The sequence below is a fragment of the Pelodiscus sinensis genome, chromosome 20, assembly GCF_052426305.1.
Source record: "Pelodiscus sinensis isolate ZL-2025 chromosome 20, ASM5242630v1, whole genome shotgun sequence".
NCBI classification, from domain to species: Eukaryota; Metazoa; Chordata; order Testudines; family Trionychidae; genus Pelodiscus; species Pelodiscus sinensis.
Genome location: NC_143071.1, coordinates 24,953,780 through 26,107,212, shown reverse-complemented (window position 1 = coordinate 26,107,212; position 1,153,433 = coordinate 24,953,780). Strand labels below are relative to the sequence as shown.

General features: G+C 45.9%; 8 protein-coding genes and 1 non-coding gene across 31 annotated transcripts; 3 read left to right on the top strand and 6 right to left on the bottom strand.

Annotated features, from left to right (window-relative positions):
* Nucleotides 1–66,483: 66,483 nt before the first annotated feature.
* Nucleotides 66,484–84,810, bottom strand: TRIM16 (tripartite motif containing 16). Its single transcript, XM_006118704.5, has 6 exons — nt 84,135–84,810; nt 80,629–80,724; nt 74,897–75,130; nt 73,853–74,024; nt 70,386–70,481; nt 66,484–70,044 (listed from the first exon to the last, which is right to left on the bottom strand). The coding sequence occupies exons 1-6, from the start codon at nt 84,687–84,689 to the stop codon at nt 69,407–69,409; spliced, it is 1,791 nt and encodes a 596-aa protein (XP_006118766.3). The 5' UTR covers nt 84,690–84,810; the 3' UTR covers nt 66,484–69,406.
* Nucleotides 84,811–290,005: 205,195 nt separating this feature from the next.
* METRNL (meteorin like, glial cell differentiation regulator) lies at nt 290,006–327,025 on the bottom strand. Its single transcript, XM_006118705.5, has 4 exons — nt 326,680–327,025; nt 318,844–319,232; nt 291,815–291,874; nt 290,006–290,931 (listed from the first exon to the last, which is right to left on the bottom strand). Exons 1-4 carry the CDS (start codon nt 326,787–326,789, stop codon nt 290,615–290,617), a joined length of 876 nt encoding a protein of 291 aa, XP_006118767.2. The 5' UTR covers nt 326,790–327,025; the 3' UTR covers nt 290,006–290,614.
* Nucleotides 327,026–362,312: 35,287 nt separating this feature from the next.
* QTGAL (queuosine-tRNA galactosyltransferase) lies at nt 362,313–720,053 on the top strand. 15 transcript variants are annotated; one of them, XM_075903525.2, is made up of 13 exons: nt 362,321–362,969; nt 372,313–372,429; nt 372,549–372,648; nt 382,674–382,738; nt 409,793–409,858; nt 471,199–471,294; nt 635,998–636,093; nt 656,830–656,954; nt 682,979–683,114; nt 695,789–695,857; nt 702,893–702,967; nt 714,615–714,703; nt 719,317–719,455. In XM_075903525.2, exons 1-12 carry the CDS (start codon nt 362,790–362,792, stop codon nt 714,693–714,695), a joined length of 1,206 nt encoding a protein of 401 aa, XP_075759640.1. In that variant the 5' UTR covers nt 362,321–362,789; the 3' UTR covers nt 714,696–714,703; nt 719,317–719,455. The 15 variants fall into 15 exon arrangements, with proteins under 15 accessions (XP_089628109.1, XP_089628110.1, XP_075759639.2 ...); XM_089771983.1 differs by lacking the exon at nt 714,615–714,703 and having other exon boundaries at nt 362,313–362,969; nt 695,769–695,857; XM_089771984.1 differs by lacking the exons at nt 714,615–714,703; nt 719,317–719,455 and adding an exon at nt 704,811–705,415 and having other exon boundaries at nt 362,313–362,969; nt 695,769–695,857.
* On the bottom strand, nt 718,391–983,872 carry TBCD (tubulin folding cofactor D). Of its 3 annotated transcripts, none has more exons than XM_075903520.2 (40): nt 983,717–983,872; nt 982,122–982,340; nt 969,179–969,229; nt 968,889–968,986; nt 965,964–966,065; nt 961,018–961,161; nt 959,862–959,917; nt 957,432–957,564; nt 940,512–940,557; nt 938,221–938,353; nt 932,794–932,942; nt 931,917–931,977; nt 931,359–931,433; nt 921,512–921,606; nt 863,848–864,004; nt 845,198–845,255; nt 831,854–831,883; nt 829,014–829,099; nt 824,989–825,069; nt 822,328–822,401; nt 821,031–821,148; nt 819,451–819,511; nt 816,735–816,757; nt 806,726–806,757; nt 804,406–804,468; nt 803,076–803,152; nt 799,190–799,271; nt 791,893–792,011; nt 789,597–789,688; nt 787,292–787,432; nt 775,850–775,933; nt 769,481–769,639; nt 758,575–758,713; nt 750,375–750,496; nt 749,158–749,235; nt 742,917–743,006; nt 741,765–741,852; nt 729,538–729,647; nt 723,686–723,770; nt 718,391–719,441 (listed from the first exon to the last, which is right to left on the bottom strand). In XM_075903520.2, the coding sequence occupies exons 2-40, from the start codon at nt 982,312–982,314 to the stop codon at nt 719,427–719,429; spliced, it is 3,600 nt and encodes a 1,199-aa protein (XP_075759635.2). In that variant the 5' UTR covers nt 982,315–982,340; nt 983,717–983,872; the 3' UTR covers nt 718,391–719,426. The 3 variants fall into 3 exon arrangements, with proteins under 3 accessions (XP_075759635.2, XP_075759636.2, XP_075759637.2); XM_075903521.2 differs by having other exon boundaries at nt 983,630–983,776; XM_075903522.2 differs by lacking the exons at nt 718,391–719,441; nt 723,686–723,770; nt 729,538–729,647; nt 741,765–741,852; nt 742,917–743,006 and adding an exon at nt 743,024–743,390.
* Nucleotides 905,745–914,146, top strand: ZNF750 (zinc finger protein 750). The gene is made up of 3 exons (XM_006118706.3): nt 905,745–905,869; nt 911,092–912,727; nt 913,429–914,146. The coding sequence occupies exons 2-3, from the start codon at nt 911,298–911,300 to the stop codon at nt 914,144–914,146; spliced, it is 2,148 nt and encodes a 715-aa protein (XP_006118768.1). The 5' UTR covers nt 905,745–905,869; nt 911,092–911,297.
* A 6,706-nt stretch (nt 983,873–990,578) lies between the features above and the next one.
* On the bottom strand, nt 990,579–1,018,060 carry LOC102448713 (fructosamine-3-kinase). Of its 3 annotated transcripts, none has more exons than XM_075903528.2 (6): nt 1,017,599–1,018,059; nt 1,009,383–1,009,534; nt 1,005,513–1,005,604; nt 996,823–996,905; nt 995,364–995,486; nt 990,579–992,339 (listed from the first exon to the last, which is right to left on the bottom strand). In XM_075903528.2, exons 1-6 carry the CDS (start codon nt 1,017,737–1,017,739, stop codon nt 992,001–992,003), a joined length of 930 nt encoding a protein of 309 aa, XP_075759643.2. In that variant the 5' UTR covers nt 1,017,740–1,018,059; the 3' UTR covers nt 990,579–992,000. The 3 variants fall into 3 exon arrangements, with proteins under 3 accessions (XP_075759643.2, XP_014426820.3, XP_075759644.1); XM_014571334.4 differs by having other exon boundaries at nt 996,823–996,899; nt 1,017,599–1,018,058; XM_075903529.2 differs by lacking the exon at nt 996,823–996,905 and having other exon boundaries at nt 1,005,517–1,005,604; nt 1,017,599–1,018,060.
* On the bottom strand, nt 1,016,459–1,016,568 carry LOC112545080 (U6atac minor spliceosomal RNA). The gene has a single exon (XR_003088491.1). It is a non-coding gene; the product is annotated as a U6atac minor spliceosomal RNA (small nuclear RNA).
* A 28,204-nt stretch (nt 1,018,061–1,046,264) lies between the features above and the next one.
* On the bottom strand, nt 1,046,265–1,059,791 carry LOC102458928 (ketosamine-3-kinase). Of its 3 annotated transcripts, none has more exons than XM_075903534.2 (6): nt 1,059,531–1,059,791; nt 1,054,879–1,055,030; nt 1,051,344–1,051,435; nt 1,050,774–1,050,856; nt 1,050,152–1,050,274; nt 1,046,265–1,048,131 (listed from the first exon to the last, which is right to left on the bottom strand). In XM_075903534.2, the coding sequence occupies exons 1-6, from the start codon at nt 1,059,669–1,059,671 to the stop codon at nt 1,047,793–1,047,795; spliced, it is 930 nt and encodes a 309-aa protein (XP_075759649.1). In that variant the 5' UTR covers nt 1,059,672–1,059,791; the 3' UTR covers nt 1,046,265–1,047,792. The 3 variants fall into 3 exon arrangements, with proteins under 3 accessions (XP_075759649.1, XP_006129671.2, XP_089628102.1); XM_006129609.5 differs by lacking the exon at nt 1,059,531–1,059,791 and adding an exon at nt 1,058,903–1,059,412; XM_089771976.1 differs by lacking the exon at nt 1,059,531–1,059,791 and adding an exon at nt 1,058,072–1,058,598.
* An 18,123-nt stretch (nt 1,059,792–1,077,914) lies between these two features.
* RAB40B (RAB40B, member RAS oncogene family) lies at nt 1,077,915–1,152,872 on the top strand. 3 transcript variants are annotated; one of them, XM_075903535.2, is made up of 7 exons: nt 1,077,915–1,078,728; nt 1,120,513–1,120,551; nt 1,137,036–1,137,096; nt 1,137,793–1,137,853; nt 1,145,675–1,145,752; nt 1,147,362–1,147,584; nt 1,152,554–1,152,872. In XM_075903535.2, the coding sequence occupies exons 1-7, from the start codon at nt 1,078,587–1,078,589 to the stop codon at nt 1,152,823–1,152,825; spliced, it is 876 nt and encodes a 291-aa protein (XP_075759650.1). In that variant the 5' UTR covers nt 1,077,915–1,078,586; the 3' UTR covers nt 1,152,826–1,152,872. The 3 variants fall into 3 exon arrangements, with proteins under 3 accessions (XP_075759650.1, XP_006129668.1, XP_089628101.1); XM_006129606.3 differs by lacking the exon at nt 1,120,513–1,120,551; XM_089771975.1 differs by lacking the exons at nt 1,077,915–1,078,728; nt 1,120,513–1,120,551 and adding an exon at nt 1,110,046–1,110,765.
* Nucleotides 1,152,873–1,153,433: the final 561 nt, after the last annotated feature.

Sequence of the window (1,153,433 nt, the reverse complement as noted above, 5' to 3'; positions counted from 1 at the left end):
ACCTCTCTGCTCAACTGTGTAGTTCCAAGGCTTTCCAAATGGCTGTTGTTGGGAGGCCAGCGATCTGCATAATATAGCAAAGCACAAATAGCACGGCCAGCTTTAGACTGGACTTGTGTGGCGTTAGAGCACAGACTACAGTAGCTTTAGAGCTAGGGAAATAGTATAGAATCATAGCATTGGAAGAGACCTCGGGAGATCATCGAGTCCAACCCTCTGCTGAAAGCAGGACCAACTCCCAACTCAATCATCCCATTACGAGCTCTGATCCAGCTATGCACTTGCTTAACTTTAGGCCAATAAATACTCCTATTTAAATCAATGCACCATCTCATGTGCTTAAAGTTAAGCACGTTCTTAAGGGCTTTGCTGGACTGGACCACCCAAAGGGAACGCTGAACAGGCTCTTCTTCATCGCATCCCACGACTGCTATGTTTGGAGCCTCCCAGATGTTGCTGTGTCACAGATGTATCTATCAATTTGTGCTGGGATCCATAGTCGATTTCACAAGGGTATGTTGGGTTTTAAGTCATAGGTGCAAAAATTTGGTGAAAACCTTCCATGGCATGAGAGTCAAACCACCAGAGTCTAAACCTTCTTCAGCATTAAGGGACATCATCCACCTCAAAGAGTCATCTGTGTCTGAAAATTCTGGCTGGCGATTGTTAAAGGCAACACTGAAGATTATTATCACTTAAAGAAATTAGACTGTTTTTCTTTCTTTTTAATGTCTCTAGTGGGCATTTGAGAGTGTTTTATGAATAATCAATTCATGGCTTTCCTGACTAGCTAATCAGTTTGTAGGCATATTCCAAAAGACAAACAGGGAGAGAAAAATGGTTTAAAAAAAATCAACAGGAAAATGTGATTGTAAAAGCTTAAGAATTGGCTGTGTAGATTCCAGAGCAGACACATGACCTGAAATAACTCTCTGTGTCAATTACTATAAGAATTATTTTAAAAAAGAGACTCTTGACTCTCTCTTTTCAAACTTCAAGTAGATGAGACCGTTGTGTGCGAAGGCATCTGAGTCCTCCTTCCATCAGCAAGGTGAGCTGTTTGTCCTGAACTCTACCAAAACTAGGCTGGTCAAAAACCAGAAGCTCTGTCCCAAGGTAAACCCAAGATTTGGAAGGTCAAAATCTCTGCATTTTTTTTTTTTTTTTTTTTTGCAACTATCCCAAAATATTTCATAGGCTGTGTCTACATTACAAAGAAAAGTTGGAAAAAGATACACAAATTGCAAACCACAATTTGTGTATCTTTTTCTGCTTTTCTTTCGGAAGAGGCTTTTCCGAAATTTGGCTTGTTTACATGGTGCCAAATTTTGAAAAAACCTCTTTCAGCACATCCCTTCTTCCTCATACAACAAGGTTTACAGGGATGGCGAAAGAATCATCCGCTTTTCTGAAATTGTTTTCGGGAAAGTGGACGTGCCATAGCTTTTCCAGGGTACCTCAGGTATCCCAGAAAAGAGCTGTAGACATAGCCATTCTGACCCTCATGAAATGTCTGACTTGCACGTTATCATTTCAGCATGTTATATTATTTTCAGGACATCCAAAATAACAAAGACAAAACTAAACACTACCAGAATTTCCTATACAAAAATGTCGACCCCAAGGATGTGTCCTCCTGAAACATTCTGATTTTGTGGAAGCAACGTTTTCCTGAGCACTGTTCTGTTGGGAAATGTTCATCTGGAGCACATAAAAACACCTTCCCAAAGCTCATTGGGCGGATGCAATCACCCATCTGAACAGGCATGTTTGCTGAGCAAGAGGGGAGAGAGGGAAGTGACGGCTGGGCAGGAAGTGATAGAAGAATGGACAGTCTCAGACGCTTTGAAGAAGAGACCAGGACACACACCAGCATGAACAAGAGGTCAGAGAAATGCCCATTGAGGCCCCATGACAAGATCCCTCTCCCTTAGTCAGTGGCTCAGCATGGACCAGATCTCAGGCAGAGCAAGAGTGGAAGCTCCGTGGGTTGCAAACCATGCCAAGCATTTATTCTTATTTTAACAGCTGCAGAAATCTCAGTGGGCATGATCCTGTGAGGTGCTGAGCACCACTGAAGTGAATGAGAGTTGAGGCTGCTCAGCACGTCATAGGTGCACTCATCACCTGGCGGGATTATGCCGAGCGTGAATACAGCCCTGTCATGATTATGAGGGTTAGCCAGCAGCCTGGGGATTAAGGGGTTAACTACACCTAGCCAGGTGGAGTGACCAATAGGAATGTAGGTGGGACTTTTCAAACTGGGACAAAGGAATTTGGGTTTCTTCCTTTCTCCCTTTTGTCTCTCTGGGGAGTTCTCTGCAGCTACAGAGAGGGACAAGCATGTCTCTCTCTCTCTCCAAGACACCATTCTTCATTTTCTGTAAGTAGGGTAAAGTTTAGGTAGTTTCGTTAGGTTTTATTGTTTTAAGGATTGGGTATGGGATCTGAGATCTGGCACTGCTTAAAAGATGTTTTGGCTTTTCTTTGTAACTAAGTTCTAGGCCCATGGAGTTTCTCCATGAGTATATTTTGTTACCTTCCTATCTAGTCATTATGCTTACAACAGGAATATTGTTGTAATAATAAAAGTTCTTTCCTTTCTTTTTATTAACCTGGCATTGGTTAATAGTGTGCCCTGATTTTTATTTTAGGGGTGAGATTTCCCAAATGATCTTTCCCCTGGTTTCTTTAGCAACATTTGGGTGGTGGCAGCGGAAGTTTTATTCCCAAGATCTAGGTTTTTAAGATTTTGGGGGAAGTTTTATACCAAAGCCTGGTAGATAAGGCTTTGGGGTACACTTTCTGGCCCCCACTTCTGCATTTATCATGCCAGAGTGGGGAAGGAGCCATGACAAGCCCTAGCAGCCACACTACGATGCAATGTAGCAACAGGACTGTAATTACGTTGCCTGACGTGCCACTTACAGCCAGGGCCTGGGAGAGAGCGCTAGCTGGAGTCCACTGAGAAAAAGAGGACAATCTGTAGTGTAGACGGGCTGACCCAGCAAACTCACGGATTGTGAAGTAGACCCCAGGCCAGTGGACACACTGGGCCACTTGGGACAGAAAGTCACTACGTGGCTCTCGGCCCACTGGGAAGCATGAGCCATGCTTCCCAGACCAAGCCAACGGTCCGCCTAGGGAATACCGTCTCTGAGATACCGAGAGCTTGGTTCCCCTAACACTTAGGCTGGTGTCACTCCATTGGCATCGGGGAAGAGACTCCAGATTTGCACTGGCATACGAGATTTCAGTCAATCAGCCTTGACCTGTCTGTGGAAAGTCCCGTCCAGGGCCATCAATGGGGGAGGAGGCACAAAGCAAGGCACTTGCCTCACGGGGGCTGGAGCACCAAGCTCTTTAAAATCATCCCAGAGCCCCACACAGCGAGGTCTTTGTAGAGCTGAGGCCAGGCTGCCCTAACCCCGCCTTTTCGGCCTGAGGCTCCGCCCCTTCCGTGGGCCTGGAGCCACCTCCCCCCCATTGCCCAGCACCTGGGGAAGTCCGTTGCTAGCCCTGGTCAAGTCAATGGAGTGATGCCCAATCACCACAGTGGAGAATGCGACCTCCACATTGGAGCCCTGCATCGCTTGGGGGAGTAGGCGGGGGCCAGCGTGGACAGGGAAATGGAGGCGGAGCAGGCTGCCAGGTAGCTCCATCTCCCACTGCCATGATGAGTATGGGGGCGGGGGGTTGCTGCCCTTGGCGAGGAGCTTGGCTGAAAGGATGCAATGGGGGCAGGAGAGGGTGGGAAGAGGAGGGGCAGGGAGAGCAGAGGTAGGGGGTTGGGGCCTGTGGCAGAGGGTGGGGGTGGGGAGGGTTGCCTTCAGCCCTGCGCTCCACTAGGTATGGCCCTGATTGGGTGAATGCCCTAAGGGAACGGTGGAAAAGCATTCATAAGAATATAAGAACGGCCAGCCTGGGTCAGACCACAGGTCCATTTCGCCCAGTATCCTGTCTTCTGACAGTGGCCAATGCCAGGAGCCCCAGAGAGATTGAACAGAACAGGGAATCATCCCGTCATCCTTCTCCTATCATCCACTTCCAGACTCTGACAACAGGCTAGGGACACCAATCCTATCTATCCTGGCTAATAAGTATCAATGGACCTAGCCTCCATAAATGTATCTAGTTCTTTTTTGAACCCTGTTAAAGTCCTGGTCTTCACAGCCTCCACTGGCAAGGAGTTCCACAGGTTGTCTGTGCACTTCATGAAGAAAAACTTCCTTTTGTTTGTTTTAAACCTGCTACCTATTAATTTCATTAGAAAAGAGGAGACTGGGGGGGATATGATAGAGGTATATAAAATCATGAGTGGTGTGGAGAGGGCCGATAAAGAGAAGTTATTTATTAGTTCCCTAAATAGAAGAACTAGAGGACGCCAAATGAAATTAATGGGTTGCAGGTTTAAAACTAATAAACAAAAGTTCTTCTTCACACAGTGTGTAGTCAACCTGTGGAACTCGTTGCCAGAGGAGGCTGTGAAGGCTAGGACTATAATAGAGTTTAAAGAGAAGCTAGATAATTTCATGGAGGTTAGGTCCATAAAAGGCTATTAGCCAGGGGATAAAATGGTGTCCTTGGCCTCTGTTTGTCAGAGGCTGGAGAGAGATGGCAGGAGACAAATCGCTTGATCATTGTCTTCGGTCCACCCTCTCTGGGGCACCTGGTACTGGCCACTGTCGGCAGACAGGATACTGGGCTAGATGGACCTTTAGTCTGACCCAGTACGGCCATTCTTATGTTCTTATGTGACTCCTAGTTCTTATGTTATGGGAAGAAGTACATAACTTTTCCTTATTCACTTTCTCCATACCTGTCACAATTTTATAGACCTCTCTCATATTCCCCTTTAGTCTCCTCTTTTCTAAGCTGAAAAGTCCCAGTCTTTTTAATCTCTCTTCATATGGGACCCGTTCCAAACCCCTCATCATTTTGTTGCTCTTTTCTGAACCTTTTCTAATGCCAATATCTCTTTTTTGAGATGAGGCTTCCATATCTGCATGCAGTATTCAAGATGTGGGCTTACCATGGATTTATATAGAGGCAATAAGCTATTCTTATCCCTTTTTTAATGATTCCTAACATTCTGTTTGCTTTTTTGACTGCCGCTGCACACTGAGGCTATGTCTACACTACAGGGAGGCTATGTCCAGGGAACTACTGAGGCTATGTCCAGGGAATGTGTCTGCTCTTCCGCTTTTTTTTGCGGAAGAGCAGACATGCTCTTTCAGAAGCCCTGTCTTCCTCCTTCCACGAGGAAAAAGGGCTCTTCCGAAAGAGAAGGATTTTAGCCCAGTGTAGATGGGCCACATTTTGGAAAAGCCTCTTCTGAAAAAACTATCAGAAAAAGGTACCCAAAATGTGGGCGCAATTTGCATTCCTTTTTCTGATACATCAGTGTAGTGTAGACATAGCCTGAGTGGATGTTTTCAGAGAGCTATCCACAATGACTCCAAGATCTCTCACTCTTCAGTGGTTATAGCTAAATTAGTCCCCATGATTTTGTATGTATAGTTGAGACTATTTTTTTCCAATGTGCATTACTTTGCATTTATCGACATTAAAATTCATTTGCCATTTTATTGCCCAGTCGCCTAGTTTTGTAAGATCCTTTTAAAGCTCTTCACAGTCTGCTTTGGTCTTAGCAGTTTTGAGCAGTTTGGTATCAGCTGTAAATGTTGCCACCTCCCTGTTTTCCCCTTTCTGTAGATCTTTTATAACTACTTTCAGGAGCGGCCCAAGGCTGCGGCAGCTGGCGCCCCAGGTGGAAGGCGTGATCGGCGCCCCCGCCTGCACGGCCGACAATGGCCGTGACGTCATCATCAGGTGCCCAGACGCCCTGTGACATCATCATCAGGCGCCCTAGGCAACTGCCTAGTTTGCCTAGGCTCACGGGCTGCCCCTGACTAGGTTAAATAGGACGGGTCCCAGGACAGACCCATAGGGGACCCCACTAGTGCCCTCTCTCCGTTCATGGATTCCCTGCCCTCGATTGTGTCATGGCACTAGCCTGGATGCACACTACAGCGTGGTCCTGATAGCAGCTGACTTGAGGCCATCGCCCTCCCTGCTGGCCAACTCTCATTCCTGCCACCATGCACGAGTCCGGGGCTTGCGGGGAAGGTGGGTTCAGGTTCAGGGCAATAAGATATGGTAACTCACCAGCGAGGGCAAGCCCTCGGTGTGCCATGGGCAGAACACACTAGAGGGGTGTGCCGAGTTATCCACCTGTGACAGCACATCAGGGAGCCCCCAACCCTGCCCCCCCATCCAAGCCAGGTGTGACGCTCAGCCGGCCAGTAGAGTAGGTGTTAGCAGTTCTCAGGGACACAGTGCCGCACAGGCACGATGTTAGCATAGCTCCAAGAGCAGATGCCTTATTCCTCTTGGGAACAGGGACACCCAGGCCCCTTTAACCACCTTCCTGCTCCCAGCCTCCTCTCATCTTCCCCCGCTGAGACCAACTCACACTCCCAGCAACCTGTCCCTCAGCCCCCAGGCAGCCCCGCCTCTCGCTTTGTTCAGATTCCTCCACCTAGCCCAGGTGTCAGGCCAGCTGGGCCATTGCCTACACACCTCCCCTCAGGGACCCACACTGCACTACCCACACAGACACACACAGCATCTCTGCAGACCAGCATAGGGCTGTAGGGATCACACACACAGCACAACACAGCAACCAGTGAATGCAAAACCAGAGGGGATCCAGGGCCACAAGAGTGGCCGGCACCCCCACTATGTCACACCATCCCCGCCACCGTATTTACCCCTTTGCTCCAGAGCCACCTTGCCCCACACCGGGCATCTGTGCAGCATTTGCACAGGCGTCCGTGGGAAGCCAGGCCACCGGGGGCAGGTCTCCGCTTGCTGCCAGCACAGGCAGGAAGGAAGCAGTTAAAGCAAACTTGAAGCTTTTTGGATTGCGTGGGGAGCATGGCACCTTGCAGCGGGTGAGCATTTTGCCCTCGCCTGTCCTTCCAGACTAATCTGCTCAGATAGTTGCAGGAGCCAGGCGCATGTGGATAGTTCAGCCAGCCAGAAAGACATAAAGAGAATGTGAGAGAGAACTCGCGCTGCTGGTAAAGTTTGTTAGCCTCCGAAAGCAGGCAGGCCCGGTCCAACCTACGCAAAGGCCCCTGTTGAGCTCAGTCATTCAAAACCCATCAACAATATGTTTCACTGCTCTCTTTGGAAATGCAGCACCCCCCGTGGTGGGATCATCCGCTCCCCACATCCCGGGGACTCTCTCATTTTGCGGGAGGACGCATTCTGCAAAATGATGATCCCACCGGACCTGAGGCTCAGCTCTCGGCAGCCACAACTCCGTTGAAGTCAATCAGCCGCAGAAAATTAGGCTCGTCTTCACCATGGCCTTTAGATTGCTTTGGGTGGGGGCTTCATTCTCCTCATGCTCTGACCCGGAAATTGGAGACTTCCTCAGTGGCCACAACTTTGCCTTCTGAGCGATGGCATCCCCAACTAGATGCAGAGTCTGCATTGGGATCAACCCCCTGGGTCTCAGGCTGCACGGACGCACCTGCTGCATCACTATCTCCAGTGATTACATTTCCCACATTCCTCACGGGGCCTGACAAGTTCTGTTTGTTTTCATCAGGCCTTCCCAGAATATCGGACACGCCAGCTGTTGCTCTCCTAGATTAGACATTGGGCATCGAGAGCAGAACGACAGTGGTCAGACCTGGTGCTTCCGAAGAAAAACGTGGAGCTGGATATTTATGCAAAGCACGGAAAGGACGATGTTTCCTCCTGATCACTAGTGTGCAATCATCTTCCGCCTAGAAGCATGAGAGCCGAATGTCCTGCTGGCACTTCGGGTTCAACCCACACCAGGGTTGTGCCCGACCTGCCCTGCAACTCTGGCTGCCTGAAATGCTAGTGCAGCTGTGGCTCTCATCTGGACACCCATCGCCAGCCTGCAAGTGTGCGGGTCATGCTCTGGCACCCACTGCTCTCTGACTTTTTGTGCAGAGTGACCCCAATGCCCTCCCAGTCCCAATTTCTCCCAAACCGCCCTGTGCGTCCAACCCTCTCCTGGAACTCCCATTGCTGAATCATCCGCTTAGCAATTGTCACCAGCTGGATGTTTTCTCCTCATGGTTTTCTCCGAATGATGCTGTCACGTTACCGAATTTGAGGGAAGCAGCCAAATCACTGCTGCACCCATAGGTGGGGGTGTTGGCCCAAAAAATGGTATAAAAGGGGGCCATGTCAGGTGTTGAATAGAAGCTTACTGTCTGCTAATCCTATGTACGCTGTTCATGTGATTGTAAAATTCCTGTGTGTGAAATTATAAGCATGTACTTTGTATGGATAATGAATATTTCCCTGCATGTGGTTGAGCATTGGGCAGAGCCCGGCCTATGGATATGCTAATTAGCGAGGCCCTGTGCGACAATGGCTCTCAATGGGCCAAGGACACACCTAAAGAATGAGGGCTGACACCTGAGGGCTGCCAGCAGGGAACACAGGGATAGGCCGCCGGCCAGGTGACCTGCTGCAGCCAAGAAGAGACCAGGAAGGATGTATAAAGAGTCCATGTGGTCAACTCCATCTTGGTACTCAGCTCGGCACTTCATCCCAGAGGCAGCAGTGCAGGGATCGAAGAGCCGGAAAGAACTGTGGACCCATCCTGATTCTAGGATGTGCAACCTCATTCTCATGCTTTTCTTTCTTGTGGTAATAAACCTTTAGATGATAGATTCTAAAGGATTGGCTAAGCGTGGTTTGTGGGTAAGGTCCAGAGGGTAAATTGACCAGGGATCTGTGGCTGGTTTCTTGGAACCAGACAGAACTCATTTGGGGTAGGTGGAATTGGGTTCTAAGACCCCCCCCCCACCGGTGTATGAGGCCCGGGGCCATCTGGGGCATGGACATTGCTGGGGTGTCGGAGGAGTTTTGCTCGTGAGGATTCCAGCAGGCTGCTGAAGTGCTCTGTGGGACTGGTTTGTGGCCTGTTTGGAAAAGTCACCAGTCTGGGGGCTGTAACGAGCCCCGAAGTTGAGCAATTCACCCTTAGCAGATGCCCTCAGCTGTGCCCAGACACGGTCCGGTCCATCACAGATGCCCACCCAGCATGGTGGAATCAGCTGGCATCACTAGCCCTGCCACACTACATGCTGGGTTGCGGACCAGAAACCCAGAGATCTGCCCATATGCTTGCAGATATTTCCCAGTGCCTGGGAGAGGAGCCAGGCCAGTCCTCGGCTGCAAACAACCCCCTAATCTGAAACAAATTCTTTCCAGCAGCCACACAGCACACCGCACACACACACAACCCACCCCTGCAATCAATCCCGGTGCCCACTCTTTCCATACAGTGACATCGCCACAGGACCTAACCACATCAGCCACCACATCAGAGGCTCATGAAGCTCATCCACCAATGTGATGTAGGCCATCAAGTGCCGCCAAGGCCCCTTTGCCATGGATATTGGCCGAACTGGACAATCTCTGCGACAAAGGAAAAATGAACACAAATCAGATATTCAGAATGGTACCACACAGAAACCTGTTGGGGAACATTGTAGCCTGCCTGAGCACTCATTAATGGATTTAAAGGTGGCTATTCTCTTACAAAGCAATTTCAGGAATCAACTAGGGAGAGAGTCTTTGGAACTGGCCTTCATATGCAAACTGGACACATTTACCCAGGGACTGAACAAAGACATTAACTGGATGGGCTGTTATAGTCAATACCCAAATGACGTCAAAAGCGAAGTATCGGACACTTACGACCCATTCTATTAGCACCGTTTCATGGACATTTTAATTGACGGGGTTTTTTTCTCCTCCCCTTCTCCCCTCTTTTTCTGCTTTACATTTTTGGGGGGTTTTGTGCCTCTTGCTCCACTCAATGTCTGAAGTAGTGGGCTGTGCCCCCAAAAGCTCATGATACCATCTGTATTTTTTTGTTAGTCTCTAAGGGCATGTCTACACTAGAAATTATTGCAAAATAACTTACTTCAAAATAATAACTCCTGAAATAACTATTTTGAAATAGTGTGTCCACACTACAGGGAAGCCTCAAAATTAATCAGGCTCCCTTAATGTGGACACGCTCCCTCGACTTAGGGCCCCAGGAAGCACTGGGGAGTAATGACTTTGAATGACTCTGAGGAGTAATTATTTCAAAATAACAGCAGTGGAGCATCCACACTACCACTATTTTGAAAGAACTATTTTGAAATAAGCGTTATTCCTCGTCGAAAGCAGGACTTATTATATCGAAATAACCAGCCCCTTATTTTGAAATAACGGCCTTGGCAGTGTAGACATGCCCCGTGTTATTTTGAAATAAGGCGAGTTATTTCAAAATAACTCCCTAGTGGAGACCAGGGCAAAAGGCAAAAATAAGCTTAAGATATGCAACTCCAGCTATGTTCATTACGTAGCTGGAGTTGACTTATCTTAAATTGAGTTTTCACCCAGTCCACACAGTGGGAGGTCAACGGAAGCAAATACTCCCATCGACTTCCCTTACTCCTCACGGGGAAGAAGACTATCTGTGCTGACAGGAGCGCCCTCTCAGTTCAAATTAGTGGGTCTTCACTACACCCGCTCATGTGAACCCCGGAAGATCGACTAGCAGCTTCGATCATCTGTGTAGCATCGACAAGCCCTAGGTGTTTAGGGGCAGGAACAGACTTTTACAATGTGCCTGTAGAGCACCCAACACAATAGGATCCTACCCTCAGTGGGGCCTCTAGGTGCTAATTGAAATACATGTTGGTAATAATAATAATTTGGGAATGGAAAGAGCAAGGAGGAAAACGCACTGGGCTCCATTCCCCTCGTCTAACTCCTCCGAAGTAATGTGGTAACTATTTTTAAAAGCGCCTAGTAGATTTACTAGCTAATGTCCCATGAACTTTCAAGGGGACCCAGGCTCCTAAATGCCGACATTTCTTTGGACAACAGGACTTAGGTTCTTAAGCCACTCAGTCATTTTTTAAAGTTTTACACCTAATCCAGATGGGCCCCACCTGTGGCACCGTAGAATCATAGAATCATAGAACCATAGAGCTGGAAGGGACCTCAGAAGGTCATCAAGTCCAGCCCCCTGCTCTAGGAAGGACCAATCCCAACTAAATCAACCCGGCCAGGGCTTTGTCAAGCCAAGACTTAAACACCTATAGGGATGGAGACTCCACTACTTCCCTAGGTAACCCATCCCAGTGCTTCACCAGCCTCGTAGTGAAATAGTTTTTCCTAATATCCAACCTGGACCGCTCTCACCACAACTTGAGACCATTGCTCCTTGTTCTGCCATCTGCCACCACTGAGAACAGCCTCTCTCCATCCTCTTTGGAACCTCCCTTCAGGAAGTTGAAGGCTGCTATCAAATCCCCCCTCACTCTTCGCTTCTGCAGACTAAACAGACACAACTCCCTCAGCCTCTCCTCATAAGTCACATGCTCCAGCCCCCTAATCATTTTGGTTGCCCTCCGCTGGACCCTCTCCAATGCGTCCACATCCTTTCTGTAGTGGGGGGCCCAGAACTGGACACAATACTCCAGATGTGGCCTCACCAGAGCCGAATAAAAGGGAATAATGACATCTCTGGATCTGCTGGCAATGCTCTTCTTAATGCACCCTAATATGCCATTAGCCTTCTTGGCTACAAGGACACACTGTTGACTCATATCCAGCTTCTCATCCACTGTAGCCCCCAGGTCCTTTTCTGCTGAACTACTACTTAGCTGGGTGGTCCCCAGCCTGTAACAATGCTTGGGATTCTTCCGTCCCAAGTGCAAGACTCTGTGACTGCACCAGAGAGGCGCTTGGGATTAGTTTGACTTGCTTGCTTAACTGAGCTGAAAAGTTTAGAAAAGGAAAGGCAGCAAAGAGGTGGGAAGCAACATTCTGAATTCGGATCAGATGAAATGAGATCCTGGGCCTCAGTTCTCTCTGCAGTGCCACCTGCTCCTGAAGCCAAGAGAAGAGCTTCCAGTGAGAGTGGCAAGAAATAATGTTTTCATGCCATCCAAGTGCTGAGGTGATTAAAAATGCCCAGCAAGAAAGGAGAAATTGCAGCGATCTCTCTGGCATGCTAGGAGATTGCATTTTTGACCCCTGACATAGATGGCAATTGATTAACCATTTGATTGCCCTGAGCCAATGGGAATGTCCCCGTGACAACTCACACCAGCCAATGGGAAAACCTGTAAGGAAAATCTCTATACCACGGTTGACCTTGACTTCAAGTTCTCAGACAGCCTGGTCCCAAACCATCCAGGACTTCATAGATCAACGTCAGCCTTTTGAATCACGCCAGGAAGTGAAAAGGGAACGTGTGCTCTCACTCCAGAACAGCTCCCTGAGTTTCATCCATCATACGTCTCATATTATTTACATTTCGTTCCTGTCCAGTTTTGCAAGGCACTGTCCAGACATAACTCCCGCGGCTAACCCGAGCAGCTGAATCCTGCACCTGCTGGAGCTTCTGTGCTGATCTTCAAGGGTGGCTCCGTGGGGTGTGTAGTTTGAATGGTCTGAAGTCCAGAGCCTGGCTCCTAGCAGTGGTGTTTTCCAAGGGAAAGGTCCCTTGATTGAGCAGCAGGAGAGTCCTGGGGTCTATTCCCAGCTCTGTCACCAGTGGACTGTGTGGCCCAAGCAGATGATTTCACCTTTGGGCATCACTCTCCCCCTGCCCCCATCTGAAAGGGCTGTTTCTCTGCCTTTGTACAGCTTCGTGAGATGCAGAGATGTGGTCCCTGATTTACTCTTGTCATAGCCTGGGCTTGTTCTAGCCATGGATTAATGCATCACTGGGCAAGAGCATCATGATTCAGGGCAACTGCACCTCAGTGGTTCAGCCAGGGTGCCCTGCTCAGCTTCTAGCTCCCCAGATGTTGCCTCTCTCGCACGTCTCTGGTCTTCCTGACCAAGTATTCCCAGGCTGGACAGCAGCCTTTCCCTCACTGTGTCATCTCCCGATTCCAGGTTACCCTTGGACCCCTGCTTGCTACCTGTCACGGGGCTTCTAGCCTCTCCTGAGGGGTGACACCCCGCAAACCGGCCCCTCACCAGTAGTCCCTGGCGGCTTAGCCAGCCGTCCAGCCCCAGCCACTGAGGCAATCCAGTCCTGTGGCCCAGACAATGACCCCTTCTCTCAGGGCAGTCGGGCTCCTCGGCCGAGTCACTCTGCGTCAGGCCCAGCGGCCGAGTCCATATAACTCCTGGGGTTCCCCTTTCTTGGGGTCACACAGGTGGAGGCATGGGGGCCCGGGCCCATCCTCTCCACTGGGCCCCAGCCCAGGGCCCTGTTGGTGGTGGGCACATCCCCAACCACCAGCTCAGCAGGGAGTTCCTCCGAAACACACCACGCTCACTGGGTTGCCTTCTGGCTCCCTGCCCTTGGGCTACTTCCTACCCCTGTCTGGCCGCACAGGGCATTGTTTGTTGTTGGGGCTGCGTCTCCCTCCGGCTCGGGCTGCTCCTCAGGCCACTGCTCCTCAGGCACAGGCCCTCCTGGGTTAGGGCAGGAGCTCCTTCCCCCCTGGTGGCCAGCCCCCAACTGATCAGCTTCCCTGGCCTTTATACCAGAGCTGCATCTGGAGCATGCCCAGCAGGGCCGCGGGGGAGGGGCTTTCTCCACCAATAAGCCTGTCCACCACGCCCCTGGCCAGTGCGGGGTTGGTACACCCCATCACACTACCTCTTCAGAGACAGATCACAGGAAAATTGCTACAGACAGAAGATACAATGCAACTCTTACTAAGTCAGCCTACTTTATTCCTCAGGCGAAAGCATGACAGGGAAAACATTAACAACAATAAAAGGATGCCAATAAACGTACCAGAGTTCCTCCCAGTGCTGCCATGGGCTCTGGCAGGAGCAGTCTTTTAACACCTGATCCTTGAGGCATCCTTATAATTATAAGTTCATCAAAGTTTCAGCTCAAAACAAGCCCCTGGTCTGATAAGGGCCACAGTAGGCCAAGTTCTGGGGCCATCCATGGGGCAGGTAGCCTGTCCATTCACTGTACCAGGAAGAAACCCAGAGACATGTTCAACCCCAGATTTTTATCCAAAAGTCTTTTATTTGCTGATGTCTGCAAGCTCCAGTTTGAAGTAACGTTTGCGTATCGTTCCAGGGAGCTTCAAAGGTTAATAATGGAGGAAGTTCATTAATATCCCCCACCCACTAGGGAAGGTAACATACAATGACACAATAACACTTACAATGTACAAAATATACATACAGTACAATGTACCCCCAAAAGGCATTAACCCTATTGCAACAGGATTTGATAGTTTATCTTACTGTTGGGTCAGTACATTACCGGGTGCGGTCAGTCTCTCGCAAAGAGCTGCTTGAAAGAAGTCCAGGATGCATCTCTGACCCAGTTTCAGTGGCACATCTTTAGTGGAGGTTTTCTGAAGGGGGGGGGTGGTACACGTTCCCCGTGGGGACTGTAATGGCGTTTCCACGGATACCTCAGCCACCTCTCAGTCAGTAAAGCTCCCGGGACTGTCACACTGAAAATAAGCAGAGAGACAGGAACTCTGGGAAGCTGTATACTAAGCCCAGCAGCCTAGTGAAGTCACTACATGTCTTCCTTCCACACCTCTGAAACGGACCCACAAAGCCCCACTCTCAAAAAGGTGACACCTCAACCAAATCTCCTTGAATTTTTATCATTCACAGAAAGGACGCCGGCCAGGGAAGAACAGCTAGCAAAGCTTTGCTAATGTGAGTCCGCATAATCCTAGTTGATTCTTTGGAGAAGGAAAACCTTATGGGAGATGAGTCCTAATTGAGTGAGGTTCTGCCCTTCCAGATTTCTCACCTTCACCGAGAGCTTCTTCCCCCTGGCGTGCTTTTATTTGGAGAGCTATTGCGGAGAACTGAAAGCCAACTCTGTCACCCAGGGTGTGTCTAGACTACAGGGTTTTGTCAACAAAAGTGGACTTTTGTTGACAAAACTATACCTGCGTCCACACTGCCTTTGAGTTATGTTGACATAACGTCGACAAAACTCAGCAGTTTTGTCGATGTATGTAAACCTCATTCTACGAGGAATAACGCCTTTTGTCAACAGAGTTCTGTCGATAGAAGGCGTTATTGCATCTACACTGTCCTTTGCGTCCACACTGTTATGTCGACAAAGCGGCTTGCTTTGTCGACGGAACTGGATGTAGTCTAGACACTCTATGTCGACGTAAGTTTTGTCGACAGATTCTGTCAACAAAACATATGTTGACGTAAGCCTGTAGTCTAGACATACCCCCAGATACAAGAATTGACCTGTTGGGAAGACCCTTGCAAAGACTGGAGAGTCCCGGAAGCCCAGACATGAAAAGAACAAATGTGCAACTCATGTAAATGGGTCAGGCTCCATTGACTGGAGTGGAGTTTGGTTCATTGTCCATGAGTCACAACGAGACCGGCTCAGGTGGAATAGTCACTACAACCAAAACACTGGTCTAGGAGCAGGCCTAGGCCCAGACTTTGGCACATCCTGGCTGCAATGGCAACATCCAGCAGCTTGATGGAACTGCATATAATTGCATTTAATTTACATAATTACCCATCAGAGTTACTTGTACTTGGTTGTTCCTTGGGTAGAAATTGCTCGTTGAATGAGTTTACCAACAGTAAATAAAATTGCGGGTTGGACTATTTTGTCCTCATTTGCCACTTCTGTGGGCTGCATTGTAGGGACTCTGCATTTGGCTCTCAGACCCCGAGTTTGGTATCCCTCTGTGATTGGGACTATCTTCCCTAATAGAAAGAACCTCAGCTGCAAAGTTGAGATCTACATCTGAATTTTCCCAGATTTGGCAAGTACTTGGAGATGTCCTTCTAGGTATCAACCATTATGTAAAGGAGGGGAACCTTTTTGTGGCTGGGGGCTGCTGACCCACAGAAAAATCAGTCAGGAGCTGCCCACAAGTGAGAAGCAAAAAACTTCTCACCGATGTGGGCCCCAGCTGAGAAGAAAGAAACTCCCCACACCACAGCCTAGTAGATGTTGTGTGTTCCAGCCCCATGGTTGGGCATCGGGGGGGGGGGGGGGCTGGAGTGCCAGCACAGGCTCCCTCGTGCTGAGGGGGGGAAGGGAAGAACAGTGAACCTCAGGGGCTGGATCCGGACAAGCCGGGAGCTGCATCTGGCCCCTGGACCTTAGACCTCACCCACCCTTGCTGTAAAGTTATTATATACATACATAAGGAACAAACATTTACTAATGGGTACTTCAGTTTAGCAGAGAAAGGTCTACCAATGCAATGGATGGATGTTGAAGCTGAGCAAATTCACACTGGAAATAAGGGGGATATTTTTAATGGGGAGAGTAATTACCCATTGGAACAGTTTGCCAACACAAAAAGGAAGCTCACAAGAAGTGGAAACTTGGACCAATGACTAGGGAGGAGCATAAATATATTGCTCGAACACGCAGGGGTGTAACTGGGAAGGCCAAAGCACAACTGGAATTGCAGCTGGCAAGGGATGTGAAAGGCAACAAGAAAGGGTTCTACAGGCATGTTAGCAATATGAGGCTGATCAGGGAAGGTTTGGGACCCTTAGCATATGTCTAAACTACATGGCTCCGTCGACAGAGCCATGTAGATTTGTTTGTTCGGCAAAGGGAAATGAAGCCGCGATTTAAATAATTGCGGCTTCATTTAAATTTAAATGGCTGCTGCGCTGTGCCGACATGTTTGTCGGCTCAGCGCGCTAGTCTGGACGCTCCCCTGCCGACATGAAAGCCCTTTATCGACCTCCCTGGTAAACCTCATCCTACAAGGCATAACGGGGAGGTCAATAAAGGGCTTTCAGGTCGGTACGGGAGCGTCCAGACTAGCGCGCTGAGCCGACAAACAGCTGATCATCTGTTTGTCGGCTCAGCATGGCAGCCATTTACATTTAAATGAAGCCGTGATTATTTAAATCGCGGCTTCATTTCCCTTTGCCGATCAGCCTAATCTGGGGTCGGGCTGGGGTTGAGAGGCGGGGAGGAGGCTCCAGCCGGCAGCGGCAGGCAGAGGAGGAGCAGGCGAGCCAAGGGATGACGGGGAGCAGAGGGGGACTAAATTAGCACCCCCCCAGCGTGGCGCCCGGGAGCAACTCCCCTCCCCCCCGCCGCCTCTCCCTCACTATGCCACTGAACCCACACACAGCAATTTCTTCAGACATAAACGGGCTAGGGAGAAGCACGCGCCTTGTGATGGCTGCAGTCAGGCCAGGCTGCAACTCAGCTCGGGCAGAGGAGAGCAAAGGAAGCGTGACGTCACAAGGCCATGGCTCTGCTGTAAGTCTCCATGCCCTGACTTCGGAGAGTAAATGCCATTGAGATCACCGGTGCTGCTTGCCGGAGAAAACAGAGCCAAAATGTAACCCTTTGGGGGAAGGACTCTTTGCGGTGATGGCCAGTTCTGAAGGCTGCTTTTGGGGAGAACTGAGCATTCGCAGCTGAAAGAAGGAAGATCACATGAGACCTTTGTGCCAGATGAAGAGAGAACACACCACGCACTTCCTGCTTTTCATGAAGATACTCAGCTGGTACTTGTCCTCCATTACGCTCAAAACCAGCATCTCGCCTCATCTGTGTAGCCTGACGACACCCCTGTGTAGTAGGACAATGCTATTATCCCCATGGGGAGCTAAGGCACAGAGAGTACGGATACACTGCACGGCTAGTTGGAAATAAGCTATTCCGGAATAGCACATCTACGCTGCAGGGAAGCCTCAAAATGAGTCCGAGGCAGACTCCCCTATTGTAAACGTGTTGTCTTGATTTAGAGCCCCAGGAGGCCCTGGTGAGGGGCTATTTTGAAATAGCAACAGTGGAGCATCTACACACGCATCTACTGTACATTCTTCCAAAATAGCTATTTCGGAAGAGGTGTTATTCCTCGTAGAATGAGGTTTGCAGATTTTGGAATAAGCCGTCCGTTATTTTGAAATAATTTCAAAATAACGGAATGGCTGTGTAGACGCTCACGTTGTTATTTTGCAATAACACTGTCTGTCTCGAAATAGTAGTGCAGAGTAGATGCACCCAGAGAGATTAAATGATTTCCCCAAGGCCATGCAGGAAGCCTGTATCAGAGGAAGGGGGTGACTCAAATTCAATTTACAGGCATTTCCAGCTGAAAGAATCTTGTACTGGGGATGCTTTCACCAGCAAAGCAGGGAGGGGAAATCCTCGCTTAGCCTGGGTGCGGATGCCTGCAAACAGGCTGTTTCATTCCCTCTAGACTCCTTATCATCAGCCCAGCGCGCTGATGAAAGAGCGCCTTGCGCTTTGTGGCTGCTTTTATTTTTTTAACTTGTTTAAAAAATACATTTGTTCCTTGGAAGCCTCTGAACATCAGATGGAACCAGTTCAAGCTAGGTGGGCTCCCGAGGGCGGAGGGAGAAAAACACAATTTGGTTTTCAACGTCAAAGCGGTTTCGAAAAATGAAAAAGCCCGAGCCCTCGAATACAAGTGTGTCCCTAGAAGGCGGGGCAGAGAGGGGCAATGACAGCATCCTCAAGTGCCCACTTTCTTCTCCCACTTCATTTGCCTGACTCCAAAGAGCTGTGTGTGGAGCCCCTGCAATGCAGGTCAATTGCTGTGATTCTGGGTGTGCCCTTCCCGCAGCTACCTAAGAAAGTGGCACAGGGGGTGGCATGTGGTGAGGCATCAGCAGCAGGAATCCCGCTGGCACGTGTCACACGAATACACCCTCCCCCCCACGCGGCACCTGCAAACCGCCACCTGCGCCTGCTGGGCTTTTGTCTCAAGCGGGCTGTGCCGCTGAAAACACAGTATCCGGAGACAACGGGATTGAGGCGCTTCCAAGGCACGAGCAGATCGGCTGGGGTGGCCAATCCAAATCGTGTCGTGCTGGAGCAGAAACACCTGCCTCCAGACCCTTCTCTTGGGTGCCTCGACCGGACTGGCGCGTGGGCCTGACACACGGCTCAGAGGCCCCATGACTCTGTGGCAGCCCCAGCATGAGCCGGGCTTGGTAGCTCCCGCTGGGCCAGCGCAGAGGTCCCTGGTTTGATTTGGGGGGGTCAGCAAGGGAACAGTTGCTACAGGTGCCGCGGCCTGCACCATCCAGCATACCTGGGGGCGGCCTCCCACGATGGGCTGGGATTTGTGGGATGAGGGAGACAGGCCGAGGATGTGCAAGAGAACCAGACTGCCAAGTGTCCATCCACAGCAGGGGAGGGGACCATTTCTGGGTCGGGGGCCGCTGATCCACAGGAAAATCAGTCGGGGGCCGCAAGGGTTGCCAGGTGTCCGGTTTTCTACCAGACAGTCCGGTATTTGCACCATCTGTCCAGTAGAAAAATTCAGAAAATACTGGAGATATGCAATGTCCGGTATTTTCTGAATTTCCGGCTGCACGCCGGACCAAAGCATGGCGGGGGCGGGGCGGGGCGGGGCGGGGGAGCGACTGGGAGGCGGGGCGTGATTGGCGCCGGGAGCCTGTGGTCGCGCGCAAAGCCCAGGTGGGGCAGGGACTGGGACTCCCGGCCCCGCCCCGACAGGCTTCTGCTCTCAACTAAAGGGAGCGCCTGCCGGGGGCACGGCCCCTTGGACTCCGGCTGCAACCAGTGGCTGCACACACACGCACCCCCCCCCCCCCCCGCTGCCAGGTCTGCTTCCCAATCCCCCCCGGTCCCTCCCCTCCTCCCGGCCAGCCCCACGGCCCTCGACTCCCCCACTAGGTCTGCTTCCCAGCCCCTCCACCCCCCAGCCAGCCCCGCGGCCCTCGACTCCCCCACTAGGTCTGCTTCCCAGCCCCCCCCCCTCCCAGCCAGCCCCGCGGCCCTCGACTCCCCCACTAGGTCTGCTTCCCAGCCCCCCCCCCTCCCAGCCAGCCCCGCGGCCCCTGACCCTCCCCCCAGCTCTGCTTCCCGCCCCCCCGCTCCCATCCCCCTCCCTTCCTCCTGGCTGGCCCCCACCCTCCCTGCCCCACCAGCTCTGCTTCCCACCCTGCCCCCCTCCTGGCCAGCCCCATCCCCCTCCCGGCCACTCCCTCCCCCCCGCTCAAGTGTGTCCAGTTTTTTGGCGGGGTCTACCTGGTAACCCTAGGGGCCACACACAAGTGAGACGCCCCTGACTGAGAAGCAGGAAGGCCCTCCCCACTTTCCTCTCACACACCAGAGCCTAAGGGGGCCCAGCTAGTCAATTTTGTGTGCTCCAGCCCTGCGAGTGGGTGGCTTTGGGTCTGGCGCACCAGTCCAGGCTCCCTAATGCTGCACCTCGGGGGCCAGATTCAGGCAAGCCGGAGGCCACATACAGCGCCTGGGCCTGAGGTTCCCCACCCCTGATCCACAGGCACACAGGATCTGGTGGGAATGGGGACTGGATCAGTGCTCATCTGACCCAAATTAATGTGCCCTTCCTAGAAGGCCGCAAAAAACCCAGCTGTGAGTGACACTGCGCTGCCAGGACCCCGCCGGGCAATGGCAAACCTGCCCTGGAGCCCGTCTCTGACAGACGCCTCCCCGCAGTTGGTGAGCCGATGGCAGGAGGGAGGGGTCCTGTCCCTGGAGGTTTCTTTGTTTTAGGGAGATTGTTAAAGCTCCCGCGGGATTCGGGAGCACGAGGGCCATTGATTTTCCCGGTGGCAGAATGATGAGAACAATTCCCCGGCCCTGGCTGTCTGGCCTCAGCTAATTTGGGGACATTTTTCTTTTGAGAAATTAGGCCTCGTTCAGTGTTTCTATGCAACACATCCCATTACCCCCGAAAGCAAGAGGCTGTTAGCAACACATCCCATTGCCCTGGCTCTTAGCTTTGGCGTAAACCACATACAATGCAGAGCCTCGCCAGTCAACCTCTTCCCATCCCACCCAGGTGACCACAGCACCCTGGGCACCTGCGATCACAGGCCCTTTAGTGCCATGGACTAACGGGGACCCGCTTTGAAACTGCCATGTGTATTCTCACATGTGACTGCGTTTGAACGCCTCTCTCCGGAGATGCTCAGCCAGTTCGTGGCTCCCCACGGGGCTGATGGTTTCTATAATGTGGATACTTGTCTGGTAGGGACTGGACCTGGGCCATCCGCTCATTTCCCACAGGTCACCACACAGCCACCTGCCAGTAATGACTTTCAGTCGCTGCCAGCCCAGGCTAGCTGTGAACCAGTGACCTGGGGGTGAAATGCTCGTCCTAACTCACGCTCCCTCGAGCAATCCCGTCTCCCATTCCCTTGGCCCCGGCGTTGTTTGTCCTTTAGTAATTTCACGGTGTGGGAGGAAGGAGGGAGGGAATCGATACAAAATGAATACTGAGCATAAATAAGAAATCACTTGGCTGCTTCGAAAGGGCATCAAATAAAGCGCCCCATGATGGCCTGTAAAGCATCTCTGGACACATCATCTATCACGGCTCCAACAAGACCTACCTCCCAGCCTAAGTCACTCACCGTTCAAAGCCGCAGAAGCAGACTTGCCAAGCGAGGGAAAGAGGAGCTGCATTTTCAAGGAGGATTTGAAAGGGCCTGATGTGGCTAATCTCGCTGTTCGGTTGGGCTGAAGCAGACAGAACCAAACAATCTGGATGGAACGCAGGAGAATTCAGGTTCCTCCAGCTCTGTTTTTGGGTTGTTAAGAGGGGCACAAGGTACCTGAACATAAGGTCCCTGTGGCCTCGGCCACCCACAGTCGGGTCATACAGATGTACCCAAGACAGCACGGTGAAGGGGGATCATTAGAGTCACTAGGGACTTTTATTTACCTGATTGCTCTCATCACCTGCTGCTGCTGTCCTCGGGAACTGCCTGTCTGCATCTTCATGTACCCTGCATGCTCTGCCCATACCATTCTCAGCAGGGCCGGCCCACAACATTTTGGCATCTGAGACAGGGACCTCAAATGACACCTCCATGCCCCCCTCTCTTGGGCCAAAACTTTGAAAGGTCTCAATTCTCTGGGTCCTAGTGGCAGCCCCCACAGTCTGGCACCTGAGGCGGCCGCCTCAGTTCACCTCATGGTAAGGCCATCCGTGATTCTCAAGGTATGTCTACACTAGCCCCCTAGTTCGAACTAGGGAGCCCAATGTAGGCATTCGAAATTGCAAATGAAGCTGTGATCCCAGGCTTTATTTGCATGTTCCCGTCCAGTCACCATTTTGAAATTCCACTAGCCCGAAGTAACTGCCCGCGGCTACACGCGGCAGTGAAACAGGAATTCGAACTAAGGACTTAGTGCTAATCACTTCACATTTTCTCCTCTGGTGCTGCACAATATCATGCGTAGCTGCTGCATGAGGAAATGTCCACGTGCAGAACCTCATTGGCATGAAGAGCAGAAAGCAAGGCTGGGGCAGCTGTGGCCGCGTTCCTAGCTAACGGGACTGCGGTTCTGCGTATGCAAACGGTGGGAAACAGAACTCAGCTTTGTAGGCAGCAGGCAGAAGCCTCGACTAGAGTCTGGAGGTTCAAGCGCAGCCGGCAGGCAGGGCTCAGCGACTGGGCGCGAGGGGAGCACTTCTGGGCAATGGGAAGCCCCTGGATTGTCCCCCGGTGCAGCCCGTGTGAAGTGGGATCACTTTGGGGTTGTGCCATTGTGGCGAGCAGAGATTCCTGGGAAGCACAGAGCTCAGTGGTTTCCAGTTCTGTCTCCTGCAAGCTGCCGTCTAAGGGACAATGCAACTGCACCTCCCCATGCACAGGGAGAGCCCTGCTCATCCCATAATAATCCCCTCTGGAAGGGTGGCCCAGTGCTCCACCATAGCACTTGCAAGAGCCAGGTCAGTCCCACATTCTGACCCTCTTGCTGTGTCTAGACTGGCCAGTTTTTCTGGAAAATCAGCTGCTTTTCTGGAAAAACCTGCCAGCTGTCTACACTGGCCGCTTGAATTTCCGGAAAAGCACTGATGATCTCATGTAAGATCATCAGTGATTTTCCGGAAATACTATGCTGCTCCCGTTCGGGCAAAAGTCTTTTTCCGAAAGACTTTTGCGCAAAAGGGCCAGTGTAGACAGCACAGTACTGTTTTCCGCAAAAAAGCCCTGATCGCGAAAATGGCAATTGGGGCTTTTTTGCTGAAAAGCGCGTCTAGATTGGCACGGACGCTTTTCCGCAAAAAGTGCTTTTCCGGAAAAGCGTCCAGCCAATCTAGACATGCTTTTCCGAAAATGCTTTTAACGGAAAACTTTTCCATTAAAAGCATTTCCGGAAAATCATGCCAGTGTAGATGTAGCCTCTGAGTGTTTATTTCCCCTTCCCGGAACATCATCTTAAGCCTTGTCCCTCCCCAAACTAAAAAAACCAGCTGAAACAAAAAAAAACAGTCTTTAAAGTGCTATACAGTCCTAACAAGATGGTTTAACAGGTGATGAGCTTTCGTGGGCCAGACCCACTTCCTCAGATCTGGCCCACGAAAGCTCATCACCTATTAAACCGTCTTGTTAGTCTTTAAAGTGCTACACAGTCCTGGTTTTTGTTTCAGCTGCACCAGACTAACACGGCTACATTTCTACCACTAAAAAAAACAGGGCATTGCGAATTCAGTTGGTCCTGGTTGATTAGCAGGCTACAAAAAAACACAACCCACTTATTCCCAGCTTCCCACCCCATCCAATTTTGCAAAGCAATTCGTAATAAAACAATCCGCTTGTCTGTTATGCAAATGGGCCTTTGCTCCCAGCTCCAGGGTGCTGTTGGTTTATAACGTTGCAGCACATTACCCAGCTTTTCCCTCTCTGCCATCCAGTATTCCAACTCCTGCAACTGCATCCTTAAGATCTGACCTGCCCCTTTCAATCCAGGCTGCTCTCTCCCCGATTGGCAGACACCTCTAAATACAGCACATTGTGCTGGTAACTCAATCTCCACCCGCACAAACAACTTTTCTTTTTTAATTTATGGAAGGTCAGGCTTGTAATTGTGCCCCCTTCTTTATCCCTTCCTACAGATAAATCATAGACATGACAGCTTAGCAGAACGCCGGCAAATTAGACAAGGCGTGCTTATCACCGCCCGCTCCCTAGCGTAGCTCAGAGCGGGCATGGCGGCACGGCCAGGCTGGATGTTACAGGAAGTACAGCGAGGACGTACATTTCCGGCAGAGTCGCTCTGAATGCCCCGGGCACGGTGCAGGGCCAGCCTGGCATTTCTGGCTTTGGCTTTGGTTTTTAATTTAAACATTAATTTGTCCTCATAAAAGTGCCAGTTCAACTCCCCTTCCCCCAGCCCCCGCAGAGGAAAGCCCTGCTTAGCCAGTGAAGGAGCAGAGATGAGCACCGGTTGTGCAAAGCGAGGCCCCGGTGCAACATCTGCTGACACCAATGATTGTATCGGGCCGTGACCCCTGTCCTGCAATGGGAGGACACAACAACCCCACGGAAGACAACAGGACTCGGTGCGGGTGCCTCTATGCAGAACGCACTGCCGGGTCAGCGCCCTGCACTGGGCTGGGAAGGACACTGCAGTGTATCGGGCCCTGCCCTGGAGGGACCATCCAAAGGCTGGGGAGAGGAAGAAGCTCGGCACCTGCAGGATCATGCCCATTGTTGCCATCGGAGGGCTCGTCAGATGAGTTGTTGCTCTCAGCCCAGTGACCATTGGACTTTCCTGCCCTCTCCTGAGCCACCCGCTGGCACCGGCGTCGATGCCCAGGGCAAGGAGACCCACCGACTCGCTGCCAGAGGCTCTGCAGCAGCCTGGTCCAAAGCAACGGGAACCTTTCCGGTCACATCAGCAGACACCGGAGGGGCGTGCCTGCTGGCTGGCCATGGCTCTTCTTGTCTAGCGCCCCCTGCTGGCAGGGGCCTGCCTCTTCTAGGCCTTAGCCCTGCAGCCTCAAACAAACGTAGCTCATCGCTTCTACCCACGCTCTGCAGGGTGCCCGCCTGCTCTCGTACAGCGCGGCGGGTCTCAGGGCTTCCTCCCGGCAGCCCAGGCTCTAAGCTCAATAGTCCTTCTCCCCCTTGTTTCAGGGTATTTTAGCGGAGGAACCCAGTTCCCTCCCACTCCTCTGAGCTCCAGTCCAGCAACCCTCTAGCAAGCAGCTCAGAGCTGCTCTCGTATCACTGACTCCTTGCATTTCCCCTACCGTGGCCTTCCCTCAGGCCTCGCCCTAGGCTCAATGCTCCTGCTTCCCTCTAGGCCTTTCTTGCCCTCTCTACCAACCTGGGAGGGATTGCAGCTTTCTTCCCCCTCTGGCTTCCTCCCTTTGTGCTCACCACCCAGCTCCGCTCCCGGCTGGGCCTAGGTGCAACCAGGGCTGAGCGCCAGTTAACCCTTTAGAGCCAGTGTGGGACACAGGCCCGGTCGCAGGGTTCAGATCGTAGTAAAAAGCTGGGGGCAAATCGTCCCCCCTGCCAGGCCACCAGCCACGTCCAGCGCCAGGCGGACATGCCCCTTGTTCCAGCCCAGGGCAGTGTGCTGCTTGTGCCATGGGTCCAACAACGTTATTTCGGTTAGTTTATCAGTTGGCGAGAAAATCGTTCTTTGCCTCGCCGAGCATTCGGACAGCAGGGGCTGTAACCAGAACATCAGCAAGGAAGGTGCAGCTAGAGGTCTGATCGGACACACGGCTCCTTGAATCCCTGTCCTTTCACACTGAGTTTGTCCCTCGAGGGCACTTCCTGTCCCCACAGGGGGCGCCGTGGCAGGGAGCAGCAGGCCACACAGACCTCAGCGGACCAATCCGGAGAAAGCAGTGCAGTCCGTTTGCTGCAAATCGGTGAGACTTGCCCATCGGTGGGTCTCCAAGTGCCCCCTAGTGCATTGTGTCCTGAGCTCAGATCTAACTGGCTGTGAAAACCATCAGCTTCCAGTGAGGGACTTGGGGAGGGGCTCTGTAGAGAAGAGGCTAAAATAAAATAAATTCAGGAGCCCAGGAATTAAGAAAAGGAAAAGGCGGAGCGGGTGAGGGGTCTGCATGTGTGCAGAGCTGTATGTGTGTGAATGTGCCTGTGTGTCCCATGAATACACACTTCCTGGGCTCCCTGTTTATTATACCCAGGCACTGTGGGTGAGGGAGAGGTGACAGGCAGATGGACTGAGGTTACATGGATCTAATGTCACGGCTCCTGTGGGAGGAATGGGCGTTATTTATGTGTATTTACAGACGGAGGCTCTGCTGTGCTCTGTGGGGCTGTCTTCACACTGAGTCTTGTGACAATGAGCTTCTTAGGGTTTATAAAACGCTGGGAGCCTTTGGTGGGAATCTTCCCAATTTGGGGGTGAAGGAAGACGTTCATAAAATACCGAGGGGGTTCCCAGGGCCCCGGCCTCCATCTGCACTGACCAGCTGCTGGGCAAAGGCTCCGTGCAGCGAGGAGCTGGGACAGTCACTCCAAGGATGCCAGTGAAGCATTACCAGGCCCAAGTCGTGGGGAGGGACGCCAGCGTAATGGGGATTGGCAGAGGACTGTGGCTCCGGGAGAGGAGGGGAGGAAGAACACTGGAAAGACACTGGCAGGGCGAAGGGTGACCAAGTACATCTACCCTGCACGTAAACTCTGTGGCAAGCCGGTGCCAGCTGACTGGGGCTTCTGGGCTCGGGCTAAGGGGCTGTTTAATAGCTGTGCAGCCGGGGCGTCGCAAACACGATTTACCTTTGGGCCAGTCCACAAATCCTCCCGGCGGGTCGGATCCGGGAACGTCACTCCCGGACGCCTCATGCTCCGCTGTCAACGCTGAGCCTCTGCCTTAGCGGATGGTGCCGGTTTGTGGGTGCAGGGTATTCGAGGACGATCCCAGCCGCCTGCTTTTCGAAGGGGAAGGCTTTAGGTCTCAGTGTGGGGGGGAAACGTGCCCCTGTTCAGCCAAAGACCTCCAACACCAGATGCCAAATGAAAAGAGTCCCCAAGTGTATTCTGAGCTGTGATTTCAAGAAGCCGGTCTCTTGGGGGGGGGGGGGTTGATTCATGAGTTTTGAACACTTGGGGTTGGCAATACAGCACATGCAAGTTGACAGCATCTCCCCCCAAAACCAGGATCCTACAAAGGACCTGAAACTGTGTCCTCACCCTGACACCCCCTTGTCCTTGTCCTCATGCTAGGATCACCCCTCCCCCCCCCCCCCACACACACAATGCCATCTACACCCTTGCACTGGGATCCACACACACACACACACACACACACACACACTACAATCCGCACCCTCGCACAGGGATACACACACACACACACACACACACACACACACACACACACTACCATCCACACCCTGGCACTAGGATTCTTTGCCCTGCCCAGGATAACAGAAAGTGAAACCCACCGGCCCCCCCCCCATTTTGCTCCCGGCCAGCAGCGCCCTGCTTCTCCGCCACAGGGGAAGCGGAGCGCCCTGGGGACCTCTCCTTCCCACTGCTGCTGAGAAGCCAAGCGCAGCGGGCCGGGAGGGCTGGCAGGGTGGAGTGGAGCAGGCCACTGGGTTGCCACGGTGAGCGCGGGGGGCGACCCCTATGGCCGTCACACCAGGCCCTGGCCCCAGGAACCCCAGGGGTCCTGTCCATAGGACGGTTGGGGCTGTCACCACAGGGCACCCAACTTCGCAGGGCTGCCCTATGGACTCGGCTCTGCCAATGACAATGCAGACCCACCCTCAGCTGTCCTCTCCCAGCAAGCCACAGCAGCAAGGCCGGCGCAGGGCAAACTGCCCATTAGATGGCGCAAGCTGAACTGCCCCACGCAGCAAGTTATTAAGGCGCCATTTAAACAGCCAGGAAATGGCTCAGGCTGCTTCTGTGAGCCCCCAGAATCCTAGTCTGTAGGCCCCAGGGAACCCCTTTGTGTTTTACAGCAGATAATTGCCCTGAATCAAAGCAGCATGTCCTACAGCTCCCCCCACCAGAGGTCTTTGACTAAGATGCTGGCAGGAAGCGGGTAGAAACCCTGGTTTGCTAACGGAGGCCTAGGGACTTGAACAACTTGTGAAATAAACACCCTAAAAAATGGCAGCTAGACAAGGGAATTCCACTGCTGAGAGCGAACAGACCCACGGTTCAGCACCCGCTGTAGCTCAGAAGCCAAGAGCTGGTGAGATTCAGAGGTGAACAAAGACCAGTTTTGTGCAGCCAACTCCGGGGCATGGAGGCATCTTTTTGCTTTGGGAGACACACGGGAGGAGAGGCAGCTAGCGTTGCGCTCTAGCGACGAATGGCCCCCGACAGCCTACCTGTGGAGCTTCAACAGAGGCCACACTACAGCTGATGAGTCTCTGAAGAACCATATAAATAGTCCTACCCATTACTATTCACCCTTCTGCTGGGCTATGTTATAAAACGATTGATCTAAGCATGCGTGTGAGTGACAGAGACACACACAAAATGAAGCTATAAGAACGTGAAGGCTGCAAAGTTAAGCATGCAGAAGTTAGGGAATCCCAGAATTAAGCTCACCTGTGCAACCTTAATTAATCATTGAATCACAGGGCTGGAAGAGACCTTGAGAGGTCATCAAGTCCAGACTCATGGCAGAACCAAGCACTATCTAGAGTAGACCGTTCCTGACAGATGTTTGTCTAACCTGCTCTTCAAAATCTCGAGTGATGGAGATTCTGCCGCATTGTGTGTGCGAGATGTTACCTGATCAACGTGGAAGAAAGAGAAGTTGGCCTAATCTGTGACAAGTTCAGTTCTTTGGCCCAGGTACTGCCTCTTACTAGGTGTTGGTACAACCCATAGAGCAACGAGGCCTTGATTTTGATTGGAACCTGTAAGGACTAGGGATGAAAGAAGTAACTTGGAAATGTGCATAGCCCACTCTGACTTTTACATTTCCAGCAGCGCTCTGGCATGGTCAACAGTGGACTTAGGAGAGGAATAAAATAACCTTATTCTTGGGTGGCTGTAGAGACCAGACTTTGGCCTCCTACCTCCTGAGGTTTTTGAATCCTACCCATCCCCCAATGTCACCACATGCCTTGCCAGGGGTTACTACTGCCCTATACCACGGCACCAACCTGTGTCAGCACCGAGGCAGGAATTACAAATGAGGTGAAAAGGGAATCAAAGCCTCTTTCACTGGATTACTGCAGCCCTCTGCTGATTAGGTGAGAGGTGGTAAAACAAGCCCCTGCTATCAGCAAAGCCAGGGGGATGTAAATATTTGCAGGGCTAGGTCACTGGATCATTATTTACTGCTCAGTCACATGCCCCAAGTTCTGACTGAAGCTTCATTTCGCTCCGAGTGTCACTTGCTTTCTTGTCAATGAGGTAATTGCAGAAGGGGGGCAGCTCTTTAAATATCCCACACATGCCAAACAATGATGCCACTGTGAACCGGCTCATTAATTACAGATTGCTGGGTGACACGAGGTGTTGGGTGCTATGAACCAGAGAGAAAAGGAGTAGCCCTGCTCCCTGCGCGCCTGCCTCGCACACAGCCCCCTCTCCGCAGGGCAGGGCCGCCTGCTCTCCCCTGTATCATTAATGATGGGGCAAGGGACACAGAGATCAGCTTTACCTACTGAGGAAAACCTAGGTGAGAGGAAGAGAGACATCTACTGGCAGAGCCGGGCACCGTCTGTGCCACAAGTTACATCTGATCTGTAAAGGGCCCCTGATATTGTAACCACACCCTCATCACCCGCATAATTTTCAATTATGGGATTATTCTGAGACCTGCCTTTCTGCGGTGTATTCCTTTTGCCTGCCTCCTTTCCTAAACAGGAGCCAAGAAATGCCTCCAGCTTGGACCCAGAGCTGCAGACACCCCTGCTCCCTTTTTGGAAGAAGAAGATGCAGGTTAGTCTCATCCTGGTTTTACATCCAGGGGGATGCCTCACCATTCTGGGGACCACCCGCCAGATTCAACTTTGGGGTCACCTGGAACAAACCTGTTGGCTTCTCCAGCCTTCCACCCACTTGCAGCGGAAATCAATTAGGGCCCACGTTGCTTGGAGCTGACACCGCGGAGTGGAAACAAACGCTCCAAGCCTCGCTGTGCAACCAGGAAACTAGAATCAGATGCAGCCAGAGATTTGGAAGGACAAAGCCAGGAACACCCTGCACAACTGGGAAAGGGAAACAAAAGCTCATTATGGAAATTATAGTCCCCCACCCAATCTAGAGTCAGGTGATTTGAACCAAGAGGCCAGTAGAGAAGCAGAATCCTATATAAGCCCCTCTATATCAAGCAGTTCCCTGGTGGAGCTTGGAATCAGGCTGTTGAAGTCTATCAGTGGCTGCATGGGGCACTCAGAGTCAGCAAGCTCACTACACTGACTCCTCGATGCAGCCAGAGATAACAGCTAATTCCTCTTGTAGTCCAGTCCGGAGGGTGGGCGCCTGGGTCTAGGCATGTAAACAGCCTCTGCAGGCACTGTGGGCAGGTGGTCCCACTTAACTTCAGTGGGCGCTGGATCAGGCCCTCGGTACAGGCCGGCCTCGCTACAAGTCCAAGATACGTTCCAAAAAACTTGGACTTACAGCGAAACAACTTCGAGTGGGGATTTTTTTCCCGCGGCTGACTTCCATTTGCACAAATTGTTGTGGGTTTTTTCTGCAACTTCAGAGTGGGGAATGGGAGGACTTATAACTCGTCAGTTCCTAGAAGCATCAACGACTTCAGTGCAGAACGGACGTGTACCAGGGTGACTTATAGGAGGGACGCCCTTTACCTAAATCAGAGGTATTGGCCCCATGGCTGGGCAGCAGATTATGACGGGTTCACATCGCCACAACTCAGGCTGAAAGGAGACCCCCCCAGTCCTGAGGTCGTTGTTCTAACTAGGCCACGTAAGGGCCATGCGAAGCTTCTCTGGGCTAGGAGCCATTCACTCCCAGACTGCAGCGTTGTCACTTTCTAGGGGACATGTGCAGATTGCATTTTCTTAGCTGCAGTCCCAGTCCAGTTTCCCTCAGGCTGGGCCCCGGCGGGGGAGCAAGCGGCGGCAAGCGGCCCTTGCAACGCGGGGGGAGCGCAGACCCCAAACGCTTGCCGCCCCGGGCCCAACTGACCGCCACTCCCGCCGGGCCCACCTGAGCAGCGCTTAGGCCGGGCCCCGGCGGGGGAGCAAGCGGCAGCAAGAGACCCTGTGCAAGCGCCGCTCAGGTGGGCCTGGCGGGAGCGACGGACCCCAAAGGGCCACTTGCTCCCCCGCTGGGGCTGGTGGGAGCGCCGCTCAGCTGGGAGCGGTGCAGGGAGGGGAAGGGGGCGGGGCTGGCCGGAAGGAGGGTGGAAAGCAGAGCTGGGGGGGGAAATCGGGGGCTGTGGGGCTGGAGGGGAGGATGAGGGGGCTGGAAGAAGGGGGGAGGGAAGCAGCGCTGGCGGGGGAGGTGTCCGGGGGGCCCTGCGGCCGCTTGCCACCACGGAACGAGGGGGAGGGGGGGCGGGGTGCTGACGTACACGGCCAGGGGGCATGGCCATGTACATCAGCGTTACAGACGCACAGACACTGGGCTACTAGATATATGATAATGTAAGTTACATGTTAGTTAAAAAAACAAATTCGACCGCACACACACAAAATGATCCAGTCTCCTGCCAATGCAGGTAACCCACCTCCTTGAGAGGCAGTAGCTAAACTGATGAAAGAATTCTTCCATCGACGTACCGTTGTCTGCACTGGGGATTAGGTCAGCATAGCTACGCTGCAAGGGAGACTCTGCTATTGGAGGGGGATGCTGAATACTTTGCAGCCAGATGGCCTGGCCATTAGTAACAGTATATTAACAGGTGCTAGATCGGGGTGGGCAATAATTTTTAGTGGGTGGATCACTCCAAGACTTTGGTAAGTGGTCAAGGGCCACACTTCTGTGGAGGTTCCTGAAATAGCTCCGCTGTGTAGATGTAGCCTAGGACTGGCAGCTCCTATGTCTCTAGTAAAAAAGAGATGGGAATTGCGCCATAACCTTGCAAGATTAGAGAACTGGAAGGAGATTGGATTCAACTACATGGAAGATGAATCGGTCGGTGGAGAAACAATCACCATGCCAACACAGAGAAGGAGACAAAGGTAAAAAAAGATCTCAGGGTATGTCTACACTACAAAGTTAATTTGAACGAACAGCCGTTAATTCGAATTAACTTTAATAGTGTCTATACATACAAACTGCGAGTTCGAATTTAAATCGAACTAGCGGAGCGCTTAATTCGAACTAGGTAAACCTCATTCTACGAGGACTAACGCCTAGTTTGAATTAAGTAGTTCGAATTAAGGGCTGTGTAGTGGGAGGCCGTGTTGCCACTCTGGGCCAAACCAGGGAAACTCTTCTGCCCTCGTCCGGGCCCCGGAGCCCTTAAAGGGGCACGGTCTGGCTACAGTGCTTGTGCCAGTTGCAAGGCTGCCAGCACCCAGCCAGGAGACCCTGCACCTGGCACAAGACGAGCCAGCCACCCACTGCCACCCAGCCCTCCGCCTCTTCCCAAGACCAGGCTGGCAGCTCTCAGAAGCCTGCCCGGAGCCGCAAGAGGTGAGCGCCCACCTGGTCTAGTGCGGAAATCGTGGACCTCATCGAGGTTTGGGGGGAAGCCTCCAACGTCCACGACCTCCACACTAGACACAGGAAAGTGGCCGTCTAGGGCAGGAGAGCTGCCAGCCTGGCCACCCAGGAGCAGATCTGCATGAAAATCAAGGTGGTCCACTGAGCCCCCCGACCCTGAGCCCTGAGCTTAGAACATAAGAACATAAGAATGGCTGTCCTGGGTCAGACCAAAGGTCCATCTAGCCCAGTAGCCAGTCTGCCGACAGTGGTCAACACTAGGTACCCTAAAGGGGATGGACCGAAGACAATGACCAAGCCATTTGTCTCGTGCCATCCATCTCCAGCCTTCCACAAACAGAGGCCAGGGACACCATTTCTATCCCCTGGCTAATACCACTCCATGGACCCAACCTCCATGACTTTATCTAACTTCTCTTTAAACTCTGTTCTAGTTCTAGCCTTCACAGCCTCCTGCAGCAAGGAGTTCCACACGTTGACTATTTGCTTTGTGAAGAAGAACTTTCTGTTATTAGTTTGAAGCCTGCTACCCATTCATTTCCTTTGGTGTCCTCTAGTCCTTCTTTTATGGGAACTAATGAAGAACTTTTCTTTATGCACCCTCTCCACACCACTCATGCTTTTATAGACCTCTATCATATCCCCCCTCAGTCTCCTCTTTTCTAAGCTGAAAAGTCCCAGTCTCTTTAGCCTTTCTTCATATGGGACCTGTTCCAAACCCCTGATCATTTTAGTTGCTCTTTTCTGAACCTTTTCCAAGGCCAAAATATCTTTTCTGGGGTGAGGAGATCACATCTGTACACAGTACTGAAGATATGGCGTACCATAGTTTGATACTTCCCCTCCTCCTTCTTCCCCTGGCTTCCCCCTTCCAGCTCCCTCCTCCCAGGTTTCCTCCTCCCCTCTCCCACCCTCTCTCTTCCCCTCTCCCTCCTTTTCCCAGTCTCCCCAAGTTTTGTTCAATAAAGAGAGTTTCTATTTTTGAACACACATGTCCTTTATTTTTTACATCAGGAATGGGGGCTAGGGAGGGGTAAGTGGAAGGAGGTGAGGGAGGAATGGGGCACGAGCCGCCGATGGGGAGGACTGGGGTGGCTCTGCGGACTCCTCGGGGTGGAAGCTCTCCTGCAGGGTCTCCTGGATCCTGCAGCCCCCCGGCAAGTGCAGCCGGTCTGATGGCCAAGTGCTGTGATGTGTTGAGTGTGGGCATTCAGGGCACTCCAAGACAGGACTGCTTTGCTGTCCCTCATCATGTTAGACAAGCGAGTGGGGAACCCCTGAGAACTGTCTGTCCGGGGTGGGGGTCGGGTCCCTTTAAGCACAGCCCTCAGCTAGCCTGAGACAGCAGCTCCACACTCTAAGTCCTCCTCTGATGCCCTGCCGGCACTGCTTCCGGCCATCCTTAACCTCGGTTCAGGGTCCACTCAATGTGGACATGAAATGCTAATTTGAATTAGTTTTCAAGTCTAGATGCACTAGTTCGAATTAACTAATTCGAATTAAGTTAGTTCGAATTAGTGCTGTAGTGTAGACATACCCTCTATTATTAGCCTCCTGGGTGTCTTTGAGCAAGTCACTATACTCTGACTCAGTTTCACCATCTATTAAATGGGGATGACACTAATTACTGAGCTCTGTGGTAGAGCATTGAGCCCTCCTGTTGAAGAGCTAGGTGCTGTCTGTAAATGAGTATAAACAAAACTCCTTTGACAATATTTGGGATACAAGAATTCTGGAACAGGGACCGTCCCAATTTACTCTCCCTACTGCAAGGAGGCGACGACCTGATGTGGGTCTCTTAACTGCCATGATGGTTAACTCTGTGCCAGACGTCCAGGGATTTAACAGGTTTCAGCGCAGGTGGGTTCAGTCAAACTCCAAAACTTGAAATTCCCTCCTAGTTCAGGTCCACACCTGGAGAGGCCGATGGCTGGATGTGCTCCCGCAACACCACAATGCGGCCCAGGCTCACCAAACAGCCTCTGGATTTAGCGGTGAAGCTGTCCTGAGTCTGGGGGCACAGAATGACCCCCCAAGACACAGCACGGGTGGTTCTGTAACAAAGTCCCCAGGCAGTTCTAGTAACGCTCCCGTTTTGCAGTGGGAGTAGAGCAGCCGGTTTCCCTCCTGTAAAGATCACAACAATAGGTGAAAAACAAAATGGTCACAAACCCAGCCCTGGAAATAGACCAGGCTTGGGGGGCTAGGCAGCCTCGGAGAAGAGCTTCATTTATACTGTCTGGGGAAAAAGAAGATTCAGTAGGTGGCCTGAAATCTGCAAATACCTGCAAGGAAATCCCATCAAAGGGAGAATGGGGCTTATTCGAATGATCAGTGAGTGGTAAAGCCAGGAGCACCGGGCCCGAAGCCCTAAATGGAAAATTTCAGGCAAGACCTTAAGAACAAGTGTCTTAGCAGGAAGGGAGATTAGGCCGGGGGGCAGGTAAGCTTATTGCTGCAGGTGTTTGAAGAGAGGATTGGCATTGGTGGGAAGGGTGGAGAGAAATGTCCTAGGTGAGGACGGAGGCAGAATAAATAACTTAAAACAGGCCTTGGGCAGCCCTGACCGCTGGAATCCCATGCTCCCTCCTACAGACCACGTGTCCCCTTTAAAGGCTACAGCAGGGTCCCTGGAGGAACCATTTCTTCATATAATTTATAGCTAGTCACCAATCATTTGTGTACTAGGCAGCCCCCTAATATGTGACCAGCAGCAGGGTCCCCAAGGGCATGTCTACACAGCAGGGCTACAGCTGAAATAAAGCTACGCAACTTCCGCTACGTCAATTGGTAGCTTAAGTCGACAGCTTATTTCGGCTTTCAGCGCTGTGTGCACAGCAAGGAGTCCGAGGTGGAGCACTTTTCCTCTGACTTCCTTCACTCCTCATACAACCCGGTCACCCACTGCCAGCGGGCCGGGCCGGGAGCTGGTGCCAGGCCGAAGGGGGCAGGATAAAGCATCCGGGGAAGGTGGGCTGGGTTGTCCCATGGCCCGACGGATAAGTCACTAGCCTCCGGAGCCGCTGGTGGGTTCGTGTCCTGTCAGCATTGCAAACTGCCGGGCACCCACCCTCAGTGGGCCGAGGCTGGAGCCGGCACCAGGCTGAAGGGGTGCAGGATAAAGCGTCAGAGGAAGGCTGGGTCCTCCAATGGCCAGACAGACAAACAAACACACACAGCACCAGCCTCTAGAGCCAGAGGTGCTGGGCTCAAGTCCTGCTAGCCCCAGGGACTGCCAGGGCTGAAGCCAGTCCCAGAGCAAAAGTAGACAGGAAAAAGTATCCAGCAAAGGATAGGTCAGAAGACCTCCAGCTCAACATTATTTTGATATTATGTCGAAATAACAGCTTGCTGTGTAGACGCAGACTGTGCTATTTCAGAATAACAGCAGTTCTTCCGAAATAACGCTGCTATGTAGACATAGCCCTACTGGTCTAAGCACAGGGCACGAAATCCTGCATTCTAGCCCTGCCTCTGCAAGGGATGCTGCGACAGCTGATCTGGTGATGTCCATCCACTGCGTTGTTAACAGAGCATGCGCATCAGCAGCGCAGATCTCATTCTGATGCGCTCTCGCCGTACTTTTTTCTTTCTTTTTCCATGTGCAAGTCCTACTTGCCAGTTCAGAATAATGCAGGGAGGAGGATTGCAGGACCTTTGTCTCTGATGGGTCCCAGCCCATCTTGCATTGACCTCAGAAGGGGTTTGACCCGAATGACAGGAGGAACTGGCTCTTGAAGTGACAGGCAGCACAAATGACAGACTGAAGCTGTCACTGGACAGGCTCACTCCAGCTAAACAAGGGGTTAAAGTGCATCTCATCCATAACCAAGGCCTTGTGAATCCAGCCCATACAGCTCCAGGCTCAGCATAATCTTCTGCAGCAACCCAGGATCACAGGTGCAGGAGCAGGGCTGCGGGGAAAGCTGCTGCCCTTCTGGTGTGAAGCGGTTTGCACTATATTCAGGGCTTACAGTTCAGTTCAATGGCTCTCAGCAACCCCCCTGTCCACGTTGTCCCAGGACCCCTGCCCAGAGGCCATGGCAGCTCAGTGTATCTTCATTGATGGATGGATTTACAGCTGGACTTTATTTGTCCCATACTGTCTGTAACTAACAACCTGGGATAGCGGCCAATGTGTGACCTCAGCTGCACCATCTCACTGTGCGTTATAGGCTGAGTCCTATTTATATCCTGGCTCATCTCAGCTTACTCAGCAATCCCTGACTCCCCCAGGGTGCCGGGTTGCAGTCTGCTCACAGTAAACTGTAATGTTGTTATGACTCCATCCTGGGTCTGTCACCACCACACACACCCGGGCCCTTTCTCTCTCTTTCTCCTCCTTCAGCTCTTTTTCTTTCATCCACTTTCCTTCCCTCCAGCACTGCCTCTTCAGCACCGTACAGATGTTTGTTCCTTAGCCAGTGTGTCACTCCATACAAAAATATTCCAGCCAGCTCGCCATTGTATGACTTGGCAGGACAGCCCAGCCAGCTAATGAGTAAAACTGAAGCTGGCTGCATGCAATTAAAGGCAATAGACATGGTGAGTTTTCCATCCCAAAGGCTGGTAAATGTCCACAATAATAAAAGTCTGCAATCACATTTTATGTAGGAGTGGAGAAAAGCTGGGAGGGGGAAATATTATAGGCCTTCCCTTCTATTTAATAGGCAGATAATGTAAACACTTTTGTGCTAAGAGGAAAATTCCATTCCATTTCCACTAAATCCTCAGCATTAAAAGCCATCAGCTGCAGAGAGGAGGCCCAGAGAGTCACATGGATTACAGCCCCTGTTCTGGGAATCTCCCTTTGTAAATTGCAAAGCAAATCAAAACACAAAAGCCTGGGAGTCAAAGGGACAAGACTTTCCCTTGCATGGGCAGCAATGGGTCTGAGACCCAGGTGTTTGCTAACCAGAATAGCCTGGGGCTGAAGTCCTGTGACTTTCTTTGGGGGTTGCTCATTGTTGTGATCAGACAGTACCATGCTGAGGGCCCCACATTTCCACAAATGGACTGTGTCATGGAGCTCAGATCTGGGGAAACTGACCAACAGGAGGGGTCACAGGGGGACCAGCCCAAATTCAAGTTACACAGTTGTTTTAATCTTTGGCGATTGGGGGCATTTGGGAGGAAGGGTCTGGAGCACCTGGGTTGGCAACATGTGCCCGTGAGTAATTAATCATCACTTAATGCATTCTGGTCTGGTGACATCTGCTTGGCTGCAGCTGTGCTGACTGCAAAGAGCCATGTTGTGCCATTCACAGAGAAGTAGCAAATTGATGTTTCAGAGTAAATATTTTAAACCAAAACCTTGGCATGGTCAGTGAGCTTTCTACAAATTAAAGGTGCTGCCTCTTTCATATGTAACCCAAGAGGAACATCTGATACCTCTTCAAAGAGCTGTTGATGCATTGTAGAAATTTCACAGACTCATCCCTTCTCTTCATAAGGGGCTTTGTTCTAGGACTTCCTCTCTCCTCTTTCTTTGTGGTCCAAGACTTCTGCATGGACAAAGGATCACTGATGCTTTGTAAGAGTTCATAACTTCCTGATGCTTTTGCCTCACCTGTCCATATGAGAACAGGTCAGAATTGTTTGAATATAAGGGGGGGGGTTCCCTTTTGTGTGTCAAAAAAGGGAGAGAAAAAAATCCCCAACTTTGTCAAAATGCTTCTTTTGCATGAAAAATGTGCGGCTTTTAAAAAATGGTTTTCATTGAAGAGATGGGACATATTAACATGACCCCCCAAAAACACTGATGGCCATTTCGCTAACATTCTCCATTCACAAATTCCAAAATAAAATTGGTTAGGATAGGATGACGTGGGTTGGTTTAAAAAACTGCAATGTGGAAATAAGTCAACCGTTCAACTGTTGGGATTTGTTGTTGTTGTTGCTGCAGGTTCTTTCTTTCTTTCTTTCATCAAATCTTCCCTAGAATCAAGTCTCCTGTTAGTGAGGCATGTTTTGGGGAAGCTTAAGTGTTCCCCACTTGCAAGCAATATACAAGGGGTCTCCTCTGCACATGAGCCTGGGGAAAACAATCTGTCCTTACTTAGAGGTCAGTTCATGACACGCTTGATAATGCAGTGAGCCGTGGCGATCTACACCAATTGGCTAAACAGCAGTTCTGCAGAAAAGGACCTGGGGGTTACAGTGGATAAGAAGCTGGAGATGAGTCAACAGTGTGCCCTTGTAGCCAAGAAGGCTAATGGCATATTAGGGTGCATTAGGAGCAGTATTGTCAGCAGATCTAGAGAAGTGATTATTCCCCTTTATTTGGCTCTGCTGAGGCCACCTCTGGAGTATTGCATCCAGTTCTGGCTCCCCACTACAGAAAGGATGTGGATGCATTGGAGAGGGTCCAGCAGACAGCAACGAAAATGCTGACGGGCCTGCAGCACGTGACTTATGAGGAGAGGCTGAGGGATTTGGGCTCATTTAGTCTGCGGAAGAGAAAAGTGAGGGGGGATTTCATAGCAGATTTCAGCTACTTGAAACTACCTGAAGCTTCCAGTGAGGATGGATCCAGGCTGTTCTCAGTAGTGACGGATGGCAGAACGAGGAGCAATGGTCTCACGTTGCAGCGCGGGAGGTCTGGGTTGGATATTAGGAAAAACTACGTAACTAGGAGGTGAAACAAAAGACAGGACTATGCAGCACTTTAAAGATTAACAAGATGGTTTATTAGGTGATGAGCTTTCGTGGGCCAGACCCACTTCCTCAGATCAATATGTGGAAGAAAATTGGCATAACCATATATACCAAAGGATACAATTTAAAAAAATGAACACACATGAAAAGGACAAATCAAATTTCAGAACAGAAGGGGGATGCGGGGAGGGGGGAGAGGTAAATGTCTGTGAGCTAATGGTATTAGAGGTGATCATTGGGGAAGCTATCTTTGTAATGGGTAAGATAGCTGGGGTCTTTGTTGAGACCCACGCGTAGAGTGTCGAATTTTAGCATGAATGACAGTTCAGAGGATTCCCTTTCAAGTGCAGATTTAAAAGGCTTCTGAAGCAGGATGCAGGTAATTAAGTTGCTGAGACAGTGTCCTTTCTGGTTGAAATGGCAAGAAACTGTTTTTTCTTTGTGATCCTGTCTGATATCTGTTTTGTGGGCGTTGATCCTTTGGCGAAGAGTCTGAGACGTTTGTCCAATGTACAAAGCAGACGGACACTTTCGGCACATGATGGCATAGATTATATTTCTGGATGTGCAGGAATATGTGTTCTTGATCTTATAACTCACTTGGGGTATGTCTACACTACCCCGCTAGTTCGAACTAGCGGGGTAATGTATGCATACCGCACTTGCTAATGAAGCCCGGGATTTGAATTTCCCGGGCTTCATTGGCATAAAGCCGGCTCCGCCATTTTTAAAAGCCGGCTTGTTCGAACCCCGTGCCGCGCGGCTACACGCGGCACGGGCTAGATAGTTCGAACTACGTAGCCATTCCGATCTATCTGTACACCTCGTGGACGGGATAATCCTGTGGACGGGATTAGTTGGCGTCGGTTCTGCTTTGGGCAGAGAATTGAAGCAGGTGACCTCCGCAGGCCTCTTCCAACCTGTGACAGGGAAGGTTAAAAGGGAAAGGAGGCAGCTGCAGGTTAATTAAGAGCCAGGTGAGCTGAATCAGGCTGCCACAGGCCTTCTTTAAAAGTCTCCCCGGGGCAGCAGGAAGGGGAGTGAGGAGTGTGAGTGCGAAGAGAATCAAACAACCCAGTGAGAAAGAGGCTCGATTGGAGGAACCGCCAGCCCTGCTAAAGGCTGCAGGGGGGGATGAGGGGTTCTAGCAGGGAGTGCTGGATGGCTCCCTATCCCCACGGGGCTAGAAGAGGGCTTACTACTCAGCCATGACTGGCCCAGGGCTTCAGCCCAATGCACCCTTCTTTACTCTGAGGCCCAGGGCTAAAACCTGTGCAGGTGAGGGCCCTGCTGCAGCCCTCAAAGGGTGGGATAGTGGACAGAACAGGGGTCAGGGTCCCAGGAGGGAGGCGGACCCTTCCACAAACCCTAATCTATGATTCTAGGTCTGCATACCCGCCCTGGGCTGTGGAGCACACGAGGGGGCCAGAATCCCCTTTTCCTTACTCGCAGTGTCTATTGCCCTGCGCTGGGTTAGTTTGTTGGGTTATCGTACTGCCACAGCCGCTGGGAACTCCTGCTGCAGCCCGTGACACCCATAGGGCCCCAGAAGAGTCACGCCGCCTTACAACGGACCAATGTTCCATCCAGTTACGACTGTGGCCACGTCCATCAGCTGCGGAAGACAGCAGCCACGCTCCACGGCACCCAGATCCCTTCTTCTGTGTCAGCCGGCAGGAGATTCCCTCCTGACTGCTACCGCTGGTCATGTGACACCTTGAATCGTTAGGAATGATAGAAACCTTGTGAAACTTCACTACGCTGGCCGGCTGCAGCAAACCCAGCGGTCTCTTTTTGCACTAAACGATCCTTTGTCCGCTGGGTCGGTCTGCACCTCCCGCGTTGCCTGATAAGGGCTGCAGCAGAGCATTCTGGGGGAACCAGGGCTTCCGCAGGGCAGTGCAGTGCACCTTGGGACATCCGAATGTGCAGAGAGCAAGTAGGAAGCCTCCAAGTCAAACCAGTGCCTGGACACTGGTACCTCAGAAATGGGGTTAGAAAGGGAGCTGAAAACTGGGGCTGTGAGCGTGCCCCGGTGCCCCGCCCTCCCTCCCTGGGGCTGTGAGCGTGCCCCGGTGCCCCGCCCTCTCTCCCTGGGGCTGTGAGCGTGCCCCGGTGCCCCGCCCTCTCTCCCTGGGGCTGTGAGCGTGCCCCGGTGCCCCGCCCTCTCTCCTTGGGGCTGTGAGCGTGCCCCGGTGCCCCGCCCTCCCTCCCTGGGGCTGTGAGCGTGCCCCGGTGCCCCGCCCTCTCTCCCTGGGGCTGTGAGCGTGCCCCGGTGCCCCGCCCTCCCTCCCTGGGGCTGTGAGCGTGCCCCGGTGCCCCGCCCTCCCTCCCTGGGGCTGTGAGCGTGCCCCGGTGCCCCGCCCTCCCTCCCTGGGGCTGTGAGCGTGCCCCGGTGCCCCGCCCTCTCTCCTTGGGGCTGTGAGCGTGCCCCGGTGCCCCGCCCTCTCTCCCTGGGGCTGTGAGCGTGCCCCGGTGCCCCGCCCTCTCTCCCTGGGGCTGTGAGCGTGCCCCGGTGCCCCGCCCTCTCTCCCTGGGGCTGTGAGCGTGCCCCGGTGCCCCGCCCTCTCTCCTTGGGGCTGTGAGCGTGCCCCAGGTGCCCCGCCCTCTCTCCCTGGGGCTGTGAGCGTGCCCCAGGTGCCCCGCCCTCTCTCCCTGGGGCTGTGAGCGTGCCCCGGTGCCCTGCCCTCTCTCCCTGGGGCTGTGAGCGTGCCCCAGGTGCCCCGCCCTCTCTCCCTGGGGCTGTGAGCATGCCCCGGGTGCCCCGCCCTCTCTCCCTGGGTCTGTGAGCATGCCCCAGGTGCCCCGCCCTCTCTCCTTGGGGCTGTGAGCATGCCCCGGTGCCCTGCTCTCTCTCCCTGGGGCTGTGAGCGTGCCCCGGTGCCCCGCCCTCTCTCCTTGGGGCTGTGAGCATGCCCCTGTGCGGGGAGGATCAGTGCCCCAGCGCCATTAACCCTTCTTATACCATGTGGCTGAGTCCCCTCTTGTTCTCCCAGGCATAAGCCAGGAGGAGCTCCAGCGAAGCCAGCACTTGTGGAAACCTGCCCAAGAAGAACACTGGGCTCGTGATGCCAAGCGCAGCGGGCTGGCCAGTGCCTTTGGCTCCCTCCCTCGGTGCCACCTTGGCAGGCAGAAGCGGCAGCTCGAGGACGGGGCACTGACCTCCCTGCGGTTCTGGAGGGACGTGAGCAGTGGGGGAGGGGAGAAGATGGATTTTAAGGCAGCTCCTCCGCAGTCAGCAGAGTGGCAGGTTCTGGGGGGCTGCAACCTGACAACGCTCTTGCCAAAGTCGCTCTGACTTTCCAGGATGCCGTGGCCCTTCTGGGGGGTTGGCGGCCTCATGTCTCCCTTTCGGGTGGCCAGCTGTCCCGTTTTAAAGGGACAGTCCCGTCTTTAAGCCCTCTTGCAGGTGGCCTGACTTGTTTTTAAAAAATGGGCCAATTGTCCTGTATTTTCTGCCTCCCCTCCCGACAGTCCTGACGGGACCAGCTGCTGGCCGGATCCGTGCTCACCAGCCCTCTCACCCCAGTAGGGTTGCCAGGTGTCCGGTTTTTGGGGGCTCTGACCAGTAAAAAAAATCCAGAAAATACTGGACATGTGCAGTGTGCAGTGTGCAGTGTGCAATGTGCAGTGTGCAGTGTGCAATGTGCAGTGTGCAATGTGCAGTGTGCAATGTGCAGTGTGCAGTGTTCAGTGTGCAATGTCCAGTATTTTCTGGTTTCTGACTGGGCGCCTGGAAGCCTGGCGAGGGGAGTGGCTGGGAGGGGGGCGCGATCGGCGCTGGGAGCCTTGCTTGCGTGTGAGGAGGAGGAGGAGCAGCTCGGTCCGTGCTCCTGCGCGCTGGTCAAGCGCATGGTGGAGCCGCAGCCGGACGGACTCGCGCTTCGCCTGGACCATGTGGGGGCGGGAGCGGCCTGGGATCTGCACCGCCCGGGTCAGTCCCACTCCCCACCGGCTGGTACGCTCCCCCCCCCCCCTTCTGGCCAGCCGATTGGTTCTCCCCCACTTCTCCTCCGGATCTTCCCCGGCCAGCTCCGCTGCACCCCCCCGCCAGACCTGCTTCCAGCAGCCAGTTCTCCCCTCCTCCTTCTCCCGATCTCCCCCAGCCAGCCTCACTCCTGCTGGCTGCCCCCCCTTCTCCCGATCTGCCCCGGCCAACCCCACTCCTGCTGGCTGCTCCCCTTCTCCCGATCTCCCCCGGCCAGCCCCACTCCTGCTGGCTGCCCCCCCTTCTCCCGATTCCCCCCAGCCAGCCCCACTCTGCCCTCCCCCTTCCTCCACTGACCAGCTCTGCTTCCCATTGGCCACCCCACCCCCCGCCGATTTCCCCCATCTAGCCCCCGACCTCCCCTCCTCCACTAGCTCTGCTTCCCGGCCCCCCCTTCCTCGTGGCCAGCCCTGCTCCCCTCTCGGCCAGACCCTCTCCCCCCCATGAAGTGTGTCCGGTATCTGTTAAGACTGCCTAGTAACCCTATACCCCAGCAGTAAGTGGGGGGGAGTCTAGTGGCTGACGAGGGGGGTGAGCGTGCAAGGCCGGTGCTCAGGCACAGCTATAGTGAGCGGAGCCAGATGCTCCCCGTGCTGGCCCGTCAGTGCAGTCCCTGCTGCGGCGCCTCCTCTTGGCCAGCCGGGCTCCCTCGCCCCGTCCCCTTTCCAGGCAGCACTGGCTGGTGGCTGGTGAGCGCAGGCAGGCCGTGGCTGGTTACGTGGCACCTCCCCATCAGCCATTTATATGCGCCCTCTCTCACTGTCCTCTCCCTGCTGTGCCCCTTCACTCCCCACACCCTGCTGCTCCTCCATAGCCCCCCCCCCCCCCGCAGGGTATGCCCCACTACTGGCCCAGTGCGGGCAACCAACTCCTGGTCAGACCCCTGAGCTCACCCACACCTTGGCCTGGCCGGCAGTCTCCTTCCTCCCCCGCCTTGGCTGGGCTGGCGCCCAGGGAAAACTCCCGACCCTACGGCCCAGGGCCCTGCATGTGCCAAGCCCCCCGCAGAAGCTTCTCTGCCCCTCAGCGAAGCCTGCAGTGGGGGAGGAAGCTGTTTCCAGTGGGTTTGCGCCCCCACCCGGCAGGATCCCCAGCAGCCCCCCAGGCAAGGGCTGAGCACCCTCCTCAGACACTGTCCCAGCCCTCGGCCCTGCCCTCGGAGTGCGGGGCTGCTCCGTCTCCTGCGCCCCCTGCCCTGCTGAGCCACCTCTCTGGCCGGGTTCACTCAAGGCCCTGCAGACACAGTCTCTGAGCCCTGGAGCTCAGTGCACCCTTAGGGCTTAACCCCTTCCTGCCCGTGCTCTAGCCACGGAACAGGAGGGGGCTGGGTTATGTTGATGGCCAGCAGCAGCTTGGAGCTATCAGCTGCCTTTGAACACTGTGCAGGCAGGGCCAAGCTGCTTCCAGCCACAGGGGAGCAAGATGGGGATGGGGGAGACAGCGGGAGGGAAGAGATGACCTCTCAAATGCACAGGCCAGGTGATCCCGATCCCCCACTCCCACCCCTTCCCTCGGGCACAGCACGGCTAGGCTGCTGCTGGCCCTGTTCCGGTGCGAACCCTGCCAGAAATCTGGGGAGGGGGCTGCGAGGTCTCAGCACATGGCCCAGCCGGGCACCAAAGGGATCAGTCTCAGAGCAATTCCACGGTAACTGAAATCACCTGAAACAGGGGGAACAATGCAACCAAACAGCTGAGCAAACTCACTCACGCCAGCGCCCCTACGCTCACCTGGCCGGTTCGGCGACAGGCTCTCACTCCCTCTGGACCTTCTCCAATTTCTCCACATCCTTCCCGCACCTCTGTCCTGCCTGGCTGATGTCACGGTCTCTGTGAGGGCACCGCCTCCCCATCACCGTCCCCTATAGCAGGGCTGGGGAACCTTTTTTGGCTCAGGAGCCACTGACCCACAGAGAAATCAGTCGAGGGCCACACAAAAAAAACCTTCACTGACGTGGTGTCCAACTGAGGAGGAGAAAGACCCTCCCCACATTCCCCTCACACAGCAGAGCCTAGGGGTGCTCAGCCTAGTGGATTTTGTGTGTGCCAGCCCCTGGTGGGGTAATGGGGGCGGGGGGGAGCTGGATCCAGGCAAGCAAGGGGCCGCATCCGGCCCCCGGGCCTGAAGTTCCCCACCCCAGTTCTACAGGCTGAGGTCCTGCAACAGGACTTTGTGATGTCACTGCCACACCCCCCCTCCCCTGCAAGGTTGGCATCAAGGACCTCGCCAGCCCCTTGGCACACGCTGACTGCTCAGAATTAAATGAGCTGCCGCCCAGCAATTGCCCATAGTCATTATCAGGGCTCGCCGAGCCGCGGCGCAGATCACCCGAACCCTGCTCTTCCGGGTTGTAATCTACTGGCTCCGGGCGACTAGATTACATAGATTGTCGAGCCCTGGTCATTATTCAACAAGAATTGGAGAAGAACTGGCACAGGAGAGCCCTCCTGCGTATCACAGGAGCTACGTTTTGATCCAAGCACACAGCAGAAAGGCATCTAGTCTTCATTAGAAAACATCAAGGACTGGAGACTCCGTCAATGGCTTCGATAGTTTGTTCCTTGTTTTTAATATGATCATCTGTGACTACGCTGAGGAGCGCAGGTCCCAGTACCAGAGGGGACAATTTGGGACGGCCACTCCAGGCCCCGTGTTTTTGGGGGGAGGAGCCCACAGCAGCTGCCCCAATTGTCCTACAGATGGGACAGTCCCCTCCCCCACATAGCCTGCAGGGGTCAGGGCGACCTGGGGAAGCTGGGGCCGGCAGCAGGGATGGGGCCCCCGTGGACTCGCTGCAGCAGCCGGAGCCATGGGAAGTGGAACAACACACACACCTGCCCTCGCCACTTCACTGCGGCAGCGAGAAGCAGAGCGGCCTGGTCCCCGCCGGCTTCACTCCCCTGAGTGACGCCAGCTCAGAGGAGCAGAGGCAGCGGGATGCTGGGTCCCTGCAGCTCCTGCCACTGGAGTGAGTGTGGGGACCCGACCCCTGCTACCACCCTGCACCAGCCCTCCCCCCCCATGCTGTGCCACAGCCGTATGGCCTGGGGCTGCGCATCTGCTCGTCTTCCACGAGCTGAGCCAGGCTGGCGCCTGGAGGAGGGAGAGCCCAGGTGCCGGTGATTCTCTGAGCTGGTGCATGGGGCGGCGGGGCAGGGGGCTGTTGGAGGTGCCCTCTCACGGAGGGTTATAAAACCCAAGGTCCTGACCATGTGGCCATGGAGGATCCCAGGATTCCTTCTCCCAGGATAGTGAGGCCCCGGTCAGACTCCCCCCTCCCCCCCGCCCCTTTCCAGGAGGTACCGTAGTGTCCAGAATAGAAGCGGGAGCACAAACCAAGGGGCACCTCTCTTCAGCAGTCAGCGCAGTGCGGAGCGTGGGACAGGGCGCAGTGCGGAGCGTGGGACAGGGCGCAGTGCGGAGCGTGGGACAGGGCGCGATGTCAGCCAGTTCAGGAATGGCCCCTGCTCACACTACACCCTCCCGTGCAGCTTTGGTGCCCCCAGGTGGCGGACAGATGGTTTAAGAAGGAGACTTTCCCACTGCCGATGAATTCAGCGACTGATGGGGAGTCTCGTTTCGTTGGAGGTGGAGATTTGATTCCTCCAATGGCTGACGCTCCAGCCACTCGCCGGGAGCCCCGGCCCGCGTTAGCGCTTCACCACTGCGGTGCCACCCTGGGAGTCGGCATGGGAGGCGGAAGTGGGTAGAGCGGGATGCAGAGGTGTAAGGCAAAGGCCGGCAGGGATGCAGCAGCCGGTGTGGGCAGGAGAGTGGAGACGGAGGCACAGGCTGCCTTAGTGTCCCGGGAGGCTATTGGGTTTCTTTCCTAAGAGGGAAGCTATGGGCCGGATTCACCTCTTTGCTCTGGTTGCTTTGTGCTGTTCCAGCCCTGCACAGCCGCCTGGGTCTGGCCCTGAGATATTCCAGGAGGAGGCTGGGGCAAGAGACCCAGGGTGGTAGGACTCCGGATTATTAGGCAAAGGCTCATGGAGGGGGCAGCAGCCGGCTGGAGCCGGTCAGCCAGGCAGGGCCTATAAGAGTGGAAAATGCAGCCGGGGCAGCTGTTGCTGAGAGTGATGGGGGCAGAGGGCCACTGCCCTGGGAGAGCATCCTGGGCTCTGCATGGGACAGAGAGGCGCAGGGACCTGCAATGCAGCCTGATCGGAGCCTGGCAGGACACGGGTGAGCCGGGTTGTCGCAGGCTATGGCTGGAGAAGCAAACTTTGCTTCCTGTCGCTCCCTTGACCGGGGTAACTACAGGCCTGTCGTTCTGACCTCAGTCCCTGCAAGTGGGGGTCCAGTGGCTGACGAGGGGGGTGACCGGTGGTCAGGCACAGCTGCAGTGTGCGGAGCCAGATGTCAGTGCCGTCCCTGCTGTGGTGCTTCCTCTTGGCCAGCAGCAGTTTGGCAATATTAGCTGCCTTCCTACACGTGCTGGCAAGAAGGGACAAGCTGCTTCTAGCCAGAGGGAAGAGGGGGACACGACGGAAGGGACGAGCTCTGGAAAAACACTGGCCAGGTCATCCCTACCTCCACCTCCACTCGTCAAAAGCAGCTCCCGTCCCATCCCTCGCACAGAGCCAAAAGGATGCTGCTGGCCACATTCTGGTGTGAACTCCGACAGAAATCTGGGGAGGGGTCATGTGACCCTGCATACCCCCTCCGCCCCCTCCGCCGCCCCACACACACACGTTGCCTTGAGAAGACACAGTGCCAGGTACCAGGAGAAGCAGGCCCATTCTGGGGGCTCAGCCAGGTCTGGAGGTTGGAGCCAGGGCCAGACGAGTCGGGCAGCTGCCCAAGGTACCAACCTATGGGGGGCACCTGATGGCAGCTGTAAGGGGCGTGCAGCATCCCTTATAGCTGCCATCAGATGCCGCGTGCCCGGCTCCCCCAGTGCTGCCCCCCCCATCCCTGCAGCGCCGGCTAGCAGCACCCTTCCCCCCATGGCCGCAGGGCCCTACATTGCTAGGTGAGGCCCACCCTGGGCTGTGAGCCAGCAGCGGTGGCTGAGCTGAGCCGGGCAGCGCATGCGCCGTGCGCCCAGGAGCGGTGCCGTACACCCGGGCCCGGGGTGTCAAAATGGCCCTGGCCAGCCCTGGTTGGAGTGTGCTAGGTAGGAAGGACTGAGTCAGGCCGGCCAGTCACCCCCACCTCAGCGCGAGAGAGGGGTCCAGAAATGTGTGCGCGTCACGTCTCCCCAAGCAAACCTTAAAGGTAAGAAGGTGAATACAAAGACGCCAGCTACTCAGTCTTTCTTTTTAACAGGAGCTCAGTGCTGACTGGCGGCCATTGGACTTGATTGAATCTGAATCATTTCACCTGGTGTCCTGTGGCAGCAGAGGGAAATATGGTCACGCTAGCTCCATTGCGTGTTCTGCTCTAAAATCTCCACCTGCCATGCAAGAGGCGTGGGCTGTCTGTGGGACTCGCTTGTTTGTGACGTGGCGACAGTCCTGCTCTCCAGCCACGTTTCCATCCTCTCCTCGGCTGGGTTTTCAAGTTCATTAGTTTTCTCATTTTTCCCTTCAGTCACTTCCTCCCTTTCACAGTCACACAGCGCCAGCTGAACAGACCAACAGAGACGAGAATCCAAGCCCCCCATTTATCACCCGCCAGGTAGATAGCCGAGCTGACTAGCCGCTCAGTACACCGGGACCCCACAGCCCTCGCCCGGAGGGATCAGCCTCCCCAGGGATGAGACATGATTGAGTTTCTGGGTTAGCACGAGGCCTGGCCAAGGCAAGCGGAATGAAATCAAGTCAAATTATGTATTGTGCTTTTCAGATGAGGCTGATAGCCTTAGGGGCTGGAATGAGACTGTCAGACCGTGTCCACGTGAAGGGAGAGAAAACGGGATTTGAGAAAAAAGACGTAACAGCCAAAGAACTTAACGTGGTAGTCATTGGCCAAAGGAGTCCTGGCTGCTCTGTCTGCACATGAACCACGAAACTGAAGGGACCTCTGCTCCCAGTCTGTACCTTGCCATTTCTCAGGTACAGCCACGCTTAGCCATTTGTTGTAGGATAAAGTATCTTGTAACTTGCTTGTGCTGGGCCCATGCCTAAGAGGGCCCTCCCTACTCATCATGAAAATATACTTATCAATATGAATATGCATAACTAGAAATATGTTATGCAAAATAATCTTCTAAGGTATCATTGGAAAGCTTGTACTCTACTGAATGGCTGTGTCTAGACTGGCCAGTTTTTTTGGAAAATCAGCCACTTTTCCGGAAAAACTTGCCAGCTGTCTACACTGGCCGCTTGCATTTCCGCAAAAGCACTGACTTCCTACTGTAAGAAATCATCAGTGCTTTTTGCGGAAATACTGTGCTGCTCCCGTTCGGGCAAAAGTCCCTTTTGCGCAAAACTTTTGTGCAAAAGGGCCAGTGTAGACAGCTCAGATTTGTTTTCCGCAAAAAAGGCCCCATCACCATTTTCGCGATCGGGCCTTTTTTGCAGAAAAGCGCGTCTAGATTGGCCACGGACGCTTTTCCGCAAAAAGTGCTTTTGCGGAAAAGCGTCCTGCCAATCTAGACGCTCTGTTCTGAAAATGCTTTTAACGGAAAACTTTTCCGTTAAAAGCATTTCCGGAAAATCATGCCAGTCTAGATGTAGCCCACGGGTATATTCTGTCTTTGTGCACGTGTCATTCCAGCATTTGAAGTTAGACGTATGAAGGATAAACCTAGTTTACTAATCTAAACATGTGGGGGCCTTTCAAGATACTTTAGAAACTTAGCCTGGAGTAAGGCCTGGGGCTTGCACCAAAGTGAGCAAGAGTTATACTATTAGTAACAGGCAAGCCCTGTCAAAAGCAGATGTTTGTCTGTGGGGCCCGGGACATGAACTCAGCACAAGTACTGCAGGCAGTGCTAAAACACATGGAACATCTACCAGGACAGGCCAAGGACCCCCCAACCTCGCAGCTGCTACAAGAGTTTGACACCAGTGATGAATAGTGGTATTTTGTCTGAAACATCCGGAGTGAAAGCACAGTAAGAGGTGGGTAACAGGAATGTGTTGCCTGAAATATCAAGGGGAAAGTACGAGGGGAGGTCACAACCATGTCATGAAACTCCTAAGATGGTCGGTAAGGTGCGTATCCCAGATTGACTCGGTCTATAAATGTCTCAGCTTATCTCTTTGTCCAGCCTTGGGAAAAGTGGGGCATCCCACTGACAGGACTGAGTTCATTGTCAGGGGTACGTGTGCATAGCGGTTCAGTTTTCTGACAACTATTACTGTGTTTCATTTGACAATAAACCTGGCCTGGGCCTTTATACCTCCTCTGATTTTGTGGCCCTTTGGCGGCTCTCTCCCTTTGGCAAAGCGGGTTGATCTGCTGATCACCATTCTAGGCAATGCAAGTGTGTCTGTGCAAATGTGGTTTGCTGAGGTCTTTCTTCCAAGTTCACCGAGAGATGGCAGGGGAGAGCTCATTCACACCCTGGCTTACACTCTCAGGCTAGGTCTACACTCGCGGCTTCTTGCGCAAGTAATATGCAAATGAGGCTAAGCGTGGAATATCGCCGAGCCTCATTTGCATACCTAATGAGCCACCATTTTTTTCAGAAGAGGCTCTTGTGCAAGAAGGAGCGTCTGCACTGCCCCTTCTTGCACAAGAAAAACCCTCTTGCGCAATGCCGTTCTTCCTGTCAAGTAATAGGTGTAACGGCATTGCGCAAGAGGGTTTTTCTTGCGCAAGGAGGGGCAGTGTAGACGCTACTTCTTGCACAAGAGCCTCTTGTGAAAAAAATGGTGGCTCATTAGGTATGCAAATGAGGATCAGCGATATTCCACGCTTAGCCTCATTTGCATATTACTCGCGCAAGAAGCCACGAGTGTAGACATAGCCTCAGAGTGTAAGCCAGGGTGTGAATGAGCTCTCCCCTGCCATCTCTCGGTGAACTTGGAAGAAAGACCTCAGCAAACCACATTTGCACAGACACACTTGCATTGCCTAGAATGGTGATCAGCAGATCAACCCGCTTTGCCAAAGGGATCAACCTTCACAGACTCACAGAACTACAGAAATGTCGGGCTAGAAGGGACTGCCAGAAGTTACCAAGTCCAGCCCCCTGCACTGAGACAGGGCCAAGTAAACTGATCAACCAGCCGTGACTTTGGAAGCCTATTTCATAGAAGCATAGAACACTGGAACTGGAAGGGACCTCGAGAGGTCATCAAGTCCAGTCCCCTGCCCTCTCGGCAGGATCCAGTACAGTCTAACTATCCCTGACAGATGTCTATCTAACCTGCTCTTAAATATCTCCAGAGTGGGAGATTCCACAACCTCCCTGGACAACTTATTCCAATGTTTAACCATCCTGACAGTTAGGAAGTGTTTCCTAATGTCCAAACTAAACCTCCCTTGCTGCAGTTTAAGCCCATTGCTTCTTGTCCTATCCTCAGAGGCCAAGGAGAACAATTTTTCTCCCTCCTCCTTGTGACACCCTTTTAGATACCTGAAAACCGCTCTCAGTCTTCTCCATTCCAAACTAAACAAGCCCAATTCAGTCTTCCTTCATAGGTCATGTTCTCTAGCCCTTTAATCATTCTTGCTGCCCTTCTCCAATTTCTTCACATCTTACATAAGAACGGCTGTACTGGGTCAGACCAAAGGTCCATCTAGCCCAGTATCCTGTCTGCCGACAGTGGCCAGCACCAGGTGCCCCAGAGAGGGTGGACCGAAGACAACGATCAAGCGATTTGTCTCCTGCCATCTCTCTCCAGCCTCTGACAAACAGAGGCCAAGGACACCATTTTATCCCCTGGCTAATAGCCTTTTATGGACCTAACCTCCATGAAATTATCTAGCTTCTCTTTAAACTCTATTATAGTCCTAGTCTTCACAGCCTCCTCTGGCAAGGAGTTCCACAGGTTGACTACACGCTGTGTGAAGAAGAACTTTCTTTTATTCGTTTTAAACCTGCTACCCATTAATTTCACTTGGTGTCCTCTAGTTCTTCTATTTAGGGAACTAATAAATGACTTTTCTTTATCGGCCCTCTCCACACCACTCATGTTTTTATATACCTCTATCATATCCCCCCTCAGTCTCCTCTTTTCTAAACTGAAAAGTCCCAGTCGCTTTAACCTCTCCTCATATGGGACCCGTTCCAAACCCCTAATCATTTTAGTTGCCCTTTTCTGAACCCTTTCCAAGGCCAAAATATATTTTTTGAGGTGAGGAGACCACACTTGTAACACAGTATTCAAGATGTGGGCGTACCATAGTTTTATACAGGGGCAGTAAGATATTCTAGGTCTTATTTTCTATCCCTTTCCTAATAATTCCTAGCATCCTATTTGTCTTTTTGACCGCCGCAGTACACTGCGTGGAAGTTTTCAGAGAACTATCCACGATAACTCCAAGATCTTTCCTGATTTGTGGTAGCCAAATTAGCTCCCATCATACTGTACGTTTAGTTGGGGTTATTTTTCCCGATGTGCATTACTTTACACTTATCCACATTAAATTTCATTTGCCATCTTGTTGTCCAATCACTCAGTTTGGTGAGATCTTCTTGGAGTCCCTCACAGTCTGCTTCTGTCTTGACTATCCTAAACAGTTTTGTATCATCTGCAAACTTTACTACCTCACTGCTTACCCCTTTCTCCAGATCATTTATGAATAAATTGAAAAGGATTGGTCCCAGGACTGACCCTTGAGGGACACCACTAGTTACCCCTCTCCAATCTGAAAATTTACCATTTATTCCTATCCTTTGTTTCCTGTCTTTTAACCAGTTCTCAATCCAAGAAAGGACCTTCCCTCTTATCCCATGGCCATGTAATTTACACAAGAGCCTTTGGTGAGGGACCTTGTCAAAGGCTTTCTGAAGATCCAAGTATACTATATCTACTGGATCCCCCTTATTCGCATGTTTGTTAACCCCTTCAAAGAACTCTAATAGATTAGTAAGACAGAATTTCCCGTTACAGAAACCATGTTGACTTTTGTCCAACAAATTATGTTCTTCTACATGCTTCACAATTTTATTCTTTACTATTGTTTCGACTAATTTGCCCGGTACTGAAGTTAGATTTACCGGTCTGTAATTGCCAGGATTGCCTCTAGAGCCCTTTTTAAATATTGGTGTCACGTTGGCTACCTTCCAGTCATTAGGTACGGAAGCCGATTTAAAGGATAGGTTACAAATCACAGATAATAGCTCAGCAATTTCCTATTTGAGTTCTTTTAGAACCCTTGGATGAATGCCATCCGGTTCCAGAGATTTGTTAACATTAAGTTTTTCTATTTGTTCCAAAACCTCCTCTAATGACACTTCAATCCAGGACAGTTCCTCAGATTCATCACCCACAAAGGACGGTGCAGATTCGGGAATCTCCCCAACGTCCTCAGCCGTGAAGACTGAAACAAAGAAATCATTTAGTTTCTCCGCAATCGCTTTATCGTCCTTGATTGCTCCTTTTATAGCTCGATCATCTAGGGGACCCACAGGTTTTTTAGCAGGCTTCCTGCTTCTAATGTACTTAAAAAACATTTTGTTATTTCTTTTTGAGTTTTTGGCTAGCTGTTCCTCAAAATCTTTTTTTGTTTTTCTTATTACATTTTTACACTTGATTTGACAGTGTTTATGTTCCTTTCTATTTATCTTTCTTGAAATGCAACGCCCAGAACTGGACACAATACTCCAATAGAGACCTAATCAGTACAGAGTAGAGTAGAAGAATGACTTCTCGTGTCTTGTTCACAACACTCCTGTTAATGCAATTTGGGAGCTTAAATACCCTTAGGCTACGTCTACACTGCAGCTTCTTGCGCAAGAACTGTTTTGCAAAAGAATTCTTGCGCAAACAATCTTCCACAAGAGCGCATCTACACTGGCACGTGCTTTTGCGCAAGAGATGTGCTTTAGCGCAAGAGCATCCATAGTAGTATGGATGCTCTCTTGCACAAGAAAGCCCTGATGGCCATTTTAACCATAGGGGCTTCTTGAACAAGAAATTCGTGTTGCCTGTCTACACTGGCCTCTTGAGGAAGAGCTCTTGTGCAAGAGGGCTTATTCCTCGTGGGGAGAGGAATAACTCTTCCGGAAGAAGCCCTGTTTTACAACGCTAGACTTTAAATTTACTTGTGCAAGAACGCACATGCAGTGTAGATAGCAGGCAAGTTTTTGCGCAAGAACAGCTGTCAAAAAAGACATCGCCTCAAAAAAGATATTTTGGCCTTGGAAAGGGTTCAGAAAAGGGCAACTAAAATGATTAGGGGTTTGGAACGGGTCCCATATGAAGTGAGGTTAAAGCGACTGGGACTTTTCAGTTTAGAAAAGAGGAGACTGAGGGGGGATATGATAGAGGTCTATAAAATCATGAGTGGTGTGGAAAGGGCGGATAAAGAAAAGTTATTTATTTGTTCTCAAAATAGAAGAACTAGAGGACACCAAATTAAATTAATGGGTAGCAGGTTTAAAACGAATAAAAGAAAGTTCTTCTTCACACAGCGTGTAGTCAACCTGTGGAACTCCTTGCCAGAGGAGGCTGTGAAGGCTAGGACTATAACAGAGTTTAAAGAGAAGCTAAATAATTTCATGGAGGTTAGGTCCATAAAAGGCTATTAGCCAGGGGATAGAAATGGTGTCCCTGGCCTCTGTTTGTCAGAGACTGGAGAAGGATGGCAGGAAACAAATCGCTTGATCAATTGTCTTCGGTTCACCCTCTCTGGGGCACCTGGTGCTGGCCACTGTCGGCAGACAGGCTACTGGGCTAGATGGACCTTTGGTCTGACCCAGTATGGCCATTCTTATGTTATGTTAAGAAGCTGCCAGTGTAGACACAGCCTTAGAGTTAGAACGCTTTTCCTAATATCCAATAAAAATCTTCCTTGCCTCAGATTAAGACCATCACTTTTTGTCTTGCCATCATTAGACGTGGAGAACGACTGACCATTGCTAGAGAAACTAGGGAGGATTTACAGGTGAGTGACAAAGGTTATCAAAGGGGTGGCCAGAACTGGATGTTAGGAAAAGAGGATGAATTCAAGCCATATGAGCAAAGGCCTAGCTCCGGCATCACAGACCCAAAGAATCTTACCTGAGCAGGATCATCTATTTCACAAAGGCAGATTTCAAAAGATAGAGACTTTACCATGTCACTTATAAGTTGTTCCCATTGTTTCTTACCCACAGTGTTAAAAACATACACCTTATTTCTACCCTGAATGTAATGTAGCTTCCCACCTCTGGATCTCATTACACTGCCCCGTAAAAACAGAAACAATCATTCCATTCAAAATGAAATGAAGCATTTTGAGTTTCATTTAATTTTTCTTTTTCATATTGATTTTTTTAACAAAATATGAAACTTTCTGACGTGTGAAAAATATGTTTTGGGGGAGAGGGTTCAAACGGTTGCACAAAATGGAAAATCTGGTGTTTGACCTGCCCTGTTGTTAAAAAGCGCTAACACCAAGTAAGGTCACGGAGAAAAGACCCTGGAGTTTGTGTTCAACTCCCCCACCCTCAGCCCCCAGCCAGCCTTCCATTCTTTCCCCCCTTAGGACGGGACCCTTATTTTACTCACTGAGGTGGCTTAGTACATCAGCTCCCAGGCTGGGCGTGTGCGGTCCAGAGAGGAGCAGAACTCTTTCCTGCTTGTAGACACTGTGCCGGGACTCAAGAGCTCTGTCTTCTAGTTTTGCCTCTGCCCCTTGCCTGCTGGGTACTATTGGGCAAGTCACTTTTCCTCTCTGTGCCTTGGTTTCCCCACCTGTAAAATGGAGCTCATGCTGACTTCCTCTGAGATCAGTGGATGAACAGCATTAGACAAGGGCGAGGCATTACATAAGAATGGCCTTATTTGGTCAGACCAAAGGCCCATCTAGCCCAGTATCCTGTCTGCTGACTGGCCAACGCCAGATACCCCAGAGGGAGGGAACAGAACAGGTAATCATCACATGATCCCCCTCCTGTCGCCCATTTCCAGACAAACAGAGGCTGGGGACACCATCCCTGCCCAGTCTGGCTCATGGCCATTGATGGACCAGCCTCCATGAATTTATCTAGCTCTTTTTTTATTATTATTCCTGGTCTGCTTGTCAGGTCACACCCTTGGGGCTGGGGGGAGGTAAATCTGTCGGCACTAACGTCAACGGGGCTCCATAGATCTACTCCATGCACTGGGAGAAGCAGATGGGGGGGGGGGATTCCCCCGCCCTTCCCAGCCTTTCGCGAATGCTGCTGGCCACAGAAACGAGGGGCCTTTGCCAAGCTCCCTTTACAAACGGCCACATTCACACACAGCTGCTCCTGAACCAGGCTGCCTTCGAGGGTCCTCTCCACATCCACCTGCCCCACATGGCTGCTTCCTCAAGGCAAAGGGAAGTGGGGGAGGGAGAGATGCTGGGTGGCAGGTGGCAGATGGCAGGACATCTCTGAACTGAAGAGAGCCCGTCAGCCGGGCTACTAATAAGCATAGAGTCTCCTGCTAGGAGGGAGGGCCCTTGGGCCTCTGTCGGGCAGCCTGTCAGGACAGCAGGTTCGATCAGCTGCCAGGCTTGCTGGATCATTAGGAGGTGCTGGCTTTACCCGGGGAGGTTCCTGGTAGCACCCCCTTGGATTCAGACTGAGGGGGAGTGGACAGCAGTGGGAAGATAGGAAACCCCTTTTCCAGCACGTTCCTTCCAGTCACTGCACACTCTACAGGGCTTGTGTCACGGCACCCGCGGCTTGGGGCTCAGAGGCCTGGCAGCTGCCCAGAGGCCCCTGGGGCAGGAGAAGGCAGCCTGGGGACATTCCCACTCTCCTAGTGCAGCTGATGGCCCTCAGGCTCAGCTGGCCTCTGTTCAGCCAGGGATGCAGTGAAGGACTCTGCTGCCCCACAGGAAACCCTGCTGTGGAATATGTGAAAAGATACTGTTGGATTTCCCCTCCCCAGTGCAGACAGCTGCATAGGAATTGCCAGCTGGCTCAACATCCCATCTAGTCCAATATTCTGTCTCCAGGGATGTGTCTACACTACAGAGTTTTGTCGGGAAAACAGCTGTTTTTCCGACAAAACCTGAGCTACGTCCACACAGCAATCGCATTCTTCTGAAAGTCAATCGAAAGAGCAGAGGGGTTTTCCGGCGTTGGTAATCCTCTTTCTACGAGGAAGAAGCCTTTTTCCGAAAGAGCTCTTTCAGAGAAAGGCGTGTGTGGACAAGAAAGAGGGAGTTCTTTCAAAAGAAGAGGAAAGAGGAAAAAGTACAGGTGTCCCGGTGGCTACTCCGTCCATAGTAATCACAGCTTAGATGCGAGATAGCGTCCGTTCAGTGTGGATGCTCTCTTTCGAAAAAGCAGATCACTTTTCAATGCACTTTTGCAGTGTGGACGCTCTCTTTCAGAAGGGCTATGTCTAGACTGCAAGCCTCTTTCGAAAGAGAGCATCTAGACTGCACGTTGAACTTTCGAAAAAGCGGCTTGCTTTTTCGAAAGAAAGCATGCAGTGAGTCTGGATGCTCTCTTTCGAAGAAGCCCTATTTACATTGAAGAACGCCTTCTTTCGAAAGAGGAACTTTTGAAAGAAGGCGTTCTTCCTCGTGAAATGAGGTTTACCGCCATCGAAAGAAAAGCCGCGTTCTTTCGATTTAATTTCGAAAGAACGCGGCTTGAGTCTGGACGCAGGTGAGGTTTTTTCAAAAAAAGGCTACTTTTTTCGAAAAAACCCCTGAGTCTGGACACAGCCAAGATGTTTTTTCAGAAGATCTCTTCCAAAAAGAGGTTCTTCCGAAAGAAGCCTGCGGTCTAGCCACAGCCCAACAGTACCCACTCCCTGCTTCTTCAGAGGAAGGTGTAAGAACCCTGCCAGGCAGTGATAGAATAACCAGAGTCTAGGGAAATTTCCTTCCTGACCCCCAGGCAGTTCTTGGTGTATAACCTGAAGCATGGAGGTTTATATTTCTCTCTCTGGTGTCTGATCTCCAGGAATGGCCTTCATGTTTCCCCCCTGAAAAATTGGGCAATGCCAAGGCAATGTTTCCCCCACTTCCAGAGAGTCAACTGAGTTATGCCCTGAAATCTACATCATCAGCTGCTTAGCTACATCGAACGGCTAGTGATCAACGGCTCGATGTCAGGATGGCGGTCGGTTTCTAGCGGAGTGCCCCAAGGTTCGGTTCTAGGACCGGTTTTGTTCAATATCTTTATTAATGATCTGGATGAGGGGATGGATTGCACCCTCAGCAAGTTTGCAGATGACACTAAGCTAGGGGGAGAGGTAGATCTGCTTGAGGGCAGAGATAGGGTCCAGAGTGACTTAGACAAATTGGAGGATTGGGCCACAAGAAATCTGATGAGGTTCAACAAGGACAAGTGTAGAGTCCTGCACTTGGGACGGAAGAATCCCAAGCATTGTTACAAGCTGGAGACCAACCAGCTAAGTAGTAGTTCTACAGAAAAGGACCTGGGGGGTTACAGTGGATGAGAAGCTGGATATGAGTCAACAGGGTGCCCTTGTAGCCAAGAAGGCGAATGGCATATTAGGTTGCATTAAGAGGAGCATTGCCAGCAGATCCAGAGATGTCATTATTCCCCTTTATTCAGCTTTGGTGAGGCCACATCTGGAGTATTGTGTCCAGTTCTGGGCCCCCCACTACAAAAAGGATGTGGATGCATTGGAGAGGGTCCAGCAGAGGGCAACCAAAATGATTAGGGGGCTGGAGCATATGACTTATGAGGAGAGGCTGAGGGACTTGGGTCTGTTTAGTCTGCAGAAGAGAAGAGTGAGGGGGGTTTTGATAGCAGCGTTCAACTTCCTGAAGGGAGGTTCCAAAGAGGATGGAGAGAGGCTGTTCTCAGTAGTGACAGATGGCAGAACAAGGAGCAATGGTCTCAAGTTGTGGTGGGAGAGGTCCAGGTTGGATATTAGGAAAAACTATTTCACTAGGAGGGTGGTGAAGCACTGGAATGGGTTACCTAGGGGAGGAGTGGAGTCTCCATCCCTAGAGGTGTTTAAGTCTTGGCTTGACAAAGCCCTGGCCGGGTTGATTTAGTTGGGATTGGTCCTGCCTAGACCAGGGGGCTGGACTTGATGACCTTCTGAGGTCTCTTCCAGCTCTATGGTTCTATGATTCTATGATCACTGGCTTTGAAGTGTGCCCTTCTATCTCCCAGTATTGCTGGCTTTATCAAGTTGTATCCATAGGCTGTTTCGCTCCATCTTTCTGTAAAGGGTATTCCCTTCCTAGGTGCATTTTAAGACCTTTTGTTGTTGTGGGAGAAAGGTTTCTATGCAACTCTCTCTCCCTTCTCCAAGATCCTCTAGGGCTGGTTCCTTCTGTGCCCACTGACTCTGCTGATTGGGCCCAAGGACTGCTGAGCTGTGACATAAAATGCTCAGTTCCTGAGGGCGAAAGCATGTTACCACCACAGACTCGCCACCCCACAGAGCTGGAATCCAGTCTCTGACCCTCTGAATGGCAGCGAGATTGCCTGGTCACTGGGCTGGTGCTGAGTAGGCCTTGGGGGCAGTTTCATTTAACGAAGAAACCCTCCGTTCTCTCGGACAGTAACGAGAGCCCCTCTGCAATGAACACGGAAGAGAAGAATCCAGCCGTAGTTTCTTCCTGCTTTCCTTTCCCCTTCCCCTCCCCTAGTTCTCCAGGGCCTCTGTGTTCCCGGCCGGAGAGCAAAGTCAAGGCACAGCAGGGCCACTGAGCAGTGGCTTTGCTGGAGAGCTGCATGAGGAAGTGAGAAGCCCCCCCACAAAGACCCTGATTTCCCCTCCCCTCTCTAGTTTTGCTAAGTTGAAGCGCTTTGGCCGATGACAGTTCTGCCCGCAGCGGTGAAAACGCCAGCGAGAGCCGAACATGCCGGGGAAGAAGGGGGCACAGAGCAAATAATGAAGTGGGGTTTGCTTAGACTTTCTGAGCTGGCTGTCTTGTTCCATTAGTGGAGACGGCCACTAAGCCTGCTCCCAACAGGGCCGGACCTGCCCACATTCAGCCTTGGCAGAACTCCGGGGATGCACTTAGCCATGGGGGTGTCTTGCAGGGGCTCCAAGGACTGCAGCACCTGGCCGTTCAGTATTGCAAAGAACAGTCTGACCCTCTGTGATCTGACTGTGCCACAAGCTCCTGGTGGGGACAGGAACGTACGGGGTGGAATGGGAACAGAGTATGACTAAAACCGTTCCCTTTATGGGCTTCCCCATGCCACTGTGCCAGTGCACCCCAGTCCTGGCCAACAGCACCCCCACTATTCCCATTCTGGGGCCCCGTGCAGCTCTGCTGAAGCATCTCATTTGAGACATGTCTCCCACCCCCCTGATCCGCTAGCCGCGAGCTTCCACACGGCTCTGTGGGTGCGTCTGGAGTATTCCCCTTCCTTTCCAGGCCCCGCTTCTCCAATGAGCAGGAAGCCACAGTGGTCTCCAAGTTCACTGGCTTTTTATCCTGATGTGCTGTTACCCTGTAACTCACAAGAGTCCTGTTTTTCATGTGGGAATTCTCCCCAGACAGGAACCTTGGTCTCCACAGGCAGCTGGCAAACGCCCCGGTCCGGCGCTGGGAGCCACTTCCACACAAATGCCTGCCACAGTGTCAGGAAGCCAGAATTTCAGGTGGATGTTTTAACCCTGCCATAGAAACTTTGTTGTGGGAGAAGAGCGCCCTCTTGTGGCGTCACCTTTATTCTATTTCCTCTGCTCTCAGCCCAGTTTCCACTTCAGTCTGAATCAAAACCATGATACGCCCACATCTTGAATACTGCATACAGATGTGGTCACCTCATCTCGAAAAAGAGATATTGACATTGGAAAAGGCTCAGAAAAGGGCAACAAAAATGATGAGGGGTTTGGAACGGGTCCCATATGAAGAGAGGTTAAAAAGACTTGGAAAAGGGGAGACTAAGGGGGGATATGAGAGAAGTCTATAAAATCATGACTGGTGTGGAAAAAGTTATTTACTTATTCCCACCATATAAGAACTAGGGGTCACCAAATTAAATTAATAGGCAGCAGGTTTAAAACAAAAGGAAAAAATTCTTCACACAGCGCAGTCAACCTGTGGAACTCCTTGCCAGAGGATGTTGTGAAGAACAAAATGCAGGACCATGTAGCACTTTAAAGACTAACAAGATGGTTTATTAGGTGATGAGCTTTCGTGGGCCAGACCCACTTCCTCAGATCAAATAGTGGAAGAAAATAGTCACAACCATATATACCAAAGGATACAATTTAAAAAAAATGAACACATATGAAAAGGACAAATCACATTTCAGAACAGGAGGGGAATGTAGGGGGGGGGGAAGGAAGGAAGGTAAGTGTCTGTGAATTGATGATATTAGAGGTGGGGAGAGTGGGATGTTTGTGAGTTAATGGTATTAGAGGTGATAATTGGGGAAGCTATCTTGGTAATGGGTAAGATAGCTTGAGTGTTTGTTCATTCCTTTTTGGAGAGTGTCGAATTTTAACATGAATGACAGTTCAGAGGATTCCCTTTCAAGTGCAGATGTAAAAGGTCTTTGTAGCAGAATGCAGGTGGTTAAGTCATTGAGAGAGTGTCCTTTCTGGTTAAAATGGCAAGAAACTGTTTTTTCTTTGTGATCTTGTCTGATATCTGTTTTGTGGGCATTAATCCTTTGGCGAAGTGTCTGAGACATTTGTCCAATGTACAAAGCAGACGGACACTTTCGGCACATGATAGCATAGATTATATTTCTGGATGTGCAGGAATATGTGTTCTTGATCTTATAACTCACTTGGTTAGGTCCAATAATGGTATCAGCAGAATGAATATGTGGACAAAGCTGGCAGCGGGGTTTGTTGCAAGGGAAGGTACCAGGGTTGGTATTAGTGTGGTATGTCCTGTGGTTGTTGGTAAGAATCATCTTGAGGTTAGGTGGTTGTCTATAGGAGACTATGGGTCTGTCTCCCAGAGCCTCTTGGACTATGGTATCCTGTTCCAGTATTGTGAAGAACAGGACTTTAACAGGGTTCAAAAAACAGCTAGATAGATTCATGGAGGTTAGGCCCATCACTGGCTGTTAGCCAGAATGGGTGGGAATGGTGTTCCTAGCCTCTGTTCGTCTGGAAATGGATGACTGGAGAGGGATCACATGAGGATTCCCTGTTGTGTTCTCTACTTCTGGGGCATCTGGCATTGGCCAATGTCAGCAGACAGGACACTGGGTTAGATGGACCTTTGGTCTGACCCGGCCTGGCCATTCTTATGACCAGTTTTGCACTCCCTGCTCTGGCTTGTCAATGACATGCACTTCTCTGCGCCAGGCTCTGCAAACTTCACACCATCATCACTCTGTCAGCCTGGCTTGTGCTGAGGTGAGGGCTGCCTTTCTCCTCCCTGAATCCAGCCCTGGGTCGGCCCCCTAGGACTACAGGGCCTGCGACGTCTCTCTCAAGAACAGGGTCAGCACAGGAAGCTTAGTACAGGTCTCAGCGGCACCGTCTCGCCCTCGCTGCAAAGACCCGCTGAGCTGTGAGAGCAGGTAGTGCGGGACTCCGCTTTCATTCAGTTCTGCCTGCCCACCTGAAGCGGCATAGGGATAGAGGAACACAGGGACCCAGCCACTGGTCTCCCAGCCTACGCCACTGAGCAGTCCCTAGATTCAGGCTGGAGCCTAGGCATGACGGTTGTGGATTCCAGTACAGCTGCCTGGAACATCCAGGCCCTCAGCAGCAGGGGATTAAGAAGTCAGTCTCACACCCAGGGCGAGTCATCTTTGAAACTATTTCTCTGCTCAGTGGGTTTATCACAGCAGCCAACCTCCAGCGGCCTCTGGATTCCCAGAGCTGGTTTTCATAAGCAGGCCCTTTGCTCCTCAGGCTGAGCAGTCCGAGCGTTGCAGGCCAATGACTGTGGGGTCATGGGGGCTCAGCCCACCAGAGACAGGCAGTGTGGGCTTGACCTAGGGCTGGGGAACTTCTGGCCCAGGGGATAGATTTAGCCTCCCACTTGCCAGCATTGGGGAGCCTGCACTGGTGCCCCAGCACCCCCACTGCCCCACCGTGGGACAGGAGCCCACAAAATCCACTGGGCTGGGCCCCTCTCGGCGCTGGCATGGGAGGGGACGGTCCGGAGTGTCTTTCACCTTCCCAGTCGGGCCACATCACTGAGGGAGGGTTTTTTTGCTTCTCATTTGTGTGCAGCCCTGTCTGATTTTTCCATGGGTCAGCAGCCTCCAACCCCAAAAAAGGGTCCCTGCCCCTGACCTAGGTCCATGAGAGCACCGGGGCGAAAAGCCGCTCCTCCTCCCTGAGCCTGGGCTACAAGCCTGCACCACCGGAAGAGCCCTGGGTCACCCCAGGCCAGTCTCCCACCTGTTCAGAGGGGGCCCAGGAAAGCCGCATCATACGTCCCCTCCCTTCCCCAGACCCAACCTGCCTGCTAGGGAAAAGCTGCAGGAGCGTCTCTTGATTCAAAGATGCCCTTTATAGCTCCTATGCAGCTTCTGGAGCCCAGTAACCGAGCCCCAGAGCCTGCACAGGGAATAGCAAATGCATCTTTGCATCGAGATGCTTTTGTTTTTCCCAGAGCAGTCTGCCAGGGCCAGGCCCTTTTGAACTGAGCTCCTGGCAAATTGCCCCCTTTCCGTTCCCATCACAACAGGCCTGTATTTGCCCCTCATTCCACTATTCTATATGGGGAGGGGTACTATGTGCTGAGCCTGAGGCTGCTAGAGAAATCAAGATGGCTTCCTCCATGCCGTGGTCCTGGCTGGGGCAGATCACAGACCCCAAGTGCAGAAACCAGCGTTACTAACTCTGGTGTGTTTTTGTTTCTCTTAAAGCCCCAGCCACTGGAAGCTGGACTTGCACAAAAGGCTCAGCTTTCATACACAAATAATGAAGTGTGCCCTCAGACACCAGGAGGTAGAGAAAAGAACCCAACATTTCTTATTTTTAAAACACGGGTTTTTTAAGCTAGACTCATGATTTTGGAAGGGTGGTTGTTGGCTAAATGAGAAATACTCCAATTTCCCCTCTGTGTCCCTGTATAGACCTGGCCTCCGTCTCCCCCTCTGTCTGGAACAGGAGCAAGATGGGAAGGGAGAACAAAGGCAGAAGAACAAGTCACGGGGTGAGTGGGAGCACCCTGCTTTGGGTTCACCATCACCAGTCCTGGGAGGGTCCGTCTTGTAAAATGGCTTTGTCTGCACCTGAGTGCAAGAGGCAACTCACCCCAAGGCATGTGAGAGCAGCTTTCGAGCAGTCCCCCTCCCCCGGTCCACCTCTCCTGACTCAGCATTACAGCCTGCTCACATTGAGTCTCACCTCTTCTAGGATCAAAGTCTATGTCCACACTGGCGGGTTCTTGCACAAAAACTCGCAGTGTCCACACTGCCAGCCCACTCTTGCACAAGAAGATTTACAGCCAAGTGTGGGAAGAGAGGGCTTCTTGCACAAGAGCTACACTCTTTTCTAACAAGTGTAAGCCCTCTTGTGCAAGAGGGCAGTGTGGATGCACGGCAGGGGTTTCTTGTGCAAGAAACCCCTATGGCTAAAAAGGCCATCAGAGAGCTTTCTTGCACAAGAGAGTGTCCACACGGCCATGGATGCTCTTGTGCAAAAGCACATGGCAGTGTGGACGTGTTCTTGTGCAAAAGTTCTTGCACAAGAACTCCTGTGCAAGGTGTTTTTGTGCAAGCATCAGCCAATAACTCCTTGTGCAGGCTCCAGCTACAATGCTGGGCCCAGTATTTTGGAGACTCTTCTCTCCAGGCCCTTGCAGTAGCTGGTAGAGGAATCCAGCCTCATCCTCCTACTACAGTAGGTTCCAGCCCAGTGACCCTAGGACGAGCAACCCAGCTCTGCTCCATCAGACATTTGTTGCTCTCTCAGGACTCCTTCCTACCATTAGCTTTTCTTCAGGCCTTTTTGCCAGTACAAAAAAAAAGCACTAGCCAGAGCTGCTGCCCACAAGCATGATTCTTGCCCCCAACTTAAGCTTCCTGCCGGCCCCACAGACCTCCCTGTTCCCCGCAGCACCCTCCCCTCTCTAGGGACAGGAGAGCTCTTCCCTCATACTCTGCAGTCCTTTGCACTCCAGGCCCCCAAATCCCTTAGGCTTCCCTGCCTTCAGCTTCCATCTGGCTCATAACACCTGTCTCCTAACTCTAACCCCAGGCCTCTTTCTACCGTCAGCCCAAGAGAGACAACACCCAGCAACAACCCTGCTGCTGCGTTTCTTTCCCCCTCCTGAAGGCCCAGCTCTTCCTCACCTGGGCTTGATCACCACCCGTCTTCCCTAAACCATGTGTAACCCATCTACCTAACAGGGAGTGATCTAGTTAAGAAACCCCCAGGGTGGCTGTTGCTATGTAGATTTCACAGGCAGGCTATGCACATAAGCTTCTGGAATTGGGTGTGGTAGGGGGGTTTTTTGGGGGAGGGGAGGTGTCCCTCTGTTGCTGGGGTCAGACTCCAGGATCCAGCAGGCAGGGCAGTTGCTTTGCTAAGGGCCTTGTGTCCTGGGAGAGGTTGAGCTAGGAGCAGAGAGCAGGCTGCTGTCCCTCACCCTACAGCAGCTAGGGATGATGTTGATCCTCTACCAGGGCACATGGACAATGCTAATTATAACAAGGGGGACCTGGGAGGGGACAATAACTTCAGTGCTTGGAACGTGGTTTGATTTTATCCAAACTGCTTGGCTGTGTCTAGATTGGCCAGTTTTTCTGGGAAATGAGCTGCTTTTCTGGGAAAACTTGCCAGCTGTGTACACTGGCCACTTGAATTTCCACAAAAGCACTGACTTCCTACTGAAAGAAATCAGTGCTTCCTGTGGAAATACTATGCTGCTCCCATTCAGGCAAAAATCCTTTTGTGCAAAAGGGCCAGTGTAGACAGCTCAGATTTTCAGATTTGAAAATGGCGATTGGGGCTTTTTTGCGGAAAAGCGCGTCTAGATTGGCACGGACGCTTTTCTGCAAAAGCACTTTTTGCGGAAAAGCATCCGTGCCAATCTAGATGCTCTGTTCTGAAAATGCTTTTAACGGAAAACTTTTCTGTTAAAAGCATTTCTGGAAAATCATGCCAGTGTAGACACAGCCCTCTAGTTTATTTTGCAGTCTGTGGAATTCTTCAACTCCTCTTTAAATGTAGTAATGGGGAAAGAGTCACTTCTATTTTGCTGTTCTGACTTTTGTATTTTCTAGTAACAGGGTTTTCTTTAAGTCTGTATATCTGTGATTTACTGAGTGGTTAATCAGTGAGCGGGCTGCCTAGTGGTGATCCACAGCAGGGGAAGAGGCTGCCTGGACTCCAACTGAGAAGCCCTACAAGTAAGTGGAGAGCGAGTTCAGACTCTGCATGTGGTGCAGACTTGATGATCAGAGACACAAACTGAGGCTTTGATTAACTAAATCTGTGCTTTTGGGAGTCTCTCAGTTTCTTCTTCTTGTGTTTACATGTGGATTGAACTGTTCAGGTCTTATTTTTGGCTTTCTCTTTGTTTGTTTTTGTTGTAACGCTAAAGACCATGTCTGTAGGTTGTAAAATTAGATTTTATAAAATCTTACAATGAACAGTTAATTCAATAAATTCATTTCTTTAGTTTCTTTTGGCACTTCTACACATGGATAGAAAAAAATCTGCATATGAATGGAAAAGTTTCGAAGGAATGTTGTTTACCCCCCATTCAGGTGCAACCAAGAGGCTTAACTGGTTCCTGTTAACCCTTTCCTTACCTGTGTGGGGTTCACATCCCGTTACTCAGTGCTTTGCCCAGTACCAACTGTGTGAAGCAAAACAGTGTTCATGGGCTGGCCCTTGTAGCTGTACAGCCTTATTGTAGTGGCATTCTAAGGCTATGTCTAGACTACATTCTTTTTTCGTGAAAGGGATGTAAATTAGACGTATCGCAATTGCTAATGAAGCGGGGATTTAAATCTCCCCCGCTTCATTAGCATAAAAATGGCTGCCGCTATTTTTCCGCACAGAGCTTTGTTGGAAAAAAGCACCAGTCTAGACGGTGATCATGCGAAAAATAAAGGCTTTTCCGAAAGATCCCTTATCCCTAGACTACAAAAAAGGGATGTAGTCTAGACGTAGCCTAAGGGAGTTGTGGAATTGTGTATAAAGGACTCTGAAAACACAGGGGCTGTGTCTAGACTGGCCAGTTTTTCCGGAAAATCAGCCACTTTTCCGGAAAAACTTGCCAGCTGTCTACACTGGCCGCTTGAATTTCCGCAAAAGCACTGACGATCTCATGTAAGATTGTCAAGTGTTCTTGCAGAAATACTAGGCTGCTCCTGTTCGGGCAAAAGTCCTTTTGCGCAAAACTTGTGCGCAAAAGGGCCAGTGTAGACAGCTCAGATTTGTTTTCCGCAAAAAAGCCCTGATCACGAAAATGGCGATCAGGGCTTTTTTGCAGAAAAGCACATCTAGATTGGCACAGATGCTTTTGCGGAAAAGCCGTGCCAATCTAGATGCTCTGTTCCGAAAATGCTTTTAACGGAAAACTTTTCTGTTAAAAGCATTTCTGGAAAATCATGCCAGTCTAGACGTAGCCAGGGTAAAACACACTGCCTTCCCTGAGGGGGCTTACGCCCACCAACAGAACAAAGCAAGGAAAACAGCTCTGGTGGAGATATCTATATTTAATGAGGACAACAAGGTAGGCAGGCTTGAGGAAGAAGAGGGTTTAAGGAGGGCTTTAAATAGTATTGGGAGGCGGAGGTAGGAAGTTGAGATTTGTTCCAAATTAATGATGGTACAAACCTAGGAGTGAGGCAGAGAAAAGGAGCAACAAGAAGAGAGGATAGGGAGCAGAGCTAGGAGCTGCAGGTGTAGCAAAAATTCAGCAATTTAGATAGGGCTGAAGGCAAAGACTGAACTTGGATTAGAGACAGTATAAAACAGGACGGTAGCACAGGTGGAATCTGGCGGGGCCTAGGGTGATGGGATGAACCATAAAGAGAGGAAAGCAGTTTCAGTAAAAGGCTAGATGAGCTGGAGAAGATGAGAGGGACAGAGAGGAAAAGAATAGTATTAATTATACAGAACAATGCACTACAGTACTGCCTCCTTCCGCCTTTCCGCCGTTTTACAATGCTGGATCAGCAGCTTTATCCCCATTTTACAGATCAATTAACTGAGGCATAAAGATGAAGGTGCCCAGGGTCACTCATTAACAGAACCCTCCCTGCCAGTCCAGTGTTCTACTAAGGTGCTTACTTACGCACTCATTGTTTTAGTCTCTAAACATCTCACCCACTTTGGGTTGTTTATCCTCACAATGCCCCTACCAGCTTGGGCTCAGAGACACAGAGCAACCTGCCCAACATCACTCAAGGAGAGGATGGTGGTATAAGGAAGAGAGCACTGGTCCCCCCCACTACCCATCCGTGGTAGTGCTCTAGTTGCTGGAACAGCCTGCCTATCCGTTAACTTATTCTGTGTCCAATGAGAGCAGGTGTAACAACCAAACTAAGCAAAAGAAATGTAGGTTGAACATTAGGAATATTCTGTTAGTGCCTGATCCTCCTCTCGCACTGGTTGTACACCAGTGGAGCCCCACTCCAGCTCTCTAGCTGGTATAAACTGCCATAGCTCAGCAGAGCTACACAGATCAACGCTACCTGTGGATTTAGCCCAAGGCTAACTTCCATAGGGTTGCCTCTGGCTTATTCCATTGTAAGTATTAAGTGACTGCAGAATTGGGCCCATAGAAGCTGGAATAGTTTCTCAAGGGAACTGGTGGAATACCCATCGGCTGTGTCTAGACTGGCAAGTTAAAAGCATTTCCGGAAAATCATGCCAGTGTAGACATAGCCACCATGTTGTAATAAGGCAAAACCCTAGGCTACGTCTACACAAGAACTCTTGTTCTTGCACAAGAACTCTTTTGCGGAAGGGTTCTTATGCAAAAAAATCTTGCACAAGAGCACGTCCACACTGCCATGTGCTTTTGCGCAAGAGCATCCATGGCAGTGTGGATGCTTTCTTGTGCAAGAAAGCTTTGATGGCCATTTTAACCATAGGGGCTTCTTGTGCAAGAAATTCATGTTGCCTGTCTACACTGGCCTCTTGTGGAAGAGCTCTTGCGCAAGAGGGCTTATTCCTCGTGGGGAGAGGAATAACTCTTCCGGAAGAAGCCCTGTTTTACAACGCTAAACTGTAAATTTACTTGCGCAAAAACGCGCGTGCAGTGTAGTCAGCAGGCAAGTTTTTGCACAAGAATGATTGTTCTAGCGCAAGAAGCTGCCAGTGTAGACACAGCCCTACAGAATAAAGCATTTGAGAACATATAGCAGGAAGCAATCTGCACTGGGAGCTGGCCACATGACCTACAAAGACTTGTCCAGGCATAGGAAGGTGAGAACCAGCTTTGTTTATGGACTCTCTCACTGGAACTCCCATAGCATGTATCCCCTGGCTACCCCAGTATTAATATTGATCCACCCCCTTAAGTACTGGCCAGTCCTTCCGCCTCAGCCACTGCACTTGGGCTGGAAAGAGCAGCTTCCTCTGGAGAAGCAGAAGAGGCTGGACTCTTCTCCTCAGCATCCCCTGCTTTGATGATCCTGACAGAGTTTTCTTTCTTCGAAAGCCAGAAAGCGGGGTAGAGCGGCTGAGCAAATTCACACTCAAACTTGTGTATCAGAGTCATGGTGTCCGAAGTGACGCCGTAGAAAGACAACGTGCCCTTGGGGTAGTCCAGATAGACCCCGACCCTGCGGAAGGCATCTGTTTTGAGGGGTGTCTCCACCTCACTGTGCCACGCAGAGAAGCCCTTGCCATTCCACTGGATGCTCCAGGAGAAGTTATTCCCCGAAATGCAGCCGTTGCTCTCTGCCCCCTTCCGGTCAATGCTTTTGTACGTCATCCCGACGTAAACGCCGGCTCCGCTTATTTCAGCCTCAAAGTAGTAGCGGCCCATGTACAAGCTCGTGTCTGACAGCACCTGGCGCCAGTGCTCGAATCTTTCGGGGTGGTCTGGGTAGCCGTGTTCCCAGGGGGTGGTGTTGGTCACTTTGCGGTTGTCCTCGAGGAGCCTGAGATATCTGTGGGCTGTGACTGGGTCAAACGTCAGCGGGCATGTGTCTAAATAGAAAAAACCTGTTACTGAAATGGTGAAAGAGGCCTCCCCAGTGGACAGTCTCCATGTTGGTTATCCCAAGGTATAAGCTATGGCTCCTGCTCCACTACTCTTCACACTCCATCACTAGGCATCTGAATTCCTTTGCATAGCCCAGGCAATTTCCCCGTGGATTAAAAGAAGTTGTGGTCATGCTGGTGTTTCAGCAGATAACAATTAAAATAACTAAGATACAGATAATCAAAGATAATCTACATAAACCAGGTCACTTTGGAAAGACCTCAGCGGCCAAAGCCCCGGTTCCCCAGCACCTGTCCGCTTTAGAGGCATTAATTCCCGTACTTACACTTGAGAAAGTCGCTCCTCGTCTCGGGGTCTGGAGCTGATACGCGGTGCCTGGATGGTACAATTGCAGACACCATCGTTTTGATCCCACAGTCGTCTTCACCAAGAAAGACAATGAGTGTGCGGTTAGTACTCCCAGAATTACCCTGCGAGTGTGTTTGAGGTGGGCAACCTATAAGTCCTGAACCCATAAAATCACAACTGCGGTGGCGAAAGTGAATAAAAAAAAGTTATTTGCTCCTTCCCATAACACAAGAACTAGGGTTCCCCAAATGAAATGAATAGGTAGCAGGTTTAAAACAAGCAAAAGGAAGTACCTTTTTACACAACACATAGTCAACCTGTGGAACTCATTGCCAGAGGATGTCGCAAAGGCCAAGATTACAACAGAGGGGTTCAAAAAAGAGCTAGATAAATTAATGCAGGCCAAATCTACCAATGGCTATTAGCCAAGAAGGCCAGAAATGGCATCTTTAGCCTGTGTTTGTCAGAGGCTGGAAATGGATGACAGGGGATGGATCACTTGATGATTATTCTATTCATTCCCTCTGGGACACCTGGCATTGGCCATTGTCAGAGGACAGGACACTGGGCTACATGGACCTTTGGTCCCACCCAATCTGGCTGTTGTTATATTTGTGCGCTGTGTAAAGAGTGAGTTTTTTTGATGTTATTAATAGGGTAAAGAACCAGCCATTTTGGGCACACACATTGGGCAACGCCATCCTTCAGTTCTCTGCATGTTGAGCATCTGAACAGCCCCTACCAGAACAGGATCTGGAATGGAGCCTGTGGCCTCTGCTGCAGTCATTTTCAATCTTTTTTCATGTGCAGAGCTCCCCAAAAACTGAATGGAGGGGCAGGCCCCTGTGGAAATCACGGAGCATCTGTGGTTCCCAGGGCTCCATGGCCCACAGGTTCCATGTCACTACACCACTGTAATACACATGACAATGTCAGTGTGATGCTGGCGTGGCTGAGATCAGGGTGAGGCCGATTGAAGGTGAGGGAAGTACAGTGCAGCAGAGTCACGTGCAAACAGTCCTCTGTGGAGCCCTTGCAGGTGGCTACTCCTGTCTCCCCTATGGCAAGGGGACACCCCTGGCAAGTTACTCCTGCCTAAAAGCAGCAGAAGGGCTGAAGAGGGGACGGGGTAGCTTCGTGCCTCAAATGCACAATAGGGCTGCACTTGGCCTGACTGCTCCTCATTCATGCCTGGCCTTGGTGCCTCCCTGGCCACTTGCACTGAAGCGTCAGAGAGTAGGTGTGAGGTGCATTTGAGGCCTAGCGCTGGACCACATTTATGCAGGCGCATGCACAGCCGAGTGCAGCAGCCTCCCAGTTCCTGCTACACACTAGGAAGGGCACTTCTGGCTGGCGTTGGACAGGCTAGGACATTTTCAGGACTTTGTGACGGCACTTTGCCCAGCTAAACTCAGCACACACGCCCCTCTCTGCACCTACGCGCTGTTCCATGCCCTTCCTTGCCAGGGGTGTCTCTGGTGTAAATACAATGGTATAAATACTCAAGCATGCCGAAATGGGAGGACGAGCAAACCCAGAGGAGAACAGACTCAAACTGCAAAGCCACCTGTGGAAACCCAAGCTGTGAAGCGGCTGCAGGTCAGTCCCAATGCAAGTAAAGTCCTTCATTTGGGGCGGGGGGAGACAAGAAACAGCCAGGCAGAAAGTCGAAGAGAGGTGAGAAATCAGCAGCAACTACCACGCTGTAGCCACTAACCGGCAGGACTAAAATCACAGGAGAATGGGAGAAGCAATAGTTTGAGATGGCAGAGACAAATTTCTATCCATTTGGGATGGGTGTGGCATCAACTCTACCAGTGCTGTGAAGGGACTCCCATTCTGACTGGGTAAGCGGGTTTTCCGGCTGATTTGCACTGCCGGGGTGTCACCGAGCAGCCAGATCCGACATGGAGGATAACTGTGGGCCATGTCTATAGAGCATTTGGAGATCCCTGGATAGATGGCAGTCGATTTGATGAAATTGCAGAACTCATTTATTCCAGCAAAAAAATCCATTTGCTGTAAATGCTACAACTCAGATTGAGTTACAGCCGCTAACCCAGCATTGACTCCACCTATGCTTCCCAAGGAAATAACTACAGTCCCTGGAGCTTCAGAGGGTAGCCGAGTTAGTCTGTGAGGGTATGTCTACACTTGCACCCTAGTTCGGACTAGGGATGCAAATGCAGGCATTCGGAATTGCTAATGAAGCACGGATTTAAATATCCCGCGCTTCATTAGCAAGATCTCGCTGGCGCGCTAGTTCGAACCAAAGCCCTTGGTTCAAACTAACGTTACTCCTCAAAAAATGAGGAGTAACGTTAGTTCGAACCAAGGGCTTTGGTTCGAACTAACGCATCCCGGCGCGCACTTTCACTTTTGCATCACTGTGATTCAAACTAGTGTGCCGGCGAGATCTTGCTAATGAAGCGCGGGATATTTAAATCCCTGCTTCATTAGCAATTCCGAATGCCTGCATTTGCATCCCTAGTCCGAACTAGGGTGCAAGTGTAGACATACCCGCACAGAAAAAACAACAAATGGGCTGGTAGCACTTTATAGACTAACAAAACATGTAGATGGGATCATGAGCTTTCGCGGGCACAACCCACTTCTTCAGATGACTGGAGTCATGAGTTGGGGATATGAGACTCATAACTGGGTGACTGAATTGATTCGCATGGGGGAAAAAGCCTGTTTCCTTGCTGGCACCATCAGCTCAGCCCTGATGACGTCCAGCCATGCAGCAAATAAGGCGGGATTGACCTTTGGTGCCCAACAGCTGGCAAGAGGGAACGCGATCACCCAGCAGCACATGAGCTTTGCTCTACTGGGGACAACAGGCCGGAGTTCGTATAAACAAGGAGGATTGACTAGAGCCAGCTGATCATGCTAATGCATGGGAGGGTGAGGAATTCAGCTGGACTGTGTCAGACTCATACTGATCAGATTTCTATTGTGCACTTAAAAGGCGTTAGGATGGCAGGCGAGATACTCTCCAGGCCTCTCCAAATAGTAAACCATTAACTGCTGGTTGTTTGCGTTGATCCTTTGAAAGAAAGACTGGGACAAAGTTAAACGGAAGGGAGAGGGGGAAATAGCCGGAAAGTTTATTCATTCGCTTGTTCTCTTTTCTAAACACAGTATTGTGCTTAAATAGAAACATCGCCCCCCACACACATCCTGGCACCAGCCCACTTTTCTCTCAGGCTTGGGCAGCCAGTAACATCGCAATCTCCACACCACAAACTGATACCAGAGGCCTCAGTGTGCACTCTTGCAAGCCCAGCCCAATGATCTCATTGCAGAGAGGAAGCGTTAGCTGCTGGGTTCTATTCCCTGGGGCATTCATTCCATCGGGGCCTCCCCTTTGCCTTCTGGGGACAGCGCGAAAGGGTTCATGCACACCCAGAGCTCATGCATTGAAGCAGCCATGAGACTCACCTTCCTTTGCAAAGTCCTGGAGCTTTTCCTTGTAGGAGGTTTGTACAAGCGCTAGCAAGTGATCTGTTGACTCCAAGATGACCTTTCTGATCGCTGACAGTTTATCTTTCAGGCCAATGTAAACACTGGGAAGCGCATCATCCCCTGTGCTCTTCTTGAACTCACTGTACTCCTGCCAAAAAAAAAATTCTCTATGTGTTCATTTTCCTCTCATATTTGGCTGACTTTGTACGAGATCCATCTCACCGCGAAGTTCCTAGCAAACTCCCAATTGACATTAGTGAGAGTAGACACTGACCTTTTCCATTCCATTGCAGCCTTGAAGTATTTAAATTCAGCTGATGCAGAAACCTTTATTATGGAAGATCTTGAAGATCAGGCAAAATATAAGGTTCATCAGACAAACTTTATGACTATAGAAGCTGAAGCGGAGGAGGAGGAGAAATCGCCTGACCTCACTCTAAGCTCCCCTGTACTGCGGGCATTAGAAAAATAAGAGCATGAGCCATAAAATAATGAGGGAAACAACACAGCCAGCATTCGTAATGAAATGACAAGGCTGGCTGTATGCTAATAATGCATCTCAGCCACTTTCAGGGGGAATGAAGCTAAAGGTGCAAGTTCTATCATCTTCACCCAGGAGTTTTACACACTTCGGGCTCAAACCATGCGGCCTTAGAGAGCCACAGAAACATTATCCTTGTTTAAAAACAAAGGTGAAAAAAATCTCCTTCTCTGTCTCCTCTTAGACGATTTCAGGGCACTTTAGGCCTGGGAGACACTTCCAACAATCCCAGTCTTACATTCCACAACCCAGGGAAGTCCAATCAGTTCGGAATGTAAATCTCCAATTCTGGGTATGGAAGACGAGGGCCAGTTCTAATGTTCTTAGAAGGCAGGACACCATTTTACAGTGCTACAATGGCATAAGAGTGTCCGATCATACTTCACACTTGCCCTAAGCTCCTCAAAGCAGAAACCAGTCTCCAGGCACACTCACCCACCCCTGCCTTTATAATGGAAAGGCCTTGCCCCTCATGGTACCTTAAGGAACAGGATGTCGCTGGTGTGGATGACCATCTTCTCCAGCCTGAGTTTATTCTCTTCCATGGCAGCACGTTTGTGTTCCAGATGAATCTTTATCCCGTTGGCTTGATTCACCGCCACACGCTCCTTCTCCTCTAAAAATCCCATGACGTCCGACTGGGCCATCCTGACAGCGTCCAACAGCTCCCCAAACTGCCCAGTCACCAGGCTCTTCACTTCGGAGATAGAACTCTACAGGGACAAAAGCCACCGCAATTGCCTTTTCCAGCTTCCCCTCCTGCCGTCCGCCCTGCTGGGTCCCCACTGCACCCTCCTGGCCAATGCATCGCGATGTGCAAACCACATGTGCTCGTCACTGTGGTGATTCCTCCAGAGCACAGAGGCAATAGCAGCCACCGCTAATCAGTGAATCCAGTCCCAGGGACTGGAACCCACAGCAGATTACTGCATGATCAGACGTTCCGAATTCTGAAAGCCCCCACTGCCCAAAGAGATGCCCCACATATATTTGCAATGGGCTCCCCAACCCTTTTCCAGCATTTTCTGGTCTCTCCCCCCGGCTCCACTCATACGCGCTCACACCCCCCGACAGTAGTTTAGTGCTGACTGATTGAGGGTCACAGCCAGGGAAATACAGAGAAGTGAAGTCAGCCTGTGGAACTGCTGGATACTGTTAAAAGGGCAACGTGCAAACCCAGTCAAAGCTGCAGCTGTTGGCAAGTTGACCTGAGGAGGGGAGGGCAGAGAAGTGGAAGGGCAAAAGAAGCCTGCACATGAAACCCAGTGTCTTCCCTTTCATTTTATTATAGGGGTTAGCTCACAGTAGACCGTACTCCTTCCCTAGTTATGCACTGTCCACACACAGGAAAGCCAGCCTAAACTGCTCCTTGATCGGTGAATCCCCCTCGTTTATTTGTCAGTAGGCGTGGAAGGGTTCGATTTGTATTGGTAGAGGAAAGGTCTACCAGTGTCAGGAAAGGTCCCTACACAGCACACACACAAACCACAAAAAGATATTTCCACCAGCACATCCCAAAGTTCACAGAGGGGCATGCCGCATGAGCACTTCTTGGTAGCGTGTGATTTACAGATGCTGATCACTTGTGTCCTAACGGTTCTCAAGCTTTAATTTTTTGACTCAACATCTGCTGCTATGAAATAATTCTTGTCAGACCCTCCCCATTGGCTGACACTTCCTGTAATTTCCCACAAGGGTAAACTTTTAAATGGATAAAAATGCTTAAAATAAATAGGAAATTATAAAAATAAAATGTGGCCACGTATATCGATCAGGATGGTGGCCAAGTGCTGAGACTTGCTGTGGAGGAGTAAGATTAGACTGTATGTAACAGGGGGACTCTCGAATGCCAACAGAGGGGGGAAAGCCACAGGAGGAATAAACTCTGTCCTATAATGAGCGTCCCATGTGAATCACAAAACAGAGACAGAGGCACTTCCAATGGATAACGGAGAAGGTAACACAATAAGAAAACAAATTAGGGCCAATTAAGGTCTGGGGGTGGGGAAGTGTCCAAAGCCTCCTCCTGCCTTGCCAGGAACACGTGGTGATTTGAAGTGTCACGTGCTGCTCGCAGGCTGGGGGGGGGGGGAGGGAAAAGGAGGCTTTGCGCGCTCCCGCCACCCCCAGACCAATCAGGGCCTGGGGGCGGAGGAGGTGCATGAAGCTTTCTCCACCCTGCCCCCGCCCTACAAGGAGCCTGCAGCACTTCAGAGTACCACGTGCTCCTTGCAGGGCCGGGGGAGTTTTCCCGCACTTCCCCGCCCCCACGCCCTGATTGGCCCGGGGGTGGGGGAGCGTGCCAAGTCTCTTCCAGGTCATGGGTGCCTAGTGGGAAGGGAGGGACAATGGGGCTCTCCCACCCCCAGACCAATTATGGTCTGGGGTGGGGTAGCCCTGCCCTGTCCTGTTTCGGCCCCACCCCTTCCTGTTTAGGCCCCGCCTCTTCCGGAGTGGCCCGGGGCTACTTCTAAAATTTTTGAAGTGGCCCCCGGGCAAAAATGATTGCCCACCCCTGACATAGAGGATACAACCCCACCTGCTTTGGGACTGGAGCCCTGCTGCTGGAAATGGAAATAAGGCAGAAGTAAAATACTGCCATGATTTCTACTCCACAGTCCCTAGGAGAAAAGTATCCTACAGCGCATGCAGAGCTTAGGATCTGTGCAGCAGGATGGCTACAGCCAGGCTGACTTAGGTCCATCCCACACTCCCTTGTCAATTAAACAAAAACCCCTCAGAGTTTCCAGATGATTAGAGTCCAAGGTATTTGAGCACCGAATCGCTATTTCTGCTCAGACTGCTTACACGAGGCAAGTTGCTGTGGAAGGTTGACCTGAGAACTCGTCCAGCAGTAGAAATTGGACCCATCCCACCCAATTATTTCACAGAAGCCATCGAGTGGCCACCAGGAGGCAATGGCTTTTCCCCTCGACTTGAAGCAGCCACCTAGGAATGAAGTGCTTCGTATCTCATTAGCCATGTCCTGGGGGGTTATTCTGGAATGACCAGGACTTGCCATGCAGAAAAATAACAACAGAGCCGTGCAATCTAGGGAAGCAGCTGTCGAGGTTGGACCATGGAGTGAAATCTGTGGAAATACGTGAGTATTATGGCCCCAGTGCTGCACCATTTCGAAAGGGTAACGATTAGTCACCTTTCCTAGTTGTTTCAGCCTGATACTGCTCTTTGGAAGCCTGTTTCCCTGTGGAGATGTGACTCAAAGACACCTCACGGAGGCAGCTGCATGATATCCTCAGACAATGGTTCTGGGGTGACTCTCCACCACAGACGCCCACGCAAAGCTGATCCTGCCCTGGAATAGCGAAATCTTTTGGCATTAGCAAGCGTTCCCCCGCAAGATGAACAAATCCGTTTGGATCAGAGTCAAACCAGCCTAAAAATCTCCCCTGCAATTCAAAAAAGGCCTGAACTTCGGTGGAGTTTTCCAGCTTTTGATGTTGATGCATTTTCATGATGACATGACCTCTGGGTGTTATGATTCTGTCCAGCCAGGACCCCACCCTGTCTTTTTATAGTCACTTTTCAGGGTAAAGCTGCACTCCAGGGCTGGGGAGGGAGTTTGAACTGTGAAGCTGAGGCTACGTCTACACTGCAGCCCTTAGAGACAATGCAAATGAAGCGCTCATTAGCATTTGTCGCACTTTCATTTGCATATCTCTGCTGGTGCTTTTTGCAGAAGAGGTTTTTGTGCAAAAACAAGCAGTGCAGACGGGGTTATTTTGCGCAAAAAAAACCCCTTTGCACACGATCCCTTATGCCTCAAAAAAGGAGGTATATAGGATCTTGCACAAAAAGAGGGGGTTGCATAAAACAGCCCCATCTACACTGCTTGTTTTTGCACAAAAACCTCTTCCACAAAAAGCATCGGCAGAGATATGCAAATGAAAGCGTGACAAATGCTAATGAGCGCTTCATTTGCATTGCCTTTGCCGACAAAAGGCTGCAGTGTAGACGTAGCCTGAGATGTGATCTGAGCTTGTCCAAAGAATTTGGGCCTCAGTATCCCTGTGTAGCCCACAGGTGAACGTTTATTACTGGCTCTGTGCTCAGTCCCCAGAGGAAATGAGTTAGTTACAGCCCATGTAGGGAGCTTGAGCTCTGCAGTCATGGCACAAGCTTTTAGCTCTCAGAATCCGCAGTCCAGTCTTTAGCGTGAGCCAAAATGGCCGCTGTCGCAGCCGCTTAGCCCCCACGCTCGTCCACACTAAACTCATATTCAGCTTTGCCTGTGCTGAGCTGCTGAGGTGGACTTGGAGGAATTCACGGGGCTATTTCTCATGCACCAGTACGGATTGCTCCATGAATCAACACGGTTGCCTTTATGACAGTGCAGTGTCCTGTGTAGGGGCTTCATGGTACGGATACAAAAGACCTGGCATGAAATCCTGGCCCCCTGAGGTCAATAGGAGTTGTGCCATCCATTTCCCTCCTGATCCGCACCCAGAAGACCTTACAGTCTAATTTGCGGCATGAAGCAGTAAGTGCAGGGTAACAATCAACGGGAGAAGATATTTGGGCAAGGAAGGTCACAGACTTTAATAATACAGTCCTGCCACTGTGCAGCAGGCAAGGGGGCATCTTAATGTTTCAGTTCAGCGGGGCTGTTTTATTTAGTCAGTGGCTCAGTACTCAGTGGTGTAAATCTCTCTATCTGAGGTATTTATCTGTCATATAGACTCATAGACTTTAAGGTCAGAAGGGACCATTATGATCATCTAGTCTGACCCCCTGCACAGTGCAGGCCACAGAATCTAACCCACCCCTCTTAGAATAATCCTCTCACCTATATCTCAGATATTGAAGCCTTCAAATACTTTGAAGGCCCCAACATGCAGAGAGTCCTTCAGCTGTGACCTGTGCCCCATGCTACAGAGGAAAGCGAAAAACCTCCAGGGCCTCTGCCAATCTATCCTGGAGGAAAATTCCTTCCCGACCCCAAATATGGCGATCAGCTAAACCCTGAGTGTGTGGGCAAGACTCACCAGCCAGACACCCAGAAAGTTCCCTATAGCAACTCCTATCATCCCTCCATTGACCTATTTCCAACTGATAATGAATGGTCAATTAGTTACCAAGATCATGTTATTTCATCCAACCATCCCCTTATCATAGAATCATAGAACTGGAAGAGACCCCAGAAGGTCGTCAAGTCCAGCCCCCCACTCTAGGCAGGACCAATCCCATCTAAATCAACCCGGCCAGGGCTTTGTCAAGCCGAGACTTAAACACCTCTAGGGATAGAGACTCATATCTAAGCTCCTCACCATTTTCAATACATTGGTCCTCACAACACTTCTCAGAAGTAAAACAATGTTATTCTCCCTGGTGTACAGTTTGGAAACAGAGCTAGAGGGAGACTGGGTGTGTCTACACTGCACCGTTATTTCGAAATCACTAGCATTATTTCAAAATAACAATGTGAGCAGCTACACAGCCATTCCGTTATTTCGAAATAATGGACAGCTTATTCCGAAATCTGTAAACCTCATTCTACGAGGAATACACCTATTCCAAAACAGCTATTTCAAAATAAGGCGTGTGTAGACGCTCCACTGCTGCTATTTTGAAATAGCCCTTCACCAGGGCCATTCTAAGTTATTCCTCCCCAGTGCCTCCTGGGGCTCTAAATCGAGATAGCACATCGACGTTAGGGAAGCCAGCCTCGGACTCATTTTGAGGCTTCCCTGCAGCGTAGACGTGCTATTTCGAAATAAGATATTTCGGAATACCTGTTCCTGAATAGCTTATTTCAAAATAAGCATGCAGTGTAGACGTACCCTAAGTGCCTTCCTGGGGTCACACAGGAAGTCTGTGGCAGAGCAGGCCGAGTCTCGCATTAGTTTCCTACACAACCCTTCTTTGCTAAATCAGCACAGGTCCATCCAGCTTGACCCGTTGTGATTACCTTGCTTCCTGTTGGCCTCACAGAAGAGGGTTTTAAAGGAGCGTCAGTAGCAGCTTGGGGACAGAGAGGAGAGGACCAGCCATGCCTCAGAGGCAGCATGGAACAGGCATGGAGACATCCGTGCATGACAGGGGCATGGAGGCTACATACATTTCACACATACAGGAGCATAAGACTGTTATCCAGGCTCCTGTTAAATGTCATATGGATGACAATATGCATGCCACTATTATGGGTGAAGTTTAGTCTGAGAAAGAAAAATAACCCAAGTTCTGTCCTTACCACTATAGACTGCGTGTTAGTCTTCAGCTTGACAATTGCATTTTCAGCAGACTTCAGTTTCCAATCATACTCCGCTTGGGTCTGCAGAAGTTCGCTCTGAGAATGGATGAAGCAAGTGTTAACAATACGTTCTCTCCATGATCAGCCAGGATAGTGGGGGAGGGGTTGTGAACCTCTACAACTGGTTTTGGGGCACCCAAAAGCAGCTGAAGCCCATGCATTTTCCCATGGACAAGAGCAATACACAGGCTCACAGCCCTCTGGGCATTCTTATTAGCCTTTGTTTGATATAGGGAGTGCGTCATCTTTTTTCTGCATCTGAAGAAATTAGATCTTGGGACTTAATCAGAAATCCTGGAACATTTCTAGAACCAAATTTGAAGCAAAACTTTACAAAGTTCTGAAAGACATTTCCCTCTTCACTTCTGGGGTCTAATTCTGCTCTCGTTTTTCACGCTTGTTTAACTCCACCGACTTCTGTGGAGTTACTCCTGATTTAAAACCATGTAAATAAGTGGAGAATCAAGACCTTTAGCTTCACACGTGGGATCGAGCCAGAATGTTAAAAATCTTACAGAAAAGGCTGTTTTCGTGACTTTTCTTATCTAATTTTGAAAACCCCATCGATTCAGAGAAGGAGCCAAACTTTGGGTTTATCCAGGGCAATTCTAAACTTCTGAGGGCCAGCCAGGACTAACCAAAACAAGAGAGTCTGATTTTTTTATTGGAATGTTTAATTGCCTGTGGAACTCTCTGCCACATGATAATGAAGACTAACAGTTAGTTAAATTGAAAAGAGACTTAGACATCTACAAATAAGACCATATGTAGTTATGTGAGATTACTCAGCACCCAGTGGTTCCTACCGCTCAAAGTGTGAGGTGCTGGACACTTTGGAAAATCTAATCTCTTCACTTAGATGCCTAGTTGGAACTTGAGCTGACCCTATATGCCTGCAACAGAGTTGACCATTCATCAAAGCCTCCCATGGATGTCTCAGAATTTGGGTCCCCGATAATGTAAGCCATAGGGATTATTCACCAAAGCCTCCTGTGCTTTGGTCCTTTGGGTGTCTGCCATGCCCTGTGCATCAAAGGAGAAAGATATTCCACAGCCCATTCCAGGCCACATACTTTATCTCCGTTGCAATCAGCCCACACACACCCAGGAGAGTTGGTGTCATAGGTGTGAATGGTACTGAGATTTGAGAGGTTTTAAATGGAGGAAGAGCAGGGAAAGAACCTGCTGAATGCAAGATAATCAGAAAAGGGGTTAAATTCAGACGGGCTCTGAGCCCTTTGAAATCAGCAGTGGAACCATGGAGTCGGCTAGTCGACTAACCAACAAGCCTAGGCATATTGGTTAATCTAGTCGATTACTCTCATTTCCCACCCCCTTTGCTGTCTCTGCATCAGAAGCAGCAGGGGGGAGCAAGACCCGGTGCTGGGGGAAGCCGGCTTAGAAGCTGGTTCCCCTCAGCACCACCTCTGTGATGCTGCCTGGTGTACCCCTCCACCCCATTTTGCTGCCTCTATCAGAGGCGCAGTGTGAGGGACAGGAGAACAGGGGAGGCTGCCATAAAGCAGCCTCTGCGGGTGATGGGCCCAGACTCGCTGCAGGCAGCAGCAGCCCCATTACATGGAGGGTCCAGCAGCAGCCCCAGTCCGTGGAGGGTCCCAGCAAAGAGGGCACTGGTGCTGGAGCAGCCTGTCTGCAGCCAGCCCGGGCTGCTGCTGACAGAGGCTGCTTCATGGCAACCTCCCCCACTCTCTTCCCCCCAGCAGCCTCTGTCCATGGGGAGCTAAGACCCCCGCAAACAGGGGCTGCTGTCACCCTGCGCTGTTGGCCTGTATCAGAGGCAGCAACGTGGAGCAGCAGGCAGCCGGTCCATGAGGGGAGCTGTTTTTTAGACTGGCTCCCTTCTCGGACCCTTGCGGGGTGGCAGGGGGCCTCCTAGGAGTGGGGTTGGAGCGCATTGGCTGTTCCCCTCCGGAGACAATAGAATAGTCGAGTAACCGCTAACAATGCATGCGGCTAGTGGGCTATCCCATTACCCCAAAGCTAACATCCCTAGCTGGGTTTGGGGATGCTAATCTAAAGCCTCTGACTTCCAGAATAGTCCCTGGCTGTCAGATCCCATGGTGGCATGTCGGAACAAGAGGAACGGTTACTTCACAGATGCGGTGAGGACGACCGGGGAACGCTAAGCTGTGATTCACTGCAGCTGCCAGGACATGGACTTTACTCACAGCAACAGCCAGTCACCTGGGACTGGAAAGGGTGAGTGCAAAGTGGGAGAGGAGGGAGGCACCCCAGGGGGAGAAGCAAACTGGAAAGGGACTTCCCTTACTCACCAGTGCAAGCTTCCCCATGCAAGCAGTCCTGCTGGTTTTGTATTCGCGAGGATACCACCTACAATTAGGCACCTCTACCCACCCCACCCCCGCCTTTCCCCACAACACGCCCATGTGTCAGAAGATAAATGTATCAAACGCACCTAGGTGACTTGGGATCCTAGATCCCAGTTTCCAGTGACAAATGGCCAGGACGTAAAAGGGATTCAGGCACCTAAAGAGCCAGTGGAATGGGTTAGTGGACTTTTCCAAAGTACCCCAGCTCCCACTGAAATCCCCCCAAGGGTTCATAGCCTCCTGTTCAAAACTGCCCCTAAGCCACCTTTGCAAATGGGACTTGGGCACCTGAGTCCTGCAGGCGTGTTAGCAAGTTTACCTCATTGCCTCATTTCAAACCAGGAAACCTTTAGCCCAGTCACAGTCTAAATAAATCAACAGCATTTTAACAACCTTCCGGAGCAGGTAGGGCACCAGCTACCAGGGCTGGAACACCTTCCCCCACAAGCCCCGGCCCGGGAATGGGAAGGGAAGGTAAATGCACGTAGCTAAGATCTGACTTTCACTCAGGAGAGGAAGAAGGAACTCCGTGTGCAGAGTCAGTACTGGACGCCCACACTCACAGCTTCTGGCAAAACCAGTCAGTCACTATTACGTACTATCGCTTCAGGTAAAAGCCCGGAGCTTTTACTCAGTTCTTTCTATGTCAGTGTGCCCGCCTCACCCTCTGAGTGGGCTATACTCCTTTGTGACTCAGTTGGCCCCAGTTCTGAGCTCAGACTTAGAAGATCAGTGAGTCACACCCACTCGGCACAATGGGGTAGGATATGGTTAATGTCTCAGGCCCTGGAGAATCTGGACCATTGATATTAATGGGGTTTCTCCTGCTTTCCCCCAGTGTGTGAGTGATGGTTTTGCCAGGGGAGAACCTGCGGATTTGGCCCACAGACAGGAAAAACAAATCCCTCTTTGGTATAAAGTACAAGGAACTGCTTAAGGAAACCAACAGCCCGACGTGGCTGCAGACCAGACAAGACCCACGGCCCCCCTCCATTATCATAGCTTCAGTCCGGAGTAAATGTCGGGCCCACCCTGTGCCTATGTCCCTTGGCATCCCGATCGCTCTGTTCCAATAAACGCCAGGCAGTGACTCACCTCATTGGCCTTCCTGGCTGCCTCGCAGGTGAGCAAGTTGTGCCCCTTGTGCGCTTCGGCCAGGCACTCCTCGCAGACACAAACCAGGTCGGTCTGGCAGAACCACCCCAGCGGGCCCCTGTGAGCCTCACAGGTCTGTAGGTCAACGTCCTTCGCGGGGTCCATCAGCTTGTGTCTCTGCAGCCTGCTGTTCTCCAGGTGAGGCCGGAGGTGGTCCTCGCAGTAATTCACCATGCAGGTCAGGCAGGACTTCACGGCCGGGGCCTTCTGCGCCATGCAGAAGTCACACAGGATCCCTTGCCCATCGTCTTGCTCCGGAGAGCCGGCCGGGCCCACTGCTGTCTCAGGGCCAGTTACAATCAAACCGCCCTGCAGCTCAGGCTCTGGGCTAGTGGATCCTGGGCTTTCGAGGCCATTTCTCTCTGGACCCTCATTTTTCTCACCTGGCAAGTCTCTGCCCTCGCAGACCTGAGGTCCCATTGCCTTAGGGGCAGGGCCACCTAGTACCAATTCCCGGGTCAGCCCTCCTGGAGCAGTATAGTCGCAGTCAGCCATTCCCCGCTGCTCTGCCTTCTGAGGTGCGCACAGCCCAGGCAACAGCCCAGAGGAGGAGGAATGAGAGAAAGTGACGCACCTGAACTCACCCAACTGCCTGGAGCGGTTAACTCTTTCCAAACGCGCAGTCAGAGCCGGGCAGCTAACAGCTGTGTGAGCTCGAAGCGCGGCTGCTCCTTCCAGCTGTGGTTCTTGTCACTGCCCCTGTCTCAAACCTCCCTCCTCCCGCTCCGACTGGCTGTCCTCAGACCGTAGAGCCCCAGCTGGTTGGGAAGCTTTTCTTTCCCTCCCAAAATGTCACATTTTCACCAGGAACCCTGGAAAGTTCAGCTGAAAACTGCTGAAAATAAACAGAAAAAAATGGGTTTGGGGTTTCCAACAAAAAACGTCACAAATTTTCAAGGAAAGGAGACCCCCTTCTGCAGAAACTTTCCTTTAATATTCAGATTTCCAGTGCAAAAAAAAAAATGGTGATTAAAAATGTTGGCTCCTGTAGACTGACAAAAAGGTACAATTAATAGAAAACCAAATCTTAGTGTTCCTCCTGCATGGATGGCAAAACTCTCATTGAACGGATCAAATCAGAAGGCCTTGCTGAGTTTTTTAGTCAAATGGAATTGTGACTGAGCAAGGGCTGATGAAAATCTGATTGGGACAGCCAGGATTTGGCCCATTAACCATATTTAGTACGGATTTCTTCTTGCAACCTCTGAGCTAGGTCTCTCCAAAAGGCTGTTATCAGGCAGAGATGGTTTAGGATCTTTCTGCACAAAATATTAGCTCATGCCCATTTTGGCTTTTAGCCCCTGCTTGGCTCAGGGGCAACACAGCCAATACAGCGTGAGTCTCAGTTGTATCCTGTGAGCACCTATAATGCAGCTAAATGCCGCTTTTCTCCTGTGTTCTTCCCCTTCCTCTGTTCAGAAAGGCAAAGGTAAAAAAGGTGAAACCGGTTCCTTCACAAGCTTGTGGGTGACAGAGCCTTGAAATAAGGGAGATTCCACTCACATGGCATCCCCTTTTTGGCTGGGAGGATGAAGTCAGCATCTTGGCGACTCCAGGATGGTTTTACATCTTTCTCTGTATCTGATTGGTTACTCTGCCATTTTTTTCCGGAAGAAGATATGCAAATCGCACTGGCATTTGCGTATCTTCTTCCGATTCTTTTTGCGGAAAGAGGTTTTGCCGATATTTGGCCCTGTGTAAAAGGGCCCAAATGTTGAGAAAAAAACCCTCTCTCACAAGACCCTTTAAACCTCGATTTATGAGGAATAAGGGGTCTTGCGAATGAGGGTTTTTTTCTGACATTTGGGCCCAGGGGCCAAATATCAGCAAAACCTCTTCCACAAAAAGAATTGGAAGAAGATGTGCAAATGCCAGTGCGATTTGCAAATCTTGTTCCAGAAAAAAAACAGCAGTGTAGCCATAGCCTGAGGCAACACTATAGCAGAGGCCTGCCAGGAAGGGGGAACGACAACTCTGATGTTTAAAAATCTCACCTTGCAGATTTACACTTGTTGAAACCTGCAAGCGACCTGTGCCCCATGCTGCAGAGGAAAGTGAAAAAAACCCCAAGTCTCTGCCAATCTGACATGGAGGAAAATTCCTTCCTGGCCCCAAATATGGCTGCCAATTAGACCCTGAGCATGTGAGCACAACCCACACGCCAGACACCTGGAAAAGAATTCTCTGGAGTAACTCTGAGCCCTCCCCACCTAGTGATGAAGGGCACACTCACTCAGGAAGGAGAACTCCTTATGGTCTGCAACCAGCTCTTGCCAAGATTTTAGAGGTTTTTTTAAAAAAAGCTATTAAGCTACAGTGTGAAGGCAGGTGCAAGTGCTAAGATATAATATGATGCTTTCCATAGTGGCTTGGAATTGTTCTTTCTCATATTGAACTTATAAATAGGGAACATTCCTGCACCCCCAGCATGCGGCCACCTCTTGGGTGAAGCACATATGCTGCTCCACAATGCCATGTTGCAGGCTAAGGCAGGAAGTGAGGAAGACTATTGAATCCTATGGAAATTTTGCCCTTTGTGGCAAGAATGTCAATGGAATCCCAGGCCCTGCTGGTCCCTCTCAGCAGTCTCAGACCCGCCACCCAGATGCTAGATCAGTGATCTCCCACCTTTTTAAGCATGGGATCAGGGCTGGATTACCCAATAGGCAGACTAAGCACGTGCTTAGAGCATCAGCAAAGCAGGGGCACCTAAACAAAAGAGGGTTTTTTTTAATTTGATATTTGTTATTTCAAAAAAAAGCATCGAAGTAGTCATCATGGGAAAAATCAGAACTCCGCAGAATGCTCTTTTTCTCAGCTGAAAAGAATAAAAAACCCTCAGAAAACAACAGAGGCTGCGTCTAGATTAGCAAGTTTTTCCGCAAAAGTGGCCGCTTTTGCGCAAAACCTTTCCAGCTGTCTACACTGGCCGCTTGATTTTGCGCAAAAGCACTGATGTTCTACTGTCCGAAATCAGTGCTTCTTGCGCAAATGCTTTGACGTTCCCGTTCAGGCAAAAGCCCTTTTCCGGAAATGTTTTTGCGCAAGAGGACCAGTGTAGACAGCTAAAAACCATTTTGCGCAAAAAAGCCCGATGGCGAAAATGGCGATCGGGGCTTTCTTGCGCAAAACCGCGTCTAGATTGGTACGGATGCTTTTCTGCAAAAAGTGCTCTTTTCCGCAAATGCTTTTAATGGAAAAATTTTTCTGTTAAAAGCATTTGCGGAAAATCATGCCAGTCTAGAAGTAGCCAATGTGTCCGGCCAGACTTGATTCACTTTCCCTATTGTGTTTGGAAGGGGATATGCTTCGTCGAGTCAGCTTCGATGAACTTATCCAGAATTTTGCAATCAGAACATCTAGAAAGAAGCTATTTTAATTTCAGCAGATATGTACGTTTTGTGTCATTTCGAATTTTATTTTACGGTATAGTATTGTTTTTATTTTGAATTACACATGGGGGGGTCACCATAATCTTTCAGTGCTTAGGGCCTCTACAGGTCTTAATCCGGCCCTGCATGCGATCACTTTTTGAATGTAAGTGCAATCCAGGATCTACCTCACATCCAAACACCCTTGTCCTGCCTCCTTCCTGCCCCTTCTCCACGGCCCCTCCCCTGCTCACTCCAGCCTCCCTCTCTCCCCCATCCTCACTCACATTTATCAGGCTGGGGGCAGAGGGCTGGAGTGCCAGGGAGGGGGGTGCGGACGCTGATCTTGGGCTAAAGGATTTGGAGTGTGAGAGGGGCTCTGGGAGGCAGTTTGGGTGCAGTGGGACTCAGGGCTAGGGCAGGAGTTTGGGGCGCAGGAGGGGTTCAGGACTGGGGCTGGGGTTCGGAATGCAGGCTCCAGCTGGGCACCTCTTACCACAGGTGGCTGCTGGGTGGTGGTGCAGGGAGCTAAGGCAGGCTCACCCCTCCCTTGGCCCTGTACCACTCCCAAAAGCAGCCAGCAAACTCTTTCCATCCCTGCCCCACCTCTCCTTTGTGGAGATGGGGTACAGGGTGAGGGGAGGGGCACCCTGACATCAGCACCTCTCCCCTTCTTCTTCCTGTGTCCTGCACAGCAAGCAGGAGGCTCCCGGGGGTGGGGGCACCTCCAAGGCAGAGGGCAGTAGCAATATTGCAGTGACAGCCTCCTGGCCAAACCTCTCAGGATCCCCTGTCACAGGCTCCAAGATCTACCAGTAGATCCTGATCTCCCAGTTGGCGACCACTGTGCTAGACAGTCCCATGTGCAGGGATTTCTGGGGGTGAGGTGCTTTATCTGTAAATGTGGACTGCAAGGGTGCGAACGCACTCCCCTATGGTCCCCCAAGTAAGATAGCCCCGTCCCTAGCCTCGCTCCTGGGGAAGAGTGCGGGTATCAGCTCCAGCCTGGGCCCTGGCCCACCAAAGCATGCGGGGGAGGCTCAGGGAGCGCGCCGCCCCAGCCTTCCCCTGGCTGGCCAGAGCACAGGGGAAGGAGAGAGGGGCCAGAATCAGCCCCCTGGGGACCATGGAGGACCATGGGGGATGCTTTCACACACTTTGCACCCCCCTGCATACAGGCCTGCTAGAATGGGGACAGGAAGGCAGCTAACGCCCTCTTCCAGGGAGCCAAAGGTGCTAAAAGTCACCTCCCCCGCTTTCAGTTCTGCCACCTGCTGCAGAGCAATGGAAGAGCCCTGAGAGATTCTACAAACAACATCCCCACAGGCTGGGATTTGGCTTCAGAGACAGGGCCAGGGCAAGAAAACGTGATGCAGAGACTGTCCCGACTCCCCACCGAAAGATAGGGTTGCCAGGTGTCCAGTTTTGAAGAGTCCAGTATCTGAGCTTTCTGTTCGGGAAATAAATTGAGAAAATAGAACTGTCCGGTATTTTCGAAATAAGATGTAATGAAGATTGTGATGTCATGTCAAGTGTGTCCAGTATTTTTGTTGAAACCATCTGGCAACCCTACCGAAAGAGCAAGTCACGGGCCCCCATCTGCCACGAGCTCTGTTCTAGAACATGGGAAGGAACAAAACCAAAGTCCCCATGGAAGTCTACGGGAGCTGTTGGTCTCTCCCCAAACCACAGTGGGGTTTTGCACAAAAGCATCTGTGGCCAGTCTAGACACGATTTTGCACAAGAAAGCCCCAATTGCCATTTTCGCGATCGGGGGGTTTTTTGCACAAAACAGTTCTTCCCTGTTTACACTGGCCCTCTTGAGCAAGTATTCTTGCACAAGAGGGCTTTTTCCCTGAGTGGGAGCGTGAAAGTATTTGCAGAAGAAGCAGTGATTTTGTACATTACAAAGTCAGTGCTCTTGCACAAATTCAAGCGGCCAGTGTAGACAGCTGGCAGTTGCTTTTGCACAAAATCTTGCCAGTCTAGACACACCCATTGGCTGTGTTTACACTGGGCTACTTATTCCGGAAAAGCAGCCGCTTTTCCGGAATAAGCTGCGAGCTGTCTACACTGGCCGCTTGCTTTTCCGGAAAAGCAACGACGATCTACTGTACAAAATCAGCCGCTATTCCGGAAAAACTATTCTGCTCCCGCTCGGGCATAAGTCTTTATTCCGGAACACTGTTCCGGAAAAGGGCCAGTGTAGACAGCCCAGTAGTCTTTTCCGGAAAAAAGCCCCAATCGCGAAAATGACACTCGGGGCTCTTTTCCGGAAAAGCGCGTCTACATTGGCCACAGACGCTTTTCCGGAAAAAGGGCTTTTCCGGAAAAGCAGCCTGCCAGTGCAGACACTCCTTTTCTGGAAAAACTGAAAACAGAATAGTATTCCGTTTTAAGCATTTCCGGAAAAAGGTGCCAGTGTAGACGTAGCCATTGTGTTCCGCACTGATCTGTGGGGCAGGGGAGCATCCAGTGCAGAGAGAAAACTGTGGGGACACCCTCGCCCTTGCCCTATGTGAGCATGGCAAGGCTGGGGGTCGAGCCCCCCAGGAATCCTGGGCCCAGCCTTGTTGGGGTTCCGAGGACTCTGACACACAGGAGAGTGGGAGCCCTCGAGGACAGGCAGGCCTTTGGGTAAAGGAAGTGGAGCGAGGATGCAGATCCTTTCCCTAGCCCATTTCACCAGGGTGGGGTAGAAGCCAGGAATGTTCCCCCCCAGAGGTGACAGGACGTGGGGGCGCCCTCGGGCGCAGCTCTGGCAAGAGCTGGCTGAGTGGTGGCAAAAGCCAGCAGGGAGCTTGTGACGGGGTGCGGTCACAGATGACCCCCTCAGGGGTGCCTCCCGGGGTTGCTAACACGGCTATTGCCACTCACCTTCCCACTCTCTGGGGCTTCTCACCGCCCGGTCCTGCTGGGCCAGCTCTGCTGGTGTCTCCCAGCCAAGGCCCGGAGCTGAGATCTCCGCCCCCACCGAGAAGCAGCACAGACACCGAACCTCTTAAGGTCTGAGGAGAGTGCAGTTTAGGCCCCAGCTTCCTGGGATACCACCCCCCAAATGGGATCAGACCCCAAAGAATTAGGTAAACCACCTTTAACAATGAAAGGGGGAGTGTGCACACGGATTGCACCCACGCACCCCAGCTAACAATTACTTACATTGGGTTTGATAGAAAATAAAAATGATTTTATGAAGTACAAGCAGTAGGATTAAAGTGATAATAAGTGAGAACAGGCAGAGCTAAGTAGGTTACAAATCAAAAACGCTGGGCTAATTCAACACTGAAACCTCAGTACAAATGTACTCAAACTCACCCTAAAACCTCTTTTCCAGCTGCCCCTCCAGACCAGGGCTGTCTCCCCTACCCTGGGGTCTTCAGCTCCTTCCTTCAGGTGCAGCCCAGCCAAAAAACCTAGGCCTCTGTTTTCCTATTCTTTTTGTTAAGGAATTGAGGCCACTCCCTACCAACCTCTGCTCAGACTTAGGGACAAAAGAGTTTGTTTAACAGTTGGGTAACACCCTCCATGTCTCTCATTCACACATTTAAAACCCACAAAGTATTTCCCACTCTAGAAGTCTAATTTTACACTCACAAATGATACATGCATCAAAGTAAGATAAACAGAACCGGCGGATCATGACATGAAGTGTGATGGGTTACACAAAATAATTCACTCAAAACACCTTTGAGTTATGGAAATTCATGTCCATAAGTCCATTTCATAAAGCATGGGGGGGGAGGTCATCCGTCACAGAGCTATTGAAAGAGCTGGCAGGGACCCCGGTTGCAATAGGACGGTACCTGTCAGAAATTTGAAATGACTTTCACTGCTGGTTCCCCACAGCAGCGGGACCGTCTCCCCGCTTACAAAAGCCTTTGGGAAGAAGGTAGAATCACAGAGCTGGAAGAGACCTCAGGAGGCCATCAAGTCCAGCCCCCTACCCCAGGCAGGGTGTCTCCTCTGAATCAAAATCCTGAGAACAAGTTAGCTGCTGCACTCAGCACACCTGGGAGCGTCATTTGCTGTTGCAATTTTGCCATGACTGTCAGTCTGGGTATGTCTACACTACAGCGCTAATTCGAACTAAGCTAATTCGAATTAGCGCATCTAGACTTAATAACTAGTTCGAATTAGCGTTTTGCTAATTCGAACTAGCATGTCCACACTGAGTGGAACCGGAACCGAGGTTAACGATGGCCGGAAGCAGTGCCGGCAGGGCATCAGATGAGGATTTAGAGCGTGGAGCTGCTGCCTCAGGCTAGCTGAGGGCTGTGCTTAAAGGGTCCCGACCCCCACCCCGGACAGACAGTTCTCAGGGTTCCCCGCTTGCAAAGCAGTCCTGGCTTGGAGTGCCCTGAGTGCCCACACGCGGAACATCACAGCACTCAGCCATCACCCCGGCTGCACTTGCTGCAGGCTGCCATCCAGAGGGGGTGTCAATCAAGGGGCTTCAGGAGAGCTTCCACCCCGAGGAGCTCGCAGAGCCAGCCCAGTCCTCCCCATCGGGAGCTCGTACCCTATTACTCCCTCACCTCCTTTCAATTACCCCTCCCTAGTCCCCCTTCCTGATGTACAAAATAAAGGACACGTGTGTTCAAAAATAGAAACTCTCTTTATTGAACAAAACTAGGGGTATGTCTACACTACAGCGCTAGTTCGAACTAACTTAGTTCAAATTAGTTAATTCGAACTAAGCTAATTCGAACTAACGCATCTAGAACTAAAAACTAGTTTGAATTAGCGTTTTGCTAATTCGAACTAGCAAGTCCACATTGAGTGGACCCTGAACAGGGCTTAAGGATGGCCGGAAGCAGTGCCGGCAGGGCATCAGAGGAGGACTTAGAGCGTGGAGATGCTGTCTCAGGCTAGCCGAGGGCTGCGCTTAAAGGGTCCCGACCCCCACCCCGGACAGACAGTTCTAAGGGGTGCCCCGCTTGCAAAGAAGTTCTGGCTTGGAGTGCCCGGAGTACCCACACTGGGCACATCACAGCACTCGGCCATCAGCCCGGCTGCACTTGCCGCAGGCTGCCATCTGGGGAGAGGGGGTAATTGGGGGGCTGCAGGAGAGCTTCCACCCCCAGAAGCCCGCAGAGCCAGCCCAGTCCTCCCCATCGGGGGCTCGTACCCCATTCCTCCCTCACCTCCTTCCACTTACCCTTCCCTAGCCCCCCTTCTTATTGATGTACAAAATAAAGATAACGTTTCTTCCAACATTGACTCTGTCTTTATTGAACAAAACTGGGGGGAGACTGGGAAAAGGAGGTGGGAGAGGGGAAGAGAAAGGCTGGGAGAAGGGAGGGCAACTAACATGATCAGGGGTTGGGAACAGGTCCCAGATGAGGAAAGGCTACAGAGACTGGGACTGTTCAGCTTAGAAAAGAGGAGACGGAGGGGGGACAGGATAGAGGTCTCTAAAAGCAGGGGTTGGGTGGAGAGGGTGCATTCAGAAAAGTTCTTCCTGAGTTCCCATAAAGAAGGACTAGAGGACACCAAAGGAAAGGAATGGGTAGCTGGCTTCAAACTAGTAAGAGAAAGTTGTTCTTCTTGACAAAGCAAATAGTTAACCTGCGGAACTCCTTGCTGCAGGAGGCTGTGAAGGCTACAACTAGAACAGAGTTGAAAGGGAAGTGAGATCAACTCATGGAGGTTGGGTCCATGGAGTGGTCTTAGCCAGGGGGTAGGAGTGGTGTCCCTGCCCAAAGTTTGTGGAAGGCTGGAGAGGGATGGCACGAGACAAATGGCTTGGTCACTGTCTTCGGTCCATCCCCTCCAGGGTCCCTAGGGTTGGCCGCTGTCAGCAGACAGGCTACTGGGCTAGATGGACCTTTGGTCTGACCCAGTATGGCCATTGTAAGCTCAGGGCTCAGGGTCGGGGGTCTCAGTGGACCCCCTTGATTTTCATGCACACCTGCTCCTGGGTAGCCAGGCTGGCAGCTCTCCTGCCCTAGCCGGCCACTTTCCTGTGCCTAGTGCGGAGATCGTGGACGAGGTCCACGATGTCCGCACTAGCCCAGGAAGGTGCCCGCCTCTTGCGGTCCAGGGCAAGCTCCCGGGAGCCACCAGCCTGGTCCCGGGAAGAGGGGGTGGGCTGGGGGACATCGAGTGGGTGGCTCTGTGCTGTGCCAGGTGCAGGGTCTGCTGGCTGGGTGCTGGCAGGCTTGCACCTGGCACGGGCACCGTAGCCAGCCCGTGCCCCTTTAAGAGGTCCGGGGCCGGGAGGGGGGCAATAGAGTTTCCCTGGTGTTGGCCAGAGTGGCCACCAGGGAAACCTGGGGAGGGCTAGCCTCCCACTAGTTCGAATTAAGGGGCTACACTCCCCTTAATTCGAACTAGCTAGTTCGAACTAGGCTTAATCCTCGTAAAATGAGGTTTACCTAGTTCGAACTAAGTGCTCCGCTAGTTCGATTCAAATTCGAACTAGCGGAGCGCTAGTGTAGCGCCTATTAAAGTTAGTTCGAACTAACGTCCGTTAGTTCAAACTAACTTTGTAGTGTAGACATACCCAGAAAGTTGTTCTTCACAAAGCAAATAGTCAACCTGTGGAACTCCTTGCTGCAGGAGGCTGTGAAGGCTAGAACCAGAACAGAGTTTAAAGAGAAGCGAGATAAAGTCATGGAGGTTGGGTCCATGGAGTGCTATTAGCCAGGGGGTAGAAATGGTGTCCCTGGCCTCTGTTTGTGGAAGGCTGGAGATGGATGGCACGAGACAAATGGATTGGTCATTGTCTTCGGTCCATCCCTTCCAGGGTCCCTAGTGTTGGCCGCTGTCGGCAGACAGGCTACTGGGCTAGATGGACCTTTGGTCTGACCCAGTACGGCCATTCTAAGCTCAGGGCTCAGGGTCGGGGGTCTCACTGGACCACCTTGATTTTCATGCCAACCTGCTCCTGGGTGGCCAGGCTGGCAGCTCTCCTGCCCTAGCCGGCCACTTTCCTGTGCCTAGTGCGGAGGTCGTGGATGAGGTCCACGATGTCCGCACTAGACCAGGCGGGCGCCTGCCTCTTGCGGACCCGGGCAAGCTCCCGGGAGCCACCAGCCTGGTCCCGGGAAGAGGAGGAGGGCTGGGTGGCAGCGGGTGGCTGGCTCAAGCCGTGCCAGGTGCAGGGTCTGCTGGCTGGGTGCTGGCAGGCTTGCACCTGGCACAGGCACCGTAGCCAGCCCGTGCCCCTTTAAGGGCTCTGGGGGGCTGGGAGGGGGGCAGAAGAGTTTCCCTGGTGGTGCCCAGAGTGGCCAGCAGGGAAAGCTGGGAAGGGTTAGCCTCCCACTAGTTTGAATTAAGTGGCTACACAGCCCTTAATTCAAACTGCTTAATTCGAACTAGGCGTTAGTCCTCGTACAATGAGGTTTACCTAGTTCGAATTAAGCGCTCCGCTAGTTCAAATTAAGTTCGAACTAGCGGATCGCTAGTGTAGCGCCTATCAAAGTTAATTCGAACTAACATCTGTTAGTTCGAATTAACTTTGTAGTGTAGACATAACCTCTCTGTTTAGAAGTGAAATAACACTGGGTGCTGAACATCAGGAAGTTGTGTGTGAAGTTGTGCAAGGAAGCCTGGATGCTGAGTGCAGGAGCAATGTTACGGATGCAGTACCCAGGCAACAAAAAGGCATCGCTGTTTGCTAACTGCCTAGGGTTCTGATGACTAGGCCCTCCGGAAGAATCCCTGGGTAGGAGTGCTTCCAAACAGGAGTGCCAGTATTACCATGTTATCAGAAGAGCGAGTACAAGCAACTAAGGGGAAAATATAATTCTGGAAAAAGCTGAGGTCAGTTGCCAATAGGCGAATGACTCGTTTTTCACCTCCCCCAGAGGGGCCACCTAGAAAAGAGAGCTAGTGAGGGTGTTGTACTTAAAAGTACTGCGCAGGATCTTTGCGGGGGGATAAATCAAAGCACCACACTTATTGGTAATACATATAGCAATCAACACTTACCATGTGCATATGACATAGCACACACACCCACACACAAGCATACTCTGTCTTGTTCTCAATAGTTGCTCCCCCTAACTGCATTGGGGAGGGGTAGAGCCAGGCTCCTGCCTATCCGTATCGATGCTCCCATGTTGACAAGACAAAACCTGAGGTCTTCCTGCAAGCTACCTTTGATTGGTAGTAGCTCCCCTCTCATGCAAACCTATCATCTTATGCAGGGCCGACCCGAGGTATTCTGGCACCCCGGGCACAGGCACGCGGCACCGTCCCTGGGCGCACGGCGCATGCGCGGCCCAGCTACAGCCACTGGCGCGCAGCCCAGGGCCCGCCTCTAGGGCGCACGACGCAAGCGGAGCCCAGTCCATCCCGGCTGTCGCTGTTGGTGCGCGCGCCGGGCCATGTAGGGCCCTGCAGCAGTCGGGGAAGGGCATTGCTGGCTGGTGCTGTGGGGATGCGGGCGGGCCGGCGCTGCGGGAGCCTGGCGCGCGGCACCTGATGGCAGCTGTAAGGGATGCTGCATGCCCCTTACAGCTGCCATCAGGCGCCCTCCATCGGTTGGCACCCTGGGCAGCTGCCCAGCTCACCCAGGCCTCCGTCTGGTCCTGATCTTATGAATATGCAAGATCTGTGAGAGTCCATCATATAGAGCTAGACATCTGTGGCACCTACTTCTGGGTGTTGTCTCAATGCTGCCACATTCACCTTCAAAGAGGGGGCTTCCGAAAGCAGGCACTGGCTGCTGACTCCCAAGGTGTCCTTATGTCCAATCTTCTTCCAATGAGCGCACTTCACTGGTCTCATTGTTCTTGGATCTGGCTTCCATCCCTTCTCCAACCCTTGCAACTTACATACCTTATCCATTCACACCTCGTTCAACAGGACAATCCATTAAGCAAAAGGGGGGGGGGGGAATCTATTCTGTTTACAAAGATATTCTGTTTCCCTTACTTATTTAGTGACTATTCTACCAAGACTTAATACAAAAGACTTAATACAAAATGTCTATGTTCTATAGGAAAAGATACAAAGTTTCTATATAAAAGAACTGGATACAAAGTTAAAAACTTAATACAGAGATTATATAAAGATGATCCACACGCAGATGAAAATGATTAATACAGAGATTTATGATTAATACAGAGCGGTATCTACAAGGGAATGTCACCCCCACCCTCCAGGGACCAGCCTACTCCACTGCTCTTCCAGCTCATGCATTCAGCGCAGTTTTGGGAGGTGGAGCAGGGTCAGCCAGGATTCCTATCTCTGAATCCAAACCATTCCCAAGGGATTATGTAATTCCCCGCCCACTCCCATCCATCAAGGCAGATGACAGAGATATTTGGCTAAGGCCTGTGCTGAAGGAATTCCAAGTTCTTGCCAGCTGTGTTAGCTTCAGCACCACCCAGACACCCAGTTGTTTAAGTAGGAGGGGGGGAAAGCTTTGGAGGGGTAGCGGAGTGAGTCTGTAACAGGAAAAACTTAAAAAACAACCAATAGTCTAGAAGCTCCTTAAAGACTAACAACACATGTACTACATGCAGTACTAGACTATTGGTTGGTTTTTACGTTTTTTTCAGGAGGAAAAAGACAACGATGGACACCAGGCAGTTCTGTCTCACTTCTCAGCAGTGGGGTTCTCTGGAGACTCCCACATGTGATACCACATGGTGCCAGAGGGTTTGCCTCTATTCTCTATGGCCTTTACACTGGATGGAGCAGAAGCCAAGTCCAGAGTAGGAATGTGTCCAGTTTGCTCTCAGTTCATCACTCTCCTTGCCTATAGTAGGCACATGGGACACATCCTTTCTGCTGGTGTAAATCGTGATAGCTCCATTGGCTTCAATGATTTTCACCAGTGGAGTCTCTGGCCCTTGAGCTACAGATGTCCAGGAGCCATTTGATAAAGACGAGATGCAACATCCCTGTGATTATGAGTGCCTGGATCAAGCCCAGTGACGGGGAAGTTCTGAATCCCTCCTAAAGAAACCGGCAGGTGCTTTCTCCTTTGTACTGTCCCTGCTTCCCCACGCAGGGCCACTGGCTACTCTCACAATTGTCATTGTTCTGGCTCAAGAGGCCTGGCCATCCTTACTAGCCAATCTGCAGCTGGGACGTGAGCAGGAATCAGTAATATCAGTACAAGACGCTGCACAAGTGTGTCCTTGTCACGCCCCAGTGGCTGGGCTACAGGGATGGTTGATGATTCTGCTACTGTCTTTGAGCTAAATAAGCTGGCTCTTCCGTGTGGCTGGGCGATGTGCAGAGTTGCATTTCCACCAGAAACCTTGCTATTTTGCATTTTTTATTTGCCCCAAACTGAAATGTTAGAAATTCTCGGTGACTGGAATTTCCAAACCAAACTAATTTCAGAAATAGCTGAATCACCATGTCAGTGAAGCCACAGCACTTTGTTTTGATTTTATCACCTTGGCTGGTATATGACATTCTTATCTACTAGCTAATTAACCTGTCATAAGACGGGATTTTCAGGTCTCTCCTCCACGTCGGTCTTCTCTCCTGAGCCTCCGGTCTCTCGCTCCCTGTCTGTCTGTCTGTCTTTCTCCCTCCTCCTTCTACTGCCTCCCCCCTCTCTCTCTCTCTCAGCTCTCCTCTGCCTCCTGCCTCTCACTCGGGGGACTGTGGAGCCCAAACAACCGTTTGGGCTCTGTGCTCCCCGTGCTCTATGGGGAGCATGGAGCCCAAACAGTCGCTTGCGCCACTTGCTCCCATGCGGCGGCCTGGCCTAGTGCCGCGGAAGTCAGCTGAACGCCATGGCGGGAGGCGAAGGGGGGCGGGGCGGTGGCATTCACGGCCAGGGGACGGGGCCTGGAGCCGCTGTCATGCCGCACGTCACCGCCCCACTCCCCTTCGCCTCTCACCGTGGCACTCGGCTGACTTCTGTGCCGCCCAGCCGTGCTGCCGCAGGGGAGCAAGCAGCCGTTTGGGTCCTGCGCTCCCCATGCAACACGGGCCGCCCAGAGGAAACAGCCAGCATTTCAGCATTACAGACTCACAGACACTGGGCTACTACATATGGGTATGTCTACACTACCCCCCTAGTTCGAACTAGGGGGGTAATGTATGCATACCGAACTTGCTAATGAAGCCCGGGATTTGAATTTCCCGGGCTTCATTAGCATAAAGCCGGCGCCGCCATTTTTAAAAGCTGGCTAGTGCGAACCCCGTGCCGCGCGGCTACACGCGGCACGGACTAGATAGTTCGGATTAGGCTTCTAATCCGAACTATCTGTACGCCTCGTGGAACGAGGTGGAACGGTAGCTCGAATGAGAAAGCCTAATTCGAACTACGTACTCCGTGCCGCGTGTAGCCGCGGGCACGGAGTCCGCACTAATGGGGATTTTAAAATGGCAGCCCCCGGCAAGATGCAAATGAAGCCCGAGATATTTAAATCCCGGGCTTCATTTGCACTTCGAATGCCTACATTAACCTCCCTAGTTTGAACTAGGGTGGTAGTGTAGACATACCCTCAGAGAGCTTGTGTGTGTCTGTCTGTTCAAGAACTCCTCCTAAATGGTAAGAGCTAGGACCACCAAATTTGGTATCCAGCTTCCTCTTATCATAACTTAAACTGAAATAAGGGTTCCCCTTTGGGCACCTAAGGTAAGGTCATTCCCCTTCATCAGAGAGTAAGGAGATGGTGCACAGTTTTTCTTCATTCCTCACTCTGAGGGTATGTCTACACTACAAAGTTAGTTCGAACTAAAGGACGTTAGTTCGAACTAACTTTAATAGGTGCTACACTAGCGCTCCGCTAGTTCGAATTTGAATCGAACTAGCGGAGCGCTTAGTTCGAACTAGGTAAACCTCATTTTACGAGGACTAACGCCTAGTTCGAACTAGCTAGTTCGAACTAAGGGCTGTGTAGCCCTTTAGTTCGAACTAGTGGGAGGCTAGCCCTCCCCAGGTTTCCCTGGTGGCCACTCTGGCCAACACCAGGGAAACTCTATGCCCCCCTCCCGGCCCCGGACCCCTTAAAGGGGCACGGGCTGGCTACGGTGCCCGTGCCAGGTGCAAGCCTGCCAGCACCCAGCTAGCAGACCCTGCACCTGGCACGGCACAGAGCCACCCACCCGATGTCCCCCAGCCCACCCCCTCTTGCCGGGACCAGGCTGGCGGCTCCCGGGAGCTTGCCCTGGACCGCAAGAGGCGGGCACCTTCCTGGGCTAGTGCGGACATCGTGGACCTCGTCCACGATCTCCGCACTAGGCACAGGAAAGTGGCCGGCTAGGGCAGGAGAGCTGCCAGCCTGGCCACCCAGGACCAGGTGTGCATGAAAATCAAGGGGGTCCACTGAGACCCCCGACACTGAGCCCTGAGCTTACAATGGCCGTACTGGGTCAGACCAAAGGTCCATCTAGCCCAGTAGCCTGTCTGCCAACAGCGGCCAACCCTAGGGACCCTGGAGGGGATGGACCGAAGACAGTGACCAAGCCATTTGTCTCGTGCCATCCCTCTCCAGCCTTCCACAAACTTTGGGCAGGGACACCACTCCTACCCTCTGGCTAATAGGACTCCATGGACCCAACCTCCATGACTTGATCTCACTTCCCTTTAAACTGTGTTCTAGTTGTAGCCTTCACAGCCTCCTGCAGCAAGGAGTTCCACAGGTTAACTATTTGCTTTGTCAGGAAGAACAACTTTCTCTTACTAGTTTCAAGCCTGCTACCCATTCCTTTCCTTTGGTGTCCTCTAGTCCTTCTTTATGGGAACTCAGGAAGAACTTTTCTGAATGCACCCTCTCCACCCAACCCCTGCTTTTAGAGACCTCTATCCTGTCCCCCCTCCGTCTCCTCTTTTCTAAGCTGAACAGTCCCAGTCTCTGTAGCCTTTCTTCATCTGGGACCTGTTCCCAACCCCTGATCATGTTAGTTGCCCTCCCCTCTCCCAGCCTTTCTCTTCCCCTCTCCCACCTCCTTTTCCCAGTCTCCCCCAGTTTTGTTCAATAAAGACAGAGTCAATGTTGGAAGAAACGTTATCTTTATTTTGTACATCAATAAGAAGGGGGGCTAGGGAAGGGTAAGTGGAAGGTGGTGAGGGAGGAATGGGGTACGAGCCCCCGATGGGGAGGACTGGGCTGACTCTGCGGGCTTCTGGGGGTGGAAGCTCTCCTGCAGCCCCCCAATTACTCCCTCTCCCCAGATGGCAGCCTGCGGCAAGTGCAGCCGGGCTGATGGCCGAGTGGTGTGATGTGCCCAGTGTGGGCACTCAGGGCACTCCAAGCCAGAACTTCTTTGCAAGCGGGGCACCCCTTAGAACTGTGTGTCCGGGGTGGGGGTCGGGACCCTTTAAGCGCAGCCCTCGGCTAGCCTGAGACAGCATCTCCATGCTCTAAGTCCTCCTTTTATGCCCTGCCGGCACTGCTTCCGGCCATCCTTAAGCCCTGTTCAGAGTCCACTCAATGTGGACTTACTAGTTCGAACTAGCAAAACGCTAATTCGAACTAGTTTTTAGTTCTAGATGCGTTAGTTCGAACTAGCTTAGTTCGAATTAACTAATTCGAACTAAGTTAGTTCGAACTAGCGCTGTAGTGTAGACATACCCTCACTGAGGAGCACAGGGGACAGATGAAACTAGACCTACCCTAGCCTGGGGACATGTACCCCTCCCACCAATGTGCCTGGTGGGGCTGCAACAGCCATGGAGAGAGGTGCTTCTCACCAAGCCCCCAAGCTGCTGTAGTGAGGGAGGGATGGGTTAGTTCTCCCTCCTGGGATCAGCCTGCATACTGACCCCCTCATCCCCAGCTCTACTCCAGAGCACTGATTTAAATGAAGATAAACAAAAATGAATTGAGTTAAGGACCCAAGCAATGGAGATCTTATTTTGTGTAGTAGGGAGCCATCTGCTGGCAAAAGCTTGCAATATATCAAGGCTACGTCTACACTGGCATGAATTTCCGAAAATGCTTTTAACGGAAAAGTTTTCCGTTAAAAGCATTTTCGGAAAAGCGCGTCTAGTTGGCAGGATGCTTTTCCGCAAAAGCACTTTTTGCGGAAAAGCGTCCGTGGCCAATCTAGATGCGTTTTTCCGCAAAAAAGCCCTGATCGCCTTTTTCACAATCGGGGCTTTTTTGCGGAAAACAGTACTATGCTGTCTACACTGGCCCTTTTGGAAAAAGACTTTTGCCCAAACGGGAGCAGCATAGTTTTTCCGGAAAAGCACTGATGATTTTACATGAGATCGTCAGTGCTTTTACGGAAATTCAAGCGGCCAGTGTAGACAGCTGGCAAGTTTTTCCGGAAAAGCAGATGATTTTCCGGAAAAACTTGCCAGTCTAGACACAGCCTTACTGTGTATTTGAGGGTACATCTACACTGCAGTGCTGCGTCTAGACTGGCATGATTTTATGCAAAAGCAACCACTTTGCACAAAATCTTGCAACCTGTCTACACTGGCCGCGAGTATTTGCGCAAGAACACTGCCTTGTAATGTACAGAATCAGTGGTTCTTGCACAAATACTCTGATGCTCCTGCTCAGGGATAAGCCCAAGTATTCTTGTGCAAGAGGGCCAGTGTAGACAGCAACATTAATTTCTTGTGCAAGACAGCCTGATGGCTAAAATCTTGCAACCTGTCTACACTGGCCGCGAGTATTTGTGCAAGAACACTGCCTTGTAATGTACAGAATCAGTGGTTCTTGCGCAAATACTCTGATGCTCCTGCTCAGGGATAAGCCCTCTTGCCCAAGTATTCTTGTGCAAGAGGGCCAGTGTAGACAGCAACATTAATTTCTTGTGCAAGAAAGCCTGATGGCTAAAATGGCCATCGGAGCTTTCTTGCGCAAGAGAGCGTCTACACTGGCGCGGATGCTTTTGCGCAAAAGGCACATGCCAGTATAGACGCTCTCTTGCGCAAATACTTTTAACGGAAAAACTTTTCCTTAAAAGTATTTGCGCAAAATCATGCCAGTCTAGACGCAGCCCAGGGGTTTTCCGGGATACCAGAAAAACTCTGCCATGTCGAGGGAATGCGTTTGTTCTTCCGTGTTTTTTTGCAGAAGTGCAAATGTGCTCTTTCGGAAGCCCTGTCTTCCTCAATCCAGGGGGATTTTCTGAAATTTGGCCCAGTGTAGATGGGCCAAATTTTGGAAAAGCCTCTTCCAAAAAAAAAATAGGAAAATGCTGTAGTGTAGACCTAGCCTGTGCAAGCAAAACAAAATTGATATGAACTTAGAACCCGAGTAACCCAGGTTAATCTTCTAGCAATATAATAAATATAATATACAGTGTCACACCAAAGTGCTTCAACTTTATCAAAATGAGCTCATGAATTCAGTTTCCTGATGACCCGGTCAGTGGGGTCTAAGAACACCATAAAAGACACATGAACACTACCCATGTGCAGATGGCATTTGTCCCAATAACCTTCATTCCTGGCATGTTTCAATGGCAACTCTGCCAACTCTATCCTCTCTATTTGTAAACTTTTCCAAAAGTATCTTGTGCTGGGGAACAGGAAATGTTTCCTATGCAAAGTAAACCAAATGGGGCAAAGGGTACAATCAATGAGCACATCCTTTACACATCTGGTCTGATATTCCCGGCACAAAATAGACTAATTCCCTATTCACTTAGGCTACGTCTACACTGCAGCCTTTTGCCTGCAGAGAGTATGCTAATGAAGGGCTGTCATTTGCATATTCTCTGCCTATGCTTTTTGCGCAAGAGGCTTTTGCGCAAAAACAAGCAGTGTAGACAGGTCTGTTTTGTGCAAAAAAACCCTTTTGCGCAAGATCCTTATGCCTCAAAAAAGGAGGTCTACAGGATCTTGCACAAACGGGGGTTTCTGCACAAAACGGACCCATCTACTCTTGTTTTTGAGCAAAAAACTCTTGCACAAAAAGCATTGACAGAGAATATGCAAATGATAGCATGACAAGTGCTAATGAGCACTTCATTAGCATACTCTCTGCCGGCAAAAGGCTGCAGTGTAGCCATAGCCTTAGTCCAGACCACAAGGCTATCCAAGTTTGGCTCATCCTGTACTTGACTCCACTACCTTATCTGGGAGCTCATTCTGACTGCTCTCCTCTCTAGGAAATTACACTTTCTAAAATTTGCATTACATAGGCACTCCTTAACCTCTACCCTGCTCCCATTCTCATTTATCCAACAGTCCGAAATCAGAGTTTTGCTAATAACTTTATAGGAAGTCGGGTAAAGAGCTAAAGAGCATTTCTCGAATATGCAGACCGAGTTTCTTCAGACAATCAACAGAGGATTGATGGGCACCTGCCTGTTGGGTTTCACAGCTCTGCACTAGGCAGTTGCAGAGGGGAAGGCGATGGGAGAGGGATGTGCAGAGCGCAATGGGAAAATCTGCAGTTAAATCTCCTGCTTTTGCTTCATTTCTGAGTTGGTTCCCCTTTGCAAACAAGAAAGTCATCTCCAATGTCAGCCAACCTAGCCCGCTCCACACACCCATTTGGAAAGGGGGTTGACATGACTTGCAACCAGGCCCAGCTAAATGCCCTTCCCCTCTTTACAGATCACTTTCAAGGGGGGGTTTCTTCTGGTTTAGCTGCCATTTGGGATTTCATTTCCATTTGAAAGGGGCTGCTACAGCAAAGGTGTGATGTGAAAACTGGAATGAGCATGCGGCACGCTCCATGTCATCCCTGAGCCTGCCAGCTGTTTTCAACTTCCTGTTTATTTCCACTGGGAATCAGGCTCTCACGTAGCCTGCAGCGCTCTGGCCAATACGTAATAGCCTTTCACACTTACACAGCACTTTCCCTCTGCGATTCTTTACATACCAGGATAAATTAACCCAGGCAACATCCCTGTAAGGTCCATTGGTATGGCTATTCCCATTTTATTGATGGGTAAACTAAGGCACAGCAGGCCAGGAATAGAAGCTGGGGATCGCAGTCCCAGGGTCTAGCTATGAAGCCCATGCTTCGTCCCCTCAGGCAAGGAACACAGCCCAGCTTTCATATGCAATTCTCTTTTAAAACATCGTCTTGTTTTACTTCCCTCCTGCGTATTTTTACGACCTGTTGGTTCACAAGCCGGAGCAAAAAACGGTTCTGGAGCAGTTGGTCAAGGGAAGTATGAAAACCCTTCCTTCTCACTGCCTTGTGAGGCTGTATTCATTCCTCTTCATTCATACCACTAGGTGTCACCGTGGCAACACGTTTGGCAGGAGGAAGTATTGCCTGTCAGGCAAAGTTTGGAGGTGAATGTTTCCTGTCTTCTGCTGCCTGTGACACTGTCAGGAAGACTGTTGTTTCCCTTTCTCCCGCGGTACCCGCACATAGCCTGGTGCACATGTTGTGTGCTCTTGCCTGACAGCCTCCACGGGTCACCGCTGGGACAGCCCCAGGAGAGGTGGCGCCCTTGGGTGGGTGGGTGTGTGGGAAACTGAACAAAACCCAAGCACTTAGCTCCCTTCTGGATGACGAGAGACCCCTTCCTAGAGCTCCGTTTATCCAGAGTTTTCCACGGCGTGGGGGAGGGGGGATGGTTGTAGGGATGCAAAAAGGGGAAAGTTACTTGTCCACAGCCAGGTGCCCACCTGTAGCTGTCAGGAAAAGAACCCAACTCTGCTGAGTCCCTGTCCCTGCTTTAGCCAGTAGGCCCCGCTGCTTCTCATCAGCCAGCTCCTCAGCTGCTGCACATCAGCAGAGCTCCGCTGACGTCACTGGCACTGTGCCCATCAGCACCAGCTGAGGCTCTGGCCCCGTGCGGGGCGGCGGGGGGGATGTTCTGTAACGTGAGTGTGGAGAAGCGCATGGAGCCAAGACCATGTCCTTTTCTCAGGCCAGCTCCTTCAGAAGGCATTCCTTTGGGCGGCTCAGGTTTCAGCTCCCCCGGGCAGAGTTTGGGGATTGCAGCCAGAGCTGGGCACAGCTTTTGCATCCGATTAAGCCATGGTCTGAGATTTAGTATGTGCCCAGACAGGGTCACACTGCCACGTCTTCAAACACTTCCCCCCCCCATCCCCCAGCTGGCCTCTCTCCTATGCATGCCCCAATGTGCTCTCCTACATACCACATCCCTTCAGGCAGGGGGCCAGGCCCTGCTAGAGGAGGAGGGGGGGAGATGTGTGTCAAACTGGTTTGCAAATATTAGGTCACTTCTGATCCATGCAAAGCCAACTGCACTGCAAGGTGCAATTAATTCACAGTACCCACAGCGAACCAAGCCCTGCAATGTTCCCACAACCCTGTTATTACCCTCTCGAATTAGGAGCCTGCTGCTCAGACCAGATCTCTCTGTTTTTGTCATGCTCCTAGAACAGGGGTGAGGAACCTAAGGCCCAGGGACCAGATGTGGCCCCCGGCTTCCCTGGTGAGCCTCTGAGGCTCAGGGCCTCCCCCAGCATTGGGGAGCCTACACTGGTACTTCAGCCCCCCTGCCATCGCACACAAAATCTACTAGCCTGGCCCCCCCAGGCTCTAGTGTGTGAGGAGAGTGTCTTCTCCTCAGTTGGGGGTTACGTGTGTGGCCCCCGACTGATTTTTCTGTGGGTCTGCAGCCTCCAACCCAAAAAAGGTTCCCCACCCCTTCCTCAGAACAAGTTTTGTTTTCAAAGTAGCCCCTGCACCCTCCCCAAAATCACATCCCTCTTGCCTGTCAATATAAACCAGTCAGGTCCCTTCTCAGAGCCCGGGGGCATCTGGGGAGGCTGCTCTGCATTTCAAACAAGGCAATGGGTGGGGCCAGCCTTTAATCTTCCTTTTGAGGCTACTGAGGATGAGCCCTTCCCATTGCAATGCCCTGTACGAGCTATGCTGGTTTCACAGCTAGAAGAGGCATTTCTCCTTGGGCAGGGCTTGGCTTGTCTCCATTGAAGGCCTCGTGTAACCCCAAATCTGGCCACGTTCTCCCACTGTTGTTGCTAAGCCAGAGCCCCGCCCCCAATGTTACAGGTGTCACCGAGATGGAGAGCTAGTGACATTGGAGCATCTGCCACGGGCGGTGCCACTGGCAGGGAAAAGCCTGGGAGGCAGCCCACAGAGCGGGGTGATAGCTGCAAAGTTCATAGAATTTCCAGGTTTCCGAACAAATGGCACATTTCCAGAGGGGAAAATATAACCAGCCCTCTGCCTGCGAGCCCTGCTTCCGGGGGCCACGGCGCATTGTCCCTGTTAGTAACGGCAGCACATGAAAGAATTAGAGCGAGCCAGAGTGAATTAGACAAAACCAAATTGAGGCCCCTTTCATTCTGACTGAGAGGGTATGTCTACACTAGCTCGTTAGTTCGAGCTAGGTAGGCAAATGAGGGCATCCGGAGTTGCAAATGAAGCCCGGGATTTAAATATCCTGGGCTTCATTTGCATGTTCCTGGGTGCCGCCATTTTTAAATCCCCCTTTGTTTGAACTATCTGCCCGCAGCTAGATGCGGCAGTTAAACATTAATTCGAACTAACTCCTTAGTTCGAATTAACTGTTACTCCTCATTCTACGAGTAACAGTTAATTCAAACTAAGAAGTTAGTTCGAATTAACGTTTAACTGCCGCGTCTAGCCACGAACAGTTAGTTCGGACTAAGGGGGATTTAAAAATGGCGGCGCCCAGGAACATGAGCTTTCGGGGGTAAGACCCACTTCCTCAGATGGGTTTCTTACCCACGAAAGCTCATGGTTCTATACATTTGTGTTAGTCTCCAAGGGTATGTTTAGATTACATGCCTCTGCCGACAGAGGCATGTAAACTAGGCTACCCGACATAGTCAATGAAGCGGGGATTTAAATATCCCTGTCTTCATTAAAATAAAAATGGCCGCCGTGCTGTGCCAGCTCAGCTGATCGTCGGCACAGCGCGTGAGTCAAGACACGGATTGGTCAACAGGGGAAGCCTTTGTCAACCGCTCCCTTATGCCTCATGAAACAAGGTTTACAGGAGCGGTCAACAAAGGCTTCCCCTGTTGACCGATCTGTGTCTTGACTGCCGCGCTGTGCCGACGATCAGCTGAGCCGGCACAGTGCGGCGGCCATTTTTATTTTAATGACGACGGGGATATTTAAATCCCCGCTTCATTGACTATGTCGGGTAGCCTATTTTACATGCCTCTGTCAGCAGAGGCATGTAGTCTAGACATACCCCGAGGTGCCACAGGACTACTCGTTTTTAATCCATTTCCAGTTGCACCAAGCACATTAGACAGCAGAGGGCAGCAGGAAACCACACAGAGGAAACAAAGCAAAGTCTCTCTAGGCCAGGGGTGGGGAACCTTTTTGGGTCGGGGGCCGCCCACCCACAGAAAAAAATCAGTCCGGGGCCGCACATAAGTGAGAAGCAAAAAAACAAAATAAACCCCTCACTGACAGGGCCCCTGACTGGGAAGGAGAAAGATCCTCCCCACATTCCCCTCCCACACCAGAGCCAGGGGGTGGGAGGGCAGCCTAGTAGATTTTGTGTGCTCCAGCCCCGCAGTGGGGTAGTAAGGGGGCTGAAGCACCAGTGTGGGCTCCCCAGTGCTGGCGGGGGGGAGGGCCATGAGCCTCGGGGAACAGAGCTAGGCAAACCGGGGTCCCTGGACCTGAGGTTCCCCACCCCTGCTCTAGGCCTTGGGAACAGCATTGCAGAGGTCTTGTGAGCACACAAACTGTGCTGTTTTAATGCCAATAGAGCTGAAGCAATAAAACCTGCTTTGTGGGGGCACAATAGCCCCCAGAAAGGTACTGGCAGCAACGTAGCTTATTCCTGCACAGCAGGAGACATGATTTCTCAAAGTGCCTTTACACCAGCCTAGCTGTGTCCACCTTAGAGCTGTTCCAGTGCAACGATATATCGGTAACAAAATGTTCACTCCGAACCCACCTAGCTGCTGTGAGTCGGACACTCAGGGCCGTCCCTACCAACACGCAAAGTACACAGCCACGTAGGGCACCGCAAAATTCGGGGCACTACATTGCCCCAAGTTTCATGGTGTCCTAAGTAGCTGAGATGTTGCCTATGGGGCATCCCCGGCCATCCCCCACTGCCAGCAGACTCCTCCCTAGGGGCATGCAGCCCTCCCACTCCACCCCTATTCTGTGCCTGCCCCACGTCTTCCGGCCCCTGATCTGCCCCCTCCCTGCCCTCATTCCACCCGCCCCTCCCCTGAGCCGTGCATCCAGGGGGACAAATGGGGCACTTGGCACTGGCAGAAGGGGTCAAGGCCACCCCAGCCCTCAGTGATGGGGGGAAGCAGAGTGACTTGACCCCAGCCCACTCCACTCTGCCAGCTCCCAGCCACACCGACCCTGTTGCCTCCCTGCCCCGCACCTGCCCCCCGTCACTCTGAGCCTGCCTACCCCGAGCCCCTGCTCCCACAGCCCTTGAGCACTGTTCCTCCCTGCAGGGCAGCACTGCGGACACTGAGCCCAAAGCCGGCCTGACGCCAAAGGGGGGTGTTACCCCGCCCGCGCCCCCACCTTTCAGGTGTGTAACCACGGCCTCCTGCCCCCAAAAGGTCCCTTTCTACCAGAACAGGAGTGGCACCATGAGTTCCTGGGAACATTTCAATTCTGCCCCCCTGAATCTTCTCCTCCCCTGCGGTGTCAATCGGATACCTGTGGGGCCAGACCCTCCGCTGACATGACGGACATAGCTCTACTGAAATCACGGCAGTGACAGCGGTTGCCACCAGGGGAGGATCTGGCCCACTGGGTCACTGTTAAGCAGCCACGGTGTTTCCAAACCCAGACATGGCTGCCCTGAGCCCGGTGTGTCAGTCTGGCGAATGTTCTGAGATCTCTGGCTCTGGAGAGTGTCAAGGTCTGTCATCGTGGCAGCTGTTTCTTTCCGTCAGCGGCCTTCCAAACACTTGTGCATAGTAGGAGATACCCACCGCAATTTCAGCGAATGCCTCCTCCAACCCTGCCCCCAGCCTCCCTCCTCAAATCCCCATCAGCCCCACTCTGGGACTAGAGGCCAAAACCTCCTGGCTAATCCTCTTCAGAGTGATGGGTTCTGAAGTGCAGCATAACCGATACTTCTCCCAGGCCAGGGGTTTCTTCTTTCCCAGGCTCTGGGATTTCTGTCCAATCCAAGGTGTCTCCTCCACACGCCGACCCTCCAGGATGCAGTTCAAAGCCTCAAACAAGATAAGCAGGAAAAGCCGCCCCAGCTCTCCCTCCGTTGACATAGTTTCGGTCTAGTTCTTGGTGTCAAAGAAGGTATTCACCTCGCCAGCAATTTGCAGGCCCTGTGTGCCGGCTGCTGCAGCTGCTGAGGGGCCCTGGGAGGGGAAGAGAGGAAGGAAAGCTTCTGAGGCGTTCAGGTGTGGCCTCCATGGCAAACAACCCTCTTCTGTTATTCTGGAGACTGAGACCCGCTTGCATCCCAGTGTCCAAAGGGTAACGCACGGCCAGGCGAGGTGAGAGGGCCCCGCGGGAGAAAGGAACTGTCTAACGGCAAGCGCTATGTCGATCCCGCTATTGTCACAGCTGTGCTGGTCCCAAGCGAGGAGAGAGACGAGGGGGGAGGTAATATCTTTTACTGGGCCTGCTTCTGCCGGCGAAAGAGGCCCAGGCCTGACAAAGAGCTCTGTGCGGCTCGCAAGCTTGTCTCTCGCACCTCCAGGAGCTGGTCCAGTAAAAGAGATTACCTCCTTCCCCCCATCTCTCTGTATTTGAACTGAGACCGACAGAAGCCAAACCACTTATGTTCCCCTTTAGGCTGTAAGGGAACAACACAGCATGTCATCCCGCAGCTATACACGGGCTGTGAGCCAGGGAGACTGAGGAAATCACAAGCAGCATTGCTGACTGCCAAGGTAACAGCAAGCAAAGACCCAGGGATTCAGCGTGTGAGACAGAAATATCTCCGGGGCTTTCTAGCCAGGCGCGAATGACTTAGACCAGCTGGCATATCAGTGCTTAGGAGCCCTGCCACAGTCAGTTTCATGCGTCCCACTGCTGTTCCCGGCACCAGGCCCTCTCCGTCACGCACTGCCACGCTGCTGGGTGAGCTCTGAGGCCAGGGGCGCATCCCCATTTGTAATGGTCTGCTGGGGGGATCTGACCTGATGGTCTGTGAGTGGGGAGATCTGGGTCCAGCATCCCCAGTTTCTTGTTCCTCCAAGGTGCTGTGGCAGCAGGGGTCTCATCTCATAGAGGACGGGGCCGAGGCCCCATCCAGCTGCCTTGTGGATGGACCCTCTGCAGCTAGAGCGCTGGAAAGTGCCCCACGGAGCCCACAGGAGGAAAAGGATGGGCCACACGAGAGGCTCTCTGCTCAGCTCTGTGCAGCTGAAACCCGGGGCGGAGGGGTCAATGGACGACTGGGTCTCAGCTGGTACTGAGCTCTGCCCAAGCCCTTCTCCGTATGGCGCCCATTATGTCCCTCCCCCACCGCTAACTCCAGGCCCATTCTATGCCCTCTCCCCAGCTTTTGGCTGCCTTGCCTCAAGGCCTGCCCCGTTCCATTTCCCGCTCCGTCTTTTCCGCCTGGTCCCCCTAGCACCTCACACCTCAGCTTGTCACCCAGCCCATAGCTGTCCCAGGGGACGGGGGCTACTGCATTCAAACAGCCCAGCTGGGAGAGCACCCCTATGGGGCGGGCAGGAAGGGGCAGGCGCTGAGGGCGCCCTGCAGCCAGCCCTCTCCAGGCACGGAGCAGAGCGCTGCTGGCTCAGGCCGGGGACGGGGCGAGCGGTGCTGAAGTGCCAAGACTGGATGCTGAGGCACAGCCAAGAGCCAACACCTGGGTGCCCAACTCCCAGAATGCCGGATGCAAGCACAGGAGCAGTGAGAAAGGGCCTGGAGGCACTGCCAGGCCTGGGCCCGGGAGTCCTGAAGGCCCAGGCTGAGCCCCTGTTCGTTATTAATATCACTGAGGAGAGACTGAGGAGATATTAATATCACTAATATCGCTGCGCCCGCCGGTTGCTCCGTGCAACAACGTCACCAGTGGCAAGGGAGCAGGGGAGCTGTATGTCACTCATACAGGGCCTAGAGAGAGCGACTGGAGCAGGAGGGAGAGAGCAGCCCCACATTTCATCTCCCCACAGACTGTGTCTGTGCTTTGATTGGGAAACGTGTTCCTGTCTTTTCCCGGAACCGGCTGTCACCACCCACAAGACCGGTGACTCCAGCCGTCTCTCACCATCGCTTCATTACTGCCAGCGGTGACATCGATTAACCTCCTGCAGCCCCTCCCCCCGGGAGCGCGTTCCCCCCAGATGAAAGGGGATCGTGTTTCGCACGGAACAGGTTGGGGTGGCTGGTGCATGTCCTGGAGGCAGTAGCCAATTCGCTGGAATGCAGGAGGCAGGGTCCTCCCCAGACACCTGTAGAAGGAAAACCCGGGGGAGGGGAGCTAGTGACAGAATTTGGGATTTGTAAGCACCACGTGACACAGCGGCTGACCTGCTGCCTCTGGGAACGTGGCAGACGCCATGAGGGGAGCGGCACTGGCCATACCGGGCCGTTCCGAGGGACTCAGCGAGGGCGCCCGACAATATCGGCTCCCAACTTTACTGCTTCATGAACCATGACCAGGCCCAGCCAAAGGGTTTGTGGGGCCCCAGGCTGGCTGGTGAATGGTGAATACTCAGCAGCACGGGGCCCCGAAAGTGCAGGCCCCAAGGCATTTGCCTTCCTCGCCTTGCCCTAAGGCCGGCTCGAGAAGGGCCTTTGGAAAGCCTCAATCCAAGTGCTAATTTTTGGCTCCCCGCGGGAATGCTTTTCTCTGACGCCTCGTCTGGCAGGGTTCTAGCTTCCTGGTCCAAGACGGGGAAACTCCCGGAGCACTCGGCTCCTCACTCCTGAGGGCAGCTGATGTGGTGTAGGACAGGGCAGGGTGCACGATGGACTCCTCCCCGCTGAGGCTAGTGCACGTCACTCCCGCCCTGTCCACAAGGTTCTAATTCCACCCTCAGAGCCGTCTCGTTCTGAATCGGATCCTTCCAGGCCTCCCATGACATTAGACCCGGGTTGGGCAAGATACGGCTCGGGGGCTGGACCCGGCCTGCCAAGCCAACTGATCCGGCCCATGGCTGCCCTGCCGCTCCTCCGCCCCCAGGCCAGTAGAGACCCGGGGGCAGGGGAGGGCGCAAAGTCATTTGCTGCTCAAAGCAGCTGGTGGCTCCCTCCCCCCACCAGGGGACGTGGCGCCTAGAGGGAGTCGCCAGCCATTTTGAACAGCGGATGGCTTCACACCCTCCCACACCTCCAGGCCAACCAGGGTCTTGGGGCGAGAGAGCATGTGAGGTCTCCTCCCCCCGCCAGGGGTGCGCGGCACCTAGAGGGAACAGCCACTGTTCAAAACAGCTGGCGGTTCCCTCAAGGCGCCATGCACCTATTTCATAGCAGGGTCTGGGGTGAGAGACTTCATGTGCTCCCACCCCCAAGCCCCAATTGGCCTGAAGCGGGGGAGCATGCAAAGTCTCCTCCCCTCGCCAGGGGCATGCGCGGCCTAGAGGGAACTGGCCCTTTTTTCTCATGACCACAACCAACAAAATAATTGCCCACCCCTGCGTTAGCCATAGCAGCTCTTCCCCACGTCTCCTTTCTGTGTCCTCCCCGTGAGGTGGCTCTGCAGGTGCTCTGGGTGTGAGGCCCCTGCCTTGGTGCTGGGGCGCATTTGGTCTTTGGGGCACTGGCATGCCCATGAAGTGTGTAGGGTTGCCAGATACTTTCACAAAAAATCCCGAACATGGAGGGGGGAGACCAAAGTTGTTAAGCAAAAAAAAAAAAAATGGAATGTCACTGCGCCTTTAAATCGCCACACTCCCCACTCCCCCCACCCCCGCCAGACACAGCAGAGGAAGAAGAAAGAATGTCCCCACCGGCCTTCCGTCCGAGAAAATTACATGTCCAGTATTTTCGGGGGGTTTTACCAGACAGAGGCCACAAATACCGGACTGTCCAGGCAAAAACAGGACACCTGGCAACCCTAGAAGTGCGCCAAAGCTCAGCCTTGGCACACGGCAACACTAGCCTTCCCCTTCCACTTCGGGCCTTCTCGGTCTCCTCTGCTCGAGTCCAGGTTTCTGATCATGCCTGTACTTCAGCATGCCTCCCGCCGGGGAGTGAGCCTCATACACAGAGCTTGTTGACAGCTCTCACCCCAAGTGCTCAAAAAAGTGGGGACTTCCCTCTAGCTCCTCCTGGTGCGCCCCAACACGAGGCCTGCCTCTCAGCAGGGCATGGCAGGACTGCACCTCTTCCACCACACGGCTCCTCCTAGCATTAGGGGGCCAAGAAAGGCTTCACGAGGTGGCTGCACAGCCCTGCCGGTCATAAACTGACATTAGCAATGGCTAGTTTCTGATTCCCATGGGAATGGCTCCTCATTTTGTTTATCTTGAATGCAATAAAATGATATAAATGTAAAAAAGATAGGGCCTGAACAACAAACACATCTATCTCCTGTGTTCCCATTCCTGTCTGCAGTAAAACAGATCAGCTGAGATTGAGCTCAGACTCCCCCAAAACTTCAGCCCAAAGAAGAAACCAAAACACAGTGCTGATGACCTTCCCAAAATCCATTCGCTCGTTTCACAGTGGCTGGGGTGGGCAATACCCAGAGAGCTGGAAAGACCCTGGCTCATTTCCTTGTTCTACACTGACTTGCTGTGTGACCCCAAGCAAGCAGCATGCTCTCCGTGCCTCAATTTCCCATCAGTACAATGGGCATAACGGCACCACCCTACCTCACAAAGGGTGTTGTGAGCACAAAATCATGAACGTGCGAAGAGCACAGCTACTACAGGAAGGGGCCCTATTAGTGCTATGGTAGGTCAAGGTGCCAGAAAGGCTATTTCCTGGTACTAGGCTGCCAAACTAAAACTGTGATTGCACTTTGCACTGGAGGTGTCGGGTCCAGCAGAAGGAAACATTCCCACACTAGCAGGGATCAAATCAGCGCCCTAGAACTAGAGCAGCGTGCAGGAGGAGAGGCTAGCCAGCCCCAGGACAGGAAGGAGATCTTACCAGAGCAATAAGGACTAGCTGGATTCAGAGCCCCAGATGTCAGAGTGGACACCCTGAATCTGGTGTTCTCACGGAGCCATGCCTAATCTGAGCTGCTGGGCTCTTATCTGAACCCAGCTTCCGCTGGTTTACAGGGCAACCTGTCACGCCCAGCAGCTGTATGAGGAAGGCAGCTGGGGATTATTATCACAGAGCCAGAGAAGGGGTTTTAAAGGCAACTTATTTTAAAACCCGAGTAATGGGCCTGACGTTCAGCCGAAGGGCTTTGTCCATGATGTGTTCTCACCCCCCCACCTGTGCCGGGGGTTAAAGATTAACAGAGTCGCGGTATTACAGTCCCCAAGGAGCCAGAACCGCCATAAACATGCCATGTGCTACGTGGGTAACCCACCGTGGGCGCCCAAGGGCTTTGTATCACTAGCCCCACCGCGCCGTTCACCTGCTACAGCAGGGGTGGGGAACGTCAGGCCTGGGAGAACCAGCACTGGCTCCTCACTGTGGTCAAAGTCAGGCAAGCCAGGGGCTGCCGCACACTCGCCCCCTCCCCTTTGCTGGGGAAATGGCAGAGCAGCAAAGCACTGTGACTGCGCGTAATCACGGCCAATAGTAGCAGCAGGGGGCGGTGCCTGGCTGCATCCCTGGGAGCTGCGCCAGGTGAGCGCTCTGTTCCTGCACTCTCCCCCCTCCCAGACCCCACACCCAAAGCCCTCTCCCAGTAGCCCCCTCCCACACTCTGAACCACTCATTTTGGGGCCCTATCCTGAAGCCACAAAATCTACTAGTGTGGTTTGTTTGTTTGTTTATGCTTCTCACTGTTGCGCAGCACCCGATGAATTTTTTTGTGGGTCAGCAGCCCCAGATCCAAAAATGTTCCCCACCCCTGTGATACAAGAATAATGAAACAGTGAGAGAGACAGATCTGGGAGATCATTTTATATAGAAGATCCAGAGAAAGGTAGTGGAGCTCGTTTGAAAAACATGGGCCCATATTCTCACATTGCGCACAGTCAACCTGTGGAACTCCTTGCCAGAGGATGTGGTGAAGGCGAGGACTTTAACAGGGTTCAAAAAAGAGCTAGATAGATTCGTGGAGGTTAGGTCCATCAATGGCTATTAGCCAGGATGGGTAGGAATGGTGTCCCTGGCCTCTGTTTCTCTGGAGGTGGGTGACAGGAGAAGGATCATGTGAGGATGCCCTGTTGTGTTCCCTCCCTCTGGGGCATCTGGTATTGGCGACTGTCAGCAGACAGGATACTAGGCTGGATGGACCATTGGTCTGACCCAGTATGGCCGTTCTTATGTTCTTTTGCTTTTTTAGCCACAAAAAATGCCTTGGTTTTAATTAGGATATTTGAGTATGTCTGCTTGGTGAATGTTCTTGTATTTCCATAGCAAGAATAAATGATGGTTTATCTCACGGACATTGGCTCTTGGGTGGCACATTGTAGGTAACTCGCTTGACTGATCTGCAGAAACGGCTGGGCTGTGAGTCTCAATGGGCTGAGTCGAGATGATGAAATGCTTATTCTAGAGGACTGATGTTCGATTGTGGGACGTGTCCCCAGGGAGGCACAATAACATTAACAGAGTGCACAAAGTGGGGTGCAGGGCTGCCGCCAGCCAGGTGTCTGGGCCAGGGCAGAGCAGCAGCTGGGAGTTCTCTTTCTTTTGACCAGAAAAGACCTTTTAACCAAATGGAAAGATACGAGAAAATGTTCCAGTTCTGTTGATTTGTTTCTGCTTTACATTGGGAAGAAAAAATATAAAAAGGGAGGAGGGAGGGCTAATAAGCAAAAGTCAAAACGTTCCGTTGGTTTTTATTAAAATCCAATTTTTTATAAAGTATTACAAATGTTTGGTTTTGTCAAAAACTTTCACAGGGAGAGAAAACCATTTTCCAGCCAATCCTAGGCCCCTTAAACATCCTTCCCAGCAGGTGAAACAAAGGGAAAGAGCAGGCGTGGGATGGCTGGTGCCTCTCTAGAGGGGACAAACAGCATCAAAAGGCAGAATATTGCTGTGCCAGCAGAACCTGAGCTGCCTGTAAACCTTTCGCCAGCCGTGCTTTCAAAGGTCTATTTAAAGCCATGGCAACACAATTACACTGGAACATGCGGGGACCCTTGTAGATCATTGAGTCCTTCTGCAGGATGTCTCCCGACACTCCACAATGCTGAGGACTGAACGAAGAAGCCTGGAAGAGTTATGCTGGAGATTAGCAGTAGTTGCCAAAGCAATACCGTCTCCAAAGAGTCGACTATGTCAGGGCATCTCCTCTTCCCTGGACCGTGCTGATCCTTAGGGTCTGGATTAATTCTGATAAATTCCAAGTTGCTTGGGGTGCATCTACACTGCACCGTTATTTCGTGGTAACTAGCGTTATTTTGAAATAACAATGTGAGCGTCTACACAGCCATTCTGTTATTTCGAAGTAATTTTGAAATACTGGACGGCTTATTCCGGCTTCTGTAAACCTGATTCCACGAGGAATGCCGCCTAGGCCGAAATAGCTATTCGAAATAAGGCGTGTGTAGACGCTCCACTGCTGCTATTTCGAAATAGCCCCTCCCCAGGGCCATTCTAAGTGATTGCTCTGGGGGCTCTAAATCGAGATAGCACGTCTACATTAGGGGAGCCTGCCTCGGGCTAATTTTGAGGCTTCCCTACAGTGTAAACGTGCTTTTGCGAAATAAGCAATTTCGGAATAACTAGCTTATTTTGAAATGAGCGTGCAGTGTAGATGTACCCTTGGAGCTTGTCCATCTCTAGGAAGAATAATTGGGGCATAACCTCCACTCGTCCAAGTCTTTGAGGAGCCTCGGTTTATTCTCCGCAAGTTGGGGGGTAGGTGCTGTAGCAATCACAGAACCGTACATATTCACAGGAATTTCCATGCTGGTGTGGACACAGAGGGTACGTCTAGATTACAGGCTTTTGTTGACAGAAGCTTTGGCGACAGATACTGTTGACAAAGCTTCTGTCGACAAAGAGCGTCTAGACGACATCCAGTTCTGTCGACAAAGCAAGCCACTTTATCGACATGACAGTGTAGACGCAAAGGACAGTGTAGATGCAATAAGAACTCTGTCAACAAAAGGCGTTATTCCTCACAGAATGAGGTTTACAGCTGTCGACAAAACTACTCAGTTCTGTTGACGTTATATCGATAGAACTCAGCAGTAGTGTAGATGCAGGTATCGTTTTTTCGATAAAAGTCCACTTTTGTCGACAAAACCCTGTAGTCTACACACACCCAGAAAGTCTCAGTGTTGCTAGAGAATGAGGGGAGGAATTTGTATCCTTAGAACCATAGACTCATGGGGTTGGAAGAGCATGTTGTTACCTGCCACATTTCATTTGCAGGAGAAGAAAACTGGGAAGCAGCCATCCACATGTGGGATAACCTCCATCGCCACCACCTCCTCTTGGGCTGATTATTTGATTTCCTGTCCCTTGTCTCAGATCCAGAGCTGGGACAAGCCTGAGCAGCAGGGCTAGGTGGGTGCCAAGGAGCAGAGCAGAGCACAGAAAAGCAGGAGATGCTACTTCAGCCCAACAACTGGAATAACCTCCGTGATCTTACACAGCCAGACTCCCTACAGGCTGGAGAGGCACATGGAGCAGCTGATCCTCTGGGCGGTTCCCCATTCTCACCCTGCCCATGCCTCAAACCCGCCCCAACCCCCATACAGCCCATGCCTCCCCCCTCTACACCAGCTGAGATCTGCCTCCAGGAGAGTTTCACGCCACACACACACCCCTTAAACTCCCCAAACAAATGCCCCCTGGTGCGACAGACGCAGGGCAGTGCTGCATCCAGGGACATTCCCAGTCCCCACCCTTTGGTCAGAAACGCCCTTCCCTTGAGTGTCACCTGCACCGGGACATCTGCTGCTGGCGTCCTTGCACCTGAAGGACCTGGGCTGGGAAAGCCACTCGGCCTGTGCGTTGAACAGGGTGGAGTGAAACCCCATCGAAAAGGAGCGAGGCAGGAATGTGTCCGGCTCTGCTGCAGCCCCGCCTTGTCGGTCTGCCGCCAAACAGCACGTTAGCAGGAAACACGAGGTGCTCCCGCTCCCGACACGAGGGGAAGGGGCCACGAAAACCACGGAGGCCTTGATGGAGCAACTTTCGTTCCGTCCCAGGCTGTGCCCCCTGCGGAGGCGTTAACGCCGCAGCGCGGGGCAGTCACAGCGGCGGGAGGGAAATACAAGCGTAGATGCTGCCGTAGTTAGGTCGATGTACGTTGCCTTGCGCCAGCCTCACTCTGCAGCCTCGCCCGGAATGAATTCTGCCCCAGACAGGAAGGAGCCTGGGGCTTAAATGCCAGGCTCAGCCTTGCTGGGATTGCCAAGAACACAGTGGGGGGCTGGGCGTGTCCCCATCGCCCCAGCAGCTCGCGGCCTTTAGTGTATTGAGGCTTGCCACATTCCTGCAAGGCAAGGCAGGGCTAATCTTCCCGTTACGCAGCTAGGGACCCGGAGAGACAGACTGGGTAAGTGACGTGGCTCAAGGACACACAGGAGCAAGGAACTGGCCCTACATTTCCTGGGTCTGAGGCTAGCAGCCTGACCGCTGGGTCAATCCTCCTCCCGAGACTTGAGCCCCCTCATGGTTGCACTTAGGGTTACCAGAAGGGTTTTCAAAAAAATACTGAACACACTTGATCTCAGAATGGGAGGGGGGCAGGACTGGCCGGGAGGGGAGCGGGGCTGGCCGGGAGAGGGAAGGGAGGAGCAGGCCTGGCTGGGAGAGGGAAGAGGGGAGCGGGGCTGGCCGGGAGAAGGAAGGGGGGAGCAGGGCTGGCCAACGGAGAGCGGGGAAAGGAACCGGCCGATGGGGAGCAGGGCTGGCCGGGAGGAGAGCGGGGGGAGCAGGGCTGGCCGGGAGTGGGGGGGGGGAGCAGGGCTGGCCAACGGAGAGCGGGGAAAGGAACCGGCCGATGGGGAGCAGGGCTGGCCGGGAGGAGAGCGGGGGGAGCAGGGCTGGCCGGGAGGGGGGAGGGGGGGGGGGGCCGACAGGGAGCAGGGCTGGCCGGGAGGGGATCGGGGGGAGCAGGGATGGCCGGGAGTGGGGGGGGGGGGGAGCAGGGCTGGCCGGGAGGGGGAAGGGGGGAGCAGGGCTGGCTGGGAGGGGAGCGGGGGGAGCAGGGCTGGCCGGAAGCAGGAAGGGGGGAGCGGGGCTGACCTGGGTGCACACAGATCCTGGGGCGCTGCCCGTCCCTCTCTCGGTCCCGGCGGGGCACCCGAGCGAGTCCGGCCCCGGGGATTCCATCCTGCCCGCCCCCCTCCTTTCTACTGCATAGCTGCGTACTGCCTGGCCGGTGGACACGCTCACACAGTGTGCAGCTTCCTACTGGCACTCCTGATAATAATAAAACTTACTTCATTAGAAAATACCAGACATTTCTAGGTCCAGTATTTTCTCAATTTGTTTCCCGGACACAAAGCTCAAATACTGGACTGTCCGGTTCAAACCCGGCCCCCTGGCAGCCCTAGTTACACTCCTACCCTGGACGTTCCACTTCTTGCTCCCAGAGGACTGGATGGAAAGGCCGCCCCCCACCTCCCCCACCCACGCACTCGTCCTTCCTTGCCCAGCCGTGGAGCACGGAGCCTGCGTGCTCCCATTGCTGCATCACTCCCAGCTCTCCTTTGTCCATGGCCATCACAGAGGGTACATGGGCATTTGAGGCTCAGGAGCCTGCCTGGACCCCAATTCATTCTGGGAAGCAGTGAGTGCAAAGCAGAAGGTTCCACGTTCAGTGGAGCGTTAAGGCAGGGGTGGGGGACCTCAGGCCTGGGGACCAGATGCAGCCCTCGGCTTGCCTGGATTCGGCCCCCAAGGCACAGAGCCGCCCCCCAGCATTGGGGAGCCTGCACTAGCGCTCCAGCCCCCCTGCTGTCCCCCTGGGCGCTGTAGCGCACACAACTGACGGGGCTGGGGAGGGGAATGTCGAGAGTGTCTTCCTGCTTCTCGTCCAGGGGCCGCAGAAGGGGGCTACACGTCTCACTTGTGTGCGGCCCCCGACTGATTTTTCTGTGGGTCAGTGGCCCCCAACCCAAAAAAGGTCCCCCACCCCCACTTTCAGGAATACATTGATCCCAGCAAGCCTTGCATCACCTTGTGGATTCAACAAACACAGGAGGCAATCACAGGGTGTGCGTTTCCTGATCCCACCGGGCGTGCTAGCAGCGAGGAGTCCCACGGGGCGGAATGCAAGCACTTGGTGAGCAGTGTCCCCCGGAGATTAGCCACACACAGAGCCATGTTAGAGCCGCGTGACCAAGCTGTGGTTATCCATGCAACATTCCTTCGCACAAGCCTGAAAATCCCCGGGCTCCCCGAGTGATGCCACGCCCCTGCGCCACGGGCCATACCCCTCAGCTGCACGCCGCAGTGAAACACAGAGCTATCTTTTCACTCTCCCGTGACGGAAGAACGGCAGAACATACAGCACTGATGATCATTAATGTGACAGGAAGTCAGGAGACACTGATTAAACGTCTTAGATCAGCAGGGATCGTGGCTAAAGGAACAGACCGGCCGTTTTATAAACCTGGCAGACAGTCCCCTGGGTGGGCTAGGGAGAGCTCAGGCATGTAGTTATGAACCCCAAACTCCCCGCTGGGCCACTGACCTCCAGAATTCACCCCAGGGGCGGGCGCCTGGCCACAGTGTAAACAGGGCTTGGCTTACACGTGGCTCTTAGGGGCTGGATGTACCGTCCGCCTCTCAGCCAGGATAAATGGAAATAAGCGACTGAAATTGGAGCCAACTCCACATCCCAAACACAGGGACATGCCCCTGCCCAAAACGTTGGCAAACACAAGGCTGCCCAGAAAGTAGAGCTGCCTGGGGAGTGAATTGCTACAGAACACAGAGGGGTGTTTCCACTGCAAGACAAGGCAGAAGGCATGGCTCTGGCTAGCCAGGGTCAGCTGACTCAGGCTTACCCGGCTCCATAGTTGCAGTGCAGTCAGGCTAAGGGCGGGAGCAGAGAGGATCCCAGAACCCAGCCTCCAGGCCAAGCCCCATCCCTGCTATTTTTAGCCCCATGCATGAGCCCAAATCAGGTGGCCCAGGGTCGGAGAGTCTGTGCTGTGGGGTTTGGTTGCTATGTAGACGCACCCTGAGGCAGAAACAGCCTGGAGAAGCTGACAGAGACAGAGTTCCTGCATCTGATGCTCGGTCAATAGGGGTGGGACTGTAAACCACAAAGCTTTCTCCTGTTGTTTGATTCCTCTTGTAAGTAGAGAAACAGGACTGCCTGTGCATTCTCTGTAAGCACCCAAGACTGCATTAAAGAACATGTCTAAGAACATAAGAACGGTCAGATCAAAGGTCCATCTAACCCAGAATCCTGTCTGCCGACAGTGGCCAATACCAGATGCCCCAGAGGGAGGGAACACACCAAGGAATCATCACGTGATCCCTCTTCTGTCATCCATTTCCACACAAACAGAGGCCAGGGAAACCATCCCTACCCATCTTGGCTAATAGCCATTGATGGACTTAACCTTCATGAATGTATCTAGCTCTTTTTTGAACCCTGTTAAAGTCCTAGTCTTCACAACATCCTCTGGCAAGGAGTTCCACAGGTTGATTGTGTACTGAGTGAAGAAAAACTTCCTTTTGTTTGTTTTGAACTTGCTGCCTATTAATTGCATTTGGTAACCCCTAGTTCTTATATTGTGGGAATAAGTAAATAACTTTTTCACACCAGTCATGATTTTATAGACATGTATCAAATCCCCCCAGTCTCCTTTTTTCTAAGATGAAAAGTCCAAATCTTTCTAAGCGCTCTTCATATGTTCCAAACCCCTGCTCATTTTTGTTGCCCTTTTCTGAACCTTTCCCAATGCCAATATATCTCTTTTGAGATGAGGTGACCACATCTGTACTCAGTATTCAAAATGTGGACATGCCATGGATGTATATAGAGGCAATAAGATATTCTCTGTCTTATTCTCTATCCCCTTTTTAATGATTCCTAACATTCCGTTTGCTTTTTCGACGCCGCTGCCCACGGAGTGGATGTTTTCAGAGAACTAGCCACCATGACTGCAAGTCCAACTATCATCTAGTTCTCTGCCTAATTGGAACAACCTGTAACACCTGGGATTTCACTCCGGGTGATCTCTCGGGTCAGAGGGGTGACACCACCACTGCTCCCATCACTAACAGACACACTTGTCCTGCTATCAGAGCTTTCCTCCTGCAGCTTTCCACCTGACCTGCTCCCTGACAGGGCAAGAAGATGCTGGAACTAATGATCCACAATGATCGTTTGGACCCAGCAGGGTGTCTACTCTTAAAAATATAGAGCGGGGCTTTCAAAAACGCTTAGCATTGGCGTAACTGCTCCCAGGGAAGTGAACGGTCATGGCAGAGTGGGACCAAAGCTATACCCATGCTGAGTACTTGTGAAAATCCCTCTGCATGTGCCACAAAAGAATACTGGTAACCCGTTATACGGTTTAGAAGTGATGCAGTTGAATTTACCACGAAACACAAACAGCTGCAAACATGCATACCATTCCAACACTGTGAATAAGTCATTAAATAAATGATCTGATTTAAAAGAATATAAATGAAGCCTTTAAGTAGCTGTTTTCTACATGCACATTACTCCTGACTAAGAAAAATATGTAAAAAGGCCATTGGTAAATGCTTTGTTAACCTCTGTAGAAAATGCCAATTTTCTGGTCTCAGACTCCACGGCTACGTCTACACTGGCCCCATAAAACGGAATAGTCATGCAAAGCAGGTAAGTCAGAATAGGGAAATAAACATGTCCGCCGCTTTAGTTCCGGCTTGGGGAAAAGCCAGAAAAAAGCGTCTAGACTGGCGCGATCCTCCGGAATAAAGCCCTTTTCCGGAGGATCTCTTATTATCACTTTCAAGTAGGAATAAGAGATCCTCCGGAAAAGGGCTTTATTCCGGAGGATCGCGCCAGTCTAGACGCTTTTTTCCAGCTTTTCCCCAAGCCGGAAAAAAAGCAGCGGACATGTTTATTTAAATCCCCGGGGGATATTTAAATCCCCCGCGATTTCCCTATTCTGACTTACCTGCTTTGCATGACTATTCCGTTTTATGGGGCCAGTGTAGACGTAGCCCACTAGTTTAGCACTTAAGGTCCCTGCAGTGTTACAAGTGAATATTTTTCAGTCCTGTTAATTCTATTACTCCATTGGTAAAAAAGGCATGACTTGAAATTAAGAGTAACCAAGAGATGCCCTCAGAATGCCCGTTGTGATGTGTCTCCTCACTAGAACCATGTACCTCAAATCCACTCCCTTTCCTTTTGCTGGCTGTCTCACAGGTAGGTACCTCAGTGGTATGGAGCAACTGCATTATCATTAGCCCTGTGCACACGGGACCCTGATTCACACACTAAACTGATCCTACCTATGGCAAAAGTTGAGGCACTGATAGGAGGTGCTCAAACCCCCAAGCCTAGGCTGACTCCTTAGCCATTAAAGGACCCAGCCCACCCCCCTACTTTAAGTGGCTGCGTTACCCTCACTAAATTTAGCTGGCAGCAGGTCCCACCATGAGCAACCTGGTAGGGAGGCCCTCAGGGTGCTAACAGGGCTCAACCCCTCAACCTGCAGGCTGATGACTTATCCATTAACATAAGAACATAAGAACGGCCGTACTGGGTCAGACCAAAGGTCCTTCTAGCCCAGTATCCTGACTGCCGACAGTGGCCAGCACCAGGTGCCCCAGAGAGGGTGGACCGAAGACAATGATCAAGCAATTTGTCTCCTGCCATCCCTCTCCAGCCTCTGACGAACAGAGGCCAGGGACACCAATTCTATCCCCTGGCTAACAGCCTTTTATGGACCTAACCTCCAGGAAATTATCTAGCTTCTCTTTAAACTCTATTATAGTCCTAGCCTTCACAGCCTCCTCCGGCAAGGAGTTCCACAGGTTGACTACAGGCTGTGTGAAGAAGAACTTTCTTTTATTAGTTTTAAACCTGCTACCCATTAATTTCATTTGGTGTCCTCTAGTTCTTCTATTATGGGGACTAATAAATAACTTTTCTTTATCCGCCCTCTCCATACCACTCATGATTTTATATACCTCTATCATATCCCCCCTCAGTCTCCTTTCTAAACTGAAAAGTCCCAGTCTCTTTAACCTCTCTTCATATGGGACCCGTTCCAAACCCCTAATCATTTTAGTTGCCCTTTTCTGAACCCTTTCCAAGGCCAAAATATCTTGCACCATCATTACACCACCAACAGTCACTTGCGTCTGCTGCACGCGTAATCCCAGCACCGCAGATCTGCACAGATGGCTCCGATTATATTTATTTCTGTTGGCACATGGATGATAGTGAATATCCTTTAAGGCCATATTAAATGACACCTTTTATTAAGCTCTCAGCACCTGCTTGAAATACAGTCTGATGAAGCCCATAAATCTCCACACTCCGTTATTAACGTAGCACGCGCCAAGCTCAGAAGACGTTTCCAAGTGGATGCTAGACAAGGAGGTGCTCGGCCCATGGACGGTGGGAACTCCATGCCAGTGTGGTAGTTTATCACACCCCGCATCATCTTGGAACTCACGGAACTAGCCCCCGGAAGGATACGAGCCCAGAAATGATCCAGCAGCTGAGTAATGGGGAAGATGAGCCGATTGTGCCAAAAATACCACAAGCCATCACTGGAAGCAAGTCACATTTTCAGATACTTGTCAGTAAAAAGCTATTTCAAAGACGAGGGAGGAAGAACCTGCAAGCTGGCATGGTGGTGGGACACGAAGAGTTCAGTCTCGGTGCTCATGCAAGGAGGAGGTCAGCCCCAGCAGGTCAAGCCGGCGCCATGGAGGGCTCTGAGGACGACCTTTCACTATGTTCCACTGGACTGGTCAGCCAGAACAGCTGGACTGGTGCACAGAGGGCAGAATTTTCTCAGCAACTGGCACATGGACAGAGAACTTGCTAGCATAAGAAACCAGAGTCCTCTAAGCCAGTGGTTCCCAATCTTTTCCAGATGGGGCCCCATTTGGACAATTCAGGAAGACTTGGTGACCCAGGGCAATTCAAAAAATGTGTGAATGGCTCCTTAAGAGCCACCTGGGGAGACCCCTGGTGACCCTTTTGAAATGTAATGGCGACCCATGTTCGGGGCCCGACCCATAGGTTGGGAAACCCTGCTGTAAGCAATAGGAGTGGGAAGAAACTTTACTGCAGAATTTCTGTCAAGTTCCTCTGAAGCAGCTGATACTGGACTAGATGGACTCGTCAGATCCAACCTGGCACTGCTGGTGTTCCTACGCTGACCACGCACCTCAGCAAATGGAAGAGCAAAATGATTTGGCCTTTCCACAATAATGCCCCCAAAAAGTCCAGTCCTGGATGGCAGAGGGGAGAGGGAGCGAGAGAGGATTCTATCGTATTGTGGACAGAACACTCATTTTGGGAAGCATTCAGACATGTCAGGTGCTTGATAAGAAGCCAATTGCAGGGGATGAGCAGTCCTGTGGTTCCTTCGAGACTGACACATTTATTCGGCCATGAGCTTTCATGGGTGAAACCTACTTCATGAGATGAGTTGGAGTGGAAATTACAGAATCCAGGGTATATATAACTGCAAAAGCAATTACCTGTCAATTGTAGGACCAGTGTTAATAAAGCTAATTAAGTCAGGCTGGATGTGTTTCATTCAGAGCAATGTGATGTGGAAATGTGAATACCAAAGGTGGGGAAATTGCCTTTGTAGTGCATTAACAAGTTAAGATCTTTATTCAAGCCTAAGTTGATAGTGCTGAATTCCAATTCAGATGTCTCCCTCTGTAATCAGGTGATAAAATTCTTTTGTAGAAGGATGGCTACTTTTAAATCCATTACTGAATGTTCAGGGGAGTTCAAATGTTCCCCTCCAGGTTTATATGTGTTACCATTTCTGATTCTGATTTCTGTCCATTTATCCTCTGGTGCAGAGACTGTCCAGTTTGGCCAATGTACATGGCACAGGGGCATTGCTGGCACTTGGTGGCCTAGATCACATTAGTAGATGTGCAGGTATATGAGTCCCTGATGTTGTGGCTGATGAGGTTAGGTCCTGTGAGATGTGTGGACAGAGCTGGTGCCACAGAACTACTCCTTTTTAAAGCTACAGACTAAGGCTACGGCTACACGACGAACTTTTTCCAGAAGAGGAAATGCAAATGGAGCGCTCATTTGCATATCTCACACTCTCATTTGCATATTCTCTTCTGATCCTTTTTGCAGAAGAGGTTTTTGCACAAAAAACGTTGTGTAGATGGTGCCTTTTTGCACAAAAAACCCCATTTGCGCAAGATCCCTTCTTCCTCAAAGAAGAAGGGATCTCGCACAAAAGGGAGGTTTTTTGTGCAAAAACCTCTTTCGCAAAAAAGATCGGAAGAGAATATGCAAATGAGAGTGTTAGATATGCAAATCTCATATGCAAATGAGTGCTCCATTTGCATTTCCTTTTCCGGAAAAAGTTCTTAGTATAGCTGTAGCCTAACAGAGGAGTTTGCCCCTTGTTACAGCTACATATTGAGTTTAGACTGTGTCTTAGAAGGATCCAGTAGAGTAGATTATGGTTGCTTCTGTCTTCGTAAGTGCTATTACTTAGTCCAAAAGAGCTAAGATCTGGACTATCCACTAGTTTTGTGCTCAGACACGCATCACAGCAAAGTGCCGCTCTGCACCTTGTTTGCCTTCATTTCCCCTTCTCTCTTTTCGAGACACTGGTGTCAAGGTAGGATCTTCATGCTGAGTTTCTATATCAACTAGAATAGTCCATATATTTTTCTTCATGCTCTCTGCAATGCTCAGTTAAGCTGATCTCAGTGGGGTTTGGTACCATGGTAAACTTCTCATGATAATGCCTTCCAGAAGTTGCCTTGAAAATGAGGAAACTTTGCTTTGAACTTGTTGAAGTTGAAGACTTGTTTCCCTGCTCGCAGAACTTCCTCCTATAAAAATAAATGCTGCAGAACTCCATAAAGTTGACCCAAGGGACTCCTGTCTAGAGTTGTGATGCTGTGGTAATAGGGCACAATATTTATTAATCGACATGAGTTTCTAGGATTAAATATCTCATAGGCTATGTCTACACTGTGGAGCTATTTCGGGATACCAGAAGTATCTATTGAAACAGCCCATTATTTTGAAATAGATTTCAAAATAATGGGCTGCTTATTCCGACATCCCTGTAACCCTCATTCCATGAGGGTTAAAGGACGTTTCGGAATAGCGCTTTATTTCAAAATTAACTTGAAATAAGCGATGCAATTTGCGCTACGCGAATTTGCAAATTGCATAGCTTATTTCGAGGTAAGGGTGCTGTGTAGACATACCCCTAGTGATGCTACAAGAAGGGTCAAGAGACACTTTTGGTTTGTTAGAGTAAAACCATTAGTCCAGAGAAATCAGCAATTTAGTCATGCTTTCCAAGGTATTTCACTTTAGACATGTTCTGCAAATGCACCACTGAATGGAGATAGGCTTAAATATATGATTAAATGTTTTGCTCATTCCGCACCCCAATGCTTGCTGTGTTTCTTCCTGTACATCTGTTTTGCTGGTCAAAAATGGGTTCTGGAATTTGCTCTTTAGAGCAAGGCATTCTTTAGCCATCAATAACAATCTGTTGGAACAAAATCTAAGCTCAGCTGTCCACCTGCGGTTTGAAGAACAGCATATGTCTACCAACATAACCTACGTTTGATTCACTTCCCCTGTAAAAGTAAATATCTGGTCCTGAAGCAGGCAATTAGCAACCCATCTGCAACTGAATGTAATCCTTTCAGGATAACTAGTGAATCTGCAAAGATTTCCTGGTCAAGAATCTTACTGTCAGATGCCCAGGGACTAAATCATCCCTGGTCTGACTTTGGCTTTAAAAGGGGTTTCCTTTTTTTCTTAAAGATCAAAAGCTTACAAACGGAAGCTGGATGGAGGAGAGGTCTTTTAAAGCTGTACTAGGTTTTCAGTAGGCTTGCTGAGGTCATATTTCAGTCTGACCTAATAAATTAACAATAGCATTTGGCAATGTGATGCCATTCACCTCAGTGGATGAGCTCTCCAGATATGAAAATGGGGTGGGGGAGAAGGAATTGAACTTCTAGTTTGGGAAAGTCTGCCAGTGAGGGTATGTCTACGGAGCCATGTAGTCTAGACATACCCTGAGTGACTCTGCTCTCCAAACGCAGTGGTCCAAGCGCTGTTTAATTAAAGTTCATGTCTGTTACTTAAATACCATTTTTGACTGGCATCCTGCTACCCAAGATCCTTCAGGAAAGGATTCCTGAAACAGTAACATGTCACTGGCTGCTTTCACAAAGAAATAAGGAATTATGGAGACGTTTTTCCTCACTAGCTGATGAGGTTCTTATTCCACCTGTCTAAGGCAATATATGGTCTAATCCCTGGGGCATGAGCCTAGAACTGAGACCCAGATTCTGGTCCTATTGCTGACACTGTGTGACCATGACCATATCATTTAAACTCCCCGTGACTCAGTTTCCTCTCTAGGAAGAATGATCGTTCAAGCTCTTTGCGACCCCTGCATGAGAAATGTTATATCAATGTTGAATTTGATTACCTGAACGTCTTGGCGCTGCAAACTTCTGGAAATCTCATGGGTACAGGTTCACTTTCACTGGGGAACAGCCTCTCTCACGTTATCGCCAATTCTGTAGTCCCACCCAAAGTGCACCTGACAGTGGATCTATACCTATAGAAGATCTATACCTATAGAAATCAGAGCCTTCACAATTTATCTCAAATTTGGCTCTAGAAATGAAAGAAGCATCATCCTATGCACCCCAATATGTCATTAGCCTTCTTGGCTACAAGGGCACACTGCCGACTCATATCCAGCTTCTCATCCGCTGTCATCCCCAGGTCCTTTTCTGCCGAACTGCTGCTTAGCCAGTTGGTCCCCAGCCTGTAGCAATGCCTGGGATTCTTCCATCCCAACTGTAAGACTTTGTCTTTGTTGAACCTCATGAGATTTCTTTTGGCCAAATCCTCCAATTTGTCTAGGTCTCTCTGGACCCTATCCCTGCCCTCCAGCCTAAATCCCAGCATGATTAATCTCTCCTCATACAGAAGCCATCCCATACTCCTCAGGGCAGTAACTATGGAGGGAAGAACTATACAAGGTTCCATTCTGTAAACCACAGAGATGATTGCTTGTCCTTTCAAGGCTGTGTCTCTGGGTATGTCTACACTTGCACACTAGTTTGAACTAGGGATGCAAATGCAGGCATTCGAAATAGTCAATGAAGCGGGGATTTAAATATCCTGCACTGCATTAGTATGATCTCGCCGGCATGCTAGTTTGAATCACAGCTGATTCGAACCAGGAAGTGCATGCCGGGACGTGTTAGTTCGAACCAAACCCCTTGGTTCGAACTAATGTTACTCCTCATTTTTTGAGTTTGAACTAGGGTGCAAGTGTAGACATACCCTCTGAGAATGTGAATGCCAGGCTGCTCTAAAGGGAAACGGTAGGATTAAGATTAGATAGTAAGGACCCGAGCGATATCTCTGGCTCCAATCGCTCAGCTATTTGATGCTAATACAACGAGCAAGTGACTAACTCACCAAAGAGTGTCTTAGCCCCCGTTCCAATCAGATTAGCGATTTTCCTCTGCAACAGTCAAGTGCACGCCAAGGACAATATTAGTGTTTGGTCTGAGGAAGAAATGACCGAAGCCACTGGGATTATTTTCAATGCACAGGAGTTCTGAGCCAGAAACAGTAGCATAGTTGGGGGGAGATAAATATACAATTTCTTAGTATGAAAAATCACGATGAAAGTTACCACATAGTTCAGTTGGTGAGAGCCTGGAGTCAGACTCCATGGGACAGACTCTCCTCGCACTGAGCCTGGGGGCATGTCCCTCCGAAGAATCCCATTGAAGTCAGTAAAAGATGTTGGCAGAGGTGAGAGGGGAACCCAAACTCATTCTTCTGGGCTTGTCCATGGGCCAGAGCCTCAGCTGGGGTAAATTGGGTAACTTCCTCTCCTTTAGCCGAGCCACTGCGGTGCATCACAGGAACCCTTGTCCACAGCACACCGTGCGAGATGCAGTCCAGCCAAGGCTGGATTACCCAATAAGCAGACTAATCACGTGCTTAGGGCACCAGCAAAGCAGGGGCACCAAAAAAAAAAAAGAGATTTTACAGTATAGTATTGTTTTTATTTTGAATTACATATGGGGGAGGCACCATAATCTTTTCAGTGCTTAGGGCCTCTAAAGGTCTTAATCCGGCCCTGAGTCCAGCTGAGGAACCTTGCCCACAGCGGAGAATGAAGGTTTGAGCCATGCAAACTTTGGCTCCCCAAGGGCACAGTTAGGGAATTTCCCAATGGAAAGTTTTCATTTTTCAGATGTTCTGCTTGCCATCACAAGCCCACGCTTGCTCCAGAAAGCAGACGCTTTTCATGAAAAATCTCCTTTCATCAAAACCCAAGTTCTCCTGCCAAAAAAGATTTTTGGTGGAACCCTTTTGACCCCGCCAACTCTGGGCCAGACTTGAGCAGGCACTGAGTTCCCACCGCTTCTGCACAGAAAGCTGCAGATGTTCTGAAAATCAGGCCCACGACGTCTCCAATTGCATGTGCTGAGTCAGTAGAAACTCGCAGATTCAGGCCTAACAGACTCGCCTCATGTCACACAGCTAATCGGTGGCGGGGTTGGGGAAGGAGGCCTCACGTCCTTGATTCTCAATCCCCCATGAGTCTTCCTCTGTTGTTGTTTTCTCCGGTGCTTCCTCTCACAAGGAAGCTAGTCCAGCCGCACAGTGCGTAAGGGTCTCTCCCACTCACTGGGGAAGAGCAGCAAGGCAGCAGGGAACCAATTCTGAGAGCCAGTCCTGCCCCCAGTGACTGCAAAGCTGCTGCCTGGCTGCTCTAAACTGAGCTGCTGATGCAGAGCTCGTGACCCGGAACCAGTGAAGGAAAACATCAGCCAAGTAGGCACCCGCTGGCACCACATTGCCTCCTCCTGTCTCAACCTGCGCCCCTTGGCCAGGATGTCCCGATAGGGACAGACACGGAGATCCTGCCCCGCCAGCCGTGGCGCATGGGAATCGGTTTCTGGGCATTTTCAGCCACATTCAAGCCTCTTTGCATCCACTGAGCAGCGCGATGAGGCCGTAGAGAATCTGGCCAAATGACTAAACCATCCAGGTTTACTGCACCAGGGCAACGAGGCAACCAGGCTCTAACAGATTAAAGCCTGTTTGGGGTTTGGTTGGTGGGGGGACTTACTTTCATTCCAAAAATTCTCCTCTCTGGCACAGGGCGTTTCAGGCCCGTATGTGGGGGGAGGGGGCGAAGGCACCCCCCCCCCCCCCCCAGTCCTCCAGGTAAGCATGAGGCTGGGGCACAGGAATTGTAAAAGTGGCTCCATAGAAATGGAGACTGGCCAGTGCTCCCAAAGCCCCATGTAGCGAGTAGAGACGCCCCGGAGAAGGGCCTGTAGGTTTTTCAGTCAGGTCCCCATGGAGCCTGGAACCTGAATATCTGAAATTTGTGACTCGCCTAAACATGCACAAGTCGGTTCCTCAGCAGCCTCCTGTTCACTGAGGCCTGGCATGGCTGGCAGGCCTGCGAGTCCCTTCTCTGGGGTCCAAGCCACGTACGGGAACGGTCAGCCGGTTCAAGGAGCCCGGCAGGAGCAGCCCGTCTCCCACGGGGGCCGGAGAACCTTTAGCTCACGGGGGGGCAATCATTCACCGGGAGCCACTTCGGAAAGTTTTGCAGCAGGCCTGGGCCACCCCTGAAGGGGCGGGGCCTCAGGAGTAAGGGGGCGGGGCCAGGACACTTCCATGCTTCCCCACCCACAGATCCTGATTGGTCTGGGGGTGGGGGAGTGCGCGAAGTCTTCCTCTCCCCCCAGAGAGAACCACCAGCTGTTCTGAACAGCTGGCGGTTCCCTCTAGGTACCTGTGCCCCTGGCAGGGGGAGGAGACATCGCGCGCTCCCCCTCTTCCCAGGTCAATCAGGAGCGGCAGCCTGTGACGTCTCTCGCTCCCTGCCCCCACCCTGCAAGGAAGTGCCACGCTTGAGTCAACTGCCAGCTGAGCTCTGATGGGATTTGGGGCAGGGGAAGCACACGAAGTCTCCTCCCCCCCTGCCCCTGCTCTGCAAGGAGCCTGCGATGCTTAGAAGCGCCGCACCCCTTGCAGGGCAGGAGGAGACTTCCCGAGCTCCCCCCTCCCCCCAGGCCGGTCAGGGGTTGGGGCAGGGGGAACCCGCAAAGTCTCCTCCCGCCCTGCCAGGGGCACACGGCATTTCTAAGCGCACCCCTTGCAGGGCGGGGGCAGGGCGGGAGAAGACTTTGTGCACTTCCCGCACCCCCAAGCCCTGGTTGGCCCAGGGGTGGGGGGAGCGGCAGGGCCTTCGCGGGCCAGATCAACTCACTTGGTGGGCCAGATGCAGCCCGCGGAGGCTCTTTTGCCCAGCCCTGCTTTAGCTCCAGAGCCCCAAGGTCTGGTCTACACGCAGTTTTTGTACCTGTCTCTCTCTTTAGTTCCTGGGCCTGGGGATGAGTTAGAAGCCCCTTTGTGATCCCCATAAGAACGACACTGCATCCACATGGCGGGGGTGTTCTGCTTCAACTCCATCAGCTGCAACTCCAGTTTCACTGCAGGGCCACCCTCCTGTGCCTTAGATCAGCCCACGGTGCCGATTCCCCACGGCCCTGGCAGCACAAAGTTCCGATCGGCCGGCGTTTTCCACCCACTCGGAACAGGTGCCAGCGATGACACACGCAGGAGAATCCAGTTCGACCTGCTCTCCCAGCCAGTGAGCCTCACGAGACCTCTGCAGAGGCAGGCCCGGCTCCCCAGCCCCTGTGCGGCACAGGAGCACACAGAGAGCGCAGGTAGCTCTGCTCTGCCCCAGCCCCCCTGGAGGAGTAACCAGGAGAGCTGGGAAGAACACCCGGCAATCTGTACCCAGCAGGGTACCTGGCCTCCCTTCTGAGATGCACCAGCAAGCAGCACAGGGCGGGAATCAAACTGGTAAAGACCTGACATAGTGAGATTGCCTAACTGTCACCCAGGAACACGGCAGCTCATTGAGCACAGAGCATGGTGATACCCCCCCCCCTCCCCAACTGCAGGAACAGGTGTTGGCTTGAAGTGGTTTCCCTCTTTCACGGGTTTCAGTGTTTGGTTCAGTGGCTCTCAGCAGCACCGCTACACAAACTGTTCCAATGCCCCCAGGAAGGCGGCTTTGTAGGAGTCCGGAGACACACACACACACATACACACAAACACACACACATATGCACACACATATTTTCCATCATGGCTGCAATACACTGTTTGGATCCACCTGTGCGGTGCATGCCCAGAAGCCACACACACACACACACCCCAATTGGATCCACCTGTGCAGTGCACCCCCAGATGCCACACACACACACACACACACACAGACACACACACCAATTGGATCCACCTGTGCAGTGCACACCCAGATGCCACACACAAACACAAACACACACCCCGATTGGATCCACCTGTGCAGTGCACGCCCAGATGCCACAAGGACGGCACCTGCTCTGGGGTTACTGAGCTCTTCCCAGATGCCTGTTTGCAAAGCTTGCCGCAGATTTCCCCGAACGACCTTCCCCCAACCCGCGAGCAGGGGGGATGAAGGAACAGCCCGAGGCCTTGGCCTGCAAGAGCTTGTCTCAGGCAGTCTGGCTCCCTGCTGGGCTCCCAGCCAGGGATGGATCAGACCTTCCAGGCGCACAACCCTATTTCTCTTTGGCTGCTTAGGCATCACCTGACCTTCCCAGAGCCTGGGCAGGGCTTAGGGTCAGGGATTAAAGTACTGTTGGTTTCTGAGGACAGGACAAGGAGTAATGGGCTTAAAGTGCAGCAGGGGAGGTTTAGATTGGACATTAGGAAAAAATTCCTAACTGCCAGGGTGGTCAAATATTGGAATAAATTGCCAAGGGAGGTGGTGGAATCTCCCTCTCTGGAGATATTTAAGAGCAGGTAAGATAGACATCTGTCAGGGATGGTGTAGACGGAGCTTGGTCCTGCCTTGAGGGCGGGGGGCTGGACTCGATGACCTCTCGAGGTCCCTTCCAGTCCTATGATTCTATGATTCTATGACTTTTGGTGCTGTCCACACTGCAGGAAGTCGAAGGGAAAACACTCTCCCTGCGACTTCCCTTACTCCTTGTGGAAGCAGGACGACCGGCATCGACCGGAGCACCCCTCTCAGTTTGCATTAGCGTGTCTTCACTAGCCCGGCTCATTCGAACCCTGGAAGATCGACAGTGGCAGCTTCGATCTGCTCTGTAGTGTAGACGCACCCTATGGCTACGTCTAGACTGGTATGATTTTCCGGAAATGCTTTTAACGGAAAAGTTTTGCGTTAAAAGCATTTTCGGAAAAGCACGTCTAGATTGGCACAGGCGCTTTTCTGCAAAAGCACTTTTTGCGGAAAAGCGTCCGTACCAATCTAGACGTGCTTTTCCGCAAAAAAGCCCCGATCGCCATTTTCGTGATCAGGGCTTTTTTGCGGAAAACAAATCTCTGCTGTCTACACTGGCCCTTTTGCCCAAACGGGAGCAGCATAGTATTTCCACAAAAACACTGACAATCTTACATGAGATCGTCAGTGCTTTAGCGGAAATTCAAGCGGCCAGTGTAGACAGCTGGCAAGTTTTTCCGGAAAAGCTGCTGATTTTCTGGAAAAACTGGCCAGTCTAGACACAGCCTATGAGTTTACACTGGTTCAGCTACACCACTGTAGTTACACCAGTGCAGAAAACTCTGAGGTAGACGTGGCCTAGAACTGGAGCAAACACTCATCCAAACAGGAAACAGAAATAACATCATGTGATTCGCAGGGCTGGGTCCATCCAGATCTGAACGCTTACAAAGCTCCAACCAGGCCTGAACTATGCAGTGCTCTGAAAACGACTGTGGCGCATCACCCTCTCCTGCGCTCGGCTTTGGGATTTAAAATGCAAGATGAAACCACCCTGTCCCTCTGCACAAATGGAACTGTTCAGAGAAGGAATGTTCCCTGCGACTTTCGCTGCTCACCACATTCTCAACATATTTGCAGCTTGAGAGCAACAGCCAAAAGTTTCTAAACTTATAACGCCCTGAGATTCTGGCTGGCTGGGAAGATTGTCAGCAGGCCTGTAGAATCTCTCTCCTCCACCCCATACCTTCATGCCCAGACTAACTCCTCCATTTGCAAAAATGAATATTAATATTTGTATTGCAGCAGTTCCTTATGGCCATGGCCAGGTTCGATTCCATTGTGCCAGGCACTACACAAACATTAACACATCAATCTCTACACCAGTTTCAACCAGGAAAACATTGGCTTGTGTGCTGAAAACCAAAGCATTTGATATTCGATGGGATCCTATTGTTTGCTTGGGGAAAAAAAACTTTCCAAGAAAAGCGTTCACAAACACAGTTTTAAAAACCAGTCACATTTTTTTCCAGAGGGAAACATTTTCCCATGCAATTCAAGTGGGTGTTTGTGGATGCTGCACTGGGACCCCCAAAGCCATTTTACTCAGGCCTCTGAAAAGCTGACAACAACTTGTAGATTGTGCGTTCTTTGGGCTGGGGATCAGCATTCTGAGAGGTTTAAGTAATTTGCGCAATGTCACAGGGAATTTGTGGAAGAGCTGGGAATAGACTCCAAGAGCAGAGTTGTACAAACAACAGATGTTCCAGTTCTCTGGCAGTTCCAAATATTAAATTTAAAAAAATGTTTTAGATTGACTCTAACAAAATCTTTCAAAAACGGGGAAGAATTGAAAAGTCTAAAAGAATTCTTTTAGGGTCAAACAAAATGTTTTATTTAGATGTGGAGCATTGTAACTATTATTAATAAACAAACAAACAAATGTGAAGTATTCTTTGAAAGGAAAAGTAATTTTGAACCCCCCAAAAAATCAAAATGTTTCATTTCAAAAATGTCAGAACAAAACATGTGAACCAGCAATTCAGCCAAACTGGCACAAATTTCGTTAAATATTTTGGTGTTGCTGAATCTGCATTTTTCACCCACAAAAAATTCTGGTTGAAAAACTTGACCCAGCTCTTCCCAAAAGTTCTGACACGCTCCCCAGACTTTGGCTGTGAGCGTTGAGCTTCCACGGACCCTCTGTAGACCAGAACCAGCCCAAATGTGTACAGTGGGGATGCTGAGAGCGACTGAACCAAAGGGATGGCCTATCTCCAATAGAAACCATGTCAGGCCAGGGGTGTGGTAGCCTCCCTACCCTTTGAGGTCCAGGGCCTGTACTGTAGACTTGGTTTTTGATAGACAAAGAGAGGTGTCCTGAGCTCCAATTTCGGTGATTTTTTGGGTGTGTCACAATAGCTCTGTGGTCTGCAACACTCCTGTGAGTGGACACTGTAACAGGCAGTATTGTAAGTGGGCTTGGCAGAAAACGTTTGCCTGAAGCGGGATGCTGTGTGAAGCGCTTGCTCTCCCCTTTGCTTTCAGAGCACCAGGGGCGGGAGGGGGGAGTGGACAGATATTTTTAATTCTGCTGACGGGCCGGTTGCACAGTGCGGGGGTGCCTGTGGCTCAGCTGCACGAAGCCAAAGTGTGATTCAGAAGCTGACAGCCTCTGACTCGGCGCCACGCCCTAGGAGCTCAGAAGCTACAGCTGGGTCAGAGCCCTGGGACGAAACCACATCTCCCACGTGCCTCTCTGGGGGAGCGGGCCCACAGGCACGGGGGCCTGGTGACTCAGCCTGTGCAGAAAGCACTGACCTTTGCACAATGACGCTGCTCGTGCCGCTTGCAGCTCGGAAAGGGCCACACAGGGCTCCCGCCCTTGGTGTCAGAAGCCAGCCTCCCCCATGCACTAATCACACTGGTAGTGAAAGGGGCCCGATCCTGCCAGAGGCTGGGCACTTCCTGGAAGCTCAGGACTGCGAGCAAGGGCAGCAAGAGAAATTGCCTGGCACATGATGTTGAAGCTAAACCAGGGGTGGGGAACCTCAGGCCAGGGGGTGAGATGCGGCCCCCAGCTTGCTGGGACCTGGCCCCCATGGCTCAGGGCTTCCCTCCAGCGTTGGGGAGTCCATGCTGGTGCTCCAATGCCCCCCACCATCCCACTGTGGGTCTGGAGCAGACAAAATCTACCAGCCTGGGCTCCCCTAGGCTCTGTGTGAGGGAAATATGGGGTTTGTCTTTCTCCTTCGCAGTCAGGGGCCACATCAGTGGGGGGGGAGGTGTTTGATTTTGGTTTTTGTTTCTCTCTTGTGGGTCAGTGTCCCCCGACCTGACAAAGGTTCCCCAGCCCTGAGCTCAACCCTCAGGGAGTGATCTTAAACCTGCACTGCTCCCGTTCCTTTCAGATACTGCTCATCTTTGCAACCTCTGTCCCCCTTTGCTCCCCCTTGGTGCATCCCGGATCTCAGGCTCCCCTCAGGAGAGTGGCACTTGCTGGGAGTCCCCAGGTCCCGACTTAGCAAAGAGGCAATTCAGGAACGCCAAAGCCCTTCCCCCCTGTGGAAAGTGTCCTCAGGGCTGGCAAGTCAAGAGCGTCCCAGCACTCTTGCCAGTCACGTGGCGGGGCAACCTCGCCCCGGCCCCTGCCCGGGCCCTATGGGGACTGGAGGAGGCAATCTTGCGGGAGTCCTGTGGGGCGCAGCATCCCACAGCTGCTGCTCTCCTTCTGATGAGCAAGCCCTGCTCTGGGATTGATTCAGTCTAATGAACTTCTCTGTCCCCCTCCTCCATGAGCCAAGACACAAAGGGCTCCTCTGATTTCCCAGGCTTGCCACAGAGCTGTCGGTGTGAGGGGCCATCTTCTCTGGCACAAGAGCTGTGCCGTGCCCCTGGGCAGAAAGAAGTGACGCCCAGCTTTGGGCCAGCTGATCTGCCCAAGCTCCCTACAGGGCAAATGGGCATTAACAACCCAGAGCTCGGCCTTCCTGAGGGTATGTCTACACTACCACCCTAGTTCGAACTAGGGTGGTTAATGTAGTCATTCGAAGTTACAAATGAAGCCTGGGATTTAAACATCCCGGGCTTCATTTGCATCTTGCCGGGCGCCGCCATTTTTAAATCCCTGGTAGTTCGGACTCTGGGCCCGCGGCTACACGCGCACGGAGTAGGTAGTTCGAATTAGGCTTTCTAATGGAATGAGGTGTACCGGTAGTTCGAATTAGAAAGCCTAATTCGAACTACCTACTCCGTGCCGCGTGTAGCCACGGGCACGGAGTCCGAACTACCGGGGATTTAAAAATGGCGGCGCCCGGCAAGATGCAAATGAAGCACGGGATAGTTAAATCCCGGGCTTCATTTGCAACTTCGATTGACTACGTTAACCACCCTAGTTCGAACTAGGATGGTAGTGTAGACATACCCTGGGAGAGCAGGGCTGTGGGAACCCAGCTGGGAGAGCCTCTTGTCCCTGCACAAACTGTGTTGCTGTGTTTTACTTTCTAATAGTAAATGATGAACACGGAACGGGGCTCCCGTCTGGTTTGCGTTCCCTCCCCCGCTTAGCGGGTGTGTCTCTTCTGGGCCTCACTCGGTGGGGCTGCTTTCACGCCTGCTGTTGTGCCTCTTCTAGAAGATTTGCAACTCGCCAGTTCTACAGAGGGGGAAGCTAAGTCACAAAGAGCATAAAGCACCATGTTCATCACCTTGGGGTGCCCAGGAGGGGACCCCCGGGCCTGGTTCTTCGGCAGCACCAAACCCCCTTCACACCAGCTGTGCACGGTGGGAGGTGCAGGTTCACAGCCACTCCGCAAAGTCAGGCCCAAGTTATCTCCAGGGACACACCCAAATCCAGCAGCCACACTGGGTCTGAGTGGCTTGCTTGGGGGGTATGAAGTTCATGGCTAGCAGGCAGGACACCAGGATGCCAGAGCTGATTTAAACATCAAGGCCCAGCCCCTCAAATGTCTTCAGGCTCCTAATGTCCATTGATGTTAATGGGAGTTAGGCACCAAAATGCCTTTTGAGGAGCCGGGCCTAACTCACTGTGTAGCCATGGGCAAGTCACTTAACATCCCCCTGCGTCAGTTTTCTCGCCGGTGAAATGGGGATCGTGATACCTGATCGCCTCAAGAGGTCGTAAGAGGCCTAATTCAATACCCCTTCCAGAGTGTGAAGCGCAGAGAAAAAGGAGCCAGCTAATCCCCAGCCCCCCTGGCGTCTAGTACTCATGGCCATAGGCCAGGAGGAGAATAGGAGCAGGAGACATTCTAGTAGAAGCTCCCACCTACTGTATCAGAACCACATGCTCCTTAGGAACCCCCGGCTGTTTCTCCTTCCCAGGCAGTTCTTAAAACACACCCTGTGTGCAGCCATCTTTCAGTCTGCCTGGCAGATGTGTGCATTTGCAGCCTCAGCAGATGCTTCACAAGCCAATCGTGATCCCACTGAAGCCTCGGAGCATGAGACAAACACTCTCAATAGTGAAATAGCCGTCTCCACGCTAGTGACAAGCACAAGCACTCACCAAATAACCATCTCCAAGCACAAGCACTCACCAGCTCTAACCTATGAAGAGTCTGGAATGGCCAAGCCAAGCGGCTTTGGAGCTAGATTGGCTTTGTTAGAAGGTGAGCAAAGTATCTGAGAACTGAACCCCAGCTCACCGACTGGCCCCACAAGCTTCCACACTGCCCCTTGCAGTTCACACCAAACCTTCCTCTCGTCGCTGAGTTTAGGCATCGTCAGAGGGTATCACAAGCCACGTTAGGAAGGGAAGCAAGCTCCAGAGAGGTGAGCATCCCGCGACATAGGCGCTAGTAGAAGCTCCCACCCACTGTATCAGAACCAGGTGCTCCTTAGGAGCCCCCAGTCGTATGTCCGGGGGATCGGAATGGTGTCACAGGATGCTGATGCGGGATGGGAAACATTCCATGCCTAATAGTGATAGAAATGTAGCCGTGTTAGTCTGGGGTAGTTGAAGCAAAATGCAGGACAATGTAGCACTTTAAAGACTAACAAGATGGTTTATTAGATGATGAGCTTTCGTGGGCCAGACCCACTTCCTCAGATCAAATAGTGGAAGAAAGTAGTCACAACCATATATACCAAAGGATACAATTTAAAAAAAATGAACAAATATGAAAAGGACAAATCACATTGCAGAACAGAAGGAGGATGCGGGGGGGTGGGAAGGGGGAGGAAGGAAGGTAAGTGTCTGTGAATTGCTGATATTAAAGGTAGGGAGAGAGGGATGTTTGTGAGTTAATGGTATTACAGGTGATAATTGGGGAAACTGTCTTGATAATGGGTGAGAAAGTTCAAAGACTTGTTAAGTCCTTGTTGGTAAGTGTCGAATTTTAACATGAATGACAGTTCAGAGGATTCCCTTTCAAGTGCAGATGTAAAAGGTCTTTGTAGCAGAATGCAGGTGGCTAAGTCATTTAGAGAGTGTCCTTTCTGGTTAAAGTGGCAAGAAACTGTTTTCTCTTTGTGATCTTGTCTAATATCTGTTTTGTGGGCATTAATCCTTTGGCGAAGTGTCTGAGATGTTTGTCCAATGTACATAGCAGACGGACACTTTCGGCACATGATAGCGTAGATTATATTTCTGGATGCGCAGGAATATGTGTTTCTAGGTATGACCCATAGTCTCCTATAGACAACCACCTAACCTCAAGATGATTCTTACCAACCACCACAGGACATACCACACTAATACCAACCCTGGTACCTTCCCTTGCAACAAACCCCGTTGCCAGCTTTGTCCACATATTCATTCTGCTGATACCATTATTGGACCTAACCAAGTGAGTTATAAGATCAAGAACACATATTCCTGCGCATCCAGAAATATAATCTACGCTATCATGTGCCGAAAGTGTCCGTCTGCTATGTACATTGGACAAACATCTCAGACACTTCGCCAAAGGATTAATGCCCACAAAACAGATATTAGACAAGATCACAAAGAGAAAACAGTTTCTTGCCACTTTAACCAGAAAGGACACTCTCTAAATGACTTAGCCACCTGCATTCTGCTACAAAGACCTTTTACATCTGCACTTGAAAGGGAATCCTCTGAACTGTCATTCATGTTAAAATTCGACACTTACCAACAAGGACTTAACAAGTCTTTGAACTTTCTCACCCATTATCAAGACAGTTTCCCCAATTATCACCTGTAATACCATTAACTCACAAACATCCCTCTCTCCCTACCTTTAATATCAGCAATTCACAGACACTTACCTTCCTTCCTCCCCCTTCCCACCCCCCCGCATCCTCCTTCTGTTCTGCAATGTGATTTGTCCTTTTCATATTTGTTCATTTTTTTTAAATTGTATCCTTTGGTATATATGGTTGTGACTACTTTCTTCCACTATTTGATCTGAGGAAGTGGGTCTGGCCCACGAAAGCTCATCATCTAATAAACCATCTTGTTAGTCTTTAAAGTGCTACATTGTCCTGCATTCCATGCCTGTTCCTGTCGGCTTTACGGGAAACCCAGCGTTTCAGCCTCACAAACAAACAGAAAGGCACCATTTGACTCCAGCTCTCCGGCCGCTTGGACTCTGCTCTGGTGGCCTGGCTTCCACCATCTACAGGAATAGTCCCAGATGGGCTGGCCCACAGCTCTAGGTGTGGTCCCTGGCGGGTACCAGTCCTGCTGAAAGAAGGTTTCAGGGTTGATGCTCATTAGGTCCAGAATTGCGCCCTTTCCTGTGACATGATCTCGTACCTCTGGGGGCACAGCCAGGTTGTGCTACGTGGACTGTGATGTGCCAGGAGTGTGGCCTAGTGGTTGGGGGGGCACCGAGCATCAGTGGTGACCCACTCGTAGGTCATGAGGAATGCCTCCAGGTCATCCCTGGGACCCATCTTAATCCGGCCTGTTGGGATAGCTGCTGGGCCACCCTCCCACCCTTCCGGGGTAGGGGAAGGGCTTGCAGGGGACCACAGCAGTGTCACCATCTGTTGGACCAGCTGCACCTGTTGCTATGTGGTCAACTCACACATCAGCTGTTGCTGTGGTTCCTGATGCTGTCTCATCTGCAGCTCGCGCTGTGGGGCCAGCAGTGCCTGCTCTTACTGCTGACCATCCAGCAGCCATGTCAGGATCTTCTCAGGCTCCAGGAGTCATGGGTGGGTCCTTCTGGCTGGTCCCAGTCATTGCCCCAATACTCCACCGCTTGTCACAACGTCTGCACACCCTGTTTCATACGCCTGATAGGGGGGTGCGGGACCACAACGGTTAACTCTCTGGGGTAGCCTCCAGGCCTCACAACCCCACAGTCCGACACCTAAGGAGAAGGCACTTGCCCCAGTGCCCCTGGGTAGTGTGGCCTACTAGCCAGAGTCAGCGTAACAGCACTTTGCCAGACCGCTGCTTGTAAGCAAGCACATTTATTTTCCAGATGAAAGCTTTGCAGAGAAAGCCCTTCCACAAGAGTTGGAGCCCTTGGACAGCAGCTCCTGTTCATCTGCTAGATCTGAAACAAGGCCCCGAGTCAGTTTCCATACAGCCAAACGCCCTTTTCTTGATCTCCGTAGTGTCTGGAAATCCAGCATGAACAAAAGTCTGTTAACTTGGCGGTGCCTCTCCGGTGGTGTTGACGATGTGTGTGAGTGACCCAATAGCCCCGTTTTAACTCCTGACAGTGGTGTGCGGACCCTCCCGCAGACAGTACCACACAGCGATACGCACAAACCCACTGTCGTACCAAAACTCCTTCCAGTACCTTCCGCCAAAGACACGTTTGAGGGTTACAAAGTTGTGCCTGCTCTGCAACCCGGGGAACTGCCTCGCCCCTCAGCCCTCTTGGTGACAGAGGGGGAAAGGGCTGGAAAACGGGACGCACGAAGTACCCGAAGGGCGCGGTAAGCAGATGGGAATTAAAAAGAACCACATGGAAGCCGAAGGTCAGGGGAACTGACTCATGGGCTTGGCACACTTGGGATTGACAACGCTGCGGCTGGGCTTGAGTCCATGGGAGTGGTTAAAGCCGTGTGAGGCTCAGCAGGGTCCATGCAGAGAGGCCTGAGGGAATTTTGTTTAATGCAGGGGTGGGGAACCTCAGGCCTTGGGGCCGGATGTGGCCCTTGGCTTGCCTGGATCTGGCCCTCGAGGCTCAGGGCCCCTCCCCTAAGCATTGGGGAGCCCGTGCTGGCATTCCAGCCCCTCCCCCCCCGCGCCCTGCCGGGCTGCAGCACACAAAATCTACCAAGCGGTGCCCTCCTAGTGTGGCAGGGGTAGACGGGGAGGGTCTTTCAGCGGCCCCCAACCCAAAAAAGTTTCCCCGCCCTGGTTTAATTGCTGCCTGTGCGGGTTTACACTTTCCCCCGAGTTCGCCGTGTAGGTTTGGTGCCCAGGCAGGAGGATGGGGTCCCCGGGGGCCTACAAAGCGACTGAACGTCAAACAGAAACATGAGATGGGCTCTGCTCAGTGGGTCAAATGGGAGGATTTTAAGCAGCTTGCTGTGGATGGAGCCTCTGGCCTCTGAGTTCTCCAGACCGACCTGGCCCCAGTCCCTGGCAATCCAAAGTCACCCAGTAAAAAAGCTTGTGGGCTATAGAACAAACAAATCTCCGTGCCACAGAATCCTGCATCCCCGCCGGCAACCTCAGCTTAAATGAGCAGGAAAGTCAAAGCACCCTCCCGCCAGCTAGGGAGCATCCATCCCGAGTAGGGATGTAATAGTGCAGGCGATCAACTGAGTAACTGAGAAGCAAAAGTGTATCACTTAATGCTGTAGCCTACACGCATTTCTCCCCACCCCCCATTTAGCAGGCTGGCCAGCAGCCCGGCTCAGTCCTGGCTTGCACCATGTCCGGGGCCTGCCCCTACTGCGGCTCTGTATTTACAGTGTATTAGCAAGCAGGCAGGCGGGCAAGCACCCTGGTTCAATTCTGGCTCGTGCCAAGTTCAGGAGCTCAGACCCTCCCTGGACAGGGGCTGCTGCCACTGTATCAGAGGCAGCATCGGGGGTGACAGGCAGCCAGTCCTCGAGGGGACCTGGTTTTTAAACTGATTCCCAGCTCCCGCCTGGCACCCGCCCTGCTGCCTCTGATACAGCGGCAGCAGCGCGGAGCGGTAGGGGCTCCTCGGGAGTGGGGCTGGATTCACTGGCTGAAGCCCCCCGGGACTATAGACTGGTCGAGTAACTGATGTGTTCATCGACTATTCAATTAACCTATTTGACCTCCCTGATCCAGAGTCGGGATCAAGCACACAAGTGGCTTGGGAGCTGCCACTGCGCTTGGATTCCATGATGCCCTCTTGGCTAACGGGCGGCTGGGAGAGCAGCTCCAGCCTGCGACGGCATCGCAGGGCCCGGGCCAGGACGGGCTGCATCTGAGACCAGCTCCACATGGGCCAGGGTGGGAACGGGGCTGTGTCCCAAGGGGTCGCGCCTCTTCCTATCTGCAAAGTGAGCCAGGGAGATTTGTTTTCATAGCAGAGGAGGGCCCAGAGTGCACACTCCAAACTCCTTCTTGGCTTTGGGGTCGCCCCTTCCAGGGCAGGGTCGTCCTTATGGGGCCCTACCAGGGGGAATGTAGCTTACATTTCCTACAGGGCACTGTCCTGGCATGCCCAGCCCCCCTCATGTCGGGGGCTCACAGCAGGGAGACTGCGATCCAACAGTACCTGTAAGAAATTATGCGTGGGGTGAAGTGTGAGGGACTCAGGGCAGGGGGCTGGGGCGTGGGGTGGGGGGTGCAGGAATCAGGGTTGGGTGTGTGAGGGGCTCAAGGCAGGAGGTTGGGGGTGGGTGGGGGCCATCACAATAGCCCCAGCTCTCCACATGGCCAGGCAGGATTGGGCTGGGGGTGGGTGGGGCTTGGCTCCGGGGCGGGGCCTCAGGCAAAAGGGGCGGGGCTGGGTCTTGCCTTTCACTCAGCGCCCATGGTGGCAGGTTCCCATTTGCGGATTACGGAGCAGAGATGGGCACCACTCTGCAGCCTGGACTGAGGTGCCTCTCTCGAAGGGCCAGGGCCAGCACACACGCCAGTCTTAGCTCGTGTGTCTCCCTGCCTAGCACACTGGTTTGTGGATCACATTCTTAACCACCTCTCTCTCCCCCGTCCGTCACACAGGGTGCCTACAGCCTCACGGATCTTTGTGGGTCACGTTGTTGCCTTGTGATTTCTCCAAGTCCTAGGACACTTAGGACTGCAACTTCTAAGTCCCTTTGTGGCTCCCACCCTACGGGTACGTCTACACTACAGCATAATTCGAACTAACTTCATTCGAATTAGTTCATCTAGACCTAAAAGCTAATTCAAATTAGCGTTTTGCTACTTCGAAATAGCATGTCCACACTGAGTGGACCCTGAACCGAAGTTAAGGCTGGCCGGAACCAGTGCTGGCAGGGCATCAGGTTAGGACTGAGAGCGTGGAGCTGCTGCCTCAGGCTAGCCGAGGGCTGTGCTTAGGGGGACCCGACCCCCACCAAGGACAGACAGTTCTCAGGGTTCCCCACATGCTTGTCTAACTCGATGGGGGACAGCAAAGCAGTCCTGGCTTGGCGTGCCCTGAGTGCCCACACTCGGCACATCACAGCACTCGACCATCAGACTGGCTGCACTTGCCGCAGGCTGCCATCCGGGGGGGTCAATCAGGGGGCTGTCAGGATCCAGGAGGCCCTGCAGGACAGCTGCCACCCTGGGGAGCCCGCAGAGCCACCCCAGTCCTCCCCATCAGGGGCTTGTGCCCCATTCCTCCCTCACCTCCTTCCACTTACCCCTCCCTAGCCCCCCTTCCTGATGTAAAAAATAAAGGGCATGTGTGTTCAAAAATAGAAATTCTCTTTATTTAACAAAACTGGGCGGGGGGGATTAACCTCTGGGGAGACTGGGAAAAGGAGGTGGGAGAGGGGAAGAGAGAAGGTGGGAGAGGGGAGGGGAAAACCTGGGAGTAGGGAGCTGGAAGGGGGAAGCCAGGGAAGAATGAGGAGGAGAAGTATAAAACTTTGGTACGCCATATCTTCAGTACTGTGTACAGATGTGGTCTCCTCACCTCAAAAAAGATATTTTGGCCTTGGAAAGGGTTCAGAAAAGGGCAACTAAAATGATCAGGGGTTTGGAACAGGTCCCATATGAAGAGAGGCTAAAGAGACTGGGACTTTTAGACAGCTTAGAAAAGAGGAGACTGAGGGGGGATATGATAGAGGTCTATAAAATCATGAGTAGGGTGGAAAGGGTGAATAAAGAAAAGTTCTTCATTAGTTCCCATAATACAAGGACTAGAGGACACCAAATGAAATTAATGAGCAGCAGGTTTAAAACTAATAAGCAAAAGTTCTTCTTCACACAGCACATAGTCAACCTGTGTAACTCCTTGCCACAGGAGGCTGTGAAGGCTAGAACTATAACAGAGTTTAAAGAGAAGTTAGATAAATTCATGGAGGTTGGGTCCATGGAGTGCTATTAGCTAGGGGGTAGGAACGGTGTCCGTGGCCTCTGTTCATAGAAGGCTGGAGATGGATGGCACGAGACAAATTGCTTGGTCATTGTCTTCGGTCCATCCCCTCCGGGGTACCTGGTGCTGGCCGCTGTCGGCAGACAGGCTACTGGGCTAGATGGACCTTTGGTCTGACCCAGTACGGCCGTTCTTATGTTCTTATGTTCTAAGCTCAGGGCTCAGGGTCGGGGGTCTCGCCGGCTCAACTCGATTGTCATGCAAACCTACTCCTGGGTTCACGTGGCCTTTGGTGGCCAGGCAAGCAGCTATCATGGCCTAGATGGTGACATTCCTGTGCCTAATGTGGAGATCGTGGACGTTGGAGTCCTCCCCCCAAACCTGGTTGAGGTCCACGATGTCCGCACTAGACCAGGCGAGCGCCCGCCTCTTGCGGCCCCTGGCAGGCTCCTGGGAGCTGCCAGCCTGGTCCTGGGAAGAGGCAGAGGGCTGGGCGGCAGCAGGTGGCTGGCTCATGCTGTGCCAAGTGCAGGGTCTGCTGGCTGGGTGCTGGCAGGCTTGCAACTAGCACAAGCACTGTAGCCTGACCGTGCCCCTTTAAGGGCTCCGGGGCCGGGAGGAGGGCAGAAGAGTTTCCTTGGTTTGACCCAGAGTGGCCACCAGGGCAACCTGGGAAGGGCTAGCCTCCCACTAGTTCGAATTTAGTGGCTACACAGCCCTTAATTCGAACTATTAAAGTCGAACCAGGCATTACTCCTTGTAGAATGAGGTTTACCCAGTTCGAATTAAGCGCTCCGCTAGTTTGATTGGAATTCGAACTAGCAGTTTGTATGTGTAGCCCCTATTAAAGTTAATTCGAACTAACGGCTGTTAGTTCGAATGAACTTTGTAGTGTAGACATACCCTTAGTGACTTGCCCAAGGCCGCATGAGTAGATTGTGTCAGAGGGAGCAAACCCCCGTTTCTTGGGTTCCAGGCTAGCACCTTAACCATCGAACCTTCATTCCTGCATCAAACTTACGGAGAGCTCTTTGGCTATGGAATCCTGTCGGCATGCGGAGAACTACAATGACTCTGCTGGTCCCCGTTGCCACTCTCGGAGGTCAGGGAAACGCTGCAAGAGACATCGGCCTCCCCCTCCTTTCCCATTTCTCCTGGCTGAGCTCAGAGACATGGGCAGGGCTCAGCCCCACCACGCCCTCCGGAACCCCACGCAGTCTGTGAGCTAATCCCGGAGCTTCGGCCCCAGCGCATTACAGGGGGATGAATCACTCCCTGACCTCTGCCTTCTGGAGTGTTCAGTTTCTTCTAATTTTATGGGCTGTATCAACTGGGTTATTGAATCCAGATGTCTGCGAAACGCGCCCGCAAGGCTCCGAAAGCCCGAAGGAGCAGCGCCAGTGGCAGGAATCGGAGCTGGTAATTCATTTTTCATAAACAAGCAATGGCCAAGAGGCGGAGAGCCAGGCGGTCTCCCCACTCGTTATCTGGGAGCCCCAAGGAGTGAGCAGGAGTTTATTATCCCCACAAACAAGTCCCGATATCTCTGTAACTGTCCTGGCCACTCACCCACCCGCTGCACGCAGGGGCTGCCTGGCTCTGCTCAGGCTGAGGCTTTGATGGCTTCCACCTGGGAGCAGCTGACGGTGCTCTAGCAGGCGTAAAAGGCCTGGGGTGGAAAGGCAGCTGGGCAGGAGACAACCAGTGTGCAATGGCTGCAGGGAGCCAAGAATTCATACACTTAAGCCCTGCTGAAACTACAACTAAAAGCATGTCGTTTGACACATCGGCAGCAGTCTGCCCGGAGACGTGGGCCAAATGAGGCATCTTTGTCATATAGGGAGGATCTTGACTACGTCCGGACCCATCCGAAAGCCTTGGAGAATCTCTTGAGGATCGGGGCCATGGCTAAGGGACTGTCTATGTGACATGAGGACGCCACGCTTTGCTTGCATCAGGAGTGACTGTGCATAGCCAAGTCCCCAGCAGAGGGGTACTGACAAGCTGTTCTGGAGCATGTTGCTTGACGGCAGTTTGGATTCCGACCGGTAGTTCTCTGAGACAGCGCGGGTTTTAATGGTGAGACATTACTTCTACAGCTGGCGCCCCTAGAAGCACCAGTCCAAGATGAAGACTCCATTGAGCTAGGTGCTACATCGGGCGGGGAATCTTTGGGGGGTTAGAGGCCACTGGCACCCAGGAAAATCAAAAAATCAGTCGGGGGCCGCACACAAGTGAGAAGCAAAAAAAGCCCCAAACACTCACCCTCCGACTGACCGACTGAAAGACACGCCCCACATTCCCCTCACACCCCAGAGCCAGAGGGACTCAGCCTAGCAGATTTTGTGTGCTCCAGCTCACAAGCGCAAGCTCCCCAATGCTGGGGGGCGGGGGGCAGAGCCTATGGGGCTGCATCTGGCCCCCGGGCCTGCGGTTCCCTCCCCCTGTACTATATGGACAAGTAACAAAGAGGGCCCCTGCCGGTCGCAGTCTGACACAATCCGACAGCAGGAGGCAGATGGACAAGAGGCAAATGGGAGTGTGGTGATATTTACAGTTACATTTTGTGTTGTTTTATGCAACACAAAAGAAGAAATCTCAGCTCCTGTCCCGTCCAGCCTAAACAGTGCTATTCACATGGGCTAGGAGCTGGCGTGGGGGAGGTCTGAGCAGGAACGTGTGTACGAGTTGCTCTGTCTGCACCCCTATGAAGGCTCCTTTGGGGGGAGGAGCAGGGAGAGAACGACCTAGGGAGGGAAACGCTTATTTTTAAAATGGCTTTCTGGTCTTTCCCTTATCTGAGGCTCTGGCGTACTGGGCTGCTCTGAGTCGGTCTTAGCTGGAGATTTCAAAGAGCTGTCTACAGATTCCATTTCCCCAGAGGGGATTTTTCATCTCCTACGTCATTGACGGCTTTCTACCGGGATGCCAGAAAGCCAGCACAGGCTGTTTTTATCTTGAAGACAGAGGGAGGAACCCTGCAGGCTGCATGTAGGAAAGGAGTTGTTGTGGTAATTTGGCCTTGAAGTTTACCCTAGTTGCGGACTCAACTGTGAGGAGTAAAGGGAAGTTGGCAGATGTCACAGTCATCTATAACATACATGGATAGGAAAAGAAGCACAAGCGAGGGAGAAGGACTGAATTAGTCCAAACAAAAAGGCGGACGGATGTAACTCAAGGACCAAAGGTGCGACTAGACTACAAGGTTTTTTTAGGAGACACGGCCGTTTTTCCAAAAAAACTTCACCTACGTCCACAGTGTAATCGTGTTCTTTCGAAAGAAAATCGAAAGAACACAGAGGTTTTTATGACATTGGTAAACCTCATCCTACGAGGAAGAACGCCTTTTCCGAAAGAGCTCTTTCAGAAACAAGCGTGTGTGGATGCAGAAGAGGAAGTGTTTTCAAAAGAAGAGGCCTCCTGGAAAAAGCACAGGGTGCCCTGATGGCCATTCTGCCCATAGTAATCACAGCTTACATGCGAGAGAGCATCCAATGAGTGTGGACACTCTCTTTTGAAAAAGCAGATCACTTTTTCAATGTGCTTTTGAAGTGTGGACGCTCTCTTTTGGAAGAAGCTTTTTCAGAAGATATCGTCCGAAAAAACTTCTTATGAAAGAAGCTTGCAGTCTAGATGTACCCTATGTGGCTGTGTCCAGACTCCATGCCTCCGTCGACGGAGGCATGTAGATTAGCCAGCTCGGAAGAGGGAAATGAAGCCGCGATTAAAATAATCGCGGCTTCATTTAAATTTAAATGGCTGCCCCGATCTGCCGATCAGCTGTTTGTCGGCAGATCGGGAGAGTCTGGACGCGATGCCCCGACAAAGAAGCCTTTCTTCATCGACACAGGTAAGCCTCGTGAAACCAGGTTTACCTGTGTCGATGAAGAAAGGCTTCTTTGTCGGGGCATCGCGTCCAGACTCTCCCGATCTGCCGACAAACAGCTGATCGGCAGATCGGGGCAGCCATTTAAATTTAAATGAAGCCGCGATTATTTTAATCGCGGCTTCATTTCCCTCTTCCGAGCTGGCTAATCTACATGCCTCCGTCGACGGAGGCATGGAGTCTGGACACAGCCTGTTAGAACCATGCCTGATAAACAAAAGCAATTGAGGACCTGAATCAATGAACCAGCTGGGGTGAAACAGGAGTGGACTGTGTCAATGACAGCGCCAGCCCAATTCGGCTTCCTTTGCTTTTCCCCAGAAAGGATACGTACCTTTGATCCAAATCAAAGACTGTCAAACGCTGGGGGTTTTATTTTAAAAAAGTGATAACTGATGGGTTTGGCCTCTTTTTTTCACACACACATTCCTTTCTAGAGGTAGAATGGAAAAAAGAAAAAATGGAAGAGGGAAGAAAAAAACCATAAAAGCAAAAAATTTAAACCCAAATTTTCTATAAGGCCTGGTCTATACTAGACAAGGCAGGTCAGCTTAAGTTATGTCATCCAGCTAGACAAAATGCATAGCTGGATTCAGCTCAACTTAAGCCGAGCCCCCATGGCATCCACACTGCGGGAGGCCGACAGGAACACATGCTCCCGCCAGCTTCCCTACTCCTCGCAGAACAAGGAGTAGCAGATGCCAGTGGGGGCTGCCCTCAGTGTTCGATTTACAGGTCTATATAAGGCCCGTTAAATCGAATGCTAGAAGATCAAACTCCGGAGAGTCGATCTGCTCTCTAGTGTAGACGTACCCTAAGGAGTTTATGAAAACAGTCAAACAAATGACAACAAAATGTTCCATTTCAAGGTCAGCAGCATGAAAATAACTTCAGAGAGTGCTGACGGTTTCCTCAATTTTCTTTTCCAGTTTCTCAGCCAGCTCTCCTGATGCGTACGGCCCATAGTGGATATTCACCCCAGTGCAGACACAAGGCCCATGAGCCACTGCAGCGCTGGTGGTTTACGTAGGATGAAAGTGAGGCTGGCCATTTGCATAGAGGTGAATTTCCTATGTCAAGCTCTTTTCCATTTGTTTTGCAACCTCTGTGAAATGCTAGAGCACAGTCCATCCAAACCGTACGTCAAGGATGAGTGTCACAGGGTACACGCCAGTTAAATTTCTAGCTGCACATTCCAGTTCATTCAGCCCTTGCTGCTCAGAGCAGATATAATTTGAACGGTGGGAAATAAATTCACAAGATGTTTCCCATTTTCTGTCCAGTCCTCGGAAAGACCAAAACATGCTATAAACAAAAATAGGGACAACGTTACGAGACATGACCTTTGCATTCATGCTGGAGCTCACTTTATTGTACCTGGGTGTCTGAATTGTTACTGTGTTTGGTTTCTCCTTTGGCTGCCTCTGCATTGTAATAATGTCCCATTATCCTGCAAGCTCAATAAAGAACGATTTAAGACGAACTTTGTATCTGAGCCGATAACTCTTGTGCAACAGCAGCATCTGCACCAAGAAGGTTCTGGGAACACTAAAGGGGATGAGTTTCACATATGGATGTCTTCCGGCCAAGTTCCAGCCTGATGTGAATTGAAACAGCTGACTTCTAACACCCCCTCAAAAGTCAGAGTTTATTGGACAGGAATCCCTGCCAAAACAGAAACTATAGCAACTACTGCAATAAAATAACATTTCTGCGTAAAGCTATTGTTACACAGCAGTGCCCCGTTCGTGGCATGGCAGCTTTGAGCACTTTTCTGAGATTTGCTGCCAGGTTTAGATGGTTATCACAGTAGAAGGACGAGGTGGGGAAAAGCCGTCTACTTCACTGGACCAGCTTCTGTTGGTGAGAGAAACAAGAGATTTACACAGAGATTTTCCTCTGCTCTGGGAAATGTACCTAAGTGTGGCTCAAATGCTTGTCTCTCTCATCAACAGAAGTTGGTCCAATAAAAGACAGGGCCTCCCCCAGCTTGTCTCTCTAATATCCTGGGACCAAAATGGCTACAGCAACACTTCATGGAACAATAGATAGCCTCGTCAGCAGAGGTGGAAGGTTCCTGTTAGATTGCCAAGTACATCGCCTGCTGTGACGTACCCGCTCCTGCACCCGTGAAACAGCAAGATGAGACTTCACCAGCCAGTAGAACAGAGAGGGTTTATTGCTTCTCCAGGATACAGCACAGCATAGAAGTGGTGTGGACCGAAGGAGTCAGAGGTTGGCCGCCCTAAACCCCTTGGGGCAGGGATGCCCAGGTCCCTCAACTCCCGGATCTCTGCTTCGTCTCTTCTCTTCATGTTTCCCAGCCAAAACCTGCCCAGCTCCCAGGCCCTGGCCCCTAGCCAGGTGGCCGTCTCTGCCTCCTTTCCTTTGTGTCTCCTTCTGGGAAGGGCCTTGTTATCTGCTCCAGGTGGGACTAGGTGTCTGGGCCAATCCACATGCAGGTGAGTCAGTGGGAATCACACATCATGGCGCAGGGGGACCCCGGGTTACAAAGCAGACAGCCCCCCCCCCCACTACGTCACACCCGCCAGGGTAGAAAATGTCACCCAAAGAAAATGATTGCTCAGATTTCAATGAATACTGCACTGAGCCTTGCCCCAAAGATTTCAAATGTGGCAGGGCCATTCTTTGAACCCTCTGAATTGACTTCAGTTGGGCAACCCTAACCAACCTCACCATTGGACTGGCCCTAAAAGCCTGGAAAGGGTGTTCATGCACGGTGAAAAATAGAGGGTGGGTAATGACCCCTGGTAGAGTTATTCCTTTTGGGTCCACCCTGGCTTCCTTGACTGCAAGTGAATGCCAGCTCAATTTCTGGCAAGGCCTGACTCCTCATCCCCTTTCAGACTCTGGATCACCATTTGGCCTTTTTTTACAGGCAAAAGGTGTCTTTCTTAGACTATTAACCATGGCAAAGAAGACAGATTTCCTGAAGAGAAAAACCCTCACAGATGTGGTCCCCAAATGAGAAGCAGGGAAAAAAGACACTCACATCCTGCCCACCTGGGGGGGGGGCACCGAGATGCAGGGCTTCCCCCAGGACTGGATTAACTCTTCGGAGGGTCCAGGGCTAATACATTTTGTGAGTCCAATCTAGGCTCTGAGGGAGGGCCAAAACTGAGAAGTTCAGTGTGTGAGAGGGGACTGCTGGGAGCAGACTAGAGGCAGGGATACAGCGTCTGGGTGGGAAGTAGGGTGCAGGACCATACACCCCACATATACATACGCCCACACACAAACAATATGCTAGGAACTAATTTAACTACAACTACTCAAGAGAGAGACCTTGCAGTCATGGTGGCTAGTTCTCTGAAAACATCCACTCCGTGGGCAGCGGCGTCAAAAAAGCAAACAGAATGTTAGGAATCATTAAAAAAGGGATGGAGAATAAGACAGAATATCTTATTGCCTCTATATAAATCCATGGCACACTCACATCTTGAATACTGCGTGCAGATGTGGTCACCTCATCTCAAAAAAGATATACTTGGTGTTGGAAAAGGTTTAGAGAAGGGCAAGAAAAATGATGAGAGGTTTGGAACGGGTCCCATATCAAGAGAGATTAAAAAGACTTTTCAGCTTAGAAAAGAGGAGACTAAGGGGGGATATGATAGAGGTCTATAAAATCATGACTGGTGTGGAGAAAGTGAATAAGGAACAGTTATTTACTTGCTCTCGTAATATAAGAACTAGGGGTCACCAAATGAAATTAATAGGCAGCAGGTTTAAAACAAACAAAAGGAAGTTTTTCTTCACTCAGCACACAGACAACCCATGGAACTCCTTGCCAGAGGATGTGGTGAAGGCTAGAACTTTAACAGGGTTCAAAAAAGAGCCAGATAGATTCGTGGAGGTTAGGTCCATCCATGGCTATTAGCCAGGATAGGTAGGAATGGTGTCCCTGGCCTCTGTTTGTCTGGAGGTGATCACATGACAGGAGAGGGACCACGTGAGGATTCCCTGTTGTGATCCCTCCCTCTGGGGCATCTGGCATTGCCACTCTCAGCAGACAGGACTGTGGGATGGATGGACCTTTGGTCTGACCCGCTCTGGCCGTTCTTATGTTCTTATAACTGGCTGGGGGTGAGAGTACAGGATCTGGGTGGGAGGTAGCAGGAGCGGCCTGGGATGAGGTTTCAGGGTCTCGGTAGGAGGTAGGGTGCAGGAGCAGGCTGGGAGTGGGAAGTCTGGAAGGGAGGGCGTAGGGCGTTAGCTCCCCAGGGCGGGGGGCACAATTGTCTCCTCATGGCTCTGTGCACTGTAGGGAAGCCCCCCTGTAGGCACCAGCTGCCCACTGCTCCCATTGGCCACAATTCTCTGAAGTGCGCAGAGTCGTTCCTCTCCCTGCCAGGCAGAGCCCACGGGCTGGATCTGGCTCCAGCTTTCCTTGATCAGGCCCACTAGGCTCAGAGCATCCCCCACCCCTGTAGCTGGAATGCCAGGAACAGCGCACACTGTTGCGGGGGGTGGGGAGGAGCCCTGAGCCTCATAGGCCAAATCAAGGCAAGCCAGGGCTGGATCCAGCTATAGGTTCCCCATCTCTGCTCTAGAGATTGGTCAGGAAGTGCTACAGACAAAAACAACAGGAAGTGAGCGTGATGGCTCTTAGATTTAGGATCTAACCACAGACGCCCTGAAAGAATCTGACACTGCATGTTAGCTGGGGCTTGGTCCGACAGTCCTGTGAGTGAACTTCAGGTGTTCTGAGATAAGCAGTGATGGGCACGTAGCATCTAAACTTAGGATTCACCCTTTAATGGACAGCTAAGAGGTGTGTAGGTTGACTCAGAAGGCCCTACAAGCTTGCTACCATAGAGTTCTGAACACCAGCATTATGACCTGACCACACACCTCATCTGCAACTGGAAGTATACAATCAGGCAGCAGCAGAGACAAAAATTAAAAAAAAACCACAGACCAGTGCTGTGTTAACAACAAAGTACTAAAAAGAATTCAGGTAAAGCTGTATTTTTCTTCTGCCTAAGAAAGTTTCAAAGCTGTATTAAGTCAATGTTCCATTGTAAACTTTTGAAAGAACCATAATGCTTTGGTCAGTTACGAACATTACAGAGTTACCAACAACTTCCATTCCCGAGGTGCTTGTGACTGAGGCTACATCTAAACAGTTGCATAAAAAAGCCTCCGCCTGAGCTCACTAGATTTATATACATGGATTTTCAAAAGCTACACCAAACTGTAAGGTCTAAGGTTTTAAACTAACTTATTGTGATCCTTGTCAGTCTTTGCAATCTGTGTAACTCTCAAACTTACTGTAAACTGCAACTCTGTAATTTTTGTAACATGCAGCCACCTTGCTTGTAACTTTCCCTAAGCTGCATTCTCCCGAGTGAATGGAGAGAGAGTGTGCGCGTGAGAGTGTGTTTGAAGAAGGCTTGGAACAATGGAGAACATTTCTATGAGTCATCACAGTATGGGCATGCTCTCTGCTGGATAAAGGGAAGTCTGGGCATGCTCCCTGATGACGAGGTGAATGAGTCACGGGAGCCATTCAGACACTATATAAAGAGAAGGAGCATGTATGAGACTCTCTCTTTTTCCTTCCCCTGCTCCTGAGACGCTCCTCTTCAGTGTCCCTCCTGACCAGTTTCCCCAGCCATGATGAGCAGACAGACCCTCCAGGATCCACATGCCTTGGCTTCTTCTGCAACCCATATGTCTGTGTAAGTGTGTGATTGCCTAAGGGCAGGAATGAATGGGTGTGAATGACTGGAGGGGTGTGTGCTTGCTTGCTTGTCTGAGAGAGAGACAGAGAGAGAGGGAGAGAGTTCTATCTTCTTTAGCTTAAACCTTTGGTGGCTGCTTTCTCCTCTTTACTTTCACCTAGTGGAAATAAATCCATACTGGTGTAACCCGGGGTGGTCTCCAGAGAGAATATTTTTAAGGTAACATAAACTACAATGGTTTATCGTAAAAAAGTACGCAATTTGTTTGTGACTGAGGCTACATCTAGACTACAATGCTTTATTGGAAAAAGGTACGGAATTTGCATACCTTTTTCTGATACTTTTGACAGAAGAGGCTTTTCTGAAATTTGTCCCGCCTACATTGGGCCAAATTTTGGAAAAACCTCCTCTTTCGGAAGAGCCCTTCTTCCTCATGGAAAGAGGAAGACAGGGCTTCCGAAAGAGCATGCCTGCTCTTCCGCAAGAAAAAGGGGAAGAGCAGATGCGTTCCCCGGATGTGGTGGAGTTTTTCCAGGGTACCACTTTGTAATCAAGACATAGCCTGAAAGCCTAGCCTCCTGATCTACAGCTTTTCCCATTCACATCCCTTTTCCCCTGTGGTATTTCCTGCGAGTCCCTTCTTGGGCCCAGCAGACCTCTGCCAAGAGGCCTCACTTAATTCACAGTGCCTTCTGCTGAGAGCTGGGTGCTCACTTTGTCAATAAATTCTGCCCTGCCCTGCCCTGCCCTGCCCTGCCCTGCCCTGCCCTGCCTTGTGTTACATGAGCCCCATGCTCCAACACTACTTCTTTGGGGCAGATGCTGTGCTCCCTGCTCTTCCAGTTCTGGGTCTCGTGCACAACTCAACGCCCCGGTGGGTAAAACGTATCCCTGCGCTGAAAGCCGCCATAAGCCCTGTGCACCACTTAAGTCTCCAAGGCACAGTGTAAGTGGGACGGAAGTATTGGTTAGACCTCCGGACAGGGTGACTTTCAGCCTTATGGAGGCCGTGAGCCATTGCGAATAACTCTTGTTTTACGATTAGTAAAGCCAAAACAAAATCAGAAGGGAGCCAAACTTTGCTAAGAGATTAGCCCTCCCAAGAAATTCTACAAACGTCTGAGGCTTAAAGGAAGTCAGTGCTCTCCACGGATGGCAGACTGCTCTTCGTGTGAGCTCTGAAACAAATTTACGCCAATAACTTGCTGGCTGTGGAGTCTGTAAATAAGCACACCTTAGGCAGACCGAAGTGAGCTCAACTTGTGGGCTCCGAGCACACTATTTAGAAAAGATGTACACATCCCACCCTGTAAAGCAAATCTGCATTTCATAAGCTTGTAAGGACAGAAAGACAGAGCCTCTCTTTGGCTGAGTATTTACCAGAGTCACTGGCGCATGACTCTATTACACTAGCTGCACAAACAACAAAACTCTCCCGTTTATGCAGGTAAGGAGATGATCTATGGGGGGGTGGTTATCAAAGTATGTGTTGATGATAGCATTGCCAACCCTCCAGGATAGTCCTGGAGTCTGCATGTCATGTGGTGAAGCCACCAGGAATATGTCTAACCCAAACTGGCAACCTTAATTGATGATTTAAGCTATCCAAGAACACAGGATCCTGCAAACGTTCTTGGCCTGATCCTCCATGGTCCTGGACCTTCTGCCAACATTTCTACCGACATGAAGATGGAGTGAGAGGCCTCCTGATCAGAACGGAAGCTTTTTACAGCCGGTTGCATTGGCATAAACGACCAGGCGAGGAGCTCTCTGCCTCGCAGGCTACTTTCAGCATGGCACTATGGCATTGAGGAAAACAACCTGATGGGTGGAATTTGACACTGGGTCCAAAGGAGGCCACTAAAGTTGTCTGTACAATTTTTGGTCAACGTTCCTTGGTAAGTGAACCCTAAAACTGACCTGAGGAGAGTTTGGTATTCCTGAGCATGGGATACTGGCGACCGACGCTAAGCGGGACATGGCTGACTCACCTAACCACTGATCTACCAGCTTGCCCCTCGTTGTGCTGCCAATCCATCTGTCTCCATCCACTCCCAAGTTCTCTCGTTCTTGGCAGTTCTCTCAGCAGTCATGAACAGTCAGACCAAAATAATTCAACAGTGGCTTGTGACTATAGTGGCCTGTGATTGTGGGTATACGCGAGACGTGTAAGGCCTGATATTCAAAGATGCCAGTCATCTGCTGAGCTTACTGACTTCAACTGGAGTGGTGGGTGGTCAGCCCACTGGAAAAATCAGACTCAGAACCGGAGGCACCCGGAATTAGATCTCTGGTGAGAAGTTTAGTCTTAATGGAAAGTGGTTAAGTAAAAAGTGGATAATCAGACTTGCTTGCTTTTCAGGGAATTTCTTTGAGGATTTATCAGTCATTGTTTACATAGCACTTTGAAGAGGAAAAGTTTTATTGGGTGTTAAAGTGAACCATGATGTTTCGGGTCTATCCAAAAGACTTCTTGGTGAGAAGATGGCGATAGGCTAAAGCTATGTGATCTAACACTATGTGAGCATGCTACATAACCGAGCACGTAAATATCAAACTGCAAAGCAAACACTTTGGGGCCAGGTCTCCAGCTGATGTAAAACAGCATTATCACTCCATGGAGCTCAGCAGATCTGACCTGGCGGACACAGCAGAAGAGACAAGGGTGTCCAAAAACATGGGCCTGCTACTCTGTCTTGCAAAGGTCCTTGAATGGCTCCTGTTACCATTATGTGAGCACACACAGACACAAACACACACCCACACACACACACACACAGACCCACACACACAGACCCGCACACACAAACACACACACTTTACATGGAGGTAACTTTGCTGACTGATTTTTAGGCAGGGTAGGTGAGAACAGAATGGGGCCTATTGTTTATCCGCAAAATGTAACTCAGCGCCCAGGCCGTTGGAGGTGGAAATACATTAATCAAATTAAAGATTACTAAAGACAGCTTTAATATTGACTTACACATAGTGAAACAGCAAAGGTGCGTCAACCCAGAGCTCTAAAATGTGACTACAATCGCATGGCAGCCCCCCCCCGCCCCTCCTTTTTCCCCTTTTCTGTGGTTTGCAGTATATGGTTTGACGGGTATTTTTCCTCACCCCATTTGCCTCAGTCTGCAACTCCCTGGTCTTTGTGTGAATTACTCCCTTTTGAGGCCGTTATAGACAAACTATCTGTTTCACCCAAATCTGAGCTATCGCCTCCCACGGGGCAGATGAGAGTTTTGTGGGGCCCAGGGCAGCACAATTTCACGGGGCTCATCTCACCGGGCGTCTCCTCTCTCACCTGTGTTGTGCGGCGTTTCAGCAGACCGCGCATGCGCCCCTCTACCATGCAGCGCACGGCGCTGGGGAATTTAAAATGCGGTATCTCACTGGGCCAGTCCGCCACTGAGCGCGGGGCCCAGGGCAGCCGCCCCACTCACCCTGCCCTATATCCGCCGCTGGTCTCCCACTATAGTCCTGAACACCTGGCAATTTTGATTCCAGAAAAACCCAAGATTACCACCACTAGGAAATGTTTCATTCCAAGACCATGATTTAGACTGTAAACCCTTTGGGGCAAGCCAGAGACCAACGCTGGGTTCTGTGTTTGTACAGCACCTAACACAGTGGGGTCCAATGACTGTGCTCCACGGTGCGATGGTAACACGTTATTATTTGAATAAATTCTAAGCAGACAAGAGTGTGCTGACAGAAGAGCTGAGAAGGAAGTGTGCACACCCCCTGCCACGTCATGTCTGGCTCTAGCCAGGGCTATTTGTCCCTCACCTTCTCCTGCGCTAAATTCACTCACTAGTTTAAAGAGGCACAGGAAATAAAGGCAGTAGTGGAGTCACTGTATACTCCACCTGGGAGCAGCAAGGGAGAGCTGTCCTGCCAGGAATTATTTTAACCTTTTAAAATTTTTGTCAGCAGAATGTCAAGAGTCTCCTACTGGGTTGTGAGTTATATCGGTGCGATACGCGGGCAGGACCAAAGAGCATTCTGTTCTGAGAGGGGGGCAGGGTTGTTTTCCATGCTAATCGGCTTCAAATAGCGGAGAGGAGAAGGCGTGCAAAATAATAATGATGCTTGAATGTTGACGTCCCAGAGGGGGAGAATTTGCTGTAGGACTAGCCAGGATAGCCAGAACTAGCTGGCTACCTACCCAGAGATGGGAGAACTTTGGGTATGTCTACACTACAGCGCTAATTCGAACTAAGCTAATTTGAACTAACGCATCCAGACTAAAAACTAGTTCGAATTAGCATTTTGCTCATTCGAACTAGCATGTCCACATTAAGTGGACCCTGAACCGGGGTTAAGGCTGGCCGGAAGCAGTGCCGGCAGGGCATCAGATGAGGACTTAGAGCGTGGAGCTGCTTCCTCAGGCTAGCCGAGGGCTGTGCTTACAGGGACCCGACCCCCACCCCGGACAGACAGTTCTCAGGGGTGCCCCGCTTGCAAAGCAGTCCTGTCTTGGAGTGCCCTGAGTGCCCACACTGGGCACATCACAGCACTCGGCCATCAGACCGGCTGCACTTGCCGCAGGCTGCCATCTGGGGAGAGGGGACAATCGGGGGGCTGCAGGAGAGCTTCCACCCGCAGAGCCAGCCCAGTCCTCCCTATCGGGGGCTCGTACCCCATTCCTCCCTCACCTCCTTCCACTTACCCTTCCCTAGCCCCCCTTCCTGATGTACAAAATAAAGAAAACTGGTCAAAAATAGAATCTCTCTTTATTGAACAAAACTCGGGGAGACTGGGAAAAGGAGGTGGGAGAGGGGAAGAGAGAAGGTGGGAGAGGGGAGGGCAACTAAAATGATCAGACGTTTGGAAGAGGTCCCATATGAAGAAAGGCTAAAGAGACTGGGAGTTTTCAGTTTAGAAAAGAGGAGACTGAGGGGGGATATGATAGAGGTCTATAAAAGCATGAGTGGGGTGGAGAGGGTGCATCAAGAAAAGTTCTTCATTAGTTCCCATAATAGAAGGACTAGAGGACACCAAAGGAAAGGAATGGGTAGCAGGATTCAAACTAGTAACAGAAAGTTGTTCTTCACAAAGCAAAGAGTCAACCTGTGGAACTCCTTGCTGCAGGAGGCTGTAAAGGCTAGAACTAGAACAGAGTTTAAAGAGGAGTGAGATCAAGTCATGGAGGTTGGGTCCATGGAGTGGTATTAGCCAGGGGGTAGGAGTGGTGTCCCTGCCCAAAGTTTGTGGAAAGCTGGAGAGGGATGGCACGAGACAAATGGCTTGGTCACCGTCTTCGGTCCATCCCCTCCAGGGTCCCTAGTATTGGCCGCTGTCGGCAGACAGGCTACTGGGCTAGATGGACCTTTGGTCTGACCCAGTACGGCCATTGTAACCTCAGGGCTCAGGGTTGGGGGTCTAAGCGGACCATCTTGATTTTCATGCACACCTGCTCCTGGGTGGCCAGGCTGGCAGCTCTCCTGCCCTAGCCGGCCACTTTCCTGTGCCTAGTGCGGAGGTCGTGGACGAGGTCCACGATGTCCGCACTAGACCAGGCGGGTGTCCGCCTCTTGCAGTCCTGGGCAAGCTCCCGGGAGCCGCCAGCCTGGTCCCGGGAAGAGGGGGAGGGCTGGGGGGCATCGGGTGGCTGGCTCGATCCGTGCCAGGTGCAGGGTCTGCTGGCTGGGTGCTGGCAGGCTTGCACGTGGCACGGGCATCGTAGCCAGCCTGTGCCCCTTTAAGGGGTCCGGGGCCCGGAGGAGGGCAATAGAGTTTCCCTGGTGTTGGCCAGGGTGGCCACCAGGGAAAGCTGGGGAGGGCTAGCCTCCCACTAGTTCAAATTAAGGGGCTACAGACCCCTTAATTCAAACTAGTAAGTTCGAACTAGGCTTAGTCCTCGTGCAATGAGGTTTACCTAGTTCGAACTAAGCGCTCCGCTAGTTTGAATTAAGTTCGAACTAGCGGAGCGCTAGTGTAGCGCCTATCAAAGTTAGTTCGAACTAACATCCGTTAGTTCGAATTAACTTTGTAGTGTAGACATACCCTTTCTCCCCTCACCGTCCCCAACCCAAGGAATCTCCACACACAGAATGAGGTACCGGCTTGCACTTCTGGGCTGCTCTGAGGTGTCAACATGGCACCAAATGTAAATAAGACCAACTTGATGGCTAAACAGAACAAGCGAGGGTGTCCTCATAGTACCAGCCGGGAGAGGCAGCTCTTCCCCCATCCTGCCTCCTGGCCTCTTCCTTTATCCCTCAGAACAGGCCAGGCTGCAGACCATGTCCCAGAAAAATAGGCCCGGCTCCCTTTCACGCCAGCCCCTCACTCAGCATGTCCTCTCACTAGGTGCACTCCCGGTTGCTGGGAGTAGAGATTAGTGATTAGGTCCATCCCGACTGGAAGCCTGGATCGCACTCTCTGAGGACTCCCAGCCTGTGGCTCATGACATGGGCTTTGTCCAGGGGCTGACGGCTCAGGTGAGTTAAAGCCTCGCACAGGAAGCTGGAAGGGAAGGGAGGGGAATCCGGCCAGGGCGTTACACGTGTAGCTCGACAGGAGGTTTTCATCTGTAGTGGCAATGGCAGGCTAACTGGAGAATGACGCCAGCTCTTCCCGTGCCTGGGTTGACAGGTTCTGGCTGGAATGTGGTTGGAGCGCGGGACAGAGAACAGCCATTTCGATACATTTTTTTTGTAAATCATGCGAAAAATAACAAAAGTGGTTTTTGTTTGGTCAGGGGTTTTCTGGCAGGGCGGGGGAGAGCTGTAATCTCATTATTTGACTCCAGATGCTAACCTTGGCTCTGGGAAACTCATTTGTCTTGACTTCGACGTGGGGAACTTTCGGAGCCAAAGGCAAACGGCTATAGATTTATGCCATTTGAAAAATATCAAACCATCGTAAGCCAAGCCACTTCATGTCGAAATCAAAAAATCAATCCTGTGGGATCATGCAAAGCAGACTCCGGAGCTCTAAAACGCCAACCAGAGACGACAGGAGTTGTAATTTGTACCATCTCCTTCTAGATCACTAACGCCAGAATTGCTGAACGCTCAAATCCGCGTAGACTATGGAACAGGGAGAAGCCAGAGGGAGGCATCTCTACTTTTCTCTGGGCTGAGGTGTTAATGATGGCTCGGGGGTCTGGCAGGGCTGCAAGCTACATTCTGCACATGGCCAAGAGCAGCGAAGACATCCCTGGGCCATGCTTTTTTCCACTGTGCTCTGCCAAAGGACCCCATCGTATCCTCAAGAGACACGATCCAATCTTCCTGCTGTAGCAGCTCTATTACGGGTCTGGCTTTTCCCCAGGAAAAAGAAAAGGTGACCAGCAATGAATCATTCCAAGGCAATTAGGGCTGATCTGCTGTTGCCCTGTTTAGTCTCTAATCCACAAGGCTCTTACCTCTCAGACCTGCAGGCTAACTCCACTCCGCTTTCCGGAGGTAGCCCGTCCGTACGGCGTTTTTAATTTGCAAGGCTCCCTGTGGTGAGCAGGGATGGCCACTCACTGAGCCTGTGGAGGAAGAACCCGTCTCTGAGCCCGGGTGGGCTGAGACGGAACCTGCCCCTTTAAGTCCACAGAGGCCTGAGGGAGGGGCAAGGAGTATAAAAGCTGAGCCCAGCAGTTCAGTAAGGGCCCAGCCGCCGGAGGGAGCAGAGGCCTCCCCCGAAGATGCTGAGGAGCTGGCCAAGGCCGACGAGTGGCCCAGGCCCCCAGGAGGTCACTCTTTTCTCCCTACCCCAAAAGCAGACTACGCAGACCCTGTGAACCCGCCGCTGCCGGGGAGCCAGGTACAGACTGAGGGGGAGTCTGGAAGTGGCCCCAGGGAAGCAGAGGAAAGTCAGGTGGACCTGATAGCCCTCTGGAGTGTGTCAGCGTGTTTCGGAGCGGATTCCCTGCCGACCCCAGTGGCCGCCAAGGCTGCCACTGCTAGAGCCCTGGAGCAGGATGGGCCCACGTCCCGCCTGCCACCCCCCACACTGGGTGGAGTCTCCCCCTCTCCACTTGTGCTGGGAAAACTGTTTGTTTGCCCGTCCCTCCCTGAACTAGGGCCTGGGCTAAAAACTGACTGTGGGAACTGTCTGCTTGCCCCGCCCTGAGCCATTTAGGCTGGTGTGGGTGTTGCAGCCTGTCCTGCCCTCAGGCCCCACTGTCTTAAAGGGTCTGCTGGCCTAATAAGTATAGTCGGGCCCAGGATTAGGGCGTGTAAGTGGTCTCGCTCAATGTCCAGGGGGCTAAATGCACCATGGCCCGATGCTGGATGAGCTTCTTCCAGCATAACCACCCTGCTGTTGGGTTTCATTCATTAGCTCCGTTATCAGCCCGCCCGGTGCAGGAAAGGAGGCAGAGGATTTTCAAGAGCCGTGCCACGGATGCTGCTGCCGTGTTCCCAGCGCGGCCTCACAGAAGAGCCATGACAATGCAAGCCCCTGGTCGGCTGGATTCCCTGCTCCCTGGCGTTTCTATCCTCGCTCATGTCTGTGCCAAAGACCTCCATTCCGATTGGCCAGTGCGTTGGACAAGTGCAAATAATGGCACACGGTGCAGGGCTATAAAGATTCAGGGGCTTGATTCCTGCTGGGACAACAAGTCGAGGCAATAGGGGAATTTAGCCTCTAGAGACCATCTTCAGTCATTGGCTTCTTTGCCCAGACTCAGCAATGGGACAAATGAGGGCAGTGTAGAGTCCTGCCGATTATTAAAGCAACGGACCCATTTCACATAGGACATTGATTGTCCATCCAGAGATGATGTGTGGTCAGCTCTGATCTTGGCTTTGCTGGAAACCCTGTTTGTCAGAGAGTGGAGATGGCTGGCAGGGGAGAGATCGCTTGATCATTCCCTGTTCGATTCACTCCCACTGGGGCACCTGGCATTGGCCACTGTCGGCAGACCGGGTACTGGGCTGGATGAACCTTTGGGCTGACCCAGTCTGGCCGTTCTTATGGGACCAGTGACCTCGCAGGCCAAGACTCCATAGCCCATTAATAAATTCCTGAGCCATTCCAGTCCCTATAGATCACAGCCCTAAGGCCAATCTCTCCTCCAGGTCTTATTGCCCTAAACAATAAATAGACCAAATATGAATGTGATAGAGGAACACAACAGGGGGGAGCAGTTAGGCTGTTTTGGCTGGAGCTGGATCACCACAACACAGGGCTTTGGGGAGTGGTTCTTGCATGGAGCAAAGGGTCACCAGGTACCAAATAGTTGACAAGGCAAAAATGTGACAGGTTCCCACCTTGTTCTTTGCCAACTCTAACCGACTCTCTTACATTATCTCTTAGATTAAGCCCTTCAATGTCAGCAGCCCAGCCTTTGGGTCCAAAATAAAAGGGACTACAGTTTCCTACAGTAATTGACTACATACAGTCAGAATGGCAGCTCCTATGCCACCATGTGACCGGGGGCATGGCCAAAGAAAAGACTGGTTGCATTATTCCTGCATCCAGATAAAGTTTCACACCAATTGGATAGAAAATCAATAGGAACTGGAATAGGCTTTCATTTCAAGTTGCTAATGACCTTCAAAGGATCCAGCTTCCCATCAGCTAACAATCCACAGCTGTAACCACCGAGGAGGATTTTTGATCATCTACATGCATCCCTTGAAATGATGATTGCTGAATTATCATGCACGCTTCATGCAAAGCATGAGCAGCTGAGATCAGCTCTTTGGTAACCCTCCCCTTCTCCTCATATGCCCATTAGCAGAGGGCAAGAGCCTGCCTGGGTTTTGCTGATTGCTAGCAATGAGAAATTCTGAGCGGCTGAGCTTGAGACTGAGCGCTATTGCCAAGTACAATATTGGACTGATGATGTCCTGACAGTACAAATAGTCTGCACCATAAAATAAACACTTGCAGGGAGCAAAGTGAAAGGGAATTTGGAGCAAGTGAGGATTCCAGCAGAAGTATTACTGAGCCTGTCTGAAGTTAGTAAAGGCATCCTCTAGGACACAAACAAGTGTAAACTTCCAATCTTTCCCTCACCTCCCCAGCTCCTACCAAGAAAGGGAATGGCTACTTGCAATCCGCCAAGATAGCAGGATTTTTTCCAGGTTTCATAAATTGCTTATCACAGTCAGAAATGATAGAAACAGTGAAAATACGGTAGAGACATTCCAAGTGCCCATAAAAGTACAAATAGAAAATTGCTGTCAAGGGGGAGCTGGCCAACAGGAGAGTTAGCGGCTGCTCACGTGGATATCCCGGCACGGAGCCTTTATTTCCATGACCCCAACATCACCTTTGTCACAGGGTCTGTCAGAAAACCCATGTCCGCCCTCTGTTCAGGGTTCCAGCCCAGGGCCCCTGTAAGCAGCTACGTGCTGCCCCGTTGCTTCCCCCCACAGCCCCTCTCAAGGCCCCTATCAGCCCCTTCCTGGGCACGCTCCTCCGTAGATTGCACAAGGAAAACCCCCATAGTTGGGCTGGAGGCCTGGTCTTGAGACACGGATGGGGTAGGGGTCTCACACCCAGGGCTCTAGCCTGAGTCAGCAGCGTAATAGCCCCACACCCCACGTCAGCTGACCCAGGCCATGCTTTTGGGGTTTTATTGCAGGCTAGACATACAGTTAGGAGCCCCACCCCAGGCCTCCCTGCATTCCAGGGTCTGGCCATCTTCCAGCACCAGTGAGTCCTTCCTTCGGGCCACCTTGCTCTCGTCCCCGTCAGCCCCCACTGGATTTTCCCTTTTTATCCCCTCCCTCCAGGCTTGTAATATGGAGCAGGTCAGTGCTAATTGAGCCCCCAGACTCTCAGTGTTCCTGCCCAGTGGAGGGTCAGGCCGGTATGCACGGCGGGTGTGAAGGGCGCAAAAGCACCTCCCATGGTCCGCCAAGTAAACATGCTCCGGCTGGCCGGGGGAAGGCTAGGGCTGATTTTCCTGTGTACTTGGGGAACCACGCGGGGGGGGGGGGGGGGGTGTGTGTGCATTTGTAACCGACACAACTAGTGTGGTTCACTGTCCCATGTGGTGGCACTTAGACCACAGCAACAGCTAAGAGTGTTGGGAGTCATTAAAAAAGGGATAGAGAATAAGACGGAGAATATCTTATTGCCTCTATATCAGTGTCTCCCAAATAGGGTTCCGCAGAACCCCAGGGTTCCACGAAGTGAAAATAGGGGTCCCGCAAGAAAATTCCATTATAACCTGAATTATTGTAATGGAATGGAATTTTCATTCATTTATGAGTTTTATTGAAAACAATTTTCATTTGTGTTTGCCACGATATGTGTCCCCGTGTAATGCCATTTTAGCCAGAGAGTGGGGATGCTGATGTTACTACTCAGCGCAGTCAGTCAGGGGTTCCACAACATTCTTTCGAGTTCAAAAGGGTTCCATGGCCAAATAAAATTGGGAAACACTGCTCTATATAAAACTATGGCACGCCCACATCTTGAATACTGCATACACATGTGGTCGCTTCATCTCAAAAAAGATATATTGGTGTTGGAAAAGGTTCAGAAAATGGCAACAAAAATGATTAGGGGTTTGGAACGGGTCCCATATGAAGAGAGATTTAAAAGACTTGGACTTTTCAGCTTAGAAAAGTGGAGACTAAGGGGGGATATGATAGAGGTCTATAAAATCATGACTGGTGTGGAAAAAGTGAATAAGGAAAAGTTATTTATTTATTCCCACAATAAAAGAACTAGGGGTCATCAAATGAAATGAATAGGCAGCAGGTTTAAAACAAACAAAAGGAAGTTTTTCTTCACTCAGCTCATTGTCAACCTGTGGAACTCCTTGCCAGAGGATACGGTGAAGGCTAGAACCTTAACAGGGTTCAAAAAAGAGCTAGATAGATTCATGGAGGTTAGGTCCACCAATGGATATTAGCCAGGATGGGTAGAAATGGTAACTCTAGCTTCTGTTTTTCTGGAGGTGGGTGACAGGGAAGGGATCACATGAGAATTCCCTGTTGTGATCCCTCCCTCTAGGGCATCTGGTGCTGGCCACTGTTGGCAGACAGGACACTGGGCTAGATGGACCTTTGGTCTTACCCAGTATGGCCGTTCTCTTGTTCTTAAGAACATAAGACCTCTACAGCACAGGTTGAGAGCTAGCTGGCTTTTAGCCAAAGAGTAGAGACTCCTATACTAAGCTCCAGAGGTCCCAGGTTCAAATCCACCGGGTGGTTATACAGTCACACTGTTGGATCCACATTTACCAAAAAAAAAAAAGCCCCCCCCCCCCCTAGAAATGCCTACTTATGGGCCTGAGGGTGCAGACACCCCTTCCCACAGCCTCTTCCATGGAACGTCAGCATCTCTCTGGTGTGCAGGTTTTGTGGAGTAAGCTAATTCCTTGTAGCAGACAGGGGCATGAAGCCAAGTTAGGCAAACATTTCAAAGATCATGCTCATTTTCAGGCCTTTCAGTTTATTCAGGCTAATCAAAATGTTCAGAACTGTCGCAGTTGGCAATTCCTGGAGTAACAACAACAAAAAAAGCCAAATCATCCTTCAACAGCTACCAAATGAACCACACTGCTGCAGAGCCAAGCATGAAACCTGGAGCCTGGAACTCCATATGCTAGGAGCAGGCGTAGACGACAAGCCCTTTGCCAGTGCTCCATCTATACGAGTTCTCCAGCCACTGCTGGGTAGGTCTGTTGCCAATGAAACAGTGGGAAATCTCCCCCAGGAGATAAAGACCCTTCCCAACACTTCGGAACAGGTCTGAAGCTTTTGGTGGGGGGTCGAGATGCAGTGTGAGAGGTTTGCCTTGTCACTGCCTTGACTTCACTTCTATAAGGTTTCCATTTCTAGGGCTATCAATTTCTCAGGCACACTCCCATTCATTTCCAAAGTCAGTTTTAAAAGCCAAGGGACACCACGTGAGTGGCAGTGCTGCATTGCTTACGGTCGCTGGATCTGAGATAACTGCTCTTTCTGTGCTTTTCAAGATGCTCCAAGCAAGCAAAAGTGTGGCACATGAATCAGTGTTTAAAAAAAAAGAAGAGTAACCAGAGCTTTAAAAGGCCACAAGGAAAACAATTAAAATCATCCCCTTTCCTGCACTCAGGCAGATGTTTAAAATTATGTCAGTGACCTCCAAGCAATAAACATTTCTCTAGAAAACCTAACTGTGGTTTGCAGAAAAAGAGAGCCGTGTCCAGTGTAAAGTAGAGTTCACTTCTAAGTGAGCACTGGGAATGTCAAACACGCTTGACCTCCAAATCAGCAAATAAGCATCTTATAAACAATGTGATTAATAGATGCTGCTCTCGCTGAGGAGTAGGAGTCTCTGTGTTTGTTTAACATAATGCAAACTGGTTAGACTGCAAATTGGTCCCTGGCCCAACAGTATGAAAGCAGTATGTGGAATTTATTACTATAACTTCCTACTATGCGTCCAGGACACACTGCAAGTTCTAGATGGCACCGTTCCCTTCTGGATGCAGGACAAAGTGACGCAAGCCACAGACATCAGTAGCACCATGATTATTATTTTTAACATATAAGACATTTATATTGCACCTTTCATCCCTAAGCGCTTGTCCAACATAAACACTGACGTTGTCGGTCCCATCCAATAGACATAACTGTAAAGGAGAGGAAATTTCCATCCAAGACACTGGGGCAAAAGTGCCTAAAAAGTGCCAGAGTCTTCAATGTCATGAAGAGAAGACACGCCCTCTGTTTCTAAGCGCTCCTCCAAAAGGCCAAGGTAAATCAAAAAGATCAATGCAATTGGTGTGTAAATCTGGGTGACCCCATTGACTCCAATGGAATTAATATGGATTTGCAGCACGATCCTAACTCTCAGTGCTACCCAGGACAAAACTCAGCTTCCGGGGTTCAGGATTACGCCCTTAGGAAGCACCAGTGTCACTCAGAGCAGACTGGTTAAAGACCGAAAGGGATGAGCCAGTTTGCTGTGGTGCTAGTGAGTTTAAATATGTCAAAGCTGATGGTAGAGCCACTCAGACTTCCCATGTGACTATGCTGCAGTGACCAGAGACCCAGGGACATAGAGACTAGATGGAAAATGCATTTGTTCCAGAGCCAACGCAAATGCAGGCGAACACACAGTGGGTGGGACCAAAATGCTAAAGGGCCAACCAGCCCATCTTCCTGAGCAAATGGGTAACTGCTGTTCGCAAGCACAGACACGAGGACAGGAAACAATGAGTGAATCAACAGTGAGTCCACCCAGAGCATCACAAGGGTGGCACTATGAAAGAAAGGTTGCCCAGTGGTTAGAGCATTGTCCTCAGACTTCAGCAAACCTGCGTTCAAGACAGTGGCCTCCAACCTTTTTAATCACAAGATCACTTTCTCAATTTAAGTGCATTTGCCCAGGGAATGCAGGGTGGTGGGTTAGATTCCCACCCACACTGGGAGCAGCCAGACAGCCAGTATCAGCTGCCCCAGGGATGGACCTGACTCCAGCACTAGGAAAACAGGATAAGGAACCCCCTGAAGGGAGGGCAATAGAGTGGATTCTTGAGTGGCTTAGGGGCTAGGGCATTTGCCTAGAGAGGACAGGGTGGTGGGTTCAAGTTGCTCCTCCACCCACCCCAGGAGTAGCCAGACAGCTGCCCCATGGATAGAGCAGCAGGCCTACTCCTGCCCTGCCCCTGCCCAACTCCTGAAGGCAGTTAGCATATACAGCAGTGGCTCCATCCACAAGCACCAACCCCACAGCTTCCCCTGGCCACAGTTCTCCACCATTGATCAATGGGAGCTGCAGGAGTGGTGTCCACAGGCAAGAGCAACCTGTGGAGACCCCCTGCTCTGACCCCCCAGGGACATGCCAGTCACCTCCAGCAGCAACAATTCCCACAGGGGTAATTACTCCAGACATGACAGCTTTGGCGTTCTAGAACTCGCTGCTCAAAGAATTAAACTGAAGCAGAAGAGAAATGAAAGTTATGAAATGCACAAACCTAAACTAGCCTACTTTGCGAGCAGTAACAACCCCCCATGTACGTGTTGGGTCAGGGGATGAGAGGACAGGACAGGGCGTGTTTGTGAGAGTGACCGAGATTTGCTTTGCTTTGCATTGCCAAGCTCCCTCCATCCTTCTCTCTGTGTGGGGACAGGGAGTGGGGGGAGGAAGGACACCCTGACATCAGCAACCCCCTCTTATCCCTCCCATGCCCTGCAGAGCAAGCAGGAGGCTCCCTAGGGGCAGCACCAAGGCAGAGGACAGGAGCAGAATGACAGCAGGTGGAGAGGCAACTGAAGTGCCAGCACCTTGATAGCTTCCCTGCCAAACCAGTCAGGCTCACCTGTCAGAGGCTCCAGGATCTACTGGTTGATCCTGGTCCACTGGTTGGTGACTGCTGGTCTAGGAACAGAATTGCTTTGTGACCGTAGACAGCTCATTGAAATCAATGAGAATTAGCACCTAGCACCTCAGGAGTTGTGTGAATCTCTCTGTTAGCCTCTCTGTGCCCATATTCCATCTGAAAGGTGGGGGATTTAATAGCATTTCTCTCTGGCTGTCTACACTGCCATTTTTTTTGGAAAAAGATATGCAAACTGCAAAGCACAATTTGTGTATCTTTTTTCAGAAGAGACTTTTCTGACATTTGGCCCATCTACACTGGGCCAAATGTTGGGGGAAAACCCTTTTTTCGGAACATCCCTTCTTCCTCGTAAAATGGGGTTTACAGGGATGCTGAAAAAATTCCGAAATTTTTTTCAGAAAAGCAGATGCGTTCCTTGGACGTGGCAGAGTTTTTCCGGGATACCACAGGTATCCCGGAAAAACTCTGCAGTCTAGACATAGCCTCTGTCCCAGGGGCGTTGCGAGGGTAAATATGGCAAAGACTGTGAGCTATTCAGCTGCTACAGTGATGGGGCCCACAGAACTACCAAAGATATGAAAAGGAGGTGAAAGTTCATGGACTCCTTGTGCCTTGCTGTTGATTTAATTACTTTGAAGGATTGCCCCTATCACTTTGAACAGATTTGCTGCATCAGTAAAGTCCCTACAGCCCCATCCCCTCACATTTTATCCTCTTCCTTATCTTATAACCAGAGGGAAAATACCTGCAACAGACTAAACACCACCCTAGTCACAGAGACTGAGTGCAGCAACAGGCTCCCCATTAAAAATAAAAAAAAGAATCTGACGCCGAGAGCATCTGAGGAAATGAAAAGCAGATGAAGTTACAGCCTCTCTGAGCATCAAATACATTCAGAAAGCCAGTGTGCTCTGCAGTCTGTGAGAGGGGACAATTCTCAGCAGGAACCGGGGTTGTAGCCCATAAATATATTGCATGTGTTAAAACTGAGTTCTCCACTCGGTACCTAAACCCTCTCTCTTCCAAAGCACCACTCAGTCACCGAGATGTCCTCCTCTCAGCTCTCCGGGTCTGCCGTCATGTTATCAAGGAAATTACAAGGAGCAACTGGTGTAACGAAAATAAACAGGGGAGTGCAAAACTGCTAAAAATAACCCCAGGAGCGAGGGGATTGTGAGTCACGGAGGAGAACACAGTTACTTGCTCCTCTCCCTCTGTCCACCACAATCAAGGCCTTGTCTGAACAGGTTTTACAGTAAATCCTTTTGTTCCAAAACAGGCATTGGCCTCCTTAGTCACTTCCTTGGCCTGTCTGTCAATTTAGATCCATCTAGGTTCTTGTTCGGAGCAGCTGAAAAATAGAAAGAAAATGTGCAAATGTCTCCTAAATCAGTTTTGTTTCATGTTTCAAGCGCCCATACAAGGCATTTATGATAGTGAAGCGAATCACCCACTCGTGCAACCCTAGGGTGGATCACCAGAGGGATGGTGGGGGTCTCCATGTCCCAGCAGGAGGGGAGACTGGCTGGTGTATGTACTGGTAGAAAGGGCATGCAATGGAGCAGGAAGCTGTTGGGCAGAGTGGAGTCTCCTCTACTGGGAACCCTTTATGGAGAAGGCTGCTCCATCAAGGATCTCCCAAGGATGGGAGGTGGGGTTATGGGCCCACGTGGAGGTCCAGCAGGTCAGGAAATGCACCTATCAGTCCGTTTAAGCAGGGGGGGGAGAGGCCATTCCTAACAGCAAAGCCATCAGAAGTATTGGAAAGAGAGTTAGGACCTCTGTGTGGCTCCCAGGAGCAGTGATTCCAGGCCAGACACACCCCTGAACAGGAAACTTGAGTACTCTGCTGGTTTTTCTAACTTTGGACTGAAGGCTCGGCACAGGGCAAATTTCACAGGAAATCCGAGTGATTTGCATGTGTTAGAAAATAGCCCTTCCACTAAAATGTTTCAAAGACATCTTCTTTTGTCTGACTTCTCTTCTAATTCATATTACTCACAGCCAAATAGCAAGTCCTTCACAAATAGAATTTAAGCAGCTATTTCTCTCTCTCTTTTATTTATTTTTTTCCAGTGCACACTTGTCACATTTCTCCATTCAGCCTATTCAAGTTTGAAATTTGCTATAAAATCTTTTAAAGGCTAATTTGGCATTTCTTAGCTTATTCACAAAGTCAACACTTTTGCAGAAAAAACATGACCGGGGATGCATTTGGAACTGACTTCCTAACATGTAAACTTAAGATTAGATCCAAATATGGTGATTTTCAATGGTCTTGCCCTTTGGATCATCATTCATTCCTCTGCCAAGGGAATGCAAGGTCGGTATAAAATGCAGCCATTGCAATGTGATACCTTCTTCACCAATTCTGCACTGGTGTACTTGACTTCACAATAGAGAATCAAGCCTATCGTGTCATCCAAAAGTGTAGGTGCTTAAAATTGGACGACGCTTTTGAAGTCTTGGGTCCAAGTGGACTTGTCCCAGACCTGTGAGTGAGCTTGGGCTCCCAATCTCTCTTAGGCCTGGTCAACACTGGGACCTTAGTCCAAAATTAGCCCCACAGGTCGATTTTCTAAGCGATGCATCCACACTACCAAGCCCATTATTCCAAAATAAGGAGCGGTGGAATTTGAACGCTGTAGTCCTGCTTTTCACGAGGAGTAACGTTATTCCCGAATGTGTACGTCCAAAATAATGTTAGTGTGGATGCTCCTGGGGCTGCTAATTTGAATTAACTGGCCTCTGAGAGGCTCTCCAATGTGCTTCCTGGGGCACGGAGACAAAGGCACGCTCCGTTAACTACGATGCTCTACCTCAGACGACATTCGATTCTTCCACGTAGTGAGGACAAGGAACTTCGAATCTGTAAAATTAGGTGCCCAAAAGTAGAAGTTAATACATTTGAAATAATTGCCTAGTGTAGACATGGCCTTACTGTCCATCCTAAGCTAGTTTGCTCACATTTCCATGTGAAAACCTTCCCTGCGATGGGGGGCAAGGAGTTCGTCCAGCTCTGTACTGTCATCCAGCGAGACCTGGCTATGATCTGCCTCGACAAACACAACACTGCCTGCTGTTCACATCGCCATCTTGCAGCACAGGTGGGATCTGACAAGTGACTGAAAATAGACCAGTGCTGCTACACCCATTAACTTAGAATCATAGAATGAGAGAGTCCTAGGGCTGGAAGAGACCTCAGGAGTCATCGAGTCCAGCTCTCTGTTCGAAGCAGGACCAACCCAACTCAATCATCCCAGCCAGGGCTTTGTGAAGCCGGGACTTTAAAACCTCCAGGGATGGAGATTCCAGCCCCTCCCTAGGGAACCCAGCCCAGTGCTTCCCCACTCTCCTAGGGAAATCGTTTTTCCTAATATCCAACCTGGACCTCCCCCACTGCAACTTGAGCCCATTGCTCCTTGTTCTGCCATCTGTCACCACTGAGACCAGCCTCTCTCCACCCTCTTTGGAACCTCCCTTCAGGAACTTGAAGGCTGCTATCAAATCCCCCCTCACTCTTTGCTTCTGCAGACTAAATAAGCCCAAATCCCTCAGCCTCTCCTCGTAGGCCATGTGCTCCAGTTCCCTAATCATTTTTGTTGCCTCTCCAATGCGACCACATCCTTTCTATAGTGAGGGCCCAAAACTAGATGCAGATCTCCAGATGTGGCCTCACCAGTGCCAAATAAAGGGGAATAATCACTTCTCTAGATCCGCTGGCAATGCTCCTCCTAATGCACCCTAATATGCCATTAGCCTTCTTGGCTACAAGGGCGCCTGTTGACTCATATCCAGCTTCTCATCCACTGTAATTCCCAGGTCCTTTTCTGCTGAACTGCTACTTAGCCAGTTGATCCCCAGCCTGTAACAATCCTTGGGATTCTTCTGTCCCAAGTGCAGGACTCTACACTTGTCCTTGTTGAACCTCATCAGATTTCTTTTGACCCAATCCTCCAATTTGTCTAGGTCTCTCTGGACTCTATCCCTGCCCTCCAGTGTATCTACCTCTCCCCCTAGCTTAGTGGTGCAAACATTAATCATTAATAAAGATGTTGAACAAAACTTCCCATAGGTCTGACTCTCCAAGACTTCCTGGCATAGGGCTTGGGTTACAGAGAGCCTTTCCCACCCACATGCCATCTCCTGGGGCAGACCAGGAATTACTGAACCCATTGCACGTGAGAGAAGGTGCGGACGGCTCCTTCCATGGACTGCCAGGATTCGCACCACCTTAAAAGAGGAGGAGGAGAAGATAGGGGTCGTGTCTGGACTCTACTCTCCACTGGCCTGCAGAGAAAGTTGGCTAAACTCTCAGGTCCAGTCCATCCCTAACCCAGCCTGTGTCCACCCCCACAACAAGGCGGCAGTCCCACATGGAGGAGGAAAAGAGTACACTACCGGGGCCTGGAGACCCTGGTGGGCCCATCCCTGGGCACAGATTGGTTTGTGTGTGGGAGGGGCCCATGTTGTAAGCTTGTACTGGAGCTGAAAACATTATGTTTGGGCTGTAACTGCCACTAATAAGCACAGAGCAGTCCTGTGTGTTTTCCCGTCCTTGGCAGCTTACGTTTCCTGATAAGACCAAGCCCTGCAGAGTCAACCCAGCTGCACTTTCAGCCGTCTCCCACATTCTCAGCTAAACGGCCGGGTGAAGGAGGCATAGCAAGGTACGAGGCAATTTGCACTCAGCCTGCTCGGGGCCGGTGGGCATGTCATTGATCCAAGGGCCCTGCACTCGTACTACAGATCTGTTAATTTCATTGTTCTTGGGAATGGCAAGGGGCCCGGCCGAAGGAAAACGGTTGGTTAGCTTAGGCCAGGTTGGCTTTGCTGCGATTTTTCTTAAAAAAGCCTTTCCACTGCGGATCTGGGAGACAGGTGCTCTTGAAGAGAATAAATAACACAGAGCACAGATTTAGCTACATTTTCGGCTCTATTACCTCATCTATAAACCAAAAAAAAGTCTAGCTCACAGCTGGGCTTCCAGATCCCCATTAAACTTGATTTAAGGACTTGCTTTATTGGGGATGTTGTTGGCAGCTCATTTGCAATTTTACATCAAGAAAGTCAGCCCCTCTTCCACCACATCTCATTTGTCTTTTATAAGACACCTGGCTGTAGCAGCATGATCGAAGAAGGATGGGAGTGGGTCCTTAACATTTAGAATAGAGTCAGAGTCCTATTCTCTTTTCGTGTAGGCCACTTTTACTCCAGTTTAACTCCATTCAGGAATAGTCAGCATGGATTCACAAAGGGCAAGTCATGCCTGACCAATCTGATTAGCTTCTGTGATGAGGTTACTGGCTCTGTGGACATGGGAAAGTCTGTGGATGTGATATACATTGACTTTAGCAAGGCTTTTGATATGGTCTCCCACAATATTCTTGCCAGCAAGTTAAGGGAATGTGGATAGAAAGATGGCTAGAAGACTGGGCCCAGCAGGTAGTGATCAATGGCTCAATGTCAGGATGGCGGTCGGTTTTTAGCGGAGTGCCCCAAGGTTCGGTTCTAGGACTGGTTTTGTTCAATATCTTTATTAATGATCTGGATGAGGGGATGGATTGCACCCTCAGCAAGTTTGCAGATGACACTAAGCTGGGGGGAGAGGTAGATCTGCTTGAGGGCAGAGATAGGGTCCAGAGTGACTTAGACAAATTGGAGGATTGGGCCGCAAGACATCTGACGAGGTTCAACAAGGACAAGTGCAGAGTCCTGCACTTGGGACGGAAGAATCCCAAGCATAGTTACAGGCCAGGGACCAACCAGCTAAGTAGCAGTTCTGCAGAAAAGGTCGTGGGGGTTACAGTGGATGAGAAGCTGGTTATGAGTCAACAGTGTGCCCTTGTAGCCAAGAAGGCTAATGGCATATTAGGTTGCATTAAGAGGAGCATTGCCAGCAGATCCAGAGATGTCATTATTCCCCTTTATTCTGCTCTGGTGAGGCCACATCTGGAGTATTGTGTCCAGTTCTGGGCCCCCACTACAAAAAGGATGTGGACGCATTGGAAAGGGTCCAGCGTAGGGCTACCAAAATGATTAGGGGGCTGGAGCATATGACCTACGAGGAGAGGCTGAGGAAGTTAGGTCTGTTTAGTCTGAAGAAGCGAAGAGTGAGGGGGGATTTGATAGCAGCCTTCAATTTCCTGAAGGGAGGTTCCAAAGAGGATGGAGAGAAGCTGTTCTCAGTAGTGACAGATGGCAGAACAAGGAGCAATGGTCTCAAGTTGTGGTGGGAGAGGTCCAGGTTGGATATTAGGAATAACGATTTCACTAGGAGGGTGGTGAAGCACTGGAATGGGTTACCTAGGGAAGTAGTGGAGTCTCCAACCCTAGAGGTGTTTAAGTCTCGGCTTGACAAAGCCCTGGCTGGGTTGATTGAGTTGGGATTGGTCCTGCCTAGAGCAGGATTTTGGACTTGGTGACCTTCTGAGGTCTTTTCCAGCTCTATGGTTCTATGATTCTATGATTCATTGACACAGTGGCCTTACTTCTGATTCACAGTGCTGGCTCTGTAGCATCCTGGTACATCTCAGAATAGAGAAACCAGTCTCCAGCTTGGTATCTGTCCTTGTTTCTTGAAAACAAGGCTGTGAATTGGTTGATCTAGTTCTTTCTCAATTCAGCATCCAAACACCGCTTGGCATTTTGGATCGGTCTCTCCCAGGTGGGCAATACTTTGTCCAAGTGTCTAGGCAGAAACTGTCACTACGTGGCCTTGTTCTGCTGCCCTTAGTCACGCGGAGTAGCATCACGTGCAGCAGTGACTCCTCACTTAACTCTGTAGTTGTGTTCCTGAAAAATGCGACTTTCTGCAAAATGATGTTAAGTGACCCAATCAGAATGGCTGTACATGAGGGCTGTGTCTAGACTGGCATGATTTTCCGCAAATGCTTTTAACGGAAAAGTTTTTCCGTTAAAAGCATTTGCGGAAAAGAGCATCTAGATTGGCACGGATGCTTTTGCGCAAAAGCACTTTTTGCGGAAAAGCATCCATGCCAATCTAGATGCGGTTTTGTGCAAGGAAGCCCCGATCGCCACTTTCGCCATCAGGGCTTTTTTGCACAAAACAGTTCTTCCCTGTCTACACTGGCCCTCTTGCGCAAATACATTTGCGCAAAAGGGCTTTTTCCCGAATGGGAGCAGCATGGTATTTCCGCAAGAACACTGACAATCTTACATGAGATCGTCAGTGTTCTTGCATAAATTCAAGCAGCCAGTGTAGACAGCTGGCAAGTTTTTGCCAGTCTAGACGCAGCCGAGGGGTTTGGTTCCAGGGAAATTTGTTTTACTGGACAGTCCATGTGGTTTGACTCACAGCTGTAACCAGGTAAGAGCTCTGGGAAAGGGTAGGTCGACAACACCCATCTTAGGCCTGCAGAGTCCTCCCTGAGCCAGCTCTTGGGGTCCAAACATGGGAGCCAGGCAGAGCTAGCGAGGGCAGGGCCACTGGGCTTCATCCTTCCCCAGCACCCACTAGGATGTCTCCACTGGCACATCACACAAATGCCTCCTCCAGTTAGTCACTGAACGCACCCCCCCACACACACCCCATGGGCTGCTGGGGACACCAGTCGTCTCCTCAGGGAACCAGGCTGCCAGATAGCATTGCACACTCGGGTCACACAATGCAGCAGCACTGAAGTGGCCGCAGGTAAAAAATTATTGCCCACCCCTGCTCCAGAAGCTATGGCTTTAAGAAAAACACCAAATATTGCAAAGTGCGTGGTAGAATCTCGAGAGCTGACCACACAACGTCAGCTTTGTGTGTGAGAGCTGCAAGGCTGACAGCAGATCCCAGCACTGCCAAGGAAAAGAACCCAGAAGCAATCCAGCTGTGCTGTGCATGGCTTTCCCCTTACGTTTATAAAGAGCAAAAACAAAAGGAAAAACTATGTCGCACTTTAAAGACTAACAAGATGGTTGAATAGGTGATGAGCTTTCGTGGGCCAGACCAGATCTAGTGAACCAGCTGAAAAACAGGGGTCTTCTAAAATGTCACTTCCTTTGGCACAGGGAAAGAATCCAAGCCCAAAAAAGACACATTTTCTGCTGGTGTAAATTGACGCAGCTTCATTTGACACCCTCAGCTCTGGTGAAATCAATGGAGCTGCACCAGCAAAGGATATGTCCTTTTCGACTTGTGGTGAAAATCAAGGCAATTGGACCTGGGAGTGCCCAGTGGAAGATGAAAGAGTGAAATCTAATGTCAGCCAAACTGTGGGCTGTAGGTGGGAGGGTTGTAATTGCACCTGTGCATTTGATGACTCAGCAATCCCGAAGTGGAGCAAGGTCAGAGCGCTAGGGAGGGGGAATTTTTGTTTGTTTTCTCAAAGGTTTTCTCTGGGAAAACATGACCAGAATAACACTGCTCTTAGCAAGCCGACAAAGTGAAATAATTGGTTGGCATTTCATACTGTCTGCTCCCTGGCTCTGAGTCACGCGCTGTGAATTCTGCAGGGAGAAGGCCGAGCGAGGGAGGTGCGTCTCAGGCCTGGAACACCGCTAATGGGCCCGGCAGCTGTGTCTGCTCTACAGAAAAGGACTTTCTTACCCTCAACAGCAAGCAGAAAGGGACTGACTGGTCTTGGTGCTGTGCTACAGATCGGGTCTTTCTAGCCCTCCAAGGCAGACTGAAAGGGAGCCGACTGGCTGGCCAAGGCTTTGAGTTTCATGCCACTGGGGCAGACTATCCATGTCTAGAAATAAAAAATAAAGATTCACTTATGCAGTTGGCCTGTGGCCCACCCCACTCAACACAGACCACCACCAACCACCCAGGATGACAAAATGGGTGCAGGAAGGGGTGGGCATGCAAAGTCAGAGTGAGAGGGTGGCTGGTGGTCTGCGGAAGGATTTGTGTTGAGTGGGGTGGGCCCCGGGCCAGCTGTCTTACTGAGGCTGAGGGGCCTGGTTGGAAGGGAGGATGCAGGAGCAGGGTGGGGGTACGAGGTCTCGGTGGGAAGGTATGTGTGTGAGGGCAATGGGAATGAGGGGATGGGGGGCACTTACCCTACAGAGGGGATGGCTCTGTGCCCGTACCCACCATTTCCTGCTGCTCCCATTGGTTGGGATTCCAGCCAATGGGAGCAGCAGGGAAAGCCTCCAGGTGAGCAGTTTCACGCAAGGAAGGAGGCGCGGCAGTGCACTGAGTTGCCTCCTCCCCCACAAACCAAATCTGGCCCACAAGGCTCAGGGCTCCTCCCCTGCAGCAGGGAGGCACGCTAACCTGGGGAGGAGGCTGGAGCACCAGCATGGGCTCCCCAGCCCCAAAGCCTGCATCCCACCTGTAAGACAGTTGCAGATCACTAGCGGCCTTGGACCGCGCTTAGGGAACCACTGCATTGGAGCTATGGTTAGTAAAAGGAAATGAAATTAAAGGAATACAGACAGAGGCCTGCTTAGCTCTTCCAGCAAGGTTTGGGTCAGCGGGGACTTCTTTAGGGCATATTTAAATGCTTATGGTCAAATTTGGACCTGGTACAAGCAGGCAGGACTCCATTGGGCTAAAACCATCTGTCACTGCAGGCACAGGGATGAGTTCTTTGTATCAGATACTTTTGGGGTGCTAGCTCTCAGATCCTACAGGGACAGGTATAATTCAGTAAATCAGTGTTTCCTAAATGGGGGGGAACACGGGGTTGCGCGAAGTGAAAATAAGGGCTCTGCAAGAAAATTCCATTACAATAACATTTTATGATTTAAAATAATATTTTTGTACACATTAAATGTGATTTTTGTTTTTAAATATGTGCAATTAAACTCAATGTTGATCTTGTGACCTTGTTTAGCGTTTGTTTATTATTATCCTTTCTTATTTTGTGGGCTACTTTTTCAGCTCCATCTCTAAGACTGTTATTAGGGGTTCTGCAAAATTCTTTCGAGTTTAAAAGGGTTCCGTGGCCAAATAAAATTGGGAAACACTGCAGGATATAATTGGTCCTGGGGGAATTCTGCACTCGTTGCACTTGGAGCCATGGTACAGTAGCAGAGGAGAGGTAATAGATCTATCTGGTTTCAAGATTAAACTAGATGGGTTTATGAAGGGGATGGTTTGATGAGATAACATGATCTTGGTAACTAATTGACCATTCATTATCAGTGGGAAATAGGTCAATGGAGGGATGATAGGAGTTACTATAGAGAACTTTCTGGGTGTCTGGCTGGTGAGTCTTGCCCACATGCTCAGGGTTTAGCTGATCGCCATATTTGGGGTCGGGAAGGAATTTTCCTCCAGGGTAGATTGGCAGAGGCCCTGGAGGTTTTTCGCCTTCCTCTGTAGCATGGGGTCCAGATCACAGCTGGAGGATTCTCTGCATCTTGGGGTCTTCAAAGTATTTGAAGGCTTCAATATCTGAGATATAGGTGAGAGGATTATTCTAGAAGGGGTGGGTGAGATTCTGTGGCCTGCACTGTGCAGGGGGTCAGACTAGATGATCATAATGGTCCCTTCTGACCTTAAAGTCTATGAGTCTATGAGTACTACAGCCCCATGTAACACAGGGCGATTTGTCCCAAGAGCAGGACAAGTGGCATTTCCAGCACCACCCTGAAGGAAGGGTTTTAGAAGAAGAAGGAAGCAGGACTCTGGTCACTTGTTATATTTCCTTTCTGCTGCCTCATGAGGCTTCAGTTCCTGCCCCTACCTTCCCCAGCAGATATACCACTTCTGGGGGCCCTGTGCTCCTCAGGAGTGCATGTAGCCATGTGGGGGACATTTAGACCAGATCCACATTGGGCCTGAAGACGGCGAGTGAAGTGTGACTGTCGGCTTTGCAGGATCAGGACCTGTGGGGTTAACTGGCCTTCAGGCGCGTGTCATTAGCACGGACAGGGAGGAGACTATTCCACAGGTCCTGCGGGCCCTCATCTGAAATACCATGGAAACCAATGGAGATAAAGCCACAATGTGCTGCGGCACTCGGAGAGCTGTTCCGATTGCACAAAGCAGGTACATCTGCGCTGCATGTTATAGAAGGCTGTTAACAAGCTGCGCATGGAACCAGCTGCTTTAAATCAAAAATAATCCTTCCTTCTCCGCCCTGGAGCCACGCTCCTAGCACGTCTCTGAGAAAGCTAAGTTCTGTCCGTGAAGTTGCACTGTAAGAGGGAGGAGAAATACTTTAAAATACTGCCAAAAATATAACCTGGACACAGTTCCTTGCTTCCCGCATCAGTGATTAGTGTTTGCCCTTCTCTGCGTAGATGTGGGCCCAGTTTTGCTCACAAGAAACCGGGGGTAGGTCCTGTGCTGCTCCATTGCCATCAATGGAGCAATGAGAATTTATCCTAGATGAGGCTCTGTCCTCTAGTGTCTGCGCAAAGCTATCTGTTAGTAGGGAAGTTTCAGCCATAAGCTGTACCCCGGCTCCCCAAAAGGGACGGAAAACCCCAGGGATGTTTTCACAGAACCTTGGCTGAGTTTAAAGTTTGTACCAGGAGCTGAAATCAGGCTACGTTATCCAGGTTTTGGATTATGTAAACTAAACTTTTGCATGACCACAATAATAATCTACCCTTTAGATTTCTGGGGGTGGATCCCTCAGCCTCAAGGATGAGGTAATCGGGAACAGGGGGTTGCAAACGCCCACGATAAATCACGCAGAGGAATGAACAGAGCACCCTGAGTATGTCTACCCTGGAATAAAAGACCTGGAACGGGACCATGCCTGGCCCGGGTCGGCTGACTCAGGCTGCAGGACCTGGGCTGTGGTGCTTAAAAACTGCAACGTGGATGTTTGGACCTAGGCCGGAGTCTGAGATCTAGGACCTCCCCACTCCCAGGGCCTGACACAAGCTCTCCCTGGGTATTTAATGGCTGTGCAGACACCTGGCTGGAGACCTGGGTTCAATTCCCTGCCCTATGGGACCTTGGACAAGTCAGAATGAGAAGCAACAGTCTCAAGTTGCTGTGGGAGATATCTAGGTGGGATATTAGGAAAAACTGTTTCCCTAGGAGGGTGGGGGGGGGCACTGGGCTGGGTTCCCTAGGGAGGGAGTGGCATCTCCATCCCTAGAGGTGTTTAAGTCCCGGCTTGACAAAGCCCTGGCTGGGATGGTTGAGTTGGGGTTGGCCCTGCTTTGGGCAGGGGGTGGACTCGACGACCTCCTGAGGTCTCTGTCAGCCCTGGGATCCTTTGTTTCTAAATCCCTTAATCTCGCTAGACCTGCACTTGTAAAATGGGGATAACGCTACGTCCTCGCTCTGTCTTGTGTCTCAAGACTGCGAGCTCTTTGGGATAAGGATGTGAGCCTGTTTACTTAGCTGGGAGCTGGATGCTGCAATCATGAGAATAATAAAAGCTCAACAGTTCTCTGCCTTCTCTTTTTGTCCCTTTATAACAGAGGTAGGGAACCTTTCTTGGGTCGGAGGCCACTGACCCACAGAAAAATCAGTCGGGGGCCGCATACAAGTAAGAAGCAACAAAACAAAACAAACCCCTCACTGATATGGCCCCTGCCTGAGAAGGAGAGTCCCTTCCCCCCCCGCCACATTCCCTTCCCACAGCAGAGCCAAGGGGGCCCAAGCTACTGGATTTTGTGTGCTGCAGCCCCATGGGGAGGCTGGAGTGCCAGTGTGGGCTCCCCAATGCCGGGGGGAACCCTGAGCCTCGAAGGCCAAATCCAGGCAAGCCAAGGGCCTCATCCAGCCCCCGGGCCTTAGGTTCCCCACCCCCGATTTGCAGTTTGCAGGTGAGTCTGACCATTTTCTCCCTGGGTTTCTGTTACCGCTAAGCCGAACGTTTGTTGTTCCACTAGCTTGTTGCTCTGCTCGGTCTGCATGCTGGCACCAGTGGCCAGGCCACAGCACAAGTAGGCGTGGTCCAGGGGCGGGGTTTGCTGCCTCGATTTCTCCTCTGAGGAGTGGGAGCCACAATGCATACCTGGCTGGGGGGGCTGGGGGAGAGTAAAATCTCGGAAGATTTTCGAAGTGGATGAGCCCTGGGCGCCGTTAGTTGGATGTAGCACTCGCAACATGGACACTAGACTTAAGGGACCATGTGCCAGACTCTGAACTGCATCTCCTAAAAGACACAGTGCAGAGAAGACAGAGGGGCTGCTCCAGCTTCCTGATGCCTGTCCCACTAACAACAGAAACAGCCACCCAAGCCCAGCACCCCCACAAGCGTGGCACCTGACTCACCTGCCCCTAAATCCAGACCTGCTTGAAGCTCATTTACAGCCCACCTGTGTCACTGGATCAGCATTCAGGGACCTATGCAGGGACTGGAATTGGCCCCTTGTTTGTATTGAGCCCTCTGCTTGGCATCATCTCATTGTCAGAGCCTGAAAAGGTTCAGAGAAGGGCAACCAAAATGATGAGGGGTTTGGAACTTGGACTTTTCAGCGTAGAAAAGAGGAGACTAAGGGGGGATATGACAGAGGTCTATAAAATCATGAGTGGTGTGGAGAAAGTAAATAAGGAAAAGTTATTTACTTGTTCCCATAACATAAAAACTAGGGGTCACCAAATGAAATTAATAGGTAGCAGGTTCAAAACAAACAAAAGGAAGTTTTTCCTTCATGCAGTGCACAGTCAACCTGTGGAACTCCTCGCCAGAGGATGTTGTGAAGACCAGGGCTTCAACAGGGTTCAAAAAAGAGCCAGATACATTCATGGAGGTTAGGTCCATCAATGGCTATGAGCCAAGCTGGTAGGAATGGTGTCCCTAGCCTCTGTCTAGAAATGGGTGACAGGAGAGGGATCACGTGAGAATTCCCTGTTCCCTCCCTCTGGGGCATCTGGTATTGGCAGCAGTCAGCAGACAGGACACTGGCCTAGACGGACGTTTGGTCTGACCCAGTCTGGCCGTCTTATGTTTTTATGAAAACAAGGCCCAGCCCTGAAGTCTCATCTCGTGGGCACTCTAGGGCTTCATGGGATAGGTGCTGATTTTGGAGTCGAAAAGCAAATGTGGAATCCCAACAGCTGGTTCCTGCTTTGCACTTCCTGCCGTGGTTAGGGATTGTCACGCCGGGGCAACCTCTGGTTTGTTTTGTTCAGTGAGAAGGCACCGGAGCTGCGTCTTTGGCTCCATCACACTCCAGAGGCTCCTCTGTTCAGCGACCCTGGAGTCACCCGGGAGGGCAGGTATCAATGTCTGCCCGTGTAGGAAGTGTCCATTCATCACTCCCACCCCCTTCTGATATTGTGCCTGTCCCACGCTCTCGTGTGTTGCCCTTGTCCTGTAAGCCTCTCGCCACCAGCAACAGCCGCAACACCTTGTGGAGCTGGATGCAGCCAGAGATGGAGCGAAGGATAATCTCTGTGCTTCCCGGTTCCTGTAAGGGTGCAGCTACTCCGCCAAGAAACACCCTCCCACCCAGCTGACCCGGGCTCCTGGGGCTCTGAATGCAGGACTGCAAAGCATTCGGGCCTGGGGGCAGGCTCTAGGGCAGGGGTGGGGAACCGCAGCCTTGCCTGGATCCGGCCCCCGAGCTCAGAGCCCCCTTGCCATTGGGGAACCTGTGCTGGTGCTTCAGGCCCCCTGCTGCCCCACCACAGGGCTGGAGCACACAAAAATCTACTCCGCTGGGCCCCTCTCAGCTCTGGTGTGGGAGGGGAATGTGAGGGGTCTTTCTCCTTCGTCGGGGGCCACGACAGTGAGGGGTTTTTTTGCTTGTCACTTGTGTGTGGCCCCTGCCTGATTTGTGAGTGGGCCAGTGGCCCCTGACCCACAAAATATTCCCCGCCCCTGCTCTAGAGCCTTCTTGCAGGGTCCCACAGCTTGGGCTTCAACCCTGCAGTTTCAAAGGCACCATCCCACAAGCCCGAGTCCACAGACCCAGGCCTGGCGTGGGTGTTTCACAGCAGTGTGGACACACCCCAAGAGGATCCGTACTCTGCAGGACGAATGAGCCGTTTCACCCGGCTGCTCGGGGAGAGGGTCCAAGGCACCCCCGCCCAGATGCCAGGCACAGTATGGCTTGGGAGAGAAGGCCTGGCTTTAGGCGAACACCTGCCGGGGTGCAAAAGTCTCGAAAGGCAGGCCAGGGCTGCTCCTATCCATGCCAAAAGGGAGGGCAAGGCAGGCTGAGCCTTTTACTGGGGTGCCAGCGCTGACTGTGCAGGCAGGGTGCTCTCCCGGGGAGCCCCAAGGAGGCGTTCCAGTCCAATACCTTCCTATTCCGCCCAACCTCTTCTTCCCTCCTGCAAAGTGGGGCTTTTGGACACACGCTGCCTGCCACTCCCAAGCCCGGCTGAGCAGGGTATGGCTCAGAGTGAGCTGCAGGGACTGGGGTCTGCGGAAGCCATGCCCTGTGCAGAAGGGGGGACTTGGCTTGCTCTGGGAATGGGGCGCAGATGGAGCAGAGTGCACAGTAATTGCATGTAGGACTTCTCAGGCCTTTCATCTTCAAACGGCTTAGTCACCCGTGAGTCCAGTTTAACCTGTCACTCTGACCTCTGCTCCAGGGCTGTCAACGCTTAACTCATTGCTATTCATTAGTTGTGTTACAGTAAGTCCTAACCGGGGCCAGGCCGCTGCTGTGCTAGGTGCTGTACAAACATATTAAGACAGTCCCTGTCCCAAAGAGCTCACAGGAATAATAATGTTGCAGGATCACTGTCTACCAGCTATGATGGAGGATTGTGACCACAGTTCCCTGTGAGCTGTGCGCTTGAGCGGCCACCCAGGAGAGATTCAGGTGCCTCCCAGCTGATTGGCAGAGCACCCCACAGCTGGCAGCATGTGTTCCTACTGGTGGTGCACATCTGCACATGACTCAGAGCACATAACATTTATTCTGCACATGAATTGAAAAAGTTAGCGGGGACATTGCTGGCCATCCAAGAAGCCTACAAGCCCTTTGTGATGGGGTGAGGTCACAGAAGACCCCTTGGGGCAGCTTCCCAGAGTGCTGACAAGGCCACTACCACTTGCTTCCTTGCTCTCTGGAGTTTCTCAGTACCCTGTTCTGCTGGGCCAGTTCCCTGGTCTCCCCCAACCAAGGCACAGAGCTGAGATCACTGCCCCCCTGAGGAGCAGAACAGACACTGAAACTCTTCAGGTCCAAGGAAAATGCAGTTTGGGGCCCATCTTCCTGGGATAGCCCTCCCCAAATGGGGTCAGAACCCCAAAGGAATTATTTAGGTGAGCCCTCTTTAACAATGAAAGGAGGATGTTCACAGTGATTGCTCCCCCAGGTAACGATTATTTACACTGGGCTTGATAACAAATAAAAGTGATTTCATTAAGTACAAGCAGTAGGATTTAAGTGGTTATATGTGAGAACAGGCAGAGCAAAGTTGATTACAAATTTAAAATAACAGAAAAGGTTTAACTAATTCTAAAACTAAAACCTCAGTACAAACGTACTACAAAACTCACTTTAAAACTGCTCCTGTTCCAGCTAAGCCTTCAAACCAGGGATGCCTCCTTTTCTCTGGGGTCTCTGGTTCATTCTCCTGGTTGTGCCATGTACATCAAAGACAAAGAAACTCCTAGCTTCCTATTGTTTTATAGATACTGTTTTTTCATGAACAATTCCTTGGGCATGTGACTTCCTAAGACCAACCACTGCTATAACATAAAGGACAAAGGAGACTGCTTACAGTTGGTCATCTAGACATTGAAGGTAACACCCCTGATGGCTTCATTGGCACATTTAAAACCATAAACTATTCCATACGCCATATATCTAACTTTACACACAAGAATGATACATACACCAAAATAAATTATACAGTCCTAGTGGATTAAGACGTTAAGACTGATAGGCTGCATCCAGCTCCACAATTTGTCCCAAGCATCTTTCAGTTATGTATGTTTATGTTCATAAGTCCATTTCATAAAGCATGGGGGGGATGAACCATCACACCCTTCATCTATAAATACAACCCACCAAACAATGAAGGTGCCAATGATTCTTTGTCTGTATTGTATCTGGTATTAGAACGCTTCGCTATTTTACTAATCTGCCTCTTTTGACTATCCAGTCTTTAGACTATTTGTTTTCCTGTTACATTCCAGTTTGGCTTTCCCCTTGATATTTTTATACCCACTGCCTCTTCTTGTTCCTTCTCCTACCCTCCCCCATTTATTTTAGTTCTGGACATCCACCAAATGTGGTAGGCCGCTTCCTATTATCATAACTTAAAGCAAGGTCAGGGTTTGGTTGTGCCAGGATAATGGGAAGTGCCTGGAATTTGATAAAATGGAAAGGGGGGGAGGGTCTGGTAAGAGAGAGCTATATTGCAGAATGGCCATAGGGGGCAGCAAAGAGCCAGCTATGAGGACAGATATAACCTAGGACAGCAGAGGGAAGGGGTGAAGAAAGGAACAGCTATCTGTACATTTCAGAGAGTTTATTTGTCTGTGTGTCTGTCTGTCCCCCAGCTGGGGGACATGCATTGCTCCCCCGGATGTGCCCACTGCAGCTGGAGCAGCTATGGGCAGATGCTTCTCACCTGGCTTCGAGCAGTTGCAGGGAGAGAGGGGTGTGGTTGTCCTCTCTACCCAAGACAGCCTGCATCCTGAATGCCTCATAGAATCCTAGGGCTGGGTGAGACCTCAGGAGGTCATCGAGTCCAACCCCTGCCCAAAGCAGAACATACCCCAGAACAATGATTTAAATGAAGAAAAACAAAACTTATTTGAGTTAAGGACCCGAGCAACGCCAGGTAAATCTTCTAGTGTTTCTATAAACAATTCCTGTTCTGTCTGCAATTGTAATAGCAGCCCGCCTTGTCATCCTAATCTCTGTCACCAAACAAGTTCTAAATGCTAATGAATATCTATGCAGAGTCCTGCTTGCTGAAATACAAGCTCCATTTAATTAGCAGGTGGAGCAGTTTTGCACAATACATAATGAACCTATGGTACTCACTGCTCCATCATTTTAGTGAGACTAATGCTTATCAGGATTCAGAAAGGAATTGATATGACTAGTAAGATCACCTAGTGTAACATTAGATCGCATCCACATTGATGAGGATTGTAAACCCTCCTGGCTTCAAGGTATAAGCCAGCTTCTAAGGGTATATCTAGGCTACATGGCTCCGTCAACAGAGCCATGTAGATTAGTTTACTAGACATAGGAAAATGAAGTGGAGATTTAAATAATCGCCGCTTCATTTACATCAAAATGGCTGCCGTGCTGTGCCGATCAGCTGTTTGGTGCCACAGCATGGAAGTCTGGACATTCCGTGGTTGACAAAGAAAGCCCTTGTCGACTGCCCCGATAAACTTCATTCCACAAGGCATTCCCTTGTCGACCTCATTCCACGAGGCTTCCCTTGTCGACCGCGGAGCATCCAGACTACCGCGCTGTGCCGCCAAACAGCCGATCGGCACAGCGCGGCAGCCATTTTGATGTAAATGAAGTGGCGATTATTTAAATCACCGCTTCATTTTCCTATGTCTAGAAACCTCATCTACATGGCTCCATTGTTGGAGCCATGTAGTCTAGACATACCCTAAGTATCTGGGAGTAGGAAGCACCTTCCCCAAGTGGAAGAATAGGAATGAGACCGTGTATCCACTGCTCTTCCCATGTGCTACTGCCTTGATCCAGCCAGAGTCCTTTTTGGAGTGAGGTTGAACTCCAAATTCCATGGATAATTCAGTTCTTGGGTCTTCTGCATAGCCTGCCAAGAAGGCACTTAATGTTAATTGGGATGCTACGGACACTTCTGTTCTGGCAAGTGCATTGAATCGCACCAGATTTGTTGCATAAAGGCTGTCAAGCAGCTCCCAGTTGCTGATGGGCTTTGGGTCATTACTGATCTGGGGCAAAACCCTGCCAAGAAACATGCCCGTGAGTGATTTTGCTTGTGCGAAGAGTCTTGTGGAACTCACTTGTACGGGCTGGAAAGGAACCCGCCATCTCACAGTCCCAGAAAGTGCTATAACGTAAGTCACATTGCACGGATTGGACCTCCCTTCACTGGGACCCTCTGGTCTGGCAACATCCACGGTCCGGCACGACCATAGATATTCCTGGACTGCAGCACCCAGGAACAGGGAGGTCTGGCGGTGGGGCAGGAGCACGACGGGGGGAACCAGAGACTCAGCCAGAAGTCATGTGTCAGGGGGGCAGTGGTATGGCAGGGAGTTATAGACCATAACTCCAAGGTCATGGCCAAGGAACTAGGTCAGGGAGCTGCAACCCCAGCAGTGGCAACTGTGGAGCTAAGGCCACATCCAGGGCTGGGGCCACAGATCCCAGCCATGAAGCCAAGCGGCTGCAGAGTGCCAGCCCTGGTAGCAGTGGGTCTGGTGGCAGCTAGAAAGCTCCAGGGAGCTGGGGCAGCAGTGGGGACAGGCTGGATCCCTAGACCCATGGCAGCAGGGTAGCATGGGCCAGGGAAGAGAGACATCCCTTTGTTGGGGATTGGTCAGGTCTCGAGGATGCTGGATAAGGGAGGTCCAACCTGTACAAACAGTTACAAAAATACTAAAACCCAAAGCAGCTGAACTCCAAGTAAGTGCACCACCGCCTTCTATGCCATCAAGGAGGCATTTCAGTGGGAAGGAAAAAGAACCCCACGGTCATTAAGAGAGCATGAACAGCACTCAATGGCATCTCGGAGAACGACAGGACTATCCAGCGATTACTGTACATGTGTGCACAAAGGCAGAAGGGGGGAGATTACCCGGCAGCGTAGACTGAATGGCTTCAGAGGGCCGAAGAATTGAGAGTAGCACCATACACCAGAAACTTTACAAGGTTGCAGAAGCTTCGAATTAACAAGGCTGTAGATCAGGAGAACATACATTTGATCTCCCAGAAACAGGGAGGCTTTGGCAAGTTCATGGCAGCCCCCAGGGGACTTGAACGCAGGCCACATAGCTCAGTAATTTAACAAGTTCCAGGGACACTGCAGAACAATTTATAGAAAAGGCACTTTGACACCCGGGGGAGGGGGTGTTGCAGCAATTAGGTAACCCAAGGAGAGAATTTAGCCTTAAGTGAAGGGATTACAGTTTCCAGAGAGTGGTGTTGTGCCAAGGAACTGATTGTATCTAATTGGAATATTTTAGGCAAATGAAAGAAAAATCCTTTGGGGAGTTTCAAAGTGCAAAGTTATCAGACAAAAAATTCCCATATTTTGTCTGAAGAGGTAGCAAATGAAAGGCAGCCAAATGCAGGAGCTTTTCAAACCAAAGGCCAGATGTAATACAAATTAGGCCTGGGTTTTGGGCTATGAAAGCCAATACAGGCCTTGGGAACTAGACTGTTCACAGGCCTGCCCATCAAGCTTCTAGGTCACCTGGTCAAATTCAGGGCCAAGTTAATAGTGACTGAAACTTGGGGATTCCTCCCAGTCCCTAGTGGACTATTGTAAGGGCAGTTTTGTTGACAAAGCCACAGCAGGACAGACACGGCTGGGACTCAAGCCGTTGGGATTAACTTTCTCTTCGGGTCTCGTTTCTTTGGGTTGGAACTCAAACCTCACTGGTAAATTCAGTGACCCACTCAACACTGAACCTGGCTTTTATACACTAGTGTGTCCCAGGGGATCACTCCACACTGGGTCCAGATTTCCTCAGGAGATTTACACTCCCAAAGGAAATGTCCATTGAAGCCTGGGAAGAGTTAAAGTTTGTGTCCAAATCTGGTGAACTTATTATAACTTGTAGGTTTGTAACAATTGTGTTTGTTTATTTGTTTGTTTCAATACAGCTGTGAAGGAAGGAATTATCACACACGGTGGATTCTTAAGGGCCCGAATTGGGCATTGCTTCCATCCTATGTCCATTCTGGAACAGAACAGCACATTTATTCAGGTATACCCCTGGCTAAGCTACAGCCCAAGAGCCATTGTGTTATGGGGATCCTTTGTGCTGATTCCCTCTTTGTGTGTCATGCAGGAAAACACGTGGGCAGGTGACTTGGAAACAAAGATGAACGCAGACTCACGAATAGTTTGGTTCTAATAACTTGCTGTATTATCGGTTGAGTTTTTCCAAGGCAAGCAGAACTTCGGGAGCGTTACTTTTGCAAACGCACATGGCCCATGAATGGGAAGCAGAACCCAGGAATGATTAGCGGGCGTTTTTCGAAGGCAGCTTGGTAATGTGGGAAATGAAAAGAAAGCGAACAACATTACACCATTCAACAGTTATGACGAACTTCTCCAAAGGCCATCTGGGCTCCAGCTCAGTGTTATGGAAGACAGCTTTTTAGGATTCACGATTGCATTCCTGAAACCAGAGATATACAAATACTAAGGCTATTCTAGGATCAAGAGCAGGATATTAATACAAATCAGCAGCCCAAAAGTGAAGGGGCAAAGAGCATCCAACCAAGCAACCACAAATGTTCTATTTTGAGATACAAGTGTGAGAGAGTCAAAGTGACAGCAATGATTCTGATGGCCTTTTGGATGCAACCCAGTGTAAAGTAGGAATTCAGAACAAACATGTCTGATTGTTTTTATATTAGTGGGCTATGTCTATACTGCACTGTTTTGTGCAAGAAATATGCAAATGAGGCAAAGCGTGGAATATTGCTGTGCCTCATTTGCATAATTAATGAGCAGCCGCTTTTTGCGCAAGAGGCTTTTGTGCAAAAAGGAGCCGTCTACGCTGCAAAAAAAGCAGAAGAAATGGCTCTTGCACAAGAGGAGTTTTTTGCACAAAAGCCCTTTGCGCAAAAAGCGGCCGCTCATTAATTATGCAAATGAGGCACGGCAATATTCCATGCTTTGCCTCATTTGCATATTTCTTGCACAAAACAGCACAGTATAGACGTAGCCCCAGAGTACAGGGAGCTGCTGCTTCTCCTGTCACCGAGAGTCTTACCAGCGCGATCTGCGGGGGCTCGGTTCAGATCACAGGAAACTAAATCTAATTGGCATGCAGCTTTTGACCCACGTGGGGATCTCAACTTACAGACCCCGCATCGGCCCCTCAGCAGTGAGAGCCAGGGCAGCTCCATTGGTTGTGTAGCTCCCAGGGAGGTGCTGGGCTCCCGGTCACTGGAGTTTCTAAAGAGCAGGTTACTCGGACATCTCTAGGGCTTAGGGCGGTGGTTTCCAAAGTGTGGCTCATGACCCAGTCGTGGAATGCAAGGCACTGGGTCACCTTACTCCGCTTCCCAGCATCCCTGGTGGCTCTAGCCAGCACTGCCAAGCGGGCCATTTAAAGTCCCCTCAGTGGTACTGTCTGGCTCAGGCTGGGTCATGACCTGCTCTTCGAAGCCACTGGGCAAGTCCCAATTTGTTCTCACACCACCCTGCCCCCCGGAAGTGACCAGCAGCAGGTCCAACTCCTAGACTGGGGGGCCACAGGGCTCGGCACGCTGCCCCACCCAAATCACCAGCTCTGCACTTCCATTGGCCAGAAACTGGCCAATGGGAGATGGGGAGGCGGTGCCTGTGGGTGAGAGCTGCATGGAGCTGCTTGCATACCTCCCGCTAGGAGTCAGACCTGCAGCTGGTGCAGCGCAGCCTGCGATGCCAGGAGAGGCAGGAAGCCCAACCCCCTGCCCCAGCCCTGAGCCCTCCTCCTGCACCCAATCCCCTCACCCCGGACCTCACCCCAGAGCCTGAACCTCCAGCCCAGAGCCCTGTCTCCTCCTGCATCTCAATCCCATCCCTCACCCCAAACACCACCCCCTCCACAAGCTGAGCCCCTCATTGCCAGCCCCAAGCTGCAGTCCTCACCCCTGCTGCAACCCCAACCCTCTGCCTCCACCAGCTCCCACACTCCAAGCCCCTCACCCCCAGCTCTGTTGGGTTCAGGCGTCAACAGCTTTCATCAACTGGGACACCAGAAAAAAAGTTTGAAAACGGCTGGTTGCGGGTCCCTTCGCATTGCCTCAGTGCAGGGGGCTGGGCTGGACGTCTGCGAGGTCCTCTCCAGACCAACACTTGTTTGGCTTCTCTTGCCCTTGGAGGCATCTTGGCGAAGGAAGGAGTGTGTGTGTTACTGCTTGTTGCCAAGGGAGCGAAGGGCGTACGGTGGCTGAGAGCCATGTACAGCGGCCACCTTCCACCTTCCCACTTAGGAATTCTCCCTCTGGTCAAGAGAAAGGTGGCGCGGTTAAAGTCAGTGACAATTTCCCCTGAGTGTTAACTCCCGGAGCCAGTCCTCCTTGTGTCATGCTGGGAAGGACTCTCCAGCAGGCCGCCATGTCCGCAGGGATCTCGCAAACTGAATCCACCCCCCCGTAGGCGGATCCTGCCCTGAGCCCACGCTGAGCTTTGTTATAGAAGAGGAGACCGGGAGAGGGAACCTGCCACACTGCTTAGTGGCTAGCGCACTGGCTGGAGGACACTGGGTCCTGCTCCCAGCTCTGCCACAGGCCTGCCAGGGGAGGCCAGGAAAGTCCTGTCCCCGCTCTGCGCCTTGTGCTCTCCCTCTGAAAGGGGGAACAGGAACAAGAAGGCCAGCTCTCGGGGGCCAGCCTAGAGCAGAGCTGGTCTCCTGGCAACCTAATGAGTGCAGCTGGCCCTGGTGGAAGCCGTCTGATTGACGGCACCACCTGTCTGGCTGTAGGAAACAGCAAGCAGATACTTAAGGAGCAGTTTGGTGACAGCTCAATATACTCCGTGCCTGCAGCTGTACACGGTTGTCTCCTGCTCCTGCCCCAGTCCTGTGCTGGCTTTGACTCCCGGCCCAGAGCCTCAATTACACCTCCTGTCTGTAACTCTGGTTAACCCTTTGGCTCCTGGTTCTGCCTCTGGGCTGTGCCATCGTTTTGGTCCTGCCTTATCTGGATTCAGCTCTAACTAGTAGGCTGGGTTGTTGCTCCCACCGTTAGGCCACACCTGCCACAACTCAGTCTTTGCTACAGCAATTTCAGACCCATCGCTCAGTGATAGGTACGACAGCGAGGGTCGTCTGGCCTCCCCTAACGCACACTCTTCATCTGTGTGTGCGAGAACCCTCTGCGGGCAGGCCCGGGCCAATCAGGATATGAGACACAGTTACCCAGCTGGCATGATTGCCTAGGAAGCTGTGGGACTTTAGCAACATTGGATGGATCCGACTGCAAAGCCACCCGTGCAGGCTGGTTTTGAAATGGGGGGGGGGGCATATTTTCAACCAGCAGCAGGAAGCCCCCGCGTCCCGGGTAAGAATTCTAAGAGCTTTGAGAAGAGAACTGCGAGACTTCCTCTAGGATACGATCAGAGCTTTACTAAGAAAAGGGAAAACCTTGAGAGGTCCTGAACAACCCTGCACCCCATTAAAATCAACGAGCGCTGTGGGGGCTCAGCTCTGCACAGGGTTTCCCCCAACTTCTCAAGTTTCCTCAGTGGCAGGCAACCTAATGCCTGAGAGGATGCTCATCTGAAGAAGTGGGCTATTGATACTATATATATATTTGTTAATCTCTATGGTGCCACAGGACCTCTCGTTCTCTTTCCTTGTGGGAAGCAGTGGAGAGATGTGATACTGTAACAGGCTGCTGATGAAACTGTCCTTGTAAGGAGTATGTGATCCGTGCCTGAACAGCAGACCTTCGTGGCCATTTGCTGCTTGCAGGTATATCTGTGTGACCTTACCAGTGATCATCAGAACCCAAATATCATTTAAGGACATACATTCAAGGAGCAGCTCCTGAAGGCACGGTCTGGAGTCTACAGATTTTTGGACTCCAGGTAGGGAAAAGAGGAAAAAAATCCTCGGTCAGAGATGTTAACAACTGTGAGCTGGGCCTCTGCTGGCAGACACTGTTTCTACAACATGTATGTGTATTTGCATGTGCACATGAGCAGGTCAGACTGTTTAAGTGATCAGGTTTCCTCTAGGGGTCAGGTCTAGTTTCTGTACCAGCTGGAAAAAATCTCCTACCTCCTCGCCTGAAGGAGCAAGTTTGCACGTAGGTCTCCATTGCTGACTGAAAGGAAAACATTGCAAATTCTCCTCTCGTTTATTCCTGTATAAATCTGGAGCAATTCCTTTGAGGTCTAGATTTACAGTGATGTAAATGAGAACATAAATCTGACCATTTGCATCATCATCAGGATTAATCTCACCTTATATGAACGTTCCATATTATAAATAGTTTTAAAGGGTTAATAAATTATTAGGAGGTGTTCTTAATCAGGGGTGGGGAACCTCAGACCCCGGGGATGGATGCGGCCCCCGGCTTGCCTGGATCCAGCCCCAGAGGCTCAGGGGTCCCCTCCCAGCATTGGGGAGCCCATGCAGGCACCCCAGCCCCCCACCCTACAAAGGGGCTAGAGCACACAAAATCTACTAGCCTAGGCCCCCCTAGACTCTGGTGTGTGAGGGGAATGTGCTTCTCACTTCTGTGTGGCCCCTGACTAATTTTTCTGTGCGCCAGCAGTCCCCGACCCAATAAAGGTTCCCCACCCCTGTTTTTAATGCAGGTTTAATCAACTTACTTATTGTTATGGAGTCTAACAGGTGGCTTATAACCATAACACATCCTACTGAAGTGCTTACAACCAACTAGAACACAATGTCATGTCTATAACATATATTAGTCATTTACCAACCTTTTAAAAATGGAACTTTAGCATAACACGTAACTCATTTTTCTTGGGGAAACCCAGACTACCAAGTCGAATTTGGATGCAAAGGACAGGGCAGAGAGGGGGTGTGGGCATTCATTGGTGCCCAAAGACAGCAAGTCAAATAAATGAATGTATACAAATGTAGGAATTGCCTGTCCAAGAACAGCCCTCCCCTCTCCTGGTCAATCTGGCCCAGTAACCCTTTCAATCCAGCCCACAGCCCACCCTGCCATGTCCCGCCAGCACAGGGCACAGAGAGACACATGGAACAGCCAGCCGCTTTGTGAGGTCCGGGGCTGCAGCAGGCAGGCAGTGAGCCTGCCTGAGGGCCCCACTGGACTGCTGGCCGGGGGCCACCTAGATAAGAGCTTTTCAGCCGGAGCCTGCCTCTGGCACCCCAGTCCCTCCTGCACCCCAACCCCCGGTCACCCCAGCACCCCAGTCCCTCTGGCACCCCTGTCCCAGCTCGTCACCCAAACCCTCTGCACCACCACCGCCCCGGTCACAACTCCCTCCCATACCCTGCACCCCCTTCTACACTCCTCCCTCAGGCCAAAAACCTCTCCTGCACCCATAGCCCCTCCCAGATCTTGCCCCCCATCCCTTAGCCCAGGTTACAACCCCCACCTTCACCCAAACTCCCTCTCAGACCTCACATCCCCTCCTGCACATAGACTTTTATCCTGCCCCAAGTGTGGCCAATACCAGCTGCCTCAGGAGATGGGGTATGAAAGCTTTAAAATGTACAATCATGGGGCAACAACCGGCAGCAAAGGAATTTGTCTCGCCTGTACTTTTTATCCCCGCCTGTAGCTTTGTTTTTGTTCTTATCCGTATAAAAGTCCAAATAGTTTTTTAACTCTCATTAACTGTTGCCGCGGTGACACCTTGTCGCGGTGAGTTCCATGAGTTGTGTGAAACCACAGCAGAACGTCACTTTTCAGACAAAGCGTGAGGAGAGGCCAGATTCGGATTCGCCAGGCGCCGCTTTATCTGGCTCCCTGAGCAATGCAGGAGATGTAGTGGGACTAGTCAAGGAAAAGGTGCTTAATAGGCACAAGCATGGCAGAATCGGGCCCCGAATAATGAAGCATCTGTGAGGGAGTGGGGAAAGGAGGGCCCTGCCTCCCTGGGGTTAAAGAAAGCCTTTGGGCCCAGCTAGCCTTTACCAGCAACCAATGCCAGGCCTTGGAGGGGAAGAAAAGGAAGGAGTCTGCCCCAGTTTGGGGCTGAATAATAAGGAGGCAGGAGCTCGGTTCAGTGATATGAAGGCACAAACCAGAGCTGGCCGCACAGGAGCAAGTAAGCCCCCACCCCTCTGGGAAAAAGGAGGGGGGTCTTTTCTGCCCACCTACTCAGTGACCTAGCCACTAGGCTACGCAGCCTTCAGGGACCCAGCCACAGCATCTTCTTAGCAAAACACCATTATTCATGCATGGCTTACACACTGGACATAAAGATGCCAGCTACAGACTCTTAGATCTGACATTCAACATCCTGAAGTCATTTATCACTCAGCGCCCTTATCAGGGTTTTAAATTCCTAAGGCCCAACGCAAACAACGTGTTGGTTCATTTTTCCATGCTTTTGTACACGTCTGACTGCCTTCTCTTTCCAGCTATTCAACGGCCTCAATTAGTTTCTTCATTGATTCCAATCTCAGTTGCTCCTATCAGTGCCACCATTGTTTACCCACAATACATTTGGTGTCTGCCCTATCCAGGCATGTCCATGCTTGGTTCCCATCAATTCCTGTGCAACTTTAGTGGTGCCATCTCATTCACATCTTTTATGTATTCTCCGATGCAGAGGCCCTAGAAACTTTCCCGGGATTCCTTAGCATTTTAAACAGCTCTCCCCAGAGCTGGTCAGCTGAAAAGCTCTTGCTTCTACAAAAGGGGATGACATCACCTAGTGCACAATCACCATGACAACCATCCCGAGATCAGCAGGCCCACAACATGTTGTTTGAATAAGTAGCAAAGTTTAATTCTCAACAAGTTTTGGGCAGGGCCTCAGCTTTTAATTGGCAGCAATGGCTCTGTCTGAGTGGATCTATGTTCCCAGGCATTTTGCCTCTACCTCTGCCACTATTATTAATGAATGAAAAAATGTTGCTTCAGGTGCGGAGATTTCAAAATGGCATTTGGGGCGCTCTGAGGGGTCAGTTCCGGAAGCCCGGACTTCACTTTCCCTCAGGCAGACTCCCACTGAAATGGTGCAGGGGGTATTTTGCTATTTTGCCTGGGACAAGCATTGTAAGCTTGTCACATAAGGCCTGGCTCACCATTCCATCATGAGGAATCAGACCTATCACTTTTAATTGCCTTGCTGATGAAAATAATGAAATTAAAATAACGAGCATTAAACCCCTCAGATTGTGACAGTATTGTGAATTGATTCTGATCCACAGCAAAACTGTCACCTGAGTGGACTTTATAGGCTAAACGTCCCACATGTTAATGTCACACCCACAAAAGGAGGCCATACTCTGGTAAGGAGAATCAGGAAGGAAGATATTGTGGATGCAGAAGGATAATTCTCCCAGTTCTTCAGTTTAAAAATGTGGTTTGTCTCTGGAAAGTTTCCCTCTGTTGTTTGCATGGTGGTTGCTTTCCAGCATAAAAACTCATTATTAAACTGAGTCATGCAAGAAGATTAGCTTTCTGGATCCAGAATACCATACTTCCTGAGTCGTCATATCGATCAGTTATAAAACATAATGATCCCATTTGGTGTGATTTAGAGTTTGCATAATCCTTGAATGCTTCGTTAAAACAGCTGCTCGCAATCTGTGAGTATCGCTATATTCCACCCTTATAATAACCATGCAAAGGGGCAAGCCAAACTCCCTCCATCTAAACACTCTGCAGTTTTGGGGCATTCACAGTTTGGGCCTGCAGCCAACATTTGGAGCTTAATCTTATTTTTGATGCTAATGTTCCAAGTCTTTGCTTTGCCCACGGAGGAGAAATCCCAGAGAGGTGAACGCAAAAGGGAACCTCACAGAGTTTCCAGCAGGCCATATGGATGTTGGCCCCGCGGGGTTGTTCTCTGGTCAGTGTCAGCTCACTATTGAAGAAGGATGTTCATGCTGGCGAAGGCCCTCAGACACACCCATCTCTTCCTGGAAATAGATCCAATAGCCCTTGCTTATGTTGGTAATAATTCCACTTGAGGTGTGGGATAATTATCTGAGATCTTTGGCATTTTCTCTGCAGTTCCTGCTTCACTGGGTTCTAGACTAGGCTCCAGCCTGGACATCTACAATGCAATTGAACAGCCCCTTAGCCTGAAGTCCTCAAGCCCATGTCAGCTGACACGGGGCAGCCATGGTTTTTTAATTGCAGTGTAGATGTACCCAAAGAGTCAAACCTGAAGCTTTGCAATCCCCTCCTCCTTTCTGCCGACTCCTTCTCTAAGCACTGATCAGAAACTATGTTTGACTTGGAAAGATTCATCACACCAGGAAGTCAGCATCAGCAGATCTAATTCTGCCTTTAATCCAACTGGTGTTCATCTGGAGTAATCCCATTGGAGTTACAACAGATTTGTCCTGGTGTACTGAGAGCAGAATTTGAACTCTAGGCTGTGTAGCTATATAGCTGGCTTCGTACATCAGTTCAGAGAGTAGGAGGTAGAGATGTTAAATATTGGTTAATCGAATAGTCGAGTAACCTCATGAATTCTTATCGGTTAGTCAACTACGCTATAGTACTCAGGGCTGGGCTCGGCAGCCAGTGTGCTCTGGCCCCACTTCCGAAGAGCCCCCTGCCACTCCTTGCTGCTGCCTCTGTATTAGAGGCAGCAGTGTGGGGTGCCAGGCGGGAGCTGGTCTGGGAAGGGAGCCTCGTGGACCAGCTGCCTGTCACCCTGCACTGCTGCCCCTGATACAGAGACAGCAGCGCAGGATGGCAGCAGCCCCTGTCTGGGGAACAGGAGTCTGTGCTCCCGGACCTGGCATGAGCCAGAACTGAACTGGGCTACCTGCCAGCCTAGCTCCTAACACACTTTAAATGCAGAGCCGCAGCAGGGGTAGGTCCCAGACCCGTCACAAGCCAGGACTGAGCCGGGCTGCTGGCCATCAAGCTAAAAAATGTACTTGATGGGGGGAATGCATGTAGTCTATAGCATTAACCTATAAGCTTTTGCTACTCGGTTAATGGACTACACTATTACATCTGTACTAGGAGGCCTCTTTATCCCAATTCTGTGTCTCATCAGGAAACAATGCAACAGGAAAAATCAATGATTTGGATGCCTCAGTCATGCCACTGTTCTCAAATCAGGAGTTCCTCCCCAGACCTGAGCCACGTTCTACACCATTATCCCAGGTGAATGGTACTTTTGGTGAATCCCAGGTGAATGGCACATTTGCTCGTGTCAACTAATCAAATCCTTTGTATAACATCCATCCTTCTTCTTCCAACCCTTCTCTTAACCCTCAGGTCAAAGTTTTATATCATGTTTCCAACATATTCATCTGACCTTTTCAACATGCCCATCCCCGCTAAGCCTGAATTCTGGTCTGCTGTTCTCCAACTGGTGCCACCTTCACACTTGCCCTCAGTCATTTGCCCTCAGCCACATTTGCCCTCAGCCTGAACACAGGCCATGCGAGTAACTCCGAGTCCATTGTACATTTGTCATTTCCTTTGCAGTGAAGCTCTTCTCTCATCTCTTCCTCGGTGCCAAGCATTCAGAGCCAAACAAAAGCGCAGCCCTAATGATCACCTTGCAAATCTTCCTTTTCAGTTTTTAGGCATTTTCCGATTGCAGATCAGTCCACCCACTTATCTCCTTTCCTCTTATAAGTTATCCTTGAGCTCTGCATTATCCTGTACTATTAAACCTAGATGCTTTAACTTCTGTACTTTGGTAGTGTCCACTCCCCCCCCCCCCCACACACACACACCTCACCCCCCTAACTTACAAATCTCATTGTCTTCTTTCAAGCTTTCTTTGGAGCTACAGAGGATATATTGGTTTATGTTCACTGATTTTCATGCCATTTCTTTCCAGTACATACTGCCAAGGCTCTCAAACTTGTTCCACTTCCTCTTTGCTTTCCTCCACAAGCACTACATCATCTGCAGAAAGCCACCCTCTGCATGCTTTCTGTGAGCTCTTCGAGCACCGGTGTGAACAGGAGGTGCCTTAGTGCTGCGTGTGGACGTACCCCAATTCCTGAATAGTGTTCATTTTCCCACTGTGGTAACAGAACCCTTGTACATGTCCTGGTTGAGTCTGATGTCATCTTCAAAGTCGGATCTGTTTTATTCACATCCACCACCAGATGACTTCTCTCTGAACGCGGTCATAAGCTTTCTCCAGATCAATGAATGCTACATGCAAGATTCTCGCCTTCTCTGTATTCTTTCTTAAGCAATCTTAATGCAAATATGACAACAGATGTTAACTTGCCTGGCATGAATCTAAACTGACGGTCACTGGTTACTTCTCTTGGTAGTCTCTTATTTGTAACTTTTCCCCAGATCTTCATCGTGTGGCTCATGAGTTTAATGCCATGGTAGTTACCACAGTGCTGTATGAGTCCACTTTTCTACTAATGCGATCTCTTGATCCTCATAAGGAAATTAAAATAGTTGTGTCGATATGTTCACCTCTCCTTGTCCCAGGTACTTCCGTGCTTCTACTCGTACGCCATTAGAGTCGAGAACTTTCTTATTTTTCATGTTGTTCAATGTTTCTTTAACTTGCCACCTGACTCTGGTTTGGTTTTATCATACAGCATGGTTCTTTTGGATTGTCTTCATTCATGCACTTTTCAAAGTGATTTCCCCACAGTTCCTTAATCTGATTCTCATTGATTAACATTTTCCACTTTCATCTTTAATTGCTTTGATCTAACCAACATGTTTAGTGAAGACTCAAGATAAGAGAACTAATCTATCTATTTCTCACCCTTTGTTTCAAAATGAGCGCATGAGCTTTCCAAGGTTTTAGACTAGCAGCTGCCACCTCTTTTTTTTTAATACTCTTGACAATCCTGCTGTTACTGAAAACCCTTTCTTGTCCTTCACAGCATCTTGAACTCTCTTATTCCACAATCAGAGCTCACAGGACTGCGGGGCAGCAGAATCTCTTCTTTTAGTTTGCCAGACAGACTTTTGCACCCTCTTGAATTTTGCTCGCAGTAAATTCACCATCGATTTATATTTTGTCTTAACCCTTCTAAAGAGATCTTCAGCTCTGTTGTCTTGAGCTCCATCTCTTAGCTACCTTTATTATACTTCCACCAAGTGATTTTCTGTATCCCTTGAGCTGTTTTCTTCTCATGTGCGACCTACCCATAGGCAAGAAGCAGCGCTCTATGTTGAGTTGCAGGGCTTCCCCCTGGATGCTCTTATAATTTTTTGATGTTCTGTATTTTTATACTACGGTTGAACCACTGTTCTCTGGGTCTATGTCTACACTGGCGGGGTCTTGCACAGGAACCCGCAGAGCATCCACACTGCCGGCCCGCTCTTGTGCAAGAAGGTTTACAGTAAAGCATGGGAAGAGAGGGCTTCTTGCTCAAGAGCTACACTCTTTTCTAACAAGTGTAAGCTCTCTTGCACAAGGGCTCTTGCACAAGAGGGCAGTATAGATGCGCAACAGGGGTTTCTTGCACAAGAAAGAAAGCCCTATGGCTAAAATGGCCATCAGAGCTTTCTTGCACAAGAGAGCATCCACACTGCCATGGATGCTCTTGCGCAGAAGCACATGGCAATGTGGACGTGTTCTTATGCAAGAGTTCTTGCACAAGAACCCGCCAGTGTAGACATATCCTGGGAGTCCCAAACCTGGAAACACCCATGGTACAGAGGAGGAAACAACACTAGATCTGGCCAAACTCTCTGCGCCCCCCCCCCCCCCAATGGAGGAAAGGACTATGCAGAGGGATGGTGCCTGGGAGCCATAGGGAGCACTGATCCACATGTACCTCTGGGAAGCAGGCTGGCAGGTACATGCGTCACCCCCACACGGCCAGACTCTGCAGCGCCCTCCCTGGCCCAGCAAAATCTTTAATCTGACATACCTTGTTTCCCAGCGTTGCCAGATTAAAGAGGCTCAAGGGCAATATTAGGGCCCGATTTTGAAGATCATGTAGGCCCCTAATGTCTACAACGCATCCATTCAAGGATCAGCCCCTACGTGCTAGGCACTATGCACACACATCACCAAAACAGGATGCCAGCCCCAAAGGACTTCCCCATTTTGCACAGCTTATACTTACAGTTTGATTAAGACAAGGAAAGTGTAAGGTAACGATGCAACAATTATGATGGGTGTAATAAGCAACAGTGCCAGCCCTCCTGGTGCCTAATCACTGTCCCTAATCACCACACTGCCCATATCCCTTGGGCTGGGCCCAGTTCATTACAGCATCATTCACTGACTCCACTGATCACACAGGTCCCAACACATCCGCCCTTGATACTGACAGCTAATGAGTTGCTTTAAACTTAGCAGAGAGCATTGGAAGAGGGCATTTGAGTGAGGAAAGCCACTGACCAAAAAGGATGAGCCAGCTCTTCTACATGCCTGTGTCTCCATCCGAGCGTGTCTGTAGCCACGGGACATAACACTGAGATATAACTCGCCCTCTCCACCTGCCCATCTTTCAGTCAGCGCAATGAGATCTGTGGCAGAAGAACTTCTGTTTTGAGTCCTCATTGGTTCACACACACGTGCACACATGGAGTTTCAAATTGACAAAAAAACACAAAGCCCACTGTAGCGAAAGCCACCATATTTTCTTTGATTTGAGGTCAAAACTGACAGGTTCTGCCTGTTTTCCTCCTGGCCCTAAACATCAGCCTCCATTTCCCTCGGCTAGCACCTCAGTGTTGCTGAAAGGTTCCGACACTTGGCACGAGTTTTGGCTCCGTGATTAAAACTGTCAGATCTCAGGTTTGATTTATGAACGTGATCATACAGCAACATTCGCCCTGGGAGCTGCTTCCTGTAGTGTATGTAGCTGGGGTTCATAGTGACAAATTGTACACAAGGGACCATTATGATCTAGTCTGACGTCCTACATAACACAGGCCAGAGGATTTCACCCCATGATTCCTGCATGGGGCCTGTCACTTGGACTGGAGTTGGATTGTGTCTTTTTGCTATGACTGTTCTGAGTTTGCTCTCTCTGTGTAATGCACCTTTAAATGGATAGATACCTGCTCTCTGGGGAAGCAGAGAGAAGCCAACGGTCATGAGAGGACACCTGCCAGGTTTTCCCTTTCTGCTGCTGGTCACTTACTCCTTCCTGGCATTCATCAGGGGTTCTTGATGCTGCTAAGGAAATGTAAAACCAGGCAGCTGTTTGTATAAGTGGGCTCTGGGGATAGGGACCCAGGGGTCTTGTAACCAGAAAAGGGCAGAGGGCAAGACAAGCTTGTGGCTTTATATCTGCAATCATGACACAGGTTTGTCTTTTAGCTGGAGATGTTAGATTTCTTCTGTATGATCATGTCCCTTATCCACATTAGCAACATGGCTCTCTTTCTACATATTCCCCACCTACCCTCCCTGGTGACACAGAGTACATCATGCATTAGCATCACTCTGTTGGTTTCAGGCACCTCCCTGCTGGGGGTGAGCTCATAAATACTAGTGTGTAATCTGCCTTTGGGCTCGTCTCCAATGCACTGCTAGGGAGGAGCTGCGAGTATGTTGGACTGTCATAGGAGCAGTTGCATTTAAATTCTACCTGCCTGTCTCTTTGCTCTCCGGGTGGCAAGTCAAAAAGCCATAGCACTCACAGTTTGGTTTTAAGAATGGGGCATCCTGGCCAAGATTCCTTCTGTGGCTAAAGCTAGCCTCAGGAGCCAGCGATGGCCGTTCGGTTTGCCCACAGGGCCACTGCGCAGCCAGGACCTAACTCAGCAATGGAAATTGATGCTTTTCCAAACCCAAACAAAAAAACACATTTAGCCACTTCATGCACTACAATAACTGCATGTGGCTACAGTGATGAGGCTAGTTTAAACATGATGTGGCATAAAATAGATTTGCAGGGCACAATGAGAACACATGAGCATGCAAGTGGGAACCAAATTCTGTGCTAACCGTACTACGGGGAGCACCTGATGGTTGTGGGCTGCAGAACATGCAGGCTGTGTCTAGACTGTATCCCTTTTCCGTAAAAGGGATGCAAATTAGACACATCGCAATTGCAAATGAAGCAGGGATTTAAATCCCCCCTGCTTCATTTGCATAAACATGGCTGCCACTTTTTCCCGGCTCGGGGCTTTGCCGGAAAAAAGCGCCAGTCTAGACGGGGATCTTTTGGAAAATAAAGCCTTTTCCGAAAGATTCCTTATTCCCTTTTTTAAGGAATAAGGGATCTTTCGGAAAAGGCTTTATTTTCCAAAAGATGCCCGTCTAGACTGGCGCTTTTTTTAAATCCCCAATTCATTTGCAATTGCGATGTATCTAATTTGCATCCCTTTTACGGAAAAGGGATGTAGTCTAGACACAGCTGCACTGTCAGGAAGCTGTGCTAGGACCCCCATCCGTGATCTCAGCCGCTCATACACCTTCACCTGCCAATGACAGTCCACAAACCCCAGCACTCTCTCTCTGCTCCGGGCCAGTTTTTAGATTGGAAAATTTTTGTTTAAAACCTTACCCCACCCCCACTCCTGCCCATCAAAACTGAGCGCTTTTTCCAAGCAACCCAGTTTTCACCATTTTGGAGAATGGGCATAGAGGTTGGACTCACTACCATGGTGCTTCCTTGTGGCAGGTGTGGCCTGGCTGGGCTTTTGTCTGTTCCCTGTGGAGGAACCAGACTGTCCCTCTCCGCTCCTTTCCAGGTCAGGGATTCTCTGAAGAGCAGCCAAGGTCTGCTTCATGAGACCCCTTGCTGCTCCCTCTTTACACTCATGCCCATTAAACAGGCCTTTCTCCCAGTCTTTTCCGGGGCTCTTCATAAGGATCAGCATCTCCTCAGCGTTATCCCCAGAGACCTAGTTCCTCCTTTCATTTCAGGATCAGTCACAAATGCTTGTTCCAAACCAGCATCTTACAGCATCTCTTCCCTCATTGCCCTGCAGGGGCCTTCCTACCCCCATAGGTCTCTCCACTGCTGCCGCATTCCTCTCTCTCCCTCTCTTAGGGTATGTCTACATTACCACCCTAGTTCGAACTAGGCTGGTTAATGTAGTCATTCGAAGTTGCAAATGAAGCCCGGGATTTAAATATCCCGGGCTTCATTTGCATCTTGCAGGGCCCCGCTATTTTTAAATCCCCATTAGTGCGGACTCCGTGCCTGCGGCTACACGCGGCACGGAATAGGTAGTTCGAATTAGGCTTTCTAATTCGAACTACCGTTACTCCTCATGGAACGTGGAACGAGGTGTAACGGTAGTTCGAATTAGAAAGCCTAATTTGAACTACCTACTCCGTGCCGCGTGTAGCTGTGGGCACGGAGTCCGCACTAATGGGGATTTAAAAATGGCAGGGCCCTGCAAGATGCAAATGAAGCCAGGGATATTTAAATATCCCGGGCTTCATTTGCAACTTCGAATGACTACATTAACCACCCTAGTTCGAACTAGGGTGGTAATGTAGGCATACCCTTAGGGTTTGTCTTCACTTACCGCAAGATCGATCTCCCAGGGTTTGATTTAGCAAGTCTAGTAAGGACCTACTAAATCAACCTCTGATGGTGCCCCTATCGACCCTGCTATCCTTAGTCATGAGGAGTAAGAGAAGTCTCTTCTATCAATTTCCCGCACCACAGAAATTCTACCAAAGGTACTTCAACTCCAGCTACACTATTCTCGTAGCTACAGTTGTGCAGGTCAACTTTCTCCTGTAATATATACCTGGCCTCACTGTACCTCACTCCATGTACTATCCTACTTCCTCTCTTTATAATAACACTCTGCTTCTCCCCAGATGGGCTTCATCTTTCATTAAGCCTGGCCTGCCCTCCAAATGCAACCAGGTAGGTTAACTTAGCTCACAGGCCTTCATTAACCCATCACCTAGGTGGGAGAAATGCCTCATCACAGGTGGACACTCAAAATCATATTTTTGTGCAATGTTTTTAAAATGAAAATAAAAGTGTTTCAAAATTTGACTCATTTGCATTACAGTGGCACCTAGAGGTTCCAACCAAGATTTGGACCCTACTGTGCTAGGTACATACCCTAATGTACGTATTGGTGACAGATTATTATCTTCGTCTTATAGATGAGAAACTGAAGCACACAGAAATGAACTGAATTGTCTGTGGCAAAGCTGGAAATTAAACCCAGATCTCTTGACTCTTAGTCCAGTTTTTTAACCCCAAAGCTCTCTTACCCCTCAACATGTGGCCAAATTATAAAAACTGAGGTTCATTTTATGGGTTCATGTTAGTTTCTGAGACAGATTAGGGTAAGCGAATACAGGAAATAGGAACTGGAAACTGCTACCTTTTGTCTCTGCAGGGCATGAAACAGTTAATTCTTACTTTATGAAGTGGCTTTTAAAAAAAATTAAACTAATTCAAAAGCAGTCAAAGGTCATCTGTATCGATTGGGGGTGATTTACTGCCTGGGTTTCAGGACCTGTCCCAAAGGCCTAGTAGGCAACTTATATCAACACATTTTATGTCTAATGTGTGGGGACAGGGCATAGTTCAGTGAGAGATGGAAGTAAATGCTCGCAGTGAATCAGGTGTCATATGTGAGGGAGATAATCAGTCGAGATAACATACTTGGCAATTGTTTTGCATTGCAGCTTCAGTTTATAAAACTCCAGTTGTCCTGTCTGCAGTATGGATGTTAAGTATTGTTTAATTCACTAATCGAATAGTCGATGCATTTTTGCATCGACTATTCGATTAGTCAATAAGGCGGCGCTGCCCCTTTGATATGCCGCTGCAGCATTTCAAGGCAGCAGTGCCGCACGGAGCCCAGGACTCCAGGCGCTGCCGCTTTGAAGTACCCTTTTTCCCCCTCTTGCTGCCTCTATCTGATAGAGGCAGAAAGGAGTGGGGAAGTGACTAGTCGACTATCCTGTCAACTATCCAATAAGCATTTGCTTATTAGATAGACAACTAGTTGAGTAATCCTTAACATCCCTAGTTTGGAGTACATGCTTTCCCATGATGCTTTGGGAGTCTTACTGTAACAAGCACAGGATCCATCCCTGCTTGAAAATGTGGTGCAGATGAGCTGAATTTTATTCTTCTACTTATTTTGAATAAGGCTCATGACTCTCTAATGAGTCACTACAAGGCCTATGAACCACCTAATTGCCAGCCAAATTCTAATTTGAGGCATTAGAGGATTTAGGTTATACCTATCTGCCTTGCACCAATTCTCTGGAGACTAGCAAATTTCATCCTTCCAACAGGAGGATTCAAAATGTATATATCTTTGCAGGCAGTGATAGGAGAAATTACAGACTGGAAGGGCCACGCAGATGTATTATTTATTAACTTAGATACCAAGTGTCGGCTGTAGGCCTAAAATTGATGACTTGAGAAGATGCAAAGGAACAAAACTTGGCTCTTACGAGTATTTGCCGTATCATCATCAAAGTGAAATCACAGTTTTCATACCGCTGAATATCTGATGCAAATCTCTCTTTTTTCTCCCCCCATATTTGGTACATTTCTTCTGTGAGGATAGCTCCTGGTGCTTTCGCTATATAAAGTACCATAATATACTGACTGGTCAATAATGTCTAATTGTGTTAGGGTATGGCTACCCTAGCCACCTTAGTTCGAACTAGGGTGGCTAATGTAGTCATTCGAACTTGCAAATGAAGCCCGGGATTTAAATACTCTGGGCTTCATTTTCATGTTCCCGGGCGCCGCCATTTTTAAATGCCCGGTAGCTCCAACTACCTGCCCGTGGCTACACGCGGCACAGGCTACGTAGTTCGAATTAATGCTCTTAATTAGAACTACCATTACTCCTCAGTAGTAACGGTAACGGTAGTTCGAATTAAGAGTGTTAGCCGCGTGTAGCCGCGGGCAACTAGTTCAAGCTACCGGGCATTTAAAAATGGCGGCTCCCGGGAACATGCAAATGAAGCCCGGGATACTTAAATCCCAGGCTTCATTTGCAAGTTCGAATGACTACTTTAGCCACCCTAGTTCGAACTAAGGTGGTTAGTGTAGCCATACCCTTAGGGAAAAACTAGACTAATACAACACTCAGAGAAATCAAGCAGCGTTCTTCACCTGCACTCCTGAGAGTCTGTTCTCAACCTGGCACTTCCTAGGACAGAACTGAAGTGAACAGAAATCATTCAAATTATGGACCAAAACCTGGGCAGGCCCCTTTCCCCCCTCTTCGCACAAAAGGGTAATTTTTTTAAGTGGCCCTGATGTGGCAAAGTGCTATGCCTGTCACTAATCCCATCTTTATTCGGCAAAACTGGCTCTCCCTCCACACTGTGTGCTATAACTCAGGCAGAAAATGAGAACTTCTTACGTGAGTTTCTGTGGCCTGTGTTATGCAAGAGGCAGAACTAGTTGATTAAAAATAAGCCTGAAAGTGACCATTATGTATCTATAAAAACATTTGACCATATGCTCACACTAAGCATGTACTGCATGCTTTGCTAAAATGGGACCTTTATGCACAGTTCTAACTTAGCTGTATATTTGTCCAATGTCCATACTTCTCATTCCTTTTGTGGCTTTCTCAATGAGCTTTGAGCCAAACAATTCTCTATATTCCTGTGCATAAATTCTGTGTTGTTCAAAAAGCTGAGGTTGATGGATTTCTTCTTCCATAGATCCATAACCTTCAACTGTCCAGCAAAGTCACTTCTGAAGTCTGTGAAAATATAAGCAACATTTGAGGCTTGGGGTCATGTTGTAAATTATATTGCCACAAATCCAAGGGAGGCCCAAAAAAGAACTGAATTGGATTGAATTGCATCTCTGATTCCTTGCCACACTTGTGTATCTTTGGGCTTTTACAAATATACAACCCTGCTGTTATAAATGGAACATTCTTTTCCTAAGCCAAAGTTCTTAAAGTCTAGAAAAACAATTTTGATTTATTTTTGTGATTGTTCGTAAATTTCTTATTCCCACAATTAGGGTGCACTAAGCTGGGAGAAGTGTTACTGACACGGGCAGCATTTCACCAGGGCTATTTTTATATAGTTAGAAGTTAAGAATAACATCAGCGTGACTTCCTTTGCCATCTGCTCCAACTGCACAGCACTGAGAGACCATTGAGCAGTGTTCATCCAGGGAAGGAATAAGATCAAAGTCAAAACAGGAAAATAAATTGAGGAGATCACATGAAATCATAAAACGGTTTCCACTAGGAGGTTTCAGACTTAAAAGCTGGATTTGGGATAACATTATAACTTTGATTCCCTTACCAGACAGAAGCAGCAACTAGAAAACTGCTCAGAGAGAGAGAGAGAAGGGGATCATGGACCCTATATATAGAAAGTTAAAATATTTTCACTTTCTTCTGTGCAATCCCCATTGACAGCTATAGGATTTCACTAGCGTAACAGAGCAACTTAGACCATAGGAAGATGGATATATGTTATTTTTACAAGAGCTGTCATTTGATTTCCTCCCTATTCGGCCGAGCATTTACTTGAAGTTAAACATATTTATAAGTCCCACTTCAATGGGACTTATGAATGCCCATGGTTTATGCCATGCTGAATCAAGACCTTTGGTATTCAGGGCAAGGACTTTATCTTTTTACATGTGTCCAGTGCCTAGACCAGGGATAGGCAAAAGGGCCTCTGTTGATCCAGCCCTCGGAGGCCCTGCCGCTCCCGCACCCCCAGGTTAATTGCGGCCTGGGGCAGAGGAGCGTGCAAAGTTTCCTCCGCACTGCCCCTGCCCTGCAAGGAGCGGTGCTTAGAAGTGCCATGTACTCCTGGCAAGGCGGGAGGAGACTTTGCATGCTCCCCTGCCCCCAAACCCTGATTGGTCTGGGAGCAGAAGGGGGAATGCACAGAGTCTCCTCCCAACGCTAGAGGCATGGGTGCCCTGGGGGAACCTCGGGAGCAGGGGGCAAAGGCGCTCCTCCACCCCAGACCAATCATGGTCTGTGGGTGAGGAAGCAGGGAAGTAGCCTGGCCCCCCCTCTTCCAGTGCAGCCTGGGGCCACTTCAAAAATTTCTAAAGTGGCTGTTGGCAAAAAATTATTGCCCATCCGTGGCCTTTCCACTGGGGCTGCAATCTTCATGCGATTTCAAGTTCAATAAGATAAAAACAGCTTGTGGATTTCTGCCTTCATAAGGACAATGATCCAGGCTCTCAGAGGAAGGAAGAGATTGTCCCTGTGATGGGCTGCCAGCGGCCCACATGGGCGACGGCCCGGACCGCCAGGCGGCAGAGAGCGGAGGCGCGGACCAAACCCCTGCCCCCGGCCACGGCGCGGGCGGAGCAGGTCGGCGGGGCCAGACCCAGCCTCCGCGCCTGCGCCAGCGGGGAACCGCTGGCCCCGGCCCGGGGATGGTGCCGGGCGAGGCCAGGGCGGAGACAGACAGCCGGGCGGCTGCAGGGAATGCCGGCACGCCGCCAGAAGGGGGGGAGGCCCAGGCAGCGTCCAGTGCGGCAAGGCATTTTAAAAAGGCCCGCTGACAGAGAGGAAGGGGGCAGCCTCCTCGCAGAGGGGGAGGAGAGCCCCCAAGCTCAGGACGGACCCAGGGCAGGAGCGAGGCCGGCAGATGGCCCGGCCTCGACCTAAGGGATCCCGAGACGGCCGCCGCAGCTGGCGGTCGGCCAGTCCCGGCTTGGACGGTGACCGGACCCAACCCCGCCGGCCCTGGAAGGAGCGACCCGGTAGGGACCGAGCCCGCCGGAGGGGGCAGACCCGCGGGACATCGCCGGAGCAGCACTGGACCTGGACTCCTGAACCTGGGTAGGCTCCCGGGATCGGTATGGGTGCTCGAAGGCCCCCGGAGAAGGGAGGAAGGAGCCCGGGGAAGGGCCCTTTTGGAACCCCTGGGTAGACGGGTTACGGAGGGAATTACCCCCGTCTACCGCGTTGGGGCATGAGTGAGCGCCTGCTCTTAGGGCCCCGGATTGGGACCCGGAGAGAGGGAGGGACCGGGTCCTTCTTCCCCATTCCCTAGGAGGATTCAATCCCGGTCAGCAGCAGCGCTCGCAAGAAGCAGGGAAGGGTGACTGCCAGACAGTAGGGCCAGCCCAGATAGAGGTCCAGGGAAGGACCGGATGGTGGGCGCAGGCCCCACCCCGCAGAGACGGGCTACAGTCGCCGGGTCCGCTGAACCCCCCTCCCCGGCCGGCCTGGGAGGAGGTGATCGCACCCAACTGACGGGGCTTGCAACCGGGGACCCAAGGCGGGACCTCGTTAAAAAGGGGCGAAGGGGTTTGCTGAGCCCCCCCTTCACACCCCGAATCGTCCAGTCCCCCAATGGGTCAGTTAAGAGAGGCAGAAAGAATGACTTCTACACCCTCCGGTATAACAATGCAAAGTGCCGTCAATAGCTGAGGTGCCACAAAGTCATATAAAAAATGGAAACTAGGACAACTAACAAAGGATGAATATAGGCAAGCAACACGGGAATGCAGGGGCAAGATTAGAAAGGCAAAGGCACAAAATGAGATCAAACTAGCTACAGGCATAAAGGGAAACAAGAAGACCTTTTATAAATACATTAAAAGCAAGAGGAAGACCAAGGACAGGGTAGGCCCACTGCTTAGTGAGGAGGGAGAAGCAGTAACAGGGAACTTGGAAATGGCGGAGATGCTCAATGGCTTCTTTGTTTCGGTCTTCACCGAGAAGTCTGGAGGTGTGCCTAACGTAGTGAATACAAGCAGAGAGAGGGTAAGTTTAGAAGATAGGATACACAAAGAACAAGTTAAAAATCACTTAGGAAAGTTAGATGTCAGCAAGTCACCAGGTCCTGATGAAATGCATCCCAGGATACTCCTGATAGAGGAGGTATCTGAGCCTTTAGCTATGATCTTTGAAAAATCATGGCAGACAGGGGAGATTCCAGAAGACTAGAAAAGGGCAAATATTGTGCCCATCTATAAAAAGGGGAATAAGAACAACCCAGGAAACTACAGACCGGTCAGTTTAACGTCTGTCCCAGGGAAGATAATGGAGCAGGTAATTAAGGAAATCATATGCAAACACTTGGAAGGTAATAAAGTGATAGGGAATAGCCAGCATGGGTTTGTGAAGAACAAGTCATGCCAAACTAATCTGATAGCTTTCTTTGATAAGATAACGAGCCTTGTGGATAAGGGAGAAGCGGTGGATGTCATATACCTAGACTTTAGTAAGGCATTTGATACGGTCTCGCATGATATTCTTATTGATAAACTAGGCAAATATAACTTAGATAGGGCCACGATAAGGTGGGTGCATAATTGGCTGGATAACCGTAGTCAGAGAGTTGTTGTTAACGGTTCTAAATCCTGCTGGAAAGGGATAACAAGTGGAGTTCCTCAAGGGTCTGTTTTGGGACCCGTACTGTTCAATATCTTCATCAATGATGTAGATATTGGGATAGAGAGTACGCTTATTAAGTTTGCAGATGATACCAAACTGGGTGGGGTTGCAACTTCTTTGGAGGATAGGGACATAATTCAAAATGACCTTAGCAAGTTAGAGAAATGGTCAGAGGTAAACGGGATGAGGTTTAATAAAGAGAAATGCAAAGTGCTCCACTTAGGAAGGAACAATCAGTTCCATACATACAAGATGGGAAGCGACTGTCTAGGAAGGAGCATGGCGGAAAGGGATCTAGGGGTCATAGTGGACCACAAGTTGAATATGAGTCAACAGTGTGATGCTGTTGCAAAAAAAGCAAATATGATTCTAGGTTGTATCAACAGGTGTGTTGTAAGCAAAACTCGTGAAGTCATTCTGCCGCTCTACTCTGTACTAGTTAGGCCTCAGCTGGAGTACTGTGTCCAGTTCTGGGCGCCACATTTCAAGAAAGATGTGGAGAAATTGGAAAGGGTACAGAGAAGAGCGACAAGAATGATTAAAGGTTTAGAGAACATGACCTATGAAGCCAGGCTTCATGAACTGGGCTTGTTTAGTTTGGAAAAAAGAAGATTAAAGGGGGACATGATAGCGGTTTTCAAATATCTAAAAGGGTGTCACAAGGAGGAAGGCGAAAATTTGTTCCTCTTGGTTTCTGAGGACAGGACAAGGAGTAATGGGCTTAAAGTGCAGCAGGGGAGGTTTAGATTGGACATTAGGAAAAAATTCCTAACTGTCAGGGTGGTCAAATATTGGAATAAATTGTCAAGGGAGGTGGTGGAATCTCCCTCTCTGGAGATATTTAAGAACAGGTTAGATAGACATCTGTCAGGGATGGTGTAGACAGAGCTTGATCCTGCCTTGAGGGTGGGGGGCTGGACTCGATCACCTCTCAAGGTCCCTTCCAGTCCTATTATTCTATGATTCTATGATTCTATGAAAGTTACAAGACAGCAAGGTTAAGCCATAAGGTTAAGAGTAAGAGATTTTGCACTCAGGGCACAGGCCCCTGGGCATGACTCATGGCATTGGTAAGTGTGAAAATTCCTTTTCCTTCTCCAGCAGTAGAGGGGATATATCTTTTCCAAGGGACAGGAATGGAGAAAATAGCCAGTTTTTGTTAGCTATGTAATAGAGAAGTGAAGGGGTTAACCAGTTCCCCAGGGAGCAGCCCCCACCCATAGCTTGCCATGGGAAGAGGGCTGCTCCAGTCCCACATTGGGGACTGGGAGCCGGGAGCCCCACGGGCTGAGGGGCTGGAGCCATGATACCCTGCTAGTCAGTTAACTGGTTAAATGTAAGTCCTCTCTGTGGTGCAGCGAGGAGCCAGCACCAAGGCGGGTTCCCTACTTACTTTGGCTCTATGTGGCTCCTGGAAGTGGCCTTCAGGTCCGTGCAGCCTCCAGGCACCAGGAGGCCCCCAGCAGAGTGCCAGCTCCACTCTGCAGTTCCCATTGGCCGGAAACCATGACCAATTGGAGCTGCAGGGGCTGTGCCTATGGGTGTGAGGGCGATGCATGGAGCTGCCCTGGCTGCCCCCAATCCCAGGGGATGCAGAAACCTTGCAAGCACCTCCTGGGAACCACGGTGACTGCTGCCAGGATCCAGCACCTCCTCATGCTGCTAGGAAAGAGACTGACATCTAGGACCTCTATGGTAGAATTCTCAGAAATGCTGCCAGTTCCACACGCAGGGCCAGGCAGGCAGGCAGAGCTTCAGAGTCTCAATGCGTGGATGAGACGATGGTGTAGGGAGGAGGGATTTAGCTTTATAAGGAACTAGGGAAACTTTTGGGGTACGGGGAGCCTATATAGGAAGGATGGGCTCCACCTAAACCATAGTGGATCCACACTGCTGGCACTTAGTTTAAAAACTGCTCTGCGACCTTTTTAATGTTAAGAGATGGGGGAAAGCCAATTGGTGCAGAGGAGCAGGTGGATTGGACAGAGACGTCTCTTAGAGGAGAGTCTATTGATAGAGATTCTCTAGGTTTTACTCACGAGGAGAGGATGAAAGAGGATAAAGTAAGGACCAGATCAGATGAAAAATATTCGCATCAAAAAGAATCTGACATATCAGAAAAGGGCAGACAAATAAATAATGACAAGTTTTTAAAGTGCTTGTACACAAATGCTAGAACTCTGAAAAATAAGATGGGTGAACGAGAATGACTCCTGTTAAAGGAGGCAGGGGAGGCCCACGAGCCTAGGGCAAACTAGGCAGTTGCCTAGGGCGCTGCTGGCCCCAGCGCCCTGTGATGACGTCACGGCCATTGACGGCAGTGCATGTGGGGGCACCAATCGTGCCTCTGCCTAGGGCGCCAGCTGCCACAGCCGGCCTCGGGCTGCTCCTGAAAGGAGGATACTGATATAATAGGCATCATTGAAATCTGGTGGAGCGAGGACAATCAATGGGAAACAATCATTCTGGGGTATAAAATATATTGGAAGGACAGAACAGGTCTTGTGGGTGGGGGAGTGGCATTATATGTGAAAGAAAATTTAAAATCAAATGAAGTAAAAATCTTAAATGAATCAACATGTTCCATAGAATCACTATGGATAGTAATTCCCTGCACTAATAAGAATATAACAGTAGGGATCTATTATCAACCACCTGACCAGGACAGTGAGGGTACGTCTAGACTACGGGTTTTTGTTGACAGATACTGTTGACAAAGCTTCTGTCGACAAAGAGCGGCTAGACTACATCCAGTTCTTTTGACAAAGCAAGCCGCTTTGTCGACATGACAGTGTAGACACAGAGGACAGTGTAGATGCAATAATGCCTTCTGTCGACAGAACTCTGTCGACAAAAGGCATTATTCCTCATAGAATGAGGTTCATAGCCGTTGACAAAACTGCTGAGTTCTGTCGACGTTATGTCAGTGGCGGTGTAGATGCAGGTATAGTTTTGTCGACAAAAGTCCACCTTTGTCAACAAAACCCTGTAGTCTAGACACACCCTAATAGTGACTATGAAATACTAAAGGAGATTAGAGAGGCTATCAAAATAAAGAACTCAATAATAATGGAGGATTTCAACTATCCCCATATTGACTGGGTACATGGCACCTCAGGACGAGATGGAAAGACAAAATGTCTTGATACCTTAAATGACTGCTTCTTGGAGCAGCTGGTCCAGGAACCCACAAGGGGAGAGGCAATTCTCGATTTAGTCCTGAGTGGCACGCAGGATCTGGTCCAAGAGGTAACTATAACAGGACCGCTTGGAAATAGTGACCATAATATAATAACATTTAACATTCCTGTGGTGGGAAGAAAACCTCAGCAGCCCAACACTGTGGCATTTAATTTCAAAAAGGGAAACTATACAAAAATGAGGAGGTTAGTTACTAAAGTAAAAACCCTGCAAGCTGCATGGACACTTTTCAAAGACACCATAATAGAGGCCCAACTTAAATGTATACCCCAAATTAAAAAACATAGCAGAAGAACTAAAAAAGAGCCACCGTGAGTTAACAACCGTATAAAAGAAGCAGTGAGAGATAAAAAGGCATCTTTTAAAAGGTGGAAGTCAAATCCTAGGCTGTGTCTAGACTACATGGCTCCGTCGATGGAGCCATGTAGATTAGGATTATAGACAAAGGCAAATGAAGCCGCGATTTAAATGATCGCGGCTTCATTTACATTTACATGGCTGCCGCACTGAGCCGACAAACAGCTGATCAAGTAGGAATAAAAGATCCTCCAGAAAAGGGTTTATTTTCTGGAGAATCACATCTAGACTGGCGCTTTTCTCCGGCTTATCCCCAAGACGGAAAAAAGCAGCAGCCATGTAAATGCAAATGCCGCGGGGGATATTTAAATCCCCCGCGGATTTGCAATTGCGATGTGTCTCATTAGCATCCCTTTTCCGGAAAGGGATGCCAATGTAGACACAGCCTGCCAGATTAAGTGTAAAAATGTAATAAGAAAAGCCAAAAAGGAGTTTGAAGAACAGCTAGCCAAAAACTCAAGAGGTAATAAATTTTTTTTAAGTACATCAGAAGCAGGAAGCCGGCTAACCAACCAGTGGGGCCTCTGGACGATCGAGCTACAAAAGGAGCACTTAAAGACGATAACGTCATTGTGGAGAAACTAAGTGAATTATTTGTGTCAGTCTTCATGGCTGAGAATGTTAGGGAGATTCCCAAACCTGATCCATCCTTGGTAGGTGACAAATCTGAGGACTTGTTACAGTAGATATAGTGTACTTAGATTTCCAGAAAGCCTTTGACAAGGTCCCTCACCAACGGCTCTTCTGTAAATTAAGTTGTCATGGGATAAGAGGGAAGATCCTTTCCTGGACTGAGAAGTGGTTAAAAGACAGGAAACAAAGGGTAGGAATAAATGGTAAATTTTCAGAATGGAGAGAGGTAACTAGTGGTGTTCCCTAAGGGTCAGTCCTAGGACCAATCCTATTCAACTTATTCATAAGGGGTAAACAGTGAGGTGGCAAAGTTTGCAGACGATACTAAACTGCTCAAGATAGTTAAGACCGAAGCAGACTGTGAAGAACTTCAAAAAGATCTCACCCAACTAAGTGACTGGGCAACAAAATGGCAAATGAAATTTAATGTGGATAAATGTATAATAATTCACATTGGAAATATAACCCCAAGTATACATATAATATGATGGGGGCTAATTTAGCTACAAGTAATCAGGAGAGAGATCTTGGAGTCATCGCGGATAGTTCTCTGAAGATGTCCACACAGTGTGCAGCGTCAGTCAAAAAAACAAACAGCATGTTAGGAATCATTTAAAAAGGGATGGAGAATAAGACGGAGAATATCTTATTGCCCTTATATAAATCCATGATACACCCACATCTGGAATACTGTGTACAGATGTGGTCTCTTTCTCTCAAAAAAGATATGCTGGCATTAGAAAAGTTTCAGAGAAGGGCAACTAAAATGACTAGGGATTAATCACTTGATGATTCCCTGTTCTGTTCATTCCATCTGGGGCACCTGGCATTGGCCACCGTTGGCAGACAGGACGCTGGGCTAGATGGACCTTTGGTCTGACCCGTATGGCCGTTCTTATGTTCTTAATTCATTGAGCTGCAATGACACCAGACCACATACTGCTAGCTTGGTTTGGGAAAGTGTCCTGCCGTGGAGGATGGATTTAGGCAGGCCTCCCCAGAAACCTTGTGAAAAGGATTAAAGGGTTCCTCTAGGAGAGCTTTATGGAGTTGTGCCGGGAGGATTCCAACTCTGTCTCCAGAAATAGGGATGTGAGATGTCAATTAATTGAATAATCATGTACCCACATCAAATTTTAGCAGTTACATCACCAGCTGATAGTCCCCGGGGGTGGTGTTGGCAGCCAGTGTGCTCCCAGCCCTCTGTCACCCTGCACGGCTGCCTCTCGATCAGAGGCAGCAGTGCGTGGCAGCAGGCAGGCGCCAGTCTGTGTGGAGAGCCCACTGATGACTCTGATAGCAAGGCAGCAGCACAGGGTAGCAGCAGCCCCTGTCCGTGGGGAGCCTGAGCTCCCCGTGGACAAAGGCTGTATCAGCATCCCACGGAGCAGCCTTTGTCCGTGGCGAGCCTGGACCCACCAGAGACAGAGGCTGCTGTGTGGCAGTCAACCCTGCCCATTTTTAGGCTTTTAAGCCAGCACTGGTTCCCACTCCACCCTCCCATGGGAGGCAGCCCAAGCTTACCAGTTAATTGTTTAGTCAGCTACACGCTGACATCCCTAATTAACAAGCTGATCCCTAATTAACAAGCTGTTCCGAGGAGCCCCTGCTTTCTAGGCACAGTGGCCACCACGGATCACACCCAAATGCCCTTGTGGAGTGATAAAAAATGAGAATTCACCAGATGTGTCCTCCCCAACAGCAGGACCTGGCTGTGAGACATCCTGGGAGGAGGGGATTGGGTCCTGGCTGTTGGTGAGATCGGTTCCCCGCTCACCTGCTGACCATTTTCCACATCCTCATCCACACTGCCCTCCACACCACTGCCGGAGACTGCCAGAGGAGTGTCTTGGGAGGAATCCACAGACTGGCTAGAAAACTGGTTAGGTCACCCCCCTCACCCCAGGATCACATGCATCTGCTCACAGAAGCAGCACATTTGTGGTGATGATCCAGACCTTCGGTTTGCCTCCTTTGTCTTCTGGTATGACTGCTCCAGCTCCTCGATTGTCACGTGGCACTACAGGGAGTCTCTGGCGTATCCTTTCTCCTCCATGCTCTGAGTGATCTGGGCATGGAGAGCTGTGGGTTTTTTGCTGCTGCGTGGTTCTGCAAGAATTGATTCCTCTCCACACCCAGCAATGGGGTCCAGGATCTCCTACACGCTCCATGCTGGTGCTCGTTTGCGACCCTGGGCATTCGTGTTTGGATGTGCTGCCGAGGTCTGCTGCCTGCTGTCAGGTCTGCTCACCACACCAGCCACACAGGAAATGAAATGCAGCTTTTCCCTGGGCTTTTCCTGTGCACCTGGAGAGCAGTAGAGTTGAAAGTCCTGGACAGAACAGTCACGATGGGGCACCGTGGGACACATCCCAGCGGTCAAGAACATTGACTTTCACAGCACTGAGTCTGCTCTACTGTGAAGTCAACCATGCAAGGTCGAATTTATCGTTACTCCTTTTGAAAAGCAGAAGTGCCGAAATGGACTTTAACGGCCCTTCAAATCCATGGAGTGGGCTTGGTGGTATGGATGCATTGTTTAGAAATCAGCCTAATGCTGCTAAGTTCGATCGAAAGTCCTAGTGTAGAGCAGGTCTAGGTCAGAGGGGAATCTTCTTGGGCTTTGTGGAGCTGAAGCAAGCCCTGACTAGAGCTGGCTCAAAAATGGTAGTCCAAAAAAAAGTGTTTAACACACACTGGCCTAATTGCTAAATGGAAAAATTCACCCCAAGCTCTTGAGTTTTGACTGAAAAATCTGGATGATTTTTGAAGCAAGTCTAAATTTATCTTCATTTTTGGCAGGAAAAAAAATTCAGTTCCTGAGACTTTGCCATGGTTGGTGTGGGGGAGGGATCCTTCTCACATCCGGGCTGGGCTCCCTCCTCTCAGCCTTTCCCTACCATTTTCACCCCGCTCGTGGGGCGACTTTTCTGCAGAAATGAGGGACCAATGAAAGAAACGGGGTTCTTCCCTTGCTAAGGAAACAATTCAACGTGAGATCCCAATAGATAGTCGTTTAGCCCCCAGAGTCATAATGCTCCATGAGAACAACGTGCGGCTGATCGAGGGTTCCTACTATGTAAGCAGCAGCTCAGAAACAAGGGGAACAGAGCCTGGAAACTATTCACTGAAACTGAAAAGATGAGACAGCAAAAGGGGACTGTGGATTATGGGTTTGAGTGGCTTTGGTTTGAAGGGGGGGTTGAAGAGAAAGAAAGAGTCAATTTTAAAAAGGGTTCATGGTTAAAAACCACAAAGCCTACAATCTCAGCCTTTGCTGGGCCAGACTTGGTAGTCCTTTACTCAAGCAAAGCTCCCATTGGCTTTAATAGGCACTTTGCCTTCCTAAAGAGTGCTCACCCATTATTATGCTGTTAAGCTTTTTAAAATTAGGTCTCCATTTCCTGATGCTTTCTCCCATTTCCTGGTGATTCCTCAACCCTAGTCTTTTGTCCTCCATCTCAGAGGACTCCTAGGTTCTTGTCTCAACCCTGCCACTCATCCATTCTGTAGACTTGTGCAAGTTGCTTTGCCTGTCTTTGCCTCAGTTTCCCCATCCCTGAAGCTGACACAACAATATTGACTTGTCTCCAAGGACTGACTAATGGTAGGCAAAATCCTGTGAGAGACTAGGAAGTGAGATGTCCTGTATTAATGGCTACATAGTCTCTGTGTCCCTGACTCCCCATGAATGCCAGCAAATGGTTGGTTCCCTCTGATGCTTCTTTTTCAGGATCACCCAATCCTGCGGTTTTTGTCTTGGGTGGCCAATTTTTCCGGCTGGATGCCATTGCTACAAATGGTGTCTGGCCCATCTGGTTGGGAAAGTCGATAACCCTATGTCTGCTCTGGATCAGAGCCCTGATCATTCCAAACTAGAATCAAATCAATTTACAGCAGCCAGAGAAGAAACTTAAATCAGTCAGTTTTAGTTACATAACCCCCCACCGCGCACGCGCACACACACACACACACACACACTATCTTCTCATGGGGAAGATAATCAAATTGCAACTACCAAATTAAGTTAAAAAAAAAGACTAACTCTTCATTCCCCATCTCTAGCAAATGGCGTCCTCTCAGCTGTAAGCCATGAACTCCCAATGAATGCATTGTATCTTGGGAAGGAAGGAGGGGTTAGCAATATAAGCTCCGCACTGGTCGGTTAACAAGTTTCACCTGACATTACCAGCTTGGAGTAAAGAACCATCATAGGCGTCAGCCTGCCATAGGTCCCGGAGTTTAATTGTCCCAAACAAAGCTTTCGTGCATTCACCTTCCCATTACAACTCGTCCTGCTGTCACTCCAAGCATGCGGAGAATGGAGCAAGTAAGCAGAGCTCTTGACATGACCGCCATAGACTAAAGGGTGATAATTAGATCAAATTATCAGCGTGCACATTCCACGCATGGTTGCAGAGACAGCTGAAGTGCTTGGGAAGGAAGAGGGAAGCTCTGTGGTAACACAAATATCCCTCCCTTTTGGGCACAGCGAATGTTGCCTGGTGCACCACTTTCCTGGACGCAAACCAGGGGATTAAAATATATGAAATGGAGAGTGGGGTGCGGGCGTGTAGCTCAGAGCAAGAAGCCGATGCAAATACATTTTGTGCGCTGCGAAATAATCCAGGTTACAAACACCATCGTTTTGACAGAAGACTTGAAGCACAAACACCAAGCAAACTCCCATGTGTGGCTTTACTTGAATTCTATCCAACTCATAAAAAACAATCTCCCGTTACACCCATGTGGAGAGGAACAGATGATTCCAGCAGCAGCTCAGTGAGCCAATGCTATTGCTAATGTCACTCACACTCTTCAATCAATGTTTGGTTCCTGGTGTGGCCCAAAGCATCTGGTCCTGGCTAGATCAGATGCAATAACCTGTCCAAAGCTGACCCACGCTCAACTCCACCCTTTCTGAGGTCTGAAAATGTCACATGAACATTTCTGGCCTCGTTTTATTTGAATATTTTGCATGTCTCTCCATTTCTTAGGTTTTGGCTGGTACCTGAAGTGGTGAAACCACAAGAGAAGCTGTTCTCAACATATTTCCACCCTGGCCAACCAGAATGAGTAGTGGAAATCTGACACAAGGGGAATCTGATTTTTCCAGATCTCTATTTGCAGTAAGAGCTTCTGACGAGTTTGGATAAACTCTGGATAACCCTTCAAACCTTCAAGTGCCTCAGTAAACTGGAAGCGGAAGATGGAACCTGAGTCTTTCAAAGAAGCATAAAGGTGCTGTGGTGGATAGGAGGAGTGCTGGCCAGCACCCAGGGACAAAGGGGTTAAACTCAAGTAGCTAGCAAGGGTCTTAGCAGGGGGCCAGAAGAACCCTTGGGATACAGCGCTGAAATCTGAATTGGATATAGATCCTTGCCTGCTCTCTCTGTGGGTGAATTCTAAGTGAAGGGCTGGAGGGAGCTGATGCAGTAATCAGAATGACCATGCCTATCCGAAATATTGGACATGGGAGTGAACTGAGCGTTGTAATGCAGATCTGCACAGATCGTGAGTCGAGGGGAAACGTGTATTTAGTCGCGAGCGGGGGTTTTTTTTTCTTTATTTTGGTTGTTTGGTTAAATGTCTCTGTGTGAAACCATGTCTTCCCTCCCCCGCTCACCATTTCAGTTATAGCCCAAAGAACTATGGTTCTCTGTGGTTTTGATCTGTTCTTTTCTTAGTTGCTCTGTAACACCTAACAACCAAGGATGCTTTTTCAAGGGTATCTTTTTGTTTTGTTACTAAAATCGTCTTTTTTAAGGCGACGATTTGATTCTTGTGTCCTGGGAGGTAACAGGAGGTCTGTGTGTGCTTGCCTAGCCTGAGAGGTTAGCTATCAGAGGTACAGTTGCTTTTGATTCTTTTTTCAAGCTCTCTTGTGGCAGAGGCGCTTGGGGTACCCCAGGGAAGCAAGTCCAAGTGCTTTCTTCCTGGGTTCAAGAAGAAAGGGGTTTTCTTTTCTTCCACATGGTGGTGGCAGCTACTCCCCAAATCTGTGACTCTGGGGAGTTTTTGTAAGCAAAATCAATAGAGGCAAGGTATTCAAGGTTTCTTGCAGGCCCCCATGTTCTGCACTCAGAGTGCCAGAGTGGGGAACAGCCCTGACAGGTGCCCACAAAGTTTAGTGAGAGTTAGGGACATCAGACCTTTATAAGCCTTTGAAAATATCAGCCTGAAGCTTTTGAAGCTTTACTCATCACTAGAACAGACAAGGACTGTAAGTATCTGTCCAGAAAGAAGGGACCCAATTTCTCTTACTATATAGCAACATAAACCCTGTAATGAAGTAATGCTGAAAACATAATGGGGCCTAACAGGTTTAAACTAGGTGGAAAGTTGAACGTCAGTTCCCATCTTGAGAGGGAAAGATATTGACACTGCATCGCAAAGACTGTAGAACTGATTTGTGGCTTTTGATTCAGAGCACATAACCCTGCTTAGTAAGCAAGTAGGCTGTGTCTACACTGGCATGAATTTCCGGAACTGCTTAAAACGGAATACTATTCCGTTTTCAGTTTTTCCGGAAAAGGAGTGTCTACATTGGCAGGTTGCTTTTCCAGAAAAGCCCTTTTTCCGGAAAAGCGTCTGTGGCCAATGTAGATGCGCTTTTCTGGAAAAGAGCCCCGATCGCCATTTTCGCGATTGGGGCTTTTTTCCGGAAAAGACTACTGGGCTGTCTACACTGGCCCTTTTCCGGAATAAGGACTTATGCCCGAGCAGGAGCAGAATAGTTTTTCCAGAATAGCGGCTGATTTTGTACAGTAGAGCGTCGTTGCTTTTCTGGAAATTCAAGGGCCAGTGTAGACAGCTCACAGCTTATTCCGGAAAAGCGGCTGATTTTCCAGAATAAGTGGCCCAGTGTAGACACAGCCGTAGTGTCTGATTGCAGTGAGGTCATGAGGCCAAGCACAACTGTTCCTCTTTATTCCCTAAAGGCAAGTTTGCTATAATACTACGTGGTGCTCCAGCCCTCCCACCATCCCTCTGTGGGGCTGGAGCACACAAAATCTGCTAGCCCAGGCCCCTCTAGGTTCTGGTGTGGGAGGGGAATGTGGGGAGTATCTGTCTCCTTCACAGTCGGGGCCACGTCAGAGAGGTTTTTTGTTGGTGTTGGTTTTGGTTTTTTTGCTTCTCCCCAGCCCCAGAAAAGGTTCCCCGCCCCGATGTAGATTAAAGGGAGTCATGGAGCACATCAAGTACGCTGGAAAAAGGGGGAGCTGGCATTCCATTACCTTGGCCGCCACTCCACTAGCATCCTTGCATATTTCATTCTCCCTGCAAAGAAGCTGTGAGTTGATCAGCATCCTTAGTCACACAGCGATGCTTCCCGCCAGATGGCTGGGAGAATATACAGAGCCCTGCACTAAGGCACACCTGTTTATTTTATTTGGTGCGGGAAAAGGTCCCTCAGCAAAGGCTCTTCAGTAAAGCAAGTTGTCATGGGATAAGAGGGAAGGTCCTTTCGTGGACTGATAACTGGTTAAAAGTCAGGAAACAGAGGGTAGGAATAAATGGGAAGTTTTCAGAGTGGAGAGAGGTAACTAGTGGGATCCCCCAAGGATCTGTTTTGGGACCAATCCTATTCAACTTATTTATAAATGATCTAGAGAAAGGGGTAAAGAGTGAGGAGGCAAAATTTGCAGATGATACCAAACTGCTCAAAATAGTTAAGACCAAAGCAGACTGTGAAGAGCTTCAAAAAGATCTCACCAAACAAAGTGATTGGGCAACAAAATGGCAAATGACATTTAATGTTGATAAATGTAAAGTAAGGCACATTGGAAAACATAATCCCAACTATATATACAATATGATGGGGGCTAATTTGGCAACAAGAGAGAGATCTTGGAATCATTGTGGATAGTTCTCTGAATACATTCAAGCAGTGTGCAGCGGCAGTCAAAAAAGCAAATAGAATGTCAGGAGTTATTTAAAAAGGGATAGAGAATAGGACAGAAAATATCTTATTGCCTCTATGTAAAACTATGGTACGCCTACATCTTGAATACTGTGTACAGACGTGGTTGCCTCATATCAAAAAAGATATATTGGCATTGGAAAAGGTTCAGAGAAAGCTAAAAAAATTATTAGGGGTTTGGAACGGGTCCCATATGAAGGGAGATAAAAAAGACTTAGACTTTTCAACTTAGAAAATAGGGGTACCTCTAGACTACAGGCTTTTGTCGACAGAGGCTTTGTCAACAGTATGGGTTCATCTAGACTACATGGCTCCGTCAACAGAGCCATGTAGATTTGTTTGTTCGGCAAAGGGAAATGAAGCCGCGATTTAAATAATCGCGGCTTCATTTAAATTTAAATGGCTGCCCCACTCTGCCGATCGGCTGTTTGTTGGCAGATCAGGGTAGTCTGGACGCTCCCCTGCCGACATGAAAGCTCTTTATCGACCTCCCCGGTAAACCTCATCCTATGAGGCATAACGGGGAGGTCGATAAAGGGCTTTCAGGTCAGCACAGGAGCGTCCAGACTAGCGCGCTGAGCCGACAAACAGCTGATCAGCTGTTTGTCGGCTCAGCGCGGCAGCCGTTTAAATTTAAATGAAGCCGCAATTATTTAAATCGCGGCTTCATTTCCCTTTGCCGATCAGCCTAATCTACATGGCTCCATTGATGGAGCCATGTAGTTTAGACACATCCTATCTAGACTCAGCCAGTTCTGTTGACAAAGCAAGCCGCTTTTTCGACAAAGAGTCTAGACACTCTCTTTTGAAAAAGCACAGTGTGGATGCAATAGCACCTTTTTTTGACATAACTCTGTTGAAAAAAGGCATTATTCCTCGTAGAATGAGGTTTACCACCATCGAGAAAACTGCTGCATTCTGTCAACTTACTGTCGACAGAACTCGGCGGTAGTGTAGACGCAGGTATAGTTTTATTGACAAAAGTCCATTTTTGTCGGCAAAACCCTGTAGTCTAGACACACCCTAGGAAATTAAGGGGGGATATGATAGAGGTCTATAAAATCATGACTGGTATGGAAAAAGTGAACAATGAAAAGTTATTTACTTATTCCCACAATATTAGAACTAGGGGTCACCATAATAGTCAGCAGGTTTAGAACAAACAAAAGGAAGTTTTTCTTCATTCCGCTCATAGTCAACCTGTGGAACTCCTTGCCAGAGGACGCAGTGAAGGCTAGAACTTTAACAGGGTTCAAAAAAGAGCTAGGTAGATTCATGGAGGTTAGGTCCATCATTGGCTATTAGCCAGGATGGGTAGGAATGGTGTCCCTAGCCTCTGTTTCTCTGGAGGTGGGTGACAGGGGAGGGATCACGTAAGGATTACCTGTTGTGATCCCTCCCTCTGGGGCATCTGGTATTGGCCACTGTCGGCAGACAGGATACTGAGCTAGATGGACCTTTAGTCTGACCCAGTACGGCCGTTCTTATGTCTTATCAAGAAGGAAATCAAGTTGTGATTTGCTCACAATGGATAAGTACCTTAAATGGGGAGAAAATACCAGCTAACAGAGAAAGTGAGAATGAGAACCAATGATCGGAAGTTAAACCCAGAAAAATTCACAAAATGTTAACAACAGGGATAATCAAACATTGGAACAAACTCATAAGGAAAGCGGTGGATGCTTTAAATCAAGACGAGATGCCTTTCTGGAAGGGATGTTTTTGTCCGACATGAGCTTGGGGGTTCAATATAGGAGTAACTGGGTGAAATTCTCCAGCTTGTTTTATGCTGGAGATCAGGCTAGATGATTTAATAGTCACTTCTGGCCATTAAAAAAAATCTCTCTGAAACTCCCCATATTAGAAATGAATGAATAATTTGCAGCGAATAGCATACTCAAAGTAGTTCATTTTTTTCTCCCAGAAAGTCCTTAAGCAGATGGAGTAAATCCAACGATTCTGCATTCACAGTGGTTCATCTGATTTTTGAAGGGCTTATTTAGCTGTGGATTTGATCATAAACAACAGGACTGGGTGAACCCCACAAACAATCACATATAGTATAGATCTGAATTAGAAAATGTCTGATTTTAACCACACACTGGTCTTTGGTTAACACAATGTCATTTAAAAAGTACCCTTTTCAAACAATCATCAGTTTCATTTTGCTCCCCTTTTCTTGGGACATGCTCTTAGAAGCTAGAAAGTAAAATAGTTCTGGACTGATTTCATCCAATTCCATTTCCTAAGCATCGGTCTGTTAATGGAGTTTGAAATGAACATGGCTTTTTATTTATGTCATTTCATATGTGCTAGCAATGATGACAACTGTTGGGATATGTAAATATTAATAGGGGTCTGGGCTAGTGGTAAAGGGTCAGTCACAGTACGCACTGCCATTTAAACATGTTTTTCCCCTTTGTCCTGGCAGCTTTGAAAGAGGGCTGCACTGAACAGCGTCTTGTTTTGTCTTTGCGCTTGTTCTGTAAAAACACTTTCAGAATCAGAGTTCTTTCCCCCTCCCTAGGATGCTGATTTAACTAAAAACCGGTAAACAACAAACAGGGGCAGGCATAATTGTATTGATCACCTGCTTATTAATATTCATTGCTTGGGAGTTCAGCGGCGGATTTAGGGCAGGGCGAGCAGGGCAGCTGCCCCGGGCCCCGCGCTTCCCGAGGCCCCGCACATGTGCCATGGCGCCACAGTGCATGCGCTGTGTCAAAGGGGGGGCCCACGAAATTTCGCTGCCCGGGGCCCCGCAGCACTCTCATCCACCCCTGTGGGAGTTAATATTACTAAATAAGGTTTTAGGGAATGTAATGATAGATGTGTGAATGAACAAACTAAAATAGATAAAAGGGTGTAATTGGCACCAAATTGTTGCCACTCAGAACATTGTGCAGGGGGTCCAAGGTTAACAGGCATGGGCAATAAAGCGGTTCCATTTGCCCCATCCACTCCTGGGTCGCCTGTTTCTTCTCTAACAACAACACAGCTGAGGAAATAGGGTCAGGCAATTAACTGCTCCTGCAGAATCCCAAGAAAGCGAAATCTTGGCTTATGTAGGTTCTACATAAACTTTGTTTTTCAAATTGATTTAGTCTTTTCCCAGCTGGAGAAATGGGCTTTAAGAGCAGCTAATATGGGCAAGATCCCAAGCTAGTGCAAACTGGGATAGCTTCTCTGATGTGGACAGAGCTCTGCTGATTGCAAGCAAGGATCTGGTCCTATCTGCTATTTGCTTTTGATTTACGCCCCAAATGGCATCCAAGGGTCAAATTCATCTTCCAGGTGTAAATCCAGAGATAACGCCTTTGTCACCAAGACAGATTCCCCCCCACAAAGAATTTAGCCCAATAGGGCTACAAAGGCTGTTTGGGCAGAATTTGACCTTACAAATGTAGATACCACTGCCCATCAGATCAATCAAATTTGTATTTGACACTATCGCAGCTTTGCATCGCCTGGATCATTTCTCTTTCATTCTGACAAACTGTGACTCTGGATTGAATTTACACATGAAATCCAACATGTAAACCCACCTTTAAGGAATTTCTGAGAGAGCAGATGCTGTTTGTTTTAGACTTGCAAATGCCATGAGGGAAGTGAGTGTCAGCAACTATTGGTTAAAGACAAAAGCTTCACACACGGCTATAAGAGACAATCAAGTTTCAAAGATAGGACCTGAGCATTCTTTGCAATGAAAAGGTCCAAATTAAATAAACAAAGTCCTGTCCCATTTCTCTGTGGCAGCAAAATACGATTTCCATCCACAAAGTTGCTTAGCCCCCAAAAGTTGAGCTTCTTTGAAAATATTGAGTTTGGGGTCCAAGTAGAGCAAAGTCATTTTGCAAAACTGGCCCTAGTGATTTCTTTGATTTGGGCAAAACTGACGTCACACACCATCACTGGAAGAGCATCTGTGCTGCTGAGAAAGAAAATGTGGGCGTCTCTTTTTTTCCTGTCATACTCAAAATGCTGTCGAATGATTTAAACGAATGAACTGCGCGTGGACCCTCTATAGCAACAGGGTTTCCATGGAAAAGCCACAGTTTTAACAACCAGGCTCCCCCGTCACTCCTTAACAACACCCTGAACTGTCTGTTCCCCTGGGCATAATCACCACTTTCTTGTTCGCCTCCCCTTTCTGATTCTTAGCTGTTTATTTTCCTTGGCCTAGCCCAAGTAGAAATCCATCACTCCCAAGGTGCTTCGCACTTAGGCCCACACTCCTGCAGCTGTTAAAGGCCAGTAGGAAAACTGTATCAAGTGCCATTTCAGATGGTGAGTGCAAGAATCAAATAGTTTTCATTGCTTGAGCGTCTCCCTATGCAAAGATTTACTGCTGCCAAATACTGGCGTAAGCAGCCCACAGCCTGGCAGGTGCTTCCTGCTGAGGGCAGCACATTTTTACTATAATCTTGTTCCTTTATTAGGCTTAGAACTATGTTTAAAATCCAGCTGACATGACTCAATTACTGATTCCACGTTGAGGCGTGCATTTATAGCTTATGCTTGGAGAGCTGCAGGAGCCAAGTTTAATGTGCTTTAGAATCCACATAAAAACTTTGAAGATTGTTGTAAAGCCAAAAAGTCACCTTTTTCAACTGCTGAGAAGGCAGGAGAAAGCCCGGTGCCTATTACATGACACCTATGAAAGCATTCACATAAGCTCCCCCCGCGACAAACGGTTAGAGCAAAATCCTGAACCACTGCAGCAGGAAGGGTCAATGCTGTGGCTCTCATGCATTCCCAGGACACGGGAGTCCCACGCCTCTGCACAGGATTGGAGCAAAGTGAAGGGAGGAAAGGGGAGAGGCTCCATTTTAGCCATGATTAGTGTAAGGCTCCACTGCGGGAGACTCCTACTCCCCATGTACCATGGATCACGTCCAGTCGCTCAGGCTCTCCCTCATCCCGGGAAAATACAGTATTCAAGCTTTTCTTCTGCCGTTCTATTGGCATGAGCCTGCATCGTTGCTTCCTCCTCCTCCACAAGGGTCTCAGCTCCCTTTGAAATTGGGTGCTCAGGAAATGCAAATTCCAGCACCAAGTCCTCTTAAGCCATGTAGGGCTACTGCTCTGCATCCAAACCCTTCAGTTCAACCATCTGCCAGGGGCAGGGGAGAAGTAACCCAGGCAGACCCCTCCCGCTCACTGCTGGTATCTCTGTGAGACGGGTCAGGGACAAACGGCAGCCCGGGGCCCCATTGCAGCAGGGGTCTCATCCCAGCAATCAGCACGTTGCTCTTACGTAGCAGCCCCCGTCAGAGGATCTCAGCCTAGGCCTCGCAGTACCCCAATGCGGCCGGTAAAGGGGATCGTCCCCCCTTTCCAGAGTCAAACATGGAAGTGACTTTCCCAAGGCTGTCAGCTGCAGAGCCAGGAATACGATCCGCGGTCTCTCAACTCCCAGGCTAGGGTTTAACCACAAAGACCTTGTCCAGGAGCACCCGGGTCTTGTCATGCAAATAGTCAGCATCAGAGCAAGGACTTTCTCCGTAAAAGGGCAAAATGGCACTTGCAAAACCAGAGGGGAGCCCAGGCCTGGAACCAGTATTTCTGGCCTGTGTTTGGCATTTTCCACAGAGGCCATTGGATTAGTCCCCTAGCCATGGGGTGGGGTGAGCACTAGAAAGCAGCAAGGAACAGTCAGCCAATAATAATGCTGAGCAATTATATCGTGCTTTGTGCTGAACAAACACAAGCTAATTCATCCCAGCCCTAGACGGGCTACGTCCACCTCTTCTAAAATAGAATATGAGGTGCCTCGGGCAAAGGCTGACAGACTCGACCATCAAAGAAAGGAGAAAAGGCTGAGGCTGAGGAGGGGGGAAATTAATCAAGAAAGCAGGGTTTGAATTTAAAAAGCAGGTCTTAAAAACAAAGGCAACACAGGGCAAATCATTACTCACTCTGAACGGCAATCAGGTGGGCCAAATTCTGCTCAGTCATATTGGTGTCAATCTGAGCAACTTCATTGACTTTACTTTAGCATCACTGGCTGCGTCTAGACTGGCAAGTTTTTCCACAAAAGTGGCTGCTTTTGCGGAAAAACTTTCCAGCTGTCTTTATTGGCTGCTTGATTTTTTGCAAAAGCACTGACGTTCTACTGTCCGAAATCAGTGCTTCTTGCGCAAATGCTTTGACGTTCCCGTTCGGGCAAAAGCCCTTTTCTGGAAATGTTTTTGCGCAAGAGGGCCAGTGTAGACAGCTAAAAACTTTTGCGCAAAAAAGCCCCGATAGCAAAAATGGCGATCGGGGTTTTCTTGCGCAACCCGCGTCTAGATTGGCACAGACGCTTTTCCGCAAAAAGTGCTTTTGCGGAAAAGCGTCCGTGCCAATCTAGACGCTCTTCTCCGCAAATGCTTTCAACGGAAAAACTTTTCTGTTAAAAGCATTTGCGGAAAATTATGCCAGTCCAGAAGTAGCCACTGCGTATTAAGCTAATGGCAGTTTGCGTAAATATTGACGGAAAGCCAAATTCTGTTCTCACTGACACTGATGCAACCCCATTGGTTTCAATAAGGTTCCACAGGAGTGAGAGGAAAATTTGGCGATGAATAAGAACTTTTATGAATACACACACACACCTTTCACCCCAACCCTTCTGCTGCTCTGTCCGTTTAAATCACACGCTCTTGAGAGCAGAGACTTATTCTCTATTTGTACAGTCCCTAACCCAAGGAAACTCAACCATAAATCAGGGTTCTGCAAGATCAGTGGTAGTGTAGATCATGACAATATACATATATAACCTATATACCAGTGCAGTGATTTATATGGACCAGGACTTGTCCTGGTACCGTTAGAATATATTTTAATTACAGATGGAAAAACTGGTCTGGATACAATAAAAGCCATTTGCCCAAAACTCAACCCAAATTATTTCTGAGATGTGTGGGTCACATTTCCCGTCCCCAGCAGTTTTCATGTTGGTGACCTTTGCACTTTTCTAACTGTGATCTGAGCAGAAGAGGAAGTTCCAGAAATCTCTTGAGGCCCTGTTTCTTGCAAGGCTTCAGGTTTTGCAAACTCTTTTCCCGTAAAGACTAGGGACTCTGGCTACTTATCCAAATTTCACCTCCATATATTTAGGTTCACTCACTGCCGATTTCAGGGGGATTATAAAATTGTCAATTACTAACAACTGAATGATTAGGTGATTCGTTCACCTTCCAGCTACTAAGAGCTAAGGCTTGGCTTCACATTGTGGTTTCATACATGCCAGCCAGAATGTTACGTGGCACCTTATAACTCAGTTATGAGTACCTGCAGGAACCTAGAACCACATATTATATGGCACACAGAGAGTTGTTCTCCTTACCGATTGGTTAACATCTGAGCTACAGCTAAAACAAAATGGAAAAAGAGAGAATCATGGGATTTTTATTTATTGTTCATTTGTTTCTGTGGATTTGACCATACATCTTTAGACGTAAACACACGCAACCTCTTGGCTTTCCAGGGGGTGGAGACCCAGGGAAGCAGGGGACTATTTTCTTTCACCATATCTATTTTCAATGTGATATACAGTCTTAGAGGGGGAGCCATGTTAGCCTGTAACCTTAAGAACAACGAGTCCTGTGGCTCCTCAGAGACTAACACAAATATTTAGAATCATGAGCTTTCATGGGTAAACCTCACTTCATCAGATGAGTTGGAGTTGAAATAACAGAAACAGAGAGGATAGATTGTAGATATACAGTTAACTGCAAAAACGAACAGCCCTCATCAGAACACTTTCACAGTTGTTGTACCCAGTGTCAGTTACTCATGTCCTTCAAATAATCCAACCCTCAGTGTTGGAGGTCAGTGTTTAAAGGGCAACGTGAATAAGGAGTTCACTCCCTCATCAGTAGCAAATTGTTCTCATTGAGGGTATGTCTATACCTCAGAGTTTTGTTGGAAAAAACGGCCGTTTTTCCGACAAAACCTGCATTATGTCCACACTGCAATCACGTTCTTCGGAAAGAAAATCGAAAGAACAGAGGGGTTTTCTGGTGTTGGTAATCCTTTTTCTACGAGGAAGAAGGGCTACAGATGGGTGTAGCATCTCCGGCGGGCAGGGGTGAGCCAGGCACAGTCCCAAAAAGATGGCCTTCTGCATGTGGAAGTTTTAGAGCCACTGCTGGTCCCACTGCTCCATGACCAGCCAGTCCCACCAGTCCGAACTGGTGTCAAGCCTCCAGAAACGCCTCTCCACTGTGGGTTGCAGTTGCCAGAGTGTAGCTCCTGCACCCAGGGAGAAGGTCCCAGAATGAGCTTGGGGTTGAGCTTGTGCACAACCAGAAAAGCAGCTGGCACGCAACGTGCAGCATGGCCATGTGGGGCCATCGCATGCCCAGGGGCAGCTCTGGCTCCATGGCACAAAGGAAAAAGCTGTGGCATCCACAACAGGCACTGCAAGAGCTTTGCTTTCTCTCAAAGAGGTAGGCAAGCACGCAGCAGAAGCAGAGAAATGGCTGTCCGGGGGGGTCCCTTTAAGCGCATGTCTCTGTAAGACTCTGACTCTGGCTGAAGTGGTTCCGGGTGGCCTTTTATGCGAGAGAGCATCCAATCAGTCTGGACACTCTCTTTCGAAAAAGCAGATCGCTTTTTCAATGCGCTTTTGTGTGTGGATGCTCACTTTTGGAAGAAGGTTTTCCGGAAGAGATCTTCCAAAAAAAGCTTCTTCCAAAAGAAGCCTGCAGTCTAAACATAGCCTGAGATACCGAGACCATAATTGCTGCACAAACCCTCCAACTATTTTTACATAGTGAGGGACCCCCCTGATGCCACTTACATCAGTTTCACACTGGCCTAACGCCAATGACTCTGAATTTACACCAGAGCAAATGAGATCAAAATCAGGCCTGATGACTTTACACCTAAAATAACAGGAAAGAATTGTTCCAAGTAGAGCCAGTTTCCAGACCTGGTTGATGTTTGGAAGTGACTGAAAGCTCAGGAAATAAGAACATAAAGATCTGAGATCAGCACAGAGAGCTCTGCCATGTCTCCATTAGCCCCATCAGTCCTGATCTTCAGTAAGACACTGGAAAAACTTAAAAAACAACAAATAGTCTTGCAGCGTGTTAGGATATGTGTAAACTACATGGCTCCGTCGACGGAGCCATGTAGATCTGTTTGTTCGGCAAAGGGAAATGAAGCCGCGATTTAAATAATCGCGGCTTCATTTAAATTTAAATGGCTGCCGCGCTGAGCCGACAAACAGCTGATCAGCTGTTTGTCGGCTCAGCACGCTAGTCTGGATGCTCCCTGACGACATGAAAGCCCTTTATCGACTTCCCCAGTAAACCTCATCCTACGAGGCATAATGGGGAGGTCGATAAAGAGCTTTCAGGTCAGCGTGGGAGCGTCCAGAGTAGCGCGCTGAGCCGACAAACAGCTGATCAGCTGTTTGTCGGCTCAGCGTGGCAGCCATTTACATTTAAATGAAGCCACGATTATTTAAATTGCGGCTTCATTTCCCTTTGCCGATCAGCCTAATCTACATGTCTCCTTCAATGGAGCCATGTAGTTTAGACACACCCTATGGGTATGTCTACACTACAAAGTTAATTCGAACTAACGGATGTTAGTTCGAATTAACTTTGATAGGCGCTACACTAGTGATCCGCTAGTTCGAACTTAATTCGAACTAGCGGACCGCTTAGTTCGAACTAGGTAAACCTCATTGTACGAGGACGAAGCCTAGTTTGAACTTACTAGTTCGAATTAAGGGGTGTGTAGCCCCTTAATTCGAACTAATGGGAGGTTAGCCCTCCCCAGCTTTCCCTGGTGGCCACTCTGGCCAACACCAGGGAAACTCTATTGCCCCCCTCCTGGCTCCGGACCCTTTAAAGGGGCATGGGCTGGCTACGGTGCCCGTGCCAGGTGCAAGCCTGCCAGCACCCAGCTAGCAGACCCTGCACCTGGCATGGCTCGAGCCAGCCACCCGATGCCCCCCAGCCCTGCCCCTCTTCCCGGGACCAGGCTGGCGGCTCCCGGGAGCTTGCCCGGGACCGCAAGAGGTGGGCACCCGCCTGGTCTAGTACGGACATCGTGGACCTCGTCCACGACCTCCGCACTAGGCACAGGAAAGTGGCCATCTAGGGCAGGAGAGCTGCCAGCCTGGCCACCCAGGAGCAGGTGTGCATGAAAATCAAGGTGGTCCACTGAGACCCCCGACCCTGAGCCCTGAGCTTACAATGGCCATACTGGGTCAGACCAAAGGTCCATCTAGCCCAGTAGCCTGTCTGTCAACAGCGGCCAACCCTAGGGACCCTGGAGCGGATGGACCACTCCTACCCCCTGGCTAATAGCACTCCATGGACCCAACCTCCATGACTTGATCTCACGTCCCTTTAAACTCTGTTCTAATTCTAGCCTTCACAGCCTCCTGCAGCAAGGAGTTCCACAGGTTGACTCTTTGCTTTGTGAAGAACAACTCTCTGTTACTAGTTTGAAGCCTGCTACCCATTCCTTTCCTTTGGTGTCCTCTAGTCCTTCTATTATGGGAACTAATGAAGAACTTTTCTTTATGCACCCTCTCCACGCTACTCATGCTTTTAGAGACCTCTATCCTATCCCCCCTCAGTCTCCTCTTTTCTAAACTGAAAAGTCCCAGTCTCTTTAGCCTCTCTTCATATGGGACCTGTTCCAAACCTCTGATCATTTTAGTTGCCCTCTCCTCTCCCACCCTCTCTCTTCCCCTCTCCCACCTCCTTTTCCCAGTCTCCCCAAGTTTTGTTCAATAAAGAGAGATTCTATTTTTTACCACACGTTTTCTTTATTTCGTACATCAGGAAGGGGGGCTAGGGAAGGGTAAGTGGAAGGAGGTGAGGGAGGAATGGGGTACGAGCCCCCAATGGGGAGGACTGGGCTGGCTCTGTGGGCTTCTGGGGGTGGAAGATCTCCTGCAGCCCCCCAATTGTCCCCTCTCCCCAGATGGCAGCCTGCGGCAAGTGCAGCCGGGCTGATGGCCGAGTGGTGTGATGTGCCCAGTGTGGGCACTCAGGGCACTCCAAGCCAGAACTGCTTTGCAAGCAGGGCACCCCTGAGAACTGTCTGTCCGGGGTGGGAGTCGGGTCCCGTTAAGCACAGCCCTCGGCTAGCCTGAGGCAGCAGCTCCATGCTCTAAGTCCTCCTCTGATGCCCTGCCGGCACTGCTTCCGGCCATCCTTAAGCCCTGTTCAGGATCCACTCTGTGTGGACATGCTAGTTCGAATTAGCAAAACGCTAATTCGAACTAGTTTTTTAGTCTGGATGCGTTAGTTCGAATTAACTTTGTAGTGTAGACGTACCCTAGGAAACTAACAAAACATGTAGGTGGTTTCATGAGTTTTCAGTCACTTCCAAACATCAAGCAGGTCTGGAAAATGGCTTTATGTGGAACAATGGAACAGCCAGCTGCAGGCTGCTGGCAGGCAAGGAAGCCTTCTTGAGAGTGCTGCAGGCTGGGAGCTGCTTAGGTAAGCACCTCTGGGCCAGAGCCTGCCTCGGGCATCCTATCCCCTCCCGCATCCAGCTCCCTCCCAGACTCTGCACCCTCTCCTAGGCCCCTTCCCCAGCCCTGCACCCATGCCCCCTTCCAGACCCTGCATTCCAATCCCCTGCCCCATTCAAACCCTCTGCATCCTCTTCCCCACCAACCAGCCAGGTCACAACTCCCTCCCAAACCCCACATCCTCTCCATAGAAAAATGCAGCCCTTGACCATTTACCAAAATCTTGGAGTGCCCCCCCCCCATCAAAAATAATTGGCCTTAGCTGGACTCTCCAAAGGTGCAGAAATGGGCTGGAAATCCCATGGGAAGTCACATGCAGTGTGCCTGCAATCCCCAGTGCCTAGCGGTGCCAGAAGCAGCAGGAGAGACGCCCTTCTGGCTGTGTTGTGGCACGTTGGGACCCAAGAGTGAGACAGGTCAACAGCTAAAAGAAAAATGAATGAAAAAAATCGTTAACCACATTTCTCTAACCCCAACACAAGTTCTATTTGGGCTACATTTGAGTTTTGGGTGGGGAAAGCAGAGCGGGGTTCTTGTGTCTCTAAGGGTGTGTCTAAACTACATGGTTCCATCGATGGAGCCATATAGATTAGGCTGATTGGCAAAGGGAAATGAAGCCGCGATTATTTAAATCGCGGCTTCATTTACATTTAAATGGCAGCCGCGCTGAGCCAACAAACAGCTGATCAGCTGTTTGTCGGCTCAGTGCGCTAGTCTGGACGCTAGTCTGGATGCTAGTCTGGACTCCAAGATTTTGCCTCGTAGGATGAGGTTTACCGGGGAGGCCGATAAAGGGCTTTCATGTCGGCAGGGGAGCGTCCAGACTGCCCTGATCTGCCGACAAACAGCTGATCGGCAGTGCGGGGCAGCCATGTAAATTTAAATGAAGCTGCGATTATTTAAATCGCAGTTTCATTTCCCTTTGCCAAACAAACAAAACTACATGGTTCCGTCGACAGAGCCATGTAGTTTAGACGTACCCTAACAGAAATGCCTTCATTGGGCAGACTACTCTAAATAGCTTTGCAACCATCTCACCAGGAAAGAGGAATGCAGCTTCCAAGCCCCATTCATTCCTCGCCCTTGCTGCTGCGTCTGCAGACAAGGACACCCATTCTGATCCTGGCTTCTGGGCTGTGGCGGGAAGGAGTCTGGACAAGGGTATTTATATTTGAGGTCGATCTTGGACTGCACTTAAATTAAAAAGGGATCTCGTGCTTAAAAAGGCTGGAGACCCGGCACAGCCAATTGGCATGCTAAAGTCCCGTTGCTGACTACAGATGGATTTTAGCCGATGCTTTCTTGCTTTGTTGAATCGGGGTCTCAAAGTGGAGCACAGCGCAGAAAAGGCTCGTTGAGGAATTGTTCCGTCTCATCCCTGCAGCATTAACCCAGCTCCTAAGCCCCCCATACGCTTTGGCTTTACCAGCCTAGCAGACCCGAGTAAGAAGCAGAACTAGATCTGTCTCTCACATCAGCTGGCAGCGGGGTCAGAGTTCGTTTGCTTTTCTCCGCCTGCTCTTAGGCAGGCCTCCTCCTCCAAAGGGCCAACAATCTCTTTTTCTAGTCTGGCTGTGGGCTGCTCTGCTATCTCCTTATGCATTCTTGCCTTTGCTTTGCCCATCAGGGAGCTGCCCGTCACATCCCAGATCCCCCTCACACCCGTGCCTGAGACTTTGTGAGTCCCCATTGAGTCAGGGCAAGATTCCAGGTGAGACAACTCCAGTCAGATCCTCATTCTTTCTCCCGTTTAATTTACATCTGACAGCAGGAGTCTTAAGCATCTTGCCCTCACAGTGGACTCTGGCCATTGCAACAGCCCTCCCCGGCTTTGCTTGCACTAACTGGGGACAGTGGAGGCCAAATGACATCATGGGAAGCAGTTGCCACGGAGACAGACAGTGGTCATTACTGGTTCCCATGGCACTGGTTAAGACATGCACTGGTGTGAAGAATACACACCCGCCACGCTATTTGTCGCCCAGCTAATCATCTTAGAAGTTAAACAGTTTGCCTTTATTCCCTGTATTTTCAGAGTCCAACGGACACAGATGAGCTAGCAGACCCAGTGGGACTGAAGGATTCTTTCTTCCCAGGGCTTTGCTGTGCCAGCGCTTGGCTAGGCACAAAGAGCTGAATAATGTGATCCTGACCAGCCAGCCCTGCTGAAAACTTAATGAATTCATGAGAGTTGCTCAGGTGTGGCCAAGGGCAGTATTTGGCCTAAGGGGCGGGGGCGAGGGGCCTCCAACCCTGCTGAGCAGACCATGAATTTAAGTGCCCTGTCTCCAGGAGAGGCCATGCCAGCCCGGCTCCGGTAGTCTGTGAGGTTACAGTGCCTTAGAGTAAGTCATGGCCTGCACCTTGTGACGCACCCGAGGGTCTGTGAGGTGTCAGAGTGGCCTATGGGCGTCTTGTGGAATTCCAGGGGGTGGTTCGGACTTTACGTTTCTGAAGGGTTTGTACCCTCGTCACCTGCACGATGGCCTCTCTTCTCGCTCCGTACGGCGGCGGCGGCAATCGGAGGAATTGTCTCAATACGGCGACGAGGGAGCGGCTGGCAGGGCGTCTGCTGAGGGCCTCTAGTCTCTGGAATGTATTTCCCCTAGGGGCGCTCTCGCTCAGATTTGTTCACCTTCCAGCCAGGGTGCGAGGCTTGGTACACAGCAGGAGAGGGAATCCCGCACTGACGTGGCCCCTGACCAAGGAGACCGACACTCCCCACGCTCCCCTCACATACCAGAGCCTCGTGGGGCCCAGCCTAGCAGATTTTGTGTGCTCCAGCCCTGCGGTGGGATGGCAGGGGGGCTGGAGCACCAGTGGGGGTCCCTAATGCTGGGGGGAGCCCTGAGCCTCGGGATCTGGATCCAGGCAAGCTGGGGGCCACATCCAGCCCCCAGACTTGAGCTTTCCCACCCCTGGTGTACAGACATTTGAGGTGGGGAGGGATGAGGGATGAGGGCCGGTCAGGATGTGGGACGTATTAGTGTAGGGACGTGGGTGGAGGTCCCAGATAACTGCTGATTGTGGGGCTGTTTGGGAAAGCAGAACGGGGTGAGATGGCCATTCCCAGCACAAGATCCTGAAGGGCAAATAGCTAACTATGGATATCTGGCTGACAAAGGAATCTATATTCATGCCTGCTAAGTCGCTCACCAAAGCCCTGGAGACTTTACTCGCAGAGCAGGGCTACTCAACATGCAGCAGGCGGCCCACAGCCCGTTTGTTTGCAGCCCACAGTGCGGTTTGGGTTTACGCAGGGCTCAACACGTGGCCCGCGGATGCAGTTCTTTGAACACGGCCTCTACTGGGAACACACTCCACAACGGCGAGTCAATATCATGGTCCTCTGTTGACATGCGTTTTAGTAGTTAAATTCTGGGACTGCCGTTACTCATTAAAAGTGCTGTCAAATGGGTGGAAATCGGGTCAATATTGCATTGTATTAATATCAGCAGAACTGACTTAAATGGGGCCTGCATGTTTGTAGTCTTGCCTTAATCTTTGTATTCATGCCTGTCAGTGTGAAATAAGCTATTTGCATATATATGCAACCACACAAGTCGCGACCCTCGGCATGTGCTAGCCTGTGAATATCACTGTGGCCCTCAGAGCTTCCAAAGTTGAGTAGCTCTGCTCTAGTGACCAATCACAGCCTCCGACGAACAGAGATAAGATCCATACTGAGTCTGCAGAGCTCAGAACCAAAGCATTATGATAACAAATAAAAGCTTGTATTTAATTAACATCAGAGGGATATGGTCTCCCATTTGCTCAACAGACCAGGCTGGCAGCAACTGGAAGTCATCACCACCCAATTCCTATTGGTCTGTATGAAATAATTTGTCTATATGAGCTGGTTTGGCTGCTCTTGCTGTGCAGTGAGCACTGTGTTGACAAAGCCAGGGTCTGCAGGTGCTCCATGCTAGCCCTGGCCCCCTGGCTGACAATGAAAGAACTGACCCGGTTGTGTGCATGGTGGGAAATGTTAGGGGTGGGAGGCCAGTGCAGACCTAGCTTTTCATTGGACCCTGAGCCAGGAATAGGACTTGTTTTTACCTTAAAAAGTTTTCTTCTCTAAACTGATCCCTTCCTTCCTTTCTTGGACTTTCAGCCTCTCATCACCCTACAGTTCTCCCCACAACCTACTATAATTGAGTGATGACTGCAAGAAGATTAAAAGAATTAATCCCCATAATATATGGGAAGGATCAAGAGTGTTTCATCTCCTTTTCCCTTTACAAACAATCTCATATTTCTTTGGGGGAGGAAAGGATCATGGAAAGTCCTGTGGGTCATTCCTAGGACCAAAGGGGGTTGGAGAGATTTTTCGACTTCTGCTCTCCCGGGTTGTAAATTGTAATGCAGAGCATGTAACTCGCAATGGGATGAAACATTATCTCTAAAGCTCTTTACTTGCTTCCTGCTAAAGCGTGTGTGTGTGTGTGTGTGTGTGTGTGTGTGTGTGTTTCTTAAGCAGCTAAAAATGTAAGAGGAGATAGATGGTCTTTCATGCTTCTTGAGCAGTATATTGTTATAATCATGGGTCATATATTTATTGCTAAACAACACATGAATGTATGTACTGGCTGCTAAAGATTTGGTATTAGGCCTAATAGTCTTTTTTAATTGCAGCAGAAATTAGTCTTCCTTTGCCATTACCACGAGGCACACTGCAGCCTTTCTGGAGAAGAAAGAAGGGGCACGAAGAGTCAGTCTGATATCTCAGCACTTAATCCACTTTCACAGTACACGGATCACAGCATCCAAGGAGTTAAATCCCCACCGTAATGAGCTGTGTGGCATTAAAGTTGAGAAAGCTGAAACCAAAGTTAAGGAATTTATTTGAACCATCACCCCAAAAACCCAAAGCCAGCCTAATTGTAGAACCTAATTTGGAGAGAGATTAAAAAGACTTGGACTTTTCATCTTAGAAAAGAGGAGACTAAGGGGGGATATGATAGAGGTTTATAAAATCATGAGTGGTGTGGAGAAAGTGAAGAAGGAAAGTTATTTACTTGTTCCCATAACATAAGAACTAGGGGCCACCAAATGAAATTAATAGGCAGCAGGTTTAAAACAAACAAAAGGAAGTTCTTCTTCACGTAGCGCACAGTCAACCTGTGGAACTCCTTGGCAGAACTTTAACAGGGTTCAAAAAAGAGCTAGATAAATTCATGGATCATCAATGGCTCTTAGCCAGGATGGGTAGGAATATTGTCCCCAGCCTCTGTTTGTCTAGAAATGGATGACAGGAGAGGGATCACGTGAGACTTCCCTGTTGTGTTCACTCTCTCTGGGGTATCTGGCATTTGCCAATGTCAGCAGACGGGATACTGGGCTAGATGGACCTTTGGTCTGATCCGTTATGGCTGTTCTTATGTATCTGGTCTGGAAGGGTTAGCAACACCAGCCCAATGCAATACTAATCCACACCAGAGTGAGATTAGAATAGTATTCATATGGCACCTTTGAGCCAAAGATCTCAACGTGATTTCACCAACATTAGTGAGTTTTCCGTTTTACTAATAGGGAAAAGTGAGGTCCAAATAAGCTACGAGTCCTGCTCAAGGTCACCTCGCATGTCAGTAACAGGTCTTCTGACTCCCCGTTCCCTGCCAGCCTGAAACAGCTGCCTGGGAGCAGAGGACCAAATGCAGATGTATGCAAGCCGGTAAGCCGCTCTTCCTGCAAGCCTTCAAGGAAAGCAGTGAAGGTTCAACACCTCTCGTTGCCTGCCTGAAAATGGCATTAAATCTCTTTGCTCCGTGGCAGCCCTGACTCTCTGCAACATGCTGAATGTGGGTCTCTGGGACTGAACATCAGCACCCAGCTGAGTGGTGGTTTTCTCTGTACCCTGCCTTGACCCACGGTAGCTGATCCAAGATCTTTCCCTGCACCACTCAGTGTAGGCCCATTATTCCCAAGGCCGGAAGAGGTCCGGTGTGAAGAGCTCAGCCATGCATTTATGGCATCATCTGATATCACTAGAGGAGCAGCTCCATTTACCGGTGCTATTCTGTGGGGGTACGTCTACACTAGCCCCCTAGTTCGAACTAGGGAGGCTAATGAGGGCCACCAAAATTGCAAATGAAGCGAGGGATTTAAATATCCCGCACTTCATTAGCATGTTCCCGGGCGGTCGCCATTTTGGAAACGGACTAGCCCAGAATAACTGCCCACATCTACACGCGGCAGTGAAATGGGAGTTCAAAATAAACCCCTAACTCGAATTAGCTGTTACTCCTCGTAATGAAAATAGGTGTGTACAATGTATTGATTTAAGGATATTTGTTCTGGATATTTTTACATGCAATGTTGACCATTTGGTTTTAATGGTTTTAATGGTTTGCAAAGCTCTAACTTTTTGAATCTCATGTCTTCTGTCATTAAGTAATTATCTGATTCCACATCCCATAATTTTCTGCAAGTGTGAGAATTTTAAAAATATATATGCATTGAAAAAACTGCTAAAATAAATCAATTATTATCTGTCAACATTTTTAAAAATTGAACTCTGCTGAGGCTACTTGTATTGCATGCTTCTGAAAAGGAGATGAAAAAGGTCTAAATGCCCTTTATAGATTACTGTAGTCTTAATTGCAACCAGAACTGCTCAAACCACAGAAAGTTAATGAGCTCTTTCTGTAGAATTATACTCTTCCGAATGCTAACTCAAATGTGTGCTTGTGGACTGGGGTGATTGTTATAACCCAAGAGCTTGTTATCCATAATTAGCCTTTCCAAGTCTCTGAAAAACCATGAATGCATTAAAATTTGGGCCAGCAGCCTTGTATAACACCATTATTAACCTTGCACCTAGCAGGGTGAAGAAATGAAATTAAAGCTCTTTGCATACGAAACAGAAATTTCCCACCGTTCTGTATGTGTAAAATTCATGAGTTTTGGTTGAAAACATTTGTTACATAAACAGGATTTAGTCTATGGCTTCTTCATCAGCTAGGGCATCTCCTAAGGCTATGCCTAGGAGAAGAAGCTTTTTTCGGAAGAGAGCTATGCCTTTTCAGAAGAAGCTTTTTTCGGAAGAGAGCTTCCAAAAGAGAGCATCCACACTGCAAAAGCGCATTGAAAAAGCGATCTGCTTTTTCAAAAGAGAGCATCCAGACTGAATGGACACTATCTCGCATGTAAGCTGTGATTGCTATGGATGGAATGACCACCAGGGCACTTGCACTTTTTCCTGTTTCTTCTTCTTTGGAAAGAATTCCCTCTTCTCCGTCCACACATGCCTTTTTGCAGAAGAGCTCCTTTGCGAAAAGGCTTCTTCCTCATAGAATGAGGATTACCAACTCCAGAAAACCCCCTCTGCTCTTTCGATTTTCTTACAGAAGAACGCAATTATAGTCTGGCCGTTCCTCAAGTTTTGTCGGAAAAACGGCTGTTTTTCGAACAAAACTCTATAGTGTAGACATACCCTAAACCCAGCTGCCTGCCTCTTTCTTTCAATAATCCACTGGCACAATGCACAAATACCATCTACCCACAACAATTCTGTTTAGTCTCTAAAAGGAGTCCCATGAAGCCGGATGGAGCTCTACCTTAATCCACGTAAATGTGCTTAGTCTCAAATTTCCTGCTGAGGCCGCAGAATTCCAAGAAAAGCAAAAGCTGTGGTGATAGGCTGGTGACCAACCAATATTAATTCATCATCCTCACATTTGCAGGTCGGTTTGTCTGACACTTGACCTCAGCACCATGACATCCGTGTCACTGAGAGCAGGCCACGCAGCCCAGGCAATGTGGGCCTCTGTTTGCCACTCACGATCACACTTACCTGTCTCACAGGAGTGCTCTCCGAGTCAATGCATGTTTGCGAAGTGTTCAGAGATGTGAAAGCTGTTACAGAAAGGCAAACGAGTCAGTAAAAGGTGCAGAACCGTCTTTCCTACACGTTCGCAGGTTCCCACAAAGAACACACAGTTGCAGCTCTTTCAGTTTCTCTAGTCAGCTCCTCCATCTCCTGAACCACAAGCTGCTGGCATAATTCAGAAGGAGCACACCTTGGAGAGATGCAGAATGAATGGCATTGTAAGCTTTCAGATGGCTTTGCTGGACCTCATGTCAGCTTGTAATTAACAGCAGAAACCACTTCTGTCACTTGCGATGTTATCATCAATCTTCTTGCCTTTCAAAGTGAGGAGAGGCTTGTCAATCATGGGCAATTAGGTTTCTGAAGTCGGCTTTGGGGGATTAGAAATGTTTGCAGAGCGACTGCATACCTGGAGACTATTACAGAGATACCGTAGAAAAGACCACAAGACAGGCAAGGAGCAGCTCTGAAACTAGGCCCTCATGGAAAGCCAACTGCCTCCTTTTAGGTTTGCAGGCAAGATTTAAGGAATCTTTATATTTTCAGGGAAGGGGCAAATGGGCTGGGAAGTAACCGCGTTCCTGACCCTGACATGAAATGATTTGTTCCGAGTCATTCACAAAGCAGACATCAGGACCAGGGGAATACCAATGACCTCGTACAGTTGGTCCCAGCCAATGCAGAACTGGCTTTTATTCCACATTTTTCTAGTGCCAGGTTAATCTTAAAAATCCTAACTAGGGCCAGGTGGAAATTCTCAGTGAAGTTAACTAGGTTTTCAACCAGATGAACATGTTCGTAACATCTGTTTGCCTCGATTTCCCTTTTTTTTCCTCTCATCAAACAACCAAACATACTTGTTTTCAGTCAAAAATTTCTGATTTTTGGTCAAAAGCTCTGGTCCTATTATTTAGCCAGATATTTTAGGCTTTCTGTCTCAACACAAGTTAAAATTTCCCACTGAAAATTGCAACAAGAACAAAACATTCATTTTCAGCAACATTTTCAGCTGAAAAAGGAACATTTCTTGACCAATTCTAGACACCTCCTTTGGGGGCCAATCAGATTGCACTGTCAGAGTCAGGTCTGTGTATCTGCCATCACCTCATTACAATATGTTCTGTTCCTTCGTGTTTTTGGCCTACCTCTGTGCCCTTAACACTTCAGTGGCACTCCCCAGGATGCCACCAGCCCGAACAGAATCTGGCCCCGTATTGTCTGCGTGGCGTCAGGTTCTCTCCTTTCACTTGTCGAAAGAATTCAGACATTGCTCCTCGGCTGCAGTAAGTCAATCCACCACTGGTAAAAACACAACCAAACAGATAATCTGCCTTCAAACGAAATGAGTGTATGTTTAGAAAAGAGTTAAATTTTGCTCCCTTTATGGTTGCAACCACATCCTCAGAGCTGTTAACCTGGAGATGAACTTCAGATAATAAAACCCTAACCTTGCTCCTTTATAAGAGCCAGCAGTCAACCGCTACTTTGGGCCCTCCCCAGCTCTAGCATGGCTTGTTTTTCTTTTCAAGGGGAGACAGCTACTAAATCTAAACTCCCTTCCACTCCTTAGCACTCTTGGGCTTCTCCCTAGCTGCAGTGCTTTTCCATGTCCTTGCTCTCGGTTAAACAAACATTATGACACTGACCGATTGCTTTAACAAACTTCACTGTTCCATGTTCTCAAAAAAAGCAGGATTCTCTTGTTACAAGGAACATTCTTTCTCTGTCACTATGCCTGCTTCAGCATCCTCTAGCACTACCACCAAGATTGGCAGAGGTGACGAGCGATTTTGAGCAACTCCATTCTCGCCCCATCTTGAAGGCAGCTGATGTAAATTGCCAGAACTCTGCTGATTTATGGGGATACAACAGTTTACACAAGTTGGGAATATGGCTGCTGTTTTTCAGAGAGTGAGTATTCAGCATTTTCTGACAATCTCCCTTTGACATGACTCAAGTTGGGACCCAAAGCACTAGAGACAAAGAGAGAAAGAAACTCCTATTTTAGTACCAAGAATATCAAAGGAAGTCTAGTTTGTTTTAATCCCAAATCCAGGGTCCAGATTTAGTTTCCTGTAATTTGCAGCTAAATTGCAGAGTCCATAAATATTTCTGGAAAATAAGTTATTATAACAACCATTCCTCTCCTCCATATACTCTTTCCTTAAAATGATAACCTGTGTTTCCAAAATTGCACAGAGAAAGGAAACTGCCGTTTGCTTTAGCCAAACCAAAAGCACATCCAGCCCAGCCTGTGTTGGCTGTTCCCCTGCAGCACAGAGACTTGGTGCTTTAGGGCAAGTTGTTATTATTGCAAGAAACTAGCTTATTTTGATTCCCCACAATCATCCCTGCTTTTCTGTTGGTTCAAACCTGGTGACTTCCTTCATCTTTTCCCTTTTGTGTTCTGCTCGTCACATGGAACAACATGATTTTGTTTAATGACCAAATGCCCAAGAAATGCCAAGTTCTCCCTTTTCTCCTCCTCCAATTTTATTTGTGTTTTTTCCCCTATAAATCAGCAGCACTCAATTGAAGTCAACCCAACTCTGGTGATTCCGACCAGCTGAGAACCTGGTCCCAGGATCTCACTTTGTATGCAGTGTTCAGGACAACACAAGGAAACAGCCATCAAGATAGAGGGTCTGTCTGGGTTGCCAGGTGTCCGGTATTGACCCGGACAGTCTGGTATTTTCACCTCCTGTCCTGTAAAAAAAAATTCAGAAAATACCGGACACCTAAAATGTCCGGCATTTTCTGATTTTTTTCCCCTGCCAGGAGGCAAAAATACCAGACACCTGGCAATCCTATGACACACTCAGCAACTGGGCCCAGCCCTGGTCCCCCCTTCCCACACTCGTTTCCTGCACAGGGCCTAATTTTCATGCTTGTGCTGCTTAGCACATGACATGAGCAAGAGAGAGCAAGCATCACTCTATGCCAGCTCTGCCGCTCTCCTGTTGTGCCTCATCACAACTTAGGTACTGCTGCCATGGCCCATAGGGACCTTGTGGCAGCTGGGCAGCTCCACATCCCATTTTCTAGGCTACACAGCAATTCAGGGGCCATGTGACAGATGTCACACAAGGTCTGTATCAAGCAGAGGCTCCCACTCCGTCGGGGACATTGTAGCTGGATCCATGGGCTCCAGGGATCCTTTGTGCCAGGGTATTGTATGGCAAGGACCACACCAAGAGCCTGTAAAGCATGCAAGGTTTGGACTTAGAAGCTCTAAATACAGAGACTTGAGACCTGCATGATTCAGAAAATGGAGGAATTGGAGATCTGGCAGATTCAAAACACTGAGACTTGGTCCACACTACATAGGAAGATCAAAATAAGATATGCAACTCCAGCTATCTATCTTACATGGAGTGCAAATGCTCCCAATAGCTTCCCTTACTCCTCATGAGGAGCAGGAGTACCAGGATTGATGGGGGCACCCTTTGAGTTTGATTTAGCAGGTCTAGCCTACACCCACTAAATCAAATCCCAGAAGATCTACTGCAGTAGCGTTGATCTTCCATGTAGTGTAGACATGCCCAGAGAGAGCAAGACTGTAAAGTGAATTGAGAAAGTTTCTAGGAATGTGGGTATTTGGACAACATGGATTTGCAAGTGTTGTGTCTCTGTGAATTAAAAGTTGATCCCAGGAGCCTGCCAGGGGCTGCAAGAGGCGGGCGCCCGCCTGGTCTAGTGCAGAGATCGTGGCCCTCATCGAGGTTTGGGGGGAGGCCTCCAACATCCATGAGCTCCGCACTACGCACAGGAATGCGGCCGTCTAGGGCAGGATAGCTGCCAGCCTGGCCACCAAAGGCCACATGCGAATCCAGTATCAGGTTTGCATGAAAATCAAGTTGGTCCAGTGAGACCCCTGACCCTGAGCCCTGAGCTTAGAATATAAGAACATAAGAACGGCCGTACTGGGTCAGACCAAAGGTCCATCTAGCCCAGTAGCCTGTCTGCCGACAGCGGCCAACACCAGCTACCCTAGAGGGTATGGACCGAAGACAGTGACCAAGCGATTTGTCTCATGCCATCCATCTCCAGCCAGCCACAAACAGAGGCCAGGGACACCGTTCCTACCCCTTGACTAATAGCACTCCATGAACTCAACCTCCATGAATTTATCTAACTTCTCTTTAAACTCTGTTATAGTTCTAGCCTTCACAGCCTCCTGCGGCAAGGAGTTCCACAGGTTGACTGTGTGCTGTGTGAAGAACTTTTGCTTATTAGTTTTAAACCTGCTGCTCATTAATTTCATTTGGTGTCCTCTAGTCCTTCTGTTATGGGAACTAATGAAGAACTTTTCTTTATTCACCCTCTCCACACCACTCGTGATTTTATATACCACTATCATATCCCCCCTCAGTCTCCTCTTTTCTAAGCTGAAAAGTCCCAGTCTCTTTAGCCTCTCTTCATATGGGACCTGTTCCAAACCCCTAATCATTTTAGTTGCCCTTTTCTGAACCCTTTCCAAGGCCAAAATATCTTTACACAGTACTGAAGATATGGCGTACCATAGTTTTATACTTCCCCTCCTCTTTCTTCCCCAGGCTTCCCCGTTCCAGCTCCCTCCTTCCAGGTTTCCCCCTCCCCTCTTTCACCCTCTCTCTTCCCCTCTCCCACATCCTTTTCCCAGTCTCCCCAGAGGTTAATTCTCCCCCCCCCCCCCCAGTTTTGTTAAATAAAGAGAGTTTCTATTTTTGAACACACGTGTCCTTTATTTTTTACATCAGGAAGGGGGGCTAGGGAGGGGTAAGTGGAAGGAGGTGAGGGAGGACTGGGGCACGAGCCCCCGATGGGGAGTACTGGGGTGGCTCTCCGGGCTCCTCAGGGTGGCAGCTCTCCTGCAGGGCCTCCTGGATCCTGACAGCTCCCCGATTGACGCCCCCCCAGATGGCAGCCTGCGGCAAGTGCAGCCGGGCTGATGGCTGAGTGCTGTGATGTGCCGAGTGTGGGCACTCAGGGCACTCCAAGCCAGGACTGCTTTGCTGTCCCTCATCGAGTTAGACAAGCAAGTGGGGAACCCTGAGAACTGTCTGTCCAGGATGGGGGTCGGATCCCTTTAAGCACAGCCCTCGGCTAGCCTGAGGCAGCAGCTCCACGCTCTAAGTCCTCATCTGATGCCCTGCCGGCACTGGTTTTGGCCAGCCTTAACTTCGGTTCAGGGTCCACTCAATGTGGACATGCTATTTCGAATTAGCAACACGCTAATTCTAATTAGTTTTTAGGTCTAGATGCACTCATTCGAATTAGCTTATTTCAAATTAACTAATTTGAATTAAGTTAGTTTGAATTAGTGCTGTAGTGTAGACATACCCTTATTTCCGCTCAAAGCTGTTCATCTTAAAAGTAAAAGGAGTATGATTCTAATCTCCTGCCCTGCAAATTCCTCCTGCAATCTGTATACCAAATAGCATTCCTTCAGGCTCACACATTACCAGCAATAAAGATGCCATGAAGCAACTACCACTGGAATAAATTGTAAGGAGACGTTGTGGAATCTTCATCATTGGAGATTTTTGAGAGCAGATTGGACATGCACCTGCTAGGGATGGTCTAGGTCATGGTTTGTCCTGTGTTGAGTGCAGTGGACTGGACTTGGTGACCTCTTGAGGTTCCTTCCAGTTCTATGATTCTATGATGACTTGATGGCCCCTTAGTTAAATTATTCTACTGATGGTTCAAGCTGGAGTGGAATCTATCCCTGTCTCCTAGGGACGTTTTGACTCTGAGCTGCTTATAATACTTATTTTAGCCAGTGAAATCAGCAGAACTGATGCTGAATAGTTGCCGGTGTGATTGAGAATATTGATTAAGGCATTTTTGCATAGTGACTCTTCATCACAACTTTATGTTAAGATCCCATTTATAAATAGCTACAAACTAATAAATGGTTACTATATGTTTAAATAAATGATTAATCAATTGCTGGAGTCCAGCCGGTCAGTGTATTTCTTATAATCAATTATCTATAACCATCAACACCACATACTACTGTTATCAATGGCATGCTTCTCAAATCAGCTGATCATTTATTAGCACTTTGTAAACCATTTATCAATAGAACCTTAAGCAAAGTCCTGTTTTCAAAAGTGAATTAGGCGGCTGGGATGGAATTTTCAAAAGCATGTACTTGACTAAGGTGCCTAGCCCCCATCGGGTGTCAGCAAAATTTGGGTGCCTTTGAAAGCCCACTAAGTGCCTATCAGCATTGTTAGAGACCTTTAAAAATCTGGCCCTTCCCCATTCCACCATCTGATCGTTACATTCTACCCTTTCATCTTTTGCAAATTGCTCACTTTTCTACTGCTAGTTCTACATGTGGGCGTGGAACAACATTTGCCTTTCACTGCTTCGCCCATATCAATTTCGGTCTACACCTGGTATGAGAGATCAAGGAAAGCACGTGGGCCAAGTGTTGCCAAGTAGCTTGAATAACTCTCACTGCCATTGACAAGGCACTCGTGCAGGACAATAGAGGGCTCCAGAAAGTTTGTTTTCAATTAGTCTCATTTTGAATTTCACTTAGTTAATGAAACCCTTAAATTTTATCCAAAACGCCCTTTGAAGGATGCATTAAAGGAGATTGCAATGCCAAAGACCAAGTGTCCCGATGCGCGTGTGTCCACAATATGAGGTGAACCAGATGTTCATACCAAGCTACACCTGGTTAAGTTTCACAGCTCTGGAAATTCAGCCACTCCGGATTTTAGCATCCCATAAATCAGTCTTCCATCAAATAACCAGCTGAAAGGGCTTTTTTCCAAAACTAAAATGTGTGTGGATCAGCGTTCATAAAGGAGCCGGTTACTAGATCCAGACACTGAAATCTTCTATTTATCCCTGGAACAGACACAACATTGGCAGTAGCAAGACAAATACACCCCATATGGCCTCACCACTGAGCCGTGACCATGTCCTGGAGAGACCATGGTTAGGACTGGAAAGGGAGCCTAATCTTTCTGTCCATGTAACCAACCCCTTCTCGGCCAAGAGGGCACAAATGGTGGAGGTGGTGAGGTTCGGGGATGGGGGAAGGTGTAATAAAGGTAGAACATTAAGGCCTTTTGCCAATAGTGTGTCTTGATTATGATTTCTTGGGGTTTGTTTAGTTTAGGTGGTGTTTTGTCTGGGGGAGTCTTAGCACTTCTATTGCACAAAGGGCTCAGTTCACCAGTGGAGTAGCTCTACTTCTCATCTGAGATTTGAATTTTGCCCTCCCCCCATATTTCAGGAATAAAGCTGGCAGAGAAGCCACCAAGCTATTCCAGACAGGAAGGGCCAACGCCTTTATTCTGTTTCTCAAAACAAAACAAAAAAATCAGAACCACATTTCAGAAAGCAAACAACACTAATGATCCCTTTGGGCAAAATGTACAAACAGGTCAGTCTTAACACACATATTAACAATGACAAAGCCATAGGAGAAACTGGGGGGGGGGAGTTTAACAAATGCATAAGGAGATGGAGCAATAAATGAGGTCACGTCTAAGAAGCAGTGGCAAATCCAGGAGAAGCAGCAGACTGTTTTTTGGCTTGTCTATCTAGCAAGAAGCAGGCTGCTGAAAGAGTCACTTAAATGAAATCCCTGAATCTCAATAACGTGGTCTACCAAACGAGGGGAGAAAGGAGCAGACGCTTACCAAGAACAACAATCAGTTGCATACCGGTGAACCTGCCCTAGACAATCGGTCCAGGAGCATTTATGTGGAGTGAATAACTCTTCTCTGTTAAAAACGCTCCAGCAGAACTCTCAGATGCCTGAGCTAATGACTGATGTTCCAGAAACAATTAAATCACTTGAAAAGACAGGGGGAAATCCAGGCCCTCACAGCTACACGTTGGATCTTTACAAATCTCTTAATCCTGGGTCAGCAGGCAGCCAGAATGGCTGATGCTGAGAATCCAAAGGCCGATGGATGGAGACAAGGCTACTACAGAACAAGGCCTGGTACTGCTCTAGTCCCAGCAGCTGGTGAACTTCCCTCCATGGGGAGAATGCTTGTTTGACCCACATCATGCAGCTTCATTGGCCCTGCCACTCATTACCCCACTCCCACCCTCCCCCTCGGCAATATGCTGGCCATGGGCAGCCCCATTTTACCATTGTGACACGCTACCGGTGAACTCCCCTCTCAGACGGTGTATTAGTGGCTGTCGCCTGTCCATGGCCAGAAAACAAACGATGGTACTTTGGAAGTCTGTGGGATTTTACACTCTCCTCAGGAGCTCCCCCCTTTTAAGTCAACGGATGTTGAAAAGAGACATTAGTGACTTCATAGAAGCGTAGAATCCCAGGGCTGGAAGAGACCTCAGGAGTCATGGAGTCCAGCCCCCTGCCCAAAGCAGGACCAACCCCAGCTCAATCATCCCAGCCAGGACTGTGTCAATCAGGGTTTTGACTTCAAAACCTCTCAGGATGGAGATTCCACCAGCTCCCTAGGGAACCCATTTCAATGCTTCCCCACCCTCCCGGGGAAATAGTTTTTCCTAATATCCGACCTAGACCTCCCCCAATGTGATCTGTAATTTGAGACCATTGCTCCTCCTTCTGCCATCTGCCACCACTGGGAACAGCCTCTCTCCAGCCTCTTTGGAACCTCCCTTCCGGGAGTTGAAGGCTGCTATCAAATCCCCCCTCACCCTTCTCTTCTGCAGACTTACCTCTTTCTAGTATTAACAATGTGACTGTTTCAAAGTAGCTTCTCAATTACAATGGACATGGGACCAGAGGCCCTGGCTTCCTACCAGCCTCCTGGTTTAAGAGATCTCCCAGAAGTATCTTCAACATATGGATTCCAATTATGTTCCACCTTTACTAGTAGAGCATCTCTGTTCATCCAGCTTGAGTCCATCCATAGAAACACAGTTCTTAGGTCTGATCCAGTCTGCCATTTCCTATCTAGTCCAGTCTCTTGTTTTCCACACTGGCCAGCAGGAGACACTTGAAAGGAAGCCGTAAGAATGCTGCGATACCACGTGATAGAGAATCTGCATTCTACATTGGTTCGCGTCCTGTTTTCTAATAGCTAGAGTCTGGATGAAGCAGGAGATTTTTAAATCCCTTCCCATTTTTTTTCTAGCATTAACTGTCCCCCTTCCCCGATGGTCTTTTTTATCCATACAAGCATCCAACCTCTTTTTGAATCTCGCTAAGAGCAGTCCCTTGAGTACATGCTTGAAATGGTTCTTAGTGTACTTAAAAACCTCCATGTGGGGCCTCAGCCCACATTCCCAGAACTCTAGTTATTTACTCTCTTAGCCCTTGTCCCACAAACAGACCAGTTGAAATCCGTGGGAATCCTCTGATTTCACCGGGAGAATAATTCACTGGGTGGGAGCAAAGACAGCCTGGGTTCCATCCTCAGAGATGCCACGTTTCTGATGCGCTGATCCAAGGCCAGCCAGAGATGAAATGATCATGGGCAGAATGTAGAGCAGCTCCGGGGCTGCTCTAAATTATACCATTTGAAACCAGCGTACTGGAGTGGCTGAATGTCTGCCAGAGTATCATATGTTCTATAATGATCCCTCCTTTTCCTGGCATGCTGCTTGGTGCTGGAAGGGGTGAGCGACATACCAGCTTTGTGCCACCCACCAATTCCCTGGTGGGAGGGAGAATCCTGCCTGACTTTTAAGGAAGTTTTACTACTACTTTTGACGGCCTCAGAAGTAAAAAGCAGCCAGAGTTGGATCCCACCCTGAGTGTAAAGGGAAGGGCCCAGTGTCTAAATGGTATTTGGGGAATAATACAGATTGTTTTTGTAGGGAATAACTATTTGAGGCATTGGGCCCTGTCCGATTATTTTCTCAAGAGAGACACTCCCCGTTTATGTTTGTTTTTAATTTGATACAGTCCTGTAACCTCCACCGTCCTCCTCAGAGAGAGAGAGCTAGAGCCGATGGATTTATTGCTCTCAGACTATGAATGCCATTGTTGCTGCAACCTCTCCTTTGGTCACTCACATTGTTCTGTCGCCTTCCGCCAAGCCAACAAAAATACATGCGGCAAGAATGAAAATCTCTGGATGATCATGGAGCAAATACCACAGGCATCTCAAAGGAAATCACATTTTACATTCTACAATAGCAAGAGGCTCACCTGGTTCTGTTTAGTCCCAGTATGACTATATGCTGTTGGCTTTCCTCCAGTTTATCTCTTAGTTGTTTTACTATGTGTGAGTGGTTCTCCTTACTTATCCAAAGCATTCTGCATGTTTGTTTTTCGTTTAGGAACCCCGTTGGGTTTTTTGCTAAATGTCCGTTGTAAAATCTGTAAGGGAACTCAGCAGTTCATGCATTCCAGTCTCTGTTCCCACAACAAGGTGCCGGAGATAAAGAAATTGGCTTGATGTATGTATTTGATACGGGAATGAAAGATCATATAGGCACTTCACATCTGTATCACAGCTACGGTTGATGGCTCTGCGTGCTGTTTCATGTGCTAGGAATCAGGTGCCAAAGAAAATACATTTTTTTAACATTTACATCCCCAGCATATGCTTATAGAAACTGTACCTAATATGCAAAGAAGATAAAGGAGAAGAAAAAAAAGAGATGAGAGTGGTGGAATAACACAGGAAATTAAGCAACTGATACATGAACCTCAGAGCTGCAGATCCCATCTAGAAACATCTACCTTTTTACAAAGCTTTGGTAAAACAAGACAAATGATCCTCGTTCTCAAATCCAAACTTGTTGCTATAGGTTGAAATGGATTTTGCACGGACACAGCACACCGCCATGTACACGAGCTGCACAAGGGCCAGTAATTCAGCCTCATTCTTATCCATTCACAGGATCTGAAATCCGCCTGTGTACACATGTCTGACTTATGGCCTCTGCACCTCCTAAGACCCACTGAAACCCTGGAGTTAAATCAGTTGTAAGTGGCTCATATACATTGCGCTGTCCTTCCCCAGAAGGGTTAATTTTACCCATTTTGTTTAGCATTCAGTCAGGGTGGATAGGCCAAGTGGGATAAAATCTAAGCTGAACTTTTGCCAAAACCATGAACTGACCCAAAGAAAGATTGCTTGTGAGAAAAGTGCACAGACCATTTTTCCCATGAGGTTTTTCACATTTGCATTTGAGGTATAGGGGGGCTGATCCCTTGCTCTCGTCTCCAAGGAGCAGTGTCCTAGGCTGTGATCTCTGATCCACATAGTCACAGGTGTCAGAAGACCAGGACATGGATGATCAATGCCTAGTGGTTGGAGCAAGGAATCAGAGTTCAGAGTCAGAGCCAAGACTCAAAGACAGTCAGGAGTGAGAAGCCGGGTTCAGGGTCGAAGCCAGAGCCAGAGGCAAAGTGCCACCACCAGTGGTCACAGCCCGGGTCAAGAGTAAGAGCCCAGGGTCGGAACCAAAGCTCAGAGCTGGGCCCAGAAGCCAGGATGCAAGGCCAGAACTTGAGTCAGACACCAGAGCCACAGCTCAGCTCTGAAGTCACACATCTGGCATCGGAGCCAGGTGACCTGTGAGACAAGGCAGGAGCAGGTCTGAACACGGTGGGCTCAGCAGGGACTGCGCAGGCTGGGGAGCTGTCACCGCTCACGTTAGCGGCTTTGAACCGGTTCCTCAACTGCTCCTGGGTGTAAGAGCTCATCTGCTGATTCTTCCAACCAATCAGAGGTGCAGGCAATCTGGCAGCCTGCCGCAGGCCAGCCACGCTCCTTAAGCTGTCTGGAGACTGGCCCTGCTGCACGCCCTGACGCCCGGCTGCAGGTTCTTTCATGGCTCTGGGCATCCGTTTCTGGGGAGAGCAAAGTGATGCGAGCAGGTAGAACATTAGATTATGTCCTGCAAGGGCAAGGAGGAAGTTGGAGACACAATGGAGAATACAGACCTATGGAGGAGAGTCAGGGACAGCTGCTCCCTTGCCCCATAGCAAACCATCTCTCTGGTGCCCAGACACCAACCTGGGAAAATAAGTGAAATTCACATGACATCCTGACTAGTCACATGATCTGCAATTAGCCTTCTATAGCACAGGTGGGCAAAAGGGCCTCAGCAGGTTGATCCGGCCCGCTGAGACCCTGCCGCTCTCAATTAGGGTCTGGGGGCGGGGGAAGCGCATGAAGTTTCCTCCACCCTGCCCCCACTCTGCGAGGAGTGTGTGGTACTTCATACTCCTAGCAGGGCAGAAGGAGGCTTCGCATGCTCCCCCGCCCCCAGGCCCTGATTGGCCTGGATGTGGGGGAGTACAGGAAGTCCCTTCCCACCACCAAGGGCATGGGTGCTTAGTGGGAAGGGGGGTAAAAGGGGCTCCCCCAGCCCCAGACCAATCATGGGCTGGTGGTGGGGAAGTCTGAAGTATCCTGGCCCCTCCCCTTCCGTTTGAGGCCCCGCCCCTTCCAGTGTGGCCTGGGGCGACTTCAAAAATGTTTGAAGTAACCCCTGGAAAAAAATTATTGCCCACCTCTGCTCTGCAGCATGATGACAGGGGACCGTCTAGTCATGGCTAGCTCAGACAAAGGCATAGCAATCCCCGGTCTAAAAGCCCAACACCTACAATTCAGAAGACATTCATCATACCAGGGAACACATTTATTGCTCACCAGCTGCAGTCAGACGCCAAGGTAGCCAAATTTAGGGAGCTTTTTTTTTAAAAAAAAGCTTCTTGTTCATTTAATGCTTGCACAATGGACCAGATGGAGAAGTGGAGTCTTTGGGGTTAACACAAAAAAGCACCGTATGGGCAACAGCCGCGCAAACCTCCCCCACCCACCCACATCCTTTCGGCTGGCTCCTGACTTAGAGGGATCAACTGGAGGAGTGAGAAGGGAACGCATTTTCTGCACTGAGCCTGCAGGAAGAGATGCCAGCTGTAACAAGGATATCCGGCTGCTACAAATCATTGCACCCAGGCCACTAAACAGCTGCTCAGAGGGTGATTTCTGGGGGCTACCAGTCTGGGTTGGATTCAAGCCAGGAGTCTAATGGTGAAAGGTGATGTAACCTGTTAGCAAGTCCTGGAGTCATCTAGTCCTCCACGGTAAGGCTACCCTGAGAAAACTGTTTTGTAACGGAAACTCCCCACCCCCCTTCCTGGATGTGGAGGATATGCCGAAAAATGTTCTCAGCTGAGACCAGCGTAACTGCACAGTTCCTATTAGTCGGACAGGCTTGTGAAGTTCACTTGGTAGAGCTCTGACCATGAGAACCGAGTTTCAGCATGAGCCTCATCCGTTCCCTGGCCAGCCAAACGCTGCTAATGGGTTAAGTCTGCTCTAAGCATCTGGTGACCAATTGGCAGCAGTAGCTGGAAGGAGAAAGAAAGAAACAGACACATGAATCTTGGGGCCCACGCACAGATCAATGGAAAGGAATGAGAGAGACAGGAGCAGAGGGGCTACTTGCCCTAAGCACAGTGTTTCTCGCTGTTTCCTGAAAGAAGACATCTGCCTTCTGAACACCCTGCGCATGAGACTCCATTAATAGCCCTGTGCAACAGCCAGGCAGAGCATGCAGGTTTGCACTACAAGGGCCTGATCCAAGCCTCTTCCACGTCACTGGGAGCTTTCTCAATGGCATCAATGAGCCCGTGTTTTATATTGTTTGCTAAGCATCTGCCAGGCTGTGTATCTTCAAGGTACTTCTATGACTCCTCCCCCCTTACTGAAGCACCTCAGAATCTGTAATGTAGGCATCCCCATGACATCCCTGTGAGGTAGGGAAGTGTTTTTAGCCCCATTTAAGGAGGGGAAACTGAGGCACCAAACACACCGGTAACTTCCCTAGAAGATTGCGCAGGGAGCTTCTGGTAGAGCTGGGAATCAAATGTAAGTCTCATGTGGAAGGAATCTTCTTCCCGGGCTGCAGAGCTGCTCCATGGCCCTAGGCCTTGACAACTCGTGGGGCGCCTGGCCTGTTCCCTTGTTCTGCAGGGAATAGGACTAAAGGATCTTTGCCCTTGCCCTTATTGCCCCCATCTGTGCAGAGATGGCCTCCAGGAGGCACAAGGGCGGGCATGCAACACTGATCCTGCCCACCTCCCTTCCCCAGAGTGGAGCCACATCAGTTTTGCACTGTCTGGGGTCTCCCCACATGCACTCAGAGGGGGGAGTCTGATGGGACCCCTTGTGCCACTACCTGGACAATAACGAAGGAGTTCTGTGTGCCATCCATTTAGCGCAGTGGTTCCCAAACTTTTTTGGCATCAAGGAATTTTTGAGAAACCCTCCTGCCGGAAATAGCAACAAAATTTGTTGAGCACAAACAAAAACAAAAAAAGGAACCGACCAGGGTCGAAAAACAGTCAAGGTCCCTTTAATTTCCAGGACCAGTGTAAAAAAAAGGTGTCAGTACTCCAGGGGAAAAGTTGACCAAAAAAAAAAAAAAAGGTTGCCCTTTTAAAAGCAGAACAGGCATTGCCCTTTTAAGGCAGCCATTTTGAAGTCTGCCCTGGAGGCTCCATCCTCACCCTGCACCTGCCAGCCTGAGCGTCACATGTTCCGGTGGACACCCCACCAGGAAAAACAGAAAATTCCAACAATGTCACATGATCGTTTCTGAATTCTTTTACCGGATGGACCAGGCTCTTTCTTGGGGGCATTGACCGGGGGGACGAGGGGGGGGCACCTCGCACCCAGGGGCTCGCCCCCCAATTTGTGACTCTATGGTTTAGTGTGTCTGACGCTAGTGACATCAGCTCATGGGACAAAGCACAGGCAGCCCCTGAGCACCCAAGGAAGAAGGAGAATCTCCAGTCCGATCTCAGAGAGGTGAGACAGGGCTACCTACGCAGATCGGTCAGCTCATGCAAATGGAGAACAGACGAAAACCATCTGCCTTTCACCAGCTATTCTCCCACTGAAAAATAAAAAAATAAAAACCAACACCCAGGGAAGATTCGCGGAAGAGTTGTTATCAATATTTACTGCCAGATCTGACTCACAGTGAGGTCTTTTTTTCCTCCTGAAATTTATGACTCGGTGTCCCATCTTGCTATGATGTCACCCGGTGCAACTGACTTTATAAAGACACACATGGTCTCTCTTGGAGGACTTGCAGCTCCCCCGCCACCCTCAGCACTGGTCCCTGGGCTCCTGCGGTTCTGAGACATGTCCCATCCTCCTCCCACATTTTTACCACATTTAAGGCAGCTCAAGGGGGATTTTTATACACCGCCAATAAAAACCAGCATTCACCCCTTTCATGCCCCACCCTGACTCTGCACTTTTCCTCCCAGGCAGCCAGACAGCTTTGGACTCCGCAGGATGATTTATGTTGTTTTCCTTTGGCAGTGAAATATATGAAACCCTTTGGAGACAGGGCGGGTCTCAGAATCGCCTTCTCCATCACTTGAGCCGAGTGCCAAATCAAAAAGCCAATGGTTGCAGCATGGAGGGACTGAGCCAGCAGGATGAGCCTTACATGAGGCAGGGCACTGAACTGGTCACAAGCTTGACTGCAGCTCAGTAAAGTTTTCTCTGAGTTTCTGAATTTGGTACAGGGACTCTGATCAAAAACCAGTTGGAAGTTTAATGGTTTTAAGGAACTTTCCAGATCATTTGGGGTCTTTTTGGTTTGCCCGGAGGAGGTATTCTGTCTTGGCTTTATTTGGGATGCCCCTAAAACTGTCTTAGGGCCCATCTACACTGCAAGGGAAAAGTCAAATTAAGCTATGCAACCTCAGCTATGTCAGTTGCATTGCTGAAGTCCAAATAGCTTAATTCGGCTTTTGGCCCTGTCTCTACACAGCAGGGAGTTAAAGGAAGAACACTCTTCCTTTGACTCCCCTCACTCCTTGTACAATGAGGGTTACAGGAGTTGGGTTAAAGAAAGCTTCAGTGATTTGGCCAATGTCATACAACCAGTCAGTGATAGAAATGGGATTAAAGCATACATTCCCAGGGTGCCAGTCACGTGCCCTAGCCACTAGGTCACACTGCTCCTCTGCAATCAAATCTAGAGGACTTCAACATGGATTCTACTTCATTGTAAGGAAAAGAAGCTTTTCAAAATACAGGAGAGACAATTTGACAGTAGAGTTAAAACAATCCCTGGAATAATACAATAGAATGTGGGTTTAAATCAAGCTTTCATAAAGTGCATGCAGATGCCCTGAGTATCAAAGTGTCAGGGCAAATGATGCTAAATGTTCTGTAGATACAGAAAAGATTAAATTCTCTAAGACCCTCAGTAGGACTTAGCAGTAATGGTGCATGGCCAACTTTCCATAAAAGCTCTCAATTAAAATAGTTGAAGAAGAAATGTTGACAAGGCCACTGGATTTATTCCCTTATTTTTTTGAAAAGTAACATGTTGGGATTTTTAACTTCTAAATATATATATAAAGTTCTTCAGGATGTAGAGTGTAGGAAAGTTTTCACGGGGAGGTCAATTTCAGAAGATCTGCATGTCAGTTTCAGAACTCCCCACCCAGCTGATGAGATATGAAATGTGGCAAGGCAGAGGGCAGGCAACAGAGAATTCAAGTAGCCAGAGAGTGAAGGTTTTCTATGAGCACGCAGAGCAAGAGCAGGGATTTTAACCATTTCTATACTGTGGCTGCTATACTGTCTGGAGTGGCTCACAACCATGAGTAGAGCTCTGGGCTGATACAAAATTTGTATACACATCCGCATCTGTATCCACAAAAATGAGCCGCAGATACCTGCAGATAAAAAGTGGAGATCTGTGGATTTGCGGGGTTCTAGTTACAAAATTTGTATCCACATCCATATTAGGGATATAAAAAATGAATAAAAATATTAACCATGTAAGTGATAAAAATTCTATAGGTTACGCTGTTAATCTCTCCTAGTGCTGCTGGTGCATGGCCCCATGGGGCTGCTGGCTGCCAGCCCCATCGGGCTATATTGGCTGTTGGCTCATGGACCCACATGGCTGCCAGGGCTCCAGTCCCTGTGGGGCTGCTGGAGCTGACAAGGCTGGTAGACCTCCTGGCTTCTGGACCCATGGAGCTCCCAGCTGCCCCACACAGAGTTTAAGACCATAAGAACGTAAGAACAGCCAGACTGGGTCAGATCAAAGATCCATCCAGCCCAGTATCCTGTTTGCCAACAGTGGCCAATGCCAGGTGTCCCAGAGGGAGGGAACACAACAGGTAATCATCACATGATACCTCCCCCGTCACCTATATCCAGACAAACAGAGGCCAGGGACACCATTCCTACCCATCCCAGCTAATAACCAGTGATGGAACTAACCTCCATGAATCTATCTAGCTCTTTTTTGAACTCTGTTAAAGTCCTAGTCTTCACCACATCTTCTGGCAGGGAGTTCCACAGGTTGACTGTGTGCTGAGTGAAGAAAAACTTCCTTTTGATTGTTTTAAACTGATATGCATCATCTTACCAGTTAACCGGTTAAACTCTTAGATCCCTAATTCATGTCCACAAAAATGAGCCACTGATATCTGTATCCATGTCTGCAGATGGGGATACCCATGGATATAAAGCGGGTAACAGCAGTTTTGCAGGGCTCTAGCCAGGAGTGCCAAGAAGCAGGGCAGAGACCCCAAACTGGTCGCATGCTCTATTTCACTGACCCAGTAACAAAAGTGGACTCCTGAGGCACTACTTTAGTCTTACCACAGAGTCGCAGACAGTCCCCTTGTGGGCAGTCAGGTCTATCTTGCCATCAAAGCAAACTGAATTTAGTGATAGTTGGCAGCTATCCACCAAAGACAACAAAATATTCAGATGGCTTCCAGCACTTTTTGCAAAAAAGAGTCTGTGCCAATCTAGAAGCGCTTTTGTGTGAAAAAGCCCCGATCGCCATTTTCGCGATCGGGGATTTTTTGCGCAAATCTGAGCTGTCTACACTGGCCCTTTTGTGCAAAAGCTTTGCGCAAAAGGGACTTTTGCCCGAACGGGAGCAGCATAGTATTTCCGCAAGAAGCACTGATTTCAGACAGTAGGAAGTCAGTGTTCTTGAGGAAATTCAAGCGGCCAGTGTAGACAGCTGGCAAGTTTTTCCACAAAAGCAGCTGCTTTTGCGGAAAAACTTGCCAGTCTAGACACAGCCTATGGTTTTAAAAGATGGCGGAATTGTAGTCCTCTCTGAGCTCTGAATGTCTTTTAGAGCTAATCCAGGGAGATCTCTAATTCTGTTCTGTTGCTCCAGCTTTGTGACTCCACACAGCAGAAGAGCTGACAAATTTCCTTGTCTGCTATTTTTATTTCCTTCTTCCAGAATTCAGGCTCATGGGATGAGCCCTTTTACACATGGGCCACTTCATGAGTGAGAAAGGGCAATTAGCAAGGTGTTTGCATTGTGATGTCCCACAATGGCACTTGGAATTTCGAAAGGCCTTCTGGATGGGCAGGAGAAGATCCGTCCTTACTGGGGTTACAGTTTCAGAGCAAACATTTTATTGTAACAAATAAAAAATTGTAATATTCCCTGATAACATGTGACAAAGACATGGGGGGGGGGGCGTTAAGGCATTGACAAGCATTTCATAAAGTCAAGCACATTGTTATAAGATCAATACCCAGCTTAGCCCACCAATGACTTTCCATAAAAGGATCCCCTCGGGACCCCTTCCCTTCGCAACAGGATCTAGTTGGAACACGCCTCCACTTAATAATATGGGGGAACACAATGTGGTCACAACCTTCTGACACCTGTTCATGCCCCCCATGCTCAGAAAACCAGGACTCTCTTATCCTCTGGGGAGCAGATGGACATTGTTAGAAACACATAAACCCTTAGGCTATGTCTATATCACAACACTATTTCGGGATACTGGAGTAACCCAAAATAGCTACACTGCGTCTTCGCAGCAAGCCTCTTATTTCGAAATATAACGGGCTTGCTATTCCGACGTCCCTGTAAACCTCATTCTACAAGGAGTAAGGGACATTTCAGAACAGTGGGTTATTTCAAAATTTGGCGTTGTGTAGACAGCGCCAAAGTACAAAATAAGCTATTTGAAATAACATCAGATTAAGATTCGCAATTTGCGTAGCTCAAATTTTATTCTAATTTTAAATCTTATTTTGAGCTACGGTGCAGGGTAGATGCACCCTTAAAGTTTAAGTTCAATGGCTTAAACTGCACTATAGGAATGCTGCTGAATCCAGAGCTGCGCCCACAGGCAAAAATGGGGTTGGTGCCATCTGCTCCGCTGGCTGGCTGGCTGTCTTGGACAGAGGATCAAGACAGACATGGGCTGGAGTGCTGGTGAGTGTTTCCATAGGGGATGTGACTTCGCCTCAGTGCAAGGATCTCTCGCTCCTGTCTTACTTTCTGGTGAGTTTTCCACACAACTCCCAGACCGTCCCAATGGAGCTGTTGCTGTACAGAAAATTCAATTTGCCTTGACATCCTTCCCTTGCGCATTCCTCTCTCCATTGGCTGTTGATAAAGAATGTCCAGGCCTGTGCACCAGTTTGCAACCCCAGGGTTTAATAAACGTCGTTACATTTCAGCAGAAGAGCCCATGATTTGAAGGACTTCTTAACCCGCATTTGGCCAATAGTGTGACCTAATTGCACAAAGACATTCTTTTCGCCTAACGGTTGGTGCCCAGTCAAATGCAATGGCAAGCTTAGGCAGGCACAGCACTCTTCAGCTTGCTCCAGAAAAAGCAAATCTCATCAGTGCAAAGCAATGTCTTTGTGCATTTCTCCACAGTGTCTCCCACTGCCAAGCAGATACCAAGTTTATGTAGGCTCGGGAAAAAATCCCTATTTGAATAATTATTGTTTTCTTATAAATTAGCTCCATAGAGCGATGCGACATGCAGTAAAACAATCTTCCATTACATGGGCTTAAGCAGCAGGATGGGTACAATAAATCTTATGTTGAGTCACCAAATTCCTTGCATTCTTTGATTCCCATTCTGTGCCAAATGTCAGCTTTCTTGTTGGGGTAACACAAGCTACGGCCAGAGTCAGTGGGTTGTGTGGGTTTAATTGTAAAAGCAATGATCTGGCAGAGAATGACAAGTTCATAGCTCTAACCCATGTCTTACTTGTCCTTCTGGATGGATTAAGTCGCAGGAAAGTCTTGCAACCTCTATAAGGTAGGATTTGCTGTTTAAATAGCCAGAAATCTAGCTGGGGGAATCTTAAATATATGCAGCATCCAGGACACTGGGTCCCTGATTCTGGTTGGGCCCTCTGTGTGCTCTGAAATCCAAATAAATATATTAACAATGCTACATCTGAACTTATTGACCAGGTGGAAAAGACTCAAACTTGGGGGCTGATTTCCCCAAAGTGGTAGAATCTTATCACCACTTTGCATTCACTTTGTCCTGGTTTGAATAATGGTGAACTGGGTCGTTACACTAGGTTAGTGCATGCTGCATTCATTTTATTTACCTTTTGTGACAGTCTGCACCATTACGTTCACCTTTTTTATAAGACTGCGATAAATGTTGTATGCTTTGTGTGGTATCATTTAAAAAGTCATAATCCGCTGAACAGTATTGTCCTGGTAAAATATGTGTGACAACATTGTATGTAAAGTTATACAGCTATACTAGGGATGTTAAAAAGTGAGTAATTAGGTAAACATGTAACCAATGAAAATCTCAGTGGTTACACAATTACTTGTACCCACAGTACAGGGTGACAGCCGGTTTGCATCTGCCTCCCCACTCCTGGTGAGTTGGCTGCCCCCCAGGCATGCTGCTGCCTCTGATATAGAGGTATCAGTTGTTGGGTGGCAGCTGGCTCCCGGCACACACCACTTCCCCCCGCAGCCCTGCTCCCAGGGAGCTGGCTGCCACTCCCATACTGCTGCTTCTGATACAGAGACATCAGTGCAGGATGGTTGCCAGTTCCCCAGGAGTGGGGCAGAGCCTGTGTGTAACAGAGAACATTAACTGATATGCCCAGCCCAGGCTTATCAGTTAACTGTTTACACGTTTACACTTTCCCATCCCTAAGCTATAATTTATCACGCTGTTGTAACATGTTCCAGAATCAGAAAAGCAGGTCCAAACCATTTCTTCAGAGAAACAAGGCACACCCCAGGTACCAGCATAATCAAACGGATTAGCATGGACAATCACCTTATTAAAAACAATGAGGAGTCCTGTGGAACCTTAGAGGCTAACCAAAATCATGAGCTTATATATTTTGGTTAGTCTCTAAGGCGCCCCGGGACTACTTGTCATTTTTAAAGTTACAGACTAACACTGCTCCCCCTCTGAGATTTATCACCTAATTAAGGAGCCATTCTCTGGCTGGAAGGGGTTGGAGAGAGAACTTTACCTATTGACAATTGAACAACTGGGGGTTTCCATATAAATGGGCTGGCTGTTATCTGAACTCCAGCTGCAGATAATCCTCAAAGAGGGGAGAAGTTTATAAAAATAAGAAAAGAGACTCCCAAATCCCCTCTCCCCTCGATCTCTAATCTTGGCAACCACAATGCTTGAAAGAGAAAGGAAGCATCATTGTTTGTGTTGGGGGGCGGGGGGCATTTCCTGGCTAAAGACTGCTTATGGTAAGAACACCATTTTGGCTTTTAAAACCACTTACCATGTTAACTGAGATGTGATCCTATATTTTATCTTTTTATTTTCTTTGTAACCAACTCTGACTGTTATGCCTTATTACTTATCACTTAAAATCTAAATTCCTGTAGTTAATACATGCATTTTTATTAATTTATCTAAACCAAGCACCATCTACATCATCCCTGACAGGTGCCTATCTAACCTGCTCTTAAAGATCTCCAGTGATGGAGATTCTACAACCTCCCTAGGCAACAAAACAAAGCACAGTTTGAGGACACAAGGCAGTTCTCTCTCTCTCTCTCTCTCTCTCTCTCTGTGCTGGCCAACATTTGAGTCTACAAACTTTCTGCCTTTCCTGAATCCCTAAAACTTTTGGGTACTGTACTATTAAGTCCCTCCCATCGGCAACAGGACTCAAACCTACAATCACCTGATCCATTAGGCTACACAGCCACCTCTCATGGATGGATTCACTCACATATTTTTACTTAGATTGTAAATTCTTTGGGGGTACAGACTATATTTTTGTTCTGTATTTGCACAGCACCTAGTACAAGGGGGCCCTGGTCCATGAGCTATTGCAGTACAATCATAGAATCATAGAATACTAAGACTGGAAGGGACCTCGAGAGGTCATTGAGTCCAGTCCCCTGCCCTCATGGCAGAACCCAGCACTGTCTAGACCATCCCTGATGGTGTTTAACCACCCTGACAGTTAGGAACTTTTTCCTAATGTCCAACCTAAACCTCCCTTGCTGCAGTTTAAGCCCATTGCTTCTTGTCCTACCCTCAGAGGCCAGGAAGAACAAGTTTTCTCAATAAACTTAACTATTTTGTTGCAGTTGCTGTTGTTGTGACCGCACTTTTAAACCCTCTGGCTTCCTCTGTTATCCTCAGCCTGCTTTCTTCTGTTACACTGGTTTGGTACATCGAAGCCATTCCAGTCATGTGGCTCCTGAGCTCTGGCTTTCTTGATACCTTTGCATTCCTCCCCCACATTATGAGGCCCAGAATGGGTGAAATTCACTACAGTGTCGAGAGAGCCAAGGCAGGGCCTAGGACGGCCACAGACTTACTCCCAGAATACTGGCCATTCCGGGCCCTCCCCCGCCAGCACAAACCGGGCATGTATGGGGCATGTGACATCCCACCATACAGGGGACACCATTCTGAAGAACCAACCTAACCCCCTGCCAGCATGACCTTGTACCCCAGTAGGGATGGAGTGGTGCACTCTTCAAAAGGGTGTCCCCACCTCTGGGCTTGTCTTGGCGCCAGATGAGGAACAAAACACTCAAGAGGAGGACAGTCTGGTTTAAAACCAGATGAACGGCATGGCCATTTTCAACCTAAGTTCCACTTATGCCCCATTTCGAGGTGTAAACAGGATGTAAGCGGTGCCTTAGCCTGTGCTGAGCCCGCTGCCTTTGATATTATTGATTGCTCGTTCCTGGGGGCAGTGCCCATGATGCGCTAGGCTCCTCTCCTGTGACCTGAGGATCTCCACGGAGCCGATCTGTATGGAGCATTCCCCAAGCTCAGTCTTGTAAAGATGGAGCACGGCAGTTCAAGAACCAGCATGGAAACCTGGAGGCACAAGCTTGAGTCTCTGGAGAGAAGCTTCCACGGTCAGAAATAGAGATGGCACCAGACTGAATTGGGCTCCTAACCCACCCCCCCTTGGAGTTTGCCAACTCACAGACATTTGGAGCCGGTAGGACGCCCCTACGGACTATAACAGTAATGGCTGCCAGAGCCCCTGACACGTCCCACCTTGTTTGGAGTCAGGAGTGGGGACAGAATGGATTAGAAACTCCCGCTGAAGCCAGTAGGGAGGTCTCTGCGTAGTGTGAAGTAGACTAGCAGTTTGCTACACCAATGATGAGCTGGGGCTGCTAAGACCCTCTCTGGGCCTGTCTACACAGCAGGGCAAAAGTCAAATTAAGATCAACTTCAGCTACGTCAATTGCGTAGCTGAAGTCGGAATAGCTTCCTTCGGCTTTTGGCGCTGTCCACGCAGCAGGACGTGGCAGGAAGAGCACTCTTCCTCCGACTTCCCTTCCTTCTCAGACAATGAGGGTGACAGGAGTCGGCGTAGGACGTCCTCCAGCTCGACAGAATTTCGAAATAACGGCTTGCTGTGTAAACGCGCATTTTGCGATTTCGAAATCACGTCAGTTATTCTGAAATAATGCTGCTGTGCAGACGTGCCCTCTGGGAGGGGACAGCCCAACGCAGAGGCAAACGCGCCGCAGCTTTGAACTTTGAGCTTGGCTTGGGATCAGAGAGAGACGCGGAACAACTCAGGGCACCTCTGATTAACTCCCCTCTCCGCAAAAGGAGTCTTTGCCCTGAGATGGGATCTGATGCATGACTCAAGCAGCTCCAGCCCTGCAGAGACCAGAGATGTGACCCAGCGTTGGCTACGGAGAGCCAGCAGAGACCTACGCAAGACTCCCATCCAGGAAGCCAGGAGAGATTCTGCCCCACCTGGGGGGAAAGGGCACTATCCGATGCCCCTGTTTGTTTGTGTAAGGAAGCCAGTGTTCACGGCAATGCACCCCTCATCTCTGGACTTAGCCCCAAGAAACCACCTGCCTGGGAAGGTGCCAGGGAGGGAGCTGGGGGCTGAAGAGGAGTGACGTGGGGGACTGGTTTATCTGTTGCTAGCGCTAGTATTTCGAAATAAGTGCTACTCCTCGTGGTTGTTTTGAAATAACCAGCCCCTTATTTCACAATAACGGGCTTGGTAGTGTGGACGCTCCGCTTGTTATTTCAAAATAGGAGGCTGGTTATTTAGAAATAACTACCTAGTGTAGACCAGGGACTAGGGGAATAGTCCAAGGCGATCAGGGACTGTGACCCACCTGTTGTTAACCTGCAAGGCAGACAGGGCTGGCACAGCTGACAGACGGCTGGTGTCTGGGAGTTAACCCCCAGGTACCACAAACAAGACACCCTAGTGACTCACAGGTCTGGGGGCTCAGTAAGGCAGACATGCTTCCCCCGGAAAGAACGCTAATGGGAAAGGAGACGTTAAACAGACGGTCGCTTGCGTGCGCACACATGGTCGCAGGGATCTGCATGCATATGCATGTGTGCATGTGCGCACAGAGGTAAGGCCAGCCTATTCTCATCCAGATTCCCAGCTCCCTCAAGACTTGGGTCAGTCACTAATCTAATATTCCAGCCTAGCTCTGCAGAGAGTAACTAGTGGAAGACACGCAGATCCCACGCTTTCAATGGAAGTAAAAATACCCCCAGTGCTCTGGCAAAACAGCCCGTCCCACTTCAGGTCCAAGTTACTAACGGCAGATAAAGCCTCCGTCTCCTCTGCAGGGCGGAAGGGGGCCATTTGCACCTGGGACCGTTTTCATTTTCATCTGCATCACATGGCTCGGCGCCTGCAATTTTCTGATGCTGACAGAAAGCAGTTTCTGATGAAAGTGACTGGAGCAGTTACAGCGGGATCTGGCTCGTTCCTCCTGTGACCTCGCTGCGGCTTGAACTGCCTGTGCTGTTCCAGCAGTTCTGTATTTTAGTGTGTTTGGCACCGGCTCACGAAGGAAAAAACCTGGTATCTTTCAGGCACGAGACTTGAAAAACTCTGTTGAAATATGGCCATTGTAAGTCTCTTTTTCGCTTGCTTTTCTTTTTAAAGCACGGGGAGATCCTACGAAGACAGTGCACCAGGTACCCTTAGGCCCCAAAGGGTCCTGAGCTGCAGAGGATCTGCTCAGCTCCCTTACTTTCTTTGAGTTCCACTGTTCAACTGCCTAATTTGCAGAAGCAGCCAACACTGAACTGATTGTGCACATCAATCTGATCCTGACAAGCCAAGAAAACCACACAGAGCACGTGGATTTCAGGTCTAGGGACTCTTCCCAACTATGACCAACAGAAAACATCTGTGGAGGGAAGGAACTGTTCATTTACGATCTGAAATGTCAGTGAAGCCCAGGAGGAAAGGAACCGAATACAGCAAATCTGCAGACCTTGCATAGCCCTTGCTGCAGTAATGGAACGTAGCTCATTTGCCTGGATTCACGGCAGCCTTTTCGTGCTAGCGTCATACATGGAATAGAAATTAACTGAAAGCCAGGGGGAAAGAAAATCGTCCCCCCCCCCCCCAGCAGGGATTAAAACAGCTCCACTGTTACATGCAAATACAAAACACCCATGTTTCCGCCAGAGAATGAATCATAAAAGATTCCCATAAAGTTCTGACTTAATAATAGCAAAACTGGGTGGCATCCAGAAGGCCTTTTGTCCCTTTACCTTGCAAAGAAACCTCCAGGTGTCATGGAGTGGGTGGAACAGTGTAAAGGTCTTGATAAAAACAGCATTCATCCACTGAAACTTGGCTCCCAAAGTCAGCTGGAAACTGGAGATAGGCTGTTTAACCCTTTAACAAAGAAACACCATGTAGAAATCCATTGCCAAGGTGCACAGACCTGCTGCATCAATAAAACAATCAATGATATCAGCAGAGTGTAATGGAGCAAAAACCCTGATTCCCTTTTATAGACACCTAGTCAAACAAGGGGTCTTAATAAGCACTTTGCTCTGAAGTGCCTTAAAACTGATGGAACATCAGAGGAGGCATGCCCCAGAGGTGCAACCCCTCTGTTGAATGTATCCTGTTGCCAAGAACGGGAATCCCTAGAAGGTATAGTACAGCCACCTCGCACCTTCCAGACCTGGGTTGTCATGGGCACTTAGAGGGTGCATCTACACTGCACCATAACTTGAGCTATGCATATGACGTTGATGCTATTTTGCAATAGCTTATTTCACCATTTGGCACTGTCTCCACTGCGCCAAATTTTGAAATAAAGCACTATTCCGAAACATCCCTTACTCCTCGTAGAGAGGTTTACAGGGATGTCGGAATAGCGAGCCCGAAATAACGGGTTTACTCCAGTATCCTGAAATAGCGTTGCAGTGCAGATGTACCCAAACTGGCCATTTCCAGGAGCTGTACTTGGTGCTTATGGCAGGGGAAATCCCCTTTGCCTCTCTAACTATGAATGTTGTTAACCAGCCGTTTAGGTAGCCACCTCTCCCCTGCTTCTTCCTGATTCTTTTCTTCCCCCAGCAAAGGATTTTACAAGCAAACAGAAAGCCCAGCTTTGCCTAATACCCTCCCATGATTGGTGGGCTGGGCAAACTTCCTTAGGGACCAAAGGGGACTCTGTTGTTTAGTGCATGTGGGAAGATTGAGGATTTTTAAAACTTTTTAAGAACTGCGTCCAAGGCTCATATTTTTCAGTTGTTTCTGATGCTTAATAAATCATATCACCCTGGACCATCAAACTTCATAACACCATTATTGTCTCAATACATTTAGGATGCGTCTACACAGCACCCTTACCTCGAAATAAGCTACACAATTTGCGTTACGTGTAGCTTATTTTGAAATTTAGCACTGTCTACACATCTCCAAATTTTGAAATAAGCCACTCTTGCAAAACGTCCCTTAACGCTCGTGCAATGAGGTTTACAGGGACGTCAGACTAGTGTGCCTATTATATTTTGTCTCAGAATAGCTATTTCAAGATGCCAGTGGTATCCTGAAATAGCTCTGCAGTGCAGACATAGCCTTGTTGAAAGAAAAATAACACTGTGGCTTTGTGGGAGTGGACAGGATCTGCTCTTCCAACAGGTTGATTGATGTTAGCCCTTAGTCTTGTTAGCTCCCAGGTATATTCTAGACTCGAATAACTTCCTGCATTCCCCTCAGCAACACACTGGAAGTCATCAAATACAAATATGACTCTGTGCAGCTCAGACCTCAAAGGGTCTTTCTTTATTTCCTCCCCACGCTGTTTTCCATCAACTCTTCTGCAGCATTTGTGTACATTGTGTTTCCAGAGCTAAGCAGCTGAACTCACATCCAGGGTGAGCTCTCTCACATCCATCTAAACAACAGCAAGCGTTTGCTGTGTGCATGCACAATGTACTCCAATAGAGACCTTCCACGGGTACAGGGGGGACAGATCTCTTGGGCTCAGAGGCCAGGCACGGACCGGACAGAGTCTATGTTGTGAAGAAGCAGATAACTTTATTACAGATTAGCCTGTGAATCTACAGGTGGCAACCTCCTGTGGGACAAGATACGGTGGCCCTGCTTGTACAGACATCTCATTTATTTCTGCAGAAACTGCTGCTCCTTCAGCTCACACCTAGGGGCACCCTGCCACTTTACAGCTGATCAATCAGAGTTGTCCCTGCAGGGATGCAGTGAGCTGAGGCGTATGGTGTCTATTTATTTGCATGCTGAGTTTACATCCTTAGTTACCAGGGGACGAGTCATAGGCGGTTGTTCTTTAATATCCCCTCTAGATGCCAGGAGCTTTCTGTAGTGTTTCCAGGAGGCATGGCTGAGCCCTGATATTTCAAGGGAAATGGTCCCTCATGTAAAGAAAGGCAGTAGGTACAAAGAAGCACCATGCGCAGGGAGTTTGGGTGAGCATCTGTCTGCTGTTCCGTGAGTGTTGCTAGCGGAGGGGGGATTGTTCCTCGGTTGTGTTCAGTTCCTATCTGCACAGCCAGCCATATATATTGCACACTAGCATATATCGACATGGTATGCATGTAGATCAGCCCTGCACAGGTCAGTCTTGAGGCCCATACTGACAAGGCTGCGTCTAGACTGGCATGATTTTCCGCAAATGTTTTTAATGGAAAAGGGTTACGTTAAAAGCATTTGCGGAACAGAGCGTCTAGATTGGCACGGACGCTTTTCCACAAAAGCACTTTTTGCGGAAAAGTGTCCGTGCCAATCTAGACGCGCTTTTCTGCAAAAAAGCCCCGATCGTCATTTTCGCGATCAGGGCTTTTTTGTGGAAAACAAATCTGAGCTGTCTACACTGGCCCTTTTGTGCAAAAGGGACTTTTGCCTGAACGGGAACAGAATAGTATTTCCGCAAGAAGCACTGATTTCTTACAGTAGGAAGTCAGTGCTCTTGCGGAAATTCAAGCGGTCAATGTAGACAGCTGGCAAGTTTTTCCAGAAAAGCGGCTGATTTTCCGGAAAAACTGGCCAGTCTAGACACAGCCACAAGGGTTTTACTCCTCTCCTTCCCAGCCTTCCCTGGCTATGTCTCTCTTGCTCCACTCAGCGGATAATGTTGAGTCCATTTGAATTCTTTGTCACCCCTGCTAGCCTCAGTCACAAATCCTCACACCCATCACATATCCAGCAGATTTTGCAAGATTAGAAGGGACGGGGGACCTCAGCTTGTCCTGCTTTCCCCAGTGCAGCGATCTCACTTCTCAAAAGGCCGGCATGTTGTGGAAAGGTGAGGCAAGGGAGGGCTTCATCTTGAAAATCAGTCTCGTGACCCTTGTGTGCTTTGAAGTGCAATATAAATGGCAGTTTTTCTCCTTAGCTTTACTTCTACTATTCTGCAGTAACTTCCCCAAAAGAGGCACGTTACACAAGCCTTGCTTAACGTCAGCTTCCCTTCCCTGCTCACTGTACAACTTTATGTCAAAATTCAGTGGCTAGCGCCAACTTCACCCCAAGCTTCTCGGCTAGTTGACACACTAGTTGACTAGTCACTTCCCCCCACTTGCTACCTCTATCAGAAAGAGGCAGCAAGAGGTGGGGGTAAATGGAGGCGATGCTTGGGGGAGCTGTTCCCTCCCAGCTCCAGCTCCATGGGACGAGGCAGGGGCACCGCGGTGGCGTTCCACCTTTGAAATGTAGCAACAGCTGAGCGGGTTCTTGCTGCATTTCAAAGCGGAAGTGCCGAATAATCAAATAGGCAATGGAAATTCCATTGACTATTCAATTAGCTGATTAAGCTAATCTTAACATCCTATTTAACATACAAACCAACCAAATAAAATGAAGATCAAGCTTTCTCCAGAAGCTTAGCTGCTCCAAAGGATCCTCTGTCAGGTCCGCTCAGCCCACAACCTAGATCCTCTCTTGGGAGGAACAACTCCCACTTCCTTTTGTAGCCAGGCAGGGTAATGAGACATCTGCCTTGGTGCATCAGCAGAATCCACTTAACTTTTCCCAGTAAAATCAACACCCTCTAACAAAGTACGTGTTTCAGGGCAGGCAAACACAGCAGCCGCACGCACCTCAACTCACACAGCAGCTGAGTTTGGCTCTCTCTGTGTTTGACTAGCTCAATGGTGTCAGATTCCTTCACTGTTCTCCCTATTGTTATTCTTCCCTGCCTGTCCAGCTTTCCCACCCAATATGCCAATATCAGTCATCAATCATCCAGCATGTGCAGGGGAGAAATCTACAAGACACACCTATTTGCAGAGTCAAAACATGGCACAGTGCAAACAATGGCTCAAGGTGCCCTTCCTAGTGACAGAGTCACAGAGGCCTGGTCTACACTAAAGGGGAAAGTCGACTTCAGATACGCAACTCCAGTTATGTTAATTACGTAGCTGGAGTCGAAGTATCTTAAATCATGCTTTGGAACATCCACAGTGGAATAGGACCACTGGCATTGACAGGAGCACCCTCTCCATTCAACTTATTCTCCACTAGACCTGCCAGCTTGAACCCCAAAGATCGACTGCAGCAGCTTTGATCTTCTCTGTAGTGTAGACAAGCCCAGACTCAAGCGTCCACCTGAAAATAACAGTTTGTGGGGGAAAGTGCACCTGAGATGGACAATTTTCATAAGCTAGAATGGCTGGGTTTTGGGCTGGGATTTTTTAATGTAAACTCAACAACATGAGAAAGGCCCATTGAATATCAACAGATTCAGGATGAGTCGCAAGGGAAAAAATAACACAAGGAAAGCCAATAGCACTTCACAGAGCAAAAGAAAACCATTCCCTCAGCTCGGCAGAGTTGCCCCAAACCTTTGCTACCGGGACCGTTGTGCTTTCCGGTGACGTAGGACACCACACCTCTATGCAGCCCTGATTTAGGGCAAGAGCGCGGGTGCTACTGCTGGTACCAGGGATCCTTTGGGCCAGAACGCTGCCACCCTGTGGGGGCTGCAGAACAGACAATGCGCACCCAGAGCCCAGCACTGGCTCCCCAAGAGTTCGCACCTCGTCTGACTCCTCTGTCGTCCTCCGCTCCAAACCACAACATAATTAAGACCTGCTAAACGAGAGGACAGGCCCAGGGAGCGCGGGGCTCAGTGAGGGCTGCCGGAGGGATGCCCGTTCGTGGCAAAGATCCCGGTGACGGGATTGGGCCTCGTGAGGACAGTGAGGGGCTGAGGGGCGCTGGCTGAGGAGAGACTGCACGATGCCCATGTGCAGAGGGCCAGCGCTGCCGCACTCTGACGCGGTGGCGGGTGAGGGGCTCTGAATTCATTCGTGAATGGAAAACGCTTCTCAGCCATCACTGCAGGGCCAGGGACTTGAGTTTATTTTTTCTTCTCCTTCCCGTGCAAATAGAACCCGGGTACCAGCTATTCAGACCTTGAGTGGGTTCAGCGTGTCCCTAATTAACCTGAGGTGGGGACTGGTGAGTCTGCAGCCCTTTGCCGTACCCCTCCCCACAGCACACCCACTGACCAGACAGTCCTCCAGAGACATGGGCACCCAGAGCAGCTGTGGGCACATGGCCAGCCCCACAACACTCCCCTCCCATGCATGAGGCGTGAGGCGTGAGCCCTCCCATGACAGAGAGGGTGGCTCTTGTGCAATGCCCCGTGTCAGCTGCGTTGCGTGCATGAACTCTCGCCACCCTTCCTCTCTGAGCTCATCTCTGCCTCTGCCCCCTCCACAGCCCTCCTGCCCCTCCCGGGGGCGGGGTCGTTGCCACATCTGGCCGGAGAGCTTCCTGCTGCCACTCACTAAGCACAAGAGAAAAGGAAGTTTCCAGTCAGAGACCAAGTGGCAGCCATCACCCCTTTCCTCTGGGCTGCGAGGTCCCGCTCCCTTTGTCAGGCTTCTGCTAAAACCTTCCCCTTCCCCTAACTCGTGATTATGAGTCATAGTGCCCAGGGGCTCTGCCCCAAACAGCTCGCCAGCCACGCAGGGCAAAGGGTGAGAGAAAGCCTCGTCCTGCCTTCCCTGAAGCTCATGGAAAGGCTGCCATGGCCAACAGAGGGCCCAGGGTGGCAGGAAAGAGTCTGGTCTAGGGATGGTAAGTAGCAGTCAATAAGCTAATCGAGTAGTCGATGGAATTTCCATTGAGTAGTCGATTAGTTGATAAGGGGGTTAGCTACCTGGGGCAGTCTGGGTTCACGCTGGCTCTGGGACCACTGCGGCTCTGCTTTTTAAATGTAGTAAGAGCCACCAGGCTCTTTCTAGCTTTAAAAGGCAGAGCCGCAGCGGGAGACCCAGTGCAAGCGTGGGACCCGGCATGAGCTGGGCCTCAGCAGTCCTGGCTCGTGCCGGGTACCCCGCTGCAGCTCTGCCTATTAAATGTAATAAGACTCCCACTGCACCTCTGCCTCCTCTAACCCCCCACGTCCCCCAAGAGACGGTGACCGGCTTTTGAGCTGGCTCCTCCCAGCACCAGCTCCTGTTCCCCTCTTGCTGCCACTGATACAGGGGGTGGGAAGTGAGTAGTCAAGTAGTGACTCGACAACGCGATAAGCACCGGGAATGGGGCCAGCTAGATTGGACAAGGACTGACAGACTGACCCTGGAGCTAACACCCCCAGACTTCATGCGCAGGGTGCTTCCAAATCCCAACCACTCCCTGATCTCAAATGGCGCCTATTGTTATAACAGGAAGAACCAAAGTCCCAGATCTTTGCACTGGTCAGCAGCCTGGAGCTTTGCAGTGCGGAACCAGACCTGAATGTTGCGGCTTGGGTCCATCGCCAGTAAGAAGCAAGGCCCGGAGTGTATTTGTTCCTGGGCTGGGCGGTGCCACACGACACGCTCAGCAGCTCAGACTCAGGTATTCCTCTGACCCTGTGATCTGGCTGTAGCTCGGTGCCCGAGGAGCTCCACTGGAAACCCGCTCGCTGGGTCAGAGTTGCATTGTCAATTAGAGGGAGACCCTAACACACTGATTCACCGTTTGGTGGGGGAGGTAACTGCAGAGGCTTTCTTGCTGTAACACCGGGCCTGCCCCTGTAATTACACCCCGATGGATGGCGTGTGTTCTGCAGATGTTACAATGTGGTTGTGGAAGGAAGCAGCCCTAAGACCTTCATTTTATTTCTTGCCCCTCCCTTGAGGCAGGCAGGAGGCAGCCAGCCAGGGAAGGATCTTTGGCTCATCCCCTCCTGCAGCTCCCTGGCCTCTCATGCCGATGGCAGGTTTTTCTTGTTTCTGTAAGAAGCAGCTAGTAACCGGCAGAAGGCCTGAGTCAGCGCTTGGCAACAGCAGGAGAAAACGTTTAGTCAGCTGCCCCGGGAGTGCAGACCACTGCTCCTCTGCCTCGCCTCTCCCCTTCCTCAGAGCCCTTCCAGGCAGCCTGCAGCTTTTATAACACTGCCATTCTGGTCAGCACCCAGCGAGTACCGAGCCCAGTAGGGTGTCTCGGCTCCCTTGGACTCCGGAGAGAGCCCATAGCTGTGAGCCATGATGTGCCAATTGTCATGGGGACACCAGGGCACATGCTGCACAGACAGCTTGGTGGCTCGGGACTCTGCCAAAACCATCACACTTGCTAACACAGCAACAAATCAGGCCTCTGGACAAATACTTTTCTGCCCTTTGGAATTCAATAGGAAGCAGGCACAAGTTCATATGTCAATACGTGTAACCACTAGCACGGTACATTATGTTTTGCTGCAGCATCTTCATTGAGAAAGAATCAATAACATTTCACTCTTCATTTTCTCCACATGACTAGTATGGAGAAAGTAAACAGGGAAGTGTTATTTACTCCTTCCCATAACTGAACAACAGGGGTCCCCAAATGAAATTAATAGGCAGCTGGTTTAAAACAAACAGAAGGAAGAACTTTGTCACACAACGCACAGTCAACCTGTGGAACTCCTTGCAAGTGGTTGTTGTGAAGGCCAAGACTACAACAGGGCTCAAAAAGGAACTAGATAAATTCACGGAGGATAGGTCTATCTATGATTATGAGCCAGGATGGGTAGAGATAGAGTCCCTAGCCTCTGTTTGCCAGAAGGTGGGAATGGGCGACAGAGGATGGATCACTTGATGATCCTCTTCATTCTCTCTGGAGCACTTGGCATTGACCACTCTTGAAAGACAGGACACTGGGCTAGATGGACCTTTGGTCTGACTCAGTGTGGCCATTCTGATGTTCTTAGGTAAATGTGACCGTATTTATATATAGCAGATAGTTCCCCTTTAATATCTACCGCAGCACACTGCGATGGGGGAAGGAAGGGAACAGCACCACAAAGAGTATTTTACTGATTCAACACACAGCAACCCCACTGCTTGGTTCGGTTAGTCACAGAGAATACATCACTCCAGTGCTTAGTATGCCACCCTGATTTCCCATACAGTACCTGATGCACAATGAGCGCTTCTCTGATCTTCAAAACATCAGCGGGCAGAGGTCTGTGTGTTATAGGAACTGCCTCTCTGTCTTTTGATGAGTTGTGCTCCTCTAGTCTCTAGGGCTACGTCTAGACTGGCATGATTTTCCACAAATGCTTTTAACTACACTGGCCCTTTTGCGCAAAAGCTTTGCGCAAAAGGACTTTTGCCCGAACGGGAGCAGCATAGTATTTCTGCAAGAAGCACTGATTTCAGACAGTAGGAAGTCAGTGTTCTTGCAGAAATTCAAGCGGTCAGTGTAGACAGCTGGCAAGTTTTTCCTCAAAAGCAGCTGCTTTTGCAGAAAAACTTGCCAGTCTAGACACAGCCTAGAGGTTTACAAATCCCCACATATGCAAAGGCTTTTTGGCAGATTGTTACACAGAGAGAAGCCCTGTATTTCTCCCACTGATGGAAAGAAAAAAAAAGCACAGGAGAGATCTCTTGTAAACAATTGAAAAATAGGTGTGGTTCTTCAAATTACCCCCATGATCAGTATCCCTTGAGCCTGGGTGGAGAGACACGTTCCACACCTGATGTGGTTGAGAAGAAAGTGAATCACTGATTGGTCTCAGCTGAATTACTGAGACATTGTCAGCATTACAAAACATGAAAGCCTGGGGACAAATTCCACAACACTGCCAGTAAAATGCACAACAGGGCTGACTTTGCTCTGTCCAACCGGTACCTCCACATTTTGCTTCCTGATACACAGATCAATTAATCACAGGAGGAGCTGGGCATTTTGGCCTCAGCCCCCACCCCCGTTCCTCCTGACAAACACTTCCCCGTTGGGCAGCACAGGAAACAATGCTACCTATGGGAAGGAGGTGGGCAGCCCTGGGTGGAGAAAGAACAGGTTAAGAACTATTTAGAAAAGCTAGACACACACAAATCCATGGGTCTGAATTTAATGCATCCGAGGGTGCTCAGGGAGTTGGCAAATGTCATTGCAGAGCCTTTGGCCATTATCTTTGAAAAGTCGTGGAGACTGGGAGAGGAAAAAGGCAAATGCAGTGCCCATCTTTTAAAAAGGGAAGGAGGACAATCCAGGGAACTACAGACCAGTCAGCCTTACCTCAGTCCCTAGGAAAATCATGGAGGGGATCCCCAGGAATCCATTTTGAAGCACTTGGTAGAGGGAAAAGCGATCAGGAATAGTCAACATGGATTCACCAAGGGCAAGTCATGCTTGACCAACCTGATTAGCTTCTATGATGAGGCAACTGGCTCTGTGGACATGGGAAAGTCAGAGGATGTGATATACCTTGACTTTAGCAAGGCTTTTGATATGGTCTCCCACAATATTCTTGCTAGCAAGTTAAGGAAGTATGGATTGGATAAATGGACAGTAAGGTGGATAGAAAGCTGGCTAGATTGTTGGCTAAATTGCCCAACAGGTAGTGATCAACAGCTCAATGTCAGGCATTAGCGTTCTCTCTCCTTTGCAAATGATATTAAGCTGGGGGGGGTGGGAGAGGTAGATATATTGGAGGGCAGGGATAGGGTCCCGACTGACCTTGACAAATTAGAGGACTGAGCTAAAAGAAATCTGATGAGGTCTAACAAGGACAACTGCAGAGTCCTTTACTTTGGACTGAAGAATCCCAAGCATTGTTACTGGCTGGGGATGGACCAGCTAAGTAGCAGTTCAGCAGAAAAGGACCTGGGGATTACAGTGGATGAGACGCTGGATATGAGTCAACAGTGTGCCCTTGTAGCCAAGAAGGCTAATGGCATAGTAGGAGGAGCATTGCCAGCAGATCTAGAGAAGTGATTATTCCCCTTTATTCTGCTCTGGAGAGGCCACATATGGAATACTGCATCCAATTCTGGGGCCCCCAGTACAGAAAGGATGTGGAAACATTGGAGAGGGTCCAGTGGAGGGCAACCAAAATGATTAGGAGGCTGAAGCACATGACCTACGAGGAGAGGCTGAGGGATTTAATCTGCAGAAGGGAAGAGTGAGGGGGGATTTGAGAGCAGCCTTCAATTTCCTGAAGGGAGGTTCCAAAGAGGCTGGAGAGAGGCTTTTCTCAGTGGTGACAGATGATGGAACGAGGAGCAATGGTCTCAAATTACAGATCACATTGGGGGAGGTCTAGGTTGGATATTAGGAAAAACTATTTCCCTGGGAGGGTGGTGAAGCACTGGGCTGGGTTCCCATGGGAGGGGGTGGAATCTCCATCCCTAGAAGTTTTTAAGTCCCAGCTTGACAAAGCCCTGGCTGGGATGATTGAGTTGGGTTGGTTCTGCTTTGGGCAGGGGGCTGGACTGGACTCCTGAGGTCTCTTCCAGCCCTGGGCCTCTATGATTCTATGTATGAGCTTGAAGAACTATTTGCGAGCAGCCTGGTTTGGCAAAGGTTCCTGAATGCTGATTGGGGGAACAATCAAGGCTGATGGGTCCCTGGCAGCCAGGTGGATGTGAAAAAGCAAAATGTTTTTCACAAGGCTGATATGTTTTCATCACCGTTCCATGTCCAGCCAGCACTTGGATCGGGGGTTCGTTGTTCCCCCAGGGGTGCTCCACAGGGACATCTTCCAAGGAAGTTGGGCAATAAAGAATCATAGAAACATAGGGCTGGAAGAGACCTCAGGAAAAGACTTTTTCCTTGTAGGAGGCGGGTTTACAGCTCCAGCATCCAGTCTATCATCATACATGGTATCTGAGAAGACTAGGACTCACTGAAAGAGTCACCTGGAAAAATACAATGGGCCAGATGCTCCTCTGGTGGAGGCAATGGAGAGACCTTTCAGTTGCTGCAGTGAGCTAGAGAGGAAAGCTTCCATCGCCTCTTATCCCTCACAGCCCCCTCTCCCCCAGCTTGCCAGTCACAACTGTCAGCTTTTTCTACATGTTTATTTTGGCTCCCTGTTGTTTCCATCTCCCCTCTCGAAAGCTCCAAAGGGCCTTTCCTACTGGTTTTGTCTGGCTCGATTTGACCAACATTGGGGCTTTAGTTTGATTTCTACCTTAGCTGCCTTTTATTTACTACTTAGTACAAACTGCATCACTGACAACAGTTCCCGGCTCCAGGAAGAAGTGCGTTCTTGTGAAACACATCGCGGGCCGGGAGAGGAATTAACTCCCACATTTCAGAGGGTGGCACGGTCACGGCAGCACAGTCAGTCGCTGGTTTGATTTTGCAGCAATTCTCAGCAAAGTGAAAGGGCTACTCGCAGCAGAAGGTCTCCCGCTAGAATGCAGCAGTGCCTGGAGGAGCTCTCTCGCCAGTTCTGGTAACTCCCATAAGCATTCACGGGAGCCGCAGGGAAAAAAACAGCTCTGGGCAATGAGGTTTACTTCTAATACTTTCCCCTCTGCCCGGGAGAGTGGGCTTGAGCAAGTCTGTGCGTCCAGTGAGACGTTGCTGAAAACACCAGTGACCTGCCTACACTGGCACTGCTGCTCTCGCCACTGCAAGTGGACCTGCATGGGAAGTAGCAACAGGGCAAGGCTTTAGGAAACAAAGCCTTGGAGCCACAAAAACATGTCACTTTGACTATATTGGCATAGTTATAACAGTACAACCCCTGCAGTGCAGATGCACTTACATTGGCATAAAAATATGGTCATTCCTATAGGCTACGTCTAGACTGGTGTGATTTTCCACAAATGCTTTTAACAGAAAAGTTTTCCATTAAAAGCATTTGCGGAAGAGAGTGTCTAGATTGGCACAGACGCTTTTCAGCAAAAGCACTTTTTGCAGAAAAGCGTCCGTGCCAATCTAGACGCGCTTTGGCGCTAAAAAGCCCCGATCGCCATTTTCACCATCAGGGCTTTTTTGCGCAAAACAAATCTGAGCTGTCTACACTGGCCCTCTTGCGCAAAAGGACTTTTGCCCGAACGGGAACGTCAAAGCATTTGCGCAAGAAGCACTGATTTCAGACAGTAGGAAGTCAGTGTTCTTGCGGAAATTCAAGCGGCCAGTGTAGACAGCTGGCAAGTTATTCTGCAAAAGCAGCTGCTTTTGCGGAAAAACTTGCCAGTCTAGACATAGCCAGGGAGTAAAAGGAGAATGCATTTACTTCAGCCAGGCATGGTTGAAAACTCTGAGGAGTGTTGGGTAAAATAAACCTTTTTTAGACAGAAGATTAGCGTGTTAGTTTAGTATCTGAGAAGCACGTTATTATTTTGTTTTATATGTAACTATTTGGTTCCATTATTTTCACACACTATTGCGTGCATCCTGAATCTCTGATCATAAACATAACCATGTTCTCATGAGACATCTGTGGCTGCGGCTTTAAGCAAGGTGCTGGCTCTGAGCTGAATCTTACATGCTGCGGGTGCTGTTCCCTTCGAAACCACAGGCGTGGTAGTTCTGTGTGTGGTCCATGGATAATGGGCTGGAAGGAGTGTGGGCTCTGGAAGTTTGGGTACATGCGGGAGCTCAGGGCTGGGGCAGTGGGTTGGGATGTGGGCTCTGGGAGGGAGATTGAGCAGGATAAGGGGCTCAGGGCCTGGACAGGGGGTTGGGTGGTGGAGGGGATGAGGGGTGAAGGCTCCTGGTGGCACTTACCTCAGGCAGCTCTTGGGAAGCGATGACATGTGTCTCCAACTTCTGGACACAGAGGTGGCCAGGAAGTTCTGAACACTGCTCCCATCCACAGGGGCCAACCCCGCAGCTCCCATTGGCTACAGTTCCTGACCAATGGGAACTGTGGAGCCAATGCTTAGGGTGGGGGCAGCGTACAGTGCCCCAATGCCCACCCCTCCTCCTAGGAGCCAGATGTGTTGGCCATTTCTGGAAATCGCACCGAGCTGGCAGGGAGCCTTCCTTCGCCCACAGAGCTGCCAACCGGACTTCTACTCTCCCACTCAGCAGTGCTGACTGTTGCCACCGGGGTCCGAGCGCCATCAAGCTAGAAGGCCTCAAGCAAAGGAACTCACATTCACCCTTCATGTTTCACTGCAGTGATTCCCAGACCATTGAGGGTCACAAGCTCCGCCCCCCATCCCATTGCCCCAAGCAGCCAGGGCCAGGAGCGGATGGGGCGAGGGGGCGGAGGCTGGGAATAGGGCAGCAGCTGGGGGTGAGGGACAGGGCTGGGAGCAGAGCCATCCCCAGGCCACAGTGGGGACTGGCAGCCAGGCCCCCCGCTGGTTCTGAGCTGGGAGGTGCTCCCCCCTGCCGTGGGGGATGGGCTGGCCTACCACACCGCTCTGAACTTTCCACGTGCCCCCTAGGCAGGCCTGCCCCACTGCATTACGGGGAAAGCAGCCAGGGCTGACCTGTGCCTGTCAGTGTGGGGGGGAGGGGCAGAACGAGGGCGGCACTTCAGCACGGTTACGCTGCACGCTCACTACACATCAAGCAGCGAATGGGGAGGGACACGTGACCCCGCCGGCTCCCTCGCCCAACCCCCTTCCCTTCTGACAGCAGCAATGGACTTTTGTAAAGGGCCCGCTTGGTGCCCAGGCCTGAGGCTGGGGAACTTGCTCTGTTCAGCTGCCTCCCGACAACCTGGGCTGGAGGGGAGGGGTGGAGCACGGCTCCATCCCCAAGTACTCTGGGTAGCCCAGTTAACCCTGGTGAGCCCTTTGCTACATCACCAGGCACAATTTGTACAGTGCTAGGTGCGGGCAACAAGAGGCTCTGTCTCTCCTCCAGAAAACTGTATTTGTGGCCGGGTCCCCTGGGCAGCAGGGCAGCCTAGCGGTGAGATCCCAGGATTAGCTGGTGGCAAAGGGTGCAGCCCCTAGCACCCCGAGCCTAGGAACTCCAGCCTGCTACCTGAGTATAGTTTGGGGCATGGCCCCAAGAGTCCAGATTTCTCCCTCCTTAGGGAGGGCTCCTCATAGGCTCTCCCCCTTTGAGGGGTTGGTGGCTTATGTGTTCTTATGGCTGGCCAAGTAAACCAGCTCCTGTCTCCTCACGGGTCAGCCCCTAACTGAGCCAGGCTCCTTCTTTTTACACTCCCTCCAGGCCTGTCATTGGATACAGATGAAGTGGGGCAGCGCTAGCTGGGCCAAAAAGACTTTGTTTAACTCCTGTACTGACAGGCTCTCCTCTCTTCCCTCCCTCACAGTACTGCTTGGGAAAAGTACTTTGCACCTACCTGATCTGTCCTTGCCGATCTACCAGCGATCATCTTCATCCAAACCATCCCCATTAGGGGGCAACAAATGTACCTCTCAACCTAACCCCAAATAAGCCACATTGGGAACTCACAGCAGAACCTAAATGACAGAACAATAGAATTGGATTTGCAGTTTGTGAATGGATTCCCCTCCCCCCTAATCTGACCTTCATTGAGGAGAGTCTGTGCAAATTGCGCACACCTGCATACGTATGGATGTGGCAGCAGGCCAAGCCGTAGGTGGAGCAAGCTGCAATTACACATGGTGTGCTAGACAGGCTGCGGTCATGGAGCCTGTGCTGAAGACAGAAGCTGCATAGAAAGGTTACTCCCAAGGACCCTGGGCTTTGCATGGAGTTATTGCTCATTCAGCCACTCCCTTCAGTTCCTTGTAATTTTAGTTATGCAACTCCCAGGAGGAGGGTGACAGGCATGTGGCAACTCCAAAGGCTTTTTCTAATGAAGTGAGGATCAGCTGTTAGCAGAGTGGTGAGACACAGAGGAGCAGCAGGGCAGGGCGCATTGCCATCTCCCTTCCACCTCTCTGTAGCAGAAAGTGCAACACAGCAGAGCAGTAAAATTTGCCCCTCGGCACCTGCTGGAGGAGCACAGGGCAAGGGCAGAGAAAGGGTTAAATCCCAAGCACTGATCAGGACCAAGCAGGAGTGGGGGGATTGTGAATTTAATGATTGCAAAATTCCAACCATGGCCAGGCTTTGAATAATCAAGTCTCCTTACCGGGACCTAGTTTATTTATTGTTGCTGTTATTGACAACCCTGGCTGAACCTTCCATCCAGCTCCCTCGCTGCCTAACAAGCTACCATAAACAGCAGCCATTTGAGCCACTGACTGTTTGTGACCATTCTGTGGGTTCGATCAGACCTTGGTCAGTCTGTACCGGGAGGGGCTCCGCCCATATGTGGAAAGGGGGCGAGGCTCAGTTGCCCTTTTCAACACCTTCAGGCTCTGCAGAGACTCATCCATGTGGTCCAGCATCTGTACCAGAGGAGAGGGGAAGAGACTGGCTAGGCTGGAATTGTAACCTGACCCCTTCTCCCCCTCACATACACACAGGCTGTGTCTAGATTGGCAGGATTTTCCGGAAATGCTTTTAACGGAAAAGGTTTACGTTAAAAGCATTTTCGGAACAGAGTGTCTAGATTGGCACGGACGCTTTTCCGCAAAAGCACTTTTTGCGGAAAAGCGTCCATGCCAATTTAGACGCACTTTTCCGCAAAAAAGCCCCAATCGCCATTTTCGCGATCGGGGCTTTTTTGCGGAAAACAAATCTGAGCTGTCTACACCGGCCTTTTTGCGCAAAAGCTTTGTGCAAAAGGGACTTTTGCCTGAATGGGAGCAGAATAGTATTTCCGCAAGCAGCACTGATTTCTTACAGTAGGAAGTCAGTGCTTTTGTGGAAATTCAAGCGGACAGTGTACACAGCTGGCCAGTTTTTCAGGAAAAGCAGCTGATTTTCCAGAAAAACTGGCCAGTCTAGACACAGCCACAGGCTCATGGATAGTCAGAAATGGTAACAGCACAGAACTGTGTTTCTCTCTCCCTTCACTGATCCCTGCAGGGGCCTAGGCAGTGCAGGTCTCATACAGGCAAGTTTTCAAGAAGCAGGTAAGACTGTCTGGAGCTAGAGCCTGAGCAAAGGTACAGGCTGCAATGCGAGGGAACACAGCCTCCAGAGGCTCTCTCACCAGGGTCTTCCAAGTGTGGGTTGGGGGTGGGCCTCATGACCACAGGTTGAGGGAGACACACCCTGTGACATGGGGAGTTCTCTGCAAGAGGATCCTAGTGGGAATTTCCTTTCCCAGAATCTCCTCTGTACCCTGGTCAATTTCATTAGACTCCCAATGGCCTCATTCCTATTAAGTCTTACAGCACTTTTCCACGAGAAGGGCCCATTTCAGAACCTCAAGGGAGAGGAAGAATAGTCACCGTTGCTCGCCGGGGACTTGTCCAGTCTTGGCAGCTAACCCAGCGTACACGCAAAGGGGCAAAGCTAAACTGTGAGGCTTACAGATGTTCCCCTTGTTAAAACGGAGGCCAGGTTGATTTGCAAGGTTGTGAGAGGAGGGAGTATCCCTCACAGAAAGGTTTACTCAGGGCAGCATGAGTGGAAGAGAGGTGGCCGTGATGGGAATTACTGGGGCTGGAACACAAACAGCAGCTATGCACCCCAAAAGCGGCAGCCCTAGGACAGAGCTGAAGCAGGTCCATAGTAACGGGTTACGTGGAGTGTCATTGCTTCTCCAGAGAGCTACCGTGTCGCCATTCCGATGTCACCTCACTGCAGACGAACCTACCTACTGGTCAGGCAATGGGCTGAACCTGCCCTGGCGACGCAGCTTCAAGTGGGAGTGCCCGCGACAGAGAAAGCTACAGGGCTGTCCTGAGTGGGGGCTGGGACAAACCCTCCCCCTTGTCCCAAGTACAGGGCCTGGGGCAACCACCCGGCTGCAGGCCCCTCCTCACTCTTCCCCACCCTCGCCCTGCTCCGCCCCCTACCCTGAACAGCACAAGCCAAGGAATTACAGCACTGGTGTAGGGCAGCAGTGAGAACAGGGCTCTCAACCTTTCTTTCTGAGCCCCCCCCCCCCCCCCATCATGCTATGAACACTCTGTGGCCCACCAGGGCCACACCCACTGTTTTTCTATTCGACTGTTTTTCTGTAGCCTTAGTGGGTAGCGAGCAGGGCAAATGCCCAGAGCCCTAACCCCCCCCCCCCCACACACACAGCTACATTGCACAGGCTTTGGCATCAGCCCACCTGCGCTTCAGCTTTCTGCCCTGGGCCCCAGTGAGTCTCACACTGGCCTTGCTTTCTGGCTGGCTTTGGAGGACTCCCTGAAACGTGCTCCTGGAAGGGAGGCGCTGTGGCTGGAGTGCCAGCTCCTCCCTGAAGGCAGGGGCAGATCCCTGAGCATCCAGGCAAGCTGGAGTGACCCAGAAGGCTCTCTGCTGCTCCCTCTCTGTGGGCTCGGCCTAGAGGGGACAAGAAGCATCTTTGTGCTGCAGGGAAGTGTGCCCTGCAGCACCCACCCCCGTTGCTCCCATTGGCTGAGAATCGCGGCCAATGGGAGCCGCAGCCAATGGGAGTCGTGGCAGGGTGCCTGGGCGCGCAGGGCAGCGGAGCCACATGTACTCCCCCTCAAAGCTGCGCTAGGTAGGCACCCCGAGCCCCTGCTCTCTCCTGCACCCTCCCTCCCAATTCCACACTCCTACCACTGTCTCTACCCAGACCCTGCACCGCCAGCCCGCTCCTGCACCCATCTTCCTGCACCCAACCTCCTGCCCAGATCCTGCACCCAACCTACCACCCAGACCCTGCACCACCATCCCCATCCCACTCCTGTACCCCAACTCCCGCCCAGACCCTGCATTGCCACCTCCAGCCTGCTTCTGCACCTTACCTCTTGCCCAGACCCCGCACTCCTACCCCCAGCCTGCTCCCTGGCAGCCCCCTCCCATACACTGAACCCCTCAGTTTTGGTTCCACCCTAAACCCATGGGGGGGAGCCTCACAAAATGTACTAGTCCTAGGCCTCCAGAAAAGTTAATCTGGCTCTGGGAATAAGTCCTGAGCTTCAACCTCTCTTCCCTCATCCTGTGGAGCTGGAGCTTGAGGGGAGTGAAGGGTCCTTTTTTCCCCCCCTCGTCCTCATTTGGGGGCCAGGTCAGTAAGGTTCCCCCCCCTCTTTTCACTTGTGTATGGTCCCGACTGATTTTTCAGTGGGTCAATGGCTCCTGACCCCCAAAAATGTTCCCTACCTCTGATCTAGGCAGAATCCGCTGCCTGGGCAGCTGCCCAGTTTGCCTGTAGCTAAAATGTGCCCCAGTTGGAGGAAATACTTGTTTTGGACTGATTTCCAAAGTGACCAACCAAGGCTGAAAGCGAGAGTTATTCAAAACCTCTTGCCTGGGATGTGTTTCTTTAAGAAGTCTCCAAAAATAGATCCCACTCCCCCTTTGAAAACCACAGCAGTTCCCCACCCCACTTAGGCACTTGGGTTTCAGCAGCCACAAAATACGCAAGCAGTAATCTATAGCATATGGACGCTTGATTCCCAGGCACATCTGGAACTGCAGAAGCTACAATTATAGAGAAGGAGAATAAAAGTCGTACAATGGGGGTCAAATAAAGGGACTTTTATTTCTCTGGAATGGAAACTATTCGCCAGCCTGAACGAACAATTGCAGGCGGTGATTGTACATTCTTTCAAATAAAAAAAAAATGATGATGAATTTGGCTCCATAAATTTCTGTCATAAGAAACATCTTCGAATTGTACACCAAGCTTTTTACAAAGCATCAGTTAAGATGATTTTATCGTGCTCTATCACATTCTCAACCATTTATACAGAATACACCATACCAAATGCTACATCAGTTTAAGACATTTTAAAACATTAGTATTAAAAGATATAAAGGCAGGTTGGTTTTCAGTGGGTTTTTTAAGACACTGGAGTGTTCTGTTTGCTTCTTTTCCTAAGGAATTTGCTAAAAAAATATAATAACTTAGTTCATAGGGACAAGATAGATTAAAAATCCAGCCTCGGTTGCTTGGCAGCCTTCTGAGCTCGTACCTCTGTTGCCTCCATGGACACATTCCGCGTGGCTCTCACTCTGCACACCAGATTTCTCCATGCTTTCTTTAATTACCGTTTTGTTCGGAGCGTTCACCAGGGCCAGGAATTAGTCCTGGCCAAGCGCTAAGAGTAATCTTCAGCCAAATACGAGGAGTCAGTCTGGGCCAATTTCACATGGGTTTAGCCCATTGTCCTTTGCCTCTCGGTAGATCCTTTGGAAGTCTTTAAAACGAGGGGCACAGCCTAATCTGGCTTCCCCAAATTGCATGCGTCCCGTGAAGAGGAAGTCTCCATTTCCTGGTCTCACCCCACATTCCAGCAGGGTCTTTATGTATCCCTGCCAGCTCCCATTTTCCTCTGAGGGCTGAAAGACTTTGCTCTTCTGCCTGTAGAGCTTGCTTGCACTGATGTCTATGATAGATTCTTGCTGCTCTGCCTCATTTCTTACATCTTGGATGGAACCTCTGACAACTAGGACCCAAACAAAAGAAAGGGAGGGTTACATTTATATGAAGATATACCTTTCTCATATTACTAGAACTGGAAGGGGCCTTGAGAGGTCATCAAGTTCAGTCCCTGCCCTCATGGCAGGACCAAGTACCATCCCTGACAATTGCTCTGGGAGGCTTAGATTCAAGTTCAACGTCGATATAAGCAGGAGTGATACATCCTGTTACATCGCCTCTTGAGTGTGAGCCAGTAAGTTCAAGTTACTACGAGAGATATTTATAGTCTATGCAGCCCATCTCCAGGACTATGCAGGCCCAACTGCTGCTTATTACTTTAAATTCAAGCATGAAAAAGGAAACAGTAAAATATTAATGGAATAATCATGAGAAAAGAGAGTTACACCACAGTCCAAAGCATGTGCAGAATATTCATGTTTCTATCAATACATTTTCTTGTTGCTGCAATTACAGCTACTCGCTGAACATTAACTTCCCCCTTCAAAAATCTGACACGAAAACACCTTTGGTCTTTTGTTAGTGGCCCATTTTAGGACATCAAGGGAAAAATCCTATTGCATGCCCCTAAGAAACCTTTGAACTTCTACCTCTATTGTTGTTGCTAGGTCCCTTTTGTCTTTTAGCATAGAAAGAGCTAGCCAAATACAATGGCTTTAATTAAGGCCCTTCATGTCTCCTCCCATAAAAATTTCCTCTCTTGGTTCTTTGTGTGTCCCTCCCTCACAATTTGTTTACAGAAACTGGTGAAAGTTCCCTGTTTATTGCAATTTGGTGTTTAATTTTGATTATTGGTTTGCAGAGGTTTCTGGAGCCAAATCCAGTAGACACTATAGTAAAGGGAGAGGATGGGGGAGCAGCAGAAGAGAAGAACAAACAATAAAACTCACCGAAATCACTAGTGCAGACAGCCAAGAGGACTTCAGTATCGCTGCAGGGACGGCAGGGATCTAGAGAAAGGGGACAGAGATAATGAGAGGGTGGAAGAGAAACTGCGGAATTGTCTACATTTAGTAAACAAGTGGGTCGCATTCAAATGACTAAGCACTCGGGGGCTAGTCACCAAGAGGCTGAAAATGCTCAGCAACCCACTCAAGTCAGTAGGAGTCGTCTGTGTTCACTGCTCAGCACCCTTGCAGGTCACTTTTTAAATTACTGCATAACCCATTTGAAATTTTACGAAGTTCACTATACAGTGATTATACCATATATAGAAATAGCATGCCTACATGCTTAAAGAGGGTTTATTCACTACATATATACGTGCAGCTGCAATTTAAAGCCCCTGTTAATGCTTTGAAGATCACATTGGGCGTAAACCATTAGGGCAGTTTATTTTCTATGATTTATATAAAAGTGTACTCGAACTAATTCTCAAACCATTTTGTCTAACAACAGATCAAAGATTCAGTATGGTGGGGTGGGGTGGAGCAGGAGCATATGTTTGAGTACATCAAGACAGAATGGAAACTCATGCCCATATCTGCTAAAACTCAAGTAGTACAAAGACCATTTCCTGTACTGCTAGAAATATCTCAGTGTCGACACTAATCTAATCAATGCAGGAATGTGGCTCCTCTTTGTACTCAGTCAGCTACTTCTGAAGAGAAGGTATTGTAGTCCCAGTACAGATATTTCTATAATACCCTATTGAGTGAAGGAATTTGCTTACCAGGGTCTACGCTATCTAGCAATGCTAATTAAATCTGTTCCCGGAGTGCTTGGGGGATCAGAGCGTACTCTTGGTGTTTGATGTTATCATCAGGTTGCACTTGAATATCAATAAGAAAACTGAAAAAAATATCAACTGTGTTATTCTCTCTGAATGATTAAAGCTGTTACAATCACACAATGGGGACCAGGCTAAGGGTTAAAGCAAAGTTTAGATGGTCAGACAATCCAAGATAAAGGCAAATGATAGTCACCCAAAAATCATAATCTGAAATACTTAATAATAAGATTTGCCATCTTTCAACCTAATTCATCCCTGGCACGAAGAGGTGCATTTAGACAAAGATCAACAAGGCTCACTGGCTTAGCTAATTCCTCAAATATGTAACTTTTATCCTTTGTATTTCAGAATTAACCATTCTTCAACATAACACATTGCAGATCTGTCTTGTGTTTTCCAAGGTCCCCTCAGAGCAGTGATCCAAAGAGAATAATCACTACTACCAGTCAGATGATTAATACATCATGTAATATACTGCTTAACAGGATTAACTGGAACCCAAAATGCACATTTCTGGGCAGGAGAGATTTGAGAGAATAACTCAAAACAGGCTGCGAAATTCTTGAGAGCTACAGACTAAGAATAGGCAAAATGGTTTTGATAAAATAGCCCTGACCTGAACCTTTACCCAAAGATATGAACCTAACTGAACTTCTGGGGGCTGAAGTGAACAACCCCCACACTTTCCTTTGCCCAGCATTCTTGTGCTAGTTTGTACTATTCCACTTTTAGGTTAAATTTGGAAGCACTGTACCCAATCCCACCAGAATCAAGAGATAGTTCATTATCAGTTGGAAATAGGTCAATGGAGGGATGATAGGAGTTGCTATAGGGAACTTTCTGGGTGTCTGGCTGGTGAGTCTTGCCCACATGCTCAGGGTTTAGCTGATCGCCATATTTGGGGTCGGGAAGGAATTTTCCTCCAGGGTAGATTGGCAGAGGCCCTGGAGGTTTTTTGCCTTCCTCTGTAGCATTGGGCACAGATCACAGCTGGAGGACTCTCTGCATGTTGGGGCCTTCAAAGTATTTGAAGGCTTCAATATCTGAGATATAGGTGAGAGGATTATTCTAAGAGGGGTGGGTTAGATTCTGTGGCCTGCACTGTGCAGGGGGTCAGACTAGATGATCATAATGGTCCCTTCTGACCTTAAAGTCTATGAGTCTATGAGATAGTTGAAGTCTCCCATGGAAGTTTGAATGGGGAGATTTTTAGCCCAATTTCTAGACTGAAGTGACAATGATTGATCTGGATATCAAACTTTCAACCTGCTGATTGTTAGTTGCGCTAGCTTAGGCCAACTCAGCAAAGCACTTACTCAAGTACTTCAATTCCTTTGATTTTAATGGGGCTTAAGCATGTACCTAAGTCCTACACAGAATTGGGGCCATAGTGGACTCTGTGACAAAGTTATGGAGTCCAGACCAAAAATATTTTATTTTATTAGGTTTTACAAAACTTAATAGTGGAAAAGTTGTGATGGTTTTCTTAAAGTGTCAGTAAAAGCAGCTTTGTGTTTAAATCCATGTATTTGTCCGTAGCTCTTCAAAACCCAAACAAAATATCTGCACAAGGAGTCCATTTTAGTTCTAAAAACAAGTGCAAAAGAGCCAGCAGCATTAAACCTGAAAAGCAAATGATTCTTTAAATAATGACTCTTTTCGTTTTGACAGTCTAATGGGAGTAGTACAAATATTGACATGTGTGTGTATATTTGAAATATGGAACCAGGTCCCTGTGACAGCAGCTGCTCCGGAACATGGTTGCCGAAGAGAGGAGGAGAACACACACCATGTTAATTTTTTTCTTTCAAATTCTAGGCTGTGGCAGGTTAGCCACTGGGCCAACAGAGCCCCTGGAAAAATGGGCAACCCTGGCTCCCTGCACCACCCAGTGCACCTGCCAGGGAGCGGCAACGGTCTCACGTCCAGCACCATTAGCAGCACAGGGGAAGCTGCAGGCGGAAGGGATGGGGAAGTGGGAGGACTCCTCTCACTTGCTCTGGTCCAGGGGCCCCACAAACCCCTAATCTGCCTCTGATTCATGGTCAACATGGGGTAGTAGGACATCTCGCACTAAGCCAGCATTCACAACCGGTACCAGGCTGACTCCTAGCAGTTTGGTGGTGCTGAAGCACGACCCCAGTGGCAACACACAGTGTAGCACAAAGCACTTCCTTTCACAGCAGCCATCCACCCTTCGGCCACGTACGTTCGGACCAAAGACAGTAGGTACACTTGGCAAGGAGCGGGTGTGAGGTGGGCAATAGACACCGAGACTTGCTGAGGCCAAGTGACCATGAAAAGCAGAAGAGAGTCCAAGACATTAAAACGAAAAGCTCAATTTCTCAGTTTCATGAAGGGCAAGAAATCCCAGGGAGGAATCAGTGTCCAAGGATGTTTAAAAAACATGCACGTTACAGTAAATGAAGTAAAAACCTTCAACGGATCAAACTGTTGCATAAAATCGCTATGGACAGTTGTGCCAAGCTCCAATACTGTGAACATAGCAGTAGGGATACATTACCAACCGCCTGACCAGAATGAGGATAGTGACCATGAAATGCTCAGGGAGATTAGAAAGGAGGCAATAAAAGTAAAACACTCAATAATAACGGGGGATTGCAACTATCCTCACACTGACTGGGTACCCGCCACCTCAGGACAGTATGCAAAGATCAAGTTCCTCGACACCTTAACTGACTGCTTCCTGGAGCAGCTGGTGCTGGACCCCACAAATGGAGAGGCTATTCTTGACTTAGTCTTAAGCGGAGAGCATGATCTGGTCCAACAGGCGAATATAACTGGACCGCTTGGAAATAGTGACCATAATATAAATTAAATCTAACATCCCTGTGGCAGGAAAAACACCACAGCAGTCCAATTAAGGACGTGAAGAAGCGGGTAATTCGCTAATCGTGTAGTCAATAGAATTGTTATCGACGACACAATTAGTTAATAAGGGAAGGCGTTCAGTCCCAGCTTGCGCAAGGTCCAGGAGCTACCTCTGCTGTAGCTCTGCAGTTTAAATGTAGTAGGAGCTGGGCAGGCAGGCAACCTGGCTCTTACTACATTTCGACTGCAAAGCTGCAGTGAGGGTAGGTCCCAGACCTGGCCTGCCTGTCCGGCCAGAGCAGCCTCTACCCATGGAGGGCACAGGCAGAGGCATGAATTGGATAAGTTACATTCAACACCCTAATGACATCAAGAGTTAAGTATCAGGCATTTACAGCCCACTCTATTAGCCTCATTTAGCATGGACACTCTAATTGACAAGATCCCCCCCCTCTTCCCCTCTTTTTCTGCTCTTTATTTGTAACTCTGGACCCCTTGCTCCATTAATCTGCAGAAGTAGGTTGTGCCCACGAAAGCTCATGATACCATCTACATGTTTTGTTAGTCTCTAAGGTGCTACAGGACCATTTGTTGTTTTTTAAGTTTTTTCAGTTACAGACTAATGCGACTCTCCCTCTGAGACTTTTAAAACAGTAATAAGTCATCAGGACCAGATGGTATTCACCCAAGAATTCTGAAAGAACTTAAACTTGAAATTGAGGAACTGCTAACCGTGGTTTGTAATCTATCCTTTAAATCATCTGTTTCACATGGCTGGAGGACAGCTAATGTGACAACATTTTTTTTAAAGTGGCTCTAGAGGTGATCCTGGCAATTACAGTCCAGTAAGTTTAACTTCAGTGCCAGGAAAACTGGTTGGAACTATAACAAAGGACAGAATTGTCAGACATATTGATGAACATAGATAGAGGCAGCAAGGGGGGGCGGGGGAGGTACTTCAAAGGGGCAGCACCGCACAGCTGATCCCGGGTTCAGCTGTGCAGCACTGCCCCTTTGAAATACCACTTCGGCATTTCAAAGCAGCGCTGCAAGGAGCTGACCCTGGGCTCAACTAGTAAATTACTCGATATTTAACATCCTTAATTGGAAAACAATCCTAATTATATGTATAATATGATGGGGACTAATGTAGCTGTTACCACTCAAGAGAGAGATCTCGGATAGGGGCTTTTGGCTAGTTCTCTGAAAACATCCACTCCATGTGGAGCAGCAGCAGCCAAAAAAAGCAAACAAAATGTTAAGAATCTTTAAGAAAGAGATAGAGAATATAATAATTTATCTATATAAATCCATGAATCTTGAATACTGCATGGAGATGTGATCGCCTCATCTCAAAAAAGATATCTTGCCCGTGGAAAAAGTTCAGAAAAGGGAACCAGAAATGATTAAGATTATGGAACAGCTGCCATATAAGGAGCGATTAATAAGACTGAGTCTTTTCAGCTTGGATAAAAGACGATTAAGGAGGGATGTGATAGAGAGCTATAAACTCATGATTGGTGTGGGAACAAGTGAATAAAAAAGAATTATTTACTTCTTTCCATAACAGAAGATCTAGGGGTCCCCAAATGAAATTAATAGGCAGTAGGTTTAAAACGAAGGAAGAACTTCTTCATGCAACAGTCTCAACCTGTGGAACCCCTTGCCAGAGGAAATTGTGAAGGCCAGGACTTTAACAGGGTTCAAAAAAGAGCTAGATAAATTCATGGAGGTTGGTCCATCAATGGCTATTAGCCAGGATGGGTAGGAATGGTGTCCCTAGCCTCTGTTTGTCAGAGGATGGGAATGGGTGACAGGAGGGGGATCACTTGATGATTCTCTGTTCTGTTCACTCCCTCTGGGAGCACCTGGCATTGGCCACTGCTGGCAGACAAGATACTGGGCGAGATGGACCTTTGGTCTGAACCACTGGCCGTTCAAATGTTCTTATTAGGGTATAACACGCACAGTGTGTAAGCTCAGCACTAATTTAACACATATTCCAGTACGTCACATCTGATACAGGCCATGTTTTCTCTATCCGAAGCCAGAATTCCATGCACATCCTGCCCTCGTTGTACAAAGCTGAAAGCATATTTATATTTACACCCAAAAAGTAAAATGTGTATTTTGTCCCAGGAGAATTAGGATCTGACTGAAGTTATTTTATGGAGAAGCCTGAAAGAGCATTGAATTCACAGCAGGGTGCTAGGATGGAGGATAACCACAAAATGCATCCCCTGCCCTGCTTGCTAAGTTCTGTGGCTTGCAGGGTTCACTCTGTTTCAGCACTGAGCGATCGGAACTAGAGACAATGAAACCCCAAACTTTAACTAGTTTTGATTTTTTTTAATACTCATTAATTCAACAAACCCTAATTCATGCAGCAGGGGGGGAAAAAGCACATTTTATTAGTTCCCTCCACAGCCCAGATGCCTGTAACTCAACTATAGCACTAGTGGCATAATGCCTGCATTGTGCATGCTGGCTGCCAAATCTACTGGGAATTCCTCTCATGGATTTTGACAGTATCCTGACCTGAAGTAACCTGAGGTAGCGCGTCCCCCCCCCCCCCACCAGCCAGTGCCACTGAAGGCCTCTCTATTCAATTCACTGCAGAGGGGGATGTAATTACATCATTCCTTTCCTCACAAGCTAGCAGTCATGTCCCAGCTGCTTTGAGTGATTTGCCCTCTGAACCTTATGTTACTGAGGAGGACATGGTGATTCTAACAATAGACTGCACTTGTTGGTCAGCAGACTGGTTGAACCGGTCTCTCTCCGTCCGTCCCTTGGGGGAAGAGGAGGTGGTGGTGCTGGGTAGAGGGAATAGGGGCACATAGTGGCTGCCAACAAACTGCAAGTGCAGGTGATCCCTGCCTGGTGTTGCTAAGCTCAAGGGCTTCCCAATATCCCATGCTGGAAAGGAAGTAAAGATGAATGGGGTTTGGAAAGGGGCTCATTCAGCACAGAGACTAGATTCTAGTGTGGTTTTAATACAGCATCTTGCAATAAAGTCCGGGTGTTCTCACTGTCTAGGGAGCCAAAGAGTCGCGGGCAGGTGCTGGGGGACAATTTAGACGAGTCCCCAGTGTCAGCTCTTTGGGATCTGCCAACTCTCAAGCTGAGGCTCCCTCATTTCCCCTGATGTGCAGCAAGTTCCAAAACACGTATGGCAATATATCGGAGCTGCTGCTGGTACCTAAAACTGAGGGAGGTGGTGGTAGTGTGGGTAAGATAATATTCTGAGTTGAAATCCCTAATAACTGGCTTCCCTCCAGAACCTTCAGCATCAAACTGGCCTGTCAGAACACATACAAGCCATGTTCCCCACAATAACCTACTGTAAGTTTTGCCAGTAGCTATCTTCAGTGATCTCAACTCTCCCATGCCTTCCACCTTAACTCACTGCCTACACCTGGAAAAATAGGTAACAGATGCCACCAGATCAGAATGCATCTTTCACAGCCATTCAACCTAGGTGCAAATAACAGCGCAAGGGGCAAAGCAGAGGACGACCAGCCCAGTGTCAGGAATTTCCAAACCACAATGAATAAGCAGAATCCTCATGAGACAAGCCCCAAATGCCTGGTTTACTGAGCCCACCTCATGCAAATCCTCTGCTCTGTTTCAGTCAGCACACTGCTCGCTGACATGTACAGCAACCCTGCTGGCAGAGAGCAGGAAGGCAGAAGGGGAAAGGCTTACTGCAGTGGTCACTGACCGGTAGATCGGGATCTACCAGTAGAACGCGGAGCCTCTGACAGGTGACCCTGACTGGCTGGCTGGGAAGCGATCAAGTGCTGGCACTTCAGCTGCCCTGCCCCACATTATTGTGTTTCTCCTGCCCTTTGCCCTGGAGCTGTCCTCTCAGGAGCCTCCTGCTTGCTGTGCCGGTGAAGGAGAGGAGGGTGCTGATGCCAAGGTGCCCCCCTCCCACTTTGTATCCCATCTCCACAGAGCAGAGGGGGCACAACAGGACTTGAGATGGAGTTTGCTGGCTGCTTTTGGGAGTGGTGCAGGGCCAGGGCAGGGGTGAACCCTGAGGTAAGCAGGGCCCAGCTAGAGCCCACATCCTGATACCTTACCCCAGTCATGAACCCCCTCCTATACCCCAAATCCCTGCCCTAGCCCCGAGCACCCCTGCATTCAAACACCCTCCCAGAGCCTGCAACTAGAACCTCTCCTGTACCCCAACTGCCTGCCCCAAGCTCAGCTCAGAGCCCCTCTCGCACTCCACATCCCTTAATCCAAGACCAGAGCCTGCCCGCCAACCCTCTGCCTCTATCTGGTGAAAGTGAGGGAGCAAGGGGTGGGGCCTGAGAGAAGGGGCGCACAGGAGGTGGGGGCAGGGTATTTAGGTGTGAGGTAGATCTTAGATTGCACTTAATTCAAAAAGTGATTTTGTGCTTAAAAAGGCTGGAGACCCCTGGCTTACTTCTGTTTGCAAAAACCACTTTACAACGCCCATCCCTTGGCTTCATCAAGCAGGAGTGCCTGCCTGCGGAGGAGGGGTGGAGCAACGGTGGGTTGTTTCTACTTCCCATGACCCATAGACGATGCCATTCTTTCATATTACTGCCCTTCAAAGGATTATTTATAAATCGGATGAACGCTGGGTTTGACTGTAAAACCCACTGTGGGAATCCAAGCCTGGCTGAAGCACTTATCCCGCCCAACTAAATGTGCATAGACTTTGTCTACAAAGTGTGACCACGGCATGAGCTGCGCTCTGTGTAAACCGCCTCTACAGAGGGAAGCAGCGAACAGCACGGCCCTCAGCACTGTAGCCTGGTCCATACTGGGCTTTACAGAGCTGTAACTTGCTGTGCTGGGGAGGAGGGGAAGAGGGCAGAGGGGTGTCTTTCACACCCCTGAGCCAGAAAGTTAGAGAGCTGCTAAGTGCCAGTGTAGACTTAAGAGCCCCTCCCCTCCCTTACCCCCACACTAATCTGATATTTGCTGCCATCACATTGATCCCTCTGCTTGTGTGTTAATAGCCCATCCTGTGCCTGTCTGGTCAAATTAAATCAAACTTTTCAGGGCAGGGACTGTTGGGTACTCAGTGTTTGTGAAGCAACCATCCTCCTCCCTTCCTTGTTGGTTCTTAGGCGCTACCACAACACGGTTCCTAATGACGACTAGTCTAGCTCAACCCAGGAAAATCACAGTCACACCCGAACCCCTGGTGGGCCGTCTCAGCAGCCAGAGCAAGCCCTGGAGACTGGACTGACCTCATACCCTTCCCTCTGGGAGAAGCACTTCTAGGTGTTTGTCTGTCCTGCACAATCTGCACAGCAGCAATATGGAATGTGTGTACCCTGAGGCCCCACTAGAGGACGTCTGTCTCCGGGGAAAATCAGCCCCAAATTCACAGGGAACAAATGGCTTCAAAATATTAATTGCCAGTAATTCCAGTAATCTACACCTGACGACAAAAGGCACAGTTCTGCCCTCAATTCGTGTGCTTTTTTTTTACCGAGACATTTGTATTCAAGACTGAGCAAAATGAGAATCAACTGACTTGTGTCCCAACGATTCTGCTGATGGTGGAGTATTTGGAAAACAAAATATTCCTATTCCATGGCCCAATCCTGCTCCTGCTGGCTGGAATCAGAACAGGCCCATTTTCCCAAGGCCTTCCTTTTGGAAGAGTTCAACATCTCTCCGGGAAATGACCATCAGTCCACAAAGTCGCTATTTTGCACAGGTTTCTGGGCAAGCGTTTCATTCACCAGACTATGGCAGTGCCTGGGTCAACCAGTCTGGAAGCCCTAACCTGCCCTGTAGCTTGAGGGTTGATGAAGCAGCAATACACACAGAGGGGGAACCTGCAGGACCTATCACAGGAGTCTAAAAGGCTTCTCTAGTTAAGCTGTCAATTCTCCTCCTCCCATCAGAGCTCTGGATTCTAAGACCCTCCTGACCCCTTTCCAAAACATGGCCTGAAACAGTGTCAATGCACCTCAACCTGAATTGTGACAGGACAGTCACCTTAAATCTGATGTAAACAGGCTAGCTGTGACCTCATGTCCACAGAACTACATCCAAGCCACCTGCACTTTGGACAATACCTCCAGCCACATTAATCACATGGAGAAAACCTGGGTGTCGAATTCAGAGAGCTTCCCCTCAGCTGTGGTAGAAATGAATTACTCCAGACCACGTGATACAAAGGAGTGGAGCCTTCTCCTCACTCCCTTGCTTGATAGTATTACAAGCCTCTTAACAAATACTGCAGATTTCCTATACTGATGTTCTAGCATGAACATTTCAAGCCGTGTAACGGAGCTGCGGAAGACATGCTGAGATCAACAACAGCAGAATTCAGGTCTGAGAATGACTTTCCCCCTTCTGCTGGCCAAAGAAGCGAGTCGTGCACTTGACAGACTCCAAGAAACTCCTACATATACAATTGTACTGCCATTGAAAGAATCACATGTGGGATAAATTCAGCTCACAGTCTTTGCTGGGACACTAATTAGTGTCATTAAGCAGAGCAAGGCTGAACAGAGGGAGGTATAAATGGCAGCCCATTACAAAGATCATGAGTGAGGATACTAAACACTAGGCCTCCCTTCGACAGCTGGCCCATGATAATCTAATAGTTGGCATATACAATTGGCCAATGAACCAATGGTTAGGGCCTGAATCTTGCCAAGCATGACACTAAAACATACACAAAGTGTCTACAAATGATCCTTTTGCTGAAGACTGGGTGTTACGGTTCCAGAACTGTGTCTACACAAAGGCAATAGTGTCAAAAAAGCAACATAAGATCGTATTAAGCCTTGCATTAACAGAATGAAAGCACGTATCTTCTATAACAATAAAAGTACACCAAAACAAGGTTAAAAACCAATCTGCTCTAGTTCCCTGGCTTAACTCACTTTGAATGTTCAGCTCAACCCACACAAATCTGCAAGCCTTAGGCAGGGACTGGGATCAGGGCATTTAATTTTCCAAGAGTAATTTAACCTGCAAATACATTTAATGAAATTCAGACTTTAACATGCGGAGTCATGGACTGTACCCAGAAGCTGAGTGAATTCCACTTCACTTAGAGAGAAGGAAGAGAGAGGAGGAGGGGAGCACAATCTAAATCTAACCCTAAATCTAGCCCTTACTGTTGGAGTTCAGAGGTCACTATGTCTTCAAGAAACACAAAATCCATGTGAGCTCCTGAATCAGAATTTCACTTTTAACAAGTACTTCTGAGAGAGCATTACCGTTCTAAGTTCTGAAAAAGCAGGTTAACATCAACAAGTCCTGATTAAGGGATTTAGGGCCAGATGAGTCTGTTTTTAAACATCATTTACAAAATTAAACTTCACTTGGCAGACACAAGTACCATTTATTTTTTAAAAATTGGCAAGCTAACCTCATTCTGCTGTTCATAGCCACGGTACACACTCCATTAAGGATCCAAGGCCAGCTAGATGCACAAACATCATTTCTTTAGAAAATGCAGAACAGATCTTTTATTCAAGCAATGTCATATAGGGCAAAATTGCACCTTTGGACTCAGCCCTGAGCAAGGGGTTGTGCACGCATGCGCACTCCCCCCTCCAAGGAGGGCAGAGACAAAACTCAACTCATTCCTTGTTCCTCTCTGCCCACCTGGTCCCAGGGAAGCTTTCCTCAGGCCCTAGCAGGCCTGACTCAGCCAAGTGTAATGCCAACAAGTAGAATCAAACCTGGAACCTCTTGAGCTGAGTGCATGAGCCTCTACGGCAGGAGCTAAAAAGCAGCTGGCTCACAGCTACAGCTGAAGCGTAGCCCCATTATTCTCCCTGTAAGTGGTCTCAGTGCCACACCCAGCAGGTGTGTGGGTCACACCTGCACAGTGGGGATTTCCTGCCTCAGCCTGCTGACTGAAACAGGAGCATCCAATGAGGAGTCAATTCTGATTAGCACACTCGAGCCTCCACCATAGCATCACCACCACCATTCCTGCTGCTCCTATTAAATCTGCCTGCCTGCCGTGAGCCCTCTGCAGCAAGCGTTGGCTGCACACAAGGACAATTTCTCTGTGCTTAAAAGTCACTTGAGCAGACAATTTTTAGCTAAATCCCTTGAACTGTTCCTACCCCAGAGGGCAGGACTTTGCAGCAGCTTTATCCATAAAACTGACACTATTTTTGTTTCATTCTGCTGCAGAGGCAAATCTGGAACAGATATTTCCCTGCTTCTCTTCCCCGCAACTCAATTAAAAAGTGAACTGAAGTGGTGGGAACTGCGGCATCTGTATGTACACAAGACTCTGATATGAAGCCATAAACAACCATGTGTTTGTTTATCCCACAGTTCATGCCTCTCCACTCCCCTGTGCCTAGCAGCTGCTTGCCAAAGCATCTCTGCATAAGTGACCTAGAGCAGCCCAGACCTCTACCAATTAAATGGACAAGGCTTGTAGCTTTAGCTGCTCAAAAGATTTGCCCGGCCGAGGTCTACAACAAAAGAAAGGGGGAGGAGGTGCCCCCCTCCACCTGGAAGATCCACAGGCAGCGTCCTGCTGAGTAGCCCAGCTATCCTTCCAGCCGAAAGATGCTGGCACTTCTACAGTGTTACCCTAGGACTCCAATGAGCAATTCCATCTTTCAGATCAGGCTCTGGCAAGCTAAGCATCGAACAATTTGAAGTTCCCCAATCTTTTAGATGCTGGAAAAGGAATATTCCACTCATGGAATAGTATCCAGTTTTTCCTTTCTCCTTTCCTATAACAAACTCCACTAAGAGTCCTGCAGCAGCAGAGGTGCTGGAACCATGGGAGCAGGGCCTTCGCTTGAAGTGATGTCTATGACAGGGGTGGGCAACAGACACCTAGTGGGCCGGATCCAGTACCCTTATAGCGGCTGCTAATTATTCAGCACACTGGGGAGAGACGGGGAGGCTTTGCACAATGTCCCTGCCCCCAGCAATATCCCTCAGCTCCAATGGGCCAGTTTCCAGCCAATAGGCACTGAGAAATTCTCAGAGGCAAAGCTTCCTCCCTCCCTTCCCATGCTGGAGCTAGGGTTGCCAGACAGTTCAAACAAAAATACCAAATACCTCCCCCCCGCCCAAAAAAATCCTGTTTGGCGGGGTGGGGAGGGAGAGAGATCAAAGTTGTTGAGCAAAAAGAAGAAGAAGAAGAAGAAAAAAAGACGACTCCAAGACTTAAGCCAAAAAAAATAAAACAACATGAAAACAGCATGTCCCCTTTAACACCATTGCTTCCTCTGGGTCTTTTGGCCGGCAGCCTTGCAGAACCAGGTAAGCGTGGGGGCTGGGTGTGTTGGGGACCAAGGGGGGGTCGGGGAGGAGGGAGGCTGGGTGCTGAGTGTTTGTAGGGTTGCCAGGTGCCCAGCATTTTCACCTCCTGGCCGGGGAAAAATTCAGAAAATACTGAACGTCTCAGCTGTCCGGTATTCTCTGAATTTTTTACCAGACAGGAAGTGAAAATACCGGACTGTCCGGGTGAACAACGGACACCAGGCAACCCTAGCTGGAGCAGAGCCACATGGAGCAGCCAGCCAAGCACACAGGCATGGAGCCTGTCTCAGGTTCCTACAGGGCTGCTGGCTGGGAGCCACCTAGGTAAGTGCCTCCCAGCCAGAGTCTACCTCTGGCACCTCACCCTGTTTCTTTCCCCTCCCCTCCCAACTTCCTGCCACAGGTCACCATCCAAACCCTTGTATCCCCTCTCCCCACCTCCTCCAGGTCACAAGTCTCTCTGCTTATGTCTATGGTAGCCCCCTAGTTCGAACTAGGGAGGCTAATGTAGACATTAGAAGTTGCAAATGAAGCCCGGGATTTAAATATCCCACATTTGATTTGCATCTTCCTGGCTGGTCGCCATTTTTGAAATGTACATGTCCGGACTAACCTAACCAGGAGGAATAACAGGTAGTTCGAACTAGGGCTTTAATTCGAACTACCGGGTCCCTGCCACATGTAGACACGGGCAGTTAGTCCAGACTTGTAAATTTCAAAAAATGGCGACTGGCCAGGAAGATGCAAATCAAGCACAGGATATTTAAATCCCGGGCTTCATTTGCAACTTCAAATGCCTACATTAGCCTCCCTAGTTCAAACTAGGGGGCTAGTGTAGATATACCCTCCTAGTCCCTGCACACCCTCCTACACCCCTCCTCCAGGCCAGAATCCTCTTCTGCACCTATACCCCCTGCTGGACCATGCCCCAGATAATAATCTCCTTCACCCAAATTCGCTCTCAGACCCCATAACCCCTCCTGTACTGCAGTTCTCTGTCCCAAGCACCTTTCTACAACCCATCCACGGTCTCAGACCTTTCCCTCTCTGCATAGAATGTGGCCCTTGACCACTTACCAAAATCTTGGGAGTGCCCACCCTTTAAAAAATTATTGCCCACCCCGGGGCATATACCAAATGTACAGTTTGGTTCCATGGCTCTCAGCACCACTACTACACAAATTGTTCTAGCTGCATGAGCAGCAGTATGCTATGGACATGAATCTTGCCCTTTCTACAGATTTCTGAACAGCAACAGTGAACTTTGCTCTCCCATATTGCGTAAAATAGCCACAGTCAGTATCAGAGGCCTTGGAGGCGTGAGTCTGCAGACCCAGGAAGACAGCTCTGAATAGGTTCACATTCACTGCCATCAGAAGGGCTGGAAAACTTACTTTAAAATAAGATTAAATTCAACAGAAATTGATGACAGTTACTTCCCTCCCAACACCTACTCATCAGGAAGTTGCTTAGTAGTGGCAATGAGTTTCAGTTTCCCTGAGTGATGTGCTAACTACAGGCTGAGGGGAACATACAATGATGTGTAAAATAGTTTTTTGAATGGTTTCGGTTCGAAAGATAAAGGAATCCTCACATAGGGATGTTAATCTGAAGTCGTCAGGGCATGACAAAGAGTCAGGCTGTACTTACAGGCTGTGTCTACACTGGCATCCCTTCCAGAAAAGGGATGCTAATGTAGCACTTTGGAATAGGCAAATCCGCGGGGGATTTAAATATCCCCCGCGGTATTTGCATTAACATGGCTGCCGCTTTTTTCCGGCTTGGAGATAAGCCGGAGAAAAGCGCCAGTCTAGACGTGATTCTCCGGAAAATAAAGCCTTTTCCGGAGGATCTCGTATTCCTACTTGAAAGTAGGAATAAGAAATCCTCCGGAAAAGGCTTTATTTTCCGGAGAATCACGTCTAGACTGGCGCTTTTCTCCGGCTTTTCCCCAAGCCGGAAAAAAGCGGCAGCCATGTTAATGCAAATGCCGTGGGGGATATTTAAATCCCCCCCGGATTTGCCTATTCCAAAGTCTACATTAGCATCCCTTTTCCGGAAAGGGGTGCCAATGTAGACACAGCCACAAGGTATATTGGCATAGCTACAGCTGTCAGGAGTGTGAAAAAACACACCCGCTCTGACTACGATAACCGTATCCCCAGCATGCAGACATGTCAATGAAAAAGGCGTTTGCTAACGCTGTTCGAGGTGGGGGGTGTTCCTACAGCAACAGAAAATCTCCATCTACACTAGGGCCTATGCCGTCGGAGCTATGCTTATGCTGGCAGATAAAATAGGTCGCTCATTTCTTGTTCCTCCATTACTGGAACTACCCTTGAATCCTGGGAAATTGGGTCCACCAGATTAAAGATTTTGCTGGGCCCGGAAGGGCACTTCAGAGTCTGGGAGAGCAGGGGAGGGGCTGGGGTGGTTCACCTGCCACCCTGCTCTAGGGGCCACATATGGTTCCATGCCCTGCGCTGCTCCCAGGCATTGCCCCCCGGCTGCTATGGGAACAGTGGAGAAAAGCCTCAGGGCAAGCAGCTCTGCGTGCTGCCATCCCCCAGCTGTGGAGGCGCAAGGGAGCGGTAGGGCGCGGGGCCACATCCTCCTCCATCCCACGGATTAGGGATTGCCAGAGTATGGAGGTTCAAGTGTGTACAGTAAATCAGATGCTCTGCTTTAGTTTCAGAATCTTCCCATTGCTCTCTGCTATCAGCATAACAACCTGTTATCGCATTTTGGACCCTCGCCAGAAATTTTTCAACCACCCTCCTGCTTCCCATCCCCCAAGTGGTATGAAATTAAATTGACAAGAAGCTGGTTAAAGTTCAACCTGAAAGTGAGGTAGTGAAAGATCAAAGATTAAGTGAGTCTTTAATAATAATTTTTAAAAAATGGCTTAAGAACCCTTTTAGTCCTGTTTCTAGCAGTGGAATTTGTCTTTTTGGGGGGAGAACTCTAGGGTCTGTGTATGGAATTAAAAAAAAAATCTAACTTTTAAGACATTTTCTGGAAACATGGTTTTAATGGACTTTTTTTTTTTTTTAAACACACAGTTACATGCTCATTTTTGTTTGCAAGGCTTGACAGATTTACGTCCTAGAAACAACCACAGAGGATTTTTCTTTGAAGTAAGCCCATGCTTCTGTGCCACATGGACTAGACATTCCACACTATCTTGCACCTATTGTAGGCATTTATACCTGGGCAAAATGACTAAAAACTTATCAGTCTGATTTGGATGAGTTTACATTCAGACTGCACAAGGAAGGTTGCAACCCTGGAAGGTTTAAAGCAGTCAAAGTCAGGCCATATATATATATATATATATACACACACACTCTAATTATTCATGCTATATTACACTGTATATGTGGTGTTTTCTGAAAATAATGTAGCCGATTAAAGTTCAAGAGGTTTTCTATACTGTACTGCAATTTATTAAAATTAGGGCCCCACATATAAAACCTGGCCCTTATTTCAGTAGTAACAGAGTTCCTTCCAGAGAGGGGGGTGCTGTTTCCCTTTTCCCCTCATCACCAGTCCTATTCTTGAGAACAGCCTCAGGAATTAGCAAACTAAGCAGTTTTGCAGAACAAGCAAGGAGCATTATTAAAGACTGCCAAGCAACTCTGCTGGATGGCAAATCTGTTTGTGGGGCTATCTTCTGCTATACATAAGGGTCAGAGTCAACAGAACCCCAGCTGTCAGGATAGTACACCTGATGGCTTATTGGTTTTGACTGCCCACTGAGCTGAGAAATAAGTGCATTCAGATGAGTCTAGCCAAAATAAGCTATTTTCTTTTACCCTCTCCCCTGCAGCTGCGTATTTATCATTACAACTCCACTGCCACCTCCTCCACTCCCTGAAGGAGCAGAATGTATTGTGCTAGCAACATCAAAGGGTAGCCACAGATGTATACTGCACTTTGAATACATGGTGTAAAGGAGAAAGAGAATTTGGTCTCCTATATTACCTAAGGAAATTGAAGACGGGTAATGTGGTGAAGCATTACACTAGAATTTATTTATAAACAGTGTGACACAAAAGTCCTTTTTGAAACCTGGGGTCTCCCACAGGATTTAAAGGTTTAAGTTTTGGTACAAGCAAAGTTGCATTCTTTACCTTTCACTCAAGCCCTGCAAGCCTTCCTTCTCCCCCTCCAGTGTAAATAATGTAAAACTATATATTACCACACTATGGGAGAGAACAGCTCTTATCAGGGAGTCACTCTCCTCACACTAAGGTTAAGGGAGAAACCCTACAATCTGGGCATTCAACCTTGCCATCTCTGCCAATTACTGCCTATTTGGCTCCAATTTCCAGAGTCACATGAATGATTCACATGAATGATTCAAACAGATTTCTGGCTTCTCAGATCTAATCCTATTGTAGCTTCCCTGCTAGGTAAGCATGTACTTTACAAATAACCAATCAAGCCAACCTAGGTGCTTACCAATAACATCAGCTTCACTGCAGCTCACTAAATCCTCCATCTTTCAATTTTTGATGCCTTTTTTTAAAAGCACATGATATTGGATTTTGCTTTATTCTTTAGCCATTAATTTGCATCGGGCTGGATCTCATCATCTTTTGGGCACAGGTAGCAAAAACAAGCTTTATTTACGAGTATGTCTGAAGGGGAGGAGCAAAGAGAAGAAGGCACAATTTTGTTTTCCTAACAACAACCTATTACCTTATCTGAAAATCTGACTCAGAAGCCTCATAGCTGGAGGCAGCTCACTCACAAGCAATTGTTTCTGGGTGTAGCCTTTGTTAGGCTAGAAATGCAGCTTTATTTGTTTGAAACCTATTGTGCAATCAGCAAATTAATACTGACTGGTGACATGCTATAAAACACCTTCCATTGCTCTGTACACAAGCAAATGGACCACATCAAGTGGCTCTTTTTTTCCTGGCAAAACTGAGGCCACCTCTGCATTACTACTTATGACAGCAAAACTTAGGTTGCTCAAGTGTGTGAAAACCACACCCCTCAGCGACATAAAATTCACTGTCACAAGTGGTCATGTGCACAGCACTATTCCAGCAAGAGAATTTCTCCAGCTGACACAATTAGCACCACTCATTGAGGTGGCTTTATTCTGTCGATGAGAGCTCTCTCACCTGCTGGCACAGAATGACTACACGAGTGATCCTACAGCGGCACCGCTGCACCCGTACAGCTGTGCTCCTGGAAGCTCACTAGCCTCGACATGGCCAAAATCCCAAAGAACTGTTTTGAATGCTTCTATTGAGGGTCACTGAGTAAAAGTTAACAGATCTGACAAGCAGATGATTCTAAGAAAGAAGATGTAATACATGGAATTACTGGTTTACAGTAGTGAATGCTTTCACATGTAAATGATTCCTCACTGGAATTAGTCCTGTGAGGAGAGCTGGGAAATAGCACCAAAGGATTTGGTTGCTAACATACTGAATTTCAGAGCATGTTTCTATTGAACCTATTATGGCAGCTTTATAGGTGTCTGACGTTCACTGGGAAATAAAGAGCTTCCTCACTAGTGGTTCTCTGATGACAGTGACTCAGAAGACAGAACCTATAAAATGCACAAATCACTGAGCTTTCAGATAAAAGTTCTCTGAGAGCCCTTCTCTCATTTCCATCTCCTCTTCTGCCAGTACAGTCTGTGAGCACACACATTGTGGATGGGGAAGTAATGCAGCACCAATTCTCTGATCCCACAAACTCCAGTACACATGAGAAATCCCAACCTAACGTTACTTACATCCCTAGGTCTTTGCAGGATTAATGCCCAAAAAAACAATGTTGCTGCACAGCCAACTGCTAAGCACTGAATGATGCATAATGCACTTGCCTTTTTAGAGGATGAGAATCAGCAACACCACAAGCCCAACAGGCAGAAAGCACAGTTGTTCTCAAATGTAGACCAGAGTAGGGTGCTGCATAGGCATTAGGATGACAAGTGAAGGATACTAGCATTTGAATAATGCTGGGATGGACAGCTGACCCACTTCTAGTGGTTGTACCCATTACAGTGTGCTGACTGGGAGTCAGAAAGCTACTAAATATTTGCACCGTACCAACCCTTTCTACCAACTCAAGCCAGTGAATTAACAGCTTACAAGAAGTAGCTGGATATTGTTCTCAACTAGAAAACTGGATTTACCCCATTATTATTACTTTACATTTGAGTGTTGCACCTCATATCCATAAACATTCTCTCCTAACTACTTGGCATTAATAAGGGAAACTCATAAAATGGGCAGCAGAACCTTCAAGGATAGATGTCACCAAGATAAAGGGACATTTCTGTGAAAGTTTGACTGCTAGCAACGAGCAATTCACATGAAGTATTTTTAGTGAACTCCAGCAATCAAGTTACAAGACCACCACACACACAGTGATCAGACGGGTTCCAGCCAACTGTCTGTCTAGCCACATCTCCTGTCTTCCAACTATGGCCATTTCCAGATGCTTCAGAAAGAATGAACAGAACACGGCAATTACTGAATCACCCATCCCAAGTTGTCCATCTGGCAGCTAGAGGCTTACGAATCCCAGAGCATGAGATTGTGTCACTGTCTGTTTTGGCTAATGGCCATTGATGGAACCATCCTCCATGAGTTTAACTAGTTCTTTTTTGAACCCAGTTATTCTACTGGCCATCACAACATCTTGTGGCAATGAGTCCTCCAGGTTGAGAATGTGCTTTGTGAAGTACTTCCTTCCGTTTGTTTTAAACCTACTGCCCATTTATTTATTGATTCTTGTGTAATGTGAATTGGTGAGCACTTCCCTTATGCAAATTGGACTATACAACTGACATTGGGCTAGATACCAATAGTTTACATTAGATGCTTCTCAACATAAGTAAGTGAATCTAAACATGGCCCTGACTCAGCAGCAGCAGCAACATTGTTTAAGCTGAAAAACTAATTCTCCCTTCCCCCCCAATCCAAAGTTTTATCACTGTAATTTCTTACTTAGGATTATTTACTAAATCCTGAGAAGTGAAATGAACATACGACCAGCCAAAGGTCCATCTAGCCCAGTGTCCTGTTTGCTAACAGTGGCCAATGCCAGATGCCCCAGAGGAAGCGAACAGAAGAGGAAATCATCACATAATCCCTCCCCTGTCATCCATCTCCAGACAAACAGAGGCCAGGGAAACCATCCCTACCCATCTTGGCCAATCGCCACTGATGGATCTAACCTCCATGAATTATCTAGCTAATTTTTGAGCCCTGTTAAAGTCCTATTAAAATGTCCTAAATAGACCTCCACGCTTTTACCAATAAATGCTGCGTGTTCTTATGGTAGGAAATTTAGTTTTGACCTACACTGAAAAACACTGGCCAGCATAGTTATGTCAGTTGGGAGTGTGGAGGGGGAAAAAACCCTGCCTCGCTGACCCAGCTGTACCAGTGAAAGCCCTAATGTAGAGGTAGTTATAATAGTCACAAAAGTCCTGTGACTGGTGGAAACTGTCTCTCCATTAGAAGCCTCTCTCAGTATAGCTACACTGGAAAATCCTTTCCAATGGAGACAAGGTCTGTGTATTTTATCCTAGCTACACAGGCACCATCTCCATGGATATCTGGGGCTGAAGCACACATGGATTTAAAAAAAAGTAGACACTCAGCACCCAGCGGCCCCCTCTAACCAGCTGTTTGACAGCAGGCAGGAGGCGCTGGAGGGGACAGAGTAGGGGTGAGGCTCCAGAGCAGAGGTGGGCAATAAGATGGTGGCAGTTCACTAGGGTTAGTTCCCAGCAGGCCACCACTGCTGTATTTATCTGCCTCTCTGCCAGTCTGGGAGCTTGCAGCTCCTGTTGCGATCAGTGTTTCCGGCCAATGGGAGCTGCGGGAACCAGTGTCCCAATCGGTGCTGCTCCCCACAATCCCCATTAGCCGGGAACGGCGATCCTCAGGCAATAGGAGCGGCACGTACCAGGACTGAGGCGGTGCAGGTAAGCAGAGAGGCGGTGGCCCACCAGGGGCTAACCCTGGGGAATCAGATCCAGGCCACCTCTGCTCCAGGGAAGTTGAAGAGTGGGGTCAGGGCCTCAAAGCAGAGCGAGGGTGGAGCAGCCGCCCAGAAAAGCCTGTGGCTATTGGTGTAAATGGAAACATTACAAGAATCTCACTTAGCACAAGCAGAGATTACTCTGGCCTCTCAAAGGCCACTGGTCAGAACATCGCAGGACATCAATTCTGAAGTTGAGCAACAAACCTTCTAAGAACATGGGGTCAAAGCCCGCTGAAATTAATGGAGGGACTCCCATTGACTCAACTGAGCTTTGGATCAGTCTAAAATGGATGAAAAGTCAGAGTCCAACCAGTGTATCTAGGGGCTCAAGGTAGCAATGCTGCTTGATGGCCAAAGCAAAATGCAGGACAATGTAGCACTTTAAAGACTAACAAGATGGTTTATTAGATGATGAGCTTTCGTGGGCCAGACCCACTTCCTCAGATCAAATAGTGGAAGAAAATAGTCACAACCATATATACCAAAGGATACAATTAAAAAAAATGAACACATATGAAAAGGACAAATCACATTTCAGAACAGGAGGGGGATACGGGGGGGGGGGGAGGAAAGGAAGGAAGGTAAGTGTCTGTGAATTGATGATATTAGAATTGATGATATTAGAGGCCAAGCACTAGTAAGCAAAAATGCACACAACAATACATCTGCCCCTTTTTGACCAGAGAATCAGCAATAAACTCAGCGACTACTTTGTGTATCTGGAGGATAATGCATGAAATTAACGTTGCCAAACTTTAAACTCATCACCCAAAGGCCAACATAACCGGTCTTGCAGATTGCTAACTTGCATAAAAACAGAGCCAATTAGGTACAACCTGAAGAGACACTCCCAGTGGGTAATGATCAAGCCTGATCTAAACTGGCCTCTCAAGATAAACTGGAGCATAGCACTAGTTTCTGTAGATTGCATCCACATATTACAGACAATTGTGGGATGCTCTGTTTAAGAAGACTGACTAAAAGTGCAGTCTATGCTAAATAAGAAACCTGGAGGAGTCAATCTTGGAAAACCTGTTTTCCTCACAAGAAATGTGAGCCCAAATTCATCCTTGGCACAAATGCACTCCAGTCGGGTGGAGTTACACAATGAATGCATTTGCCTTCTTGTGTGTTACCGTAGTTCTTTTAACTAATGGAAAAAAAGTATTTTTGCAAGTGGTCACATGAATAAAAATCACTAAAACAATAAACTCTATGCTATAAATCATCCTGTACTGAATGACTAATCTGGATTACAACTCGGACTCTCTTCAGCAACCTTAGAAAATATGATGAATGAAGCTATGCAGATTTGCAGCCAAGGAAAGGGCTGAACCAAGAGATTTAGGAAATCTTAAAGCACAAAGTTTTTTGACTGCTCTAAGAAGATTAAGAAGCCTGTCCAGAATCTGCGTTTTTCCCTACATTATTTGCTGAATTCCAATTAAATGAGAAAGAATGACTGTAAACTAATAAAACTCTGGATCCTCTAATTAAATCACAGACATCCTGCCAAGAAGTGCTGATTTACTGATGCACCCTGCAATGTCAGAATTCTGGGAGGCACAGTAGGTCACCAGAAGCATTAAACAGATGACTTGTACACTTTCATCAGAGCTCAGATGCCAGGTTTTAGACTACCTGATTGCATTAAATATTCTAGTTTGAGGAATGGAAAAGTTCAAGATAACTGTGGTCAAGTATTTGTCATTTAACTCGTTTCATGTTGTTATTTTGTTCTTTGTGTTTTAAAATACACTGCTTAGTTTAGAGCACTGGAAAGTGCAAGATTAGCAGTACTGGCTAGGTCCAGGAAATGGGAAAATATTTCTTTACATTTCTGATAGCGCATCTCAACTTTGATCTGCAGCAGTAACTCTAATCGCAGGCATCTCTTCAAGTAGATGCTTCCACCTGCGTTAAAACTCTGCCAGACTGTGACTAGCAGAAGATCAGGTTTACTATTCCATTTGCAAGAATCATAGTCAGAATCCTAGCATATGCTAAAGTAACAAACAGTCCCATTGGCTAGAAACGTGCCCTCAGATCAGGCTTTCAGCGTATGCATGGTAAAGGTTTGCCTTGGTTGGGGCTTTTTTCTCAGTAGAAGAAATAGTAGTTGAGAAAGCAACTGACTGTAAACTTATCTTCCAGACAAGCAGAAACCTAATAGGCAATTGCAAAGGAAGTCATTTGCAATAAAATGAGCAAGACATCTTGACAGATCTATTGTAGGTATATGCAGCTTCTTGTTTTGCAGCTCCCCCCAGACATATACGTATTTACAGAATTTAAATCAGGTTCATTTGACTGTTGGCAGAAATCACATGGTGAAAGCATATGAAGAGAATGCCTTCAGGAACTACGGCTTCCAAAACCAGATAATTTAGAATATAACTTGAAAATCCCTGGAGTTTGATCTGAAGATTTTGTTGCAGGATTAGCACCCACGGAGAAAGTTCTCTCAAAACAGACACTTTATGGCCTGATGCATGCACATACATAGGCTATGTCTACACGAAAACCACCCCCATTGTGTCATTAGTTTGGCCAGGATAAGCATTTGTGTACACAGTGCTATGTCCGCGGGAGATGCTCTCCCACCAACACACTTACCATCACTTCCTGAACTGGTTGAGCTTAAGACATCTACACAAATTATCTTATGATTTGGTACATCTGTGCCACTGTAGGCCTGTAAGTGTAGACATGACCTAAAACACATCTCAGATCATTCTGGAAAACAGCACTGGAATTCCCCCAGTGGTTATAACTATTAGAGATCTAAAAATCTCATTTTATAAGTTAACCGATTAAATATTATGTTTAATTGGTTAACTGATTAGAGGGGGCAGGCGTGCTACAGTCTCACTGGGCTGGAGCGTCCCACCAGCCCCTGCCACTGCAAGCCACAGGGCAGAAAGCTGCTCCAGCCCTACTGGTTAGCCAGAACTGGTACGCCTCACCCATAAAGGTGAGGCCTACCTGCTAACTGGTTAACCATTCACATCCTTAACAACAATTAAAGATGCAATAGTCTTAGAAAAAGTGACTTGATATCCTTATCAAAGGAAAGGAATATGATGACATAGAATCAACAGTTTGGCTTTTGGAAAGCTCAAGATGTGATCTACTCCCACTTCCAAAATATCTCCAAGATTTTAAATAAATATATTTTATTAAAAACTAATAGCACTAGCATAGCTAATTTCTCAAAAAAAAAAGTCAGTCTGCTAGTGAATTGTAAATGGCAAGATCAAGGCAATTATTTCTCATGCTCTAATCTTCCTAGAAGAAAAAATTAGCCTTAGAAAGAAAAAGAAAGAAAGAAAGAAAAAGAAAGAAGCAAAATCTCTTAAAAGCATAAAATATATGGAGCAGATTGTTACAACTTTGATAATATTTCCCACACTCCCAATAAAGACTATTTAGAGTTAATATTTTTCACAGGGGAATATTACTATGCAGTTAACATATGCTGTTTTCAGTATATCAGTCTTTGCAGAAGTGATCTTAATGGAAACAGCTCCTCTGTGTATATTTAAGTGACTTCATTTGTATCAGTTTTAGCAAGCAAGACTCAGTAGATAATTCTCTGTAGACACAATGAATCCTAGACATCCAGCTATAACACTGCACAAGTAGGATAATGAAATAACACAATTTTATTAATGATTTTTAACTATTGGTTTTAATGGCAAATGCGCCACCTATCAGTTATTATCGGTGTTGCAAGAGTTACAAACTACTATATCCCTAACCTAAGCTAACAATTCACCACATCATGAATAGTCATAAACTAACAGCTAGTATTTGGAGATACGATATCTGAACTGACAAATACTAGAATTAGCTGGCAGTATATAAACTATTTGCACACAAAAGGAAAGCAGGAGTCTTTCCTCAGAGAGTTTTAAAAAATGTTATTTGTCATAAAATCACTGTGGAAATAAATTATATATGCAATCTAAGAAACATGGAAGGTAATCAGAATGCCACCATTTATTACTTGGTGTCCTTCACTGGGATCATATGATTCCAGTGCCTCACAATCATATGTTCTGGCTGCCGGTTACTCTCAGGAGTGAGTAAGTTTGAGTTTTAACTTGAAAAACCCTAAATGACTTGAGACCTGACAGGTGATGAGACACCATTCTTTTCCTTCACTGCCATAGCTGAAATCACTTTAAAAGAGGAAAGGCTACTGGCAGGGTATTCCCCATGGAGATCTTAATATCGGAATTTACTCCCTCATCATATATATAGTAGCCCAGTGTCTGAGAGTCTGTAATGCCGAAATGCTGGCTGTTCCCTCTGGGCGGCCCGTGCTGCATGGGGAGCGCAGGGCCCAAACGGCCACTTGTGCCGCTTGCTCTCCTGCGGCGGCCCCGCTGAGCGGCGCAGAAGTCAGCCGAGTGCCACGGTGGGAGGCAGAGGGGGGCGGGGCGATGACGTGCGGCATGACAGTGGCTCCAGGCCCCACCCCCTGGCCGTGAACATCATCCCCCGCCCCCTTTCGCCTCCCGCCGTGGCGCTCAGCTGACTTCTGCGCTGCTCGGCCAGGCCGCCATGTGGGAGCAAGCGGCGCAAGCAACCGTTTGGGCTCCGCACCCCCCATGCAGCACAGGGAGTGCGGAGTCCAAATGGCCATTTGGGTTCTGCGGTCCCCCGAGCGAGAGACAGGAGGGGGAGGAGAGCTGAGGGAGAAAAAGGGAGAGGCAGTAGGAGGAGGAGGAGGGAGAGAGACGGAACGAGAGACCGGAGGCTCAGGAAAGGAGACCGACGTGGAGGAGAGACCTGAAAATCCCGTCTTATGACGGGCTAATTGGCTAGTTTGGTTCAATAACAACTTACATCTGTTGTCCTCTAGAGTACGGGGCACATCTCAACTCATAGTACGGAGCACATCTCAACTCATAGGTTTTAGGAGGACAGGGAACTACAATGGGTGCTCTGGGTAGATAAGAAATGCAGGCCTGACTCCTAGGTCCTATGCACACAGCAGTATTATAAAGGTGTTAAAGAACCCCATCATCTCACTGTGATTAAATCCCTGCAAATACAAAGACAACAAGTACAGCTCCAATGGAGGAAGAAGCACCTCTTCCCTTGTTAAAATAAGGTAATTACTTGTTCTTTTCCTCTCCATGCTAGGATATGAGAGAGACCATGTCAGTGAAGTAGTATCTTTTATTTATTGAACCAACTTCAGTTGGGGAAAGAGACAAGTTTCAAGTGCTCTGTGTAAGCCTGAAAACTTCTCTCTTTCCCCAACAGGAGTTAGTCAATGAAAGATATTACCTCAGCCACTTTGTGTCTCTGTAAAGATTAATTAGGTCAGCAGAGCAGGAGTATCTGTAAATAGAAAAGAAAACAAACGGAGGCAATTCTTTACTATTCCAAACACTCACTGGGCTTTTAAAACAATAAAAGCTGGGAACAGTGTTAAGCAATAAACAGGAGCTTGATTCTTTTCTGACTCACACTGGCTTTAACTAGATGCAACTTCTGTGGCTATTCCAGGCTTAACATTGCAGCTGGCCTGCTTGCATTTAAAAATTAAGATCAACCTAGTTATGTTGCTCAGTGTGTGAAAAATTCACTCACACACACACACACACACACACACACACACACACCCACCCACCCACCCCTGAGTTAATCTGACTGTACCCCAGAGGTTGAGGCAGCTAGGTTAGAATTCGTCCTGCAACCATTGCCAGTCAGAGAGATGGGTTAACTACAGGGATGGAAAAAACCCTTTCATCACTGTAGAAAGCATCTGCACTACAGCAACAGCAGCAGTCCTATAGCTGTGCCACTGCAGCGCCAGTAGCGCAGACACAGTCTAAGGATGTGAGGGGAAAAACACGTCACTCCGTTATCCTGCGTCAGTTCTTTGGAATTCAATCCACGTGACTAGCTTTCACACCAAACCCTTCACATTAAGGATTGTACATGAGTATGCCCCCAAAGTGGATCAAGTTCAAACCTTGATGTGTTCCCACTTATTAACTTTACTCTTGGTTACATAACCAGTACAGTGTATGAAAATGAAGTCAGCTGCTCAAAACTCACCAGAAACTGTGTGCAAATCAGACGCTGTCCCCTTGTTTATCAATTCATATTGGAATCCTGTAATTTTCCGGCTAATGTCCTGTTGAGGGGTAGCCTCAACAAACAGGCCCCCCTGATCATAGCCAAAGCAATACACTTTATTGGGGCTGCGATCCCCATCTCGGACCAATAGTTTCAGTTCTCCAGTTTTTTCCAAATAAATATTTGCTCCTGTGGAGTCCTTGAGAGGTTTTATGCAAACAGTCAAATGTTTGTACGAGGCAGATAATGTATTGGGTCGCAGATTGACTATGAGCGCTCCCGTGGGATACATCCATTCTATTGATCCTTCAGAACAGCGGAGGTAGACCTGCTCAACATCCTTCTTGTGAGACTCGTGAGTTAAGCCACTAGGGATAGAGAGAAGAGGGAAGTTAGATGAGTAGCAGAACTATTTAAACATTGTTCATAATCCCAATGAAATGGCAAGTCAGCAAAACTCTTAATAGTATGATTGAGCACAAGGGGCTTGACCCATTGTTGTGGCTGATAGAGATCATCTTGCAAGATCAAGACTAGGGATGTAAAATCCCAATCAATCAGTAACTGGTTACATTGGAGTACAGGATCTTTAGAAAAAGGGGCTTTTTTTCTAAAGTACCCCGTCTAGATGGCGGTTTTACTTTAGAAAAGCCCTTTGTCGAAAGACCATGCGGCTGCCATTATGCAAATGAAGTGAGGGAAATTCAAATCCTGGCTTCATTTGCAATTTCGATCTGTCTAGTTTACATCCCTCTTTCGAAAGGGGGTGTAGTTTAGACGTACCCTTAATGTCCAATGAAAAGTAAAGAATGGACTCGTATCTCTCTTCTAATTGGCAAAGCCTAAAATGTGTGATCTGAGGAGCTTCCATTGCCTGAATGAAGCTTAAAACTCAGGACAGCCTAAAAGAGATCTCCCATGTGCTATTGATGTTTAGTCCCTTGGTATTACTGGATATAGTACACAGTCTGGAAAACACATACACACACACACATACACAAATCTAAAGGATTTGCAAGATACAGCATGCCGTGAAAGAAGTGGGTAAAAAAACTGGACAGGTAGTCAGTTCTAAACTGAGCCCTGACACTAACTTGCCATGTAGATTAGGGGTGTAAAAAATGTATAAAAATATTAACTTTGTAACTGATAAAAAGTCCTATTGGTTACACGGTTAAACAGGTTACCTGGGGATGTAGGAATAGGGAGTGCTAGAGGGCTCACCAGTCCTGTGGGGCTGCTGGCTTCACACTCCCTACCAGAGTTAAACAGTTTACAGGAACCAATAGCCATCAGCTCATTAGTTAGCTGGTTAAACTCTTCGGCCATGTCTAACTAAATTTGAAATAACTCCCTAAATAACAAAATCAAAAGAGCGTGCCCCACTACGGGGGGAGCCCTGAAACTAGTCCGAGGCAGGCTCTGTTATTGCAGACGTGCTACCTCAACTTAGAACCCCTGGAAGCACTGAGGGGTAATTACTTCAAATTAGTCTGGGGAGTAGTTATTTCGAAATAGCAGCAGCAGAGTGTCCACACTACTGCGATTTCAAAATAACTATTTCAAAATAAGCATTATTCCCTGAGGAAAGCAGGAGTACAGACTTCGAACTAACCAGCCCATTATTTCAAAACAACAGGCTTGGTAGTGTGGACACTCCACTAATTAATTCGACCTAAAGGGGAGGAGAATACTTCCAAATAACTCCCTAGTATAGTCCAGGGCTTACATACCTAATGCAGATATGGACAAATCACTTTCTCTCTGTGCCTCCCCCCCCATGCTTGTTTAAGAGTTTCAGCTTCCTTGTAGAGTTTCCTCCTTGGAAACCTTTAAAAAAAGTGAATTTCTCTTACGGAGTGTGCTGTAGCAACTCAAGAGTATTTTACAAATACTGTAATAAGTAGTTAAGCCTCACAACATTTCCTTTTTTATAAGTGTGTAAACTGAGGCACAAAGACTTGTCCAGGATCACAAAAGGAAGTCTGTGTCAGAGTCAGACAAAGAACCCATTTTAACATGGCATAAATCAGGATCATGAAATTCTGTTCCCAATTTTTCCCAATTCTTTGGTATATTTAAGTACAGAAAAAAATGATGAAGTTAAACTTTGTCAGCATTTAGACAAGTTACGAGAAGCCATGTGTAAAAAAGGAAAAAACAAACCAACATATGGTTTGCATTTACAGTTGATGTGACTCATTATTGTTAATGTCAGTGTAACCCACTTGATAGAGGTTACACAAAGAAGCTCAGAAAAACTCAGTTTTAATAATACTACAGTCTACAAACATGCTTTTGAATAATCTTGAAAGCCACATCAAGAGCACAAAGGATGGAGGAGAGCGACCAGTTCCTGACCTTTATTCTCTTGCCCTCAGACACATGGTAGTACTTGACATACTCAAGAAACAAAAGTTTCAGTGAGATCTCATATTGACTGCCTATTTATATCTTGTCCACAAAAACTGATTTTTCAATACGGTTTGTGTGTGATGACTCTCAGCCAATACCAGAAATGAAGAGGGTAGCTTTTTATTTCTTTGTCGTCAGTGAAATAAAGAGTCCTAAAGTGATGTGGGGGGTAATGGGCGGGGAGTGAAATTCACTTGTAGGCAGAAAATTTATGCATCACGCAGATCCTGCATAAACTCTCAAACTAAGACTTAGGTAACGCATAGGACCTGTTGTGCTGGTCCTCTACACAGGGGTGAATTTTAACTTAGAAGTCTACTGTTAAAACACATGGGGAAAGGTGAGGGGCAAACACTATAAAACTGCAGCTGCGGCAAGTGATCCCAATATTTAGACTGAATTTTTGCATGGCCAAAAATAAGATACATATTTGTGCTGTAGGTCAAAATGAAAGAGACTGTAGTCCAAGATTCTCTCATGATGCCAATTATATCCTATGGGCAACAAACTGATGCTGAGACAGATACAATGAATACAGACAGTGGAACACTTTGTGTTCTACAGCACCTGGAATTGACTATTTGAGGACCAGATGCTGTTCTAGATGGACCATTGATCTGACCCAGCATGGATGTTCTTAGTATATAGGAACCTGTAGCATACATCAAGCTCTGTTATAATAGAAGACTCAAACTGAACAAATTTCAAAACTTGAGACAAACCTGAAGAGCTAGTCCAAATGAAATGGAACACAATACTGCCATTTATCACCATATTGGACATTTGTTCAGTTTCATTTTTACTTCTCAGCACCCAGCAATATTCGCCCTACATGCACTTAATGCAGAGGTCTTAAAAGCTATTTTAAGTCAACTTGAGGTTTTTATTTTCTTTTTTAAATATATGACATTGCACAACATCAGTTGTTTTATGGCTATGTTGATGAATGAGGCATTTTTCCTCCCTCCCCACATTGTGCTGTTTGTTCTAGGAGTAGATCTTAATAAACAATAATTCCTCCTACAGATCCCAAGAGACAGAGATTGATCTACTGCACTTCTCTATCTGATGTTCACTCTTCCTGAAGTCTCAAGCCACATGTCTTTGAAGATCCACTATTGCCATTTGTGAAAGGAAGCCTTGCGTATGACAATGCAACAGGCAATGTTTATAAGATGAGAATGCAGTGGGAAAGAAGGCTTGTAGTAGAAGCACTTATCTTTTACACAATGATCTTCATGTGTAGCTCTGAAAGTTCTTTAAAAATGGGAGACAGCAATGTTATCCCCATTTTACAGATCAGTAAGCAGATGTCCTGAGAGGAAACATGACTTATCCAAAAGTAGCAAAACCAATCCATGGAGGAAGTGGGAAGAGGTCGGAGGTGTCTTTACTCCTAGGGCTTGTCTAAACAAATACTTGTTTGGTGGCAAGTCAAGGTGTAAATCGACCTCACACTAGACTGCCGCATGCAGTCTCTGCAAAGCATGCTGCAGCACACTAACAGTTCCCTAGTGCACATTGAAATACAGAGCTTTGAAATGGGAGTAGATCAAAGCAGGCTAGGGAACTGCTAGTGTGTGGCTGCAAGCTTCATCCAGACACTTAAGAACACAGCAGGGGCAGATTTATACCCCAGCTTGTCACAAACTAAGTGTTCTTCTAGACAAGCCCACAGTCTGAGTTAAAGGCTACACTGGTTAGGTTTCAGTGGGGTCAAAGCAGCACTTTCCACTCAAAGAAAATGGGACATCTTTATAACAAACAAAGTAAGTATGAATACTGATTGACCCACACCATGGAGTGGTTTCTAATTTCCTCAGGGGCTCGGGATCCTCCATTAGGACTTTTAAGTCAGTGAAAGATCTTTCTAAAGACTCCTGCAGTGTAAGTAAATCAGAGAAACTGAAAGAAATCATGGCAGAGTTTTTTAAATCTGCCTAAGTTATACAGACTAGACAATTTTCATTAACCAACTCGCAATACCCCATAACTAGTCTTCAGAGGAAAGCTGAACTCCCAAAGGCACTTAGACACCAAGATGACAGGCACCTTATAAATAGCTAATGTAGACAACGAGCTATGAATACAACTAATTGATTGCAAAATGCTATACTTTGTACAAAGAATTCATTCCTGACCCCAGGGAGCAAACAGCTTGTGCCTTTAAGCATGAGATTTGATTGCCCTGTCAAAAAGAGTTACAGTATCCACTGATTCTTAAGAAGCAAAACACCTTTTATGCCTCCAGTGGATGATGCAAAACATACCCGTCAGGTGACAACTGGATTATAATTGACGTGTACCTGCCCTAGAGTCACTACCTCTTTTCAGAATGTCTAAAAGGTTAACTTGAATCTACATGAAACTGCCTTAGTCTCACCCTGAGTTCCAAATTAATCTGCACTCTGGATATAGCAATGGCAAGTACACTGCTCAATATGAGCAGTTCCACCTATTTTTAAGAAGTCAGCCCTTCATCTCTTGTGCAATTCGAAGGATCAACAAGGATGGTGTCATTTCCTTGCTAAGCAAAAACGGGGCTGACTGGTGACAATGGGAAATTCCAAGCTTGGGTCACCAATTAATTCAGCCCCAAACTCTCAGTAGAAAAGAATGACTCTAATTTCTCAGAACTACAACCTGTGGCTGGCATTCAAACAACTAAGTGGCTGAGGGCAGAGCCATGTTCAGCTCTGTCTGGTCAGTTGGAGGGTCACCAGCTCAGATGAGAGGAAGGGGGGAGAGAGAGACCTTAAAAAAATCTAGATTTTTCAGTGTGTGTCCATGATGTTGCCATCTATGCTTTAGGCCTTGTTTATGCAAAATTGAAACACCCAGGGTGGTGGAGTAGAGATGATAGGTTCTGCCCCCAAACCATAGAACCAGGGGGCTAAAAGCAAGATTAGGAATTTGTTATTGAAATTGACAAGGAACTGTAGGCTTTGTTCTGAATCAATTGCGTATTGCAAACACACACCCAACTGGATTTATAATTAAACATTTTACCAAATCACCAAGAGTCACCAGAAGTGCATAAATAGTTGCCAATTGTATGCATCTTTCAGATTACTCTGTACAGTCTAGACCAAGAGTATATACATCCACATTTCACTGCTTTGAGCTCTCTCCATTCCAAAATATCCTTCCATTGCAAGTTACACTAGTTGTATTACACTTGTTTAATCTGAATTTATTAAAACAAAATTTGGTTTAATAAATGCATGCACTAATGCTCCCATTAAAAATGGGCTTAACCAAATATGTGTGTTCTTAATTTAGTAACAATTTTGATTATAATCTAAAATATCTTTATTCACAAACAGTAGAAGAGGTTGCAAAACCATAAAGACATATTAAACTTATTACATACACTTTGAGCATTCAAGAGGTTTCACAACTAGGATGATTAGAATAGTTGTGGCAGCCAAAGAACAATGGCCTAGAATCTGCCCAAATGACACTGGTGTAAATCCAGAGCTACTGCATTGCAGTTACTCCAACAACAGTGCAACTAAAATCAAAATCTGATCCAATAGCTTTATATATCAGTGTGGTAAAACAGTGAGTTCTGTAAAAAGGGTGAAATCTGAATGAAGATAGGTCAAACTGTTGATGAGACATGCAAAAAACCCGATTCTAGACTGTAGTAGTTATTCCTGATTTTTCCCACAGTGTAGAATTGGGCCTAAAACTTTTATCCTATTACAAACTACCCATGTGCTTTGAAATAAACATGAAGAATAAAACAAGGTAACCACCAATAATTAAAACAAAATATCTGAGTCAGACAATTCCTTAATTACATTTCTTTCTGTGTATGATATATAGCACAGTCAACTTTCATCATAAAAAGGACTTTCAGGTGTATTGCATTACAACAAAGTTAATGCCAAAGTTAATGTAGGAAGTCAACAGACAGGAGTTACCAAACAAGTTATTTGGGTGTTAGGTTGCACAGATGTGGAAGGAGTCGTGGGCAGTTGAAATACCCTACCTGTGCCTGCTAAGTTACCTCCTTCTCTCTTCTCCTCCTCCTGGCACATTTCTTTGGTAATGCCGATAGCATTCCAGGAGTAACTAACCCCTCTCTCTATCCCACCCGCCTGCCTCTTGCAAAACCAGAGACCAAAAGAGGGGGCAGATTTCTGCTGCAGCCAAATCCAAACTCCACGCACACATACATCTGGCACAACTCCTTCCTCTTCCCTCTCCCAAGAGCAAACCTTTCCTTGGCGTCCATGGAAGAAGGATGGGGTCCCTAGCTCTATTTCACGCCAGACTAGGGAGGCTCTCCTAGCAACCGAGAAAGGGACTGGGGTCACTTTTGTGGAGCTACTGTATCTGATCAGGACCTTCGTGCCTTTTAGTTTCAGTATTAAACTGTTGATCTTGAATGGCAGAGGGAGGACGGGCGGGGTGGGAGGGTCCGAGAGAATCCCTGAAGACATAAAATAAACCAGGAATCGGGCCACCGAAACCAGAAAGTTACATGGGGGCAAAATGCAGCAAAGAGAGCAAAGCCGAGACCGAAAACCGAGCCCTTGCCTCGTTGCTCTTAAGCAACCGCAGAGGGGCAGGGAGCATTCCGCCGGCGCGCTGGGGGCGAACAATTGCTTGGGAAGGGGAGCCCAGGGGCATGGGCCAAAGGGAAGGCGATGTTCGGGAAACCAACTTGTCCCGTTTCCCTCCTTCAGCCGCGGGCTGCGAGTGTGAGTAAAAGGGTGAAATCCTGCCACAGATGAAACAGACAGCGTGTGAGAGCAGTGAGTGTGCATGAGAGCGCGTAGGGGGTATGAGAGTGAATGAGAGCGAGCGTGAGGGGGAGGGTGTGTATGAGGCAGAGCGTGTGGCGGCGTGAGTGTGTGTGTGTGTGTGGGTGGGGGTGTGGGTGGGGGTGCGTGTGTAAGTGTGAGTAAGTGTGAGTGAGGGTGGGTGTGAGTATGTGAGTGTAAGTGTGAGTGGGGGTGCGTGTGTGAGTGTGTGTGTGTGTGTGAGTAAGTGTGAGTGAGGGTGGGTGTGTGAGTGTGTAAGTGTGGTGTGTGGGTGAGTGTGGGTGGGGGTGCGTGTGTGAGTGTGAGTAAGTGTGAGTGAGGGTGAGTGAGACAGAGCGGGGGAGGGAGGAGAGGTCCGCTACGGTCAGGGAGCTGCCAACTTTGTGCAAGCCCCCGCCCCGCGGAATGTAACAGCAGAGCCGCCCGGCTGCTGGGCTGGTCACTGCGCTGCCCCCGAGCGAACAGGGAACGTAACAAAAGTGCCTCAAGAAATCCATCCAGCGGCGGGAGACGCGGCAGCTCGGGCGGCCTCCTTCCCCTGGGGCTCGGGACATGCCCCGCTGGGGCTCGGGACATGCCCGCTGGAGCGCTCCCCCCCCCCGCGCCGGCGCGGCTCGCTCCTTACCTCCCCTTCCAGTTGCACAGGTCGCTGGAATACTGCGCGGGAGCCCCCCGGCCCCCCAGCAGCAGCCCCAGGAGCAGCGGCAGCAGCCCGGGCGCCGGAGCGCTCAGCATGGTCTCTCGCGGCAGCCCCTCGGCTCCGGGCGAGCCAGGGAGACGCGGCGCGGTGCAGCAGGAGGGCGGAATGCGCGGGGCTGCCCTACATGGTGGAGCCCGGCCGGGCAGCCTGCCACCGCGGAGCGCAGATGCCGGCAGAGCCGCTACCCGGCGCCCATCCCGGCAGGCGGCTCCTCGCCCAGCTCCGCTCGCTCTGAAGTTTGCTTCCCCCGGCTCGCCAGACTCCCAGCTGAGGGGCGGGCCGCTGCCCTGCCTCCCGGAGCCGCCCACAAAACTCGGCTCCTCCTGGACCGGGGCCTGCCGGCCAGAGCTGGCAAAACCCGGCACCGGATTCCTGCCACTATGCGAGGCCTCGCGGCACAGGAGCTTCTCTTGCTCACTGTGGTGCCTGAAGCACCCTCTCCCCCCAAGCGCTACAGTTTGTTCCCTTCCCCTAGCGGGACACATGCCAGGCCAGCCAAGCCTTCTTCAGTGAGCCTGACCTCCCAGCTTGGTGAAAACCCAGAGAACCACAGGCCAAAGAGCAGCCACCTTCAACTGTTCCCAAAAAGTGTGACCTTCAAATCTCCCCCTAATTCTGCCCCTGCTGATCTCTTCTCTCATCTCCACTGGCATCCACTAGCATGAACCTCGTTGCTCCTTTTTCTCTGTTGTCAGTTGTGACCCATTCCTCCGAAGGCAACATCACTGCCACTGTCCCTTCTAATGTTTTCAAACATGTGCAGAATAAATTTTGTTATGTGCATTGAGGCATGTGTGGATGTGTACCACCAACAGAAACGTGCTGCCGCTGTGGGTGCTATGGTAATCAACTGAGTAGCATTTAATATTTTTTGAGTGGCCACCCAAGCGCACAGCTTACAGGGAACACTGATCACTGTCCATTAATAGGAGCCTTCACTCTACTAAAGTCCTTATGCCATCAATGGGTATTCGATGCTTAAAGTGGCCTGAAAAAAAGGGGATTTTTCTTGTAAGCTGGGAGCAGCAGCAATGGTAAAATAGTGCTTAGTATGGACCCCTCACATACCCAGCTCCCTTACTGCTGTCCAGTATCCCCACCCCTCTGAGATGGGGCAGAGAGTGCTGTCTTTAGTAGAGGAGCCTGGATAGACGTAAGGGGGCTCAGGCTTGAGCCATAGCCAGGACCCTGAATGGCAGCACCCTGCACCTCTAGTTCCTGCAGTTATGCAAAGCATTGCAGGGTCTGCAACCCTTCGCCCTGTCCTTCCCCTCTTTAAAAAGTGGTGGTATGAGAACACCTGTCAGAATTAAGTACAGAGACCAGCATCTGTCATCTGAAGTTTTCTGTCTGTTCCTCTCCTAAGAGAAAAGTTATGTGCAAGGGATTTTCTCTCCCTCCATCCTAGTGCCACCCCATTTCAACTGTGGGTGGGTAGGAGGATAATATGTTCCACGTTGCTTAGCAGAAAAGCAAAGTTGAAGCAGCAAGTTTTATATTTCTGTGGGAAGGACAAGATGTTTGTTGTTACTCTAGGGTCTGTCTGCATTGTGGAAGTTGGGTCATGTGGAGTTACACTTGTGCAAGCCCAGTATGGGGGTAAAATGGGGTTTGTCCCAGTGCAACTTACTGTGGTAACGTATAAATTGCATGGTTTACATTACAGATTTATTTGGGCCAGAGCAAGTTTCCTTAATACAGATGGGCCCAATCTTGGAGAGAAACTTGGGTCTAGCAGCTTTGGGGTGAACAGCCACACAAACAATTCTTTGATTCTTGAGGCACTGCATTTCTCTTGAATGAAACAGTAGCAGAGTGGCAGAATTATAAGGTACTTCTATAGACAGGAAAGGGGTTAAAATATTTCCAGATCATTGAGTTCCTTGGTCTATTATGCACTTTAAATTATCAGTCACATAGATCTTGTTAATGGCACTACATCACTTTTTCTAGGCAGATAAGTTCACAGATAAGCATTAAACATTCAAATCTTATTTGCAGTGTGGTATATCATTATTGTTATTGCTTTATAAAGCATCCTTCACAAGTATCAGGATGAGGTGTAAAGGGATATCAAACACAAACATTATATTTTTGAGATGGTGCTTTCATTCTACCTCTGTATGGAAGGCAAAAAATCTTTAAAGTGCCTTCCCTTCCAATTGTGGCTTTGTCTTTTCCACATAGTTTTTGTCTTGTAAATTAGGGATAATTATTGTTGCTTATAAAGTATCAACATAGTTATATAATTATGTCAAATAATGTGATGCATGTAAGCATGTTATTTACACACAGAGACAACTTTGAGTAATGTAATGAAACATGCCATAATGCAAAATTCGTTATTCTACTGAGCATGTGCTGTAGTAGCACAAACTTTAAAGTTCAGAACTTCAATTCTTTCATTATAAGAAATGTTTGTTCAGACATTTTGATTGCTAACAGTACTGAAAAGGAAAACATACAAAACCAGCATTGTATTATTTTAGCCTTAAATTTGTCCATGGCCTGGCATCTACTTTTACCCCTGCCCTCTGTGTATCTCATAGTCCCATCACTACAATGCATGAGTGCCTTTGTAATACATTTATTTCAATCCAGTGAGTCGGGGGAAAAGAAGTAAGATCAGGTTGAAATTCAACAAAAACACTGGACATGCTTGACATTACATCACAATCTACATTACATCTTATTTAGAAAATACCGGACATTTATATTTTCTCATTTATATTTTCTCAATTTGTTTCCCAAACAGAAAGCTCAAATACTGGACTGTCCGGTTCAAAACTGGACACCTGGCAACCCTAAGCACTATTTTGAAATGACCTTTAGCTTTCTGTCTTTGTTTACTTCAAAAATTCCAGTATCAATTAGTTCCACAAACCCAATCACACAACAAAGGCATGGAGGCCTAAAGCCACTTTGAACCCTCCTGTCTCTCTGGTGTTTGGGTTATCCCCTCTAACCGACTTCGTTTCCACCAGACCAAAGCACTGCATCAAAAAATGAACAAAGCAAGAAGGAACCACTATTGACTATTGCAAGCCAGGCCTAGGTTAAGCCTTCCCCAGTTCAAAAGTGGCTGGCAGTACTAGATATAGAAAATCTATAACAAAGTGGGATGCTTGGTGTGCTCATTTGCATATCAATATCCAGAATGCTCTTCCGGCTACTCACAGCTAGTCCATAGTAGTGCTGTTGGCTGAGATCTGGGAATACACTCAAAGGGTGAAGCAGTTTTTGGATTCACTGAGCTTTTTTCTGTTTGTACTGCGAAAAGCAAATATGTCAAGCAAGAACATTCTGAATACTCATTTTTGCACTTATTAAGAAACAGCAAAAACATTTCCCGGGAAAATAATGAGCTATAAATATAAAAAATAATTCCAGTGCACAGCATGCCATATTTTTGACAAATATTCATATACGTTTGCGACTGATTTATAAAACCCCAAAAAATGAAGTTAATATGCAAAAATACTTAGTCTTCAGTGCTACATATTACCCCACTGCCTTCCACTGCTGTGCATGTGTGCAGAGCAAGTAGAAGGACCAAGGTCCTAGTTATTGACTAGATGCTAGTACAGCTCCATTTCGATTACCTTGCTTAAAGGAAACAAGCAATTTGTTTCAATACTCAAAGAAAAATAATGCACTGATTATTGGCAATGGGCTCAAACTCAAATCTTGATTTAAACTTTGTTTGTGCACTAGCAGATAGAACAATACTACGGGCAGGCACTTTTAGATCCAGGATTTTGGTTTAAGTGCATTGCAGATGAACATACAAAGCTAGTGTAAACAGAGTAGCAGAATGAACACATTCAGCCCTGTTATTCTGAAAGAAATACATATGTAGGGAAATCCTTGAGAGCCCTGCTACTGATTACATAACCAATGGCCTGTGACCTTGTGTTTTGCAACCCTCTGACTTTTTTTCATCTCAGACAAAGCATGCTGTTCTCATTGGAGGAGGTAAATCCAGCCTCCCCTTTGAGGAGGACTCTTGTGCTCACTGTCAAGATCCTCTCTAGACACTGGTGGGTAATCTTCAGTCCTAGATTGGGGTGACAGGAAACCACCTAATGGAGCGACACAAAGGGTGGGGCACATTTTTCAAGGAAAAAGGAAAGAACATTGAAACGGTGTGGTTTAAATTTTGAACTGTATTTTTCAGAACCCACAAACTTTCAATCTAATCCTGCTCATTTTGGGAGCAAACTCATGGGGTTTTTTTTTACCTTCAAGAATTCAGCCACACACCCTGTACAGCATCCTCTCTCATGCATACAAAATGAGAGCCCGTCGTCTCCGGGGTTACCACATTACACAAGCTTGGAAAGCAGCTTTCCAAGTTCCGTGCTCCACATCTGAGGCCTCAGCTGTATTGTCGTCTGTTGCAGTATCCGAGGGAGAATATTTTAGTTTAAATCTTTATATATTTACTCAAATGAATGAGAGAAGCTTAGGAATGTGTGAGAGAGAATGAGATTGCATGGTAATGAGTCTCACACCCAATGAGTGAGACTTGACAAGGCCGGTCCTTAGGATTTATGGGACCCATACAGGGTCATTAAACTAGTGCCCCACTGACCCCAGTGGGTGCAGGAGCAAAGCTCCTGCACAGACTTTCTCAGAGGCAGGTTGCTTCACATCAGCCTGCCCACTCACCTGCCCCACATGAGAAGCCCCTCAGATTCTCAAATTACATTTTTGTATGAAATTGGGGCAAATTTTAAAACGTTTAAAACATTTTTAAAATAAAAACATAGGAAAAATTTTTTATCTCTTTTATTTACAGTGTCATTATTTACCCCTTGAACTGGACCAGGGGTGTTGGAAATGGGGCAGGAAGTGGAACTGGGTTTCTCCCTCAGGGGTTGCTGATGGTGATGGTGAAAACAGAGAGGGGGGATCTGGTTCTCCCCAGAGGTGCTGGGAGGAAAGAACAGGCCAGGGGGAACTGGATCTCTCCCGGGGAGCTGGTGGGTGGGGGGCAGAACAGGGCAGTGGGAATTGGATTTCCCTCACAGGTCCTTGTGGGGGGATGGGGTAGGGGGAACTGGGGATCTCCAGGGAGTGCTGCGGAGGGCATGGGGAAGGGGGACCTGGCTCCGCAGTTGCTCTGTGGGGCTTGGGCTGATAGGGCTTACCTGGAGTAGGAAGCTCCACAGGTCAGGGTCCATCCACAGGGGGTCAGTGCCTCCTCCTGCCCAGCACGGTTGGGATCTCCCACCCACACTCCCTGCCCTCTGCAAATGAATAGTGGTGGGGCTGCAGTGAGCACACGGGGCTGGGAGGAGCTGCACATGCTGCCCTAGCCTGGCAGGGGTCCAAGACTGCAGGGAGGAGGCAGGAACCATGCCACGGGGAGCCCAGCTGTCCACAGCACATAGCAGTCAGAAACCCCCGGGTCGGCCACGGAGCCTTCCTCTCCCCCACTGCCACTCGTACTACCAAGTGGCACATGCCCTCAGGGGGACAGAAGGGACCAGAGAGAACAAATGAGACTGAGGCTGCATGGGCTCCACTCCACCCCATTCCCAGTGAGAGACGCAAGTGGGTGGGCAATGGGGCCGAGAGAAGGCAGCCCTTCTGCCAGCTGAGAGCAGCCCCTTGTGTATCTGAAAATTTGGTGCCTCAAATTTTCTGGTGTCCTACACAGCAGCGTATGTTGCATGTGGCTAGGGATGGCTGTAGACTTGACATGTCAGAAGACGGTCTGAGAATAATGGAATACATAGGAGGTTTGGTGTTTGAACAGAGGGATTTGGGGCAGAGCACGTCCTTGCCTCTGGAAGAGTTAATCTGAGTGGTGGGAATGAGCTTATCAGAGTCACATCGCTTGACGTCCATGTCTATTAGAAGAGTCTCATCACCAGGGCGGTGGGTAAGCTAGACGGGGGAAGGCATTGCCTTCCCAAATCGCCAGCCTGGCCCTGCATATACGCTGCCCCCAGAACACCTACTGGGGGTGGAGAGGCTGAGGCTGCATGCCCCCCCACCATCCCTGTGCTCCGAGGCCGGAGTGGCTGCATCGTGCATTGCCCATGCTCTGGGGCTGGAGCGGGAGGAAGGAGGGAATAGGCTGTGCATTGCCCACGCTCCAGGGCTGGGGTGGCTAGTGCCCATGCTCTGGGGCTGGGATGGCTGGGCCGTGCACTGCCCAGGCTCCAGGGCTGGGGTGGCTAGGGCCATGCACTGCCTGCCACCCACCTTCTCCATGCTCCAGGGTTGGGGAAGCTTAAGCTGCATGCTGCCCCATCTCTCCGTGACAGGCGGGGCCTGTTAAGGAGCAGGGATGGGAGCAGGGTTCGGGGCTTGCCTCCCTCCGCCCCATCTTCACCCACTGCCCATGCCCATGCCCATCACCATGGATCTGAGTATAGATCTTGTTGCTCCTATGCCATGACTTCTCATGACTGACTTTTACCTTGGCTCTAAGGTCTTTCTAGACTCTAGAGCAACCTTTTTGCCCTTGGGAACATGCCAGGCTGCAGTGGGTGACAAATTAAAAAAATAAACAAACAAGCTCTCTGCTCCCACCCCTCTCCAACCGCAAAATGTCCTAGGAGTGCCTGAGTTTATACTGAACTCCAGTTATGGGCATCAAACTTTTTGGTGCACGGGAGTCTGTTTGGGCTCTGCTCTTTAGCAAGAATGTGATGGTATTCACTAAGGGCATGTCTACACTAGAAATTATTGCAAAATAACTTATTTCGAAATAATAACTCCTGAAATAACTATTTCAAAATAAGTGTTATTCCTCGTGGAAAGCAGGAGTTATAATTTCAAAATAACCAACCCCTTATTTCAATGTTCTGCTTGTTTTTTCAAAATAAGGGGAGTTATTTCGAAATAACTCCCTAGTGTAGACACCAGGGCTCTGTGTTGAGGCCAAGAGAGAAACTCCTTTGAGCTGTGTTGTCCTTGTCCCAGAACACACAGGCAGCATTCTCAGATAAACAAAATTACCCACTGAACTGGCAGCTCATGCTACAAGCACAACTGAACGTCTGTCTCTGGATGTTTGAATTAGGATAGCAATCCGCTATCTCTAGAATCATGGATTTTCTTGTGTACATAAGAGTAAGGCTTGATTTTTAAAAGCCAGTTCTCCAATAAAGAGGAACCCCCTGAAATTTCAATGTTTGGGCAAGCAAGTTACTACAGATAACACACCAAAATCAATGGAAACACCCAGATTTGGGATGCAATAAAACCAGATGCATCTTAAAACATATATCAGCCACCAAACGTACAAGCCAAACGTGAAGAGTGGCACTACATCTGAATGAAATAAAATCAGTTTACTCTGAATTCATAAAGGCAGGCAAAAAAAATTCTTATTTATAGAGAAAAATATCCTTTATCATCCATTCCAGTGTCACCAATTTTCATACTATTTGAGCAACTCACAATCATGATTCTCTCATGGATCAGTAACTGATTAAAAGAAAGGTAACTAAAGGTAGGAATAATCAGAAAGTGCCCCAGGATCTCTACTGGCTCCAATGCTGTTTAACATATTCATAAATGATCTGGAAAAGAGGGGTAAATGATGGCAAAGTTTGGAGACAACAGAAAGTAATTCAATATAGTAAAACCAAAGCTAACTGGAAATAGGTCAATGGAGGGATGATAGGAGTTACTATAGAGAACTTTCTGGGTGTCTGGCTGATGAGTCTTGCCCACATGCTCAGGGTTTAGCTGATTGCCATATTTGGGGTCGGGAAGGAATTTTCCTCCAGGGTAGATTGGCAGAGGCCCTGGAAGTTTTTCGCCTTCCTCTGTAGCATGGGGTACAGATCACAGCTGGAGGATTCTCTGCATCTTGGGGTCTTCAAACTATTTGAAGGCTTCAATATCTGAGATATAGGTGAGAGGATAATTCTAGGAGGGGTGGGTGAGATTTTGTGGCCTGCACTGTGCAGGGGGTCAGACTAGATGATCATAATGGTCCCTTCTGACCTTAAAGTCTATGAGTCTATGAGTTATAAAGGGATCTTGCAAAACTAGGTGATTGGACAACAAAATTATAGGCACTGACTCTGTGGGTGGACGTTTTATCTGAAAACATCTCAATATCCAGCAACAGTAAAAAAAGCTAACAATATTATGAATCATTAGGAAACGCATTGAAAATAAAACAGAAAATATCATAATGCCGCTGTATAAATCTATGGTATATCCATACACTGAATGCTGTGCGTAGTTCTAGTCATTCCATTGCACAAAAGTTATACAGTATTAGAATTGGAAAAGATATAAAGAGGAATAAGAAAAATTATTAGAGGTTTGGAACAGCTGCTATATATAGAAGGAGAGATTAAAAAACTGGGACTTTTCATCTTAGAAAAGAGACACAACCTGTAGAATCACTTGTAGTTTGTTGTGATGGCCAAAAGCATAACTGGGTTAAAAAAAGAAATAGCTAAATTCATGGAGAATAGCTCTATCGATGGCTATTAGCCAAGATGGTCAAGGATGCAACTACATACTCTGGTTATTCTTATACCTCTAACTGCCAAAACCTAGGGCTAGGTGGAAGGATGGATCACTCGATAATTGTCCTGTTCGGTTCATTTCCTCTGAAGCATCTGGCTCCAGTCACTGTCAGAAGACAGATACTGGGCTAGATGGACCATTGGCTTGGATGGCCATTTTTATGATATCATGCCCATTTTACCAATGAGGAGCACATAGAGGTTTTGTTATTTGGTGTAGGTGACAGAATTCTGTAGATGAGCAGGGAATTGAAACCGAATCTCTCTAGTCCCAGCTTAGTGCTCTAACCACTGAACCATCCATTCTTCCAAGCCTCAGAGAATGGCCCTCATCACTATGGTATCAGAGTGAAGGGAGAGTGACAGTTAAAAGGTGATTAAAATGGTTACATAAGACAAACTCTATCCCTAGCCATGTCTGAGAAGCCAGGCTTCGGGTCATGAAACTCTCCTGTTCTGCTCCCCTATTCCTTCACCCCCTTCAGCCCCCCCCACACCCACACACACACACATTAGGCTGCTGAGCTTCTCTGCAGCATCAGAGATTCCCCAGTCACACACAGTATGGAGGAACAGGAAAGAGTCATGGTTGGACACAGATGATTGAAGCTTCTCCTGAATGGATCAGAAAGATGACAAAAGTCAAAGTATGGATGAAAAACCAGGGCACATCCCCTCCCGCACAATGACGTTGCTATAGGGAACTGGGAACCCAGGCAGAAGACTTGGTGCTTAAGCCTTCAAGGGCTGCACAAAAGAAACCAAGCTCAGATATCTGGGACATTGTACTATTAAAGCAGAAAGGGAAATTTTGAGAATAAATCTCAGTATATTGTTATTTGGGAGTAATTCTATGCATTTTGTCAATGACTTTTACTATTTCATTTTACAACTTAGATCTTTAAAACATTTGCTAAAAAGTTCTCAGAAACCAAGCTTTCAGGAAAAATTGTATTTAATCTAGAACTTCTAACGAGGAACAATTGTTTATTCCTAGCATCTAAAAACATTAATTTCCTGTTTTAGAAAACTCAATTTATGCTACCGGTAAAGCTGATATTTATCTGAATGTATATCCTCTTGGCTGGCTTACTTTTTCATTTTCTCCAGTTCCTCCAGCCTGCATGAACATTGCAACCTGTGGACTCAGCATGTAGAAACAGCAGTACTTTAAACATTATTCAAAGGTTTCTAAACACAGCATGAACACATGACAGCAAAAGACAGGTCCAAAGCCATCCACAGTCACTTCACATTAAAACAAAGCTAAACACAATATTTATAGCAGTTCTCTGAAAATAAGAATCTATTTTCTTTTCTGCTTCAATATTTAGACAAAATAAATGCCACGCTATGCCAAACAAATGCAACCCTTGCCAGTATAAACAAACTATTGCACTGTTGTTTGCTGCATGCTTCTCATGGAATTAAGGCCAGGCAATGCATTTTCATGTATCTTTACTATAAATTGTGAAAAATAATCTTGTATTGTGTATTCTTTGCTAGGTTCCCAGGAGAGAAGAGGGTATTTTTGCAGACACGATGAGCTAAGAAGGTAAATAAATCAGTTCAATAGTTTGCAAATTTCATGTGTAATTTTCAACAATATCTCAAGAGCAAAACTGATGCCAGTGGAGAACTTGCAGGGCTGGATTAAGAAAAGGGCTTTAGGACTGCAGCCCAGGGCCCCAGGCTAAGGAGGGCCCTGCAGAAAGATCTCTGACCACCAATAGTTCAGATCTTTCCATGGGGCCCCCTTGGCTCAGGGCCCTGGACCGCAGCCTCTAAAGCCCCTGAATTAATCCGGCCCTGTCTGGCTGGGGAGGACGTGGCTTGGGCTGGAGCCATGTTGCCATAAGTGCTGGGAGAAGTTTAGTCCCCACACTACCCTCGTTTGCAGGCTACACCCTCACAGCTCCCATTAGTTGTGAATCCCAGCTCATGGGATTGTGAGGGGTGGTGCCTGCATGTGAGTACAGAGGAATGTGGGCTGCACTGAACCATCTGCTTCCCCCCACTGAAGAGAAGCTGCCTTGGGTAAGTACCCTGCACCCCAAACTCTGTCCCAGCCTTAAGCCCCCTTCCACACACTAACTCCCTCCCAGACCTGGCACCCTAACCCCTACCCCAGCCTTGAGTTCCGTCTTGCACCGTAAGTCTCTAACTCCCTCCTAAACCCCACACGCTTACCCCAACCTCCTCTTCTGAAACTCCACCTATGTCCCAAGCCCCTTGGCCTCAGCCTGGAGTTCCCTCCTGCACCCCAAACACCTCATTCCCAGCCCCACCCCAAACTCTGCACCTCCAGTTGGAGCCCTCAGCTTCCTGCCTCAACCCGTACTACCCACCCTCTCCCTCTGTACTCTGAACTTCTCATTTTGGCCCCATCTCAGAGCCTAAGGGGCGCCAGGCCCCCGGAAAAGTTAATCCATCCCTGAGAACTTAGATGGACAACATTAGTCAGATGAGAATCTCATTCCTTCTAGGCAGCTGGAGAGCTTAGAGATATCTAGCGCTCAGGAAATATCTGTGGTTTTAAGTAATTTTTGTTACCCAGAATTAAGACACTTTAAAATAATGTAGTATGATAATCACCAACATGAGATAAACATGATCTTTATAGTTCAACGGGTACTTGTGTACCAAATGACCAAACTGTTAAAATGTGTGTATAGCAACAGGAAACTGCTTTGATTTCTGCCTTTCAAATATTATCAATTCTTGTTTCTTTTCATTCCACTGAATCCTAGGATAAGGGGAATTCAGTGCTGTCACTTTACTGTGTAACTTGTCACAGAGCTTCTTTATTAGAGCTTGTCTATGCACAATTTATACACTGATTTAATTAAATTGGAGCAATCTTCCTCCCCCAGCACAGACATTCTAACTTAAGAGAATCTAAAAGCTGCATCTGCTTAACTAAACTGGTTTGCAATTATGCCTTAATTAAACTAGCACAACTCTGGGTGCAGATTACAGCTTTATTCACTCACTGGGACTTCAAAACATAAAAGTTCACTCAAACATCCACTTTCTTGAAGGTGCCATTTCACCTGAATGCTTTACTAGAGATTGAGTTTCATCGAGATTTTCTCTTCAGCATCTGAGGAAGTGAGTTGTAGCTCACGAAAGCTTATGCTCTAAAAACCTAATACATGTGTTAGTCTTTAAACTGCCATCTGACTCCTTGTTTTTCCTGAAACAGACTAACATGATTACCTCTCTGAAACCCACCATATATAGTGTCACTATGTATGGAGGATGTACTGGTCATGCAGTACTGATCATCTGAAGAAGTGAGCTGTGCCCACAAAAGCTCATGATGCCATCTACATGTTTTGTTAGTCTATTAAGTGCTACCAGACTGTTGTTTTTTAAGTTTACTTTATACATAAGGGTATGTCTAGACTACTACCTCCTAGACCCCACACCTTTACCCCAACCTTCACGAAGCACACCGGAGTGGTCGACAAAGGCTGCCCTTGTTGACCGCGGTGCATCTAGACTGCCCCGCTGTGCCGATCAGCTGATCGTCAGCACAGTGCGGTGGCCATTTTAATGTACATTTTTACATAGCTTCATTTTACTATGTCTAGGAAACTCATCTACATGGCTCCGTCGATGGAGCCATGTAGTCTAGACATACCCTAACAGTCTTCAGTACAAAATAGATCTTGACCTCAACTCAAGTCAGAACCAGCAACTAATATACAACTAATATACAAATGGCCTCTCCATCCTTCAAAGATTCTACTGCAGTGTGTATCCACAGTTGAACCTGGCCCGGAAGTCTTTTATACAATCTCTGTTTAGTAAAACTTCCATTGAGTTCTATGGAAATTATGCTTGAGTAAGGACAGCAGGGTTTGGCTAGCTCTTTCTAAAATGTTATCAGTTTTACTTTGATTTTCATTTCTTATTAATCTCAGTGACTCATTTAAAATCCATTTACTAGATGTAGGCCTGTGAGTGGAGGGCAGCGGAGCTTTTATTGGTGACCTATTAACAAACAACATACCATTAACAGAGAGTGAGAGATTAAAAGATTCATAATTACATTTTATATCTACAATCCAATCTCTAGGGGATGTGATAACATTCAAAACAAGGGAAGTTTTGGAATGAATGCAATTAATTATGGTTAAAGCAGGTTTACAAACTGGATGACCAGCCAATTCATGTATGGGATTTACTAATGCAGCAGGTTGGATATTTATAGAAAAAAGGAATGGACAAACAATAGTCCAGGTCATGTAATGTGCCTCAGATCTGTGTATAGAGAGGCCCCTCCACACCTGTCCATATAAGAATATGTGGGTTATATTTGTGGCAATCTATCCCCTTCCCTCAGACTTTGCAGAAGAACTCTGGTCTGGAACCTCGTGTCTGGTGAGGAAGAGTGTGGGGGCCAAAACTAGAGAATGCATATCCTGCCTGACCACCAGCAGGACATCTGTTGGAAAGTGATGCAACTTTCATTCATTATTGTTTGAAACCTTGCCTCATGATATCTTATTAGGTCAAATTAAACTCTTAGGCTACATTTACACTAGGGATGTAGTAGCGTAGTCGATTAACTGATGAGCAAAACCTTATAGGTTAATGCTATAGATCACACACATTCTGCCCTCCTCTCTCCCCCAGCCAGTACATTTTTTAGCAGGCTGTCCTGCAGCCTGTCTCAGTCCTGGTTCACTCCAGGTCCGGGACCTACCCCCACTGCAGCTGTGCATTTAAAATGTACTAGAAGCCAGGCAGGCAGGCGGCCCAGCTCAGTTCCGGCTCATGCCAGGTCCAGGAGCTCAGACCCTTCTAAACAGGGGCTACTGCAACCCCTTTATCAGAGGCAGCAGCAGAGGGTGACAGGCAGCTGGTATGTGAAGACAGCTGGTTTTTAAGCTGCTGATACAGAGGCAGCAACATGGAGTGGCAGGGGCTCCTTGGGAGTGGGGCCAGAGCGCACTGACTCTGACTGCCGGCCCACACCCAGGGACTACAGAATAGTCGACTAACCGATAAGAATTCATGAGGTTACTCGATTATTCAATTAACCGATATTTAACATCCCTAATTTACACCACAGCTGGGATTGACACTCTGAGACTAAAGCACCAGCAGTTAAATTAGCAGGTCCAGTGAAGATCCTCCAAATCGACTGCAGATCACTCTCCAGTCAACTCTTGTACTCTATCCCCGAATAGAAGAGTAAGTCGAGGGACAGTTTCTCCTGTTGACCTCCCCAGTGTACACCCTGCAGTAACTCAACTTAAGATATATAGAAAGCCTGCATTTAACACCTATTTTTTTTCATCAAAATCTAAGTATGGGAAACTTCCGGCCCACTTAATTAACTGCATTAGCATCAGTCCTACAATTGACAACTACCTTTTTTTTCTGTTATAAAATACTTGGGTTTCTGTTATTCCTTGCCAATTCATTGTCTGATTAAATGAGTTTTGCCCATGGAAGCTGATATAGATATAGATATAGATAGTCTCTAAGGTGCCTGTGACGGGACTGGCCTGCCTCACACTGAACAGGGGGCGGAGAGCCCGCCTATTGGGTGGAATATGCCCCTCCCCCACAGCCCTGCTGGGCATGCTCGCAGTGCAGCCCCAGTATAAAAGGCTGCCGGGCTGCTCAGTTGGGGCTGGCCTCCGGGGAGGGAGGAGCTTCTGCCCAACCTCCAGAGCCACAGCCAGACCTGCCGCCGGAGCAAGAGCTGCCGGGACCACCGCCATTGCTGCTACCGTCCCTGGGTCGAGTGTGCCCGCAACACCGACCCCGGGGGGCCACCCGCCCCGCTGCAGTGGACAACCCCTTTGCCGCTGCCCAGACGTTATACCTGTCAACATCACAGCCGCCACCAGCCCAATATCTGCAGGTGGGGTCTCTGTCAGCAATGGGGCTGGAGTAGGAAGCAACCCAGGGCAAGGGGCAGGGAACATCCCGGTGGGCTCGGTGCGTTTCAGGGAGAACTCCCCGCCAAGCCAGTGGTGGGAACCACCCACCACTAATAGGGCCCTGGGTTGGGGTCCAGTGGAGAGGGACTCCCCTACCCCATCCACCCAGAGCGTGGACTAGGCCTCAGGGCCCGCCTTTAAAAGACTAGGCTGCAGGGCCTGCATTTAAAAGACTAGGCCTCTGGGCCTGCAATGAAAGGGACCAGACCTTGGGGAGAAGAGGGTGGGGCTGGGGAGCCCACCATAGTGCCACAGGACTACTCATTGTTTTTGAAGTTACAGACTAACACGGCTACCCCCTTGGACTTTCCAGCTATGTTATGTACCTTAGGTCAACTTACTGGTGAGGGAGTTTGGAGCACAGGTGATATTCTCTTCGATTCTTCCTGTCAAAGGTAGGGGCCCAGGCAAAGACAGGTGCATCCTGGAGGTGAATGCCTGGCTGTGAAGATGGTGTCGCCAGGAGGGCTTTGGCTTCCTCGACCACGGGATGCTATTCCAGGAAGGACTGCTAGGTAGAGATGGCGTTCACCTTTCGAGGAGGGGGAAGATCCTATTTGAACACAGACTGGCTAACCTAGTGAGGAGGGCTTTAAACTAGGTTCAATGGGGACAGGTGAGCAAAGCCCACAGGTAAGTGGAGAACATGGAGACCTGGGAGATGGGTCGGAATGAGAGGGAGCAAGGGCTATAATGGCAGAGAGAAAGGAGGGTCAGGGCAAAACTGGGAGGCAAGGGCAAATCAGTATCTTAGATGCCTATATACAAATGCGAGAATTATGGGTAATAAGCAGGAAGAACTGGAAGTGCTAATAAATAAGTACAATTATGACATTGTTGGCATCACAGAAACTTGGTGGGATAATACACGATTGGAATGTTTGTAAAGAAGGGTACAGTTTGCTCAGGAAGGACAGACAGGGAAAAAATGGAGGAGGTGTTGCCTTATATATTAAAAATGAACACACTTGGAGTGAGGTGGAGATGGACATAGGAGATGGAAGTGTTGAGAGTCTCTGGGTTAGGCTAAAAGGGACTAAAAACAAGGGTGATGTCATGCTAGGAGTCTACTACAAGCCACCTACCTAGATGGAAGACGTGGATGAGGCTTTTTTTAAACAACTAACAATATCATCCAAAGCCCAAGATTTGGTGGTGATGGGGGACTTCAACTATCCAGATATATGTTGGGAAAATAACACAGCGGGGCACAGACTATCCAATAAGTTCTTGGACTGCATTGGAGACAACTTTTTATTTCAAAAGGTTAAAAAAGCTACCAGGGGGCAAGTTGTTCTAGATTTGATCCTAACAAATAGGGAGGAACTGGTTGAGAATTTGGAAGTGGAAGGCAGCTTCGGTGAAAGTGATCATGAAATCATAGAGTTCACAATTCTAAGGAAGGATAGGAGGGAAAACAGCAAAATGGAGACAATGGATTTCAGGAAGGCAGATTTTGGTAAGCTCAGAGAGCTGATAGGTAAGGTCCCATGGGAATCAAGACTGAGGGGAAAAACAGCTAAGGAGAGTTGGCAGTTTTTCAAAGGGACATTATTAAGGGCCCAAAAGCAAGCTATTCCGCTGTGTCGGAAAGATAGAAAATATGGCAAAAGAAACTAGCTACGGGAATAAAGGAAAACAAGAAGACTTTTTATAAATACATTAGAAGCAAGAGGAAAACCAAGGAGAGGGTAGGCCCACTGGTCAGTGAGGAGGGAGAAATAGTAACAGGAAACTTGGAAATAGCAGAGATGCTTAATGACGACTTTGTTTCAGTCTTCACCGAGAAGTCTGAAGGAATGCCTAACATAGTGAATGCTAGTGGGAAGGGGGTAGGTTTAGAAGATAAAATAAAAAGAGAACAAGTTAAAAATCACCTAGAAAAGTTAGATGCCTGCAAGTCACCAGGTCCTGATGAAATGCATCCTAGAATACTCAAGGAGCTGATAGAGGAGGTATCTGAGCCTCTAGCTATCATCTTTGGAAAATCATGGGAGACAGGAGAGATTCCAGAAGACTGGAAAAGGGAAAATATAGTGCCCATTTATAAAAAGAGAAATAAGAACAACCCAGGAAACTACAGACCAGTTAGTTTAACTTCTGTGCCAGGGAAGATAATGGAGCAAGTAATTAAGGAAATCATCTGTAAACACTTGGAAGGTGGCAAGGTGATAGGGAGCAGCCAGCATGGATTTGTAAAGAGCAAATCATGTCAAACCAATCTGATAGCTTTCTTTGAAAGGATAATGAGTCTTGTGGATAAGGGAGAAGTGATGGATGTGGTATACCTAGACTTTAGTAAGGCATTTGATATGGTCTCGCATGATATTCTTATCAATAAACTAGGCAAATACAACTTAGATGGGACTACTATAAGGTGGGTGCATAACTGGCTGGATAACCATACTCAGAGAGTAATTATTAATGGTTCACAATCCTGCTGGAAAGGTATAACAAGTGGGGTTCCGCAGGGGTCTGTTTTGGGACCAGCTCTGTTCAATATCTTCATCAATGATTTAGATATTAGCATAGAAAGTATGCTTATTAAGTTTGCAGATGATACCAAACTGGGAGAGGTTGCAATTAATCTGGAGGATAGGGTCATAATTCAAAATAATCTGGACAAACTGGAGAAATAGTCTGAGGTAAACAGGATGAAGTTTAATAAAGACAAATGCAAAGTGCTCCACTAAGGAAGGAACAATCAGTTTCACACATACAGAATGGGAAGCGACTGTCTAGGAAGGAGTACGGCAGAAAGGGATCTAGGGGTTATAGTGGATCACAAGCTGAATATGAGTCAGCAGTGTGATGCTGTTGCAAAAAAAGCAAACATGATTCTGGGATGCATTAACAGGTGTGTTGTGAGCAAGACACGAGAAGTCATTCTTCCGCTCTACTCTGCGCTGGTTAGGCCTTAGTTGGAGTATTGTGTCCAGTTCTGGGCACCACATTTCAAGACGGATGTGGAGAAACTGGAGAGGGTCCAGAGAAGAGCCACAAGAATGATTAAAGGTCTAGAGAACATGACCTATGAAGGAAGGCTGAAAGAATTGGGTTTGGTTAGGTTAGAAAAGAGAAGATTGAGGGGGGACATGATAGCAGTTTTCAGGTATCTAAAAGGGTGTCATAAGGAGGAGGGAGAAAACTTGTTCATCTTGGCCTCTGAGGATAGAACAAGAAGCAATGGGCTTAAACTTCAGCAAGGGAGGTTTAGGTTGGACATTAGGAAAAAGTTCCTAACTGTCAGGGTAGTCAAACACTGGAGTAAATTGCCTACGGAGGTTGTGAAATCTCCATCTCTGGAGATATTTAAGAGTAGGTTAGATAAATGTTTATCAGGGATGGTCTAGACAGTATTTGGTCCTGCCATGAGGGCAGGGGACTGGACTCTCGAGGTCCCTTCCAGTCCCGGTATTCTATGATTCTATTGTGGTAATGTAAACCTACCCTTTGTTACACAGATGCAATACCCACTGCACACAGTGGTCCAGTAATTAAGTACGGGACTGAGAATCAGCCAACGGGGTGCTGTATTAATTCTTCCATCAACTCATTTTGTGACTTTGGGCAAGTAACTTCTCTGCACCCCAGTCACAGTTGCTGCCCTTGGTCAGAGCAGAACAGGCTGCTCATCCACTGTGCTGGCTCTCAGTCACTATCTGCTGCTATCCACTTCTTGGCTGTGACTTCTGCCCATCAGTCGGTCGTAAATGATTTTAGCTTCCAGTGATTTCAATTCTTAGCAAGCAGGATAGAAGAAACACAACTCTAATACACTTAACATAAGAAAGGCTCCTGATGATGATACCTGTTTAGCTCTGTTCTTTGAATAGTGTGTGTGGGTGTGGGGGGGGGGAAGGTTAGGAACAGGTCAAACCAGTCCAGGCAAGGGAGGGTTTGCAGCCTCCTCACCTGAATAATCTTCCCTTACGCACCTCTCATAGAGCTCTGAAAGTCCAGCCCTTAGTCAGCAAGATTCTTTCTACTAACTTAACAGTAACAAGTCACCGGGACCAGATGGCATTCGCCCAAGAGTTCTGAAAGAATTCAAATGTGAAATTGCAGAACTATTAACTGTGGTTTGTAACAGTTGTAAATCAGCTTCCGTACCTAATGACTGGAAGATAGGTAATGTGACGCCAATATATAAAAAGGGCTCTAGAGGTGATCCTGGCAACTACAGACCGGTAAGTCTAACATCAGTACCCGGTAAATTAGTTGAAGCCATAGTAAAGAATAAAATTGTTTGACACATAGGTGAACATAATTTTTGGGGGGAAAGTCAACATGGTTTCTGTAAAGGGAAATCATGCCTTACTAATCTGGTAGAGTTCTTTGAGGGGGTCAACATACCTGTGGACAAGGGGGATCCAGTGGATATAGTATACTTAGATTTCCAGTAAGCCTTTGACAAGGACCCTCACCAAAGGCTCCTAAGTCAAGTAAGTTGTCATGGGATAAGAGGGAAAGTCCTTTTATGGATTGATAACTGGCTAAAAGACAGGAAACAAAGGGTAGGAATAAATGGTAAGTTTTCCACATGGAGAGAGGTAACTACTGGGGTCCCTCAAAGCTCTGTCCTGGGACCAGTCCTATTCAATTTATTTATAAATGATCTAGAGAAAGAGTAAACAGTGAGATGGCAAAATCTGCAGATGATACCAAACTGCTCAAGATAGTTAAGACCAAAGCAGAATGTGAAGACCTTCAAAAAGATCTCACCAAACTAAGCAATTGGGCAATAAAATGGCAAATGAAATTTAATGTTGATAAATGTAAAGTAAGGCACATTGGAAAACATAATCCCAAGTATATATACAATATGATGGGGACTAATGTGGCTACAACTACTCAAGAGAGATCTTGCAGTCATTGTGGATAGTTCTCTGAATACATCCATGCAGTGTGCAGCGGCAGTCAAAAAAGCAAATGGAATGTTAGGAGTTATTTAAAAAGGGATAGAGAGTAGGACAGAAAATATCTTATTGCCTCTGTATAAAACCATGGTACACCCACATCTTGAATACTGCATGCAGATATGGTCGCCTCATCTCAAAAAAGAAATATTGGCATTGGAAAAGGTTCAGAAAAGAAACAAAATGATTAAGGTTTTGGAAGGGGTCCCATATGAAGAGAAATTAAAAAGACAAACTTTTCAGCTTATAAAAGAGAAGAGTAAGGGGGGGGAGGAGGTATGATAGAAATCTATAAAATCATGACTGGTATGGAAAAAGTAAATAAGGAAAAGTTATTTACTTGTTCCCATAATATAAGAACTAGGGGTCACCAAATGAAATTAATAGGCAGCAGGTTTAAAACAAACAAAAGGAAGTTTTTCCTCACTCATCGCACAGTCAATTGTGGAACTCCTTGCCAGAGGATGTGGTAATGGCTTGGACCTTAACAGGGTTCAAAAAAGTGATAGGTAGATTGATGGAGGTTAGGAAAATCGATAGCTATTAGCCAGGCTGAGGAGAAATGGTGTCTCTAGCCTCTGTTTGTCTGGAAATGGGTGACAGGGGAGGGATCATGTGAGGACTACCTGTTGTGTTCCCTCCCTCCGCTGCATCTGGTATGGGCCACTGTCGGCAGACAGGATATTGGGCTAGATGGACCATGGGTCTGACCCAGTATGGCCGTTCTAATGTTATGTTCTTAACTGTGAGCCCTTTCATTTGAAACAATTTAGCATAGTCCTAATTTTCTGTATTCCCACAAAATGACAAACATTGGAAACTATATTTTAGCCATCCCTGCATTTAATATAAACATAGCAGGTGGGTCTCAAATTAAGTTGATATCAATGAGCAAAATACCACTCCATCTGTTGAATATCTAACAAATCTAACCAAAACAGGAGCAAACTGTATTTACATAGACACACCCAGGCTTCTCCCCACTTCCAGCTAGCTATAAGGAACGCATTCCTTCAGATCCTGCTTACACAAGAAATTTGAAAATTGTAGACTAGTAAAAAGATGGGGTCTTGCCAGTATAGTGTTTTGAGAATAGTGGTAAAGACAAGGCAGCATGGAAACCTGGAAATATTAAATCAGACCTTATTGAAGCTTAAAGAGCATTAGCTGAAATGATAATGAGGTTCTCAAGAACTGTAACTAAGTCATACATTGTGATGGAAATAGACCAGAAAGGTCTGGCAAAATAGGAAGCATTTATATTTGAGTTACCAGGAAGCCTGAAGCCATTTGAAAATCTTCATAGAATGCTGTCATTGATTAAACTTCCTCCTTCTGGAGTCCAACCAGTCTAGATCATGGGGGAAAGGACAAACCATGGCTGTGTCTAGACTACATGGCTCCATCGATGGAGCCATGTAGATTAGGGTTGTAGGCAAAGGCAAATGAAGCCGCGATTTAAATGATCGCGGCTTCATTTACATTCACATGGCTGCTGCGCTGAGCCGACAAACAGCTGATCAGCTGTTTGTCCGCTCAGCGCGCTAGTCTGGACGCTCCCGTGCCGATATCAAAGCTCTTTGTCGGCAGCCCCGTTATTCCTCATGGGATGAGGTTTACTGGGGCTGCCGACAAAGGGCTTTGATGTCGGCAGGGGAGAGTCCAGACTAGCGCGCTGAGCGGACAAACAGCTAATCAGCTGTTTGTCGGCTCAGCGCGGCAGCCATGTAAATGTAAATGAAGCCGCGATCATTTAAATTGCGGCTTCATTTGCCTTTCCCAAAAAAACAAATCTACATGGCTCCGTCGACCTAAGTTACTTCATTCCAGTGCAACTTGCTGATGGCAACAGTACATCATGATTTTCTGGCAAAAAAAGGAAAACCTTTCCTGGTGTGCACCATGCACATGATATTTTTTTTTCCAGTGCCGCTCCCACTGGAATCCAAGCTTCACCTTGGGGTGAATGCTCCAAATTACTAAAGATCTGGCAGCCATAATAAATACCCCCATGGAAGCTAGCATGTAAAAAAGAGCAAGAAGAAGGAAAAACAATGCTAGGGTTCCAGTTAGAAACCCAAAGTGCCATGAACAATGGAGATATGCCTGATGCTGACTTGGACAGGAAGAAGCATTGGTGAGCCTCAGAACCCAGTTTTGTTAGCGTTTTGTTTCCACAACCAAGTCGTCATCCCTCCTTTGCAATTTCTCAGTCTCAATGCACCCTTCTGTCTCCGTTAATTTAATACCTTAGTAGAAAATGCCCTCTGATTACAAGTAACTAAGATTTTGATCAAAAAAAGATTTGTTAGTAAAACACATAAACAAAAGATCCATTAAAAAGACACTGAATAAAGAGAAAAGAAAAAGGAATTTAGAAGGTTGATTGCAGGGTTTTTTAAATCAGCTTACTTCAGGTGCTTACAGAGGTGGACTCAAATCCCTTTAGAATACTATGATCCAACAAAAACAAAATTATATATAATTGCTTCTTATTGAGGAATTTTTAAAAAAAGGAAAAATATCTTCAATTTCCATATTTTATACAGAATTACAACAGCATCTCTGCTTCCTCACATTCAAATGAAATGATAGCCATCACCCTAAAGAGTGCTGCTTATGGATGGAGAATTTTATGTTTCCGTAAGGCTTTTGACACTGTTTCCTACGAGCTTGTCATTATCAAACTGTGGAAATATAGTCTATACTAACCTATTATATGGTGAGTATGATTGAAAAACCATATTCAGAGAGTTATGAGTGGTTCACAGTTAAGCTGGCAGGGCATATCAAGTGGGGTCCCACAGGGATCTCTCCTGGTTTTGAGTCTGTTCAACCCCCTTGTCAATTATTTGGGTAATGGCATAGTTCACTTACAAAGTTTGCAGATGATACAAAGCTAGGAAGGGGTAAAAGTGCTTTAGAGAACAGAATTAGAATTCAAAATGATTGTGACAAACTAGAGAAACAGTCTGAACTAAACAGAATGAAATTCAATAAGGATAAATGCAAAGTGCTACACTTAGGAAGGAATAATCAACTTCACAAATACAAAATGGAAAATGACTGCCCAAGAATGAGTATGCAGAAAAGGATCTGGGGGTAATAGAATCATAGAACCATAGAGCTGGAAGAGACCTCAGAAGGTCATCAAGTCCAGCCCCCTGCTCTAGGCAGGACCAATCCCACTAAATCAACCCAGCCAGGGCTTTGTCAAGCCGAGACTTAAACACCTCTAGGGATGGAGACTCCACTACTTCCCTAGGTAACCCATTCCAGTGCTTCACTACCCTCCTAGTGAAATAGTTTTTCCTAATATCCAACCTGGACCTCTCCCACCACAACTTGAGACCATTGCTCCTTGTTCTGCCATCTGTCACTAATGAGAACAGCCTCTCTCCATCCTCTTTGGAACCTCCCTTCAGGAAGTTGAAGGCTGCTATCAAATCCCCCCTCACTCTTCGCTTCTGCAGACTAAACAGACCCAAGTCCCTCAGCCTCTCCTCATAAGTCACATGCTCCAGCCCCCTAATCATTTTGGTTGCCCTCCGCTGGACCCTCTCCAATGCGTCCACATCCTTTTTGTAGTGGGGGGCCCAGAACTGGACACAATACTCCAGATGTGGCCTCACCAAAGCTGAATAAAGGGGAATAATGACATCTCTGGATCTGCTGGCAACGCTCCTCTTAATGCAACCTAATATTCCATTCGCCTTCTTGGCTACAAGGGCACACTGTTGACTCATATCCAGCTTCTCATCCACTGTAACCCCCAGGTCCTTTTCTTCAGGAAAATTATATTACTATATAATAAGAGATCACAAACTAAATATGATTCAACAATACTGGTGAAAAAAGTGAACATCATTCTGGAACATATTAGCAGGGGTGTTGTAAGCACAACCACTCTGATCAGGACTGAGAAGGCCTCAGGTGAAGTACTATGTCCAGTTCTGGGTAACATATTTTGGGAAAGATATGCACAAACTGACAAAAGTACAGAGGAGAGCAACAAAAACTATTAAAAGTCTAAAAAAACATGATCTACAAAGGAAGATTAAATATTGGGTTTGTTTGTACTGGAAAAGAGAAAACAAAGGAGGAAAATAATAGTCTTCAAGAACTAAAAAGGAGGGTGATAAATTATTCTCCTCGATCACCTTGGACAGGACAGGAAATGATGGGCTTAGACTGCAACAAAGGAGATTTAGGTAGACATTAGGAAAAACTTCCTAACTCTGAAAGAATATGAGTCTTAGCAGGTTTTATGTCCCCCTGGGGTCTCGTATTTTAATTTTATATATATATTAGTGTTTTAAAAAAAATTGTAAGCTGCCTTGAATATTTTAAATAGAGAGGCGGGGTAAAATATTTTAAATAAATACATTAAATAAATAAAGTCTGGAACAGATCAACTCAGGAGGTTGTGGAATCTGTCACTGGAAGTTTTTAAGAATGAACACTCATTATGGATGATGTAGATCCATGGCTCTCCACTTTTCCAGATTATTGTACCCCTTTTAAGAAGTTAATTTGTCTTGAGTATCCCCATTTCACCTTAATTAAAAACGACTTGCTTACAAAATCATATCTCGAAATAAAAGTGGCACTGCCCATTATTACTGAAAAAATCTTGTTCATTTTTACCACCTACTATATATTTTAGAGAATTGGTGTTTCTGTGTGTCCATCCTTCCATTTGTGAGTCCATTTGTTCAAGAACTCCTTCTAAATGGTAAAATCTAGGACTTACCACATTTGGTAGGCAGCTTCCTCTTATCATAACTTAAAGCAAGGCCAGGGTTTGGTTGTGCCAGGACAATGGGATATGCATTGAATATAACTGTTTTGCATCAGACAGAAATGGAGGGATGTGATAGCAGGAACAGTTACACTCACAAATGACCACAAAGGGCAGTACGCATGGTGGTTAGTTATACTCATGAATGACCACAGAAGGGCAGCAAACCCCACAGCCCTAGGAAGCAAATGCTGGCTGGCAGCATGACCCCGCCACTCTGGGCTGCCCCCAAGGAAGAAGCTGCCAATCGGGCACCTTTGCCTGTCCCTGGGGAAAAGTTAGCAGGCAGCCTGCATGGTCCCCAGGCTGGCCCCAGGAGGAAGGTGAGAGTTACTGGATTAGACAGCAAATCCCTTGACTTCAGCTCTTTGGGACAGACTTTTAGCTGGTGGAAGCAGTCTCAACTCCACCAACTTCAGTGGATCCATTCCTTGTTACTGCAGCTGAGGATTTGGCAGATAGGGCTCAAAATAAATCTCTATTAATCATAATTATTAACATTCACTTTGCTGGAAAACAGAAACTCAACTAGAAAAACTTAAAAAACAACAAATTGTTATGCAGCACCTTTGAGACTACCAAAAAAGGTAGAAGGTATGAGCTTTTGTGGGCACAACCCATTTCTTCAGATGAATGGAGGTCAAGGGGTTGGCCCAGTTTTTAAATAAATAGCACAGAAAGGGGATGGGGTAGAAGAGGAGGAAAGAGAAGAAAAACAGGGGAAAGAAATTGTCAGTTTGAGTGTCCATGCTAACTGAAGCTGATAAGAATATTTAGTGCCCACTTTAAATCCCCTTAGTTTGGTTTTTTATATCATTAGAATGTGGAATGTAGTGGGCCATGCAGCCAGTGTCTTTGTTTAGACTTCAGCTGTAGCAATCAAACTTGTAAATGAAATTAAATTTTGTAGTTTCCTTGTGGAGTTGGCTTTTGAAATTGGTTTGAAATAATACCGTGACTTTGAGATACATTAATGAGCACCCAGGTAAGTTAAAATGTTCCCCAACAGGATTCTGTGTGTTGCCTTTTCGGATATATTGACTTCTGTCCACTAATTCCTTCCTGTAGAGACTGTCCAGTTTGGTCAATATACATGACAGAGGGGCATTGCTGGTTCTTGATGGCATAGATCACATAGTGGATGTGCAGTTGTATGAGCCTCTGATGTGATGGTTTACATGGTTAGGTTCTGTGATGATATCACTTGTATAGATGTGTGAACAGAGTTGACGTCAGGATTGATTGCAGCGATGGGATCCTGGGCGAGTATGATGGAGTTGTGCTGCATGGTTACTGGAAAGAATTTGTTTGAGGTTAGGGATTTGTCGGTAGGTGAGGATTGGCCTTTCTCTCAAGGCTTGTGAGAGTGAGGGGGTCATTTTCCAGGATAGGTTGCAGATTGTGTACAATGCGTTGGAGGGGTTTAAGTTGGGGGCTGTAGGTGATGACAAGTAGTGTCCTGTTGGTTTCTTTGTAGGGCTATGACGGGGTTTATCAACCCTGCACTGGCCTGGAAGGGGTTAACCAGGCCTGCTGGGCTGAGAGAGCCCCTCCCCTCCAACCCTGCTGGGCATGCTCCAACTAGGGATGTTAAGTAATGGTTATTTTACTAGTTGAGTAGTCGATGGAATTTCCATTGACTACTCGACTAGTCAATAGGCACTTCAGCATTCCTCCTTTGAAATGTACAAGAGCCCCTGCTGGGGGAGGAATTTCAAAGGAGGAATGCAGAACTCCGCATGCAGCCTGGAGCCAACGGGAAATCCTGCTGACTCCGGGCTGCACACAACATGCCAGCTTTGAAATGTACAAGAGTCCCCAGCAGGGGACCTGTGCATTTCAAAGCGGCAGCGCAGCATGGAGCCCGGGGTCAGCGGGGGATGCAGAGTCCCCTGCTGGCTCCAAGCTCCATGTTGTGCTGCTGCTTTGAAATGCCACGAGGAGCCAGGGTCAGCTGGGGACTCCCTAGCTGATCCTGGCTCCACGTGGAATTTCAGCAGAACCTGGGATCAGCTGGGGACTCTCCAGCTGACTGCAGGTTCTGTGTGGCATTTCCCCAGCTCACCCTGGGCTCCACACGTGGCAGTGCCACTCAGCTGTGCGGTGCTGTCCTTTTCAAACACCAAGGTGGCACTTCAAAGGCTCACTGCTTCACAGCTGAGCCGGGGATCAGCTGTACAGTGCTGCCTCTTTGAATGCTGCCTCCACATTTCAAAGTGGCAGCACTGCACAGCTGATCCCAGGCTCAGCTGTGTGGCGCTGCCGCTTTGAAGTACCCCCTTATCCCCCCCGCCTCCTTTGCTACCTCTATCTGATAGAGGCAGCAAGTGGGGGGGAATAGACTAGTCAACTGACTATCAGATAAGCATTTGCTTATTGGACAGTCGACTAGTCCTTAATATCCCAGCTCCAACTACAGCCCCAGTATAAAGGCCAGAGAAGCAGCTCAGTGGGGGCTGACCACAGGAAGTGAAGGAGCTCCTGCTGGAACTCAGGAGTAGCTGCCCCCCTGGCCCAGCAGCCACCGCAGTTGCAACAGCCGCAGCAGCAGCAGCAATCGCAGGTGAGGACTACGCCGGCCAGTGGACGAGGGTGGGAAGTTGGGATTTGGGAGTGCGTTTATATAGCTTCAGTCCCTAATTGTAGTAGGAAGTTTCTTGAGGAGTTGATTTCGAGGGTGGGTTTTGTTTTTTTGTATTCTTTAGTGGGATCAGAGGAGAGAAGCCTGTAGAATCTGGTGTTAGTGAGTTGTCTGGCAGACTCTTGTTCATAATTAATCTCTTCTGTTCGTGAAACTCAGCTAGTCTTTGATCCTTCAAACATTGGCTTAAGTATGATTCCACAGATGTAAAGTTACATTTGTAGGTGTTTCCAGCACTGAGACCTAGCTAAGTTATAGGTATAATCAATCAATAAGCCCCTCATGTCAGTTGTACTTGTTTTGCATGTTAAACTGAACTTTGACAATACAAACTGAAAGCATTGATGTGAGTATTCTTGTATCTTTCCACCTCCTCAGGCCTGATTTGTGTGTTGTTCTTATTGCTTAGTAATTGTGAGATGATTGAATTACATCTGGTTTGGCTAAAGAAAGGACTGGAGTGAGGAATTTAACTGAAACTCCCAACTCACTAAACAGCACCTGCTGCCATCTAAGGCTTTACTTAGGAAACCTGAACTCAGGTGAAATGTTCAAAGTAAACAAACTGTCTTTTCCCAGTTGACCAACTTGAAAAACTAAAAGCAGTAGTGGCCTCTTCAGAGCATTTGTGTTCAGTTAGTGTCTGGCTTGTCCAGATTGGTTTGCTAGAACAAGCATTTCATTGTTCAGCCAGATAAATCAGTGTTGTAATAGGATTATTATTACATTTGGACTTTATGTATATATGCCACTTATTTAGGACTATATCTCTCTAGATATGAGGAAAGAAGAATACCAACAGAGGAAGCAGTTCTTGTGCTGCTTCAGTATTGTGACTTGCAGCCTGTCTGAAAGCAGAACAAAGGCTTAATTGTGTGACTGCCCAGCTGAGCCAACAAGCAATGAATAAGTGAGTGATGGTCAACAGTGCATGTACTGGATATCCCAGAGGGCAATTCAAAGAGTATATAACTGTGAAATGAGTGAGGAAGGTGTAAAGCAAAATAGACCTAGAGAAGCATTTGTAGCCAGATATAATGGTTGTTAACTGTGTTAACTCCATCTCTTGTATTGAAATGACTAGTTTTTCATGGGGAACAGGAAGATATTACAAAGAGGACTGACAACTAAATGGAGAGGCAGGAATAACCCTGACATAGCACTTCTTCAAACACAAGGAGCTACAGGGAAACAGTCCCTTTTCTGCAGTCTGAGAAGAGGGAGCTGTAAAACCAGTGTCTGATCTAAGTGATGAGTGGGAGGTACTCTCTGTGTTGATCAGAAGATTTGTGAGCTGAGATACAAGTAACATGAGATAGAGAGTTGGCTCACAGAGGGAGGAGGAAAATATTAAAACCCATGGGAGATATTATCTAAGATGTTTTGCTAGTGTACAGTAGTAACACATGAGCTAAATTCGCCTTTCTAATAATAATACAAAACACTTAGATAGAAATCATAGAACTATGGAACTGGAAGAGACCTTGATAGGTCATCTAGTCCAGTTCCCTGCACTGAGGCAGGACTCTGTAGTACCTAGACCAGTGGTTCTGAATAAGGGGAACAAGTACTCCTGGGAGTATGCACAGGTCTTCCAGGGGTACATCAACTCATCTGGATATTTGCCTAGTTTTCCAACAGGCAATGTGAAAAGCTCTAGTGAAGTCAGTACAAACTACAATTTTATACAGACAATGATTTGTGCTTTATATACTATACACTGAAATGTAAGTACAATATACATATTCCAGATTTATTTTATAATTGTACTAAAAGACTTACACGGCTTTGCTGAGATCCAGGGCTGGCCCAGGATAGCAGGGGTCGTGCAGCCTTTAACCTCACATAAAAATTACTTGCTTACAAAACCAGACATAAAAGTATAAAAGTATCACAGCACATTAATACTGAAAAATTGCTGACTTTCTCTTTTTTACCACATAATTCTAAAATCACTCGGCTGACTTCTGCGCCACCCAACTGGGCCACCACGGGGGAGCAAGCAGCACAAGCAGCCATTTGGGCCCCGCACTCCCCATGCAGCACGGGCCGCCCAGAAGGAACAGCCAGCATTTCGGCAAGAGCACCGCCCAGAGGGAACAGCCAGCATTTCGGTGTTACAGACTCAGAGACACTGGGCTACTATATATATGATGGAGCTGAAGGCTCACAGATTAGAAACACACATTACATGGCCAAACATTAGATAACATTGCATTTGTCAGAATATTCAAAGATCTTCTTTAAAATCAATTATGGCTAGCAAGGAAAATATGCAAAAATGGAATAGCATCTTTTTACTGAAACAGAACAGTTCCTTGTCTCTGTTCTGCACATATCTGCTTGCTTTTGTGGCAAAACATAACTTGTTATTACTCTTTAATTTTTTTAACAATATGGGGCTAATACAGATACAAGAGAATGAGCAACATTTTATTTTGGCTCATACATTATCAACAGAATTGTTAACTTAGGTTTAGTTGCAAAATCTTTATTGTTGATGATCCACAAACCTGAAAGAAGGGGAATTGACTTTCAGATCCCAGGATGAGTTAGTTTGAGGACAAGACCTCTTTAAGGCTACAGCTACACTACAGCCAGGATCAACGCTCTGAGATCGATCCACCAGTGGTTGATTTAGCAGATCTAGTGAAGACCTGCCAAATCAACCACAGATCACTCTCCAGATGAGGAGAGTAAAGGAAGTCAACTGGAGAGTTTCTCTTGTCAACACCTGCAGTATAGACCCCACAGTAACTCAACTTAAGGTACATCAAGTCCAGGGATGTTATTCATGTAGCTGGAGTTGGGTAGCATAAGTTGATATTCTACTGTAGTGTAGATGTAGCCTCAGACTATGCAGATCTCATATGGAGTCAGCCACAAGCACAATACTAATTATGCTACTGGGTAGTCACTTTTTAGGGCAGAACCACATTTTAATAAACAATGGAATATATGTAGTGAAGTGGAAAGATTTAAACAACTTACTGTGGTCCCTTTCCAAGGAAGAGAGATAGTGAAGATTGTGTGGGTCAGATAGTTTTTGAACTCTCTTCTTTAGGGGCCTGTGACTAATCTGTAACTCAAAATGTTAATAATTTTCCTTCCTGTTCATGTGTCATAAAAAGATGTGGTATCAAATACATTGTCTTGTGGATCATTGCATATTATAGATGTTCCAGTTCCTGTTACATCTACATTCCTTTGTAAGAGTATGATTTATTTCTTTAAGCACTCTCCCATCTTAAAATGTCAGCTGTTTCCTGCACTTACACACAAAAATGTTTAACTCCCCAAAGACACTGAAGTTCAGCAAAATTCTGACTGTATACACTACACATTTACCAATGACTTTTTGGAAGGTATTTAACTCCACCCACTCTCCTCAGCTCTCTAGCATAACTATTTTATGAGTTCTTTGCACTAAGGTCATTAAGAGGATCAAAAGGATGTATGACTTTGAAAAACAAAGACCGCAAACTAAATTTTCTAAAGATTTGTTCTTACTCAAGGAGCACCTTTGATTTTCAAGGGTTACCACTTGTGGCACAAAGGATACTTATCGAGAGTAGGGAAATTGGACTTAAAGACTAATTTTCAGCTGTCTCCACCAGCTCAATATTGCAGTCTTTTGTAAATAACTTCTTTCCCAATAATTCAACCACCAAAGCATTTGTGTTAAATTGGGGAAGCACCATTTTTACTTTAGTGGATTAAGAACAGAATAAAACTACCCCAGAAGGACAGCCCAAAAAGTGATATCAATAAACTGCATAAAATTCTCCAATAAAAATGCTTCCATAGTCTCACTGTTTTTATTTTAAAAAAGATTTAACTAAATTATTGTGAAGGAATATACCTTCCATCTGGAAGAAATCAACTGAGTACAGTCTGATAATTTGTCTTTGCATAAGACTGCCCCTATTATGAAGGCCCCTCTCCCACAAAGAAATACCTGTGGTACCCCATTATAACTTCCTCAATATATCTAAATAAAACTAAAATCCCAAGTTTTTGTCTGCTTCTGATGCCATGGCCTTGCTGAGGAGGTAACTCCCTTCATTTGCTTATAAGACTCCTATGTGGATGCATCTAAAACATTATAAAGGGAAAAGGCAATTGCAAGGAAATACATTCAACATCTTCAACAACAACCAGCTGTAGTGTGACAAATGAGAACCACCTAAAAGATAGAGGTGCAACTTGCTTTTAGAGAAGGACAACAAGAAATGAAAGAGTACTATTAGTAATATGGGGATTGGTGGGACAAGAAGAGTGTGCATATGGGTACTGGAATGAATGGGGTTTTCTCCACCTACACAGGGGCCTAAGGTCAGCACTGCAGATAGCAGCACATTTATGATATGTATCATCTCACAAAAGCAACTACAATCTTTTCAAGATCGAGCCTTTAAAAAAAAAAAGAAACGTGTAACTGTGATGCACTTTATTATGATAGTATAACATGAAATCTACTGTATATCTGAGAGAATCTGTCTGTGAGTGAGTGAGTCTGTCTGTTTGTCCATTTGTTCAAGAATGCCTCTTAAACCGGAAGAGCTAGGATCATCAAATTTGGCATGCAGCCTCCTTTTTTCATAACGTAAAGCTGGGTAAAGGTTTGATTGTGCAGGAGGCGGAGAGGGAAAGCTCCCCAGCCATGTGGGCAGGGATGAATAAAAACCATACAGAAAAGAGACAATCACCAGGCAGGTAAAAGGGACTGGGGATGCATCTCTCCCTTTCCAGGACTGCCCCAGACCCCAAGTCTTTCACATTGAGGTTACAAAAAAATAGTGATATAGAAATGTGGGAATTCAAAGTTAAATAAGCTGTCCAGGAGATTTTTATGCTTATTTATTCTATATCCACACAATATATACAGATAAAACAACACTTGTCTGAAATATTTTAACTCTTTCCAACATATATTGAAACAAACCACCATATTAATATACTGCACGATATAAACAAGTATTTCCATTTGTAGGGAGCAATCTTTTTAGAAGCCTTCATGGCAAGGACTCCATATTATACTCTCATCTAGGGGATAAAACACTACATCTATACAGAACCTGAATGTCATGGGGTGCTTCACAAGGATCTCTGTATGAAGTCAATTGGCTTTCTCCAAACCCCTCCAGATCAGATTACAGATGTAAAGCCTAAAACTGCCCATATGGTAATTGATGTAATTTGTGAACTGTTGGATAGTAGTGTAATCCTACAGCAAAATGTTTTTTTAATAAGAAATGGCATAATCTGCATCTCCTGAATGTTATGATCAAAAGGAAAATGCTGGACAATGTAGCACTTTAAAGACTAACAAGATGGTTTATTAGATGATGAGCTTTTGTATACCAAAGGATACAATTAAAAAAAAAAGTGAACACATATGAAAAGGACAAATCACATTTCAGAACAGGAGGGGGATGCGGGGGGGGGGGGAGGAAGGAAGGTAAGTGTCTGTGAATTGATGATATGATATCCCCACTTCTAATATCATCAATTCACAGACACTTACCTTCCTTCCTCCCCCCCCTGCATCCCCCTCCTGTTCTGAAATGTGATTTGTCCTTTTCATATGTGTTCACTTTTTTTTTTAATTGTATCCTTTGGTATATATGGTTGTGACTATTTTCTTCCACTATTTGATCTGAGGAAGTGGGTCTGGCCCACAAAAGCTCATCATCTAATAAACCATCTTGTTAGTCTTTAAAGTGCTACATTGTCCTGCATTTTGCTTCAGCTACCCCAGACTAACACGGCTACATTTCTATCACTAAGATCAAAAGAGTTTGTTTGAAAGCTAAAACATTTAGAAATACCAAAGTACAAAACAAGAATACATGGTACAGATATTCAAAAGATGTAACTATTAATATAATACAAAGTAAGCATTATCCCAAGATGACACACTCCTGTAAGAAATTGTAATTCTTATGTGCAACACTGCTTCAGTACAAAGTTACAGCTCCCATAGTTTTCTGAAACAGTGTTTTAAGTAAAACAGTGCCTTCTCTATCTATGTTAAAGCTGAGGCACACTATGTTCTTGAAAGAAGAATTTGATATAGTTCATTATGATACCTCTCTCCACTGTGATATAGTAAAAAAAAAAAAAAAAAAAAATCAAGGATAGAGTTTAAAAGTATGTAACAAAGGGCTAGATCTAGAAAGGTACTTAGGTGTTTAAAAATTCAAAGGTATTAAAGCTACTACTTGCATCTTTAGGTACCTAAATACCTTTGCAAACCTGGTCCAACAAAAATAATTTAATAAAATCAAATCTTTTATTATATATTTAGAAAGGAAGTTAGTTTAGCTCCCCTCTCTAGCCACCTGTGGAATGCAACTCCAAATGCATCTCCAGTTGCCTTCTTTCGATCTTCAATTATGTAGGCCTGGTATATACCTAAAACATACATAGACCTAGCTATGTCACTCAGTGGTATGAAAAATTCAGGCATCAGAGGGTACGTCCACACTGCAATCGTGTTCTTTCAAAGGAAAATCAAAGAACAGAGGGGGTTTCCGACACTAGTAAACCTCTTTCTACGAGGAAGAAACCTTTTTGTGAAGGAGCTCTTTCAGAAAAAGACGTGTGTGGACAGGGAAGAGGGAATTCTTTCAAAAGAAGAGGAAAGAGGAAAAAGCACAGGTGCCCTGGACATTATCTTTCAAAAAAGCAGATTGCTTTTTCTATGCGCTTGTGCTGTGCAGATGCTCTTTTGGAAGAATTTTTTTTTGGAAGATCTCTTCCAGAAAAGCTTCTTCTGAAAGAAATGTGCAGTCTAGACTTAGCCAGAGATGGGCAGTGAAACCAAACGAAGCTCCAGAGTAGACCCCATGATGGTGATGGAAGAATTCTTCCACCATCCTACACACTGCTTCTCATATTAACTACAGTAATGGGAAGAACCTCTTCAATAGCTGCAGTAAATGTGTAAATCAGCATGTTACAGTGGCACTGCTGCAGTGCCATAGCTATGCTACCATAGTGTCTGTAGTGCACAATATAAACATGTACAACTGAGGTTGTAAATTCTTTGGGGGAGGAACTGTCTATACAGAACCCAGCTCAACGACATCCTCATAGTTGGGATTGGTCCTGCCTAGGGCAGGGGGCTGGACTTGATGACCATCTGAGGTCTCTTCCAGCTCTATGGTTCTATGATATATGACTGGAACTCTTTGTTATTTATTTATATGTATTACAGTAATACCTAACACCATAAGAACAGCTGTACTGGGCCAAACCAAAGGTCCATCTAGCTCCATATCCTGTCTGCCAACAGTGGCCAATGCCAGATGCCCCATAGGGAGTGAATATAACAGGCAATCATCACGTGTCATCAAGTCATCTATTTCCAGACAGAGAGGCTAAGGACACCATTCCTATCCTTCCTGGCTAATAGCCATTGATGAACATAACCTTCATGAATTTATCTGGCTCTTTTTTGAACCCTGTTGAAGTACTAATCTTCACAACATCCTCTGGCAAGGAGTTCCACAGGTGACTGTGTGCCACATGAAGAAAAACTTCCTTTTGTTTGTTTTAAACCTGCTACCTATTACTTTAAATAGTTGACCCCTAGTTCTTATATTATGGGAACAATAGTCTATATCTATTTTGGATAAAAAAAGTCAAGACAACAGCAAAGAAGTACAAAGTTAGCGTATGTTATCAGAGGAAAAAATATTACATTTCTCAACATTGCTCACAGAATGGGTGGAGAAATTTGAAACATAATTTTTAATGCATTCCAATGATGAATTATTGTTTGGCTGTCTACCTCACATTCTGCCCATATTTGTAGGCCAACAAATATTTTAAGATAACTTTGATCTGTCTGGTTGTTGAATTGATTGTTTAATACAGTCTTTAAATAATCCAGGGACAACTGGAGGACTTAGGTTGCCAAAGATGCCTTTGCATAAATATTTTGCATTCTAAACAGCGTGACACAGAGGTCCCCAACCTTGCAAACACTTATAATTGTGTGCAAGCCTACCGCATAAATATTTGAAAGATCATTGTTTTAATCAATACATTAACTTTAGGGATATCACCATTAAGAAAATACAATTGTTGGGTTATTTTTAAAGCCAGTTTAATCGTTATTTAAAAATTGATTCTAGTTGCAACTGAAATACCAGTCTTCAATGAGATACAATAATAAACTAGACTAAAGAGAGGGACTATTTTAAATTGAAACACAAAACTAACAACACCCCCTCCCCGGAAGTGTCTGAACTAATTAGACTGATTATTAACAACAGGCACCAATGTTACTATTAAAACAAACACCCTTCACCTGCACAGCGCCCAGGCCTGTGTGCATGATGGAAAATGCCAGGCTGTTTAGGTGGAAGGGCGCACTGTTGGGGGAGATACGGTCGCAGATTTAGCTGTTGACGGTGCAGACAGCGCCCGCGCACAAACCAAGCAGCCCCTGCCCGGCCCCAAAGCAACCGGGAACTCAAGCTAGAGCCCATCACGCCTTGCCCCGCCCCCCACCGCCGCCCAGAGCCGAGTCCCACTCCTGCCCCTCCCGCAGGCGGGGGGGGGGGGTGAGAGCCGCTGTAACCCAGCAACCGCGTCCAGATCCTGCCCTTCCACAACCTGGCCTGACCCCGTGCCCCCGAGCCCGCCCTCGAAAAACCGCCTGCTCTATCGCCCGCCCTGCCCCCACTGTCACCTTCCCGCCTGCCCAGCGTCATTTCCGGCCCCGCTAGCCACCGTCTCCACTCCTCTTCCTGCTGCGGGCGGGGCTGGCGAGCTGTGGGTCCCCCCCCGCGCGCGGCACGTTCCGGCGCTGCCGCCAACGCCTGAGGGGCAGGGCAGCGGCGCTAGGCGGGAGGGTGTGACTGTGGCCAGGCCGCACACCCCGAGGGAGGGGGGAGCAGAGCCCCGCGCTGAAGCCGATTGGACGGGCTGAGGCGAGGCCTGGACCCAGCCGCTGGCCCCTTTAGCAGTGGGCCGCGCGGCTGTCTCCCGCGGGCAGCTTCCTGAGGCGGGGGCGTCTCCCCTCAGGCGCGCCGGCTGACCCGGACTCGTGTCCCCTCTGCGCTCTCGGGGCCACTCCATGGCGCGGGAGTGAAACGGGCTCTCGTGCGGCCGCAGGGCCGTTGACAGGGCCCCTGCTCTGCCCCCCGGGCGCGTCCTCCCCGCAGCTGCCCACGGGGGAGGCCGCGAGCAATGTCAGAAGCAGCAGGAGGGCCAGGCCCCTTGGCGCGCGAAGGGCCGCGCGCCTGTGGCTCTGCACGTGCCGAGTGTAACTGCTCCGCGGCTCTGTCACGCCCCGTGTCAGACAATCCCCACCCGCAGGCCCGCGCTCCAGTGCCCTCTGCAATCGGGGAAGGATGTAGAGTCCAAGTGGTATGTTGCTCCTTGTTGCACTTATACTCGAGTCTTCTTTATCAGGTGTCAGCCTAAGAACGTGCAAAGAATGAGCCCCTTTGTGGCCAAATCTTCCTTGCCATACTTACACCAGTAGTCCCTTTGAAGCGGAGTTTCCTCATTTAGGGAAGGCAAGAAGGATTTTTTTTTTTGGCCCTTTCTTTTTACTACATTTGGCAGAGGAAAGGAATTGCTCTATGGTCATGGCAGCACATACCCAGGTCTCATCACTGAATATGAAAGGAAATTGCTGGAAGTTAGTCATAGCAGTTGATTATTTTGTATTCTCTGCTCTTTTTATGGTGTTCCTTTTGTTTGTTTTGAAGGGGGGAAAGTATATAGGTGAGATCAAATTTTGGGGCCTAAAAACCTTGCTGACTTAATTTGAAATAAATGGCCACCCCGTGAAAGAAATTTGCCACAACTCATGCATTCCCTTGGAATTGTTTTGAATAAACAATTATATTTTAAAGAAAACCCATGCTTGTTTTTTTAAAATACATTTATTTCTGATGGGTACAATTTTCAAAGGTACCTAAGTGATTTGGATACCTAAGCACCATGTTTAAAAGTGATGAAGTGTCATTGAAAGTCAATAGGACATTGGCTACTGAGTTAGCTAGGCACTTTTAAAATGTTAATCTTTGGTTTTAAATCTAAACTTTTAAAGATTAGGATGGGATAGGTAGGATAGGACTGAGGATAGAAAAAGAATGCTTTTTAAATGCAAAACTAGAGTCACTTGAACAGATTGCCATTTTTTCAATTTCTTCACTTTAGATTTGGAAAGAGTATTATTTTAGTGCTCTAATTCCGGAAAAAATTACTTGTTTGGTTTAGTGACATTTGTATAAGTAGTGGGGACTTACTGTGTAATAATCATTTAGTAGTTCTATAGTGTTTTTCATCCACAGATAAAAATGCATTTTACAAGGAGTTAAATTTGATTATCCTCATTTCAAGGATGGGAAACTGAGATTTAGAGCAGTTAAAACCCAGAACCACACAGGTCCTTTTCCAAAGTTTAAGTCAGTGGAAAAACTGTTGACCTAAAAGGCTTTGGATAAGTCCCACATTGTGTAACTGTCAGAGCTGGGTGTGAAACTCAGGTCTTCTGGACTTTGGTGTGTAGTTTCTGCAAACTTACACGTCCTTATAATACTTGTTTGCTGGATTTTGATACAAATCAATGCCTGCTAATGATGATATGGCTAATTACAACGTAAACACTTGTGAACTGAATTTGTGAGATGATAATGAGGCTACGTCTACACTGGCATGAATTTCCGGAAATGCTTTTAACAGAAAAGTTTTCCGTTGAAAGCATTTTCGGAAAAGCGCATCTAGATTGGCAGGATGCTTTTCTGCAAAAGCACTTTTTGCGGAAAAGCATCTGTGGCCAATCTAGACGCACTTTTCCGCAAAAAAGCCCCGATCGCCATTTTTGCGATTGGGGCTTTTTTGCGGAAAACAAATCTCTGCTGTCTACACTGGCCCTTTTGCGCAAAAGTTTTTCGGAAAAAGGCTTTTGCCTGAACGGGAGCAGCATAGTATTTCCGCAAAAGCACTGACAATCTTACATGAGATCGTAAGTGCTTTTGCGGAAATTCAAGCGGCCAGTGTAGACAGCTGGCAAGTTTTTCCGGAAAAGTGGCTGATTTTCCGGAAAAAGTGGCCAGTCTAGACACAGCCTGAACATATAAGCTATTTGCAAGATTCCTGTCTGTGCCTCTGAGAGATGTTATCTCAGTTATTTTGAAAGTGCATGTGAAGTATTCCTATAGTGAGGCATGTTAGAAGAGCCTCTGAATGAAATTTGGTGCTTTGCATGATTATTTTCTCACTTTAATTAAAGTACTTTAACTGCAGCACCTGCTTTAGCCTATGGGATCACTACCCAGTGCAACTTGTAATTCAAATTAAAAACAGAGAAATGAACTGAGGGAAAAATGAAAGCTTTGAGTTGTGGTATTTGTACCCTCTGTCTCTAGTCTTGATTGGGTCTTGGCAACTACAGAAAAACAGCAAACTGAGTAGGGATGATAGAACTTGATTCTATAACTTGAGCACTGGCTCAAAATCCCAAAGTCATCAGTTACTGTGAACTGGTTCATAAGTACATATGTATACATTTAATACTTTCTTGAACCGTTTGCTCAAAGGTATCCTCATAACTGCTTTTAATGTGCAGGCATCTGTATCTCACTTTTCTTGTGATGGCTCTGAGGAGAGGAAACTTGATAACGTTGATTTTTAAAATACTATTTTAAAAACATTCTTAACTCTTGTGCAGAGCTCCAAACTTTGGAGTGCTGATGATCATTTACACAGTGCTGCTTTTCCAATTTTTGCCTGTTTGTATTGAATATAAGAGTGTTTGGGTAATTATCTCTCTACTTTTGTTTAAACTTAAAATCCAAGAAAAATATAGACAGTCGGTTAATGCATTGTATATGTATTTTTTTAAAATATTCAAATTAGTGGTGATAGCGTAGTCAGCCAAACAAATTTTGTGTTGAGGTTAGTTGATTGGAAAAAGTTTGAGAACCACTGGATTTGCATGCACGTACTGTGGCTAGTTAAGCCTGTCAGAAGACTTGGGGAGAGTACTTTCCTTTTTGATAACAGCAACGATGTTGGGTTAATGTGGTGTCAAAATTGTGATGTTACTCTAAATGCCATTTTGGGATTACAGATTACTAAAATATGTAGTGAATTGAATAATGGTGCTAGATACTGTGTAATTTAATAGTTGTGTAACCACATAACATTTTTAGTGGTTACATGACTATTTGATAGTCCCTGGAGGCAGGCTCGGCCGTTAGTGCGCTTCCAGTCCCACTCCTGGGGAGCCCCCTGCCACCTGTGCTGCTGCCTATCTATCAGACGCAGCAATGTGGGGTGGCAGGCAGGAGGTGGTCCGCAAGAGGAGCCTGTTTTAAAAACCAGCTCCCTGCGCAGACTGGCTCCTGCCTGCCATTCTGCGGCTGCTGCCTCTGATACAGAGACAGTAGCAACCCCTGTCCATGGGGGGTCTGAGCTTCCCGTGGGGAGAGGCTTGGACCCTCTTGTGGACAGGGACTACTGCCGAGGAGCAGCCTCTGTTTGTAGTGGGCCCATGCTTGCTGCGGACATAGGCTGCTCTGCAGAGTTGGTGCTGTGGGGAGCTGGCTTTTAAGATGGCCTCCCTCAAGCATCGGCTCCCACCTCCCCTCCTTCCTTGCCACCTCTAATACAGAGGCAGCAAGGGGGGAATGCGTGTAGTTGACAGGGTTAACCAATAAACCTGGGCTTATTGATTGTGTAGTCATCTACATATTGACATCCTTAGAATTGAATGTATTGACTGAATAAGTCTGTGAAATAACTAGTAATTAGTACTAGTTACTTTCAAAACAATCTCAGGTTTCTGCTGATGAGCTTTGCAGTCTCAAAGGCTTTGTCTACACTGGTAAGCTTGTTGCGGAAAAGTGCCTTTTGGCAACAAAACTGCATGAGCGCTCGCACTGCAATGCAACTTTTTTGGGGGAAAATGGCCATTTTTGTCAATAAAAAATGTCCAACTCCACAAAGGACTTTTTTCTTTTTCTTCCCTTTATTGTTGATGAACATGTACTGTGGACACCTTAAGGCATTTTGTCACTTATTCTAGTCTCCAGAATGTGGCCCACAGTTTCAGATCAGCTGCTCAGGTCAGCAGTTTGAATTCTGCTGTCCTGTAGCCTGGTGACCAGCAACCCATCCCTCCCCCTTGCAAGCCCCATTACATTTAAATCCCATTTCCTGCTGCCTGGCTAGTCTGTGTGAGTTTATTGAAGGAGATTGTGATTGTCTGGTTTCATCCACGTGATTGTTGAGGCATTTTTTGCAATGGATGAGGTACACCAAACAGGTGTCCATATGACACACATTACAAGGCTCCTCTGAGTCTTCTTCCTATGTAAGTAATTTCAATATGATCTCCACTGCCATGTACAATGTCTTCACAATAGTTAACAGAGCATGCGAGAGAAGTGCCGAATCCATTCTTTCTTGCTGCAGATGCCAAAATGTCATAGCAAAGAAAGGCAGTTGGAGGGGGGGGGGGGCGAGGCCTGTAAGGACACTGGAAGCCCTTGAGCCATACAGTGCATAATGGGGTATTTTGCCTGGCCACAAGATGCCCTGCATTCTCTGGTTTCACAACACCTAGTGACAGATGGTGTCACCAGGCACTGTGGCATACATACCCACTGTGCATTGCTCCTGATGTTGTCCTGGTTGTGAATATGATCTGTTGACGGGGACAAGTGTGAACATGCATTGGCAACTTTGCCATTGTTGATTTTGGCCTGTCTAAATTAGTTTAATCTACAAAACTTACTAGTGTAGACATAACCAAAGAACTAATGCGAATCAAAGCTCTAATCTCAAAACTTTATTTCTTCTTTTGCATGCCATAACATAAGAACGGCCGTACTGGGTCAGACCAAAGGTCCATCCAGCCCAGTATCCCGTCTGCTGACAGCAGCCAGCACCAGGTGCCCCAGAGAGGGTGGACCGAAGACAATGATCAAGCGATTTGTCTCCTGCCATCTCTCTCCAGCCTCTGACAAACAGAGGCCAAGGACACCATTTTATCCCCTGGCTAATAGCCTTTTATGGACCTAACCTCCATGAAATTATCTAGCTTCTCTTTTAACTCTGTTATAGTCCTAGCCTTCACTGCCTCCTCTGGCAAGAAGTTCCACAGGTTGACTACATGCTGTGTGAAGAAGAACTTTCTTTTATTAGTTTTAAACCTGCTACCCATTAATTTCATTTGGTGTCCTCTAGTTCTTCTATTATGGGAACTAATAAATAACTTTTTTTTATCCGCTCTCTCCACGCCACTCATGATTTTATATACCTCTATCATATCCCCCCTCAGTCTCCTCTTTTCTAAATTGAGGAGGCCACATCTAGAGTATTGTGTCCAGTTCTAGGCCCCCGCACTACAAGAAGGATGTGGATGCATTGGAGAGGGTCCAGCGGAGGGCAACCAAAATGATTAGGGGGCTGGAGCATATGACTTATGAGGAGAGGCTGAGGGACTTGGGTCTGTTTAGTCTGCAAAAGCATAGAGTGAGGGGGGATTTGATAGCAGCCTTCAACTTCCTGAAGGGAGGTTCCAAAGAGGATGGAGAGAGGCTGTTCTCAGTAGTGACAGATGGTAGAACAAGGAGCAATGGTCTCAAGTTGTGGTGGGAGAGGTCCAGGTTGGATATTAGGAAAAACTATTTCACTAGGAGGCTAGTGAAGTACTGGAATGGGTTACCTAGGGAAGTAGTGGAGTCTCCATCCCTAGAGGTGTTTAAGTCTCGGCTTGACAAAGCCCTGGCCGGGTTGATTTAGTTGGGATTGGTCCTGCCTAGAGCAGAGGGCTGGACTTGATGACCTTCTGAGGTCTCTTCCAGTTCTATGATTCTATGAAAAGTCCCAGTCGCTTTAACATCTTCTCATATGGGACCCATTCTAAACCCCTAATCATTTTAGTTGCCCTTTTCTGAACCCTTTCCAAGGCCAAAATATCTTTTTTGAGGTGAGGAGACCATATCTGTACACAGTATTCAAGATGTGGGCGTACCATAGTTTTATACAGGGGCAGTAAGATATTCTGTGTCTTATTTTCTATCCCTTTCTTAATAATTCCTAGCATCCTATTTGCCTTTTTGACTGCCGCTGCACACTGTGTGGAAGTTTTCAGAGAACTGTCCACGATAACTCCAAGATCTCTTTCCTGATTTGTCATAGCCAAATTAGCCCCCATCATACTGTACTTATATTTGGGGTTATTTTTCCCGATGTGCATTACTTTACACTTATCCACATTAAATTTCATTTGCCATTTTGTTGCCCAATTACTCAGTTTGGTGTGATATTTTTGGAGTCCCTCACAGTCTGCTTCTGTCTTTTATGTGATATTATTAATAATTTTATCAAAGCAAAGGACCAGACTTATTTTTCTAAAATTTTAAGAAAAGGTATTATTTTGCAAACATAGCCCTCCCACCTATTTGAAATATCACTGTTCATTAGTAGAATACCCTGTTGAAAATTACAAAGGGAGTTCATTGTGTGCTTGAATCTGTGGCCCCTGAGAATTTAAAAGTAGGTTTAGAATGTAAAGTTTGAAATGAATAGCATTTTGTATTTTGCTAAGAAATACTGGATATCTTCATATTTGCCAATCACAATATCATGCAGTACGCTATATTGGCTTAAAGTAGATGCATTTTATGCAGCTGGGGTGTGTGTATAGATAAACGTGTGTGCACGCACACATGTGTAACCCAGGCCATTGATAATTCCATTAATATTTTTGCTTTCTTCATTCTAATATAGTGATGACATGAATTAATATTTGGAAGAAACATGATCTTGTATTTAAACCCATAAGAATCTGGAGATTTGGATTCTGTTCTTGTATTCTTCCTCAGACTTCCTGTGAGACCTTGGAAAAGTCATTTATCTATTTGTCTCAGTTTCCCCATCTATAAAATGAAAAAATGGTGAAAATACTTATTTCCCAGGAGTGATGAAAGGATTAGTTCACTTATGTGGTAAAGGATTATTGTATAAACATATATATTGCTTTCACAAAAAAGCTACAAAAAACATGAAATGCAATAATATATTTTGTCCTCTTCTGAGTATTGCATTACAATACAGTTTTTAATTACATAATCACATATCATTTTTACCACAGCATTCCTGTCTCATTGAGTGCCCAGAACGGGTACTACTTAATGAGTAGCTATTCAGTATTTTGTTCCTAGATCTTATTTACTGCACATTATTCAAATTTTGCAGAGTACTTCGCATTTAGCACTTTCTATATTAAAAGCAGAGCTCCTATTGACTTTAGTTCGGTGCTTCTGCTCACCAGATTCCAGGGTCTTTTGTCAGACACCTAGAAAGCGAGGAACACAAAATTAGGGATCACATGTGAAAGGTTTGGTTTAAGTGGCTTGGCTAGAATTATGTAGGAACACTGGTAAAGACAGGAATAGAATCCAGTTCTCCAAGGCAGCAGTCAACTACTTTTATCTCCTTTCTCTTCCTGCAGTCCTCTGCCTCATTATACACCTTCCCACTTCAGCAACAAATGAGGGAGGGATCCCATAAAAAGCAGTTTTTTATGTACAGAAAGCATATAAATTTGACCCCTTCTGTCCTGTCCCCTCCAACTTATTCTTGTCACTCTGCTCCATTAGCTTCCAGCATCAATCTCCTTGCTCAGCTAGTCCCATTCTCTCTCCACTCATGGACTGATTGCCAGTCTCCTATGCTCTTTCTGTTCCTAGCTCCAAATCTTCTTTTAGGCCAGACTAGATAATCTGATGGTCTCTTCTAGCATTAAGATATTTGAATCAGCCACCTCCCCAACTCAGTCTCTTTGCCCCTCTTCCCCTGTCCCATTCTCCCAATCCCAGTTTTCATCCTCCATTTCTCTCTCATCCGCTGCCTGTACCTATTCCCAATTCTGCATTCCTCACTCCAGGGTTTGTCCGAGGTGCCTTTCCTTTCACTCTCATCTAGATCTTAAGCATTTGAATAAAGCACCTTCCCCCTCCACACTGCCTGAGCCCATCCAGGAGAGACAGAGCATTGGCAAGATGGTCCCCCTGTTTCATTTCCAAAGTTTGGCTACAATTAGCAATAGGCAAGAGCTTAAATTGCAGAGAAGTTTTTGCTCAGCCTAGGGTTGAAGCAAACATAATCTCATGGAATTTTTAGTTGGCAAACTCTAGCAAACCTCTGCTGAGCATGTGCAAAATGAGATTTTCAATGGTTTATAACTAAGGCTGTGTTTTAGTCATGGGTATTTTTAGTAAAAGTCATGGACTGGTCACAAGCAGGAAACAAAAATTCATGGTCCATGACTTGTGCATTACTTTTACTATAAACCCTTGTCTAAAACTTGTGAGGGATAGCTGGGGTATGTGTGTGTGGCCCTGAGGACACTGTAGGTGCTGGGAAGTGACAGTCAGGGGGCGTGGCCAGTTGGGGGGCATGGCCTGAGGGGAAGTGCCCAAGCAGCTATGAGCATTGGCTGCTGTAGAAGTCATGGAAAATCATAGAATCTGCGACTTTCATTACATTCTTGACAAACACAGCTTTATTTGTAACTTGTTCAAATTTGGGTAGATTTTTGTGTGGATAGCGAAAAGCACAAAGGCTGACCTGGAAACTGTTAAGGCCTTGCTTCAAAGTGTTGAGGAACTAGAGCTTTCTAGAAACATGGCCTCCATAATTTTTAAACAGAGACAAAAGAACATTGTTTTTCTCTTGACTCTGTTCTCTGATTTGTTTTTTTGGAAACTTTCCAGGAAAAGTCTGCCTGAGACAGATATCTTGTATAGAAAATTTCAGCCCCAAATATTTAAAGTATTGAAAGTTATAAACAACTGTTTTTCATGAGAAGTATTAGGCAACATTGATTATAGGTGGTGCTGTCATGTCATATAATTCCATTCTAAATGTTACCATGATAACAAGTAAGTTGTTTTAATGCTGTCACACTGAGAACTGAATAAATGATCCTTAATTTGAAATACAGATATTTTGTGGGTGAAACATTAATGGGCCTTATTTGTAGTACAAATGTAGACTCAACATTTGTAGTTCACAGTAATTAAAAAATTCAAGTAAGTTCTACATTTTATACGTATATGGCCTGTACATATAATAGCTGGTATGATGAAAGAGGCAATTTTTTAATTGGTGGAGTGAAAAAGTCTGTTTGATATGCCATCTTAATGTATTTGGAAGCAGCGCCTCTCAACAGCATGTTGGCCACATATTATAAAGGGTTTCTGAGGCAGGGCATGCAAGTTGCCTACTTTATAGATAAAAATTCAAATTGGATAGCTGGGATAGAGAAGAAGAGAGGACCCCTCTGAACTGAGAGAAGATGACGGTAAAATGGTGAAGTTGAGAATAACTTAGGGGACTGGAAATAATAATTAGTAGTGCTCTGAGTAAATAATTGGTGGTGTAGACATTTTGTTTGCTTTTTGTTCAAAGAGTTTTCAAGGAAATAAAACCACAGAAACTAACATATAGTGGGTTTTGAGAAATAAAAAAATAAAGCTTGGTGGAAAAGAAATGTTACTTGTCACGGAATAGTACATTTTTCTTTTTTGTGACCCATGTACATATTTGGTGAAAGAGTATAAAAGAATCAGTCCCTTGCCTTTTTAAAATGAGGATTCTTTGGATAAAACAGCAGATAAATAAGGAGAATGGATACTTTCATGTTTTATAATGTGTCTGTATGTTCTTTGTTTATTCATTGCAGTCTATTATTCTTCCTGTTCACAATGCTGAATGTTGGTTGGATGAGTGCTTGAAGTCAGTTTTGGAGCAAGATTTTCAAGGTTCCCTGGAGCTGTCTGTGTTTAATGATGCTAGTAAAGTATGTATATTATTTATTTAATTTTAAAATATTATCTAACCTAACTTTTGTAAAAAAAATTCTTTTTATTTTATCTTCTGTAAGTTAAAATTGATATCTCTATATCATCATTTTCTTAGGATAGTTCAATGAGTATAATTGAAAAATGGAAATTCAGGTTAGAAGATGCGGGTATTTGGGTCATCATTGGTGGTCATGATTCGTCTCGACCTCAGGGAGGTATGTTGTTTAATAGTGATTTTAAAGAATAGCTAAATAATTTGGTTTAGCAGTTTAACTGATTGATCTGCCTGTTTATATGTTATCTGTTTGTCAGAGGCTGGGAATGGGTAGCAGGGAGGAATTACCTGCTCAGTTCATTCCCTCTGGGGCACCTGCTTTGGCTATTGTCGGAAGACAGAATATTGGGCTAGAAGATGGACTTTTGGTCTGACTAGTATGGCCTTTCCTATGATTTAAATGTAGACATTGAATTGGGCAGAAAGTTGGGAGAAGTCTCCTAGTAGTTTATTTTTCTTTTATTTATATTGTTTTTTCACAGTTCACATTTTGAAGATAATATTGCTTAAAATGTAAGAATTGATCAAAAAGTATGTTGATGGGCTTTTGGCGTACAGTAGCATCAAAGTTTGCTTATCAAGTAGTTTTTAAAATTTATCACTAATAATTAAAAAGTTAAGAATTAAAGCTTTCACAGGATTCCAGTTCATCTATTATATTTGGAAGAGTTTGTTTGTTTGTGGATTTGTTTGTACAAAATCAAGTCACTTCGGGATTACTTAAAGATACCAAATTTTGTATAAACAATCCTGCCACACAAATTAGCTGAGTGCACTACTTTTTACACCGGAATACACTGGGTGAAAGGTTTAAATAATTTTTTTATGATTAGAGTTCCTAGAAATATTTTCTGACAAAATTAAAATAGTCTTCTATTCAACTGTCATTTTAGTGCAAAGAAAAATTTTACTGTTACAAATCACAAAATAATTCAAATTAGTTACAGAAAGAGTAACAGAAGCTTTATAAGTTTCTGATTCAAATTTACTATGTATAGTAATTATTCAATAAAGTGAATAATGTTTGATGTTGAAATCTTACAAAATTAAAACTGTTATTTTACTTCCCTTTTGCAAGCACATTAATAAAAAAATCTGTTACATATATTTAGTTTCTTGAACTTTCCTATAAATGTAATCTATGCAAAATGACTTTGCCCTGTCAATGATAGGCCTCACCTGCTAGTTGATAATATTTTCAAGATACAACTCTAATTTTGACATTTGGAAAAGAGATTCTGTATTGCTTAGATTGTGGTGTTAAAACCCTACAATCTGTATCCACCAATATGTTACCAATATGCTCCCAGGATGCATCACAGTTGGAAACTAAGACTGTAGCTTTATTGACATGAGATTGATGTGTTACCAGATTTTTTTTTTTTAATAGAGCATTTACCCCAGTAGTAAAGTACTTTGTAGATATGTAATTCATTGCTTTTGCCTGGGGGCAGCCTTCTAGGACTGCAGTCAATAATCAACTATATTGATTTGGTAAATATTGCCATTTGCTACTTGTATAGTAAACAGTAATGTAATAATATTAATATAATGCTTAACTACATTGTATTTGCATTCCGTTCTCAGTTAGCCACATTCCTCTCCATAGAGAGATTGTTGTAGAGTGGAGTTTTAAAAACATTCCTATTTGATTGCCTCTGAATACTCTATTAGCTTTGCAGTTTGTGTGTTCTGTTTGGAAGAGATGCAGACACTGTTTAAGAAAGAACCCAAATAACCTTGTCTATTTATGCTATATTTATTTAATACATATTTATGTATTTAATATTTATATATTTAATTATGCTATATTTAAATGTACACCTTAATCACATCACCTGCAGTTGAAATTCTCAGTCCTCCATCAGTGTAGCATGAGACATTGATTACTGCAGTGCAGTTCATATCATTGTTACTTTTCTTATTTTTCTCTCACCTTTTTCTGCCCCTTCCCTCTTTTGTGTTCTACCCAACTATGTGTAAGTTTGCTCAGGCTGTTCCCACACTGTCAATTCACTTCTCTTTCTGAGGTCTTTTTCAATTTGACTAGCACACGAGCAGAGAACAAAGTGGAAGACTGGTCAGAAGAGCACTTCCACATGGGGAAAAGGGAGAGGTATCTCGTCTTACTTGCAGTATATAAGCAAAGCTAGGAGGAGAATGGTATGCTGTGGGTACTGTATAGGCAGCACCCCAGAAAGGCAGTATTTAGTGATAGGGAGATGAGGATAGAAAACTGACCTTAAACAAATGTCCTGCAACATACTAATAATTTGAGAAGCATAATTTTGGAACATACTGAAACAATACCATGGGTCAGGTTCTACTTTCTTTGATGAAGCAACTTACTTTCAGCCCAAAAGAAATTGTACTCTATCTTGGTGATACAGTCCCATTCAAGAAAGGCCTGCTTCTATTTCAGGTATTGTTTGCTTCCTCTTCATAAACCTTTCCAAATAGTTTTGGTGCCATTATATGGAAATAAATAAAATTTAATTTGTGCAGTGAATTAATCTGTGTGTGCCGTGAATTAATCTGTGTAAGTTCCTCCAGCTTTCACAAACAAAACTTAAGCAAAAAAAAGTTGTTCATGTCATCTTATTAAATAATAAAATAGTTTTAAAAACCAGGTTATTATGTAGAAGTCAGTTTTAGATCATTACTCAAAAAATGATCTCTTGTTTTAGTGGTGGTTACAATTAGAAAGCCGGGGTAGTTTGAAATCTTTATTATTGTTTTGTTTTCAGTGATTTATGTGGTATATTTATGAGTAGTTACAGCGGTAAGGAATATTTCCTATGATAGAAGTCCCAAAACAGAAACAATGTAGCAGTCGGTATTCAAGTCTTGGGCTATTTATATGGGATTAAAATTCATTTCTGATTCTTTTCTGTCATGTAAAAGAAAGAGGGGGAAAAACTAAAAAAGAAAGGGTTGCTGGCTTTAAAAAAATCCTTTTTCTTTCCAAGAGCAAGGAATGTTAATATCTCACTGAGGCTTAAGTTTTTACTGTTGTGACCATAGTAACAGGCTCTTTTCATCAAGTAAGCAGGCCTTACAAAACAGAGTTGCTGGCACAAACATTTGATTTTCTTCAGTACAGTAATATTAAAAAAAAATCTTTGCTTATGCCAAACACCGGATTCATTGTGGGAAACCAATTTTCAATATCTAGTTTCCCTCGGGAGTTAAATCTCTTCTTAAATCTCAAAATTAGCATACCTTTTTTATTTGTAAGACATTGTTATAAATAACCATTTAATAAATGTCCAGACATATTTTAATCTAGAAAAAATATTTTATACTTTTTTTGCAAAACAAACATTTTATACATCAATTTTTTCCTAAAAGATCTGATTTAAAAGCAGAATCTTTTATATTTCAGAAACTTTTAACTGTCACCTTGAAATTGAGCCACTTTGCCTTTTTTTCTTGATCACTGTTAACATGTACTTCATTCATTTTACAATGATGACTGTTGAAATATCATGAAATATGCATAGAGATGTGATTACAGTTGTTCCTGGTAGAAAAGGTCCAATGCAGGGTCTAGGAGTGCAAGGTCAACTCTAGCCAACTCTTTTTTTCTGTTTCCCTTAGGAGAGAATTGTTCAATACTATGGCTTCTCCTGCTTGGCATGTCCAGACCTGCTGATTTCCTTTAGCTGTTTCTTACTGAAGCTGCAGATGCCAGATATTCAACTCTTGGTCTGTGCGAACTGTTGAATTTACCAACTGGTTTTGTCTTACTAGAGCCCTGCAAATCTGCAAATATCCACTTTATATCCACAGGTATCTGCATCCACGGATATGGATAACTGCAGCTCATTTTTGCAGATATGGATGCAGATACAAATTTTGTATCTAGAACTCTGAAAATTTCTGGATATCTGCTTTATATACGTGTGGATATCAGTGTGGATATTCGTACCTCATTTTTGCAGATACAAATTTTGTATCCATGCAGAACTCTATTACATATATAAGGCGTTAAAAACAACTAATTTTCGTGTAACCTTGAGTGTTACTGCACTGTTGGTGGTTAGGCCAAAGTGCTCCCTGGAGATAATGGAAAATGCAGAGAAGAAATTATCGCTTTGCTTTGAATTCTCAGGGAGAATGGTGAAAGACCTATCTGTACTATAATGGACTCACGGAAGCCTGTGAAAGCACAGGTTTTTTTTGTTTGACTTTTAGTATGAATCTGTCTATATTACAAATTACAGTTCAGAGCTCTGTCTTGGTTAGGGAACATGCCTAAAGTCTCACCAAAATTCTTTTCTGTAAATACTGATCAGGCAACTTTATTAGAATAAGAACTACGAAGTTATGATGTTGAAACTAATGTCAACATGCAGAAGTCACAAAAAAAAGTAGCCAAAGTGTGTTCACACTTGCTCTATCTGTCAACAGAGTGTGTCCATAATTTTTAGCTACTTCATCAACAGTTTCCCATTGTGCCTGGTGAGACTATCTGTCGCTAGGCACTGTGGGAACATAGAAAGGAGAGTGGCACATCTTGGGACTGTGTAAAATGTCTTATCAGGCACTGCTTTGTTTCCCAGCCCTCAAGAGATTTCTGGTTTTCTTTCGTGCCATTTTTCCAACTGCCATTCTTTGCTGTAAAAAAGCTCCAAGGGGTAGCCAAGTTTGTCTGTACAGGATAAACTTAAACAACAACAAATAGTCTGCTAGCACTTAAAAGATTAACAAAACATGTAGATGGTATGAGGTCTCGTGGGCACAGCCCACTTCTTCAGATGACCAGAGTGTTGGATGTCAAGAACTAAAATAAATGGGGGAGGAGGAGGAGAAAAAATGAGGGGAGGAAGAAGAGGTAGTGGGTATAAAAATATCAAAGGGAAAGCCGGAGCTGGAATGTAACAGGAAAAACAAATAGTCCATTAGCATGAGTATCAAACTTGTGAATGAATTGTAGATCCAGTGCTTCCCTGTGTATTTGGCTTGTGGAATTGGTCTGTAACGAAACAGCCACTTGAAGATCTGTTAATGAACACCCTGGTAGGGTGAAGTGTTCCCCAACTGGTTTTTGTATGTTCCCTTTAGGGATATCTGATTTGTGTCCATTAATTCTTTCCCAGAGGGACTGTCCAGTTTGTCCAATATATATTGCAGTGGGGCATTGCTGGCATTTGATGACATAGATTATGTTCCTGCATGTGCAGTTAAATGAACCTCTGATTTGATGGCTTATGTGGTTGGCTCCAGTAATGAATTCGCTTGTATAGATATGTGGGCAGAGTTGGCATCGGGGCTGATTGCAGGGCTGGATTCCTGGATGTTTATGATGTAGCTCTGCTTCTCTATTGCCTACTAATGGTTCTTATCTGCCTCTTTTGACTATCCAGTCTTTAGGTGTTTATAATAGACTATTTGCTTTTCCTGTTACATTCTAAGGGCTTTTCCCTTGGTATTTTTATATCCACTACCTCGTCTCCTCCCTCATTTTTTTTCCTCTTTCCCTTCTGCCGTATTTATTTTAGTTCTGGGCATCCAACACTCTGGTCATCTGAAGAAGAGGGCTGTGCCCACGAAAGCTCATGATACCATCTACATGTTTTGTTAGTCTTTAAAGTGCTACCAGACTATTTGTTGTATTTTAAGTTTATTCTTTATTTTGTATTCCAACATCGGCAGTGAGAAAGCATGGATCCCACATTTCACTCAGTGTCGTGCGGACATCACACATTGCAGCAGAAGTAACGGACAGAGGAAGAAGACTGGGAGGCAAGCTGACATTCTGCGTGAGATGGGCAGCTGCAACCTGTCATTGCATTTAGCATTCACAAAGGAGCTGTAGAGGGTAGACCATTATTCTTGGGCTAGGGAAGACATCACATAGTATTGAGATCACACTGTGATAAAGGTATGGGATCAAGAGCAATGCCTACGAGCAACTTTGGGATACATAAAGTAACCTTCCTGGAACTGTGTGCTGAACTGGCCCCTGAACTGTGGGGCAAAGACACTCGAATGAGAGTTGTTCTCTCGGTAGAGAAGTGTGTGGCTGTCTGGAAGTTGGTTACTCCTGATTGCTACTGATTCATTGCAAATCAGTTTGGAGTGGGGAAGTCTACTGTTGAGGCTGCAACACTGCAAGTGTGCAGGGCAATCAGTCACATTCTGCTATGGAGGAGAAGATCCAGTGCTATTCTTTTGTATTTCGGGACCTACATCCTCCCTCTTCTGCTTAATAGCCAACTCACTGCAAAACCATATTGAAGGATGACTTCACCAGCAGTCCGGTGTGGCTGCTTCTTGGTTTTGCCTCTTTTTAAAAATAATTTTGCTTATTAGTAGATTTGTCTTCATGTACAAGTGACTTTTAAACTGATTTAGTTAAACTGATGCAATGGGCAGTGTGAACACTTTTAATTCTGTTTAAAACAGGCTAATTTTGATTTAATTTCATTCCCTTGGGAACAGATTTAAGCTAAACTGAAATAACACATTCATAAACAGAAATAAGAATATCCACAAAGTGTTTCAGTTGATTAACTAAACCACTGAACGTTTTTGTGTTGACAAGGCATTAGTATGCTTTTAGAAACTGCCTCGGATGCACTGTTAATGTGGGTACATTAGATCCATGATATCAGCATTATAATTTGACTACACTTTTGTGTGTGTCTGGGTCAGTGTTCCCATGTAAGCATGCCATATTTATGCTCATTGTACCTCTGTGTCTTTTGATTTGCTCCCCTCAGTGATTCATGTAGCCCTAGATAAAGAGAATTACCAAATATATTATCTTCTGTTGAGAGGAGCAGTCTGTCTAAAATAATTTTTATAGCACTGGAAATCTTTCTATTGATTACAGAACAGGCAGAGTAGTACTCTGCAGGCTTTCTTGTCCTGTGCCTTGCTAGAGTGCTCTGAAGTGCCTACAACTAAGGCCAAAAAGATTGGCCAGTCTGTAAATCCTTGCCCTTTTGTTGTTGTTGCGCTATAATTTATATTAAAATAGCATCTAGAGGGCCCAGATGAGGATTAAGGCCTTGTTGTGTGTATGTTTATACAAACACGCAGTAAAAATCACAGTCCCTGATCCAGAGAATTTACAGTACAATAGATGGGAATGGGAGAGAAAGGACAATGTAACAATAATACCAGAATGTTTTAGCATAGACTAGATGCTTGATATAGTTCAGCATTTCCCTAGTTGTGATAAACTGGTGAAACTGCTAAATAAGGTTGATGTGTGCATCTGCTCAGTAGGAACTGGTCTGAGCCTTCCAACCTATTTCATAAAATGATGTTTATATTGAGCCATCAAGTGGTGGTTATTTGTACTCATTATTAATCTGCTTTGGGTTTGAGCCAGTATTGTAGATTGGGGTGGGCAATAATTTTTGTGTGGGGAAGCACTTGCTGAGTTTTGGAACATGGTCACGGACCAGCTCCGCACATGGAAGGGATGGGGCATAGGGCTGAAGGGCAGGACTAGGGACTAGCATCTCTCCAGAGTTGGCTGGGGCCACAGGCTTTGAATTAAACACACAGCAAAGGGCTCCTGGCTCCCAGCCCCACTGCTACCCCTATTGCCTTGCACCCATCTGGGGTTGCAATTATTTAAAGGGAGTGAGGCTCCAGCCCCTGCTGGGTTGCACCGCAACCGGGAGCCATTTAAGTAGGATTGTGCTGCCTGAGCCACCACCTGCAAATTCGGCATGGGCAGCAGGATATAAAAAGAAAGTGGCCAGATTAAAGTGTTAGGTGGGCTGGATGCAGCTTCCAGGCCACATGTTGCCCAGCCCTGTTGTAGATTAACCAGTGTTTTAGTTTAGTTTTGTGAAAGTGCTTTGCAGTCTCCATTTGTAAAGAGCACACTATCCATCCTTAATCCTATTTAAGACAAGGATGATTATGAAATCTCTGTTTCTAATGAATATAACTGAACTTCGTTTAAAAATCACGAAATCTCTGAACATTCTTTTAACCCTTCACTGCAAAAGCTAGAGAGAATAGCACCAACTGTTATATTAATTAGGAAAAAATAAGAGTTATCGTTTTCTGCAGAACATAAGATGATCATCAGTTGAAGTCAATAAGAAATGTTCGTCATGGTGTGCTACTATATATGGCTTCTTTTGGAGGATCTGCCATTGGCTGTTTTTGGAGGCAGATTACTAGAGCTCTACAAATCTGCAGATATCCACTTTATATCCATGGGTATCCACATCCATGGTTCATTTTTGCAGGTACGGCTGAAGATATATATTTTATACCTGCAAATTTGCAGATGGTTGTGTGATATCCACAGCTCACCTTTGGGATATGGACGCAGATATGGATATAGATTTTGTATCCACACAGGGATCTACGGATTACTGGCCTGCATGTGTCAGTTTTTATTGTTTTAGGGTAAATGACCTCTAGAGTAGCAGTTCTCAACCAGGGGTATGGAGGGTTGCGAGCAGGTTTCAAGGAGACTGCCAAAATAGATCAGAGAGCAGATTCAGCATTAGATTCATTGGAGCCCAGGGCAGCAAGCTCCAGGCTGAAACTGAAGCCTGAGCAATTCAACTTTTGAAGGCTCCCTGTGGCATGAGACCCTGGAGATTGCTCTGATTGCTATCCTCTAACACTGGCCCTGGCTATTAATCTACTGAAAACCAGTTGTTGTGGCACAGTTGGGCCATGCAATTTTTTATAGCATGTTGGGGGGGTCAGAATTAAAAATGCTGAAAATCCCTGATTTAGAGCAGAGTTGTCTATGTTGAACCTCTCTGGTCTGGCCATCTGTGGGCCATAAAGGCAAGGAGTAGAGCATCAAATATTTTTCTTCTTTAGTTGCCTTGTCCTGGAGTAAAATCTTTTTACACATATTTGATGGTGTAGCACAAGTGTGGCCAACCTGAGCCTGAGAAGGAGCCACAGTTTACCAATGCACATGGCCAGAGAGCTACAGTAATTTGTGAGCAGTCTCCCTCAGGTGCCGCATCCTCCGATCTCCAGTATCTTTTGCCCACCAGCAGCCCCACTGAACAGTGCCTCCTTTTTCTTCTCCGTGCCTTCTGCCCACTGCAATCAGCTGTTTCCTGGCACTCAGGAGGCTCTGTGGGGGAGGGAAGGAGCAAGGGCACAATACTCTTGGAGGAGGAGGTGGAGCCAGGAGTTGAGCACTTGAAATTTGGCTCCTGTAGCTGCAGCCCTGGAGTCAGTGCTTGAGCAAGGAGCTGCATATAAACTTCAGAAGAGCCACAGGTGGCTCCAGAATCACAGATTGGCCACCGCTCTAGCATTTGGTCATCTAAGCTCCATAAAATATGTAATTTACAGGAAGGGAAAAATGATTGCCCAGCTGTATTTGGTAATGACTGTTACTACTTGAGTGGCTGTGGCTTGTAATTATGGAACTGTATTGTTTGCACTAGTAGTGCTGCACTTTTCTCCATCAGACTAAAGAGGGGCAAAATCTACTTTAGAAGAGTATTAGTCTCTAAGCTAAGGAAGCCATTCCATTAGCACAAACCGATGGCTCAGAAGGAGGAGTGTAGGTGGAAAGGACTTGGAGCACACAATGGACACATTAAAGGGGGAGACAGAAGAGAATGAAAGGGATTTCATTGAGGAGTTTGTTTTCCATAGATATTTTGTGCTTTTAAAATGTAAAGTGTGTGTGTTTGTGAATTTCCTTTGCTATGCTTTTTTGTTTCCTTGCTTTATGCCATGTGGTCCTTAGAGGGATTAACTAGAAACCCGAGCACTCTCAGCCAGGTGGTCTCAGGGAAATGCATTCGAGCAACTGAAGGCTTAGAAGGGCTGAGAGTTGATCTCAGGCTTCTAGTGTCCAGGTGACCAGACTGCAGGATCCCACTGCTCAAGAAGGAGTCAGACATGGGGAGGGTACCTGAATGACCCAGAGCTAGGAACAGTGATCAACCACTGCCCTGACCCATAGATCTTATCAGCATGTGAGATGCAGTGGATGGAACACATCATGATAGACCTGGTATCTGTTGAGAGATCAAAACTGGACCAGGTAGCTTCAGTACTTCAAAGATTCTTGTTTTAAGCCATGAAAAACAATACATTTTTCATAACATAGATCTCCCCTTTATATGTCTCATTTAATCTTGACTACAGTATAATTTTAAATAGATTGAGATGAAAAATAATTCTAAAGTTATGTATAACATTATCTTTCGACTTTCTCTTCAGTTGGCTTTGCTAAAAACCAAGCAGTAATACAGAGCTCAGGGACCTACCTCTGCTTTCTGGATTCTGTAAGTTAACACTTTACATTTTATTTAGTTTTGTCAATATGGTGGTCGATTTTTCTTAAGGGAAGTTGTTCAAATGTGTTAAGTAGTAATTACAAACTTTGTGTTAATCTTTCAAACTTGTGAAGAGCCTGCAGCTATATTATCTTCTGGTCTGATGCCATCTGATTTTACAAGCTGCTGAAAATAAAGCTGCATCAGGTCAATATTTAGGTGTTTTTAGGAATCCTTCTGTACTGTGTGCTGCAGGGGAGATGGTGTTGATGATTAAATAAGATGGAATTTAAGTTGGAACTGAAGCAGGACCTTGAGTAGTGATAGGGGCACTATGCTGTTGGCAGTCCAGTTTTTTTTGGGTGCAATATAAAAACAAAGTCCTGAAATCTTTTAAGAATGGAGATGTTAACATTCAAGTCCTGGCTAGATTTTTTTTTAACTCTGGTAATCATACTCTGATTCTATAAATTCCTATTGCAACATCCAAAAGTTTTCAGTGGAGTAACAGTGTTAGTCTGTAACTGAAAAAACTTAAAAAGCAGTGAATAGTCCTGTACCGCCTTAGAGACTAACAAAAAATGTAGATGGTATCATGAGTTTTGGTGGGCAGAACCTACTTCTTCTGCCGCCATCTACATGTTTTTGTTATTCTCTAAGGTTCTATAGGACCAGTGTTTTCGCTAAGATTTTCCATCTGTGAGCGGAGTGAGTTTTCTCTTGTGCACCAGCAATGAGGTCACGTGCACTTGTTTGGATGTCTGACACTGTGGCACCCACCCATGGGAGAATTCCCCTGCCAAAGGAGCAGTTCTGTGCTTCCCCTTTCTTGCAGCTCCAGTGAAAGGGGAGGGCATAAAGTTGAGGGCACAGGTGGCGTTGATATATATTTATTTTTTGGTGACATGGAGGAAGCCCATAGCTTGGCCTACTAAGGTGAGATTAGCCACTCAATGTACCAGATAACTGTTTCCCATTTGCACTGGCAGTCTCATGCCACTTTGCCCACATTAAATGAACAAGGCATTCCAAAGCTTCTGTGATGCTTTTGAGGCACAATGTCCCTATATTACGGACAGGTAAAGTGAGGTATGGAGTAGTCAGTAAATTGCCTGAAGTCACACAGGAAGTCATCAGCAGAGCTGGGCACAGATAAAAGCAAACTGCAAGTAGTCCTACCTTCTCTCCTCCAGTTCACCATACGCTTCCATGCTGCTATAAAGGACACAGTATAGCTCTTAGCTCCAGATTTGCTTATGGTGTGGATTCTTGAGCAGTGATCCGTTCATCCAGCATATACTGCAAGAGAGCTTAACATCCAGGATCTGTTTTCAGCTCTGATCACTTAATTTTTTTTGGTACCTTTCCTTTCTCTGTTTTAATAATAGGAATGAAGAATACTTTCTTTCCTAACCCCCGGTGGTAGCAAATCTCCCGCCTGTGGCCACAACTCCAAGCAGAAGCAACCCTCCCTCCAACAACCCCAAATCCTGGCAGCAGCAACCTGCTCTGCCGCCTGCCCACGGCCCCAAATCCCAGTGGCAGCAACCCGTCCGCCTGCGACACCAAATCCCAGACAGAGCAGCCAGCTGCATGCCACATGGTTATTCTGGCCCTGGTCGGAGCAGCTGCCCACCTGCCATGCGATTCCTCTGGTCGCGTATGGCTGGAGCAGCTGCCTGCCCGCCACCTGGCTCCTCAGGCTGTGGCTAGCTGGTGCAGCTGCCTACCTGCTGTCCAAACAGCCACTTGCCTCCCACCATGCTGTTGTGCAGCTCTGCTTGGGAGGTGGGTAGGGTAGACATTTTTTGTGTGTACACATGCAAGCATGTAGCTTAGAGGGAACTATGTTCAGGACTATTTGCTGTTTTTTAAGTTTTTTCCTCTTGCAATGTTGTTTGGATGCAGTATTTTTTTTTTTAAAAAAAAGTCCTATATTGAACTCTTGATACTAAATATTAAGCAGCTGATATGTTTTACATTTTGTTTTTCATCCAAAGAGACTGCTGGTGATTTCATCTCTTTGCCTTCCTATACAAGAATTAAGCCTGGAATAAGTGTTCCTGTCAGTAACCTGTTTGACTAGTTGAAATATTGCTAATACAATTTAGTACTGCATTTAGCAACTGTTACGTGTTGCCTTTTTTATTTAAATTCATTATTATGATTTGTTCTTATTTCCTGCCTAAATAGATTTTTAAAAGGGTGTTTGGCAATATTCCATCTAAGATTTTCTATCCATGAGTGGAGAGAGTTTTGTCTTGTGCACACGCAGAGGCCATGTACGCTTGTTCCGGTGTGTGCCACTGTGACACCCACTAGTGGCTCTGCTCCCTGAGAGACTCCCCCAGCACAGAGACCCCATCCCATCTCGCCCCCCCTTTGCTGAGACCTCAAATCTTGCACACAGGCATTGCCCCCGCACCTCTTAGGGAGAAGGTGAGACCTGTTCCCTCAGAGAACGCTGCTCCTGGGGCAGCCATTGTATAGGGTAGGGGCTGCCTGTCCCCACCTGGGGCAGAGGGAAGCTGTTGCCAAAGCCCAGGGATTTTAGGGAGTGGGGTGCTGGGGATGGGGTAGTAACATGTGGGGAGCCAAAGAGGGGAGCCACAGGGAGCAGAAGGGGCCATGGGGTTCTGAGAGCCAAAGGGCAGTGAGGGGTAAGAGGAGTTTGGGAGAGGGTAACAGGGATGCAGGGGACTCCGGCCCCAGGAGCAGCCACACTCTGGGAGCAGCCGAGCAGCCACCACACAGTTCTGTCCACATCTCCAACCCTGGGAAGGGACGGGAGCTGAGACCAAGGTTGTGGGGTCGCTGCCTAGCTGCTCCCAGGGTGAGGCCAAATGGCAGGTGGCTGCCCTGTGTTCTGGGGCTACAATGCAGCTGCTCTTGGAGACAATAAAATGCATTTAGATGGGTAAACGTGTAACCGCTGAAAATTTCAGCGGTTACACATTTACTTGTGGGGGATAGGCAGCATGCCGGGGGGGGGGGGAGGGACCAGCAGCTGGTGCTCACGGCGGAACTGGCTTTTAAGCTGATAGAGGCAGCAGCACAGGAGGTGGGAGAGCTGTGTGCAACTGTGAACGTCAACTGATGAGCCCAGGCTCATTGGTTAACCGTTTACACATTTACACTGTCACATCCCTACTATTTACTACAATTGAAAAAACAGACTTTGTCAATAAAAGTTCACCTAATCTCTAGCTCAACTTTCCACCCTGGCACCGCAAGCCACTCATTGTTTGCAAATCCCATTGTTCAGTGTTTTTGTAAGGATCTGGACAGGCTGTACCCTCCCTCTCGGATCTGAATTTGGTTCTCTCTAGGTTAATAGCTCCCCCTTTCAAGCAGCTGGCCTGATGCTCTCTTCTCTACCTTTGATAGAAAGAGGCTTTTCTCATGAGTATCGCATCAGCTAGAAGGCTGTCAGAACTTCAGACTTAACATATGAGCCTTGTTATGCCATTATTTATAAGGACAGGGTGCAGCTTGAGATACATCCAGTGTTTCTTCCAAATGTAGATTAATTCCTTCATGTGAATCAGGACATCTTTCTACCAGTGTTTTTTCCTAAGCTGCATGCTCCATTCCTGGACATGACCTGTGCACTCACTTTCTACATCAAATGGATGAAGTCTTTTAGGAGGCCAACTCAACGACTCGTTGCTATTGCTGAGAGGATGAAAGATTTTCCTGTCCCATTCCAAAGCATTTCCTCTTGAATTACAGCCTGTATCAGGACTTGTTATGACCTGGCCAAGATCCCCAATCCTTCATTGACTGTGCAGTTCAAATGTTGGGGACCACGGACTTACAGTCTCTCTTCTGTTCAATATAAAATAAAAAATGTGTGTGTGTAAATCTCTTAAATGTTTGAACTTTGTTTATGTAGTTGCATGTCATGTACTTTTTCCGCTTCCTGTACTGGTTAGCTCTGCAGCTGTGGTATCCATCATACTAGCCACTAGCTACATGTGGCTATTTGGCTGGTTGAGTGTGACTAGTTCGCTACTAGCCACTATAATAGCTCCTGCTTCAGAACTGGTTGGACACCATGGCTCTACAGGGTAAAGTTATCTGTAGCAAACATTCACAAATATTAGGGCTGAATAATATTTTCTCTCCAGATGTTCAAATGGATGGTTCAGATTTGGTGGAAGATTAATTTTGAAATCATTGTGTGCTATATTGAAGTGGTTCCAAACAAAATTTTTATCTTTCAAGGTTGAAAAATAATTGCAGATAGGTGTGAATATTGATTCTCTATTTAATTTCTACATAGTCACACTAACAACTAGATGTTTCAAAGGTGAAATCATTCTGAGCTAGCAAAACTCAAGTCCCTGTATACTAGAAGCTATACATCAAATATGTTAACTGAAGTGTAGGAGCATAAGCTTTCGTGGGCAAAGACCCACTTCGTCAGATGCATCTGACGAAGTGGGTCTTTGCCCACGAAAGCTTATGCTCCTACGCTTCAGTTAGTCTATAAGGTGCCACAGGTCTCCTCGTCGCTTTCGCAGATTCAGACTAACACAGCTACCTCTCTGATACTTGACATCCAATATGTTATTAAAGATAAAGTTCTGCTATTTTTCTTTTATGGCTTCTATTGTGGATATAAACAATATGGATGTGATTAAAAATCGCAGAAACTGCTACAAAAATAGGAATCAATCAATATTCTGTTCGACAGTGGTTACTTGATGCTATGTAGTAATAATCCAAAGACAGATGTTTCCAGCTGTGTGACTGAGCCACGTTTGCTTCCATATGCCCCCTCGCTTCTTAGATTCAGTTCACCAGTCCAGTATCAAATCACTTAGAAAAGAATGTTGATATCAGGCATGTGGAATGTGCTGCATTAATGCCAAGAAACTGATTTTCAGATTTGCACACACAGTTACAGGTTCTGGGTTACTACAGACCAGGTTAAATACATCATTATGCAGTTGGTGTGCATGGGGAAAGAACGTGTTGCTTTTAGGACTTCTTGTGTATCTGAGAATTATTGGCTCTGGAGCTATTCACTTGCTGTTTCAGCTGGAGCAAAACAGCTTGTAGCTCTGAGCACCACTAGCTTTGTGATGACAATGAATTGGTAAGAAACATGACAAAATAGGATACAAGGCTCAACATTTTTTGAATTTGATCTGCCCATTTTTGTGTTTAAGTGCTTGCTGTTTGACTATAAGCTAATATGTTTTTGTGTGGTTACTCTACCGTGTACCGTGTGCAGATTCCAGAAGGTTCTTCTTATAGCCATGTCTGTTGGGTCAGACCAGGTGACCAGGCTCGGCCTGGAGTCTTGCCATCATGGCTCTGCATTCATTGCTCTGCCAAGACATTTCCCAGTTGCACCCCCTTTCCTTGTCCCTTTTCAGGGACTTCTCTCTCAAACAAATCTAATGTTAGATGCTGTTAGCAGATGACCCTAAGAGCGGGAACAATAGAGGAGGTTCCTCAGGAACTAAGGGGAAAAGGATTAGGGTTAGGGTTAGTGGTGGGTTCCCGCGCTTCTGAGGCTTTGCCAGAGCAAAGCCTCAGAAGCGCGGGGACCCCGCCACGGCTGCGGGTTTGCTCCCGGTGCCCCATGTCTGCTGGGGACCGTCTCCAGCAAACCAGGGGCACCGGGAGCAAAGCGGTTCAGCGCCAGAGCAAAGCCTCAGAGGCGAGGCACCCCCCCGCTGCCGCTTTGCTCCCTGTGTCCCTAGTCTGCTGGGGGGGGGCGCAGCTAGTGTGCCCACCCCAGCAGACCAGGCTTTTGTTGTGGACCCTGGGGCAGAGCAGCTGGGGCGCTGCCGGTTGGTCCCGCAGTGCCGCTCTGGGCACTACTGGACCAACCCGGCAGCACCCCAACTGCTCTGCCCCAGGCGTCCTGATTCAGCCGCTGCTGGTCAGTTTCAGCAGTGGCTGAATCAGGACTCCTGGGGCAGAGCAGCTGGGGTGCTGCTGGGTTGGTCCAGTAGCGCCGAGGAGCGGTGCTACTGGAGCAACCCAGCAGCACCCCAGCTGCTCTGCCCCAGATGTCCCCAAGTCAGCCGTTGCTGAAACTGACCAGCGCTGACTACAGGAAGCCCGAGGCACAGTTGCTCTGCCCCGGGCTTCCTGGAATCAGCTGCTGATCAGTTTCAGCAGCATCTGACTTGGGGTTCTTAAGTTGAATCTGTATGTAAGTCAGAACTGGCGGTCAGTTTCAGCAGCGGCTGAATCTGGACGCCAGTTCCGACTTACATACAGATTCAACTTAACAACGAACCTACAGTCCCTATCTTGTACGTAACCCGGGGACTGCCTGTAATGGGGTTGGCACTCAACATCATGTGAGTGCCCTGTTTGGCTGAGTGTGGGTTCCTGCACTGTTAGTCTTAAAAGTCTTGTGGCTCTCCAGCTGAGTTACACTCTTTGTGTGATCACAACCTCCTTCCGGGGTAAACCTTTAACAGCGGTCCATCTCGCTGCCTTCTGTAGAGTGTTTCTCAGTTTGATGCCATTCACTCAGTTTGTTATTCACTCTGGATGAGAGTGGTGCCTCCGGGGCTTTCCCTCCTGGAGACAACTCTTTTGTCCTTAGCTCAGGGCTTTACCTTCAAGTTCATCAGTCTCTCAACAGCGCTCCACTGTGAGCTGTCCTTTGTTCTGCCAGCCAGCCTCCCCGACCTTCTCCCTTCCAGGTCTGGGCAGCAATTAATTTACTGCAACTTCTTATATAATCCCTCCTGGCTCTTGATAGGCTGATTCCTCCACAGTGGTGGAAAAAGTACCCAAAAAAGTTACTTGAGTAAAAATATTGTTAGTTTGAAAAAATGTAATTAAGTTAAAAAGTCAAAGTATCCATCTGGAAAACTACTTGAGTAAAAGTACAAGAGTATCATATCTTAATTGTACTCAAGTATCCAGGAATAAAAAGTAGCCATTCTTTGGAAATCTATGATTAACCACCCAGATTATCATAGGGCACCATTATTTGGGTTGGGGGCCACTGATTTACTGAAAAATCAGTCAGGACCCACACAAGTGAGAGGCAACTGCCCCAACAAAAACCCCCCCACAAGACCCCTCACTGATGTGGCGCCTAACAGATACCTCACTCCCCTGGCACTCCAGCCCCATGGCAGGGGAGGGAGGGTCAAGGAGGCAGGGAGAACCAAGCTTCAGAGCTTCCCACAGGCCAAAGTAACTCTTTCGGGGTCCCAGGGTTAGTAGATTTTGTGAGCTCTGAGTGAGACCAAAATGAAGGGTTCATTGTATAGGAGGGGATTGCTAGGGAGTGGGGTAGGGATGAGGTGAGGTCCTGGGTGGATGATAGGGTGCTAGAGTGGGCTGGGAGTGGAGGTCTGGCCGGGAGGGAGGTGCAGGAGCGGGCTGGGCAGGAATGGGGGGGGGGGGGGATGGAGGTGCAGGAGCTGGCGGTGAGGGGAGTAGGGTGGTGCTAGCTCTACACTCCCTGCCGCTCCCCGCTACTCCCATTGGCCGAAATCTGGCCAACGGGAGCAGCAGGGAAATCCTTCCATGAGCGGTTTCTAGCACCACCTTCCTCCAGCCGGGGCGGAAGGTTAGCAGCAGCATATGATGGCTTGCTTCTTCTCCCCATGCTGGATCTGGCCCACGAGGCTTGGGGCTCCCCACTCCTGCATGAACACTGTTTTTGAATGTAAAACATGTTGATGTGGCTATTTAAAACTTCTTTGTTAGCAGGTCATAGTGCTTGTTGATTGTTTTGTTTGTTTTTTTTAATTGTCACTGCATGTCAATTGGATGCTCATGCAGCTGTGCTTTAGCAAATCAGAATGCTGGCTTGCACAATTGTCAATAGGGTACTGAAAGTAGTGAGTAACCAAGTGCTTCTGGAATGGTAGCGGAGTAAAAAGTACAATATTTTCTTAAAAAAATACTTGAATAAAAGTTGAAGTATCACAAATATAAATTACTTGAGTAATGTGCAAATTCTGGAAAATGTCTGAGAGAGTGTAATGAAGAATTTCTACTTAGTTACTTTCCACCTCTGTTCCTCCACAGCCACTCTAGCCTGCCTGGAGGACTTCTCTATGGCCTTTTTGGCCTTAGGGCCTAGCCCCGATACATTCAGAGGATAAAATCTGAAGGGCAGTGTTAGATTTGGAGCAATCCAGAGAATTCCTACTGGTATCATGGTTTAAGATGCTTTGTGACATCATAGAGAGTCTGACGTGTGACATCATAGAGAGTCTGACGTACCCCATCGCTACAGCAAGGAATTGTTTCAAGCTTTTTGGACACACAGTGCCCTGTACGTTTTGTGACAAAGCTCCTCCTTAATCTTAGTGGTTCCTGAGCTTTCTGGGGTATTAATTGCATCAGAGACTCACAGCAGCCCTCAATTTAGACACTGGCTTCCTATTTGTTGAGCTACTCTCATCATTGGCTAGCATGGGGAAAAGAGGGGAAACCAAACTTCATAGTCTCTGTGGCCCCTCCAAGTGGTACAGGGTAGGACAAACCTTTGTATCAAAGCTTGTCTCTTCCTAGTCCTGGAATGGGGAGTTGGTGTTGGGGAGAACCCAGACCTGCCCTCTTCTCCGGGTTCCAGCCCAGAGAACCTTTAATAGCAGTGGTCTGTGATGTTTCTGGTAATAGTTGTGTAACAGCTACAAATCCCTGGGCCACTTCCCCACAGCCTTCCCCAGCACCTTCCTTACCAGAGATTCTTTCTCCTGGTATCTTCTTGCTTTTTCTTCTTCTAGACTTTCCACCACTCCTCCTCTCATCAGCTTCTTCCTCACACTAAGGCTGTGTCTACATTGGCAAGATTTTGCGCAAAAGTAGCTGCTTTTGCGCAAAAACTTGCTGCCTGTCTACACTGGCGGGGAGTTCTTGCACAAGAACACTGATGTTCTAATGTGTGAAATCAGGGCTTCTTGCGCAAGAACTATGGTGCTTCCGCTCAGGAATAAGCCCTCTTGCACAGCTGTTCTTGCGCAAGGGGCCAGTGTAGACCGGCAACATGAATTTCTTGCGCAAGAAAGCCTGATGGTTAAAATGGCAGTGGGAACGGGGAGTCCCAGACCACGCCAGCCCCAACCGCTTGGGCAGCGCGCACTGCCCGAGCAGCTGGAGCCGGCATGCTGAGGACTTTATTCCCCTGCTGCCTGCCTCACGATCGACTGGTTGATCGTGATCGACGTGTTGGTGACCACGGCTCTGGGGTGACTACACAGAGGTCTTGGCGTTGCCAAGGTTTTAAGAGATTCACATGGTAAATTTGTCTGGGCTGCGCTTTGTAATTTACTCCCCCCACATATTGAGCCACCTTATAGGGCCCTTGCCATTGGGCCTAGAATTGGCTTTTTGTTGTGGGTATTAACATCATCACCTGAACTCCTGGTGAACTGTCAGACTTTTGCCTGGTGGTTGTAATGAGTTTGCTGGGCCTCCTGTGCTTTTTCCAGAAGTTCCCATACATTTGGGCCGACCAGCGCTATCCGTTCTCACATCTGTAAAACATACTCAATTATGTTTTTCCTTGCGTTGAGTTTCTCCTGCTAGATCTCTCTGGTGATATTCAGGATGCCTCAGGGGTGGTGCCTGTATAATAGTTCAAAAGGGAAAAAATCCAGTTGAAGACTGAGGCACCTCCCATGAGGCAAACATAAGGCAAGATAGCAGGGTGTTTGTCCTCCCCATCTCAACTTCCTTTCTTCCTTATCATCACCTTGAGGGTTCGGTTGAATCTTTCAACCAGTCCATTAACTTGGGGATGATAGACCAAGCTTCTCAGGGTATGCGTGTGGAGTAGGGAGCAAAGATCCTTCAAAGATCTGAGGTGAATGGGTTCCTTGGTCTGTCAGTATCTTCATCGGCAGTCCTACCCAGGTAAAGATCTCCAGTAGTGCTTTGACTATCATTTTAGAGGTCATGCTCCACAGGTGAATGGCTTCTAGATACTGGATTGCGTAGTCTAGGAGGACAAATATATATTGGTGGCCCTGGGTCGTCATCTCCAGGGATCGTACTAGGTCCATCACTTTAAGCTCAAACAGGACAGCTGCGTCTAGACTGGCATGATTTTGCGCAAATACTTTTAACGGAAAAGTTTTTCTGTTAAAAGTGTTTGTGCAAGAGAGCGTCTACACTGGCACAGATGCTTTTGCGCAAAAGACATCTTTTGCGCAAAAGCATCCGTGCCAGTGTAGACGCTCTCTTGCGCAAGAAAGCTCCGATGGCCATTTTAGCCATTGGGCTTTCTTGCGCAAGAAATTAACTTGCCTGTCTACACTTGCCCTCTTACACAAGAATACTTGCACAAGAGGGCTTATCCCTGAGCGGGAGCGTCAAAGTATTTGCTCAAGAACCTTGGGTTTTCCCTTCTATTGGAATTTGATCTATTTCTGTCTTCTCCTTCCTTCTGTTGTCATACCTGTCATCTTCAGCTTGATCCTGGCTGAGTTCTGGGGGACCAGTCTTCGTTGCCTCTGCCTGTTCGGAGGCGTTAAAGTGGGAATCAGGCTCAGGGTGCCTTCTCCTCCAGGACAACCGCCTTCTTTGCTGCCCATGAGAATAGTCTTCTGGTTTTGGGTCAGAATTTGAGTTCCCAAGGCCGTAGCTGCCTGCCTTTTCCTTTTTGTTTTTTGTGACCTCCTGGGGGTGAGGAACAGCTCTGGGGATATTTCAGAAAAGATCGGGGGTTCATAGTCTATCCTGCACATTTCACTGACTTCAGAATCTCCTCCTTTTCCCAGTTCTGCTGGGTGTAAGATTCCAAATCCTGGGAAGTCCCTTCTTATGAGCACTGTGTACAGAAGTTGAGGAACTACACCTGCCATTATCCCAGTAGTGTTCCCCTGGATTTCAGTCTTTACCACGATGATAGGGTAATAACAAACTGCCCTATGGACCCACATTACTCACATGTATCTACTATACCTAGGAATCTAAATCTCAATTTCAGAAGTGATCTAGGCATTAAAACATAAGAACAGCAAGACTGGGTCAGACCAAAGGTCCATCTAGCACAGTATCCCATCTTCCAGTGCCACATGCCCCAGAGAGAGTGAACACAACAGGTAATCATCCATTTCCAGCCTCCGAGAAGCAGAGGCTATGGACGCCATTCCTACCCATCCTGATTAATAAGTATTGATGGACCTTATCTCCATAAATGTATCTAGCTCTTTTTTGAACCCTGTTAAAGTCCTTGTCTTCACAACGTCCTCTGACAAGGTGTTACACAGGTTGACAGTGCACTGTGTGAAGAAAAACTTCCTTTTGTTTTTTTTTTACCTATTGTTGTTACCTGTTGATTTCATTTGGTGACCCCTGATTTTTTAAGTCCTCTAGTTCATTTATGAGTGAATATACCACTAATTGTCAACATTATACAGATCTGAAAATGAGTCTTTGGAATGAAAATGTGTATAAAGTCAAACATTAACATTGCTGTGCACTCTGCCTATCTTATATTTAATACCGTTAATTTGTATTTACTCTTATTGCTTTACTATGAAAGATTTTGTGGTAAAAAATAGAATTAAAGAACAATGTGATAATCAGTTCCATTAATTATCTATTGTATATTTGAGAGAGCCTATCTGTTCAAAAACTCCTCCTAAACAGTAAGAGCTAACATCATCAAATTCAGTATACAACTTCCTCTTATCATAACTTAAAGCAAGGTAAGGGTTTGGTTGTGCCAGAAAAATGAATTGTGCCCGGAATGGAATTGCTTCTCAGAAAACCATACAGAAAAGAGACAGGCCTGGCTGAAGCGCCCTCTCACCTTCCACCCCACCACACTTCTGGGACTGTCCGAGCCCCAAGCATCCCATACAGATGCCCCTCAGATGTTTAACCGGTTAATCGATTAAAGGGGATGTATAGCACATCTGCTGCAGCCCCACTGGTTAACCAGTTAAGCTTTCCAATCCATAATTCAAACCTTATTATAAATACTAAAATAAATTGAGAAGGCAAAACATAAAATACATTAATTAAACAAATGAAAATAGTGAAATTTGTAGGTGATTATTTTAACATTAACCTCTGGCTTCATTCTTAATTTAGCACTTAATTAAGTGCTCCTTCATTAAGATTGATCTTGTATTACAAAACAAAGTATTTTACATGTTGAATTGGTGTGTTCAGTCAAAAAAAGGTGAAAAATTAAAATTCAAGAGATTTTTTTTCAGCAGATTAGCAGTCTGTAGTTTAGTGCAGTCCAGATATATCCCATGTATAGATGTGGCAATGCTTGTCATTGTGAATTTGTCGATTTTAAGAAACAAGTACTGAAACAGAAACCACTTTAAATAATGTTTAGATTTTTTCTTCTGAAATTTTATTTTTCCCACTAAACAATGAAACCAAAACAAAAAATTAGCACAGTTAGCAATGTTTATTTTGTGATGTTTTTAAGTACAGGCAGTCCCCGGGTTACGTACAAGATAGGACTGTAGGTTTGTTCTTAAGTTGAATTTGTATGTAAGTCGGAACTGGTATATATTGTAGGGGAAACTCTAGCCAAACATTTCTCCAGAGCTCAGTTTTATTCTCCCACACCTCACTTTCCTCAGTCCTTTATTCTCAAGCTGAAGTGTCTGCTGAGAAAAGCCACTCCGCGTCTCCCTGGTCTGCTGGGGGGTGGGGGGGGCTCTAGCTTTGAGTCTCCCTGGTCTGCTGGGGGGAAGCAGCTAGTGCGGGGTTGCCTCACCCTGTTTGTAAGTAGGGATCCGATGTAAGTCGGATCCATGTAACCCGGGGACTGCCTGTACAGTGTCTGTTTTTGCTGTAAGGAAAATAGTCCAGATGCTACCCAAAACCAGTTATAGCACCCGTAAGTGTTTGAAGTGTAAGAATTTGTGGAACTTGACTGAAACAAGCTAACCTTCTGCATAAGAGACATCTGATATGACCACAAGCAGGCGGGAATGCCTGTCTGTTTGAAAGATGATGGAGATGATGGCCCCCCCCAAAGGCAGAAACACATCTGGGCATGTTTAGAAATCTCTGTTGGCTTTTCATGTGGAATAAAGATCTTTCTTTTTTTCATTCTTCCATCTTTCAGCAAGTTGCTTCCTTGCTTAAAAAGGACTATGGAGAACAGGAAGCAAGTACATTCTGGGTTATTTTGTGCACCTGTTAAAAGGATTCTATTTTTGGTTTGGTGCCTTGCTTATTGCTACTTAAATATTTCTTTGATAGCATTTACATTTTATATACCTATATATTTACAATAGACTACATATTATCGAATTTCTTGTCATTGAATTTGTCAGTTCATTATATGTGATTATTTTTAACATCATTTTAAGATATTTGAGATATTTATTAACTGGTGAATATATGATAAATCAAGGTAACATTCTAGTTGAAAGTGCAATATCTCTTAGGGCAGGAAACTGTCCTTTATATTTCCATTTTATTTGTTAAGAAATAGTGTATAAATGCTTCCTTTTTAGTGGTGAAAATTAATTTGTGAACTTTTTTCAAAGGGTACGAAAAGCACTATTAGAATGTTATGAGCAATGTCTTGCATTAGTAATATACATTTCATCCCAAAAGATTCCATGGTGCATGCAAAGTGGAATCATTTAACTAAAATGCAGTCGCAATCAAGTAAAACAGCACTTTAAAAGTTAACAGCACATAAAAGATTTTAGGACTGGAAGTGAGGAATTTCATATCTGGTTGCAAGTGCAGGGAAAATTGAAATGGTCAGAATCTTAATACCAGCTTTCACTAGGATACTAATTCCGTTTTGGAAACCTCTTTTTTGAGGCTTACAGGATCTTTCGAAAAAGCACCCTGTTTTCGAAAGAACTGCATCTAGACTGAGGTTTCAATTTCGAACGAGCGCTTTTTCAGAAGAGCGCCATTACGTGATTATGCAAATGAAGTGCGGGATATTTAAATCCTGGCTTCATTTGCACTTTCGAAGTGCTTCATTTACATCCCGACAGAGGGATGTAGTCTAGACATAGCCATAAAGCTGGAAGAGACCTCAGGAAGTTATCAAGTCCAGCCCACTGCCCAAGGCAGGACCAATCCCAACTAATCTCTCGGCTGATTTCGTTGTACTTCTGAGAATCGCATAAATATCATAGTCTAACGCAGGGATGGGCAATAAAAAAAATGGCAGCATATAGGGTTAGTCCTTGGCAGGCTCCCTCCGCTGTGTTTACCTGTGGAGGCACAGGTATCAGAGGATCGCAGCTCTGGTCGGCTGCGAATAATAATTCGCGGCCAATGCGAGCAGTGGGAAGCATCATGAACTGGGATGCTGTTTCCTTCCCGCAAACAGCAATTTGTGGCCAACCAGAGCTGCAATCCTGTGATACCTGCAGAGACGCAGATAAACATGGAGGTGGGAGACCACCAGGGACTAACCCTGCAGACTAGATCCAGCGCATGGGCCAGAATTTGCCCACTCCTTGTCTAAGGGCAATACATGAAACTAAGCCACATTGAAGTTTCAATTTAACTTAGTCTATGGATCAAAGCAGAAAAAACTGGTTTATTTTGTGTGGAAAAGGTAGTCTGGATGCACTTCTTTGTTTTTGTTTTTATTTGAAATTGGTTTAGTAATATGGATTGAGTAATGTGATCTAGTTTTCAAAATAAAATTACATTTAAAGTTATGTTTCTCATGGTTATTTATAAAATGCCCCCTGAAATATGACTTCAGGAAAAAAATGAAGGCATCCCTGTTAGGTACTAGATTTAAATTGATTTTTAAACAAAATGTGTTTAACATAAGTAGAACAAAAATATGTTTTTTAGTCACTGCCTTTTCATTATAAGTTTTAAACAAAAATATCTAGTATCTGCAGTTATAGAAGCCAAACTTACACAGCACATCTATTATATTCATTATCTTACTTACTATATTTGTACTGTATAGGATTGCACCATAACAATTCTGTAAATGTACAATAGCTATTTTTTGCATAAAAGAAGTTATTAGTATTAAGATAACTAGAGTTTCCAAAGTTGCTGAATATCCTCAGAGCCTTAATTTAGTTGTACCATTATAGTGGTACATAATGAATGATTTCTGTTTGTGTGGATAGTGGAGAAATCCTGAATGCATATGAACTGTGGAATAGTAAGATAAATCTTGTACACATAATACTTGGTACTTTAGGTAATATTTGGACAGCAAATAAAAAATATATTTGCACCAATCAAAGCATAAAACTATTAAATGATCCCGGGGCGTCCTTATGCTGTTGTGTTTTGTACTTCTCATTGCATGTTTTATGGTGTCTGATCCTTTCTTTTGAACGGGCAGGATAACAACATAAAAAGCCTCTTGGTCTCATTCTTTTGTGGTGTAAGGCAATATTTCTGTATCTGTTTCCTGGTCACAAGAACAGTGGAGGAGGGGAGAACTGAATTAAAGTGCATCATGCATCATACATCCTCATACCTGTGATAGCAAAACAAAATAAAACAAAAACACCCTCTTCCAGTGTGGAGTAGTTATTGCAAGGGTCACTTAGCAGAAAAGTTTGCATTTTAACCCCCATTTTGGAAGGATTTTTCAGCAGCAGGAGAGAAATTGGAAAAAAAGTGGGAGGTGTATTTTCACATTGGGATTACAGTCTGAACCTGTGTTTCTTGGTGCTATCCCTTTTTCAGCTAGCTAACATAGGCACTTAATTAATGAGTGTTGCTGTGGAGACATAAGAAAAAAATCTGCACTTTTCCCTCTGATAGTAGGAAGAGTGGTACTTGAGCAAGGAACCAGTAATTTCCTGTTCTGCCACTTGTTAAACCTTGCTAATACCATATGTTCCTTGCTAATACCATATGTGTATGAAGTAATTAGTTGGGGCAGACCCATTTTTCTTATACAATCCAAGTATTTACAGTAATTCATTTAACATGTGCCCGCTTAACACATTTTCGCGATAGCACGATTGTTTTTTTTTAGAGAACATTTTTTGAATTACATGACCGTCCCCGGAATAACATGATTTCCCCAGCTAGCTCATTGCCGGTGGCTGCGCGGGGCTTCCCCCGCCTCCCTGCAAAGCGGCGGAGGGTTCGCTGCTCACTGCGCCATTCCCCACCGACTCCCCCTCACTGGATGCCTTGCCTCCTCTCTTCCACCCCCGCTTGCAGGCTGCCGTTGCATCTTTGTGCCCCTGATTATGGTGTACCTGAGGCGAGGCCCTGCTTGCCTTGCCCTTGTTACGGCCCTGGGCAAGCTTCATGCTTGCCGATAAGATTACCAATTAACATCACTACTTCAGTCATAGTAGAGAGAGGCATAATTCTGAAAATTCAACTCAGTATCTGTAATGTGCATAGCTGCAATCTTAATGAATAATTATGGCTGCCATAAGAAATAGTGGAGAGTGCATTTAGGATACAGCAGACATGAGGTATGGCCACTTCATACAACTGTTGATTTAGAATTGCCTGCAGGGGAAAGCTATTTGTGGGTTGAGTGGTCCAATTCTACCATGGAAATGGGTATTGTGGGGACATAGTGAGAATATTTTATTGTTGGAATGGCATGTGTGGCTTGAGTGGAGACAGCTTAATAGCGTAATTGATGATTGGTCTTTTAGTGGAAAATAGAGGACATGAAGGAATCAGGTGAAGCATTAGCTCAACAGAACTTTATCTGTTTTTTTTATATAAACCCCTCTGTATACTGTCATGTCAATAGAGCTAATAAAGTTGAAGCTTGTTTATTGTTCCCCTTACTGCACTGTATTTTTTCCTTGTGTCTGTCATGAAATTCACATTAATTCAGTGCAGTTAGCAGTTTAGACCAATGTGCTCTAGCAGTAATAGTATTAGTTTCAAATTAGTAACAAAAGTAATTTCAAATTAGTAACATTAGTAATTTCAAATTAATTTCAAAATAGTATTAGTTTCAAATGTAACAAAAAGTAGCTGAATTATTTGTTGCTTCCTTCCTGCAGAATATAATAAGATTACATGTAAAGGCACTTGAACTAATTTCAGATCCAAATTTAGAATCTAAAATCTCACTATGTCGATGTTAGCTGTCAAGTTATCAGTTTTGTTATAAGAAGTTGATTCTAGTCATGATTCATAATTATGCACAAGGCCATGCAATGAATGGTTTTGTCCTTTTGTTTAATTTTGTTTATTTTATTTAGATTGCTCATTTTTCTTTTTAATTTGAACATATACCAATCAATTTCTGTTAATTATGCTCCCTGAATATTAGTTGTACCAGATCCATAAAGATGGAGTCACAAGCACTGAAATTGTTTAAACAAAGGTATATGTTGAAGGGCTGTGTCAAATAAAGACAGTTCTAAAATCCCTTGCTGTTAGTGTATTTGTCTATTATCACTTGTTTTCTTTTATGTTGAACAAATATTCAGTTAATAATGCCTATGTAATTCCAATAAGCAGTAGATTTAATTTAAATATTAATGTTTTAAAAATATCTTCTGGCGCCTTTATAAAGTAAAATTTTATATTAAGACCTGTCCTTCTTCTTGGCATAAAGATTTAAGGTGATGATTTTTTAGTAGATGAAATGAACAATCTCACTGAAGAGTGGACCTTGTAGTGTCACCCAGATAGTTTACCTCATGATTGACCAAGCTTTGTTTCAGGCTTGAGCCTGTATTTGTTAATGTGCCTGTCTCCTCTCCTTACCTTTCCAGTTTTCCTTTCCAGTCAGGACAGTAAAGTGAACTGCCATTCATTGGAACACTTGTCCAATAGTGTACCTGGATTTGTTCAGACCATGGGCTTAAACTGCAGCAAGGGAGGTTTAGGCTGGACATTAGGAAAAACTTCCCAACTGTCAGAGTGGTTAAACACTGCAATAAATTTCCTAGGGAGGTTGTGGAATCTCCATCTCTGGAGATATTTTAAGAGCAGGGTAGATGGACAATGATCAAGGATGGTCTAGACCAGTGTTTCTTAAACTTTTTAAGAATGAGGAACACCAAACAATAATTTTTTTTAATGGGAAACACCAAAGATTTTTTGTGGAAGGGAAAATAAAGACATGGAAAAGTTGTTGAGCAAAACAAACAAACAAAAAAGGACGGGGAAAAGAAGTTAAGCAAAAAAACCCGAACAGTTTGTCCTTTTATCAGGAGAGCAGGCATTGTCCTTTTAAGGGCGGTCATTTTGAACTCTGTTCTCCGTGGCACACCTCCAACTGTCCCGCGGCATACCAATGTGCCGCGGAACACGCTTTAAGAAACGCTGGTGTAGACAGTACTGGGTCCTGCCGTGGGGGCAGAGGACTGGACTCTATGACCCCTTGAGGTCCCTTCCAGTTGTAGTGTTCTATGCTATATTAATTATCATGGACTGGATGCTACACAGAGATTTCATACTTTTGAAGTATTTATGGTCTATAGCAGGTGTGCATTAAGTTAAGAACATAAGAACAGTCATACTGGGTCAGACCAAAGGTCCATCTAATAGTGGCCAATGCCAGATGCCCCAGAGGGAATGAACAGAACAGGTAATCATCACATGATACCTCTCCTGTCATCCATTTCTAGCCTCTGACAAACAGAGGCTAGGGACACCATTCCTACCCATCCTGGCTAGAGATGTAAGCGACTAGTCGACTATCTAATAAGCAAAAGCTTATCGGGTAGTTGATATACTAGTCGGCTAGTTGCTTCTCCCCCACCCCTTGCTGCCTCTATTGCAAAGAGGCAGCAAGGAGTGGGGAAGAGGAAAGGGTTCTGGGGGGAGCCGGCTTAAAAGCCAGTTCCCTCCAGTTCCGTGGGAGGTGGAAGGGATGCAGCGGTGGCGTTCCAACTTTGAAATGTACAGGAGTTCCTCCTGGGGCTCTTGTACATTTCAAAGAGGAAGCACAGCAAGGAGCCTGAGGTGAGTGGGGGACTCTGGAGTTCCACGCGGTGTTTCAATCTTTGAAATGCACAAGAGCCCCTTCTTGAGTTCTTGTACATTTCAATGTGGAAGTGCCTGCTTGGACCCCGGGGTCAGCAGAACTCCCCGCTGACCCTGGGCTCCAAGAGCCCCTGTTCTTGTACATTTCAAAGGTAGAATACCGTGCTAGTCCTTATCGACTAATAGAATAGTTGATGTAAATCCCATCATCTATTTGATTAGTTAATCAAAATGTAACATCCCTAATTCTGACTAGTATCCATTGATGGACCTAACCTTCATGCATTTATCTAGTTCTTTTTTGAACCCTGGTAAAGTCCTGGTCTTCACAACATCCTCTGGCAAGAAGTTCCACAAGTTGACTCTGTGCTGCGTGAAAGAAAACTTCCCTTTTTATTTTAAACATGCTACCTATTAATTTCATTTGGTGACCCCTAGTTCTTATGGGAGCAAGTCAATTTTTCCTTATTCTCTTTTTCCACATCAGTCATGATTTGATAGACCTCTATCATAGCCCCCTTTTAGTCTCCTCTTTTCTAAGCTGCAACATCCCAGTCTTTTTAATCTCTCTTCATATGGGACCCATTCCAAACTGCTAATCATTTTTGGCCTGAGAGTCACGTTGGGGTTCTGAAATTGTATGGAGGGTCAGGTAGGGAAGATTAGGGGAGGCTGTGCTTCCCCAAACTACCAGGAGTGGCCTGACCCCCCGCCCACTTTACTGCTCCTCCTATTCACTCCCACTCTCTATCTCTTGACTGCCTCTGAGATCTCACCCACTATCCAGCCCCCCTTCTGTTCCCTGACTGCTCCCCAGAACCTCTGCACCATCTTCAAACCACTTGCTCCCAACCGCCCACCAAGTACCACTACACCCTCTCCAAGAACCACTGCTCCCCATTCCCTGACTGCCCCTGGGACCTCTGCCCACTCTCTCAATCCCCTGTTTCTCGTTCCTGGGACCCTTCACCCCCATCCAACATCTCCCCTGCCAGTTTCCACCCCCAACCACACTGCTTGGAGCACCATGGCTGGCAGTGCTACAGCCACACTGCCCAAGCCAGAGCTTTCAGCTGCACAACGCAGAGCATTGACACTGTCAGTGTGGCAAACTGAGGCTGCAGGGGCTGGAGGATCAAGAGAGAGAGGCTGGGGCTAACATCCCCATGTATGAGCTCGGTGGCTGGACTGAAGATTCCCACGGGGCCATAGTCGTCCCTCCCCCAACCTCTCATCTATAGAGTTTTTAGTCTTTCCTATTTTGTGTCTCTTGGACTGTATTTAGAAGATGGATGAATAAGATTTTGTCCCCCTGTGTCTTTGCAAATCAGTCATGTTTCCTACATGTTGTTATAAAATATTGCCTAATGACTAAATACAAAGAAATACTTGTGACTATATATATCTTTTTTTTAAACTTGTGTGCATGTGATAAGAAATAGCTTCTGTTATTATTTCATTAGTTTATCTTTAACCTTGAAGTGCATTAATTAGTTGGATCCATTTCCAGGAACTTTTCAATTTTTGTTTTGATTTTTGATAAAGTATGGCGTCACCCTTGTATCAAGGTTATTCAACTTCTTGGCTGTTTCTTTGATCACTCCTACTGGAATTGGTCTGACTTAAACTTTTAATGAGAAGAGAAGAACGTTTTTGGTTAAGTATTTATTGTTCTTAGTAGAGGTCTCCAAAAAATGACATTGCTGTATGGAAATGCAACAGGATGGCAATTAGAGCTGGCCAAAACTTGAGATTGCAAAATTATTTTTGCAAGACATTTCAGTTGTGTAGTTCTGAAGCAGATCCAAACCAAACTTCTAAAAATTTCTCACAAACTGGAAACCCCCCACCCAAACTGAACTTAGGAAATACTTACTGACACATGGTGTTTCAGAAACAAAATATGCCACCTGAGACAGGCAGCTTCTGTTTGAAATGGACTGGAACCTGCCTGCAATTTGAGTAAGCTTGCTTTCAGGAGACGCTTCTGATTTGACAAACCAGCATATCTGAAAAATTCAACTTAAACCAAAAATTTCCAACCGGTTCTAATGGCAATTTCTAGAACACAGAATAGGGATTCCAGTTTCCTCTGCTGCTTCAAATGTAGCTCAGTTGATAGAATTTCACACAGAAAAACAAAGTAGATACTGGGTGATAGGTTAGTGATCTTGTAGCTCCAATCAAGATGGGAAGCAAGCTGGAATGTTTCTATGTAGTGAAAGGAAAAGGGGCTGGAACGGAGAAAACCCATGACAGGAAATACCTTGGAGAGAAAGCTTGGACTAAAGTTTGATGTAATTTGTATTTTATGAACGTTAACACCAAAGCCCAGAAAGAGGGTAAGTTTGGACTACAGGGTTACATTCAAGTCTGCCCTCCCCTCCCCCAGAAGGGGTGGGGCCTCAAGCAGAACAGGTAACAGGGGGAAGCTAGACCCCAGCCACCCCTTCAGCACTGCTGGAGCCTCCGGCGGCAATTTAAAGGGCCCAGAGCTTTGGCTGCTGCTGCTGTTGAGGTAGTGGTGACAGGCCCTTTAAATAGCTAGGCTCTGGGGCAGCTGCTCCACCACACCCTGTTGGCAACTCTGTTGGACTATGTAGGAAGGGAATTATTCCCATTTTACAAGACTGCCTATCTTGTTTAAGAAAAAACAGTATCTTTATGCTAGCGTGGAAAGAATGAATTCAAAATCTAAATTTATCAAGTATGTTTTAATTCAGGCTAATTGCTCATGCATTCTGTTTTAAAAGTCTGGCTAGGAGTAATATTTTGGTAAAATCTTAAGAGTACAAGGAATGTTTGATGTTTTACAGACTATGGGGTTCTTAGTTTTCTTCAAACTTTTTACAAATATAAGGTTTTTGAGATCATGAAAAATACTGTATAACAACCCTGAATACGGAAATCTTTTACTTAGCAACAAAACAAGAAAAGACCAAACAGGCACTAAAGAACATTTCCACTTGCTGTCAGTATTTCTCAGTTCTGACTTGGAATAAGAGCCTCTCAAGATAAGAGATTAGCACTTTCACATATTCAGTCCTCTTCTTCTCTGCTGATAGTCTTTATAGTATTTCCAGTTAGAACCATGGGGTTGTAAGAGACCTTGGAAGTCATCGAGTCCAACATCCTGCCAAAAGCAGGACCAATCCCAAGTATGTCATTCCAGCCAGGACTTTGTCAAATTGGGCCTTAAAAACCTCTAGTGATGGAGAGTCATTGCTCCTCGCTCTGTCATCTGTCACCACTGAGAACAGCCTCTCACCATCCTCTTTGGAACCCCTCTTCAGGCAGTTGAAGGCTGCTATCAGATCCCCCCTGACTGTTCTCTTCTGTAGACTAAATAAGACCAAATTCCTCAGCCTCTCCTCATAAGTCATGTGCTGCAGCCCCCTAATAATTTTTGTTGCTCTCTGCTAGACTTTTTCCATGCTTCCACATCCTTTCTGTGTGTGGGGGAGGAGGGGTGCCTGCCCAGAATTGGATGTAGTACTCTGGATGTAGCCTCACCAGTGCCAAATAGAGGGGAATAATCGTTTCCCTAGATCTGCTGGCAGTGCTCCCCCAATGTACCCCAATATACCGTTAGCCTTCTTGGCTACAAGGGCACACTGTTAACTCATATCCAGCTTCTCACATCATTCGTCACTAGGTTTCCTCCCCTGTTCAGTAAGGGTCCCAAATCTTCTCTCATAGCCCTCTTATTGCTGAAATGCCTGTAGAACCCTTTCTTGTTTCCCTTTACATCTCTTGTTAGCTGCAATTCCAGTTGTATTTTTGCCTTTCTGATTACACCCCTGCATGCTCGAGCAATATATTTATACACCTCCCCAGTCATCTGTCCAAGTTTCCACTTCTTGTTAAGCTTCTTTGTATTTAAGCTCACCAAAAATTTCACTGCTATGCCAGGCTGGTCACCTGCCATATTTGCTTTTCTTACTGCATGTTGGGATAGTTTGTTCCTGTACCTTCAATAAGGCTTCTTTAAAATACACCCAGCTCTCCTGGATTCCTTCCCTCCCCTCATGATAGTGTCCCAGAGGATCTTGCCCTTCAGTTCCCTGAGGAAGTCAAAGTCTGCTTTTCTGAAGTCCAGGGTCTGTATTTTACTTCTCTCCTTTCTTGCTTTGGTCAGGATCTTCAACTCAACCATCCCATGTTGAGGTGGTGGTTATTTTTAGGGGGTGTAATGTGTTTATGGTTTTCTCTACATACTTCACACCCCTAAAAATACCCTCTGCTTTCCCTATTTGAGAGAATGATTTTTGGAGTGTGTCTCCACTGCACGGTGGATTGACGCTGCAGCAATTGGACCGTCAGTGGTCAATTTATGGTGTGTGCTTAGACATGATAAGTTGACCTCTGAGAGCTTTCCGGTTGACTCCGGTACTCCATCAGGAGAGTCTACAGGAGAGCCTCAGCTGTTAACGTCACTGCATGGAAGACACTGCGGGAAGTAGATATAAGTACATCGACTTCAGCTATGCTGTTTTTGAAGCTGAAGTTGCGTATCTTATATCAAGGTGATTGGGAGGATGTGTTGTAAACCAGGTCTTAGACTAGACAACTTTTGGTAACTGCCGAGCTACATTGGATTCATATTAATAATCTAGAAGTTAAAAGCTTCACATCACATTATCACATTCTTAAACTTTTGTTTTTTATTGGGTTTTGTGTCTTTGGGAGCTTATAGACTGCATGTAACCTCTCCACAGTTTTTTGATTTTCTCCTTCACAATTGGATTGCTTTAGTGTTCCGGTGGAATAGCCTTTGTTTGATTACACTCTCTGAACACCTTGTATTTCTATCTCTGATGTGTGGGATTCATTGTACTTGTAAGATTGCCTCTGCCATGAAGTGATATGAGGAGCTAGGTCACCTCCCTGGTTGAGAAGGACAAGTATTTTACCTTCATTCATGGATTCTTGTAAACTTTGAAAAAACATCTGAATGCATCTGATGAAGTGGGTCTTTGCCCACGAAAGCTTATGCTACAATAAATCTGTTCGTCTGTAAGGTGCCACAGCACTTCTCGTTGTTTTCGTAGATTCAGACTAACACGGCTACCCTCTGATACTTGTAAACTTTGGAGATTTTCTATTGTTATTTTCTGCATTGGTTGTAGACTGTTTGAAGCTACTCTTCATATTTATGGGTATCTACCGTAACTATTTATTGTACAAATGTTCCTAGTATGTTTGCTTACTAAGCTGATCATGGTAATTGCAAGGGATTTTTTTTCAAAAAGCTTGTTTTAAAAAGAAATCTGAGTTGGGTTTGCTAATAACCTTTATAAAGACTTGAAAAGTTTGATAATATTGATATGAAAATGTTAAACAAAACCACCAATTGCAAAGTATTTGCCAAGGCTAAAGGCATTCACAACATCAAATTCTAGACCTTTTTGCTTTTAAAAATTCAATGATTATTTGCACCTTTGTTTTGGCTGACCAGATAGAATCCACACCATCCTTTCACGTCTGTCTGTGCAGATTGCTCCTGCCAGGAGCCTAAATAGTTCAAGAAGCAAAGAATGCATAAGAAGTTGGATCATGACACAGAACACAAATGTAGATCTCTTCACCCTATTCCACATAGCACTCCTGGACAGGCATGTGGAGTGCAGCTCTGTTTGTTTTGTGAGAACCAGGTTGGACACCAGTTCTGCATTCTGGAGTTCCCTCCTGGTCAGAGCTTTAAAGCCAGAACTTGTTCTAGGCATGTATTAACTCTCTTTATACCATGCAAAAATCTTCCAGATGAATTTAAAATTAAAAATATTCATCAGTTACTTAAAAGAATCTGATAGTCTGGAATTTCAATTTTAAAAACAAAATGAAATGATACCAGGCAATGCAACATATGCAAATGCTCAGCTGAGGTAACCTGAATAGTCTTAATTCTGTCCTCTTACTCTGGGGCCATCTTGATGAAGGACTCTGAGAGAAGTACGTCATCAGTTTATCTTTAATTTTATCACTTCAGTGAACAATATCTGCTTTATTTGTAGTTAATCTGTGGAACTGAGGAACTCTATTGTGCGAGGTTTTATTTTACATATATCATTATCCTTGTCCTATTGTGTACCTAGAGTGAAATCCTTAATTACAAGACTTGACACCCTCAAAATCTACTTAAAATAAGAGTAAATGTGCAAATTAATGATCCAGAAATTTTAGACTGGAGATACCATGGACATACAGGCAGTCCCCGGGTTACGTACAAGATAGGGACTGTAGGTTTGTTCTTAAGTTGAATCTGTATGTAAGTCGGAACTGGCATCCAGATTAAGACACTGCTGAAACTGACCGCCAGTTCTGACTTACATACAGAATCAACTTAAGAACCCCAGGTGTCCCCAAGTCAGCTGCTGCTGAAACTGATCAGCAGCTGATTCCAGGAAGCCCGGGGCAGAGCAACTCTGCCTGGGGCTTCCTGTAGTCAGCGCTGGTCAGTTTCAGCAGAAGCTGACTTGGGGACGCCTGGGGCAGAGCAGCTGGGGTGCTGCTGGGTTGCTCCAGTAGCTCCGCTCCTCGGTGCTACTGGACCAACCTAGCAGCACCCCATCTGCTCTGCCCCAGGCGTCCTGATTCAGCCGCTGCTGAAACCGACCAGCAGCGGCTGAATCAGGACCTGGGGCAGAGCAGCTGGGGTGCTACCGGGTTGGTCCAGTAGTGCCCAGAGCGGGCGCTGCAGGACCAATCGGCAGCGCCCCAGCTGCTCTGCCCCAGAGTCCAAAACAAAAGCCTGGTCTGCTGGGGGGGGGGGGGAGCACACTAGCTGCGCCCCCCCCCTCCCCAGCAGACCAGGGACACGGGGAGCAGAGCCGCAGTGGCAGCGGGGTGCCACGCCTCTGAGGCTTTGCTCTGGAAAAGCCTCAGAGGCGAGGGACCCCGCCGCGGCTGCGGCTTCAGCTTCAGTCCGGGAGCCTGTGGTCTGCTGGGGACGGTCCCCAGCAGACCACAGGCTCCCGGACTGAAGCCGCAGCCGCGGGGTGGTCCCGCGCCTCTAAGGCTTTGCTCTGGCAAAGCCTCAGAAGCGCGGGAACCCGCCCGGTGCCCCTGGTCTTCTGGAGACGGTCTCCAGCAGACCAGGGGCACCGGAGCATCTTACGAACGGGGCTTTCTCGCCCCGACTTCCGGTGCGAGAAAGCCCCGTTTGTAAGTGCGGATCCGACGTAAGTCGGATCCGCATAAGTCGGGGACTGCCTGTAGATTATTTATCTAACCTCACAAAACATGAGCAATAGAGCTCCCTGTTCTGTCCCTTTAGAAGGCTTGTGGAAGATTTGTGTGCGCATCTTAAGAATTCTGTGTGAGACTGTGAACTCTCTGTATGTGTCTTTCCCAAGATGCAAAGTCCATTTTGAGTGAGGGAGCAAAGTGCCTTTTGTGAGGTCTCTTTGACTCTATATTGGACTGAAATTCCATTAACTAAGGATGGCCCTCTATTCAACTACAGATGTCCTAAACCAAGTGAACTCTTCCCTCCTCCACTGTCTGCCCCAAACCCATCGAGAAGAATTAGATCTTTAGCCACATTCATTGACTGTCTCCTAGGAAAACTGCTGTCTAAGCCTGATGAGGGAACATCTGCCTAACTGAACACAGATGACTCCTCCCAAGGAATCCCAATGGATTGATGGCTAGACTTATTTTTTTCCTATATATTCTGTACTCTTTTTGTATTTTTGTGCTTAAGTACAGAGCAGTAGTGTGCTAGAATCTATGAAAACTGTCTGAGCATTTAATGCATTACACCTACTATGTGCCCCTGGAAGAGGAAACCAGAAGACTCTGACCTGCAGGTGGAGATCTGGGAGAGGGCATTTTTAAGGGATGGCTGGAGTCTGAGGGCTCAGCACTGTTTGGAGGAGCTGGTTAGTGAGCTGAATGCTCAGGAGGATCTGCACTCAAGTGTGTGCTTTGAGCCCCCAAGAGAGGGATAATGCTTAATGTCTAATTTTAGTTCTGCAAGATTTAATGAGGTTCCCTTTTCAAAAATTGTTTATCTTTATTATGTAGTCCATTTAAAAACAAATCAAACAATGGTCAAAGTGGTTTTAATATTTGCTGCCTTTATATTTTAAAAAATATAAAATTTCTCTTCAGGCCAGAGAAATGCTTGATAACCTAACAACATATTCTCGTCTGTGTTTCAGTACTGTACCCTTTTACTGTTCAGTAACAGTGTGCTATTTATTACAGGATGATGTGATGATGCCACAGAGGGTGAGACTGCAGCTTGAAGCTGCCATTCAATACCCAAGCAGCGTGAGTACTACTTTCATTTTTATTTAAAAACGTGAACTCCAAAACCCATAAAACTGTGGTCAGATGGGAAACATTCACGAGGCTGGTGGTGGCTAAGCATTATCAATCTGCAGTTTTCTTTTAGCTACTGCCAGATATATAATAGTTACTTTGAATTTTTATTTTTTTGTTTTTGCTTGTTTGCTGTTAGATTAAACCAAATTCCCTTTTTTTTACAGTAATATGCTTATTTCAAATAAGCTACAAAGGTTTCTCCAAACCAGTATTAGAAGAGAGTGTCATTTAAACTAGAACACTTTTTAATATAGCACACTATGTAATATGAAAACCTACAAAGGAGCATTTACAACAATTTTTAAACAACTGTGGTTAATGTTTACACTTCCTCAAACAATCAGAATGTATGGTTTATTATATAAATTGTTGCACATGCCTAGGGTGTTATATGACATTTGTTTTTTTCCCTATAGCTGGCTCTAAAATGAAGTAATCTTCAATAGGACAAGTGTTCTCTTCTTGTGACATAAATGTGCCTATTCAGTGAAATTACGATTTTATGAAGACTGTGGTTGTTAGAAGTGTGTGTTAAGTGTATTTCAATGGTTAGGACCAGTAGTAGAGGACCATTTGCAGTTCTTATATATATTCCACTTATCTTGCTGAAGATCAGGCATGTACAATAATTTTGATGGGGGCCTCTCCAAGATTTTGATAAGTGGTCAAGGGTTGCACTTTACTATGGAGGGCGTCTGGGATGGAGGTTGGGGGGGCAGAAGGAAGCATAGGGGAGGGGACTGAGGTGTAGGAGAGGCTGTGGGGTCTGAGAAGGAGTTTGGTTGAAAGAGAGGATTGTAATCAGGGCAGAGAGTTGGGTTGCAGGGGACTGGACTCAACCTCTCAAGGTGGGGGGAAGGATAGCTCAGTGGTTTGAGCATTGTCCTGCTAAACCCAGGCTTGTGAGTTCAATCCTTGAGGGTGTCATTTAGGAATCTGGGGTAAATCTGTTAGGGATGGTACTTGGTCCTGCTGTGAGGGCAGGGGACTGGACTCAATGACCTCCCAAGGTCCCTTCCAGTTCTATGAGATAGGCAGCTTGGTGGGCCCTGCTGAAGGTGATAAACTTGAACATATTGATGTGTAATATCAATCACATATGGATAAATAAAAATGATATGAAGAACTTTGCCTCAAAAAACAAATTATGTATCTGTCAAAATTATTTGGTAAAAATAGACTTCACAGTGCAATAAATCTTCCAAGGGAAAATGTTAAAGCTCTGAATGGCATATTCAAGGGATTTCTGTAAAGCAACGGTCAATTGACTTTATCTGTCAAAAAGGTATCTATTATAGGAGGTCTGGTTAAAATTACCACTTTGAGTTAAACACCTTTGAACTTTCTCTTCCAAACACCTTGGCTACATCTACACTGGCATGATCTTGTGCAAGAACTCTTTTGCAGAAGAGTTCTTGTGCAAAAACTCTTCTGGAAGAGAGTGTCTACACTGGCATGTGCGCAAGAGATGTGTTTTTGCGCAAGAGCATCCATGTTTACACTGGCCTCTTGCGGAAGAACAGTTGCGCAAGAGGGCTTATTCCTGAGCCGGAGCATGAGAGTTCTTGCACAAGAAGCACTGATTTCATACATTAGAACGTCAGTGTACTTGTGCAAGAACTCGTGGCTAATGTAGACAGGCAGCAAGTTTTTGCGCAAAAGCAATTGCTTTTGCGCAAGATCGCACCAATGTAGACACAGCCATTTAGTTCAGGATAGAGAGCACTGTGCTTCTTTCAGTTAAGGAATGTCTGCTAAACAACCTGTTGTTCAATGCCGGGATGTGCACCTGCTCTTCTCTGCACCTGTGTATTCCAAAGCTTCATGTGTTTAGATTTCTTTTGAAAATGTTACTTTATATATAATTTATAGGATTGGTCGGACTGTTATTGAGTAGTAGTTTGTACTGTAAGCATATCGGAACAGAGAAAAGTGGAAGATGGAATGGATACTTCTGTTCTGATCTGTAGAAATCAATATAATTTTTTATTAAGATAACGGGAATTGCAAAGGTAAGTGGCACCTGTAAATTTTTGGGGGGGGCAAACACTTATGGGAGCTGTCTTTCTCACATGCTGATTAGACTTGTGTGTGTTTAGACACTGATCTTTATTAGTGCAATTTCTGTTAAATAGTAGCTCGTAACTTAACTCTTTTTATAATCATAGAACGAATTAGGAAAACACTTCATATTAAGAAAAATCAGTGTCTGAAAGCATCAAAGTCTCTCCAGTGGGGAGGTGCAACTGATCTCAAAAATGAGTTGGGACAGAAGAGACAGGACTTTTACTCATTTCTGGTTCTTTCCACTCCAGAGCCACTTGCTCTCAGGAACTAGTATGTAGCAAGTAAACTCTGCTCTCCATTCCTCAAAGCTTTAGTGTAATTTGGAGAGGGGAGTAATAGGGCTTTGTGACACAGTGTTTCCATGGCTGAGCAAGGGCTGTTAATGTGTGTCAATATCAGTCATATCCTCGGTTCATAGCACAGTTGTTTGACTTCAGATGTGTGTATGCTATACATGACCACATTATTTATCAAGCAGCAAAACTGAATATATAGTTGTCTTTATTTCCTCAGCAAGATTTGCCAAGTACTTTCCAACTCTAAAAGCAAAAATTTGCCTACTGTTGTAGTTTGGATTTAGATCAAAAGTTGAAATGCCTAAAGCCATTCTTACGCAATATTATCTCACTGTCTGAATGTGAGTAAACTCCAGCTTGGTTGGTTTGATGACACATGTAGCTTTCAAGTATCTAGTGGATTGGGTGAATTAGAGTAAAGCTTTAATTCATCATTCTATTAGTTTACCTCTAGGAGAATTGTAAACAAATATTGTTCAAGCATCAAATGAACTGAACAGAGTTTTCTGAGTTTAATTTTTTCACGCATGACTCTATGCTGCTGTATTACCACACACAATTTGGCAAAGCATCTTTGTACTACAAACAACTGAGCTGAAAAGTATATAATATTTTATTCAATATTAGCAAATTTCAATGTATACATTTCCTCTTAATAGAAAATACATTGTGTAGAAGGTACGTGTTTTCACATTTTCCTTGTCTAATTTTTCTCATCTGGACTTGCTGTGTGTGTAATAATGGTACATGTTGGTAAGTATGGGATTGGTACAAAGACTTTTTGTGACCTTGGACATGTCCTCATCTACTCCTTAGTCATCAGTATGCATGTAGTTGGAATAATCCATAGTTGATTTAAAGCTTCACTCTCCTACTGCAGCAAGATTTCCCCTTTTTTATCTGTGGGCAGACTTATTGGATTCTGTCGCTGCTTATGTTAATCATGTTAGCATTTTGAAGGTTGTTCACTCTGCAGAAGCACCTCCCTCTGGCTAGTTGTGGCATAGCAGCTCTGTCTCCAGCATGGCACCACAGTCTGATTTCTTGAGCCTCCCATTTCCAGGTCCCTGGTTCTCACACCCTTGCTGTAGGACTTTACAATGTCCTTGTCCCATTCTCTGGACCCTGTCTACCTTACCAGTGGCTGGTAGAGTAACCTATGCACTACATTAGATTTGAGCCCAGAGAACCTATATCTAGCAGCCGAGGTCTGGACACTCCCTCTCCTTGCTGCTGTTTCCCTGGGCTCCTTCTTACCCAACTTTTCTTAGGCTTGTCCTTTTAAGTTTAAGTTCCCCTTTCTTTCTGGCCTCCATTCACTCATCCTTGGTTCTCACTTGAAATGTCAGGTGTAGGTTCAAACTAATGAGATAGATACTTGTGAAGGGTATGTAACCTAAACAGGCTCTTAATGGGTTAATGTGGGCCTGAGAGACCAATTAGGTTAATTGGCTGAACCTGGAGTCAGAGCCAGCTTAACTGAGAATGAAGCTCAGCTAGGCAGGAACAGGCTGATGAGTATAAAGAGAGGAAGTTTGTAGCAGAGGGGCTGCAGGGAGAGAATCTATTTGCTATCACTTGCTTGGAAAAGAGAGTCAGTGAAGGGGAAACCCAAGGGAGGAATAAGCTCTGGGACCCTACCCTGGCTGGAGAAGCTGGGGAACAACCAAAGAAACAAAGCAGTTATTTGGGGTGCAGTAGGCTTTCTGGTGTTCCCAGAAAGAAGGGAAGGATTTGGACTGCACTTTTGTATAGTTAGACATGAAATAAGTAACTTGATTGTTACATTTGTTGTACTGTTACTTCTATTTAATCTGAGATGGACAAGATTCTATGCATTTAGAAACTGTCACAATATTCTCCTAATGTTTCAATTACACAGTAGAATACTGAGAAGTACAAGAGAAACTTTCTCAGTGCAGCCTTCTGCTCAGCAGCTGTGCCACATCATATCAGATGAATGTGGTATAACCTGCTTCCATTTGCTTCTGTTGTTATTGAAAGTTAATTGGAACAAAGTCAGGAGATTGTTTTATCTGCATTGGGCCAGGCAGAGTCAGGCCATCTGATGTCATGGCAGCAAATAGTAATAATCTTGGGGCATTTGCAGCCCAGAACCTCAGTTTGAAATGATTGAATTACACATGCCAACAGTTTGGTCACCCTGGCATAGTTTTGCAAGGCTTTTGTTTCTGTTTTGTGTTATTACTACTACAATACTAGAGTAGAGCAGTAAATACAGATTGCCATTTCAGACTGTCTTCTGTCTGCCCTTCAAACCACACTACACCTCATCCATATACATGGTCTTGGGCACTGAGTAAAGAGTTTGGGAGCGGGAGGGGGAGCTGTGTATACCCTGATTGGGGTCGGGGGGGGCGGGAAGATGCAGAATGAGGGCATGGGAGAGACGTGAGGACAGCGGCTTCAGCAGTGTTACTAGAGCAGTGTTTCCCAATTTTATTTGGCCATGGAACCCTTTTGAACTCGAAAGAATTTTGTGGAACCCCTGACTGACTGACTGCTGAGTAGTAACATCATCGTCCCCACTCTCTGGCTAAAATAGCATTACACAGGGACACTTATCATGGCAAACGCAAATGAAAATTATTTTCAATAAAATTCATAAATGAATGAAAATTCCATTCCATTACAGGAATTCAGGTTATAATGGAATTTTCTTGAGGAACCCCTATTTTCACTTCGTGGAACCCTGAGGTTCCGCGGAACACCATTTGGGAAACACTGTACTAGAACATGCTCAGTGCAAGCCAAGCAGCAAAAGGGGAGGGGAGAGACCTGAGTCTGTCCATCCCCCCGCCCTCCACACATACGCATCACCTCTTTCTAAAGCACTTGAAAACTCTAGTGTTTTGGTAGGTAACTTAGCAATTAGTACTGTATCTAATTCCTATATAAAAGAAAGAAATGTAATAAATATTAGATCATTTCAGCTCTAATACTAACATCTTCTAATATCTTAAGGCAAGTCACTTAAGGGACACTGGTTAGACTTAAACTTTTAGGCTACGTCTACACTGGCATGATTTTCCAGAAATGCTTTTAACGGAAAAGTTTTCCGTTAAAAGCATTTTCGGAAAAGTGCGTCTAGATTGGCAGGACGCTTTTCCGGAAAAGTACTTTTTCCAGTAAAGCGTCCGTGGCCAATCTAGATGCGCTTTTCCGCAAAAAAGCCCCAATCGTCATTTTCGCGATCGGGGCTTTTTTGCGGAAAGCACTACTGTGCTGTCTACACGGGCCCTTTTCCAGAACAGTTTTCCGGAAAAAGACTTTTGCCAAACGGGAGCAGCTTTTCCGGAAAAGCACTGATGATTTTACATTAGATCGTCAGTGCTTTTGCGGAAATTCATGCGGCCAGTGTAGACAGCTGGCAAGTTTTTCCGGAAAAGCGGCTGATTTTCTGGAATAACTTGCCAGTGTAGACACAGCTCATATGTATATTCTTTCTTACTTACTAACTCTGCGGAGAGGGAGAGACTGACATAAACACACACAAACACAGTTCTCCTGGGTGTGCTCTCAGCTCTGGGTGGAAAGTGGGGTCTAGTATGTTACAACAGGGGGCAAATTCATTTGGATTCTATATAAGAACATCAGAACAACCATGCTGGGTTGGACCATTGGTCCATCCAGCCCAGTATCCAGTCTTCCAATAGTGGCCAATACCAGGTGCTTCAGAAGAACAAGTGTTCCATCCCCCATCACCCATTCCTTGCTTCTAGCAAACAGAGGAGAGAACAAGAGTGGGCAATAAGAGGGAGGCAGTTTGCTGGGTTTAGCCCCTGGCAGGCCATTGCCACTTGATCTACCTTGCGTCTCTGCAGATATTGGCGCTTGCAGTGCCCATTGGCTGCGGATCACCATTCTTGACCAATGGGAGCTGTCGGAAGTGGTGCAGACTGGGATACTGCTTTCCCACAGCTCTCATTGGCCATGGATTGCTGTTCTGGCCTGTGGAGGCTGCAAGCCGTATCCTTGTGAACCATGTCTGGCCTGTGGGCCAGTTATTGCCCGTCAATGGGATAGGAACATCATCCCTATCCATTCTGGCTATTATCTATTGATGGATCTATCCTTCTTGAACTTATTTTGTTCTTATTGGAACCACGTTATAGTTTGGGCGTTTCCACCATCCATTGGCAAAGAGTTCTACAAGTTGACCATGAAAATATAATTTTGTTTGTTTTGTTTTAAATCTGCTGACTATAAATTTCATTGCGTGGCTTTCTTATGTTATGTTAGTAAAGGAGTAAATAATTTTCCCACACCATTCATGATTTTATAGACCCTTAACATATCCCCTACCCTTTAGTCTTTTCTTTTTCAAGCTGAGAAGTCCCAGTCATTTAAATCTATCCTAACATGGAAGTTGTCCCTTACCCCTCCCAATCATTTCTGTTGCCCTTCTCTGTACTTTTTTCAAATCCAATACATCTTTTTTAGATGGGGTGACCAGATCTGCATATATTATTCAAGATGTAGGCATATCATGTTTTTATATAGAGACAATGTGATATTTTCTGTCATTTTATCTACTTTCCGAATGATTCCAATATTTTGTTAGATTAACTGATCAGTGTTCAGTAGCATTTTCAGGTTTCCACAATTATTTGAAGATCTCTTTCTTTAGTGGTAACAGCTAATTTAGACCTCATCATTTTTGTATGTGTTGTTGGAATTATATTTTCCCATGTGCATTGCCTTGCATTTATCCGCATAGAATTCCATTTGCCATTATGTTGCCCAGTCACCCACTTTTGTGAGATCCCGTTATAACTCTTAGGTGTCGGCTTTGGACTGAGCTATTTTGAGTAATTTTGAATAATCTGCAAAATTGCCAGTTCACTGTTTAACCTCTTTTCTAGATCTATGAATAAGTTGAACAGTACAAGTCCCAATACCTACCCCTGGAGTACATTATTTCTACTCTTTGTTTCCTATGTTTTGTACCTGAAAGTGTTTTCAGGATCATCTAATCATGATCATTTATTACTTGATGGACAAGCCCTTTGTTATCTTAATCACCCTGCCTTCCTCTTGTTTATAACAAACTCCCTGCCCCCAAAGGCAATGAAGGGGCCAGCACAAGCTCTTTTGCAGTTAAAGCGGGTTCCCTAGCCCCAATCACAGCTCTAACACAGACTTCAAGTATGAAATTCAGAAGTAGAAATTTCAGGGGGGCTACAATACCCTCAAGCCCCCAAATCGAACCCCTGAGACAGTTATTTCATACTTAGTCTGATAACTACAACAAAATACAGGTCTATGTAGCACTTTAAAGACTAACAAGATGGTTTATTAGATGATGAGCTTTCGTGGGCCAGACCCACTTCCTCAGATAATGGAAGAAAATAGTGACAACCATATATACCAAAGGATACAATTTAAAAAAAATGAACACACATGAAAAGGACAAATCACATTACAGAACAGAAGGGGGATGTGTGGGGGGGGGGGGGGGGAGGAAGGAAGGTGAATGCCAGTGAGTTAATGATATTAGAGGTGCGGAAGGGGAAATGTCTGTGAGTTAATAGTATTAGAGGTGATAATTGGGGAAGCTATCTTTGTAATGGGTGAGATAATTGGAGTCTTTGTTAATTCCCCTGCTTAGAGTGTCGAATTTTAGCATGAATGCCAGTTCAGAGGATTCCCTTTCAAGTGCAGATTTGAATGTCTTCTGAAGTAGTATGCAGGTTAGCAGGTCATTCAGACAGTGTCCTTTCTGGTTGAAATGACAAGCAACTGTTTTTTCTTTGTGATCCTGTCTAATGTCTGTTTTGTGGGCATTGATTCTTTGGCGAAGTGTCTGAGACGTTTGTCCAATGTACATAGCAGACGGACACTTTCGGCACATGATAGCATAGATTATATTTCTGGAGGCGCAGGAATATGTGTTCTTGATCTTATAACTCACTTGGTTAGGCCCAATAATGGTGTCAGCAGAGTGAATATGTGGACAAAGCTGGCAGCGGGGTTTGTTGCAAGGGAAAGTACCAGGGTTGGTATTAGTGTGGTATGTCCTGTGGTTGTTGGTAAGAATCATCTTGAGGTTAGGTGGTTGTCTATAGGAGACAATGGGTCTGTCTCCCAGAGCTTCTTGGAGTTTAGTGTCCTGTTCCAGTATAGGCTGTAATCTATTGATAATGTGTTGGACAGGTTTAAGTTGGGAGCTGTAGGTGATGACAAGTGGTGTTCTATTGTTGGTTTTCTTGGGTCTGTCTTGTAGTAGATGGTTTCTAGGTATTCGTTTGGCTCTTTCAATTTGCTTTTTTATTTCTCCAGGTGGGTAGTTGAGGTTTATAAATGCTTGGTAGAGATCCTGAAGTTTCTGGTCTCTGTCTGTGGGATTAGAGCAGATGTGGTTGTATTGAAGGGCTTGGCTATAGATGATGGATCGTATGGTGTGTGCTGGATGGGAGCTGGAAGCATGTAGGTAACTGTATGAGTCAGTGGGGTTTCTGTAGAGGGTGGTGTCTAATTTTCCATTGTTGATTTGTACTGTGGTGTCCAGGAAATGGATCTCTCATGTGGAATGGTCCAGGCTGAGGTTAATGGTGGGGTGTAGGTTGTTGAAATCTCTGTGGAATGTCTTCAGTGTTTCTTGGCCATGCGTCCAGATCATAAAGATGTCATTGATGTAGCGTAAGTAGAGAAGGGGTAAAAGGGGACGGGAGTTGAGGAAACGTTGTTCTAGGTCAGCCATAAAGATATTAGCAGACTGTGGGGCCATGCGTGTACCCATGGCTGTGCCGCTGATCTGGAGATATCTGATAACTACATTACTCATGGATTTGCCTAAGAGAATTTGCCTATAATAGCTATGTCCTGTTTTAAAAAAATCCTCCTTCTGTTTGTTCTTAATACTGTGTTGGAAGCAAGAACAACTTTAGAATATGTGACCAGATAAAGTTCCACACAGCTGCGGGCTCACTTGGAAACTGAAGTCACATTTCTTTTTACTGGAAAGCATATACAATGACAGTTTATTAGATGTTTCAGTGTTTTATTGGCGTTCTAAGACTTAAGTAAAACTTACTAAAAACTTGTTTGAAATTTAAATATTTTGATGAACTTCTGTTCAGTATGCCTGGATTACAGGAGTGCCCAAAATACTGTATTGCCTGGCAGCCACCTGGCAGGCCCTGACCTTTAAACAGAAGCAACTGAAAAGAGCTCACATCTCTACCTCACTGGCCCATTGCCTGTGAGCTACCCGGGAGGCGCAAGCCCTTTCAGCTGCTTCCATTCAAAGGGCTTGTGCCTGCTGGGCAGCTGCCAGACAACAGGTTAGCAGTGGGGGCCAGGAGCTGTGGGCCCTGTTGTTTGAAATCCAAGCCTCCACCCCAGACACCACCTCCTCTGGGAGAAGACTGGCCCCCAGCACCCTCCCCTCTACTCGAGGTCCCTTCCATTGTCCAGAAGTCAGGGGGCAGGGACCCAGGCCAAGCAAAGCTCTCTCAATCCCACCCCTTCCGCCAAAGGCCCTGCCCTTTCCAGGTTGGCCCACAGCCACTTCCGAAATTTGTGAAGTGGCCCCCCCTTCAAATATTATTGCCCACCCCTAGACTAACACATTTCTTTTTCCTGGAGAGGTTTTCTAAAGAGCGTGATGATCTGGTATTCATCTATTCAGGAAAAGGAGAAAGAGCCCAGAATCTATTGATATGGCTGTGTGCAGTACTCACGTTTAATTGATTAGGGGAGGAGAGCACAAAAATACATTATTTTAGTGGGAGAATCCCAGATTTTACTAACTGGGGTGTTGGTAAGTGGATATCAGAATCTCTTTTCTTTTTCCACCAAAGCAGACCAGGTGGAACAGTAAATACTGAGTTGGCCACATGGATGAACATAAGTTCCCAAAATTTGAGAAGGAAAAAAATGTTAGACCTGCTGCAATAGAAATTTGTAGAAGGGGCAGAAAAATATCGAAATGCTGATCGAAAATATGGCTCAGACTAGGGATGTAATAGTGTAGTAGATTATAGGTTAGTGGAGTAGATTATAGGTTAATGCTATGGACTGCATGCATTTCCCTCCCCCCACCCTTGCCAGTAAATATTTTAGCAGGCTGGCCAGCAGCCTGGCTCAGTTCTGGCTTGTGCCGGATCCCGAATCTACCCTTGCTACAGCTTTGCATTTAAAGTGATTAGGAGCCAGGTGGGCACACAGCCTGGCTCAGTTCCTGCTCGTGCTGGGTCCAGGAACTCAGACCCCCTGCCGGGATAAGGGCTGCTGCCTTCCCACTCTGCTGCCTCTATATCAGAGGCAGCAGCATTGGTCTACAGGCAGCTGGTCCACAAGGGGAGCTGGCTTTTAAACTGGACCAGCTTGTGGAACAGCTCCCACCTGGAACCCTGCACTGCTGCCTCTGACACAGTGGCTGCGAGCCCTGCCCTGCCCCTCGGGACTACAGAATAGTCAACTAATCGATACAGATTCATGAGGTTACTCAACTATTCAAATAACCAATATTTAGCATCCCTAGCTCAGACAGAAAATACACACATTTATCAGCTTGCAGAAAATCCTGTTACTCAAGAATAGCTAATTTGTGTGAAAATGTTGCCCAGTAATGATGCCAAGAACAAATGTATAAATATAGGAATCAGATGAGTAAGTACTGGCTCTCATGATAACTTTAAGTGATGCAACTAATTTTTCCAACACTTCAATTAAAAAAAATGAAAATGAAACCTTTGTAAGTTGCTTGTTTGAACCAGTACTCTCTCTTCTCTGTCTTAAATAGAGACGCACATTATCCCTTGTGAAGCTGGAAAGTTGCTCAAGTTGTTTATCAGAGCGTAGGGTGAAAGCTGTTTGTAATGAAGACTGACTTTTCAAGCTACCATTAAATCTGAGGTACATGGAGTTTGAGTGCAGTATATATTAAAAAAAATAGATGGTGTAAATTGTGTGCTTTCTGGCTATTTCAGAAATTATGGTATTGTGTATTCTCTAAAAGTTTTACACTCTGTATAACTATATCAGTTAGAGGTGTGACTTTTTTATCCAGTAATTCTGCCAATGCAAATGCTAGCAGTTACATCAGTATTGCTTATTTCACTTACTGAACAAGAATAAGCTATATTGGTACAAACACTTTTTTCTAAAAATATTAGAACACTTACCTGGCATTGCCTGTGGGTTGGGAGAGGGGCAGGTGTGGGGGGGGGGAATGTGTGTGCCCTGCCCACCAGCCTATCCCTGGGGCCAACAAGGGGTGGGAAGCTGGCTACTCCACCCACCATCTTTTTTCAGGACTGGTCCAGAGTGGGGGAGGGTCCACTCAGCCTGATCACTGACTTCTTCCCAGGGCCAGCAAGGGATGGGGCAGAGCCACCCAGGCCACCCACTGGTGCTCTTCAGAGCTGCCCCAGAGTAGCGGAGGCCATGCAGGCCGCCCACTGATGCTCCTCATGGCTTACACAGAGCGGCTGGAGTCAGACAGGTCACTCCGCATCTTGAGGATGTACTGGTGCATCTTGAGGCGGGGATCTCATAGGCCGGCCTGGGAGCAGTGGAGGCTTTGTAAGCCACCCGTCAGTGCTTCCTGGGACAGCTGGAGCTGTGCTGCCAGCCAGTGACTACTCAGTGGGGTGCTTGCTGCTCTCCTGTGGTCATTCATGAGTATAACTGCCCTGTGCTTGCTTGCCTCCCGTGGTTGTGTGCGAATATAACTGTTTCGGCTATCATACTCCCCCCTTGCGGTTTGATATGAAACAATTGCATTCCATGCACATCCCATTATTTTGGTAAAACCAAACCCTCGCCTTGCTTTAATTTATGATAAGAGGAAGCTTCAGACTATATTTGGTGGTCCTAGCTCTTGCTGTTTAGTAGGAGTTCTTGAACAAACAGACTCACACGTGGACAGACAGATGCACATTTCTAAAATATCTAGCTCAGGTTCCTAGGGTGCCAGATTGGGGTAGGTCAGTGCTCCCGTGCTGGCTGTCCCACTGCTGGCTCCTCTCCTTTGGGCTCCCTGCCCTGCCACTTCCCCGCTAATGCTGGCCAGCCAGAGTGCCCCCTGCTGCCCGCATGCTGCCACTTGGGGCTCCCTGGGCTTTCCTGCTGGGTTGCTGTGCAGCAGTCACTGGGGGTTTCCCAGGGTTCCCCGGCCAGGGCTGCTAGGCCAACCCCACTGCCGTCAGGGTATTTCCAGAGATCCCCAGCCACTTGGCCTTGCTGCTGCTAGGGATTCCCCTGCCACTGCCTGGCCTCACTGCCTCTGGGGTTGTCAATGGGGGTTTTCTGGCTGGGGCTGCCTAGCCTCTGTTGCTGACCAACGCCATTGCCACCTGGGCTCCCCTGCCTCCTGGCTTTGCTGCCACCGGTCCGGCCACTGCTGGCCCACCTGCCGTGTCTCAGCTCCCACTCCCAGCCTCTGGGGGTCTTTGGTCCTTCTGGATCATGAATGTTGCTGAATCAGAGTGTCCCAGATTTGGGTTGTTCAACCTGTATCCAGATTACTACAGCCTAGTCTATGCTTAAGATTTTCTGGCATAGTATTATGGGTTAGGAGTGTGCAGAAAAATCATACTACTTATCAGGATAGCTATGCCAGCAAAAGCCCAGGTGCAGATATCATGTCAAAAAGTTATTTGTCTGGAGTAGCTTATTTCATTTGGAGAATTGTATAAACTGGCAGAGAAATTCTTTTGCTGGTTTTTTTTGGGTCTCCGCTAAAAAGTTTCCTGGGTAGCTATACTGGCAAATCCTTTCTAGTGTAGAGAAGGCCAACTTCCCAACTATCGTTTTCCCCTACTTTCACTAGTTAAAAGCTAAGAGACAGAGCTAGCCAATTGGGACTCTAAGCAGGAATATTAGGCAGCTGTTCTTGCCCCAATTCTCCCCCATAAAATACTATTATTTCCAGAAATCAAAGCCAAATCAACACAATACGTACAAACACGCTTGTTTAAAAGTTCATATTAAAATAAGACAAATGGTAGTACTAAATCAGGGTCCCTTGGAGCTCTTTAGGGCTCGAAGCAATTGCTTAATCTGTTATGCCTATCACTATCACTGTTTAAGTGCCAAAACTTTCTAGTGTAAGCAGGTCTTGACATGACTTTTTCAAACCATAAAGCTATTGGTTTTGGTTTTTTAAGACTAAGGATAATCGGCTTCATAAGTGAGTTAATACTGTCAGTTGTCCTGGGTCTATGTTCAGCAAAGCTGGTACATCTGAGGATGCATAAAGAATTTGGGGAAAATGCACGCTATGTCAGTTTGTGATTATCTGAATTAAAACAACTTTGATTTGCATTTCTAAAAAGTTATCTTGGTTAGCATTCTTGCTACTAGAACTTTAATTAAAGGTACTAGATATTCAGTAACCACTTCCACTGTATCTCAGAAACAGACCACTCTTCCTTAACCATTTTCTCTTTATCTAGCCTACAGGAATACTGAAAATGTTTCTTAAATTATGGATATCCAGTTTATAAAACATCATAAAGAACCAGGTCTCGCCAGGCAAATGAATGTTAAAGATTTTAAATAATGTGTGAGGTTTTAGAAATCCTGATGGAGATGATGGTTAGAGACTAAAGCAACAATTATATAAATGTGTTGTTCCAAAGTGATGAGTGTGCAAAAACCAAAAGAAAAAGGCTGTTTCCTTTTTATATTCTGTAGGGCAGAGAAGGAAGTACTCATTGATGATGAAAGTACTGTTCTTATGACAGCATTCATCTATAAGGCATTCATACCTAAATCACTCTGGATATAGTAGAATTCAGCGGTGTCTTTGCTTTCAGTTAAGCAGCTCCCTTATATACTCTTTTCAATTTAGTGTTTTTCAAAAACCACAGTAGATTTTCAAAGCTATGGTGTGAGCTTAAGTCTGTTGTACATTTACTCAAACATCACAAATGAAAAACATCCCTACTTATATGGTTTTGTCATGAAATGTATATATTCAATATGGCTTCCACATGCCAACAAGCACATCTAACAATCGCTGTTTTTGCAGCATGATATTTATGGATCCACAGTATGGTTGTTAGATAGACTTTCATCGTAGATTATGCATGATCACTGCAGTCGCTGGGTTAAATATTTGAAAATCATTTTATCTTTTTTATATGCCAGACAATTGGCCAGGAAGAATGTAGGTAATGTGATATCTTTTGTTGAAACAATGTGTGTGTAGTTTTGGTTACTACACATGAATGAGCAAGAGATGAGAAACGGTAATACATATTTTAAAAATTCTCTCTCCCTTTTGCTCACTTGTGCAACTGAGGGATATTTTGTCAGGAACTCCAAAACCACACATAATTGGTATTACATTGAGATTTCATGTGCCTTTATATTTGTGTTGGTCCCAACACACCACAGTCTGTCTTGTTCTGAGTGAAGGCTTCTCTGGTCAAGTTAGATAATCATATTTTGGGATATAAACTCTTTGTAGCCTTTATCTGTGTGTGAAAGATTCATCCATTTGCTGAAAAGTGTAAAATGTGGTATGTGATGTCAGCTTTTGTGATTTTTACCACAAAATTTTCTATATTAACATTTTGAATGTTATTTTTAAAGTTTCACATGGTCTCATGAATCCTGATTTAATCACAATTTTTCCTTTATGCAGCAATAACCTTTCAGTTGACTTGAAGCAAACCTACCTTCAGTTGAGGTGGCCATGATTTCCATACAGGATTTGAATGCAGCTTGAGGCTACCCTTAATAAAAATGGCTGCTGTCTCCCACCATTTTTTAATTGGACAGAATCCAGGCTGCCCATTCAGAGTTTGGGACTGGATGTAGGGAGTGGCGAAGCTGAGGAGGCGCAGCAGGAGACCGGGAATGCAGTAGAAGGTGCAGGGAAGGAAGGAGTAATAGGAATGCAAGGGGCAGGATGGAGTGTTAGGTGTGCAGGTGAATGTGAAAGTAGAAGACGACAAAAAAAGCCACCGGAGGTTGTTTGGAGAAGGAGGAAGACTGAAGAGGCTTAGGGAAGGTAAACTACCTGTGATGGTGTTGCTGGTGTATATGTCTGCCCACATATATACACCAGCAACACCATCACAGGACCTAACCAGATCAGCCATACTGTCACTGGTTCATTCTCCTGCACATCTACTAACGTAATATATGCCATCATGTGCCAACAATGTCCCACTGCTATATACATCGGCCAAACTGGACAGTCCCTACGTAAAAGAATCAATGTACACAAATCTGATATTAGGAATTGCAACATACAAAAACCTGTAGGGGAACACTTCAGTCTCCCTGGACACACAATTGCAGATCTAAAGGTAGCCATCCTGCAGCAAAAAAACTTCAGGACCAGACTTCAAAGAGAAACAGCTGAGCTACAGTTCATCTTCAAGTTTGACACAATCAACTCAGGATTAAACAAAGACTGTGAATGGCTAGCTAACTACAAAAGCAGTTCTCCTCTCTTGGAATTCACACCTCCCGATCAGCTACTAGAAGTGGGCCTCATCCTCCCTGATTGGATCCACCTAGTCATCTCCAGCCTGATTCTGGCCTGCATATTTATACCTGCCTCTGGAAATTTCCACTACATGCATCTGACGAAGTGCTCTGCCCCAGGCTTCCTGGAATCAGCTGCTGATCAGTTTCAACAGGCTGAATCTGGATGCCAGTTCTTACATACAGATTCAACTTAAGAACCCCAGGCGTCCCCAAGTCAGCTGCTGCTGAAACTGATCAGCGGCTGATTTCAGGAAGCCTGGGGCAGAGCAACTCTGCCTCAGGCTTCCTGTAGTCAGCGCTGGTCAGTTTCAGCAGCGGCTGACTTGGGGACGCCTGGGGCAGAGCAGTTTGGGTGCTGCTGGGTTGCTCCAGTAGCGCCGCTCCTCAGTGCTACTGGACCAACCCAGCAGCACCCAAGCTGCTCTGCCCCAGGCGTCCTGATTCAGCCGCTGCTGAAACTGACCAGCAGTGGCTGAATCAGGACGCCTGGGGCAGAGCAGCTGGGGTGCTGCCGGGTTGGTCCAGTAGCGCCCAGAGCGGTGCTATGGGACCAACCGGCAGCGCCCCAGCTGCTGTACCACAGGCGTCCGGAACAAAGCCGCGGAGCACGGGGGCAACGGGACAGTCCAGATGCGCCGCAGCTGTCCTGCTGCCCACGTGCTCCGCAGCTTTGCTCCCCATCTCCCTGGTCTGCTGGTCTCCAGCAGACCAGGGAGACGCGAAGCAAACCCTGTTCGTAACTGCGGATCCGACATAAGTCGGATCCGCGTAACTCGGGGACTGTCTGTACTAAATGAAGAGAAGCGGAGTGTATCTACATTTATTTAAAGCAGTTGTTAGACCAGATTACCAGCTGCAACAAATAGTGAGGCTGAAATAACCATATTCACAAATTGGGATTGAGACATTCTCATTCTAGGATGTATGAAAACAAGTGAGCAGTTGTGTTACCAGCTGCCCTGCAACCTTGGATGCCTCACAAAGTTTTGCTGTTCAGAGTCCCAACTTGCACGCTGTTCATCTGTTTGTGAGCACCACTAGTCCATCCTGAGTGTTGGTGTATATCTGTATCCCTGACCCAGCTTCTCTGACCCCAGTAGTCTTTCAGCAACATTCCAGTCACACTTGGCTTGCAAAACTTTGATTACAATTTGCAGGGTGACCCAAACATACTCCCTGTCCTGAATTTCTCTAAAAATATGTATTCTGCACTGTTCAGACTTTCTTGGACTGTTCCGATATTAGAGAGCTTTTGCCCCTGTAAAGGATCACTATTCAATAGTTTGCTAATTTTGACTGCAGTTACCATATAGTACACATCAAAAGTCCCGGGCCCTGCACTCCGTTCCACACTCCAACCTCTTTCTCCAGCCCTGAGCCATCTCTTCACCAGTGTTCCCACAAACATTTTCTATCTGTGGGCAGGTTGCATTTTCTTTTGGGTGGTTGCGTGGGTTGAAATTTCTTATGTGCAACAGCAATACTGAGGTAGTGTGTGGATGTGCACCCCCACCAACATGCAAGCTCAAAGAGTAGAAGCCCCAGAACAAATTAACACTTGGCTTCAGGGTTTGTAGACAGATGCATATTTGAAAGAACTTGCAAATAAGGTTTCATTCTACAAAACAACTAGCATCACACCTAGTACTTGCTACTTCTGACTCATAAAAGCCAGAACTCTACTACATGACAAAGATCTGGCCTTAATGCAATACAGTTTATCATATATTAATTAGTAACATAAGATTTAAAAAAATCATTAAGATCAGAATTTTACATATCTGCAATACTTCAAAAAAATCTGTTTAAAAAAATATTTTTCTTTTTCTTTAAGCCATTAACACCTATGTAATCTTTGTTTGGAATGTAAACATGCAGATGTTCTCGTGGCACACATGCAACATATGCAGCCTGCTTCTCCTTCCCCTTCAACCTAACCAGAGAGGACTGCAACAAGTGAATTGGACACCCCAAACTGCCTCCACCTCACTGCACAGATGCCAGCACCCACCCACCTCCTCTTTCCCCCACTTACCCCTGTGCAATGTGCTCCCCCCAGCCCAGATGGGGGCTGGGATAAAATCCTGCTTCTCAAACTGTATCCACACGTACCCAACCTGCCCCCTCTTTCCTCAACCTACCCCATGCAGTCAGCCCTTTATCTCCCCCTTCCCAGGAGGCTTGAAAGTGCTGAGTTTCTGCCTTTCTCTTCTCAAGCAGATGGGACTCTCCAAACTCCTTTCCCCTCTAACTACCTCTCAGCCAATTAATTATTTACTCCCTCCCTTTCTCTCCTTCTCCTTCCCCAGACACTTATTCTCTCCTTACAGATGACCCCCGCATTTATGACATAATTGGTTACTGGAGAGCCATTGTAAGTCAAGCCATCGTAAGTCAAACCCTTATTTCCCACAGGCGCAATGTTATAAATGGTGGTTCCATTCCTGGAAACCCATTTCATACCCTAAAAATACCAAAATTGACTACGGAAATGGAGGAAAACTAAACTAAATAGTTCAAATAATGCACAAAAATAACAAAAAAGTGAAGACCGACGTGGCAGAGATGCTCGCAGGTCAAGCAGCAGCCGCAGACTGGTGAGTCTGACTGACCTTGTGCATTTCCTGTTTTGGGATGACGTGGAGTCTGCATTGTACACCGTCATAAATACAAGTGGTGTTGTAAATGCGGTTGTAAATGGCGGGGAGTTGTAAGTCGGGTGGTTGTAAGTCGGGGATCTCCTATATCTCCATTTTACCTGGTCTGGGAGGTGCTCAGTTTCAAGCAGGCAGCTAGCTCTGTTTAGCTGCTTGCTCAGCAAGAGGATGCCCTGCTGGCGGCGGTCAGTTGAGCTTTGAAGTTCTGCCTGCGCAAGGAGCTTTGAACTTCTGAGTGGAGTGCAGAAAACAGCTGCGTGACCATGCAAATGCACTGCTTACAAGGAACCATGTATGCAGGGGACTGGACTAAATGACCTTTTGAGTTCTCTTCCAGTCCTATGATTTTATGAAATTAGATATCATATGTGAAGAAATGTACGACAGATACGATCTGCTAAGTAACACTGGTGTATTCCTCTACATCAGCATTTTTCAAACTTGGGCCACCAGGGTATGCTGCTGGTGGGCCCACGCCTTTTTTTTTTTTTTTTTTTTTTTTTAAACTTAACATGTCGATAGCTATGGAGCCTCACAGTCCCCGTGGGTTATAGGTTGCCCCTTCCAGCCAAGGGGAGCTACGAGGCTGTATGGCAGAGGTCAGCAACCTGTGGCTTGCAAGCCAAATATGGCTCTCTAGGGAGCCTCAACTTGGGCTCCCTTTGGTCCCCCATGCAGCAGGGAGCCAGTGCTTGTGCTACAGCCTTACAGACCCCTGCAAGACTGGAATGCCAGTGGAGGGGAGAAAGCCCCGAGGCTCCCAGCTGGATCCGGCATGCGGGGCACACACACAGTTAACCATGGCTCAGTGCGACAGCATTTTCCTTCCTCTCTCCCTCCGTGTGGAGGAAACCAGGATCCAAAGATGGATCCTTGTTAACTTCTAATTTGTTCCCTTGGGACACACTTCATGCAGGCCTCCCTGCCAACCCTTCCTGGAGGCTTTCTGCTGGCGAATGGGAGTAGCAGGAGGTGTGTTACACGGTGCCTGCCATGTGGCATGAAAACAAGTAAGTGCTCCCACCCCCTCATGCTCAGACTCCCCAATCACCCCCTCCCCAGCCAGACAGCATGTCCCCAGCCCTCTGGCCACCCTCCCCATTCCCTAGCCAAAATCCCCCCTCCTCCTAACCCCCTGGCCAAAATCCCCTCTGCCTCCTGGTCAGACACACCTTGTCCTCTGCCCCCTGGCCAAAATCCCCTCTGCCCCTGGCCAAGCAGCCAGCCCCCAGCCTGCCCCTGCCCTCTTGCCAGGCAGCCTACCCCGGCCAGACTTTGCACCCACACTCCCCCCTACACCCTTCCTCCCGCCCAGATCCTGTACTCCCATTCCTATCCTATTCACTGGCAGCCCTGTCTCGCCTCATTTTTGGCCCCAACCCAAAGCCTAGGGGGGCTCACAAAATCCACTAACCCTGGAACCCCAGAAGAGTAAATATGGCCTGAGGCCTTGAACCTCAGTCTTCCCTGCCCCTTCCCCCACTGTGGGGCTGGAGCACCAGGGGAGTGAGGTGTTTCAGTTGGGGGTCACACCAGTGAGAAGTTGGGGGGTTTTGGAGGGGTTTTTTGCTTCTCACTTGTGTGGTCCCCAACTGATTTTTTTTTCCTGTGGTTCAATGGCCCCCAACCCAAAAAAGGTTCCTCACCCCTGCCATAAATAAAGACAACGTTGAAACCTTTTGTGTTGGACACAATATTTTACTTTATTTAAATATGAAGCCTGGCCAACAGGAGGAATAACTGCTAATTTGAGTTAGGGCTTTACTTCGAACTCCCGTTTCACTTCCATGTGTAGATGCGGGCAGTTATTCCGGGCTAGTCAATTTCCAAAATGGTGACCACCTGGGAACATGCTAATGAAGCGCGGGATATTTAAATCCTGCGCTTCATGTGCAATTTCAGTTGCCCTCATTAGCCTCCCTAGTTCGAACTAGGGGGCTAGCGTAGATATACCTTATGTCAGTTATCAATAATATTAAGTTGTATATTTTCAGTCATGCAAATGGGCATTCTTATATGGCTCTTTGTTGACCGTTTGTTCTGAATTTTGATGTAGTTTGGCTCTTTGGTTTGAAAAGACCACTGCTCTATGGCCATGGACACGTTAAGTAAACAAAGTGGTGTGGGCCTGTCATTGGGTCACCCTGGTGATCCCATGACCTAAGTTTGAAAGACGCTACTCTCCATTACCTAACTTAGAATGTATTTACATTTCCCTCGTCTTACTCTGTATAAAAGTCTCAGAGGGGGAGCCATGTTAGTCTGCAACTGAAAAAACTTGAACAACAAATAATGATCCTGCAGCACCTTAGAGACTAACAAAAATGTAAATGGCAACGTGAGCTTTTGTGGGCACTTTTTTGTTAGACTCTAAGGTGCTGTAGGACCATTTGTTGTTTAAGTTATTCCATATAAGACAATAACCTGGAATCATGATTGTGTTTGTTAAATGCTACAAACACTTATCTGATATGATTGGCAGAATCATATTCCCTTGTCATAAAAGTACACAAATTTCCACTCTTGTGTCTATTTTCAGGCTCAACACACGTGCATGTTTTTCAGTTAATTATACCATAAGCTTGGCGCACAAACTGTGGTAAGCTTTGCACTGATATAAAAACCCTAGTTTCTAATTTTTCAGATCACTTAACTCTGTAGATGAATGTAAGCACTCCATTTTGTACAGAAGTTGTAAGCTTTTTTTTTTTAAATTAGAAGTAAATTTTCTCCCCCTCCCTGCTGTTAGTATGAATTAAAATACAGAAAAGGGGAACATCAAGAGCCATTTGAGAGAAGAATTAATTTCACTCTGTCTGTCATGATCTGCTTTTAAAAAAAAAATCAAAGTCTGCCAAAAACCACATGTTGCCAGACTGGGGAGATCATTCCAGAAAAACATATTCACTCAGTAGAACACAAGTATTAGGTGTGTGTTTGTGTATGAGCAGTGCAAAAGGCATCTATACGTCTGTGAATCCAGTCCCAATTTCTGTGGACTTTGGCGTGATTAAATAAGTTGCTGTTTTGTGTGACGGGTGTTTTATTTGTTTATTGTTTTGTTTGTTTCTCATTCATAATGAATGGACAATGCCAAATTTAATGAATGGAATAAATAAATCTATTTCCTGAAAGACTCGCAGTGCGGTAGGTTTTCAGTATCCTTAATGTAGCATGCTTTATTATACGTGACAGTAATTTAATCATTTACTTGAAGTAGTCCCTCCCCCTTCCCAGCTCTATTTTAACTCACTGGAACCTTGTGATTTGACAGTTGCTATTCCTACTGATGCTGAATAAGAGTGTATCCAGAAGGAAAGAAGTGGGGCGCCAATTGGTAATCTAAAGCTTATTGCAAACAAATTCTTACCCAAAAGGCTATTCTTGTCTAAGCAGTAATCTTCAGAGACTCTTTTTACCCTGACCTGAGTCATAATGCAAGGTGCTATGATCACATGTTTTCTAGGATCAACCACTGCTTAGACTTAAAGGACAAACAAGGCTGTTTACAAGTTGTTCAGTTGATCACCATGTCATTGAGGCTTCCAGAGCACCATTGATAGCTTTCATTAGCACACTTAAAGCCTTTAAACAGTCTCATAATTCATGTTTCTAACTTTTTGTGTACAAGAGTGATGAATGCACTGAAATATGATATACAAGTCCAGCAGATTGTAACATTAACATTAATAGGTAGAATGAGGTATTTTGTTCAAAGCACCGCTGAGTTATGCATATTTATGCTCATAAGCTAATTTCACAAAACATAGGGCCATCACAAGAGTTTTCGCAGTCTGTCTGCATTTTTCATGCTGTTGGACTTCATCTACTCAACACAGATATCAGTGCTTTATGTACAAAGTCATAAAGGCTCCAAATGGAGAGAGACTTCCACTATTAATACTTACAAAGCACACAACCCTGATCTAAAGCTGAACTGTAAAGTGATATGACTTAGTTTTGGTTTGTCCTTTTTGATGCTTACTGTCTTGCTTATTTTTGACTTATTGACAGACCTAAATACTCCGTCACATGAGTGTCTCCTTTTTCCTTCCTGTTTTTTACAGTCCACAAAATGGAATGCCCTCTGCCCTATGCAGGAAGGAGGAAGAACTACAGCTCAGACTATTGCCTCAGGTGACCTCACTATTCAAGGAAACCAAAGGTCTAGTTTTCTGGTTAGGAGAAGGAGGATGTTTTAATTTTTTTTAAATCTTTCATGTTTTTCATAAAGAAATGGTAAAGGATGCAGACTTGAGGTTTTTTTTGGGTGCTTTGCTATTTTAATTTCACCTTTATTTCACTTCACCTCAATGTTGTGGCAATGCTGGATATAGAAATGTTACAAAAATTCCGACTTTGTTTATATGCTACTCTGCATATTACTCAAAATTCTTATCTATTTCTCAAAACGTTTTCAAGCTCTAGGAAGGAATGGGGAGATTCCGTCACAAACAAGAATACTATAGAGCTGCCCTGCTTTCATCTTTGCAGCTTTTTTATAAATGAGTTGGACACTTAGGACCAGATTTTCAGAAGAACTCAGCACCCAAAATCAGGATCAGATTTTTCAAAGGGCTCAGTTTTCATGTAACCACTAAAATAGATGGCCAGACTTAAAAAAAAAAAAAATGAAGCATGTTGGGAACTGAGCCTTTTTTGAAATCTGGCCCAATAGTGAGTGCTGAACACTTTAAAGTCTGACTGACCGTACCTTGACCATCTGGTCCCAGGAGCAGGAGGCAGCTGCAGTTCCATGCATGGCCACTATAGCCGACAGGTGGGTGCAGAATGCGGTCATGATAGGGCCCCAAGCAGTAAAGTATAAATAGCTTGATAGAGTTAAGGTGTAGTCTGTCTGTCTATCTCTATAGTATTTATTTAATCCCTATCAATGTAGTATCTGAGCACCTTACAACATTTAAGCAGTGGTGCATCTATAAACAACAGTTCTTGTCAGTACAGGAGGGGAGAACACACCTGCTAAAGGGGGATACATGATCTCCCCACATGAGCCCCATGTGATACTACCCCACCTCCAGCCTGGGACCCCCATGTTCTTTCCTTCCCTTGTCTCCCCTTCCCATCCCCGTGGGAGCAGGGGTTGCTGGCGACAGGACGGTAGCCATAGGAGCTTCTGGGAGTTCTGCTCCTGTCCTTTTTTCCCTTTGCAGCAGGGAAAGGAACAGACTCTTAGTCTCACCCTCTGCCCCTCCGTGGGGCTGTTACGTGTGTACACAGGACTGGGGGAGTGGGTCTGGGACTTCTGCTCCTTTCCCTTCCCTTCTGCAGAGCTGCTTTGTCTGTGTACAGGGCTGGGGGATGGGGCTTAGGAGTTCTGCTCCTTTTCCCACTGCCCCTCCCAGTGTCATAAACATGGGGCAGCCAGTGAAGAGGCTGGGAATGGCTGGCAGGGAGTCTTTCCAATACACAGTACTGGCTAAAAGTAACTGCCAGTATGGCATACCAGACTGTACTGGCCCACTCATATCACTCCATTTAATGTATTTATTTTCACAACACCCCTGTGAAGTACTGCAAAAGCGACGAGGAGTCCTGTGGCACCTTATAGACTAACTGAAGTGTGGAGCATAAGCTTTCGTGGGCAAAGACCCACTTCGTCAGATGCATGTGACATGCATCTGACGAAGTGGGTCTTTGCCCACGAAAGCTTATGCTCCTACACTTCAGTTAGTCTATAAGGTGCCACAGGACTCCTCGTCGCTTTTGCAGATTCAGACTAACACGGCTACCCCTCTGATACTGTGAAGTACTGTTATCTTCATTTTACAGATGGATAACTGAGGCCCAGAAATGCTAAGTGACTTGTCAGAGATCACACAGGAAGCCTGTGGCAGAATAGTGTAGATACAGTTATTGCTAAAGGCATGCTGAATTAAAGTCAGGTGATTTCCTCTACTTCAGAACTGGAATACAAGCTCAAAGATCACAGAGCTCATGAAGGAGAAATGGCAGCCAATTAGAACGTTCCTCCTCTTTAATGTGAATCCACAAAAAGCCCCTTCCAATGACCATCATTTATCTGCGTTGGGCTTCACAGGCTTTTGGAGATGAAGTATGACATATGGGGAGAGCCTGATTCATTTAGTTTCTCTGCAATGACCGTATCATCCTTGAGTGTTTTTTCAGCATCTCAACCATCCAGTGGCGCCACTACTTGTTCAGCAGGCTTCCTGCTTTTGATGTACTTAAAAAAACCCAACCCTTTGCTATTACTTTTTGAGTTTTTGGCTAGCTGTTCTTCAAATTCCTTTTTGGCCTTCCTAGTTATATTTTTACATTTCATTTGTCAGAGTTTATTCTCCTTTCTGTTTTTCTCACTAGAACTTAACTTCCACTTTTTAAACAATGCTTGTTTATCTCTCTCTGTTTTTGCTTGGTTATTAAGTCATAGAGCAGTGGTCCCCAACTTTTTGGAGCTGCCAGGGGCGGGGCCGCTCACGCACCATGTACCCGGGGGCGGTGCCACTTGCACTCCCTGGGGCGGGGCCGCACATGCGCCGCGTGCCCGGGGGTGGTGACACCATGCTCCGCGCGCCCGGAGCCAGGGCCACCCATGTGCCCAGGACCGGCTCCGCACACCCGGGGTGGGGCTGGGTCCGAGCATTTGGCAGGCGCATGTAAATGCCCCGGCGGGCGCCATGGTGCCCACGGGCGCCACGTTGGGGACCACTGCCATAGAGGCACCTTTTTTGTGCAGGGAGCATTCCCACTCCATCTCCAGACATGTTAACAAACTTTTCAGGGGTACTCCTCTCTCCCCAGTAGGCAGAATGACCACCACTGTACTCTTTAGGGCAGATCAAGCAGACAAAACCCAATTACATTTACCCTTTCTAGCATGATTACAAATGTGAATTAATCAGAAGTGCTCTTCCTGCCATTAGGGCCTGGCAGGAATACACCCTGGGTGGGATTGGCTCCAAATTTTTTTTTTTTTTTTTTTTAAAAAAACCCTTGCTGTCAGTGAGGCTGGATCCTCTGCTTGCCTGCTGAGCATTCTTCTTCTCATCATCATCATCTATAATTACCTCCTTGTTGTGCAAGGATGCCCGAAGAGTTGCTTGGGAGGTATCCAGACAGCTTTGGGAGAGTGGTTAGGTTCTCCTCCTCACCAAATACCATGATGCTGTTCATAGCAGGAGCATGTGTGAGGTTCTGATCCTGACTGACTATTTGCCTCCTTTGTCTTTTGGTACAGCTGCCTGAGTTCCTTTATTTTCATTCAGCACTGCTGAGTGTTCCTGCTGTATCCTTTTCCCACCATGCCCTGTGTGATTTTCATATAGACATCAGCATTTCTTCGGCTGCTTCGGAGTTCTGCCTGCACAGATTCCTGTTCCCCACACAGCAATCAGATCAGGATCTCCATCCTGGAGTGCGTTTGCAACCCTGAGTATTCATGTTCAGGTGTGCTGCTGGATTTGCCATTCTGGTCAAGCAGGAAATGATATTCACTATCAACTTAGGCTTGAATAAACAGGGCTTGACAAATGATTCAATCTACTCGCCCATGGCGTGTAGATTTTTAGCTGGTGGGGTCGTGCAGTTCGGTCAGTGCGGGCGCAGCACGGGCAGCGCGTGCACAGCGCGCGCTTCCGCACGGCTGGCGAGCAAGTTCGCCGCCCCTTGGCCAGCCCTATGAATAAAGATATTAACTGGTTAGCATACAACAAAGGCAATTTCCCTCACCTTTTGATATTCGCATTTCCACATCAAATGCTATTTATGGGATACATCTAGTGTGACTTAATTAGCTTCATTAACATTGATCGTACAATTGAGAACTAATTACTTTTGCTGTTTTATACCCTGGATCCTCTAATTTCTACTCCAACTCATCTGATAAAGTGGCTTTTACTCACAAAAGCTCATGAGCTAATATATTTGTTAGTCTTTAAGGCAGTGTTTCTTAAACTTTTTCAGACCATGGAACACCAAGCAATAATATATTTTTATGTGGAACACCTATGAAAATTTTCTTCAAAATAAAAATTGTCAGACAAAAAAGACAAAAACAAGGAAGTAACAAAAACAAAGAAGAGGTCACAGCACACCTGCAAGTTGTTTCACGGAACACAGGACTGCTAATTGTTTTTAAAATTTCCTGAGACTTTTCCTATGTACCTAGGAGAGCAACATAATTTAAAGTGTTGGCCAAAATGGTCACATTTGGACACTGTGGGACACCTCCCAGAGTACAAGAATATTGACTTTAACAGTTCTGTGTCTGCACTATTCCAAAGTCGACCATGCAAGATTGAATTTAGCATTCCTCTTATCGAGGAGAATTTAGAAATTGTCTTTAATTGTTCTTAAAGTCAGCTGAAGGGGCTTGGTGGTGTAAATTCATTGTTTATAAAATCGACCTAACATGGCTAACTTCAATCTAACCGTCTAGTGTAGACCAGACCTGAGAGAGACGTGTGTCTAGAGAGAGTGGAGAGGTTTGGGTGCATCACAGAGGGGTGTTGGTAAGTAGGATATAGGAACTGACTTCCTAGGAATCTTGGATTTTGGAGTTTGAAGGACATGCTTCCTGAGTGCATTAGCTGATGACTTAGTAGACCTGAGTTCAAGTCTCTGCTCCACCACAGACTTGCATGTGGCCTTGAGCAAGTCACTTAATGTTTCTGAACTTCAGCTCCCTCTATAAAATGTGGATGAGAGCACTACCCTGCCTCACAGGATAATTTGCAGGGTAAATCCATGAAAGATTATGAGGTACTCAGATGTTACAGTAATGGGAGCCAAAGACAGATATATTGATTTTCCTGTGTGTGTGGGGGGGGGGGGAGTTCTATAAAAAGGGAGGATATTGCCCATAAGTTGACTCATGAAAGAGAGCGAGAGAGAAACATGTTTGTACTAAAGAAGTGGAGCAATAAGAAATGTCACATCGGCATAATTTCTGTGTCATTTTTAATTGCTCAAAGTTATCAAATGATTTAATCTTTGGTTCCTCCCACTCTGTTTTCTTTCCACTTAAATGTGCAAGGGAAAATGAAAAGAAATTATGTGTTGAAAATAAGAATTTGCTCCTACTATGTATCATATTTTTAAAAATTTCTTAGTGAACTGTAGAAAACGGTTCTGGTACTTAAAGCTTGAACTGCCACTGCTGAAGTGGCACTTTTACCTTCATGCAAACCAAATATATGAGGAAGTGATATAGATATACCCATGTATTTCTGTAGAATAAATTTCCGGCTTATACTGTGCACTGTGTGTTTTGTTTTTAAGCAATCTTACATAGTTAACAACTCTTCCTTCCCTGTTTTAACCCATTTATATTCAGAGTTGGTGGTGTCTTGAACTGAAGTGTGTTAGCAGGAAGTTAAAAATGTATAATACACGAATTATGTTTACAAGACATAGTTAAATAAATAATTCACTACTCTGTCTTTAAAACAATGTACTGTGACCATTTTAGAATGTCAGTTTCATGAAACACCTAATTTTCTACTCCAGGGATGGGGAACGTAATGCCTGGTGGCTGGATGTAGCCCCTAGCTTGCCTGGATCTAGCCCCCGAGGCTCAGGGCTTTCCCCTCCCGCACTGGGGCAACTGCTCTGGCGCTTCATCCCCATGCCCCCTCTATGGAATCCCCTGCAGCAGGGAACCAGTGCTGGTACTCCAGCCCAGCACTGGGCTCCCTCCCACTGACCCCACACCTCAAGCCTGCTCATTCCCATGCACTGAAACCCTCATTTTTGGTGCCACCCCAGAGCCTGGGGGGCCCACAAAATCTACTAGCCTGGGCCCTTCTAGGCTCTGGTGTTCATGGAGGCCATGTCAGTAAGGGAGGTTGGTTTTTTTTATTTGGTTTGGGTTTTTTTGCTTCTCACTTTTATGTGGCTCCTAACTGATTTTTCTGTGGGTAAGTGGCTCCAATCCAAAAAGGTTCCCCACCCATGCTCTACTCTGTTACATCTCTTTCAACACTGCTGAAGTCGGTGGAGTTGTAGTGCCATAAAACGAGGTATAATGCAATGGAGCATCAGATCTGTGACTTAAAATCTTCTCAATTAAAATACTTGGCCAGAATCTCTTTTATTCTGAGATTCAGGATTATAGCAGAGCATGTAAACAGTATGTCAGGATCTTTTCCACAAAATATTGCTCTTTAGATTTTATAGTATGAATTGAAATTTAATATACTGCTAATTAAATATACAGTATTTAGTATTTAATATTTCTCACCTATTGGTACCTTCTGTTACTCTAAATTATAAATGATCTTTTGTGTCTTTGAGATGGCATCTGCTACTTTGAGGTTTAGGAATTAAAGTACAGTAAGTTGCAATTTTTTTGACATAAAATGAAAGATCTGGATTGTACAACAACAGAAAAGATTCCTGGGTTTTCCTTTCCTGCTGAAAGTATCTTCTCTCTTCAACCCCTTCTCCCCACAAACTTTCATAGCCTTTTAATGTCAGCCAGCCAGATAAATGTTTTGTTCCTTTTGCAGCCAACATTACTACCTCTCTGGGAAGTCAAATAATTTGTGTTGTCTAGTAAATTTCCATTCAGGATTTGTAGTACAGGCAGTCCCCGGGTTACATACAAGATAGGGACTGTAGGTTTGTTCTTAAGTTGAATTTGTATGTAAGTCAGAACTGGTACATATTGTAGGGGAAACTCTAGCCAAACATTTCTCCAGAGCTCAGTTTTATTCTCCCACATCTCACTTCCCTCAGTCTTTTATTCTCAAGCTGAGGTGTCTGCTGAGAAAAGCTGCTCGGCGTCTCCCTGGTCTGCTGGGGGAAAGCAGCTAGTGTGGGGTTGCCTCACCCCGTTTGTAAGTAGGGATCCGATGTAAGTTGGATCCATGTAACCCAGTGACTGCCTATACACTGCCTCTATTATGTATAATTCATTCTCCACTTTGCAAGCCAAAGTAACATAAAGTTACCATTGAAATGGTAAGTAACTAAACAGATAAAATGCTTAATCAGCTAGATTAAAACTTGTATTTAAAAGTTTAGGTTGTTGAAACTCTTGTATGAATCAAACCATTTCAGGCAGGAAAGGAATGAAGTACAGTATGTGCTCTGACAATACTTAGTGGAATTAGGGCTTTAAGTACTGAGAGTGTTTGTAACAATGGGTTATTTCTCTTTCTTGCTGGGAGTGTAGTTGGAGGGGAAAGAAGGGGTACAGTAGTAAGATTTTAATGGAAGGTGGTCATTTTAACGCTACTGAAAGAAGCTGTAATGAACCAGCATTTGACTTGAATTTAACATATTATGAGTAAATATGCAGGGAAGTGAAAGTAGAAGAACCCCAGAGAATGCTGGGGGTTGCTGTGTGTGGAGGAATATTAACCACAAAATACTTGTATTTGGTTCTGTGCAACACAATGAGGAAGTAAAAGGAACAACTAGTTTTTTGCTTTAAATTAGCTCATTTTAATTGAATGAAAAAATGATTAAAGGGGCCACACTCTTTAGCAGGCAAGATAGAATGGCGGGGTTAGTTTTTCAGTTTCAGTATTGTTTAACTCCTGGCTTATATTATTATTTTATTTATTATTTGTGTTTGTCATAGCACCTAGAAGCCCCAAATATGGACCCCATTGTGCTAGATGCTGTATAAACATAGAACAAAAAGATAGTCCCTCCACCAAAGAACTTATAGTGTAATTATGAAACAAGAAAGAACAGATGTATTCAGACAAGCGAAGGAGCATAATGACACCGTATTGGTCAGTATGGTAGGCTGTCTCAGCCTGACCATTGGCAGTTTTTTTCTTGGAATGGAAAAGGAGAATTTTAACGAGGGTTTGGAAGGAACCTAATGACATAGCTTTGAAGATGTTTATGGAGTGTTCCACTGAAGCATGAGAGACATCATGGAGAAAAGTACAAGAGTACTTGTTCAAATATTTAACGACTAGAAGATTTACCCGGTGTTGCTCTGGTCTTTAGTGCAATTATTTTTTGTTTTTTGGAAAACTAAATGGAAATGTTCATGCTTCATTTGAATCATTGCTCTGAGGTAGGGCCAGGGATAAGGGGTTCAGTGTGTGGCCAGTCCTGGGGAGAGAAGAATATGCCAACCTTCTGTCACTACAGCATCTTAGGGCCAGGCGAAAAGTGTCTCTCCATGGCTGCTGCAGCTCCAGCTCCAGCAGGCACAGCTGGGGAAGGTCCAGGTTCTCTGCCGCCTGCACTCCCTCCTTTCCCCCCAGCCAGAGTGATCAGTGCAGCAAACTGCACTTTTCCCTGGCTCCCTGATGAAGGGGAACTGCTAGCAACATTTTATACAAAAGAGAAGGAGATCCAAGGGCAGAATTCCACAGAAAATTGAAGGGCAGTGGAGGAGGATCTTCCAAAATGTACAGCACAGGAGTGACTGGAGAAGTAAGAGGTGAATGAGAATAGGAAAGAGTCATCAAAGCTAAGGGAGGAGAAGATTTCAAGATGAAAGAGCATGGCTGATGGTGCCCGACTGGTTAAGCAACAGTTCTGCAGAAACGGACCTGGAGATTATAGTGGATGAGAAGCTGAATATGAATCAACATTGTGCTCTTGTTGCCAAGAAGGCTAATGACTTACTGAAGCAAAATGCAGGACAATGTAGCACTTTAAAGACTAACAAGATGGTTTATTAGATGATGAGCTTTCGTGGGCCAGACCCACTTCCTCAGATCAAATAGTGGAAGAAAGTAGTCACAACCATATATACCAAAGGATGCAATTAAAAAAATGAACAAATATGAAAAGGACAAATCACATTGCAGAACAGAAGGGGGATGCGGGGGAGGGGGGGGGGAGGGGGAGGGGGAGGAAGGAAGGTAAGTGTCTGTGAATTGATGATATTAAAGGTAGGGAGAGTGGGATGTTTGTGAGTTAATGGTATTACAGGTGATAATTGGGGAAACTGTCTTGGTAATGGGTGAGATAGATAGTTCAAATCTCACCCATTACCAAGACAGTTTCCCCAATTATCACCTGTAATACCATTAACTCACAAACATCCCACTCTCCCTACCTTTAATATCATCAATTCACAGACACTTACCTTCCTTCCTCCCCTTCACCCCCCCCCCCCCCCACATCCCCCTTCTGTTCTGCAATGTGATTTGTCCTTTTCATATTTGTTCATTTTTTTAATTGCATCCTTTGGTATATATGGTTGTGACTACTTTCTTCCACTATTTGATCTGAGGAAGTGGGTCTGGCCCACGAAAGCTCATCATCTAATAAACCATCTTGTTAGTCTTTAAAGTGCTACATTGTCCTGCATTTTGCTTCAACTACCCCAGACTAACACGGCTACATTTCTATCACTAATGACTTACTGGATTGCATTAGAAGGAATATTGCCAGCTGATTGAGGGAAGTGATTATTTCCCTCTATTCAGCACTGATGAGGCCACATCTTAATTTTCAAATGGAGGATAGTCTAGGGAATAAGTACCTAGTCTGCCTTGACTAGAATTCTGGTTGTCCCAACTGGTCAGTTAGGATGTTTCCTATCCTGGCTTTTAGTGGTTCACTGGCCATTTCCATCTCCTCCTGAATGAGCAGTATTTCAGTTAATGTTTTCTTGGTGCACCAAGAAAACATAAAGTAGGGAAAAAGCATTCTAATATGAGGGATTAATTTAGGATAGTAACTTCAATTATTGGATTTGCAAATTTTCTGGCAGTGGAAAGGAAAAATATATTGAAATTTGTGTAGGCTTTTGCTGAATTATTTCTGAGGAGGCTACTTTATGTATTTTCTTAAACTCCCTGACAGTGCTTGTTTCATTTTTTAAACAGGAAATCAAATATTGATTTTTGAGGGCTTGCAGAGATTTAATTTAATTTTTTCAGAAGATTTGTCCCGGCAGCAATATTTCATTAAAGGAGAAATTAAGTGACCTCACGTTGTATTTAAAAATACAATTAATATTTTGGATGACTTTAAGTTCACGAGAAAAATAAAATACAGCATGAAAATTCATTGCTACACTGGCAGCATCATTCATCTCCCATAGTAGTTTAATATGTCATATTTTAAATTTTGTTATCATTTCTCTCTTGTAAGATACTGCTAAAGTAAATCTCAAGTGGTGCTGGTTCTGAAAATCAGAAGAAATCAGGAAGTTATGTGTGCAAAGCATTTCTGTCATGCCAGTGCAGAGGGAAGTGTGAAAATTTCACTTCTTCCAAAATATTAACATTGTTATGAATTGGTTGTAATCATAATTCTTCTGAACATTTCCATTTTACTGTGTATGACCGCTATGAACAAAGAGGCCATACTCAACATCATGAGTTTGCATGGTTCCTTCTAGCAGCTGGCTGTGCTCCACTCCTGCTCCCAGCACACCCATTGTTGTGATAGAGAACTATTCCTCTGCCCTGGCAACAAGAGATGAGGAATCACTCCTTAAGGTGACAGAGGAAAAGCTATGTATCCCCACAAGGTCTGCAGCCACCACTCCCAAGAAGAAATGTAGGGTAGTGGTGGTTGGAGACTCTCTTCTGAGTGGAACTGAGGCACCTATCTGATGCCGTGACATGGTATTCTGGGAGAAATGCTGCAAGCGAGGGAAAAGTATCTAAGACATGGAGGGATTATTGAGGATCATCTGGCCTTCTGACTACTACCCCACGCTACTATCAATGAAGGTACTAGTGATATTGCAAGGTATAACACCGAGTGGATGAGAAGTGGCTCTGGTAATATGGTTGAAGAAGTTTGGAGTGCAGGTGATCTCTTTGATCCTTCCCATCAAGGGTAAGGCCCAAGGTAGAGGCAGATGCACCCTGGAGGTGAATGGCTACTTTGAAGAATGGCTGCCCTCAGGAGAGCATGACTGTGGGATGTTGTTTCAGGAAGGACTGCTAAGCAGAGATGGGATCTACCTATTGAGAAAGGGGAAGAGAGTATTTGGATACAGATTGGCTAATGTAGTTGAGGAGGGCTTAAAAATTGGTTTAGTGGGAGCAGGTGACCAAATTCTATATGTAAGACAAAAACATGGAGATCTGGGAAATGGGTCAGAAATTGGGGGGGAAGGGGCGGAAGCACTGGCTGTCATAGTAGGAATGAAGAAGAGACGAGAGAACTGGAGGGCAAAATCAAACCAGAGTCTTAGTTGTCTGTATAATTTGAGGAATAAGCAGAAAACTCAAAATGTTAATAAACAAACACTGTTGGCATCACAGACTGGGTGGGATAATAAGCATGACTGGAATATTGGTATAGAAGGGTACTGCTTGCTCAGGAAGTACATGTAGGGGGGAGAGAGAGGAGGTATTTCCTTACATATTAAAAATGTACACATTTGGACTGATATTAAGATGGAAATAGGAGACAGACTTGTTGAGAGTCTCTGGGTAAAGATAAAAGGGGGAAAAACAAGGATGATGTCATGGTAGGGGGTCTACTACAGATTTTAGAATTGTCTGAGGTAAATAAGATGAAGTTCAATAAGGACAAATGCAAAGTACTCTGCATAGGAAAAAACAATCTATTATGTATATGCAAAATGGGAAATGAATGCCTAGGAAGGAATATTGCGGAAAGAGATCTAGGGTCATAGTAGACTACAAGTTAAATAAGAGTCAACAGTGGGACACTGTTGTGCAAAAAGATAAAAAAAAAAAAGAAGCAAACCTCTTTCTGGCATTCATTAGCAGGTGAGTTATGAGTAAGATACGAGAAGTAATTTTTCTGCTCTACTCCACACTGATTAAGCCTCCACTGTATTCAGATGTATCCATTTCTGGAGTGCTACATTTCAGGAAAGATGTGAGTAAATTTGAGAAGGTTCAGAGAATAGCAACAAAAATTATGAATAGTCTAGAAAACATAAACTAATAGGGAAGATTGAAAGAACGTGATTAGTTTGGAAAAGAGAAGACCGAGAGGGGACATAATAGCTTTCAAATACCTAAAAAGTTGTTACAAGCAGGAGGAAGACAAAATATTCTCCATAGTGTCTGAGGGATGGATTTAAATTGCAACAAGGCAGATGTAGGTTGGACATTAGGAAAACTTTTTAACTCTCTGGGTGGTTAAGCACTGGAATAAATTGTCTCCGGAGATTGTGGAATCCCCATCATTGAAGATTTTTAAGAGCTGGTTAGGGATGGTCTGAATGGTGCTTGGCCTTGCCATGAGAGCAGGAGACTGGACTTGATGACCTCTCATGGTTCTTTCCAGTTCTATTATTTTATGATTCTATGATATGTAGATAAATACATAAACTCATCGTGATGATTTCATTTATAATTTGAGGACCATCATTAAACCTTCAACAATTCACATTTAAAACTGTCTTCTGCTGGTCTGTTATGTCATGAAACGAGCTCAGATCTCCCAGAATGTCTAATGCTACGTCTTTCCTGTGGGCTGGGAGACCCATGAAGGACTTACGTCCTTCCTTTGCTCTGTGAAGGAGAGCTACTCATTGCCTTAGGGTACGTTGAACTAGTGTTATTTTGAAATAATTGCTAGCTGTGTAGACGTAGACTAAGTTATTTCGAAAGAATGTCAAAATACTGTCAAGCTGGATGACTTCTTACTCAGACTTCTGTTACCCTCATTGTATGAGGAGTAAGGGAAATAGGAGGAAGAGTGCTCTGTTTTGAAATAAGTGCTGTGTAGATGCCATCATGAATTTGCACCACATTTCAGCCACTAAATTAATATGTGCATGGAATGATTTCCAATTTGTCTTTGACTGTATACATCTATTGGTGTTTTTATGAAATTTGGGAAAAGATACTGAATTTAACTTCGTCTCCATCAATATTTTTATATTCCTACATTCTGGTTTCCAAGGAAACAGTCTGTTATGTCAGCTGGCTTGATGTCTAAACAGTCGGCTCAATGTCTTGTTGGTGATCAGTACCAAGAGGAGTGCCCCAAGGGTTGGTTCTGGAGCTGGTTTTGTTCAGCATCTTCATTATTGACCTCAATGAGGGGATGGATCGAAACCTCAGTAAGATCGCAGATTACACGAAGGTAGGCAGAGAAGTAGATATGCTGGATCATAGGGATAGGATCCAGAGTAACCTAGACATCTTGGAGGATTGGGCCAAAAGAAATCTCGTGAGGTTCAACAAGGACAAGTGCAGAGTCCTGCACTTAGGACAGAAGAATCCCAAGCATTGCTACAGGCTGGTAACCGACTGGCTAAGCAGCAGTTCTGCAGAAAAGGACCTGGGAATTATAGTGGATGAGAAGCTAGATATGCATCAATAGTGTGCCTTTGAAGCCAAGAAGACTAACAGTATATTGGGGTGCATTAGTAGAAGCATTGCTAGCAGATTTAGAGTAGTGATTATTCCCCTTTATTTAGCACTAGTGAGGTCACATCTGGAGTTTTGCATCTAATTCTGGACCCCTATTACAGAAAGGATGTGGACACATTGGAGAAAGTCCAGCGAAGGGCAACAAAAATGATTAGTGGGCTGGAGCACATCATTTATGAGAAGTTGCTGAGGGATTTGGGCTTGTTTAGCCTACAGAAGAGGAGAGTGAGGGAGGGATTTAATAGCAGCCTTCAACTACCTGAAGGAGGCTTCCAAAGAGAATGGGGAGAGGCTCTTTTCAGAGGTGACAGATGACAGAACAAGGAGCAATGGTCTCAAGTTGCAGTAGGGGAGGTTTATGTTGGATATTAGGGAAACTATTTTGGTAGGAGGGAGGTGAAGCACTAGAATGGGTTCCCTAGGGAGGTGATGGAATCTCCATCCCTAGAGGTTTTCAAGTCTCAGCTTGACAAAGCCCTGGCTGGGATGATTTAGGGCAGTGGTCTCCAACCTTTTTACATCCAAGAAAACTTTTTAAATCTTAGAACAGGTGAAGATCTACCGCCCTGCCCCTTCCTTTAAGCCCTGCCCTCTCTATTGTCCTCCTGTCCATCACTTGCTATCCCCAGCCCTTACTTACACACTCTGATAAACAATTTATTTTTAAATTATGCGATATATAAAATTAAAATAACATGTTTATAGTTATGAAATAAATGGTCTTTTTTATTCATGCTATTTAAATCTAAAATGAAGCATTTATAATTATACATTTTGTGGGGACAGAGTTCTACGGCTGGGGGCAGGAGAGTGGGAACAGAGTGCTGGGAGGACAGAGGACAGGGTTCTGTAGCTGTGGACAGAAGAGTGGGGACAGAGTTTGGGGAGTGGGGATGGGAATGGGGACAGAGTTCTGTAGCTGGGGATGGCGGAGTGGGGAGAGAGTTCGGAGAGGGGGGATGGGAATGGAGACAGAGTTCGGGGAATAGGGATGGGAATGGGGGGAGTTCTGTAGCTGGGGATGGGGGAGTGGGGACAGAGTTCAGGGAGTGGGGACGGGAATGGGGACAGAGTTCTGTAGCTGGGGACAGGGGAGTGGGGACGGGAATGGGGACAGAGTTCTGTAGCTGGGGACAGGGGAGTGGGTCTGGGGAGTGGGGAGTGCAGATGGGGGAGGGGTGTCGGTGGCAGCAGAGTCCCCTGCATCTGCCTCGTCCCAGGATTCTCTCCCCCCCTCCCCCCCGAGGGAAGCCAGTACGTGCCTCCTCCGGGCCCATTTCCCTCCCCCCCCGGCGCAGGGAAACCCCGCGAGTGCCTACCCTGGGGCCAAACCCCCCCTCCCACAGCGTAGCGTGGCGCGGCTCGGCCCAGCCAACCCTTGCGGGTGCCTTCCCTGGGCCCAACCCCCCCTCCTGCCATGCGGCCAAACCCCCGCGGGAGCCTCCTGAGGCCAAACCCCGGGGCCGACCCCTGCTCCCGTGGTGCAGGGAAATCCCTGCACTCAACTCACCCCTCCCAGGGAAGCCACAGGACTCCTCTTCTGGAGCCGACACCCTCTCCCTCAGCACGTGACAGAGTTGTGGGAGGGGAGCAGCCTGTGCACTTCCGGAGCCCCTGGAAGTGATGCAGGCTTCACTCAGGACTTGCGTCCACCCCGCGGGAAGCCGGCGCTACACTAGAGGTAGGTAGTGGGGCTTCTCGGGCGTGGGGGGAAAATGGGGGAAGGGGTGCCTGAACGCTTCACGATCAACTGGTCAAGTCATTGCGATCAACCCGTCGATCGCGATCGATGGGTTGGTGAACATGGAGTTAGGGATTGATCCTGCTTTTAGTTGAACTTGATCACCTCCTGAGGTCTCTTCCAACCCTAGGATTCTATGAACTTCATGATACTTTCTCCATCACCCTCCCCCCCCACCCCCCCGTAAAGTTTATGAAACTTATTTTATCTGTCTTGGAAGAATAAAGGGCTGACACCCTGCTGAGCGTTGAGACATTAGTTCTGTATAGTTTATCTAAGGGTATGTCTATACAGCAAAGTTAATTCAGAATAACAGCCGTTACTTCGAAATAACTTTACTAGCATCTACACAGCCAAATCTCTATTTCGAAATTAATTCAAAATAGCAGAGTGCTTATTTTGAACTTGGAAAACCTCATTCCATGAGGAATAATGCCCCCAACGTCCATGATCTCCGCACTAGACGGAGGAACGTGGCTGTCTATGGCAGGATAGCTGCCAGCTTGGCTGCCAAAGGCCAAGTGTGAACCCAGGAGCAGGTTTGCATGACAATCAAGTTGGTCTGGCGAGACCCCCAACCCTGAGCTTCCCCTCCCCCTGCTTCCCCCTTCCAGCTCCCTCCTTCCAGGTTTCCCCCTCCTCTCTCTCCTCCCCTCTCCTGCCTCCTTTCCCTAGTCTCACCAGAGTTTCATTCCCCGCCCCCATTTTGTTAAAGAGAGTTTGTGTTCATGAAAATACATGTATTTTATTTGACATCAGGAAGGGGATTAGAGAGGGGTAAGTGGAAGGATGTGAGGGTGGAATGAGGCACAAGCCCCCAGTGGGGCAGACCAGGGAGGCTCTTAGTGCTCCTCAGGGTGGAAGCTCTCTTGCAGGGCCTCCTGGATACTGATAGCTCCCCGATGGACCTCCTGGATGGCAGCCTGCAGAAAGTGCAGCCAGGCTCACAGCCAGGGCTGGCTTTAGGAAGTGCAGGGCCCAATTCAAACAATTTAGATGGGGCCCCACACCAGCACAAAAAACCACCAGCGCACAAAATCCCCTGCCAACACACACACACACACACACACACACCCTCCTGTGGCACAGGAAAACGTGCGCTAAACTCACACCTCCTGTGGCGCAGGCAGCTGACACACTCCTCCTCCAGGGGCTGGCAGATTTGTATAATTTTTGGTGGTGCCCCATTAGCCACACCCCCTGACCTCCATTAGCCACACCCCCTGACCCGCGTTAACCACGCCTCTGCCCCCACCAAAAACCCTCATGCAACTATCCTGCAATAGCATTAATCCAATGTGTGTGACATTAACTTGGGGGCAGAGAGACTAGGGGAAGTGTTCCCTCTAAGGCTATGTCTACGCTTGCGGTTTCTTACGCAAGTACAGCCGTTTATGTGCAAGAACCCACAGAGCAGCCACACTGCCCACCTGCTTTGCGCAAGGAAATTTACAGTCTGGCATGGTAAGAGAAGGTGTCTTGTGCAAGAGCCATGCTCTTTTCTAACAGGTGTAAGCTCTCTTGCGCAAGAGGGCAGTGTGGATGCTCAGCAGGGATTTCTTGCGCGAGAAACCTCTATGACTAAAATGGCCATTGGAGCTTTCTTTCTCAAGAGAGCATCCACACTGCCATGGATGCACTTGCACAAAAGCATAGCTTGCACGTGGCAGTGTGAACGTGTTCTTGTGCAAGACTTCTTGCACAAGAACCCTTGCGCAAGATGTTCTTGCACAAGAAGCCGCCAGTGTAGACATAGCCTAAGAGTTTCCTCCCATGAGCAGAATGAATTTTGTGTTGTGAACCTGTACTGAGTTCATGTGGCTTCTTTGGATGTGCCACTGTGGCACCCAAGTTATTAATAAATATTTTATAAACCTTTACCGTTTCTCTGTGCTGCCATGTCTTCTCCTCTTGCTCCATCAGCTCCCCTGGTGCCTGCTGCACCCCAACTCCTCACCCTCCTCTGCTGTCCTGACTCCTGCCCTTCTCACTGCCCTCAGCCCTCCTGCAACCTGCCCCCCTCCACCAGCCCTTCTCTCCTCCCTGTGCCCACTCCTCCAGTAGCCCCACCCTGATCATGTGAGCTACCCCTCCTCATCCCCTCCCCTTACACCTCCCTCTACACACCTGTCCTGCCTCTCTCCTCTGGTGCTGGTCCCTCCCCTGCAGGTGTCTGCCCTTTTGCTTTACCGCAGAATCCCCTGGTACCTGCACCTTCCTTTAGCCCTACACCCTCCTGGTGCATCCCCCTTGTCTTACTGCCCCTGCCCCCTTTGCCCTCTTTTTCCCTGATGCCCACTCTCTCACCACTCTATGCCCCGTCCCCCTCCTGCCCCTCTGTGCCCTCACATGACTTGCTCCATTCCCACCTTTCTCATGCCCACCCTTCTTTTAAGCCTTCTCCCAGCACCTCCCTCTCCCCCCTCTAGGCCCCAATGCCCTTCCCCTCTCCTCTCCTCTCCCAGGATCACCCTGTCCCCCTTCCCACTGACACCTCCCCTCTTGCCCTTTTCCTCATTGTCTGCACTTGGCCCCCTGCCATTTGTCTCTCCTTCACCCTGTCTCTTGGTGCCTTCCTCTCCCACCCCTCCCCCACCCCATAAGCTCCTTCCCGTCCCCCTCTGCACAAGCCTCTTCCTCTCCCCACTTCCCCTCCGCACAAGCTCCTTCCCCCTAGTTTTCCCCTTTCCCCTCCCCTACCTTCTGCCTTCCTCTTTGCGGGGCCAGAGTCTGCTCTAGGGCCCCGGGCTCTGAACTCAGAGCCAGGCCACGCGATGCAATGTCCCTCCAAGGAGTTTTAAAGTCTGGGCCGTGACGTCACATCACGCCTGGGTGTCCTCCCTGCTCACCTGCAAACGCCGTGTATGGCTGCAGCAGCACGTGCCAGCGAGGGGGAACTGCACTGAGAGCCACGCACGGCAGGGATGCTCTGGTGGTGGGGTGGGAGGATGTGCGCTAGGAGGGGGCGACTGGTGGGGGGGGCCAGGGACTGCTCCAGGCAGAGCCGGGGGAGAGACCCAGCTCCACATATTGCTGGAGCAGGGCCCTGGCTCTGAATGTTAACTTGCCACCCATAGTGCCCAGCATACTTCTGGGTTCAGGGTGCGGGGCCCCTTTAGGCCTGGGGCCCCATTCAGGGGAATTGGGCGAATTGGCCTAAGGCCAGCCCTGCTCATAGCAATGCATCCACGAGAAGCACCAGAGTGCCCAAGGATGGCTCCAGCTCCATGTTGCAGAGAGCTGTGGTGTCCCGAGTGAGAGCAACCAGATCATGCAGAGACAAAATGCTTTGCTGTCCCTTATTGAGGTAGGCAAGGAAGCAGGGAAAGCTGAGAACCGTGGGGGTGGGTCCCTTTAAGCACAGGTCTCAGCCTCAGGCAGCAGCCACACAAAGTAATTCCTGACCTGATGCCCTGCTGGACCTGGTTCTGGCTGGCCTTAAATGTGATTCAGTATCCACTCAGTTTGGACGCTGTATTTTGAAATAGCAAAAAGCTATTTTGAAATGCATTTTGTGTGTAGACAAGTTATTTAGAAATAACGCATTTTGAATTAACTATTTTGAAATAACGCTGTAGTGTAGACATACCCTAAGAGCTTGTACTCAACTGTGTTCTCGATTTAAGAAGTAGCCTTAAAACAGAGAGTACATTTGAGTGCTGCTAGTAATGGTCTGGGTGGTCTGGAAGCAGTCCAAAATGGAAATAATAAAAACAAAAAACATGTCCTTCTCCTCTCTGAGGTTTCAGGCTGGTATAGGGGAGGTGGCTAATTTTTCTCTAATTGGAAACCAAGCTTTCAGAAAACAAGTTTGGGCTCCCATACTTATCTCTCACCTCATGACAGCTGTTCTTTAACTTGTTTTTGTAGAGCTTATGGTCAGGGTATTTGTGTACATAAGTTAAGCTTCCTTATCTTTCTGTTATGGAATACCTTTCAGAAAGGCACGATGGAGTTACCAGAATGCTTTGTATTTTGCCAGTTTTCTTCTAAACTTCCATACACAGTTCTTACAATGCACATAGGGTTTAAGCTATACCCCCTCCTTCCCCCAGGAAATGCAAGAAAGATAGTTTATCTTGCCCTAATGAATACTAGTAAAACTTTCTGTAAATCATTACCTGTAAAATAGTTTGCTTAAAAATAATGCCTTTTATAGAAAGGTGGTTTGAAGGTACTTCTAATAAACTTTTGTGAAACACTTAAAATATGGAATGTTACATTTTAACAGAAGTTAGAAAACTTCCATTCAGTATTAATATTAAACAATTGAAATTAGCATTATTAAAATATATTGAAACTATAGTTTTGGTCTTAAGGATTCAGTATTTGATATATTGTGCTGAGTTAGAGGTAGAATTGGACAAATAATTCATATTTAGCTGAGCTACTGGCCTCTGTGGGGTACATAAATAATCATAAAAAAATCACATTTTCCTGTGAATTGTATTAATTGCTGGTTGATTGCCAATAGCCTCTGAAAGTTTTCAATGATCAAACAGTGATGATTACTTAAGATTGTTTCTATTCTGGATCCACGCACTTGCATTTGTGAATTTGAAGACATTTATTACATGAATACAGCAGTTCAAAGTATTTAATATGGCAGCAATCCTCAATGTATGCAGTTATATTTCCTTCTGGACATATAAAAAGAGAAGCAGTTAAAAATATTTCCAGACTTAAACAATCAAAATCCTATAATCCCAACTCAGTGCTCAGAATTCTTAATACAGCAGTGTTGGTATTACTTTCTGGGTTAAATAATGATCACATCCACAGTGACAAGTATGTCAAAATCTTGAAAAGGAACGGTGCAGCAGGTGTGGAATGTCAGCAACATTGTCAGATTCATAATTAATCAGTAGGGTAATGAGAATACTTTTGTGGGCCCACTATGCAGATTAATAAACTAAAAGGGCTGCCTGTCTGTTTCTCCAACCTACTTGATTTTGTCAGGTTCTCTCACTGTCTGCTTTATTTGAACAAAGATTTCTGAAGCAAACAGTTGAATGATCACATGAAATTCCATGGGATACACATTAATCCATGTGTAGATAATAAAAACTAAAAAGTGCTGGTAAAATTCTGCCCCTCTACCTGTGAATTTAAAGCAAAATTTTCTTGATATCAAGAGTTCTGTATACTTAAACTCATTGCACGCACACACAAAAAATCCTTAAAAACAAGTAATAGTCTAGTAGCACCTGAAAGTCTAACAAAACATCTGAAGAAGTGGGTTTTGCCCATGAAAGTTCATGATACCATCTACATGTTTTGTTAGTCTTTAAGGTGCTTCTAGACTATTTGTTGTTTTTTATGTTTTTCCTGTTACAGACTAACTTGGCTACCCCTCTGGAGCTTTTCATTGCATACAGTTGAGCTACATACTAGGAATCAGAGAAGATAATGTTCTGATGTTATGGGAATATTACACTTGCTTGAATGAATAATTATTTACTAGAAGACTTACCCAGTGTTGCCTGGGTCCTTCAGGGCAGGGAGCTGGCAGTGTGGGGGGTGCAGGAGTCAGGGCACAGCCTGGGGGACCTGGAGGGATAATGCAGGAAACTGCGGATGGGAGGGCAAGAGTGAGGATTGGGGGGTGAGGAGAGGCTACAGACCAGGGGGTCCCATCCATCATGGGCCTTCTTTGTCCCTCCAGTTTCCCCCTGGCTACCAGAGACCTTTTTTCTACTCCCAGCCCCTTCTCTCCCCCCGGCTGCCAGGAACCTTTTCCCTCCACCCTTTGGTGCTACAACCAAGGGATGGAAGGAGGGGGAAAGGGTTTGAGGCAGGAGGGCTACTTACTAGTATGCTGGCAGGCAGGATGGCAGAGTCCCAGCCTTGCTGGCCACTCCATTGGTGGTACTGCTGCCCCCAGTGGACAGTTTGAAGGATAGCTCTCCCCTGCGGACTCCCTGCCCTCCCATTCCTGGCACTTTTGGTTGTCCTTGCACAATCAAACCCTGACCTTGCTTTAAGTCATGAGAAGAAGAAGCTGCATACCAGGTTTGGTGGGCCTAGTTGTTTCTGTTCAGGAGAAGTTCTTGAACAAATGGGCTCACAGACAGACACACAAATCTCTAGAATCATAGAAAACTAGAATTGGGAGGGACCTTGGAGTCTAGTCCCCTGCCCTCACAGCAGGACCCAGTGCCATCTAGACCAGTGTTTCTGAAAGTGCTTTGCGAAACCACTTTGAGAAACACATTAACTAGCTGCCCTGGTTTGTTTATTTACTTGTGCTATGGCCACAGAGCCTCATGGCTCCTATTGGCTCAGTTTTGTCCTTTGCAGCCAAGGGGAGCTGTGGGAAGCGGCGTGGACCGGACCACCGCTTCCTGCTGCTCCACTTGGATGCAAAGAGCGAAATGAAGCCAATGGGAGCTACAAGGCTCCATGGCCACGGCACAGTAAATAAACAAACTGAAGTGGCCAATTAATGTGTTTCTCAAAGCAGTTTCGCGGAGCACTTTCAGAAACACTGATCTAGACCATCCCTGATAGATGTCTATCTAACCTGCTCTTAAATATCTCCAGAGATTTTTAATTTGTTATTTTTTATTTTATCTTGTAAACCTGTGGTCACCAACCGGTTGATTGCGATCGACTGGTCGATCGTGAGGCCTCGACCAGTTGATCGCGAGGCATTCAGGGCCCCCCATTTTCCCTCCACCCCCAAGAAGCCCCACTACCTACCTCTAGTGACAATCGAGGTAGTGCCAGCTTCCTACGGGGTGGACGGAAGTTCTGCAACGGATTCCAGAAATGCGCTGGCTGCTCCCCTCCCTCAGACCTGTGGCGTGTCGGGCGCGTTGTGGGAGGGGGCATCGGCCCCGGAGGAGGGGCACGGCGGCTTCCCTGTGCTGCAGGAGGAGTGAGTTGGCCCCGGAGGAGGAATGCAGAGGTTTCCCTGTGCTGCTTGAGGGAGGGTCGGCTCCGGGGGAGGCACTCGCGGGGGCTTCCCTGCGCCACAGGAGAGGGGTTCGGCCCTGGGGGTGGCGCGCATGAGGGCTTCCCTGCTTCACTGTAGGGATGAGTTGGGCCCGGGGGAGGTGCACAACAGAGGTTCCCTGCTCTGCAGGAGGGGGGAGTCGGGCCCATAGGCACACGCCGGCTTCCCTCGGGGGGGGAATCCTGGGAGGAGGTGGGTGCAGGAGACTCTCTGCCCCCCCCAGGCACCTTGTCCCCCTGCCCCTCTGTCCCCTGTTCCCACTCCCCTGCAAAGCCACAGAACTCTGTCCCCACTCCCCTGTCCCCAGCCTCAGAACTGTCCCCACTCCCCTGTCCCCAGCCACAGAACTCTCTCCCCAGCCACAGAACTCTGTCCCTATTCCCCTGTCTCCACCCACAGAACTCTGTCCTCACTGGCACCCTGTCCCCTGCCAAAGCACGCACTAGCACACATTAATGTGGGGCCACATTAATGAAGTTGGGGTGGAGGGGTTGGAGGAGGTTTTTTTTGCATCTCACTTGTGTGGCCCCAACTGACTTTTCTGTGAGTCAGTGACCCCTGACTCAAAACAGGTTCCCTGCCCTTCTCAGAAATAAAGACAATGCAGAAAGTTTTTGTGTTTGACATAGTATTTTATTTAAAAATGAAGCCTGGCCAACAGACCCCCAATTGGGGCCAAGCCCCCATCTGGCCACAGCATCATAACATTCCTGCTCTCCCCTTTCCCCCAGACCCTACTTTTGAGCCTATCATACACTGGAACCCCCCTGCCCTGAGCCCCTCACATACCCCAACCCAAATTCCTGAACCCTCTCATCCAGAAGTCTGTGGCTTGCTTAGTACCCTAACCCTACATCTGACCCCAACACTGCCTGGCCTGGAGCCCCCTCCCTGAGCAAGCATCCCCTTATCCATCTCCTTCTGTATCCAGATTTCCTCCCAGAACTTGCACCTCTCACCCCTTCCCACACCAAAATCCCACATTCCCACCCCAGAGACTACACATCCTGTCTCAACCCTGTGAGGGTACGGCTAGACTTCAGGAGTTGTTCAGGATTCTGGAGATATCCCAGAAAAACTCTTCTGCATCCAGGGATGCGTTTGTTCTTCCACTTCTTTTAGTGGAAGAGCAAACATGCTTTTTCAGTCACCCCTATATTCCTCTTTCCACGAGGAATAAGGGGGCTTCCAAAAGAAAGGTTTTTTTCTGACATTTGGTCCAGTCTAGACAGGCCAAATGTTGGAAAAACCTCTTCCTACAGTAGAATTGGGGGAAAAAGCAGCAGTATAAGGGGTGGGGATAGCAAGTGATGGAGAGGAGGAGAATAGAGAGGGTGGGGCTTCGAGGAAGGGGCAGGGTGGTAGATCTTGGCTTGTTCTGTCATTTAAAAAGTGACCTTGGGTGTAAAAAGATTGGATGCTACTGTTCTAAATCTACTCCCTTCCCTCTAGCATTCACTGTATTAGGCATTCCTTCATCAGAAAGAAGTCATTAAGCACCTGTGCCATTTCCATATTTCCTTTTATTGTTTCTCCCTCCTCACTGAGCAGTGGGCGTACCCAGTCCTTGGTCTTCCTCTGTTTCTAATATATTTATGGAATGTCTTCTTGTTTCCCTTCATGTCTGTAGCTAATTTGAGCTGTTTTTGTGCCTTTGCCTTTCTAATCTTTGGCCCTGCATGCCTGTGTTGTTTGCTTATATTCATCCTTTGTAATTTGTTCTAATTTCCATTTTTTATAAGACTCCTTTTTTATTTTTATATCATGCAAGATCTCCTGGTTAAGCCAAGGCGGTCTTCTGCCATATTTTCTATCTTTCTGACACAGTGGAATAGCTTGCTTTTGGGCCCTTAATAATGTCCCTTTGAAAAACTGCCAACTCTCTTCAGTTGTTTTTTCCCTTAGCTGGGACCTTACCTGCCAGCTCTCTGAGCTTACCAAAATCTGCCTTCCTGAAATCCATTGTCTCTATTTTGCTGTTCTCCCTTCCACCATTCCTTAGAATCATGAACTCTATGATTTCTTGACCACTTTCAACCAAGCTGTCTTCCACTTTCAAATTCTCATCCAGTTCCTCCCTATTTGTTAAAATCAAACCTAGAACAGCTTCCTCCCCCCAGAAGCTTTTTCAAACTTCTGAAATAAAAAGTTTCTTCAATGCACTTACTGGGTAGTCTGTGCCCTGCTGTGTTAGTTTCCCAACATACGTCCAGATAGTTGAAGTTTCCCATCAACACCAGATCCTGCACTTTGGACGATGTTGTTAGTTGTTTAAAAAAAGCCTAATACACCTCTTTCACCTGGGTAGAGGCCTGTAGTAGACCCGTAGCATGACATCACCCTTATTTTTTACCCCTTTTAGCCTAAGCCAGCTAAAACACATCTGTCTCCTATGTCCATCTCCACCTCAGTCCAAGTGTATACATTTTTAATATAAAAGGCAACATATCCTCCCTTTCCCCCTCTTCTTTCCTTCCTGAGTAAGCTGTACCCTTCTATACCAATGTTCCAATTGTATGTATTATCCCTCCAAGTCTTGGTGATACCATTGATGTCACAGTTTTGTTTATTTATTAGCACTTCAAGTTCTTCCTGCTTATTACCAATACTTCTTGCATTTGTATATAGGCATCTAAGATACTTATTTGATCTTGCCTCCCAGTTCTGCCTTATTCCTTCTTTTTCTCTGCTATTATAGCCCACGTTCCCTCCCATTTCCAACCCATCTCCCAGGTCTCCATGTTCTTCACTTACCTGTGGGCTTTGGTCACCTGTCCCTGTAGAACCTAGTTTAAAGCCCTCCTCACTAGATTAGCCAGTCTGCTTCCAAATACGGTCTTCCCCTTCCTCGAAAGGTGAACCCCATCCCTGCTTAGTAATCCTTCTTGGAATAGTATTCCATGGTTGAGGAAGCCAAAGCCCCAAGGTTTGGTTCTAGGACCGGTTTTGTTCAATATCTTTATTAATGACCTGGATGAGGGGATGGATTGCACCCTCAGCAAGTTTGCGGATGACACTAAGTTGGGGGGAGAGGTAGATACGCTTAAGGGCAGAGATAGGGTCCAGAATGACTTAGACAAATTGGAGGATTGGGCCACAAGAAATCTGATGAGGTTCAACAAGGACAAGTGTAGAGTTCTGCGCTTGGGATGGAAGAATCCCAAGCATAGTTACAAGCTGGGGACCAACCAGTTAAGTAGTAGTTCTGCAGAAAAGGTCCTGGGGGTTACAGTGGATGAAAAGCTGGATATGAGTCAACAGTGTGCCCTTGTAGCCAAGAAGGCTAATGGCATATTAGGTTGCATTAAGAGGAGCATTGCCAGCAGATCCAGAGATGTCATTATTCCCCTTTCTTCGGCTTTGGTGAGGCCACATCTGGAGTATTGTGTCTAGTTCTGGGCCCTCCACTACAAAAAGGATGTGGACACATTGGAGAGGGTCCAGCAGAGGGCAACCAAAATGATTAGGGGGCTGGAGCATATGACTTATGAGGAGAGGCTGAGGGACTTGGGTCTGTTTAGTCTGCAGAAGTGAAGAGTGCGGGGGGATTTGATAGCAGCCTTCAACTTCCTGAAGGGAGGTTCCAAAGAGGATGGAGAGAGGCTGTTCTCAGTAGTGACAGATTGCAGAACAAGGAGCAATGGTCTCAAGTTGTGGTGGGAGAGGTCCAGGTTGGATATTAGGAAAAACTATTTCACTAGGAGGGTGGTGAAGCACTGGAATAGGTTACCTAGGGAAGTAGTGGAGTCTCCATCCCTAGAGGTGTTTAAGTCTCAGCTTGACAAAGCCCTGGCTGGGTTGATTTAGTGGGATTGGTCCTGCCTAGAGCAGGGGGCTGGACTTGATGACCTTCTGAGGTCTCTTCCAGTTCTATGATAGCCCTCCTCGCGACACCATCTTTGCAGCCAGGCATTCTCCTCCAGGATGTTCCTGTCTCTGTCTGGGCCCCAACCTTTAACATCTTGGATACGGGCCCCCAGCAGGCAGCATATCTCGCAAGGTGACATGTCAGGGCGACAAATGGGCACCTCCATCCCCCTCAGAAGAGAGTCTCCGACCACCACTATCCTACATTTCCTCCTCACAGTGGTAGCAGCAGACCTTTTAGCCTTGAGGGTACGTGGCTTCTCCTCCTCAGCTGTAGGCGGTGATTCCTTATCTCCTGTATCAAGAAGAGCATAATGGTGTTCCAGTCCCACAGTGGGAAGGTTGAGAGCAGGAGTGGAACAATGTCTACTGCCAGAAGTAACCAGCTGCCAGTGTCCTCCCTGAGCCATCTCCTCCTCCACCAGTGGAGTGTTAGCAATCTTGTGTAGTGGGACAGCTACCTCAGCTGTCTTGACTTGAAAACTGTCCAGGAATTGCTTGTGGATTCAGATGCTCCTCAGCCTAGCCACTTCTCCTCCTGTAGCTTTCCCACCTGCTTCCTGAGAGATTCCACCAGCAAGCGCCTTTCATATTGGATGGTCCCCCCAGCCTGGATTTTAGTAAGTGGGACTTGCAAGCCACAGTCCCTGCAAAACTACACCAGGATCTGGGTAGAGGCATCCATCGTCAGGTGGTCTGTCTGGGTACAGGTGGAGGAGACAGAAGCAGTGTTGGCACAGGTGTTGTGGGCAGGAGTGGCCCGAGGCAGGCTGTAGCAGCTGATACCCCAGGCGAAACGCACGATCAGCACCCCCACCTGCACGGCCATCAATGGAGTGACATCATCATCGGCCGCCCCAGGATGTCATCATCAGGCGCCCCGGACGCACCATTGAAGGTGGCGCTGTAGATGATGGCCAAGTCCGCCTATAGTCACGGGTCATCCCTGGTTGTGGGACTTCCTGTCCATAGTAGGCCACCCTCTGTCAGACTCCCTCTTAAACTCCCCTTTCTGAAGTCCCCTATCTGCTTTTCTCCCCTGGTCGCTTTGGCTTTTAAAAGCCTGCTCACCTGGGTCAGGCCTACTCCCTGGTTAGTCTCATGGGGATGGCTGATCCTGAGGCTGATCAAAGGCAATCAAGGACACAAAGGACGAAACACTCCCAGACACACAATCCCAACTGCCACAATAACTGAAACTGAAATCACCTGAACTCAGAATCAAAATTCAAGCAGTCGAGCAAACTCACTCACATCAAAAGCTAGTACATTCACCTGGCAGCCTGTTCAGCGGCAGGATCTCTTGCTCTCCCTTTTAAAATCCCATATCTGCAGCCCCCTGGTCGCTCTGCCTCTGGCTTTTAAAGTCTGCTCACCTGGGTCAGGCCTGCTCCTTCGTTAGTCACACAGGGGAAGGCTGATCCTTATTTATTTATTAGCTGAAACTATTTATTTATTTATTTATTTATCTATTTATTTATAATATTTTTACCCTGCCTCTCTCTTTGAAATATTTGAGGCGGCTTACAAAAATTTTTAAAACACAATACAAATAAATATAAAATTTAAAATATGAGACCCCAGAAGGACATAAAACCTGCTAAAAGCATCTTGAGAGGAGGAATACACACACAGACTCAAACACCAATAAAAGCACGAGTAAAAAGGGTGGCTTTAGCCTGACACCGAAACAGTGATAACATTGGTGCCATGCGAATATCTTGAGGAAGAGAATTCCACAGCCTGAGCGCGAAAGCTGAAAAGGCCCTGTTCTGCGTAGATGTTAATCTTATATCCATAAATAGGGGAACATGGAGCAGAGCCTCCCCAGCTGACTTCAGTCCCCGGGCAGATTCATATGGGAGAAGACAGTCCTTCAGATATCCCGGTCCCAACCCATTTAGGGCTTTATAGGCCATAACCAAGACCTTAAATTGTGCCCGGAAACTTACCGGAAGCCAGTGCAGCAGCCAGAGCACTGGCATAATGTGCTCCGTATAACGAGTATTAGTTAAAACTCAAGCAGCCGCATTCTGGGCCAGTTGGCTCTTTAGAGGCAGCCCCAGATAGTGCATTACAGTAATCCAGTCAGGATGTAAAAAGAGCATGGATCACTGTGGCCAAGTCATGCTTGCTCAGGAGGGGTCACAACTGGCGGATCGGACGAAGCTGCCCAAAAGCACTCCTGGCCACTGAAGAAATCTGGTTCTCAAATGTTAAAAAAGGGTCCAGGAGGACGCCCAAGCTGCGTACCTGTTCTTTTAGGAGTAGAGTAACCCCGTCTGGAACAGGTACCATGCCACATTCCCGAACAGATGGCCTCTTGATCCACAGGGCCTTAGTCTTATCTGGATTCAACTTCAGCTTGTTTGACTTCTTCCAGACCATCACTGCCTACCGACACTGGTTTAAATCAGTCACTGCCACACCTGGTTCTGATGTCACAGGGAAATAGAGTTGAGTGTCACCTGCATATTGATGGCACTGGCCTCCGAATCTCCTTATGACCTCTCCCAGCAGCCTCATGTAGATGTTAAACAGCGTAGGGGACAAGATGGTACCTTGTGGGATCCCATAGCAAAACTGCCTTGGATCGAATAGCAGCCCCCTTGCTCTACCTTCTGAAAGAGTACACAGGTAAGACCAGAACCACTGCAAAACAGTGCCTCCAGTACCCAACTCTGCAAGTCATTTGTGATGGGTTCCTGGGTGCGATCACCCCCTCTCGGATGAGCAGGGGGGGTTCAGCGGACCCCCCCGTCCGACTTAAGGTATAGCTAGTGGGGCCATAGGCCCCAAGTTCAGCCCCTCCCTGGGGCGGGGTCCGCTGGCCTTGCCCGCCAAGGCTGCCAACTCCGGCATGCACTGGCGTATCTGTGGATGCCGGGTCGTGGGGGAAGGGGGACCCGTGGCCCGCCCTCTTCGCCAGGTCCCAGCCCGGGGCCCTGAGGGCAGGGTGCAACACAATCCCCGCACGACAGACGGGGTGCACTCCTGAAACGCGTCTGTCAACGGGCATCACAAGGATCCCACCCCGGGCTGCTTCCTTCCCCCCATGGGCCTCTGGGGGCCAACCTCCAGCTTCCTCGTGCCTACCGTGGTTCCTGTATCCTGCGCCTGGGTTGGCCCTCCGATGCTCCTTCCGGGTACCTGCTCATCCATGCTGTTCCTCTGCCGGACCTCACCTTCCCCTGGCTGCAGATGCTCCCCCGTGCTGCTCCACAGCCAGAGCTTGCTGTCCGCCGGCTGCGGGGATGGTCCCGTGCTGTCCCTCGGCCGGGGCTCGCAGTCCGCAGAGGCAGTCTCGAGCTGTTCTGTGGCCGAGGCTCGCCGTCCGTTGGCTGTGGAGGCTGCCCCATGCTGTCTCGGCTGGGGCTCACCGTCTGCCAGCTGTGGAGGCTGCTCCTTCCCTGATGCCGGCGGGCCCTTTTGAAACAGCCCGCCGGTCGTGATGTGGCCCGGGGGACATGGGAGCTTCGTGACATGGGAGCTTCTCCTGTCACATCCGGGCCATCACTCACCACCCCCGCCCTCCCTGGTTGCATGCCGGGGGCGGGGCCAGTGTTCTTCCTGCCAGTCAGGCGAAGAAGCAGGGAGGTAACCTAGTGACAGATGATGTGGGAAAAGCTGAAGTACTTAATGCTTTCTTTGCCTCTGTCTTCACGGACAAGGTCAGCTCCAAGACAAATGCACTAGGCAATGCAGTGTGGGAAGGCAGTGGACAGCCCTTGGTGGGGAAAGAACAAGTTAGGAACTATTTAGAAAAGCTAAACATACACAGATCCATGGGCCCGGATTTAATGCATCCGAGGGTACTGAGGGAGTTGGCAAATGTCATTGTCCATTATCTTTGAAAACTCGTGGCGATCGAGAGAGATCCCGGATGATTGGAAAAAAGCAAATGTAGTGCCTATCTTTAAAACAGGGAAGAAGGACAATCTAGGGAACTACAGACCGGTCAGCTTTACCTCAGTCCCCGGAAAAATCATGGAGGGGATCCTCAAGGAATCTGTTTTGAAGCATTTGGAAGAGGGGAAGGTGATCAGGAATAGTCAGCATGGATTCATGAAGGGCAAGTCGTGCCTGACCAATCTGATTAGCTTCTATGATGAGGTAACTGGCTCTGTGGATATGGGAAAGTCAGTGGATGTGATATACCTTGACTTTAGCAAGGCTTTTGATATGGTCTCCCACAATATTCTTGCCAGCAAGTTAAGGGAACATGGATTGGATAAATGGATAGTAAGATGGATAGAAAGCTGGCTGGAAGGTTGGGCCCAGCAGGTAGTGATCAACGGCTCGATGTCAGGATGGCGGTCGGTTTCTAGCGGAGTGCCCTAAGGTTCGGTTCTGGGACCGGTTTTGTTCAACATCTTTATTAATGACCTGGATGAGGGGATGGATTGCACCCTCAGAAAGTTTGCGGATGACACTAAGCTAGAGGGAGAGGTAGATACTCTGGAGGGCAGTGATAGAGTCCAGCGTGACTTAAATTGGAGGATTGGGCCACAAGAAATCTGATGAGGTTCAACAAGGACAAGTGTACAGTCCTGCACTTGGGACAGAAGAATCCCAAGCATTTTTACAGGCTGGGGACTGAATGGTTAAATAGCAGTTCTGCAGAAAAGTACCTGGGGATTACAGTGGATGAGAAGCTGGATATGAGTCAACAGGGCGCCCTTGTAGCCAGGAAGGCTAATGGCATATTAGGGTGCATTAGGAGGAGCATTACCAGCAGATCCAGAGAAGTGATTATTTCCCTTAATTCATATCTGGTGAGGCCACATCTGGAGTATTGTGCCCAGTTTTGGGCCCCCCATTATAGAAAGGATGTGGATGCATTGGAGAGGGTCCAGCGGAGGGCGACCATAATGATTAGGGGGCTGGGGCGCATGATCTGTGAGGAGAGACTGTGGGATTTGGGTTTGTTTAGTCTGCAGAAGAGAAAAGTGAGGGGAGATTTGATAGCAGCCTTCAACTTCCTGAAGGGAGGTTCCAAAGAGGATGGAGAAAGGCTGTTCACAATAGTGACGGATGGCAGAACAAGGAGCAGTGGTCTCAGGTTTCAGTGGGAGAAGTCTAGGTTGGATGTTAGGAAAAACTACTTTACTAGGAGGTTGGTGAAGCACTGGAATGGGTTACCTAGGAAGGTGGTGGAATCTCCATCCCTAGAGGTTTTTAAGTCTTGGCTTGACAAAGCTTTCGCTGAGGTTGATTTAGTTGTGATTGGTTCTGCTTTGGGAAGGGGGATGGACTTGATGACCTCCTGAGGTCTCTTCCAGCTCTATGATTCTGTGAAATTGTAAAAATGTAATTGTATAGGGGGAGGGATAGCTCAGTGGTTTGAGCATTGGCCTGCTAAACCCTGGGTTGTGAGTTCAATCCTTGTGGAAGCCATTTAGGGATTTGGGGCAAAAAAAGATGTGTCAGGGATGGTACTTGGTCCTGCTGTGAAGGCAGGGGACTGGACTCGATGACCTTGCAAGGTCCCTTCCAGTTCTAGGAGACAGGCAATCTCCATTAATTTAAATAGTCTGTGCATATGGCACTGAACTTTCCATCCAGTTTCTGGGCCATTCTTGATCTGGGCATCTAGACTGTGAGACAAGAACGTGAGAACATAAGAACAGCCATAGTGGGTCAGACCAATGGTCCATCCAGCCCAGTATCCTGTCTGTCGACAATGGCCAATAGCAGATGCCCCAGAGGGAGGGGACACAATAGGTAATCTTCACATGATCCCTACCCCGTCACTCACCTCCAGAGAAACAGAGATTAGGGACACAATTCTTACCCATCCTGGCTAATAGACATAGATGGATCTAATCTTCATGAATCTATCTAGCTCTTTTTTGAACCCTGTTAAAATCCTAGCCTTCACCACATCTTCTACCAAGGAGTTCCACAGGTTGACTGTGCACTGAGTGAAGAAAAACTTCCTTCTGTTTGTTTTAAACCTGCTGCGTATTAATTTCATTTGGTGACCCCTAGTTCTTATATTGTGGGAATATGTAAATAACTTTACCTTATTCACTTTTTCTACACGAGTCATGATTTTATAGCCCTCTATCATATCCCCCCCTTAGTCTCCTCTTTTCTAAGATGAAAAGTCCAAGTCTTTTTAATCTTTCTTCAAATGGGATCCGTTCCAAACCCCTAATACGTATTTGTTGCCCTTTTCTGAACCTTTTCCAATGTCAATATATCTTTTTTGAGGTGAGACAACTACATCAGCATGCAGTATTCCAGATGTGCGTGTATCATTGTTTTATATAGAGGCAATAAGATATTTTTTGTCTTATTTTCTATCACTTTTGTAATGATTCCTAACATTTTATTTGTTTTTTTGACTGCCATTGCAAACTGAATGGATGTTTTCAGAGAACTACCCACAGTGACTCCAAGATCTCTCTCTTGTAGTTGTAGCTAAATTAGGGTATGTCTACACTACAGCACTAATTGGAACTAAGTTAGGTCGAATTAGTTAATTCGAACTAAGCTGTTCGAATTAGCGCATCTAGACTTAAAAACTAGTTCGAATTAGCATTTTGCTAATTCGAACTAGCATGTCCACACTGAGTGGACCCTGAACTGAGGTTAAGGATGGCCGGAAGCAGTGCTGACAGGGCATCAGATTAGGACTTAGAATGTGGAGCTGCTGCCTCAGGCTAGCCGAGGCCTGTGCTTAAAGGGACCCGGGACCCAACCCCCACCCCGGACAGACAGTTCTCAGGGGTTCCCCGCTTGCAAATCAGTCCTCGCTTGGAGTGCCCTCACTTGGCACATCACAGCACTCGGCCATCAGCCCGGCTGCACTTGCCGCAGGCTGCCATCCGGAGGGGGGAGTCAATCAAGGGGCTTCAGGAGAGTTTCCAGCCCGAGCAGCCCGCAGAGCCAGCCCAGTCCTCCTCATTGGGGGCTCGTACCCCATTTCTCCCTCACCTCCTTCCACTTACCCCTCCCTAGCCCCCCTTCCTGATGTACAAAATAAAGGACATGTGTGGTCAAAAATAGAAACTCTCTTTGTTGAACAAAACTCGGGGAGACTGGGAAAAGAAGGTGGGAGAGGGGAAGAGAGAGGTGGGAGATGGAAGGGCAACTAAAACGATCAGGTGTTTGGAACAGGTCCCGTATGAAGAGAGGCTAAAGAGACTGGGACTTCTCAGCTTAGAAAAGAGGAGACTGAGGGGGGATATGATAGAGGTCTATAAAAGCATGAATGGTGTGGAGAGGGTGCATAAAGAAAAGTTCTTCATTAGTTCCCATAATAGAAGGACTAGAGGACACCAAATGAAATGAATGGGTAGCAGGCTTCAAACTAACAACAGAAAGTTCTTCTTCACAAAGCAAATAGTCAACCTGTGGAACTCCTTGCTGCAGTAGGCTGTAAAGGCTAGAACTAGAACAGAGTTTAAAGAGAAGTTAGATAAAGTCATGGAGGTTGGGTCCATGGAGTGCTATTAGCCAGGGGGTAGGAATGGTGTCCCTGGCCGAAGTTTGTGGAAGGCTGGAGATGGATGGCACAAGACAAATGGCGGTCATTATCTTCAGTCCATCCCCTCCATGGTCCCTAGTGTTGGCCGCTGTCGGCAGGCAGGCTACTGAGCTAGATGGACCTTTGGTCTGACCCAGTACGGCCATTTTAAGCTCACGGCTCACTGTCGGGGGTCTCAGTGGACCACCTTGGTTTTCATGCCAACCTGCTCCTGGGTGGCCAGGCTGGCAGCTATCCTGCCCTACACAGCCACTTTCCTGTGCCTAGTGCGGAGGTCGTGGATGAGGTCCACGATGTCTGCACTAGACCAGGCAGGCGCCCGCCTCTTGCGAACCTGGGCTGGCTCCCGGGAGCCGCCAGCCTGGTCCCGGGAAGAGGCAGAGGGCTGGGTGGCAGCGGGTGGCCGGCTAGAGCCGTGCCAGGTGCAGGGTCTGCTGGCTGGGTGCTGGCAGGCTTGCACCTGGCACGGGCACCGTAGCCAGCCCGTGCCCCTTTTAGGGCTCCGTGGCTGGGAGGGGGGCAGAAGAGTTTCCCTGGTGGTGCCCAGAGTGGCCGCCAGGGAAAGCTGGGGAGGGCTAGCCTCCCACTAGTTCGAATTAAGCGGCTACACAGCCCTTAATTCGAACTACAGGCAGTCCCCGAGTTACGTGGATCCGACTTATGTCAGATCCGCAGATATGAATGGGGATTTTCTCGCCCCAGAGGACTGGAGCGGCCGGACGCCTGGTCCCGCCGCCCGCCTCCTCCGGGGCGAGAAAAGCTGCTCCCCGTCTCCCTGGTCTGCTGCGGGAGACCAGAGAGACGGGGACCAAAGTGGTGCAGGACCCGGGGCCGGACCCGCGACCACTTCCAAATCAGCTGGAAGCGCCGCGGGTCCGGCCCCGAGTCCTGCGCCGCTTTGCTTAGCGTCTTTCTGGTCTGCAGACCAGAGAGACGCTGAGCAAAGCGGCGCAGGACCCGGGCCCGGACCCGCTGCGCTTCCAGCAGATCTGGAAGCGCGGCGGGTCTGGCCAGGGTCCTCCGCCGCTTTGCTCCGCGTCTCTCTGGTCTGCTGGGGGGGACGCAGCTAGTGCCCCCCTCCGCAGACCAGGGAGACGTAGAGCAAAGCCCGGGGCCTATGGTAGAGCAGGTGGGGCACTGCCGGTTTGTCCCACAGCACCGCTTCTTGGCGCTACTGGACCAACCCGGCAGCACCCCAGCTACTCTGCCCCAGGAGTCCTGATTCAGCCGCTGCTGATCAGTTTCAGCAGTGGCTGAATCAGGACACCTGGGGCAGAGCAGCTGGGGTGCTGCTGGGTTGGTCCAATAGCGCTGAGGAGCGGCCGCGCTACTGGACCAACCCAGCAGCACCCGAGCCGCTCTGCTCCAGGCGTCCCCAAGTTAGCCACTGCTGAAACTGATCAGCGGCTGACTACAGGAAGCCCGAGGCAGAGTTGCTCTGCCCCGGGCTTCCTGGAATCAGCTGCTGATCACTTTCAGCAGCAGCTGACTTGGGGACGCCTGGGGTTCTTAAGTTGAATCTGTATGTAAGTCAGAACTGGTGTCCAGATTCAGCGGCTGAATCTGGATGCCAGTTCTGACTTACATACAGATTCAACTTAAGAACAAACCTACAGTCCCTATCTTGTACGTAACCCGGGGACTGCCTGTACTTAATTCAAACTAGGCATTAGTCCTCGTAGAATGAGGTTTACCTAGTTCGAATTAAGCGCACCGCTAGTTCGAATTAAGTTCGAACTAGCGGTTTGCATGTGTAGTGCCTATCAAAGTTAATTCGAACTAATGGCTGTTAGTTCCAATTAACTTTGTAGTGTAGACATACCCTTAGTTCCCATTATATTGAACGTATAGTTGGGATTATTTTTCCCAATGTGCATTACTTTACATTCATCAATATTAAATTTCATTTGCCATTTTGTTGCCCAAGCATTTTGTTTGGTGAGATCTTTTTTAATCTTTTCACAGTCCGCTTTGGTCTTAACCATCTTGAGCAGTTTGGTATCATCTACAAATTTTGCCACCTCATTGTTTACCCCTTTCTCGAGATCATTTATGAATATGTTGAATAGGATTGGTCCCAGGACAGACCCTTGGGGGACCCCAGTAGTTACCTCTTTCCGTGCAGAAAACTTATTATTTATTCCTACCCTTTGTTTCCTGTCTTTTAACCAGTTATCAATCCATGAAAGGACCTTCCTTCTTATCCCATGACAACTTACTTGACTTAAGAACCTTTGGTGAGGGACCTTATCAAAGGCTTTCTAGAAATCTAAGTACACTATATCTACTGGATCCCCCTTGTCTACATGTTTGTTGACCCCCTGAAAGAACTCATGTAGATTAGTAAGGCTTAGACTTACTGGTCTGTAATTGCCAGGATCACCTATAGACCCCCTTTTAAATATTGGTGTCATGTTAGCTATCTCCCAGTCATTAGGTATGGAGGCTGATTTAAAGGCTAGGTTACAAACCACAGTTAATAGTTTAGCAAGTTCCCATTTGAGGTTTCAGAAGTCTTGGGTGAATGCCATCTGGTCCCAGACTTGTTACCATTAAGTTTATCAATTTGTTCTACTCCCTCCTCTAATGACACTTCAATCTGGGACAATTCCTCAGATTTGTCACCTAAATAGAATAGCTCAAGTTTGGGAATCTCTGCAATATCCTCAGCTGTGAAGACAGAAGCAAAGAATTCATTTAGCTTCTTTGGAATGACTTTATAATCTTTGAGTGCTCCTTTAGCATCTCGATCGTCCAAGGGCCCCAGTGGTTGTTTAGCCGGCTTTCTGCTTCTGATGTTCTTAAAAATCTTTTGCTATTACTTTTGAGTTTTTGGCTAGCTGCTCTTCAAACTCCCTTTTGGCTTTTCTTATTATATTTTTACACTTAATTTGACAAAGTTTATGCTCCTTCCTATTTTCTTCACTAGGATTTGACTTCCACTTTTTAAAAGATGTTTTTTTATTGGTTACTGCTCTTTTACTTGGTTGTTAAGCTACGATGGCACTTTTTTTTTGGTTCTTTTACTGTTTTTTTAACTTGGGGTATACATTTAAGTTGGGTCTCTATTATGGTGTCTTTGAAAAGTTTCCATGCAGCTTGCAGAAATTTTACATTTGTCACTGTACCTTTTAATTTATGTTTAATTATCTTCCTCAGTTTTGTGTAGTTCTCCTTTCCGAAATTAAATGCTATAGTGTTGGTCTGCTGAGGTGTTTTTTCCACCTTAGGGATGTTACATTTTATTACATTATGGTCACTATTTCCAAGTGGTCTAGTTAAGTTCACTTCTTGAACCGGATCCTGTGCTTCACGTAGCACTAAATCAAGAATAGCTTCTCCCCTTGTGGGTTCCAGAGCGAGCTTCTCCAAGTAGCAGTCATTGAAGCTATCAAGAAATTTTATCTCTTCATCCCGTCCTGACGTGATGTGTACCCAGTGAACATGGTGATAGTTGAAATCTCCCGCTATTATTAATTTTTTTATTTTGATAGCCTCTCTATTCTCCCTTAGCATTTCATAATCACTATCACTGTCCTGATAAGGTGGATGATAACATATCCATAGTGGTATATTCTTATTATTTGAACATGGAATTAGCCATAGAGATTCTACGGAACATATAAGGTCATTTATTTTTACTTAATTTGATTCTACATTTTCTTTTATGTATAGTGCCACTTCCCCACCGGCATAACCTGTTCTATCCTTACAATATATTTTGTACCTTGATATGACTGTCCCCCATTGATTGTCCTCATTCCACCAAGTTTCCGTGATGCCTGTTATACTGATATCCTCCTTTAAATCTAGGCACACTAGTTCACCCATTTCATTATGTAGACTTCCAGCATTTGTGTATAAGCACTTTAAAATAGTGATTTATCTGTTTGCTTTTTCCTGATATGTTATACACCTTTTCATTTGATTGTGTCTCATCTGATCCGACCCATACTTCCATCCTCTCCTCCTGACTAGAACATAGAGCATCTCTATTAATCTGCTCTAAGAGAGGTCTCTGTCTGATCCATGTGCTCCTGCGTACCCATCAGCTTTCCCCCAGCCCTTAGTTTAAAAACTACGACCTTTTCAATGATGAGTGCCAGCAGTCTGGTTCCATTTTGGTTTAGGTGGAGCCCATCCTTCCTGTATAGATTCCCCCTTTCCCAAAAGTTTCCCCAGTTCCTAATAAATCTAAACCCCTCCTCTCTACACCGTCGTCTCATCTACTCATTGAGACTCTGAAGCTCTGCCTGCCTACCTGGCCCTGTACGTGGAACTGGAAGCATTTCAGAGAAAGCTACCATAGAGGTCCTGGATTTCAATCTCTTTCCTAGCAATTTGGCCTCCAGAACCTCTCTCCTACCCTTCTCTATGTCATTGGTACCTACATGTACCATGACCACCAGCTCCTCCCAAGTACTACACATAAGTCTATCTAGATGTCTTGAGGGGATCTCAACTTTCACACCAGGCAGGCATGTCACCATACGGTTCTCCTAGTCATCACAAACCCAGATATCTATGGTTCTAATGATTTAATCCCCCATTACTAACACCTGCCCTTTCCTAAGGAATGGAGTTCCCTCCCCCGGAGAGGTATCCTTAGTTGAAGAGGATACAATAATATTCTCTGGAAGGAGGGTCCCAACTATGGGAACAAGGAGACTGCCTGCCCTGTGCTCTTTGAATTACTTTGCCAAGGTCAGGTAGCCTGATGTAAGAAGCTGCCTGAATTAAAAGCAGGGGGGAAATGAACGGGTGGGGAACAGACTGGGACAAGGAGCCTGCAAAGGAGGGGAGGGGGGGATTGGTAGAGGGACCTGGAGGTGTGTTTTGAGAAAAACAGTATGTAAGTTAAAAGCTGTATCATAATGCATACACACATGGATGAATTTAGGTTGCAAGGTAACCATAATTTAGGCATTTTCTAACTTTTGAGTGACTGACGTTGCAGCCATAGTAATGTGTAATGGAGGGATTTTTGTGTAATTGTATTCAACTTCGGCTATTTCTATTGATGACTGAGGGTGTGTCTAAACTACATGGCTCCATTTATGGAGTCATGTAGATTAGGCTGATCGGCAAAGGGAAATGAAGCCGCGAAGAAGCTGATCAGCTGTTTGTCAGCTCAGGGCGTTAGTCTGGACGCTCCCGCATCGACCTGAAAGCCCTTTATCGACCTCCCCGTTATGCCTCGTAGGGCTTTCATGTCGGCAGGGGAGCATCCAGACTAGTGCGCTGAGCCAACAAACAGCTGATCAGCTGTTAGTTGGCTCAGCACGGCAGCCATTTAAATTTAAATGAAGCCACGATTATTTAAATTGCGGCTTCATTTCCCTTTGCTGAACAAACAAATCTACATGGCTCTGTCGATGGAGCCATGTAGTTTAGACGTACCCTGAATGTCTAAGGTTTGACAGTTTGTGATTTTTATTTTGCTTTAGATTATAGGTTGCAGAGTCAGGAGAGAGCCACTGGATTCCACCGAACGATATACTCGTTGGATCAATAATCTGACGCATGGACAACTTCTTACACAGGTATTCTTGTTTCATCTGGGATTGAATCTGTGGCACTCAAGCAGAAAACAGAGAGGCTTGTTTAGTTCTGTTTTCCCATTTACCAGTTGTACTTGGTGCTGATCAGAGTTGTCCTTTGAAAAGCTAAAGGCAAAAATTATTTTAAAAAATCTATCAAATATTTGACTGAATGTAAATTATAGAAATATATTGAATAATGCATGTTAATGTGCCCATTAAAATATAATACTGATGCCTATAATTGGAGAAATGCCTTTTGATCACATGGCTACTGCATAGAGATGACCCTTACTTTTGAGGTGGTTAAAACTATTTTATTTCACTTTTCATTTCTAGTATGCTTCATCTTTTTCCTATAGGCATGGTAGTTACACAGTGGTTAACTGCACACCTGCTCCCTTTAACATCCTAGTACTTAAATAACATTTTCTTTTGAGAATACATATTTAAGTAAGATGAAAAAATTCTCTGTCCTGAGATCTTAGTTGTAACATTACACACTGTGTGTGTGCGCACGTGTGCATGCTCATCCTGTGCACTCCCCGAGTTACAAATGACCAATTTACAAACATCTGCGCACACAAACAAAAGTTCACCTGCAGCTTCAAGCAGGGCCATCCTTAGGATTTGTGGGGCCTTACGCAGTGCTATTCAATTGGTGCCCCTATGCCCAAAGGCAGCTCAAGGGGGATGATGATTTTTTTAGAGATGTGATTTTATAATCATCACTAGCAGCACACTAATGAAATAAGTTTAACATTTGTTTTAAAATTAGGTTCTGTAGACTAACAGAGTAAATTCAAAACCAGCAATGGTCCTGTAGAACCTTAGAGACTAATCCAAAGATATATCGATAATATCATGAGGTTTTTTGGGCACAGCCCACTTCTGCTGATGACAAAAAGTAAATTCAGTAACTGACAATATATACCACTTGTGCCTCTTGCCTACTCCCCTGATGAGCCTGGTTGCAGCCTGTGGGAGCTGGGTGGATAGGCTGGGTGCAGTCCATGTGGGGGGATGGGACTGCCTGCAGGAGCCAATGCAGAGCCTGCAAGAGTGGTGGGGTGACAGCAGGGGAATGCCCAAAAGACCCCTTCAGAATCTCCACCTACCTTCTCATCCTCTTCTAACTAAACCTGCCTTTCCTCAAGCAACAGCATTCAGGGATACATTTTTAAAAAACTATTTCTACTATTTTTCATTGCAAATATACAGTATTTCAGCTATGTTGTGGGTTAAATAGTCTTTTGTGGGCTAGCCTGAGAACCTAACCACCATTTATAACATTGTTTCAATGGGAAAACACATTCTGAGTTCCAAACAACCGACTTACAAATGAAATTTTGGAACACAACCAGTTAATAAGTTGAGGACTTCCTGTACATATTTAGTTAACTCTTGCAAGAGAGATTTTTTTTAAATATTATTTTTCAAGGCTTAAACACAGGTTGCATTATCCTTGTTTTTAAGTACAATGTATCTGGTGCAACTCAAGACAACAGATTTGGCTTTAAAAGAGATTGTTTCATTAGGCGTGTGGCCAACACTGATCTAAGAGTCTTTGGCAAAAACAAATTAAACTGTGGAAGAAATCAATCCAGTTCATAGAAGAATGTCTATACTGAGTATTATAAGAAGTCTAATGGGTGGTTAGTGAAAGATTGTCCTACTGTGCATTTTAAAAGTGCATATTTTGGGCTTAGTTCTTGTGGTGGTGTCAGGAAAATATTTATTTTTAATTTTGCTGGGTTTAAATGGCTCAAGAGATGAATACACCCTTGTTTGTTAGACTTCATATTGCAGACTCAGTTGCATTCCTCACTGCCATAACCCTAAAGACATATTTACAGCTTCTGGAATGGTAAACATACCACAGAGAGGAACTCCTAGAGCCGTTGCATTGGAAACAGTTGAAATGCACAATAACAGATCATAGGTTTAAAATATGTAGACTTTTTTTTAAGTTCTTAGAACTAAAGAACAATAATTTTATTATAAAGAACTTACAAAGTAAAGTACCAATGGTATGGTTCATCAGATTGTCTGAAGAAAAATTCATGGGGACTGCTTTACTAAGTTTGGGAAGGGGTGTGATTATAGGATTCATTCATTTATGTTTGGTGATTTTGCCCTGCAATAATAAAATGTTAGTTTTAGATAGTTAATCAAATAAAAATGGTCAAAGGAAAACAGTTACCAGCTGTGTTCCCTCTAAGATGCATAGCAGCACAGCTTCACAGGAGATTAAGCAGCCCTTCCCAGTCAGAGGCTGTATTCATGGAGCTGACTGACTGGGCGGGGCGATTAATCTCCCATGAAGCTGTGCTGCCACACAGCTCATAGGGGACAGTGGTTATCAGTGGACTATTTGGTGGAGTAGTTGGGTATGGGAATAGAAGAGGCTGATGATTTGAGAAATATCGTATGCCTCTGACAGCTCAGCATGCATGATTACAACATATGGCTGGACGTGGTGAGGGAAAAGGCTCATAACTTAAGGACTGACCCCACACCTATTGAAATCTTTCCAGTTACTTCAAGTGAAATTGGATGGAGTCTTTAATGAATTGGTAAAAAAGTTAAGCCTACGAGGTGTATACGGTACCATCTTTTTTTTAAGGTTTAATTGTGCTGATAGATTCCGTAACTAAATGAGAGTTATTGAAAATTGTGTCTAATTAACTTCTACCTCAGGCTTTGTTATCATACCACTGACATCAATGAAATTTTTACCATTGATTTCAACTAGAGTAGAATTAGGGTATCATGTTTTTTCTTTTTTTGTTTTTATTATGAGTTTAAAAGTTGGAACAAGAAATGGGAAAAGCAAGACAGCTCTTTTCTAATATTCATAGGATGATTCTGCTATTATTATAATATTAGAAGATTTATCTTGCATTGCTCAGGTCCTTCAGGGCAGTGGGCTGGGGGGTGGTGAGGTGCCATAGTGAGGGCAGGGGCTTAGGAGTGTGGGGGCTCAGGGCAGGGGGTTGGAGCTGGGGGGATGAAGAGTCAAGAGTTGAGGGGTGAGGAAGGGCTCAGGGCAGGACTGGGGGAGGAGAGGAGTGCAGTAGTCAGGATTGGGAGCTAAGGAGGGGCTCAGGGCAGCAAGAAAGGTGCAGGAATTAGAGCAGGGATGGGAGGCTCAGAACAGGAGGTGGGGATGGCTGTAGACTGCTCCCTGGGGCTGGCCCGGGCAGCAGGCGCTGCGCTGCCCAACCACTGTCTGCTCCCTGGGGCCAGCCTGGAGTGGTGTGGGGTCATGCTGTCAGGCCTCTGGTTGCTCCCTTGGGGCTTGCCCAGGCCGATAGGGGCCACAGTGCCTGGTGATCAGCTGTTCTGTGGCTGTCCAATGCTGTTGAAGTGGTAGGGATTTCTCCCCTGGGCCGGCCAGGATGGTGGGAGCCATGCTGCTTGGCCTTTGGCTGCTCTACAGCTCTGGCGGGAGGGAGGGGGGAGTTTATCTGAGTGGCAAGGGTGTACTTGCTTGCTGAGCCCCTCCCCCATGGTCATTCTAGGATACAACTGTCCCTGTTATCACAGTCCTCTCTTTCAGTTTGATGAGAAACAATCCCATTCCATGCACATCCCATTGGCCTGGCACAATCAAACCTTTACTGTGCGTTAAGTTATTATAAGAGGAAGCTGCATAGCAAATTTGTTGGTCCCATCTCTTACCTTTTTGGAGGAGTTCTTGAAAAAACAGAATCATATACACATTGTTGGGCAGCCATACAGACGCATAAACTCTTTCAAAAATATAGTAGATGGGGTTTACTTTATTATACATGCCTTGTCTGTTTTTAAAAACATTATTTGAAAAAGTAAATAAATTCCAAGAAAATTATAGTTTCAGTTCTGTGCCTTTAGTAAGAAATATGTTGACTCTCTAAAATGAGCAATTCTTTAGAAAATCCAGGAAAACTGACTTTAATTTACAGTACATTGTCTCCAGCAGTTTCCTGTACTGAGGGTCTTTTCAGCTGTGTTTGCTTGCACTCCGTGTTCAGCACTTTTAGCTTTCTGCTACACTACTGTATTTTTTAAAATAACTGAGTTTTATATTGTCAAATGAAACCACTGAACTGTAAAGTGGAGGTCCCCTACAATTCTGTCTCTACCATGTAGTTGTCTGTATAGCGTTCATGATTAAAAAAACAAAACCAACCACTTTCAATTTGACAGCAATTGCTTTATCTTCTTGAGTGCTCTACAGTGTTCTGAGTCCAGTTACAAATAGATCGTGGTAGTTGTTTTATTAGGAGAATCTGACTCGGGCAGTTCAGATAAATGTTTTTTCTGTCATGCTTCTAATGAGAAAGTTGTGATTTTTAGTACAGGCAGTCCCCGACTTACGTGGATCCGACTTATGTCGGATCCGCACTTACGAACGGAGCTCTCTCACCCCGGAGCTCACAGGCAGCGGTCAGCCACCTCGAGCTCCGGGGCGAGAAAAGCTGCTCCCGGTGCCCCTGGTCTGTTGGTGACCGTCCCCAGCAGACCAGGGGCATCGGGAGCAAACCTGCAGCAGCGGCGGTTCCCGCGCTTCTGAGGCTTTGCCAGCGCAAAGCCTCAGAAGCGGGGGACCCCGCCGCTGCTGCGGGTTTGCTCGCGGTGTCCCTGGTCTGCTGGAGACGGTCCCCAGCAGACCAGGGGCAACGCGAGCAAACCCGCAGCCGCGCGGGGGTCCCGCGCTTCTGAGGCTTTGCTCTGGCAAAGCCTCAGAAGCGCAGGGACCCCGCCGCGGCTGCGGGTTTGTTCCCGGTGCCCCTGGTCTGCTGGGTACTATCTCCAGAAAACCAGGGGCACCGGGAGCAAAGCGGTCCGGCCAGAGCAAAGCCTCAGAGGCGAGGCACCCCCCCGCTGCCGCTTTGCTCCCTGTGTCCCTGGTCTGCTGGGGGGGGGCGCAGCTAGTGTGCCCCCCCCCCCCAGCAGACCAGGCTTTTGTTGTGGACCCTGGGGCAGAGCAGCTGGGGCGCTGCCGGTTGGTCCCGCAGTGCCGCTCTGGGCACTACTGGACCAACCCGGCAGCACCCCAAGTGCTCTGCCCCAGGCGTCCTGATTCAGCCGCTGCTGGTCAGTTTCAGCAGTGGCTGAATCAGGACTCCTGGGGCAGAGCAGCTGGGGTGCTGCTGGGTTGGTCCAGTAGCGGCCGAGGAGAGGTGCTACTGGAGCAACCCAGCAGCACCCCAGCTGCTCTGCCCCAGACGTCCCCAACTCAGCCGTTGCTGAAACTGACCAGCGCTGACTACAGGAAGCCCGAGGCACAGTTGCTCTGCCCCGGGCTTCCTGGAATCAGCTGCTGATCAGTTTCAGCAGCAGCTGACTTGGGGTTCTTAAGTTGAATCTGTATGTAAGTCAGAACTGGCGGTCAGTTTCAGCAGCGGCTGAATCTGGACGCCAGTTCCGACTTACATACAGATTCAACTTAAGAACAAACCTACAGTCCCTATCTTGTACGTAACCTGGGGACTGCCTGTAGATTAATTTGTGATGGGAATTCTGAAATATGTTTCTGAGATTTGTCCATTAAAGAATCAAATAGTCTGCTAAATACATATGTTTATATTAATTCTAATTTTTAAACTGAACAAAGTCAAGGAATTCCAGATGCAAGCTTTTTCATTTTAATTTTTGTTTTCTCCTTTTAATGTACTCTTGGTTCACTAAATGTATCACTCCAGAATGCATTATATAATTGAATCGCAGTATATTTCATGGTATTTATAATGTCACAGAATATGTGCTGTGGGCTACTTTTAGGGAACCAGAGAGCACCAAGAAACAACAACTGATGGTGAAAAAATACCTTTTAAAAGTTCTCTACTGTGAATAACTTTTCTCCAGTCTGCTTGGAACCTCCCTTCAGGAAGTTGAAGGCTGCTATCAAATCCCCCCTCACTCTTCTCTTCTGCAGACTAAATAGACCCAACTCCCTCAGCCTCTCCTCGTTGGTCATAATACTCCAAATGTGGCCTCACCAGAGCTGAATAAAGAAGAATAATCACACCTCTGAATCTACTGGCAATGCTCCTCTTAATGCATGCTAATATGCCATTAGTCTTCCTGGCTACAAGGACACACTGTACTCCAGCTTCTCATCCGCTGTAATCCCCAGGACCTTTTCTGCAGAACTGCTACTTAGCCATTCAGTCCCCAGCCTGTAACACATGCTTGGGATTTTTCTGTCCCAAGTGCAAGTCTGTACACTTGTCCTTGTTGAACCTCATCAGATTTCTTGTGGCCCAATCCTCCAATTTGTCTAAGTCACTCTGGACTCTATCACTGCCCTCCAGAGTATCTACCTCTCCCTCTAGCTTAGTGTCATCCGCAAACTTTCTGAGGGTGCAATCCATCCCTTCATCCAGGTTATTAATAAAGATGTTGAACAAAACCGGTCCCAGAACTGAACCTTAGGGCACTCCGCTAGAAACCGACCGCCATCCTGACATCGAGCCATTGATCACTACCTGCTGGGCCCGACCTTCCAGCCAGCTTTCTATCCATCTTACCGTCCATTTATCCAATCCACATTCCCTTAACTTGCTGGCAAGAATATTGTGGGAGACCATATCAAAAGCCTTGCTAAAGTCAAGGTATATAACATCCACTGACTTTCCTATGTCCCCCGAGCCATTTACCTCATCATAGAAGCTAATCAGATTGGTCAGACACGACTTGCCCTTTGTGAATCCATGCTGACTATTCCTGATCACCTTCCCCTCTTCCAAGTGCTTCAAAAGAGATTCCTTGAGGATCCCCTCCATGATTTTCCGGGGACTGAGGTAAAGCTGACTGGTCTGTAGTTCCTTGGATTGTCCTTCTTCCCTTTTTTAAAGATGGGCACTACATTTGCCTTTTTCCAATCATCCGGGATCTCTCCCGATCGCCACGAGTTTTCAAAGATGATGGCCAAAGGCTCCTCAATGACATTTGCCAACTCCCTCAATACTCTCGGATGCATTAAGTCCGGACCCATGGATTTGTGTACGTTTAGCTTTTCTAAATAGTTCCTAACCTGTTCTTTACCCACCACGGGCTGTCCATCTTCATCCCATCTTGCGTCACTTAGTGCCGACTTTGTCCATGAATAGAGAGGCAAAGAAAGCATTGAGTACTTCAGCTTTCCCCACATCATCTGTTACTAGGTTACCGCCTTCATCCATTAGGGGCCGCACATCCTCTCTGATCACCTTCTTCTTGTTAACATGCCTGTAGAAACCTTTCTTGTTATCCTTCACATCCTTAGCCAGTTGCAATTCCATTTGCGCTTTCGCCTTCCTGATAACCCCCCGGCATTCTCCACCTATACGTTTAAACCCCTCCCTGGTCATTTGTCCAAGTTTCCACTTTTTGTAAGCTTCCTTTTTGTGCTTAAGTTCACCAAGGATTTCCCCTGTAAGCCAATCCGGTCTCCTACCATGTTTGCCTCTCTTGCTACGCGTCAGGATGGTTTCTTTCTGTGCCTTCAATAAGGCTTCTTTAAAGTACTGCCAGCTGTCCTGGACTCCTTTCCCATTCATGTTGGCATCCCAGGGGATTCTGCCCATCATATCTCTGAGGGAGTCAAAATCTGCTTTTTTGAAGTCCAAGGTATGTATTTTACTACTCTCTTTTCTTCCTTTGGTCGGGATCCTGAAATCTACCATCTCATGATCACTGCTTCTCAGGTTGTCACCCACCTCCACTTCCCCTATTAGTTCCTTCCTGTTTGTGAGCAGAAGGTCAAGCTGCGCACGGCCTCTGGTCGGATCCTTCAGCACCTGTGTCAAGAAGTTATCCCCAACATTCTCCAAAAACTTCCTGGATTACCTGTGTATTGCCATATTGGTTTCCCAACAGATGTCAGGGTGATTAAAGTCCCCCACAAGAACCAGGTCCTGCGACCTGGAAGCTTCGCTCAGTTATCCAAAAAAAGCCTCATCTACCTCATCCACCTGATTCGGTGGCCTGTAGCAGACACCAACCACAACATCACTGCTGTTGTTTGCTCCTTTAAACTTAACCCATAGACTCTCAACAGGTTTTTCTCCCTCTTTATACTGGAGTTCAGAGCAATCGTAGTGCTCTCTTACATATAGTGCAACTCCTCCTTTTCCCCCCTGCCTGTTCTTCCTGAACAGTCTATACCCTTCCATGACAGCGCTCCAGTCACGCGAGTCATCCCAACAAGTCCCAATTAAATCATATTTCTTAGACTGGGCCAGGGCCTCCAGTTCTTCCTGTTTGTTTCCCAGGCTTCTTGCATTAGTGTACAAACACTTCAGGTAACCAGGTGATTGCCCTATCTTCTCCATTCGAAACAGGGGTCCTCCTTTCTTGCTCCTTCCTCTCTGCATTTCTTCCCAGTATCTGACTTTCCTACTCCCCTCAGGGTTTTGGTCACTGTCCCCTGACGAACCTAGTTTAAAGCCCTCTTCACTAGGTTTGCAAGCTTGCCCGCGAAGATGCTCCTTCCTCTCTTTGTTAGGTGGATCCCATTTCTTCCTAACAATTCTTGTGCCCGGAACAGAGTCCCATGGTCGAGAAAACCAAAGCCCTCTCTGTGACACCACCTGCGCAACCACGCATTTACATCCTCAATTCGGCGATCCCTGCCCAGTCCTTTCCCTTCAAGAGGGAGGATGGACGAGAACACCACTTGTGCTCCGAATTCTTGGATCCTTCTTCCCAACGCTACATAATCTGCAGTAACCCGCTCAAGGTCATTCTTGGCCGTATCATTAGTTCCCACGTGGAGAAGCAGGAAGGGGTAGCGATCTGAAGGTTTGATCAGCTTGGTAAGCCTCTCAGTCACATCCTGAATGTGAGCTCCCGGTAAGCAGCACACCTCTCGAGATTCCAGGTCCGGACGGCAGAGGGATGGCTCAGTCCCTCTTAGTAGGGAGTCCCCGACCACCACCACCCGTCGTTTTCTTTTGGGGGTGGTGGCCATGGAACCCCCATCTCTAGGACTACGCATCCCATGTCTTCCAGTAGATGGTGTTCCCTTCTGGTTTCTTCTTTGTGAGGTCCCTTCCAAAGCTTTCAGCACTGCAGAGCCTGTGGAGAGAGCTTGAAAGCGATTACTTACCTCTATAGCTTTGGGGGATTCCCATGCTGGCCTTTTTCCCCTTCTAGAAGTTACATGCTGCCAGTTCTCTTCTTGGTCATGTACTGCCCTCTCTGGCTCCTCTGCCTGCCGTGCTTGAAGGATTAAACGCTGCCTTCTATCGAGGAAGTCTTCATCCTCTCTGATCGAGCATAGGGCCGACACTTGGGCCTCCAGTCCTCCAATTTTTTCTTCCAAAATGTCGACCGGCTTGCACTTCGTGCAGATTAAATCTGTTCTTTCTTCTGGGAGGAAGACAAACATGGCACATGCTGTGCATGTAAGAGCAGCAGACCCATCACCATCCATTGCTGCTGTCCTGGAGAAGGGATTTAAAAAGAAAGGCAAGAGAACCTCACGCCCTTCCCAACTCCCTCTCTAAACTCCCTGTTAGCACTCACCTGTTTGCAAGCTCCTTGGTCGCTTGCCCACTGCCTTATAAAGCCCTGGAGTGCCTGAAAGTCCCGCCCCCTACCAAGGCTCAGCCAATCAGCAGAGGCTTCTAGAATTCAAACTTTAATTAGAAGTCAACCTGCCAATTACAGCACCTACCAATCATAGCCAATCACAGCACAAACTCCATCAAGGGGAGGGTGAGGGCAAAGGGGAAGTGGGAAAAAAAAGCCTCACTCACAAACACAGGGGAAAAAATAAACAAAAACAAAAAAAAACCACACACCAACCCTTACTCACAAACAAGCTTAGCACACAGCAAGAAAGCCCTAAACACAACACACACTTCCCTCAAGACTCCTGTATCTGCTTCTCCTCTACCTGGAGAACTCCCTCTCTAAAGCCTCACTCAAAAACAGAGAAGGGGGAAAAAAAAACCCACCACCACACACGAACAAACACAAGCTCAGCACACAGTAAGAAAGCCCCAATAACAACACACACTTCCCTCAAGAATCCTGTATCTGCTTCTCCTTTACCTGGAGAACTCCCTCTCTAAACTCCCTGTTAGCACTCACCTGTTAATCTGTAGCAAACAGTATTTTAATTTCATACTTAAATCTTTAAAGTAGCCTCAGTTCTGTATGTTCAATTCCTGTCTTTGTAGTTCTCTGTATTTTGATTGCAGAGCTAGTCCGGGTGCTTTCTTTTCAGGCACAGTTACATCAATCTGTTGCTTTCCTTAGTACTAAGAGTAAATGCACTATTAATGCAGTTATTAAAATTTTTTTTTGCATGTTGTAAAGAAAACAAGCTGAAGACCCAGCCTTTTCATTTTTGGACACGAGAGTCAGTGGATGTGATATACTTTGACTTTAGCAAAGCTTTTGATATGGTCTCCAACAATATTCTTGTCAGCAAGTTATGGAAGTATGGGTTGGGAAAATGGACTGTAAGGTGGATAGAAAGCTGGCTAGATTGTCAGGTCCAACGGGTAGTGATCAACGCCTCGATATCTGGTTAGCGGTTGGTTTCAAGCTGCGTGCCCCAAGGATCGGTTTTAGGGCTGGTTTTGTTCAACATCCTTATTAATGACCTATATGAGGGGATGGATTGCACCCTCAGAAAGTTTGCAGATGACACTGAGCTAGGGGAAGAGGTAGATACGTTGGAAGGTAGGGATAGGGTCCAGAGTGACCTAGGCAAATTGGAGGATTGGGCTAAAAGAAATGTGACGAGGTTCAACAAGGACAAGGGCAGAGTCCTGCACTTGGGAGGAAAGAATCCCAAGCATTGCTACAGGCTGGGGACCGACTGGCTAAGGGAGGTTCCAAAGAGGATGGAGAGAGGCTGTTTTCATTAGTGACAGATGGCAGAACAAGGAGCAATGGTCTCAAGTTACAGTGGGGGAACTCTCGGTTGAATATTAGGAAAAACTATTTCCCTAAGAGGGTGGGGAAACACTGGAATGGGCTCCCTAGGAAGGTGGTGGAATCTCCATCCCTAGAGGATTTTAAGTCCTGGCTTGTCAAAGCCCTGGCTGGGATGATTTTGTTGGAGTTGGTCCTGCTTTAGGCAGGAGGCTGAACTAGATGACCTCCTGAGATCTCTCCAGCCCTAGGATTCTATTATCCTTTGGAGTGTGCAGCAACTCCAGTTTATGCTAGTGTGATTGTGATTAGTACCATGCTGGGTTTGGATCAAGACTAATAGTTGAATTTCCAAGGGACTTTTACTATTTAAATGCAGCTATGAATGCTGTGTCCTTTTTCTGAGGTAGTAGATATTTGTGTCAAAATATGCAAACAGCATGATCCTAAGGATGATTCGCATTTATTTTGTACATTTAAAGTACAGTCTGCATTTGCAGGTCACATTTAAAGAAGTAGGATGTAAAAAGAGGTGGGGCAGACATGTGGTTAGCAGGAAGATAGCCAAGCCCTGGCTCAAACGGAAATCTGAAGCAGTTGCAGTGCATGGGGTGTATAACGGGGAAGGAAATGGTCTTGCATCTGGCTGCTAGTGTAACTTTTGGTCCTTTGCCACCTCGCTGAATGAGCTGGCTTCTCTGATGTGGGTGGATTTAACCTTTACATCACTTTCAATGCTGCCTCCTACAAAGTCAGAAAAGGAAGCAGGGAGAGAAGTGTATAACTGGCATGCTTTGTGCACTTATTAAAATGTTTTTTTTTTAGCAAAATGGCTAATTTTGACTATGCTATTTGAAGAATCACATGTTAGTCACTGCTGCAAATGCAGTGATATTTTTGTTTTATTAAACACCTAGGCTGTGTCTAGACTGGCAAGTTTTTCCAAAATCAGTGCTTCTTGTGGAAATACTATGCTGCTCCCGTTTGGGCAAAAGTTCTTTTGCGCAAAGGCCAGTGTAGACAGCTGAGATTTGTTTTCTGCAAAAAAGCCCCGATCGCGAAAATGGCGATTGGGGCTTTTTTGTGCAAAAGTGCGTCTAGATTGGCACGGACGCTTTTCCGCAAAAAGTGCTTTTGCAGAAAAGCATCCGTGCCAATCTAGACGCTCTTTTCCGCAAATGCTTTTAACGGAAAACTTTTCCATTAAAAGTATTTGCGGAAAATCGTGCCAGTTTAGACGTAGCCCTAGTGAAATAGTGAAATAGAAACTCTGCAAAATGTTGAGTGTTTGTATTTAAATGGACAGATTTTAAGTAGTTTAAATAATTTCCCATGCCTTATGGCTGTACGATTTGTTGAGCTTAGTGGACTGGCCATAAAGTGCACCTGTTAACATAAAGAATAAATATTTTGTAAGAGTCTATGGAAAGCTTGTACGAGTGCTAAGTATTATTTCTTCTAGTGGTGTATATGCCCCAGATTGCCTAAAGGATTTTCTTTACTCTGCATTATTTGCTAATCACCTGAAGGTCTTAAAATGTAATGAGATTAAAAAGTGATTGTTTTCAAGATGGAACAGTTGTTAGATTTCTCAGGCCAGTGAAACAAAAACAAAGGAGGAATCCCGGTGTTTGAATACTGATTAATATTAATATTTTATTTCAGTTTTTTTCTCTGTCCCTTGGCACTGATCTACTCTGAATAGCTTTCCTACTATAATTATTTCAGATGGGGGTGGGATTTTTTAAAAAATTGTATTAGTATAAAAAGTGTTTTTAGGGAGTGAAATTGAATAGCAAACACAATCAGTGTAGTCTCATTGTGTTATTTATTTTGATATTAAATTCCATTTCTGTTTTATTATTCTTAAAATATGAATTTTCAGTGTCAGAAAGCTCTGCATTGAAAATGCATGAATGCCTTGTAGAAGATGTTTGAGAGATGGGAAGTTGTAGATTATGTCAGCTGGCACTTCTGGGTCCCAAGAAACTATGGAAATGGGTTTCTCATTTAGAACAAGGCTTTACATGACTCAGAGGCTGCGTCTGGACTGGCATGATTTTGCGGAAATACTTTTAACATAAAAGTTTTTCCGTTGAAAGTATTTCTGCAAAAGCGTGTCTAGATTGGCACGGATGCTTTTGCGCAAAAAGAGCTTTTGCGCAAAAGCATCCGTGGGCAGTCTAGATGCGATTTTGCGCAAGAAAGCCCTGATTGCCATTTTAGCCATCAGGGCTTTTTTGCGCAAAACGGTTCTTCCCTGTCTACACTGGCCCTCTTGAGCAAGTATTCTTGCGCAAGAGGGCTTTTTCCCGAGCGGGAGCGGGAAAGTATTTGCGCAAGAAGCAGTGATTTTGTACAAATCTTGCGCAAATTCAAGTGGCCAGTGTAGACAGCTGGCAAGTTTTTGCGCAAAAGCAAGTGCTTTTGCGCAAAATCTTGTCAGTCTAGACACACCCAGACAGTTTTACCCACATTAAGGCCTCTTTACATTACCAGAGTGGTGAAACTGAAACACAGGGTATGGCTGCACTTGGAACTGGGATTGTGATTCACATCTTGATGAGACATACTTGTGCCAGCTGTCATTGCCACTCCCAGTCTTGGACAGGCATGCACTTGAGACACTAGTCCTTCCTTCCACCTATGCTGCCATAGCTATTTTTAGTGCTGTCTCAATGAGAGCTAATGTTAATATGTCATCTCGAGGCTGGAATTGCATTTCCAGCTCACACTGCCGCTATAGCCAATGACCCATCAATTTAAAGACAATGAGTACTTGTACTGCAGAATACAATTTTTCTGCAACTTTACAAAGAAGGGCTATTATGCTGAGATATGGGCACCACATAATGGTATTCCATATGGAACTTCCACCTCATTCTCTTTTGTCATATTTTGTCTCCATTTTTGAAAGACTGGAGACATTTATTAACTATAGTCTCATTGGGGCGAGTTCTTGTAGTGTGTGTGTGTGTGCAACACCTGTGCAACACCAAATACATTGATGACCCTTATAACGAATAATGAGACGAGTCTATTTTGTTTTGTTCCACCTGCTGGCGTTGCTGAGGACCACTATTAATGACCTTTTAACAGTTCAAGGACTGTGGTTTCCATGCAGTGAGGAAATGTGGCATCAATTCTTTTATCCTTTGTAACTTTAGTAATTAACGAAAGGACTGTTTTCATGGGGCATTCTCTCTACAGTTACAGCTATGATATTTGTTCAAAAATGAATGGGAATCAGGAGTGGCCCATGGAAATGGAAAGTCAGTTGTTGGGCACCCAGTACTGTGCGCCACAAATCTAACTCAGGAATCTAGGTACTGCAGTTACTTTTCCATGAAAAAGTTTCTAACACCCTGAATCCCAAAGACTTAGAATCATAGAGCTGGAAGAGACCTCAGAAGGTCATCAAGTCCATCCCTTTGCCCAAGGTAGAACCAATCCCAACTAAATCAACACAGCTAGGGCTTTGTCAAGCCGAGACTTAAAAACCTCTAGGCATGGAGATTCCACCACCTCCTTAGGTAATCCATTCTAGTGCTTCACCAGCCTTCTAGTGAAATAGTTTTTCCTAATATCCAACCTAGACCTCTCCCACCGTAACTTGAGACCATTGCTCCTTGTTCTGCCATCCGTCACTATTGTGAACAGCCTCTCTCCATCCTCTTTGGAACCTCCCTTCAGGAAGTTGAAGGCTGTTATCAAATCTCCCCTCACTCTTCTCTTTTGCAGACTAAACAAACCCAAATCCCACAGTCTCTCCTCATAGGTCATGCGCTCCAGCCCCCTTATCATTTTGGTTGCCGTCCGCTGGACCCTCTCCAATGCGTCCATACCCTTTTCTATAGTGGGGGGCCCAGAACTGGACACAATACTCCAGATGTGGCCCCACCAAAGCCGAATAAAGGGGAATAATGACATCTCTGGATCTGCTGGCAGTGCTCCTCCTAATGCACCCAAATATGCCATTAGCCCTCTTGGCTACAAGGGCACACTATTGACTCATATGGATGACAAAATAGAAACCTTTCTGAACCTTCACCTGGATGAAGGCAAAGTGGCTGGAATTTTCAAAAGGATCCAAGGGAATTAGGTGACCAACTCTCATTGAAAGCAAGTGAGAGCTACGCACTTAATTCCCATGGTTGGTCCCTTTGAAAATTCCAGCCAAGGTTCAGAAGATGTACTTAACTTGTTGTTTCGCAGAACTCAATCTCTGAATCTCTTCAAGCAGGACCTAATTTTGTTTGCAGAAATGTGGCCTGGCTTTGTTAATCAGCTTGGATACTAAGCAACAATAATCCTGTTGCAAGGAGGATTCAGATGGTGTGATGAATATTCACTAACCAGAAGTTTATTGCATCAAAATAGATGCTTGCTGATATGATTAGAGGATTGAACAGCTCAGTTTTATATCAGAATAGGAATATTGCAAGGTGATGCACTGTAAACTAAGTCCAACCTCCCTAGCTCATTTCAACCTGTACTGTGGCTCAAAATAGGATGCTTACGTTACTTCCCAAATGAATTGCTTTGTTTTTTAAAACACCAGTTAAGTGCAACTCTTATGAGCTAATGACTGGAAAATTTGCATAATATACACTGCTACTTTTTCACTCCTGCACTCACTGGATGAATAGTGAGAAGAGTCTCAGTTAATACAAAAACTTACTTGTTCACAGCTTAAGTGAAATTTACCTTTAAAAGTATTACCTGTCACACCCACACAATTGAACTCTCATCTGCAGGAGATGCTACTATCTTATAGTCTGTATGATTATTAAGCTTATTTTTAATGTTAGTTATTTATTTTGCATCAGTTTGGCCTCAGATTTTGTACTGTGTGTTCTCCTTTGTGGTGCTGGATCATTGTCCATGTATTCCACAATGATCTTTTATGCCGTTGGTTAGGGTCAGATTTCACTCCCCCTTTCCATTTAGGTTTCACCTATGTTCTCTTACAGTAGTGTGTCTCTATGAGATGTTCCTGACATGCAATTTGGACTGTGGGCCTGCTGAGCCTTCCAAACCCACCAACTTGAGTTGCGTGTCACTCAGTGATGCTAATGTCAAGCTACAAACCTCTGACAGGCACTGTACTCACATGGCCATTTGCACCAGTTATATGGATGATCTCCCAGTCATTCATGGATGATGAAATAGAAAGGCTCTAGTCAGTTCTGTCCAGCTCTACACCCCAGAACTGTACCATCTTAAGCTGCTCAAGTTCATTAATTAGTTCACCACTTAGTGTAGAATGGACACACATTATCCTTTGTAATCTGGGTTGAGATTTCCCAGCTACTTCAACCAAAGCCACGCCGTTTTAGGTAAAATATAAAAGAGATGTATTAACCATAGGAAGAGATTTAAAGTAATTTATAAGTAGCAGGCAGAGAGGCCAAAGTTGGTTACCTACGAAACAAAAATGAATTTGTAGGCAAATTCTATCTTAGACTAAGCAAGATTTGAATCAACAATTTCTCAGGTGGTACAGTCAGTTGTTTACAGTTCCTTCATACACGGATTTGGCCCGTTTCCGGTCTCCATCGTGCAAGTCACACCTCAGGACTCCATCAGCTCTGGAGGCTCATTCCAGTCTCCTGCTGTCAGGATCTGTGGCTGCTCTGCCTTTGGAGCTCCTGCTGCAGGTCCTTCCCTCTCTGCATTCTGCCAAAATGGAGGAGATTTGCTCCCTTTTAGACAAGCCCAGCACTTGGAGCATGCCCAATATGGCTGGAGGGATGGGACTTCCTCCACCCACTCCTTATGGCTCAGTGTGAGGTATGCACACCCCCTTACAAACCTATATAGCATTACTTCGTAAGTTCATATACACTGCAACAGGGAATTAAGGTTCAGCTGATCAAGACTTCTTAAATGATACCTTACAAGGCAAAACACATCATAAGCATGTGATAGAACCTAATATGGGGGGTTCTAGTATGCTTCTTTGAGGTACAGAGTGCCTCAGTGTCTTCTACCTATATCACATAAATCAGCCTTGACTCGCTAGTAATGTAACTCACCATTAATTCCTCAAGGATCAAACTGTGTGGCAGCTTCTGTAAATGCTCCCAAGTACAACTTCTGCATATGAGAGAATTTCAGATTTAATTATTTTCTCCTGAATATGTTACATCTATGAAGCTCCCTGTCTCTATATCATAGTTAGGATTTTTGAGGTATACCCTTAATATTTTGAGAGACACAAGAATCACCGGTGATGAATTGGTCATGAGGTAGCAGGAAATCAGATTGCAGAATGCTTTGTTCCTATTGAGGACAAATGTCTTTCTAAAAAGTGCTAGAAGCAAAAGTCATTCTGGTGCACTAAAAGTGGACGTTGACTCCCTTTACATAGAGTGCCTCTAGGCCAGGCATGTCAAACTCGAAGCCTAGTGAGGGCCACACAAACGAAAACTGATAGCTTTCAGGGTCAGTTCCGAGATGGTTTGACCAAAAAAAAGAAAAAATTTGTCAAGCAAAACATTTTAGGTGCCGGACAGAAGGCAGCAGTACCAGACACCTGGCAACCCTAGGGCCACCAAAGAAAATGTACTTTGTTGGAAAGTTGTAGTTATTTATTATAGATTACATTTTAGCTATTTTATAATATTGCAGTAATTTGATGTATAAAATTATTTGCTCATATTAAATAATTTTAAAAATATTTTTACATAATTTTTAATTTAAATATAAATTTAAGGTACTTTAAAATGTTGTATATGATACATAACTTGTTTTATTGAAATAAAAAAAAGTGTAGACCATGATTAATCAACTAGAATAGGCTTCTATACAAATTTCAGATACTTTGTAAGTTTGAGATGTTGCATAAACATATTACTCATGCAATTGCAAAAAATTGACATTTATTGATATAAAATTAATATACATTTCATTATTTTATTTGGGAATACATAAATAAAAAACAAAATATTAACAAAATAACTCCTTCCTTTCACCCAGAGCCAGGCAATTCCCATATCCCCATTTTAACCCAGTCCCCCTCCGCTCCCCTAGAACCAGGCCCCCTCAACCTTAATGCCTCCTTCCTCCCCCAGAGCCAACACCCCCCAAACTAATGCCTCTTCCCTGCCCCAAAGCCAGGCACTCTCAGCCCCCCTAACCTAATGCCTCCTCCCTCCCTCATAGCCAGGCACCCCCAACCTAATGCCTCCCCCTCCCCCAGAGCCAGCCCTCCCCCCCCAACCTAATGCATCCCCCAGAGCCAGGCACTCTCAGCTCTCCCCCTCCACCACCCAACCTAATACCTGGGTCCCGGAGTTGACGTTGCCGCCTGAGGTGCTGGGGCAGCATGAGCACAGCGGCCAACTCTGAGCACCTGCTGGAGCGCCCAGTGCAGAGCACCCAGCTGGCCGTGAGCGTGTGCACAGAGCGTTGCGGCTGGCTCTGAGCGCCTGCTGGAGAGCCCAGCGCAGAGCACCCAGCTGGCTGTGAGCACATGCGTAGAGCAGCCCGGCCCGCCATGAGCAGTTGCTGCAGCACAGAGTGCTCCGGCCGGCTGTGAGCAGGCACTCGGCCACGTGCTCCGAGCGACCTGTGGGCTGCACTTCATTCTTTTATAAAAATGTTCTGGTGGGCTGCAAAAAATTTCAATCGGGCCACATGCAGGTCCCCAAATACCAGTTTGACATGGCTGCTCTGGGCTAACAGAGTATGCTGAAAAAATGGAGAAGGCTCAGAGAAGAGCTACAAGATGATGAAAGATTGTGAAACAAGCCTGATGGTGAGAAACTCCAGGAACTAAGTCTATTTAGCTTAATAAGGGGTGACTTGATCACACTCTATACTTACTTAAATGAGGAACAGAAATTTGATGGCTCTTCAACCTAGTAGATAAAGGTACAGTGAAAGCTTTGATATCCGGCACTCTGTTAAGCAGATAACTTTGTTAACCAATGTTTCCCCCAGCCTCGGGGCATCTTTAGGGGTGCGTGCCTGACTCCCACCTGTCCAGCCAACTGTTGTGTGGTTTCTGAAAGCCAGCATCTCCAGCTGATGTCATCAGCAGATGCCTCCTCTTCAAGTTGCTGGGAGCCAGATTTGTCAGTAAAGGCTGTGGGCAGAGCATTGAGTTTTGTTACCCAGCACATTCAATTAACTGGCAGCCCCCATTCCTCATGAGTGCTGGGTAACAAAGCTTTCACTGTATAATGATATCCAAAGACTGGAAGCTGAAACTAAACACATTTTATTAGGGAAAATGTTGCAAATATTTTTAAGAGTAAGGGTAATTAGTCCTTGGAACTACTTACCAAGAATCATGGTGGATTCTTCATCACTGGAAATTTTAAAATCAAGTCTGCATTTTTTTCTAAAAATATGCTCTAATTGAAGCAGAAATTAATTCAAAAAAGTCCTGTGGCCTGTGTTATAGAGGAGATCAGTTTAGATTATCATGGGAGTGCCTTCTGGTCTTAAAATGTACGAAACTTTTCTGTGATAGAAGTCTAACCTGAGCTTCTGGAAATGACTATAATAGGAGTAGCTGTAAGTGATCCCACACTCATGGCTGTGTGTTGTATTTTGCATAATTTTTGTGACGCTAAGGGTGGAAGGCTTGCTCAGAGGCAGAGTATTGAGGAAGACTGCTTGCTTGGCTGCTGATTTTGAGCATTCAGATACTGGGACCATCAGAAGCCCCCAAAAGGGGGCAGTTTGAATTAGGAAGGCTTTGTGGCAATACTTTGAACATGAGAACCTGTAACATCTCTCTTACTGGTGCTTCAATGGTACATTACATATAGCCTTCTAGGAAACAATGGTGACATTCGGGGCTTTGCAGTCCAGTAAACAAATTATTGAACTACTTGTCTGTGAATTGGTAATGAATTGGTAGTGCCTGCTATGTCTCCCCCCCCCTCACTTTTTAAAATGGACTTTAAGTTTCTATGCAATTAAGCATGTTTGAAAATTTTACACTTTTGTAATTAATTTTCTTTGACAGTGGCTCCATTCCCTAATTTTTGCTGTTCTGCAATGTTAGCCCTGCACTGATTTCACTTTGCCTTCGGTAAGGGTATGTCTACACTAGCCACCGTAGTCTTAACTAGGGTGGCTAATGTAGTCATTCGAACTTGCAAATGAAGCCCGGGATTAAAATATCCAGGGCTTTATTTGCATGTTCCCGGGCGCCACCATTTTTAAATGCCCGGTAGTTCGGACTCCCTGCCCGCGGCTACACGCGGCACGGGCTAGGTAGTTTGAACTAAATCCCCTATTTCGGACTACCGTTACTCCTCATTGCAATTAGGGGCTTTAGTTCGAACTACCTAGCCCGTGCCGCGTGTAGCCACGGGCAGGGAGTCTGAACTACAGGGCATTTAAAAATGGCGGCGCCCGGGAACATGCAAATAAAGCCCTGGATATTTTAATCCCAGCCTTCATTTGCAAGTTTGAATGACTACATTAGCCACCCTAGTTCAAACTAGGGTGCTAGTGTAGACATACCCTATCACATTTACATTTCTCACCCTTTAGGTCTTGGGTCTAACATAATTCCATCTTGACATTCATCTTGAATCTTGCCTCATGTTTCCCACTCTAGTACCATTTGCTCAGCCCATGATGGCAGTCTCATGGCTTTCTAGATTATGCCGAAGTTCCGAAAGAGGATATGCAAATTCCTTAGGAATGTGCATATCTTCTTCCGATCTCACTTTCGAAAGTGAAAGTAGTTGGATGCATTTTTTCCCGCAAACTCTCCCCCCCTTTCAAAAAACCTGCTCTTCCTCAAAAAATGAGGTTTACGTAGCTTTTTGAAAAAGGGGGGGTTGCCGAAAAAAACCCACGTCCTGACTACTTTCACTTTTGAAAGCTCCGCTTTTGGAACTTCGGCGTAGTCTAGACGAGCCCTCAGTACCTATTTCATTTCCTCCTTTCATATGCTCTCTTAGCATGGACTTTGTGATGTCAGTGCAACAGGATTGCCACTCTTCCATCCACATCTCAGCTAATGACCCACTTCTCTTCGGAGTGCCACAGATGTAAACAATGAACTTGATTAAATTGAATCATTTACAGTTTGTAGTTTCAGTGTGTCAGTCTGATAGCGCACTTGAAATCAGAGAAACAGCATACCTCCCGGTGATAACTCTGGCAAGTTTTCCAATTCATTATTTCTTGTAGCTTAAAGTAGAGTCACCATCCCCATGTGAGAGGCCTGCCATCCACAGTTCTGCGCACCCTTCAGGAGTAAGATGTTTATTAATTCTGTGTTGTCAGCTCAGCAGGGATCTGTTGCAGTAACCAGCAGAACTGCACCCAGTGGTCTCACCTATGATGGAGCCCCACTGTAAGTGGGCTGCCACCAGAACTTATGGTGTTTGAAAAAGGTGACACATAGTCACTGCCAGCATTTATTGAGCCACCTGATTTTAAATGCAAGCAGCCAACAAAGCAGCTTTTCCCATTGTGAATTCCATTTTTATGGTGTTTTAAAAGAATGTAAATCCTAACCTGTGAACAAAACAGGCTCTCTTTTAAAGTCTGCCTCAGATTACACGCGTGTAAAAAAGCTTTGGAATCAGTAGAAGAGAATTTTTTTGTCATAAAATTATTCATAGATCTGCAGAGCAGATGTTGACAATTGTAAAGGGAACAGAGGCCGGTCTGTGGTCAGCCTACAAGCTCTGTTTCACGTGGGCAGATCAAGGCTGAAGGCAGCAACTATTTCCTGTCAGCATGCTGGGCGACAGCGATAGCAGCTTTTGTAGGCTATACCCCAGTTAACTTATACAAAGTCACTTTTGTGAGGGTCTGGTTCTGTTTCATAGCTGACAGGCTAATGTTGCCTAAAGGTTCAGTATCTCCTTTGAAAAGGTGAATGCCTGCTGGTGCATAAAATATTATTGCTTTTCTCTGACATTTTTGTGTTTCTTTGCAAGATGACTGCAGTATGCCTTCACAAAGAGGGAGAAGTCTGTCCTTTCATTATTAGGCTAACATTTTCAGTGTAAAGGCCCCTGTTAGCACAATCTTGTCACAGCACTCCCTTTTGGTTGGACATGGTACTGCTGGGGAGGCCCACCCTAAGTTCCTGCTACCAGAATATAAACAAGTCTTGAGCAACTTCAGATGATAAAGATCACCCTTCTCAGTCAATCTGCTTAACTGTGTTTTAACATAAAACATCATACAGGCATACAGACCATCTTTCTACCTCAGTATCACAGGGCAGACTCACCAGCATGGCGCCTCTAGCTGGTTGCTTTGGGAATTAGCTTGTTGTTTTTCTGGACGCCTCCCTCTTACTGGTGTCTCCCCATGTTCTTCCTTGACCATGGCGTCTTCTTCCAGACACTGCCCTCTGGCAGTGCCCACTTCAGTCTCTCTGCACCCTCTTCTGGGGGGGAGATGTTGTTTACTCCACTGCACGCTCCTAAGGAGCCCCCAGTTCTTCTCCCAGGGAACACCCAGTTCCCCTGTACCCACCTGGCCTCAGTGGCCCACTGCCAGTCTTCATCTAGCCCCTGCCTCAAGGGCAAACTGCAGTCTGTAATGGCCACTCATCACTGGCAAAGAAGTGTGGACCTGCTGTCCCTGCCTACCATTGCTGCCTCTCTACAGCCCTAGTAGCCCTGGGCCTTGCTTCAGGCTCTGCAGCCTGGGACGTTGTTTGGTCAGAGCTTCTCCAGCTCTGCCTCCCTTCCCTAGCACTGCTGTGCTTCCCTGGCAGTCAGGTCCTTACTGCTCTCTGTCCAGAGAAGCAGTCAGTTCCCCCCTTCCTCCAGGAGTCCTTTATATAGCCCCCAGATGGGCCCTCATTAGCAGAACTGCCTCAACCAGGGCTTTGCTCTCAGCCCTTGCTCAGGGCTGGGGTTTTTCCCTTAAAGGGCCAGTACAGGGCAAATGCCCTGTCACACTCAGCTTCTTGGCTGAGGGACTTAGTCTAAGTCTGTCAGTCACCTGTGTTGAGTTCAGTGTTTGTCTCCATTGAGGCTTTCTGTCCGGTTGCTCTCACCTTAGATCTCCGGATGGATGTCACCTGGGGGGAAGCTTCCTCTCATGACAAGATCCATGGAGGTCTCTCAAGGGCTTCTCTTTGGTGCTCCAGGGGCCAATAGCAGAGCTGTCATCCAGGTGAACTGGAAGGAGTGGGGCAAGTAGAAGAAGCCTCGTGCAGGCTGTGGAAGTGGAGGTTTTGGCATTTACATCCCTGGTCTGGCAAACTCCCTGGTCCCGTGTCAGGGTGCCAGACTAGGGAGGTTCAACGTTTAATGCAATATGACAAGATTTCTTGTCATTTTAAATAACTGGTAGGATATGCAGAGCCAGTGTATGATGGTATTGCAGTAGGATAGAGAGCAGCCCAGTATTCTGGGTAGCATCCACCAGGTGCTAGATGCATCTTTTAAATTCTATTATGTTTGGGATTTTATGTCTTGGTTAATAAGTAGGAATCATTTTGGGAGCTATGTTATAAAACAACAAAAATATTACATATTGAGTGGCAGGTATAATTGATTTTTCTTCTTTGCGTGATTGCTCATTGCCATTCCATTGGGGGGTGGGGTGTCATGTACATGATTGCCAGAGTTTTCCCTTAGTGGTACCCATCAGGCATGGCACCTTCATGGCACAGTTTATAGGACGCTACCATCTGCCCCCCTCCCCTATCCTCTCAGTTCCTTCTTAACCAGGGTTGGACAAAATATGATCTGCGGGCCGAATCTGGCCTGACAAGTGACTGGATCAAGCCTGCAAGAGCCTCAACTGGCTCTCTGCTTACCCAGCCCCTCTCAGCACTCAGTGATGCCGAGTGAGTGCTTCTGTGCTCAGTATAGACAGTCATGTGCTTCTGTGTATACTACAGCCTGGGATAGGGGGCACGGACTTCTCACACTATTCTTTTGCCCAGTAGCTCCCATTGGCAAGTTTCCAGCCAAGAGCAGCTGCCTGTTTGCAGGACAGGAAGCACGTGAAGTACCCCTCATACTCTCAGCTTACAGAGTTTGCAGCACATGGCCCCTGTAGCTGCTGTGAGCAGTATGGGGGCATGGAAGGCAGGGCCCCTCAGGATGCGGTGCAGGTCTTCAAATTAGGCGCAAAAGTGGGGTCCTGCCCCGGAGCTCGAGCTGCGCTCCTTTGCCCTGGCATAGGTCTGCCGCAGCTCTTTAACTTCACTGCGGACCTGCTCCAGGGTCCTGGTATGGCCCCTTGTGGCCAGGCTCTCAACCATCCAGCCATAGATATCGGCATTGCGCCATCTGGCATGAAGATCCTGGAAGTGCTCCTCGTCGCTCCACTCCTCAAGGAGGGTCAGGATCTCCACCCCAGACCTGGATGGCACACACCTTTTCCTGCCCCTACCAGGCTCCTGGGAGCCCTGTGCGTGCTCCCTGGGGTAGGCAGGGAGGTTCTTGGAGGGGTGGGGCTTGTGGCTGGGACATGGTGCCTAAATGTATGGCACTGGCAGCTGCGCTGGCGCTGCAAACTCTGAGGATCTGCTTTCTGCCACAAGCCCTGTCCCCTGTGTCTGCAGCTTTAAGAGCTGCCGGGGAATAGGAACTATAGAGTTGTGATGCGTGTGGACGGAGTGGCCAGCAGGGCACCTCTGGTATTTCCTGGAGGCCTCTTTTTTCAACAAAACTCCCTACTCTGTGTCCCCACACACTCTTTTCTGAAAAAGCTTTTTCGTAAAAGGGCTTATTCTGCATGGAATGAAGTTTACTGCCACTGGAAAAAGCCAGCTGTTATTTCGACTTTCTGTCGAAATAAAGCAGTTGTAGTGTGGATACTAGCATTGTTTTTCTGGAATAACAGCCGTTATTCCAGAAAAACGGTGCAGTGAAGACGTGCCTACTGTATTCTCTGCAAGGGACTGATAGCTGTGAAGACTTCAAGAGAGTTTGACTTTATATTCATATTTGCGGATCTTTTAGTGATTGCCTGACATGCCTTTGTTTTGTTCAGCATTTACTCTCCTTAATCCTTTCCCTTGCCAGTACAAAAAGCTCTACTCACACTAATTAATTCTACAAGGAAAGAACATACTGCTTCAGCTTGTTACCCATTCCTGATAGTATTTTAAATTTAAAAATTCTGTTGTAATTTCCAATTTAAATGATGTATGATATTGGGTAGAAATTTAAAAAGGCTTAAGTAAATGAAATCTATGGGACTTGTGCATTTCTGAAAATTTTATGCATCTCCAATAGCCAACCAAACGCCTTTTAGTAAGGTTTTGTCATTCCGTTTACAGTTTTTGAGGAAAGACATGTGGAAATGAAAGAATCTGCCAGTTAGCAGCATCTAAAAACTTCTTCTTGAAGATAAACGTTTTTGTAATAGTTGTTTCCTTAAAACCGTGGCTGTGTCTAGATTGGCAAGTTTTTCCGCAAAATCATCTGCTTTTGAGGAAAAACTTGTCAGCTGTCTACACTGGCCACTTGAATTTCCGCAAAAGCACTGACGATCTCATGTAAGATTGTCAGTGCTTTTGCGGAAATACTGTGCTGCTCCCATTCGGGCAAAAGTCTTTTTCCGAAAAACTTTTGCGCAACAGGGCCAGTGTAAACAGCAGAGATTTGTTTTCTGCAAAAAAGCCCCGATCGCGAAAATGGCGATCAGGGCTTTTTTGCAGAATAGCGCGTCTAGATTGGCCACGGACGCTTTTCCGCAAAAAGTGCTTTTGCGGAAAAGAATCCTGCCAATCTAGACATGCTTTTCTGAAAATGCTTTTAATGGAAAACTTTTCCATTAAAAGCATTCCGGAAAATCATGCCAGTGTAGATGTAGCCCGTATGTAACTTATTAGCTTCTGTACCATCTTCTTAGCATATTTGTAACCTGCTTCAAGTGGCATGTATCGAGGATCATCACTGAATTTGGTCTGCTGGTTCATCATTAGCTTCTCTGATTTGGGCTAGTTACTGATGGGGAGTGCAACATGTACCATGTCAACTTGCTGGGCTGTTTCCCCTTTTAAGAATCACTCACAGAAAGGCTTTCCAGAAGTTTATCTCACATGTTGAGTCACTGTCGATACAACATACTTTTCTGGATTGTCTCTTAAAATGTATTTTCACTGTGCCTGCCTTAACTTGTAAATACTGTGTTATCTGTGAGTTGTACATTGAGTCTGCTAACTGTCAGTGGCTGGAAGAGGTCAGGATATTGATAACAAGGCCAAAAAGGTGTAAGAACTATTGGTGAATGCTTAGGGCTTTCAGCCCTGGAATCATGCAATTCTATCAGAATCTGAGCTTTCATTATAAAAAGTTGTGAAGAAAAACTTTAAAATGTTACCCAAGTGTAATCAATGTTGTGAAGTCTGCCTGGGTATGTCTACACTACCCCGCTAGTTCGAACTAGCGGGGTAATGTATGCATACTGAACGTGCAAATGAAGCCTGGGATTTGAATTTCCCGGGCTTCATTTGCATAAGCCGGCCGGCGCCATTTTTAAATGCCGGCTTGTTCGAACCCCGTGCCGCGTGGCTACACGAGGCACGGGCTAGATAGTTTGAACTAGCAAGCCATTCCGAACAAACGTTCCACGAGGCGTACAGATAGTTCGGAATGGCTTGCTAGTTCGAACTATCTAGCCCGTGCCGCGTGTAGCCGCGCGGCACGGGGTTCGAACAAGCCGGCATTTAAAAATGGCGCCGGCCGGCTTATGCAAATGAAGCCCGGGAAATTCAAATCCCGGGCTTCATTTGCACGTTCGGTATGCATACATTACCCCGCTAGTTCGAACTAGCGGGGTAGTGTAGACATACCCCCTGAGTTTATAGACAGCTTGAAACTATAGCTCTGAAAGATCTGAACTACTGCATTACTTTTAATGGAGAGCTTACTAGCATGGTTTGCCCTGCCAACACCACCCATCCACAATGGAAGGCAAGAACCTCTATTGCTATTTGAGGATGGGATCATATGTGCTCCAGTTGCAGACTAGAGTGAATAGAGCTCAGGATTGCCTTAATCCATATTCATTGGCCAGAGTGCATAGGTTTGCTGAACAAAATTCAGTCTTTGCTATTTCCTGCTTTAGAGATTGTGACGGGCATGGATTTGCAATTGATGAGCGCTCAAAGTTATTTTATTTACAGATGCACACAGTACTGGATCCACCCACACCAGCTTGCATACCATTCTTACAGCTATATTGTCATATCTGATCTATTTTTGTGTTCCTTTTTTGACCGTGGGATGTGTTCATATTGTTTATTTTATGACATCATGGCTAACATAATTAATCTTTATCGTGCTATTAGGCTGCACTACATGAATTGGCATACATTAATTGCATAGATAGCAAAAGAAATGTTGATAGCTATTCTAGCTCAAAAACTTTGTCACAGCTCCTTTTTCCTCAGTGAGGTCTATGCTAACTGAAATAAGTTCAGCTGTTTTACTATCTTTTTGCAATTTATTTCATAAAGTACAACCTGTATTTCTCCTCCTCCCACTTTCTGTTTTCATGGATTTAAAGTTTTTGAGACCAGTCTTCTAAGTGTATCAGTATGTTGAGATGGCTTATATATCTGTGTGGGTGGAATTTATAGCGAAGTTCACATGTCAGCAGCTGCTTGAAAATGAGAGTTTCTGCCTGTGAAAGGGAGAGGATTGGCAAATAAACTCTACCAGAATGAGATTTGGAATACATCGGAATTCTCAGGCAGGCTAGACACTTACCAAAGAGAGAATGCAAGTTAATTTGAGTAACTTTACACAGCTGTTTCAAATGAGATCTGTTGCCCATGCAGTCCTGTGTAACAAACTGATGCCAGAATTAATCTTTAGCTTTTTTTTATTTCTCTACCCTGTTAAAATTAAATGAGAACATATAATCAGTTTCAGATGTTGAAAGTCCTTTTCATTTAAAAACAAAGCAACCAAATATTTGGCTCATCCTGTGCTTGCAGAATAACCCAGCTGAGTCACAAGTATGTTCTCTGAATCACAGTGTAAACAAGAAGCTTATCTAGTCATAAATTGAAAGCGCTGTTACTGGGCCGCATTTCTAATTGCATGTAAGTTCATTGGTTATTGAAAAAAGGCCATTAGTACAATCATGTGTGGTTTATTTTAAAAGATAATATATTTATATTCTCTCGTGCTAAATATGATACAAGGCTGTTCTAGGGTTCCATTAAGCAGATATTTTGCTCCATAATCCAGCCCACAGTTTTGTTCTAGGAAACAAAGTAGTTCATTTAACACAGCAGTAGGTTTCTGGTTCTGGCTTTCTGCTGTGCTATGCCATACAGAACCATGAGCTGCAATGCTATGGCTATAAAAGGAACACTGGAGAGAACATTGTTGATGATGGAGTATGTTGGAGTAGTTGTATACCAGTAAGAGAATGAATGTACTGGTGAATATTGCAACAGATGCCAAACAGCTGTGAATCATCTGGAATTTGTAGTGGAAGGACTGAGACCCTCTAGGTCTTAAGTGAAGGGAGATGTGTTTTACTTAAAGCGAAATGGATTTCTTAAACAGTCTTTCCCTGCATTTCAAATTACATTTCTTTAGCTAGTGAGAACTATATTAATAACTGCCTGTTTAACTCATAGTGCCTCGGAGAATCCTGTACATAATGCCTTGTTCCAAATTATTGAAAATAAAGTGTAATTTGTGATGTAGGGACAAAATAGAGAAGCTCCTGATGTCACCTGGCACTGATTTCACTCGCACAGCTGACCTTTACATCTACTGGAAAGAGCAGCTTAGGTGACATGCTCCAGTTTTGCATATGTGGTCTCATTGATATTGATAGCTCTTTAACCCCCAAAAGCTGTGCTCTTGCAGTGGTATAGTGCCAAAGGAATGTCTTTGTGCCATCTCTTTCCTTTTCTCACTTTCCTTTGCTATTTTCTTGAATTACTAGCAGTAGCAGATAGGTTTGTTCTCAATGCCCTGGTGCTTCTTTTTCTTCATGCCTTGTACTTCCCAGTTCTAACACCTACTTTCTTCCAGATGCACAGGCAATTCCTGTTGCTTCTTTTACGTATGATTCACAGTCCTTCCTGTCTGTCACCTTTCCTGTCCTTACTACTGACTTGAGTCTTTCTCTTTCTGGTGCTCCAATTTCCTTCCCTGCTTCTTTTCCTCCCTAAGGGTATGTCTACACTACAGCGTTATTTCAAAATATTTAATTCGAAATAAGTTATTTCGAAATAACGCATCTACACACAAATTGCATTTCAAAATAACATTTTGCTATTTCGAAATACCCCCCCACCCTCCCGGGCAGCTGGTTCTCAGGTGTCCCTGCTTGCTTGCCTGCCTTCCACATACCCCTACCTAACCCCCCTTCCTGCTGTCAAATAAAATACACATATTTTCAAAAATATAAACTTTCTTTGTTTAACAAAACTGCGGGGGAGGGGGATGAAACACTGAGGAGACTGGGGAAAGGAGGCGGGAGAGGGGAGAAGTGAGGATGGGAGAGGGGAGGGGGAAACCTGGGAGGAGGGAGCTGGAAGGGGGAAGCAAGGGGAACAAGGGGGAGGGGAAGTTCAGAGCTCATGGGTGGGGGTCTCACCGGGCCAACTGTCTCCCAGCACAGTGGGTGTAGGGGCCTCGGCGTCCCCGGGGGGATGGGGAGGAGGGCATGGAGGTTGAGGAGGGAGAGGCGGGAGTGGGAGAAGGAGTGGGAGGAGGAGTGGGAGCTGGGGAGGCAGCAGGTGCTAGAGCGGCATGAGGCAGCACGCTCTGCACCGGAGTCTGCAGATGGGCACAGATGGCATGACCCTGGGCAAGCAAGCTCCTGCCGGAACTCCGGTTTGTCCTGCATAGACTCAGGGCCAGCCTTAGGCCAATTCGGCCAAATCGGGCCCTGCGTCTAAGGAGGCCCCGCGCCCCTGAACCCGGAAGTGTGCTGGCGAGTTACTATTCAGAGCCGGGGGCCCTGCTCCAGCAATATGTGGAGCTGGGTCTCTCCCCCGGCTCTGCCTGGAGCGGGCCCTAGACCCCCCCCTTGCTGGCCCCTCCGCACGTCCTCCCGCCCCTAGAGCGTCCCCCTCAGCCCCGGACTGTCCCTGCTGTGCGCAGCTCTCAGCGTGGCTCCCCCTTGCCAGCTGCTACTGCCATGCGTAGCATTGCAGGTGGGCGGGGAGGACGCCTGAGTGTGGCGTGACGTCACGGCCCGGGATTTTAAAACTCCTCGGAGGCATGTTGTGGGGCGTGGCCTGCCTCCGGGTTTGGACTCCGGGGCCTGAGTGTAGACTCCGGCCCTGCAAAGTGGAAGGCAGAAGGTAGGGAAGGGGCTTGTGTGGAGGAGAAGGGGCTTGTGGGGAGTGGGAGGAGGGAGGGGAAGGGGCTTGGGCGCAGAGGGAGGGGGAAAGGGCTTGTGCAGCGGGGGAGGGGAAGAGGCTTGGGTGGAGGGGGTGGAGGGAGGGGTTTATGTGGAGGGGGAGGAGGAAGAAAGGGGAAGGCACCAAGAGATGGTGGAGAAGAGACAAATGCCAGGGGGCCAAGTGCAGACAATGAGGTAAAGGGCAGGAGGGGAGGTGTCAGTGGGAGGGGGGACAGGGTGATGCTGGGAGAGGAGAGGGGAAAGGTACTAGGGGTCAGAGGGGGAGGGGAAGGTGCGGGGGGAAGGCTTGAAAGAAGGGGTGGGCATGAGAAAGGTGGGAATGGAGCAAGTCATGTGTGAGGGCACAGAAGGGCAGGAGGGGAACGGGGCATAGAGTGGTGAGAGAGTGGGCATCAGGGAAAAAGAGGGCAAAGGGGTCAGGGACAGTAAGGGAAGGGGGAGGTGCCAGGAGGGTGCAGGGCTAAGGGAAGGTGCAGGTGCCAGGGGATTCTGGGGTGAAGCAGAAGGGCAGACACCTGCAGGGGAGGGATCAGCACCAGAGGAGAAAGGCAGGGCAGGTGTGTAGAGGGAGGTTTTAGAATAGGGGTAGCTCACATGATCAGAGTGGGGCTACCGGAGGAGTGGGCACAGGGGGGAGAGAAGAGCTGGTGGAGGGGGAGAGGTCGCAGGAAGGCTGAGGGCAGTGAGAAGGGCAGGAGTTAGGACAGCAGAGGAGGGTGAGGAGTTGGGGGGCAGCAGGCACCAGGGGAGATGATGGAGCAAGGAGAGGAGACGTGACAGCAGAGAGAAAAGGTAAAGGTTTATAAAATATTTATTAATAACTTGGTATGCTGCCCACGGCCAGTTTGTTTGCGCCCCACAGTGCAGTTTGGGTTTACGTGGGGATCAACACGTCGCCAGTGAGTGGGAGCCAAAACAAAAAAGTAGTGTAATGATCTTCTGTTGATATGTGTGTTTTAGTAGTTAAATTCTTGGACTGTCATTGCTCATGAAAAGTGCTGTCACATGGGTAGAAATCAGGTAAATGTTGCATTTTATTAATATCAACAGAACTGACTTAAATGGGGCCTGTGTGTTGTGTAGTCTTGCCTTAATCTTTGTTTTCATGCCTGTCAGTGTGAGAGAAGCTATTTGTATAGATTTGCTTGCATATGCAACCACACTTAAGTTGAGGCCCTCAGCATGTTCTGTAAGTGTCAGTGTGGCCCCTGGGGCTTCCAAAGTTGAGTTGCCCTAGCTCATCCCTGACAGGTGTCTGTCTAACCTGGTCTTAAATATCTCCAGTGATGGAGATTCCGCAATCTCACTAGGCAATTTATTCCAGTGTTTAACCACTCTGAGGGTGTGTCTAGACTACATGCCTCCTTCGACGGAGGCATGTAGATTAGCCAGATCGGAAGAGGGAAATGAAGCCACGATTAAAATAATCGCGGCTTCATTTAAATTTAAATGGCTGCCCCGATCTGCCGATCAGCTGTTTGTCGGCAGATCGGGGGAGTCTGGACGCGATGCCCCGACAAAGAAGCCTTTCTTCATCGACACAGGTAAGCCTCGTGAAACCAGGCTTACCTGTGTCGATGAAGAAAGGCTTCTTTGTCGGGGCATCGCGCCCAGACTCCCCCGATCTGCCGACAAACAGCTGATCGGCAGATCGGGGCAGCCATTTAAATTTAAATGAAGCCGCGATTATTTTAATCGCGGCTTCATTTCCCTCTTCGATCTGGCTAATCTACATGCCTCCGTCGAAGGAGGCATGTAGTCTAGACACACCCTGAGAGGCAGGAAGTTTTTCCTAATGTCCAACCTAAATTTCTCTTGCTGCAGTTTAAGCCCATTGCTTCTCATCCTAACCTCAGAGGCCAAGCAGAACAATTTTTCTTCCTCCTCCTTATGATACTCTTTTAGATACTTGAAAGCTGCTCTCATGTCCCTTTTCGGTCTTCTCTTTTCCAAGGTAAACAAGGCCAATTTCTTCAGCCTTGCCTCATATCTCATGTTCTCTAGATCTTTCACCGTTTATGTTGATCTTCTCTGGACTTTCTCCAGTTTCTCCATGTTTCCTGAAATGTGGCGCCCAGAACTGGACGTGATACTCCAGCTGGGGCCCATGTAGATGGCTCATTCCCTGCCTAGGGGACGTGAGATTGGGCGGGTTAATTTCCAATCCTCCTGTTTATTCTTTTCCTAAGCCAGGAGGGCACAGTAGTTCTGATGGGGGCTCTGCAGGAAGGCAGCCCTCACTGCCCCCTGCCTGAAACCTTGTGCAGGTATTAAAACAGCTGTCCAGCCCACCCTAGAGGTGACTGCATTTCAGCATGCCTGAAGCAACACTGCACCAGCAATGGACAGGAGAATGGCTCCCGGGCATGGCTTGCTCATGACTGCTTCAGTCCCACTGATGGGCCTCAGGCTCTTTCCTTCCACTTCCCCGCTTTGCAATGGGGCTGTAGACTCTGGGGGAGATGGGTGGAGGCAGGCAGAGGTGTCTCCCTGCAGCAGATGTAGACGCATCTCTGTATTAATCATTCTGGGTATGTCTACACTACCCCGCTAGTTCGAACTAGCGGGGTAATGTATGCATACCGCACTTGCTAATGAAGCCGGGATTTGAATTTCCCGGGCTTCATTAGCATAAGCGGGGAGCCGCCATTTTTAAATCCCCGCTGCTTCGAACCCCGTGTAGCGCGGCTACACGGGGCTCGAACTAGGTAGTTCGGACTAGGGTCCTATTCCGAACTACCGGTACTCCTCGTGAAACGAGGTGTACCGGTAGTTCGGAATAGGCACCCTAGTCCGAACTACCTAGTTCGAGCCCCGTGTAGCCGCGCTACACGGGGTTCGAAGCAGCGGGGATTTAAAAATGGCGGCTCCCCGCTTATGCTAATGAAGCCCGGGAAATTCAAATCCCGGGCTTCATTAGCAAGTGCGGTATGCATACATTACCCCGCTAGTTCGAACTAGCGGGGTAGTGTAGACATACCCTCTCTCATTGAAGTTTTTAGCTTTGTAGTGAGTCCTTTTACATGGAAACTTTGTATTACGTCTTGGTAGAGTAGTCCCTAGGACAAGAGAGGCAGAGACTGTCCCTGTGGGGTGAATGAGGTGGGAATGGATAAGGCGGAAGGTGAGCACCTTTGGGCAGTTGCAAAGGTTGGAGGGGGGATGGAAGCCAGATCCAAGATCAAGGAGCCCTGGGAAGTGGGCCCATTGAAAGGAGACTGGACCTGTGGATGCTTTGGGGGTCAGCAGCAAGGGCCTGCTTTCGGAAGCCCCCCCTTTGGAGGTGAATGTGGCAGCATTGAGACACCATCCAGAAGCAGACGCTACAGACACTAACTGCAGATTCATGGGACGGCTCTCACAGATCTTGCACATGCATAAGATGATAGATCTGCAGGAGGGGGGCAGTGGTGTAGTGAGGGGGCCGGAGGGGTCAGTTGCCCCTGGGAGAAAAATAATATAAAATTTAGCTAAAAATAGATGTCACACATTTTTAAAAGGAATACCATATCTGCTGCCTTTGGTCTTTTTTTGTCTCTTTAGGCCCCCAGTTAAAATTTTCAAAAGCACTTGAGTGACTAAAGTAATTTTTGAAAATTGGACTTGGAAATCTAAGCTCAGATTTTCAAAGGTAATTAAGCTCCTAAAGAGACAGTTGCCAACTCGGATCTTCAAAGATATCTATCTGATCTTTACACACCTTTGAAAATCTGGTCATAAGTGTCCTAGTCAGTTCTGAACGTGAGATGTAGGAGCCAAGTCCTAATTCCTTCAGGCTTTTTTTTTTTTTTTTTTTAAATGTGAACATTTATCTACACTAATTTCCCTCCTTTCTCTTTCGCTATCCAATAAATGCATGGATCAAAATGATAGGTGCTTTGTGAATATCCTGGCTTGAGAGTGGAAAGATTTCATATTGTCATGTATGATTCCTGGTAACACACCTCAAATATGAAAAACTAGGTGGAAACCTGTTCATATCAGGAGCTGTTGAATTCAGTTCACCATTTGCAGTATCTCATTAGGATGTTTAGTGGAAAAGATATTGGGTTTTTTTTATTTATACTATGGGCAAAGCATGGGCTCACAAGAATTCCTCCATTGTTTTACCATGAGTCTCAAAACATTTGGTGTTTTTCTAAAGGCCTGGAGTCAATTGATTATGTAGGAATCTCAGCTTTCATTTTTTAAAAAGTTCTCTATACTTCTGGGCCTTACAGCTAAGGAGGAAAGCTTTAAAACATGAACCCTAAATACTCAAGAAACAAAACGCCAATAAAAATCTAACAGGTTTTATTTTTAAAAAAATCTTATGATTTGTAGACCATTCTCTGTATGCATTCCTTGTAATATTTGGGTTGGCAATACTGCTCTTTGATAGCTGAATTTAGAGAGGTCTCTCCCTTCAGTTTCACTTTCCACCCTCCTTTTTTTGTCGCAGGTCATCAGAGAATCATAGAGACAATGGAGAGTAGGGTGAGTCCATGACTATGGTTAATGACTGGTCAGGGTGACTAACTATTATCATCCAGTGGTCTGAATGAGCTATATACTGCCATCTGTTAATCAACTGTAGGAAAAGGCTTCACGAGCAAACCTTATTTATATAGACAACCTACTTTGCCACAGAGATCAGTAGCCACACTTGCTGTGTCAAGGTGATCAATTTTGGCTCTTTTGGGTTGAAATTCATTTAAGACTTGGAGCTGGGAGAATGAAATGTTGCTATCTATATTGTATGATTAAAAGGTAAAAGACCTGAACTGGCGCATGCGCAGTGTGGGGCTGGCGAGTAGATTTCACCACGGTTTGTCAATCCCTGGTCATTTTTCTCTGCAAGCATTTTAATAAGTTAACTCCCTAGCTTGGTTGATGCAACTGCATTAGACCTCCAATTAGGTTTGCCAGGTGTCTGTTTTTCTACCTGAATGCCTGGTCGAAAAGAGACCCTGCTGTCTTGGGTCAGATCCACCAACTGTGCTTTTAAAATTCCTGTAGTCATGGGGCTCAGAGGCTCCCTCCCTGGCTCCACGGATCTCCCCACAAGCAGCAACATGTCCTTTGGCTTCTAGACAGAGGGATGGCCACAGGGGCTCCATGTGCTGCCCCTGCTCTACTCTGAGCCACTGGCTCTACAGCTCCCGTTGGCCGGGATCTAGCACCAGTGGTAGCTGTGGGATGGTACCTGCAGGTAGAGACCGTGCAGAGCTGCCTGATCATGCCTCTGCCTAGGAGCCAAGAGACATGTTGCCATATGTGGGGAGCCACCCGAGGTGGGTCCCACCCAGTGCCTTTACCCCACACCTCCTCTCACATGCCAGCCGTGAGTTCTCTCCCAGAGCCCACTCTCTATACCACCTCCTACACCCTAATCCCCAGCCTGGAATCCCCTTCCATACTCTGAACCCCTCATCACTGGCCTCACCCCCCCCCCCTTTGCTCCCCAACCTCCTGCCCTAAGCCAGATCCTCCTCCCATACCCCGTATCTCATTTCTGGACTCTACCTGGAGCCTGTTCCTCAAGACCAAAGCTCCTGCCTCAGCCTGGAGTCCCCTTCCACACTCCAAACCCCTCAGTCCCAGGGAGGGAATGTTGCGGAGTGGGGAGGAAGGGGAAGCAGGGGTGCGATGAGGTAGGGCTGGGTGGGACCTAGGACGGAGGGGAGTCTGTTGCCAGTTTTATCGACTCCTGATTTTTTTAATCCTATAATTTACAAACTGGTGTCCACTCCTTTGGCAAATCTTCTCTTTATAGACCAGCCTTTATTATTTAGGTAATCAGGGAAAAAACTGAATAGCTAATTTTGAAACATACATTTTTTTATTAGGCACTGTATTTATTTAATTTCTTATCAGGCATTTAAAGACAAATATTAATGTTACGTTGTTTAATATGTTGAACCCAGAAGCCAGTAGTTTTAAATTTGATTTATACTTTATCCTTGTTGTCATGTGAGTACTAAAAATATTATAATATTAGACAATTTTGAATAAACTTGAAAAATTGTCTGCTTATAAAATAACATTTAGAAATAATTATAACTAATCCCAGGAATCTAGCATGGACAAGAAGACTAAAATTTTAAAAAACCCTTAAACCTGGAAAACTCAGAATTATTATTGAACTATGTGTAAAAATACACTTTAAAGCAGCCTCAGTTAAGCTATGCTGCACAAAACAATGTGCTGTAAACTAACCTTAGTATAGGCATAAGGTGATTGGAGAACCATGACAGTTATGTAGATTAGATAATATGAGGATGTTGAACTAGCCATGTGACTCATTAACCACAGAATTATTTCTCCATACCAGTTCCTGGTGGTGGTGAATTATAGGGTCCTGCTACACTCTCTTAGAATCTGTGGTGAATGCTCCACTCTCCTTTCTAATGTCTTTGGAAAGCTTTTCAGAATTCTTTCAAGATTTTTATGAATTTTAAGAATTTTATTGGAGCCAGTCTTTAACAGTTACATGGGTGAAATCCTGTCTCCTATTGACTTCAGTGAGGTCCAGATGCCATACCCATTCTTTTTAATCTTACATTTCATAACCTGCCAGGCGAAGCCATGTTACAGTTGTAAAAAGGATGCTTAGTTATTACGTGGTTAGAACCAAGATATTCCATATATTATTCTGATAAGATGTGGTTTATGGAGAATAATATAAAGCCTAGCTTATTTCAGTTCAGAGACCTTCTGCATGGATTAAAATTTATATTCAAATTAGCTATGATCTAGGTAAATGCACAGTCCCAGGAAGGCTTGGAGCTCACTTTACTACAGGGCTGGGCAAAATATGGCCCTGGAGCCGGCATGCCAAGCCACCAGATATGGCCCCGTGGACCATCTTGCCTTGACCCTCAGGCACACAGCAGCTGCAGTTTAAAACACAGTCCCTGCAGCTCTCTGCTCTGCAGGGAGGGGGAAGCTTCTTGCGATCTCCCCACTTGCAGCCCAATCCTCAGCTCCTATTGGTCAGAAACAGCCAGCCAATAAGAACTAACCTCAGCCAAATGGAGCTGAGAGATTAGCCTAAGAGACTGGGGTAGTGCAAGGCTCTTCCCCCACCTGGAGTTGAGAGCCATGTGGAGGCAGCAACCTGTGTTTTCAAGCGGGTTGGGGCTGCAGTAACCTCTGCTGTTTGTCCCCAAAGCATTAGATCTCTGACATTTGTACACTGGGACCATAATTCACACTTTCATTAACCATTACTCTCCGAACTCCAGTGCCAGATTGGATGCTTGATGTAGTACTTCAGTTTCTGTTCAGATGGCTCCAGAACCATTGGCCAGGGATTGCAGCCATTTGCTAATCTCCCACAGTGAGGATGATGAAAAGTAATTTAATGAAGGAGAAAGTGAGATTGTTAATTTTTATCACAATCACGCCTAGATGCCCCAAATAAGATCAGAGCCCCATTATGCTAGCATCATACAAACCCATAATAAGAATTAGAATGTAAGCTCTTTGGGGCAAGAAGTAAATAGTCAAAACAGACAGAAGGGATGGAGAAAGGAAGTAGTATTAACCAGTATGGCAGATGGAATAGATTTAAGTGACTTACCCAATCAATATATAGAAAGAGACAGATGAAGTACCCTTGAAATAGAAGATCTCTTCAGTGGCCTTGTGTGTTCTTTACTTGAATTAACTATTTTAAGGCAAAATGCTCGTGTAGCCAAAAGAGGTTGTAGTTTTCACAAAAGTTAGCTGACAACTTAAGAACACATCTGTTTTCCTAAGAAAGGCACAGCATATGGGGCAACATCATGGGGTAAAACAAAATACAGGACTATGTAGCACTTTAAAGACTAACAAGATGGTTTATTAGATGATGAGCTTTCGTGGGCCAGACCCACGAAAGCTCATCATCTAATAAACCATCTTGTTAGTCTTTAAAGTGCTACATAGTCCTGTATTTTGTTTTAGCTACACCAGACTAACACAGCTACATTTCTATCATCATGGGGTAAAATATTTTTAATAAAATCTTTTCTCTTAGTGGCATAAAATGTTTGCATTTCCAAAAAATCGCTTCTATGTTAACAGTGCAAAGCTTTAACACATTTCTGTGAACTTTTTATATGGGATAAAATTATCAAAAATGAGAGCCAAAAGTCGTGGTTCTCAAACTTTTGTACTCTTGACCCCTTTCACATAGCAAGCTGTGATGTTTTAGATGCTGCTTGTAATGATTAGAACTGGGAGCACTGGCTGTTGGGAGTCTGGAAGCACAGGAAGGAGGGGGGAGGAGAGGAGCTAAGGCTGAGTGAGAGCTACAGAAGGGGCAGCTTTGTAAAGAGGTTTCACCTTTGGTAAATAAAGGCCTGTTGAAGTTTGTTAGTACCTTGCTTGCATGATACAACACAAGCCTCTGAATGCAACCCTACTTTTTTTATATATATTTACACCTTTATAAATGCTGGAAGCAAAGCAGGATTATTACCGCTTGTGTGTAATAACTTCATGACCCCCGTGAGGGGTCCTGACCCCTAGTTTGAGAAACCCTGGCCTAAACACAGGCTTCCAAACCAATGTTTAGGCACCTAAGAGTGGGATTTTCATAAGCACTTAAAGGACTAAGGAGCACAAGTCCCACTAACTAAACATCTTGATGATGGAATATAGCTTGGCTGAAGCATTTCAGTTCTTTTTGTTTGTTTGTTTGTTGATTGAATTATAGTAGTTCTGTATATTGAAAGGAGATGTTGGTTGCAATGATAGTGTGGTCTGTTTTTTGTATGAATTTGTGGTGCTCTCAATCTAACTATGTTAATGGAGCCCTGAATATGTTGTTTTCAGCATAGATTGGAATTTTAAGTATAAAACTTTTTAACTTAAACAATCTCTGGGTAAAATCTGAAATGCTAGTAACAATGAGGAAACTAAAAGAAATTCAGAATATCTTCATCATTAATTTAGGGAAGAAAATAAAGTACTAGCAACAAGTAAATGAGAAAAGATACATTTTAAAACAAATTGATTAAAAATATCATAATTCAAATAAAATCAATGTAAAAGTTGTTATATCATGATTTCTGTCCATCTTGCTGAACTACAGGCCCATACTTCCACTGTCACTAGCTGGATTAGTCACTCTCTCTTGCTCTCTTCTGAGTCTTTAAGCATTGGTTAGGAGGGAATGAGGAACTAACAGTTGGAAGGGAAGCAAGAGCTTTTATGCAGAGGTGATAGAGAATTGTACTATCCCAGGAGACATCTTCTTAAAATGGATGTGAAAGTGATGTTTATAAAAATTAAAAAACCCATGATGTATATTTACAGAAGAATCCAAATGAGGTAAATGGTAATGCCATTCTGGCAGATACTTTGAACTGTGTTTGTTTTATTCTCCCAGAGAAAACGACTGTATTTAAAGGAGCATTATTGAGGCCGGTGGGTCAAATGTGTATAGTGCTTGATCACTGGTTTTCTCTACTGTGCTGCTCTTCCCATTTTCTTATCTGTAAGCTAAGCAGCAAAGAGAAAATTTTAAAATGCTTTTGCTTTCTGAAATGCTGAGAGGTCTTAGATATATTTCATATTACTGCCTGCACAAAAATATGAATTTACTCATGGCAGGATGCAGACATACCCCATTCATGTTGTGTATATAGTTCCTGTCTACATTTATTGTACACTGCATGGTCCAGTTTATAATCTATTTTTACTGTATAGTTGACTTTGAAATTCTCATTCTATCACTGCTGTTTTAATTTTTTTGCCTTTGTATTTAAATAAGAATTTTCAAGTATACGTGTATTGGGGGTGAGGGGAACCTTCAGTTACTTTTGAACGTGCAGTGTGCCAAATGTTGGGCTTATTTTATTTGACACTGTTCTTTTATAAAGGGGAATTAAATATATGCTGATGAAGGATTTGTGGACAGGAAGGAGAAACAACGGAACAGGATAAAAGTCATATTGTTTTTAAATTCATGCTTATCTGTATCTGTCTCATGAAGGGAGAGTATTTGAGTTAACATGCATCAACCTGGTTTGAATAATTTATCTAAAAATGTGTTATTTCCTTTATATAATACATAATAGGTTCTTTCTGTATTCTTGTTTACCTTCATTGATATGTGTGCTCTCTGTCTCTCTGTGTATGTGTATATACACATGGGATTGTTTTGGGGTTTTTTTTTGCTTTGTTATATATCTCTTTGCTAAACAGTCAGTGATATTAGCCAGGGACCATTAAATACGAAAAAGAAGAGAAGCCAAATATTTTGTCTTTTAAACAATCCAACTATATGCGTCTGAACAGAAAACAAGATCTTCACTTACCAGTTTCAGGGTGGTGAGATTGAATTTATGAATACTTTCTACAGTTTAATGAGTTTCTGTATTTATACAAAGATGCTTTTGACATGCTAAAATAACTCATATAGCTGAGTTTCCTAGTAAGAGACTGCTGGTACAATACATTGTATGTAGTCTCTGTATCATCATTTTTTGAGGGCATGTCCTTGCCACAGAATTAATGTGAGTGATTAGAGCCTTCGGTCAGCTAGCTTTGTTGTGAGTAGCCCCACTGCAGAGCCATACTTCAGTGGTCTATACTCTGGTGTCCCTAAACCTCTAACTGCTAGCAGATGGGACTAAATGGCAAAGAATAGATCACTGAATAAACTGCCCTGTTCCGTTCAGTCCCTCAGAACCATCTGGTGCGACCACTGGCAGAAGACAGGATACTGGGTGACATGGGCCATTGGTCTGACCTAATATGGCCATTTTTACATGTTTTGTTCTTAATGGTAACAGTAAAGCAATAGTAAGAATAAGGCAAAAGGAAAAAAAAAGACACAACATTTTATTCTATGTGCTAGAATAGAATAATACAGTAGTATGGTCTAGTTAGAATATAGGATTATCGTATTCAGGACCCCTGGTTCTACTATTGTTGACTGTGTGATCTTGAGCAAGAAAAGCTGTGGCTCTGTTTAGCCATTTCTGAAATGAGTTAATACTCATACAGCTGGTTTTAGTATTCTGCTCTCTCCTCATTATATATTCTCTTTTAAAAAGCCATACCATGGGACACATTTAAAAAAAAAAAAAAAAAACTCTTCTTAGGAGCCATGGCCAGAGCTCCTGCTTCACTAATGCCACTGATTTACTTGTAGTTTGATCTCATAGTAGGAATTTAGGAAAACATGAGTGGTGTGAGATTTCAGTGAACTTCATGGATCAGTTTCATACAGCCTTTCATAAGCTTCCTTTTCACTTTATGGTGTTAGAATGCTTTAGTGTCATTTTGTAGACAAGTTATAGAGTGAAATTTGAAACTACAGAATCCTATGACTAACTTTCTTTTAATTGTCTTGCCACTCCCCCCAAAATGCTTTGTTGGAAATCTCTATAATTGGCAAAGGGCATGTTTTGATCAAGGCCGGATAGAATTATCTTGATGCTTGAACACAAACCGTGTGTTAGAGGCAGTATCAAGTTATTTCCAAAGGAAACATTTTAAATGTTTGTTTAAGAAGAAAACAGTATTTCACCCTCAGAATTCTACACTGTGGTTAACAGCAGGTTGTACGGGTGATCAGAGGAGTTCCGTGCAGGAAATGTATCTGCAAAATGTGTGTGTCCAAGTTAGCAGATCTGAATCTGATAAAAGAAATATCCATCTGGTAGGCCTGAGTAGCTAGTCTCAACAGAGTCTGTCCATAAAAATCTAACAGAACCAGCCTGTTTCTGCCTTCAGTCCTCTAATCTTTTAGGCCCCTCTCCAGGTTTTAAGTGGCACTCTTCCATCCTTTTTCAGATTCCATCACCCTAGTTGCTCTTTCAGGGGTCACTCAGGAACTTTGAGTGACACAGAATGGGGACAGGGAAAGAGGTCCTTTGTCTATTGTAGGTTCTATCCTAAAGACTCTCAATATGGAGTGGTTATATGCTTAGCACTTTTTTTTATTTGAGCCATTTTTGCCCGTTTCTTGGCAATTAAGGGTATGTCTACTGCAATTAAAAACCAGCAGCTGGCCCATGGCAGTGCACTAGGACTTTGGGGCTGTTTAATTGCAATGTAGACATTTAGGCTTGTGATAATATAGGCTCTAGGACTCTGGGAGGTTGGACAGTTCCAGAGTACCATCTGAAGTGTGATCTGAATGTCTACACTGCAGTTATACAGCCCCCTAAATAGTCATCTGCCAGGAGCTAGCCACAGTGTTGACATATGCTAAGGAACATCTATATCTGGTCTTGTCTGGATTTTAGGCTTCTGGAGACTGATCTTAAAACATGCCTTAGTTCATATGCATTCACTGATCTTCTCAGTCAAATGCTCCATCATCCCAGCATTCTTGGTGTCATTTTTGTAAATGGCCTGAACCTGTATACATCAAAGACCAGAAACCCGTTAGTTAACAAAAGACATTAAAAATATCTTAATAGTAAAAATTCTCTCCAAGAGCTAGATTCTTCATTACTTCTTTCCTGCAGGCTAAGATGGCTTTAATCCATCTTTCAACCTTCTTAATTGTGGCCCACGCTAGGCATCTGCCTGGACCCTGCACAACTTGGAGCAGCTCCAAATAGCACCAGTTTATAATGGCTTTCTGTGAGCTTTTGTGGGAAAACCCCACTTCATCAGGAGTCCGTAAGTGGGGTTTACCCATGAAAGCTCATCATCCTATATATTTTTGTTAGTCTGTAAGGGTGCATCTACACTGCACCGTTATTTCAAGATAACTAGCATTATTTCAAAATAACAATGCGAGCATCTACACAGCCATTCCGTTATTTCGAAATAATTTCAAAATAACGGATGGCTTATTCCAAAATCTGTAAACCTCATTCTACGAGGAATAACACCTATTCCAAATTAGCTATTGTGGCAGCCTGAGAGCAGGGGGCTGCAGAAGCCTAGTGGAAGGCAGATACGCTGGGAGCTGGGTATGTGGTTTTATGTTCCCAGTATAGGCTGCCAGAGACTGTGGCCCAGCCAGTTCGACACCTGAAACCCATCTGTCATCAGCCTGAAGGGGAGGCTAATCAGAACATCTGCGGCCAGTTCAGACTGATGGGCGCACCATAAATAACCCTCCCTCAGGTAAGGCAGGGAGAAGGAGTGAAGGGACATACCAGCACAAGAGACTGACTCTAGGCATCGGGAGGAGGTACTCAGGCAGGGTTGGGGAAGTGGCCCAGGGAGGGGCTGCTGTTCAATGGGACTAGGGACAAGCCATGTGACCCACTCAGGTCTACCTCCCCCCCCCCATAGGGCCCTGAGCTGGAATCTGGAGCAAATGGATGGGACCGGGTTCCCCCAACCCTCCTCCCGGCTGGTAGGCTGCCAGCAAGAAACAGGAGGCCCTGTGAACTAATGAAGGAATTGATCTCCCATACCCTGGACTTGCCTATGATGAAAAGGGCTCTGTTAGGGGGAACCCTTGCCTTTGCGGCAGTGATAGGGACACCACAAGCCTCTGAGGCACACAAAGAAAACCCTGCCAAGAAGCACAGGAACAGGCTGGCGGCTGGAACTGTGCAGCAGGGGAAGGGGCAGGGGAGCGCTCATCGCCAGGTGAGTAAAAAAAAAAATTTATACCCCACACCCGGGTATACCCTGCAGCCGTGGTGCAGGGTTTGTAAAAATGAATATAACCTGCGGGTTATATTTGCTAAATTATGGTACCCTTTTCTAGACATCTCAGCATTCCATAATTAAAGGGTTAAACCCAGAACAGTGGGTATCCAGGAAGTGTTGGGCGGGAGAGACAAAGTGTGAGATTTGAATTGAAATCAGTGATGAGCCTTCTGCAGTTCTTTGGGCGGCGGGGGGGGGGGGGGGGGGGACGGGTTGAGAGAAAGAGCTGGACTAAGAAATAAAGTGAACCTTGGGAACCAGGCATAGGATGCAATATTCATGGCTGAAAAGAATAGAACCTTGAAATAAAAATGTGAGTGGACAGGGAATGTGTAGTTAGATGTGAACAGGTTATTAATTATTTTTATTTCTGTTTTGTGAACTCTGTGCTGATCCCATGCGCCCTCCCCCCCATACACTGTAACTGACACTGAATCCCAGGGTGGTAATTCTCTGTGTTTTAATCTCTTCTTTTGTTGCTCTGTAACACCAAGCAACCAAACATGCTTTACCAAATATATCTTCTTTGTTTTGTTAATGAAATCAGCTTTTTAAAGACTATAATCTGATTCCTGTGTTCTACAAGGCAGGTGTGGGCAATAATTTTTGATGGGAGGCCACTCCAAGATTTTGGAAAGCGGTTGAGGGCCGCACTCTTCCATGATATTAATGGAATTACTGGAATGGAGGTTGGGTGCAGAAGGGAACTTGGGGTGAGGGACTGAGGTGCAAGAGGGAGACAGGAGTCTGGGAGGGAGTTGGGATAAAGCAGGCGGTTGTGACTGAGGGCAAGGGACTGGAGCGCAGGGATTTGGGATCTGACCTAGAGTAGGAGGGATAGTGATTTGGGGCAGGCGATTGGAGTGCCAGATCTGGGAAGAGATGTAGGTGTAAAGGGGGGATAGAGGGTTTGGGTATGTTGGGGGGGGATGGCAGAGAGTTGAAGCAGGAAAGAGTTGGGGTGCCAGAAGCAGGCTGTAGCCAAGAGACTTACTTGCCAGCTGCCAAACTAACCTGCCTGCCTGGAGAACTTAAAACGTTTCCTAACCTGCCTGCCTGGCCATGTGCTTCATGAACAACTGAGCCTAAGAGAGGGGGAGTGATTCTTCTTAGCTGCCAGTTATTCTAACAAGCAGCTCCCATTGGCTGGTTTCTGCCAGAAACCAGGTAATGGGAATGTGCTGGGGGTGGGACAGCTCCTAAAACTACCCCCCCCCAGTTTCAAAACAGAAATGGAGCTCTGCAGCTGCTTTTCTGCATGGTGCGCGGGGCAAACTGGGGAACCTACCTGGGGCTCCCCACTGCCTGCGCAGGCCAGATCTGGTGGCTTTGTGGGCTGGATCCGGCCGTGAGCCGTATTTTGCCCAGGCCTGGTCTTTGTGCACATGTCTGAGACTGAGAGATCTGCTATTGAAAATTAGTTTGTTTTCAAGCTCTTTTCTGAGGGAGCATAAAAGAGCTTGGGATACCTGGATATTTCTTCCTGTGGGGTAAGTCTTCCTAGGCTCGAAAAAGGGGTTTTGCACTTGTGTGGTTGCAGCATACGCCCAAGGTCAAGAAATCTGTGACTCTGGGGAGTTTTTAAGCAGAAGCCTATAGAGGCAAGGTATTTTTAAAGTCTCTTACAGGCCCTTCTGTGCTCAAACTGCCAGAGTTGGGAACAGCCTTCACAGAACTACCCGTATAGTGAATCAATCTACACCCCTTCTACTCCTGGGGAATTCTGCACCTCTGTGGGGATGCATAATTCATACCTTCTGGATTTCTTGGCTTTACCATAGTGAAATGGGGGAGTAAAGAAATCTCTGGAGAACACATACTTCTTCCCTGACAACCTGAGCACCTCTGCTGAGAGCAGCCAGCAAGAGAGAGCAGTCTGTCGGGGTAGGGTTGGGGGCCAGCTGGGTGTGCATGTTTCCGTGGAGAAACATTAAGGAGGTTGGGCTGCTGGGCATGTGTCTCCATGCAAATGAGTGAAATAAACTCACTCTGTCTCGCTCTTTGTTGCTGTATCATGGGTATGTAGGCATAGGGTATGTGAAGCATGTTCTGGCTCTGAGGCAAAGCAGAAATGTACCAACTAAGCAGGCAGCAATATTCCCTCTAATCTTTTCTGCCTATGTACATATTTTTTAAATCCACGTGTGGAATAACTTTATGTGCACTGAGTTGTATGTGAATGTGCACCACCAATAGAAACAAAATCCTAGCTGTGGGCCCTCTGCTATCATCTGGGCAACATTTGAATCTTTCCATAGCGGCCCCACAAGTGCAAAGCTTCTACAGAACACTGGTAGACTGGCTGCTAATGTTCAGCTATTAATGTTCCTATTGTCAGTTAGTTGTTCCCATTTCTTAGGGTATGTCTACACTACAAAGTTAGTTCGAACTAACGGACGTTAGTTCGAACTAACTTTAATAGGCGCTACACTAGCGCTCCGCTAGTTCGAATTTAATTCGAACTAGCGGAGCGCTTAGTTCGAACTAGGAAAACCTCATTTTACGAGGATTAAGCCTAGTTCAAACTAGCTAGTTCGAATTAAGGGCTGTGTAGACCCTTAATTCGAACTAGTAGGAGGCTAGCCCTCCCCAGGTTTCCCTGGTGGCCACTCTGGCCAACACCAGGGAAACTCTATGCCCCCCTCCCGGTCCCGGACCCCTTAAAGGGGCACGGGCTGGCTATGGTGCCCATGCCAGGTGCAAGCCTGCCAGCACCCAGCCAGCAGACCCTGCACCTGGCACGGCTCGAGCCAGCCACCCGATGCCCCCCAGCCCTCCCCCTCTTCCCAGGACCAGGCTGGCGGCTCCCTGGAGCTTGCCCGGGACCGCAAGAGGCGGGCACCTGCCTGGGCTAGTGCGGACATCGTGGACCTTGTCCATGATCTCCGCACTAGGCACAGGAAAGTGGCCGTCTAGGGCAGGAGAGCTGCCAGCCTGGCCATCCAGGAGCAGGTGTGCATGAAAATCAAGGGGGTCCACTGAGCCCCCGATCCTGAGCCCTGAGCTTACAATGGCTGTCCTGGGTCAGACCAAAGGTCCATCTAGCCCAGTAGCCTGTCTGCCAACAGCGGCCAACCCTAGGGACCCTGGAGGGGATGGACCGAAGACAGTGACCAAGCCATTTGTCTCGTGCCATCCCTCTCCAGCCTTCCACAAACCTTGGGCAGGGACACCACTCCTCCCCCCTGGCTAATACCACTCCATGGACCCAACCTCCATGACTTGATCTCACTTCCCTTTCAACTCTGTTCTAGTTGTAGCCTTCACAGCGTCCTGCAGCAAGGAGTTCCACCGGTTGACTCTTTGCTTTGTGAAGAACAACTTTCTGTTACTAGTTTGAAGCCTGCTACCCATTCCTTTCCTTTGGTGTCCTCTAGTCCTTCTGTTATGGGAACTAATGAAGAACTTTTCTTTATGCACCCTCTTCACCCCACTCATGCTTTTATAGACCTCTATCATATCCCCCCTCCATCTCCTCTTTTCTAAGCTGAAAAGTTCCAGTCTCTTTAGCCTCTCTTCATATGGGACCTGTTCCAAACCCCTCATCATTGTAGTCGCCCTCCCCTCTCCCACCTTCTCTCTTCCCCTCTCCCACCTCCTTTTCCCAGTCTCCCCCAGTTTTGTTCAGTAAAGAGAGATTCTATTTTTGAACACAATTGTCCTTTATTTTGTACATCAGGAAGAGGGGCTAGGGAGGGTTAAGTGGAAGGAGGTGAGGGAGGAATGGGGTACGAGCCCCCGATGGGGAGGACTGGGCTGGCTCTGCGGGCTTCTGGGGTTGGAACTTCTCCTGCAACCCCCCAATTGCCCTCTCTCCCCAGATGGTAGCCTGCGGCAAGTGCAGCCGGTCTGATGGCCGAGTGGTGTGATGTGCCCAGTGTGGGTACTCTGGGCAATCCAAGCCAGGACCGCTTTGCAAGCGGGGAACCCCTGAGAACTGTCTGTCTGGGGTGGGGGTCAGGTCCCTTTAAGTACAGTCATCGGCTAGCCTGAGACAGCAGCTCCACGCTCTAAGTCCTCATCTGATGCCCTGCCGGCACTGCTTCCAGCCATCCTTAACCCCGGTTCAGGGTCCACTCAGTGTGGACATGCTAGTTCGAATTAGCAAAACGCTAATTCGAACTAGCTTTTTAGTCTGGATGAGTTAGTTCGAATTAACTAATTCGAACTAAGTTAGTTCGAATTAGCGCTGTAGTGTAGACATCCCCTGGGATATTTAAATCTGCTAAAAGTAACTTTGGGTGTGTTTGGCTTTGGAAAGCAGGCATTATTGTAGGACTAAATTAAATGGAAAAGAAACTTCTCAGATCTCTCCAAATACCACAGAACATAGCAGCACAGCGGGTTACATGGTTGATGTGGCATTACCAGAATAGCACAATTCAAGTGGGAGTTGCTGATCTGTGGTGATCTGGGGCGGGGGACTTTTCAGCACTTTAAGAACTGATTGTGTGTAAACGAGGTGTACTGGTAATTCAAATTAGAGAGCCTAATTCGAACTACCTACTCTGTGCCGCGTGTAGCCGCAGACATGGAGTCCGCACTAACGGGGCTTTAAAAATGGTGGCGCCCAGCAAGATGCAAATGAGGCCCGGGATATTTAAATCCCGGGCTTCATTTGCAACTTTGAATGACTACATTAGCCACCCTAGTTTGAACTAGGGTGGTAGTGTAGACATACCCTTAGAGACTAACAAAAATATAGAAATAGTATCATGAGCTTTTGTGGGCACAAGCCATTTCTTCAGATGGCAAATATGGAGCAATTGATCAGGTGATGTGTCCTGGATGAAAGCTAGAGGCATGTAGGTAAGTATAATGGTTGGTAGGTTTCCGATATAAGGTGAAAATGTGGCCACCATTTAATTATACTGTAGTGTCAAGGAAGTGGATCTCTTGTGTGGACTAGTCCAGACTAAGGTTCATGTTTGGGTGGAAGTTTTTGAAATCCCTGTGGAATTCTTCAAGGGTATCCTTTCCATGGGTCCTATGACCACCCATATCAACTGGTACTGTAATTAGCCTCAGTTAGCACAGACACTTTAATTGATGTTTTTTCCCCCTTTCTTTCTCTTCCTTTTACCCCCTGTTTTTCTTCTTTATAATTCAACTTCTGTGCTTCTTGCTCCATATTTGTCATCTGAAGAAATGGGTTGTGCCAATGAAAGCTCGTGATACTATTCTATATTTTTGTTGGTCTCTAACGTGCTTACAGGACTACTCTTATTTCTTTTTCCTGGAAAAAAAAAGTCACAATGTTAAAACAGCTAAACATACACACAAATGAGATACAATCTTAATGTCCAAAGGTAATAAAAGCTTCTATAATAAGCAAGCTTATATATCCTTTATGGCTAACTCAAGCTAAGGTGTACTGGATTCTTTCATTAGGTTTAGAAATCTTTGCCCATTAGAGTCCAAACATCATGAAGATAAAGTTCTTTCTGGTGAGACATTTTTATTCCCTTTCCCCAGAGTACAAACTGATGGGCCCAGGATTTGTGCACACATCTTCTTCGTGGGGAGGAGGGAAGCAATCAGCAATGTATTTTATTCTCTGGTATTAACAATGATGTTTTGTTGGAAGGAAATGACGCCTCTTGTGATAAACTAGTATTTCACACTTAGTAATGTGTCTTTCCTTACAGGTGGTTTCCAGTTTCATAGCAAATACTTTTCTAGTTACAGAGCAACTACTTAACTTTACCTATAACATAGGGCGCAAATATTGTAAAGGATATTCATGTATGTAGTAACTTACAAACATTTAATAAACTCAACACATTCTTATAACTCTAATATGTTTTTAACAAGATATAACAAAATGGCCAGTGTTGGTATGATGGGATCCCATGCTTTTGTTGTCCGGGGCTGGGACATCACCCCTTGGTCTTATTCTTGGGGCACTGAGGGCCATGCTAGTGACTCAGGAAGGTGGTAGAGAAGGGAAGTGGGGAAGGAGTCAGGGTTTGAGCTCTAGCCACTTTCAACCCTGGCAGTTTTCTTACCCTCTTCCCCCATGGATAGGGTTACCCCTCCTCTACCCATGGAGGAGCGAGTCTCCCTTTCTCCAACTCCTTTGGTCTTTCAAATCTTAGCACACCTTCAAAATCTAGTGCTCTCTCTTTCCTCACTGCACCCTATCTGCCGGAAGCAAGGGGGTTTATTAGGTTTGTGTGCTCCAGCCCCGTGGTGGGGCAACGGGGGAGGGGAGACTGAAGAGCCAGCACAGAGCTCCTCAATACTGGGAGAGAAAAATGAGTTTCAGGGGCCAGATCCAGGCAAGCCGAGGACTGCATCCAGCCCCTGAGTCTTAGGTCTTCACCCCCTCCCCCGGAGTATACTAAAGTTGTTTTGTTCACGCTAGACATTAGGAACTGATCATTCCTGGCTATGGATGGTGTTCCTTTGAGGGAGTTCATAATGTAATTAGACGGCTTCAGTATTTTGAACATTAATATTTATTACTAGAATTGGTCTGTTAACTACTGAATTGGGAGTATGCAGTGTGGATTTATTGACATCTGGAGCAGAGAGCTCCCATCATGCAGTACTTCCTCGCTTTCTTGGTCCTAGAGTTCAGTGCAGAATCTCTGTTTTCCATTCTGTATAATGGAGATGCCTTCCTGTCCCATCTTTGATGAAAATGAGGCTAGAGGAATTTCAGTAATCCTGTCACTCTTGTCTGGAGGGTGTCAGGTGTGCATTCCCCTGCCTTTGCATTGCTTTTGGTAAGTCTTCTGATCCACTTTCATTCAAGTTAGTGATGTTAGCAAATGCTTATCGGATAATCAGTCGACTAGTCGATTTTCCCCCTCCCCCTCCCCCTTGCTGCCTCTCTCCAATAGAGGCAGCAAAGTGGTGGTGGGGGGAAGAGACAGTACTTCAAAGGGACAGCACTGCACAGCTGAGCCCAAGATCAGCTGTGCGGTGCTGCCCCAATGGGGCAGTGGGGACTCCACAGCTGATCCCGGGCTCCAGCATGGCAGTTCTGCAGAACCTGGGATCAGCTGTGGACCCCCCAGCTGACCCCAGGTTTGGGAAAATGCCGCGCAAAGCCACGGATCAGCTGCAGAGTCCCCAGTTGACCCTGGCTCTGTGTGGCATTTCAGATCGGCAGCACGACATGGAGCCTGGGGTCAGCAACCCCGGGCTCCATGCTGTGCTGCTGCTTTGAAATGCACAAGAGCCCCTGCTGGGGACTCTTGTACATTTCAAAGCTAGCACGTCCTGTGCAGCCAGGAGTCAGCGGGACTTCCCACTGGCCCCCAGGGCTGCATGCAGAGTTCCGCATTCCTCCTTTGAAATGTACAAGAGCCCTAATGGAAGCTCTTATACATTTCAAAGGAGGAATGCAGAAGTGCCTGTCGACTAGTCGATGGAAATTCCATCGACTACTCAACTAGTAAAATAACTGATAGTTAACATCCCTAGTTCAAGTATGAGTCAGACAACCTGGATACTATGCCCAGGTTCCCCAAGAACTCAGAGCTGATAGGTTAGAGTAGCTTGCCTCCTTACTACTAAAAGCGAAGAATAGCGAATAAAATGTCATGTTACAAATATTCAGTGTGTATCCTTTCTCTTTTCCTGTTTGTCTTTAATCAGTCAGATCCCTGCCTTGTAAATATCAGAGAAATCTTTGTAGACAACAACTATACTCCATTAAATGGTCACTTTTTTCATCTTAGTGAAGCTAAAGAATGAACTTTAAACTAGAATCCAGTGCCATGATTCTCTGAGTAAAGCTTAAGGTTGCCAAGAAAATAAATCTTGTAATAAATAAAAAATGGCCCCCCATAATTCACTAGTCATTGTGAGAGTATGCTGAATTTTGCTGGATACTTTTAGTGTCAAAGCCACCAGGAATTTTGTACTTTATGGGATCTTTCCAAAAGTTTTCACGTCAATCTGCCTAAAATAAAAGGATAGTGGAAAAATAGAGCATTTTGAATTAAAGCAGTGGATAAAATATTATCCCCTTAAATTTTGGAAATAATATTAAATTAGAAAAAATATATTGTTACACTTACTGTCTATTTTGTGTTTTCTTCAGTTTGTGCCCTCCCTTATCTAAGTTTAGTCCCTGTTCAGGAGATAACAATCGTTTATCAATCAAGAGATAATCTGTTTGGGGGAAATGTGTGATAAACCTGCGGAAAATAGTAAACTGTTGTACATAGGAAGAGTACAGTCTGTGCTTTCAGGGCATTTCCCAAGATAAATTTCCCTCATGAATAAGGCCTTCAGTAGTTAACTGTTAAAGGAAATCTAAAATAAAAGACTTTCAGGGTTTTCCAAGTTGCAAACTGCACCCGGGAATGCGCTATTGTGCATGCACATAGATCAGCTGCTCAATGTTTAGTATTTTGGCGTCAATGTTCTACAAGTAGTCATGTTTATTCTTAATTCTGCCAGCTGCATAGAATTCAAAGCTAAATTAAAGATACAATGAATTTTAAGACTACAGAGGGGTTGTTCTATCTTGGGATTAGGTTTGGATGCTGCCTCATTCCTGTTCTACCAGCAGTTCAGAAAAGGGGTAAATTAGGGCAGCTTGTATTTCCATGGAGTTCAATAGTAAGCTTTAGCCACATTCAGACACAATACTAATTATGGAGTAGGTTGTTTAAGATTTTGTTTCTGGCAGTAGCACCAAGCCAGTTATTGAACACTATGTAATGAACACGGAAAAGTATATAAGAATTTCATTTGGAATTCTTGCATCACCTGCGTTATCTGACAGAATGTAAATGTGATTTGTGGTATGTTTCTTTCCAATGGCTATCAGTTGAAAAATTATCGAGATAATGCTTTATTAGCATAGACAATAACCATAAGGAAGTTTCAGGTAATGACAAATGCAATTCACTGATAAATATTTTGGCTTCTCGTGCCTAGGGAGCTGCTGTTACACTTTTGTTGCCTCTAGAGGAAACAGAAATAGTGGCTTTGGGTTTGTGGATAAAATACTTGTATTTATAATTAGGAAGAGAAAAAAGAAGCTTTTATCTCAGCTTTGGGGGCTCTTGTTTGATACATATATTGTTAAAAATATTTTTTAATGTGAACTCTTGGAATGTACTCACTCAGCAGTTATGTACTGATTGATTTTTATAATAAGGTCATTCAGGTGCTACTTGTCAGTACTGCACATTTTACTGGTTAAATGATTTTTGTGGTCAATCAGTGACTAGTGAATCAAGATCAATTTGGTCTGTACCTTTCATGTACAACCAGTGGATAAAATAAAGAAGTGTTTTAGGTGTTTTTTTTAGGAAGAGAAAATATACCAGCCTGATGGAGGAGAGTGCTAGCCTAGGTTCAGTTCCCTTCTCTGCCACAGACTTCCTATGTGACCTTGGAGAAGTCATAAGAACGGCCATACTGGGTCAAACCAAAGGTCCATACAGCCCAGTACCCTGTCTGCCGACAGTGGCCAATGCCAGATGTCCCAGAGGGAGTGAACTGAACAGGTAATGATCAAGCAATCTCTCTCCTGCCATCCATCTCCACCCTCTGACAAACAGAAGCTAGGGACACCATTCCTTACCCATCCTGGCTAATAGCCATTAATGGACCTAACCTCCATGAATTTATCTAGTTCTCTTTTAAACTGTTAGGGTATGTCTACACTACTACCCTAGTTCGAACTAGGGTGGTTAATGTAGTCATACGAACTTGCAAATGAAGCCCGGGATTTGAATTTCCCGGGCTTCATTTGCATGTTACCGGGCACCGCCATTTTTAAATGTCCGCTAGTTCGGACTCCGTGCCCGCGGCTACACGCGGCACGGACTAGGTAGTTCGGACTAGGCTTCCATGAAGAGTACTGGTAGGAGGAGACTTCCACGAGGAGTACCGGTAGTTCGGACTAGGAAGCCTAGTCCGAACTACCTAGTCCGTTTTGCGTGTAGCCGCGGGCACGGAGTCCGAACTAGCGGACATTTAAAAATGGCGGTGCCCGGCAACATGCAAATGAAGCCCGGGAAATTCAAATCCCAGGCTTCATTTGCAAGTTCGTATGACTACATTAACCACCCTAGTTCGAACTAGAGTGGTAGTGTAGACATACCCTTATAGTCCTAGTCTTCACATCCTCCTCAGGAAAGAAGTTCCACAGATTGACTATGTGCTGTGTGTAGAAGAACTTCCTTTTATTTGTTTTAAACCTGCTGCCCATTAGTTTCATTTGGTGGCTCCTAGTTCTGATATTATGGGAACAAGTAAATAACTTTTCCTTATTCACTTTCTCCACACCACTCATGATTTTATAGACCTCTATCATATCCCCCCTTAGTCTCCTCTTTTCCAAGATGAAATGTCCTAGTCTCTTTAATCTCTCCTCAAACCCCTAATCACTTTAGTTGCCCTTCTTTGAACCTTTTCTAATGCCAGTATATCTTTTTTGAGATGAAGAGAGCACATCTGTATGCATTATTCAAGATTGGGCGTATCATGGATTTACATAAAGGCAATAAGATATTCTCCGTCTTATTCTCTATCCCTTTTTTAATGATTCCTAACATCCTGTTTGCTTTTTTGACTGCCGCTGCATACTGCGTAGACTCTTCAGAGAACTATCCATGATGACTCCAAGATCTCTTTCCTGATTAGTTATACCTAAATTAGTCCCCATCATATTGTCTGTATAGTAGGGGTTATTTTTTCCAATGTGCATTACTTTACATTCATCCACATTAAATTTCATTTGCCTTTTTGTTGCCCAATCAGTGAGTTTGGTGACATCTCTTTGAAGTTCTTCACAATCTGCTTTGGTCTTTACCTTGAGCAGTTTAGTATCATCTGCAAACTTTGCCACCTCACTGTTTACCCCTTTCTCCAGATCGTTTACGAACAAGTTGAATAGGACTGGTCCTAGGACAGACCCTTAGGGAACACCACTAATTAACCCTCTCCATTTTGAAAATTTACCATTAATTTTACCCTTTGTTTCCTGTCTTTTAATCAGTTCTCAGTCCATGAAAGGATCTTCCCTCTTATCCCATGACATCTTAATTCGCGTAAGAGCCTTTGGTAAGGGACCTTGTCAAAGGCTTTCTGGAAATCTAAGTACACTATATCTACTTAGTTTCTCTGTGCTGCTGTTCCCTGTCTCTAAAATGGAGATAAAGGTACTTCCCAACTGCATGGCGCGGGTATTGTGATGCTACACACATTAAAGATTTTGAGGTACTTTGATATTATGGGGTTACGTATAGTGTCTTGTGGTGAAGGAGGATTTTTTTTGTAATACAGGCAGTCCCCGGGTTACGTACAACATAGGGACTGTAGGTTTGTTCTTAAGTGGAATTTGTATGTAAGTCGGAACTGGTACATATTGTAAGGGAAACTCTAGCCAAACATTTCTCCAGAGCTCAGTTTTATTCTCCCACACCTCACTTCCCTCAGTCCTTTATTCTCAAGCTGAGGTGTCTGCTGAGAAAAGCCGCTCCGCGTCTCCCTGGTCTGCTGGGGGGGAGTGCTAGCTTTGCGTCTCCCTGGTCTGCTGGGGGAGGGGCGCTAGCTTCGCGTCTCCCTGGTCTGCTGGGGGGAAGCAGCTAGTGCGGGGTTGCCTCACCCCGTTTGTAAGTAGGGATCCGATGTAAGTCGGATCCATGTAACCCGGGGACTGCCTGTACTTTATTAATCCAATATATGCTTCAGTGTCTCTTCTGACTTTGACTTGTACCTTAACAACACAACCATCCCTCTTTTCTTTAAAATAGGAAGGAGGGATTTTCTCTCTTACTAAGGAGGGTACATAGTTCTCTTATTTTACTAAAACCCGCCACATATCCAAGGAGACAGACTTCATTTTGAGTGATGAAGCAAAATCAATGTCTTCTGAATCAAGGTTAATTATACAACTCCACGGGTGCTGACATGAGATCATCATTTTCTTTAATTATCCACTTTCAACACTGTATACAGAACCATTGCATTATTTTGTCCATTTTAACAACTCACAGTCCATATCTTTGGAGGAGATAATGCTCATCTTGTTACTCAAAACTTGAAAAATGCCCAATGCAAGAACTGTAGTTTGTTCGTATAAGGATGGTTCTAGAGGTATTTGTTAAATTTTTACTCTGTTTCGATTAAGAAACTGTCCTTGTCAGCATAGACTTAGTTAGAAATCTTGCTTGAGATAGAACTGAATTTTGTCCATAGAAATATGGAAAATATGCTCAGAGGTTAATTACATAGCTTTAGTTTACATATCCAGATATAGTTATTAATCCCATTGTGTTATACATATGTAATGTTCTCTAAACTGCAGTGAAAAGTTACTTCAGAAGGCATATACATAGTTCCATTCATTTTAACAGGCCACTTAATTTTTATACAAGAAAGACTTTTGACCATCTTTATAGAATAGTATTCTCAACCTTGAAGCAATGATTTTCAAGAACCTAATTAAAGAGAAGAGGTTCTCTTAATCAGAGGCCATAATTCATTGATGTCTAAAGAATGGGGGAAAAAACAAATATCCAGGGATATTGAACTAAATAAAAAAATGTTGTTATATTTTATAATGGAGATTGCCTATCTCCTAGAACTGGAAGGGACCTTGAAAGGTCATCTAGTCCAGTCCCCTGCCCTCACAGCAGGACCAAGTACCATCCCTGACAAATTTTTGCCCCCAATCACCTCCACAAGGATTGAACTCTCAGCCCTGGGTTTAGCAGGCCAATGCTCAAACCACTGAGCTATCCCTCCCCCTGAATTCTAGTATATTGAATAGGATATGATATATCCCTTAGGCATTGTGATTCAGTCATGAATACATATCCATTCTCACCTTCACATGAATAAGGCATTTTACTTACTTGTATGAAACTCAGTAATTATAACCCATAGACTCTCCTCTGTTTCTCTCTTGAGGAAAGATTTCACAGTTTAGTTTGGTAATAATCCTGCCCTCTTAAGGTCACTTACTTACCACATACACTGTTTTGACCTCCCAACTTGAAAGAGACTCAGCATCATACAAGTGATTTGTTGAGTCACTTTCTGGAACCTTAAATTATTTTTTCCTCACAAATCTGGCTTTAAGTTGCCAGAAGTAGCTTCTAAGCTTATTTCCCCTTTTGGTTGTTGCAGCTTATTATCAGGTGCCTCACTGCTGAAAGGCGTGCTTATTCAAAAGAGGTGATTTCAAATCTGGAAAACACATTGGTTTTCATTTTTTTTGTTTTATTCCTCTGCTTTCTGATAGCATAGAATTGAAGTCACAGGTAAAACTCACATTGACTTCAGGGAAGTGAGTTTTCATATTAATAGTTAGAGTCAGTAGTAATTTTTTTTTTTTGGCCCCAATCCTGCAATCCTTACCGAATTTGATAAACTGTTAACATTTTTCTTTTAGCCATTTTGTCCTAAATATTAAAGATGCTTGTACTCTTCAAACTATAGTTTACATTTTCCAAATAAATGAATAAATAAATTAAATTTAATGTATTTTAATAAATAAAAATGTATTAACTTGAAAAGTGGATTAAAGAACTAGAGTAGAATTAATTGTTGACACTTTCTCTGTAATGACATGTCAGCCTGTGACCTGACAAAAAGATGTGTGGCGGCTGTGACTGGAGATGGAAAATTGAAATGGGGAGCAGGAAGACAGGGAGGAATGGGATGGAATGGAGTGGAATGGGTCTGCATGCTCATTTTCAGGAGCAGTGGGGGAGCATTTCTAAGAGTTATAGCAGAGGGAACTATTGGGTAAAGGAAAAGGAAAGAACCCCACACTGTTCAGTTATTGGATTTTATTTGGGAGGGTCAGAAATGATTTTCTGTGTTATCTAGTTGCCAGCCTCACCCTGCCATATAGTTTGAGCACCAGTCATCGCTGTTCTTAGGTAACACCTGTATATTGGAAATTGGAAACTTGTGATCACTGAGTCCTTTGTTCTTTACAAGTTGGCCAAAATACAGTAGTGAAACATGATATGATTGCATATTGTTGGGTAATATCATTGTGGTAGTGTGGACTGTTGGGAACTGTCATTATGAAAACTCTCTAGCTGTTATCAATTGACAAGTCACGATGTACAAAAACTATGACATGTAATGTCTTCAAAAAAGCTAATGGCTGTCACCTGTGCATCTACTACCCAGAAGTTAATTAGCATTATTGCTCCAGTATAACTTGCCTGTGTTTTAGCCTGTAGATGTGTGCTGCTGCTTTACCTATTTTAAAAATAAAGTGAAAGAATGGGGGAGGATACTCAAAAAGATTTCCAGTAAATAGTAATATTGAAACAAACCCAGAATTATTTCCAGCTATTTATGACATGTTAATCTTCACAGTTTAGTGAGTGTGAATATTGTGGGTGTGACTCTTGTCTTTTTGCCTTCTGTTATTCAAACCAGGCAACAACATGTTTTTATTTTTAAGCAGCATCATTCAGCATATTAGAGTCTTGCAGCAAATATGTATTTCCAGCTGACTTCAGTGAAGTCTAGAGTCTGTTGCTTTAAATAGTTACTTTTTGACGCTTTCAGTGAAGACAGATCAGAGGTATCCAATCTGACATGGCCCATTTTAATTATCCAAAGTTTGTGCAAAGCCCTTTTTCCCAGATGACTCATCAAACTGTTAGTGACATTCCAGCTACCTTAATGGTTTCTCCAACTCCTCCACCTTGTCCCACGTTCAGGAAGATTCTGTCTGTCCTGAACAAACATCAAGATAGGCGAGGTAAACTGGAGATGGCCTAATAACTGCATTTTGAATTTCCCATTTTGTATTTGATTTTGTCTATATGGCCCTTATGCAAAAAAAAAAAAAAAATGACTAATACATTTAAAAATAGATTTTTGCCTCGTCTTACAATTGTATGGAAACTTCTGCTTTTCTTCTTGCCTGATCTTGGTATATTGATGTGTGTGGGTGGGTAGTTAGTGAAGAGTAATTTCTGCATATCTGAGGTACTTCCAGTTGCAGAACAAAATGCCACATCCATATCAAGCCAATTTAAAAAATTTAACTTTTAAAATAAAAAAATTAAAGGTAGCAAGTAAAGCATCAACAACAATTATAGGAGACCTTGCCGAGCTCGTTAATACCTGAAAAGACTGACCCACATCCTAACAGTTTATTTTTATTTTCTCCACACTGTCTCCAGATCCTGCTCCTCCACCATCAGTTTCAAAAGAGATAACCTTACCAGGTATTCTTGCCATTCAGCACAGACATGGCTAAGCTACAACATCGAAGGGCTAACTTTGTTCAGAAATAAAATTACATGATTAATTTTGCTAATGTCAACCTAAAAGTATACTTTAAGATTCAACTAAAGAATAATAGCAGTTAGGAAAATCAGATTGTTATAGTTTGTGGGTGTAGTATAAATCATAAATACATAACTGTTCATGTTACACCAGGCTTCTGTTTGTTACTTTCATTCTTGTAAGGTGGCATCACAATAAAGCTGCGAGAATCCTTTGTTCTAGCACAAAATTCCCGAAGTAGGAAAGTGTAGCAGTTCACATGCATGGAGCTAGCAGGGAATGAAGAGCTATCTAATTTTAAGATTGACCGGTATCCTTTTAAAGTGTAGTTTCATTCCAAAGAATTACTTAAAAAAAACACATAGTTGGGCTCCATGTCTGTTATTTCAGAAAGCCCAGATCGACTGTGCCTTGTTTCCTGATGTCTTTTCTAAAACCCTGAGCTATGAACTGTGCCTAAACACTCTAAAGCAGTGTTTCTCAAACTGCTGGGCTGGGGCTCTGCGAGACATCTCCAGGGGTTCCACGAGGTTGATAAACTGGAAACATCTATAGGTACAACATATAGAATCAGTGGACCGCTGGCGCTCTGCATAAATTTTTACGCATGTAAAGGGCTCCAGAGCCCAAAAAGTTTGAGAACCGCTGCTATAAAGCATCAAATTAGCTTTCCATCTCAGCACCCTAAATAGTAATAAAGATTCTGCAGGACAATTCAGTGATTAGTTACAATTGTGCAATGGCGTTTTCTTCAGATTATTCCTTTAGTGACACCTGTGCAAATCTGTTTGCCTTTAGTAGATTTTCTCAGGAGGTTTTGAATTGGACTTTAGTAAGCAATTAAACAATAAAAGGAGAATAAAGTGATAAAATCACTAGTTTTGTCATACTAGTTGGCAGCTATAAACTCATTGTACACAGAAGTTATGTGTACGAGTTTTTGCAGCAGAGAATATGCTAATGAGTCGTGACATCATTAGCATATTTTCTGCTGTTTTTTGCGCAAGGGGTTTTTGAGCAAAAAGAAACAGCATAGCCACTTCCGTTTTGTGCAAAAAACCCATTTTGTGTGAGATCCTTATGCCTCTGCCGGACACAAAAACTCATAGTATAGATATAACCATAGAGAAGATCTATAGAGCAAGAAGATATTATATTTCTATAATCAATTTTCAGAGCAGCGTATTATTTCAGAGCATTGTTCAGCTGTGTGTGTTGATGGCTGTGCAATAGAATTTCCCTCAATTATGAAAAAAATCCAAGTCCAGAATGAAGATGAGACTGTGAGAAAAAGGGATGAAAAAACAAAAATACAGGTTATACACATATCTATCCATGTACAAATAAGCCTTTTCACTTCTTTCCTTCACACTTTTGACTCCTGCAAACATTCAGCGTACTTCATAGTTGGGCTTTAGCCTGAAGCACAGTAGAGGGGATGCCCTGGAAGCACTAAAATAATTACACCGTCATGACAGTGGCTATTGGACACATCCAAGGCTGTCCAGAAAAGAACTTTTGTTTTGAGAAATGTTTCAAAGGTTCAGAATATTTTTTATTATGCTTCAAGAGAGAATGCTCTGGACTGGTGTCTGAAGTCCCTGCTCAAAAATCAGATTTGATTCTGCACCTGAGAAACCTTCCCAATAGAATTGTCAGTGAAAATATGTAGATCAGCTCTTGTACATCTCCGTGTACTTACCACTAAGATGTGGCTTTCAACACAGTCATCCTGACGCATTTAAATGGCATAACATGAATAGATAGGACAGTATTACAATGGCTCCAATCATGCCATTGGGTTCTACTCAATTTTTTCATGAGTCCATTTGGAGCAGTTATGAAACATAACAGGTTCCAGAGCCAATCATAGAGCTGAAAGAGATTTTACGAGGTCATCAAGTCCAGCCCCCCTGCCCAAGGCAGGACCAATCCCAATGATACACTGCATTCATCTGTACCCCTGATTCTTCACAGATACACCAAAGTCATCACAAGCAGTATTCCCTCTAATTTTTTTTATCTCTGAGTAGAATGAATTTTGTTATGTGCACCAATAGAGAGTTGATATGCCACATATTACCTTCAAAAGAACATAAGAGCAGCCATACTGGGTCAGACCTACGGTCCATCTAGCCCAGTATCCTGTCTGCCGACAGTGGCCTTACCTCCATGAATTGGTTCACATAACAAAATTCATGTATTGGGGGTGGTAGCAAAGGGTTCTGTATGTGGAAGAGGGCTCGGGCTTGGGATAGAGGCTTATAGTACAGGAGTGAGAGGGCTTTTTTGTGGGTGTGGACTCTGAGGTGGGGCTGCAGATGAGACGCTTAAGGCTGAGACAGAAGGTTGGGGCACAAGAGTTCTGGCTGGGAATACGGGCTCTGGGCTGGGGCAGAAGGCGGTGTGCAAGAGTTGGTTGGTAGGGCTTGGGGCCAGGCTGTGGCAGGAAGGCTCCAGGGCTGGGCAGGGAGGGCGCAATCTGGTCCACCTAGCTGTGTGGGGGAAGGTCTGGGCTGCCCAGCCACCACAGATGGGGGTCCGGGCTGTCCTGGCCACCTTGGCCATTCTGACCATGGCATGGGGAGGTCCAGTGCCAGGCTGCAGCAAATGAAAGTCCAGGGCTTGTCTACAGCGAGAGGGGGTCTGGAATCAGGCCGCGATTGCCCCATGGCTGAGGGCAAGGCTCCTGGTTCAAGCTGTCCCTTCCATGGCCACCACGCTGGAGACTAGGTTGGGTGTGGTGTGGTCCTCCTCCCCGCCTTGTGCGATGCCTTGTGCTACAAAGAACTTAGCTCACAAGAATGGTAATTCATCTGTAGGTGGAAAAATTAATAAATGTTTGTTATTAGTGTCTCACTATTTGTAAATATGTGTATATATGATAATGGTTCATTAGGTGTGATTTACATTGTTCTTTAGTAATCTGTTTGTCCTTTCCCCCTTAATTTTTATATTGCTTTCTTTTATCTTGTTGACAGAATTTCCCAGTGATTGTCTTTTTTCTCTGGAAAAGATTAATCCAAAGGATATTTACTCGTATTTCAAAATGAAATACTTGTGTTATTGATTTCATTTGGAAGGAATAGGGAACAAAGCAAAGTGTTGGCAAATGCATCGACCAATTGCACACCAACATTTGGGTGACTGCTTTCTAAAAATAGTTGTATAATTAGATGGTTACTATACTGTCAGGTCTCTTCTGCTGTTTTTTTCTCTTTAGTATGCCCAGTTATTTCTACTAAATGCCATGTGATGAAAATTGTAAGACTTGTACAGTTGAATTCCTATTAAGAGTTGTAATTTTTTTCACATGTGTACAATAGACATATTTTGTTGAAAATATTGTTCTGTATCAGTTGGATTTTATTATACCATATTTCGAGTAGCCCTGTAGCTAGCTAGATAATTTACAATGCCCTTATAACCAAAGTATTTATTTTGTAGAAAATACCTAATTATTATAACAATGAATATTATGATTGCATAATTGGTCCCCTATTGTAGTAAGTGCTTTACAGACACTTCTGCACCAAAGAGTTTATAATTACAAAGAGACAACAAGCTGGTGTAAACAATGAATGGAGGGGTTGAGAAAGGGCAATCATAAAGTTGATTGACATATGGATATGTAGAGTTAAACCAAATATATCAAATGGCTTGCAAAGATATAAATAAGAAATGTATTATATTAAGGCAAGTATACAAGATACTAAGTTATCCTTTTTAAATGCCACGCCTATACTTTTGTCAAGTTGAAAGACTCCACCGAGAGCATTGTTGGCTACATGCCAGTCACCTCCAGATAAAAATCAGTGAGGTCACAGTGATGAAAAGTGAGTTGTGAAAGAGCTTCAGACTGGAATCATGGATCAATGCACATGTAGTCTAATTGCTTTCTAGCAAATACATTTTATAGGTAACAGAGCCCTTCCCCATGAAAGTTCCACGTATTTTTTTAATGTGGGAGAAAATTGTTCAGTGTTGTTTGATAATATAGAAATATAGAACTATTTTTTAACAGAACATTATAGTCCTATACATTTACCCAGTGCTTTACAAAGCTCCATATATTCTCTGCTCTAAAGAGTTTGCAGCCTAAGTAGAACCAAGCACAATGTACTCGTGAGAGGGAGCATGTGAGATTATTTATGAGGACAAAGATGATAGAAGAGATTACTTGAACACTGAGTCACACATTCATATTAGCATGAGAGAAGATGCAAAGAATGTGAGGAAGCTTGGCAAGGGCATAATCTCTAGGAAAACGGGAAAATAAGAGAAGAATGTATAGGTCAAGGCAGGATTTATAGTAGGATTTTGCAAGCAAGGCAGTAGAACAAGGCTACTCAACACACAGCGCGCAGGTTACATGCGGTCCACTGTCCATTTGTTTGTGGCCCATGGGGCGGTTTCGGTTTACACAGGACTTAACACGCGGCCCGTGGGTGGGATCCTTTGAACATGGCCACCACTGGGAACACGTTCCACAACGGCGAATCAATATAATGGTCTTCTGTTGACATGCATTTTAGTACAGGCAGTCCCCGGGTTACGTACAAGATAGGACTGTAGGTTTGTTCTTAAGTTGAATTTGTATGTAAGTTGGAACTGGTACATATTGTAGGGGAAACTCTAGCCAAACATTTCTCCAGAGCTCAGTTTTATTCTCCCACCCCTCACTTCCCTCAGTTCTTTATTCTCAAGCTGAGGTGTCTGCTGAGAAAAGCCGCTCCGCGTCTCCCTGGTCTGCTGGCGGGGGGGTGCTAGCTCCGCGTCTCCCTGGTCTGCTGGCGGGGGGGTGCTAGCTTCGCATCTCCCTGGTCTGCTGGGGGGAAGCAGCTAGTGCAGGGTTGCCTCACCCCGTTTGTAAGTAGGGATCTGATGTAAGTCGGATCCATGTAACCCGGGGACTGCCTGTAGTTAAATTCCTGAACTGTCATTGCTCATTAAAAGTGCTGTCATATGGGTGGAAATCGGATCAATATTGCTTTGTATTAATATCAGCAGAACTGACTTAAATGGGGCCTGTGTATTGTGTTATCTTGCCTTTACCTTTGTATTCATGCCCGTCAGTGTGAAAGAAGCTATTTGCATATATTTTCATATATATTTGCATGTACATGCAACCACACTTAAGTTGCGGCCCTTGGCATGTGCTGTGAGTATCATTGTGGCCCCCGGGGCTTCTGAAGTTGAGTAGCCGTGCTATAGCTCTATACAATGGGATGTCAGAGTGAAAGAGCACCCCTGTAGAACATGTTAAAACAATGCAATGCCATTGAAGCTGTGGAAACAGAAATCCAGACTCAACAGGCTATGAGGGGATTGCACTTTTCTCAGTGGAATGGATTTTTACTTTGGTTGCTGTAATTGATAAATAGAAACGTTGAGTGTACAACTTTAATCACGCAAGTCCCTTGTACCAGCTAAATGCCTTAGCTTGTTCTCATCAATGTAAGATTTAAAGAACTATTACGTAAAAGTTTGAGGAAGAATTTTGTTTGGGGCGCTCATTACTGATAGAATACATGCCATGAAAGCTAGAACCCTCTTCTAAAGCCAATATGGGAAAATGGAGAGCGCGCCATGTAGCAGATTGTATATACAGCTATGCATGCTACTTTCACATTTTTAACATGATGACTCCGTTATTCTGCCTTTGGTTGCAGACCTAGTTAAAGATTTAGGTCTTTTTCAAAATACTGCAAACCTTTTTGAAAAAATCAATTCTTGGGTTTTGCAATATTAGCTTCTTTAAACCCCAAGAAAGTGTTAAGTAACAACTATTTCAAACCATCTATATGTTTTGTTCGTCTATAAAGTGCTACCAGACTATTTGTTGTTTTTTAAGTTTATCCTGTGCAGACTGATTCTGCTACCCCCCGAAACTATTTTAAAAAATACATCATATTTCAAATTAATATTGTTGCAGCAAACACTAGCTTTTTTGGGAATCCCTGAGTTCGAGTATCACATTTAAAAACTAATTTCAACCAAACATTCACTTTCTATGGCATCTCAGAATTTGGAGAGAGCCTAAAGCATGGGTCTGCTTGTAATACTTATCCTAAATACTAAGGCTACATCTAGACTGCAGGCTTCTTTCAGAAGAAGCTTTTTTTCAGAAGAGATCTTCCTAAAAAACTTCTTCCGAAAGAGAGCATCCATACACAAAAGCTCATCGAAAAAGCAACCTGCTGATTGAACGCTCTTTCACATAAAAGGCCACCTGGAATCATTTCAGCCAGGGCTTTAGGTCACCAGGTGCTTCCAAGTGCTGATGCTGGAGCCTTGCAGAGACACATGCTTAAAGCCCCCAAGTCCCCCCCCCCCGGACAACCGTTTCTCTACTTCTTCTGCGTACTTGCCTACCACTTCAAGAGACAGTAAAGCTCTCGCAGTGCCTGCTGTGGATGCCCTGCTTTTGTGGACACCACAGCTTTTCTCTTGGTGCCATGGAGCTGGAGCTGCTCTTGGGCATGCAATGGCTCCACACGGCCATGCTGCAGTTCTTGCAGCTCTTTGTGCCAGCTGCCTTCCTGGTCCTGACCGAGCTCGACCCCGAGCTCATTCTTGGGACCCTCTTCCTGGCTACGCGAGCTACAGTCTGGCAACCGCACTCTACAGTGGAGAAGCGTTTCTGGAGGCTAATGGGAATACTTACAGTAGTTTATATGATAAATTAAAGGAACTTGAAAGGAGAAAAGTTACTGGGAACTCTCTCTCAATCCCAGGAAAATATGTTGGAATAATAAGTGCATTTATAATTAATATTGCCTAGGTATAAATGTAGCTCTCCTGGTGATAGTTGGGCTTTACTTAAGTGACCCAATCAATGTTGAACTGTTTTTCTCTTGGGAAGTGCTTAAGGCGTTGTTTAAAATGTGATGTTTATCTGCCTGATGCAAGAATTCATGTTAAAAATCCAGTCTAGTCTAAATGGCTTCCTTAAAAAAATTTTTTAGCTCATGTCCTGCATTTAGAAAACTCAGCTTCTTATAGGCTTAATTGCTGATTCTGTTCATCCCTGATTAGGAAACGTAAGGGCGCTTCTCTTTTGTGAAATCAGATATATCCTGCTCCACTGATAGGCAGCAGAGGTTGTTGCTGATATGGAGGAAATGAACACCCCCATAGAACATAAACATATCAACTTCATGTTGCACTGTTATTACCAGTTACTGGGGAGCAAAATAGTAAAATTTGGACAATATAGGAAAATTGCTTTGATATTCTCATGGAAGGGCAATAAATAACAGTGGGCTTTACTGTCTATTCTGGAAAATAGAAAAATATGCATTAGCCTCCACTCATTATGGTATTCCTTGATAATAACAAAGGTCCACTCTTTTAATACATTTATTTTAAGAAACCTGTATAATTTAGTTTGAAATATACATTTGAAAAATTAAGAGGGGGAATTACTTAGCAACTGTGAATCTATCCTTTGTAAAACATATCAGAAACTTATTCCAGATGACTGTGTCAAAAGAGCCATTATTTGTGATGCTGGACAAGGTTTACAGAGGGATCTCACAAGCCTGAACAGAAATCAAAACACTGCTTGCTTTATTTTTATCATTCCCTCCTCCTCTGTCTCCCCTCCCCTCCCCCAAAAAACCCTCAAAGCCTCCTCCAGAATATGGTTTCTTGCATGTTAGAGATTTGTGCTTGGACCAAATAGGAAGAAGCCTAGGGACCCCAGGAATTTTTGAAAATATGTATTGGAATTGAATCATGATTGGAAAATATGAAATGGCAGAAAAGGATAGATCTCTTGGACCATATTTCCAACCAACTGGTGGGCCTTGCAAATCCTAAGGCCTCCCTGCTGTCGAAAAATTAGTTGGGCCCCAATATTTCCGAGCAGTTTGTTAGTTCTGCATCACAGGTCCAGACTGTTGAAAATAATGTTGTCCCTTTAGTTTGAACAGTTAATCTATCTTTGGGTCTTTGCAGGGTTGTTTGTTAGACAAGAAAATTGATAATATGGGTCAGGTATGTTCTCAGTGTAATCACAGTATCATGGAATACTAGAACTGTAAGGTATCTCGCGATATCAGCAAGTCCAGTCCCCTGTCCTCAGAGCAGGACCAAGCATAGTCTAGATCAGTGGTCTCCAACCTCTTTACACCCAAGATCACTTTTTAAATATCAGAGCAAGCCAAGATCTACCCCGTCCTTCCCCCAAGACCCCACCCCTTCCTTGAAGCCCTATCCTCTCTGTTCTCCTCCTCTCCATCACTTGCTATCCCCAGCCCTTAAACACTCTCAGGGTATGGCTACACTGCCACTTTTTTTTTCCGATTCTTCTGTAGGAAGAGGTTTTTTCAACATTTGGCCTGCCTAGACTGGGCCAAATGTAAAAAAAACCCTTCTTTTGGAAGCCCCCTTATTTCTTGTGGAACAAGGAATATAGGAGTTGCCAAAAGAGCATGTTTGCTCTTCCTCTTAAAAAAGTGGAAGAACAAACATGTCCCTGGACATGGAAGAGTTTTTCCGAGATACCTCTGGTATCCCGGAAAAACTCTTGTAGTCTAGCCGTACCCTCACTAGGTTGAGACAAGATGTGTGGGCTCTTCAGTGGGAATGTGGGATTTGGTGTGGGAAGGGGTGAGAGGTACAAGCTCTGGGATGGAATTTGGATGCAGGAATATGTGGAGAAGGGGATGCTGACTTGGAGAGGGGGCTCCAGGCTGGGGAGTGTTGGGGTCAGGTGGACGTGCAGGCTTGTGGATGTGAGGGTGCAGGAGTTTGGGTTGGGCTGTGTGAAGGGCTCAGGGAAGTGGGGTTGGGAGTATGATGGGCTCAGGACACAGATTTGTGGTTTGTGGATGGTGCAGAAGTGTTGTGGCAGAAGACTGGGGATGTGGGGGTGCAGAAGTTTGGGGATGTGAGAGGCTCAGGACTGGGGGCTCCAGTGTATGATAGGCTCAGATTTGGGGTGGGTGCAGTACAGGAGTGTTATGATGCTGTGTTATGATGGATGCTTGGCCTCAATTGGGGGTTTGTTGGGCAGGCTTCATTTTTAAATAAAATATTATGTCAAACACAAAAAGTTTCAGCATTGTCTTTTTTATGAGAGGGGCAGGGAACCTGTTTTGAGTCAGGGGTCACTGACCCACAGAAAAGTCAGTTGGGGCCACACGAGTCAGATGCAAAAAAAAAAAAACTCCTCCAAAATCCCCCAAGTCTCACTAATGTGGCCCCAACTGTGCTGGTGGGGGCAGGGGACATGGTGCTCGTGGGTGCTGGGGCAGGTGGCAGTGCGCTGAGGCAGACGACAGGGTGCAAGTGAGTGCTGAAGTGGGGGACAGAGTGCTGGGGCAGGGGACAGGGTGCCAGTGGGTGCTGAAGCAGGGACAGGGTGCCAGGGGGTGTTGAAGCAGGGGACAGGATGCTGGTGGGTTCTGGGGCATGGTACAGGGTGCTGCGGCAGGTGGTAAGCTGCTGGTAGGTGCTGGGGCAGAGAAGAGGATGCTGCCGCAGGGGACAGGGTGTTGGTGGGGGCTGAGGACAGGGAGTCCCCAGTGTGCTCCTCCTCCCCGGACTCTTATTCTTGCCCTCCCCCCAGTGCAGAGGAAAGAAGCCCCTGGGGTGCGCTTCCTGCCAGGACTCCTACCCCCTTCAGCCCACAAGAGAAGGAAGTCCTGGCGTGTGCCTCCTCAGGGGACTCCTACCCCCCCCCCCCGCAAGAAATCCCCGGCACACCACAGACCTGGGTTTTGGTACCGCGCTGGCTGTTTGGGAGAGAGGGAGCAGCCAGTGCACTTCCTGAAACCCCAGAAGTATTTATGAACTACATGGGATTTTCAAGGTTCAGATCCTTATTCTTGCTGCACACTGAGGGTATGTCTACACTACCCTCCTAGTTCGAACTAGGAGGGTAATGTATGCATACCGCACTTGCTAATGAAGCCCGGGATTTGAATTTCCCGGGCTTCATTAGCATAAGCGGGGAGCCGCCATTTTTAAATCCCCGCTGCTTCGAACCCCGTGTAGCGCGGCTACACGGGGCTCGAACTAGGTAGTTCGGACTAGGGTGCCTATTCCGAACTACCGGTACACCTCGTTTCACGAGGAGTAACGGTAGTTCGGAATAGGACCCTAGTCCGAACTACCTAGTTCGAGCCCCATGTAGCCGCGCTACACGGGGTTCGAAGCAGCGGGGATTTAAAAATGGCGGCTCCCCGCTTATGCTAATGAAGCCCGGGAAATTCAAATCCCGGGCTTCATTAGCAAGTGCGGTATGCATACATTACCCCGCTAGTTCGAACTAGCGGGGTAGTGAAGACATACCCTGAGTTACTTCAAGAGGCTTCTGACTATCACCAGCCTTTATTAAATATCTGATTATCCTCTTTTAATGCTGACTACTGGTCTGGCTTGCCTACATAACAGTGTGTCAATCAGTGGTTTTAGCAAGCATTAAGACTTCAATTGGTACAATCATAATTCAATATTTAATGCTAAACGATTGAAACAAAGAGGCTATAGAATTAGCAAGTGTGTTATAGTACTCCTTGATACGTATCTCTGAATAAAATACATTTAGCATTTCTAATAGCCAAAGCATTAGATAAAAAGCAAAAGTTAGTTTAAATAACTTCAAAATTATTGCAGAGGTTTATCTTATTAATGTCCCCATGTGCTTTAAATTATTTTTAGTTAATGTATTTTGTGCAATAGATATCATTACATTCTTTTAAAGCCGTGGTCCCCAACCCGGTGCCCGCGAGTGCTTTGGCGCCCGCCGGGCCCTTTACATGCGCCCGTGGAGCAATCTGGGCTGGCCCCGCCCCCAGGCCTGCGGCAGGTGCCAGCCCCGGGCGCATGGCCGGCCCCGGCCCCGGGTGTGCCGCGTGTGCCCGTGCCCACCCTGACCCCTGCCCCCGGGGGCGCTGCGCGTGCCCTTGCCGGCCCTGGCTCCACCCGCCCTTGCCGGCCCCGGCGCCAGCCCTGGCCCTGCCCCCGGGGGCGCCACGCATGCCCTTGCCAGCCCTGGCCCCGCCCCCGGGGGCGCCGCACGTGCCCGCCCTTGCTGGCCCCGCCCCCACCCCCACCCCCAGGGGCGCCGCCCCGGCCCCAGCGGCGCCGCGCGGAACCTGGGCAGCCCCTGCCCGGGATCGCAGCACATGCCGGTGCCGACCTCGGACGTGCGGCACATGCTTGGCCCCGCCCCCAGTCACGTGGCCTGTGAGTGGCCCCGCCCCCATATGCGCAGCGTGTGAGCGGCCCCGCCCCCAGGCGCCTGGCAGCCCCAAAACGTTGGGGACCACTGTTTTAAAGTCAAGGGCAGGAAAACAACTTACTGGAGAAAAGGCTGTATTTAGAAAGGAAGAGGGAAAGTTTACACTTTGATAGAGGACAGAAAGTAAAAGAAACACTGTAGCTTTCCTGCATGTGAAGTGTTCATAATTATTTTATTACATATGCTTGTATTATACAGATTTATATAGAGAATATATAAAGATGTAAAGGAAAAAAATATCTTTTAAAAATGTCTTTGGAGCAAGGGGTTTCATTATTTTCAGTGAGACTTTGGGTCCTAAGATCTTATGGTCTTGTCTATACTTAGGCTATGTCTAGACTACACGCCTCTTTCGAAAAAGAGCGTCTAGATTGCATTACGTGGATTGAAAAAGGCACCCAGAACTGCTGTCAGCCGATGGTCAGGGCAATGTGTGTGTGTGTGTGTGTGTGTCACACCCAAGTCTTCAACTGCTGAGATGCAAGGTCTCGTCGCAGCAGGCAGCCTAGGAGGCTGAAGGGCGCCCTGAGAAGTTTAACGTCTGTGTCTTTACTGCTAGGACTGGGGTCCCGTCGCGGAGGGCAGCCAACAGGCTGACAGACGCCCCAGAGTTTATAAGAAGAGCTTATTATATCTCAGATTTCAGCTAGGATACAGGATCCCTTCGCAGTGGGCAGCCAGGGAGGCTGAGAGATGCCCCAACGGATCTGTCCTCTGGAAGTGACATGATCTAAAACGCCCAAGCTCTCCTTATACCTGTCCCTTATGACCGGCTAAAGTTCTTTTAAATTGTGCTTGGTTATGTTACAGCAACTGAAGGAGTCAGGTTAAAGCTTAAACAGTTACAGGTTTATTAAAGAGGCTTATAAATCATATGGTTACAGTGGCTATTGCTCTATTTCTTAACTGCTAGCAAGTATAGATCTTAAAAAAATGGTTACAAAGAAAATAAAGATAGAAAATAGAAATAATGGTACCAAGTGACAGCTTAATCTTTAAAGAGCTCTGAGTCTATGTGTACACTTAAGACAAAGGACCACATCCAGGTACAATTTTTACCCTCCTTCTGTGCCTCTCAACTCCAGCGTATTAGGCCAGGGTTGGTCCCTCAATTCCTAGAAAAGACGAATACGAGGTGGGCGTCCCCGTGGAACCTCGGGAGGTCAAACACCTAACCCAACCAGCAGATAGATGGTAGATTGACACTCAAAGTAAGTGTGCTGCTGGACCCATCTTTATACCCATAGGGGCCCGTATCCTCTTTCTTATCTAAGATGCCAAATTGTGTTGGTCCGTTTTTGTGGCGCCAGTTCTTACAAGCAAGTTTAAAATTAATTTACACTTGCAAGAAAGATAACTAAATTGTGAGTACTGGACATTTTTTTACTGGGCGAGAGATTCCTCCCCCCACGGATGGCTGTGTGTTCGTATCAATATGGGTTTCAGTCAAGGGCACTCCTCGGCAGCCTCTTGGTCAGCAATTAGCGTATTTCTGTTTACAGCCATTCAGGGTCACAGCAGCCTGCATATCTGGGCCTTCTGTTCAAGGCTTATTGCTCTGTGTGCCCTGTATGCTCCAGGCAAGCAAAAATGGATGTTACGGGAGGGGGTTCCTTTCTGGCTACAACTGCTTCTGGCAGGACACGGGGGCAGCATTTACTTCCTTGTGCTGCCGTATGCCCTTTGCAGAGATGCATGTTTAAAGGGATACCCCTGGACAGCCGTTGCTCTGCTGCTGCTTCTGGCTTGCCTATCTCCTAGACGGACAGCAAAGCTGCTGCAGTGCTTGCTTTGGTTGCCCTGCTTTCTTGGATACCACAGCAGTTTCTTTTCTCGTTGGTTTTCCTTCTTTTCATTGGGTTTTTTTGGCCATGGAGCCTGAGTTGCCCCGGGCAGGCAATGGCCCCACGCTGCCATGCTGCAGCTTCTGCTGCATCTTCATGACTCCATCATGAACTCCTGCCCCATATGGCCCCGGAGCAGAGCCAAGAAACCTTTGTCCAGGATGCAGGAGCTATGCCCTTGCCTCCAAACTTTTTTGGGGACAGGTGGATTTGGAGGCATGAGACAAGTTCGGACTGATGGGAGCTCTGGGACGATGAGCAGTGGCTCCGCAACTTCCGGATGCGGAATGCCACGTTCCAGGAGCTGTGTGCCTAGCTCGTCCCTGCTCTGCAACACCAGGACTCCCACCTGAGGCCTGCCATCCTCCTGCAGAAGCGGGTCGCTGTTGCCCTTTAAAAACTGGCCACCCCCGACAGCTACCACTCCGTGGGACACCAGTATGGCGTGAGGAGATCTACCATCAGGGCTGTTTTGATGGAAGTAAGTCACTTTTGGGGGACAGGCCCTGCTGAGTGGGGGGGGGGGCTGAAAAAGGGGGACTGCCAAGCAAGGGCAAGGGGAAGTGGGGGATGGAGTGGCAGTGGGAAGTGGCTCCTCAGCCAACCCTGCACTGATGCAGGGGAAGGGGAGCATCCTGACAAGGGCTGGGGGTGGGAGGGTGGGTTCTCTGTCTAACTCCCTGGTCTCTGTCTGTCTATTTGTCTCTTTCTGCAGGTGGTAAGGGCCATCAGTGCGGAGCTGCTGAAGAGGCTCGTCCGTCTGGGAGACCTGGACACCATCGTTGCCAGCTTTGCTGGGCTTGGCTTCCCGAACTGCGGAGGAGCCCTCAATGGAACACACATCCCAATCCGCGCACTACCTCATCGAGCAGCCCAATTTATTAATCGCAAGGGCTACTTTTCTATGGTGCTGCAGGCCCTGGTCAGCCACCGGGGACAGTTTATGGACATTTATGTCGGGTGGTTGGAGCAGGCACATGATGCCCGCATCTTCTGCAACTTGTACCTGTACAGAAGGCTGCAGGCAGGAACACAGCGGGACCTCACGCTTGGGGACGTGAAGATGCCGCTGTGCATCATGGCCGATGTGGCCTACCCCCTGATGCCGTGGCTCATGAAGCCCTACACCGGCCACATGGGTGCGAGCAAGGAGTTATTTAACATGCATGCAGGTGGAATGCGCGTTTGGTCATTTGAAAGGGAGGGTTCGTTGCCTCCTCACATGGCTGGACATGGGCGAACGCAACATCCCCAAGATGGTGGCTGCAGGTTGCATGCTCCATAACCTTGTGGAGAGGAAAGGGGAGACCTTCCTGCCGGGGTGTGGAACAGGTGCTGATGGCGAGGGGAGGCAATTCGAGCAGCCAGGCTCACCAGTCTGGTGTTCGCATCCAAGAGGCCCTGAGGGAGAGACTCTCTGAAGGAGCCCACTGACTCTCCCCAGGGCCTCCCCCATGGGGGGTTTGGCATGGCCCACCCTACCTGTCCCTCTACAACCCTCACCCCATAAAGAATACATACAAAACCAATGTCTGTTTACAAAGAAAACCGGGTGTTTATTAGAAACAATATGAGTAAGGATAATGTGCTAACTGTTTAAAACAAAAATTGCTCTTTTTTTTTTCTGTTCTGCTGTTTATATACAAGCTACATCTTTCACTCAGAAATAAAGATTTTGTTACATCACAGAAATGTTCTTTCACTGGGATGGTAGGGGGCTGAAAACCTGGAGGGGGGAGGAGAGCTCAAGTAGGCTGCTGCTTCCCTGATCACAGAGTCCTGCCACCTTGTGTCCTGGCACCACCATGGCCTTGGGGTTGGGTGGAGCGAGAGCCAATCCAGGGCTGGGCAGGAGGGGGAGCAGCTGTTGGGTCTGTGAGGGCTCGGGAGCAGGAGAGGCTGGGGAAGAAAGGGAGGTTAGCAGGGCAGGGCCCTGGCATGCAGTGACAGGGGCAGGCAAGACTAGGATATCCCGCATAGTGGCACAGATTGAACTGCGGTGCTGGACCAGCTCCTCCGGCAGCCTGTTGCGCCACTTTGCCTCTGCCTCTGTCCTCTGCTGAAGAGTCCTGTTGAGGTCCTGCAGGGCCACTACTTGTTCTTTCAGCAGGTCTGTGTAGACACGCCAGTGCCTGCCGGTGCCACGTGTCCAGGATGTTGGTGGGGCTGGTGTGATATGACCCTCTTGCATGGGGGTGTCCGGCTGTGGAGGAAAAGAGGAAGAGACAATCATGTATGTGTGCACCCGCTGTCCCCGAGGGCATGCCCTCACTGTAAGGGGCTCTCCTTCAGACAGGAGACTCAGAGGTTTTGCACGTGACACTGTGTGTGAGTTGGGCAGCAGCCTGAGCATCAAAGGGGCCCCACAGGGCAATGGGACCAGAGGGCCCCTCCACACTGCCAACCCGCCCATGTGTGGTGACCCCTCAAAGCACTTGCCTGATGTTCCCTCCCCCATGTCCGAGGACACCTGGGAGGCCTCTGGGGTCTGGAGGACCGGCTCCTGGGATAGGGCTGCTTCTGTCTGTTCCTCCTCCTCCTCCTCCTCCTCCTCCTGATGCAGCTCTCCTGTCCCTCCTTCCTGCTTGTCTTCCCTCAGGGGTTTGTCCACAATATGGTGGGATAACCCAGACTCCACAAGAGGCAGCGGAGTCTGGGCTTCCCCACCACACAGAATCTGCTCCAGATCTGCATAATACGGTAGCTCTGTGGGGCTGCCCCGGAGCGGGAGCTCTGGTCTCGGGCCTTTGCATACCCCTGCCACATTTCTTTTACCTTGGCCCTCACTTGATCCAGGGTGTGGGGGTGATGCCCTTTCTTGGCCGGTCCCTGGGCAATGCACTCATATATGTCTGCGTTCCTGCAGCATGACTGCAGGGCCTGCAGATTCCTTCTGAGACCAGAGCTCCAGGAGGTTTTTTATTTCAGGCCCTGACCAGGCTGGTATCCACCTTTTGGAGCTCCTGGGTGGATCCTCTTCACTGTCCCAAGAAGGGCCCGGGGGGCCTTGAGGCTGGGACATGGCTAGCATGGCTGGCACAGGTGCTCTGTCTGGCTTCCTGACAGCAATGCCTGTCTGGGTGCCTGTGCCTTTAAGAGACTGCAAACAGGAACAGAAGAGGTGCTCAGCATTAAGGATGGACTGTCCACCAGGGCTTCTTCCTGAAGGCCCCTTTTTTTTTTTTTTTTGAAAGAACAGGATCCCCTTCGTCCACACACACCTATTTTTGACAGATCTCTGTCAAAAAAGGTGCTATTCCTCGTAAAATGAGGTTTACAACTGTTGACAAAACTGCCACATTCTTTCGATTTACTGTCAACAGAACATGGCGGCAGTCTAGATACAGGTAAAGTTTTTTCAAAAAAAGGCCACTTTTTTTCTGAATAAAGCCTGCAGTCTAGACACACCCTTAGAGTTTGCCCGTAAATATGTTCTGGTAGAACAATACCACCAAGTTCCACTAGGGAGGCACAGCTTCTACCAGCAAAACAAACATTTTAAAATATGAAAAGTTCAGCCCAAAGAATTACGGGACTGAAAGGACTAAAATTCACAAAGTGTTTGTCAATCCAAATCTGCATTCTAGCTAGCTCTACTTCTCAGTCACTTAGGACGTTAAAAATGTCATCCCTGTTCAATCATGCTCCATTATCCATACTCCACCAGTCACACCAGTGTCAATGCATACTTTTCCTGAAACTTCTCTTCGCTCCAGTCAGAGTTACTTTAAATGCAAGGAGAGTGAAATCAAGAAAATAAAACAAAAATACAAAATACCTCTGTAAACTTGCTGTGCGTTTTATCAATGTCTATCTTTTTTATTTAAGGTTGGAATTTTGAAGATGCCTAAAGGAGTTAGGCATCCAAATCCCATTGAAATTCTATGGGTCTATGGCTTAACTTTGAAATTACAACCTAAATTCCTGAAGGTATGGATCATCTTGCTGTGTGACAGGCTAGACTGCTGATGTGCTGAAACCACTGCGTATAATGCTGACTGATATTGTCTTATTGTTTTCCTTGTACTCTACCACCTATTTGCACCCCATTCTCTAGTTTTATGGTTAGATTGTATGCTCTTTGGGGCAGGGTCTATCTTTTACTCTATTTTTGTAAAGTGCCTAACGTAATTGGGTCTTGGTCAATGACTGGGACTCCTTGCCACTAAGGTAATACAAATAATCAATAATCATAATATATCTGATCTATACAGCTTGGTATTGCTGATGTTTAATAATAAAAAATAATCCACAGCAGGTACAATTTTGCACCGACAGACCTGGTTTCTTTTTCAGAATTTGTGTTGTATGACTGAAATCTTGCATGCATGTTCCTGCTCTGGAATCTTCAGATGCATATAATTTTAAAAATATCCCTAGGAAAACTAATAATCATAATATTCTGTTTTGGACAGGACATTGAATAGCTTAGAGAAAAACATAACAAAGTTTGATTAAGCCCTACTTAAACGAGATGTATGTGACCTAATATAAACACAGATGGATCCTGGAGATCTGTGTTTACTAGCTTTCCTATAACTGCCACAACCACACAAAGACAAGTGTAAAGGGTAAACTCTCTGTAAACAGTTTTCTCTGATCCAAGCTGATCTCTGGCTGATAGCCTTTTTTGGCAACAGTCAGCTTTCTGCTATGGACAGGATTTCAGTGATGCCACAAACAGACAAAACTCAGATTCCTGAATTATATGTTTAGGAGATAAGTGAAGGCAAGATTTCGGCTAAGTTTCTTCTTTTAAATTGTTAAATGCATTTATAATTTTAAATTCTAGTGCATAATCCCATTCATTGGAGATACTGATGTCTTTCAAGTGATGGAATCTATTGTTAGCAATGCCCATTAGAGCCATCATGTGCCTCTCCTGCCCTTCTCGTTGCACTCCTAAACATTTGGAGAACAAAGCTATAAAAGAGTTGTGATGCCCTATGCCTCCTCATTTCCTTCCATCATCAGCTGCAGATACACGTGAATCTCACTGGATCCATTACACCTGAACCCTTATCAGTGGGTGAATTCATTACTTTCATAGAATCATAGGGCTGGAAGAGACCTCAGGAGGTCATCGAGTCCAACCCCCTACTAAAAGCAGGACCAACCCTAACTAAATCGTCCCAGACAGGGCTTTGTCTTTGGCTGAGTCCTTAGCTGAGTTCAGTGTAGTTTTGAGTGTAAAGCTTAGTTAGCTACCCAGTTCCTGGTTGTTTTCCAAGGATTTTATTATAATTATTATTTATTAGCATACATTTAGTTCCAACTTTCAGCTGACTATCAGTTCTGTGGAGGATCCAAATACTAAGAGACCTGGCTTCAAAAGTATGCCTCTTGCCCAGCACTCTTTTGGGTGTTGATCAAACACATGAGATCTTCTGCATGCTTCAGAGAGGGTCACTCTTCTTCTAGGAGTTCTATTGTCAGCGCTTTTATCCTCAGGGCTTGCAAGGAATACCAGAACAGACTACAAGCTTAATTACTTCAAGAAGGCCATGAAACCTCCCGCATCCGATACATCTAAGGTATCTGTAGCTAAAGGAAAGAGGCCAGTGTTGACTCCTGACACCTCAGGAACAAAGAAAATAAAGCTATAGAGAAGGTTCCGATCTCTGCCCCAGGATCAAGATCAAAGGCCTTAGTGCAGTTGGTTCCCAGATAATCCAGTCCAGCTTCTAAGGTTAACAGAACCGAGAGTATTTTAGTAGTCTTCCAGTCTCTTTATTTCATGGGCAGACAACTATAAAGTACTCACTATCTCTTCACAGATATTATCTAGATGTGCTAGGGGATGTATAAAGAAGGGCTGTAGGCTAGCATCCATTCCATCCACGTTGGAGTAAGGTCTCTGCTAGAGTATGCTTTAAATATGTTTCATTTGCAGAGATGATATTTGAAGCTGTCTATGCAGATGCATTTACAAAAAACTACTCCCTAGACCTAGCATTTAGATTGAATTCTCAGTCCAGAGAAGCAGTACTGAGATCACTGCTAAGTTAGGACTCTGCATCCCATCTTTCATTTGTGGGATACTGCTCGCCAAACATCCTATGAGTGGGAAGCAGTCACTCAAAGGAATGATGCTTACTTACCTATAATCAGAGTTCTTTGAGGTGGACTCTGCATGTTCACACTCCCTGCTCGTCACCTCTGTGTCTCAGAGTTTTAAAAGAATCTTGACTGAGAAGGTGGCCAACAGAATTGAGCCAGTAGAAAGTGCTGGTCCTGTTTTATTGCCTCGGCCATGGAACATTCAGGAACTCAGGAGTAAGGGCAGGAGAGGAGCATGAGCATAATTTCTCTAACAGGTACTGTTATGATGAGGTTCCACTCTCTGAACTTCATCCATCACTGTATCCAATGAGTAAAATGACACAGACTATCCAAGAATCCAGGGTCAGAAGGATCTGCCACCAGGAATTGTTGGTGGCAATCATGAAGTCTGGGGAAATTACTTTGAAAAGGTAAGGGTCCAGGAGTACCACGGACACTTTGGTTTGTTTAGAACCCTTTGTTGTATTGGAACTGGAGCCCAGTTAGGCTTGAATCAGTGCTGGCTGTGGCCCCATCCCATTGTGGCTATTTGTTTCTTTTAGGCTACACTTCTATAGAGTCATGCTACTAGTGTTCCTGTAGCTCTAGCGATGCTGAACTGGATGCCCCTGGGACATCTCAGACTCCTGGATTCATAATTGAGCTATCTGTGAGGAAGAACTCACAGTCAGAAATAGCCAAATTGATCCATGCTTTTCACGTCTTTGCAGTGTTGTACTAGTTGAAGACAAAGAGCATACTCATGTGGGCCTCCCTCCTTTTTTCATATAGGGCATCATAATTTCCAGGTGGGTGAAGCAGATTATCTGTTGTTGACAGAAGGGCTGTCCAGAGGACTTGTCCTAACAAGCAGTAATTGTGTAATTAGGGGCTTTTAATCTAATAAAGGAATCCCAATTCATTTTTAGTCTTCAGCTTGTTGACAGTTAATGTCATCCACATTGAATGAAAACTATCAGGAATCCTTTGTTTTTCAAACTATTTGCAAGTTGTGGTGAGGTACTGAAGCTCTATTGTTTGTATCTGTGAAATACAAACTGTAAAGTCTGTAACAGGTCAGAATAATCATTCTAAAGAGAATGGCATGCTCATCTTCTGAATCTTGGTCTCAGCAAATAGTTGCGCTCCATCTTTTATTATCTAAAGTTTAAAGGGAACCAGGCTTTATTGTGTTATGCTTGGGATTGTGTCACATGTGACTCTTGGTCCCTGAGGATGCTGGTGTATGTGATCAAGCCCAGTGTTGTTTTCCTTTCAAATGTTACGTCTAGTATTGCTCACTGACTTGATTCAATGTTAGTGACTTTAGTGTACAGGAGTAATAATTGTTTATGTGAAAATGTTATTTCTCTGAATTGTTCTGCAGCAACCTGTGCGAAAGAATCCTCCTTTTCTTGCAAGCGAGACTGATTGAATTTAAAGGTTCTTCTTTGAGTGGTTGCTCGTGTCCATTCAACTTGGGTGTGTTTACTCACCACATGCACTGGTGCTGAAATTTTTTTCCCTTTGCAGTATCCATAGGGACCCAGCTCTCTCACCCTCTGGAGTGGTGCACACATGCCACGGTATATAGCATGCTGCTGGCTCCCCCCACCCTCAATTCATTCTTGACACTGGTGATGGTGCTTGGAACCGTGCTGCTACAGCTAACTCTGTCACTTTTTTTATTATTGTTTCTGTAGTTGTGTTCCTCTCTTATAGTTCACCCATAATACTTAAAGACTTGTTAGGCCTCCCGTTGGGATTTTGCCTTGGGATAGGACATGCTCATACTTTAAGCTGTGTGGACCACAAGCTAAATATGAGTCAATAGTGTGACACTGTTGTAAAAAAAGCAAACATGATTCTAGGATGCGTTAACAGGAGTCTTGTGAGCAAGACACGAGAAGTCATTCTTCCTCTCTACTCTGCGCTGATTAGGCCTCAGTTGGAGTATTGTGTCCAGTTCTGGGCACCACATTTCAAGAAGGATGTGGAGAAATTGGAGGTCCAGAGAAGAACACGGTCTAGAGAACACGAAGCAAGGTCTAGAGAAGCAAGCAAGCTTCTAGAGTATCAAGGTCTAGAGAACATGACCTATGAAGGAAGATTGAAAGAAGCTTGTTTAGTTTGGAAAAGAGAAGACTGAGAGGGGACATGATAGTGATTTTCAGGTATCTAAAAGGGTGTCACAAGGAGGAGGGAGAAAACTTGTTCTTCCTGGCCTCTGAAGATAGAACAAGAAGCAATGGGCTTAACCTGCAGCAAGGGAGGTTTAGGTTGGACATTAGGAAAAAGTTCCTAACTATCAGGGTGGTTAAACATTGGAATAAATTGCCCAGGGAGGTTGTGGAATCCCCCTCTCTGGAGATATTTAAGAGTAGGTTAGATAAATGTCTATCAGGGATGGTCTAGACAGTGCTGGGTCCTGCCATGAGGGCAGGGGACTGGACTCAATGACCTCTCGAGGTCCCTTCCAGTCCTAGTAGTCTATGATTCTATGATTGCTGCAGGAAGCGGGTGTCCAATAACAATCCACACAATAGTTGTTTATGGTGCTTGGGCAAAGGACACATCACTGATAAGTATAGAACTTGCAAGTCCTTCAGGCCCAGGACAAAGAGGAAAGAGGTATTCAATTCAAAGCCCTTCTTAAGGAATCTGCCCTCACCCTCATGCTGGAGCAGCGCTCTGATTCGGCACAGTGCCCCACCAGTGCTGTCTCCCAGTCAGCACCGGTCTCATTCTGTGGCTGTGATGAAGCAGCCTAAGAAGACGGGGAGAACAAGGTCTCTGGTTTCCTGTAAGGGAAAGGCAAAGTCTGGGAGAGATCAAAGCCCAATACTGGGCAGCTCTCCACCTCAGCCAGGCTCGAGGGTCTCAGATCAAGCCAACTGGAGCAGCCCAGCCTGTTCTCCACTGGCCACCCCAGACAGCGGCAGATGTCTTCACCCGCTCTGCATGCCTTCTGTGCTGGAGGCTGTACAAGTGGCGCAGAACATTATGTCCTTATTGGTGCTATCTACACCAGTCTTGAGTAAACATGCCCTTGGAGTAAACCATGGTCCCCTGAGACACCATTCCCCATCATGAGAAACATTGTGACAACAGCTTCAGAGGGGTAGTCTGTAACAGGAAAAACTTAAAAAACAACAAATAGTCCTGCAGCACCTTAAAGACTAACAACACATGTAGATGGTATCATGAGCTTTCATGGGCCCAACCCACTTCTTCAGATGACTGGAGTATTAAAAGTCCAGATCCAAAAATACATAAGGGAAGGTGGATAGTGATAGAGAGGTAGCTGTGTTAGTTTGATCTGTCTAAAACAAAAGGAAAAATTATGTAGCACTTTAAAGACTTAACAAGATGGTTTAATAGGTGATGGTTTAATAGGTGATGAGCTTTTGTGGGCCAGACCCACGAAAGCTCATCGCCTATTAAACCATCTTGTTAAGTCTTTAAAGTGCTACATAGTTTTTCCTTTTGTTTTAATAAGGGAAGGTGGGGGAGGGAGGGAGGGTAAACCGGGTGAGGGGGAAGAAAAAAATAGTGAATTCGATTGTTCAAACTATATGAGGCTGATAAGAACAATTTGCACCTCTATAATTACCCGTTGGTTGGTTGGTTAAGTCAGTAGGATGTGGAAGGTAGTGTGTGAGCCAGCCAGTATCTTTATTCATTCCTCTCTGATAGGAATCAAACTTGTAAATGAAATTAAGTTCCAACCCTTCCCTGTGGATTTAGTTTATGGAATTGGCCTGAAACAACAACAATTTTGAAATCTCATTTACCATGTTACTCACTTACTCTCAAAGTCACTGTGTTGTTTCACCGTGTATGGTCATGACCTCCTCTGCCTGGTAAATCCTGGAGCCTCTGCCAGTCGATTGTGATCCTCAGGTAGGCTGTCCCATGCTGCTCCCAGAAGTAGCTGCCTGCCTGAGTGCAGGCAGTCTCTGCTGCCCTTGCTAGGATGTGTGTGTGAGAGGCAACTCTGTGGTGCCTCCGCCTCCAGCGCTGTCCAAGCAGCTTTCATTGGCCAGGAACAGGCCAATGGGGGTGGAAATTGTGGGTGTGGGCTGCAATGCAGCACATGGAGACTCCTTCACCCCCAGGGACCACACAAAGGACGCTTGCACGCAGCCAGCCAGTTACCTCCAGGAGCAGAGACAGCTTGCTTGAGCCCCACTGTGCTGCCAATAGGAGCCACCTATGGTAGGCATCTTTTGGTCACATCCTGCATTCCTGCCCCATGTAGCAGTCCTGAACCTGCACCCAAACTCCCTGCCAGAGTCCACACCCCTCTCTCCCTCCTACACAAGCCTGGAGCCCCCTCCTGCACCCAAAGTGTTGGGGTGCAGGAGTGATGGTTGCAAGTTCTGGGAGGGAGTTTGGGTGCAGAAGGGGCAAACTTCCTCCCAGAGCTTACACTCCTTGTTCCTGTACCCTAAAACTCTCCCCTAGTCTGGAGCCCTCCTCCTATACCCAAACTCCTTCCCAGGGCATTGGGGTGCAGAAGGGAGTGAGGTGTGTGGCCTCTGGAGTAAATTTCTTCTTCACCTGTCAGGCAAAGTGGTCAGAGTTCTGATGAACAACACAGCCTCAGTGGTCTACATCAACAGGCAAGAGCTCCGCAGCGCTTTGCCACAAGGCTCTCTCTCTTTCTGGGGCTTCTGCATCTCACGAGAGGGCACTCTACTCAGAGGCTGTTTTCGCAGTCTTTCAGCGGTGGGGAACTCCCCAAGTGAACCTGTTCACCACCAGGCTGAAAAGAAAGTGTCATAGTTTCTCTTCCAGGGAAAAAGTTCCCTCTCCAATGCCATCCTCCTGTCCTGGACAGACAGCCTGCTGTATGCATTCCCACCAGTCCCCCTTATCAGCAAGGTTCTGTTCAAGGTCAAACAGGACAAAGCTCAGGTCTTTCTGATTGCCCTAGTGTGCCCTGCTCCAACACTGATTTGTCACACTGCTGATCTGGTTAGTGCTCCCCTCCATGGCCATGCCAAATCATCTGGACCTGCTGTCTCAGAATCATGGCTAGCTGTTACATCCCAGCCACATCAGAATGTGGATGCCACATGGGTAAATAGGAGGAGGAGACCTGTTTGGAAAGGGTGCAAGAAATCCTTCCTGGCAGTCAGAAGCCCTAGACCAGATAGTTGTACCTGACAGTGGACCAGATTTTCCCATTGGGAAGCCGAGCAGTAGATTTCCCTCTGGGACTTCCTTAGATTACTTACTTCAGCTGAAAAATCAAAATCACTTTTCTGTCAAGGTGCATTTGGTGTCCATTTTGGCTTTTCATCCACCATATTCTCCCACATCATCACTACTAGGTTACTAAAGGGCCACAGAAGGCTTTTTTCTCAAGTTCAGTGGGTTCCACAGTGAGTCCTCAACCCAGTCTTCTGTAGGCTCACTGGGCCACCATTTGAGCCTTTGGCCTCAAGCCCTTCAGTAAATTCATTGTGGAAAGTAGCTTTTCTGATGGTGGTTACTTCAGTGCAGCGGATTTCCTAGTTGCATGCCTTCATGTCGGAACTGCGTTACATGGTCTTCCATAAAGATAAAGTTCAGCTTCAAGCCCACCCGGCCTTCCTGCCCAAATTGGTCTCAACTTTCCACACGAGCCAGGATACCTTCCTACCCGTCTTCTGCCTTAGGCCTCATAAGACCAACGAAGAAAGACACTTATGTGTCCTTGATCTGAGGAGGGTCCTGGCATTCTATTTGGACCGGACAAAGCCTTTCCACAGATCATCTGAGCTCTTCATCTCGTTGGCTGAGAAGATGAAGGGCCTCCCGGGCCCAAATAAGTAATGCCCAATGAAGGAAGGGTATGGAAGGAATCCAGCACAAGATTGTTTTATTTAATCCTTTCCTACATTCTATTTGGGGAGAGGGGTTGTTTGTGGTTTTTAGCTTGATTACCCATCTATTTGGCAATTTATTGTGTAACGCTTGCCCAGATGCATATTGTTAAATATGGAGACAGTTAATCTTATTGTGTGTAACACTTTCAATACTCACCAGTTTTCCACTTTTTAAAATCTTTCTCTATTTTTCATGTTGTCCCATCCCTATATTGTTTTTATTTTTGTTTTGAAATACCGGCAGCCTAGCACTTTTAAGTGACTTCACACCAGGGCTGGACTTACCATGAGGCGAACTGAGGTGGCCGCCTCAGGTGCCAGTTTTGGCCCAAGTGAGGAGGCATGGGGGTGTCATTTGAGCTCCCCGCCTCAGGTGCCAAAATGTTGTGGGCCGGCCCTGCCTAACACAAGTTAGCAACTATTCCTGTGTCAAGGAGAAAACAGATTTGTTAATGTAATACACTTGATCTTTAGGCTTCCAAGGTCACATCTTGTGTCAGGGAAACATTTCCTGCATTTGCAGGGGCGGTAGATTTAATGACATAATAGGTCTCTTCTGTTTCTAACTATTATGGCTCTGATCCTGCAACTTGATTTCAGTCTCCCCTGTGGGTGCAGAGGTCTGACTGCGCAGTTGAAGGATTTTAAGAAGATGTTATAAATTGTTGTAGTGAGTAATACTGTAATTTTTTAAACAATGAAAAACAGCTTCATAAATTGAAAATTTAATTATAGTAAGCTGTTACATCCTCCACAGGATCAGAGCTGTCTTGTTTGATTCCTAAAGAGTATATGAAGGATGCATTTCATGTTACTGATTTTTCCTCTGCTGAGAAGTGAATTACAAGATCTTGAATCTCCTTTCTCTGGGGTGTCAAATCAGGACACTGGCGTGAGAAGAAAGAATAAAAATTCTAAATAATATTTCCCCCAAAAAAGAAGATCCCAGACTAATAATTAACTGAAAGTTAGCTGCTACAGTAAATAATCAAACTTATTCAGGGAAAAACAATGTATTACAAATAAGAAAGTGACCAGTCACTGTCATTTACATTAATAGTCTCTTATCCTTACCGTTTACACATTCACAGACATGACATTTTAACTTTTACATTCAAATAATAATCTTAACTCTGGCCCATAAGGCAACATTATGATGCTCTATATCACCTCTTGGGCTTGTGTTCATGTATAATATGTTAGGTTATGTAGCATTTTTGTACAAGTGTTCCCTTACTGTGGCAGTGTTTGCTTTCAGTTAGTTAATTAATCTGGGATCAGTTAATTACACCAAATCTAATAATTTTCATTGTGTAGGGGGTACAGATTGCTGTAGAATGGGAAAATTTACTTCACAAAATGAACACATGAGTATTAAATATTGTATGGCAGGCAACTTAACATCCTTGTAAACTTTCAGTAGTTTGGAAATGGCTTCTGGTTCATAAACATACTCACGGAGTAGGGGAGAGTTCCCGCAATGCAACGAAATATGGCCAAAGTTGAATAACAAAAAGGCTTTAATTCTCTGCATAATGCTTTCTCCAGATAAGTTGGTAGGTCTGGGTCTGGCATAATAACCCTCAACAAGATTTTCATTTCTAATCTCTTTTCCTGTCTCAGTACTGACCTATATGCAAGTCTTTCAAATCATGCTTGCCACAGTGTAGCATAGAGAAGCTGCCAAAATCTACAGCCTGTACTCACAACATTGGATTGGTTACTAAGGGAAGCCATACTTTTGAGTTGACCTGGGCACAGTTATATATGATTTATTTAACTTGTGTGCTTTGTGGTAAATAATAAATCTTGTATCTAATTTGTAAGTGCTTTTCAAGGTAAAGCATGTATTTTGAGCCGAATTTATGCCAAAGAACAATGAGCTGTTTTAAAATGTGCTCCTTTTCATAAAAAAATGATAGTAAGATTCTCTTGCCCTTGTTCTTAAATGATGACTGTTGATTAATAAACCTGGGAAAAGTGTGCATGTATGTATATGCAGACCCCACAGGCATGGAAGAGATATCTATGCAAGTGATACATTTTATCATGAAGATGTGATCATCTGACCTGCTCTCTGCTGCTGATCTATTCCTCTTGCAATTAGTCTGACATGAAAAAGTAACAATCACAGAATCTAACTCAAAATTAGTGATAATGCTTATAAATGAGGACAGCTAGTTGCCTAGTGTAGCCTCTCCACATTTAAATCCTGTGCAATGGATATCAGCTCATAATTGAATTGTAATAATTTTATGATGTTTTTATGTCCTTTGGGTCCCTCAAGAGCAAACATTCAAAATCACAGTCATCACTTTTTCTTTTTATGTCTATGTGCTGATACTCCTATGCTTGGTTCATTTATTGTAGGATTATTATCTGCAGCATAGAGCTATTAGTCTGTTCACACCTAAGGTTTAATGAGCCACTTTGTTGTCTGTAAATTAAGTTCTCAAGCATGACTATTTGGATTTGTACTGTTCTCAAGGAAAGTGAAGGATGTGTGTCCAGGTCAGGGACGTGAATGGTTACCTTAATGCAGTGGTCCCCAACCATTTAAGGTTGCCGGGCACCAGGGGGCGTGGCTGTTCGCCCATCGAGCACCAGAGGGCGGGGCGGGCCCCCCTATAGCCGCGTGCCCAGGAGTGGGGCCCCCCCATAGCCGCGCGCCCGGGGGCAGGGCCCCCTCCAAGGGCCGCGTGCCCGGGACCGGCCCCCCCAAGCACCGCATGCCCGGGGCCAGCACCCTCCTCCCCATGTGCCACGCGCCCAGGGCCGGCGCTCCCCCCATGCGCCGCACGCCCAGAGCATGGGTGGCCAATCTGCAGCACTCCTGGGGCCGGCGCTCACCGTGCGCCATGTGCCCGGGGCCATGCCAGCCCCGAGCACTTGGCGGGTGCACACAAATGCCCCCGCAGGCGCCATGGGGACCACTGCCTTAATGGATGAGGCTTACCAGTTATGGTTATCTAGTGGGTGCTGGTTAACAAATTAAATGGGATTTTATATCTCAAGTCCAGTTTCTGTAATGCTATCTTACAAGAGGGCTTTATGGTCTAGAAACATCTTAAATAGTGAAGAATAATATGCATTTAAAATGAAAAGTTCATATTATTTCATTGCTCTTAAAACATTAAAAACATTAAGTTTTGAGTAACTTTATCTAGGTCATATCTTCACAGAAAAACTAGAAGTGTAATTGTCCGGGAGATAGAAAGTGGTCAGGAGGAACAGAAGATGGGGACAGATAAAGGGAGAAAGAAGGTCAATGGAAGGCAGATGACACTCTTGTCAAACTTGGGCTGTTGCACTCCCTCAAACCAGCATATTTGATGGCTCCAGCTAGGACCTGAGAAATGTGCATAGCTTCCCATCCCAAGGTGCCACTTAGAGAGGGTGAGAAGCTGAAGCCTCCCCACCCCTGAGATATGTACTGGGACTCTGCTTGCTCTTTCTCTTCCACATCCCCATTAAGGGCCTGCTCTTATTGCTGGTGGAGTCAATGGCAAAGTTCCCAATGACTGTAACAGAAGCTGGAGCTGGCCTCATGCCATGAGCATGAAACAACAAAACAAAACATAGCCCCCAAAATAAACATTTTGTAAGTTGGCTTGTATTGTTTCTGAAAATTAAAAAATGGCACTTTTCAACTAGGTAATTAGCAAATAGGCAAAGGCAGCTAACTATTATGGCCAGAAGAGAGAGTCTGGATGTGATTTCTTTCTAACTTGCACAAAGAATGCCTAGAACAATAGGAACACAGCACTGCTTTTTAAAACACTGTCACTAATGCTAATACAGATTTAAATGACTGAATCATATTTAGGTTTTCAGTAAACACATGGGTAAGTTCAGTTATTTTGACATTAACTCTGCAAAACCAGTAAAATGACAAAAAGATTTTAAAACTGTTTGATCAAATTGTTTTCTCTCTCAGGCAGGAATTTTATGGGATTTCATTCCTTATAATAAAAATGCCTGTTTCCTCTCCATGAAATAAATGAAATGTACACAAAATACAAGTCTTTGTCACAGAGTCTGTATCGTTTATACACTAAGGTGAGAGGTGAAAGTAAGCCAGTGCACCCGGTGCGCCACTCCAGCAAGGAGCCAGCTGGCTGGACCACTGGGCTGCAGGAGGAAGCAGTGCATGCTCCCAGCCGGGCTCTCGCAGCTTTCCTGTAGGCTGGGGGGGTGCATCCCTTCCACTGGTCCAGGACTGCCCCAGTCCCAAGCCTCCCATCCAGGGCAACATTTAGGTAGGATGAGGGGCTAAAGCCTCCGCACTCCTGAGATTTGCACTGGATGCTGCTTGCTCTTCCCCTTGCCAGGAAGGAGGGAGGGAAAAGTGTACAGTTTGTTGCATTCCCCTCTCTCTGACAGGGCAGGGCAGTGGATGGATGAGCTGTGCACTGTCCCCTTGCTCCCTAACAGTGATAAGAAGGGGAACAGCAAGCATCCCTGGTATGAATCTTGGGGGAGGGAGGGCCCCCCACAAGGAGTGGATTGCAATACATTATCTGTAAGAAATTTAGATTTAAATTTCTTTCACCCATGAAAAATACATCTGAAAATTTTCACATACTGTATGTTGCACATCTGAGTATTTTCACATACTGTATGTTGCACATGGTTCCTCCTTCCCAATTACTACTTTTATCTGATATTAAAAAGAAAAATTGTAAAAATAGGTTCAAACAGCTAGTGGGCATGCAATCTCGGACATCAAATTTAGTTTTTGATATTGGGTCTATCTGATACGTATGTGGTGTTTGGTTTTTTTAGGCCTATATTTAATATTTATTAAGGGGATGGATGGATAGATGGACTTTTTTTATTAAACCAAATAAATAAACTGAAAATTTAACTCCCAAAAATATTTTCAGTATGGCTGTGTCCAGACTCAGGGTTTTTTTCGAAAAAAGTAGTCTTTTTTCAAAAAAACATCACCTGCGTCTAGACTGCAGCTGCGTTCTTTCGAAATTAAATCGAAAGAACGCGGCTTTTCTTTCGACGGCGGTAAACCTCATTTCACGAGGAAGAACGCCTTTTTTCGAAAGTGCTCTTTCAAAAAAAGGCGTTCTTGAATGCCAACAGGGCTTTTTAGAAAGAGAGCATCCAGACTCACTCGCTGCTTTCTTTCGAAAAAGCGGCTTGCTTTTTCGAAAGTACTGCTTGCAGTCTAGACGCTCTTTTTCGAAAGAGGCTTTTTCAAAAGATACTTTCGAAAAAGCCTCTTTCGAAAGAGGCTTGCAGTCTAGACATAGCCTATGTTAATTAAAGGAAGCACTGCAACATTGTTAAAATCCCAATTCCTCATTCCCTTGATCTGCTCACAAACAACAGAGGATGTTGTCATGCTGTTTTTTATATTCTTTCACAGTTCTTTTCAGCACATGGGATATTGACACTGACAAGAATCTGTTAAAACTCATTTTTGGGGTTGGTTTTTGATGACTTTCTCAGCTGAGAAATTGGCAAGAATGAAAATGCCCCGCACCTTGTACACCAGCTATGTGTAAAGTCCTCCCAAATCAGAATGATAGTGTTTTACATTCACTCCTGGAAAATGAGACCCTCATCTACTTTAAACAAAAAACAGGACTATGTAGCACTTTAAAGACTAACAAGATGGTTTATTAGGTGATGAGCTTTCGTGGCCGGACCCACTTCCTCAGATCAAATAGTGGAAGAAAATTGGCATGACCATATATACCAAAGGATACAATCAAAAAAAAGAACACATATGAAAAGGACAAATCAAATTGAAAGAGCCAGACGAATACCTAGAAACCATCTACTTCAAGACAGACCCAGGAAAACCAACAATAGAACAACACTTGTCATCACCTACAGCCCCCAACTTAAACCTGTCCAATACATTATCAATAAACTACAACCTATACTGGAACAGGATACTAAACTCCGAGAGGCTCTGGGAGACAGACCCATAGTCTCCTATAGACAACCACCTAACCTCAAGATGATTCTTACCAACAACCACAGGACATACCACACTAATACCAACCATGGAACTTTCCCTTGCAACAAACCCCGTTGCCAGCTTTGTCCACATATTCACTCTGCTGATACCATTATTGGACCTAACCAAGTGAGTTATAAGATCAAGAACACATATTCCTGCTCATCCAGAAATATAATTTATTTTATCATGTGCCGAAAGTGTCCATCTGCTATGTACATTGGACAAACATCTCAGATACTTTGCCAAAGAATCAATGCCCACAAAACAGATATTAGACAGGATCACAAAGAAAAAACAGTTTCTTGCCATTTCAACCAGAAAGGCAACTTGATTACCTGCATCCTGCTTCAAAGACATTTTCACACCAGACTTGAAAGAGAATCCTCTGAACTGTCATTCATGCTTAAATTTGACACTTTACACCTAGGTCTTAACAAAGACACTAGTTACCTTACCCATTACAAAGATAGCTTCCCCAATTATCACCTCTAATATCATTAGTTCACAGACATTTATCTCCCTCCCTCATCCCCCCTTCTGTTCTGAAATTTGATTTGTCCTTTTCATATGTGTTCATTTTTTTTATTGTATCCTTTGGTATATATGTCATGCCAATTTTCTTCCACTATTTGATCTGAGGAAGTGGGTCTGGCCCACAAAAGCTCATCACCTAATAAACCATCTTGTTAGTCTTTAAAGTGCTACATAGTCCTGTTTTTTGTTTCAGCTAGACCAGACTGACACAGCTACATTTCTATCACTACTTCAAACAGAATTTCAGTCCAGTCATCTGAAGAAGTGGGTTGTCATCTGAAGAAGTGGGTTGAGCCCACGAAAGCTCATGATACCGTCTACAAGTTTTGTTAGTCTTTAAGGTGCTACTAGATTATTTGTTGTTTTTTAAGTTTTTCCTGTTACAGGCTAACTTGGCTACCCCTCTGAACCTTTTGAACAGAATTTCAGTAATTTACATATAAATGTCACTAATGGTACATATCAGCACTACTGACCCTAATGGTACCTGCCAGTTGTTGATCAAACTGAATAGGTATAATTTGACTAGCTTGCTATCTTAATAGGAATAACCTGTGATGAACTTCCACTGGAATTTAAGGTACATAAGAAATTTATTCAACCATTTCCAAAAACTTTGACCTGAGGGCAAGACTACCAAGCATATAAATGAGTTCCCAGTAGAAATGTAGATATAAAAGTTCTCCTTGACTTATTTTTATAGCTCACTCTACAGCCATTCTTCCTTTTATTATTATTTTATGTATTTAGGTGAAATGGAAACCAGTGTAAATGATTGATGCTATGGTACTTGCTTCAGAGATAAACATCCTGCACAAAGAGTGTTGCCAAAACACTAGGACACAATTGACTTGCTTCTTGCTTTTCATAGGTTAGAAGAGATTAAACATTTCTTAATAAATACAGCTTTTTACTCCCACTATTGTATATCAGTTGTTGCTGCAGGATTAATTTAAGGGCAAAGAGCAGTCAGTTTCTTTGGGGCTCCTGTGAGTTAATTATCCAACTCCTCTAAATACCTCTGCTGTTGCCTCTCAGTATAAATTCTTAGAAAGACTAATAAAGAAGTGTAGGTTTTGGAAATAAATTACAAAAGTGACCACTTTTCTGTATGTCTTCTCTCAATGTGTCAATTACTGATAGCTGGAAAGGTCTGGTTGCTCTGAAGATTGAGATCAAAAGAAATAATGACCCTTATTTAGTCTAATGGTAGCTGAGATTTATGAATCCTGTTCCTTTTGGTGTTGTCTGTTTTTTAAACTGTAAGTCTAGATTTGGCAAGCTGCTTCCTCCCCAGAGATCTGCTGGTGAAGCATAGCTTGGTGGGCAACAGTAAAATCACATATTTGCAGGACAGCATACAAGTGGGATGTTTTTTGCAAGTTCATGTCCATGGTAAAATATGTTGAATGAAAACTTAGTGGCAATTTAGAACAGGGATGCTTAACAGTAAGTAGTAGTCTGTAACTATACATGCAGCACTTTGTCCTGTGGGGTAGAACATCTTAGCACGTCAGCACTTTGTGACTTATTTACAAGTTTAATTCTTATGCAGATGGTATGAACAGGGACATCTGCTGGCTCGCACACTACCTTCCACATCCTAATGACTTAACCAACCAAGCAAGCAATGGAGGTGCTAATTGTTATCAGCCTCTTGTAACTGTTTGAACCATCTACTCACTGTGTCTCTCTTTATTTTTCTTTAGCCCTCCTTTTTTCTCTTTTTTCCTCCTCCCCCCCTTATTTATTCTTGGATCTGGACTTCTAATACTCCAGTCATCTGAAGAAGTGGCTTGCGCCCACGAAAGCTCATGATACCATCTACATGTTTTGTTAGTCTTTAAAATGCTTCTAATCTATTTGTTGTTTTTTAAGTGTTTCCTGTCTTTTTTTTAAGGACAAGGTACAAGTGCTCCATCACCCAGTATTCCTGCTTAAGGTGTTCTCACACTTCCATATAAATCAGAATATCTTTTCACTGTTGTTCTTCCAGAAACCCTATGCTAATGAGTCCTCCATTCCCTGGACATCTGGCATGCCCTGGCATTTTACTTTAACTGCGCAAGACCATTGAAGACCATTCCATGAATTAACACAAGTCTTTCTTGCAATAGCAAAAAGAATGAAGGTCCTCTCCATCTCAGCCCATCACTTTTCATAGTGGCTCATGTCCTGCATCAGGGCCAGTATTCCAGCACCAGCCTTGACAGTCCTCATCACGATGGCACAAGCTGACTTGGCAGCGTTCCTTATGTAGGTCCCTGTCCAGGACATCTGCAGGATAGCCACTTGGTCTTACATTCACACCTTCATGTCGCAGTAGGCCATTACCCAGCAGGCATGAGCTGCTGCGGCATTTCTTTAGGAGTCCTAAAGGCTGAAACCAGGTGATTGCTGAATCCTCCGTTATGGAAACTGCTATTGGAATACACATGAGCAAGGCTCAACAAATAATGCAATCTACTCGCTCATGGCGAGTAGATTGCAACCCGGAAGAGCTGGGTTCAGGCGATCTGTGCATGCGCAGAACAATCTGCGCATGCGCAGATCGCCAGACAGTGTGGCTGGCGAGCGGGGCTCGCCGTGGTTTGGTGAGCCCTGCACATGAGCATTCATTTTAAGATGAAAATATGGTTATCTGCTTTTCATAACTGTTCCTCGAGATGTTTTGCTCATGCCCATTTCCAGAGCTCGCCAGCCGCGCAGTTCTGCACTCTGCTCATGCACAGATTGTTCTGCACATGCGCCGGCTGTTCTGGGGTGTAATCACTCGCCATGGGCGAGTAGATTACACAGTTTGTTGAGCCCTGCCCATTTCAAATCCCATCCACCTCCTCTCTGTTGGTACGTTTGGGCAAGAAGGAACTGAGAAGGTGGAGGTTGGGCAGTGTCCTATGTACCAGTCACTGAAGGCTCCATGCTCGGGGGCGCTCCACAGCCAAACCCATGGGAAAGATTCTCCGACGATCATGCACATGGCATGCACACATGCCTATTAGAATGAGCAGCACATCTCAAAGAACAGCCATTATGAAAGATAATGTAACTGTCATTTTGAAGGGAGTCATGCCTAGCCTTACCTTTCAGGGTTGGTGGTTGGGTGGTATAAAGTTGTAGAAAGGTAGGAGATGCTTAAGGATTTGCTTAAGCAAGGATCTCAAACCCCTGGCCTGCAGGCCATGCTGTCCAGAGCAATTGTGCACTCTGGCCCTGAAGACGTGGGGGCGGGAGGCTATCCATTACCACTTCCCAAGCTCTGCTACTTCCCACAATCACCCCGCTGCAGGGAGTACAGGGAACTTGTCTGCTGCTGCCAGGCCACATTAGCCCCACCCCCTTGTGATCCTTGAAACTGCATCCTTAGAGGATGGGGTGGCATGGAGGGGGAGAGGGCAGGGCAGTTCAGGGAATGGGTGGAGCTTGGGAATGGTAATAGACAGTCCCCAAGCTTGCTGGGATGCCTGGGCTAGATTATGCAATTGCTCCAGCCAGGGATGGCCCGAGGACTGGGAATTTGAGATCCCTGTCCTTAAGAACTGCTGCTATATCAGGATTTCATGCAATGTGTGGCACTATTACTGTGACACACTTGTAGAAAAAACAGTTAATAAAGCAACTTCACTGTTTCTTCCCCTGTTAAGCAAAAGATAGCTTTATTAACCCTTCAAGTAGGACTGGTTCCAGTGCTAATATAATTACTGACATATCTCTTTGGTAATATTTCTTCATTGGGATGTCTCTGTCCTTGCACAATAGTGATCACATACTACCTAGGAAGTGAGCAATAGGGAAGGAATCTGCTAGCATATTAAAGAGGAGATAAGAGTAGTAGAGAATTGACTCAGAGAAAGAACAAATATGGTAAAGTAAAGTTTAAATTTAATTCCTGTTTCTTTGAATGCGTTATTCACTTTGGACATGGTATTGGATTGTATTCCTTTTTTCACGCTGTCGGAAATAGATTAGCTCTGCCATTGTTATTGCAATGTTGTGTTGCTGCCTGTGTATTTTGGCTCGTGTATCACAAGCTGAAATTTCTCCTCTTAGGGAAGGGAAGAAGAAACTTCGAGGGAGTTAAAAAAGGAGGAAAAGGAAGAGGTAGCCTGGAAATAAGGGGAAGGATGAGAGAAATAAGTATATAGAGTGACGGGCACAAAGATAGTGTATGATGATATGAGTATTAGGAGATTAGCAACTGAGAATATGTGGCTCAGGTGGAGGAGTTTAACAGGGGAAAAAGGAATAGAGAACAGTAGCTGAGGAAGGTAATTCAGCCCAGAGAGCAGGAAGAATGACAAAGGGCCGGAATGTGAATTGTTCTTAAAGCACGCCTTTTTGGCGTAACTTACATATTTTCATATATATATGGTCTTCAGTCTGTCAAGGCCCAAATTTATGGGATCAGTGTGTAACAAGGAACTCAATAATAGTGTCAGAAGATGCAAAGACCTGTGCTGGAATATTTTTAAACTTTTTCTGTAATCTTGTTTTAATGATTTAAGTAATTTGAAATAAAAGGGAGATTCAGTGTGCATAGAAAGGGAATAAACTTGAGCCTTTGGTATGTGGACAGTTGAGTGATAGTCTCGTGCCTATGACATTTCCTTCTGAATACTTGCCACAAAATCACTATGCATTGTGCATAGTAAGTATGGCATGACTAAAATACTGCTACCCTTCTTGTGAGGAGGAAAAGTTTTAAATCATCTTGTTTTTCTCACTGGTTTTGTGGTTAGACAACAGGGAAAAGTAACAGTTTGACAGTGGTTTGCTTAGCATTTGTGTTTTTCACAATGCAGGCTTATGGTGTAGGTTTCAAAAAGAATAAGGGGTTATATTTTCAAAAACCTCAAAAGAGTAAATGCTTAATGCAACCCAAATCATAAAGGGCTTTTGAATTGGAAGATACACATTTTGTTTTGCAGGCCAAGCACTGAGTCTTCCTTTTTGAAAAGTTTCTGTCTTGGAGCTTTCACTAATCAGTCCTTGTATTCAGCATGGTTATATGCCTTGCTCGTTAGCTCTTGGAAAAATGTTCAAACTCATAAACTGTTAGGGGAAAAAAAGTGCTTCACTAATGAAAAGGGATTAATTTTTGGAGAAGGATAAGGTTAAAATGATCCAATCCATGCCAAATGTCTAGCACAAAATCTGTAAAAGGTATTTTATTATTATTTTCAATACCAAAGATAAGTAAAAGAGAGAAACTTTAGGAAAATGTGGTTGTTAATCTATGTTATGCAGAGTGATTTTGGGTGGAGAAAGTAAACCCAATAGTAATATTGTGTAGATTGAAATTAAATCCACATGTTTTAGTTGGTAAAAACAGACATTTACAATACATAAGCATATCCTGTTACTTTTGTTGTTCTTTATGATGACTTCATGTGAACTAGACTCTGTGTTGTGTTGGAACATGTTGAGTGATATTAGCTCTACATATGCATAAATATGTGTGTGTGTGTGTGTGTGTGTGTGTGTGTGTGTGTGTGTGTGTGTGTGTGTGTGTGAGTGTACTCTATAATGTATAGTGTGAGCGTAGGGGGCTGCCAGAGAGTGTCGATCAGTGTTGTTAATCCTCCTTCATCTGCCATTCTTTTAATTCATAATTCAATCTGATACTTTCAAAATACTTGTTTTACTTATTTTTTCAATAGAAGAGATACAAATTTGTATTGTGTTTGATGATGACTAGGGCCTGGTCTACACCTAAAAGAAGAATTCTTCTGCTAACCTATGTACTCAGGGTGATGGATTTACTACTGTGATGTAAAAACTTCTTCGGTGGCTATAATAAATGTCAACAGGATGGTGACACAGTGGTGTAGCTCCCATCCTACAGCTGTGCCACTGTAGAGCTTGTAGCTAGTACTTGTAGTAGTACCTTGCATTAGGTGATTGTGCTAACAGTTTTCTTCTTTCATTAAAAAAATTATTACCTACACAGATGGAGGCAGTCTTTTTCTCCCTGCCTTTCAGTTCATGGACATTAGTAATGTCAGGGTATGTCTACACTACAAAGTTAATTCGAACTAACAGTTAGTTCGAATTAACTTTGATAGGCGCTACACTAGCGCTCCGCTAGTTCGAACTTAATTCGAACTAGCGGAGCACTTAATTTGAACTAGGTAAACCTAATTCTACGAGGACTAATGCCTAGTTCGAATTAAGGGCTGTGTAGCCACTTAATTCAAACTAGTGGGAGGCTAGCCCTTCCCAGGTTCCCCCTGGTGGCCACTCTGGGCACAACCAGGAAAACTCCTCTCCTCTCCCCCAGCCCCGGGCCCTTAAAGGGGTAGACTCTGGCCAGACGGCACTTTCCAGAGACAGCCCTGCCAGCAGTCTCTACCCCGACCGAGTGGCCACACGATGAGCCAGGCAGCCAGTGCCAGTGAGCCATCCCCTGCCCAGTCCCCCAGCACCCAGGAGCAGGTCAGGGGACGTAGACGGCACGCGGCCTCCTGGACTAGTGTGGAGGTCATGGACATCATTGAGGTTTCAAAATAACTTTACCAGTTTTTATACAGCCAAACCACTGTTTCGAAATTAATTCGAAATAGCGAAGCGCTTATTTCGAATTTGGTAAACCTCATTCCATGAGGAATAACGCCAACTTCAAAATAGCCAAATCGAAATAAGCACTGTGTAGATGCTTATTTCAAAATAGGGGGCCTCCAGCCCTTCCCAGGGTGCCCTGGTGGCCTCTCTGAGCCAAACCAGGAAAACTCTTCTGCTACCCCCGCCCCCCCCAGCCCCGGAGCCCTTAAAGGGGTAGACTCTGGCCATAGTGCCTGCTCCAGCTGCAAGTCTGCCAGCACAGAGCCAGCAGTCACTGTCCCTGGCCCAGCATGAGCAAGCAACCCACTGGCACCCAGACCTCCACCGCTCCCCAGGAGCAGGTTGGCAGCTCCCAGGAGCCTGCAAAAGGCCCCTGGTCCAGTGTGGAGATCATGGACCTGATTGAGGTTTGGGGGAAGGCCTCCAATGTCCATCATCTCCACACTAGACGCAGGAACGCGGCCATCTACAGGTGGATGGCTGACAGCCTGGCCACCAAAGGCCACATGTGCACCCAGGAGCAGGTGCACATGAAGATAAAGGAGCTGCGACAGACCTATGCCAGGGCCACAGGGGGCAGCTCCCAAACGGGCTGACCCAGACCCCTGTCCCTATTATGATGGCCTGGACCGCATTCTGGGGGGGGGCAGATGGTCCGTGCCCCCCAGCTGGTCATTGACCCTGGGGCAGAGGGCCCTGACCAGGGCATGGAGAAGAAGGAAAAGAAGGAGGAGGACGATGGCCAGGAGTTGCAGGAGTCTGGAGGGAGCGTGGCACTCACCCAGGACCCCTGAGGCATCACATCAGCCATGTCACCGGAGTTGTCCAAGGCCAGGGAGTCCTTGACATGTGAGTGCCAACACTTTCCCCTTATGCGGGGCGCGGGAGGGAGGAGAGGGAGACCAGGGACCACACATGTGGGCCTTGCTGACCACCGAGCACACAGCAATCTGTGCATGTGCCGTGCCACCCTGGGCAAGTGGCCCCAACTAGCTGCCACACAGGGGCCCTGGCCTGTTACCCACGTGCGTGTATGTATGAAGGCACATGACATGCTCCTGACCCCGGGGAGGGACACTGCACCATGCCCTCCCTCCACAAGCCCCCTCTATGCAGAGGCAGGGCACATCTCCACTCTCCCCCCAATCTCCCTTCCATATACAGCACAGGGGCATAGGCGCAGTCCCAGGCCAGCTCCCACTCCCAGGGATAGCAGGACATGCCAAACATGGCCTGTATGCAAGCATATCAGCTCTGATGGTGCGGAGACCTGCCGTCCTCACCTTGCAGAGTGGGGCTGGGCTTCACCCACTGTGTCCCCAGGGATAACTGACCACTTCTCTTGTTTCTCCACAGCTGCAGCAGCGCACATGACGGACATCTCCTTCCGTACCCCTGAACACCAGGCCTCCCAGTACATCAACCGCAAGGGGTACTCCTCCGTCTTCCTGCAGGCTGTGTGTGACCACCGGGGCAAGTTCACGGACATTAATGTGGGCTGGTCCGGCAAGGCACACGACGCCAGGATGTTCCGTAACTCCTCCGTGTGCCAGAGGCTGCAGGCCAGGACCATCATGGAAGGGATCCTTAAGGAATCCATTTTGAGGCACTTGGAAGAGAGGAAAGTGATTAGGAATAGTCAGCATGGATTCACAAAGGGCAAGTCGTGCCTGACAAATCTGATTAGCTTCTATGATGAGGTAACAGGCTCTGTGGATGTGGGAAAGTCAGTGGATGTGAGTGATATACCTTGACTTTAGCAAGGCTTTTGATACAGTCTCCCACAATATTCTTACCAGCAAGTTAAGGGAATGTGGATTGGATAAATAGACAGTAAGATGGATAGAAATCTGGCTAGAAGGCTGGGCCCAATGGGTAGTGATCAACGGCTCGATGTCAGGATGGCGGTCGGTTTCTAGCGGAGTGCCCCAAGGTTCAGTTCTAGGACCGGTTTTGTTCAATATATTTATTAATGACCTGGATGAGGGGATGGATTGCACCCTCAGCAAGTTTGCGGATGACAGTAAGCTGGGGGGAGAGGTAGATCCGCTTGAGGGCAGAGATAGGGTCCAGAGTGACTTAGACAAATTGGAGGATTGGGCCACAAGAAATCTGATGAGGTTCAACAAGAACAAGTGCAGAGTCCTGCACTTGGGATGGAAAAATCCCAAGTATTGTTACAGGCTGGGGACCAACCACTTAAGTAGTAGTTCTGCAGAAAAGGACCTGGGGGTTACAGTGGATGAGAAGCTGGATATGAGTCAACAGTGTGCCCTTGTAGCCAAGAAGGCTAATGGCATATTAGGTTGCATTAATAGGAGCATTGTCAGCAGATCCAGAGAAGTGATTATTCCCCTTTATTCAGCTCTGGTGAGGCCACATCTGGAGTATTGTGTCCAGTTCTGGGCCCCTCACTACAAAAAGGATGTGGACGCATTGGAGAGGGTCCAGTGAAGGGCAACCAAAATGATTAGGGGGCTGGAGCATATGACTTATGAGGAGAAGCTGAGGGAGTTGGGCCTGTTTAGTCTGCAGAAGCGAAGAGTGAGGGGGGATTTGAGAGCAGCCTTCAACTTCCTGAAGGGAGGTTCCAAAGAGGATGGAGAGAGGCTGTTCTCAGTAGTGACAGATGGTAGAACAAGGAGCAATGGTCTCAAGTTGTGGTGGGAGAGGTTCAGGTTGGATATTAGGAAAAACTATTTCACTAGGGCTGTGTCCAGACTCCATGCCTCCGTCGACGGAGGCATGTAGATTAGCCACATCGGAAGAGGGAAATGAAGCCGCGATTAAAATAATCGCGGCTTCATTTAAATTTAAATGGCTGCCCCGATCTGCCGATCAGCTGTTTGTCGGCAGATCGGGAGAGTCTGGACGCGATGCCCCGACAAAGAAGCCTTTCTTCATCGACACAGGTAAGCCTCGTGAAACCAGGTTTACCTGTGTCGATGAAGAAAGGCTTCTTTGTCGGGGCATCGCGTCCAGACTCTCCCGATCTGCCGACAAACAGCTGATCGGCAGATCGGGGCAGCCATTTAAATTTAAATGAAGCCGCGATTATTTTAATCGCGGCTTCATTTCCCTCTTCCGATGTGGCTAATCTACATGCCTCCGTCGAAGGAGGCATGGAGTCTGGACACAGCCTAGGAGGCTGGTGAAGCACTGGAATGGGTTACCTAGGGAAGTAGTGGAGTCTCCATCCCTAGAGGTGTTTAAGTCTCGGCTTGACAAAGCCCTGGCCGGGTTGATTTAGTTGGGATTGGTCCTGCCTACAGCAGAGGGCTGGACTTGATGACCTTCTGAGGTCTCTTCCAGCTCTATGGGTCTATGATTCTATGAGCATGTTGTGTGTTGCACAGTTTATGCGAACGGAAGGGGGAGGCTTTCCTGCCAGCCTGGGTGGCTGAGGCTGAGTGCATGACTGGCCAGTACGCACAGCCCCGCACCGCTGCCGTCCGGGAGGCCCAGCGGGAGGCCATCCAGATCCGGGAAGCCCTGCGGGAGAGCTTCCAGGTGGAGGAGGAGAACTGAACTCTCCCTGCATGCCCCACTGGGGCCTTCTTCCACCCTCCCCTCCTTCCCCTTTCCCCTCCCTAACCGCCCTTCCTAATGTAAAATAAAAACACCTGTTTTGCCAAAAAAACCTCTCTTTATTGTACCTAACTGGGGTGGGGGGAGGGAGGAATGAAGTTGGGAGAGGGGAGGGTGAAACCTGGGAGGAGGGTGCTGGAAGAGGGTGGAAGGGGAGGAAGAGAAGGGAAAGCTCAGAGTTGGGGGTCCTGCTGGCTCTCCCGTCTCTCAGTACTGCAGATGCGGGGGTGTCAGGGAGATGTGGGTGTGGAGGGTGTGGCAGGAGGGATGGGGGGTGTTGAGGAAGGAGGAGGGGGAGCAGGGGTGGGAGGAGGAGCGAGAGCTGGGGCGGCCGCAGGTGCTGGAGCAGGAGGAGGCAGGAACCTGTCCACCAGAGTCTGGAGGTGCCCTCTGAGGGCACGGCTCTGCTTCTCCAGCACCTCCAAGCTCCGCTGCCGCAGCTGCAGGTCCTCGCGGACCCCGTGCTCCTGGATGCGGATCTGGTGCTCCAGTAGCCGCAGGTGCCGCCGGTGGTAATCCTCCAGGTTCCTGGTGTGCCTGCTGGCCCGGGTGCGGGTGGCTGTTGCAGGCGGGGTGGTGCACCCTGCAGTCCCAGGTGCTGTGGCTATGGTGAAACGAGCAGTGGTCAGTTCTCCCTGGGGACATGGTGGGTGAAACCAACCCCCCCTCTGCAAGGCGAGGTCGGCATGTGGGGAACGGTCCAGGGCCCCTGCATGACACCCAGCTGCTGCTCAATGGTGCACAGTCCCTGAGCTCCCTCTCCCCTCACGCCCCCCATACACATAAGGGGAGCATGACGGCACTCACATGTGAAGCCCTCCCCGGCCTTGGATGACACAGGCGATGTGCTCTTTGGGATGCCTCGGAAGTCCTGGGTCCTGTGCAGGCTCCCTGTAGGCTCCTAGCTCTCGGCGTCCTCCTCCTCCATGTCCAGGACGGGTCCCTCTGCCCCAGGGTCGATCACCACCCAGAGGGCATGCACTGCGTGAGCCCCCAGGATGCAGTCCAGGGCCTCATAACGGGGTCATGCCTCCGGGTCGGCCCCCGGCTGGGAGGCCCTGGAGTAGGCCTGCCACAAGTCCTTAATTTTGCAGCGGACCTGCTCCTGGGTCCGCATGTGGCCTCTGGTGGCCAGGCTGGCAGCCATGCGGCTGTAGACAGCCGCGTTCCTGTGCCTAGTGCAGAGATCGTCAAAGTTGGAGGCCTCCCCCCAAACCTCAATGAGGTCCACCATCTCCGCACTAGACCAGGCAGGCGCCCACCTCTTGCAGCCCCGGGCAGGCTCCTGGGAGCCGCCAGCCTGGTCCTGGGAAGAGGTGGAGGCGTGGGTGGCACATCCCGTGCCAGGTGCAGGGTCTGCTGGCTGAGTGCTGGCAGGCTTGCAACTGGCACAAGCACCGTAGCCAGACCGTGGCCCTTTAAGGGCTCCGGGGCACGGTTGACCTTTGAAGGGGTCAACAAACATGTGCCCAGGACTGATGTTAGACTTGCTGTTCTGTAATTGCTGGGATCGCCGCTAGAGCCCTTTTAAAATATTGGCATTACATTAGCTATCTTCCAGTCATTGGGTACAGAAGCTGATTTAAAGGATAGCTTACGAACCATAGTTGTTAGTTCCGCAATCTCACACTTGAGTTCTTTCAGAACTCTTGGGTGAATGCCATCCAGTCCCGGTGACTTGTTATGGTTAAGTTTATCAATTAATTCCCAAATCTCCTCTAATGACACTTCAGTCTGTGACAAGTCCTCAGATTTGTCACCTACAAAGGACAGCTTATGTTTGGGAATCTCCCTAACATCCAGTGAAGACTGAAGCAAAGAATTCCTTTAGTTTCTCCGCAATGACTTTATCGTCTCTAAGTGCTTCTTTTGTATCTCGATCGTCCAGGACCCCACTGGCTGTTTAGGAGACTTCCTGGTTCTGATGTATTTAAAAAACATTTTATTACCTTTTGAGTTCTTGACTAGCTGTTATTCAAACTCCTGTTTGGCTTTTCTTATTACATTTTTACACTTAGTTTGGCAGTGTTTATGCATTCCTGAGGATGGCATGGCTCCCTGAAGTAGGGGCAGGTGTGGGGTTCAAGTGCTCGCTGGCACAGACGTACGCCAGCCACAGTTCTTTCACCTTACTCTGAACCTGTTCAAAGATCTGGAGGGGATGTTTGCACTCAGCTGAGGCCTGCACCACCTGGCCAAAGATGTCAGCATTTCTCCTCCAGGCCAAGGGATCCTGCAAGGCTTCCTCCTGTCCCCACAGCTCCAGGAGGGCCTGGACCTCCAGACCAGACCAGACCAGGAGGATGCACTCCTCTTGGTGCCTCTGGTTGGGTCCTGTGACCCCGGGGCTGCTCTTGATGAGGGCCAGAGAGGCTGCGGGGAGCCTCAGGGGCAGACATGCCTCGTCCTGGCTGTGGCAGGGAGAGCCGCATGGTGAGGCACTGCTCCCTGGGGTCAGCTTCCTGCCACGAGGCTTGTCCAGGGGGGTCTGCACTTTTAATGAGGGGCCAGCAGACAGGAGCTATAGAGCTGTGATGAGTTGTATGGAGTGTCCACCAGAGCACGTGTGCTTTTTCCTGGAGGCCAGTTCTTATGCAAAAATCCCCTCCTGCCTGTCCACACATGCCTTTTTGCACAAGAGCTCTTGCGGAAAAAGACTTATTCCTTGTAAAAAGCAGAATAGCTCTTGTGCAAAAAGCCCTGTGTTCTGATGATGTACTGTACTTTTTCTTGCACAAAAATGCGCTTGTAATGTGGACGCTTCGCGAGTTTTTGCTCAAAAGCTCTGCAGTGTAGATGTAGCCCTAGTGTGTGTGGTTCACTGTCCCATGTGGTGGCATGTAGACCACTTACAGTGAGAGATAAGAATGAGTGAGTTCTACAGCCTAAGCTATGAGACAGCTGGCTTTATAGCTATAGCGGCTCCTTCACTAAGGTTCCAGGTTTGAATCTGCCAGTTGGATTATGTAAGTACTCGAAGAAAAGTCAGTTATCTCTTCTGTAACTGGGGTTTTGCTCATGTCTATTTCATGATCTGCCCTCCTTTCCCCCGTCAGAGTTTCTGGCAAGAAAAAACTGAGGGTGGTGCAGCCAGTGATGCCCCTTATACCAGGGCACTAGAGCTGGGTACTGCTGAGGAAAAAACTTCTGGCACCAGTGCATAGGGTGAGCACCCAGATCTAATGTGTGTTGCATCAGCAACACATCTTGAAGAATACAAGTTATGGACAGCAAATTGTCTTTTTTGTTACAGACAGTTAACTGTCTTTTTTCCACTCCAGCATAACATTGACCACAGCTAGGTGCACCACTGCACTGAATTTTAATAAATACCACTTTGTCCAAAAGTGATGGATAAGTACATTACGTATAAAATGATCAGCAGTGGAATAGTTGACATTTAAAGAATTTTTATTATAATTAATTATTATAATCACTTAGAGAATATGCAAATTCAGTCTTCTCTGAGCCTTTGGCGTACTCAGGTATCATCCCATTGTTTATATGTTGAAGGTTATGTTCACAAACAAAAGCCTACAGGCTTAATTGTTCTAAAATGAAAGCTTGGATTCTGACTTACAATTGTGTCAATTTGAGCAAATGCATCCATTGTACATATGGTACACGGTCCCTAAATGGTAGCAATGCCTAACATTATATAATAAATTCTACTTTCTATGCATGTTTTAAAGGGATACTGTCCATCATCATTAAAATATTTTAAATGTATTTTCTTCTCAAGGAAGTTTGAAAATTAAGGTCCTGATTCTACCTGCCTTGAATATTGCATCTTAATCTACAACTGTGCAGATTTAATGCAAAAGAAATATTAAATGTTACCAAATAATAAATGTCCTTTGTTGCTGGCAGAGCTCTGCACTATCTTTGCAAAGTTATAAATGACAGTAGTCAGGGTAGCAGAGAATCAGGTCCTCTCACTTCTTCCTGATTCTTTCCCCCTTTTCTCATTTTACACACTTATCCCCTATATTTCTGCTGGAACTTGAAATCAACATGGCATTTCTGTTTACTTTCTTGGGTGGGCCTCACAGTAATTTTTTGTTAGCATTTGTTAGTTGATTTATGCTCCCTCTGAGTTTTGCAAATGCAAGACACAAAATTGCATAAGGCTTGCTAAAGCAATGGTTATAGTTTACATTTTTGCTGACATTAGTTTCTTTTAAACAATTATATATATACATACAGTGCCCAGAGGTTGTTCATCAGCAGATGATAATTTTAAGGTAGGTCAAATATTGGATGTAAACTTCAATTGTCTCTTTAAATATTTCCAGCTAAAGTCTTCGTTAATTTTGGTAAGCAGCTGCAGCACTGAGGAGGGTGTTTTCTCACTACAGCTGGCAGGAGAGAAATGATGTTTAAGTGCAGGGGCTAACTATTAATCTTAAAACAAATATGGATAATCCATACTGAGTTTAAAAAAGCCCAAACTGTCTCAAGAAACATTTACAAATGTGTCTTATAACAGATGATATGCTTAGAAAAGTTAGTTCAACTGTAAGATCCTGGTGGTACTCTGTACAGTTTGATTTAAAAACAAGGAACAGCAAACCATATTCTTAGAAATACAAATAACTTAGTTAAAAAAGGAAACCTTTGTGTGAATTTAATTCACCAGTTAAGTATAACTCAATATTCAGAATTTTAGGACTGTATAAAAGTGTCGGCTGTGGGTGATGCTTTTGATTTTCATTCATGTTTCATAGCTCTTTTGATTTATGATAGGGTTTATTTGTCAGTACATTATGACAAAATGTTGCTTATCTTCTCTTTAATGAACCACTAAGGTGGTGATTCAATGAAAACTTGAATTTAGTTTGTGTTGTTTTTAGTAAATATGAGTGTAGGTTTTGTGGAAAGAGAGCAGGGGATGGTATTTTGACGTTTGTGGTCTTTCATATACATGGACTACAGTCTAAGTCCCTGATAATCTACAGAATGTTTCGTTTTTATCTGAATACATATAAAAATACAGATAATCCTCCAATAATAATAGTGTTTTTCATTGAAAACATACACACGTATTGAAATGTGTACTGGCATCATACTGTTGCAATATATACGAGCGTCCTTCTGCTAAAATTGTTAGATCATAAGTACAATATTTTCCTTGAGCTACAACAGACATTTTGCAATCAAAAGAAACAATTAGCTTTCTGAAATTTGGCAAAAAAAAAAAAAAAAAAAAAAAAGGTCTGAATCATGTCAAGGAACTGGTCTGAAAGACCGTTTTCCTCTAACTATAAATTATTATTTATTATTTAATTAACTTTGTTTAAATGACAGGTTCAGGCAGGTTTAGTTGCTGCAATGGAACTGAAGTGATCTAGGCATTATAGTTGTTTTAGAGCGTATACATTGTGTTATTTGGAACTGTTTGAGTGTTATGTAAACAAGTGAATAAAAATATTCAAACAGAATTCAAGCACCAGAACTGAAGCTATGATGACAGCTGGGCAGTTTGAGAAAGAAGTTTCATGTTTTCTTACTTATTCTTTTCTTTTCCTTTACTTGTTTATTTTGTGTCCTCAAAAACAAAGCTGAGCGCCACATTTTTCCTCTATTTAATCTGAGTTGCAGGCATGAAAAGGACATTCTTTCTTTTTCTTTTTTTTCTTTTTTTTTCTTTTTTTGAAAGTGACATGAGTGGCAAAATACCATCTGCTGGCACTGAATCAGGAATCCTGCTGCTGGGTAATTGTAAGAGTAAGTGTGCATGAATGGACCTGCGGGTAGGTGTTGCTCTGGAAAGAGCCAGTGGAAGTACAGGAACTGAGAAGGGTACGTGCACAGAGGTTGTGAGGTTTCATCTTGCTCCTTCAGAATTTTCAGTCGTCAGGGGTCACATGGGAAAAAGAAAGAGGTCAGAGCCAGATTAATATGCACGGACCCTGGGAGCACCCAAACCTGACCATCTTTGCTTTCCACTACAGATAAAGGCTATGATGTGTATTTCTGATGAATATGTGTTTTAAAATTGCTTTACATTAGTCTCCCAAACTGATTGAAATGTTAAAGCAAGTCTTTCTGATCTGTAATGTCTAGGGCAAGCATGTCAAACATGTGGCCCGATCAAATTTTTTTGTGGCCCGCGACTACGTTTATAAATTATCTGAGTGTGGCCTGCCTGGTTCTGAGCCAAGTGACTGGACTGCTCATGCCCCAGCGCCTGCTCATGGCTGACCGTTCTGTGCATGTGCCCCAGCGCTTGGAGGGAGAAGTGTGTGGCGGCGGTGGCTCCGGGGCCCATGCATTGAGTTAGAGCAGAGGGGGGGAAGGGGATGAGGGTGCCTGGGTCTGGGGGAGAGGGATTGGGCAGCTGGGTGTTTCTAGCTCTGCAGGACGGGAGGGGGATTGGGTTAGAGCAGAGGGGCTGGGGGTGCCTGGCTCTGCAGGAGGGGAGGGGGATTGGGTCAGAGCAGAGGGGCTGGGGGTGCCTGGCTCTGCAGGAGGGGAGGGAGATTGGGTCAGAGCAGAGGGGCTGGGGGTGCCTGGCTCTGGGGAAGGGGAGGGGCATTGGGTTAAAAAGTACATTACATTTATATTTAAATTAAAAAATATTATATATGAGCAAATACATATATAATACACATCAAATTATTGTATTATATTCAAACAAGACCTGAAAAAATATGATAAAATATACCTAAAACATAATCTATAATAATAAATAATTATGACTTTCTGATAGAAGTACATTTTCTTTGGTGGCCCTGAAAGCTACCAGTTTTTGTTTGTGCGGCCCTCAGTAGGCTTCGAGTTTGACATGCCTGGTCTAGGGTAACTGCTGGCATATTTTCGGAGGTAGATACAACGTATTCGCCTGTTGTATTTTTGTGATTGTAACTAAACATTTCATCTAGAGGGGTAGACTTTTCAAACTAAGTAATGACTTCCTGTAGGTGAAAGAAGAGGAAAGGCACGCCTTACACCATTTCAATATAAAGTTTAAGGTAGTTAGAAGAAAATCAGTTTTGCTTTCAGCTTAGTCTGGTGTATCTCTGAGATGAGAATGCAAATGTGTAGTGGCATTTCAGATAGAAAAACGTGTAAAAACACTTTCCCAAGGAAATTCAGAAGAGCATGGTATCAGTGCATGTCTGTCTATTGTTTCGAAAGGTAATAGTAATTATGTTGAGACAGGCACTATAGTGGACAAATCTTATGGAATGAAGATAAACTTTATTGAATTAGGTTTAACACCTTTGGGGTCCATTGAATTAAATATGTAAATGTGTATGCATGAGTGTGGAATTTTGTTGTGAGGAGGGTGATGCTAATGTATTTTTCCTTTGAAGATATCCCTTCAAAAGGTTGCATATACTACAGGTTGGACCTCGCTGTCCAACACCCTCGGTACCTGACTGGTCCTGAAGGAGGGGATTTGCCTTGCTGCCACCAGGCTAGGATTCCAGCCTGCCCCCGCTGATGCTTCAGCCCCCCGGGGCTCTTGCTGGCCCTGCTGCAGCTGGGGCTGGAGCACCACAGCTGCCTGGCTCCGCGGCTGGGGCTGGAGCTCTGTGGCTAAGGTGGAGGAGCCAGAACACCATGGTTGCCACTGGGGCTGGAGTTTCCTGTCTGCTGTTTGGGCCAGGAAGTTCTTCTGGGGCCAGAACTCCCTGCCATGCCATCCATCCTTCCCCCTGTGCGCACACCCCCACTTTGGGCTCCTGGCTGAGTCTCTGGTGCCCCTTATGGCACTCTTGCCCTGCCACCAGACCTCCCTCTTCCTGGGCTGTGTGTCCCAGGAGCATCCATGGTCATGCTGGACCACTCATGTTGCCAGACCAGAGAATCTCGATTAAGGGATGTACAACCTGTAGTTTAGACTGTATTCTCCAGAGACCAATGGACAATGAAAGGATTTTTTGATAAATAGCTTGGTTTTAAACAGGATCAGGGCCTTCTTCCTGATCCAGCAAACAGACAGGATCCCTGGTCTACAGAGGGCCCCAATCTTAAGGGAATCTTTGGAAAGACTTAGCCCGAGTCTCCTTTAGACTCTGTGCTGGTCCTGAACTGAAGCTGAAATGAACTTTGGAACCACAAGGAGACCCCTTAGGTGGGGTGCTGAAGGACTCCTGCCAGATCCTATGTTAGGGTTGTTTAATAATTTTTTTCTCTTAAGCTTTTACCTTAAGAATAAAACAGGCTTGCATAAAAAGAACTGTGTTGTCTTTGACCACTGCCAATTACACTGTTAACAGCTTCTGAAAAGAAATTAAGCAGGGCTGCCTCTCTCTGTCTCTGTTGGGAATAATATAGTGAAGGCAAGGAGTTGTTCAGTGTGCAGATACCCCGGTCAGAAGGGAGAAATCATGTCTTCACCTGAGAGAGGCGATGGCCCAGGACAGTGTTTCTCAACCTTTTTTTTAATAAAGTACCCCCTTTTAAAATATATGTGTGTGTGTGTGTGTGTGTGTGTGTGTGTGTGTGTGTGTGTGTGTGTGTGTGTGTGTGTGTGTGTGTACCCCCTTTAAAAATATATAGATAATTACCCTCAATACCTACCGTTTTCAGACACAGCATTTTTTTCTACCATTGCAACACATTTGTTGAAACAACTTAATCGTAGCCTGGTGGGTGATTAAATTTTTGGGTGTAAAATGTACAAAAATAATAAAACGCTGTAAAACTTAAAACAAAAATTCAGTTTTTTCCAAATTTCAGTTGTGTTGACGTGCCCCCCAGACTTCTCTCAAGTACCTCTGAGGGAACTCGTACCACTAGTTGAGAAACATTGGCCCAGAGAGCTGGAAGCCTGAGAATGGGTGCCCTTGCTAGCCCACTGAGAGTAAGCACAGGTACGGTTATCCTGGACTGTAACAGTATTTGAGTGGCTTGATGGTGTAATGTTACTATGATTGGGAAATGAGACCAGACCTTCAGTCAGACATACAAAGATCATTGTTTTTAGTGGTGATCAACAGAAATGTGCCCTTTTAACTTTAAAAAGAGAAGGACATCTTGATGGAATTTTTTAACTTACATTTTGTAGATACTGTACATAAACCCAACTTATGTCTCTCTCCAGGGGAGATGGAATAAACATGGAATAATCACATGGAATGAAATGTGTGAGAAGTTCTCCTTGGAAAGAAAGGGTATTAGAAACAACAAAATTGAAGTTAAAGTGCCTGAAATGCTGCACTTGTTTCAACATTATGAAGCTGGCACACCAGTGGCAGGAAAGCAGCTGGAGCATATATGCGGATTTAAAATAAGTACAGTTCACTGAATGCCTCCAGTACTTACATTAAATGGAGCTTTTTGTCTGCCAGTTGGGTGTTTTCTGACTTTGTCTTAAACGGCAAATGTGTAGTGCATATAAAAGCAAGGAGGTACATTAATACATTTGTCACCTCATCTTAATTAAAAAATTCCTTCTAATAATTTTCATTGGCAGACTGGAAAGCTGGGTGAAGTGTGCCACAATATGAAGTCCTAAAGGCATTATACCTCATTAGTTTTAAAGCATTTTTGGCAGTATTTGACATTTTGAAGGGGGAGGAGCATGTTTGCTATCATGGAGTCCTGTGCATGATTAAAATTTTTCAGCTGCTTTTGAACGGTTACAAATTGCAGTTGTTACTCTAAAATCAGACCTCTAGTCAACAGAAAAGACCCAAATAAATATAACACAAATGTTGCTTTTATAGATCAAATGCCATATTTTTTAAAAGTCACTTCTGTTGATCCTGCCTGCACCCTTCCAAACCCTTGAGTGTGAAGTTTTAGGAGAATTTTATTGGTGCAGGACAGGACTTCCTTTCATAGATGTCCCAATTCACCTAAATGATCAACATGGGCTTAAATCTACCTCTATTCAAGTGCTTAAGAGCTCTGCTATGTAACTAAGGGTATGTCTACACTACCCCACTAGTGCGAACTAGCGGGGTAATGTATGCATACCGAACGTGCAAATGAAGCCCGGGATTTGAATTTCCCGGGCTTTATTTGCATAAGCCGGCCGGTGCCATTTTTAAATGCCGGCTTGTTCGAACCCCGTGCCGCGCGGCTACACGCGGCACGGGCTAGATAGTTCGGACTAGCAAGCCATTCTGAACTATCTGTACGCCTCGTTCCACGAACAAGCTGGCATTTAAAAATGGCGCCGGCCGGCTTATGCAAATAAAGCCCGGGAAATTCAAATCCCGGGCTTCATTTGCACGTTCGGTATGCATACATTACCCCGCTAGTTCGCACTAGCGGGGTAGTGTAGACATACCCTCTGGCCCTAGCAGATTCATGGTCCATTTTGGTTAATCATGGGAATTTTAAAATCGTCAAATTAATTATTTCAGCTAGTTAAATCTGAAATTTCACAGTTGTAGGGATCTTGATCCAAAACAGAGTTGGGAAGGGTTGCAAGATTATTATAGAGGTTGTTTGTGGTACTGCCGCCCTTACTTGTGCAGTGCTGCTAGCCACAGCACTGCCTTCAGACCTGGGCAGTTGGAGAGCAGTGGCTGCTGGGCAGCATCCCACCAGCAGCAATGCAGAGGTTCAGATGCCATAGCATGGCCACCCTTCCCTGGCACTGAGCATTGCAAAGGAAGTGTGTACAAGGATATGTAGGTGTAGATTACAGAAAATAAAATATTTCATGGATGCTGTGTTTCTGACAGGGATTGTGTCTCTATACAGATTATACTGGACACAGAACAGCACTGCTTTTTACTTCTGAAAACAGGAAGTTTTAAAGTAGGTATAGAGAAGGATTTTGTATTTGTTGTTGTCAGCCTGACCTTCATTAGGACTGCAATTTATTATTACAGTTGCCCTGAGTCACCGTGAGTATTACTGTTTCCAGGACTTTGCATTTGAGACAATAGTGACAATACCGATGAGGGACGCAAAGGGACACTCTCTTTTGTTTTTATAACTTCATACTAGTGGAAAGATGTCAGGTTAGGATTGTGATCCATAAAACAAGCCTTCTGTTAGCAATGTATGCCTTCACTCATGCCTAGATATATTTTTAATGCATGCTTAATCGTAACTGTTTCAAGGACATACAAATCATCTACCATTTGTTACTTCAGACTCATATTTGTTGTTTGCCTAAGCTCAAGCCAATCACATGTTAACAGAAAAGTAGCATTTATCTGATTCACGGACTTTACTGTGTATTGTTAAATCTAGATTGATCTTAACTGGATAGTATGTTACAAATATCATGACAGTAACATCTACTAATGTTTTTCCAACACTGGGATTGAGGTGGTTAGAGGAGGGGGTTTGGGTTCACATTGACAAATTAAACAGTATGAAATCACAAAGACAAAATGGCATTCACCCAAGATTTCTGAAGGAACTCAAATATAAAATGGCAAAACTGCTAACTGTGGTATGTAACCTATTGCTTAAATAAGCCTCTGTACCACATGACTAGAGGGTAGCAAATGTAATGCTTATTTTTTAAAAAAGGCTCCAGAGGCAATCCCACCATTACAGGCCAGAAAGCCAAACTTCACTACCAGGCAGAGTGATTGAAACTCTAGTAAAGAACAGAATGTTCTTCTTGGAGCAGTGTCCCATGGATGCTCCACTATAGGTGTCGGGCTTGTCCCGGCGCCGCAGATCGGAGAATTTTCGCAGCCGTAGTCCGCCAGACCGCGCATGCGCGAAGTGCGGGTCGTGCTCTTTCACGCCATTTGTGTTCGCGCGGTCCGGCTCCCGCCAGTTCCTCCTGACCGTCCTCGGCCGCGGATGAAATACTGTTTTCTCCTCAGACCCTGTCAGGCTGAGAGAGAAGGAACCTTTAGCATTTACTTAGATAGTTAGTTCTTTCCAGTTTTTAGTCACATTAGTATTAGTCATAGTCGTTAGTTTTACAAAATATATATATATATATATATATATTATTCTTCAGAAGTTACCTGTAATAGTTCATACTGTAGATAGTTTCTCTTTACTCCTGTCAGAGGAAGACAGAGGTGACCATGCCGGGATCTCCGGGGTTTAAGAAGTGCGACTCATGCCACGAGGCAATGCCTGCCTCTGACGGTCACGCTCTCTGCATCCGCTGTTTAGGTGAGGGGCACATACCCCAGAAGTGCCCTCACTGCTCCAAACTTACCGTGAGAGCGAGGAAGGACAGGGACATGAGGCTCAAAATGCTCCTCTTCGATAGGGCATTACAGCCACAAGAGGGAGCGAATCCCGGATCCCTCCCTGCTCCTTCAGTGGAGCCGTCCCCAAAGAAGGCGAAGAAAAGACCATCGCCTTCTCGTTCCCTTCCCCCGACGCGTGTTAGCATGGGGGACAAACCTGGGAATTCGGGCGTGCATGGCTCTAAGGCGAAGCCCAGCCGCAGCACCTCGGCGCCGCAGCCCGTGACTATTCAGCCGCCTAAGTCATCGGCGGCACCGAAACCGTTCCTGGCACCGACGGCACATGCGGCACCGAGAGCACCCACCGCAACGCCAACAGCTGCGGCACCGACCCACACCTCGGCACCGAAGGAATCTCCGGCACCGAACGTGTCGCTGGCACCGCGCCGCCCCCCGGCACTGTCAGATGCTCGGGCACTGCGCCATTCGCCAGCACCGAGTAACTATATAACTATATAAACAGGCAGGGCGGGGCCCGATCCCGGTCACTCTGCGCCGAGGCAATTGCCTTATGGAATTGGTGCATCCACCACAAAATCTCCCTGATTGCAGAATACTTACCCGGTCAGCAGAACTCTATAGCCGATGCACTAAGCAGGTATTTTTCCCTGAAGCACGAATGGGAGCTTCCCCCGGAAGTTCTCTCAACCATATTCCATTACTGGGGATTTCCAACAGTGAACCTATTTGCGACCCGCATGAATGCCAAATGCCCCCAATACTGTTCAAGGGCAGGAATAGGTCGGAACTCCAAGGGAGATGCCTTCCTATACAATTGGAGTCATCAACTGCTCTATGCGTTCCCTCCCACACCTCTAATCCCCAGAGTATTAGAAAAGATACTGATGGACAAAGCCACTGTAATCCTGATAGCTCCCTTTTGGCCAAGGCAAACGTGGTTTCCTTACCTCCATCATATGTCAGCGCGTCGTCCATTCCCTCTGCCCAAGAGGCGTGACCTCCTCGTCCAGAACAGGCAGTCCCTGTTCCATCCCCAGATCGATCTTCTGGCACTAACGGCATGGTTCCTAGTTGGTTCCAACAGACAGAAATGATCTGCTCACAAGAGGTCAAGCACATTCTTTTACATAGCAGAAAATTATCCACGAGATCCACCTACCTTCACAAATGGACACGGTTTTCCGCATGGTGTGCATCGGCATCCCTGGATCCCTACTCCGCGCCCATCCACCGAATCCTGGACTACCTCGTGCACCTCAAGAGCTCTTCTCTCAGCTGCGCCTCTATTAGAGTGCACGTCGCCGCAATCACTGCGTTACACGACATGGTGGAGTGTTACTCAGTTTTCTGTCACCCGACGATGCGACGTTTCATGAAAGGCCTAGATAATCTCTTCCCACACCGAACACAACCGGCGCAGCCATGGGACCTAGAGCTCGTTCTTAACACGTTAACTCAAAAACCCTTTGAGCCCTTGGCCACATGTGACTTCCGCACTCTCACAATGAAAGTTATCTTTCTCACAGCTATAACCTCCGCAAGACGGGTGGGTGAGCTGGCTGCCTTATCGGCTTTGCCCCCATATACTCTGTTTACTGATCAAGGAGTCATTTTACATCCCCAACCCACTTTCCTTCCGAAAGTGAATTCGAAATTTCACATCAATGAGCCGATAGTGCTTCCCACTTTCTACCCAAAGCCCCACATCTCGGCAGAACAAGCTCGGCTACACACTTTGGATGCCAGACGTGCCCTGGCTTTCTATATTGATAGAACTAGGTCCATCAGGAAGACAAACAATCTATTTCTGTCTACAGCTGATCGTTCTAAGGGTCAACCGTTGTCAGCACAGCGCATTTCGTCAATCATAGTGAACTGCATAAAGGAATGCTATACCCTACGTAGCAGACCACTGTTACAGAATCCGACAGCGCATTCCACGCGTGCAGTCGCTGCATCAACTGCATTCCTCAAGGGAGTACATCTAAAAGACATTTGTAGGGCTGTTACATGGTCGTCAAACTTCACCTTTGCCAAACACTATGCCATCCCCAACCTTCACCTTCCAGAAGGAGCAGTGGCAAGAGCGGTGCTGTCCACTGCCGCAGCACGATAGCTCCGAACCCCCCTCCTTGTAGGGGCTACTGCTGCACATTCACCTATAGTGGAGCACCCACGGGACACTGCTCGAAGAAGAAAAAGAAGTTACTCACCCTGTGCAGTAACGATGATTCTTCGAGATGCGTGTCCCATGGGTGCTCCACGACCCGCCCTCCTCCCCTCTTTGGAATTATGATTTTGTCTTTCAGACCAAGAGGATCAGGAGGAACTGGCGGGAGCCGGACCGCGCAAACACAAACGGCGCGAAAGAGCACGAGCCGCGCTTCGCGCATGCGCGGTCCGGCGGACTATGGCTGCGAAAATTCTCCAATCTGCAGCGCCGGGACAAGCCCGACACCTATAGTGGAGCACCCATGGGACACGCATCTCGAAGAATCATCGTTACTGCACAGGGTGAGTAACTTCTTTTTCTGACACATGGATAAACACAGTGTATGGGATGACTTTTGTAAAGGGAAATCATGTTTCACCAATGTATTAATACTTTTAAGCTGGTCAACAAGCATGTGGACAAGGGTGATTCATTTTGATATAGTGTACTTGGAATGTAAGAAAGGCCTTTACAACGTCCCTCTCCAAAGGCTCTTAAGTAAAATAATCAGTCATGGAGCAGGAGGGAATGACTTCTTATGGATCAGTATCTGGTTGAAAGGCAGAAAACAAAGGTTAGGAATAAATTGTCAGTTTACCTAATGGAGAGAGATACAGTAGAGACCGGATTATCCGACCTTCGCTAATCCAACATTCCGCTTTATCCGACATAGCTGGCTCCTGAAAGCAAAACTAAAACCCCACGCTGCCCCCAGCTGCCTGCCATGTGACCTGGCCCGTTTCTCCTTCCTCAGCTGCTGACATCCCTGCTGCTGCAGCTCCTGCAGGCGCTGCTCAGTCCTCATTCCTGCCTGGCCCCTTCCCTCTCTGCAGCCCCCGGGAGCGGGCCGGAAGAATGGGCCCACTCGCTGCCATGTCGCTCTGGGTATGTCTACACTACAAAGTTAATTCAAACTAACAGACGTTAGTTCGAATTAACATTGATAGGCACTACACAGGCACACCGCTAGTTCGAACTTAATTCGAAGTAACGGAGCGCTTCATTCGAACTAGGTAAACCTCATTCTACGAGGACTAACGCCTAGTTCGAATTAAGGGCTGTGTAGCCACTTAATTTGAACTAGTGGGAAGCTAGCCCTCCCCAGCTTTCCCTGGTGGCCACTCTGGGCACCACCAGGGAAATTCGTCTGCCCCCTCCCGGCCCCGGAGCCCTTAAAGGGGCATGCTCTGGCTACGGTGCCTGTGCCAGGTGCAAGCCTGCCAGCACCCAGCCAGCAAACCCTGCACCTGGCACGGCACGAACCAGCCACCCGCTGCCACCCAGCACTCCGCCTCTTCCCGGGACCAGGCTGGCGGCTCCCGGGAGCCTGCCCAGGTCCGCAAGAGGCGGGTGCCCACCAGGTCTAGTGCGGAGATCGTGGACCTCATCCATGACATCCGCACTAGGCACAGGAAAGTGGCCGTCTAGGGCAGGATAGCTGCCAGCCTGGCCACCCAGGAGCAGGTTTGCATGAAAATCAGGGTGGTCCAGTGAGACCCCCGACCCTGAGCTTAGAATGGCCGTACTGGGTCAGACCAAAGGTCCATCTAGCCCAGTAGCCTGTCTGCCAACAGCGGTCAACACTAGGGACCCTGGAGGGGATGGACCGAAGACAATGACCAAGCCATTTGTCTTGTGCCATCCGTCTCCAGCCTTCCACAAACAGAGGCCAGGGACACCATTTCTACCCCGTGGCTAATAGCACTCCATGGACCCAACCTCCATGACTTTATCTATCTTCTCTTTAAACTCTGTTCTAGTTCTAGCCTTCACAGCCTCCTGCAGCAAGGAGTTCCACAGGTTGACTATTTGCTTTGTGAAGAAGAACGTTCTGTTATTACTTTGAAGCCTGTACCCATGCATTTCATTTGGTGTCCTCTAGTCCTTCTATTATGGAAACTAATGAAGAACTTTTCTTTATGCACCCTCTCCACCCCATTCATGCTTTTATAGACCTCTATCATATCCCCCATTGGTCTCCTCTTTTCTAAGCTGAGAAGTCCCAGTCTCTTTAGCCTTTCTTCATATGGGACCTGTTCCAAACCCCTGATCGTTTTAGATGCCCTCCCCTCTCCCACCCTCTCTCTTTCCCTCTCCCACCTTCTTTTCCCAGTCTCCCCGAGTTTTGTTCAATAAAGAGAGTTTCTATTTTTGAACACACATGTCCTTTATTTTGTACATCAGGAAGGGGGGCTATGGAGGGGTAAGTGGAAGGAGGTGAGGGAGGAATGGGGTACGAGCCCCCGATGGGGAGGACTGGGATGGCTCTGTGGGCTCCTTGGGGTGGAAGCTCTCCTGCAGTCCCCCGATTGACCCCCCCCCCCCGGATGGCAGCCTGCGGCAAGTGCAGCCGGGCTGATGGCCGAGTCCTGTGATATGCCGAGTGTGGGCACTCAGGGCACTCCAAGCCGGGACTGCTTTGCTGTCCCTCATCAAGTTAGACAAGCGAGAGGGGAACCCCTGAGAACTGTCTGTCCGGGGTGGGGGTCGGGTCCCTTTAAGCACAGCCCTCAGCTAGCCTGAGACAGCAGCTCCACGCTCTAAATCCTCATCTGATGCCCTGCCGGCACTGCTTCCGGCCAACCTTAACCTCGGTTCAGGGTCCACTGAATGTGGACATGCTAGTTTGAGGTAGCAAAATGCTAATTCAAACTAGTTTTTAGGTCTAGCTGCGCTAATTCGAATTAGCTTAGTTTGAATTAACTAATTCGAATTAAGTTAGTTCAAATTAGTGCTGTAGTGTAGACATACCCTCTGAGTGCTGCAGGGAGGGAAGAGGCCAGGCAGGAATGGGAACTGAGCAACGCTGGCAGGAGCAGGAGAAGCAGCAGCAGCAGCAGCAGTGCCCGGAGCGACGGGGCAGCGAGCGGTGCCATTCTCCTGACCCGTGCCCAGGGGCTGCGGGGAAGGAAGGGGCCAGGCAGGAATTGGGACCGAGCAGCAGCGCCCTGAGCGACAGGGCAACGAGCAGGGCCATTCTCCCAGCCCGTGTCCGGGGGCTGTAGGGAGGGAAGGGGCCAGGCCACCCGAATCAACTACTGTACAGGTAATCCCCATTATCTGACATTTTCGTTAATCCGACCACCTGTCGGTCCCATTTAGGTCAGATAATCGGGACTCTACTGTACATAGTGAGGTCTCCAAGCACCTTGGACACGTATTTTCCACATATTCATGAATGATCTGGAAAAAAGGTGAAAATGAGAGATGATGAAGGTTGCAGACAATATAAAGTAACTCAAGTCAGGTTGAAAGCTGGCTGGAAAAGTAACTAAGGGACCTTACAAAATGGGGTGACTGGGTAACAGATTGGCAGTTGAAATTCAGTGGTAAGTGCAAAGTAATGCACATTGGAGAACATAATTCCAACAGTGTATACAAAACAATGAAGTCTAAATTAGTTCTTCCTACTCAAGAAAGAGATTTTGAATTGATTGTAGACAATTCTCTGAAAACAACTGCACAGTGTGCAGCTGCAATAAAAAAAAGCTAACAATGTTAGAAGCCATTGACAAAGGGATAGAAATAAGTCATAAAATATAATAACAGTGTCACATAAATCCATACAATGCCGGCGCCTTGACTACTTCATGCAGTTCTGATCTCATCTGAAAAAAGGTATTTTAGAATTGGAAAAAGTACAGAGAAGGGCAACAAAAATGATTACAGGCCATTGAACAGCTTCTATGTAAAGAGAGATTTAAAAGACTAAGACTCAGCTCAGAAAAGAGAGAGCAAAAGGGGGATACGATAGAGGTTTCTAAAATCATGCATGGTGTGGACAAGGTGAGTAAGGAAGTGTTATATGCCCCTTCTCATAACACATGAAACAGAGGTCACCAGATGTAATTAATAGGCAGCAGGTTTAAAACAAACATAAAACAAACATCTACTGCTTCTCACAGTGCTCAATCAACCAGTGATTGAAGTGAGATGTTGTGAAGGCCAAAATCATAACTGGATTCAAACAAGAATTTGATCAATTTATGGAGGGTGAAGTTGGGATTGGATGACAAGGGAAGGATCACTAGTTAATTGCCCCCTTCTTTTCATTCTCTCTGAAGTATCTGGCATTGACTGCTGTTGGGAGATGGGCTATATGGACTGTTGGTCTGACCCAATATGGCCATTCTTATGTTCTTAAATGAAAATAATGAAATGAACTAGCATGGCGTCTCAGTGGAGGCAGCTGGGCGTGAGAGGGATACATTCTAGGGATGTGAATGGGTAGTGAGTAGTCAATAAGCAGAAGCTTATCGGGTAGCACCATCAACCACTCAGTCACCCTCCCCCCCTTCCCTTCCGCCACTCTGCACTCTTAAAGGGACAGAGAGGAGCTGGCGCGCAAAGACACTGCTCAGTCTCTGGTCCCTTGCTGGGTTTCAGGACAGCCCTCCCCCATGCGGCCACTCTGCATTCTGAAAGGGACAGAGCAGCGGCAGCCAGTCCCACTTGTCTCTCAGCACAAGCCCCCCTCCTCCACACCCCCTGTTGCCACAATTCATTTTTAAAGGGACAGAGGCTGGGCTGCCGCTACTCTGTCCCTTTCAGAATGCAGAGTGGCAGCGGGTGTGGGGAGGGGGGAGGCTTGTCCTGAGACTCAGTGGGGGACCAGAGTCTGAGTCAGCGTCTTTGTCCCTTTAAGAGTGCAGAGCAGCAGCCAGGAGTTGTACTGAGACCCAATGGAAATTCCATCAACTACTCGACTAGCAAATGAATCGCTACTTAACATCCCTAATGCATTCAATATCATAATATCAATGGTTTAAATGGTAAACAACATGACTTTTTGTATTTGTACAGTCCCAAGAGTATTGCAGGTGCTTCTAGAAATACATAATAATGGCTTTATGTAGGCTATATAATCTCCTTATATATGGCTAACGTACTATATTTTCAGTTTCTAGTATTATTTTTCCAGATAATAGATGGGATGATCCTATCAAAATTTATATTACTTTTCTTTACTTAAGTTTTTATCCAATGAGTTTCAATGGATTAAAAGTTAGCAAAGCTTAGTTTTAGCTAAATTTGACAAGATAAATCTTAATTGCCCCAGATTATAATGGAATTATTTAAATGTTATTTCTTTCCAAAAATATTGATGATAAAGTTTGCATAAAAGTTTGTGTTTACTTTTGAGAGAGCAGTACCAACAATGTCATAGCTTTCAAAACATGTCATTTTGAGATTTAAAGCCTCATTTGTATGGTAATCATTTTTAGTATGTTGTGTGTGCCAAACAAAGGTGTTTGTGTTGAATGACCCATGAACATTCTGAAACTGTAAATCAGAAAGACTGCTTAGCAGATCCTTGCCAGCTGTTGCTCTGGGTGTAATTGAGTTTAAATGCAACTAGAACTGCTGTTTTGTTTCTAGTATTAAAAATAAGTTCAGGTCTACATATATTTTCCCTGTACTCCTTCAGCTTTTAGGGGAGATTGAAAAAATATTCTTTTCCCTTTTAACTCAGTTATCTTCCATTTGACATACATTGATGTGTTTTCCTTTGTTTCTGCAGGATCGAAATTATTATTACAGCACTTTTGTTTACTTCCATGTTTGTGCATCACCATTACTGATGTTATTAGCATGATGTCAGTATAGTGGTAGTTAACTGCATTATGTTGAGCATATATATGACAGAGTGAGATAGTGGTCCAATGGGAAAACACATATGATTTGAATATACATAGTAAAACATCTTACAAACAGTTTCTTCAATTTTTTGGATGTTCCATCTGCACTGTGCATGGAATCATACTCCATAGAGCCTGCCGAAGCAGCCACATGGACCAAAACCTCTGGGCAGAACACAAAGTAATGTTTGCTTCTTTTCCCTATTAAAATATACTTTGACCTGTGGAAAGATGCAGTAGACTGAGAACCAGGGGGCCATGTCAAGTCTCACTTCTTTGTTGACTGGAGTTAATAATTCTGTGTGCTTTAATCAATGGTATGAAGCACAGCTCAATAACCAGTCTCCTACAAAGGAGGTAAGCACCCACTCTCCCTATTTTACAGAAGGGGTAACTGAGGACATTGTACAAGGTTATTTCTGTTTAAACTGGGAACAGAATCTAAACCTTTAACATGACAGCCCCAAGTTTTAGCCACATTGCTTCGCACAAAGAAGCTGCCATATCTGTGTGATTGTGTATCCTCTTCATGGAAAAATTCCAATGCCACCTGCCCCTGCCGTGCAAGACTTTCCCAAGCAGCCACATCTATCTTGTTGTTTCACTGCTTTACACAGGATGCTGAGTAGAGTCTGCAGCTGTTCAGGAAAACTACAAGCAGCAGCAGTGGTTGTTTGCAGAGTCAGGAATGCATTGCAATGTTAGTTCACATCTGGAGGGGTGCAAATCTTACATTCTTCAGGCACTGATGGACTCACTAAGCAAAACTCCCTGCCTATCACTGGGTGAATAATTTTATCAACTGCTATGCTACAGGCACACTATGCTGAATCTCATGTGATAAATCCACACTTGCAGAGGATGCAATCCACAGATATCCATAAAGTTTAGACAAATGTCATTTTACCTTTGCTTTGTGTTGTTAAATTCTAATGACTGAATTTTAATGGTCTGATCAAATTTGAGTGTAAGGACTCTAAAACTAGTGGTTATGAATATCCTTTTGATTACAAAGTATGGCTGTCTTCTTTCTTTTCTTGGGATCATAAGACTTCTAAATGTGTTCACACTGGATGGATAGGTGGATGGTAAATAATTCAAACCAGTGATAGGGAACACTGAGTGCAAATAGGATTAAAGTAGGAATAAACACTGGTGGTGGAATGTACACAAGATTCTTAAGTAGGGTGCTGAGCAAATATTAGTGAATGAAGCTTTGAGGTATAATCTTATGTGTAAACCTATCAACATGTCACTTGGGAGGCTGACACAGGCAAGTGTTAATAGGGGAGGAAACCCTTTTATTCCTTTCAACCCTCAGTTTTTCCAGAACTTTGCAATTTAATGGACAGCTTATTTTATTTCAAGTACATTAACAGCATTGGTTACTTTTGCTCGGTTGCAGAGAGAGATGTAAAATCCCAATAAATTAGTAAACTGATTAAATGGGGGAGGGGAGGCTCTCAGCCATGGTCGGAGGCTTCTCCAGCCAGGTTGGAGCATCTCCTGCCCATGGTGAGCCCCACAGGGCTGGAGCAGCCTGCTGCCAGTGCTCCAGCCCACTGGTTAACCATAACCAATAATCATCACCTGGTAAGGTTAACCATTCACATCCCTAGTTGTAGAACAAATTACCATAAGACCTCAGAGCATTGTTAGCTGGTTGTATTGCACATGCACTCACACACACCCCTACCTTTCTTAAGGTACTGCTGTCTCCTTTCCCAGCTTCCTAATCACCATTGTATGTATATTTCAGGAAATACAATTTGAAACTTAAACTGCAAAAGTATTCTTTTCCCAATTGCATACAGTTATACTGGTGGGAGTATTTGACTTGTACATGAGATATGCTTTTTATTATTGTGAACCAACTATGTCATTTAAAACAATTTAAGGGACTTTTGTTTTTATTTTCAATCTTTTCTTTGTTCTTGCACTCATGATTTTGAAGTGATCATACAAAGTAAACTAAACTCCCTCAGGTCACTGTAATGCACACAGTACTCTGGCATCCCCTGAAGACTTGTGATGTAATAGGAATGCAGCGAGGAAAGATTTCCTACAGGTTGCTTTGATTTCCTAAGGAAAACATTCTACTTGTGAGGTTGACACATACACAGAATCTATAGTCTCAAATCTGATCCTAATTTATTTATCTTCTATTCTTATCTTCTATAAATCCTAAAGGCCTTTGAGAGAAAATGAAATGTAATGCCATATATATTAAAATAAATAAATTCAGTCAGGTTACATGAATGTTTAATGATATTCTTGTGGATCTTTTGCACGAAATGTGCAAGTTGGGCAGTTCAGTTTCACAAATGAATATGTCCAGAGTTCTAGTTCTATATTTGCCTGAAATATAAGCATTCAGGGCCATGTCAGTTTTTTTCAATTCTGTTGTTTAACTTGGCTTCTGTAGCCTGGCATAGGGTTCACTGGTGCAAAAGCCAATTTTCCATAACTCCTAAAGCATTCACAGATGCCACGTGGTTATTTTTTTTTCTTTTAAACTGAATTGGCCCTAAGACATGCAAATATTTATTTGCAAAAAACCAACCCTTTTCCCTTAACACTGGAAAATGAAAACATTATTCAATGCTACTTCTTTCTTGTCTTCATCTTCTAAAGACATTAGTTCCTTGTTCTTTTAACTTTGTTCTTGCTCATGATCTTACTATATATTTTAGAAATGTGTTCGACTGTCTCTCCGTCTGTCTGCCCCTCTATGAGTCCACTTGTTCCGGAACTCTTCTTAAACAGTAAGAGCTAATGTAACCATCACTGGGCGGATCTGAACCCAGGACAGGTGTGTGTGTTACCCTAGGACCACCAAATTTGGTATTCACCTTCCTCTTATCATAACTAAAAGCAAAGATAAGGGTTTGATTGTGCCAGGACAATAAGATGTTCCTGGAATTCAATTGTTCCAGAGTCTGGCAGGAGGAACAGTTATACTGCAGAATGACCATGGCAGGAAGGAGGAAGGGGATAGAGGTGGGTGGAGACTGGGATAGCTATTTCATCTTTGGACCAGCTGGGGGCAAGGGTAGAGAAAGGGGCAAATATTTACTATATATTTCAGAAAGTTTGTCTGTTTGTGTGTCTGTCTCTGTCTGTTGCCTATCTGGGGGACACGCACCCCTCCCCCGCCTGTGCCCACTGCCTCTACAGTGGCCATGGAGAGTTGGTTCTCACCTGACCCCAAGCTGTTGCAGTGAGAGAGAGCTGGAATTGGCCTTTCTCCCCAGGGCAGCCTGCATACTGAACCCCTCATCCTCAGCCCCACCCCAGAGCAATGATTTAAATGAAGAAAAACAAAACTTATGTTAGTTAAGGACGTGAGCAACACTAGATAAATCTTCAAGTAGGTAATATGTGGCTTTGTCTATAGATGTACACTAGGGAAGTTAAAATGTGTGTATTCAAGTAAATGTCTAGCCACTGAAAATTTCAACAGTTACATGTTTACTGGGGGGGAGGCAGCTCCCCCTGAGTTGGTGCGCGCAGGGAGCTGGCTTTTAAGGAAGCTCCCCACACATATCAGCTCCTGTGGAGCAGCCTGCGTGTGTCCCCCACTCCCCCACATGCAAACATGTAACTGCTGACATTTTCAGTGGCTACACGTTTACCTGAATAAATATGTTTTTACATCCCTAGTCGATAGCAGCAGCTCCCCAGGAGTCAGTGCTTGTGGGGAGCCGGTTTAAAAGCCCAGGCTCATCAGTTAACCATTTACATGTGTACACTATCACATCCCCAATGTAGACCTTGAACGTTCCCTTACAATGAGCTAGAAATGCTAAATGGATCCTTTAGAGCTAAATTCAAGGAAGCAGGAATTTTTTGGACATATAAATCTTGTATGTACGTTGAGAGTGGCTGGCAGTTGTTGTTCAGAGTTTGTTATTATACTTTATATCTGTTACCACCAGTTTAAAAAAATTAAATACTTCCCTTTAACATTTGTTCTTACCCTCCATAAATCACTCTAGCACTTCCTTCTTTCCCTGAATTCTATTTTGCAACTGATATAGCAACACCAAAAATAATTTAAAATGTGAAACCAATTAAACACATTATATAGGATATAAAGTGTTAAAACCGGACTCCACAGTGTAGTTAAAATGTTGTATATGACTTTATGATCTACAGAACTTAACAAAGTTTGAGATTTTCCCAAGCAGTGCAGGGGGTTTAGGTACATATCAGTTGATCCATTCAGGAAGATGTATGGTTAAAGCCCTGATGTTGGTTTTAATATCTCATCCAGTTTGTATGAAAGGAATAATCTGTGAAGAATAATCTATGTGAAACTTTCCCAGATTCAGTTGTTGATTGGGGAGGTTTTGGAACAAATTGATAAATTAAACAGTAATAAGTCATCTGAAAGTACTAACATATGAAGTGTCAGAATTGCCATCTGTGGTACATAATCTATCACTTAAATCAGTGTCCATTCCACATGGCTGGAAGGTAGGAAATGTAACTTCTATTTGTTAAATATGCTCTAGATGCCATCCTGGCAATTGCATGCCAGTAAGCCAAATTTCAGCAGCAGGCAAATTGGTTGAAACTCTAGTAAAGAAAAGAATTATCAGGAACATATTAAATGTATCTATGTTGGAGAAGACTCAACAAGGCTTTTGTAAAGGAAAATCATGCCTCACCAATCTATTAGACTTCTCTGAGATGGTCAAGAAGCATTTGAACAAAGGAGACTTAGTTGATAAATAGAGTATGTGGACTTTCAGAATGGCTTTGACAAGATCCCCCACAACCTGCTGGGTCTGTATATCTTATTTTGGTGCATGTATCACAGGGGTGGGCAAAAGGGCCTCTGTGGGCTGGATGCGGCCCACCAAGTGTTGGATCCGGCCTGTGGAGCCCCGGCTGCTCCCCGCCCCCAAGCCATTTAGGGGTTGGGGGAGCACGCAAAGCCTTCTCCCGCCCTGCCAGGAGCACATGGTGCTTTGAAGTGCCACACGCTGCTCACAGGGGAGGGGAGAGCGGAGGAGGCTTTGCTTGCTCCCTCACCCCCCAGAGCCTAATTGGCTTAGGGGCAGGGGAGCGAGGGAAGTCTCCTCCCACACCTCCTTGGGGGAATGTGGGGAGGGGGCAAAGCCACTCCCTCACCCCCAGACCAATCATTGTCTGGGCGTGGGGAACCTGGAAATATCTCGGTCCTGCCCCTTCCGCTCAATGCCCCTCCCCGGGCCGCACAGGAAGGGGTGGGACCAAGATATTTCCAGGTTCCCCCCAAGTGGCCCCCAACAAAAAATTATTGCCCACTCCTCATGTATCACGTTTGTATGTAAAGTTCGAAATATGGGGTATGGAATTGTTTATGGTTTTAAAAGTGCAAATGAAAGTAATTAAAGGTGTTTCCAATCTTCTGACAACCATGATCACTGGGTGGGCAACTTAATTGCCTCTAAACAGTCTGGTTTTGTCTCTCAAGGTTGAGCAGTGGTTGGTCCTGGAAAGACACATGACCAGATGAACTTATACTTGTATACTAGTTTAGCGGGTCATTCTCCATGAAAGGGGGGAATGTAGAAAAAAAGAATTCTTGCTCCCCAAAAAGTCTATTTAAACTGGAAATCTATCAGTCTCTTTTTCTTTAGCTGGCATGACACACCCCAGGAAATAGCCAGAGTCCTCCTCCTTTGGAGGTTTAGCCAAAATAAGGACAGTCTTAGGGTAAGTTTGCAATACATTTTAGTGTTTTAGAACTAGCTATGCACTTTATTTTAAATTTTTAATCTACTTTTCTCTGCCTGTTTTCACTTGCAACTGATTAAATCCTACTGTTTATACTTAATACAATTACTTGTATTTACTATCAAGCCCAGTATAAATATTTGTTATCTGGGGGAGCGATCAGTGTGTACATCCTCATTGCATTGTTAAAGGGGGCTTTCCTGAAAGGGCTTTCAACATGTGAAACACTCACACAGTGAAAGAGGGATTTATTTGGGGCTTTGAGCCCATTTGGAGGCTGGTTTTCTGAATGCCGTGTCTGGAACTGCATTCTCTTCATTGCTGAAGTGATTCAGTGTCTGAATTGCTCTTGGGGGGGGGGGGGGGGGTTCAGCTCTGTGCCTTGTCTGGGGAGACCAGAAGATCTGGTCCAGCAGGACAGGGTGGTGAGAAGTCCCAGAGAGCAAGAAGGTGAGTGTCAGCGGCTTTGTCAGCACTCTGGGAAGCAGCCCTAAGGGTTTGTGACCACACCCTATGACAGGGGTGTTTATTTTACTTCCTGTAGGGAGCATCTTGTATTCTGGCTGGTGGTTTTTTTCATTGTAACAGGCAGGTTTCCGAACATAGTACAGTTGAATACTCCATAAAATACATAAATGGTTGCACCCACTTTTTCTTTTTTACTTCTGTAGCCAGATGGGAAATGCTGGAAAGGAATAGGAGACTGAAGAGGAGATTTTCTTTGTTGTTTTTGTATGACTACACCTTTAAAATAACAGGACAGCCTGACCACAAAAATGAACACATGCAGAAGTTGGCAACATGCACTTAATTTCCATGTGGCATAAACAGGCTTCAGAAAGGAGATGAGGGGAGAGTGGAATAAATGAGGAAAGATCACCAGTGTTTGATCTAGGCCTGATTATGGAAGCTACACAGTGGGAAGGACTTTATACATGTATATACACATATTATAAAAAAGAGTGACAGAACATGAAAGGAATAATAAAGGGAAATCGTAGGAAAAAATGTTAGCAAACTCCTATAAAAGAAAGCGTTCCCCTTACCATTAAAACCCCTGAGCTCCTTTCTTAATTGTCAAGCCTGTTAGCCATTAACATTAATCTGAAGTACCAAATAGTTGTCCTTCTTACTCTTGTTTTAATTACCTTAATCCTTTTCTAGCTGCTCCTTTCAGCAGCAAGACAACTTACAATCCAAACAGTGCTGTCTTTGAAGCAAGGACAGTCTTTTTATGCTGTAATGCAGTGCTTCACACAATGGGGACGCAGTCCACGATTGGGGCTCTTATGTGCTATAATACAAATAATTAACAATAATACAAAATTCATAGGTGGGAATAAACCTGCACTAACCAAAGATGTCCTACATGGCCAAATAGGTTTCTTGTTTGCTAATTTCTACTCCTTTCTCTTCTTTCTCCATCTGCATTGAAGCTTCTCATCACAGCAGCTCTAAACCTCACATCATCATAAAGGAATTCCTGTGCTGGATCAGGTCTGTGCTCCAGTTAATGCAGGATATGGTACTGGCAGCTTTAGAGGTCAATACATGGAAAGCAAGCAATAAGCAGTTAGGAGAGAACTGGTCCCCCAGCAAATTTTTGGCTGCCAAATTTTAGGACTTTAACAGGGTTCAAAAAGTACCTAGATAGATTCATGGAAGTTAGGTCCATCAATGGCTATTAGCCAGGATGGGTAGTAATGGTGTACCTAGCCTCCGTTTCTCTGGAAGTGGGTGACGGGAGAGATTTCGTGAGGATTATTGTGATCCCTCCCTCTGGGGCATTGAGTATTGGCCACTGTCAGCAGACAGGATACTGGGCTAGATGGACCTTTGGTCTGACCCAGTATGGCCGTTCTTATTTTCTTATGACAAACTGAGCAGACAGTTCTCCTCTCACCACGAGTGAGTTCTCCATCCAGAGGTTGTTTCAGTTGTTTCAGGCTATGAAGGCTAGAACTATAACAGAGTTTAAAGAGAAGCTAGATAAATTCAGGGAGGTTAGGTCCATAAAAGGCTATTAGCCAGGGGGTACAAATGGTGTCCCTGGCCTCTGTTTGTCAGAGGCTGGAGATGGATGGCACAAGACAAATTGCTTGATCATTGTCTTCGGTCCACCCCCTCTGGGGCACTGTCGGCAGACAGGCTACTGGGCTAGATGGATCTTTGGTCTGACCCAGTATGGCCATTTTTATGTTCCTAGAAGTGGCTCTCCCCAGGTGGGCCTGTTTGCCACTAGGCAGAACAGGAAGTGCCTCAGTTTCTGCTCAGGGCGAGACTCAAGCGCAGGATCCCTATTGGGTGTTTTTCTCATACCATGGATGGCAGGAGCTGTTCTACACCTTTCCCCCAATTCCTTTCGTCGCCCAAATCCTAATGAAGATCAAACAGGACAAGGTCCAGATTTGATGTGGCCCTGTCACATCATTGGTTCAGCACCCTAATGAGCCTCGCAATGCTCCTGCCATGGCTCCTGCCATTCTGCTCAGACCTGCTATCCCAGGGTTACGGTCATGTACTCCATCGCAGTCTGTCATCTCTCCTCCTTATGGCGTGGCTACTTTGTGGATGAAGCCAGAGGAACAATCCTGCTGTGAGGGAGTACAGCTAGCTCTCTTGGAAAGCTACAAGCCAACAAACAGATAGACATACCCGGCGAAGTGGACTAGGTTCTCAGTGTGGGCCACTCACACGCTATCTTAGACTATCTATTCCTTTTGAAAGCATCAGGGTCCAGGAGCGGCCCGAGGCTGGCTGCAGCAGCTGGCGCCCTAAGCGGGGCGGTGCAATCGGCGCCCCTGCCTGAACGGCCATCAATGGCTGTGACGTCATCACGGGGTGCCTAGGCCTAGCTCGCCTAGGCTCACAAGCCGCCCCTGTCAGGGTCTTACTTGTGCTTCTATTAAGGTTCATTTTGCAGCAATCTTGGTTTTCCATCCACCAATCCAGGGCCAGTCTGTGTTTTCCCACAACATAGTGGTCAGGTTCTTGAAAGATCTTGAAAGGCTTTTCCTGCATGGTTGTCCTCCTGTCCCTCAGTGGAATCTTAACCTAGTCCTTTTCAGGCTTACAAGATATCCCTTTAAGCCCATGGCCTTGTGTTCCCTTCTCCACCCTCCTTGGAAGGTGACTTTCCTGGTGGCAATCACGTCAGCTGGGGGAGTCTCCCAGATGCATTTCTTGACTTCAGAGCCTCCATACACTGCCTTTTTAAGGGTGAAGTTGAGCTCCGACTGCATCCCTCCTTACTGCCCAAGATGGTCTCCATGTTCCACATGAGTCAAGAGATTTTCCTCTTGTTTATTTCCTCTATACTGCATAGGCCAATGAGGAAAAGCATCTTCATGCCTTAAATGTCAGAAGGTTTCTTGTCTTTTACCTGAAACTGAAAAAGCCATTTTATAGGTCATCCCAACTCTTCATCATGTTCATTGAGAGGATGAAGAGGCTCCTGGTGTCTGCCCAAAGGAAAACAAATGGGATAGCCTCTTGTGTATGTGTGTGCCACACATCAACAGGTGTCCAGTTGCTTCCACTGGTCCAGGCACACTCAATCAGAGTGCAGGCTTCTTTGGCAGCCTTCCTCGCTCATCTCCTGATAGAGGACATCTGCAAGGCACCAACCTGGTCCTCTATTTAAATGTTCATAACACATTACACCATTACACAGCAGGCCCAGGAGGATGCTGTGTTCGGCAAGGCTGTGTAGCATTTGTCATTTCCTTAAACACCCACCTGCCACCAGAGATACCACTTGCAATAATTGATGTTGAATGGACCTGAGCAAGCACTTGAAGAATAAAAGACAATTACCTGTTTCCATACCCGGTGTTCATCGAGATGTGTTGCTCATGGCCAGCAGCCCACCTTTCTTCCCCACTGTTGGAGTTTCTGGCAAGAAGGAACTGAGGTCTGTTGGTGCTCTATGTAGCACAGCACATAAGTGCCACTCCAGAAGGCATTGGAGCCTGTCCTCTATGGATACTGCCGAGACAAAATTTTCTAACGCTAGTGCATGTGTTACACACACCCCTACACTGAATGAACTTGAGCAACACATCTTGAAGAACACCACTTACAGAAACAGGTAATGTCTTTTCCCACATAGACAGCAGTTATTACAAGATTCATAGAAAAGATTCATGCAAAAGAGCAAGGCCAGATAGATAACACTACAGCTACACACACTGTTCTCGCTCACCGTTAAAATGTTCTCTGGATGCCTCCCTGAAGCAAATAGCTCTGTGTTAAACTCTTCTAATAGCCTTTGTATCTGACTGTTTAAATTCAGCATATAGCCTTTCCACCTTGGCCATAGTAGAAATTTCCCCCCCACCTTTGCTTCACACATATTATGTAGGACACAGGAAACAGCTATAACCACTGGGATATTTTTCTCAATGAGGTACAAACTGGTAAGTAAACCATATCAGCAACCCTTCAAATGATGAAAGACACATTCAGCTGTCATTCTGCATCTGCTGTGATTGAAATGCTCATTGGCTCTGTGGAGTTGGCTGGTGTACACCTTTGTGAGGCAAGGGAGCAAGGAGTAGTCTAGGTCTTCCAGCATTATTATTGGCATTTGAATATCCCCCGTGGTAATATGCATGTTGTGAAAGAAAGTCCCTTCTTGCAACTTTCTGAATAGTCAAGTGTTCTTATAGATGCATACGTCATGCCTCTTTCCTGCCCAACCCATGGTGTTTTCAGTAAATCATCCCTGGGGATTGACTAGCTCTTGCATTACCATAGGAAAGGAGCCCTTTCTGTTCAAATGCTCTCTGACAAAGTGGTCTGGTGCTAATGCCACCTACCATAGCACTACATTTTGAGAACCCCATTGCTGCAAAACCATCCACAATGTTTTGCATATTGCCCATAGTTGCGTCCTGCTAGCAGGATGCGATTAGTGGCTCTGACTCTGCAGACTTGTATAACAACAGTCCCTTTAGTGAATTTTCTTACTTCAGGTTGATTCCTGACTGACCTATAGCAATCTGGCATTGCAAGTTTCTACAGCGTAATTTCCAGTTGCTTTTTAACTATCAATAGATATCTTCTTTTGATGGCACTGTACTGGTGCACAGATCCCAAATGGGGTGTTGAGTCAAGACAAAGGGACTGGAACCCAAGTCTGCAGAGCTTGGGGCAGCTGATATTTCCACATTGCCACCAGGAGGCTGTATAGTGGCACAGCCAAGGAGAACTGTGAAGAGTAGGTACTGCAGGAAGTACCGGCCACCTAACCTTGAGTGACAGCACCTTGTGGTCCCCTTGCTAAGCATCCCTAGTAAATCCCAGGGATTGCCTCAGAAAGATATCTGGGCTACTGCATAGCTCCCATTGGCCAGCTGCCGGGGTAACGCCTGTGGATGTGGGCAGTGCACATTGCACCAAGCTGCTCCACCTAGCAGCCAGATGTGCCATCTGCTCCTGGGAGCAGCACAGAGGCAGGGCAGGCAGGGAGCCTTGAATTAGGCTCGTTGCAACACCAACTGGGAGCATCTTGAGGTAAGTGCTTCCTGGCCAGAGCCCACATCCCGTACCATCTGCCCCAGTCTGGAACTTCCTCCCTAAGGTCCCATAACCCTACCCACACCCTAACCCGCTGCCCCAGCCCTGAGCCCCTTCTTGCACCCTAACTCTCTCCAGGAGTCTGCACCCTGAACTTCTTCCTGCACCCAAAACCCATATCCAGCACAGAACCCCCTTCCACACCCTGAAACTCTCATTTCTGGCCCCTCAACAGAGGTAGGGGAGGCCCCCCTGCGGGGCTGTGTGTCGCCCTTAGCTGGATTTTCTTCCTGTGGCTCAATGACTCCTGTTAGAGAAAAGGTTACTCACCCCTGCTTTAGGGTCTTTTTCTATAGCTTCTGTTCTCTCTCTCTCTCTCCTCTCTCTCTCGCTCTCACAACTTCCCCACCACCACGCTGCTGGTTTTGGAATATGTGATCCATTTCAAGTCTTTGTTCAGGCCAAGGGAAACAGTGTCAAATTTGCGTATGAAGGTAAATTCTGCACTCTCTCTGCAGTTGGTCTGTGAAAGAGAGGGGCTACCTTCCTCATTCACACCCCCAGGCCAATGTTTTTACACTGACACTACACTAGTACACTATTGATATTACACAATTAACAAATATCTGACAGCATAATTCACTGTAGTTATATCAATGCACATATGCTATGAAAGGGATAGCAAACATGTACTAGTCTGTATGTACCAGGGTAATTATGAAGCTGTGAGTTTGGGGTTCTTTAAAATAATTTAGCATAGCTTCAAGCATACCAGTAGTTTAAAGAAAAACATATGGTTGTAACCTGAAAAAAAGAGTGACTAAGTTAAGACATCTGTAAATTTAAAAGGTCAGTAGAAGAGTTACATCCTGCAGTAGTTATATCCAATAGGATATAAATTGTGACTGAATAAAAAACATATAAACCTATTCATTAACAAAGCAAATTTAGCTTACCTTGTTCTGGTGGAAATATTTTGTTCCATTACTGCTACAAGTATCACTAGTGTAGGCCATGCTAGGTCAGTTGCTCTGTATATGGAAAACATGGATTACAGAGACAAGACTATAGTTAGTGAGAGGAACAATCTCCCATGCTTACACGCAGCTCTTCTTCAGGTCTGGGTGAAGTATTTAATTGTGTCACTCTGAGGGCATGTCTACACGAGGGAGTTTTTTCGAAATGACTCCCCTTATTTTGAAATAGCAAGACGAGCATCCTCACTACCAAGCCTGTTGTTTCGAAATAATGGGCTTGCTATTTCAAAATAATAACTCCTGCTTGTGAAGCGGAAGAAGCTTATTTCAAAATAGTTATTTCAGAAGTTATTATTTTGAAATAACCTGGTAGTGTAGACAAAGCCTGAATGAGTTTCCCAGACTCGAAAAAAACCTGTGTGACTTGAAAGCTTGTCTCTCACCAACAGAAGTTGGTCCAATAAAAAGATGCTATCTACTTCATAAGGCGATGCAGGAAAGATCAATTATAAGCACTCTTTTTGTTATGTGTATGAGTGCAGTGACTAAAACAATGGGGCACTGTTCTCTGCTTGGGGTTCTGGGTGTTACCGCAGTACAAATAATAAACAATGGTAGCTCTTTCAGTAAAATGAGTTATGTTCACTGTATATTTCCTTCTTTCTAGGTGTAAGTCTTTAAAAAGTAATGCATTAAGGAAGAGTTGTCGGGGGGGGGGGGGAGTGGGTGTTTTTGTGGTCTCAGAGAATCAGAAATGTTGCAGCATTTCTGATGAATTAATGGAAATGCTCTAATATAGGAAAAGGACAAAAATTGTGTTAGCCTGAGATTGATACAATGTAGTGCAACTGAATATGAAAACACTGGCGTCTTTGGCAGCACTTGCTGCTAAAAAATACTTTGTAATAACATAGCTGGTGTGGTGTCTATCCAGAGTTCAGTGCTACCACACTGGCTTCTCCGTCAAAAGATGGATGTTTTTAAGTCCCATCAGATTTTCCATGTTCCACGCACAATAAAACATGAGGCCATTACCATGGTTCACATCCAGGACTCTGTGTTGTTACTGTATTGTTGATTTTGTGCAACAATGCAGAGGATGTCTCAGGATAGCAATGCTAGTCTGTAACTTTAAAAACAATAAGTAGTCCTGTGACACCTTAAAAACTAACAAATATAGATAGATATAGATAGAAAGGTGGATATAGATATAGTACGAAAGTGAACTTTCATGGGCAAAACCCACTTCTTTAGATGATCTTGAGTCTTAGGGTTAATGTTAGGATGATTTTTTCCCTCCTTTTGTCCCATCAGTCAATGTGTTACATTATATAAATTATATAGAAGAGTTTTGTTCTAAGGAATACCTTTATCTTCCCTTAGTGAAATGATAGCTATGTCTGCACTACGGAGTTTTTTTCCGGGATTCCAGAGAATGCGCCCGCTCTTCTGAAATTTTGTTCAGTAGAGCAAATGCACTCTTTCGGAAGCCCTGTAGTCCTCATTTTATGAGGAATTAGGGCTCTTCTGAAAAAGGAGGTTTTTCCTACATTTGGCCCCATGTAGATGGGCCAAATGTCAGAAAAGCCTCTTCCGAAAAAAGAATGGGAAAAAGGTACGCAAATTGTTGTTTGCAATTTGTGTACCTTTTCTCCAACCCCCCCCCCCAAGCAGTATAGACATAGCCTATATGTTTTAAATCAGTGCTGTATATTCTAGGTGACTGTGGAATTTTTCGTATCTTTACCTTCATTTGAAGATTTAAAATATAATGATTGTGAAATCCCCATGATTCTGTTTCAGCTATATCTTTGGCACACATATTGAAAGTCTGGCATATAGAAAGATGGAATGGTTGATTTATGGAACAACCCTCCAACATGTCCACCATAAAAGATGAAAAACATTTTGTTTTCCTTTGGGATACATTTATATTACTATCAGGAATGTGTGTAGTAGAGGTGCCTTTTTAGAGGGAATGGGCTTTCTGAATCACATTATGCTGCAAAATATAAATTCATAGATTGCTACAGTGAATTTTCATGTATTAATTTAGAACACTCAAAATAAACAGAATGGGTCAGCCCAGACATAACTTAGTTCAGTGGTCTCCAACTTTTTTACAGCCAAGATCACTTTTTAAATGACAGAACAAGCCAAGATCTACCACCCCGCCCCTTCCTTGAAACCCCACCCTCTCTGTTCTCCTCCATCACTTGCTATCCCCAACCCCTATACTGCTGCTTTTTTCCCCAGTTCTTCTGTAGGAAGAGGTTTTTCCAACATTTGGCCTGTCTAGACTGGATCAAATGTCAGAAAAAACCCTTATTTTGGAATCCCCCTTATTCCTCATGGAAAGAGGAATATAGGGATGACCAAAAGAGCATGTTTGCTCTTCCACTAAAAGAAGCGGAAGAACAAACGCATCCCTGGATGCAGAAGAGTTTTTCTGGGATATCTCCGGAATCCTGAAAAACTCCTGCAGTCTAGCCGTACCCTTGCTGGGTTGAGAAAGGATGTGTAGGCTCCGGGGTGGGAATGAGGGATTTGGGAAGGGGTGAGAGGTGCAAGTTCTGGGATGAAATCTGGATGCAGGAGGAGGTAGATAAGGGGATGCTGGCTCAGGGAGGGGGCTCCAGGCCAGGCAGTGTTGGGGTCAGATGTAGGGTTAGGGTACTAAGCAAGCCACACCCTCTGGATGAGAGGGTTCAGGAATTTGGGTTGAGGTATGTGAGGGGCTTAGAGCAGGGGGTTCCAGTGTATGATAGGCTCAGATGTAGGGTCTGGGAGAAAGGGGAGAGCAGGAGTGTTATGATGCTGTGGCCAGATGGGGAATTGGCCCCAATTGGGGGTTTGTTGGCCAGGCTTCATTTTTAAATAAAATACTATGTCAAACACAAAAAGTTTCTGCATTGTCTTTATTTCTGAGAAGGGCAGGGAACCTGTTTTGAGTCAGGGGTCACTGACCCACAGAAAAGTCAGTTGGGGCCACACAAGTGAGATGCAAAAAACCCCTCCTCCAACCCCCTCCCCCAGGCTTCACTAATGTGGCCCCAACTGCGGGGACATAGTACTGGGGAAAGGTGCTAGTGGGTGCTTCGGCAGGGAACAGGGTGCCAGTGGGGGCAGAGAGTCTCCTGCACCCGCCTCCTCCCAGGATTCCCCCCCCCCAGCGCGTTCCTTCTCCAGGCCTGACTCCCCCCTTCCGCAGAGCAGTGAACCCCAGTCGTGCGTCTCCTCCGGGGCCAACCCCCCCCCACGGCGCAAGGAAACCCTGCATGCGCCACCTCCGGGGCCAACCCCTCCTCCCATGGCTCAGGGAAGCCCCCGCGCACACCTCCCCCAGGGCCGATTCACCTCTCCTGCGGCACAGGGAAACCCCCACGCTCCTCCTCCGGGACCGACGCCCCCTTCCGCAGCACGCCCGGCATGCCACAGACCTGAGGGAGGGGAGCAGCCAGCACACTTCTAGAACCCCCAGAAGTGGCGCGAAGCTGCAGGACTTCCATCCACCCCACGGGAAGCCGGCACTACCTCCATTGTCACTGGAGGTAGGTAGTGGGGCTTCTCGGGGGTGGAGGGAAAATGGGGGAGCCCGAACGCCTCCCAATCAACTGGTCGAGGCCTCGCAATCGACCAGTCGATCGCGATTGACCGATTGGTGACCGCGGACTTAGTACTTCTTGGATTAAATTGGAGCTGTTTGAAGTCAGGTGTGTGATTTCAGAACTTGGATGTATTTGCTTTTACAATTCCTTATGAAACTTGAATTTGACTGTCGCCCTCTCTATGAAGAAGCACAAAACACATTTAAACGAAGTTAGTTGCATACTACTAACTACTAACACAGGCCCAGATTTTAAGTCGGGGGAGGGTAATAAAATGCCGGTGGTTTGCCAGCTGCATGGACTGAGACGCTGCATCTCGCAGCTCCCATGGGCCTCAATCCCCCGTGCCTGTGGAGGTGCAAGTAATTATAGCAGTGGCAGTATTTGCCCACTCCTGATTTAATTAAATTAAATTGGAGATGTGTAAATGTTTGTCTCAATTTCAGCTTTTCTTTTGTAACTTCAAGAGGCGATGATTAAGGTTGCAGTTTAGTCACGGAGGTTGCGGAAGTCATGGAATCTGTGACTTCCAGCAACCTCTGTGACTTCAGTCTGTGGCAGTTTCAAGCTGCAGGCTCTTCTGCCAACTGTAGGAACAGGGAGTTGCAGGAACCCCTGCTGCCTCTGGCATGCCTTCAGTCTCCAAGCTGCCCCAGATGGCAGGAGCACCCCAAAAGTCCCAGACAGCTAGAGCAGCAGCGGAGGATCCCCTAATCTCCTGCCTACTGTGGGCAGCAGGGGTACCTTGCAGCTCCCAGCAGCGGGTAGCAAGGAACCCTGGAGCTCCAACATCCAACCCACAATGAAGGCTCCCTGAGCTCCTAGCCACTGCTCATCTGCACTGCTGCAAGCAGTGTGGGGGCTCGCGGAACCCCATTTTGTCAGATCTTTTTAATAAAAATCAGACAGGTCCCAGCTTCCATGAATTGGTCGTGTCTGTGACTTTTGCTAAAGATATCCATGACAAGGTCTTAGCCTTCACGATGACGATTCTCACTATTGGAGAACATGCTTCCCAGTACTTCAGGTCACACTAAATAGGCTAATATAGGAGAAATGGGAATGTTTGTGTTGGAATTTCATTTTTGCATATGTTTTAGAGCTCTGTTTAAAAACAAAGCAATTCCTCAAGGCAGCCATCATAAAACAATCCCTAAGGTGATCGGCTTGAACATGAGTCATCTGATTTCTGTAGCTCACAGCATCTGATTGATTTAAAGGTTTTGTCCTTCTGTAACTGCACATTTGAATTTTTTGGCTGTGTGAGAAGACTCTCACTTTAAAAATGCCCCCAGCTCATAAAACCAGTGGTAGAAAATGATATGCCCACAATATCCACACAATACAATTAGACAAAGACATAAAGTACTCTTTTGGGAAGATTGCAGTATATCACTACATTGTTTGCTAAAATCCAGAACCCTAACATACAAGAACCAAATACAGAGAGGGCAAAGCAATCTGCTCCTGAAGGCAGAGGTGCACAGCTGAACCCAGCTTGTCGGGGCTGATTTGCAGACTGACTCAGATGATCACACACTTCCCTCCCTGCATATAAAGCCACTAAATCCCTTAATCTTAAAATGATAACTTGTGATTTTAGCAGTACACCACAGAAGGGATTTTCCCTTTTTCACATGAGCTATTTTGGGTTTTTTTCTTCTCCAAGCCTAACTTTTAAATAAAAGTTCATATTAGTCCTAGCACTGGTAGAAATACATCTCCAAAGACAGGTGAATGGCAGGAGTCAGCCAGGAAAAGAGTGCCCCTCTGTATTACAGATTTTCTTTATCAGCCCCTCCATAACTTCACATATAGTTGCCAAATTGCTGCATAGGGAAATGAGACATACCTCTCAGATTTGGCAGGCTTAGACGATGAGTCAGTGGTACCAATGGTATTGATGGGAGGACCAGAATCTTCAGTGATGACAGTTATACTTTCCCAAGGAGGAATAGCAGATAAGTATCAGACTGAGTGACTCCCAAAGACTGAAATGCCTCTTGTAAATTATGTTGGCAGCACCAAATGGAGAAAATATGTGTGCTGTGATTCAGTCACCGGGGGGAAAGCCTGAAATGTTCTGAGCATGGAGATTAAGCTTAGCATATATTCGTTATTTCTGGCTGATTTCTGAGAAATATTACTTTATATAGAATTCATTCTTTACTATTCAAATTGCATCATGATGCTTTATTAAAAACCTACTGGGAATGCCTTTTTTTGTGTGCACAGTTTTTGAACCTATGCTATTTTTTAGTTAGGAAGAGCATGGATTATGGATTATTATGGATTTTTCAAACCTTCACATATTATCATTATTTTTGTTGAGGTAATGCCTCAGAACTCTGTTCATGGACCAGGACTTCATTGGGCTGGGATTTGTACATACACAGAGAATAAGAAACTGAGCATCGGTTCAGATCCATGCCTCTGTCTTGTGTGGTAAATAAATTGAGTTCCATGTAGAACATAGAATGATGGGGTTTTATGAGAATTTTTTAAAATGAATAAGTTGCCAAAATCCAGTTTCTGACTCACAAATTGAAAATGAGAAAATATTCAGTTAGGAATATGTAATATTTTATTAAATATTTATTAAACAAAACTAAAACATAACAAGAAACAAACATTGCTGCTGTGTTTCAAAACAAGTGTACTCTTCAGAGATGTACTACCTGGGGAAAGTTCATTCAAAATCTTTGTCACAAAATGAAGCAGTTTAATCATTGGCAACTGCATTAAAAATAATCCTTATTTAAAACCATAGAATCCTAGGCTGGAAGAGACTTTGGGAGGTCATTGAGTCCAATCACCTGCCTAAAGCAGGACCAATCCCATCTAAATCAGCCCAGCCAGGGCTTTGTCAAGCTGGGACTTAAAAACCTCTAAGGATGGAGATTCCTTAAGTAACCCATTCCAGTGCTTCATCAGCCTTCTAGTGAAATAGTTTTTCCTAATATCCAGCCTTGACCTCCCCCTGTGTAACTTGAGACCATTGCTCCTCGTTCTGTCATCTGTCACCACTGAGAATAGCCTCTCTCCATCGTCTTTGGAACCCCTCTTCAGGTAATTATTGAAGGCTGCTATCAATTCCCCCCTCAGTCTTCTCTTCTGTAGACTAAATAAGACCAAATCCCTCAGCCTCTCCTCATAAGTCATGTGCTTCAGCCCCCTAATAATTTTGTTGCCGTCTGCTAGACTTTCTCCTGTGCATCCACATCTTTTCGGTAATGTGGTCCCCAGAACTTGATGCAATACTCTAGATGTGGCATCACCAGTGCCGAAAAAGAGGGAATAATCACTTCCTAGACCTGCTGTCAATGCTCCTCCTAATGCACCCTAATATGCTATTAGCCTTCTTGGCTACAGTGGCACATTGGATGAGAAACTGGATATGAGTCAACACTGTAATCCCCAGGGCCTTTTCTGCCAAACTGCTGCATAGCCAGTTGGTCCCCAGCCTGTAACAATGCTTGGGAATCTTCCATCCTAAGTGCAGGACTCTGCATTTGTCCTCGTTGAACCTTATCAGATTTTTTTTCCCAATCTAATTTGTCTAGGTCACCCTAGACCCTTTTCCTACCCTCTGGAGCAATGGTTTTCAAATTATGAGTCATGACCCAGTACTGGGTTGTGGAATGTCAGGCCCCTAGTCTCATTGCTGCAGGGTGATCAAATGACCAGGGTACTAAGGCAGCTACCTGCCTGTCCTGTCACTGCAGACTGCACTGCAACCCAGAAGTGTCTGTCAATAAGTCTGGCTCCTAGGCAGGGGGGAGTGTGCACTTAGATCCCCACACTGCCTCTGCCGTGAGCACTAGCTCCACACTCCCATTGGCTGGGAAGCTGTTGCTGACTGCTTCTGGGGGCAGCATGATCTGCGGTGCCAGGAGAGGCAGGAAATCTGTCTTAGCACCTCTCCTGCACTACAGACTGCTCAAGGTAAGCTCCTCCTGCCCCAGCCCTGAACCTTCCCCCTCCAAAGCTGGAGCCCCCTCCTACACACCAAAACTCTCATCCCACACTCTAGTCAAATTATGTTGGGTCGCTGCATCGACAATTTTCTTCAACTGGGTCTTGAGAAAAAAAGTTTGAAAACTGCTGATCCAGCGTGTCTACCTCTCCCTCCAGCTTAGTGTCATCTGCAAACTTGCTGAGGGTGCAATCCATACCCTCAGCCAGGCCATTAATAAAGACGTTAAACAAAACTGGCCACGGAACCAACCCTTGGGGAACTCCACTTAATACCAACCACCAACCAATCATTGAGCTGCTGATCACTATTCTTTGAGCCCAAAGATCTAGCCAGCTTTCTATCCACCTTACAGTACATTTATCCAATCCATACTTCTTTACCTTGCTGTTAAGCATACTGTGGGAGACCATATCAAAGTCAAGGTATACCACATCCTCTGCTTTCCCCATATCCACAGAGCCAGTTACCTCATCATAGAAAGCAATCAGGTTGGTCAGGCAAGACTTGTCCTTGGTGAATCCATGTTGACTATTCCTGATCACTTTCCTCTCTTCCAAGTGCTTCAAAAAGGATTCCTTGAAGATCCCCTTCATGATTTTTCCAGGGACTCAGGCAAAGCTGACTGCTCTGTAGTTCCCTGGATTTCTCTTCTTCCCTATTTTAAAGATGGGCACTACATTTGCCTTTTTCCAATCGTCCGGGACCTCCTCCAATCTCCACGAGTTTTCGAAGATAAGAGAGTCAGGAATAGACCAAAGCCTTCTGAGACCCTGGCCCAATGATCCCCCCTTCCCCACCTCTAATATCATTAACTCACTGGCATTCACCTCCTTCCCCCCCCCCCATCCCCCTTCTGTTCTGTAATGTGATTTGTCCTTTTCATGTGTGTTCATTTTTTTAAAATTGTATCCTTTGGTATATATGGTTGTGACTATTTTCTTCCATTATTTGATCTGAGGAAGTGGGTCTGGCCCACGAAAGCTCATCATTTAATAAACCATCTTGTTAGTCTTTAAAGTGCTACATAGACCTGTATTTTGTTTTATCTTAATATAAGAATGACTTGTCCTCCAGAAGTCTCACTTTAGAAACATTATTGCCTGCCATTTATCACATTTACGTCTTAATGCAACAAGTTATTTGTGTACACCTATAAAACTGGGACTTCATTTTTAGCAAATCATCTTTACCTTTCATTTTTCACATTCTGGGTTTCCCAGCATTTCTATCATACTCTAAAATATTTTCCACTCTCCCTTAAGTTTCCCTCACTTCCTGTGTTGTAGCTACTATTTTTCTGCAAAAAGAGGTTGTTACAGTTCTTATTTAGCTAGAGTAAGTTTATAGAGTCAGTAAATAGGGTGTCACTTTTTGAGCAAGAATTGAAGCACTAAGAGCTTGTTTGCTTTGCTGCTAGCCAAACTGACCAGCTCAGATAGGACAGAAAACAAAAGTAGCTTGTGAGTTGTTATGAACCTACTGTGGCAGATTTTAAAAATATTGTAGACTCAACATATGAAACTCAGACCTAGCAAAATCTTGCTATTGCTATTCCCTTCAAGGTTATTTCAGCAGGGAATCATAAGCTTTGTTAGAATTTACTGAATCTTTAGATTTTATTAGGAAAGTTCAGAGATTTGCTTTGTTGTGGGCTCTATAAAGAGCAAGTTATTATATATTGTTTTGCTACTTTGCAGTCTAAAAACTACTTAATGTTTAATATCACGTGGCTGTTTTGCTGGCATTTGAACTATTTAAGGGATCATAGCTTCCTTTTACAAGAAGTAAATATCTCTGAAAAGACTGGAATAAGATTTGTCGATACACATAGGGCATGTCTGCACTGCATCCATAGCTCAAAATAAGCTATGCAATTTGAGCTGCACAAATTGCGTATCTTATTTCAATGTTATTTCAAAATTGTGTATTTCAAAATTTGACCCTGTCTACACAGCACTTTTTTCAAAATAAACCGCTATTCTGAAATGTCCCTTACTCCTCGTGGAATGAGGTTAACAGGGACATTGGAATAGCGAGCCCGTTATATTTCGAAATAACAGATATGCACAAAAGCTGTTTTATGATGCCTCCAGTATCCCGAAATAGCACTGCAGTGTAGATATAACCATAGAGAATAAAAATGAAGCTATGCAATAACTGAGCTGAACTCTGTTATCTATCAGTATCAGCAGTGCTATCCCATCTGAGGATATTTTGAGCCCTTTTGGTGCAACTCTCCTCCACGTGTAGAGTCTAGCTGAAACTTTGCCTCTTCTGGACAGTGTGATTTGGCAAAAGGGAAGAGGGGCGAGAGAGCCAGTTCTAGCTCCCAACCAACTATGCTACCAAGATTGACCTTCCAGAGACTTTCCCCTGGTGGAAGGATACAGATTTGTATTTGTTTCTTCATATCTTTTGTTCCTGTTTTTGCAGTACTGTCTTTGACTTGCATATTGGTGTCACCAAACTAGAGAGTCAGTAAGAAATTACCTACAGTGAGCTCTAGTCTACTCCAGTCTTAGTTTTATTTTTAAAAGGTATTTTGCCTACATAATTCTTTAGTGTAAAAAATGAGCAAAAGGTATGTGTTTTTTTTAGTATTCATGATGCATTATATGCAAACAGTGTTGTAGTCATACTAAGATTATATAAAAAAACCTTCTGAATATATATTACTGGTATATAAATTAAAGCAGAATGACAAAAGTTGGCAAGTATGGCTTTGCTCGCCTTGCAAATAAATTCTACAGAAATATATTATGAGTTTCTACAGAAATATATTATGAGTTTCATGTGTAAAGAGCTCCTCGTGCTTTACAGATTAACATCAGTAACTGAAAATACTGATTAAGACCAGAGAGTAGAAAGCTGTTATTTCCTCAGATATGGTCTCTCAGATCATCTGTGATCATTGCTTTTTATCTAAATATTTCCTCCTCTCCTTCTTCTTATTTAACAGTGTTCAATGGGCATCTTAATTCTGTTCTCTCAGATGTATCCCTTACACTGTGTAGTTACTCAGAACTCTCAGAAAATTAATATATGGAGAGAATCAGTCACTTAAAAAACAATGTTTTGGTTTTTTTTTGCTAATTTCTGTATCCTTGGATGTAAACAGCTAGTAAAAATATTTTTGATCAATATAAATGTAAGTTCCACAGTTTATTAGATTATACTTAGTAGCAATGGTAGCCAGTAAAAAAATCATCATTTGCCATATCTGAAATTACCAATCATTATGCTGCCAGGAGACATCAGTGATGGCAGTTTATATTGAATTACATGTCAGTTGTGCTATACTGAAAGTTCTCTTTTCTAAGTTATTGCAGAACAACTAAGGGAGATATTTAACAGTGTGCATAACCTTGAACAGTAGAATCCCTTGTAACAGACAGAAAAATTTTGTACCGAGAACCCTGAATTATCCCTTTTTCTTTCTAGACAAGATATCAAGGGATCTTGAAGTCTAATGTGCACACTCACCAGAGATAGAGGACCACCACCCTTGGTTATCTTTTCACAGCACTTCAATGCATTATTTTAATAGAAGATCCTGAGAAAGTTTTGTCCCTGAAATGAAAATGCTACCAAATAAATCTACACCGACACTTATTACAGTGAAGTGTGTTGTTGATCTGAAGTGGGCTGAGGGAATTTAAGTATTTTTCCTTTTCATGAAACAGGTTTTTTAAAAATCTCAACCTAAAATGAGATTTTTTTTTAAACTGGAATCTTTGTTTCCTAAATTTGCTCAGTCTCAGTTATGTTTTTGAACACTGAAGCAGTCTGTTAACTAGTTATTTATCATTCAGTTCAGATGAAAATATGAATCTAATCACATATTGGATCTCCAAGGTATTTTAAATTTACTTCGTTACATAAAATTCCCATAAGCATTGTGTATTACATTTACTAATGGTGGATATTCAGATTTCTGATACATCAGTATATAGTTATGCAAGAGATGTATTGTCTCTTCCAAACCATTTCAATGGCCTCAGCTTTTGGAAGTTATATAACGTTGTCACTGCAACTATGCTATCTGTCTGCACGTGAAAGATTGAGCTCCTTACAAAAACCGTGTTCTTGAGAGGCCACATGCTTGAAGAAATCACATTTAAAACAGAGAACAGTTAATATGGCATTGGCTCTGGAGGAGGACTTAACAAAACAACTTTCTGTTTAGTGTCCCGTTAGAAATTCTTTTTTTCCTCTCATTCAATATGTGCCATGTAAAAATAAGAAATAGGTGGGATCATATGTTTTCAGACTTCAAAGTTTAGTTGTAATTTCATTCTTGCTCTAAAAATCAGAATATAAATGATTGGACATTTGAGTAACTATTTATTTGATCAGGCAGGAATATGATGCATTGAGTATAAAGGCTAGGGCTGCCAGAGCCCATGTTTTCTATGTCTAGACTACATCCTTCTTTCGACAGAGGGATGTAAATTAGACACTTTGAAATTGCAGATGAAGTCATGTCATGGCACTCTCTTGAACAAGTGCCATTTCAAAAGTAAAACCGCAGTCTAGATGCGGTTCTGTCGAAAACAGCAGGCTTTTTCGAAAGATCCTCAAAAAATGAGGAGTACAGAATCTTTCAAAAAAGCCTTTCGAAATGGCGCAAATGAAGCATGGGATATTTAAATCCCCGCTTCATTTTCAATTTCAAAGTGTCTGTTGAAAGAGGGATGTAGTCTAGACACAGGTTTGGGATTAATTTTTGTTAACTTATTAGCACGTGTAGGTTTTCTTAATATGATTTTAATGTTTTCTTTATACTGCTTTTACCTTAAGAATAAAATAGGCTTCCATAAAAAGAGTGGTGCAGTAACTTATAACTGCTGACAATCACTGTTAGTCTCTGAAGAGAAAGCAGACAGGTGTTCGTGGGCAGCATGCCTCTGCTGGGAATGACATAACAAAGTCAAGGAGCTATGCTGCCTGGCAAAACCCATTCCGAAGGGCAGGAGAGATGGGTCTCTGTTCCGGAAGGCAGTGGCTGGAGAGCTAGAAGCCTGAGAGTGAGTGGCTTTGCTGGACCATTGAGGAGAAGCACTGGTGTGGTTATCTTGCACTGTGACATTCTTAGTACCACTTGTTGAGAAACTAAGTACTGTATGTGAAAGTCAGTTGCCTGTCCAATTGCCATTTCTACCCAGCCTTTCATCAGAGGTGTATCCTTTTGAAAATCTAGCTCTATGTGATCTAGAATTGCTCGAGATTACTTCGTGTTTCAGCTAGGAAAGGGATTCTTTCTATCTATTTCTCATTTATGCTAAGGTTGTAAATAACTATGGGTATGTCTACACTAGCCACCCTAGTTTGAATGCTAGTTTAAATGCAGTAGCGGACATTTAAAAATGGCGGCACCGACTTTATGCAAATGAAGCCCAGGAAATTCAAATCCCGGGCTTCATTTGCAACTCCGTATGACTACATTAACCACCCTAGTTCAAACTAGGGTGGGTAGTGTAGACATACCCTATGTTGCCATGCCACATAAAATGAAAGCAAGTCAAATATAAAGGCTATTCTTAAAGATTTATGACATAAACATTGATATTCAGAGTGTCTTAACACAAAGACTTTCGATTTGTACTCCTTTGATTGTCTATTAATAACTTTAACAGGTTCTTTTCTTTCCTGCTTAAGTACAAGTCCAGCATGAACGGCAAAACTTCTAGAAGTTGTATAGATAACTTTGAGGCACTGACTATTTCATTTTACTGGATGCAGAAATTCCTGCTTTATAAACACTTGACTCTTAGCACTGGAATCTTTCCAAGCATTAGAGAAGCTTGTTGAGGCACGAAAGCTAAAAGATTACTTTTTAACAGTTTGTTCAGGAAATAGGGGGTGCCAGACTTGTGATAACTTCCTGGAACTGTGCAAGCAATTCCGCTTGGTAACTGAGAGTCTCCTAATTTCAGCACTAAGCAGTAGATTAATATGTTGCCATCATTAGAAGCTAGCTTTATTAGGGAAAGAGGAGGAGAAAACATGCAACTAATTATTTAAATAGTCAGCAGTAGTTATAACCTTAAATTAGTCATGCCGTTTCACCTCCCAAAATACTGGAGATTGATATCCAAGGTTACGTCTAGACTGCAGCACTTTTCCGGATATCCTGGAAAAGCAATGCCCTGTCAAAAGAACGTGTCCTCTTTGGAAAAAATTCCAAAAAAGCAGACATGTTCTTTTACCATCCCTGTAAACCTCGTTTTATGAAGAAGGGATGACTCGAAAGAGGAGGTTTTCCCGAAATTTAGCACTATGTAGATGCGCCAAATTTTGGAAAAGCCTCTTTCGAAAGAAAAGCGGAAGAAGATATGCAGATTGGCATTCGCAATTTGCGTATCTTTCTCCGACTTCTTTGTAGTCTAGACATAGCCTAACTTTTATAATCGGTGGAAACTTCTGTTTATTTAGTTCATGTTTAGGAATCACCAGACAAAGGACATAAAATTAATGCCCTACGTTGGCATACTAAGATGGTAATAAACAGTGAGGGAGAATACAGTTTGTGTCAATAATTCATACAAGCACACCTTTACTTTCTGACCATTCCTCTAGTCATATAATTACAATGGGAAGTGCTGGGAGAAAGAGTGAGGAGGAGGACAGGGATTTAGGTGAATGACTCATGCAACATGTCCCTCAAGGCAGTTGGGTTAGATATAATGAACAGCATTAAAATGTACTTAAAATGTAGTGATAATTTTACTTTTTTAATTTAAATAGTTTAAACTACACACCAAGATAAAATATAAACCAAAGACCAGCTTTTTATGTCACTACTTGTACTGCTAAGATTAAAGGTTTGTTTTATATAATGCCTTTTAGAGCTATTCCTGAGTACTTTACAAAGAAATGCCAATAATGCAGTGGCAGTGTAGGCAAAAACATCAGCTGTAAATCAACTTTGGAGATTCAAACCCATTTTACTAACAAGGGGAAAACTATTTAGAACAACATTTATCAGTGACACAGTGCTACGGGATCTTTCAACTCTAATCAGGACAAACAACTCTAATCATGGCCAGCCAGAAGACACCCCTCTTTCCATACTTACCATTGGAAATAAGCCTTATTACTGGAGTCACAGAAGCCCAGGTATAGGTTACCTTGACTCACTTTTCTATTTAGTAGCAAAAGTAATAAAGACCAAAACAGGAGGAATACATGAGAATGCTGCATCTTCAGACTACATGACATGACATGGCGGAGAAAAGAAATTTGTATCAGTAAGAAATCAAAATGGGTTAATGGAAAATATCCTGGGAAGTGGTCAAATTTGTGCAGACGAGGTTCAACAGCATCCAAACTATTATCTGAAGCATAAGAGTCACATATGATCTTAGTAAGGATAAAGATTTTGGCTTCACCTTTCTGTGCTTGCTAAAGTTTATGTAGCGACTCATCTGGGAAAACTGTATAACAATATTCTAAGAGAAACGCTGTGGCTATGTCTACACTATAAGGTTTTTGTGCAAAAACAGCCATTTTTGCACAAAAACCAGCGGAACGTCCATACCTCAAGCACATTTTTGCACACAAAAAATTACAGAAAATCGAGAGGACAGAGGGCTTTTTCCAGTAGAGTTATTCCTCTCTCCACAAGGAATAACTCCTTTTTGCGCTACAGCTCTTGCTGTGTGTGGACGCTCCGCAGGGGTTTCTTGCACAAAAAGAGCCTATCACAAAAAGCACAGGTGTTCTGATGGCCATACTGTTAATGGCAATCAGAGCTTTCTTGCACAAGAGTATCCATGCAGTGTGAATGCTCTCTTGAGCAAAAGCGCATCGTTTTTGCAATGCGCTTTTGAGGTGTGGACGTGCTTTTGCTCAAGATCACTTCCGCAAAAATCTTCTTGTGCAAAAACTCTGCAATGTAGACAAAGCCTGCGATCTCAGCATCAGGCTGAAGCTATAGTGTCACGGTGTTGTTCCTAATATAGGAGAAGCCTTCACAACTTTTTTAGGTTGCTGTTCAGAAGGTTTCTATCTTAGGGGCTACCAAAGATAGCTGCCTGGAAAGGAGTAGTGCTCAGTTTGAGAAAAGTATGACTTAAGCTTCCCTAAGGCAAGCCAGAAAATGAAGAATAAACTCATTATCTCATCAGAGAAGCCAGATTTGCATTTACAGATTAATTTTTGAACCGTGTCTTGATGAGGTTTTACCAGTTTTTCCAGTAAATTGCAAATCTTGGCATTAATGTGTTATATGATCCTCTTCTCACCCCATTATCGCCAAAAAGAGTTCCCACTGGTCCAGGGTTTGGCTGCAGAAATAGAAATATATTAATGGTGGGTTGTTGTCATGTGAAGTCATTCATCTTCACTTAAAGTTGAAAAACTCTATTTCAACAAGGAAATAGGAAGCAGCCAATTTAGACTGATAAATGTCTTGGTTATATGGATTAACTTCATCTTGGTCCCCTGTCTGGTTTCTGATTGTCCTCATCTCAAGCGCTTGGCCTTTTGTTCTATGATCTCAGAGGGGAAATTCAGTTCTTTACTCTTAAATCAGGTCCCAGGTGTGCTGTTCTGTACCAAGTTCTTATCAAACTACAGCTGTGGCTGGGATTCAGTAATCTGTAACTAGTGATAATTGGCCACCCTCCTCCTCAAAACAAATGTTTTTATTTAGGAGTTGGAAATAAGCATTAGGGAAAGAGAGATTTTAAAGAAAACTTGTGTATTTTATCTTGTACTTACAAGTTAAGTTAGACATGCTTTCTTCATAAGTTGCAGGGATAGAAAAGAAACCAATTTAAATTCTTCTAGCAAGTTCCAGATCTTCCTATGTTTGAAGGTCACTCAGTCTGACCCATCATCTTCATGCTCCTGGCAGGATGCCAGCCACACACACACACACAGCCTGCCCAGCTCTGCTCCTGGCCAGGTTGCCCACCCCACTGCCACTGGGCTCTGCTCTCAGATGGCCCTGCCCCACCCACTATCCTGCTCTGCTCCTCTCCTAGCCCCAGCTGGGCTGCCTGTCTCATTGACACTGGCCTCAGCCAGGCTGCCCACCCCTCCAGCAGACTGGGGAGCACAGCAGCCAGATGATCATGGGAACCTTCCCCAGACAGGGGACATGCACCCCTCTCCTGACTGTGCCTGCTGGACCTACAGTAGCCGTGGAGAGGCATTTCTCACCTGGTCCCAAGCTGCTGCAGTGAAAGAGGGCTGGGGTTGTTCTCTCTCCAGGGAGAAGTCTGCCTCCTGAACCCCTCATACCCAAGGAACGATTTAAATGAAGAAAAACAAAAATTAATTGAGTGAAGGACACAGGTAACGCTACATAAATCTTCTTGTTTGCTTATATTGGAGAGCAGGACTGACACACCTGTTTGCAGAGTGAAAATTGGATCTGTGCATTTGCTGCTGAGTAAGGAATATTACAGGTCTTGGCATGGTGACTAAACTGAAATGTTCAAGATAATACGTTTTATACAATGATAAATTAAAATACTGATTTTATTGAAGGTAAAACTGATGCCTGACAAGTAGTTTGGAAAAACTTGTTTAAAAAACAAAATTAAAAGCAAGTTATATCTTGTGTGAAACCACACAAAAAACATTCCCAGTTATCACCTTGACAACACCATGCACAATAAATCTACTGCTAAAGTTGGGCACTACCTGCAAGGTACTAAATGCCTCCTTTGGGGTACTGAGCTCTGTCAACTCCTGATGCAGTGAGTCCTCAATTGGTGAAGTCATTGCAGGTGCTCAGTCTTCCAGGATCTGGCCCAAATGGATTTCTGAAAGGTGTGAAGTGCTCTCAACTTTCACTGGATTCTGTCTCTTTCGGGACAGGGGACATCTTCTTGCTGTCTTCTCTTGAATTTTTTAATTCATTTTGCTGACTTTACCTGTGATTTATCTTATTTATCTGTGACTATCTCATGGCAAGTAACTTAATTTTCTAGTGTCTAAAAGAAACAGATTTCCCCAAAAATTGCTTTCCTGTGGACATGTCTTGAGAGTGAAGGATTAGTAGTGCTGACTTGAATCAAACCTGTTATCAGGTAGTTGTCATGTGCAGTACAAGCAACCTCTTTCCTTGCTTCTGAGCATCACCCCTTTCTATTCCAGACTGAGGCTTGTCTGGAACAGGAATTTACAGCTACAAAGAAACAAGTACTGGATTTAGGCTTTTAATCCTTCAGTGAATTGTGTTGAGGCTTTTGTTTGATAAATCTTTGTTCTTCTCCTGTTTTGGAATAGGGTAATGATGCCAAATATACATGCATGTATCTGATTCATGACATGGACACCAGAAGTGAATGGCTGGTCACTCACAAGCTGGACTAGTGCTTTAACCTCTTAAAATATCAGAGACACCACTTTATTTGTTCTAACTCTCTATATTTTTTACAAATGTTGGATGGCAGGTAGAGTTGCTGACTCAATTCCTTACTCCTGCGAAATTGTGAACTGTCCTCCTGTTTTGCTCCTGTATGAGAGAATATGATAAAGTATTTCACCAGCTGCATTTATCCATTTTACACCTTCTGACTGGTTAAGTGGATGATCCTTTTCCTGAAGAACCACTGTAAACAGATGAACATCACTCAGTGTACATGACTTTTGTTTCGCATAGAATCATAGATTCATAGAACACTAGAACTGTAAGGGACCTCGAGAGGTCATCAAGTCCAGTCCCCTGCCCTCATGGCAGGACCCAGTAACGTCTAGACCATCCCTGATAGATGTCTATCTAGCCTGTTTTTAAGTATCTCCAGAGATGGAGATTCCACAACCTCCTTGGGCAACTTATTCCAGTGTTTAACCACCCTGCTGCAGTTTAAGTCCATTGCTTCTTGTCCTATCCTCAGAGGCCAAGGAGAACAATTTTTCTCCCTCCTCCTTGTGACACCCTTTTAGATACCTGAAAAAATATCATGTCCTGTCTCAGTCTTCTCCTTTCCACACTAAACAAGCCCAATTCTTTCAGTCTTCCTTCATAGGTCACGTGCTCTAGAACTTTAATCACTCTTGGTGCTCTTCTCTGGACCTTCTCCAATTTCTTTCATGAAATGTATGCCCAGAACTGGACAGACTACTCCAGTTGAGGCCTAATCAGTGCAGAGTAGAGTGGAAGAGTGACTTCTCATGTCTTGCTCACAACACTCCTGGGCTACGTCTACATTGCATCTCTCTATGCAAATGAAGCATGGATTAGCATATTGCCACGCTTCGTTTACATAATTAATTGGGGCCGTTTTTGCGCAAGAGGCTTTTGCACAAAAAAGAGCCATCTACACAGCTCCTTTTTACACAAAAACTCCCTCTTGCGCAAGCGCCGTTCTTCCTGGAAAAATGAGGAAGAACAGCTCTTGTGCAAGACGGGTTTTTTGCACAAAAAGGACTTGTATAGATGGCTCCTTTTTGCGCAAAAGCCTCTTGTGCAAAAATGGCCCCTAATTAATTATGCAAATGAAACACGGCAATATGCTAATCCACGCTTCATTTGCATAGAGAGATGCAATGTAGACGTAGTCCAGGAGTGTTATGAGCATAGACTTCACAACACTTCATTTGCATAGACTTTTGCGCAAGAGGGATACAATGTAGACGTAACCCTATTAATGCATCCCTGAATCATGTTTGCTTTTTTTGCAACAGCGTCACACTGTTGACTCATATTTAGCTTATGGTCCACTATGACCTCTAGATCCCTTTCTGCAGTACTCCTTCCTAGGCAGTTGCTTCCCATTCTGTATGTGTGAAACTGAGTGTTTCTTCCTAAGTGGAGCACTTTGCATTTGTCTTTATTAAACTTCATCCTGTTTATCTCAGACCATTTCTCCAATGTATCCAGATCATTTTGAATTATGACCCTATCCTCCAGATTAGTCACAACCCCTCCCAGTTTGGTATCATCTGCAAACTTAATAAGCGTACTCTCTATGCCAGTATCTAAATTGTTGATGAAGATATTGAAAAGAACCGGTCCCAAAACAGACCCCTGCAGAACCCCACTTGTTATGCCCTTCCAGTAGGATTGTGAACGGTTATCCAGTCAATTATGCACCCGCCTTATAGTAGCCTCATCTAAGTTGTATTTGCCTAGTTTATTGATAAGAAGATCATGCGAGACCGTATCAAATGCCTTACTAAAGTCTAGGTATACCACCTCCACTGCTTCTCCTGTATCCCCTTCCTTGAAAGGTGAACCCCATCCCTGCTTAGCAGTCATTCTTGGAATAGCATCCCATGATCGAGGAAGCCAAAGCCCTCCTGGTGACACTATCTTCGTAGCCAGGCATTCACCTCCGGGATGTACCTGTCTGTGCCTGAGCCCCTGCCTTTGACAGGAAGGACTGAAGAGAATACCACCTGCACTCTAAACTCCTTCACTGGTACTCCCATTGGACATTTTAAATGTTCGGGTCAACCCAAACAAACTCGGGGGGGGGGGGGGGGTCTTTTCCTCAAGAAAATAATGAAGAAATTCAATTTAATTTGGAAACTAAATGAGAGTTGGATGTTTGTGGGAGAGGGAGGTTGGGGTTTGCATTTTTTGAGGGGTGTGTTATTTTTTATCAACTCTAATGAGGATTAAACAACAGCTAAATACCACACAAGCCCTGGAAGCCAGGGTAGATCATCAGTAAGTCTCTATTTTGAGGATTTAAGTGGTGCTGAGCTTTTCTCTTGGTTATTTGCAGAAGGGTGAATTTCACCATGGAAGAGAGAAAAGGGGCTGATTCTGCCTTCGTGCACACCAGAGTCAATCAGAAATCTCTCTGCCAACATCAGTGTATAAAGTAAAGGTCAGAGCAGAACCAAGCCTTGTAGTCACTCTTGATCCGCTCAGTGTCACACCTTGCAGTATCATTGGCGTCCACATGGATGAGTAGCATGGGGTAGTAGTCAGAGGGCCAGATAATCCTTGACAATTCCTCCATATCGTCTCGGACACAGGCCCCTGGCAGGCCGCATACCTCCCGAGATGACGTATCATCAGACACTGACATCATCTGAAGTGCACCTGCTCTGGACCTAAAATCATGTGTTTATATTGAAAATGTTAGTGCAGTTACAATATCATATGACCTACCTTCTCAATCTGGTTTTGAGAAGTAAAACACATTTTGACATTTTCCGTCTTTGTTCCTGACATTTTCGTTTTGGGCTTAGAGTGATTCCACAAAGACTAATTAGTGAGCACCGACCTGTTTAAACCAAACCCAAAGAGTTACTGCTAAGAACAAAACCTGCTAACGATATAGATGTTTTAACAGATTGCTACATGTAATTGTACAGCAATCTTCACAATGTAGTCGTTTTTCATTTGGAACTTTGTGTAACTGGATTGCAATTTGATTATGACAGTATTGGATACAGAGTTTTGATTACATTGTTCAGGAATTATAAAGTTTGGTTACGACTATTATCTTCACTACTATTTAACCTGTACCATTATTTTAAACAAACCATTGTTTTCTTGTGGCCAGTTTACCAACTAATCTAATTAACAAATCTAAATAACAGCAACTTTAGCTGATATAAAGGAGAAATATGACAAGATTCCTGATGATGTTTGTAATAGAACATAAAGGCCTTACTTGCTTTCTTGGAAACAGAGAATTAACTCCTTATGTAGACCTCACAGAGCTATGCAGGGTTCATTAGGAAGGCAGGACTGGAAACTGAAAGAGTACGGGAAATTATAAAACAGCTGTTTGATAAGCAGAAGCAGTCAGGTCTCTGAGAAAACTTCATTATTATAGAACTTTCTCTATAAGCGGACTGACCAAGTCTCCCAGTGTACCAGTGAGACTCCAGCTCACAACCAAAACCTCTTGCCTCCTGATTAGTTATTTACTGGCAGAGGTAGCATCAAATCCCCTCACTCTCCCAAGTCCCAACCCCCTGTCCCGTGTTCCCTCTAATTTTTTCCATCTGTGTGTAGAATACATTTTGTTATGTGCACCGAGGCATGTGTGGATGTGAACCACTAATAGAAACACATACTGCTGGCTGTGCACGCTCTGCTAATCAGCTGGGCAGCACTTGAATTTCTGCAGGGTGGTCGCCCACGCACTCAGCTTACAGGGAACATTGTCCCTGGCCACCCATCCAATCCCTTTTCCCCTGCCCCTTGACCCTTTCTTCCCTGAACACAGGTGCTGCTGTTACATCATTGTGTTTTAACAGGGGCAGGCACTCGGTGGGCATGAAGCTGCTACTACAGGGAATTCTTGATACCAGAGAGGTGGCAGAAGCACAGTCCCCCACACCATGCTAAGTACATTCTCCCTGCCATCAGGGCCTGAGCAATCAGCCCCACAGTAGCCCTAACCAGAGTTCCTGCTAAGGTGTGTGTGTGTGAGATGGACCCCCTCCCCCCCATGCTTTATGAAATGGACTCATGACCATGAATATACATAACTCAAAGGTGGTTTGAGCGAATTATTTCATGTAACCCATCAAACTTCATGTCATGATCTGCTGGTTCTGTTTATCTTACTCCGTTGCATGTATCATTTGTGTGTAGAAAATTAGACACACGGAGTGGGGAATACGTGGTGAGTTTGAGATGTGTGAAGGGGAGACATGGAGGGTGTTTCCTGCAATTTATAGATGAGCCACTTTTAAACAATCTTTTGTCCTTCAGTCTGAGCAGTGGATAGTAGGGAGTGGCCTCAACTCCTTAACAAAAGGAATAGGAGAGCAAAGGCCTGGGTCTTTTGGCTGAAGCTCTGTGGGCCAGGACTGCATGGTGGCAGCTGCTCCTCTGGCTGCCAGAGCAGGAGGAGCCATATGGCAGGAGGCAGCAGTGGAGGCTCTGACTAGCTGGGGCCAGAACCAGAGGAGCCATGTGGCGAGAGGTGGGAGGCGGCAGCGGCAGTGACAGTGGCAGCGGCATCTCCAGCCGGCTGGTGCCAGAGCTGGAGGAGCCACGTGGCGGGAGGCGGGAGGCGGCAGCGGCGGTGGCAGTGGCAGCAGCATCTCCAGCCGGCTGGTGCCAGAGCTGGAGGAGCCATGTGGCGGGAGGCGGCAGCGGCGGTGGCAGTGGCAGCAGCATCTCCAGCCGGCTGGTGCCAGAGCTGGAGGAGCCACGTGGCGGGAGGCGGCAGCGGCGGTGGCAGTGGCAGCAGCATCTCCAGCCGGCTGGGGCCAGAGCTGGAGGAGCCATGTGGCGGGAGGCAGCAGCGGATGTTTTGGCCTGCCGGGGCCAGAGCCGGAGGAGCTGCGTGGCAGGGCTGCACCATGAGAAGACATAACTGGTCAGCTGGGCTGCGATCCAGCCCAAGGCCAGCCATTAATTGGGGAGGTCTTGGATTTCCCCACCAGCAGGCCCTTGGCAGGAATAAATGCGGAGTTTAAAGGCCAGGCTGGCAGCACCCACCCCTAATAAAGCTCCACCGTCTGTTTAGCCCCTCGCTGAGGGGAAGCAGGCCCCTGGGCTTAATGCTGGCCCCTGCCTAGTGTTTCCAAGTGGTTGTCACTAGCTGGAACAGCCCCTCCAGCTCCAGCTGCCTCCCATGAATCGGCAGGATTTTTCCCTCTTGTGTTTCCTTCTAAATGTCCCAAGGGGAAAGGGATTTCCACCCACAAGAGACCATTCCGGGGGTAGGGGTGTTTCCCTTCCATTCGGCCAAAATGTTACTGGTCCTGCCTCCTAACCTAAACCATAGAGCTGGAAGAGACCTCAGAAGGCCATCAAGTCCAGCCCAATTAAATCAACCCGGCCAGGGCTTTGTCAAGCCGAGACTTAAACACCTCTAGGGCTGGAGACTCCACTACTTCCCTAGGGAACCCATATGTGTCTGGATTGTACTACTGAGGGGAAACTGAGGCCCAGGCGTGCTGTACACATGTGGTAGGAGCTGGCATGAGCCTTCTGGCTCCCAGCCTGTGTTCAGTGCAGGAGGAAGGGCGGCAGGAAAACAACACTCCTGTAGGTGTGGCATTGGGGGATGGGAAGGGATCACCCCTTCCAACATGGCTGCAGGGAGGCGCTTCCTGGGAGAGTCTCTCGGGGGCGGGAGCAGTCCCAGTGGTGCTTGCCCCAGCGGCACACATCCAAAGAAGCGCACGTGACCTCATCACTGGCTCATAAGACAAACCGCACTCCGCTCATGGATGGAAAATCTGAGAGGGAACCCTGGCCCAAGCCTGCACTTTCTCCAAGCAAGCAGCAGTGGGGAGGGATACCAGGCTGTGGCTGCTGCTCAGCATGTGCCTCCCAGGAGGAACAGTCAGGAGAGGCATCAAGGGAGGAGGTACAGGACCAAGTGGCATGAGACTTGTTGCATGGTGGGTGTGCAAGGAGGAGGGTGCAGAGCCAAGGAGGAATGGGCAGCTTCTGGAGAGGGTGCAGTGCTGCAGCATCACGTCAAGACCCAGAGGCTCTCAAATCTCTCTGAAATTAAGTTCCTAATGTGTTGGTTGGTAAGCTGTGGTGCAGGCTGTGGAATTTTTTTCTTTTGGTTCACATTCTGGTTATGGTGAGAATGTTTGTTTCTTTAGTTGCAAGTATTGCAGTCCAAACAAACCAATTCTGCATTAAGCCTGGAGCAAGTAACTTGCAGAATATTTTTTACAGAGCCTATTCACCCATTCTGCCAACTTTGCAAGATTTCATCACGTATGTACAATGCCAGGGAATATGCAAAATAGTCTGGGAAAAATCCAGAGGAGGCCAAACAAGGGTTCTGAACCAAAACACTGCAGAAGATGTATGTGTGGACAGGTAGGTCTTTAACAGTATATGGTGGGATTTCATAATAAATAATAAATTGTATTTCCTGAAGCAGCCTTAGCTTTGGAAAATACTCCCAGAACCAGCGTAATAATGAGTGGAGTTGTAGTCCATAGCAGGGATGTGACAGTGAGTGTAATTGAATAGTTGTGTAACTGTATGACATCTTATCAATTACACAACTATTTGCTAATTCCTGGGGGCAGGGCCAGCAGCCAGTGCACTCCCGGACCCACTCTCGGGGAGCCCCCTGGTACCCCAAACTGCTGCCTCTGTATAGCTAGGGCTTGTAGGAGCTACAGTAAGAATAATAAGTTACTATACTTTAAATGACTTTCCTCCCACCCAAATCTCCTTCCCATTATTGCCAGTATTTGCAGTTTGAATGTTCTGTCACTCCTTTTCCTTGACTATCTGATGAGGTTGAACAATGTGAAGTGCAGAATCCTGCACTTAGGATGGGAGAATCCCAAGCACTGCTACAGGTTTTGGACTGACTGGCTAGGCAGCAGTTCTGCAGAAAAGGAACTGGGGATTAAAGTAGATGAAGCTGGATATGAGTCAACTGTGTGCCCCTGTTGCCAAGAAGGCTAACAGCATATTGGGCTGCATTAGTAAGAACATCGCCAGCAGATCAAAAGAAGTAATTATTCCCCTGTGTTGAGTTTGGTGGAGCCACATCTGGAGCATTGCATCCAGTTCTGCCTCTCTCTTCCTCCCCAAATTGAAGAGAGATTCCAACAGAGAGCAAGAGAAATGGTTATTGGGCTGGGGCACATGACTTATGAGGAGAGGCTGAGGGAACTGAGTTTATTAATCTGAAGAAGAGAAGATTGCAGGCCTTCAACTACCTGAAAGTGGCAATGAAGATGAAGCTAGGGTGTTCTCAGTGGTGGTAGATGGCAGAACAGGAATGAATGGTCTTAAGTTGGAGGAGTTGTAGGTTGGATATTAGGAAAACTATTTCCCTAGGAAGGTGGTGAAACACTGGAATGGGTTACCTTGGGAGGTGGTGGAATCTCCATCCTTAGAGGATTTTAAGGCAAAGTTTGACAAAGCCTTGGCTGGGACGATTTAGTTGAGGGTTGTTGTGCTTCAAGCAGGGGGTTGGACTTGATAGGGTTATCAGATGGTTTAAAAAAAATACTGGACACACTTGATCTCAGACTGGGGGGGGAGGAAGGGAGACTGGCTGGGAGAGGAGCAGGGCTGGCCGAGAGGGAGTTGCGGGGAGCGGGGCTGGCCGGAGGAGATCGGGGGTGGGAGAAACTGGCCGGCGGGAAGGAGGGCTGGCCGGGAGGAGGTTGGAGGGAGTGGGGCTGGCTGTGGGGGAACCAGCTGCCGGGGAGCGGAGCTGGCCGGAGGAGGTGGGGGGGAGCGGAGGGGGAGGGAACTGGCCAGCGGGGAGCGAGGCTGACCTGGGCGCACGCAGATCCTGGGGTGCTGCCCATCCCGCACATGGTCCCGGCGGGGCGCATGGGCGAGTCTGGCCCCAAGGATTCCATCCGGCTCCAGCCCTGTCCCTGCTCCTTCCTCTTTACTGCGTAGTTGCGTACTGATACTCATGATAATAATAAAAACTTAATTAGGAAATACCGGACATTTATATGTCTCAATTTGTTTCCTAGACAGAAAGCTCAAATATCGGACTGTCTGGTTTAAAACCGGACACCTGGCAAGCCTATTTGATGACCTCCTCTTCCAGTCCAATCATCTTTCCTGCCATCATCCCTTTCTCTCCCATAGTCCTGTTTCTGAAAGAAATCCTTGAGCATGAAGTCAGATGTTAGTCTTATTTGCTCTGAGTCTGGCCTATGATCTCTCACTCAGCACTGCTTACCTGACATATGCAGTGGATTCTAGTCAAAGCTGGATGGGACACTGTTTTCTCATTCCACAAAATATTTCAAAAAAATTCAAATATTATTTTTCTTTTCTGAATTGAGAAAAAATGTTCACTAAAAAGAGAGAGAAAGAGACCCTACCATAGCCAAGGATATGGGAGCACCAGGATATGGGAAACCTAGTTTCAGATCCCTGTTCTGCCTGTTTTGGCACAAAGATTTGAACTTGAGTCTCCCATATCTTAAATGAGTGCCATAACCACCAGGTTATTGGCTATTCTAGGGTGAGGTAGGAAAATGTGCCAGTCTGCTCCAAATTCCATCCTGTACCCACGAATCCTTTTCATATATAGCAATAGTGAATTTTAAAAGCATTGTGTTAAAATGCGTGCCCTTCAGCTTGCTAGTCATTTGTTCCATCATGGAGCTAGACTTTCCTAGATGACACCATGTGAGACCAAAAGTGGGCTTGTCTGATTTAAGTGAGTGATTTTAATTTGTTTATTATTTTTGGATTTCTTTTTAGAAGCAGATTCCATGCATTGGTCAGGGATGATGTGATTGTGGTAATGACATGTTGTAAATTACAATGAATCCATTCTGCTGTATATCATGGTTTGTTTTGTTTTTTTAAATTGTTACAGTATAATTTTAGGCATTTCAGAAACAAAATATTTCAGTCTGTCATTTGGTTTGATGTCACATATTTAGCTTGTAGCTCTTAAAAGCACGGGAATAGAATGTTTTGGGTTATGGCAAACTTTTGTAGTTTCATATTGTACTAACATGGTTTTTATTTATATAATGTTATTTGAACCATGTGCTCTATAATTTTCAGTTAAACTAGCTTTGTTGTTTTCATCAAGCTAATTACATATCTCTGTCAAAAGGTATTCTGCATTATGGAGCTACTAACTGTGGTCTGTAAGGCTACGTCTACGCTGCACAGTTATTTCAGAATAAGCTATTCCGGAATAGTTATTCTGAAGTAGCTTATTTCAAAATAGCACATCTACACTGCAGGGGAGCCTCAAAAGGAGTCCGAGGCAGGCTTCCCTAATGTAGACGTGCTGTCTCTATTTAGAGCTCCTGGAGGAATAACTTAAAATGGCCCTGGTGAGGGACTATTTCGAAATAGCAGTAGTAGAGTATCTACACACACCTTATTTCAAAATACCTATTCTTCATAGAATGAGGTTTACAGAAGTCGGAATAAGCCTCCCGTTATTTCAAAATAATTTTGAAATAATGGAATTACTGTGTAGATGCTCATAGTTATTTCAGAATAATAATGCATAGACACACCCAAAGGGTATATCAATGGAATGAGGAGTAACAGTTAATCCAAACTAAGGACTTAGTTCGAATTAACTTTAAACTGCCTCGTGTAGCCACGGGCAGTTCGTTCAGACTAAGGGGGATTTAAAAATGGCGGCCGGACGGGAACATGCAAATAAAGCCCGGGATATTTAAATCCTGGGCTTCATTTGCAACCCCGGTTCCCTGATTTGCCTTCCTAGCTCGAATTAACGAGCTAGTGTAGACATAGCCAAATATATCATTTAAATCAGTTTCAGTACAACATGAGTGGAGGATGGCTAATATGATGCCAATAAAAAAAGGGGAGTGTTCCAAAGGCTATCCCAGTAATAACAGGCAGTTAAGCCTAACATCAGCACAGGGCAAATTGGTTGAAACTATTGCAAAGAACAGAATTATCAGATACAGAAATGAGCATGATTTATTGGGGAAGAGTCAATGTGGTTTTGTAAATTGAAATCCTGCCTTACCTACTACTAGAATTCTTTGGGTCAACAAGCATGTGGATAAGGGTGATCCAGTGCATATGTGTACTTACATTTTCAGAGAGCCTTTAACAAGACCTCTCATCAAAGCTCTTCAGGAAAGTAGCTGCCATGAGATATGGGGGAAGGTCCTCTCATGGACCAGTAATTAAAAATATGGTCAGTTTTCAAAGGTAAGTAGTGGCATGTCCCCCAGGGGTCTGTACTGTGACCAGTCTTATTCAAAATTTTCAAAATGATCAGGAAAAAGGGATGAACTGGGAGGTGGTAAAATTTACACACAATACAAAAATATTTGAGATAATTAAATCCAAATCAGACTGTAAAGAGCTAAAAGAGACATCACAAAACTGGGTGAGCAGGAAATAAAATAGCAGGCGAAATTCAGTGTTGATAAATGCAAAGTAATGCAGATTGGAAAACATAATCCCAACTATACATATAAACTGGGCTCAACAAACCGTGGAGAAATCCACTCGCCAGCCCCGCACCGTGCATGCGCCAGACCCGCACTATGCATGCGCGCGCCGCTAGTGAATGGGGCGACCGGCTGAAATCTGCTCACCACGGGCGAGTAGATACACGGATTTGTCGAGCCCTACATATAAAATGATGAGGCCTAAATTAGCTGTTACCTCTCAAGAAAGAGGTTTTGTATTCATGGAGTATAGTTCTCTGAAAACATCCAGTAAGTGTACATCAGTAGTCAAAAAAGCTAAAAATGTTGGCAATTATTAAGAGAGGGATAGAGAATAAGGTATCATATTGCCTCTAAACAAATCCATAGTATGCCCACATCTTGAATAGGGAGGTTCATAGTTAATTGGATATGGATTATGGGTGGGGAAAGGGATCATTCCAGCACGGCTGGGCAGGAGCTGCCTTCCCATCTGCTTCCCCTTTACGTCAGTTAACCAGTTAAAATGAACATTTAAATGGTTAACCAATTACATGGGATTTTATATTCCTAAATTCTTGAATACAGGACAACAAAAATAATTAGGACTATGGAAGAGCTGCCATATGAGGAGATTAATAAGACTGAGAATTTTCTGCTTGGAAAAGAGATGACTAAGGGGAACATGATAAAGGTCTGTAAAATCATGACTGGTGTGGAGAAAGTGAATAAGATAGCACAAGAACTAGGGCTCACAAAGTGAAATTTATAGGCAACAGGTTTAAAACAAACAAAAGGAAGTGTTTCTTCATACAGTTAACCTATGGAACTCTTTGCCAGAGGATGTTGTAAAGACCAAGGTTATAAAAAGATTCATAGTCTTCATCTAACTCGCTCACCATTGTTTTCCCTATAACTTTATTGGCATGACTGGGTATTGCTCACGTCAGCATAGTCACCCTTAGATTAATTTTAGCCTTGTCCTCAAACTAACTAGGCAATAATTATTTTCATCTGCAAAGAGAAATAAAGAACACTGGTTCAAATGTTGCCTGAATACCCGTATAAATTCACATACGAACATAAGAACGGCCAGACTGGGTCAGACCAAAGGTCCATCCAGCCCAGTATCCTGTCTGCCAACAGTGGCCAATGCCAGGTGTCCCAGGGGGAGTGAATTGAACAGGTAATGATCAAGCGATCTCTCTCCTGCCATCCATCTCCACCCTCTGACAAACAGAAGCTAGGGACAATATTCCTTACCCATCCTGGCTAATAGCCACTAATGGACTTGACCTCTGTGAATTTATCTAGTTCTCTTTTAAACCCTGTTATAGTCCTAGCCTTCACATCCTCCTCAGGCAAGGAGTTCCACAGGTTGAGTATGTGCTGTGTGAAGAAGAACTTCCTTTTATTTGTTTTAAACCTGCAGCCCATTAGTTTCATTTGGTGGCCCCTAGTTCTTATATTATGGGAACAAGTAAATAGCTTTTTCTTATTCACTTTCTCCACACCATTCATGATTTTATATTCCTCTATCATATCCTCCCTTAGTCTCCTCTTCTCCAAGATGAAAAGTCACAGGAAATCAACACCTGCTAGTATGCCAGGATCAGTGACTCCCATCAGAGTCAACACTTGCTAAGAGGTTGTTTCACGGGAAAATATCGGCAGCATATTACACTCTTATACAGATAAGCCATGATTTTCCAATGTATGTTTCTAAAGTTAGGCACCAAAGATTAGGAACCTAAATCCATATTTAGGCACTTAAATAAAAGTAGTCTGATTTTCAGAGGTTCTGATTGCCCTTCAGCCCCTGTGTTTTCACTGAGTGGCTGGTGCTTAGGCGCCTCTGAAACACAGGTCACTTCTATTTAGTGATGGATTTTGAAGTCTGCTTCAGTGACTTAGCACAATTCCTACTGATTTAGGCTTTGTCTACACATTAAAATTTAAACTGCCACACCAGGTGCTTTAATACAGCAAAACCACCTACACAAGGGGAGTAGGTAACAGCACCGTAACTTGCTGTAAATTGCTGTGTTGGGGTGAGAGGGGGAGGGTGGTTTTTCACACCCGAGCAAGAAATTAACATTGCAGTAACTTGTCAATAGTGTGACTTGTGTTCCAAACTCAAGATGTTTTTGAAAGTACCATCCCTAGGTGCCTCAATATGGAATTCAGTTTAAAAGATTTGAATCCATGGGCCTAAAGTTAAGGCCCTAAATCCCTGTTTATCCAGCTAAGCAGGGAAAAGTGGCCTGAGGAACTGGGCAATCTCAAAAGCTTCAGAAGGGTAGCCGAGTCAGTCTGTAACTGGAAAAATGTAAAAAACAACGAATAGTCCAACAGCACCTTAACGACTAACACAATGTAGATGGTATCACAGGCAATCTCAGATCATATTAAAAAGAGCACCTTTGAAATTAGATGTCTAACTATGGACTTAGAAGACTACATTTATGCAGTAAAGTTGAAGAATTTTAGAGGTGAATAATATTAATTGTTGCATCTGTAGTATACTGTGAAATGATCTCCTAAGGAGACCACTATATTTTCATCAGTGTTTGAAACTGGCAAAAAAAAAATTCTGTTTCCAAAAGCTTGCTTGTACAGATAACTTTCTTTGAAGCTGGATACAATATGCCTTTTTAACTTCAGATTTCTGTTTGACAGATTCAGTCTCCTGATTTGCTTGATATTTTTCCTTGTAATAAAAGTGATATTTTGTTTGTTTGACATAATCCGGATATTCTGGTTTATTTCGTAGTTGGGTTTATGACATGTTTGTTTAAGGCTGCCAAGGTTGATTATGCACAGTTCCTGGCTGTGTTGGTGCTAGTCATTGAAACTGTGAGGATTCAAAAATTAATAACTACATTTATGTTGTCTGCCAAATCATATGTTTCTTTCCAAGACTTTTAGTTTAACCAGGTAGTATTAAGTACTATATACATATTGTTCTAGTTTAAAATTAAGCTGTACTTCATTTTCTACAATTTTATTTTCTTGCCTTTCACAAAAATCATAGAAAATAGATCAGTTTGTAATTTTGTACTTTCTCACGCACACACAAGCCCTAGAATTGGACACGGACTTTCCATTATGTGTGTACTTTCATTCATTATTAAGATGAGCATTTTTAGTAAAATTAGTAGAACTTTCAGTTGTGGTGGATCTCTCAAAACTTCAGTTTCAAGATCTTTGGATTTACTGTAAAGGTTGTTGTGACTAATAGGAACAGTAAGTGTGCTACAGTATATGAAGCAGGAAATACTTGGTTTGCAGGATCATGATCTGAGAGATTAAAAATTTGTGCAAGAGCTGAAATTTAAATACATGAAGAGTGTCAGTGAAGTCACTTGGGGGTTCTGATGTGTTTAAAGTCTAAGATAAATCTAAGTCTAACCTAATTAAAGAGTATATTTGTTAGGAACTATTCACTAAGGCTATTTCTTATCACCTTTTTCCCATAGGTGTTTACCTCCCATGGACCCACTGTGATCATGCCTACCTGGTTCTGCTCCCGAGAATGGTTTTGTCATGTGGGAAAATTTGATGAGGGTGGGAAGGTGAGTGCTATTGATAGCAACATAATTGATACTCCATTCTTGATTCCACTTTTTTAAGTGTTAGCAGGACTTCTGATAGTGTTATGCTCTCAAATGGTCTTTTCCTATTAGTGTTAAATGGGCCACAATAAAAAGTGTTTACAATTAGAATGCTAATTGATGTGTGCAAAGCTAAACTCAAATAGTAAAGGGGGATAAAACCAAGAAAAAGCATTCTCACTCTTCTGTTGTAAAGTGCAGAAGAGACTTCAGTTCATACACAAGAACTCCTCCAGGTTTTTGGTATGTTTCAGGAGTAAAGGCTTTGGTGCACTGGGATGAAACAACATTGGTTATGACTGTGATTCCCAGCTCAAATAGACATAGATACATTAACTCTGCTGAAACGGGGCCTAAAAATAACAGTGTGGCCACAGTGCCAGATGTAGCATTGCAGTACTGCTGGAGGTAATTTCTGCTTTGGGCACTACTTATTACAATACTAGATTACTAGTATTACTGTTATTAGATTTTCAGTATCACCCTCAGACCCCAACCCCAGTCACACCCCATTGTGGTAGGCCTGTAAAAAAATATGGTGAGAGAGAATCACTATCCCAAAGAGTTTGCAGTCTAAATAGAAAAGACAGGGAAGAGTGGGAGGAGAACCAAAGAAAGAGGAGTGAAATGTTCTGCCTAAGGTCACACATTGGGTCAGAGGCAGAGCTTGGAATAGGACCCAGGTCTCCTGACTCAGTCCTGTGCCCTATCCAGTTAAACAGACCTTTCTCGTTCTTTCCATTTTCAAAATAATACCCAGTTGACTTAAATAACCTCTTGAACCTTGCCATTTTACCATGCTGTGGTTTTTGTTTTGGTTTGGGTTTTTTGCCCTCCTACTTTCATTTTTCTCTGACAGCATGCATGCCTCCTGGGGCTAAAATGTGATTCACATACATAGCCTGAAGGATTTTATAATATAGGTCATGCATATAGAATTCTAATAATTACTTGCCAATCAATTATTATACATTCTTAAATTTGCCCTAATTCCCCACAGCGTACTGCCATCCCAGGTCCCTGCTGGGATAAGAGTAGCTTTGTGGGGCACCTAGGTCAACAAATCCAGGCTCTGGCAGACAGAGGAGATTAAGTTCTGGAGGCCAGAGGCCTGCAAAGAAAATGCCCTGCTGATACCCCCAGTCCAATCTCTAAACTCAGCGAGTCTCATTCAGTCGCTCCCACTGACCACACCTACAGGATTGTGACAAGGCAAGAAAGCAGAAATGTCTCAAGCTATAACATCCTAAACCATTTAGGTGGGTTTTTCAGAAGAGCACAGCATTGGCCTCGCTCTTCCCTTTGACATAAATGGGAGGTGTGCCATACACTTCAATGAGAACAGAACTGTAGGACTACAGTGGGATCTCTTTGTGTGTGTAATGCTGACTTGACTCATCGTCTCACATTTAAATCATATCCATCCACCATTGAGTTAACATCTCTACATAGCATAATTAATGCGATCTTGCGGCCAGTAAACAGAGAAACAGATCAAGAAATCTCTCGATTCTAGTCTTTCCATTTGTAAAACTGTTTTCCCATGCCAAAAATCTGCATTTCTCACTTGAAATTAAATCTGAACACCTGTTCTTGGATGTCAAATGTTGGAGAGGTTGTGACGTGAAGATCCAAGTAAACAGAGCACATGGAATGATGGAACATAATCAAATTGTTAACCTTCTTACTGGTAAAAGTGTATGTAATTGTCCCAATGTTTCATGGGAGATTTAAAGCATTTTTTAATGAAGACTCCATTTTACTAACAAACTTCTTTTTCTTCAAGGTGTTCATTCACTAAAAAGTCATATTTTCTCTGCATTTGCATTATTGCAATATCCAAACAAAATTATATATGACTTCTTCTGAAATGCAGCTTGTCTACTTGTGATTAAAAATCTTGACTGTACATCAAAGGCGAGAATTACAAATATATTTTGTGCACTATCCAAGCCCAATGATACAAATCCTATTGCACAAGGAAAGCTGAATGGCTATCCTGGTAATATGTATTTAATTATGTTTGTTCAATTCCACTGTATGTAAGTAAGGAGCTATTTAGCGACTTGATCATAAGAGCCAGGATTGGAGTATTTTGAAGTAAAAAAAGCAAGTTATCACGTAAAGCTGAAGTGATCTCTACTAACTTCTTTATAATTGCCTCTTGCAAATAACTGATTTTAATATGGTGTTTATGGTATGCTGAGTTACATGGAATACCATTGAAACCTAGGAAAGAATGTAAAGATTTTAATGACAATCACTTTATTTATGATAAAACAACAAGATACTTTAAAGACTAACAAAGTTATTTGGGCATAAGCTTTGTGGGCTGCATCAGATGCATTATTAAAGTGCCACGGGACTCCTTGTTTTTGCAGAAACAGATTGTCCCTCTCAAACTTATTTAGGATAGCATCCTGCGTACCATCCAGAGGTAGGAACATATTTGAGGAAGTTTATTAGCAAAGTGTAGAGAGAATTGTCCTGGAGTGCTTCCATCCCACACAAATGAAATATACGAAGCTCCATTATTGGAAAGAGTGGCAAGATTTTAGTTACACTTTGTGAGTTTTATTGTGTGAGAATGTTTTGTTTTAGGGAAACGGGTGTGCGTGAAGCCACCTAATTTATTTAATCAAGTGTGTGACACCTTGCTTGTAAGTTTATTGCAGTATGGAGGAGTGTTATTAAAAAGCCATCATTAGCTCCACATGTCACAAAGAGTGACATTGAGAATGAAGGGTTCTGGCCTTATGTCCTGTTTCATCTTCAAATGGCTGATACATTTCAGAACTTGATTGCCCACAAGAATGGGGTACTGTTAACCTTGGCTAGGAGATAGATATAGTGGAGATTAGTGCTGTGTAAAGTTTCCACTCTACATCTTTATCAGTGTACCTCAATCTTTGACCAACAACATATTTTGCTATTCTGGTTGTGGGCTATGGGCCTGCACATAGCTTTGCCTGCACATATCCTGCCTCCTTCAGATGAAACATTAATCTGTAGAGCTTTGATCTGTTTCCCTAGGTAGAGCACTTCAAATCCACAGGTATCTGCTTTCTATCCACCAATGTGGATGCAGATATTTGCAGCTCATTTTTGCGGATACGGATGCAGATATACAACTTTTTATCTGCACAGGACCCTATGCACAGGTGACTGGTGCTTGCAGGGGGAGGAGATGCATAGAGGGCCATCCAGAGGAACTGAGAAGCAGCATGAGGGGGCACCTTACTTAGCAATTAAAATTTTGACAGAGGCACCGGAGGTGGGGCACGTTCCGAGTGCTGCCATGAGTCACCTATACCTATCTCTTGTGAACATCCAGTTAAAACGGGGTGGATAAAGGGGCCTCCAGGACTGGATCTGGCCCGCCAAGTGGGTGGATCCAGCTCATGGATAGTCTGCCACTGCCCCGCCTCCAGGCCAATCATGGACTGAGCGTGCAAAGTCTCCTCCCGCCCTGCAAGGGGTGCACAGCACTTAGGGTATGCCTACACTACACAGTTAATTCGGAATAACAGCAGTGTAGCGTCTACACAGGCAAACTACTATTTTGAAGTAAATTCGAAATAGTGGAGCGCTTATTTCGAATTTGGTAAACCTCATTCTACAAGGAGTAACATCAAATTCGAAATAGCTATTTCGAATTAAGTACTGTGTGGACACTTAATTCGAAATAGGGGGCCTCCAGCCCTTCCCAGGGAGCCCTAATGGCCACTCTGGGCACAACCAGGAAAACGTACTCTCCTGTCCCCCAGCCCCGGAGACATTAAAGGGGTAGACCCTGGCCATAGTGCCAGTGCCAGCTCCAAGCCTGCCAGCCCAGAGCCAGCAGTGGCCACTGACCCAGTGGCCCCAAAACATGAGCCAGCAAGCCACTGGCAGCCAGCCCCCCACCACTCCCCAGGAGCAGTCTGCCAGCTCCCAGGAGCCAGACAGGGGCTGGAGAAGGTGGGCGCCTTCTTGGTCCAGGGTGGATATCATGGACCTTATTCAGGTGTGGGGGGGATGCCCCCAACGTCCATGATCTCCGCACTAGACAGAGGAACATGGCCGTCTATGGCAGGATAGCTGCCAGCCTGGCCACCAAAGGCCACATGCGAACCCAGGAGCAGGTTAGCATGAAAGTCAAGTTGGTCTGGTGAGACCCCCAAATTTGAGCCCTGAGCTTTCCCTCCTCCTTCTTCCCTTTGCTTCCCCCTTCCAGCTCCCTCATCCCAGGTTTCCTCTTCCCCTCTCTCAACCTCTCCCCCTCTCCCACCTCCTTTTCCCAGTCTCCCCAGAGGTTCATTCCCCCCCCCCCCCCAGTTTTGTTCAATAAACCCAGTTTCTATTTTTGAACACACGTGTCTTTTATTTGACATCAGGAAGGAGGGCTAGGAAGGGGTAAGTGGAAGGACATGAGGGAGGAATGGGGCATGAGCCCCCGGTGGGGAGAACCGGGGAAGCTCTGAGGGCTCCTCAGGGAGGACGCTGTCCCTCAGGGCCTCCTGGATCCTGACAGCCCCCCAATGAACCCCCTGGATGGCATCCTGCAGCAAGTGCAGCCAGGCTGATGGCAATGACCCCACGAGATGCACCGGAGTGCTGTGGTGTCCCTCATCGAGGTAGACAAGCAAGCGGGGAACCCTGAGAACTGTCTGTCTGGGGTTGGGGTAGGATCCTTTTAAGCACAGAGCTCAAGTTAGTCTCAGGCAGCAGCCTCACACACTCAAGTCCTAACCTGATGCCCTGCCAGCACTGGTTCTGGCCAGCCTTAACTTCGGTTCAGGGTCCACTCAGTGTGGACACGCTATTTCGAAATACCAAAACGCTAATTTGGAATAGTTTTTGTGTATAGATGTGTTATTTCAAATTAACTTAATTCGAATTAACTTTTTCAAATTAAGTTAACTCGAAATAGTGCTGTAGTGTAGACATACCCTTAGGGTGAAAGTGCCACGCACTGCTTGCAGGGAGGAGGCAGGGAGCGAGAGACTTCGCGCACTCCTCCCACTCCTAGGCCCTGATTGGCCTGGGGTTGGGAGTAGCTCGTGAAGTCTCCTCCTGCCCTGCAAGGGGCAGGTGCTCAGAGAGAACCGCCAGCTGTTCAGAACAGTTGGCAGTTCTCTCTCGGCGAGGAGAGAGCGGGGGCAAAGACATCACATGCCAATCAAGGCCTGGGGGAGGGGGAGCACAGAAGTGTCCTGGCCCCACCCCTTTCACCAGAGGTCCTGCCCTTTCCAAGGTAGTCTGGGGACACTTAAAAAATTAGTGAAATGGTCCCCTGTCTAAAATTATTGGCCACTCCTGAATGACAAGTTAAAGATCCCATAGTTCTTTTGGGATAGACACATAACCTGGATCCTGGCCAACATTTTCTTAATTCTAATGTCTTGTGTGATCTATTTGTAAGTGCTGTAATGGCTACAGAATTAAAACCCTAAGAAACCCTAACTTACTGCTTGGTAAATCTTTTGGGACATAAGACTTACGTAACCCTAAAATCTTTTCTAGCCTGACTAATCTGCAAACTCCTCTTCTTGCTTCAAATGGGGAATATTTTCAGCTCAAACTGGATTCTCTGTCTATCCTGCCCTCATCCACAATCCAAACCATAGCATTCCTTTCAAAGTGTATCTAGACTAAAAATCTGAGTAAGTCTTGCCACTGTTTAAAATTTATCTAAAAGTGCAAGCAAAGGAAAATTATTTTTAATGAGCCTCAGATGTAATCGTGTAGTGTTAGCAGTTAGCATTTCTGAATACAAACCGCAGTTCAGAATGCAGTGGCTGGATCTCACCTCTGATCTGTTCTTGTGATAAAGGGTCAGGAAAAGAAGGAACTGAGGAAGTGCTGATAAGCACCCTGGTGCACAGGAGAATGCAGTGAAAACATCAAATGTCTAAAGGACCTTTATAGGGTTTCTCCATTTCCCTGGGACAGAAGAGAGTTGTCAGAATTCCCTCAGTTGTGATAAGCTCTGGAAGCTGAAAGGTTAAGGAGAAATTTGTGGGGTTTTGAAACATGAATTAGAATATTGTCAGCCTGTCAAGTGACCTGCCAAGGTGCTCTGGGGAAAAATCAGGACAAAACACAGGCTCTGATATTCTTGGCATGGTGCAGTTAAAGTTGAACAGAGATCAGTATTTGAGCAGTATCCAAGAAGAAAAGAAAATGCTGAAGCCAATGATAAATTATACTTACATAAAATTTGAAAACCCACCTCCTCCCCCTCCCCTTCTAAAGACATTTCTTGCTAGTGTATTATTAAGCACCCTTTAGAATTCACCCGACCCTGACCCTTTGGCTTTCACCTTTTCCTTGTTTAATTTTATTGCTCTTTGCCAGTAGAGCAGAAACATTTCTCTTTTAGAAGAAAGAAAATGTTCAGAGACTGTAGTAACCCTTTAACTTTGTTTTCCAAACACTGAAGCAAATATAACATTGTCATAGATTTCCTGTTTTATAATCAGGGCAAAATGATTTAAAGGCCTTATCAGGGTATGAGCAAAGGGAAAGAGTCATCTATCTAAAGTTAGATTAAGAGGTTTAAGAGTGTTTTGGATAATTCTGAAAAGAAGCCAGTTCAAATATTAATCAGTGCAATAATTTAATGGGGTCGCTTCTGATAGGTACTCCATCTTATTTCTGGTGTGTCCTAATGGAAGTTAAACTAATGGAAATAAAAAACAGATTGCCATTAACAGTAGATTTAACAAGACTACTTTAAGAGAAGAAAAAATTAATGTAAAATTTGCAAAGATAGAGTACCACATCAGTAAAATCCTAGAGATTTCAGATTATATTCTGAAAGTCAGTGTTCAGGATTAAAAACAAAACAAAACAGTAAATATCCAAAAATCTCGCTTGCTTGAAACATCTAAGCTTGTATCCACTAGGGATGTGAATGGGTGTCCCCTTTCTGCATGATGATTACTTTGTAATGGTTAACTGATGCCAGTAGGGGCCAGTGGCCCTGATGTGGGAGTCGGGAGTAGAAAGCCCCATACCAGCCCCAGCAAGGGGGCTGGGAGACTCTCCAGCTTGCCTGGAATCCACTTAGTCAGTTAACCAGTTAAACATTTCAACCTAATGTTTCACTGGCTAACTGATTAATCAGGATTTTATATCCCTAATGTCTACGCTGCAAAAGCAAGATGCAGTGCACTATGGGTAGGCATAACTGTGTTAGCTTCAGTGTAGACATGGTGGCATGGGCTTAGGCACAGGCTAGCAACCAGATTGTGGCAGCTCATACTAAAGCCCATGACACCAGATCTACACTGTTGTTGTGTTTGTTGAATAAGCTTTAAGCTGGCCAGACAGGAAACACAGATCTGTCTGCCCTTGCTACAAATCACACCTTCACTTTGCAGTGTAGACGTCACATAAGAAGCTATAGCCAGGTGAGAAAGATAGAATGATCCCAGCTGGCATGAAACGATAGATAGCAGTGCATGTGGTACTGGCTGCTGGCCCGATCAGGCTCCACTTAGGAAGGAACAATCAATTCCATACATACAAGATGGGAAGTGACTGTCTAGGAAGGAGCATGGCAGAAAGGGATCTAGGGGTCATAGTGGACCACAAGTTGAATATGAGTCAACAGTGTGACGCTGTTGCAAAAAAAGCAAATATGATTCTAGGTTGTATCAACAGGTGTGTTGTAAGCAAAACTCGTGAAGTCATTCTGCCGCTCTACTCTGCACTAGTTAGGCCTCAGCTGGAGTACTGTGTTCAGTTCTGGGCGCCACATTTCAAGAAAGATGTGGAGAAATTGGAAAGGGTACAGAGAAGAGCGACAAGAATGATTAAAGGTCTAGAGAACATGACCTATGAAGCCAGGCTTCATGAACTGGGCTTGTTTAGTTTGGAAAAAAGAAGATTAAGGGGGGACATGATAGCGGTTTTCAAATATCTAAAAGGGTGTCACAAGGAGGAAGGCGAAAATTTGTTCCTCTTGGTTTCTGAGGACAGGACAAGGAGTAATGGGCTTAAAGTGCAGCAGGGGAGGTTTAGATTGGACATTAGGAAAAAATTCCTAACTGTCAGGGTGGTCAAATATTGGAATAAATTGCCAAGGGAGGTGGTGGAATCTCCCTCTCTGGAGATATTTAAGAACAGGTTAGATAGACATCTGTCAGGGATGGTGTAGGTGGAGCTTGGTCCTGCCTTGAGGGCGGGGGGCTGGACTCGATGACCTCTCGAGGTCCCTTCCAGTCCTATTATTCTATGATTCTATACCATTATATACATTATAGCTGTAGATCCATGATTACTGGTAAAGAAGATATAATTCTACTAGAAGACTTACCCAGCATTGTGAGGGTTTGGCCCAGAGCAGGAGTGGAGCTGCATACCCTGGCTACCGGCTTCGCCCCAGTGCTGGCAAGAGGGAGGGGCTCCACACCTCAGCTGCCAGCTTTGTCCCAGTGCTGGCTCAGAGGCAATGGAGAGGGTGTAGAGGCTGCTCATTGGGGCAGGGAGGAGGGCTATGCAGGTATCCCCACCTGTGCTCATCAGGTCCAGGAGAAGAGGGGTGCATACAGCAGCTGGCAGCTGCTCTCTGGGTCAGGCCACAGTGTCAGCTGTTCATGGTCACTGGCTTCCTGTTGAGGTGTTTGCTGCCCCCTGTGGTCATTCCATTGTATAACTCCCTCCAAGACTCTTCCCTTTCCAATTTATGAGAAACAATCAAATTCCAGGCACATCCAGTTGTCCTGGCACAACCAGACGCTGATCTTGCTATAAGTTAGGCTAAGCGGAAGCTACATATCAAATTTGGTGGTTGTAGCTATTATTGCTTATAAGGAGTTCTTGAACAAACAGACTCACAGACAGACAGACTTGCACATTTCTAAAATCTATAGATTGATAGCGTGACAAACTCCTCAGTCTTGGTGGCCCCCACTTTCAGGTGGATGGCTTTCCACACAAGCTCACAGATGCCTTCAGTTTAGGCACTTTCTTTAGAACACCAGCTTGCTGTTTGTTGACCTACTCTCATCATCAGCCAGCATGGGGAAAAGAGGGGAAACCAAACTCCATAGTCTCTGTGGCCCTTCCAATAGGCCCTTTCCCAAAACCAGTCCTTTTCTGGTACTGAAATGGGGAGCAGGTGGGGGGGTACCTGGGGTCATCATCTACTCCAGGTTCTAGCTGCCAACAAATATCTTCAATAACAGTTGCATGACAGCTATGATCACTTGGGCCTCTTTTCCATGGCCTTCCCCAGCACCTTCCTTACCACACACTCTTCCTCCTGATACTTGTTTGCAATTTCTCCTCCTGGACAATTCACAACCTCTTCTCTCCTCAGCTCCTTCTTCACACATCAAGCTAACAAAAGGGAAGCTTTTTTTAAACCAGTCTCAACTGGTTATTAATTGGCCCCCAGGTGTTCTGATTAGTCTGAATTCCTTGAGTCTGGAAGCCTTCTAATTGGTCCCAGGTGTTTTTAATTGGCCTTATTGATTCTAGCACGTTCCTGCTCATTCTGGATCAACTTTTGTTAGTTTACCCTGGGAACAGGGACCTATTTAATCTGGGGCAAATATATTTTCCTTCTACTACTCTCCTGTAGCTGTCTAGCCTGACTCTGTCATAATAGAGTCTAACGTCAGAAAGGATCCGTGTGATTACACTCACTTGATGCATACTACAGATCATAGAATTTCATCTAATAATTTCTGCCTTGACCATATTTAGTGGTTGAGCTAAACCTTATATTTTTGAAAGACAACCAGTCTTGATGTGATGACTTTAAGGCTTGATGTGATGACTTTTTCAACAGATCCTGTAAACCTAATTTTTTGAGGAATACAGGATCTGTCAAAAAAGAGTTTATTATCAACAGATCCGCATCTACATTGCCGTTTTTTGTCAACAAAGCTCCGTGTCGACAAAAAGCGGCAGCCATGTTTATGCTAATGAAGCGCGGGATATTTAAATCCCGGCTTCATTAACAATTTCAATGTGCTTCATTTGCATCCCTCTGTTGACAGAGGGATGCAGTCTAGACACAGCCTAAGTGATGAGAACTCTGTCACATCCCTTCGTTAATTGTTCTAGTTGTTAATTACACTAACAACTACCTACATTCTGACAAGGTGTAAATCTGTCCTACTTTCAACTTCCCACCATTGAATAGTGGTACACTATCCAGCAAGTACATTTGCTCTCTTCAGCAGTAAACTCTAGAACAGTGGTTCTCAACGTGGGGCACCCAGAATCTTTCCTGGGGTACATGAAGTCACCTAGATATTTGCCTAGTTTTACAATAGGCAACATAAAAAGCACTAGTGAAGTCAGTACAAACCAAAACTTCATACAGATGAGTTGTTTATACTGCTCTATACTATACACTGAAATGTAAGTATAATGTTTATATTTCAGTTGATTTATTTTATAGTAAAAATGAGTAAGCAATTTAATAGTGTGCTGTGACACTTTTATATTTTTATGTCTGAGTTTATAAACAAGTTTTTTTTAAATAAAGTGTAGCTTGTGAGTACACAAGTCACATCAAACTCCTAACAGGGGTACATATAGTAGACAAGAAAGGTTGAGAGCCACTGCTCTATAAAGCTGCAGTTTTAGCAAACATGTTCCTGCTAATGATATGAGCAGTAAAAGGTGCCCTTCAATACTGGTCTGCAGTGAAAGAACTTTCTTTGAGACAGGATGTCTCTTCTGGCAGATGTACATCCAGCAACATGTGCTAATCCTACAGCACATACTGCTTCGGTAAATTCAAAATTTAGCTCAGAACTTTCTATAAAATACGGTTGGGTCTTTCTTGGAATAAATATTTTGACTAATAAACATTTGGAAGTTCATTCTATAACTGAGTTTTGTGCTATGTTTTTTCCATTTAATCTTAGTTTGTGTACTATGTACGACTTAAATGTCTTTTAGTACAACTCCAATGTAATATTTTGTGGGGTTTTTGTAAATGCATGGCCTGTTGTACAAAGTATGCAGTGAATAGGCTTTGGCAGCAGAATCCTGCTAAAATACTTCATTAATCAGGTAAGTATTGGGACAAAAATTATTTCCTTTTCCATTTGCTCTTTCTCTCAGTACTTTGATATTCCTCTGAGAACTGAGATAAATTTGGCTCCCTCTGATTTCAGCCTTTTCCATCATACTCTTATCCAAGGGCGGGGAAAAGGGCCTCCATGGAGGTCCTACTGCTCCCCTGCCCCCAGGCCAATTAGCATCTGGAGACAGGAGAGCACTGCTCGCAGGGCGGGGGCAGAGCAGAGAAGGTTTTGCGCTCTCCCCCACCCCCAGGCCCTAAGTGACTTAGGGGCACAGGAGTGTAGGAAGTCTTCTCCCATGCCAGGGGCATGGGCACCTAGGAGGAACATGGGGAGGGGGGCAAAGGCACTCCCTCGCCCCCAGACCAATCATTGTCTGGAGGCAGCGAACTTGGAAGTATCTTGACCCCGCCCCTTCTCCTTGATGCCCTGCCCCTTCCGCTTGATGCCCCGCCTCTTCCTGTGTGGCCCGGGGCCACTTCAAATATTTCTGAAGTGACCCCCAGCAAAAAACTATTGCCCAACCCTGCTCTTATCAGTAAGAAAAAAAGTGTTCCAAATTACAGCCTGATTTCTCTTGAGAGTTCTGATCAAGAGATTAGCTAGCTCTTCTCCCCCCTTATATGCAGCTTTCTTTAACTACCTAAAGGAAGGTCGTTGGCAAGACAAGTGCAGTATTTGCAGGTGATTTACGTGATGGACTAAATGTGAAAGAGACCAGAGGCTTAAACTTCTGCTCATGGAGTTCACACTCAGCCACAATGTGAGACACAGCACTGGATCCCATGGTGCACAGTGCGCCTGATCTTGGTGTGGGAAGTTTTGGCACTGCAAAGAGATGACCATAAGGAGCATCAGTGCACTCCCCTTCACAAAAGGCTGGGTCATCAGCTCAGTTGCGAAAGAAGACAGCCATTTGGGGCCATTCACCTACCAAGAAGAGCAGACGAGACCTGGCAGTGGTGCAGTCCAGTGAAGCCCTTTCATTTCTGCACCATTGACGCCGACCCTCCCCACCTCTCGGTGGAGCCTTCAATGAGAAATATTGAACAGATACCTCATTTAATGAGTCCGAGGTACTTTGAGAAAAAGCCCCCACTTATGATTATGTAAGTAAAGATTGTATCATAATGTGTACACCTGTAACATGGCAATATGCCACCACAGCACCTCCTGCTGGTCACTCTGGAAATTAGCTCCACTTAGCACTGGAGCGCTCTCTTATAGCTGGTTTCTCACCTCCTGTTCCCTGTTTTCTGTTAATGGCTCTGCCACCTTGCATTAGGACCCGCATTCCTCCCTGATCATGGTACCCTTCCTCTGGGTACCTCTCTGTCGCAGTGTCCCCCACAGTCTGGGGTCTAGCCCCTCAGGGAACCCCAAACCCCTATACTCACCTTGCCTCAGTGACCTTACCTCAGGGGCAAACTTCAGTCTGACATGGCCACTCATGATAGGCAAGGGGGTGTGCATCTGCTGCCTCCATAGTCTCCCTCCGGCCGTGGGACTACTGAGACTGGAGCTCTCCCGCTCCCTCTGCCTTCCCCCAGCACTGCTCCGTCCATGGCATGTGCGCTATTGGCAGTGGCTGGGGGGATTGGGCAGCATATTTGTCGGGTGCCCAGAGGCGGGCCCACGTGTCCCAGGGGCGGGCCCGTGCATGCATCGTGCGCCCGGGGGCAGGCCCGTGCATGTGCCGTGCACCCGGAGGTTGGGCCGTGTGCCCCGGGAGCGGCGCCATGTGCCTGGGGCCCGGGGTACCAAAATGGCTCGGGCCAGCCCTGGCTACAACCAGCTGCTGATGACATCTGGTCTGGAAGGACTCGGCTTAAGAGATTTACTACAGCACCCAGATGTTCAACCCCCCTTGGGATACATACCCAAAATTATATGAAATTTAATTCCGTCCTAAGTGTGAGAGAAGGTACACACAGCTTTTCCCCCTGCCCCAGTTAGAAATTACAAAAATTGGGTTATATTATGAACTAAAAATCAGTGTATTAACTATGAAAAGATGTATTTTAAGTGAACAAATAAGTAGCAAACAGAACAAAAACGATTACTAAGAAATTAATGCAAAGCACACAATTTAAGCTAGATTCACTAAAAAAAACCTGGTTACAAATAATAATTTCTGATATTATTTACAGACCAGAGGTGTCCTTTCTGGCTTGGGTCCAGCAGTTCTTCCCCAATCTTTCTAGTTAGAGTATCTTTGTTTCCATGTGTTTTCAGGTATCCCTTTAGGGTGGGGAGGCAGAGGTAAAGCCAGCTGCAAACAGGTGGAAAACTTTATTTGATTCTTCCTACCACCTGTGGAACAGTTCAGCAGTCCGAGATTCAGGTCACCTCACTCCATTGTCCATGAGCCAGTGTCAGTATGGAATGTCTGCAGGAGAGCCAACTCTTTTCACGGCTCATTCTACTAGATAATGAGGAATCAAGCCGTATCTGGCTTTTAAGTTGTAGTCCCTGAAGTGCTAGCATGTGGAAAAACCCAAAATAGCAAATATGAAATACAGATACACAGATACCCAACATCATCACCAAAAAGGATATATGCATACAAATGAGAAAATCATATTCAGTAAATCATAACCTTTCCAATAATACCGTATGTGAGCCATCTTGCATAAAACAGTTCTCGCTGACATCATAAACATATTTTCATAAAACATATGGAATGCAACATCACAATGTACATTTAAATAATCAGTTTTGGACAACTGCACAAAAAAACCAAAAGAATGCTCTGAACAGTAACTGCTATTCAGACAGGCTATAGGAACCATGATTTCTGCAGCCAAAACTTTGGGTTTGTTTAGGTTTATTTTGGGGAGTTGAAATTTTTCTATGTTATCCATAGAGGGTCTATTTTCTGTTTGTTGTTGAAAAATGCCCCCTTGTCCCAAATTGTCTTCCTGCTGTTAAATATCAGGGTAGAGATAAAATGAGCGAGGAGATGTCTCTTACTGACCCAGCTTCTGTTGGTGAAAGAGACAAGTTGCACAAAGCTCTTCAGGAAAAAATAAACTAGCCTTCAAAAGAGACATGAGGTGCTGTGAAGTTTTCTCTGCTACTTGATTTTGTCACTTGGAAACACCTTTTTACCTAGTTGTTGTCTTATTTAATATATGAAAAAATATTTTTGTTACTGGTATCTTTTGTCTTTTGTGTAATTAAAAAATACACAGGAGACCTTTTATAAAGCACATGAAGTTTCCTTGCTTATGATCCATTATGAATGAAATGTGTGAAGTGTGCTGTTGAAATTAAAATCCTAGGATAATCTACATATATATTTTAGAGATTTGTGCATCTGTCTGTGAGTCCATTTTTTTAAGAACTCATAGGGCCTATCTAGACTGCACTAATGTGTTGAAAGAGGGTATGCAAATTCCACGGGAATTTGCATATCTTCTTTCGATCTCACTTTCGAAAGCAGAGCAGAGCTTTCGAAAGTGAAAGTAGTTTAGACGGGGCTTTTTTGGCAACCTCCTCCCCTTTGTCAAAAAGCCGCTCTTCCTCAAAAAATGAGGAAGTGAGATCGGAAGAAGATCTCTTGCAACACGTTAGTGTCGTCTAGATAAGCCCTTAAACTGTAAAAGTTAGGACCTCCAAATATGGTTTTCAGCTTCCTCTTATCTTAACGTAAAACAAAGTCAGAGTTTGGTTGTGCCAGGAAAACAGGATGAGCCTGGAATCTGATTGTTTTCCATAAGATGGAAAGGGAGGCGGCTGAGCGGAGGGTCGCTATACTCACAGTCACCACTGGGGTCAGTGAGTGGAGGGGAGAGCTATACTGCAGAGTGACCAAGGGAGTGGCCAACTGAGGACAGGGCTCACCATTGCCTGCCACGGGCCCAAATTCCTACCTCCCCATTCCTTGGCCTCTATGTCAGACCAGAAGAGTGGGGGGAGCAGATCCACCACCCCCACCGAGCCTCCCCCAAGAGCACTGCCACAGGAGCCACAGCAGGCCCTCCCCAGCACCATCAAGTTGCTCTGCATAGCTGCACCAGCTGGCCAGTGCAGCCAAACCCCCTTCTGCCCCAGCCAGGCCTGGGGAGTGCTGGCAGGAGGGCTACATGGCTCCCACCTCCAGGCTGTCCCTGGGCAAAGCCAGATAAGTCTTCTAGTACATTATAGTTGTCTTAGCCAGAGTCTTCCATCTCCAGTTTTTGAGAGAAAAGGAGAGATTTCTACAGTGGTTTTTTAAAAAGAATCTTTGGCTTTTCTATAGTGATCTGAAGTATTGAGCAATTTTTGGAAATAATGTGGAAATAATTTTGAGTAGCAGTAGAATTATAACAAAACAAAACCCTCGTAAAGCTAGAAAGGACCATGGTGAGTTTTAGTCTAGATGGAATGTTACTAACAAAATATTCTAGAGCAGGGCTACTCAAAACTCAGCCTGTGGGCCACATGCAGCCTGCAGCCCGTTTGTTTGCAGGTGGGAGCCAAAACAAAAAAGTTGTCAATATAATGGTCTTCTATTGATATGCATTTTAGTCGTTAAATTACTGGACTGTAATGGCTCATTAAAAGTGCTGTCATATGGGTGGAAATCGGGTAAATATTGCATTTTATTAATATCAGCAGAACTGACTTACATGGGGCCTGTGTGTTGTGTAGTCTTGCCTTAATCTTTGTATTCATGCCTGTCAGTGTGAAAGAAGCTATTTGCATATACATTTGCATGTATATACAACCACACTTAAGTTGCGGCCCTTGGCATGTGCTGTGAGTATCATTGTGGCCCCTGGGGCTTCCAAAGTTAAGTAGCCCCATTCTAGAGTGTATATGGACATTTTTTTTGCTTATTTTTGGAGTTGCTGATACATATTTCACTGATTTGTGATGCTATGCCCTTCTTTGTGGAGTGTGAAAATTATTTACAAAATACACTTTAGTTGCGTTACTGTGTATCTTGTTCTCATAGAACCCTAGGGCTGGAAGAGACCTCGGGAGGTCATGGAGTCCAACCCCCTTCCCATAGCAGAGCCAACCCCAACTAAATCATCCCAGCTAGGGTTTTATCAAGCCATGTCTTAAAAACCTCCAGAGATGGAGGTTCTACCACCTCTGTAGGTAACCCATTCCAGTGCTTCACCACTCTCTTGGTACAACAGTTTTTCCTAATATCCAACCTAGACCTCCCCCATTTTGTGCTTCTATCTGTCTATCTATCTAGAGACTTCAGTTTTCAAAAAGCATTAAAATATATCTCTAGATTGGTTGCAGTTTCTTCTACTTTGAAAGGTGGTACCAGTGTGGGATGGATTTCTGGTGATAAAAATGGGATATAAAGGTTGGAACTGATAATATCTCAAAATGGAAGAAACTGCTGTAGTGCAAACAGCATATATACCCTGAGCCCTGGGTAGTCCTATCCCTGCAAGGACCCATGGCATAGTCAACATCTTTCCATCCCCTGCAAAATGTAGGTGTTTCCTTTGGCAGTGCTGCTCCTTCATTAGCTGCGAGGTCACTGCTGTACAATTCAAGGCGTCTCTGCTCATCCCTGGGAACTGGGCACATTGCTCTGAAATGCTCCTTTCAGCAGAAGAAATTAGGAAACAGGATCCAAGAATCAAATCCCAGTTTTAGAGGGATCATTTTATTTTGACAGTAATTGTTTGTAGTCAGTTTGTGCTGAGATATGTTGCTAAATGTTTCAGCCCTAGCAGTTTTAAGTGTGACAATGAGAGTCCACATGAATATGATTTATCGGTGCTTGTAGATTGTGTAATGATATCTGCAAGCCTCATTTTGACAAGTGCAGTAGATTGATATTTAATAAAACCATGCACTTAATTTAATTGAATGTGACTCACTTTAATGTGTGATTTGGGGAACAAAGAGTTTTAGTCTAAATGGAGTTTTATTTTCTTTGTATTGGGAACAGCTGCTTTCTCTTCCTGCACCCTCACCCACATTCCTTTGGTGACCTCTGAAGCATTAGATTGCATATCAATTGCAAACTGCACAGAGCTTTGTAAAAGCTTAGTCCTGCATCTGAGCACTGGGATGAGAAAACTGAGCAAGGGTGTCATGTACAAACATACCAGTTAGAGGTGGGCCATTGTCACCCGCAATGCGATTTGCATCCACACCTCCCCAGAGTTTGGGAGCGGAATCAAATTCAGTGTTCCAGCTCAACCAATTATAGAGAGAGACCCGAACACAGTTGCCAACTTTGTACTTGCACAAAACCAAATACTCTTGCCCTGGCCCATCCCTTTTCTGAAGCCCTGTCCCTGCTCACTCCATTTCCCTTCCATCTTTCACTTACTCTCCCCACCCTTGCTCATTTTCATCAGGTTGGGGTAGGGGGATGTTGAGAGCTATGGCTGGGGATGCAGGCTCTTTTTGTGGGGTTGGGAATGAGGGACTTGAGTTGCAGGAGGAGGCTCCAGGCTGGGACTCGGGTTCAGAGTGAGGGAGGGGGCTTGGGGCTGGGGCAGGAGGTTGGGATGCTGGGGTCAGAGGGGTGGCCTCAGGCATGCAGGCTCCAAGCAGCACTCACTTTAAGCAGCAACCTGAAGCAGCAGCATGTCCCCCCTCTAGGTTCTAGGTGGAGGCATGGCCAAGTGCCTCCACAGTCACTGTCCCATCAGCTCTCATTGGCTACTGTTCCTGCCCAATAGGAGATGCAGAGCTGTCACTTGGGGCAGGGGCACTGTGTGGAGCTCCTTGGCTGCCCCTATGTGTAGGAGCCATGGAGGGGGGGGGGGATGCCACTGTTTCTGGGTGCCACACGGAGCCCTGCTGCACTGCTGACCTGACTTTTAACGGCCCAGTCAACAGTACTGACCATAGCTGCCAGGAGTCCTTTTCAGCCAGGTTTTTTGATCGAGGGCCAGACATCTGGCAACCCTGGACCTGAATTGCAAAATTTAGAACAAGTTCTAGTTCTGAATTCTCCCAGAGGGGCGTTTTCGGATCATCTTTGAGAGTACTCAACTGTGCTTCTTTGGCTGCTTAGTCCAGGCCAGGTCTTAGGTATACTCTAAAGTGGTGATCTTAACAACACATTAACCATGCTAATCTCTTTGGGAGTTAGAAAGCCTCTTCTGCAGTAAACTGTTCCACCATGGCTGAAGACCACAGAGTGAGTCTTTGTCCCCCCAGCAACCCCAAAGAACCCTTAATTACTCATTGCAACTAAATTGTGTCTTCTCTGATACACTAGACTCTATAGCTCTATTTCCAATTGTAATTTACAACTCTCATTCTCCGCTATTACCAACAATGTGAACTAGAGTGAGGGGCAGGGTAAAAGGTTGTCGAAATTACTTATTTTAATTGTATTTTCCTAATAAGGTGAAGAACACAGAAGTTATGGCAATAGACACAATATTTTAATCTTTTTATTTGGTTAGTGTATTTCTTATTTGTTCTGTAAAAATAATACCTGCAATAAATGCAAAAGCATTAGACCAGAGGTGTCCAAACTTTTTTCAAAGAGGGCCAGATTTGATGAAGTGAACATGCGTGAGGGCCGACCATTTTGCCTGACATTCTTTGAACCATTAAAATTAAATGCAAATTAACTATTTTATGCAAAGTTTATTGCAAACAGCATACTTTTCATTTCGTCACATGGATGACAAATCTAAACAGGTGTTAAATCACTCTGCCGTTCATATCTGAAGGCCAGATGAAAAAAAAATCCAAGAAGCTGAAATATATGTCAGGAACATTGTAAAGTACATTACATATTATTGGTAATAAAGGTTGTCTGTCAACTTTTAAGTTAAAAAAATATGAACAGGAACATAACACCAAGTATACATGTTATGTCCAAATATATTTATAACTGATTTAGACCAACTGACATTAATTGAGATTTTACAATGTATTCGTCTCAATACATATGGATTCGTTGGGGGCCATAAAAGATAGATATTGCCAAATTACCTGTGGGGCCGTATTAAACCGGAACACGGGCCGCAATTGGCCCGCGGGCCGGACTTTGGACATGCCTGCATTAGGCTGTTTCTGCCTACCTGATGTCACCCGAGAGAGTTAATGTAGATGCTTCTCTCTTTCTCTTTGTTGTGTTTATCTTTCTCTTCTGTTGCCTCTTCAGCTTTTAGTAGGCGTGACACTCAAATGCTGAATACACCTTATTGTTTAAAGCAATTGTTCATTTGCACAGTAATCACATGGCCTCTCATAAATAATGAGTGGGAGGAGAGAAATTAGTGGAGACATATTTTTAAACCATGTTTTACTTTAAATTTTTCAAATGCTTGTGGCATTGCTATAAGCATTTGAAGTTTTTCTTCACTCAGGGCACAGACAACCTGTGGAACTCCTTGCCAGAGGATGTGGTGAAGGCTAGGTCTTTAACAGGGTTCAAAAAAGAGCTAGATCATGGAGGTTAGGTCCATCAATGGCTATTAGCCAGGATGGGTAGGAATGGTGTCCCTGGCCTCTGTTTCTCTGGAGGTGGATGATGGGGGAGGGATCACCTGAGGATTACCTGTTGTATTCCCTCTCTCTGGGGCATCTGATATTGGCCACTGTCGGCAAGACAGGATATTGGGCTGGATCGACCATTGGTCCGATCCAGTGTGGCCGTTCTTACGCTGAGTGTGAAAGGACTGATGACCCATCCTAACAGAGGATGTATACCAGAGACTTATAAAGCAGTAGATATTCCATCTCTGCTACAAGCCTGCATCAAGTACTTGGCAATTGGTGTGTGTAATTTGATTTCTTTAACAGTTTTACTCTCATCCTTTCCTTCATTTTTATTAAGAAACTTTTAGATTTTAGATTCTAAAGGATTGGACAGTGTTCTTTTGGATAAGATTTGAGGTATAAATTGACCTGAATATGTGTATCTGGTCCTTTGGGATCAGAAGAACCTGTTTGGATTTGGTGAGATTGGTTTTCATAGCCTCTCATCTATGAAAGGTTGGTACAGGAAAGCTGGAATGTCTAAGGGAAGTGCTTGTTTGACTTCTTGCTAGATGGTATGATGAACAGAAGTGCTCTTTGTGATTGGTTTGGTGCCATACAGTGGAGGACGTCAGTCTTGGGCTGGAAGTATCCCTGTCTCTACGCAATTTGCCCTATTTTTGACGCGCCAGTGGTGCCCCCAGAAATCTCTAATATTACCTTTCTTTTGCCATTCTTATCCCCATAAGAACAAAAGAACCACCATACTGGCTCAGACCAAAGGTCCATCTAGCCCAGAATCCTGTCTTCCAACAGTGGCCAATCCAGATGCCCCAGAGGGAGTGATCAGAAACAGATAAACATCAAGTGATCCCTCTCCTGTCATCCATTTCCAGCCCCAACAAACAGAAGCTCGGGACACCATTCCTATGTATCCTGGTTAATAAGTACTGATGGACCTGTCTCCATGAATGTATCTAGCTCTTTTTTGAACCCTGTTAAATCCTGGTCTTCACAACATCCTCTGGCAAGGAATTCCAAAGGCTGCGCCAGTCAACTTTGACTCATAGTGCTTCAGTTTCAAGCTGGTAAATTTGTTTAAAACCACATTAGAGAACTTTAGAGGTTAGCAAAAAGAGATGAATTTTATTTTATTTATTTGACAAAAGAATGAAATATGCACTCTGTCACTTGAAATATTTTAACTTGAAACGCTGGTGACTTTTGTATTGAATGAGCTCTCTCTCCACAGGGTGTACCAGAAGACTTGCTGTTCTTTTATGAACATATCCGAAAGGGTGGTGGAGTCTTTCGAGTTGACCAGTGCCTGCTCCAGTATCGCTACCATCCGCAGGCAGCAACTCATTCTGTTCTTGAGTAAGTTATATTTTTGTAATAGATAAAACTTGCTTGTTTCTTGGTTTGTTCGCTGTGGAAGTGAGGTGGTTAATCAACTTTCCCAAGTGGAGACTGTCAAGACACTTGCTCCTTTTAGCACTTTTTTAAGGGGACTTAGTGACAGTATAATTAATAGTAGCTATGTAATGATATGTAGAGTATACGGGTAATGGCATTGCCTGACGGTGGAGACCTGCTTGCCTTTTCTTTTGTCACTATAGTCCCAGTTGAAGAGAGGCAATGGGATCTTGGTGTTCGAACCCTTAGGACTTCTTGGGTTCTCATGCTGTCACTTATTTACTGCGGAACGTTGGCCAAGTCATTTAATTGCTCTGTGCCTCAGTCTGTCATTCTATAAAAGCTGGACAATTATACCTAATTATATAATCATCGTAACATGTTTTGGAGCCTCTAACAAAAGATGCTATGTAACTGCAAAGTAATAGTAGACTTTTATAATTTGCTTGAGATAAAAAGTCGTTACATGAGCTCTGAAATAGGAAGTGAATAAAAAGTAATTGCTAATTTAATTTTTTTAAGAATTACCATATTTAGTAGTGGGTTTTGTTAAATTTTTCCAAAAAAGTTGTTTAAAAAAAGCGAAAAATTCAGCTGGCAATGAACTTCTCTGCTGATAATTTCATTGTTATTGGTCTGTTTTCATTTCCTCCCTGAGTCAGTTCCTGAAGTTTAAAACACATGATGTTGCAGAGTAATTCTTTCAAGATCTTTCTCATCTGTCACTGCATTTACAGTGCTATTGTACACTGAAAAAAAAAGTCTGTAAAATGCTATTGGTGATTCTGTAGATAATCTTTCTAATTGCCTGTCACGTATGCTCAGCCTGGGATCTGAGAAGAATTGGAGTGTTTCATTCTTGTACATCATGATTAGTAATAATCCATGCCTACTAATAAAAGGTTATTTCTTCATTGAGATCTTTTCCTTCATTGCAGTTGCAACAGTACTCAGTAAATCATTTGGTTGGTGATGCCTGAAAGAATAGGATTTTCACTCTCTTGGGGTATATTTATACTCTGTGAGAGGAAAGAACTGATGCGAGAAAGTGTGGAGGAGAGTCTTGGAGAAGAAAGTGCAAGCAGATAATAGAAGGAAGAACCTCCAGTAAGGAAGGTGCTGGGGCAGGCTATGGGGAAGTGACTCAGGGATTTGTAGCTGTTACCAGAAACATTACAGACCGCTGCCATTACAGGGTTCCTGGGCCTGAACCTGGAATAGAGGTTCCCCCCTCCCATCCAGCTCCCCGTTTTAGGACTAGAAAGAGACTGGTATTGATACAAGGGTTTGTCCTACCCTGTACCACTTAGAGGGACCACAGAGACTATGAAGTTTGGTTTCCTCTCTTTTCCCCATGCTAGCCAATGTAGTTTAACAAACAGCAAGCACCGTCTAAATTGAGGGCTGCTGTGAGCCTCTGAGGTAAGTCATCTGCCTGAAATTGCAGGCCCCACTAAGACAAAGGAAGAGCTTTGACACAATATGTATGACCAATTTGGCAGCTAGTTACAGACTTCTCAGCCATACACCCCAGGATGTTAGAACATCTTGGAAAATTGTTGCTTGTTTCTGTGGGAAAGCATCTTATTTTTGGAAATGAGCATGTTTTGAATTTATTGCAAGCTGTTGCTTATTCAAATGTGCAAGGTTGTGTAGGATAATCATCCTGCATTACAACATCTAGGGATATGTGGAACTTCTATAAACTGTTTCAGATGTGCAGTTTTAGGCATCCAAATTGGCACCTTCCCTGTCTCATTTTAAGCAATCTGTCTTGCCATTTTCCCTGTTGGCTTTCCCACCCCGTGATTATTGTTGTTGCTGTTAGTGAAATTTTATGTGATTATTTTTAACATGAAGTTGTGTAATACCCTTTTTCTTGGATGCTTATAATATTCAGTGCCAAAGTTGTAAATGGGATCCATTGAGGAGTCCTGTAGTCCCTTAAAGACTACCGGATGTATTTGGGCATAAGCTTTCCTGGGTAGAAACCACTTCGTCAGATGCATGCAGTGGAAATCACAGAGGCAGGGGAATGTGTACTAGCATATCAAAAGAAGGGAATTGCTTATTGACTGTTGGACTCAGTGTTAAAAAGGCCAATTCAGTTACAAAGGTTGTGGCTCACTCCCAGCGGTTAATGGGGAGCTGTGACTACCAAGAGCCAGAAAATTGCCTTTGTAGTGAGAGAACTATTCTTAGTCTTTATTTAGTCCTAATTTGACCATGTTAAATTTGAAAATGAATGGCAGTTCTGCTGTTTCGTTTTGTAATCTAGATTTGAAGTTTGCTTTTTGTAAAAAGATGGCTACTCTTAACTCTGTTGCTGAGGGTATGTCTAGACTACATGGCTCTGTCGATGGAGCCATGTAAAGTAATTTACCCGGCATAGTCAATGAAGCGGGGATTTAAATAATCCTTGCTTTATTAAAATAAAAATGGCCGCCACACGGTGCCGACAATCAGCTGATCCGGCACAGTGTGGCAGTCTAGATGTGGCACGGTTGACAAAGGCTTCCTTTGTTGACCGCTCCGGTATGCCACGTGAAACTAAACGTACTAGGAGACATGCAGCAATCTGCTGGGGCCTTAGCAGGCCAAAGCCATTTCAACACTTACACAAGAGTTGAGATCCCTCTTTGGCCAGAAGGTTTGCAGGATCAGAAATAAGGCCCTGAATCAGTTGAACATAAGAACGTCCATACTGGGTCAGACCAAAGGTCCATCTAGCCCAGTATCCTGTCTACTGACAGTGGCCAATACCAGATGCCTGAAAGGGAGGGAACACAACAGGGAATCATCAACCCTCTCCTGTCATCCATTTCCAGATAAACAGAGACTAGGGACACCATTCCTATCAATCCTAGCTAATAGCCATTGATGGACCTAACCTCCATGAATCTATCTAGCTCTTTTTGAACCCTGTTAATGTCCTAGCCTTTACCACATCTTCTAGCAAGGAGTTCCACAGGTTGACTGTGCGCTGAGTGAAGAACTTTCTTTTGTTTGTTTTAAATTTGCTGCCCATTAATTTCATTTGGTGATCCATAGTTCTTATATTGTGGGAATAAGTAAATAACTTTTCCTTATTCACTTTTTCCACACCAGTCATGATTTTATAGACCTCTATCATATCCCCCCTTACTCACCTCTTTTCTAAGCAGAAAAGTCCAAGTCTTTTTAATCTCTCTTCATATAGGACCCGTTCCAAACCCCTCATCATTTTTGTTGCCGTTTTCTGAACCTTTTCCAATGCCAATATATCTTTTTTGAGATGAGGCGACCACATCTGAATGCAATATTCAAGATGTGGGCGTACCATGGTTTTATATAGAGGCAACAAGTAGTTTAAACCTATCCTTTTTATATCCACAGACTTTTCTTTGTGTTGGTCTCTGTATAACTCAGTTTAAACCAGCTTATTTAAGCCTCTGTGTGGTGCAGGTACCTCTCTTGAAGTGTTTACAACTTAAGTAATTCACCTCAATTGCCCCACTGCCCACCCATACAGAGATTTTTGGTTCTTGGAGGAGCTGTGGCAGCCATATTCCTCCCCCAGAGTTGCATATAGTCCTAGACCCACTGTGATATATACATCATTTGTAAACTTAGGATCTTTGGGAATCATAAAATACTGCATGGGGTTTCATTCTCTGTCATGTGCAGCATTTAGAACTAAAATGGCAAAGCAAAGCCTGACCAACTGTGTCTTGCCTAATTCACCAGCTTCTCCTGGATTAATTAGGCAGGACTTGTCTAGCACCCAATTCCTGGCCTTGCATATTCATTCTGGATTGAATTGTGTCATCCTATGGGAGAGCAGAATTCTTTCCTAACACCTCAGTCCTTTCTGGCCATGCTGTTTTATCATGTACTGCCCTCCCCATGCATTTATATAGGGGAGGACTTGTAGTCAAATAAGTAATTTGCCTATCCATTTCCAAAAAGTCCCCTTGACTGGAGTCATTCAAAGTTAATACTTTGATCATTGGTCTCCATTGTGTCTCTAAGGCTATGTCTACACAGCAGTGCTATTTAAAATCTATCCCGCATCTTAACAGCACACCTGTTATTTCGAAATAAAACTGGCTCGGTATTCTGATGTCCCTGTAAACCTCGTTCCACGAGGAGTAAGGAAAGTTTCAGAATAGCGGGTTATTTTGACATTTTGGCACTGCATAGATCAAATTGTGTAGCTAATTTCGAGCTACAGGTGCAGTGTAGACACACCCTAACCTAAGGTATCTCCATTCACATGTCAGATAGTAACAGCTCATTCACACCAAACCTGACATGTCTGTGTGGCCTACATATAGTCAAGTCATCACTTACTCTGAAAAAAAAAATTAACCACTTCATACATAGTAGGTAGCAAGGCATAAGTGAGCATGGAAACACATAATGTTAATACAAATATTTCCCGAGATCTCCATAGTGCCACCTGTCCCTCCATTGTTTTAGTAGTTTTCAGATTCCAAAGAAATAGATGTTCACAATGAGAGAATGAGCGAAGTAACCAATTGACTCAAATTTTTAAATTGACTTGCGGAAATTGTTTAGGGATTATCTGAGTGGGCATGAATTTTGAAGTAGTAAAACAAAACAAAAAAAGATTTTTTTTTGCCTGAGAGTAAAATCTTGGTTACAAGAGTTGATTTTATTACTATCTATAACTTAGTCTCAGACTTCAAGCCGAAGAAATAAATCTTCAATAAGATGAGGAACATGGTTTGTTTATGTAAAGGTGTTTATTCAGTCTTTCCACAAAGATAGCAATCACTCTGAATCTTTCAGGGGCTGATCACAGTGTGTCTGAGGGCCCTTTTTACTCTCCAGAGGGGATGGGGGGGAGAACATTTGCTTAATTTTTCAGCTCTCAACTTGTTACACAGGGGGGAACAAGCAACTTATTGAGCAGTGGCAGTCAGCCAAACATTTGATGATGTTTAACTGTAGGCATTAATGATTTTTGTCTCTTTCCATGATGAATAGACTTTATAGGGTGGAAGTAGCTGGGAAAGTAGCTGACAAAAATGAGTAGATTCAGATAAATAAAAGAGCAGTAAAAAAGACTTACAATTTTCCTTTTCCGCAGCATTAAACATGAAGACTTATATAGGTTGAACCTCTCTAAACTGGGACTTTCTGATCTGGCAGCATCCGTGGTCAAATAGGACCACAGAAGTTCTGGGACAAGAGTCCTGGTGGAGGGCTGCCAGCTAGGAGCCCTGCAGGCTGGCAGGGCAGTGGGCTGCCAAGCAATGAGCTGCCCAGCAGGGCGGGATCTCAGCATGCCACAGCAGGGCTGCCCAGAGGAGCCAGGAGCTTGGTGCACCATAGCTGGGCTACCCGTTGGGACCGGCAAGGATGTGTACAATGAGAGAATGAGCAGTCTGACAGCTGGGCCGTGGCTGGGGGGGGGGGGGGGGGGCAAGAAATGATCTCTCCTAGTCAGACAAAATCCCTCATCTGAGACCAGACAGTCCTGAGGCTGCCAGACGTGGAATGTCCAACCTGTACTTGTATGGAAGGCATTATTATTCTTTTCCTGTCTTCAAATTTTGTCAAGCAAAATTTCACTACCAGTGCACCCCTCTTTTTCAGCAAAAATGACAAGTCATGGTATTGATCCAGAAACAATGAGGCAGTCTAAAGCAAATTGTTTACAATAATATGAGAGTTTCCACAATCTACTGTGTTGATAATGGAATTAACTTCATAGATCCTGATTCTGCACCCTTGAAAAGTAGTAAGAATAAACAAATCATACAGTTCCCAGAAGCCCTGTGATTTCAGATCCCATAGACGTCCCCAAGCAAGGGGAAAAGAGAATATTCAGTATGAAAGAAGCAAGACTGAATAGTTGTTAGTGAGTTTCTGAGGAAGGGGACTCATTTAAGTGATGATCATCAGAGTGCTTACCTCATTTCCTACAGTGCTATATTCATCCTAAAATAAACATACAAAGCGAATAATGTAACAAATTGAGGTCAAGTACGTTTTTAACTTTTGCTTCCACTTCCTCATTGTCATTTTAAATATCATAGGAACCAATGACCTCATTAGCGTCATCTACTTTTCAAGACACAAATATTTGATGGTCTGTGTCTTTGGTTAATAAGTCTTTCATGAAAAAGAGGCTGCAGTACAAACTCTGTCTCAATCAGTGACCCATGACCTGAAGATGAACTCAGACAGTAATAGAACCTTTTAACAGTAGGAACTCAGGGGGACATTTGAATCCAGCAGTTAAATGAAGTTCATGCGAAGTTCACCAGAACAAACAAAAACAAATCAGTTCATCTGCTACTACAGTGATAGGCTTCAATTGCGAAATGGGCCTTTTGTGAGAGCTTCACAACGCGTTCGGAGTTTGCTGTAAATTATGGAGTGCTTGGATCCTGAGTCCACCTGTAATTTAAAACAGGTGGGCAATAATTTTTAATGGGGGGCCTCTCCAAGATTTTGTTTGGCAAGTGGTCAAGGGCCACACTTCTGTGGAGGGGGTGTCAGGTCTGGGATGGAGGTTGGGCGCAGAAGGGAGATTGGGGAAAGGGAATGGGGTACACCAGGGGGTGAGGGGTCTGAGAGGAATGTTGGGTGAAGGAGGGGACTGTGATCTGGGGCAGGGGCTTGATGTGTAGGTAGGGTTGCCAGATGGCTGAAACAAAAATACCAAACACTCGCCCCCCCCCCCCCAAAAAAAAAACAACACCACCAGGGAAAAAATTTTGTTGAAGGGGAAAAAATGGGGTGGGAGACCAAAGTTGTTGAGCAAAAAAAAAAAAAAATTTCTTAAGGACTTCTTAAGCCAAAAAAATTAACATAAAACAGCATGTCCTCTTTAAGAGTAAGTGCAGGGATAGGAGCAGGGGAGCAGTTAAGCACTAAGACCCAGGTCTTTTGGCTCGCAGCCATTTTGTGCTGGCAGTCTTGGGAAACCAGGTAAGCATGGGGGCTGGGGTCGGGGGGGAGGGGGAGGTCGGGCGCTGAATGTTTGTAGGGTTGCCAGGTGCCTGGCATTTTCGCCTCCTGGCTGGGGAAAAATTCAGAGAATCCAGGACGTCTCAGGTGTCTGGTATTCTCTGAATTTTTTTACCGGACAGGAGGTGAAAATACCAGACTGTCCGGGTGAATACCGGACACCTGGCAACCCTACGTGCAGGGTCCAGGAGGGGGTATGGGTGCAGGAAAGGATTATGGTCTGGGGGAGGGGCTTTGGAAGAGGGTGCAAGGTCTGGGAGGGAGTTGTGACCTGGGTGAAGGGAGTGCAGAGGGCTTGGGTGGTGACCTGGGGCAGGGGAATGAGGTGCAGGGGCCAGGAGGGGGTATGTGTGCAGGAGAGGAGGTATTGCAGGGAGTGCAAGGTGTGGGAGGGAGTTGTGACCTGGGAGAAGGGGGAAAAGAGGTACAGAGGGTTTGGGTGGTGGCAAGGGGCATGTTGTTGGAAGGGAGAGAGGGTGTGGGATGCCACAGGCAGGCTCTGGCTGGAAGGCGCTTACCTAGGTGGCTCCCAGCCAGCAGCCTTGTAGAAACCTGAAGCAAACTGTGCTGAAGGCTGCTCTGCTCCACACGTGTCTGCTCCTGGCATGAGGGGCAGAGGGAGGGAAAAGGTTTCCCGCTCTGCCCCTGACCCCAGCAAAATTTCTCAGTTCCTAGTGGCTGGGGGAAAGGGAGTGGCAGCGTGCGAAGACTCCCTCCTCCCTCCCCAGCTGTCCAGAGCGCAGAGTAGCTGGCTTTTTAAGGCATGAGCTTTCTATCTGAGGTTTCTGGTGAGGTGGCCGTGGGCCAGATCTGGTGGCTTGGCTGGCTGGATGTGGCCCACTGGCAGCCTCTTCTTGCCCACTCTGGCTTATGCTGGAAGATTTTTTTTTTCTTTCAAAACTTCCATTTGAATAGGTGTCTCTTCAACCCTGGCTGAATGGTTTACACCCTTGTACTCATCTCTGTTATAGGCTTCTGTGATTCTCTTCTGCATTAAAAAACTGCAGAGGGAACCCTTGCTTAAATAACTCTGCCTCCTGAAGATCAGTTCCACTGTCCCCTGCATAAAGGGGAGGACCAGTGGATGTAGAGAAAAGCCAGGGATATAGACCTACAGCACTACTACAGCCAGGCACCCACTGGTAGAGTATCAGGCCAAATGTGGGACTTCTGTCTGTGCATCTGGTATTATTGCTCTGTTGATTCACTTATGTAACCCCATCTGGGAAAAGTGGGGTGGGGGGTCAAACAACATGGAGGAGAAATTAATACTGCTCAGGCTCAGAGAAGACTTAAATCATGGTTTTCATTGTCATTCTATCTGCCATTTCAGGCTAGAAATATGCTGCATAGAGCAGATGTTCCCTGATTCCTGCATTCACCCAGCCAGTCACAGAGCATTTTAACACAGGCTCCATTGTTGCATTATTGGTGTGGATGGGATAGTAATAACTGCTCAGGAGCAGAGGAACATGCTGCAAAGCTACATTACCACTGTGCATAAATGCTACCACTTCAGTCCTGCAAAAATTTGGTTCCTGTGTGTCCATCCATCCCTAGTAGGTGTGGAGGAGGCATTGCAGGAAAGGTCCTGGGAACATTTTGAAAGATTTAGGAATAATTTTCCAGCAGATTTTCAGCAAAAGAAAGTCACCAGAAAATGAAAGAAATAGAAATAACATCTAGTTCAGGAATTTGGCCAAAGCTGGCAAGTTAGAATCCAGATCTGAACTTCATCATGGTCAGGGATATTTGGATTCAGCCTCTGTTCAGACCTATCTTTCACAAATTGAACAAAAGGTAGGGACTGCAACTTGAAGCCACTGGGAAAGCAGTAGCTATTTTGCTAGTGCAGTTTAATCCTTTCTGTCACAGGAAGCACAATTTGGCAGTAACTGAGCATAATCATACCTTGGAGTTGTTGCTGATGGCTATGAACATGTAATAATGCAAAGACAGAAAATAACTGTGAGAATCTTTTCTGGGAGGTGATTTGTATAGCTAAAATAATTGCTTTTAGTCTTATTTGTTTCAGGTGCTTCCTTTAATTGCTGTTTGCAAGTTGCTACAGTTCCCTTTTATTGCACCTGTACTGGCTCTTGAAGTCTGGGAAAATGGCATTCCCTTATCCCCCAAGGCAAGAATCCCAGCTACTTGTTCTGGGAACATCCCAACATATGGGGGCAACCTAGGTGAACCGGAAACCCAAAGGGGATAACTGAAATCATTTCTTTTGACACTCCTTAAGCTACATTTTGCTGAACCAGTTGAGCTATGTTATTTGTTCATTGCTGCTTCTCAGAGACTCTTTAATTATCATATTGATTAAAAGTCAGTCACACTTTTCTCTCCTTCATTCCCACAGTCACGTAGTGTTCATTCATATGATGCAGCGTGAAACTGTTAAAGGAATCCCCAGGTTACACCATGCAATGGCTTATCTTAAATTTTCTACAAATAGGCATGTAGGATATAGAAATGCCATGCAAACAAACACTTACCTATTTGTCTTGTCTCTTGAGGGTCAGTGATAGTTGTTCTTTGGCAATGAGTCTTCAAAAAATGCCATAAAAGTGATCTCCCATAACCTATGATGCAGACAAAAAGGATTATAGTTTTCATATTTATCCACCTTATTTATACAGTCTAAAACATGCCTTAGAGAAAACATCTTATTGAGACCTCATTGAAGCTGATTTTCTTGTGTCCAAAACAATGATCCAATTAGAGTCTAATGCATTTTGGGATCTACTTGATTTAGTAATGGTGCTATTCACATTGAAGTTTCCACACTTGTCAGTCCTGAACACAACACTGATGTGGGACCGTTCATAGCTAGCATGAAATTAAAACAAAAGGACCACCCTAGAGTTGTCTTTTGAGAGATGCAATCTGGCAGGTGTTCACTGTCCCCTCCGAGGTTTTCTGAGGCTGGTCACTGAGACCAAGCTGATCTTCAGTCTTTGAGAATGGTCACTAAGTGAGCCCAAGGAATATACCATCTCAGTCTCACTGCATTTCTCTCACTGATGGGGCATAAGGACAGCTGATTCAGACTGCACATACTGAGTGCTTCCTCTGTGTAGGGAAAACCCTATCAAATATGTTTTGGAATTCCCCAGCATTGGAGAATGCTGACCAATAGAGAGTGAAGCTTCTTTGAGCTACCGATCTACCTGTTTCTTCATGCCCGTGTCTCTGCTCTCCCTCTGACTCCTTATGTTCCCCACCAACCCTATAGTCCCTGCCTAATTTTCTACTTTTCCACACACCACCAGTCTGTTCTGCTGCCCTCCTTTCCTCTCCAGTTTCCTTCATTTTACAACCTCTTGGTAGCCCATATTTCCAGTCCTAGCTCCTCTCTCATCCTTACCACTCCATGTATCTGTGGCAAATCCGGTCTCCATCCATCCATCTTCAGTTCTGTTGGTGCTGTGTAAACCAGCATTGAATCTTAATGCAGCATAAGAATAACACAGGAACAACCATACTGGAGCAGATCAATGGTCCGTTTAGCCTAGTATCCTGTCTTCCAACAGTGGCCAATGCCAAATGCTCCAGAGGGAGTGAACAGAACTGAGAATCATCAAGTGATCCATCTCCTGTCACCCATTCCCAGTTTCTGACAAACAGGAGCTAGGGACACCTTTCCTATACATCCTGGCAAATAAGTATTGATGGACCTAACTCCCATGAATGTACCTAGTTCTTTTTTGAACCCTATTAAAGTCCTGGTCTTCACAACATCCTCTGGCAAGGAATTCCAGTCATGCTGGCTTTCTCTTTAGCTGTGTAGGTTCTTCAGTTCTGACAGCAGTAAAATTGTATGCCACTAAAGTGAAATCTGATTCTGAATACTTAGAGAGAGCAGTGCTGATGAGTTAGAAGGGGCCATTTTTACACAGTCACTTTTCAACATAGAATCAGGTTTTTTATTTTTTTTTACTTAAGATTAAGCTACTAATCTCCCTTTTTGAGAAAGTAGCAGAAACCCAGAATTTCCACTAATACCTAATTCTGGAAAAATATTTCACTGTCAGATTTCTCTCCGTTAACTTGCCTTTTGGGAATATAGCACGCTATTAAGAAAACGAAAAAGGCAAATGTCAACGGATGACAGCAGCAGCTAAAGCTCTGCATCAGGAATGTGCCTTTGTGAGTGCATTAAAAGATACTTTGTGCCAAATCCAAAATTCTTTTCATTAGCTGCCCTGGCTGTTGGGAATATGCCCCTTGCCTTTAAGACATTGCTGAAATTTCATATGGAATGGCTATTCCTGTTGGGTTCATTTATTTATGGGTATGAAGTGTTTCCAAGTTATGACCACCACCACCAGTGATGAAGTGCTAAGTAGCCATATATGGGAGTGGTTGTGCTCAAAAACTCATAGATGCTAATGTTAACTGAGCTCTGAAGCCAACTCATAATCCCCTACAGAAATCCTCAGCCTCAGTGCTACATGTATTACTTCCGGTCTTAAGTTACTCAGATCACAGGCCTGATACATGATCAAGATGCTAATAAAAATACAGATTTCCCAAATAATAAAGTTTATAAAAGTTTATAAAAACAAAATGCCAGGAACAGATTTACATTAAAACTTTGGAAGTTTTTTTTGCATATAATTTAACATTACCCACTTTATGAAAATATTTGGAACAATTTACTTAATATTTTTGTCATTGATTTCCCAGTAAAAATAGGAAAAGTTAGAAAATGTTTTGCTAAAATTCAGGAGTGTTATTCAAGTTATATCTCTACACATGTTCATGTCGATGTACTGATACTACTTACGGATTTGTAAATGAGTTTGAATTGCTATAACATACACCACGCAGCAGAATAAAGAATTTAAAAAATAGTCTTAAAGTAGGATGACAAATTTATATCTTCTAGATCCTTAGCATATAAATTACACACTAAGGGTGAGTGTACACAACAGGTCTTAACTCGAAATAAGCTATGCAAATTGAGCTATGTCAATTGTCTAGCTTAGTTTGAAATTGGGAGCGTCTGCACAGCATTTATTTCAGAATAGAGCACTCTTCCTCCAATTTCCCTTACTCCTCGTACAATGAGGATTACAACAGAAGTCGGAGTAAGAAGTCCTCCAACTTAACAGTATTTCAACATTATTTTGAAATAACTTCCAAGTGTGTAGACACAGCCTAAGTTGTTTTGAAGTAACGCTAGTTATTTCAAAATAATGTTGCTGTGTAGACATACAGTGAACAGAGTCAGAAAGACGGTTGAAAATATGGGGTTTCAAAGATGAGATAGAAGGATGATTTCTTGCAATAAAAAGACGGTTCTGCCCAAGATTCCATCAGGAATGCAGGGAAAACAATAGGCAACTTAAGGATATGGTGAGTAAATTACTAGTTGCAGCATTACTAAATCTAAATGACAATTCCAGAGAAAAATCTGGCATTTCATATATGTATAATCTGCCAATGAGTGTATTACAAATGCAGGTTGTACCTCCCTTAATCGGGACTCTCTGATCTGGCAACATAGAATCATAGAGCTGGAAGAGACCTCAGGAGGTCATCAAGTTCAGCCCCCTGCCCAAGGCAGGGCCAATCCCAACTAAATGAATCCAGCCAGGGCTTTGTCAAGCCAAGACTTAAAAACCTCTAGGGATGGAGATTCCACCCCCTCCCTAGGAAACCCATCCCAGTGCTTCACCACCCTCCTAGTGAAATAGTTTGTCCTAATATCCAACTGTCGGGGTCCCCCCCCCCCTTGCCGGGGGTTGCCACCCTCCTCCAGGGCATCACTCACACAGCTTGGGCCTCGGCCCGAAGCGTGGTGCCCCTTTTTAGGGGGAATACGACCTCCCGGCCTAACCCCCAAAGTTCACTGCCCCCGCAATAGGGGGAATACAGCCTCCCGGCCTAGTCCAAAGTTCACTGCCCCTGCGATCGGGGAAATATGGCCTCCCGGCCTAGTCCAGAGTTCACTGCCCCTGCACTAGGGGAAATACGGCCTCCCGGCCTAGTCCAAAGTTCACTGCCCCTGCACTAGGGGAAATACGACCTCCCGACCTAGTCCACAGCTCGCAGGCCCAGAGGCCTAGTCCAAAGTTCTTTATCCCAGCCCCCACTCACCAGGGGTCAGGGAAGGAGGGGTAGGGGGGCCCGGGCCCTCCCTCTCCACCAGGCCCCGACCCAGGGCCCTAGTAGTGGCGGGTGGCTCCCACCACTGGCTCAGCAGGGACTCCTCCCCGCAACGCCCCGAGCCCTCAGGGGCTTTTACAGCTCTCTGCCCTGGGTCACTTCCTACCCCCTGCCCCGGCCCGTCGCGGTCCCACCTGTCGGCGTTGATCGGATGGCTGTACTGGTACTTCCCCGGTCAGCGTTGGAGTTGGCAGTGTCCGGTCCGGCACTCGGGTCATGGGGGGGTCAGTTGGTGGCTGCGGCGTTGGGGCCGAGCCCGGCTCAGGCTCGGCAGTGGCACGTTCAGCCCTCCTGGCGACTCCCTCTCTGGCAGTTGGACGCTAGCTCCAGCTCGGGCTGCAGTCTGACCCTTCTGAGCAGGCCAGCAGCCTTTTGTACCTGCGCTCCCCTTGGAGCATGCCCAGTAGGACTGTGTGGGTGGGGCTCTCTCTGCCCCCGGACCAGGTGGTTTCCCTGGGCTTGAGTGCGGGGCGGGGCCGCCCCGTCACACCAACTTAGACCTCTCCCACTGTAACTTGAGACCATTGCTCCTTGTTCTGCCATCTGTCACTACTGAGAACAGCCTTTCTCCATTTGGAGAACCTCTTAGGAACCGCCCTTTAGGAAGGTGAAGGCTGCCATCAAATCCCCCCTCACTCTTCGCTTCTGCAGACTAAACAGACCCAGATCCCTCAGTCTCTCCTCACAGGTCATGTGCTCCAGCCCTCTCATCATTTTTGTCACCCTCCACTGGACCCTCTCCAATGCGTCCACATCCTTTCTATTGTGGGGGGCCCAGAACTGGACACAGTATTCCAGATGTGGCCTCACCAGAGCCGTGGATGTTCCTGGACCACAGAGACCAGGTATAGGGAGGTCAGGCAGCAGAACAGAAGCGGCAGAGGGGGTGTGGAGACTCAGCTGGGAGACAGGGCACAGAGCGATGGGCAGCACACCAGGAAGTTCTGGCCCCTGCGGCCAGACGGTAGTAGGGGCTGGAAGTAGCAGGTGCAGAACTCTGGCCCTGGCCATGGAGCTCAGGGGCCAGCAGCAGCAACCGAGGAGCTGCGGCCCCGGCCGTGGAGCTTGGGGATGGCAGCGGCAGCCATGGAGCTCCAGCAGTGGCAGAGCTCTGGCTCCAGCCGTGGAACTCTGGCCACAGCCATGGCGCTCCCAAGGGCTGGGCTGGAGCTCTAGCCGGGGGCATCAGGACACCATGGGCCATGTTGGAAGGGCCATGTTCCCATGGTCCGGCAAACCCCTTGTTCGGGGCCAGTCAGGTCCCGAGGGTGCCGGATGAGGGAGCTCCAACCTGTACTGTAAATTAGAGCAATCTGGATATATTTATTTTTAGGTTTTTTATAGTTCACTGTGTATTTATGCATGAATCTTTTCCCACACATTTGTTTAAAACACTTCCCATTTCTGGAGTACAAACCCCAGCACATATTCCCTACACATAATTTGCCTTCTGTGTGTAAATCAATATACATTTTCATCCAAAACTCTGGCAGATAGAAGCATTGGCCACATAGTATGTTGATTTGTCAGGTCTGTGTAATTTGATATTTTCTGCTGGTGTTTTCATTCTGGTTCACCATGATGTGAAAAAACAGCTTGTTTGGATGTTTTCAGGATTAAATCTGCAGAGTGTGATAGTAAAATCATTTACGTTCATTTTTATATACATTTAGCATTTTAAGAATTGGGGAAATTAACAACAAGGTATTAACTACAGTAAAACTCCAATAATCTGGCATCCAGTTGTCCGGCACTCCTGATAGTCCAGCATCAACTGGAACCCAGAACTGCTCAGGTCAGCTGCTCTCACGGCCGGGCTGCTATGAGCCGCATGCGAGCTCACGGCCTGCGCCGTTCTGCTCACAGTCCCCAGTGCACACAGCGTCCAGCCTGCACGTGCTAGCAGCCAGCTGCTGACCATAGGCAGCTGCTTCGGGACCTGGACATAAAGTTGGGGGGAAAAGGGGATTGGGTGACAGCAGGGAGGAAAGGTGTTTGGCTCTGGGGAAGGGAAGGATTGGAGAGGGAGATTGAGTCACGCACGGCGTCCCGACCAGCTCATTGAAAAGCCGGCTGCTCAGCACACGGGCCCCAGTGCCTGGAGGGAGACGTGCGGCTGTACCAGCGGCTCCGGGACCCGAGCATAAGTGGGGGAGGGGGATTGGGTTGGGAATATGCCCCCTTATAGTATCTCTTGGTCTTCCGGCATATCCAACAATCCGGCACCACCTAGGTCCCAAAGGTGCTGGATTATCGGAAGTCTACTGTATATGACTTTCTGTTCTGCCAAAGCTAATATCAAATCTGCTCATGACATTAAAATAAGCACCACGTAGATCTTATTGCCCATGATTTTGGTTTATGAACTCCAAATATGCCTTTTTCATACGGTGTAGGTTAGGAGCTCTGAGCACAGGATAGTGCCTGGTCTTTCATCTCTGGAGACTTCACTACAAATCTTGATTTGGCTGAGAAAAAGGAAAAAAAAGAAAAAGCAATTAGTTATTACCCCATTTCTTATTTGCCCACATATTTAAAACACCAAATAATTTGGCACAGCCAATAGTCTGGCCCAAGTTTAGCTAGGGTGTGATCACTGGGATGTGTCTACTACTTCTGATCATAGCCACTAATGTGTGTAGGTAATTTGCTCATTCTTGTTCCATGCTGTTCGTGGTTCTAGAGAGCACATCTCTCGCTGGCAGAAATACTCAGGCAGAACTCTCAGATAAATGGGATTTTTTAAGTGTTAGACATGTTGATTTAAGCCCTAAAAGAATTTGCCAAATTTATTCCCAAGCATGTATTTGTATTGAGAAATGGGACCATTGAATATGACATAAAATGGATTGTGGTTTTGCTTGTTAAATGCAATCCTTTACCACTTGCACACACAGTTTTTCTCACAGAACTATCTTTGGCAGATCCACAAGCTGTGCCCCTTAAAGCACCTATCCCACCATGCCAACTATTGCTACTGGGATGAAAGAACTATTGTATGTTCTTCAGGGAGTGTTCCTATGGGCGTTTCACTTAAGATATCTTAAGATATCTCCAAAGCCCCTCCCTCCACTGTGCTGTACTAAGATTCTTTGAGATAATTGTCCCTGTGGATGCTCCACTAACCCCCTCCTCCTCTCTGCTCCTCTGAGGCAAATAAGAAACTGAGGGCTGCACATGTGAGGTAGCAGCTAACAGCGACATGATATGGCTGCCGCACATGCGCAGCCAACCAGGGCACTACTACTACCAATATTTGATTAGGTGTCACCTTGCGCTTCTAAAGTGGAGCACCCACAGGGACAACCTTCTTGAAGAAGCTCAGTTACTTCACAAAGTGAGTAACTTTCTCTTTTCAAATTCTGTGTGCTACACTGGAGAATGGAGTTAAGAGGACCAATTGAAACTGCTGAAACTACAGTGCTTGGGACTCCCATTCATGCTGGGGTAAAAGTCATTGTATCTCAGATCAGATCAGTCAGACCTCAGCTAAAGACAGTGCTCAGGTGCTGCAGCCAAACTGCATAATTAATGCTTGGGAATTCCTGGTACAGCTGCTATGTATGAGCACAACACTATGTACAAACATGGTAAACTTAGGGTGACCCAGAAAATGGTAGCCTAAGACCTGATCCAAAGCCCACGGAAATCAGTGGGAGTCTTTCCATTGTCTTTAGTGATCTTTGAATAAGTCATCTTAGAAAGGGACCACAATTTTAAAAAAAAGTCACTAGCATTAAAATAGTCCATGTTTTAATGTGCCAGTTTTTAACTGCCTTCACACTTGAGTCACAAATTAACTGGAAGTCAATTTATTGTACCTAGTAGGGTAGTTATTTTAAATATGGAGTCCTAGTTTGAATACTAAATGAATCCTGAACATCAACCAGTGTTCAGTTACAATACATTTTCTTTAAACCAGTGTAAATGACACTGTCTTAAATATTAAATTGTATAGTGGGAATAGTTACTTGAAAAGTTGAAGTAAAGTGATTGAAGACAGTAGGAAATGAACACAAATAATAAAAAAGAGATATCGTTGCAAGCACAAAGCACAGCTAATTCAGCAAAATCATGATGAAGGGTTCAAGAACAAAACGTCTGCCTTGGATTGTCTCTTCTTGTTGAGAATACCCTTTGAACATGCTGAAATGGATAATCTCGCCAGTCCTCAGCATGTACAGATGTTTCCTTGTTATAGTCCGCCAGCCATGTGAACTCAACATTTGGTATCAGTCTAACATTTATTTACATTGCTAGATTTGTATAAATTATGTTGTGGAATTTATTTCAAATGTGCAGACACAAAAATGCACTCGACACACAGACATCTGCCAGCTTGCTGACTTTATTTGAGCACATTTTTCAGTCATTTTCAGCTTTACAACTTTATTTGAAAGGATTATTTTCCTAATGATTTCCTCCGCTGCTCTTTTTCTTTTAGAAATGTTTTAGAAAAAAAAACACACACACACAGACCCCAAGCAAAACAAAACAATAAAAGAGAGATACCAGTTGATCTCTTGTGTCTCTCTTAAATAATCTATAGGAAGTTTCAAAGTTGCCACTTTCAGGATAAGTTTCTTTTAGCTGTTGTAAGTGCACACACACACTGGTTTGTCGTATGGTTGATCATGATTCTTGGGTTACCCATACTGATTTGTTGCAGGGTTACTTGTGACTGTTGGCCATGACAGTCTACTCTTTATTGCAGATCTGCCAATAAGTTCTAAGGTTTGCATACTTGGGTGTTGAAGGCATGATCATGAGCACTGGGCTACAGAGGACCCAGTACCAACACAAGTGAGCCTGTCCATGCTGCACACAAGTACAGTTGCTGTCATAGAACTGACACCTTATGCATATGGCGCTGCACCAGTCAGCACCGGCTGACCCTTCAGTATTGCCACTGCTCACAACGCAGTATATTCTGGCTCCTTCTACTTCGGCACCACAGTTTATTCACTCTTGTGATTTGCTAGTCTTGCTAGCCCCAGTTTGCCCATTTCTCGGTACCAGTCTCTCACCAGAACCATTGGCACGGCATCAACAGCAATCCCATGTACCCGCCCACTTTTCCAGTGATGAGGAAGACAAAGTAGAGAGAGGTTTTTTTCACTGCACCATTTCTTCCCTCTTCTGACTCCTGCTAGCATGGGAACAAGGACAGCAGGATCCTTGTATTCCAGGGGCTTAACACCCTGGTATGTGCACCCATGGATGGGACCTCTCTTACTGGAACCCATGGGGGGTCTTTGAGCAAGCACCAAAGAAACTAGCACAGCCCACGAAACGCTGATACCAAGCCTCATCCTGAAGCTATGCATTCTTCTGTGATGACTGCACAGGAGCAATCTACAACGGTGAATGCAGGATAGGGGGCATCTGACACCTCTCCTAATAATAATAATTCATCCTTCTTACTGGATGAAGCTATTATGCTCCTCCCCCAACATCAGCAGATGATTTTACTCAATTTCAGAGCCTATTCAATGAGCTCAGGGTCGCTCTGGAAGAGGTGATGGACATATTACAACCTTCAGCCTCCTCTGAGATTGTCCTGCCTATTAATGGAGTCAGTATAGATCCTGCCCAGAATATCTGGCAAACCCTAGCCACTATGCCCCCTAACTGCAAAAGGGCAGACTGGAAATACTATGTCCCACAAGGGCTCAGAGTTCCTTTTCACATATTGTGACAGACTGGTCCGGGTCTGGGCACAGCTGAGGGCATCCGCTCAGGGTGAATTGCTCAAATTTGGGGTTCCTTACAGCCCGCAGACTGGTGACCTTTCCAAACAGGCCACAAACCAGTCCCACAGAGTGTTTCAGCAGCCTGCCTGAAGCCTCACGAGCAAAGCCCCTCCTACACCCCAGCACTATCCGTGCCCCAGATGGCCCCGGGCCTCATACACAGGTGAGGGGTCTGGAACCCAATCCCACCTATCCCGAACAAGTTCTGTCCGGTTCCAAGAAACCAGCCACAGATCCCAGGTCAATTTACCCTTCAGATCTTACCCACAAATCACGCTGAGCCAATCCTTTAGCATCTAACATCTAAAGGTTTATTGCTACAAGAAAGAAAACCATGAGAGTAAGGTTTCTAAAGTATCATATATTACATGCATCGAATCTCCCAGTTCTCAATGCAGGCTCTAACAGAGATGTTACAGCTGCTGGCTTAAAAGTCCTTGTTGCGCATCCTAGGTCAGGATGGGTCCACAGTTCTTTCCGGCCCTTCGATCCCTGCACTGCTGCCTCTGGGATTAAGTGCTGAGCTGAGTACCAAGATGGAGTCGACCACATGGCATATTTATACATCCTTCCTGGTCTCTTCTTGGCTGCAGTAGGTCACATGGCCAGCGGCCTATCCCTGTGTTCCCTGCTGGCAGCCCTTAGGTGTCAGTCCTCATTCTTGAGGTGTGTCCTTGGCCTATTGAGTACCATTGTCCCACATAGCCTTGCTAATTAGCATGTCCATAGGCCGAGCTTTGCCCAATACTCAAGCACATTCAGAGAGACTTCCAGTCTTCATACAGATTACAGACTCCTAACTATACACACAGACATTACAGATATATGAAGAGCAGATACAGAATCAGAAGAAAGTAAGCTTTTGTTTGACCCCCTTTGTATCACTTTTGGGGCATGACCTGTCTGCTTCCCTCACAATCCAATAACGTGACACATATCTAGCAGCAAATTGCCTAGCAGTAGAAGGAGCCAACCAAAGGACCATAACAGCAGGATTTCCACTCACTTTGGAGTAAGTCAATTCTTTAACTGTCTTTGTCAAAATGTATGCATCATATACACTGCAGTTCAGAGTGGCCTTGCTAGCTAAGTATGACCACAGACATTTCAGGAAATTCATTGACTTTATTAATGATATCCCAGAGGACAAGAGAAAACAATTTAAAACAAGAGTCTCGGAAGGACAGATTATTTCTTGCATGGCCATCCTCCTTGATACTGTGCACACAAATGCCAGGCTCACCGTGATGGTTGTCATTATGTGTCAAGCTTCATGGTTTACTTCTTCTTTCCTACACAAGATACAAACATGGTGTGGTAGATTGGTTATGGGCTCAAACCATGACCAATACAGCATCCCATGTCTTCTCCAAGATACTTGGGGAAATAATGACACACCTGAGGAAAAAAAAGGAGTGATTATTTTTCCATACCTGGATGATTGCCTGTTCAAAACACAGACCCTCGTAGGCCACTCAATCCACACTGATGACCATCAACTACTTCCAGGGTCTTGTCCTTCAAATAAACAGAAACAAATCTACATTAACTCCTACTCAGTGACTGGAGTTCTTAGATGCGCAGCACAGTTCCATAACCGGACTTGCATCTCTCCCCTTTGACAGATTCAGTACCATAAAAAAAAATCTGATCTCCAAGTCATGAAACATCAGGTTGCTGTCTGCAACTATCTACGGGATTGGATGGCCATCATCTACAGATCAAATGTTCATAGCCTAGCAGACATCTGTCCCTGCCTACCTAAGTCAAGGACTCACGCACACGGTGGACTCTTCCTCACAAACTCGGCCTCAGAGTATCATTCGTAAAGGAGTCTCCCTCTATTATAATTACCGTAGATGTTTCCCTTAAGGGCAGGGGCACTCGTGGCACACCATACCATGCAGGGACTATGGTCACCCAGAGAAACCTCACTATATATAAATCTGTTAGGATTCTGACCTGGAGAAGGTGTATAGGAGGGAGTGCATGTTCTGGAAGGTGGTTGTGACCTGGGGCTGGGATGCAGGAGCGGGGTGCAGGGATCTGGGTTATGACCAAGCGTAGGGCTTTGGGGGTGCAAGGTCTGGGAGGGGGATATGACCTAGAGGAGGGGTGTAGGAGAGGGTGAAGGGTCTGGGAAAGGATTGTCACCTGGGTAGGGGCGCATGAGGGTGTGCAGGGGATTGGGTTGCAGAGTCTGGGAGGAAGGAGGGTTACAGTAAAGGGATGGAGGGCTGTGGGGAGGGAAGGGCTGGGGTGTCAGAGGCAGGCTCTGGCCAGGAGTAAGGATGTAAAGTGCTTTGCCAGACAAACTGCTCCTGCTTCTGCACCTCATCCCCAATTCTCTGGGCTCAAATTCTCTGGCCTTTCCTTTCAGCTCCATAAAAGTACATCCAGCAGCAATTACAGCTTTTCGCCATAAGATTGGCGACATTACGATCTTCACCCACCCATCACAAAGAAGTTCCTCAAAGGCCTTCAGACGTACTTGGACATTAGACCACCTACTCAACCCTGGGACCAGCACTTGGTCCTCACATGCTTTATGCACCAACCCTTTGGGCCTCTAGCAACATGTTCTTTCCTAAATCTGGCCATGAAAGCTGTGTTTTTATTTGTGATTACATCCGCCAAACACGTAGGAGAATGCAGAGTGTCCATGGCTGACCCACCATATACTATATTTTTTAAGGACAAAGTTACACTCTGAACACATCACAGATTTCTTACGAAGCTGCACTCTTACTTCCATATCAACTGTCCTACCCCCTTACAAATGTTTCCCCTTAAACTGCATGCAGATACTTTTGAATCAGTGATGCATGCACTCAGCATGTACACAGCATTGTCTTTTAGTTTGCATAGAACTAAGCCATTTAAGAATTAATTACCCAGTCTACAAAAAAATACTCCAGGGCATTAATTCTCATTGAGAAGAAATGATCAAATCACTTTTGAATTTTCTAGACCAGGCCATTTTACAAGTCACAAATTCCTTGTCCAGTAAATATCACAATTAATGTTCCAGCAACAAACAACCTTTGGCAGTTACACACCCGAGCAATTTGGTCAATCAATTTGGTTTTGGTAAATTTGAGTGCAGTTCAAAATTACATTTAAAATAGAAAATGAGTCACACTCTTTGCTCAAGAAGGATTACGATATAGCTCAACGTTTGTCATAAATAATTTTAACGAGAAGTAGTTGTGACTCTCAAGATATCTAATACTATATCACCATAATTCACTCATAGTAACGGAATTATACTTTATGACACAGAACATGATCTGTTAGGAGTATCATAGAATATTGGGATTGGAAGAGACCTCAGGTGGTCAGCAAGTCCAACCCTCTGCCCAAAGCAGGACCAATCCCAACTAAATCATCCCAACCAGGGCTTTGTCAAGCTGGAATTTAAAAACCTCTAGAGATGGAGGTTCTACCACTGCCCTAGGTAACCCATTACAGTGCTTTACCACCCTCCTAGTGAAATAGTTTTTCTTAATAGTGAACCTAGACCTCTCCCCCTGCAACACGATACCATTACTCCTTGTTCTGTCATCTGCTACCACTGAGAACAGACTCTCTCCATTCCCTTTGGAACTCCCCTTCAGGAAGTTGAAGGCTGCTATCAACCCCCCCCCCCCCTCCTCTTCTGAAGACTCAATAAGCTCAAATCCCTCAGCCTTTCCTCATAAGTCATGACTCCAGCCCCCTAATCATTTTTGTAGCCATCCACTGGACTTTCTCCAATGTATCCACATCCTTTCTGGACTGGGGAGCAGGGAGGGTTCAGAATTGGACTCAGTACTCAAGATGTGGCCTCACCAGTGCAAAATAAAGGGGAATAATAATTTCCGTAGATCTGCCGACAATGTTCTTCCTAATGCACCCTAATATACCATTAGCCTTCTTGGCTACAAGGACACACTGTTGACTCATATCCAGCTTCTCATCCACTGTAATCCCCAGGTCCTTTTCTGACAAATTGCTGCTTAGCCAGTTGGTCCTCAGCCTGTAACAGTGTTTGGGATTCTTCCGTCCCATGTGCAGGACTCCACTTGTCCTTGTTGAACCTCATTTCTTTTGGCTCAATCCTCTAATTTGTTCAAGCCACTCTGGACCTTGTCTCTGCCCTCCAGCGTATCCAGCCCCAGACACTCCACATGACACCAACCACCGACCAAACATCGCTGATCACTGTCCATTGAGCCTGGCAATCTAGACAACTATCTATCCACCTTACTGTCCATTTATCCAATCCATTTAGAAAGAGAATCATGTAGAAAGAGAAATCCTGCACAAGAAGAAAATAACTCTGGCCCTGAAATCTTCTGAGTCCTACTCTCTCTCTCTCTCTCTCTCTCTCTCTCTCTCTCATGCACACAAAGAGAAATTCTCCCTGTGGCCTCACTCACTTGCATTTAAAGAATAACATTGTAACTTTTGTGAATGACAAGCCTAAGTCTAACTAAAAGCTCCATTATCCCTCAGTTCCGCGCTTTTAGATATGCATTAGCCTAAAGAAGTCCAAAAATACCTCAGACTCTACAATATAAATACATTAAAAACCCTTCAAAATGTCCATGTGTTAAATTGTGGGAAGCTGGTATTTGGAAAGATTGTGTGTTTATATGGTGCAATTGGTTCTGCTGTAATTTAGCCATCAGACACAACATTTTGAAATGCAAAGTTGAGGTTTTTATATTTAAAAAAATACCAAAAATATAGTCAAGGCTAAGTTGTTTTTATATTTGAGTAACATGGAAAGAAATTATAGTTAGCTAGAAAGCATAAATATAAGCAGAACATTTGACATCTGAGCCGTCTTTTCAATTAGAATATTTTAGGGTTTTAGGAAATTTGTCAAGGGAAATGTAGGAGTTTATTACTTAAAGGAGTTAATTTTCTGTAATATTAAGGAGAACAATCAATATTTCAGTCTTCTTAATCATAGAATCATAGAACTGGAAGAGACCTCAGAAGGTCGTCAAGTCCAGTCCCCTGCTCTAGGCAGGACCAATTCCAACTAAATCAACCCAGCCAGGGCTTTGTCAAGCCGAGACTTAAACACCTCTAGGGATGGAGACTCCACTACTTCCCTAGGTAACCCATTCCAGTGCTTCACCAGCCTCCTAGTGAAATAGTTTTTCCTAATATTCAACCTGGACCTCTCCCACCACAACTTGAGACCATTGCTCCTTGTTCTGCCATCTGTCACTACTGAGAACAGCCTCTCTCCATCCTCTTTGGAACCTCCCTTCAGGCCTTTACAAAATTCACCCTGAAACGTAGCCATGTACGAGAATGTTATTGTAGTGAATTGTTCAGTCTCTGGTTGGGAAATGCGATAAATAATTTACAGTAACATTTTCAGGCTTGGGAGCCTGAGTCCCACTGAAAGTGAATGGAACTTGTGCTCTTAAATCACACAGGGATAAATCACGCAGGGTAATTTTTTTCAAAAGTGCCCAAGCAATTTAGGAGCTTAAATCTCCTTGACTTTCAATGGGTCTTAGACTCTGTCTACACTGGGAAGGTGTGGCAACAAAACTGCTGTCAACATGCAAAAGTGAAAACTGATCAGGCTGGTTTTTCTGTCTCTCATTGTCGACATTTCATGGCCACATTGCTAGCTTCCCCTGTTGACAGACAGAGCAAAGCATTGTGGGTAAGCACCCCGCAGGGCAGTATTGTGGGAAGGCAGAGCTGATCCCTTCACTTCATGGGATTCTCTTCGAGTTCTCCCACGGCATTCTCAGCTGCTGGGAGCAGAATCACGAAGCTCTGTGAGCTCTCTATTCTGAGGAACGTCAAAGCAGCACAACAATCTTCCCCCTGCAGCAGCCGTCTGCCTGCTGCTGCGTTTCTAGCAGGGCAGAGTGGGAGCATTCCAATGATTTGCTCTTTTCGTTTCTTCCCCAAACAAAGAAGCTCACTCAGCTGTCAGATACTGCCAGGAGCTTTGAAACGGGAGAGGTGCATGCCTGCAGGGCAACAAAGATCAAAACACTGAGCACAGCCATCAGAGCAGGCATTGTGGGATACTGGCGGAAGCTAGTTTTCTCGACAAAACAAACAACAGAGTCCACACTGGTCCTTTGTTGACAATAGAGGAAGGGGAAAAGACAAAAGTCTCTCACAGGGGTGGAAGTTTTTTGTCCCCAAAACTGGGTGGTTTTCCTGACAAGTTGTATTGTAGTGTGTGCGCTCTCACTGTTTTGTCAACAAAAGGCAGTTTTTTGCTACAAAACATGCCAGTGTAGACAAGGCCTTAGGCTTCTGTGGGCTTAAGTCATTAACAAAAATGGGTCACAGGTAAATCACTGAGGTGTACTGAAAATGGTACCCTTGTAGGAATGTTATGGTGATTTTTTTTAATCTTACTAGGAGATTTACCCAGCGTTGCTCAGGCCTTTAATTCAAGTAAGTTTTGTTTTTCTTCATCATTGTTCTGGGATGGGGCTGGCGATGGGCTTCAGTATGCAATCTGCTCCAGTGAGAGAGGACAACTCCAGCCCTTCTCTCAGTGCAGCAGCTTGGGGTCAGGTCAGAATTGTCTCTCCACAGCTATTGCAGCTGCAGCAGGGCACATCCCGGGGAAGGGTGCATATGCCGTGAGACAGATAGACAGACAGACAGACACCAACAGACAAACTCATTGCAGGAGGAGTAAGAGTGTTAATTTGAACTACCTAGCCCGTGCTGCGTGTAGCTGTGGGCAGGTAGTTCGAGCTACTGGGCATTTAAAAATGGTGGCGCCCGGGAACATGCAAATGAAGCCCGGGATATTTAAACCCCGGGCTTCATTTGCAAGTTCAAATGATTACATTAGCCACTCTAGTTCAGACTAGGGTGGCAGTATAGCCATACCCTTAGAGACAGAGACAAGAAGTTAAATATTTAAACAAGAGATGTTTTTTCCAGCCACAGCATTCATTGCCGCTGGAACTGTTGCTAGTGTGAGCTTTCATTGTGCTTTTTGAATCAAGAATGAGTCTCTGTTGACATTGCTATTTCTTACCTTGTTAAGGTGCTGGACTCACCTCTTTTCTAATTCCCCAGGGAAACCATCTGGGCTCACCGAGTCAGGTTTCTGGAAGACAGAGCCCTCAAGCACTGGACATCTTTCACCATTTGGAATGCTGGCAAACAGGGCAGGAAGCTCTATAGAAGCTTATCATCAGCTAATCAAAAAAAGGTGAGATGCCAAGAAAATCAAGTGTGGGTAAAAGCTGTGAAAAGGCAATTTCTTCTCTCCTTCCTAGGCCCACTAGCTCCCTGACAATTAAAGTCATTGTAGCAGGGTGTGTATCTCTCACATTTTTCAGAGATGTTAGTTTGCCAGTCTGTGTGTAGCTGTGCTGCTCCCTTTTTAAAATCATAGAATTCATTTCTCTTCCAAATGATGTTATATCATGTTTTCCTGCTGATGATTGCATGTAAATGATCAGGCTGCATGTCACATCTCATGGGCTTGCTGTTGGCATAACCTCACATCCCCCAGCAGTTCCAAGTGAACTAAAGAAAAATGCCTCTCTGGGTTTGACAGAGCATACCAGCACTGCACCGGTACACCAGGGGTTAATCCTTCTCTTTTAGCTGAAGAGGCCATGCCCCACAGCTCTGTTGAGCATGCTCTAGTTGGTGCTCGGGTATAAAAGACCTCAGAGTAGCTCAGTCTGGGCTGACCACGGGGGGTGCGTTGCTAGCTCTAGGGAGTGGATTGCTTGCACTCTGAGGCAGAGAGACCAGCTGGACAGGGCCAGATCCTGGTATACAGACAGGCGATGTCACAGAGATTAGAGGATCCCAGAGACCAAAGACTCCAGAGTTTTGTAGGGAAATGGTGTTAGAACTGGATAAAGGCTTGGTGTGTTTCGATTGGATTCCCGCCAAGCTGGCAGGCCACCGACAGGGCCCTGGGCCTCATGGTGTGCTAAGGAACCTGGTTTGTGTTATGTGGAATAGATACCTTATATTACCTAGTAGAAATCTTCACTGTTGCATTTTGTATTCATGTGCCACATTTTCTCCTCTATGTTTAATTAATAATGCATTTGTTTCTGAACATAGTAGTTACTAAGAATTGACAGTGACAGAGGTTTGCTTAGGAGAGTTTGTCTAGGAATTAAAACACCTTGTGCACATATAATTTTATTCCTGTCTTATAATGTTGTGAGATAAAGCCTCCAGGGTTGTCATATGTCTGTGTCTTATAAATAGTCTTGAAACACTCATTTCAATGTCTATTTTTTATGAAAAATATGGGAGGCAAGAGAATGAAAAAAGGGGAACCTGATGAATCCAGACGACCTCAGACCACACACATCCAGTAAGAAACTAAAATAAATGAAACACCCACAGCAGAATTCATTGGGCAGAAATGGGAGACAGTCACATAAAGAGTCTGGTAGCAGGTACTGATCATGCCATTCCAGTGCCATCCTTCCATATCTGTGACTAAGGCGATGAGTAAAGTAGCGAGAAGTTTAATGCTGGGCATGTAAGACAAAGTACTTCAGCAAAAAGGACAGAACAATTTGCTGCCGAGTGTTGAGTCATCTACTTGAATGCAGTGTGCACAAGGCTGTGAGGTTTCAGGAAAAGGTTGACTCCATACAGAGTGCATTTTTATAAAGTGCTGTGTGAATTCCTCAAGTTCATCTCACTTTCCAGCTGATGGCCCTGAAAGAATTAGAAACTAATTTCATAAGTAAGAGGTGGACAGGTGATTGGTGACACTATTCAAGCAGGGTCTTTTGAAATGAAAACCAGAAAACAGTATGTGGTGTCTGTGTTGCAACCCATTACCTTCTCGGGCTTGTTAAATATATATAAATAGACCAATCTAAAATGCAGATGGATTTAAGATAGAATGATTCTGGGATGGAAGTGACACCTACTTCTAGAGAAGTTAATATCCTGTGCTGTAGTAATCAGCGATAACTTGAGGATGCCATCACAAAATGAAAAAGGCAACAGAGAGTCATGGTATTGTTTGAGCTGTTTTGCTGCTTAGAGGCTAAGACTTCCCCCTTGTGCAGTATGGAGCAGCCCTGCTTCAGCAATGCTCGAGCACTGTTGATGTGCTTCTAATTAACTGGGATCCTGACGTTCTTTCCAGCTGACCTTTGTATAAAGTTTGCTTTGGCAACGCTTCAGACCATGATATTATTTTGTTTCTGTCAAGGTTATAATTAAGTATATTTCAGTATGCTGTGCTTGGGTACGGAAACATGGCTTTAGCCATTAACCCATTGGTTACAGAATGCCATATCAACCACATCTAGGACATCAAACACTTGCCTGTTGCAGGTATACGTGCACATTGCTGTCTGATTCATTTCAGTGGTGTTCTGCAGAAAAATGCTGGTAAAAAATAGGCATGTCATGGCAGTTTTTAAGAGGGAACAACTAGCAATTAAAACAAAGTCTGTGTAGCTGTCTCTGTGTAGTTGATTTCAGTTGTCATTGTAGATTCTCAGCATGGTTAAAAATCAATCCCTTGGAGTCTCAGATTGAGTGGCACCCAAAAGTTCTAAGTAACTTGCTCAGGATTACACAGCAAGTCAGGAGATTTTGGCTTTGTTCCAAAGCGTTGCCACTGATTCCAAGCACCAACCAATTTTCACAGGTTACTGCCGTCTGCCTTAGAAAAACAAGTTACTCTAAAATCAACAAGTAGTCCTGTGGCACCTTAGAGACCAACACAAATATGTAGCATCATGAACATTTGGGGGTAAAACCCACTTCATTTGATGAGTGAGTGACTCCCCACATCTCCATCCCCTGCCCTGTGCCCCCTACATCCCCAAACCCTCAGCCCCCTGCTATCAAATTAGGGATGTCAAATAGCGAGTAATCGAATACTCACTGCATTTTGCATCAACTATTGGATTAGTCGATAGGTCGCCTCCACCTTTTGCTACACATCAAAGGCGAAATGATTGTGTGGAGCCTGGAGTTAGCTGGACACTCGCTGACCCTGGGCTCTGTGCAGCGCTGCCGCTTTGAAACGCTACCGGGAGCCGAGCATTAGGCTCCTCGCAGCATTTTAAAGCTGCAGCGCCATGTGGAGCCCGGGGTCAGCGGGAGAGTCCCCTGCTGATCCCAGACTCCATGTGGCCCTGCCATTTTGAAATGCTGCTGGGAGCCTGGAGTCAGATCTCCCAGCCCCCTTCCTTCACTCCTGAACCCCCTGTTCTGAGCTCCCACCACCTGCCCTGAGCCCTACTCACCCCCATCCCTGACTCCTGAACCCCCCACACTTCCAGCCCAATCCCCTGGGTCCCTCCTCATCCCCAACCCTGCACCCCCACAGCCCTAGTCCCCTTCCTTGAACCCTCCTACACCTTCATCCCCCTGTCCTGAGCCCCTCCTTAATGACCTGAGCAACACCAGGTAAATATGCTAATAAAATAGAGACATTATATTTACAGGCTAACGTGAAAGATTGAGAATTGTTTAGGCATGAAAGTGGTATTCTTTGTTCTTGAATCTACAGATAGTTAGGTACTGAAACGCAATACTGCCCAAGGAGCCAAATGAAAATGTCACCCACTTAAAATTCCTACCTTAGTGTAGAGCTTTATGAACAAAATCTGTTGTTTTACCTCAGTCCAACACCATTTTTCTCAATGAAATTGTCAGCGTAAATGGGAGTAGAATCTGGTTCATCACCTGTATGCTAAAGACTTTTAGACATATATGCATAGTGCCAAGTCACTTAGGTCCTTTTGAAAATTATACCCAGATTCAACTTTATTAGTGTTACATCCTGTTACTATTAAGTATTAGTCTATGTAGTGCATAATTCAATTTTGAAAATGGTACCTAGGTTCCTTGGTCAGATAGGCTCTTGTGAAAATTGTATCCATAGATTAGTTTCTGATTTGAGCAATGCAAAAATCTAAATGTGTCTGACGGACTGTACAATATGGAAACCATAATGTGGGTTCTCATGAGCCTTTTGAAGCAGTGGATGTGTCTGCTATACTTAGGAGTGAGAGCTTCTATATATTTGAGAGAGTTTGTCTGTCCATACATCTGTGAGTCTGTTCAAGAACTCCTCCTAAACAGTGAGAACTAGAACCATCGAATTTGCAGCTTCCACTTATCATAACTTAAACAAGGGAAAGATTTGGTTGTGCCAGGACAATGGGATGTGCCTGGAATGCAGTTGTATCTCATAAAACAGAAAGGGAGTGGTCTGCTAGCAGGGGCCAGAGATGGGGACTGGGACAGCTGTAACCCCATTGAAGAAGCAGGGAATAGGAGTGGAGAAAGGGACAGCTAGTACTATATATTTCAGATGTCTGTCTGTATGGGTATGTCTACACTACAGTGTTATTTTGAAATAGCTTATTTCGAAATAACACATCTACACACCAAATGCATTTTGAAATAGCTGTTTGCTATTTCAAAATAGTGCATCCACACTGAGTGGACTCTGAATCGCATTTAAGGCGGGCCAGAACCAGGTCAGGACTTACTGTGTGGGTCTGCTGCCTGAGGCTATCTGAGGTCTGTGCTTAAAGGGGACCCCCCCCTTCCCGGGACAGCCAGTTCTCAGGTTTCCCTGCTTGCTTGTCTACCTCAATGAGGGACAACAAAGCATTTTGTCTCTGCGTGTTCTGGTTGCCCTCGCTCAGGACACCACAGCACTCTGCAAAATGGAGCCAGAACTGCCCCTGGGCACGCTGGTGCTTCTCTTGGATGTGTTGCTGTGAGCCTGGCTGCACTTTCTGCAGGCTGCCATCTGGGAGGTCCGTCAGGGGGCTGTCATTATCCAAGAGGCCCTGCAAGAGAGCTTCCACCCTGAGGAGCACTAAGAGCCTCCTGGCCTGCCCCACTGGGGGCTTATGTCTCATTCCTCCTTCACGTCCTTCCACTTACCCCTCCCTAACCCCCCGTCCTGATGTAAAATAAAATACACGTATTTTCATGAGCACAAACTCTCTTTATTTAAAAAAACTGAGGGGAGGGAATGAAACTCAGGTGAGACTGGGGAAAGGAGGTGGGAGAGGGGAGGGGGAAACCTGAGAGGAGGGAGCTGGAAGGGGGAAGCAAGGTGAAGAAGGGGGAGGAGAAGCTCAGGGCTCAGGGTTGGGGGTCTTGCCGGACCAACTTGATTGTCATGCAAACCTGCTCCTGGGTTCGCATGTGGCCTTTGGCAGCCTGGCTGGCAGCTATCCTGCCATAGGCAGCCACGTTCCTCCGTCTAGTGCAGAAATCATGGAAGTTGGGGGCATCCCCCCCAAAGCTGAATACGGTCCATGATCTCCACCCTGGCCCAGGAAGGTGCCTTCCTTCTCCCGGCCTTGTCAGGCTCCTGGGAGCTGGCAGACTGCTCCTGGGGAGCGGTGGAGGGCTGGCTGCCAGTGGATTGCTGGCTCATGTGGATTTGGGGCCACTGGGTCAGGGCAGTGACTGCTGGTTCTGGGCTGGCAGGCTTGGAGCTGGCACAGGCACTGTGGCCAGAATCTACCCCTTTAAGGGCTCCGGGAAAGGGGGGAGGGAAAGAAGTGTTCTTGGTTGAGGCTGGAGTGGCCACCAGGGCACCCTGGGAAGGCTGGAGGCCTCCTATTTGGAAATAAGTGTCTTCACAGCACTTATTTTGAAATAGCTATTTCAAATTTGGTGTTTTTCCTCGTAGAATGAGGTTTACCAAATTAGAAATAAGCACTTATTTCAAAACAGCGGTTTGGCTGCGTAGACACTAGGAAAGTTATTTCAAAGTACGGGCTGTTATTTTGAAATAACTTTGCTGTGTAGACATACCCTAAGTCTGTCTGTCCCCCAGTTGGGATACGCACCATCCCTCGGCTGTGACGGCTGCAGCGGCAGCAGCCGTGGACAGACACTTCACATCTGGCCCCAAGCTGTGCAGTGACGGAGAGTTGGGATTGTCCTCTCGTCCTGGGGCAGCCTCCATTCTAAACCCCTTATCTGCAGCCCCACCCCAGAGCACTGATTGAAATTAAGAAAAACAAAAAGTATTTCAGTTAAGAACCCTAGAAATGCCGAGTAAATCCTCTGGTATCCCATATTTATTAGATGTATATGAAGTCTTAATAGCAATACCGCTACAGAAGAGAACTTAGTATTTTCCAGGAGCACCAGTCTTCATTTGTTGCAAAATGTTATCCAAGCATGTTTTGAAAATAGTCTGAAATGGCAGTCTGGCAGTGTTCTAAAGGAAAAGGACACCTAGCCAAAAACTCCTCCCCTTGCTAAGAAATGTGATGGTGATTAAAAGAAATGTTTTGTCTCCAAAGAGTCTAGGCAAAAATTCAGAGCTCAGTATTTATGCTAGCCAGATAGCAACCTAGCAGGAACAATACTTGTTTAACTAGTATTTTTTAAAGAATTGATTGCCAGTATCTCAGTATTCTTAAGGAAATACAGCTTCCTGATGGTACCCTTCTTGTTTCAAAGAGTTGACAGAGAGGCAGTGTTAGCTTTTCTGCAAGAGTGAAACTGTACAGACCTTTTTTTGTTTAAAACACATCCGCTTAGTCTGTAATGTGCAGTTGAAGATAGAAACCAACTGTTTCTAGGATGATGTGTATGCGTAGATACCTAGATGGATTATTTTGGTGCTGTCTTGTCTATTCCATTGTTGTGAAAACTCAGCTAAAAGGAGTATTTCCGCATGCCCACTAAAGAAATGACCAAGACCATCTTCCGTGTCTGGAGAAGAGAGAAACAAACATACAAGTGGGTCCCAAGCTCTGTTCTCTGTGAATGGAGCTGTTTGTTGCATGTAATAAAGATTTCTGTGTATGCTTAGGGGTGTTTACCACATGTACTGGCTGTAACACAGGCACCGGATTCTGGGATTCAAATGGTTTTGCAGCCTTCTGATGAGGAATATTGTTATATTTATGTGTGATGAGCAAGAGTAGTGCTGTTTCTGAGCAGTCTCTCAGATCTGATAAATGAAGCACATGGCTGGAATTAAGACACGCCCCCTTCCTGTGGTTCAGCATTAAAGATGAACAGGTGGAATGAGATTGGCGCTTTGATGCTGATTATGGTCTTTGGATCTTGTATAAGAATGGTCATGCTCATTAGCTTTGTGGTTCCACTTGAGACGGACTGGAAGGCCTGTATATCTGACATGGTGTCTCTTTCTGTTTGACATTAATCTCACTTTCTCTTATTACGCTTTGATGCTTACGCTCGGAGTTGGTTTTTTTTCCTGAGGTGTGTTGAAAGAATAGATTTTACTTTCTCAGAAACATATATTAAAATAATCCCTAGGCCTTCAAGCAATTTTCAGTGTAGAAATTAGAACAAAGAGCAGGATCATGAAGCTTATCAGAGATTTAAAATATATGAAAGGATGCATGAGCCCAGGTAATAAAATTCCCTATCATAATTCTGCAATGAATGGTTTAGGGAAAACGTTATAGAAGGGATTTAATAGGTGTGTTGTGCAATTTGATAAGGTGTATTCACATGAGACTAGCTTGCAGTAAAGCATGGTTTTTCAAAAAACAGCTTCACTGTATGTAGAGGTTCATTATAGCTAGCATTGGATGTTGAGTTTAGGGAGCTGGTAGAGAAAATCAAGTATCAAAGTCATTGTCCTTCATTGTACAGGTCTCAGTTTGCTCTAATCAGATTCTGTAAATCATGCTGTAAATCATCAAACTACATGTAAAGCAAATTACAATGGATACCAAGCTTATTTTCAAGGTGAAATATAATCTCGAAGAAAGAAAATAATGTGAACAAGACCCTGCTAACAAAAGTAGTGTTCTTAGGTCACTAAAGTCTCCTTAGACTTTACCACTGGAAATAGTAATACAATGATGAGTAGAGGAGGATGTGTGAAAAACCATTTCCTGTAATGAAAAAGAAATCAGAAGACACATCAAGTATGAAATGAGCCATTGTTCCTCCTGTTACGGCTATTAGTTAGGAATCATTAAAAAAGGAATAGGGGGAAAAGACAGAAAATATCTTAAGGCCTCTGTATAAAACCATGGTACGCCCACATCTTGAATACTGCATACAGATGTGGTCGCCTCATATCAAAAAAGATATATTGGCATTGGAAAACGTTCAGAGAAGGGAAACAAAAATGATGAGGGGTTTGGAACGGGTCCCATATGAAGAGAGATTAAAAAGACTTAGACTTTTCTGCTTAGAAAAGAGGAGAGTAAGGGCAGGGGGGTATGATAGGTCTATAAAATCATGACTTGAATGGAAAAAGTGAATAAGGAAAAGTTATTTACTTATTCCCACAATATAAGAACTAGGGGTCACCAAATTAAATTAATAGGCAGCAGGTTTAAAACAAACAGAAGGAAATTTTTCTTCACTCAGCACACAGTCAACCTGTGGAACTCCTTACCAGAGAATGTTGTAAAGGCTAGGACTTTAACAGGGTTCAAAAGAGAGCTAGAGGTTAGGCTGGACTAACACGGCTACATCTCTATTGCTGATTTACTTATGATCCTGCATGGTCTACTAGTTGTGGCAAAGAAGCTTGAGAGTATTTTTCAGTCATTTCATGTATTTCTCCCCAGGATGCAGTACTGCAGACACCGATGGTCTTCAGAAAAGACATAAGATTAGAATCAATTGGTGGAAGAAAATAAATAAGAGACTCTTTGTTAAGCCTATTATTCTAAAGTAAACAGGTCATGTAAGCCTGATGCTCTGAGTTCTGCTTATTGCATAAACACTTGGTTGTAAGTTCTGTATCCAGTTTCCGGACACACATTTTTTTTAATTAAAAATAAATAGTGGTGGCAGAAAAATAATCAACTGTCTCTTGGACCACCCACATGGCATGTAATCTAACAGAAGATTTACCTATTCAAGGCAAATGTATTTCACAGTACTATAGTTATCAGGTTTAAGCAGCCTAAAACCACTGGCAGTTACATATAAAGATACCGCTGTGTTAGGCATCCATCTTTCTGATAAGAAAATTTAACTTGGGTTGAATTAACCCCATCTTCCACGGAAATGTGTCTCTCATTTACTGCTATGTACAAAACTCATGTTATATTTACTTGATTCTTTCATGCGTTCTTTTATTTCCTTTATTGGAAAGTTCATATATCAAATGTCCTTGGGATTGGTTTTTTTAGTGTGGCCAACACATGGTGTTTGTTCTTTCAGCAGGTAGTTACTGCACTTGGTGCATGGGGGGGGCAATATGGTAGGCAAAGACTTGGGCATACGGGAAAGTGTCTATAAAAGCATGGTCAGCTCAAGTCTTGTTTTTAGTTATTTAAGAGTAGCAGTGACTCTCCTTATTGGTTTGTGATGTGATCCTTCTATTCATGGACTGAATCGTCATTAGTTTGATTTTCCATTGTCAGCTAATTAACAGTCCATTATCACCGTCATGTGTCTGCCTCCCATGGAGTGTTTGCTTAGTTCTCCCAGTTCTATTAGCTGTGTTCCCCATGGAGTCTCCTTTTGTTATTTCCCCCTATATTTCTAGTCATTCTGTTTCCTTTATCTTTTTTCTCTGTTCATGGGTTGGCTTCAAATAGAAGGGCTGATACGAAAGTGATTAAAGTTAGGGCATGAGAAGAGCCCCAGCCGACAGTACCTGGCTGCCACCCCAAAAATGTTTGTACTCAACAGTTTGTACTCAACAGTTTGTACTCAATAGAAAAAAGCTCAGTCTCAGAAAGGCCCAATTTTGCTGCTAGGGAATTTTTGTCCTGGGAGAGGGAGGGGGCAATTCCTTATCAGTCAGTAGCACAGTGACTGATGGTTAAACCAGGGGGTTTCAAACTTTTCTCACAACTGAGTTGAAGAAAATTATTGATACCCGTGGTTCAATCTCATTTGACCAGAATGTGGGCTCTGGGGCGAGGCCGAGGACGAGAGCTGTGGGTGTAGGGGGGAGCTCCAGCCTCGGGGAGAGAGTCAGGGCTGGGGCAGGATGGGCTTAACTTGAAGGATGTTAAGGCAGCTTCCTGCTTCTTCTGGCACCACAGACCATGCTGCACCCCAGACGCAGCCAGGTTGTTCCCAGCCAATGGGAGTGAAGAGCCCTGTGCGCTCTGCTCTCCACCTAGGAGCTGGGCCTGCTGTCGGATACTTCTGGGGTACAGCCCAGTCTGCAGTGCCAGGATGGGCAGGGAGCTGCCTTGGCACCCCCACTGCTCAACTGATCCCCCTGCAGCAACGAGGCCCAGGGCCTTTAATTCCACCACCCTGTACTGGGTCATGACCCCTAGTTGGAAAACCACTGAGCTAAACTACAGCATAAGTCAACAAATTCTGTCACTCGGGAGGTGGAGGGGTATTAGCAACTCTGGTGCGTGACATAATTATGCTGGTTTAAGCACCAGCGTGGACAGCACTGTTGGCAGGAGAGCTTCGGTAGCTGCCACGGCTCGTGGGAGTAATTAAGCTACAGAGAGCTCTCTCCCGTCAGCTTACAGCAGCTACACTCCCCAGTGCAGCTGTGCCCCTGTAAGCTCTCTAGAGTAGCCATAATCTGTGGGACTCATGTAACTCCCTTCAGTGGGAGTAATGAAAATACTTTTACTTTCATCAGAGGGCGTGGGATCACCAGGTGAAGGGAAACAATTATCTTAATCATAAAAAGAAAACGAGGTAGCTGCTGCTATGAAAAGGATCCGGCCTTTATTGCAACATTATGTAACTTTAAAAAAAAAACCTGATAAATCAGACAGCTGGGGCTTTATTTCTTAAGTCTTGTTAATCGATTTTAAATGCAAAAATTAAAAGGGTAGAAAAATGCCACCCATCCCTCCACAGAATAATTGATTTCTGTGAGACCTTAACTAAAGAGCTACAAATGCCCTGCTTCATTCTGACAGGCCTGATAGGGCAGCACGAATGGGGCAATGGAAACTAAAGGAAACCAGGCCACATTTGTGAAATTCTCTGGAAAATGTTTTGGCGATCCATGCGTTCAGCTGGGGCCACCATATAACTGGAATCACAGGCATATTTGTGAGGAATGCAAGTAAGTAAACCTCTGAAATATTTGGCACGTTTGAATCCAGAAATAATGCTTCATTGCATTGCATACAATAAGTGAATCCTAAGTATTTCTGTGGCAATTGACAGTGCTTCTTAACTCTGTTTAAAATCTGTTTGCATTTTTAAGGCTGTTTATAAATATATAAATGTGTATATGCAAAACACATATGTAGAATTTGTGTGTAATAGTATGAAACAATAAATATTAATACAATATGTATATATATACGTATGTGCATATATATGAAAATAAAAAATACTGCCTTCCCAAACGTTGGTGCACTCTGGTTAAGAATATATTGTACAATAACAGAAATGTTCACAGGTATTCGTCTAGAAATGTATACGGGTATCTCATGGGATACCTTAACTCCACAAGTAGTTTCTATTATCTGTAGGTTAATCGACAGTTCAGAATTGTTATTCTCATTATGCATAGTGCCCAACTAAATACACAGCCCTGAAAAATGCATCACAGACCATGAAATCTGGTCTCCCCTTGTGAAATCTGGTCTTTTGTGTGCTTTTACACTACACAGATTTCCTGGGGAAGACCAGCATTTCTCAAACTGGGGGTCCTGACCCAAAAGGAAGTTGCAGGGGGGGGTTGCCAGGGTTTGCGAGGTTATTTGGGGGGAATTGTGGTATTGCGAGCCTCACTTCTGCGCTGCTGACTTCAGAAGTGGGCGGCCAAAGAGTGGTGGCTTCTTACTGAGGGCTCAGCTCTGCAGGGAGCAGTGCAGAAGTGAGAGTGGCACTTCTACACTCTTCCATTCCTGCTTCTGCGGGTGATGGCTCTGCCTTCAGAGCCGGGCTCTCAGCCAGCAGCCCCTGCTCTGCAGCTGCCCATCTCTGAAGGCAGCGCTACTGTCAGCAGCCAACTCTCCTACACTAACCTTGTGACTGCCCCACAGCGCATTTTAAGGTCAAACAAAATACAGGACTATGTAGCACTTTAAAGACTAACAAGATGGTTTATTAGATGTTCGAACTAGGGTGGTAGTGTAGGCAACCGGAGTTGCAAATGAAGCCCGGGATTTGAATTTCCTGGGCTTCATTTGCATATTGCCGGACGCCGCCATTTTTAAATGTCCACTAGTGCGGACTCCGTGCCCCACGGCTACACGCAGCATGGACTAGGTAGTTCGGATTAGGTTCCATGAGGAGTAACGGTAGTTCGGAATAAGAAGCCTAGTTAAACCAGCATGGAGTCCGCAGGGAAGCATCTTTTTCTTCCTGCTTCTCAGTTGGGGGTCACATCTGTGAAAGGGTTTTTCCTCCTTCTCACTAGGGGGCCAGATCAATGAGGGTGAGGGGGTTGCTTCTCACTTGTGTCTGGCCCCCTGACTGGTTTTTCTGTGGGTCAGTGGCCTCCACCCAAAAAGGTTCCCCAGCCCTGATAAGTGGAGTGCATATCTCATGGGCACCTTCCCTCCCCGGCAATCACACAGACCACTTGCTTTCCCATTGCCAGGTGCATAACATCCCTGTCACAAACTACAGCAATCGCCCACCCCAATAATAGTACCAGGAAAGCTCTTGTAATGTGATCCAGCAGCTCCAAGCAAGGAAGAGAGCCAGGACATCGCCTCAGTCTTACACTCACTGACATGTGTGCTCAGCTTTACTCACAGGAATAAGCATTTGCAGGATCAGGGCCCATGTGACCAGCCTTGCCGTGTGGAGCATGGGGATTCATGGAGAGCTTGAAAATTGAGACACTGCACTCCCAAGGAGCTGAAGCTCAGAACCCTTGTGAGGGCAGGGTGAAGTTGAGAGAGGATATAGACGGGCAAGTTTAGTGGGGAAATGTTGGAGACATATGCGGGTTGCATCGAGCTTTATTTTAAACCCTTTGTAGCCTTTTTCTGTTTTCTCCAGGTGGCTGCATTTTGTGATGTTGATGAAAATAAGATCGCAAAAGGTTTCTACACTTATCAGGAATCCCAGGTTAGTAATAATGAGTGCCACTTCCATTCCTACCATGCGGAATGGTCTGGTGAGAAGTGACATTCTAAGCACATTGGACAAACTGCAAAAAAAGTGTCTCTAATTTTAAATATAGGGGCTACGTCTAGACTGGCATGATTTTCCACAAATGCTTTTAACAGAAAAGTTTTTTGTTAAAAGCATTTGAGGAAAAGAGCGTCTAGATTGGCATTTTGCGCATCTAGACGCGCTTTTGCACAAAAAAGCCCTGATTGCCATTTTCGCGATCGGGGCTTTTTTGCGCAAAACAAATCTGAGCTGTCTACACTGGCCCTTTTGCGCAAAAGCTTTGCGCAAAAGGGAGTTTTGCACGAATGGGAGCAGCATAGTATTTCCGCAAGAAGCACTGATTTCAGACAGTAGGAAGTTCTGTCAGGGAGGAAATTCAAGTGGCCAGTGTAGACAGCTGGCAGTCTAGACACAGCCAGGGAATTTAAATACAGTCCATACTATATTTATTTAATTAGGGGTCTAGTGGCTGGAGATGGGTAATGGAATGTGTGGAATTTTTCCTCCTATACAGTAAGGAGCCGGAGTGGCATTTCACACCCATTTTAATGGTGCTTTTTTGTAATATGCATTAGCGGCGAGGAGTCCTGTGACACCTTATAGACTAACCAAAGTGTTGGAGCATAAGCTTTCATGGGCAAAGACCCGCTTCATCAGATGCATGTAGTGAAAATTTCCAGAGGCAGGTATAAATATGCAGGCCAGAATCAGGCTAGAGATGACGAGTTGGATCCAATCAGAGAGGATGAGGCCCACTTCTAGTAGCTGATCGGGAGGTGTGAATACCAAGAGAGGAGAAGCTGCTTTTGTAGTTAGCTAGCCATTCACAGTCTTTGTTTAATCTTGAGATGATTGTGTCAAACTTGAAGATGAACTGTAGCTCAGCTGTTTCTCTTTGAAGTCTGGTCCTGAAGTTTTTTTGCTGCAGGATGGCTACCTTTAGATCTGCAATTGTGTGTCCAGGGAGATTGAAGTGTTCCCCTACAGGTTTTTGTATGTTGCCATTCCTAATATCTGATTTGTGTCCATTGATTCTTTTACGTAGGGACTGTCCAGTTTGGCCGATGTATATAGCAGTGGGGCATTGTTGGCACATGATGGCATGTTACATTAGTAGATGAGCAGGAGAATGAACCAGTGACAGTATGGCTGATCTGGTTAGGTCCAGTGATGGTGTTGCTGGTGTATATATGTGGGCAGAGTTGGCACCGAGGTTTGTTGCATGGATTGGTTCCTGAGTTAGAGTTATTATGGTGCGGTGTATAGTTGCTGGTGAGAATATGCTTCAGGTTGGCGGGTTGTCTGTGGGCGAGGACTGGCCTGCCTCCCAAGGCCTGTGAAAGTGAGGGATCATTGTCCAGGATGGGTTGTAGATCACTAATGATGCGTTGAGAGGTTTTAGCTGAGGACTGTAGGTGATGGCCAGTGGTGTTCTGTTAGTTTCTTTCTTGGGCTTGTCCCGTAGCAGGAGGCTTCTGGATACACGTCTGGCTCTGTCAATCTGTCTCTTCACTTCCTCGTGTGGGTATCATAATTTAAAGAATGCTTGGTGAAGATCTTGTAGGTATAGGTCTCTGTCTGAGGGGTTGGAGCATATGCCGTTGTACCTCAGTGCTTGGCTGTAAACAATGGATTGTGTGGTGTGTCCGGGATGGAAGCTGGAGGCATGCAGGTAAGCATAGTGCTCGGTAGGCTTTCGGTACAGGGTGGTGTTTATGTGATCGTCACTTATTTGCACCGTGGTGACCTCCCGTGTAGACTGGTCCATGCTGAGGTTAATGGCGGGGTGGAAGCTGTTGAAATCGTGGTGAAATTCTTCCAGAGTCTCCTTCCCATGGGTCCAGATGTTGAAGATGTCATTGATGTAGCATAGGTAGAGAAGGGACGTAAGTGGATGAGAGCTGAGGAAGCGTTGTTCCCGGTCAGCCATAAAAATGTTGGCATATTGTGGGGCCATGTGGGTGCCTATAGCAGTGCCACTGGTCTGGAGGTATATATTGTCTTCGAATCTGAAATAGTTGTGTGTGAGGATAAAGTCGCAGAGCTCAGCCACCAGTTGTGCTGTGGCATCATCAGGGATACGGTTCCTGACAGCTTGTACTCCATCTATGTGTGGGATGTTAGTGTAGAGAGCATTTTTATGGCTGACCTGGAACAACGCTTCCTCAGCCTGATTCTGGCCTGCATATTTATACCCAGGGCTCGACAAATTCTGGAAAACCCTACTCTCCAGGTAAAAAAGGGACTTGCCACCTTCCCCCCCCCAAAATGTGGTTTTTTTAATAGCATAAATTCCTAATAAGAATAAGAACAGTAATTACTAATACGTTATTAATAAATATCACCCAAGTTATTAATAAATATCTTATAAACCTCTACCTTTTCCCTCTGCTGCCATGTCTCCTACCCTTGCTCCATCAGCTCCCCTGGTGCCTGCTGCTCCCCTGGTGCCTGCTGCCCCCCAACCCCTCACCCTGCCCTGCTGTTCTGACTCCTGCCCTTCTCACTACCCTCGGCCTTCCTGAGACCTGCCCCCCTCCACCAGCCCTTCTCTCCCCCCTGTGCCTACTCCACCAGTAGCCCCACTCTGATCGTGTGAGCTACCCCTCCTCATCCCCTCTCCCAACACCTCCCTCTACACACCTGTCCTGCCTCTCTCCTCTAGTGCTGGTCCCTCCCCTGCAGGTGTCTGCCCTTCTGCTTCACCCCAGAATCCCCTGGCACCTGCACCCTCCTGGTGCCTCCCCCTTCCCTCACTGCCCCTGCTCCCTTTGTCCTATTTTTCCCTGATGCCCACCCCCTCACCACCCTCTGCCCCCGTTCCCCTCATGCCCCTGTGCCTACACACATGACTTGTTCCATACCCGCCTTCCTCATGCCCACCCCTTCTTTCTGCCTTCTCCCAGCATCACCCTGTCTTCTCTCCCACTGACACCTCCCCTCCTGCCCTTTACCTCATTGTCTGCTCTTGGCCCCCTGGCATTTGTCTCTCCTACACCCCTGTCCCTTGGTGCTTTCCCCTTTCTTCTTCTTCTTCTCCTCCTGACCTCCTCCCTTCCCTTCCCCTCAGCACAAGCCCCTTCCCCATATTTTCCCCCTCCCCTCCCTACAGTCCATTCCAGCCCAGCCCCTTTCCTTCCCCCAGGGCCAGCTCTAGGTTTTTTGCTGCCTCAAGCAAAACATTTTGCCCCCCCCCCCTTTTTTGTTGTCTTTTACACAAGTTTGCATTTTTAATGGTTTTTTTTTGTTTTCATTTTTGTCCTGGCATTTTAGCCCTATAAATAGCAAATAGCATTTTCATTTCTTTTTTTCCATAAAGGCAAAGGTGCTTCAAGTGAACTCCCGATTTCACTCGCTGCTGAATCACAGCAGCCTTCCCTGCCCTGTCCAGCCCCTCCCTATGAACAAGCACCCCATCACTCCCAACCCACAGGGGAAACAGGGTGCAGGGACAGCACAGAGCCAGGGGGGTGCAGGGAACAGTGGGGGGGTGGCAGGGGTGCCACGGGGAACGGGAGGCACAGAGCCAGAGGGACAAGGGGTGCGGTGGAGGCACGGGGAATGGGACGCGGGGAACAGGAGGGGCAGAGGGATCGGTGTCTAGGGGCAGTGCAGGAAATGGGCAGCACAGAGCTGGGGGGAGCAGGGTGCAAGGGCGGCGCAGAGCCAGAGAGTCGCAGGGAAGAGGGAGAGCAGGGGATCCGCGGTACAGGGGAGCAGGGGCAGCGCGGGGAACGGGCGGCGCAGAGACAAAGGGGCGCGGGGCAAGTGCAGCGAGCCAGGTGGTCAGCCGGGAGCGGTCTCTCACCGGCGAGGGGGCTGGGGCCACGGCAGGACTGGAGCCAGTGGGGCAGGGCCTGGCTGCACCACAGCCAGCTCTCGGGACCATGCAGCCAGAGCTGAGCTGCCGCGGCCCTTTAAAATCAGTGGGGCCATGTCACGCCAGTGTCCTGGCGTCTGCCGGCATCCCGCCCTGTGGCTCGTGCCCTGCCTCCTCGCGCCGGAGCTGCACACGGGCAGCCCGGCACTGAGAATCACTGCGCTTCCCCCTTCCCAGCGGCGACCCGCTCCTCCGCCCGGCCGGCGGATCGGATGGGGTCGCGTCGCCCATAGTGCGGGCTTTGGCCAGCCCGTCACAACCACCCACCGGGCCAGTCCGCCCCTGCACTCACCAGCTGATAAAATCTACTCGCCGTGGGTGAGCGGGCGAGTGCATTTGTTGAGCCCTGTTTATTCCTGCCTCTGGAAATTTCCACTACATGCATCTGACGAAGTGGGTCTTTGTTCACGAAAGCTTATGCTCCAACACTTCGGTTACTCTATAAGGTGCCAAAGGGACTCCTCGCCGCTTTTGCAGATTCAGACTAACACAGCTACCCCTCCGATTTCTGTAATATGAGAACTCAGTGAGAGCAGCAACTCGTTTCACTAGTGCATAGAACAGATGGTAACATGTTTTGGTCTGTCCTGAGCCAGGCTGCAATGAAACCATGGAAATTCTGTACCCTAAGGTCTCCTCACCAATAGCTGTGACTACAGTTGTACATAGTTACAAGCTGGGGACCAACCAGTTAAATAGCAGTTCTGCAGAAAGGGACCTGGGGGTTACAGTGGACGAGAAGCTGGATATGAGTCAACAGTGTGCCCTTGTAGCCAAGAAGGCTAATGGCATATTAGGTTGCATTAAGAGGAGCATTGCCAGCAGATCCAGAGATGTCATTATTCCCCTTTATTCGGCTCTGGTGAGGCCACATCTGGAGTATTGTGTCCAGTTCTGGGCCCCCACTACAAAAAGGATGTGGACACATTGGAGAGGGTTCAGCAGAGGGCAACCAAAATGATTAGGGGGCTGGAGCATATGACTTATGAGGAGAGAGTGAGGGACTTGGGTCTGTTTAGTCTGAAGAAGTGAAGAGTGAGGGGGGATTTGATAGCAGCCTTCAACTTCCTGAAGGGAGGTTCCAAAGAGGATGGAGAGAGGCTGTTCTCAGTGGTGACAGATGGCAGAACAAGGAGCAATGATCTCAAGTTGTGGTGGGAGAGGTCCAGGTTGGATATTAGGAAAAACTATTTCCCTAGGAGGGTGGTGAAGCACTGGAATGGGTTACCTAGGGAAGTAGTGGAGTCTCCATCCCTAGAGGTGTTTAAGTCTCGGCTTGACAAAGCCCTGGCCGGGTTGATTTAGTTGGGATTGGTCCTGCCTAGAGCAGGGGGCTGGACTCGATGACCTTCTGAGGTCTCTTCCAGTTCCATGATTCTATGAATAAACAGGCAGGAGCAGAGACTATTCAGAAAAAGGATCCTGTTTTCATGTAGCTATCTCTAGAAGTGCAGGTTAAGAAAGGGAGTCAAGTGAGTTGGAGGGGGCAGATTTCTGGAAGGAGAATGATATCCTTAAAGAATGTTTTCTATGAAGATTCAGCTGATTTTGAGTAAGAGATTGGAAATGGACTGATGTTCGGTTTCATGACATAGGAGCTCAATAACTTATACCAATAAAAAGCGTGGTAGCAGCAAGTGAGGCGGGAGGCTTTGTGCTCTATCCCGCCCTCAGCAAAATCTTTTAGCACCCATTGATCAGTTTCTGACCAATAGCAGTTGAGATATTTTGCTGGTGGCAGGGGCAGCCAATGAAGCCTCCTTCCTCCCCCACTTCTTCACCCTGCCCGGAGCAGAGCTATAAGGAGCAGCTTGTGACTGCAGCCTTCAGGTTCCTGCAGGGCTGCTGACTGGGAGCTGCCTAGTTGAGAGCCTCCCAGCCAGACCTGTCCTCTGGCACCCTCACTCTCTCCCCGCAACTATCTGCCCCAGGCCACCACCCAAACTCTCTATATCCCTTTCTCCCAGGTCACTGCTTCCTCTCAGACCCTCTCCTATACCCTTCCCCTAGGCCAGAATCCTCTCTTGCACCCCCCCAGTTCCTCCTGGACTCTACCCCCCAAGCCTCTGCCCCACATCACAACCCCCTCCTTCACCCACACTCCCTCTCAGACTTCACACCTCCTCTTGCACCCCAGTCTTCTACCTCAGGCTCCCTTCTGCACCCAACCTCTGTCCCAGACCCCAAGCCCTCTCGGTAGAAATGCGGCCCTTGAGCACTTGCCAAAATCTTAGAGTAGCCCCCTCATTACAAATGATTGCCCGCCCTGGTATGGAGCCAAACTCCTGTTGAAGTTAGTGGGAGTTTTCTTAGTGACTCCATTGGGAGCAAGATTTTGCCCAGGATGCATAAAAGCTAACAGCTGTGGTTGTAGAAAGAAAGAAAAGTGTAGTGGTTATTTACAGAGCCATATTCAGCATAGCACAGCATTTCTCTTTGAATGATTCCACACGATAGATGGCAACGTGGTCCCTCGGGGAATCACTGGAATAAAAGTAGGCAGCAGATTTTGTGCTAATCAAGATAAAGAAAGATGATATTTAAATAGCTGTAAATGAACCATCCAAAAAGAAAGTCTGTCTGTCCTAATGCAAATACGAGACTATGCTGCCAGATTCAGCGCTTTTGTTTTTACTGGCCAGCCAGACCCTTGAAGCCCAGTGCTCTGAGAAGTGGATGTATGCTGTGAGCTCCTGCCGACAGCAATGAGAACTGAAGGTGATTAGTGACTTTGTAGCATCCAAGGCTTTCATTCTTGAGGATACAGTTGAAATGTTTGTATAAGCAGCTCTGGCGTGAAATCATGTGTGCATCTGTCTAAGGCAGGTACACATCTCAGAAGTGTTGTCATATAAAGAGGGTCTTGAAAACAACAGTCTCTAGCTTGGAGCTAAGAACGCTGATTGTACTGAAAGAGCAACAGTCAGATGATCATAGTTACTGGGTGTTACAGAAAGTGGTTGTTTGCTGTGACCCAAAAACTACATTAGATTTAAAGTGAAAAGCAAAGTAATGAGTTTGAGTATGTAACCTCTTGGGCTATTCGAACACATGATCTTCGAATACAATTTCATTCTGTCTTCTAACTCAAACTTCCCTCTTTGCAGGAGAGACCAAAACCCCAGATTCCCATAAAACATTTCCGAGATGCAACCCCACCTTTCATTATCTGTGTAAAGTTGGTGAGTACATTTTTTTGGCATACGCTCAATGAATCACATTTCTGTTTCCTAGCATCACCATAATTGCATTGTAGGGTGAGTTTTGACAAAAAGCACTTAACATTTTCCAAAGGTTTAGATTTTATAAAAACCAAAAGCACAGCCTTAGCGGCCAATTTGGTGATATTGTTTTTAGAAATCAGGGCAGGGAGTGGAAGTGCTGGAGAAATATTAAGAGTAATAAAAGCAGGGTCCTTATTCTGTTTTCCCTTTTTGACCTACAGTTTTGTAAGCACAATGTGGTTGCCTTGTGCAGGCATGGTTGGTCACTCTGCCCTTGTTTATGTCCAGAATATCGCAACCATCTCTGTGTTCAGGCACAGAAACTGTGTGCAAAAACGCAGGCTTTCGTCTGTACATCAGGCCCGTAAGTCATCACGTGCAACATGCTCATCTTTAATCCTCCTTCATGTCCGAGTGCTGGTGAGAGGCAGAGACTGCAGCTGCTTTCTCTTTCACTCCCTCTGTGGAATTACTAAATTCCTGAATTACTAAAAGCCTAAGCAACAGATATTCTGCTGTTGCATTACAATAACAAAGCACAACACAAATAAGGAACAACACAAAAGAATCAGATCAGAGTCTGAAATACACTCTCAGGCTACGTTTACTTTGCAGTGCTATTTCAGGATACCAGAGTATCCCGATACAGCTATCCCGCATCTTAACAGCAAGCCCGTTATTTCAGGCTTGCTATTCTGACGTCCCTGTAAACCTCATTGCACAAGCAATGGGACATTTCGGAATAGTGGGTTATTTCAATGAAATAAGCTATTTCAACCTACGGGGCAATGTAGACATACCCTCACTGTGAATACTAAAAGTTACTGAGGTAACAGGAAGTTCTGAAACTTGCACATAAAGCTACATAGAGTTTCCTTCATATAAACAAAGACATTTTTGGTGGTGATTTGACTGAAACTCAACCTCTACAATCCCTCCTCACCTGAGCACCGCCTAAGTTAGGGTCAGCACAGGGATCATAATACTTCACAATTGGAAAACCAGATGGCGCGTGCTCCATGGTATTATCATACTGAGGACAAGTGGGAAGAAGCCTGAAATTGACTAGCAATATTGCAAGTACTGTAATTTTTCAAATGAAACAAGGACTGAGGGCAAAATAGCTGTTTAAGTACATGTAATTTCTGAAGCTCTAACAAGGATGCTATTATAGTCTCAAGTTTTAATGTCAAATATACAAAGACCAGGTCACATCCTCATTTGCATTTCTGCACCCTAAAGTCTGAGCTATCTGCTTTTGTCTGGTGGTAACACTGATGTTACATGAGCTGAGATTATAAATTCTGCTGGTGAGTGTAGTAATATGTGGGCCTGAAACAAAAGTCCATATAACACAGGCCTAGTTTGAGTCTTGGCTAACAATGGTCAAAACTTCACTACTATAAAACAAAGCTAAGCTGTGAACAAGAAGCAGGCCCCTGCTCACAGAACGTGGAACAGACAGGCCTGAGAGTGTAGAACACTAATTGGTACCAGGCCCAGGTGCAGAATAGCAATTGGTACTAGGTAGATACCGACTGTAACAGTCATTGGTACTAGGCATAAGTTGAAAGCATATTCCAACAGGAAGGCAACACTAGCTCATTAAAAAGGACCTTGGTACCCACGCTCCCCAGAGATCCCGACCCAGGTCCAGGAAAGTGTCTAAAGTGACGACATGCTGGATAGAGATGTATGATCGAACCGTGAGGTGCAGGGTGATGGGTGATATCTGAGTAGCGTCAGATGGGTGGATACCTGGCATGTCAAGAGTGATGGTAACTTGTACCTGTATATAAAGTGGTGTCTTCGAGGGGCTGCCTTTGTCCAGCCTAGGATGCAGTGATGGATTCCATGTCTCTGACAGCCCTCCCATTGCAGAGGTACGTATGCATAGTGGTTCAGTAGAGTCTGCTGCCATCTATTGCTGTTCTTCGTTTGACAATAAATCTGGCTGGGCACCTTTGATTTTGTGGCCTTTGGGGGCTCTCTCGGAGTCTGTCATGCTCACTACTTGCCCAGGTCACCACAGCACACAGGACCGAGCACACACGCAGGCAGCCGAATAGCTTATCATCACTGACGGAGCAAGAGACCTGTCAGGGCACCACGTCAGTTAATCCTGACTCCTGCAGTGAGGCAGCCAAGAAAGGGCCACCGCAATTTTAAAACCATAAGAGAATGCACTAATGGACAAGAGAAAAGGTTTCTTTTCAGATTTCTTTCCTCTAAGGATCCTAGTTTAATTTTTACACATTAAAGATGGGACATTGGAAGCTTAAATGACTGCCCAAGGATATAATGGAGGTCTGTGGCAGATTCAGGAATTGAAACCCAATCTCAGGTCCTATTTATTAGTATTATTATTACTACTAGGCTACGTCTAGACTGGCCCCTAATTCCGGAATAGTCATGCAAAGCAGGTAAGTCAGAATAGGGAAATCCGCGGGGGATTTAAATATCCCCCACGGGATTTAAATAAACATGTCCGCCGCTTTTTTTCCGGCTTGGGGAAAAGCCAGAAAAAAGCGTCTAGACTGGCACGATCCTCCGGAATAAAGCCCTTTTCCGGAGGATCTCTTATTCCTACTTTCAAGTAGGAATAAGAGATCCTCCGGAAAAGGGCTTTATTCCGGAGGATCGCGCCAGTCTAGACGCTTTTTTCCGGCCTGTGGGGAAAAGCCGGGAAAAAAGCGGCGGACGTGTTTATTTAAATCCCGCGGGGGATATTTAAATCCCCCGCGGATTTCCCTATTCTGACTTACCTGCTTTGCATGACTTTTCCGGAATTAGGGGCCAGGCTAGATGTAGCCGTACAGTAAAAGCTGTGTTAGCTGGCCCTGTCCCAACTGGAAAGCTCTATAAACTGGCTGGTCTAATCTTCATAGAAAGTCCAGTTTATGGTCTCTTTGGCATGGGGCTGGCAGACTCTACTTGGCTTTGCGTGGTTCCCCAGAAGCAGTGTCACATCCTTCCTACTCCTCGGCTGAGGAATAGCCACAGGGGGTACAGAATGGGGGAGGGGATGCAGGACTGGTAATTGGCAGTCAGGAGACATTTCGGGGTGCTGGATTCAGGGTGCTCACCTCAGGCGACTCCCCGCAAGCGGTGACTTGCACCTGGTAGAGGTTCAGCGAAGTGAGTCCGCCTGCTGCCCCCACCCCACCCTGAGAGCTGGTTCCATAGCTCCCATTGGCCATGGTTCCTGCGGGCCTAGGCAGTGTGCAGAGCTGCCTAGCTATGTCTGCACGTGGAGCAGCAGGGACAGGCCCCCATTTGTGGGGAGATGCCCAAGGTGAGCGCCCTATAGATCCAGCACCCCAAAAGCCCTCCCTTGTTCCAACCCCATCTCAAGCCCCTACCGCACCAAAAACTCCTCCCTCTTAGTTAACCAGCCCATTCCTCCAAAAGAAGCTTTTACTGTATCTATATTATAAGTGTGCAGAGGCCTAGAAAGAGATCAGGGCTCCGTGGTGCTAGGCACAGTTCAATTACACAGCAAGGGTTTGTTCCCAAGAGCTTTCAGTCTACTCAGACAAGACAAAGGAGGGGAAGAGACAGAGACAGAGCAGTGAAGCGGCTTGCCCAAAGTCACCCAGCATGTTCAGTGGTTTCCTGAGTCCCCTCCAGAGCCCTGTCCACTGGGCCATTCTGCCTCTCTATATACAGGTCACCTTTATGGGGTGTCCTTCCGTCCATTCCCCCTTTCTTCCAACAGTACACACAGTGAGACTCATGTACGATACCTCACACAGGGCTGCCTGAGCTTGGTTTCAACTGAAATCTCATTCTTACTGGCTGCGCGCTTGCGGCTGGATCAGAATGGCCCCACCTTTCAGGCGTCATTTTTCATCTGCTCTGGAAAGCAGCCCCACACCAAAACCAAAACAAGCCTGTAACTGACTGTGGTTTAAAACATTTAGGTCTCTTGTGTGGAGAAGGCCTCAAACTTTAGACCTGACCACTAGAGGAAATGGTTTTGAAACTGGTTGAAACCTGCACAGAGATGTTGAGCTTTCATTGATCTGTGGTGATATTGTGCAGACTAAGTATAACGCTGGGGATTTGGTTTTTATTATATTTTTAGACTGTTTGAACTTGCTTTGTTTTCTGTGCAGCCCACATCTGAAAAATGAGCTGAACAACAAATGTACCTCACTGCTATTTTTTAAATTCACCTCCCCCCAGCATATGCTTTCAGATCTTCACTCCTCCCCCAGCCTTCACACACTGCTGAGGATCACAAAGGAATTGGAGGTAGCAGAGCAGCCTATAGACACAGCTTTGCAGCTCATCAAAAGCAAAGAGCAAACGAGAAACGATAGCCAGAAAAACAGGGAAATACCCAGTGCTGGGGTGAGAGGGGAGTTAGTACAAACTGAGATTAATGCTGATGAAATGTGAGATTCCCATAACTGTGGCTATTTTTAATTTGTGTCAAAAGCACTGCAATGCTAGTCTGTTGAACGATGCAAAAAAAGTGAATTAATGAATCTCACCATGAGAGGAGGAGGAAGACTCTTTAATTTGATTATATTTGAGACATGAAATTCTTCTGTAAAAGAGCACCTTTCTGCTGTGTGCTACATGAGACAAAATGTCTGTTTTAGAGAAATTACAAAGGACCAACATTTTCAAAACGTTTGGGCAAATCAATCTTGCTCAGGCTACGCAGACTCATAAAACTGCCTGAAGTGCCTTCTTCTGAGACACTCATGGCTAGTAGTTCTCAAATCTCATTATATGGTCATGCAACCAGTGTGGCCCAGCCAGTTGTATCCCACTAAATTTGTTACCTGGAATTGTCAGATTTCTGGAAGGCAGGATGCATCACCATTGACAGACAGGATACGCCTCACCCCTCAATATTACTGTAGAGGGCGGGCATTGCATAAATTACAAAGTCAATATGGAACAATATCTCTACACCAAAATCTTGGCAGGATTCATCACCCATTTGTCTCACTTGTGTAGCAAGATGAAACTCGGCTAATTACCTTAAGCATTACAAAGATAGCTTCCCACTTATCACCCCCGATTAGCCATTCATTGACTCAAATAGCTATTCCCTCCCTCCCTCCTCCTCACCCCATCTTCTGTACTAAATCTGATTTGTCAGTTTAATAATGTGTTCACTCTTTTCATGTATTCCTTTGGTATGTAGGGTCATGCCAATTCTCTTCCAGAATATGATCTGAGGAAGTGGGTCTGGCCCTGGAAAGCGCATCACCTGTTCAACCATCTTGTTAGTCTTTAAAGTGCTACATAGTTTTTCCTTTTGTTTTAGCAAGATCAGACTAACACGGCTACCTCTCTATTACTGTTGTATAATTGGGTTTGCTGACTCTTGCTGTTGCTGATAAATGAGTAGGAATGAATCTAGTCTGAATTTGCAGAGCTGTCAGGAGTCTCCTTCAGCATCTTTTTAGGGATACGGAGAAAGTTATGTTTAGTAACATAAAATGGACAAGTAAATCTATATATTTCAGGGAGATTGTCTGTCTGGCTGCCTAAACTGTAAGACCTAGGACTGGGACAGATAGAACAGCAGTCATGGCCCCCAATGGCACCAACTCCATCTCAGTGGCCCTTCTAGACCCTGTGGGCTTACCACCAGAGTCAGGGTGTGGCCCCCCGAGACCGGAGTTTGTCTTCTCTGGGTCCAGAGCCCCTCCTTCAGGGATCCCCACTCACTCAATCACCTACGTCGGGGCAGTCACTTCCACTAGGCCGGATGTTCCCACGCCTATCGGAGTCCGAGGGCCCCATGGCCCGACCACCCACAGTGTCCCCATCGACAGCCTGGGAATCTCTTACCTCAGACCGCTGAGTCCTACAGATGGTGGGAAGGGGCTATATCATCCCTTTCCATTCTGCTCCTCCTTCACATCCCCCTACCCCGTGCCTGTTCAACCCCCTCTCACGAGCTTCTCCTTCGGGAGGAGATCCTTCAGCTCCTCGCCCTAGGGGCTGCAGAGTCGGTTCCCCTGGGAGTACTGGGCAGGGGCTTCTATTCCCGATATTTCCTGGTCCTCAAAGCCAAAGGGGAAAGGGGTTCCACCCTATTCTGGACCTCAGGGATCTCTTCCGAGAGTTGGGCCTACTCCTGAATGTGGACAAATCAACTTTGGTACCCACTCCAGTAATAGAGTTCGTGGGCGCCAATCTGGACACTGCATCCGCGTGGGCCTTCCTCCCCAGGTCCTGCATCCTGGTGATCAAGTTGGCCATCCGGGATCTGCAGGCATTCCTGATAACCACAGCCAGGACTCCTGGGCCTAATGGCCACGTGCACATGTGTCACCCAACACACCAGGCTCCCCATGCGACCACTACAGATGTGGCAGGTGTGCACTCACAACCCTTCCTTCCACCAGTGGGACCGTGCCCTCTGAGGTCCTTCGACCCCTGGATTGGTGGACCCAGGAGGGAGAGGTCTGCGCCGGGGTACCATTCTCTAGGCCCCTACCAATTCTCTGACTGATGACGGATGCATTGGACACAGGCTGGGGAGCCCGCCTCAGCAACATATGGACAGAAGGTATGTGGACCACGGACGATCTCTCCCTACACATCAACGTCAGGGAGCTACGGGCAGTCCGCCTCGCTTGCGCAGCCTTCCTCCCTCAACTCAGGGACAATCTGAACCGTTGGCGACGTGTTCGTTACTACACCTGGCCTATAAGGTACTCCTCTTGGTGGCCATCATGTCAGCCAGAGCTGAGAGCCCTCACTGCGGACCCCCCATATAGTTTTCTTCAAAGACAAAGTCAGGTTGCGCCCCCACCCGGTTTTCTGCCAAAAGTAGTGTCCAACTTTCATGTGTCGCAGGATATCATCCTACATTTTTTACCCCAAGCCCCACGCATCGGGTAAGGAACAGGCGCTACACACTTTGGCCGCTCGGAGGGTGCTAGCCTTTTATTTAGGCTAGGTCACCTCAGCTCTTTGTTGTCATAGCAGAGCGGATGAAAGGCCAGCTGGTTTCGGCACAAAGGATCTCCTCTTGGATCACAGCCTGCATTGGGGAGTGCTACGGATGGTCAGGATTACAGCCCCTCCCCTCACTGCCCACTCGACTAGAGCTCAGGCCTCCTCCACAGCTTTTCTGGCTCGGGTCCCTATCCCAGACATATGCAGGGCTGCCACGTGGTCCTCTGTCCACACCTTCACTAACCATTATGCATTGACTCATCAGGGATGGGGGGACTGCCCTGGGTAAGGCTGTCCTCCACTCAGGGGAAGGTTAGAACTCCGACCCCGTCTCCTTGGCTTTCTGCTGTAGAGTCACCTACATGGACTGGACATGAGCAATCACTCAGAGAAGAACGAACGGTTACTTACCTTGTAACTGTGGTTCTTTGTGATATTGCTCATGTCCATTCCAAATCCCGCGCGCCTCCCCTTCTTTGGAGTAGTCCGGTAAGAAGGAACCAAGGGGTGGCGGGCCAGCAGGGTATATATGGGTCAGTATACCGGCGCCTCTCCACAGGGCTCCCCTGCTGGCCCGACAGGTGCTGCTAGGGGAAACGTTTCCCACGATGTGCGCACACCTACATGGAATGTACATGAGCAACATATCTCAAAGAACCACAGTTACGAGGTAAGTAACCGTTCTTTTTCAGTTTCCCTGTAGATTGTAGCTGCTGCGAAACATGCATGCTTCATGCCTGCGCACTTGAGAAGATGAGATAATTGTAATAAATGGATAGTTTTTGTGGCACTTCCATGACAACCATTTACTGAGTGTAGTGCTTGGTTGCTCACTGGAGTTATAGTTCTTGAAAGAAAAAGCTACATGACGCAGTCCCTGCTCCATTTGTGAAAGCTGCTAATGCATTAAGACCAAAGTACTAGAGCTGAAATCCATCGGAAAAAGGGAGGGGACTCACACGCAGGTTTTTATTCTCACAATGAGCAAATCCTTGTCCAAATTCTATCCCCAGACCTAAAAACCTTGCGCAGCTTTACATTATTTGTTTCCTCACTTTGCCCAAAGTAGCAGAGAGGAGCATGCCCTTTCAGGCTCCGGTTCCGTCTCACAGGGTTGCAGCTCAGGCTGGATTCAAAGTGCTTGAAGTGAAAAAGGTTTTCTGCTTCCAAGCTCAAGTGAGAAGCCAAAAGCTACAGTGTGTGGAATACAGTAGGCTTTACTGGCAGCTCTGGAATTAGTTCAGCTGTGTAAAGACACAGCTCATTCCAGCTCCCCAACCTGCTGCTCAGGGACTGATGGGATTCCATTTGCCCACCCTGTTTGCTTTAGCATCTGAGTTTTGAAAATGAACCTGCCTCCAGAACTCTGACCAGGCCGTGGGAGACACGTCGAGCTCCTTCTGTCCCGACTTGGAAGCAGTGAAGAGCAGAGGTCAGAACTTGGCTATATGTTGTTACCAGAAGATTCACCTGGTGGTGCTCAGGCCCTCAACTCAATTAGCTTTTAGTTTTTTGAAAATAAAATGAAAATGTACATGTGTCATTTAATAATTGCTCTGGGATGGGATGAGGGGTCAGGATGCAGGCTGCCCTGGGGAGAGAAGACTTACACCAGCCCTCTCTCACCACAGCAGCTTGGGGCCAAGTGAGAAGTGCCTCTCCATGGCACTTCTGCAGCTCCAGTGGGCACAGCCAGAGAGGGGTGCATATTCCCCGGCTGGGGCTGCCCCGTGCGCCCCAGGCAAAGTGAGGGATGCAGCAAACTTACCCCCTGATGGAGAACCAATGTCTCTGTATCAATGGGGGGGACTTTACCTCAGGGTACCTGGGGGGTGGGATTCTCAGAGCTGAGGCAGTCCCAAGAGGAGAGGCGCCCCCAAGCAGCCCCGTTCACCTGCCTGGTGTTTGTGTCTCTTTTCCGTGTGGTTTTATGAGAGGCTGTCCCATTCCAGGCACATTCCATTTTCCTGGCACAACCAAGCCCTGACCTTGCTCTCAGGCATGATAAGAGGAAGCTGCCTAGCAACTTTGCTGGGTTTAGCGCTTACCGTTTAGGAGGCGTTCTTGAGCAGACACAGACAAACTCTCTCAAATATATAATAGATGTAGAGTTCTCCATTAACTCGAGTGGGGAGTCTTGAGGGTTCTGGGCCCTAGTTTTGCAATTCATTTGAGACCAAAAACCTGTCAGTGGTCTCAGCTACCACAGATTGCAACAGGTGAAGAGGATGCTCGGCAAATGAACCAGGGCCCCGAAGCTACTTGTAAGCAAGAGAGTGTTTTGTGAGATGGGGCACAGGTTGACATGGGGACTGTCTTGCCTCCTGAGTGGGAGTAGAGGTGCTGTGGCAGTGACCGGATACTAGGGGAAGATGGCCTGAGAGTTAACTGTATCCTGTGCCTGGCCCTTACCTGGGTGTGCAAGGCGGAAGAGGGCACAGCCCTCTTGTGCCCTTCATGCCAGGGACAGGCACAGCGGCAGGTAGTTGGGGAGAGGGTCACTGCAAGGGACTGGGCGATGGAGAGGGCACACTGTCACAACACCCCACTTCAGACAGTCTCTGGCAAGGGTCTTATCTTTCCAACGGCTTTGAGTGATTGGGCATTGTTTTGCAAAGCAGCGACTTCCTTGAAAAGTCTTCTTATGTCTGAATTCTGCAGATTCTGTGTTTAGTGTCTTTGTAGAAATAGCCCCATTTCACTTTAGTTCACACTTCCAGCTGGGTGTGGTACGTCTGTACTGCCTCGCCAAAATGCTTTCATGTTGCTGTGTCCAGCTGCCACGTTCTGCCCCAGAGCTAGCAGAGTTTGGGCAGCAAGTGGCATAGAACCAACTTAAGCAATTTATACAAAGCACTGAATAAAATACCTTGGACGCGTTGGGGGTGAAAGGTGCTATGTAAATTACGTTGTAGTTACCACTGTCACTCTCTGGCACAGTAATTACCCGAGGTCAGTCAATACACTGGGGCTTGTGGTTACTGTCTTGCTGAAACTGTGCAGCAGCAGCAGCATTCTTAACATTTTGTGCCATACGGACTAAAGTGGAAGAACTGAAAAAGGTAATTAGAGCCATATGGGTGGGAGGCACAGTTCACGGGGTGGGTTTGGGGGCTGAAGCAACATGCCTGCAGATGTTTCCTTTCATCTGTCAGTTCAAGCAGGAGAAAGAATGAAGAGCTGTTCTTTAAAAAGGCATAAGCACAAACCTGACCCTCTAAGAAGTGGAGGAACATCATTTTACTGATGCTCACAGCAGCCAACATTTATTTCCCCAAAGGAGCAATGATCCAGGTTGCAGACATGACATTAGCACCACTTCTGTTAGCATTGTCACATCCCAGGGGCTAAAGCATTAAGACAGTTCACTGCTTGAATGGGAGACCTCCCGGGACTACTCAGATGCTATGAGAAGGATTCTGTTGATGGCACTCTCCCCTTGATTATATAGGACGCTGGAGGTACCCTCAGCTGGGGGAGAAATACAAGTTGGAGTTTATGGTCCGTAAAGATCCCATAGCAGTTTATTTCATCAGATTTTGACAAGGACGGTTGAGCATTCTGCTTCCCAGAATCCTTCCTGCTGGTTCAGTGCTGCATGGTAGGCTTCCTATGCAATTTCATAGTGGTGTGAAAGCTCTTAATGCAGCTGCTGGGTTCCACTCAAAGGGAGGCTGCAGGAATCCTCGCTTGTCCCTCACCTGTTATAGGATATTGTCACGATTAATGAATAATTTCTGAAGCGCTTAAAGAATTGTGAAATTAAAGACTATGGGCAGGTGAAGTAGCACATCAGAAACGCAGAGGTTGGCAAGTTTATCTAATGACTCTGTGTCACTACCTCGCAGTATTGTGCGTACAACAAAACCCAGAGCTCCTGTCCAGAAGTAAAAAGGCTTTGAAGGACACACCTGTACCTCTGGTTAATATGCCAGTTGCTTGATGAAGGTATATTTCATCAGACAAGCACATCAGGGTGTAAAATCCACAATTCCCACTGCTTTGTTAAACAGCCTCCTTGTTCCAGTCCCTTCAGATGCTTGTAATTAAAAAACCAAGAGCACTCACACTTAGTCCTCCACAGAGCTGGTTGTGGTACAAACCTTTTACTTTGCTTAGCAGTTACAGTAAGCTGGTAAGCTGTTTGCAGCCATCTGAACTGGTGACCGTACTCCCCCCTTCCCCGGGCTAGCTTGGAAAAGGTCTTGCACATGCCGCTTTCACCCCACAAGTTAAGGATGAAAAGAGTCTCAAAGCTGCCAATATTTCTTTCTGGCGCTACAAGGTTTTTGTTTCCACAGGTTGATGTGGGGGCAGGGGAGGTGGCTTGATGGGGTTGCTCCAGAACATGACCAGTTAGGGAAGGAAAGAACAAAACAGAGTTTGAACTCAGATATAAGTAAACGTCTTTAAAGCTTTCTGTTTTCTTGAAATAAGACGTCTAAGCTTATGAATTTGGAAACTAGTGCAATAATTTTAGAGGGTAGGTTGGGGTGGGGAATGGATGTGGGGAGCCATAGGGGCAAAAGTGCACGAACAGAGTCTCGACTCTTTTTTTTAATAGATATTTTTATAACAGCAACTGGGCTTTTCTTCCAGTGGTCTATAAATCCTAAATGAGTGATGAAATAGGGTTCAGCCAAATGAGCTAATGCGGTCTCTCATCCCATAGGATCTGACAGGTGGAGCCTTTGAAGAAAACTTGAACACACTAGACTTGAAAGAGGGGATAGATTATCATCATTTCAACTGAACACTGAGGTACAGCAGTGAAATTGGTGCTTTATGTATCCTGGGTGATGTGTATGTTTAAAAAGAAAACCTGCATTCAGAGGTTAGGTTTTGTAGTTAGCAATTTAAATGTCACCCAGTGTCTCTCTTCTGATCATGTAGTCTTTTCTAAAGGCAGGATACCTTTGATAGCTATATTTACCAGATGGTAATATGGCACAGTACAGGCTTAGCAATCTAATATAGTATTCTGAAATGTAACTTTTTTTGTGTGCTAATTTTAAGTGTACAAAATGTGTTACTGCTGCTTATATTCTTGGTGGAAATAGCTCATCCAATACTCTCCATTAGATTACAAAGCAAGCTGCTACCATAAGGAACCCTTAAAGCCACATCAGACAATGTACACATCGGTTTAAACATTCTCAACAATGAGAGTGTTTAGAGACCTTGATGACTCAGGTTCTGTCAAGAGTGGACGGGGGCCCCAAGCCATTCCCTGGAATTGGTTAATCTGCTGCTACTGACAGCAGCAGCTGGTGTTTCCTGAGGTGACATTTTTGCATTACTGCTTTGTATCTATGTGAGCTTCTAGTGGTAAGGGATTAAAGAGTCCCTAAATTATGGCATCCTTGTGATTCAGTGGATATAGAAGCCAGATGCTAATATATATAGATGCTCAGAGCTTTTACTCAGCTCCTATTGTGTATACTTCAAAAATAAGCCCATTTTTACTAACATGGAAGCAACATTTTTCTTGCACTAGGGACCTCAAATTATATCTTTTACTCAAGAAGGAATTAAACCTCCAGGCAGCTTCTGCTTTATACAATCCCGCCGATGAAATATGCCAGTTAGTGGTTTAGTAGATGTGAATGAACACAATGAAGAGGTAACTTACCTTAACTAGTGATTCTGGGGGCCCAGCTTGACACATTAGATAGGTCTGAATCGAATTGCATAGCATTTTATACAATTTGGACACCGCTAATGTTTTTTAAGTAGGTCACCTAATTACTTTAGAAAAAGTAATTACATTACTAATTAATCTTTACTCTGGCTTAGTAGCAGGTATTTTGGTTGCTAGTTGCCCTAATTGTTTAACTAAACTACTGTTTAACAATTGTCTTAGTTATGGTTGTTCCCTTATCAGTATCTACCTTTCTTGTTCCATTGGTGATTGACACCCTGAGAATGGCATAATACTGAGGGGCCATACAGTATCCGCTGTCCATATGACTTTTTTCTTTGTCTATATGGCACTCGGCTGGACAGGAAGGAAGGTTGCACACTTGAATGTTAGGGGTCTCGTGAAATGGCTCACAGCAGCCAGAGCCACTTAGGCTGTATGTTATCCCATCAATATACTCAAATTGAATATAAAAATATACCAAGTTCAGACTCTAAAGACTTCCAGCAAGTGCTGTCTTGCTGGTTAATTAAACTGTGCTGCTGCCTTTGCTTCCTGGACCAGCTGTGCAGAATTCAATTATAAAGTCTGTGTGGAGAAGAGTGCCTCCCACCTCCCGAACTTCTGGTTAATAATGGCTCCTTTCAGAAAAGAGGCCTGTAACTATGAGCCTGCCTCTCTCTTTCCTGGCTACTGCCATGTGGACCCTGTTTGAATTGATTAATCACGTGCATCACTTCACTCTTGTTCTCAGGATCCCAACCCAGTTTCAATGTTTATAATTCCCTGTGCAGATTAACAATACTGAGATCACCATTCCACGGCCCTCCCCCGTGGCTGGCTATGTTCGGTGCTTCTGGCTTCGGCTTATGCCTGCCAGTTCCAAGCTGAGGAAAAGATTATTGTTTATCCTTTGCCGCTCAGAATGCGGTATGGAAAAGTGGCTGCAGCTTTCTTTCTACAGAAAAAGGTGTTCTGGGCCTCTCAGACAAGGGGATTGGTAACTAACTGCATCGCCTTTAACCCCCACAGCCCAGATTTTCAAGAGAAGGTGATCCCTTAACTAGAATTTTGCATTGTCAGTTTCTCAGAGAGATGAAATGGCTCAATTTCCATACTCAGACACACAGGTGCCTGTCACTCAGAGCGGTTGGTCCAGTCAACTTCTGAGGGAAGTGGTCTGTGCCCCTAACTCCTCCAAGGTGCCAAGTCTAAACATTCGAGTAATCTTTTGGGGTTTTTTTTGATGTAACTATATTTTGACATGTCTGTAGAGCTGTACTACTGTCCATCTTAATTTTTCATACATTTTACATGAACAAGTTCACCCTGTTGGGCAAGTGGGGCTCCTGCCTTTCTGGCTGGATTTGGCCCAGTGCTGTTTTTGCCCCAGGCAAGGAACACATATTGCCATGTGAGCAATACTGGTCTGAAATGACTCGACATCTGCACCCTTAACCAGTGGAAACAGAGATGTGGGGGGTAGGACCAGACTATGTCTGCAACAGCAGTTTCCAAACTTTCTGAGCTAACCCCACCCTCCCCCAACCCAGTCAGAAAGAGGCTAATCAAGGGATGGAGGTTGTCTGCAAGCTAATGCCCAAGCTGCCTGGCAATGTCGCTCAGCCCCTGGAACATTCATCTGGAGTTATGCCCCTCCCCCCCGTTTGAAAACCTCTGTTCTCCAGAGCTACATGGCTACCTTCTAGGAGTGGCACTTGAGGGATGAGCCTTTCGTGAAGACAGGTCCTCCAGAGTAGTGGGCCACTCCACTGACGTGTGTACATACTTCACATCTAGCCCTAAATCATTTTGGCCCAAATTTGAACAAAAGCTGTTTTCTGGGCTTATTCAGTTGTGCAAAAACCAAACCAACAAGCGTTTGGAAATTTCTCCTTCCCTTCTGCATTAGGAACAGAACAATTCAATACACTTGTCACAAGTCAGTCACATAATGAGCTTATCTTATGAATCTAGAAAAAGAATTAAATGGGTTTATACAGCAAAATAAAAGCCTGTGAGATCTTTCTGTTCCTCCTCCTACTCCTGAGTTCAGATAAGTTTAAAAAAAATCAGTGTCCATACCCTCTCTATTGGAGCAGAGCATGCTGCAAGTCTGTACTGTAAAGTGGAATAAAAGCTTTGCTTAAAGCAAGCAAGTTTAGAGCTGTTATGTTCTCATAATTCACACATCAAAAACTGGCCAGGTTCTTGGATGTACAAGCACATATGTGGGTGTTTATGTTAATTGGACAACTTCTTGTCACAACAAACAGGGATTAATTGTGAATATCAGAGGAGATGTGGTTTTGAATAGCTGTTCAAAGTGAATAATAAATGTGGTTATTCTACTTGCTAACCATGTCATTTATGGCAACTCTGAATTGGCATAATCTATATATGAATGAGAGTTTGTGCATCTGTCAGAGTCCATCCATCTGCAAGTCTGTTTGTTCAACAACTACTAAACAGTAAGAGCTAGGACCACTAAACGTGGTACACAGCGTCCTAACAAAGCAAGGTCAGGTGTTGGTTGTGTCTGGACAATGGGAAGTGCCTGGATTGGGACTGTTTTCCGTAACATAGAAAGGGAGGGGGCTGATAGCTATCCAGTAGTGTGACCACTGGGGGCAGTGAGCACAGGGGACAGCTATCCTCAGAGTGACCTCTGGGCCACTACACCAGCAAGAGAGTGGCCTGCTGGGGACAAGGCTTGACTTTGTTGGCCACCAGACCAGCTAAGTGGCCTCCCTACCCCAACCTGTGCCAGACTGTGGGGAGGGAGGGTAGAAATACAGTCATTTACATAAGACACGTACATTTTCCTTTTATTTTCCAAGCAAACCCAGAGACCCATTACTTAAAGACCTGAGCTACATGCTATTCCACTATAAATTGTTGTAACATACACAATGGGGGTGGAGTTTACTACATATAAAAAGACTTATTAGCTATAGTATCCTGTTAAGTCTCAATGTAGCCTGCAGTCACTGATCTATTTTAGAGGCCCATGGAGCTGCTGAGAGGAGCTGATAATGGATGACTGGTTTTTAAAAAGGTCTAGCAGTAAGGGCAGTGACGGAAGCACTGACCTGTCACCTCTGATTCCTCAGCTACAAAAGTGGGGTTCTGCTTGATGTCTCGAACTCAAGCTCCTAGCACAAAGTCACTATTCAGTTACACTATTCAGCAGTGTCTGTGTAGTTTAGGCTTTGACCTTACCAAAATGAAGACTGTCTGCTTTTGCTTGCAGACTATAAGTCGGCTGATGGCAATAAAAGAACAGGTTATTGAGAGAGGTTTTACCTGCAGGTAACGAGGAAAGATTTTAATTACCATTAAGTATTGCCACTATGAAAAAGGTCTCTTCCACTCCAAATTGTTACATCATCATCTTAAGCATGTGTGTCTTGACCCATAAACATTAGCTACAACTATAAATATATGCAATACACAAGTACAAGTTCTAAGATTTTAGAAGAGAAACATTAATTCAGCTTTACTGATGGAATGCAAAACACTGGCATTCAAAAGCAGCTCAATTATGACAAAGCTCTTGAGGACAAACTGCCATCTTGTGGCTATCGATGACAAATTTAAGAATTGAAAGTAGATATTTGTTGCCTTCTTTATGTGGTAGTCAGATACTGATAAACATTCAGCTTTTCCAGTGAGATATCTGTGCGATGCTTTTACTCTTCATGTTAATTTTGTTAATCGTTGTATTTTGTAGCTCAACCTAAGATTCCAGTGCATCAAGATACTGCAACAGAGATCACTTCCTCCTTCATGGACACTAGGGCCCGAGCGCTTCAGTTTTCAAAGCAACAAACACCAACTGCTTTACTGTGCTGCTCTCTACAGACAGGAAACAAACAAAAAACTCATGAAATTCCTTTTAGGGGGGTTACTCAACTACAGGCAGTCCCCGGGTTACGTACAAGATAGGGACTGTAGGTTTGTTCTTAAGTTGAATTTGTATGTAAATCGGAACTGGTACATATTGTAGGGGAAACTCTAGCCAAACATTTCTCCAGAGCTCAGTTTTATTCTCCCACACCTCACTTCCCTCAGTCCTTTATTCTCAAGCTGAGGTGTCTGCTGAGAAAAGCCGCTCCGCATCTCCTTGGTCTGCTGGGGGGGGGGGGCGGCACTAGCTTCGCATCTCCCTGGTCTGCTGGGGGGAAGCAGCTAGTGCGGGGTTGCCTCACCCCGTTTGTAAGTAGGGATCCGATGTAAGTCGGATCCATGTAACCCGGGGACTGCCTGTACTTTCAATCCAAGTAATAACTGTATTCATGTCATCAACCAAGCAAACGGAAGGATATTACGTTTGAAAAGTGAATCACATTTTAAAAGATGGTAAATATCTGCTAGATTTTCTTTTAAACAGATGAAATATTTTAAATGTTGGTTCAAGTGACATGTTTTTCAGAAAGAATAAAGTTCAAGGGGTTTGTAAAATGAAAAGATTCCGATGTTATGCCTAGCTTTGTCTAAGTTTGTGCTCTACTTTTATGAAGTGAGCTCTCAAAGGTTGAGTGTGCAGCGTATTTTCTCATATACCTTCTGAAAAACCTTTGTCTCACTGAATCTAACTGCCGTGAAACTCCTCCACTAATAATGCTCAGTAGGTTGCAGATGGGACTGTCATTAGTTAAAACTAGCAGAAATAAGAATAGCTTTGCAGTTTACTTGAAAACTTTTTTTGGTCTAACAAGTGTTCAGAAATGTTTTAATTAGCATTGCTAGAAAACTTAAGTAGGAAGAAATAGTAAAGCACCAAATTGTGCCCTTAACCTTATTGACTTTGATGGGATACAAAGATATCAAAGAAAAGATTCCTAGGACAGTATTTGCAATTTTCCTCAAACACACATTTAGGTGCATCATAATATCTTGTTTATATCAAAGGGGAAGATTCATTTTTCTTTCCAATTTTTCATCTGAGTCTCCAAGAGTTTAAGAATAAAACTCACCTGGCCTCTCCAGACAAAATTTCTTATCAATTAAGCATTTCAAAATTTAAAGTGTATACAATAATCACAAGGAGGTCGTAGGCCAAGTCTAGGCCATCCTCTAAGGTTGTGATTCTCAACTAGGAGTACTCAGGTCTTCAAGCAGGTACCTCAATTCATCTGGATATTTGCTTAGTTTTATAACAGGCTACATCAAGACTGGGGTGTGGACCACAGACAACTAAGCAGCAAAAAAAAGAGGCTCCAGCCTCATGGGACTGGAGGCACCATTACAGCCAGGGGCAGATTAACTCCTCTGGGGTCCTGAGGCTGATAGATTTTGTGGAGTACCCCATGCCTCTACAGCAGGGCCAAAAAATGAGGGGTTGTATGTGTGGGAGGAGGGAGCAGGTTGGGAGTGCAGGGTCTGGGCGGGAAGTAGGGTGCAGGAACACGCTGGGCGTGGGGGTGAAGGGTCTGGGTGGAAGGGTGCAGGGGTGGGTGGAAGGTGTGGGGGCTGGAAGGGAGGGACCGAGGAAGGAACAGTGCTGGAGGGGCAGGGGATGGGGATGCCTACCTGTAGAGTGCCCAGGCAATGTTCCCTCTAATCTTTTCTATCCATGTGCAGATCTTTATGCGCATTGAGGCCTGTGCAATTGTGCGCCATCAGTGGCAATAGAAAACCTAGCTTTGGTCGCTCTGCCAATCGGGTGGGTAGCGTTTGAATCTCTGCGTGGCTGCACCAGTGCACACCTTCCAGGCCAATGGGAGTGATGCGTAAGAGAACTTCCCCTGCCAGGTGTTTGCGGAACCTCCTCTTACAAATCTCCAAGGATGATTCCACAACCCCCCTCGGCAATTTATTCCAGTGCTTGACCAGCCTGACATTTGGGAACTTCTTCCTAATGTCCAACCTACTCCTCCCTTGCTGCAGTTTAAGCCCATTGCTTCTTGTCCTGTCCTCAGAGATAAAGGAGAATAATTTTTCTCCCTCCTCCTTGTAACAGCCTTTGCAGGTACTTGGAAGCTGCTCTCGTCCCCTCCGTGTCTCGCTTTTCCAGACTCAACAAACCGAGTTATTTCAATCTTCCCTCACAGGTCCTGCTACACAGCTCCTGACTACTCTGGCTTAACCAGGAGATCTTGAATGATCCAAAAATCAAAAAGGAGCCTGAAAAAAGTGCACACTAGGTCAAGTTACAAAGGACAACTATAAACAACACAAGTATATAGGGGCAAAATTAGAAAGGGCGAAGGCACAAAATGAGCTCAGTCTAGCTAGAGACAGGAACAGATTCTGTAAATTTATTAGACGCACAAGGAAGACTAAGGAGGGGGCAGACATGAAATCCATTGTCTTTCTTTATTTTGCTGCTTTCCCCCTACCATTTCTTAGAAACACAATCACTTTCACCCAACCTGCCTTCCACATTCAAATTCTTCACTAGTTTTTCCCTATTGGTTAAAAATCAAATTTATAGCAGTCTCCCCCCAATAGCTTTCTCCACCCTCTGAAATAAAAATAAATTCCAAGAACTTGTTGGATAATTTGTGCCCTACTGTGTTATTTTCCCAAGAGATGCCTGAATAGTTTGAAGTCCTCCAGCACTACCAAGTCCTGTGCTTTGGATGCTTTTGTTAGTTGTTTAAATAAACCCTCATCCACCTATTTTTCCTGGGTAGGTGGTCTGTAATTGACCCCTACCATAACCTCACCCTTGGTTTTTTCCCCCTTTTGTTCTTACCAGAGATTCTCAACAAGTATTTCCATCACAACCTCAGTCCTAGTGTATACAGTGTATAGTATATACAGTGACTATATACTATGCACTGAAACGAAAATAAAATATGTATATTCCAATTGTTTATTTTACAATTATATGGCAAAAATTAGAAAGTCGGTAATTTTTCAGTAATATCATGCTGTGAAAACTTTGTAAACAAGAAGTTTTTAAATATGCAAGACAAATCAGATTATCAAAAGGGGTATATTAGCCTGGAAAGATTGAGAGCAACTACTCTAAGACATCTAGATAAGCAAGGACATCTGGTTTCCAAGGACTGTCATTGCAATACCAAAATGACAGAATTTTGTCTCAAGTCTCACACAGGCAAAAAATGAGAACTTGCAAATCTTGAACAGGCTAGTGATCTGTAATGAGATGCAGCAGACAGCTCGTGTAGGAAATCCTACCTACTGGGAAAATGGAGTGGAGAACTCCAAGTGTATTTAATATTTGCCATTGGTTCTATTTCGCCTGCTTATCCTGCTAGTCAGCATCTTCTGGCCCTCCATTTGATATATCTGGAGGAAAAGAACCTCTCTAGAGCTTCTTTAGCATAGATTACTGTGACCATGCAGAGTTCTCCTTCTATGAAGGACGAGCTATAGTCAAAACTGTGCTGCCTATCTGCAAATTTGGTCCATCATGTATATATTAAACTAATAATATAATATATGGAGATATACCATCTCATAGAGCTGGAAGGGACCTTAAGAGGTCATTGAGTCCAGGCCTCTGCCCTCACAGCAGGACCAAGTACCATCCCTGACATATTTGCCCCAGATCCCTAAATGGCCCCTTCAAGGATTGAACTCACAACCCTGGGTTTAAGCAGGCCAACCGCTGAGCTATCTATCCCTCCCCTAAGCAAGGACATTCTTTCCTACTGTTGCAAGATGTCACTTCTCAGAGGTGCTTTATTTATTATTAGGTTTTAGATTACAACTTTGCTGAATCTTTCAAGACCTTTTTGTCCTACATGCAAAATCAATTTATAGGAAGTCACATGTGTCATGGAATTTTAGTTTTGCTATTAAATTTGAACAGGAAATTCTTACCATTCTTTCCCTCAAAACAGAGACATCTGTGCTACATTATTTCATGATTGCATTGTCTCAGTAATTTGAGTTTTATACCAGAAGTCTGGAATGTTTTCTAGGAATGGGATTGGAGGGTTTTATAAAAACATATAGACAGACAATTCCATATATTCTATACTTAAGTCTTAGGTTTATAGCACAACCACATGGGTCTTAGATTTCTAGATGTCATTAACAAGTTCAGGATAGTTACTGAAACAACTGATGGTTTTAATTTAGTTTCTGCAGGAAAGTTCTACAGCACAAACCCTATACTCTACCTTGGATACCAGTTGCGGCTTCGGCACTTTCATGAGGTCACAGAGAAAGTTGCGCTTCTCTCTCACTAGTGGTAATTCAGCATCCCTGCAAGGAAAGAGAAGAGAATTCCTTTTAATGTTAATGTTTTCAATCCAACCACAAGGAAAACAACTTTTGTAACTGAAGTTGATTAAATGTGCAAGAGTCAATGAAAAGAACTGCTTGTACAGTTTGGCAACACTGTTTAACTGTATCCTTTCAAAGTACAGTGAAATATATTTACTCTTAAAACATTCTAATCTCACTGGTACAAAAGAAATATAAAATTTTTACTCCGTGTTAAACCAGAGGACTCAACAATTATGCGATGTGTAGAAATGTCATTTCAAGATGATGTCATCCATGAGTTACTAATGAACATTTCTGATCTCTGGTTAATACTTACTTCTCTTTTCAACTGCTTTAGATTTTTGCATTCCTGAACTGTAACACTTTGCCATACAACAAACCTTTATTTCAGCATTGGATTTGAAGTTCATTCTTGTTCTTTTTCTTGCTCTAGATAAAGCAGTTCTTTGCCCCAGAAGGAGAGTAGAGCAGGAGCAGGAGTTTATAATAAATTTCAATTGAGACAGAGTGTGATGATCTATCTAGGTCAGGGTGAGCAATCATTTTTTTATCGGGGGCTACTCCGAGACTTTGGTAAATGGTCAAGGGCTGCACTCTTCTCTGATATTAATGGAGGAAGTGCAGGATCTTGGATAGATGTTGGTGTAGAAGGGGAGTAAGAGAGGGAGGGAGTTTGGGTGACGGAGGATGCTGTGACCTGGGACAGAGGATTGGGATGCAGCAAGGAGTGCAGGATCCAGAAAAGGGTATGGGTGCAGGAGAGGGTTCTGACAAGGAGGAAGGTGTAGGAAGCAGTGCAGGGATCTGAAGGGGTTGTGAGCAGGGGCAGGAAGAAAGGGGTGCACAGGGCTTATTTGGGACATGGAGTAAGAGGGGGTTGTGACCAGGGGCAGGGATGAAGGGGCACTGGGTTGTGACCTGGACAAGGGTGCTGGAGTGGGTGCAGAGACATTGGGCTGTAACCTAGGGTAGGGAGGTGGGGGAAAGGAAAGAGGAGGCAGAATTCACTAAAATGGGAGAGTTTGGAAATGTTTAAGTCATGAACACATCCAGGGGTGGCAGGTTTGTATAATATTTGGTGGTGCCCAGAATGGGTCTAGTCCCCCACCCCCACCCCGCCCTGTAAGCCGATATATATTTTATTAAATAATGTAAAAATGAACCCTTTTTTCCTGGGTTATCCACACAAACACCATAGTAGCATAAGCATGGAACAAACCCATTGTGGATTCCATTGTGCATCAAATATATTCTATTCTGTTGCACCTGTTGTGATGAAGTGGGAATGTTTTTAATGTTTTCTCTGATGGACACATGACCAGAAGTAAAGTCCCCTCTCTAAGGACTTTTCCCACCATCCTTCTACCAATAGGGATTAGTTTGGCCCCCACCAAACCCCCCTCATGCAAGTATCCTGCAATTGCCATTAACCCAACGTGTGTGACATTAACTCGGGGGTGGAGAGGCTGGGGGAAGGGTTCCCTCCAAGAGTTTCCTCCCATGAGCAGAATGGATTTTGTGTTGTGCACCAGTACTGAGCTCATGTGGCTTGTTTGGATGTGCCACTGTGGCACCCAAGTTATTAATAAATATAAACCTCTACCTTTTCCTTCTGCTGCCATGTCTCCTCTCCTTGCTCCATCAGCTCCCCTGGTGCCTGCTGCCCCGCAACTCCTCACCCTCCTCTGCTGTCCTGATTCCTGCCCTTCTCACTGCCCTCAGCCCTCCTGAGACCTGCCCCCCTCCACCAGCCCTTCTCTCCCCCCTGTGCCCACTTCTCCAGTAGCCCCACTCTGATCATATGAGCTACCCCTCCTCATCCCCTCTCCTAAAAACTTCCTCTACACACCTGCCCTGCCTCTCTCCTCTGGTGCTGGTCCCTCCTCTGCAGGTGTCTGCCCTTCTGCTTCACCCCAGAATCCCCTGGCATCTGCACCTTCCCTTACCCCTGCACCCTCCTGGTGTCTCCCCCTTCGCTTACTGCCCCTGCCCCCTTTGCCCTCATGCCCCTGTGCTCTCACACATGACTTGCTCCATCCCCGCCTTCCTCATGCCCACCCCTTCTTTCAAGCCTTCTCCCAGCACCACCCCCTCCCCCTTCTAGCCCCCAATGCCCTTACCCTCTCCTCTCCCAGCATCATCCTGTCCCCTCCTCCCACTGACACCTCCCCTCCTGCCCTTTTCCTCATTGTCTGCACTTGGCTGCCTGGCATTTGTCTCTCCTCTACCCTGCCCCTTGGTACCTTCCCCTTTCTTCCCCCTCCCTCTTTCCCTCCGCACAAGCCCCTTCCTCTCCCACCCCTTCCGCCTATTTTTCCCCCACCCCTCCCCACCCCACCTTCTTCCTTCCAGTTTGCAGCGCTGGATTCTGTGATCGGGCCCAAGCTGCTTCCAGGACAACAGACCACTTGCCAGGCCTGGAGCTGGGCCACGCGGTTTTAAAGTCCCGGGCCGTGACATCACGCCACGCCCGGGCATCTCCCCTCTCAGCTGTTGCGCGGCGTTTCAGCACACTGCGCATACGCTCCCTCCGCCCCACAGTGCCCCCCGCCGGAGTATTTAAAGTGTGGGGCTGCAGCGCCCCGTCATAATCCCCCTCCTCCTCCAGCAGCCACCAGGCACGCCAGGGGGCGGACGCGCCGGAGGGGGTGGGGGGAAGGGAGGGCAGCAGGTGGGGACTGGGGCCTGCTCCAGGCAGGGCCGGGGGAGAGACCCAGGTCCAAATATTGGTGGAGCAGGGCCCTCGACTCTAAATATTCATGGAGCATGGGCACCACGAGCCCATAGAACTCGCCGCCTACGAACACACCTGTTGCTATAATACAATTATCTGAATATTTCTTGTTGCATTCACAGAACTAAGAAAATTGTTAAAAAAAAAATCAAATGCTAGTCAATGAACTAATTCATCTTTGAAGCAGTGAGACCTTTAGCAGTGGTTCCCAAGCGTTTATATTCTGTGGACCAGCAAACCCATTCACAATCTTGGTGGAACAGTAACATTTTATTTGCATAATGAATATGCGAATAAAATGTTACCAGTCCACCAAAAGCCCCAGCCCCCAGAACCACCATGAACAGCTGGCTTCAGCTCCACCAGCCCCCTGCTACTTACATCCCACCACCACTAGACTCCCCAGTGCCAGCCTCCTGTTTCCAGAGCCCCACTGCACCCAACCCCTCCCCTGTACATCCCTGTACCAGCCCTCAGTGCCAGCCCCCCGAAATCCTCAGTGCCTGCCCCATCCCCTCACCTAGCACTGCTGCTGTCTCCCAGCCACCAACTCAGCACTACTTGGGTCACAGCTGCTCTGGGGGTCAGGGCTGGGTACATCCTGCCCTGCCTCTCAACCAGTGTCGGGCAGGAGTGGGGTCTCCTCTCACACACAGAAGAGCGATTCACTATCTTCCCTATCATTAATGTGAATGGCGACTAAAGAGGCTGGATGCTAAAAAGTTAACTCATTTCTATATGATAGTTTCACAGGAAAGTCCTTTACCCAGAACGAGAGTCTGCATTTCTCAAAAGCAGACTGGAACGAACCAGCGATTCCCCTGCCTGGCACTGGTTGGCTGATGAAGTGAGACAAGGAGTAGGAGAGTGGTTTTGGCTTGCAGGTGGGGTTCCTTCAAAGAGCAACATGTGGCATTTCCTGCAGATAAGTGTCAGTGTTTTCCGGACACACAATGTAACACTGCACCCCAATGAAATCAATCACTTAGTTTTCTCTATTCGTTGCACACACCAGGTATCAACTGGACAACCCACAATTCAGCAGCCCAAGGGCCGGGCACAGAAAGCTGGGACAGGAGAAGGAGGCTGCTTGAAGTGACTCACACGGGGACTTGGGCAGGAAGTAGCAGGTGCCAGAGCATTGGGGCGGTCACTCAGGATTAATGGCTCGGCGTTTGTGCAACTGCGGCCCCTGGCGGTGGTGCTGCGTGAGAGAATCACGCCATGTCCTGGGCTGCTCCCACCAGCCCATGCAAACTCCAGAGCCAGGGGTTCCTGGGGCTCCCCTACTGGCCAGACGGGGAGGCCCCTGTCACAGTGAGACTGGGCCACGGCGGGGGGGGGGGTTGCACTGGGTGGGGGGGGCAGGTGGGAGCCGCACTCACCCCGACTGGGCTGATGCTGCACTAGCACCACCCATGAGACCTCTCCCCGAGCCACTCCATGGGAAGGGCCTTGCCGGGCTCCACGCAGCCCTCACACCATGCAGCGAACAGCTCTTCTGCGTCCAGGAGGAAACCCCGCCCCTGCCTGGCACTGGTTGGCTGAGAGGCAGGGCAGGACACACCTCTCCCAACAGCCATGGCAAGAGCGCAGGTTGTGGGCAGTGTGCCCTAGCCCCCAAAGAAGCCATGGCCCGGCAGCCAGAAGTTCGCAGACTGGCACTGGTCCGTGGTCCGGCCGCTGCTTTAAAACACCCTCTATTAGTCTGGAGAGCCAGAGCCTTTATCTTTCCTAACAATTTACATTTCAGGCTCATTTTTACATGCAACACTAAATAAAGCTGTGGGAAAATGAACATTTCGGTATAAATATAAAAAGCAATTCTTACAGCACTCTGCTTTCCTAGAGCCACATGTTTCTCTCTCATTTTATGTTGGTTGAGAGGCTGCGAGAAGTCCCCTTTTTCATCACTAGGTGAATGTCAGGTGAAGGACACCACCTCTACTGACCCTTTACTACCTTTGGGTCCGTGATAGCCCACTGCACCTGACATGGACAAGATAATGTTGCCGCTACACCAGCAGAGCATTTGATACAAGTGTTCTAAAAGAGCAAGAGAAATGACTCAAAAGGCTGACAAGTAATTGTGGTCCAGTCAACTGTATTAATTCACGATTGCAAGTGGAGCCTTTTTTCCAGAAGAGGTTTGATGGCAAAGGCCACGGAAGGTAGTTTAAATGGTATTATAAATGCACAAGGTGAACATTCCACTGGGAAACGCCAGACTGTTTTATTTCAAAATATTTGTTAGAAGGAAGTTTCAACATTTCTGAAATGGATTTCACAGGAAAACATGAGAACAGGTTGGACCTCCCTCAGGACCTACATGGTCCCAAATCAAGGAGTTTTCTGGACCAGGGAAGGTCAAGGTCCCTCCCATCTATAGCCCTCAGTCCCACTTCTGGATGCCAGCTCTAGCCCCTGGGCTTCACTCCTGGACCTGGCCGGGACTGCACTCCTCACTGTCAGCCCGGGCTGCACTCTCGGCCGCTGGGCCCTCTGCCACCAGCCTGAGCTGCACTTCTGACTCTGGCCACCTCCACTCTGAGCTGGGCTCTCCTGTCCTGCCAGAGTATGGATGTTGCTGGACCAGCGAGTACTGGATTTTAGAGTTTCTTCCCAATACGACACACTTCAGCGCTCTGCCCACACACCGTCCTCTCTCAGAGCACTGTAAATGCTCCTAAATGCCAAGAACATTTGTCTGCAATTGAGGTTTGTCAATTTGCACAATCTAGTTCTAGTGTCTCAGAGACAAACTTCCAGAATGTTGTCCCCTTTTTATCACCAGTATGTGATATACAATAGATAAGCTTTCAGGCAGAAAGATTCCTTTCAGCAAAACCTTTTTGGGCCTAAAAAGCTCGCATAAAATAATAAGTGGATTTTATAAAGATATCATGTCATTTACGATTCTTTCCCACTTTTTCTAATGAACAAATAGATATGAGAATTATGAAAACAGGCCTTATTTTTAAAAATTTCTCTGACAATGGTGTCACTTACCAACTGGTGTCACTAAGTACTGTCATGACCTCGTCCAGAATATCAGGATCGACAATGTCACTGTAGGTTATCAACATTTCATACACTTGACTGGCTGCTGTTTTCCTTATCTAGCAAGAAACATAATTTTTAGTTGCTGAAAACAGTGAAATGATCCTGACTGCTACATACGAGCTGTGTGTTGTTTTTTGCAGTGTCTATTCACAGTAGAATGGGCTGTTAATGTTCAGAATGCAGATTTGGGACTGATATTCCCAAGTCTGCCAGAGCAATGCTGTGGAAAATGGGGGAAGTAATTTCACCTCCCTGCTGCAGTTTGCACGTGTATAAAATGGATATTATAGCAATTCTTCCATTAGCTCAAAGAAGTATTGAGAGTGCAATGTTTATTAAAAGTGTGATGCTTCTCAAATGAAAGGAGCAATGGAAATATGAAAGTATGCATCACTAATTCAGAGATAGCTGTTCGGTGACTTAACGTCCAACTTTGATATTTGGAGTTCCTCAAATAGAAGATGCTAAAGAATTGCAATGTGCTTTACAAATAGAACCCTCACAATAAATCTATGAGGCAGTGAATTACATCCTTGATTTTACAGACTGGGATGCCAAGACAAAGAGAAATGAGTCATACAGGCATTTCTTGGTAGAATTTCAGCAAAGTAATTTTCTTGATCAGTAACGAAAATGTCTCCACAATATTTCCTGTGGTTTCCCCAATTATAACATACAATTCTAGGTGTTATATTCTATAGATACATGCTCCAGTATTCATGGAAGAATGTATTGTGTTCTCCTCTAGCATGTTCAACAACAATATTGGTCACTACTGTACAGACATGTACTTTGCTTTTAGTGTGCCAAAAAAGGTGCACATCATTATTTGCCTACTATTCTGTGGTGGTATATAATTAGTTGTAGACAAATTAGCCAAATTTAAATACACAGCAAACAGCACAGTCAGACAATACATTTTTAGATAATCTAACTGCTCAGGAACCATAAACCCCTTATTTTCTACTACAGAAGACAGGGAAGCTCCTAGCTCCATCCAGTATTTATTCAACACACACTGCCTCGCTTCATTGGTGAAATCCAAGCATTCATCAAGGCACCTAGAGATCCCTGTAACTCCTAGCCCCCGATCTACTGATATGCTTAAGGTCCAAGTGACTCTCTTTATTCCAGTGACGTTCCTCATCTTTCTACTTGGACACTCTCAAGGCAGAGAGCAAAAACATAACATGAAAACTCAAAAATTACAGAAGGATGCAATTTAAAAGAAAAGAACGGTTACATACCTGTAACTGTTGTTCTTCGAGATGTGTTGCTCATGTCCATTCGAATTAGGTGTGCGCACCGCGTCTTCCGGAGCATTTTCCCAAGCAGTACCCGTAGCGTCGGCAGGTCGCCCCCTGGAGTGGCGCCGCTATAGAGGAGCATAAGTACCCCTGCTGGCGCTCCCCCTCCTCAGTTCCTTCTTGCCAGACACTCCGACAAAGGGGAGATAGGGCGGGAATGGAATGGACATGAGCAACACATCTCGAAGAACAACAGTTACAGGTAAGTAACCGTTCTTTTCTTCATCGAGTGGTTGCTCATGTCCATTCGAATTAGGTGACTTCCAAGCCAACCCCATTCCAAGGAGGAGGGGTCAAAGCACTCAGAAAGAGAAGTCCACGAAAGTTGAACAGCCCAACAAATTTATTCAACTAAGCAAACACAGAAAAACTATAGAAAAGTGCAATGTGGTACAGATAAAACAAACATATTTACAATACAGAGCTGAGGACGGCAGATCCCAAGCCTGCATCCTCCCTAGCCTGCTGTGCCAGCGCGCAGTGCGCCGTAAAGATATGGAGTGACAACCACGAGGCCGCACTGCAGATTTCAGTAACTGGAACCTGTGCCCCAAAAGCCACAGAGGACACCTGCACCCTGGTGGAATGTGCTGTAACCCGGGGCGGGACCTTCCAGGCCAAGGCATAACACTCCCTGATACACCCTGCGACCCAATTAGACAATCTCTGTGTCGATATGGGGAGCCCTTTCATTCGGTCAGTGACAGCAATAAACAATTGAGTGGATTTACGAAAGGGGTTAGTCCTATCAATATAAAAAGCTAGCGCACATCTAGCATCCAGGGAATGGAGCACTTGCTCCTTAGGGGAGGCGTGGGGCTTTGGAAAGAAAACCGGGAGGTAAATTTCTTGAGACAAATGGAATGGTGACACTACTTAGGGGAGAAAAGCCGGATGAGGACAGAGCCTCACGTTATTGTCTGAGAACACTAAGTAAGGCGGGTTTACAGTTAATGCCCTCAGCTCGGAGACCCTGCAAGCTGACATAATGGCCACAATGAACGCAGCCTTCATAGAGAGGTGCTTCAAAGAACACATGGGCCAGCGGCTCAAAGGGGGGGGCGACACAAGTCTAGACAACACGAGGTTAAGGTCCCAAACGGGGAAAGGGAGGGTCTAACCGAGGCGTACAACTTGTCCAAACCCTTAAGGAACCTTTTGACCACATGGTCAGAAAACAGAGAGACTCCTGCCGAACCAACATGGAAGGCAGAGAGAGATGCCACACGGACTTTGATAGAAGGGGTAGAGAGGCCACCGGACCTAATCTCAAAAAGGTAGTCCAGAATGGACGGGACGGGTGAGCTCCCCTTCTGGACGCCCAAGAGGAGAACCGCTGCCACTTGGCTGCGCATGATTGCCTGGCAGATGGTTTCCTACTACTTGGGAGCACCATCTGTACCTCCTGGGAACATTCCCTTTCCGGTTGGGTCAGCCACGGATAAACCAGGCTGTCAGGTGGAGAGAGCTGAGATTTGGGTGAACCATGAGGCCCCCGTCCCAAGGCTGGGTCAGGAGATCCCAAACAGGCGTGAGCTTTATAGGCTCCTCGCTGAGCATATCCACCAGGATAGGGAACCAGAACTGCCTGGGTCACCAAGGGGCTATCAGGATGACTGTGGACCTGAAGGTCTTGACTCTGGTCAGAACCCTGGGAATTAGGGGAAACAGAGGGAAAGCACAGAGGATGCCTCCTGGCCATGGCATGGTCATGGCATCCCCTCTGGAGTGTTCCCCCAGCCCAACAGGGAGCAGTAACTCTGGCACTTGGTGTTGCGTGCCGAGGCAAACAGGTCTAGTAGGGGACAGCCCCACCTGTGGAAGACCTGACAAAGGGCCGAATCCTTGAGAGACCATTTGTGGGCTCCGAAGGACCTGCTCAGAGCATCGGCCAGCAAGTTTTTGCACCCCAGCAGGTACTCTGCCTGCAAAACTATGTCGTGCGCTACGCACAGGTCCCAGAGGCACAGAGCCTCACAGCACAGAGCCTCACAGCAGAGGGGAAGCGACCAGGCTCCCTCCGCCTGTTGAGGTAAAACACAGCTGCCGTGTTGGCCAGGCAGACCAGGACAGAGCGGCGAGACAGCTTCGACAGGAAGATCTCTCAGGCTCTCCTGACTGCCCTGAGCTCCTGGACATTTATGTGCAGAGACCACAACCCCTGGGTTCTGTGACACCCCAGGTGTGCTCGCCAACCCAGGTCCGAAGCATCTGTGCCCAGTGTAAGCGAGGGAGGAGGTACAGTGAACGGAACCCGGCTGCACATCACTGCCTCCTGAGTCCACCATTGTAAGGAGGCTATCACCTCCAGAGGCACTGTAAGAACCCTGTCCCAGAGACCCCTGGACTGGTTGAATACCCTTGCCAACCAGGCCTGCAGAGGCCTGAGCCTCATTCGAGCATGGCGTACCACATACGTGCATGCCGCCATGTGTCCCAGCAGCCTCAAGCAGACCCAGGCGGTCGTGATAGGGAACCGGGTTAACTCGGAGACAGAAACTTGGTTCTGGGGAGGAGTGCTTGCGCCACCCTGGCGTCCAGGAGGGCACCTACGAATTTGAGGTGCTGAGAGGGAGTCAACAATGACTTCTCCTCGTTTAGCATGAGTCCCTGCCTTACGAAGAGGGCCCTTGTCAGGGAAACATGGGCCTCCACTTGGTCGTAGGAATGACCATGAATCAGCCAGTCATCTACGTACGGAAAGACGTTGTACCCCTTTTTTGTGGAGGAACGCTGCTACGACTGCCATGCATTTTGTAAAGACCCTGGGTGCTGTTGAAAGGCCAAACGGGAGCACTGTAAATTGGAAGTAGCATCGGGAAACAATAAAACAGAAAAACCTCCTGTGGCTGGGTCTTATTGCCACATGGAAGTAAGCGTCCTTGAGATCGAGAGTTGCGTACCAGTCTCCTAACTGTAAAACCGGGATAACAGAGGCCAGGGTTACCATTCTGAACTTGGATTTCACTACCGTCTTGTTGAGGTCCCTGAGATCTAAGATGGGACGAACCCCACCCTTGGGTTTTGGGACAATGAAATACCGGGAATAAAACCCCTTGCCCTTCAGAAGTGAAGGGACCCTCTCCACGACTCCTTTTTCGAGGAGCACCAACACCTCCTGACGGAGGACGCCTTCGTGAGAGGTGTCCCTGAAAAGGGGCGAGCCCTGGAAGGGGATGGTATAGCCATTTCTGACTATTTTTAGAACCCAGGCATCAGTGGTGATTTCTGCCAAGGCATGGGCAAACCAGGATAACCTGGTCCCAAACGGGGGGCCAGGGTAGGAGGCTGGTGTGCAATTCTCTAGCAGTCCATCAAAACTGATGCTTGGGCTGCTGAGAGGGGCCTTGACCAACCCCATGGGGGTTGTCCCCTCTCGGGCGGCATTGACAACCCCTTGCGGATGACGGGCACACAGCCGCCCTTGCACTCCCACTGGGGGCACAAGGACAGCGTCCCCGGTAATCCCCACGGGGGACCTGGGACTGCGTTCTCCCCTGCTGTCTGTAGGGCAGCTGAAGATGCTGAGGGGCCGGCGTGTGGATCCCCAAAGACCGGAGAGTAGATCTCGTGTCCTTAAGTGTATGGAGCCTGGAGTCCGTGTGCTCCAAAAACAACGCTTTGCCGTCAAAAAGCAGGTCCTGGATCGTGGTTTGGATGTCCGGAGGTATTCCAGACACCTGCAGCCAGGCACCACAGCGCATAACTACACCTGACGCCATGGTGTGGGCTGCAGAGTCAACAGCATCCAGGGAGGCCTGAAGGGCCATGCAGGCGATGGTTCTGCCCTCTGAGGTCATGGCCGCAAACTCCTGACGGGCCTCGGCAGGGAGCTTATCCTAAAACTTATCCACCGCCTGCCATGTATTATAAGCATATCGACTCAGCATCGCTTGCTGTTTAGCAATGCAGAGTTGCACCCCACCAGTAGCATACACCTTACGGCCCATCAGGTCAAGGCGTTTGGGCTCCCTAGCCTTCGGGGACGGCCCCGGCTGGGGAAGCCTCTCCCTTTGAGCCACAGCTTGAACGACCAAGGACCCCAGAATAGGTTGGGAGTACAAGTGTTCGTGCCCCGACTGCGGAACGTAATAGCGCCTCTCGACTCCCTTTAAGGCAGGGGTCAGGGAAGCCGGGGTTTGCCACAGGGCGTTAGTAATCTTGGCCACAGTTTTATTAAGTGGCAAAGCCAAGCAGGCGGGCGCATTGTCAGAGAGAATGTCAATCATGGGGTCTGTGTCCTCCACTACTGGCTCCACTAGGACACCCAGCTTGGAGGCCAGACGCCTAAGCAGATCCTGATGCACTCGAGCATCCATAGTAGGCAACGCCGGTGCAGGATCCACCAAGGCTTCATCAGGAGACGAAGATGACGATGACACCTGGATCGGTACCGGATCCATCGTAGGGCCCTGGTTGAGGAGTCGGCTGGGCAGGCGGCACCGTTTGCGGAAGCGGCTCCGGCAACGAGGCTTGTGGCTCTGCTGCAGCATCTGTAGTAACTGACCTCTGTGGGGAAGGAAGGGGTCGTGACAGCAACGCTGACGGTTGCGCTCGGTGCCCCGAGACACCAGACACCACAAAGGAGGGCACAGGTCCCTGCCACTGGTGGTAAGCCCACAGTGTCCAGAAGGGCCATTGCGGTTGAGGTGGCCAAGTCTGCTGCACACGCGAACGATCACGCTGGTGCCGGGTACAGGATCTATGACGCGAGGAAGCTCCCAAGGACTCTGACCTCGAAGAGACCAATGTTACCGGCGATGGTGGCACCGGCATGGCCCATGGGGCCGATGTCAGTACCTGTAACGGTGCCGAAACCTGTATCAGTGCCGAAGAGCCCGGAGCCGGAACTTGCATCGGTGCTGAAGAGCTTGATGCTGAAGGGCCTGGTGCCGAAGACTAGAGCAGCACCCCGGGAAAGCTGCTCAGCGCTGGTACCGATGATGGTGCCGTAGACGGTGCCGCAAGGCTTGGGTGATATGACACCGGTGCAGCCAAGACAAGGTCTGGAAGAAGTCCCAGCACCCGAGGGGGGTCAAGCCCAGTCGAGCACCAGGTGAAGCCTGGCGGCCTGCATCGAGGCTGGCACTGAGGTAGAGGCAAGCGGTACTGGTCCCACAGCATAAGCGACTGGTGCCGGCCGATCACGCCAGTGCGGAGGCGAAGCCAGTGCCAGCACGGCCTCCGGCGTAGACGACCTCGACCTCTCCGCCTCAACTGACGACGGAGGGGAGGTAGTGAGGCTAATAAGATCATGCACCGCCTCAAAAGCGTCCGACTTGGAGGGACGGTGCGAAGGTAGCTGCCCTGGGCTTGGTGGTCGTCCTGCTCACTTACGCCGCACAGTGGTAAACAAGGACGTGCGCACCGGAGACTCGGCACTGCGGTGTAGGCCCGACTTGGACTTCCGGCTTGGAGACCTACCACAGGACGTTCTTGATCTCTTCGGTGCCAGGGAGTGAGAACGGTGCCGAGCCCTGGATACTGAGGCCCACTCCCGAGATGGAGAGTTGCGCGTAGACACCGGTGCAATGCACACCACCGATTGTCCAGTCGGTGCCGGTTGTAAAGCCGCCTCCACGAGGAGAAGTTTTAAACGAGAGTCCCTCTCCCTCTTAGTGCGCTGCTTAAATGACCTGCAGATCTTACAGGCGTCTGTTAGGTGGCCCTCACTCAGACACTTCAGACAACTATCGTGAGGGTCTCCTTTGGGCATAAACTTTGCGCACACAGCACACGCCTTAAAGCCTTGCAGCCCTGGCATTCCTCACTCCCGAAGGGGGAGAAGAAAAAACAAAGAGCCACTAACTATCTAACTAATTTGAACTATTTAGAACTATTTAAAACACTAAGAGAAACGGGAACCATTAACTGCTCTAACAGAGAGACACGCTCCAATGACTGTCATAGGCGGTAAGAAGGAACTGAGGAGGGGGAGCACTGGCTGGGGTACTTATGCCCCGCCATGGTGGTGCCACTCCAGGGGGTGCCCTGCCGGCGCTATGGGTACCGCTAGGGAAAACGCTCTGGAAGACACGGTTCACGCAGTGTGCACACCTAATTCGAATGGACATGAGCAACCACTCGAAGAAGACGACTCGAAGAAGATGAAAGTTGAACCACCCAGAACATATTTATTCAACTAACAGAACACAGAGAACGGATTGAAAGATGCAATGTGGTACAGAAACAAACACAATCACAACACAGACCTGAGGACCACAGAACCCAACCCTGCATCCTCCCTGGCCTGCTGTGTCAGCGCATAGTGCATCGTAAAAGTGTGTTCTGACGACCACGTGGCCGCCCTGCAGATTTCGGTAATCAGAATGGGACGAACCCCACCATTGGGTTAGGGGATGATGAAATAGTGGGACTAAAACTCCTTGCCCTGTAAACTTGGAGGGACCCTCTCTACCGCTTCTTTTTCGAGGAGTACCAACACCTCCTGCCAAAGAATCCCTTCATGAGAGGTGTCCCTGAAAAGGGATGGGGAGGGTGGGTTGGAAGGGGGAGGGCCCAGGAAAGGGATAGCATATCCACTCCTGACTGTGCCGAGTACCCAGGCATCTGAGGTAATTTCTGCCCAGGCGAGGGCAAACCGGGATAACCTGGCCCCAAACAGGAGGCCAGGGGAAGCGACTGGTACACAACTCCCTAGGGACCCATCAAAATGGGTGTTTGGATTGTTGAGAGAGGCCCTGTCCAACCCCACGGGTGTTGTCTCCTCTTGGGCGGCGACGATGAGCCCTTGTCAAGGAGGGGGCCGCAGCTGCCTCCGTACCCTCACTCGGAGCATGAGGACGGCGTCTCCAGTAATCCCCACAGGGGACCTGGGACTGCATTCTCCCCTGTTGTCTGAAGGGGAGCTGACATCGCTGAGGGGGCGGTTTGTGGATCCCCAAAAAGCGAAGAGTCGACCTAGTATCCTTCAGCGTATAGAGCCTAGAGTCGGTATGCTCCAAGAATAATGACTTGCCCTCGAAGGGCAGGTCCGGTATTCTATTCTGGACGTCAGCAGGTATCCCAGAAACCTGGAGCCAGGCACCATGGCGCATAACTATCCCCGAAGCCATGGTGCGGGCTGCAGAGTCAACCGCGTCCAGGGAGGCCTGAAGCGCCATGCAGGTGATGGTTCTGCCCTCCGTGATCATAGCCCCAAACTCCTGACAGGCCTTGGGGGGAAGTTTGTCTTTAAACGTGTCCATTGCCTGCCATGTATTGTATGTGTAGTGGCTCAGCATCGCCTGCTGATTTGCGATGTGGAGTTGCACCCCACCAGTGGCATACACTTTACGCCCCACAAGATCAAGGCACTTGGGCTCTCTGGTCTTCGGGGAAGGCCCCGGCTGTGGAAGCCTCTCCTTCTGAGCCGCAGCTCGGATGACCAAGGACCCCGGGACAGGCTGGGAATACAGGTGTTCGTGTCCCGACTGCGGGACATAATAGCGCCTGTCAACTCCCTTTAAGGTAGGGGTTAAGGAAGCCGGGGTCTGCCATAGGGTGTTCGTGATCTTAGCCATGGTCTTATTAAGTGGCAAAGCCAAGTGGGCGGGAGCATCATCGGACAGGATGTCTATCATAGGATCCGTGTCCTCTATAACAGGTTCCACCGAGACACCTAGGTTGGAGGCCAGGCAGCAAAGCAGCTCCTGATGCGACCTAGCATCCATAGTTGGCATAGCCAGAGCCGGATCTGCTAAAGCCTCATCAGGAGGAGACGATGAGTCCTGAATTGACACCAGGTCCAGCGTAGGGCCTGGGTGGGGGGTATCACTGGCTGGGCAAGTACCACTGGCGCCGGTGGTGGCTCCGGTACTGAGGTTGTGGGGTCCCTCGTTGCATCCAAGGAGGGAGGGAGTCGCGACAGAGATGCCGACGGGGTCGATTGGTGCCCCAAAACACTGGCCACCATGGAAGGAGGCACAGGCCCCTGCCACTGATGATATGCCCACAGTGTCCAGAACAGCCACTGAGGCTGAGGAGGCCAGGTCTGCTGCATGTGGGGCCGATCTCGCCCGTGCTGAGAGCAGGATCTGTGCCCCGACGACAGCCTCGAGGACCCCGATCTGATTGAGCCTGCATCCGAATCTGAGGAATAATCAGATTCGGGCCAGGGTGGAGCCGAAAACGAATACACTGGTACCGTTGGGGGCGCGAGCCTGGCCATTGACTCAGGCTTGCTCACGTGTGCACGGCGAGGAGGTCGTACCGGTGCCAGCACCGGAAAAACTGTATCCATGCCTGGTTGTGGTGCTGACACGCCGCACCTTGCATACGGTGCCGAACTTGGTGTTGGTTGCGAGTAAGGCACCACAAAGTCCAACTGCCCAAGAGACGGCGCCCCTACCGGAGTCGGTAGGAGTGACCAGCCGGTGCCGGTTGAAGGAGGAGCTTCAAATGTGAATCTCTCTCCCTCTTCGTGTGCGGTTTGAACGACCTGCAGATCTTACAGGCGTCTGCTAAGTGGTCCTCACCCAAACACTTTAAACAACTATCATGAGGGTCCCCTTTAGGCATGAACTTCGCACATACCGCACAAGCCTTAAAGCCTTGTGGCCCTGGCATTCCTTACCCCCAAAGGGGGGTAAGGAGAACAAAGAACTTGCTAACTAACTACTTGAACTATTTACAAACACTACTCTAACTAGAAACGGGAACCATTAATTACAGAAGATAGACACGCTCCAACGACTGTCACAGGTGGTAAGAAGGAACTGAGGAGGGTGAGCGCCGGCAGAGGTACTTATGCTCCGCTATAGCGGCGCCACTCCAGGGGGAGACCTGCCGGCGCTACGGGTACCGCTTGGGAAAACACTCCGGAGAGACAGTGCACGCAGCACACACACCTTATTCGAATGGACATGAGCAACCACTTGAAGAAGAGCTTTGCATTTCTTCGCTTTTATTGATTTTAGCAACCTGAATGTTTAAGTAGAGGGATTTCTGCACTTGTTTATTTAAATATTGACTAACTAGAGGCTACAAAATACTCTCTCACAGGAAGTGTTATTGCAATATACTACTCTCATTTACCATATAAATACATATTTAAAGCATTTTAAAATAATATATTATGTACATAACAGACAATGGCTCCTTTACAACTGTTGTGCCATCATACACTATGTACTGTAAATATATATTTTGGAAGGTACATTAAGCATATGAAAACTACTTCCTGTGCAAAAAAAAAATAGCAAACTTTTTATGTTAAATTATTCAGATGGCTATATTTTGAAAACAGCAAAAGTAATTAAAATTATTTTTCAAAATCTAAGCCCCTTTGGAATTATGAATTAAACTTATCAGTTTAAAACAGACTAAACTGGTTTTTTAGATCACCCTTGACTTAAGATTTTGTAAGCTAAATTTCAGCCTATATACAACTTTTACTGCTAAGTATTGTTTTGGGTTGTTTTAAACTTTTAATTTACATTTTACAAGGAGGGTTTTTTTTTTTTAAACAGGAAGACAGAGCCCCAAGTATTTAACTGTAAGCACAGGAGTAGTTCTACTTGTTGCCAATGGGATTATTGACATGCTTAAAATTTGACATGTACCAAACTGAATGAGGACCTAATCTACAGAGAGATAAACAGGTAACTGATAGAGATAAAATGGGTTATATAAGTGTAGTTACTGATGCATTTTAAAAATACGGGATTATAATGAAAGTGCTGACATACAAGCTGTGAATAAGTTTCAGAAGTTCTCAGTGTTGGTCTAACTCTGCTCCCATTGAAGTCAATGAGAATTTTACCATTATCTTCAGTGGCAGCATGCTTCTGAAATCCAAATTCTATGTGGTATTTAATGGTCCTCACTGGAATTGGTTTGGATTCTTAAGATTTAGTATGGACTGTTTGCATTTTAAAGTTACACCAAAGATCCTGGGATGGCTGCCTTCATTGTACAGTTATGGATCTACGATTTTTTAAAGAGCCATTTGTTTTGGAAATGTTGTCATATGAATTTACTTTCAGGAGGTGAATTAAAATGATGTCTCTGTTTTTATTACAAAGGTCATGTCAAATGTGATGATGAACCTGTCTGGAAAGTCTGCAGTCCGATCACTTTCCTTCTAGGACCAACCTCTCCCATAGGTGGGGCAAGTAGGGTGCTGCAGCAACCCCAGGTTTTGGGTGTCCTGGCTCCACTGCCAGCCCCACACTCCACTTGGCCCTGAGTTCCCTCCTGGCAGCCCCACTGTCAAGCCCTGCATGTGGGGTCCTCTGTCAGCCCGAGCTCTAGGGGGCAGTGTGGGGACTGGAGGGGGTAAATGGGGTTGGGGTGCAGAGCACCAATTTGGCACAAGAATGATCTGTCTGTTGCTCTCTGCCCCCGTCTCTCAAGGCAAAAATAGGATCTTTCTCACTCCCGAACTGCCCACCATGCTGCTTTGCATGGTCTCTCTTCACTGAGAAATGAGGAGAGGTTATTCAAGGAGCCCCAGAAAAAGAACCTGGCCACAATTGCTCCCAGCCTGTGGGACAGTTGCTCAGCTTGGGGAAAAGATCTCAGTGTCAGCATGACTTGTTGGGAGTCTTTGCATCTCTCATCAGCAGAGACTCCCCTGGGGCTTCTGTGGGAGCAGAGAAGGTTCTCTTCTCCAGTCAGACTTGGGGTAAGTCTGAATATCCCCACTATTCACTTATTCCTTCCTATGTGTGCCGATGAGTAACTTGCGAAGAAAAACCTACCTCAAAATCCAGGTTTTTAAAATATCTGAAACACTGGGAACACCGTATGTCAGCTGTAATTTCAATCCCTTTTCACTTCAAGCAGTATTTAACAACTTCATCTCTTCATACAAAGATTATATGTTCTCTCTGGAAGCCATATATCAACATTCCCAATACTTACCACAGGAAATGGATGGCAAAGAAGAAGAAACAGTTGAAATAAAACTTTCTCTCTCATGTCACCTTGAAACTGAATCATGCCACAAAATCTAGAAAAAAATCAGAATGCATAGATATTGAGTGGTTTCCTTTCACTAGTTAGTCGCAATGGTACATTTTATTGTTGAGGTTAATAATGCAGATGTATAAATAAAATAAAAGTTTTGCTTCCCTTAAAAAATCTCACTATTTTCTAACCACTGTGGGAAAGCAAACATTGAAGGAAAATATAGTAAAAAATCATGAAGGGCTAGTAAACGAAGTCTGGGGCATCACACTGCTATGCCAAATACAAATATGGTTTTTAAATTATTGACAGACAGCTTGAAAGAACGTGTGTGAAAATCACTACAAAGTGAAAGAAGTTCTCACACAGGGAAACAGAGACAGTGTAAGCTAATACAGGATTTGGTTAGGAATAATGGTCAGTTTAGGTATGTGGCTTATTGTCCATTTTGAGCTTTCTAGAACACTTTCAAAAAATGGAGTAGAAAAAGTGAACTAGCTGTAAACTAAGAGCATTGACACATTGAATCAAGAAAATCCCATCTATAGCCTCTGCTTTCACGAGAGTCACGCCAGATATTGTCATACCAATTCTGACAAGGAAGATCAATCCAGACTAACGTCACTATTGATTATTTTGGTCCCATCTACAATGCAGCTAATGCACTTCTGTCCTGACTTGAAACTTCTTCTTGCTGCTCCAGCTGCAGTTTTCTCTGGAGCAGAAACATCCACATTGGTTGTGTGTTCTAGCTCACAAAGAAGTTCTAGGGTGATTTATTTAATTGTGTTTGTTATCTAGCCCTCCAGAAGTAAAAAACTAATAATTTAACCAACCCATTTGGACACCAGCAGTTCAATCATTTGGGTTGGGGACACCTGGAATAAAATCTTTACTGATTCATTGTGTGGGTTTTTTTTTCTTAAAACACATTCATTAAAATCATGGAAACTTTCAATCACATGGGTTTTTTTTTCCAGATAGATTTGATACCAAATAGGCAAAGGAGATCAATTCTCCAATCATGGCACTCCAATGCTCTCTGTTCAGATGTTGACTCTTTCTCCATTCCCTGAATTAGAAAAAAAGATTATTGTACCAACTCACACTGCAATGCTGGAGCGAAGTTTTTGAATATCTTTGGATTTCTTGATCTCTTCTTTGCAAAGTGTAAGTAACTTCAAAGCAAACGGATGGCTGAAATTAAGTTTATTTTCGTTATTCATTTTATAAGGCAAACATTCTCTTAAAACTTATTTCTAAATGTAAGTAGCTGTCATGGAAGGTGTCAGATTAATAGTATTATTCACAGAACAAAGACAGGGCAATAGAAGAAGCTCCCCCACAATCCTCTGCCAATAAGATTCACCCCTTTCTAATGGTGAGAATTTACTTCAGCCTCAATTCTTGCTCAGTCACTCACCTCTATATCGACAAAAGGGAAATAAATGCTCATTGTTTTGTGCTGGGATTACCTACTCACTGGGGAAGTGAATGATAACCAAACTCATTCCATGTATGCCACCAAGCAATTCTATGTCATGTCTTGTTCTTACTTGTGGCCTGTGTCAGATTAGTAATCTGGCAAAGGAAGAGAGAAAACATTTTATATCTTCCTAAAAATGGATGCATGTAATGCATTGCTCTGGTACCTAGTCTTTAATCATTCCACACTGTTTTAAAATTCATCAACTTTTTTTTTTGCTTAAAGTGAGGATTAACGTACTATTATACCATCATGGTGCCCTTAGCGATGCCTAACAATATAATTACAATAGGGACTGAAGTTCTCCGAAGTTTTACTGATAAATGCAGTTGAGTTTGAAGCCATGTTGAAATATATTTAGCAAGGGTGGTTTTTTCCACACATAATATGGGAAATGTGGTTCTCAGCTCTTTCCCAGACACTTATACAAACAGTGTTGTTTTATACTGTTTGTTCATATTTCATAGACTCTGAGAATATATTATTAAATTTGCAGCATAACTTGTTTAATCTTCTGCTCGGTACTCTTAAGGCATCTGAATCATAAGCAAACAGCAAAATAATGTGCTATGTCATAAATATAGCATGAAACACTTTTTGATTTGCTTAGAAAAATATAACCCTAGTAAAAAATACTTTTATTTTATTTCTAGACCAAGCCTTTAGAAACCCTCCACTGTATTAGGTGTGAACAGTATGAAGCAAAATCCAGACATTTATCTGTTATGTTGATTTGAACTGTAGATTTAAAAATAAGTTTAAGCTGTACAATAGAACTTATTTATTTTCCAACAATAAAAAGACAATGGGCATGGCAGGAAGTTATAATTTGCATACAGTAGGTTACCTTGTGCCTCACATTATTTCAAAAGGTAATCAGCGACTGAATTATCTAACTTGGAAGCCACAGTGGTAAATTCTGTGCCACAACCACAGCCCCACACAGTATCAGCACAGCTCCCACCAGGCCAAAAGAATGCAATTGGAGAGAAGTGTGCATGTGAGAGACATTTGAAGAGGGTAGTGTGCCTGTATGAACTTGTGAGTTCGTGTGTATCCATGTATAAGTGTATGGTCAGGTAGGTAGATGTGGATATTAATCCCCAGCTGTGTATGGCTGTATGAGTGGAGTGAATTGTGTGTGTGTCATTACATATTAAAGACTGGGTATTTTTCCTGTGCTGGCAAATTACACAAGGCTAATTCACAGACTGGCTGAAGGTTACAGGAGTTTAATAAAAATATCTGCAATGTGTGCCTGCCTTTCAGCACAGGAGAACAGCAATATAGAGAATGAGGTGAGATTTTTAAATCGATGCAACAATATAGACATTGCTGAAAAGCACTGCAACAAAGAGGCCAACTGGAACCGAGCATCTGGAAAAATTTAGTACGTGTAGCCTTATGTGCAGCACACTTTCCTTTCTGTCATCTGCCAATTTCACATTTGTACTAACTAAACCTACCCTATGTGTGATCTCAGATGACTCAAATAGCTTGGCCTCTTTAAAGGAAATTGAGAAAATTCCTTCTCCTGTGTGGGCATGGTTCCAGTAGAAACAGAATCAGTATCTGGGGAAAAGAGATCAGTCTGAAGTCTTTACATTATGTAAATTGGGCACACGTGTTCCTGCAGAAAGAATTTTTGTTTTAAGATGAGCTGCATTTCAATTAGGTCAGTCATGACAGTACTTGGGGTGGTCTTGAAATTAGAGGAGAGCCATGCTGTGCCCTTTTTGGCTTAAGCTCTATTAAGGAATGGAATTACCACTACTTAAAGGAATCGCCAGTAGTACCAAAATCTAAGAGTCACATCCATAATGAAACCTGCCATTTATGGCACTTTATAAAACCATCTGCAAACACTTATATCAATAGTTTTAGAAAGGAGAGGTCCGAATAGCTGAATATTAGATACCTGTGTGATATTGCCAACGGCACTGATGACTTAGTGACTATTTTGTTCAAACTCAGCTAAGTATTTCTAACCTTACGTGACCAGGAATTTGAGATTTCTTCAATGGAACTACTCCGGAGGGTAAGAGAATCACAGTCTGGGCCTGTTGTATTACAGCCCAGTCCTTTAAGATTCCCAGTACCCTCATCTCCCACTGACCCCTTGCAGGATCAGTCTTCAAGCAAGCATCCTGCAAACCCCAGTACACAGGGCTTAGACAATAATGGGCTTTAAAACCACTGGTGAAAAATGTGCTAGCTTAGGTCAGGAATGGTGGCAGAGACTAAACAGTCCATCAGAATTACAGTACTCTTTAAAATGGAGAGGAATGGCGAAGAGGCCATGTGGGCGAATATGAATTCCATACAAATTCACAATTTTTATTACGCTAAACTTCAGAGTTTTATGGAACAGCGTGCACCTCGAGAGAGGAACCAAGACACTTCAATGCAAAAGTACAGCAGCCTGTAGAGAGGACAAAAGGAGACTGGACTTGAATGAGAAGTGGCATGCAGACATTTCATCTCCATAGCACGGATTCAAACCCAGCCAAAGGCAACAGCAAATGCAAGTTATCACAGTTACTGTCAGTTTGGTCAGCTAGGAGGAGAGTTTGCTCCTGATATTTCCTATTACACAGGTCTCCATCTTGTAATTGGTCTCCTTATCGGCAGCCTCAGCAGAGGCGCAAAGGACTGACTGGATTATGAAGATTCGGCGCCGCTCTCAACCCTAAGCACATGGACAGTTCTCTGGAAATAGCCAAGTGATGTTTGTCCAGAATCTAATAAAGACTCCTAGTAGTGTTAAGCCTAGCACATCTCACAAGCATCAAAAGCCATTTATACAGAGCTATGAGAAATGACTTCCACTGTCTTTTCCGAAGCCCAGCTTTAGGGGGAAATCTTGAATACGTGAGAGAAGGCAATCCAAGCTGTGTTTCTATGAAGCAAGAATGACATCCAGTGGCAATTCAAAGCATTTATGTATCAAGGGGAAAATAATCCAACCATTAATCCAATTGCTATTACATCAGTGTTGAACTCAGCAACAATTTGGATCGTATTTACCTGCTCTAATATTTTTTGCAATTACTACTGGAAAAAAGGAGACATGTAACAGAACAGAAATTTACATTTGCAAAATACTTTTTAGAATTAATTTAACAAGAGTTAGCTGAAGGTTAAGCAGTCATTGGCATCAAAATCACAGGTGTTGTAAATCAAGAAGATCTTGCCAAGATGTAGTTGCCCAGTTAAGAAAATAACCCAACAATTAATTTTATGGGCTGATGTTCCAGGCCCTTGAGCAAGAGGTCTCTAGCTCAAGTGTCATGTAGCTTATTACTGTACATTCCTCATGTTAAATAAAATCAATCAGCTTTTATAATTCTTAGCTGATTTTTTGTAGGACATGAATGGGAATTAAAAATGAGGAAAAGCATCCACCTCTATGCCGCTGGCACTCAGCACTTTTTATATTCATTCTAGCTCTGAAATTGTATGCTGCAAGTTCTAGGGCAGCGTGTCTACATTTCAATCCAACCCATTCTGTGTTATATTTTCACATCCTCTTTGGCACGTTTCTTTGGCCGTGGGATATACAAGTGGTTCTGCTCAAGCAATCCGCTCCAGCAGTAACACTCCCCCATCGTCTTTCACACAAAAAGCAGTGACTTCCCATACTGCAGTGCAGCAGACAGCAGAGAGCCAGGGCCAGGATTTAACTGTCTCTTAACCATCCCGGGAAGATTCTTCCATGATGAACTAGAACTCCTGGGACACAGGGCAGCGCTCTGGAACTTTGTCTAGCTACCTCAGGATTTTCAATAGCATCCTCCTAGCTCTTCTGAGATAAATTAGATCTGTATTCAGGGAAGCTAACAGCCATGTGAGGCCCTGGGAAAGGGGTGGGGTGGGGTGGGGGGAAAGAAAGCTCCATGTTCCCAGATGGGGTGGGACTTTGGGTGGAAGAGTTGGGATTGTACAGTGTCAGCCCTCAGCGCCTCTGGACGCACCCTATACTGCCTCTCACTGCCTGGAGCATGCCGCCTTCAGCTAAGTACTGTGGCAGCAGCAGTGGCCTGGAGCCCTGGACCCTTTAGAATCATGGGGATCTGGGACAGTTGCCCTCCCCCCGCCGGGCATGCCTTTATTGCAAGACAAGTCAAATTTTAGGCGCCTTAATCCTCTACATAAGGAAGGGAGAGGCATTACTCAGATTAATATTAGATTACTATGTGGCTTGATTTTGTCTGAAGGTGGTGGTGGGTTTTCTTTTTAATTTTTAGTATTCCAATTAGAAATGTTATCAGATTAAGAAATATACTCTATACCTGAAATTAGAAATATTCATAGAATTAAAGCTATAAAGTATAAACTTTTAAAGTACATCTACTGAGAATGATTTTAACATTAAAGAGTTTAAAAAAAATAGATGCCAAATGCAGTATAAAATTGCATGCAGTGCCGTGCCAAGTATCTGCAGATGTGCAAACCTACTGCTTTTCAGACTTCACATGGAATGTTTATTGTTCACATTTGATCAGTCCCAGGGTATTACCTTCCAGAATATTTAACTTGACTGGAAACTTTGGGCTTTCTCCTGCCGCTCACATAAGAATGATTTTTTTTAAATGGCTGGTCAGCAAAGGCATTTTGTCTCACCATGTCACATAGCGAAACACGGCCAGTGAAATGTACACAACATGGGAAACAATATATTTATTCCCAAGAAAATGTGCAGCTTATTATGACTGTAGATGAATTCTCAGCAACTGTACAATCTGTCCCTGCTATACCTTCTCTGGATGAAAATACGTGGATTGACTCTAGTTCATTTGCTGGTCATATAGCAGCTATAAAGAAAGAGCTAAGATAGGTTAAAGGGATACCCCCAAGGCTCTTAGCCCCAGTATTTGGCCTTTGTATTTGGCCTTTCTTGAGAGCTGTTCAATGGATTATTGTAGCTGCAGGAAAATTTAAACAGAATAATTAAGTTGCTTAATATACAGAGTCACGTGTGCCTTGGTCTAAGGCAGCTCTTCATTTTCACTACCACAATATGTACCCTATTTTGTTTGTTGCAAGATTTTTAAAAGCACACAGCATATTGTGAAAGAAAAAGTCACCCAAACAGTTATAATTACTATAAAAACGGCCATACTGGGTCAGACCAAAGGTCCCTCTAGCCCAGTAGCCTGCCTTCCCACAGTGGCCAATACCAGATGCCCCAAGGGAGGGAACACAACAGGGAATCCTCACATGATCCCTCTTCTGTCACCCATTTCCAGACAGAGGCTTCACCCACCCTTTCTACACATCATGATTAATAGCCATTGATGGACCTCACCTGCACAAATCTATCTAGCTCTTTTTTGAACTCTGTTAAAGTCCTCGCCTTCACCACATCCTCTGGAAAGAAGAACTTCCTTTTGTTTGTTTTAAACCTGCTGCCTTTTTAATATCATTTGGTGACGCCTAGTTCTTATGTTGTAGGAATAAGTAAATAACTTTTCCTTATTCACTTTTTCCACACCAGTCATGATTTTATAAACCTCTATCATATCCCCCTTTAGTCTCTTCTTTTCTAAGCTGAAAAGTTCAAGACTTTTTAATCTCTCTTCATATGGGACCCGTTCCAAACCTCTCTTATAATTTTTGTTGCCCTTTTCTGAACCTATCAGGGGTTATGGTGCATTTTTCAACATGAGCAAAGATCAAGGATCACTGTCAGGGTACAGATGATCAAATGCTGGTTTTCAGAACACTGCCATTCAGCTGGGGGTAGGTAACATTCTCACTAGTAACACAATACAAATATGTCAATTAGCTACAACAACAGCTACCCCTCTTAGCGCCCTCTGTATAAAACAGCTGTTTCAAAGCAGAATAATTACTACTTACTTCTCTTCAGTGGTGAAGATGTCAAAGCAGCCATTAGCTAGCATCTGATCCAGCATCTTTAACAAGGGCACAGATACTCTAAGTTTAAAAAAAAATGTACACACTGTACAGTCATTTCTTGGCACAGATTTCATTTATACACTTACTTGTATAGGAAGCAAGGGGGTGGGTGAGGAAACCTCCCATCTACAAACATCTATTTAAATTAGAATTCCACTTCACCCTAGGGGAAGGTTGCTAGGCTGCTTGTGAGTTGGCTAAAATCATTCTCGTTGGCTGAAACAGCTGCATTCTTGTTGCAGCCAAAGGGAAGAGGCTGGTCAACAGCTTGTGAGTGTAAGTCTGTGGGGGCCTGGAAACACAACTAAAACTTGTAGGATAATTTTTATGACCCTGAACAATGTACTTTACGGAGTTCATTAAAAGTTGCCAACACTTTCCATTTAACCTAGTTATTGAATGGATTAGAGCATGTGGTATGGCAGCCATCACAGCTACCCATGTATTCCCAGTTGAGTTAACTCTGACAGACTGAAAATTCTGCTAAACTTCATGAACAGAAAAAAAACTCCCCAGGAAAACACACTCACTTGCAAACACATTCAGTAAGTGGTGTTTTAGTGACTAGGTCTTACTGTGTAAAAAAAATCTGGCCTATTTTTATGTTAAAGAATGACAAAGAAACCCTTCCTAAAAAAATACATGGCAGATAATTCTACATATAGCTCAAAAAAACTTTTTATCACACCAATCTGCGCTTTCTCAGGCATGGTGTGAGCACTGTAAGCCCAAGTACTTGGGAGGCTGAGGCTAATGGATCATTCAGGGGTTCTGGGCTGTGAAGATCGGATGTCAGGTGTCACTGACAGCCTGGCCAGTGAGTGGCTGAAGCACTGGCTAAAACAACATGACTGATGTGATCCACGCTCTCTTGGAGGGCTGATGGACCAAGTGGTCCAGCAGCTCCCCTGAGCATTACATTATATGTAATCATTACAGCTTATCACAGTATCGCAATAAGGTAAATGCTTCCTTCTTTCTATAGGGCGCTGCACCATAATTCTATCTTTTCAGAGTGGGGGAGGGTTATTCTTGTTGAACGTATTCTCTTTCTTCCAAACATCTCAAAATATTTAAGATACAACCTGAGACAACTGTCATAATTTGAATGATCAGCTCAGTGCAGGTTGTTTCAACTACTTTATGAGAAAGATTACCTGTCATTCAGCAGGTTATCCTCAAAGACCCGTAACAAAGTCTCACAAAAGGTGTTCATAGCGCACGGATTGTTTTGGATTTTCTTCATATAGTCAAAGAGGCTCTGTGCAGAATACCTGACCTACAAAAGATAAATGTTTCATGTGAAGCAGGGTGCAAAACACACTTGGCATTGGCTAAAATAAATTTAAAAAACACGAGCAATCATGAAATAAATATGTTCATCCCCCACTACTTAAGCTGCACATTTTTGTGAGGAAAAGATACTCCCTTTACATCAAATCCAACCGTGAGTCCAGCATTTGACAGGAAGACAGCCATTTCGCTTTCCATTTATGCTGTATTGTTTGTCAAAAGTTAAAATTTTGCCACTGTAGTAGCTTATACAAACGGGGGGTGGAGGGAGCGGGAAATCAATAAAAGAATCACATTTAGACCAAAACAAAAACAAACAAAAAACCGTAGAAAACCCACTATTGTGCTTCTGTACTTCAAAATGCACACAAAGCCCTTGCGCACCCACTCACTTGCACAGAAATCACTGGCAGAGGTGCACGTGCCTGGGAGCAGCAGGACTACAGTGTTTTAAACATTTATCAATGAATTTTCAAGTACTTCAGCCAATATGTAAATAACACTTTTCTATAATGTATTTTGATAGTTTTAACAGTAGTATATACCACATTATAAATAGCATATTGTAGTACCACCAATTAGCAGAAGTTGGACTATCTACATGTAGATATCACTCAAATTCAGTAATTACTGAGGTATACTAGTTTCAAAACTAAGGGTTCGTCTAGACTATGCGGAAGATTCTAAAGAGGATATGCAAATTCTGTGGGAATTTGCATATCTTCTTCAGAAAGCAGAACTTTTGAAAAGTGAAAGTAGTTTGGACGCGGCTTTTTCAGCAACCTCCCTCCTTTTTTTGAAAAGCTGCTCTTCCTCAAAAAATGAGGTTTACGCAGCTTTTCAAAAAAGGGGGGAAGTGCCGAAAAAGCCACATTCAGACTACTTTTCACTTTTGAAAGCTCTGCTTTCTAAAGTAAGATCAGAAGAAGATATGCAAATTCCTGCAGAATTTGCATATCCTCGTTCGACTCTTCTGTGTAGTCTAGACATAGCCTAAGGGTCAAGCTTTGATAGCACCTACGTGTAGATGTTTTTACAAGCCAACTGCCCTCAAAGAAAATCTGAACTGACTTGAGTAAATACTATACTTTCATATGTCAAAAGTAATTTAAAGGAGTTTCTTCACCTGTTGAAAGTGTGCTATATGCTTATATTTAAGGTCTTCACAGTATATAAAAAGATTTATGATACAGGACAGTAACTGAAAAATTCAATACCAGATGAATTATTTCACATTACATTATAACAAAATATTTCCAATTACTTTTTGCAAAGGAAAGAAATGATACACAACTACTATCAAATTTTAATAAATCAAGCACTTTTCCTCTCCAAATATTGCAGAAGGGCGATGTCACTGACGTGAAGAAACCTGTAAAGTCTCATGGAAATATTTCAGAAAGCTTGTGTCCAGCCATACATTTTTTGCCACATTCCTAACTTACATTTCATACTTACTAATTTCCAGCTGTCTCAGATTACCACGACAATTTTTAACATCCCCAGAACTGGACTTCATAGAAATGCAGACGAAGGGCAGATTATGGAATTCACATCTCAAAGAAATACAGTTATCTACTATATATTTGGAAAAGTTTGTTTGTGTGTGTCTTCCTGTCTGTGAGTCTGTTCAAGAACACTTCCTAGAGTTCTTGGGGGCGGGGGGCGAAAACAAACACAAACACACACACACACACACACACACACACACACACACACACACACACACTATTTGATATGTGCCAGGAAAACGGGATGTGCTTGGAATGTGAATGCTTCTCATAAAACGGAAAGGGTGGGGTCTGCTAGCAGGGATAGTTATAGTGAATAATGGGAACTGGGACAGCTATAACGCTATTGGGGCAGAGAAAGGGACAACTATCTACTATACATTTGAGGGAGTTTGTCTGTTTGTGGGTCTGTCTGTCCATCCGTCCCCCAGTCAGGGGGCACGAACCCCTCCCTCTGGTTGTTCCCGCTGCAGCAGCCATGGACAGATGCTTCTTACCTGGCCTCAAGCTGCTGTGGTGAGAAAGAGCAAATGCTTATCGGATAATTGACACACTAGTCAACCAGTTGCTTCCCTCAACCTTGCTGCCTCTATCAGAAAGAGGCAGCAAGGGGGGGAAGGTGAGGCGCTTCAAAGCGGCAGTACCGTGTGGAGCCAGACTCTAGGCTCCATGCAGCGCTGCCGCTTTGAAATGCTGTGGGGAGCACGTGGCCAGCGGAGGAGGGCTTGAGTGCCCCACTGGCCCCGTGCTCCCTACAGTGCTTTCACCTTGGGGCTGTTGCTACACTTCAAAGGCAGAGGCACCCTTATCAACTGATCGAATAGTTGATGCAAATTGCATCAAACAATTGGAATAGCCAATTAATCTAAATTTAACATCCCTCCCCAGAGTAATAAGTTAAACGAAGACAAAAAATATTAAGAATCTGAGCAACACCAAGTAAATCCTCTTGTTATAGGATAAGTACCCATTCTTTCTTCAAGTGATTGTCCTTATGGGTTTCATTCTTGGTGACTAACAAGCAGGAAAGTGTTTGCTTAGAGGTGGGCATGAGGGGTTCCCTTTAAACAATTAAAAGAAAACTGGAAGGTAATAGTTCACATGGAAATCAGAGACAACACTAGCCAGAAATTTGGGGTGAAGTCTGAGAGTCAATCTGTCCTTATGAAACAATGTGTAAGGAGGACTTGCCATGAGAATCTAGTCTCCCTAGCCCTCTGAGCCAATGCACTGGCTACTAAAAAGACTGTCTTCATCAAAAGTGGTAAAGGGAACAGCATACATATGCCAAAAGAATCTGAAAATAAGCAAGTATTGTACAGTTTTATCAGAGTTGCTCCAAGTTAAAATTTTCATACAGCTCATACACATATATTTCAATGTACAGATAAAGACCTATTCATAGAGTTAGAATGTTTCCGCACATGTGCAGGAAAACGATGACATGTACATTAGGGTATGTTATGCTCAGTAAATAGTGCTGTTCCTGGATCATTTCAAATCCTGACATATTTACTATACTTAAGTGGCAACAGGGTGTTTTCTTTAGAACTCAAAAATAATAAAAGTCTAGTAGTTAGCACAAGTGAGCCCATGTCTACATGGCTCTGCTCACAATACTTCTTTGAATTCTCCCAATCCTCAAAGGTAAATAACCCTTCTGAAGTTCAATGTCAGTGACATTTAAAGTAGAGCAATGAAAACAATTCACAATGCTTTCTTTTAAAGGGTGCCTGAAATACATTCTGCTTGACAACATGCTTGTAAATTGAGACTATAAACCTATGGACCCAACTCCTACAAACTCTTCTAAACCAGTCATCTACTTGCCAGTATTAAGGATTCTCTTCTGATTATGGGCTAAGTGTCAGAGAGAGTAATTAGCTATTGTAGAATTGCAGCTATTTTCTTAAATTTCAAACCATTTCGCTATGCACTCATATTTTAATTTAGTAAGGCAACTAAGACAAAACTGTTCAAAGAGGCAGTAATTTTTCCAAAGTAGCACAAAAAGTCACTAATGTGTCTGACATGCGCTGAGTCTACTTCAGAACTTCTGAGAAAGATTAATGCTCACACACACACACACACACACACACACACACACACACACACACACACACACACTATAGATTCTATGCATATAGAATGTTGACATAAATCTGGTGTAGTCAAATGACAAAACATAAAAATAACTAAGTCACTTAACAGCTACACAAACCTGGCAATGGCTTGGACATAAATCTTGTTACTGTACTTCAGCTCAGCTCTCTACAACAGTTGTATATTTGTGGTCAGGCAAAAACCCACAGTCCTCCAGTGAGACTGTCTTACAAAACAGAATCTTCTTGAAGATACCACGTCTTTCCTCATTAAACATTTATAACATTTCTCACTGCATGTTTTATTTGTACTGATCAAATCCCAGGAGGAGGTTGATTTAATAAAATATAATAATCATGTAATAGCATCAAGCAACATGTTTGAAATTACAGCTGCAGACAGTACACCAATTTGTTCTGAAGACCCCATGCACCAAGAAGTTTTCAGTTTTGTAGCCTTAAGAAATATGCCGCCTTATAAGCCAGTTATATTCTTTGAAGAGTCTTTTCTACAAAGTATCCCTTTGAACCACCGGAATGCTGCAGAATGCTTAAACTCAACCCCCAAGTGACAACTATGCTTTCAGATTGGGCTAAAATTATTTCAAAAGAGAACATCTGCTAGTGACATGATTCTGAATGAGACATGTTCCACATAGTTCCTCTAAGCAACTTTGTTTACTTTTCAAAAAGTGAAACTGTAGCCTGCTCCTCTATAAGATGAATATTAAATGCTGATGCAGTATTTTGTTGTGTTCATTGCTGCTACTGACAGAGTGCAAACTATCTTCTGTCCTATTTAAACTACATGTAGTAGAGAAACTCTTTTGGAAAGCAAGTAAAAATTCCATAACCAAAAATCTTAACACATCTCCCTCTTCACTCCCTATAAAGTTATTACACATAAAAAACAGAGTTCCTATTTGCTTTCATACCAAGATCTCAACTTGTGCTCACCAATAATTGCTGAACATTAAATGAAGTTTTGCTATCTCTATCTACATATCAACATAGCACACAGGATAAAGGGAAAACCAAAAAAAGCAGTCATGTAGCACTTTAAAGACTAACAAGATGGTTTATTAGTGGTTCCCAAACTTTTCGACATCACGCCCCCCCTCCCAAAAATATAGCAGCAAAACTTGGGGTGGGATTGACGGGTGTGTGTGTGGCTGGGTCACCTCATGCCCCCCGGAAGTTCTTCATGCCCCCCAGTTTGGGAACCCATGGTTTATTAGGTGATGAGCTTTCGTGGGGCAGACCCACTTCTTCAGATCATATTCTGAAACTGAATTGGCATGACCATTATATAACAGACGGATAACAATGAAGAAGAAACAAATTACACAGTAACGAATCAGCTACATAGAACAGAAGGTGGGGGGCGAGGAGAGAAGGAAGAGACAAGGAAGGAGGAATTTGTTATTGTAAGAGTCAATTAAGTGGCTAAACTGGAGTTACTATGAATGTCAAAAAGTGGGGAATAGTGATAGAAATGTAGCTGTGTTAGTCTGGTGTAGCTGAAACAAAATACAGGACTATGTAGCACTTTAAAGACTAACAAAATGGTTTATTAGATGATGAGCTTTCGTGGGCCAGACCCACTTCCTCAGATCAAATAGTGGAAGAAAATAGTCACAACCATATATACCAAAGGATACAATTTAAAAAAATGAACACACATAAAAAGAACAAATCAAATTTCAGAACAGAAGGGGCATGCGGGGGGGGGGAGGTAAATGTCTGTGAGCTAATGGTATTAGAGGTGATAATTGGGGAGGCTATCTTTGTAATGGCTATCTTACCCATTACAAAGATAGCCTCCCCAATTATCACCTCTAATACCATTAGCTCACAGACATTTCCCTTCCTCCCTTCCCCCCGCATCCCCCTTCTGTTCTGAAATTTGATTTGTCCTTTTCATGTGTGTTCATTTTTTTAAATTGTATCCTTTGGTATATATGGTTGTCACTATTTTCTTCCACTATTTGATCTGAGGAAGTGGGTCTGGCCCACGAAAGCTCATCATCTAATAAGCTCATCATTTTGTTAGTCTTTAAAGTGCTACATAGTCCTGTATTTTGTTTCAAAAAGTGAGGAGGCTGTCTTTGTAATGTGTAAGGAGGTAATTATCTAAATTAAGGCCCATTCACAACACATAGAATTTTAGCATAAATAAAAGTTCTGAAGTCTCCCTCTGTAATCTGGTGTTAAAAGTCTCTTTGTAGTAAGAAGCATGTTGTCAGATCTTTAAGGGAATGTCCAGTTTGATTAAAACGTTGGATGATAGGTTTCTCTGGGTGGAGATGTCTGATTTGTGATGTCTGATTTGTAAGCACTGATACTCTGGTAAAGTGACTGACCAGTCTGTCCAATATACATAGCAGAGGGACATTGCTGGCACATGATGGCATATATCACATTGCTGGATGTACAGGAATATGAGCCCTGTATTTTGAATTATTCAGAATTTCAACTCAAAATCTGAGCATAGAAAAATACAAAGAAATAAGTCTAAGAGACTACTTAAGAGGAAAGATTTAGAAGAAAGTAATTCTGATTGTTTTCTGCTAGAGGAAAGAAGTCCAAACCCTTGACAGAATATAATTGTTTTTAATCAGCCTGTTTACAGGTGGGGTTTGCCATACCATATGGGCTAGCAACAAGCAGCATCAAGGATAGGCAAAATAATGTTGCTCTAGCGAGTATGTAGCGCAGTGCAGTCTAGGTCTTCATACAGCCCATTAGGCATTGGTGTGTGACCCAAAAGCATTTTGTTTACCATTGCCCACATTCTAGGTTGCCAGATTCTGCTAGTTTCTCAGCTTAAAATTTTTCCTACTGATATTGCTAATGGGACATACAAGTAAAGCAAGGGCAGGTGAAGTGAGGTGCATGATGATTGCACAAAGCACTGACAGAGCCATGCTGTCCCTCAGCATCCAATCACAGCACTGCCACGGTTCAATCACCACACCTGCAAATTCTTGGTACATAAGCACAGTGAGCAAAACTGCCCTATCCCGGGAGACTGTCTTGGATGGGGCTATCTTGCAGCCCACTCACTAGCCGAGGCTGCCTATCACTGGTATCACGGGATAACACACCTTCCAAGTGAGAGTTGAAGTTGTGCGCTATCCAGGAAAGAAAGTTGAGATTCCTCTCTCCCCTGCAGGGACCTGTAAAGCCTCTCCAATCTTTTTCATGAGGTCTTGAAAACTCATTCATGTAGGATCAGCAGGCTGGGGTCTTGAGCATAATCCCATTGGAAAGGCTACAGAAATAGAGATCCAACTGAAGCCTCGGCTTTGATCAGATGAAAAGGAAGGAGAGAGCATGACTCTAGGCACCCCGTACACTATGTACCTTACACACTATGGCAGGGGTTCTCAAAAGTATGCCAATCCCTCCTGACAAGCATAACTACATGACCCCAGGAGGGGGGACCAAAGCCTGAGCGCACCCAAGCTCCACTGCCATGGATGGCAGGCCCAATGCCAAAGCCGCAGCCCAGCCTGCCTGGGTGAGGAACCAAAGCCTAAGAGCTTCAGTACTGGGGCTTTGGCCCCATGGCCCAACAAGCCTTAAGGCAGCCCTGGTGACCCCATTAAAATGAGGGCCCGACCCACTTTGGGGGTCCAACTCATAGCTGGAGAACAGCTGCACTACTGCAATATTTTTTGTATAAAGTATATATCTTGTGAGATATCATCTGATAAATACCATGCATAAAATATACATATCAGTGCTGTATGTGAAATTATGGATACGCGCCAATATTGTGCTTTAACGTCTATGACTAAAAGTGTTTAAACCAGCATGTCAGGGGTATTTGAGAAATAGATTTTCTTCAGACAGTGGAAAGATGATGACACTTCAAACAAGGCGTGTCCCAAATTCAATGGCTTATTCATTTGTATTGGAGGTTGCAGCAGGAAACAATACATTTGCATAATAGCAACCATCAGCAGAGGACGAACACACATGGAGACTTACCTTCCAGACATCATGGCTCCTTTACTAAACTGGAACTAATTCATTTTATCTAGAGGTACCCTTCAGAGAACACTTTTCAAACATGCATTGAACTATAAAGAGAGGGGGCACAAACACCAAAATTATCTTACACCTAAGGACACAAAGAAACCAAGTGTTTTGACGTCTGTGCTTGGTCCTACTTGGGCCAAACAGTAAAAAGTTGGTGAATAAAAGAAAAATCATCTTGAACATCTTGCTAGATGAAGTTTTAAGAGGTGTTTCACAATCATTTGTTTATAACAATTTCAAATTTTATCCCAGACAACTTTTAAAAACTTGTGATCAAAATTCACCAATGAAAGTATTGCAACGTATGGAATTGAGACAACGTATGGAATTTAGCCACACATAGTTATAGGAGAAATAAACAACCTCTAGCAAACAAACAAGGAGTCTGTTCCCTGATAGCTTACCGTTGTCTCTGTTAATCCCCCAACAGATACCGTAAGACCCAGCAGGACATGATACCGATAAGTTGGCAAACCCAACAGCTGTGTGATTCGAGGGAAGGCTTGTGAGGGGGCATTCCAATTTAAAGTTACAGCCTCGGACCTGTCCAGAGAAAAGAAAATCATCATATGTTTTTATCTTAACACCTCTCCATAGAATCCTGGAATACATCCACACCGTGAGACACTCGTTAGCACTGGCTCTCCACACAGTAATGTAACACACCCATCTTTCCATGTGTATCTATAAACCTTCCAAATTGAAGTTTCCAATTCATGCATCTGATAAAGTGGGTTCCACCCTATAAAAGCTTATGCCCCAAAAAATATGTTAATGTGCCACAGGACTCCTCGTTGTTTTTGATGAAACAGATTAACACTTCTATTCCACTGAAACAGTACATCAGCAATGGAAGAAATGCACTCAGACGGTATAAATCATATTTATCATCATTATTACAGGATATTGGGACAGAGCAAAGAAAAAATGCAGATTTTGTACAGTAATTGGTGTTCTTTGAGATATGTGGTCCCTATAAATACTGTGAGTACACAAGTGCTCCCACAATGAGGAGTACCTATAAGATTTTTCAGGAGCAAATTTTCATTGGTCCAATCCTGTACCCTATGCCATAAGCCCAATGGACTCTCCAGTTCCCACTCTCACTCAAATCAACGGTGATCCAAGCAGACAGGAATGAGTGTGGGTTGCAGAATACCCATAAGGAATACAAATATCAAAGAAATAATTGTGAGATAAGTAACCTACATTTCTTCTTACTCATAGACTCTAAGGTCAGAAGGGACCATTATGATCATCTAGTCTGACCCCCTGCACAATGCAGGCCACAGAATCTCATCCACCCCTCCTAGAATAATCCTCTCACATATATCTCAGATATTGAAGCCTTCAAATACTTTGAAGAACCCAAGATGCAGAGAATCCTCCAGCTGTGATCTGTACCCCATGCTACAGAGGAAGGCGAAAAACCTCCAGGGCCTCTGCCAATCTACCCTGGAGGAAAATTCCTTCCCGACCCCAAATATGGCGATCAGCTAAACCCTGAGCATGTGGGCAAGACTCATCAGCCAGACACCCAGAAAGTTCTCTATAGTAACTTCTATCATCCCTCCATTGACCTATTTCCCACTGATAATGAATGGTCAATTAGTTACCAAGATCATATTATCTCATCAAACCATCCCCTTCATAAACCCATCTAGTTTAATCTTGAAACCAGATAGATCTTTTGCCCCCACTACTTCCCTTGGAAGGCCGTTCCAGAACTTCACTCCTCTAATGTGAAGCTGAAGGGCTGAATCCTACAGGCCCTCAAAAAGACCAGGCAGGACCAGACTGTTGTCCAGGTTTCAGTCAAAGTTGGGCAATGAGGTCCTTCGTCATGAAGAATCTGTCCTCAAGAAGGTACATTCTGATTGCATTCAAATTCAGTTCCACTCCCATAATTTCTTTACCGTTCACGGAGATTTAAGTGGACTTTTATGGTTAACCACAAGTCCCAGAGAGTGAGAAAGATTTAATGAGGATTGCCACTTGTTCCTTCCTGATACAATCATCTTGTGAGCAGCCAATCATCAAGATAAAAATACCAGACTCTTTGTAAATGCTCTTGGAGCTGACAGGAGGCCAAATGAAAGGCCCGTGTACTGAAATTGTTCCAGGCCCACCAGAAATAAAGTGAAGTAATCTCCTATGTGCTAGAAATGTGGAAGTAGGCATCTGTCAAATCAAGTGCTGCAAATCAGTTGTCTTCGTTAACTGAGCAGATTACTGAGGCCAAAGTGGTTATCCTGAACCTTGAATGACATATGGCGACATTTGGTCATCTGAGATCCAGGATGGGTCTCCAGCCCTCTACAGTGTCCTCTCTTGAGATGATCTACACACTGCACATGAGAAGGAAACAGCCCAGATGCCCACTGAAAGGTGCAATGAGTGGTTGAATGGAGAAAGGCTAACTTTCCAGTGCAAGCTGGGAATCGTCAAAGTCAGACACAGGACTCACAGATTTGTCCGACCGCTCTGTTTATTAGCACAGCCGCTCTGCTAATACACCCAGAACATGTGAGTACCATACAAGGCTCAAACCCCTTAGATTTATTCAGTCAAAAGAAAGCCAACCTAACAAGATTAAAAGGTGGCAAAACTTCACATGATTAGTATGAGACTAGCCAAGTATCTTCATTTCCACATCAAGCACACAGCAATCTCCTGTCCATATCTCCCTGGTTACCTCAATTACTTTCTGCCTAACACCTAATGTTCCTTTTCCTGTTATCCCAGGCACACCTGGCTTCATTCTGATCTCCATACCTACAAACATAATCTTCTCTTACAATATAATTCTTTCTACTTTGACAGAGTGAAAGGAGGATGGTGGTAGAGTAATTCTGCCTTCTGCAGAATTGTATCCTCAGGAAATCAGGTGGTTCAAAAAACTTTTGATGAGAGAAGAGCTGAGAGGCAGAACGGTATCTATGAGAAGTCGGCCTAGAGTATTTCCTCTTGGATGCAGGGGCATAGAGTCCCAAAGAGCTGAGCATGGCATTGATAATCCTTAAGGCAATGGAGGAATTCATTGCTTTACTCACTAAACAGATTGTTACCTTTGAAGAGGAGATTTTTTACTACAGGCAGTCCCCGACTTACGCGGATCCGACTTATGTCGGATCCGCAGTTACAAACGGGGCTCGCCCCGGAGGACACGGACTGCAGGACCTCGCGGTCCTGCCACCCGTGTACTCCGGGGCTTTCTCCGCGTCTCCCTGGTCTGCAGACCAGGAAGACGCGGAGCAAAGCCGCAGAGGGGCTCGGGCAGCTTTGCAAAGCCTTGGGGAAGCCGGCAGCGGGACAGCCCAGACGCCCCGCGGCTGTCCCACTGCTGGCGTCCTCAGAGGCTTTGCTCTCCGTCTCCCTGAACTGCTGGTCTCCAGCAGACCAGGGAGACGGGGAGCAAAGCCGCGGAGGATCCAGGCGGCGGGACCACGGTGCGTCTCAGTCCGCCACCTGCGTCTTCCTGGTATGCTGGGGTGGGGGACGGGGGGGCGCAGCTAGTACCCCCCCCCACCCCCCCAGCAGACTAGGCTTTTTTCCAGACGCCTGTGGCAGAGCAGCTGGGGCGCTGCCGGTTGGTCCCGCAGCGCCGCTCTGGGCGCTACTGGACCAACCCGGTAGCACCCCAGCTGCTCTGCCCCAGGCGTCCTGATTCAGCTGCTGCTGGTCAGTTTCAGCAGCGGCTGAATCAGGACGCCTGGGGCAGAACAGATGGGGTGCTGCTGGGTTGGTCCAGTAGCGCCGAGGAGCAGCTGCTCTGCCCCAGGCGTCCCCAAGTCAGCTGCTGCTGAAACTGACCAGCGTTGACTACAGGAAGCCCGAGGCAGAGTTGCTTTGCCGCAGGCTTCCTGGAATCAGCTGCTGATCAGTTTCAGCAGCAGCTGACTTGGGGACGCTTGGGGTTCTTAAGTTGATTCTGTATGGGTACGTCTACACTACAGCGCTAATTCGAACTAACTTAGTTCGAATTAGTTAATTCGAACTAAGCTAATTCGAACTAACGCGTCTAGAACTAAAAACTAGTTCGAATTAGCATTTTGCTAATTCGAACTAGCATGTCCACAGTAAGTGGACCCTGAACCGGGCTTAAGGATGGCCGGAAGCGGTGCCGGCAGGGCATCAGAGGAGGACTTAGAGCGTGGAGATGCTGTCTCAGGCTAGCCAAGGGCTGATCTTAAAGGGTCCCGACTCCCACCCCGGACAGACAGTTCTCAGGGGTGCCCTGCTTGCAAATCAGTCCTGGCTTGGAGTGCCCGGAGTACCCACACTGGGCACATCACAGCACTCGGCCATCAGACAGGCTGCACTTGCCGCAGGCTGCCATCTGGGGAGAGGGGGCAATTGGGGGGCTGCAGGAGAGCTTCCACCCCCAGAAGCCCGCAGAGCCAGCCCAGTCCTCCCCATCGGGGGCTCGTGCCCCATTCCTCCCTCACCTCCTTCCACTTACCCTTCCCTAGCCCCTTTTCTTGATGGACAAAATAAAGGACAATTGTGTTCCAAAATGGAATCTGTCTTTATTGAACAAAACTGGGGGAGACTGGGAAAAGGAGGTGGGAGAGGGGAAGAGAGAGGCTGGGAGAGGGGAGGGCAACTACAATGATCAGGGGTTGGGAACAGGTCCCATATGAAGAGAGGCTAAAGAGACTGGGACTTTTCAGCTTAGAAAAGAGGAGACGGAGGGGGGACAGGATAGAGGTCTCTAAAAGCAGGAGTTGGGTGGAGAGGGTGCATACAGAAAAGTTCTTCATTAGTTTCCATAAAGAAGGACTAGAGGACACCAAAGGAAAGGAATGGGTAGCAGGCTTCAAACTAGTAACAGAAAGTTGTTCTTCACAAAGCAAAGAGTCAACCTGTGGAACTCCTTGCTGCAGGAGGCTGTGAAGGCTACAACTAGAACAGAGTTTAAAGGGAAGTGAGATCAAGTCATAGAGGCTGGGTCCATGGAGTGGTATTAGCCAGGGGGTAGGAATGGTGTCCCTGCCCAAGGTTTGTGGAAGGCTGGAGAGGGATGGTACGAGACAAATGGCTTGGTCACTGTCTTCGGTCCGTCCCCTCCAGCGTCCCTAGGGTTGGCCGCTGTCGGCAGACAGGCTACTGGGCTAGATGGACCTTTGATCTGACCCTGGACGGCCATTGTAAGCTCAGGGCTCAGGGTCGGGGGTCTCAATGGACCCCCTTGATTTTCATGCACACCTGCTCCTGGGTGGCCAGGCTGGCAGCTCTCCTGCCCTAGACGGCCACTTTCCTGTGCCTAGTGCGGGGATCGTGGACGAGGTCCACGATGTACGCACTAGCCCTGGCGGGTGCCCGCCTCTTGCGGTCCCGGGCAAGCTCCCGGGAGCCCCCAGCCTGGTCCCAGGAAGAGGGGGAGGGCTGGGGGGCATCGGGTGGGTGGCTCGATCCGTGCCAGGTGCAGGGTCTGCTGGCTGGGTGCTGGCAGGCTTGCACCTGGCACGGGCACCGTAGCCAGCCCGTGCCCCTTTAAGGGGTCTGGGGCCGGGAGGGGGGCATACGAGTTTCCCTGTTGTTGGCCAGAGTGGTCACCAGGGAAACCTGGGGAAGGCTAGCCTCCCACTAGTTTGAATTAAGGGGCTACACACCTCTTAATTCGAACTAGCTAGTTCGAACTAGGCTTAATCCTCGTAAAATGAGGTTTTCCTAGTTTGAACTAAGCGCTCCGCTAGTTCGAATTAAGTTCGAACTAGCGGAGCACTAGTGTAGCGCCTATGAAAGTTAGTTCGAACTAACTCTGTAGTGTAGTGTGGACGCCAGTTCCGACTTACATACAGATTCAACTTAAGAACAAACCTAAGTGTAATCGATTAAACGATAAGCAAAAGCTTATAGGTTAATACTATAGACTACACACATTTCCCCTCACCACTAACCACCAGTACATTTTTAGTGGGCCAGCCAGCAGCCCTGCTCAGTCCCAGCTCGCACCGGGTCCGGGACCTAGCCCTGCTGTGGCTCTTAATTTAAAGTGTACTAGGAGCTGGGTGGGCAAGCAGCCTACCTCAGTTCCAGCTCATGCTGGGTCCAGGAACTCAGACTCTCTCCCCCAGACAGGGGCTGCTGCAGATACAGAGGGAGCAGCATGGAGTGGTAGGGGGCTCCTCGGGAGTGAGGGCCAGATTGCACTGGCTGCTGGTCCCACCCCAAGCACTACAGAATAGTCAAGTAACCAATAAGAATTCATGAGGTTAATCAACTATTCAAATAACCAATATTTAACATCCCTAATTACAATTATGAAGTCTACCTCACAGTGCCCAAAATCATCATGGAGCACAAAGCTGTATTCCCTGCAGTGAGTGACTCTTGAAGGGACTAGTTTCCTTTCATGAAGGATGATCTGGGGTCTAAGCACCTGCCGTAGTTTTAGTGAATTCTGAGAGTTTATTAGTGATAGAAATGTAGCCGTGTTAGTCTGGTGTAGCAGAAACAAAATACAGGACTACACCAGACTAACACGGCTACATTTCTATCACTATTCTACATGCAAGGCACTACTGTTAGCCGTTTGGAATGGAAATCCATCAACCAGATGAAGAAAATTGCACAGATACAGACAGACATCATCTTTCTATCCAGGTGCAAGAAGATGGACATCGTACCCAAAGGACTGACAGTGAACAATCCATTAAGATCAACATACTATACTGACTACAGTGAAAGACTCTGCCTCACACTATCCAAGAAATTAAGGAATCACCTGATAAGTATTTTATACAAGAAACAGAAAAACATCAAGAATGACATCTCTAACTTAGACAGTCTCATCTCAAGACAAACATCCACACGGACTGACACCTTGCAAGACTTTTGTTCCACCAGACAAGAAATCTACTATACACGCTTCTATTCCCTACAACAAAGAAAAGACAACAAATTTTCCAAGCTGCTCCACACCATAGGCTACAACAGCAACAACCTCAACCCACCGGATAATATTGTTAACCTCTCCAGCTACAAACTCAACCCAGCAGAAGAGTCTGTCTTGTCCAGGGGTCTCTCTTTCTGCCCCACGTCCCCCACAAATTGGATACAACTTTGTGGTTACCTTGGAGCTTTTTTTCGCCGCCTCTGCCTCCGAGAATATTTCCAAACCACCAATGAACACCAATCTGACCTACCAGATCCCCCCCCCATCAACAAAAAAGGAAGAATAATTCTATATGGACTCCCCCTGACGGTCGGAATTACAATCTAGATTTCTATATACAAAGCTTCCGCAACAACGCACAGACTAACATTATTCGCAAACAACAACAAGCGACATACAATCTCAGCCACGCTGAACACAGTCTCAAAAACAACCTGGACATTATAATCAAACCAGCTGACAAAGGTGCTGCTGTGGCCATTATGAATAAGGCCGACTATAACCAAGAGGCAGCCAGACAACTCTCCAACACCACATTTTACAAACCTCTCTCCTCTGATCCCACCTTGGAATACCAAAAGAAATTACTCTGTCTCCTTAAAAGCCTCCCTACAGCTACTCGGGAACAAATCCACACAGAAACATCTTCTGACCCCCAACCAGGATTTTTCTATCTGCTTCCCAAGACCCATAAACCTGCACACCCTGGACGCCCCATCATCTCTGGTATTGGCACACTCACTACTGGTCTATCCAGCTATGTAGACTCTCTCCTCAAACCCTACGAAACCAACACCCCCAGCTATCTCTGAGACACTACTGACTTCCTAAGGAAACTACAAAACTTCAATAACCTCCCCAATAACACCATCCTTACCACCATGGCTGTAGAAGCACTATACACCAACATCCCACATGAAGACAGATTACAAGCCATGAGAAACACTATCCCAGAGGACACCACTGCCAACCTGATAGCAGACCTATGTAACTTTGTTCTCACCCACAATTATTTCCAGTTTGAGAACAACTTATACCTCCAGATCAGCGGCACAGCCATGGGTACACGCATGGCCCCACAGTATGCTAATAACTTTATGGCTGACCTAGAACAACGTTTCCTCAACTCCCATCCGCTTTTACCCCTTCTCTACTTACGCTACATCGATGACATCTTTATGATCTGGACTCATGGCCAAGAAACACTGGAGACATTCCACAGAGATTTCAACAACCTACATCCCACCATTAACCTCAGCCTGGACCATTCCACACAAGAGATCCATTTCCTGGACACCACAGTACAAATCAACAATGGAAAATTAGACACCACCCTCTACAGAAAACCCACTGACTCATACAGTTACCTACATGCTTCCAGCTCCCATCCAGCACACACCATACGATCCATCATCTATAGCCAAGCCCTTCGATACAACCGCATCTGCTCTAATCCCACTGACAGAGACCAGAAACTTCAGGATCTCTACCAAGCATTTATAAATCTCAACTGCCCACCTGGAGAAATAAAAAAGCAAATTGAAAGAGCCAAACGAATACCTAGAAACCATCTACTACAAGACAGACCCAAGAAAACCAACACTAGAACACCACTTGTCATCACCTACAACCCTCAACTTAAACCTGTCCAACACATTATCAATAAATTACAGCCTATACTGGAACAGGATACTAAACTCCAAGAAGCTCTGGGAGACAGACCCATAGTCTCCTATAGACAACCACCTAACCTCAAGATGATTCTTACCAAGTACCACAGGACATACCACACTAATACCAACCCTGGTACTTTCCCTTGCAACAAACCCCATTGCCAGCTTTGTCCACATATTCACTCTGCTGATACCATTATTGGGCCTAACCAAGTGAGTTATAAGATCAAGAATACGTATTCCTGCGCATCCAGAAATATAATTTATGCTATCATGTGCCGAAAGTGTCCGTCTGCTATGTACATTGGACAAACGTCTCAGACACTTCGCCAAAGGATCAATGCCCACAAAACAGATATTAGACAGGATCACAAAGAAAAAACAGTTTCTTGCCATTTCAACCAAAAAGGACATTGTCTCAATGACCTAATCACGTGCATCCTACTTCAGAAGACTTTCAAATCTGCACTTGAAAGGGAATCCTCTGAACTGTCATTCATGCTAAAATTTGACACTCTCCATGGGGGGCTGAACAAAGACCCCAACTACCTTACCCATTATAAAGATAGCTTCCCCAATTATCACCTCTAAAACCATTAGCTCACAGACATCTACCTTTCCCCACCTCTAATATCATTAACTCACAGACATTTACCTTCCTTCCCCCCCCCCCCCGCATCTCCCTTCTGTTCTGAAATGTGATTTGTCCTTTTCATATGTGTTCATTTTTTTTATTGTATCCTTTGGTATATATGGTTGTGACTATTTTCTTCCACTATTTGATCTGAGGAAGTGGGTCTGGCCCATGAAAGCTCATCATCTAATAAACCATCTTGTTAGTCTTTAAAGTGCTACATAGTCCTGTATTTTGTTCGAGAGTTTATTGTAATTACTGAAGTTCATTCTGTACCTAATGACTGGAAGACAGCTAATATGATGCCAATATTTAAAAAAAGGTTCTACAGGTGATCCTGGCAATTACAGACCGGTAAGTCTAATGTCAGTACCGGGCAAATTAGTTGAAACCATATTAAAGAATAGAATTGTCAGACACATAGATTTATAATTTGTTGGGGAAAAGTCAACATGGTTTCTATAAAGGGAAATCATGCCTTACTAATCTGCTAGTGCTCACTGAGGTGGCCCACAAGCATGTGGACAAGAGGAATCCGGTGGATATGGTGTACTTATATTTCCAGAAAGACACTGACAAGGTCCTTCACCAAAGGCTCTTAAGTCAACTAAGTTGTCATGGGATAAGAGGGAAGGTCCTTTCATGGATTGATAACTGGTTAAAAGACAGGAAACAAAGGATAAGAACAAACGGTAAGTTTTCAGAGTGGAGAGTGGTGTCTTCCAAGGATCTGTCCTGGGACCAAACCTATTCAACCTATTTATAAATGATCTGGAGAAAAGGGTAAACAGTGAGCTGACAAAAATTGCAGATAATAAACTGCTCAAGATAGTTAAGACCAAAGCAGACTGTGAAGAGCTTCAAAAAGATCTCACAAAACAGCAAATGAAACTGAATGTTGATAAATATAAAATAATGCACATTGGAAAAAATAATCCCAACCATACATACAAAATGATGGGGACTAATTTAGCTATAACAACTCAAGAGCAAGCTCTTGGAGTCATTGTGGATAGTTCTCTGAAAACATCCACTCAATGTGTAGTGGCACTCAAAAAAGCCAACAGAATGATAAGAATAATTAAAAAAGGGATAGAGAATAAGACAGAAAATATTGTATTGCCTCTAAATAAATCCATGGGACGCCCATATCTTGAATATGGCGTACAGATGTAGTTGCCTCATATAAAAAAAAGATATATTGGCATTGGAAAAGGTTCAGAAAAGGGCAACAAAAATGATTAGGGGGTTGGTACAAGTTCCATAAAAAGACTGCGACTTTTCAGCTTAGAAAAGAGGAGATGAAGTGGGGATATGATAGAGGTGTATAAGATCGTGACTACTGTGGAAAAGCGAATAAGGAAAAGTTATTTACTTATTCCCATAACATAAGAACTAGGGGTCACCAAATGAAATCAATAGGTAGCAGGTTTAAAACAAACAAAAGGAAGTTTTTCTTCATACAGTACAGTCAACCTGTGGAACTCCTTGCCAGAGGATGTTGTGAATACCAGGACTTTAAAAGGGTTCAAAAAAGAACTAGATAAATTCATGGATGTTAGGTCCATCAATAGCTATTAGTCAGGATAGGTGGGAATGGTGTCCCTACCCTCTGTCTGTCAGAGGCTGGAAATTGATGGTAGGAGAGGGATCACTTAATGATTACCTGTTCTGTTCACTCCCTCTGAAGCACCTGGCATTAGCCACTGTCAGAAGACAGAATGCTGGGCTAGATGAACCTTTGGTCTGACGCAGCATGGCTGTTCTTATGCTCTTATGTACTTGGTCATTAATACCTGGCAATTCACTACACAGAAAAGGAGGCTAGTAGATCGTAAGTTCTTTCACAGTCATAGACTCCCAGGGCTGGAAGAGACCTCAGGAGGTCATTGAGTCCAGCCCAAAGCAGGACCAACCCCAAATAAATCATCCCAGCCAAGGCTTTGTCAAGCTGGGACTTAAAAACCTGTAGGGATGGAGATTCCACCACCTCCTTAGGAGACTTGCCACGGGCTGGATCAAATTAAGCAGGAGGCCAGAGTTCCTCCATCCCTGCCATAAACCCACCGTAATAAATAAGAAGTTGATAAAAATCTACTTACCTCGGAAATATCCTCTCCAGTTCCTCCCGGTGGGGTATGTGTGGAACTGGTGGGTTGTCATAGTACAAAAAATTGAGGAACACAGATCCAGCATGAGCACGAAATCTATCAATTTTTTCAGCTGACTGCTGGGCCAGGCAGCACATAATCTGTTCACAACTACGAATTAAGAGACAAAAAACTAATCCAATCCATCACATCACCATAAATAAATGAATGTACATACTTTAAACAGGAATTGCTTAAAGAAAGAATTGAAAATAATTTCTTATACTCATTACACTACCCAAAATAATGAACTGTGGAATGAGATTGCTGTTTTATTCCATTTGCCTTTTTATAGTACACATTTAGATGAGCCATGACATTCACTGCGGTGGTAACTAAATCTGTAAGAACAGCCTCAAGTTAATTTGTACAACACCTCCAAATCCAAATATCCAGAAAATAAGAATATTAACCACACCTTGCACTCACCTAGCACCTTCCATCTAGAAAGATGCTTTATGGACTGGATGCAGTATGGGACCACCAATGAAACTGAACCACCTTTAAGGTGGGAATGAAGCAAACCCCTGACACAACTATGTTTCTAAACAGAAATGAAAAGGGGGGGGGGAGAATGCTAATATATCAGGGAGAGTGCACTAATGTCATTACTTCCTTATGTGAGTGTCTGTCCAACCCCACCTGTTTTTTCTCCCTCCTAACTCATGTATCTAGAAGACTGCAAGTCCATCAGGGAAGACAACTCTCCCTCCTAGAAGGCTGCACCACCATACCTTTAGGCATGGCACAAATTATAATAATAGTAAATGAGAGACAAGGTGGGTGAGGGTAAGATCCTTTATTGGACTGGTTTCTGCTTTACAGAGCTCTTTGTCTGGTCTGGAAACAGTCCCCAGAGCTAAATGCAAGACGGGACAAACTGTTAAGCGCAAGGGATTAAAACATGTTGCAGGAGAACATTTAAAAGGAAGTGGACAATTATTACCACTGCAATCACAGGACAAAAGAGAATTAGAGTCTAGACTTGCCATTTAATGTGGAAAAAGTCCCTTTTTTGCACAAAAAGTGTGGAAGCAGCTACACTTGCCAATTTTTGCAGTGAAACTCAGAAGTTTCGCCGCAAAAAGAAAACAACTTCCACAAAATCACCTCCAGTGATGCCTTAACAGTGGTGTGTAAGTAACGACATGTTCTTGCTGTATACAAAGCTTTTAACCTCCACAGGATATCCCACAGTGCCTAGGTGACCACTTTGGCCAGCAGCTCTGCTGCTCTGACACCAGATAAACAGACAGCTGCCTCTCCCTCTGTAAAACCCTGGGAACTTTGAAATTCCCCTCCTTATTTTTTTGGCAAGTACTCACTTGTCATTTAGCCAGGTGATATGTCTGAACCACAGAACAAACGATTCCCTGCTTGTAGCAATGCGGAGCTACTGGAACTGATCAGTGATTGGGGAGGGGCTGGGCAGGGACTGCCCCACGATCACACCCCTTTCCACCATGACCTACTGTCAAAATGGAGAGCATTGCACTGTGGGATAACTGCCCCTTAGGACGTTGCTCTCATCAGCAATGGAAGTGCTGCAAATGTAAACACTCTCTGATGCCTGTGGAAGTAAGTGAACATACAAACCAGTGCTTTTCTTTACCAGTTCTTATCACTGGTAAAACAGACAGTTCAAACACTCTGCATATGTAGACACTGCCAAAGTGCTGTAAAAAACCACAAAACCTGACACCGAATTTTCCACAACAAAGACACCCCCTCCCACACAACTATCAGACACTCATCAGCAATCATAAGAAGAAAGAATCTTATTATTGGACAGCCCTACTGGAAAGAGCTACCCAGCTGGAAAAAAAAATCAACTGTGAAATTCTTAACAGAACATCACAGTCATCACAATCTCTCCACTGCGGACAAAACAGCTACACAACCCCTGAAATCCAGACACTAGATGATAAACAGCAGACAAGGGGGGAACATTGTAATCCTCAATTATGAGAGCATTAGTGAGGTCAATCCGACACCACCTTGAGTACTAAAAAGAACTCAAGATCGTACCACAATCCATAAATGCATTTAAAGAGATCATCAATTCCTTCCCAGAACTTCAAGAGACACACTACAACCTCATCTGTGTTCCCTGTAAGCTGCACACTTGTGTGGCACACAGATGAATAGCAGCCTGCAGCATGCACAGCCTGCAGCATGTGTTCACATGTCCCTACCCCTACCTTGCTCCATCCATCCTGCAGTGGCTCCTGGGAGGCACCCTCTCGCTAGCTGTGCAATGTGAGATAAAGGGGGTGCTGATGTGTTAGGATGTCACCCCCGCCCCCCCTGCACCTCCTCTCTGCAGAGTAGAGCAGGAGGAACACAGAGCCTGGCAGCTCAGGTGGATTCAGATAACATGGGTCTGAATGACTCCAGCCTCCATGCAGCGAGTGAGCACCTGCCTTTCCTAAAGGAGCAGCATGCTGTCTGAGATTGCTGCAGCAGCCAGCTCATGCTTTCCCTCCCCCTGCCCCCGCCTATGTACCCCACCTCTTCAGAGAGAAGGAGGGAAGACAACGCAGGAACAGAGCAGCAGAGGTCAAAGCTTTCAGTTTCTTAAAGCACAGCACATGGCTTTTCTCAAACTTACTCAGCAGCAGCCAGCACACGCACTTGTCTGTGTGTCTCACACACCGTGTCACACACACTGTGTCACAATCTGTGACAGACACCCCCACCATTTGTGTCACACATGCAAACACACACATCCTGAGTCAGTCTGCTACACACAATCACACACCCCATTTGTCACCCACCGTTAGTGCGTGTGGGCGTGTGGCACAATCTCCTTCACACTTCTCTCTCAACACATTCTTGTATTACTGCTGTTGCTAATACTCACACATCTTCTCTACTTTTATTCTTTCAAAGTGTGCTATTTTACTGTTTTGACTGATCTATGCATTTCATAAGTTTTGGTTGTTATACTGAAATTTAATTCTTTGAATACTGTGCTCTAAAATGGCTAACCTGTCCTGGGTGGAGTAATTATCCATGTGGTAATTTTTAAAATACATATTATATCTAGACTATATTTTTGTTTCAGGTTTTGCCCATCTGCACATGCCTCGGAGCACGTGGATGGAAAAAGAAACTAGAGAGAACACCGAACATTATCCCCACCAAACCCAACCCCAGGGCTTCCCAAGATACACAAAACAAAAGAGCCCAGGAAAACCCATCATCTCTGCACCTAACACTCTTGCTGAAGTAATATCGACTCTCAGAAACCATCCTCAAACCACTTAGCACAGGAGCACCAGTTTTCTCCAGGAATTCTACATTAACTATCTCCCTCAGAACACCATCCTTGACACCTTGGATGTCATCTCCCTATATACCACAATCCTTCCCCATGACAGCACTGGAACTTCTCTCAAATAGCTACAAGGTAATGGACAAAACTAAGACATCCACCTCAAACACGTCACCAAACACGTCCATGTTATGCCCACCTACAACAATTGCACATTTAACAATAATCACTGTGTCCAAACTATGGGAAGAGCTCTTTGTAGTAGGTTGGCTGCCCAAGATGCCTCTCTTTTCACAGGCCACCTCAAGAAAAAAATTCTGGGAAAATACACATTAAAAAAATCAATGATATGCCTGAGATACACTGAAGATATTTCCATTTTCTGAGTAGATGGCCTAAACTCCCACACAGATTTTCAGATATTCAACCAGCAACAACCATCTATCAGGTTCTCTCTAGAACATTCACATATCACCATTAAATTCCTGACTGCTACTATCAGATTCAACAGTGGAACCTACGGACAGCTATATATAAGTATCCACATCACAACACTTACCTCCATAGATCCGGTAACACCCCCAGGCACACCAAGAAATCGGTTGTCTACAGCTAGGCACACAGATATAACAAAATATGCTCTTAGGAAAAAGTCTGAGAGATAGAGCTTCATTCTCTAAAAAAGCACTTCACCAGAGATATAGATTACATCATGGAAGGGCACCCCAAATGCCCCAAGAGAATTGGCTTCAATATACAAACAACTGTACACCCCTAATTTGTCATATACCACATACACTGGAATTCATATGGGGTATCAGCAATTAAAGCCCTTACTTGATGCAAACCACATTCTAAAAGAAATCTTTTATGAACTTCCTCTACTGGCCTTTAAGCAACCCCCCAACCTTTCTAAGTCCATCATCAGAAGCAAACTCCACATGGACCAGAACACACCATTTAAAGCAACACCAGACCTTACCAGAACAACAGATGCAATATATCTCCACTGGTACCACAACACTTTCAAGACCCCTGGGTCGTGCACATGTCAGAACTCATCCGGGACATTTAATGCCTCAAAGTAACAGAGACTCACTACACTCTCAAATGAACTAGCACAGCAAATTGATAAAAGGCAAAACATCTCATCACCTATTTGTGAACATTTTTCATAAAGCAGTCACTCCATGTGTGACCTCTCAGCCACCGTGATCAAAGCAAACCTGGACAATCTCTTCAAAAGATAAGCCTGGGAACATAAAATAATCACACTGTAAAAACCCACAAATCATAACTTTGGAAAAGACACTGATTTTATGTTCATTATAATAATTTGTATCCTAGTAAACTTCTGTCATCCTCTGAGTGCAAAGATATTAATTTCACACTTCATTTTTAGTGGTTTCCTGCCACATCTGTTAACTCCTTATGTTTAACTATTTGTCTTAACCAGCATTTAGCGGTGACACTCTGGTTACCTTTTCCAGACATGAAGAAGAGCTCTATGAAACTTGAAAGCTTCTCTCCTCCACCAACAGAAACTGGTCCAACTGAAGAGATTACCCTCACCCACTTTGTCTTTGCCTCACCCACAGTATCCCTGGTTTATATTTAATTAGGACACCTGAACTAACACACCTATTTTAGCAAATATGACAAGAATGTGTCATCTTGGGTCAAGCCATCAGGATTATTGTTTTACGTCTCATCTAAAAGTTTATCTCTGGGGCAACGAATTATTGCATAGAATCAGGTTGAGGCATTGGTGGAATACTATCTCAAAGAGCTCACTTACTAGAGCACCAAGAATTGTCCTTAAAGATCTCCCATTCAAATTAGAGGAGGAAAAAGGTGCACATTTGTAGCTGACTAGTTTATCCACTCTATTCTATAGATTCACACTGATTGATAAAGTTCCTCAGAAGGTTTTGCTGCAGGCGAACCTACATCAGCTCTAACGTCTCGATTCTGTGGGTTATTAAGAATAATATTACAAAATAATTCAAAATATGGATAAATTGCATTTATGGTTAGTGTTTAAGCTAACAAAGTCAGCTGCACTCTCAAATTCTAGGACCCTGATAAGCAGGGCTTGAGAAATAATGCAATCTACTCGCCTGTGGCGAGTAGACTGCAACCCAGAAGAGCTGGGTTTGGGCGATCTGCGCATACGTAGATCGCCAGACAGTGCAGCTGGCAAGTGGGGCTCACCGCGGTTCGGCAAGCCCTGCTGATAAGAGATACAACGCTCTTCCAACAACTTTCTACAAAGTTAGGTTTCAAGAATCTACACCAGTGTTTCCCAATTTTATTTGGCCATGGAACCCCTAGAGTTGCCTTAAAAAAAAAAAAAAAAAAAAAAAAAAAGGCCCTGCCGCGTTTTGTTGAGCAAAAAACAAATAAATAAATAAATAAAAGCACTCTGCCATGGCTCAGTCTCTTTAACAGGGGGCCGGGGAGTGCCAGCTCTTCGCGGAACCCTTGCTTTCGCTTCGCAGATTCCCAGGGTCCCCCGGAGCACCAATTGGGAAACACTGATCTACACAGATATACAAATTTATTCTCCTGACTCATCTCAGTGTCAGACCAGGTATATTGTCATCAAACCAGAAATTTAAAAGGGTAAGAGAACTAGGGATAGGAGCAGAGAGGTTTTGCAAGGAAAAATTTGAGGACCAGTCTTGATCTAGCTAATGTTTATTGGCTATTTTTGCCATTTAAGTTAACAATATCAGCAAAATTCATGAAGAGGACATGTTTGGACTAGATACCAAATATGTATAATGGACTAGGATGAGGGAAGGAATGCCATCATGGTTATATTCAGCCACATATATAATCTGTCTATATTATTTCCCTAGCTTGCAAAGGTGCTATGCAGTGTTATACACACATTTTTGTAAAAAGCTCTGTAACACTTAAGAGATTTATTGCATGCAGTATGCAGGCATTATTATATATATGGTCATATACGATGTAGGAATGGGACATTACTAAACATGAAATCAAAGAACAGGATATAAAAAGTAGAAGCTACATACATGTTAGCGTCAAGCATCTCTGGCTCATTTTGTACCAACAAAAGCGTCACCTCCATTAAACTTGTCATAGCAGCTTCTCTTACCCTGTGGAAATGAAGGTCAACAATTTTACAATACATGCAGATACAATTAATCTAATCAAACAAATATGGTGGCAAAAAAAATCAAGGTTGGGAGATGAAAATAGGCACCTAAATAAATGTATTACATTCAAAATGGTTGAATACATCTTAATTCAAAAGGACGAGCACTCACATTAACTTCTGCGAAACTATGGATTTGGAGGCCTAGCTTTAGGCACCCAATGTAAAAAACTGTAGCCATTCATAGAATCACAGAACACTAAAACTGGAAGAGACCTCGAGAGGTCATTGAGTCCAGTCCCCTGCTCTCACGACAGGACCCAGTACCATCTGATCATCCCTGACAGATGTCCATCTAATCTGCTCATAAATATCTCCAGAGATGGAGATTCCACAACCTCCCTAGGCAATATATTCCAGTGTTTAACCACCCTGACAGGAAGTTTTTCCTAATGTCCAACCTAAACCTCCCTTGCTGTAGTTTATGCTCATTACTTCTTGTCCTATCCTCAGAGGCCAAAGAACAATTTTTCCTCCCTCCTCTTTGTGACACCCTTTAGGTGCCGGGAAACCGCTATCATGTACCTTCTCAGTCTTCTCCTTTCCAAACTAAACAAGCCCAATTCTTCCAGTTTTCCTTCATTAGTCATGTTCTCTAAACCTTTAATCATTCTTGTTGCTCTTCTCTGGACCTTCTCCAATTTCTCCACATCTTTCTTGAAATGTGGAGCCCAGAACTGGACACAATACTCCAAATGAGGCCGAATCAGTGCAGAGTAAAGCAGAAGAATGACTTCTCGTGTCTTGCTCACAAGACTCCTATTAATGCATCCCAGAATCATGTTTGCTTTTTTTGCAACAGCATCACACTATTGACTAATATTTGGCTTGTGGTCCACTATGACCCCTAGATCCCTTTCTGCTGTACTCCTTCCTAGACAGTCGCTTCCCATTCTGTATGTGTGAAACTGATTGTTCCTTCTTAAGTGGAGCACTTTGTATTTGTCCTTATTAAACTTCATCCTGTTTACCTCAGACCATTTCTCCAGTTTGTCCAGGTCATTTTGAATTATGACCCTATCCTCCAGAGCAGTCGCAACCCCTCCCAGTTTCATATCATCTGCAAACTTAATAAGCGTACTCTCTATGCCAGTATCTAAATCGTTGATGAAGATATTGAACAGAACCGGTCCCAAAACAGACCCCTGCAGAACCCCACTTGATATGCCTTTCCAGCAGGATTGTGAACCATTGATAACTACTCTCTGAGTACGGTTATCCAGCCAGTTATGCACCCACCTTATTGTAGCCCCATCTAAGCTGCATTTACCTAGTTCAGGGCTACTCAACTTTGGAAGCCCCAGGGGCCACAATGATACTCACAGCACAAGAGGAGGGCTGCAACTTAAGTGTGGTTGCATATATGTGTAAATATATATGCAAATAGCTTCTCACACTGACGGGCCCGAATATAAAGATTAAGGCAAGACTACACAACACGCAGGCCCCATTTAAGTTAGTTCAGATACTAATAAAATGCAATAATTATCCGATTTTCACCCATATGACAACATTTTTAATGAGCAATGCCAGGAATTTAACAGTCCAGGAATTTAACTACTAAGATGCATATCAACAGAAGATCATTATATTGGTTCGCTATTGCGGAACGTGTTCCCAGTTGAGGTCATGTTCAAAGGATCCCACCCACGGGCAGCGTGCTGAGCCTCGCATAAACCCAAACCGCAACACGGGCCGCAAACAAACAGGCCACGTGTTGAGTAGCGTTGGCCTAGTTTATTGATAAGAAGGTCATGTGAGACCATATCAAATGCCTTACTAAAGTCTAGGCATACCACATCCACCACTTCTCCCTTATCCACAAGACTCGTTATCCTATCAAAGAAAGCTATCAGATTGGCTTGACGTGATTTGTTCACAAATCCATGTCGGCTGTTACCTATCACCTTGTCATCTTCCAGGTGTTTGCAGATGAATTCCTTAATTATTTGCTCCATTATCTTTCCTGGCACAGAAGTTAAAGTGACTGGTCTATAGTTTCTTGGGTTGTTCTTATTTCCCTTTTTATAGATGGATACTATATATGCCCTTTTCCAGTCTTCTAGAATCTCCCGTCTTTCATGACTTTTCAAAGATGACAGCTAAAGGCTCAGAGACCTCCTCTATCAGCTCCATGAGTATTCTAGGGTGTATTTCATCAGGCCCTGGTGACTTGCAGACATCTAACTTTTCTAAGTGATTTTTAAGTTTTTTTAAAATTTTATCTTCTAAACCTACCCCACTTCTATTAGCATTCACTATATTAGGCATTCCATCAGACTTCTTGGTGAAGACCGAAACAAAGAAGTTATTAAGCACCTCTGCTATTTCCAAGTTTCCTGTTTATTATTTCTCCCTCCTCACTGAGCAATGGGCCTACCCTGTCCTTGGTCTTCCTTTTGCTTGTAATATATTTATAGAAAGTCTTCTCGTTTCCCATTGATCGTGTTTAGTTTGATATCAGTACATTTCATATGTTTGATAGCAGCCTTCAACTACCTAAAAGAGGATTCCAAAGGGGACAGAGCCAGCCAATTCTCAGCGGTGGCAGATGGCAGAACAAGAAGCATTGGTCTCAAGTCTGAGGTCTCTTCCAATCCTAATCCTCTGTGAACCACTTATAAAGTGATAGTAAGAAAGTTATACTACTTAGAAAATAAATGATGAAATTCAATATAGCAGCTTAGAAATCTTTCATCATGAAGTACAGGCAGTCCCTGACTTACGCGGATCCGACTTATGTCGGATCCGCACTTACGAACGGGGCTTTCTCGCCCCGGAGGTCGAGGTGGCGGATTGCTACCTGCGAGCTCCGGGGTGAGAAAGCCCCGTTCGTAAGCTGCTCCGGTGCCCCTGGTCTGCTGGAAACCGTCTCCAGCAGACCAGGGGCACCGGGCGGGTTCCCGCGCTTCTGAGGCTTTGCCAGAGCAAAGCCTCAGAAGCGCGGGGACCCGCCGCTGCTGCCGCCGCTTCAGTCCCGGTGCCTGTGGTCTGCTGGGGACCATCCCCAGCAGACCACAGGCACTGGGACTGAAGCGGCAGCCGCGGCGGGTCCCGCGCCTCTGAGACTTTGCCAGAGCAAAGCCTCAGAGGCGCGGCACCCCGCTGCCGCTGCGGCTCTGCTCCCCGTGTCCCTGGTCTGCTGGGGGGGGGGCGCAGCTAGTGTTCCCCCCCCCAGCAGACCAGGCTTTTGTTTTGGACCCTGGGGCAGAGCAGCTGGGGCGCTGCCGATTGGTCCTGCAGCGCCGCTCTGGGCACTACTGGACCAACCCGGCAGCACCCCAGCTGCTCTGCCCCAGGTCCTGATTCAGCTGCTGCTGGTCAGTTTCAGCAGTGGCTGAATCAGGACGCCTGGGGCAGAGCAGATGGGGTGCTGCTGGGTTGGTCCAGTAGCACCGAGGAGCGGCGCTACTGGAGTAACCCACCAGCACCCCAGCTGCTCTGCCCCAGGCGTCCCCAAGTCAGCTTCTGCTGAAACTGACCAGCGCTGACTACAGGAAGCCCGAGGCAGAGTTGCTCTGCCCCGGGCTTCCTGGAATCAGCTGCTGATCAGTTTCAGCAGCAGCTGACTTGGGGACGCCTGGGGTTCTTAAATTGATTCTGTATGTAAGTCAGAACTGGCGGTCAGTTTCAGCAGCCGCTGAATCTGGACGCCAGTTCCGACTTACATACAGATTCAACTTAAGAACAAACCTACAGTCCCTATCTTGTACGTAACCCGGGGACTGCCTGTATTTTCTCTCCTTCATAGTATTAGATACTCATTAGTCACCCCCGTAGACAGATTGTTTGCTGGGACTTGTCCAATCTGTTATAAGGAATGTTTCATTTTTCATATGAAAAATAAAGTTGATTAACCTTCCCACACATTTATCAAAGATTCACTCTCACACACACTCACACTCACAGTCTCTAAAGAAAATGTTTCTTTCACACAGAACTTGAGATTTTTTTTCCTTGTAGGTCTTCCAAATAAGCCTTTTTGTTTGAAAGAAACTAAAACTGGAAACAGACATCAAGGGCCAGTTTTTAAAAAGTACATAGCTTCCAATAGCTCCCACTGAGAAGCTCTTTCTTTAGTTACCTGTTATTGTTGATTTTGGCTGGCATTGTCAAAGGAGCTTTTTGGGAGGTTAGCACCCAATTCACACTTGAATTTCAAGGACAGCTACATCCCTGAGGCTCCTTTAAAAATCCCAGGCTCTACTGAAAATGTTATTTTTAATTCAAGGCAGAAGTAGAGGGAGGAACAAAAAAGAAAGTTAATCATGGGTTAACTGACCAGAATAGCTACTGCAAAACAAACTAGTCCACATGTACACTCTTATTCCAGAATAAGAGGCTGCACACACAAGGTGCTATTCTGGAATATACCTCATGTAGACAAACCTTAACAGTGAACAAGTAGGAGGAAAAAAAGACAGGCCCAGGTTATCACCTGCCTATGTATGATTACCAGTAAGGGATTTGTACTATCATAGTGGGGGTGAGCCTAAAGGAGGTATAGGAAGGAGGATTCTTGTCTATTTCTAGTTGCTATTTCTTATTTAATACAACACAAATAATCAAATATTAATTTCTGCATGTAGGCATTACGTGATTGTGAATGAGAAATAAACTTGTTCACAAGACAATCGCTATAGAAGAGGTATTCCACTCTGGGTGTGAGAACCTATGTTCTAAATTGATGACATTGAATTAAAATGGCCATGTTTGGTAAAACGCCAGTTAAAATGCCTGTGCAGCAGCATTTACTATTGAATGTACTTAAAATGGCTTCTGAAAATTCCAGCACATTAGGAGGAATGTCAAAAATATTTTTGCCATAAGGCCAGTGTATCAATAGTTGAATGGTAGATGCTGGCAAAGAGAGGACTATGTTCTAGAAAGTAATTTACTCCTAAAACTTAAAAAAAAAAAATTAGCAAATGCATGTTTCTGGGACCATGGTCCCATCACATTGTATCCTCAGAAAGTTCTACATTTCACCTCTATGAGAAAGTATAATAACCATCAGCATACAGTAGAACCTCAAAGTTATAAATGGACCAGTCAAGCAAATATAGTACAGTATTGTGTTAAGTGTAAACCACTAGAAAAATAAAGGGAAAGCAGCATTTTACTTCTTCATAGTAATCTTTCAAAGCTGCATTAAATCAATGTCCAATTGTAAACTTTTGAAAGAACCACCACACAATTTTGTTCAGAGTTATAAACTTTGCTGAGTTATGAACTTTTGTAGCTGTTGTTCTTCCGATGTGTTGCTCGTGGCCATTCCATTTACGTGTGTGCACACTGCATGCATGATTGATGGAAGGCTTTCCTTCCGTAGTACCCGTTAGGCCAGCAGGGGAGCCCCCTGGAGTGGTGCCTCCATGGCAATGCATATATACCCCTGGTGGCCCTCTGCCCCCTCAGCTCCTTCTTGCTGGATCACTCCAATGAAGGGAAGATGGGCAGGTGACAGTCTGCTCAGTGCCGATGACTCCCACAACAAGGCTGGTGCATTGTGTGTGACGGCCACCCTAGGAACCTTGTGAGAAGGATTGAGGGGTTCCTATGAGAGAGCTTCATGGAGCTCAGTACTCAAGACTGGCGCTCCATCTGCAGACACGTGAATGAGCTGTTGCATGCCCCCTGCACTGAGTAGACAGAGAGAGAGCACGCTACCCCTCATGTTCCATTGCTTGACCCCACTTGTAGTTAAAGTTAGACAGCTCACCAGAAGTGCCCTCCCCAGGTTCATCAATGGCCTGAGAGACACTGGGAGGGGGCAGGCGGGAGGGAACAGTTCCAACGTCAAGAGCGGCTTCTGGCTAGTCTCCTCCTCTTCCTCCTCCTCCTCTTCCTCATGACCCCACTCTCCTGCAGGGTGATGTCAGGCATGTCTGGTCCTGACTCAACGACAACAGTAGGGGAGCTGCTCCCCACCACGAATGGCATCCAAGTGGTCGTAGAAGCAGAACGGGTGAAATACCACACCAGAGCATCCACTCTGCTCCTTGGCCTTCTGATGGGACTGCTGTAGCTCCTTGATTTTCATCCTGCACTGCCTGAAAGTCCTGGAATGGCTTTTCACCGCGAGGCTGGCTGCGATCCTGCCATAGATATTGGCGTTCCATTTTTTGGTCCTGAGTTCAGAGAGGATGGACTCATCTCCCTATGCATCGATGAGGTGTAGGGTCTCCAAGGCATTCCAGGCTGGAGCTCTTCTGCACCTCTGGGAAGTGGAGGCCATGGGAGCAGAAGAACTCACCATCGTTGCAGCGTTGGATGGATTGGCGTGGAAGTCATATCCGCGTGTCCTGCAGTGTTCTGCTTGCTCACAAAGCTGGCCAGATGAGATAAGCCAATCTACAGTTCTAGTTTTTTGGGTTTTTTTAGCTCAGTGGGAAAGCAGTAGATATGCAAGGTGTTACCAGAGCAGTCATAGCCGATAGCTGCGGGAGGCCTCCTGAAGGCCAATGGGCTCAAATTTCTGGCAATGCAGCATCTACACTAGCATAACTTCAGCCACGTATGGTCGGGCCCACTCAGTCACAAATAAGGCTTTCAAATAACCTTGGAAGAGCTTTTTATTTATTTTCAGAAGGTATATGAAACACAAAAATGAAAAAGAAAAAAGCATTTCAGGACTAGAATGTTCTGTTTATAGTAGGGCTGTCAAGCAATTAAAAAATTTAATCGCTATTAAATGCGTGAGCCTCCCCCTTTGAAATGCCTCTGTCGCACATCAAAGGGGCAGCACAACACATAGCCCAGGATCAGCTGGAGTGCCCAGCTGATCCTGGGCTCCGCATTGCACTGCCCCTTGGTAATGTCGCTCTGGCGCCTCAAAGGGGCAGCACATTAGGAGCCTGGGATCAGCTGGATTGCACGTCTGACCCCAGGCTCCACCTGAGCTGCCCCCTTTGAAGCGCCAGAGCAGTGCTACAAAGGGGCAATGCAACGCAGAGCCGGGGATCAGACAGACACTTCAACTGATTCCCGGTAGAGAAGTTAAAGACTAGTCGACTATCTGATAAGCAAACGCTTAAAGGATAGTCAGTCGACTAACGGACTAGTCTATTCCCCACCCCTTCTTTGTTGCCTCCATCATAGCGTTTCCCAAACTATGGGCCGCGGTCCGGTACCGGGCCGTGGGAAAAAAATACCAGGCCTCAGCATGGCTGCCAGGGTGTTCTGGGCTCCCGGACTACCCATGAAGCACCAGGTTCCCCAAGCCCACAACCGGGCTGGGCGGATGCAGCCGTATGTTTCAGGCTCCCGGAAGAGGCATAGTGAGGGTTACCTGGTGAGCTCTTATTGCTGGCTGTGGAGGGGGGCTGGAAAGCAGGGTCAGGACAATGGAGCTCCCCAAGGGAGATAGGGAGGGGAACTGGCCGGCAGAAGCAGGGCTGGCCAGGGGGACGGGAGCAATGGGGCTGGCCAGGGGAGATCACGGGTAGGGGGAGGGGGAAACCGGCAGGAAGAAGCAGGGCTGGCCGGGGGGGGGCAGGAGCAGTGGGGCTGACCAAGGAAGATCGTGGGGGGGGGGGGGGGAAAATCGGCTGGCGGGGGCAGTGAAGCTGGCTGGGGAACCAGCCAGCGGAAGCAGTGCTGGCGGGGGCAGCAGGGCTTGCCAGGAGAGATCGGGAGAGAATCGGCTGGTGGGGACAGCGGGGCTGGCCCAGGGTGGGGGGGGAAGATGGGGGGGGGAGGGGAGAGAATCGGCCAGCGGGGAGCAGGACAGTTCAGGGCACATGCAGATCCTGAATAAAAATGGAAAAGCAGGGCCTTTTAAATATCCCCGCTGCTGACAGTGAGGTTTACAGGCACTGCAATGTGTCAGAATGGAGAGAACCTGGTGCAGTCACCATCCGGAATGAGAATATGGATAAAAAAATTCCAAAGATGGTGTCAGCTTTCTGAAAATAAATGAGCCCCTTTTCAATACACCAAGTGGTGGTGCAGGGTTTTATTGGATTACAGTCCATTTTCCCAATCCATATTCCCTTAACTTGCTGGTAAGAATGTTGTGGGTGACTGTATCAAAAGCTCTGCTAAAGCTGGCCCTGGGGGCTTTGGGAGGACCAAAAGCAATGTATCTGCATATTTGTAATTTGCTTAATGAATATTCAAATAAATGTTACCGGTTCTCTGAAAGCTTGTGAATGGATTTACTGGTCCCCGTGTCAAAAAGTTTGGGAACCCCTGCTCTATCAGATAGAGGAAGCAAAAGGGCAGGAGGGGTACTTCAAAACAGCAGCACCACACAATTGTGCAGCACTGCTGCTTTGAAACCCCAAGGCGACTTTTCAAAGGGGCAGCCGTGGAGCCCCGGGGTCAGCTGGGGACTCCCCAGCTGATCCTAGGCTCCACGCAGCATTTCCCCAGCTGACCCCAGGTTCCACATGGTACTTCCCCGGAACCCAGGGTCAGCTGGGGAGTCTCCCGCTGATCCTGGGTTCCGCGTTGTGCTGCCCCTTTGAAGCGCTGCCGCAGCAGCAGTTCAAAGGGACAGTGCAGCATTAACGCTTGCGATTAACGCATTAAAAATGTAATGTGTTAAACCTTGACTGCGTTAATCGCAGGCATTAATGCATGTCAATTGACAGCCCTAGTTTATAGCTCATATTTTTAAAAAGAAATAGGTTGAATTGCAGAATTTTGTGTTATTTTAGCTTAAGTTGCTGGTGGAAAAGGGGCTCTGTAAATGAAAGAAAGCATAGTCAAAATCTTTAATGAATCAAATTGTACCACGGAATCTCTATGGGTAGAAAGTCCATGCTTACATAATAAGAGTATAGCAACAGGAATAAACTACAGATCACCTGACCAAGACAGTAACATGACTGTGAAATGCTTGGGGAGCTAGTTTAAAGGAAACAAAATGAAGTATTTTTCCACACAAGTCTCAGTCCAGCTGTGGAACTCATTGCCAGGGGATGTTGTGAAGTCAAAAGCTGTAACTAGGTTAAAAGAAGAATTACATAACTATTGACGGATCTATCCTCCATTAACTTATTAGCCATGAGGGTCAGAGATGCAACGCCATGCTCTGAATGTCCCTAAGCTTCTGAGTACGAGACACTGGGACTGTATGGCAGGGGACAGGTCATTCAATAATTATGTTATTCTGTTTATTCCATCTGAAGCATATGCCATTGGCCACCGTCAGAAGACAGGATACTGGGTTACATGGATCAGTGGTCTGATCCAATATGGGCCTTCATGGATTGCTCCAAGAAGTGCATCCACGGACTTCTGCATGCAAAGGAGAAGGAGATGCAGCTTGAGCATTTATCTGGAGGTGAGCTCACCCAGGACAAGAGAGACCTGCTATGACTATCTCTGTGTGGAATCAGATCATTGTACAAAAGACTTTGTTTTGAATGTGTAATGAAATAAAGGGTTTAGAAATTAAGCTAACCAGTGAGGATCAAGCTGGAGCTTAGACAAAAACCCGCGCATGTCAGGATAGCTGGGATTCTATCTTACTGCTACGATGGTAAGAGGGAACTAAAGGAAGGTTGCAGCTGTTCCACCTTTCACACCTTCACCAGGGACACTACCTAGCAAAAGGTTCCAAGCTTGCACTGAGGAGGAACATGCACCTACTCCAGGGTCCATCCTGATGCATAATCAAATAAACTAAGCTACTTGCAAGCCGAAATGGGTGTGTATATTTGCACTTTGTTTTCCCCAGCTCAGAGAACGGCTGTTTAATTCCTGAAGAACTGAAATGTTTTGGGTCGTGCACACTGAAATATTTCATATGTACAGAACAAAAGATGACTTGCATTATTTTTTAAATTGGGTAGCTGTCCTTCCAGGATCACATTTTACATATTTTTTTTCTGGATTTCACAAAATGAAGGAGAAGATGCAGTCCTTACCTCCCCTTTCTTTGCCCATTTCTCAAGGAATGCAGAGCTCTTCAACCAGTGAGTGACCTAATCACTCTCTATTTATATAAAAAAACTTTTTCCTGTGGGATGACGGAGTGACATCACATCACTCTGCATCCACAGGAACAAGCTGCACTCATTCCCAGCCTGGGCGCTGCGGCCCTGGCATGGGGACCCTCCCCTTTCCTCCCCAGAGGCCGGGGAAGAGCCCTAAGCTGCTGCGCTGGCTTGGCTTTGGCCCTCCTCCGGTGGGTGGCTGGTGGGGGGCCAAGAGACCAAGGCTGCAGTGGGGGTGGGGAGGTGGCGAGAGGCCGGGGTTGGCTGTGGACAAGGGGTGGGGGCGAGAGGCCAGGGCTGGCTGCAGTCCTGGCCCTCCCCTCCCCAGCGGCTGGGGTTGGAGGGGCGAGAGCCCAAGGCTAGTACAGCCCCGGTCCTCCCCTCCTTGGCGACCACGGGGAGGCGAAGAGGTTAGTGAGCATAGTGAGCAGGGGTATAGCCCCCTAGTATCCCAAATTCTGTGCACTTTAGTGTCTAAGCTCAATTAGGGAGAAAACTTCTTACAATGTCTTTGGTTTATGTCCTTTTTAAAACCACACTTTCTATCCCATCTCACTGAAGGAATAATACAGAACCTTCTCAATTCACTAAGGTAAACTGTATGTATTGAACAATTTCCCACCTTGTTATTACTCTGTACATATTAAGATTTGAACACCAAAGCACAATTAATGCAAAACTTTAAAGTTATTGTTTTTACCTGTAAGAGCTGCAGCCACTGAAACTGTGAAATCGAGATAGCCAAAGACTACTATGCCTTTAAGAAACATACTATTTAATTTTTTTAAACCAGGTGTTTTAAACTGAAAGAAATAGGAGCACCTAACAGATTATACAATGGCTCCCTCTGCTGCCCACTCAGCCACCTAAAAAGCTGTGATGGGACGCATTCTTATTTAGTTGCTCTTTTGGGCAGAGGCATGACTCAGAGCATATATGGTATTTAAACATACTATAAGCAAAGGGTGAACACTGGAAAGATGCGATGACTTTACTTATTCCTGCACTTGAGGATAACACCCTCACAAATGACTCACATTTACCTTGAGGCTTTATTCATCACTGGAAAAAAAAAGGATGGTAAATGCCAGAAAAGGGCCACATGCGAGGTTTGTTTGGTTTTTTTTCCTGAGGCAAAGGTAAAAAAATTACTGTCCTCATTTTCTACACTGTATTTATATCTTGCCTCACTCCAATCTCCATGCATTTGGCGATATTTATTTTTTTCCCATTTTAGCTTTCTGAAAACCACTGAGTCTGAATGGGCCCTAATGACAGATGTACAGTAGTGGTAACAAAATACAAATAGAAAGGAATTTCTTTTTTTAATCTCTAAATATGTGAGGCCTTACCATGCTCCAACATCGCCTCGGCTGTCTGTGGTGTAGTCACTCATACCATTAAGTAACATTGTATAGATCTGAACCACATTATCTTTGCAGACAAATTCATCCTGTGATCCTTCTCTCTTCACACCAACTGTCTGACAAACTCTGTAACAGAGACATACAAAAGAAATTCTAAAGAAAAAGGACAAAATTATGCCAGCCTTTGTTTTGTTCACACTCTACTATTTTGGACATACAAACTTCATGCCTTCTGATTTCATAACTTCTGATTCAACAGTGAAATAGTTGCATAAATGAAATATTTGCAGGGACTTCAAGTGACAAGGTCTCAAGGATAGTAAGGGCTTGTCTACACATATGGTGCTGCAGTGGTGCAAGTGTGCTGATGTAGTGTGTTAGTCAAGCCATTACTATGCCAATGGAAAAGCTTCTCTGAAAAAAGCAGTGTCTATGTTGATAAGAGAAGCTTTCTTTCCAATATGATGCAGGCTACCCCAGTTGATAGGTCAGTATAACTTCAGTACTCAGGGCGGTGGATTTTTCATGCCCCTGAACAACATAGATATGCCTCTGTTACTTGGCAATGTGCCTAACACATGGGTTTTTATTTGTAGGATAAATGCAAAAAGCAGCACAATTATTTTACATCTCATCATCCTGACTATTTCCTGACCAAACAGGTAGAGCAGAGGAACAATGTGATGTCTGTACACACCATCACAAAGATGTCCAGTGTCTTTTATTTTATGTTAATTGTGAATTGGTATTTTTTTAAACTGCACTGAGTATCTAATTTATGCTGGGAAAAGATGTAATCAGTCAATTCGTCAACCTTGAAAATGTTCCTTGAAAGAAAAAAAATGAAAATGCGAAATACATGTATTATTTGGGGCTTTTTATGTTATTGAAAATAAAATGAAAAAACTCAGTTCTTGTCTTTAGTACAGGCAGTCCCCGGGTTACGTACAAGATAGGGACTGTAGATTTGTTCTTAAGTTGAATCTGTATGTAAGTCGGAACTGGCGTCAGCCGCTCCTGAAACTGATCAGTTTCAACTGCAGCTGAATCTGGACGCCAGTTCTGACTTACATACAGATTCAACTTAAGAAACCCAGGCGTCCCCAAGTCAGCTGCTGCTGAAACTGATCAGCGGCTGATTCCAGGAAGCCGGGGGCAGAGCAACTCTGCCTCGGGCTTCCTGTAGTCAGCCGCTTGTCAGTTTCAGCAGCAGCTGACTTGGGGACGCCTGGGGCAGGGCAGCTGGGGTGCTGCTGGGTTGCTCCAGTAGCGCGGCTCCTCGGCACTACTGGAGCAACCCAGCAGCACCCCAGCTGCTCTGCCCCAGGCGTCCTGATTCAGCCGCTGCTGAAACTGACCAGCAGCAGCTGAATCAGGACGCCTGGGGCAGAGCAGCTGGGGTGCTGCCGGGTTGGTCCGGAGCAGCGCTGCGGGACCAACCCGGCAGCCCCCAGCTGATCTACCCCAGGGGTAGGCAAGAAAAGCCTGGTCTGCTGTGGGGGCACTAGCTGCACCCCCCCCCAGCAGACCAGGGAGATGGGGGTGGCGGGACCGCCCAAGTCCTGCACAGCTTTGCTCCGTCTCCCTGGTCTGCTGACCTGGGAGACGCGGAGCAAAGCCGCAGAGCACGCGGGCAGCGGGACAGTCCAGGCGCACCGTGGCTGTCCCACTGCTGGCGTGCTCCGCGGCTTTGCTCCCCGTCTCCCTGGTCTGCTGGTCGGGAGACGGGGAGCAAAGCCTTGGAGCACGCCCGCAGGGGGACAGCTCAAGTGCGCCCATGCTGTCCCGCTGCGGGCGTGCTCCAAGGTTTTGCTCTCCATCTCCCTGCAGACCAGGGAGACGGGGAGCAGCTTTTCTCGCCCCGGAGGATGGGGGCGGCGGACCGCGGCGCATCTGGGCGTCCCGCCGCTCCCGTCCTCCAGGGCGAGAAAAGCCCTGTTCGTAACTGCAGATCCGACATAAGTCGGATCCACATAACTCGGGGACTGCCTGTAGTCCAGGTTAGTACCATTAACTTCCAGTTCATGCAAAGGGAGAGCTTTCCCCCATGCAACTGACACATTTGACTGATTAAAAAACAATGATGAAACCTCCACAGTGGTTCCACACAGCACTCATCAGTCTGATGAATAGGATGACAGGTGGCATCAAGAATGGATTTAAGTGAGATGAATAGCGGGGGTCCATATGACCCCATGAAGAATATATAAAAACCCCTCTAGGAGTTAATCCAATATTACCATGCTGTAGTGATTCAAAGTCAGATAAAAATAAAGCTGGCAAAACATACTTTGCGATTGCTTTTAAGCCATCTCTTCTTGATTCTGCAAAGCTCACATGTTTGTCAGAAATGCAGGTAACTTTTTTCAAACTTTGTAAAACCTGAAAAGAAACAAATACGTATTCACAATATGCTTGCGATGGATGCTCGATTTAAAAACACTGGAGAATGAAGTTAACCATTTATCCACAGAGCAAGCACTTCACAAGCCTTAGGTCGTACAAGCTTCTCTACAGAGAGCCCCCTGAATACACCTTCCCTTCCACATGGACATGCAACTTTTTAGGGCAAAGAGTAAGGCCCTTCATTTCCATTTCTTTTTAATTTCCTGGAGTTTACCAGCGGTTATTATAAAATTAAAATGTGCATGAAAATTAGTGCAAAAGATTAACTTCAGTTTTCCAGATAAATATTGGGGTTAATATTATGGAGCAGGGGACAACAAATAGAGATAAGTAAGGGTAGACGAAAAAAAGAGCTCAAAGCATGGGCCCGGTGCTTGAACCAAAGTAAGTAAGAGTTATACTATAAGCAATAGACAGGCCATATCAAAAGCAAATGTTTGCCTGCAAGTCCGTGTTTCTTGGCACTAGAACAGCTAGCATGACTAAAAGCACGTGAAGTATGTAAATATATTCCATCAGGACATGATAAAATAGTTTGAAACGACAAGAGTGAAAGCATAACAACAGGCAAGTGAATGCTTTGAAGGAAAGTACAAGGGGAGGTATCAAACATGTCATTAATGCGTAAGATGATACATACGGTATGTATCATAGATTGGAGTACCTCGACTTAATTCTTTGGCTGGCCTAAGGGGCAATAGTGAAATCCATACCATCAACTGAGCTGTGTCCATTGTTCCAGCTACAAATACGTAGGGGCTCGGAGGCCATTTGGCTACCGATATCTATTAATGTACTTCGTTCAACAATAAACCTGACTTGGGTGCTTTTGTATCTTATTTGAGCCTGTGGTCTTTGGAGGCTATTATGCTAGCTACCTGCGCAGAGCTGGCACAGTATACTGAGGGAGCGTTCGAAAACACACGCAGCCAAACGTTTATCATCACTGACAGAACAGGAGACCTGTCAGGATGCCACACCAGTGAATCCTGAATTTACTGTATTGCTGTCCTGAATTACTACATTGGCGACCCTGACCGCCGATCTAGTAAGTAAGCAAGATGACCACGGTAAGAATCGCTAACATGGCAAAAAAACACAACTTAGGGAACCCGCTCAGCTCCTCCCCTAAAAATACCCACAGTGTGATGAAATATGAATCCATTTGATTGCCAGTAATGGGGGTCCATTTGAGTTTAAATGGGAAAATATGGACTGGCATTTGTAAAGCAATGGTAAAATCTAAAGCTCTAAAGAACAGTAATTAAAGTAAAAAAAAAGCTAGAACTTTGCAATTAATGTCTATGGCAGTAAAATGGCTTAAACAGCATTCCACTATACTAGCTTCCCAAATAAATGAAAAAACTAAGAAATAAAGGAAGCAACACAGGCTGTTGAGCACTGGAAAGCTGTTCTGCTAACAGGGCAACAGGTTAAAAATATATATTGCCGCAGTCTAGCTGTTATGAAAAGCCTGAAATAAAAAGTTTTAAAAAAAATTAGCTGACTGAAGAAATAAAAATAAAAATTTACCCAGGAAAAGTAACCAGGAGGTGTGGGGGCTAGTTAACCTCATTAATTTTCTGAACATATGCTAAGCCAGGGGTGTCCAAACTTTTTTCAAAGAGGGCCAGATTTGAAGAAGTGAACATGCGTGAGGGCCGTCCCCGCACTCTCAGTCCCAAAGCGGAGGGCCCGCAGGGTAGGAGGCGGGCGGAGAGCGCAGGGCACGCCGGCCTCACGGCGGCCCGGGGGCAGGGCGAACCCGCAGCCGAGCGGGGGAGCGGGGCTGCGGACGTGCCCTAAAGGGCAGGCTCTAGGACCGCGGAGGCCATGGGTGGCGGCGGCGCGGCTGGAAGCTGCGCGCTGGGCGCGCCAGTTCAAAAGAGCGCCGGGGAGCCAGGAGAGGGGGAGGAAGCGGGGGCCGTATTAAATCGGAACACGGGCCACAATTGGCCCGCGGGCCGGACTTTGGACATGCCTGTGTTAAGCTAAAGTAATTAGTCTTGACTGAGTTATTGTAGCATAAACGAACCGCCTCACATACACACTCATGGCAATGATTCTTTATAATTTATTTGATTAAGCATTCAGACTTCATTCAACTATTTCCTGAATCGTTATACCTACTTTTGGGGGAGGCGGGGGGTTGGAGGAAAGAGGACTACACTTCAACTCACCTGCTGGAGCTTGCCTTTTAGCAGAAATCTTGGAAAGGCCCCCAGGGCTAGTGAAAACCCACAACGAATCATTTCCTCTGTGTTCTGAAGTTCTGAAATATATTGCTCCAACAGTTCACCTAGAAAAACACAATTGCAAAGTGAAACCCAGAGACTACATCATTACATTAGCTACCCTACCTGTAGAAGATTAGGGAGCCTGTATGAACATTCTCTTCCTAAAATGGAAGATATTCTCTTTTCACAAAAAAATTATTTAACAAAACTGTTGTGATTCCTATGTTGTAGCTTTCTGGATACTATTCACCTATCAATTTAGACTGAATTTAACCCTGTTCTTTCCAAAGAGTGACACAGGTTAAATTAATCTAATTTTAATATTTTGGTGTATTTTATTTTTAACCAAAACCAAGGACTTATGCAGATCTTATCCTAAAGCAGGAGGCTCAATGCAGGCATGTAGGGACATATTCTCTTAGGGTATGTCTACACTACAACGTTAATTCGAACTAACTTTGCTAATTCGAACTAGCATGTCCACATTAAGTGGACCCTGAACCGGGGTTAAGGATGGCTGGAAGCAGTGCCGGCAGGGCATCAGAGGAGGACTTAGAGCGTGGAGATGCTGTCTCAGGCTAGCCGAGGGCTGTGCTTAAAGGGACCCGACCCCCACCCCGGACAGACAGTTCTCAGGGGTGCCCCGCTTGCAAAGCAGTCCTGGCTTGGAGTGCCCTGAGTGCCCACACTGGGCACATCACAGCACTCGGCTGCACTTGCCACAGGCTGCCATCTCGGGAGAGGGGACAATTGGGGGGCTGCCCGCAGAGCCATCCCAGTCCTCCCCATCGGGGGCTCGTGCCCCATTCCTCCCTCACCTCCTTCCACTTACCCTTCCCTAGCCCCTCTTCTTGATGTACAAAATAAAGATAACGTGTCTTCCAAAATGGAATCTCTCTTTATTGAACAAAACTGGGGGAGACTGGGAAAAGGAGGTGGGAGAGGGGAAGAGAGAGGCTGGGAGAGGGGAGGGCGACTACAATGATCAGGGGTTGGGAACAGGTCCCAGATGAAGAGAGGCTACAGAGACTGGGACTGTTCAGCTTAGAAAAGAGGAGACGGAGGGGGGACAGGATAGAGGTCTCTAAAAGCAGGGGTTGGGTGGAGAGGGTGCATACAGAAAAGTTCTTCATTAGTTCCCATAATAGAAGGACTAGAGGACACCAAAGGAAAGGAATGGGTAGCAGGCTTCAAACTAGTAACAGAAAGTTGTTCTTCACAAAGCAAAGAGTCAACCTGTGGAACTCCTTGCTGCAGGAGGCTGTGAAGGCTACAACTAGAACAGAGTTTAAAGGGAAGTGAGATCAAGTCATGGAGGTTGGGTCCATGGAGTGGTATTAGCCAGGGGGTAGGAGTGGTGTCCCTGCCCAAGGTTTGTGGAAGGCTGGAGAGGGATGGCACGAGACAAATGGCTTGGTCACTGTCTTCGGTCCATCCCCTCCAGGGTACCTAGGGTTGGCCGCTGTCGGCAGACAGGCTACTGGGATACATGGACCTTTGGTCTGACCCAGGACGGCCACTATAATGTCAGGGCTCAGGGTCGGGGGTCTCAGTGGACCCCCTTGATTCTCTTGCACACCTGCTCCTGGGTGGCCAGGCTGGCAGCTCTCCTGCCCTAGCCGGCCACTTTCCTGTACCTAGTGCGGAGATCGTGGACAAGGTCCACGATGTCCGCACTAGCCCTGGTGGGTGCCCGCCTCTTGCAGTCCCGGGCAAGCTCCCGGGAGCCCCAAGCCTGGTCCCGGGAAGAGGGGGAGGGCTGGGGAGCATCGGGTGGGTGGCTCGATCCGTGCCAGGTGCAGGGTCTGCTGGCTGGGTGCTGGCAGGATTGCACCTGGCACGGGGACCGTAGTCAGCCCGTGCCCCTTTAAAGAGTCCGGGGCCGGTAGGGGGGCAGACGAGTTTCCCTGGTGTTGGCCAGAGTGGCCATCAGGGAAACCTGGGGAGGGCTAGCCTCCCACTAGTTCGAATTAAGGGGCAACACACCCCTTAATTCGAACTAGCTAGTTCGAACTAGGCTTAATCCTCGTGGAATGAGGATTACCTAGTTCGAACTAAGCGCTCCGTTAGTTCGAATTTATTTCGAACTAACGGAGCGCTAGTGTAGTGCCTATGAAAGTTAGTTCGAACTAACATCCGTTAGTTCGAACTAACTTTGTAGTGTAGACATACCCTTATATCCAACACAACTTCAGTACCAAGATTCCAAGGACAGAAGGGTCCACTGTGATCATCTAGTCTGACTTCTCATACAGCACAGGCCAAAGGACTTCCCTAAAATCACTGCTAGAATTTATTTATTTATTTTTATTTATTTATTTATTTTAAACACACACACACACACACACACACACACACACACAAATCCTGACTTACAAACTGCCAGGGACAGAGAATCCACTACAACCTCTGTACGTTGTTCGGATAGTTACTCTTACTTTTTTAAATTTACAATAAATTTCCAGTTTGAGTTTATCTAACCTCCCCTTACAGCTGTTGGATTGTGTTATACCTTTCCCTAGCAGACTGAGGAGCCCGTAATCAAACATTTATTTCCCTTGAGCCTATCATAAGGCAAGTTTTCTAAGTCTTTAAGCATTTTCATTGCTCTTTTTTAATCTTCTCCATGATTCTGCCACAGTTGCTAGAGAATGGTAACTATCTAGCCAGAATTTGCACTAGAGATTTTTAAAACACCAATAGGGCTTCCTTGAGGCACAGGGTATATTCAAGATAGAAAGCCTCATCCTTCAGTGCTCAGTCTCTCTATACGCCAGTGTAAAGAGGCAGGGAGAGAGGAATGAGAAGATGCACCCACACACTGAGAAAAGGAACTGACTACAATCCATGACAGAGAAGGAAAAAAACTGAGTTAGAGGAAATTAGGATTCATCCAGCGGAGGAAGCGACTTTACCAGACATGTACTTTCTTTTTAGTATTCACAAGGGATATAGAAATCAGAATGTTTATGAAGATCAAAACAGTGAAGTTGCTACCTGTCACCGGAGGATTAATTAATGAAGCAATATTTGCCGGAGGAAGAAAGGTAATTTGCCATAAGGCAATGCATTTAATCAAAACATATGACTCCATTCTAATTATTTTTAAATCTCCATTCAGTCAGCAGGTCTTCACTGCATGTCATCAGGAAACAGGAAGCTAGCTACCTATTCAAGAGCCAACACATTTTCATATAGACATATTTATTCTTTTAAAGCTTTCCAAACCATGGGCCCTTAGTAGAGATCCCTGAGGCCACATGAAGATACCATTCTTGCATAGGCACTCAGTGACAACATCTCAGACAAGGTGGTTGCAGAAACACTGCTATGATTAATGTTCATTTTAAACTGAAGGTCTCAGTCAAATGACAGAAAACTCAGAAGTGACAGAAAGCAAACCAGCAACTATTGATTGATAACTGCTAAGCAGTAGTAATTACTTTGCCTCAGGCAATGTGACATTACATGTCCCCTATCGGTATATGCTTGGAAAAACAGCACAGTCTAAGAAATGTCTACAATTTTCATTTAACAGGACCTGCAGCTACTGAAAGATCAGACAAGAACAATCTTAAAAGTGAGCTTTAGGCACAAAAGAAAAAAAGTGAAAATAAAAACAGAGAGGAAAGAAAGGGGATACAGCAGACGAGAAGAGAGTGCAGAGGAAAGAAAGTAGAAGGTGACAAACGAAATAAGTGATGTGATAGCAACACTGCAGACTAGTTGGGACTTTTTTGCTACCATGCAATCAAGTAATTCTGGTGCCATATTATCAAAATCCCATTTGCTTAACCCTTCTAGTGGTGCTTGAACCTGCTCTAAGAAGAATATCTGTTACCATGAGAGCTATACAGTAGATACCCTGTATTATATAGTCTTGCCCACACTACTTTTTCAGGAATTCTGGAGAAGTTCCTAGAAGCAGACTACAGATATGTATATGTTAGTGGTAGTACAGAGAAGACTAGGATTTCCACCTAAATGTACAAAGCAAGGCATACTAACATTCCTTTTAAAAAATGTTTGCATTATTTTTATCACCATGTGAATGAATGTTGAGAAAACCATGGTAGACTATAGGTGTTTCAATGCAACTGAGCTGCCATCAGAGCTCCCATGTAGTTGCTCTCTGCCAACAGGTCAACGTAGTTAGACTACCCTCAACAAGAGGAGTGGTAATTATATCAGCAGGAGTGCATCTCCCGCCAAGATAGCACTGTCGGCACTGACGCATCTCTTGGTGTAACTTATGTCACTTGGGAAGGTGCTTTTTCAAATCCCTGAGCAACAGAAGTTACACTGACAGACATGTCAGTGTAGACATAGCCAGGGTAGGTATACTTCCTCCCAGAATTCTGTTCTATGGTAGCCCTTTTCTGTTGACCATTCCCCAGTATAGACCCAATTATGTCAGCATAGCTACCTCGGTTGGTGTGGTTTTTTTCACATCCCTGACCGATGAATCTGTATCAATACATTACAACCTCTCAGTCTAAGAGTCCCTAATCAGAGAAGCAGCTCTGTGCACTGCTGCTGTCCCTCTTCCCCAGCTGGGGGGATTTCAATGTGCAAAGCCTCTTCCCCTGAGGTTTCTGGAGCGGTGGGGAGAGCAGATCCACGTGTCCCCTGGGAGCGGGATGGAAGGTAAGCACCCACCCTCATCCCCACACCTCACAGCCCTCTCTCTGGCCCTGCAAAGTCTTTAATCAGCATATCCTGTTTCCCAGGGTTGCCAGATTAAATAAATTCAAGTGTATAATTTTTTCAGTGTAGACCAGTCCTAAGTCACCTACTGCCCCTTTACTTTACCATGTTCACCCTCCCTTCTGATTCTGACACCTTACTATCTTCTTCTCCACACAGTCCTAGAATCACTGGGTTGGCAGAGACCTTAGGAGTCATCAAGTCCAACTCTCTGCCCAAAGCAGGACCAACCCCAATTGACTCATCCCGCCAGGGCTTGTCAAGTTGGGATTTAGGAATGAACATTCCATGACCTCCCTAGGAACCCGTTCCAGTGCTTCACCACCTTCCTAGTGAAATAGTTCTTCCTAATAGCCAGTCTAGACCTCCCCTACTGCAACGTGAGGTCATTGCTCCTTATTCTGCCATCCGTCACTACTGAGAACAGCCTCTCTCCGTCCTCTTTGCAATCCCCCTTCAGGTAGTTGAAAGCTGCTATTAAATCCCCTCTAATTTTTCTCTTCTGTAGGCTAAATAACTCAAATCTCTCAGCCTCTCCTCATAAGTCATGTGCTTCAGGCCCCTGATCATTTTACCTGCAGCTATTAAGACTTCAACAAGCACATTTATATCCAGTCTGACCTATTAGTTCTCCTTTATTTTAACCTTCAACATTCAAACTCTCACTTTCCAAAATGATCAAAATACTCTACTTTGTCATCAGTAAACAGGTCAACTAATAACGAATTGTTTGAGGAGTAGCAAAGTATAGTTGGCATGTATTTGTTTACCAAAAAGAAAAGCCCCAAAGCATATTTAACAACTGCACTACACTTACCTAATCCATGTTCCAGTCTGGTCAATCTCATGGTCATAGGATTTTAAAAATCGTAAATGTCATGATTTCAGCTATTTAAATCTGAAATTACATGTGCTGTATTTGTAGGGGTTCTGACCCAAAAAGAAGTTGATGGCTTGCAAGATTACTGTGTGCGGAGGGGGGCAATACTAGTACCCTTACTTCTGCACTGCTGCTGGCAGTGGGGCTGCCTTTAGATCTGAGCAGCTGGAGAGTGGTGGCTGCTGGCCAAGAGCTCAGCTCTGAAGGCAGAGCCATTGCCAGCAGCAGCCCAGGAGGATGGCATAGCGTGGAACTGCCCCCCCCCCCCTTACTTCTGTGGTGCTGTCTGCAGAGCTGGGCCCTCAGTCAGCAGCTGCCACTCTCCAGCCGCCTACTTCAAAAGGCAGTACAGAGGTAAGGGTGGTGATACCAATGGCCCTCCTAAAATAATTTTGCAGCACCCCCCGCCCCATCCACCCAACTCCCTTTGGGTCAGGACCCCCAATTTGAGAAGCATGGGTCTCACCCATGAAATCTGTATACTATATGGTGAAAGCACACAAGACCAGATGTCACCCAGGGAGGAGGACACCAGTTTTCACAGTCTGTGATGCATTTTTCATAGCCATTAATTTGTTGGGCCCTATTAATAACTGTAAATTTTGTAAGTGCATCTCTCCTCTTTACATGCTGCTTGTATGTCCTCTTAGATTGCAAACTCTCTGGGGAAAGGACTGAACCTTTCTGTACATGTAGGCAGTGCCTAGCTAATTCTGGGAACAACTAGAATGAAAATAAAAATAAATAATGAACTATTATATTACATATGTGATTTAGGAATGACAAAAAATAAATGTAGGAAAATATTCTCCTAATTCTTGTGAAAAATGTATGTAATTCCACTATCGTATTTAAACATGGAAACGTAGGTACTGACATACTGGATATAGCCAGTGGTCTATCTAGTCCAACAGCGTGTCTTTGAGAATGACCAACACCAGATAGCTTCAGAGAATGGTGCAGGAAAGTGCACATTAGATAGGTATCGGATACTTTGCCTCCAATGAATATCTTAAAGCCCCCCAAGAATAAGTAATTGGCTTAAACCCTAAAAACATGAGGTGTTTTTCTGAACCATTGAAAGTCTCTTGCATCACAACACCCACACTACATCACTTATTTTTGGACAGGTTATGTAAAAAAAAAAGATGTAAGCTAGCTCTTGGGTATCTATGTATCTTTCCTTGAGCCATAAATTATTGGTATTTTTAATCACCATTGATTGGTTATAAGAGGTAAAATATTCAAAGTACATAAATTAAATAGAAGAAATAGTAGTTTCAAGATGCACACAAACCATAAGTGTGTATACTAAGAGCAACCATTCAGAAAGTAAACAACTGAGGCAATACAAATAACAAATAACAATGCCCTACATACATGCATGCAGTCTTTTTCTTTCATCCCTCCAAGGCATTTTTCCATATAGAAAATAGGGATGGTGCATATTAATTACATAAAGATGTACATCCAATTAAATGTACTTTAAAATGGTACATAACTGGGCTGGGCCTTCAGAATTTGCTAATCTACTGTATTACTTTTCCAACAACCTATTTTACCTCCTATGGTTGTCTTCTCCCTGTGTAATGCACATGAATAATTAAAAGACATTCATTAAAGAAAACAGAGACAATACATATGAATCATTACCCTGAAGAGCTGGACTGGCTTCTCTCTGTTCATTGCTGTAATACTCATTACACAATGCAGCAAGGGCAGAGACTGCAGCTTCCTGAAATAAAATTGCAAGCATTAAAATGTATATTTAATGTAATATTTCTCTAAATATCTATACTAATATTACAGTGTCCAGAGTTAGGATACTGGATTTAAAAAAATATAAGTAAATTCTGTATATTAATGCAAGGTACAATTGTTCCTTATACTATTCCCAATAATTACTGAAATCAGATTTTTGTTTTGATTAAACCTCTTGTACATTACCCTGTAGGAATAACTCTAAACCAGTGTATCTTTACAATTGTCAAGATTTCTTAAGTCATTATGAATTATACCGATTACATAAATTCTGTACTAATAAATTACAGTGATTAAACTCTAAGAAATTATTATTGCCTTTTGTGGACCATATTTTGAGTTCACTTGAGAGTACCTGTACCTGGATATGTATGATACAGGAATCTTTTTCTCCCTTCAATAATCTATATTATTTCCAAATTCTGATGTAGCGACTGTATTTCTTTAAAAAATGTAAAATTAACTCAGAAATAACATTTAAGAAATATTTAAGGGTAAAAAAGATTAAAAAAATAGAAACCATATATACAACACAGGTTTTGTCCAGCAGCTCAATGTTGTTACATAATTTCAGTATAGAGCAGGGAGTAGTACAAGAATTTCCATACTTCTAGATGGCAGATCTTTGTGACGTGCAGCAAACCGTTCTAACACAGATACTGCTTGAGAAATATATGACAGCAGCTTCTCACAAAATTCACTGTACAGCTACATTCTTCAGCAAGCAATACAGCGATGACCAAAGTAATAATAAAGTTGAGTATATATACTCTTCATTCCCTAATAATAGTAATAATAATGACATTTTCATTACAACGTGGGTGTTTTCCACTGAAAATAAGGACTGGTAAGACAAGAATTTTCTCTGTCATCTCACAATTCTATCCTAAAAATATTTTAGAGATCCAGCAGATCAGATAATCTCTCTTAATTTAACTATCTTCTGTTGGTGGAAGGTACAAGCTTTTGAGCTTATACATTCAGGTCAAGAAGAACTCTGTGTAGTCTGTAAGCAAGTATATTCTGCCAAAAGAAGTTAGTCCAATGATGACTTCACCACAACTGTCTCTCAAGTATCCCTGACCCAAAACTGCTGTAACACTGCAAACTCCTCACATACATAAGATTTTATCTCCATGCTAAGCCAGAAATTTTGAAAAAAGAATTGTATCTCTTTTTAAGATTAGTGATTACTCAAACTATATTAGCCAAGTATCTAGAACAGCGGTCACCAACCAGTAGATCAGGATCTACCAATAGATCTTGGAGTCGCTGACAGGTGACCCTGACTAGTTTGGCTGGGAAGCTATCAGGTGCTGGCACTTCAGTTGCCCTTCCACCTGCTGTCATGCTGCTCCTGCCTAGAGCCTCAGAGCTGCCACCTGGGAGGCTCCTGCTTGCCCTGCAGAGTGTGAGAGAGAGAAGGGGGGAGTGCTGATGTCAGGGTGTCCCTTCTCCCACCACTCCTGTACCCTGTCTCCACAGAGAGAGAAGGGGAAGGAGGGAGCTTGGCAATGCAAATCTCTGTCACTCTCACATACTGTGCATTCTCACAAACACGCACTGTCCTTCCTTCTCATTTCCTGACCCAACACGTCCATGGGGGGTTGTTACCATTTTTCCTGCTTGCAGAGTGGGTTAGTTTTAGTTTTTGACTGGTCTGTGCATTTCATAACTTTCATTTCTCTCTTATGCTTAAACTTAATCCTTTGCATAGTCAGTTCTAAAATGCCAAACCTGCCATTGTTGAAGTAATTATCCCTGTGGTAATTGTGCTCCTGGAAGTGGCTGGCATGTCCCTGCAGCCCGAGAAACTCAGAACAGGGGGTCTCCACATGCTGCCCTTGCCTGCAGACACCCTCCTGCAGCTCCCATTGATCAATAATGGAGAACCATGGCCAGTGGAAGCTGTGGGGTTGGAGCATGTAGATGAAGGGCAGCACATGGAGCCATTGCTGTACATGCCAGCTGCTTTCAGGAGTGGTGCAGAGCCAGGCAGGACTAAACCTGCCTTAACTTTGCTGCTCCATCCCTGGGATTGCTATCTGGCTGCTCCCAGGGCAGGCGGGGAAGGGGCAGGGCTCAGGCCCCCAGCTCTGTGCTCCCCAAGCAAATGCCATTTCCCTAGCCCACTCCAGAACCCACCCCAACTCCCCACCTTCAAAGGGTTCCTTATCCTGCTTTCCTAATGCAGGAGCCAGGTCCATCCCTGGGGCAGCTGGTGTTGGCTGCCCAGCTGCTGCCTGGGTGGGATCCAACCCACCATCCTGTGCTACCCAGGTAAATCTCTGCCCTATCTCCAAGTTCACTGGACATACCTTTCCACCTCCCTACCTTCAGCAGGTCCCATTCCCTGCCTTCCTAACGTAGGAGCCAGCCCCATCACTAGGGCAACCTGTGTTGGCTGTCTGGTCATTCCCATGGTGAGGGCAGGACTTGAACCCATCATCCTGTGCTCCCCAGGTGTATGTTCTAGCCCCATGTCCACTCCAGAACCCACCCCCACCTCCCTATCTTTAGAGAGTCCCTTATCCTGCTTTCCAAATGAAGGGTCTGCTCCATCCTTGGGACAGCCTGTGTTGGCTGTCCAGCCGCTCCCAGGGTGGGTGGAGGGAGAGGAGAGAAGGACTCTCAACCCTGCGTTCCCCAGGCAAATGCCCTATCCCCTAGTCCACTCCAGAACTTACTCCATCTCCCTACCTTCAGGATGCCCCCTCCCACACTTCATATCCCTTGGCCCAAGACCAGAGCCTGCAGCCCAATCCCCTACACCAGCTTGGTGAAAGTGAATGAGATTCGGGGAGGAAGGGGAATGGAGTGCGCAGGGTGAGGCCTTGGAGAAGGGGTGGAGCAGACGCAGGGTCTCAGAGAAGGGGGGGGGAAGGAATCCGGGCAGGGGTATTTGTGTTTGAGGTAGATCTTACATTGCACTTAAATTGAAAAAGTGATCTTGTGGTTAGAAAGGTTGGAGACCACTGCTCTGTATATACTACAGAAAAAGCAATCTCCTGGTATTAAGAGGAAAAGACAAATCTAGTGAAATGTCATCCTTTCTCCACTCATTGAGAAAGCAGGACAGATAGTTCAACACATCCTATCTACAACTATATGAATGACAACATTATATTACAATGCCACTACCATAATGATAATTGAGACATACAAAATAAAATAAAAATCAGCAAAGCAAGATAACTTCAAAGGCAATTATTAAATGGCAGAAGAAAGCAGATGTCAGCTTGAAGCAATTATGTCAGTAATTGTGTTACTTCACAAGCGTTACACTCCTCAAATATGCTAATCTAAGACAGTATTATTGCCTTCTGTGGACCACATTCACTTGCCTATTAAAGGTGAAAAGCATCACCCAAAAGATGATTTTTGGAATTTTAGAAACTGGACCATTATAAGAAAGAACTCCTTTAGCCAATGAAAGAGGTGAACATTCAGTCTCACTCTTCCAGAAAAGAAAAGGAAACTTCACAAGGCAAAGCATTTCTGATAAACTTCACACAAGGCAATCCAGTCAGGTTACACTATTCCACAGCAGCAGGAGACAGAATTCCAAAAAGGACAAAACAATTTGTCTTATTTGACCTTTCAGCTCCACTGTTAATTTCTGGGGATTTTAGTTTTCCCATCCCACATCAGGAAGTGAGAACTTTTATTATAGCAAAGGGTACAATGCTGCTGAGAGCAACAAGAAAAATAGACCATCAAGAGTGCTTCCCTTCATGGACTTTGTTTAATAAAGCCAAAGAACACAGGATTACGGTACCTTTATTTGCTGTCTTGTAGTACTTGAAACAAGAGGCAGGCTTCTTAAACTGTCATTTATCAACCACTGCCAGCCCTCTGGAGCGGAAGAAAAAAATTCAATAAAGTATTAGTAACACTATCTTAGGTGTACTGACATCTACTATAGTGATCAGCAATTAATTAAAGCTATTTATTTATGTGATTCTTTCTAAAATAACTAAAGGTAGGAATTTCATTTCCCTCCCCCAAGAAACATAAGTTATACCATCTATGCACGGATCAGAAGAGTGCTATGTCAATGAAAGAGCTTCTCCCACCAAAATAGCTAAAGCTTGAACCTCCCAGATCTGTCACCCTTGGGATCTGACCAGTCCCAGACAAGGAATTTTGCTGGACTAGGGGAGGTCTTATCTTGCCCCCCTGATACCAGCCTCCTCCCACTTTCCACCAGCCTCACTGTCCTGCAATATCATGCAGCCCAGCTCCCAGCGCACCAGGCTTCTGGTCCTCCCAGGCAGCCCAGCTGGGGTACTCCAGGCTCCTGAATGGCTGGGCAGCCCCGCTGCACCACACCAGCCTCCTGAACTGCTAGGCAGTCCCACTGTGGCATGCCAGGCTTCCGCAACTCCCTCCCACCAGCAGCCCAGCTATGGCAAAAGCCAGGCAGCCCAGCTGCGGGGAGCACAGCAACCAGCCCTCCAGTGGGTCCCTCTGGTTCTGGAATATCTGTGATCCTTCCAGCCCATGGAAGTTGCCGGGCCAGGGAGTCCCAGTTTACAGAGGTTCAGCCTATACCACCTCTAGAGGAGCTGGACTTATTATGCGGACAGGAGAGCTTTCTCCCATCAGCATAGAGTAGCTTCACCAGACATACTACAGCGGTGAAGCTGTGCCAACGCAGCCCTTCTACCTTAACTCACTAACACCTTACCAAAACTTAGTTCGTTTCTTTGAATAACATTACTGGCTCGCATTGTGTAACCTTTGTGAATATAATTACAGGCAGTCCCCGGGTTACATGGATCTGACTTACATCGGATCCCTACTTAGAAACGGGGTGAGGCAACCCCACACTAGCTGCTTCCCCCCAGCAGACCAGGGAGACGCGGAGCGGCTTTTCTCAGTAGACACCTCAGCTTGAGAATAAAGGACTGAGGGAAGTGAGGTTTGGGAGAATAAAACTGAGCTCTGGAGAAATGTTTGGCTAGAGTTTCCCCTACAGTATGTACCAGTTCCAACTTACATACAAATTCAACTAAGAACAAACTTACAGTCCCTATCTTGTACGTAACCCGGGGACTGCCTGTAGTATGATGCTATAATATAAAACCATTGAAAGTATCACGTACCGATTATGCAATCCTCTCTAAATGGCATTTTTGAAAGTGACAACTTTTCAATTAAAGTGCAAACTGTAAAAAAAAATGCAATTATATCATTGCAATAATTTGACAAAATGGAGCAATACAATTACTGATATTATATATACAGTTATAAAACATGCATTTGAAACAGAAAAGCAGAAAATGTTGCAAATAGAAATATTCTAACATTATATTTCAAAAATACAGATGTAACAAGGAAACAAGGAAACTGAAATGGAATTATGCTTGTGATTCCAGTATCAAAAAAGAACTTACGCTACAGTTAACCGAGATCTTCTGAGATATGCTAGTGTCACTGTAAGGTGCTTAGGCATGTGAGACCATATTTTATTTTTAATAGCAGTGCTGTTGGGGCCTTAAATGCACCCTGTGCCACCTCATGCAATGATATAAAGGGTGCAGTGGCCACAAAACTCCTCCAACTCCTCACAACTTAAAGCCCATCTTGGTTGAGGACTCCAAAACGTGGGGCTGGAGGATGGGCAATTGGATCCACATTGCTTCAATATCTTGGGGAACTACACCTGCCATACAGTAAGTGACTAGTCTTTCTTTGAGTACGTGTCAGTGTGGATCTCACTGTGGATGACTGACAAGCAAGATCCCCGTAGAACAGTGGGAAAGAAGGAGGAATTTCATTTGTATCAGTCCAACAGCGGTTATAGTACTTCTCTCTCCAAAGTGACAACTGAAGTAGCCATTAAAACCAAAGAGAAGTACTTGACAAAGGACAGGGGGGATTACTCTACATAGCCCCCGGCCAGACTTCTGATAACATATCTGAAGCAAGCGAAAGATTTTGCTTATCTTATAGTGGAGGGGGCCCCTTGATATTCAGTGGGAGAGGTACACCAACCAGCTAGTATCACAAAAGGTGAACTGTGTTATCTGTTTCCATATGCTGTGATGAGATGGCTAGACCCCTAGAACATCTGTCTAGGGCTAAAAAGATTGGAAACAATCTGAATCATTTCATCCTGTCAATATAATCCAGCGTGTGTGATTAGATTTCTCCCACCATCAAAAGAATGTCTTCAAAAGAAGACAGGCAGGTCGATTATGTAGTTTAGGTGAACTTCTGAGACAACCATAGGAATGAGCTTCAGGTGGGATCTCAGCAACACCTTGTTCCTATCTAATACAAAGCTCCTATCTAATACCATTTGGCTCTATCACTCTTCTGGATGAAATGACAGCCACTAGGAAGATCACCGAAGTAATCTGTGCTGCTGGAGTTCATGCCAACATGAATCACGTCTTCTTTCATGCCCTTCCTTTCACTTCTGGGCCCCAGAAGTAGGTGCCTGCTCAACAGAACACTAACTGATAACCCTCTCAGAGGTGATTTTTGTCTTAAGAGTCTGAAATGATGCCCATGGATTGATGCAACGTCAGTTGTATGTCCCTCTACTTGCAAATTCTCAAAGGTACACACACCAAACACCTATCCGGAGCGTGGCTTTCTCAACAGACAGAACAGGCATTGAATACGTGCACCAAATAGGGGGATGAATCCACTGCAGGCCAAGCAGGTTTTAAATCCTCAGAGTTTAGCGTTTGCTGTTATGGTTGATGAGAGGTTCCTCACTACTGTGCTTTACAAAAAACCTTTCAAAATGAAATTAGGGGAGAGGGAAAGTAAAGATAATTTTCTTTAGCAAACCAGTAGAAAAAAGGATGAGTGACGGTTGGGAGGGAAGTTGCAACTCAGCCATTCACTGGATTCTGTCTCACCACCATATGCAGTGAGAGGAGAGTGAGGAAAAGTCACTGCCACTCTGCCTTTTATGGCCACATACAAAGGACTCTGCTCTACAGCTGAATCAGTCTCCCTCACGACACTACCCTGGTTCATCTCCAGAGTGGTTCTATCCTCTACAATGAATGAGGCAGGGTTCTATGCAAAAATACACTATGTGATCATGTAATTAACCACTGTCATAATGCATATGACACAAGGGACCAAAGTAAGGTTGCACAGACAACCTGAACACTAACTTTAATGTAGGTTGTGTAGGAGGTTGGTGGGTATGAATATATATTTGTGTGTGTGTGTGTGTGTGTGTGTGTGTGTGTGTGTGTGTGTGTGTGTGTGTGTGTGTGAGAGAGAGTGAGAGTGAGAGAGAGAGAGAGATTATAAATTCAGCGTTGATATTGCAAGAAAATAACAGAATGCTGAGAAATGCAAAAGTTGAGGTAAACAGAATAAATTAACGAACATACATTTGTTATTTGAATTCAGTGAAAATAGCGTCAGCCACCTAACATGCAGTGGAATACCTACCAGCTGGTCTCATTAGTTCTCCACCTAAGCCCCTGAAAAAACAGAAACAAAAAGGTATTATTTTCAGATTATCAATTACTGCATACAATTAGGTATGCTGTTTACTAAAACACAAGAAGCTTTCAGATGAAAAGTAGCTATAGAAGTTCAACACGTAATACTCAAATCTTTCCATGATTAAGTTTGTAATCCCTCCAATAATTTGTGTGACCAACTCCCAAACAGCACTGTACCAACTACTGCTTTAATTCACTGCAAATGCTCCATACAAAACCTTATTGTGCACTCCATTTTTTCTTTTCCAAAGAACACAGGCCTAACTTCTCTAATCCCATTTGAAAAATTAAAGGCGCTCAGGTCCATGAGTGTCTCTGATAACCTCACTTTAGAAGTACTATGGCCCTATGATTTTTTCTTCTGTCTCAGAAAATAAAGCTTCAAAGCCACTTTGCTCAGTATTATTTGTTAATAGAAAAACAAAGAGTAAAGCTTTAAACTATAGATACATGCCTTCTACACAGGATGGATTTATGCAAGAGTTCTCCAACAAACCACTTCACAAAAATTACACTCATGGTCCAGGTGATGCAGATCTGCTTACAGTTTTTCTCCATAATTTATAGATTTGCAGATGCTTCAAATGGTAGAAATCTTGTGAGTTTGAACTGCTGTTCCTCATAACCATTGCCTCCAATGGAAGGGCAATCAATTCATTATTCTGCATTTCACTAAACCATCACAAGATAGCAACACACTTTTATTTTGAAGGTTACTATATTGTTGGTGCTTCTTACACACACACACACACACACACACACACACACACACACACACACACACACACACACACACACACACACACACACACACACACACACACCAAGTTTCATGATCTACCTGAAATGTGCTTCCTTCAAGAGTTATACAGGGTTGAGGAGGAACCTATGGTCCATGTACTGTCTGGATCCAGCCCATGAGTGAGGCTCAGGGCTCAACCCCCTCACCGCGCAGCAGGAAGCCAGTGCTGGCACTCAAGCTAGGATTGCCAGATGGTTTATCCAAAAATATCGAACACCCTTCCCCCCCCCCCAAAAAAAGCCAACAACAACAACACTGTCATAGGGTTGCCAGGTGTCCGGTATTTTCGCCTCCTGGCAGGCAAAAAAAAAAAAAATCAGAAAATACCAGACATTTTAGGTGTCCGGTATTTTCTGATTTTTTTTTTTTTTTTTTTAACCAGACAGGAGGCGAAAATACCAGACTGTCCGGGTCAATACCGGACACCTGGCAACCCTAACTTCAGCCCTGTTGCTCCTCTATGTGGTTGGAGTGCCAGTTCCAACTGCACGGCATGTTGGGGGGAGACACCAACGCTCATGAGCAGTGTTCCCTGGAAGCTAGGCACTTGGGCAGCTGCTCAGGAGAGATTAAAATGCCGCTCAGCTGGTTAGCAAAGCGCCCACAGCTAGGTTCTAGTTTCTACTGGTGCTGCACATAGATGGAAAAGATTAGAGCAGGGGTGGGCAATAATTTTTAATGAGGGCCACTCAAAGATTTTGGCAAGTGGTCAAGTGTCGCATTTCTATAGAGGGGGTGCAGGGCCTGGGATGGAGGTTGGGTGCAGAAAGGAGTTTGGGATGGGGGCCTGGAGTGGAGGAGGGGATGAGGGATCTGACCATGTCTGGGTGAAGGAGGGGGTTGTGATCTGGGGCAAGGACTTATGGTGCATGATCCAGGATGCGGTATGGGTGCAAGTGAGGATTCTGGCCAGGGGAGGGGCTCTAGAGAGCAGGGTCTGGGTGGGAGTTGTGACCTGGGAGAAGGGTTTGGGTGGTGGCCTGGGCCAGGCAGTTGGAAGGGAAAGGAGGAGTGTGGGGTCAGAGGCAGGCTCTGGCTGGGAGGTGCTTATCTAGGCGGCTCCCAGCCAGCAGCTCTGCAGGAATCCGAGGCAGACTGTCCGCCTCTCTGCTAAAGTCTAAGACATCTGGCTTCTCCATGTGGGCCTGCTCTGGGCATGGGGGAGAGCGGGAAGGGAAGGAGGCTTCACACCCTGTACCCAGCAAAAGGTCTCAGCTCCTATTGGCCAGAAGCCAGCCAATGGGAGAGGAGAGATTTTGCTGGGGAGCAGGGGCAGCACATGAAGCCCCCCTTCTCCCTCCGCAGCAATCTAGAACAGAGAGCAGCCCTGTTTAAAGCATGAGCTGCTCTCTGCCTAAGGGTTTTGGCGAGGCAACTGCAGGCCAGATCCAGGGGCTTGGTGGGCCAGATCCAGCCCCGCTGGCAGCCTCTTGCCCACCCCTGGATTAAAGGGAACATTGCCCGTAGGCCAGATCTGGGCAGTCCAAATCTGGTTTGCGGGCTCTGACCCTTTTCTTCACACATTTCTCTCCTGCCCAGACCTTGCACCATACGTCCCACCCAGATTCCCCACACCCCAGCCCACTCCTGCACCCTTCCTCCTGCCCCGACACTGTACTCCCATCCCATTCCTGCACTCTACCTCCCTCCTAAACCCCATCACACCCCAGGCTGCTGGATGGATCTATCTCCCACCCACCCATTCCCAGTCTACTCCGGTACCCTCCCTCCTACACACTGAACTGCTCATTTTTGGCCTCCCCGCTCCCACCCTGAGCCTAGGCGGGGCCTCACTAAATATAATAGCCCTGATCTGCCAGAAGAGTTGATCTGGCCTGGGCGAAGCCTTGAACCTCAGTCCTCCCTCTTCCTCCCAACCTCTGCTCTGTGGGGCTGCAGCATGAGGGGAGTCAGGTGTCTTAGATGGGGGCCACATCAGGGAGGGTTGGTTTCGGGTAGCCCCCGAAGGCTTTTTCTATGGGTCAGTGACTGCTGGGTTATAGATTCAAATTCACTCCTCAAACTGACTGATGCGGTGCCAGTTTCCATTAACCAACTGCTTTCCAGTTTGGGAGCCTTAGAATTCTAACTTAATTCTACAGAAAATGACTTTTTAATAGGCGCTTAACGTAATTCAATGAAATTCACATTAGGGATGTAAGCGACTAGTTGACTATCTGATAAGCAAAAGCTAGTCCCTCGACTAGTCGCTTCCCTTCCTCCTTGCTGCCTCTATGAGGAGGCAGCAAGGGGGGGGGTAGCTTAAACGCCAGTTCTTCCCAACACTGTCTCCATGGGGGCAAGGAGACAGCAGGGATGGGGCACAAGCCGGGAATCAGCTGATTCCAGGCTTGCACCCGGTCCCAGACCCTGCGCCTCTGCTTTTTAAATGTATGAAGAGCCTGCCAGCTCTTAATACATTTAAAAATCAGAAGTGCAGCGGGGGGACCTGGCATGAGCCAGAAACCAGCTGGCCCAGCTAGCACCAGGTCCCCCACTGCACTCCATCCTTTTAAATGTATTAAGAGCCTGCTGGAGCTAACCCCACTGCAGCTCCCCCCGCTCATCAAGCACTCGACTAATCAATGGACAATCCATCGACTAGTCAGTTAGTTGACTAGACTAAATTAAACATCACTACTTCACACACTAGAGTAGGGAAATTTCTTGCAGCAGAGACAGAATGGTTCCAGGATTGTAGACCTCATATTTTATTTGAACATGAATGTTTACTTTCACTTTATTACGACCCAGATTAGAACCAAGTACAGTATTTTATTTTTTAATTTACATGCAAATTCAAGTTAGGGATATAAAAACACACCAAAACAGTCAACCGATTCAACCGATTTGTTTAATCAGTTAGCCTCCATGGCCCTGGGTGGGGTCCAACACTATGGACCTGCCGCAATGGTGGGGCTGCTCCAGCCATGCCCACTACAGCCGCAGGAGAGGTCCAGCCAATCAGGCCAGTTAACTGATTACCTTGTAAGCAGGCTGATAAGCCTTCTGCTTACCAGGTAACTAGTTAACCTCGTACATCCCTCATCCAAATTAAAAAATAATTCTGTGAAAGTAAAGTTTTAATCTTGGAAGAAGTTAGCAATCTCCTTTTCAAATTACAAGGATAATATTACAGGGAATATTTGAGATCTGAACAGCTTATAGCATCATAAGCAGTAAGTGTTATTCAGGTTAGTGATGTAAAATCCCATTTAATTGGTTAACCAGTTAATGGCTGGGGGGGAGGGAGCCGCTCTACCCACCCTCTGGCTGGACTGGAGCATCCCTACCTGCTGCAAGCCCAGGTCCCACCTGTCATGGACAGATATTGCTCCAGCCAGGCTGAAGTACCCCTACCTGTGGCACACCCAGGCTGGGCCTGCAACAGAAAGGGGCATATACACACACACCCAGCCAGGGAACTGCTCCAGCCCCCACCAGTTAGCCGAAAACAGTGAGCCTCACTTATTATGGCTTACCAGTTAACTGGTTAACCATTCACTTCCCTAATTCAGGTGAATGAATACATTTAATCTGGAAGTTTTTCAGAAAGCTAAAAATCTCTGCTTACATACGGTATTCAGTATTACCATTACTCTTGGATTCATGGTGATTTACGTGGTCTTTGTATGATAAGAACTATTGAACAAGTTGTGCCATTCTTTCACAACACCAGAATACCAGAGTATGGTTGCCCCTTAGCATTTTAAAATTTTGTGAATTGATTTCCAACTCGTACGCATGTGTACACATTATCCAAACATTTCATACTTTCCTTATATAAAGCAACTGGTCACTCATTCATATTACTTATTGATTCACTTTAGGTTACATTATTAAACCTCTGCGTGAAAAAGAATTTAAAATCTTTTCTTCACATACGTTAATATATTAGAATTTTTTCAGAGAAGTTTGCTAACAGACCTAAAATGCCAACTGACGATAACTGAACATATTTAAATATTAAGAATTAAAACATTAGTAGCATTCTCATGTGTACAAATTCCTCAAAAACGTAAATGTACAATACCGAATAACGTTAAGGGAGTTATCAAGTCAGATTAAGACTGGAATCATTTGGCCATTTTAGCTGTGAAATGTAATTTATGGAATAGGCAGAACAAATCTGACAATTAGAAATGCGGACAGTAACTATTTTGATACAAACGTCTTTAAACAGGAGAGGAGAACCAGTGGCCCACAGGCCCAATCTCACTCACGGCTTACTTAGTTCCAGCTCACGATGCTCAGAGTGAGCCCCCCCCCTCCACCCACGCAACCCTGGGGTGAGTGTTGGTACTGTTGCTTCAGCACGAGTGGCGCCGTGGCTGGAGCGACAGCGACGGCCAGCTGGCACCGCTGAAGGAGGAGGAAACCCTGAGCCTTGAGGGCCTGATCAAAACATACCACAGGCCAGATTGGGCCTGAGTGCTCAGCCTGGCTGGGAGAGGAAGCAGCTCTGCACTCTGCAGGGAAGTGCTATCTACAGGCACTGCCCCCTCATCAGGCAGGAATGGCCAGCTCCTGGCCAATGAGATCTGCAAGCAGACATATCTGTGACTGCACAGGTAAATAAAGCATCCAACGGCCCGCCAGGGGCTAAACCTGACGAACAGCGTCTAGCCCATGGACCACTTATTGCCCACTCTGATCTACGTGCTAGTAGAGGGACCTGTCTTTCATAGCTGCTAAATCTATTTGCAATCCATCTTCTCCTAGCAACCACTGAAGTCTCAACAGACACTGCCTCATTTCAAAACTTGAAGGCTGATCTAAAATACTTTACTTGCCCATATAAAATACAACCTCATTGTGTGAATCAGTTTCAACAAAAAGCAGTTGTAGGACTCACATTTTTGAAGTTGCCATAGTATTCTGAATGTCCTCCCCAGGGTACTATTGTTAACATGAATTCCTGGAAGAACCAGTGTGTGTAAAATTATTTGAAAAACATTTGGATTTGTGGGAATTGGAAGAGCAATCTTTTTGCAAAACTGGAATTTGTCTCCTACTAAGTTTATATGCCTCAGAGTCTTTCAGTGGGATGTATGCCAAGAGACATGCTTGCCCTGAAACTACTGAGATTTCAAAGACCTTTGATGTTGTTAACAATGAGGCAAGCTTATTATTCTTAGCCTGGTTCTTGCTGATACCTGCAGGCTGTCTTACCCTCTCAACAAAGTTTAAATATCCTAGACCTTTCATTGGAAGCGCAAAGCTTTTGCAACACCTGAGCCATGTCTAGGTGGTTTGTTAGGGAAAAAGAGGGTGGGACTTGGGATACTTTATTTGGAAGTTTGTCACCCAAGTAATTATGATACATACTTATATTTCAACTAGTTGCAAAACAGCTATGCTTGATCAGCCAGTTCTTAAAAGTTAGGCAAGTCATCATATATTGTTGCATAAAAATGATGCAACAGCAGCTGAACACATTAATAAACACATAAGAACCAACCTGAACACAGAACACAACAGTCTAAACTCAAAGATCCATGTTCACTACAATATAAATGAGATATATCTTCTTAAATATGTAACCATCTATAAGCTGCAGCCAGTGTCTAAATTCAAAACAATGAGATAAAGTGAGATCAAGATGAGTATGTGCCAATACCTGACTCATGGAAGTGCGTGTTGCTCCTCCCTAAAAAGGTTAATGGTAAGTCAGATAGTCAACAAAATATTAATAAAAGGGAAGGACTGCAAGCCAAAAATAGGGAAAGAACAGGTTAAATTATATGGGCATCAAACAGTAGACAGAGCCTGAAGAAATTCATCTTAGGAAACTTAAGGAACTCGCTGAAGCTCAGAGAACTCATGGAGGATGGGTAAGTCCTCAAAGAACTGGAGATAAGTCAAACATAGTCCATATTTGAAAAAAGCAACAAAGAGAACCCATCAAATTATAGACCAGTCAGCCTAATTTCAGTACCTGAAAGAAACTGCAAGCATCTAAAGGATAATAGGGTTGAAAGGAATAACCACCATGGATTACTAAAGAACAAATCATACCAAACCCACAGAGTTACTGTCCCAGCAGATATGATATAACATAGTCTTGGTTTCTGTAAGACTTCTAACACAGTCCACGTGACATTCTCATAAGTGAACGAAGGAAATACAGCCGCTCCCCGAGTTGTGAACAGTCGAGTTACGACTGTTCGCGCTTACTACCAAAGCTCCCATGGCGCGGTCGTAAAATCAGTCCCCGAGTTACGAATGCGACCCGCGCTTATGAACAGCACGGTCACGTGTAACTCAATGGAGTCCGAGTTACGAACAGATCTAGTTACGGCCAAGTGTTTGATCTGTAACTCGTTCGTAACTCGGAGGCTTTATGGGCTACATGAAATTACTATACAGGCAGTCCCCGACTTACGCGGATCAGACTTATGTCGGATCCGCAGTTACGAACGGGGCTTTTCTCGCCCGGGAGGACACGGACTGCGGGACCTCGCGGTCCCACCGCCTGTGTACTCCGGGGCGAAAAAAGCTGCTCCGCGTCTCCCTGGTCTGCAGACCAGGAAGACGCGGAGCCATATATACTATGTGACTATTTTCTTCCACTATTTGATCTGAGGAAGTGGGTCTGGCCCACGAAAGCTCATCATCTAATAAACCATCTTGTTAGTCTTTAAAGTGCTACATAGTCCTGTATTTTGTTTCAGCTACACCAGACTAACAAGAAGATGCCTTTTTAAGACATAAGATGCTGCTGAAAATGCAACTTTATTCAAGGTCTCTTTGGTAATGAATGCTACTACAGTGACTCAAATGCATTACAGTAACATCACAGCTAACAAGAAAAATTATCAGCCTTACTTGTTTCAAGGTGAACACCACACAGACTGGATTTAAAATGCTTCAGATAAAGCTAGGGTGTGATACTGTCCTCTTTTCCCACAGGAAATAGCTTAAGACACAACTCTCCACGTGTCGTATTTGAAGCTTTTGTTTGCATTAGGTAGTGCAAAAGCTAAAAATACCATAAATATAAAAAAGGTCACACTGGCTTCACTTGAATTACTCCTGAATTACACTTAACTGAAGTCATACATGAAAATTCTTCAGCCAACCAACACTTTAAGAAAGCTTTGGGACAGAATTAAACAGAACCATGTCTAAAGGAAAGCAGAACATAGACAAATGCTAAATTTGTGTGATTTATTTTAACTTTTTCATGACTATAGTAAATCTACAAGAGCATTTAAGTAGGATGCATGGGAGGAACTAATACAAGAAAAAATGATTAATCAACCAGAGGCAGGAGATCTGTCTTAACAGCATATAAAATAAAGATCTGATTATGGCAAATGTATTAAATAATATCTCATATACTGAGACAATGCAAAAGCTTATCTGCATATTAAAAACATGATCTGCCCAACAAACTCTTCCACAGTTCATAATCAGGTCAGTTTTACTAATGATAATCATGAATAAAAGGCTAATTTACATGTAATACTATGTAAACCAATGCCACATTTACAGGGTTAGGATTTTTATTAAATCCTAGGTGGGAGATATTAGGTATATGAAAAGACCTTGAGACAGCAATCTCATAGCCTCTTATAACGTACTTTATGGCTATTGAAAGTTGCTAATTATCACTTTTTAAACATGCAACTCTACACTTTATCTCAGCTTCATTTTCTGGCAAGCCCTGGCAGTTTTATTGTGAAACTAGCTTGTTCAACATGTTAACACTCATCAGAATCAGAAAAATGAAATATATTATGGCTCCAATTTTGGCCAGTATTAAATATACATTCATAGCATTTATGAAAATATGCACAAATCTTTTGTTGTAGTTTATAAGAACTAGAAAAATTAAAATGAAATTCATTCAGCTGAAGCAATTTAATTTTCAACATTCTTACAGGGTCTTGTTATACCTGAAGAGTCGAAGGAGTCATCTCGCAAATGAAAAATATTGTGTGTGGTAATTACACATCGTCAAACAAGTTCAACTTGTTCCACCAAATGCTTGCCTCCTAATGCCTAAGACAAATTGCTGGTTTGCTTTTAGACCTGAACCAAAGGTTTATTGTTCTTAGGCAATTTTAAATAATTTTTTTTACCGGGAACAATAATATTTTTAAAATGTGCTAGTTAGGCAGTTTTGTTTATTATTCAACCATTGCTTAGGGCAAATTATGGTTAATCAAGTATGTTACTTGACAGAGAATCAAATTTAGAAGTCTTATCTGTGATGAAAACACTAAAAGGCATCTTGTAACACCAGTAAGTGCAAGATGTGCACTTTGTGACAACAACAAAATTATACCCATGCTCCACCCTGACATTAAAGAATTCCTAACAGCCAAAACAGCCACCCAAAAAGACACTGCTAACACACAGACCAGTGTTACAAACTAAGGCACTTTAAGCCATGAAGTTGTAGAAGCTAGCACAAATCAACAAGTATGACCTAAAATTTTGCGAACTTTGATAAATGCGGATGTGTTTTCATGAAATGGGAAACACTTTAAGTAATATTACTGGCCATAGATAGAACCTTGCAAATTTGAGGATATTCACTTTATATTTGCGGTGCAGATGTGGATATCTGTGGCTCATTTTTGCAGATGTGGATGCAGAGGCAAATACAGATTTTGTATTTAGGACCCACAAATTTGCAGACATCCATTTTATATCCATGGTTCATATTTGAGGAAGGAGAGATTACAGGTCACTTCTCTAAGGTGAGAAATGAAGAATTCAGACATACTGAAGAGGAGGAAAAACTACAAATTACTGAAGTTGTGGACTAGCAAATAAGTTGCTTTATTTGAAGGATTTTCCCCTCCTCTCTTTGGCTCAGTCTGTCCCAATCCCCTCTACAATACAGCATCAAATGCAGTTCTCATTACTTTCTCATTAGGAATTCCCATATATCATGCATCAGTAATCCCAATTCCAGCTCAACAACACCGATTTAGTAAGAACATAGTTCTAGGTAGTCGCTCTCCTATGGGCAGAGTTGAAAAGAATCATAACTTTTGAAACCTCCAGTGAACTAAGATACATTAGTTGTAACATACATTATGTTACTCACATTTGAAAAGCTGAATTTCCAGTTTTATGAGGTCTAAACAATATTAATGGCCACTGTGAATAACCTTTTTGGTTTTGAAGTTCTTACCTGTACAACTGACGACTGCAAAGCTGTAATAAAGCAGATGAAACTATTAGATTTGTAAATCAAGCCTTCCCTCCCCAGCGCCCAGCTTAATGTGACTTCCGTAATACATATTATGTAGCAAAAGTATCTCTTTAGGACTAAGGAATTCAAAGGTATAATTTGTGAAAAAAAACAAAAACCTGTTGGTATTCTTTCACAGAACTAATTTTCAAAATAAACTTCAGAGAATCCAGTCAGAATTCACACTGAAGGCAAACAAATATCATTCACTATTATCACCATTATACAATCTGTTTACTTCTTCATTTACTCTGGCACCTAGGTTCACTTTTTTAAACATTTGTGTTCAAAAACTGATACTTTTAAATAAAGACTCCATGTTGCAGAGTTTGAAAGAACATAGAACAAAAAGATTCTGCTTCAAAGAGCTAACAAACTAGATATTGGACAAGGGACAAGTCAAAATAGACAGGGTTGCACAAGAAAACAACCCTAAACAGAATGACAGGCTGTGGTCTCAGCACACCAGCTGCCTATGCACTGCCAAGTTTGTTGCAGGCATTATAGCAAAGGAGAGTTTTAAGGAGGGATCAGAGGTTAACAATGAGGTGGCTTCATGGATGTTTATGGGCAGCAATTCCTATGCATGAGGGGTAATATGTAAACACAAAGATGGTTTTTTGAAAATGTAATACGCAGGTGATGGAGGCAGTCTGCATTAGCTGACCTGGGGTAGAAGCTGAACACTTCAAAGCATATGAGAGATGGTAGGTAGCATATAATTAAGCTGTGAAGTGCCCTTAAAGTAAAAACAAGCAGCTTACATCTGATGCAATGGAGAAAGAGTAGCTAAAAAGGGTGAAAGTGATGAGCTACGAAAGTTACTTTTGAAGGGGCACTGCAAATGGATGCAATTGGGACAAAATAACATTTATCAAGGCCAGAGAAGAGAATGTTGCAAGATGATGAGAGACTAAAGCTGGGTGGATGAACAGGAAAGGCCCATTTAAGAGATGCTATATGGAAAGAATCTGCAAGATTTAGACACAGTCTGGATGTGACAACCTGGGGAGAGGCCTACACTGAAGACCAAAAAAGGAGGGTGGGGAGAGAGGAAATTTACCAGGAAAATTAGATCAGTTTGAGCAATGCTAAGCTTGAACAAGGGACTGGACATCCACAAGGCAATGTCAAAAAGTAAGGTGAAGATTTTAGCCTGGAAGAGAAAGACAGGCCAGAACAGAGCGATAGAAATGTGAGTTGTCCTAGGAAAGATAGCTTAAATGCATTTGTGAGTGAGATAATCCAAAGACAAGTTGTAGCAAGAGAACAGAAGAAGGAAAAAGGACTGTGCTCTGTGGAACTCCCATAGAAAGTTGGAGAGCAGATGAGGAAGACTCTCTGAAGATGATAGAGTCATTAGAGAGGTGAAAGAAGAACCAGGAAGAAAATGAGTCACGGAAGCAAGGGAGGACAAGATTTGAAGTAAAGCATGGCTGATAATTTCAAAGCATCTGACAGATTAAGAAGAGTTAGTCATTAGAGACTTTGGTAATAGCTATTACAATAAAATGCAAGGGGATTTAAAGAGTCTAGGATGGAAGTGGAGGAAATAAACTAATTCAATGACCTTATATATATATTTAAAAGCTTCAGAGGGGTAGCCGAGTTAGTCTGTACAGGAAAAACTTAAGAACTGAAGAAGTGGGCTGTGCTCACGAAAGCTCATGATACCATCTACACCAGTACTTCCCAACCTTTCGGGGCTGCCGGGCGCCCGGGGCTGGGGCCTCCCATGTGCTGCACGCCCGGGGCAGGGGCCGGCCCAGATCATTCGGTGGGCGCACATAAAAGGCACCGCGTTGGGGACCACTAATCTACATAATGGTATCATGTAGTTTTGTTAGCCTTTTAAGTGCTACCAGACTATCTGTTGTTTTTTTAAGTTTTTCCTTATATATATTGTTAGTCTCTAAGGTGCTACAGGATTGCTTGTTGTTTTTTAGGTTTTTTTAAGTTACAAACTGACTTGGGTACCCCTCTGAGACTTAAGGAAACAACAATTGCAGAGCCAAATGGGGCCACAGGTGGGTTTTTTTCATAAGAAGGGAGATACTAAAGCTCCTTGTGTTGTGAGGATAAAGAATGAGAAGAAAATGAGAGTTTAAAGAGAGGGGCAAGAAAAGGAATATGAGTGGGTATAAGGGAAGCTGGGGTAGTCAGGGGGGCCACTTGAATAAATGAAAGAATTGGAGGAGGAAAACAAATGAGAAACAAGGAAGAAGAAGAGTTGGAGAAGAAGAGCAGGAGGTAAAAGGAAAGTTCATGTGGCATTTTGCTTATTTCCTCCTCAAAGAAATGAGAACCTGTGCAGAGAAAGATGGAGGCATGAGCAAGCCAAGGGTGTAAGAAGGGAATCAAAGGTGGTGAAAAGACAACTGAGATTTCAAATGTGGGATTCAATGAGGATAAAGTACCTTGACTAAGAAGATGTCAGAAGTCAAAGTGCAGAGAACAAATCTGTAAATGTCAGTCAGGGTGATCACAGGATTCCCTGCCAGACCCACAGAGCAAAAGTGAAGAAAAGGATGTTGAGGGGTGGCCAAACATTTGCAAGATATGCAGGAAGGTTTTTTTTTTTTTTTTTAAGAAAAAAATATCTTTCAACATCCTTCGTACAAAAATGAAAATACAACTATTTATATTGGGCACAAACCTCCCAATGGATCTGCTTAAGTCCCTCCAACGATTTTCCATCAAAATAATTCGTAATTGATCTGCAATATTACAAAAAGATTTTAAGTCCAAACATGGCTATTTCTTGAATTTATATGCAGAAACAGCCCCCTCTCAACAGACATATGTTGCACTTTTAAAGTGACAGTAAAAACTTGTAAAGTGACTAAGTGATTCTCAGAACAAATGTGTAGCATTCATTAATGTTCATTGTTTAGGAAATATACAAACAGCATGTTTTCCTACAAGCTTAGAAGTATTATTTCTGTAGAATTATAAAATAATATTTTGGTAACTGAATAAAGCTATTTGTAATGATAGAATTCTAAGACTTTTTCAACTTGGTTTTACTTTAAGGCAAAGGCATTTGTGCCTTCCCTCTACTAGAATACAGTACTTAAATTATAAAAGTAGAAATTGAGGCACACAATTACCAAATGCCTTTCTTTTTAGAATTTCACTTTAGTTCCAGACCATGACACAGGTTTCTCATGTTTAAAGAATTTGCTTTAAGAGGAATATGACTAGAAAGCATGCTCCTCAAGAAAGAGGTTGTTTTCCAGTAAACAGCCACATCGCCTTTTAACCTTTTCACTAGTGGCAAACATAAACCAGTTCAACACTGATACTTTTACTTACTCTATTGATTCCTATTATTATATTCAGCTCAAGCAAATGTACTATCTTTAACAGGTTTTCTGACAAAATCATGTACATCATTAAGTTACTAAAATAATTACATTAAAAGCCATTGTTATATTGTTGATCTACACAAGTACTTTTTGTAATACCATGTCTGAACAATTTCAGGAGTCAAAAAGGAGACCTATTTACCTCTTGTTCCCCTTCTAAATTCAGCTCCCTTGGGATATAAGAGTTAGGTTGGGCATCAGAATTTTGGAAGAAACAAGATGAAAACTAAAACAAAATTCTGTAAATGCCTTTGGTTAACAAATATCTTTAAATTTTATAGAATTTAGTTTCTTTACTTTCATTCAGGTATACATTCAAAAGCCTGACTATAAGCTGCCTTGAACTTTGTATAATTAAAATGCCACTATTAGTGTGAGTGAGTGGCAAATTACAATTTGGTAGTGTTTTTCAATCATTTTGCACAGATGAAGAATCCAACTTGCATCAGTGAAGACTGATGTGACAATAAGTAATTCCACCAACTAATTTATGGTAATCATTCTGGATACACATGCAAAATTTATAAACTGTACTTCCAGACCAAAATTAAATAGTGAAAATTACATCAAACCAGCTCTCATAGCAAAGGAGGAAATGTTCTGGCAAACTGTGGTAGTTAATGCATACTTTTAACAATGTCTTCTCTCAGGCAGTCTCACTTTCATGATTAATAATGGGTTTAGATCTGAGTATATAATCTCACCAATTAGTATGTAAAAACTGAGCAGAACTGATGAAAATTTAAAAAAAAATCATAATAAAGAGAAGCATTCTAAGATGGAGTATTTCAAAATTATACTGGAGAGGTTTCTGAAAGATTATACATTAAAAAGAAACATGACAGTTTAGATAATGTTGTCTTTATACCGATTATTCTCTGCTGCTAGTTTGTACAATGCATAGGTGATCTCAGCACAGGCAAGAATAGCTCCATGACGAATATGTAAATCTGGACCCACTGCTAATGGCAGCAATTTAGGCAAAACTGCAAGAAATGAAATGAAAATCAGTAATTGCATATTATATTACTATACTTTTGTCTAGAAATTTATGTGGAAAAGTCATTTCTAGAAACATCATCTTCTCCAAAACTGTATCTTAGAGAGAAAGCAAGAACATGTTCAGATTAGGGATGTTAGATAGCGTAGAACTGAATAGTCATGTAACTGCATCAAATTTTAGCATTTACACCACTGTACAATAGTTCCCACAGGAGGCTCCCTGTGCGACTGCCTCTGATACAGAGGCAGCAACGTGGGATGGCAGCAGCCCTGTCCGCAGGGGATCCGAGCTCTGGGACAGTAGGTAGAGGCAGCAGCACAGGAGGGAGGGGAAGGGAAAGCTGCTCCAGAGAACTGACATATACAGATAGCTGGCTTAAAATGCAGTAGCGTGGGGAGGGGACGGATCTGGTGCTCGTGGGGAGACAGCTTAAAGCCTACTCTCCACGGGCACGGGCTCTGGGAGGAAATGCGTGTTGTCGACAGGATTAACCGATAAACCCAGGCTTATTAGTTAATTGTGTAGCCTACACATTGACATCCCTAGTTGAAATTCCTAAATATGAAAATCAGTTTTAAAGATGTGAATTGGATTAACTACTGTTAACAAAAATTTCCAGTTCCACAGTTTCTTATTTTCGAGTAAATAAAATGCTTTCCTTTCCCAAGTCAAGCACTTCCTTAGTTCTCTATTAGCCACATAGTAAAAGCATTGTATTTTACTGTATCTACCCTAACTATGCATGTTGCAAAGGTTTATAGAGATCTGCAGCTTGCTACCAGTTACATGAGTTTGTCAAGGTATTTTTGGGTTTCAAGATGCTCGCAGTCATTTCTTATTTTTTGAGTTTATGCATAAAGCGGTTCTTCACTCGCTTTAGACTCTAACTTTAAACATGCATCATTTTACATTTTGGAGTGGCTGAAGGCTTAAGTTCAAAATTCTGCTTTCCTTTCCAAATTTGCAAATACCACTGTAATTCACGAAAAGAAAGTTTTAATGCCTCCAGAACTACAGCACCGCTATTCCTAGTTGTGGGAAAATATCGTGTTTAATGTCTTATTAAGCCATATTAAATTTTATTTTGTTTAAGTCTTGTTTAAGTCTTTTTGCTATGTGCCCAGAAACACTTGATATGGGGACTACATAAAACATTACTCACCCACATTTGTCATATACTCAGGGGCCTGTGGAGTGAGGTTTCGCAGAGCTTTGGTTGACAGTTCTCGAATAACACTGTGGAGATTAAAGAAAGTTTTTTGTTTAGCTTCTAGAAATCACTGAAGTTTAGCTTCTCGAATAACACTGTGGAGATTAAAGAAAGTTTTTTGTTTAGCTTCTAGAAATCACTGAAGTATTAGTTACTGACTGCTGCTCTTTCTTCATAACAAAAAAAGTTGCAAATTACGACCCCATCCTGCAATTAGATCTGCAGATAGACAGGGCCCTGCACTGCACAGAATTCTTCACTGCACACTAAAAGATCCTCAGAGGGCACAGAAGGAAGGAAATGTTGACTAAGCTATAGTCTATATAATTATCTAAGTAAAACATATGCTGCTAAATCACGTTAAGGAAATCCACTGAAGACTTCCACAGATAGTGAGAAATGTTTTACCGTCATGTTTAACACTGTTAAAAATGTTCTCCCTTGATGGTTACTATGCTTAATTTAGGGAGAATCAAACTTCCTTTTGTACAGCATACTGGCTAAATTATTTTTTTTTCCTTAGAGAAACTAGAAATGAAAAGGAAAAACATGTTATTGATGAAGATGCTCTTTTGCCACGGTCTAGCACAGGGATGTGCAGTAAGTGACGCATGGGCCAGATGTGGTCTGCCAGGGTTAGCCCCTGGCAGGTCACCAGATACTTTATTTATCTGTGTGTTCGCAGGTACAACTGCTTGCATCTCCGGTAGGCAAGGAGGTCCAACAGGAGCTGTGGGAAGTGTTTCAGGCCAGGACAGTACTTCCCATATCTCCCACTGGGTTCACAGACTGCCCATCCCTGGTCTAGCAAAAGAAAAGGGTAATTGTGACCCCAAAACAGCAAGACTATAGTTAATGGCTTTTAGATTTCAATTTACAGTGCTGTTGGTTTTTATTTCTCTTTTTAAAAAAGAAAGAATATTGAAAACCTAATAAATAAGTTGGGCCTCATTTTAAAATACATACATCTAACAGCTCACAGGCTCAATAAGATTAATCACAAAAGCTCTTGTAATATATATATATGATCAAATATGTATTTTCACCACAATGAGCAATACCAATCATTATTACAAGTTGATAAATAGTGAGGGGGATGTTTCTGTAAGTCAGGGGGAGTCCAACACACATCAGACATGTACAAACTATTATAGCCTCACGTACATGTGTCATTTTATTTGCAAAAAGAACGTTTAGCAGACTGTTTTATGCAACCATTCTAGAGTCTAGAAGAGTTAGATGCCCAACTCCAATTGAAAACCTTAGGTTTCTCTGAAAAGCTCAACTCTTAAAATATACCCTCACAATTATCATATGAATGTTTCTTCTTATACTTCTAACATTTCTTGATTTTGCAACACTTACACACAATTACATCAGAAAGGACAAACTTCTGAATTCTAGGAGTCCTACATAGACACTTGTATGAACAAACATTTAATCAATGTGATCATAAACAAAACCGTGAACAAGACCTGAATGGGTGTTTTGTTTTTCCCCTGAATTTCTCCATGGACAACCCTGTTGTAGCATTTCTGAAGGTAAATGACCATTAAGAAGGTTTCTGATTGTTAATTCAAATATCCAATCCAGTTAAGAGTTAGCATGTAAAAAAGCATGGCTTTAGTCCATAACTATATTTTCCAAAGCACATATAAAGACACCACCCACTGTTATGTAATTTCCCCCAAACACTAGTGGCCCAAATCAGGCAGCCTGAATTTAGCTCTTGGCTGCATGAATGAAATCTTACTGTTGAGAGAGAGGAAAAGCAAAATAAATATGGATGGTAGCACCTCAGGGCTCATCCCAGAGAGAGACATCATCACCATGAGCAGTAATAACCTGTTATAGTAGTGTTTCATCACATTTGTGTTATATGTATACATGTCAGTGTTCATGCAACAACGAACACAACTCCATTTATCCTACTGAATTAAGTCTGCTTAATCACTGATAATTATATGGTGATGATGTTGACACTCAGAAATACTATGTACTGTATTAAATAATGATGCGTTTTATTCACCTCCTAAAACTAGGTTTAAAAGTCACAACAACAGTGGCGAGATGCCCACATCTACCTCCCTGCTGTTGGAAAAATCACAAGCGTTGGAATAATTTCATGATGTCCCCACAATCCATGACGTCATTCACTGTGACCCCATGAGTAAAGGGAAGCGCTCTTCATTCCCCACTAGAATTTTTTGAAGCCCACATTGAGAACCACTGATGTAAGCCATTGATTACCTGCCAATACATTAGCAATTCTAAAACGTTAACATTTTTTTCTGAAAATGTTACCATTTGTGGAAAGCAGAAACTTGTTCATACCCTTAAAAACAGTTTTATTAAAAATAATCGTCAGAATAGGATTTTTTTTAATTCTACAGAATATGATTCAGTCGCTTCATCAGTAAAACGTAATTAGCATTTGTAAGTCCCAGCACAATTAAATCTGATCCTGACTGAGGCTTCTGGTTCCCACCATAGTACGGATAAAAATAAATAGACCACAACCACCCCATCAAAGAAAGCTAACTAAAGCATTCCAAAAAGTAAAACTTACAGAATAGTTGTATTCCAAATAAGAAGTTATATTTTAAAACATACCCATCCCAATGGTTGATCTTCATGTTAACCAGGTGGTCAATCATTGCTTGTGTATACTCAGGAAAACTAGCAATGTACACACTGAAAAAAAGAAATAAGTACATGCATATATACAAGAGAATATAGAATGTATATCAGTTTGAGTTTTAGCACAGAGTAGAATTAGGACTGTCGATTAATCGCAATTAACTCAGAAAAAAAATAAAAAATAATTGCAATTAATCAGTTTTAATCATACTGCTAAACAACAGAACAACAAATGAAATGTATTAAATATTTTGGATGTTTTACATTTCCAAAGATACTCATTTCAAGTACCACACAGAATACAAAGTGTACACTCCTCGCTTTTTCTTTTTCTTTTTTATTTGCACTGAAATTGCAAATATGGAAAAACCCCCGGTGGCAGCAGGGCTGGGGTGACCGGGCAACCTCCACTGGGGAACTCCCTGGCTGAAGCAAGGCTGGTGGAGTTGGGCGGCCTCAGCTGGGAAACCCATGGAATTCCCAGCGGCCACGAGGCAGACCCAGCAGTGGGGTGGCCGGCATGATCTGCTTCAGTTCAGAACTGTAACTGTTTACTGCTCAGCTATAACATATTCAGATGTAGATGCCCCCCCACACACACCCCATACAGATGCAACATGACTCAGCAAGAAGAATCCCACAATTCCATCGGACAACTTCCTTTGTCCCATCTTGCCCAACAATCTGCAACCCACTATTGAAAAGAAGAGACATCCTCAATTTGTAAATGGCCACAGCTTAGGTCAGCATTAACCCATCTCTTCTGATCCACCAATCCACAAGCCTCTTGGGTTTGCAATGGAGTGAGAACTTGGATCTGTGCTAGGGATGTTAAAAATCAGGTAACTATGTAACTACTGAAAATTTCAGCAATTACATGGTTACACAGACCTGCAGCATGACGAAGCCAACTAGCTCCCCAGGAGCTGGTACACGCTGGGAGCAGACTTTTAGGCCAGCTCCTAGCACGCACTGGCTGCTGCCTGCTGGCCCCACTCTCGGGGAACCAACTGCTGATTCTGTATTAGAGCCCTCAGCTCCTGTCCCACTCACAGGGAGCTGGCTGCGGTCCCATTCTGTGGAAGCGGGGTGAGAGCCTGCATGTAACCGTTCACAGTTATCAATAAGCTCAGGCTTACGATTGACCATGTAAACAGTTATCCTATTACATCCCTATTACATCCCTAGCCTATGCATTGCAATTTGGAGGCCAGAGCCCTCTATTCAAATACAATTTAGAAAAGTCTTAATGTGGGTTCAAATACAATGCAGATGCTTAATCCCAAGGTTCCCTAACATGGGTCAGATGACTCAAGTCCACAAACCGTGGCCTTACATTACAGTGTTGAATGTTCTATCAGTTTTAAATTGGTTTTTTGTTTCACTGAATGTCTCCTTATTCTAGTATTAGGAGAGAATTAATAGGAGACCTTCTCTAATCCATCTCCTCTCTAAACAGTTCTACTTTTGCGATCTCAATTCACATGGAAGTCTTCTCTGTGCCATGTCATTTTTATCAACTGATTCTGAAACGCCCCTATTTCTGTACTAGCAGTTTTTCACATGGATCCATTCTTCCATCCATAACATAATGGTACATATTTTCTATTCTTGGATCTGGACTTCTAATACTCCAGTCGTCTGAAGTGGGTTTTGCCAATGAAAGCTCATGATACCATCTACATGTTTTGTTAGTCTCTACGGTGCAACTAAACTATGTGTTGTTTTTAAGGTTTTCCAGTTACAGACTTGGCTTCCCCACTGAACCATATTTTCTGTATATGCACTGTTATGAATTGAACATACTATCCCAACTAAAGACACAGCATTGATTTACAATAACATTTTTTATTCCAAATAAATATTATTCTCCATCCAATTCTTTATACAGCCCACACTAGAAAATTTTGTTTGCTTTTTCAATTACTGTTGCACTGAAAATTTTGACTCAATGAGCTGACCACTGTGATGGTCTTTATCCGTGTTTACTGTTAATATAGAAATTATAGCTTGTGTATCTGGCATGCTACTACAAAGCAAGCCAACATTAGAGCCTAGATCAGTGGTCTCCAACCTTTTTAACCACAAGATCACTTCTTCAATTTAAGTACAATGTAAAATCTACCTCAAACCCAAATACCCTTGCCCTGCTTCCTTCCTGTCCTTTCGAACCCTGCTCCAGCTCCACCACTTCTCTGAAGCCTCACCCTGCTCACTCCATCCTCTTCCTCCCCCAGCCTCACTCACTTTCACCAGGCTGAGGTAGGCGTTTGGGGTGCAGGCTCTGGTCTTGGTCCAAGGTGTTTGGAGTGTGGGAGGGGCTCTGGACTTAGCCCAGAGTGGGGGATTGGGGTCCAGAAAGGGTTTCAGAGTGCAGGCTCTGGGAAGGAGTTTGGATGCAGGGGGACTCACATCTGGGGCAGGAGGTTGGGTGCAGGAGAAGGTTCAGGAAGCTAGCTCTGGCTGGGCACGGCTTGATTAAGATGGCTTTCAGGTGGTGAAGCAGCAGAGTTAAGGCAGGCTTAGTCCTTCCCTGGCCGTGCATCACTCCTGAAAGCAGCTGGCACGTACAGCAATGGCTCTATTTGCTGCCCCTCATCTACAGACATTGAGCCCATAGCTTCTACTGGCCATGGTTCCCTGTTATCGATCAATGGGAGCTGCAGGAGTGGTAGCCACAGGCAAGGACTGCATGTGGAGACCCCCTGCTCTGACTTTCTCAGAGCTGCAGAGACTTGCCAGCCACTTCCACAAGCAACAATTACTACAGGGATAATTACTCTAGCTACAACGGGTTAGGTATTTTAGAACTCACTGCTCAAGGGATTAAATTTAAGCATAAGAGAAATGAAATTTTACGAAATGAACAGACCAGTCAAAAAACAAAACTAACGCACTTTGCAAGGAGTAAAAGTAGTACCAACAGCCCCCCACATATTTGTTGGGTTGGGAGATGAGTGTGAAGGACAGTGTGTGTTGTGAGAATAACAGACACACACATATTGTGTGAATGGCAGAGATTTGCATTGCCAAGCTCTCTCCATCCACTTCTCTCTGTGTGGAGACAGGGTACATAAATAGGAGTAGAAGGGACCCTCTAACATCAGCAACTCCCCTCTTCTCCCTTTTGTATCCTGCAGAGCAAGCAGGAAGCTCCCAGGAGGGCAGCTCCAAGGCAGAGGGCAGAAGCAGCATGACAGTGGGTGGAGAGGGAACTGAAGTGCCAGTGCTTGAGAGCTTCCTGGCCAAACCAGTCAGGATCACCTGTCAGAGGCTCCAATATCTACCAGTAGATCCTGATCTATTGTTTGGTGACCACTGTGCTAGATTATTTGCCTGATGCATAGTAACATCTTATGTGGCCAGTATTACAGTACAATGAAAAACTGAGAATGCAGCTTAAAGTATGCTTTGAAGTAATAACACACTAAGCGACATTCAGGGATTTTCATTGCACTACAACAGTGTCCACACAGGACACTACTACACAACAAGCTAGTGCATTGTAGATTCACACCCTTGCTTTCTCACAGTAACTTTCCATGTATGTCAGCTATGATACAAGAAGTTCAATTAACTCCTTTCAATAGGCATTACCTTGCATATGTCAGCAATTAATTTGTTCTCCAATCATACCGACCATCACTTAGTTGTCTTATACTCCTTCCAAGTCCCTCAAAGTCTGCTCCATTCTTGACTAGCCTAAGTAATTTTGGATCACCTGCAATTTTCACCACATCGCTGATTACCTGATTACTGATAATTAACTAGCACTGAAGAAAATCAGGCCTGGTTTAAATACTTGGGCCACATTATTTAAATTTAATAATGTTACATTTCTGCCAAGCCCTACATACAATCTGTGTTCACAGATAGGAATAAGAAAATCAGTTTTCTATTACTAAAAAAAGATTACAATATAAGGTTGTAAGGTAATAAATCTCTATTAAATAAAGCAAGCACGTCAAGTGTAATAAATCTAATGTATTGGAACTTACCTTATATTAAGGAAACAATTAACTCTGTTACCAACAGCAAAATAATCAGCTGCAGTCAAAATGTCAATGCCATGTGGAAAAGTCCCCTATCAATATTAAGAGAAGAGAAAAAATTATAATGACTGATTATATCTTGTATTAATGATCAACAACAGTCAAAATATCCCCTATGCTATCAGGCACCACCTATACACAATATCAGCAGCCGAGCATCCACACTAATGGTATTTCAAAATAACAATTTTGAAATAGGCGTCATACCTCATCAGAAGCCGAGGTTATTTCTTTGAAATAACAAGCTTGTTATTTCAAAATAATTTCAAAATAACAGGCTTGCTGTGTGGATGCTCACCTTCTTATTTCGAAATATCTCCCTGGTGTAGACATGCCCTTATAGACTAACAAAACTATATATTGTATCATGAGCTTTCATGGGCAAAATCCACTTCTTCAGATGAGCTAGAGTGAAGCACTCAAAAACCCACTCCATTTGTTGGAAGTGCCAGGACACTTTTCAGAAGTGATTTAAACAAATCCGATCCATTCATTTATATCTAGTACTTCGCAGTAGGACTGGTTTAAGCAAAGCAGAAAAACTGCGACATCACTGAGCTGCTCCCAACCTCGTGTAAACTGAAATCAGAGAGCAGTTTCTTGCTTTATCCAGTATCACATGATGTGGAGGCAATGTGAGCTGCAATGCAATGACTAGACACTCCCGAGAATCAAGTCAGTCCAGGACGTACCGCAGCCCAAAATGGACCACATTACCCTGGAAGCTTTCTTCTACTATTATCCCAAACTTCATCCTGTAACACACATCAGTTCTGGACATATTCCTTTTTGCCCTCCTCCCATCACTAGGAGAGTGAACACCCAGCTGGCATGAAAGAGAATATGAAGCAGCTGAAGTGAAGAAAGCCTAACATAGAAAACTGGCCTTAGAAGAGAGCCTTCTGAATAAAAACGTAAGAATGATCATTCTAGGTTACACAAAAATTGATCTAGCCCAGTATCCTGTCTTCCAACTGTAGCCAGTGCCAGATGCTTCAGAGAAAATGAACGCAATTATTGAATGATCCATCCTGTCTTCCCGTCCCTAACACCTGGCAGACAGAAGCTTGAAAGCATGGGTTTGCAGCCCTGACCATCTTGGCTAATAGTCACTAATGAACCTATTCTCTATGAAATTATCTATTTCATTGTAGAACCCAATTATACTGTGTCCTTCACAACAACCCCTGGCAACGAGTTCCACAGGTTGATTATGAGTTACATGAAGAAGTACTTCCTTCTGTTTGTTTTAAACCTGCAGGCTATTAATGTAATTGAGCGACCCCTACTTCTTGCATTTTCTTCACTTTCTTCACTTTCTTCACATCATTCATGATTTTACAGATTTCTATCATATCTCCACTTAGTTGACCATTTTCTAAACTGAACAGTCCAGTCTTTTTAATCTTTACTCATATGGATACTGCTCCATTCCCCTAATCATTTAGGGTATGTCTACACTGCGGTGCTATTTTGGGATACTTCCAGTCTCCTGAAATAGCTATTCCACATCTTTGAAACAAGCCTGTTATTTCAAAATATAACAGACTCGCTGTTCCGATGTCCCCGTAAACTTTGTTCCACAAGGATTAAGGGACATTTTGGAATAGCGGTTTATTTTGAAATTTGGCGCTGTGTAGACAGCAGGTTGCAGTGAGTCTGCCAAGCATGGCCTGCATTGGACTTTCTAGGGTCATGCAGAAAGCGAACACCCTGCTGTGCAGAACTGTAGCTCAGGACCCCAACCTGAGGGCTGAAAGAGACGCAGTGCCCCAAGTTGTGCAGGGCCCCCAGACATGCCCTGCTTGCTCTTTCCCTATGCTGACCCTGGCTTTTATATGATCAGAGCTGCCACCTCAACTATCCTATGGACAGGACAGTCCCCCATATCGAGGTTAGCTTGTGGAGCCCAGGGTAGCCTCAGAGCCAGACATGAGGCAGGAAGTGGAGTGACCCAGAAGCTTGTTCTTACCCCATCTCCCTGCTGGGTCACACCACTTCACCACAGCAACAGGAAGCAGAGGGCCCTGGCTTCAGCCCACTTCACTAGGCAGGCTCAAGGGAACAAAGTGGAACAGGCTGAGGCCAGGCAAGATGCTGTGCTTCCCACCACTGCAGTGAGGTGGAGCATCCTGGTTGGGACATGTTGGCAAAGTGGAGCAGGCTGCTGGGTCACTCCGCTTCCTGCGGCTCCCACAACAGTAGTAAGTGCAGGGGGGCCCAACCCTCGCTGCCATGCTGCACTAGATTCTCCGATAGTCCCCTAGCTCACATCTCTCAAGGGACGGGGCTTTGGGAAAGGGGTGAAGTGGGGGTGGGAGCAGCGTTGGGGCTTGAGGGAAGGGGCAGAGTGGGGGTAGCTGGAGTTGGGTGGGAAGAGGAAGGGTGGGGATGGGGTCTGGAGCAGGAGGGGGTTGGCCCTGATTGTGGCACAGCTTGGCTGCTGAATTTTTTTTATGGCATGCTGAGGCGGGGGAGGCTCAGAAAGAAAAAGGCTGAGAACCTTTGAGTGAAGGCATGTTGCATGACTTTACACCAAGGTTTTGCTTTTTGAAAGCATCTTACCAAAAGACTTCTGGAACTGATGTCCTAAAAAGCTCACACTTAAGTTTAAGGGGGAAAAAAGTACTCAAAAACCTGTGCTTCAAGCAATGAAAATACGTTACATGATTGTTTTGAAACTAAGTTCCCCAAATTCAGTTCTTTTACTCATCTGACTTTAGGAGTCACACGTTACAGTATATCTACAAGAAGTTAGTGACTGAAGAGTCGAAAAGTTACTATACCTGTCTTCCAACATTCTCCTGAAAGGCAGCCTAAAGAACAGAGAGAACACACACACAAAAGTGAGTCAGTTTACTTTATGATTAAAACCTGAGGATGAATTCAAAACAAACACACAGCAATATAAATGACCCATGGCTTTACTTTTTAAAATTAAGTCAGCTTTGTTGTTATAGTTACTGATGCTTTATGCTCTAATGCTTTTTCAAGTCTGTCTGTTGAATGACAATGTTTAGGAAAGCAATTTGATTAAAACGATCATACCCATAAGAACAACCTTTGATTGCTAAGACATAGCTTCACAGTACAATCAAAAATCTGTACCCTTTGATGGAGGATCAGAGTAGCTCTGTCCAGTTTAGCTGCTTTAGGAAAGTTACAGATATCCATAAAGAATCAAAAGGGCATTTCTACACTGCCCAGGTTACAACGCTGCTGCTGTAGAGCTGTGAAATAGGCAGTGTTGTTACTCTCTATTGCCGGGCGAGAGCTCTCCCAGTGATAAGAGAGAACAACCGAATGAGAGGTGGCAACTTAAATGCCTGGAGTGTGGCTCTCAGCAATAAAGCACTTTCTATACTGGTGCTTTTCAGTCTTAAAACATTTATCACTCAGAGGTGTGTTCTACACACGAATGGATGACTGAAGTTTTAGTCCTGAAAGTGGCAGTGTAGACATGACCTTAAGATGTAGGGGCCTTGTGCTGAGACTGCGGGCCGGCTGCTCAGTCCCTTTAAGAATGCAGAGTGCCAGCGAGGAGAGGAGGGGTTGTCCAGAGACCCTGCAGGGAACTACAGACTGAGCCAGTTCTTTAGGATTGCAGAGCGGCAAAGGGGGAATTGAAAGGGCTTGTTCTGAGACCCGGAAGTGAGTGCTGTAACTGCCTTTCCTTAATTCCATCAACTATTCGACTAGCAAATTAATCTCTACTTAACATCCCTACTCAGACGATCATGCAGACAACCTGCACATACCTATTGGAATGCACATGAGCAATCAATCAAAGAAGAAACACCTTTCCCCTAAGAAAGTAAAATATGCCTTCACTAGTGAATACACTGATTTCATTAAGTATATTAATTAGGTAAATTGAAAAGAAATGCCCTCAACAAAAGATAACAGAGAGACTAGTAAATTTCATAAGAGACTAAAGATCACTTCTGCCTTCAGTAAAAACATGTATCATTCCCACTGATGTCATGTTTTCTTTTAATGTTTTAGTCCAGTGTTTTTCAACCAGTGCTACGGGTACCCTTAGGGGTACTTGAGAAAAGTCTGGAGGGTACATCAACACAACTGAAATTTGGAAAAAACTGAATTTTTGTTTTACAGCTTTTTTTTTTTTTTTTTCCTTTTTACACCGAAAAATGTCATCACCTGCCCGGCTACGATTAAGTTGTTTAAACTAATGTGTTACAATGGTAGAAAAAAATGTGGGTCTCAAAACTGTAGGTACTATGGGTACTTTTTAAAAAAAGGGGGTACTTATTTTTTTAAAGGGGTGCTTTATAAAAAAAGGTTGAGGGATATTGTTTTAGTCTAGGTCGGGGTGGGCCACTCCAAGATTTTGGTAAATGAGCCAAGGCCACACTTTTCTAAGGAGGAAGTGAAGGGATTGGGATGCAGGTTCCAGGTGGAAGTATGAGTCCAGGAGAGGATTATGGCATAGGACGGGATGCAGGGTCTGTGAGGGAGCTGGATGCGGGAGGGGCTAGGATGCCAAAGGTATGCTCTGGCCCAGAGGTGCTTACCTAAGCAGCTCCTAAGCCAGGTGCACTCTCAGGCAGGCTTCCATACCTGCCTGCAGCCCCCAGCTGGCTATTCTATGTAGATCTCTATGCTGCGGGGGAGGGTGGGTTCCAGCAAAATCTTTCAGCTCCCACTGGCCAGTTTCTGGCCAGTAGGAACTAAGAGATTTTGCTGAGGGTGGGGATCGCATGTAAAGCTTTCCCCCTCCCTCCGCAGCACAGAGAGCCACAGGCAGCAACTACCCAGTTTGCATGGCACTGCTCCATACTGCAGAGGTGGGCAAACCAGATTAAAATGCTTGGTGGGCCATATCTTGACCACCCTGGGTCTAGGTACTGACATTAAGGGCACGTCTAGACTATGCGTAGCTTCTGAAAGATATGTAAATTTGGCTCGAGTTTGCATATCTTCTTCCATTTTTTTCCCTGGAAAAGTCTTTTCCGATATTTGGCCTGTCTATATGGGGCCAAATATCGGGGAAAAAACCCTCTTTCAAAAGCCTCCCCTTATTCCTCCTAAAAAGTGTACAAGGGGCTTTCAAAAGAGGAGAGTTTTACGATATTTGGCCCTGGGTAGACGGGCGAAATATCAGAAAAGCCTCTTCCAGGGGAAAAAAAAAATGAAAGAAGATATGCAAATTCAAGCTGAATTTGCATATCTTCTTTCGGAAGTCATGGGTAGTCTAGACATGCCCCACATGTTTATTTCATTGTCCAATGAAACAATCAACATTTCAGTCTAATAGCCTTTGAAAAATTGTTTCAAAATATTTTACTTTAGATTATATAAAAATATTACAATTGGTAAAATAGCTAAACTTTTGCTTTTTTTGACACAGAACTCAATAGCTCTTTGAAACTTTCTCCAACTACAAGCTACAATTGGTTAAAACTAGGATACCTAATTTCATTGGTTAGTTACTTAGGCTTAATTTTTATTTGTATTGATTCTTTATTTTTGTATTTTTGTAAAGTTGAACCTGTCTTAGCTTGAACTGTTGGTAAGTAGCCAAAAAAGCCAATGGATACTTTTATGCATAGTACCTTTTGTTCAGTCTTAGGGAAATGTGACTCATTTTAATGAGAAAATACTATCAACATAATTCAAACAAAACGCTAAAAGAAAGAAATGCATAGTAAACAATGTTAGTCTCCAGAAACTTGTTTCAACTTCATATTCAGAAACCACTTTGCTACTACTAACCATTAATCCATATACCTTATAAAATAAGCTTTATTTTTCACTTCACTCTGCATAAATTGTATCAGCACGTCCAATAAATTGCCCTGTTTCTGGAGTTCTACAAAATTTGGGCTTAAAAATTAAAACTCGGTATAAATCATCTCCATTGGGAATCATCATTCATTTGTTTTTATTTACTATTAAACTGAAGGGATACAAACACTCAGATTCTTTGAGATCCATTTTATTTTCTAACTCAATCAAACCATCCCACTGCTCAACTGCATTCTTATAGCAAGGATCCACACATGTCTATCAGCATGCAGAATAGGGTTTGAGAAAAAAAAACAACACAAGATGGGTATACATGGATACAAATAAGTAAAATAATCAAGGTCATGGACACGTACATGGTTTCCCATTTGAATTGACATTAGTAACATACAAATCAAAAAGCCATCTTTTATCATTTTGAGAATGTAGATATATTTGGATATCTTTTAAACCCACTAATTTAGGTGCTTCTTAAATCCATGGTAATTATGGTTCTAGCCTTAGTTTATTAATTTTTTTGTAATTAGTTTATTTTTGTATACGCTTAAAATGCAAGAGCTTCAAGAATTTTTTTTATAACTAGAGCATTTTCCCTGGCTGACCCTATTCTACAGATTTGTTTTTAAAGTAGTTTCTGCTCTCTATGAGAAGCAATTATTTGATACAATGAGGAGAACAATTGGGGTATGATTTAACAGACATACCGTATGGAACATTACCCTGCAGCTATGATTACAACACAATCTGAACTGGGAAGGAACAGTATGATTAAATTATCCAAGCCTTTGATTCCTTCAAATAGCATAATCTTCCATCCAAACTAGCCATACCCACCTACAAAAGACACCTCTAAGACAAGGCAGAAGATAAATACCACACAATAAAAATGCTTTAAGACTTTATATCAAGGCTACTCAACATGTGGCCACATGCGGCCCGTTTGCTTGTGGCCCACAGTGTGCTTGGGTTTATGTGGGGCTCAACACGTAGCCCATAGGTGGGAGCCAAAACAAAAAAGTAGTCAATATAATGGTCTTCTGTTGATGTGTGTTTTAGTAGTAAAATTCCTGAACGAGGGCTGTTAAATTCTAAGGAATAAACTTTCGGAGAATATTCTCAAGAACGTTCTTGAGAATATTCTCCAATGCGAGAATTTTCTCTTAAATACTTGTTAAATAGTTTTTAAAAGAATTTTACTAGTTATAATAGTGTCTTTCTTTAATAAAACTTCCAGAATCATGTAAGTTTCCAATTGTTAAAATGAAAATTCCAGAAAGTAAAGAAAAAAAAGACAGACGTTTAAATTACTAAAATTATTACAAATCTTCTGTTGCAGGATATAAATATTTTCAACTTTCTGGACTGAATACAAGTCTAATCAGAATCTGAACTTTCCAAATCTGACCCATATATTTCTATCTCTTCTTCTTCCTCATACATATCTTCTTCTTTGACTTCTTCTTTCTCTTCTGCATCATCAATTTCTTCTTCCTCATTTCTCTGGTTCTGTTTCCTTTTTTCTCTTGGGGATTTCAACAGAGCATCATTTGGGTTTTTAAGAAGCTTTATATTATGGGCTATGAATGTCAGCTTGCCTGCCTTTTCTTAGAATCACAGAACCATAGAGCTGGAAGAGACCTCAGAAGGTTATCAAGTTCAGCCCCCTGCTCTAGGCAGGGGCAATCCCAACTAAATAAACCCAGCCAGGACTATGTCAACCTGAGACTTAAACAGCTCTAGGGATGGAGACTCCACTACGTCTCTTGATAACCCATTCCAGTGCTTCACCACTCTCCTAGTGAAATACTTTTTCCTAATATCCAACCTGGACCTCTCCCACCACAACTTGAGACCATTGCTCCTTGTTCTGCCATCTGTCACTACTGAGAACAGCCTTTCTCCATCCTCTTTGGAACCTCCCTTCAGGAAGTTGAAGGCTGCTATCAAATCCCCCCCTCACGCTTCGTTTCTGAAGACTAAACAGACCCAACTCCCTCGGCCTCTCCTCGTAGGTCATATGCTCCAGTCCCCTAATCATTTTGGTTGCCCTCCGCTAGACCCTCTCCAATGCATCCACATCCTTTTTGTAGTGGGGGGCCCAGAACTGGACACAATACTCCAGATGTGGCCTCACCAGAGCTGAATAAAGGGGAATAATCACTTCTCTGGATCTGCTGGCAATGCTCCTCTTAATGCATGCTAATATGCCATTAGCTTCCTTGACTACAAGGGCACACTGTTGACTCATATCCAGCTTCTCAACCACTGTAACCCGAAGGTCCTTTTCTGCAGAACTATTACTTAGCTGGTTGGCCCCAGCCTGTAACAATGCTTGGGATTCTTCCACCCCAAGTGCAGAACTCTGCACTTGTCCTTGTTGAACCTCATCAGATTTCTTGTGGCCCAATCCTCCAATGTGTCTAAGTCGCTCCGGACCTTGTCTCTGCCCTCAAGCGTATCTACCTCTCCCCACAGCTTAGTGTCTTCTGCAAACTTGCTGAGGATGCAATCCATACCCTCATCCAGGTCATTAATAAAGATATTGAACAAAACCGGTCCTAGAACTGAACATTGGGGCACTCCGCTAGAAACTGACCACCATCTTGACATCGAGCCGTTGATCACTACCCGCTGGGCCCGGTCTTCTAGCCATCTTTCTATCCATCTTGCCATCCATTTATCCAATCCACATTCCCTTAGCTTGCTGGCAAGAATATTCTGGGAGACCATATCAAAATCCTTGCTAAAGTCAAGGTATATCACATCCACTTATTTTCCCATGTCTACATAGCCAGTTACCTCATCATAGAAGCTAATCAGATTGGTCAGGCACGACTTGCCCTTTGTGAATCCATGCTGACTATTTCTGATCACTTTCCTCTCCTCCAAGTGCCTCAAAATGGATTCCTTAAGGATCCCTTCCATGACTTTTCTAGGAACTGAAGTAAGACTGACCAGCCTATAGTTCCCTGGATTTTCCCTTTTTTGAAGATGGGCACTACATTTGCCTTTTTCCAATTACCTGGGATTTCTTCCGATCTCCACGACTTTTCAAATATAATGGCCAAAGGCTCCTCAATGACATTTGCCAACTCCCTCAGTACTCTTGGATGCATTAAGTCCGGACCCATGGATTTGTGTATATTTAGCTTTTCTAAATAGTTCCTAACCTGTTCTTTACCCACCACGGGCTGTCCATCTTCATCCCATCTTGCGTCACTTAGCGCATTGGTCCGGTAGCCCACCTTGTCCGTGAATACAGAGGAAAGAAAGCATTGAGTACTTCAGCTTTCCCCACATCATCTGTCACTAGGTTACCTCCTTCATCCAGTAGGGGCCGCATACCCTTTCTGATCACCTTCTTCTTGTTAACATGCCTGTAGAAACCTTTCTTGTTATCCTTCACGTCCTTAGCCAGTCGCAATTCCATTTGCGCTTTCGCCTTCCTGATAACCCACCGGCATTCTCGAGCTATACATTTATACCCCTCCTTGGTCATTTGTCCAAGTTTCCACTTTTTGTAAGCTTCCTTTTTGTGCTTAAATTCACCAAGAATTTCCGCTGTAAGCCAATCCGGTCTCCTACCATGTTTGCCTCACTTGCTACGCAAGTTCTTGTGTTAATTTGTTTCTTTTTGCATTATGAATGATACTGTAAGTATTGAAACTTCTTTCAGTTGCTGCCATTGTTGGTGACATATTCAATATGTTGATCACTGCTTTCCCTAATTTTGATCCATAGCAAATACCTTTCCACCATGTTACTGCATCTACTGAGCCAGCTGATTTTGTTACATATGATTTTCCAAAAAAATCTTCTCTAGCAAGATACTCTGCAAGCTCTGCAATGACTTTTGCTGACTGATCAGCGCCATACATTCTTGTGACTAATTTATCGATTAACTCAGTTCCTTGTATTTGTTCATTTCTAGTAAGGCACTCACCACTGAATTTTGGATCTAGAATATTTGCAGCATAGTGAATGTATTTTAGAGCCATATCTTTTCTTTTTTCAAAATTTTTCATCACATCCTGTTTTTCTTGTTTGGTAAATGGACTTTTGGGAAGTAGCCTATCAAAATGATCGCTTAATTCCCTGAAACATTCAGGAACTTTGCTCATTTTTGACTGGTCAGATTCAAGCAGCGTAATCCATTTAACAACAGGACTTATCAGTGCATGCAGTTTTTGGACCTGTACCGAAAATACATCTTCATCCAGGATTGAATTCCTGGTACGTTTGCTCAGTTTAGTCTGTAAATCTTCGTCTTTAAGACTTTTTTTATTTCAATAAGCTTTTCAAACAATATAAAATGGAACCACACCTAGTTTTAACTGGCAATTTAATTGCACAAGTTTGATTTTTCTCTTTCTGAAATGCAGTAAAATGAGCTCATAAAACTTGCTATTTGTTAATTTCCTTCACAATAGTTTTAGAGGTAGCTTCAGTTTCTTGAACAGATTTTAAGTTACTGATGTTACCAATTAACAAATTTAGTGTATTAGCAGCACAAGTGTACATAGCAATGTGATTGTATTTTTTCGTTAAGCATTGATAAGAATTTCATCATTGCTACAGCATTAACAGTGACAATGGCACCAAATTTTTCAGTGCCTATTTCTGTCATTATTTCTTCCATACAGAATGCCATGTACTCAGCAGTATGGCATTCAACATTGGTTGCCACTGTCTTATAAAACACTGGTTGGAATATTGATATAATAAAATTTATATCAGATTCATTTCTTCGGTTGCTCCAAGCATCACACTGCAGTGCAAGAGAAGAGGTTTCAGCAATTTTTGTTTTTATAAGCGCATCAACACATTGATATTCAGCTTCCAAAAGTTTGTTAGAAAGTGTGTACCTGGATGGCATCTTATAAAATGGTCTTAATTTTTGCATGAAAGTAATCCAATCTTCGTTTTCAACCAGTGAAAGAGGCAATCCCGATAAGAATATAGCTCATGCAAAAAATTCATGCAAAACTTAGTTTCCAGTTTCATTCATAGAATCAAAGTAGCGACTTATAGAGTGAGACACCTTGGCTGAACTAGATGTGGAAGGTGGTGATATAAATTCACTATCACAGTGTTCTATAGATGCTGATGCAGTTGATGGTTGAAGTGATCTACTTCTGGACTCTGAGAATTTTGTTGCCTTTTCCTTGATGTAAGCAGGAGTCTTCAAACAATTGGAAATATGCTCTCTCATCCTTGTCGCATTTCCGATGTATTCATCCTTGTAGTACTTACATTCATATAACACTTTGTCTTTAACTGTTTTATGAAGGAAATAATCCCACACATCACTTTTAGGCTTAGTTCTTCTTTTCATACTGATAAAAACACAATTACACCTTTCACAAAAGAAAATGTGTGTGCCTCTTTATATACTTTTTGTGATGCTTTCAGAAAGTTCCATAACAGTCAGAATTCCTGACTCATGAATGTTCTAGAAAGTTCCATAACATCCTGGAATGTTCTATAACGTTCTCAAACTATCCTGAATAATCAATCAGGGTGTTCTAAAAGTTGAATACAATAAATTATTTCAAGATTAAATGAAAAATTAGAAAATTCTCAACAATTCTCAGGAAATAATCTTTTGGAGAATATTCTTGTTCTCGGAGATTATTCTCCAGAGAATATTCTCTCCTCACATCCCTATCCTGGATTGTCATTGCTCATTAAAAGTGCTGTCATATGGGTGGAAATCGGGTAAATATTGTGTTTTATTAATACTAGGAAAACACTTAAATGGGTCCTGTGTGTTGTGTAGTTTTGCCTTAATCTTTGTCAGGGATGGTACTTGGTCCTGTTGCGAAGGCAGGGGACTGGACTCGATGACCTTTCAAGGTCCCTTCCAGTTCTAGGAGATAGGCAATCTCCGTTTTAAAAAAAAAATCTTTGTATTCATGCCTTTCAGTGTGAAAAAAAGCTATTTGCATATATATATTTGCATGCATATGCAACCACACTTAAGTTGCAGCCCTCAGCATGTGCTGTGAGGTATCATTGTGGCCCTTGGGGCTTCCAATGTTGAGTAGCCCTGCTTTATATAATATACTACATTTTCAGTGAGGAACCACGTTAAAATCATGTTTTCAAGCTGTCTGCTAGTAAGTAGACAAGGACAGCAATACAGGCAGTCCCCGGGTTACGTACAAGATAGGGACTGTAGGTTTGTTCTTAAGCTGAATTTGTATGTATGTCGGAACTGGTACATATTGTAGGGGAAACTCTAGCCAAACATTTCTCCAGAGCTCAGTTTTATTCTCCCACACCTCACTTCCCTCAGTCCTTTATTCTCAAGCTGAGGTGTCTGCTGAGAAAAGCCGCTCCGCGTCTCCCTGGTCTGCTGGGGGGGGGGGGGGGGGAGGCGCTAGCTTCACGTCTCCCTGGTCTGCTGGGGGGAAGCAGCTAGTGCGGGGTTGCCTCACCCCGTTTGTAAGTAGGGATCCAATGTAAGTCGGATCCATGTAACCCGGGGACTGCCTGTACAAAAATAAGCAAATCATTATATTTTAATTTGTATCCATTTGAAATACAGAAAAGCAATCCCCACTGTGCCTTATTAGTAAGTATTGTTCTAGTCAGTATTAATTTTGGCACCTTCATTCATAGTTGAACTATCAGTTCTACTATTTAGACCCAATCATAGAACTTTAGAGAGGAAAAACCCCATTAGAATACCAAGCAAATTATCTGCAAAAAAAAGGGCACATACCCTGAAAAAAAATTATTTAAGCATATCACTTTTTCCAAGGCTTAAATGGACCAGTTTAGATGCAGAAATTGCTGTGGGGATCAATATACAATTAGTACAAAATGTTCATTCAGAAAAGAATGCTGGGAATCACTTTGTTCTTGAAATTACTTAATTAGCATCAGTAGATGAACCATGGGTATTAGAGCATTCATACAAAATTCTATTTAGCTGTGCACTCAAAGAGGCAGTCAGGTCGAAAAATAAGTTTTCATCATTTATACTACCTGTTTGTTTTTTGTAGATTTCTCGGTTTGAAAAATGAAAATTAACTAACTAGTTTCTAGACAATGTCACCCTTCGTGCTTTTTTCTTCAACAATACTTGGAATAAAGATGGTGCAAACCTTTAATTCCATACACACACCTTACTGCAATAATCTAGGACTTGGAAATTAGTCTAGTACAATGCCTTCTACATGGGGCAACATGTTCTGACTATACAGAAGCTGAAACTAGGGCACACGCATACTTGCCACCCACTTGTTGATGATTACGCAGGGAGCACATTATACCAGTACTCTATGCTCTTGCTTTATGAAGTGTAAGGTTTTGTTTTTAACCTACAAAAGGATCTGGTCACATAGACAATATCCAGATGATAATGTGGCAGCTTCAGTCAGCAGCATGAGCTTTTAAAAAGAGGGGGACTATAGGAGACAGAAATGGTATCAGAGGGCATTTGCTGCGAGGAGTCTTCCTTGGCTTTGGAATACATTAGCCAATACGAGAATAGAGGGGTTTTTTTTTAAAAAAACTTTCTGGATATGCTACAAAGCCCATCATTTTGAGGCACTTGGAAAGCTAGTTCCTGTGAGGGACACAGAGTTTGTTGATGGTTATTTTTAGGTCTTGTGTTATTCATACGGACAGCTTATTAACTATGTTATAGGTTTTTAACTTTTGCATGAAATATTGTTTGTTCTAGTTGTTATAAGCTCGAGACGCCTTCCTCAGGGCTAGGATCTTTATAAGGAAGTAAAAAAAAAAATCTAATCAAGTTATATATACACACTAGAAGATTTACCTGGAATTGCTCGGGTCCTTATCTCAAATAAGTTTCGTTTTTTTCATTTAAATCATTGTGCTGGGGTGGGGCTGGAGATGAGGGGGTCAGTATGTAAGCTGTCCTGGGGAGAGTGTACTACCCCCGTCCTCTCTCATTGCAGCAGCTTGGGGACAGGTAAAAAGCACCTGTTCATGGCTTCTGCAGCTGTAGCAGGTACAGCCACAGAAGAGGTGCATGTCCCCCATCTGGGGGACAAAGACAGACAAACAGACACACAAACTTTCCAAAATATAGAATAGACAGCTGTCCCTTTCTCCACCCCTATCCTCTCCTGGCCCAATGGAGTTATAGCTGTCCTAATCCCCATCTCTGACCCCTTACTTCTCTGCTATGGTCATTCCACAGTAAAAAAGTTTCCCTTCTTCCAGACACCTCCCTTACCATTTTATGAGAAACCGTCAAATTCCAGACACATCCTATTGTCTTGGCACAACCAAACCCTGGCCTTCCTTGAGTTATGATAAGCGAAAGCTGCCTACTAAATTTGGTGGCCCTAGCTCTTACCATTTAGAGGATTTCTTGAACAAGCAGACACACAGACAGATGGACAGACAGACAGGCACCCACTTCTAAAAGATATACTAAGAGTACATAATTGGTTTAGAGTCCAGAATGACCTAGACAAATTAGAGGATTGGTCCAAAGAACTCTGATGAGGTTCAAAAAGGACAAGTGCAGAGTCCTGCACTTGGAAGGGGAGAATCCCAAGCATTGCTATAGGCTGGGGACTGGCTAAGCAGCAGTTTGACAGAAAAGGACCTGGGGATTACAGTGGATGGGAAGCTGGATAGGAGTCAACAGTGTGCCCTTGTAGCTAAGAAGGCTAATGGCATATAGGGGTGCATTAGTAAGAGCATCATCTGCAGATCTAGAGAAGAGATTATTCCCCTTTATTTGGCACTGGTGAGGCCATATCTGGAGTACTGCGTCCAATTCTGGCCCCACACACCCATTACAGAAAGGATGTTGATGCACGGTAGAAAGTGCAGCGTAGGGCAACCAAAATGATCAGGGGGCTGGAGCACATGACTTATGAGGAGAAGCTGAGGGATTTGGTCTTATTTAGTCTACAGAAGAGCAGAGTGAGGGGATTTGATAACAGCCAACAACTACCTGAAGGAGGGAGGGAGGGTTGCAAAGAGAATGGAGAGAGGATGATCTCAGTTGTGACAGATGGCACAATGAGGAGCAACAGTCTCAAGTTGAGGTGGGGGAGGTCTAGGATATTAGGAAAAATTATTTCACTATGAGGGTGGTGAAGCACTGGAATGGGTTACCTAGGGAGGGGGTGGATTCTCCAACCCTAGAAGTTTTTAAGTCCCAGCTTGACAAAACTTTGGCTGGGATGATTTTGTTGGGACTGGTCCTGCTTCTAGCAGGGGGTTGGATTTGCTGGAATTAGATCTCCAAGCATAACAAGCATATCCTAGCCTTCCATCTCCTCCCAACCCCTGCTTGAATATCATAACTTCTCCTCCATGGACTTCTTCCTTCTCAATAGTCAAGTTGTCTCTTCCTATCTTTTTGCCAGCATCAGTGTCCTGCAGACAGTTTTCACAAGACACTGTTCATGGCTTTGTAAGCTCATCCTATCCTAGTTACTTACAGTGGTGACCAACTTAAACAGCCTACCTCTTCAGAAAGAGCTCCATGTTTATAAGGCATCCTCTATCTTTCTACATAAATGAATTTTTAATTTTATTTTTGTTGTTAGAAAATGACAATGGACATACAATAGAATTTCACACCAGATGTCACATAGATAGCATAGAGTTTTATATCTTAGTAGTGACCCTTATGTATAGTACATAGTATATATTACTAAACAGCTCTTTCTGAAACTGATTGTATTTCACTATGGAAATGTGGTAATAAAAGCTCATATTTTAACTATGGAGCCATTATATCAAAAGTAAAGCCATGGTATTTATATTTTAATATGCACTCAGACTATATTCTGTACAGTTTAATAAAGTACTTACTGTTAAATATATACAACATTTTGTTTATATACTCTAGGGCTGTGTTTACACTGGCACGTTCTTGCGTGAAAACAGCCGCTCTTGCGCAAAAACATGCTGCCTGTCTACACTGGCTGCGTGTACTTGCGAAAGTAAACTGACGTTGTACTGTAGAAAATCAGGGCTTCTTGCACGAGAACTCTGACGCTCCCTCTCAGGAAGAAGCCCTCTTGCGCAAGAGCTCTTCCAGAAGAGTCCAGGGTAGACAGGCAACATGAATTTCTTGCGCAACAAGTCCCTATGGTTAAAATGGCCATCAGAGCTTTCTTGCAGAAGAGAGCATCTACACTGCCATGGATGCTCTTGCACGAAAGCACATCTCGTGCTCAAAAGCACATGCCAGTTTAGACACTCTCTTGTGGAAGAGTTTTTGCACAAGAACTCTTCTGCAAAGGAGTTCTTGTGCAAGAAGCTGCCAGTGTAGATGTAGCCTAGTTCTATAAAATTAACTTATATTGCAAGTAAACTATAAAGAACATTTTAAAAAGACAAGGCCAATAACTTACAGAGGCAGCTCTTCTGCAGTTAATATCACGGTCAAAAACTGCAGCTATTATCAATGCACTGGGGAAAAAAAATACAGTGACTAAGTAATGAAAATATAAAATTAACAATTTACAAACATGTCAACATGTAACCTTCCATTTGAATATCCAGTATTCACTGGAAAGACATTACAAGTTCTTAATGCAAATCAGAGTTTTAGTTTAATCAGAGCTGACTTGCTAACTAAATATCTCCCTGTATTCGTAGAAGTTTTTCCCACATTTGGAAATTAAGGAAATGTGCAAGCAGCAAGTCCTGTTCAAACACAATTCACATTACTTTGTAGTAAGCTGGCAAATGAGATATTATACTGTGACAATCCACCATATGGACACATTACTAAACAGATCTTACAAAGTTTTTATTGTCTGTAGATGAAAACTTTAATAAAAGAATATCTGATAAACAGAAAACTGTAAAGGCATATCTACTCAATTTATAGTATAGAGCTGTTTCAATTTAAATACCTACAACCAGAAGACTAGAGTATTAAAGACAGACGTTAGACCATAGGCAGTTTTAGAGGGTGTAATATCTGCAGTTTCATAAGATTTCATTAATAAACAGTGTCTGAGAGTTTCTGATGAATAGAGGCTACACATGCGCATGACTATATTTTAAAGAGTGAATTTATTTGCCCCTTTTGATACACTGAATAAGAACAAATGCACATCAAAGACAGATCACTAGGGAGAAAATCCAGAGACATGATTAGGCATAGTTTAACTTTGCATTTCCTACAGGAGTGTGAAAACTGACAGTTAAAACCTGATTTATGCAACATAGGCTATTATTTCACATAGGTAATATTTCACGGTTCAAAAATGACCAAGCTCTCTGCGAACACTGGCCAACGGACAGCAGGAAGTTAAGGGGAACACAAACTGAGAAAGCCAGAAGCTGAAAGGAAATTCACAATAGACTTGCATGAAGATATTAATCTCATGATGTCATCAAACAACCATGTATTTGGAGTACTCACTATCAGAGTTTCCTGTAAAAGATTATAGCACTATTAAAATGCATTGCTGTGTATATCTAATAGCTTCAATCTATTTCCAGCTGAGAAAAATAAGATAGACAGGAGTGAGGCATGAATGAAGAACGAAAATACACAGAGAATTTGATCTTTTTTTTTTTTTTTTTTTTTTTGAAAAACTCTTACTGCACTCAGTAAGAGTGAAAGCTAAGGAAATACATTAAATATGTTCCTAATATAACTTTTCTACATTCATCCACTTTTTCATCATATGTGGGTTTTATACACATTATCATTTGGGGAACAAGAAAGGAAATTTGAGGGATGTGTGTTTTTTGGTGCAAGCAATTCTTTAAACACAAAAATGTATACAAAACAGTATGAAAAAAATACTGATAAAGAAAAAAAAATAAATTTCTGTTTCAGGCTTCCAAGAAGTTAAATATGCACCATCACGTGGTCAAAACAGCAACTGTAAATCTTGAAATATTTTGACAGTGCCTTTTTGTGATACAAACTATCCAAGCCTGGCAGTTCTGGGTAACATATGTTGTTCTTAACTGAACTGTGGGATAGTTTTGCTCTAACATTTACAAACTGGATATCTGTTTTAGCTTTTAATTATCTATCCTCGGTTTCTTTTCTAACAATGGTACCAGTAAAGAAATTAAGCAAATCTATAAAAAAACTGACATGTCATTTTATTCTCTCAATAACTTTATAATTAATATGTGCTATTCTTAAATGTGTAAGCAAACATTTCATCTGCCAGCTTGAGAACTAGTCCTGTTCTTTCTGTTTTTATAACAAAAAGGGGAAATGAACTAATGAAATAAATTTGAAATCTGATCAATTCCAAAAAATAGAAATATTTTGATTTCATATTTTGAATTGTAGCCAGTCTTTGTGGGTTTATCATTCACTTTTTAAAAAAAGAATCCTCTCCTCTCTCTGTATGAAAGACCAGCATACACAAGAGGAAACTGACCTACCAGTTACCAAACATTCTAGAGGAACCATAAGAACATAAGAATGGCAGTACTGGGTCAGACCAAAGGTCCATCTAGCCCAGTATCCTGTCTACTGACAGTGGCCAGCACCAGGTGCCCCAGAGAGTGTGGATCGAAGACAACGATCAAGCAATTTGTCTCCTGCCATCCCTCTCCAGCCTCTGACAAACAGAGGCCAAGGACACCATTTTATCCCCTGGCTAATAACCTTTTATGGACCTAACCTCCATGAAATTATCTAGCTTCTCTTTAAACTCTATTATAGTCCTAGCCTTCACCGCCTCCTCTGGCAAGGAGTTCCACAGGTTGACTACACGCTGTGTGAAGAAGAACTTTATTTTATTAGTTTTAAACCTGCTCCCCATTAATTTCATTTGGTGTCATCTAGTTCTTCTATTTAGGGAACTAATAAATAACTTTTCTTTATCGGCCCTCTCCACACCACTCATGATTTTATAGACCTCTATCATATCCCCCCTCAGTCTCCTCTTTTCTAAACTGAAAAGTCCCGGTCTCTTTAACCTCTCCTCATATGGGACCAGTTCCAAACATCTAATCATTTTAGTTGCCCTTTTCTGAACCCTTTCCAAGGCCAAAATATCTTTTTTGAGGTGAGACCACATCTGTACACAGTATTCAAGATGTGGGCATACCATAGTTTTATACAGGGGCAGTAAGATATTCTGGGTCTTATTTTCTATCCCTTTCCTAATAATTCCTAGCATCCTATTTGCCTTTTTGACCGCTGCTGCACACTGTGTGGAAGTTTTCAGAGAACTGTCCACGATAACTCCAAGATCTCTTTCCTGATTTGTCGTAGCCAAATTAGCCCCCATCATACTGTACGTATAGTTTGGGTTATTTTTCCCGATGTGCATTACTTTACACTTATCCACATTAAATTTCATTTGCCATTTTGTTGCCCAATCACTCAGTTTGGTGAGATCTTCTTGGAGTCCCTCACAGTCTGCTTCTGTCTTGACTATCCTAAACAGTTTGGTATCATCCGCAAACTTTACTACCTCACTGCTTTCTCCAGATCATTTATGAATAAGTTGAAAAGGATTGGTCCCAGGACTGACCCTTGGGGTACACCACTAGTTACCCCTCTCCAATCTGAAAATTTACCATTTATTCCTACCCTTTGTTTCCTGTCTTTTAACCAGTTCTCAATCCAAGAAAGGACCTTCCCTCTTATCCCATGGCCATGTAATTTATACAAGAGCCTTTGGTGAGGGACCTTGTCAAAGGCTTTCTGAAAATCCAAGTATACTATATCTACTGGATCCCCCTTGTCCGCATGTTTGTTAACCCCTTCAAAGAACTCTAACAGATTAGTAAGACAGGATTTCCCTTTACAGAAACCATGTTGACTTTTGTCCAACAAATTATGTACTTCTACATGCTTCACAATTTTATTCTTTACTATTGTTTCGACTAATTTGCCCGGTACTGAAGTTAGACATACCGGTCTGTAATTGCCAGGATCGCCTCTAGAGCCCTTTTTAAATATTGGTGTCACGTTGGCTACCTTCCAGTCATTAGGTACGGAAGCCAATTTAAAGGATAGGTTACAAACCATAGATAATAGCTCAGCAATTTCCCATTTGAGTTCTTTTAGAACCCTTGGATGAATGCCATCCGGTCCCGGAGATTTGTTAACATAAAGTTTTTCTATTTGTTCCAAAACCTCCTCTAATGACACTTCAATCCGGGACAGTTCCTCAGATTCATCACCCACAAAGGACAGTGCAGATTCGGGAATCTCCCCAACGTCCTCAGTCGTGAAGACTGAAGCAAATGGCTTTATCGTCCTTGATTGCTCCTTTTATAGCTCGATCATCTAGGGGTCCCACAGGTTTTTTAGCAGGCTTCCTGCTTCTAATGTATTTAAAAAACATTTTGTTATTTCTTTTGAGTTTTTGGCTAGCTGTTCCTCAAAATCTTTTTTCGCTTTTCTGATTAAATTTTTACATTTGATTTGACAGTGTTTAGTTCTCTTCTATTTATCTCACTAGGATTGGACTTCCACTTCTTAAAAGATACCTTTTTGTCCCTCACTGCTTCTTTTACATGGTGGTTAAGCCACGGTGACTCTTTTTTAGGTCTCTTGCTATGTTTTTTAATTTGGGGTATACATTTAAGTTGGGCCTCTATTATGGTGTCTTTAAAAAGTTTCCATGCAGCTTTCAGGGATTTGGCTCTAGTCTCTGTGCCTTTTAATTTCTGTTTAACTAACCTCCTCATTTTTGTGTAATTCCCCTTTTTGAAATTAAATGCCAGGGTGCTGGACTGCTGAGGTGTTCTTCCCACCACAGGAATGTTGAATGTTATTATATTATGGTCACTATTCCCAAGCGGTCCTGTAAAGGTTATATCCTGGACCTGATCCTGCACTCCACCATTAAGTACACTATACACTATCGAACTGCTACTCAGTGTTCTTCAGTTCTAAGCATGTGAAACAGAATTTATTGCCCCCTTTTAATTGCTGTTATCACAAATCAAGCCTTTCTCTCTGATCATAGTTGTGTGGTAATCCTTTTATTAAGAATTTTTAACCCATAAAATTATATTAATGAACTGTTTCAGGTGACTTTATATTTTAAATAAGTTCATACACACTCTGCCGTGATATGCAGTGAAACTAGCAATGAGAAATCTTTCTAAGATTAAACATGTTTAAGGTGACTTCACCTGTTTGCTTTCATTGTGAAGGTTTATCTGACACAATGTAAAGGAACAGTTCATGTCAAATTAAGTGGGATTTTTTAAGGCAGGTAAAGAAACTTGCCTGGACTTGTTTGCAACTTATCTGCACTTGGTCTCTAACAGGTAAAGCAAAGAATGGTTCACTCATTTGATTCTCCAAGAGACACCTTTTGTAGCTCCTTGAAGTCTATTTAGTTTTTTGTTACAGTACAATCTTTAGATTAACTTAATTTGACTATTAGAAAGAACTGAGTTGGAATCCTTAATTATACTTTGGTCCCAAGCAGTTCTGGCAGCACATGAGAATTTAGCAATGTCTAACTTGAAAAGGCACCCAATATTAAAAGCATCACTTCTTGAAAAAAAAATTTTTCAAGAGGCCATAGCAATGCCAGCTATAACACATGAAAACTATGTTTATTTCAATAAATAAATCTCTTGAGCAAATACTATTCATAGAGATCATAACAAGGGGTTTAAATGCAATGCACTGTAAATGTCTAAAAAGAGAATAAGTGATAGCATTTAAATTCAAGACCCAATAGTTGTGGGATAGATTTTGCACTTTCTTCTAAAGACAGTATTCAATCAACGAATAGGTATTTGTACATGGACATTATTCTAATAGTTTCATCCCGGCACAAGATGTAGCTCAAAGCAATGCTGCAAATTTCCTGATTCTCCAGTACAATCTTGCCCTGCAGCAAGCTACCTCAGTTTAGCCAATAGCCACACCCTCTTTTTCTTCTCACCACAAACAACATACCACCCCAGGGAAGACTAAACTCCCCACTGCACCCAATATTTGTACAGTACAATGCTATGTTGAATAGGGAGGGAGAAGAAGGGGAGACAGTAGTCAGTAATTCCAAATTAGCAAAATAGGCACAAATGAACTCTTTTGAATGAACACACAAGTTTAAGAACTCATGTACTGATCACTCATGTCGTTTTATTTAGGCATGTACAGCAGCTTCTTAATAAAGAATCTACTCCTTTGATTTTTTTCTGGGGGTATAAGAATAGAATTACCTCACTTGCCTTACAGTTCTTAAATTACACACTACTGTATTTGCGCTCTCCGAGTACACATTCACTAGTTATACGGAAAATAGGAGGTGGGGGCGGGGGATTGTTAAATGAAGCATTATAAACAAATGGGAAACTACACGCAAATATTCCAGAAGATAAGGCAGTCCTGCAATTAATTCAGAGGATTACTTAATTTTTAATTATTCATACTCTCCTGACAATTTTCTTTTCATGTTGCATGTGGGCTTGTAGTTTGGATAGCAAAGGGAAGGGTTTGAACCACTGTTCCTTTAGAAACCAGTTAAACCTGATTTAAAAATAATAAACACTCCAAAGGGCACTTCTGTTGGTTCAGATACCAAAATAAAGACAAATAAAAATAGTCAAGATAAGTATCCAGATAAAAGTACTATAATTCTGAGGAAAGGACTTTGTTCACCTAACATTGTGATTAGTTACAAACAGTAGTATTAAGGTCACAGTAGAAGTAAATAATACATGTCCTAATGGCACCTTAATAAATCAGTCACATGAGTATGCTGAACGACACTCATTAGTAACACAGCGTGTATGCACACAAAAAGGCAGCGACAAGTCACCATTTTATGAATGAAATAATTTTTCCTGTATAGAAAAAACATTCTTATAAAGGAAGATTATTAGGTATTTTTGTTAAAACTAATTTTAACACTTGTGAAAAATAATAAATCTAAGTCTCCTATTTAACTAAAGACCCCTACAGAAGAGGTGGCTACTCACCTCGACAGTAACTGACGTTCTTAGAAATGAGTGTCCCCATGGGTGCTCCAACACCGAGCCTCAGACCAGAGATTTCATAGCAGTGTCCCTGGGGCAGCACCTCACACTGTTAGGCTGCAGGCATCGCACATGCACGAGCCTCTTCTTCCCTCTCTCCCCCCCAGACCCACTCCTCAGTTCCTTCTCTACCCCAAAACCATGGCTTGAGAAGGCCAGGATCCCCAATTAGAGGGAAGGAAAGGGGGGGTTGTGGAGCACCCATGGGGACACTCATCTCGAAGAACGTCAGTTACTATCGAGGTGAGTAACCTCCTCTTTGAGAGAGAGAGAGAGAGAGGGGTCCCTGTGGGTACTCCACGGCACTTTCCCTTTAGGAAGGTAGGGACTTCAGATCTGGCAAAAAAAACGGTGGAAAGAACCGCCTTAGCTAGTTTCAGTTACTGCTTTGCAAATGTGTGGTCAGAGGACCACATGGCAACTGTGCAGATGTCTCTTACGGGTACTTTACAGAGGAATGCTGTCAAGGTAGCCATGGCTCTGGCTGAGTGTGCCCTTATGCTATCTGGAGGTGGCACATCTGACTGTGCATAGCAAAGCTTGATGCAATCTGAGATCCAGTGGGAGAGTCTATCTCAGAGAGTCTCTGTGATGAGACGGCCTGGTCCTTACTGTGGTTTGCTATTGAAACAAATAATCCAGGAGACAGCTGGAATGGTTTTGTTCTCTGCAGGTAACAGGAGAGTGCTTTGCGCAGGTCAAGGGGATGCATTTTTGTCTCAAGAGAGTTGGCATGTGGTTTGGGGAAGAAGGTGGGAAGATGTATTGTCTGGTTGATGTGGAAGGATGAGTGTACTTTGGGGAGGAATTTGGGATGGGTACACAAAGTTACCTCGTTTTTAAAAAGGGTGATGTATGGGGGATCCGCCAGTAGGGCTACAATCTCTCTTACCTGTCTGGCCGACGTAATAGCTATGAGAAAAACAGTTTTCATGGGCAAGTATAATAATTAGGTGGTCACCACTGGTTCAAAAGGCAGTTTGATTAGAGCATTCAATACTAAATGCAGGTCTCCCAGTTGCATTGATGGACTGATATCTAGATAAAGTTCCTGCAGGCCCTTTAAGAACCTTTTGGTGAGTGAATGAGCAAATATGGATAAATCGTCTATCTTAGAATGGAACGTAGTAATAACCGCAAGGTGAACTTTAATGGAGCTTATTGCAAGGACCGCTTGTTTAAGGTGCAGAAGATAGTTAAGAATGGTAGGTAGGGAGGATGTTGAAGGAACCAGCTGGTGACGGACACACCACATTGAGAATCTTTTCCATTTCTGAAAGTAAGTCTTGCAAGTGCTCTGCACCCTACTGTGAGAAGAACCATTTGTACTTGCTGTGAGCAGGTCAACTCTAGGTCAGAGAACCATCCAGTAGTCACACCTTCAGGTGTAGTGAGTGGAGGTTCAGATGGCTGTAGTGGGAGCCTGAGTGAAGGAGATCCCTAATGCAAGGTAAGTGGATCAGTGATGCGTAAGACATTGCCACTAGGAAGAGAAACCATGGCTGGTATGGCCATGCTGGTGCTATAAGTATGAGATGAACCCTGTCCCTCCTTATCTTGTGAACTACTCTGTTCAATAGGGGTATAAGAGGAAACACGTAGAATTGGTGACACGTCCATGCGATGAGGAAGGCATCTCCCACTGATCCCTTGCCTATTCCTGCCATAGAACAGAACAGGAGGCATTGGCTGTTGGACTGCATGGTAAACAGGTCTATGGTAGGATGACCCCACCGGCAGAAGATGTCCACCAATATGTGCGGGTTTATTTGTCACTCGTGTTCAACTGGGAGGGCTCTGCTGAGTGCATCTGCTATTGTATTCAGGGTGCCTGGAAGATGCACTGCGGTGATAACTGTGTTGTATTTTAGGCACCAGTTCCAAAGCGCGCAAAGTGCTCGAGATCGGGCTCTGCCCTGATAATTTATGTAAAACATCACGGCAATATTGTCTATGTACAGTCTGATGCAGCTGTTGATGATGAATGGGAGGAATCTGACGCATGCATTCCTGACTGCCCACAGTTCTAGGACCTTTACGTGCAAGCTCTTCTCAGTGCTGAACCACAGGCCCTGGCAGGTATGATGTTGTAAATGGGTGTCCCATCCTGTACAAGATGCATTTGTCGTCATGGAGATGGATGGTTCTGGTGGAAGGAAGGGGACTCCAGAAACAAAGGTTCCGTGGGGTCAGCCACCAGGGCAAGGATTCCTGGAAGGGCTAGGGATTTGGATAGCAGACGGACATTGGGTTTGTACACCTGTCCCAGCCAGCTCTGTAAACATCTCATGTGGAGAAGGGCATGGCTGACTACGAAGTTGCAGGCTGCCATGTGCCCCAACAGCCGAAGGCATTCGAGTGCTTTTGTGCAGGGGCTGGATCGTAAGGTATTTACTGAGGCAACAATTTTTGGAAACGTTCTGTAGGTAGGGATGCGGTGTCCACTGTCGAATCAAGGCATGCTCCTGTAAACTGTATCTTTTGTGTAGGAGAGAACATCGATTTGGTTTCGTTCACCTGAAGGCCCAGGTGTTGGAATAGGTGTCTTGTGACCAACAGAGAACGGCAGGAATCGTTGTGAGAGTGCAACTTGAAGAGACAGTCATCTAGGTAAGGAAATATGATAATTGTTTCCTCAGCTATACTGAGAAAACCCCCAGCATCTTTGAGAAGACTCTTGGGGCCATAGAGAGTCCAAATGGAAGCACTTTGTATCGGTAGTGCTGAGTATCTACAATGAAATGAAGAAAACGCCCGTGAGCAGGGTGGATAACAATGTGAAAGTATGCATCTTGCAACTCGAGGGACGAAAACCAAGCATCCTGTTCAAATGCTGATAACATGGTAGCAAGTGGTACTATCTTGAATTTTTGTTACTGAATGAATTTGAGGGCTCGAAGGTCTAGAATGGGCCTCCAACCCCCCCCAACCTTTTTTCAGTCAAGAAGTAATGGGAGTAGAACCCCTTTCCCTTAAATTGTGTGGGGACCGGTTCAATCACCCCTATGTGTAAGAGGTGTCTACTTCTTGTTGAAGAAGGATCTCGTGAGAGTGGTCCCTGAAAAGGGACGGGGAAGAGGAGTGGAGAGGGAGTATGGACACAAAGGGAATAAGTTAGCCTTTTTCAGTTATCTGCAGGTCCTATCTATCAGAGGTTATACGTTGCTAGTTGTTGAAGAAGGGCAACGATCGATGCTGGAAGAGATTTGCTTGCGTCAATGGTGTTGGAATAGGTGAGAGGCTCTCCAGACCCTGGACCTGATGATCAAATCTGCTTGTTGGATTGCTGCAACAGTTGGGAATTGGTAAAGGGCAACATCGTTGGTTTCTGCCTCTGTTCTGTCGCTGCTGGTCTCGTCTATTGTAGTGTTGTGCATACAGAGGGTATCGAGGCCTCGGGTATGGTTGTTACCTATATTGCCTTCCTGTGCTTGGTTGTGGATCCCCAAAGAACAAAGCTTCATTTTGGAATCTTTCATGGAGTGGAGAATTCAGTTGGTGTTAGCTGCAAACAACTTCTGGCTGTCGACAGGCAAATCTACTGTAAATTGAATCTCTCTGAGGAATGGAGCGGAGCTAAACCATGATGCCCTCATTACTACTCTTTCCTGGGACAGTGATCTCTGTGATGTTAACACAGCGGGACAGTGCTCAGATTGTAAAAATGGTGAGTTGAAAGTGGAGGAGACTAATAAGTCTCTGTGCTGAGTGTAATGCCCAACAGGTGTTGTCGGTGCCCTAGTGGGAGGTATAGAGGCTGAGGCACTGAATCATGCCTCGGTGCTCAGGGCAGTTGTGCCGCATCAGGCGCCTCTGTGGTGGCACCTGTTAATGTGATTGGCGCCATGTTCTCATGCTGCATCAGCAAGATCGTATCAGTGCCGGATGGTGCTGCAGCTAATGAGACAAGCAACTTGAAGCCTGTTGCCTCAGAACACTATTTAGCACATATGCACTGTTTGTCTCCGCTGGGGGCTCCAGAGATGCCAGCAGCGTCATACATGCTAAGAAGCGGTGCCACCACTGCTCTCGCCACTGGGCATGAGGGAGAGGGCCGCTTTGGTGCCATAGCCCCCTGCGGTGCTGATGATGCTTGCTTTTTGGAGGGCTTTTTGGATCCCCACTGCTTAAGATCCTCGGGCTGCTGGCCCAGATCAGAGGCTGGTCTAAGCGAGTTTTCCAATAAAAATAATTTGAGGCGGAGGTCTTTCTGCGCCCAGGATTTTAGCTTTGCACGATGAGGGTATTTCTGACAGATATGCTGCTCTCCAAGGCAGTGGACGCATCGTGAATGACCATCCAATATCGGAATATGCTCTTTACATGAGGTGCAACGCTTAAACCCAGGTAATCCAGGCATGCCCATGGAGCAGTCAGAGACTGCTAATCCAGGAAAGGATTAACTGGGAGAAAAAGAAAAAAAAAAAACCTTATACTAATCTAGATTTATTTATTTTTAACTAATGAAGTAATTAACTGAATAACTATTTAAAACTCACTAACTAACTACAGGAAACCCGTGCTTTAAAACAGCCCGAGTTGCGACCCCCCCCCCCCCGCACTTACAACCATTTTTGTAAGTGTGGAAGGGGCCAAAAAACCCCAACTTACATCCTCGGCCAGCATTTATGATGGTGCACAGTGCATATCATAAATGTGGGTTCGAGTTACAACGCCCCTGACTTGCGACGCTTCACCAGGAACCAATCGCATCGCAAGTTGGGGGCCGCCTGTACTATAATGAATTTAACTGGTTTTAAGAAGTATAATCATGTAGATGTGAAGAAGTTAAGGAGCACTTGCTGAGTCGGTCGGTAGCCAGAGGCAGGAGAGAAGGGACTGGGGGGAGGGAGTGGGCTCCACACATGAACGATGCCTGTAACCTAACAGTGCGCGACTGCTGGTGCGCTTCTGCATGGCCCTAAAGACACTGTTATGAAATCTCCGTTCTGAGGTTCTGTGGCGGTGCACCCACAGGGACATCTCTTGAAGAACAGTAGGTGACAGAGCTACCTTCCCCACATTGTCCTACCAATGTAGAGTGGCTCAATTAAAAATACTCCCCTTTTTGCCAATTGGTAAGATATTATCAATTCTATCAATGATCTTCATTAGAAGTAAAGGGAATGCTTATTCAAACCAGGAACACTTTAGCTACCAGTGGAGGGTAAACACACAAAAAAAAACAAAAATAAAAAACATAACCTGAACTGGTAATGGGGTAGAAATGAAGTTCAATTACTATTAATGATATTAAGTGAAGGTTAATTGACTACTCGAGCAGTCAATGGAATTTCCATTGACTATTCAACTAGTCAATAGGCACTTCTGCATTCCTCCTTTGAAATGTACAAGAACCCCTGCTGGGGCTCTTGCACATTTCAAAGGAGGAATGCAGAACTCCGCATCCAGCGGGAAGTCCTGCTGCCTCTGGGCTGCACGTGGCATCCCAGCTTTGAAATGCACATGAGTCCCCAGCAGGGGTTCTTGTGCATTTCAAAGCAGCAATGCAGCATGGAGCTCAATTTGAAATGCTGAGCTCAGCATGGAGCCCGATTTGAAATGCTCAGAAGTCCCCATGCTAAGCTGCAGATTTGAAATGCCACACGGAGCTGGGGTCAACTGGGGACTCCCTAGCTGATCCCGGGCTCCGCTCAGCATTTCAGCGGGACCCAGGATCAGCTGGGGACTCCCCAGCTAACCACGGGTTCCAGTTCCAAGGAGCATTTCCCCAGAACCCGGGGTCAGCTGGTAACTCCCCAGTTGATCCCGGGTTCCGCGGAAATGCCATGCTGGAGCCCAGGATCAGCTGGAGAGTCTCCAGCTGACCTCGAGCTCCACAAGCAGCAGTGCTACACAGCTGACCCCGGCTCAGCTGTGTGGCACAGCGCCTTTGAAACAGCGCCTTTCAATACACTTACTACAATATGATACAGTACACTTGCTATAGTATAATACAATATGACTACCACCTTGTCCTTTAAGCCTAATAACTACCTATGTTGCTACAATCTTTCCAGTACAGTAGTATGTGAGTACCTCCATCCAGTTAATGAGTTTTAAAGGACTATGAAGGATCACTTTTTTAACCCTCACCATTCAGAACAACAGTATTTATGATGTAGAATTCATGTTTTAAAAGATCAAAGTACAGCATTTTAAAATAGAGGGGGTTAAGTAAGCTAACCAGTTTTCTTTTTCTGTGATAATTTAGCTTCTTATTACAGAGAAGTAATGCGTTTCTCCTGTGTAACTGAACCCACACCAAACATGAAGTTCTTTGTTCTAAGATGCTGATTTTCACATTTTCAAATGTTAGCCAACAACTTGCTTGAGGCTAAAGTCTGACTCTTATTAAAGTGAAATAGCGACACACCTAAGGCTATATTTAAAACAACAAAAGGTGAAAAAAGGTGTGTGATTATTACATTGGCCCCTAACCAAAGTGTGCTGACACAGTAGGTGAAACTGTGTGTCATGCTGTTTTTGAATTCTTATTACCTGTTTCTACTCAAAGTGACAACTTTACCTCAGAGAGCTCATTCTAAGTTGTTATACTCAGAAAAAAAATACTGACAAATCAACTACAAGAATTTTTCATTATTACAGGACGAGCACTAGATGGAGTATACCTCTCAGCTATGCTAGCCAACTCAGCTTACAGCTATTTGTGTGCAGTCTATCACTGTTCAAACCAGTCCAGACCCTCAGGAATTTCCTCAACCTCCTCCCACTCATCTGAGGTTGGTTTGAGCTAGCATAGAATCATAGAATCCTAGGATTGGAAGAGATCTCAGGAGGTCATCGAATCCAACCCCCTCCTAGAAGCAGGACCAATCCCAACTAAATTATACCAGCTAGGGCTCTCTCAAGCGAGGACTTTAAAACCTCTAGGGTTGGAGATTCCACCACCTCCTTTGGTAACCTATTCCAGTGCATCATCACCCTCCAAATAATAGAGGTCTTAATAACCAACCTAAACCTCTCCCACTTCAAGCCACTGCTCCTTGTTCTGTCATCTGCCACCACTGAAAACAGACTCTCTCCATTCCCTTTGGAACTTCCCTTCAGGTAGTTGAAGGCTGCTATCAAATCCCCCTTCACTCTCCTCTTCTGAAGACTAAATAAGCTCAAATCCTTCAGCCTCTCCTCATAAGTCATGACTCCAGTCCCCTAATGACTTTTGTTGCCCTCCGCTGGACTGTCTCCAATGCATCCACATCCTTTCTGTAATGGGAGCCCCAGAACTGCATGCAATAGTCCCGATGTGGCCTCACTAGTGCCAAATAAAGGGAAATAATCACTTCCCTAGATCTGCTGGCAATACTCCTACTAATGACAAGAGCACACTGTTAGCTCCCAGCCAGCTTCCCATCCACTGTAATCCCCAGGTCCTTTTTTTTGCCAAACTGCTGCTAAATCAGTCGGTCCCCAGCTTCTAACAGTGCTTGGGATTCTTCCATCCCAAGGGAAGGACTCTATACTTGTCCTTGTTAAACATCATAATATTTCTTTTGGACGAATGCTCCATTTTGTCCCAGTCTCTCTGGACTCTATTACTACCATCCAGAATAGCTACCTCTTCCCCTAGGTTAGTGTCATCTGCAAACTTGCTGAGGGTGCAATCTAGCCCCTCATCCAGGTCATTAATAAGGATGTTGAACAAAAAAGGCCCTAGAACCAACCTTTGGGGTACTATGCTTGATACCAACTGCCAACCAAACATCTAGTCTACCCATTGAGCCTGATGATCTAGCCAGCTTTCTATCCACCTTACAGTCCATCTATCCAGTCTCTACTTCTTTAACTTACTGGCAAGATTACTGTGGGAGATCATATCAAAAGCTTTGCTAAAGTCAAGATCTATTATATCCACCTCCTTCTCCATATCCACAGAGCCAGTTACCTCATCACAGAAGTCAATCCGGTTGGTGAGGCATTACTTGCCCTTGCATAGAATCCATGTTGACTATTCCTGATCACTTTCCTCTCTTTCAAGTGCCTCAAAATGGATTCCTTAAGGATCCCCTCCATGATATTTCTGGGGACTGAGGTGAGGTTGACCGGTCTGTAGTTCCCTGGATTGTCCTTCTTCCCTTTCTTAAAGATGGACACTACATTTGCCTTTTTCCAATCATCCAAGACCTCCCCCGATCACCACAAATTTTCAAAGTTTCAAAGTATCAAAATGGCTCTGCAATCACATCAGCCAACTTCCTCAGAACCCTCGGATGCATCAGAGCCGTCCACATGGATTTGTGTATGTCCAGTTTTTCTAAATAGTTCTTTCTCCATGTAGGGCTGCCCACCTCATTCCGACTTGGTGTTAGTATTGTAGGTACAAGTGGTGGCTTATCTGAGTCTCATCTTTTATTAAAAGGAATGACTTTAAAGCCCTTCTGAAACAGTTTCCATTAAACCTGAAAGCCAAAAGATTTGTTTTTCTTTTCCAGTCTGGTCAACTAGAGCTTATTCAGCTCATGGCATCCTTAATAACTTTACCAAGGTTCTGCCAGTTCCATGCCATTAAATGGTGCACTGATCAGATAAAATCATAATGCAGAAGCTGCATCCCACATATAATTGGAAATATTGTTGAACAATCACTGAACAAAGGCAAAAATGACACAAGTACACGTCACATCCCAAACAAAAGAAAAGCATGATAAAAAAGGAAGACTGTGAAGAACTCAGAAATTTTGTGGTAACTGATTTTAGATTTGATAAGGAAGGAGTTTGTTGGACTCAAGTAAGAGAGATTCTACAGGCAATCAATCAAGCCATGCAGTCCTCAGACTCAAAAATATAACAAAATAAAAATTAAAAAAATAAAGACAACTAGGTTTTTAAAAAAGGCAGCACCCTTGACCAGGATCATCATCTTTTTAGCTAGAGTTGATGTGAAGCAGAAAATATGACATTTACGACAGGATCAGCTGATCTACATATGACCACCTTGGCTTGAACTCAAAATTTTCCCTCTGGGAGTCTAGTATGGGAAAGACCAACTCCTTTGTAGATTTCCTTAGCCTTAAAGAGTACACTCTAGAGATGACTGAACATAAGAACAGCCATACTGGGTCAGACCAAAGGTCCATCTAGTCCAGTCCAAGTCTTTTTAATCTCACTTCATATGGGACTAGTTCCAAACCCCTAATCATTTTTAAGCCCTTTCCTGAACCTTTTCCAACACCAATATATCTTTTTTGAGATGAGGTGACCACATCTGTATGCAGTATTTAAGATGTGGGCATACCATGGTTTTATACAGAGGCAATACAATATTTTCTGTCTTATTCTCTATCCCTTTTTTATTATTCCTAATATTCTATTTGTTTTTTTGACTGCCACTGCACACTGAGTGGATGCTTCCAGAGAACTATTCAATGACTCCAAGATCAGATGGTGCTCTCCGGCTGACCGGGGGGAGAGGGGGGGGGGGAGGCGCACTAGGCACCTGAACGACAGGCGTCATTGCCTAAACTTACAGAATGCACAGTAGCTTAACTTTGACTAACTGCTGTTAATATCTGTTATATAGCAATAGGCCTGCCTGGTGTTGGTACCTTGTCAACGCGGGCCATAGTGCCCAGTGGTGTAACATTGTACTGATCTCTGTTACCAACTGGTAGAGCTTCGCATTTAACAATAAACCTGCTCGATTGATTTCAAACCTTGCCTGCATCTGTCGTTTCCGGGGCCGCTCAGAGATCTCTTGTGTTGACCCAAGTGCACGGGGTCTAACACTCTAGATAAAGGGAGTACCGATCGTTACGCACACAGCCGAAAGTTTATCAACGGAGTAGAGGTCCTGTCAGGAGTACGCCAGGACGACCCTGACCAGACAACACTGACAGTTCAGACCACTGAAGGTACCAAGGTACGAAAACACCGAGGTACGACACTCTAGATCATTTATAAATAAGTTGAATAGGATTGGTCCCAGGACAGACCCTTTGAGGACTCACTAGTTACCTCTCTCCACTCGGAAAACTTACCATTTATTCCTACCTTTTGTTTCCTGTCTTTTAGCCAGTTATCAGTCTATGCATGAGAGGACCTTCCCTCTTATCCCGTGACAACTTACTTTATTTAAGAGCCTTTGGTGAGGGAACTTGTCAAAGGCTTTCTGGAAATCTAAGTATACTATATCCACTGGATCTCCCTTGTCCACATGTTTGTTGACGCCCTCAAAGAACTCTAGCAGATTAGTAAGGCATGATTTTCCTTTACAGAAACCATGTTGACTTTCCCCCAACAAATTACATTCATCCATGTTTCTGACAATTTTATTCTTCACTATAATTTCAACGAATTTGTCCAGTAGTGACGTTAGACTTACCAGTCTGTAACTGCCAGGATCACCTTTATAGCCCTTTTTAAATATTGGTGTCACGTCTTCCAATCATTAAGTACAGAAGCCAATTTAAAGGATAGGTTACAAACCGCAGTTAATAGTTCAGCAGTTTCCTATTTGAGTTGTTTCAGAACTCTTGGGTGAATGCCACATGGTCCCGGTGACTTGTTATTATTAAGTTTATCAATTTGTTCCAAAACCTCTTCTAATGACACTTCCATCTGGTGCAATTCCTCAGATTTGTCACCTAAAAAGAATGGCTCAGCTTTGGGAATCTCCCCAGTATCCTCAGCCGTGAAGACAGAAGCAAAGAATTAATTTAGCTTCTCTGCTATGACTTTATCATCTTTGAGGGCTCCTTTAGTATCTCGATCGTCCAAGGGCCACACTGGTAGTTTAGCCAGTTTCCTGCTTCTGATGTACTGAAACATTTTACTATTATTTTTTGAGGTTTTGGCTAGCTGTTCTTCAAATCCATTTTGGCTTTTCTTACTATATGTTTACACTTAATTTGACAAAGTTTATGCTCTTTTCTATTTTCCTCACTAGGATTTGACTTCCACTTTTTAAAAGATATCTTTATCTGTCACTGCTTCTTTTACCTGGTTGTTAAGCCCTGGTGACACTTATTTGGTTCTCTTACTATGTTTTTTAACTGGGGCATGCATTTAAGTTGAGCCTCTATTACGGTGTCTTTGAAAAGTTTTCATGCAGCTTGCAGAGATTTTACTTTTGTCACTGTACCTTTTAATTTCTGCTTAAGTAACTTCCTCATTTTTTTGTAGTTCCCCTTTCTGAAATTAAATGTCACAGTGCTGGACTGCTGAGGGACTTTTTCCACCACAGGGATGTTAAATTTTATTATATTATGGTCACTATTTCCAAACGGTCCAGTTATATTTACCTCTTGAACCAGATTTTGTACTCTACTTAGGACTAAATCAAGAATAGCCTCTCTCCTTGTGGGTTTCAGAACCAGCTGCTCCAAGAAGCAGTCATTTATGGTATCAAGAAATCTTATCTCTGCATCCCGTGACGTGTACCCAATAAATATGGGGATCGTTGAAATCCCCCACTATTGTTGAGTTCTTCAATTTGATAGCCTCTCTAATCTCCCTTAGCATTTCACAGTCACTGTCCTGATCAGGTGGTCGATAATATAGCTCTACTGCTACATTCTTATTATTGGAACATGGAATTACCATTCATAGAGATTCTATGAAACATTTTGGCTCATTTAAGATTTTTACTTCATTTGATTCTACATTTTCTTTCACATAATGTGCCACTCCCCCACCAGCATGACCTGTTCTGTCCTTCCGATATATTTTGTACCCTGGTACGAGACTCGGTATCAGAGGGGTAGCCATGTTAGTCTGAATCTGCAAAAGCGGCGAGGAGTCAAGTGGCACCTTATAGACTAACTGAAGTGTAGGAGCATAAGCTTTCGTGAGCAAAGACCCACTTCGTCAGGTATGAGACTGTATCCCATTAATTGTCCTCATTCCTCTAAGTTTCCATAATGCCTATTATATACATATCCTCCTTTAAAACTAGGCACTCTAGTTCACCTATTTTATTATTTAGACTTCTAGCATTTGTGTATAAGCCCTTTAATAATTTGCCACTATTTATCAAGCCAAATACACGGAGGAGGACTGGAGCTTAACTTCATTCACAAGTTTCATTCATTTCAATTCTCACCTTGAAATTTGATTAACAAATGGCTTCAGTTCTAGGGGATCATAGGCACGAGCAAAGGCCCAACAAACATAGCATGCTGCATCTCTTACGTTGGAACCAACGCTGCACGCTCCCCGCTTCTCATCATATGTCAATGCTTTTAAAATAACAGGGACAACTGTGGAATAAAGAAATTCATAAGGGTTAGGAATTTAAACATACAGTAAACAAGAATATAAGGCCATTCAATATTAAATAAGTTTTAAATTAAAAGACATCAGGAAAGATACATATTTGCCTGTGTTTACTAGAACAAACTGACTGCTTTTCTCCAAGGACAGAGGCTATGGGGTTTAGGGCTAAATTAAAAAGCAGGATTTTGACTCAACATGTTACAGGCAGTCCCCGGGTTACGTACAAGATAGGGACTGTAGGTTTGTTCTTAAGTTGAATCTGTATGTAAGTCGGAATTGGCGTCCAGATTCAGCCACTGCTGAAACTGACCGCCAGTTCTGACTGACATACAGATTCAACTTAAGAACCCCAAGCGTCCCCAAGTCAGCTGCTGCTGAAACTGATCAGCAGCTGATTCCAGGAAGCCTGGGGCAGAGCAACTCTGCCTGGGGCTTCCTGTAGTCAGCGCTGGTCAGTTTCAGCAGCGGCTGACTTGGGGATGCCTGGGGCAGAGCAGCTGGGGTGCTGCTGGGTTGCTAAAGTAGCACCGCTCCTCAGCGCTACTGGACCAACCCAGCAACACCCCAGCTGCTCTGCCCCAGGCGTCTTGATTCAGCCACTGCTGAAACTGACCAGCAGCGGCTGAATCAGGACCTGCGGCAGAGCAGCTGGGGTGCTGCCGGGTTGGTCCAGTAGTGCCCAGAGCGGCGCTGCAGGACCAATCGGCAACGCCCCAGCTGCTCTGCCCCAGGGTCCACAACAAAAGCCTGGTCTGCTGGGGGGAGAGAGGCACACTAGCTGCCCTCCCCTCCAGCAGACCAGGGACACAGGGAGCAGAGCCGCAGCAGAGCTTTTGCCAGAGCAAAGCCTCAGAAGCGCGGGAACCCGCCGCTGCTGCGGCTTCGGTCCCGGTGCCTGTGGTCTGCTGGGGACCGTCCCCAGCAGACCACAGGCACCGGGAGCAGCTTACGAACGGGGCTTTCTCGCCCCGGAGCTCGCAGGCAGCAATCTGCCACCTCGACCTCCGGGGCGAGAAAGCCCCGTTCGTAAGTGCAGATCCGACATAAGTCGGATCCGCGTAAGTCGGGGACTGCCTGTATTCTGGTTTTTTGGCTAATAACCTTGTTTTTTCCTCAACTCTCTCAGCCGTATTTCATTCATTCAAAAGTACATAGAAGGCAACACGGTAGATTAACAATGGTTTAACAGAGGATAAATGGATTAAATACTACTGAGTCCACATGTGGAATATCTTGCACTGTTCCAAGTATCTCAAAAATGATAAAAAGCTTGATTCTCTGGTCTTTTTACACTGCCAAAAGAAAGTTGATAAAACTTTTTACAGTTTTATTTTATTAATTAAAATAAATCACTTAGATTAGAGGGCGTAACATTGACACACTGGCTGGCTTTGGCTATTAGTTCCTTGAATCTTTAAAGGAAAGTCTAAGTCAGGTGTGGGCAAAAGCCTTTCATCAGGCCAAATCTGGCCTGTTTGGGCTTTTGATCCAGCCTGCGAGGCAATTACAGGCGGGGGGAGGGGGGAGAGAGGGAAGCAGCTCAGCCCCACCCCTACTGCTGAGGCTCCTCAACAGGGCTGGCTCTGGAGGTGCTAATTCCGTGGCCATGCGGTCTGGGGCTAGCCCCAGAGGCTAGAGATGTCGCTGACACAGCACCTCTGGGGTCAGGCCCAGACCACATGCTCACAGTAGGGGTGCCTCCACGGCTGGCCACGGGCCACGGTAGCAGCTCCTCCAGGGCTGGCCCCAGGACACATGCTCGCAGTAGGGGCTCCTCCGAGGCGGGGCCCAGGCCGTAAGCTCGGGGTAGGGGCATTTCTGGGCCTACCCCAGGCTGTCTGGCCATGGTAGCCAGCCCTGGGCCTAGCCTGCGTGCTCGCAATAGCAGCACCTCTGGGGCCGGCCCCGGGCCACCAGGGTGCAATAGCAGCACCTCTGGGGCTGGCCCCGGGCCATGGCACCTCCGGAGTGGCATGGGACTGTGTGGCTGTGGTGCCTCCGGGTCTGGCCCCAAGCTGCGGAGCCACAGCAGCAGCACCTGCGGCGGCAGCCTTGAGGATCACATGGCAGCAGCGGGGGGGGGGGGGGGGGGGGAATCTTTCTCCGGGGCCGCCAGGACAGAATGGCTGCAGCTGTTGCTGCAAGGGATCACAAAGCCAGGTAAGGTCGCTCCTCATGTCCAGACCTCCCCTCCCCACCCTACTCCAATCCCATCACTTCCCTTCCCCACAAGACCCAGCATCCGTAGCTTGCTTTGACACTCTCCCTAGTTCTTGCGCCCTCTCTTGGCCACACACTGCACCCTCCCTTGTTCCTGCTCCCTCCATCTGGCCAGACACCCTACTCCCAGCCTGCTTCTGCACCCCAGCTCCCTCTCAGATCCTGCACCCCCCATCCCTATTCTACTTGCTGGCAGTCCTGTCTCGTACACTTTACCCCTCATTTTTGTCCCTACCCCAGAGCCAAAGGAGGTCCATAAAGTCCACTAATTGCAGAATGCCGGAAAAGTAAATCTGGTCTATGGGAAACCCTGAACTTCAGTTTCCCCCTTCCCTTTCCCTAACCCCGTGAGGTTGGAGCACCAGAGGAGTTAGGTGTCTCAGTTGGGGCCACATCAGTGAGCATTGGGGGGTTCTGGAGGAGTTTTATTCTGCTTCTCACTTCTGTGATCCCCAACTGATCTTTTTGTGGGTCAGTGACCCCAGACCCAAAGAGGATTCCCCACCCTCCCATAAAAAGGAAACATTGAAACCTTTTGTGTGGGACATAGTATTTTACTTTATTTAAAATGAAGTTTGATAACCTAACCTGAGAAAGTTAAAATGCTTAATCTGTTTCATAATTTAAATTAAACTGTTCTTACTAGCTGCAGAAAATAAGGTCACTGTACCCAGCAGCGCAGTTCTCAACCCCACCCCTTCCGCTTGAGGCCACACCCCTTCCGGGTCAGCCTGAAGACACTTCAGAAATTTGCAAAGCAGCCCCTCTTCCTAAATTATTGCCCATCCCGGTCTAAGCGCAATGCGTGTATTTCTTCAGCAAACTACAAACGCCTTAGTATAAAGACAGGTGTGATGAGCAGTGAAAGATTTTCTTACAGAATACAAAATAATGTGTATGCTCCACTTTGACAGAGTTCCATTATAAGTCATGTATCAAACTATTTTACCACCACCTGTGAACTACAGCAGGTATATTTCAGCCTGTGGTGAAAATGGCATGTACAGCAGGTATATTTTATTTTATACATCATTTGACAGTGGGCCCTAAATTATATATAGAATATTCACTTAAAAGCTCAGGGTAAGGTACCTTGTGTCTCTAATTTATAAACTTAAAAAAACCTCAATAGTCTGGTAGCACTTTATATACTAACAAAACATGTAGATGGTAATCATGATACCATCTACATGTTTTGTTAGTCTTTAAAGTACTACCAGACTATTTATTGTTTTTTTAAGTTTATCCTGTACAGACTAACTCTGCTACCCCTGAAGTTTCTCTAATTTATGACAGTCTAGTAAAGTGCAAAGTAATCTTTATGAGATGTGACATTTAATAATTAGTGCTTTAGAGACACATCTGTCTATTAACACTCAATTTCAAGTTGCCGTCCAAATGAATGGTTAGAACTATACATAAAAACTGGCCCTAATTTTAGATGCATCGAAGATGAATTAAAACCTCTCTAAATAACCTCAGCCAGTTTACAAATACAGAGAAGGAAATTAATTGAAAAATTAATTTCTTCAAACTCCGCAAATCGTGAACCATACAACAGTATGCATGACAACTCTATTACCGAGAGAGGTCCATTCAGCAAACTAAAATCAATTTCTCTCTGCTTCTTTTAGCTAAGTCCAGTGTATTTTTCCTAAATTCTCAATTAGTGCAGATCAGTCTTCACTTCAGCCAGGGAAGACAGCATCGTCCGGAGATGATGATGAATGGTTGGCCAGAGACTCAGGGGTCCGTGGTTCCCTATTTGGAGTATAGTTGTCCTCATACTCGTCCTGATTAGTAACTGGTATAGCGCCCTCCGCAGGCACTGATGGAATCGTCGGCGAAGGTGCGCGAAGTGGAGATGCTGAGCGAGTGGTTTGCGGAGATTGTGATCGCGGATATCGCATGCTACAAGGATATCGGCGGTCATCATAGTAACGATCACATCTCCAACCGTGAGTCGGGGAGTGTCTAGGAGAGTAGGCTCTGGACGCATCACATTGATGTGAATATCTCGAACGTCCCGAGGACCTCGGTGATATAGATCTGTCAGAAAAACGAGATGGTGAACGAGAATAGCAGGAATAGTGTCGTTGATCGTGGTAGCGATAGTGATGGTACAACGGTGATCGCTGCGGTGATCTATGGTAGCGGTCCCTAGTGGAGACATAATGAGAAGCACGATGGTTTCCCGAGCAGATTGAAGCTGGTGACCAGGGTCCCGGAGAGAACCGCGCTCTGTCAGGCGTGAGTGAAGGGGTCCGAACGAGCCTTGACTTGTAAGGCACCTCAGTCAGCACCGAACGATCTGTAGGAGAGGACGGTGCCATTTGAATTGGTATAGTCCCAGTCACATGGCTGCCCTGGAGATGAATCAGCGGTGCCGCGGGAGTTAACAGCTGTGCCGGAGGAGGCTGTGGTGCAGAGGGCTGTGCGGTGCCGTTGACCGCCTGCGGTGCCTGAGTCGGCGCTGTTGCCTGTGGCACCGCAGAGAGCAAGGTCTCATCAGCCGGCACTGCAGGCATGGGTGCCGGTAGAAGTGCCAGTGGCTGCGCATGCGCAGTATCAGCCGGTGCCGGGGCCGCTATTGCTGCTTGTAACCCGACCGTTGGAGCCGCTGCTGGTGCCGAGTCTGCCCGCGGTCCTTTAGAAGGAGCCCGCATCAGGTCTTTTGATCCGGCAAAGGTCGGGGCTAAGGCACTGCGGCTCTTGCCCGCCTTCTCTGTCGGGTGCCTCGGCAAAGAGCCAGAGGTACCCGGTCTGTCCCGTATGCTCCTGCGCTGCGGCTCGGTATGTTTGTGGAGCTCCTTTTCAGGTGAACGAGACAAGTGAGCTCCAGAGGCAGTGGGAGACGGCGCGGTCGCCTCGGATTGGAGGGCTTTGTTAAATAGAATGACCCTCAGCCGCATTTCCCTATCGCGCCGAGCGCGAGCTGTCAATTTCATGCAGTGAGGACACTTCATAGGGATGTGCCTGTCCCCTAGGCATTTAATGAAGCGCGAGTGCTCATCTGAGTCGGGCATCACCTCCTGGCATTGAGAACATTTCTTGAAGCAGGCATTTTGTCGTTTCTTCTTCTTCTTTTTTTTTTTTTTTTTTTTTTTTGAGGCTACTACAAAGTATAAACTAGGACGGAAACAAGGATCTTGAGAACTAACTAAGTAATAACTATTAACAACTATCCTAACTATGAACTGCCAAGTGGCAAACAGATTTCTAAGGTGAAACTCCCTTTTCTCTCAGGCCGGAGAGGGAGCGCGTCCTAGATCCGTCTGGGCCGCGGACGGTTGAAGGAAACTGACGAGCCGGCCCGCGCTCAGCTGTAACGGCGCGAGGCAACAGGAACACATGCGCGGGCCGGCAGGGCTACTGCTGTGGAAGTTTTTCCGTTTTGCGGCGCCAGGACAGACCCAGCACCTCGAGTGGAGCACCCTCGGGGACACTGCTCGACGAAGAATCTGGGTTATCATTGATTGTGTCCCATATATGTATCTTTTGACCTTTTAAACCATTTTGTATTTGTAGATAATCTAACCACTATATCCAGATGTACAGACTCTCTTTTTCCTCATCCAGTGTATTATGTAAATTTAACATTAGCTTAAATCAGTTTTTAAAATCAGTTTAATAACTCATGCAAACTCTACCAAAGGTCTACATCCTACAGTTTCAGGAGGGCTTAAAGAGATCTTTTTAATAAAAAAATTACCATGATCCCCTTTGTTATGGGAATTATGCATTAAACATGCCACAAGTGAACATATTAACATTGTAAGTAATTCCTGTACAACATTTCTCTGTGGCAACAGCTGACATGTAAAACTGACAGATCTTCACCCAAGTCATTTATGGAGCTGCCAGATAAGAGATGACTACTGAGCAGGCGCATACTGTCATCCACCTAAGCTGTTTCTTCAGCTGCCAGTACCAACAACATTCAAACAATATAAACAGTGCTAGCAAAGACACACGTTATTCAAAATACAATATTACAACTAACTCTGGGATTTAACTGCCCAACAGAAATGATACTCTCTAGCTACCCACACAAATTCCCACAGCACTTTAGGTATTGTTTAGGGCAGGGCTACTCAACACAGCCCGCAGCCTATTTGTTTGCAGCCCATGGTGCAGTTTGGGTTTACGTGAGGCTCAGCACATGGTCCGCAGCTGGGGTCCTTTGAACATGACCTCCACTGGAAACATGCTCCACAATGGTGAGGCATGTCCCAGGCCTGGTGAGCATTGAAAGATGCAAGTGGATGGGCTGGCTGGAACAGACGGGCACAGGGAGTCAGCGTTTCTAGCCCCCAGGAGGAGGTGCTGGGAGCGCCAGGATCTATTTGCATATATTTATTTGCATGTACATGCAACCACGCTTAAGTTGCAACCCTGAGCATGTGTTGAGAGTATCATTGTGTTCCCCAGCGCTTCCAAAGTTGAGTAGCCCTGTTTTAGGGGTTATATATCATAAGTAGCATCTTCTCCTCCTTCTCATTCTTCCTTCCCCCTGATTCTAACGCCTGCTGAATCTGAGGTCTAATCCCTTCATACATGTGATGTTCCCTCTGTGTTTCTGTGCCTCTATTTTCACCTTCATCTACACAGCAGGGCTGAAGTCAAATTAAGCTATGCAACTTCAGCTACGTCAATTGCATAGTTTAAGTTGAAATAGCTTAATTCAGCTTTTGGCACCATCTACACAGTAGAAAATCGAAGGAAGAACACTCTTCCTTCAACTTCCTTTATTCCTGATGAAATAAGGGTTACCACAAGTCAGTGTAAGAAGTCCTCCGGCTTGACATTATTTTGAAATAAAGGCTTTCAGCATAGACATGCACTATGTTATTTTGGGCCAGTTATTCTGAAATAACACTGCTGTGTAGATGTACTTTTAGTGGCCTAAAGATGCTTCTATAGCACAAAAATACAAAATTTGTTGTTAAAACAAAATATCCTGGCAGGGAAGTTGAAAACATGCTTTAAGAATAATTAAACTATACAGAGTTTTTAAAACCGATGCAGTCATTTAAGCCATGGGACAGTCCAAGGCCTGACCCTTAGTCCAGCAAACTCCCTCCTTCGGGACCACTCAGGTCCCAAAGGTGCTGGACCAGAGTATGTACACTTACCCTGACTTAGTCACTCTACTTCTGTGAGAGGTTCATGTAGTTAGATCAGTACAAACCCTGCATTGCTTACATCAACTGTTGCTGCCAACACAGGGAGCGTAACATGGGCGCATAAAACCAATTCACTTCATGACCTTTGTTTCAACCACTAACTTCTGGTAAATAATAGTGCCACAACAAGATTCAAAATAACTTTTAAAATTACTTTTAGCCTGATAAATAAAAGAGGGTTATAATCATAACACATTCCAGGTCCCATAGGATGACATATATATTAGACAAAAGAAACATGGGGCATATGCAAATGACACAGTGAAGTTGATATTTCCTTTTCCATTTCTGAAATAAACAGCGATACCACCATCTTCAAAAATGCAGTCTAACTCGATATGAAAAATGCTGCATTAACTGATGGAACAATGGACTTAGCTGCTTCTACAAGAACAATGAAACAGCTCCCAGAGGCACTTTTTCAGAATAACTACAAATTTCCTTCAGCAAAGACTGATTGCTCCATTACCAATTACCTATCTGGACATTTATGGCTGTCCTATCCTCCCCCATAAACTGAACAAGACTAGAAAAAGGGAACAAGTGGCTTCTTAAACAACTGTTTAGAAGAGGGGCGGGCACAACACGGCCCATAGGCCAAATACGACCCACCAAGTTGTTTGATCCAGCCCGCAGCCCACCTTGGCAGTGGGGTAGGGATGAGAGACTTTGTGCACTCCCCCATCCCCAGGGCCTGATTGGCTTGGGGGCGGGGTAGCATAAGAAGCCTCCTCCCCACCACCACCAGGGACACCCAGAACATAGATGGAGCCACGAGCTGTTCAAAATGGCTGGCAGCAGGGGAGGGAGGAGATTGTGTGTGCTCCCCTGTCCCCAGGCCAATCATTGCAGTTGGGGGCAAGAGAACGTACAAAGTCTCTTGCTCCCCACCAGGGTCGTGCAGTGCATTAGAGGGGAACTACCAGGCATTTTGAACAGCAGGTGGCTCTGTCTACACACTGCATGCCCCTGGTAGGGAACAAGAGACTTCGTACACTCTCCTGCCCTCAGCTGCAATGACTGACCCGGGGACAGGGGAGCATACGCAAATCTCCTATCTCCACCCTCCCCCCTCTCCCGCCAGGAGTGCGCAGCATGTAGAGGGAGTTGCCAGCTGTTCAACACAGCTGGCAACTCCCTCTTGGCATGACATGACCCTGGCAGGGGGAGGAAGAGAGACGTCATGCATTCCCCTGCCCCCAGAACCCAACTGGGCTGGTGGTGGTGGTGAAGTGCACGCAAAGTCTCTTGCCTGCGAGGGACACATGGCCCTGAGCAGCACAGAGGGAACCCTTGTGGCTGGGGCTGCTGCGGGACGCAGCCTGCCTCAGGAACCCCGCTGGATTGTTGGCTGGGAGCCACCTAAGGTAAATGTGATGAGGAGTCCTATGGCACCTTATAGACTAACAGATTTATTGGCGCATAAGATTTCGTGGGCAAAGACTCACTGCGTCAGATGTATGTAGTGGAAATTCCAGAGGCAGGTATAAATATACAGGCAAATGACTCCCTACCAGAGCCTGCCTCCAGCACCTCTGCCCCTCCCACTTCTTAACTCCCTGCCCCAGGTCATCACCCCCTTCTGTCACCACACAAATCCTCTGCAGACTGCCCAGATCACAATCCCCTCCCAGACCTTCCACCACTGGGGTACATCCCTCCCACACATCAAATTTCACTCCTGCACCTCTACTCCGCCCCAGACCCAACACCCTAACCCTCTGCCCAAGGTCACAGTCCTCTACTTCACTTAAACTCCCCCTCAAAATCCACACCCTCTCCTGCATCCCAATGCCCTACCCTGAGCTCCCTTCTGCACATCCCACCACCATCCCAAACCCCCTACTTAGGGAAGTGCAGCCCTTGACCACTTTCCAAAATCTTGGAGTGGCTCCCAATCAAACATTTTTGCCCTCCCTGATCTATAATAAATAAAAATTAAAAACCTGCCAATTTCAAACTAGACAGCTCATACTGGAGGCAAAAGGGAAGGAAGTCTGAGGAAAAATGTGGGGACAGCTGGGTATCAGGAGCTTGGTACAGCCCTGTGTCATGTGTGTCCGGTGCACTTGCAAATATCTGCAGACAATTTTTGTGGATCAGATGTGGATCCAAATGGTTGTATCTGCTCAAGGTTCTACAGAGAAACTCTCAACCACTCACACTGATTTTTTAATAGTTCTTGGAATATTGGAGAAATTAAATGCCAATATTTTAAGAGAGTCAACAAAATAACCAGGATAACTAGGCTTGTTAGCTTGACATCATCCTGGACCAAATGGATGCCAGTATAATTAAAACCAGACAACATGCTTTTTGATTAGACTCATTTTACATCACTTAGTTTTATGAGTTTAAACCTTTGGTCAATTACTACTATTATCTCATGTTCTGTACTACTATAATGCCTAGAAGCCTTAGTCATGGGCTGGGACCCCATTGTGCTGGGTACTTGTACAAGGACAGAACAAATAAGATGGTCTATGCTGCAAGGATGGCACAACATAGGTACAATCTAAGCCAGGAGTGGGCAATAAGTGGCCCACAGACTGGACTCAATTTTCCAGGGCAAGCCCCTGACAGGCCTCCAGACATTTTATTTACTTGTGTGTCTGCAGGTACGGCTGCTCACAGCATCCGTAGGCCGTGGTTAATAGTTCCTGGCCAATGGGAGGTGTGAGAAGTAGGAGCCCACCCCACAGCACTTTCCACAGCTCCCATTGGCCAGGAACGATGGCCACAGCCAACAGGAGCTACGCGCAGATAAATAAAAGTGTCTGGCAGCCTACAAGAGGATAACTCTGGCAAAACACATGCACATTTATTGCCCACTCCTGGTCTAAGTGTTGGTCTCAGAATACCAGTGACCTCACCACTGTCAAGTATTTTTATAGGTGGCATGGTCAAAGAGTTTTAAGGAGAGATTTAAAGGCGTATGAGGAGGTAGCTTTGGAGATGCTTATGGGGAACTCTGCCTATCTTTAACAATCAGGCTATGTCTACACTGGCAACATCTTGCGCAGGAACATCTTGCACAAGGATTCTTGTGCAAGAAGTCTTGCGCAAGAAAACGTCCACACTGCCATGTGCAAGCTGTGCTTTTGCGCAAGAGTGCCCATGGCAGCGTGGATGCTCTCTTGTGCAAGAAAGCTCTGATGGCCATTTTAGCCATAGGGCTTTCTTGCTCAAGAAATCCCTGCTGAGCGTCCACACTGCCCTCTTGCGCAAGAGCTCCTGCGCAAGAGGGCTTACACCTGTTTAAAAAGAGCATAGCTCTTGCTCAAGAAGCCCTCTCTTACCACGCCGTACTGTAAATTTCCTTGTGCAAGAGCGGGCAAGCAGTGTGGATGCTCTGCGGGTTCTTGCGCAAGAACAGCCATAATTGCGCAAGAAGCCGCGAGTGCAGACATAGCCTCACTGTGGGAGAAAGCACAAAGTTAACAATGGGGCAATGAAAGATGGTATTGTACACTGATCAGAGACAGGGGTTGATTTCTTGATGGTGAATGAGAGATAATAGGTAAGGAGAGGAAGGGACGTAAAAGGCCTTAAAAGAAAAGACAAGTAGTTTATGTTTGATGTGATAAAGGGGAGTCAATGAAATCATGCAGAGAAGGATGAGACAGTCCAAGTGACAGTCTAGGAAAATGATCTTTGCAGCAGCATTCTGAACAGAGATGAGCATTTATCAAGGCCAAAGAGAAAAGGGTGTTACAACGTGATGACAGATGGACAAGAGTTTTAGATTTAGTATGGATAGGAAAGGCAATATATTTTAGATATATTTTCTGAAACGATCAGTAAGATTTAGAGATGGTTTGGACGTGAGGATCTAGATAAAAGTCTAAAGAAGAAGTTGGGCACCAGATTGACAGTGAGTGACAAGATAGTACCATTATCCATACTGATCAAGAAAAGATTTATCATGGAAGGCTTTGGGGAGAAAAGTTTGAGAGCTGTGTTTCAACCATGTTCACCAGCAGACAGCTAGACATCCGGGGGGAGGGGGGGAGAGAAAGAGAGAGGGGGAGCTGAGTTTTTAATTTAGTCAGGAGTCAGGCATGGTGTAAAGAGATAGGTCTATAAGTCATAAGTGCAGAGATGGTAGCTAAACTTGTGTTCACAGATGACACTACCCAGAGATGCAGTTCAGAGAGGAAAGAGCATCAAAGACAGAGCCATACCTCCAAAAGTTGGATGGAGCAATGATCCACAAAAGGATATGCTGAATGAGTGATTAAAGATGTGGGAGGAAAACCAGAAGAGAAAGCCACAGAGGCAAAGGGAACCCAAGTCTTCAAGTAGAACAACATGGTTAACTGTGTTAGAGGCAGCTGACAGATCAAAGATGAGGATTAAGTATGGTTCTAAGATTTGGCTAGGAAGAGACATTCGTGTTTTTACTAGTGCGCAAGGAGCAGAAACCAGACTGGCGAAGATCTAGAATACATCTGGAAGAGAGGAATTCCAGGCAGTCATCACAAAGAGCATGTTAAATTATCTTATGAATTAAAGGGGGAAAAGAGAGGTTGGGCGCTAGTTGAAAAGACAACTGGAGTGAAGGGTGAGTAAGATAAGACATGCTTGTACTGTGAGGGGAAACAGCCAGAGGAGAGTTGAAGGTTAGGGATACGAATAAAGAAGGGGATGAGAGTAGTATGAAGGAGATTAGAAGATTGTGACAAGGTTGTTACACTTGTCTACACTGGTCCATGTGACACTTGAAGATTGACACACTTGTCCATGTGACAAGCGAAGAGATAGGAGGATGAAAACATACAAGAAATGTTTGCAGTTTTGACAAGTAAAGGGAAAAGAAAAAGAACTGTAGGTGGAGACCAAGGGGAAGAACAAGGTCACATTGTATTTTGTCAATTTTCTCTTGGAAGAACTTGGTGAGTACTTGTGCAAATAGAGAAGAGGAGGTTGGGAATGAGTTAAAGAAAGCAAAAAGCTCTCCCTCCCACCCAGGATTTTATATATGGGATTCAATTATTTTGGAAAAGCAAAACAAGGAAGACAAAGAAATGAAGGCAGAACGAATGAATTTATGGTGGAGGAAGTCACTGTGGTCAAAAGATTTCTGCCAAAGATGCTCCACATTGCAAGTGCAGGAATGGAAGAAGGAGGTGTTGAAGGTGTACCAATGCTGAGAGCTGGCCGAGAAAATCTTATGAAGAGAGAAAAGCACGAACAGCCATATCAATGGAAGAAAGAAGAGGCTGCAGGGAATAAAGTGAGAGTAAAATTGATGAGTGCTGACGGACTGAAAGTCACAGAAAGACTGAGTGACAGTAAGGGGGCTGAAAACTTAACACCAGATTTAAAAGTCGGAGAGGGGGAGCTGTGTTAGTCTGAAACTTTAAAAACAACTAGTAGTCCTGGGCACCTGGGTGTCAAGTTCCTGCACAGACTTGGTGTGCCCAAATGAAGGGCTGCTGCTACTGCCATCTGCGGCTTCTGCTGTGACTCCAGGCTGCTGCTTTGCCCCTGCAGCTCCTGCAAGGGCTAGGGGCCTTCCCATCTCCAGCCAGGGCTCAGCCCACCCCAACCCCCACAGCTCCAGCCCCAGCAGCTTTTGCCCAGTTTGAGGTCTCCCTTCCTGCATAGCTCCTGCCTTAGCTCAGGACTCCAGCTCTGGGATTGCTGCACTCCTCTCCCCTCCTGCCCCCGCTCCCCTACAGTTCTTGCTGGGGCTCGGGGCAATCTGAGCGTACATAAGATTCCATGTGAACTCAACCAAGAATAGGATAGGCAGAATATCTGCAGCATCTGACCCTCTGTTTATAATTCTGGTCACCAAAATTCTTGATGACATGCCCCTTGGTATGTGATTGTGTGGAGATTACTCTCACTTATTCACATGCACACATTTTTTTATGAGTTAAATCTTGCCTATTTTTTTTTCTAAGAATAAACAGATTAGGTTCATTCTTTCCCACAGCTTTGCTTGGCATGTGGCGCAGTAAAAGACTCCAGTGCTTTACAATCAGCTTTTGTATTTGATCTGGTGATGTAATTTCAATTTGTTATGTAGTCAACTGTCAAATATTCGCTATTTTCACATTGTTGTGTGTGTGTATGTATGTATGTCTACATAACTTCCAATTTTCAGAAATTCAAAACGATTCCATTAATTTGTAGCTAAAAATCAACTTCCAAAAACCCCCCAAAAGGGACTAGAAATGCAGGTGCAAGTCTGTTTCATGGTACTGTGAGAAAACTGGGAACATGGTCATTTATTTTGAGTAACTGAACAAACGAGATTGAAATGAACAATTTTTGAATTTGTAAAATTGCTGTGCATTGGACGTACTACTGCTTGTTCAGATAAGAGACCAAATCCACTCTCGATGCAGTTAAAGTAGTATCCACCTGCTGAGCTCTGGGAACATTCAAGAAAATATAGTCACCTTTAGCTATAGCCTAGAGGCATTAATAAGCACCTGTTACTTTCCACCCTGCCTAACCTAACAACATAACTGCAGGTTGCAACACCACATTTTGTTCAGGTCCTGTGGAAAAAAAAAAAAAAAAAAAACAGAAAAAACAACTTCAGTCCTCCCATCTTTACAGAGATTAGAAGACACTCACTCTCAGACTGGACAAGAATATAAATTACACTTTGCTTTTTAATACAATTGTAGACAATACTTTATAACAACTTGCACTGAAAATCTTAAAACACTTTGCAATTAAACTAACAAGCACATTGGTCAAGTCAGACATTTCAATTTAACAAAAATTTCCCTTGTTTCAATATTTAAAATCAGTCGATTTTTTTTAAAGGTGCTCTACGTGCAGCTGCAATATAAGCAATTATCATCAAGGATCCCAAATGCACGTAGAACTCACCAGCAAACTCTGCTGTGCTTTCTATTACTAACAGTCTTACCTGGCGGGGTGGCTGGTGATGGGGGTGCAGGAGATGTGGGGGCATGGCATGCGAGTGAAGTTCAGGGGTGAGGAGGGGCTCAGAGTGGGAGGTCCCCCTCTCCGGCCCCCAGGGGCTATTTTCCTCCCTGCAGTGCTCTGCCCCCAGGGGCCATTTTTCTCCCTCCAGTCATCCCCCCCTCCCAGCTGCCAGGGTCCTTTTTTCTGACTCCCACTCCTCTCAGCTGCCTGGGGCCTTTTTTCTCTCCCTTCACCCAGTGCTGCAGCCAAGGGTCAGGAGTGGGAGAAAGGGCTTGGGGCAGGAGGGATACTTAGTTGGTGCACCTGGCAGGCAAGACAGCAGAGCCCCAGCTTGGTGGCACATCTCCCCAGAGTGAACACTCTATAGGAGAGCCTTCCCCTGCAGGCTCACTGCCCCCAGTGACCCACTCTCAGTATCACATCCCTCCAAACAGCTCCTTCGTTCCATGTTATGGAAAACAGCCCTCTTCCCGGAGCTCCCAATTGCCTTGGCACTATCAAACCCTGACCTGGCTTTAAGTTAGAAGATAACCTTGCATACCAAATTTGGTGGCCCTTGCTCTTTCCATTTGTTCAAGAACTCCTGCTAAATTGGTCTCTCAGACAAACACACCTAAAATATACAGACATGTACGCAGATATAAGGCACAAAGATAGGGCAATTTAAAAATATTCTGCCTTAGCCTTAGGGCTTGTCTAAATGAAAAACTTGCAGATTTAACCAACTATAAACTCATGCAAAGCCCTGTGTTGACAGACACTGTTTTGATTTAAGCCATGTTTATTTCAGTTTAGCTGAAGTCAGTTAGGAACTAGCTAAAGCTAACTTAAAACAAACCACTTGAAAAACAACTTAAATTCATCTGGTGCAACTTCACTGGGCAGGCCTTACACTAATTTGGAGGGGGGGGTTAATTAATAATCCCAAGTAAAGAAAGAATAATAAGATAAATTATTATTTAAGGATAAGTAAGAGGGAAATAATAAAAGTATACAGAAAGTTAGTTGGTTACTACTACTAAAGTATTGCATAAAATGCATTTTTAAAGGACTAAGCATGTCAGGATTATTAAAGAATCACAAAGTCTAAAAACAAAGCTGTAAACAAAGGTAGGCAGAAGTAATTTTGTTCAGGAAACATACTGAATTCATAGATTTGAAACACAAAAACACTCTCCAAAAGAAACATACTGTAAATGTATGCTTAGGTGGTTTAACTTGTTTAGGAGCCTGCAAACATATTTACACATTGAAATATAAGTGACCTGACTTCCAAAGGTGCTGAACTGTTTGGGCAGGAATTTTCCATGCCAGGTGACAGTGTCTTCCTCGGGCTTGGTTTTTTTCTGAAAATTTTCAGCCAAAACAAGTTAATCCATTTTCTAAAAGGACCTTGAGTAAGAAATATTTTTGACCATGTTAAAAAACACAGACCTTTTCTTTGAAATGCTCTATCAGCCCTGTGATTCAGAGAAGAGAGCTGGAATTTGGCACTAGCTTTTCTACCATGAAAATCCACCCAAATTTGGCCAAATTATAAGCCTGGGGGGCGGGGGGGAAGAGAACCCACACTCATGGACACTGTCCAGACTTGCTAGAATTTAACAGCCAAAATCTTAAAATCTCTTGAACATTGAGCAGAATCAAGCTTTTCGTTGCTCCTGCTGCTGACAAAACTGCACATGCACCATCACAAAAGACCAACTTAGCACTCTTCACAGCTTCCAGTAATGACCAGTCAATGCACAAGCCTTCACCAAAGAGCATGTTCCAGAGTATGTTCCAGTTCATGGCTAATGGTGTGCACCAAATGACTTGCTTTTTAATGGCTGTGTTCAGTTGCTCCTAGCCAAAATGGGGCTGTGCATCAGAAGTAAGAGGTGAGAGTCCTTCTCTCCTACGCTCCCAACAACCCCATTAGTGCCTAAACACAGGGAGCAGTCTGATTCAAACAGAAAAGGAACAAAAGCTGAAATGCGGGGTGGGGGGGGGGGGGAGAGGAATAGACTGGGAAAAGAAATCTGGTGAGACTGGGACAGAGAGCATGCACAGGAACGAATGGTGCTCCCAGAGTAATTCAGAGCTATGTAATGGAGGCTGTGGTCTCTGAGGCCCTTGCCTCACTTGTTGCAAATGAACACAGAGGTAAGTAGGCTGCATGCCGCCCAGGAGAACAGGAATACAGCGCTGCTAGTTCCACTAAATTCCTACGTGATGCTAAGCAAGATAACCAAACCACATTTTTCCTGGGAGCCCAACTTGATAGCCTGGGGCCTGGTTTGAATGGTTAAATTCTTCCAGCTGCAACTGAAATCTATGAGAATTTTTTAAAATATATTTAATGTACTATATAATGTTAAGCACACTAAAAAAATCAGGCCCTAGATGTCTCTCAATGGGCATCTCAACTTAATGAATACTTTTGGACCTTCACTCTCTGTGCTTCAGCAACCAGCAGCCCTGTGGCACCTCAGCCCTGGTCTACACTAGGGAGTTGTTTCAAAATAATTACCCTTATTCTGAAACAAGTGGAGTGTCTATACTAGGGAGCCTATTTCAAAATAACTCCTGCTTTCCACGAGGAATAACGCTTATTTTATTTGTTACTTTGAAACAGCAGCAGTGTGGACACTCCACTGCTGCTATTTTGAAATAACTACTCCCCAGAGACATTCAAAGTAATTACTGCCCACTGCTTCCTGGGGCTCGAAGTTGAGGTAGTGTATCTACATTAAGGGAGCCTGCCTCGGACTAATTTCGATGCTTCCCTGTAGTCTGGGCACGCTATTTCGAAATAGCTATTTCGGGAGTTATTTTGAAGGTTTTTTTAAATAATTTCCAAGTGTAGACATGCCCTTAGAGACTAGCAAATTTATTAGGTCATGAGCTTTGGTGGGTAAAATCCACTTCATCAGATGAGTTGATAGTGGAAGTTACATAATTCACTATATCAACAGCAAAAGAAGTTACCTGTCAATCGTAGGGCCAGTGCTAATGAAACTAATTAAGTTACAGTGGATGTACCTTATTTGTAGTATTTGGTGTGGAGATGCAAATATCAAAGGCAGGGAAATTGTCTTTGTAGTATGTTAAGATCTTTACTCAAGCCTAAGTTGATAGTATTGAACTTGTAAATCAGTGGTTCTCAAACTGCACTCCACAAACCACTAGTGGTCCACAGTCAACTCCCGCATGGTCCACAGCTCAAGCACAGCCCCCCCTTCCCCCTCCCTCCATCTCCCAGCAGCAGCGAGCCCATGCTGGCGCTAAAGCCTCACACCCCTTCCCCGTGGGGGAAGGGGCCGAAACCATGGGTTTCCCTTGGGGAAGGAGCTCTGGGCTTCCCTCGGGGGGAGGGAGGGGAGCCCTGGGCCTCCCTGCCGGATCCAGCTTTTGGGGAAGAAGCGGAGCCAGAAGCAGCTCCATGCATTGCTGCTCACCCTCACCCTCTCCCAGCTGGGGGAAAAGCAACGCATGGATGTGTTGGCTAGAGGCTTTCCCCGCTGCTCCCATTGGCTGGAGCAGCGGGAGACCGTGCCTGGGATACAATGTCTGAGAGCGGAGCGCAAAAGCAAGTGCCCCCTCATGGCCAGACCCTGCAGTCCCACCTTGCTCCTGCACTGCCCCCCATAGAGACCCTACACCCGCAGCCTGCTCCTGCGCCCCCACCCCAGCCACACACCCTACCTGCACCCTTCCCTCAGCCTGCTCCTGCACTGTCCCTCCTGGGCAGACACCCTACGCCGACCCTGCTCCTGAACCCACTCTTGCTCCTTCATCTTCCCTCCTGCCCACACACTGACTCTGGCCAGACACTCTACTCCCAGAGGGAATGTCTACACTACAGAGTTAGTTCGAACTAACTTAGTTCGAATTAGTTAATTCGAACTAAGCTAATTCGAACTAACGCGTCTAGAACTAAAAACTAGTTCGAATTAGCGTTTTGCTAATTCGAACTAGCATGTCCACATTGAGTGGACCCTGAACAGGGCTTAAGGCTGGCCGGAAGCAGTGCCGGCAGAGCATCAGAGGAGGACTTAGAGCGTGGAGATGCTGTCTCAGGCTAGCCGAGGGCTGCGCTTAAAGGGTCCCGACACCCACCCCGGACAGACAGTTCTGAGGGGTGCCCGGCTTGCAAAGCAGTCCTGGCTTGGAGTGCCCTGAGTGCCCACACTGGGCACATCACACCACTCGGCCATCAGCCCAGCTGCACTTGCCGCAGGCTGCCATCTGGGCAGAGGGGGCAATTGGGGGGCTGCAGGAGAGCTTCCACCCCCAGAAGCCCGCAGAGCCAGCCCAGTCCTCCCCATCGGGGGCTTGTACCCCATTCCTCCCTCACCTCCTTCCACTTAACCTTCCCTAGCCCCTTTTTTTGATGTACAAAATAAAGGAGAATTGTGTTCAAAAATGGAATCTGTCTTTATTGAACAAAACTGGGGGAGACTGGGAAAAGGAGGTGGGAGAGGGGAAGAGAGAGGCTGGGAGAGGGGAGGGCGACTACAATGATCAGGGGTTGGGAACAGGTCCCATATGAAGAGAGGCTAAAGAGACTGGGACTTTTCAGCTTAGAAAAGAGGAGACGGAGGGGGGACAGGATAGAGGTCTCTAAAAGCAGGGGTTGGGTGGAGAGGGTGCATTCAGAAAAGTTCTTCATTAGTTCCCATAAAGGAGGACTAGAGGACACCAAAGGAAAGGAATGGGTAGCAGGCTTCAAACTAGTAACAGAAAGTTCTTCTTCACAAAGCAAATAGTCAACCTGTGGAACTCCTTGCTGCAGGAGGCTGTGAAGGCTACAACTAGAACAGAGTTTAAAGGGAAGTGAGATCAAGTCATGGAGGTTGGCTCCATGGAGTAGTCTTAGCCAGGGGGTAGGAGTGGTGTCCCTGCCCAAAGTTTGTGGAAGGCTGGAGAGGGATGGCACGAGACAAATGGCTTGGTCACTGTCTTCGGTCCATCCCCTCCAGGGTCCCTAGGGTTGGCTGCTGTCGGCAGACAGGCTACTGGGCTAGATGGACCTTTGGTCTGACCCAGGACGGCCATTGTAAGCTCAGGGTCGGGGGTCTCAGTGGACCCCCTTGATTTTCATGCACACCTGCTCCTGCGTGGCCAGGCTGGCAGCTCTCCTGCCCTAGACGGCCACTTTCCTGTGCCTAGTGCGGAGATCGTGGACAAGGTCCACGATGTCTGCACTAGCCCAGGAAGGTGCCCGCCTCTTGCAGTCCCGGGCAAGCTCCCAGGAGCCGCCAGCCTGGTCCCGGGAAGAGGGGGTGGGCTGGGGGACATCGGGTGGGTGGCTTTGTGCCGTGCCAGGTCCAGGGTCTGCTAGCTGGATGCTGGCAGGCTTGCACCTGGCACGGGCACCGTAGCCAGCCCGTGCCCCTTTAAGGGCTGGGGGGGGGGGCAATAGAGTTTCCCTGGTGTTGGCCAGAGTGGCCACCAGGGAAACCTGGGGAGGGCTAGCCTCCCACTAGTTCGAATTAAGGGGCTAAAATGAGGTTTTCCTAGTTTGAACTAAGCGCTCCACTGGCTCCCGTTTGCCCCCCTCACCTTGCACGCTGCTGCCTCTCTCTCAGAAGGAACAGACAGATCAAGTGCTCTTGGAAAGCCAACTTTTAAGCCAGCTCCTCGAGGGTACCAGTTCCTGCTCCCCACCCCCTTGCTGCCTCCGATACAGGGGAAACGTATTGTCAACAGGATTAATCATCTACACACTGACATCCCTGTTTAGCAGGTCTAGTAAAGACCCGCTAAATCGAACGCTGAGGGTGCCCCCCCTCAACTCAGGTGCTCCTTGATTTGCAAGGCGTAAGGGAAGTAAATGGGAGCTGCGGAGATGGCACCAAAAGTAGACGTAAGTTACATCAACTCCAACCACCAAATTAACACAGCTGGAGTTGCATATCTTAATTCAACCTTCCAGATAAGTATAGAAAAGGTCTCAGATGAAATGGGCAGTACTTTCCTCTAAGAGCTTGGAGCAGCCATCTGCTCTATTTCACCACCTGCCTGCCTGTCTTGGAGTTGTTCTGTTCCCCTTTTGAAAGCACTGCCTCCCAGCCTAAGGCACCCTCTGGGCAGTCGGGGCAGCCTGGACTCCCACCTGTTCTGGCTGGGGCAGCCCAGACCCCCATCCCTCGCTGTGGCTGGAGTAGCCCAACCCTGGAGCCCTCCATCCGTGAATCACCTCTGTCAAAGCCTGGCCCTTAGTCCTCCTCACGCCCCTGTACTCCATCCTCTGCCCTCCCCCAGCCCAAGCCCTTAAGCCCCAATCCTCTGTCCTAGCTCATAGCCCCCATCCACAGCCCCATCCCAGAACCCTCATTCCCCAGCTTCTCTCACAGTCCCTTTGCACCCTAGCCCTTTGTTCCAGCCTTGAGCTCCCCATACTCAGCCCCATCCCAGAGCCCACATCCCAAGACAGAGCTCCTCACTCGTGTACCCCAAAACTCTGCCCCAAGCCACAGCCCCTCCCATACTCAGAACCTCTTGTGCCCACCCCCACCATATGAATTTTGTTGTGTGACAAATCACTTGCATAATGGACCACAGATCAACTCTATGTTAGTACACATAACAAAATTTATTCCACTTGGGGTAGAAAAATTAGAGAGAACACTGCTTCCCATAGGTGCAAGCTTTGCACAGGTGACTGGGCAAGAATACCTGAGCCCAGAGCTATACACCCCAACACAATGCCCAATAATTATTCTCAATATAGTATTTTTTTTAAATCTTGTGTCATTTTTAAAATCACTCCAAGAGTTAAAAGAAAATGACTCTTCTGGAATTAGGCGTTGCCAGACCTTGAGTCCTTTGTTTTCCTAATTAAAATAATCTAGTGTCTATTTCTTCCTGTATCTAGTACAAAAAAGAATAAAAGTACCTGGACACCTGCCAAAAGCCTCACAATGAGCTAGCACCACAAAACAGAATAATACACCTCAGCAGCCTGACTTCCTGAGGGATTCTCTTTCCAAAAAGCCCAAAGCCCTTCCACATTAATATTAAGTAACTTATTCTAGCGGCTGAAAAAAAATGAGTCCATATATGGGGTAGAAGTGACATATATAGATCTTATCAGTTTTTATAAGAACACAATAACAATCCATATTACCATCACCATGGCTTCTCTTTCCAGTTGTAGTTTTCTTGCCAAACCAATAGCAGTCTCTTTCCTCCCCCAGATCCTCACCTGAGTCCTTGTCATCTTCCTCCCTTCTACTACTATAGTAAGCAGCTAAGTTAAGTTAACTTAAAATAAGATATTTTATGAGTTTTCAATTTTCTCTCTAACAGCTTTCACAGAGCAGGGTATCATCAATCCTTTAATATAGTTTAAATGCTTGAGCACCCCATGGACATTAGTAAATTATGAAAGCTATCAGATTTCCTCTTGCCTACTTTAAAAAGAACATGGCTGACAAATATCAGTTCAATACAATTACCTATAAAGACAAGTTTGACAGAGTGCAGTCACAGAAGACCCCTCAGGATTGTTTCCCAGTGTACTGATCATGCTACTGACACCAGCCTTCTTGCACACTGGGGCTCCGCACCACCTTGTCCATCCGAGACAGTTCCTCTGGTCTCCCCGAGACAAGTAGAGTTGGGGTAACCACTCCCCTGCAGAGCAATGAAATTGAACCATTTCAGCTCTGGGAAGATGTAATTCTAGGGCATGGCACCCAGGAAATCAACCCCCAAAAGGAATAATGACCCTATGCCAATTTATGGGGACTGAGGATCTGGACAACCCTTTTCAATATCTTACAGAAAAATGTATTAGTGTACTTCTACATACACCTCCATGACTCTTAAAGAAGGAAAGACCATGATTTCCATTCACTGGAACAGAACACAGTCAGTATATTTTATTAAATCAGTGCTCTGGTCTTTTCTGTACTGACTGCATTAGATTCCATGCTGTTATTTGGAGGTCGTAAAGCAAGGAGTGCCAGGAATAGAGCAAGCCCCAGAAGCTATGGAGACTCCACCAAACAGCAAAGACAAGACAGGAGGCCAACCAACATCCCCCATATGATATCAGGAGAGACATCAGGTCTCATGGGCTCCTGATCCCACCTATTTGGAATTCTAAAAATAAAAGCAGGTACTCCCAGGATAAAGCAAGCCATCATAGGGAAAGCCATTCACCAGAAGCAGCAACAGCAGTTCTTTCACCACGTTGACCTGACTGAATGTCCTTCTTAATCCCTGGACATTATCTTTTAATGTGTTGTCTGTTTATTCTGATTGCTTCCCAATCCTCTCAGTACTCCATGTTCCATTCTTTCTATCCTTTATCCCTCCTTCCCACCTCCTCTTCTCTTCATCCCCCTCTTGAAGAGATCTTACAAACTGAAACAACTATTTCCTGTCTCCTACCATGCACTGAATGCTGAAGGGATATGCAAAGCACTTTCTTCTACCTTCTATACCAGAAACTGATTCTATTGTATCCATAATGTTCCAAGATCCCACTGGTTTGGAAGTGAGAAAGCAAGTTTAGCATTTGCATCCCCTAACACTGAACTGTCAGTAATCTCTGAGCCAATCACATATTCAACTCTTCGGCTGTGTCTAGACTGGCCAGTTTTTCTGGAAAATCAGCCGCTTTTCTGGAAAAACTTGCCAGCTGTCTACACTGGCCGCTTGAATTTCCGCAAAAGCACTGACAATCTCATGTAAGATTGTCAGTGCTTTTGCGGAAATACTATGCTGGTCCCGTTCGGGCAAAAGTCCCTTTTGCGCAAAACTTTTGCACAAAAGGGCCAGCGTAGACAGCTTAGATTTGTTTTCCGCGAAAAAGCCCCGATCGCGAAAATGGCGATCAGTGCTTTTTTGCGGAAAAGCGCATCTAGATTGGCATGGACGCTTTTCTGCAAAAAGTGCTTTTGCAGAAAAGCATCTGTGCCAATCTAGATGCTCTGTTCCGAAAATGCTTTTAACGGAAAACTTTTACATTAAAAGCATTTCCGGAAAATCATGCCAGTCTAGTCGTAGCCTTCATGTATATCATTAAAATGACTGTTTTCCATATAAAACACTGTAAAAACCCCTAGCTTTCATTGTTAGACACCGGACAGGAAAAGAGACATGAAATTCTTCCTCTGTGAGTGAGTAAATGAGTATAAATGTGTAGGGTATTTAACAATAAGAGTGCTTTCCTAACTGGAATACTGCCATATAAACCCCCAATCCAGTTTCATGTTCCACCGTGAAGTCATTCTGCTGCACCTCTCGCCTTCCCTCTGATTCCTTTCCTCTAATCTCCACAATCTTACTTTAAAAATTAGTAAATTAAATAAAAAGGAAAGTACTAAACCATACAGTGCACTATGCAAAAATTAACTGTAAAAAATGAACTACTTAGGGGCGTAGAGCAAACTGCCACTGTAATGCATGACAAAACTAATATTTACTTTAATAGAAACAAAATCAACTCCATAATTTTACAGCTGCTAATTAAAAAAAAGCTGTGATTATTTGCAGTGGTCCAAAAATTGTGGCAACTTCAGTATAAGCACCCTTTTAATCTTACCACACGCATATTAGGAAACCCTTGGCATTTTAAAGTTCCTCCGTACAACATACCTTATTAACTACGAAGTTTATACTCTAATATTATCAAGAGAAAATTTTCCTTACACAAGCAAACTGGAAATTCAAGTGAATGAGGATTCTCTTGTTGGTTTAGTATTTATCCTCACCCATTTAAAAAAAAAAAAAGGCCAAAGCCCACAAAACCACAAATACAGCAGCAAGACCAAAGAGACGTGAAATTATACAGTAACTATGTGCACATAATATTTCATCACTTACACATCCTGTATGGTAAGAAACTTTTCATTTACGAGAGCTACAATTCTCAATGCAGCGCACAACTCAAATTCTCCAATAGTGATTTCTGGTATTAACATTTTAAATGACATCTTGAATGAAACCATTTATTTCCCCCTCTTTTAGCCTTCAAACAACCCACAATCGCATCAGAATCATAGAACCATAGAGCTGGAAGAGACCTGAGAAGGTCATCAAGTCTAGCCCCCTACTCTAGGCAGGACTAATCCCAACTAAATCAACCCGGCCAGGGCTTTGTCAAGCCGAGACTTAAACACCTCTAGGGATGGAGACTCCACTACTTCCCTAGGTAACCCATTCCAGTGCTTCACCACTCTCCTAATAAAATACTTTATCCTAATATACAACCTGGACCTCTCCTATCACAACATGAGACCATTGCTCCTTGTTCTGCCATCTGTCTCTACTGAGAACAGCCTTTCTCCATCCTCTTTGGAACCTCCCTTCAGGAAGTTGAAGGCTGCTATCAAATCCCGCCTCACTCTTCGCTTCTGCAGACTAAACAGACCCAACTCCCTCAGCTTCTCCTCATAGGTCATATCCTCCAGCCCCCTAATCATTTTGGTTGCCCTCTGCTGAACCCTCTCCAATGTGTCCTCATCCTTTTTGTAGTGGGGGGCCCAGAACTGGACACAATACTCCAGATGTGGCCTCACCAGAGCTGAATAAAGGGGAATAATCACTTCTCTGGATCTGCTGGCAATGCTCCTCTTAATGCATGCTAATATGCCATTAGCCTTCTTGGTTACAAGGGCACACTGTTGACTCATATCCAGCTTCTCACCCACTGTAACCCCCAGGTACTTTTCTGCAGAACTACTACTTAACTGGTTGGTCCTCAGTCTGTAACAATGCTTGGGATTCTTCCGTCCCAAGTGCAGGACTCTGCACTTGTCCTTATTGAACCTCATCAGATTTCTTGTGGCCCAATCCTCCAATTTGTTTAAGTCGCTCTGGACCCTATCTCTGCCCTCAAGCATATCTACCTCTCCTCCTAGCTTAGTGTCATCCACAAACTTCCTGAGGGTGCAATCCATCCCCTCATCCAGGTCATTAATAAAGATATTGAACAAAACCGGTCCTAGAACTGAACCTTGGGGCACTTCGCTAGAAACCAACTGCCATCCTGACATTGAGCCGTTCATTACTACCCACTGGCCCTGGCCTTCTAGCCAGCTTTCTATCCATCTTACCGTCCATTTATCCAATCCACATTCCCTTAACTGGCTGGCAAGAATATGGTGGGAGACTGTATCAAAAGCCTTGCTAAAGTCAAGGTTTGTCACATCCACTGATTTTCCCATGTCCACAGAGCCAGTTACCTCATCATAGAAGCTAATCAGATTGGTCAGGCACGACTTGCCCTTTGTGAATCCATGCTGACTATTCCTAATCACGTTCCTCTCTTCCAAGTGCCTCAAAATGGATTCCTTAAGGATCCCTTCCATGATTTTTCTAGGAACCGAGGTAAGACTGACCAGCCTATAGTTCCCTGAATCGTCCTTCTTCCCTTTTTTGAAGATGGGCACTACATTTGCCTTTTTCCAATCTTCCAGGATCTCTCCCGATCTCCACGACTTTTCAAAGATAATGGCCAAAGGCTCCTCAATTACATTTGCCAACTCCCTCAGTAACCTTGGATGCATTAAGTTCGGACTCATGGATTGTGTACGTTTAGCTTTTCTAAATAGTTCCTACACTGTTCTTTACCCACCAAGGGCTGTCCATCTTCATCCCATCTTGCATCACTTAGCGCATTAGTCCGGGAGCCCACCTCATCCATGAATACAGAGGTAAAGAAAGCATTGAGTACTTCAGCTTTCCCCACATCATCTGTCACTAGGTTACCTCCTTCATCCAGAAGGGGCCGCGCACCCTCTCTGATCACCTTCTTCTTGTTAACATGCCTGTAGCTACCTTTCTAATTGCTATTTTGCCTTTCTGATAACCCCCCGGCATTCTCGAGCTATACATTTATACCCCTCTCTGGTCATTTGTCCAAGTTTCCAATTTTTGTAAGCTTCCTTTTTGTGCTTTAGTTCACCAAGGATTTCCCCTGTTAGCCAATCCGGTCTCCTACCGTGTTTGCCTCTCTTGCTATGCATGGGGATGGTTTCTTTCTGTGCCTTCAATAAGGCTTCTTTAAAATACTGCCAGCTGTCCTGGACTCCCTTCTCCTTCATGTTAGCATCCCAGGGGATTCTGCCCATCAGGTCTCTGAGAGAGTCAAAATCTGCTTTTCTGAAGTCCAAGGGGTGTATTTTACTACCTCTTTTCTTCCTTTGGTCAGGATCCTGAAATCTACCATCAGGGCCGGCCTTAAGCCGATTTGGGCCCTGCGCTTAAGGGGGCCCCGCGCCCTGAACCCGGAAGTCAGCTCCCTCGGCTCGGCTCCCCTTTACCTGTGCTGCGCACACTGCCAGCTGCTGCTGCCGTGCACGCCGTTTGCAGATGGGTGGGGAGACGCCCAGGCGTAACATTACATCATGCCCAGGATTTTAAAACTGAAAAGTGCCACACGGCTGCCACCGCGGCGCGCACGGTTCACAGTTTGGCCCGGCAGAAGGTAGGGGAGCGGGAGCGGTGGGAGGGGGAGGGAGAGGGGCAGGGGCGGGGTCAGGGGCTTGGAAGGGGTGGGAAAGGAAGGGGCTTGTACGGAGGGGGGGGAAGAGAGGAAGAGACTTGTGCGGAGGGGGAGGGGGAAGAAAGGGGAAGGTACCAAGAGACAGGCTGGAGGAGAGAGAAATGCCAGGGGGCCAAGTACAGACAATGAGGAAAAGGGCAGGAGGGGAGGTATCAGTGGGAGGGGGAAAGGGTAATGCAGAGAGAGGAGAGGAGAGAGGAAGGGCATTGGAGGCTGGAGGGGAAGGTGCTGGGAGAAGGCTTGAAAGAAGGGGTGAGCATGAGAAAGGTGGAGAAGGAGCAAGGCATGTGTGAGGGCACAGGGGCGTGACGGGAACGGGGAAAGAGAGCAGTGAGGGGATGGGCAGCAGGGAAAAAGAGGGCAAAGGGGGCAGGGACAGTGAGGGAAAGGGGAGGCACGAGGAGGCTGCAGGGCAAAGGGAAGGTGAGGTGCCAGGGGATTCTGGGTGTGAAGCAGAAGGGCAGACAGCTGCAGGAGAGGGACTAGCACCAGACAGAGAAAGGGCAGGTGTGTAGAGGGAGGTGTTAGAAGAGGAGTAGCTCACATGATCTGAGTGGGGCTACTGGAAGAGTGGACACAGGGGGGACAGAAAGGCTGGTGGAGGGGGGCAGGTCGCAGGAGGGCTGAGGACAGTAAGAAGGGCAAGTGTCAGGAGGGTGAGGAGTTGGGGGACAGCAGGCACCAGGGGAGATGATGGAGCAAGGAGAGGAGACATGACAGCAGAGAGAAAAGGTAAAGGTTTATAAAATATTTATTAATAACGTGGTAGGCTGCCCACGGCCAGTTTGTTTGTGCTCCATGGTGCAGTTTAGGTTTATGTGGGAATCAACACGTGGCAGGCGAGTGGGAGCCAAAACAAAAAAGTAGTCAGTGTAACGATCTTCTGTTGATATGTGTGTTTTATTAGTTAAATTCTTGGACTGTCATTGCTCATGAAAAGTGCTGTCACATGGGTAGAAATCAGGTAAATGTTGCATTTTATTAATATCAACAGAACTGACTTAAATGGGGCCTGTGTGTTGTGTAGTCTTGCCTTAATCTTTGTTTTCATGCCTGTCAGTGTGAGAGAAGCTATTTGTATAGATTTGCTTGCATATGCAACCACACTTAAGTTGAGGCCCTCAGCATGTTCTGTAAGTGTCAGTGTGGTCCTTGGGGCTTCCAAAGTTGAGTTGCCCTAGCTCATCCCTGACAGGTGTCTAACCTCGTCTTAAATATCTGCAATTTAAGCCCATTGCTTCTCATCCTAACCTCAGAGGCCAAGCAGAACAATTTTTCTTCCTCCTCCTTATGATACTCTTTTAGATACTTGAAAGCTGTTCTCATGTCCCTCTTTGGTCTTCTCTTTTCCAAGGTAAACAAGGCCAATTTCTTCAGCCTTGCCTCATATCTCATGTTCTCTAGACCTTTTCTCATTTGTGTTGATCTTCTCTGGACTTTCTCCAGTTTCTCCACATTTCCTGAAATGTGGCGCCCAGAACTGGACATGATACTCCAGCGGGGGCCTAATGTAGATGGCTCATTCTCTGCCTAGGGGATGTGAGACTGGGTGGGTTAATTTCCAATCCTCCTGTTTATTCTTTTCCTAAGCCAGGAGGGAACAGTAGTTCTGATGGGGGTTGAAGAAGGGATGGAAGCCAGATCCAAGATCAAGGAGCCCTGGGAAATGGGCCCATTGAAAGGAGACTGGACCTGTGGATGCCCTGGGGGTCAGCAGCAAGGGCCTGCTTTGGGAAGACCCCTCTTTGGAGGTGAATGTGGCAGCATTGAGACATCACCCAGAAGCAGGCGCCACAGACACTAACTGCAGATTCATGGGATGCCTCTCACAGATCTTGCACATGCATAAGAGGATAGATCTGCAGGAGGGGGGCAGTGGTGTAGTGAGGAGGCTGGAGGGGTCAGTTGCCCCTGGGAGAAAAATAATATAAAATTTAGCTAAAAATAGATGTCTCACATTTTTAAAAGGAATCCCATATCTCCTGCCTTTGGTCTCTTTAGGTCCCCAGTTAAAATTTTCAAAAGCACTTGAGTGATTAAAGTCATTTTTGATAATTGGACTTGGAAATCTAAGCTCAGATTTTCAAAGGTAATTAAGCTCCTAAAGAGACAGTTGCCAACTCGGATCTTCAAAGATATCTATCTGATCTTTACACACTGTGACGGGGCACCAAGACCCTGCACTAAGCTCCAGGGGGAGTGCACCCTGGCAAAGGGGCTACGGAGCACCTACCGGCCGTGCGCTGGCTGCTCCCAAGCCGCGGCACAGCTGGGCAGCGCCGTGGCTCAGCTGAGTGGAAGCACGACTCAGCTGGAGGGAACACAGAGACGCCGCCAGAGGAGCGCTGAAGCCGGCGCTGACGGGGGAGGGGCCAATCAGCTGACCAGATGACGCGGAGGGCGGAACAGACCCCGGCGTCCCAGCGCGGTGGGAACTTTAAAAGCCGCCAGCCGGCAGAGGACGGGGGCAGCTGGCAGAAGGAGAGGACGGATCTGCCAGGAGAGTTACGGACGCGCCCAGAACTGCATCGCTGCTGAGACCAAATGCTGCTGGTAGGGAGCACGGAAGGGGGAAAGGAAGTAGCCCAGGGCAGGGCGGTGATGAAGCCCGTGGGCTGACGTGTTTAGGGGTACACCCCCGTCAGCCGGACCAAGACTGTAAGGCCGTCTGAGTCCTTAGGGCCCTGGGCTGGGGCCCGTGAGTGAGGGTGGGCCCGGGCCCCTCTTTCCCCCCTTCCGCCCAGGGGAGCACGCATGACAGGAAGTGTCTAACAGAGACGGGCTACGGAGCCCAACGGAGGAGGGGACGGACGTCCCAGGACGGGTAGGACTAGGGGTGTCAGACCCACAACCCTCCTACCCCCCTTCTTAGGGATAAAAGGGGTGGTAGGGCTGTTACACACACACCTTTGAAAATCTGGTCGTAAGTATCCTAGTCAGTTCTGAACGTGAGATGTAGGAGCCTACTCCTAATTCCTTCAGGCTTTTTTTTTTAAATTGAACATTTATCTACACTAATTCCCCTCCTTTCTCTTTCACTATCCAATAAATGCATGGATCAAAATTATAGATGCTTTGTGAATATGCTGACTTGAGAGTGGAAAGATTTCATATGGTCACGTATGATTCCTGGAAACCCATCTCAAATATGAAAAACTAGGTTGATACCTGTTCATATCAGGAGCTGTTAAATTCAGTTTACCATTTGCAGTATCTCATTAGGATGTTTAGTGGAGAAGACATTGTTTTGTTTTTTGTATTTATACTGTGGGCAAAGCATGGGCTCATAAGAATTCCTCCATTGTTTTACCATAAGTCCCAAAACATTTGTGCTATGTCTACACTCACGGTTTCTTGCGCAAGTAATATGCAAATGAGGCTAAGCGTGGAATATCGCCAAGCCTCATTTGCATATCTAATGAACCACCATTTTTTTTCAGAAGAGGCTCTTGCGGAAGAAGGAGCATCTACACTGCTCCTTCTTGCGCAAGAAAAATCCTCTTGCGCAATGCCGTTACACCTATTACTTTTCAGGAAGAACGGCATTGCACAAGGGGGTTTTTCTTGCGCAAGAAGGGGCAGTGTAGACACTCCTTCTTGCGCAAGAGCCTCTTCTGAAAAAAATGGTGGCTCATTAGGTATGCAAATGAAGCTCAGCGATATGCCACGCTTAGCCTCATTTGCATATTACTCACGCAAGAAGCCGCAAGTGTAGACATAGCCTTGGTGTTTTTCTAAAGGCCTGGAGTCAATTGATTATATAGGAATCTCAGCTTTCATTTAAAAAAAGTTCTCTATACTTCTTGGCCTTACAGCTAAGGAGGAAAGCTTTAAAACATGAACCCTAAATACGTAAGAAACAAAAGGCCAATAAAAATCCAACATGTTTTATTTTTAAAATAGCTTATGATTTGTAGACCATTCTCATAACTTTGTGTAGGCATTCCTTGTGATTTTTGGTTTGGCAATACTGCTCTTTGATTGGTGAATTTAGAGAGGTCTCTCCTTTCAGTTTCCCTTTCCACCCTCCTTTTTTGTCACAGGTCATCAGAGAATCATAGAGACAATGGAGAGTAGGGTGAGTCCATGACTATGGTTAATGACTGGTCAGGGTGACTAACTATTATCAGCCAGTGGTCTGAATGAGCTATCTACTGCCATCTGTTAATCAACTGTAGGAAAAGGCTTCACGAGCAGACCTTATTTATATAGACATACCTACTTTGCCACAGAGATCAGTAGCCACACTTGCTGTGTCAAGGTGCTCAATTTTGGCTCTTTTGGGTTGAAATTCACTTAAGATTTGGAGCTGGGAGAATGAAATGTTGTAATCCATATTATATGATTAAAAGGTAAAAGACCTGAACTTAATATGACCCGGCTTAGGGTCTACCATAACTTGAACACTAAGCAGAGGATAGTGAGTCACATCTAACTGAAAGTCACAGAAGATGGAAACAGGTTTTCTTTCTGGCGGTGTAGAGTCTATTTGGGAGTCCTCAATTATATCTGACACTTTACATCCAGTGTTTAAAGGCAGAGCTGACTAGAATCAATTGAGTCCTTGTCTTGTCTCAGTGACCGCTTGAGCAAAAATCATTGATAAAATCTTGTATAGACTGACCTTGGACTCAACACGCAGGCAATATGGGTTGAAGGGCAGTGCAAAGGAGGCAATGGTGGTGAGGTACCATATTACCTAGTGAAATAATTGGTGCTGAAATCACTAAGGACTGGAATTTGACCAAAGAACTGACACTTTAACAGAGACTCCATTTTTGCTATTTAAAAAGTAAATCAATGTAACAGAAAACTGCAACGCTCTCTGGTAACTTTTTAAAAATCAAACTTTAAACTTTACTGAAAAGATTACATAGTTTGTAATTGAAAATATTTGACCTACACTTAAGGCAACTGATTTAATTTTGTGTAAAATTTTGCATAATAAAGGATGGCATTTTTTTTAACTATTCAACTATATTGATATACATTTTCATCAGATCTACTTCTGATGTAATATTTGTCTGTGGTTGTGGTTTGTTGTGTGGGTGCTTTTTTGTTGTTTTGTTTTGGCTCAACAAAAAATCCTAGGTGCGGGGGCCCCGCTAAAACTGTTCAAATTGGGCCCCGCACTTCCTAAAGCCGGCCCTGTCTACCATCTCATGATCACTGCTTCCAAGGTTGTCACCCACCTCTACTTCCCCTATTAGTTCCTCCCTGTTTGTGAGCAGAAGGTCAAGCTGCGCACGGCCCCTGGTCGGATCCTTCAGCACTTGTACCAAGAAGTTATCCCCAACATTCTCCATAAATTTCCTTGATTGCCTGTGTACTGCCATATTGGTCTCCCAACAGATGTCAGGGTGATTAAAGTCCCCCACGAGAATCAGGGCCTGCAATCTGGAAGCTTCTCTCAGTTGTCCGAAGAGAGCCTTATCTACCTCATCCATCTCATTCGGTGGCCTGTAGTAGACACCAACCACAACATCACTGCTGTTGTTTGCACCTCTAATCTTAACCCATAGACTCTCAACAGGTTTTTCTCCCTTTATATACTGGAGTCTAAGCAATCACAGTGCTCTCTTACATTTTGGCCGCCCAGGCCCGGGCGCACAGCACAGTGTCCGGGCGCACGGTGAATGCGTGGGCCCGCCTCCCCTAGGGAGCACGGACCCACCCCCGGGGCGCACGACGCATGCACTGCCCAGCCTGGCCCAGCATGGCCATTGCTGCTGGCGTGCAGCACCTGGCCATGCAGGGCACCACGGCCGTGGGGGGAAGGGCGCTGCTGGCCTGTGCAGCATGGGCCAGCGCTGCAGGAGCCGGGTGCGCGGTGCCTGATGGCAGCTATAAGGGACGCTGCGCGCCCCTTACAGCTGCCATCAGGCGCCCCGCATTGTTTGGCACCCCAGGCAGCTGCCCATCTCACCCACCCCTTAATCCAGCCCTGAGTGCAACTCCTCCTCCTTTTCAGAAGCAGATACACAAGCTCAAAGTGGTACCAAATCCTGTCAGAACAGACACAAAAGCTGCAGACATACAGATGGACCATTGTAACAGATGGTCATCTTCAAAAGACAACCCAGGGAGCTTAAATTCATAATTTCTTAGATATTAAAAAGCATGGACTCACTAAAGATACTGGATAGCTGGGATCGGTCCTGCCTTGGGCAGGGGACTGGACTTGACCTTCTGAGGGCTCTTCCAATGACTGCAGAGAACTTAACCGCCCACTTCTCCGCAAATGGTGTCTTACAACACAGACTTCTTATGTTATCTTTTCCACTTTAGATTTATCTGTGTCCCTAAGATTACCTTTCCCGGAAAGAAGTTGGTCCCATAAAAGACATGACCTTAACCATCTGTTTAAATGACTTCTAGTAATTATTCTTAAAGGAGTAAATTTTCAGTGTGTAAAAATTTAGCCTCCGATAACTAACAGTAAAAGATTTCTGCATTTTATTGTTACAGATTAGGGATGCACAAGTGCAGCCATTTAAATTGGTAACCAATAAGCATAACTTTATTGGTTACCCAACGGCTACATGCAGCTCCCGATCTGGCTCGTGTGGAGCCGCCTGATGCCCCATGCTGCTGCAGAGGCAGCAGCATAGGGCAGCAAGTAAAGCCGATACACCTGGGCTATGTCTACACTGGCAGGTTATTGTACAAGAACTCTTGCGCAAGAACACATTGACACTGCTACGTGCAAGATGTGCTTTTGCACAAGAGCATCCATGGAAGCGTGGACACTCTCTTGCACCAAAAAGCTGTGATGGCCATTTTAGCCATAGCGCTTTCTTGCACAAGAAACCCCTGCCGCGCATCCACACTGCCCTCTTGCGCAAGAGGGCTTACACTTCTTAGAAAAGAGCGTAGGTCTTGCGCATGAAGCCCTCTCTTACTACACTGTACTGTAAATCTTCTTGGGCAAGAGCAGGTGGGCAGTGTGGATGCTCTGCAGAAGAACGGCCATTCTTGCGCAATAACCTGCCAGTGTAGACATAGCCCAGCTGGGGAGCCAGCTGTATCAGAGGCTGCAGTGCAGGGTAGCAGCCGGCTTCCCAGGAGCAGCGTGGCAGGTGGCAGCTGATGTGCACTGGGAGATGGCTTAAAAGCTGGCTCCTGGCGCACACTGGCTTCTGGGGAGCTGGCTGTCACCTTCCTGTAATTTTCAGCAGTTACAGGATTACTCAATTACACACACTTTAACATCCCTATTACAGATTTTTAAGGCAGACAAGAAGACTTAGCATAAGGGATATTTCTGCTCTCCAGTGGAAAGTCGTTAAAAATTCTACATAAACTTTAATGTATTAACATCTTTCAAGGAAGCAAGACTAAATTTCCAAGGAGGAAAAAGAAAAACTAAAAGAACGTACACTCAGAATTGTATTTGAAATATATCACATATAACAAAGATGACTTGACCCTTGAGAATTCTGAGAGGGTATGTCTACACATCAAAGTTAACTCAAAATAACAGCCATTATTTCAAATTAACTTTAATAGCATCTATAGAGGCAAACTGCTATTTTGAAATAAAATCTAAATAGCGGAGCACTTAATTCGAATTAGTTAAACCTCATTCTATGAGGAATAATGCCAAATTCAAAATAGCTAATTTGAAATAAGCGCTGTGTAGACGCTTATTTCGAAATAGGGGGCTTCCAGGCCTTCCCAGGGAGCCCTGGTGGCCACTCTGGGCCAAACCAGGAAAACTCCTCTCCACTCCCCCAGCCCTGGAGCCCTTAAAAGGGTAGACTCTGGCCACACTGCATGTGCCAGCTACAGGCCTGCAAGCACAGAGCCTGCAGTCACTGACCCTGACACAGTGGCCCCAACATGAGCCGGGCAGCCAGATCCAGCCAGCCCTTCACCGCCCAGTCCCCCAGCTCCCAGGAGCCAGCCAGAGGCCAGAGAAGGCGGGCACCATCCTGGACTAGTGCAGAGATTATGGACTTCATTGAGGTTTGGGGGAAGGCCCCCAACATCCATGATCTCCGCACTAGACGGAGGAACACAGCTGTCTACAGCCGCTTAGCTTCCACCATGGCCACTAAAGACCATATGCGCACCCCAGAACAGGTACACATGAAAATTAAAGAATTGTGACAGGGATATGCTAGGGCCACACGGGGCAGCTCCCCAACAGGAGTACACACCTGCCACTATTTCGAGGCCCTAGACTGCATCTTGAGGGGCAGGACGGTCCATGCCAGCCCAGGGGGCAGTGAGCTGGGAGCAGAGGGCCCTGACCAGGGCACAGAGGAGGAGCCACCACGGAGGGTGCCACGCCGGCCGGACCCCCAAGCTGTTCCAGCAGCGGAGTCACCAGAGTCATCCAGGAAGGCCACATCATGTAAGTGCCATCATTGTCCCCTTCCCAGGGGGAGGGGGGAAAGGGGGAGACAAGGGATCACACGCATGGGCCTTGCTTACCACGGATCACGCAGCAACCTGTGCACATGCAAGCATGTGCTGTGCCACCCCTGGGCAGGTGGCTCCAGCTGTGTGCCACACAGGGGCCGTGGCCTAATAGCCACACGCATGTGTGAAGAAACCTGACATGTTCCTGATCCCGGGGAGGGGCACAGCAGGGACGCCCTCCCTTCACAAGCCCCCTCTACACAGAGGCAGGGGACATTTCCTCCCCACCTTGACCGCACTATACACAGCACAGGGGCATGGGGAAGCTCCAACTCCCGGGGCTAGCCGGATATTCTGACAATGGCCTCTGTGCAAGCACAGCGGCTCTGACGGTGCAGGGCACAGTCACCCTCACCTCGCAGAGGGGGGCTGGGCTTCACCCACTGTATCCCCAGGGAGAACTGACCACTCCTCTTCTTTCTCCACAGCCGCACCAGCTGTGCATGCAGGGTGCACCACCCTGCCCGGGACATCCTCCCACACTGGAGGGCTCAGCAGGTGCACCTGAACACCGCAGGGGTACTGAGACCTGCAGCTGGGGGCCCTGCGAGCCCTGCACCACACCATGTAGCACAGGGTGCAGAATGACCGGGAGTTCCGACGAGAGCTGCTTGCTCAGGGTCGTATCATCTGTGCCCATCTGCAGACCCTGGTGCAGAGCATGCTGCCTCGTGGCGCTCCAGCACCTGCTGCTTCCCCAGCTCCCGCTCCTCTTCCCACTCCTTCTCCCTGTCCCGCCTCTCCCTCCTCAACCCTCCACACCCTCCTCCCCATCCCCCCGGGGATGCCGAGGCCCCTGCACCTGCTGTGCTGGGAGACAGTTGGCCAGCAAGACCCCCCACTCCTGAGCTTCTCCTCCCCCTTGATCTCGCTTCCTCCTTCCAGCTCCCTCCTCCCAGTTTTCCCCCTCCCTCCTCCCACCGTCTCTTCTCCCCTCTCCTGCCTCCTTTCCCCAGTCTCCCCAGAGTTTCATCCCTCCCTCCCCCCCCCCCCAGTTGTGTTAAATAAAGAGAGTTTATATTTTTGAAAATACGTGTATTTTATTTGACAGCAGGAAGGGAGGTTAGGGCGGGGTAAGTGGAATCCAGGCAAGCAAGCAGGGACACCTGAGAATTGGCTAGCCCGGGGGGATAGGGAGAGTGTCCCTTTAAACACAGGCCTCAGATAGCCTCAGGCAACAGCCACACAAAGACACTCTCCTTACCTGATACAGTAACCCTGACCTGGTTCCGGCCAGCCTTAACTCCAAATCAGTGTCCACTCAGTGTGGACGTGCTATTTCAAAATAGCAAAATTGCTATTTCGAAATGTATTTTGTGTGTAGACGCGTTATTTCAAAATAATTTATTTCGAATTAACTATTTTGAAATAAGATAATTCAAATTAACGCTGTAGTGTATACATACCTACAGTAACTAATACTCTTCCAGTTCCATATGCACAGAAACACCTGAAAATTATCATTTGTAGTTTAGTATTAGACTTCTGAATTTTTATGCATTTTCTGTATGAGTAAGTTGAACAGGTGAGCTTGGACAAATGGCTTACATAACGATTGCCAAGCTAACATGCCCAGACATCTCTCTCCAAAATCAGGGACTCAAAGTGGTTAGGAAGAACAAAAATATCTTTCAAAAGGTGTAATTGGAGAATCATTAAAAGTAATAACTATACATATGGAACTAGAAAAGGATACTTAAAAAGACATTGTGTAAAACCCATGCATGTGTTGGAGCCATAATACTGGAGTCATACCAAATAGATTCAAAGAAGATTCAGCTATTTTGTAATTGGCTAGGGTAATGTAATCCACAATATGCTAATTGTTACTGGATCTACATCCACAGGTTCTGCAATGGAAAACAGGGATTTCCTGATCACATGGCCTTGAACTAACATGATGAGACATGTAACAGACAGAAAATGATCCAATGTTAAGACACAGACAGTTAAATTGAGAAAGATTTTTAAGGTATTATTTTCATTCTTAAATGAAAGCATCCGTAGTATCCAACCAGATGAGTTACATTACAGTTATAGTTTATGTTCCTCTACATTATCTGAATTGCTGTTCAATATATTTATACTTTTAAGAACTTTAGTAGTATGGAGAAGCTTCATCTCATCTCTTTTCAGCAGTGTTTGGGGAGAGGATTCACAACTCTGTTCCTTGGATAAGATGCCTGAGCTATTACACCCTTTGTGACTCTGCTGCTTCAGAGATGGGAACTCTGACTCCTGTTTAAGAGCCCCACACCAATGGCAAAGGCTAGGATGACCATGCAAAGAAATAACTACCAGAATGATATTGTTATACAAATCTGTAAGGATCTCTGGGGTTATAAAATAACTTGAGACGAGTATTATAATGTAAGAGAAAATTGGTGAGTGAAATTAAATGTAGTTAAACAATTTGCTGTATTAAAAACAGCTCTTTACATCAAAGATAAACCCAAACCATGGAGGGATGACGTTCTCTGACCAAATCATGTACACTTCTGAGCCTCAGAAATTAAGCGCTAAATTATACAACATAGATCTTTAGCATCCTTCCTCACCATACAGAGAACACCAATAGCCAAGTATCTAGGCATCTTAAGGAAAGGCTAATTGCTACAGCACAATTGTCAGAGGAAACAAACTATGGACACTAGCTTCAGAGGGGCAGCCAAGTTAGTCTGTAACTGGAAAAACTGAAGAGACAACGAATAGTCTAGCTACACCTTAAAGACTGACAAAACACGTAGACGGTATCATAAGCTTCCGTGGGTACAACCCACTTCTTCAGATGACTGTAGTATTAAAAGTCCAGTTCCAAAATAAATAGGGGATGGGGGGGGAAGAGGAAAAAGTCTATTAGAGAGCTCATGTTACATGAAGCTGATAAAGACGGTGCAAATTGTTCTTACGTACCCATTGTTTGGTTGGTTAAGTCATTAGGACATGGAAGATAATGTCTTTATTCATACCTTTGTGATGGATCCCAAACCTTTAAATTAAGGGTACGTCTAGACTACATGCCTCTGTCGCCAGAGGCATGTAGATTAGGCTACCCGACAGAGTAAAATAAAGCGGCGATTTAAATAATCGCCGCTTCATTTAAATTTACATGGCTGCCGCTTTGAGCCGACAAACAGCTGATCAGCTGTTTGTCGGCTCAGCGCGATAGTCTGGACGCTCCCCTGCCGACATCAAAGGGAGCTGTCGACAACCCAGGTATGCCTCCTGGGATGAGGCATACCTGGGTTGTCGACAGCTCCCTTTGATGTCGGCAGGGGAGCGTCCAGACTATCGCGCTGAGCCGACAAACAGCTGATCAGCTGTTTGTCGGCTCAAAGCGGCAGCCATGTAAATTTAAATGAAGCGGCGATTATTTAAATCGCCGCTTCATTTTACTCTGTCGGGTAGCCTAATCTACATGCCTCTGGCGACAGAGGCATGTAGTCTAGACGTACCCTAAGTTAAGTTCCGAGGTTTCCTTGTGATTTTGGCTTGTGGAATTGGCCTGAATCAACATGGTGACTTAGAGAGCCATTAATGAGTGCCTGGGCAGGTTAAGTGTTCTCCAACAGGTTTCTGTGTGTTGCCTTTTTGAAGTTAGGTATGTGTTGCCTATTCAGATATCTGATTTGAGTCCGTTAATTCTTTCCCATAGAGACTGTCCAGTTTGGCCAATATACATGGCAGAGGGGCACTGCTGGCATTTGATAACACAGATCACATTAATGGATGTGCAGTTAAATGAGCCTCTAATGTGGTGGCTGATGTGGTTGGGTCCAGTAATGAAATCGCTTGTGTAGAAGTGTGGACAGAGTTATTATTGGGGCTGATTGGAAGGGTGAGTTCCTGGATGATAATGATGGAGGTGTGCTGTGTGGTTACTGGAAAGAATTTGTTTGAGGTTAGGGGGTTGTCTGTAGGCAAGGACTGGCCTTTCCCCCAAGATAATACTTATTTGATTGTTAGGAGGAATGATCTAAATTCCATTTAAAATTCCTAGGAGTCATTCATTTTCTAGCCTGCAGAGGGGGCAGGACTTTAATTATAGATACAGACCTCTGCAGAAATAAAACGACAATAAAAGGACTGCCCAATGATAAACACTAGGATGTTATATAAATCCTGGAGTTTATGCCATCTGACTATTGTTGCATTCATCCTCGTTTAAAGGGTCTCACTGATCGGCTGACTAATCAGGTTTAAATTTATAATGACAGAAACTGTATTAACAAAAACAATTAAATTCAAAAGCTTCAGAGGGGTAGCCAAGTTAGTCTGTAACAAGAAAAACTTAAAAAACAACAAATAGTCTAAAAGCACTTAAAGACTAACAAAACATGTAAAGGGTATCATGAGCTTTCATCTGTAAAAGCCACTTCATCAGATGAGCTGGAATGGAAGTCACAGAAACCAAGGTATTTAGAAATTAAAAATTCTTCTTCTTAATGTTACTTCTTCACTAACTGCAACAAAAATTGAAAAAGGGAAGGGAAGTGAACTGTGAACAGAACCAGAGATGTCCACAAGTTAAGCCATCTATTAAATGTTGGGTCCCACAATAAAAAAAAGTTTGAAAGCTTCTGCTTTAGATTATTTTTAAAATCCAAAGAGCAATGTCCTACATCCCATATCAAGCCAACAGAGAATACTGGTGTTCCTTTTCTTAGCAATAATTGTACACAGGAATCATACCTTTTTAGACAAGTGTGGTTTTGTATTCCATATGAATTTTGTAATACAAACAACATTGTCTACTGGGTCTTAAATTGTTATCATTATTTATCTATATTGCAGTAATATCTGAGTGTCTCGGTGACACTCAGGACCCTATCATGTGAAATGACGTGCGGACAGAAAGGCAGACCATACATCAAACACCTTGCTGCCGAATATGAAATTAAATTTCATATGCACAGTTCCAATTTAGTCCATAGGAGACAGTAGTGCAGACTTATAACAGGACTGAGCACACAGATTTTAAACAGCTATGGAAGACAAAAATCACTGTTGGTATAAACAAACAACTCCCAGAATCATGCCTGTTTATGCCAGGGGATATGGCCAAAACACTAGTAAACAGAATTTACAGAACTAATTCTCTATTAGTCTCCATATTCTTGATGTAGAGGTCTGACACAATGTTCTTGTCAAGAACTCTCAGTGGCAAATTACCAAACTCATATTCATTCAGAAACATTCCCTCTGGTTTTTCCTTTCCTGAAGCAACACACCCAGCAAGAAAAACCCACCCTTCCCTTTCACATCAGCAGAAACTCTTTCGAAATTCCACAACTGATTCTCACGCTGGGGGAAAAAAAAAAAAAACCCTGACAAAATAATTTGTGCCCAGACTGAAGCTGACTGCCTGAATTCTCTTTGAACTCATAGGGGAAATAAATGAAGGAATTTGTTAAACTAAATGTGGAGAGTAGTTTCACAGCCTTCTATTTTGCATGAACTTTGACTCTATATCCAGTTCTGACTTTCAAAAACTAAGGAATTTATTTCAAAAAAGTATGAAACGTCAACGTTTTTAAAGGGATAGAATATATGGGCTATGTAACCTCATTCAATAAGTTAGAAAAATTAACATTTAGATGTCTTCTTTAGTTCTGAGAAACCAAGTAATAAATTGATCATATTTAATATATTATAAACGTATCAGGGATGGTCTAGACTGGACTCGACTTCTCAAGGTCCCTTCCAATTTTAGTACTCTATGATTCTATAAACCTAACTAAAAGCAAGTGGTAATGCAACCAAAAGGGTTATAATTTCATTGCTCAACAGTCAAAGTTAAACAGCAAAAAGAGTGTGGGTGTGGATATGATAATCAATTTACTACAGAGAAGTCTCCTTTCCATTTGCTGTATCTGTGCATTTGACTATCAGTTATAAGCAAGCTTTGGCAGGCTCCTACAGCAAACAAACTTGGGGTTAAGCTGAGTCCCACCTTCACCAGAAAGGAGACTCATGAAGGACAAAGAAAATTCAATAACAAGAGAGAGAAAAAGATAATAAGCAAATGTGTTAAAAAGCCAAACATACAAAGGCATTCACACAAAACTATGGTTGCTGTAGAACTAAAAACAAATATCGTTTATTGCAGCTTGCTGTGTTTTACATGCAACTTTTTGCAGTTTACCAAGCACTTAATCATTGTGATCTGTGTCCCACCTAAACGGATTTAAAAGATCATAAGATAAATACACATCTACATTATGTTTCACCCCACTTACACAGTGGATCATTATGCAGTGGCACAAACATGACAGTTTGTGGGAACAGAGTTAACAGGCTAGTTGGAGGGCACAAAAGTGGCAAGAGTTTTGTTTGATATTTCAGACACAGAGGCAATGCTGAACGAAAGCAGTGGATAGAAACACATGAATCATAGCTTCAGGCTGGAGTAATATCAGGTGCATCTCTACACCCTGAGGGCTCAACTCCTACACTTTTTAAATCCCTCCCACTGAAACAGCCTCCTTCAGTTTCACTTAGCCATCAAGCACAAAACAGGTACTTCTCTCTTCGCAGTGACAGCTACAGCTTAGAAACAGCGATCACCTTGAACATTTCAGCCACCTACATATCAGGTGAGTACTTTTTTAAACCTAAATTCAATTAAAGAGTAATGGTAATCAAACTTGAACCCAATACAAAGTGGTCAAAATGTATTTCCTTGTTCTTTTAGAATTTATAGTTCACTGCCTCTAAAAGGAGACTAACTCCTCTTCTAGCAGGTGCACTTATTGCATAGAAGCTTTCAGATAAAACTTTCAAGAACATTTTTTAAGTGAAATTGATGCTTAACTTTGTGAGAAAAAGGATTTTTTCATGTTAGCTCCCATCCATTACACTTTTCCAATAAAAATATTCTAAGTACCTGTTCAACAAGCACATTAACCATCCTTAGCGTGGTATAATGTGGGGCAACAAAAATCTTTAGTCGCCAGATATTCTGATTTTTTTATAACTATAAAATAGCTTACCAATCTAAAAATTGGTAAGAAATAAGATCTTGAGCACTTTTTCTTTACACTTCTAGGAGGTATATTCTACACAGCATACAAAAAAAATTACATTTTATTAACTCTCAATCGTCTCTTTGGTGAATTAAAATGCATCATAATTTAGTTAAAACTCAAGTGGTTATATTGTGTACAATTATTTAAATGTGCATTACTGATTTATAATGACGACTGAGCTCAGTTCTCTTTGTTTTTGATTAATTGAAGTTCGAAACTATTAATCTTGAATTTACACCACAGATTTGGGGTACTATATATTGAGCTTCCTGGATGAGCTATTCATGCAGCTTTAAATCCTTCTCTCTCCAACCTCCTATGCTTTATTGCATTTATTCACCAACCCACCCCTCTTCCCGATGTTTCCTTCCAACCATCTTAGAATTGTGCTAACATTTAATTTTCAGTTGAAAAAGATCTGAAAGTCTAGGAGGGAGTGGCAGTTAATCACTGGAAAATCTCTACTGGAATAAAACTCACAAATCTTGTTCTTGCAACACACAAGTTAGGTGACAATGGCATGTCCTTGAGTTATGCAATAATGCCACATCACAATATTTTAATTATAGCATGCTCTTCATGTTCCACCCCAATGAGTACTCTTGGTCAGTAAAATCAACATCAGCAAAAGGAATAATGCAACAACAATCAAGTACATATAGCTATAATGCGTATGACAAACTGTTGCACAACCTGTCATACAATGTTCTATAAAGAAAAATTATAATTACCACCACTGTTTGCAATAAAAGCAATTCTGGAACTACCTGTTTGGTAGATTAGGTTTTTTAATTAACTTTGACCACTTAGCACCCCCATCCCAACTTTATATGTACAGTGACATTTACAATATTCTTTCTTGTAGGTTTTGCTAGCATAGTATGAAAATAAGAGACTGGTAACAGCTTTGTCTCTTTAAAAGAAAACATGTGGCCATAAAAATGACATCCTTCTAGAGATGAGGGGTAAGGCAAGGGGCTGTTATGCAAAATGACAGTCTAGTCCAGGGTACTGAACAGGTAGACCATAGGCCAAATCCATCAAAATAGACATAAAAAATATATTTACTTATTATCATTATTGCAATGTGACCAAAAATAATTGATTACCCCTGGTCTACCTTAAAAGGCCTACCATAAGTAAGTTATTTATAAAAGGCCAATGAACACTTCTGTTTTAGTTTCACCAAGCAGTAACCAAATGTATTTTCCATTAAAAATTATTATATACAACACTGTGAATTTTAAAAGATAGGTAACTGCAGTAATGAAATAAAAATATCTATAAGTGTTACTTGAAAATTATGACTGACTGAAGATTATGATAAATTTTAGATACTATAGGTGTATGTTACACAGATTCTAAGGAAAAACTAACTTTTCCTCATGAGATCATTGAAAATGCTATTCTAATATTAAGTTTAATTTTTAATTTCCCCAGCACACAAAATGACATATAGTACAGTTATGAGGTAAATAATTTTCATGTATTGCACATACATCAACTTTAAAAATTTACAGCCATTTTAGACCATTTAATATTATTTCCTAGCTCTATTCATTTTGTGATTAAATAATTATTTTAAATTAATCAATATATTCTCCGGCAAATATTGCTGGGTTTTACTTAAAGAATGGAACAAGATTTCTCAGCCTTTACTGGAACCAGAAGCATTTTACTGTTGGCATTTTCAACCAGAAGAGGTTTCGCTAGTCCTTCTCTGGAAAGCACTGCTAGTAAGGAGGAAACATAGAGACAACAATAGCCTAAAATTAAGAGGGGTGAAAATCTTAAAATGACCCTCAACTTATTTATTTATTGCATGAGATTTCAGGGCAACTTCTTCTTTAAGCACGACTGGTATCACTCTGGTTGAGTAAAAATCACATTAGGATAAAAGAAACTTTTAAAAATATATATATAAAGCTTTTATAGTACTCGCCTTTTATATACACATTGTGAAGACATTGCTAAGTCCTAAAATCTGAATTTTTAGCTTTGAAAGGTACAGCAATCCATTTATATGATTAAGTTAAAATATTATTCAAATTATTCCTACTCAACAGGGAAAACACACAAAGAAGAAAATATTGAATTTACATTATTAATCAGAAAGGAAATTTAACAAGAAAAATAATCTCTTTATAATAAATACTGTCATCTGAAATTCAAATACAAACTCAAACTGTTGATGTAAACTGCTCAAGTATGCATGCACTAGATAGTTTGTTTTGACAACACTCTCTTGAAGCATAATTAGTTCTGGTACTTTCAAGAAAGCACAAAGACTAACAAGTCCAAACTGAGCTGACCAAGTCTATTATAGGCTCTCTGCTTTAGTTATACATTAGTCAAAATGAAACAAGCTTTATTTCAGTCAAAACAAGGGCAAAATCACCCAATTTTGTGTTCCATTTCTTATTTTAGCAAGAGCAATGCTTGCACATTTCACAGAAATTCTAGCTAAATTTCATTTGTTAGGAAATGTGTTTTCTATGCATAGAATCTTAATTCTAACAAAATGACTGATACTAGCATGCTGGCATGTATTTTACTAACATCATGCTGAGACAACTAGAATATATGCCGGGGGGAAAAGAAAACAGAAACTTTTAATTTTTTCCTTATTTACTGAAATATATTAAATATTACCATTCAGTAATTTGCTTCTAGTTATTTAAATAGTTGTAAAGCTATTTATTTAAATCACATACTTAATAGCAAAATCTAAATGTAGCTTTCCCTCCCATAAAGTATTGTTGAATTTATTTAAGCTGCCTTTAAGATTACAATTCAACCAAAAACAGTAAATACTTACATTTCTATGATAGCAGAAAACACAAGATATATGTAATACAAGAACATTTTTCTAGAATTACTGTACCTGTTCAAATAAGCAGCAATTTTCTAGCTTTGCCTTCAGGTTTCAGTATTAATTTCTTGCACATAATTTTCTATTAATCAAGTGTCTGATTTAAGAAATGTTTAAAACATCTTGATACTTCAAATAAAATATCAACAGCAAGTAGTTACCAGTAATTATTTTCCTCAATCTAACATTTTAATACTTCTAATTCAACCTTTTCTGTAAGTAAAGCTGAGAAAAATAGCAAAATTACACTAGTCACTCACAATTAGGATTCCTGTAGTTTCGGGTAACACAATAGATACAGTATGGTTTTGCAACAGTCATCATTTTGATAATGATGCTCATAGCTCATGATGAAATCATCAGTTTTTAGATCTCTGCCATAACACATCCTATAAAATCATGAGAACTTGACTCTGAGAGGTTCTCACGCCTTCAGAATCAGTGAACATACTGGAACAAGTTGATACAAGCCCTCCTGACTTATCGACCACAAAAATCATCAGGCTATATAAAGTATCCACTTCTTTAGATCATGCCCCTTATTAATCAATGGTTATTTGACTCCTTTCTACCTGAATATTTTATTGTGCACACACGTTTTCAAATCTGCCCCTCTTACCTCCCCAAGGTCACCTACACAGATGAAGTTTGTGAAATGTTAGTCAAGTAGATCATTCTTCTTTATGCTAGATATTCTAATGACCATGTCTTTTAACTGAATTCAATAAGACCCAAAGTGAGAGAGCTGGTTTTATTCTTCAGACATGAGTCAGTACTGCAGTGTTCCCTATAAGCTAGCGCTTAGGTGGCCACCCAGGAGGGATGCAAATGCTGCCCAGCTGATTAACAGAGCGCTCTCAGCCAGCAGCATGTATTTCTACTGGTGGTGCACATCTGCATATGTCTCAGTTAACGTAAGAAAATTTATTCTGCACATAGAAGGAAAAAAACAGAGGGACCATTGGTCCTAACATATCCATTCAGACTGACCAAATTTCAGAAATTTGCTTAAACTGCCAGGAGATGCTCTGTCATGGAAAGCAGGAATGCTGGCTGATCTCAGGAAAGACTGGGTCAGCTCTTAAGGGTCAAGCCACTCCCACTCTCTCTCCTAAACTCCCAGCCAGGCAAAAGAGAAGGAGGGATTCCAGCTAGCCTGACAGGCTTGCCCCATACGACCTGCTGCTGCCAGAACTCACCCTTCAGCTTCTCCCCCTTCATCTAACTCCCCCTACAGCTCCACCTGCCTACACTCTTTTCTTGTCCCATTTACTTTTGGAATGAATGTTCCCTCAGTTTTCAGAAGAAGCTCTGAAAAAAACTGGCCACTCCTTTGGGTGCCTAAGTGTGCACATGGATATCAAACTTCAGGCACCTAAGCCTGAAAACTTTGACTTAAGCTTTCTTTGCACCTAGGTATATTAGCAACTAGTCGACTATCCCGTAAGCGTAAGCTTATCAGATAGTTGAGTAGTCACTTGACTAGTCACGTCCCTCCCTTGCTGCCTCTACCAGAGAGAAGCAGCAAGGGGGAGGAAGGGAACAGGAGCTGGTGGTGGGGGAGCCGGAGTAAAAGCTGGTTCCCCCCAGCACTGTCTCCCAGAGGCCAAGGAAGCAGAGGTGTCCCTACTGCGGTGGGCAGCTCTTGTACATTTCAAAGGGATCGGCACAGCAGGATAGCAAGCACACACCTTATCAACTAATCAAGTAGTTTAAGGAAATTGGATCAACTACTCGAATAGTTGATTAATCAAAGTTTAACATCCCTATTTGCACCCACTTGGTTTTACATACTGGTAATACGTGCTTGACACATTTCAATGGAAATAAAACTTCAGATAGATATGTTCAAAAAATGCATTCATTTTTATTTAATTCTTCTGAGACAGCATATTTTACTTTAATTTTTCTGTTACAGTTCCTGTACTATAAGTTATTGGAGCGTTACTTTTTCCCTGACATCTTGCAACAGAGAAGCTGGCTTCAAATCAAATTTTCCTTTCTAAATCGGAAGAGAGATTCTTGAAACTAGAAAAACTGGAAATATTCAGATTTTGCAACTGAAGAAAACAGCAAAAAAAATTGTATAAAAGGAACATTAAATATAACCATTAAAGCAGAAAAATGAGTCTCATAAAAGAGCGTAAGCCAAAGAAACCTCATTATATCCCAAGACCTCCTGGAAAGCCCTTTAAATATAAGTGTTTTCAGTGCCCCTTTACTTGCAATGAGAAATCCCACCTTTTTAACCATATGAAGTATGGTCTCTGCAAAAACTCAATTACTTTAGTATCAGAGCAGGATAGAGTTATGAAGTGTCCAAAGTCCAGTTCACTGGAGCCCAAACAGATCAACCAGATAGAACCTACAGCAAAATCAGCTTTTTCTAAATCTATAACAAATGGTCTATCAAGTCTGGATTCTAAGCCTCAATATACTTTTGCAAAAGATGACGCCAAGGAAAATGTAGAATTACAAAGTAAGACAACAAATAAATCAGGTCAAGGACAAAAGCCTGTAATTCAGAAGGAATTAACTCCTGCCAGTACTTCAGTAGAAAGTGTAATCAACATGCAGCCTGTTTTGGATGGCATTATAAGGCCCTCAGCTTTCATCCCTGTAGGAGAGCACAGACATAGCAAAGGCCCAGAAACTGAGGTAGCTGAAATGATATCCCTGTCTAATTCAAACAACAAAGGCTTGCCTTTTCACGCAAAGTCTGCATTTCATGCTCCAAACCACCCATGGAAAACAGGTTCTCCGTTCCTCCCTTCAGAGTTTCCACATAAAGTTCCTCCCACAAAAGGTTTTGGTCCCATTCCACCTTATATGCATCCAATGATTCCAGACTATTCATCCCCTTGTTATGACCATGGGCTGGCTATTTATGCACCTTACTTGCTTCCAAGTAACTCAGAGTGTGAAAACTCTGTGCTGTCTGTCTATGGAACCCAAGATCAAAGACATTTTCTTCCCCATCCTGGGCCACTCCCAAAGCCAATAAACCCATCATCATATGAGCACTACCAATTACTCCCACAGTACCATTCCAGTCCCCCAATGCCATATGGATTTTGCAGACCAACAGATCTTCCATTTTATAGATTTCCACGTGTAGCTGGTATTAGTAGAGATCCAAGTTCTGATCTAATGGAAGAATCTACTTTGCTGTACCCAACTTCAAGTCCATCACAATACCAATTAAGCTCCCAGAAAAAGCAGACTGATTATGAAAAAGAAATTCCACTGCTGCATGCTAAAAACCATTCAAAAGAAGATCCAAATGAAAGAGAGAATGCCAAAATGAGCCCCCGTGCAGGGAGCGCAGCAACAGGCTCACCTGGTAGACCCAGCCCAACTAACTTCACTCAGACCAGCCATGTTTGTGAAGGTCTGTTTGACCTCTGTAATAAATCGTCTTCCACAGTAACTGGCAAATATGACCAACTGGAAGAAAATTTCTCAGCCTTCAGACTTGCGAGGAAAAGCACAGATCAATCACCTCTGCTCCAAAATGTGCAGAACCAGCAAGATAGAGGAGATTCATCTACCAGGTAATTTTTTTAAATCCTCTGCAAATTGCTTTTTCAAGATTTACTAGAGGAAAACAAAGACAACTCTATTCATATTTTAAATGTCCATGACACAGACTATCTCACCACTGTGTATATAAAAAAATTATATGCATGGTATACTTTGCATTGATACCAGCTATGGTTGCCAGATGGTTTAAGAAAAAATGCCAAAGAAAAAAGCACCACACCCCAGCGTGGCCCCCAGTATACACTAGGGTTGCCAAGATGCCTCCATGTAGAGCCGGACAGCCCGGAATTTTTGCCTCTTGGCCAGGAAAAAAAAAAATCAAAGTATCGGACATTTTAGGTGTCCAGTATTTTCTGAATTTTTTTTTTACCAGACAGGAGGCGAAAATACTTAAGTGTCCAGTTCAATACCGGACACCTGGCAATCCTACTACCAGCTCCCATAAAACTTGTAAGTACAGTGGTCACCTGATAGAGCTTGTCAGTTTTCCTTAAATATATAACTTACCTCAATAGTTCCATTACTCTCCCACTTTTCCCTATACCTAAAGAAATAGCCAGAACACTACCAAATTTGTTCTTTGCTACATTGATTTTCACATTTAAAGAATGCCCATTGTAATTAGAGCTCTGGTCAAACTTTTCTCCTCCCCCTGCCCCATCAGCAAATAAAAACCTAACAAATTATGTTTTTTTGTTTCCATTCCTTTCAGTGTTCACGTCGCTGAAGAAGATACACATATTCAGACAGAAAGTCAAGCAAAGAGTGAGGCCTCCTTGTCCAACACAGAGGAAGATACAGGGATAACGCCACTTAATCTCTCAAAGAAGCCTGACACACACACAGGAGTTGTTCATGAACACTTGTACAAAAATGCTTCCAAAATGGAAATTCAGAATTTTACTGAATTACAAGACATGCCTCTGAACCTCTCAGTGAAAGATTCCTGCAACACCGTCAGCCTGAAAACTTCATTTCAGAGTTTGCCACATGATGCTGGAACTGCCACTACTCCAAATAATGAAAATGAAAAATCTGAAGATGTATACAACACAAAGAATTCTAACAGTGCCTTTGACAAGTCTTCCTACATGGCACAGAGTACTGAAGTCCAAGATTTAAGAGTAATTGACAATTCTGATGAACAAAAACAAACTGCAGCTGTTGCTCTTTGTCAGCTAGCTGCATATAGTCCCAGTAAAGTAAGAAAGGACAATGAAGAGCAAAATTCTCAAGACTGTAGTAGTCCACGTACAGAGCCTACCCTCATTTCTTCAGATACTCAGGGTAATCACCACAATCACAAAGCAAAAGGACAAAAAAGGACAAATCAAAAAGAATCAGCAAAATCACAGCAAGGGTCTAAAAGAGTAAGACCCAATGACTGCAGCAGAGTGTTTACTCTTAGAAAGAGAACACGAGTATCCTAATATTATTTCACTTGCTAATGTATTTCCTTTTACATCATGGAGAAACTGTCTGCTAGCTTACACAGTTTCTCCACACCAACATTTTTTGTTGGTTTGATTGATGTTTTTGTTTGGGTCATAAGAAGTTATGTAAAAACTAGCATGTAAATAGAATATGTTTATAATTTTGTACTAATGTTTTTAAGTAAATGAAATGTCCTATGTGTAAACCTTGTATTTTAATGAGTAACCTTTGGTTAGCTTAAGTTATGAATGCCAAAGTACATGAGACAGATGTTTAATATTCTTGGGAACTGCAGTATGGAAACTCTTTTACATCTGATTTTATTACAAGACTTATAAACTTAAGGAATAATATACTGATCATGTACTGTCATACCATTTTAACTTAATTTTGTTTAATGGGTCTTTTTTTTGGTTCTTAACAAATAATTTTTAATTGTACAGAAGTTTAAATTCAGCTTAAAATTCCACTTGCTTATTTAGACCTTAGTGTTAAAACGGTTTTGAATGTGAATACACCACAATGGTTGTACTGAAGAAATGTAAGGTCTTGGGTACGCACAAGCTCATATCAAGTTAATTAAACCAATTTCATTAAAATTGTTCAAATCCCTGCATAAGCACTTTTCTCTCAACTGGAAAGGCTTACTTTGGTTTAAATTAAACCTGTTCTACATCAAATTAGTCCTTCAGAAAAACACAGACATACAAAGGCCCAGAAACTCTCTCAGTTGGCTAAGAATAGGTTTAAATTTAAACCAAAATAAGCCTCTCAAATTGAAATAGAAGTGCTCACACAGGGCTTGCAACAGTTTAACTCAATCCGTTTAAATGTAAAGCTTGAATTAAACCAGCACAACTCTATGTGCAGATGACCCCTAACATTGAGGTTTTCCAAAAAGTTTAGGTGTCCAAATTCCACTGAAGTTCAATGGGATTTGGGCACTGAACACTCAGACTCCTTTGGAAATCCCATTCTAAACGCATATTTATGCCAATTTATTTCATTTGAGGAAATACTGCTGGTGAAGGTTTCAATTTCAGTAAATGTATATTACAAATTATGGAACTTAATATGCTTTTGCAGACAAACTCTTTTCTAATTCTATAATTGTATACAAGAATGTCTCATTTTTCAAATAAAGTAAATTCATTGTACTTTAATTATTAATTCCATATATTTTAATGATTAAGGAACAAATAAATTGTCTATGTTCTTATTGTTGATAAAGTGTGTTTGCACAAAAACAATCAATATCAGGTTAAACATGAATCTTTGCTTTTGAGCTAGCAGTTAACGTGAATTATGGCCTAGCATATCAGCCACCTAGTTTATTATCTTAAGATATTTTTCCTTCATTGGAAAGCTACAGGTGAATCAATCTGCATGCTATCCATCCCAACCATTTGGTAAACTGCAGGCACTCCCTAAAATCCCACAAAGACGTTATCCAGACAAGCTTTGTCAAAGGCTTAGCAAAAAACTGTACTTATGAGTCATAAATTGTGTTCGGACTTGTACAGTAGCTACACATGTAACTAGCATTAAAAAATTGAAACTGCCCAATCAGTCTGAATAAAACAAAGCAAGATCAACCATAATCCACTTTAAACCAAGTACACCTTTCACTCCAACTGATTACTTAATACAGAAGTTCCTCATTTATATAAAAGATATTCCTAATTTACATTCTTTCATGAGGAAAAAAGATTCTCCCCCCCCCCCCAGATTTTCAAACATCAGAATACCAATTTGGGTTTGAACAGAGGAACTAAGATAGCTGAAAATGCCAATGAAATCCAACTGTCATGAATACTGGCTATTTCTGAAGAAGGTGTATGATACCTATAACGTACTTAACTGCATAATTCCTAGTGAAGGAGAGAATAGGGAGAATTTTCCCTGCCCCCAGCTGGTATTTAGTTTAATGCCTTAATGTATGAAGATAAACGAAGAGAGTTACTTTATCCTTAGTACTGTACATAAAGTTGATAGTAGAGGTTAATTTTTTTTTTTTAGTAAGACTAAGCCAATTGCACCAATAATGTACCAAGGCAGTGAGTTCCATAGATTAGCTGTACCCGGGGTATGTCTACACAACTACAGAGGCCTGGGTTTGAGCATCCACATACCAATTGTACTAACCTAAACTCAGACCTAGAGTCCCTGGATCCTGTAAGGCTGGAGGGTCCAAGCCCGTGTTAAGCTGGGACTTAAGGTCCCAAGCCCTATTGGCTTTCCTATGTGCATGCAGCCCTGGCTTGACTCAGTCCTGGAAGTCCTCCAAATGCATCCCAGAAGAAGAGCAGGGCTGCAGGTAGCCAGCACAGCAGCCAGGAGCAGAACTGCTGCATGGATAAGCACGCTTCTCATTCCTGCTCCTCACACCGTGGCAGCAGCTCCTACTCTGGTTCCCCCTTGCTGCTGCATAAAGCTTGCCTGGAGCAGGGAGCAAAGCTGACGGGGAGGTGGCTCTCGGTTGCTGGAATATTAGAGGTCATCCCTCTCACAGGCATGCTGAGCTGAGAGCCCTGCCATTTCCTCTCCCTGCAGATGAGCTACTTGGTCCCTACTCCACTTCCTGGTTCTTGCTCACAGGCCCCTCCTACTCTCCCTGTAGCTGCATGTGCATGCACTGTCAGGGCAGAGGGCTGAAGCCAGCCCCAAAACTTCCCCACAGCCTCTCATGGCTGTGGCTCTGGCTCAGTCTCCTCCATGCTCAGAGCAGGGCATAAAGCTGACAGGCAGGAGACAGCTTCTGGCTATCAGGATGTTGGAGGGGGGTTATCCTGCCCCCAAGTGTGCTAAAATGGGAGCCCTGCTACCCAATAATCCCTGTATGCCAGGGGACAGCAGGGGCAGAGATAAGGGAGCTTTAGTGAGGGTTGGAGAACACTATACCCCAAGTTATGAGCATGCACTTCACTGCTCTGAAGTCAGTAGCAGTTGGGCAAAGGATGAGGAGGAGGAGGAGGGAGTGTGTATACTCTGAAACCTATACTGTCAAACTTCAAAACAAATAGATAAAAATAAATAAACGAACCAAACACAAACATCCTAATTCAAAAATTAAGAATTGCAAAGTTTCATTGTAATACTTTGACAGCTCTGGAGACTGATGTTCTAATTACCCTCGGAACAAGGGCAAGTGGGTATTTTTCTGAAAATGTTACTCAGTTTAATTGTCAGATTACATGGTAGTCGAATTTCAAGCATCCTGAGAGAGCCATCAAAAGGAACTAATTATGCAGTTTATGTACTCAGGTGCTCCTTATGGGGACCTGAATCCCAGCAATAGCAGTAGTGTTTTCCCACAGTGCAACACATTCATGGTACAAGAGTGTTGACACCGAGGGAGGGGGAGGGCCACTAGGCAACCTAGGATAGGATTACTTTGACTCAGGTCTGAGCACTGCACTGTGAACACTAGAGCCCTAGACCTAGGGTTAAAATGTAAAGCCCAGCCTTCCCCTCAGGCCAGTGATTCAAGTCCCACTAACCCTCAGCTTACATTGCTCTATAGATATACCCAGAGATACTTCTTAAGATTCCTTGTATCCATTTCCTTGAATATGCAAAGCTTGCTTGCTTGCAGATTTCTTCATATGTTCACCTATTGGAAAGGACAGACACGAGCATATGGCTGATCTCCTCCAGCAAATTTGTTACTGACTCTTGTATATATTTTCTTAGCCAAACTTCATATTCCTAGTTTATAAGAACATGCCTCTTTTCCACATGTTCTCTTAGCATCATGCCTACAAAATTCCCACTGCCCTTCTCAGGAGCTGAGCTGCTTTATATATCTTATCCAAAGCCTTTCAAAAAAAATTCCATTGCCGGTCTTACAGCCTATTACTCATTTTGTTTAATGGTCCTCCATGAGGAACTTCATCAAAGGTCATTTAACCTTTATATTAACTACACACACCAGTTCTCCTCACTTGTTTTAATTTTCGACAGTATTATAACAGAGTTAAAAGAAGCATGTTTCATACTTAGAGGTTAAATGCTATTTTTCCCACTGCAGTATATTCAGACAGGTGTTTTATAATTAGCTAGCTAAAAACTTCTCTCATTTTTTTCTGTTCTTTAAAGTCAGGTTTACTAACCCACAATTCCACAAATCACCCTCAGCACTTTTCCTAACAATAAATGGGTACACTATTGACTTGTCTTTCTGAAAATGATCTCTTCTAATAAGGGAAATGTTTCTTGTTAATATTCCAAGTACTTTGCTCTTGAGACCATTAAAGCTCTTGTATGAAATGCCCTCCAACTCAGTGTCTCACTTTATTTTCTCAAATTTTTCTACAACTTCAATTCCCACCCGCCCACCCACTGCAGACAGTGCCTCATCTTCAGTCTCCATAAGGAGTCTTCTTTAAAGGAAGCTTGGTGTAGCATAAAACACTGGGGATGAAGACCAGAAACATTTTATGCACATCACTAATCTCTGTATATGTAAGTGATGGTGACTGCAGAATATTGAGAAAGAAACTAAGGAGGCAAAAACAACCTAGTAGAACAGCAATAATGGGCAATTCAATTATTGGTATAAACTTGCTGAATGCCACATCAGGAAATGGTTTAGATAAGTTATGCTGCTTCTTAGAACAGTTTGCTCTGGGCCCTTAAAAAAGGAGAGGTTACTCTTGATTAGTGCTGGTTGAAACTCGATTTCCAGTCCAAGGTAAATTCAGATATTTGAAGTATTCCTTCATCCCAAATCAGAAAAAAAGTCAACATTTTGAAATTTCCCAGAGAACTTTTTTGACAAGATCTAAGTGTTTCATCGACAGTACATCAAAACAAAAGTCTAAATGAAATGCTTCAGCCTTATACAAATGAAGCATGTAGTGATTTTTCATGGCAAAATTTTCAATCAGCTCTTAATGTGCTTTGCATCCTATTGTTTGAAACCACAGTAGTCAATACGCACTAGTGAACTTTTTATATGGCAGAATGGTCCATATGCAGGGTTACTGCACAGCACTCTGAAACAATATATATGCAGCAAGTGCTCCTACAGACATACATTTAGTCTGATCACCCAGGAGTTGGTTCAGAAGTATGCCTGCACACACAGATCGCAGCAGGAGTGGATATGATACTCTTGGGCAATTCCCTTTTTTTATCCAATGAGTATTCACAGAAGGTGGGAAGGAGCAGCTGCTTCTTCCTCCTAAGGTGAACTGCATGTAGCTCCCTTGTTTGTCTTGCCTGTGCAGTGTGCATATATGAAGCTGCTTAAAGGATTACTGCAGAGATAGGGGATCAGTTATTTTCAGTATTTTGATAAACACCCAGTGCTGTTGAGTTCCTGGCTCAATATGGGGGAAAGTTGTGCACCAAGGAGAATGAACTGCCTGAAGCTTAATCCAGATAAGATTGAGATTGTGACACTGATTAGTTAGGATAAGCAAACGGAAGATATGAAAAGGACATCTTTAACTGAGTCTATATAGCCTCTATTTGCAACTTACATTTGCAATCCACAGGGAAGGGCTGCACCACAGATTCCTGTTATATGATCAAGCAGCAGCAGTGTCCCAGAATATTTTTTTTCTAATCTGTATCTACCTAGAGATTGAGAACATTTCTTTCAGCTTTAAAGATTGCTTTGTCACCCTAAAACCCAGGGATTAATATAGAACACCCAGCCCATCCATAGATAAAATTTGGATATTCGTACCATTAACATCTAGGTGAGGAAGGCCGGGGAGGTATAACTTCTATCCCTATGTCATACAAACTGAAAGCTGAGGCTAAGAGACAAAGGGATGAGGCTCAATGGAATATAGCAAATCACTGGCAGCACCAGGATTCCAACCAACCACATTTGATTCCACACTTCCTAGAACCCCTTAATTTACAATTGACAGTCTCCATATTATTATTGGAAAATATTGCATTATCAGGCAACTTTTTGAGTTCAGTGAGACTATTCATGTACTTAGTATTGCCCATAAAATATACATTTGCAGGATTGGGACCAAAGTAATTAGATAGTGGTATCAACAGAAAGATATTTGCACAGTATTAAGATTTCCTGTGTAACAAAAAAAAAATCTCTAAAATTATTCAGAAATAAAAAGGAGGCTCCACCATTTTATGATAAGTGAATTATTTTAGGCAATGGTAAAAGGCTTCTTGTATTCCTGAAATACAAGTTTGGCATTTGTCATTTCATGACGATAGACAATGAAGAGGAACAGTACTGAAATAAAGAGAACATACAGAATCAATAGATTTTTTCAAAATAGGACAAACTTTGAGGCCATGAAGCTAATGGAGCTTTTCTGCAAATATATTCTGTAAGGCTTTGAAAATTAAAACTTTATCCACTCAGTCTCAATTATTTCAACTACCAAGCAAATTACTTGAGTAGTGAGGCAGGACAATCTCAAGTCAGTCCCCTACTCTAGGCATCTAAAACCAAAATCTGGTGCCTCAGAATTTAGGCAAGTGCACAAAAATTGGTTAACATAGAAAACAAGACAAGCTTTTCTATCCAGCCCTTACCTTCTTCAACATCATCTGATCATCTTAAATTAAGGGACTTACTTGATTATATTTGTTTGCTCATTTGTTGGTCAAAGCTGTTTTGTTCTGGGGGAGCTGTTTGTTTCAGTTTATATTTTACATTTTCCTAAATATAAACTGACAAAGTTTTTTACAACAACACTTGGTCGTTTATAAGAATGTGGCACTTTTTAGTAGTTAAAATACATACAGCAAAACAAAAAGAAGATCTTTCTTTCAAAGTGCTTATAATCTAATAACCTTGTGGTATTACATTGCAAACACATGGACTCTTGCACTCGACCCTCTCCCATGGTAACCAAGAAATTCTTGCAAGCATTACTGCGTATAAAATGCATGCAAAGACATTGGTTATTTTGTAGAAATGTCAGTGTTACTAACAGAAGTAAACAAACGAGTAACAAATTACTAAAATTCTTATTTACACCAGGTTTTTCAGTTCTGATGGAGTAGTACAGATCAATGCAAACGATCATAAATATGCAAGTTAATGATCAACTACTTAACAAAAAATTAAAAAGTAGAATAAATACATTAACAAATATATAGTATATCAAACTATTATATGTGCTCACATTAATAAATCCTAGTAATTATTTTGAAGAGTAAATTTATTTATTTGGTTTTAAAGACACACCGAAGACTATGAGTTCTATTAACAAAGATGTCTTAAATGTTTTTAATAGATATGTTGCTATGGCCATTAATAGCCCAACTTATGTCAGTGCATACAAGTCTGTTGCCAAATACACAACTACTATGCTATTATATAGTATTACTGTGTAGACTTAACTGGGATTGAAAAAAAAACTTACCGTCTACGATACGGGAAGGGAGTAACAATCCTCTTCTGCCTAATTCAGCGAGAGCCAGACATCCACCATGCCAAGAATTGTCTGTTTCCTGGAAACTAATTTGAGAACACAGAAATACTGTTAAATTTAATTTCACCTTTTTAGGTTTTATCATGTGTAATCCAAATTGCTGTGTGTGTGCTAATCATAATATTAGAGTGGACATTTTTCCCAAATTCTAGGAGCACTGCATAAATATTTTTAAAATGTTTGTTCTTTCCTACTTTAACTACCATATTAATGAAAAAACTTGAAAAACAGCGAATAGTCCTGCAGCACCTTATATACTAAGAAAAATATAGATGGTATCATGAGCTTTCATGGGCACAACCCACTTCTTCAGATGAAATGGTGTAACTATTAGAATCAACAACAACACTATGCTCAAACCATTTATTGCTATAAACATACCCACCTTCAAATACAAATAAAAAGTCAAACTTCAGATACTTTTGTACCAATTACCATCAAAGATCATAATCAAAAAAATATTTTCAGTAAACTAGAGCATGACAGAAAGGTGCTACAGTGTGTTCATGTAATTGCATTCTAGCTCTGGAATAAACAAGTGCTTATCAACATCAGAAATAAAATATGAGTGAGAGAATTTCACTCTAATCTATAGTGGATTTTTATCCACAACACAAAAGCTTTTGAAGAAATTGGTGTGACTGGCAGTGGCAGATAATTAAGATCTAGAGCAAGAATACAAAAAGTGGTTCAAAATTTGGGCACATTTGCTGAGATGGCAGAAACAAATAGCAGGGAGGAGGAGAAAGTGTGTACAATTCAACATCATGTTCACATACACATTTTATTTTGTGTTAAGATGACAATAAGAAATAAAACCTAAACAAAAATATGAAACCAGTGAGAATTCTAAAATTTAAGTTAATGAAGGATTTTCAATACATTTACTTTTAATAGCATATTTACAAAGCACAGCTTCTTTGAACTACACAAATCAGAGCATTCATCTAATATTTTTAAAAATAGATTAAAATATGTATTCTGTCAGGGAGCTGGAACACTATAAGCCTCCTTTGCAAATCCCAGCACCTCAGTACAGGTAAATCTAGTTAATGTATTATGTTCTCTTGTATTCATTTTACCATGTTTACCTTTCCGGAACAAAACCTACACCAAAAACGTAACAAAAATTCAAATAAAAATAACCCCTATAAACTACAAACGGCTTGGAACATAAATGGTAACAAGAAAACATTCTAAATATATGTTAGAAGCAAGAGGAAGACCACAGTCCAATGGACAAGGTAGGCCCCGTACTTGAAGGGGGGGGGGGAATAATAGATAATGTGGAAATGGCAGAGGTGCTTAATGGCTTCTTTGTTTCAGTTTTCACTAAGAAGGTTGGTGGTGATTTGACCTAACATAGTTGCTCACAAATGTTTGTATTTGTTAGTCTCTAAGGTGCTACAGGACTACTCATTTTTTTAAATGAAAATAGGGTAGATTTCCCTACTAGAGGGAAAGAACAAGTTAAAAAGTTACTTAGGCACATTATATGTCTTCAAGTCATCTAATGAAAAGCATCCTAGAATACTTAAAAAGCTGACTGAGGAGCTATCAGAACCATCTCTGAAAAGTCACAAAAAATGAAAGAGATTCCAGAAGATACAAAAAGGACAAATATAGTGCCCATCTATAAAAAGGGAAATAAGGACAACCCAGGAAATTACAGACCAGTCAGCTTAACTTCTCTACAAGAAAAGATAAAGGAGCAAATAATTAAGGGATCCATTTGCAAACATCTAAAGATAATAAGGTGATAAGTAACAGTCAGCATGGTAAACAAACAAATAAATAGTCTGGTAGCACTTTAAAGACTAACAAAACATGTAGATGGTATCATGAGTTTTCATGGGCGCAGCCACTTCTTCAGATGACCGGAGCCTAGCATGGATTTGTCAAGGACAAATCATGTCAAACCAACCTGATAACTTTCTTTGAGAGGGTAACAAGCCTTGTGGAGAAGGAGGAAGTGGTACTCCTGGTATATCTAGAGTTTAGTAAGGGATCTGATACAGTCTTGTCATGCAAGATGAAACTGCTATAAAGATAGGTGCATAACTGTTTGGAGTATTGTTCCCAGACAGTAGCTATCAGTGATTCACAGTCATGCTGGAAGGGCATAACAAGTAGGGTTCCGCAGAGATCAGTTCTGGGTCTTGTTCTATTCAATATTTTCATCAGTGATTTAGATTATGGCATAGAGAGTACACTTAAAGTTTGCAGCAGATGATAAGCTGGAAGAGGTTGCAAGTGGTTTGGAGGACAGATCTGTAATTCAAAATCATCTGGACAAATTGGAGAAATGATCTGAGGTAAACAGGATGAAATTCAGTAAGGACAAATGCAAAGTACTCTACTTAGGCTGTGTCTAGACTACATGCCTCTGTCGGTAGAGGCATGTAGATTAGACAGATCAGCAAAGGCAAATGAAGCCGCGATTTAAATGATCGCGGCTTCATTTACATTTACATGGCTGCCGTGCTGAGCCGACAAACAGCTGATCAGCTGTTTGTCGGCTCGCACGCTAGTCTGGACGTTCCCCCTGTCGACATCAAAGCCCTTTGTCAGCAGCCCCTTTATTCCTCGTGGAATGAGGTTTACCGGGGCTGCCGACAAAGGGCTTTGATGTCGACAGGGGGAACGTCCAGACTAGCGCGCGAGCCAACTAACAGCTGATCAGCTGTTTGTCGGCTCAGCGCGGCAGCCATGTAAATGTAAATGAAGCCGCGATCATTTAAATCGCGGCTTCATTTGCCTTTGCTGAAAAAACAAATCTACATGCCTCTGCCGACAGAGGCATGTAGTTTAGACGTACCCTTAGGGAGGAATAACCAGTTGCACACATACAAAAGGGGAAATGACTATCCAAGAAGGAGTACTGAAGAAAATCTAGGGCTCATAGTGGACCACAAGCTAAATATGAGATAACAGTGTGACACTTGCAAAAAAACCAAATATTATTCTGGGATATTAACAGGAATGTTATAAGCAGGATACAGGAAGTGATTCTTCTGCTCTACTCTGCACTAATTAGGCCTTAACTGGAGTAGTGCACTCAGTTGTGGGCGCCACATTTCAGGAAATATGTGGACAAACTGGAGAAGATCCAGAGAAGAAAACAAAAATGATCAAATGTCTAGAAAATATGATCATGAGAAAAAAAATTGAAAGAGCTGGGTTTGTCTTGTATGGAAAAGAGAAGACTGAAAGGGGTCATAACAGCTTTCAAGTACCTAAAAAAAGGAGGAGAGAAAAAAATTATTCTAGGACCAACCATACAAAATTAAAATCCCCATTGGTATTCAATTCTTAGGAGATTCAAGGCAGAGTTCTATTTTCCTTGCCTTTAATATATCCTAGAAGTTTCTGGAAAAAAAAGCAAATCACTAATCAGATACTTCGTCGCCCAGATTTGAAAAACACATCCTTAAATTAAAAACAAAAAACAAAAAAAACACCCACACACACAGCACCTAAATATAGGGTTTTGAAGTGTCAGTATAATTTATATAGTGGCATTGTGACCTGCTGCCTGAGGGGCTTTGTCTCCATCTACAAAGGGGTGGATAAGCCAAACCCTAGCAGTGTTGTGACCACATGTGCCAGTTTGCAACATCTAGACAAGTACGGAACAGCCCCACCCTGCAGCACAGGAGCTGTTGCTGCATGGTGAGCTCACACTCCCGCCTCTCAAGTCCATACCTCTCAGCACCTACACTATACTCTTGTGAGGGAGTGAGCAAGAATTTTGATGGAGGGACCACTATAAGAATTTGGTAAATGATTCAGGGCTGCACTCTTCCATGATATTAACTGAGGAGGTGCGGGGTCTGGGATGGAGGTCAGGGTAAGGAATTGGAATACAGGAGGGGGTGTGAGATCTCGGAGGGAGTGTGAGTGAAAGAGGGGATTGTGATCTGGGGCAGGGGACTGCTGTGCAGAGGGTTTGGGTTACTTAGGGTAGGAGTGCCAGAGGAGGGGCAGGGGATTGGAGTGCAGGGTCTGAAAGGAAATATGGATGGGGGGGAGGGGGCCAAGAGGCTGGAGTGCCAGAGGCAGGCTTTGCCCAGGAGATGCTTACCTGGGCAACTCCCAGCAAGCAGCCCAGCAAGTTTCTCAGGCTGGTTCCCTGCCTTTCATGCTGCCACAGGCTGCCGAGAATAGCCAGCTGCAGGGGTCACGTGTGCTGTTCTGAAGGCTGCAAGCCTGAAAGGAGAGGGGGTGATGTACTTCGCACACTACCTGTTCTTCAAACAGGTAGCTCTCATTGATGAAGAACTGGCCAATTGTGCTGGGGGGCGGGGGAGCAGGGGCAGCATGCAAAGCCTCTCCCCCTCATCCCCTGGGCTCACAGCATTCAGAGGTGCACATGCCCTGCAGATGGCTTTTCTGAACACCATGCAGGGGCAGGGCAGGCAGGGAGCCTGGTTGAGGCTCCTGCTGGGTCATGGGCTGGATCCTGCAGCTTGGTGGGACACATCTGGCCTGCGGGACACATTTTACCCACTCCTACCCTTATGTGTGGTGGTGTAATAAAAACTAATACTTAGTGACCTTTCTGTGACTTATTTTTCCAGTCCCTCTGCCATAAAATGTACCAAGTTGCCTCATCAAAATCATAACCTTATTAATAGGATATAGCTGAAGGATGATCAAGCGCCAAGAACAACAACATCAGCGAATGTTACTTGACATTCCCTGCAGAACAACCCAGGGAGGGAGGAGGAATAGCATATCAGCACCTGGTACTGCTTCGGTGCCAACCTGAACCACAGGGGTGGTCCAGCTTGGATCACTGCAATCAGTCACTGCTCTTCTCCCCTCCTCACCCTCTTGGTAAGAACTTTTGCTTCTACTCAGTGATTTCATCAACATTCCATTCAGACTGATGAAAGTTTGGAAAACAAAATGGCTAGGATTCCAACAGGAATTTAAAAGGCTGCCTTGCTTCACTCATTCGCAAGAGAAGCTCTTACAAAACTAGTCTCCTTTGCCTGTGTAATGTCCACACAGAACCCTTTCTACACAGTCACAGAATCATAGAGTTCAAAGAGACCTGAGGAAGTCATCGATTCCAACCCCCTGCAAAAAGCAGGACCAACCCCAACTAAATCATCCCAGCCAGAGCATTGTCAAGCCAGGACTTAATAATAAATCTCTAGAGATGGAGATTCCACCACCTCCATAGGTATCCCATTCCAGTGCTTCACCACCCTCCTAATGAAATAGTTTTTTCTAATATCCAATTTAGATCTCCCGCACTATCACTTGTTCTAACATCAGCCACCACTTTTCATCCTCTTTGGAATCTCCCTTCAGACAAATGAAGGCTGCTGTCAAACCCCGCTATCCACCACCACTACTACTACAGGCAGTCCCCGGGTTACGTACAGGATAGGGACTGTAGGTTTGTTCTTAAGTTGAATCTGTATGTAAGTCGGAACTGGCGTCCAGATTCAGCTGCTGCTGAAACTGACCGCCAGTTCTGACTTACATACAGATTCAGCTTAAGAACCCCAAGCGTTCCCAAGTCAGCTGCTGCTGAAACTGATCAGCGGCTGATTCCAGGAAGCCTGGGGCAGAGCAATTCTGCCTCAGGCTTCCTGTAGTCAGCGCTGGTCAGTTTCAGCAGCAGCTGAATCAGGACGCCTGGGGCAGAGCAGCTGGGGTGCTGCCGGGTTGGTCCAGTAGTGCCCAGAGTGGCGCTGCAGGACCAACCAGCAGCACCCCAGCTGCTCTGCCCCAGGATCCACAAGCCTGGTCTGCTGGGGGGGGGGGCACACTAGCTGCCCCCCCCCCGCCTGCCCCAGCAGACCAGGGACACCGGGAGCAAAGCCGCAGCGGCAGCAGGGTGCCGCCTCTGAGGCTTTGCTCTGGCAAAGCCTCAGAGGCGCGGGACCCCGCCGCGGCTGCGGCTTCGCTCCCGGTGTCCCTGGTCTGCTGGAGACAGTCTCCAGCAGACCAGGGGCACCGGGAGCAGCTTTTCTCGCCCCGGAGGTCGAGGTGGCGGATCGCTGCCTGCGAGCTCCGGGGTGAGAAAGCCCCGTTTGTAAGTGCAGATCCGACATAAGTCGGATCCGCGTAAGTCGGGGACTGCCTGTACTTCTTCTGGAGACTAAAAAAGCCCAAATCCTTCAACTTCTCATCAGTCATGTGCTTCAAATCATTTTTGTTGCCCTCTGCTGGACTTTCTCCAATGTGTCCACATCCTTTTTGTAATGGGGGACTCAGAATTGGATGCAATACTCCACATGAGGCCTCACCACTGCCAAACGAAGAGGAATAATCGTTCTCTAGGTCTGCTGGCAATGCTCCAACTAATGCACCCCAACATGCCATGGGCCTTCTTGGCTACAAGGGCACACTGTTGACTTAGTCAGATTCTCATCCACTGTAATCCCCAGGTCCTTTTCTGCCAAACTGCACTTGGGACAGAAGAATCCCAAGCACTGCTCATCTGTTCAAGTTTTCACTTCTTGTAAGCTTCCTTTTTGTGAAGAAGCTCGAGAATGATTTCACTGATAAGCCAAGCCGGTTGCCTACCATATTTGCTTTTCCTACTGAGCATCAGGATGGTTTGTTTCTGCACTATCAATAAAGCTTCTTTAAAATACAGACAGCTCTCCTGGACTCCTTTCACTTTCATGCTAGTGTCCCGGGGATCCTGCCCATCAATTCCCTGAGGGAGTCAAAGTCTGCCTTTCTGAAGTCCAGTCCCTGTTTGTGAGCTGCAGATCAAGCTGAGCATGGCCCATAGTTGCTTCCTTCAACACTTGTACCAGGAAGTTGTCCCCAATATTCTCCAAAAACTTCCTGGATTATCTGTGTACTGCTGTATTCGTCTCCCAGCAGATGTCATAGTGATTGAAATCCCCTGTGAGAACCAGGGCCTGTGATCTGGAAGCTTCTGTTAGTTGTCTGAAGAAAGCTTTGTTTACCTCTTCCACCTGATCTGGTGGTCTATAGCGGACACCCACCACAACAGCACCAAAGTTGCTCCTCATCTCTCAGTAATCATGGCCATCAGATTCATCTTCATTTCCACAATAGCCCAAAAGTCAATACAGCAGCACTATAAATATCTTTTTTTGCCCAGATTATGTGGCATCACAGCAAAGACAACTGGAAGCAGGTGATGAAACAGTACATTAATGGCCAATTCAAAATGATGTCTGTATTCAGTACCAGGGCTGGAACTTCAGTTGACATGATGCTTTCTCAATGGCCCATGCCAAGGCAGACTATGATCCATTCCAGACCAGTATCACTAGTACAATCTCGCTGATCCATTTTCCAACAAGCATAAATCTTGAAATCAGTTTTTTCATGGATTTTATTGTTTATCAAAAGTGTTAAAAAGCAAGGATTTGAAATATATAAATTTGGCTCTCTAAATTTGAACCTTTGTCATGGAAATTCTTCATATTTCATACTGACTCAAGTGACTCTTATTCAATTAGATAACCTGGAATATCTTATCTCTATCCTTGTACAAAACCTGACCTCTACATAAAGTCTAGTTATATTCACTAGTGCAAAATGTACGTGTACCTACTGGATGGTTCCCCGTGGCATTTTCCTTGTTACAATACAAAAACAGAGGAAGTGTTTTCTATGTATCTGTTCTAAACCAATCTCAGAGGAGATCAGCCAAATAATGCTAGAATTATTGCCACTGCTGGCTGAAGTCAATACTCCAGCACTGTATCAACCACCCTAACTAAGCATTTTTGTTCTAGTAGTTTGGGAGAAACCACAGGAAAATAATTGAAAAAAGAAAAGTAAAGTACAAATCAGTAACACGCAAAATTAAGTGTTGTGAATACTTAAGTTCAGTTAAATATAATTAACTAATGCTTGTCTAGTGTTAACAAACAGCTACATAACTGCCCTACCCAAGCCCATCTCTCAGTGTGATTTCTGAAATGTTTTGGGGTTAGGTTTTGTAACTAAAAAAAAGAAAAAAAGAACTTGAAGGAAGGTGAAGCTTTCTAACCCTGGAGCCATGAAACATCTCACTGGTCTGGTTCTTTTTGTTGACAGAGTGTGGTTGCTTAGCCACCCAAGCTGGATAGTTTAATTGTGCAGCTCAAGAGTCTAAGTCAAACTGGTTCACATGCTTAGTATCACATTAATGCACAGGTCAAAAAGAAAACAACCCACAGAATGTCAACTATCATGATGGTTTTAAAAAAAAATTGATGGAGGGAGGGAAAAGAATCGCAGAATTTGTAGCTCACATAGCAAAAAGGTAGCATCTACCATAAGTATTAATTAGTTCCTCTTTTTTTTCTTCTTCTTTTCTTCATTGCTCTCTGGTCCAAAGTGTAATATATAATGTGGTTTGCACACATACCCCTTCTTGAAGCAGATAAAAATATGTAGAAAAATGTATTTTTGCTGACATTCTCTAAGACCAATAATGCTAACAGTTTTTGAGCATCCTCAGAGATTTTAAAAGATACATCCAGTACTTCATTCCCAGAGTGAGATTATCTGAGTATAAAATATTTCCAAATCTATTGCAATATTCAAAAAACAAAACCAGGGAAGATTGTTTCCATATGCACAAAGGACATGTCTATTTAGTATGCAACAAGCTAAATAAAGCTACAATGTTCTAGCGTGCAGCAAACCAACTGCCTGGGTGTACCCTCCAATCATACACCCATAGTATCTTTTGACCTACTGTTATTCCATTCTTAGATATTTCTTTATTTGAATTCTCCCACTATGAATAAAACATGGTAAGAATTTCCTAGTTATGCTATTCCCCAAGCCAACATCTGACATACAGTTACTACACTCTAAATTGTCCCTGGACATGCTGAAGGCTACATACAAGAAAACACATATCTAAGGAGGAACATTTAGTATTGGTTAAAGGCTTGCAAATTCGTCTAGGTTTAGTAACAAAAGGTATGTATGGATTTGTATGCAAAATGCTGATGCAGTATTTAGCAAGACAACCATGGTCATATACTTTTACCTCAAGAAAGCAACCATTACTTCTGAATGTTTAACTTTAAGACAGGTAATGTGTAAAACCAACCATGCATGTGCTCCTCTCCCTTTTCTGGTGTTTTTAAAACACAACAGACAACTTCAGGATAATGGGAAGAAAAGGGTTTCATAGCAATTTAGTTTTTACATATGCAACAATTCTGCTCTTATCTGTAAAAGAATACATTCTTTTTTTCTTTTCATACTCGCGAATCAATTTTGTGGTATTCGTGAACATGAAATAACATCAGTACTAGCCAGAGCCACAGCGTAGGATGACACTATTCAAATTTCCTTATACTACTCTGCCAATTTATCTCACTCCTGACCTGAAACATGCCACACTGCAAATCACAGCAAACGATGCCTACGTAATTTGTTGTGTGGAAAAATATTCACTAGAGAGTATGATGGGAAAGGCCACCAAATTAATTTATATATACGGCATATCATAACTTGAACACAGATACGTCATGAAAAGCTTAGTCTAAGCAGCCCAAATCACCTCAAAATTCTGCTTTACTCTTTTTATTAGACCCTAAAAGGTTCAAACTTGCATGGCCATTAAAGATTCAATAGGAATTTACCACAGTGCCCTTGACCAAAATTCCAAAACTCCTTATTGTTTTACGTGTGCTCTGGACCAGTTATCTGCCTGAATATTGCCCTCCCACTCCAGAAATGGCCATGTGACAGCTGTGAAATGATATACAAAGCATAGGAGCCTTTTAAAATCCAAGGATGCAAGCCACTGCACATATACAAAAATTACCTAAAGCAGTCCAACAGAGACCCAACTACATCATCTGCTAACTCTTTTGGAAGCCTTCCAGTTATTCTGCCAACCCTGCAAAAAGAGAAGAACAGTGATTTTCTAATGACAGTAATTTAAGATAAACATTTACACTCAGATAACAAGATTCAAACTACAGATAACAACACATTATTTCAACTCTGTTCAACATTTGTGTCCTAGTGTGACTAGAAGCTGAAAAGCTACAAAACCTGCCTAGCAAAAAAATAAGATTTTCAAATGGAAAAGAAGAAAATATGGATCAGCAAACTGGGAAGAAACAGTATTGCAAAAAGAGACCTAAAATAAATCATTTCACATCATTCCAATCCCAACCCTGGTTAAAATTTCCTAGTTGGCTGCCTCAGCTTCCACCTCCATCCAAGAATACTAGGAGACATGGGCTACGTGTCATAACTTGTGCTGCAACGATCATAAGTAATAGGTAACACTGAGAAAACAACATACAATTATTTAACCTGGGTGACATTCTGTTGTGCTAATTGATTAGTTGAAAATTAAATAAAAGAAACCTACCCTTTTGCAGCAGACCATCTAACTATGGTGTCTTTGTCTTTCAATCCAACCAATAATTGTTCTGCAGAGAATGCATTTAAGGGGTCCAGGTTGCAAAATAAACAGCAGAGAAAGCGGGGATGGGGAGGGAAAAAATGGGGGGAAAATTGTCAATTAGAGTGTTCATGCTAAAGGAAACTGATAGAGTGGGTTCTAAGTATTCTTAAGTACCCAGTGCTTGGCTATTTATGTCATTAGGATGTGGAATTTAGTGGGTAAGCCATACTTAGACATGGCTATTCAAAAGAGTCCAATTTGCATGTATGAGGCTTATGAATACCTACCATGAGATCAATGACGACACACTGATAGCAGCAGTATTCGTATTTTTTAAATAAAATAAGTAGCATACACTTCTAAACAAAATTAGGTATGTTGAGTGGCTTATTACATTTCCAAGTGCTGTGAGCCCATTACTGCTGTTAATCCCTACATATATCTCAATCACTAGACCTTCTGCAGGCCTTTAACTTTATTTGAATACAATTTGAACCTTTTAAATACAATTCACTCTGTCCACCTCCAAAAACAGAAAGACCCCGAGTCACATAATTGAATAAGACGGGGCAAGTGTGTTTCAAAGTAAAATTGTTATTTTTACACATGGACATTTTTCATTCTTGTTTATGGGAAAAGTGGCATGCGGAAAACCATGGCATAGTTTAAAAAAATACGGTGAACTTTATCCAATTATATACAGATACGTCATATTATAATTTTCTACATTACTTTACCAACAATTTGTGTAACCATAATTCTTTCGTAAGTCCATCCCAGGTTGTTGCGAGTTGTAATGTCAGCTGGCTAAAGAAGTAATTTCAGTTTGAATCCAACACACCTATAACATTCTCAACCTCTCCCGGAATGTCATACTCCTCTTCAACATCAGCAGCAGCAGCAACAGCAGCAGTTACTAGATTCTGTGCAACTGCACCCTGACCAGAAAACTGCAGGTTGGTGGCCAAAGATCTACAGCCACGTTGATACCTGTTACAAGAAACAACGTTCATTTGCAATTTTTGTCTAAGTTTGTGCCTACCCAGTTAATCCTTGAACATAGCATATGCCATCCTCAAACCTTCTCTCAGTGTAGTACATTTTCACAGCAGTATTTTTAACTACTGTGGGAAAACACTATTTTAGTAGGAAAAGAAAACCATGTGTGTGTTGTACCAGATGATTTACCCAGCATTGGGTCCTTAACTCATTAATGTTTGCTTTCTGGAAAAAAATGAAAATGTACATGCTTCATTTAAATCATTCCTTGGGGGCAGAGCTGGGGATGAGGGGTTCAGTATGCAGTCTAACCTAGAGAGAGAGGACAACCCCAGCCCTCTCTCATTGCAGCATCTTGGGGCCAGAAGAGAAGCATCTGTCTATGGCTGCTGCAGCTCCAGGAGGAACAGCCAGAAGAGGGGTGCCTGTCCCCCTGCTGAGATAGATCCAGGGTCGCCTGCCCCCTGTGCTCCCCAAGCAGAATGAGGAATGCAGAAGACTGTGCACTTTCTCCTTGCTCCCTAATGAAAGGGAACAGCCAGAAATGTTCCCATATGAATCGCTAAGTGTTGCCTAGGGGTGGGAGGCTTGAGTTGGGTTCAGAAACAGGCAACTAAAATGATTAGGGGCTTGGAACGAGTCCCATATGAGAGGTTAAAGCGACTGGGACTTTTCAGTTTAGAAAAGAGGAGACTGAGGGGGGATATGATAGAGGTCTATAAAATCATGAGTGGTGTGAAGAGGGCAGATAAAGAAAAGTTATTTATTAGTTCCCATAATAGAAGAACTAGAGGACACCAAATGAAATTAATGGGTAGCAGGTTTAAAACTAATAAAAGAAAGTTCTTCTTCACACAGCGTGTAGTCAACCTGTGGAACTCCTTGCCAGAGGAGGCTGTGAAGGCTAGGACTATAACAGAGTTTAAAGAGAAGCTAGATAATTTCATGGAGGTTAGGTCCATAAAAGGTTATTAGCCAGGGGATAGAATTGGTGTCCCTGGCCTCTGTTTGTCAGAGGCTGGAGAAGGATGGCAGGAGACAAATCGCTTGATCATTGTCTCTGGTCCACCCTCTCTGGGGAACCTGGTGCTGGCCACTATCGGCAGACAGGATACTGGGCTAGATGGACCTTTGGTCTGACCCAGTACGGCCATTCTAGCCCTTGATGGGTAAAGAACAGGTTAGGAACTATTTAGAAAAGCTAAACGTACACAAATCCATGTGTCCAGATTTAATGCATCCAAGGGTACTGAGGGAGTTGGCAAATGTCATTGAGGAGCCTTTGGCCATTATCTTTGAAAATTCATAGAGATCGAGAGAGATCCAGGATGACTGGAAAAAGGCAAATGTAGTGCCCATCTTCAAAAAAGGGAAGAAGGACGATTCACGGAACTATAGGCTGGTCAGTCTTACCTAGGCTCATGGAAAAATCATGGAGGGGATCCTCAAGGAATCCATTTTGAGGCACTTAGAAGAGAGGAAAGTGATTAGGAATACTCAGCACGGATTCACAAAGGGCAAGTCGTGCCTGATCAATCTGATTAGCTTCTATGATGAGGTAACTGGCTCTGTGAACATGGGAAAGTCAGTGGATGTGATATACCTTGACTTTAGCAAGGCTTTTGATACAGTCTCCCACAATATTCTTGCCAGCAAGTTAAGGGATTGTGGATTGGATAAATGGACGGTAAGATGGATAGAAAACTGGCTAGAAGGCCAGGCCCAGTGGGTAGTGATCAATGGCTTGATGTCAAGATGGCGGTCGGTTTCCAGCAGAGTGCCCCAAGGTTCGGTTCTAGGACCGGTTTTGTTCAACATCTTTATTAATGACCTGGATGAGGGGATGGATTGCACCCTCAGCAAGTCTGCAGATGGCACTAAGCTAGGGGGAAGAGGTAGATACACTTGAGGGCAGAGATAGGGTCCAGAGTGACTTAGACAAATTGGAGGATTGGGCCACAAGAAATCTCATGAGGTTCAGCAAGGACCTACACTTGGGATGGAAGAATCCCAAGCATTGTTATAGGCTGGGGACCAACCTGCTAAGTAGTAGTTCTGCAGAAAAGGACCTGGGGGTTACAGTGGATGAGAAGCTGGATATGAGTCAACAGTGTGCCCTTGTAACCAAGAAGGCTAATGGCATATTAGGTTGCATTAAGAAGAGCATTTCCAGCAGATCCAGAGATGTCATTATTCCCCTATATTCGTCTCTGGTGAGACCACATCTGGAGTATTGTGTCCAGTTCTGGGCCTCCCACAACAAAAAGGATGTGGATGCATTGGAGAGGGTCCAGCGGAAGGCAACCAAAATTATTAGGGGGTTGGAGCATATGACCTATGATGAGAGTCTGAGGGAGTTGGGTCTGGTTAGTCTGCAGAAGTGAAGAGTGAGGGGGGATATGATAGCAGCCTTCAGCTTCCTGAAGGGAGCTTCCGAAGCGGATGGAGAGAGGCTGTTCTCAGTAGTTACAGATGGCAGAACAAGGAGCAATGGTCTCAAGTTGTGGTGAGAGAGGTCCAGGTTGGATATTAGGAAAAACTATTTCACTAGGAGGGTGATGAAGCACTGGAATGGGTTACCTAGGGAAGTAGTGGAGTCTCCATCCCTAGAGGTGTTTAAGTCTTGGCTTGACAAAGCCCTGGCTGGATTGATTTAGTTGGGATTGGTCCTGCCTAGAGCAGGGGGCTGGACTTGATGACCTTCTGAGGTCTCTTCCAGCTCTATGATTCTATGAACGGGCATAATGGGTCAGACCAAAACTCCATCCAGCCCAGTATCCTGTCTGTCAACAGTGGCCAATGCCAGATGCTCCAGAAGGAGTGAATACAACAGGTAATCATCAAGTCGTCCATCCCGTCACCCATTTCCAGATAAACACAGGCTACCCATCCTGGCTAATAGCCATTGATGGACCTAACCTCCAATGAATCTATCTAGCTCTATTCCACATTTGAACCCCAAACATGCAAAAGACAAGAACATTTGAGAGCTTATAATTTTCTTCTTTTCCCCACCATTTACTTTTTAAATCATGCATTTATCTCAAATGGACTGAGTTTCTTAAGAAAGGGGCCATATCTTTTTGTTGGCTTTAAGTCTCCTTGTACGTTCATAGTATAGGATAATTGATTTATAGAAAAAATAATAATTAGAATTAAGATTGCATGTCACCTATAGGAAGAGCAGTTAGTTAACTCCAGCATCTTAGAAAAATTAAAAGTTAATGACTACTATCTGCCTCAAATTCCCCATCTCAATTCATGTGGACAGTGTTTATCAAAACTTCCTGCACTGAATTGTTGTGCCTTGTAAAACAACTGCCAGATTCTACCTCAGACATAGACTTAACTGGCAGGAAGTGAAGTGACTCCTACAGGAGTTTTGTTGGTTTACATTTATTATGTGATCAAAGTTTCTTTGTTAAGAAAGCCACACAACAAATGCAACGCATTATAAAAGACCAAAAGAGCCTCCCTATAGTTACAGTTGACCTCCCAATTCCATTCTAATCTTCAGTCATTTGCTCAAAATTTTCTGAAATAAGCTTCCTTTAGGCAGTAGTTTTCCATGCTTGTTCTTAGCTGTAATGTAACTTCACTTTTTCACTTATTCAAGCACAGACACAAACTTTTCCCATATTTTTAATCAGAAATTTTATACTCCAGTATCTCAGACAACTTTCACTTCAAAGCTTGGTTAGTTTGGCATTTCATGGTGCTTGAAAATCATGGAAAACATGAGAAAAAGATAAAGAATTATGGGATTGTACACTAGAACTTTTTCATATCAATCCATTTTATTATTATTAGAAGTAAATTAGATAGAAGTTAGCCATGGAAAAAGCTAAATGTGGGGAGTGTCTTTTCCCTCAGTCGGGGGCCAAGTCAGTGGGCTTTTTTGTGGGGGAGGGTTGTTTTTTGCTTTTCACTTGTGTGTAGCCCCCAGACTGATTTATCTTTGGATCAGAAGACCTCCGACCCAAAAAAGGTTCCCCACTCTTCCACTACACATTTGACAGCATAACTTTTTGTACAGACATATGCAACACAATATTATTCTTCATATGAGAGCTGTTTGTAATCTCTGTACACAGAACGAAGCAAATAATGTTATTACATCTAACATCTCAGTTTAAAATTAATAAAACTAGGCATAAGTTCTGCACTTGAATGTGAATTTCCTGCTCCCATCAACTTTCAAGGATGTGGAGAGACAGCAATTTTTGACTCTTACCACTGAAAGCAAATTCTTAAGATAGTAAAAGGGAAAGATATAAAAAAGGGAAATTGATTAACTGAAGGATTAAAAAAATATCTTAGAGACTAAAATAAAGCTAAAACATAAAATTGTCTTCTATTGCTGAGATTGTCTTTTAAGGTTAATTTTAAAATTGAACGTTTTCAATTTGCTGAATGCCACTACTACCACCATTTGTGCAATTTAGAAAAAAACTAAATATGCAATCAAGTGAAAGTATTCACCTTGCTAAACAAGTAGATGTTTTTAGCAATGAGGGGGAAACATTCTACAGCTAGAAAGAATTTCCTAAGCCTAGGGACTCTCTCAAAGGTGAAAGATACAATCCAAAATGATAAAAATAGCTGACAAGAAAGCCTACAATTTTAAAATATCAGTGCGAGAAATCTGAAAAAAAGAGTCTACCCTATGGCAATAAATAAAACCAGGCACCAGAGAAAAGATAATATCATTTGGCTAAACTGTTAAACTAAAAAATGCAGGTTTATGAATAGCTGTTTTTCCAAATGGGCACTAAATTTGTTCAGAGAGTAAGAATTCTGTAATATAGGGCATAACTTATCTACTACACTGAACTAAAAACAACCTTGGTGATATGGCCACTCTATTTCCATCTTTGTAACATGCTCTACAATGGAGAACTTTTCTGTGAATGTTTTTATGCTTGTATTATATATATATATATATATATATATAACAAAAAAGGAATGTATCATAGGGCTTTAATTTACACTGAAATCTGTTATATAACTGCTAACTTATATATAGAACACATTAACCCCAAGCAATGACAAAAAGCTACTCAGAATGCAACAAACAAAAGACCTACAACATTCTAGTACCATAAATGAAGGATATCTGTCTAATTTCAATGTTCAGACAATCTTGTAATCAAGTTAACATGTACAGTTTTCTTACTCATCAAACTCTATACAAGTGAGTCTGAATTTCAAAATCCTATTCTGTTAAAGGACTAATGAACGTAAGTTTGCTTGATCTCCTTTCACCAACCTCCACTTTGCCACCTTTGGTTTTAGAAACGTCAATCCAAGTCGCTGAACAAGTTTCACTCCTAGTTTACGAAGAAGCGTCTGGTTACTTTCTGACAACTTGCAATTATCAAGGCATTCGAGTACAGTAGAAGCTGTAAAAGAGAAAGTAAATGTGCTGAACAAAAATGCTTCTGTTACAAAGTTCAATCTTATTTACAGTGTCTTCATCTAATTCATCTACCTTACAGTCTTGTATTGCTGCCCATCAATATAATGACATGACAAATGTTTAATACATAATAAGCATAATTATAACAAAGGAGGTGGTCTAATGGCTTGAGCAACAGACTGTGAACCAGGAAACCCAAATCTTAAAATCTGGTTCTAGTACTAAATCATTTTGGCTTTACGGGGGGGGGGGGGAAAGGTACTCAAGGTAGAGATTCAATTTTTTATTACAAATAAAAACAAAGTCACTATATTTGTAACCTGAAATGATTACTGAATGCTTTGACGCAAGACCCTAAGAAGCGATTAATATGGACAAGTAACTCTTTCATGCAGCTTCATTTTTCACAGGGATGTCGAATTATTTAAAAAATTAATAAGATTTTTTAAAAGTTGTGATTCATCACAGTTTTAATTGCACTGTTAAACAATAATAGTTTGAATGCTATTTATTTAAATATTTTTATGGGGAAAGCGTGTGCATGTTGGGGGAGCACTGTCTCTTGAAGCAGAGCACTCAGCAGCCTAAACACTTTTGAGCTGGTGAGCACTCACTCCTAAGGTGCCAGTCAGTACATGGGCGGGCAGGAGGGACAAGCTGACATCAGCCCTCCTGTCCCCCACCACACTCAGCAGACAGGCTCTTGGTCCAGAACAGATTGGCTGGGGCATCTCCACAAACAGTGGTGAGGAGGCAAGAGCAAGGCAGCCAGAGGAGGGGCACCCCTTCCCCAGAGGTATGGTGCCTCCCAAGTATGATGGAAAATGGGATGTGACACAGGGCTTTAATTTACACTGAAATCTGCTATGTAACTGCCAAATTAAATATGGAACACATTAATCCCAAGCAATGAGAAAAAGCTACTCAGAATGCAACAAAGAAAAAACCTACAGCATTCCAGTAACATAAATAAGTGTGCAATTAACAATAGTTTCTAAAAAGTGTTAATTTGTTTTGAGTTGATCACATGCATTAACTGTGATTAACTGACAATCTTAACTCTTATAGAAAGTGCTACAAGTGTAAAGATTTAAACATTACACTGGCTTAAGAGTTTTCCAACTTGTTTTATTAGTCCTGCATAAGAGTGATCACATTTTAAAAAGATACCAATCCCTGGACCTAACAGTAACAGTTCAAAATCCCATTTGCAAGCCATCTATATGTTCCTGACTTTCAAATGGAATAAAGCATCTATTTCTAGCCCTGATAAATTTCAAATTTGTTTCTTAAAAGACACACCTTTCCAATCACTACCTTTAATTCTACCATGGTTTTAGTGGTTTCTATTTCAAATGACAGAAATTAATACTTTATGCCTTCTGAATGGCTGGGATCATTCCAGCTTTACAACAGCATTAACAATTAATCTTAGAATCTAGACTACGGGATTTTTTTTTGAAAGGAGATATGCAAATTTGGCACTAATTTGCATATCTTATTCTGATCACTTTTTTGAAAATGGGTTTTTCAAAAGTAAAAGTCTGGATACGTTTTTTTCAGAAAAAAACCCTTTTTCGAAAAAAATGCTCTTCCTAAAAAAAGGTTTGTACAGTTTTTCAAAAAAGGGGTTTTTCCCCCCTAAAAAACACATCCAGACTACTTTCACTTTCAAAAAACCCGCTTTTGAAAAAGCAATTGGAAGATATGCAAATTAGCACCAAATTTGCATATCTCCTTTCGGAAAAAAAGCTTAGTCTAGATATACCCCTAGCTGTTCTAGGCAGAGAGTGCAGAAATCATGTCAATTCAAGTTGGGAAACTCATGACAATTTTAAGGATCAATATGCCAAGTCTAGAATTACTGTAATAGCCCAAAACAAATGTTTTCATAACCAGGAAAATTTTCCCAAACACTAGCCTAGGATTAGTGATCAGAAAGAAGAGTATTTAATACTGAATTAAGAAGAATGTCTCAGTCAGGCTGCTGTAAGCCTACATAATATAGGAGCTTAAGATCTTACCTAAAAAGCACTAAAGTGGTCTACATACAACATTTTTTAAATACATTCTCCTAACTCCTTGAACTGATAATAGTTTCCCCCCCTACGAATAAATATCACAGAATATATGAGCCTTACCATATGGTAAACAATCATCTCTCTTGCCATGTTTAAATAACTGCGCCTAAGAAAATAAATAAGGAAAATCGTTCTTCAAACATGATAATTACAAGTAATAAAGCACAATTTACCAAACCTATGGATCCAAAGCATTCCTCAATGTTCTAGCACTCATACATAGTTATAAAAATCTACAGACATGCCATACGAGATATTTTAATGCAGCTCAAAGATTACATCTACACTGCAATCAGAGGTGTGACTGCAGCACATACAGACATACCTGCCCTGGCTTTAAATTAATATCTTAGATACAAACAGTAATGAAGCTCCATCAGCACAGACGTCTGTATGAGCTAGCTTCCTAAATACATACTTAGGGTTGCAGGTGGGCTGTACAACCCGTGCCAAAGCCCATGATGCCAAGACAACACTGCTATATATGCAGCAATCACATATCCAGATTGCAGTGTAAATATACCCTAAGAGGCAAAGCACACAACTTGCAGCCAGAGGAGAGGAGGGAGGGAAGGCTAAGGGAGCTTTAAACCACATAAACCTGATGCTGGGCTGGTAAGGTATAGAGGCCCATGACCTAACTTAGGGTATGTCTACTCTGCAATTCAACATTGCCAGCAGGTTCTGTTTGTCAGAAGCTGGGAATGGACGACAGGGGATGGATCTTATGTTCCTATAGGCTTAAGCTGAGGAGCAATACAATTGCAATACAGACGTTCAGGCATGGACTGCAGCTACACTGCAATTTTAGAGCTCCGTAGCATCGGCCCCCTGAGCCTAACTCAGCTGATATGGCCCAACTGAAGGTGTATTATAGACATATGCTTGGACAGCCATGAGGTCTGTCTAAATTACAGCCACCACCTCAGGTCACACAACGTGCCACAATGCTGCACTGAATTTATGCAGTCCTGTGTGGGGACTTTAAAATTAGGGATATTAAATTGCATGTACACTGGTAACCATGTAGCCAACAAATATTTTGTCAGTTACACAATTACCCAATAAGTGGCTCCACACTGAAAGTAGTTTGGGAGCCAACGGGCAGGCAAGCTGGCTCAGTCCCAGCTTATGTCGGTCCTGGCAGCCATCCCCACTGCAACTCTGCAAGAAAAGTGCCCTTTTTCGTTCAGCATAAATGGACCAAAATCAGGGTGAAGATTTCCATCACAATCGCTTTCCTCGTATTAACAAATTGAAATCCAGATAGCTGTAATGCTCAAAAAAAGGTGCTGTGTCAAATGACAGGCAAAAATTGTATGTCTGGAGGGTACAAGATCATTGCTTAACTACATTTCTCAACATTATACATTTAATATCTTACAAAGAGATACTGAAATATAAAGTCCTACACACAATATTTTTAAAATATTCTTGCTCTATACCATGTTTTGCTAGTAAAATAAGTTCAGATTGCACCTCTGAAATCCAGGACTCTCTGCTCCAGCTCTATCCATGGTCCAGGATGTTGCTACCCAGAGCCCACTGGGAGGCTAGCATCAGGGGGGGCTGGTGGGTCAACAATGGCAGAGAGACTGCCAGTGGCCTTGAAACTCCTGGCCAGCCGGACCGGCTGCGGAGAGGCCGGCAGTAGTCAGGAAGTCCCCAGCTGGACTGGCTGCAGTTGGTAGGGGGCCCAAGGCTGGGAAGCCACAGCTGAAAGGCCCAGATGGATGGGAAGGTGCTGGCTGAGAAGGTCTAGCCCCAGTGCTAGGAGGGGCCTGCAGCCAGGAGCCCTGCTTAACAGGGGCAGAGCCCGCAGATCTGGAGGCCAGGAGTGGGGCCAGGAGGCAAGCACTGACTTTCCCTAGTTCGGCAAACTGCTCGGTTCGAGACTGCTCAGGTCCTGGGGGTGCCGGACCAGGAAAGTCCAATCTATTATTGCAATGTGTTCCCTTTACATTCTCTCTAATACTATATCAATCAATTCTAAGTACACTATGTCCAGCCTTAGAATCCAAACTCATTACAAATTTATACGGACAAGAAGCCACAAGTACATTCAAACAACAGTAATTTTTGTTAGAATACTGAACCGCTCCAACCTTTTTCTGAAAGCAGGAGATTAGTTTTTATTTCTACGGAAAAACATATGTAGGAGAAAAGCACCCCACAACTTTCAATTAACTACAATTTCCTTCACTTACTGCTTTACACAGTTGCTGTATTAGAGATTCAAGTTCAGCAACTGAAATTCATGAACAACACACACAAATGCCACATACTGAATATTTAAGTTTTAACTTCTATGGGGAAGATTATCTTATATTAAATGGCAAGAGCTGTGGGTGGTTCAAGGTGCTTGTTTAAACCATTTAGCAGCGGTTCTCAAACTATTTACTGTTGTGGGCCTCTCGTGCTGTATGGTCCTGGGGATGTCACATGTACAGCTTTGTGCTGTTTGGGCTGCAGATCAAGAACCACTGATACATTTAACAGTCATCTCTATGTAACTACCTCCACTGTGTTACAGATCATTTTGGGCTAATAGCAGACCTAGTCGAGAAAACTGCATCTGAAAAAGCACACAATGTGACCAGAATGCACTCAAATTTCAAATGCGTAGCTTCACCGATAGTGTTGTGCAATATACACCTCTTTAGCTACAAAAACTGTGACTGTATCCTGTGGCCTTTAGGACAGTAGCACAGAAAAAAGAAAAGAAAGAATATAATCAACTTGTATGTATTCAACTTCATTGCCTTATTTTGGGATGCTCTATAAAGTAAAAGCGACGAGGAGGCCTGTGGCACCTTATAGACTAACTGAAGTGTAGGAGCATAAGCTTTCGTGGGCAAAGACCCACTTCGTCAGATGCATGTAGTGGAAATTTCCAGAGGCAGGAATAAATGTGCAGGCCAGGATCAGGCTGGAGATGACCAGGTGGATCCAATCAAGGAGGATGAGGCCCACTTCTAGCAGCTGAGTTGATTGTGTCAAACTTTAGTATAGATAGTGTCAAACTTTAGTTTAGATAGTTTGACACAATCAACTCTGGATTAAACAAAGACTGTGAATGGCTCGCTAACTACAAATGCAGCTTCTGCTCTCTTGGAATTCACACCTCCAGATCAGCTGCTAGAAGTGGGCCTCATCCTCCTTGATTGGATCCACCTGGTCATCTCCAGCCTGATCCTGGCCTGCATATTTATTCCTGCCTCTGGAAATTTCCACTACATGCATCTGACGAAGTGGGTCTTTGCCCACGAAAGCTTATGCTCCTACACTTCAGTTAGTCTGTAAGGTGCCACAGGACTCCTCGTCGTTTTTGCCGATTCAGACTAACACGGCTACCCCTCTGATTCTATAAAGTAAGGATGTTAAAGACCAGTCGACTATCCGATAAGCAAATTCTTACTGGTTAGACAGTCGACTAGTCAATTCCTGGCCCCCCTTGCTGCCTCTATCAGACAGAGGCAGCAAGGCGGGAGAGGGGGAAGAGGGGTACTTCAAAGCGGCAGCTGAGCCCGGGATCAGCCTGAGACCCTGGGCTCAGCTATGCAGTGCTGCCTCTGAAACGCCAAGGCAGCATTTCAAGGTGGCAGCACCATGTGGAGCCTGGTGTCAGCTGGGGACTACCCATCTGATCCCAGGCTGTGCACAGAACCTGGGATCATCTGGGGAATCCCCAGCTGACCCTGGGTTCTGGGGAAATGCCGCTCGGAACCTGCAGTCAGCTGGGGTGTCCCCAGCTAATCCCGGGTTCCGTTGAAATGACGCACAGAGCCCAGGATCGCCCCCAGCTGACCCCGGGCTCCATGTGGCATTTCAAATCAGCAGCACAATATGGAGCCTGGGGTCAGCAGGGGACTCTGAGTCTCCCGCTGACCCTGGGCTCCACGAGGGCACTTCCGCTTTGAAATGCACAAGAGCCCTTGCTAGGAACTCTTGTACATTTCAAAACTGGCATGCCTACATGCAGCCCAAAGTCCACAGGACTTCCCACTGGCCACAGGCTGCACGCGGACTTCCGCATTCCTCCTCTGAAATGTACAAGAGCCCCAGTAGGGGCTCTTAGGCATTTCCACATTCCTCCTTTGAAATGTTCATCAACTAGGAGAGTAGTCAATGGAAATCCCATCAACTACTCAACTAGTAAATTAACTAATATTTAACATCCTTACTATATAGGTAACAAAGGCAGACAGGATACTGGGCTGGATGGACCTGTAGCATGACCCAGTATGGCCATTCTTATGTTCTTAATAATCAAGGAAAATAACTAAATTGTACATTTATGAGGAATTCTAAGGCTTTACTAAGGCTTATAAACACTTATACAGATGCCAATTCTTGACAACAGAAAATGGAGTAGCCAAAAAATAGTGAATCATGTATATTTATGAAATAACACAATCTCATTACTTTTTTGCCCATCCATCTAGGGACGTAAAATCCCAGTTACAAAGTTAACCATTAAATGGAATGTTAAACAGAATCCCTCAGGCAGGGGCCCATGGCGCAGTGGGCCCAGCCAGGCTAAAGCAGCCTGCTACATCATGGGCCTGTTAGGAGCAAGCTGGGCTGCCCCTCCCCCCCGTACTGCAGGCTACAGAACCCGTTCCCCTCGCCCCCCCCCCGCCCATGGGGTGGTTGGCCCAACCGGACCACCAGTTAACTCGTTACCAGTTTACGGGTGATGCTTACCAGTTAATCAGTTACCCATTAACATCTCTATGCCCAACAATCACTAATGTAGATAAACCTACTGAAAATCAGAACACAATAGTGACCTACATAAAAATTAAATCTATTATGGAAAGATAATTTGCTGAGGCATATTTAGAGCTAGTATTAAAAAAAATCTCTACAAGATTAGGCTTGAGTTTGCAGTACAATCAAGAAAAAGCTGAGTAAACCAAACAAAAATGTCCAAAGAATTTCTTTGTACAGTCTGTAAACACTCCTTTAGACATGCAACAAAGCTACTATATCCAGTACCTTATTTTTCCTTTTTCTTTGTCATTCAATATGGCAAGGAGTTAAAGTAATAGGAAAACAGCCCTACCTTAGAAATATCTCTATATACACACACCAATTATTTACATGTTATTTCAAGTATAGTTTAAAAGCAACAAAAATACCCTAAGTCTATGCACATGTTTTAGTTTGTTATTCAATTACATTTCAAGATCCCAAATTAATGTTTCTGATCACTGTATTACAAGCTACATAGTGGGCTTTGAAGACTTAAGATCAATTTATTTTATATTTGAGCACAGAGGTGCCATACTGGGTCAAACTGTTGTCCATCAGGCCCAATATCCTATCCCAGACATTGGATAGTGTAGACGTAGCCACGATGTATAAATATATAAATGCAAACGTTCACTCAGACAGTTCATCTTCAACATCTCTGTCCATCTAAAGAGACCCCCATTTAACAGATAGCATGTTTTCACAAGGAGATAAAATGATCATGGTTGAAGAGCTGCAGTAAGTTAAAAAAAAATCAAAAGTTTTTTTTGCACACAAAAAATACAATACAGGTACTGATAAAAATCTTCTGCTAAATAATTACATTCCTGAAACAGTGGTTCTCAAACTTTTTGGCCTGGGGACCACCCGGCTCAATGCAAACCTTTCCGCGGACCATCAGTTGCTAATGGAAACTCACTGTTAATTATCTAATTACACCCAAGCCATTTTGCTAGTGCTGCAGCTAGGGAGAATGGTTTAATTTAAATTATTGAACAGATTGAGCATTTTAACTCTCTCATGTTTATTTAAAATGAAATGTGATAAAATAAGTAAAATATTAATTTATGTCCAACACAAAAGGTTCCCATGTTTTCTTTATGTATGGCAGGGGTGGCAAACTTTTTTTGGGTCAGGGGCCACTGACCCACAGAAAAATTAGTTGGGAATCACACAAGCAAGCAGCAAAAAAAACTCATCCAAAAAATCCCAACCCTCAGTATGTGGCCGCCAACTGACACACCTTAGTCTTCTGGCACTCCAGCCCCACAGGGTATGGGGAAGGGACAGGGAAGACTGAGGTTCAGGCCTTCCCCTAGGCCAGATTTACTTTTTTAGGGTTCCAGAGTTAGTGGATTTTGTGGACCCCCTTTGGCTCTGGGATGGGGAAAAAATTAAGGGTTCAGTGTGAGAGACAGAGATGCAGGATCTAAGCGGGAAGATCTGCGTGCAGGAGGGGATTAGGAGGGCAGGGTATGGAAGGGAGTTTGGAAAAAGGAGATGGTATGGGGTGGGGGTACGAGAGGGAGTTTGGGAGTAAGAGGGGGTTGAGGGAGTAACACAGAAAAGATAAGAGGGTGAGAATGCAGCCAAATAGCTGCACATCAAAACCCTTGTGGCTGGTTGATTATTTGCTCCCATCTGCAGAAGGGTAACAAACACTAGTGCCTTCCTGTGTTATGATGGAGATTTGAGGATCCTATGGAAACCATATGGCTCTAAACTAAGAGTGAAAGAAGAATATTGATTTACTTTTATTTTATCTTAAAAATCCTAAGCCAACAAGTATTCACTTCATGGAGAATAGTGATAGAAATGTAGCCGTGTTAGTCTGGTCTAGCTGAAACAAAAAACAGGACTATGTAGCACTTTAAAGACTAACAAGATGGTTTATTAGGTGAAAGGTCTCCCTCAGCCCAGCTTGTTTTCTGGTAAACCCCCTAACCTCAAACAAATTCTTTCCAATAATCACGCAACACAGCTCCATCATACTCATCCAGGAAATCTACCCCTGCAATTAGCCCCAGTGCCAACTCTGTCCATACAGCTACATAAATGATTTTATTACTGGACTCAACCACATCAGCCACTAAAGGGCTCATTTAACTGCACATCCACTAATGTGATCTATGCCATGAAATGCCAGCAATGCCCCTCTGCCATGTATATTGGCCAAACTGGACAGTCTCTATGGCAAAGAATTAATGGACACAAATCTGATATCCCAAAAGACAACACACAGAAACCTGCTGGAGAACACTTTAACCTGGATGTCCAAGTCACCCTGTTGTTTCAGGCCAATTCCACAAGCCCAATTCACAGGAAAGCCTTGGAACTTAACTTCATTTACAAGTTTGGGAGCCCCTATAAAGGTATGAATAAAGACATTAACTGGCTAGCACACTACCTTTCACATCCTAATGACTTAAGCACCCATTGTTTAGTTGGTTAAGAACAATTTGAGCATTCTCATAACATGAACACTATAATTCACTATTTTTCTCTTCCTTTCTCTCCACCCAATCCACTATTTATTTTGGAACTGGACTTTTAATATTCTGGTCATCTGAAGGAGTAGGTTGTACCCACAAAAGCTCATGAGACCACCTACATGTTTTGTTATTCTTTAAGGTGCTGCTAGACTATTCCAAGTGTTGTCAGTAACTGAGGGGTCAGAACAGGGGCTGGAGGCAACTATCCATGGAAAATCAAGGAGCCCCAGACAGAGACAGCTCAGAGTACTGGGGGAAATAATGAATGAGGGTCTGAGCTGCCAGCATAAATATGCACTGGCTTTAAAAGTAGCTACTCTGCTGGGATCTGAAGGAGAGCAAGTGCCCCAGGGTCTAGTGCCAAGAGAACTACAGCTTATTGAACACTGTACAGACCTGCCACCTTTCCTGCAGCACCTGCAAATGGACTGATTCTCATTCACACAGAATAATGAGATGCAAAGAGGATCATGCTGTGATGGGGGAGGAGAGGTGGCAAAGGAAAATTGTATCCCCCACCCTCACATCTTCCCTCTGCTCCAGCCTCGCTCCCGAGCCCCTTGATCTCCCCCCCCCACCTGATCCCCTGCATCACTCCATCCCCCTCAGTGCAACCCCTCCCATCCTTCCCCCACATCCTCCTTTACGCCCCTCTTCTCCCTACATCCCTGTGCCCCCAGCACACATATCAGCAGGGCAGCAGCACTGGGACTCGCAACCCCATGGGAGCAGCGCTAGGGCAAGGAGGGGCCACGGCAGATAGAGTCACTTCCCTGCCTGGCCCAGCTCTTTGCCCAGGGCTCACCCATCACCTGCAGGCTGCGGTGGACAGAGTCCAGGGCGGGTTTCAGTTGTCCAGGCAGAGTGAGGCACTGTGGAAAGAGTATCCCTGCCCCTGCACACCCCCCACGGGCAGCAGCATGGTGCAGCTCAGGCCCTGGCACCCCATGGAGGTGACATCAGTGTGTGACTGGCCTCCTAGACCCAGATCTGAAAACAGCCCCAGCCCCACCTCCTCCCCCAGCTGCAGGCAGAGCCTGTAGCGGGCCGGGGGGAGGGTGTTAACCCCTTAGGTCCTAGGAGCTGTATATCCAGGCTGGGCAGGGGCAGCACCAGGGAAACGGAGCTCAGCACAGTGTCATGCCGGGCCACCCTGGCCCCTACACCATGCCATCCCCTCGCCTCCCCCATCCCCACCCCCGTGCGCTCTCCCAGCGGGAAGCCAGAGCTGGTGCTCGAGCCTGTAGCTGCATGGCATCCACAAGGCTGGAGCCACAGCATGGGCTCCCCACTGTAAGGGGGGTGGAAGTGGGGGAGAGGGGAAACTGCGCTCCAGCCATGGACCACCTGAGAGGCAGCCACAGACCACTAGTGTCCGCAGACTGCACTTTGAGAACCACTGCTGTAAAAGATAGTGATAGAAATGTAGCCGTGTTAGTCTGGGGTAGTTGAAGCAAAATGCAGGACAATGTAGCACTTTAGACTAACAAGATGGTTTATTAGATGATGAGCTTTCGTGAGCCAGATCAAATAGTGGAAGAAAGTAGTCACAACCATATATACCAAAGGATACAATTTAAAAAAATGAACAAATATTTGTCCTTTTCATATTTGTTCATTTTTTTAAATTGTATCCTTTGGTATATATGGTTGTGACTACTTTCTTCCACTATTTGATCTGAGGAAGTGGGTCTGGCCCACGAAAGCTCATCATCTAATAAACCATCTTGTTAGTCTTTAAAGTGCTACATTGTCCTGCATTTTGCTGTAAAAGATGTTTCAGATATCTTATTCTGAGGAGACAAATGTAAATATCCACATCAACCTTCTCCCAGCAAATTATGCTTTAAGATGCCAGGTGGAACAACATTCAAGGTACAAGAACTCAAAATGAGGGATGTTAAAATACATTAGCATATATTTTGCTAACTATGTAACCACTGAAAATTTAAGTGGTTATATGATTACATGTGGGGTGCAGTCAGCTCCCTAGGAGCCAGTGTGCACCAGGAACCAGTTTTAAGCTGGCTCCAGAGGATGGGGTGGCAGCCAATGTGCAACAGGAGCCAGCTTAAAAGCCTCTAATACAGAGGCAGCAATGCAAGGCAGCAGCCAGCTCCTCAGGAGCCAGGGCATATTGGTAGTCAGCTTAAAAGCCAGCTCCTGACACACACCAGCTCCCGTCTATCACTCTGCTCCCCAGGAATCAGCTGCTTCCTCTAATACAGAGTCAGAAACACAGGGCAGCATCATGTGTAACCATTTGGGTCACGGATAAGCTTATGCTTATTGGTTGCCTAATTAAATGGTTACACTCTTACATTCCTCCTCAAAATAAATGTGTTCTTTCTTAGATGCCCGAGAGTTTTTCCAGCAGAGTTAAAGAAAACCTGACTTGATAATCCAGATATTTTGGATATAAAACACAAAACAAGAAAAAAAATTCAGTCTTTCTTTATGCATTATAGAGAAGTTAAAACAAGAATAGGCCCAATTTTTAAATAAATCCTTTTTATATCACCTCTAAATAACTTGAAAATAGATCTTGTACATTTAAAGGCACAATTTTTAAAACATTTTAATTGCATGGTGGTCTCAAAAAAGTAGTATCCGTATTTTCTCCAGGCATACAGAATTGATTGTTTATATGTATGCGGTACAGTGATGAACTCAGAACAACAATGCAGTCCTAGAACAAATGTGAAAAAGAATGAAAAAAAAAGGGGGGAGAAAAGGAAAGAAAAGACGAGGGGAAAAAATAGAGTAAACTGAGAGCAAGTAAGACTATTTAGGTTCAATTTCCTTGCCTTTCAGCAAAGTATATCATTCTGAGAAAAATCTGATACAAAGGAAACAAGTTATAAGCTTCATTTGCCTACTAGTTAGCAAATTTTTACATCAGTAAAATAATTTAGAAAGTAAGGAAGCTGCTCATTGGCTGCAACAGGTTATCATAAAATTATCCCATATTCCTTCCTCATTCATAAGAGCATATGATATATGCCAACTTAACCAACCTGTTGAAAAATGTAAATCCCTCTCCTTTAAGTAATTATATCACCTATACATTAAAGAAAATCAATGCTCTATAACTAATTATATGACTGTCAAATCTGGTTTTGTTGTTTTAGAAACAACATCATGTAAGGTACAAACAAAAACTAGTTTTAGCTATCATGAAGAAAAAAAAAAACACACACACATGCACCATCTCACTTTCCAACTGTCTATATATCTCATTAGGGCCTGGCCTTTATGAAATGTATGAACCAGTACTACCTCTCGGACATATTCCCCAAGCTATGCAAATCATCATTATTAAGGATGGCCTAACTGCTTGGCAACAAGCACATCTTGCTGTCAAACAGGAGATGCAAGTTTGAAGCTATCCTCGGGCTCTAATAAACCAAAATGAGAAGGCATAATCACAGCCTTCAAAGGGATGCAAGAAAACAGCATATTCTATCACTCTGTAGCAACCCCTAGAGGTCAAATGAATACTATCCAAAAAACACTATCAGCTATTTCAGCCTCTGGGCTAAGTAATATAGGCCAAATATATTAAGATGAAAAACAGTAAGAATAATGGACCTCACTAAAACAGATTATTTTAATTAGATATGTAATTTATGATAAAGCAACTCAATTATAACCCTTCATTATTTTATTCCTCATATAATTCCTGTTTTTGTCAGATAGCAAACTGGCATATTTCAGAAATGTATTCCTTAAGCAGATCGTTCTCATTTATCTCTGTCTACTTCAATATGTAGCATAATTTTATGCAGCGAGTGATTGCACAGCTCAGTTTTCACAAGTTCTCTACACTTTGATCAACTGAAAGCTAATGTTGGATTCATCTACTTTCAAACCTTCAGTCTCTGGTTTTTAAAAATCTTTGACTTGAGTGGTCCTGTACAAAGACTCCATAAGTATATAAGGAAAAAACTAGAGCAGTCTCATTACCTCCTACCAGCATGTATTAATGCAGATGTATTAATATCAGACAGTAAAGCAAGAGAATAACTGAACCTTTTACAACAAACAATCCTTTAAATCAGTGTTTCTCAAAGCATAGCTGCCACTTCCCGCAGCTCCTCTTGGCTGTAAACAGCGAATTGGAGCCAATGGGAGCCGCATGGCTCCATGGCTAGGGACACTTTAGGTAAGCAAAGCAGCACAGGCCCCCTAGAGGCTTTCCTAACATGGGCCTGTTAAGACCGAAAAACACTGATTGAAATCATGTCCTCATGCAATATATTTTGTTAAAGGTTCTTGGTTTGTAATGTAAAAACATTTTAATACCAACATTTTACCACCAGGAATTGCTAAGCTCTGCACCACACTAAATAATACATTCAAATTATTCTTGAGTGAAAACAAATAAAGTATGTAATAACCTTCTTTCCATCCATTAATAAGAACACAGGAAAGAGATCCAGGGCAAAGCAGAAGTTATAGTGTGTTGTCCCCTACAAGAATATGAAGCACAAGTACAAGCAAGATTTTAAAACCACTGGGGGCAGGGGAATTTATCTGCATAACTCATGTCCATGTTAACTACACAGAGGTCAAGGAATGAGACTAATTGAGAGCACAAAGATTTGAAAAACTATAATTCAAATATCAACAGCCCTATGTAGCATAAAGGCTTGGCAAGAAATTAAGCTGACTTTTGATACTTGAATTCTGAATTTTGAATTAATCACTATGAGAATGCCTATGAAAAGTGTAATTAAACTAGAAACAGAGAAATTTGCGAAGGTGACAATGGAAAAGTGGAAAACTTCACCCCATCAAAGGGGACAGAGATATTACTGCAGTGAAAAGGCCACCAGCCTCCACATCTATAGGGCTTCAAAAGACAGGTCCTTCTCTCTCTAAATATGTGCTAATTTTTATAGCCCTGAACAACTGAGCAACTTTCTTTTAAAAGATAAAATCCCTAAGAGCAACAGGCAATCTCAAAATTACAAATTATCTGCTAATACCAAAAATATATTTTTAAAAAAGACTTGGGCAATGTTTGCACGGAATACCTATTTGTGTGCCTCTGGGTCAGAAAGGACAGTATAGCAGAGCTCTCTCTTCCCTAAGGCACGACTCATATGTGTGAAACTATTACCAAACAATCCTAACACTAGACGCAGCTCAGGAAAGTGCCCTGTTCTTAGATACAAATAAAAGTAGTTCTTAAGGTTTCCAAGTTTCATCAAATCACTATGGAGGATGTTTTATTTTTAATTATTATTCACATTTGTATACTGAGTCACTTATAAAACAAATTAAATATGGTTTAATAAGTTTCAATGCCCCAAGCTATTTCAGCATTATGTCATCTCTGTCATGCAAGAACTGGGAGTGCTATACCCTACAGCGATAACTAAAAGGCTACTTGAATGGCAGGTTTAAAAGTAAACCTTCAGACCCAAATAATTTAGAATGCAGATCTCTGAAATATGTTACATGTTTCCATAAATTAAGAATTTAAAAATAATTTCCTCATAATTTAGCTTGTGTCGCTACATATTCTATATAAATACAAAATCATATATACATAAATGTCCACAATACATTTTTAAAGTGTTGCTTTTTAGTTAAGGAAAGGGGGAAGAAAGCTTTTAAAAACCAGAGTATGAAATACTACAAGCAGTGCTTCCTGCTCAGGCACACCTGTTGTGAAATGATGTATTACTGTCAGCAGGTGTAAAAAAAACCCAAGCCCCTTTGTGGAATTTAGATGTGTAACGCGTGTGCATGTTTCAACAAGAATCATGACACAATAGTGCCTTCTCCATTTAAAATGCTGAGTTGGATTAAACAGTAACATAACCAGTCATCAAAATTTAAACCCATGAAGAGGCAGACTAAACAGAAGCAATGTAGAACTCTCCAGTTTGTGTAGAATCAGAAGAATATTCTTATAACCAAGGTTTTCCCTCACACAAAAAGAAAGATTTTACGGTAGGCGCAAGATTCACTATCACCAGAATTAAAACTTGCACACTGCAATGCACTAAAATAATTTGTGAGTTTCATTCTAATTCAAAACACTTTTGTCACATCCATGCTCACTAAAAGCAAATTCCAAAGTACATTATTTGAATGCAAGTCTGAAAAAGCAAATCACCTTCCCAGTGAACTCATAATCTAAAAGGGTAGATTGTCTCGCTTAACAACAAAAGCCTAGATGTAATGCTGGATTACTTTTCTCCAGAGGATTTGCAAAAACGTATGACTTCTATGTAGAAGAAATATTTAAGACAAGTTTATATATTTATACACACACTCTATATTAGGGATGTCACACAGCTGCCCTACCGCAGAAGCAGCCCAGAGAAGGAATTGTTCCTCTCTTATCCTTACTTTAGGAGGGTAATACATTTCTTACTATCCCATAACAGAATCAATTGCTATCTTGCTAATTCAGCAACAATAACCACGGCTTGGGAGTGGTCTTTGCTCATTTGTTTGGGATGGGACAGACTAAAGGTCAAGAGAGACTGTGCAGGTGGGGTTAGGATTACAAAATAGGTACTGTATGGGTCAAAAAAAATAAAGATTTCTTAAGATTATTAAGAAAGCTCAGAGCTGCATTCTGTTCTACACCCTCAGCAACGATTTACTGAATATAAGTTGTACAAAATTCCAACTAGGATGAATAAAATGATGTAAACCATATAGTCTCTCTAAGGGAGAAAAAAAAAAATCTGTATTTTGACTTATTTTATACTGCACTCCTGTTGCAGTAAGTAAATCTTCCTAAGGTCAAGTTCCTGAAACAAATGATTACTCATTTTCTACTCCATATTTAAGATTTTTTTTTCTACAAAACCTCCTTTCTTTCAATTCCATTTGTTTCTCATTTCTATAATTGATATTAAACCAGAAGGTCTAAGGGCATTTTAAACAAAGCCAATAATGACTTGAATGTGAATTAGCAACAGTAGAATACACAAATGACAAACACTTGCTACCTCCCTTCCCACAAGGAGAAGAAAATTAATCATCATATCAAGCCTGTTGCTTCCAGGGATATTAAGTCATACTCTGGTTTCGATTCTAGTTGTTAAATGTTCACCTGTTTCGCTTACAATGCGCTAATGAACAGGTGGATAAAACCAAAGCCAAACTCAAAGGAGTGACACAACATTAATGTAATATACACCCTGCAGGTTTCATCATGCACCTCAGAACAGTAAACAGTCTGCTTTTCCATATCTGAGAAGGAGATGATGAAACACTATTCTAACTCTTTTCAAAAAGCACTGCAATGCATAGGAGCAATTCCTCCCCTTTCTTGACCAACAAGGCTTAAGAAAAGTTATTCTAAATGTAGCTCCATTTCTTTTCTGATTTGGAGATGCTAGTAAAGTCCCCCTCAAAAAAAGTTAATTCCAGCCCAGAAATTTGCTTTAATATTTAGTAATGCACCACACCAAACATATATACTGCTATTTAAGAGTGGCAATTTTATGTAAATTATAGACATTTTCACTGCATGTTAGCAAATCCTAAATCCAATTAGACTATGCAAGAACATGCTGTATTTAATGGCACTCATTTTACTTCAGCTTTGGTGAAAAATAACCAGCCAAAACAAAAGCACACTAACATATTTGCACTCTAACAACATCACAGTAAATGCCAAATTACAATACATTGTATAATGCATTGCATCATGTATGTCACCTTTAAAGTTATCCATATGTATTAAGGGCAAACCACAAACATGATCTTATTTACATATGACATCTTGGACTTATGTACATATAATATGGGAGTACAATCACCCAAAAGATCATTGACAAAGAGATTGGTTGCAGTTAGACTCTATATGAAATTAATAGACTATTCAATCTTGGAATAAACCTTTTTTGATTTATGGCAGTGGTGGGCTGCCTGTGGTTCTCATGTGGCCCAATCAAGGTTCTGTTTGGGGCAAATAAAACACTTGCCATGCTGAGTGTTGCCAAATTCCCCTGGTTTCCATCCACATAGTTTTTTGACTAGCAGTATTACCAAAGCGACACACATGTAAAGCCAAGGCATGAAGATTTCACACAACTGACTGTGAGAGATGTGAGCTCCCTCTACATCCAATCAAACCACTGCTACAATTCAAAATCGGCAAGCCCTGTCAATTCTAGGTACGCAAGTGCAGTCAGCAAAACTACCCTATCCCAGGAGACCATCTTCATTAAAATAATCTTGCGGCCCATCGAGATGAAGAGCCACTCATATAGCCCACACACTAACCTAACTTGGCCATCACAGATTTATGGGCTCTGTTAGTACTACTTAATGCACACAGTGTCACTGCAGGAAGCAACAGCTGAAAAAACAAATTAATGCAAAAATACTATCTAACTTGGATTCTTTCTGCATTATACAAAGCTAGTATAAATAAAATAGCCTGTTAAAAATGGCCAGAACACTGGACCAAGACTTTCACAAATCCCTAGCAATTTTAAATATCTAACCTGAATATCTTAGACGGGAGTACAGACTACTAAAAATCTTGGCCTTTTCACTTTGGACATTATCAGTTAATATCACTATTATGCCATTTTCTTGGCATTTTGTACCAAACTATACATAAATGGTGAATTAAGAAAAGACCAGTTTATATGCAAATGCATATTTTAAAAATTAAAATGGAAACCAACTTTTATATTTTACTTGTATCTGTCAATGGTGAAGAGTAGTCCCCAGTGAGAGAACCTGTACTACGGAAATCACACATTTAGAAGTGTTCTAGGGCAAGGGTTCTCAACCTTTTTCTTGCTGAGGCCCCACTAAATAAAACTCTAGGGCCCAAAGGAGGAGGGGGGGCTTTGGGGCTCCAGGCCAGGGTAGGGAATTCTTGGGCATAGGCATAGTTTTACTTCTGTTTGGGGGAGGAGGGGGCAAGGACTCGCAGGATTCAGGCCACACAGCCAAGTCCAGGGAATGAGCATCACTTCTACCCCATGACTCACATCAGCAGGGCACCCAGCTTGTTGGAAGAATGCATCCAAAAAGTAAAACTCAAAGAGGGGACTAAGCAAAAGATTAGGGTGCAGGCAGGGTGTAGTTAGGGGTGGTGTATGGGTGGGAGGTGGCTCTGAGGGTGGCTCCCAGCTCAGGGGGGATGGGACTGGGACTCCCAGCTTCAGCCCCCATGCACTCCTAGCTTAGGGAAGGTGGGGAGGAGTGCGAGTGTCAGCTCTGAACTGCTTCCAGATTCGACAGAGCGGGGCCTATCAGTTCCAGCCCCTACTACTCCTGCTTTTGGGAGGTACAGAGTACACCAGGTCCAGCCTCACGATGGTCCTAGCCAGAGGGGGGCGGCACATGTGAGGGATCTGCCCTGCACCGTTCTCAGTTTGGGATGGGGGTAGTGCCCTGCTTGCTTCAGCCCCAGACAGCTTATGGCTTCAGGGAAGGAGGCGGCAGCTGGTTTCAGCCGCATGCCACTCCCAGCTTCAGCCCCATAGAGCACTGGTTTCAGACATGAGACCACCCTCCAAAAAAGGGCTGACAGATCCTCCTCAAAGGAGCCACAGACCTCCAGCTGAGAACTGCTGTTCCATAGAAACCCAAATGATGCATTATACAAACACAATTCTGAAAGTCTTAAAAGTTTAACAGGAATTTGTCTTAGTACCAGCAACAGCATATAGTGGAACAAAACACCACAATGTATTCATTTACTTGGACCATCTTTTAGCATATCAACAGCTTTTACCAGGGCCTGAAGCATGCCATCCATTACAATAGTCCCTTCCATGGTCTGAAAGGAGGACTTAGATAACGTTGAAAGGGCCCAGTCCAGGAAGTTGGCCATTCTTTTTTGTTTGACATCAGGGCGGGTAATAAACCTGTCATAGAAAAACACATTGCAAGTTATCTATTCAGAGCAATCCAGTTAGTAAGTATTTTCTCTTTTCACCCAAACTGGTTTTAATTCCCAAAGACAACTGCCAAAAGGACATCTTCCAACACATTTTTGGCAGGAACATTGCAATTGTCAGATGTTTAACCCTATCATTTTAAATAAAGTCCTAACCTAGATTATTTCATTTAATTTATAACTGCACCATCCTGTAACTGGAATTCTTAAGAAATGTATCAACTTAACTGTCGGGAACTACAAATTAGTAGGTTTTTCAGGAATCCCCCCAAAAAAGAAGCTTTTTCATTATTTTTCCTGTTTCAATGTTATCAGAGGTCATTGCACTCAAGATCAACCTCTGTAAATTTGAAGAATTTGCTAAAAAATTATGAGATGTGTCATTACTTCTCAGTATTAAATGACCAGCAGCTTAGTCATATTAGTCTTCAATATTGCAAGAAATACATCATCTGTATTGGTTGCACCTCTAAGCATGTGACAAACCTTTTATTATTTAATCCTCAACACACCCCGAGTGATATAGTAATATTAAACCCATTTTACAGAGAAACACAGAGACTCAGAAAAGTTACACAACTTCCTTAAGGCCACACAGCAAAGTATCCGCAATTCCAGAGACAGATGGATTCGAAGTGTCCTGGTTCCCTGATCTGCACACGAATAATATGATCAAATTCCCTTCCAAGTAAAATGTAAGGCACAGAAACCCTGAAACTTTTCTCCAAAGGATAATTTTGCTAATGTTACATTCTTACATTAAGAATCAGTAGACCCAATTGAGTATCAAAATATATTCAGAATGTTCACTCGTTCAGTTATCTGGTATTTGTTCTTAGGGGTGTAAAGGGGCAACCTGTTACCCAGTAAGCATTATCTTACTGGCACGGTTACCAGGATAAGCAGAACCCAGCCCAAGCACCACAGGTAGGGCTGGGTCCAGCCCAGCCAAGTCCATTGTGCCAAGAGTACTCAAACCTGGCCAGGCCCAGTACAGCATGCCACTGGCAAGGGACTGCTCCAGTGGACTCCTGCCTGCAGCACACCATAGCAGGCTGATTAACCAGTTAAACATGTAGTTTAACTAATTAACATTTTAAGGGGGATTTTACATCCGTATTTGTTATGAGTGCATACCCATCTGCAAATTAACCCATAAGATAGTGGGGAACTGAGAATAGCACCCTACACAGAACACAGGCCTTTGTAGAGTCATTGTTTTAGCAGCTACTTGAGACTTACATTCATGTACAGTAATACTGGCAACTCATACTGACATTCAAGTCAATCCAGCTATTAAACTTTTCTCTTTCCATGAACAACTCCTCTGAAGAAGTGGGTTTTGCGCACAAAAACTCATGATACTATATAGAGATGGAGATGGAGATGGAGATGGTCTGGATGCTCTCTTTAGAAAAAGCACAGTTTACATTACATAGAGCCTTTTTTCGAAAGAGCACCTTCGAAAAAAGGCATTCTTCCTCGTAAAACGAGGTTTTCTGCAGTCGAAAAAACTGCTGTGTTCTTTCAATTTACTTTTGAAAGAACGCAGCAGCAGTCTAGACACAGGAGCAGTTTTTATTTTTTCCTGAAAAAAAGCCACTTTTTTTGAAAAAACCCTGTAATCTAGACACACCCGAGTGTTCTACCTGTGGCCCACACATCCCCTCTCTGCTCCTCTCTCCCAGGCACCTCACACCTCCTAGGGCACTGGAGCCCCACACTGCCTACGCCTCCCTCTTAGCACTTTAGGAGCTCCATGAATCCACTAATTCGCAGCAGTTCAAGCTCTTGGAGGAGGGGAAAGAATGAGGACCGAGTGCAAATCAGTGGATTCACGGAACTCCAAAAGTGCCAGGAGGGAAACAGAGGAAAAGTGTAAGTGTGGGGCTCCTGTGCACCAGTGCAACTCACTGTTCAAAGTGGTGGGTGGAATTTCAAATTTCTTAGGAGGGGCGGAGAAGGGAGAGGTTTAGAAAAAGATGCAGATTAGCTCTTTTGAAGAGTTTGGTTTGGAGTCTGTTTTTGTGGGAAGTTGCAGGGTACGTAGAGAACATTCAAAGTTCTTCTTCCACTCAGGATTCTGCTGGTGGCAATAACATTTCGTCACCATATATTGGACCTACGTTCATACAAGTATTCCATGTACTACTCTCAATACTGTAAATCCACCCAGTATTGTCAGATGAAATTTTTATAGGCTAAGAAAGTAAAAGAAAAAAAAGTACACTTCACTTTTTTCCCCAAGATCAGCATGAGATTTACCTGGAAACCAATACAGCAGCTGCATCTCGAGCCTTATCACTGACAACCAGGTAAGACTAAAGGAAATAAGAAAATTAATTCTTAAAGCATTTGCAGAGACAGAATTAGTAAACTACACAAGTTCGAAAATTTAGCAAGCCACATGCCAGAAATCAAAGTTTCCATCTCAACGTCTTTCATAGCAGCATAATCTTTTCTGTATCATTGCATTAAAGCAATACAGACAAATGTCAATACTAGCTATTTTTATGCTCTTGTAAAACAATCCTGAAGAGATGTAACACAACCATTTCAATGGACGTCATGTTAAACTTTGTATGAAAGTTTATCTACATAGATGCTACTTTTCAGTCAAGCTGGCTGTAGCCAATTGAACACTTTTTCACATCTACTTCATATATACCAGGGCTACTCAACACATGGCCATTTGTTCACGGCCCACAGTGCAGTTTGGGTACATGCGGCCCATGGGTGGGAGCCAAAATAAAAAAAATAGTGAATATAATGGTCTACTGTTGATATGCGTTTTAGTAGTTAAATTCCTGGACTGTCATTGCTTATTAAAAGTGCTGTCATGTGGGTGGAAATTGGGTAAATATTGCATTTTATTAATAACAGCAGAACTGACTTAAATGGGGCCTGTGTGTTGTGTAGTCTTGCCTTAATCTTTGTATTCATGCCCATCAGTGTGAAAGAAGCTATTTACATATATTTGCATGTATATGCAACCACACTTAAGTTGCAGCCCTCAGCATGTGCTGTGAGTATCATTGTGGCCCCCGGAGCTTTCAAAGTTGAGTAGCCCTGATATATACCATTGTTCACTTCAGGGAAACTAACTTCCCTTATGACTAAGTTGACTAACCTGGGTTCACAGCTGAAAACACTAGCCATTTATTTCTGAAATCAGCTAGTCTAACAAGATATGCATTTATATTACATAGTATTAAAATTAAATAGTCTCACTTTTTCATTCTTCTAAAGTGATAATTTCCTTCTAACATTAAAGAATAGAAACAAACATATTCAGGATTTGCAACTGTGGGCAAAACCCTTCCATATTACATAAGCAAAGTGAGGGCTAGGAAATAAAAGGTCAAATATATCACACATAAAAAATTCAAAGTCTTTGTGTACTAAACAAAATAGCGCTTACTTTTGCTATTTTGAGTATGCGATCCATTATTGGCATTCGAGTGTGTCCTTCAGAAAGGATATTTCCATCAAGGCGAGCCAAATCAAAAGGTATCAGACATGTCATGGAGAGCCACAACAAAAGCATGTAGCGAGTCTCCCACGTCTAGAAAAAAAAGTTATAATAAAACCAACTTTTGTTTGCTCCAAATACACTGTTGTCTGAACAGAAGGCTTTTAAATCTGACAGGAGTGAACTGTCCTGTGCTTTTCTTTTTACAATTTTCCATCATTTCAAAGTAACAAACTATAATATAATCCCCTTTATTTGGGGAAATGAGAGATTGAATGCTTTTTTTTATTATTGTTCCTTAGTCCCTTGACCAGTCTCTCTCTCTCTTTAAAAAAATTAACCTATTTTTCCTTTTAATTTTAGTTTCACCCTTTTCCATTTAGCTCATTTTTAGCCCTGGCATCCTGTATTACTGGTGTTTTGTTTTGTTTTGTTTTTTTACTAACACTCAAAACTCTCCCCTTCACCGCAATTCCTACTGCCAAAAATAAAAAATGGAAAAATCCAACAGAACATCTTTTAGTTAGTAAGACAACTAAAGGATACTTTCAAAAGTTTTCTACAGATATTCAGATTGACATTTCTAAATGTTTTATTATCTGCTACTATATTTATTATATGCTATATTTTATTACAAGCTGTGTTAGTCTGTATCTGTAAAATAATGAGGAGTCCGGTAGCACCTTAAAGATTAACAGACGTATTTGGGTACAAGCTTTCATGGCTCAAAACCATGCATGCATCTAACAAAGTGGTTTTGATTCATGAAAGCTTATGACCAAATAAATCTGTTAGTCTTCACTAGGAGTCCTGTGGCACCTTATGTAACATACACTTCCACATCCTGAAAACTTAAAAAACAACAAATGGTCCTCCAGCACCTTAGAGAATAACAAAAAATGTAGATGGTATCATGAGCTTTCATGGGCACAACCCTCTTCTTCAGATGAATGGTGCAAGGGGTCCAGAGTTGCAAATAAACAGCAGAAAAAGAGGGGATGAGGCGGGGGAAAAGAGAAAAAAATGTCAGTTAGAGGGGATGGGGAGGAAAAGAGAAGGAGAAAAAACTTATCAATTAGAGGCTATTGAGTGGGATGCAAACACCCAATACTTCACTTGTAATGCCATTAGGGTGTTGAATGTAGCGCCCAATCCAAGTAATGTGTTTGTTCAGACACTGATTAAAAGGTGTCAAATTTGCAGATGAATGCAATTTCTGCAGCTTCTCTTTCCAGCTGATTTTTGAAATTGCTTTGTAACAGGATGGTCACTTTTAGATTAATAAGTACCCGGGCAGGTTAAAATGTTGGGGAACAAACATTTGACACCTTTAATCAAGGTCTGAACAGAGACCTTACTTGTATGGGAAGCTACATTCAACATCCTAATGACATTACAAGTTAAGTACAGGCAGTCCCCAGGTTACGTACAAGATAGGGACTGTAGGTTTGTTCTTAAGTTGAATCTGTATGTAAGTCAGAACTGGTGTCAGCCGCTGCTGAAACTGATCAGTTTCAACCGCGGCTGAATCTGGACGCCAGCTCTGACTTACATACAGATTCAACTTAAGAAACCCAGGCGTCCCCAAGTCAGCTGCTGCTGAAACTGATCAGCGGCTGATTCCAGGAAGCCTGGGGCAGGGCAGCTGGGGTGCCACTGGGTTGCTCCAGTAGCGCGGCGCCTGGGCGCTACTGGAGCAACCCAGCAGCACCCCAGCTGCTCTGCCTCAGGCGTCCTGATTCAGTTGCTGCTGAAACTGACCAGCAGCGGCTGAATCAGGACTCCTGGGGCAGAGCAGCTGGGGTGCTGCCGGGTTGGTCCAGAACAGCGCTGCGGGACCAACCCGGCAGCCCCCAGCTGCTCTACCCCAGGGGTAGGCAAGAAAAGCCTGGTCTGCTGGGGGGGGGGGCACTAGCTGCACCCTCCCCCAGCAGACCAGGGAGACGGGTGTGAGGACGCCCAAGTCCTCCACGGCTTTGCTCCGTCTCCCTGGTCTGCTGACCTGGGAGACACGGAGCAAAGCCGCAGAGCACGCGGGCAGTGGGACAGTCCAGGCGTGCCGCGCTGTCCCACTGCTGGCGTGCTCCGAGGCTTTGCTCCCCATCTCCCTGGTCTGCTGGTCAGACCAGGGAGACGGGGAGCAAAGCCTTGGAGCACGCCAGCAGCGGGACAGCCCGGGCGCGCTTGAGCTGTCCCCCTGTGGGCGTGCTCCACGGCGGAGGAAGCCGGCGGCGGGACAGCCCAGGTGCACCTGGGCTGCCCCGGAGCCCCAGCCCCTCCACAGCTTTGCTCCGCGTCTTCCTGGTCTGCAGACCAGGGAGACGCGGAGCAGCATTTCTCGCCCTGGAGTACACGGGCGGCAGGACCACAAGGTCCCGCAGTGTCCTCCGGGGCGAGAAAAGCTGCGTTCGTAACTGCGGATCCGACATAAGTCGGATCCGCGTAAGTCGGGGACTGCCTGTATTGAGAATTTACAGCCCACTCAATTAGCCTCATTTGGCATAGAAACTGTAATTGACAATTTTTTCTTCCTTCTCTTTCTCATAGACTTTAAGGTCAGAAGGGACCATTATGATCATCTAGTCTGACCCCCTGCACAGTGCAGGCCACAGAATCTCACCCACCCCCTCCTAGAATAATCCTCTCACCTATATCTCAGATATTGAAGCCTTCAAATACCTTGAAGACCCTAAGATGCAGAGAATCCTCCAGCTGTGATCTGGACCCCATGCTACAGAGGAAGGCGAAAAACCTCCAGGGCCTCTGCCAATCTACCCTGGAGGAAAATTTCTTCACGCCCCCAAATATGGTAATCAGCTAAACCCTGAGCATGTGGGCAAGACTCACCAGCCAGACACCCAGAAAGTTCTCTATAGTATCTCCTATCATCCCTCAACTGACCTATTTACCACTGATAATGAATGGTCAATTAGTTACCAAGATCATGTTATCTCATCAAACCATCCCCTTCATAAACCCATCTAGTTTAATCTTAAAACCAGATAGATCTTTTGCCCCCCTACTTCCCTTGAAAGGCTGTTCCAGAACCTCACTCCTCTAATGGTAAGAAAGCTTCGTCTAATCTCAAGTCTAAACTTCCTACTAGTCAGCTTATATCCATTTGTTCTTGTGTCCACATTGGTATTAAGCTTAAATAATTCCTCTCCCTCCCTGGTATTTATCCCTCTAATATATTTAAAGAGTGCAATCATGTCCCCCCTCAGCCTTCTTTTGGTTAAGGTAAACAAGCCAAGCTCCTTGAGTCTCCTTTCATAAGACAGGTTTTCCATTCCTCGGATCATCCTAGTGACCCTTCTTTGTACCTGTTCCAGTTTGAATTCGTCCTTCTTAAACATGGGAGACCAGAACTGCACACAGTATTCCAAATGGGGTCTCACCAATGCCTTGTATTTTGGCACTAACACCTCCTTATTCCTACTGGAAATACCTTGCCTAATACATCCCAAGACAGTATTAGCCTTTTTCACGGCCATGTCACAAAGCGGCTCAGAGTCATCCTATAATCAACCAGGACTCCGAGGTCCTTCTCCTCCTCCATTACTTCCAACTGATGTGTCCCCAGCTTATAATTAAAATTCTTGTTATTAATCCCTAAATGCATAACCTTACATTTCTCACTATTAGATGTCATCCTATTGCTATCACTCCAATTTACAAGGTCATCCAGATCTTCCTGTATGATATCCCGATCCTTTTCTGAATTGGCAATACCTCCCAACTTTGTGTCATCCGCAAATTTTATCAGAACACTTCCACTTTTGGTGCCAAGGTCAGCGATAAAAAGATTATATAAAATTGGCCCCAAAACTGATCCCTGAGGAACTCCACTGGTAACCTTCCTCCAACCTGACAGTTCACTTTTCAATATGATCCGCTGTAGTCTCCCCTTTAACCAGTTGCTTATCCACCTCTCAACTTTCATATTAATCCCTATCTTTTCCAATTTAACCAATAATTCTCCATGTGGTACTGTATCAAATGCCTTACTAAAGTCGAGGTAGATTAGATCCACTGCATTTCCTTTATCTAAAAAATCTGTTACTTTCTCAAAAAAGGAGATCAGGTTGGTTTGGCACGATCTACCTTTTGTAAAGCCATGTTGTAATTTGTCCCAATTGCCATTAGCCTCAATGTCTCTAACTACTTTCTCCTTCAAAATTTTTTCCAAGATCTTGCATACTACAGATGTTAAACTAACAGGCCTATAGTTACCCAGGTCGCTTTTTTTCCCCCTTTCTTAAAAATAGGAACTATATTAGCAATTCTCCAGTCAAATGGTACAACCTGAGTTTAGAGATTTCTGTTATTTATTTGACACTCTGGACCCCTTGCTCCATTCATCTGAAGTAGTGAGTTATGCCCACAAAAGCTCATGATATCATCTACATTTTTGTTAGCATCTAAGGTGCTGCAGGACCATTCATTGTTTAAGCTTTTTCACTTGGGCTGTGTCCAGACTCAGGGGTTTTAAATCGAAAGAACGCGGCTTTTCTTTCGACGGCGGTAAACCTCATTTCACGAGGAAGAACGCCTTCTTTCGAAAGTGCTTCTTTCGAAAGAAGGCGTTCTTGAATGTAAATAGGGCTTCTTCGAAAGAGAGCATCCAGACTCACTGGGTGCTTTCTTTCGAAAAAGCGGCTTGCTCTTTCGAAAGTTCCGCGTGCAGTCTAGACGCTCTCTTTCGAAAGAGGCTTGCAGTCTAGACATAGCCTTATGGACTAACCTGGCTTCCCTTCTAAGACTTCTATATCCTGTTTGAGATAGATGAATTGCACAAAGCTATGTTGCTCCATTTTCATTTCTACATAATATCTTCCTTGCCTTTTTTTCCCTTTTAAAATAAACAAGGTGGGGGGAGGGGCAGGAAATCTCACCTCATAGTCCTTAGGATTTTGATCTGCAAACATATCCAAGACAGGCTGTACATCAGCTACTTCATGAGGAAACAGTTGGAGGAAAATTTTATACCCTCGTACCTACCAGAGAAATAACTTCATAGTTTAATAAAACATGTAAAAGGGCAAAAATACAAAGACGATTTTTGGAAGCATCTTGCATATGATGTTCAATAGATACAGTAGTAATATACAATAGTGATGTTTATTAGCTTTCAAAGAATATAATATCTTTAAATACTAAAAATGATTCAAATTCTAGAAAATATGACATATGAGATAAGATTGAAGAAATGGTTTTGTTTAGTCTGGAAAAGAGAACACAGAGAAGTCATGATAATATTTTCAAGCACCTGAAAGGAGGAAGGAGAAAAAAAATTATCTGAGGATTGAACAAGAAGCAATAGGCTTAAATAGCAGCAATGGAGGTTTAGGTTGGAGAATAGGGAAAAATATTCCTTCCTGTCACGGTGGTTAGCCACTGAAATAAATTGCCTAGAAAGGATGTGGAATCTCCATCATTGGCAATTTTTAAGAGCAAATTAGACACCTGTCAGGAACATGCAGCCCACGGCCTAATTGTTTGTGGCCCGCGGTGCAGTTTGAGTTTACATGGGGCTCAACATGTGGCCCACAGGTGGGTTCCTTTGAACATGACCTCCGCTGGGAACACACTCCACAACAGCGAGGTGTCTCCCAGGTGGGGTGAGAATTGAAAGACACAAATGAATGGGCTGTCCGGAACAGATGGGTACAGGATGTCGGCGTTTCTAGCCCCTAGGGAGGAGGTGCCAGGAGTGCCAAGGCATTGTGGGAAGTGCTGGCTGCTTAGCCTTGTGGGAAGTGCTTGAGAGGTGCTGACTGGCTCACACTAGCCACGTTTGGGTCCAGCGCTGGCAACTTAAGGATTAATCTTGGTATTCGTGCCCGTCAGTGTAAAAGAAGCTATTTCCATGTATATGCAACTACACTTAAGTTACAGGCCTCAGCATGTGCTGAAAGTATCGTTGTGGCCCACAGGGCTTCCCTCCCACTCAGAACTATGAGCACACCATCACTGCCCCTCCGCTAATAAGACAGCGGGCAAGTTGAAAAGATGAGCAATCAGAGCACTACCCATATAATGCACCTGCAAATTGGGTGTCTAAAGGTAGCTCTTAAATTGAAGTATTGGGGAGACATGCCACTGCCACACAAAATGGTGCTGAGCCTGGGTGGGGGGCAAGGGGGAAGCAGGGCTGAGATGACCAAGTGATCGAGTGGGGTGGCAGCCAGAGGCCCATACATAGCACGCGGCTGGCAAAGGAACCATGAAATTTGTGTTTTGCATATGTGTATTCAAGATGCTACAAATTCTAGCCTCACTGAAGCCAAAAGCAAACTCCAAATTATCAGGATTTGGCTATGAGTGCTTAAGCATTAATGTAGTCTGCAATCCTACTAGTGGTAAAATCATATGAATTCCCATTTTGAACCTATTGAGCAATGAACACTTTTGCTGAATGAAAGGAGTTATATAATTTGTCTTCTCTGATTTTTAAGATCTTTTACCACAGTGGAGCCACACTAAAAAGTGATAGGTCATATGGTAGCAACTATGAAGTGGGAAGAGGTAACTGGCTCCATGGATACGGGAAAGTCAGTGGAAGTGATATACCTTGACTTTAGCAAAGCTTTTGATACGGTCTCCCACAATATTCTTGCCAGAAAGTTAAGGGAATATGGATTGGATAAATGGACTTCAAGAGGGACAGAAAGCTGGCTAGAATGTTGGGCCCAACAGGTAGTGATCAACGGCTCGATCTCAGGTTGGCGGTCAATTTCTAGCGGAGTGCCCCAAGGATCTGTTCTAGGACCGGTTTTGTTCAACATCTTTATTAATAACTTGGATGAGGGGGCTATATTGCCCCCTCAGCAAAATTGCAGATGACACTAAGCTGGGGGAGAGGTAGATACGCTGGAGGGCAGAGATAGGATCCAGAGTGACTTAGACAAATTGGAGGATTGGGTCACAAGAAATTTGATGAGGTTCAACAAGGATAAGTGTAGAGTCCTACACTTGGGACGGAAGAATCCCAAGCATTGTTACAGACTGGGGTTTGAATGGCTAAGTAACAGTTTAGCAGAAAAGGACCTGGGGATTACAGTGGATGAGAAGCTGGATATGAGTCAACAGGGTGCCCTTGTAACCAAGAAGGCTAATGGCATATTAGAGTGCATTAGTTGGAACATTGCCAGCAGATCCAGATAAGTGATTATTTCCATTTATTCGGCTATGGTGAGGGCAGATCTGGAGTAGTGTGTACAGTTCTGGGCCCCCCACTATAGAAAAGTTGTGGTCGCATTAGAGAGGGTCCAGCGGAGGGCAACCAAAATGATGAGGGGGCGGGAGCACATGACCTATGAGGAGACACTGAGGGATTTGAGTTTGTTTAGTCTTCAAAAGAGAAGAGTGAAGGGGGGGGTTGATTTAGGAAGCCTTCAGCTTCATAAAGGGAGGTTCCAAAGAGGATGGAGAAAGGTTGTTCACAGTAGTGAAGGATGGCAGAATAAGGAGCAATGGTCTCAAGTTACAGTGGGGGAGGTCTAGGTTGGATATTAGGAAAAACTATTTCATTAGGAGGGTGGTGAAGTACTGGAATGGGTTACCTAGGGAGGTGGTGGACTCTAATCAACACTATGAAAAAAAAATGGGTAAAAACATTACACTTTCACAATCTTTTAAAATCTATTTTTATGTGGTCTAAAATACCAACAGTGCAAATCAGAAATCTATACTGTTATTTTTAATTCAAAACTGCAATATTTTGAAATATAATCACTCCACATATTTTATAAAGAAAATCATTCTTAACCAACAAAAAAGTTATTAAAAGTTTCTACATTGTTAAAACTCACTTATACCTTTGTGATGATGTAAAGAAATTTAAAAGCCAGATGTACTAGTGGAGAAGGTGAGCTGTTATCTCGTACTATATCCAGCAATAAATGCATCATCCACTCTAGAGAAGGGGGAAGACGTGGGGCGGGGTAGGGGAAGAAAAAACACACAGGAAGTATGAAAATTAGTTTGCTTGTTTCAAATCATGAAAAGTTAGGAAGTGTCTGTATAACAATATTTGCATGCATTTTAAAAGTTTAGCAGCCTATGTCAAAGCATATACACCACATACATACAAAGACAATGTTCCTACCTAGGTGAGAATCCAACAAGTGAGGTTGTTCCTGGTACTTGTCCATTATAACTGAAAAAAGAGATTTAAAAGATTCAAGTGAAATGTCTTAATTAGGCTAAAGATATAGGAGACAGGAGTGTGACTTCCATCTCACATATACACCTGCACTAGCTTGATAAGAGCTTATGTGAGTATAAATAGCAGTGTAGCCACAACAGCATAGATAGTGGGGGATGGCTTAACTGGGAGAAGTACAAACCTGCCAGGACCCCTAGGATACACACTCAGCACTTGTCTGTGCTACTATTAGACATGAGAGCTGGCAACCATACCCTTAGCTTATAGTGCAGAGTGAAAAAAGTGTTCACTTTCTTTAAATGTATCCTCTGGTACAAACTTCTTTAATGATTAAATGCTGGCACTAGGGATGTAAAAGTGTACACATTTAAACAACTAATAAATGAGCCTGGGCCCATCAGTTAACCTCCACACTTACACACAAGCCTACTTCCCCGCCTCCCTCCTGCACTGCTGCATCTGCTTTTAATCCGGCTCCCTGAGAGCTCTGGCTACCACCTGCTCCTGCAGGGAGCAGGGAGCTACTTTCCCTCTCCCCACCCTCGCTCTGATGCATCGTGTAAACATGCAATTGCTGAAATTTTCAGGGTTACACATTTACCTTAATAAACGCATTTTAACATCTAACACCCTCCATTGCCTATAACGAGTACCAAAGAGCACAAAATTCTCAAGGAGTATCACGCCAGTATCATGAATCCTGCCCATTACTGTAGCATGAAGTTCATACTAAGACACCTACAGATCCATACACTTCCCTCTAAGGAAGAGATGGACAAACTTTTTAGCCAATGGCCATATCAGGGTATGGCAATTGTACGGAGGGTCATGAATGCTCATTAAATAGAAGTTGGGATGTGTGGTGGTATGGGCTCCAGCTGAGTGTGTGAGCGCTGGAGTGGGGCAGAAAAGAGGGCACAGGCAGGGGGGGACTCCAGGTTGTGGCAGAGGGCTGAAGTGCTGAAGAGAGAGAGGGCTCTAGCTGGGCATGCAGGCTAAGGGGAGGGGTTGAAGATGAGGGGTGTAACTTGCAGGAGGAGGATCTGGGCTGGGACTGAGGGGTTCAGAAGATGGGAGGGCTAGGAGCTCAGAGTGCAGGCTGTTAGCTAAGGACTTCAGAAAACAGCAACTGCATTGTTTCACATTTGGAAAGATTCTTCATAACAATGGCCATACTGGATCAGACCAAAGGTCTATCTAGCCCAGCACTCTGTCTGCCAACAGTGGCTAATGCCAGATGCCCCAGAGAGAGGGACCACAACAGGTAATCCTTATGTGATCCCCCTCCTGTCACCCATATCCAGACAAACAGAGGCTAGGGACACCATTCCTACCCATGCTGGCTAATAGCCATTGATGGACCTAACCTCCATGAATCTATCTAGCTCTTTTTTGAACTCTGTTAAAAATCCTAGCCTTCACCACACCCTCTGCCAAGGAATTTCACAGGTTGACTGTGCACCGAGTGAAGAAAAAATTCTTTTTGTTTGTTTTAAACCTGCTACCTAATAATTTCATTTGGTGACTCCTAGTTCTTATATTGTGGGAACAAACAAATAACTTTTCCTTATTCACTTTTTCCACACCAGTCATGATTTTATAGACCTCTATCATATCCCCCCTTACTCTCCTCTTTTCTAAGATGATAAATCCAAGTCTTTAATCTCTCTTCAGATGGGACCCTTTCCAAATCTCTAATCATTTTTGTTCACCTTCTCTGAACCTTTTCCAATGTCAATATATTTTTTTTGAGATGAGGTGACCACATCTATACGCAGTATTCAAGATGTGGGCGTACCATGTGTGATGGCGCGTTGGGGTTTTCCCCTCTTTTAAGTGCTTTAAAATGGATTCCCTCCATGATTTTTCTGGTAATTGAGGTAAGGCTGACCCGTCTGTAGTTCCCTGGATTGTCCTTCTTCCCTTTTTTAAAGATGGGCACTACATTTGCCTTTTTCCAATCATCCCATTTCCCTCTGCTCCAGCTGACTGTTCTCCTTCCCTGAGCCTTTCATCCTCCTTAACAGCACTGGGGCTGTATGACTGGAGGGGAGACAGTTCTACAGTAAGGATGTTAAATATTGATTAACTGAATAGTCATGTAACCTCATGAAATTTTATCGGTTAGTCGACTATTCTATAGTCTCTGGGGACCGGCTGCCTGTTGCCCTGTGCGGCTGTTTCTGAGAAAGAGACAGCAGCATCGAGTGGCAGCAGTCCCTGCCTGTGAGGGTGGAGGGGGTCTGAGCTCCCAGACCCAGCACGAGCCAGAACTGAGCCAAGCTGTCTGCTTGACTCATAATAAACTTGAAATGCACAGCTGAAACGGGAGCAGGTCCCAGACCCAGCGTGAGCCAAGTTGCTGGCCAGCCTGCTAAAAAAATTGACTGACAGGGAGAGGGAAATGCCTGCAGTCTATAGCAAGCACTAGAAACTGAAACCACTATAGAAATAGTCTAAAGCAGTGCTTCTCAACTAGTAGTACTAATACCCTTAGGGGTACTTGAGAGAAGTCGGGGGAGGGGTATGTCAATACAACTGAAATCTGAATTTTTGTTTTAAGTTTTACAGCACTTTATTATTTTTGTACTTTTTACACCCAAAAATGTCATCTCCGCCTGGCTACGATTAAGTTGTTTAAACAAATGTGCTGCAATGGTAGAAAAAAATGTGTGTCTGAAAACTGTAGGAACTGGGAGTACTTATAATTTTTTCTTTGAAAAGTGAGTACTTTATAAAAAAAGGTTGAGAAATACTGTTCTAAAGAACCCCTGATAGTCAAATACTGTACACCTGGAAGAGATTTCCAAATCACCGACTATATCATAGTCACAGAAATGTTGTTTTTTCAGGGAAATTCTTTCTGATTGCAAGCAACATCTATTATGCATTTTAGTATCTGTAATACCAGGAATGCAACCAGTCACAACCTCTAAAAATAAAGCATCCTTAACTTAAAATCTAAAGCAATCTAAAGAATCTAGAGCAATGTGAGTTAGAATTCAGGGGAAAAAATCATGCAACAAAAAAGTTTTGCATCAAAGTTAACCTGGGTAATTTTTGAAATTTGCTGAAGAAGGAAAATGTCTAATCAATGATGGACCAAAAAAATTAAGATGAAAAAACAATGGCCTTAGCCAAAACAACAAGAAAAACAATTAAACAACACCAAGTTCTAGAAAATAAGTCCAAGCAAAACTGGATCATCTCAGCAATAATGAAGCATGCTGAGATGGAGATGTGACATATAAATATTATTACTATAGAACAAACAACTGGCAGGGAAGTCAAGATACTAGCCTAAATGGTGATGTCTTTCAGCCTCACTCTATTATCTGAAACATCTCTTTTCTTCTCCATCTGACTCTGGTTCTTCTTCTATAATTCCAAAAGCATAAGAATGGCCATACAGGCAGTCCCCGAGTTACGCGGATCCGACTTATGTCGGATCCGCAGTTACGAAAGGGGCCCTTCCTCTCCCTGGTCTCCAGCAGACCAGGGAGAGGAAGCAAAGCGGCGGAACACGCGGGCAGCGGACAGGGCTGTCCGCTGCCCACGTGCTCCGCGGCTTGGCTCTGCTTTGCTCTGCTTTGCCCCCCCCATCCCCCCCCTGTTCCCCTGGTCTGCAGACCAGGGGGACGGGGGGGGGGGCAAAGCAGAGCCAAGCCGCGGAGCAGCGGCCAGCTGACAGCACAGACACGTCTGGGCTGTCAGCTGACCGCGCGCTCCGCGGCTTGGCTCTGCTTTGCTCCCCCCGTCCCCCCCCCGTCCCCCTGGTCTGCAGACCAGGGAGACGGGGGGGGGGGGGGGGCAAAGCAGAGCCATGCCGCGGAGCAGCGGCTTGGCTCTGCTTTGCTCTGCTTTGCCCCCGTCCCCCCGTCCCCCTGGTCTGCAGACCGGGGGGGGGGGGGGGGGGGGGCAAAGCAGAGCCAAGCAGTGGCCAGCTGACAGTCCAGACGCGTCTGGGCTGTCAGCTGACCGTGCGCTCCGGGGCTTGGCTCTGCTTTGCTCTACTTTGCCCCCCCCCCCCCCCCCCCCCCCCCCAGGGGGGGGGGGCAAAGCAGAGCCAAGCCGCGGAGCAGCGGCTTGGCTCTGCTTTGCTCTGCTTTGCCCCCCCCCCCAGGGGACCGGGGGGGGGGCAAAGCAGAGCCAAGCCGTGGAGCAGCGGCCAGCTGACAGTCCAGACGCATCTGGGCTGTCAGCTGACCGCGCGCTCCGCGGCTTGGCTCTGCTTTGCCCCCTCTCCCCCCCCGTCCCCCTGGTCTGCAGACCAGGGGGTCGGGGGGGCAAAGCAGAGCAAAGCCGCGGAGCACGCGGGCAGCGGACAGCCCAGACACGTCTGGGCTGTCCGCTGCCCGCGTGTTCCGCCGCTTTGCTCCCCGTTCCCCTGGTCTGTAGACCAGGGGGACGGGGAGCAAAGCAGAGCAAAGCCACGGAGCCCGAGGGCAGCAGGATAGCCACGGCGCGTCTAGGCTGTCCCCGCTGCCCCCGTGCTCCGCGGCTTTGCTCCGGACACCTGTGGTACAGCAGCTGGGGCGCTGCCAGTTGGTCCCGTAGCGCCGCTCTGGGCGCTACTGGACCAACCTGGCAGCACCCCAGCTGCTCTGCCCCAGGCGTCCTGATTCAGCCACTGCTGGTCAGTTTCAGCAGCGGCTGAATCAGGACGCCTGGGGCAGAGCAACTTGGGTGCTGCTGGGTTGGTCCAGTAGCGGCGAGGAGCGGCGGCGCTACTGGACCAACCCAGCAGCACCCCAGCTGCTCTGCCCCAGGCGTCCCCAAGTCAGCCACTGCTGAAACTGACCAGTGGCTGACTACAGGAAGCCCCTGCCCCGGGCTTCCTGGAATCAGCCGCTGATCAGTTTCAGCAGCAGCTGACTTGGGGATGCCTGGGGTTCTTAAGTTGAATCTGTATGTAAGTCAGAACTGGCGTCCAGATTCAGCCGCTGTTGAAACTGATCAGTTTCAGCAGCGGCTGAATCTGGACGCCAGTTCCGACTTACATACAGATTCAACTTAAGAACAAACCTACAGTCCCTATCTTGTACGTAACCCGGGGACTGCCTGTACTTGGTTAGACCAATGGTCCATCCAGCCCAATATCCTATCTGCCAAGAGTGGCCAATACCAGATGCCCCAGAGGGAGGGAACACAACAGAGAATCATCACATGATCCCTCACTTATCACCCATATCCAGGCAAACAGAGGCTAGTGATGCTAATAGCCAGTGATGGACCTAACCTTCATGAATCTATCTAGCTCTTTTTTTAACCTTGTTAAAGTCCTAGCCTTCACCACATCCTCTGGCAAGGAGTTCCAGAGATTGACTGTACACTGAGTGAAGAAAAATGTCCTTCTGTTTGTTTTAAACCTGCTGCCTATTAATTTCATTTGGTGACCCTAGTACTTTTATTGTGGGAATAAATAAACAACATTTCCTTATTCACTTTTCCCACACCAGTCATGATTTTAATAGACTTCCATCATATCCCCCCTTAGTGTCCTCTTTTTTAAGCTGAAAAGTCCAAGTCTTTTTAATCTCTCTTCATATGGGACCCATTCCAAACTCATAATCATTTTGTTGCCCTTTTCTGAACTCTTATCTCTCTTAGGATAAACATACACTCCAAAATAACATCTAACCCTTCTTTTTTTTTCCTGCATTTACTTTCCTACACAAATTATTCTGCTCTTTATTCATTTGCTCCTCTCCCCGTGTTTCTCTCTCTTCACCATGCCAATCAATTGTTAGGCTCTTGATGCAATGCAAGTTTAATAACAATTTACTAAAAACACCACTAGATGGCGCCATGGAATCAATTTTGACCAATCCACTAATACAGTAGTTCTCAAACCCAGGGTTGCGACCCCAAAGTGGATCACAACCGCATTTTAATGGGGTCACAAAGGTTGGCATTAGATTTGCTAGGGTCCAAGGCCAAATCCCAAAGGCTTCAACCTTGGGTGGTAATAGGCATTCTGGGGGAAGAGATATTTACCCATCGCCCATATTCACAGGCCCTCCAAAGGGCTTTGCCTTTGCCCCCGCTCCATGCCTAGGGTGATGGTGCTTGGGCTTTGGCTCCCCCAACCCAGTACAGAAGGGCTTAGGCTTAAGTCCCCTTTCTTGGGCTCATGTAGTATTTTTTGTTGTAGGAATAGGGTAACAGTGCAATGAAGTTTAAGAACCCCTGCATAATATTATTATGTTCACCCCTACAACTCCTATTCCTGGGGGGACTGTGCCAAAAAGTTAAAAATTCTACACCAAAAAATTAAGTACAATATTTTAAAATTCTGCAAATTTTACTTGATAAAACAACACTACATAATAATGCAACTTTCAATTATTTTGGTAACTGATTTCAAAATACCTGTCAGTAAGTATGCCTGTAACAATACAGACACACACTAAAATTCCCACAACAATAGTTAAAGAAAACCCTATCCTATGACAATCCAGTTCCTGTTCTCTGCCTCCAGGGCCCAAACAGGAGGCTAGACACCCATAACCCCTCTCCTAGAGTCCAGCCATGCGGTTCCTGAGTCCACATACCAGCCCCCTCTTCCTTCTGAATCCAGTCCTACTGTCCCCAAGCCCAGATACCCACGCGCCTTTTCCCCCCGCATCCAGCCTTTTCTCAAATATCTCTGCACTTCCCACCACCAAAGCCCACCCACAGGGCCTACCCCATCAATGCCCAGCTGCAGGCTCCCCAGCCCAAACACTCACCCCCTCCTCCCAGAACTCAACTGTGCCTTTCTTCCCCCCTGTCCCCCTCCCCCCCATTCCTCAGAGCCCAGGGATGCAGAGGGAGAAACAGCCTGATGCTGGGTCTCAGGCTTGCATGGACTTTCCTGCACACTGCCATCTCCCTCCCACAGCCTGCAGGGAACTGTACCTGCCAGAACCCCTCTCGCTCCTTCCCCTCCTACCAGCAGCATCTTCTGTGAGTGAACTGGGCTCTGCTGGGTCCAGTGGCCCTGATTGGCGGCCAGCAGCACTGCCGCCCATTTCTAAGTCCACAGTTCTTTCAAAAGCCAATATTCTACTAAAATCAATGGTAGTTTTACCTGTAAGAGGACTATGGGATTAAGCCTAAGCAATTGCAAATAGATGAACTGCACTGATTCCAGTGGGGTGGAAGGGAGTTAGGAAGGCAACTGAGCAGTCCTTCACGTGGTTACTGCAACTGAGACTATGGCTACACTGCATAGCTCACAAGTAGTGCTGCTAGTACAGATACACTAAGACGATGGGGTGAGAGCTCTCCTATTGACTTAATTATTCCAGCCCCAACAAGTGGCAGTAAGTATGAAAGCAAGAGAAGCTCTCCCACAGACATAGTGCTGTCCACACCAGCATTTAGGGCAGTCTAACTTACATCACTTGTGGGGGCCACACTGGCTCACACCCTTAACCAACTTAAGTTATACTGTAGACCAGGAGGGGGAGGAATCTTTTTTAGGTCAGGGACCCTTGACCCACAGAAAATAAATCAGTCGGGGGCTGCACACAAGAGAGAAGCAAAGTGAGAAGTCCCTGACTGAGAAGGAAATAGATACTCCTCACATTCCCCTCACACCAGAGACTAGGGGAGTTCAGGTTAATTGATTGTGTGTGCTCCACTCATGTGTTGGTGGTAGGAGGATGGAGCACCAGTGTGGGCTCCCCAATGCCAGTGGGGTCCCTGAGCCTCGGAGGCCGGATCTAGGCAAACTGAGGACCGCATCTATTGTCCAGGCATGAGGTTCCCCACCCCTGCCATAGACAGCGGTAGTGTGTACACAATTTCAGTGTCTTGACAATCATAATTCCATGACACTATCCAGCAACTTGAAATAAACCCTAAGATATAATGTTAGAATGAAAGAGCTGGATCAATTACTGAATCCTAAACAGTGAAAAAAAAACCTAATTAAATTGGTACTAGGGATGTAAAATCCCAGTTAAACAGTTGACTGACTAAACCTTAGGTTTACCAAGTTAACCAATTAAGCAGGATCCCACCCCAATCCTCTGCTTCTGCTCCCAGCCCCCCTGCGCATAAGGCTCCTGGCTGCTGCTACTAGTACCCCTTCTCAGGGGGGGAAGAGCAACAGCTCAGCTTCTGCTACCGGCCCCCCCACTGGGGGGGGGCAGCTCCCAATCCTTATGGGTCTGGAGCAGCCTTCAACTGGAGGGCTGAAGCTGCCTATGTGAGGCAACCAGTTTCTGCTCCCAGCCCCACTCCCCACACTTGAGTACCAGTTAACTGGTATCTGGTAAGAAGCTGGTAACTACTCTTGGGTACCGGTTAACTGGTACCTGGTAAGCATCACCCAGTAAAAATGATGCTATCGGGTAACTGGTTAAACAGTTACCTGTTCACATCCCTCATTAGTATTCCTGGATAGATTGTCATAGAAATTCTTATACCAGATTAAACTAGGAGCCCATGTAGTCCAGTACCTTGTGCCTGACAATGCCCGATACCAGACGCTTTAGAGCAGTGGTTCTCAATTAAGGGTATGCATATTTCTAGGGGTACACAGAGTTCTTCCAGGGAGTACATCAACTCATCTCGCTATTTGCCTAGTTTTATCAAGTCAGTACAAACTAAAATTTCAGTGACTTATACTGCTCAATATACTTGGATTTCCTTTGAAATGTAAGTACAACATTTATATTTCAATTGATTTATTTTATAATTATATGGTAAAAGTGAAAAAGCAAGCAATTTTTCAGTAAGAGAGTGCTATGGCACTTCTGTATTTTTATATTTGAATTTGTAACCAAATAGTTTTTAAGTGAGGTGAAACTTGGGGATTCACAAAAAAAATGTAGTGTCATGAAAGGGGTACAATAACTTGGAAAGGGTGATTTATAGGACAGTGTCAAAAACTCCTGTAATTCCAGAATATTCTGCCCACAGATTAAGTTTCTTCCTATCATTAGGCAGTTATTGATCAGTTTATGCCCTGAAACACAAAGGTTTATACTAGGGATGTGAAGGTTTAACCAGATAACCAGTAGGCCTGAAGCAGCTCCCTGCTTGCAGCATGGGGGGAGGGAGGTGTTACAGCCCAGGTGTTGGCGGGGAGGGGGACTCACGGGATTTTACATCCCTAATTTAGATCCCTTGTAATGTTTATCCTATCTAATACAACTGTAGAATATTCCCTTTTTGCACATTTTCTGACTGTCATGGCACATTGAATAGATACCGCAAGGCAACTGGAGGTGTGCCACCGAGAACAACAGAGTTGAAAATGGCCACCCTTAAAGGAGCAGGCTCAATAACCCTCTCTCCCCTCCCCAACAAAAAAATCCTTGTTGTTCCTCATAAAAAAAATATTGTTTGGGGTTCCTCGGTCTTAAAAAGTTTAAGAAACACTGCTATACACAATGATGACTGACTTTTTTCTGAGCAGCTATAGTTAATTTAGATCCCAGCAAGCATCCAAGAGATGTTCTAGTTGTTCCTCCCAAATTACCACCTTTCATTTGTCGGTGCTGAATGTTATCCAGTGGACACACCAATTCTCTTGCAGGCTTCCTGCTTCGGATCAACTATGGTAGGGGTGGCCAACCCATTACAGATGAAGAGCTAAAACAGTGGTGGATATAGCTCAAGTTGTTGAGGGAAAAAAAATTGCGTTTTTAAGAGCAGAGCCATTTGTCTCTTTTAAGGCAGCCATTTTGAAGGTGTCCACATTTTGAAGTCTGCACGGAACACCGCGACTCCAGCTCTGTCTCTTTCAGACAGAAACACACTGCCCCTTTAAGAGCTGAGAGCACGGGAGCTGCAATTTTTCTCTGAAGAGCCACATGCAGGGTCGCAAGCCGCGAGTTGGCCACCCCTATACTATGGGAATCTTCTGTTAATTTTTACAGCTTTAGCTACTGGTTCTTCAAAATCCACTTTGCCCCTTTAATTTCCTTCATATGCTGCAATTCATGTTCTTATTTGTGGGCTTCACCTGGATCAGATTACTAAATTTTAAACAGATTTATTGGCTTGAATAGACTTTTAGACCTGGAAATTTAGCATACTGTTTTACTCCTTGCTTTCCTGGCTTCCATTTTGCTCAGCAATATGCATAGGTTATTAAGCTCTTCTTGGTTTTGTTTCATTTTAGTAAGGCATTTGATACAGTTTGGCATGACCTTCTTACCAATAAACTAGGCAAATTCAACTTAGATGGAGGTACTATAAGGTGGATGCATAATTGGCTAGATAACCGTTCTCAGAGAGTACTTATTAATGGTTCACAATCCTGCTGGAAGGGCATAACAAGTGGGGTTCCGCAGGGATCTCTTTTGGGACCAATTCTTTTCAATATAGAATCATAGGAAAAGACCTCAGGAGGTCATCAAGACCAGCCCTCCCTCCCCCCGCCCAAAGCAGAACCAATCCCAACTAAATCACCCAGCCAGGGCTTTCAAGCCGAGACTTAAAAACCTCTAGGGACAGAGATTTCACTACCCCTCAGGTAACCCATTCCAGTACTTCACCAGCACGGAAGGCTTAGGCTGGACATTAGGAAAAACTTTGTCAGAGTGGTTAAACACTGGAATAAACTGCCTAAGGAGGTTGTGGAATCTCCATCTCTGGAGATATTTAAGACTTCTAGCTAACCTGCTCTATGAGGGATGGCCTAGACGGTACTGTGTCCTGCCGTGAGAGCTGTGTCCTGCCGTGAGACTTTCAAGGTCCCGTCTAGTTCTACTGCTCTATGATTTTTTTAAGTAACATCCATGCCATCTCAAAGATTTTACTTCTTTTACTTTTAATTTATGGGCTTTTTTTTACGAGTCTGCATTTATTGAAGTTTCCCTTTCTAAAGTTCATTGTCCCTTTTAAATAATAATTTGATACAGTTATTAGTCTTTGAACTTCACATGTATGATAGACTATTTGTAAATTCTTGAAATAAACAGATAAGTACAGTTTTACTGCATTTTCACTTTTGTGAAGTGCACAGGACTCCATAGACCTTCTAAGGAGCAGCCGAGTGAGGTTTCCCTCTGTGCACCACACAAAGCATGCAGTAGCCCTTATTCAAGCCTTCGTACCCTGCAAGTACAGGCAGTCCCCGGGTTACGCGCGTACTTACGAACGGGACTTTTCTCGCCCCGGAGGACGCGGGCGGCGGGACCGCCCAGACACACCGCGGTCCCGCCACCCGCGTCCTCCGGGGCGAGAAAAGCTGCTCCGCGTCTCCCTGGTCTGCTGGCCTCCCCCCCCCCCCCCCCCCCCCCCCCCCCCCCCCCCCCCAGCAGACCAGGGAGACGCGGAGCAAAGCCACAGAGGACCCGGGCGGCGGGACCGCGGCACGTCTCGGTCCCGCCGCCTGTGTCTCCCTGGTCTGCGGGGGGGGGGGGGGCCTCCCCCCCAGCAGACCAGGCTTTTCTCATAGACGCCTGTGGTAGAGCAGCTGGGGTGCTGCCGGGTTGGTCCCTGCAGTGCCGAGGTGCGGCGCTGTGGGGACCTACCCGGCAGCGCCCCAGCTGCTGTGTCCCAGGCGTCCAGATTCAGCTGCTGTTGAAACTGATCAGCGGCTGATTTCAGGAAGCCCGGGGCAGAGAAACTCTGCCTCGGGCTGCCTGTAGTCAGCCGCTGGTCAGTTTCAACAGCGGCTGAATCTGGACGCAAGTTCCGACTTACATACAAATTCAACTTAAGAACAAACCTACAGTCCCTATCTTGTACGTAACCCGGGGACTGCCTGTACACCAAAGTTCAAAAGAACTAGTGAAAATGTGCTAAAACATAATTACATTAATTTTGTAGCTTACTGTCTCATCCCCTAAAAATTACAGTCTAGGATGGCTGTGCTTATAGGTGAAAAAAAATATACAGGACATGGATGACAAAATAACTATATATCAGAAATAACATAAATACAACCACATTATGTCAAAACAAAGATCCATCTAGCCCAGTATCCTGTCTTCCAACAGTGGTCAATGACAGATGCCCCAAATGGAATGAACAGAACAGGAAATCATCAAGTGATCCATTCTCTCATTCCCAGCTTCTGGGAAACAGTGATTAGGGACACCATCCCTGCCCATATGGCTAACAGGAATGTAAAATCCCTTTTAGCTGGTTAAACATAACACTAACACTGCATTTAACCATTGAACCAATTAAAGTGGTGTGGGTGGGGGGGCTGCCACCATGGTGGCTGCGCCACCCCCGTTGCAGGGGCTGCTAGCTCAGCTCATGGCTGGGCCACAGGCTGGGGCTGCTCCCAAGTACCAGTTAACCATTACCCGGTTACATCCCTAATATACCAGAGCATACCCAGTAAAGATCACCTGTTAAGCTTAAGTTACTTTGTTAATAGTCACATAGGAGGCAAATGAATGAACTGATGTAACAACTCATATCTTCCAACTCCAAGACCTGTACTTTAACAGCTAGATGGCAATACTTCATTTCATTACACCAATAATCAAACAGCAGCATTACAAGGACAGGAACTAAAATAGATCTGCTTCCTGCTTGCATTGACTTCACTAGGACTAGGACCGAGCCTAAGGATAGATAATTCACCCTTAAAGTCAATTATTAAAAATGTATCTAAACCTACTGCTTGTTCATTCTGGAATGGTTTCCTTGATATTTTATGACAGCTCAGACAGCCAAGATCTTCCACTATCATGACTAATAAGCTTGATATGAATAATAAGCTTGGAATGCCATAGGGCAGGGGACTGGATTTGATGACCTCTCAAGGTTCCTTCCGGTTCTAGTATCTATGATTCTATAATAAAACTAATCTTCCTCAGAGCAAAAATTGGTCTAAAACATTAGTTTACCCTCTGTTCTTTAGCAGTATTTCAACTATAATAAAAAATATACCCCCTAAAGGTTGTACATCCTCAGACCTTACCTATGAATTTTTCAGTTGTCACCTCTCGTGTTCCCTGATCCCCATACACCCCTCTCAGGTTGTTAATTAACCCTCTGATTTCTTGACTCTCTGTGAAACTCTCCAATATATTTCCACTGGCAATGACATCTGGCTCCTGGCATCCGCTTTGCTCCTCTTCTGAGCCATCGCCTTCCATCTCACTCAATGCCATTTCCAAAACCAGCAATCAATTCTTCCCTGGTAACATAAGAACAAACAATACTTCAACCCCACATCACACATCAGGTAGAGTAAGATGAAAGAATAATCACCACAACCAAATCAACACCCCACACCAGGATACGGAGGAGGACTAATAGAGGGGCCACCATGACCCCAAAAATCCAATATAGGGAGCAGGATTGAAAGAGAAGTCTCCATACATTGGAATTTAACAGAGGTCACAAACTCATCACCCATGGGCCATCTACAGCTACAGCTTTTTCACATTCTGGCTTGGGAGTCTGTGTGGCCCAAAGAAGGCATGTCCCATAAACCCTATCCCCATCCCAATTCCATCCCTTCCCTTCCAAATCTCTTTCCTAGAGCAATGCAGCCTTGGGGATAAAGATATTAATTATCGGGTAATTGACTACTCGAATAGTTGATGCATATTTTCACTGACTATTCAATTAGTCCAGCAGTTCTCAAACTTTCTGAGCTCTGGAGCCCTTTACATGCATAAAAATTAATGCAGAGCCCTAGCTGTCTTGTATGTGTTGTACCTATCGATGTTTCCAGTTTGTCAACCTCACAGAGCCCCAGGGCTCTGCAGAGCACAGTTTGAGAAACACTGGGTTAGTCGATAAGGCACCTCCACCGTTGAAGCTAGCAGCCCACATAGAGAACGGGGTCAGTGGGGGAGCCTTCAGCTGATCCCGGGCTCCACACAGCGCTGCCGGTGGCATTCAAAGTGGCAGCGCTGCGCTGCAAGGAACAGTTGACCCCAGGCTCCATGCGGCGCTTCTGCTTTTAAGTACCCCCCCTCTTCTCCCTGCCCTATTTGATAGAGGCAGCAAGGGAGGAGAGAAGCGCCTAACAGACTATCCTGTCGACTAGTCCTTCACATCCCTACTGGGGGGCTCGCCCAGGGCAGTAGCTCCGCTCCGCTCCCCTGCTCTCCAGCAAGCACGGTGAGTACAGAGGGCCCGACCCCTGCTGTGCCCAGTGACAGATCTGCCCCCGCAGTAATTCCAGGAGCCTCATCCCTCGAGGGAGGGGACCTGGCGAAAGGGGTACTATGGGGGAGAGGGCGGGGGGCTGGCGGATGGGGAAAGACCCCCCCCCGCTCGCAGGGACTGCCGGGGGGGGCTGTAGGGGGCCCGCGGGCCGTGTGAGACCCCGCGCCCCAGGTGCCGAGAGCCACTGAATCCAATTGCGCAGACTGGGGTCTGCGTGGAGCCGGGGTGTGGCCGGCAGCTCCAGCGCGCAGCCGGGGCCCAGCATCCCTCAGCCGCGGGAGGGGGCTCGTCAGAGGCGCCACCCACCCGCAGCGGGCTCCCACTCCCGGCCCCGGGCCAGGCAGAGGAAGCTGCATGGACCCCTCACGCGCTCCGAACGCAGGGCCGCATTACCCTGGCAACCGCGGCTCCGCTCCCGGGGGCCTCTGCGCGGATCCCGGCCCAGGCTCAACTCTGCCCGCCCAGCCTGCCGGCTACGGGGCGCCGTGCGGGACAGAACAACGCGGGAACGACGCCGTTCCCGAACGCGGCCTCTCCCTGCAGGGGCGGGGGCGGGGCTCGCAGAGCTCCACGCACAGCCCGGGGGGGGGATTTTTGTCTCCTCAGCCGCGGGCTTCCCCTTGCCCCGCGGGGGGCCTGAACGTCTGGTGCCGTTACAGCCTCGCACGGGCGGCGTCCAGGGGCAGGTCCCCGAGTCCTGGGTGCCCGCGCTGAGGTGCCGCGGGGCGCGCTCCAGACGAGCCAGGCAGCCACCTCCCCTTGGAAATCAGCGAGCGGCGCTTGGGGCTTCGGACGCTCCGGGCCTGCACAGTTCAAAGCTGGGCGCGCACGTGTCCACAGTGCTGGCCCGTACCTGACCCAGAGAGGGCCTGGTCCCCCATTGGCACTCAGCTGTCCTGGCCCGAGGGGGGGCATCTGCCTCGTGTTCTCCCTTTACACCAGGCTGAACAGCTGGCTGATCAGGGAGAACCCTTCTGGGACAGCCCTTCAAAATGGGTATGGGAATGAAGACACCTCCGCTACATCTACACTGGCGGGTTTTGCGCAAGGGCAGCTGTTCTTATGCAAAAACTTGCCCGTGTCTACACTGCACGTGTGTCCTTGCGCAAATAAATTTACAGTCTAGCGTTGTAAAACAGGGCTTCTTCCGGAAGAGTTATTCCTCTCCCCAGGAGGAATAAGCCCTCGTACGCAAGAGCTCTTGCGCAAGAGGGCAGTATAGACAGGCAACATGAATTTCTTGTGCAAGAAACCCTTATGGCTAAAATGGTCATCAGAGCTTTTTTTGCGCAAGAGAGCACCCACACTGCCATGGACACTCTTGTGCAAAAGCACATACCAGTGTAGCCGTGCTGTTGTGGAAGACTTTTTGCATAAGAACTCTTCTGCAAAACAGTTCTTGCACAAGAAGCTGCCAGTGTAGACGTAGCCCTGCTGTATGCAGTGACTGAGCTAATGAAGTCTGACTAATGCTGATACACTCCAGTAAGAATGTAGTGTCTGCCAGCCCCTAATCAACCTACTCATAGAGCTTCCCTATCAAGCCTTAGGGTACGTCTAGACTACATGCCTCTGTCGCCAGAGGCATGTAGATTAGGCTACCCGACAGAGTAAAATGAAGCGGCGATTTAAATAATCGCCGCTTCATTTAAATTTACATGGCTGCCGCGTTGAGCCGACAAACAGCTGATCAGCTGTTTGTCGGCTCAGCGCGATAGTCTGGACGCTCCCCTGCCGACATCAAAGGGAGTTGTCGACAACCCAGGTATGCCTCATCCCAGGAGGCATACCTGGGTTGTCGACAACTCCCTTTGATGTCGGCAGGGGAGCGTCCAGACTATCGCGCTGAGCCGACAAACAGCTGATCAGCTGTTTGTCGGCTCAACGCGGCAGCCATGTAAATTTAAATGAAGCGGCGATTATTTAAATCGCCGCTTCATTTTACTCTGTCGGGTAGCCTAATCTACATGCCTCTGGCGACAGAGGCATGTAGTCTAGACGTACCCTTAGATTAGCTCTGGGTGCATGTGACCTGTTTGCAACACAGAGTATCCAAAATTCACACTAGGATGTCTGTGGTCCCTGGAGAGCAGCCCTATCCAACTCAGCAAATGCAAAACCCTGCTCCTATCAGTAAGCGCTGCACTGAATGTGTCTCAGCCAGACGTCACTCTGCATAGATTGTGAGCAGAATGGCTAGCAAACAATCAGAACACTCCATGGGCTTAAACTGTAGTAAGGGAGAACTAGGTTGGACACTAGGAAAAACTTCCTAACTGTCAGGGTGGTTAAGCACTGGAATAAATTGCCTACGGAGGTTGTGGAATCTCCATCACTGTACATATTTAAGAACAGGTTGGATAGACATCTATCAGGGATGATATAGACTGTGCTTGGTCCTGCCATGAGGGCAGGAGACTGGACTTGATGACTTAGTATTCTAAAAGTCTATGGTTTGGGGTTTGTAACAGGTCCCATATGGAGAGAGATTAAAAAGACTTGAACTTTCAGATTAGAAAAGAGGAGGCTAAGGGAGGATATGATAGAGGTCTATAAAATCATGACTGGTGTGGAAAAAGTGAATAAGGAAAAGTTATTTACTTATTCCCACGATATAAGGACTAGGGGTCGCCAAATGAAATTAATAGGCAGCAGGTTTAAAACAAACAGAAGTTTTTCTTCACTCAGTGCACAGTCAGCTTGTGGAACTCCTTGCCAGAGGATGTTGTGAAGACAAGGACTTTAACAAGTTTCAAAAAAGAACTAGATAGATTCATGAATATTAGGTCCATCAATGGCTCTGAGCCAGGATGGGTAGGAATAGTGTCCCTAGCCTCTGTTTGTGTGGAAATGGATGACAGAAGAGGGATCACATGATGATTCCCTGTTGTGTTCCCTCCCTCTGGGGCAGCTGGCATTGGCCACTGTTGGCAGACAGAATGCTAGGCTAGATGGACCTTTGATCTGACCCAGTATGGCTGTTCTTATGACTGTACTGAGACAGATTGGCTTGTTCTCCTCTGACCCAGAAGGGGAAGACCACTTCTCACCAGACCAATCAGAGGGGCAGGGCCAGAAGTATAAAAAGCAGAGTTGAGGGCTAAGTTGGAACCCAGCCACTGGCAGAGATGCATTCACTGAGGCTATGTCTACACTGGCAGCTTCTTGCGCAAAACAGTTCTTGCGCAAGGAAGAGTTCTTGCGCAAAAAGTCTTCTACAAGAGCGCGTCTACACTGGTATGTGCTTTTGCGCAAGAGATGTGCTTTTGCACAAGAGCATCCATGGCAGTGTGGACGCTCTCTTGCGCAAGAAAGCTCTGATGACCATTTTAGCCATAGGGGTTTCTTGCACAAGAAATTCATGTTGCCGGTCTCCACTGCCCTCTTGCACAAGAGCTCTTGCGCAAGAAGGTTTATTCCTCCTGGGGAGAGGAATAACTCTACCAGAAGAAGCCCTGTTTTCCGATACTAGACTGTAAATTTACTTGCGCAAGAATGCAAGTGCAGTGTAGACACCCGGCAAGTTTTTGTACAAGAACAGCTGTTCTTGCACAAGAAGCTGCCAGTGTAGATGTAGCCTGAGTGTCTGTGCTGGTAGTAGACCTGGAAGAAGCTGATGACTGGTCTGGGCCACCTGGATCCTTGGCCAAACTGAACCCACCCCAAAGGAAGATGCAGACTAGTTTGCATTCCCTGGACTCCTGCTGAACTGACCCTGGAAGAGCTGCTTCTGGTGACATAGGTACCTAGCAACCAAGACACTTCTGTTCCATACACATGGAGGAGGCGTGTGGAGGTGGCCCAAGAATGGTACACTCAGCAGCCTGCAGCGGTGATAGAGTGGCAGGCCTGGATCACTGTTGACTCAATGGCAGACCACTTTGCCACTGGGAGATAGTGGAGTGGGTGGGCCTGTGTCCTGCCTGCCATTCAATCTGTGGGTGGTAGTCTCCTCAGGCAGATAGCCAGAGGCTAATTAAATATGCTGCTGCCCTTCTCTGAACCTGAACTAGAGCCTGGGCCTTAAATATTTGCTGCTTCATCTGCAATCAGATTAAGCTCACTAATTGCGGTGCTGCTCCACTCTAAACCAGAGGCTGAGTTGAACTGAGGCTACTCTGTCTAAATAGGTGACCTCTGTTTCCTATCCTGCTTGCACCTGAGTCTGGGCTATTAACTGATGTTACTTGTCCAACCAGGAGGCAAGCCTGAGGCATACTCTGGACAGAGGATGCTGATTCCCCAGCAACGAACCTCACCCTTGCCATAGTGGGGTAGTGTGACGGCGCGTTGGGGTTCCCCGCCTCCTGCGCCCTCGAAATGGCATGCACAGACTCCACCAACTGGTAGAACAGAGGGAGTTTATTGCCTCTCCAGAATACAGCACAGCACAGATGTCACCAGGTTACAGGGCAGGCCTAGGATGCCTCAGCCCCCCTTGATATGGGGGAGGGGTCTCGGCTTCTAAACCCCCCAGCCTGTTGCTGAGGCTGCTTCCTCCATGCTCCCAGACCCGAACTAAACTAACTCTCCTCCAGCCCTGCCCCCCAGCCAGGGCAGCATCCACCTTCCTTTGTTTCTCCCCATGGGGGGTGGCTGGTCAGACAGGTTTGGAGCCCCCTTTGCATAAGGACCAGACAGCAGAGGTCGCCACAGCCCTAGCAAGGCACTTCCACTACGTCACACTTGCCCAACCAGGAGGCAAGCCTGAGGCATACTCTGGACAGAGGATGCTGATTCCCCAGCAACGAACCTCACCCTTACCATAGTGGGGTGGGTTGGCTCCCTTCTGACCTGGAAGGGGAATGGAATCCCACCCCAATCAATTACATGATCAGCACTATTGCATGAGCAGTTCCATATTGTCACTGTGGATGTTCAGTGTGTGTTTTAGCACAAAACAAGACCATGGCCAATCCTGAGCCCAGTCATACTCGGTTCTGGAAATGAAACCGTTTTCATACATTCGATGGATGGGAGAGAAGTGTCGTTGGTGCAGATACTAAAAATAGCTGCTACCTTGTTACTTTTATGTCAAGAATGTTTCCTTCTTGCTGGCCATCACCTATCCCCAGAAACTCTCCACCTCAGTTAATTCCAGCCCAATAGCTCACCCTCCAGCCACTCTTCAGCTCTCTTCCAGGACTATATTCCCATCCCATGTGGTAGGATTGCGAGCTTTGTTCCTGGAGGGTTAGCAACTTCACTCTGTTGCGTGCCCTCCTAGACCCCACCATCCAATCTTGTACTGGCTCTTTTTTGTCATGCCTCTTTGTATTATGAGTCCCACTAATCAAAAATTCCACCTCCTCCCAAATAACAATACCATTATTAGTTTAAATTTCATAAACAGAGAAAAACTGTCATCACAAGATATAGACATCAAGATCTTTTTATTGCAGTACAAGTTTCTGAATTTTATTTGTGCACATATCTTAACTTTATATCTTATAAAGTTATAATGTATTTTAGTTCACATTTTAGGTAACGCATATTAGTTCTCAAGGACTTAATTATCTCAAACCTGAATGCTCCATCTTATAACTATACTGTCAACTTTACACAAACAAGATTATTCCACCTTTCCTCTTCAATCACAGAATCAAGCATAACTTGAATTATTTGTGATAATTTGGGTGTCATTTTAATTTAATTCAGAAGCAATATGGTTTTTAATCTGACTTCTGATTCAGCCATTATATTTTTAAGCACTGAAAGCAAATCCACTTGGTTCCTCTCCAAAGTCTGAGAGCTTTCAAATGTGATTTATTGAAAAACATATAAAAACAAATCTACATTGTTTCAATAGCTGCTGTGATTTACTTCTCTGGAAGGATGGTGTTTTTTTCCAATTGTGATTCATAATAGCAGTGCTAACACTAAAAGAAAAGTGGCAAAGCATATTTGATTATTTTAACTGTACAGGCAGTCCCCGGGTTACGCGGATCCGACTTACGTCAGATTCGTACTTACAAACGGGGCGAGAAAAGCTGCTCTGCGTCTCCCTGGTCTGCTGGGGGGGGGCCCTCCCAGTAGACCAGGGAGACACGGAGCAAAGCTGCGGTGGATGCGGGCGGCGGGACTGCGGAACGTCTCGGTCCCGCCGCCCACATCTCCCTGGTCTGCTGGGGGGGGGGGGCGCAGCTAGTGTGCCCTCCCCCCCCCGCAAACCAGGCTTTTCTCGCGGACGCCTGGGGCAGAGCAGCTGGGGAGCTGCCGGTTGGTCCCGCAGCACCACTCCTCGGCGCTACTGGACCAACCCGGCAGCGCCCCAGCTGCTCTGCCCCAGGCATCCCCAAGTCAGCTGCTGCTGAAACTGACCAGCGGCTGACTACAGGAAACCCGAGGCAGAGTTGCTCTGCCCCGGGCTTCCTGGAATCAGCTGCTGATCAGTTTCAGCAGCAGCTGACTTGGGGTCACCTGGGATAGAGCAGCTGGGGTGCTGCTGGGTTGGTCCCCGCAGTGCCGAGGTTCGGCGCTGCGGGGACCTACCCGGCAGCGCCCCAGCTGCTCTGTCCCAGGCGTCCAGATTCAGCTGCTGTTGAAACTGATCAGCGGCTGATTCCAGGAAGCCCGGGGCAGAGAAACTCTGCCTCGAGCTTCCTGTAGTCAGCCGCTGGTCAGTTTCAGCAGCAGCTGAATCTGGACGCCAGTTCCGACTTACCTACAAATTCAACTTAAGAACACACCTACAGTCCCTATCTTGTACATAACCCGGAGACTGCCTGTATTACTAATTGGTCAAGCTCTGAACACATAGAATTACAAGCATGATTCTTCCCATACACATTCTTATTAATGGATATGTTTGTGGAATTGTAATTATAACTGCTTTCTTTACTTATCACTTATTTTCTTGCATGAAAAGAGTAATTAGGTTTGTTGTATAGTTGCTCAAAATTCTGGGCAGCTAATATTACATCTGTTTTGTTGTTGTTTTTAATACAGAGAACAAGCACTTCTTTTTAAAACTTGAAAGAGTGCTAAGAGCCCAGGGCTGACCAAGCACTCTGGTAACTATGGTACTAGTTATTCCCCCTGGAGGGGATTTATTCAGGAGATGATGGTGGTTAATTAGGCAGGAGGCTGCTGAGCTACTGAAGACAACCCATACCCAGTAGGGAATAGCTGAAGAGGAAGTGCTGCACTGGGAGGAGACAGACAGAATTCAGAATCAAGAGGTGTTTCCTCCTCCCTCCCTAGAAAGCAGGCTAAGGGGGAAGTTTCTATTCACATGAATGTTACTGCACAAGGATATACTGGTGAACTGTTAGAGGGGACTTAATAAACAACGCTGGTGCTTATAAATCTGAAAAAACATCCAGCTTGTTAGTGGTGCTCCACAGGGACTCTGAAAACAGGTATAAAACTATTAAACTTTGGACCTCATTGTTTTGACAGTGTGAAATTTTACTAAATCAGTGATGATGGAATAGGCTAGTTTCCCCTATTATATATTATAATTAATTCTATAAAGCTTGTATGCATAGAGTACCCAGCAGCATAGTTTCTGGCCTTGCTGATTTCTTCTTCTCACATAGCTAAGCCTGCCTGCTACATTGAAGGGACGTTTTTGGTATGTTTATAAAAGGCAGTTTAAAAATATTTTATCTGCATGTTATGTAATGACAATCCATTTTTTAACCATGTATTTCATTCGCCAGTAGGTCTAGAGGGTTATCTTTTAAGGGTTATCCATTGGACTGCCTTTTTCCTGTGAAAAGGAGAATCATAAATATTTAGAACAAACATTTTTAACTTAAAGTAAGTGTAAGAAGTACTAACTCATAGCCTGCACTATGTAAATGTATTAGGATACAGTTCAGTACCCTCAAGGCTAACAGTTTCCCCCTGACTTCAACAGATGTTGAAGTTGATCCTTAGGAGATGGATAGAGTGGAACAGAGGATAATTGAGCAGCAGAAGAAAAGTCAAGGGAAAAGGATTACTTCCAATACCACCACCCCATAATAAGAGTCGTATAGCAGCAGGGGCAGGAAGGGCAAATACAGCCGGTCCCCAAATTGCGAACAGTTGACTTATGACCGTTCGCAGTTACAACCAAAAATGTCGTAAATGGTGGACCCTGAGTTACGAACGCGATCTGCGCTTACAAACAGCACGGTCGCGTGTAACTCAATGGGGTCCAACTTACCAACAAACCGAGTTACGACCAATTGCTTGGTCTGTAACTGGTTCGTAAGTCGGAGACAGGCTGTATCAAAGAGAGGGGGAAAAAGTGGGTTATCCAATTGAGAATGAGATTAGACTATCAACTGGACTGTTTTTCAATGTAGAGATTTCACCAACTGGATGAAAGTGATGAATGTGAATCTTTGCCTACAAAAGCGTACGCTCCAATAAATCTGTTAGTCTGTAAGGTGCCACAGGACTTCTCATTGTTTATACCAACTAGATAAGATTTTACACAATCTCCTAACTCACCAGTGTGGATATGTGCTAGTAAACTAGTATATGATGCAAAAACTACACAACCACTGCAAGCATTTAATGGGCTCGAATGTGTACAAAAGCCCCCTTGCCTTTTACAGCTGCCTACCATGTGGGTTTCTTATCCATGTTTCACTCTTCCTAGCTTGTGTTGCTATCAACAAGTAGGCAATATGAATTAGCAAGAATCTGTGATAGATTGTTTTGAGGAACAACCTCTAAACATTCATTTTAATAACCTTCTCATTACAGTTAAAGTAGATCCCCTGTACTCTGTCCCAAAATGGTTCCAGTGGTTTATGTAATTAAAGAGCTGATACAACTTGTTTCGTTTCTCAAAACCTGGAGCTTTGGGGATTTTACTGTGGTAGGCAGAGAAAAAAGAACTGTTAAAGCCACCAAACATCCCAGAAATCGCCAATTCAAATTCAGAATGGCCGTAGAAAGAAGCAGGATCAAAGACAATTGGGCCAAATTCATCCTCTGCGACGTTTCCTGCCCACAAATCCCCATGAAGAAGAGCAGGAACAATCTCCACACCGCAGAACATCTCAGGAACCTTCAGCTGGAAAATGCAGTGGGAAATAAGCAAAAACTATAATTTGATCAAGAAAAAAAACTAAAAGGCAACAGAATACAAATGACAGAATGAATAAAAATGACTCTTTTTAGTCATTATCATGCTCTTTGACAGTCAATGAATGCAGAAGCAGGTCAAAAGTGTTAACAAAAATCATTCTGATTTGCTTCAGGAAGAGTTTAACAGATTGTTCACTGGTACCCACATTCACTAATGCTTACAGTTATGGGCAATACAGGTTGTCCCAATAATAAAGGTCCACTTCCTTTTGTTGGAAAAGTTCTAAGAAGTAAACAATTTACAACACCGAAATCCTGAGTCTGAAGTGCCATTATGGAACAAAGATCTATAAACGTTATTAAGGGCCCAAAAGCAAACCATTCCACTGCATAGGAAAGATAGAAAGTATGGAAAGAGACCACCTTGGCTTAACCGGGAGATCTTACATGATCTAAAAATCAAAAAGGAGTCGTATAAAAAGTGGAAACTTGGTCAAATTACAAAGGATGAATATAAGCAAACATCACTAGTATGCGGGGCAAGATTAGAAGAGCAAAAGCACAAAACAAGCTCAGTCTAGCTAGAGACATAAAGAAGACATTCTACAAATGTCATAGAAAGAAGAGGAAGATAAAGGAAATAGGGTAGGTTTAGAAGTTAAAATAAAAAAAGCACAAGTTAAAAATTACTTAGAAAAATTACTTGTCTTCAAGTCACCAGGTCCAGATGAAATGCATCCTAAAATACTCAAGGAGCTGATAGCTAAAGGCTCAGATACCTCCTCTATCATCTTTGAAAAGTCATAGAAGTAGGGAGAAATTCCAGAAGACTAGAAAAAGGCAAATCTCGTGCCCATCAATAAAAAGGGAAATAAGAACAACCCAGGGAACTACAGACCAGTCAGTTTAACTTCTGTGCCAGGGAAGATAATGGAGCAAGTAATTAAGGAATTCATCTGTAAACATCAGGAAGAAAATAAGGTGATAGGTAATAGCTAGCATGGATTTGTAAAGAACAAATCATGTCAAACCAATTGATAGCTTTCTATGATAGAATAACAAGTCTTGTGGATAAGGGAGAAGCGGTGGACGTGGTATATCTAGACTTTGGTAAAGCATTTGATAGTCTCACATGATCTTCTTAGCAATAAACTAGGGAATAACAACCTAGATGGGGCTACTATAAGGTGGATGCATAACTGGCTGGATAACCATTCTCAGAGAGCAGTTATTAATGGTTCACAGTAATGCTGGGGGTTCTGCAGGAGTCTGCAACCTCACCCTTTGCACACATGCATGCACACACCCTGCTTATGGGCCTGCACAATTAATATTAACCCCTTTTCTACTGGTTCCTGATAAAAGCCTTCTACTTTATAGCTACCAATATTCATGTTAGGACTGTACTTTACCCCACCTACCAAACTGCAATCAAATGATTCAACCACTTGCCAATCAACTGTATCCATGGACCACAGGAAAGGCAGGAGAGTGTCCTGTGGCTAACTAGCTGATTACATGATGCCAGCTATGAAAGGGAACTGAAGGGCAGCTATTAATAATAATTCCGTTACTTTCCCCTGTGAAATGTGACTGTACTTGCCATGGGAATGTTATGTGATAAATGAGAAGGGCCATGGAAGGACACTGTCCAAAAACCACAAGACAGTTTGATTTACCCATCTCAGAGGGGCAAGGGCCCATCGGGTCCCTGAAAGGGTTCAAGTTCAAGTCCAAGGTGGAGCAGGAACCCCCTTTACCCAAACAGCTGTGGCGACACCTATATCATACAGGAGCACAGCTATCGCACACAGGATATCTTCGAGCCCTTCTGTGCTGACTGGAGCAGGAGCAATGCCACAGCCAGGCCTAAGGGGCGGGCAGGATCTTACTACACTTTGGATCCTCCCTGTGCCAGTTCAACCATCCCACAAGGGCCATTTCAGCTACCCCTTCTATCCCCGCTCTGCATGTTGCCTAGGAGCAGGTCCCTGCTGGGCAGGTGGTTCAGTGTGAAGTGTTTAATGATGCAGGAGACGGTGTGCTTGGCAGAGCCCAGTGGGCCCATGATCATGGCCCACTGCAGTGGCCACACCACCACAGTGAGGCACTGCGCTCAGAGCTGGAAGAAGGAGAACCCAAGTGGGGAGCCTAAGCAGGGGCTGCCTCCTGGTACATCCCACACGGAGCCCCAGGCTGGAGCCCCAGGCTTGAGCTGCAGGAGCCATGAAGGCAGCTGCCACGGGGGCACAGGTGGCGGCAAATGCTGCACTCCCTGAGCCAGGAGGTGGAAGCGCTTTCTAGAAAGCCCCTATGCCTCTGCCAGTTTTTTAATTGCTAAATGGAGTGCTCCCATTTGCTGCCCCTGTCCCTCTGCTTGGCTCTCCCTGCACCTTCCGTCCCCCTCCCCACTGGCACCAGTTGCCTTGCACTTCTGTTATACCTTTCATCAGAAAGTACTTTACAAATACTCATTAATTAAACTCAATAATACTCATTGGCTGGATGAGGAAAGTAACCCCTCCCTTAAGTATGTTGACAAAATCATGGAGTGACAGTGGCAGGGGTAGGACTACAACATAAGAATCCTCACCTTGTCCTGACTCTACCTAGCCACTGGCTAACAATCTAATCCTACAGTAAGTACCGGGAATAAAAGTGTCGCCGATCTATAAATATTTAATTTATTAACATTAACTTACATTTTTTCACAGAAGCTCTGGCTTTTTAGCAGTAACAGAATCTAGTCAATATTATGTGGGGCTCTAGATGTACATTTTGAAGCCAGGGTGTAATACTACTTTCATTACCCATTTTAAAAGAATAGTGCAGTAACAGACCTTTTTTACTTCACTTTGCCATCTGGATCGTTAGTGAAATTAGCCCTGTTTACTAAAAGCCATATAAAGTTTATCATGAAAATGTTTAAAAATCCACAGAGTATTCATCTTGTATATTTTAAGTACACTACATAATTTATCTGTATGAGACACTTCTTTTATTTATTTACCTTAAGCTGTGACCACAAGTCTCTTGCTTCTCGGTCTCCATAATCTCTCTCAATCAAATCCATTTGAGCTTGGAGTCGGTGACGTACAAAGAAAGTAGGCCAATCACTTTGCCATTCATTCACCTGGAAAATAAGAACTCAAGATTCAAGTAATCATGATCACTTGAAAAGGAAACTGCACTGTAAGGTATACTTAGCCATTTTCAGCTGATATCTCTGTAAAATTAAAGTGCATATTATTGATACTATGTCCTGTTGCCTTGATACTTGTGTGCTTGTAAACTAAACAGGGTGAAGGCCTTGTCATTCTGACATGAGTGTCCAGAAAAAGAAATGTAGGATACTATTAGATGTTGTATTGATCATTCATTGATGGCTACTCTTCCTCCTGAGTCCACATTATGGAGAGGGTATCTTTTATATGAGAGATAAACCTAAAACTCTGGCCACTTGCACACTTTTAAAAATCTTTTAAACCTTCATCCAAGTTATGTTAGCTCTCATTAGCCAAAATTCCCTCTGATATTACAATTATATAGTGGTTCTCAAATCATGGCTCAGGGACAACTAATAGTTTGCAAAATCCTTCTCAATGGTCTCACAGTTAAAGGTATTGGTTGAAATTCAATTTGCAGAGAGCCAGCAAAAAGCCTATGCACCATATAAAACCTGCTCTGAGGGTTTTAAGTGGAATTGAAGTGTTGCACAGACTTTGCCGCCACTGACCCTTTTTCAGAGGGAGGAAATTTCACTTTTGAGAACTACATTGTGGGTTTGGAAGAGGATAGAAGTGATTTATGAGGGATCCCTTTCTTCGCAAAAGGTCTGAATGTTGGAGAATCACTGAATAGTCCTCACTTCCTATCCAATTTGCTGTGTAAGCTTGCTGAGTGCCCTTTGATTCCACCTCAGAAGCGGCTCCATCTCAGTAATGGTTTAATTATTCCAGTTTTCAGGTGCTTATACAAACTAAAAATGTGTGTTTGTTTTTGTAAGTTGGAAAATTAAACATTCAAAAATATTAGAAAGCTGAAACAAGTTGGGAAATGCTAAATCTAAGGAAGCCCATGTAACTTTAATTCTGCTTCCTCATGCACATGAATTATCATTTTTACATGATCCTATACAATTTTTTCCACAGGACTCCCACTTTATTCTATTCATTGCACAGAATGGACAATGCTTAGTGAAAGACGGGGTTATGCAATTAATAAGGTTTTTATCTATCGGAACTCTTACATTTTTAATTAAGAACAAGAAAGTAAAAGGTCTAGACAGAAAAAAACATATTTTTCAACTTGGAGAGAAAAATTATATTTTGTTTATACTTTAAAAACTGTTAAGATGAAAATGAAATAAGGAGAACAAATCCGGTCCTACTGACAATAAAATAAGCCACTGGATATAGAATTTGTATTTTATTTTAACATGTAATAACTTTCCTAGATCTGGAACTTACCTGCTGTATATAGCCACAACATGTGACTGTATGAAATCCAAACTTATCCACATACTGAGGTTCAGAACGTCCTGCACCTTTACCTAACAAACAAAAACACCGATCATGTCCAGAGGACAAGAAGCTTCTCTACCCCCAATCCTGAACATTGCAAGAGTAGCAGGTTTATGGATTCAGTTCTGATACGACTAGGCAGAAATTTTGTGGAAGGGAGGTAATTAAATTTTTCTGACTTGTTAGACAATAGGCAACAAAATACTTTAAAACATTAATAGTAATTCCGTGCATGCATATGTAGTTCTTTTCTTTGGAGGATCATAGACCTATTTAAAACTATGAGTAATGAACCTGGGTTATTTTTCAGATAGGAAAACTGAGGTACAGTTAGGTTCAGTATTTAGCTGAGACCACAGAACACATCAGTGGCAGAATCAGGAACAAGCCCCAGGTCTCCTGATTTTCAGTCCCCTAGTTTAGGAGGCAGCAGAGTTAAGTGGTTAAAACAAGACTTAGCTGTGTTTTCTCATACTGTAAATAATTCGACACATCAGCTATCTACCACATCACTCTCAAATATTATAACTACTCTGTAGTAGGCATACCACTATGGGCCTCCCTAGAAATCAGTGGGAACCTTGGATATACAACTAGGTGTGAAATTTGAGTATTCAGTTTGAACACTACCAACCCTGAAATAGCACATGATCTTGCTTTGCTTCATGTCTAGTTCAGTGGGAATTGAATCAAGCTGTAGACAAAGTCACTGACCCATTGATTTTTAAGAGGAAACTGGATCAGAATGCTGTTGAATTAACTTTGTCTTCAAGAACAGCAGTTAGTTCTACTGAGTAACTCCTCTGTTTATAAAATTAATGATATAAGATTTTTTATTAAAATAATAAAGGAATGTCTTTTTTACAGCATGTGAGTTTTAAAATCTCTAGTGTAGTACAGTACATTGAATTTCTGTATCTTTTTATTAAATGGTATGAGAACGGTTACTTACCTGTAACTGTTGTTCTTCGAGATGTGTTGCTCATGTCCATTCGAGTGAGGTTTGTGCGCGCCACATGCACAGTTCTGCGGAGTGTTTTTCCCCTAGCAGTACCCATAGTGGCGGCAGGTTGCCCCCTGGAGTGGCGCCACTATAGCAGCACATAAGTACCCCTGCCGGCGCTCCCCCTCCTCAGTTCCTTCTTGCCGGACACTCCGACGAAGGGGAGGTGGGGGGGAATCGAATGGACAGGATCAACACATCCCAAAGAACAGCAGTTACAGGTAAGTAACCATTCTCTTCTTCTTCGAGTGGTTGCTCCTGTCCATTCGAGTGAGGTAACTCACAAGCAGAAAAAACCCAACGGTGGTGGGGTTGGAGTAAGCCTCTAAAACCACAAAGAGAGATTAAATCAACCACCATACAATGTATTAACAGAGATGGGAGAGAACATAACAGAAAAAACCCTCTGTGACTTAAATTTTTACAGTACAGAACTGAGAACAGCGGCACCGAACGTAGCATCATTTCTGGCCTGCTGGGAAAGTGCGTAGTGTGCCGTAAACTTGTGGACAGATGACCACGTGGCTGCTCTACAGATTTCTACAATGGGGACATGCGCCCCAAAAGCTGTGGAGGATGCGTGAGCCCTAGTGGAGTGCGCCCTAACCTGGGATGGCTCCCTGTGGGCCAGCTTATAACACCCTGTGATACATGAGGCAACCCAGGTGGATAACCTTTGGGTCGAAATAGGAAGGCCCTTCATTCTGTCTGCGTATGCAGACAGAATGCATTGAATTACGGAAAAGTTTTGTTCTATCTATGTAAAAAGCCAAGGCACGCTTGGTATCTAAAGAATGCAACACCTGTTCCTTAGGGGAGTAGTGCGGTTTCGGAAAGAAAACGGGTAAGAAAATTTCCTGCGACATATGGAAAGGTGAAACCACCTTGGGGAGGAAAGCTGGGTGTGGGCGGAGTCTAACATTATCCACCGAAAACACCAAGTAAGGCGGCTCTATAGTCAAGGCACGAAGCTCGGAGACCCGGCATGCTGAAGTTATGGCCACTAAAAAAGCTACCTTCAGGGACAAGTGCCTTAAGGAGCGGGTCACTAAGGGCTCAGATGGGGGTGACATCAATTTTGTGAGCACTAGACTGAGGTCCCACTGGGGAACGGGTGGCTTCACATGAGGACACACTTTGTCTAGGCCCTTCACGAATCTCTTGACTATTGGATCAGTAAATAGGGAACTAGACCCCCAACCAGGGTGGAAGGCAGAAAGGAAAGCCAAGTGTACTTTAATAGATGAGGCGGATAGGCCCGTCTGCCGTAATCCAAGCAGGTAATCGAATACCAGCGGAACCGGAGCTCGGCATGGGTCCAGCTCTTTCTGTAATGCCCATACAGCAAAGCGTTTCCACTTAGCCGCATACGACTTTCTAGTGGAGGGCTTTCTGCTACCTAACAGAACCATCTGAACTGCATGCGAGCAAGCCCGCTCGTCACGTGTTAACCACTGTTAAGCCACGCCATGAGGTGGAGTGACTTGAGATTCAGATGGACTAAGAGTCCCCCCGACAGGGTTGGGTGATGAGGTCCGGGACCATGGGCAGAGGCTGTGGCTTCGCACACAACATTTCCAACAGTATCGGGAACCAAAATTGCCTGGGCCAGCTGGGGGTTATCAGGATTACCCGAGCTGTGAAAGCTTTGACTCTGGCCAACACCTTGGGGATCAACAGGAACGGTGGAAACGCATAGAGGAGTTCCTGAGGTCATTTCTTTGTTAGTGCATCTCCCTTGGAGTGCGTGCCCAGCCCCAAAAACAAGTAATAGCAGGGGCATTTCTTGTTCCCTGCCATGGCAAACATCCACCCCAGGATAACCCCTCTTGTGGAAAATGTGACCCACGATCTTCCCCTTTAAAGACCACTCGTGGGCTCTGAAGGACCTGCTCAGTGCATCTGCTAGCAAGTTCTTGCACCCTGGCAGGTACTCGGCCTGAATGTAGATGTTGTGCTTTATGCAGAGGTCCCACAGAAGTGTCACCTCCCTGCACAGAGGGGACGATCGTGCTCCCCCCTGTTTGTTTACATAAAACACGGCTGCCATGTTGTCAAGGCGCACCAGACTCGAGCACTGCGAGATCATGAGCAAGAATACCTCACATGCTCTCCTGACTGCCCGTAACTCTCTTACATTGATGTGTAGGGTTCTCTCAAGAGGTGTCCACACTCCCTGAGTTCTGCGGCGATGTAGGTGAGCTCCGCAGCCGACGTCAGAGGCATCTGTCACCAACGTGACTGAGGGCAGCTCGATCTGAAACGGTACCCCCTCGCATACCACCTCCCTCCGAGTCCACCATTGAAGGGAAGCTATTATTCGCGGAGGTACAGTGAGTAGTACATCCCAGTGAGCCGAAGTCTGGTTGAAAATGGTCACCAGCCATGCCTGGAGGGTCCGAAGTCTTAGCCTGGCGTGGCGAGCGACGTAGGTACACGCCGTCATGTGGCCCAGCAACCTCATATAGTTGAGGGCTGAAACAAGGGGAGAACGCTTCAGATCATTTACCATAGCTAGTATGGTATCAAACCTTATCCTGAGAAGGAAGGCTCACACCTCTCTGGCATCAAGGAGAGCCCTGACAAACTCTATTTCCTGACAAGGGGTCAACATCGACTTTCTCGTCGTTCAGTAAAAGCCCCAGTCTCCTGAAGAGGGACTATATAAAGTCTATGTGAGCTGCCACCTGTGCCTGAGAGCGCCCCCGAACCAACCAGTCGTCCAGGTAGGGAAAAACCTGGATGCCCTGGGTCCTGAGAAATGCGGCTACCACCGCCATACATTTCGTGAACACCCTGGGGGCTATAGAGAGCCCAAATGGAAGAACAGTAAATTGGAAATGGTTGGGGGGCACAATAAATCATAGAAACCTCCTGTGACTTGGCCTTATCGCTATATGAAAATAAGCGTCCTTGAGGTCGAGGACTGAGTACCAATCACCCTGTTCCAGTAGCAGAATGATGGAGGCTAGGGTTAGCATTCTGAACTTTGTCTTTATTGCCTCCTTGTTGAGGTTTTGGAGGTCCAGAATAGGGTGAAGTCCCCCTTTCGGTTTTGGGATAACAAAATAACAGGAATAAAACCCCTTGCCCTCCAAATGGAAGGGGACCCGTTCTACTGCACCCTTTTCGAGGAGTGCGAGAACCTCCTGGTGCAGGACAGTCTCGTGGGATGGGTCCCTGAAAAGGGATGGGGAGAGAGAGAAAGAAGGAGGGGAACCCTGAAAAGGGATAGAATACCCCATCCTCTCAAGATCAAGGACCCACCTATCCAAGGTAACCTTGGCCCATGCTTGCGCAAAGTGGGATAGCCTGTCCCCAAACAGGGGGGAGAAAAAGGGGATTGGCATACGATCCTCACTGTTGCTGTCAAAACTGGGGTGAGAAGGGGGATGACCAGCTCCCCTTGCATTATCCGGGTGAGGGCGACAGCGCCTGCGGTTAGAGGCTGAAGCCCCTGTCGCCCCTGCTGGGAGCACGAGGCTGGCGCCTCCAGTAATTTCCACAGCTCTGCTGGAACTGTGGTCTACCCGGCTGTCTATAGGGAAGTTGCCACCTTTGAGGAGCTGGCGTATGTATTCCCAATGACCGAAGTGTCGACCTAGTATCCTTCAACGTGTGCAGTCTAGAGTCTGTATGCTCTGAGAAGAGGGCCTTTCCCTCGAATGGGAGGTCCTGGATGGTAGATTGCACATCTGGTGGTATGCCAGATACCTGCAGCCAGGCGCTGCGGCGCATAACCACGCCCTATGCCATAGTCCTGGCAGCAGAATCTATGGCATCTAAAGAGGCCTGCAGGGCTGTACGTGCGATTGCCCTGCCTTCCATCGTCACGGTAGCCAACTCTTGCCGTGCCTCAGGCAGGAGCTTATCCCTAAATCTGTCGACAGCATACCGCATATTATAGCATATCATAGGCATACCGGCTTAGCATTGCCTGTTGATTAGCAATGTGAAGCTGTACTCCCCCCGTAGCATAAACTTTTTGCCCCAATAAGTCCAGACACTTAGGCTCCCTGGCCTTAGGGGTTGACCCGGGCTGTGGCAGCTTTTCTTTCTGTGCCACGGCCTGGACTACAAGGGATCCCGGGACGGGGTGAGAGTACAAGTGCTCATGTCCAGATTGCAGGACAAAATAACGCCTCTCAACCCCTTTAAGGGTAGGGGTCAGTGAGGCGGGGGTCTGCCAAAGCATGGTAGTAATTTTGGCTACCGTCTTGTTTAGCGGCAAAGCCAGCTTGGCAGGAGCACCCCCTGATAGGATGTCTACCATGGGATCTGACTCCTCTGGCACTGGTTCCACCAGTACACCCAGGTTGGAGGTGAGGTGACGTAAAAGGTCCTGATGGGACCTGGAGTCCATCGCCGGCATGGAGGGCGCAGGGTCAGCTGGAGCCTCATCTGGGGAGGAGGTTGAGGAAGACTCTCTCAGGGGCTCTAAAGGCGGGAGCACCTCCGGCGGAATAGGCACTTGAGGAAGCTGGGGACTCGGCTGAGGTGGCATAACTTCCAGAGGCAGGTGGTCTGCGAACTCCATACGGGAAGCATCAGGGCTTGGAGGTGATGGAGGCCTGGGAAGTGATGCTGAAGCGGAGGTGTGCCGGCGGGAGGAGGCGGGCACCCGTGTGGGCAGTGCCGGTCCCTGCCACTGGTGGTAAGCCCAGGGTGTCCAAAAAGGGGGTTGCAGCTGAGGGGGCCAGGTCTGAAAACCATACTGGCCCGTGTGGCATCGGGAACGGAAACAGTGCCTGAAGATCTGGAGCGACTCCACATCTGACTCCGATGAGTATTCGGAGACAGTCTCAGGTGGTGCCGAGCCAGGCCACCCCCGAAACGAAGGGGGTTTAAGCATGGCCATCGACTGAGGCTTACCAGCATGGACTGGTGCAGGAAGCTGCAATTGAGCCAGTGCTGATTAAGTGCCCGCATCAGCTGATGCTGGCTGATGATACTCCCTCCTCTCCGGCGCCGGCACCAGATCACTTGTGCCAGAGGGAACAGCTGTCAGTGCTGGTGCCGGCACACTAGCCGGTGCCGCGACGAAGGCCGGTGCCACGGCGAATGCTCCAGGCGGAGTCAAGGTGGGTGCTTGCACCAGTGCCGAGGCAGGTGCTTGTGATGGTGTTGAAGCGGGCGCCGAGCCAGATGTCAGTGCCGGTGCCGAGTCAGGCGCCGGCACTACTGCAGAGGCAGATGCCCGCACCGGTGATGAAACCGACACTGGTGCCATAGTAGAGGCGGTGGATACCGGCGTCTGCAGTGGTGCCAGTGCCGCAGTTAAAGTAGCGAGCGCCAGAGGTGGGGGTGGTGCACCTACTTGGCGCGGCATCGGACGGCACACCAGAGGTTGCTGGGGCAGTGTAGCCACAGGAAGTGGTGCCCACTGGTACTGGGCTGGCTGCGGGGCACACGACATGGACATAATAGGTCCTGGAAGCGGTGCCTTTCCTAGCGCCCACTGCGCTTCTGTCCCCGGTGCCGGTAACGGGGTTGACAGGTGCGGCAAGACCATGAGTGGCTGCGGAGCAGTTGATGGCACCGCCGCTGACCAAGGCTCACCCTGCAGGAGGCAACCAGTGCCATCATGGCCCCCGGTGTTGGCAGCCGCGATCCTACTAGCCCCAGTGCCGAATGCGGGGAGGCCATGAGGTGGATCAACTCATGGGCCGCCCTGAAGGTCTCAGGCGTTGATGGCCGGTGCAGTGACAGCACGCCTGGACTGCAGCCAAAACCGTCCTTCTGGGTCCCCGAGGGAGGAGCATCGGACCGCTCGGATCTCCACTGGCAATGGTGCTTGCCTGCACCAGGCTTCCGGCTAGGCGACCGGTGCTGGTGGCTTAGACACCGATGCCCCAACACATGCCGGCACGGCACACGCTGCCTGTGGTGCACTGGTTAACACGGTTTGAGGAACCGGTGCCGGTTGCAGAGCCTCCTCCATCAATAACAATTTCAGGCGCGAGTCCCTGTCTTTTTTTGTTCGCGGCTTGAACACCCGACAGATTCTACATGCGTCTGTCAAGTGACCCTCCCCCAGACACTTCAAGCAGTTGTCATGGGGGTCGCCTCTGGACATAAACTTTGCACAGGACGCACAAGGCTTAAACCCCTTCGGTCCAGGCATTCCCTACCCCCTGGGGGGGGGGGAGGAACAAAGGAAAGTCTAACACTAAGTACCTAACTAATTACAGAGAAACTATTTACACAAAAGAGATAAGCGGGGAACCTTAAGCTAACTAATATAACTGACACGCTCCAACAAACCGTCACTGGCGGTAAGAAGGAACTGAGGAGGAGGAGCGCCAGCAGGGGTACTTATGTGCTGCTATAGTGGTGCCACTCCAGGGGGTGACCTGCTGGCGCTATAGGTACTGGTAGGGGAAAAATGTTCTGCAGAACTGCATGTGGCATGCACACACCTCACTCGAATGGACAGGAGCAACCACTCAAAGAAGAATAGATGTTATAACTAGTTAACAATCTGATCTGTAGACCTTTTAACAGTTATATGTGTTTACATGGTTAAAAAACATTTGGGGGATTATAATTTATGTGTATGGTGATGAAAGGCTTAAGGTAATACTGAAAGGTAGATCTCAGCTTTTTATTTTGTTTTTGTTTTTTAATCACAAACGAAAATCTCTTATTATCAGCAGGGTTTTTTTATTATTATTATTATTTAGGAAAGCAGAGACATTTCTGTTTCATACAGAAGGGAGAAAGAATCCCCAAGCAGGTGCCATTTTCTTGGCACCACAAAACCCTTCCCTTGCTTTACAATAAGAGGAAGCTATATACCGAATTTGGTGGTTTAGGATGAGTACTTAAACAAACTCTTAAATATATTCCTATATATTTAAAAAATGTGTGCCTGCCTGTCTGTCTCTGTGGGTACGTCTAGACTACATGCCTCTGGCGACAGAGGCATGTAGTCTAGACGTACCCTGAGTCTGCTTGCTCAAGAACTCCTCCTAAATGGTAAGAGCTGGGACAACCAAACTTGGTATGCAACTTCTTATCATAACTTAAAGCAAGGTCAGGTTTGGTTGTGCTAGCACAATGGAATATGCCTGGAATTCTACTGTTTCCCATAAAATGGAAAGGGAGAAGTCTGATAAGAGGGCAGTTATACTGGAGAATAATCATGGGGGAGAGAAGAGGGCAGCAAGAGGCCAAAGTTGGGGACCAGGACATCTACAGTCCTATTGGGCCAGCAGGGGCTGGAGTTGAGAAAGGGACAGCTATCATTTTAGAGAGTTTGTGTTTTGTCTGTCCGTCCCCCAGCTGAGAGACATGCACGCCTCCCCGGCTGTGCCTGCTGCAACAGCCTGGCCAGGCGCTTCTCACCTGGCCCCAAGCTGCTGTAATGACACAGGGCTGGGGTTGTTCTCTCTCCCAGGGGAGCCTACATACTGAACCCCTCATCCCACGCCCCAAAACAATTATTTAAATTAAGAAAAACAAAACGTATTTGAATTAAGGACCCAAGCAACACTGGGTAAATCTTCTAATATAGTAGATTTTAACAGACAGTGGCCCTTTAAACTGGCTTTCTCCATTCATTAGATTATAATGCTACATGAATTAAATACATCTAAATGTGTTATACTATTACAGTAAATCTATACTCTACCAACACTGTTTTCCTCCTTCTTTAATTTCCCTCCACATTTCTGGTTGTAAAGATGAAGATCTGCTACCTGCTCTCCAAGCTTTGCAGAATATCTGTAAGATCAGAGAAACAAAACCTTACATCTGTATCTGAGCATTTAAAATATGTCTTTAAGCATCATTTCTTTAAAAAGAGAAAATTAAAGACCAGAGAAGACAGGGAGAAACTCTATAAAACAGGAGGCAATTTAAAAATAGGGAAAAGGAGAAAGCAGTGGAATAGGTGTTGTGGGCCTACTGCTGAGACAAGCTCATTGTCTGAGAAATCTACACATACATTGGCTAGCTCCTACCTGTCAGTTCATTATCTGTTAGAACAGCTCAACTATCAGGAATAGATCGCATATTGCTGAGACAATGGGCCAAATTCAGTGGAGAATTTGGCCCAGAAGCTTGACCGTTGATTTTTAATTTAACTTTTATCAGACTGATATCATTTGCAGATGATAGTCAATAGACTCTTTCAGAGTTTCCAGTTGATACAAGAGGGCTACGTTTACACTGCCCTCTCTTGCTCAAGAAAATATGCAAATAAGGCGATGCGGTGAATAAGAACATAAGAATGGCCATACAGGGTCAGACCAAAGGTCCAGCCAGCCCAGTACCCTGTCTGCCGACAGTGGCCAATGCTAGGTGCCCCAGAGGGAGTGAATCGAACAGGTAATAATCAAGTGATCTCTCTCCTGCCTTCCGTCTCCACCCTCTGACAAACAGAGGCTAGGGACAATATTCCTTACCCATCCTGGCTAATAGCCATTTATGGACTTAACCTCCATGAATCTATCTAGTTGTCTTTTAAACCTTGTTATAGTCCTAGCCTTCACAACCTCCTCAGGCAAGGAGTTCCACAGGTTGACTATGTGCTATGTGAAGAAGAACTTCCTTTATTTGTTTTAAACCTGCTGCCCATCAGTTTCATTTGGTGGCCCCTACTTTTTATATTATGGGAACAAGTAAATAACTTTTCCTTATTCACTTTCTCCACACCATTCATGATTTTATATTCCTCTATCATATCCTCCCTTAGTCTCCTGTTTTCCAAGCTGAAAAGTCCCAGTCTCTTTAATCTCTCCTCATATGGGACCCGTTCCAAACTCCTTCTCTGAACCTTTTCTAATGCCAGTATATCTTTTTTGAGATGAGGAGACCACATCTGTATGCAGTATTCCAGATGTGGATTTATATAAGGGCAATAAGATATTCTCCATCTTATTCTCTATCCCTTTTTTAATGATTCCTAACATCCTGTTTGCTTTTTTGACTGCCGCTGCACACTGTGTGGATGTCTTCAGAGATCTATCCACGATGACTCCAAGATCTATTTCCTGATTAGTTATACCTATATTATCCCCCATGGGGTTATTTTTTCCAATGTGCATTATTTTACATTTATCCACATTAAATTTCATTTGCCATTTTGTTGCCCAGTCACTTAGTTTGGTGAGATCTTTTTGAAGTCCTTCACAGTCTGCTTTGGTTTTAACTACGTTGAGCAGTTTAGTATCGTCTGCAAACTTTGCCACCTCACTGTTTACTCCTTTCTTCAGATCATTTATGAATATGTTGAATAGGATTGGTCCTAGGACTGACCCTTGGGGAACACCACTAGTTACCCCTCTCCATTCTGAAAATTTACCATTTATTCCTACCCTTTGTTTCCTGTCTTTTAACCACTTCTCAGTCCATGAAAGGATCTTCACTCTTATCCCATAACAACTTAATTTACCTAAGAGCCTTTGGTGAGAGACCTTGTCAAAGGCTTTCTGGAAATCTAAGTACACTATATCTACTGGATCCCCCTTGTCCACATGTTTTTTTGACCCCTTCAAAGAACTCTAATAGATTAGTAAAACATGATTTCCCTTTACAGAAACCATATTGACTCTTCCCAACAAATTACGCTCTTCTATGTGTCTGACAATTTTATTCTTTACTATTGTTTCAACTACTTTGCCCGGTACTGACGTTAGACTTACCAATCTGTAATTGCCGGGATCGCCTCTAGAGTCCTTTTTAAATATTGGTGTTACATTAGCTATCTTCCAGTCCTTGGGTACAGAAGCTGATTTAAAGGATAGGTTAGAAACCATAGTTAATAGTTCTGCAATTTCACATTTGAGTTCTTTCAGAACTGTTGGGTGAATGCCATCTGGTCCTAGTGACTTAAGCCTGTTAAGTTTATCAATTAATTCCAAAACCTCCTCTAATGACACTTCAATCTGTGACGAGTCCTCAGATTTGTCACCTACAAAGGACGGGTCAGGTTTGGGAATCTCCCTAACATCCTCAGCCATGAAGACTGAAGCAAAGATTTCATTTAGTTTCTCCACAATGACTTTATTATCTTTAAGTGCTCCTTTTGTAGCTCAATCGTCCAGGGGCCCCACTGGTTGTTTAGCAGACTTCCTGCTTCTGATGTACTTAAAAAAAATTGTTATTACCTTTTGAGTTTTTGGCTAGCTGTTCTTCAAACTCCTTTTTGGCTTTTCTTATTACATTTTTACACTTAATTTGGCAGTGTTTATGCTCCTTTCTATTTACCTCACTAGGATTTGACTTCCACTTTTTAAAAGATGCCTTTTTATCTCTCGCTGCTTCTTTTACATGGTTGTTAAACCACAGTGGCTCTTTTTTAGTTCTTCTGCTATGTTTTTTAATTTGGGGTATACATTTAAGATGGGCCTCTATTATGGTGTCTTTGAAAAGTGTTCATGAAGCATGTAAGGATTTTACTTTAGTCACTGTATCTTTTAATTTCTGTTTAACTAACCTCTTCATTTTTGCATAGGTTCCCTTTTTTAAATTAAATGCCACAGTGTTGGGCTGCTGAGGTGTTCTTCCCACCACAGGAATGTTAAATGTTATTATATTATGGTCACTATTTCCAAGCGGTCCTGTTATAGTTACCTCTTGGACCAGATCCTGTGCGCCACTCAGGACTAAATTGAGAATTGCCTCTCCCCTTATGGGTTCCTGTAACAGCTGCTCCAAGAACCAGTCATTTAAGGTATCAAGAAATTTTGTATCTGCATCTCGTCCTGAGGTGCCATGTACCCAGTCAATATGGGGATAGTTGAAACCCCCCACTATTATTGAGTTCTTTATTTTGATAGCCTCTCTAATCTCCCTTAGCATTTCATAGTCACTATTACTGTCCTGAGTAGGTGGTCGATAATAAATCCCTACTGTTATATTCTTATTAGAGCAGGGAATTACTATCCATAGTGATTCTATGGAACATGTTGATTCATTTAAGATTTTTACTTCATTTTATTCTAAATTTTCTTTCACATATAGTGCTACTCTCCTACCCACATGACCTGTTCTGTCCTTCCGATATATTTTGTACCCTGAAATGATTGTGTCCCATTGATTGTCCTCACTCCACCAGGTTTCTGTGATGCCTATTATATCAGTATCCTCCTTTAACACAAGGCACTCTAGTTCACCGTGCCTCATTTGCATACTTAATGAGCCGCCATTTTGTGCAACGGGCTTTTGAGCAAAAAGGAGCCATCTACACAGCTCCTTTTTGCACAAAAAACACCTCTTGTGCAAGAGTGGTTCTTCCTGGAAAAAAGTTGCAGAATGACTCTTGTGCAAGAGGGGGGTTTTGCATGAAAAGGAGACAGGTAGACAGCTCCTTTTAGCGCAAAAGCCCCTTGTGCAAAAATGGCAGCTCGTTAAGCATGCAAATGAGGCATGGCGATAGTCACTGCTTCGCCTCATTTGCATATTTTCTTGCATAAGAGAGGACAGTGTAGACATAGCCCCAAAGTATAGCAGACTCTCAAAATCACAGAAACAAAGGAAGTATGAAGTTCGGGCATACTTGCTGAGGTTCTTCATCTTCAGGTACTCTATGACAAACATTGCACCCTCTCCTGGAAGGTCAATCACTTTAATGGGCTGTGGTACTCTTAAGGTGTTGGTTTTCTGAATAGCCTCTAAACTTGCCATTTCACCTTCAAACATTTTTCTAGCCTGTGAAAAAACAAGAATTCTCCTTGGGCAAACATCCTTGGACTAAATGAGGCATGTATTGGAAAAATACTTGTAATTTAAACATCTGTAAATCTATTCATCCTTAATAATAAAATGTAACAGCAAATTAGTAAGGCTCAGTCTCAGCCAGGATACATTTGTTTGATTGGTTTAATTGTATTCCAATCGTTTTTCTTGTAAGTTCAGCAAAATTCAACACATTACACAACTGTTTATTTTATCTGTATACCTATGTACGAGGCCAGAGATTACCAATGGAGTTAGATCCAGGACTTTCTTTGAGAAAAGCACAAAACCCTGCCAGTTTAAATAAAAGAGTAAATCTTTAAACTGTGACTAATTAGCACAGGGGATTGATCACATTAATAAAGCCAGCATACGTACTACTGAATAGTGTGACCTTTAAAGTGAAAGTATTACTCTTCCTTCTGTTACTTTAATTGTATGTTTTAGAACAAAATATACATGGAGCTATGATTTCATGGCTGTATTTTCTCTTCTGCCTTTATTTAGTAATGAAAGAGCTAAGACCATGTACTGGAAAATTAAAGTCTTTTTCTTCAAAAATCTCACTGAACTGAGGCCAAGTCAACACAACCAATTCACATAAGTTGGCTGTGTTAGGTCAATTTTATAACCAATGAATCTATACCACCAAGCCCCTTCTGCCAATTTTAAAGGCATTTAAAGTCAATTTCTGTACTCCTTGAAGAGAGAAGTAGTGCTCAACTGATTTTGAACTTCGGGATAGTGCAGATGCAATGCTGTTAAAGTCAATGTTCTTGGGTTCTGAAAGGTGTCCCGCACTGCCCCAATGCCACTGCTCTGGCCAGCACTTTCAACTCTGCTGCTCTCCCAGGTACACTGGAAAAACTCGGGGACATTTTGAATTTGATTTCCTGTTTGACCAGCAGCACACCTTAGCAACATAGCAGACCATGAATGCCCAGGGTTGCAAATGAGCTCAAGCACAGTGTGCAGGAGATACACAGGATCTGCTTGCTGTGTGAGAAGAAGAATCTGTGCAAGCAGAACAAAGCAGCAGCAGATGAAATGCTGATGTCTACACCAAAATTGCACAGGGCATGGTGGAAAAAGGATACAGCAGGGACCCAGCAGAGCTGCATGAAAATAACAGTGCTCAGGCAAGTGTACCAGAAGACAAAGAAAGCAAATGGTCGATCCAGGTCAGAGCCTCCAACATGTCACTTCATAGAATCATAGAACTGGAAGAGACCTCAGGAGGCCCAAGGCAGGACCAATCCCAACTAAATCAACCCAGCCAGGTATTTGTCAACCCGAGACTTAAACACCTCTAGGGATGGAGAGTCCACCTCCTCCCTAGGTAACCCATTCCAGTGCTTCACCACCCTCCTAGGGAAATATTTTTAACTAATATCCAACCTAGACCTCTCCCACTGCAACTTGAGACCATTGCTCTTTCCGTCAGTACTGTCAACAGCCTTTCTTCATCCTCTTTGGAACCTCCCTTTAGGAAGTTGAAGGCTGCTATCAAATCCCCCCTCACTCTTCTCTTCTACAGACTAAACAAACCCAAATCCCTCAGTGTCTCCTCATAGGTCATGCGCTCCAGCCCCCTAATCATTTTGGTCGCCCTCCGCTGGACCCTCTTCAATGCGTCCACATCCTTTTTGTAGTGAGGGGGCCAGAACTGGACACAATACTCCAGATGTGGCCTCACCAGAACTGAATAAAGGGGAAAAATGACATCTCTGGATCTGCTGGCAATGCTCCTCTTAATGCAACCTAATATGCCATTAGCCTTCTTGGCTACAAGGGCACACTGTTGACTCATATCCAGCTTGCCATCCACTGTAACCCCCAGGTCCTTTTCTGCAGAACTTCTACTTCCCCAGCCTGTAACAATACTTGGGATTCTTCCATCCCAAGTGCAGGACTTTACACTTCTCCTTGTTGATCCTCATCAGATTTCTTTTGGCCCAATCCTCTTATCTGTCCAGGTCACTCTGCCCTCCAGCATATCCACCTCTCTCCCTAGCTTAGTGTCATCCACAAACTTCCTGAGGGTGCAATCCAGCCCCCTCATCCAAGTCATTAATAAAGATGTTGAACAAAACCGGTTCTAGAATAGATCCTTGGGGCACTCCGGTGGAAACCAACCGCCATCCTGACATCGAGCCATTGATCACTGCCCATTGGGGCCGACAGTCTAGCCAGCTTTCTGTCCATCTTAGAGTCCATTTATCTAATCTATTTTCCCTTAACTTGCTGGCAAGAATATTGTGGGAGACCAAATCAAAAGCTTTGCTAAAGTCAAGGTATATCACATCCACCGACTTTCCTATATCCACAGAGCCAGTTACCTCATCATAGAAGCTAATCAGATTGGTCAGGCACGACTTGCCCTTTGTGAACCCATGTTGACTATTCCTGGTCACTTTCCCCTTTTCCAAGTGATTCAAAATGGATTCCTTGAGGATCCCCTCCATGATTTTTCCGGGGACTGAGGTAAGGCTGACTGATCTGTAGTTCCCTGGATTGTCCTTCTTCCCTTTTTTAAAGATGGGCACTACATTTGCCTTTTTCCAATCATCCGGGATCTCTCCTAATCTCCACAAGTTTTGAAAGATAATGGCCAAAGGCTCCTCAATGACATTTGCCAACTCCCTCAGTACCCTCGGATGCATTAAATCCGGGCCCATGGATTTGTGTATGTTTAGCTTTTCTGAATAGTTCCTAACTTATTCTTTCCCCACCAAGGGCTGCCCACCTCCTTCCCATACTGTGTGGCCTAGTGCATCTGTCTGGGAGCTGACCTTGTCCATGAAGACAGAGGCAAAGAAATCATTGAGTACTTCAGCTTTTCCCACATCATCTGTCACTAGGTTACCTCCCTCATCCAGTAAGAGTCCCACACCCTCTATGATCACCCTCTTATTGCTAACATGCCTGTAGAAACCTTTCTTGTTATCCTTCACATCCCTTGCATGCTGCACTTCCAGTTGCACTTTCACCTTCCTGATAAGTCCCATGCATTCTTGAGCAATATATTTATACTCCTCCTTAGTCATCTGTCTAAGTTTCCACCTCTTGTAAGCTTCCGTTTTGTGTTTAAGCTCACCAAGGATTTCCCCGTTAAGCCAATCTGGTCACCTACCATATTTGCTTTCCTTGCTGAGCCTCAGGATGGTTTCTTCCTGTGCCTTTAATGAGGCTTCTTTAAAATACTGCCAGATCTCCTGGACTCCTTTCCCCTTCATGTTAACATCCCAGGGAATCCTTCCCATCAGTTCTCTGAGGGAGTCAAAGTCTGCTCTTCTGAAGTCCAGAGTGTGTCTTTTTCTACTCTCCTTTCTTCCTTTGGTCAGGATCCTGAAATCTATCATATCATGATCACTGCTTCCCAGGTTGTCACCCACCTCTTCTTCCCCTACTAGTTCCTCCCTGTTTGTGAGCAGCAGGTCAAGCTGCGCAGACCACTGGTTGGTTCCTTCAGCACTTGTACCAAGAAGTTATCCCCAACATTCTCCAAAAACTTCCTGGATTCTCTGTGTACTGCTGTATTGGTCTCCCAACAGATGTCAGGGTGATTAAAGTTCTCCATGAGAACCAGGGCCTGCCATCTGGAAGCTTCTCTCAGTTTTCCAAAGAAAGCCTTGTCTACCTCATCCACCTGATCCGGTGATCTATAGCAGACACCAACCACAACATCAGCCCTGTGATGAGCTCTGAGCAATCATACTGCTCTCTTACATGCAATGCAACTCCTCCTCCTTTTTTCCCTTGCCTGTTCTTCCTGAACAGTTTATACCCTCCCATGACAGTGCTCCAGTCATGTGAGTCATCCCACCAAGTCTCCATTATTCCAATCAAATCATAGTTTTTTGACTGGGTCAGGGCTTCTAATTCTTCCTGTTTGTTTCACAGGCTTCTTGCATTTGTGTACAAACACCTTAGATAACCAATTGACTGCCCTACCTTCTCCATCTGAATCAGGGGTCCTCCTTTGTTGCTCATTCCTCCTTGTGATTCTTCCCAGTGTCTGACTTCCTCACTTATTTCCCCCAAAGAACCTAGTTTAAAGTCCTCCTCACTAGGTTTGCAAGCCTGCCCACGAAGATGCTCTTTCCTCTTTTGGTTAGGTGGATCCCATCTCTTCCTAACAATCCTTGTGCCCGGATCAGAATCCCGTGGTCAAAGAAACCAAAGCCCTCTCTGCGACACCACCTGCTCAACCACGCATTTACTTCCTCAATTCGACAATCCCTACCTGGACCTTTTCCTTCAATTGGAAGGATGGATGAGAACACCACCTGTGCTTCAAATTCCTTCTATGAGATGCTATATAGAATTCTGAAGGTGAGGGAAACTGTCCATGGATTCCTCCCAAGTAACTCTTCCAGAAGCCATCAGCAACATTGAGGAGACAACAATGAGGAGGAAGAGGAGAGTCCTCTGCAGGCAAGTGGGGGATCTAATCTCACCAACAGCCAGAACCTTGTTTTAACTTTGGAGCCAACCCCCTCCAAGGATGCATTGCTGCTAGACCTTGATGGTGGGGAGAGCACTTCTGCTGAGTTCACATTTGTAATCATGCTATAGTGGGTAAACGTAATTGGATTTAATCTGTTTGATCTGTCTTGAGGAATACAGGGGCATTAATTAAAGTTGTAGCTCAACTCCTCAAGGGAGAATTGTACATCTCCCTTCTCTGTTTGACCTGCATTCTGCAATACATGTCATGTTAGAACAATCTCAGATGATGACCCAGCATGTTTGATTTACAAACACTTTCATTGCATATTTGACAACATAAAGAAGGTTCCAATGTGAAATTTCTGAAGACAGCCACAGCACAACACATAATCCGAGAATCTGATGTGCCTTCCAAAATCTTAGAGGGAGGACTTGTGGAGCATTCTTTCAGGAATCTTAAAAGAATAACACTCCAATGCTGAAACCACAGAGGCCAAAGCACCGGAAAAGAAAATCAACCATCTTCTGGGGACCTCTGACACAGATGGTGAAAATGAGCATGTGTTGGTCCGCACTGCTTTGGATCATTATCAAGAAGAACCTGTCATCAGCATGGCTGTGTCCCCTCTGGAATGGTCATTAAAACATAAAGGAACATATGACTCTTTGGCACATCTGGCAGATAAATATCTTGCGACTCTGGATATAACAGTGTCATGTAGACACCTCTTCTCACTTTCAGGCAATATTGTAAAAAAGAAGAGGGCGTCATTATTTCCTGTAAATGTAAACAGACTTGTTTGTCTGAGCAATTGGCTGAACAAAAACTAGGAATGAGTGGATTTGTAGGCTCTAAAATTGTACATTGTTTTTGAATGCAGTTATTTTTTAACATCATTCTACCTTTGCAAGTTCAACTTTCATGATAAAATTATTGCACTACACAGTACTTGTAATGGGGAAATTAGAAAACACTATTTTTTTGTTTTTTTATAGTTCAAATAATTGTAATAAATATAAATATAAACTGAGCATGATCCACTTTGCATTTTGTGTTATAATTTAAATCAACATATTTGAAAATGTGGAAAATATCAAAAATATATAAATAAATGACATTTTTATTATTTAATAGTACATTTGATCATGTGATTAATCTTGATTAATTTTTAATTGCTTGACAGCCCTAATTTCTTGTTTTAAGTTGCTTGCAAAAAGATTAATCTTTTCCTAAAAAGGAAGATGAAGAATAAAACAGAGATTTTTTTCAGATACATTTCAATGATCCTTTAAAGAATGTTTAAATTCTTACTGGGTTGTAATGTGTTAATCAAGGTTTTTACAGCAATCAGCTGATAGCTAATTTAATTATCATGTACTCACAGAACTATTCACTAAGCCTAAACAATTGGGATCTGATGACTTAGGATGTTTTAGGCAAGAGTCTGAAAATGCTAACTCAGCAAAATGGTATCACCCATTTTAAAAATCTCCTAGATGTGATAGAAACAAAAATCCATACATGCACCCATCTAACTGATTTATTTCCCTTCTCCTGGCTAACACAATCTTCTGTTTTTTTAAAGCATTCTCCACTAATGTGACACCAATACTTCCTACCTGAAAGCAGGTCCTAGGGCAGACTATGGCAACTGTGTGTTAAAATCAGTCGGCAGACTGTGGTCAAGCAGTTGCCCCTAGGCTGGATCTCTCTCAGCTGCTCTGTGCATCAGGATTCCACCAGGCTCCACATTTTAACTCCTATTTCTCAACTGTAAATTGAGCGATAGTCTTGTTCTGACTAGAGAACAACTCTTGAATCCACAAGCATCACAACTAAATGCCAGTATTTCCCAAGTTATAGGGTGTTTGGAACAGGAGGTTTAGCTCAAACATTATTTCTAATTTTGCTTAACACTAACCAATTATTTATTCTTTTAGGTTTGGACAATACATAAGAAGTGGTACATATGCAGGGCTATAGGTATCCTTCCCAGAAGTGATCAGGTGACATGAGTCAGTGGCAATGCCTACACCATATGACTGTATCTAGACTGGCAAGTTTTTCCGCAAAATCGTCTGCTTTTGCGGAAAAACTTGCCAGCTGTCTACACTGGCCGCTTGAATTTCCGGAAAAGCACCGACGATCTCATGTAAGATCATCAGTGCTTTTCCGGAAATACTATGCTGCTCCCGTTTGGGCAAAAGTCTTTTTCCGAAAGACTTTTGCACAAAAGGGCCATTGTAAACAGCACAGTAGTGTTTTCCGCAAAAAAGCCCCGATCGCGAAAATGGTGATCCGGGCTTTTTTGCGGAAAACCACGTCTAGTTTGGCCATGGACGCTTTTCTGCAAAAAGTGCTTTTGCGGAAAAGCATCCTGCTAATCTAGACGTGCTTTTCTGAAAATGCTTTTAACGGAAAAGTTTTCCGTTAAAAGCATTTTTGGAAAATCATGCCAGTGTAGACGTAGCCTGTGTGTGTTGATAAGGCCAAAACAACTCTCCCCCCCTCCTTAGCAAGGTGAGTGCTAGCCTTCTCTCCTCTCATGTCACACAATTTAAAATAATAACGCGCTGTAACAGATGGCCACTTGCTTCCCTGTTTCTAAAAAAAGAGGGTAGAAAAAATATGATTAAGGATAGTGGCTCATCAGTGCCACAGCACACTCCCTTCTTCCTCCCAGTGTCATGGAGACTAGACGTGTGGGTAGGATTAGGATGGGTGGAGTGGGGTTTAGTTCCTCCTTCTCCCAAAACCATTCAAAGATTTCTGCTATGCACCAAGTGAAACCCTTTCCTCAGGAGGATTGAAGAGCAAAGACAGAGAGGGAACTGATGGAACAATATCACCTATAGGAGTCATGTTGCCATGGTGCCAAGAACCATAGCAGATGCTTAGGGGGGCTAACAGCAAGGTGGGGGGGGTCCAACTCCACATTACCAAAAGGGGTGGGACCAGGGCAGCTAGTGCAGTATGCCCTGCCCTCCAGCCTTCAGAGCATGCCGCATGACACTCCAGGCGATGTAAAGGGCCTGGGATGTAAAGGGCCTGGGTCTCGAGGCAGTAGCAGCAGCAGTGGTGCTGGGAGACCTGGGCTCTTTTGAATCACCAGGTCCAAAGGCAATTGTTCCCTTCTCCCCCTTTGTCAGCAGCCCTGGAGAAGCTCAACACTTCTGCAGACGTCAGGAGATCCTGGGTTTTGTGGGTCAAAACCCTTCCCCCAATAAAAAGAATCTACTGTGCTACTGGAAACACTAGAAACCCATGCTGTGTCCCAGCCCTGTGTGGGAACAGCCATTTCAAGGAAGGCATTTGGCTCAATAACAAATTCTAAGCACAAGGGCAACTGCGGTATGCAGCAATATAAGTTCTTTCACCCCGTGTATTGCCAAGGAACGTCAGGTTGCTTTACAACAGCAATACAAATAAACATTGACTGAGTCTGAGCCTGCTGTCTAAGATGGGCTTTTAAAAGGAGAGAAATGCATTACATTTGAAAACACACAATTTAAAATAATCAACAAAAGCTCTCCAGACAATAAAGCAAATTGCAGAGAACATGCAGCAATATTATCAACATTAACCTGAGGCTTGTGATTGATTTTCACAAACACTCGCCCGCTGTCAGTTTCATAGCTCTGCCCTTGGCTAATATACCCTCCTCCTGAGCTCCCAAATGCCTTCAGAATGGAGGTCTTCAATTCGGTTTTCAGGAGTTTTTCCATTAGTTAATTCCAGCCTGTTGCAATTGTTTCTTCTTAAATCCACTGCAAAACAGGATTAAAGGTCAGGGTCCTTCCTTTTTTCTGTGGCTTTGGTATGAGGTAGAAATTGGCATGCACCCAAAAAGAAAAATAGCAGCTGATAGAAAAATCAAATCAGGCAATAGTTCCCAGGAATGGTTATTTTCCAGAGATTAGAGCTTTACAGTATTTTTTAAAACAGATATTTAGGGAATATTTAATTTGTTGCACTATTCTGGGGTCCTTCGATGGCTGTTTTGAGAGCTTCTGGTATTTGTAGTTCCTTGCAATGACTAATCAGTATGACCTCTTTTCTCCCTCCTCCCTCCAGCTCTGTGCTCACACAGTACCAAAGAAATAAAGTTGAAATCATCAGCCACTAGAGGGAGTTCAGCAATGAAAACTACAGACAATAACAGAAACTGCTTTGTGTTTTATGGAGCACTGCACAGGAGACAGACTTTTTTGGTGGTGTTGTAAATGTTTAAGATCAGGAGACTCAAAGGCCTCAACATAACCAATAATCAGTAAATCGGGATATGGGAAATGCAATTATCTGTCTCCATTTGCACTTGCTTTGTGTAGACTAGGAGCCACTGTGATTCAGTTGATACATTCAACCATGTCCTTTATTCAGGGCCTGACCCTTCTTCCCTTACAGCCAATGGAAAGATTTCTATTGCCCTTGATTGCAGCCAAGTTTTGTGGACAATGGAGATTCAGGGAATTGAGCATTTTTCAGGACATGCTCAGGATCAAGCTCTATTACAGAAGAACACTGTTGCAGTTAAGTCTCCAGGACATACATTCAGGAGATCTGGATCCTATTTTCTGGTTCCTCCATGAATTTACCTATCTGTAGCTTACTTTTCCATCTATGACGGGAGAGGAGGGAAGGAAGGATTGCTTACTTCATAGGAGTGTTGTGAGTTTTGATCAATTTACACTTGTAAAGTTCATTGGCACCCTCAGATGGACAGCACAAAGTATTACCATAGCCCTGATCCCATAGCCTTTATACAAATGGTAAGACCCACTGCAGTCAACAGGACCGGTCATTTGACCAGTCAACTGGATCCTGTAAAAAATGTTACAATCTAGGCAACATTGATGTCATCAATGTCACTTCTTAAGTTTAGAATTAACCCCTTGAACCTCTGTTCCAAAATGGTTCCAGCTCTCCAAGAAATTGTAAAGGAGATATATATTTCAAGTCATGAAAAGGGCTATATAAATGCTGGGTATTTATTATTGTATTTATTACTCAAGCTCTGAGATCTTGAGCGGTTTCCTGTGGTAGGTAGAGAATAAAGAACTGGAATAAGCCCCAAGCTTACCTCTTAACCTGCTGTTAGCTCTTCTCTGTATAGCCACAGAAAGCAGCTTAGTCAACAGAATAGAGCAAGTTTTGTGCCTTTCAATGGTTCCTCCCCATAAATTGCCATGACAATGAGCTGGAATGCTTTCCATGTCATGGGCTATGTACAGAGTCTTCATCTAGCAGAGCTCAGAAAAGGACAATGGCACTTACTACATCTGTTTCTCACACACACTTACCACAAGTTCGTTTCTTTTTTTAGCATTGTTTAGATGAGATGACAATGGTACCCATTAAAGAGAGGATCTGAAAATACTGAGTTAAAGAAGAATTGTTCAGGGAATTACTAGGCAACGGTTGTCACTACCCTCATTGTCCCTAAATCACCTAAATAATGATCTGCATAATTTATTATTAATTATCTCTCTTCAGATGGCATTCAATCCAACCCCCTGATCATTTTTGTTGCCCATTTCTGAACCTTTTCCAATGCCAATATATCTTTTTTGAGATGAGGCAACCACATCTGTATGCCGTATTCAAGATATGGGCATAGCATGGAGAGGCAATAAGAGATTCTCCATCTTATTCTCTATCCCTTTTGTAATGATTCCTAACATCCTATTTGCTTTTTTGACTGCTGCTGCATATTGAGTGGATGTTTTCAGAGAACTAGCCATAATGACTCTAAGATCTTTCTGTGGAGTGGTTATAACTAAATTAGTCCCCATCATTTTGCATAGAGGAACCAGTTGAAAATAATGAGCAGAGAACTCCAAACAGTGGCAGTCAGAAGTGCGAGATTCTCAAGGTTGGAACACTAAATCCTTTCTCTATCCACTGAGCAGGCATAGAAAGGATGCAGCAGGGTACACTTTACCCACACTACACTGACTGTTCCTAAACTGTCCTAGACTTAACTTTCCATCTCCACAGTCCTATTAGTCCTTCGCTTCTTTGATGGAGGACACGGTGTCTTTTTGTGCTGTGGACCTCTATCTACTCAGAAGTTGACTGAGCCAGTCCAATTATTTCACATAGGTCATGGAACAGCTATGAGGTAGTATCTGCTATTGACCTGGGCTGGAACTGAATGGATGACCTGGAAGTGAAAAGCTTCAAAACTTATTAGCAAGTTGTGTTGTTGTTTTAAATCAACAAATTTAAATCATGCTGATTTACTACATTGGAAATAAACCAATTCACAAATGGCCCAGGTACATTTTTTCTGAAAAGAACCACCTTGGAGTATGCCCAGCCCTGTCCCACCAGCAGTTCAGCACCATGGCCAGATCACAAAGACTAAAATTTAAACAATAAACTATGAAGGGGAAATTAAAGGAGAGCAGTGGGAAGAAGGAGATGGAGTTATTAACTGGACCATTTCTGGACTCCTAAGCACAAAGTCTATCCTCTGGATTATGCTACCATAGACTGGAGTGGAATTAGCTGCAGGTAGGTACAAGCTGTTTTATTTTCCTGCAGGTTCTGAAGTTCATTGTTTGTGTTCTAACCTGCACTGAACAAAAGTGAGCTGTAGAGAGGATGGTGGGCCTTAGCTCTGTTTGGCCTTGTAAGTCAGTTTATGATACAAACAATTCCCTGCAACATGATCCAGCATGGCCATTCATCTATCACTCAGAGCAGCCAGCAGCTATGTATACCAGCTGTTCATTATTCCAGGACAAAAAAACTGACAGACAATGTGGAGAAGGAGAAAAGGCTCAAGGTACATTACAGCACATTTCTTTGCCACCTTCATTGATGTTTGTAGTATAGTGGAACATGGCAATACTCATCCACATGTTGGGGATTCAACGGGGAGGTAGAAGGGACAATCCACTGGCTGCACCAGGGTGCACTTTGTTCAGGTACCTGGAAGTTTAGAGACATGAAAATAGCAACGCATCAGCAGTTCACAAAGCCCATGACTAAGTGCATAAGAGCAGGGGAAAGGCAGTCTCGCTTGAGACTCTGTGGAACAAACTCCCTGAACAGATTATGTGAATCCAGAGTCAGACTCATTTTAGGAAAACATGCCAAGACTCTTCCTCTGCAAAAGGGCCTTTCGACAGTAAGAGTGACTTTGATAGCTGTGATACATCCCTCCTTTACTAAAAGGGAAAAAAAGGAACCACCAAGCAAACTGCCCCTCTCTTCCCACCTTTTCACTTTGTTTGACATTTATAAACAAAGGCCAGGTTATAGGGGCTATTGTTGGCAAGTATACACATACAATGGCAGACTAAAACACACTAGCTTGTTTGAAATATGGAGAGGTCCCAGTACTGTAGGTTTTAATTTGCTGTGTAGGCATGTGGTATATGTATGTACTGAGTGTGGTAATGAGTATAAGAACTAGAACTTAATATGCTTTGTGTCTTGTATTTTGGCTCAGCTCAGATGTAATGCCTTCAACTTACTGACCTAGTTTACATCCCCCCCATCCCAAAACATTTTAAGGCTCCATGTAAATATCATGCCTCATAAAAGTATATGGTAATCAGATGAGAGGAAGGAGGCAAATGGCTAGATGCATAAACCAAAACTAGCATGTCATGGCAAAGGAGCTAAGGCGTCCCCTCAGAGAAGGAGCAGTTTTAATGACTGCAAAGTCTGTCTATAACACAGTGTGACCCACTAGTCCAGCACCTCCTGCTGGTCACTCGAGGAATCAGCTCTTCAGTCCTGGAGTGCCCCCTTCCAGTGGGTATCACACCTGCTGTTATCTTTTATTCTCCACCCCTTTGTGTTGGAACCCACGCCCCTCCTCGACCACAGCTCCCTTTCCTCCAGGTACTGCCCCATGGTAGGGCCCCCGCCCTCTGGGGTCATCCCCCTCAAGGAACCCTCCACACCCTATATCCACCTTGCCTCAGTGACCCAACTGCCAGTCATCAGTTACATCAGGGGCAAACTGCAGTCTGACATGGCCCATTATCATAGGCAAGGGGGTTGGCCTTAGTATCCCTCAGGCCTCTGTCACTGGGCCTCAGCCTAGGACTACTCAGGCTGGAGCTCCCCGGCTCGCTCTACCTTTCCCTGGCACTGCTCTGTCTGTCTGTGATACCTCAGCTAGCAGGCATCTAGGTCCTTCTTCCTCCAGTGCTGGAGTGAGAGGGTTCTCTGCCTGCCCAGCCACATCTTTTATATGGTCCTCCTGGGTTTTGACTGGCTGCCGCAAGGCCTCTCTTGATTGACCCCTAGCTATAGCCCTCTCCCAGAGCTGTTTTAACCCTTTTCTTGCCTGAAGCAGTGACACCACCCTGCTACATTGCCCAAAAATGTGCCTGTTCACAAGGGTATTGACTACAACCTTTCCAGCTGACAGCTGAATTTGCACTCTTGGGGATGATTCCATTGAATTGCATCTCTTACTGTATTGAGAGAAATATTGATTTTGCTGGTGACCATTTCTGCCAATGGATTAATTCTGACCACACAGAGGAAGTTCCTGTTACAGCAGCAAATGACTTAATGGAGTAAGAGCTCAGTAGAAGAGCTAAACCTTGCAGGTGATGATGATTTTGATATGGTTTACCAGGTCACAGAACAAGACTATTTTATGTATAGCCAAGATATTCATGAGGTGTATTAAGTTTCTGAATGGATGTGAGATTTTCTGCACTGTACTTTATAGATGAATACCACAGCGTTCATTTATACTTCTAGTGAATGGGTGACCTTTTTCTTTTCTTAAGATGCCTGTTAATTAAAATAGGTTGGATAGATATCTATCAGAGATGACCTAGATAGTGTTTGGTCCTGCCATGAGGGCAGGGGACTGGACTTGATGACCTCTAATATTCTGTGATTCTATGAATATAATTAAAATTATGAAATAAAATAGAGGCACAGCACTTCTCAAGATCAAACTGCAAACTCTGGGCTCAACTGAAGTTTTTGGGGGTGGAGTTGTACCTGAATAAAAGAGAGCAGTATTGGCCAGCTCTAGAAAGAACAGCAAAACAGCAAGGCTACGTCTAGACTGGCATGATTTTCTGCAAATGCTTTTAACGGAAAAGTTTTTTGCGGAAAAGCGTCCGTGCCAATCTAGATGTGCTTTTGCGCAAAAAAGCCCGGATCGCCATTTTCACGATCGGGGCTTTTTTGTGCAAAACAAATCTGAGCTGTCTACACTGTCCCTTTTGCACAAAAGCTTTGCGCAAAAGGGACTTTTGCCCGAACGGGAGCAGCATAGTATTTCCGCAAGAAGCACTGATTTCTTACAGTAGGAAGTCAGTGTTCTTGTGGAAATTCAAGCAGCCAGTGTAGACAGCTGGCAAGTTTTTCTGCAAAAGCAGCTGATTTTGCGTAAAAACTTGCCAGTCTAGACGCAGCCCAAGTGAAGTGACATCCACACCACTAGTGGCTATCACTTAATGTTAAAAAGCAAATTGCTGCACTGAATATTAATACTGATCTTTGAAAGTCCTATGTGTTGCTTTGCATTTATAGATATATACTGTAGATGTTCACTCTTGATGTTCATCTCTAACTGGGAAAATCACTACACTAACTTATTACTGATAAGCACCAAATTCAGGGCTAGAGTAAGTAATACTTTGTCCAGCCACTGGGGAATAAGACACTATTCAGTGTAAGGGTGGCAGAACACAATCTGCTGCAGGAAATAAATAAAGGTATTATTATTCATAACAATTGATAGATTGCTTCTTTTATTTGCTTTCACATGACCAAGGAGATTATTGGTGTCCTTTGGTTTTGCTGAGTGTTCTGACAAAACCTTGGTTGTGATGGGTAGTGATCTAGAGCACGATTCCGATTTCAGTGAAAGTCCTGTGTAATTCTATTCAAGTCTGTAGATGCAAGAGTGAGAGGAAACTTAGGACACATCCTAATCATTAAACCACTTACTAAACACATTTCATATATGCTATCGCTGAGAACGTGTATTGTTGCCAGAAAGTTGTAATATAAACAGATTTGTCCCAAGCTCTCCATGCTTGTTATTAAAAATAAAATTAGCCCATGAAAACTTGAAATCTCTATTGCTCTGGATGCATTGTCTGTTTTTATATTTAAAAAGGAGCCCCTGCCAAGAAAGGGTTTCTGATTTCCATTTGATTTTGTAAGAGAGAAACATCCAGTTTTCAAGTCCACAATGTCTTCTCCAGGCACCTGCATAAACTACGATAATAAAATAAATCACTGATTGGAGGGGAATGCCCAGTGTTTGAATTGCAAGAAATTAAATGTCACACTACTAAATAATGTATTTCAGCAGCATGAGCAACAGACACTTTCCTCTGATGCTTTTATGCAAGAATTTATGACATGGAGGCAAGAATATTTTGTTCTCTATTTTCATCTGCTTCTATGTACATAGTTCTTGCACAAGTTGATACGTTCAAGAACTGATGCTCTCCCCACCAGCTGGAGTTTGCACAGATCCTTTTTCACCGTGGCATCAGGGGTTTGTTCATTTTGCTGTATGCCCAAAACAAAGCTCAAATGACAGGCCCAAAACAACTCTTCCAGCTGTCTTCATGTTCACTATTTTCATCCGCATTCTAGCAGAGCCATTTTCCTTGCAACATTTGCCTACTTGAAATACATAAAAACATGCCAATGATTTTTGCCCTCAAGGAAGAGAAGACTAGGTACGCACTGTAATCTTAGTAAAAACAGGTGTGTGAGATCACATTTAGAAATCTGGTTTTAAACTCTACCAACCTCTATTTAGTTACAATTAGGGCTGGCCAGAACATCTCCAGCTGAACAGGTTTTCATCAAAATATGCCATTTCATCAAAGACAGAATGTTTCATGGAGAAATAAAAAGTTTGATGGCAGAGTTTCCAAAGTTCAGTGTGCTCTGATCCTTATAGAGACCGAAATAAAAAACCTGAACTTTTTGATCTGAAAATAGATATTTCAACACTTCTGAAAATAAAACCTTTCTGAAACAATGCAAAACAACAAATTTCATAGCCTTGAAAGTAGTCACAAAACAGAACTGTGGTCCTCTGGCCAGTTCTAATTGCAATGAGAGCTCTGGAAGTGTTTGAAAAAAGATTTTATCTTCACAGAAGTCTCAGGGCCACTCTGAAAGAATACAGATTTTTTCTAATTTCTAACTGGGATACATTTTTCTTCTTGGGAATGCAGATCTCTAGAACTATAAGAATGCTGACTAGCCACCAGCGCACTACTGAGAACTGTGAGAGCCTCACATGGGCAACAATTTCCCATGAGAAAATCCATGCTCATCCTGGAGAGCTTTTAAAATATTTCATGTAAGTTTTCGAGGGCCAAGTAGATCAGCGTTCCTTTAATCATGAAACCCTGCTGTTCTTCACTGAAGATGTGTAGGCTGTAGCTCAGCATTTAATGTGGATTCTGCTCAGATATGGACAATTTAAACCAAGAAAATGGTAATTCTCTTGAATGTAAGAGACTACATTTTTGCTTTGTAAAACAATAAAGCATGGGTTGGCAACCTGTTCAAACCAAACAGCCAAAGTTCATCAAAATTCAGAACAAGCGGTCAACAAAGAGCCATATAAGAATACCCATTTGCATGGCTGAAAATATACAAATTATTGATAATTGACATAATGATTAATAATAGCATGAATGAAACATTGTACTCACAAACTTTATTGAATGGGACTTGTGCATCTTTTTGCACATTTCTTATGTTTACATCATAACTAGTCAAATCCAGCTTCATGCACACATTCAGGCTGTTTTCTGTCAATCTTATAGCAGGGGGCTGGAGATGTGGGGGTGCAGAAGCCTGGGTTAGGGTGTATGGGGGCTCAGGTGTATGATGGGCTCAGGGTTGGTGCAGGAGTGTTATGACACTGTGGCCAGATGAGAGGTGGGCCCCATTTGGGGTCTTGTTGGACAAGCTTCATTTTTAAATAAAGTAAAATATTATATACAAACACAAAAAGTTTGAACGTTGTCCTTATTAATGGCAGGGGTAAGGAACCTTTTCTGGGTCTGAGCCCACTGAGTTTGGGTGAAGGAGGCAATTGTGACCCGAGACACGGGATTGGGGTGCAGGAGTTTGGATTGTGAGCTAGGCCAGGGGATTACAGTGCAGGGATTTGGGATGTGACCCAGGGCAGGAGGGGATTGTGATCTGGGTCAGGTGTTTGGGGTGCAGGGCCTGGGAGGTGTATGGGCTCAGGAGGGGGGCAGAGGGTTTGAGTTATGTGGGGTCGGGAGCCATAGGTCGGAGTGGGAGGGTGGGGCTGGGGTACCATAGGCAGGCTCTGGCCGGGAGACTTACCAGTGAGATTCCAGGCCAGCAGCCCATCACGTTTCCCAGGAGCCTACCCACCACTGCAGAGCCATGTGCTTTGTGAATAAGAGCCTAAGGGGAGGAGCGATTGGTGCTTTGCACTCTGCCTATTCTTGAAACAGGCAGCCTCCATTGGTCTGAAACCAGCCAATGGGATTGTGCTGGAGGAGGGAGCAGCCACAAAAACACCATTCTCCTCTCCCCTCCCACAGTTTGGCCCCACAGCCACTTTTCTGTGCAGCATGCAGGGGCGGGGCAAGCAGGGGAGTCTGCCTGGGGGGCTCCCTGCTGTGTCCACAAGCCCCATCATTTCGCCCAGGTCTGCTGTAGTGCCAGCGCAGGCTCCCTGCGATTGGAGGGAGCAAAGGGGGGCTGGGCTCGAGCTTCAGAAGAGCCATATCTAACTCCCTCGTGAGCCATATTTGCCTTGCAAGCCACAGGTTGCCGACCCCTGCAATAAAGAGAAGTTATTCTGGTGGCAGGATACAGGCAGCCTAGTGTCAAAGAAAAACTTGTTTTGTACCTCCTCTTATGGAAAGTGTCAGGCAGATCAGCTCATTAAGCTTGGATTTAACCAGTCTGTCTTTATTTCTATGAGAACAATCCAGTGGCCAACAAGATCACTGAGTGGGATCCATTCTGAAACCAGATTGGTAGAAATGGAGGATGTGAAGAAATGCAACACAGAACTGCAAAATCTACCTTCCAAGGTGATGGGGAGTGAGGTATGTGTGAGTGAAAAGATTGAACTGAAAACCAGGGATAAAAATGAGTCCATGAGTCCGTGACCTGGAGTGGTGCAGTCCTGTGCTTAGGGAGTCATGGTATATAGGCAGGACTTTTGAACACAGTCAGCACTGACCTATCCCTACTTCTGACTTTGATTGGAGTAGCGTAAGGTCAATGCTGTTCCTGAAAAACAGAAATTATAAAAAAAAAAAAAACACTCAAACTCTAATGGCAGTTAAATTCTGGAAGAGGCACAATCCCCATCATTGGACGTTTTTAAGAGCAAGAAGGGAAAAAACCCACCTGTCAGGCATAGCCCAGGTTTACTTGATCCTACCACTTGAGGTGTCGTCTAGCCTTCTATTTCTATGATTTGGTGATTAATATATATCATTAAAATCCATTCCCCCACCCATAAGCTTTTCACACATCCGTTTGTCAGAGTCTCTGCATGACTTCTCCATATAGTGGGACATCTCAGCCTGACATTCAAAACCAAAGAGCTATTTTTAACACACCTTATATAGAGATATTATATATACTCCATCCTCACAGCTGGGGCCCACAGAACACATTACACCCTTCTTCCAGTTATAGGAAGGGATCCTGTAACCAAAGGAGCACATAATCCTGGAGTCCCAGATGACTGATTGACAGGAAGACTTTGCAGGTCCTGGAAGTTTTTGCTCTTCTTTTAGTAACTATGTTAAACTGAAGATTGCATACATACTTGCTGAAAATAGCTGTATACTTTGTACTATACTCATCATTATGCACATGGGAATTGGGTAGCAAGTAGCATTCAAAACAGTCAGAAAATGCATTAACTACAGATTCATGATAACTTTTTTAAACCAGTATCTCATTTATTCCCTCCACTTCACCATCAGTTTATCTGTATTCACCTGTTGTCTCAGCATATACTTACCCTATAAGTTCTTTGGGGCATTTATTTTCTGTCTTTGGCACCTAGCAAATTGGGGTCCGGTCCTTGATTGGAAGTCCTACATATTACCACACTATAAATAAATAATAAAACCTCTCACTGTTCATTTCTGAAATAACTTAAATGTGAAATTGTGGAACTATTAAATGGGGTTTGTAACCTATCCTTTAAACCAGTTTCCATACCTAATGACTGGAAGATAGCTAATGTGACGCCAATATTTAAAAAGGGCTCTAGAGGTGATCTTGGCAATTACAGACCAGTAAGTCTAACATCAGTACCAGGCAAATTAGTTGAAAATATAGAAGAGAATAAAATTGTCAGAGACAGAGATGAACATAATTTGTTGGAGGAAAGTCAACATGGTTTCTGTAAAGGGAAATCATGCCTTACTAATCTACTAGGCTACGTCTACACTGGCATGATTTTCCAGAAATGCTTTTAATAGAAAAGTTTTCCATTAAAAGCATTTTAGGAAAAGCGCATCTAGATTGGCAGGACGCTTTTCTGCAAAAGCATTTTTTTATGGAAAAGCGTCCGTGGCCAATCTCGATGCACTTTTCCGCAAAAAAGCCCTGATCGCCATTTTTGCGATCGGGGCTTTTTTGCGGAAACCAAATCTCTGCTGTCTACACTGGCCCTTTTGCGCAAAAGTTTTTCGGAAAAAGACTTTTGCCCGAACGGGAGCAGCATAGTATTTCCGCAAAAGCACTGACAATCTTACATGAGATCGTCAGTGCTTTTGCGGAAATTCAAGCGGCCAGTGTAGACACCTGGCAAGTTTTTCCGGAAAAGCGGCTGATTTTCCGGAAAAACTGGCCAGTCTAGACACAGCCCTAGAGTTCTTTCAGGGGGTCAACAATCATGTGGACAAGGGGGAGTCAGTGCATACAGTATACATAGATTTCCAGAAAGCCTTTGACAAAGTCTCTCACCAAAGGCCCTTAGATAAAGTAAGTTATCATAGGATAAGAGGGAAGGCTCTTTCATGGATTGATAACTAGTTAAAAGACAGGAAACAAAGGATAGGAAAAAAAGGTAAGTTTTCAGAGTGGAGACAGATGACTGGTGGGGTCCCCCAAGGATCTGTCTTGAGACCAATCCTATTTAACTTATTTATAAATGATCTAGAGAAAGGGGTAAACTGTGAGGTAGCAAAATTTGCAGATGATACCAAACTGTTCAAGATAGTTAAAGCCAAAGCAGACTGTGAAGAGCTTCAAAAAGATCTCACCGAACTAAGTGATTGGGCAACAAAATGACAAATGAAATTTAATGTTGATAAATATAAAGTAATGCATTTTGGAAAAAATAATCCCAACTATACATACAATATGATGGGAACTAATTTGGCTACAACTATTCAAGAGAGAGATCTTGGAGTCATTGTGAATAGTTCTCTGAAAACATCCACTCAGTGTGCAGCAGCAGTCAAAAAAGCAAATAGCGAAGTTACTCACCTCCGGTGCAGTAACTTTCGTTCTTCGAGGTGGTGTCCCCGCGGGTGCTCCACTATGGGTGCTAGGCTTGCCCTGGCACCGCAGACGGAGACTTGTCATTAGCAGTGTCCGGCCGGACCACGCATGTGCCGCAGGCTCGCAGCTTTTGCGCTCTGTCACGTGGGCCGGCCTCCCAGCCAGTTCCTCGGAACCGCCTCAGAGTCTGTAAGAGACAAGAGCAGAGAGAGAGAGAGAACTCCGAAGCGGGGAGGAGGGCAGGTAGTGGAGCACCCACGGGGACACCACCTCGCAGAACGACAGTTACTGCACCGGAGGTGAGTAACTTCGCTTTCTTCTTCGGGGATGTCCCCGCGGGTGCTCAACTATGGGTGACTGCGTAGCAGTAGTCGCCAAAATGGAAGGAGGGCAAGGAGACCCTATTTATCCACCGTGGAGAGCACCACAGTCGCCACTGCCCCGTCTGAGTGAGAGAGAGAGAGAGAATAATGTTTAGCGAAGGTCCCATGAGAGGACCAGGTCGCCGTCCTGCAAATGTCCTTCAGAGATACGCCTCTGTGGAACGCTGTAGATGTGGCCATGGCTCTAGTGGAATGAGCGTGTGGTTGGGACGGAAGGGGTAACCCTCTCGTTGCGTACGATTGCACTATGCATGCAGTCACGAGATTGGAAATTCTTTGGGAAGATAGACATTGACCCTTTGACCTGTGTGCCAGAGAGATGAATAAATGGTCCGTAAGCCTGAACAATTTAGTACGATCTATGTAGAACGCTAAGGCCCTGTGGATGTCCAAGGAATGTAGGGCCGCGTCTCGTGGCGAGGCATGGGGCTTCGGGAAAAAGGTTGGCAAGATGACTGGTTCATTAACGTGGAAATTGGAGACAATCTTGGGTAGGAACCTCGGATGCAATCTCAAGACAACCCCATCGCTACGAAAAATCGTATATGGTGGAATGGCCATCATGGCGGAAAGCTCGCTAACCCTGCGTGCAGAGGTTATTGCGAGCAGGAAAACCGTTTTCAGAGTGAGGCATTGTAAGGATATGGTCGCCAGAGGCTTGAACGGTGGCCTCATTAGGGCGTCGAGTACCACGTCCAGGCTCCACACAGGGGGGACTGGGTTGCGTGGTGGGTCCATATTGATAAGGCCCTTGAGAAATCGTTTAGTCGTAGGATGGGCGAAGATAGAAACGCCATCTAGGTGGTGTGAATGCTGATGTTGCTGCGAGGTGCACTCTGATGGAGGCTAACGCAAGACCCTTGTTTTTTAGGTGAAGTGCATAGTCCAGTACGGAGGAAATGGACGGACGTGTCGGATCGTGGTGGTTCGAGGTACACCAGGAGGAGTATCTGTGCCACTTGTGAAGGTAAGTTTTCCTCATGGTTTGTTGTCTACTTTGTACTAGGACGAGTTGGATTGCGGCAGAGCAGAGAGATTCACGTGGGTTTAGCCAGTTAGGAACCATGCTGTTAGGTTCAGCATTTGTATCTGGGGATGTTTCAGGCGTCCTCGGTATTGTGTGAGGAGGTCGTGGAGAGGCGGAAGGCAGATCGGTGTCTGCACAGAGAGGCGGTGCAGGAATGGAAACCACTGCTGGCGAGGCCAATCTGGGGCTATGAGGATCAGCGTAGCCCCGTCCGCCTTCAGCTTCTGAAGGACCTTGGGAATGAGAGGAAAGTGTCTGCTCAGGAAGTCTGCCGTCATGTTTGTGGTGCCAGGTAAGTAGGATGCCAAAGGAGTCACCCCGTGGCGAATGCACCAGTTCCAAAAGCAGATAGCTTCCGTGCATAGCAAACGGGAGCGATCGCCACCTTGGCGATTTACGTAGTACATGGCTGCGATGTTGTCTGTAAGTATCGTCACAGTGGTATTCCGAATGTAGACGAGGAAGGATTTGCATGCATTGAAATAGCACGAAGCTCCAGGAGGTTTATGTGCAACCTTGCTTCTTGTGGGGACCATTGGCCTTGTACCGAAAGGGAACCCATGTGGGCCCCCCAGCCTAGTAGGGAGGAGTCTGTTGTGATTTGGTGGAGAGGCTGCTGTGGGTAAAATGGTACGCCCGACAGCAGGTTTGTGTGGCTGGTGCACCATCGGAGTGATTGAAGAACGCCAGGTGGCGGTGTAACGGGCCTGTGGAGATTGTATCTGGTGTGGTGGTATACGAGGGTCAGCCAGTGCTGAAGGGCACGCAGGTGTAGTCTGGCGAATTTCACCACGTACGTTGTGGCGGCCATGTGGCCCATGAGTCTGAGGCATGTGATGTGTGGAACGGTGGGGCTCACGGTGATGGTGCAAATGAGGTCCTGGATGGCCTGAAACCTCTGCAACGGTAGGAACGCTCTGCTGGCAAATGAGTCCAGACGGGCCCCAATGAACTCGATGTCCTGAGTGGGATGCAAGACGGACTTCTGCTCATTGAGGAGGAGTCCGAGCGATCGAAAGACTTGCATCGTGAGGTGAACCATGTGGGAGACCTCGTGTGCCGAAGCGCCTTTGAGCAGGCAATCGTCCAGATAAGGGAAGATGAGCACCCCTTGGTGTCGGAGAAAGGCCGTGACCACGGATAGGACCTTTGAGAACACCCTGGGGGCTGAGGATAGCCCGAAGGGGAGGACCTTGTATTGAAAATGGTCCTTCGCCACGACGAAGCGCAAGAACCTTCTGTGAGCAGGGTGGATAGGGACGTGGAAATAGGCGTCCTGGAGGTCAAGGGCGGCAAACCAGTCCTGTGGATTTAAAATAGGGATTATGGCAGCTAGCGTTGTCATTTTGAATCGTTGTTTCCTGAGATATTTGTTCAGACGACAGAGGTCTAGGATAGGGCGCCAGCCTCCGGACCTTTTCTGGGTGAGGAAATAGTGAGAGTAAAAGCCCCTGTTCCTGAAGTCCTTCGAAACTGGCTCTATGGCACCCAGAGAGAGAAGGTGGTCGACCTCTAGTCTGAGGAGGGTTTCGTGAGAGGGGTCCCTGAAGAGGGACGGGATGGGAGGGGTGGTTGGTGGGATGGCTATGAGAGGGATAGGATAGCCGAACGGAACAATCTCGAGGACCCATTTGTCCGTGGTGATTTTTGCCCATTGATGTAGACGGTAGTGGAATAGTTGGGTTGAACGATTCACGGTGCTGCCTGTGGCTGTGTGCTCGCCCTCGACCAACACATCAAATCTGTTGCTTGCTGTTGGAAGGCACGTTCGGTCAGCCAGTAGGGTTTCTATGTTGCTGAGGCCTCTGGCGAGAACGCTGATTGTCAAAAGGCCTCTGTTGTTGGTGCTGCTATTGCCACTGGTGTCTAATGTAGGGGTAATCATATCTGCACTGATAGGGTGAGTAGCGACGTCTCTTAAAGGGGGGCGTATACATCCCCAAAGTTCGTAGCCCTGGTGTTTGAGGTGAGGGGCTCTAGATCTCTGTTGAGCTGCGTCGACTACTAAAGAGTTAGCCCGTGGATGGGCAAAGAGGAATTCCATGCCCTTTGGTGGCACAAAATATTTCTTGTCAGCTCTTTTGTTGATGGGAAGGGCCGATGCTGGAGCATGCCACACCTTATCAGCCAGTTCCAGGATGCCTTTGTCGAGAGGAATGGCGAGGCGTGAACTATGTCGCGGTTGGAGATTCCTGAAAAGCTTATGCTGCTTATCTTTGAGCTCTTGTAGCGGAATCTCCTGTGTAATAGCTACCCGCTTAAATAATTCTTGGAATTGACGGAGGTCGTCTGGAGGAGAGCTGTCGTCGGGGTTCACTGCATCCTCCGGAGGAGATGAAACCGGAATGGAAGACCCCGAGATGTGGTCCGCGAAGGGAGTATGTTCCGGCTCTGAAGAGTGGTGAGATGGTGACGGCGCATGATGCGGAGGAGTAAGAGGAGCCGGGGTTGGAGAGCGCCTGTGTGCAGTGTAGTCAGAGACGGATCGTGGTCGGTAAGAATACCGGCTATGGGAATGTCGAAAGTTGCAGTCGTCGCAATGGTAGGCGCCATGGCGCGGCAAACGGTCATCATGGAAGCTGGAGCAGCTGCCATACCAATAATGGTACAGGGAGCATGGCAAGCAGGAGCAGAGGTGTGATGCCCTGGACGAGGCAGGAGAGGCAGAGAGATGTCTATACTGGTGCCTGCGATGGGGAGATGCAGCAGCCAGAAACGGGGAGGGCAGTCTAGACGAGCCGTGAGAAGACCGGCGTGGGGATCTCAGTGCCTGCAGAGAAGAGGACGGTGCTGGGGAGAAGAAGCAGGAGCGGGAGCAGCTGCGGCGGCGTGGGGAACGGAGAGCAGCAGGGCTCCGAGGTGACTGAATTGCGGCATGCGCTGAAGCGCTAGCCGCTGAATTGATCGGCTCCTGGTGCGGCGGGGCAGGAGCGATCGGCACCATGCCGGCCGCTGAATGGGTCGGCGCCGTGCAGTCCGGCACCGCGTGGTGACTCAGGGGCGGTGCCGGTGCCATGGTCGGGTCCGAGGCTGCTCCCGGTGCCGGCTCAGCGCTCGGCGCCGGAGGAGGGAGAAGCGGCTGAACTGATGCCGGCTGGGGAGTCGGCATCTTTGCAGACTCCCGCAGCTGCTTATGGTTTGAAGCTGCTGAGGCAGGGAGACATGGCTCTGGAATGCCAGAGGTCCCAGGTGTCTCTGCCTGGCTGTCCCTGCCATTAAAGGCAGCTGGCAGGGATCTTGCTGGGGACAAGGTCCTTTTCCTTTGAAGTCCCACAGTAGGGGAGGAAGCCCGGCGCTTAAGAGGCTGCTGATTCAAGTCAGCCTGCCGCATACGAAGGCGCCTCTCCCTGTCTTTCCTGGCTCTGGAGGTGAGCCTTGAGCAATGGTGACACGTTTGGGGGATGTGAGACTCCCCCAGGCAACGGATACACTCGGCATGGCCGTCCGAGGCTGGCATTGCCTCACGGCAGGAGCCGCATTTTTTTAAAGCCGGTCCCTGACATTTGTCGGGCAGTCTGCTGCTTCTTAACTTTTATTTTTGAACAGTAGGTGGTTGTTAAGGCTGATAGCCTGGTAATGGCTCTGCCCAGCTATCTTTTGTTATTTTTATCTTAACAGTCTGTCTTCTTCTCTCTCTTTTTTTTTTAAGGTGAACGGAGCTATATACGGAGAAGCTGACAGGAGAACAGCTGAGAGGCGGGAGGTAAGAGTGGTCTCTGCTTTCACTCCCGATAGTTCTTTCTTTCTTTGTCTTTCCTCTCTTAAAGAAACCTTATTTATTTATTTATTTATTTTTACTTTATGGGGAAGAGAGGGAAGAGGGAGGAAAAGGAAATTTTAAATACAAAGGGAGAACTAGAAGCAGTCTAGTTCTGTGGAGTGAGGAGCGCGGTTATAGGCGTCTGCAGCCTGAGGCGGTGAAGAGGAACTGCCGGGGGGGGGCCAGACCGCGGGACAGAAAGAGCGTGAAAGCCGCGAGCCTGCGGCACATGCGTGGTCCGGCCGGACACTGCTAATGACAAGTCTCCGTCTGTGGCGCCGGGGCAAGCCCAGCACCCATAGTGGAGCACCCGCGGGGACATCCCCGAAGAAGAAAGAATGTTAGGAATCATAAAAAAAAAGGACAGAGAATAAGAGAAAATATTGTATTGCCTCTATATAAAACCATGGTATATCCACATCTTGAATACTGAGTACAGATGTGGTCACCTCATCTCAAAAAAGATATATTGGCATTGGAAAAGGTTCAGAAAAGGGAAACAAAAATGATTAGGGGTTTGGAATGGGTCCCATGTGGAGATTAAAAAGACTTGGACTTTTCATCTTAGAAAAGAGGAGACTAAGGGGGGATATGATAGAGGTTTATAAAATCATGACTGGTGTGGAAAAAGTGAATAAGGAACAGTCATTTACTTATTCTCACAATATAAGAACTAGGAGTCACCAAACGAAATTAACAAGCAGCAGGTTTAAAACAAACAAAAGGAAGTTTTTCTTCACTCAGAGCACAGTCAACCACTGGAACTCCTCACCAGAGGATGTGGTGAAGGCTAGGTCTGTTAACAGGATTCAAAAAAGAGCTAGATAGATTCATGGAGGTTTGGTCCATCGATGGCTATTAGCCAGGATGTGTAGGAATAGCGTCCCTAGCCTGTGTTTGTCTAGAAATGGATGACAGTTGAGGAATCATGTGAGGATTACCTGTTGTGTTCCCTCTCTTTGGCCGTGTCCAGACTCAGGGGTTTTTTCGGGAAAAGTAGCCTTTTCCCGAAAAAACTTCCCCTGCGTCCAGACTCAAGCCGCGTTCTTTCGAAATTATTTCGAAAGAACGCAGCTTTTCTTTCGATGGCGGTAAACCTCGTTTCACGAGGAAGAACGCCTTCCTTCGAAAGTTCCTCTTTCGAAGGAAGGCGTTCTTCAATGTAAAGAGGCCGTCTTCGAAAGAGAGCATCCAGACTCGCTGGGTGCTCTCTTTCGAAAAAGCGGATTTCTCTTTCGAAAGATCCGCCTGCAGTCTAGACGCGATCTTTCGAAAGAGGCTCTTTCGAAAGATGCTTTCGAAAGAGCCTCTTTCGAAAGAAGCCTGCAGTCTAGACATAGCCTTTGGGGCATCTGGTATTGGTCACTGTCAGCAGACAAGATACTAGGCTAGATGGACTGTTGGTCTGACCCAGTATGGCTGTTCTTATGTTCAGTCTATTCCTGCCTAATACACCTTCCTTTGAAATTTGTTACCACACAGAAACGGTGTGTCTAGACTACAGGATTTTTTCCAAAAAAGTGGCCTTTTTTCGAAAAAATTTCCCGTGTCTACACTGCCGCCGCATTCTTTCGAAAGTAAATCAAAAGAACGCGGCAATTTTTTCAACCACGGAAAACCTCGTTTTACGAGGAAGAACGCCTTTTTTCAAAAGTGCTCTTTCAAAAAAAGGTGGTATGTAATGCAAACTGCTTTTTCGAAAGTACTGGTTGTAATCTAGACGCTCTTTTTCGAAGAGGCTTGCAGTCTAGACGTAGCCAAAGTGTTTTACTTGATTCTTCTTCGAGTGATGTCCCCGTGAGTGCTCCACTGAAGGTGTCAGGCTCGTCCCGGCGCCGCAAACCGGAGAGTTTTTGCCAGCAGTAGCCCCCTCCGGAGGACTGCGCATGCGCAGAAGTGCCTCGCGCCGTTCGCGCTCTTTTCTGCGTTGAGCGGTCCGACACGCCAGTTCCTCCTAACCGTCCACGGTCGCAGACGGAGTTAGAACACGCTCCTCCTTTTCTGAGGAGAATTAAGATTATTACTAGTTCTATTCCTAGTTAGCCCCTTCCCTGTATTATTAGCTTTATCTAGTTAGTGAGTTAGTTGTTTAAAAAAAAAAGAGTTAAAAGTTAAAGTTAAAGTTAGAATTAACGGCCTTCCTAGGTCTCTACTGACCGGCCCCTCTAGTGCTGCCGTCATGCCCGGATCTCCGGGCTTCAAGAAGTGCGCCTCTTGCGCCGACCCTATGCCTGCCTCGGACGGCCACTCCCGCTGCATCCGCTGTCTGGGAGAAGGCCATATCCCACAAAAATGCAGTCACTGCTCGAAGCTGACCGCTTGGGCTAGGCGTGACAGAAAAATGCGCCTGAAGATGTTGCTTTTTAATAAGGCGCTCCAACCCCCGTCAACTGAGCAACAGGAGGCTTCAGTCCTACGTAAGTCTCGAGACGGAAAAAGCTCCGCTCCCTTTAGAAGCGTAAGTTCAGGAGAAGCACAGAGCTCATCGGGCTTCCCTCCCAGACAGGGAGCGGATAAGGCACCTAAAGCCCACAGTACATCTGCGCCTAGTCCCGCGTTTTCCATACCACTGGCACCGGCAGTGCACCCGGAGTCGGCACCGTCATCTACGGCACCGAGCCTCCACACGGCACCGCTTGCCACCACGACGCCCGCAGCACCGGGGCCTCGACCGGCACCGTTGAAGCACCTGCCAGCAAGGGTGGAGTCGGCACCGACGGGCGGCACCGCGCCATCAGCTAAAACGGCACCGATAGCCAGCCCGGTGCCAAGAGATCAGGAGGCGCGCAGATCCAACCCAGCGCCGAGAAAGCAATCGGTGTCGAGACCAGCCCGGCCTCATTCAAAGAGTGGGGAGCAACATACATGCCAGAGCGAACACCAGCACAGCTCTGTCGCACCAACCTCTGCGGAACCGGCTCCCGCGGCCCAACAAATTGGTGCATCAGGAGAGGATACAGCACCACCATCCCCAACCTCAGTGCCAAGGTCGCCACACCTCTTAGGGGATGTATCTGATTCTGTCTCAATCATATCGGTCCAGGGCAGCCCAGTCTCAATGGCTCCTCCACCTAAGAGTATTCCAACTAAGGCACAGAGGAAAACACACCACGTCCGTACACCTTCCTCCAGCCCGGGCAGAGCAGTCTTCTCTCCTGAGCCTTCTCTCTCACCTCGTCACAGGAGACGACATTACTGCAGTCATTCTCCCTCTCGGCACTACCGGCAATCCTCGAGACGGTCCTTCTCACCTCGCTACCGCTACTCATACTATTCGAGGTCTCCATCTCACTATTCCTGTCGCTCACGATCTCCACGATCACCCTCCCGCACGTATTATCACCATCGCAGGAGCGCCACCTCACGTTCACCTGTCTACTCGCACCACGATTATCACCGCCGGCGAGACACCTCGCACTATCGTGACCGCTCACGCTCTCCCACAAGGCTCTCACAACCCTCGCCTCCGCAAGAGCGTCGATCATATTCACCACAGCCAGAAACCCAAGACTCCGCCCTCCAACGCCCACCGGTGACACTTCACATAGAGACACTCCTCAATCCCTGGTAACAGACCAACAACCTACAGGTTCCCCCACAGAACTCTCCTCCTCCTCCCCAGATGATGCAGTTTTTAACAATGAGCCCTCTCTGGTGGATGATTATAAACAATTTCATGAGCTTTTTAAAAGGGTCGCCTATTCCCAGAATCTACATGCTTCGGAAGCACCCCAGAAGCAGCACGCGCTCCTTAGGAATCTTCAACAATCCAGCAAATCAAAGCTGGCCCTTCCTTTCGATGCGGCAATCCTCGAAATCTCCAACGACATCTGGCAGACGCCAGCATCCGTGCCTCCTACAAACAAGCGCACGGATAGGAAATACTTTACTGATGCAAAGGATGCGGAATTTCTTTTCATCCATCCCGCCCCCAACTCTATCGTCGTTGAGGCTACCCAACAAAAGGCGAAGTCTACACAATCTAGAAATTCGGCGGCGGACAAGGAAGCGAAGCGTCTGGACTTCCTCGGCAGGAAGGTCTATTCGTCTGCTATGGCCACCATGAGAATGGCCAACTACTCCGCCCAGCTCGCTAACCACAACTTCGACAACTACTCTAAGTTGGCTCCCCTCATACATCATTTACCAGAGTGCAAGAGAGAGGTTCTAAAATCCATCGTGCAGGAGGGCTACACAGCGGCCCACACCACACTCCAGATCTCTCTTGATATTGCTGATTCTGCTTCCTGCACTACGGCGACGTCTATTGTCATGCAACGTGCCTCTTGGCTACACCTGGCACCCATGCCCAAAGACCTACAACTCAAGGCAGAGGACCATCCCTTTGACAGTGCCTCGTTGTTCGCACAGAACACCGATCAAGTATTTCATTCGGGAAAGGATTCCCAAACTACGTTGAGAACCCTTGGCATGTATACCCCGCCTTTCAGACGCAAGAGAGCTTGGCCCTACAACAGGCAGAGACCCTCCTCCTCCTATACTGCCCAACGCTTTAGACCATGCGAGCAACACAGGCAGAGGCAGCGCCCTCAGCGACGGCACCAACAACCCAATAAGGTGCACAACCAACAACAACCTCGACAGCAGGTTTGACGCCCTTATCGAGGGACTGCGCGCCATACCCTTGTTGGAACCCTACCCGCAGGTAACCAAGGTATTCCAGTACCACCTGAGGCCCTACTACCGCCGTTGGTTCACCATCACCACGGACCGTTGGGTCAGGGAGATAGTCACTTCCGGCCTCGCCATCCCCTTCACCACCCTCCCCCCCTCCAACCCTCCATCCCCGTCCCTTTTCAGGGACCCCTCTCACAACCTTCTACTGCGCCAGGAGTTCACGCACCTACTTACTACCGGGACAGTGGAGGAGGTTCCTTCCGACTTCAGAGGCAAAGGCTTCTACTCCCGGTACTTTATCACGCGAAAGAAGTCCACCGGCTGGAGACCAATTTTAGACCTTCGTGGCCTCAACTGCTACCTATGGAAGCAAAAATTCAAAATGGTTACTCTGGGTTTCATCATACCATCACTACATCAAGGGGATTGGTTCGCGTCCCTCGATCTCCAAGATGCGTACTTTCATATCTCCGTTCATCCGGTACACAGGAGATTTCTACGTTTTACCCTAGGCACTGACCACTACCAATATGCTGTACTTCCTTTCAATCTTTCTGCGGCTCCCAGGGTATTCTCAAAGACCCTAGCAGTTGTAGCCACATACCTCCGATGCACTGGCATCACCATCTTCCCCTATCTCGACGATTGTCTACTCAGAGCCCTTTCTATGCAACAGATTGGAACCGCAGTTACCATCACGAGAGATATCTTCGAAGCTCTAGGACTGGTAATCAACCTACCAAAATTGTCTCTGATTCCGTCCCAGTCCATCGAGTTCATTGGGGCTAGGATAGACTCTATAACCGCCAGGGCGTACTTACCCACGGACAGGGCCCACGCCATCCGAGAACTAGTGAATGTCCTGCGCACCGCTCCGGCGGTCTCGTTCCTCACGTGCCTGAAGTTATTAGGTCACATGGCTTCTACGATGTACGTCGTCGCACATTCGCGTCTCCACATGCGGTGTCTGCAGCACTAGCTCCAGATGGTATAGACTCCCGGCATCACCGATATACACAAGTTGACATCCATCCCTGCTTGCATCAAAGACTCACTGACGTGGTGGCTCGATCCGACCAAGGTGCTTGTGGGTGTCCCATTCCGTGCTCCAGCTCCATCTCTACAAATTATCACCGACGCATCCCTCGTAGGCTAGGGGTGCTCACATGCTACAACATCAGGTCCAAGGTCTATGGTCTTACCAAGAAGCCCTACTCCACATAAACTTTCTGGAGCTCAGAGCAGTTTTCAATGCATGCCATCACTTTGTTCATCACATCCAAGGTGCCTCAGTACAGATTCTTACGGACAACATCTGCACCGTATACTATATCAATTGCCAGGGCGGAGCCAGATCCAGAACCCTGTGTGCAGAATCAATACGCCTTTGGAACTGGGCGATTCGCCACGGCATCACGCTCAAAGTTGCTTACCTACTGGGCAAGAGCAATACCATTGCGGACATACTGAGCAGATCTTTCCACTCCCAACACGAATGGGAGCTCCTCGACGAGGTAGTCCGTGGCCTCTTCCAACTATGGGGCCACCTGCAAGTGGACCTCTTTGCCACTCGAGACAACAAGAAATGCCGTTCTTACTGCTCGAGGGCTGGCATAGGCAGCGGATTGATAGGAGATGCCTTTCTGCTTCATTGGGGGAAGTACCATCTTCTATACGCCTTTCCCCCAATTCCCCTCATTCCTCGGGTGATAGAGAAGATACTGGCGGATGCAGCAACAGTAATCCTGGTGGCTCCCTTCTGGCCCCATCAGACTTGGCTGCCGCAACTTATGCACATGTCGATGTCTCAGCCACTCCAGCTCCCGCAGCGGCCCAACCTCCTCTCGCAGCAGCACAGCACCCTTCTCCACCCCAGTGTCAACCGGCTGCACCTAACAGCATGGCTCCTGACTGGCTCCAAGGACCTGAATTAACCTGTTCCCAAGCAGTCAGAGAAGTCCTCATACAAAGCAGGCGCCAATCCACCAGGAGATCTTACCTCTACAAGTGGCGACGCTTCCAGACATGGTGCCACTCACAGGACACGGATCCTCGAAGGGCACCTATACAATCCATCCTGGACTATATGCTCTACTTACGCTCACAGAGCTTGGCGATAACTTCACTTAAGGTTCATTTGGCTGCAATCTCAGCCTTCCATTCTCCCGTAGACGGATCTTCTGTCTTTGCACATCCACTAGCGAAGAGGTTCATGAAGGGAATTACCAACCTTTACCCAACACACAGGCCCACTCCTGAGCCCTGGGACCTTGCCTTGGTGTTGGACACTCTTACTCGGCCACCATTTGAACCGCTGGCAACTTGTGACATGCAGACTCTCACCACTAAGGTCGCCTTTCTCCTGGCAATCACGTCGGCCCGCCGCATTTCTGAACTCGCAGCACTTTCCGCCGATCCTCCCTATACGTTATTCACCCAACAGGGGGTCACATTACGCTGTCACCCAGCCTTCTTGCCAAAAGACAATTCACCATTCCACATCAACGAGCCCATGGTTTTTCCCATTTTCTTTCCGAAACCACACGCTAACCCCGAGGAGGCACGCTGGCACACACTAGACATCAGGAGAGCGCTTGCATTCTACTTGGACAGAACGCGCTCTTTTCGAAAGTCCTCCCGCTTACTACTATCCCTGGCAACCCGCTCTAAAGGCCAACAGATCTCCATGCAGCGCATCTCCTCACATATTGTGAATTGCATCACTCGATGTTACACCATCCGCGGCAGACCCCTGCCCTGTAGACCAAAAGCACACTCGACCAGGAGCATGTCCACTTCCATTGCATTCCTGAAAAACGTTCCCCTGCGGGACATATGCCATGCGGCTACTTGGTCATCTTCGTCCACGTTTGCTAGGCATTACGCCCTGGATCACTTCAGGGCTACAGACATAGCAGTCGCTCAAGCAGTTCTCTCGTCTGTGCAGATAATTCCAAAGCACGGCGTCTCTGTTTGGGCTACTGCTTCCTACTCACCTTCAGTGGAGCGCCCATGGGGACCTCACTCGAAGAAGAAGAAATTGTTACTCACCTTGTGCAGTAACATCTGTTCTTCGAGATGTGTCCCCCCGTGGGTGCTCCACGACCCGCCCTCCTCCCTGCTTCGGAACTCTTATGTTTGTATCTTACAGATGTTCCAGCTAGGAGGAACTGGCGCGTCGGACCACTCAACGCAGAAAAGAGCGCGAACGGCGCGAGGCACTTCTACGCATGCGCAGTCTTCCGGAGGGGGCTACTGCTGGCAAAAACTCTCCGGTTTGCAGCGCCGGGACGAGCCTGACACCTTCAGCGGAGCACCCACGGGGACACACATCTCGAAGAACAGATGTTACTGCACAAGGTGAGTAACAATTTCTTTTCAGGCTCTTGGTCTCACTAGAAAGGTTCAATAACTAGTTCACATTGAAAGTTAAAGCCACCTCCCCTTTATTAACCCAGCCTTCATTCCTCCATCAGTGCTTCCGCCTGAGAAGCTAATCTTTCTGCAGATCACAGATAAACCAAGGGGAGTTGTTCCAGGGAGTTTAATTTAAAAAAGATGATGTTGAATTGGAGTTCACTGGATGATGCAGGGGAAGCAGTACACCTCCATTTTCTTATCTCCAACAAATCATGGTTTGCTGACCATGTGAGCCCTGCCACCACATCTGTCCCTCCTTCCCCCATGCAAGCCCCTGTGGGAAGGGCAAGATGTACTCTCCTGGCAAATGAGGGGTGCTAAACACACAGTGACCTTGTGAGCCCTGCCACCATGTCCACCTGTCCCCAGTCCAGCCCCTCTCAACAGCAGCCCCCCTTTGCAAACACAGACACGTCTAGCCACGAGAGCTGCAGTTTGCTGTCATCATGTCACACATGCTTTCAAAGCAGAAACAAAAGAACCCCACCGGTTTGCTTATCATGTCTGCCACCAAACCGAGTCCAGCTGCTATCTTCAGATCTTAGTGTTGTATCTACTTCGTAGGTGCTTAAAAACATAACTTTGGCCTTGTACATAACACATGCCTATTGTGTAGGACAGATTTTCTTAAATGGTAAAAGATTAATTTCTGCATTCGACAATGTATCTTCTCTAAAGTCTGCATTTCACTTTATTTGTTCTAGGAGTTTCAACAGAGAATGTGGGTGGAATGAGGGTGGCTAACATGATAGAAAGAAATGGTAACAATGTCACTCCAGGGTGGGGGGAAAGCAATTCACAGGCGTCAGTGAAAGTGTACTTAAGCATGTGAAAGTTTTGCAGCCACTGGTCATCATCCCATAGCTCTATTAACTATGATGTCCCACCAGTCTGTGCTTGTCTCCCAGGACCAGAACCAGCATTCCACTGTGTCAAAAGGATTGACTAGCAGCAGCATATGCCAATTGCTCCACTCAATGCTTTCACGCATGTCTGTGTTCATGGCCTCCTCACATTCTTCCTCTCTTCAGCAGCTCCTGGCTAGGCTGTGGCCAGACTGCTGCATATGTTGCAAGGTGTTTGCAATGATTACTACAGTATTTTGTAGCTGAACAGGGTCCATGCTTGTTCTCCTATGGCATCTGCACAGATAACCAGGGAAAAAGAGACACAAGATTGTTTGCTGATGCTTTCAGGCAGGGGGAGGGAGTAAATGAGTGTAAAGGGGCAGCAGGAAGTGGGATAGCTACCTCTAGTGCATTGCTGTCAGAGTTGAAAGTACCCACCCTACTGGGGATGCACTCCATCAACCTCATGCGCAGTGACAACATGCATCTTTGACTTTACAAAATTGGGTGCTAAAACAATCAACCTTAATAAATTTGACCTAAGCACGTAGTGTAGACACACCCTATAAAAGTCAGATTCGGGTGTGACAGAATTTTTGGCAAAGGGTCCCGTTTTGTAGAAACAATTCAGCTAAGACCTGACAAATTCACTACACCAACCATAAAGAGTAATGTTCAAGATACCCACAGAAAACTTAAAACTTGTCAAGATTCATAATCACTGTGAGATGCATGTACAGGTAATACTTGAGTAATAATGTAGCTATACCAAAAATATGCTTTATGGACTTGAAATAAAAGTTAGTCACCAGGGAATAATGTCTCTGTGATAGCGTATTTAAGTAGAAAGGTCTGTCGTTATGCCCTGGGTAGCCAGAATCAACTGCCTAGCCTTGTCCCATCCCAAAACTTTAAATGGAAAACCCTCAGACAACTGCAAAAAAATCAAAACCATTTAGCGTTGAAAAAGAAAAAAACAACATAGAATGGCTCGGTCTACAAATAAGACAAAATCTTCTTTCAGTGCAACATAGAATGAGGAAACACACTCTGGATCCTTTTATTGAGAAGACATGTTGAGAAGCAGGGGTGTTCATGTGAAAGATTGGATCCTGGTTGCTATGAAGCCAGCCAGCTCTGGAACAGACTGAACTGGGGAGGTCCTACTTTCTTAGACAGGAAAGATTGAACAGTATTAGGGATGTAAATGGTTAACTGGTTTACCGGTAAGCCTCACCCTTAATGGATGAGGCTTACTGGTTCTGGTTAACTGGTAGAGGCTGAAGCAGCTCCCCACCGACCCCTAGCAGGGAGCTGCTCCAGCTCTACGGGGCCCGTTGCAGGCAGGGGCTGCACCCACAGCACATTACAGGCTGGCTCACTGGAAGCAGAGGTGGCAGAAGCTGCTGGCCCCACTCCCAGGAACCCAGATGCAGATCCTGCAGTGATGCTTCCTTGGCTCCACTCCTGGGGAGGCTTTACTGCAGTACAAGAGCCAGCATTGCTGAGGGCTCTGCAGTATAAAGCGTATATACAAGCTTTATACTGCAGGGCCCACAGTGCATCTAACCGTGTTACTGCTAGGATTTTTAGCAGTTACAATTACATTTTTAAATGACTTTTTACATCCCTAATAAGTATAGATTCAGGTTCACATTTTATTTGTTTTACACTATAATCATTTGTTTCCATCATACCTTCTTGCTTCTAGTAGAATCTCTATCCTAAATAAACCTCCTTTTGTGTCTTTACAAGTGTGGTGTGCTGTACCTAAATAATACTGAAGGTGGTGGGTCTCAAAGTGTGGTCTGCAACTGTTTTGTGGGGGATAGCTGTTCCAGCTTGCTCCCCCCTTCACGGCAGGCAGCCTGCACTGTTGCTTCCAGCTGCAGGGACAAGCCTCATGGGCTAGATCCAGCTTGTAGGGGAAGGAATTGGTTCTGAGCGCTGCCACTCCCTCTCCTCTTGGGTTGAGGGAACAGCAGCACAGGAAACTGCTCGCCTGGAGGCTTTCCCTGCTGCTCCCATTTGCCGGAATCATGGCCAATGGGAGCAGTGAGGTACAGTGCCTTGCGGTGGCAGGAGGAAGAGACAGGTAAGCGCTCTCCATATCCCTCATGTCCAGACCCCACAGCCCAATATCCCTCATATACAGCCCTCCTGCTGAGACACCCCTATCCCACTCCTGCACTCTCCCTCCTGCCCAGACCTTCCATCCTCATCCCACTCCACCCAACATCACACTCAGGTCCCCCCCACTGACAACCACTCCTGCACCCAACCTCCTGGACAGACACTGCACTTCCACCTCCTCCTTTCTGCACCCATTATTGGTGGCTGGTAGGTGGTTCACAGAAAGGTCTGCATTGAATGGGGTGGGCTGTGGGCCAAAAAGTTTGAGAACCACTGTTCTAAAGTAAAGCTGGTGTACACTGCACCTTTGGGAGCAGAGTATCTGAGATTACTGTGAGCATAGTGTCAGGGACTGGATAACACAGGGAATACTTCTACCTCAAAGCTGGAAGAAGGAGGGAACAAGATAACTCTCAGTGCCGAGTGCCCTAAGAACCATGACATTGGGTTTTCATTAGGAAGGATATAAGACTTTCCTATTCTCCAACAGTTTAGAGTAGCTTCCCAGTCATAAAAGTAGGCTGCAAGCTATTCATACAGTCTAGAGACAATCAATTCAGAGACTAATATTTTATTTAAACAACAGGAGAGGAGTAAAAACCTATGCTGCACAGCAAGGCGTTTATTTTGTTTTACAGCCAACAATTAACAGCCAGTGAAACTACAACAAGGATTAATATGGAGGAGAAATAATCTAATGATAGTCACCAAAATTTGTATCGGTATTCATTGTAAAACCACCAGTTAGAGAAATTCAGCAAATCCGAGTACCAACTCAAATCCAGTAAAAAAAATGTTAGTTCAATAAAAGTCATTCCCATAAGCCTAACGATCATGTAAGAAATTATGCATCTCATCTACCTGGTGTCCTTTGGCCAAAACATCATTAGAAGCTCATGACTGCACAGCAGAGCTATTGATTTAGTGTTACTATGCTGCAAGCGCACATGGAACAGTTACTACCCTGAAATGTAATGTCTTCCTGTATTAAGACATTTTAGTGATACAGGTATTAAGTGGTGAGATACACTTACATGCATCCACAGTCTAATTTTGACTTCCCTTGGTCTTGAATGCCTAGAGCTAACAGGCAAGTAGTGCAGCCTACAAAAATACGAAGACATTTCATGGCTCCCACACTATGAATTCTGGATAAATTATGTGGAAACCCCAGTAGTCTGATGGAACTGAACCAGTCTCTCTACTTGTGGGTGATGACAACCACAAACATGACTGTCACGTGTGTGTGCCAATCAGCAGTACCTCCCCCAAGAAAATGTACATGCAGCCAGTCCTGCCTAAAGACATCCAGCGGGAGAGGAAACCCTATCAGGCAACAGCGCCATTCACAAAGCAAGATGGTATCAGCTCTAAACAGGCTCTAACTAAAAGCTGGTTGACTAGTAGACACAGGACACTCCAGGAATATGCCAACAAAACCTAAAGACCCGGTGTCACACTAAACTTGAAATGTTTCAGAAGTCTGGACCCAGTGCTATGCAATAGGCTGGGCAGGTGACCCCACCCATTTCCTTTGGTACTTGTACCTAGAAACACATGGATGAAAAGTATTTGGCTAAGCAAGCTAACGAAAAGGAAGAAAGTCTCACTGAGCAACCCTTTCAGCCATTTGGATTGGTATGTAAGGAAAGGCCATTCATCCATTTCACTGAGCTTTTCACGTTGATTTCTGAGTCAATGTGCAAGTGCAAACATTAGCAACATGTGACACAGTTGGTCTCTGTCACAGGACCTCTTCCTAGTAATTTACACCCAAGAGTTATCTTCTCTGATTCAAAACAGAATTGTACAACACCACCCTGACACAGCAAGCTTCTTCACATAGCTCTGGAATTAACACTTCCTTGGATAGCAAACTAACTAATTATTCCTGCAACAAATGACTATCCTAAAGGGATGGAAAATGCCATAGTTGGGATTCTGCAGGACTTTCTGACCTTTAACTGTGCAAAGAGGGTTCTCTTAGATGATCAAGTATCTATTTTATTACTACTGTAATTGCCTCACCAAGAAGTTTGGGTTTTCCTAAGTGTGTAGTGGGCTGCTCTGCTTGAGTGTAAAGTCATTTTACCAGGTTTCTCATGATGTTTAGAGAAGACCCTCTGTACCCTGATCCAAAATGGTTCCAGTGGTTCATATAGTGGAAAAGCTGGTACAGTTTGAGTCGTTTCTCAAACCCTGGAGCTTTGGGAATTTTACTATGGTAAGCAGAATAAAAAGAGTTGCTGAAACCACCAAACATCCCAGCTATTGCTAGTTCATACTCTGAATGACCATAGAAGGAGGCAGGGTCAAAAATAAGGGGGCCGGAGTCATCTTCAGCTACGTTTCCTCCCCACAGATCTCCGTGAAGGAGAGCAGGAACAATCTCCATGTCACAGAACAAACTAGGTATCTTCAGCTGGGGAGGAAAAGAAGGCAAGAGTTACCAGTGAAATGTCTCAAGATGAAGGATGCCAGCAGATGCTGACCTCATCATAAGCATGCACACACATAAAAATTATGGAAATGAATTCAAAATACTTCAAAATTAATTTGTTAACTGCAAATCAAAACAGTCCAACAGCTTTTGACATTTTTTATAAAATAGTTCAGAGGGGGATGAACTTTCACAAACATCCATTATTGTTGAAGACCAGAGTCATCCAATCATATATCCCATCCCCAAGCTTACAGGGGACTCTCTCTGTTAGAGAGTCCATCTTGCATTTTTGTCACTTCTTCCTAACTTCAGTATATGCCATAGCTGCTTTTCAGTGTTAAAAAATCTAAAGTTAAAAATTTACTCAATACTCCAAATTTAGCCAATTGCGAACAAATTCAAAGATACTGCACCCCTAAAAGGAGGAGTAAGAAACCTATTAAACCAAGACTAGAGTTCTACAAAACAGTGAGAAAAGAGCCTAAAGTGCATCCATCCAAAAAGATGAACGCAACCCATTATCATATATATATAGTAGCCCAATGTCTGTGACTCTGTAATGCTGTAGCGTTACAAGTCACCTCTGGGGGGAGCTGTTGCCTCAGGAGGTGTTTGGCTGAGTTTTGCACCGCTTAGCCGGGCTGCTGCAGGGGAGCCCAAACGGCCACTTGCTGCGCCTGCTCCCCCATGGCAGCCCGGCTCAGCGAGCAGGGCCGTGGGAAATCGGGAGGAGGAACTGGCCGGAGGGAAGCCGGACTCACCCAGGCACGTGCATCCCCGACAGAGACAGAGGAGAGCGGAGAGTGAGAGGCAGGCAGAAGGCGGAGGAAAGCTGAGAGGGGGAGGGAGGCAGTAGGAGGAGGAGGAGAGACTGGAGGCTCAGGAGAGAAGACTGATGTGGAGGAGAGACCTGAAAACCCCATCTTATGACGGGCTAATTGGCTAGTCATATATATAGTAGCCCAATGTCTGTGACTCTGTAACGCTGAAATGCTGGCTGTTCCCTCTGGGCAGCGCTGTTGCCTCCTGCCATAGCGCTTGGCTGACTTCTGCGCCGCTCAGCTGGGCCACCGCGGGGGCGCAAGCGGCCATTTGGGCCTCGCGCTCCCTATGCAGCAACCGTGTGCTGCATGGGGAGCGCGGGGCCCAAATGACTGTTTGCGCCGCTTGCTCCCCTGCGGCAGCCCGGCTGAGCGGCACAGAAGTCAGCCAAGTGCCACGGCAGGAGAGGAAGGGGGTGGGGTGGTGATGTATACGGCCAGGGGATGGGGTCTGGCCATGTATGTCACCACCTCGCCCCCCTTTGCGCCCCCCTTCACCTCTCATCATGGCTCTTGGCTGACTTCTGCGCTGCTCAGCCGGGCCGCCACGGGGGAACCCAAATGGCCACTTGCTCTGCTTGCTCCCACGCGGCGGCCCAGCTGATCAGCGCAGAAGTCAGCCAAGCGCCACTGCGGGAGGCGAAGGGGGGGCGGGGCGCTGACGTGCAGCATGACAGCGGCTCCAGGTCCCACCCCCTGGCCATGAATGTCACCGCCCCACCCACCTTCACCTCCCGCGTTGGCGCTCGGCTGACTTCTGCGCTGCTCAGCTGGGCTGCCACGCGGGAGGACGTGGCGCAAGCAACCGTTTGGACTCCGCAGTCCCCCGAGTGAGAGGCAGGAGGGGGAGGAGAAGAGAGAGGCAGGAGGCAGAGGAGAGCTGGGGTGGAGGCCATAGGAGGAGAGAGACAGAGAGACCGGAGGCTCAGGAGAGAAGATTGTCGTGGAGGAGAGACCTGAAAATCCTGTCTTATGACAGGCTAATTGGCTAGTACATAAAGAGTATGGTATTGGAGGGCACTACATGAAACCATTCTACCTTCACATGAAGGGTGTTTTAGAGTCTTTGGGACTATATGTCTCTCACAAAAATGTGAAACTAATTTCTTTTAATAAAGAAAGTCAGCTAACCCGCACCTCGCTATCAATACATTACAAGTCAGAAGGAGCTCTTCTACCTGAAGCTGTGCCCAAAGTTCTCTTGCTTCTCTGTCTCCTGAATTCTTTTCAACCATATCCATCTGGGGCTGGATTCGCTGGCTGGCATAGAAAGTCACCCAGTCATTCTGCCAGTCATTCACCTAGAAAAGCAGGACCAGAAGTTAGGCACTGGACATATAGCATAAGAATATTTTAAAAATATAGTCTTTGAGGAAATAAAACATACACTTTGTGTCTCGATATCTGTCTAGTGGCAAGGTGTTACTATTTCAGTTGTCTAATATGGACAGTGCTCAGGAAAGGTTTTAGTTTTCTTTAAAATCTCATTCACTGAATAAAAGCAACAGCAGAGATGTCACAGATAGTTCCAAACAGTCTCTTGGGCTGCTGCTTTCCAAGCTATCAGAAACAAATTAATTCCTAGTGTAACTCCACTAAAATCAATGGAGCTACTTCTACAATAATTTTGGCCCTTTGTGTTTCCAAAGCAAAAACTCCTACAATCCAAGCATTTGTTCTTTCACAATTAAAAAAAATACATAGCAAAGTCTTAAAGTGTTGCATTTAAACCCCCTAAGAATGTAAAACAATAGAAGTTTCAATAGGTTAAATATGTTCCAAGTCTTAACCAGAACCTACTTGTGGAAGATAGCCACAACAGGTGACTGTATGAAAGCCAAATCGATCCACAAACTGGATGTCTGTTTGCCCTTCACTTTTACCTTAGAAACCAAAACAAAATAAAAACATTGATTACAAAGATTGTAAGCATGTGCATAGGTGAATTTTAAATCAGAAGGAGATACAATAGTTTGCTGGAAGAAGACAGCTTACACAGCAGTATCTTTAATAAATTGTCTTCAGTTAACTTTAGGACACGATTGAAAAAGTTTAAGTTTTAATTTTAATATCATCATCTGGTGGTATATCTCCTCTGAAACAAGGTTTTCGTAGGTAAGGATCTAGAACAAATAGTGGGGATAGCTCTAAGAAATATTTTGCCCATTAAAGAAATAAAGAGCTTTTTTGCTATGTTTGAATCCTTTTTAAAATACAAAAAGGAATTCATTCTAAGCTCAGTTGCATGACAATGTTATTGGATCCAAATAGGTGTTCCTGAAACAAGGTCATTTTAGCAACTGCCTGTTTTATAGGTTACCTGGTAGCCAACTTAATGTCATTAAATTTAGACACAACTATGTACTGTACCAACAGTGTTCTCCTCTTTCTTCAACTTCTCTCCCAGTTTCTGGTTGTGAAGGTGGAGATCAGCCAACTGTGTTCCAAGCTTTGCTGAATGTCTAAGAAACCATAAGTTCTTTTACCATCACTGAACCATATAGTAAGCAGTGAATTTACATCTTGATATGCAGGGAATTATTCTTGTACATTTGCTGAGCATGTGGAAAAGTTTGCTATCTGGAAGTAAAGACATCTTTTTGAGGACAGAGAAAAGTTTAAGACCAAAAGTTTCTGAAAATTGCATTCATTAGGACACAATGGCTTTTTCTCACAAAGTGACATTGAAATGAAAGCAAGAGAAATGCTAATACAAAACAATTACTGTAATACAACATTTCTGCTGTGTATTAGCTCTACAAGAGGCCTATTCATTTAAAAGTCAGCCTGTGAGAAGATAATGCGTCATGCAACCTATTAGTTTTTATACCTTCAGCCATAGGCGCCAAGTTCCGCTCTAGCCAGGGAACACTTGACCTACCCCCACGCCACCCTTTGACCCAAACCCCCATTCTAACCCTTCCTGAGCCTGCCTCCACTCTACCTCTTCCCCACTTCCTCCATCCTACCCTACCCTGGAGTGTCCTGAATAAAAAAAACTCAGGATGTTAAGGACAAGTTGACTATCCGAGTTGACTAGTCAATTCCACCCCCCCTTGCTGCCTCTATCAGATAGAGGCAGCAAAGTGGGGGAGGGGAAGAGGGAGTACTTCAAAGTGGCAGCACCGCTTGAAGCCTGAGGTCAGCTCCATGCAGCACTCCTTTGTTTCAAAGGGGCAGCACTGCGCAGCTGAGCCCAGGATCAGCTGTGCAGCACTACCCCTTTGAAACGCCGCTGCAGCGTTTGCATGGAGCCTGGGGTCAGCTGGGGAGTCATGGAATGCGAAACTCCACATGCAGCCTGGGGCCAGCAGGAAGTCCCGCTGACACTTGGCTGCACACATGTGCCAGCTTTGAAATGTACAAGAGTCCCCAGCAGGGGCTCTTGTGCATTTCAAAATGGAAGCACCCTCATGGAGCCTGGGATCAATGGGGGAACTCAGAATCCCCAGCTGACCAGGGTTCTGCGTGGCATTTCAAAGCAGCAGTGCAGCATGGAGCCTGGGCTCCATAAGGGCACTTCTGCTTTGAAATGCACAAGAGCCCCCGCTGGGGCATATCTGGTACATTTCAAAGCTGGCACCTGCATGCAGCCCAGAGTCAACGGGACTTTCCACTGGCCCCAGGTTGCATGTGGCATTTCGCATTCCTCCTTTGAAACATACAAGAGCCTCTTGTATATTTCAAAGGAGGAATGCAGAAGTGCCTATCACCTAGTCTAGTTGTTGATGGAAATTCCATTGACTACTTGACTAGTAAATTACTCAATATTTAACATCCTTTTAAAAAACCCAGCTATTTTGTAGCAGGTGGAAGGTGCTGGGAGGGAAGAAAAGGAGTTGGGCAGTGGGGCTGACCCTCAGCAAGAGGCACTGGGGGAGCTTGGCTGCTGGTGAGTGCTGAGCACCCACTAATTTTTCCCCAGGGCTGCTCCAGCATCAGAGCACCCATGGAGTCAGCACCTATTTCTCTAACTACATTCTAGAGGCAGGGGATCAGCCGGATTCATCCTTTCCTGGAGTCTACCTCTGCTAAAGTTTGTACACTTTTCATCATTTCATGCCTCATCTATTGTAATTTTATGCTCTTCGAGACCTCTGCTCTCTCAACACCAGAAACCAGAATGCTAATGCTAGACTGCTCTCACCCTCCAGGAAACTAGGGATGTAAAATCCCAGCTAATCAGTTAACTAGTTAACTGATTAGATGGGGGTGGCATTTCAGCCCCCCCACCATGGAAAGAGGCTGCTCTGGGTGAGGTGGAGTGCCCCAGGCTCAGATGCGCCAGACTGGTGGCTGCTTCAGCCCATTGGCTAACCGTAACTGCTAAGCATCACCTGTTAAGGATGATGCTTGCCAGGTAACCATTCATATCCCTACAGGAAACAAAACCAAATGTCCTGTAGCCCCTTCACTGACTTCCTATCTGACTCCAAACAAAATTGAAAATTATCCTTCTGCTGCTCAAAAACTCCATACAAATCTACTCTTCTACATTTCTGAGCTCATATGTCTCCTCTACCCTCTCATTTTAATCCTCCTTTCTTCGATTTTTTCCAAGAACAAGCTTGTATTCTTTAGAAAATGTTGCAACTTGTCCCGTAAAATACAATAGTTCCCTCGAAGGTGTGCACCTGGGTGGCCATGCATGAAGGAATGAAGGGCTGTGTACCCAATTAGAGGAGCCACTTTGACATGACTTTTCTAATGAGTAGCCTCCTGGACCCTAAGAAGGACATGGAAAAAGGCAAGGTGATGGGGGAAAACAGGAGCTATGTGGTGGGAAACAGGAGGTGGGTGGAGGCAAATGAGGCTGTGGAGTTTGGGGCATCTAACTCCCAGGCAGGCTGTGACTGCCGGTCAGACAAGACTCTTTCCCAGCGCCCTGGCTGCGCCAGAGTAGGTGGGGAAGTAGTGGGTGTGAGGCAGGGAGTTTGGGCCATCCCAAATCCCAGCCAGGCTGCATGGGAGTAAATAACACTCACCTTATTTGCTTTCATGATGTTATTCATAGCTCCTCTCATATTTACTCCAAGCTGAAAAGTCCCAGTCTTATTAATCTACTCATATGGCAGTCATTCCATATCCCTAATCATTTTGTTGCCTTTTTCTGAACCTTATCCAATATATCTTTTATGAATTGGGATGATCACATCTGCACATAGTATTCAAGATGTGGGTGTACTAGGGCAATATGATATTTTCTGTCTTATTGTCTATCCCTTTCTTAATTATTCCAATATTCTGTTTGGTCTTTTCATTGCCATTGAGCACTGAGTGGATGTTTTCTGAGAATTATCCACAATGATTCCAAGATCTCTTTCTTAAGTGGTAACAGCTAATTTAGACCCCACTGAAACTCTACAGTTCTGCCTGTCCAACTGGCCCTGTACATGGAACTGGAAACATTTCAGAGAACACTACCACAGAGGTTCTGAACTTCAATCTCTTACCTAACAACCTAAATTTGACCTTTGGAATCTCTTGCTTATACTTGCCTATGTTGTTGGTACTTGCATATACCACAACCCCTCTCCAGCACTACACACAAGACTATCTAGATGTCTTGAGAGATCTGCAACCTTCGCACCAGTCAGGCAAGTCACCATGCGGTTCTCCCGGTCATCACAAACCCACCTATGTTTCTAATGACTGAATCCCCCTTAACTATTACCTGTTGCTTCCCAATAACTGGAGCTTCTCTTCAGTATATGACTGATTGACTGTATAAAAGCATTGTGTGATAATAAGGGGCACTGTATACAGAGTGCAGCTTCCACTCCTGTCTCAGACCTAGCAAAAAAATAGTGTATCAAAATGGATTTTCATCCCCCAAAAAAGTAATATAAATGGTTTGCCCTTATATCTAAATTTCTAGTCACAGCAAGAAGTAATTAGAATTTACCTATTAAGACTCCTCATTTCTAAGTGCTCCATCACAAACAGAGTGCTGCCTCCTGGCACATCTATAACTTTGATAGGTTTGGGCACCTTTACTGTCTGTGTTTGCAGGATGGCTGATAAACTTTCCATTTCTCCCTCAAACATTCTTCTGGCCTGTCAAATACAAAGGAAAAGCATTATTCCTCTTGAACAATGTTATGGCTAAATGAAGGACTTTTTGTAAGTAAACCAAGTCTAAATTTTTTTAACAGAGTTGTTTTTTGTTGTTGTTTTGCTAGAGCACGTACAAAATGCCAGTGGTCCTGACTGTGGTGCCTACACTACTAAGTCTGACCTACATTAATATAGCTGCTGTTCTTAAATTTTATCAGCAGAAATACAATGATTGTGGCTAACCTGCAGCTGCAATGTTCTTTCAAGTGAGAATCTATTCAAGTTCCAACTTTAAGGCTTGATTCTGCCAGCGTCATTTGTGGTGAGTAGTACTTACTCTCCATTGACTTCAACGGAACCAGTCACATAATTTAATACTTGTCAAGGAGAGAAAGGGTTGGATAAAAGGTCTCTTAGAGACGCTGCAGTCTATGGAACTAATGAAACAAATTAACTATAACTGACTAGTGAATAAAATAAAACTGAATGATTTAGAGCCAGATACAGGAATTAAAATCACAGGACAAACTGCAATTGGCATTGACTGCAAACTCTCCAGACTGGAGGCAAATAAGAATTCTTGGACTATCTAGTAAGGAGTTAGCTGCTTTATGACTTATAAATGGCTAAGTTGGTTAAATAATAGTACCCCTGTCTGAAATATTATCCTAGGCTTCAGCCAGCTGCAAATTTTGATAGAGTAAATAACTAAAACCAAACACTTATAATAGAACTGCTGATATAGAACATTACTGCACACACAGCACATTATACTACAGTCAGGTTAAGTTTGCTTTCATCAGCATTCTGCATCTGTAGACACATGCAAAAGCATAGAAAACAGTGGCCAACTGAATAGCAAATTAATCCAGCACTTATGACTTTTTTTTAAAAATCAACACTTCTTTACTCAGCATTATCCTGCTCCTAATTCCCTAAAGCACTCCCAAATATGCTGAAAGAATTATTACGTGTGTGTGTGTGTGTGTGTGTGTGTATTAACTATGGCCCAAATGGAAGTACTAGGTTATAAAGATGTTAAGGACTAGTCGACTATCCAATAAGCAGATGATTTCTAGTTGATGAAACTAGTTGATTTCTCTCCCCCCCTTTCTGCCTCTATCAGATAGAGGCAACAAGGGGGGGGAAATGGTATACTTCAAAGCAGCAGGATCAGCTATGTGGCACTGCCCCTTTGAAACGCCACACAGCTGATCCCCTGGGTTCTGGGGAAATGCCACATGAAACCCACTGGAGACTCTTGTACATTTCAAAGCTGGCACCAGGCATGCAGCCCAGAGTGAGCAGGACTTCCCAGCAGTGGCTCTTGTACATTTCAAAGGAGGAATGCAGAAGTGCCTATCAACTAGTCGAGTAGTCGATGGAAATTACACTGACTTCTCGACTAGTAATATAACCAACAGTTAACATTCCTACTAGATTTGTCATCACTATTAGGTATTCAAGTTCTGCTACTAGACAACAGGTTCTTTAAGCAAGTTTCCAACTAGGACCTGTGCATACTTGACTGACATTGTTATCCTGCTGCTCATATCACTAAATAGGAGAGGGGCAGGAAGACTGGAAACAGACATTGTGGACTCCTAAGTTCCCTCTAAGCTGCGGTCGCGCAGCTACCTAACAAACCGCACATAGGGGCTCAGGGTGGCTACACACAGCCCACTGGACCAACTCGGAGCTGTGGTGGCTGGAGAAGCGCCTCCCTCGCCTGCCCCAACATGGAGCTGCTGTAGCAGAGCTGTTGCAGCAGCTCCCTGGTGAGGAGGGGGCACCCCCCCCAGCAGCAGCTGTTCCATGCCAGGAGAAGGGGCACCTCTTCCCCTTCCCCTAACCACCACTGTCCCATACTGGGGCTGGAGGAGGGGCACCTCTCTCACCTGACCACAACCACCAATCTGGTGGGCAGGTGCCATTTCCCTCGCCCTCACCTAGCCTAGCCTGAGCTTGCCCCAGAGAGGGACAGGAGTCCTTCTCTCAGCTGAGCCCTATGGAGCTACAGTAGCCATGGAGAGGCACCTCTCACCTGGCCCCTAGCTGCTGCATTGAGGCCTAGGGGAAGTCTTCTCTCCTCGGGCAGCCTACACCTCAAACCCTTCATCCCCAGGCCCACCCCAGAGCTCACACCCCCATCCAGAGATCTCACCCTGCACCCCAGCCCTCTGCCCCTGTCCCGAGCCCCCTCCCATATCCTCACTTTCAAGCAACTATCTGCTTGGCCTTAGGTGGTACAGCCAGTTCAGCAACTACTCACCTTTACATAGAATCATAGAACACTAGAACTGGAAGGGACCTTGAGAGGTCGAGTCCAGTCCGCTGCCCTCATGGCAGGACACAGTACCATCTAGACTATCCCTGATAGATGTCTATGTAACCTGCTCTTAAATATCTCCAGAGATGGAGATTCCACAACCTCTCTATGCAGCTTATTCCAGTATTTAACCACTCTGACAGAGCTTTTCCTAATGACCAACCTAAACCTCCCTTGCTGCAGTTTGAGCCCATTGCTTCTTGTCCTATCCTCAAAGACCAAGGAGAATAATTTGTCTCCCTCCTCCTTGTGACACCCTTTTAGATAACCTGAAAACCACTATCATGTCCCCTCTCAGTATTTTCCTTTCCAATTCCTTCGGTCTTCCTTTATAGGTCATGTTCTCGACCTTTCATCATTCTTGTTGCTCTTCTCTGGACCTTCCCTAATTTCTCCACATATTTCTTGAAACGTGGTGCCCAGAACTGGACACAATAGTCCAATTGAGGCCTAATTAGCACAGAGTAGAAGAATGATTTCTCATGCCTTGCTCACAACACTCCTGTTAATGCATCCCAGAATCATGTTTGCTTTTTTTGCAACAGTGTCACACTGCTGACTCATTTAGCTTGTGGTCCACTATGATCCCTAGATCCCTTTCTGCAGTACTCCCTCTTAGACAGTTGTTTCCCATTCTGTATGTGTGACACGGATTGTTCCTTCCTAAGTGGAGTACTTTGCATTTGTCCTTATTAAACTTCATCCTATTTACCTGAGACCATTTCTCCAGTTTGTCCAGAGTATTTGAAAGGTGAAGCCAGCTCATTTTTTTTTGTATAAACAGCCCCTGGAATTAGTCCCCTCATTACCATGGTTCCCGCTAAGCTGCATAACTGCCTAATAAGCCCTACACAGGAGCTCAGAGCAGCCATAGCTTCTTTTCTCTACTGGCCACCACCACCACTCCAGGGCCTCAGGCTCAAGGGGTCCCATTAGCAACCCTGGGCTACAGCCTGAAAAGCTCCTGTTTCCCTGGCCAGCCCTTACTGGGGACAAGGAAGGTGGCTATGCATGCTGCTGTTCCTCTCTCCGTCCCCAAGCACCATGACACTCTGACCCCATGCTACCCTCAGCTGGAGGCTCCATCCCATAGCACTCATTGAATTGCAGCCAATAAGAGCTGCGAGGCGGGGGCAGTGCCTGCAGATGAGCACCAAACAACCTATCCCACTAAACAGGAGCTGTCCCAGCTAAGTATCCCGGAACACTGAGTCCCCCTTCTGCATTCTAAATCCCTCCCACATCCTGCACCCCAGTCTCCTGCCCCTGAGCCTCCTCCCGCACTCTGAGTCCCTAAGTCCCTCTTAGACCCACACCCCAATCCAGAGCCCCAGCCCTAAGCCTGTTCCACCACCCTAATTCCCTCCTAGACCCCACACCCCAACCCTAAGCCCCCTCCTACATCCTAACTCCCACCGAGATCCCACCCTCATGCCCCGAGTTCGATCCTGCACTCCAACTCCTCAGCCTGCAGTTCCCTCGTACACCCCAAACACCTCCTATCCCCGAGCCCATACCCAGGCCCAGACTTAGGGCTGGTTACCTTGGGCCCCATGTTGCGCAGAGCCCAAGTACAAGCTGCATCTGGGACTGGTGCTGGACAAGCCCGACATCTGCATCCCTGTGAGGCTGCCGCTCATCTCGTCGGCCTTGGCACAGGAGATCTCTATAGGATCCTGCCTGGCCAGCCCCACAGCCTGGCCCCCTGCCACTGGGGCCCCCCACCTCGCCCTGCAAGTGTCTGGGCTCCAGCCCAGCCGCATTGGCAAGGCCGCGGGAGCGGTCTCGGCCCGTGCGCGTTGACAGCTCTAGGCGGTTTGGTCCTAGTGAGCCGAGATGCAGCCCCGACCCACTCGCCTGTCTGACACCGACCGTCACCAGCCCGGCCCGGCCCGGCCCGCGCGCTGCGCAATGGATCGAGCGGGCGCCCTGCGCCGCCGGACCGGGCCCTGTAGCCCCCCAGCGGGGGGGACTTAACCCGGGGCAGCCACTGCCAGCGCGGCGCCCCGGGCCCCGCACGCCAACCCCCACCGCACGGGCCGTGCTGCGACGTGCCGAAGGGGGCGGGGCCCGGGCACAGCTCCGCCCCACACCCCGCACCGGGGGCGCAGCTTGGCGGGAACACCCCCCCCCCCCGCGAGCCTCCTCGCCCGCCGCCGCCCCTCCCCCACCTCCGCCTTGGAGTTGCTCTTCACATAGAGCCGGCCCCGGTCGGTGTCGTAGCTCTGGCCCTGGCTGATGCAGCCGCCGCCCGAGTGGCCCGCGGGCCGCAGCACCGAGGTGCCCAGTTCCCGCTTCAGCGCGGCCTCCATGCTGCGGCCCGAACGCGCCAAGCCGGGCCCGGCTGCCAGGGCGCCGAGAGCCTCCGCCCTCGCTATCGCTGGGCATGCGCAGTGAGGGGCGCCGCGTGCGTGAAGCGGCTGAGCGCTCTGCAGGGGCGCGAGACCGCCTGCTGTCCGGGGGGGCCGCGCGCGCAGCGTAGGGGTTGGAGCCAGGCGGGCGGGGGGAGTCACGTCAGAACTTGGGAACAAATCGTGACCGGGGGCGGGTCTCTGGTGTCGCGCGCTGCGTGGGGGGAGCCGCTGAGCGGAGCCCGGCGCGCAACGTGAAGCCAGGACGAGTCGCCGGTCGTGCGCGGCCCGCGGGGAGCCAAGGGGGCCCCTGTCACCTGCCCCTCGTCAATACAGGGACTAGGCCACGTAACCCGAGAGCCGCCCCTGGGGCAGCCCCCAGGGAGCCAGGCTCGAGGGTCCCCTCAGGAAGAGAGAGGCGGCCCCGTGAGCCTGCTCGAGCTGAAACGAAGGGCGGGACTGGGCAGCCCTGTAGAGACTCACAAGGTCCGGCCCACGAGAGCTCATCGCCTCAGAAACCGTCTTGTTAGTCTTTAAAGTGCCACAGTCCTGTCCTTTGTTCAAGGGTCTCCTGGGGGGAGGGGGGGGAGGCAGGTAGCTCTGCGTGCTGCTATTCCTCCCTACTCGCCCCCCCCCCCCAGTCATTTCCCTCGCCTAGCGGCTCCACCGCCCCTATAGCTCCCATTGACCAGGAATTGCAGACAGTGGGGGGGGGGGGGAGGAGAAAAGAGGGGCAGTGCCTGCATTTGAGCACAGAGCAGCCTCCCAGCACCAAACAGGAGCGATCCCAGATAAGTGTCACCCCACCCCGAGCCCTAAATGCCCTCCTAAATCCCTAACTCCCTTCCAAACTCCACAGGTGGCAGGTACTCAGGCTAGTCCAGTTAATATTGCCAACAGTTGTCCCTCTTTGGGAGTGTTTTATTTCTCAAAAGGAGAATGTGAAAATGGTTCTCTTTGGACTTGTTTCCCTGGGGTGTATTCAGATCATTTCCTCATAAGCAGAGGAAAACAATTTGTAGGGAAATATATATATTTCTAGTGTCAGAAAATAGCAGAATACTGTGCTTTTAAGAATACTTGGGTTGGGTGCTTTCTAGCTATTACAGAATAATACCTTAGCTGTGTTTTGCAGCAAGAATATTTTGCTAATAGGAACTAATCAGGCCAGCTGTAGCAATATATTGTCTGAAATTATGCAGCATGATAGTGTTCCTTTCCTGCTGAAAGTCTGGTTTCATTAATTTGTTTCACAAAAGCAATGAGGAGTCCTGTGGCACTGTAGAGACTAACAGATTTATTAGAGTATAACCTTTTGTGGGTAAAAAGCTACTTCATCAGATAAAAGCTTATGCCCTAATACATCTGTCTCTAAGGTACCACAGGACTCCACATTGTTTTTGCAGATACAGACTAATATGGCTATCCCTCTGAGACATGTTTCACGGAGGATTTTCTATGGTAACTCAGAATTGCCAAATTTAGAAATGGAAAAGATCCTTTAGATCAGGGTTTCTCAACCTATGGATCAGGACTCAAAATTGAATCGTAATGACCCTAACTCAGTTAATCAGGAACCATGGCCAAGTCACAACCCCCATGACCAGAAGAAGGGGGGTTGTGGGGAGCCCAGGCCTTCCCAGTCCACCAGGCTCTGACCCAGGGCTCTTTAGGGCTACCAGTGGTGTGGCAACCAATGCTGTTTGATGGTGCCCTCTCTAGGCAATTTCCTAGAGAGTGCAATCTACCCCAGCTCAGTCCAAGACTTTCCCCTGTTGGGGAAACCAAGAAAATAAATAGCCTATGAAAAAAAAAAAGATGGATCACCAATGTCCAGATTAGGGATGTTAAGGACCAGTTGACTAGTCGCTTCCCCCGCTTCCTCTATCAGAATGAGGCAGCAAGGGGGTGTCAAGGCTGATTCCCCACTCTGGCATGATGAATGCAGAAGTGGGGGCCTGCAAAAGTACCCCAAAACCTTACCTTTCCAGGCTTTGGTATAAAGTTTTCCCCCAAAATCCTAAAAACCTAGGTTTTGGTGATAAAAATGTGCTGCCACCATCAAGTGCTTTTGAACCCACAAACAGGGGTGGACACTTGAAACCAACCCCAGGGCACCCCAAGCTATTTTCCCCAAAAAACTTGAAAAAGAAAAGAGAAAATACAAATTGCAGTCTGTGGTTGCTGCCCTTTACTCAGAGACATGCAGATCCCACAGGCAGATTTCCCAGGACACAGAACTGAACCAATACCAAATTAATAAAGAAGAAAGAACTTTTATTATCAAAACAGTACTCCTGTTGCAAGCATAATGACTAGATGGAAAAAAATCACCAATTAATATACTCACGAGGACTCAATGGGCCAAAACTTAGTTACAAAAGAGAGGAAAACCCATTTCTAACAGCACAGATATCAGATCCAAAGGCCCACAACAGAAAACAATAAAACCTAACAGATGTATCTAAACTTTACCCTACTTACACATTGTGAAGGGTCTTTTTCTTAGAGAGAGACATGTCTTCTGTCTCCCTCAGTATCTAGAGTGCAAACTGGCTCTGGACTCTGTCGTGCTCCTGACTCCAGAGCATAGGGTAGGGGAGCCCCACCCGGGCCCTCCCTCTCTCACGGGCCCCAGCCCAGGGCCCTAAGGACAGGTTCAATTTGCCCTGTCCAGCCAGTGGGGGTTTGCTTGCAACTCACCGGCCCACCAGTCTTTTAGCCTCAAGACCCTGCCCTGGGCTGCTTCCTACCCCGCTAGTGGCGTCTCCATTCCCTCTTTTCTCCCCTCTGGCCCCTCCTCCTCCTTTTAACTTTCCTCTCCCGTCGCTCCTTGCTGACGTCACACGCCAGCCCCACCTGTCAGCTGGGCATCCCCCTGCCCTTGACTGTGTCCCGGCATTTAGCCGACCTCCTCCGCTCGCCCTGCCCCTGTTCGTCAGCTGTGCCATTGCTGCCGAGCAATGGGCACAGCTGATCAGCCTTCCCCACCCGGTCCTGAGGAGCGCGAGCGCTACTGCCGGCTCAGTACGGGGTGGATCAGTCTCCGCCAGAGGGAGGCACTCCGCTCTGTCATAGGAGGGAAACCCAAAAATTCCTTTGTCTCAGTTTTAAATCCCTATCTGCATTTCTATTGGCTGACTGCTACCTGGCTAGGTACAGTTAATTCCTTAGTTCCCGGGTTGCTGGCTAACCCCCATGGTCATGACAGGGGGCAAAGAAGGGGGTACTTCAAATCAGCAGTGCCGTAGGGAGCCCAGGTCTCTGTGCAGCACTGCTGCTTTGAAACACCATCATACTGCACGGCACCCAGGATCAGCTGTGCAGCGCTGCCCTATCGACTAATGGAATAATCAATGCAAAAATGCATCAACTATTCGATTAGTGAACTACACGCTACTTAACATCCTTAGTCCAGAGTCCATATGTAAAGGAGAGAGGAATACTTCCCTCTGACTCTTTCTGTATAGATCCTCCCTTTTCTTAGAGAGGGACCTTTAGGCCAGTTTTGTTAGAGACTTCAGCCTTCCCACTCTGAGTTGTTTCTTTTAATTCTTCCACCAGATGGAGCATTGTTTCTGGTGTCATGAGGAGGGACTGGCTGGGCCCACAATAATCCCTTAACCCATTGATCTCAAACTCATGGCTGCTGGCATGTGAGTCTCTGCCACTGTGGTAGGTGTCCATATCTTTCCACCAACCTGCTCTGCCCCCGCCCCTGCTGCACCCCTTTGTTCCCCCAAAGGCGATGTTTTGACAATGCGGGGGGGAAGGGGCAGCCACTGTGCGCTGAGATGTGGCTTGCTTTTCATCCCATTCCCCAGACTATCAGGGAGCAAGGGGAAAGTATTTGGATTACTCCTCTGCCTTCACCAGCCAGGAGTGAGGGGCATACATGGAATGCAAGTAACCAAAATGAGTAGGAGGCTGGAGCACATGACCTATGAGGATAGACTGAGGGATTTGGTCTTATTTAGTCTGTAGAAAAGAAGAGTGAGGGGGATTTGATAGCAGCCTTCAACTTCCTGAAGGGAGGTTCCAAAGAGGATGGTGAGAGCCTGTTCTCAGTAGTGACAGATGGCAGAACAAGGAGCAATGGTCTCAAGTTACAGAGGGGGAGACCTAGGTTGGATGTTAGGAAAAAGTATTTGCCTTGAAGGGTGGTGAAGCAATGGAATGGGTTCCATAGGGAGGAGGTGGAATCTCCATCCCTAGAGGTTTTTAAGTCCCAGCTTGACAAAGTCCTGGTTGGGATGATTTAGTTGGGGTTGGCCCTGCTTTGGCCAGGGGAGTGGACTCGATGTCCTCGTGAGGTCTCTTCCAGCCCTGGGATTCTATGATAACTACTTTCCCCTCGCTCCCTGATAGTCTGTGGAACAGGATGAAAAACAAGCCCTGTCCTGGTATGCACAGCCGCTGCTCCCCCGACCTGCTGGAACTCCACCCTTGTCTCCCCCTATTGTTTTCCCTTAAGCCTTCTCTCCCAAGGGACACAACCCCAGAGATTAATGGGAAGGGGGGACTCATATGGAGTGGCAGCACTCACTGTGGGGAGCTATGGGGAAGCAGAGCGACACATCAGCTTCTGCTCTGCTCCACTGCCATCTCGCAGTGTCCAGTAGCTCTGCTTCACCGGGTTGGCAGAAAGTGGAGTCCCCGAGCCCCAGTGCTGGCTCATTTTGGAGATGGTGGTGGAGTGGAGCAGGCTGCCATGTAGCTCCATTTCCCTCTTGCTCTCATCTCCATGTTGAGCATGGGGAGCTCAAACCCTGCTGCCAACCCCAGCCCGCTCAAGGCCCTGTGGGCTACCTGAGTATGGGAGATCATCCCATCTACAGGACAGTTGGAGCAGCCGCTGCAGGGCCCCCCAAAGTTTAGAGCCTGGGGCTCTGCACACACCTCCCCCAGGTCACAAGGACATGCTGGCAGTGGCACAAAGCTAGCAGCCAGAAGCCACCCTAGCCTCACTGTGCTACTGGTAGTAGACTCTGGGGGGGGGAGGGGAAAAAAGGTGTTAAATTATCCAGGGGTGGCAGGCAGGGCCAGGTGACATGTGAAGAATGTGCAGATACCTGCTTCCAACCTGGAGCCCTGCCAGAGGGGGGTGCCCACTGGCCCATTAGGAGGATTTGAGGACTGGCACTGGCTTTAAGGTAAATTGAGACTGAGACTCACCTAGAGTGGGATTTGAAACCCCCATCACAGTGGCCAGAATGTTTTGAAGGCACTCATGTGGCAGCTTCTGCCCCAGTGACTGGGCTAAATTCATCTCCCTTCTCCAAGGCACTTCAGACCGTGGGGTCCAGCACCACTCAGGTTTAGCTTAGCTGCCATAATGGCAGGAGTCTAGGTAGGCCAAATTTGAGTATTTGGCACTGCAACTCTGTGAGCCACATCACGATTCCACTCTCACAAATTTGGTCTAGTCAGGGGTGAGGGGTTTGGAACAAACCTGAGCAGTGCTGCAACCTCCAAGGCTGCATTCCCTGGAGTGGAAAGACAGGCCCAATTAGCCCAACAGCACAGAAGCTGCTAGAATCACCTTTGGGTAAGTGTCATGCAGAACTCGATCCCCCTCAGGGGTAGGATCTGACTGAAGCCACTCCATCTTAGCCACACACTACTGGGTTGCCTGAGGCCATAAACATTTACAAATGGGATTATCATTTAGGTTGAGAACCACTGCTATCAATTTCTAGGGTTTCCAGATGGTTTCAACAAAAATACCGAACCCTCCCCCAAAAAACAGGGAAAAAATTCTGTTGGGGGGAGGAAAATAGGGGGAGAGACCAAAAAGTTTATTAAGCAAAAAATAAATAAATAAAATAAAACAGCATTAAAACAGTATGGCTATGGCCTCTTTAATTGCGTGCAGAGTCAGAATAGGCCAGGGAGAGGGAGAAGGCAGGTTGAGCACTAAGACCCAGGGGAGGCATTGCTTCCCCTTACTCTGGTCTTGAGGTTTTTTGCTGGCAGTTATCTTGGTTTTTTGGTTGAGCAGCAAGAAGGGAGCTTTCCTGTGAAACCAGGTAAGCAGGGGGGCTGGGGCCTGAGGGGGGGAGAGGCTGGGCCCAGTTGCCAAGTGTGTAGGGTTGCCAGGTGTCCAGTATTTTTGCCTCCTGGCTGGGAAAAAAACAGAAAATACCGGACATTTCAGGTGTCCGTTTTTTTCTGAATTTTTTTACCGGACAGGAGGAGAAAATACCTGGCTGTCCGAGTCAATACCGGACACCTGGAAACCCTATTCCCATTCATCTCCCTGCTAGTTCAGGATTGCACCCTTCCATTTATATTTTGTTTTGTCTTAAATATTTCAAATGATGGTATTTTCATTGCTTTCCTTGGAATAGTGTGCCATACTTGACTACATTTTAATGTCATGGTGACATTTATTTTGATATTCAGCCTGTTTTTCCCTTTCTTAATTGAATCCCATTATTCCTGGTTCACTACACTAAAAAAATCCTTCCCTATTTTATGTGAAAGTTCTTCCAATATCTTTTAGAATTTTATCTCCTTGCTTTGGACTAGCTTATCCACACTAGACATATTTAATTCTTTTCATCTTTCCTGTACTAAAGCCAGAATGCAATTAAGATTTTTTAACCTCAAAGTTACTGATAAGTAATCTCAGCCATAACAATATTTTTATCCTGGTAATTTTTCTTTAATTTTAATTTGGAAGTGTTTGTGCTCTTGGGGCCCAATGCAGAGGGAGCATGCTGTTGTTTCTGCACAACTTGGGCCCTTCTGCAACAAGGATTTGGGGCAGCAGGAGCATTTGGCAGATGGAAAGGGTACAGATCCTTCACTCCCCAGGATTCCTTACCACCTTATCTCCAACTTGTCAGCCACCCTATGAGACTAATTAGGATCAAAAGTCTTTATGAACCTATTGTGGAATGTTGAATGGTTTTCCTAGATCTGGTGGCACCACTTTGATCATCTAGCCTGACCTGTTGTGTAACACATGCAGTAGAATTTCTCTCAGTGATTCCTGCAGGGGAGAGAATTATTCTTCCCTGTTACACAAGTGACTCTAGCCAGTCCAATAACTTGCAACTGAACTAAAACATGCAGCTGGGGTTTAGCTTCCTGTGGCTTATGGAGAGGAGAGGATATAATGCAGGGGGAGTCTGGACCCTCTGCAGGGAATCTTGGAAATTGCAGGATGAAATCAGTTTTCACTTGCCTCTTCAGAAGTCAGGAAAGCAGTAGGAGGCCTGGAGGAGTGATTCCTGGACAATCCACATATCCTCCCTTCCACTCTCACTTCCCCTCTGCAGAATTATAAAGAACAGTACCAAACAGGTAGGGAACTTTTCAGGCTAATTAAACCAATGTGTTTCGTCTCCCTAGGGCAGGTAGCTGGAAGCTCAAGGTAGCACAGAGAAGATGGAGCTGCTTTTTAGTTGGATTTAGTTTCTTTTGGTTTGTTACTGTGAGGTCTGAGATTAGGGGCTGGACTGACGCTGAGAATATAAACTGAGGAGAGGGTAGATACACTGTAGGAAGTATCCCCAGGAGGAAGTAGCAGTTCTGACCAAAGAGACATTAATCACCAGGATCCTTGGGCTGGAACTCAAGGTAGAAGGCTCGGTTCGCCTACCTCCTCACAGGAAAGACTAGCCAGAAAACCCCAGACACAAGAGGCTAGAAGGATTATTGGGTTTTATGAGCTTTATTTTTTATATGAGCTTTACCAACTTGTGTGAGGGCCTGGGAGTAGTAAGTGAAAATATTGGTCTTCCCCAAAAGGGTGAGACCAAAGGTGAGCCAACTGGAAGGCAGAGTCACAAGGCAAAAGGGGACCACTAGCGGATCCGAGCATTAGGACTACAGAGAACAAAACCCTTCAGTGCTGCTCTTAGCCATGAAGCAGTGCTCCTGCTGGTGAGTCACTTTGCTGCCAGTCTTATTTATGGCATTGCAATACAGGCAGTCCCCGGGTTACACGGATCCGACTTACATCGGATCCCTCCTTACAAACGGGGTGAGGCAACCCCACACTAGCTGCTTCCCCCCAGCAGACCAGGGAGACGCAAAGCTAGCGCCCCTCCCAGCAGACTAGGGAGACTCGGAGCAGCTTTTCTCAGCAGACACCTCAGCTTGAGAATAAAGGACTGAGGGAAGTGAGGTGTGGGAGAATAAAACTGAGCTCTGGAGAAATGTTTGGCTAGAGTTTCCCCTACAATATGTACCAGTTCCGACTTGCATACAAATTCAACTTAAGAACAAACCTACAGTCCCTATCTTGTACGTAACCCGGGGACTGCCTGTAGATGCCTCCATAATGCCATAAGTAAATAATTGTACAGAAAGCTGTACTGGAGAATAGTATTTAATTGCAAGAGATTGGTGCATAGTTAGCTCAAAATTGGGGAGGGGGGAGGAAGGTGAATTGGGTTGCTGTGGCCCAAAATGTAGTGGTAGTCTGATTAATTACATGTTAAACAGAATCTAAATAAACCATTGGACCATATCCCCAATCTACTCATAAAGATGTCTGAAAATAAAGCTTAGCCAAATACTGATGTTAAAGTAAATGCAATGCAGATTCTTCCTGCTGAGAGAGAGGAAGTTAATAATACACAAGGCCATGCTGTGGAGGGAGAAGAGTGGGTTCATATTCTGTTTAATCATTTTTTCCTCTTCTATGGATTGCTTACTCATGATTTTGAACATTTAAATAAATGGTTGCCATAGACTTGTTAGATCACCTCCTTCCTCGTGCTTAATTTAAGCCCCAGTATCTCTACGCTTGACAGCTCATTGTTCCAGCATTTCTGAGCTATAGTTATGAATGTAAGACAAACAAAAGAACCAACAACTTTCAGCCCCAACAACCTTACATTATAAATTAAACACTGCTTTTCCCTAAGTCCTGGTGGAGTTCTTCACATTTCTCCCTCTTGCTCTCTTTTATCAATGTTGGAATTCCTGTGATGTCCTTGGTGGTTAACGTTTGGTTTGAAATAGCATTTCTCTCTGCAGAGGAGAAGACAAATAGTACCCTGAGCTATGAAATGTTTGATGAATTAATACATCCTGAATAAAAAAAGCACTGCAACAGCTGCTAATTTCTGTTTACTTCTTGATAGTATGTACATAAAAAAAAGGTCATTGGCATTTGGAGCTTTTTATTGGTTCAGCTTTGTGTATATACACAAATGTCTTATTTTTTTTCAGATTCCAGCTCTCTCTTTTTGTGAATGTAAGACAAAGATGCTTTTGGGCTCCCCTCTCCCACATCCATAGATGATGGTTCAAGAAGGATATAGGAATTTCCAGAAAGAAATGATTTAACATGGTCACAGATTTGATGTTCATGTTTGTTTTAATCATTCTTTAAGTATAGTTCATACCACAAACAAAACAAAAAACCCACCTGCTTTTTTAAAAAGTCTCTGGCTGTACCATATGTTAGGTTTATATAATTAATTTTGCTCAAGGGTGTGAATAAGCCCCCCCCCCCCCACCGCCCTTAAGGGATGTAAGTTTTACTGTCCTAAGCACTGGTGTGGACAGCACTGCATCAGTGGAAGAGCTTTTTCCACCAACAAAGATACTGCCCACTCATGGGGGGGTGGATTAATTAAGTCAACAGGAGAGCTCTGGCTATTAGACTTTGACTATCTACACTACAGAACACCTGATCCAATGCAGCTGTGCTATTATGGCTCTCTAGTGTAGCCATAGCTGCTCACTAGCTATGAGCAAACAAAAGTAAATGAAACAAGCAGAGAATCAAATGACACTTATATCCTAATTATGCAAACCTACTACTCACAGTAGTAGCTCAGCAGGATCCTGGCCTTATTGACAGATTCTAATTCTGTAGCCTTCCAAAGGTGTCATTTAGGCATAATGTTAATAAAAGGACTGGGTCCGAATCTGGCTGAGGTACAGCCAGTGCAGGAACTGAGAAGAGGAGAAATCACCTTGCTGCCCCTTTGTGTCCAGTCCCTTTGGCCTGGGCATTGATCCCATGGTCCATTTCATGTGTGGCAAGCCCTACCCCACTGAGGTTTCATTCGTTCCAAATTGCCACATTTTGGTGAGAAGTTTGGATAAAATATTAGCTGCCACTTTTGGAAGTCAATGTTTGTGTGTTACTCTTTTAGCTTGAACGATAGAATAGATCATTTTATTTTTTGTAAGTCAGATTTGTTTTCAGCCCTGTTCTGACTTGATCTATATATAAAATAACACACAATATTCTGGAGAATATTTTTATTTCCTTTCCTGTTTTTAAAGCCATTATTTTCAACTGTTGCTAACCAGGCAGTGATGATACTTTAAGGTGGATTAGCAGATTTTTTTAACATCTACTTGAACAACTAATGGGTTAAGGAACTCATGGGCGTATTCAAAGATACACTTTATACAGGAACTAGTGGATTAGTAACTGTCGTGCAAAACAAACCCAAGCCCTTGTTCCAAAAACGATTACAAGTAAATGTCAAAGGTAAGTGGAAATATTCAGGAAAAGGGAAACATTCCAGAGCTTCATAATTTGACATCAAAACAAACATTTGAAAAGTATAAATTGTAGTGCTATAATTTCAAAACAATTGAAAAATAACCATTTAAAATGTAAGGAATGGAACAGATCTCACCCTCTATTAATGCTTCAGAATAATATGAACAACCCCAGCATAGAGTAAAAATCCAGTGAAGTATAATTTAACAATCAGGTCTACCACTTCAGGAATTGAACTCCCATCCTTCCTTTAGTTTTCTAGAAGGAAAACTATCTGCCATAATGAAACCTAAAGAAATGTAAGGAATGAACTGATTACCCCCAGCATGAAGGTTTTACCACTGTTAAAAACCAAATCAAACACACACACACACACACACACACACACACGTGACATGTAATAATGTGTGTAATTCATCATAATTAATACTTATCATAATCATGTGTATAATACTCTCCATATGATGATCTCAAAGTACTCCACAACCATTAGTGGTTTAAACCTCATATCACTCATTTACAGTAGATATGGTAAATATTTTTTCCTTATGTTCAAGAAGGGAAAGCTGAGGCACAGAGAACTGAAGTGACTTGCCTGAAATCATGAAACAAGGTAGTGTCATAAGTGGAATTAGACTACTAGTCTTCTACTGTCCAGTGCTGTACAGCCAGTATAGAATGTTGGCTACACAGCAAAAAGACTAAAACCTACTAAGACAGCAGTAGCTGTCTGTGAGCTCAAATTTAAAAATTAGAAATTTAAGATCTGATACATGGAACAGATGGACATATCAGTACACTTCTCACATACATATAGAAACAGTAGTTCTAGCAACATGCTACTGAATGACAAAGTTCCACAGTCAGCTTGTACATTGAGTCAAAGATCACATTATCACACCTAGAGTTTATTGCAGAAAATAAATTTGCTACATGCTTAGAAGGACTTTGAGTCTATAAAGTAAAGAATGCAGCACACAGCTATAACTATCATATGAGTGACTATGCTAAATTAAAATGAAAGACAGGAGTGCAGTATTCTGTGCCAGGTCAGAGAAATAAAATACAAATATTACACACACAAACATTTCTGGTTGTGCTATGTTTACATTGTCATGACGCAGTCTAGAGAAATTCAATCTCAAAAGTTTCTATGGAAATCTGATACATGTTTATTCATTTTTAAATTTGAGAACAAAAATTATTGTGAATTTAAGTTGGTCAGTTTTCAGATCTTGGCTTTCAGTTATGTTCTTCTGGGGTTGATGACACATTCTTTGCCCAAGTTTTGGCTATACAGTAACCTGTCTTTCAAAAAATCATTCTAATTGAATATTACTAACTGAAAAGCTAGTGCTGCTAGTATAATACCTCTGAATATTCCTGTTTGTGCAAATCAAGCAACACATATGTACATTTGTATACACCATAGAGATTGACATGGGGGTACATACACCAGTATGTGTATATGTGTAATCCACACACCAACTAGGTGTGGTTCACTGTCCCATGTAGTGGCACTTAGGAGAAATAATGAGTTTCCTCTCTACAGCATTATCTGAGAGCCAGTGGGCTTTTAGCTGAAGTGGTAGAGGCTTATGCTCTAAACTCCAGGGGCTCGTCTACACTGGCCCCTTTTCCGAAAGGGGCATGTTAATTTCACAGGTCGTAATAGGGAAATCCGCGGGGGATTTAAATATCCCCCACGGCATTTAAATAAAAATGTCCGCCGCTTTTTTCCGGCTTTTAGAAAAGCCGGAAAAGAGCATCTACACTGGCCCCAATCCTCCGGAAAAAAAGCCCTTTTCCGGAGGATCTTATTCCTACTTTGAAGTAGTATTTTGGGAACGCAGGTGTGCTGCCTGTCCCTGACTCTGCCTGTCCCTGACTCTACCATAAACAGAAACCAGACAGTAAATGGGCTAGCTGACGACTGGGAGGCCTCCCATCGCCCTGATGGCTAGTACCAGTAATTGACACGCCTGCACTGTCCCAGGAGAGGAATCCTCGCTCATCACATACCAGAGGTGCCCATTGTCTGCATTTTCCCAGGTGTGAATTATGCTTTGCACCCTTTGTGGGAAACTTGGCATTCAAAGCCATTTTTCCTAATTGGCCACTTGAGACCAGGAAGAAGCCTACATGACCCAAGGGGTATAAAGAGGGGTTTAGTACATTTGAGCTCCAATCATCTACACCTGCTGGCAGGTATTGATAGTCTCCCGAGGTCTGTGGGACGCCCAACCTCATCCTACTTCTTCCCAAGGGATTGAGAGAAAGATGCCGGCCACGCCAAGTCTGGAACGCAGGGGTGAGAATTATACCTGCTAGGTGTCTATTTTGCATGCATTTAATAAGAGCTCAGAGAACCAAAAGGGTTTCATGGTACCTATAAGTGACTTATTAGTGTAATTTCTGTCCTGTCCTTTGTAGTGACTGTGTTATCTGTAACACAGTAGTAGCATTTAACAACTAAGTTTACCCTGTAACAATAAAATAGTAACTGTTTAAGCTTTAACCTGACTCCTTCAGTTGCTGTAACAGAACCAAGCACAATTTTAAAAGAACTTCAGCCGGTCATAAGGGACAGGTATAGGGAGAGCTTGGGCATTTTGGATCATGTCGCTTCCAGGGGACAGATCCATTGGGGCACCTCTCAGCCTCCCCAGGCTGCCTGCTGCGAAGGGATTTCTGTATCCTAGCAGCTAAAATCTGAGGTGTTATAAGCTCTCCCTGTAAACTTATTGGGGTGCCCGTCAACCTCCTCCAGGTTGCCCGCTGCAAGGGACCCCGGTCTCAGCAGTTGAAGTCTTGGGTGTATAACACACACGTACACACTGCCCTGACCGTCGGCTGACACTAATCCAAAAGGATTAAACCAGGAGTGGGGAATCTAAGGCCCAAGGGCCAGAAGTGGTCCACAGCTTACCTGGATCTGGCCCTCAGGGCTCTCTCCCAGCATTGGGGAGCCTGCCGCGCTGGTACTCCAGCCTCCCTTCAACCCCACCATGGGGCAGGACCACACAAAATCTAGTAGGCTGGGCCCCTCAGGCTCTGGTGTGCAAATGCAATGTGGGAACTTAAGTGTCTTTCTCCTTCTCAGTCATGGGCCATGTCAGAGAGGTTGTGGGTGTTTGTTTGTTTTTATTTTTCACTTACGTATGGCCCCTGACTGATTTTTCTGTGAGTCAGTGGCCCCCAGACTAGGGATGTAAGAGACTAGTCGACTAGTGATACGACTAGCTGCTCCCCTCCCCCTTCCTTGCTGCCTCTAACAGAGAGAGGCAGAAAGGGGGGGAGCAGGAGCCAGTGCAGGGGGAAGCCACGTTAAAAGCCGGTTCCCCCTGGCACCGTCTTCGTAGGGGACAGAGGAGGTAGAGGCATAGCGGAAACAGTGCGAGCGGGAACTGAAGCAGTCTTTGTTTGCACCACTTCTGCTGCAATTCTGTACATTTCAAAGGCTGAGGCCCTGCAGGGAGCACGGGGCCAGTGAGGGAGTCCCCTGGCCCTGCACTTGGTTCTGTTGTTGAAATATACAAGAGTCCCGCTGGGGCTCTTGTACATTTCAAAGGCTGAGGCACCACATGGAGTGCAGGGCCAGAGGGGACCCCCACTGGTCCCACCCTCCCTGCAGGGCTTCCTTTTAAAATATACAAGATACCCACTGGGGCTCTTGTACATTTCAAAGGCTGAAGCGCTGCAGGGAGCACAGGGCCAGCAGGGACTCCCCAGTGGTCTCTGCAGAGCCTCAGCCTTTGAAATGTACAAGACCCCTAATGGGTCTCTTCTACATTTCAAAAGGAAGCCCCCCCGCTCCCTGCAGGGCTTCCGCTTTTGAACTGTAGCAAGAACCCGGTAGGGTTCTTGCTACAGTTCAAAGATAGAGGCGTCCTTATAGACTCATCAAATAGTCGATGGAAATCCCATCAACAATTCGATTAATTAATTAATCTACATTTAACATCCCTACCCCAAACGCAAAAACGGTTCCCCACCCTGGACAAACAATGAAAGAGTTTGATTTGGGACTGTGATGAAGGTTTAAAATATAGCTCCTATAGTCTGGCTTTCTGCTGTACCCACATGCACAGGATTTAGCCATGAAGAAAGTTCTTTTGTTTTCAATAAAAAGTACGATAAGAGAGATGACTCAGAGTAAACCCTGACAGGCTGTATTTGCTGCTGCTTCCAGCAGCAGTATGATGCTTGGATTTCCAACAAAACAAAACAAAAAAGAGCAAAACGAGATTTGCTTGTTTTTCCAGTCCAAGAGCTTTGTATGGTGTTATAGTTTGCAGTTGCAGAGTATTATGCTGTTATGTTTACCAAAGCCCTTATTACCTTGATGTCACTTCTAATGCTACTGTATGTCTTACTGCTTTAAAAAAAGTATAACTTATGCCATCTTGGCAGCTCTATATTTGTCCATGTTAGAGAAACATGTTTATATTGAATGCTACTGGCTTTTTTTATGAACATGTTGTTTTTTATCAAAAGTATATTGACTTGCTATGAAATGCTGCAAACAATATAAAACTACAATTTTAATAGTGATAGAAATGTAGCCGTGTTAGTCTGGTGTAGCTGAAACAAAAAACAGGACTATGTAGCACTTTAAAGACTAATAAGATGGTTTATTAGGTGATGAGCTTTCGTGGGCCAGACCCACTTCCTCAGATCAAATAGTGGAAGAATATTGTCACAACCATATATACCAAAGGATACAATTAAAAAAAATGAACACATATGAAAAGGACAAATCAAATTTTAATAGTAAGGCTTTGTCTGCTCCTTTTTTGAATTGGTTTAGTGAACTAGATCAGTGTCACTAATGCTAAGACGGGTGGGCAATAATTTTTAATGCGGGGGCCACTCCAAGATTTTGGTAAGTGGTTAAGGGCCGCACTTCAGTGGAGAGGGTGCAGGGTCTGGCACAGCGGGTGGCATGTAGAAGGGAGTTTGGGATAGAGGACTGGGGTGCAGGAGGGAGTTTCCGTGAAGGAGGGGGGTATGATCTGGGGCAGGGGCTTGGTGAGCAGGGTCCAAGAGGGGTTATGGGTTCAGGAAAGGATTCTGGCTTAGGGGAGGTGTGTAGGAGGGAGTGCAGGGTCTGGGAGGGAGTTGTGACCTGGGAGAAGGGGGTGCAGAGAGTTTGGGTAGTGACATGGGACAGGGAGGGGTATGTATGGAGGAAAGTCTAACATCAGTACCGGGGAAATTAGTTGAAACCATAGTAAAGAATATAAAATATAAAGACACAGAGATGAATATAATTTGTTGGGAGAAAGTCAACATGGTTTCTGTAAAGGGAAATCATGCCTTACTAATTTGCTAGAGTACTTTGAGGGAGTCAACCAATATGTGGACAAAGGGGATCCAGTGGATATAGAATACTTAGATTTCCAGAAAGCCTTTGACAAGGTCCCTCACCAAAGGCTCTTAAGTAAAGTAAGTTGTCATGAGATAAGAGGGAAGGTCCGTTTGTGGATTGATAACTGATTAAAAGACAGGAAACAAAGGGGACACCCTCTGAGTTCTATGTAGTGGGAAGATCAATTTGGGCAGCATTGATTTTCCATGTACTGTAGACATGCCTAATGGTATATGTGCAGAGTTTAAATTACTGATTAGGATAGGAATAGGGCAAGGAGCATGTCCACAGCCAGGCACTTTCAGTACCATACTGCTCTGTTGTAACTTGGTGAGACACTGGTTCAGTACTTAACCACAATTAATATTACAATCACTCTTTTTTTCACTACATGGAGATTTTGCTTGGAGGCCTCCTGGCCCATTACTGGCCCAGCCTAAGCTTGTGAGATCTGATAAAATCACACTTCAAAGGAATGTGGTTTTAAACAACTTACAGCTTTTAAATTCTCACTCCAATTTCCATTATTATCTACATTTAGTGCTGACTCTTCGCTGTTGGATCAAAGCAATGAGCTAAACATAATCTCAGATTTTTTTTTAGAAATTAAAGGTTGAATGGGAATACTATTGATTACTTTAGTGTACTGACAAAGAGCATTATGTCTAAGAATTAATTTTACTTGTAAATAGTTAATAGAGAATCTCAGCCATTCTATTTCAGTTAATGAGGCATTTCTGATGTATTCACATTTGATTATATAAGAGGCTGCCAAGAAATCAATTATAGCTAAAGACAGACATTTGCTGTAAATTTCTTGAAGGAGACACCTCGCTTATTTGTGCCAAGATCACCTATAGCCCTATATTAACAATTCTAACCTTCAGGGAAACCATCTCTAGACAAACTATCTTTGGAAAGTGGAATTTTTAGATGGGTCTGAAGCTACCTAGCCTTTGACTTCACACCTGACCTGGCTTTGTTGCTGCTCATTAACCATTCTTCCTTTGTCCCTAGAAAGGTAGAAATGCCCACCTAACATAACAGGTGGATTTGAACTTGGGATCTGTGAGGCTTAGTAGAGGAGCCTCTACTCTCTGAGCTAAAAGCCAACTGGCTCTCAGCCCATGCTGTAGAGGTCTCTTGGTCTTATCTGTTGCTGTGATCAAGATGCCACACTACATAGGACAGTGAACCACACTAGGGCTGTGTCTACACTGGCATAAATTTCTGGAAATGCTTAAAACAGAATAGTTTTCATTATAAATATTTCTGGAAAAAGAGCGTCTACATGGCAGGCTGCTTTTCTGGAAAAGCCCTTTTTCCGGAAAAGCGTCTGTGGCCAATGTAGACGCGCTTTTCCGGAAAAGACTCCTGGGCTGTCTACACTGGCCCTTTTCCGGAACAGTGTTCCGGAATAAGGACTTATGCCCGAGCAGGAGCAGCATAGTTTTTCCGGAAAAGCAGCTGATTTCATATAGTAAATCGTCACTGCTTTTCCAGAAATTCGAGGGGCCAGTGTAGACAGCTCGCAGCTTATTCCGTAAAAGTGGCTGATTTTCTGGAATAAGTGGCCCAGTGTAGACACAGCCTAGGTGTGTCTGTTACATGAGCAAGGACAGTCCTGGGTTCTCTTTTAGTTCTGATGTGAGCAGACTAGTTTACACAGTCAAGATTAACATTTAGGTCTCTGGAGCGCCTCCCACAGTGAACCTAGTAAAATAACAGGGCCACTGGCTGCCCAGGCCTCTCACCAGACACACTGTTGGGAGGCACAGACAGGGCTCCCTGCCCAGCCCTGGGAGATGTAGGAGCAGACCCTGGTGAAACTGATGGCTACAAGCTGAAACCCTTCAGCACAACCAGCCTTGCTGGGAGTGGGCTCTGCCCCCTGTAATCCCTGGTCTAGTACCAGGCTGGGATGGCAGGGGCAGGACCTGGATTCGAACTCTTGGCCCCAGCTCCAGTGCCCAAAGTTCCCCGCATAATGAAACAGCGTCACTGCCCTGCCCCCCAGCTCCTAGAGTGGGCGGTGAAAGCCGTGATGACCGGCAACACCACCAAGATTGCGGAAGAATTACCCTAGCAACTGAGCCGCTGTGCCCCCATGGGAACAAGAGGAGGCGGGACTCAGAATCCCCTACCTCCAATAGAAACAGAGAAGGGCGGGACTGACGGTTTCAATGTACCAATAGAAGAAGAGGAGGGCGAGGCTAGGAAACTCCGTTGCCCAATGGAGAAAGAGGTAGGCGTGGCCCTCAACGCAATGCTGCAATAGAGGAGGGGCGGGGCCAAGGATCCCGACGCACCAGTGAGAGCCGAGTGGGGCGGGGCCGGCTCGGCTGTCACGGTGCTGGGGCAAAGCGGGGGTACAGTCCGCCGCCCGGCGCTGAGGGGAGGCAGCGGAGACCGCGGAGCGAGACCCAGACCGGCCCTTCGCTCGCGGCGCGAGGCACCGAGCTCCGGCCCGACTGGGCACCGATGCCCTGGGGAGCCAGGGCGGTGGCGTCGCGCACCTGGAGCCCTCGACGGGACCCTCCCCCATAGCGCCGCCCCCGCCTTGGCGGACGCCCGTGCGCGCAGCCCCTCTCCGGGGCGACAGGCGCCTGCCTCTGGGCTGACACGGCGTGAGGGGCCCTCTGGCCGCGAGCTGCGTCCGCGGCCCCTCGCGCTGCCCGCGCGGTGGCATCAATAGCAGCCGGCCCGCTGCTGGGCTGCAGCCACCGGCCCGCGCTCCCGCCGGCTGGGACCGTCCCCTGGCCCCACATGCGTGTTCCCGCCCGGTGGCAGGGCGCAGCTCATGTCGCAGCCTAGCCCACCACCTGTTCCCTCCGCCGTGCCTGGCTGGCGCCCCCTGCCGCCTGCCCGGAGCCGCCGTGCCGTGGCTGGACATGCCTCTGTTTGTCTCCTGTTGCTGGCTGCTGCTCCCACGGTGATTCTCGCCTCCTCCTCCCGGTTCCCGTGATGGGCTCCGGGAGCTGAATCGCTGGAGAGATTTGTGGGGGGATAAGGGAAAAAGAGGATGAGCCACGTGGCCAGCCCAGTGAAAGCCTATGACTTCTTGCTGAAATTTCTGCTGGTGGGGGACAGCGATGTGGGCAAAGGAGAGATCTTGGCTAGCCTGCAGGATGGAGCCACCGAGTCACCCTATGGGTACAACATGGGTAAGTAGGACAGAGGCCATACCACGCCTGTTTTTGTTTTTGAGGCGGTAACTCGTTCCCCATTAGATCCCAGCTCCTGTTGTGCACAATTCAGTTCTGCTAGGCTTCCCCTCCTCCCCATGACAGCGGTGAACTTCTTTGCTGAAGCTTCAGTGTGCTTCTCTTTGCCATCCTTTTAACTGTGTGTGCTCAGTGGCACCTATTGGCTACCCCAGAGTACAGAAATCAAGTTCCTCTGTGAATTAGCTCACAATTGACTGTGAAACCTAAATCCTTAGACAGTTGCCTGACACGTTTGAAACGGCTGCCTACACAGATCTCTCTTGATACAGACTACGGTGTCTGCAGGCATAGTTGGAATGAGAAGGATGCAAGGAAAGGAGAGGAGGTTGTTATTGAAGTGCGGAGTAGAATCACTATCTATTTTGGTTTCAAATCGTGTGCCAGCAAGTATCCACTTCAAAACTACTTTGGGAGTTAAGACTTCTTCATCAATGGCAAATAGAGATCACTGGTCAAAGAAGGGGTCATTTTAGCCAGAACTGTTCTAATAATATTCTGTTTCATGTTGACTATAATGATGAGTAAAGAGAGGAGCTGAGCATTGATAGAGATTCTTCTTTATTTATGAATTCGAGACATTTGCAGCAGAATATTTTGAGTGTTTCTTCCTCTGTGGCACTCTTGCCATTAAAAGCAAACCATTTTAAAGGGATGGACTAGAGAACCCTTAAACAAACTTCCTTTTACACATTAACATATTTAACATGATTGCATTTACTTTTTTTTAAACAAAGTATAACTAAACAAGATGATACAGATTATTTATTTTAGCTGCAAATCCAGTAACTGTTGAAATACACATGAAAAATCAATATTTTAGGATGATGTGCTGCACAGAGATATGATCATGTGCTCATTGTAATTTTTGTGCATGGTACTTGGTCCTGCTGTGAGGGCAGGGCACTGGACTCGATGACCTCTCAAGGTCCCTTCCAGTTCTATGAGATAGGTATATCTCCATATATTTATTATTATTATTTAAAATTCTTCTACAGAAATGCTTATAATAAAATGAATTCTTAGTCAGCAAATGACACACTGAGTGCAAAAAAAGCCAAAAATATGTATTTAATGTGAGTGATTTTTAAATGTAAGGGAGAGGATGGAAAAGGTAACATTAAACTGGTAAATTGCAATGAAATGTTACCATGTGTTAAGTCTTTGGAAAGTTTTATATTTTTGATATATAAAAATGTGTGACATCAGAACAATGGCCCTCTAAGATGGAGTGAGTGGATTTGATTTAAATCAAACTGATTTAAATCACTGGTCAGGAAGACTCAATTTAATCATGATTTTCTACATAAAAGTGCATTCTAATGAGAAAATGGTATGGTAGATCTCAAATCAATTAAGGCTATGCTCAGAAAGACCTCAAGATTTCTGTAATATGCTGCTCAAACAGTTTCACTTTTGTTTCTACTGCATGTCCCTTTCTTCTCACATGTATCTCCAGACTTCTTTTGCTTGTCCAGATCTATTTCACCCTCAACAATCTTCTGTTCATTGAACTTTTTAAAACTTTGCACTTTTAGGTTACATCTACACTGCACCTCTCTTGCACAAAGCCTATGCAAATGAAGTGCTGATTAGCATATTGCTGTGCTTCATTTGCATAATTAATTAGGAGCTATTTTTGCGCAATAGGCTTTTGCACAAAAAGGAGCTGTGTAGACGGCTTGGTTTTACGCAAAAAGGAGCCATCTACACAGCTCCTTTTTGCACAAAAGCCTCTTGCGCAAAAATGCCCCCTAATTAATTATGCAAATTAAGAATGGCAATATGCTAATCTGTGCTTCATTTGCATAGGCTTTTGCACTGGAGAGGTGCAGTGTAGACGTAGCCTTCGAGAGAGGTAAGGGATTGACTCTGTGTACACAAATTTGCAGAAGGACAATAGGGTTGAAGTCTGTTATTTCTCACCTTCTATATGTTGTTTATTTATTTAAAGCAGTGGTTGGGTGCCAAAGAGTACATAAACCACAAGGGGTACTTTTTGCTAGTGCTGCAGGCACTGGTGGATCACAAGGGCTGTTTCACCAACATCAACATGGGATGGTCGGGAAAGGTACATGATACACACATCTTTAGGAACTTTGACCTGTTCAGGCAGCTACAAAATGGAACTTTCTTTCAGACTGGAAAATTAACATTGGAGGTGTTGAAATGCCAATATTGATCCTTGGAGACCCAGCCTACCACTTGGTCCTGTGACTCATGGAGCCCAACACAGGCAGCCTGGACCGTAGTAAGGACCAGTTCAACTATAGGCTGAGCAAGTGCAGAATGGTGGGTGAATGTGCTTTGGGACATTTAAAGTGAAACCTTTTCAGTTTATTAGCAACATTTCCATTGATGTGGCAGCCTATCGTGTGCTCCATAATATCTATGAAACTAAGGGGGAAAGTTAGTTATGCCAGGGTGGGAGAGCCAGGACACAGCACTTAGCCATGAATTATGAGCAGCCAGGCACTAAGGCAAGAAGGAGAGCACATTGAGGGGCACTGGAAATCAGAGAAGCTTTAAAAATCAACTTTATGAATAGCTAGACAGCGATTTGTAGCTCTTAATGAGATGCCTCTTACATTAAGCGTGCTTGCCTGCAACACAAGCAGTACAGTTGTTGAAAAATCGTGTTCTTATTTAGTGAATACAAGGAAGAAGAGACAGAAAAGGAGTTTAGGGTGGGAGCTGGGGTGGGGAAAAAGGATAGCAGTATGTTATGCAGTCCCCCTGTTTGGCAAGCTCACAGATGAGAGAATGATAACCTTTTGTTCCAGGACACATCCTTGGGGGTTGAATATGAGGCTGCCCTTGATCCCTCCCCCCGCATTCTAGGGCCTCTGGGAGAGGAGGCTATGAACTTGGTGAGGAGGAAATGTGAGCTAATATGGGCTGAAGGGGGTGCCTGTTCATCTGGCTGTCGTGTGAGTTCGTCAGATCATTATCAGATCTGCCATGGCCAGGAGCGGCCTGAGACCAGCTGCGGCAGATGGCACCCCAGGCAGAAAGTGCGATCAGCACCCCCGCCTACACGGCCATCAGTGGCCATGACGTCTTCATCAGGCGCCCTGGCGTGCCGTGACGTCATCATCGGGCGCCCGGGCCGGCGGCACCCTAGGCAACTTCCTAGTTTGACTAGGCTCACGGGCTGCCCCTGGCCATGGCCATCAGAATTCTAGAATCTCCTGCACCCGCTCATAGAAGCAGCATATTTGTGGCAATGACCCAGGCCAGGGCTGGGCAAAATATGGCCCAAGGGTAGGATCCGGCCCGCCAAACCACCAGATCTGGCCCGCATACCACCCTGCAGGGACTCTCAGGCACGCAGCTGCTCAGTTTAAAGTGAAGTGTGTGCAGCTCTCTGCTCTGAAGGGAGGGGGAAGCTTCATGCGATCTCCCTGCCCCCAGCCCAGTCCTCAGGTTCAATTGGCCAGAAAAAATCGGCCAATAGGAACTGACCCCAGCCAATCCCTCAGCTCCTATTGGCTAGAAACAGCCAGCCAACAGGAGCTGAAGAATTGGCCTGGGGGATGGGAGCAGCACAAATCTCTTTCCCCTCCCTAGAGAAGCAGCCTGAAGTTTCAAACAGAGCTGCAGCAGGCAGGGAGCCTAGCCTGCATTGGAAGTGCTGCAGGCTTAGGTAAGTGCCTCCCATCCAGAGCCTGCCTTTGGCACCCTAGCCCCTCCCTCATCCCAACTCCCTCCCCCAGGTCACCATCCAAATCCTCTGCTCCCCCTGCCCCAGGTCACAACTTCCTCCCAGACTCTGTACCCCCTCCTAGACCCCTCCCTCAGGCCAGAATCCTCTCCTGCACCCAAACACCCTCCCAGATCCTGCACCCCATTCCCCTGCCCTGTCACCACCCAAACCTCTGACGTCTGCATCCCCTTTTTCCCCTTCTCCCAGGTTACAGCTCCCTCCCAGACTTTGTACCCCCTCCTAACGCCCCTCCCCCAGGACAGAATCCTCTCCTGCACCTATACCCCCTCCCTGACCGTACATCCCAATCCCCTGACCCAGGTCTCAACCCGCTCCTTTGCCCAGACTCCCTCTCAGACCTCATACCATCTCCTGCATCCCATTCCCTTATCCCATGTGCCCTTCTGCTCCTAACCTCCACCCTAGACCCCACATCTCCTCCATAGCAAAATGTGGCCTTTGACCACTTTCCAAAATCTTGGAGTGGCCCCCCACCAAAAATTATTGTCCACCCCTGCAGTAGCTTTTACAGCTTAGTCCAGTGGTCCCCAACCTTTAGAGGCTCCCGGGCGCCTGGGGGCGGGGCCACTCACGCGCTGGGCGCCCGGGGGCGGGGCTCGTCCTGGGGCACGCCAGGGGCGGGGAAGCCCTTGCACCCGGTGCCGGCATGTGCCCCAGGGCTGGGGCCGCCTGAGCGCCTTGTGCCGTGGGCCCAGGGCCAGCACCGCCGCCCGAGCCGCGTGCCTGGGGCCGGCACTGGCGCTGCGCGCCCACACGTGCCCCGGGGCTGGGGCCGCCCGAGCGCCGTGCACCACGCACCGGTGCGTGTCGCACGCCTGGTGCCGGCGCCTCCAGTGCGCCGCGCGCTGGGGGCTGGGCTGGCCCAGGTTGTCGGCAGGCGCCATGGCACCCGCGGGCACCGCGTTGGGGACCACTGACTTAGTCTGAAATTCAGTAAACAGAAGTGTAAAGTCCTACACTTAGAAAGGAAAAATTAAATACTACTGTTACAAAATGAGTAATGCTGGATTGGTAGTTTCAGAGGGGTAGCTGAGTTAGTCTGTAACAGGAAAAACTTAAAAAACAACAAATAGTCTAGTAGCACCTTAAAGACTAACAAAACTTGTTTATGGTATCATGAGCTTTCGTGGGCACAACCTATTTCTTTTCCTGTCTCTGCGGGAAAGAATTAGTGGACACAAATCAGATATCCATAAAGGCAATACACAGAAACCTGTTGGAGAATACTTTAACCTGCCTGTGCACTTATTAATGAATCTCCAAGTCACCGTGTTGTTTCAGACCTATTCCACAAGCTAAATACACAGGGAAGGGTTGGAACTTAACTTCATTTACAAGTTTAATTCTTATGCTAATAGAATACACAGACACATCTGCTGGCTCCCACATTGCTTTCCACATCCTAATGACTTAAGCAACCAACCAAACAATGGAAGTGCTACTTGTTCTTATCAGCCTCTTGTTACTGCTTGAACAATCTACTCACTGTCTCTTTTCCCCCCTTTTCTCTTTCCCTCCTCCTCCACCCCTTTCCTTATTTATTCTTGGCTCTGGACTTCTCATACTCCAATCATCTGAAGAAGTGTGTTGTGCCAACAGAAGCTCATGCTACCATCAACATGTTCTGTTAGTCTTTAAGGTGCTACTAGACTATTCTTTGGCTAGGTAGTAGTACTACTGAAGAGGAACTAGGAGTTATGATAGATCAAAAATAGAATATGAGCCAACAGAGTGATGCAGTTGCAAAAGTTAATATTCTGGGGTATATTAATGGAAGTGTATTATGTAAGACATGGGAGGTAATTGTCCCTAGTCATCAATGGTGAGGGGCCAGCTGGAGTATTGTACTCCATTCTGGGCACCACACTTTAGGGAAAATGTGGATAAATTGGAGAAAGTTCAGAGGAGAGCTGCAAAAATCATAAAAAGTTTAAAACCTGATCTGAGAGACCTTTTAGGAAAGTTTTTAAAGACTGAGCATGTTTAGTCCAGAGAAAAGATGACTTGAGGGGGACACCTGGGACATATTCAAATATATTAATGAGTATTATAACACAGATAATGATTGTTCTCCATATCAGCTGAAAGTAAGATGAGTAATCAGCTTAGCTTGTAGCACAAGATTTAGGTGGCGATGAAAGTAAGCCATTCCCCAGTGCTGTGCTCTGGCAAGAAACTGACCAGCTGGGGCACTCCCACCCAGGCTTTCTAGGCAGCCTGGCAGATTAGAGGGGTTGGCTGGGGTGGAGTGGCCCAGAGCTTCCTGCCGCCCCCCCCCATTTTGAGTGGGTAGGGGGACTGCAGCCATACTTACCCCAGTTACTGAGTGTTTTTCTCCCCTTTCTGTTGACTAGGGAGTGAGGCATAGTTCACAGACTGCTCTAGCTCCCGGCTGTCCAGGTGAGGGCACTTTGCCTGTGCAGTTTGCCTCACTCCCTAGTCAGCAAAAAGAAAAAACCTCTCAGCAACCAGGATAAGTGCAGCTGCAGCTCTCCCACCCTCTGACATGTTGCCCCTGTCCCCCCGCACTCACCCATCTGTCTGCCCTGAGCCCCCTCCTCGTTCACCTCTGCTCTGAGTGCTTTATACATCACAATCTTGGCTTCTGCATCCCAGTCCCCAGCCCTAACTCCTGCACTTCCCAATCTCCTGCCCTGGGCTCCCTCTTCATACACCCCACCTTGACTCCTGCATCCCAGTACCTAACTCTTGCAACCCCACACCCAAACCCTTTACCATGAGCCTCTCTTTATACCCCCTGCCCTGAGCTCCTTCCTCATATACCCTAATCTTTTCTCCTGCATCCCTGTCCCTATCCCTAATTCCTGCACACCCAAACCCTCAGACCTGAGACCCCCACACTCTACCCCACACTTACATTTCTTACAGGTACTGTTGTATGGCTCCGCCCCACACACACTTAACTCCTCCCCCCCCCCCCCCCCCCCCCCCCCCCCCCCCCCCCCCCGGTTGTGATAGGACAGTACCAGTAAGAAATTTAAGTTACTTTAACCCCCGGGTTAGATATTAGGTTAGATATTAGGAAGAACTTTCTAACTATAAAGACAGTTAAGCTCTGGAATAGGCTTCCAAAAGAGGTTGTGGAATCCCTGTTATTGAAAGTTTTTAAAAATAGACTAACACCAGTCAAGGATGGTCTAGATCAGCGTTTCTTAAACCGTGTTCGACGCAGTCAGAGGTGTGTCGTGGAGAAAACAGAAAAAATTCTGCTCCCCCACCCCCTGCAGAGCCCATAGACAGCTCCCCCTGTTGCTGCCCACCGTTGCACGGGGCCTCCGCTGCTGCACAACCTCCTCCTCCTCCACGTGTGCTGGCGGCCGCTTTTATAGCGGCTGCTGCTGCTGGGAGGGGGAGGAGTGGCTGGAGATGAGGAGCCACTCCGGGACCGTGGCGTTTTAAAACTGCTGCCTGTGGGGAACCTGGCTCAGGCTCTGCCGCCTCCCCCCGCCTGCGGTGCGCTCAGGCTCTGCTTCCCCCCCCCCTCGGGGTATGCTTGGGCACTGCTGCCCCCCCATGCACTGCTGCTCTCTCTCCCCTGCGCCCCTCCCCAGCCTGCTGGGGAAGTGGCAGAGTTTAAACTGGAGGGGACGGTCGGGGTTTCTACTCTCCTCCCCCCTCCCCACACACACACACACACACACACACTCCCCGCCCTGCCAGTGGGAAGCCTGGCCTGGTGCTGCAGCTGTGCTGGGTTCCCTGCTGCATGGGGGAGGAGGAAGAACTGAGCTCTCCACTCTTTCTCCCGCCCTCTGAGGAACAAGAGCACGCTCCCTGGAGGCTTTCCCTGCTGCAGCAGGGTGCCAAGCTAGGTGAACATCCCCCCTCATGGCCAGACCCTGCACCCAAACCCCCCTCCCCCTGCCAAGACCCTGCATTCCCAGCTTGCTCTGATACCCTGCCCCAAGTCCCCTCCTGAACACTCCCTGCCTCAAGTCCCCTCCTCTACTCTCCCTCCTGGCCAGACACCCTGCCCCAAGACACTTCTCTACCCTCCCTCAAGGTCCAATGGTTGTTTTTTTTCCTTTGTTTTGCTTGACAAATATTCCAATTTTTTTTTTTTGCACAATCAAAAAATCCTTGATATTCCCCATAAAAAAATTGTTTGGTGTTCCTCAGTCTTAAAAAGTGTAAGAAACGCGACCATAGAGCCTCGTGACTCCCATTGGCTCAGTTTCGCTCTTTGCAGCCCACGGGAGCCGCGGGAAGCGGCGTGGGCCGGGCTACTGCTTCCTGCTGCTTCACTTGGCAGCAAAGAGCAAAATGGAGACAATGGGAGGTGCAAGGCTCCGTGGCTGCGGCACCAGTAAATAAAGAAACCGGAGTGGCCAGTTAATGTGTTTCTCAAAGTGATTTTGCAGAGCATTTTCAGAAATACTGGTCTAGATTTACTTGTTCCTACTTCAGCACTGGGGGCTGAACTAGATGACATTGCAAAGCCCCTACTAGACCTACATTTCTCACTTTCTATGATGAGGCCTGGAATAATGGTCAGCCTGTCTGTAAATCAGGGTGGGGAACCTCAGGGCTGGGGGCCAGATGTAGGGTTTCCAGGGGGCCGGTTTTGAACCGGACTGTCCGGTATTTGAGCTTTCTGTCCGGGAAACACATTGAGAAAATACCAGACATATAAATATCTGGTATTTTCTAATTACGTTTTTATTATTATCATGAGTATCAGTATGTAGTTGTATACTGCCTGGCTGGTAGACACGCTCACGTTGCACCCCGGGATCTGCATGCACCTGGGCCAGCCCCACTTGCCTCCCCCACTGGCCAGTTCCTCCCACTCCCCTACCCCACCTCCCCAGCCAGCCCCGCTCCCCAGCGGCTGGTTCTCCTCGGCCAGCCCCGCTCCCCCCAACCACCTCCCAGCCAGCCCTGCTTCCTGCTGGCCGGTTTTCTGCCCCCTTCCCCCGCCAATCTCCTCCGTCCAGCCCTGCTCACCTCCTGGCCAGTTCTCCCTCCCTCCCCCACTTCCCCATCTGAGATCAAGTATGTCTGGTATTTTTTTAAACCATCTGGTAATCCTAGCTGGATGTGGCCTCTGGCTTGCCTGAATCTGGCCCCCAAGGCTAAGCATTGGGGAACCTGCAGTGGTCTCCACCTCACTACCATCCATCCACGGGGCTGAAGCATGCAAAACCTACTAGCCTGGGCCACCCAAGACTCTGGTGTGCAAGGGGAACGTTGAGAGTGTCTTTCTCCTTCCCAGTCAGGGACTTCTCACTTTGCTTCTCACTTGTATATGGCCCCCAACTGATTTTTCTGTGGGTCAGTGGCCGCCAACCCAAAAAAGGTTCCCCTCCCCTGCTGTCAGTTGTGAAAAGAGATGTAATATAACTTGGGCTGTCAACAGATTTAAAAATTAACCATGATAAATAAAATCAATCATGATAAACAATAAGGCTACGTCTAGACTGGCATGATTTTCCGCAAATGCTTTTAACGGAAGAGTTTTTCCGTTAAAAGCATTTGTAGAAAAGAGCATCTAGATTGACACAGATGCTTTTGCGCAAAAGCACTTTTTGTGGAAAAGTGTCCGTGCCAATCTAAACGTGGTTTTGCGCAAGAAAGCCCTGATCGCCATTGGGGCTTTTTGGTGAAAAACGGTTCTCAGCTGTCTACACTGGCCCTCTTGCACAAAAGCATTTGCGCAAGAGGGCTTTTTCCCGAATGGGAGAGTCATTGTATTTGCGGAAGAACACTGACAATCTTGTATTAGATCGTCAGTGTTCTTGCGTAAATTCAAAGCGGCCAGTGTAGACAGTTGGCAAGCTTTTCCGCAAAAGCAGGTGCTTTTGCGGAAAAACTTGCCAGTCTAGACGCAGCCTAATAGAATACTATTTATTTAAATAGTTTTGGATATTTTCTGTATTTGATTTCAATTATAACAGAAAATAAAGTGTACAGTGCTCACTTTCTATATTGACTTTTATTACAAATATTTGTACTGGGAAAACAAAAGTAATAGTATTTTTCAATTCACTTAATACAAGTGATCTCTTTATCACGAAGTCTCAGAGGGTTAGTGGTGTTTGCCTCCGCAAAAACAAGGAGGAGTCCTGTGGCACTTTAGAGACTAACAGATTTATTAGGGGATAAGATTTTGTGGGTAAACCCACTTCATTAGATTAATTGGAATGGAATGTATAGAAGCAGGAGTATGTACAGTAAGACTCCAGTAATCTGGCATCCAATTGTATGGCACTCCCGATAGTCTGGTATCAAAATGGCAAGAGCCTAGTGAGTGAGCTTCAGCAAAAAACAAGACACAAGGCAGCAGCTGAATCGAGCGAAACCGGACGGGACCGAATCAGTCTGCCACTGGCATTGTGTGATGCTGGACAGTGCTTGTGCTACAATAAAAAGGATTAAAACACTTTATATACAGTATATTGTGTGTGTGTGTGTGTGTGTGTGTGTGTGTGTAAGTAAAATAAAACCATTTTATAGTACCTCCTGATAGTCCGGCATATCCGATAATCCGGCACCAATTAGGTCCCAAAGGTTCCGGATTATTGGAAGCCTATTGTATAAGGAAGAAGTTGCTTGTGTTAATGAAGCTATTCAAGTCAGAGTGGTAGTTGCTCAGTCTCAGCATTTGGTGAAGAGATGTGAATATCCAGAGAGGGGAAATTAACTTTGTAATGCATGAATAGTTGAGATCCTTATTCAGTACTAAGTTGATAGTGTTGAATTTGCAAATGAATTCCAGTTCAGATGTCTCCCTTTCTAATCAGTTTTTGAAATTCTTTCTGGAAGGATGGCTGCTTTCAAATATGATTCTAGGTTGTATCAACAGGTGTGTTGTGAGCAAGACACGAGAAGTCATTCTTCTGCTCTACTCTGCACTGGAGTTAGGCCTCAATTGGAGTATTGTGTCCAGTTCTGGGCGCCACATTTCAAGAAAGATGTGGAGAAATTGGAAAGGGTACAGAGAAGAGCGACAAGAATGATTAAAGGTCTAGAGAACATGACCTATGAAGCCAGGCTTCATGAACTGGGCTTGTTTAGTTTGGAAAAAAGAAGATTAAGAGGGGACATGATAGCGGTTTTCAAATATCTAAAAGGGTGTCACAAGGAGGAAGGCGAAAATTTGTTCCTCTTGGTTTCTGAGGACAGGACAAGGAGTAATGGGCTTAAAGTGCAGCAGGGGAGGTTTAGATTGGACATTAGGAAAAAATTCCTAACTGTCAGGGTGGTCAAATATTGGAATAAATTGCCAAGGGAGGTGGTGGAATCTCCCTCTCTGGAGATATTTAAGAACAGGTTAGATAGACATCTGTCAGGGATGGTGTAGGTGGAGCTTGGTCCTGCCTTGGGCGGGGGGCTGGACTCGATGACCTCTTGAGGTCCCTTCCAGTCCTATTATTCTATGATTCTATGATTCTATGAATGTCCAAGAAGGTTAAACTGTACAGGTTTATGTGTGTTACCACACCTTGATGTCTGATTTACGTCCATTTATCCTTTGTTGTAGAGACTGTCCAGTTTGGCCAATATACATGGCACAGGGACATTGATGGCACTTGATGGCATATATCATGTTAACAGATGTACAGGAGGATGAGACACTGATGGTGTGACTTATGTGTTTACCTCATCCCATGGTGTCACTTATATAGATATGTGGACAGAGTTTTCCAGGATCCCTCACTCTCACAGACCTTGGGAAACAGGCCAGTCCTCACCTACAGATAGCCTCCCAACCTGAAACAAATACTTACCCACACCACACCATGCACCACAGAAATACTTACCCAGAAACCTATGCTTTCAACAAACTTCGTTGACAGCTCTGTCGACATGTCTATACAAGCGAAACCATCACAGGACCTAACCACATTAGCCACATCTTCAGGGCAGACCTGTAAGTCATTGACATAAGATGAGATTGGGATCTCATCTTAGGATACCAAGCTGGGGACCAATGGGTTAGGCAGCATTTCTTCAGAAAAGAACCTGGGGATTACAGTGGAAGCTGGATATGAGTCAATGGTTTGCCCTTGTTGCCAAAAACGCTAACAGTGTATTGGGCTGCATTAGTAGGAGTGTGGCCAGTTGATCAAGGGGAGAGATTATTCCCCTCTATTCAACACTGGGGAGGTCACATCTGGAGTATTGTAAACAGTGTTGGGCCCCCACTACAGAATGGAAGAGGACAAATGGGAGTGAGTCCAGTGGAGTGCAACAAAAATTATTTGGGGCCTTGGGCACATGACTTATGAGCAGAAGCTAAGAGAACTGGGTTTATTTAGTCTTCAGAAGAGAAGAATGAAGAGAGATTTGATAGTAGCCTTCAACTCCCTGAAGGGGTGGGTTACAAAGAGGATGAGCCAGGCTATTCTCTGTGCTAGGAAATGACAGAGCAAAAAGCAATTGTCTCAATTTGCAGTGGGGGAGATGTAGATTGGGTATTAGGAAAAACTATTTCACTAGGAGGATGGTGGAGGACTGGAAGGATTGCCTACGGAGGCAGTGGAATCTCCATTCTTAGAGGTTTTTAAGGCAAAGCTTGACAAAGCCCTGGCTGGAATGATTTAGTTGGGGTGGTCCTGATTTAAGAAGAGGGTTGTGAAGTCTCTTCTAACCCTACACTGCTATTATTCTATGAAATCTTATGTGACTTATATGAACAATGGAGGAGGAGACTCTGAATTGGACAATGAAGGCATGATTAAAGAAGTGGGAGAAGAACCAAGTGAGGACAAGTCATGATGGATGAGGGAAGACCAAGGTTTTTAAAATGTGATTAAGCGTCAAAAGAAGATATGAGGCCTAAAAGGATGAGGATGGAGTAGAGGCTCTGAGGTTGGGCAAAACAGAAATTTAAGAACTGTTTCAATGTACTAGAGAGGACAGAAGTCAAAGTGAAAGGGATTAATGAGTGAATAGGAGGAAAGGAAGTTGAGGCATTGGTTTTAATGGCACATTTGATAAGTTTGAAGGTGAAGGAAGATGGGGTAATAATTGGTGGGATTCATTCAAGGATTGGGAAGATGAGCATTATGAGAGCAGCCAGCTCTCTGCAGACTGCCCATGGTCCACAGATCAGTTAGAGTACATGTACTTAAGTGGTCATAATGCAGTTTAGTTTCCCGGAGCTCTGTCTTCCCACTTTGTCCTGAAGGGAAGATGTGTTCTCAGGCTCTGAGTTGCTTTAGCAATGTGTTTAAAGAAGTGTTTCATTTGTTTACATCAGTGCAATCCTAAGTCTTTGTTATTAGGGAATTTCAAACCTAAAAATAATGTTAAAAGTCATGGTAGCTGTTCCTTTCTCAGTACTCTGAAAGAAAACAACTTAAAAAACAACAAATAGTCCTGCAGCACCTTAGGGACTATTACAACTGTTCTTGCTGCTTAAGCTGGGGAGTAAATACAAATGGTTTGAATGGCAGTATGTTACTGATTTTGCATGTGCCATATTAGAACTATCTTTGGTAAATAAAACTGCAGTATTTTCCACTTATGTAACTAGCTTTCAGTTTATGCTTCTGGATTCCTATGAGCCTTCCTTGGCAGGCTTGCGGGGACAGCCTGCTGGTTTGAGTTAAGAGTTTTTCCCAGGAGTGTGTTTGTGAGCAAGAAACCTTTTAAACCACTGTAAAGAAATTGTAGTCCACTTCTTTTTAAGAAAAATGACCCTCAAGATCTTGTTATGTAAATGAGAGCTTCTCAGTTGTTGCTTAAATATCAGTGTTCTTACACACAGGGAGGCTTGCTCATGAACAAGTGTAAATTATATGTTGCTGACTTGTTAAATAACAGTTATCATGACTGACCTTTTCAGTGGCTTACAAACAAATGTAAGGTTGCATTATGGGTATTTTAGGTATAAATCTAATACTCTTGTATCTGAAATGAAATGATATAAAAGGATGCAGTGATGTCTTTCTGCATTTGCAGGACTCAGGTGCCTCTGCTGCTACTCATAGAGGTAGAGTGAAATTAACAAATAAGAATGGGTATGCAGTAGTGTTGTTGTGACTGTGGTTTCAGTCCCAGTATACTAGAGAGACAAACTGGGTGAATTAATATGTTTTATTGGACCAACTTCTGTTACTGAAAGAGACAGACTTTTGAACTACATAGAATTCTTCTTCCGGTCTGATTGTTAGAGACAAATACCAGGTCAAACAGATATTTATTTTGCACATATTTTAAGGGCCTTTCAGGGTAAAGTGGCTCATTAACACCACTGCAGTCATAAAACAAAAAAGTGGGATTAATAGGTTACCGATAATCCATAGTTTCAGTGTCTTTATTAAAGACATTTTTTGGCTTTGTCTACACTGGCAATTGAATGACCAAGCTTTTGTTTTTCACAGGTGCTTAAAAAAACATGAACAACAAAAGCTTTGCCCTGGGTATGTGTATGATATGAGTTTTGTCGAGAAAATTAATGCCGACATCAGTACAGAGTGGTCTGGGAAGGTGCATGATGCACTCATACATGTTCAGGAACCTGTACAAAAAGCTGCAAGTGGGGACCTTCTTTCCAGACCACAAGATCACAGTGTGGGATGTGGAAATGCCCATTATGATCCTGGGAAACCTGGCTTACCCCTTGGCAGCCCTGGCTCATGAAGCCATACATGCGGCACCTGAACAGCAGTAAGGAATATTTTAATAACAGGCTGAGCAGGTGTTGCATGGTGGTTAAATGTGCCTTTGGGAGATTGAAGAGGTGTGTCTATGGCAGACTAGACCTCACTGAGGACAATATTCCTGTTATCATAGCTTGTACTTTGCATAATTTTTGTGACTCTAAGAGGGAATTGTTTGCTTGAGGTAGAGCACTGAGGTACAGTCCTTGGCTGCAGAGTTTGAGCAGCCAGACTCTACTGAGGTCAGAGAAACTCAAAGGGCTTCTGTCAACATCAGGGATGCATTAAAGGTGCACTTTGAAAATGAGGGGCACTGAAATAAACCTCTTTTACAGTTGCTTCCATGTACCTTCTCCCCCCCCCCTCCCATCGGTACATCTTATAATCGGGAACATGGCTTTAATGCTTGCACCTGGGATTGCAGTGACTGGTCTGTGACATTATTAAACAGTAAATGCAAGCATAGAATCATTCTAAAAGTGAAAGTGTACCTTTATTCATTAGATAGCAGTGCTCTGAAATGCTATGAAGCTCCCCTCAGCTGGTAAGGAAGGTGCTGGCAAAGGGTTACAGTTGTATGTAGGTCCAGGCATCATAATTACAGTTGGGAAAGGAGGTGGAGTGAATGGGAAAATGTGGACTCCCGAGGAAGGAAAAGGAATGTGAAGGCATAGGGGAGCGGGTTTGCTGGACACAGAATTTTGAATCTGCAGCAGCAGGGAGCCAACCCGTTTTGCAGGGTTCAGGGCAGAGTAGGTGGTTTACATCCCACTTCTAGGAAGCTTCATGCACTCCCACTGAGGCTATGTCTATACTACAGGGAACGCATCTGCTCTTCTGCTTTTTTTTGCGAAAGAGCAGATGCACTCTTTTGGAAGCCCTATCTTCCTCCTTTTTGGAAGGGCTCTTCCGGAAGAGGAGGCTTTTCTGAAATTTGGCCTAGTGTAGATGGGCCAAATTTTGGAAAAGCCTCTTCCAAAAAAACTATTGTGAAAAAAAATACACAAATTGCGGGCACAACTTGCATACTTTTTTCATATACATTAGTGTAGTGTAGACATAGCTCCAATCTCCCCAAATGTGGGAGTTGTGCTGCCCATGCTCCCAGTCCTAAGAGACCAATTGCCTATCCCAGATCAATTGATACCCAAGAGTTTACACCAAAACAATGCCTGTAGCCAGTCCTGCAATAAACTTTCTAAAGGTTTATTAACTAGAAGAAAGAAATGGGAGTTATGACAGATTTACATGGTTCTTGCAATATGACAGAACAGACTAGTCAACATGCAAGCTCTAATTTACAGTAGAGGAGGCTGGGATTGGGATAGGATTGGAAAATCCCTTTCCTCTCTTCGCTCCAGCAAGCCTGAGGCCAAGAAAGGGGTAGAATAATGAAGGCTCCTCCTTTCTGCACCTTCATATCAATCTACCAGGGAGCTCTGAAAAGGAAAGAGAAGGGAATTTTATCAGACCCATAAGTACTAGCAAGGGGTTGTCTTGAAAATGGAGCATGCAAGTATGGTTTAGGGAGAACTCTGACACACAACCTTCTAGTAGTGAGAACAGTTTAGTAGATTTAATTATTTGGGTAATGTATGTCTGGTAGATTTGCAAGTCATTCTTGAAATCAGGATTGAAGTTTTCAGCAAACTGACTCACCATTAGCTTCAGAAAAGCAGTATGACCTAATAAGAACTTTAGACAAATTCTATAAATTCAGGCTGGTAAATCCAAATCAGATTTAAATCATTATCTTTAACCTCCAGAAATAAATATAAAAGAAACAGTTGTTTTTTAAGTGAAGCATGAAACCTCAGATTTGCTGTCATTGGGTTGATAAAAATATTTTGGTAGTAAGCATTTTTTGTTTTTGTCCAGTGTATTTTTAGTTTTGCTTTCATACTAGAAAAGAGTAAAGTGAATTTGCACTATGATTGCTTGGCATGAAAAGCTAAAATAATTCATTCAAGCCTATATTCCACCTAAATCCTTCTCCAGGTGGAACATCAAATATAAAATGTATGACTCTCTTGCTCTTCTCCCTCCATTTTTGTGTCATTTCCCCTTAATTTCATGTCACATTGTTTATTATTTCCATTCCCTTAATTTCTAACTTTTTTCTTAGATCATGGGCTTGTGGGAGCAGGAATCGTCCTTCCTAAATTGTTTGAAAAGTGCCCAGGATTTATTAGACATTACCATTCGCAAATTATCAGTGCAAGCAGTTGGCACATGCATGGGTTGGGGGGATCTGGGCAATGTTGAATGGAAAACTTGATCCAAACCCTATCCTTGTCATTCTTGCCTGAGCTGCTACAAATGCTTTCTACTCTCAGAAAAGGACTGGAATCTGGTTTGAAATGGGTTTGTCATATTTTGAAGATTGCAGACTTCTGCTAGTTCATTCTTTCATTTCTCATGCTTATAACCTGATTGGTCTTTTCAAAAACTTGATATGCAGCAACACATTGAGAAATCTTACGATGTCCCAGTTCCCAGAACACTTTATAAGCCACTTGGCAAAGAGACCTTTGGCATTTCATCACTCCAGGCTGCAAATAACATGACACAATCTATATTTGTTATGCATGTCAATACTCCTTGTAACAGAATCATGTCTTTATCTTCAGCCTTCATTACTAAAGAAAATGGAAGACAGACCTTCATTCTACTTAATCAAGGTAGTCACAGGGACCCATATCTTTCAGTCTTGTGAAGAAACTAGTTTTTTTTTAAATGCATTGCACATCACATTCTTTCCACTTTGACTCTTCTGTTGATAGTCTATATGTCTTGACATAGTGTAGCTGAGGTGTATCTGTGTGAGTCTACCTATTCTTCCATACATTAGGTATATGCCACAGCAGAATATTTCAGCACAGGATCTTCAGATGAATGCTTTTCAGTCATATTGATAAGTAGGCTTATATTAAGGCTACTCCCTCAAAAACAAGTTAATTTGTTTAACTGGACCATTTTAATGGTTAACCTTTAAAATGTCTGATTTTCACAAACATCTTTTTATAACTTAATTGACTTCCCCCTAATTTATCTGTTTTAAAATGAAATTGTCTTTGATCAAATATATTTTACATGGTTTTAGAATAATGAGGAACTAAAATCTGACATTGATGTAATATTCCTCATTTCAGAATTTGTTACAGTATTCAGACAAATGACTAATTTGCTGTTCACAAGGGTACCCGAGTTAGTTGTTTAAGTTTTTCCAGTTATAGACTTCTTCAGATGAATGGAGTTATTAAAGGTCCAGTTTCTAAATAAATAGGGGATGGGGGAGAAAAGGAAAAAGAAGGGGAAATAGTCAATTAGAGTGTCCATGCTACATGAAGCTGATTAAGGAGGAACTAATTGTTCTTAAGTACCCTTTTTTTTATGTCCCTAGGATGTGGAATATAGTGTGCCATCCTGCCAATGTCTTTATTCATACCTCTGTTATAGAAATCAAACTTGTAAATGAAGTCAAATTCTAAGGCTTCCCTGTAGAATTGGCTTGTGGAATTGGACTGAAACAATACAGTGACTTTGAAATCTATTAATGATCTCAAAGTGAGTGCCCGGGCAAGTTAAAATGTTCCCCAAATAGGTATTTTACCCAAAAGATAATTTGCTGTTATTAGCATTAATATAATATTCCCATTTCTGTATGTATGTATAAATCCCTTCCAAGTGAAGCTTTCACTTTGTACATCTGATGAAGTGAACTGCAGCCCACAAAAGCTTATGCCCTAATAAAGTTGTTTGTCTTTAAGGTGATACAGGACTCAGCATTATTTTTACTGATAAAAGTGTTAGTATAGATATAGTTTCTATCTCATCTTTAATTTGAAGGCTTGTGGCTTTAAACATGAATGATTTTAAACTTTTATCCACCCACCCACTACCACAATTTTTTCTTTCTTCCACATCTCAAGATAGGAGAGTTTAGAATCTCATACATTGTTAAACAGTCTTAATGCTTACATCTTTAGAAAAGCTAAAGTGGACAAGAAGATGGTGGGATAGGGAGGAAAGAGGAAAATTGTGTTGGTACCAGAATTTGGAGAGGCTATGTAAACTGGGTCCAATGTACCGAAGTACAAAGGCCCTGAATTATAACATGCACTACCCATTTTTGGTATAACTGCGTTCCTAACATGTTAATTAGGCTCTTAATCAGTCTAGATACTAGTCTTGGGGATATATTTGCTATCTGTATTCAGTGAATAATACTTTATTGGTGCTGTTTTCAGTTTAATTAAAACATGGGTTTTAAATCAAAAAGAAAAATCCTGAGGGAACTGGGGAGTTCTGTATGTAGTGTGAAGATCATGTTCTATGCAGGGTGAAGAAGGTGAGTCTTTGGAAGCTATGACAGGGAAGGGCAAGATTTAGAAATGTAAATACCCTAATTTCCATATAAAAAGCACCTTCTGCAAGCTCAGTAATTTGTGATTCCTGTGTAGGCAGAGACAGGGCTGTGATAAAAGGTGTTGAATTTTTTTGGTCGGGCTGACCAGGATTGGGGGAGCTATTTATTTCTCGTGAGAAATTGGCTTGCTGGTTATACAGTATGACTTTCAACACTTTGCTGCAACTTGTGTTCACAGCTTTTGATGTTGAAATACATGGTAGATGCAAATTCTCTCATCCTACATATAATTAACAAAAGTGACAGAAGTTTGAAAGAAAACTAATAAATCAGTTTCAAAAGAGGATTGTGACTAAGCAATAATTAGCAAGCTAAATATAGAAAATATACACACTTTAGGTGGACCAATGGTGTGCTTCAAAATTGTAAGTGAACATTAAAGTCTTGTGTTGAGCATGAAGGTATACTTGGTTTTGAATGTTGCTGGTAACATTCTCAATGAGTTGAAATGCGTGAGCGCAGAGTGATTCTTGTTGCAGAAATGTTATATAAAAGCTCTCCATACACATGACTAGAGTACAATGGAGCAACTGTGGGTATGTCTACGCAGCAAAGTTATTTAGAAATAACAGCTGTTATTTCTAAATACAGGCAGTCCCCGGGTTACGTACAAGATAGGGACTATAGGTTTGTTCTTAAGTTGAATTTGTATGTAAGTCGGAACTGGCTCCAGATTCAGCCGCTGCTGCTGAAACTGACCAGGGGCTGACTACAGGAAGCTGGAGGCAGAGTTGCTCTGCTCCCAGCTTCCCGGAATCAGCCACTGATCAGTTTCAACAGCGTCTGAATCTCGAGCCTGGGACAGAACAGCTGGGCTGCCAGGTAGGTCCCTGCAGGACCAACCCGGCAGCACCCCAGCTGCTCTACCCCAGGGTCCACAACAAAAGCCTGGTCTCTCCTCCCCCAGCAGACCAGGGACACGGGGAGCAAAGCCGCAGCGGCAGCGGGCTGCCGCGCCTCTGAGGCTTTGCTCTGGCAAAGCCTCAGAGGCGCGGGACCCCACCTCCGCTGCGGCTTTGCTCCCGGTATCCCTGGTCTGCTGGAGACAGTCCCCAGCAGACCAGGGACACCCGGAGCAAAGCCGGGGAGGCGGAGGGGTCCCGTGCCTCTGAGGCTTTGCTGTGGCGGCAGAGTCCCACACCTCCCCAGCCTTGCCCCAGGTGTCCCTGGTCTGCTGGAGACGGTCCCCAGCAGACCAGGGGCACCCGGAGCAGCTTTTCTCGCCCCGGAGGTCGAGGTGGCGGGACCGCTGCGCTCTGGGCGGTCCCGCTGCCTGCGAGCTCCAGGGCGAGAGAGCCCCGTTCGTAAGTGCGGATCTGACGTAAGTCGGATCCGCGTAACTCGGGGACTGCCTGTAACTTTCCTAGCGTCTACACAAGCCAACTGCTATTTCAAAATTAATTCAAAATAGCGGAGGGCTTATTTCGAAATTGGTAAACCTCATTCCACGAGGAATAGCACCAATTTCGAAATTGCTATCTCAAAATAAGTGCTGTATAGACGCTTATTTCGAAATAGGGGGCCTCCAGCCCTTCTCAGGTAACTTCTGACCTGATGCCCAAATGTGATTCAGCGTCCAGTCAGTGTGGACGCGCTATTTTGAAATAGCAAAAAGCTATTTTGAAATGCATTTTGTGTGTGGACACGTTATTTCAAAATCTTATTTCAAAATAACTATTTCTAAATTAGATATTTCGAAATAACATTGTAGTGTAGACATACCCTGTCAGGAGGGCTGTTATCAAACACTTGGGTAAAAGTAACAAGAGTCAGGGTAAAAAGGGATTTAGGATTCTCTTAAGCCTCATTGACTTTCAGTGGGACTTGGGGCGTTTATGTGGCTAGTTTAATTTTTGAAAATGGACTTAGGCTCCTAATTCAAGTGCTTTTGGAAGGTTTTACCTGGGCCTGTTATCTTAGAAAAAAGCTGTATAAAATTATAATGAAATACAAAAGCCACTTTGGTCTCTTTAACCTATCCCACGATACAAGAAATGACTACTTCTAAAGCATTCAGCCCGATTTGAATAAGTGCATGACTTATCTGTTTGTGTTGCTGTTCCTCTGAGCCTAATTCATTAATGCACTTCAATATTGAGATTTTGAAAAGTCAGACTATTCAAACTTACATTTCCCACAGCACTACCACAGATCACTAGGGTCTCTCTTCATGTATGCCCTGTATTCTTATTCATATATTGTGAACTTCAGTGTCTTAACTACAATAGCTTCTGTAAAAATGCCATGCATTCTTGAAGTACAATTGTCTTGTCTGTCTGCCATAAGGATGGGACCAAGACACTATATTATATATCCAATCTTTCACCTTATTTATCGTTGGAGGTGGAAAAGACTCTGCTAAAATGTGGATGATTACCATTAAGATGGAGTATAATTTCTAAAAAGAAGTAATTTAATTAGGAGGTTTTGATATTAGGAACTAAATTAACTAACTCTTTGCATATTTGAGAGAGGTTAACTTTTGCATGTTTGTATTTTAGTTTCTGAACTAAACTTTTACATCTCTGAATGTACTGTCTTTACTTATTTCTTCTATGTTTCCTGATATTTTTCCTAACACTGTAATTCATTGTATCAATCTTCACTTTAGCAACATGGGTCTCCGGATAGGTGTGATTAACTGAGCACATTGCATATATTTGTGGTTGTTCGGGGGAAATGTTTACATTTCCATCTGTTGTTGCAAATAGCATCTGAGTCTAAAGATTTGTCTACACTTGCAAGTTTTATTGCCAAAAAAAACTTTTTGGTGACAAAACCCAAAGAGCGTTCACATTGCAACACAACAAAAGTCACAACAAATGCCCAATTTTGGTGACAAAATATTTCCACCCCTTCATGAGACTTTTGTTTTCCCCCCTCCCTTTATTTCCAACAATCTTGTGTGTATTACAGTGGTTTTGGGGATTTTTTTGAGTTTTAAGTATGTTTCCTACAATGCCCAACTAGCCCAATTAGTCACACTGGCTAGTGCTTTGATCTCTGCTGCTCGGAAGCCCTGTTAACAGGTAAAGAAATGTGCCCCTCCAACCTGCAAAATCTTTAAAAATCCATTTCTTTGTGTCTGGCTTGGCTCATTCTGGCATCTTCTCAGGGAAACAGGGGTGGCTATCACTCAAAACGCTCTCCTGCTTGGAGCACCACAGAGCTTTTGGGTCTTATTGATATGTGAGGTGAAGAATGGGTGCAGTCACAGCTATGAGTGACCTGTAGGAAATGGGACGCATATGGTCACATTTCTCGAGCCCTGTGTGAGAGGCCCTACAGTGCAGACCCAAGATAAAGGAACTCTGGCAGGCTTTCCAGAAGATGAAGGAGGCAAACAGCCGATGTGGTGTGGCATACATACAGTGACCCTATGTCCCTTTTTTTCCCCGAGACAGTCCCAGATTTAAGGGTTCTGTCCTGGTGTCCTGATAAAGGTGGCAAATGTCCCTGAGAACCCGTTGGGATCCGGCTACAAATGGCACCGCCATTTCCCCCCCTCTTCGGGACACCCTCGCAGACACCCAGCTCTAACGCAGCCCAGCAGCAACACCCCGCCACTGCCCAGCATGTAAGCTGTTCCCTTGATGTTTTGCGTGGGTACCCATGGCCGCTGCCAGTGGCGTGCAGTGTCCAGAGCACCAAGCTCCCCTGCAGCATGTGCTGCTGTCTAGCACGCCCCCGCCCCCTCCCCCCCCCGCTGCATGGCCCCTCTCTCGACTGCCTCTCCTGTGTGCAGCCTTCAGCTCAGCCTCCTCCATCCACAGGCAGTCACTGCCGCTGCCAGAGGGGGAGGAGTGCTGGTTGGAGCCTGGGAGCTGCCGCTGGAGTCCTGGAAGAGACCGCTCAGAGCCTGGCTGGAGTGCTGCAGAGCGGGGAGTGCTTGGGGTCTGCCGGTGCGCTCTGTGCATGGCCCTTTCTCCCTCCACCTCTTCCCACTCCTCTGGTGGAGCTGCCTTGCATGGACCCACTCACACAGCCACGCTCCACAAGCCGGGTCTGCGGGGTGGAGGCCTCCCCCATGCTCCTGCTAATGGAGCCAAAGCTGGTGTGGGGACTACAGTAAAATTAGCACCGTGGGTGGCCCAGCTCAAGGCCCGGCAAGTGGTCCTGCCTCAGAAGCACCTGAGGTTGGGACTGCAGGGATTTCTGGGGCCCGACCACAGACTCCAGCCCCGCAAACTAGAAGGTGGGGGAGGGGGAGGGGAAAACTAGGGGAAAAGGGGGTGGGAGAGGAAGGGCCTTGTGCTGAGAGGAGGGCAGGGCAGGATAAGAAAGGGGAAGGCACCTAGGGACAGGGTGGAGGAGAGACAAATGCTAGGGGGCCAAGTGGAGACAATGAGGAAAAGGGTAGGAGGAAGGAAAGGAGGTGGCGGTGGGAGGGTGGAAGGGACAGGGTGATGCTGGGAGAGGAGAGGGGAGAGGCATTGGGGGCAAGAAGAGGAGGTGCTGGGAGAAGGATTGAAAGGAAGGGTGGGCATAAAGGCGGGGATGGAGCAAGTCAATGTGTGAAGGCACAGAGGGGCTGAGGGGAACCGGGGCAGAGGGTGGTGAGGGGGTGGGCATTAGGGAAAAAGAGGGCAAGGGCGGCAGGGGCAGTGAGGAAAGGGGGAGGCACCAGGAAAGGGCAGGGGGAAAGTACAGGTGCTAGGGGATTCTGGGGATGAAGCAGGAGGACAGACACGTGGAGGAGAGGGACCAGAAACAGAGGAGAGCGACAGGGCAGGAGTGTAGAGGGAGGTGTTAGGAGAGGAGGGATAGCTCACATGATCAGAGTGGGGCTACTGGAGGAGTGGGTACGGCAAGGAGAGAAGGGCAGGTCCCACGAGAGCTGAGGGCAGTGAGACGGGCAGGAGCCAGGACAGCAGAGGAGGGGAAGAGGTGGAAGGGCAGCAGGCACCAGGGGAGCTGATGGAGTAAGGGGAGGAGACAGAGCAGCAGAAGGAAAAGGTAGAGGTTTATAAGATATTAATAACTTGGGTGCCACAGAGGCACATCCAAACAAGCCACATGAGCTCAGTACTGGTGCTCAACACAAAATTCATTCTGCTCATGGGAGGAAACTCTTAGAGGGGACACTTCCCCCAGCCCTTCTCTCCTCCCCCCAAGTTAATGTGACACAAATTGGGTTATTGCAATTGCAGGATAGTTGCATGAGGGGGGTTTGGTGGGGGCCAAACTTATCCCTGTTGGTAGGAGGATGGTGGGAAAAGTTCTTAGGGGGGTCACATGACACCTTTTATTTCTGGTCATGTGTCCATCTAGACCACGAGAGTGTTACCTCCTGGGGTTTGGCTAGTGGGGGTCAGGGTGTGTGGCTAATGTGTCCCTAATTTTGGTTCAGAAAATATGGTCACCATAGGCATACACGACATGCCATTTTAATAAAGAACTGGATGCAATCCTGGGTGGGGACCCAATATCCACATCCAATGAGAATGTAGATACGTCCCATAGCACAGAGTCAGAAACAGTTGTCCTGGAGACAAAAGTTATTGATGAAGAGGTGGAAGCAAAGGGGTTAGGTTCAGTCTGGTGACAAGCTGTGCACCGGGCAGTGAGGAATTGTTCTTAAGTCCTAATGTTTGTGAGGCCTCTCAGCAGCTGTATGTGGAATATGAAGGATGGGAAAAGATACAGGATTATGAAGCAAGGGAAGAGACACAGGTAAGTTACTGTGCAGGTGGGCAGCGGGGGCGGACCTATTGGTGGCCATGCGGAACAGTAAGTTGCCCTAGGACAGCCCGGGGAGGGGAACGGTGGTGCAGAGCAGTAAGTTGCTGTGTATTGCAGTGGGATGGGTGGCGTGGGAAGTTGCTCTTGTAGTTGGGGGAGTGGTGGTGCAGAGTGAACGGAGGTTGTATTTCTGTGATTTGGCTAAGCCCTGTCTGAGTCTGTGTTATGTCCTAACAGAGCACTGATGTACACAGAGATACCAGGTGTTGAAGCTTTGCTTGATGTACTTACTAGTTTTCTCATGAAGATTCCATAGCAGGGCTACCATTTTCCCATCTCCATGGAACAATACTTTCCCAACCATTCCTCATACTGTGCTGCTGGAACCAAGGCAACACAGAGTTTGGTTGAATAAAGAGTGGGGCCTGTGGACAAATACAGGTTTAATACAAAATGTTTCCATGTACACCTGCTACACAAATGCTAATTGTAATTTCTTGGGGACTTAAAACTCCTTTACCCCAAAATTTAAAACTCACCATGATCAGAGGGTCTGAAGAGATCTGTGTTTGCCTCTAGGGTAACAAGAGAAGTGGCAAAGTTTTGTTCAGAGACATGCATGTTAGTGAAATGTTAAAATTTTTATCATGAAGAATAGTAGTCACTCCATTGTTAATAGTTACTTTTCCAGACCAGACCTTGAGAAGTCAGGCACATTCACCAGCAGACAGACTCTGTCAATGAAGGAAATCAACAGGGAGGATGAGGGAGGATCTGGTCAAGGATGTGTTGCATCATTCGATGCTTTGAACAGAGAAAAGGGAGCAAAGAAGAGCTACAGAGATGGAAGTGAGAACACAAACCACTAGCACATGCTAATGCTCATGGAAGACCAAAATGAGATGTTGAAGTGTCTTATCAAGACGCAGCGCGAACACAACCAAAGGTCTAATTATCAACACATGCAAAATTCTTTGTTCAGCAACCCTCCCTCTCCACCTACACATTTACTTTCAAAATCAAGAAATGTGTTTTTCTCAGCACATTCCACTCCCTGTGAAAGCACTTGTGACTATCTACTGCTCACGTCTTGAATACTGTGTACAGATGTGGGTCTCCTCACCTCAAAAAATATATTTTGGCCTTAGAAAGGGTTCAGGGGCTAGGTAGGGTAATTAGGGCAAGCGGAGTTGCAAATAAAGCCCGTGATTTAAATACCCTGGGCTTCATTTGCATGTTCCCAGGCACCACCATTTTTAAATCCCCCTTAGTCCGAACTCCGTGCCCACGGCTACATGCGGCACAGAGTAGGTAGTTCGAATTAAAGATCTTAATTCGAACTACCATTACTCCTCATTCCACGAGGAGCAACAGTAGTTCGAATTAGGATCTTTAATTTAAATCCCTGGCTTCATTTGCAACTCCGCTTGCCCTAATTACCTATCTAGCTCAAACTAACGAGCTAGTGTAGACGTACCCCTAGTGAAATAGTTTTTTCTAATATCCAACCTGGACCTCTCCCACCACAACTTGAGACCATTGCTCCTCGTTTTGCCATCTGTCACTACTGAGAACAGCCTTTCTCCAGCCTGTTTGGAACCTCCCTTCAGGAAATTGAAGGCTGCTGTCAAATCCCTCCTCACTCTTGTCCGAGACAGAACATCAGGAATGACTGCCCGTCGCAGGGAGCCATAGCCTGTAATACCTCTGAGGCTGGTATAGGGGGCTCTGTCTGTGAGGTGGAGTGTTTTCCATATAAGGGCATGTAAATTAATAATCTTCCCCTGCTCGCTCCACCCATTGCAGTAACAGATCAGCCAGTGGGCTGACTGGTGCTCAGGCCTGCTACTCCACCCACTGCAGCAAAAACCAACCTATGGGGTGATAAGTTCACAGGCAATAAAACAGGCAGGCAGCCCCTCTCTCACTGGGGATTCGCATTGAGTGAACGCCTGGCCTGATCACCCAGACGCCTTGCACCCCCCGCTCTTGAGTCTTACTGAGCGTACTCCGAGTTGGTCGACCCGAGTGGAGACAGTTTATGAGCGTGTGACCAGTACTTGTGTTCCTGCTGTCTCCAGAACTGGTATAACACCCCCCCCCCCACCATCATCCCTATCCTAATTGATTTTTTAGTTGTCCTTATTGCTTGCCAAGTGACAGTGGCTAAAAAGTTACTAAGTTAGTTTATAAATAGTTGTGGTTTAGGTTTTTACTGTTTCCTTGTATAAAGTTGTGTAAATAGTCAGCCCTATGGATAATACCAGTGTTAATTCAACTGTTCCTAACCCCTGGGCAGTTATTGGGAATTATTGTGATTTAGAAAAGCCTCAGGGAATTGTTTTGTGTTGTCTGGCAATCTGTTTAATTTTTGTTCTGATGATTGTCTGGCGCCATCAAAATAAAATCAGTTTGTGCTTTTTGAAACCCCCAGTTGTGGTCTCATCCTTTCCGGCATCCCTTCGAACCTCGTGTATTACGGGGACTGACAACTCTTTGCTTCTGCAGACTAAACAGACCCAACTCCGTCAGCCTCTCCTGGTAGGTCATATGCTCCAGCTCTCAAATCATTTTGGTTGCCCTCCGCTGGACCCTCTCCTAGGCGTCCACATCCTTTTTATAGTGGGGGGCCCAGAACTAGACACAATATTCCAGATGTGGCCTCATCAGAGCCGAATAAAGGGGAATAATCACTTCTCTGGATCTGCTGGCAATGCTCCTCCTAACGCAACCTCATATGCCATTAGCCTTCTTGGCTACAAGGGCAAACTGTTGACTCATATCCAGCTTCTCACCCACTGTAACCCCCTGGTCCTTTTCTGCAGAACTACTACTTAGCTGGTTGGTGCCCAGCCTGTAACAATCCTTGGGATTCTTCCGTCCCAAGTGCAAGACCGTACCCTTGTCCTTGTTGAACCTCATCAGATTTCTTGTGGCCCAATCCTCCAATTTGTCTAAGTCACCCTGGACCCTATCTCCGCCCTCCAGCGTATCTACCTCTCCCCCTAGCTTACTGTCATCTGCATACTTGCTGAGGGTGCAATCCATCCCCTCATCCAGGTCATTAATAAAGATATTGAATAAAACCGGTCCTAGAACCGAACCTTGGGGCACTCTGGTAGAAACCGACCGCCATCCTGACATCGAGCCATTCATCACTACCCGCTGGGCCTGGCCTTCTAGCCATCTTTCTATCCATCTTACCGTCCATTTATCCAATCCACATTCCCTTAACTTGCTGGCAAGAATATTGTGGGAGACCGTATCAAAAGCCTTGCTAAAGTCAAGGTATATCATATCTACTGACTTTCCCATGTACACGGAGCCAGTTACCTTACAGAGAACATTGATTAGGTATGCCTAGAAATCCTTGCTGGAAAAAATGTTAAATTTTCTGCATGAAAGTAGATATTAACAGAAATTCTGAATTTGCTTGTTAAAGGTAGCTTTATCAGAAACTTGAATTTTTAAATTAGTAAATGTAAAATTAAAGTTGACAATATTCCTTTTCTCTGACATCTGTGACAACACTGTATGAACCTAACTTCCTTGTCCCTTAACAAAAAGAGAAATGGTGAGGTGCCCATAAGTGTTCACAAACTAATCTAAAATTTTCCATATATAGGCAAATAGAAATTTAAGCTGCATCCACAAAAAGACTGAATGGGCTCAAGTTTGGTGTTCTTTTTAAGAGGAGCTCTGGGAAGGAAGATACAATGGGCTATGCAAGGAAGGGAATGATTGGGAAGGGAAGACCCAATGTGTTGGTATTTGGATAGCCGAACTCAGTGCACACTTGTATCATCAAGGAAAAATGTTTTGTGTTCACAATACGTTATCTCAATCATTCTTGACCAGTGGTGAGGGAACACTTCAAACAGTGGAGATGCTGAAAGCCAGCCCTCTTACCTCTGTCTGCTCATCCCCTTCCTGTTGGGGGTTGGCACGGGACCAAGCACAGAGCCCTGGGGTGAAAAGCCGGGACTGGTGTGGGGAGGAGGGACAGCTGGGAGTAGTGGAGCCAGCAACAGAGCCCTGGTTAAAACTTAGGGATGCAGCAGCATACACCTCTCCCCTACATGCCTAGTTCTCATGCCTAATTTCTTGACTTAATTCTTAACCAATCTTTCCTCATGCTTACTAACACATAATTACTGAGGACTGCATACAGGCCAGTCTTGTCTCTTCAAACCAGTTTTGAGTAACTAGTGTGCAAAAAATGCACGTGGACAATTTCTTTTGTTTAATAAAAAAATCAAATTTTCATGATTTAAGACTCAAATAGATTTTCTTCACACATTGGAAAAGTGCCTCTCTGGGCTGAAGCAAAGTATGAAACATTTCAGTGTGAAGGATATTTTTAAAAAAAGACTTAAAGCCTGTGTGTTCTAAATAGAGGCTGAGAAAGCAAATACCTTTTTTAACTATAGCACTGCTAGTAAAACTCAGTAAAGCAATATTTTTCTTTTAAATATTAGTCTTTATCTCCAACCAGGGCGTGTTTTAGCGTAAAGTATTTGAGAGAAGTGTAATTTAGTTGACAGCTACCATCTCATTTCCGCCTACATAGGATTTTTTCTCTGACATCTGCAAGCCAGGCAGTTGAGTGTAGAAAATTACATGGGGAATAATTATATGGTCTTTGACTAAAAAGCAGTAATTCTAATAACTTACACTGAAGTCCAGCAGAACGCAGATTTATGTCTTCTTTCTGTTCAATTGGAAACCAGTATATTTAATTTGATTAAAAAACCTTTGGTATAGATAGATGGGAAATGACACATGTTTGTATAAAGATTTATACTAGAAGTATAGGCTCTTTCTCTTTTACTCCTTCAGATTGATAAGAAGTTTTGTTTAGCCATTTAGAGGACAGCACAGATCACTGATGGAAAAACAGATGTATGCATATTGCATAATGTGTTTCTGCACTATAGAGATCCTCTTGGCTCTATTCAAAAACATTGCAATTATTTGATGGTGCTAAAATGGCAAAAGAGCAAGTTTATAGTGTTTTGTACTTTCATAAATCTTGAGATATATACTTTTTCTTTAAAATGTTTTGAATATAAAATATCAATCTCCATTTTGAATATGAAAAATCACTATTTTTACATAACCTGCTAATGTAGAAGTTTTACTGGTAGTGAGAAATTGTTCGTACATGTCTCTCTGTAATGGAAAACTTTAGGCTCTCTGCCAATAAATAACAGTATTTAAACAAATACTTGTAGCTAAAGGTAGTCTGTGTTTTTTCATGTAGTAACAGTCTGTCATCGGACTTCATTGCTTCAAAGGATACTCAGAGTTTGAATTGTGATTAATTATAAGATAATTTACTGGTGTTAGACCATCTTTGTTAACATGCTTTAGAAGTGCATGCGCTTAATGAGCAAGGATAGCCATACTTGCTTTTTAGGGTTAGTTTTTTCTTAGCTTGTAAAGCATTTTTCATAGAAATTTGCATTAAGGCTTGTAGGTATAACTAAATACACTGAAATTAACTTGCTTTAAAAACCATGCTCCATATAATTCCCAATACTTGAAATAATTTGCTGTATTCTTTTTGGAGATATCTCTTGTATTTCACCTTTTTTCCACACTTGGAAAAGGCACATTTCCTTGGGCAGCATTATGGTCTGTCTTAAATCTTTTTGGCTCTTTGCTTCCTAATCAATCTCAGCTAGCATAAGATAAGTACAGCACTAGTCACTATTTCTGTGCAGCAGTGCTGTTGCTGCAGATTACTAATGAATGCTAGGGTGCTGACATCAATCTTCAAAGTTAAGTACAGCAATGGCAGCTGTGTCAGTGGCACTACACATTAAATGGAATTAACAACTGCAGGGTTTGTAGTGGATAAGTGATAACATTTGCTTTGGTAAATATATCAATCTATTTTTAACCTATTCCAACTAGGTAGGTCATGACAGGATATATATTCAGTCCACCACTCCAGATTAACCCAGTGAATGAATTCATAGAATCATAGAAGATTTGGGTTGTAAGAGAACTTAGGACATCATCTAGTCCAACCACCTTCTCAATACAGGACCAATTCCAACTAAATCATTCCATCCAGGGCTTTGTCAAGCCTCACTTTAAAAACCTCTAAAAACCTGGATGAAGATTTAATCACCACCCCAGGCAACCCATTCCAGTGCTTTATCATCCTCCTAGTGAAATAGTTTTTCCTAATATTTAATCTAGACCTCCCCCACTGCTTCTTGTTCTGTCATCTTCCAGCACTGAGAATAACCTGGCTCCATCCTCTTTGGAACTCCCCTTCAGGTAATTGAAAGCGGCTATCCAATCCCCCTCAGAAGAAAAAAAATGAAGACTAAATAAGCCCAATTCTCCCAGCCTCTGCTTATAAGTCGTATGACCAAACTCCCAAATAATTTTTGTTGCCTCGGCTGGACTCTCTCCAATTTGTTCCCATCCTTTCTCTATTGGTGAATAAAGAGGAATAATTTCTTCCCTCAAACTGCTGGCAATGTTCCTAATAATGCAGCTTAATATGCTGTTAGCCTTTTTGGCAACTAGGGCACACTATTGACTTATCCAGCTCTTCATTTACTGTAATCCCCAGGAGGTGGGGAGATAGACAGAATGCACATCCTCATTTTGGCCCATGACCACTTTGTGAAGGTGTAAATAAACTGGAAGGGGTACTTCTTAATGGGGCTGGTGGATCACAAAGGCTGTTAAACCAACATCAATGCGGAATGGTTGAGAAAGGTGCATGATGCACACATCTTTAGGAACTCCTGCCTCTTCAGAAAGATGCATGCTGGAACTTTCTTTCCAAACCAGAAAATCAGAACCAGAGAGGTAGAAATGCTAATAGTGATCCTTGGCAACCCAGTCTAGCACTTGCTCCCATGGCTCTGGACTACTGTAAGGTGCAGTTCAACAGCAGGCTGAGCTAGTGCAGAATGGTGGTTGAATGTGCTTTTGGGCATTTAAAGGGAAGGTTTAGGAGTCTACCGACTAGGTTGGACCTCAGCGAATGCAACATTCCCTTGTGGTGGCAGCCTGTTGTGTGTGCCATGATCTTTGTGAGAGCAAGGGGAGAAGTTATCTGGCAGAAATGGAGGCTGAAGCAGAGTGCCTAGCCAGATTTTGATCAGCCAGACACCAGAGCAATAAGGAGAGCACAGCACAGGGCAGTGCAAATCAGAGAGGCTTTGAAAGAAAGTTTTTATGAATGTCCAGTTTTGAGAGTTATGCATGTTGCCCTCAATGAGGTGCCCCTGCATTCAGTCTGTTTGTCTGTAATCCCCCATCCCAACCCTGCAATACAAGCAATAAAGCAATAAATGTTCATGTGTTTTTTATTTAGGGAAGACAGCAGGGACAGAAAAGAAGTTCATGATGGGACCCGAAGGGTGGGGAGAGCAGAAACATACCTCTTGAGCCCTGGAGATTGAGCATGAGATTGTCCTTGAATACCCCCTCCACAGGATCATGTCCATTCCCAGGGGCCCCAGGACACTATGGAACTGGTGAGGAGGGAAAATTGTTGTGCATGGAGTTTGTGGATGAGGTGTTCCTCTAAATGCTCTCTGCCAAGCGCTCCATTACAGCCGTCCGGACGAAAAGCTAGGGGGTTGGTTATGGGGTCCAGTCATGCGGGAGGGATGGAGTGTCAGATGCTGAAGCCATGATAGCAGCAGAGGAATCAGCTAATAGCCTCCCCTCCTCCTTCATCCTGGTTGCCATGCGAGATACCTCCGAATCACACAGAGTGATAGGGAGCTGATGCTGACAGAATGTGGCCAGAAACCTGGGCCTTATGCTATACTGCGGTGACACCACACCACTTACTGGTGTCTTTGCATGGGACGATGCCCTACCGTGGAGGATGGCATAATGCAGCCTCCTCAGAAGGATCAAAGGGTTCCTATCTGTGAGTTTCATGGAAATATGCAAGGAGGATACAATAACAAGCTGTTCTGGGCTCCCTGCACTGTGTAGGCACGGAGGGTGTGTCTAGACTACATGCCTCCGTCGACAGAGGCATGTAGATTAGCCAGATCGGCAGAGGGAAATGAAGCCGCGATTAAAATAATCGCGGCTTCATTTAAATTAAATGGCTGCCCCGCTCTGCCGATCAGCTGTTTGTCGGCAGATCGGGGCAGTCTGGACGCGCCGCGCCAACAAAGAAGCTTTTCTTGATCGGCACAGGTATGCCTCGTGAAACCAGGTTTACCTGTGCCGATCAAGAAAGGCTTCTTTGTCGGCGCGTCGCATCCAGACTGCCCCGATCTGCCAACAAACAGCTGATCGGCAGAGCGGGGCAGCCATTTAAATTTAAATAAAGCCGCGATTATTTTAATCGCGGCTTCATTTCCCTCTGCCGATCTGGCTAATCTACATGCCTCCGTCGACGGAGGCATGTAGTTTAGACGTACCCGGAGTGTCCACACATCAAACCCAATTGCCTTTACCCACTTGTAACAAGAAAAAAATCTGCAAACTCCCCAGAAGTGCCCTTCCTCGGGATCAGTGCTTGGCTGGGAATTGTCCTGGGAGGAGCAGATTGGCTCTAAGGTTATAAAAAGTTCTTGGCTTTCTCTACTTGCCAGCTAGCCATCTTCTTCTCTCTCTGCCGTCAAGTTGTCCTCATGTTGCTGCCCAAAGTATCTTGGGTTGACTCCATGGTCTGGTTTTGGAAGCTGGTTGGGTCCCCACCTAGAATTGCATGTAGCTAGCCATAGAAACAGCATGTTTGTGGCGATGCATGAGACTGTCTATTTGCCTCCTTTGTCTTATGGTAGGACTGCCTCAGCTCCTTTATTTTAACTCAACACCAGGGATCTAAGGTACATCTACACTAACTCGTTAGTTCGAGCTAGGTAGGGTACCGTTACACAAGGAGTAATGGTAGTTCGAATTAGGATCTCTAATTCGAACTACCTACTCCATGCCACATGTAGCCGCGGGCACGGAGTTCAGACTAAGGGGGATTTAAAAATGGTGGTGCCTGGGAATATGCAAATGAAGCCCGGGATATTTAAATCCCAGGCTTCATTTGCAACTCCGCTTGCCCTAATTACCTTACCTAGCTTGAACTAACAAGCTAGTGTAGACGTACCCTAAGCGAATAGTCGACTACCTGAGAAGCCTAGGCTTATTGGGCAGTCTAGTCAACTACTTGATTCCATCCCCCGCCTTGCTGCCTCTGTATCAGAGACAGAAAGGAGTGGGGGAAGCAGGAGCTGGTGCTAGGAGGAGCCATCTTAAAAGCCGGTTCCTCCCAGCATATCTCCATGGTGCCACCTCTCCCCAATCCCCGCATGGGGGGGGGGGAGGAGATGCTGCTGCGATGCAGCCTCTCTCCGTGGTGGTGCAGGTCCCCATTAAAACCCTTGGGGGATCCAGGTCCGAGAGCTCCCCCTGCTGCACCTCTGCAGTTTAAATGTAGTAGGAGCCGGTCTACCTGTGTGCCCGGCTCTTACTACATTTCAACTGCAGAGCTGCAGCGGTGGTAGCTCCTCTAAACCCCAGTGCGAGCTGAGACTGAAGAAGCCTTCCCTTATCAACTTACCATGTAGTTGATAAAATTATATTGACTACACGATTAAATGATGCTTACCTGCCTCTTAACATCCTTACTCAACACTGCTGGGAGTCCCTGGAGCATCCTTTTGCCACCAGGGAGTTTGCGATCTGTGATTGTAAATATTGGGGTGTCTTTTGCTGTTTTGGAGATCCAAGAGAATGGATTCCTCTCCCCACATCTCGATGAGGTCCAACATCTGCACACTCCATGTTGGCGCTCTTTTGTGTCCCTGGGAACTGGAGCTCATGGGACTTGAAGTGCTTCCCACTCTGAGGTTTGCTCTCAATGCTGGCCACACGGGAAATGAAATTCAAATTTCCTGGGGCTTTACCTGTTCACCTGCAGAGCAGCAGGGGTGAATGTTCTGGCAAGAGCAGAGTGGAGTGTTGTAGGATGCCTCCCAGAGACCAAGAACTTCAACTTTTGTAATGCCATGCCTACACTACCATAAATTTTGACCAGGCAAGGCCAAAAATTGCATTACCTCTCGTGAAAAGCAGATGTACCAAAATCAACTTCAGCAGCCGTTAAGGTCAATTGAATGGGATTGGTAGTGTGGACACATCGTTTAGGCCTAATTTGATCTAAACTCCTAGTATAGATCAGACCTTAGAGTGCTTTGTAGTAACACAATGTAGATTTACACAATACAAATTACAAAACTTGTGTGTATTGTATACCACATCATAAACATAGCTTGATTATTTTTTTTTAAACTGAAATGGGTTTGTCTCTTTTAGAATCGGTTTCTTCATATGAGGCCTGATCCATGGTCCAAAGAAATCATTGGAAAGACTCTCACTGACTTCAGTGGGCTGAGTACATGATTCTCTTGAGACAATTAAACTTGTTTATTATTAAGTGCCAAGATGTTACAGGCCATTATGGTTTTTCTTTTGGAATATGTAGCAAAATGTGAAGTATTGCATCTGTTTTCAATCTTATTTGAGTTTTGAAGCTATTCTCTAGTAAAAACTTTGGCTATGCTCTAAACCTTATGTTAAAGAAGTAAACAAAAGTTTTGTAAGAGCTGGAAAGCAATGTTTTATAGTTTGTGTAACAGCTCTGTCTGCATCCAGTCTTGCCTTAGTGTAAATATAGATCAAGAAGTTGAACATTTATAATTAGTGGCCAAATGAGCAATTATTACACCTAATCAGCTGGGCACACACATTCAGGCTGCAGACATGAGAAGTCGGGAGTAAAGGGGGCAACTGCCCTCAGGGGCGGTCCTAGATTAGCTGCCAGCAACTGGTGCCCTAGGTGAACCATGCAATTGGCACCCTCCCCTCCATACCCTTCAATGATATTGCATTTGGCACCCTAGACGACCGCCTAGTTTGCCTATATGGACGGGCCGTCCCTGCCTGTGACCAGTGTTCCTTGTCTGTGTGCTTGTGTGATCACTCGAGAAATTTAAATGCTGCCCATTTATTTTGCTCATGGATGGAAAAAATCTACACATGGAGGAAAAGATTAGAGGGAACAATGCCTGTGGCCCAATGATTCAAAAGGGCCCAAAGGTTCCACGATGGCTGGAGCCTTTAAGTCTGTGCCAGAATGCCAGGTGGTGCTTATGCCAGGAAGAGGGGAGGCTATCCCCAGCCCCACCCTTTCCACCCGAGGCCCTGCCACTCCTGCAAGCATGGCACCACCTCCACACACATCTTGCCCAGGGGCCCCGCAATTCTGTCATCTATCCTGTGCACATTAATCCAAAAGCAAATATTTAGAGAAGCTTAGATAAGACAACTTTTCATTAAGTCATGGTATTTTTTCTGGTATCATAGTATTTCACATTTGCCAACTTTCCATTTACTTTCCTGGATGTGCCTGATCTTATGTTGTTTGTTTGAACTGTGTTCATAGAGATTGTGCGTATCACAAAAAAGGGGGACACAAAATAAAGAGTTTGAAGTTTTGTGTGTTTCCAGTAAGACCCTATGCTGGGGTGGCTGCCCCACTCCTGCAGGAAAAGGATTAAAGCAGGCTGGAGAAAGCCTGCACAAAATCAGAGAACAGCTTGCTTGGTCAGCTGTGCCATAAGGAGCTGCTCAGCAGAGCAGTAGGCAGTTGGGTTCTGGCCAGTGAGAGTGCAGGACCAGCTCCCACAAAGGAGAAGCACTTAGGCAGAGCAGTGCTGGGCAGGCTAAGGGGAACTAAAGGGAGGCTCTATCTTGTCACCTCCCAGGCTGTAGGCCTTGATACAAGGGTCAAGAAGATGCAAGAGTCATGGGAAAGTGGCCCAGGGAATGTCAGTAGTTCAGGGAGAGTGAAGGAGGGCAGGACAGGCTGCTGCCAGAGGGTCACTGGGCTGTGGCCCAGAGTGAGATTTGCACCACACCTTGCTATGACGGAGAGTGGCCTATATTGATTGTGGCTGACCCTGAGGCTAGACTTTGGGGCTGCAGTTGGCCACAGTTGCAGGTGAGACTGCTGATACCCTTGGAAGAGGGCGAGAAATCAGACTAGTGGGCACTTCCAGAAAATGACACAGGTCCATATGGAGAATGATGAAGGGCAAGACACCTGCCAAAAAATGGTGCTCTGCTGTGAATCACAGCCCAGTGTGACCACTATTGAATGCCAGTGTGGAACTGAAAAAAGGATTGAGACCTATTAATATTACTATTCCAAAGCAACAGACATTCTTTTTTATTAGATCGTGCCTCAGTTTTGTAGAGGGGGGAAAACTGCTGGTTTTTAAAAATTAATAACCCAAAGTATATGATTTTTAAAACCTCTTAGGCTTAAAAATCACATTATTTTTTCGAATTTGTAATATGTTCTAAAATAAACATAATTCTGAGCAAGGCCAGGGAGCAGAGCAGATGGTTTCGGGGTGGCACTACATACATGCTGGTACTATGTGTGACCTGCTGGATTCCATCCTGGGAGGGGGGCCAGTCATCTTCCCCTGCCATCGTCATAGAGTCTGGCCAGGAAACACCCAGGCTACGTCTCCACTGGCATGACTTTCCGGAAATGCTTTTAACGGAAAAGTTTTCTGTTAAAAGCATTTTCAGAAAAGCGCATCTAGATTGGCAGGATGCTTTTCCGGAAAAGCACTTTTTCCGGAAAAGCGTCCGTGGCCAATCTAGACGCGCTTTTCCGCAAAAAAACCCCAATCGCCATTTTCGCGATCGGGGCTTTTTTGCGGAAAACAGAACTATGCTGTCTACACTGGCCCTTTCGGGCAAAAGTCTTTTGGAAAAAGACTTTTGCCCGAATGGGAGCAGCATAGTTTTTCCGGAAAAGCACTGATGATTTTACATGAGATCGTCAGTGCTTTTCCGGAAATTCAAACGGCCAGTGTAGACAGCTGGCAAGCTTTTCCGGAAAATCATCTGATTTTTCCGGAAAAACTTGCCAGTGTAGATACAGCCCCAATGTCTGCAGGATGGCTGGGTGGTAGAGAAGGAGGAGGAAGCCAGCCAGGTGACCATGCGCACCAGCCATGACCTGCTCCTCATCCTAGAACCAGTCCTCCCCCTCCCCCCAGGTGTGTCTCTGGCTTTGGAGGAGCCCAAGCAGGGCACTTCACTTTACCTATCAACATGTAGGCATCAGTGACAGGTTGCAAGGGGCTGCATGCTCCTCTCTCAGCCTACTTGGCCTGGGAGGGTCACATAACAGCCGTCAGTGGCTGTGCACATGGCGCAGCATACAGGAGCACTCAACCCTATGATGCTCTCACACAGGAACCCTTTGATCCTTCTCACAAGGTTCCTGGAGCGGCCTGTCTTACTCTGGCCTCCATGGTGGGACACTACTAAGGAATCTGGGGTCATGGAACCACACAGCAGTGCCGCACATGGCAGAGGGTCATACCTGCATTCAGCATTTGCTCCCAGTCAGGTGCAGCAACGTAGAGGAGACTGATCATATGCATGGGAATCTGCTGGGGGAAAAGGAAGTGGAGGGGAATCCACTAGCACTCTCCAGCAAGCAGTGTCTTCCTCTCACACACACTTTTCCCAGCACACATTCACCCCCATCCAGCAGGCAAGGAGAGAAGTTCTCTTTCTGCGGGATGCTGCCAGTGCTGGACCTGGGGTGTGCAGGACACAGAAGGAAGCTGAGGCACCCCGTGCCCCCTCCTGCCCACAGGCTTCTGACTCGTCTGGTAACTTCCCATGCATGCTTGTCCCTGGGCCGTAGATATTGAGATGCTCCCCTGGGACATCGGTGCCCCTGCAGGAAAGTGCACGCTGTCTAGGCAACAAGAGAGTTTGCTCAAAGCACACCGCCATCATCTGAGACTGTCAGTGTCGGCTCAGAGATTAGGGCTAGGCTTCATATACAGTGACCCCTGGCATGGCTGCCCTTTTCTTCACAGCTGGGTCAGCTCTGAGCTTGGTGCACTTCCACCTCCCATGCCATCTACTCAACTCAGAAGGATCTGCAATTGGAAATGCACCCAGGAGAACTTCATGCAGGAGCAGATGGCCTGCCTGCAATCCTTTGTGCAGGGACTCGAGGATGAGTGCCAGCAGTGGGCCGCCAATCAGGAGGGGTGCTGGGTTGAGTGGGAGCAGAGGAAGGCCATTTGGGACCAGCTGGCATGCCAGCACAATGCCATGTTACCCTCCTTCACCTCAGTGATAGAGCCCATGGCATTGTGCATGGAGCGGGCTGCCAGCCACATCCCTGCACACACACACCCCATAGCTTGCCTTCCTAGCTTCTCCAGTGACTGCCGGGGCCCCAGAACATGGGGCAGTGGGATCTCTAGGGCAGCCAAAGCCTCCCGACCATCCAGAGGCAGGCACTACTCTGTCCCATCCCTGAGCCCCCCTTTTACCCTCCCCCATTCCAGGTTCTTTACCCAGTCCCACCCCGGTTCCATTCCCCCCCCTCCCCAATCAAGAGTGCTGTTTTGTCAACAAAAAAAATGTCTTTATTGTTTGCTCTGCAGGAGACAGGGGAAGGTGGGAAGGGAGGGCAGAGGAAGGGAGAGCAGGAGAAGGTAGGGGTAGGAGATGAAAGGCATACAGAGGGTGTATGGGATCCCCTTGTGGAGAGCCCTGAGGGAGAGTCTCTCAGATGGCCTTGCATGAAACTCTCCCTCAAGGCCTCTCTAATGAGCACAGCCTCTTGATGTGCTCTCTGTATGGCACTGATGTGTCTGGTTGCTCAAATTCCCTGGCCAGATGTTCAGTCTCAGCCGCCCACCCTGGCAAAAGAGTCTCGCCTGTACTTTCACAAAGGTTGTGGAGCATATGGCAGGCCACTGCCACAAAGGGGATATTGTGCTCACTAAGGTCCAAGAGGATGAGGAGACTCCTAAGCCTCCTCTTTAAATGGTCGAACGCATATTCAATGACCATGCATCAACCTGGTGTTGAACTGCTCCTTTCTGAGGTTCAGGCTGCCCGTGTAGGGCTTCATGAGTCAGGGGAGCAAGGAGTAGGCTGCATTGCCCAGGGTGACAATGGGCATGTCCACCTCCCCAACTCTGATGGCACAGTCGGGGAAAAAAGTGCCGGTGAGCATCTTTCAGAATAGGCAGGTGTTCTGGAAGATGCAGGCATCATGCTCCTTTCCCAACCATCCCACACTGATGTTGGTGAAGCGTCACTTGTGATCCATGAGATTTGTAGCACCATGGAGAAGTATTCCTTCCTAATGATAAAGTCCAAGGCACAGAGGATGGGGATGTGTGTACCATCTATGCTCCCCTCTTCACAGTTGGGGAAGCTCATGGTGGCAAAGCCATCCATGATGCTGTCCACGTTCTCCAGAATGACAACCCTCACGTAGCAGCACATGGTTGATGGCCTTCGCTATCTGCAGGAGCATGGGCCCACAGAGTTCCTGAAAGGTGGCCTTCCACATACAGAAATTCTGCAGCCACTGCTGATCGTCCCATAGCTTCAGGAAAATGTGGTCCCACCAGTCCGAATTCATCTCCCACCACCAGAAGCAGCATTCCACTGTGTCCAGGGGATCGAGGGTCATGCGCAGCAGCAGGAGTGCCAAGATCTGGTGAGCAGGGCTTGTGGTCCACGGTGGAGTTTGTCCTGCAGGTCCTCATCCTTGTCCTGCTGGAGCAACATGCAGGCAGTCTGGAAGTACTGCACTATGAGGCACGGTACGAGGCCCGTGAGCCTATCACTGATTTTCAGTAGCTCTGGCTCTGTGCTGTGGCATCTGCAAGGGCAACCAGAGCATAAGAAGGCACGTGTCCACTGTGTCCCTTTTGCGTCCTGCGAAGGGGGAGGCAGTGGAGGAGTGACTTGTGAAATGCAACTGTAGAGAGTAACTCCTGAAAGCACGCATTGCAGCTTGCCTGACCAAGGAGCCACAGGAAGTATCCGCCCTCCTTGTGCCCTCCACAGAGTGCTTACAGGGCTCTAAAACCGAGGCATGCTCCATGCTATTTTGGACTAATTCTAACTAATTTCGAGGTTTCCCCTTAGTGGTGATACACTATTTTGATTTTGTTAAAGTGGGAGTTAAGTTGATTTGAATAATTTCAAAATAGTTTCTTAATGTAGACATGTCCATAGTATGCCTCTCTCTACTTCAACAGTCCACTCGCAGCTCTGTCTGGTCAATGCATACCTATGAATTCTGGGTATCATCATGAAGTCTCCTCTCATTTGAGCATAGGGAAATGCCCACTTGCTGCTCCCGCCAGCCGTCCTGCTGGCCACGTGCTGCTGTCTCACCCACAGCCCACCAGCTTGTGGTGGATATGGCTGTGGGCCAAATCCAGTGATTCCAGTTCTTGGCCCAAAGCACAGGCCAGTCACAAAAAATTACAGCATCTGCTGAAATAACTTTAAAATAATAAAAGAGACTCATAGAATCATAAGGCTGGAAGAGACCTCAGGAGGTCATCGAGTGCAGCCCCCTGCCCAAAGCAGGACCAGTCCCAACTAAATCAACCCAGCCAAAGCTTTCTCTTTATGGAGTCTATTCTAGCTCTATCATTGGAACGGGGGAGAAACAGGTTGAACAAGTCTTACAGTTCACATTTGGAGGGCATGTAGCCTGCTGATTCAGAGTCCTGCCCTCCCCCTCTTAACCTCACACACAGGTCTTTGGTAGTGGAGCCCTTGTCCACCTGACGTTCTTTACATTAAGAGTGTCTCTCTTTTTGAAGTGGGTTAAACACAGTCCAACTTTTTCAAGATCAAAAGATCCGCGTCTAGACTGCCGCTTTTTTCAAAATTGAACTTTTTTGGGGAAAAAATGGCTGTCTAAGTACGGATCTTTTGAGAAATAAAGCCTTTTTCAAAAGATTCTGTAAACCTCATTTTATGAGGGATAAGGAATCTTTTGAAAAAGGCTTTATTTCTCGAAAGATCCTTGTCTAGACTGCCGTTTTGGGGTTTTGGGGTTTTTTTTTCAAAAAAGCTCCATTTCGGGGGAAAAAGGCGGTAGCCATGTTTATTCTAATGAAGCACAGGATTTTTAAATTCCAGCTTCGTTAGCAATTTTGATGTGCCTAATCTACATATCTCTGTTGACAGAGAGGTGTAGTCTAAACACACCCTTGTTTTCCCCCAATAATTACAGACACTGCAATTAGTATTAACACAATTTGTGACCCTACCCCAGCCAAGTTGATTACAATGAGCAAAAGACCACTCTATCAGCTGAATATCTAACACATCTAAGTAAAGCAGGAGCAAACTATATTTACATAAACACACTCAAGCTTTCTTTCCTATTCCAGCTGGCTGTAATGGAAGCATTGATTCAGACCCTGCTTACAGTATGTATATTGTGTGCACACACAATGTATTTTATCTGAGGGGTCTTGTTTGTTATACTAACACATATCAAGATTTTTTTAAATGCCAATTGAGAGTTAGGCTCTCTTTTGGTTTGGAAGAAATGCTTTTTAAAAAACAAGTCATGCTAGAGGGATCAGATTGGAAAGGGGGTGGGTAGTATAAAATCCTGTTATCATGACCACAGGATTTTATATGCAAATTATTCCCAGGATAGAATATAGTGGTATCTGAGGCCTGTTCCTGCTCCCATACTAGTTAATGGCAAATCTCCCAACAAGGAGCAGGCCCCATGGAGAAATAAAGGCCAAGCTCATACAGAATAAACTGAAGGGGAACTACCTCCTTCATGCTGTCCTTTTGAGGGGAGAGAATAAACAAAAATACCTTTTCTGTATAGTATTCAGGGGCGGCCCTCGACTAGCTGCCAGCAACTGGCACCCTAGGTGAACCATGCAATCGGCGCCCCCACCTCCAAACCCCTCAATGATATTGTGCCACTATTTGGTGCCCCATTTAGCTTGGCACCCTAGGCGACCGCCTAGTTCGCCTATATGGACGGGCCGGCCCTGATAGTATTCTGTGTCTTTTTTTTTTTTTTTTTTTTTTTTTAAAGAAACACACAACTTGATGAGCTTTGTGAGGTTTCTGAAACTTTCAGAAAAGTTGGAATATCATCCTGCAAGCCATGACTAAAACACACCAAAATAAGGGAAGCATGTTCCTTCCCGCTTCCCCATAATGCTAATAATACTTATACACAATAACATGTTATATATAGCACCTTTCATCTGAGGATTCTAACTGAGATCTGTAGTAAACATTCAGTTAATTAGCTACTGCCTTCCTCTGATATCCTTTCCTTTGACGGAGCAGAGGAAATGCTGAAGTTTGTAATTGATGCTTCCGTTTGAAGTGGAAAGTTTTTAGTTCTAATACCCATGGCAAGATAAATTTATAGTGATACGCAGATAAAAACAGACTATTTCATCACTGACTTGTAAATATTTGGACAGGATAGAATTACACGTGACTTCAATTATGCTCTCTATTTCCTTTCTATTTATAGTAATGGGCTGGCCGTTACTTCAATTAAGAGATAGTTCCCTAGCTGATACCAACCTAAGTTCAAAAACAAATGTTTTTTCTGTGTATTCAGCCATCTTAGATTACATTACTGTAAGCTGAACCTGGATTTTAAAAACCATATATACCACATCTTTTAAAAAAAAAAATTCTGAGATTTGGTTTCTAACATAACTATCAACAATTCCATTTTTTATCTAATGACACTAATACCATTGAGAGGAAAACAAAAATAGCTCTAAGTACACAGGTTTTATCCCTTTATTCTTTGAGTGATGTCCCTGTTGTAGCTGGTTGGGCTGCGCATGCGTATTAGATGTTTGTGATGTTAGCGTGGCTTGGGAAGGTGTCCTACCACAGAGGATGGAGTAAGGCTGGCCTCCCTGAGAACCTAGTGAGAAGGATTTGAGGAGTTCCTATATGGGAGCTTCATGGAGCTGAATAGGCAAGACTGGTGTTCCATCTGCAAACACATGAACAAGCTGTTCCGTGCCCTCCATGCTCTGTAGGCAAAGTGACAGCATGCTGCCCCTCACACCCCATTGCCTGACCCTTCTTGTAGTTAGAGAAAGTTAGAGGACTTACTGGAAGTACCCTCCCTGTGGTTGTTGATGGCCTGGGAGATGTCTTGGGAAAGGGGGACTAGCTCCAATGTCAAGACCAGCTCCTGGCTCTTGGGCAACATCATATGACTAGTCTTCTCCTTCTTCTTCTCATGGCCTTCTGCCATCTCACTCTCCCACAGGCTGACACCAGGCGTGCCTTGGACAGACTTGATGATCATGGTGGGGGAGCTGGCCACACTCCCCCCAGAATAGCATCCAGCTGGTCATAGAAGCAGCAGGTGTGACATGCTGCCCCAGAGTATGTGCTCTGCTTCTTGGCCTTTTGATAGGACATCTGCAGCTCCTTGAGTTTCACCCTACACTGCTAGGTGTCCCTGGAATGGCCTTTCACCCAGAGGCAGCTTGTGATCTTGCCATAGATATTGACATTCCTTTTTTTCATCCCGAGGTCATTGAGAATGGCTTCATACCCCCACACACCTCGATGAGGTCCAGGATCTCCTGGCCACTCCAGGCTGGAGCTCTTCTGTGCCCATGGAAAGTGGAGGCCATGGGAGCAGAAGTACTTGCTGTCGTCAGTGTTGGACAGATTGCTCATGGAACTCATGTCCACATGTCCTGTAGTGTGCTGCTCGCTTGCAAAGGACTCACAAAACTGTCCAGATGGGACATGCCAGTCTACTATTCCCAGGGCTTTTTGAGCTCTATGGGAGAGCAGTTGAGGCGGAGGTTGTGGCCAGAGTGGTCATAGCAGACAGCTGTGAGAGGCCCCCCGGAGACCAATGGGGTTGAATTTCCAGCAATGTAGTGTCTACCCTATTGTATCTGTGGCCATGCATGGTCAGAAATAGCATTACTCCTGGTAAAAAGCAGGACTACCGGCATTGACTTCAGCACCCCCTAAGGGTGGTGCAACAGGCTTGGACCAGTGCCAGGATGCAGCGACTGCTGGAGCTGAAGCTGGCGCTTCACAGCGGCTCTGGGGGCAGGGGCTGAGGTACACCTGGCTTCGGTTCCAGCAGTTGCCACCTGGCAGGCGGCTGCTGCAGCTGAAACCAGCTGTTCACAGCAGCCCCTTAGCAGACCAGTAACATTTTATTTGCCTTTTTGCATATTCATTATTTGCATAATGAAGTATGCAAATCAAACATTTCCAGTCCACTAAAAGTTTGTGATGGGTTTGCCGGTCCATGGTATAAAAAAAGATTGGGAACCACTGAGTTAGTTTATCAACCATGGCCAGTTACTTTTGGAGTAAAGTGCTAGTGTGAACCAGGCCTTAGTGAAATGCAAAGATTTAAGCTCAAGGAAATAGCAACCTTTTTTAATGAAAATTAATTTCTCAATTTAAACTGGCATGATGATCCTTTCACTGAGCTTATTGTGTGACTTACTTTAATACACCAATATAACATTTCATCAGTTTAAAAAAAAATAAAAGAGCTTGCAAACCTGCATCCTACAATGTACTACTTATGCATGTAGTAATGCAAGGATATATGTAATTATTTGCCTTGTACAATGTCTGCTTTTTTTCTTTTGATCAGAAATGGAATATATACTTAGCAGGCTTCTTGTACTTTCTAAATTATAAATCTATCTTGCTTATAAGAACAAAACAGATGAGCCTTAAAAGAAAACAGTTACACAAAGCTTTCTTTATTGTTTGTGCACCTTAATATGATAACCAATTTCCTGAACTTGTTTATGTAGGGTTGTCCAGCAGTAATGGAGTGGGGCTGTTACTTGAAATTCAAGTATTTTTAAATGAGAAATTAAATTTTGTAATGATATTATATGAATAAAACATGCATATCTTTTAAAATCCACTCTGAATGGAAAATGTTCATTGAAGAAAGTCAAGTAATCTAATGTACTTACGTAATTCTGCTGAAGAATAGACTGGCAGATTTACATGAAAATATCATCTGACTGATGATGTGTCTCAGATTGGCATTCTGTATTTTTATGTTTCATTTATTAACCAATTTCTCTTTACTTGTGGCTTTTTTGTGTAAATATGTCTTTTGCTATCTTTAGGAAAGTACTTTCTTACTGAGGTTAAAAAGATATTAAATGATGCTTTTATTAAAAAGAAAAAAGCTTACTAGTAGCAACATCCTACACATGACTATAGGCAGCTGCAGTATATTGAATATCGTCAGAAATAGCCACAAATATTTTTATAGCTCTATACTTGGAAATGTTTCTTATGGCACTGGTCATGCTAGTGTAGGTTGATGTTAGTCACCCTATGGTTAAAATAGTAATTGAGGTCCATTTTCAATCCTTTACAAGCATACAAATCTCAGTGGCTTCTCCCATTGGTAGATGTGAAGTGAAATTGGCAAGGGATCCCTGGATTATAAATTCCTAAATTTAACAGGTGTTCCCTGGAGTTTAAAAAAAACCACACAGACACTTTCCTCCTCCCCTCCCCCCATTTTGTAGCAATAAAATTTGTTTTATTGGATTTCCTTAGGAGTGATCTATCTAGAACAGGGATCTCAGGCTCCTGGCCCAGGAGACATCTACAGCCCAAGCACCTCCCTAGTCTCCCCCACAGAATAATTTGATATTTAATCAGGCCTGCACAGCTGCCAGCACAGGGAAGTGGAGGGTGCGGTGGCATGCAGGGACTCACCCAGCAATACGTAAGCCCCTAGCACCTCCCCCCATTTCACTTTCTGCAGCTTCCATAGGCTGAGAATGGTGAACATGTCCTCTGGGAGCTGCAAGGCTCTATGCCTGTGGACACGCAGGGAAGCAAAAAGTGTCTGCTCGCTTGCAGCTAACCCTGACACACTACATATGGCTGGCACGCCAAGGTTCCCCGTCCTGTTTTAAAGGTATCTCTTAGAATCATAGAGCTGGAAGAGACCTCAGGAGGTCATCAAGTCCAGCCCCCTGCCCAAGGCAGGACCAATCCCAACTAAATCAACCCAGCCAGGGCTTTGTCAAGCTGAGACTTAAAATCCTCTAAGGATGGAGATTCCACCACCTCCCTAGGTAACCCATCCCAGTGCTTCACCACCCTCCTAGTGAAATAGTTTTTCCTAATATCCAACTTAGACCTCTCCCACTGTAACTTGGGACCATTGCTCCTTGTTCTGCCATCCGCAACTACTGTGAATAGCCTTTCTCCACTCTCTTTGGAACCTCCCTTCAGGAAGTTGAAGGCTGCTATCAAATCCCCCCTCACTCTTCTCTTCTGCAGACTAAACAAACCCAAATCCCTCAGTGTCTTCTCATAGGTCATGCACTCCAGCCCCCTTATCAGCCGCTGGACCCTCTCCAATGTGTCCACATCCTTTCTATAGTGAGGGACCCAGAACTGGACACAGTACTCCAGATGTGGCCTCACCAGAGCTGAATAAAGGGGAATAATGACATCTCTGGATCTGCTGGCAATGCTTCTCCTGATGCGCTTTAATACGCCTTTAGCCCACTTGGCTTCAATGGCACACTGTTGACTCATATCCAGCTTCTCATCCACTGTAATCTCCGTGTCCTTTTCTGCAGAACTGCTACTTAGCCATTCGGTCCCCAGCCTGTAACAATGCTTGGGATTCTTCCATCTCAAGTGCAGGACTCTGCACTTGTCTTTGTTGAACCTCATCAGATTTCTTGTGGTCCAATCCTCTAATCTGTCCAGGTTACTCTGGACCCTATCCCTGCCCTCCAGCGTATCTACCTCTCCCGCTAGCTTAGTGTAATCTGCGAACTTGCTGAGGGTGCAATCCATACCCTCATCCAGGTCATTAATAAAAATGTTGAATAAAACTGGTCCTAGAACAGATCCTTGGGGCACTCCAGTAGAAACCGACCGCCATCCTGACATCGAGCCGTTGAAGCGGGTTTCATGACCTTTTGCCTCCAGAATCTAGATACGAGTTTGCAGCCATAACAGATGAAGGCAGAACCATAGCCCTCAGAGTACTGCAGGTGGCCCTAGATTCTGTGGACTCTGCCGCCCGCGCCATGGCCTCAGGGGTAGTCATACGCAGGAGCGCATGGCTGCAGGTATCGGGGATTCCACCATATGTACAAAATACCATCCAGGACTTGCCCTTTGATGGCAGGGCTCTCTTTTCACAGAACACCGATTCTAGACTCCATAGCCTCAAAGACACCAAGGCCACCTTAAGGTCACTAGGAATCCATACACCGGCCCCACAGAGACGATCCCTGAATACTAGGACACAAGGGAGGCCACAATACCATCCCTATAGGCAGGATCAGTGGAGGTGTAGACCTCAAAACACGGGTACAGGAGGCAATGGCAATGCTGGGGCGGCCAGTAATCACAACAGGAGGCGGTGGCCATGAGCGGACACAGACAGGACTGCGGGCCCACCCCCAAACCACCAATCTAAGCAGTTGTTTTGAAGGTGCGCTTGGGGATTACGCCTCAAACGTTACACCACCCTCCCCGGTCCCTTTGGGGACAGATTGTCCCAGTTTTCCCAGGCCTGTGCCAGAGTCACCTTGGACAAGTGGGTACTGGACCTGATACAAATGGGTTATTCTATCCCTTTCCTCCATTTCCCCTCTACCCACCCCCTTCCCCATCCCTCTTCAGGTACCCATCTCATGAGGCTCCCTTAAGGCAGGAGGTATTTCTGCTTCTACACAAGGAAGCAGTGGAAAGGGTCCCGGCTCACTTAGAGGGCAAGGGGTTTTATTCCCACTATTTCCTGATCCCCAAAGCAAAAGGGGAACTCAGACCCATACTGGACCTCAGGTACCTCAACAGATTTATAGAGAAGAAAAGGTTCAGAATGGTCACGCTTGCCTCCATCATCCCTGCCTTAGAAATAGGAGACTGGTACATGGCCCTTGATTTACAAGATGCTTACTTTCACATAGCCATAAGAATGAGAGACGGACGATTTCTACAGTGTGTGATAGGACAGGAACATTTCCAATTTGTGGTCCTGTCATTTGGACTCTCCACTGCCCCCAGACTGCTCACAAAGTGCATGGTGGCAGTTGCAGCTCTCCTCAGGAGATGCAGAATTCAGGTATTTCCATACCTGGGTGACTGGCTCATCAGAGGCTGGTCGAAAGAGCAGGTACTAACCCATATAGCCTTCATAAGGTCCCTGTTTGTGGACGTGGACCTTCTGATAAACAAGGAAAAGTCTATGTTAACTCCCTCACAGGACACAGAACATTATACAAGGACTCAAGTTGTCCCCAATCACAGCTGCAAGGATCTGCATGAGGCTACTGGGTCATTTGGCTTCATGCACCCATGTGGTTCTGCACGCCAGACTGAGGCTCAAACCACTACGAGCCTGGTTAGCCTGCTCTTTCAATCAGACGAGGGTACAATAGGACTCAGTTTTGACAGTCCCACAGGAAGTCCTTCAATTGACACACTAGTGGACTCAGGGGGAAGAGGTGTGCAAGGGTGTACCCTTCTTGACCGAGATACCCAATGTGAGGCTAGTCACAGATTTCTCGGACACGGGTTGGGGTGTGTACATAGCTCACCACAGGACACGGGGTCTCTGGACTCTCCAGGAGAGAGATTTATACATAAATGTCAGGGGGTTGAGGGCAGTCAGGAACACATGCAGAGTCTTTCTCACCCAGCTCTCCAGCAAGACAGTATTAGTGCTTCTGGACAATATAGTGGCAATGATCTATATAAACAAACAGGGTGGAGCTCGCTCCTCTCCCCTTTGTCAAGTAGCCCTACTCCTATGGGATTTCTGTATAGCCCATGACATTCACCTCCAGGCAGCGTACCTGCCAGGGTCGAAGAATGTGCTAGCGGACACGTTGAGTCGCTCCTTCAGAACACAAGAGTGGTCCATAAAGGGGGCGTTACTACACAGGTTATTCCAGAGGTGGGGCTATCCCCTAGTGGACCTATTCACCACACAGGCGATCAAAAAGTGCCCGACTTATTTTTCATTCCTAGGCCAATGACTGGGGTCTAGAGGTGATGCGCTGGTCAACGACTGGCCCAGGGGCTTTCTCTATTCATTTCCCCTGTTTCCCCTGATTCACAAAGTCCTAGCCAGCGTCTGAACTTTCAAGGCCCAGGTCATTCTAATAGCCCCAGACAGTACTAGTACTCCATCCTCCTGGACATGCTCCAGAACGAGCCACAAGCCCTAACCATCAGTCCAGATGTAATCACTCAGGGCTGAGGGGAAGGCCTACTGTATCACCCCAAACATCAGGTCCCTCAACCTAACAGCATGGCTTATCCATGGCTGACTGGGATGGAACTAGCTTGTTCCTAAGCCATGAGATCAGTACTGCTGGGAAGCAGGAAACCCACTACGATGGCAGCATACTCCACTAAGTGGAAGAGTTTCTCCCTTTGGGCAGCAGATAGAAGGGTGCACCCTAGTGCTGCGCCCATCCCAATAATCCTAGATTATCTGCTGGGGCTGAGACAAGGCAGGGTTATCAACGTCTTCTATGAGGGTACATCTGACGACCATGTCAGCCTTTCACATAGGGGATGGAGCTGGATCCCTCTTCATGAACCATATAGTTAGGAGGTTCCTTAAAGGGGTAGACAGACTGTTTTCACATGTGAGGCAGCCTGGACCTCAACCTGCTACTTACCAGACTCATGTCACCACCCTTCTAGCCATTAGCCACATGCTCCCTTAAACACCTCTCCTTTAAAGTAGCCTTTATTGTAGCGATCACTTTGGCAAGGAGAGTGTCTGAACTCAGGGCCTTGTTGGTAGAACCTCCTTACTTGGTCTTCTCTGGAGACAGGGTGAGGTTGCAATCGCATCTGGCTTTCCTCCCAAAGGTAATCTCCACCTTTCACATGTCCCAGGATATATACTTACCTGTGTTTTTCCCAAAGCCGCACCAATCCCTTAGGGAGCAAGCCCTACACTCACTCGATGCAAAAAGGGCGTTAGCATTTTACATACACAGAACAAGACACTTTCATAAGTCATCTCAGCTCTTTATTTCCTTTGCAGAGAGGATGAGGGGCCTACCAGTATCAGCCCAAAGACTGTCTTCCTGGATCTCATTCTGGATCTCATCCTTTATTAGGGAATGCTACATGTTGGCCAGCAAGGACCCGCCCCATGTTAGGCCCACTCTACTCGAATGCACGCATCCTCAGCAGCGTTCATAGCACAGGTTCCAATAGTTGATATATGCAGGGTGGCCACCTGGTCATCAGTCCACATGTTAACATCACACTACACCATTACACAGCAAGCTAGGAGTGACGCAGCCCTGGGTCTACTGTTCTGAATTCGGTTCTGTAAAATAAGCAAATAAAGATACGTTTTCAGTTAAAACAGGTTCAGTCTTTCTGCAAGGTCTCACCTCCCACCCCACCTCCTGATGGGTTGGTATAGGGAGTCACTTCATTTGAATACATATGAGCAAGCACTCAAAGAAGAAAAACCGGTTACTTACCTGTAACTGTTCTTCGAGATATGTTGCTCGTGTCCATTTGATTCCCACCCACCTCCCCTTTGTTGGAGTCTCCGGCAAGAAGGAACCGAGGCGGGGAGGGCCGGCAGGGGTATTTATGTGCTATTATCTCGGCGCCACTCCAAGGGACAACCTACTGGCCCGACGGGTGCTGCTGGGGAAAAAACACTCTAGGAACCATGCACGTGGCATGTGCACATACCTCATTCAAATGGACATGAGCAACTCATCTTGAAGAACAACAGTTACAGGTAAGTAACCGTTTTATTTAACCAGTAAGAAAGAAAATATTAATCAAAATTATTAAACAGATTAAGCGTTTCAATTTTCTCATGTTAGTTTACCAAACTTCATTTTAAATAAGGTAAAATATGAATTTATGTCCAACACAAAAGGTTTCAACATTGTCTTTATTTATGGCAGGGTTGGGGAACCTTTTTTGGGTCAGGAGCCACTGACCTACAGAAAAATCAGTTGAGGATCACACAAGTGACAAGCAAAAGGAAAAAAAACTCTTCATAACCCCCCAAAGCCCCTTGATGTAGACCCCAATTGAGAAAATTCACTCCCCTGGCGCTCTAGCCCTATGAGGTGGGAGGGGCAGGGAGAGCAGGACTGAAGTTCAGAGTTTCCCATAGGTCAGATTAACTCTTATGGGGTTTGTAGATTTTGTGGATTCCCCCTGGGCTCTGTGGTGGGGCCAAAAATCAGGTTTTCAGTGTGTGGGACAGGGCAGCCAGCAAATGGGATAGGGATACAGGATCTGGGCAGGAGATGGGGTTCAGAAGCAGGCTGTGAGTAGGGTGTCTGGCCAGGGGGAGAGGGCAGGAACAAGGGAATGGGCAGTGTATGGCCAGGAGGGAGGGTGCAGGAGCAAGGGTGAGGGTAGGGTGTCTAGCCTGGAGGGAGGGTGCAGGAGCAGGCAGAGGGTAGGGTGCCTAGCTATTGGGGAGGGTGCAAGAGTGGTCTGGGGGTTTGGGGTCTTAGTGGGAAGGTGAGTGAGGGGGTGCAGGGTCTGGGCATGAGGAGAAAGGGGCACTTGCTTGCCTTTGCACCCCTCCTCCTCTCCTGGGGATTGTGACCCAAGCACCACCTTGTTACCAGATTTGCTCAATACTCTGGAGTATGCTCATTTATTAGGGTTACTCTTGTGGGGCTGGGGGGAGATTAACAATTCTATCAGTGTGGTGCTTGTGCTTCCTTGTGCTCTCATACGGAGCTGAATCTCCTTGCTGCCAATTCTGCCTCCCACTGGAGTTCTCCTGCAGAAACTAGGTTCCTCAGGATGGGGTTTTTCCTAGCTTAGCAACACACACAGGCGCTCACATCCACTAACAGAGCTCGTCTGAGAGGCCTGGGTATTCAGCACTCCCAAGCTGACCCCTCATATGTCCATGGACTCAGCAGGCTGGGTTTAACAGCAATGCCACACTGCACCCTCATGTGCCTTTGGACTCAGTGGGCTGGATTAAACAGCACTTTAAGCTGCCATCCTCATATGCCCCCAGGTTCAGCACTTCCCTGTCCCCACTCTCACACCACAATCATTCACTGGTAAACCACACCATGAGCAAACCCCACAGGATTTTGGGTACTACAGGTATCTTTAGTTTGAGTGCAAGAAGCATTGTTGCAGAGTGAATGGGGAAGCCAAAACAACACCTCTTGAGTAAGAGTGAGCGAAAGAGAAAGAAAGAGAGAGCAACCAGCTTAATAATGAAAGTTATTTATTTCTGGGTATATATAGCCAAACACACAAAACAGTTACAATATTAAATCTAAATTGAAACTGATTACAAATGTTAGGGCTAGCAAACCATATAACAGTTTACATAGGGCAGAGTCAGGAGGCTATGCTTAGAGAGAGGTAGTTGGTGGGGGGAGGAGGGGAAGAGAGAGAGAGAGAGAGAGACCTCACCACTCCGTGGAGCTTGCACCATCACAGAGGGTGATGGGAGCCAGGGGTCTAGAGGGCAGGAGACAAGCAGAGAAGAGCCCCCAGCACGATCAGACAGGAGATGAAGATGTTTCAATGGAACTGATGAAGTTTAAATCCAGGTATCAGAACAGTTTTTTTTGGGAAAGGGTAGGAGTTTTTATAGGGATGGGACAATAGTTTGAAGAGAGCACTGGATTTGTTTATGGGTAGACAGAGGTGAGACAACAGAGACTGCTCACACCTTGTTATGGGTGATATTCCTTGAACGAGCTCACAATGCAACTAGGCAGTTTCAGTATTTTGGATGTCAATAGGATCCATTACTAGAATTGGTCTGATAATGACTAATTTGGGTGTGACCAGGCCAGGGTTCGTTAGCATCTGGAGCAGAGATTTCCCATCAAGCAGTGCTTCTCTGTTTTCGGTATCCCATAGTTCAGTGCAGTTCCTGCTTTGGAAGAGCTGGTCTCCATTCTGTATGCTAATGGAGATTAGTGATAGAAATGTAGCCGTGTTAGTCTGGGGTAGTTGAAGCAAAATGCAGGACAATGTAGCACTTTAAAGACTAACAAGATGGTTTATTAGATGATGAGCTTTCGTGGGCCAGACCCACTTCCTCAGATCAAATAGTGGAAGAAAGTAGTCACAACCATATATACCAAAGGATACAATTAAAAAAATGAACAAATATGAAAAGGACAAATCACATTGCAGAACAGAAGGGGGATGCGGGGGGGGGGAGAGGGAGGAAGGAAGGTAAGTGTCTGTGAATTGATGATATTAAAGGTAGGGAGAGTGGGATGTTTGTGAGTTAATGGTATTACAGGTGATAATTGGGGAAACTGTCTTGGTAATGGGTGAGATAGTTCAAATTCTTGTTATGTCCTTGTTGGCAAGTGTCGAATTTTAACATGAATGACAGTTCAGAGGATTCCCTTTCAAGTGCAGATGTAAAAGGTCTTTGTAGCAGAATGCAGGTGGCTAAGTCATTTAGAGAGTGTCCTTTCTGGTTAAAGTGGCAAGAAACTGTTTTCTCTTTGTGATCTTGTCTGATATCTGTTTTGTGGGCATTAATCCTTTGGCGAAGTGTCTGAGATGTTTGTCCAATGTACATAGCAGACGGACACTTTCGGCACATGATAGCATAGATTATATTTCTGGATGTGCAGGAATATGTGTTCTTGATCTTATAACTCACTTGGTTAGGTCCAATAATGGTATCAGCAGAATGAATATGTGGACAAAGCTGGCAACGGGGTTTGTTGCAAGGGAAGGTACCAGGGTTGGTATTAGTGTGGTATGTCCTGTGGTGGTTGGTAAGAATCATCTTGAGGTTAGGTGGTTGTCTATAGGAGACTATGGGTCTGTCTCCCAGAGCCTCTTTGAGTATGGTATCCTGTTCCAATATAGGCTGTAGTTTATTGATAATGTGTTGGGCAGGTTTAAGTTGGGGGTTGTAGGTGATGACAAGTGGTGTTCTATTGTTGGTTTTCTTGGGTCTGTCTTGAAGTAGATGGTTTCTAGGTATTCGTCTGGCTCTTTCAATTTGCTTTTTTATTTCTCTGGGTGGGTAGTTGAGATTTATAAATGCTTGGTAGAGATCCTGAAGCTTCTGGTCTCTGTCAGTGGGATTAGAGCAGATGCGGTTGTATCGAAGGGCTTGGCTATAGACGATGGATCGTGTGGTGTGTTCTGGATGGGAGCTGGATGCATGTAGGTAACTGTATGAGTCGGTGGGTTTTCTGTAGAGAGTGGTGTCTAATTTTCCATTGTTGATTTGTACGGTGGTGTCCAGGAAGTGGATCTCTCGTGTAGAATGGTCCAGGCTGAGGTTGATGGTGGGGTGTAGGTTGTTGAAATCTCTGTGGAATATCTCCAGTGTTTCTTGGCCATGCGTCCAGATCATAAAGATGTCATCGATGTACCGTAGGTAGAGGAGGGGTGAAAGGGGACGGGAGTTGAGGAAACGTTGTTCTAGGTCAGCCATAAAGATGTTAGCATACTGTGGGGCCATGCGTGTACCCATGGCTGTGCCGCTGATCTGGAGGTATAAGTTGTTCTCAAACTGGAAATAATTGTGGGTGAGAACAAAGTTACATAGGTCTGCTATCAGGTTGGCAGTAGTGTTCTCTGGGATAGTGTTTCTAATTGCTTGTAATCCGTCTTCATGTGGGATGTTGGTATATAGAGCTTCTACATCCATGGTGGCAAGGATGGTATTATGGTTACTAATGGAGATGTCTCTCTGTTCTATCTTCAATGCAGATGAGGCTGGGGTGTTTCCTTAATTAGTTTAAGTGTGTCTTCCCCAGCCTTTTCATTGTTTTGTCTTTGATTCTAGCAGAGGCCTGGGGGAGGGGAATGGTTTTCCGTGAGTGTGACTCCCTGCCTCCCCAAGAGCACAGAGCTGGTAGGTAACAAGCTCCTGCTGCTTCCATTGACTGGATTCAGACCAATAGGAGCAACGGGGAAAGCCTCCAGCCAGGGTATCGTGTGCTGCTGTTCCCCCAGCCAGGGAAGAGGGAGTGGCAGTGCATGGAGCTGCTTCTGGCTCTGTTTCTTCCACGCAAGGTGGATCCAGCAGTGAGACTTGGGGCTTTCTTCCTCCCCCCGCCCAGCAGGAAGCTGGCACTGGTGCTCCAACCTCGTGGGGGGGGGGACAACAGGCTAGAGTTGCCAGTGCAGCCTCCCCTCTGTGGGAGGAGGGAAGAAGGGCTGAGCTTGAGCCCCACCCCACCTGAAAGGCATCCATGGATCCCAGTTTGAGAATCACTGTTCTAAAGTAATAGACTGCACCTTTAATGAAGCTTTATGTGACAGAACTTGGGTCTTTTTTTTGTGTTGTTTTAGCTATGTTTGTTCTGCCTTGTTTGCTTTTTGAAATCATTCATGTGACTCTTGTTTGGGGAGGAATGGTCTACGCTTTAAATGGATACCTGTGTTAGTGTGTGAGCAAGGGCAGTAGAGTGCAAACACAAGTGTTCGCTGTTTATCTGATTTTTTTCTTCTCCCTTTTATTTAAAAGTTTGCCATCTAGCCAAATAGCAGAAAAAAATACGGTGTAGAATACCTGATTCTCACACCTCACAAATTATAAAAACAGTATTTAAGTTGAACGGTTGAGCACAAACAATCCATTAGTTTAAAAATTTTGTTCCAAACTATCCAGCGAATAGTGACAAATAACTGTTAATCGAAACTGAGAGCAGTTCAAGTATGATTTACAAAAAAAAAAAAAGATATGTTTCAAACGAATAATTATAGCTAAGAAATTGTTCAGCTGTATGTCACAGTTCAGCAAGGTATATAAGCACATGATTAACTTTAAGCTCCTTCCCAAACTTGTTTATAAGCACATTTAACTTTACGCTCCTTCCTTAATTTGTCACTTTGTCAATGACCTTCCTCTGATGCCCGCATCTTTGAATGATATAGTTGCTGTACTTGAATTTTTCAAGGTAATTCTGTTCCAGACTCTCTCTACTGTTTTGCAGATGCAAATACTTAATAAGGCATAATTATTCCAAAGTGTGACTTGGAGTTAAAGTACCTTGTTTCGCAAATTGGGCCAGAGCTTTAACAATTGAAAATGTACAACAAATTAAAATGCTGTTTTTTAAAAAAGCAAAACTAAAACTAAAACTTTCAGCGGAGTTAAAGGACTTTTTTTTTCTTCTAATAAATCCAGATTTGTTCAGTAGAAATTATGGAGAGCTTTTTTGTAATCCATATTGCATAAAAGAAAGCTGAAGAAACAAATTACCGTATTGCTGCTGGCACTGATAGTATGCTTTTGCTCAAACATACTCATTCACCTCTCTCTATTCCACAAAAACAGATTTCAGGCTGTATATTCTTGAAGCTGAAGCCAAACAAAGCTAGACAGTAGATGAATGAATAATGTTCTGGAAGAACATTACACTTGTTCAACCACACAGTCAACACCTATTGGTCTCATTGTTATAGTTGTATGCTGTTCCTGATGACTCATGGCAAAAGCCTTTATCTTTCAAAAGTTGCAATGACTAATGCTAACTGTAGAGAAATTCAGATTCTGTTACTAGCTGTTTATATATATATGAACTATAATTCAGTTTCATATCTTACACTGCCAGTGCTGTGACCAGTTAAAACAGGTTAAATGGTATCCAGGGTAGGCTTTTCTAAAATCAGAAAAAAAAGTAATATACCTTCATAGAAAAATCTCAGAAGGGTAGCCATGTTAGTCTGTAACTTAAAAAAAACAAGTGGTCCTGTAGCACCTTAGAGACTAACAAAAAATATAAATTGTGACAGGTCAGAGGGTTACAAAAAAGTGCTAGAAGGAAAGTATGTGAGCCTTAGACTAAGTAGGTCTCTGTTCCCTGGGCAAACTGGCAGGGGCTGGCCTAGAACCAGCAGGAACTTTCCAGAAGCAGTCTGGACAAGTAGGCCAGTTGGAACAGCGCCAAAACTCTTGTATGCATAAGGTCGCTTTCATGGAACTTTGTGAATTACTTTTTCCACACTCTGACGTGTAGCAATGCCAGAATAAAACCTGCTCTGATAGTTGAGAAGCAAGTGGCCCTAACCCTTTGGAAGCTTGCAATGCCAGACTTTTATAGGCAGCATCTGCATTTGTAAAGAGGACAAGGTGGCTGCAAAGTCGTGTAGGGAATGAGGGAAGAAGACAGTGTTATTTTCCTCTATTTTTCAAGAAGGATGAAACTTTTGGAACATATCTCCACTGTTCCATGTCATCAATTGGTGTTATTGCCGCAAGAATGTTGTAGAACTGTGAATGGGAAAAGAGGTGGCCCATCACAAGGAGCTGGGAAAATGTGCTCCTGAATGAGAAGATGACACTCATACTTTGAGGTCTCTATAACTTCAAATCCACAAAATGGCTACGTCTAGACTGGCATGATTTTCCCCAAATGCTTTTAACGGAAAAGTTTTCCGTTAAAAGCATTTGCGGAAAAAAGCATCTAGATTGGCACGGATGCTTTTCCGGAAAAGCGTCCGTACCAATCTAGACGCAGTTTTGCACAAGACGCCACTAGACGCCATTTTCACGATCGGGGCTTTTTTGCGCAAAACAGTTTTCAGCTGTCTAAACTGGCTCTTTTGCGCAAAAGCATTTCCGGAAAAGGGCTTTTGCCCGAACGGGAGCAGCATAGCATTTCCGCAAGAAGCACTAATTTCAGACAGTAGGAAGTCAGTGTTCTTGTGGAAATTCAAACGGCCAGTGTAGACAGCTGGCAAGTTTTTCCGTAAAAGCAGCTGCTTTTGTGGAAAAACTTGCCAGTCTGGACGCAGCCAATGTGTTTTGCCTATACACATTGCCCTAATGGATATACTTGTTCCTTCTTGTTAACTTCTTTTAAAGATTTATATGTCTAGACATTGTACTTAGTGCAGGTAGTCAAAAATTCCAATTCTAAACAAAAACTTTTTCCAGGTATTGATTACAAGACGACGACGATACTTCTGGATGGCCGCCGAATAAAACTACAGCTGTGGTATGTATTTGTTCCGTTGTTCTTCCTCGGTGCCTTTTAAACAATATAGTCAGTTGACTGTAACTTCTCAGGGCAGGTATTGTCTTCTGCACTCTGAAAGTTCCTAGCAAAGGAATGAAAAATGATCTGGTGATTAAGTCAGGCACTAGCCTAGGATTTGGGGAAAATGTTTTCCTACATCATATGGGAAAATTGGTCTGCATCTCCCATATAGTAGAAGAGTGTAACTTTCCCTTCCTGCAGGAGCATGTGGGCGGGAGAAGGAAGGGGGGCCGGGCTTGACAGAGAGCAGCAGAGTTGAAAGTCCTGGCCAGAGTGGTCACAACAGAGCACTGTGGGATATGTCATGGAGGCCAAGAACATCAACTTTCACAGCACTGCATCTGCACTATACTAAAGTTAACCATGCAAGGTCAAATTTACCATTATTCCTTGTGAAAAGCAGGAATACCAAAATCGACTTTAGTGGTCCTTAAAGTTGACAGAACAGGCTTAGTGGAGTGGACTCATTGTTTAGAACATCAGTCTAATGCGGCTAAGTTTGACCTAAACTCCCAGTGTAGACCAGGCTTGAGAGATCAGAAAATGATATTGTCTGGTTAGTATGAGCTGGAATGTGTATGAGCTGTTAAAAACTAATTCTTAGCATAAGAAGTTGCCTGCCTCTCTTAATATCCTGTAACTTATTTTGTTTAGGGATACATCAGGACAAGGGAGATTCTGTACCATATTTCGTTCCTATTCAAGAGGCGCTCAGGTAAGCTCAAAGCTATCTTCATTGTACTGTGTAATGCTGGTGGATGATGGATGAATGAATGTAGAGCTGGTAAAGATATATCACAAGAGTATTGAACCTTATTGCACTGGCTCTTAAAGTTCACTGTATAAAGTAAATTAGCACAAAGATTCTGGGATGTTTCTGAATACAACACAGGGTTCTCTTGGGGGAAAGAAACAAAATTCAACCTCAACAAAGAGACAGTATCTCTTACTTTTTTATTAAGTAAATAAAGACCAAGATTAAATTTAGGAAATGATAGTGTAAATGCTTTATCCCGTAGGCACTCCAGAACCCAGCCCACCTCCCTGCCTTCAGAGGGTCCCTTATCTTGTCAGAGCTAGATACATGCCTGGGGCAGCCAGTATTGGCTGTCTGGATGCTCCCATGGTGGGCAGGGGGCAGGGACTCGAGTCCTCCCCCAGGCAAATGCCCTGTCCCCTCGGCCACTCCAGAACTCACTCCACCTCCCTAACTTCAGGGCATTCCTCATCCTGCCTTCCCAACGCTGGAGCCAACTGCATGCCTAGGGCAGCTGGTGTTGGCTGCCTGGCTGTCCGGGGGAGGGGAACACAGTGGCTTGGTGCACAATCTTAGTCCTCCCAGGAGACCCCAATAACTACAACAATCTGTTAATGCCCAAAATAATTCCCCCTTTAGCTCAAGCACTAGGGACTAGTACTTTCAGCTCTTCTTCGAAGAGTGTCTCTGTGAATGCTCCACCTTAGGTCTCTGGGGCACCACTGTCTCTCTAGTCAGAGATTTTAGGTAGCAGTGCCCTTGGTAGGCTGTGCACACGGAGCAGCCAGCACGTGCCGGTGTAGCTACTTTGCATGTGCAGCCAACTGTCCCTTCAGTTCCTTCTCTGCCAACTGATGGAACTGATAGCTACCTCCAACTTTTTCAAAAATTTGTTCTTAAAATTGTTAGTTAGATTTACTTAGAGTAGTATTGTTATAGTTTTTCATGGATAAATAGTTAATCATTATTGTTAGTTAGTTTAAAAAAACACAACTTTTTTTCTTTGATCGTTACGGCCCTTTTTTCTACTTGTCCGTCTTCCTTCCCTGGGATGCCTGGTTCCCCTGGTTTTAAACTTTGCCTGTCTTGCAGGCTTTCAATCCCCATGTTCAGTGGGCACTCACAGTGTGTCCGGTGCCTGGGCCAAGCACACATTGTCGCCCAGTGCCAGCACTACAAACAACTAACCACTCACACGAGGAAGGCAAGAGAACTACAACTGAAACTTCTCTTGCTTGAAAACATGGTGCAGCCAGCTTCAGACCCAGAGCACTCAACATCACCAAGGCAACTCTCCTCTGTGGCGATATCTGAGAAGACTGCTCTTTCGGGCTCAGGTGCCAAAGACTCTGCCTCTGACCAATAGTCGAGGAAAAGAGTCCATTCAGCAGCCAGAGGTGAATTCCCTTCAGAAAAACAGGGTCAAACACCAAAGATGTCTACAGCACCCGCACTAAGGCATGGGAAGAGAGGTACTGGTACCATCAAGCACCGATGGGTCTTGAGGGTCGAAAGATCTTGCTAAGATGGGTTCCCAGGGGCCTGAAAAGAATAAGTCCAAGTCGATGCCACCGGCACCATTGGACCCATCCTTGGTGCCGACAAAGGCAAAGTCCAAGTCTGCACCATCGGCACCCTCTGATGTGTCTTTGGTTCTGAAGAAGCCAAGATCCTCTTCAGCTCCATCGACACCCATGCTGACTCCGGCACCGAAAAAGCATAAACACACAGCGCCGATGGCACTGCAGAGTCCAGGGGCATCAGCCTTGGCACTGCCTCTGGCACCGATAACCTTAGTACCACAGCATTTTACTACAGCTGAGGAGTGGCATGTAACCTCCATACCGACAACTTCACTCTTTGGTACTGACGGTACACCTACATCAAGCAGGTTCAGTCTCTCTACACCTGCAGGATCGGTACCTCTGCTTTCCAGCAACGAGGACGAAGAGCCTAGAGTCGGTACCCATACTCCGAGGCATTCTTCTCCGAAACAGCAGCAAGTGCCACCTGCCTGCCAACTGGCCCTACTGGAATCCTTGAGCCCTTTACTTGGCTCAGCAATAATAGCAGCCACAACCTCAGGTGCTGCTGTTGACCCCATTTTGGGCTATTTCTGTACTCTCCCTTGACAGGTCAGCATACCAAGATGATCAGGAATCATGCTCTAGCGAAGAGGTGATTTCTGCCTCTTCAACACCATCCACACATCTCATCTTCGCCGCTGGATGACACGCTGATGCCTCTCCACCCACAGCTGGAGTTGACTTCAAATCATTCCAATAACTCTATAAGAGGGTGGCAGATGTGCTGGAAGTCTCATGGGTTCCCAAACTAGAGGGTGTGCCCCCCTGAGGGGCATGAATAAATTCCAGGGGAGGTGCAAGGCGACCCAGCCACACACACCCCTGTCAATCCCACCCCAAGTTTTGCTGCTATTTTTTTGGGAGGAGGGGCATGAGGGTTTCTCAAAAATAAAAAAGGTGGCGTGATGCCAAAAAGTTTGGGAACCACCGCGTCTAGTGAATCTTCCTGAGACCCAGAACAAATTGACCAGCATCCTTCATGCTTCTCCTTCAGCTAAATTAGCACTCTCTATGGACCCAGCCCTGTGAAAGTGATCTGGCAGACATCCGCCACTGTCCCACTGATCTGTAAGAGATCAGACCAAAAATACTATGTAGCACCACAGGGTGCTGATTTTCTATTTTCTCATCCATCCCCAAACCCCTTAGTGGTTGATGTGGTTAACCAAAGGGGGAAACAGAACACAGCTAGAACCACCTTCTATGACAAAGTGGAAATGCCTGGATATCATGGGCAGGAAGGCTTATTCCTCTGCATTCCTTCAATTAAGGATTGCAAACTACATGGCTCTGCTCGCAAAATACACACACCACATTTTTGAACATCTATCACAGTTTATTGAGAGTCTCCTAGATACAAAGAGGGAACAATTTAAAGCTAACATAAAGGGCGCTCTGATATCTTGCACCACTCTCCAAGCAGCCCTGGATGCTTCCAACACTGCATCCCGCTCCATCGCCACAGCAGTCATGATGAGGAGAGCTTCCTGGTTCCCCGTCTGGGTTTCCCTCTGAAGTTCAGGCTGCAGTGGAAGATATTCTGTTCCAGGGATCAAAGCTCTTCACTGACACAATGGATGCCTCCCTCCATTCCCTTAAAGATTTGCGTGACTCTCTAGAAACACTGGGCATTTGTGTCCCTGTAACAAAAAGAAAACAGGAAAAGTACTTCACACCAACAATACAAACCAACGCCTTTTAACCAGCCTCAAAGACAATATGAGGCCAAAAGAAGACAGTGCCAAAACAGGTGTAGACAGAGGTTTCACCAACCCTCCACGTCTCAACCTTCAACTTTGAGACAAACATCTTGAAGTTCAGGTCAAGGGTCAGGTAACACAACTCTATTTAAGGCAACCAGATGTACACCCGGTATTCCAAAGATGTCTTGCACCCTTCTACTCACAGGCTACGTCTAGATTGCATCCCTTTTCGGAAAAGGGAGGCCAATTAGACATATCGCAATTGCTAATGAAGCGGGGATTTACATCTCCCCCGCTTCATTAGCATAAAAATGGCTGCCGCTTTTTTTGGCATGGAGCTTTGCTGGAAAAACGCCAGTCTAGACGCGGATCTTTTGGAAAATAAAGCCTTTTCCGAAAGATCCCTTATCCCTTGGATCTTTCGGAAAAGGCTTTATTTTCCGAAAGATCCGCGTCTAGACTGGTGCTTTTTTCCGGCAAAGCTCCATGCCGAAAAAAAGCAGCAGCCATTTTTATGCTAGTGAAGCGGGGGAGATTTAAATCTCCGCTTCATTAGCAATTGCGATACATCTAATTTGCCTCCCTTTTCCAAAAAAGGGATGCAATCTAGATGTAGCCACAGTGATCCACCATCATGATGGATAGATGGGTACTGGACGTCATAAAGAATGAATACTGTATCCCCTTTTCGTCAATCCCTTCTTCCCACCCTCCCTCCCCATCCCTGTTCAGGGATCCATCTCACAAGAGCATCCTCCTCCAGGAGCTCAACCACCTGCTTCAACAGGGAGCCACAGAACCCATATCTCAGCACTACAGAGGCAAAGGGTTTTACCCCCATTGCTTCCTCACTACAAGAAAGTCTGGAGGATGGAGACTAATCCTCGACCTGAGAAGGCTCAACCATTACATATGACCACAACAGTTCAGGATGGTCACTCTATCTACAATGAACTCTGCCTTACACAAAAGAAACTAGTTATTGACCCTCGACCTCCGGGATGCTTACTTCTACATGTCCATTTACCCGGCACATAGGAAGTACCTCGGATTCACAGTACACAATGCGCACTTTCAGTACACTGTACTTTGCTTTGGATGCTTCATGGCTCCAAGGGTATTTTCCAAGGTGCTCACTGTTGTCACCGCTCACCTCCATAGACAGATATTCCCGTATCTTGGTGATTGCCCGGTAAGAGCACACACAGATCACAAAGCGGAAGAGGTGGCTGCCCTGACCAGGTCACTATTCCAGACTCTGCGTCTACAGATAAACTTACACAAATGCAAATTCAAACTAGCTCAAAAAATAAAATTCATAGGAGCTCCTCTCAACTGTATAGCAGCTGTGGCCTCTTTCCCACAGCAGAGTTTCAAAGTCATATAAGATCTCGTGACATTCGTTCAGTCCAGCCCACAAGTCTCTGTAAGAACTTGTCTCCATTTGCTAGGGCACATGGCAGCAGCTACTTCCATAGTACAGCATGCCAGATTGAATATAAGACCCATGCAACTATGGCCGAGAACTGTTTACAGGCTGTATTTCCACAATATCAACAAACTTACCTCAATCCTGATCAGGGTCAAACAATCCCTAGATTGGTGGATACACCCAAGAAATATGTGCGCTGGACTACCTTTCCACAAACAGCCACCGTCCATAACCATTATAACGGATGCATCTCTACTCGACTGAGGAACGCACACAGGCAACCTCAAGGCACAGGTGTGGTGGTCTCTGGATGAATCCAACCTGCACAGAAACATACTAGAACTGAGAGCTGTGTTTTATGCATGCCAGCACATTCTTCACCTTATATGTAACAACATGGTTCAGATATTTACAATCAGATAACCATGTATTACATAAATTTCCAGGGAGGAGCCAGATCCTACTGCCTATGGATGGAAGCTGTTTGGCTTTGGAGGTGGTGCATTCCACATAGCATACACCTTCAGGCTTCCTGTCTACTAGGCAAAGACAATGCATCTGCAGACAATCTAAACAGGAACGTCAATTCCAATCACGAATGGGAGATAGACTCTAACATTCTCCTACAAGAGTTCACTCATTGGGGTTTTCCAACAGTGGACTTGTTTGCAACTAATGCCAACAAAGTGTCCACAGTATTGTTTGCATGTGGGGGAGGAAGCGTTGGAGGGGAGCAAGGGAAGGCTGCTGCAAAGCAGCCTCTGTCTGCAGCAGGCCTGGGCTTGCTGCAGGCAGAGGCTGTTCTGGGAGCAGCCCCTGTCTACAGGGGAATTCCAGCTCCGTGCTGGGACCCCCACGGACAGGGGCTGCTGGATCTGGCAGAAGCCGGAACCTGAGCAAGCCCTGCCCACCTGGCTCTTACTACATTTAAACTGCAGAGCTGCAGCAGAGGTAGTTCCCGAACCTGGTGCAAGCCAGGGCTGAATGCCTTCCCTTATCGACTAATTGTGTAATCGATAAAAATTCTATCAATTACACGATTAGTGAAATACCCACTTCTTAACATCCCTAGCTCGGCCCCCATGGGAGCCAAGATCCCTCTACTCCCACCCCACCCATTCCAGTGCTTCACCACCCTCCTAGTGAAATAGTGTTTCCTAATATCCAACCTAGACCTCTCCCATTGCAACTTTAGGCCATTGCTCCTCCTTCTGTCATCTGTCACCACTGAGAACAGCCTCTCTCCATCCTCTTTTGGAATGGGTTATCTAGGGAGGTGGCACAATCTCCATCCCTAGAGGTTTTTAAATCCCAGCTTGACAAAGCCCTGGCTGGGATGATTTCATTGGGATTGGTCCTGCTTTTAGCAGATTCTATGATTCTGTGAAGGGTCCCACCCCTTCCCTGACCACTCTCCTTTCTTGTTACCTTTCATATCCCTTGCTAGCTGCAATTCCAGTTTGGCTTTCCTGATTATACCCCTGAATGTTTGAGCAATATATTTATTCTCTTCCCTAGTCATCTGTCTAAGTTTCCACTTATTGTAAGCTTCCTTTTTGTGTTTCAACTTACTTAAAAAAGCATAGATTCTAACTGAAGAAGATGAACATGGAGATCAAGATTCCTAGGTTCAGTAAACATTTTGCCACAGACTTGCTGTGTTACTTAAAGCAAATCACTTTACCTCTGATTCAATTTTCTCTTATGAAAAAAATGTTTTCCCACCTCGTATGTGGATTTATGAGGATTAAGTCACTCTTTATAAAGCCTTAACCACTTTGATAGTGCTGTTAATCCATAGTGCTGTTAATCCAAAGATCGCCCTAACCCTAAGATCACCAAAGATTTCACTGTTAACCCACACTGGTCACATACCATATTTGCTTTTCTTACTGAACATTGGGATGGTTTCTGCACCTTCAGTAAGGCTTCTTTAAAATACAGCCAGCTCTCCTGGACTCCTTTCCCCCTCATGTTAGTGTCCCAAGGGATCCTGCCCAACAGTTCCCTGAGGGAGTCAAAGTCTGCTTTTCTGAAGTCCAGGGTCTGTATTCTGCTGTTTTCCTTTCTTTCTTTGGTCAAGATCCTGAACTCTGGATATTTTAAATGCAGTTTATCATCACAGCCTCCTCAGGTGTTTGTGCATTCTGACACATCAATTCATTAGTTTCAGATTGAAAACATCGAGTAGGCTCCTAAAAGTATTGCTGTAAACAGTGATAATGTACATTGGTTACTTCTGGTAGTGAGATATTTGAATCTCCATAGAATTTGGGGCCCTTAATTATTGAATGCTACAGTGTTACTGGAAGCAGTATGTCTGAGGGTATGTCTACACTACCACCCTAGTTCGAACTAGGGTGGTTAATGTAGTCAATCAAGTTGCAAATGAAGCCTGGGATTTAAATATCCCGGGCTTCATTTGCATCTTGCCGGGCACCGCCATTTTTAAATCCCCGGTAGTTCGGACTCCGTGCCCGTGGCTACACGCGGCACGGAGTAGGTAGTTCGAATTAGGCTAATTAGAAAGCCTAATTCGAACTACCTACTCCGTGCCGCGTGTAGCTGCGGGCACGGAGTCCGAACTACCGGGGTTTTAAAAATGGCGGCGCCCGGCAAGATTCAAATGAAGCCCGGGATATTTAAATCCCAGGCTTCATTTGCAACTTCGATTGACTACATTAACCACCCTAGTTCGAACTAGGGTGGTAGTGTAGACATACCCTGAGTGATTTGTGATGTATAAATCACACAGACATGTTCATATTTAATTTTACAGTATCATAGACCACAAACTACTAAATTTGGGCTTGATCCTGCAAGATGTTGAGTGCTTTCCATCCTCTCTTCCCATCCAGTTCTAGATTGAGATGAAGGTGCTGATTCTGTAAGATGCTGTGAGATTCATTCCACTCCACTTAGAGGCAAGCAGTATCTGGCAGGATTGTAAACCCCATAATCCTAACACAGATAATAGAATGGTGATAGGGTAAGGCAGTACTCTCTGTTATGCATTTTGTATATTAAACAAAATTCATGTTAACATTCTTTTACGTAGGGGGTGATACTGGTATATGATATTACAAATCGTTGGTCATTTGATGGCATTGATCGATGGATAAAGGAGATAGATGAGGTAAGGTGAATTCTAGAATGTCACTTATGTGCAATAAGACTAGTGATTAAGCATGCGTTTTACTAGTTTTGTTCTCCACGTACCTGTTTATGCTATGTAACTGCAATCAGAATTCATTACAGGAATCAGAGATGACAATCATATATTTTTATAATACTTGTAGACTGAAACAGTGAACTGGCCACTTACTTAAAAAATTATAGATTCTAACTGAAGAACATGAACATGGAGATCAAGATTCCTAGGTTCAGAAACCATTTTGCCACAGACTTGCTGTGTTACTTATGAAAATCACTTTGCCTCTGACTCAATTTTCTCTTATGAAAAATATGTTTTCCCACCTTATATGTGGATTTATGAGGCTTAAGTCACTCTTTATAAAGCCTTAACCACTTTTTATAGTGCTGTTAATCCAAAGATCTCAAACTATATTTACACTGGAGGTGTGAATGAAAGTGACTACTTCTCTCATAATACAAAGTGTCTTCAATTTAAAGCAGTTTATCTGTGTAGTATGAAAATATGTGTTCTGTAAAAGAGGAAAAGGGACTTAAAAGATCCTACAGAAGTGATGCGGGATTTTGATACTGTAATAATAATGCTATTAGTCAGCACTCCTCTTTTTTAGTTACATATTGTAAGTCCAGAAGGGATCACTTTGATCGTCTAATTTTATCTCCTGCATAACACACATCATAGAACTTCCCTGCATTAATTTCTGTTTGAACTAGAGCGTATCTTTTAGAAAAATATCTAATCTGATATATCTGAACCAGTGATGTGCTATCTGTGTATGCAGGGCATGCATTGCATGCCCCAGGACCTAGTATGCCCAAAGGATGATTATGTCTGGTCCTCAAATGCACACGTTGTAGAACAGGATTGCATCTTCTGCACATCATGACCTTGCACACACCGTTCATGCAAAGTCAAGCCCCACATGGAGGTTGCCATTTTACATGCAAGTGTAGAATTGCATGCTTGATTTTAAAAAGTCACTAATCTGAGCTAGCTTTAAGATAGGTAGCTCAAGTACTGAGAGTAATGGAACTACGTGAGCATAAGCTTCAGTGCAGGTCATCAACTGATTAATTGCCCAGGGTCTCAGGTGGGCATGAAGAAGCTTCATGGCTTTAGTACCCAAGCTAGATAGATTAAAACTATCTTGGGTATGTTTACATGTGCTTAAATCATACCTCCTCTGTGCAGTGTTGACATATCCCTCAAATAATTCTGCCCTGAAGTTAGCCATGAGTGTACAGAACTTAAGCTTTTAAAGAAGCAGCATAACTGAAAGTGTATAATGTTGTATTCTATAATAAACTGAATGAGGAAGCTTTGGAAAAAGATGGTTTTGATAGATAGGAGGAAATAACAGCTGCCCCATTTCCCAAAAACTAAGCATAATCCCTTCATTTCTCATTTCAACCTTGTCTCTTATAGATATGAGGATGCTTCCTTTTCCATCATGTCATACATTCTTTTGCCACTTGCCACGCTTCATAAATAGAGCATGGTTTCTGAATCATTGTAAAAAGCTTACAGTATTTTGTTGGAGGGTGGAGAGAAGGGTTAGAACACTAATCTGTTATTGTTTCTCTTCACTCAGCATGCTCCTGGTGTGCCTAAAATCCTGGTTGGAAACCGCCTTCATTTAGCCTTCAAGCGTCAAGTCTCTACTGAACAAGCACAAGCCTATGCTGAGCGATTAGGCATGACTTTTTTTGAAGTTAGCCCTCTTTGCAACTTCAACATCACAGAGTCTTTTACTGAGCTGGCAAGGATAGTGTTAATGAGACACGGGATGGACCGGCTCTGGAGGCCAAACAAGGGTAGGCAAAAATAGATTATATATATATGTTCATGCTTGTTCATCACTCTTAGAACTGTCATACTGAATCTCTAAAAGCATTAAAAGTAATAATGAAAAGCTAATAATATTGAGATATGTAGTTTACATGCTTTATTAATTTATTTTTGTTAAATAAAAGTGTAAAGAGACCAGACGTGCTAATAATCTTATTAGCTGGTCTTTCCTCCAATGACACATGCTGACAGTGAAACAAGGTGAATAGAACTTTAAAAAGATTGAGACTTTTTTGTTTGTTGATTTTTTAGCACCCAAACAGGCAGTCCCCGGGTTACATACAAGATAGGGACTGTAGGTTTGTTCTTAAGTTGAATTTGTATGTAAGTCGGAACTGGCGTTCAGATTCAGCCGCTGCTGAAACTGACCGCCAGCTCTGACTTACATACACAATCAACTTAAGAACCCCAAGCGTCCCCAAGTCAGCTGCTGCTGAAACTGATCAGCAGCTGATTCCAGGAAGCCAGGGGAGAGCAACTCTGCCTCGGGCTTCCTGTAGTCAGCGCTGGTCAGTTTCAGCAGTGGCTGACTTGGGGACGCCTGGGACAGAGCAGCTGGGGTGCTGCTGGGTTGCTCCAGTAGTGCAGCTCCTCGGCACTACTGGACCAACCCAGCAGCACCCCATCTGCTCTGCCCCAGGCGTCCTGATTCAGCCAGCTGAAACTGACCAGCAGCGGCTGAATCAGGACAAGAGCAGCTGGGGTGCTGCTGGGTTGGACCAGTAGCGCCCAGAGCGGTGCTGCGGGACCAACCGGCAGCACCCCAGCTGCTCTGCCACAGGCGTCCGGAGAAAAGCCTAGTCTGCTGGGTGGGGGGGGTGTACTAGCTGCGCCCCCACCCCCCACCCCAGCAGACCAGGAAGACACGGGCGGCCGACCGAGACGCACCGCGGTCCCACCGCCTGGGTCCTCCGCGGCTTTGCTCCCCGTCTCCCTGGTCTGCTGGAGACCAGCAGACCAGGGAGACGGAGAGCAAAGCCTCTGAGGACGCCGGCAGCGGGACAGCCGCGGGGCGTCTGGGCTGTCCCGCTGCCGGCTTCCCCCGCGGCTTTGCAAAGCCTTGGGGAAGCCGACAGCGGAGCAGCCCAGGCGTGCCTGGGGTGCCCTGCTGCCTGAGCCTCCCCACAGCTTTGCAAAGCCGCGGGGGGGCTCGGGCAGCGAGGCAGCCCAGACGCGCCTGGACTGCTCCGCTGCCGGCTTCCCCGCGGTTTTGCAAAGCCTCGGGAGGGGGAGGGGGGGGGAGGGCAGCGAGGCAGCCCAGACGCGCCTGGACTGCTCCGCTGCCGGCTTCCCCGCGGTTTTGCAAAGCCTCGGGGGGGGGGGGGGGGGGCTCGGGCAGCGGGGCTGCCCCGCTGCCCGAGCCCCTCCGCGGCTTTGCTCTGCGTCTTCCTGGTCTGCAGACCAGGGAGACGCAGAGAAAGCCCCAGAGTACACGGGCGGCAGGACCGCGAGTTCCCGCAGTCCGTGTACTCTGTGGCAGCCCCGTTCGTATCTGCGGATCCGACATAGGTCGGATCCGCGTAAGTCGGGGACTGCCTGTAAAGTCAAAGGTACATATCCCCACTATGCACAATAGTTCAACATAGTTGAAGGTTCAGAGAAGGGCAACAGAAATTATTAGGGGTTTTGAACGGGTCCCATATGAAGAGAGATGAAAAAGACTTGTACTTTTCACCTTAGAAGAGAGGAGACTAAAGGGGGATATGTTAGAGATCTATAAAATCTTGACTGGTGTGAAAAAAGTGAATAAGGAAAAGTTATTTGCTTATTCCCACAATATAAGAAGTAGGGGTATGTCTACACTACCCCCCTAGTTCGAACTAGGGGGGTAATGTATGCATACCGAACTTGCTAATGAAGCCCGGGATTTGAATTTCCCGGGCTTCATTAGCATAAAGCCGGCTCCGCCATTTTTAAAAGCCGGCTAGTGCGAACCCCGTGCCGCGCGGCTACACGCGGCACGGGCTAGATAGTTCGAACTAGGGGGGTAGTGTAGACATACCCTCGGGGTCACCAAATGAAATTAATAGGCAGCAGGTTTAAAAGAAACAAAAGGAAGTTTTTCTTCACTCAGTGCACAGTCAACCTGTGGAACTCCTTGCCAAAGGATGTGGTGAAGGCTAGGACTTTAACAGGATTCAAAAAAGAGCTAGATAGATTCATGGAGGTTAGGTCCATTAATGGCTGTTAGCCAGGATGGGTAGGAATGGTGTCCCTCGCCTCTGTATGTCTGAAAATGGGTGACAGGGGAGGGATCACGTGAGGATTACCTGATGCGTTCCCTCCTGGTATTGGTCACTGTCGACAGACAGTATACTGGGCTAGATGGACCATTGGTCTGACCCAGTATGGCCGTTCTTATGTAGTGCATCCCCAGGGTGGCTACTGTTGATTTTTACAGCAATACAATGTGGGTAGCCATCCTACAGTTACTGCTGCCCCTTTGCATTTTGGGTTAGGCTCCCAATGACTGCAAGGACAAAAACTGCAGTGGATTGTTCTGGGTACATGTTGACATCATCTAATAATGTACTCATCTCCTCCCTCCCATGCTGCTTGAAAGCAGTGGCCAACAGTCTTTTTTGCATCCTTTTCCCTCTGGTTATCTGTGCAGACACCATAGCAGGGCAAACATTGACCCCATTCAGCTGCAAACATCTTGCGCCTTATGCGGTGATATGTCCAGAGCCTAGCCAGGAGCCACCAGAGTGAAGAAGAATATGAGGGGGTAATGGACACAGACATGTATGAAACACTTGAGTGGAGCAATCAGCATATGCTGGTGGCATTCAATCCTGTTGAAATCGCAGAATGTCAGTTCTGGTGCCGCGTGAGACTAGCAACTATGGGATGATCAGCAGTGGCTGGGAAACTTTCGCATGCATATGGACATTTTCATAGAACTCTGCAAATTGCTTTCCCCCACCCTGAAGCACAGCAGTACCAGAATAAGACCCGCTCTAGCAGTTGAGAAGCAAGTGGCAATAGTCCTGTGGAAGCTTGCAACATTAGATAGCTACCATTCAGTTGGGAATTAGTGAATGGGTAAATTGACAGTGTGGGCTGTTGTGATCCAGGTAGCCAAGGCAATCAAAACCCTTCTGTTATTGTGGGTATTGAGGGTAGTGACTCTTGGAAATGTGCAGGATATAGTGCATGGTTTTGCCAAGATGGGCCTCCTAATTTTGGTGGGGCAATAGAGAGCACAGATTTGGTGCATGGGCTGGCTGATTTTCATGCCTTTTGGGGGGGAGCGGGAGGGGGGGGTCAGATTGTACTTTATGTGAGGGATATCAACCAACCAACTGTACAACTTGGCTGTATCTAGACTGGCCAGTTTTTCCGCAAAATCATCTGCTCTTGCGGAAAAACTTGCCAGCTGTCTACATTGGCCGCTTGAATTTCTGCAAAAGCACTGACGATCTCATGTAACATTGTCAGTGCTTTTGCAGAAATACTATGCTGCTCCTGTTCGGGCAAAAGTCTTTTTCCGAAAAACTTTTGTGCAAAAGGGCCAGTGTAGACAGCAGAGATTTGTTTTCCGCAAAAAAGCCCCGATCATGAAAATGGCGATCAGGGCTTTTTTGCGGAAAAGCGCATGTAGATTGGCCACGGACGCTTTTCCGCAAAAACTGCTTTTGAGGAAAAGCGTCCGTGCCAATCTAGACGCGCTTTTCCGAAAATGCTTTTAACGGAAAACTTTTCCATTAAAAGCATTTCTGGAAAATCATGCCAGTGTAGACGTAGCCCTTCTGTTTCTAATATATGTCTCTAATAGAGGGTTAATGAAACCTGGATCATAGAGTTCAAATAACAAATGATTTTCTAAATGGACTCAGTTGACCTAATTGTTAGAAACATATTTTTTAATTGGAATAAAAATTGGATGGATTATTTTGGTACAAAGTGTAGCAAAATGTAACTGGTTTTTAAGAAGGACTTACTGGCTTTGAAGAAGTTTTATATTTCCCTACATTAAATAGTTATCCTACCAAAAACTAGATTAACAGGCTGGTGTAGGTTTATTTTGATTTGTGTAGTATCACACTCCTTATTCATTTAAGCAGCAAAATGAGAATATTACTCACAACCTTTAACAAAAAAAGAAAAGAGAAAAAGCAATGCACATCCCAAATATCATAGAAGAGCACCAGCTCCTAAATCCCAGATTATCCCAATCTCAAAAGAAAAGCTTGGAGATGTATGAATGCCTATAGCAGCAACTTCCTACAGTAGCATATTTTTTGTATTGTAAAGTGTAAGACTTTAACATCTTACTTTTTAGGAGTTTTTACTAGATGCTGGCTTTCCTCGCTTTAAATCTCATGAAATATTTGGGATTAGGGGGGAATTAAAAATATTAGTAATTTCCAACATTCATTCTTTTCTTGCCAAATACCAACAAGAGATTTATCCAAGTAAAATGTTTTCATGGTTCTGATCAATTAATATGCAGCTAATTCATTTTTTTGAAAAATATTAATTGAAATTGTCTTTTGCTGAAGTTTGTTGTATATTTTAAGCAGAATGGAAAGTAGGACAATTAGAGTTCATTGTGAGTGTTAAGTAGATTTTTCAAAATCTTTGACTTTCAATGAGATTAAAACTAAAGTAATTTTTGAAAATGGCACTTAGGCTCTCAAATCACTGCTTTGATTTTGAAAATATCATCATTGATCTGTTCAACTTTGTGCAGGGCTGAGGGGACAATTCTGCAAGCAAATTAATTGAAGCAAATGAAAGTTTGGGTGGGGACTGAACCTATATGAGCAAGTATCTGGTACTGGAGGAAGGGATAATGAACTATAAAGAGGGGGAAAGTAAGAAGATTGGTTTAAAAAAGTACTGTGGACACACATGAAAGTGTGTGCTGCCACCATGTGGCTCACAAAAATCATACTATGTATTATAACACTTTTTTTTTTTTTTTTTAAGTACTGAGCCTGCAAGATCTCTGCTGCCGTGCTATAGTTTCCTGCACCCCTGTGCATCTTGTTGATAAGCTTCCTCTCCCGGTTGCCTTACGAAGCCATCTCAAATCTTTCTCTATGGCTAATGGCCTTAATGCCAGAATGATGCATGGACGCTCCTACTCACTCACTACCAGCAACAATAACAAAAGGAACAGCCTAAAGAAAGCTAAAATTATCCGTCCCCCTCAGAGCCCACCAAAAAACTGTACAAGAAACAGCTGTAAAATTTCCTAAACCTGATGTGGCTGAAAAACACGGTTGATTTTCTTCGCATGGAGCCTTGAACACAGGATGTCCTGTTGAATAGCTGAGCATGCTCTGTGTATCACACTACATTGACAGAAATAAAGAAGACTTATTTTAGAGTCTGCTCACTATAATAATGCTGCTTTGGAATGAATGATGTGTTCAGTGCAACAGAAATGGATGTGACACTTAAGACTTTTGGACTGGAATTTTTGATGTGCAAAATGCCCTTGTTTTGAGATGTGTGTTTTTATAAAGGGAATTATTATCATTTTATTGGGTTAATTACAAGAGATCTTGGAAGTGATTTGTGTAATTCAATAGATCAGAATCTGTTTTATCGCAAACTTTATTTGCAAATAGGCAAAAATTAGTGTGTCCGTGAGTAGATTCAAGCAGATATTTTTTAAATGCAATGTATTGAATACATTGTACATTTTACAAATAGTGAGCCATTCTAGTACTATATTGCAGTCGTGGATCTGATTATTTTTTGTACAACTTCCTTGGTAACCTCAAAGCACTAATTTAACTAAGCTGCAAATGTATATATAGAATATTATGCACAACATGTTTTTGTCCCTTTAGTGTATGAA

Excerpts from the sequence above, each read along its gene's own strand:
- ZNF750 (XM_006118706.3), top strand. The coding sequence starts at position 911,298 with ATGAGTCTCATAAAAGAGCGTAAGCCAAAGAAACCTCATTATATCCCA. Across the intron at positions 912,728-913,428 it reads AGAGGAGATTCATCTACCAG|TGTTCACGTCGCTGAAGAAG; the intron begins GTAATTTTTTTA and ends CATTCCTTTCAG.
- RAB40B (XM_075903535.2), top strand. The coding sequence starts at position 1,078,587 with ATGAGCCACGTGGCCAGCCCAGTGAAAGCCTATGACTTCTTGCTGAAA. Across the intron at positions 1,078,729-1,120,512 it reads ACCCTATGGGTACAACATGG|CTGGCTGTAATGGAAGCATT; the intron begins GTAAGTAGGACA and ends TTCCTATTCCAG. Across the intron at positions 1,137,097-1,137,792 it reads CGAATAAAACTACAGCTGTG|GGATACATCAGGACAAGGGA; the intron begins GTATGTATTTGT and ends TATTTTGTTTAG.
- QTGAL (XM_014571338.4), top strand. The coding sequence starts at position 362,790 with ATGTCAGAAGCAGCAGGAGGGCCAGGCCCCTTGGCGCGCGAAGGGCCG. Across the intron at positions 372,649-382,673 it reads TTCGTCTCGACCTCAGGGAG|TTGGCTTTGCTAAAAACCAA; the intron begins GTATGTTGTTTA and ends CTTTCTCTTCAG. Across the intron at positions 656,955-682,978 it reads GCAACTCATTCTGTTCTTGA|GGAAACCATCTGGGCTCACC; the intron begins GTAAGTTATATT and ends CTAATTCCCCAG.
- METRNL (XM_006118705.5), bottom strand. The coding sequence starts at position 326,789 with ATGCTGAGCGCTCCGGCGCCCGGGCTGCTGCCGCTGCTCCTGGGGCTG. Across the intron at positions 291,875-318,843 it reads TGATTTGCACACAGTTTCTG|ATCCCTGCCGTCCCTGCAGC; the intron begins GTGAGTTTTGAG and ends CCCTTTCTCTAG. Across the intron at positions 290,932-291,814 it reads TGTCTGCACTAGTGATTTCG|TTGTCAGAGGTTCCATCCAA; the intron begins GTGAGTTTTATT and ends TTTGGGTCCTAG.
- LOC102458928 (XM_075903534.2), bottom strand. The coding sequence starts at position 1,059,671 with ATGGAGGCCGCGCTGAAGCGGGAACTGGGCACCTCGGTGCTGCGGCCC. Across the intron at positions 1,055,031-1,059,530 it reads AGAGCAACTCCAAGGCGGAG|GCCAGAAGAATGTTTGAGGG; the intron begins GTGGGGGAGGGG and ends TGTATTTGACAG. Across the intron at positions 1,050,857-1,051,343 it reads GAAAGAGGAGAACACTGTTG|GTAAAAGTGAAGGGCAAACA; the intron begins GTACAGTACATA and ends TTGGTTTCTAAG.
- LOC102448713 (XM_075903528.2), bottom strand. The coding sequence starts at position 1,017,739 with ATGGAAAAACTCCTGAAAACCGAATTGAAGACCTCCATTCTGAAGGCA. Across the intron at positions 1,005,605-1,009,382 it reads AAGATGAAGAACCTCAGCAA|ATATTCTGCAAAGCTTGGAG; the intron begins GTATGCCCGAAC and ends CTGATCTTACAG. Across the intron at positions 996,906-1,005,512 it reads GAAGGAGGAAAACAGTGTTG|GTAAAGGTGCAGGACGTTCT; the intron begins GTAGAGTATAGA and ends TTTGTTTGTTAG.
- TRIM16 (XM_006118704.5), bottom strand. The coding sequence starts at position 84,689 with ATGGCTGACTGCGACTATACTGCTCCAGGAGGGCTGACCCGGGAATTG. Across the intron at positions 74,025-74,896 it reads GCGACATCCTGTTCCTTAAG|GAGTACAGTGAGTTCAAGAA; the intron begins GTACCATGAGGG and ends TTTTTTTGGCAG. Across the intron at positions 70,045-70,385 it reads GAGGAGCGACTTTCTCAAGT|ACACATGCCCGCTGACGTTT; the intron begins GTAAGTACGGGA and ends TTTTCTATTTAG.
- TBCD (XM_075903520.2), bottom strand. The coding sequence starts at position 982,314 with ATGGCATTGAGTGAGATGGAAGGCGATGGCTCAGAAGAGGAGCAAAGC. Across the intron at positions 940,558-957,431 it reads ATGGCATGCTTCAGGCCCTG|GCGCAGTTATTTAAACATGG; the intron begins GTAAAAGCTGTT and ends TTATTTTCTTAG. Across the intron at positions 749,236-750,374 it reads GATAACCTGCTGAATGACAG|AGTATCTGTGCCCTTGTTAA; the intron begins GTAATCTTTCTC and ends TTTTAAACTTAG.